This window comes from Schistocerca piceifrons, chromosome 5, assembly GCF_021461385.2.
Source record: "Schistocerca piceifrons isolate TAMUIC-IGC-003096 chromosome 5, iqSchPice1.1, whole genome shotgun sequence".
In the NCBI taxonomy this organism is placed as follows: Eukaryota; Metazoa; Arthropoda; class Insecta; order Orthoptera; family Acrididae; genus Schistocerca; species Schistocerca piceifrons.
Window position 1 is genome coordinate 496501765 of NC_060142.1, and position 1153433 is coordinate 497655197.

General features: G+C 42.7%; 3 protein-coding genes and 2 pseudogenes across 4 annotated transcripts; 4 read left to right on the forward strand and 1 right to left on the reverse strand.

Annotated features, from left to right (window-relative positions):
- Window positions 1-3831: 3831 nt before the first annotated feature.
- On the reverse strand, window positions 3832-436061 carry LOC124797853. 2 transcript variants are annotated; one of them, XM_047260921.1, is made up of 16 exons: window positions 435610-436061; window positions 370508-370664; window positions 321884-322028; window positions 93582-93700; window positions 86658-91302; window positions 83999-84197; window positions 63867-64102; window positions 62313-62487; window positions 47976-48367; window positions 46406-46575; window positions 46057-46238; window positions 42497-42608; window positions 38614-38793; window positions 29611-29709; window positions 10815-10958; window positions 3832-5180 (listed from the first exon to the last, which is right to left on the reverse strand). In XM_047260921.1, the coding sequence occupies exons 2-16, from the start codon at window positions 370655-370657 to the stop codon at window positions 5100-5102; spliced, it is 7029 nt and encodes a 2342-aa protein (XP_047116877.1). In that variant the 5' UTR covers window positions 370658-370664; window positions 435610-436061; the 3' UTR covers window positions 3832-5099. The 2 variants fall into 2 exon arrangements, with proteins under 2 accessions (XP_047116877.1, XP_047116878.1); XM_047260922.1 differs by lacking the exons at window positions 321884-322028; window positions 370508-370664; window positions 435610-436061 and adding an exon at window positions 158343-158479.
- Window positions 436062-436451: 390 nt separating this feature from the next.
- LOC124797944 (repressor of RNA polymerase III transcription MAF1 homolog) lies at window positions 436452-517219 on the forward strand. Its single transcript, XM_047261084.1, has 7 exons — window positions 436452-437298; window positions 444814-444960; window positions 467435-467591; window positions 473725-473849; window positions 476632-476751; window positions 509413-509494; window positions 514903-517219. The coding sequence occupies exons 1-6, from the start codon at window positions 437216-437218 to the stop codon at window positions 509480-509482; spliced, it is 702 nt and encodes a 233-aa protein (XP_047117040.1). The 5' UTR covers window positions 436452-437215; the 3' UTR covers window positions 509483-509494; window positions 514903-517219.
- Window positions 517220-649010: 131791 nt separating this feature from the next.
- LOC124799519 lies at window positions 649011-649128 on the forward strand (annotated as a pseudogene).
- Window positions 649129-780641: 131513 nt separating this feature from the next.
- On the forward strand, window positions 780642-870535 carry LOC124799110 (cuticle protein 21-like). The gene is made up of 3 exons (XM_047262647.1): window positions 780642-780764; window positions 867529-867906; window positions 870302-870535. Exons 1-3 carry the CDS (start codon window positions 780642-780644, stop codon window positions 870533-870535), a joined length of 735 nt encoding a protein of 244 aa, XP_047118603.1.
- Window positions 870536-1087172: 216637 nt separating this feature from the next.
- Window positions 1087173-1087290, forward strand: LOC124799462 (annotated as a pseudogene).
- Window positions 1087291-1153433: the final 66143 nt, after the last annotated feature.

Here is a 1153433-nt window from a genome sequence, read left to right on the forward strand (position 1 = left end):
CATTTCATGGCCTTACAGGGACTATCAAGTACATTTGAGCTTTCTTTGTTAAAGATTTTTGTATGCCTATGTCAGCTGGATCCACTAGAGAGGAAATTGAGTGTCTATAGACCTATGTGTGCTACATACCATGTGTGAGTTTTGCAGGTGTGTGTCTCATATAACAATCTGAAAATAAGATTTACTGTGTTGTTTGAAGACTTCTGTTTAAAATACCTGCTACTGAATTCTGGTGAAACGTGTGATTAACAAGTCTGGTATCACCTACATGTTCTGCATGGTTTGTATTTTTCCTTTTTGTAATAGGAAACCTGTTTCTCAGTGCCCTTTTGACCACAGAAGGTTTTATGGAGGTAAAATGAAACCTGCATTCTCAAGTGCAGTGCAGAAAACCATGCTCCGTCTCAAGTCATGAATGGAATAATGCAGTTTGCTTGCACTGTTCAGTCAGACAACAAGCCCCAAATGTGATCATTTCAAGCACATGGACCATGTGCACATTGTTCCCTTAGCGCAAGGAGGATCATCAGTATGCGAAGTTGCTTGCCAAATTGGCTTACACCACAGTGATGTCATTTGAACATTCAATGACTATTGTGAAATGCACAACAGTGAAACTGATCTCCTTCACATAGCAGCTGCTCACAAGCATCAAGCTGATGACCACTACCTACAAATTATGACTTATACAGAAGATACCTCAAGGAGAATGCAATGGATCAGTGTACTGCCTATTAGGAGGCAACTGGAGGGCTGTGTTTTTTCAGATAGTATACAACCATCTCCACACAATCAATTTGGTTTATAGGTGTCCAATACCAACAAGAGTGTCACATATCAGGACCATCATGTGTGATGAAGTTGGGCAAGATAACACTTGAGGTGGAACATGGCACAGTGACGTAGAGTTCTCTTCAGGGGCAAATGCGGGATTTGTCTGATACCTGATGTCTCAGGCATGCAGTTCTACAGGTTCAGCAAGAAGTTGAGTCAGTCGTGTTTTGTGCCAGTATTGTGTATCGATTATGGATGCATTTTGTGATTACAGATGATAATTTGAGATTTGTGCAGCATTGGGATAGGACTCTCCAACCTACTGCTGGGTTCATCTTTCAATACGATAATGCATGCATTCTCCAGTAGGCAGGAATCAACTGAATGGAATGAACTGTTCTATCTGCCGATATGAAACCAGCTGAGCCTGCTTGGGGACCAGTTGAAATTTGCAGTGCATTTATCTAAGAAACTCTTCCCACACATTGGATGACCTCAGAAGTGCAGCCATTGACAAGTGGGACAGTAACTTCTCAACCACCTTTTGGACATGAAACCAAGGAGGATCCAACCATGTTACAATGCACATGAAATTGAACATCTCACCAATAGGTTTGGATTTCACAGGTATTTAGTTATTGTTTTGTTTCCATTTCACAGTAAATACACATTTTAGTTTCACAAGATTTTGTTCCTTCAGTCCCTGCTCACAAGTACATGCTCACATGCTCACAAGTATGAATGAGGTGCAAAATGTTTTTTAAACAGTTCATTTACATCACAACCAGGAAAATGCTTTAGATGTGTGATCTTCTGTAAGACATTCTCTTATTTTGTATCGTGTGATTGTATTAGTAACACAAAACTCAAATTAATATGCAAGTGTGGGGGAAGGGACGTTTTTGATGACATTCATGTCAGTATCATTTCCTGTCTATGTAATTCTTACTTATTACACATTAAGTTGCAGACAGGCACAATTAAAATACACTTACATGAAGCTTTCTGCCACAGCCTTCATCAGCAAAAGAGAAAAACACACCATTCATAAACACAAGCAAGCACATATCATGCACACATGACTGCAAACATCAGCATCACAGGCAAGAATGCCTAAAGATGGAGCAGGGGTCCAATGTGGCAGGAATGGTGTAAATCAAATGGGTATGGTGCAGAAATGGGCAAAATAGGTGTTTATGGTTGGGAGAGGAGCTGGATAAGTGAAAAGACACTTAAGAAATGCATAAAAATGTGTTAGGGCATGCAGAAATGCACACTGATATGCAAAAATACACACAGATATGTAAAAATACACAAAAATATGTGAAACTGTGTGAACAAACAAATGGATGGACACAGAACAATGACAGACGATCGAGAGAGACCTTATGACGACAACACGCAAGAAGCAATGTGGTGACAGAGACAACCAAACGAATCCAAGACGTTCACTATTGACGAAATCAAAGAACGATAAACACGCTGTCTTGTCGAGGCAATGTGTCGAGACTCACGCAACAATTAGACTCACTGGCTGAGTGAGAGGCAGGCGCTTAAATACACAATCAGGGGCGCCGCTATTGGCTGGTGGGACCATGTGTTCCCCTGTGGCACCCTCACACTAAATGTGGGCCAGGAGGTGTGCGCCCGCCATGGCTTACAGCACGATGGTGCAGAGACCTCTAGGGGTCTTCGATGTCCATGATGTCTGGCGCAGATTCAAATTCCGTGGTGTGCGGTACCAGAGTTGTGATAAGTGAAGAGAGAGAGAGGGAGGGGGATGGGTTAGGTCAAGCATCAAAAGTTGATATGACATGGGTAGGTGGGGAAAATAAAATGCTAAACTATATCAGGATGAGGGATGAAGTGGGATCAGTAGGAATAAATATAACTATCAGAGGAAAGAATCTGGAGCATCAGATGCTCCATCAGCAATCCACATGGTCACGAAGTCCATGTTGTGTATGGACGATTGTTGATACAGAATGGCTTGGAAGTCGATGCGGTTCAGAATGCAGTGAATAACACAGGAAAGAAGAGAATGGACAGAAACTGGGAAGAGTAATGCTAGTAGAGAAGGGTAACAAAGGAAAACATCACAGGATTGTAGGGTAGAAGAAAAGCCATTTGGCAAAATCAAACAGTGGAAACTCTAGGTAGGAATATCAGCAATGTAGGAAAAAACAGATTGCTACTTACTGTACAGAAAACACATTAAGTTGCAGACAGGCATTCTGGCCCAGGATGCTGAAGCTGGCAGTTATGTGTGCATGAGGTGTGCTCAGTTGTGTGCATGAATGGCATGTGTTTCTCTTTTGATGATGAAGGCTGTGGCCAAAAACTTTATGTAAGTGTTTTTTAAAATTGTGCCTGTCTGCAACTTAATGTGTCCTTTTTATGGTAAGTAGCAATATGTTTTTTCCTACATTGTTGATATTCCTACATGGTGTTTCCATTGCTCAATTCTTACTTATTTCACCGTGTCTGCTTGTATTTATTGTTCTCATACAATTTCTCCTTCCTCTTTCCCAAACAACCAACCAACCAATCATCAACATATCATCACAATTTTCTATATATGTCTCTTACTTAATTTTACCATTCATCCTCATGTTTGCCATTTTACTACCTTTTTTTTTCTCTATTTGAGTTATTTATTGTCTCCGTTTACCTATGCATATATACACTAACATTCATTCACTTTCAATCATTCAGATTTTTAGTTTCATCCAATTAATTTTAGTAACACTGATGTGTCTGTTGCATAAAGCCACCACTCCTCTCTGGACTTCAGTAGGGTCTACCACATTTCTAGCCATCATGACTACAAATATCTTCTAGGAAACAAAGTGTGTAAGTCTATTAAAATCTAGTTAGTCTTTTGATGTGTTAAGCATTGTCTACTCTACTTCCTGTCTCTTTATTACTTACCACTTGTCCCTTCCCTTGAGGTAATATGTTTACCATTTTCCCTTGTCTATCGTGCACTGTGGGGTGATGCCAATCCAAAAATCACTTTTATGCCATTTTAATATTGTGATTATTCATGAGGCGATGTATCATAAAATATGGTTTTCATTTTATTTACATAATTATGAAGGGCCATATCTGTACCACATTAAAAATATATTTATAAAAAGATATAAGAAACAGGCAGTGAACATTATTTAGTTCATAGGTTAACATTCACAAGTGATCAAGATAACCTCCTGTTCTCTCAACACACATAAGTTATCTGTTTAAGAGTCAAAGTGGTACTCACAATAAAAATTGTATAAAAGAACCTTAATTACCTAATTTCACACAAAACACAGCTTAGGGTATTATCACAGACACAATTCTTCCATTTAAAAAAATTCTATTTACTAAAGTTGCAATGTAATAATTACAGTCCACATTTATCACTTGTTCACAGTGAAACACTGAAGGTTGTCATTAACTATACAGTTGATCATTTTTATACAAGAAAGATAGGACTACATTGTCTCACAAGCATTCAGTCTTTACATTCAAGAGAAAAAAATGCAAAATGTCTCAACAGCCAAACTGGATCAGTTCCACTTGCAACTGAGTGTATCATTAGCATTTTGAGCAGATGTATCAAGTGCAATGTACACAGGTACACACATCTCAAATAGTAACACACCACATGCAAAGTTCATAAGGATTATACATTTTCATTCATGACTTCATCTTGTTCTCCTTGTTTGAAATTACTAATCACAAAATAGACAATAATTCATAACAATTCCATTTTGTTGTGAATACTATTTGTTGCAAGCAGACAGAGAAGTCAAGCTTGTAATTGTAAACATAATGTTTCCTGTTACCAGCAGTAATGTAATAAATCTGGACAGTCGTCTACAGTTGGAAATGTACACTCACTTAAAATGTAAAAATTCAGCGTCATACATCAAACACCATAGAAATGCACCTGGATGCATACCCCCCATTACATAAAAATCATCTATATGAAAACAAAAGTAATTATTGGAAGAAGGAAAATAATTTCAGGATGACTGACATTCATACAGCATACAGTCAGTTCACTGTTGTGTCTATTCCAACTTTTATCATTTACCTCTTGCATCACTGAAATGATTCCATTTTAATTATTGTGGCTTTTACTAGAATGCCTCAATTGAGATTCATATTGAAATTAAATTGTTGTACGATTTGGTTAGCTACTCATTTGTGGAAATTATTTAGTGGTGAAGCAGCATTTTGATAATGGCTGGTCTGATACCAGCCCTTGTACCTATTGAGTGAGGAGCATGTTGGAGCTTCCATACCTCGCCATACATTAGCAAGATGTAGACTGCCATTTAGTGGCAGTAGTTACACTTTGGATGACACTTTACTCCATTTACACCACACTGGCATCCACCACTTGTGTCTCCTTTCCCCTAAAAATGAAGAAAAGGGAATAAGTAGGAAAGTTAGGACACATTACACAATTTTCACATTTACTTCACAAGTATTGTAAGTTCAGTATGCTGCCTTCTAAAGGATGACAGAATCATTGTGTGAAACCCATTTATTTCTTTCTCTCCCCCCCCCCCCCCTCCCTCACCACCAGCACCACCAAAAATCAATCTCTTTACTCGCCTAGGACTATGCACTGTTGAAATTTAAAAAGAATCATTTTCTATAATACAGAACAATTTTCTTGTACTGTTACCACGTAAGTTTGATGACATTCTATGCTGCTATTGCACAAGATAAATGAACTCATGGGAGATCAAACAGCTCTTCTTTTCTATTTATTCAAGTAATCCCTCTCAGCAACAACCCATGCTAATTATCAAGACTTCAGTCTTTAATGTCCTTGAAAGAAGCTGATATTTTCCTCTGCACAGCTAGGTCAATAACGTTGTTTCATGTTAAATCATCCTCTATTGATCCCTGTAGATTTTTGTTGGTTGTGACCAACTCCAGTGAAGAGTTACAGACAAACAGAATCAAATTTTACACTATTTATTCTTTTGAGCATTATGTTTTGTTCTAATGCCATTTTTTAATCAAACACTGACCACTGCAATTTTGTCAGAGCTCTGTCATAAGAGATATATGACCTCTGAAATGGAATGTTAAAAAAAACTTTTTCTACTGATAGATCACTATTATAATATGGTTTCAACAAACAAAGAACAAGTAAGTTCTTGAGTTTATGTAAAACCATATGCAACTCACCATGTGAAGTAAACACTGCTAAATGAAGTTATATAGGAGAGGTGTCAGTATATTTTCTATGGAGAGATCTAAAGGCCTCTATGTATTTGTTTATTTATAATCTTAGGTGTGTGTAAACATGTACTCTTCTCCATAAGTGGTTGCCAGAGTTCCTAACAGATATACATTGTAGCAGCACCATTTTACCAGAGTCCCCTGGGTCTTGAGAGATAGAGGCTGTGTTGGAAAAAGAGCACTCTAGCTGCCATGGTGAAAGGAATTGCTCGATGTGTCACATAACTGATTTGTCAGATGCTGAAGTAGCTGTAAACGTGGCACATGAATTGAGGATGGGCAAGATGCCTGATATTAAGGTGAATTAATCATGGCTATCTTAGAGATCATGCAGGCACTGGACTTTTCATGTCAGCCCTTCAATAACATATCATTGGTGTCTCATTTTGGTGAAAACAGCAGCCACCAGAAGCAGCTGCCATGAACAGTAACACATTGATGAAGGGGTGACCACTCACTATAGCATATTGTAATAACTAATAATAATAGATAGCGTGTCCACCATGCAACAAAACAATCAGAATGCTAGACTATAAAAAAAACAGAGGAGCCTTATGAGTCAGAGCTACCATCTCAATTTGGAGCACAGAAATCACCCCGTGAGCATACTGTCATCCCATCTTATACAATAGATGAACATTTAAGCAACATGTAGGAGCCTATAATTTGATTTGAGGCATTGCCAACAGAATGTCATTGTTATTAGCACAGACACCAAGCAGTCAGCATGTGTAGGGATCGGGCTAAGCAGTTAGACAGTGCTGTACAGTGATATAAATTGCATTATACGGAACATAGTAAAGTTTCTGCTAATGATTTGTTGCAATGTGTCTTAAATACTATGAAGAATCAGATAAAAGTATTTTTATAGAAGTGTACTATATTCACTAACAAATGGTAAGTGTTGTTACAATATTTATGTACACACAAACATAAATTATTATCAAAATATTTGTGACTGTATCAACAAGGAACTGCAGTAACATTATGAAGCTGAACTGTGCTTCTTGTATACAAATGTGTTTACCAACAATACCAGCCACTACTTATAAACTGTACTGCCACACATACTATTAACAGTTACCAATTGTTAAGTGCAGTGTGAGTGTATATTTGAGTTATTCGGAAATCATCTTGCCACCTGTGTAGTTAACACCTACAGTTACAATCTGTTACAATGTGAATGTGGATGTGGATGGTTGCACCTTATCATTGAAAGGTGGCTGACATAAATTGTGTCAAGCTGTGGTTGGAAATTAGTTGAATAATTTGGAAAGTCATTAAGCAATGCATGCCACTTAGCGGACAGGGTACCATTCAGGCAGGTTGTGAAGGAATTCTTGTGTGGGAAATGCTGGCACAGACTGAAATGTGGCTTCTGTTAAATTTGACATTGCATCTTGCTGGCAAATGATGTTGTACATCTATTTTGTTCATCTACAGCAGTCGTCAGGCAACCTGTATCTTCAGCAAGAATATGCACTATGCCACTGCTCCTAAACTGTGTCAGAATTGTCAGAGGAACATTCTAATAATTGTGTTCTGGGATGCCATAGTGCGGGATGTCTAAGCTTGGACCCAGTTCTGACCAAATTTCATTGAACTGTAAGCGTTGGATAAGTGGTAGTGAATCACTTTGTATCCACAATGCTTTAAGTGTCTCATGGAGTCATTACCATGTGATCACAGTCTCTTGTCATTTGGGTGCAGTTCTATTTCAATTGATCATGAGTGCATGGTTTATTTCCACATGTCCATACTTTCACTTCTACTTCCACAAACAATTTTATCTATTAACATTTCAGTACCATTAGCAAAACTTGCAACCTGTTTGAAGAACACCCCCCCCCCCCCCTCCTGATATTGACACTTATTATTCACTGTGGACAATTTAAAATGATTGTTTTGGAGCAACATGTTTCAATTTATTTTCATGGGTGAAACATGTCGCTGATGGAGCTGCCAGCGTACAGTACAAGGAAACCAGAGTTTCACAGATTTATATTTTATGTTTGTCTAATACATTCACAGTTACCCAAGACTGCAATTGTGTGTGTGAGTTGCGTTCATGCTGGCATGTGTCTGTGTTCTTTTACATAATATTGTTACTTACCATAAATTTTTATTTGATTCTAATGGCCATTTATTCACCCATATTATATATGGAAAAACACAACTTCACAATAAGGTCAGAGCATTGTAGGACACATCAAACCTAGTAAAATTTTCCAAATAACAATAGGTTGGAAGTGCACCAATGTTGAGCTACAGCCATAAAATGACATAGTTGTTAATAGTGAAATCTGAAAGACATGTTTTTGCAAACTTACTGAGAGTATGAATCAACTTTTATTATAAGAAGTACAGCATATCAGGTAAGTGGGAACAAATCCAATAGTGAATGAGAAGAAAAGAAATAAAATTTCATTCATTCTTTTTCTCTCAAATCACATTTTTTACAGTAAATGCTCTAATTTCTGCTTCCAGCAACCCTGCATAGTTGACATCATTGTGTAGTGACACTGCCCATTACTTCAGCAAAAAATAATAAGTAGTAGTGATAAAGCCATCATAAAGTATTGCTTTAGTGGCCAGAGGCCAGTAGCCACAGTGTGACAACAGGTGGATCAGAATAACATACACTTAATGAGATTGCAAGACAGGGTTAGCTGAGGTCAGTAGAAAACCACTGCACAGTAGTAATGACTGTAGCAGGTGGTTGATGTTTCCACACCACGGCAAGTCTCTTATTATGGGCAATGTGATTAGGTGCCAGGTTTTAGTGAAACAAGTACACCTTGGAGTGAGGCAGCAGCACTTCTTGTCAGCAGAGTCCAGCAGCAGCACCACCACCACCACAGTGCCAAGGCCATACCGGACAGAAAGGCAACTAGGCCTCTTCACCAGCAGCTATGTGTTCATGGATGCGCTGCACATGCTGCCACCAGCACTAAGTTCCTTGAGGGACTTGGTGCGACAGCTCCACCAACCTGCCATCTGCACCTGTGGCCACCGGCACTGAGTTCCTCCCTGGAACTTAATGCCACAGCACCAGCCGACGTCTGACTCCTGCCAGGGGTAGTCGGTCGAATCCTGTTCACAGCAGTCTCCGCATGCTACCATGGTGGCCACATGAAGAGCCGAGGGGCTGTCTCTGGCACTAACACTGATGGAGCAGTAGTGCACTGCTGACGTCACAACTGTAGCCTACACACCATCCTCTCACCAGGATGAAGCTGCCATTTGTGCGTTAGTGTTGGCCATGGTCAACAGAGTGAAGCGTGTTGTTCTTTGCCAAATCATGATGAAGCATGTACAGAGATTGATTAAAAGACTCCTTTATTGTCAGCAGTGTTTCTACAGGGCCCTCCAGCTCGTCACCACCACTACTCACTCTGAGTGCAGCTGCTCTCTTCAAATGAGAAATGATTGGTGCTCTGTCTCAAGTTCCTGGCATGTTGCAAATGATTGTTGCAGCCTCAGAAATTCTTGTGACCACCTCTACATGAGTGAAACAGATGACTGGTAGGTGGAGTCCTTCATGAAGCCCCACACAACAAGTAGTTCAGTAGTGTTAGATTAGATTGTCTGGGAGGCCATTCGGAGCAGTTATCACACATGACCTACCTGCATCCGAACACTTCATTCAAATGTTGCCTGACTGCGGGAGTGAAAAGTGGCAAACACTGCAAATAATGGTGTCCATTTAGTTTGTGGGGCAGAGGGGATAGGATCACATATCCAGTCAAGTTGTTACAGGGGGATTTTCATATGCCTACTGATGATGGTTATGGATGTGTTACATACTGCTTCCCTGATGAAAAATAGCCTCATCCATAAGCAGGATAAAGTGGGGATAGTTCATATTGTTAGGACACTGGTGCTACCTGTATGCCCAGGCACAAAATTTTGCCTTCCTTGGAACCTTTGACTTTTAAAACTTGGATCTTTTGTGCATGGTAAGGATGTAAACCATTGTCCTTTGTGAGATTCCAACATGACACTGAGCTTCCTGTTTTGTTACTCTGATACTGATTTAAGGCATTGTTCTGAAATGCTGGAGCACTTCTTCATCAAATTCCACACTCCTCTGTTCTTTTCCATCTTGATTTGGCCGCTTAAGGTGCAAATATTCACTTTTATCTCAAGCAGTGCTCCACAACCCTAATAGCAGACTTCTGTTGGGGAAATGTTAAGCATACCATCTTCTTACACCAACAGGATTGCATCCTGCTTCTCTATAAGCTGTGTGAATGTCAGCTAGCATGTAGTTTTGTATGTGTTTATGATAACTCCAGTGCAGTACAATACTCAGCAACAAGTGTGGTGAAGCATAACAACAACAATATAACACAGTAGAAGCATGGCCAGACAAAACCAGACTGCTAGAATCACCTAAAAAAAGTTCACTTACCACACAAACTTTCCATACACTCATCACTTATTGACTGCTGTTTTATAGCTATGTTTCCACAACAGTGCATTTCTGACACAAGGTTCGAAGGAAAATTATGCTCGATTTGACATTCCCTACCTGCTCTGATCACATTATCAGACTGTTTCCCTCCACCTTCATATCCTCAGCTACGTATTTCTGGCTGGAACCTCACACAACAAAAATCATAATGTTTTCATACTATTGTCTTATTTAAGAGTTCTATTAAGTGTAGCAGTGAGAAAACAAAATTTCATAGTTTTGTAATAAGGAAACATTTATGTGACCAGAAAACATGTACTATGGTGACAACAGAAGACAAATATCACTCTGTGTGTGTAGACAGGTAGTTTCTTACCCCTGGGCCCCAGCGAGGTCCTCTCGTCACCCAGCAGATCTCAGTCTTGCACATGGAACATCTCAACCAGTCACATCCCCACTTCTTCATCAAAACGACTTCGCAAGTGGGACAGCTCATTGCTTCCCCACGCTCGAGCATTTCCTATGAAACAAGTGCACATAAGCATTAAATTAGTTTGAAATAATGGCTACAAAAGTATTTGAAAATTTTATCTGTCTAACATAGATGTTCTCAGTAATACGTGGTTAATGTTATGAAGATCACTTCTTTAGACTTTGGCAACCTGGAACACTGCTGACACCAACATAAAAAATAAAATTCAATAAATTCATGCTAGGAATCTGATCCATAGTTATGAACTTTTGTTTGCCTGTATTATCTACTGACAATAGTAGCTTACTGATCTCCATCTCTGGTATTCAGGACATTTATTTTCAACAATCAGCTCAGTGGGGGTATAAAATTACAAAGCATTATTTATCAGTTATTTATCTCTCATACATTTGTTAATAAAAAAGTTTGTAAAATGTTTACTTCTGTTATTAACTTTTGACTGACTGAAGTCTCATTTTCATTTTCAGTGTGGATTCATCTGTTTTGCAATGTGTTATTATTTTGGTATTTTGCTAACTTACTGAATGGTTTTGAATGTTGATTTTTGTCATGGTTCAGTTTAGTTTCAAATTCAATATGAGCAATGAAATGTACAAGTCTGATTGTATAACTCAAGTGTTGAGTTGCAGATACACACAACTGTTACACATTATAGCTTTCAACAAAGAAAACACACACTCATGCACACAAGGAAGCACACCTCATACATACATCACTATCACCAGCAGCTTCAGTCTTTGCTGAAGTAGGGTCTGGCTGAAAGCTATAATTTGTAACAGTCTTTTCATTGTGCCTGTGTGCAACTCAATGGGTCATCTTCACGGTGAGTAGCAATCCATCCTTTTCCTTATATGTAACAATCAATCCTTTTCCTTATATGCAGAAATCTATCCTTTTCCTACTGTAGTTGATATTTCAACCTGAAGTTTTCGTTCTTTATGTAACTGAATTGATAATTAAACATGTCACATTCATGTCAGGACTGTTATTCTGAAGAAACCAGAAAATACTAGCTGACATTATGCTGGATACCACTGTCCAATGTCAGCAACTAATGACAACCTATTACAACCAATTACAGTTCCTTGTTGTAAACCACAAATTACTGCATCACCTATTATATTTCACTGCCAAAAATGTGCTTTAACTGCTTGCTCTGCTTAGAAAAATTGTGGTTTGCATGGCATGTTCTTTTGGTAGTCAGATGTTATTCATGCAGTCACAGGTATGAAGTTATCCTTTCAAAAGTGATCTGACAGATAGGATGAGCAGTAATCTGCAACTGTTTGCTGATGATACTGTACTATATGGGAACACATTGTCATTGAATGATTGTAGAAGGACACAGGATGACTTAGACAGAATTTCTATTTGGTGTGATAAATGGTAACTTGCTCTAAATGTAGAAAAACGTAAGATTATGCACATGAGTAGGAAAAACAAGCCTATAATATTTGAATGCAGTATTAGCAGTGTGCTGCTTCACATGGTAATGTCTATTAAATATCTGGGTGTAATGTTGCAAAGCAATATGAAATGGAATGAACATGTGAAGATGGTAGCAGGGAAGGTGAAAGATAACTGGATTATTGGGAAAACTTTGGTAAAGTGTAGCTCATATATAAAGGAGATCACATATAAAACACAAGATCAACCATTCATGAGGATTACTGAAGCATGTAGGATCCCCAACAGGTCAGCTTTAAAAAAGACACTGAAGCAACTCAGAGGTGTGCTGTCAGATTTGTTACCAGATATCAGTATTAGGGAGATGCATTGTGAATTCAAATGGTAATCTCTGGAGGGAAGACTTTTCATGAACCACTCCTGAGAAAATTTAGAGAAGGGGCATTTGCAGCTGAGTGTACAACAATTCTACTGGTGCAAATGTTCATTTCACATAGGACCTTGAAGACAAAATAAGAGAAATCTGGGCTCGTATGGCAGCATACAGTCAGTCACCTTTCCTTCTCCATTTGTGAGTGGGACAAGAAAAGAAATGACTAGTTGTGGTACAAGGTACCCTCCACATTGTTCCATATGGTGGCTTGCAGAATATATATGGGGATGTGAATATCTTGATGACCCTCCCCCAATTTCCGTGCCAACAGTTAGTAATGCCTGACTTTCTCTTGGCTATTTCTAAATGCACTTATAATGAGTCCATTTCCCTTTCGCTGTAGCTGAGATTTAATTGAAAATGTGGATTTATGTATAAATGGTTTTATTTTGTCAGTATCTTCCAGATAATTTTCTGACATGGCTTGCCTGGAAATGTGACATCGCTCATTCTGTCTTCTTGAATTATTCACTGTGAAGAAGCCTGCTAAATGGCTCCTTTAACACCCTTATATTACAGAGTCCACTGAACTGCCAATCCAATGTCTCAGGTGCAATACATCACCTACAAAATTTTTATTTTAATTGCTGGGGTAGCTAGCAGTTAAAGTGAAATCTCGCACCAGCACCTTACAGAACCCTCAAAAGTTTTTATTTTTGAGAAGTTGCAAAAATTGTTATGAGGGAAACACACATCACACAAACATCTAAGACAGTATCTCATGTTTGTGCTTTAGTTCAATTGCAAGAAAAACATTCCTTTATTGAACTACTCTCACAATTTCTTCTTTTATTATCAATTTGTGTCGTTGAATGTGCTATGAGAACTTTACTCACTTGTGCATTCACTGCCATAAAGCTTTGTTGATGAAAATGCTTAATATTTTATTTTTATCATTATTGTTTCTTATTCTTTATTGATGATATACAAATGTGATATATTGTTTCTGCTGCTACAAAAACAGTGCTAGTAATTCAGAAAAAACTTTATCTTTCCATTATCTTCACAATTTAGGGTCCCAAAGCACATTTACCATACCTGATCTTTTATTACTTGCATTCAAAATAAGTGTAAATTTCACCACTTGTGAACAGGTTCATTGTAACTGTGTAAGCTTTTCCAGAATAGTAATTCATTGTGTTTTTGTTGGGTTGGCTGCTACATCTTAAAACAAACACATAATACGGTGAAACTTCAATTTTATGTTTTTCACAATTCTACACCATAAATTTGTAGCTCCAGTGAAAAACCCATAAGATCATTGCTAAAAATTCCCTGATTTTACATTTCTCCCTAGTAAGGTTTACCTTGATTGTAAGTTCTTACTCAGTGTCTCACTTGACTTCATCTTGTATTCTTCCTATTGAATGTGATGCGACTGAACAAGTTATAAGTGGCACAAAAGACTGATGGTTTGCACCACGAGTCATGGTGGAGTTAGAGGAATATTTTAGGGCATTGTGGACAGGGTAGGCATGGGAGAGGAAATGCTGACATAATCCACAATTGGTGTTGCCAACACAACTTGCAACATTTAGTTCTACTGCTCAGTTACAGTGGTAATGGAAAAACAATACAGTCGACTTAAAGCAGGAGGAGATTACTGTTTAACGTCTCGTCGACAACGAGGTCATTAGAGACGGAGCACAAGCTCAGATTAGGGAAGGATGAGGAAGGAAATCGGCCGTGTCCTTTCTAAGGAACCATCCCGGCATTTGCCTGAAGTGATTTAGGGAAATCACGGAAAACCTAAATCAGGATGGCCGGACGCGGGATTCGACTTAAAGTGTTCTGGACCAAGCCAATATGCGATGAAGTGGCCCGGCCACCACCTTTTCTTGTGCCACTTATAACTCAATCTCATATTTCTGCATTTATTTCCGATGTACTGTATTCACCAACAATATCAATTGTCAACCTTTAAATTCAAACACTTAGTCTCAAACAATATACTCTGTCATAATTGAGGAAATGCATCCATTTCTGGCTAGTGAACTCTTATTGGCTGGTGACTTGTTAAGTCACCCAATAGCCAGCCCAGCCACGACACCACACTTAACAAATGTAAATGAGCTCACCTACTGGATGTGTGGAGAGGGCAGTGGCCTTTCAACAATGGGAGTGTATGTAGGGCTGAGAGTACTTTGTGAAGTGCTGAAAATATACTTTTTGTGCAGATGATATGCTATGACAGAGATGTCGCACAGAAATAGAACACGGGTCTCACTATAGCACATTTAAAGACTTTCCTGTTCAAATTTGACACGATACAATTGCAACAACTATATACACTAGTCATGTATATACTTTTCACCACGCATGTCACACTCTGTGGCTCGTAAAGATTAGCAGCAGTGATAGAGGGCATGAAGTGAAACTGTAATGACAGAGCTTTCTTTCATATTTACATTTTACACAGTGTACAGAAATTCACTGAGCCAAATTCTCATATGCTAGTAATGTCAGTTGGCGAAGTAAACTCACTTTTTCATGTCTGTATTTCTCTCATCAAGCCTAAAATATAACTTTAATGGTGGTGAGGATATTAAGTGCAGCTCATAAGAAAAACATTAAACAGTAACAGCAATGGTGACAAAGTTTGTCCTTAAGCAGATGTCCACATTTATGATTATGATTTAACAACTTAGCTGCTATGATGTTTTTGATTTAATTCAAATGGTCATCAATTTTTGCTTTTTTCTTCATGAGCACAAGGGATGATCTCTCAAAACATGCGTTTTGAACTTATAATTTGCGGTCGTAGCATGTGGGAAAATAGCTCAATTGCCTTGTACCCAGTTACCAATTTTTATTTTTTGATGAGTTTTTACTTGCTGTTACACATTTCTGTTTTTTTTTAACAATTGAAATTCATTACCACAAATTATTTTATAAACATTGTCTTGTATATTTAATTTTCTCCCCTTAGAAAAATTTTATACAAAGTGTTGGAGAGGACAGCAATTTTTAATCATATATGCCAATTACATGTATTTTTGATCTATTTTGTGGGAGGGGGGGTTAACATTTTCCTCAATTTTGCATTTTTTTTATGTGTGGACCACATAAAAATGTAAAATAGGGGGTTTCACTGTATTACAACTATCAAACTAGTTGCCATCTTCAGATAGCACACAGCAACAATTCTTTTGTTGCTTAACATCATCAGTTTACTGACTCCTGTTCCCACCTAGAGCTTATCTCACTACTTAGTATTTAAGGTCCTGCATCATTAAACAACTTTACAATGATCTTATACAAAAATACACAGGTGAAATAACATTTATGAATGAAATGGCTACATTGCACTAACTTATGCAAAAAAGAAAGTAAGTTCTGTCAGTAGCAAAATATGCTATAAAACATCCATATTTTGCTGTAGTATACAGTTTTGCATTTGTTGGCACTGCAAGGTCTCTGTACCATACATATTATAAAGTCCCACATGGGACACTTCATATTAGTGTATGCTTCTAAATTTGCACTGATCGTGAAAGGAAATGGTGAGAATAGTATTGTTTATGAATGAAAAGTTCAAGGGTTTCCAGCCACATCAAGTAATTAAAATTACATGAGCTTTCAGACATGTACTCCTTTGCCACTGTCAAGTGGTATGACTGCCAGAGGGCTACTGGTGGACCCTTACATACAACAGCTGCTGGCTGTGACATCATTGGTGCTCATGACGTCAGCATATATGGGCATTAGCATGTGCCACAACAGTAGTTTTGTCAAATTTGATCCAGTGATCATTTTCTGAAGCATTCTCAGCTAAAGCGGATTTCTTGGGGTAGTGTAGACATAAAACCTGCTGTGTTCCTCCCTGCACTACCCTACAGTGTGTAACATTTGTCCGACATAAGACTGGCCTCACTTGCAAGATAGAATTGTAGACCCCAAGTTTTCTGAGACCTGCTGCATCTTTAACAGCATTAACAGTAACATCCAGTTCACCATGGAGATAGAAAAAGACAGCACATTGCCCTTCCTTTGACGTCTTTGGTTGCTGAAAATGAAATGGATCCCATGGCTACAGCATCTATAGAAAACCTATCACACCAATCTTACTTGCGCACCATCAGCCATCATCACTTAACACAAAAGAGCGCTATGTTACAAATATTGGTGCATCGTGCAAGAATGATAACAGATACTTATAGCCTGCCTCACGAGTTGAGCCGCCTCTGCCAGGTCTTCAGGAACAATGGCTACAAAGTTCATCAAATAAAGGAAGTGATTTTGAGCAAGAATCACAATAAGATCACCAATGAGCAGCAGGAAAAGAATCTTGCTTTCTTGCCATTATATGGCTTCATGTTGGGCAAGACAAGCCATCTGCTTAAAGGGCACAAGATAAAATCAATTTTCACGCCTCCAACAAAAATGTGGCAGTTACTGAAACTAGTTAAAGATGCAGAAGGACTCAGAACACCTGATGTCTACCAGATAACTAGTGAACATGGCCAGTCTTACATCACACAAATAGTACACAGCGTAGCACAATCAGTGCAGGAAGGAACATGATAGGTTTTATCATCTATACTACCCTGAGAAATTCACTTTAGTTTAGCATGCTTTAGAAAATGGTAACTGGATCAAATTTGAAGAAACCTCTGTTGTTGTTCACATTAATGGCTTCTGGAACTGTGCATTTGAAGAAGCCATTGAAGTAAAAATCAACAATAACAACCTTAACAGAGATGGCAGCCTGCAGCTTCAGCACAGAATGAGTTCCAGCAATCACTTGGTTGAAGCAGGCACACCGAACACAGAGTTAACGTATGCCCATACATGATGATGCAGTGAGCACCAGTGATATCAGTCAGCAACTAGCATATATAGGGGCATGCTTGCAGCCAATGGCAATCGTAGCACTTGACAATGGACAAGCACTGCTTGGCCGAAAACTTGCGTAATTGTATTCACTTGCTGCAGCTGGAGGCCCGAAAATTTTTTATTCAGTGTCACAGCCTCAAGGTTCTGCATTCTTAAAGAATCATTTTTATTTTAAAAAAGTAAGTGGAAACATTTAGATCCTTTCAAATAAGTACTCTTTGAAAACCTGACCTCCTGCTGTAACTTATGAGACATCTCCATCAACATGGAAAAACGCCTGGCAATAATTATAAGGAAAATTGTATATTCTTTTTGCCCTCCAGATGTCTACTTAACAGTCTACAACTGTCCATTTCACCTACACAAAACACTAATATAAGTAGGACTAACACTTAAAAACCTATGTGCAATCCCCAGTTACTAGCCTCCAAAAATAAAGACAGTAACAGACTAAAACTTATAATTAGCAAAACAGAGGAAACAGATCCACCAGCTATCACCCACCAGCTATCCCTCATCTGTGCCATCCCCACCCATGTAAATGTTGTGTGGATTTCTGCTAGTGCTTTGCACGGTCCTCTACTACTTTAAAGTTCCAACACTTCCTCAAATTCTTCAACACCATACAATTCTTCTCACTTTCTGTATTTGGCTAACTTCCCGCGACCACAACTTGTACCAGTTCATGAATTGCCTACACATCCTCAAACAGCTAGAAGACCTTTGTATACACTACAGCTGCTCTAAAGTTGAATCTCTACACTTCTTTGAGTTATATGTCCTTCAGCACCCTGACCTGCTGTTAAAATATTAACACATCCCACCTGCCTTGCAACACATCCTACATGCCTTGCATGTTCTCATACATCCTAACTATCTCTCTCTCACTCTCTCTCTCTCTCTCTCTCTCACGTTGGGTAGCAGTGGAGCAGTGGTGGCTGGTAGTCATCTGACGTATCAACATGAAAATATCATTGCTAGAATATTCATTTGCCACTCAATAAACTAAAGCAGTTGCAGTTATGCTCAGAGAAGTCAGTATCCCCAGGTTGTAAACTGTAGGTGGCCTGGGAAGAGGTGTAACCACTGGAATTGTCGCATGGCCAGTAGAGTGATGATGACACTAGTGAACTTGCAGGGCAATGATCACAGCAGTGTATGTAAGGACTGTGCTTGCACTGCAGACTAAAGACTGCTGAGGTGCACCAAATCACACCATGAATGCTGCGTGGATGACATGGCTCATAGCAACATCAATGTCTGTCACATGAGCAACGCAGGGCAGTTAGCAAGGAGTCTGCCTACACAAGCAGTGGTAGACCCACAGAGTATGAGGCTGGCAGCAGTTGAAGTAGGCCCCTAGGTGGCCTGCTCCTTGGAGGGCACTAAGTCTGCAGTGCTGGCTTCAATGCAAACAGCAGAGACCAGGGACACAGTTAGCAGTGATAAGAGTCCAGAGGTGGTGACTTGCTCACCCGTGATGACTTGCAGAGGATAGAAGGCCACCCCCCCACCCCCCTCCCTCCAGTGACTGATAGCTGGCAGACTGCGATACCTTTAACTAAAAATGACAAGTATTTATACAGACTTGACCCTTACTTGTTTTGCTGCAGCAGCCTTTTCTATCATGTCTGACACAGCACAAAACTGTGGCTCAGACATGAAGCAACAAGGCCAGCAACGCCACAGCGGCTCTGCCTTTCTGCTATGTCAATGCTATTGTAACTGTGGGCTTCTGGTCATTTGCAGCCTATGGGAATCACCTCGACATTTTGGGGCCAGTATTTGTCATATCTGCAAGTAGCCCTTGATGTAACTGCATCGTGCCAGCTCCAGCCTGATCCGCTTTCAAGGCCTCTTGCATTAGCTGTGGCAGTAGCATGGTAGAAAAATAGTGGTGGTGCTACACACCTTTACTTTTTTGCAGATCCACCTCCAGATCCTATAGCTTGATAACTTTATAGAGTACATTCAGCTTTCCCCTTACAATAGTCATATTAAACCACAAGGTTCACTGCTGTGTACTTAACCTAAACATCATTCCCATTAAGATACCATTAGCTTATCTTCTTTACACACATGACCATTACTCCATAAAATTTACCACTTGTAAACTGGCAAAGTATATTGGTAGAGTTTTTACTCTTCACCCATTCCTAATGACTACTTAACAATAAATATATTTACTCAATAAATTTATTACGCTTATCAGGATTGCCTATACCAAATTTTGCTTAACTATTCCTTACTGGCTGTGTGTAATCTAGTTCATTGGCAGTTGGTCTACTGGAGTTTCATGTGGCTTGGTAGTTCTCCATCTAACGAAGATGAAGACTGCACAAAGCAGAGTCTGAGCCACCACGGTGCTGAGCTACGAAGGTGTTAAATATTGTGACACAGCTGAGACTGTGTGGTGCTGGTTATGTCAGTACTGCTGCATGTGTTGAAGCAACTGCCCTGCAGAAATGCATCCCTCCCAAGCAGCTATAGGTGTTCTGGACTTCCCTCATTTTTCACACATGAACATAACTCAATTGACTCATCATACAAGAAAGCAAAAATAATACTGGAACAATCTCTCCTTCAAACAAATGTCCTTGACAAATCACGTTTTCACAGTGTTGCGATTCTACTATTTTGTGGTCAGGTCATGTCCTTACTCAACTCAGACATTCCCTGAGGAGCTGGCTACTGCTGAAAGAATTCTAACCTCCTTCGAGCATTCTGATACAATGGGCTTGTGATGTGAGTCACATAACCAGGTCATGTGGCGCATATAGGGCACTCCTGGGCACATGTTTCACAGCTAGCTGGCTGCATGCTGATTATCACATCAGCCATCTGGACCTTGTCAAGTAATTAGAGGGGCGTGGTCGCTACTTTACGTAGGCAGAAGACAAAAACCTGAGAGAAATTAAGTGTTTATTTTGATAGTCTTCTTCCTCCAGGGTACCACAAGACCACAACTTTGCCACAGCTCCCGGCTGCCAGCCATCCTGCATTGAAGCCCCCCCCCCCCCCTAACCCCAGGGGTTGGCTTCATTTGACATCAGTAGTGGGACCTTTTACCCCATCACCACATCATTTGTTGACAGCAGAATGAGCAACAACACATACAACTGCCATCTGTGGAAGAAGAAGATGCAGATGAATTTAGGTTCACTTAAAAGAAAGCTATATGAGGTACTGACACTAATGTGTGAGTGGATGAATTCATGTGGGACAAACTGGAAATTTGAGCTGGGTACAATGTGTTATCCGTATAGTGTTGTTATTTATTATAGTGCTATTATTTATTAATGTAAAACTCATTGTAATTGTTTTATAAATTTTTGACATGTCTCCTGTACACAAACCAAATGGATTGCAAATGTATGTCATGAGATGAATAAAACACAATTCACTCAACTTGTGTAGAGTTGCAGTGTCATCAACATGTGGTGAAGAGAGTGCAGTAATTTTGTTTGACTGTGAGTATCATGGCAAGCCACGGGAGTCTTTCATCAGATATGTAATTATGTTTATGGGCTCAGTATGGGGCAGGTAAACACATGCAGATTTCTGTGGATGTGGAAATAAGAATATTCATTTTCACAAGAGGTGTTATCACAAGCTAGAGGTTTAGTTCACTCACTAGTAGTATGCAAACTGTTAACCACAAGTAATGAATCACAAGGTGAAACTAATGAGTAGCCACTGTTCTCGTAATTTGAATTTGTTTTGCTGCATTTATCAAATGGAATCCTCAGGGAACCAGAGTATGAGGATTGTAGTTTGCACTGTTTGGAAAGGCCAAAGGTATAGAGGAAGGAATACGGCCTGTAGGTAAGCATGTAAAATAGTGAGAAATTTGCAACAATAGTACATTTAAGCATTCTTAGCATTTTTGTGTGTGTAGTTTATAAAAGGTAGGCATTAAAAATTGTAAAAGCCAAAGTGGATAAGTTACAAGTGGATAATACAAAGTTGTCTGAGAGACTGGAAGCACTTCAGGAAAGGCAAAAGGAAATGGCTTAATGCAAAACTTTGGAGTTTACAGAGGAGGTGCAGAGAAGATTCGATGATTCTTGTATTGAAAATCAACATCAGGACATGAAGAATAGGATGATTTTAGAGATGATAGGGAGAAGGAGGAAACTGGAAGGGAGTGAGACAGGTCTGGGGATAGTTTGCCTCTTCATGCAGTACACCCAACAACTGTTAATATAGATGAAACTGTCACTCTGGTAAGGGGTAAGACAGAATTTGATGACTAGTGGGACAAGTTGTTGAGAGGGAAGATGACGCAATTAGTCAGAGTAGTGACATTTTGCAAATTCCTTGCAGTTTACACAATGTACAGAATAATAATATTGTTAGTCAAGGAAAATAATATAGAAATAGGAGCTCTGATACCATGTGGAACTGTGGATTCTGGGGTAGAAAAAGTGTGGTCTGTACGAAAGTGAATAAGTGTGTGGATAGCAATGTGGGTGACACAAGTGCATTAATGTCTATCCCACTGGGGTATAATGAGTGTTGCTTATAAACCAAGGTGCTTGACCCAGATGGACAGGGAAGAGCATGTGCTGATGATTTTCACGATATGCAGAGTGGAACTGCTGCTGCTGCTGATGTTATTTTACATGCCATGAGAAATGCAAGGAAGTTTTTGACAGTTGTGTAGCAAACGTTGTGGTCAAAATGATACAGACACATACATTTATTTCCTCAGAAGCAGGGTAAACACAGAGTAAGAAAGAGGAGATGTGCTCGTGCAGTTGAAGATAGAGACAATAGGGCTGAATCTGTTGAGGAGAGTAAGCCTGAGGTTTGCAGTGTTGCATTAGTGCAAGGGCTAGATCACAGCCTTGTAGAGCAAACTGCTGATGTGAGTTGCAAGCTGTTTACAATGTCACCACAGTCTGATATGCATGGCAAGTGTAAAGTAGGTGAAGAGTACAAAGCAAACCAGAGAGTAAACCTTCAGCAACGGGAAACTGTTACCAATTTAGAGATGTCATGAGATACATCTGCCATATGGGACAAATCAGTTAAAGTGCTTGCAAGTATGCTAAGGTTTAATTCATATGATATAGTGCCACTAAGCACCAGGAAGTTACTTTGGGTGGGCAAGGAGTACCAGAAAATCAAGTATTCCTGGAGAAATTCAGTCTGTGATGAGCACTACAACGAGAGTGATAAGTGGGACAATGTTTGGAGTACTGTGTGTGGTAGTACCATATGTGGTTCATGTGTGAGGACAGGTCCAGAAATATGCTTTCTAGGAAAGAAAAAGAGGAACTATTGTTGCAGGGGGAAAGTTCTGAAAGATGTCACAATATTGGAGGTTAAGAAACCAATGGGTAGACAAACAAGATGCTAATGTGTGTGTGTGTGTGTGTAAGAACATGGCTACGTGCATATAGTAGTGAAATATGTTTAGGATAATGAGCAGAGCTTTGGGTCCTTGAGGGATGTTGTGAGATAAAGCTACATGAGAAGAGATTCCAAGGTGATGATAGCCGTAGTGGGTGTATGTGAGATACTGTAAAGTGAATGTTGATGAGGAATGTATTCCCTAGAACTTAGGACAATATGACACCACGAACAAGGGAAAATGATCAATGGCAAATGACTAGCAGGAAGTAAAAAAGTAAAGGCATGATGTGATGTGTGTTCCAAGTGAACTGTTGTTGTTGTTGTGGTCTTCAGTCCTGAGACTGGTTTGATGCAGCTCTCCATGCTACTCTATCCTGTGCAAGCTTCTTCATCTCCCAGTACCTACTGCAACCTACATCCTTCTGAATCTGCTTAGTGTATTGATCTCTTGGTCTCCCTCTACGATTTTTACCCTCCACGCTGCCCTCCAATGCTAAATTTGTGATCCCTTGATGCCTCAAAACATGTCCTACCAACCGATCCCTTCTTCTAGTCAAGTTGTGCCACAAACTTCTCTTCTCCCCAATCCTATTCAATACCTCCTCATTAGTTACGTGATCTACCCACCTTATCTTCAGCATTCTTCTGTAGCACCACATTTCGAAAGCTTCTATTTTCTTCTTGTCCAAACTGGTTATCATCCATGTTTCACTTCCATACATGGCTACACTCCATACAAATACTTTCAGAAACGACTTCCTGACACTTAAATCTATACTCGATGTTAACAAATTTCTCTTCTTCAGAAACGATTTCCTTGCCATTGCCAGTCTACATTTTATATCCTCTCTACTTCGACCATCATCAGTTATTTTACTCCCTAAATAGCAAAACTCCTTTACTACTTTAAGTGTCTCATTTCCTAATCTAATCCCCTCAGCATCACCCGATTTAATTTGACTACATTCCATTATCCTCGTTTTGCTTTTGTTGATGTTCATCTTATATCCTCCTTTCAAGACACTGTCCATTCCGTTCAACTGCTCTTCCAAGTTCTTTGCTGTCTCTGACAGAATTACAATGTCATCGGCGAACCTCAAAGTTTTTACTTCTTCTCCATGAATTTTAATACCTACTCCGAATTTTTCTTTTGTTTCCTTTACTGCTTGCTCAATATACAGATTGAATAACATCGGGGACAGGCTACAACCCTGTCTCACTCCTTTCCCAACCACTGCTTCCCTTTCATGCCCCTCGACTCTTATAACTGCCATCTGGTTTCTGTACAAATTGTAAATAGCCTTTCGCTCCCTGTATTTTACCCCTGCCACCTTCAGAATTTGAAAGAGAGTATTCCAGTTAACGTTGTCAAAAGCTTTCTCTAAGTCTACAAATGCTAGAAATGTAGGTTTGCCTTTTCTTAATCTTTCTTCTAAGATAAGTCGTAAGGTTAGTATTGCCTCACGTGTTCCAACATTTCTACGGAATCCAAACTGATCTTCCCCGAGGTCCGCTTCTACCAGTTTTTCCATTCGTCTATAAAGAATTCGCGTTAGTATTTTGCAGCTGTGACTTGTTAAACTGATAGTTCGGCAATTTTCACATCTGTCAACACCTGCTTTCTTTGGTATTGGAATTATTATATTCTTCTTGAAGTCTGTGGGTATTTCGCCTGTCTCATACATCTTGCTCACCAGATGGTACAGTTTTGTCATGACTGGCTCTCCCAAGGCCATCAGTAGTTCTAATGGAATGTTGTCTACTCCCGGGGCCTTGTTTCGACTCAGGTCTTTCAGTGCTCTGTCAAACTCGTCACGCAGTATCGTATCTCCCATTTCATCTTCATCTACATCCTCTTCCATTTCCATAATATTGTCCTCAAGTACATCGCCCTTGTATAAACCCTCTATATACTCCTTCCACCTTTCTGCCTTCCCTTCTTTGCTTAGAACTGGGTTACCATTTGAGCTCTTGATATTCATACAAATGGTTCTCTTCTCTCCAAAGGTCTCTTTAATTTTCCTGTAGGCAGTATCTATCTTACCCCTAGTGAGACAAGCCTCTACATCCTTACATTTGTCCTCTAGCCATCCCTGCTTAGCCATTTTGCACTTTCTGTCGATCTCATTTTTGAGACGTTTGTATTCCCTTTTGCCTGCTTCATTTACTGCATTTTTATATTTTCTCCTTTCATCAATTAAATTCAATATTTCTTCTGTTACCCAAGGATTTCTATTAGCCCTCGTCTTTTTACCTACTTGATCCTCTGCTGCCTTCACTACTTCATCCCTCAGAGCTACCCATTCTTCTTCTACTGTATTTCTTTCCCCCATTCCTGTCAATTGTTCCCTTATGCTCTCCCTGAAACTCTCTACAACCTCTGGTTCTTTCAGTTTATCCAAGTCCCATCTCCTTAAATTCCCACCTTTTTGCAGTTTCTTCAGTTTCAATCTGCAGTTCATAACCAATAGATTGTGGTCAGAATCCACATCTGCCCCTGGAAATGTCTTACAATTTAAAACCTGGTTCCTAAATCTCTGTCTTACCATTATATAATCTATCTGATACCTATTAGTATCTCCAGGATTCTTCCAGGTATACAACCTTCTTCTATGATTCTTGAACCAAGTGTTAGCTATGATTAAGTTATGCTCTGTGCAAAATTCTACAAGGCGGCTTCCTCTTTCATTTCTTCCCCCCAATCCATATTCACCTACTATGTTTCCTTCTCTCCCTTTTCCTACTGACGAATTCCAGTCACCCATGACTATTAAATTTTCGTCTCCCTTCACTACCTGAATAATTTCTTTTATCTCGTCATACATTTCATCAATTTCTTCATCATCTGCAGAGCTAGTTGGCATATAAACTTGTACTACTGTAGTAGGCATGGGCTTTGTGTCTATCTTGGCCACAATAATGCGTTCACTATGCTGTTTGTAGTAGCTAACCCGCACTCCTATTTTTTTATTCATTATTAAACCTACTCCTGCATTACCCCTATTTGATTTTGTATTTATAACCCTGTAATCACCTGACCAAAAGTCTTGTTCCTCCTGCCACCGAACTTCACTAATTCCCACTATATCTAACTTTAACCTATCCATTTCCCTTTTTAAATTTTCTAACCGACCTGCCCGATTAAGGGATCTGACATTCCACGCTCCGATCCGTAGAATGCCAGTTTTCTTTCTCCTGATAACGACGTCCTCTTGAGTAGTCCCCGCCCGGAGATCCGAATGGGGGACTATTTTACCTCCGGAATATTTTACCCAAGAGGACGCCATCATCATTTAATCATACAGTAAAGCTGTATGTCCTCGGGAAAAATTACGGCTGTAGTTTCCCCTTGCTTTCAGCCGTTCACAGTACCAGCACAGCAAGGCCGTTTTGGTTAATGTTACAAGGCCAGATCAGTCAATCATCCAGACTGTTGCCCCTGCAACTACTGAAAAGGCTGCTGCCCCTCTTCAGGAACCACATGTTTGTCTGGCCTCTCAACAGATACCCCTCCGTTGTGGTTGCACCTACGGTACGGCCATCTGTATCGCTGAGGCACGCAAGCCTCCCCACCAACGGCAAGGTCCATGGTTCATGGGGGAAGTGAACTATAGGCTATTAAATGGAATAGTTTTAAGTAACCCAGTAGTGTAAGAGGAAATCTACTAAGTAAGATTTGTACTTTAAGTGCAGTCTCTGATGCTTGTGAGTGAGCCTTCCTGACTCTCTTGTTGTGGAAACTTGCTCTGTAACAGTTATATGATGTTCACGTGACTTAGGAATCTATGTTATAGATTGGTCTTAAGTGGGATCTCAGGAGTCTGAGTCATCCCGTAGAATAAGTCATTGTAGCACCGCTATTTTGTGGGCAAGTCTGTGGGAGTTTAGTGGTAAAGCATCACAGTAGCAGCTGGCAAGTGTGAAGTGTTGGCATTCACAGCAAGGATTGGCCAGACTCAGCTTTGAAAAACCTGCCAGTGCAGCAGTGAAACACTGTTCTTGCAGCACAGGCAAGGGGATTTCTCCCAGACAAACTTCAGTGATGCTGTCAAGAATCTGACCAGAAGCAGAGCACTGACATAACAGGCGCACTACTAACCTGTATAAATAGCTATTATTTTGATAGCTCATTCATTCACAGCCTAGCAGTACTATCAGGAAACAGGTGCTATGTCTGACAAGGACAACATGGAGCCGCCAGGCAGTCACGAGTTTGGTTCTTCATTTTAGTACCTGCCTCTTGCACCACGTCCACCACGGGGACTTGTTGCCATGGTGCGGTAGAGTTATTCTGGGCCCACCCCATCAACAAGCGAGACTACTGCCCAGTGAAGCAGAGGGCTGAGTCCCAGACATGGCAGCCCCCTTCCACCATCCCCAGTGTAGACACAGCTGTGTCTTACGTCCTCGTTCGCTGGGACACAGTCATTTGCCGTGGAGCTCGCTACTGTTGCAAAAATTCTGACTGCCTTCGGGTGCTGCTGATGCAGTGTACTTTTGGCAAAACTATCAGCCAGGTCAAATGCTGCATACTGGGCACTTATATGGTAGTATTATTATAATACTTCTCATCATAACTTAGCTTCACCTCTTGAAGCACTACACAATGCCAACACTGTATTCACTTATACACGATGAGCCACACCACTTGCTCATGATAAGACATATTGCCCATACTACCCAGGTGAAAACTAATATTCATATCTACACATCCTGAGAACATCATCTGAGTTTAATTATTTTCTTTCACAAATGAAAATAGAATTAAAAATCTGGCAGAAGATGCACTGACTCAACATGATACTCTGGGTAAGGGTGGGGTGTGTGTGTGGGAGGGGGGGGGGGGGGGGGGTGGGGGGGGTGGGGGGGAAGTGGGCTCACTCACCCCAGTGGATTTAGATGCTGCACACTGCAGATACTGACATTGTCCTGGATCCAGCTACAGTCATTAATCCCACTTCTGATACCACTTGTAATGGTTGGGAGTGGTCGACATCCACAACAGGCTGTGGTACTGAGCTGTTAGTGTCATGAAGCCAGTAGTACACATCCCTGTGTGGGGTAGCAGTGGAGCAATGTGTGCTGATGTATCAACATGAAAACATCATTGTTAGAAAATTCACGTGTTACTCAATAAACTAGAGCAATCATCATGATGCTTGGAGAAGCCATTGTTTCCAAGATGTAAGCTACAGGCAGCCTGCAAAGAGCTGCGACCATCAGAAGCATCATGCAGCCGATACAGTGATGATGGCAAAAAACTGGCAAGGACGCCGATCATAACAGTGAGTGACAAGGAGTTTGTCCACAACGCAGGCTAAAGGTAGCTAGACTGCATCAGACAATCCGTACTGAGGCACAGAAAATCATTTGGTGGACCCAGCAAGGATGCGATGGCTCACAGCAGCATCAGTGTCTGCCCACAAGAACAGCAGCAGGCAACAATGAGTTTGCCTGCACAAGTTATGGTGGCTGAGTGGCTGTACAGCCCCATGATTGAACTGTAAACCTACAGGGTAGGAGGCCAGTAACAGCTGTCTGCCAGTTGCAGGGCTCTAAGTCTGTAGCACTTGTCTCAATGCAAACAGCAGGGATGCAGCTAGCAGTGGCACAGTTGAGAGGCAGTAACATGGTAACCCACATACAATTGTAGACCATTGTAGATCCTTGCCCCCCCTTCCACAATTCCCCCCCCCCTTTCCCTGGAAGCTGCAGACCACTTTTGACTAAAAATGACAAGTATTCATAGGGACTTGGTCCATCTTTGATTCGCTGCAGTACTGGCTTCTGTCATGTAAGTCACAGCAGAACCGTGAGTCGAATGTGAAGCAACCAGGTCATCCATGCCACAGTGGCTCTGCCCTTCTGCTGCATCAATGCTATTATGCCTGCGATGCCTCTGCTCTGTTACAGCATGTGGTAACTGCCTCAAGACTTTGGAATCAGTACTTGCCTTATCAGCAGGTAGCCGCTGATATAACTGCATCTTGCCATCTCCAGTCTGACCCACTTCCATGGCCTCTTGCATTAGCTGCAGCAGTGGCATTATTTTACTCAGCCATGTAAAAAGCAGTGATGGCACTACAGTACCATCAGTTTTATTCCCACCAGTAAAGTCCAATTATATAATAGTTTTTAATGGTGTGATTAAATTTCTAATAAATAAAGAACATAAAATCCTAAAACTCTTTTTACTGTGGCAGAGATTTGTGAGACACAATTACATTCTTGTAGTTCAACTGGTTCAATTTGCACAGTATGACCCCTCGGTTTTCCACCTTCCATGTAGCAAAGCAAAATAATTTTGTTAACAATAATCATCTTCGATCAAATATTCTCCCAGTTTGTCAATAACTCTCCTCTTCAACATTTTTCTCACTGTGTGTGTCACTATTGCAACTAGTGAGCAAGCAGTTACGTGTTGTGAAGTATAGCTAAATATTTCGTTTCGGGGTGAAAGGGGGGGGGGGGGGGGGGAGGGAAGAGGCAGAGAAGATTAAGATTATCCCATTATAATTTTTAGAACTTTTCTTCTGTTTACAATATTTTTAATGTGCGAACTTGTAACTATTTTCAGCTTTATTTACTTACTTCCAAAAAATCGAGACAAGTTATTACTTGATCTTATTTTAAGAAATATACCTCAAGCATCTCCCTGGTTCTTCGAGCTTCAGCATTGGTCTCTGACTGCTGTTTCACTTGCTCTTGATATTGTCGGCAGTTAATTCCATCATGAATTGCCTGGAAATTTTTAGAGAAAAGCAATATTATTTTAGTAGGCATTTTTATTATCCATCAACAGATTCTGTTACAAATTATCTCAATTTTTAGGTTGAGAAGATATGCCACAAATCATACTTAGTAGGAAAAAATAACCATTAAAGACAGGACTGTCTCACAACAGCCTAATGGTGTCAGTTTTATTCATAACATACACAAACAACTTCATCTTTGTGTCTCATCAATAAATTAAATATATTGTTTTATAGGCTTAATATTTAATACAATCCACCCAGAAATGAAGGTAAGGAAAACAAACACTTACCCTCAAAGCATTTAGTTTTTTTAACTTTTTTATGTAAAAACTGATTAAGAGACTGTACTGCTTAGTTTCTTACGATAAATACAGCTTCTGTATTTTGTCTTGTAATTTACACACTTCTACTCATTGAGTGTCTGGTATTCGGTGGTTGAAGTCCTAATCACGAGGAAAAAGATATGACTAACTCGTTATAGACCATAATCTGAAAGATAAGGGTAAGGTTTCCTAGCAAACTTCCATTTTAAGACACGAAAAGCTGAAGACTGGCTGAATAAAAACAAATTCAGAAGAAAATATACTCTAGAGCATGAGACAGAATTTTCCTTTTGGCAGAAAGCTCACACAATTAATAGAAATTTGGTGTGGGCGGCTCAGCTTCTCCTCTGTATCGTGAGTAGCGATCTATCCTTTTAATAATAGTGTCATTAAACTACTAACATCACTGTTTCCTGATTCCATGGATGGTGACCACTGAAACTGTCTGTACTTCTTTCGTGATTTTACTTATATTATTATGTGTGAATGCTGAGTATGTGAAAGCTGCAGTGAGAACGTAATGCTAGGTCATTCGGTTACTTATATGTACAAGAGGAGGAGGAGGAGGAGAAGAAGAAGAAATAATGGCCACATTTCATTCCAGCCTGCTGATCTGGCTACAGAGAAAGTAAAAGTAAACATTTCCTTGTTGTTGTGGTCTTCAGTCCTGAGACTGGTTTGATGCAGCTCTCCATGCTACTCTATCCTGTGCAAGCTTCTTCATCTCCCAGTACCTACTGCAGCCTATATCCTTCTGAATCTTACCTCCTTCTGAATCTTACCTCCAAAAATGGAATTTTAAAGATGGGTAAGAGCAATTCCATGAAAAGAACTGAGATTTCACTCACAATTGTTCTGCCTATGATTCACACATTAAAGATAAACTTAAAAAGGAAATTTCTTTGTCATTGGTAGTAAACACGTTGAAATTTGAAGAGAAAGATTGTCTCTGAACGAAGGAGCTTTTTCCTGTTTACCAAAATACCTATCCAAGAACATCATTCTGAGGAAAATCATAAGTAAGACAACCACATAACAGAAGCTGTGGCAGAAAAAAAAAAAACCACAGAAGAAGTTGTAATGTCTACTCCCAAAAAAATGGCTCAAATGGCTCTGAGCACTATGGGACTTAACATCTACAGTCATCAGTCCTCTAGAACTTAGAACTACTTAAACCTAACTAACCTAAGGACATCACACAACACCCAGTCATCACGAGGGAGAGAAAATCCCTGACCCCGCCAGGAATCGAACCCGGGAACCCAGGCGTGGGAAGCGAGAACGCTACCGCACGACCACGAGCTGCGGACTGTCTACTCCCATGCAACAAATTGTACAGAACGAATCACTATGACACTAAGCAACATTTTTACTTAAAAAATAAATTGTAAGAAACTATGAGTTGTGTGATTATGAAACAAACAGAGAAAATCCTAAACTAAAATTTACTGTGGAAGCAACTTGCAGACAAAGTGGAAGATGGCACTGCCAAAATCCCTTGATTATTATAAACTCAGTAAGAAACAGAAAATCATAATTGAGACAATGTTAAAAAATGAAAATTGAAAAATTTGTTCTGGATAGCATGTGCTTGCTGCTTCCTTCAAATACACAACCCTAGAGTTTAGAAAAGTGTCTTAGTGGCTGATACGGAATTAAAATATATTCTGTGGAAGCACCTGAGTATTATTTTGGCAACAAGTTGATGATAACAAATGCTTAGGCCTGCAGGTTTCTTTATAAACTTAAGCTTCAACAAGGATTGTTATTAAGTAACACTTTGCTAATTTGGGGGAACAGACTCCGAATGATTGTAATGATGAAGTTCTGAATCTTACTCTAATGTTTGTTCCTCTCCCATGTCACTGGATTCAACAAGTTCCAGGGCAATTACTAATGACATCATCTCACAAACACTGATTCAAGTGATTATCCATCAGGATGAAGCTGGAACAAGAACTACAGGATTCATTTCAGATGTTAATCAACTGAATGGAAATTGTGTTGGAATTAGTGATATAAAAGACAAAGTTACTTGCTCTACACTGAACACAAATGACAAAATAAACATGTTCAGGTGCCATTTGTGTAATGTATAAGGAATAATTTTCATGATACAATTGATGTACTTTTAATGAGGTGATCAACTATTATTTTTACTAACAAGTTTGTCAACAGGATTAATTCCAAGCAACTGCTTAATTAAAAGTTGGCCATAACTAATGTCCACTCCACTTGGATCCATAGCCAATGGCATAATATTCTTCAGGGAAATAAAAGCTGTAGGATTCAAAGGGAAAAGAGTAAATAGGAACATACACAAAAAACGTTATTTTAAACTGTGAGCAACCACAAAGTTCCACATTTTGAAAGAAATAGCCCACACTCGCTGTGAAATACTTTCTACTGAAAGTCATGACCAGTTTCGTGCCACTCGAAGATGCATCCTCAGGTGACAAAGATTCTTTTTAACAAGTTAAGCCTTGTCTGCTGCCACTCAACCACCTTCCAGCTACTTGCACAGTTCTGCTATCCCCTTAATTTTAAATGACTACTGCATTTAGTGCACTGTTTGCTTACAACTTGACGTACATGATGGGGAGTAGCTCTAAGGCTAAAAGAATTTTTATCACTTTAGGATGCATCTTGTAGAGGTGCAAAGCTGATCATAATTTAATTTATTTTTAGTTATTTATTTATCCATCCACAGATAATAAATATTGTATGGATATTGTCTGCTCCCCCCCCCCCTCCCCCCCTCTCCCCGCCAGATAGCTGTACCATAGGTGCAACCACAATGGTGGGGTATCTGCTGAGAGGCCATACAAACGTATGATTTCTGAAGAGGGACAGCAGCCTTTTCAGTATTTGCAGGGGCAACAGTCTGGATGATTGACTGATCTGGCCTTGTAACACCAACCAAAATGGCCTTGGCTGTGCTGGTACTGTGAATGGCTGAAACAAGGGGAAACTACAGCCATAATTTTTCCCAGGGGCATGCAGCTCTACTGTATGGTGACATCCTCTTGGTTAAAATATTATGGAGGTAAAATAGTCTCCCATTTACGAGGGCCGTTCAGAAAGTAACCTCCGGTTGATTTAAAAAAATACACCAAGTTAAATAAAAATATTTTAATATATACATCTTACAACTACATCTTTGCACTATTTTTCTACATAGTCTCCATAGCGATTGAGGCACTTATCGTATCTCTTCACAAGCTTTGAAATTCCTTCTGCATCAAAATCACCCGCTTGTGCCTGGAGCCAGCCTGTGACCGCATCTTTGAGCTCTTCGTCGTCATCAAACCGCTGTGACCCGAGCCACTTCTTCAAATGCATGAAGAGGTGATAATCACTTGGCGCCAGGTCTGGGCTGTAAGGTGGATGGTTGATAACGTCCCACTTGAAGGACTCAAGAAGGGCCGTTGTTCTGCGAGCAGAGTGAGGACGGGCGTTATCGTGCAAAAAAACGATACCGGAAGTCAGCATACCACGGCGTTTGTTCTGTATAGCCCGTCGTAACTTTTTTATTGTTTCACAGTACACGTCTTGATTAATGGTCGTACCACGTTCCATGAATTCAACCAACAACACCCCTTTGGCATCCCAAAACACAGTTGCCATCAGTTTTCTGGCAGAAAAATCTTGCGAGGCTTTTCTTGGTTTGGTAGGCGAATTTGAATGTGCCCACATCTTTGATTGTTCTTTTGTCTCAGGGTTCACGTACTTAATCCAGGTTTCGTCACCGGTCACGATTCTGTTTAACAATGGTTCTCCTTCGTCCTCATAACATGACAGAAAGTCTAATGCAGAGGCCATTCTTTGAGTTTTGTGGTGGTCGGTAAGAATTTTGGGCACCCATCGTGCACAGAACTTACGGTAACCCAATCTTGCTGTCACTATCTCGTACAAGAGAGTCTTAGAAATCTGTGGAAAACCAGTAGACAACTCCGACATTGAGAAACGTCGATTTTCACGAACTTTTGCATCAACTGTCTGAACGAGTTCGTCAGTCACCAATGATGGTCTACCACTCCTCTCTTCATCATGAACGTTTTCTCGTCCACTTTTAAATAAACGTACCCATTCACGGACAACTCCTTCACTCATAACTCTTGGTCCGTACACGGCACAAAGCTCACGATGAATAGCTGCTGCAGAATATCCTTTGGCTGTAAAAAACCTTATGACAGCACGCACTTCACATTTGGCGGGGTTTTCTATTGCAGCACACATTTCAAACTGCCACAAAAACTAAACTAGCGCAGGTACGACGTTCACTCGACCACGGCTTGATGCCGATTGACCTGTTGAGTGCGTGAACGCACAGATGGCGTCGCTACTCCCCCCACAACCCGCACTGTGACCAATCGGAGGTTACTTTCTGAACCGCCCTCGTAGATCTCCGGGCAGGGACTACTCGGGGATGCCATTATCAGGAGAAACAAAGCTGGCGTTATATGGATCAGAGCATGGAATGTCAGATCCTTGAATCGGGCAGGTAAGTTAGAATATTTAAAAGGGAAATGGATGGGTTAAATCTAGATATAGTGGGAATTAGTGAAGTTCGGTGGCAGGAGTAACAGGGCTTCTGGTCACATGAAAACAGAATTATAAACACAAAATCAAATAGGGGTAATGCACGAGTGGGTTTAATAATGAATGCAGATAAGCTACTATGAACAGCATAGTGAACACGTTATTGTAGCCAAGACAGACATGATGCCCATGCCCACCACAGTAGTACAAGTTAACATGCCAATTAGCTCTGCAGATGAGGAGGAGGCAGAGGAAATGTATGATGAGATGAAATAAATTATTCAAACAGTTAAGGGAGACAAAAATTTAATAGCCATGGGGGACTGGAAATCGATAGCAGGAAAAGGAAGAGAAGGAAAAGTAGTAAGTGAATATCGACTGGGAGGAAGGAATGACAGAGGAAGCCGCCTGGTAGAATTTTACATAGAGCATAATTTAATCATAGCTAACACTTGGTTTAAGAAGCATGAAAGAAGGTTGTTTACATGGAAGTGACCTAGAGACACTGTAAGGTTTCGGATTGATTATATTGTGGTAAGACAGAGATTTCAGAACCAGGTTTTAAATTGTAAGACATTTCCAGGGGCAGATGTGGGCTCTGACCACAATTTATTGTTCTGAACTGCAGATTAAAACTGAAGAAATGCAAAAAGGCAGGGATTTAAGGAGATGGGAGTTGGATAAACTGAAAGAACCAGAGGTTCTGACAACATTGTTAGTCCAAATGCATATGTGAATTTTATGTGAAATCATTACAAGGAAATGGAACATACAACTGTGTATGCATAAGCTTAAATGGATGGTGGCACAAAAAATTGACTTAAAGCTAAATACACACAGCAGACAGTTTATATTTATAGGGGGATGCATAGAAAGTGATGTAACAGTAATATATATGGGCTTTCAATGCACAATGGGAATTAAGAAACTACAACAAGTACAAACTATAGGCTTATTTCTGTATAGTCCTAACACAACTGACTAACAATTAAATTTATTTCAGTATATAAAACAAGATTAAGAATAGGTAAAAATAAATTTAATGTGTTATTTGATGATTAGTGAAAATGTGTTCTTATTTATTTGGGAAGGTATTTTGGATAGCAATTGTATATTTGTCTTTAAGTACTCATCAACAGAGTAAAAGGTGTGTGTGACAGTTAGTTCTTTTACTTTCTTCCTGAACGACAGCCTTTCACTATTTCTTATGGTTTTAGGAAGTTTATTTTACAGCTGAGAGCCTATATTCCTGACACCAGCTTGACACCTACTTAGTCTCTGGAGCAGCAGATGAATGTTCAAATTTGTTCTTGTACTGTGCTCATGTATATTCCTATTTCTTGTGAAGAGGTGCATGGTGGATTTTTTTTTTTTTTTTTTTTTTTTTTTTTTTTTTACATATAAAACTGTTTCCATTATATAAATACAGGATACTGGTAAAATTTTCAAGTCTTTGAAAATTGGCTTTGCTGATAATCTTCGATGTTCTTACTTCATTATCTTTCATAGCCTTTTCTGCATTATAAAGATGTTTTTGTACGATGATCCCCAGAAGGGGATGCCATATGTTAAAATTGAATGTATTATGCCAAAGTAGGCTGTTTTTAATGTATCTATGTTGCATGTTTGGATGAGGATTCTAAATGCGTAACAGAGGCTGCTCAGCTTATTCAGTACTTTTTCCCTTGCACATTCCACTCCAAAGTGTTATCTATCCATATTCCCAAAAATTATGTTGCTTCTACTTGCTTGATTTCAGGGTCTTCTATTAGTATTGGTGTCATTTGAATAGGGTGGTTTTTTGATGGATAGAAGAGCATGTGGACTGCATTCAGCAACAGGTTATTTCTCTGAAGCCAGGGCAGCAGCCTCCCCTTTGTATTTGATATTTGATCACTCATTTGTTGCACTGATGTGCTACTGAGCAACCCCAGAACAGAGCCTTGTGGCATATCACAAGTAATCACAGCTTTGTTAGAGCAAGTTCTTTCTTTGCTAGAGACTTCAACTACTTGCATCCTATTTGATAAGTGTGGCTCAAACCATTGATTACATACACTTCGGATGCCACATGTGTCTAATTTCTGAAGAAATATCTGTTGATTAACCAAATCAAATGCTCTGGTTAGGTCAATGAACAATCCAGAGGAGAATTCTCTGTAATTGAAAGAAGAGAAGGTTTGGTCACAGTGTGCAAAAAGGTAATCATTGATAGATCTGTGCTTGCAAAACCCATTTGATGTTCAGAAAATCAGTTTTCCTTTATTCAGGAATTCTAACATGACTGCACATGACTTTTTCAATTACCTTTGATCCTGCTGGTAGGAGGGATATTGGCCAACAATTATTTACATCACGTGGGTCACCCTTTTTGAAAACTGGGATGACTTTTGAGATTTTGAAGAATTCTGGAAAGAAGCCCTTGCTTAATGAACCATTTATTACAAAGGGATCCAGCAATTTCTGTGTCAATATTTTTATTAAATGAACAGGTTATTTACAACTTGTATAGAAACAAGACTACAGTCTGGGGAAAAAGAAATTTATGGCACAACTTGAGTGAAAGAAGGGATCAACAGATAAAGACACAACTGAGACATGAAGGAATTATCAGTTTGATAATGGAGTGAAGTGTGGTAAGGTAAAAACTGAAGAGAGAGACCAAGGGATGAATACAGTAAGCAGATTCAGATGGATGCAGCTCGCTGTAGTTATTCACAGGATAGAGTAGATTGGAGAGCTGCATCAAACCATTCTTTGGACTGAAGACCACAACATCATAGGATTCATGAATATTGGCTCAGTTTTAACAAAACCGGTGAAACTGGAAAAACGAAGAAGGAATACATGTTGAAGTAACACTGGTGAACCACCTTCATTTTAGTACATGAAGTTTTGGGATTGCAGCAGTATAATGTTGGCTTCTTGGGACCATCCATTCAGCCATCTTCAGGTGATGATGGCTGAAAGGTTATTAGTCAAAATATCGTGGCAAGAAATTGACATTATGTGGCTCCAATACAATCCTGAAACTTCCTGGAATACTCTTTACGCCAGGAAACTTTCAAGAATCATCTTCATTTTGCCAATGACAATGTATTGTTTGCCCCTATTGCAGATAAATTCCAGCAACCCTGAAAACCTATTATACTAAGACTACACATAATATTCATTGAACATTCCAATTAATAATGCAATCATAACATTACTTGTAACTGTTGAGCTTTTGTATTTAGGGCAGTTGAGGTTGAATTGACAAGCAACCAAATGAAAATAAGAGTAAAAATGGCATGGAGTGCTTTTCATAAACTAAATAAGGTTTAAAAACTAATATTTCAAAGAGACTGCAAAAAAAAAAAAAAAAAATGTTTATGATTAGTGTGTTACAGTTATGACTTATGAGTGTCAATGAAGGACCATTAGGATGAAAATTTCAGTGAGCAGTGGAGAAATTCATGTTGGCAATTATTAGAAGACACAAGGAAACAAACAAATGGATTAGGAAACAGGCTGAAGTGACAGTAACTAATACGAAATTCTTGCGAGTGGATCTTGTCAAGCAAATATATGTTAGAAGGACTAGAGAAGATCTTTGCATGAGTCCACAGTTACACATCCCTTACTCTGTCAGTGGACAAGAGGTCCACTATCAACAGCAGTATATGGAGGAGGAATATCATCATCATCATTATCATCCTCCTCCTCATCATCATCGTCATCATCAGTTCTCTGATACTGATAGCATCTGTAACATGACACCATTCCCTCTTAAGCAGTTTCTTCTCTTTGGCCAAACAGAAGAACATGGTTCAAAAAGCTAGTGGCCTGTCTTTTTTTTCATATCTGTCTGTTTTTAAGATGTAAGCTCTTTTTTTTTTTTAAAAAAAAAAACCTTTATTTTAATGTAGTTTTTTATGGAGATCTCTTTTCAGAGATTATGATTGTTGACAAGGTGGTTAAATATAACATTATGGGAAAGTTAAAAGAATCCAAATGTTCATGTGACAATTACTATTTCAATTTACCTGGCATGTCAGGCAGTTGGTTACAGAACACACTGGACAGCGGAACTCGTTAACATTGTCTTCAAAAATACACCATCCTTTGCAGTCAGGTGTTTTACAGTGAAATGCATTTCCTATTTTATTTTCTGCTTGTGCTACAGATTTGGCCAAATGCTGTTCATACATATCGGCAGGCACGAGCTGCAAACAAAAGAATGTGTAATTTACTATTTTTCTTCATGTATTATTTTTTTAAGATAATAACAGTAGTTTCTTATGGTGGACCAACAGCCAAAACAGAGGCTGCTCTTTGTATAACATGGCATCATGGAAATCACTTAATCTCAACAAGAGACACGCATGCAACGAAACATTTACTTTGCCTGAAACACAATTATTCCCTTGAAAGCAATAAATACTTCTACTGAAAATAATTTTTCTGATCTTGTTTGTAGTTAGATACATTGAATTGGGGCCATATTAGTTTTGGTACACTGTATTTAAAAGAAAATTCACCTGAAAAACTATAAAATTACAAGGAGACAGAAGGAGTGGCTAACACTTACTTTCAGGAGGCAAAAATTCTAAGGACCACTTACAGATATTGAAGCAGCCCTTTTTTCATGCAGTTTTTAAGCTAATTTGGATCACTTGATAACTGTTATGGCATTAGGTAGGATCCATATTTTTAATTTCACCTTACGAGCTCTGCAGTGTGATTATCAACAACTTCACATCAAAGTACTCACTAATAGCATGTCCATCCATTGGTAGTAACATGTATTATCAGTTTGTTTAATTTCAATTGGTAATATTCATTTACAAACGGTTGGATGACAAAAAAAAGCATCAAATATAATCTAGTTTATAATGTTAGAAACCTGTAACAGCTCTGTCGATTGTCAGCTTCTGTTCCCATGGATCTGTGATTGTGCGTGAGAAAAGAGGCATCTTGTGGACATATCTTAAGTCTGGAATTGGTGCACATCAAAATGTTTCTAACTGTTACCACTTAAGGTCAAGCAGCTCTATGGCCACATAAAACCTTAGCAAAACCTACATCATTGACAAAAAGATAAAGACAAAAAAAACCCCAAGTTCTACACTGCTAGCCTATTTGAAAACTTGGTCGTGTGACCCACTGCCTTATACAATACAGCAACTTACAACTTGAGCATAGCTTATTAAGTAAGGCATATTATAACATTTATACATTTTAAAAATACACTCCTGGAAATTGAAATAAGAACACCGTGAATTCATTGTCCCAGGAAGGGGAAACTTTATTGACACATTCCTGGGGTCAGATACATCACATGATCACACTGACAGAACCACAGGCACATAGACACAGGCAACAGAGCATGCACAATGTCGGCACTAGTACAGTGTATATCCACCTTTCGCAGCAATGCAGGCCGCTATTCTCCTATGGAGACGATCGTAGAGATGCTGGATGTAGTCCTGTGGAACGGCTTGCCATGCCATTTCCACCTGGCGCCTCAGTTGGACCAGCGTTCGTGCTGGACGTGCAGACCGCGTGAGACGGCGCTTCATCCAGTCCCAAACATGCTCAATGGGGGACAGATCCGGAGATCTTGCTGGCCAGGGCAGTTGACTTACACCTTCTAGAGCACGTTGGATGGCACGGGATACATGCGGATGTGCATTGTCCTGTTGGAACAGCAAGTTCCCTTGCCGGTCTAGGAATGGTAGAACGATGGGTTCGATGACGTTTTGGATGTACCGTGCACTATTCAGTGTCCCCTCGACGATCACCAGTGGTGTACGACCAGTGTAGGAGATCGCTCCCCACACCATGATGCCGGGTGTTGGCCCTGTGTGCCTCGGTCGTATGCAGTCCTGATTGTGGCGCTCACCTGCACGGCGCCAAACACGCATATGACCATCATTGGCACCAAGGCAGAAGCGACTCTCATCGCTGAAGGCGACACGTCTCCATTCGTCCCTCCATTCACGCCTGTCGCGACACCACTGGAGGCGGGCTGCACGATGTTGGGGCGTGAGCGGAAGACGGCCTAACGGTGTGCGGGACCGTAGCCCAGCTTCATGGAGACGGTTGCGAATGGTCCTCGCCGATACCCCAGGAGCAACAGTGTCCCTAATTTGCTGGGAAGTGGCGGTGCGGTCCCCTACGGCACTGTGTAGGATCCTACGGTCTTGGTGTGCATCCGTGCGTCGCTGCGGTCCGATCCCAGGTCGACGGGCACATGCACCTTCCGCCGACCACTGGCGACAACATCGATGTACTGTGGAGACCTCACACCCCACGTGTTGAGCAATTCGGCGGTACGTCCACCCGGCCTCCCGCATGCCCACTATACGCCCTCGCTCAAAGTCCGTCAACTGCACATACGGTTCACGTCCACGCTGTCGCGGCATGCTACCAGTGTTAAAGACTGCGATGGAGCTCCGTATGCCACGGCAAACTGGCTGACACTGACGGCGGCGGTGCACAAATGCTGTGCAGCTAGCGCCATTCGACGGCCAACACCGCGGTTCCTGGTGTGTCTGCTGTGCCGTGCGTGTGATCATTGCTTGTACAGCCCTCTCGCAGTGTCCGGAGCAAGTATGGTGGGTCTGACACACCGGTGTCAATGTGTTCTTTTTTCCATTTCCAGGAGTGTATTACAACACATACGCTTGGTTCATTAGCAGCCTCATATCTCATTATTCAGTTTAAGATGTAACAAAATAACTGGCTTTATTCAATTCTATACACCCCAAAAAGAACTGGAGGTAGCCTAGTCAACTTGACAACCTTATTCACCTTCACATTGCAGTCCTGCGTTAGTCAAATGATGACCTGGAATACATTAAATTATCAAAGACTCTTTAATCAAACATATGGATTGTGGGATAATGGAAAGCGCTCTCATTCTGGCAATAACCACTCATGAACATGTGGAGAAATATTTGTTTTGGCAGCCTTGTCCAGATTATTTGTTTAACAATAATAGAAACAAGCTCATTTTCCAGCTTTAATCAAGATGTATGGAACTGTGTGAGACACATGGCATATATTGTGTATCTATATCATTTGTTACTAACTTTACAAACAATTTTAGTATAAATGTTAATAACTTTGTTAATAATAATTTTATACACAGCCAATAGTTTTAGTGATCTTGTCTCACTACTGTGAATTCAATGCTATCTTAAGATTTTTTATAGCATGTCTTGGAGCAGGTTTAGTTTTTCAGTAAATATTCAAGTTCCAATTTTAACATTTTGTTTCAATTTTAACATTTTGCCTCATTCCCTTAAGCATGCAGCGGCAGCATGCACTCCCCTTGCCACTTCCAGATATCCATGTCGCTGACCTGCTGTAACCTGCCGAGTGGCCCCCATGTCTGTTCACAGCTAGCTGCAATAACCTGGGTGCTTTGCCCATCATCACATTTGTCTTATCTGGCCCACCCTCTTCACATCAACTTTCCAGGGACACAACATTCAAATAAGTGCTCTGCTTTTTATATACAGTTTTTAGTGAACTCGCTGCTTGTAATGTCACATACTTATCACCGTACTATCTTTGACCTACTACTTTCTTTGATGCTCTTGCTTCAACTTTGTCATTCCTGATTTTTACAAGAGGTGGGTCTCTCTCAGTCTGGGATCTGAATGACCAGTCCCTCCTTTCTAATCATCCCCAATCTCTCTCTCTTAGCTTCCTCAACAAACAGTTATGGAACCTAGGATAATGTTTCTACTTTTGTAAGTATTTACCAAAAGTATATATATACAGTCTTGGGGCCATCAGTTTTAGTTTTGGTCATTGTGGTCAACAGTTAGAGAGAGCAATCATCTTCCCATCAGAAGTGGCAAAGAGGCAAGACTCTGAAAACTGAAGACAAAACAATATTATAGAAAATTTACTTACTGCTTTAATTTCTCTTTCTTGAAGAACACAGTCACAAGCATAGTCTGCATCCCTATAAGGACACTTAACTTCTGCCTCCTCACTAAACTGTACAGTATTCCTTAGGCACTGTCTGCAACAAAACACAGCATAAATGCAACATGAGCCATCGATGATGTGCCATTCACAACTTTGGTATGCAATATTTTAAAGACAGTAATAAAATGAAAAATAAGTTCACCTATGAATTTATTTGCCACCAACAGAGCAATTCAATACAGAGCCTCATTCACTTACTGCTGTAAGATTATTTAGTGCACTTAAACAATAATCTCATGATGATTACCTAATGACAATTTGCAAAGATCATAAACTGAGACTATAGTTGAATTTTGATCCTCATTTCTATTGTGATTCTGTTATTTCCGTTCAATCATTCATGGTGGGAGGTAAATGATAGCAGAATTAATGCTGTTGCCATATATCAAACACTACAATTATGTTCAAACAACAGTTATTTGATCTAGTCTTACAGTAACTGCATTAATTGATCACATGGCCAGGCACTCTCTGTTTCTACTTTGCCAGTTACCTGCATTCCACAGAATTCATTTTATGAGTTTTGAATTATATATGAATTCTGCCTATGTAATGAAACTTAATTCACAGTGTTACAAATGTGTTATTCCACACAAAGTGGGACAACAGATTGAATCCTTATTGTTTAAACTGTTCTCAATGGCATTGCCGTTTATGGCCTCATTTTCAATTCTGTGCAGAAAATGTTTAGCTCATAAGAAGACAGAAGTTGAGTATTACCAAAAAATAATGTATTGCAATGAATTGCAACATTTAGATTATTATTAAATAATCAATGGACCTTCTAATCTCATTACATATTGACTTTCCTGTGCAACAATGTATCTACCTATGTACAAGTAAGATGAAGACGGCTAATAAATGGACCAATTAATACTGCAAATGCATTTAAAACTATAAGCATTCGCCACACACCTTTATTTGCCTCTAGGTTTTCTTGTTCTCATTTGGTAGAAGTCAAATACTTTGGTCAAATATGATATCTGCCTCAACAAACATCACCTATGCTGCCAAACATCACTTTAGGGCAGAAACAGCCACAACAGCAATATCAAACATGTCTACCATTAAATATATATTTATATTTATACACTTTTGTCAATAAAAAACTTTCAGTGATATGGAATATCTATTTATGCACTTGTTTTGTAGGTAAACAGCACAGACGCAAAGAATGCATGTCCTCGTATCTCAGTACACAAACAAGGCAGTGCTTACTTCCTTCATTTTCTCCTCTCTCTCTCTCTCTCTCTCTCTCTCTCTCTCTCTCTCTCTCTCTCTTGGTGGCTGTCGTAGTGCTGTCTGAAGCCATCTATCTCTTTCTGCTCTTCATACCACCTTTTCAATGAAAAGGACACATTACTGCATTTAAGAAATGCTTCAGTTGTATACCAACATGTGACATGATGATAAGGAGACCATTATTAGAACTGACTTTTGACAAACTGAGTGACATACTAAATTGATAAGATAGTTGAGCTCGTGGAATTACATTTTGCTGGAGACATACGAGTCTCAACTTTATCTTTGACAAGGATAGAAGCTGAAGCAATGAATTAAAATTTCTGCAATGGCCACGCTTGAACCCCAGTCTCCTGCTAACAAGGCAGGTGATGTGTGGTGGTTAGCACATCTGCTGCATAAGCAGGTGACCTCTGTTCAAGTTGGCACAAATTTTAATTCATTGCTTCAACTTCTACCCTTATCGATGATATGATAGTGACATAAAACTATGCAGACTCATGACAAAGCATCGTCAATTTCTGTGACTCCTACATGTAACTCATTAATATCTTACTATAAAAACACATACTTTCTCATTTTATGGTCTTGATGGTTCACTTGCCTTGTCTAGTTATTTAATGAATTAGTCTTAGCAACATAAGAATTGGCATGTGGCTAACACAAATCCAAGGTAACCAATTACTTTAAATTTCCTGACAGATTAAAACTTTCTGCAGGGATTCCAAATTCCAGTCTTGTCTCTCATGAGAAACTCTCTTATCAACTACTGAATATGTTCTATTACCAAACACAAAGCTTTAATGTGAAATCCCTCGTGTCTTCCCTAGCTCTACACAGAAGATCTTCTGCAGACTTCGCTGGATTCTGGGAGAAAGGACACAGCAGAAAATGGCTTCCTCAACATGCTTCAAATAATTTCCATAATGAAGCTTTGTCTCTGCAGTGGTATGTGAATTTTAATGAAGTTTTGGATGACTTATTTGGTAATAAAAGTTAGATTACAGTGTGTGCAAATGCACGCACATGCGTGCGCGGACACACACACACACACACACACACACACACACACACACACACACACACACTGTTACGGAATGATAGATTATTTCTGGGAATTCATTTCCATGCTCGAACAACTTAACAATATACTCTTCACCAACACAAAACAATTTTCCTCTAAAATTATCTTGTCAGTGGCGATTCTCAACCATTCATGATTAAAAGAAAGGTGACAAAATACTGCATTTTTAGGTGCTAGTTTGGTGTCACAGTTACATCTGACATTGAGAATGACAGACTATCAATATTTCAAATGGTGGTTGCATTGTTATTGTTGTGATCACCTCATGTTTTACTGTTGTTACTAGTGATGCAAAATATATAAATATAGATGGGAGTTTTTCTGGGACACATTGTGGACTACCTTGACCAGGATATTGCTGTTACTAAGAAGGAAAAATGCACATAAAATTGTTTAATCACACTGCATACATTTGAAAGATAGGTGGAAGCATCAAATTTGACAGCCAAAAAGTGCAGCCTCTGGCCAAGCTGCCATCTGAATAATGTTGTGCAACCATATTAATCATCCAAGCAATGCACAGCCTTATTTCCATCACTTTGTTAGTGAGACCTTAGTTTGTATTAACAGTAAAATATAGAGGAGTCATTGTATGCATGTATTAACATGAATAATTGTTAAGATGTTGTAAATGGGTTTAGTATTGTCACCAAATTGAAAAAATAGTGTTAATCAAAGCTAAATGAAAACATATAACACAAAAGAAACCGACAGTTCATTAGTGGACACTTATTGAACAAAAAAAATCTATTTCAGGCAAATAGTCCAAAGCAAATACAACAAATGAAAATAATAGTATAATAATAGAAATTTCTGGTTGGAGACAATATAAAAGGAAATGGGTACAGGCAACTAGTTGTATGCAGACGAATGGTGCCTAAAGTGTTAGTGATTACCTCATCTTTATATAAATGAGTGTGGATCACTGAGTATTGTCCTGTTTTCATTTTTTGTTTGAATTTTTAATAATGTATTTTTATGAAATGGTTTTGTTGTTTGAAAACATATTCTTATTTTTTGCATTTGCAGTGCTTGCATTCCACTCATATCAAATAAATTAGTGCACCCATTTATGTGTTTAGCGATAATTTGTAAAACACATTCCACACAGTCAAGAGAGTTTGCAAACTTAAAGATATTGTTAAAAACAATGCACCTGCAGAATACATGAAGGCATTCTCGAAGAATTACTCCATCACCAGCATTATATGTTACAAGACAGACAGAACAGTCAAAAGCTTCAGTGTTGGGAACCAGATCTGTGTTATCCAGATTTAAGAGTTCCTGATAATGATGATTTTGTTTTTGCTTCTCAACATCTTTCTCTTTTGCTGCTGCCTGCAAATAGTGAAATATGATGATGCAATGATTTTATAAAAAACCGTTATGCACGGCAGTATTGTAGATTTATCACAAAGATAATTTTTAATATCAATTATTTCAAATAAGGAAATACACATTCATCAAAACATATTTAACTTCCATAATAAGAACCGCATAGTAACCTGCTGCATTTCCTCATCCAGTTTTTGCTCACGTCTCATTCTTTGGAATTCCTGTTCATTTGCTCGATATTCTACAGGGACCACATATCGTACAGGTCTTTCGGTTGTACAAGCAGCGCATCCTGGTCTTGTAGGAGAATTGATTAGGGTGCAAACTGGACATTTCCATCCTGGCACGAAGAAGAAGAAGCATAAGTTCACTAGACAATGGCTTCCACTATCTGCTAATGTTAGCTGCAACACTTATTACTAATAGCTGAACATTGTTCCAAGCTGACAATGTAAAGCTAACAAAGAACACAACAATAGCTTCATTGGGTCATGTTTATGGATGGACAGCAGGACAGTATAAATGATGCTGGAATGGAGGCCAACTCAGAAAATACTCAATAAAAATCCCTGAAAGTGATTTTTTAATGTAAAATATAGCTTCCTTCATGAATGTTAGAAAATGTAGACAAATTGTCCATGACAAAGCATAATACCGTTGGTCAAACCAAGATTCATTCAGAGTTGGATCCCATAAGAAGAATAATGTATAATTGCAGCTAAAAAAGGATTAATATAATCATTGATTCATTAGCATATTTCCTGTACATTCCACCATTAAAGAAAACCTATAGAGATAAGAAACAAAGCAAAGTATAGAGAAGTAGCTGCTGGAAACCATTTATGTGGGGGAACCTCAAGCGCTAAGGGATAAGGTTGTGAGAAGGGAGGGAAGGGAGTGTTACATAAAAAAATTTGGTATTAGAGACAAAACCAAGGTGTTTTGCCTTGTTCAGTTGGCTGGTGACAGTCCACAAGACATTTCATCCCACGCGGTGTGAGCAGGGACAGAGAGGATGTGAAGTGCAAAGTTAATAAAAAGGAATTGATATTAGTATCAATTTTATATTAGTATCAAATCCACAATTTTTGGGGTCACAGTTTAATTGGTGATAGCTTTGATGACATTTCTCTGCTAGGAATATGGTGGGTGCAGAAAATGGATGACAGAAAATTAATAAAAAGAAAGACAAATATTAGTGTCATACACAATGTTCGGGAATGACATAAATATCCTGCACTGGCTGTTATTGTTATGATTAAACCATCCTTTTATTTCGTACTGTCCACACTAATCCTGACAATAACAGCCATTGTGGCAAACTGATATCATATTGCAGTTTGATATTCGACAACATTCAGGGTTGATTGTTGATACTCCCAGTGACACTTGACCAACAAGAGCCAGTGCAGGGATGGGGGTGGGAAGTCAGAGTGATACGTAAAGCATAATTTTGGAATTTGTGGAACAATTTCAACTCGATTTTGGATAGATATCAGCTAAACTAAGTTTGTTTTTGTACTACAGATGGAATTCATTCCTTTACATATCTAATGTAATATTTTGACAAATAAGTAACTGGGCAACACGGGATAATCAGCTAGTAATGAAACACACACACACACACACACACACACACACACACACACACACACACACACACACACACACACTTGTTTCTGAGGTATCTACCATATTACATAGTGAAGGACAAATATGAAATCAAAAATCAAAACATACCTAAATTCATGGTATCAGTCTTCCTCTCCCTCACACTTGTATTTCCTATTTCATCAATGTGAGGTGCAGATGGTTTTGGCTCTGGAAGTGGTGATACCTTTGAGTGACCAACATGGATTTCTGAAGGTTCTACTATAACAGGTTTCTCATGCACCACAACAGCTGTTGCACCTATCAAGCCTCCTTCATCTGAGTCTTCGTCTTCCTCTTCTACTTCCTCCTCCTCTTCAATTTCCTCTTCTTCCTCTTCCTCTTCATCTTCTTCATCTTCCTCCTCTTCCGCAACATGGTTTACTTTGGGAACTTCTTGCTTTTCAGATGCACCATTTTGAACTGTTTGAGTTACTTGCCTTAATCCTTCATTCACCAACACTTTCTTAGTCTGATCAGGGCTGTAAAATTAATGTTGGTTGATTACTAAATAAAGACTTAATAACAGAAAAATTCTTGCATTATTTATTTGTACACATTAGACCTGCTACTTTCAAGAAAGCTGACTGATCTCAAGAAATATGTGAGGGACAATTGTACCACTGATTAATAAAGTAAATGGCCAGTGGTCATGGGAGAGTTATCTCATTTGAAAATGTGCTGTGTAAGTCACCTGAATTTTGCATCTATATGTAGCATATTGTGTCAGTGTAGACACAATATCCGAGCAGTCTGTTGCGGACAGGTGTGTACTGAATATGATGAAATGTCATGTGTGAACTGATTTTGAATATGGGGTGATGACTGGTGCAATGCAACAGGAGATTACACAAAAATACAGGTTTTCAAAGTCCACAGTGTTCTAGGCTGGGTCTTCAATATTGCAAAGACATACATGAACAGCCAAACAGAATGACCAGAAGTGTCTGACAAGCAGACATAATGTTGCCGTTGCAGAGCCGTAAGAGGCTATCGATGGTCAGATTGCTGCCGATCTGAATGTGTGACATCAGGAACCCATTTGTATCATAATTGCACAGAGACAAATGCACCACAGATGGTTGAGTAGCTGATGACTGATATCACATCAAGTGCCTTTTCTCATAACTTTTGCCTGCTTAGTAAAGACTGTCATAATTGAGATGTAATTATAAGCTTGCATGTTTCAACATCACACATGTTTCAAGGCAAAAAGATATAACAGAAAAAAATGAGGACTTAAGTTTTATTCGTCTTAGTAAGATATCAGGGGTGACTAAATGTTTCTGTTATTTAACAAGAAATCGTAAAACTTAAGTCCTGTTAAAATGATAGGTATTTGTTTCTGGTATGTAACATGTTTTGCAACATAGACATTTGAGATGAAGCACATGTGTCACTGTAAAGTTTACTGAGTATAAGAGGATAATAAATGATTGATGGCAAAAAAATGCAATAGCCAGGGTTCATAAAGTTGTTATTCTTGGACAGATGATGATGCAAACACAACCACCACACTATTGGCAAATGCTCAACAATTTTCATTTGATCACATCTGGAATGCAATGAAGGAATTTTAACTGTCAATCCTTGACAACATTTGTGACCCAACAACTGCACCTATGCAGTCAGAGACATTGCAACATCTGCTACACATCCTCAATATCTAGGGAATCTCTCCCTCTGACAGGGACCACATTATCCCCATATTGAAGCAAAGAAAAGAACCTGGATGTGCTAGATCTAATACACCAATTTTGGAAAGCTCATGCAACAAAATTCTTGGATGCGCACATGGACAGGTGCACACTGGCAACACGTAATATCCCGTCACTGAGCATGCTCTACATCTTGACAATCATGACATTGATGCTATCTGGATTCTTCTCCCAGGAACTAGCTTCTCAGAACTCCACAGGTGTGAACTGGCATGTTCTTGATTCTCACCGTCCACCAGGCCTTAATTTATGTTAATTTCTTCAGTCTCAGCATTTATTTTCGATAACTATTCCTTTCTTTCCCTTCTTGTCTGCCCCTGGGAGCTGAATGGTCAGCGCTACAGAATGTCAGTCCTAAGGGCCTGGGTTCGATTCCTGGCTGAGTCAGAGACTTTCTTGGCTCAGGAACTGGGTGTTGTGTTGTCCTAATCATCATCATTTCATCCCCATCGACACGCAAGTCGCTGAAGGGGCATCAAATCAAAACACTTGCACCTGGCGAACGGTCTACCCGATGGGCGGCCCTAGTCACACGACATTTAAATTTATTTCCTTTTTTCACTTCCTTTAGTTTTCTATATCTTTTATTTTCTAACCTCCCACCTCTATCACATACAATGAACTTAGCTTCCTGCCCTTGTTGACTCTTGCATGATGTTTTGTAATTCCTGTCTTGCTTATTACCCTATTTTCCACCTATAATCTCTCACTTTTTCAAATGTCATCTGATGCAGTCCCCAACAATCAGCCTTTCCTTTTCGTTATGTCCATTAAGTTTCCCCGGCCTGGGTGACTTTTCCAAACTCTCCCCATTTCCTAAGTCTCTCAGTCCTCTTTCTTCATTGCTCTTCCTGCCCCTTCAACGCTTCTGCCAGAAGGAGCCACCAGCCCCGAAAGCTTGCAAATTTCCTTAACCTTTATAAATGTGTGCTCTCCTGTCACTACTAGTTGAGTAGTGTTTTTATCTATCCAGTTATATATACTTCTGAGATTGAATTTCTCTTCTAACATCTATTAAATTATTATAATATGCAATCCCTATTACCAATGAACACATCTGTCCAGGATATCTCATACAAATTCCATTGTGTTACTGCATTACTTGACAGTTGGCTAATAAAAAATAGTCTAGTTATCATCTTACAAATAACAAGTAATTGGTATATTGACCAATGACTCTCTACAGAGATGACACAGAGTTCTGGGACTAATTTACAATTCATGACTTGACACAATTTGCCCACATTACACATTTGCTTTTGAGGCTAAAACAAGTGGCAAATGTTTTCTGTGTTTTGGTCCAAACGTGATGGGGTACACATCCTGCCACAATGCGCAGCCTGCACGGATCACAGATGTGACGTCAACTGGATTGTAGCACGATAATTTATCATACCAGCAGATAAATTTACATTGTGAAGAATCGAAATTCTTGCGCCCCATTATGAAAAAATTAACGGAGCTGCAGGAGCTTCTTTTGATCAGTTATCATTTCTCTATTGAAATAACAAGCTAAACGTGTATTCTGCCTTACTGCCTTACAACTCAATTCAATGGATGAGCCAGTATTAAATTCCCATCTTTTGTTTTTTTTTTGTTTTTTTTTTTTTTTGCTACTGACTTTGTGCAACATCCATCTGCTCTTGTGACGTGAAAAAGCAAACATCAAAAATAGATTCATGACAGCAGTGCAAATGCAGTGGCAAGATGCAATAAATTATCCTCTGTTGGGTTGAAAATAAATGTGGGAAGTGCCTTCTATTGTCCTGATTTTCAAGCAGAATGGTTATACTCTCTTTCTCAGAACACTCCAGTGTTTAATGCAGAAATAGTGGCTTTCATGCAGGTTCAACAGTTCATAGGGCACATGAAACAAACAAGATCTTGACTGAAACTAACTTGTTACATGCACTATCATTTCTCAACACCCAGTCAACACAGAAGGAAGGAAAATGAGGGTTTAACATCCCACCGACAACGAGGTCATTAAAGAAGGAACACAAGTTTCAGAGAAAGGCAAAGTTCATCAGCTGTTCATGTGGTATTGTTGATAGCCTGATTATGTAAATCATGTTTCTTGTTACACCATGTTTATGGTGGTGTCTGGATACACTGTCAACCAGTCGAAGGATTGCTAGAAACATGCACCACATCATGAATTCAGGTGGGCTGGGGTAGCATTATGCTATGGGAGACATTCATCTGAGTTTCCATGGGAGCGGTGATAGTAAACAAAGCCTGCAGACAGCTGGGGACTATGTGAGTATTATTGCAGAGCACCTGCATCCCTTCACACTTATTGTCTTCCCCATAGCATTGGCACCCTCCAGAAGATTTACTGTCAGTATTTTAAGGCAAGAATTGTGTTACAGTTATTTGAGGAGCATGCCAGAGAACTCACGTTGCTGTCTTGCTTGCTAGACTTGCCTGATCCGGAATCGATGGAACATATCTGAGACATCATGAGATGCCACCTCTGCACCCACGGACCACTGGACCATAATTTATGGCCAAGATTTACATGATTTCTGTATTTGCATGACCTGTATGTGATTTGATGCCACATATTTCAGGAAAACTACCAAGGACTTCATGAATCCATGTTACACAGAACTGCCGAAGTACTGTGTTACAAAGCTGGACCAACAAGCCCTTAAGTAGGCAACCATTCTGTTGTGGCTCATTAGTTTAAATACAAGGAGTGTTCAGTAAACAATGCAAAACATTTTTTTTTTCCTTGGCTAATTTTGGCTGAAAAAATATTTAGTTTGTTGTGGGACATCACGAAACATTTCTGCTTCAGCCCCACAGTTTCATGAAATACCGATAGGTGACGGCACAATACTCTGTCCGAACAGGCCTCGAAAGGCCCAATGGTACCGACCAACCACCATTTCATCCTCAGCTGACAGGCTTCACTTGATGGGGATATGGAAGGGCATGTGGACAGTAAACTGCTTTCCTGGCCATTCTCAATTTCTATGATTGTAGGCACTACTTCTCTGTCAAATAGCTCCTCAATTGGCCTCACAAGGGCTGAGTGTACTCCGCTTGCCAACAGCACTTGGCAGACCCAAATGATCACCCATCCAAGTGCTAGCCAAGCCCAACCATGCCTAACTTCAGTGATCTTCAGTGATCTGACGGGAACCAGTTTTACCACTGCGGCAAGACCATTGGCTGGAGGCACCATATATAGCCTTCAAAATGGTGTCTACATTGGTGGGGTGTCCAACCCCTCGTCCAAGTCGTGGGAGATGGGCAACGGCACAAAGTAGGGGATTGCCTTTAGGGGCGATGTACAGCGGAGACTTCGTGTGCCCCAGGACCGCTACAGTAGCTGAGAAGGCCCTATGGGAACCCTGAAACATGACGGCTAACGGGGCTCTGGTGAAGCTGCGATAGGCCTAGCAAGCCAGTAGTGGATAAATCAACTGCTTTTAAAAAGGGAACATGCCTCAGATCATGGAACGGATTTAAAGGAAACCGACCAAGCAATGGAAAAGGATTACGAGATGGTCTACGGCTGGGCACCTTAAACGTAAGGACTCTAACTCGGAAGTTAGAAGAAATTGTAGAAATGATGGAAAGGAGGAAATTGGACATCTTGGGACTTGCTGAGACTAGGTGGAGAGGAGTTGGTGAAAAACCACTAAGTAAAGGATGTAAACTGTACTGGATAGGGAATGAGAGGGGAAGAAATGGAGTGGCAATAGTGGTCAGAGAGGGTCTGCAGGAGGAGGTGGAAGGTATCAATGATCGAATGATAAAAGCCAGAGTACGGGTGAAAGGAAAAAGCATTGAAATCATCCAAGCATATGCCCCACAGGTGGGGTGTACAAAAAAGGAGAAGGAGGAATTTGAAGATGACATGCAAAAGCAGCTAAATGGAGGAAATCAGATTATAATAGGGGACCTCAATGCACATGTTGGCACAGACAGGAAAGGATTCGAGGAGATAATGGGACCAGAGGGCTGGGGGAACCGAAATAGAGAAGGAAAATTGTTGCTGGAATTCTGCAAGAGGAATGGGCTGGCGATCGCAAATTCCTGGTACAAGAAGAGGAGTAGTCACAAAATAACTTGGTACAGTGGGGACTGGTCCCAAACTTCAGTAGTAGACTATGTACTAGTGGATAGGCAGATGATGAGCAGCCTCACAGATGTTAAGGCCATACCATCTGAGGCCTTAGACAGTGACCATCGGCTGTTGGTAGCCACCCTGAGAGAGAAAAAAGATAGGAGGGCAACAGATATACAGGAGAAAAGGTTGAAGACATGGATGCTGAAAGAGGATGAATGGAGGACCCAGTACCAGACACTGATCAGGAAGAAGCTGCCAAAGGAAGATCAGAGAACAGTGGAAGAAGAATGGGGCGATTTTAAGAGGGCTCTAGTTGAGGCAGCTGAGACTGTGTGCGGAAGAACTAGCACAAAGAGGAGAAGTAGGGAAACCCTATGGTGGAACAACATATGTAAAGAGGCAGTACTTCGAAAGAACAAAGCCTTCAGAGAATGGTTCCAGACCCGAACAGAGGAAGCTAAGGTAAAATATAAGGAAAGCAAGAAAGCGGCACAGACCATAGTAAGGGCGGAGAAGAAGAAGTGGATGGAAAAATGGACAAGAATGTTAGAAGAGGACAGTGAAGGGAACAAAAAAGTACTTTACACCATGGTAAGAAATAAGAGGAACGACAGAAGCGAGTGCCTGAGGATCATGGATAATAATGGAAGAGTTGTGGAGGAAATGCATGAGCTCAAAAAGATTTGGAAGGAGTACTTTGAAGATCTGTTGAATGCCGCCAAGCGGGTAACTAACAGCGATGGAGAGCCTAAGGCAGTAGATGATTATAATAGTGGGGAAATTGATGATCTAACTTGGAATGAAGTGGAAGAAGCCATAAAGAGGATGAAAGGGGGCAAGGCACCAGGTTGGGATGAAGTAACAGTGGATATGATACGAGCAGCAGGAGAAGTAGGAACCCAGATGCTGGAGAAGAGAATAAGAAGCAGTATTGAAAGTAGACTGCAAGAGGAGCAGTACGGTTTCAGACCGGGAAGATCAACAACGGACCTCATATTTGCGGTAAGGCAACTGCAGGAAAGGCACTATGAGTACGGGAAGGACTTAATCATGGCCTTTTTGGATATTGAGAAGGCGTATGACAGTATCTGTAGGGACAAGCTCTGGGATGTGCTGAACGCAAAAGGGATAGATGAAGAGATAACACGAAAAGTCAGAAAAATGTATGAGGGAAGTGAGAGTTGTGTGAAAGTGGGGAGGGAACGTACTGCATGGTTCAAGCTGGAAAATGGGCTGCGACAGGGAAGTGCACTTTCGCCTTTATTGTTTATTATTGTTATGGATGAAATCCTATAGCAAGTATCAGATGCAATTGGAGATCATAAAATGAAAGCAGTGCTCTTTGCCGATGACCTGATGTTATGGGGAGATTGCGTGAAGGAGGTGCAAGAGCAGTTAGATGCATGGGAGGCAACGGCAGCACTATATGGAATGCATTTCTCTGCAAAGAAAAGTGAAATAATCGTCACAACAAGGAAGAAGAATAGGCCAAATGTGGATATAACTTGTGGAGGGGAAAAACTACAAGTGGTAGAGAACTTCAAGTACCTGGGAAGCGTGATTGAAAGTAAGGGGGGAAACGCAATGGAAATAAATGAAAGGTGCAGAAAAGCAGGGCAGTTCTACAAATGCATTAGGGGGCTTATTTGGAGCAAGGAGGTGTCACAGAAATCCAAGGGAATTATATACCGAACCTACTTTGTCCCCATATTGACATACGGAAGTGAGACATGGGTAATGCACAAAAGCGACAGAAGTAGAATACAGGCTAGTGAAATGAAGTTCCAGAGGAGCAGGTTGGGTGTAACAAGACGAGACAGATTGCGAAATTTGTATGTGAGGGAAAGACTAAAGGAGGAACCAGTACAGGACAGGATAGAAAAATCAAGACTGCAGTGGTATGGACACATGAAGAGAATGGATGAGGGAAGAATTCCAAAGAGGATGTTTGATCTGCAACTGGAGGGGAAGAGGCCCAGAGGAAGACCAAGAGATAGATGGGTGAAGGGAGTAAAGGAATGTGTGATGAGAAGAGGAGAGAACTGGACGAAGGTGGAAGAGGGGGAATGGTGGAAAGACAGAACACGATGGAGAGGCTTGTGTTCCCGACAGACCCAGCCAGTGGCTGGAAACTGTCCAAGATGATGATGATGATTGGTGGGGTGTTCCAAGCAAACTGCTATAGCTGCAAGCAACCGGTAAGCAGTGCACGGCAAAGAAAGGAGCCGTGACCCTGCCAAGTGGAGGACGACTGGAGTTACTAACAATGAACAGACAGGACAGATGAATGTGTAGGGGATGAAAGACACTATGGCCGACCAGGACGCAACATGAGGCAAGCAAGCAAGAACTGAGGTGATAAACACGGTGAGACAACAACAATGCAGGAACAGTCCAAACAACGACAGTATGTAACTCAACACATAGAAATCGAATGCAGTACGGCTGAGATGCACATGGGAACTACGGCGTGTACCAGACTGCTGGGGTAGCACCGCGCAGCCGCCTAAATACGTGACTGCGGGAATCATGATTGGTCGCAGACTTCACAGGGTACAGAGAGTGTCGCACTCACGTGGTGAGGCTCATGGTGCAGGCATGCGCTGGACCACAGAGACCCCTGTGGCATGCATTCGACTACCATGCGTCACGACACCAAACAAACAGCTGTGATTTGAGTTTATTTTGGTGGAAAAACAGAGCATTGCAGACATTCATAGGGGCTTGCTGAATCTCAGCTGAGACCTGGAAGTGAACAAATGCTTGATGAGTCATTGGGTGAGGCATCTGGAATCATCAGAAGATGGTTGCACAAACACATCTGATCTCCAGTGTGCCAGCCAGCTGCACACAGCTGTGACTCCTGCTATGTTGGGACACCCTCAGGAAACTGAAGAAATGACTTCTGCGTGTTTGTCACCACAAAAATGCAAACAAACTGCTCTTTCTCCACGATAACATGAGGCCTCAACCAAGCCTGCGCACCCAAGAGGAGCTCATGAAACTTCATTGGATTGTACTTCCTCTTCCACCCAACAGCCCAGATGTTGCACCTTCCTACTTCGACCTGTTTGGCCCAATGTAGGACACTCCACGTGATGCAATACATGGATGATGGGGAGGTTACTGATGCTGCAAAATGCTGGCTCCAACGTCAACCAGTAGAGTGGCGCCACGCATACAGCACTTCCCAGTATAATTATAATGGCTTAAGGCCGTCGCACTGAACGAAGATTATGTTGAAAAAGAGAACCCTGAATAAAACCAACCAGATTACAGAAAAAAATGTGTAGCATTACTTATTGAATGCCTTTCCAACTTTGTCTATGTCATGAAACTTATGTAACACCTATAGTCAACTTTCTTGTCAGTCTGTTACTCCTATTCCACAACATGTTGATACAATTAAGCAACTCGTGAGTATACATTCTGGGTGTATTTTTAGAGTCAGATAAATTTGAATGAGTGAAATTAATAGGATCTGCTGTATAACATTTGTGCTTATCAACAAATTTATACAACTACAGCCACTGCCAATAATAATAATAATAATAATAATAATAATAATAATAATAATGCTGACTTTGCAAACAACAAATAGAAACAGTAGATCACATCACAAGTGGATGTACAATACTAGCAAATACAGAATACACCAGAAGACATGACAATGTAGCATAAATAATACATCAGCAACTTGCCATACAACATAAACTAATAAAACAACACATTCCCACATACAAGTATGCACCACAAAATGTCCTGGGGAATGATGAATACAAACTACACTGGAACAGAACCATTATAACAGATAAAACAACACCACATAACAACCTGACATCATACTCACCAATAAAAAGAAGAAAATAACACAACTAATCGAAATATCCATACCCAATACAAAAAATATACATAAGAAAACAGGAGAAAAAATTGAAAAATACATCCAACTGGCTGATGAAGTCAAGGACATGTGGCATCAGGATAAAGTTGACATTATACCAATTATACTATCAACTACAGGAGTCATACCACACAATATCCACCAGTACATCAATGCAATACAGCTACATCCAAACGTATATATACAACTACAGAAATCTGTAATTATTGATACATGTTCAATTACCCGAAAGTTCCTAAATGCAATGTAACATATACCGTACAGTTAAAAGGAAGTCATGCTTGATCTAGGTCCACATCACTTTCCATTTTTAACCAGACATAACGTCTGAGAAAGGAAAGAAAATAATAATAATAATAATAAGGTGCATAAAATATCTGACAAAAGAAAGAATTGTTTTTATAGAATCTTGTTGTTTTGTACATAATTAAGTACAGTTTAGGGCAATAACAAAGTAATGTGTAAGCTTTCGCAATTCTTCATTTTGCATTTTTGTGTAAGTTGGGGTTTTCATGCTTTTCCAGTTTTAAAAATGCACAAGATCCCCAAGGGATGTATTAGTTCACGAATTTTTTATGTTGAATCCACACAACAACTTGTGCTAACTGTACACTTCCTTGTTAAATGTTCACTTGTAGTTATGCTTATTTGATTTTGGTACTCCCTCAACCAAAGGATCTGTTTTTGGAGGCCTTAGTTCCCTTGCGGCTAACTTTTCCTGGTAATTAACTTTTCTGTTCCCAGAATGAATTATCACTCTGCAGCAGGAATGTGCTCTGATATGAAACTTTCTGGCAGATTCCATCTGTGTGCTGAACTCGGGACCTTTGCCTTTTGCGGGCAAGTGCTCTACCGACTGAGCTACCCAAGTGCGACACATGACCCATCCTCACAGCTATACTTTTCTGTTATCATTTAAAACAGATACAACATAGTTCATGTTTACATTGCACATGAAAGCCAATTCCCGCCCAGAAAACAACCAACTCCAAATGCAAAGTGTCATTTGTGGAAATGATTAAACCAAAGTAGTAATGTCTACCAACATGGTCACTCGATTAGATTACAAATGAGGCGCTAAGATCCGTAAGAGCCTAAAGCACATTGCCAGCAATCCCACATTTAAGTGAACACCAGAGAAATCAGTGATACAGCTTTTCGTGAATTTTCAAATACGCAATGTGGGCCTACAGCAGAGATAAACCTGACTCATTAAAAGATCAACAGATTTCAGAAGCATAAATAAATCCTACAAGGGAAACTCCTCCCCCTCAGCTCCCCCCCCCCCCCCCCCTCAGTTTTAGTGGTAAGATGGCCCAGTGACTAGTCCATTAAAAATTGAACACATATCAAGCATGAAAACAGGAAGAAGGTGAAGAAAAATAATAATTATAATAATAATTAGAAACAATGAACAGTACAAGCTTAACAAGTGAAATATTAAGCGCATATTCAGAGGCGCGGCGTCATGGTTAATGGTCGTGGTGTTGTACTGTGAAACTGGCGAGCCATGTAGGAAACTCTTTCATGTCATTTGTTTTTTATTTTATTTTTTTCACAACATTATGTACTGTCCATCTGGTCATTGAAATGTTTGTTCTCTTTCTGTAGTCTTGGCAATAGGTTATAGAATATGAGTCATGTGGTAAGAATGCATTACCATCACAAGTAAACATGATGAATAGTGAGAGCAGGCGAGATACCACATACCGTATTTACTCGAATCTAAGCCTGCACCTGAAAAATGAGACTCAAAATAAAGAAAAAAAAATTTCCTGAATCTAAGACGTATCTGAAATTTGAGACTCGAAATTCAAGGGGAGAGAAAAGTTTTAGGCCACACCTACAAATCGAAACAAAGTTGATCCATTGTAATATGAGACACAATTTAGGTCGAATGAATGACGATACAGCTACAGTAGTTTGGTTCGAGTCGTAAGCTTAGCAGTTAAGCTTTATCAGGTAGCCATAGCTATAGGTCAGGCGCTCTGTCCGTATTTATACGGGTACCCTTCCTTTTTCACGTGCTTCGTCTGGTTTGAATCGATTGCTTATTTTGCTTTGATCTGATAAGTGCCGTTTTCTTTGTTATAGGTGTTTATGCTACTCTAAGCTGAAAATGCATTTCTGTACTGTGTCATGCATTGTTTGTCGCATTCGGATAGTGCGTGTTTATGGCCTGTCACCGCTCCAGGCATGGCTTGCTTTTGTGCGCGCTACCGCCGCTTAGAATTAATAAAAAGAGAGGAATCGTCTCATTAGTGAAACAATGGCAAGATACTGCTATTTGTTGTTACTTACACTGCTGCTTTCTTTGATAATGATCAACAAGAACCAAATAATAGACTGCGTATGATAGAACATGTTCTGCACGAGAGTTAGGCGAAAATTTTTCTCCCTTTGAAAATCTTTGAGGTCGCTTCTTTGTGCACCAAATTCTGCACAGAAATTAGTCATCTTAGATTTAAAAGTCTAGTCAGTTGCCGTGCTTCATTTCTGACTGTATCACTATTAGGTATAAGAATAATACGAATATAAACATGACAGGATACGTATATTCTTCCGCGTTTGCTGTTGTCTCACTGTAATTTCATAGTTTATTAGGCAGACAGGATTTAAATGAGATAGCAGCAAACATGAAAGAATACATGGCAAAATGTTTATATTCGTATTATTCTTATGGTGAAGAGAATAGTGCATGTGATTCACATTTCATCAGGTTCCTATTAGCAACCATCTCTTCTCACAGGTAGGAAAAAATCCAGAACGTAGAGTTGGCCATATTGACAAACATCCCAAACAGTCTTGCCAGTCAGATTTTTGTAGCTCATTGAAATTCTGCTACATTCAAAGATGAACAATACGGAATTTATATTTACTTCGTTGGATAATGTATGAAAATAGTCGAAACTCGGGGCGGAGAAAAAAAGCTCGCCTTCCACCTTTTTTTTTTTTTTATTTATTTATTGACGCAGAGGTTTTGGCACCAGTATTTATCTTTGTACCTGTAAAGCATGCCTGTGTAGCGCTACATATATTCGGCGGCAGGAGTTAGTTTTGGCGGCACCTATCAACATTTTTCAAAACTTCTGCTTGCTTTGCACTCGATTCTAAGCCGCACGCGGTTTTTTGAATTAAAAAAACAGGAAAAAAGTGCGGCTTAGATTCGAGTAAATACGGTAGACATCTCACAGAAATGAAAACAACAAATAAACATGTGTGAAACATGTTGCAACAAAAGAATTCAAGAGTTGAAACTTCCAAAACAGAACACAACTTCAAAAACATTAAAAATATGTTTTGATGTGGCACAGAGAAACTGTGATTGTGAAACTGTTGTGTTCATTTTTTGCAGCTTATGTGACAAATTATTACATTTTCATCATTTCCTTGGGAGTGATCACATTCACATTCACATTCACACAGACATCTCATTCGGGTATGGAGGCATATCTCACTCACTTACCAGGCGTACAAATTAGGTGTGTCAGCATGAAATTTCTATTATATGACACACATACGGTCACTAATTCCGTGCGTGTATGGCACACCAGACATGTCTTCTGGTGGAGGATTCGGTTGGCTTGTCACCTTGTCATCAAACATTTGTGGTTCCCATTTGAAAGCCACTTCCTTTTGGCTGGTAATAGAGCAGTTGTGCAGAATGATCTGTCATTGTAAATCTCTCCCATACACCTTGCTTTTGCAAATGGATGTTACACCATGACACAGGCACAAATCTGAATACAGCGAATAGTGGAAAAGAAGTGGCATATGGTAGGTTTGAACACAGCTCACCTGCCTGGTAATCCAATACTGTGACCATTTAATCATGTCGCCACTGATCTTGCAATTAGCTCTATATTGCACTTCTTTTCCTTGGGCCACTCACTGTTTCTTATTTTGCTTTTTATTCACAGTTCAGTACACCTTCTTCCTATTTTCATGCTTGATATGTGTTCAGGTTTTGATGGGCTGTCCACTGGGCCCTCTTACCACAAAATCGGAGGGGGCATGATGGTGAGTTTCCCCTGTCAGCTTCTGTGTGATAAAATTCATAACTTAATATACTATTAACTCATTCAGAAACCCATAAAATAGGTTTACTGTCAGTACAACCTTAACATGTACTGACTTCCGATATAATTTTACTACCGTATGTAGCAAGTGAATTAGCATATCTGAGGAGTCTGCTATCATCTCGCAGGATTTATGCTGAGCAAACGGGAATAAAAGTCTGCTGCAATGTGCTACCACCTGTCAGCACTGACATAAACTTCTAGTTGAGTGTCAACGGCTAACTGTACACATTGTGTGTTGTGCACATTACTAGTCAAATCCGTTCTGTTTTTGGCCTGAAAGGCAATTATGTCACGCGAATTGTGCACGCACAAAATCTCCATAAAACATGCACAACTGAAGGTGTAGTCTCGACCCTGTTACCAAGTTTCAGGGAGTGTTGAGGAACAGTAGAGTTGTAGATATAAGTGCCATATCTTTTAGACTGCAGCAGCTATGTTGCGTATGACGTCATTCAAAGAAAAATAACCAATAAATCCATAAGGTGTCAAAAGTTAGTGTGTTCACATGCTTTTGCACAGCACCCGTCATTGCAGTTGCGCATTAGACAACACTATTCTCATCATACTGAAATATTTAGTGTCATAAATTATTGCAGAATTTCAAACAGAATGCAGGTATAACAGTTAAATAGGAATTACCCTGTTTCTTCATCACTTATTTCATTTTCAGAATCTTCACAGTAGCTGTAGTGGTCCTCCTCATAATTGTAATACCAGCCTCTCCCTGGTTCAGTAGGTGGTGGATTTGCTGCCTGCTGCTGTTCAGGTTTTTCATCAGTCACTGTATTCTGTGCCCCAACTTCTTTTTCAGTATCTGTCAAGTGAAATTTGTTTCCCATTAGGCACTGAATACAGTACAGTTCTTAGTTGCTTAAATTGGAGAGAGGGAAATTTTAAATGGAAAATTGGTACTGTAGCTACTTGTAAACAGACTTATAAGCTTGCATTTTTAAGTGTTCAGAATTCCACACAAAAAGATGCAGGCAAAATATCTATGCAACAAGATACATATTTTGTTCAACATGAAGTGCGCATGGCCAAAGTGCCACAGCCAGGCAGGATACAAGAACTTCGCCACTCCCAGCATGCACTGGTGCTGCTGCTCGCAGTGTTGTTGCAGTTGCCTGAGACTGCAGTCATATGTGTGAGTTGAGTTGAGTTGAGTGTGTGTGTGTGTGTGTGTGTGTGTGTGTGTGTGTGTGTGTGTGTGTGTGTGTGTCTGTCATTGACGAAGGCCTTACTGTCCGAAGGCTTTTTGGTGACAGTCTTTTTGTTGTGCCTACCTGCAACTCAGCATCTCTGCTATATGGTGAGTAGCAACTTTCCTTTTCATAATATTGTTAAATTCAAAAGATATTTTAACAAGGAAGGCATAGAATCTAAATTTTCACAAAACTCACTTAGTTAAGGATTTCTGAACTCCATCATCTAATAATGTTACTTTTTGTATGAATCCAGTGCCAGTGTATTAGTAGTACAAATATTTATTCAAAGGTATCCAAACTACCTAATACATTATTTTCTATAGATTCACTATATTTACACTATGGTTTTGTTAATGTGAATAAACAAAAAATATGTGATGTAAAATACTGTACAGTTATGAGCACATAAATTTTACTATTATTACTGAAAAATTTGGTCTAATACTTTACTTTACTTTACTGTAGAAATACTATTTATTTTTGTCTTGTACTGATGGCAAATATTACCAACTCTGAAGTAATTAAAATGTACAAGTTGTAATAGTGGTAAATACAATTTGTCTCATCCACTAGATGGCTAGTTACAAGCAAATAAGAGTAGATAGTTAAAAGTAAATAAGTATAGGCTTAATAGATTTTCAGAGTTACCAGTCATCAATCATTTTCAAAACTTGGAAATTTGTGCCCAGTAGCCCTACTGAATGTTGTACTGTTACAAAGAAAATCCTTTATTATTGTACCTTTTCAGAGATAGCCCTACATCACTGATCACATGGAGAACCTATGCATTACTATAAAAATACTAGAGATTAAGTAACAGTTAACTCTCAAATAGTAGCATGATAAACTAAGAGTCTTTCTTTGAAGCTGAGATAGCAAAAAAGTGATAATGGCTTCATAATTATGAAGCAGACTTTACTTAACATTTCTAACGAACTACATACATTTACGACATTCAGCTCAACAGTCATAATTGTCTCATTCCTACCTGGAGCAACGAGGTATAGGAACAGAGGGCAGCCATTGGCATTTATATTATGCTCCTCCAGAGTCTTAGAATCATCTGATGCAAGCTCTTTTCCCAGTATCCATCGCTGCACACCAGCTGGAATTTCAAACTCCAGTTGGACTTTCTGCTTCAGGTCTGCCACTGTCATTTTGGGTGTAATTTGTATTGGTATAGGACCCTGGTGAGATACCTTATCTTCTACATACATATCCACCCTGAAAAATGTAAATACATTGGGCATTCTGAGAAGTGGTTTCACAAAGTTTCACATGTATTTGTATGTCACAAAATGAACAAATGACAGACAGATAATAAATGACCAAAAGTACCACAGATGTTTACACATCAGGTAAGAGTGATTTTTCAGTTCTCATATTTAGAGGTTGCTAATGTAGAAAATGATAACAAACAAGAAAAGACAGAAAAGTGACAGGTAAAACTGTGTGTCACCACAACATATCCCAGACTGGAAAATGAAGTTAAGTATTTAGTGTATGGGCAACATTAAACACTGTCAGAGGTAGTAAAGCAGACAATATTTAGCAACAACAATCAATAAAATTACTTTGAGAGATCTCAGAGTTTTCATGTTTTCATCCTTGTATTTACACACTGAGATGACAAAAGTTGTGGGATACCTCTTAATATCGTGTCGGACCTCCTTTAGCCAGGCGTAGTGCAGTAACTCGATGTGGCAAGGACTCAACAAGTCATTGTAAGTCGCTTGCAGAAATATTGAGCCTTGCTGCCTCTATAGCCATCCATAATTGTGAAAGTGATGCCAATTGAGGATTTTGTGCGCGAACTGATTTCTCGATTATGTCACACAAATTTTCAACAGGATTCACGTTGGGTAATCTGGTTGGCCAAATCATTCGCTCAAATTCCCCAGAATGTTCTTCAAACCAGTCACGAACAATTGTGGCCCATAACATGATATCGTTGTTAGGGAACAGGAAGTCCATGAATGGCTGCAGATGGTCTCCAAGTAGCCCATTATTATCATTTCCAGTCAATGACCCAGTCCATACCATGTATACACAGCCCACCCTATTACGGAGCTACTACCAACTTGCACAGTGCTTTGTTGACAACTTGCGTCCATGGGTTCATGCAGCCTGTGCCACACTTAACCTTACCATCAGCTCTTACTGACTGAAATTGGGACTCATCTGACCAAGCCATGGTTTTCCAGTCATCTAGGCTATAACTGACATGGTCACGAGCTCAGGAGAGGCACTGCAGGTGATGTCACGATGTTAGCAAAGGCACTCACATCAGTCGCCTGCTGCTATAGCCCATTATCAGCAAATTTCACTGTTGTAACAGATACATATGTTGTACATCCCACATTGATTTCTGTGGTTATTTATCTGTTAGCACTGACAACTGGAATTAAACATTGTTGCTCTTGGTCATTAATGAAGCCCATGGCTACTGTGTTGTCCATGGAGAGAGGTAATGCCTGAAACTTGATATTCTTGACACTCTCTTGACAGTGTGCTCTCAGAATATTGAACTCCTTAGCGATTTCCAAAATGGAATGCCCCAAGCATCTAGCTCCAACTAACATTCCACTTTCAAAGTCTGTAAATTCCCATCATGAGGCCATAACCATGTTGGAAACCTTTTCACATTAATCATCTGAGTACAAATGACTGCTCTGCCAGTACACTGCCCTTCTATACTTTGTGTATGTGATACTATTGCCATTTGAATATGTGCATATCACTATCCCATGACTTCTGTCACCCCAGTGTATCTGACAATTTGAATCAGCTATTTTTGTGATGGCATTTAAAAGCAGAAGACTGTGTAGCACAGTACTATTAAAAAGCTTATGTGACATTCAAAGATTATTGCTATTATTAATTTCAACTGCACTTCAGTAATGTGTGATTCACTGTATTAAACTCACAAAAATAAAAGCAAACATGTGTTCTAGAGAACTGTTATTTATTGCTATGCACGGGAGGTGCATAAGTCATCTTACAATTTGCAGTGGATGGTATCTCATGTACCATTATCATTCCCCCCTCCTCTCCCACATCCAGTTGCAAGTGGCATACAAGAAGAACATCTATGTACACACATCAAAAAAAGTTTTGCATCACCCCGGTTCCCAGAAATCCTGAAGAGAGACGTTGACTGTGGATATTGTATCACAGACACAGTCCCTTTGACTGTTCAGAGAAGTCACTAAACCCACCCAACAATGTAAACATCCATGCAAAAGCAGCACCTATTAGATGGATGGGGTCCAACACTCGATCAGTTTCAGTCATTCCACCAGGAAGGAAGTACACAGCTCTTGTTGTCTGTAGTTCAACCCTACTTGGACGGTCAATACCGTCATTCAATCACATCCGCATTGTTACTTTGTGTCAGGAAGGGCTCTCAATAAGGGAAGTGTCCATGCACCTCAGAGTGAACCAAAGCGATGTTGTTCGGACATGGAGGAGATACAGAGGGACAGGAACTGTTCATGACATTTCTTGCTCAGGCTGCCCAAGGGCTACTGCTGCAGTGGATGACTGTTACCTATGGATTATGGCTTGGAGGAACCCTGACAGCAACGCCACCATGTTGAATAATGCTTTTTGTGCAGCCACAGGACGTCATGTTGTGACTCAAACTGTGTGCAATAGGCTGCATAATGCACAACTTTACTCCTGTCATCCATGGCGAGGTCCATCTTTGCAACCACAACACCATGCAGCATGGTACAGATGGGTCCAACAACACGCCAAATGGACCGCTCAGGATTGGCATCATGTTATCTTCACTAATGAGTGTCGCATATGCCTTCAACCAGACAATCGTCAGAGACGTGTTTGGAGGCAACGCGATTGGGCTGAACACCTTAGACACACTGTCCAGCAAGCGCAGCAAGGTGGAGGTTCCCTGCCGTTTGTTGGTGGCATTATGTGGGGCCGACATACGCTGCTGGTGGTCATGGAAGGCACCATAATGGCTGTACAACACGTGAATGCCATCCTCCGACCAATAGTGCAACCATATCGGCAGCATATTGGCGAGGCATTCGTCTTCATGGACAGCAATTCGCACCCCCATAGCGCACATCTTGTGAATGACTTCCTTTAGGATGATGACATCACTCAACTAGAGTGGCCAGCATATTCTACAGACATGAACCCTATCAAACATGCCTGGGACAGATTGGAAAGGACTGCTTATGGACGATGTGACCCAGCAATCACTCTGAAGGATCTAAGCCGAATCGGGGCATTCTGGACGTGCCTTGATGAATTTGTATCAATGCATCAGTGCAAGAGGACGTGCTACTGGGTATTAAAGGTACCAGTGTGTACAGCAATCTGGACCACTACCTCTGAAGGTCTTGCTGTATGGTGGTACAACATGCAATGTGTGGTTTTCATGAGCAATAAAAAGAGTGGAAACGATGTTTATGTTGATCTCTATTCCAATTTTCTGTACAGATTCTGGAACTCTCAAAACTGAGATGATACAAAACCTTTTGTGATGTGTGTATAAGTCTTTGTATAAGCTTAAACAACTCTAATTTTACCTTCATAGTCTTTTTGTGATACATGTGGCAGAAAGCACTGTGTTGTCTGACTCTTCTAAGAATGTATGCTCTGGGAATTTTAGCATTAAACCACACTATGATGCATAATACCTCTCTTGTTCTCACAGCCATTGTATGAGTGTCTCCATATTTTTTGTACTCATTAAATGCCATGCCATGCCAATTTCCTCTACATGAGCAACACTCGAGTAATGACTGAGTGAGTGGTTTGTAAGCTACCTCTTTGTGGGTGGACTAATTTTTTCAATGAAGCTCAGTTCAACTCCTGTCTATCTTATGATTAGTTTCATGTGGTAACTGCACTTTAAATTGCTCCATATGCTTAACTCCCATTACTATTTCAAGGATTGGCAAGAAATCATATAATCAAACAGTAATGGGTATTTCCATCTATTTATATGTAATACACTACTTTTATGTTGGGAGTCAACTATCAATTCTTGCATAAAGTGTAGATCCTCCACACATTTTCCCATTTTCCTAAAATTTTCTAGCACTGCAATTTCTCTACAAACACTGCCGGCAGCTTGAGCGCACTGTTTGCCATTAAAATTGCACTACCATGAAGACAGAACTCAAAATACATCAAATTATAAAACTGGCAGGAAGCACATCATGTGCTTGGCTAATGCAAATGATTAGCATTTCAGTGCAACTTCACAGTGCTGGTAGGAGAAATGGCATTTACATTCTGTATATGAGGAAAGATTTGCACTGGATTTCTCATTCTGAAATTGCGTTTAAAATAGATTGTTTCTGAGAACATCATGTTATTCCTTATTTAAGAAGGAGTATCATAGCCTGTCGAGATGTAGTTCATCAGTCCACGATATTCTACATCTACATGATTACTCCACAACTCACATTTAAGTGCTTGGCAGAGGGTTCATTGAACCACAATCATACTATCTCTCTACCATTCCACTCCCGAAAAGCGTGCGGGAAAAACAAACACCTAAACCTTTCTGTTCGAGCTCTGATTTCTCTTATTTTAGTTTGATGATCATACCTACCTATGTAGTTTGGGCTCAACAAAATATTTTCGCATTTGGAAGAGAAAGTTGGTGACTGAAATTTCGTAAATAGATCTCGCCGCGACGAAAAACGTCTTTGCCTTAATGACTTCCATCCCAACTCGCGTACCATATCTGCCACACTCTCTCCCCTATTACACGATAATACAAAATGAGCTGCCCTTTTTTGCACCCTTTCGATGTCCTCCGTCAATCCCATCTAGTAAGGATCCCACACCGCGCAGCAATATTCTAACAGAGGACGAACGAGTGTAGTGTAAGCTGTCTCTTTAGTGGACCTGTTGCATCTTCTAAGTGTCCTGCCAATGAAACGCAACCTTTGGCTCGCCTTCCCCACAATATTATCTATGTGGTCTTTTCAACTGAAGTTGTTCGTAATTTTAACACCCAGGTACTTAATTGAATTGACAGTCTTGAGAATTGTACTATTTATTGAGTAATCGAATTCCAACAGATTTTTTTTGGAACTCATGTGGATCACCTCACACTTTTCATTATTTAGCGTCAACTGCCACCTGCCACACCATACAGCAATCTTTTCTAAATCACTTTGCAACTGATACTGGTCTTCGGATGACCTTACTAGACGGTAAATTACAGCATCATCTGCAAACAACCTAAGAGAACTGCTCAGATTGTCACCCAGGTCATTCATATAGATCAGGAACAGCAGAGGACCCAGGACGCTTCCCTGGGGAACACCTGATATCACTTCAGTTTTACTCGATGAGTTGCCGTCTATTACTACGAACTGCGACCTTCCTGACAGGAAATCACAAATCCAGTCGCACAACTGAGACGATACCCCATAGGCTCACAGCTTGATTAAAAGTCACTTGTGAGGAATGGTGTCAAAAGCTTTCCGGAAATCTAGAAATACGGAATCAACTTGAGATCTCCTGTCGATAGCAGCCATTACTTCGTGCGAATAAAGAGCTAGCTGTGTTGCACAAGAACAATGTTTTCTGAAACCATGCTGATTACGTATCAATAGATTGTTCCCTTCGAGGTGATTCATAATGTTTGAATACAGTATATGCTCCAAAACCCTACTGCAATCCGACGTCAATGATATAGGTCTGTAGTTCGATGGATTACTCCTACTACCCTTCTTAAACACTGGTGCGACCTGCGCAATTTTCCAATCTGTAGGTACAGATCTATCGGTGAGCGAGCGGTTGCATATGATTGCTAAGTAGGGAGCTATTGTATCAGCGTAATCTGAAAGGAACCTAATCGGTATACAATCTGGACCTGAAGACTTGCCCGTATCAAGCGATTTGAGTTGCTTCGCAACCACTATGGTATCTACTTCTAAGAAACTCATGCTAGCAGCTGTTCATGTTTCAAATTCTGGAATATTCCATTCATCTTCCCTGGTGAAGGAATTTCAGAAAACTGCGTTCAATAACTCTACTTTAGCGGCACAGTCGTCGGTAACAGTACCATCGGCACTGCGCAGCGAAAGTATTGACTGCATCTTGCCGCTTGTGTACTTTACATACGACCAGATTTTCTTCTGATTTTCTACCAAATTTCGAGACAGTCTTTCATTGTGGAACCTATTAAAGGCATCTCACATTGAAGTCCATGCCAAATTTCGCGCATCTGTAAATTTTAGCCAATCTTCGGGATTTCACGTTCTTCTGAACTTCGCATGCTTTTCCATTGCCTCTGCACCAGCATTCAGACCTGTTTTGTGTACCATGGGGAATCAGTTCCATCTCTTACCAATTTATGAGGTATGAATCTCTCAATTGCTGTTGCTACTATATCTTTGAATTTGAACAACATTTCGTCTACATTTGCATAGTCAGTTCGGAAGGAATGGAGATTGTCTCTTAGGAAGGCTTCTAGTGACACTTTATCTGCTTTTCTAAATAAAATTATTTTGCGTTTGTTTCTAATGGATTTGGAAGAAACAGTATTGAGCCTAGCTACAACGACCCTGTGATCACTAATCCCTTATCAGTCATGATGCTCTCTATTAGCTCTGGATTGTTTGTGGCTAAGAGGTCAAGTGTGTTTTCGCAACCATTTACAATTCGCATGGGTTCGTGGACTAACTGCTCGAAATAATTTTCAGGGAAAACATTTAGGACTATCTCAGAAAATATTTTCTGCCTACCACCGGTTTTGAACAGGTATTTTTGCCAACATATCGAGGGAAGGTTGAAGTCCCCACCAACTATAACCGTATGAGTGGGGTATTGATTTGTTACGAGACCCAAATTTTCTCTGAACTGTTCAGCAACTATATCATCGGAGTCTGGGGGTCGGTAGAAGGAGCCAATTATTAACTTAGTTAGGCTATTAAGTATAACCTCCACCCATACCAATTCGCACGGAGTATCTACTTCGACTTCACTACAAGACAAACCACTACTGACAGACACAAACACTCCACCACCAATTCTGCCTAATCTATCTTTCTTGAACAACATCTGAGACTTCGTAAAAATTTCTGCAGAACTTATTTCAGGCTTTAGCCAGCTTTCTGCACCTATAACGATTTCAGCTTCTGTGCTTTCTATTAGTGCTTGAAGGTCAGGGACTTTCCCAGCAAAACTACAACAATTTACAACTACAATTCCGACTCTTCCTTGATCCAAGCATGTCCTGTATTTGCCATGCACCCTTTGAGATTGCAGCCCAAGCACTTTCCCGAGGCCTTCTAACCTAAAAAACCACCCAGTCCATGTCACACAGCCTCCGCTACCCGTGTAGCCACCAGCTGAGTGTAGTGAACTCCTGAGCTATTCAGCGGAACCCGAAACCCCACCACCCTATGGCGCAAGTCAAGGAATCTGCAGCCAACACGGTCGCAAAAGCATCTGAGCCTCTGATTCAGACCCTCCACCTGGCTCTGCACCAAAGGTCCGCAGTCGGTTCTGTCACCGATGCTGCAGATGGTGAACTCTGCCTTCATCTCGTAAGCAAGACCGGCAGCCTTCACCAAATCAGATAGCCGCTGGAATCCAGAGAGAATTTCCTCAGATCCAAAGCGACACACATCATTAGTGTCGACATGTGCCACCACCTGCAGCTGACTGCACCCTGTGTTCTTCATGGCATCTGGAAGGACCCTTTCCACATCAGGAATGACTCCACCCGGAATGCATACGGAGTGCACACTGGATTTCTTCCCCTCCTTAGCCGCCATATCCCTAAGGGCCCCCATTAGGCGCCTAACATTGGAGTGCCCAACTACCAATAAGCCCACCCTCTGCGATTGCCCAGACCTTGAAGGCTGAGAATCATCCTCTGAAACAGGGCAGGCAGCTGCATCTGGCTCAGCCAGAGACAGTACCTGAAACCTGTTTGTCAGACGCACTGGGGAGGCATTCTGATCATTCTCCGGGGACATCTTTCACTGCCTGCCACCCCTTGGAACGACCTCCCAATCAACCACAGGCGAGGGCTCAGCCCCACTGCGGGCAGCACATTGGTCAGTGTCCCACAATTGTCAAGGCAATATGGAGTCAATGGCTTCTGGAAGGCCACATCCCACATCATGAAGGAACTTAGTACAATGGTGCACCCAACAACAATAGTGAACACAATGGTGTCACAATGTCTTTTTTTTTTTTTTAGTTACAGCATCATGATGGATGTATCCACGTGTGGAAGTTTTGAGAATAATAAATAATTCTGCTGGTAAATCTTTCAGGGTATAAGGTTGAGGTCCATGAAAGTCTTCTGTTCCTAACATTTCATCCAGAACTGCATTGGGCATCTTCAAGACTGTTGCTCCTCCATTGAGTCTTGTGGACTAATGGGTCAGACATCTGAGAATGACATATATACTGTAGAAAAGGGGGCATGGCAGGAGTTACACATGATAAGCAAACATGATCCTTGTCAAAGATAAAACTTAACTGTCGACTGTCATTTGTCAAAGATAAAAAAAACTGTTTAGCGATAGTGCTGAGCTACTGCTCATATGTCACTAAGTCACTAATACCAAAGAGGAACCATGAAACTTTTGCATAAAAATTTTACATCCTGTAAACCTCAAAACCATCTACAAATTTAATCACATTCCTTTCCACTATACTGTGTAAGCAACACATAATTTTTTTAAAATTTATATCCTTCCTGGTGCTGCAATTTTAATGACTGGCAGTGTACAATAGCATCATTTGCAAACAGCTCCACGGACAAGACGGTCCTGGTAAGCATAATGAGTGGGCACTGGCCTTCCTTCCTGACCTTTGTGCTATTTGCTACAGGGCTCCATCACCTGTCGAACACTGGAGCTCCCAAAGATCAGCTAATCCACCCTCTGTGCTTTCCTCCCCTTTCTGAGAGATTGGTCCCAGCCTCTACATATGAGGTGTCCATGCTGGTACTTTCAGTAATAGACAAGATCTCAAATCTATATTAAAGGCATAATAGGATAGCTGTGCAGCTAATATCCAACTCTGACTTCCACCCAAAAACTAAAACCCTCTCACAGTTCGTGCTGCGTCCCTCCTTCAAGACAGCAACCTGCAACACTCTTGTGTCCCATGGGTGGCCATAGTTCAGGCATCATCTGTCATGACAGGCACAAGTTTCAGAAGCCAAACAACAATCCACACTCATCCCACATGTTGCTAATGTTCCAGACAACAACAGCAACATGCTGATTTGTTGCATATTAGAGGCTGCTACTCGGGTAGCTGACTGTGTCTGGGGAGCACACAAGGATTTTTTTAGATTAGACAACTCTCCGTTCAATCCAGATAACAGTAGCTGTAGGAAACTTTTAAAGACACAGAGATTACTGCATAATAGGTGTAAAACAAAGTGTTGCGCAATAGATAGAGAGATGCTGAATGAAACATGTTTGGCTGTCAGGAGAGTAATGGGTTTCTTTACAGTGACTGTATGCTATGGAGGGTCCTTGCTTTATGAACTGTTCTACTGGGTACATGTCTATCCAGTGCACAGTCAACTATTCTTTTAAACTTGAGCCATAGTTTCTGCAGATGCTCCTGCCCTGTTCTGAAAGTTTCAAGATCCTCATAGAGATACTACACTACTGATTTTTTACCCAGGTTACTGAACATATATATCTTTCTGCTTGTTTTAGTTGTCCTTCGTACTTTGGTAATCATTGTTGCCACAACCACACCATAGTCACTGATACCAGTTTTGATGCATACATCCTCAAAGAGGATAGTTCTATTTGTTGCCATTAGAGCCAATCTACTTTCTTCATGATTGGTGTTCCTAACTATCTGTTCTATGTAGTTTTCAGAGAATGCATTTAGTAATGCTTTATGGGATGTCTTATCACATCTACCACTAACAATACTGTATTTTCTCAATTAATTGTTGGATGACTAAAGTTTCAAGTGAACATTAAAGTATGATTGGGAAACTTGCATACAGGTGAACTGAGGTTTTCTCTAAAGTTTTCGGTTACATCTGGAGAGGAGTCTGGTGGGTGACAGAAGGATTCATTTATTATTTTACACCCATTCCTGACACTGGGTCTTGCCCAAACAATCTCACATGCAACGTCAATTTCTATCTCGGTGGATTTGAGTTTCTTGTCTATCTTGACAAGACAACTACACCACCTCCATTTCACATTTGTCTGTCCTTTGGATATACACTTAAATTTTCCCCAAAAAATCTCACTGCTATCAATTTCAGGTTTCAACCGGCTTTCTGTACTTAGTGTTATGTGAGCTTCAATGCTTTTCAGGAGTGCTTCAAACTCTGGGACTTTGTTGCAAATGTTTTGGCAGTTAACTATAAGGATTTTAATACTCTCACAGGTGGGAAACATTTCTTTTGATCTTACACTGATACTTCTGGGTTTCCTACAGCTATTGTTATCTGGATTGAATGGAGAGTTGCCTAATCTAAAAAATCCTTGTGTGCACCCCAGACACAGTCAGCTACCTGAGTAGCAGCCTCTAATGTGTAATGTACACTTGACCTATTTAGGAGGACCCTACAGTTCTCCATCCTATGGCCCAAGTCCAGGAAGTCACAGCCTAGCTTGTCACAGAATCTTCAAAGTCTCTGGTTCAGTCCTTCCACTACACTCAAACCAAAGGACCACAATCAGTTCTGGGGACAATGCTGCAAATTGTGAGCTGTGTTGAAACTCCATGCACAAGGCTGGTCTTCTCAACCTTCTCTGCCAGTCTCTGGAACAACCAAGTATGATCTCGGAGTCCAGACGACAGGCATCAATTTTTCCAATGTGTGCTGCAATCTGTTGCTATCTGCACCATGTTCCCTCAATGGCTGCTGGAGTAGCCTCTTCAGCATGTTGAATGAGACACTTGGGTGTACACACTTCCGCTGCCATTTCCCAAAGGGGTACCATCATTCGCCATACCTTTTAACTGATGGTGATTAATAGACCCCCCACCCTTTTGCATTTGCCTCGCTCCTCTTGACACCAGACAGAACAGGTTTCTCCAAAAGAGGTGAAATGGGTCTAACTGGCTCAGTTTCAGTTTCAGTGAAAGACAGCACCTCAAACTTGTTGGTTAGAGGGATTGGCGCAGCACCTTGAGTCCTCCCTGGACCCCATCCACCCTGTATAAGATGCCTAGATCTAGCATTGACATGCCACTCACAATCAAGTGGATGAGAAATGATATATCCTGTACTTTCAGCAGAGGAGACAGGATCCACAGGAAAGGATAGTAATTGAGATATCTCTGGTAATGGTATCACAGGTACACAACTCTTAGAAGCTGTTCCAACACACTGATTCACAGCAGCTGCCAATCGTTTGACAGTAGTCAGGGCAGTTTATAGCTGTTGGTTGCGAACATCAACCAACTCGTCCTGTGTTGGAGAACAGCATTCACAGTGGGGCTGCATACTGGCTGGTGCAGTGTATAACAGGGCAGTGAACAAATAACTTTAAATTAAGCCTGCTGATTATCTTTTGATTTGTTGAGCTAAAAAGTTGCTGATCCCTATACAAATTGAAGCACATACACAAAACGAAATTTCTATTCAGGCGGCACAAAAACCTTTGGTAATAGTTACTAGTTTCCTAAAACCTTTTTGAGCTTAATTATAGATGTTAGCAAATTGAAAACAGAGTCAATTTGTGATAAATGCAGATAACACTGGTCAACACTCATTTTCTTGCCAAGGATATTTGAGTGGCTTTAGGATGGGTTAGTGGTGCTGAGGATGAATATAGCAACCATTTATGCAGTTTGGCTCTAGTTTTTGAGATAATGCATGATTTATTCAAAAAATTAGAAAAAATTGCTAATACTGAACTCGAGTGCTACAAACTACAATGAAAAAAGAAAATAATCTTTATAAATAGCTTCTATGAAAACCTGATAGGCATTTGTCCACGTATAAAACATAATTGAAAAGTTTCTCTATAAGTATATCATTTTCCGTCCATGACGAACCGCTTCCTGCACGCTTTCCTTTTATAGGTCTCTTCAGAACAGTCACATTGCAGATTCCAGCAATAATCTGCCATCATATGCCTGTCCCATCTTCCTTTATACCTTTCCTCTATTCCTTTCATATCTTGATGGAACCGCTCTCCTTGTTCCTCACTGAAATCACCTAGATTACGAGGAAATCGATCCAAGTGGCTGTGAAGGAAGTGCAATTTTATGCTCATGTTAGCTCCTAAGTTTTGAAAGTTAGTGAGCATGTTTTTGACCAGTTCCTCGTAATTGGGAGCTTTATGATTGCCCAAAAAACATTTTACAACAGCGACAAAACTGTTCCAGGCCGATGCTTCAGTGACAGTCATGACACTTGTAAAATTGGTATCGTTGATGAGCCTGCGAATTTGAGGACCATCAAATATTCCTGCCTTAAGTTTTTCACTACTGAGTCCAGGGAACGTATTGCAGATGTATGTGAAGCAATTACCATTTCTGTCTAAAGCTTTGGTGAACTGCTTCATTAGTCCTAACTTAATATGTAATGGTGGAAGAACAATCTTGTCCTTACTAACCAGAGGTTCATTAATGATGTTTGCTTCACCAACAGCCATATGTTCCCTTGGAGGCCATGTTTTCTGCTTCCAATGTTCGTGCTTTGCCCTACTATCCCACATGCAGATAAAACATGGGTGCTTTGTGTATCCACTTTGTTGTCCAAGCAAGAAGTTCACCATTTTCAAATCAACACAAATCAACCACTGGTGCTGCATCTACTGAATTTTCTGCAGAACCATCTTGATGTTAGCATATGCTTCACAAAGTTTTGTTGAGTGGGCAATTGGAATAGATGCGTAACGATTGCCATTGTGTAGGAGAACACATTTTAAACTTCTAGTGGAACTGTCTATGAAGAGACGCCAGTCCTCTGGTCTATATTCCGGCAGCCCCAATTCAAGTAAAAGTCCAGGTATATTGCTGCAATACACTATAAGCTCTTCTTGGTTGAAGTATAGAAGAAGGTTTTCTTCTCTCGTCCGGTAAGCTGTTATTTTAACACTTGGATGAAGACAGTTCTTTTCCTTAAGCCTGGATGCTAAGAGTTCTGATGCTTGCTTTGAAAGATTGAGTTCTCGTATCAAGTCACTGAGCTCCTTCTGGTCGAACTGCTGGGGTTGTGTCTCACGTCCTTCGTACTCCGAACCACTACTTGTACATTCCTCGCCGTGCACATCGTCATCTGATGATGTTAGCGTGGGTAATGTTGTGAAGGTTGGTACAGGAACATCGTTGCTGTGCAACCGGTCTTCTTGCTGACTCCAAATCAGGATATTCCCACTTTCGTTTTTTGAACCTATTAAAACCTTTCACATTAACAATGCAAAAATAGCAATCATCTGTATGGTTCTTCTGCTCTCGCCATACCATAGGCACTCCGAAGTTAAAGCTTTTCCTTTTTCGTTTTGTCCACTGCCGTAAGCACTCCACACAGCATTTACAAACTTTATGGGGTGCCCACGCCTTGTCTTGATCTCCAAGTTTAATTCCGAAATATGCCAGATACGCTTCCTTCACAAAAGGAGAGATATTCTTCCTGTTCTTTTGAAGAACGTATTCACCACAAATGTAGCAGAACTCATCTGGATGGTTCACGCAAAGACGGCGTGAAGAACTCATGTTTTCCTAAAACAAAATTGCACAAATACTACATATTATGCAGAACTTTCTTGTATTTGCATGTCAATCACATCCAACAAACATCATTAATTGTTTTGTGTGAAATGAATACTCACCTCTTATTTGCTACGTCATGATGAAAAGGTTCTATCTCCTTGAAGCTGCACTGCACATGTGTGTGACTTTCGACCATCGCCATTTTTCATGTTTACACTGAACGCTACCTATCGGCTGTTGCGGGGATTACCTCGGCCAACCAATGAATGTCGAGTACCGCCAAATTCAAATCTGCACAACCCTCAATATCTTCAACACACGCACCGCACAACAGGACTGAACACATGCTGACAGTGTGATGTTTGCATCATGTAATCCTCAACCACACAGATGCACTCCCTGAGCACAATTGTTTAATAAAGATAGTACAATATCACTAATTAAAAAACAGGTAGCAAATACATTACACCATATATGGACCCTGCAGTCGATATTATCCACATGAAACTCTCATTTCCACAAATAACCTATATCTCAAAAACCAGAGCCAATTTGGAAAAAGTACAAATATGTGACTTCTGAAATTTTCCCGGCGTATTTCTTCTTCTAATAATTTCCGGGTATGCAGCCGGATCCCGTCGACATTCTGCCACGATATTTTGGCCCAGAGACGTCCGGCCATCATCAGGTGAGTACACAACTACTGAAGAGCCAAGGTGCAGTCGCGGTATTTATGCCGAATCTCACGCATGTGAAATGTACTGGCATCCTACAGCGCATGCGTCAGGTGTTGACATGCGCACCATAGCCGAGTTGTACGTGCTGCCCTCGGTGGTGGAAATAAAGGTTCATCTAGTCATTGAGTATCGAATGACACTGTCGATTCCGCTGTGATTGTATAATTTTAATAACAGGATTCCAATTTTTATCCAGCTGAAAGCCGTTGTCACGATTTATAAGATTATTGGCAAGACGTATTTCCACTGATTCCTTGATTACGGAATCCCAAAAACCGGAAACCGGGGATAAAATTTTTGTTGCATTGTATTCCATTGAATGTCCCAAAGAAATACAGTGCTCTGCTACTGCCGATTTTGACGGTTGCCGCAGACGGGTGTATCTTTCATGTTCTATACATCGTTCATGGACAGTTCTTGTCGCCTGGCCAATATATGCAGAGCCACATTCACAGGGAATTTTGTAGACGCCTGCCTTCTTCAGTTGTAAATCGTCTTTAACGGATCCAACCAGGGCCCGGTTCTTTGCTGGTGGACGGAAGATAACCTTGATTTTATTTTTCTTCAGTAATCGGCCTATTTTCGACGACACATTCCCAGCGTATGGAAGGAACGCAGTTGATTTAAAGTCATCATCTGCGTCCTCAGTGCGTTGCTTCTTGTTATGATAGTTGCGCATGGCTTTCCTTATTTGGCGAGAAGTGTAGCCATTCTCTTTGAAAACCTTCTCCAAGTGTTCTAATTCTGCGTGGAGGTTTTCATCATCCGATATTATATGCGCTCGATGTATTAAGGTACTGAGAACACCGGCTGTTTGTGCTGGGTGATGGCAGCTTGACGCCTGGAGATACAGATCTGTGTGAGTCGCTTTCCTGTACACAGAATGTACACACGCAAGGCGAGTCTGGCTTTAGTAAGAGAACGAATCCGTTTTACGCGTCGTGAGTTAGACACTGTCGCCAGGAATTTATATTATTTACATCAGAAGATTTCAGCAAGATGTTTTCCCTTAGTTGGGACTGGATTGACGGTGTATCCTGGGCCAAGGCAGACTGGGCTCACAGGGACAGTACGAACAGGCAAAGTGCAAAGTTTAGCCAACTCGTAACACGAAAACCGCAAGAAGCTATCTCTGGACGATCCGTGGTGAACCTCACGGAGAAATATTTTGACGATGCGACGATGTCAGTGCTTGCGAAAGGTTTAAACTTCGCTCCTACACCTGCCTCACTGCCTTTAACGGATTTCATCAGTTCCATTGAGGAAGCCATTAGACGTCTCCCTGTGGATTCTGCAGACGAAATTCGACGTGAATCTTGCCGAACGTTGTTGAAATGTGCGCCACAACGGAGTAACATCTCGCCAGCTGAAAGAGCTGCTCTCCGCAGCCTGAGAGAAGATACTAGCACAGTCGTACTGCCTGCGGATAAGGGTAACGCCACAGTTCTTCTGACAAGAGAAGCCTACAACGAGAAGATATATTGTCAGCTAAATGATTCTACGTACCGTAGAATTGAAAAGGACCCAACAAGCCGAATATCAAGGAAAACTACTACCCTTTTGAACGACTGTTCTCTACCTGAAGAAGTTATCAAGAAATTGAGACCACACAATGCAGTACCACCAAGACTCTACGGTCTTCCGAAGATACACAAGGATGGTGCCCCACTACGATTAATAGTGAGTAATATTGGTGCTGCGACCTATTCTACAGCAAAATATCTGGCCTCATTACTAAAGCCGTATGTGGGTAAGTGTTGCCACCATATACGTAATTCCGAGGATTTTGTCAGTCGCTTGAAGGAAGTTAAGCTTAGCAGCTCGGATTTATTAGTCAGCTTTGATGTGGTCTCACTTTTTACCAAAGTGCCTTTAATGGAATCATTACATCTTATTGGTAACTTATTCGGTGCAGAAATGACGGCCTTGTTTGAACATATACTCTCCTCAACGTACTTTTTATTCAATGACGAATTCTTTGAACAAACAGACGGCGTCGCCATGGGGAGCCCTTTGTCGCCTGTGGTAGCTAATCTCTTTATGGAGGACTTTGAAGAGAAAGCACTTGAGTCTGCTGTTTTAAAGCCTACGGTCTTCTGGCGGTACATAGATGATACTTTTGCTGTATGGCCTCATGGCAGACAGGAACTGGAGAAATTCCTTCATCACTTAAACTCATTACATGAGAACATCAAATTTACGATGGAGATTGAAAAAGAGGGCACTTTACCATTTCTAGACGTGCTAGTACGCTGTAAAAATGATGGGTCATTAGGACATTCTGTGTACAGGAAAGCGACTCACACAGATCTGTATCTCCAGGCGTCAAGCTGCCATCACCCAGCACAAACAGCCGGTGTTCTCAGTACCTTAATACATCGAGCGCATATAATATCGGATGATGAAAACCTCCACGCAGAATTAGAACACTTGGAGAAGGTTTTCAAAGAGAATGGCTACACTTCTCGCCAAATAAGGAAAGCCATGCGCAACTATCATAACAAGAAGCAACGCACTGAGGACGCAGATGATGACTTTAAATCAACTGCATTCCTTCCATACGCTGGGAATGTGTCGTCGAAAATAGGCCGATTACTGAAGAAAAATAAAATCAAGGTTATCTTCCGTCCACCAGCAAAGAACCGGGCCCTGGTTGGATCCGTTAAAGATGATTTACAACTGAAGAAGGCAGGCGTCTACAAAATTCCCTGTGAATGTGGCTCTGCATATATTGGCCAGACGACAAGAACTGTCCATGAACGATGTATAGAACATGAAAGATACACCCGTCTGCGGCAACCGTCAAAATCGGCAGTAGCAGAGCACTGTATTTCTTTGGGACATTCAATGGAATACAATGCAACAAAAATTTTATCCCTGGTTTCCGGTTTTTGGGATTCCGTAATCAAGGAATCAGTGGAAATACGTCTTGCCAATAATCTTATAAATCGTGACAACGGCTTTCAGCTGGATAAAAATTGGAATCCTGTTATTAAAATTATACAATCACAGCGGAATCGACAGTGTCATTCGATACTCAATGACTAGATGAACCTTTATTTCCACCACCGAGGGCAGCACGTACAACTCGGCTATGGTGCGCATGTCAACACCTGACGCATGCGCTGTAGGATGCCAGTACATTTCACATGCGCGAGATTCGGCATAAATACCGCGACTGCACCTGGGCTCTTCAGTAGTTGTGTACTCACCTGATGATGGCCGGACGTCTCTGGGCCGAAATATCGTGGCAGAATGTCGACGGGATCCGGCTGCATACCCGGAAATTATTAGAAGAAGTACAAATATACTCGGAATGAGTATCATAACAATATCCCATTTTCGTTCAAACTTCCCTGGCAACGAAAAAAAAATTTTATTTTGTAGAGCTGTGTAATATGTAGGGATAACCCTTTTTAAGGGAAAACTAGATGTAACACAATACATTAGGTAGAATATCTGCTACAGTAACTAAATCACGAATGCCAATTTACTACAGATTACTTGTATACAGGGTGTTACAAAAAGGTACAGCCAAACTTTCAGGAAACATTCCTCACACACAAAGAAAGAAAATATGTTATGTGGACATGTGCCCGGAAATGCTTACTTTCCATGTTAGAGCTCATTTTATTACTTCTCTTCAAATCACATTAATCATGGAATGGAAACACACAGCAACAGAACGTACCAGCGTGACTTCAAACACTTTGTTACAGGAAATGTTCAAAATGTCCTCCGTTAGCAAGGATACATGCATCCACCCTCCGTCGCATGGAATCCCTGACGCGCTGATGCAGCCCTGGAGAATGGCGTATTGTATCACAGCCATCCACAATACACGAGCACGAAGAGTCTCTACATTTGGTGCCGGGATTGCGTAGACAAGAGCTTTCAAATGCCCCCATAAATGAAAGTCAAGAGGGTTTGAGGTCAGGAGAGCATGGAGGCCATGGAATTGGTCCACCTCTACCAACCCAACAGTCACCGAATCTGGTGTTGAGAAGCGTACAAACACTTCGACTGAAACGTGCAGGAGCTCCATTGTGCATGAATCACATGTTGTGTCGTAATTGTAAAGGCGCATGTTCTAGCAGCACAGGTAGAGTATCCTGTATGAAATCATAACATGCTCCATTGAGCGTAGGTGGAAGAACATACTGACAAAACTAAAATGAGCTCTAACATGGAAATTAAGTGTTTCCGGACACATGTCCACATAACATCTTTTCTTTATTTGTGTATGAGGAATGTTTCCTGAAAGTTTGGCCGTACCTTTTTGTAACACCCTGTATTATGCAAAGGACAATGGTAGCTTTTGAAAGTTCTCGAAAACTCACATTTATTTGCATTGACATACATTGAAATTCAGTAGTGATGTATTCTTTAGCAGTTGCTCTGAGCCAAAAACGCTGATTTCCTACGAAATAGGTTACATACCCAAAACACTCGTACCAACAAGTTTTGTAAGTGTCCAAAAATTGTCAAAAATAACCTATTTCTCACTTAAATAAACAGTGAAATTAGATAATGATTGTTTTGAAAAACCACAGGCCTACTGTTCTCAAAAATTTTAAAAGAGCCCAATTAAATTCAAGTCTACACAACTGATGATAAAAACACATTCTAACATATGTTAGCCTGCAGATGACAGTAAGAGCTTTTCGCAACACTCGTGAATGTTTGAAATTTCACAATACAAATAGGTATTGATGCAATCAATGAACCATTATGCAGAAGTGACATGAACAGTAAAATATGTGAATCTAGAACTTCAAATACAAATACACACAGTCTCACAAAAAGCAAAATCCCAAAGTCGGCTTTTATATATAAATAAAAGGGTGTACTGCATAGTTTTTTCACTTAGATGTTTCTGTGTACAGTTCTACACTGGCATGCAGAAGGAGAACACTGTAGTGTGAGTTTATCTCAATCAAAATTGCTAAATTATGCAGCACCTACAAAGCACATCTTCTGCCTGTTGCAGCTAACAATGCGTTTATAGGTGAATGATATTTGTCAGTTTCCTGCAGGTCTCATTCTTATCCCACATCACACCACAAAGCACAGCCACAGTTGCTGCACTATTTGTGGAAGGTGGGGCTCTTCTCCTCACAACTGCTAATTAACTACACGGAGCTTCCTTCCTCCATTCCCTGCATCCCCCACTATCAGCAGTGGTGAAAAAGCGTACAAATGGTACAATGATTTTGTGGCCAAAGCAGCTAACTTTTAATAGGGTTCTGGCACTTAATCCAAATAAATCCAGATGAGGAAACTTTTTTTTTCATTTTTGAAATTTGGACAGAAAGGAGAAGAAAGGGTAGACATCCAGCTTCCATCCATGAGGTTCTGGGGCAACGTGCCAAGCCCTCTTGCCCTGTCATTCAAAACCAGTATACATGCCACTACTGATGATGAAATGTTCCACGTCTTTTGGCACTACCTCTTTCATCATAGTAATCACAAACACAAGGATGATACTACAAGATTAGCACACTGACAGTAATCAACTCCACAGAACAGTTACACAAAGAAACAACATTAATCCTCAGATTCAACCAAGTAATGTTAAATGCCTGTATTTTTAGAGCTATAAGTAATATTTAAATAACATGAAAACTGTTCTTCTTCATTTTTGCTACAATTCAATGGAGCATATGTACTGTGATAAGTTGTTAAAACAACTGACAAACATTGCAGAAATGCTTACATGATTGACGAAGGACTCTTGTCTAAGGCATGTCGCTGTCGGGTTACAGAGCAGCTGATTTTGAGTCGGGCCAGATCTCTAGCGAGCCCAGCTGCTTGGTGATGCTGCCCGCCCGCTATTGCAGCTTCCAGACGACGCAACAGGCGGTTTACTGCTAAAGTGTTCATGTTATGCTCTGGAGGAGATGCCTGCAGGTCAGCTGTTCAAGATACCAGTAATACTCATTACAGTTTGTCACACTAGCAAAACAATTATGAAACTGATGTGGCAACCTTTCTAGTCATTTTTACAGTAAGAATGTAACTACCAAGAAAAAGGAGAATGGTTCTTGTAATGGCAAAACACAGGACTCAGAAAATGTACTAAGGAGACGTTACTGGATTTTACATCAAAGGGCAATGTGCAATAGCTACTAAAGCACATACCATTGTGTGAATTATGACTGGATGCAGTACAGTATCTCATATAATCATTCTTTTCTTTGGTTTTAGTCGCTAAAAGTGTACAGTGTACTTATTTTCTCTTTGACCATGTTTCTTTAATTTAGCACTGTGTTAGGCAGTTACACTTCTGTCAGTTATTATACTTGATATTTACCAATTTCTATTTAACTATGTTGAAACAGAGTACTCCTACGATCTAATTACAAACAGAAAAAAACACATAAATCCAATTATCAAAATCTACACAATTTTTGGTACATAATTTAGTACATGTGAGGAAAAATTATGAATATTAAGGAATCTTTCTATTAATAAACAAAAATGAAAATAATTTTTGATATTACTTTTAAATAACACAAATTATTTAAGTTATCATCATTTATAAGATGTAAACAACACTGATGTAAAATACAGGACGGGCTATAATATGTTTATCAGGATAGATCACTGGTAAGCAAACTCATTGAAAATTCAAAGAACAAATCTAAAGCTATATGGGTAGTTATCAAAAATCAAATAGCAGGTGAAACCAAACAACATTAAAATATAAACTTATGTTAAAAAGGACAAATGATGTCTTGCCCATCAAAAATTTCATAGACTTCCAACAAAAATTTTGCAGACATAAGTGAACAGTTAGTGAGTGGACTGGAAGAAAAGAACAAAATATCACCTCCATCATCCAGTAGCATAAGAAATGTGTCTACATCAGTGTCCCTCTAACCCACCAATACAGAAGAAATCTTATCTGTTATGAAAGCCTTGAAAACAGAATACTCATGTGGAATTAATGGAATACCAGATGCAATTATTAAAAAATGCTGTCTTGCTTTAGCTGACCCCTTGACACAGTTGTGCAACAGCTCACTGGCATCGGGAACCTTCCCTTCATGCTTAAAAATGGCAAAACTGAAACTACTGCTCAAAACAGGAAACCCAGAAGAAATTTCAAATTATAGGCCCTACTGCCTGTATTCTCAAAAATTGTAGAAATTATTTTTTTTTAATAATAAGAGATTGTCTGATTTCCTAAATAAACATAAAATTCTCTCTTCCTCACAGCATGGTTTCAGGAAAGGCTATTCAACTGAGTGTGCAATATATGAATTTCTTAATGAAATCTATGCTAAAATAGATGAGAGGGAGTTTGTGGTAGGTATATGTCTTGTTTTATCCAAAGCTTTCAACATCATTGGCCATAATCCCTTACTGCAGAAGCTTGACCAATTAGGAATTAATCTTCTGGGGCAACACAACAACAAATATTAAACTTTTCAGGATGCAAAAGAGACTATTAAGAATTATTGAAGGGGTAAACAAAAGGAAATCAAGCAGACCCATATTCAAAAAATGTCAATTCTTCCTCTTCCTTGCACTTTTATATACAAATCGTCAGTTTTCATAAAAAAAAATATATTGATAGACACCCAGATATCTTATTAAAAATGAAGATATACATGCATACAATACAATACAAAAATTTAATCTTCATATGGATCAGGTGAGAACAAACATTGTGCCAAAAAGGCACTCTGCATATTGGGATCAAAATTTACAATAATCTGCCTAACCATATTAAATCAGTAAGTAAACTCAGTAGTTTTAAGGCTAAACTAAAGGCATATTTAATTGATTATTGCTTTTACAGTCTGACAGGTTCCTAGAAACCAAACAACAAAAATAAATATGCATTATGAATATTCTACTTTGTACGTCGTCTCTAATGTTTATTGTATATATGATTCTTTGCTAAATTACTTAAATAACTAGTCACTAGGAACACAATACAAACTGTATTTTATGTTGTGAAGACTTGTAAAGACTGAAGGTGCAGTGGATAAGCACATCAAAGTGATAACAAATTGTTTGGTAGAAAGACAAAGCACTTCTACAGTGCTAATCGAAATGCACATACACCTGGACAGAGAGAGAGAACAGTAGTCTCTCTCTCTCTCTGTGTGTGTTGATCCAAAAGCTAAGCAATTTATCACCCTTTCTAAGCAGCAGTGAGCTCCTCCATGCTTCTTCTCTTTTTGTTTTGCTAAGTAATGATCTATCCCCACATAATATATATTAAAGATGCAAATTACACATTACTGATCATGCAATATCTACCTAGTACAAAAGCTGAGCACACATGACATTGGAATAGTTAATCACATAAGTAGTTTCTGTGGGATGTATTATAAATTACTGACAATTGGGCCAATGATTACCTTTGAAATCAGCCAGTCCTTTGGGTAAAGTTAGCTGTGCTGTGAGACGCTCTATTTCACTGTTGTCCCCACTGCTACTATCTGCAGACCTGGTACTTGCTTCTGATGCTGCCCTACTGTGGTCCTTCACTACATGGCGAGGAGATTTGGACTTAGGTGACTTCAGGCCAGATGTTGATGGAAGAGGCTGATTACCACTCGAAGGCTGCTTCTGATTTTGCTGATTATGATGCACTGGAATGTCTGTCACCTTAGAACCAATTGAACTTTTGTCTGGAGTTGCTGAATGTCTTGACAATGGTTGAGGTGATATGCTGTTCTTGTCCCCAACACTTGTAGCAGTTGTGGTTCCCTGTGCAATAGAATCAACAGAAGATGGTGGATAGTTAGCATAGACATGTGGCATATTAGTTTCATTACCAGTTTTTGTTGCTTCTATGCTTGCAAAATCTCTTGCATGTATTAGCTCAAATGTTCCTTTGCCAATGCGATTGTACTGCTTGCTTGCTGATGTAAACAAGACACCATCTTTAACTGCAGCAGTAGATATCTCTTCTACTGTTACTGGCAATACAGATCCATTTACCTGAGCTCTCTTGACTACTTGCAAATTACTGTCACAGCTTTTTTGTAAGTAGCTGTTAACTGGTTCAGATGTCTGTTCAACTTTCCGTATAACAGAATTTGTTTGAACAGAGGCTGAAACTTTGAGTGGCTTTGAACCGTTGAATTTGTTCATTGTAATATTTTCTACAGTAACTTCAGAACTGTGTGTTTTACTTGTTTTGATTTTACTCAGTTTTGAAGACCCCTCTTCTGTCAACATGCTATTTCCTCTGCTGGCATGGCTGCCTCTTTGTAGTGGAATCTTCTTAATAGCCCCTTGACCGACGGCAAGTTTTGCTTTATCCTTTTCATGATTCAAAACATTGTTGTTTTGCTTTAAAATATCAATGCTGGGTTCTGAAGTCTTTGCACTAGCCTGACTGGTAGTCCCTTTTGGGCGTTTTGGGAGAGAATCTTTCATCTCTTTTAACATTTCCTTCAACTTCTGTTTCTCAGCTTCATCTGCAGGCATTTTTATTTTTCCTGTATATATCCTTTCTGTTTTTACAGACTTGTTTTCTTCATTTAAAACTTCTACAGAAGGAGAGTCATTGTATTTACTGGTGCTATTGTTATTGCTTCCAGCCTGACCAAAGAATGCAATTCGCGCCTTTCTTACTTCATCAACATCTGGATCTTCCTGAAGTCCATTGACTGTAGATGAGCTACTGTCATTCTTTGAAATCAACTGACTGGTCTGTTTCTGATCATTCTCTGTCTTTTTAATATCAATGGCAGTTGATTCTATGTTGCTGGTATCATGTAGTACTCTGACATATCCTGAAGTAGAAATACTATCTTTTACCACTGTCTGTGAACTGTTTGCTTGGGAAACTGCTTGAACGGATGTTACTCCAGCATCAAGACCCAAAGAATCTTTGCCTACTTTTTGCTTTTCTGAGTTACTTGTCCTTTCACCATTTACTGTTCGCTTAGAAACATTCTGATTTGCACTGGGTGGAAAATATCGTTTTAGTTCCTGCTCCCAGTCAATAGCACCTTTAGGCTTATTTACAACTGAATCAGCAACCTCACTTTTCACTTGCTCTTCAACATTTCTCTTAGCTGGACTTTCATCACTGTCTGAAGTTTTCTGGAGATTTAAATCCTTGGTCCCTGCAGGCCTTTCCTCAATATTAGAGGGTTTCCATTTACCACAAGCATCACATGTAAGCCTCCAACGAGGATTCTCAAGTGTACATCTAGGGCATGCCCAGATTGAAAGCTGTCTTGGTTTATGATCACCTGCTATTTGTAATGCTGTTTTATTAGTGGTGGTGTTTTCAGATGGTTTAGCAGAACCATTACTATTATTGGAGGTGTTTGAGGAAACAGGTGTCGCTCTCTGAGGCTGGTTATTCTCTACAATACTGTTGCTGTGCGAAAGGCGGAAATGTGATTTTTCTGTACTCTTTGAGGATGGATGACCAGTTAATATGGAATTGTCAGCATCAGTGGCTAATGGTAATATCTCTTCTTGAACATTGGGTATATTTACTGGAAAGCCACCACCCTCAGCAAATACAGACTGACGTACTGTAACAGATGTGCTTGATGTAGCTCCAGAAATTATTGAATTACTGGTGGGTTGTTGTTTCTGTTCTAATTCTTCATGGTTTTCAGGTGTCCCTTTACTATCAGCTTTAACACTTTCACCAGCAAACGAAAATCGTTTTTCTGTAACTTCCTTGGAATACTGTTTGACACCATCCTTTGAAAAAAATGATGAATTCACTGTCACTTTTGTCACATTACTTATAGCATTGAAAAGAGAAATAAGTTCTCTAGCTGAGCTGCGTTTAGGAACCTCCACATTTTCAGATATGGGTTCTTCAACAACTACATCCAATTTGTTTGCATTTACTTCAGGCTGAGTGTAGAATTTTTCATCATGTGCTGCCATAAGTGCTTGTTCTCGTGCATGTTCCTTCTGCACTATCTCTGCAGCCTCTCGATCGAGCTCACTAATACTTGCAAGAATTGAAACTTGTGACTTCCTCTTCTCTGCTTCTTTCTTTTTTTCATCATTTCTTTCTAACCGTGAAAATATATTGAATCTGCTGCTGGTTACAATGCTGCTTCCATCATTAGATATAGCAACATTGTTTATTCTTGGAATACCAGATTCTGGCATCCAGTCACACTCCTTACTTTTATCTTTATCTTTCTTCTTCTCAAGACTTTTCATAAAATCTTTCTTGAATCCTGTTATGCTATTTTCTCTCGACACCAAGCTCCTTTTGTACCACGGACGAGGTGATACAGGTGCAGCTTTCGAATCTGATGACCCCGAATCTATCTTCGGCATTTCTTTATTAGGTTTCAAGACCCCACGTTCTAGTTTTAAAGAATCATTGCAGACTACAGGTTCATTCTTAGCACCCAAATCTGACCTTACAGTTACAGGAGAAGATGGTGGTGATCCCATACTTCTCCTGTCTGCATGTGCTTTCAGTTTTGCAATGTTAGCAATTAGCCTTTCCTTTTCCTCTTGTGATAACCTATTCTCTGTCTTTTTATCATCTGCCTGTATTTCCTTGTCCTTGCTTTTCTTTGCGCTCGTTTCTCCCGATTGTTCTATTGCCGGGGGAGGGGGTGCTGGTCGCTTCTTTCTACCGATACTTGAAAATTGTGGACTGTGCTTATCTATAGGATCTGCAATACCATTTGTTGAATTTTTATTTACCAGTGGGGGTGGTGGAGCTCTTCGTTTTCCTCTCACATGGCAATATGCACCAGCTCTTCTGTCTTTGCAGGACTCACTAGCACTCCTTTTATGACGTGGTTGATTGAGACTACTCACTTCACCATTGTCCATACTATTTTTGTTATGCTTGTGTTCCAATGTATTTGGAAGGCTATAATCATTACACTGTGGCTTCACAAACTCGGGAGGAATTGGAGCTCTACGTTTTTTCTTACCAAGTGAATTTAAACTACCTGGAGGAGAAATTGGAATGACATGGTTTGCACCATTCAACACATTTGTTGCTCTCTGCCTTCTTGTAGCAAGGACAGGGCTTTCATTTGGAGTGTTCACACCACTTCGTAATATTGTATCACTACCATACAATTGGTACTTTTTCTTTAGAGTTAAATACTTTTCCTGTTCCCTTAATCTGTCCCTGTTAAGAACACGTTTTTTGTACGTTTCTGTTTCAGGTCCAATGGCAATCCACTTTTCTGGTGGATTTGCTGAACCAAACGGTCGATATGCTGCAGGAGTAACAAAAGCAAAACTGTTAACTGTAGCAGTGCTAAAAAGTGTATCAATGCTACCACAACTTGAACTCTGTGTCCGTATCAGTTTTGGAGTTGAAGGAATTGATGGCAGCACCAAACCATCTGCAAAATCCCCAACTTCATCATCTTCTTCATCTCCTCCACTTTTGCCTTTCTTGAACCACCGAAGAAAGGAAAAGAATCCACTTGTCCCTTTCTCTTTGCGTGATGAAGATGAAGTCTGCAGAGAAGCAGTAATGGAAGAATGTGACTCCTTGCTTATGCTTCCAGTGCTCAAAACTCTGCTGCCGTGTGCCAAGGGATCATTTGTGTTGAAACTCTCTAGGTCAATTTCTTCAGATGAATTCATTCTTTTGATGAGGTCACCATTCTGAGATGTGTTCAGAGGTGATTTACATTTACTGACATTTGTCAGTGCAGTACATTGTTCTTCATTTGTATCAAATATTCCAACTGGCTCATAGAAATTACTATAGCAATCATGAAAATCATATACAGAATCATCTTTAGCATCATACCACTGATATTCACTGTAGTCACCTGATCTGCATGTTCGGAAAGATCTATATGATTTTGAAGACTTAAGACTTCTCAGGGATCCACTGTATAGTCTATAACTCTCCTTTCTCACTCTGTACAATGGGGTGGTTTGTGGCAATGTTTTAAAGTCACTTTTCACTTCACACTCTGGCTCCTTTGGTTCCTGTATGACTGAAAGCCGCTCAATTTGGCTTGCTGGGCGCTTCTTCCTTCTGGCGGCTGGTTGTGGTTTGGCACACGGTTCGATAGTCACAGGCTGAAATCAGATTACAGCAAATATCAGCATCACAACTGATGCCCAAATAAAGGTTAGTAGTGGCAACTCCATGCAAAATTTTGCACTGCACACAACCAGCCAATGACAAAAGAGCCAGAGGAGTGAATTTTAAGATGCAACCTCATATTCAAGATGAAATCAGAGTTTTAACAAATTTTATTATGGAATACACATATGTAACATTAAACAGGGGAAAGAAGTGAGAATTATAACCTCCATGATTCTGGAGAGAAATCTCTCTTTTAGATGGTAGCTTATTCATATGCCACAGATTCTGCTCTGCTGCATGCAACAAGCACATCCAAGGAGCCTAAAGCTACAAGAATTTTCACATATAGCAGAATGAATGGCCTGACAAATTTTTCTTCATGGTACAAAAATCACGATGTGATACTTTTTAGGGGCTCATTTCATATTCTGTGGTAAAAAAACAGCAGAAGCAAAACAAGAAAGCGTCCAGTCAATTATACCTGCTGCCATTAGTTGCAAAAGAATAAATCACATTTGAATGGAAACTTGAGCTAATACAGCTAGTACACTAAGGGGTTTAATTGGAGTTATTTCTGCATAAATGTAGTACTTCAGTAATAGCTATGAAATGGAAGGCAGTAGGTTGTCCATGCTGGCAAAACTAGTAAAATTAACATGTAATGTTTTTATCATGCCAAAATTTTAGTGATCTATTATACAACTATGCAACACCACAGTATTTCAAGGGAATGAAAAACATATGTACACAAGTATGTTACTTTTTGTAGGTATGGAAATGAACTTACACATGACATTTACTACTAGCCTACACAAAATAAGGAATGAGAAATGAGATTTAGGTTTACAATGACATGAACAATATTTCATTGTGGCTATTCTTTGCTGAAAACAAACATGAAATTTGTAATGTACTTCCAAACATGAATTACATTTGCTTGTGTAGGACTCAAGCAATAAACAACTGTAATAATTAATGAATACTATATCACAGAAAACTACAAAATATTAACATGGAACTTGAAACCGATCAGTCATTTTCTGTTTCCTTCTCTCGCTCTCTCATGGGACCTCTATAACACTGTGACTTGATCATAAAGCATGTTCAGGTGAATAATAATTACATAACTAATACAATAATAACTACAGTGTGGCTGTGTAAGGAATCTGTAGTAGAATAATGAAAGGCTGAAAGCAACATATATCATCATTTTCAAAGGCACACATCAATTCCCAGTCCAGTATATAGATTAATTCTTGATAATCATGAGCAAAGAGTATCATCTGTTTGACTTTTGAACTTGGCAAAAATTCCTTTACCACATAGAAATTGGATCTCTCAGTCCGTAACTCAAGCTTCAACAGTAGGGGCAGTTTGAAGTGGAAAACAGAAATGAGCATTTGGCGTCATTGGCCGGGAGGCCCCTTGCGGGGCAGGTCCGGCCACCTTGGTACAAGTCTTATTACATTTGATGCCACATTGGGCGACCTGCGCACCAGATGGGGATTAAATGATGATGAAGACAACACAACAACCAGTCCTTGAGCAGAGAAAATCCCCGAACTAGCCAGGAATCGAACCCGGGCCTGTAGGATGGCAATCCGTCATGCTGACCACTCAGCTATCGGGGTGGACAGTTTGAAGTGAGAATGCTCTGCCTATAACATCAAATCTCTGTTTCAAAAAGGGCTGCAATGTCCAGCTATCTCTGCTTCTGTTCAGTAGTAAAGCTGTAATGGATCCATTATGAAGAAAGTTTTCTCTGGTTTACATAACATGTAAGACTTCTAGGCACTGAAATTGGTGGAATCCATGTGTACTCAAAAAGTCCTTCACAAGTAACATGGCAGCCTTCTTTAAGAGCATCTGCTAGCAGCTTTATACTTTGTTCATCTGTTCACATACTTGCTTTCCTGGTCTGGTATCACTGTTTATGTTCACTTGATCATAACAAAGATTACTGGTCTAGTGGAAAACAATTACTAGCCAGTGGGAAACTGAAATACAGTTTGCTGTTATACCACTGCAAACTTCAGTTAAAGCACTATAGATTTTTGTTCAGTTTTTGCCATAACCGTTATCAATGCTGCCTGTGCAGCCCTTATTCTTCAACAGTCATGGTACCTGAGAACAAGGGAGGTTATATTTTGAATGTGCACCTCAACACATTCTTCTTTCTCATCCCCATCTTTGTACAGGAACAACATAAAATGATGCTACAGAGTGCTACTAAGGTACTAAGAAGCATGTAAAGGAGTGTATATCTTACCTTCCCCTGAGGCTGTTCTGGAATTTCTGTTTTCTTTGGTTTAGTTTTATTTCTTGCAGGTGGTTCTGGCTTCCCTTCTGAAGATTGATTTTCATCTCTGCCATGCCGTAGATTTTTTTCTGTAAGCACAGAATGCATAAAATTACGTAGCTGGTGAGCTCTCTGTAAACAAAATACTTTTAAGAAAATGAATATTGATTTGGATGTTAATTTCTGTAGTACAGGACATGAGGCATACGTGAGCCACAGCTAAGCTGTTACGTACTTTAGTGATCCTTGGGCCTCAAGCCAGATGAATGTCATAAATCACACAATAGTACAGATATTTAGCATAATGCTACAATCAGATCATCTGATCTACTGAGGGACACAGCACATTGGCAAAGGTCAAACACAGATAGGATTTGAAAAAAGACAAAAGCAATAATGCAATTGCACTTTACTTGCAATGTATCATCTAAATTCAATGGAAAGTGAAAGAGCTATAATGTTTAATGTCTCTTCCATACCCCAGTCAGCAACCTGTACTACTCTGCTCTCTCAAATATGATTTTGGCCTTCACTGACCAGGCATTTATCACACTGGTCAGGAAAATCCACACTTGAACAATGACACAAAGAAATTCAGAGCCATACATGGTTCTCGTAATAAAGCAAATCTGAACATTACATTACCAAAGAGTACACAATAAAACACAATTGTTACTCCAAAAATAGGTGAAACCCATTTGCACTTTTTCACATACCATCCTGAAAGCCACGGCTAAAGGCAATGGTATATTTCTTGACTTCTGAAAAGATTTTGACTAAATACCACCCTACCACCTTAAACATTTGACTGAATGAGGATTGTTTATAAGGTAGAATGCAGTAATTAAGTCTGTTGGGATCTTTGATGATCATGTTGTGTAGTATATTAATGATCTAGCAGTCCTTTTTGCAGATTTTGCAATTGTATGTAATAAGGTACGATCTGGAAGTGCTGCATAGGTATTCAACCAGACTTTGTTAAGGTTTGAAAGAGATGTAAAGATGGGCAACTTACTTTAAATGTTCAGACATATAAAATGGTGCTTTTTACAAAATGAAAAAAGAATAATATCCTTGATTACAATAACAATTAGTCAGTACTGGAATCAGTTAACTCATGCAAATACCTGGGTATACCAACCTGTGGGGATACAAAATGGAACAATCAAGGAAATTCATGGACAGAGCAATACATAAAATAAGAGAAAAGCAATCACTCACACACAGAAAGAAGACTGATACATGGAGCACACAGAAACATAACAGTAAAAAGCATTCACACTAGCTTTTGAGCTCTTGCTCTTTTCTAGCAAAAGCACACACATTCACACACAACCAAATAGATACCAAAAACATGCACTCCTGTGGCCAAAGTGAGACTTATTATTGATACACGATTATTGAAAGCTGTTGTCTGAGCTGACAGAGGGGGGGAGGGGGTACAGAAGAATGCAAAAGTTGGGGGGGGGGGGAGATAGTGGGAAACAGGCAGGACTTTTGACAAATGACTCAGCTGCTGCACAACAAGATGAAAGGAGTAAAGAGGGTACAGGAAAAAGTGATATAAGAAGAGGGCAATGTCTGTATGGTAGTGGTGGTGCGGAGTAGGGGGGGGGGGGGGGGGGGGGGGGTTTGGGCAAGAGAGCAAGAGTGTGTTGTGGGAGAAGACAGTGCATGGAGAGGAAGACAAAGGTAAAGTGGGAACAGGTTAGTGGGGGTTTAGGCCAGGGAGATTGCGAGAACTTGGGATATGGTGCCAAACATCTGTGTGACCCATCCTTGAATATTGCTCAAGTGTGTAGAATCCCTAACAAATGTGATTGACAGGGAATATCGAACATATACAAAACTGAACTAGCAGATGCTTACAGGTAGATACACAAGTAGCTCTGAACTACGCAGATCAGAATTGTCTCAACAGAATATCCTGAGTTCTCGCAATCGCGTTGGCCTAAACGTCTTCTAATCTGCTCCCTCTGCTGCACTTTACCTTTTTCCTCCTCTTTTCTGTCCACACTGCTCCTTCCTTATGCAGGTTGTGCACTTTCTTCTCCCAGGACTCTTCCCCCCCCCCCCCCTTCCAAAATGGGAAATCTCCCCCTCTCTCTCTTTCCCTCCATCTCCCCTTTTCCTTTTCTACCCCTCCCCACCCTCTCTCCACTTTCTTTATCCCTCTTAACCTCCACCTTCCTCTCCTTTTTTTTCACTTCTCCCTTTCCCCTCCTCTCCCTCTTCCTATACCTCTTCTTGCTCTACCCTCTGTACTCCTTTCATCTTGTTGTGCAGCTGCAAAGTTATCTGTCCAAAGACCTGCCTCTATCCTGCTACCCTATCTCTGCATCATTACCTAACCCTCCCCACCTCCATCACCTCAGACAACAGCTTTCAAAACCTAAGTATCAATGATAAGTCTCACTGTGGCCACAGGAGTGCATGTTTGGATATCTGTGCAGTTGTTTGTGTGAGTGACTGTGCATTTGGTAGAAAAAGAGCATGGGCTCGAAAGCTAGCGTGAAGTCTGTTTCCTGTTATGTGTCTCTGTGCTCCACACATTGGTCCTCTGCAGGTGAGTGATTGTCTTTTCCACATTTTCCGTAACTGGAGCAGTGTTATTGGATCAGATGTAGGTGAAGTCAGTGGCAGACTTCAAATCACTGACAGGACACTAGGGAAATGCAATCAGTCCACAAAAGACATTGCATACAAAACGTTTTTGTGACCCATACTAGAAAATTGATCAAGTGTGTGGGATCCATATCAAATAAGATTAATCAGGGGATATTGAACATTTACAAAAAGGTCAGTCTGAATGGTCACAGGTTTGTCTGGTCCATGGAACAACATCAAGGAAATGCTGAAAAAACTGAACTCTCAGATACTTGTAGGTAGACACAAATTATCATGAAAGCCCACTTAACAATACTTCAAGAACCAGCTTTCAAGAATATACTACAAAACCCTAGGTATTACTCCCATAGGCATCAGGAAGACAAGATTAGCCAAGTTACTGCACACACAGAGGTGTTCAACCAACCATTCTTGTTGTGTTTCACACATGAATGGAACAAGAAAAATCCTAATAATTTATATAATGGTAAGTACTCTCTGCCATGCACTTCACAGTGGTTTGCAGACTGTGGATGTAGATGCACAAAACTTGTTATCTACACAACAGCTTGCTAAGTATTTGTTGAAAAAGGTCCACAGACATTCATATTACTGGCAATTTAAAACTGGAGTCAGAAAGTTTCAGCTGAGCAAAGCATCAAAAACTATCTTAGGCTTGCTTAAAGTCCACCAAGACAGCAGTTACCATTAGGATGTTCAGCAACCAGCAGGGGAAGTAACCATGGTCTCATTATTTGAATTCGGAAGTGCTTTTGTTCCTGGTACAGCTTATGGAACATACTACCCCTGCACTTGTGCCTTCCTCGTCAGTAAGTCAAGACATCTGATGATAGCAGCATGGTATATTACTAAAATATTACATGATTTCTATAGTTCCACCAAGCTGAACACTCAGAAAAGAGTAAGGAAAAATAAGAGTTATTACTTTTGAGGATGCTGTATAGTGAGAGCTGCAAACAGCACACAGATAACGATAGTGTATCTTAAACGAAGGCATCAAAAATTTACAAAACATTGTTTCTGAGTATAGAGTAAGATAGCTACAGACCATAGCAAAAACCATTCACCATTTCATCAACACACTTGTGCAGTATAAATATTATGATTAGCTGTATGCCTATGCATGTGTGGTCAAGTGGGTAAGTGTCGGACAGTAAATCTCGAGCTCTAGTATGCAATCTCAAATCTGTAATAGGATTTTTTCTGTCACTTATCACTTCTTCCACTTCTAGCAGTGAGAAGTGTAAAAGAAAAACACCAAGTTAAACAATGTTAGAGTCTGTGTTCATGTAGGTCCCCCTATAACAGGTTGGGGGTCAGAAAGTGCACATCATCCCCAACAGAGCCATGCCTAGTAAAGTGCTGTATCGGTGCAGTGTCCCAACCAACCTTAAGGTCAAGGACAGCTTTACCTTTCGTGTTTAAAATTCAGTTGGGACCATGTCTGTATCTACACGATGGTAAAGGTTTCTGATTTGCATGAACACACACAGATTGTAAAGAATTTGTTTAAAATCTAGTTCCATTATGGAGTGTTTACTTCAGCACCCAAAAGGCTATCAAAACTGTTTATAATGAACTATAGGAGAGCATAAATACATTTATTCCTTTACTTAGTTTGTTGCAGTATGTTCCACAAATGAAGGGTTGTGGTACAGAATGTGTCACTGTGCTAGTCAAATTTAATTCTGATTTCTGTTCAAGAACAAAAGATTAGAGCTCTTGCCCCCTCTCTCTTTTCTTCAAGAGTGCATGCAATACTCTATTCCTTTCTCTCGAAAAATGAAGTGTAGTATCAAGGAGCTATAAAGACAAAACAATGTGTTTCACAATACTGGTTACAGTAATAAGAATTTCATAACTATATGATTCAATGTGAGTTTATGCACAGCAAAGAGTATGCAATTAGTATCCTAAAATCAAACATGTATAAGATACAGCTATTTTAAAAATGGAAGATGAATAAGATTTCCTTTTCTTCAAAGTTTGCAATAATTCTTATCTCAAAAGTCACTGGGCATAGTGCTTCAGTAAACTCACAGCATAATTTTGCACACAAAGCCTGAAAATAATAAACATGTATAATAACTTTTTCAAAAATGATAATTACAGTTAGTCTCCTCTCATCATAGTACACTTGTAAGTATGTTCTCTTGTGCCGTACACAATGGAAAAGTACATACAATGAATACAGACACTGAATTAAAAACCAAGCAGCTACACTGTTTGCCATTAAAATAGGCATGAAGTGTACAACATGTATGGATTAGCATTTCAGTGTAACCGCACAAAGCAAGTGCGATTAATGCGATCTACATTCTGTACATAAGGAAAGATCACACAGCAGAATTCTCACTGAGAAATCACATTTTAATGATGGGTGGTTGTGAGATCATGTTATGCCTCATGTTATGCCAGCATGTGCGAGAATTCAACAGTGGCAGGATGGTGGCCTATCAAAACTGCAGGTTATTGTTTCACAATAATGCTGCCTGCAGAGGTCAGGATCGCACAACTGTCATGCATATCAGCAAAAGATGAGATCGAGAGAGCCATACTAAGTGCTTTGCAGGACAATCTCTGGAGTGTCACAGACTATCATTACCTCGCAAATAAAACTCTAGACCCAGTCTGAACAGGCCTCAGATGGCCCAACGCTTCTGGCCACCTGCTGTGCCATACTCAGCCAATAGGTGTTGTTGGATGCATACATGGAGAGGCACATGATCAGCACACCATTCTCCTGGCCGTTGTCAGTTTTCATGACCAGAGCTGCTACTTCTCAGTCAAGCAGCTCTTCAATTGGCCTCACAAGAGCTGAGTGCACCCCGTTTGCCAACAGTGCTTGGCAGGCCTGAACAGTCACCCATCTGAGTGCTCGCCATGTTTGACAGTGCTTAACTTCAGTGATCTGATGGGAACTGGTGTTACAGCTGCAGCAAGACCATTCGCATTATCCCACAACTATTGTGGAAATAAGAATCATTTGGTTCAGGACAGCCATACTCAGTAGCATGCAAACTTCACAAAATCAGTGCCAAAGATGACATGCATATTCTTCACTCAGCCAAGGAGAATCATACTACCACATCATACACCTTGAGTCATGAAATGGGTTTATTTACAGCATGACAAGTATCCATGTGGACAGTGCGATGATGTCTGGAGTAACGTGGACTTTCAGCACGGCAGTCATCATTGTGGCTTTCTTTGAGGCAGCGGCAGGAGTGAGAGGCATGCTCACAGTATTGCACCCAGTGACAACACTGACCACAGAAGTGATGTTACTTCGTCTTTTCAGTTGAATCCTAGTTCTGCGTACAGCCTCACAATAGACATATCCATGTGTGGAGGCTGCACAGAGAAACTGCATCCATCATCATTATAACAGGCCTAGCACCTAGCATGATGGTAGGGAATGTGGTTGGCTAGGCAACATAATCACGTCTGGTTTGCAAAGCCAGAAAATAAGAGTTACAGAATCTTGAGCTTATAATACCTTTGACTAAAATACAGTGCTGCTTTACTTTCTAATGCTTTCCTAAGTGGAAACAACTCCCCCCCTCTAGAGCACACCAGAATCTTAAGTGACCCCTGGGTAAGCCCTTGACTATATCTTTTATTGATCATGTACAATAATAAAAACAGATTAATATACCTAACATTGCACACTGGAGAAAAAAGGGTTGCAGAAACCAAAAAAAAGAAAAACATTCAAATATGAGTGCATTCAACATGGTTTGTGTGGAAATTGTAGCCAGTCACTTTATAATGTTTTTAATACTTTTATTTTCCCCATTAACCAGCTTTCAGGTTGATGCAGGCCCATCATCAGATGGTGGATATTTACAAGAACTTCATACACTGGCAGGAAAAATTGCTGTACCAAAAAATAATTAATTTAGAGTAATGAAATTTTGAGAATACATTTGCCTAGGTAACATATGTAAGTGAGTAACATTGCAAAATCACTAGTTAATGTAAGTGCAAGGTAAGCCATTGCAAATGTGAAATGCTGATACATTAATAACAGGCGTAACTGTCAGGATGTTGAATGCAAGCATGCAAATGTGCATGAATTGTGTTGTACAGGTGTCAGATGTCAGTTTGTGGGATTGGGTTATATGCCTGTTGCAATTGACAGGGGCAGTTAATGCTGGTTGTGGATGACAATGGAATTGCTGTCCAATGATATCCAGTGAGCTCAACTGGAGACAGATCTAGTGGTTAAGCAGGTCACTGCAACATGTTGACACTTGTAGAGCATGTTGGCTTACAACAGCAGTATGTGGGTGAGTGTTATCCAGCTGGAAAACACCTCCTGGAATGCTGTTAACGAATGGCAAAACAACAGGTCAAATCACCAGACTCTCATCAAATTTGTGGTCAGGGTGTGTGGAATAACCATGGGAGTGTTCCTGCTGTCACACCACAGACCATAACTCCAGGTGTGGGTCCAAAGTGAATTAGCACACAGACAGGTTGGTTGAAGGTGCTCATCTGGCCACTTCCTAACCAACACATGGGCATCATGGCGCTGCGACACAACCAGCTTTCATCAGAAAACACAACAGACCTCCACCCTGCCCTCCAATGAGCTTTTGCTTGACACCACTGAAGTCAAAAATGGTGATGGTTTGGAGTCAGTAGAATGCAAGCTACAGAGCGTCAGGCTTGAGCTGTCCTTGACATACCCGATTTGTAACAGTTTGTTGTGTCACAGAGGTGGCAACTGCTGCTCAAATTGCTGTTGCAGATGCATACAAAGTGCCACAGCCATATGCCGAACATTATGGTCTTCCCTCTCAGTAGTGCCATGGGGCTGTCGGGAGCCCAGTCTTCTTGCAACCGTACATTCCCGTGACTACTGTTGCCAGCAATCAAGCAATCATGTACAGTGCCTACATACCTGCCAAGTCTTTCTGCAATACTGCAGAAGGAACATCCAGCTTCTCATAGCCCTACGAAGTGGAGTAGCACAGTGGTCCGCCCACTGGATTCACATTTGCATTCAAGAGGACAACGGTTCAAAATTGCATCCGGCCATCCAAATTTAGGTTTTCCTGATTTCCCCAACTGCTTAAGGCAAATGTCAGGCTCATTCCTTCGAAAGGGTATGGCCGCTTTTCTTCTCCATCCTTCCCTAATCCGAGCTTGTCTCTAATGACCTCATTGTCGACGAGCTGTTAAAGACTAATCTCTTCCCTCCTTCCTCTCATAGCCCTATTACACAATCTCATTCACATTCAGTGAGGTGATGATAGTGGCATCCTTGTCATGTTAAAGGCATTCTTGACTAACACCAACTCACCATGCCCAATCTCAAAGGTAACTAACGCTCATGACCATTGCAGTGTGTATTTAAAGCAAATCTGTTTGCATCCTCATAGTGGCACTACTAACGCCACTCTTATCCGACAGGTGTGAAATTTGAATGGACATCATCTTGTAGCTGTAGAGACCTGACTATGGAAGACAAATGGCGACTTGTAAGTAGCCATAAAAAAATTTCTAGTCCTGACATCATTAAAAAGTAGTGTAATATCAACTTCTAAATTATTTTCTTGAAAGAAAAACACCAGACTATGCTATACTTTTTTTCCTTTCCCTGAGAGCTCAGAGGGTCCATGGCTCCCCTTGCCCCTGGGCAAGATAGCACTACTTGAATTTAATCATTTCCGCAAATGGCAGTTTGTGTTTGGAGTTGGTTGTCTACTGTGCACGAATCGGCTTTCCTGTGGAGTGTCAACATGAACTCTGTTCAATATGTAATAAGCATTAACAGAAAAGAAAATTATGAGGAAAAGTTAGCCACAAAGAAATTAGCGCTTTCCAGACCAGATTCATTGTCTGAGAAAGTAACAACATTAAATAAATGTGACTACAAGTGAACGTTTAACAAAGTAGTGTATAACAAGCGTAAGTTGTTGTGTGCCTACAATGTAAGAAATCGCGACTTTCAGCCCAGAAGTTAATTCATTAGCTAATACATGAATTAGGGATTTTGTACATTTGTGTGAAAAAATGAAAAATCACAAGAACTCCCACTTAGACAAAAATGCAAAACGGATAGTAGTGAAAGCTTAAACATTATTTCATTCTTGCCATGAACTGTATTTAGTTATATACAAAATAACAAAATTTCACAAAAACAATTCTTCCCTTTCTTCAGACAAGCCATGCATATTATTACTATTATTATTATTGTTCTCCTTTAGGAGAGCGATTGAACTTGAATTCATAATTTCATCTCTGGATGTTTTCCTTCTTTGCTTCCCAAAAGCTTATCATCCTCTCAGAATGCTCCTTCTTCCATTTACCAGGCTGGCGTGATGTTCATTCCTCAAACTTCACACTTGTGATTTTATTCTGGCACTCTTCGAGATTTTTTTATGTTGATCTGCTGCAGATCCCTCTGGACTTCTTTCAGCCATTCTGTGCTGCATTTACTCTTTGTTATAATATTGAAAAGTTTCCTTGCTGTTCTGGAGTCTTCCATCCTGTAGATATGTGTATAAAATTTGGCTCGGTATTTTCTGATTTCATCTGTTACTGTGTTTGGTCTTTATATAGAGCTCGTTTTGTGGTCTCTTCATCCAAATGCCATTTTTGTTGATTGCCCCATAAATCTTCCTGAGAATTTTTTTTTTCTTGCTTTTCTATTTCCCTAATTTTTGAACGACCATCAATCACCATTGTTTCAGCTGTTTAGATTTCTTCTGAAAGAATATTTGCATCTGCTGAAATGCACTTCTTGTTGTAATGCATCCATGTTAGCTTGTACGCCCTCTGGAGCTTGGTGATTCTTTGTTCATTGGTGATTTGATTTAATCCTGAGGACTGTATAGTTTCTCCGAGATATTTAAAGTGGCAATTTTACCATGTTTTGTGATTAAAGGGGATTTATTTTCTGGCTGTCTTTCCATATATTTGGTTTTTTCATAACATATCTGTAGTCCGGTTTTTTGTGAAATTTCTTGTAGTTTTTCCACTGCGTGAATTGCTTCCGTTCTGTTATTGGTGATAATTGCTATATCATCAGTGAAAGCAAGGCATTTTACCTTAACTCGGTTCTCTTTTTTTATATCAATTTGGATGCCCTTTATATAGGATTTACATTCCCTCATAATCTTTTCCAGAACAATATTGAAAAGCATTGGGGATAGTCCATTCCCCTGTCAGACTCCAGTTTTGATTTTGAAGGGTTCTGATATTTCACCCATGAATTTCACTTTGGATGTTGTTCCTGTATGTGTCTGTTCTGTGATTTTTTATGTCTTTCGGTCAATCCCAAACTCTTCCATGATTTTAAACAGGGTTTCACAGTCCATTGAATCATATGCTTTCCTGAAGTCGATGAATGTAATTACAGTGTTTCTGCATTTCCTCATTTGTAATATTGTCTTTAAGCACCAGATCTGTTCCACACATGATCATCCTTTTCTGAATCCGGCCTGGTATTCACAAATTAGTGGATCTGCTTAGGATTCTGTCCTGTTGATAAGTGCGTTGGAGAGGATTTTGTAAGCGACTGAGAGCAGGGAAATTCCTCTGTAATTGTTGATGTCTGTCTTGTTACCCTTTTTATGTAGCAGATGAATTAGAGCGCATTTCCAGCCCTCTGGTATTTGCTCCGTCATCCATATGTCTGATATTATATGATGTAGTTTCTGCATAAGTATAGGAGCATTTAGTTTCCAGAATTCAGCAATGATGATCCAATCTTCCCCTGCTGCTTTGTTATTTTTCAGCTGTTTGACCATCTCCATAATTTCCTCGAGATCCAGGGCATGTGAGTCTGGGTATGTGAATACTGGAGGAGGATGACAAGTTTTTCTTGGGGTAGTTCGCAGTTGAGGACAGAACTTAAATATTGGGCTAAGATCTTGCAGTTTTTTTTTGTATTAGGCTCCAAAGAACCATCGGGTTTCTTGAAGCACAAGCTAGGCACTCGGTATCCCTGTAAGTTTTCTCTGAAAGTCTTATAGAAATTTCTTGTATTGTTTTTGATGAAATCTTACTGGATATCCCCATTTTTCTTTTCTAATTATTTTTGAGGTCTGTTTTTGGGTTTTAAGAAATTTCTCCCAGTTTTCTTCAGTTTTGTGACTGCAAAATTTTTTCCATGCAGTTTATTCAGTTGTCGACTGCCTGACCGCAAGTTGCGTTCCACCAGTGATGTTTCCTGGTGCGAGGGGGTTGTCCTAATTTAATGGATTCCTCTGTTAGTTTCTTCCAGTCTGTTGACTTTCCCTGACTGATTTGCATGATGATTTTTCTTTGTTGAGTTTCAGATATTCTGGATCTGGTTTGGTACTTTTGGGTGGCCTTTTTAGCGTTCTGTTGGGTTGGAATTTTGTTTTTATTTGAAGGAGATGATGATCTGATTCAAAGACACCTTTGTGGATTCTGATGTTTAGAATTTTTTTTGTTTTCCTTGGAAATTACGACATAGTCAATTTGGTATTTACCCTGTCTAAGATTGGGTGATCTCTAAGTGGTTCATTTATGTGGAGGTTTTTGAAATTGGGTACTCATGACTTTAAGTCTGAAGTTTCTGCAGAAGTCGATTAGTTTTTCACCATTCTTGTTGGTACATTTGTGTTTGGTATGGGGGCCAGTGGTATCTCTGATTTTTTTTCCCTTGCCTAACAATGCATTAAAAATCACCTAATAAGATTTTCACGTGTTGCCTTGGTATTTTATTTGTTGTTTCTTCTAGTGTTTCCCAGAAATTGTCCACTGTTTCAGGGTCAATTTTACTGTGGTGATTTGTAGGGACGTGATAAAAGTGTAGGCTTTATTAGCTGACTTTACTGAAAGCAGGGAGACTCTTTATTGGTAGATGTGAATTCAATAACTGAGTCGAGTACGGAAGTATGAACAGTGAATCCAGTTCCAAAAACTAGTAGTTTAACTCTCACTTTTATGGAAAGTTTGCCCTTGTAGATCCCATAATTTTCTTTGTTAAAGTGTCCTTCATCCATGAATCTTGTCTCTTGCAGTGCAGTGATTTTCAGGTCAAATTTTCCCATTGTGTTGGTGAGTTGTTTTAATTTGCCTGTTTTATTGAGGCTGTTCACATTAACTGTGCCAATTAAGTTTTTATGTTTCATTTTGAGAGTGTGAGAACGGCAGAACGGAGCAATGAAGAAAGTATAAACTTTCCATTTCTTTTGGAAATTTCATTTTGAAGTGATCTTTTTATATTCATTCATAATTTTCTGGGGGCTTTTTGAATAATGGAAATATGAAAACATTTTAATTTATCTTACTGATATTTGTGTCTGTTGCTACGAAGGGTGTAATTTCAATTTTTATTGTTTCTTATTTATGTTAAGGTACACAGTCAATTGCAGATGGCCAATATACTTTATTTTTGGCTATCCAGTTCATTAATTTGATTTCATCCTTAAGATATTTTTGTGCTTCCTGTTTATACTTTGCTACATTCACCATGCTTCTGTATGCTGCAAATCAATATGTTGTGGGATGGAAAGAGCAACTGTGCAACAGACAGAACAATTCATATGGAATGTTTTCTTATTACCTTGACAGGAAATGTGTCCTAAAAATGGGTATGAGTTTTATTGTAAGACCTGGCATAAAAATGCACTCATTAAAGAAAAGTAAAACAAGTCTTTTATCATAACAGCTACACGGCAAAAGACTAGATAAATGTAAGCAACCAGATGTGTACAAGATCATATGTTCAGAATGTCCCAGGCTTTTACAGTGGTAGAACAGGAAGATCATTTTTCATACACTACAATACCGTGAAAATATGGCAACTGTGTATACAACATAAATCTCAACAGCAACAAATGTAATGGGAACAAACACAACTTGCTAGACATCACTTAACAGATCACAATCTATAACATCCAACCTGCTACTATAAGACTCTTTTGAGCTTTATTAGAGGTTCCAGGGATACACAGACAGCAGATCCTACAACCAGATTATGAACACAGCAGACTATACTTCCTGTATTCAGCAAGGACTGCTTCTACACAAAAGAACCCAATGACAAAATGATAATGCATCAATTCAGGTATGAGTTGCCACACACACACACACACACACACACACACACACACACACACACACAGGCCGAGTGTACAATACCAGTGATCCTGCTACGAGATGCCCACTGTTGTGAAAGAGATCAAAGAGTATGTTATTGGGAAAGCATTCTGCATGGATACACAACACGACTGGTGAACTAGTGTTACAGCCTAGAGTAATATGGGTTCCAAGTTATAAAATTTTTAATGGAGTTCAATCACCTTGACGTAAGATAGACTGGTTACACCACGATTAGTGGCGGACCAGGAAGTACAGTGATGCAAGACAGACGGGCTGCAAGAAGCTATAGCCACTGCTAGGGAAAACACTCGTAGACCATTTTAACTAGCTGCTAAGAGAGAATTAAAGCAAGAGTAGCAGAATAAAAGATGCCACATGCTGTCATCACTAGTAAACCGCACATCACAGAATTACGGAGAGCTCTTTACATATCGGAGCCCCAGCTCCAAGTAAGAGAGAATGGTTCAGGTCAATGGAAATGATGCAGTCCGTGTCGATGACATTCCCTTCCGTGATCATGTTATTTTAGTAAGTCTTGTCACAGATCAACCAGCGCAGTACAGCCAGCAGTGGAGTGCCGCAAAGCTGAACTCCACTGACGAATTTCATGCTGTGTTACATCAACCACTACTGATTGGAGAGCTGATGAACTACCAGCAGCAGTGCAGTACCAGGTTCTGTACTCCCTGAGTGTGGGATGGAGGACGATGACCAGGCCGGCAGTACTGGGTTTAAGGCTTGCCACCTACACTACACTGTGTGTGGGGTGGACCAGGGAAGGAGAGGCACGGAGTGGGATCGAGTGCACTTCCTCAGCCGGTAGTTTTCCAGAATATTACCTGTAGAAGTATGATTGATGCATGAATAATACCGTAAACTCACAGAGTGCGCCCACCAGTTGGCGTTACAAATGCAGTGCCTCGACAAAATGGCGACAAAGCAAGATAAAAACTTTTGTGTGTTGAAATATGCGAGATGTGCATTTCAAAGGATTTCGGGAAAGAAGCACCATGTAAACAGAGCAGTGTGCATTGTCATCGAAAATTTAGGGGCATTGGTCGTCTCCGTAAAAAGAAAGTACTGTTCGATGAAATGTATGAGATGCGGTTGTGGACAGAGTGAGGGAAAGGTCCGTGCAAGCCATGTACTTCGAATACCGTACCAACTGTGTGGGGATTTTTGAGACAGAGGTTATATTTCAAACCGTACCGTCTGCAAGTCGTGCAACAATTAAAACCGGAAGATTATGGGCGGCGTCTTCAATTTCGCATCACAGTGCAGGGAACACTTGAGGGTGAATATTTCGCGTCCAGCCTGATTCTCATCGACGACGCAATCCTCCCTTCATTTGGAAAGGTTAATCACCACACTGTGGGAGGGGCACAGAACACCCTCACGAAACGGGGCGCATGAACTAGGGTCGCCGAAGGTTAATGTTTCCTGTGCCGTGTCACAGACGGAGCTGTATGGGCCGTTTTTCTTCTGTGAGAAGTCTGTGACGGGTGTGAGATGTTGGAATTGTGATGTTTCCACAACTGACAGCTGATTCCGAGAATTTAATCTTCAAACAAGACGGCTTCTTGGAGCATCGATGTTTGTCACTACATAAACGACGACGAACTTTCCAACCACTAGACTGGATGTAGTTGTCAACCTGTGGCTCTGTGCTTTGATCCCTTGACGGGTGAAGACCCGTCTAGATCGCTTGACCTAACGCTTTTAGACTTTTTTTTTTCCTTTGGGGGAACATTAAGGACCATATTTACATACACCCAATGCGGAGAACACTGGAACAACTCAGAAAACGCTTCACTGCTGTGGTGACGACTGACATTATACTGAGTGCACTATCTGAAAATTACCTCGAGCAATTAAACTCGTGGAGATAACATCTTGGACCTACTGATAACAAACAGACCCGAACTTTTCGACTCTGTAAGCGCAGAACAGGGAATCAGTGATCATAATCCCTGAATATGGAACTAAATAGGAATATAAAAAAAGGGAGGAAGGTTTATCTGTTTAGCAAGAGTAATAGGAGGCAGATTTCAGACTACCTAACAGATCAAAACGAAAATTTCTGTTCCGACACTGACAATGTTTAGTGTTTATGGAAAAAGTTCAAGGCAATCGTAAAATGCGTTTTAGACAGGTACGTGCCGAATAAAACTGTGAGTGACGGGAAAAACCCACCGTGGTTCAACAACGAAGTTAGAGGAAACTATTGCGAAAGCAAAGAGAGCTTCTTGCAAGTTTAAACGCAGCCAAAACAGACAAACAGAAGCTAAACGATGTCAAAGTTAGCGTAAGGAGGGCTATGAGTGAAGCGTTCAGTGAATTCGAAAGTAAAATTCTATGTACCGACTTGACAGAAAATCCTAGGAAGTTCTGGTCTTACGTTAAATCAGTAAGTGGATCGAAACAGCATATCCAGACACCCTTGGACGATGATGGCATTGAAACAGAGGATGACACGCGTAAAGCTGAAATACTAAACACCTTTTTCCAAAGCTGCGCAATTCCAACAGGGCAAAGAGACACCCTACACGTCCAGAATTGGTACCTAATGGCTCCAGGAACACTCGTCTGAGTTTAAACACTTCCGTTGGCCACCAAACTCCCCAGACATGAACATTATTGTGCATACCTGGGTTGCCTTGCAACGTGCTATTCAGAAGAGATCTCCAGCCCCTCGCTCTCTTATGGATTTATGGACGGCCCAGCACGATTCACGGTGTCAATTTCCTCCAGCACTATTCCAGACATTAGTCGAGTCCATGCCACGTCATGTTGCGGCACTTCTGTGTGCTCGCGGGGCCCTACGCTATATTAGGCAGGTGTCCCAGTTTCTTTGGCTCTTCAGTGTAATTCTTATTTCACCAGCTATCGATGGATCTTCAAAGAATTACATTATTCCATTTTTAAAAAATCTGTTAGTCGCCATTATAGCGCAGTAGATAACAAAGTTTCACTTGTCAGCTATGCGGTAAAATACTCTCTGCTTTGCATGTTATTGTTTGCCAAAAGTTCGTTTGATTGTCTTGAACCCTGTTTCACATATGAGGCATATTACGAATATTTAGCTTCCACTCTACCGTTTGTGCACACAATTGGATGTGAGTGCACTACATGTAACCCCTTTTCTCGAGAGTGGCAATAGATAGAGAACTCATCTCAAGTTTAAGGAAAAATTAAGTATGTTAGCTTCATTTCATAGAGAGCAATATGTGATCTAATATGCACCAAACGCAAACTCGCAGTGACCACTATTTTTTATTGTGAACTATTCGAGTTTCGCACCGTATCTCAATAAACACAGAAATATCACTTTAATTATGACTGTCAACGAAATAATCGACCGTTCATCATGAAGCTGACGAATGAGGCACTGAGATGTGTAACAATCAATATCTTTTATAGAATAGTTTCTGTAAAATCGTTTGAGAAAGGTTGCTGTGCAACAAGCGTCCGTATGCCTCCGTTCTCGCAATGCAGCGGAGGAGTTTCCTTCGTAACGGACGAAGCTCACAACTTAAAAGGCGACAGGCAACTGAGGCAGCCAAGCCTTCGGAATAGAGGGATGGCACTCGCCCAGTGCTCAGATCGAGGGCGTGTTTTTGCAGACGGGCCAAGTTATCTTGTGTGACTCTAGCAATTTATCTCTAACGCACGATGATGGCTTACCTCGTGTTTATGTCCTTTCTCTTTATCATTGGAATGACATTTTGGTGCAATGGTTTGTCTTCCACGTGCCAGCCCTTTTTTCTACCATTTCCCTTTCTGCTTGCTTTTATTAATATAAATGCAAACCGTAGCGGCAGCTTACTTAACGATTTCATCCTTGTTCACAGGCACGGTCAACGCTCCACACTTCATGCTCACAGACCACTGTGCTGGTGCCACGACTTTCAGTGGCCTGTTCAGAAGTGTTCCCTTTAATTGTGACCGAAAACTTAACGGAGTCAGTCCATACGCACTCGGGCCAAATGGATCACTGGTGTGAGCTTGTGTAATTGTTATTTACGGTTACAACAGGTTCCCGTGTTGCATGGAAACAGGCCACTTTCCTTTCGGAGTATTGTTCACTTATTAATTACAATCTTTGGATGTTACAAGAAAAAAAGAATGGTCCATCGTTATTAAACTACTCTCATGTAGACTGCAGTGGCGTATTACTACTTTCTAACAGCCACATTTACGGCAATGTTGCTGTATTGTTCAGTTAGTACGGATGAACATTGTCTCATCTAATAGTGTTGTGAGATTGCTTCCAATGTTACTGCAGTGTGTAGGGTGAATGTTTTATACGGAACCTTGCCCATGAGCTTTCGGAGCATGAGGCACAGCTATTCTCATTCGGCTCTCGGAGACAACCGCAATTTTTTCCTCCTGCGAGTTTTTACTGCTGTGCAGTTGCAGCATCAGTGTCACGTTTCATGGGTCATCATCCGACTGCCTCTAAAGCTGTTGGGCTCAAAGCGCTAACGGATATAGCGTCCTCTTACGGCAGCGCGCCAACGTACAAACAACATTCCAAAAATCTGAACTGAGAGGCGGCGAGGTGAAGGGGGCAACGGTGAGTTTCGCGGTGGACTTTGCAGGTTTGAGATTTCAGAAATACATATAATAATATATTACGCCAAGATCGCTTAATAATTGCAATGTTCACATTACCTGTTTACGCAATTTAGTCTCTTTTAATAAGTGACGACCTGCTGTATAATTCATTGACATATTTTATACAACTTCTTAATGTTCGAAGTGCATAACTGTAATTGTTTTATATCATGATGAAACTGTTAGTGGAGTAATCACATCTGAAGATGGCTTTCAATTACCAAAACTGGTAATATGAACTTTCCAATTACTAAGCGATTTTAATGTAACAAATTATTATAAAACCTTAAAAGGTGACATACTTCCGTTTGGCGATACGTCACCTCCTGAACAAATGGTTCCAGTATACCGTTACTAGTCTTCATGTACACTGCACAACACAATTAAAGGATCATTTTTTTCGACACACTGTAATTGTCTCCCACTGCGAATTTCTATCAAGTTTGAAATTTGGCACGGTGCCTAAAACCTTCCTCCCTAGGGAACCCTTTTCCGTTTTATTCTGTGTATATCTATGTCGCCCCCCCCCTTTCATAACACAAAATAGGAGGGCTGAAAATGCAGAAGCACCCTTTGTTGCTTTGTATCATGTTCAGAGTTCATCGAATGGTTTTGAACGGTCCCCGGTGGTTCCAATCTGTACATGAGAGCAAAAATTGGAGTCGCGCTGTACTCCAAAGGGCTGCGACCGCATTCAGTGGGGATGCAGCCCCGCAGTGTCCTCAGATAAGTGTTCAAACATCTGGGGTTGTCAGAAATGTCAAAGGTCGTCAAGAATTTCATCCAGTTGCTTTACAATGAGAACTGTTGTTTTCGACTGCGAAATGTATGGGAAATAACGCCCCGAGGAAATGGGTGGTTTCTGAAGTTTATCGGCCGTGTTGAAAGAAGCACGCATGTGTGTAACATCAGAACAGTAAATATAAATAATAGCAGGCCTACATGTCAGTGACATGCAGTTGATGTGGCGTTATAATGCATGACCACGTTAGACGTATGTAACCGACATCGTGGCGTGCAGTAATTGTCTAATGGTTTTGAAAATTTGAGCCAATAAAGTGGGTGTTGTGTCACCAACAATGGGGTTGAGCGCAGTATGCATTCGGTTTGTTTCACGTCTTTAGCGTCTGCTAGATGGCTCGTGAAAAGTTGGCAATGAAAGTGCGTCGGATTTTATAAGCTTGTAGTGATGCAGACATTTCTCCTGAAAATGCTATTGCGGATCCTATATAGATTCCTTGCGATTCAGACGAGGAAGGAAATATTGAGATGGTGTAGCCATTGTAGAATCAACAAATGAAGAATACATCCACGAAAATGGAAATGTGGACTACATGGAACACAAGGGTCATCACGTTATTTGTTTTCACAGCAAGTCTGGTTTGCAAAAACATTTCAATAAACAGTTAACCATTTGATACCTTTTCTTTGTTTGTAGACAATGAAGTTTTAGATGCAAATATATTGGAAGCTAAAAGATATGCGGAAAAAGTTACTCATGTCAGAGAAAGCACAGTACAGAGAAAGACTTGTAAAGGTCGGATAACGTAGTTTTAGGCGTATTTATGTGGATGGGTTTGAACAAACGTTGCACACTTCAGGCCCGCTGCTGACCCAGACAAATTTACCAGAACGCAATTCCAACAACCATAATGTCTCGCAGCCGATTTGAAACTCTGTTGCATCTAACTCACTTCTTACATACTCCGTTGAATCCAATTCTCTTCTTGCATAATGATAAACCTAATTCCAGGGGACTGATTACGAAAAATGGTTTCACTCATACATGCACTGCACAAGAAGTTCCGCGAAGTATTTTATTTAAAAGAAAACTTTCTCATTGACGACACTTGACCTTGGACAACTAGACTGGTATTCTGTTAATATATATCCAATGAAACTCACAATTACACTATAAAACTTCTCAAACTCTGTTCCGCAAAGGATCACATGGAATAGCAAAATTTACTACAGTTAATCTAAAGATGTACGACAAGGCACAGCGTCTTCCGAGAAAATAATGTGAAAAACTATCACAAAGGCTTCTAAGCCCCGCAAACTACTATAGAATGCATGGTGGAGAATACTTCGACCTAACTGACGATATCGACCAAGTAGGTGGCAAATTGGCAAACTGCCCAGCTTACACCTACGGTTGTGGGAAACCTAAAGGTAATGTCCGTCTGCCAAGCGTGCCACAGACTGGCAGATTCCGCGTTATGCTAAATTTATTCCGTCTCGCCCAGCCGATCAAGAAAGTTCGAAAATGCTTGCTACATATTTAATGAAAATCTATTATCAATATATCAAGAACGGGCTGTCAATGAGGAAAACAGCAGAAATGTATTAATATGTCTGTACATACATCTGACTCGGCAGAAAGAAGTCCCTCCTAGTGAGAAATGAGAGGAAATTCCTCACAGATAGTGGTGTAAAATACCGGGGCATTTATAAGTTGGGGCAAATGCCAAAATTCAGCTTTTAAAGTAACTTTTGCACGTCGTGGACGCCAGTTGTTTCATACCACTGAATCTACCAGATTCCAAATTTGGTTTTGTGTGCACTCTACCTCAATGGTCCCATTGGTTAATGTCAACTATTATTCTTGTCACGTTCAGGTCCATTACATTCTGTTAGTGTCTTACGTCACCAGAAGGGCTGGCAACGTACTTTGCAAATAATTTCGATGGGACCATTTGGGGGAGCGTATACAGAAAACAGGTTTGGAACCCAGCAGATATAGTGGCGCGAAACAATGCGCCTCCACGACATGCAAAAGTGTTCTTTAAAAGCTGACCCATGAAAACGATTGTATTTCCGTTTCTGTCTTTGTAGTAAGTAACTGCAAATGTTTTGTAGTGGAACCACTGTAATCTCTGTTTGACGATTAAGGAGCCAGATACCGCACCAAGCAGACTTCGTTTAGCAGATAAAAATAAATAAGCCTGGACCCAGAATCGAACCCTCGACCTCCTGCATGCTGACAGAGGTAGTTACCGTACATGTGATTACAGTGTTGCCATATTTCCAATCTTTAAAGTTAATTTACTGCCAGAAATACGCACAGGACGAAATTTTGTGAGAGACAATTTTGTATTGCCAGTTTGTGAGGAATCGCACTGCTAAGTCCGAGTGCGCGAAATTTTATTCACTACACACACACACACACACACACACACACACACACTATTGTTTAACTATAGCACCAAATATGGTGCTCACCTGGATAATAATTTTTACAAGTAGTAAAATGAGTAATGTTTCGACGATGTACACCAGTTAATACGAAGTTTTTAAATCTTCATTCTTAAATATAAATTTTAAAAGAGTCGCTTTACTGCAGCACGCTGCCTCTCTATTTGGGTGAGAGACAGCAAGAGGCTGAATACTTTCCCGCAACTGTAAATACCACGAAAGAAATTACGATCTACGACGACTCACGGCGTTGCAAAACATTGAAATGGAATAGCGAAAAAAATACCTGTGCAGCCGTGATCTAAAAGCAGAGCTCGTCGAATGCGGAACAGCATTCCAATCGGTGCTATTATTGAGCATGCTTCGGATTCTACACGCACATTGTACTATCGCAGTCCGGTTAATTTCGTAACAGCGGATTACGCGCAGTGTCGTATTTGGAGACCACTGATCTTGTAGTTTCCCACAAGAAAGCAACTAAATAGTATTTCTGTTAATATAGGTAACAAATGTGATAATCCAATGCTGCTGACCTCGAAAATATCCCTATGAGATTGGGTGGTTCACAGTTGCCTTTTTCTGATCACGAAGATGATGGGCGAATAGTTGAGCTTTTGTACACTGTTCAACGCAGTCTGCTGTGGGGACTGTAGCGCCAGGTTATGCTGAACTACAAAAACTCGTTAACACTACTTATTCTTCTAACTGGTTTGATATGGCTCACTATGATATTCACTACTGTGCAAATATCCTCATCTTAGCCTGGAACAACCGGTTTTTTCGGTTACACCGTCTCTTTTCGTCTCCAGTTTGACAATACTGTCAAAACCGCTCAAAATAACCGGTTGCTGAACTAAGGCCGGTATTACACTATCAAATTTCTTTGTCCAATATCTTTGTCAAAGAAATTTGATGGTGTAATAGGGAACTTCGTCAAATGGCAAATATTTTATCAAATCTTAAGGCCTCGCTGTAGATTTGACCAAAGAAGTCGCTTGTCTTCTGTTCACTGCAATGTGACATGTTACCACGTGGAGCGCTCCTCGCTGTAGATTTGATTAAAGAAGTCTCTTGTCTTCAGTTCACTGCAATGTGACATGTTACCACGTGGAGCGCTAGCATCGCTCCAACGTTCTGCCATCTGTAGTGTTTTCATAAACATTGCCGGTAAATACAATTGGTTTGTACCGACAACTACAAAATTAATAGAGATGTATGAAGCTGATGAGGCGCTTTACCACGTGAGGCACGTTGAATACAAAAATAGATTAAGAAGATTGGAGACCTAACCTAAGCTAACCCAACTCTCTCCTGTAGCAAGGAATCGGAGTGTTACAGTGAGCCTGTCTTCTGGAGATGTAGCAGTTCTTGAGTGAGTATTGTGCTTTTTGATATAAGGATACACTTCACTGAGCACATACAGAAATGTATGCTCATCCATTCCTAAGTAATTGATGTATGACTTGATGTCCTCTACTATAAGCTCACGTAACAAGTTTTGTTGAATGCTTTCATCGTGTCGTCGTAAAACCCACGGCCTCTCCCAGGTACGTTTCCTTTTTTTTCCCCGCTTCTCTTCCGCATGTGCACACAGTGCAATTGTGGTACAGTACATGCAACTGCTGCGGTTAATAACAAAATGTTGTCGGAGCCATACCCCGTTTTAGCACCACGTCAAATATCTTTGTCAAATATATTTGACGAACATTTGATCACGTCTTTCATCATATCTTTAACAAAGAAATTTGGTAGTGTAATACCGGCCTAACCGATTTTCGATTTTTTATTGCTGTTACTTCCTGTAATAAATGTGCACTTCGAAAAGACAGAAAAATTGCAGTGGAGGTGAAAGAGTTGGACATCACGATCGATTTGGGGTTGAGACTGCGGCGGAAATCGGTCTCATTGTCTCCAGCAAAGACTGCAAAGGCGAAGAACACAGGTGCGGCAAGAGAGGAGCCGAAAGGTCACAAGTCAATGACTTCTCTGCATCGTCACTTGTGGATGATGTCAATTTTTCACTCTGAAGCAGCCACAAAATTAAGGGCTCAGTTATTGTACCCAGCTTATAACACGTCAAAACGTTATGGGTATATCAATCAAATTTTCCTTTTCTTCCAAGGAACATTGTGGATGTTTTCTCCTTATATGACGTTGCAAGTTTGTTGTGCCTTTTCTCGTTTCTCATCTCTCAAAACAAACGGAGCATTGTACTTCATGTTACCGTACTTCTCAACATACTTCCAAACTAGGGACGTATCGTTCTGCAATACAACTCACGCACGGAGGATGATAGCGAGAAGCTACCTTATAGACCACATGGGACAAAGTCTTGCACACTGCACGTTTACGTGCCTCGTCCTTATAGGACATGCTATACGAGGCAGTTACATTATGGTTTCTGCAATGCTGTACGGATTATTTTGTTACGTGTGTATAGCTGGTTTCTAACTGTAGGCGTTTTTATTAAAACAGTACTGATCGCTTTCCCTAGTTCCTACAATAATCCTATATTCCAAAGCAATGGGAATTTTACGAATGGACATTATTCCTTTTTTTTTACAAAAAAATTTTATTTATAAAACAAAATTTTAGCATTGCTGCTCCGGCATATAGTTATTTAGGTTTTTCACTCGATTATTAGTAAAAAACACCCGTTATAACCGAAACCAAACAAATACCGAAAAATACCGATTATTCAGAACTAATCGGTTTTAACCGGTCGGTTTTTCCCATCCCTGTCTCAGCGTAGGAACTACGCACAGCATCCTCACTTATTTGTTGCACGCATTCCAATCTCAGTCTTCTTCTATAAATGTTTCCCTCTACAGCGTCCTCTAGTACCGTGGAGATTATTGCCTGATGTCTTAACACGTCATATTACTTATTCTAGTTAGTGTTTTCCACATATTCCGTTCCTCGATTCTCGAAAGAACCTCTTCATTTCTTATCTTTATAGTCTACATAAGTTTCAGCATTGTTTTATTACACCACATCTCAGACACTTCGATTCTGTGTCCCTGTTCTCTCACGGTTCAAATTCGCTTCCATACGGTGCTGCACTGAACACGTACACTCTTAGGAATTTATTTTTTAAACCAGCATACGCTTATGACGCATATATTTCACACATACAGCAAAGCTAAAAGAATCATGATTACTGACATCCCCTACAGTCGTAATACATTTTTATTTTCCAATAAAAGGAAAACACAACTACGTTTCAGGGTAACAATCCCATCTTCAGGTGCATAGAATGTCCATACGAGTCATCTAACAAGGGTTAATGTAGTGATTCTGTGGTACCTGGCATGTAAGCAAAAAGTCCATTTCACATATTCCCAAGCCAGACAGAAAACCAATCGAGGAGCAAGGCAATTGTCCAAGCTTAAAGGTGTCACTAGCAAAGTGACGCAGCCGGACTTTTGCACATTAACGCATACGCACTCATCGGTGTGTGGTTGGTACGGTACTAGAGCGGTGTGAATGCAGTACTGTGTGCGAAAGTCCATCTATCTTGCTTGATGCAGGATTATGTTAGTGACACTCTTAAGCCTGGACCATTCCTTGCTCTGTGAGAGGTTTCCCATCCAACCTACGAACACATGAGTTGGATTTTCTGCTTACATGCTGAAGTGTTGGCTGAGTTGTTTAGTACAGCCCCAAGATGCTTCACATTACATCTCAGCTTACCTATGGAGATAGGAAGCTCCCCCCACCGAAAAAAAAAACAAGATCGTGCAACGAATAATGTTTTATTAAGTGAAAATTACGAGGGATGACGCAATTGAACACGAAAATATGGGCACCGTACCTCACACGGACATATTAACAAAGGGATAATTAACGCTACATAAGGAAACTAATTATCACTATAACAATTTGATTTAGTGTCAAAATATATCAAATATGATTTACTTTTTGAATCAAGAATACAAACATTTAACAAGTGAACAAGGGATTGCAAATAGGAACTAAGGAACGTCTTCGCACAGATGGGTGGATACATAAAAAAAGGGATATAAAGCTATGTCGAGAATATGGCCAATGATTGCGGAAAAGGTTAGTGATTTAAAGAAATATCTCGGAAAAGCATGAACGAACATGAACACTCTCACCTAAGCGCATGACGGGTGCAACTAACTGGCTGTGAAAGTTAAATTAACGAAACCCCGATGCAAATTAACTGACTTCACACTCCCCTCGCCTAGGTGGATGCAATGACGGCCCACGCTTACCACTCTTAAGCTGCGTGAGTGTAGAAAAGGGTTCCAGTAATGGCTGAAAATTCTAAGTTCAGTTCCATCTCTGCATTCTACACTAAAGACATTTCGCTCTGCAGCTCTAAGACCCAGCGTACTGCCTCAAGCCCTGGAACAAGTGTCATCTGTGGCGCCCCCGAAGCAAACATGTTCTAGTCTTCTCTACGAAACACAGCTGGTTCTTCTAGCGTAGGATGCCAGTATTTGTTGCTAGCAAACCGGGACGTTTCTCTAAAATTAACTAAAAACGGCCATAATTTGTGAATCATACACCGGAACACTTCGGGACACTTTTCTTAACGGTAAAACAGTGAAACATTTATGCAAATTACTGTTGTTTTCAATTGATTTAGTAAAATAAGTAATTAACTGAACACTTTATACTGTAATTAATTTAATAAAAACCAAAGGAGGGCATTCTAATGGTAATAACATTTTACGATATTAGTACTGGTAACACAAGAGTTTTCTATTTTGAAACATTAATACGAGATACAAAATTGTCTACTGAAACACTGTATGCTGAAGTGCAAAGTTCACATAATTTGTCCTACGCCTCATATTTATCTGAATTCTGAGTTTTGGAGAGAAGATCTTACCGCTTTTGATGCATTCATAAAACATGGAGCAACTCATTTGGTCATTAAAAACACATTTAATTCTTGCTTCGACCGTTGGTACTTGTAATCTATTTCGTTCCTCAGTCTACTCCACATTCATGTGAGAAAATAATCGTTCCACGTTTGCATTATGCCCTGGAATACCGAAGACGAATTCACACAGTTTCAGCAACTGAGAATACTGTTTCTCTTCCAATCTGTCGAAGGGTCCATTTCTCCTGACATGATTTACTACCACAGTTATCGCTATTTTTGTTGATTTCTGATTCAGTGAGCTGCTTGAGGAAAGAAAACTGGTCAAACAATAAACTATCATCTACTGACAATCCTCTACATTGTACAAATGTTATTGTCCTTGTCACATTGCTCCACTCAGGTTCTGCATCCAGCAACATTTATTTAAAAATGGAAAGCTCATTGAAATTTGTTGACCACTTTTGAAAATAAGTTGTACGAGTTTCATAAAACTGTTTACATCAACACGAGATTTTTGAATTTCACTAGTTAATGTAACCTCGCTGTGATGCAAGAGAGATGTCACATTGAGTGGAATAAAACTTTCTTCTTTACGACGTTCTATGATTCTGCTAGTATTTTCCAAAATCGCAACTACTTCTATTACACTGCTGTCTGCTTTCTCAAGTTTAAGTATTTCTCTCTGAAACACGCTCAACTGACTGTGCGGGAACCACAGATATGCTCCCGTCAACGGATTCTGGAGGAGGTTGTCAGAAAGTTAGGTGCCTTTTCTTCTAAGAGGAAGAATGATTTAAGAGCATCATACAACTTAGTACTCTCTCTACAGCAACAAACAAATATAACCACTTTGTTTTTGTATGTGACAACAGTGCATGATACTGTGTGTCCATAAACTCACAAAGCTCCTTTCGTACTGTGTATTTGGAGTAGTAATCGAAAAGTTTAATTATAAACGTTTCTGCGTCATCACTCATCGCGTCAGAGGCTGTCTTGGCAGCATTGTGCAGTATGTGAGCAGGGCAGCAACTCCTAAAAGATTTTCATTTACTTCACTTTTCAGTCTATCAAATACATTGTTTGCACCTGCTCGTCGCACTCCTCCAAAATTTGTGTTAGCACTGTCGACGGCCGCTGTGGCCAAGCGGTTCTAGGGCTTTAATCCGGGACCGCGCTGCTTCTACGGTCGCAGGTTCGAATCCTGTCTCGGACATGGATGTATGTGATGTCCTTAGGTTGGTTAGGTTTAAGTAGTTCTAAGTCTACGGGACTGATGACCTCAGATATTAAGTTCCATAGTGCTTAGAGCCATTTGAACCATTTTAGCATTGTCACCGCAAAATGCAGTACACTTACTCTTATCAATTTTGTTATCTTCTAATGCAGTAATGCAGTACATACGTATTGTAGAGGCGGTTTCATTTGGCGGCGGAACTATTTCAAGCATGCCGGCCGGTGTGGCCGTGCGGTTCAAAAAAAAAAAATGGTTCAAATGGTTCTGAGCACTATGTGACTTAACATCCATGGTCATCAGTCCCCTAGAACTTAGAACTACTTACACCTAACTAACCTAAGGACATCACACAACACCCAGTCATCACGAGGCAGAGAAAATCCCTGACCCCCCGGGAATCGAACCCGGGCGCGGGAAGCGAGAACGCTACCGCACGACCACGAGCTGTGGACAGCCATGCGGTGCTAGGCGCTTCAGTCTGGAACCGCGTGACCGCTACGGTTGCAGGTTCGAATCCCGCCTCGGGCATGGATGTGTGTGATGTCCTTAGGTTAGTTAGGTTTAAGTAGTTCTAAGGGACTGAAGACCACAGATGTTAAGTGCCATAGTGCTCAGAGCCATTTTTTTATTTCAAGCAATTACACTTGAATGCCATTCTGAGGTCTAAAACATTGACCAATTAATGGAAATATTTTTTGAGTCTTGTGATTACTCGCTTCTCCAGGTATTGAATAATAGCGGACCAGTGAAAGGTCGTCGCGTATTTGTTTGACAATTTAAGGTGCAAAAACTGCTTTCTAAAGTGCTGTTGTTTTGGTTCTGCTCATACTCTTCGCTGTGACAGAATCGTTAAAAAGATTGGAGCTTAGCCTAGAAGTACAGTCGACAGATTTGAAAGACATATGCCGGAGTGCCCGTGAGGTTCTAGGCGCTTTAGTCTGGAACCGAGCGACTGCTACGGTCGCAGGTTCGAATCCTGCCTCGGGCGTGGATGTGTGTGATGTCCTTAGGTTAGTTAGGTTTAATTAGTTCTAGGTTCTAGGCGACAAATGACCTCAGAAGTTAAGTCGCATAGTGCTCAGAGCCATTTGAACCATTTTTCAAAGACATATGATGTTTAACGGTATAACACATTGTTAATTCCGTTGCCACTGATTCTCTGTTTTGATAACTTTGAAATAAAAAAGCTGTCTTTTTTTTTAAGTGCTAGCAGAGCACATGTGTGATTTATGCTTTTGGCTGCCTGTAATATCTACTCTTCCTCCATGTGAAATGGAAACATATCACTTACATATTCTACATTCCACTTCATAGTCATGTCTTCTTCGTTTTGCTGAAAGATCATTCTTCGGTATTTTTGTCTTGAAAGGACACTTTCGCTTTGGCATTTGGAGCTCACTTTACACACACGCAAATATGAGTTACGCACAATGAGCCTCGGACAGAGAACCACGGAGCTGCGACGTCTTAACTGAACTGAATCCCAAGAGTAATAATAGAAAGAAGTGTTACGCGCGCAATAAAGGCCCTTGATAGGCGCTGGCAGGTGTAACAGTCAAACAAAAATCATTATTTAGCTTAACAGTGACAGTTAAAATACAAATCCACGCCAGCATTTGGGATGAAATAGACTGTATTAGAGTATTTCTTTGGCATTTATCCGAAGCCGGGACTGTCCCGGAAAACCTGGACGTTCTGGCAATCATATTGTAGCGTCGGAATCTCACCAGCCAACTGCAGCAGACATTGCGACTTCTGACAAATGATAATTTAATAAACAAGTTCAACAATGTCCTACTCTTGCGGATTTCGTTGTGGTTACCGAAGAAGTTCTATTTCTTCTTTGCCGCCTAAGTGAAACTTCCCGTCATGAGCCACATAAAAGCCCCAAGGCTGCCGAGATAACAAGACACCCACACCATATCAAGAGGAATGGAGATAGAGAGAATTATAAATGCAATCATTGGCAATAGTGAAAACTGCTTGTAGTTCTCATGCAGCGTTAGTGATTTGACTTGATTGGCTATTGAGCTCTGCATGTTTAATTAAAAAAAGAAATAACAGGTTCCAGGACAGTTTTGGGAATAAATTGCCACTTCACACTGCCATGTACCAGAAAATCACTATACAAACCGCTGTCGGTCGATTCGTAAGGACATTCTACGCACCTGAAGACGGGATGTATGTCCTGAAACTTGGTTGTGCATTCCTTTAATTGGAAAATAAAAAAATTATTACATATGTAGTGGATGTTATCAATCATGTATAGCATACATAACAGCTGTCGATGTCCTGTCAAGAAGAACATGTGACGCTCAACATATTTCACACATATTTGTACACATATTCCATCCGTATCTGTAGCAAATTTCGCCCTGCAGTTTCATCTGAATTCTGAGGAAACTTGTACGTCTGTTTGTAACTGTGGTACTGAGCGCTGTGGCAAGATCTTTTGCCCGAAACACGATTCCGTTGATGCATTGAACAACGCAAGTAAGAGACAACTGCGCTTCATTGTTTCAAAGTATTCCAAGTCAACCAATTGCAGAAAAGAAATACCAATAGGTCGTTTTCGGACGTTCCTGCATGTCACCCCTTCTCCTCTACACCGCCAACCGTAGCGGTAGTGAGAGTGTGTTACTTCCACAATATTTTTATGCAAGTACTGGATCATTTACATACCGAATTTGGTTGAAATTGCACCAGGCGTCCCTGAGTTGTGATTTTACGCCATGGCTTTTCACCCCAAATCCTCAGCTATGGGGGTGCTTGGCTGTATTACAACCACAGCAAATATTTCTAGACGGTATAAAATGACTTATATTTTAAGAATATGAATATTTATATATGTTTTTGGAGAGAGAGAGAGAGAGAGAGAGAGAGAGAGAGAGAGAGAGAGATTGATTTTTGATAGCGATTTTTCTTTAAGTCGTAACTGGTACCTGAATGTTGGTTGCTGCCTCATTGAATGATCAGCTTCTGCACCAGTTGGTGACGTATTACAATTTGGAGGAAATTATTGTTCTTTAAGGTTTAAAATTCGACTCTGTTAGTTACTTGGTCGTATTGCGGATAGCTTTGAACCCAAGTTTTCGTAGCTTTCCATACCTAAGGGACCACTGTTGTAAGTAAATAAGATCAAACAGCAATCTGCTTTTCGTGAGAAAAGGAGATTGCTTGGCACACAAACTCCCTCCAAACTACATCAAAATTGGTCAGTGGAGTTCAGCACCATACTATTGTACAAGAACATAATCCAATTACTGTAATTAAGAAACTATGAGAGGTTGGTACTTATTGAATGAAAACTATAGAGAATGCTTTTCTTTTCCTGTATTTTAGTGAACTTTGTTCACTTAAAATTCTGTCGATTAATAGACGGCGACGACAATGAAGTTCACCTCCTTTTCCAAAAACAAGATCTTTCTATTCTTCACTTGCAGAAAATTTGTATACATAAAATGTTTGGCAACTCTTACACATACTTTACTCGGTTTTATCAATAAAATATCAATTTTCATTAAATGTAACAATACGTTCTGAATGACGGCCTAGCAACACATCCTCTTTCCACAAGATACAGAATAACAGTCCTCTTTTTTTTAATAAATCAATTGTCTTTTTTTATTAGAGTCCATACTCAAAGATTCACAACTACTATCGTTGCGAGGATTGCGCGCTAAAGAGTTTCTTGCTGTCCAGCTGCGCTTCACTTCAAGTACTTTTTGAATCACATTTACATGTACAGTATTTACATACATTACTGAGCTTCTCAGAATAATATCAGGCACAAATTAGTAAAAAAAGAAAAGCAGTAAGGCACACATAACATTACAACGGTAAGTGATACGAATGACAATTATGGTGGAAATTCCTTCAGGCACTACAGAGATATTCTGATATGTCACTGTCCATGAGGCCCTGTACCACAACTCTAAGGGTGAAACGTTATCGTGACTACTGCCAATAAGTCTAGCGACCTCTACAGAAACTATGGATTTGATTCAAATACCGGTCGCTATCGAATATTTCCACATGTCTCGTCTCCTCACAAAATTTGACTGAATTTGCTCCAGATGTTCCTGATTTAAATTTCTGTACATAATAAATAAATAATAATTTTCCTGGACAGGGAAAGCTTCTGTTCACAACTCAATACGATTTTCGAAAGAATCGCTCATGCTAAACTCAGCTTGCCCTTTCTCATTGAGATCTTGCCAACCATGGATAAAGGGCAACGGGCGGATTCCATATTCCTAGATTTCTGTAACGCATTTAACACGGTCATACCCGCCACAGTAGCCGAGAGCGCTAATACGCTGCTTCCTGGACTCGGGTAGGCGCGCCGGCCCCGGATGGAATCCGTCCGACGGGTTAACGACGATGGCCGGTATGCCGGCCAGCTTGGATGTGGTTTTTAGGCGGTTTTCCACATCCCGCTAGGTGAATACCGGGCTGGTCCCCACGTTCCGCTTCAGTAACACGACTCACAGACATTTGAAAACGTTCGCCCTATTTCATGGCTTACACTACTAGGGTACACTACTTACGTCTGGGGGGTTCGGGGTGGCGGCAGGAAGGGCATCCGGCCACCCTCTGCAACTAACACTACTAAATCCGTAATAACACGGCCGACCCCGCGTTGAAGCGGGACAAAGGCCCAAAGAAAGAAAGAAATTTAACATGGTGCCACACTGCCGACTGTTAACAAAGGTACAAACATATGGACTGGGTTCCTAGGTGTGCGAATGGCTCGAAGACTTTTTAGGTAACATAACCCTGTAAGTTGTCTACGACGGAGAGTGTTAATCAGAGACAAAGGATCGGCAGGTTTGCCCCGGCGAAGTGTGATAGGACTGCTGTCACTGTCTGTATACATAAATGGTCTTGCGGACAGGGTAAGCAGCAGTTTGGGGCTGTTTGCTGATGATGCTGTGGTGTATGGGAAGGAGGTGTCGTCGTTGAGTGTCTGTAGGAGGATACAAGGCGACTTAGACAAAATTTCTAGTTGGTGTGATGAAGAGCAGCTAGACCCAAATGTTGAAAAATGTAAGTTAATGCAGTTGAGTAGGAAAAACAAGCCCATAATGTTCAAGTACAGTTTTAGTAGCGTGCTGTACGAAATGGAATGAGCATGTAATAGCTGTAGCAAGGAAGTTGGATGGTCGAATTTGGTTCAAATGGCTCTGAGCACTATGGGACTTAACATCTTATGTCATCAGTCCCCTAGAACTTAGAAGTACTTAAACCTAACTAACCTAAGGACATCACACACATCCATGCCCGAGGCAGGATTCGAACCTGCGACCGTAGCAGTCCCGCGGTTCCGGACTGCAGCGCCTAGAACCGCACGGCCACCGCGGCCGGCTGGTCGAATTTGGTTTATTGAGAGAATTTTAGGAAAGCGTGGTTCATCTGTAAGAGACTGCACATAGGACCCATTGTTGAGTGCTGTTAGAGTGTTTAGGATCCGCACCAGGTTGGTTTGAAAGAAAACATCGAAGCAATTCAGAGGCGGACTGCTAGATTTGTTACTGGTAAGTTGGAACAGCTCTCAAGTATTACAGAGATGCTTCGGGAACGCTAATGGTAATCACTGGAGGGAAGCCGACGTTCTTTTTGAGGAGTACTATTGAAAAAAATTAGAACCGACATTTGAGGCTGATTGTAGAACGATTCTGCTGCTGCCAACGTACATTTCGCCTAAGGGCCATGAACATAAGATAGACAGAGTAGTGCTAGTACTGAGCCAAATAGACAGTCATTTCACCCTCACTCTATTTGCAAGTGAAACAGGAAAGGAAATGACTGGTGGTGGTACAGGGTACCCTCCGCCACGCACCATATGGTGGCTTGCGGAGTATGTATGTAGATGTACATATGTCACCCCTTTACACCCTCATCGCTAAGGGTGGTACGTGGTTCTTACATCCACAGAAACCTTCGCGGGCATTAGCAACAACAACTCACCAAAGTTTCATCGTAATCGGATGAATAGTATGGGATTGAATAGAATACGAACAAACAAATATTCACTGACATGAACATTAGTGAGCATATCTAGGATGCCTTGCAACATGCTATTCAGAAGAGATCTCCATCCCCTAGTAGTCTTACGGATTTATGGGCAGCTCTGCAGGATTCATGGTGTCAATTGCCTCCAGCATTATTCAGACATTAGTCGTCTCCATGCCACGTCGTGTTGTGTTACTTCTGCGTGCTCGCGGGGGCCCTACCCGATATTAGGTAGGTGTACGTTTCTTTGGCTCTTCGGTGTATGTGCATATATTATATACATTGCAAAAATATATAGCCTATGTCCGTCTGACCGTTACTTAGGGGCTTGTAAAAATTTGCAGTAACCCGGCAAGGAATATTCGAGTTGCGGTAAGGGCGTTTCCCATTTATATATTATATATATAACTGTCAAAGTGATCGTTTTGCTATTAAAAACATTTGACGGCGGAACTGTCAGACTAAACGCATTTTTTTTATTTTCTTCTTCATACCAAAAATACCATTACCATGCACAATTACGAACCGAAGGAAAAAAAAATCAACTAGATCAGTCGGGCCATTCTCAAATGATGATCTGTGTCAATTGACGATCTGTCTCAACTGATTTTAATTTCCGACTTTTCCGACTGATTTTCCAAAAATGTTCCTTCTTACAAACATTGTTCTGATAGTTACGAACACAAAAATGACAAAAATCAACCAAATCTCTCGAGCCGTTCATAACTGATGATATTTCATACATGCGCCAATTGATCTTAATTCTTGACTTTTCAGATGGATTTTCCAAAAATTTTCTTTTATAGAAACCTTGTCCTGACAATAATGAACACAACAAAAAACCAATTATATCGGTTAGGCCTTTCTCAGGTGATGATCTTTCACACATGTAGCAACTAATTTTTACATATATTACTCGTCCTTCCCTACAGCGTATAACGTATATCTATTTTTCTGAGGGCACTTAACATCTTGCACTACTTCAGACGCGTCTGCAAGTCCCAACACTGTACGAGAGGAGAAATGACGTTTTACTCATCTGTACAAATTAACCAGCCACGTTATCAGAAGTTGGATATTGCTAAACATTAGAACTCTCAGAGGTGCAGCAAATGTCCCCGCAAGACGATTTACCGAAATATTTGGTGGTAATAGTGCGAGGCAGCAAGATTTCCTTGCTGATAGAACTCAACTTGTCGCTCTTAACGGAACACAATCTACAGATGTAATTTCCGCAATACCCCAAGTAAGTGTGATAGGACCGCTATTGTTTACAGTGTATATTAATGATCTAGCAAAAAGGGTCGGAAGCTCTTTAAGACTGTTCGTAGATGACGCGGTTGTCTATAAGAAAGTAACAACGCCAAAAGGCATTATCGATTTCCAAAATGATCTACAGGAGATCGATGAATGGTGCACTCACTGGCATATGACGCTGAACGTAAATAAATGTAACACATTGCGCATACGTAGGAAAGTAAATCCACTATCGTACAACTACACTACTGGAAACACTATATACCGTAAATGTGTAGAAGTAATTATCCACAGCGAAGTTGAGTGGAATGACCACATAAAACAAACAGCAGGAAAGGCAAATGCCAGACTGAGAATCATAGGAAGAACTTTGGAAATGTAACTCATCCAGAAATGTAATCATCCACGAAGGACGTGACCTACAAGACGCTTGGTCGACCGATTGTTAATTATTGTTCATAAATCTGGGATTGTTGCCACGTAGGACTGATAGAAGAGACTGAGAAGATTTTTAGAAAAAGTGGTACGTTTCGTCACGGGATCGTTTAGTCGGCGCGGGAGGGTTACCGAGATTCTCAACAAACTCAGTTGGCAAACGTTACAAGACAGGCGTTGAGCATCACAGAGGTCTACTATTGAAATTTCGAGAAAGCATTTTCCATGAAGAGTCGGAGAACGTATCACTTTCTCCCACGTACATCTCGCGAAATGACGAAATTAAAAAAAAAATCAAGAAATAAGAGCTAATACAGAGGCTTACCGACAATCATTCTTCCCACTCGCCATTCGCGAATGGAACTGGGAAGAGGGGATCGGCTGGTAGCATCTCTTTAGTAACGTTTCTGCCCATCCAGTCGTTTAGTCTTTGTCTTTAATCACCCTACACGAAAAGTCGTCAAGTTTCCTTATGATTTAATCTTCATTTTTACAGCTTTATTTTCGGTGTGTTGGCCATATAGCATTTTAGGCTCCCGTCATCAGTGACGAAATATATCTCAGAAATGTGGTACCAAAATCATTCATGAGACAATTTGAGACATAGACGGCGCTTACACCAACACGTAACATTAACCATTGGTAACTAGAGTGCTCCTGGGCTTCAGTATCGATTTTTGTAGTTGCGACTGGCAGCGACTGGAGACAAAATTTTTTTTGTACAGTCCAGTTACAGTCTTTCAAAGTCTACCTCTTCAGAATAAGATAGCCGTAGTTACAACAAGCACTGCACAGATATGTTCTCATTATCGTCATCATCCATTTTACAACCACTTCTCGAAAAGTGCTTTTCCATGAATTATAGTCTTCATTTAGACACATTTATGTTGCTTCTGCGCGCTTTCTGCCACCTATCCGTGTTCTTTAGTCGCCAACTAGGTCGTTTCTTATCTTTTGGTATCCAGCAAAGAGCTTCCTCAGTCCATCATCAATTCTCGTAGCACCTTGTCCTGTCCATCTGAGTTTCATTTTCAGTAGTCATAGTTATAATTGAACTACTGCTTGTTACCTGATCCATTCATTTGTTTTCCTGTTGCTCCTACTAATTAGTAACACGCTGTTCTCCAATTCTCGCAGAGAAACCCCAAGTTTTTGAGAGATGTATTAAAATTCAGTGTCACCACCATACCTCAAAACGCGTAGCACACATTAACTGCTAAGTTTCAGTTTCAGACAAAACTGGAATTTAGATTTGCAAGCTCTATTTAGTTTACGAAAACCGTACCAGGCTATCTAAACTTGTTGTTTAGTGACGTTTCTGTCCATCCAGTCTTTTAGTCTTGGTCTTTAATCGCCCGACACGAAGACTCGTCACGTTTTCTTATCATTTGATCTTCATTTTTACAGCTTTATTTTCGGTGTGTTGGCCATATAGCATTTTAGGCTTCTGTCATCAGCGAAACGAAATGGCTTCAGATACGTCCTTAGGTTAGTTAGGTTTAAGTAGTTCTAAGTTCTAGGGGACTGATGACCATAGATGATAAGTCCCATAGTGCTCAGAGCCATTTGAACCATTTTTTCAGATACGTACCGCTAACATATATTCCTTATTCGTCTTCCCAGTTTAAAGACCTTGGGTTTATGAGAACAGATTCAATTCTGAATTTCCCACTTCCTCAAGAAGGTTAATGGAGGCTGTAGCGTCGATATGTGTGCCCTTCCGTATACTGACACAGGTTTAATCACCATAAACAACCTGACTGTTCTACAGGAGATGGACAAAAATATCAAAACACCGCGAGAAATGCACGCTCGAACATGAATGTAGATGCTTGCGAAGCCTGCAGGTGGTGCTGTTGTTTGACAACAAACGACGCCTGTGCAAATCCCTCAACACGTTCCAAGTGTCAGTCCAAGTGTCAGTGTTCCGCGTAGTTTGAATGCATTATGAGAGTTAAGTGAATGTAACTGCGAATACATTTCACGTATTTCACAAAGGCTGTAGTCACCGCAGTGCTTTTTTGCATGTCCGCAGGAACATTTCATCGTATTTATGACCAACACAGGCACTGCAATACCGAATCAATTCGCTCACACCGGGCAAGCGGCTTCCAATTAAAATGTCTCCTCCGTACGGAAATATACATGATGAATGTACGAGTGCAGGTTGTAGACACATAATTGACAACATATGGAAGTTTGGGTCTGGTCATGAGGCGGGCTCGGATAACCTAAAGGAGGGCGATTGCTCACCTTAAGCTGGAAATACGGGTTCGAGCACCGTTCCGGCACGAATTTTCATGTCGTCGTTCCATTATACACCTGATGGTTGCCTGTAATGGCAACTGCGAATACATTTCATGTATTTCCGGAGGTATGTGGCACCAGATAGCTACGCACAAGTGACTCATACTTTTGAGGATGCGGAGACGGCGTCAGATAGCATGCCGGATATGTTCCACAGCGTTCAGAACAGGCGAATTTGGTGACCAAGACGTCAACATCAGTTCACTATCTGGCTCCTTCCTGTGTACTGCAGCTACCCCTGCCCGATAGATATCCGTTACCACATTGGTGTGTTCCGGGTTGCATACCCCGCAGGCAAGGCCGGGAGCAGCGGCGAGTATTGATGGTCATTCACAGAGGTCGCCTACAGTCGATGCCACACACACACATCGGACGCCAACCAGAGGAGGCGATGACATCACCTAGCTAGAAGAGTTAACGTGCGAGGAGTTCACTATCTCCGACTGCGACGACAAATCGTACGGATCGAAGGCAGGCATCCACACGATGTTAACCTGCGGCCTATGTCCTGCAGAAGCGGTTTCAGTTCTATTCCGAATATAACTGCAGTCGCAGTTACGAAGTCACCAGCAAGTGCCGTAGGCTATTGAGAGATGCCATGCTGGAATACGCTGCTGTAAACAGACTTGTTATTGGAATCATCACAGTCATGGCGCTGCATTGCAGCTACGGACTTAGTCTCGGGAGGATATTTACTACTGGAAGTGATAACTTGTCGCGGATTAAGTTTCCGTCTGTATTGAATACTAGGCGTACCAGAATTCATGTCAAGGTATTTTGTGAGTTGTACATTACTGGCCATTAAAATTGCTACACCAAGAAGAAATGCAGATGATAAACGGGTATTCATTGGACAAATATATTATACTAGAACTGACATGTGATTACATTTTCACGCAATTTGGGTGCATAGATCCTGAGAAATCAGTACCCAGAACAACCACCTCTGGCCGTAATAATGGCCTTGATATGCCTGGGCATTGAGTCAAACAGATCTTGGATGGTTTGTACAGGTACAGCTGCCCATGCAGCTTCAACACGATACCATAGTTCATCAAGAGTAGTGACTGGCGTATTGTGACGAGCGAGTTGCTCGGCCTCCTTTGACCAGACATTTTCAATTGGTGAGAGATCTGGAGAATGTGCTGGCCAGGGCAGCAGTTGAACATTTTATGTATTCAGAAAGGCCCGTACACGAGCTGCAACATGCGGTCATGCATTATCCTGCTGAAATGTAGGGTTTCGCAGGGATCGAATGAAGGGTAGAGCCACGGGTCGTTACACATCTGAAATGTAACGTCCACTCTTCAAAGTGTCGTCAATGCGAACAAGAGGTGACCGAGACGTGTAACCAATGGCACCCCATACCATCACGCCGGGTGATACGACAATATGGCGATGACGAATACACGCTTCCAATGTGCGTTCACCGCGATGTCGCCAAACACGGATGCGACCATCATGAGGCTGTAAACAGAACCTGGATTCATCCGGAAAAATGACGTTTTGCCATTCGTGCACCCAGGTTCGTCGTTGAGTACACCATCGCAGGCGCTCCTGTCTGTGATGCAGCATCAAGGGTAACCGCAGCCATAGTCTCCGAGCTGATAGTCCACGCTGCTGCAAACGTCGTCGAACTGTTCGTGCAGATGGTAGTTGTCTTGCAAACGTCCCCATCTGTTGACTCAGGGATCGAGACGTGGATGCACGATCCGTTACAGCCATGCGGATAAGATGCCTGTCATCTCGACTGCTAGTGATACGAGGCCGTTGGGGTCCAGCACGGCGTTCCGTATTACCCTCGTGAACCCATCGATTCCATATTCTGCTAACAGTCATTGGATATCGACCAACGCGAGCAGCAATGTCGCGATACGATAAACCGCAATCGCGATAGGCTACAATCCGACCTTTATCAAAGTCGGAAACGTGATGGTACGCATTTCTCCTCCTTACACGAGGCATCGCAACAACGTTTCACCAGGCAACGCCGGTCAACTTCTGTTTGTGTAGGAGAAATCGGTTGCAAACTTTCCTCATGTCAGCACGTTGTAGGTGTCGCCACTGGCGCCAACCTTGTGTGAATGCTCTGAAAAGCTAATCATTTGCATATCACAGCATCTTCTTCCTGTCGGTTAAATTTCGCGTCTGTAGTACGTCATCTTCGTGGTGTAGCAACTTTAATGGCCAGTAGTGTAATAAATAAGTTTTTGTACTTGGATTAACTTATTTAATAGTTTCAGAACGCTACACTGACACACTCGTTAATATGAGCACACAACAGTAGTGAGGTCAATACTGACACATTCGATAAAGAATGACAACGTAACAATGACACGGCTCAACAGTAGAACAGAGCACTTCGCAACACTGCTCAAACCACTTTAGCATGATTTTGGCCTGGTGACACGGACAGATATTCTGCCGTAAGATGGTATCGTTTACATGGAAGACGAGCATGAAGAGATCCAGGTGGTCGGCAATAATGTTCACACAGACCATAGCTGTCAGGATGCATTCGATTACAACCATTGGCCTCAGAAGGTTACGTGAATGTCCCACACAGCATAATACTGCCGCACCGGACTGTGACAGTGGCGCAGTGCATGTTTCGAGCAGCTGTTCAATTGAACTGCGGCATATCCAGATTCAAACACTGACCTGCTGTAATAAGAAATATGATTCATCCAACCAGGCGACACGTTTCCACTGGCCCATGATCAAATCTCGATGATCCCGTGCTGACTGAAATCGTAATTGACCGTGTCGCTGGGTCAACATGGGAACACGTACGGGTTGTCTGTTGCTGAGCCGCCGGCCTGGGTGGCCGAGAGGTTCTAGGCGCTACAGTCTGGAACCGCGCGACCGCTACGGTCGCAGGTTCGAATCCTGCCTCGGACATGGATGTGTGTGATGTCCATAGGTTAGTTAGGTTTAAGTAGTTCTAAGTTCTTGGGGACAGATGACCTCAGCAGTTAAGCCACATAGTGCTCAGAACCATTTGAACCATTTTGTTGCTGAGCCCCACTTTCAAGAATGCGCACTGATCGAATCGTTCTGAAACGCTAATGCCTGCACCAGCATCGTGCTCTGTAGTCAAGTCTGCCACAGATAGCCCCCTATACGGCTTCACAGAGCGGCCATACCCCTGACCTCCATGTTCAGTGACGTCCAACACCTTGTGGCCTACTCGAGGTTACGCCATCCTTCAACCGCTTTTCATATAAATTGAATGTATTCGCAGTTGCGAATACGGACAACCATCAGCTGTGTAAGGGAATGACGACAATGAAAATTTATGCCGGACCGGGGCACGAACCCGGATTTCCTGCTTTACGCAAGAAATCGCCTTCCACTAGGCTAGCGCGGAGTGACCGCGCGGTTAGAGGCGCCATGTCACTAATCGTGCGGCCTTTCCCGCCGGAGGTTCGAGTCCTCCCTCGGGCATGGGTGTGAGTGTTGTCCTTAGCGTTAAGTTAGTTTAAGTAGTGTGTAAGTATAGGGACCGATGACCTCAGCAATTTGGTGCCTTAGGAATTCACACGCATTTGAACTTTCCACTAGGCTAGCCGAGCACACTTCACGGCCAGATCAAAACTTCCGTACATCGTTTACCGTATGTCTACAACCTGGTCTCATACATCCTATATTTATATTCTTGTACAGGGGAAATATTTTAACAGAAAGTCGTTTGCCCGGTGTCGGCGGATAAATATATGTTTCCTGCGTTGTTCGGACATGCACCCATGCATGCTTGTTCCTAGGCGACGGGCCCTTTGTCAAAGTCGTTTATGCCAGTGATTTCCCCATTTGCAGCCTATGTCATCGCTGGAATGGTTCCCCATTCGTCTCTGTCCGGTTGTATACAGAGTGGGAGGAAGATAAAACTGGTCCGAAAAAATATTTACAATTTACTGACCCAGTATTGGCCCTTGTTAATGAACATCACAGAATATTCTGGAAATGGACACCGTTGACGTTGATGCAACGCTGTGTTCGGTATACCAAACTGTGGGAGACACTTAGCAGCTCTGCCTGAGCGATTGCAGTGACGCTGCTCTTATTGTTCTGCTGTAGCTCTTCCAGAGAGTGGGTATTACTTGAGTACACCTTTGCCCCACAGCAAAAAATCACAGGAAGAGGCACCAGGCGATCGAGATATCCTGCAGATTGCACTGTCTCTAATGATTGTCTTCTCCTCAAGGAACACCTCATACAGTCGTGGCAAGATTATCAATGCTGTGTGTGCTGTTGATACGTCCTGCTGAAAATATTCCTTCTTCCGTGAGTTGATCCACTTTGAAATCTGATAGTCAATGGAAGGCAGGATTTGGTTACGATTGTGGACGGGGTCGTAATCAGTTACTATTGGTTGCCTTTTACAGTTACACACATTTATTTTTAAAACAGTAATTCCAGACTCAATATTAAATTTAAAAAAAATGCCACATGTTATTAATGAAGGAATAAACAAGTGAGTAAATAATAGTTTTTTCAGTGCGTTACAATTTAGTAAATCACCATAAAATGCAGATACAAATAACGTTTTTTTTTAAAAAAAAACAAAAACAAAAAAAAACAAGCCACTTTGATCACGGCTGAAGGCCTTACAAGCCAACAATGGCAATAAGTTAAGAATGTTTAAGAACTAGCTGCAATTTACAACTTAAGGTATTGAAATATTAAAAGGTAAGTGGCCACAAACACAGCAGAAGGTATCAGACGCCAGGAATGGCAATAAATAAAGTTTTAAGGTTTGCTGCTAAAACACAAATACCAAATTATGTTTTTAAAGCAAATGACCACAATCACGGCTGAAGGCCTTACACGCCAGGAACGGCAATTATATAAAAAATTTAGAAACCTGCTGTAAAACAGCAAATACGAGCACAGGTTAATTAAAAGAAACAAGCAACTGACAACCAAACGGGGGAAAGAAGATGATGGTAAACCTTGTTACACAATCCTTACACTGCTAGATTTATTCCAGAAGGCGACTAGAACTAGTAACTAGACACACATAACCTTTAATGTAGGCATTACAAGGTATGGTAATTAATAATACAATAATAAAACACAAGGACCAGTCACAGACGGTGCTCTAGGAATCGACCTCTGAGAAGGTCGGGCAACAAACACTTTCGCGAACGACGAGATAGGCAGCCAAGAGCTGCATTCATTTCAGACTAGTGGGAGTCTAACGAATGACTGATGATAATCTTGCTGAAGCTACCTGACGTCCGATAAATCAAATGCAACGATGGAACAATACGCCAAAGTCAGAACCGGCGGTCAGCACTACGTCCAGAATACTGTGTTTGGAGCGCCCAGAACGAGAAAGGAATCATTACCACTAGAGTAGAAGCAGCACCAACGGGCCTACAATCAAGAAACCTGTCAAAACTATACGCCTTACAGGTCAGCAGCGGCAAGGCGAGGAAACATACACTGTCGTTACATACACTAACCCCCAGGGCAGGTAACTGGGGCGTTAGCGGCCACCAGGCAAGAAAAATTACCGCTGGTTGAACTTAACAAATTGTAACAAATTGAACGCAGTAAATAGTAATAAGAAGTCGAGGAAAGCTAATCAGATCCGTCTTCCCCAAGTACTCCACTCGCTGCTCTTCGCCTCGGCGACACTATGAGCAGCAACACGAACCCAAGTCACTGGAGAATCGCGAGATATCACAATGATGGAGGTTTCTCTACTTGGATTGAAATGCGGTCGATGGATCTGGTTTACGACGAAGTTGTGCACCCTCGAGATCACAGCCCTTTCAACTGGCAGTCAATGCGTGCCGCCAGTGGTCCCGGCGTGTTCGCCAACTGCGCGGACCTAGCTCCTCCTGAGTCCCCAACTGAACTGGCCCACTCACACGACCCGGAAAAACAACGACGTCGCTCCAAAGATAGGGCAACAGTTACTACTTATGGATAACCACCGCTGCTGCCACTAGCGGACAGGCAACGCTTGCGAAACCGAGTGGCGCCAGTCAACACGAGAAGAAGACAAACAACTGCAACCACGCCAACTAAGCGATACCGTCTGGCCTGCAACAGAGGGAGGAAACTTACAGACAGCACCAACGCGAGCCGCAGCATGGCTCACACATATAGATTAAACAGTTTCTGGAGCTACTGGACAGCAATAACAGTCTGTCGAAAGAATCATGTTACAATGCGAACACCAAACATTGCACACCAAACACTAATCTTGAATTTATGCAAGGCCTCTTCAAGGTACAGATGGGGATTTTATCTTGAGTAATGGCGCATGTTATGTGATTTCACATACTCTGAGAGGCTGAACCAGGCCTCATCTGAAGAAATGAAAAATTGAAGATCCAAAAGTCCCAAATCCCCTTCGCCTTGAAACGACCGACAGAACTCAACACTCGAAAGTTCGTCTGGATGATTATTTCTAATTCACAGCGGTAAATCTGTGTGGATACAGATGCAGGTCCTTGTTTGATGATGTTTCCACACGACGATCTCTGAATTCCAATTAGCACAGATAAACGGCGTTGAGTTTTCGTCGGAGTTACGTGTGGATACAGATGCAGGTCCTTGTTTGATGATGTTTCCACACGACGATCTCTGAATTCCAATTAGCACAGATAAACGGCGTTGAGTTTTCGTCGGAGTTATTTTCATGCCTTCGTTCACTCAGCAACATTTTCTGAGGTTCGAACTGTTTTCGGATAGTTGCGGATTTTATGGGCTACAGAGCCCGTTCCGCGCCATTTTTCCACTACTTTTTGCATTGCAATTTTTGCTGGAGATTTTGCCAAAACACTTCTAATGTTAAAACTCTTGCACAAACAGTTCAGCACACGTTTTCCACGAATTGTTCTTCGCAATACACTCGACGAGGAACACGCGCAGTTTCATCGTGTGCGCTTCAGTCCGGAACTGCGCTGCTGCTAAGGTCGCAGGTTCGAATCCTGCCTCGGGCATGGATGTGTGTGATGTCAAATGGTTCAAATGGCTCTGAGCACTATGGGAGATGCGCGCATGCAGAAATGTGATGAGCAGCTCTCCTGTTCATTAAAAACTGGCCGATTGCGAGTACGACTCTCGCAGTGAGTATTCCATTCAAACTTATGTGGCTCACAAAGAAACAAGAAAAACGGTATGCAGAGAACTTTTGGAACAGTGCGAGACTGGTGGAGATGGATTTCTTGGAAGAATTGTGACAGGTGATGAAACATGGGTCCATCATTTTTCACCAGAGACGAAGAGGCAATCAATGGAGTGGCATCATGCAAATTCACCCAAGAAAAAACAATTCAAAACCACACCTTCTGCTGGAAAAGTTATGGCTACGGTGTTTTTCGATTCCGAAGGACTCTTGCTTGTGGACATCATACCAAGTAGAACCACCATAAATTCTGATGCATATGTGACGACACTGAAGAAACTTCAAGCCCGACTGAGTCGTGTTCGACCACGTCGGCAAAAGCAGGATGTTTTGCTGTTGCACGACAATGCACGGCAACATGTCAGTCAAAAAACCACGGAAGCGATCACAAAACTCGGAAGGACAACACTGAAACACCCGCCTTACAGTCCTGACTAGGCTCCAAGTGACTATCATCTCTTAGGGAAACTGAAAGACTCTCTTCGTGGAACAAGGTTTGTAGATGATGATTCCCTTGTGCACGCTGCCAAACAGTGGCTCCAACAGGTTGGTCCAGAATTTTACCGTGCGGGTATACAGGCGTTGGTTCCAAGATGGCGTAAGGCAGTTGAGAGGGATGGAAATTATGTGGAGAAATGAAAATGTTGCTCCTAAAGGATGTATCTACACACTGTTTTCCGGGCGAGAAGGAGCGCCTGGTCCCCGGCACCAATCCGCCCGGCGGATTTGTGTCGAGGTCCGGTGAACCGGCCAGTCTGTGGATGAGTTTTAGACGGTTTTCCATCTGCCTCGGCGAATGGGGGCTGGTTCCCCTTATTCAGCCTCAGTTACACTATGTCGGTGATTGCTGCGCAAAAAAGTTCTCCACGTACACGTACACCACCATTACTCCACCGCGCAAACATAGTGGTTACACTCGTCTGGTGTGAGACGTTCCCTGGGGGGTCCACCGGGCCCCGAAGCGCACAATAACCCTGGGTTCGGTGTGGGGCGGCGGTGAAGTGGACTGCGATAGTCGTCGTGGGGTTGTGGACCACTGCGGCTGCGGCGAGGACGGAGGCTCTCCGTCGTTTCTAGGCCCCCGGTTAACATACAATACAAAACAATCTACACACTGTACAACTTTCAAACATGTAGGATGAAAGATGGATTAAAAAAAATAGTGTGCATTTCATTTGGAGTGACCCTTGAATGTCCAAAGCATTCTGATTAGAAACAGTCGTGTATGCCATGGCAGATGAACGAATTTCATGTCCAGCATTCCTGGAATTATTCTACGATTGCAGAGTTAGTAAATAACCGATCTTTGCTCATAAATGTGGCAGATGTTTCTATGGGTGCACACCCTTGGTGTGCGACGCCACGCGTCACATTATAGTAAGGTGAACGAAGTCGTGTAAACCATTTCGTAAACTGTGACCTGCGTGCTTTCATATTTTGGTTTTTTGTGTACTCAGTTTCCACAGCGGACATGTGCTGTCAACCGGCATAAGTCTAAACAGGGGTTAGACATTGTCTAAAAACTATACCACATCAGCGCAGATTCGAACGGAATCTCTCCTACCTGCTCGTCTCGCAGTTTACTATTCTGTATATTGACCTGGCGACGAGTTATGCTTTTGATAAGTGTCGGCTGTTCCTGTGTCACATTATATGCTGTGAAATGTGAACTACTGAGATTGGAACATCTGTTTATTTATTTTTTATCTTGGGTTAACATCTGTTCGTAACATGTTTAAGAGTTACGGGTGTACCTCCAACCGACAAAGGAGAACAAGAGAGAGACGCAGAGGGAGAGAGACAGAGAGAGAGAGAGAGAGAGAGAGAGAGAGAGAGAGAGAGAGAGATGCTTACGCTAGCACGTAAACTATACGTGTCGGGAAGAACTCTATACTCGTGCGACGCCTGCCTTCGAACTGAACGCATTATCCCGTAGTGGAGGAGGGGTACAAATTGAAGTGGATTCTCTTTTCGTGACAGTAATAATGGTTTCATTCATGAATACTTACAGATTCAGAGGTTAGCCTCCAAGTAATAACACTTTAGGTCACCCGTGATGTGTATTGACAGCTAAATGAGTATTTCGCCACGCCTACATCTCTACCTGACCAACGCACAAGGACGCAAACCATCGAATCCCTTGAAGTATATGAGGTAGGTATAAAGGAAAAACTTTTTCTGTAGATGGTAAGCCTTCACACGGTCAGGAAGCCAATTGCTCGAAAATTCGTTCTGCAGCTGCAGGACACGACAATGTTACAATATAAATGATCAATTTCCTCGTCGAACCATTGCTGCCGATAATAACGTATATTTTTAATATATATATATATATATATATATATATATATATATATATATATATGTGAAGGTACTAACTGTTCTCGAAAGAACAGATACCATTGATGACTGTGCAGCTTCTCTAGAACAAATGATAATTAACTGCAACCCTCAGCTGCCGACAGGTGTTGTTGATATACCTCGATGGGGACAGCTGAAAATGTGTGCCTTCTGTAAGAACGTGTCAGCATCACTATATTCGTTACAGAAATATAAAAAGAATACTTCCTCTCGAGTTTAAAAAGAAATTCGGAGGGTCACTAACACTCCCCATCCTCGATTGTGGTAATTCTATGCTCCAAGGACTTTCGTATGAGAGCTCACACCGGCTGGAACTGGCGGTGAATGCTTGTGTGCTATTCAATTCTGATGTACGCTATTTCGACTATATCACTCCTGCCAACGAAAAACTATCATGGCTACGTGCCGATAAGCGTAGAGATGATGATACCTTTGTTTGCTGCATCGTCTTCTCAGTCACTGCAATACTTCCTATTTATCTTCAACCCTTACACTACTATCTCAACAACACAGCAGAAATACTCGTTCCGAACAAATTGAAATCCTCTCTGTACCACTACACAACACTGATATATTCTCTGAACATTTTTCTAAATCTTATACCTCAAAATATTAGAGAAATTAAGATTCTTTCAAACTTCAAGAAATAGCTATCTCTTTTGTAGCTCACTCTTTTCAACCATCCATCCCCATCACCTTTCCCTCCCCTTGTCTACAATCTATTGAAATGATCTTGTTTGCTAGCAGCCACTGTCACTTTCCTTTCAATCCTCTCCTTTGTCAGTGTCCCTTCCACATTAAACAAGGCTTCAAAGGTGCTAAACTAATGAACATCATTCTTAATTCCTACATTATTTTATCATCATTATTAGTGTTACTATTATTATTATTAGTGCCAATTATTTTAATTAATAATGCAAATTATTATTATTGTGATCGTTATGTAATTTTTTTTTTGTATGTGACGTACCTGCTTATATGTAAGAAAGGGCCTTAAGGCCCTGATCAGGCCAGACTAAATAAGCAATCAATAAAATAAATAAATATTATTAGCAGAAATAGAATAAATAAATACTGCTTACGGACGCTCTCTAAAAAACAGAAACGCAGATGCCCAAATTATTGCCTATGGATCCTCACTGCCTATTTCTTTCAAACAATGTATTTGTGCTACAGTGAATTTTATTTTCAAACGTGTTCAGTTCAGACTTTGTCACTATTAGAATTGCAAGATTCTTCGGTATTCATCCCAGTTGCGGAGAGAGAGATGTGATGAACTTTTTGTGAGAAGTGTAATATACAAGGTAATACGTAGGTGGACATGCAACGCCTTGACATTTAGATTAATAAAACTGCGATGCTATCACGCGGTAGTGTATCTTGTAGTCACAGCTTCTTCTATGACTAATACTTTCAAAGCTACACACACACACACACACACACACACACACACACACACATTGTCTATCACTACAGAAAAAAAACCATGGCGAAGACATAAAGAAGCGAGTAGCTTTCTAGACTTGAGCTGACTTATACAGTCCTATGTCTTAAAGAAAAGATTTTTTAATTTTTTGTGTGTCCTTTGGCTTCAGTTTAAATTTTTACAAAGTAATTGTAGCCATGTAAGTTGTTTCAGTATCGTAATAAATCATTTTAACACTGTTCAGATGTTGTATTAACAATGTTGCGTCGGGACATATACCCTCCTTCTGTAACATCGGAAGCGAGAGAGACTGCTAGTGGAATCATTCTCCAGTATTCTTCTAAGAATCTTACATATTATAGCAAAGGCTATGGGATGGTAAATTGACTAGGGAGCAGAAATTGGTTGAACAGCGCGTAGGAGAACACGGAACAGGAAGTGCAAAAAATCCCATGACTCATAGCTAAAACTGTCTGTTCGCATTCGGCAGAGCTCAAGTTCACTCACGTGTTGGCAAGCATAGTTTAGAATCTCGTGTACTAGGGCGGTGCTGCTAATGCTTTCGTCAGTTCGAGCTTCAGCTGACTTCTAGCTGGGCAATCAGGCGGGACAACTAAACAGTGGCACAAAATAGCCACCGACACACATCATTTCTCCACTCCACTTTATTTACGTCAATAGCCAATTTTCTGACTCTGATAATCTGACACAGCGTAAGTAATATTGTAAGTATACTATTACTTTTATGTTGACCTTCAAATTTCATGAATTGCTGTTATTCTTTTACGAATATCAGATTTTAAAAAATGCCGAAACTGAGTAAAATGTGCGTTGCCCACTTTTATATCTGTCCTTCATTACTACAACCGACCTGCTCACATTGGCGGCCACTATCCAAAGTTTCTTTGTAAACGAACACGTTGCTGAGAAAGTTATTAAAGTCCATATTTTGCAAGTGATTGTAGTTGTTAAATTCAGACATTCTTCTTTAAATTGCTGATAATCATCATCAACACTCAAAGCATAAAACATTTATGTTACTTGTACATCAGCTTCACAACTATTTGGTTTCACTATATATCTCGAACTTCTATGATGTAACGCATTAAACAACTGTAAAAATAGGAAATATGTAATTAAAGAGTACTCTTTTACATCACTAATGGTCCCTAACAGAAATCTGGCGCACTTGTTTCTTGTGGAAAATTGAATAAAAAGGTAAAATCAGTTACATGACGAAATGATAGAAACAATATTCGCAATACGAACCATGTTACTGATACGCGAAACAGAAAGTGACGAAAAGTACGCAGTTGAGATAATATCAGTTTTATAGGAAACTGACTTTCAGCATTGAAACTGCGTCACAGAAGGCAGTCAGTAATTTAAACCTCACATTAAATTGTTGTTGATAATTTAGACACATTTAATTTGTTTGTAAAACAGCTGGCACTTTGTAACTTTCAGTACTGTTTATTAACATAAATGATTAGACTGGAGAGATGAATACATTTGTTTAATATATCACCGGATAAAATTTTTATACAGAGCATGTCATCAATGTCAAGGAAACGTGGCTAATGGCCTACTTTCTATGGTGTAGTACGAATTTAGAGATAATGCGGAAGTTAACAGCAGGTATCTAACCATGGTGTACATAATAACTAGTCTCTGTACGGACAGATATACATTAAATTTCAATATATCACATAAGTCTTTAATTTATAGAACAAGTATATACAGGGTGGTCCATTGATCGTGACCGGGCCAAATATCTCACGAAATAAGCGTCAAACGAAAAAACTACAAAGTACGAAACTTGTCTAGCTTGAAGGGGGAAACCAGATGGCGCTTTGGCTGGCCCGCTAAATGGCGCTGCTATATGTCAAACGGATATCAACTGCGTTTTTTTTAAATAGGAACCCCCATTTTTATTACATATTCGTGTAGTACGTAAAGAAATATGAATGTTTTAGTTGGACCACTTTTTTCACTTTGTGATAGATGGTGCTGTAATAGTCACAAACATATGGCTCACAATTTTAGACGAACAGTTGGTAACAGGTAGGTTTTTTAAATTAAAATACAGAACGTAGGTTCGTTTGAACATTTTATTTCGGTTGTTCCAATGTGATACATGTACCTTTGTGAACTTATTATTTCTGAGAACGCATGCTGTTACAGCGTGATTACCTGTAAATACCATATTAATGCAATAAATGCTCAAAATGATGTCCGACAACCTCAATGCATTTGGCAATACGTGTAACGACATTCCTCTCAACAGCGAGTAGTTCGCCTTCCGTAACGTTCGGACATGCATTGACAATGCGCTGACGCATGTTGTCAGGTGTTGTCGGTGGATCACGATAGCAAATATCCTTCAACTTTCCCCACAGAAAGAAATCCGGGGACGTCAGATCCGGTGAACGTGTGGGCCATGGTACGGTGCTTCGACGACAAATCAAATGGTTCAAATGGCTCTGAGCACTATGGGACTCAACATCTTAGGTCATAAGTCCCCTAGAACTTAGAACTACTTAAACCTAACTAACCTAAGGACATCACACACACCCATGCCCGAGGCAGGATTCGAACCTGCGACCGTAGCGACGACAAATCCACCTGTCATGAAATATGCTATTCAATACCGCTTCAACTGCACGCGAGCTATGTGCCGGATATCCATCATGTTGGAAGTACATCGCCATTCTGTCATGCAGTGAAACATCTTGTAGTAACATCGGTAGAACATTACGTAGGAAGTCAGCATACATTGTACCATTTAGATTGCCATCGATAAAAGGTTACCAAGTGTTCGTCTAAAATTGTGAGTCATATGTTTGTGACTATTACAGCGCCATCTCTCACAAAGCGAAAAAAGTGGTCCAACTAAAACATTCATATTTCTTTACGTACTACACGAATATGTAATAAAAAGGGGGGTTCCTATTAAAAAAAACGCAGTTGATATCCGTTTGAGACCTATGGCAGCGTTTGTGACTATTACAGCGCCATGTATCACGTAGTGGTCCAACTAAAACGTTCATATTTCTTTACGTACTACACAAATATGTAATAAAAAATGGGGGTTCCTATTTTTAAAAAACGCAGTTGATATCCTTTTGACCTATGGGAGCGACGATTAGCGGGCCAACCATAGCGCCATCTGGTTTCCCCCTTCAAGCTAGACGAGTTTCGTTGTTTGAAGTTTTTTCGTTTGATGCTTATTTCGTGAGATATTTGGCCCGGTCACTATCAATGGACCACCCTGTATATTTGTATCACATCATACTGAGTGAAACATTAATCGTGAATTAATGGGTAAAGATTAGTTGTAACTTTGTACGATGACTCTTCATATGACGCTACCTACATTTGCTATGACCAAACACGTCGTCCAGTTAGATAGCTTTAGTTTTTAAGGTTCGGCGCTTGCACACTAGCATCTTTGTCACGGTCGCTTACATATTATCTAAATATCACCTAAGAATACAAAATTTTGTTATTAATGTATCAGTGCCAGTAAAACATTCGCCGGCCGGGGTGGCCGAGCGGTTCTAGGCGCTACAGTCAGGAACCGCGCGACCGCTATGGTCGCAGGCTCGAATCCTGCCTCGGGCATGGATGTGTGTGATGTCCTTACGTTAGTTAGGTTTAAGTACTTCTGAGTTCTAGGGGACTGATGACCTCAGAAGTTAAGTCCCATAGTGCTAAGTGCCATTTGAACCATTTAAAACATTCGCATTGCCTGCTTTTCGCCGGTATGTCTTTTTAGTTATACCAGGTGGTTGTAATTAATGTGCAGCTGCTCAGAGAGAGGTCCAGTGTGGGCTGTAATTGAGGTATGGCAGCGAAACTTGGTAGATATTCTAATGCGTTAATGCAGAATCGATTTACTTCGGAAAAAGATTAGTTCAATTTTGGCCACCAGGTGCAAATCTGACGCTGTAAATGCAAGAGAGACATAAAAAAATGTTTTCATATGTCATGGATTAGAAATGGGACATGGGCAGAAAAGCTCAAACAAGGGAGAAAGGCAAAATATTACTTTTATTATTAATCCAAACTTATACTAATTGTTTAATATGTTCACCAGAGGCGTCGATGAGATGCTGTACAGCGCCAGATTTGCACCAAATGACCAAAAGTGGAACTAATTTTTTTCAGCATAAATTATATCAGCACTTACGCATCAGCATATCTACCAAGTTTCGCTGCCATTCTATAATTATAGCCCACGTTGGACCTCCGGAGTAACTGGACTTTAATTATAACAATCCGTTATCTTGAGGTATCGTCTCTTTTTTACTTGAAAGATATAAAACAACGCTGATCATTAATGGAATTCTCGCGTAAGAACATAGCTGAGAAAATGAATCGTTCCGAACACCAGAGTGAAGTAGCGACGATTTTCTTTGGTTTCTTGGCAACAGAACGCCTCGGTTCATTTTGCACTCCAAGCCTTCTAGAAACTATTTTAGCAGGCGACGTCGCGGGAAGTTATAGCTTCGGACTGGCACTAAATGCTTCAGGTCCCCGTCCAAACTATCGCTTTCCCTTCGTGCTTCTGAACCACTTCGCGAGAATCACGTTACACTCTCTGAACCGAGTTCATGGTCGTTGCCTAGTATTTTGTCTCCTACACCGAGCCTCGAAGCTAACAAAGCAAGTGTGTCCTGTACTCTGCAAGAACTATTCTTCTCCAAGTTGTCCCACAAGACTGATCCAACACAGCCAGTTACTGTTATAATACACGTAGCTTTTCACTCCCTGTAATGTATAAGTGTTCTTGTTTGTCGAGTTTGTTATATTGCATATTTATTGATATATCTTTCTCTCATGTGTCAGTGCAAGGATTGGCTAGCCGCTCTTCACCCGATGTAATTCATAAAAAAAAAAAATCACAAAAGCCATTGCAGGAGACGAAAGTAGTAACACGTGACAGACAGAAATCGCAGAACCGGGATACAGTTCCAACACGAACACTGGATTTACAATCTGAAAGAAGTTTTCCTAAAGCTCTCCTTCTTCTAGAAACATCTTTCCTTTTCGCCTTTTTTCTCGTATTTTTGAATGGATTATTCTAAGAGAAAACAAACCTAATTTGCTGTTCAAATCATCTACTATTCTTTCCTCATACTCAGTGATTCTACAATCAAAAATTTCCCACTGCTACATTTTGGTATATTTCCCATTTTTTGTCTCTCGTATTCGACAATGAAAATTATTGGACGTTAAAAAAACATGTTCGGCATCATCCCCCCCTTTTCTCCAGTTTGCCTCTTCATAGTAATTTTCTGAGGTTCCAGCGTAATTTCGCATCTTAAAGACATTAGCATCAACACGATTACATACGTTCTGCCATTCATTATTGTATTTTCATCTCCCCCTTCCCCATTTGTCGTTAACAGTTTTTCATGCGAAATAGAACTGCACACTCAGGGTTAGCGAGGATTTAGCGTTTTGTTGTGATCTGGAACATGGTATTTCCAGAAATCCTTGGAGCAAGCAAGCCACAATGGAATATCATAAGATGCAAATTTACAAGGGATTTATTTCTAATTCGTTTATAACCTACTGTAAAACGGGCCCGTTTGATTTCATACGGACAGTAATTCTTTAACATGCATGGAAAGCTCTACAAGGGCATAGAAAGTGCATGTTCATCTCACTATTTTGTTGTCTGCAAACCAATGTAGTTAATATAGTAACCAACAAGTATTTTTACGATAAAAACTGAAATACTCATTTGCATGTTTTATCGGGCGTCTGTGAGACACGGGATGAGACAGTTTACAGCTTACTATGAAATTATTTTTTTTTAAACATATCTTCTCGCTAGGTGCTAACCGATTAACTCACATATCAGTATAAAATATTTAATTTAATAACGAAAAATAAAGATGTAATTACGCACTACATTGAGTTAAGAGTTTATATGAAGAAATTCTAATTTGGAGTGGAAGAAAAAACCCAGAAGGAATAACATGACTTCGTTTGTAATCTATGTTTGCTGTCAAGGCGTTTTATATAATTAGGTAAACTGTTAAAGACTTAAATAGACAGCATTATACGTCCATTTGTGCACTAAACTTAGTTTAAATTAAGAATAATGACGAAAGTCTTTCTCCCAGTATTGTAATCTTTCTCCCAGTATTGTAACGTGGGAACTGTTATTCTTCCTACATTCTAGTTGATAATTTACAACAGATTATCTGAGGAAATTTCTTATCGTGAGTCTATAGTCAAAATACCTTACTCCTTAAACGGTTTTTTTTTTAGATTCTCGTGCGAATATTATTCTTACATGTAATTTTTGTAGCAAAAATTTTCGTTTCTCAAAGATAAGTTATCTCAGGATATTATTGAACGAAATAAGCAAAGTATGTCAACATTATGAGTAGTTTCTCCGCCTTAGTTGCAATGATACAAGGTGCAAAATATCTAGTCTGGGTAAATAACAATTTATCATTCTTTTCTAGTTTTAAATTTCGCCAATGTATACAACCAAAACGTTCTTAGAGTCCCTACGGTATAAACTAGTCTTTCATGTAGCACTAATTGATGTAGAGTGGAACAGACAGCAAATATTTAAAAAAAATATTAAGAGACGCCATTTGCAAAAAAAAAAATACCCTAAATAATTCTTTGAAGGATGAATTTAGAATTTTCTCTGCTGCTGTTTTTCTATTCAAATTGATTATAATAATCGTGTACTGTAGAAAAGAAACTTCTTCCTTGATGTGCTTCAGCAGAGAGATCATTTATATGTATGGGGAAAAACAGTATTCATCAGTCAGTACTTAAATTCCTTGTAATAGGAGCCAACACCTGTTAAAAAGAACCATCTACTATTGCGTAGTAATAAAGGAGATTTTGTAAATGAAGGCAAGATGTCTTATAACTGATTCATGGGTGTGATTTAATCGTCCATCGAATGTAAGGCTACTGGCGATTCATAGCAAGATCGATATGTTGTTGTGGTCTTCAATGCAAAGAGTGGTTTGATGCAGCTCTCCATGCTATTCTATGCTGTGCAAACCTCTTTATCTCCGAATAACCACCAACTTACATCCTTCTGAGAATGCTTACTATACTCATCTCTTGGCCTGCCTCTACAGTTCCCCCCCCCCTCCCGCCCCCACACAAACACATCACACCAATTCTAAATTGGTAATACTTTGATGTCTCAGAATGTGTCCTATCAACCGATCCCTTCTTCTAGTCACGTTGTGCCACGGTTTTCTTTTCTTCCCAAGTCTATTCAGTACCTCCTCATTAGTTACGTGAGCTACCCACCCAATCTTTATCATTCTTCTGCAGCCCCATATTTCAAAAGCTTCTATTCTCTTCTTGTCTAAACAGTTTATCGTTAGCGTTTCACTTTCATACATGGCTACAGTCTATGCAAATACTTTTAGAAAAGACTACCTAACACTTAAATCTATATTCGATGTTAACAAATTTCTGTTCATCAGAAACCCGTCTTGCCATTGCCAGTCTACATTGTATATCCTCTCTACTTCAGTCTTCATCAGTTATTTTGCTGCCCAAACAACATAACTCATCAACTACTTTAAGTGTCTCGTTTCCTAATCTGATTCCCTCAGCACCACTTTTCATTCCATTACCCTTGCTTTGCCTTTGTTGATGTTCATCTTATGTTCTCCTTTGAAGACGCTGCCCATTCCGTTCAACAGCTCTTCCAAGTGCTTTGCTGTCTCTGACGAAATTACAGTGTCATCGATAGATATAGTGAAAGGATAAAAAGGGATTAGCCGTTGATTTGATAGTCCGCCATATCAAGAACGTGCAGTGGCTCAGGGGCGAGTAAAGGTAGGCGACGGTGTGGAAACATGAAGTGCACAATAAAACAAGGCTAAGAGAATCTAAGAACAAGTGAACTAAAATAATTCATTGGTGACGACTTACTAAGAGACATGGGGAGACACTGGCCTCCCAATCGTTAGGACCGAGGATCAGTCCGTCAGGCCATCCTGATTTAGCTTTTACGTGCTTCCCCAAAATCATTAAAATCAAACGTCCGGACAGTTATTTTGAAAAGGACAGGCCGATTCTATTCTCTGTCCTCCTCCTGTCCGATCTTGTGCTCCATCTTTAAAGATCTCATCGTTGTCGGTATGTTAATACCTAATCTTCGTTTTCTTCCCTCTTGACGCTGCAAAATTGGTGAATTTTATTGCAGCACAACTAGATAAATGCAGAATGTTTTAACCTATGAATGAATAATATTCACAGAGAACTGTTTCTGCTTTCGTAAATAATGCACCTGCATCGCTTTGAAGTACACACACTGTCGGTCCAAAAAGCTTAGAGTCTGATTTTATTCCTGGCCGACGTCAGCGCAGTAACTGCGGTGGCAGTTTGAACTAACACCTGTAAACTGGCGTTCATTCAACCAGCCGGTTGTGAGCAGGCAGTGTTCAACAGCGAACGTGCTCCCGTAGTGTATCAACGCGGTTGTGTCACAAAGCGCAATAGAACAACACCTGAATATCAGACTTACGATACATTCTACGGGATGTTTTGAAAAAGAGAAAAGTGTGTGCAAATGTTCCCCCCCCCCCCCCCCCACCTTAACTGCTGAACAGACACGCGGACACGTGCCGCGACTTGATTGAAATACGGAACGCAGATAATTCTTTTCTGGAAAACATCATCACAGATGAAAACTGCATATTGGCTTCTGTCTCGGGTTCTTCGGACGACGTTCATCTAAAGATTAGATGGCAGTTCGTCAACAAGTGGTCACGAAAGCCTTACCAATTTTGTATCATCACAGATGACGAAACTTGGTCTTAACAGTGTGACCCTACAACAAAACGACAAAATGCAGAAAGTCATATGAAGGTTCAACGCTTTGAAGACACAGTCGACATTAGGTCAACGTGACGCACGAGTTGAACAACTTCCCAAAGAAGAGCTTTTCTTACTTTCATTTAGCTGCACTCAAGAAGAACACCTGAAGCATTAAAATCGCCATATTATTACTCCAAACTCTGAACATTTTGGACCGCTATTTGAACTTGTCCCTGAAGTCCACGTTTTCTTTGAAAGCAACCGCTTTGATCTTGTTACAAGGCTTTATTACACTTACTGATTTCAAAGTCTGAGTAGTAAGAGTGATTTAGAAGTGGTTTAGACTTTACATTCAAACTTTCTGACGGATCATCCAGTTATTAAAAGGCCAGACTCTGGGATAAGCTCATAGTGCAGAAGATACGTTGGTGAGATCTGGAACTCTGTGCAACTTCGCACTTTAGAAAAAAAGAAAAAAAAATGGTTCAGATGGCTCTAAGCACTATGGGACTTAACATCTGAGGTCATCAGTCCCCTAAGACTTAGAACTACTTAAAGCTAACTAACCTAAGGACAACACACATATCCATGCCCGAGGTAAGCCTCGAACCTGCGACAGTAGCAACAGCGCGGTTCCGGACTGAAGCGCCTAGAAACGCTCGGCCACAGCGGCCGGCTGCACTTTAGACCTAAGTACAAACCATACCAAGGCATGAACAAGTACTTATTTGGAAGGCCTTAGACCGGATTACACCGTCAAAGATCCTTCACAAATATTTTATAAAAGGTATGATCACACTCCCAACGTTTACAATATTTTTCATAAAAGTACACGAACGACTAATGTGGATAGATTTGACAGTGTCTAGCAAGAAAATTAGGATTGTGTCAGTATATTCGCATTGTGAAGGGACAGATCAAGATAAGATGGATAGTTTTTATGACGCTCTCAGTGATGCAGTTGTTAGAGTAAAGGACAAGGACAGTGTTCTGCTCATGGGTGATTTTAATGCCAGGATTGGAAATCGAACAGAAGGGTATGGAAAGGTTATGGGTAAATTTGGAGAGGATATGGAGGCCAACAGGAACTGGAAACAACTCCTGGATTTCTGTGCCAGTATGGGCTTAGTAATCACAAACTCCTTTTCTAAACATAAGAACATTCACCGGTATACTTGGGAAGGCAAGGGAACCAGATCTGTCATTGACTATATAATAACAGATCAGGAATTCAGGAAGGCTCTGAGGGACACACGCGTATTCAGGGGATTCTTTGATGATACTGATCACTATTTAATCTGCAGTGAAATTGGTACTGTGAGGCCGAAAGTGCAGGAGGTCAGGTCCATATGTAGGAGGATAAGAGTGGAGAAATTTCAGGATAAGGAAATCAGGCACAACTACATAACAGTGATCTCAGAAAGGTACCAGTTAGTTGAATGTAGTCAATTACAATCATTGGAAAAGGAATGGACGAAGTGCAGGGACACAGTACTAGAAGTGGCTAAAGAATGTCTTGGAACAGTAGTGTATAAAGGTAGGATGAAGCAAACAGCTTGGTGGAATGACACAGTCAAGGCAGCCTGTAAAAGGAAAGAGAAGGCATATCAAAAATGGCTACATACTAGTACTCAGGTAGACAGAGAAAGTTTTGTTGAAGAAAGAAACAAAGCCAAACAGATAATTGCAGCATCCAAGAAGAAATCTTGGGAAGACTTTGGAAACAGGTTGGAGACTTTGGGTCCAGCTGCTGGAAAACCATTCTGGAGTGTAATTAGCAGTCTTCGAAAGGGAGGTAAGAAGGAAATGACAAGCATTCTGGACAGGTCAGGAAAACTGCTGGTGAATCCTGTTGATGCCTTGGGCAGATGGAGGGAATATTTTGAAGAGTTGCTCAATGTAGGTGAAAATACGATCAGTAATGTTTCAGATTTCGATGTACCATGGGATAGGAATGATGATGGAAATAGGATCACATTTGAGGAAGTGGAGAAAATGGTCAATAGGTTGCAGTGCAATGAAGCGGCTGGGGTGGAATAAATTAAGTCGGAACTCATCAAATACAGTGGAATGTCAGGTCTTAAATGGTTACACAGGATAACTGAAATGGCGTGGGAGTCGGGACAGGTTCCATCAGACTGGACGAAAGCCGTAATCACACCAATCTTTAAACATGGAAACGGAAAAGATTGTAACAACTACAGAGGTATCTCTTTAATCAGCGTTGTGGGCAAAATCTTCTCTGGTATTGTTGAAAGGAAAGTGCGAGTACTAGTTGAGGACAAATTGGATGAAAATCAGTGTGGGTTTAGGCCTCTTAGAGGTTGTCAGGACCAGATCTTTAGCTTACGGCAAATAATGGAGAAGTGTTACGAGTGGAACAGTGAATTGTATCTATGCTTTATAGATCTTAAAAAGGCATATGACCGGGTTCCTAGGAGGAAGTTATTGTCTGTCCTACGAGATTATGGAATGGGAGGCAAACTTTTGCAAGCAATTAAACGTCTTTACATAGATAGTCAGGCAGCAGTTACGAGTTGACGATAAATTGAGTTCATGATTCAGAGTAATTTCAGGGGTAAGACAAGGCTGCAACCTGTCTCCACTGTTGTTCATCTTATTTATGGATCATATGTTGAAAAAACAATAGACTGGTTGGATGGGATTAAGATATGTGAACACAAAATAAGCAGTCTCGCATATGCGGATGGCTTATTTGTGATGGCAGATTCGATTGAAAGTTTGCAAAGTAATATTTCAGAGCTAGATCAGAAATGTAAGGACTGTGGTATGAAGATTAGCATCTCCAAAACGAAGGTAATGTCAGTGGGAAAGAGATGTAAACGGTTTGAGTGCCAAATAGGAGGAACAAAGTTAGAGCAAGTGGACGGTTTCAAGTATTTAGGATGCATATTCTCACAGGATGGCAACATAGTGAAAGAACTGGAAGCGAGGTGTAGCAAAGCTAATGCAGCGAGCGCTCAGCTACGATCTACTCTCTTCTGCAAGAAGGAAGTCAGTACCAAGACCAAGTTATCTGTGCACCGTTCAATCTTTAGACCAACTTTGTTGTGCGGGAGCGAAAGCTGGGTGGATTCAGGTTCCCTTATCAATAAGGTTGAGGTTACGGATATGAAAGTAGCTAGGATGATTGCAGGTACTAGTAGATGGGAACAATGGCAGGAGGGTGTCCACAAAGAGGAAATCAAAGAAAAACTGGGAATGAACTCTATAGATGTAGCAGTCAGGGCGAACAGGCTTAGATGGTGGGGTCATGTTACACTCATGGGAGAAGCAAGGTTACCCAAGAGACTCACGAGGTTCAGCAGTAGAGGGTAGGAGGAGTCGGGGTAGATCAAGGAGAAGGTAACTGGATTCGGTTAAGAATGATTTTGAAATAATAGGCTTAACATCAGATGAGGCACCAATGTTAGCACTGAATAGGGGATCATGGAGGAATTTTATAAGGGGGACTATGCCCCAGACTGAACGCTGAAAGGCACAATCAGTCTTAAATGATGATGATGATGAGGAGGAGGAGGAGTACACCGTCGAAGATTTTAGAAGACAGCTTTTATTAAGAATGTTAGCAAATTTCTTTTACTGTGCACCACAGACCTTCGTGTGAACTTCTGTAAGGTCTATAGAGAACTGGAAAACATAAGTAGCCTGCAGTTCTTACAACGAAGAAACAGTCAGAGAGACACTCTGGTATTAAATGAAAGAGAGTATTTCTTCAATCTTAAAACCGATTCATATTACGATTTGTATTTTACAGGAAACTAAGAGTATACGACTGTACTGTAATGTTAGCATTACCGGTACTATAAAACTTTAGAATAATGTAAATTTTATTGGACGTAAACACCAGTATCCGTCGGAAGGTGGTTTGAAAATAATAGCGCTTTACAAGGACCGTTAATATTAGAGATTTTAGGGTTTTGTCTCTTCTGATCAGTAATAGAAGTCGGTATTTGTTATATCCACATAGCAGTAGTAAAACCACAACTACTGCAAAAATAAAATAATGCATCTTAGTACGAAGCAGGGACTCAATCCCCAGTCTTTATATTCATTCGCTGATACCACTAAGGCATCAATTGGAACTATGTAGCAGATTACTGAAAATCTCTTACTTACACTTGAGTATAGCGCTGTTTTCTTATTTATTCCTAGAAGGAATGAAGAAAATAGTCATTACTCAAATAGAAGTATTCAAGGAATATGACGTCAAAGCTATAGAAATGCGATTCATCGTGGTACTTTTAGTAATAAACCTGATTTGGAGCTGAACCTTTCTTCCGTCCAGTTTATTGGGAATCTTTCACCTGATTGTTGATGTCACTAGCGGACTACTGTATTCTTAGTACCAGCCATTCATTTAGGTACGTAGGCAGCTCCCCGTACTTCATTTCTGCGAAAGGAAACCTGATTTACTACTGATCATCTTGCCCAAAAGAAACAGTTGATAATGAAGCTCGAGGCTTCTGCAAGTGAATGATAAATTATCCGACTACTATGTTGAGACCTTAGGTACATTCATTAAAAATTCTTTTTTGTGGATTTCTGTTAATGTTTTCGTTGCTTCAATGCAAAATTCATGCCAGAAGCAAGAATTTACTTTTGCCTTTGGTGTTTTCTATTTGATTCTGCGAAAGTAGTTGAATGCCATTACCTAGGTCATAGGACATCGATTTACGGGGAAGGTATTATGCCATCATCATAGTGTTCAGTCAATTACAACTTGAAACAGTGCAAGAAACTATGAGATGAGGAAATACGCTGATACTACGTAAGAAATTCTGCGTAGCATCCGCACAAACACAAACAGAAATGAGGAAATAAAAATGGTGACAGCGCTGTAGTTAGGTAATTTAACATTCATCGTCATCACCTTTAGAAACGTCAGTGTTAATTAGTGTTTGTGGACATGAAGGCGGTGATGAATGAAGTTGGTACCTAAAATTTAACTTACGTTTTTGAAGAAAAAGCTAGAATGGTGTAGTTCTATTGCACAGGCGGATAAAGGAGACTGAAGAAACAAAAATCCACTGATTTTTGCGTAGAACAAATTGATTAAATATCTATATAAAACGAAACGAAATAATCTGTTGGGAAGGAGGTGTGACTGTTAAGTCCTCCTTCAAAAAAGAAAATTTACATCGTAAGTAATGTAATATGCACCAATATCCAAACTCTTCTGCGAGGAACTGATTTACAAGGAGTTAAAGGTAAAGCGGACATCACTCGAAGATTGATTAGAACATCACATGTGCGTTTTACTACGCATGGTGTTGTTGGAAGTAATATGTTTCCATCGCATACCCAACCACGCCGAAGGTTGACGGTTTGGCTAAACACGAAGCATTTCCACAACAAAAAGTAACATTAAGTGACTAATAAATCTTCGATTTATAGTCCGATGTTAGCAATTTTTGTGATAGTAAAACATAAGAGCAATTATGATACATACGACCTATCACAGAAGGAAACACATGCCATGACAGACAATGATAGCACAAATATAGGTTTTTCCACATCATGAAAGACTTTTCTTAGCTTTAGGTCTCTCCTTTCACTGGCATCTTCTGTCAGTTTTCGTAAATTTCATGGTTCTACTCTCACGTGGTGTGACTGCCTTCATTCTGTTTTTAAAAAATGTAAAGGGAGTTCTTCACTGAGAATCGAACTCACAACACTAGGTTTTCAAGACCGTTGTACAAGTCCTGTTTTCCTCTAGATTTTTCCTCTCTATGAAATGATTTATACTTTTTGCCTCTCTCTTGAGATTTTTCATGGCATGAAATTAGTAATTCAGCCAGTCAGACACACTTAAAGATAGGAAGACAGACAGACAAGAAGCCTATGATGGTTTCCAAATGTCACGAAAAATCTAAAGCTGTCAAATTGAAACAGTATTCGAACTACGCCCCTCTCGATTATGGTGCTATATGCGTGTGTGTATGCCTCACAGACTTTCAAAATACCCAACATCTTCAGTCTATGTAAAAGGACGAAGGTGATTTTTGAACTCGTTGACTAATGTAAGTCAAGAGCAAAGCACTTAGGATGTCTCCGTGCTCCCAAAACGCTTCGTGTTAATTAAAGACAGCCGTCTGCTAGTGATTACTAAGGGGTGGATTATAATAAGTCTGAAAAGTCACAGAAACCTTCATTTCCAGAAGGGAAATACCGTATCGCACCGAACGTAAGTCTCACTTTTTCTCCAAAATTTGGACGTGGAGAAATTAGGGTGCGGCCTAGCTGCACGACCCTACAAATACCGATGTATTTTCGCATCATAGGAACTTCAACTGTAGCACTCGTTCTCTGTTCCGAAATGGCGCCACAGCAGCGCTAGCTATTATTTGTACATTAATCATTCAGCATGAGGTGGCAACTCCGTAATGAAACAGTTGACCGCCTCGCTAATGGGAGCATTACGAAGGATAGCTTCGCCCAACACTAATCCCGTATATGGATTTCAACTCGGAGGCCAAGCCAGCTGGTTACCACGACTGGAATTGTGAACGGGGCATGCATCCCAGCACTAGAAGGGCGGTCATAGAACTGAACGTCTCTTATCGGCCATGGTTCAGCTCGGTGAAGCTCAGTAGACGTCACGTTACCTCTCTCATTCGCATGAAGCTGGGAAACTAGGGTTACCCCGCCCGCCTATACCGGTTGAAAATCATCGCTTCTGGACAGTGAGATCATACACAACGGCGGTATCGGATCTGAACCACGTCAAACTCGCGTGTACTGAGCACTCGGACGCGCAGGTCTTGTACAAAAAACTGGTCGCTGGGGGCTGTCCCTCCCTGCAAATGTAATTGCTTTACTTCACCGTTTTGATTTATGTACGTGTTATTTGCTCGCGAACTATTTAAAAGACGCCGGTATCCAACTTTACCACCTATCAGTTGAGTGGATCTTGTCCTCCCACAGTATCAGCTCGGTTCGAAAACAGGGACGCCTGTTTGTGTTTTTACTTTGAATTAAGAACTTATCTGTGTAAAAGACGCCGTTGCCCAGTTTTCAATCATAAGTTGCTGTGAATGTCAATTCTCCTTTAGAACCGGCCAGGTTCGAACCCTGGGTCGTAACTTTTTACTTTTTTATTTATATACCGAACTTATCTTTGTACTTCGCTCTCTTATCATTGTTCAATTCTGAAAACTGCACTAACGTTAACTTTGCACTTGTGTAACTACTGCTGGCTGGCTGGTGTTCGTCTTTAAGCGATTTTATTTTATACTAAAAACTTATTTTTTGTACATCGAATTTTTTTATTATTCTACTGTGGAAACTGCAATTACTGTAATAGGCACTTTAATTGCAACTGATATAGATAATGACTACTATTATGCTCACAATTCCCATGTTTTACACGACAGAACAAGCACAGCTTTTCTTTAACTAATGAGTGAAATTTAGTTTTCACCAACGAGCAGTAAAGTGGAAAGAAAATCGGCAAGACATCGGGACTAGGCGCTGTTACGATGCAAACTTAAAACTAGCAGTTGTTCGTTATGCGAAGAGAACGTCGAATAGAGAAGCTTTCAAAAGGTATGGTTCAAGCAGTGCTTTGTGTCCAATGCCCTGCATGGTAGTAGCAAGGACAAAGTCAGCGTGACGAAAATAGTGACTGTGCTGAAACAAATACGCGGTGGCCAAATTAACTGTGATATCGGTGTAGATCGGTATGTCTACGTAACTTACATAGAAAATAAAAAATGCGGTTAACAGTGACCATATTGTGAGCAGTTTTCTAAGTGGTTAATGCGACATAAATGGTCCTATACTTAGTTTTTCTCTTTCTCCTCCCCCCCTCAAAGATTAATGTTGCGGCTTATATTCGGGTCACTGCGGAAGTTACGGTAGTCGTTGGTACCACTGTCAACCGATAGAGGGATGCTGGGTTCGAATTCTGTTAAATACTGTACGTTTTATGTGATTAAAAGGTCTGGAAGAAGAACACCCTGCATCGCGAGACATCGTGAGAAGCTTCTTGAATGAATAAACAGCGATATTGACACCCAACCTACTAGTTGGTGTCAAATCGGAAGGCTTTCGCTAAGCTCTGATCCACGTGAAAATTTATTTAGAGCCTGTTACGCACTGCTGTGGTCAACTGTAGGTGCGACGGTGACTCCTAATGACACAAGGCACTCGTGCCACCAAAGACGTAATTCGATCAGTACAGTAACAGTTCTCGATCGTAGTGTTCGGTATTCTCACAGAACCAGAGAGCACACGCTGCCGGTGGACGCAATGCCGATCAGCGGCCGACAGCCGAAGATGCCAGGCGAGTCCGCTGCGGTGCGTGCACGCGGACATACCTGTGCGTAAGGCGATGCGTGCGGCGGTCCGGCCGAAAATAGCCGCGCGCGGCGCTGCCCGGGAGGCGCTGTGCCCGGCTGCTGCTGACGCCGCTGCTGCTGCTGCTGTTGCTGTTGCTGTTCCTCGGCGCGGCGAGGGCCCCACTGGCGGCCAACAGTCAACAGGGGCGCCACCACCGCCGCCGCCGCCGCCGCAGCCGGCGGAGGTAAATTTAGGCCCCCCACCCCCCGCTCCGCCGCCGGCTGCCACACACGCACACGCGTTGCATTTTTTTGCCCGACCTCCGTACTGTGCTGCCGCGATCGCTGACAAAGAAAACGACCCGCGCGGTCCTAAAAGAAGACGGCTCACTCGTGGATTCTGTTCTTGTGGTCCTCGCCCAACGCCGCAAACCAACTGCACTGTTCATGTCTCACCAGTCTAGTTCCATTTCCAAACAGATCCTGGAAATAAATGACTCTCCCTATTCGCGTTTGCTTACAGCGCCAAAATTTCACAAAAAATAACAATAACTCACAAACTTATTTCTCTAATTTGTTACATTTCAAGCAAGACAGGTCCCGCAACGAACGAGATGAAGTTCTTTCGAGTTCAGTAACTTGTCTGTTGATGGCGGTGTGTCGGACCTGAGCAGACATTTCAGTCTGTGTGTCATCAAATTTTAATACTTGCTGAAATGCTAAGGCGTATAGTTGCGCTCTACCAAAACTACAATTTGGTAGTTGTGGTATACTACATAAATGACTTAGGATTGCCGGTAGCATTGGTAGGGAAAGAAACGTAAATGAATGTATACGAGAGAAACTGGAAACTCGTGACTTGCCTTTGGTCTTTATCTTTGTTTCGTTCTTTGTTTTGCGCACAATTAGAACCGCACATCACCAGTGTTGTCCATTGTGTGCATTACAGAAAATAAACTGCATTTTATTAGTAAAAAAAGCAAGCCTAATTTAAGCGAAAGGAAAACACCCAAGGGTGGCGATCTTTTACAGAAGCTCGAAATTTAGCGTAGACTTCAATGCGACATGCGTACAATAGTTTCCACAACGAAACTATGTATCGGCACCTGGCAGAAAATCCTAAAAGATTCTGGTCATATGTAAAGTATGCTAACGGCAAGACACAATCAATGCCTTCTCTGCGCGATAGCTATGGAAATACAGTCGAAGACGATGCTGCTAAAACGGAGTTATTAAACACATCCTTCCGAAATTCCTTCACCAAAGAGTATGAAGTAAATATTCCAGAATTCGAATCTATGACATCTGACAACATCAGTAACATAGAATCAGATATCCTCGGAGAAGTGAAGAAAAGCAAATCTTCTGGTTCAGATAGCATACAAATTAGGTTCATTCAGAGTATGATGACGCAATAGCTCCATATTTAACAATCATGTAAAACCGATCGCTCGACGAAAGATGCACACCCAAAAACTGGAAGGCTGCACAGGTCACGCCAGTATTCAAGAAAAGCAATAGGAGTAATCCATTAAATTACGAGCCCATATCATTAACATCCATATGCAGTAGGACGTTGGAAGATATATTTTGTTCGAACATTAAGAATTACCTCGAAGAGAACGGTCTATTGATACATTGTCAACACAGATTCAGAACACATCGTTCATGTGAAATGCAACTAGCTCTTTATTCACACAAAGTGTTGAGTGCTGTCGAGAAAGGATTGCAAATTGATTCCGTATTTCTAGATTTCCAGAAGGCTTTTGACAACGTGCCTCACAAGTGGCTTGCAATCAAATTACGTCCTCACGGAATATCGTTTCACTTATGCGACTGGATTCGTGATTTCCTGTCGGAGCGGTCACAGTTCGTAGTAACTGACGGAAAGTAATCGAGTAAAACAGAAGTGGTTTCTGGCTTTCCCAAGGTAGTATTATAGGCCCCCCGTTGCTCCTTATCTACATAAAAGATTTAGGAGACAATCTGAGCAGCCCTCTTAGGTTGTTTGCAGATGATGCTGTCCTTTATCGTCTAGTGAAGTCGTCAGAACATCAAAACCAATTGCAAAACGATTCAGATAAAATATCTGTATGGTGATAAAATTGGCAACTCACCCCACATAATGAAAAGTTTCAGGTCATCGACATGAGTGCTCCAAGGAATCCGTTAAACATCGGTTACACAAATCTAAAGACTAGATAGGAAATTTTAGAGAAGGGCAGCACGTTTTGTACTATCGAAAAGTAGGGTAGAGAGCGTCTTGGACATGATACTTTGGGATGGACAGCATTATAACAAAGGCGTTTCTCATTGCTAGAGGATATTCTTACGAAATTTCAAACATCAGCTTTCTCTTTCGAATGCGAAAGTATTTCGTTGACCCGACCTACATAGGGAGAAATGAACATAACAATATAATAATAGAAATCAGAGCTCGCACAGAAAGCTATAGGTGTTCTTTTTTTCCGCGCGCGATTCGAGAGTGAAATAACAGAGAATTATTGCGAAGGTGGTTCGGTGAACCCTCTGCCAGGCACTTTACCTTTCTGTTGAGGTAATTTAGTTTTCTAGCGCTGTATGATAAATCTGCATTGTTTTCTTTATTTTTACTACAACATCCCTTTGTTTCACGTTACAAATAATCAATTTTCGAATAAAACCAATATTAAATATTGACAGTTTCAACTTCGCTATAAATGCTGATTACTTTTAAGTAACAGATATAAGGATAACTACGTAGAATAAAAATGTTCTGTACGTTAGGTGGTCCTTTATACAGTATATCCTCACTCAGTTTCTAGGCGGTACACAGCTTCCGATTTTTAAGGGAATCTAGTAAGATACAGATCGCGTATATAAAGAAAGGGGTCGTTATGAGGTAACGCCAGATAGGTATGCAACACATCCGTCGTATGGGTAGTACAGTTACGACCTTAACTGACCAAAGTTACCGGGAAAACTACCGGACTCTACGCTTACTTGTGACAGTCTGCGGTAGCCTACAACAGTCTTACAATTCTAATAAGGCATTCAACATATGGAGCGTCAGCTTATAGTACTGTATCTAACAGGTAAACTTTAACAAAAGGAGTTCTCGATTACTAAATATTTCAGCAGGTGAGTTCCAAAGTTCCGTGTTTAGACTTTTCTTGTTTATGACTTATGTGAATGGCTTGCCTAGTACTCTACCATGCCAATCTGTTTTTATGACTCCCCCCCCCCCCCCCGTGGTCAGCGCGGACAGAATGTTAACCATAAGGGCAGGGGTTCGATTCCCGGCTGCGTCGGAGATTTTCTCCGCTCAGAGACTGGGTGTTGTGTCGTCTCAAATCATCATCATTTCATACTCATCGACTTGCACCCGACGAACTGTCTACCCGACGGGAGGCCCTAGTAACACACCATTTACATCTTTTCTTAATGCTGACGGTATTACTCTCACTAGAATGAAAATGAGTAAAGAGAACCTAATGGAAACGAAGAAAACGATCTTGCAGTATCCAGTACCAGGTCAAAGATAACTAATTAGCTTCAAATGAAGACGAAACTGAAAATATAATCTTATTTGCATCTTACGCAACTTTGGCACTGATTGTATGTGCTTGGGTAGCTCAGTAGGTTGCCGGCACGGTGGTTCAGCGTGTTCGGTCGGAGGGCTGCAATAAACAAAGTGAATAAAGGAATCAACGATTAAATTGAATGGATGTCATGTGACGTCCACCCACACCAAACGTAAGGAACAGTAACGAACAAAATGAATAGAAGCAAAAAAAAAAAAGGTCGTATCTAGACATATCAGGGGTCCCATATCACTCCAACTGCACAGCGCCACAACATTATAGAGCCTCTACCTGCTTGAACAGTCGCCTGCTGACATGCGGGGTCCATGGTTTCATGAGGTAGTCTCCATACCCATACACGTTCATCGGAGAGTTTGAAACGAGACTTGTCCGACCAGGCAGCATGTTTCCAGTTATCAACAGTCCAACGTCGGTATTGAAAAGCCCAGCTGAGGCGTAAAGCTTTGTGCCGTGGAGTCAAGCTCATGTTGATGATGTTCCGTTGCATGGTTCGCACGCTGACACTTGTTGATGGCCCAGAATTGAAATCTGCAGCAATTTGCGGAAGGGTTGCACTTCTGTCACGTTGAACGATTCTCTTCAGTCGTCGTTGGTCCTGTTCCTGGAAGATCTATTTCCAGCCGCAGCGACGTCGGAGATTTGTTGTTTTACCGGATTCCTGATATTCACGGTCCACTCATCAAATGGTGGTACGGGAAAATCTCCACTTTATCGCTACCTCGGAGATGCTGTGTCTCATCGCTCGTGCACCGCCTATTACACCACGTTCAAAGTTACTTACTTCGAATCGAGAACAGCTGCCAGCATGAGTAACGTAGAAGTAAACATACTGGGGGTAGTGTAGCAACTTAAATCACTTAATAAAAGCAAGGCTTCTGGTCCGGACTGTATACCAATTAGGTTCCTTTCGGAGCATGCTGATGCATTAGCTCCATACTTAACAATCATATACAACCCTTCGCTCGACGAAAGATCCGTACCCAAAGACTGGAAAGTTGCACAGGTCACACCAATATTCAAGAAAGGTAGTAGGAGTAATCCACTAAATTACAGGCCCATATCATTAACGTCGATATGCAGCAGGATTTTAGAACATATATTGTGTTCGAACATTATGAATTATCTCGAAGAAAACGGTCTATTGACACACAGTCAACATGGGTTTAGAAAACATCGTTCCTGTGAAACACAATTAGCTCCTTATTCACATAAAGTGTTGAGTGCTATTGACAAGGGATTTCAGATGGATTCGGTATTTCTGGATTTCCGGAAGGCTTTTGACACTGTACCACACAAGACGCTCGTAGTGAAATTGCGTGCTTATGGAATATCGTCTCAGTTATGTGACTGGATTTGTGATTTCCTGTCAGATACGTCATAGTTGCCGCGCGGGATTAGCCGAGCGCTCTATGGCGCTGCAGTCATGGACTGTGCGGCTGGTCCCGGCGGAGGTTCGAGTCCTCCCTCGGGCATGTGTGTGTGTGTTTGTCCTTAGGATATTTTAGGTTAAGTAGCGTATAAGCTTAGGGACAGATGGCCTTAGCAGTTAACTCCCATAAGATTTCACACACATTTGAACATTTTTTTGGTCACAGTTCGTAGTAATTCACGGAAAGTCATCCAGTAAAACAGAAGTGATTTCTGGCGTTCCCCAAGGTATTTTTATAGGCCCTTTGATGTTCCTTATCTATATACACGATTTGGGAGACAATCTGAGCAGCCATCTTCGGTTGTTGGCAGATGACGCTGGCGTTTATCGACTAATAAAGTCATCAGAAGATCAAGTTGTTGTTGTTGTTGTTGTTGTTGTTGTGGTCTTCAGTCCAGAGACTGGTTTGATGCAGCTCTCCATGCTACTCTATCCTGTGCAAGGTTCTTCATCTCCCAGTACCTACTGCAACCTACATCGTTCATCTCTTGGTCTCCCTCTACGATTTTTACCCTCCACGCTGCCCTCCAATACTTAATTGGTGATCCCTTGATGCCTCAGAATATGCCCTACCAACCGATCCCTTTTTCTAGTCAAGTTGTGATACAAATTTCTCTTCTCTCCAGTTCTATTCAATACCTCCTCATTAATCATGTGATCTACCCATCTAATCTTCAGCATTCTTCTGTAGCACCACATTTTGAAAGCTTCTATTCTCCAAACTAGTTATCGTCCATGTTTCACTTCCATACATGACTACACTCCATACAAATACTTTCAGCAACGACTTCTTGACACTTAAATCGACACTTCGATGTTAACAAATTTCTCTTCTTCAGAAACGCTTTCCTTGCCATTGCCAGTCTACATTTTATATCCTCTCTACTTCGACCATCATCAGTTATTTTTCTCCCCAAATAGCAAAACTCCTTTATTACTTTAAGCGTCTCATTTCCTAACCTAATTCCCGCAGCATCACCCGATTTAATTCGACTACATTCCATTATCCTCGTTTTGCTTTTGGTGATGTTCATCTTATATCCTCCTTTCAAGACACTGTCCATTCCTTTCAGCTGCTCTTCCAGGTCCTTTGCTGTGTCTGACAGAATTACAATGTAATCGGCGAACCTCAAAGTTTTTATTTCTTCTCCATGGATTTTAATTCCTACTCCGAATTTTCCTTTTGTTTTCTTTAGTGCTTGCTCAATATACAGATTGAATAACATCGGGGAGAGGCTACAACACTGTCTCACTCCCTTCCCTGCCACTTCTTCCCTTTCATGCCCCTCGACTCTTGTGACTGCCATCTGGTTTGTGTACAAATTGTAAATAGACTTTCGCTCCCTGTATTTTACCCCTGCAACCTTCAGAATTTGAAAGAGAGTATTCCAGTCAACATTGTCGAAAGCTTTCTCTAAGTCTACAAGTGCTAGAAACGTAGGTTTGCCTTTCCTTAATCTATTTTCTAAGATAAGTCGTAGGGTCAGTATTGCCTCACGTGCTCCAACATTTCTACGAAATCCAAACTGATCTTCCCCGAGGTCGGCTTCTACCAGTTTTTCCATTCGTCTGATAAGAATTTGTGTTAGTATTTCGCAGCCGTGGCTTATTAAACTGATAGCTCAGTAATTTTCACATCTGTCAACACCTGCTTTCTTTGGGATTGGAATTCTTCTTGAACTCGCAGGGTATTTCGCCTGTCTCATAAATCTTGCTCACTAGATGGTAGAGTTTTGTGAGGCCTGGCTCTCCCAAGGCTGTCAGTAGTTATAATGGAATATTGTCTACTCCCGGGGCCTTGTTTCGACTTACGTCTTTCAGTGCTCTGTCAAACTCTTCACGCAGTATCATATCTCCTATTTCATCTTCATCTACATTCTCTTCCATTTCTATGATATTGTCCTCAAGTGTATCGCCCTTGTATTGACTCTCTATACGCTCCTTCCACCTTTCTGCTTTCTCTTCTTTGCTTAGAACTGGGTTTCCATCTGAGCTCTTGATATTCATGCAAATGGTTCTCTTTTCTCCAAAGGTCTCTTTAATTTTCCTGTAGGCAGTATATATCTTACCCCAAGTGTATCTAAAAGCCGTAAATTCAACTAAATACCTAGTTATTACAATTACGAACAACTTAAATTGGAAGGAACACATAGAAAATGTTGTGGGGAAGGCTAACCAGAGACTGCGTTTTATTGGCGGGACACTTAGAAAATGTAACAGATCTACTAAGGAGACTGCCTGTACTACGCTTGTCATCCTTACCAGATAGGACTGACGGAGTACATCGAAAAAGTTCAAAGAAAGGCCGCACAGTTTGTACTATCGCGAAATATGGGAGAGTGTGTCACAGAAATGATACAGGATTTGGGCCGGACATCATTAAAAGAAAAGCGATTTTCGTTGCGACGGAATCTTCTCACGAAATTCCAATAACGAACTTCCTCCTCCGAATGTTAAAATATTTTGTTGACACCGACCTACATAGGCAGGAACGATCACCACGATAAAATAGGGGAAATAAGATCACGTTCGGAAAGATATAGGTGTTCGTTCTTTCCGCGCGCGCTATACGAGATTGTAATAATAGAGAATTGTGAAGGTGGTTCGATGAACCCTCTGCCAGGCACTTACATGTGATTTGCAGAGTATCCATGTAGATGTAGATGTACTTAAATCTTGATAGCCTAGCATTGTAGCAGCAGTGACCGATCTAACAGCTGCGTCAGACACATGTTGTCTTATATACGCATTACCGACCGCAGCGCTTTATTCTGCCTGTTTACGTATCTCTGTATTTGAATACGGATGCCTAAACCATTTTATTTTCCGCTTCAGTGTGTATGAGTAGGTAGAAGGAAAGATAGTAGAAGACAGAGAGAATAAAGATATTTTAATGAAACAGCTTTTTTTACGTGCCCTTTACCCCGCATCTTCATGGTTTCGGCATTGTTAATTATCGGATTGAGCAATGTTAATGGTCGCCATAAATATTTGCAAACCTGTGGGTGAGGCGGGCCGTGGGTACTATCCGGTGTTCACTACTCAGATGTGGGAAAACTCCTGAAAACCACATCCACACCGGTCCTCGTCGTTAATTCACCAGACGGATTCGGGGGCCGGCGCTGCCATACGAATCCCACAGTGGTGTGCTAACACGCGCGGCTCTCTCTGGGAGGGGGGAATATAATCTAATAGTAACAGTAATACTAATAAAATATAGTAATCCCTATAATAATTTGCTTACATCAGCACTTAGTGCGTTGCTTTAGCATAACTTCCAAGAAATAAAGTATCTGAAAAGCACTAGTCCAAAAATTCGAGAAGTTCACGTGTACTGAAACTGATTTCAGAACTACACTATAATACCAGTACTATCCCATAACTGTGACAATGCCAGCTGATAATATAAAATCCAAATATGCACTCACCACTATCAGTGTTTGATTTAGCACTACGATAACAGGCCGGCATACTATGGCTATGTGACTGTCTAAATGAGAGGAATGCTATTTCTTTTGGCCATTTCCATCTACATTCGAGAAAGATAAGTTAGTTTCTTATTAGTTGAGGGACTAAAACTGTGTGCCGGACCGAGGCTCGAACTCGGGACCTTTCCCTTTCGCGGGCAAGTGCTCTACCGACGGTAGGTACGGTCTGCCTGTGAATGGGTGCCTTTATGTGGCTGGTATTACACTGAGGCGACAAAAGTCATAGAATACCTCTTAATATCGTGTCAGACCTCCTTTTGTCCGGTATAGTACTGCAACTCTACATGGCATGGACTCAACAAATCGTTGGAAGTCCTCTCTAGAAATATTGAGCCATGCTGCCTCTATAGTCCACAATTACGAAAGTGATTTTGTGCACGACCTCATCTCTCGATTATGTCCCTTAAATGTTCGGTGGGATTCATTTCGGTCAATCTGGGTGGCCAGATCATTCCATCGAATTGTCTAAAACGTTCTTCAAATCAATCGCGAATAATAACATGAAATTACATCATTGTTTGGAGAGATGAAGTCCAAGAATGGCTGCAATTGGGCTCCTTGTAACCGAAAACAACTACTTCCAGTCAACGGTCGGTTCAGTTGGACCAGACGACCCAGTCCATTCCATATAAATACAGCCCACACCATTATGGAGCCACTACCAGTTTGCACAGTACCTTGTTGACAACCTGGGTCCATAGCTTCGTGGGGTCTGCGCCACACTTGAACCCTACCATCAGCACCTACCAACTGAAATCGGGACTCACCTGACCAGGCCACGGTTTTTCCAGTCGTCTAGGGTCCAATCGATATGTTCACGAAGCCACTAGAAGCGCTGCAGGCGAGTTGTGCTGTTAGCACAGGCACTCGTGTCGGCCTTCTGCTGCCATTGTCGTTTAACGCCAAATTTCCCTGGACTGCTCTAGCGAATACGTTCATTGTAACTTCTCACATTGATTTCTGCAGTTATTTCGCGCAGTGCTGTTTGTCTCTTAGGACTGACAACTCTACGCAAGCGCCACTGCTCTCGGTCATTCTGCATTGTCCGTGGTGAGAGGTAATGCCTGAAATGTGGTATTCTCTGCACGCTCTTGACACTGTGGTTCTCAAAATATTGAATTCCCTAAGGATTTCTGAAACTGAATGTCCCATGCGTGCAGCTCCAAGTACCATTCGGCGTTCAACCGGCCGTTGTGGCCGAGCGGTTCTATGCGCTTCAGTTCGGAACCGCGCTGCTTCTACGGTGGCGGGTTCGAGTGCCGCCTCTGGCATGGATGTGTGTGATGTCCTTAGGTTAGTTAGGTTTAAGTAGTTCTAAGTTCTAGGGGACTGATGACCTCAGAAGTTAAGTCCCATAGTTCTCAGAGCCATCTGAACCATCTGAACCTTAGGTTAGTTAGGTTTAAGTAGCTCTAAGTTCTAGGGGACTGATGACCACAGATGTTAAGTCCCATAGTGCTCAGAGCCATTTGAACCATTTGAACCATGGACACGTCATGTCAGCAGGGGTCTGTTCAAGCTGGAGGAGGCTCCGTTACGGTGTGAGGCGTGTGCAGCCGGAGTGATATGGGACTCCTGATACGTCTACATACGATTCTGACAGGTGACACGTACGTAAGCATCCTGTCTGGTCACCTGCATCCATTCATGTCCATCTTGCTTTCCGGCGGACTTTAGCAATCCCAGCAAGGCAATGTGACACCCAACACGTCCAGAAATGCTACAAAGTGGCTCCAGGAACACTCTTCGGAGTTTAAACACTTCCGGTGGCGACTAAACTCCGCAGACATGAACGTTATTGAGCATATCTAGGATGCCTTGCAACATGCTGTTCAGAAGAGATCTCCACCCCGTCGTACCCTTACGGATTTATGGACATTCCCGCAGGTTTCGTGGTGTCATTTGCCTCCAGCACTACTTCAGACGTTAGTCGAGTCCATGCCACATTGTACTGTGGCACTTGTGTGTGCTCACGGGACCCTACACGATATTAGGCAGGTGTACTAGTTTCTTTGGCTCTTCAGTGTAGTAAACTGTTCTTTAGCGGGTTGGGTGACCCTATGGCCCCCTCCCCTTCCCCTTGGCTCTGCGCCTGACCAAGAAGGTGATGTACGTATTCAGATATGTGATAGAAGGGACCTCTCCGAATTTTCAGAAAACCTAAAACTGAAAGTAACAGGGTAAGCGTCTGCTGATGTTATTCGCGCAGCCCGCCAGGTCCAGATTAACGGCAGCGGGTCTGGTAAACATTTGGGCAACTCGCCCGGCGGGCGCAGTTATCGTGTTAATCCGCTGGCTGGTCATAACGGCCCGCGCGTCACGGCGCGGCCGCGACTAGAGGGGGAATATGAAGAGGCGGGCCAGCTGCACAAAAGAAGGGGAAGGGGGAGGAGAAGGCAAGGGAAGCGGTGCTCCGTCTGACGCCGCGTGCGTCACCAGCTGCAGGGGCGTGTCTCCACGATGCCAGCGCTGAAGTCGGGCGCGGCACGAGCTCTCGATCGTTACATCGACTAAACTGTTGAATCGGAATCGATATGTATCGCCGTTTCAGGCGGACTATGCAGCCGCAGTGATTTCTTAGTAGTTCACGTGCATGTTCCCTGGTTGCACTATGCCCTACAAACGTTCAACATGAAACCACTATTCGGTCAGGCATGGATCCAAAGTTGGGCTTTAGGGGAAGGGGTCACTGTCTCTCACTTTCTGCCTCCCTCCCCTCCGAGCCCCGGATCTACGATATTTCCGAACCGGGGCAAAAACTTGATATGGCGCCCCCGCCACAATCGAGCGTTTGAGATAGGACGTCAGAAATTGAAAAAAAAATTCGATTTTTCAAAAATATGTTCATTTTGTAGCGCACATATTTATGAAGAATTTGATATACAGGGTGGTCCATTGATCTCACGAAATAAACATCAAACGAAAAAACTACGAAGAACGAAACTCGTCTAGCTTGAAGGGGGAAACCGGATGGCGCTATGATTGGCCCACTAATCGGCGCTCCCATAGGTCAAACGGATATCAACTGCGTTTTTTAAAAATAGGAACCCCAATTTTTTATTTCATATTTGTGTAGTACGTAAAGAAATATGAATGTTTTAGTTGGACCACTACGTGATACATGGCGCTGTAATAGTCACAAACGTATGTGTACGTGGTATCACGTAACATTCCGCCAGTGCGGACGGGATTTGCTTCACAATACATTACCCGTGTTAAAATGGACCGTTTACCAATTGCAGAAAAGGTCGATATCGTGTTGATGTAAGGCTTTTGTGATCAAAATGCCCAACGGGCGTGTGGTATGTATGCTGCTTGGTATCCTGGACGACATCATCCAAGTGTCCGCACCGTTCGCCGGATAGTTACGTTATTTAAGGAAACAGGAAGTGTTCAGCCACATGTGAAACGTCAACCACGATCTGCAACAAATGATGATGCCCAAGTAGGTGTTTTAGCTGCTGTCGCGGCTAATCCGCAAGTCAGTAGCAGACAAATTGCGCGAGAATCGGGAATCTCAAAAACGTCGGTGTTGAGAATGCTACATCAACATCGATTGCACCCGTACCATATTTCTATGCACCAGGAATTGCATGGCGACGACTTTGAACGTCGTGAACAGTTCCACCACTGGGCACAAGAGAAAATACGTGACGATGAAAGATTTTTTTGCACACGTTCTATTTAGCGACGAAGCGTCATTCACCAACAGCGATTACGTAAACCGGCATAGTATGCATTATTGGGCAACGGGAAATCCACGATGGCTGCGACAAGTGGAACCTCAGCGACCTTGGCGGGTTAATGTATGGTGCGGCATTACGGGAGGAAGTATAATTGGCCCCCATTTTATCGATGGCAATCTAAATGGTGCAATGTATGATGATTTCCTACGTAATGTTCAACATATGTTACTATGAGTTGTTTCACTGCATGACAGAATGGCGATGTACTTCCAACATGATGGATGTCCGGGACATAGCTCGCGTGCGGTTGAAGCGGTATTGAATAGCATATTTCATGACAGGTGGATTGGTCGTCGAAGCACCACACCATGGTCACCGGATCTGACGTCCCCGGATTTCTTTCTGTGGGGAAAGTTGAAGGATATTTTCTATCGTGATCCACTGACAACGCCTGGCAACATGCGTCAGCGCATCGTCAATGCATGTGCGAACATTACAGAAGATGAAATACTCGCTGTTGAGAGGTATGTCGTTACACGTATTGCCAAAAGCATTGAGGTTGACGGACATAATTTTGAGCATTTACTGCAGTAATGTGGTATTTGCAGGTAATCACGCTATAATAGCATGCGTTCTCAGAAATGATAAGCTCACAAAGGTACATGTATCACATTGGAACAACCGAAATAAAATATTCAAACGTACCTACGTTCTGTATTTTAATTTACAAAAACCTACCTGTTACCAAATGTTCGTCTAAAATTGTGAGCCATATGTTTGTGACTATGACAGCGCCATCTATCACAAAGCGAGAAAAGTGGTCCAACTAAAACATTTATATTTCTTTACGTACTACATGAATATGTAATAAAAAATGGGGGATACTATTTAAAAAACGTAGTTGATATCCGTTTGACCTATGGCAGCGCCATCTAGCGGGCCAACCATAGCGCCATCTGGTTTCTTCCTTCAAGCTAGACGAGTTTCGTTCTTTGTAGTTTTTTCGTTTGACGCTTATTTGGTGAGATATTTGGCCCGGTCACGATCAATGGACCACCCTGTATGTAAAACATACATGTTCGAGGAAATGTAAGACACGTTATTTGGTCGTAAGTGTCCCAAAGTTCAATGACACGCTTCTTCACACAACATGCTTCTATCGCACGTCACTGCACTTCGCTCTACGGAATTCAAACGTATACCTTTTCCAGTGGAAGCCATCAATCCTATATTTAGGACAGTGGGAATTAAAATGTCCTGGGGTGCCTCGCCTGGTCTCAGTCGGCCGGTTTGACGTCCTATCCCCCTTAAAAAACAACACAATTGATACTGGGTGGGATTATTTGTGGCTGGAAGAATCATAACTTTTCAGAAAATTTACACTCTTTATTGGCTATTGGCTAATAACTTTCTCTTTTGTGTGACATGAAATTAAATGTAGGAAACATAAAACCAGTAAAGACAAGAGACAAGCAAGATAGTACACATTTCTTCAATCCTTAGGTCTCAGCGTTTTTTTTCCCTCTCTAATCTTGCTACAGCTTTACACGGCGTAATTTCCTTTCTACGGAAGAATCTATTATCTCATCAAAGTTCGTCATATGTTTTGCTACATCAAAACTGTGTGTGTGAATTCCTAAGGGACCAAACTGCTGAGGTAATCGGTCCCTAGACTTACACACTACCTAAACTAACTTATGCTAAGAACAACACATACACACCCATGCCCGAGGGAGGACTCGAACCTCCGGCTGGAGGAGCCGCGCAATCCGTGACATAACGTCTCAAGCCGCGCGGCCACGAAAAATCAAAATGTCGTTACCAGATTGAGATTCACTCTGCAGCGAAGTGGTAGAGCACTAGTCCGCGAAAGGCAAAGGTCCCGAGTTCGAGTCTCTGTCTGGCACACAGTTTTAATCTGCCAGGAAGTTTCATATCAGCGCACACTCCGCTGCAGAGTGAAAATCTCTTTCTGGAAACATCCCCCAGGCTGTGGCTAAGCCATGTCTCCGAAATATCATGTCTTCCAGGAGTGCTAGTTCTGCAAGGTTCGCAGAAGAGCTTCTGTGAAGCTTGGAAGGTAGGAGACGAGGTACTGGCAGAACTGAAGCTGCGAGGACGGGTCGTGAGTTGTGCTTGGGTAGCTCAGAAGGTAGAGCACTTGCCCGCGAAAGGCAAACGTCCCGAGTTCGAGTCTCGGTCCGGCACACAGTTTTAATCTGCCAGGAAGTTTCAAAATGTCGTTGTGTAATACTGAGAAAGCTGTTAATACGAATAGTACCCAACACTGGTGTGGTTTCTTGATTTCATTACGTCCGTTTTGTCACTGTCTGCTGGAAAAAAGGAAATATGTCTTTCTAATATTGCAGCAATTGTAACGTACGATAAATAAGCGAGACTATTTTGGCTCAAATGTTCATTTTTATGTACTGCATTTACATAAATAGCACAACAGAATATAATCCACGAAGTACCAATATCAAATGTCTATTGGGCCTACTACGAGTAAAACGTTTTATGATAGGAAATAGTTTCACATTTCATACGCTCCAGTTTCTCAAGCATGAGATAGGAAAGAAGTAGTACGAAATGTTTATATAAATTTGGAATCGTCATACTGTTCCATATAATTTGTGTGATGTCCCCGTTCCTTATCGTTCCTTGTTCTAAAAAACAATCTTGTCATCACAAATGCTGTAACTATTCCTGCCATTGTCAAAACTTACTCTCCGGTTAACTTCACTAACCCTGCCACAATCACCGGTTCAGTTATCCCGCGCTTATTCTCCGGTTAGAGTTATTACGTGTTCGTACAACGCGTTTTCCGCAGTATTCTGGGAATAAAACGTAAGCGGCTGCTAACCGGGGACTTGTACGACCGGCCCTGAGTAGTGTAGCGATCTAGCAAAAACTTTATGTCAAAATTTCATTTTATTGGATACACTGAGATAACAATATGAAGGGCTTATTTCAAAAGTAGTACAAGTCCATTTTTGTTCATTTTCATATACAGAATCCTAAAGTTAAATGAGCGCTGAAAAATCTGCAGTTGAGATACCAGAAATATTCAAGCATATGGCTTCTTGCTAGAGCTGAACCTTTCTTTCTGTTTGTTTGGATCATTAATTTCAGAAGCATTGTAGGCAGAAAAGTGGAGGTAATGGACTTGTACCACTATTGAAATAAGCCCTTCATATGTACCCTTTGTTACCTGTTATTTCTGTTAGTCGTTTATTTCCACTCCGGTAGTCTAAATCTATGGATTTTCCTAATAATTATAACAACTTTTTTGAACGATTTCTTGAAGCCTTCAGCTACCATTTTCTTTATTTCCTGCACGATTGTACAATTTCGGCCTTAGGCCATTTTCAAGTATCTAAAACGTAAGTTTCATACATTGGTTATATTAGTGACACTTGTGATTTTGATGTAGAAAGAGGTCATATCTGTAGATATACACTCCTGGAAATGGAAAAAAGAACACATTGACACCGGTGTGTCAGACCCACCATACTTGCTCCGGACACTGCGAGAGGGCTGTACAAGCAATGATCACACGCACGGCACAGCGGACACACCAGGAACCGCGGTGTTGCCCGTCGAATGGCGCTAGCTGCGCAGCATTTGTGCACCGCCGCCGTCAGTGTCAGCCAGTTTGCCGTGGCATACGGAGCTCCATCGCAGTCTTTAACACTGGTAGCATGCCGCGACAGCGTGGACGTGAACCGTATGTGCAGCTGACGGACTTTGAGCGAGGGCGTATAGTGGGCATGCGGGAGGCCGGGTGGACGTACCGCCGAATTGCTCAACACGTGGGGCGTGAGGTCTCCACAGTACATCGATGTTGTCGCCAGTGGTCGGCGGAAGGTGCACGTGCCCGTCGACCTGGGACCGGACCGCAGCGACGCACGGATGCGCGCCAAGACCGTAGGATCCTACGCAGTGCCGTAGGGGACCGCACCGCCACTTCCCAGTAAATTAGGGACACTGTTGCTCCTGGGGTATCGGCGAGGACCATTCGCAACCGTCTCCATGAAGCTGGGCTACGGTCCCGCACACCGTTAGGCCGTCTTCCGCTCACGCCCCAACATCGTGCAGCCCGCCTCCAGTGGTGTCGCGACAGGCGTGAATGGAGGGACGAATGGAGACGTGTCGTCTTCAGCGATGAGAGTCGCTTCTGCCTTGGTGCCAATGATGGTCGTATGCGTGTTTGGCGCCGTGCAGGTGAGCGCCACAATCAGGACTGCATACGACCGAGGTACACAGGGCCAACACCCGGCATCATGGTGTGGGGAGCGATCTCCTACACTGGCCGTACACCACTGGTGATCGTCGAGGGGACACTGAATAGTGCACGGTACATCCAAACCGTCATCGAACCCATCGTTCTACCATTCCTAGACCGGCAAGGGAACTTGCTGTTCCAACAGGACAATGCACGTCCGCATGTATCCTGTGCCACCCAACGTGCTCTAGAAGGTGTAAGTCAACTACCCTGGCCAGCAAGATCTCCGGATCTGTCCCCCATTGAGCATGTTTGGGACTGGATGAAGCGTCGTCTCACGCGGTCTGCACGTCCAGCACGAACGCTGGTCCAACTGAGGCGCCAGGTGGAAATGGCATGGCAAGCCGTTCCACAGGACTACATCCAGCATCTCTACGATCGTCTCCATGGGAGAATAGCAGCCTGCATTGCTGCGAAAGGTGGATATACGCTGTACTAGTGCCGACATTGTGCATGCTCTGTTGCCTGTGTCTATGTGCCTGTGGTTCTGTCAGTGTGATCATGTGATGTATCTGACCCCAGGAATGTGTCAAAGTTTCACCTTCCTGGGACAATGAATTCACGGTGTTCTTATTTCAATTTCCAGGAGTGTAGTAGGCGCATTATAGCTTACTTTACGGATGATCTTTTGGTAACAGACTATGTCATATACGTCGTTGCTCCTATGACATCATGTCATGCTCATAACTTAGTTCGAGGTGTTCATGCTATTTTAGGAGCACGTTACTTTCGAGCAGTTGTTGCAAAGCTCTTATATATAACGTACTTAACACTAGAAAGATTATAATTATTTTACAGAATATTCTACTTAACCTGCATGTGATTTTGTTCTCAGTTGTATTTAATTATCGTTCATCATCGGCGTAAATATGACTGTATGCAATTTCTTTAAAATAACTTGTAAATAATTGTTCTGTTATTCTTTACAGACGAATGGAAAAACTGGTAGAAGCCGACCTCGGGGAAGATCAGTTTGGATTCCGTAGAAATATTGGAACACGGGAGGCAATACTGACTTTACGACTTATCTTAGAAGAAAGATTAAGGAAACGCAAACCTACGTTTCTAGCATTTGTAGACTTAGAGAAAGCTTTTGACAATGTTGACTGGAATACTCTCTTTTAAATTCTAAAGGTGGCAGGGGTAAAATACAGGGAGCGAAGGACTATTTACAATTTGTACAGAAACCAGATGGCAGTTATAAGAGTCGAGGGACATGAAAGGGAAGCAGTGGTTGGGAACGGAGTGAGACAGGGTTGTAGCCTCTCCCCGATGTTGTTCAATCTGTATATTGAGCAAGCAGTAAAGGAAACAAAAGAAAAATTTGGAGTAGGTATTAAAATCCATGGAGAAGAAATAAAAACTTTGAGGTTCGCCGATGACATTGTAATTCTATCAGAGACAGCAAAGGACTTGGAAAAGCAGTTGAACGGAATGGACAGTGTCTTGAAAGGAGGAAATAAGATGAACATCAACGAAAGCAAAACGAGGATAATGGAATTTAGTCGAATTAAGTCGGGTGATGCTGAGGGAATTAGATTAGGAAATGAGACACTTAAAGTAGTGAAGGAGTTTTGCTATTTGGGGAGAAAAATAACTGATGATGGTCGAAGTAGAGAAGATATAAAATGTAGACTGACAATGGCAAGGAAAGCGTTTCTGAAGAAGAGAAATTTGTTAACATCGAGTATAGATTTAAGTGTCAGGAAGTCGTTTCTGAAAGTATTTGTATGGAGTGTGGCCATGTATGGAAGTGAAACATGGACGATAAACAGTTTAGACAAGAAGAGAATAGAAGTTTTCGAAATGTGGTGCTACAGAAGAATGCTGAAGATTAGATGGGTAGATCACATAACTAATGATGAAGTATTGAATAGAATTGGGGAGGAGTATGTGGCACAACTTGACAAAAAGAAGGGACCGGTTAGTAGGACATGTTCTGAGGCATCAAGGGATCACAAATTTAGCATTGGAGGGTAGCGTGGAGGGTAAAATTCGTAGAGGGAGACCAAGAGATGAATACACTAAGCAGATTCAGAAGGATGTGGGTTGCAGTAAGTACTGTGAGATGAAGAAGATTGCACAGAATATGGTAGCATGGAGAGCTGCATCAAACCAGTCTCAGGACTTAAGACCACAACAACAACAACATATTGTAGGAGCACGTCATTTTTGAATAGTTGGTACAAAGTATATATCACATTTAGTACAATATTCTAATTAGATAGTACTGAGAACCACGACAGTCTAGTAAAAACTGCTTTATGGTTGCTTGATGTTTAGCATTACAGTCATCTTTATTAATGAGTGTAGTGATAATTTTACATTCTATGCTTCTGTAACACTTCGCCCTAGAACTGGTAGAAAGTTGTCTAGGAATTTTCCATTTCGTAGGTCTTTTTGCTCATTTAAAACTTTGTCTGACTGATCTTTTAGATGTATGTACATTTCAATTTCTTTCATTACATCCATGACTTTTCCTTTCTGTAGCTTATGTAATATTTATGGTGATCCATCTATATTAGATATTTTGTGGTTGGTGCCTTTTAAGTGTGCAGCAAATGTCGATGAGTTATTGTGGCTTATTGTCGTGTGTTCTTTAAATCGTGTACTAAATTTTCTTCCTGTTGGTCCAATATAAAATTCTGGGCATTCTTCACAGTTAATTTTGTAGATTCCTGATTGCGAAAACGGATCTGATTTACGTGGTATGTATCTCAACAATCGGTTTAGATTGTTAGTGGTTCTGTAACTGGTGTATAGTTTTGTATCCTTGAAACATCAAGTAATTTTGTCGGAAATAATACCTAGATATGGCCATACATCCAAATCACAAGTGTCAGTTATGTATCCAATGTATGAAACTTCCGTTTTAGAAACTTGAAAATGTCCTAAGGCCGAAATTGTACAATCGTACAGGAAATAAAGAAATTGGCAGCTGAAGGCTTCAAGATATCATTCAAAAAATTTATCGCAGCTGCGGACCCTATCGCATTGAAAATTATAACAACGCTGATCATTCGCACACCCAATCAGCCACATAAACAAACAGCGATTGGCATTCACCCGTTCGGATTTATACGGCTCGGCTCGTACAGCCCTGTCCCCTTTTGTCTGCGGGAAAGTTTTTTATTTATAGATGCGATGGGGATTCCGCTGGCAGAGACATCACGTACAGTGTGCACACATATAACAATCAACTTTGATTCGTTCAGAAATCAACCTAGAATGTGTTTAAAAACGTCCAAATATCAACAGAGATGCGTTTCAAAATCATATCAATAATTGGTAGACCAACGTGCGCCGAATGCTAGGCGCTTCGTGAAGAAGGTTTTGTTCTACCAGAATAGGAATTAGGCGGCTCGTGAAATTGCCGCCCGGGGCAGATACCCCGGGTTGCCCCCTTAGACCCGGGCCCGTCCCCTCCTCATTCGTATAAACTGCCTCACAAAAAAGGGAAGTACCAAGAAGACATGCATGGATGTCTCTGTAACTTCGTACATCTGCGGGTATGTAAATAATTACAGCTGCAATTATCTGTGACAGGTAGCTGGAAGAAATGAAGATTATGATTTAACGTCCCATCGATGTCGAGGTCATTAGAGATGGAGCAGAAGCTCTCATCATTTCACGGATGGGGGAAGAAAACGGCAATGTCCTTTCTAAAGAACAATCCCACCATTTGCATGGAGTAATTTAAAAGACGGAACACCTAAATCAGGATAATACGACGCGGATTTGAATTATTGTCTTACCTAACGCGAGTCCAGCGTGGTAACCATTGCGCCACCTCGCTCAGTCTGACAGGTAAAACAGCCACCAGAGATCATTAGTACTGTTCGTGTATAGTGTTATTACCCATCCTGGTATCTAGCCCCAGAAACTGAGTGATCACGAAGATGCTGCGTACTCGTGTGAGACTGCTATCAGCACCTGTTTAAAAGGGCATCATTGTGGGTCTTCAACCGGTCAGTTGAATGAATCATGCAATATATAGATCTGTGGGGCATTCGGATGCGACTGTGGCCCGATGTTGGAGTGCATGAGAAAGTAAAGGCAAGCACACTCGTCATCAAAGTTCCAGTGCGCCACGTCCGACCACGTCGTACTGTTTCACCAAGCACACTGAAACCCCTTCACAACTGCGCCTGCCATCCCAGAGCAAGCAGTGGACCCCCTTCAACCTTCTGGGTCATCCCACACCGCTGGTCGGAGACTAGATGCAGCCGGACGAGGCTGCCGTTGCACCATAACGCAACGCGGCGCATTTAGTATCGTGCCCTGACACGGAGGGTAGAATGCTGATGCATGACGACTCGCGGTTCTGCAGTATCTCGGGTGATCATCGTCAGCAAGATGGCGGCGACCCAGTTGTCCAATGTTTTGAAGAGCAGCTGGCGTCCTGGTGGGGAGAGCATTTGCATCTGACTTCATGTCACAGGTGGTAGCGACTGAGAGGACTTCGACGACACAACAGTACATCACGGACACTGCATCCTCATGTGTTATCTCTCATGCGACAGTATTGTGATGCCATTTTTCAGTAGAACAATGCTCCGTTTACAATAGCACGTGGCTCTATGAACTGTCTGAAGTTAATGTTTTCCCGTGGCCAGCAAGACGCCTATGTGTATCCCAGATATAATGTGTGGGTCAGCAACTCCGTCCCAGTGCCAATATCCAGAATATCGAGGACCAGTTACAACGGTTGTGAGCCTTCTGGAGAGGATAAAACGAAATAATGACACTCTTCCTAGCCGAATCAGTGCATGCATGCATGCCTGAGGGGATGCAACGTCACAGTTGTAAGTGGGCTCACACTGCCATGTTCTTTATACATATGACTGGGCTTCACCGCAATAACATCACACACCCTCTCAACCTGTGAAGTTTCAATACGTTTCCTTCTTCTCTTTCGGCTGCTTCATCTTTTTTATCAGGCGTTTACAATTTGCTACACTCCTAATTTTAATGTGTGACAGATACTGTAACAATAACACATATAAAATGTTTTGATATAACAAATGGTCAACGGCCTTGTCGCAGTGATAACACCGGTTCCCGTTAGATCACAGAAGTTGACAGCGCTGTTGGGCTTGGCTAACGTATGAATGGATGACCATCGGCGTCTGCCGAGCACTGTTGGCAAGCGGGGAGCTCTCAGTCCTTCTGAGGACGATTGGCGAACTATCTGATTGAGAAGCAGCGTGACCACATTGCCGCTCCATATCCACATCCAGTGACGTTATGGGCTGAGGATGACACGGCGGTCGTTCGGTAGCGTTGGGCTTTCCGAAGCCTGTTCGGACTGAGTTAGGTTTTAATATAATAAATAATGCCGTGCTTACATTAATGCTTAGTACATTATTACAGTATAATTTACAAGAACGATAATTTACACGATATAAAATCGAACTTTGTATCAAGTATTTCACTTAGCGCTGCGACTGTGAACACAGGTCTGTAGACCTTTGCTATGCGAGCGTGTAAATCAGAGGAATACTGTTTCTTTCAGTCGTTTCCACCGACGATCAGGAAAGTCAGCTTTTCTAATACATACACGAAAAAAGTTTTGCATCAGGCCGGTTCCCAGAACTCCTGAAGAGATACGTTGACTGTAGATATTGTATCACAGACACAGTCTCTTTGACTGTTCAGAGATGTCACTAAACCCGCCCAAAGGTGTAAACAACCATGCATGAGTAGCGCCAATTAGACGGAGGGGGTCCGACAGCCGATCAGTTCCAGTCATTCCAACAGAAAGGAGGTACACGGCTCTTGTTGGCTGTAGTTCAACCATGCCTAGACGGTCAATACCGCGGCTCGATCGCATCCGCATTGTTACTTTGTGCCAGGAAGGGCTCTCAACAAGGGAAGTGTCCAGGCGTCTCGGAGTGAACCAAAGCGATGTTGTTCGGACATGGAGGAGATACAGAGAGACAGAAACTGTCGATGACATGCCTCGCTCAGGCATTAGTGTAGTGGATGACCGCTACCTACGGATTATGGCCCGAAGGAACCCTGACAGCTACGCCACCATGTTGAATAATGCTTTTAGTGCTGACACAAGACATCGTGTTACGACTCAAACTGCGCGCAAAAGGCTGCATGATGAGCAACTTCACTCCAGACGTCCATGGCGAGGTCCATCTGTGTAACCGCGACACCATGCAGCGCGGCACAGATAGGCCCAGCAACATGCCGGATGGACTGCTTCATCACGTTCTCTTCACCGATGAGTGTGGCATATGCCTTCAACCAAACAATCGTCGGAGACGTTTTTGGAGGCAACGCGGTCAGGTTGAACGCCTTAGACACACTGTCCAGCGAGTGCAGCAAGGTGGGGGTTCGCTGATGTTTTGGGGTGGCATTATGTGGCGCCAGCGTACGCCGCTAGTGGTTATGGAAGGCGCCATAACGGCTGTATGTGAATGCCATCCTCTGACCGATAGAGCAATCATATCGGCAGCGTATTGGCGAGGCACTCGCCTTCATGGGCGACAATTCGCGCCTCCATCGTGTACATCTTGTGAATTTCCTTCAGGATAACTTCGTCGCTCGACTAGAGTGAATAGCATGTTCTCCAGATATGAACCATGTCGAACATGCCTGGGATAGATTGAAAAGGGCTGTTTATGGAGGACGTGTCCCACCAACCACCCTGAGGGAATTACGCCGAATCGCCGTTGAGGAGTGGAACAATCTGGAACAACAGTGCCTTGATGAACTTGTGAATAGTATGCCACGACGAATACAGGCGTGCATCAATGCAAGAGGAGGTGCTACTGGGTATTAGAGATACCGGTGTGTACAGCAATCTGGACCATCACCTCTGAAGGTCTCGCTGTACGGTGGTACAACATGCAAAGTGTGGTTTTCATGAGCAATAGAAGGGGTGGAAATGATGTTTATGTTGATCTCTATTCCAATTTTCTGTACAGATTCCAGTACTCTTGGAACCGAGGTGATGCAAAACTTTTTTGATGTGTGTATTTGCTTCTTCATTGGAGGGCCTTTCCCTCTCTGCCTTTCCTGACTCAACTTCCTTTGGTTTATCGGTTCTATTAACAGCCTCAAGAAGAGCGTCGGATTTGTTGCCGGCAGCAGGAATGGGCAGTCGACGAATGGTTACCTTTTCCTAGCTGGAATGCTTCCTGCAGCCAGTTCAGTCCACAAGCCCAGCCATCTGCGGTAGCCTTCAAGCGAGCAACTACAAAGTGTGCGGTGTTGAATATAGCTTGTAATTATCTGGAATTCGTTGCCATTTTTCGACTGTTTCCATGCTACTTTATTCTACGAAAATTATTTAACAAATCTGGAAACTGATATATGAAAAAATACGAGGGCTGTCCAGAAAGTAAGTTCCGATTGATCGCGAAATGAAAACCACAGTGAAAATCAGAAATGTTTTATTTGCAACAGTTAGCTACAACTTCCAGCTACTTCTCTACGCAGTCGCCGTTCTGACTTAGACATTTGTCGTAGCGTTGTACCAACTTTCCAATACCCTCATCATAGAAGGCAGCCGCCAGTGCTTTCCGCCAATTCTCTACGCTGGCCTAAAGCTCGTTGTCTGTGCCAAAATGTTGTCTCCATAGCCAGCGGTTCGTTTGAGCAGAGATGAAACTCAGTGGGAGACAATTACGGGCTGTGTTGTGGGTAACCAACATTTCCAATTGAAACGATGCAGGAACATCTTCATTGCCCCTGCAGAATGAGGCTGAGAATTGTCTTGAAGAAGAAACCGCACGACCGTCATGTAATGTTGGTTGTATAGCTTCAGGGGAAATTTCTCACCAGGACTTCGTACTTGGCGGGAGACACTATTTTCTAGACATCTTCACGCGCTCACTAAGAGCTCTGGAATGAAAAGAGCGATATAATTCTACCTAGAGTCATACTAGAGACACTGCCCAACACATTTTTGCAAAGCTTTATCGGATTTTCATAGTCGTTTCCATTTCGCGACCGATCGGAACTTATTTTTTGGACAGCCCTCGTAGCTTCGTCTGTAGTGGAGCAAAATGGTGGCGGCTTGCGATCTCACCCTCGGACATTGTGACGCTTCAAACAGCAAGGTGTCGACACATGCGGGAAAAAGGCCAGAACTCAGTAGTTTGTGTGAGGTGTAAGGCGGGTTTAATGATAACACACAGGCACCAAATTTCACCGCGATTCTGCCCAACGCCACGGTGGCTGTGTCACACCTCCCACACATCTAACCCCTCCTCTTGACGCCTCATGGACGGAGGTCAGACATCGCGATGCCCAGTGTTCAAACCGCGCTGTTTTCTTATACATGACCGCAGGAAACATTTCGCACAGTCTACTGCTCAGAATCGACACGAAAAGAAGTCAGGAAGTGTCATAAAGGGCGTGAATGAAATCACCCTTTGCTTTCGGGCATTCATTTTCACACATTTCGCAGTCGAAAACGACAGTTTACTAATTCAGCCTACCTGTATGGACATTTCGGGGCTCCAACTCCACTGAATATGGTTATTTATTTAATTTGCATGACGACACCTGGCTTTTTCAAGCATCATCGAGCGCCGCGCTTTTGCAGTGCGCCGGACGGGGTGGACGAGCGGTTCTAGGCGCTACAGTCTGGAACCGCGCGACCGCTACGGTCGCAGGTTCGAATCCTGCCTCGGGCATGGATGTGTGTGATGTCCTTAGGTTAGTTAGGTTTAAGTAGTTCTAAGTTCTAGGGGACTCTCTGAAGTTAAGTCCCATAGTGCTCAGAGCCATTTGAACCACTTTTTTTTCTGTGCACACTTTAGAAGCAGACTGGCGATAACTGACCGCACGGTTCCGCACAACATCATGCAATTAACCAAACAGGAAAAATTCGATATATCCGCAGGAAGCAAAATGCCGCCGTTTGGACTGCCCACACCACTGCTTATATTATCAACCATCGTCATACAACGCATGAAGAATACTGTGCATATATGGAACACGAACATGCACAGATAAGAGGACATAGTGAATACGTTCACACGTAAGGTAAAAGTTGAAAATTATGGTGCAGATATGAATCAGCTTATTTAGTTTAGTACAAAACAACGTACCCCAAGAACATGGAAAAACCAGCAAAACTTACAGAACTCTCCTGTGTTAATATACTTAATATTTCCTATTTTTTTTCCTTTATTTGGCAAGCAGCCAATTTTCGTTTCTACAAGAAGACATTTTAAATCATCAGAAAATTACTTGTCATATACCTAAAGCCAGATATCACTTGTCATACAAACGTGGCACTATTCTTTCAGATGCGGAAAGGGTAAGAAAAGTACAAGTAGACAAAAAAGAAAATTTCTGTTTCACAACTATCCAGGAGACGACTATTTTGTGAACAATAGCATAGTATTGCTTGAAATTTAACAGCTCCTGCCTCTACCATTACAAGTACTAACATCCTATATTTATATGCAAGACTAATATAATTTTCAAAAAGAATATTTCAAGATTTGAAAACTAACCACCCCACTGTGGTTTAATGCATTGGTGTGAGGAATATTAAAGATTCTAAAAGGCTACTTCATACGATCGACGTGTCGCAATCTGTATACAAGTGATTAATTTGCCTTGTGGTTCAGTGATGGAAATGGAACAGTTTATTACAAGGAAATGAATTCTTGACTTAAAGTACCTTTTAACGTTAAACTATTGGATACAGTGAGAAAATAATTTTGGTGAAGGTACTTAATTCTTATAAACTGTTGACCGTTTTGCATTTAGCGCATAATTATATGTTCTCGTATAAAGAAAATTTTCTTATACAGTAAACTAAAGGTGCCGTGTGTACATTTAACTGTTGGATACAGGCTCAAAAACAATACCTTTGTAAATCTAGCACTTATTCTTTAAAAATGTTAATTGTGTGCTTATTCTGTATGTATGTATGTATTAAAATGTTCATACGTAATTTTAAAAAAAAGCAGAGGAAGGCTGAAGGCATTGTCGAGCCAGATTTAGAACTTCCGTGTCGCAGTGGGAGAAAATAATGGGACTTCAAATAGGTGACCTCTTAATTTTGTTGTGCAGTGTAGATATTAGTGACAGTGCCGTTGCGGAAAAGCTGAAATTCACAATATTCAACAAAGCTTCAGAACTGGATTAAATGCCTGTCAGATTCTATACGGAATTTTCGGCTGACTTAGCCCCTCTTTTAACGATAATATACGGTACAACCGTATAATATACAGTATGGTGCAGGGTGCTTGTGAGTGACTAAAAATAAAAAAATTAAGTATATATTAAGTGGGTTACAGTCTTTTGAAACTTTAGAAGCCACTCCTGAAAATTTACATTTTCTGGTGTATTTTCCCTAAACCTCAGAAACCACTTCGAGTAGAGTATTACATATATTTCCTGAGTCTACTGAACTAAAACAAGAACATAATGTTATGTATAATTAAAATAATTTAGGATAACGTACAAAAAAAGTACACAAAATTTTAAACGTGTAGTTAAAAAATTGTATTTCCGAAAGCAGTAGCTAAAATGAAATTATTTTAGTTCAGTAGACTCATAACATACAGTTTAATTTCCTGTAAAAGTTTCATGTCAATAGCTACGGTGGTTCCTGAAATAAAGGGAAGCTAAGTCACCAAATTTAACATTGTCGGGATAGGGCGTTCCAACTCCACTTAAGAACAATATGTGGTGCTCCCTCCTCGATCATCTTTTAGACAACTGCAAAATAGGTATTTTAACAGCAGCATCACAGTTTGTATTTTCTGTCATGAAAGGTGTTGTAAATAATCCATTACAATTCAACAATAACGTCCAGCTTAGGAGGAAAAATAACTTCCACTACTCTTCATTAAAATTAACTTCTGCTCATTAAGTGGTGAATACTGCTACCAAAATCTTTGATCAAGTACCCAATGATATCAAATACCTGATAAGTAGCAAAATCAAATTTGAAACTATGCTGAGAAAATTGTTTCTGGACAACTCCTTCTATTTGAAAAGAAAATTTTGTAGGTAGGAACATGTAGCCTGTTTTCTGTGGAAGGATTTGGACAAAGAAGCGGAAACACAGCGAGAAATGCATGGTTGGACATAAAAGCCGGTGCTAGCCACGACTGTAGGTTCCGCAGTTATACACTACTGGCCACTAAAATTGCTACACCAAGAAGACATGCAGATGATAAACGGGTATTCATTGGACAAATATATTATACTATAACAGACGATTACATTTTCACGCAATTTGGGTGCACAGATCCTGAGAAATCAGTACCCAGAACAACCACCTCTGGCCGTAATAACGGCCTTGATACGCCTGGGCATTGAGTCAAACAGAGCTTGGATGGCGTGTACAGGTACAGCTGCCCGTGCAGCTTCAACACGATACCACAGTTCATCAAGAGTAGTGGCTAGGGTACTGTGACGAGCCAGTTCCTCGACCACGATTGACCAGACGTTTTCAGTTGGTGAGAGATCGGGAGAATGTGCTGGCCAGAGCAGCAGTCAAATATTTTCTGTATCCAGAAAGGCCCGTACAGGATCTGCAACATGCGGTCTTGCATTATCCTGCTGCAATATAGGGTTTCGCAGGGATCGAATGAAGGGTAGAGCCATGGGTCGTAGCACATCTGAAATGTAACGTCCACTGTTCAAAGTGCCGTCAATGCGAACGAGAGATGACCGAGACGTGTAACCAATGGGATCCCGTATCATCACGCCAGGTGATGTGCCAGTATGGCGATGACGAATACACGCTTCCAATGTGCGTTCACGGCGATGTCGGCAAACACGGATGCGACCATCCTGATGCTGTAAACAGATCCTGGATTCATCCGAAAAAATGACGTTTTGCCATTCGTGCACCCAGCTTCGTCGTTGAGTACACCATTGCAGGCGCTCCTGTTTGTGATGCAGCGTCAAGGGTAACCGCAGCCATGGTCTCCGAGCTGATAGTCCATGCTGCTGCAAACGTCGTCGAACTGTTCGTGCAGATGGTTGTTGTCTTGCAGACGCCCCCATCTGTTCACTCAGGGATCGAGACGTGGCTGCACGATCCGTTACAGCCGTGCGGATAAAATGCCTGTCATCTCGACTGCTAGTGATACGAGGCCGTTGGGATCCAGCACGGCGTTCCGTATTACCCCCTGAACCCACCGATTCCATATTCTGCTAACAGTCATTGGATCTCGAGCAGCAACGTCGCGATACGATAAACCGCAATCGCGATAGGCTACAATCCGACCTTTATCAAAGACGGAAACGTGATGGTACGCATTTCTCCTCCTTACACGAGGCATCACAACAACGTTTCACCAGGCAACGCCGGTCAACTGCTGTTTGTGTACGAGAAATCGGTTGGAAACTTTCCTCATGTCAGCACGTTGTAGGTGTCGTCACAGCCGCCAACCTGGTGTGAATGCTCTGAATAGCTAATCATTTGCATATCACAGCATCTTCTTACTGTCGGTTAAATTTCGCGTCTGTAGCACGTCACGTTCGTGGTGTAGCAATTTTAGTGCCCAGTAGTGTATTTGACCACGAATGGCACTCGTGCAATGTCCTCAATACGTTGCAAGTGCCAGTCGTGGTCATAACAGTGTTGTGTACAGCTGCGAATGCATTGTGTTGTAATTAAGTGAATTCGAACGTGGGTAAATTGTTGCTGCTCTTATGGTGAGTATTTCCGTAACCAAGGTACACGAAGTGTTGTGTACTTCAAGAGTCACTGTATCGAAAATTTATGCCACATATAGCAAAAGCGGAAATGCATCATCCGCTGAGTCACAACACGGACCAAAGTGTGTGTTGAATGACCGTGACAGACGCTCACTGAAGAGAATTGTGATCAAAAATAAGAGGACGACAGCTGTAAAAGTCACTGCAGACCTGAATATCCCGCTAGCGAACCCTGTCAACACAAGAACAATACAAAGCAAGGAGTTACAGAGCGGGCTGTAATTCCAAACCATTCATTGCTCAAAAAATGGTTCAAATGGCTCTGAGCACTATGGGACTTAACGTCAGAGGTCATCAGTCCCCTAGAACTTAGAACTACTTAAACCTAACTAACGTAAGGACATCACACACATCCATGCCCGAGGCAGGATTCGAACCTGCGACCGTAGCAATCGCGCGGTTCCGGACTGAGGCGCCCAGAACCTCTCGGCCACCATTCATTGCTGATGGAAATTCCCGTAAAGGGAAAAATGGTTCAAATGGCTCTGAGCACTATGGGACTCAACTGCTGAGGTCATTAGTCCCCTAGAACTTAGAACTAGTTAAACCGAACTAACCTAAGGACATCACAAACATCCGCGCCCGAGGCAGGATTCGAACCTGCGACCGTAGCGGTCTTGCGGTTCCAGACTGCAGCGCCTTTAACCGCACGGCCACTTCGGCCGGCCCGTAAAGGGAAAACGTGGTGCTGAAGCCATGAGACGTGGACAGATGTTTGGTCGAAAGAATCTCGTTTCTTGCTGTTTCCAACTTCTGGCCCAGTTTACACACTATGAGTCAAACATGGTGGGGGCTCAGTGATGATTTGAGCAGCCGTATCTTGCTATACCGTGGAACCCATGGGTACTCTGCAAGGTCGCGTTTCTGCCACTGTTATGTGACCATTTTGGATGATCAGGTCCGTCCTATGGTACCATGTTTGTCCCCCAGTGGTGAAGCTGTGTTCCAACACGATAGGACCCCTGTACACATAGGACTGGTTTTCCGAGCACGAGGATGAATTGCCGCATCTCCCCTGCCCACCACCGTCACCCGATCTCAATATCATTGAGCCTTTGTGGTCTACTTCGGAGAGAAGAGTGCGTGATTGACATCTAAATCCGTTATCGTTGCTTGAACTTCCCACTACTCTGTAGGAAAAATGGTATAAGCTTCTCTTGGAAACCGTACAGGACCTGCATTTATCCATTCCGAGACGACTGGGAGCTGTTTTGAATGCCAACGGTTTTCCCATACCATATTGGGCATGGTGGTGTCCTGCGTTTTGGGTGTTTCCATATTTTTGTCCAGCACCTGTACTTGTCATGGAAAATTCTTGGTTTTCCAGGCGGGTGCCATTATTGAGATACCATGACGTTTCGATGAGTGTCATCATCCCTGTCAAAACGTCGCAGTACCCTAACACTGCCGATCAGCTGGAAACAGGACAGCTTTTCATCCTCACTATACCCTGGAGAAGTCCACGTTGTCACACTCTCACCTACATTATTAATCTAAAAATTGTTTTCTATTACGTGAACTCACGTGTGAATGGTCCGCATGCAGCGATATTTAAGGTATCAGTTACTTAATGCTCTCTAAACGGACGCACACCACGACATTGCAGTGTATCGTGCCAAGTGACTCATGGAACATATAACTAACACTTCTTATGTTTTGCATGATTAAGTCCTTCTGGCAACGGTGCCACAATGAAGAAAGCCGTAATTCACTGTGTAATTTATGTTTCTCCCTCTTCATCTGCAGAGCTACCTTACTCGGCTATACATTTCGACCAAATTGTACCTCTCATTCATCTCCCCCCACTGGTCCTTTAGTGGTACTGTTTCACAAGTTGGTTGCTTCTTTTTCAATTAGTTTTTCCCATTTCTGGCCTTACAGTTGAATATTCAGCTCGTGCCTTACAGCTTTATTCCTCTATCCGTTTAGTAGAAGAAGACCCTCCAATCTTCACAGGAAAGCCATCCCATCTGTCTGTATATTTCATTTTTCCTTTTGAGAGAGGGCCCAGTTTTCATTGCAGTGTAGTGTAGTAGGCATCGTCACTTGTTTATAGAAATCTACACAGTTTGTGTTTTATATCCTAACTTTGAAACACATAATTTGTGAGACTATAGTGTGAGCTTCATAGATTTGGCGATAAATTTATTTCAATTAACTGCAGCGAAAGAGACTGCCCAGTGTATTTGAAATTTTCTTGTTATTAGGACTGCTGGGTTACTAGGAATAACATCACTGTCTGGAGTAGTTTCTCTTCATGGACTGGACAATAATACCCCTCTGTATCAAACTGTACTAGTGGAGGAATCCCTCGCAGATGAAGATATCTACCGCTATGACTCTAGATCTCAATTCGCTGTAAGGTCATATCTAGTACGAAAGCCGTGAAACAATATAGTGCAACAGCATTCAGGGCCTGACTTGGAATAATTAATGTAGATGTAATATTCTATCGAGGTCAAATTTCACGAGATTTAGTGGTCAATAGTTTAATCTTATTCTTTCATTAGAAATACTGTTTTAGTTTGTGTGGTTCCCTATTAGCTGTTTTTTTTTTCGCATGAATTGTTTCTAAATTTGATCGTTGATGAGGTACTTACAGCGTTCTCCTGACCAGTTATTAAAAATGGATGACAGGACAGGAGAGCTACTATATAATTTGCAGCTAGCAAGGCGTTCGAAAAATTAATATTTATATTGTTAACAATTGCAGTGGTTTTTCCTCAGTCGCTACCTAAATACTGTTTACAGTGCAGCTAAGAATGGATTGGATTGTTTGGGGGAAGAGACCAAACAGCGAGGTCATCGGTCTCACTAGATTAGGGAAGGATGGGGAAGGAAATCGGTCGTGCCCTTTCAAAGGAACCATCCCGGCATTTGCCTGGAGCGATGTACGGGAATCACGGAAAACCTAAATCAGGATGACCGGACGCGGGATTGAACCGTCGTCCTCCTGAATGCGAGTCCAGTGTGGTAACCACTGCGCCACCTCTCTCGGTTGCATCTAAGAATAACTATTAATGTATTTTGAGAACGCAATTTGTATTATGGTCTTTAGCCGAACACCTAAATGTTTTAGCCATCTTCAGTCGTCTACCAAGAAATAAAGAAGAGTAACTGTAAATGCACTCGACCGGCCACTGTGCCCGAGCGGTTCTAGGCGCTTCAGTCCGGAACCGCGCTGCTGCTACGGTCGCAGGTTCGAATCCTGCCTCGAGCATGGATTTGAATGATGTCCTTAGGTTAGTTAGGTTTAAGTAGTTCTAAGTCTTGGGGACTGATGACCTCAGATATTAAGTCCTTAGAGCCATTTGAACCATTTGTAAATGCACTTGGAAAAAAAACCCAATAAAGACGTACCATGAACGAATTACCCAATTGCGACGGAAATCGATAGATGTGATGCACATGTACAGTAAACAAATGACTACAATTTCAGAAAAATTGGATGGCTTGTTCAAGAGAAAAAGCTTCACAAATTGAGCACAGCAATAATGCATTGGTGCACCTCTAGCCCTTTTGCAAGGAGCTGCTCTACTTGATACTGATTGATAGAGTTGTTGGATATCCTTATCAGGGAAATCACGCAAATTCTGTCCAATTGGCGCAGTAGATCGTCAAAATCCGGAGCTGGTTGAGGGTCCTGCTCGTAATGCTTCAGATGTTCTCATCTGAGGAGAGATCCGGCGCCCTTGCTGACCATGGTAGGGTTCGGCAAGCATGAAAACAAGAAGTAGAAACTCTTGTCGTGTGCGGGCGGCCTATATTTTACTGAAATGTAAATCCAGAACGGCTTGCTACGAGGGCAACAGAACGGGGCGTAGAATATCGTCATCGTGCCACTGTGCTGTAATGGTGCCGCAGATAACAACTGAAGGGGTGCTGCAATGAAATGAAATGGCATCCAGGATCGTCACTCCTGGCTGTCGAGCCGTATTGCGGGAGACGGTCAGGCTGGTATACCACTACTGTCCGAGGCGTCTCAGGACACGTCTTCGCTGGTCATTGAGGTTTAGTTGGATGCGGAACTCATCACTGAAGACAATTATACTCCAGTCAATAAGATTCCAGGCCGACACTACCGCAAACGGTCTTTCTGAAACACAGAGGTCAATAACAGTCAGCGCAAGAGGCGCTGTGAGTTGAGCCCAGTTTGTGTGAGCCGTCTATTAAAGGTTCGTGAGGTCATAATAAAGGCAAGGCCTCCGGTCCAGACTGTATACCAGTCAGGTTCCTCTCAGAGTATGCTGATAAAATAGCTCCGTATTTAGCAATTATATACAACCACTTGCTCACAGAAAGATACGTACCTAAAGACTGGAAAATTGCTCAAGTCACGCCAATACCCAAAAAGGGAAGTAGGAGTAATCCGCTGAATTACAGGCCTATATTACTAACGTCGATTTGCACTAGGGTTTTGGAATATATACTGTATTCGAACATTATGAAGTACCCCGAAGAAAACGATTTATTGACACATAGTCAGCACGGCTCAAATGTCTCTAAGCACTATGCGACTTAACTTCTGAGGTCATTGGTCGCCTAGAACTTAGAACTAATTAAACCTAACTAACCTAAGGACATCACACACATCCATGCCCAAAGCAGGATTCGAACCTGCGACCGTAGCGGTCGCTCGGCTCCAGACTGTAGCGCCTAGAACCGCACGGCCACTCCGGCCGGCATAGTCAGCACGGATTCAGAGAATATCGTTCTTGTGAAACACAACTAGCTCTTTATACTCAAGAAGTAATAAGTGCTATCGACAGGGGATGTCAGATTGATCCCATATTTTTAGATTTCCAGAAGGGTATCGACACCGTTCCTTACAAGCGTCTTCTAACAAAACTGCGTGCCTACGGACTATCGCCTCAGTTGTGCGACTATATTCGTGATATCCTGTCAGAAAGGTCACAGTTCCTAGTAATTGCCGGCCGGTGTGACCGAGCGGTTCTAGGCGCTACAGTCTGGAACCGCGTGTCCGCTACAGTCGCAGGTTCGAATCCTGCCTCGGGCATGGATTTGTGTGATGTCCTTAGGTTAGTTAGGTTTACGTAGTTCTAAGTTCTAGGGGACTGATGACCTTAGAAGTTAAGTCCCATACTGCTCAGAGCCATTTTTGGACCCTAGTAATAGACGGAAAGTCATCGAGTAAAACAGAAGTAATATCCGGCGTTCCGCAATGTGGTGTTATAGGTCCTCTATTGTTCCTGATCAATATTAACGACATAGGAGACAATCTGAGTAGCCATCTTAGATTGTTTGCAGATGGTGCTGTCATTTACCGTCTTGTAAAGTCATCAGATGATCAAAACTACCTGCAAAATGATTTAGATAAGATATCTGTATGGTGCGAAAAGTGTCAATTGACCCTGAATAAGGAAAAGTGTGAAGTTATTCACGTGAGTACTAAAAGAAATCAGCTAAATTTCGATTACACGATAAGTAACACAAATCTGAAGGCTCTAAATTCAACTAAACACTTAGGGATTACAATTACAAATAACCTAAATTGGAACGATCACATAGATAATATTGTGGGTAGAGCAAACCAGAGACTGAGATTCATTGGCAGAACACTTAGAAGGTGCAACAGAGACTGCTCACACCACGCTTGTCCGCCCTATTATGGAGCATTGCTGTGCGGTGTGGGATCCGCATCAGGTGGGACTGACGGATGACATCGAGAAGGTACAGAGAAGGGCAGCTTGTTCTGTATTATCGCGAAATAGGGGAGATAGTGTCACAGACATGATACGTGAATTGTAGTGGCAAACATTAAAACAAAGGCGTTTTTCATTGCCACGGGATCTTCTCATGAAATTTCAATCACCAGTTTTCTCCTCCGATTGCGAAAACATTCTGTTGCCATCCACCTACATAGGGAGAAATAATCATCACGATAAAATAAGAGAAATCATGGCTCGCACAGAAAAATTTAAGTGCTCGTTTCTCCCGCGAGCCGTTTGAGAGTGGAACGGTAGACAGACAGCTTGAAGGTGTTTCGTTGAACCCTCTGCCAGGCACTTTATTGTGAAGAGCAGAGTAATCACACAGATGTAGATGTAGATGTAAATGTCATTGAAGCAGCAGTTGCACGTCGGGTCCATGACAATGATGAATCCGGAGCTGTGAGTGTGTCTCTAATGACTACTCGGTCCTCAAGTTCTGTCGTCTCTCTAGGTCGACCTCTCCCTGCCAACATCTTCGAACAGTGGCATCGCTCCTGTTCACATACCGAACGATTCCCCGAGTACTCCAAGCAAATATATGATATTAATATTTACATTAATATTAATGCAACGAATGTGTCGCTAGGAAACTCAACATGTTAAGCCAACAATTCATATTTTATTTCTTTGTAGATCGCAGAATATGCCTAAAACTATCAGCGGAAACATGTCTTGTTAAAAACAGTAATAAAAATTCTGTTGTGAAACACAAGTAATCTTTTCTACAAAATAAAAGTTGCATGCTAAATAAATAGTCACTGCTGAAATAATATCATAAGATCTTGAATCCCCTAATGGAGAGAATGTAATTCAGCTGCCAGTAAGAGCATGTCATTTAGCTACCCGTAAAGCAACTCTTTTTCTTATTATTGTGCTCATCTTTCGGAACCTAGTGAAAATAAAATGACCTGGAGCTGCAACAGTTTAGTAAATGGTCATACGGACTTCTGACTAGGCTGTTCCCTGTGATGGCACTGACTCTCTAGAGAAAAGAAAATCATTTGCAGACAAGGGATATACCCCTGGTAGCTTCTACCTCTGTAACGGTAACAGAAGCCCGATGAATGAAGCTCCGGAGACGCACCGTGTCACGAAAATAGGAACTCCGAAAACAACTCGCAGAGACGAGCGACTGCCCTTCTCGTGAGTGACAAATCACCGCAGTGAAAGCTTTTAAGTGCTGGGAACTGCCTGGAGGCGAGATAGCGGAGTTAGCAGCCCACATAGTCCACTAATAAACACCCTGTCGATGTATACCGTCCGTGGAAGAGGCTGCTCCTTCAGCGACCAAGAGAGCGGCAAGCTGTGCTGCTGCCGTGGCTCAACTAGTGTGTTAAAAGTACAACATGCTCAAGCAGACTCTTAGTAAGGCCGACAGGAACAAAGGAGCAAACAGGTCGAAAGAGTGCGTTTCATGTCGTTCAGACGACCGTTCTTACCAAACATGTTTCTACATCTACATCTACGTGATTACTCTGCTACTCACAATAAAGTGCCTGGCAGAGGGTTCAATGTGTCACTTTCAAGCTGTCTGTCTCCCGTTCCACTCTCAAACTGCAAGCGGGAAAAACGATCACTTAAATTTTTCTGTGCGAGCCCTGATTTCTCTTATTTTATCGTGATGATCATTTCTCCCTATGTAGGTGGGTGGCAACGGAATCTTTTCGCAACCGGAGGAAGAAACTGCTAATTGAAATTTCATGAGAAGATCCCGTCGCAACGAAAAACGCCTTTGTTTTAATGATTGCCACTCCGATTCACGTATCATATCTGTGACACTATCTCCCATATTTCACAATAATACAAAACGAGCTGCCCTTATTTGTACTTTTTCGATGTCATCCGTCAGTCCCACCTGATGCGGATTCCACACCGCACAGCAATACTCCAGAATAGGGCGGACAAGCGGGGTGTCAGCAGTCTCTTTAGTAGACCTGTTGCACCTTCTAAAGTGTTCTGCCAGTGAATCGCAGTCTTTGGTTTGCTCTACCCACAATATTATCTATGTGATCGTTCAAATTTAGATTACTTGTAATTGCAATCCCTAAGTATTTAGTTGAATTTACAGCCTTCAGATTTGTGTGACTTATCGCGTAATCGAAATTTAGCTTTCTTTTAGTACTCATGTGAATAACTTCACACTTTTCTTTATTCAGGGTCAATTGCCACTTTTCGCACCATAGAGATATCTTATCTAAATCATTTTGGAAGTCGTTTTGATCATCTGATGACTTTACAAGACGGTAAAAGACAGCATCATCTGCAAACAATCTAAGGCGCGTACTCAGATTGTCTCCTATGTCGTTAATATAGATCAGGAACAATAGAGGGCCTATAACATTTCCTTGGGGAACGCCGGATATTACTTCTGTTTTACTCGTTGACTTTCCAGCTATTACTACGAACTGTAACCTTTCTGACAGGAAATCACGAATCCATTCGCACAACTGAGGCGATAGGAACGCAGTTTGGTTAGAAGACGCTTGTGAGGAACGGTGTCGAAAGCCTTCTGGAAATCTAAAAATATGGGATCAATTTGACATCCCCTGTCGATAGCAGTTATTACTTCATGAGTATAAAGAGCTAGTTGTGTTTCACAAGAACGATATTTTGTGAACCCGTGCGGACTATGTGTCAATAACTCGTTTTCTTCGAGGTACTTCATAATGTACGAATACAGTATACGTTCCAAAACCTTACTGCAAATCGACGTTAGTGATATAGGCCTGTAATTCAGCGGATTACTCCTGCTTCCCTTTTTGGGTATTGGTGTGACCTGAGCAATTTTCCAGTCTTTAGGTACGAATCTTTCTGTGAGCGAGTGGTTGTATATAATTGCTAAATATGGAGCTATTTTATCAGCATACTCTGAGAGGAACCTGACCGGAGGCATGGCCTTTATTAAGTGATTTAAGCTGCTTTGTTACACCGAGGATATCTACTTCTATGTTTCTCCTCTTGGCAGTTGTTCTTGATTGGAATTCTTACTTGTAAGACTTTGTTTCATGCGTCATTCGCGATACTAAGTACTACGCAGCTTCTGGTTTCCCACGTACAGGGTTCGAGTGAAGTGCTTCGGGGAACACGTGAGTTGTGATTAGTTGTATCTAGTAATGCACTTACGTCTGCAGGGTGTTTAAAATAAGATTAACCGTACTTCATTGTGCTGTAAGGGGTAGTCAAATCAAAGAAAAAAGACGGTCTATGCCTTCATGGAAAAATGTTTGCGGTTGCCTACAGAACCATGATTGTTCTCAGGTGTTCACCTTTTCGCCAGAAGCAAATCGACGGCCGCAAATGTCTTTCTTCAGGACTCCAAAAGTACCGAAATCGCAGGGGGAGAGATTGGGGCTGTACGGATGATGTGTAAGGGCTTCCCAGCGAACTTCTGCTGCGAGGTCGAAACAGCTGTGGCAACATGTGAGTGGCCATTACCCTGCAACAGAACGACTCTGTCCGTCAACATTTCTGGCTGTTTGGACTTAATGATGTGGTGCAGTTTTTGCAAAGTGTCCACGTACTGCTGTGCTTTAATTGTGGCGCCGTATTGCAGAAAGGTAAATGCAGCGGACCCTTTCAATCAGAGAAAAAGGTCATCGCGGCTTTCCCGGGGCTGGCATGCCTGTTGTTTCGACTACGCTGCAGAAGTTTCGCTGGGAACCCCGTACACATCCCCCACACAGTCCCCCGGTCTTACTTTTCCATACTTTTTGGAATCCTGAAGAAAGACGTCGTCGCCGCCGATTTGCTTTGAATAAAGAGGTGCATGCCTGAGTACAATCATGGTTCCGTAAGCAAGCGAAACAATTTTCCATGAAGCCATTGACCGTATTGCCCCACAGTGGGATAAATGTTGTGGTGTCACCGCCAGACACCACACTTGCTAGGTGGTAGCCTTTAAATCGGCCGCGGTCCATTAGTATACGCCGGACCCGCGTGTCGCCACTGTCAGTGATAGCAGACCGAGCGCCACCACACGGCAGGTCTAGAGAGACGTACTAGCACTCGCCCCAGTTGTACAGCCGACGTTCATAGCAATGGTTCACTGACAAATACGCTCTCATTAGCCGAGACGATAGTTAGCATAGCCTTCAGCTACATTTAAGTCACAACAAATGTATTAACAGTTACGACAATTATCTTTGAAATAATAAACAGTTTGTTTGCTTCCAGAATGAGATTTTCACTCTGCAGCGGAGTGTACGCTGTTATGAAACTTCCTGGCAGATTAAAACTGTGTGCCCCTACCGAAACTCGAACTCGGGACCTTTGCCTTTCGCGGGCAAGTGCTCTACCATCTGAGCTACCGAAGCACGACTCACGCCCGGTCCTCACAGCTTTACTTCTGCCAGTATCTCGTCTCCTACCTTCCAAACTTTACAGAAGTTCTCCTGCGAACCTTGCAGAACTAGCACTCCTGAAAGAAAGGATACTGCGGAGACATGGCTTAGCCACAGCCTGGGGGATGTTTCCAGAATGAGATTTTCACTCTGCAGCGGAGTGTGCGCTGATATGAAACTTCCTGGCAGATTAAAACTGTGTGCCCTACCGAGACTCGAACTCGGGACCTTTGCCTTCGAGTTCGAGTCTCGGTCGGGCACACAGTTTTAATCTGCCAGGAAGTTTCAGTTTGTTTGCTTGTTTCTACCCATCTCTTTTTCATTTGACTGCCATTTATACGAGGTGGTACCAAAATTTTCGGGACTGGTGCTGCCATCTGGAAAGTGGGAGTAGTATATCTTTGCACCGCTAGGTGGCGAGAGTTGCATATCTGATAAGTCAGTGTGCAGAGTGGCATTCAGCTGGGAGAACGTGTTGCGTGTCCACAGTGATTTCCGTAATACTCTGTGTTTGGTGAGTGGCGATTTTACGATGGATCCACGAATAAAACAGCGCGTGTGTATCACATTATGTGCGAATCTCGGGAAAAGTCCAGTGGAGACCCTTGCAATGATTCAGCAAGTCTTTGGGGGACAGAACATGAGCCATACGCTTGTGTTTGAGTGGCGTGCTCGGTTCAGGGTCGGCCACACAGACGTCCACGATGATGCCCACACTGGAAGGCCTGCTAGCTGCACAACGGCAGACATTGTTGCCAAACTTCAACAGTTGGTTCGTCCAGTTCGACGTCGAACCATTCAAGACCTTGCGTATGAAGTGGGTATTGGTTATGGGGCATGTCAACGAATGTTGACTAATGAATTGGGCATCCATTGTGTCGCCGCAAAATTTGTCCCAAGGATCTTGACTACCGATCAGAAGGCGCACCGTGTTGAAGTATGCACAGACCTTCGTCAGACCGCATCTGATGATCCAACCTTCTTGTCACGGGTTGTCACCGGCGACGAGAGCTGGATTTCCGGTTATGACCCAGAGACAAAGCAACAGTTGTCCCAGTGGAAGAGCCCAGGCTCTACAAGAGCCAAAAAAGCGAGACAGGTGAAGAGCAAAGTGAAGAGCACGATCATCGTTTTCTTTGATACCAAGGGAATTGTGCACAAAGAATTAGTCCCACCCAACCAAACGATGAATTCCGCGTACTACTGTGACGTTTTACGATGGCTCCGTGAAAACGTGTGGCGACGACGTCTCGAACTTTGGCGCCAAGGAAACTGGCTGCTGCATCACGACAACGCGCCTTGTCACACGTCCTTGCTCACCAGGACCTTCTTGCCAAAAAACAACATGGCGGTTGTACCCCACCTACCGTACTCGCCAGATTGGGCACCTTGCGACTTCGCGCTATTCCCATAACTGAAACTCAAGGTGAAAGGCCTTCGGTTCGACACTCTAGAGAGGATTCAAGAAGCTTCGCTGCCGGTGATAAACACCCTCAAAGAACAGGACTTCCAGAAAACATTTGACCAATGGCAGAAGCGCTGGGACCGGTGTGTACGTGCGGATGGGAACTACTTCGAGGGTGATGGTGACCATTAGTCCAAAGGTAACGTTTTCAACAGATGGCAGCACCAGTTCCGAAAATTCTTGATAGCTCCTCGTATGTTTTCTACATGATGAAAGATAGAAAACTGATCTGAATTTTGACTTAAGACATTGCAGTGTAACGACTTTCTTTACAAAGCAACCATCCGATTGTACACCAATATGCACCGATAAACCATGACATTATGACCACTTACTTATTTTGATCCACCTTTGGAACGCAACAAAGCAAGGATCCTGTGTGCCATGCATTCGCCTAGTCCATGGTGGGTTTCTGGAGGTATCTACGCACAGGTCACACCAATCCCGTACACTACAGAAAGCTAGTTTGTAGGCGCGGGAGCTACCGCCCGATAGCGTCCCAGATGTGTTTCACATGGCTCACATCAGCCGAATTTAGTGGCCAAGACATCAGCAGGCAGCAGGAATGTTCGATGTAGGTAAATCTTCTTTGCTGATTTCGATTTTATCATCGAAGACCAAACCTCGATGACTGACAATATTTGACACCAAAACATCGATTTTTGAACCTCAATTTTAAATGATGAATTTATTAGAACAGACTAAAAAGCAACATATAAATTCACTCTAAGACAAAAAGCAAAGGGAAAAAAAGGACGCACTACGAAGGAATTAGCCGAATGGGACGGAAATCGGTAGATGTCGTTGAGCCGTGCTGCGGCCCGCGTTGGTGCTGTTCTAGGTTTCCGTCCTCTGTTAGAGGCCATACTGTACCGTTTAGTTGACATGGTTGCGGTTGTTTGTATTCTCGTGTTGACTGGCGCCACTTGGTTTCGCAAGCGTTGCCTGTCCGCTTGTGGCAACAGCAGCGTTATCGATATGTAGTAACTGTGGCCCTATCTTTGGGGTGACGTCGTTGTTCTTCCTGGTCGTGTCAGCGAGCAGTTCGATTGGGGACTCCGGAGGAGTCAGGAGGGCAATGCGGAAACACTCTGGAACTGCTGACGGCAATTGCCGGATGGAAGGGTTGTGGTCGCGGGGTACAAGACCTAGTTGTCAACCGGATCCAACAAGCTTTAAGTTGAGTGGATTTTAATCCTAGCAGTGAAAACTCCACCTTGTGAGATCTCGCGATTCTTCAGTGACTTGGGTTCGTGTTGCTGCTCGCAGTGTCGCCGAGACGAAGAGCAGCAAGTGGAGCGCTTGGGGAAGGCGGATCTAATTAGCTTTCCTCGACTTCTTGTTACTAATTGCTACATTCTATGTGTTATGAATTGTTAAGTTCAACCAGCCGTATTTTTCCTGCCTGGTGGCCGCTAACGCCCCAGTGACGTGCCCTGGAGGTTAGTGTTTGTAACGGCAGTGAATGTTTCCTCGCCTTGCCGCTGCTGTCCGGTAAGGCATGTAGTTATGACAGTTTCCTTTCTTTAGATCGGTTGGTGTTTCTTCTACTCTGGTAGCAGTGGTTCCTTTCTCCTTTCGGAAGCTCTAAACACATCTTTCTGAGGACGTAGTGCTGACCGCCGGTTCCCGCTTTGGCGTATTTTTACATCTTTGCATTTGGTTCATTGGACGTCAGGTAGCCTCAGCAAGATTATCATTAGACATTCGTCAGACTGCCACTAGTCTGAGTTACCATCTTGTGAAGTGAATGCAACTCTTGGCTTCCTATCTCGTCGCTCGTGAAAGAGTTTTTGGCCTGACCTACTCAGAGGTCGACTCCTGAAGCACTGTCTGCGACTAGCCCTTGTGTTTTATTATTGTGTAATTATTTTATTACTGTATTACCAAGTTACCATCATTTGTCTCACCTGTTTGGTGATCAGTTGCTTGTCCTTTTGAATTAATCTTGTTATTATATTTGCAGTTTTATTGTATGTTTCTAAATTTTTTTGATATAATTGCTGTTCTTGGCGTTACAGCAAGTTTAAACGGTTGAGCTACCAAGTTTACTATCATTTTGTCTCAGCTGTTTCGTGATCAGTTGCCTGTCTTTTAAATTAACTTTCCTCTTGCCTTGCTGTTTGATAGTATGTTGTTAAACTTTTTTAATAATTTCCATTCTTGGCGTTAAAGGCCTTCAGCCGTTAGTGTCGCTGCTTCCCTTACAATTCTAACGTGGCAATTTTATTTTAGCAGTTAACCTTTAAGATCTTGGTGATCTGTTTCCAATATTTTAACAACTGTAGTTTTTAAGTTGCAACAAGTTAAACAATTCTTAATTTATTGCCATTAAGGCCTCCAGCCGTGAAACAATTTTTAAATTATTGCCATTATTTAATTTGTTGTCGATTTAAATAAATTGTATGTGATTAAAAGAAAAGCCAACCAATAGTAACTGATTACGGCCCCGTCCACAATCGTAACCGAATCCTGCTTTCCCTTGACCACCAGGTCTCAGTCGTATGTCATGTGCATGTACAGACAAAATTGGATGATTCACAATTCACAAACTGAGCAAGTCAATAACCCATTGATAAAAAAAAAAAAAATGATTCAAATGGCTCTGAGCACTATGGGACTTAACTTCTCGGGTCATCAGTCCCCTAGAACTTAGAACTACTTAAACCTAACTAACCTAAGGACATCACACACATCCATGCCCGAGGCAGGATTCGAACCTGTGACCGTAGCAGCAACGCGGTTCCGGACTGAAGCGCGTAGAACCGCTCGGCCACTCCGGACCTTATGTAAGCAGTTATTCGGCTTGGCATTGATTGGCAAAGTTGTTGGACATTCTCCTGAGGAATGTTGTACAAATTTTGTTCAACTGGCGTGTTAGATAGTCAAAATCCCTTGCTCCAAGCGTTCTCAGTTGGGGAGAGATCCGGCGACCTGCTGGCCAAGGTAGGGCTTGGCAAGCACGAAGTTGCGCAGTAGAAACACTCGCCATGTGCGGGCGGGCATCATCTTGCTGTAGTGTAAGCCATGAGTGGCAACAAATAAGGGCGCAGAATATCGTCGACGTACCACCGTGCTGTAAGGCCGCCGCGGTCGTCAATCAAAGGTGTCCTACGAAATTAAATGGCATCCCAGGCCATCGCTCCTGTTGTCGGACTGTACGGCGGGCGACAGGTAGGTCTCTGGGGCGTCTGCAGACACGTCTTTTGCCTGGAATCTCAGTGACGGGAGTACACTTGTCGTCAGTGATGAGCCCCACAAAGAAATGAGCACCGAAGACCACTCAATGAGATTTCAGCCCGCAGACTTGGCCCGAGACGACCTGGACAGTCGTACGATACCAACCTGACTGTCGCCTGCCACACGGTCCGCCAGCCAGGAGTGATGGTCTGGGATGTCATTTCATTTCATAGCAGAACCCCTTTGGTTGTCAACCGCAGCACCCTTACAGCACAGCCGGCACGTCGACGATATTCTAAGTCCCATTTTATTGCCCTTCGTGGCAAGCCATCCTCGGAATTTATTTCAGCAAGATAATGCCCGCCAGCACGCGACGAGAGTTTCTACTGCTTGTCTTCGTGCTTGTCAAACCCTGCCTTGGCCAGCAATGTCGCCGGATCTCTCCCCAGCTGAGAACGTTTGGAGCATTAGGGACAGGGCCCTGCAACCAGCTCGGAATTTTGACTATCTAACGCGCAACTGGACAGAATTTGGCACTGTATACCCCAGGAGGACACCCAATAACTCTGTGAACCAGTGCCAAGCAGAATAACTGTTTGCATAAGTTGGACCAACGCGTTATTGATTTGCTCAATTTGTGAAGCTCTTTCTCTTCAATGAGTGATCCAGTTTTACTGAAATTATAAAAAATTGTTTCCCTCTACGTGTGCAGCTAGAATTTCCGACCAATTCGTATAATTCCTTCGCTGTGCATTTTTTTACTTTAGTATGTACATCTAATAACACATTTATTAAACAGCACAAGGTGTCTTCAAATAATTAGTTACAGATTATTATTGCAAGCCAAGTAACCTTTATCGATTTCTTTGTAAAAGCAAAACAGTTGGAACTTTGCAAGATCCCCTCGCTTCTAAACTGATACTGTTATTACTCAGCTTAGCCGCGAGTCAGTAGAGGGCGGTGTATGTGACGTACAGTATAACTGGTCAGCATTTCCACCCGGAATTTGCGAGTGTAAGTCGGACCTTCCTTGATCCGCCTTGGTGGGTCGTGTCGTCGCATTTCCTCCTACCTGTGCGCGGTGCAGCTCTCGTAAATGTCGTCCCGTGCTGATTCTTCATTGGCGCATTGGATGTCTCTGTCGGTGGAAGCTAATTATCTGAAATTGCTGTCGATCAACTTTGGGGTATCCATTTACTCGAAATTAATATTCAGAATGCCGTAATATCACTTTTATTCCTATTAGATCAATAATGAAAAACTCATGTCACAAACTACTCGTAACCGAGAGCATGGCTATCATCGAACAAGACAGGAAGAGCTCTTAACGCCGACTGCCGACTTTGGTGCGCAGTCCATATCTCTTACTAGTTTCGTCACAGTTCGTGGATTTCCGATCAAGTTCGTACTTACTAAGATATGCTTTTGTTAATGAACGGGTGTGAATTTTAACTAGGCAAAATTATGAGGAATAGTTTTAAACATCCAGAGGCTCCTCCTAGTATTCATGTTGTCATAAATGACTTTAATGATTAAATATAAATAAACAAAATCGGTGGCTCTGGCGCCAAGATGGCGGTACTTCCCGTCATGTATATTTCCCAGGCTGACGCTTGTTGCTACGGTCCAGCGCCGAGCCCCGCCTCACTACGCGCGACATATGGTCGCTTCGTCACCTAGCAAGCCAGCGTGGGAAATGCTCTCCGACTCATGGCCGGCTACGGACTACAGCATCTCCTAACTATCCTGAATACATCAATAAGAGAGAATAATTTATTATAACTGGTAAAAATGACTTCCTCGCTTAAGCGGCACCTTACAACTTTCCATAAATCTTTTAAGTCCTCAAAGAAAGAAGTCCGCTTGTTCGTCACGGTGCCATCCGAGATCCGTTGTGCGAACGACCTCATCGATGGATAATCAGTTCCCGCCCCCTCCCGTCCGTGCAGATGTTCTTTCACCTTGCCGAGCTCGCATCTCGTGGTCGTGCGGTAGCGTTCTTGCTTCCCACGCCCGGGTTCCCGGGTTCGATTCCCCGCGGGGTCAGGGATTTTCTCTGCCTCGTGATGGCTGGATGTTGTGTGCTGTCCTTAGGTTAGTTAGGTTTAAGTAGTTCTAAGTTCTAGGGGACTGATGACCATAGATGTTAAGTCCCATAGTGCTCAGAGCCATTTGAACCATTTTTTTCACCTTGCCGAAAAGGTGGGAGCCTCATGTGTAAGCTCTGAAAAACCCCGATCAGCACTCATGTCTCTGCGGCCTTGATCAAATTGTATTCACGATTTCACTATGGATGACGCGACACTGTATTTGGTCCATATGTCGCCAGAATTTCAAAGGGAATCTGCGTGCAGTTTAAACGTTTTGACCACAAGAATCGTACTGCCTCAATTACTTCAACTTTGAACTACGTTTCCAGTTGCTGCTCCATTTCACTCCCACCTGTAAAGCGTAACGGAGCAGAGCTGTGCCTGCAGGGAACTTGGAACATGTACTCTCTTCTGACACTGTATCGCTCTTTTTGCGTAATGCTCTTATCGTGGAACTACTTGTGGTTGGTTGGTTCATTTGGGGGAAAGGACCAGACAGCGAGGTCATCAGTCCCATCGAGCTGGAAAGGATGGGGAAGGAAGACGGTCGTGTCCTTTCGAAGGAACCGTTCCAGCATTTGCCCGAAGCGATTTAGGGAAATCACGGAAATCTGAATCAGGATGGCTGGACGCGGGTTTGAACCGTCGTCCTCCCAAATGCGAGTCCATTGTGGTAACCGCCACCTCGCTCAGTAACTACACTATGTGATCAAAAGTAGCCGGACACCCCCCAAAACATATGTTTTTCATATTAGGTGCACTGTGCTCCCACCTACTGCCAGGTACTCCATATCAGCGACCTCAGTAGTCATTAGACGTCATGACACAACAGAATGGGGCGCTCCGCGGAACTCACGGGCTTCGAACGTGGTGAGGTGAGTGGGTGTGACTTGTGTCATACGTCTTCTGTACGCGGGATTTCCACACTCCTAAATATCCCTTGGTTCACTGTTTCCGATGTGATAATGAAGTGGAAACGTGAAGGAACACGTACAGCACAAAAGCGTACATGCCGACCTCGTCTGTTGACTGACAAGGACCGCCGATAGTTGAAGAGGGTAGTAATGTGTAATATGCAGACATCTATCCAAACCATCACACGATAATTCCAAACTGCATCAGGATCCACTGCAAGCACTATGACAGGCGGGAGGTGAGAAAATTTGGATTTCATGGTCGAGTGGCTGCTCATAAGTCACACATCACGCAGGTAAATGCCCAACGACGCCTCGCTTGGTGTAAGGAGAGTAAACATTGGACGACTGAACAGTGGAAAAACGTTGTGTGGAGTGACGAATCACGGTACACAATGTGGCGATCCGATGACAGGCTGTGGGTACGGCAAATGCCGGGTGAACGGTATCTCCCAGCGTGTGCAGTGCCAACAGTAATATTCGGAGGCGGCGGTGTTATCGGGTGCTCGTGTTTTTCATGGCTCAAAAATGGTTCAAATGGCTCTGAGCACTATGGGACTTAACATCTGAGGTCATCAGTCCCCTAGAACTTGGAACTACTTAAACCTAACTAACCTAAGGACGTCACACACATCCATGCCCGAGGCAGGATTCGAACCTGCGACCGTAGCAGTCGCTCGGTTCCAGACTGTAACGCCTAGAATCGCTCGGCTACCACGGCCGGCTCGTGTTTTTCATGGAGGGGGCTTGCACCCCTTGTTGTTTTGCGTGTCACTATCACAGTACAGGCCCACATTGAAGTTTTAAGCACCTTCTTGCTTCCCACTGTTGAAAAGTTATCTGTTTTTGCAAAGAAATGTGTGGCGCTGGTGCCGTCATATAACAAATTCAGAAGAAGATTCGTTTAAGTAACGAAAATATAATTGATAGTGGTAACATGTAGTCTGTTAGTTTCCTTTCTTTTTTTCTTCCGACGTGTAACGTCGATGTTTTGTCTTTAACGTCGATGTTACGATGCTTCAAATACGTTAATACTAGAACATCGATGTTTAAACTGCAAGATCGATATTTTGTAAGTATCGATAACAATTGAACATCTCTAGTTGGCAGTGGCAGTAGACAAAACACATTCGGGCCCATATCTCGTCGCGGCCTGTACCGATTCCGATCTAGGGAGGCGAGCGCTCAAGCCCCGTTGACAGATGGCCGCGGGCGGGTCTGCTGGAGGCTGCGTCAGCCGGACCAGCTCGGTTCCGCTTCCTGCTCGCGGGCCGGCGCACAGTAAAAATAGCACCGGGTTACGGACCCCGCGCGCGGACAAACACAGGCCCACAATCACACCGTGCTTTGCGTGGCCGAAAGCGCAAACACAACGTCGCGCTGGGGCCACAGCGCGAGTGAGCCACCCGTCTACGAGGGTAGACACGGCACTCAGTGGCCGCAAGGAGATGCAGACTTGAAGCCGCAGCAGATCGTATGTAGAGTACGTATTAGACATTGAGGGTTGCACACAGAAATCAAGGCCGTGCTTTAACGTCAGTGCTCTTCCTGCCACAGTTCCATGATAATGATGACGAGTTTGAGAACTGTGGTCACTTCATACCCGTCGACTCGTTCCCTCTTACTAATGTGTGCAGGGGTGTGAGGCTAGTCGTGACTCAGTACGGAAGTAGTGTGCATCATCATGCTACCGTAAAGTAGTGGTGACACGATAGAAATGACCGACTTGGCAGGAGATGGGCTCTAATGAAGATGAGATCGTGGAGGGCGTAAGACCACTTTTAATTGATGCAGTGTGTACGACTGCAAATGTGCCCCATAAGAGTAGTGAAAGTTCAATGTTACAGTGCACGTTTCAGACGAAAAAATTACAAATTTCGTCCAGTAAAAAAATTTTTGTGATCTTGTTTAGTCTACCTCCACCATTAGAAAAACATGTGAGTTCCATCAAACGGAAACAATGTACAGAGCAACGTCGCAGTTACGTCACTACGGCCAAAAAGCGCACTATATGTGTATTCTTTCGGTCATGGCAACTTGCGTTTATGTGCTTATGTGTAGGTTAGCATTCATTTCTGCCTTTACCGAAGACTGCTGTAAATTTAGTTTAACAATTAAACACCGTTGAGAGAACAGACGTCATCCTCGTGGCCTGTATTCTTGTACTGTCGAAGCCGGCCGGGGTGGCCGTGCGGTTCTAGGCGCTACAGTCTGGAACCGCGCGACCGCTACGGTCGCAGGTTTGAATCCTGCCTCGGGCATGGATGTGTGTGATGCCATTAGGTTAGTTAGGTTTAAGTAGTTCTAAGTTCTAGGGGACTGATGACGTCAGATGTTAAGTCCCGTAGTCCTCAGAACCATTTGACCCATTTTGTACTGTCGACACACACAGGGTGTTACAAAAAGGCACAGCCAAACTTTCAGGAAACATTCCTCACACACAAATAAAGAAAAGATGTTATGTGGACATGTGTCCGGAAACGCTTAATTTCCATGTTACAGCTCATTTTAGTTTCGTCAGTATGTACACCTACGCTCAATGGAGCACGTTATCATGAGTTCATACGGGATACTCTACCTGTGCTGCTAGAACATGTGCTTTTACAAGTACGACATAACATGTGGTTCATGCACGATGGATCTCCTGCACATTTCAGTCGAAGTGTTCGTACGCTTCTCAACAACAGATTCGGTGACCGATGGATTGGTAGAGGCGGACCAATTCCGTGGCCTCCACGCTCTCCTGACCTCAACACTCTTGACTTTCATTTATGGGGGCATTTGAAAGCTCTTGTCTACGCAACCCCGGTACCAAATGTAGAGACTCTCCGTGCTCGTATTGTGGACGGCTGTGATACAATACGCCATTCTCCAGGGCTGCATCAGCGCATCAGGGATTCCATGCGACGGAGGGTGGATGCCTGTATCCTCGCTAACGGAGGACATTTTGAACATTTCCTGTAACAAAGTGTTTGAAGTCACGCTGGTACGTTCTGTTGCTGTGTGTTTCCATTCCATGATTAATGTGATTTGAAGAGAAGTAATAAAATGAGCTGTAGCATGGAAAGTAAGCGTTTCCGGACACATGTCCACATAACATATTTTCTTTCTTTGTGTATGAGGAATGTTTCCTGTAAGTTTCGCCGTACCTTTTTGTAACACCCTGTATATCTCATCGTGATATGCAAACATTCGAGGTCATGCGTTGTCGACGTACACAACATTAGTAATTTTGGCTCCTACTGGCATCAGCTATCCAGGGTTAAAATTTCGTGACACAAAGGGTGATTTTTCTCCACCGTGTACAAACTCTAGGAATTGATCGATGAGATGATACGGAACAAAAAGGGTCTAATGAACTTATGTCGGAAATGCATGGTTTCCACGTTAGAGACCATTTATTCAACAATACATTGTTACAGAGACTGAGGTCTAATGAGCGCTGTACCATGCAGCTACAGTTAAGAGTATGTGTTGAAAATGGTTTCCATGTGCCCCAACGCATGCGGGTAAGCGCCGTAGAATTTTTTTTAAAGTTTTGGAGATGGCTGCGTGGTCAGTGACCGTTTACAAAGTAGCAGTGCCGAAATCTGTGTCAAAAGACTTCTTTTTCTGCGACCGAGGGCTGCTATTGCTGTGAATTTAGCCGTGGCATTTTCTGTCTCACAAGTTCACATCGGCCAGGCTGCATCTGAACAGTGTCAAAGGCACCATGAATACACTGCTCCTGTGTCCCACATCTGGAATGGGCTCTGCATACACGATGCTTTTGAGATGGCCCCATAACCAGAATAGCAGTTGTTGAGATCCGATGAACGACCAGGCCATGCAATTGGGCCCCGTCGTCCCATCCATCGAGCAGGGAAGATACGACTGACTGAAATGCGTTCGGACGTTGACGGCGAAAAGGGCTGGAGCATCATCATGTAGCAACCACATAACCCTTCGAATCATCAATCGCACTTCTTCCAGCAGGGGAGGCAAAGTCACCTGCAAGAAACGGCGATAGTTCCGGCCTGTTAGGCGACGTGGAAGGAAGACTGGTCCCAAAATACGGTCGCTAATTATCCCGACCCACACATTCTGGGTGCACCGATGCTGATGTTTCGCTGTCACCGTGCCATGGGGATTCTGCGTACTATCCCACAGATGACTGTTATGGAAGTTGAAGATATGAAGATACCATTCCTCATCTGTGAATAGGGTGCACGACACAAATCCCATGGTTGTCTGGTGAAGAAACCAGTGAGAAAACTGCTGCCGATGTGGAAAGACTGTCGCCAGTAAGCCGTGCACACGCTGTAGGTTCTGATGGTAGTAACAATTGCCATGGAGAATATTCCACACGGTCGTCTGGCTTACCCCGTACTGACGGACCAACTGCCTGGTATTGACACGGCGTTTGCTTTCCACAGTGTTAATCAAATTTACCTCCAAGTCTGGTGTCCGAACACTTCGGGTACGTCCTTCATGATCTGCTTCCTGAAAAGACAAACTGCGAAACACTGTTGCAGACATTGAATGCTGTGGTTGTTATCGGCGGGGTAGGTCTTCTGATACAACCTTGCTGCCCGCCGGTCATTGCCATTTGCCTTTCCGTATGTAAACAACATGTCGGAAAGCTCTCGATTCGAACACGGAATCATTGTGTACAACGCTATATCACATCCACTACAAGGTGAGTCAGCAAAAGGAGTGAATTGGACACAGCATTACCGATTACTATGGCAGGAGAGGGCGCCAGTGCATGACTATGAGGAACAGTACCCCTCTAGGACGAAACCATGTAAACTGTAATTGAGGAGCGCCGGAACAAAACCCGATATATCCACTTTTGCTGTATTCGCGTGTCTGACTGTAGGGGAGAGATACGGCAATAATAATACACGCAGCCATAAAATAATTTTCAGCAGAACGCGACATCAAGTGTTTTGTGGTGTGTGGAGCCATTATAGATCACTATTTGTTACTTTCTGTATTAAAAGCAAATGCGGATTTATCGGTTTTTGTTCCGGCGCTCCTCAATTGTCGCTGCATGATACAGCTCGTATTAGACCGCAGTCTCTGTAACAAAGTATGATTGAATAGAGATTTGAACAACCGTATACTAGTTTCAACATAGGATTACACAGCCAACCGGTTGCACATAAACAGTAGGTACATTGACCTAGGTTTCGACACCTACTAGGGGAGTCTTCATCAGAGGGAAATTTTGCTAAACCCTATAAAATAATACATAAAAAATTAGGTATGACAAAAAAACACACTAGCCAAGATGACAATTTTCATGATGTACAAAGGTTACGTACGTAAAATTACATTGCTAAAAAGCAATGGTCAGAATTTAGAGCAGCTACGCCCAAGTCAAAAATGGTCTCTAGCATGGAAACCATGCATTTCTGGACGTAAGTTCATTAGACCTTTTTTGTTCCGTATCCTCTCATCGATCAATCCCTAGACGTTGCACACGATGGAAAAAAATCACCCTGCACAATAATCGTCATACCCAACGGTTGTTGAGGCAGCAGGCAGCGCTGCGGTTACACTTGCGAACTCGTGTGCTCGCTCTCCTGTCTATCCACGCATAGTCCATTTGTACCGGACATCAAACTCAAACGACGAGTTCTCAGTTAAATGAGGACGGTGACGGCGAGTTCGGAGATGACGTCATACGATCCGTTGGCGAGCTTAAAGCAAGTACCCCGACTTACGCACCCCGTTTTATGCAAATCCAGAGTTAGGCGATTCGTCTGTTTGAACGCCACGCACCTCTGTTCTCAAACGCTGCCTATACAGTGTTCAGCTAACTACGGGTTCAGACGTGTTTCGTTGGAACTTACGGGCGCTAAACGGCGATTCGTGTGGAATCGTTTTATCCATGGAGATGCACCAATTGATGAATTCTAAACATGTCATCCAAATGAAGCAACATTTGCGTCAAACAAGAAAAGAGAAACATCATCTCTGGGATGTAAACTTATTATTATCAAAGACTTTGATGCAAAAATTAAAATCGATTAACTGGCAAAAATGTTTCATCTACCGGAGTCAACAGTCAGAACAATAATAAATGACAAACAAAAAGTTCTTGAAGCCGTGAAAATTGATCAGTCTTTTAATACAAGTACAATTCGTAAACGTCGGGATATTATCGCTCACATAGAAACAATGTTAAAATTACGGTGTGATAAATAAGTAAGGGTGAAAAATTGTGCTATTGATCAGAACAGGAGTTGCTCTCAAGCTAAGCTGATTCTCGACAAATAGAAAGAAGAAGATGAGGAGCCGGTCAAAGATGAATTGTTTAAAGCTATTAACGTTTGGTTTCGCCAATTCAAAAGTCGTCATAATTGGCACAGCATCGCAGGAAGTGGAGAGGCGACAAGCGCTGATAAAGAGACTGCTTGGCTCTCTGCGGAGAAACTCAAGGCGGAAGGAGACAAAGATCGACTGACACTGATGGTTGGCGCGAATGCAACTGGTGATTGTAAATTAGGGCCTCTCTTAGTTTATCGCTTAGAAAATCCAAGAGCATTAAAACATACATCTAAAGCTGGATTACCCCTGATTTGGAAGTCGAACGCTAAAGCTTGGGTGACAGCTTCTCTATTTTGACCGAGCGAGGTGGCGCAGTGGCTAGCACACTGGACTCGCATTCGGGAGGACGACGGTTCAATCCCGCATCCGGCCATCCTGATTTAGGTTTTCCGTGATTTCCCTAAATCACTCCAGGCAAATGCTGGGATGGTTCCTTTGAAAGGGCACGGCCGACTTCCTTCTCCGTCCTTACTTAATCCGATAAGACCGATGATCTCGCTGTCTAGTCTTCTCCCCCCCCCCCCCCCAAAAAAAACAACAACAACAATCTTTATTTTGAGTGCTGGTTTGGCCATCACTTCACACTTGAAGTCGAACGTTACTTCCATTTAAAACAAATCTCATTTAAAGTGATGCTATTAATTGACAACGCACCGGATCATCCTCCTGTTATTCTAATTAATTTCGACCCACATATGAAAATTGTATTTTTGCAACTGAACAAAACCAGCTTGATTCGACGGATGGACCAAGGAGACACTAAAAAATTTAAAGCCATCTACGCGCTCTGGCTCTGAGCACTATCGGACTTAACATCTGAGGTCATCAGTCCCGTAGAACTAGAACTATTTAAGCCCAACTAACCTAAGGACATCACACACATCCATGCCCGAGGCAGTATTCGAACCTGCGACCATAGCGGTCACGAGGTTCCAGACTAAAGCGCCTAGAACCGCCCGGCCACACCGGCCGCCAAGCTATCTACACGGCACGATCATCTGCACATCTAGATGAAGCTATGAGAGAAAACAACGATCTCTCTGTTAAGGACTTTTGGAAGCAATTCAATGTTTTAGACTCCATGAGACTTATTGGACAACCCTGGAATGAAATTTCATAAAAAACTTTAAATGACGTATCGAGAAAAACTGGGTCCATTTTTTTTCACCACTGAAAACCGGGAGGAATCGGCACCAGATCCTGGTCAAATTGATAATGTGATTGAAGAAATGGTAGATTTTACTAGACAATTAAATTTAAGAGGTGGATGGTGATGTTCAAAAACTGCTGGATGAACACAGTCAGCAGCTGAGAATTGATGAGCTCATAGCAGTGCGTGAGCGAGAGCAAAACATACAACCTTCAAATGGCTCTGAGCACTATGGGACTTGACGGCTATGGTCATCAGTCCCCTAGAACTTAGAACTACTTCAACCTAACTAACCTAAGGACATCACACAACACCCAGTCATCACGAGGCAGAGAAAATCCCTGACCCCGCCGGGAATCGAACCCGGGAACCCGGGCGTGGGAAGCGAGAACGCTACCGCACGACCACGAGCTGCGGACCATACAACCTTCACCAGCTGCGACATGGTCGCGTATACAAACAATGATCCAATACTGTCAAATGTTTTTTATTTCAGTCTTTGATCACAATATGAATTCTTTAGACGGTTTCAGTCCGTAATGACCATTCTCATATCTTTTTTACGCCATATCCTAAAGTTATAAGGCCATAATGGCACCGTCAAAACATAAAAATATAATCAGCATAGCATCGTCATATAGATCTAAAATAAGGTGTAGAATAGGCCGCATCGTCCACACGGTCATTATTGCAACTCAATAATGACCATGTGGACGATGCGGCCTATTCTACACCTTATTTTAGATCTATATGACGATGCTATGCTGATTATATTTATATGTTTTGACGATGCCACTCAATAATGACCGTGTGGACGATGCGGCCTATTCTACACCTTATTTTAGATCTATATGACGATGCTATGCTAATTATATTTATATGGTTCAAATGGTTCAAATGGCTCAGAGCGCTCTGGGACTCAACTGCTGTGGTCATCAGTCCCCTAGAACTTAGAACTAATTAAACTTAACTAATCTAAGGACATCACACACATCCATGCCCGAGGCAGGATTCGAACCTGCGACCGTAGCAGCAGCGCGGCTCCGGACTGGAGCGCCTAGAACCGCACGACCACCGCGGCCGGCCTATATTTATATGTTTTGACGATGCCACTCAATAATGACCGTGTGGACGATGTGGCCTATTCTACACCTTATTTTAGATCTATATGACGATGCTATGCTGATTATATTTATATGTTTTGACGATGCCATTATAGCCTTATCACTTTAGGACATGGCGTAAAAAAGATATGAGAATGGTCATTACGGAATGAAACCGGTTATCGTCTAAAGATTTCATATTGTGATCAAAGACTGAAATAAAAACATTTGATAGAACAACCTGATTCTTTAGGCGCATTTCAATCAGAAGGTGAAATGACGATCACTACTGCTGGGTATGGCACGCTAGAGGAACTTGTGCACTCCCCTCCTCGCCAGGTTGAGACCATTATCAAGGTTAGAGGCGGCGTTACATGTTATTAGCGTCATGTCTCCTTGAGGTGACTACTCTTTTCGCCTGACATGCTTACATGCGCCTCGTGTACGACATGTAGTCTATTTCCCGTACAACGATTCAGTACTGATTACAGGGATGTCGTGCACTGGCAGAGTTATCTCGAAACAAGTCTGGCTCCGTGAATTTCGATTGTTTGCGGATCAGAATGGTTTCATCTATATATGTTCTCCGCAGTATAGCGCATGCTGCACGCCGTTCCAATGAAACTGCCTGCCAGCCAGCAGCCAGGCGCACATGGACACACGTGGAAAGGGATGGGCGAGACACTGACTGACACGCGAGCAGTTCAGCGGCTGGGCCGAAGCCTATGCGACAGTTCTGCAGTTGCCGAGCACACCTGGGCAGGGTTGCCCACGAGGTTGTACTAGCTGCGTCTGTGCCCAACTGAGCTTTAGGCCCTGTGTTTTTGTTTTGTGTGTCCCGCCACGAATTCCTCTCCTCTGCCAACCTTTTAATGTCAGAGTAGCAATTGCAGCTTACGTCCTCAATAATCTGCTGGATGTATTCCAGTCTCTGTCTTCCTGTACATTTTTTACCCTCTATTGCTTTCTCTAGCACTATGGAAGTTATTCCCTGACGTCTTAATAGACGTACTATCATCCCGTTCCTTCTTCTTGTCTGCGTTTTCTGTACGTTCCTCTTCTCGCAGATTCTTAGGAGAACCTCAATCCGTACCCTATCAGTCCACCTAATTTTCAACATTCTTCTGTAGCACCGCACCTCAATGGCTTCGATTCGCTTCTGTTCTGATTTTCACACAGTCTTTGTCTCACTAACACACAATGCTGTGCGGGAAAGAAAGCATGTCACCACATTTCTGTATGAGACCGAATTTCTCAAATTGTAGTATCGTGCTAATATATATGCTGGAAGAAGGCATGCGTATCTTGACTAATATTGGAATGTAGGGTCTGTCAGTTTTGTGAGTATAAGACTCCATGCAACGGATATCGTCTTTCTGGTAACGTCTGCCTCTGAAGTTAGTTGAGCATATTGTAACAGTCTCACACTGCCGCGCGGGATTAGCCCAACGGTCTGAGGCGCTGCAGTCATGGACGGTGCGGCTGGTCCCGGCGGAGGTTCGAGTCCTCCCTAGGGCATGGGTGTGTGTGTTTGTCCTTAGGATAACTTAGGTTAAGTAGTGTGTAAGCTTAGGGACTGCTGACCTTAGCAGTTAAGTCCCATAAGATTTCACACACACAGTCTCACACTAACAAAACACACTCTTGACGAAACGTGTAGCTCTTCACAGTACCTTTTCCATCTCTCCCGTTAATCGAAGTTCGTAAGAATCCCCGACAGACGAACAGTATCCAAGAATTGGTTGGATGAGGGTTACACTTCCTTATGATTTCCCAGTACAAGAGTGTTGAGGCTTTCGTGGCCACTTGTTGACGTACTGCCTGCAGGCTTTTCTCCCGGACCCTTGAGACGCTCTTTGTTCAACTATTTTTCAAACGTTTCGCCAGCCTGAGCGACTAACGAAATGTCAGAAAAACCATTTAACAAATGGCGGACGAAGTTTTTGAGGTAAAAGCCAGTAGGTAGTACGTGATTCTCCCGATAAATCTATATTTAGCACTTACGTTTCGCATGGCTAGATTTATGTGACAGTTCCACATTAACTCCAGACCAAAACTCCTAGATATTTTGGGGTTATTTCTGATAGCACAGTCAAACAATAACATACAAACTAAGGCAAAAAAAACAGGACATTACGAAGGAGTTTGCAAATTGGTCATAAACTGATATTCACACAGGTATCGACGGAAAATGCAAAATTGTAAACTTTGACGGCCGATGCATGAACGTGTGACGTACGAGCGCAATTTCACCGCGCAGCTGGCTAGGATAGTAAATAGGGGATATTTTGATACCAGGGCATAAACTCTTTGTTAATTAAGTCCTTGTGCTCATCTGAACGATGATTATGCATCGCTTTTACACTAGGATCCAAAAGATGAGCACAACAACAAAAAGAGTTACGTTACTGGCAGCTAAGTGGCATACTCTCCACTAGGTGATCAAGATCTCTCAGTATTACTTTAGCGGGGACTGCTTATTTAGTACGCAGCCTTTATGCTATTTATCTTGTAGATAAGATTACACGTCTTTCACAAGACAATGTTTATTATTGTTTTTAACAAAACATGTTTCTCCTGATTGTTTTAGGCATATTCTACGACCTACAAAGAAATAAAATATGTGATTGTTAGCCTAACAATATATATTTGGTTTTGAGACATGTAGAGTTTCACAGCGGCACTATCGTTACTTAAATATTAATATAAATATTGATACAAAATGTTTGCTAGGAGTAATCGGCGAATCGCTCGATATCTGAATAGGACCGATGCCACTATTCGACTATATTGGCAGGAATGGGTGAACCATGACCGAACACTACGTCGAGAAGGAAGAGATCGATCTAGACTTGCAACTGGTGCTTCATTGACCATATGAAACCTTTAATAGGCGGCTCACAGAAAGGCAGCTCAAATCACGGCGCCCCTTGCGCCGACTACCATTGACTTCTCTACATCAAAAAGCCCGTTTGCAGTGGTGTGGGGCCCATTCGGCCTGAAATCTCATTGACAGGAGTAGAATTGTCTTGAGTGACGAGTCCCGCATCGAACTGCGCCCCTACGACCAGCAAAGACGTGTTCTGAGACGCCTGGGACAGCAGTGGTATACCAGCCTGACTGTTGCCCGCTATACGGCTCGGCAACCATGAATGATGGAGTGCCATTTCATTTCACTGCAGACCACTTTGCTTGTTATCTGCGGCATCCTTACAGCACAGCAACACGTCGACGATAATCTACAACCCATTTTGTTACCATTCGTGGCAAGCCATCCTCGGAATACATTTCTGCAAGATAATGCCCGCTCTCACACTGCTTGTCTGCTTGTTTGCCAAACCATACCTTGTCCAGCAAGGTCGCCGGATCTCACCTCAATTGCGAATGTTTGGAGCATAATGGTAAGGGCCCTTCAATCAGCTCCGGATTTTGACGATCTAACGCGTCAATTGGACAAAATTTGGCTGAACGGCAATTATGCCTCGCTGACAGGCACGTGAACATTATATGCTTATATGAGCACAGTGAACACATTATTGTGGCCAAGATAGATGCGAAGCCCACGCCTACCACAGTAGTACAAGTTTATATGCCAACTAGCTCCGCAGATGACGAAGAGATTGATGAAATGTATGATGAGATAAAAGAAATTAATTGTCATGGGTGACTGGAACTCGATAGTAGGAAAAGGAGGAGAAGGAAACGTATTAGGTGAATATGGAATGGGGTTAAGGAATAAAAGAGGAAGCCGCCTGGTAGAATTTTGCACAGCGCATAACTTAATCACAGCTAACACTTTGTTCAAGAATCATAAAAGAAGGTTGTATACATGGAAGAAGCCTGGAGATACTGGAAGGTCTCAGACAGATTATATAATGGTAAGACAGAACTTCAGGAACCAGGTTTTAAATTGTAAGACATTTCCAGGAGCAGATGTGGACTCTGACCATAATCTATTGGTTACGAACTGTAGATTAAAACTGAAGAAACTGCAAAAAGGTTGGAATTTGAGGAGATGGGACCTGGATAAACTGAAAGAACCAGCGGTTGTAGAGAGCTTCAGGGAGAGCATTAGGGAACGATTGACAAGAATGGGGGAAAGAAATACAGTAGAAGAAGAATGGGTAGCTTTGAGAGATGAAATAGTGAAGGTAGCAGAGGATCAAGTAGGTAAAAAGCCGAGGGCTAGTAGAAATCGTTGGGTAACGGAAGAGATACTGAATTTAATTGATGAAAGCAGAAAATATAAAAATGCAGTAAATGAAGCAGGCAAAAAGGAATACAAACGTCTAAAAAATGACATCGACAGGAAGTGCAAAATGGCTAAGCAGGGATGGCTAGAGGACAAATGTAAAGATGTAGAGGCGCATATCACTAGGGGTAAGATGGATAGTGCCTACAGGAAAATTAGAGAGACCTTTGGAGAAAAGAGAACCACTTGCATGAATATCAAGGCCTCAGATGGAAACCCAGTTCTAAGCAAAGAAGGGAAAGCAGAAAGGTGGAAGGAGTATACAGAGGCTCTATACAAGGGCGATGTTGTTGAGGACAATATTAAAGAAATGGAAGAGAATGTAGATGAAGATGAAATAGGAGATATGACACTGCGTGAAGAGTTTGACAGAGCACTGAAAGACCTAAGTCGAAACAAGGCCCCAGGAGTAGACAACATTCCATTAGAACTACTGACAGCCTTGGGAGAGCCAGGCCTAACAAAACTCTACCATCTAGTGAGCAAGATGTATGAGACAGGCGAAATATCCTCACACTTCAAGAAGAATATAATAATTTCAATCCCAAAGAAGGCAGGTGTTGACAGATGTGAACATTACCGAACTATCAGTTTAATAAGCCACGGATGCAAAATACTAACACCAATTCTTTACAGACGAATGGAAAATCTGGTAGAAGCCGACCTCGGGGAAGATCAGTTTGGATTCCGTAGAAATGTTGGAACACGTGAGGCAATAATGACCCTACGACTTATCTTAGAAAATAGATTAAGGAAAGGAAAACCTACGTTTCTAGCATTTGTAGACTTAGAGAAAGCTTTTGATAATGTTGACTGGAATAATCTCTTTCAAATTCTGACGGTGGCAGGGGTAAAATACAGGGAGCGAAAGGCTATTTACAATTTGTACAGAAACCAGATGGCAGTTATAAAAGTCGAGGGGCACGAAAGGGAAGCAGTTGTTGGGAAGGGAGTGAGACAGGGTTGTAGCCTCTCCCCGATGTTATTCAATCTGTATATTGAGCAAGCAGTAAAGGAAACAAAAGTAAAATACGGAGTAGGAATTAAAATCCATGGAGAAGAAATAAAAACTTTTAGGTTCGCTGATGACATTGTAATTCTGTCAGAGACAGCAAAGGACCTGGAAGAGCAGCTGAACGGAATAGACAGTGTCTTGAAAGGAGGATATAAGCAAAACGAGGATAATGGAATGTAGTTGAATTAAATCGGGTGATGCTACGGGAATTAGATTAGGAAATGAGACGTTTAAGGTAGTTCAAATGGTTCAAATGGCTCTGAGCACTATGGGACTCAACTGCTGTGGTCATAAGTCCCCAAGAACTCAGAACTACTTAAACCTAACTAACCTAAGGACATCACACACATCCATGCCCGAGGCAGGATTCGAACCTGCGACCGTAGCGGTCGTGCGGTTCCAGACTGTAGCGGCTTTAACCGTTCGGCCACTCCGGCCGGCGTTTAAGGTAGTAAATGAGTTGCTATTTGGGGAGCAAAATAACTGATGATGGTCGAAGTAGAGAGGATATAAAATGTATACTGGCAATGGCAAGGAAAGCGTTTCTGAAGAAGAGAAATTTGTTAACATCGAGTATAGATTTAAATGTCAGGAAGTCGTTTCTGAAAGTGTTTGTAAGGAGAGTAGCCATGTATGGAACTGAAACGTGGACGATAAATAGTTTGGACAAGAAAAGAATAGAAGCTTTCGAAATGTGGTGTGACAGAAGAATGCTGAAGATTAGATGGGTAGATCACTTTACTAATGAGGAGGTATTGAATAGAATTGGAGAGAAGAGAAATTTGTGGCACAACTTGACTAGTCGAATGGATCGGTTGGTAGGACACGTTCTGAGGCATCAATATCAAGGGATCATCAATTTAGTATTGGAGGGAAGCGCGCAGGGTAAAAATCGTAGAGGGAGACCAAGAGATGAATACACTAAGCAGATTCAGAAGGATGTAGGTTGCAGTAGTTACTGGGAGATGAAGCTTGCACAGGATAGAGTACCATGGAGAGCTGCATCAAACCAGTCTCAGGACATGTAGACCACAACAACAACAATGAGCATTTGAGCGAGGAAGAGTAGTTGGCCTCCAAGAAACCGGTCAGACTAATCAGTGAATTGTTCTACGCTTGAATAGGAGCTATGCCACCGTTCGATGATGTTGGCAGGAACGGTTGAGCCGTCGCCCAACACAGCGTCAAGGAGGAAGCGGTCAACTCAGAGAGACGACAGAACGTGATGACCGAGCAATCGTCAAGGAGGCACTCAGATCTGCGGATTTATCGTTATCATCCATCCAACGTGCAACTGTTGTCTGAGTGATCACAAAGACTACCAATAGGCGGCTCACAGAAAGGGGACTCAGCCCACGGCGCCCCTTGCACAGGCCGCCTCCGTCACCAACAAGCCCGTTTGCAGTGGTGTCGAGCACATTCGACCTGGAATCTCACTGACTGGCGGAGCCCCGATGACCAAACCCTCCCCCCCCCCCCCCCTCCCAGATGAAGTTGGCATACCAACCTGACTGTCACTCGCCGTAAGCCCCGACAGCCAGGAGTAATGGTCTGGGGTGTCATTTCATTTCATAGCAGAATCTCTTCGGTTGTTGTCCATGCGACCCTTACAGCACAGCGACGATATTCTACACCCCATCCTGGCAGTACATTTCAGCATGATAATGCCCGCTCTCACACAGCGAGAGTTTTTACTGCTTGTGTGCGGGCTTGCCATACCCAAGCAAGGTCGACGGATCTCTCCCCAGTTGCGAACGTTTGGAGCATTATGGGCAGGGCCCTCCAATCGGCTCGGGATTTTGACGATCTAACGCACCAGTTGGACAGAATTTGGCACGATATGCCTCAGGAGGACAACCAACAACTATGTCAACCAGTGCCAAGCCGGATAAATGCTTCGATAAGGATCATAGATGGACCAACACGTTATTGACTTGCTCAATCTGTGAAACTCTTTCACTTAAGTATATCAACTAATTTTTCTGATATTGTAGGCCGGCCACTGTGGCCGAGCGGTTCTAGGCGCTTCAGTTCGGAACCACTCGGCTGCTACGGTCACAGGATCGAATCCTGCCTCGGGCATGGATGTGTGTGCCGTCCTTAGGTTAATTAGGGTTAAGTAGTTCTAAGTCTAGGGGACTGATGACCTCAGATGTTGTCCCATAGTGTTTAGAGCCATTTGAACCATTTTTGAAATTGTAATCATTTGTTTTTCTGTACATGTACATCACTTCTACCAGTTTCCATTCCGTTCAGATAATGCCTTCGTAGTGGGTCTTTTTCTTGTCATGGATTGTATTTTTCTCTGTTTACGCACATTACAATTTTTATTTATTTTTAGGATCGGCTGGCAGCTCATAACAAGCTTTTATATACATTTGCTCTTATCCGTCATCTAACAATGGTTGCAGTAGACGTATTATCATCACGAGAAACTCTGAAGATGCGAAGCATCATAGTTGCGCGTGGTATGAGGTGGGCGGTGTGTGCCACGTTCTGTGCTTACGTCGACTCTCTCAGGAAAGCCATGTTGGGTAACAAGTGACACCGTGTGAAGACATCGGCGCTCCCTGAGTAACACGTTCTATTTGTGGGTTCTCATTGGAGTGGAGCCACCTTTGAAGTTCTTCAATGGCCTATTCCGGGAGATACACTTGCACTGGCTAGAGATTACGGCTTGTGCTTGCGTGGCACTTACGGCTGTAACTTACTATGTACTCTGTTAATGTGGAACCGACGTGTCGTCTACACGGCGAGTGGTTTATATACAGAAGTGGTGGCAGTTGACCTTATTAGTTCCCTCGAAAGAAAAACAACATCTGCTTATCAAACAGAATGCAGCTGATCGTCATTAATAAGAAGACATCGTCAACATGTAATGCTTCTGGCGTACTCTACGGAATTATTACAGGATTGATTTTGTTCACTGTGGATAGTGAACCTTCTAGCTAATGTTTACACTTCGTACAATATCACACGTTAAAAGTATTAATAATTTGATTTTACCTGGAAGATTAGTTCCATGAGTAAGTTATGAAAAAAGCTACCGACTACTAAATTGATGACATTTTTCTTTCACACATTTCAATGCTTTTCTGTCACCGGTTTCGATCGTTTTGTTCCTCATCAGATGGCAACATGGTATTTACGGAACGAAACTTTAATCAGGTGTTGAATGCTTTCTGTGCCATGTTGCTAGCGAAGCATTCAAAAGCTGACTGACAGTGATTTGAAGTCGATAATGGCAATAAAGAGTAAAATTCACTTAGTGGTTGATAGCTGCTTCTGTAACATATAGTACAACCTCAGAACCGTCATAACATCATCTAGTTACAGAGCAGCTGTAGTCCCAAGGGAGTCATAAAGTAATTACTAGCATGTCTTCGTAATTTTATTAACCACCCCTGGAACCACCAACATTGGGGAGTGTGGACTTGCTGCGGTAGCGATTTATTTGCAGTCATTTTTACTGATTTCCACCTTAGCTGGTTCTGCCCTCTTTCAATGAGTTACATGATACTAGCTGAGCTAGTACATTTGCTATGTTATGTTGTCCTCCATTGATGTTTACCTCAACCGCGTGGGATTAGCCGAGCGGTCTAGGGTGCTGCAGTCATGGACTGTGCGGCTGGTCCCGGCGGAGGTTCGAGTCCTCCCTCGGGCATGGGTATGTGTGTTTGTTCTTAGGATACTTTAGGTTAAGTAGTGTGTCAGCTTAGGGACTGATGACCTTAGCAGTTAAGTCCCATAAGATTTCACACACATTTGAACATTTTTTTTGTTTACCTCACCTTAAATATCACTATTTGTTATTGACGTCGTATAGTCATGGTATACTGGTTGCGTTTTATTTGAACTTGAGTGTCACTTGTTGTTGTTGTTGTTATTGTTGTAGTGGTCTTCAGTCCAAAAACTGGTTTGATGCAGCTCTCCACGCTGCCCTATCCTGCGCAAGCCTCTTCACCTCCGAGTACCTACTGTAACTTACATCCTTCTGAAACTCTTTACTGTATTCATCTCTTGGCCTCACTGTGAAGAGCGATCACCCTTCTTCTGTAGTGAAACTGAGAACGAGCACAGTCAGTGATTCGTTTACAAGTCCATATGTTTTTTCCTTCCCACTAAACTGCCCAGTACATTAAGTTTTTCAGATATATTCTTCCCAGGATGTAACAAGACTGTAATATTTCTGGCTTTGAAGCCAACATATTCAGCTACTAGAAGCTCTTCTTAGAGTAGTTGAGAAGGCAGCAGTGGCAAGATGATGTAATGTAGTGTGAGGTACCGATGACAGATCGTTTTGTTCCTCATCAGATGGCAACTGTTTTCGGAAGTAGCGCGCCAAAATGACAAACTTCTGTTATTAATATTAGAAAAACTAAACAGTGAATTTACTTGCATTTCATACAAACGGATCTCGCACTAGCATGCTATCCTTCCATTATTTCAAAAGTGTTAATTACCAGCATAATAATAAACAACTGCTAAAAGAAAAGACAGGCGAAGCATTTCTGAGCTCTTCGGATCGTGCCTAACTTGTATGACGGGCTAAGTGGTTCAGATGTAAGATCAGAGCTGGTTCGGCAGTGTCGGAGGACAGACATATTGTCTGCCTTGGTCGATATCGGTACAAAATTAATTATCAATCTCTGATTATTTGGACATGTAACTGAGAACAGTTTGATAATAATTACGCAGTTCATTATTTCGTTTATTTTCTATGAAAGTGTAAAGAATTGAGATTATTTGTGATTCATAAAGTGGACTATAGTTGTGCGGTTTCTCGTATTCTGTTAATAAAAAGCGAGTGGCATCCCCTTTAAACATACTAATTCAAAATGTAATTATTTATACAATACCAGCTCCTCGCTAACATTTTATTACAGCCTCAAGGTAACGGACTCACGACGTAAGTGGTGTTTTCTGCGCAAAGGCGAACAACTATAGAAGGATGCAAGTTGGCGAACGTTATTCAAAACTTATTCATTCCACTCAGGCGGTGGAAGCAACTAGGCACGCCACGTGTACTGCAGTCTTAATACAAATGAGATCAGTGATACGTCGTCTGCGGTGACTCAGAGCCGATATGAAGGAGGGAAATGTTCGTGGAAAGGGATTTATCGTACACACTTAAATCCCTATCGCAATATCTCTCTCTGTCTCTGCCTCTATTTCACTTGCCGTAAGATATACCACTTGGTCTTCGAACGTGTAGTTGTTTCAGGATGATGGAAGTTGTGACCTTCCCACCAATTCTCGGCGAGATTTGTTTTTCCTGTCACAGCTGGCGTGAATTCAGCACCACAGATCCGGTGTTACATAAGAGATGTGGAAGCAAATACATCATCCGTCTAAAAAAGTATAAGCGACTGTAGCGCACTACTTATGGTGGCAGCTTGAAGTAAGAATTGTGTACAATGGATGTTCAGTTGGGCAGTCAGTTGTAAGAAGGCAGTGTTAAATAGCGCACGTGCGACCACAGTGTGTGTGGTTTCGTAGTTTCAAAAACTGCAGTGGAGCCATATATCTAAATCCAGTGTTCAAGACGTTCTCCAGAATGTTTTGAGGAAGAGAAAAGTGTGTGCAAAGTTAGTCCTGCGCACCTACACTCCAGAAGAAAAACAACGACGCATGGACTCCTGCCGTGAAGTAACAAATGCAAAACGCCGACAATTCTTTTCCGGAAAAGAATCATTTCGCGTGACGAGACTTGGTGTCATCAATACTAACCTGTCGCAAAACGACCAAGTGCAGAAATTCACATGAAGGTTAAACGGTTTGATGACATAGTCGACATTCGAGGCACTGTGACGTGTGAGTTGAAGAACATCCCAAAATAGAACTTCTCTGACGGTTTGAATTGGTTATGAGTCGTACTCAAGTTCAAGGAGACAATGTAGAACATCTGAAGCATTAAAACTACCATCGTAACGTTTCGCCGTTTTTTATTAATCCAGTCTCGAATCTTTTTGGAATGACAGGGTGTATGCTTCTGTTTGTTCCCGACAATCTCCTCAAAGTCGAAGATACATAAGTTGTTCTTCCAGGTTCGTTACAACTACTTTGCAGTTTATTTATACGTTGGATTAAAAAAAGAAAGTAACTTCTTAAATTCCGTGAATTTCAACTGAAAAATTTAAATTTTTTTGAGTCCTTGCTCCACTGGTTTTGAAAATTTTTGTTGTCCTTCTGAATTACCACATAATCATCACCTACAACATGCCTGACTAACCACGCATTGCTCCTTTGATGATTAATACAATGCAAATATTTCTGTTACATATGTAAAATAGAACTACCAGCTTACGTGACACATTACTTCCTTGGCGTGACACATCTAACGCCTTCGCAGAGTCAATGCACTTTTCATAAACTGATTTTGTTCGCAACATAACTGATCATCAAAATGTCATAAAAATACGCAATAGCTTTATTAGCTTAACATCATTTTCCCTATTTCTTTACAAGCAACACATTTATTTAAATTTAATTTAGCCTTACATATTCCAATGGTACACATACTTTGACTAGAAGTTTTTTTCCTGAAGTCAGTATTACAACTTAATATTGTTTTGCTTGTTAACATGACATATTTTTAAACTTTGGTTGGTTGGTTTGTTTTGGGGGAAGAGTCCAAACAGCGAGGTCATCGGTCTCATCGGATTAGGGAACGATGGGGAAGGAAGTCGGCCGTGCCCTTTCAAAGGAACCATCCCGGCATTTGCCTGGAGCGATTTAGGGAAATCACGGAAAACCTAAATCAGGATGGCCGGACGCGGGATTGAACCGTCGTCCTCCCGAATGCGAGTCCAGTGTGCTAACCACTGCGCCACCTCGCTCGGTTTTAAACTTTGTTTTGATGCTACAAAAATGGCATCAATATTATTTGTGTGAATACACAATTTCATTGTGTTAGACTTATTTTCTGTGAAGGCTAAACAGTTTTAAGAGAAGCTTATTGCATTTCGTGTACTATGCACTCGAAACAGTGGACCGATATACATATTATCAAAAGGCAACAACTTTTTTGCAAATACATATAATTTACAAGTGCATGTTCCACAAAATGTTACATATATTTGTATTTTCTATGAATTTAATTCATTTTTGAATTATTTATGTAAGATGTGGTCATTGTCTAAGTTCATCAAGCCTGATCCATAAATAACTTATTAAATTGTAATATTTAATTACATATGTGATAGCAATCATGGTTCTCAGAGCCATGTCGTACGAGAAATTTCTTTCTTTGAGAAATATTCAATAGCACAAAGATAAAATTACAGTTTTCTACAAGTATAAAGTGGAAGGATAATGTTCCGATATGTATTTTCTCATCTGCGGTCTCTGTTTGCCGACATTTAACCACAAAAACAATATATTGAACAGTGGGATACTAGGCCTACTCGTTCACTTCTTCTCACTTTACTTATATCTATTTGTGGTGAGATGTGAAAGGTCTTGCGTGCAAGACTGAGGACGATCTCTTTGGTAAGCATTCTCGTGCGTGATACCTGAGCTGGTCGAATGGTTATCGTAAACTAGGTCGCTTGTGTCATGATTGCGTAGACACTAGAATACGCCGGATTTAACAGCTGTTGTGGACGTATCGCGTTGTAAAACTAGTGTATATAAATATAAACCACTGTGTTTTACCTTCTTTAGGAAGCTAGCAATGCATTTGAAATTTTCTCGTTTCCGACTCGGCATTGACCAGGCCACGGTTACCTTTCTGAAACTGATACACTTGCCTTTCTATATCACACCTGTTAAATTTGTATCATCATCATTGTGTGTATTGAACTGGGGACCTAGAAACGACAGAAACGCTTCGTTCCGCACTGTCGCCTGATAAACAAAGTAAGAGCCTACGGAATATCAGACCAGCTGTGTGGCTGGATTGAAGAGTTTTTAGCAAACAGAACACAGCATGTTGTTATCAATGGAGAGACGTCTACAGACGTTAAAGTAACCTCCGGCGTGCCACAGGAGAGTGTTATGGGACCATTGCTTTTCACAATATATATAAGTGACCTAGTAGATAGTGTCGGAAGTTCCATGCGGCTTTTCGCGGATGATGCTGTAGTATACAGAGAAGTTGCAGCATTAGAAAATTGTAGCGAAATGCAGGAAGATCTGCAGCGGATAGGCACTTGGTGCAGGGAGTGGCAACTGACCCTTAACATAGACCAGGCGAATTTGGTCGCCAAGAGATCGACATGAGTTCACTATCATGCTTCTTACATCACAGTAGCACGATTCTGGGCTTGTGATGAAATAACACATTTGTCACTATAATACACTGCCATTTGAATCATGTAGTACAGTCATAAACAAGTTGCAGTATTTTAAGTGTATTTAGACCAACACAGAAAACAAATTTTTCGTGGCGAAACTGACCACTAATAATACCTCTTTTGTTGTATAGGATTTTGTTTACAGAACATCAGCGACTGAGATGCATGATGAAATTGAGAACATCCGCTTGAATCGTGGCTTTATTGTATTATACACACGCGACCGGTTTCGGGAAGACTATATTCCCATTTTGAGATGTACAGATTTACTGAAACAAGGGAGGATATAAGGCCGTATGATGGCTCTTCTTTCCGGCCACTCACACCGGCCACTAGTTTACCTTTTACGGCACGCTGTCCGCTCGCACGACTCCGTGCCAAACCGCCAGTCCACCTGTTTCACAGTGCAGTCTGGTGTCCATGGCACGCAGTTGACTAAACGAGTGCGCTTCCTGTTGTTCGATTTTAGTGCTTGCCACTTTTGTCCGGTTTTCCACACACATACAGGGTTATTACAAATGATTGAAGCGATTTCACAGCTCTACAATATCTTTATTGTTTGAGATATTTTCACAATGCTTTGCACACACATACAAAACTCAAAAAGTTTTTTTAGGCATTCACTAATGTTCGATATGTGCCCCTTTAGTGATTCGGCAGACATCAAGCCGATAATCAAGTTTCTCCCACACTCGGCGCAGCATGTCCCCATCAATGAGTTCGAAAGCATCGTTGATGCGAGCTCGCAGTTCTGGCACGTTTCTTGGTAGAGGAGGTTTAAACACTGAATCTTTCACATAACCCCACAGAAAGAAATCGCATGGGGTTATGTCGGGAGAGCGTGGAGGCCATGACATGAATTGGTGATCATGATCTCCACCACGACCGATCCATCGGTTTTCCAATCTCTTGTTTAAGAAATGCCGAACATCATGATGGAAGTGCGGTGGAGCACCATCCTGCTGAAAGATGAAGTCGGCGCTGTCGGTCTCCAGTTGTGGCATGAGCCAATTTTCCAGCATGTCCAGATACACGTGTCCTGTAACGTTTTTTTCGCAGAAGAAAAAGGGGCCGTAAACTTTAAACTTTGAAATTGCACAAAACACGTTAACTTTTGGTGAATTGCGAATTTGCTGCACGAATGCTTGAGGTTTCTCTACCGCCCAGATTCACACATTGTGTCTGTTCATTTCACCACTAAGAAAAAATGTTGCTTCATCACTGAAAACAAGTTTCGCAATGAACGCATCCTCTTCCATGAGCTGTTGCAACCGCGCCGAAAATTCAAAGCGTTTGACTTTGTCATCGGGTGTCAGGGCTTGTAGCAACTGTAAACGGTAAGGCTTCTGCTTTAGCCTTTTCCGTAAGATTTTCCAAACCGTCGGCTGTGGTACGTTTAGCTCCCTGCTTGCTTTATTCATCGACTTCCGCGGGCTACGCGTGAAACTTGCCCGCACGCGTTCAACCGGTTATTCGCTCACTGCAGGCCGACCCGTTGATTTTCCCTTACAGAGGCATCCAGAAGCTTTAAACTGCGCATACCATCGCAGAATGGAGTTAGCAGTTGGTGGATCTTTGTTGAACTTCGTCCTGAAGTGTCGTTGCACTGTTATGACTGACTGATGTGAGTGCATTTCAAGCACGACACACGCTTTCTCGGCTCCTGTCGCCATTTTGTCTCGCTGCGCTCTCGAGCGCTCTGGCGGCAGAAACCTGAAAGCGGTTTCAGCCGAACAAAACATTATGAGTTTTTCTACGTATCTGTAGTGTGTCGTGACCATATGTCAATGAATGGAGCTACAGTGAATTTATGAAATCGCTTCAATCATTTGTAATAGCCCTGTAGTTTGAAGCCTCCACAAACATTTCATTTCCCTTCCCGTGTTCCTTCTTTTCTAAACTGACTAACCTGATCACACTTTCTTGGTTATGGTTGATTTGTAGATTAAAAAGACTGATCTTGGTAATGTTTCTAAATGCATTACCAACGGTAGTTAACTCTTTTACAATTCCATGTAGACTAAACAGACTTATACCATATTTCCTTCTTTGTTTCTGTAGATTTGTACAGCTGAATAAGGGAATATAATTTTCTCGAGACCGGTCGTGTGCACAATAAAACAAAGTCACCATTGAAGCGGATATTTTCAATCTCGCATCATTTGCTCGTTAATCTTGTCTGAGACTTTTCCCGTAAAACTAACAACTGTGTCGTTCACTTACTGCCTGTTATACTGAAGCAGATATAACGACTATAAATGTCACTCTAGTCCTCGAAATTGGATATATATCTCAGTAATGCGCTGGGTTCAACAGAAAAATAAAATATTGCGGCTAAAATCAGAGTACTGGTAGAAAAATATCCCTCACCTAGAAGATACAATAACGGTAAGCTCATGATAAAATATCTGTTAATGATATAAGGTGTAAGTTGTTCATATCAGTAAAACAAAGTTAATTGCCGTCGATTAGTTTCATTTCTCGAGGTTCTCATTTTAGTTTCCTTTGCCATCTGTACAAACTTAGGGTCAAAGATATCGCACACCCTGTGTATTATGGCCTGATGAAAATACCATCAGCTATTCACTGCAAATCAGTGCGTGCAAACTGTTCGTAGAAGGGAAAAACTACATTACGAGGCGTGTCCGTGAAGTAAGGTCTCTATTTTTCACATATAAAACAGTTTCATTGGTAGTGAGTATTACACTGATGGAAGGCTACACTTTCAGCTATTTTTCGACGTAATCGCCGTTGCTCTGCAGCCGTTAACGATTTAGCTCCTCCCCACTTCCCCCGACAGGTGCGAATTGCGTACAGTGATCCGTCTTTTTAGCGCCAAGGGCGCTAGCCCCATTGACATTCATCGTCAGTTATGCGAAGTCTACAGGTCACAACGTATGGAGGCCAAAAACGTGGGAAAGTGCGTCAGAGAGTTCAAGGACGTACAGACGTCCATGACGAACAGCGCTCAGGTCGACCTTCGGTTTCGGCCGAAACAATTGCAAAAGTGAAGAAAGAAATGCTTGAAGATCGGCTTGTGACAGTTCGCGAACTGTGGCAACGGATCCCAGAAGTCAGTCAGATTACGACTGTTAACATTTTGACCAAACACTTGCATTATCCCAGTTCGATTTTACAGAGTACTCTATGGCACTAGCGTGTATTAATCGTGAATCTCTCGCCCAGCGCCCGACTGGAAAAAAGCGCAGGTGACCCCAGTATATAAGAAGGGTAAAAGAATGGACCCGCAAAATTACAGACCAATATCCCTCATTTCGATTTGCTGCGGAATCCTTGAACACATTCTCAGTTCGAATATAATAAACTTTCTTGAGGCTAAGCACTTATGTCCACGGATCAGCATGGTTTTAGAAAGCATCGCTCGTGCGAAACTCAGCTTGCCCTTTTCTCAAATGATGTACTGAGAACTATTTCTAGATTGCCGGAAAGCATTTGACACGGTGCCCCATGGCAGGATGTTAACGAAGGTACGAGCTTATGGAATAACTTCACAGATACGTGAGTGGCTCGAAGACTTTTTAAGTTATAGAATCCAGTACGTTGTCCTCGGCGGTGTTCATCAGAGACAAGGGTATCTTTAGGAGTGCCCCAGGGAAGTGTGATAGGACCACTGTCGTTCTCTATATAAATAAATGATCTGGCTGATAGGGTGGGCAGCAATCTGCGGTTGTTTGCTGACGATGCCTTGATGTATGGTAAGGCGTCGAAGTTGAGTGACTGTAGGAAGACACAAGACGACTTAGACAAAAGTTCCAGTCGGTGTGACGAATGGCTAGCCCTAAATGTGGGAAAATATAAGCTAACGCGGAAGATCAAACCTGTAATGTTCGGATACACTATTACTAGTGTCCTGCTGGACACAGTCAATCGTTTAAATGCCTGGGCATAACGTTGCAGAGCGGTATGAGGTGGAACGGGCACGTGAAATTTGTGACAGGGAAGGCAAACGGGCGACTTCGGTTTACTGGGAGAATTTTAGGAAAGAGTGGTTTACTGCTCGAGTGTTTGGGATCCGTACCAGGTCGGACTGAACGAAGACATCGAAGCACTTCAATATTGGACTGCTAGATTTGTTACAGGTAGGTTCGAACAACACGTAACTGTTAGGAAGATGTTTCGGGAATTCAAAGGGGAATCCGTGGAGGGAAGGCGACGTTCTTTTCGTGAAACACTATTAAGAAGATTTAGAGAACCAGCATTTGAAGCTGACTGCCGAACGATTCTTCTGCCGCCAACATACATTGAGCGTTAGGACCACGAAGATAAGACACGAGAAATTAAGGCTCATACGGAGGCATACAAACAGTCGTTCTTCCCTCGCTCTGTTTGCGAGTGGAACAGGATGGCTCTGAGCACTATGGGATTCAACTTCTGAGGTCATCAGTTCCCTAGAACTTAGAACTACTTAAACCACACACATCCATGCCCGAGGCAGGATTCGAACTTGCGACCGTAGCGGTCGCGCGGTTCCAGACTGTAGCGCCTAGAACCGCTCGGCCACTCCGGCCGGCAATGGAACAGGAAATGACAAGTAATGGTATAGGATACCCTCCACCACGCGCCGTACAGTGGCTTGCTGAGTATCTATGCAGATGTAGATGCAGATTATCGAAAGATGTGGGTCTCCAAAATTCTCACCGAAGACCATAATCGACAACGCGTTGAAGCGGCCCGCAGATCCCTGGAGCGCGATGCAGAACAGGACGAGGACTTTTTGGATTCCGTTTTCACTGACAACGAAACCTATGTACACTACACGACACCTGATATTAAGGAAAAGTTGCGGTAATGGCAGCATTCGAATTCGCCGAAGCCGCGAATTGAAAAGCGAGGTTCCGTGGTACTTGCGAGACGTGGTGGGAGAATTCTGTGACAAGTGTGTACGAAAAATGCCACAGTGCATGCAGATGTTCTTTGATCGCATAGCTGAAAGTCCAGCCTTTCCATCAATGTAACATTCATTGTCAATAAGCGTGTTTTCTATGTGAAAGAAAATTGGAGTCTATTTTTTCCGGACACGCCTCGTATACTGACTCCACAATTGATTCGGACAACGAGTCTCCTGGGTCTGTTAGATCAAAAATTGCGACGCAAGGCGCAGTTCTAACCATTACATGACGTTTAGATGACCGCCTCCGGGCGTATCCACCACCGTGTGCGGAGACGTGCGTGTCACGCAGAAGAAACTGTGGATCGGTCCGTCGGTACCGAGTCGTCCTCGGCAGCTGCCAGATGACCACTTATTCGTATTCCGGCGAGTTAGGGCGGGTGCCGTCATTGTCGCAGTTAAGCGCTTCGGAACGAGGGCATTCGCCGTCACAGCCGCCAATAGAGCAGGCGCGACCTCTGCGGGCAGCCTATAGACAGCTGGTTGCGCAGGACCCAATCTGCGCGAAGCACGGCCACTGTGGACTCGTGCGCGTGACGGTCTTTAAACAGGGCTCAAGTATGAGCTGGCACAGAGACGAGACGCGGGTACACCAGCGCGAAAAGGGACAAATGGTACAAGCCGACCTCCGGGAAGTACCGTATGGACACCGAAGGAATGTACACTGAGGGGACAAAAGTCGTGGGATAGCGAATGCAGATATACAGATGGCGGTAGTATCGTGTACACAGGTACAGATGGGCAGTGCATTGGTGGACTGTCATTTGTACACAGGTGATTCATGTGAAAAGGTTTACGACATGCTTATTGTCCCAGGTCGGAATTAACAGACTGAACGCGTAACGGTAGCTGGAGATGGACGCATGAACATTCCATTTCGGAAATCGTTAGAGAATTCAACATTCAGAGGTCAACAGTTTCATTAGTATGCCGAGAATACCAAATTACAGGCATTACCTTTCACCATGGACAACGCAGTGGCCGACGGCCTCTACTCAATGACCGTTTACGTAAGTATATGTATGTAGGTAGTAACTGTTCTCGAAAGAACAGATACCATTGATGATCTTGCAGCTTCTCTAGAATAAATGATAATTAATTGAAACCCTCAGCTGCCGACAGGTGTTGTTGATATACATCGATGGGGACAGCTGAAAATGTGTGCCCCGACCGGGACTCGAACCTGGGATCTCCTGCTTGCATGGCATGGCAGCTGTCCCCATCGAGGTATATTAACAACACCTGTCCGCAGATGAGGATTTCAATTCAAAAAATTGTTGAAATGACTCTAAGCACTATGGGACTTAACATCTGAGGTCATCAGTCCCCTAGACTTAGAACTACTTGAACCTAACTGACCTAAGGACATCACACACATCCATGCCCAAGGCAGGATTCGAACCTACGACCGTAGCGGTCGCGCGGTTTCAGACTGAAGCGCCTAGAACCTCTCGACCACACTGGCCGGCAGCGTTTCAATTAATTATCATTTATTCTAGAGAAGCTGCAAGGTCATCAATGGTTTCTGTTCTTTCGAGAACAGCTACTATCTACATATATATAGTTAAAGGCTACCCAGCCATTGACTTTCGTCTATGCGAATTCGCACAAGTTGCCCGAACTGTTACGGGAATCGTCACCTCAGTGTGCGCGAGTAATGAGTGGATGGGCAAATATCTATTAGGTACATTACGTATGTAGACTGTGGACAGTTGGGAATGTGCAAGGGGTAAGTCCCTGCAGTCGCGCTATTCATCTGTGTCCTCGGTGGCTCAGATGGTTAGAGCGTCTGGCATGTAAGCAGGAGATCCCGTGTTCGAATCCCGGTCGGGGCACGTATTTTTAGCTGTCCCCGTCGAGGTATATCAACAAAATCTGTCGGCAGCTGAGGGTTTCAATTAATTATCGTTTACGTAAGTTGTCAGTGCTAACAGACAAGCAACACTGCGTGAAATAGCCGCATAACCAATGTGGGACGTAAGACGAATGTATCAATTAGGACAGTGAGGCGAAATTTGGCGTTAATTGGCTACGGCAGCAGACAATGGACGCGAGTGCCTTTGCTAACAGCACGACATCTCCTGCAAGGCTCTCTTGGCCTCGTGACCACATCCGTTGGACCCTAGACGACCGGAAAACCGCAGCCTGGTCAGATGCGTTCCGATTTGATGATAAGAGCTGATGATACGGTCCTAGTGTGGCGCAGACCCCACGAAGGCATGGACCCAAGTTGTCAACAAGATAATGTGCACGCTGGTGGTGGCTCCGTAATAGTGTGGACAGTGTTTCCAAGGAAAGGACTGGATCCTCTGGTCCAACTCAACCAATCAACAACTGCAAAAGCCTATGTTCGGGCTACTTGTCCACTGCAGCTACTCGTGGACTTCATGTTTATGGATGACAATGCCCCTTGTCAGCGGCCAAAATAGTTCGCAATTGGTTTGAAGAACATTCGAACATTCTGGACAGTTCGAGCGAATGAGTTGGCCATCCAGATCGCCCTAAATGCATCCCATCTAACATTTGTGGGACATAATCGAGAGGTCAGTTCGTGCACAATATCTTGCAGCTGCAACACTTTTACAATCATGGACGGCTATGGAGGCAGCATGGCTCAGTATTTCTTCGGCGGACTTCCAACGCCTTTTTGAGACCATGTCAAATCGAGTTGCTGCACTACACCGGTCGAAAGAAGGTCCGACAAGATATGAGGTATTCCGTGACGTCATCGCAGTGTAGAAATCGCGAAGCAATACTGACCATACAATTTCTGTTGAAAGATAGGTTGAAGGAAAGCAAACCCACATTTGTAAATTTAGAAAAGCGACTGTGTATGGTACATATAATACACTCTTTGATATTCTGAAATTATCGGTGATAAAATACAGACGGCAATAGTAAGCAAAATAGAAAATAACTGTATCTAACGAGTAATGTATTGTGAATACACAACTCGCGAAATGTAGTAGTTAAACAAAATTCGTATTTATACAGGTCAGCTGCAACATCCAAACTGCCGGCCAGGGTGGCCGAGCGGTTCTAGGAGCTACAGTCTGGAACCGCGCGACCGCTACGGTCGCAGGTTCGAATCCTGCCTCTGGCATGGGTGTGTGTGATGTCCTTAGGTTAGTTAGGTTTAAGTAGTTCTAAGTTCTAGGGGACTGATGACCTTAGAAGTTAAGTCCCATAGTGCTCAGAGCCATTTGAGCCATCCAAACTGCAGTCGATGTTTTTAAAGATTTGACAGCTGAAGAATGTTTAAATGTGTGTGAATTCCTAAGGGACCAAACTGCTGAGGTCATCGGTCCCTGGACTTACACACTACTTAAACTAACTTATGCCAAGAACAACACACACACCCATGCCCGAGGGAGGACTCGAACCTCCGGCGGGATGTGTCGCACAATCCGTGACAAGGCGCCCCAGACCGCGCGGCCACTCCGCGCGGCCTAACTGGAGATATGAATAGTATTATGACAACTGAAGATGGGAGAAAGTCCTAAAGGTGTATCGGCATAAATACATGTATACATAAAAAAGAGTCTGGTTGCTGAATTTCTTAAAAGATTTAATCTACAGCCAAGGAGCTTAATAACCAGTAAAATGCATAAATTAAGATAGAAATGAAAGGTTTTTCTGTAGCTTGTACAGGAACTGGACACCAGTTATGACATTCGATGCAACGAAAGGGAACCAAACAGCCGAGAAGGGAATGAGACGGGGTTGTAATCTATCCTCAGTTTATTCAATCTGTACACTGAGCATAACAGAAACTAAGGGGAAATTTGAAAAGGGAATCAAACGTCGGGGAAAAGAATTAAAAACTTTGAGGTTTGCCAGCGACATTGCATTTCTGTCAGAGAGAGGAAAGGACTTGAGCAGTTCAAACGAACGGATAGTGTCTTAAAAGAGGTTATAACATGAACACCAATAAAAGTAAAATACGGGTAATGCACGGTAGTCGAATTAAGTTAGATGACGGTGAGAGAACTGGATTCAAAAATGATATGCTGAAAGCAGAGTTTTGTATTTGATGGCCAAACTAGCTGACGACAGCAGAAGTATTAAAGGATGATGTGTAACCTCCCATTAGGAAGAAAATTTAAGTTTAAATAATGGGAAGCCTTCCTAAAATTACTTTTGTGCAGCGTAGCTGCGCATAAAATAATGTAATTACTCGTCGTACGTGCTCTCGACATCACAAGTTGCAGGATGGTATTTGACATACAGACATGGAAAACATACATTGAAACATCATCTACTACACCGAATGACTGCAGTTTTATCGCATTTACAGGGAATGTTCAGAGTTTCTAAGGGAAAACACACCTCGTTGCCATTTCGAAAAATTTCTTTTTCTTCCGATAGTGTAGGTTAAAAATTAAGTTTGAATGGGAGTCGAAACGTTGCGTCATACATGTTCGTAATACGAAGCTCGAACGCTACCCACACCACCATGAACTCTAACATTTGGCACCTACTCACAGATACATAAGGCACACAACTGACACGTAAAACTTCTCTCGCGCTTTTCTCGGAATTGCCAGAATAGTACATCTTACTACTTGCATATTACACTGAAGAGCCAAAGAAACTGGTACATCTGCCTAATATCGTGTAGGAGAGCCGCAACATGACATGCCATGGGCTCGACTAATATCAATACAACTTGAAACGAGACTCGTATTGCTGCATGGAACTGACACCATGAATCCTGCAGGTCTGTCTATAAATCCGTAAGAGTACGAGGGGGTGGAGAGCTCTTCTGAACAGCACGTTGCAAGGAATCCAGATATGCTCAATAATGTTCATGTCTAGGGGATTTGGTGGCCAGCGGAAGTGTTTAAACGAACAAAAGTGTTCCTGGAGCCACTCTGCTGCAATTCTGGACGTTTAGGGTGTCGTATTGTCCAGGTGTAATTGCGCAATTCCGTCGTAATGCACAATGGACATGAATGGATGCAGGTGATCAGACAGGATGCTTACGTACGTGTCACCCGTCAGAGTCGTGGCTATACGTATCGGGGGTCCCATAATACTCCAACTGCACACGCCCCACACCATTACAGAGCCTCCACTACCTTGAGCAGTCCCCTGCTGACATGCAGGGTCCATGGATTCATGAGCTTGTCTCCATACCTGTACATGTCCATCCGCTCAATACAATTTGAAACGAGACTCGTCCGAGAAGGCAACATGTTTCTAGTCATCAACAGTCCAATGTCAATGTTGACGGGCCCAGGCGAGGCGTAAAGCTTTGTGCCGTGCAGTCATCAAGGGTACACCATATCGGTGATGTTTCGTTGAATGGTTCGCACGCTGACACTTGTTCATGGCCCAGCATTGAAATCTGCAGCAATTTGCGGAAGGGTTGCACTTCTGTCACGTTGAACGATTTTCTTTGGTCGCCGTTGGTCCCATTCTTGCAGTATCTTTTTCCGGCCGCAGCGATGTCGGAGATTTGATGTTTTACCGGATTCCTGATATTTACAGTATACTCGTGAAATGGTCGTATGCGAAAATCCCCATTTCATCGCTACCTCGGAGATGCTGTGTCCCATCGCTCGTGCGCCGACTATAACATCACGTTCAAACTCACTTAAATCTCGATAACCTGTCATTGTAGCAGCAGTAACCGATATAAAAACTGCTCCAGACATTTGTTGTCTTATATAAGCGTTGCCGATCGCAGCGCCGTGTTCTGCCTGTTTACATATCTCTGTATTCAAATACGCATGCCTATACTAGTTTCTTTGGCGCTTCAGTGTATGTTGTTTTAATGGTCTATTACAGTTTGAAATAAATCTGAGATACCAACATCGTGGCCTTCACTTGTGAGTGAAGTACTAATGCAGCTGATATCAATTGTCACTATCAATTCCTTTCTATTCCCCGTCTCCACAAAAATAGTTCAAATGGCTCTGAACACTATGGGACTTAACTTCTAGGTTATCAGTCCCCAAGAACTTAGAACTACTTAAACCTAACTAACCTAAGGACATCACACACACCCATGCCAGAGGCAGGATTCGAACCTGCGACCGTAGCGGTCGCGCGGTTCCAGACTGTAGCGCCTAGAACCGTTCGACCACTCCGTCCGGCCCCGCCTCGACCTTCTGGTTACATATTGCCGTCTAATGCTTAGACCGCCATTAGCTCTACAACACAAAGGTTGTGCTCAGAGTGATCCTGTGATCGCGAAAGATGGATTGCTGATGAAAGGTGTCGTACTGTGTTGAGCGATGAACCATGGTTCTGCACTACTCCGAACGACCATCTTCGGCAAGCATGGCGCCGACCTGGGGAGCTGTCCCATTCTTACAATGTTTTGGAGAGGAACAGCGGTGTTACTCTTGGTATCATGGTATGGGGACCCGTCGCATATGGCTTTACCTAATCAAATGTAGTGATGGAGGGACCTCTGACGGCACTACAGTATGTCTTGGATACTCTGCCTAACCATGTATTACCTCTCGTGCGACTGTATCGTGGTGGCATTTTTCAGCAGGACAATACTCATCCCCACATGCCACGTGCCTCTATGAAATGTCTGCCTGATGCGGAGGTACTCAAGTAATCAGCAAGGTCCCCTCATCTGTCCCTGAGAGAATATTAGTGGGTCCAGACTGGAAGTGTTGAGTGCTGTTTATAAGGGATTTCAAATTGATTCCTTATTTCTAGATTTCCTGAAGGTTTTTGACACGGTACCACACAAACGGCTAGTAGTGAAATTGCGTGCTTATGGAATATCGTCTCATTGTCAGTTATGTGACTGGATTCGTGATTTCTTGTCAGAGAGGTCACAGTTCGTAGTAACTGACGGAAAGACGTCGAGTAAAGCAGAAGTGATTTCTGGCGTTCGCCATCGTAGTGTTATGGGCTCTCTCTTGTTCGTTATTTATATAAACGATTTTGGAGACGATCTGATCAGCCGTCTTAGGCTGTTTGCAGATGACGCTGTCATTTATTGAGTGGTAAAGTCATCAGAAGATCAAAACAAATTGCAAAACGATTTAGTAAAGATATCTGTATGGCGCGAAAATTGGCAGTTGACCCTAAATAACGAAAAGTGTGATCTCATCCACATGAGTGCTAAAATGAATCCGTTAAACTTAGGTTACCCGATAAATCAGTAAATTCTAAGGGTCATAAATTCAACTAAATACCTAGGAATTACAATTACGAAGAACTTAAATTGGAAGGAACACACAGAAAATGTTGTGGGGAAGGCTAACCAAAGACCGCTTTTTATTGGCAGGACACTTAGAAAATGTAACAGACCTACTAAGGAGACTGCCTACACTACGCTTGTCCGTCCTCTTTTAGAATACTGCTGCGCGGTGTGGAATCCTTACCAGACAGAATTGACGGAGTACATCGAGAAAGTTCAAAGAAAGTCAGCACATTTTGTATTATCGCGAAAAAGGGGAGCGAGTGTCTCTGAAATGATACAGGATTTAGGGTGGACATTATTAAGACAAAGGCGTTTTTCGTTGCGGTGAAATCTTCTCACGAAATTTCAATCACCAACTTTCTCCTCCGAATGCGAAAATATTTTATTGACGCCGTTCTCCATAAGGAGAAACGATCACCATAATAAAATAAGGGCAATCAGAGCTCGTATCAAAAGATATAGGTGTTCGTTGTTTCCGCGCGCTGTACGAGATTGGGATAATAGAGAATTATTGTGAAGGTGGTTCGATGAAACCTCTGCCAGCCACTTAAATGTCATTTGCTGAGTATCCATGTAGATGTAGATGAAAATAGTGGCGTGGGATTATCTCACTTTAAGGCGCCTAGAACCGCTCGGCCACTCCGGCCGGCGATGAGCCGAAATACACTTCTGGAAATTGAAATAAGAACACCGTGAATTCATTGTCCCAGGAAGGGGAAACTTTATTGACACATTCCTGGGGTCAGATACATCACATGATCACACTGACAGAACCACAGGCACATAGACACAGGCAACAGAGCATGCACAATGTCGGCACTAGTACAGTGTATATCCACCTTTCGCAGCAATGCAGGCTGCTATTCTCCCATGGAGACGATCGTAGAGATGCTGGATGTAGTCCTGTGGAACGGCTTGCCATGCCATTTCCACCTGGCGCCTCAGTTGGACCAGCGTTCGTGCTGGACGTGCAGACCGCGTGAGACGACGCTTCATCCAGTCCCAAACATGCTCAATGGGGGACAGATCCGGAGATCTTGCTGGCCAGGGTAGTTGACTTACACCTTCTAGAGCACGTTGGGTGGCACGGGATACATGCGGACGTGCATTGTCCTGTTGGAACAGCAAGTTCCCTTGCCGGTCTAGGAATGGTAGAACGATGGGTTCGATGACGGTTTGGATGTACCGTGCACTATTCAGTGTCCCCTCGACGATCACCAGTGGTGTACGGCCAGTGTAGGATATCGCTCCCCACACCATGATGCCGGGTGTTGGCCCTGTGTGCCTCGGTCGTATGCAGTCCTGATTGTGGCGCTCACCTGCACGGCGCCAAACACGCATACGACCATCATTGGCACCAAGGCAGAAGCGACTCTCATCGCTGAAGACGACACGTCTCCATTCGTCCCTCCATTCACGCCTGTCGCGACACCACTGGAGGCGGGCTGCACGATGTTGGGGCGTGAGCGGAAGACGGCCTAACGGTGTGCGGAACCGTAGCCCAGCTTCATGGAGACGGTTGCGAATGGTCCTCGCCGATACCCCAGGAGCAACAGTGTCCCTAATTTGCTGGGAAGTGGCGGTGCGGTCCCCTACGGCACTGCGTAGGATCCTACGGTCTTGGCGTGCATCCGTGCGTCGCTGCGGTCCGGTCCCAGGTCGACGGGCACGTGCACCTTCCGCCGACCACTGGCGACAACATCGATGTACTGTGGAGACCTCACGCCCCACGTGTTGAGCAATTCGGCGGTACGTCCACCCGGCCTCCCGCATGCCCACTATACGCCCTCGCTCAAAGTCCGTCAACTGCACATACGGTTCACGTCCACGCTGTCGCGGCATGCTACCAGTGTTAAAGACTGCGATGGAGCTCCGTATGCCACGGCAAACTGGCTGACACTGACGGCGGCGGTGCACAAATGCTGCGCAGCTAGCGCCATTCGACGTCCAACACCGCGGTTCCTGGTGTGTCCGCTGTGCCGTGCGTGTGATCATTGCTTGTACAGCCCTCTCGCAGTGTCCGGAGCAAGTATGGTGAGTCTGACACACCGGTGTCAATGTGTTCTTTTTTCCATTTCCAGGAGTGTATATGAACGCCGTAACCAATATGCGGCATGGTGAGGGTGACAGAAAGCAAAGCTGAAGTCGATATCACATCATCATCAACGCACCAAAAAAGAATCTTAATTTTACTGTGGTCTCTCTCAGGTCCAGAACAGGAGTCGATGTAGGTGCTCCTCCGCCTGAAGAAGCGTTTGTCCAATGCGAGGAACGTGTCGACCATTAGACACCTGTTGTTGATTGTTACGAAAGGAAAATTCAGCTCATAACTTGCTTGTTTCTCTCAACATCTAGGTGGCCGACTAGCGTAGCATTACCATATCGCTTAACCTTATGAGACACTGCTAAGTGCATAAAAACAAAAAATTTTACACGTCCCCTCTCGGGCTGAACGCAACAGGTGAAAACGTCCTCCACTTTCAGAATTAGAAACGAACTCTTCTGGATCAAGTACCACTGAAGTGAACTGTCGCACTGGTCAACGTAGGCGCAATATCCTGCACCACGCATTTCTAGTTCACCTCAAAAACAACTTGTGTTCACGGCTGATTTCTAGGCTTGCTTACGCTAACCAGACGGAAGGTTGCAGTCCGTAGTAGAGGGCCCAGACTCCCTTCCGTGTGGGTTTGTTTAGAAACTAAAACTCGGTATACGCGGAACAAAGTTTACTCCTGCTACCGCGGCGGCGTTTACAGATGCGATGCCGTTGAAATAAAGTGTTTAATGGGTTACACTTTTAAGGTGGCGATCCTGTTTCGTTAGAAGGCTTAATTGGAATTTCTCTGTCACCTTCTGCGATTCACATCCACTTCGAGCCATCCGGCGTGTCTTGGAGGTTCTATATCGAACCGCTCTAAAGAGAGGGCCGCGCCGCGGTGGGTGGGGTACACGCTTCTGGGGGCAGATATAGACGGAACCCGGGACCGTCGTGTATCGCGGGTTGACGTCCGTCATCGCCGCTCAGTTTACACGTGGCCGCTGCCCTCTGACAGAAACACGTGGCGCGCAGATACATCACTTCCCCGTCTATTTGGCGCTGGATACACTCGATTTATTTGAGAGCCTGCGCTTCCGAACAGATATACAGGCTGTCGCCGATGGCATCTTTCACATATAAGCCCTATCGTGTTGCTCTCGGAGATACTTTTCCTTTGAAATACCGAGAGTTCAAAATGAGACACAAACCAATGGAAAATCGTCATTTTTGTGTTTTCCATCGCTCTTAGTTGCTTCAAAATATATGGAGGTACACTCCGTCTTTGCACCTAAATGAAATGCAGTTTAAGTTGATCCATAGTGGATTCTGTTGAACTCCGTGACTGTTCCTTTATACATTGTAGAAAAATTTAGCCCGCATCTCGTGGTCGTGCGGTAGCGTTCTCGCTTCCCACGCCCGGGTTCCCGGGTTCGATTCCCGGCGGGGTCAGGAATTTTCTCTGCCTCGTGATGGCTGGGTGTTGTGTGCTGTCCTTAGGTTAGTTAGGTTTAAGTAGTTCTAAGTTCTAGGGGACTGATGACCATAGATGTTAAGTCCCATAGTGCTCAGAGCCATTTGAACCATTTTTTTAGAAAAATTTCCGCTTCCAGTCACAATAAAAGGCTATTTATTTGTCACACGACCGGTTTCGGGCTTGCGCCCATCCTCAGGTGTTTATACATTCATGTACATGTTTATATTGCTGGGGATCACTGTATAAATACAAACAAATTATTTGCTGGTGACTAAACAGATACAAGTGGAACAATTGTAAGTGGAAATATAAACATGTACATGAATGTATAAACACCTGAGGATGGGCGGAAAACCCGAAACCGGTCTTGTGACAAATAAATAACCTTTTATTGTGGCCGGCCGGAGTGGCCGAGCGGTTCTAGGTGCTACAGTCTGGAGCCGCGCGACCGCTGAGGTCGCATGTTTGAATCCTGCCTCGGGGATGGATGTGTGTGATGTTTAGGTTTAAGTAGTTCTAAGTTTTAGGGGACTGATGACCTCAGCAGTTAACTCCCATAGTGCTCACAGCCACTTGAACCATTTTTTTTTTTTTTATTGTGGCTGGTAGCGGAAATTTTTCTACAACCTAAAAAGGCAGTTTGTTTTTAGTCATACGCATTTCGGTTCTTTTATTTATGCAGCATCTTGTTCTTATATACAGGGTAATTCTTTCCACTGTGTACAAACTCTACAGATTGATCGATGAGAGGACACAGAACAAAAAAAAGGTCTAATGAATTTATGTCCGAAAAGCATGGTTTTCGTGTTCAAATGGTTCAAACGGCTCTGACCACTATGGGAATTAACTGCTGAGGGCATCAGTCCCATAGAATTTAGAACTACTTAAACCTAACTAACCTAAGGACATCACACACATCCATTCCCCAGGCAGGATTCGAACCTGCGACCGTAGCGGTCGCGCGGTTCCAGACTGTACCGCCTAGAATTATCTCGGCCACTCCGGCCGGCTGGCTTCCGTGTAGGAGACCATTTAGGCAATCATACTTTGATACAGAGACTGCGGTCTAATACGCGCTGTACCATGCAGCAACAGTTATAGTACGTGTTGAAAATGGTTTCCATGTGCCTCAACGCACGCGTGAACTCGCTGCACACGTTCACATCGGTCAGGCTACGCCAGGACAGTTTCAAAGGCAGCATGAATACGCTGCTCCACTGTCTCCACATCTTGAATGGGCTCTGCATACACGATAATTTTGAGATGACCCCTTAACCAGATATCGCACGGGTTGAGATTCGGTGGACGAGCTGCCCATGCAGCTGGACCCCTCGTCCGATCCATCGACCAGGGAGGACACGATTCAGATGCGTCCGGATGTTAACGGCGAAGTGTACTAGGGCACCATCACGTAGCGTCTACACCAATGGCACTTCTTCCAGCAGGAGAGGCAAAGTCGCCCGCAAGAAACGCCTATAGTACCAGCCTGTTAGGCGACGTGTAAGACTGGTCCCAAAATACGGTCGCCAATTATCGCGTCCCACATATTCCAGCTGCACCGATGCTGATGATTCGCTTACCATTGGGTTTCTGCATACTATCCCACAGATGACTGTAAAGGTGGCCTCGTCAGTGAATAGAATGGATGACACAAATCCCGGAATCGTGGTTGCCTGGTGAAGAAACCAGTGACGACACTGCTCCCGATGTGGAAAATCTGTCGCTAGTAATCCCTGCACACGCTGTAAGTGATAAGGGTGGTAACAATTTCCATGGAGAGTGTTCCACATGGTCGTGTGACTTACTCTGTACTGGCGGACCAACTGCCTGGTAGTGACAGGGCGGTCACCTTCCACAGTGTCAATCACATTTTCCTCCAACTCTGGTGTCCGAACATTTCTGATACGTCCTTCAAGACGTCCTACTTCCTGAAACGACTCTGTCTCAGACGAACGGCGAAACACTGCTGCAGACATTGAAAGCTGTGATTGTTGTCGGCGGCGATAAGTCTCCTGATACAACCTTACTGCTCATCGCCCACTGTCATTTGCCTTTCCGTAAGTAAACACCATGTTGTCAAGCTCTCGATTCGAATTCGGAAACATTGTGTACGAGGCTGCATCACATCCACTACAACGTGAGTCAGCAAGAGAAGTGAATAGGACTCAACATTACCAGTGATTGTGGCACGAGAGGGCTCTAGGGCACGACGTGTGAGGAACAGTACCACCCTCTCGGAGGAAACCATGCATTCTGTAATTGTGGCTGCATGGTACAGCGCGTATTAGATGACAGTCACTGTTGGTTGGCTGATTGATTTGGGAGGAGGGGACCAAACAGCGAAGTCATCGGCCCCATCGGATTAGGGAAGGATGGGGAAGGAACTCGGCCGTGCCCATTCAGGGGAACCATCCCAGCATTTGCCTGAAGCGATTTAGGGAAATCAAAGAAAACCTGAGTCAGGACGGCCGGACTCGGGTTTGAACCATCGTCCTACCGAATGCGAGTCCAGTGTGCTAGCCACTGCGCAACCTCGCTCGTGCAGTCTCTGTAACAAAGTATGTTTTATTCATAGCATGGAAAACATGCATTTCCTGACACAAGTTCTGTCGTGTCCTGACATGGGTGGGAGAGGGAGAAAAGGGGTTGCTAGTCAGTCTGCGCTCCTGAGCGGTACATAGCAGAAGGCAGAAGGACAATTCACAGTGAAGGCATTTGATTGTTTTCTTGTATCTGAGCCAACACTGGTACAGGCATTTACTAGGAATGCAGGTGGTGTCATATGGTAGGGAATTCGTTGTGGAGACTCTTGGGCAAACAGGGCTTTGAAATAGTTGTTTATTCCAGACAGGACTACTAATGCATTGGAGGCTAGTTCTAGGGTTAGAAAAAGCCTAGGGTTAGGAAAAGCATGAATAACACTATTACAACAGAAGCCAGTGTAGAAGTCCCATGAGTGGATGCTAACCACAGCAGCAAACACTAGCAGCATTTTAAGGCAACAACTTAGTTGCAAAACAAAACATACTTAATGTGGCACTGTTCACTGAGGCACTCCAAGTGAGAGAACAGACTTACGCGGAGCTGGACCGAGGCTGGAGTCGACGGACGCGGATTCGGCGCACAAATCATCTGACTGAGAACTCAGCCAAAATGCGGAAACTAGGGGTTTTAAAGAGTCGCGTGGGGGCACTGTTTTTTTTTTTCACTTAAAGCCACCCAGCCAATCCCACAGGTCTCTTGCAGGCCAATCACGATTTAATTAGGTCCCCTCTACTGCTCCTTGCAGAACTAGCACTCCTGGAAGAAAGGATATTGCTAAGCCATGTCTCCGCAATATCCTTTCTTCCAGAAGTACTAGTTCTGCAAATTTCGCAAGAGGGCTTCTGTGAAGTTTGGAAAGTAGGAGAAGAGGTACTGGCGGAAGTAAGGCTACGAGAACGGGGCGTGAGTCGTGCTTGGGTAGCTCAGATGGCAGAGCACTTGCCCGCGAAAGGCAAAGGTCCCGAGTTCAAGTCTCGGTCCGGCACACAGTTTTAATCTGCCAGGAAGTTTCAGGCTGAAAAGTGTTCGCAAATAGGCAGGTGTCAAGCAAAACTATTCCAACCAGTGATCTGTACCGGATTGATAGTAATATGTGGGAGAAGCATGTCTCATGCAGTGCCCTATGACGTCTCGAGCACAGTGCCTCTGAGGACAAACCCCGGCCAAAGCGTGGGCATCGTGGGCAGTGTGCTCGTTGCGCTAGCTGGCAGCGTTTCTGGGACACTCAAGTGCTCGTCTCGCTGCGCCAGCACGCGTCTCGCTTGCCTGCCAAATTCATCAACGGAGAGGTGGTCATCGCCAAATGTAAACCGCCACGATGAGGAGTGATATGCACCCGAGATGAACTCGAAGGCGATTAACATCTGCAATGTTGCTGATGTATCGATCATCTGCTTTGTTAGTGATTTTAAAGTTACTTCTGCGTTCAACTGAATAAATGCAACTTACATTCTGCAATGCACGGTTTGGGTTGTATGCTACACGGAGTCGGACAAAGATGTCGATATAGTCTGCCAAGCCCCACCGGCGTTGGCGCAATGAGTCACGTGATCTGGTCCCGCAATTTTCGAAGAAGAATAAGGCGCTGAACAACATGGGCGCAGCCTCCCTTGTTCATTCATCGATCGACGTTGTCTCTTACTCTCTCTGCAACGTAATCGTTCAATGACGACTTAGCGTGTTGTTGGGCAGGTGTGCCCATAAAAAGGGGAAGGGGACTCGCTTGAGGGTGTTCGAGACCTCCAATTCCACCCGGCCACCACCTCGTCACTATATTACAAGGAAAGCCGGCCGTTGTGGCCGAGCGGTTCTAGGCGCTTCAGTCCGCAACCACGCTGCTGCTACGGTCGCAGTTTCGAATCCTGCCTCGGCATGGATGTGTGTGATGTCCTTAGGTTAGTTAGGTTTAAGTAGTTCTAAGTTCTAGGGGACTGATGGCCTCAGATGTTAAGTCCCATAGTGCTCAGAGTCATTTGAACCATTACAAGGAAAGAACCTGATTCCCGTATGTAGTGATACCACTTCACATCGTTCAAACCCATCGAAATGCAATGAACAGCTGATCGGCTAGCTATTTTGACAGAGCATTTCACTGTTGAGAGAGGCATAAACTTCGTCATCCAACCCACCACAAGAACACAAAACCTCAATTTTAAATACATTTCTACTTCACAATTTGCTATACGATTTACGAAATAGTTGTATCATCGACTTTGCATCATTGGGAATAGCTGCACTGACTTCAGTATTCTCGGATTCGATTGCATTTTACTGACTAAATTTACTATCGGCGAACAGAGAGAGAATATAGGAGGCGAATTTGGAAGATTTAGCAATTATTACTTTTTCTAAAAACAAGCGAAATCCCAGTTGCTTTTTGTGAAAAGTACTAGATATGTTGGCGTTATTATCCTTTTCCACCACAATGATCTCCAAAACTGGATTACATCTCTCCTATTATATCCCTAGTTCAGTTATTGCTTCCACATCGCCGAAGAAATGTGTCATAAAATTTTAACTGGTTCCAAAGCTAATTTTTATGTGCCATCTAACAATTAATGCGAAATTTCAATGCCAGTTTCTAATATAAGCAGCAGAATTTCTTCGTTTTGTGTTTCAGCTTGATAAATTACATTTTTTGACGTAACGTACGCATTATGAAATATAGTACTAGTTACTTAACTGCTAATTATCGAGTAATTTTTTTTGTATATTTCATCATCTTTTACCTTACAGCCATCAATGAGAGAAGGAATTTTTTTAGCCCCAGCCCTCTGAAAGCAATGATAAGGGCACCACTGCTCCTGGGACTTGCTTGTTGCTTCCAATGTGACTGTAGCCGCGAGAGTACTGCATTCTAATGGTAGTCGATGGTTACCTACAGTCTGCATTCCACAAGGCCATTAGCGGTTCCGCAACAAAGACTATCTCTGTAAATTTTGTCTGCTATTCCGCAGCAATAATTGTACGTATGAAATAAGTGTTTCGTTCCCAGAATGAGATTTGCATTCTGCAGCGGAGTGTGCGCTGATATGCAACTTCCTGGCAGATTAAAACTGTGTGCGGGACCGGGACTCGAACTCGGGACCTTTGCCTTTCGCGGGCAAGTGCTCTACCATCTGAGCTACCCAAGCACGACTCACGCCCCGTCCTCACAGCTTTACTTACGGGGCTTATATCCACCGACATTTACCATTTCCACACCTGTGACTATATGATGTTCACACACGGTAGTACATCTATTCCACCCTCAGTTTCTAAATCTTCTAAACAAACGAGAAGCTCATCTACTTTGTTTTTTAATCCCCTGATATTCTGATGCAATATACTAACTTTATTTTCCATTGTGCTTTTATGAGAATCTGTGACATACTAACATTATTTTTCACTGTACTGTTATGAGAACTTGGTGATATTTTAACATCTCTAGTATCTGCCTGTCTGAGCTTCTCATTAAGCTTAATTTCAGTCAATGTTGGATGATTAAATACTAAACTTAACCTAAAAAAGAGGTACTCCCATGAGTTTCAGTGCCTCCTCCCCTTTAAAGATTTTGCTATTATCCCAGCCAATTTATTCCCTTTCCTGTTGAGATGCACGCCATATCTTGTGAAGTCCCACCTACCAATACTATCAACAGGAACAAAACCTATACCTGACAAAGTAGCCACCCGAGGAGCTGTTCTAACTCCGTACTGACCCTCCTGACAGAGCTGTTCAATTGGGGCCGATGATACCGCATGAAAGCAAGAACCAAGCCGACATTTGGATGGTTGGTCGTCGATGCTATTTTTACCAGGTCGCACTCGATATCGTATCCCCGATCCCAATCAATACTGTTTCCCACTTCACCCACTATCACAACATGATCCTGCTTTGTAAAACCCTGGCACAATGAACCGACACACACACAAACCCAGTCCTGACCGGAGAAGATCGCCGATCCGTCCGGGAATCGAACTTGGGGCCCCATGATCGAGAGTCAACAACTCTCGTTTAGTCGTGCTCCATGTTTCTGAACGATACAACGGTGATTGGGGAAGGAACTCGACTGTGCTCTTTCATTGCAACTGTCCTGCCATTCACCTTACGCGATTCAGGGAAATCAACGGAAACCAAACTCTGCATGGCCGGACAGAGACTTGTTCCAGCCCTCCGTCATATGAGTCCAGTATCTTCTCACTGCACTATGTCGCTCGGTTCGAAGAAATGATTTTGGCTAGGTCGAGTAAATTGACAGTTAGCTGTGCTCGTTCTGTGTCAACTAGTGTGTATGATACCGAATTATGCAAAAGGCGTTGACCAAAATCAGCTGGAACTACAAACGGCATGCTACAGCTACGAGTGCCACAGTGCTCAGTCTCGCTGCACATTTGCCCCACCGCCGAGATATCCAGTCTGAATGCGTGGTAGATGTAGAGGCGGAAACTGTGAAAACTCTGCGCTTAAATGACAGTGCAGTGGAACTTCATATTACTTGGTTTTATATTTCACACTTCTCAACAACACAGATCAGAAACAAAACAATAATTAAGTGCGAAAACTGACACGGGTGGGATTATACCATGACAGAAACAAAAACGTTCTGCAAACAAGCCGTTTGCGATAAAACTTGAAATGTCTGGTTACGAGTTGCCATTGACTTCGATATGAAATATGATTCCAGTTAGTGCAAATGTAAACTCTTCGATTAAGTTCTTATCTAACCGGGCTCAAATTACGCCCATCTCCCACCTTAACAGGAAACAGAATATTGCAGGAAATTTATAAATTACTTACACAAAAGTAACCTTTAACTGAGAAAAATGTTTGGTACATGAATGCAGTATATCTTCAAGATTTATTCCCGCCTAACACTGTTATTTCCCAATGTTCCCGTTAGGTAGCATGTGCGAATGAAGTATTCAAACAGTCATCATGGAGTCATATAACGGTGCAGAGTGTGCACAATGTTATTTATGGTCTCGCGAATCCAAACCCGCTACTACAGTTCAGCGACAATTCAGGACTAAATATCGCAAGCCACCACCTCAGAGAAGAACTGTTGTTATTTCATGAAGCCTTTATTAATAAATCTGCAAGCTGCAGTACATATCTTTGGCGACTAGTTTCGAGCCATCTGATTCATTCTCAAGCCTGGCCTACTTAAGGCTGCACTGAAAGTACCTGATCTTAATGATAATAAACACCAAAAAGGCAATACATGCTCTAAAAGTGTCTCAGATGACTGTCACAATCAACATGTGCCTACTTAGCGAGTCGGAATCAAACTCACTTAGTACGCACATGTTGATTGTGACAGTCATCTGAGAACATTTTATGATGCATATATTACCTTTTTGATGCTTGTTATTGAGCACAGTCTCAAGTAGGCCACGTTTGAGAATGAACCGGCTCGTTCGTAACCAGTCGCCAAACATATGTACTACAACTGAGACAGATGTATTGTAAGTGGGCTGCTTCTGTGTTGGCAGCGCTTTGCATTGGATCTCTGACTGCGCTTTCTTTGTAAGAGACTCTCTGGTTGGTCGGACTCGTTGTTGGAAGTTAATCGCCAGTACTGTTGAGCAGTTGGAAGTTAGTCGCCAGCAGCGATGGAAATACTGTTGGAGGTGAAGAGCCAGCAGTGATGGATGTTAGATGTGAGAAGTTAGCATTGATGGAGGGTAGAGGTGTGAAGTGTTAGCGTACGCTAACGACCTGGAAGTATCCGACTTGGAGATTGAAAATTATTCATTATTATGTATCTTTGTACTGAATGTCAATGACGATTTATATTAGTGTTTGAAATGGCTGTCACACTATTAAGGTAAAAAGTACATTATTTGGTTTGCAACAAAATCTTTCCTTTGCTAACCACATGCCTATTAGCAGTTAGTGGCTTTAGCAGTTAGAATCTTTTATTTATCTGGTAGTACTGACGCTCGCTGTATTGCAGTAGTTCGCGCAATGATGATTTTTGTGAGGTAAGTGCTTAATGAAATGCATAGGTTATTGTCAGGATTGCTTCTTATTCAGGGCCATTCTTTTGTATTCATTATTTGAAGTGAGGTTGTAATTTTTTTGAGCGGTCAGATTGCGTTGCGCTAGAATACTGTGGGTCAGTGTTGACATGATAAGAAAAGTAAAGAGAAAGTAGGCTGAGTACGTTCAGTTTTACTCAGCTGTTTCAGAACCAAATAACGCAGAAGTTTCATCTTCTCAGTCATTCAGCAATTTAAGTACAGACACACTTATTTAAATAAAGAAGTTTCAGTATTTATAAACGCTTCATGAAATATTAAAATATTGTTGGTTGCCGGCCGGGGTGGCCGAGCGGTTCTAGGCGCTACAGTCTGGCACCGTGCGACCGCTACAGTCGCAGGTTCGAATCCTACCTCGGACATGAATGTGTGTGATGTCCTTAGGTTAGTTAGGTTTAAGTAGTTCTAAGTTCTAGGGGACTGATGACCTCAGAAGTTAAGTCCCATAGTGCTCAGAGCCATTTTTTGTTGTCGTTGGTTCTGTGTCTCTGACACAGCAAATGAACGAGTTCTTCAGTCTTACCTTCGTAGTTTCGGATAATTCCAGGAGACATGCCAGCTTAGAATTGAATATGCCTACTGTTAAAGAGTGGAAGGTATTACGGAAAGGCCTACCATTCGAACCCTACAAATTGGAACCGTTGTAAGTTTCAAGAGAAAGTGACAATGAAATACGAGCTGAGTTTTGTGTAGAGGTGTTTAACAAAATCCGGACGAAGATGATTTTCTTAGTAAAATTATGTTCAGTGACGTAGACAACCTCCCGTACCTGCGGTAGAGCGAATCGGCATAATGTTCGCATATGGGGTGAGCAGAAACCACTTCAAGTAATCGAACATGTGTGGAACTCGCCCTGTAAGCTGTATCAAGATTTACGGTCTCTCTTTTTTGCCGAGTCGGCTGTTACTGGCATATCGTACCTGGACATGATCAAACATTATGTGTAGCCGGCCACTGTGGCCGAGCGGTTCTAGGCGCTTCAGTCCGGAACAGCGCTGCTGCTACGGTCGCAGGTTCGAATCCTGCCTCGGTCATGGATGTGTGTGATGTCCTTAGGTTAGTTAGGTTTAAGGCTGGCTGGCTCTGAGCACTATGGGACTTAACATCTATGGTCATCAGTCCCCTAGAACTTAGAACTACTTAAACCTAACTAACCTAAGGACAGCACACAACACCCAGCCATCACGAGGCAGAGAAAATCCCTGACCCCGCCGGGAATCGAACCCGGGAACCCGGGCGTGGGAAGCGAGAACGCTACCGCACGACCACGAGATGCGGGCTAGGTTTAAGGAGTTCTAAGTCTATGGGACTGATGATCTCAGATGTTAAGTCCCATAGTGCTTAGAGCCATTTGAACATTACGTAATAGCCGGCCGAAGTGGCCGTGCGGTTAAAGGCGCTGCAGTCTGGAACCGCAAGACCGCTACGGTCGCAGGTTCGAATCCTGCCTCGGGCATGGATGTTTGTGATGTCCTTAGGTTAGTTAGGTTTAACTAGTTCTAAGTTCTAGGGGACTAATGACCTCAGCAGTTGAGTCCCATAGTGCTCAGAGCCATTTGAACCATTTGAACATTACGTAATGCCTCAAGTAGGTGCGGCTTTCATTAAGTATGCAACGCATTTTTTTCTGAAAACAGGTTGGTTTCATTCAGAATTTCAATACACCATATAATTCCCCACTTTTTAGACTACGAAACCCTATTTTTCAACATTATCTCCGTACAATGCGACGGCCTTACGCCACCTTATAGGGCGGGCCTGTATGTCCACATGGTGCACCTCGACGTCGGAAGAAACGTCTTGTTGCATCAATAACTCGCCATTATCCACGTACTGCTTCCCGCGGAATGCATCTTTCATTGGACCAAACAGATGGAATTTGTAATATCTGAGATACGGGCTGTAAGGTGGATGAGGGTAATCAGTCCACTGAAGTCCGCTGCTCTCGGCTGCGCAGACTTGTCTGAGGTCTTGCGTTGTGATGAATAGGTAGAAGTACATGCAATAAAGGCTTTCACGACTGGATGTTTCAGCTGCCGAGAATTCTTCCGGGTTTTATGGCCGTGGACAAAGGAACTCTAATATCCCTCATGTTTCGTCCAAAGCTACGTTGGACATCTTCGGAGGTGCTCCTGGTTGTCTTGCCGACAAGACTCAGCACAACCAGGAGCACCTCCGAAGATGTCCAACGTAGCTTTGGGCGAAACGTTAGGGATAGAAGAGTTCCACGGACCACGGCCATGCAACCCGGAAGAATTCTCGGCAAGTAGTAGTTCGTTTGCATTTCTGTGGCGACGAACACGTTGAAGTAGTTTCTTCAATTTCATGAGGGTAACACAATAAACTTCAGAAATGATCGTTGCATCATGAGGGAAGACATCAGACAGAATAACCCCTTCAAGAGTCCCAAAAGACCGTCGCCATGGCTTCACTCATGAGGTTGAGGCTTTGAACTTTTTCTTCGGAGGAGCGGTGGTGTGACACCACTCCTTGGATTGCCTTTTTGTTCAAGTTCGAAGTGATGAAGCCGTGTTTCATCGCCTGTGACGATGCTCGACAAAAAATTGTCACGATCAGCTTCGTAATGCACAAGCTATTCTGTACAGCTGTTGCTCAGTTGCTCTTTATGGTCTCCTGTTAGGCGGCGATGAACCCAGCGGTCACACACATTTGAGTACCCCAACTGGTGGGCGAATGTGTCGGCGGTACCAACAGAAACGTGCAGTTGCACAGCGAGGTGTTTGATTGTGTTCCGTCGATCACCTCGAATGAGAGTGTTCGCACGTTCCAACATTGCAGCAGTCACAGCTATGTGCGACCTGCCGGCACGAGGGAGATCGCACAGGTTTGCGCAACCTTGTTTCAATGATAACAGACGCTTCATACAAAGATTCGCCGTGCTTCCAGGTCCTTGTAGACACTCTGCACGTGCCTATTAATACATGCATGCTCTGGTTTTCCGTCAAAAGAAACTGAATGACAACTTCCTGCTTTGAAAGCACATCTGTTATAGACGGAAGCTACGTATAGTGCGGCCACCTATCGAAACGGCGTGAAACTATAGTGGCTGAAGCGGGGATATTACATGATGTGCCACAACAACTTCCACTTTTTTTCAATCGAAATTGTAAATTGTTAGAGCAAACTTTCAAAGCAGGGGATTCTTAAGATTATATCTGTTACTTGTAAATTTGACATGTAACAGATATAATCTTAAGAATCCCCTGCTTTGAAAGTTTGCTCTCATATAAACATTCCTTTCACTTTCTCTCTCCCTCTCACTTTCTCTTTCCTTTCCTCTCCCTCTGCCTCCAGTCTTTCATTTCTATCTATGAATCCCAACCAAAACTGTTATTTGTGTATAATTTTACCACAGTAGCCAACATAATTATTGCTCTTAAAGGCTGCAGCATGTCACCTGATTATATAAACGAATATGAGGTTTAAGCTGTTTAACTTGACAAAATCGGGTTTATATACCATCTGAAATGTTTATTCCAACGCGTGTATTCACCACCTCAAAACAAAGATCTCCAAAATCCTTTAAAATGTTTTCTGTAATAATGTTGTTACGATGTATATTCTTTGTACTTTGTGATAATGTTTCTCTTCTCCCATGTGATCCTTTCATCTAATAACCTCCAGGCGCCATATTAGTTTACGAAACATGACAGTATACATGTGATGTGTTACGACAGTGAAGGCAACTTGTGACCACTGGTGGTGCTCTATTTTACTTATTTAACTTATTTTTACCGTTAGATATTACGTTTAGTTTTTCTCACAAGAAAACCAAAACTATGTTCTGAAATAGTGTTTTGTTTCTCCGCTAGACAGTGCCATAAATTCCTCCGAAAAACCGTTGTAAACTTCTTTCCCTTAATGTCAATAACAATCACGGTAAAGCCTAACCTAAAATGTTCGCACTTAAACTGAAGAGGGAAGCTGGAGAGGTATTCTCTGTAAAAATGAAAACCGAGCACGGTGACTAAGACTCGATTACCCTCTAGCAGTGTAGGACAAAGCCAGAGAAAAAAAAAAATGGCTCTGAGCACTATGGGACTCAACTGCTGAGGTCATTAGTCCCCTAGAACTTAGAACTAGTTAAACCTAACTAACCTAAGGACATCACAAACATCCATGCCCGAGGCAGGATTCGAACCTGCGACCGTAGCGGTCTTGCGGTTCCAGACTGCAGCGCCTTTAACCGCACGGCCACTTCCGCCGGCCAAAGCCAGAGATTTACAGAAATTCTGTCTATACAGGTTTCTTGCGTTACTATTATTAGTAGCTCAGATCTGTATTCCATGAGGTGTCAGCACGTTTTGTGCAGAATAGACACCCACCAGGCATGTAGGTACACTGCATCGCCAGTGATTCATAAGGCACGCATCGGGGGGTTGGTATAACTTTGTGAAAACACCCCGCAGTTGCTCGCAGTGATGTAATGGGGTAGATAGAGTGGTGAATCACGTGCTCACTCTTCAGTTTACAGACTCATGAAGGAGGGAAGAGATTGCGCGAGATATACGAAAGTTGGTAGGCGTGTTTCGTCATCTGAAGGATGTCGTCTATTCAGATTTCGCGCCAGTCGCATAAGAGTGGCACTATTAGTGCTTCTATGAGGATGCAAATCATGTTTGTTTTAAATACGCACTGTAACCGTCGTGAACATGAATTATCTTTGAGACTGAGCGCTATCAGTTGATGACAGTCAAGAATGCTTGTAAGACGACAAAGACGCCATTGTCTATAGCCCGCTGAGTTTGAACGAGGTCGTGTTATAATGCTACGAGATGCCGGATGCTCCTTCCGCGATACTGTAGGAAGATTTGGCCACTGTACATGATTCCTGGCAGCGGTGGTCATGGGACGGTACAATCGAAAGACCAGACTCCGGACGGCCACGTGGCTCTACCAACAGGGCTAGACAGTTGTGTTTGACGTATGGCTGTGGCCCTTCATACCGAGTCTACAGCAGCAATTCGAGCAGCAGTTGGCACCACAGTGATTCAACAATTGTTACAAAACGGTTACTTCAAGGACAGCTCCAAGCCAGACGCCCTGTAGCATGCATTCCACTGACCCCAAACCACCGCCGTTTGGACTTCACTGGTGTCAAGCGAGAGCTCACTGGAGGGCAGAGTGGAGGTGTGTTGTGTTTTCTGATTGAAAACCTGTTCTGCCTCGGTGCCAATGATTTCCGTGTGATGGTTAGGAGGAGACCAGGTGAACTGCAACCAACGTATCTGCGGCCTAGAGACACTGGACCTACATCTGGAGTTATGGTCTGAAGTGAGATTTTGAATGAATGCAGGAGCGCTGTCACGGTTATCCCACGCATCCTGGCTGCAAATTTATACGTCAGTCTAGTGATTCGTCCTGTTGTGTTGCCATTCATGAACACCATTCCATGGGGTGTCTTTAAACACGATAACAATAGCCCACATACCGCTGTTGTAACCCAACATGCTCTTCATAGTCTCGACGTGTTGCCTTCGCCTGCTCGACCACCAGATCTGTCTCCAATCAAGCACGTATGGGACACCATCCGATGAAAACTTCATGTCATCAACAACCAGCATTAACCGTCCCTGTGTTGACTGACCAAGTGCAACAGGCATGGAACTCCATCCCACAAACTGACATTCTGAGACAATGCATACTTGGAGGTTATGTCGGTTGTTCAAATGGCTCTGAGCATTATGGGACTTAACATCTGAGGTCATCAGTCCCCTAGAACTTAGAACTAATTAAACCTAACCAACCTAAGGACATCACACACATCCATGCCCGAGGCAGGATTCGAACCTGCGACCGTAGCAGCAGCGCGGTTCCGTACTGAAGCGCCTAGAGCCGCTCGGTCACAGCGGCCGGCATGTCGGTTATTAAAGTACCAGCACTTCACATTTGCAATGCCTTGTCTCGTGCTTACATTAACCTGTGAACTTACAGTGTTAATCCGTTAAATAGAAGCCGTTGCAGGAGTGTTGACTGCAATCAATGTTTTCTAATATATTATCCTTCCTATCATGGACAGAAACGGTTGCCACTTCTTACACACGCACAATAAAATATTTCATTCGTTTTCTTGAGTAATCGTCAGAAGACTAAATGCTTTATGTTGAACTGTTACGTCGTCTCCGACTCCTGTGGAAGCGGTGAACTAAGGTACTCAGAGTGCAACATAAACCGGTATTCCCTGGAGGGCTGTAATTCCGCCGCTTGTAAAAAGAACTGCCAATACAGTGCTTCACCTGGTCACATGTCAAAACGGTAATATTGAGAATTTCGGTGATATTAGATTGATCGTACTTCCATGTATGTAAAAGTAATATGACAAGTCGTTTAATTGTTAAAAGCACTCCTTCATTTCAGTTATAGATCTGAATAATTCCTCTTCGCACAGCTCGTAATGACAGAAACTCGGGGCGTGCGACCCCTCCCGCCACGGGTTCGAGTCCTCTCTCGGGCATGTGTGTGTGTGTGTGTGTGTGTGTGTGTGTGTGTGTGTGTGTATGTATGTGCTGTGCTTACCTTGTTAGCATAAGTTAGTTTAAGTAGTGCGTAATACTAAGGACCGATGACCTCAGCAGTTTCGTCCCTTAGAAATTCACATACATTTGAACAGAAACTCTGCATTTTGCCATCCGTCACGTAACTAACATGTAGATCTCAAACCTTAACGCACCAGAGATAGAGAGAGTGTGTGGTCTATGTTACATATGGTGTAATGATACACTCCTGGAAATTGAAATAAGAACACCGTGAATTCATTGTCCCAGGAAGGGGAAGCTTTATTGACACATTCCTGGGGTCAGATACATCACATGATCACACTGACAGGAGTGGGTGAAAGGGAACACCCTTGTCTAATTGCCTGGTGTATTTAAGCCATATTACGTCTGCTGCTTTCTATTGTCGTTTGTGTTTTGTTATTCGTATATATACCCCGTACAGCTCTTATGAGATGGAATCCCTCTGCTTCTTAAAATTTCCCACAGGTTGTTTCGATTTACTTTATAAATCGCCTTTTCGTAGTCAACGAAGGAAAGAAAAATGGGTATACTGAATTTACAATGCTTCTCTATTAGCTGTGCCATGGTAAAGACACAGTCCAAGCATAATATGCCTTTTTGACAACTATGTTGGGAATCAGATAATCCAGTTTCAGTGATTGGCGGTAGTCGTTTGGTTAAAATTCTAGCATACTTGCATACGTGAAAGCTGTAATTGAGTCCATTAAATGGTCGCTCGTCAAGTAATAACGCCATAGAGGATGTTTTCGCCTATCTATGCAGGTTATATTAAATTAATTAGGTATACAGTCAACTCTCAGCCTTTGCCCCAGACACTGATCATGTGCAGGCCTAGTGTTCCCGACATACTCTCTACAGGAACAGTGACCAGCACAACCAGAAAAAAGTTTTTCCTCCAAGCTACAGTTGCAATTTTTATTTTGCCTACTGGCTACCGGCTTCGGTATTAGGTACTATTATCATACCATCTAATGATCAAAAAATCGCAATACGTAATTAAAACAATCATTTACGAAACATCTAAATTTTTTTTTCTCTCTGACAGCAAACGCATGGCATAGAGTAGAACATTGAAATACAGCAGCACGCAAGTGATCGTGCACGCTTCCCAAGTAGGTGCATCAATCATGTACTAAAAGTAAAGGTCAGTTCTATGCCTTAAATAGACGAACAGTGCAACCAGGAGTGATATGAGTGCCCCGTACGTACAGAGTTCCCATTTTTCTTCTAAAAAGAGTCTTAATGTAAAAGATATTTGAAAAATAAAAGTACCAAAAAATGTGAATTGTAAGATGATAAATAATATTCATATTTTTTCAACATATCCTTTACAGTGCGACTGTTTTTTTAGAAAGAAAGAAGAAACGTTGCACATAGGGGCACTCTCTTCACTTAGGACCACAAAATGCATCTATTTTAAGGATAGCATTGACCTTTACTTTTAGTATATGACTCACCTACTTAGAAGGTGAGCATGACGACTACGCCAGAAGGGTAAGGGACTTTCGCGGGCAAGTGCTCTACCATTTGAGCTACCGAAGCACGACTCACGCCCGGTCTCACAGCTTTACTTCTGCCAGTATCTCGTCTCCTACCTCCCAAACTTTTAATCTGCCAGGAAGTTTCATATCAGCGCACACTCCGCTGCAGAGTGAAAATCTCATTCTGCCAGCGATCAGGTTGACTATCACTGCTCTACACCACGCGTTTGCTGTTATATAGAGAAAGAATATTTTGTAAATGTTTTGTAAATAATAATTTTAACTATGTATCGTGATTTTTTGGTCACAGGAGGACTTGATGACGGAATTTGATACCGAAACAGGTAGCCAAAAATGAAAGTGTGACTATATGTTAAGGCAAATATTTTTATTTTTCTGATCTGCAACTCTATCTGAAACTCGTAAGGAACATCTAATGACATTAGCTCCCTGTACACAACAGAGACGCTACAGACGTTATCCGCCAGCTCATTTATGTTCAGCTAGAACAGCTGTGGCCCTACCACACTAGATGAGACAGCACAAAGGGGAAGCTTTCGTTCCGTAGGAACAGAACAACAGTTTAACACTGCTGTTGAACAATTGTTGCACCGTCGGCGCCAAACTGTGGGGCGGAAGACCTTGATGCGGCCAGCACACGAGCAGCCGTCAGAATTATTTCAGTAACAGTTCCTGCAAGCCAGGCAGTGCGCGAGGAATACCCAGTTGGCGGGCAGCCAAACACCACGCACCAGGTGCTCGGGCGAGGTGCAGTCCTTGAGGCCGCTAATTGAAGTCTAGACGCCCAGTGTCCATTTCTCCTAGCCTACATAGCTGGAAGGCAAAAGAGTGGGAAGGCCGGAGAGAGCGAAAGCTAGCAAACACTCTACTCCGAGCACTGACGCACCTGCGACAATAGTGCGACAGCACAGACTTTTCACCGGCCATGGCTGTACTACACTCCTGGAAATTGAAATAAGAACACCATGAATTCATTATCCCAGGAAGGGGAAACTTTATTGACACATTCCTGGGGCCAGATACATCACATGGTCACACTGACAGAACCACAGGCACATAGACACAGGCAACAGAGCATGCACAATGTCGGCACTAGTACAGTGTATATCCACCTTTCGCAGCAATGCAGGCTACTATTCTCCCATGGAGACGATCGTAGAGATGCTGAATGTAGTCCTGTGGAACGGCTTGCCATGCCATTTCCACCTGGCGCCTCAGTTGGACCAGCGTTCGTGCTGGACGTGCAGACCGCGTGAGACGACGCTTCATCCAGTCCCAAACATGCTCAATGGGGGACAGATCCGGAGATCTTGCTGGCCAGGGTAGTTGACTTACACCTTCTAGAGCACGTTGGGTGGCACGGGATACATGCGGACGTGCATTGTCCTGTTGGAACAGCAAGTTCCCTTGCCGGTCTAGGAATGGTAGAACGATGGGTTCGATGACGGTTTGGATGTACCGTGCACTATTCAGTGTCCCCTCGACGATCACCAGTGGTGTATGGCCAGTGTAGGAGATCGCTCCCCACACCATGATGCCGGGTGTTGGCCCTGTGTGCCTCGGTCGTATGCAGTCCTGATTGTGGCGCTCACCTGCACGGCGCCAAACACGCATACGACCATCATTGGCACCAAGGCAGAAGCGACTCTCATCGCTGAAGACGACACGTCTCCATTCGTCCCTCCATTCACGCCTGTCGCGACACCACTGGAGGGGGGCTGCACGATGTTGGGGCGTGAGCGGAAGACGGCCTAACGGTGTGCGGGACCGTAGCCCAGCTTCATGGAGACGGTTGCGAATGGTCCTCGCCGATACCCCAGGAGCAACAGTGTCCCTAATTTGCTGGGAAGTGGCGGTGCGGTCCCCTACGGCACTGCGTAGGATCCTACGGTCTTGGCGTGCATCCGTGCGTCGCTGCGGTCCGGTCCCTGGTCGACGGGCACGTGCACCTTCCGCCGACCACTGGCGACAACATCGATGTACTGTGGAGACCTCACGCCCCACGTGTTGAGCAATTCGGCGGTACGTCCACCCGGCCTCCCACATGCCCACTATACGCCCTCGCTCAAAGTCCGTCAACTGCACATACGGTTCACGTCCACGCTGTCGCGGCATGCTACCAGTGTTAAAGACTGCGATGGATCTCCGTATGCCACGGCAAACTGGCTGACACTGACGGCGGCGGTGCACAAATGCTGCGCAGCTAGCGCCATTCGACGGCCAACACCGCGGTTCCTGGTGTGTCCGCTGTGCCGTGCGTGTGATCATTGCTTGTACAGCCCTCTCGCAGTGTCCGGAGCAATTATGGTGGGTCTGACACACCGGTGTCAATGTGTTCTTTTTTCCATTTCCAGGAGTGTAGATAGCAGAAAGTGTGAAGTACTCTGCATGAGTACTAAAAAAATTAGGATAAAATTTAGTTACATGACAAATAACACAAATGTAAAGGTTGCAGATGCAACTACGTCCTAGGGATTACAATTACAAATGACTGAAGTTCGTATCATCACATAAAAAAATTTTGTGGGTAAGGTGAACCGATGACGGCGTTTTATTAGTAGAATACTTAGCAGACGCAACAAATCTAGTAATGAGATAGTAATGAGACTGCCTCTGTGAAACGTTCCTTCGTCGGTGCCTCAGACCTTTCTAGCGTTACGCGAAGTCTAGACTAGCGGCCGCGGGCATGATCCACGTATCCTTGGCGTTGAGCAGCGCGCAAGGCAAACTACGGAAAGAACATTAATTACGCGAGCTCAAAAATGAGGGGAAGAAGAGGGTGAAGCATAGGGTACAATTAATACCTCACGTCAGTTTTTTAATTCAGAGAATATTATACATAACTATATAGGACAATATTGAAGTGTCCATTAGTTGTTATAGTATGTCGGAACTGAACTGAAGTAAATGCTTTACGAGTATGCGTTCCTGGGATTGCCCGACCTGAAAGTGTGCCGTCCTAGTGTCAGACTTCATTTGGAAAGTGACAGTCAGTGAGTCAGTAATGATATTCTGCACCGCATATAAAGCCAATGTTATTGTGTTCAGTGAGTTTTGCTATTTGGGGAGCAAAACAACGATCATGGTCGATGTAGAGAGTATACAAAGTGTAGACCGGCAATGGCAAGTGAAGCGTTTATGAAGAAGAGAAATTTGTTAACATCGACTATAGATTTAAGTGTCAGGAAGTCTTTTCAGAAAGTATTTGTATGGTGTGTAGCCATGTATGGAAGTGAAACGTGGACGATAAATAGTTTAGACAAAAAGAGAATAGAAGCTTTTGGAATGTGGTGCTACAGAAGAATGCTGAAGATTAGATGGGTAGATCACATAACTAATGAGGAGGTATTGAATAGAATTGGGGAGAAGAGAAATTTGTGGCACAACTTGACTAGAAGAAGGGATCGGTTGGTAGGGTATATTCTGAGGCATAAAGGGATCACAAATTTAATATTGGAGGACAGCGCGGAGGGTCAAAATCGTACAGGGAGACCAAGAGATGAATACACTAAGCAGATTCAGAAGGATGTAGGTTGCAGTAGGTACTGGGAGATGAAGAAGCTTGCACAGGATAGAGTAGCATGGAGAGCTGCATCAGCCGGCTGGTGTAGCCGAGTGGTTCTAGGCGCTACAGTCTGGAACCGCGTGACCGCTATGGTCGCAGGTTCGAATCGAATCCTGCCTCGGGCATGGGTGTGTGTGATGTACTTAGGTTAGTTAGGTTTAAGTAGTTCTAAGTTCTAGGGTACTGATGACCTCAGAAGTTAAGTCCCATAGTGTTCAGAGCCATTTTTAGAGCTGCATCAAACCAGTCTCTGGACTGAAGACCACAACAACAACATTGTGTTCAACAAGAATTTGGATCAAAACGTTTACAATGCATATGTTAAATGGTATGCCGACGAGTCGAAACATACGCGCAAGCGAGAAGTTAAGCGTTTATGGAAGGAAGATAAAGTGAAGTTCACTGACAAGAACTCTCTTAGTGATCATATAAATAAAGAGATTGAAGAGCTACATACCATACAGTTGAAAGAAAGTTACAAGCAATGTTGTCTTTCATCTGCAAAGCAAGAAAAGTTCAATATTTAATGTATATAATATAACAATAAAAGGTAAGCCTTTAAGGTATCCGTCAAAACGGTTAATACTATTTTCGTGAATTCGTTTTGTCCGTCTGTCTATGTGTGTCTGTCTATCCGAGTCCTGCACATCGTTGGCGTGTTTAAAACAATGTATTTACTTACGTGTTCAAAACCACAGTTTAATGCTTTCTAAATAAAGCATAATTTTATTGAACTGCTGTAATCAATTTTTGAAACACAGATACTTTCATTTTCACGTACTTTTACCTGATTACTGGGTAAGCCACATGGGAGGGGTGGTCCCACCACATCTAACCAAATTTCATCAAGAGGGGTGGGAGAGGGGCCAAATTTTAAAGAGAGACCCTCAGATAATTGATGGACGTTCTCTTGCGGTACATGGATTTCATCGAGAACGTTTCTGGCGGACCCAGATTAATTCTGTGCATTACTACACATGCAAAATCAGTTTAAACAAGGGTAACCAGCCTCACTTTGACCCGAGAGGCAGTGTTGAATTTTCCACAATGCCAGAGTCAATAACTGAAAGACCTGTAGCTATCTACCATCTTTCGGGTAAAATTCCGAGATGCGGCCATTGGACTGGAATATGTTCGCTGCCAACAGTTCAGTATACCGCATCCAACTGGCTACAAGCCACTTCTGCCGAAACAGGAATAAAGTTAGAACGTAATGTGAATAAAGTCCGAAGGCAATATGGACAGAAGCACATAAAACACGACTCTCAAATTTGCACGGAAGCAAATGAAATTTACTGGTGTCAGTTAACCTAGACAAGTCCGTCACTTTTATCTAATACCATATCCAACTAACAGATGACTTCCCTCTCTTCTCTGAGCCTCTTTTTACAGAACAAGTCCGCCCTTACTAATCCGCAAGAGTCGCAGGACAGGTGGAAGCACAAGCGGCCAAAGACACTGCTAGCTAGGGCATAGCCACCTATGGTAAACTAACATACGCAAACAGCGACAAACGTCGGTAAGCCCCTGCATATCAGCAACACTGACTGGCAACTACCAGCTGCTATTAGAGCCGACCAACAGGCCACAGCAGGGACACCGACGAGCTCGCCCACAGACGCACAAACAATCTGCCAACATTCCCTCACACTGTGCTTCCGGTATATGACCTATCGGACACAAGATCGATAACAAACCTAACTGTTGCAGGTTGCTGACGCTGAACGAGGACTCTGTACCAGCACCCAGCGCCAGCCGCCGAGCAGCACAAACGCACAACGTCAAGGTATCGACACGCATGATACCCACTACTAACAAAGCCTATACTTGCACAAGGCAGCAAGACAACCGCTACTGCTCTTACCACCCGACCTAACTTTCGCAGAGGTTTTTTTCCCTTGACTCTTGCCTTGACACTTTTTTTCCTCTGCCCTTCAAACCGCTACCCTTCGTCAGATTTCGACCAATCTATCTCCAGATGAGCGCGTATTAATGGTTAATCCTAACCAGACGTACGCAAACATCGCAGTACCCACATCCTGCGACACCTCACTTTAGTGAATACTAACCCTTATGCAGAGATGGCAGTAGACCTTTTGTGTTGGCCATCATGCCGGTGTGGGCGTGGAGGGGCTCCACCTCTATTTAATATTTAATAAGTAGAAAACAGGAAACTGTTTCAGCAGAATTCGATGCCAGTCCACAGGAAAACAGTTTTTATTGCTTTGCAGGCTTTGCGCACGGGAAAAGTGACCTCGTTGATCACGACGGATCACTAACTGCAGTCTTCCGGAATGCTAACCACTTAAAAACTTCGATCTAAAGCGCCCACGATTTGCGACGTCAGCCCCGTGACGGCCTACTCACAGACTCGGCGAGCTCTAAAACATTATTAAAAGTACAGGCCTTCCAATCAATCAGAAGCAGGAGCAGAATGTAGGCATTCTCACTGGACATTTCCCGCTCCTGCCTACAGCGCACATGTAAGGTGCTGCCTCCTGGCGGGACATTAAGAACTTTTTCTGAAGCAGACTGCAAACCACCAACCGTTCCGACCACAACCATTTATGAGGATTAGGGAAAGCCTTACTCATCATCTTCAGCCTTTCCCCCTGCAAGCGGAAACTGGACGAGGCGACTACAAAGCGAAACACGGCTAGCCCACATGGGTAACCAGGAAATGATATGTCACTCCTGCACTAAGCATATCCGTATTGCTGCGCGGTATGGAATCCTTACCTGATAGCATTCACAGCGGAAATCGAAAATATTCAAAGAAGGCCAGCTCGTTTTGTATTTTCACGAAACAACGGAGAGACTGTCGGGTTTGATAAGCGAATTCGCGTGGCAGTCATTAAAAAAGGCATTTTTCATTGCGGCTAGATATTTCCGACTATTTCCTCCGAATGCCAGAGAGGTTTTGTTGACTACCACCTTCATAGGGAGAAATGGCCATCTTTATAAGAGAAACCAGAGCTCGCGCGGAAAGATTTAGGAGCTCGTTTTCCCAATGCACTATACGACAGCGGAAAGATCGAGTAATGGTCTAGAAGTGACTCGCTGTAGCCTCTGTCAAACACTTATTTGTGAACTGCAGAGTTATAATGTAGGTGCAGATGTAAGAGGGAGAAACAAGGTGGCGACTCTGAATTTCTTGGGTGGGTGGTTTACGTCAATGCTTGTGTTGACAACGGCTCACCTATCTGCCATTTACCTTTGCCTGCTATCACTTGATAGAGAGAGAGAGAGAGAGACGTGACTGTAGGGCTCTTAGTTTTTGAGGTCGTGTGACTAGGGCCTCCCGTCTGGTAGACCGTTCGCCGGGTGCAATTCTTTCGATCTGGCGTCATTCAGCGACTTGCACGTCGATGGGTATGAAATGATGATGATTAGGACAACACAACACTTAGTCTCTGAGCGGAGAAAATCACCGACCCAACCGGGAATCCAACCCGGGCCCTTAGGATTGACATTCAGTCGCGCTGACCACTCAGCTACCGGGGGCGGACAGTTTTTGAGGTTATGACCTAAAATTACGTTTGCGTTGCAGAGGATAAAATGTCACAGGACTATGTCGATTTTGTCTGCTTCATCACCTGCCTTTTCGATTGTTTAGGTACAGTATTTCTGCTTATAAAAAGAAATTTACAAATTAAAACAGTAACTAGCAACTACATACGCTACTTTTATGCCTTTCTGAAATATTTTTTGCAGCTAGAGGTGAATAAATGTATACGGACTTCAAACAGATTGTCATGGAATGGAAGTGGCCGTGCGGTTAAAGGCGCTGCAGCCTGGAACCGCAAGACCGCTACGGTCGCAGGTTCGAATCCTGCCTCGGGCATGGATGTTTGTGATGTCCTTAGGTTAGTTAGGTTTAACTAGTTCTAAGTTCTAGGGGACTAATGACCTCAGCAGTTGAGTCCCATAGTGCTCAGAGCCATTTTTTGTCATGGAATGGAAGGAACTTGAAATCTTCCATTACTGTCATTAGAATGGGGACGACGAGTTACTTCAAGTCTCTTCGACATAAGAAGTGCTTCAGATAATACTAGGAGCAATTGCATGCGACAGGCAGGGCAATAGATCAGCCACTTTCCATAACAGACCAGTCTACGCTACCAACACATGAAGAACTCGTAGTTAACAATAAATCATGTACAGAGGATACAGAGACAATTCTTCAAGACTTATTTCCTGTTGACTTTTGTGTCGGGGTCTAGGATCTTCGTTCGTACAATGAATTTCAATACGTTTCAGCAACGCGAGTGGCTGTCATTGTCACTAAACAAACGTCAACCCAAGATACCGAGACAAAAGCCAAGAGGCAGTACGTCATCATATGGCCACGAAAGCCTCAATAGTTCTTGAAGAACGGCTTTTCCAAATCCTTCCCGTTGAAATGTGACATAAGGGTGTAGAGCCGACAAGGCAGATACATCTTACTTCCGTGCCAAGTCTGCCAACACTGAAATAAAAATGCAGCCGAGCAGCTGTGAAGCTACATTTGGTTGTTGTCTAAAGACATGATGAGGGGGGAAGGACATACATAAATATTTCCATTAATGACGAAGAGGATGTAGTATGATTTTACTGCTGCGATTCATTCAGACGATGAAAAGGCAGAGAAGTATGCTTGAAATGTATATGCTATTCAAAATAGAGGCAAGCAGTTTGCACCTCAGCAGACAAAAATAAATAAATCAAATAAAATACAAGAAAATCAAGAGTTCCTCCGTCAGTCTAAAAAGTTTCGAGACTGGATTAATAAAAAATAGAGACAAGATTTTACCGTGGTTTTCATGTTTCAGTTGTTCTACATAATCTCTCTCTACTTGAGCATGAGGCACAGAATGTTCATATAACCAAGTAAAAATTAAAACTAAACTCCTCCCGGAAAGGCCATGAAGGCCCAACGGTACCTACCGGCCGCCGTGTCATCCTCAGCCCATAGGCGTCACTGGATGCGGATATAGAGAGGCATGTGGTTAGCACACCGCTCTCCCGGCCCTATGTCAGTTTCCGACACCGGAGCCGCTACTTCTCCATCGAGTAGCTCCTGAGTTTGCCTCACAAGGGCTGAGTGCACCCCGCTTGCCAGCAGCGCTCGGCAGACCGGATGTTCACCCATCCAAGCGCTAACCCAGCCCGACAGCGCGTAACTTCGGTGATCTGACGGGAACCGGTGTTACCACTGCGGCAACGTCGATATAAACTGTCAAAAAAGTTCTTCTCTGGGATGTTGTTCATCTCGTGCGTCACACTAATGTCGGTTATGTCGTGATCCTTCGAGTGAATTTCTACACTTAGTCACTTTGTGGTAGGTTCGTGTTGGCAACACCAAGTGTCATCACCCTGATGATTTTTGCAGAAAAGAATTGTCCGCATTTTGCATTTCAGTCAATTCGCTTTCTGGAGACTGCCTGATACACTTGATTTAGAGCTGTCGCTCCACTGCGATTTGTGAAACAACAACGTTGGCACACTACGGCCACACGTCCACACGTCCACTACTTAACACTGCCTGCTCACAACAGAATGGTTCAAATGCACGCCGCGCTGGGTAGCCGCGTGGTCTCAGGCGCCTTGCCACGGTTCGCGCGGCTCACCCCTTTGGAGGTTCGAGTCCCCCCTCGGGCATGAGTGTCTGTGTCGTCCTTAGCGTACGTTAGTTTAAGTTAGATTAAGTAGTGTGTAAGCCTAGGGACCGATGAACTCTGCAGTTTGGTCTCACAGGAACTTACCACAGTTTTCCAGATTTCCAGATCGAATGCACACCTGTTGTTTGTGTTTGTTGGTTCACGCTGCCACCTTAGTTACTGCACTGACACCGCTTACACGCCAGGAATAAACTCAGTCTCGGAACTTTTTGGACGGACGTTGTATGTCAATAAAATAATGGTTGTCTCATTATCTGAATTGAAAATACTGTCCAGGACTCGAAGATGATGAATTTTTAAACCCGAGTTGCTAGTTCAGTTCTTAGGGACAAGGCCGTAGCATATTTTGAATATAGTTAATGAATACTGTTACTTTCTTAGGATCACCGTTCTAACCTTTAACTCAGGTATTATTTGTTGTAGCTTTATGCCATTGATTTAATAGTAAAGAAACGAATATTTATGTTAAGAGGAAATGTACGTCATTTTGCCACTCAGAGTCGCCAAAATTTTTTGAAATTGTCAATTCACGGGAATACTAATTACTTTATGTTAAACTCTCTTGAATATGCTATTCTAGGAACATTAGTATATAATAATATAAAATTGAATTTACACGTTGTGAACTGCCCTAAGCCAGGTTTGGAATAAAAATTATTTTTAGGATTGAATTTTCTCATGTTGAGAAATCGGAAGGAGCAATCTGTTTTACGTGGCAAAAAATTTTTAAAGCGAAGATCACATATATATTTCTTTATATAAACAAGCCATTTCGACAGACTTTGCTGTCATCTTCAGGTCTTCAAAAATTTTTGTTGTAAAACGTATGCATTTTGAACTGACCTCACGCCAAGTTGTCATGTTAATGGCTAAAATGTAGCAGATTATATAAAGGTTTGTCATAAGCAAAATATTTAAAATCAAAAAGCTCTTTTGTATAATGTGCTACATTTTAGCCACTAACATGACAACTTGGCGTGAGGTTCCATCTCAAATTGAACACGATTTGTAACAAAAATTTTTGAAGAGCTGAAAATGACAGCAAATGCTCACGAAACCGGTTGTTGTAAGTAAAGAGATATCTTTATCAGCCGTTTTACTTCGATTGTTGGGTAAAGGCATTCTCCAGACATTTTCACGCATTGCAGGGTTCAGCTTTATGTACCCTCGTTGCTCCTACATTTTTTTCCACCTTAGAGGGATTGTCGACTCCGTCTTCATCTCTTGCAATCCAACAGTGAACTCCTTGGCCAATTCGCGTCATTACATGTGAAACAAAAGTTCGTGTCATTTCCATTACAGTCACTGTGACACTTCCTTATCCATTTGTTACTATCGCTGTCTCTCCCGTTAGTTCTCCATTCGCATCTCTGCTGCCTGCTGAGCATCATTACATTTGAATGTTTTCTGCGTTGAATGCTCTGTACCACTGTCATAAGTCTCAACCGGTCATACACACTGATTATAAAACTTCCATTTGACGCAAGCCGGACTTTTAGTTTTGAAAACTCTGTTTAGCTTACCTAATTCAGCAAAGGCATTTTTTTTTCTTTTTACTTTTTTCTGTCCTGCAAATTGTTGCATACCACTCAAAAAAATGGCTCTGAGCACTATGGGACTTAAAATCTGAGGTCATCAGTCCCCTATAACTTAGAGCTACTTAAACATAACTAACCTAAGGACATGACACACATCCATGCCCGAGGCAGGATTCGAACCTGCGACGTAGCAGTCGCGCGTTTCCGGGCTGCAGCGCCTAGAACTGCACGGCCACAGCGGCCGCCTGCATACCACTCCCATAAATACAAAAACTCCAATTGGTTCTATGATTTCACTGTCAATTTTGACAAATACAGTTCCCTTTATGATGTAATTGATTTTGAAGTCCTCTTTCAAAATTGCTCTCTTTAGTTCCTCCATTCGTTGTTGAAGTCTATTTATTGCACTAGATGCAAACGCTACAATGCCAGAAGCAAAGCGAACGTGATTCCAATGTGTTCCGTATTATTTCCTTGTTTTCATAGTTTCCGGGTTTGAAAATTTCCTCTAGGCAGGGCTATTGAGAATAGGGCCCTGACTCTTTCTTGTGTTTACCGTTGACATTTCATCAGTAACATTACCAGATGCCAAGTTTCATATCTTTACAGATGATAAAAACATTACAATAAATAACATATCAATTATAGTTTTAGAAATATCAGTTAACGAATTTTTCATTGACAATAGTAAATGGGTACTATCTTATAATTTTGTCACAAAACTTCGGAAAAAAAATTATATGCGTATAGAATCGTACGAGACTTTCACCGCAGCACATGCCTAAAATATGACGGCAAGCAGATAGAATAAGTTGGCAGTGCTAAATTCTTGGGATTACAGATTGATAATAAACTCAGCTGCGAGGAACATTCCACACAACGGCTGAAGCGCTTAAATAAATCTCTGTTTTCAATGTGGATGTTGTCAGGCATAGACCATGCAAAAATAAGGAAGTTAGCATACTTTTTAAAGCATGCTTTGCTTACTTCCATTCCATAATGTCATATGGTATCGTTTTTTGTGGTAACTCATCAAGACAAGCTAAAGTTTTCAAAGTTCTAATACGAATTTTTACTGGTGTGAACTCAAGAACAACGTGCCTTCTTAAGGAATGGGTATACTAACTACTGCTTCTCAATATATTTATTCCTTAAAGAAGTTTGTCGTTAAAAGTACATCTCTTCTTTAACCAACAGCTCAGTTCATGGAGTAACAACTAGAAATGAAAATAACCTTCACAAAGATTTAATGTCATCTACATAGGCCCAGAAAGATTTGCATTATTCAGAAACACACTTTTCAATAACTTGCCAGCAGCCATAATAAATTTCAATTTAAATTTAAATTTAAGAAGAGCCTAAAGGATTTATTGAAGCCAACACCTTCTACTATACTGATGATTTCTCTAATAGAACCGTCTGATGTGTAAATGTTACTGAAATTTCAAGTAATGCGAGTATTGCGCACAACTTAACTTCTGTAAAAATTCCGGGCAGTAATGCTGTCAATCAACAGCCTAAGAATTATCATAAGCACCACAATGTGGTGAACATGTACATGTTTTGTGACATGTTTGTTATTGACATTTTAATGAAAATATGTTTAAGAGTTTGTGACTTATTCCATATCCACGAGGGCTATTTGCTTTGGGATATGTGGGACGTACAGTAGCATATCTTTCTTTCTCTTTGTAAATGTGTACTGTGTATCGTTGTTTTCTGACATGTTCTGCATCCTGGACAATCTCCTTCCCATGGGTCTTCTGCGACGAAAAGTTCATCTAATCTGTTCTCGCGACCTCGCGTGGATCTGCACGGAGATAACTTGTCCTCCGATGTGTGATGGAGTTCGCAGCAGTTATTGCTTTGCCTCCCATGCATGCCGATGTAATGCGTCTTCACGTGTAGGATGTCTTCATGGGTGTCTCCTCAGCACAGTTCGGCAGTGCTAGCTATGCAGCGAGCAGGTGCTTTACGAAGGGCCTTCTACACGCTGCGTTTGTTTAGGGGACAGGGCAGTTGTTGGTCCGCACCTCGTGGTCGTGCGATAGCGCTCTCGCTACCCGCGCCCGGGTTCCCGGGTTCGATTCCCGGCGGAGTCAGGAATTTTTTTCTGCGTCGTGATGACTGGGTGTTGTGTGATGTCCTTAGGTTAGTTAGGTTTAAGTAGTTCTAACAAGGGAACCTCCCCATCGCACCCCCCTCAGATTTAGTTATAAGTTGGCACAGTGGATAGGCCTTGATAAACTGAACACAGATCAATTGAGAAAACAGGAAGAAGTTGTGTGGAACTGTAAAAAAATAAGCAAAATATACAAACTGAGTAGTCCATGGCCACATAGGCAATATCATGGACAATGTGAGCTCAGGAGCGCCGTGGTCCCGTGGTAGTGTGAGCAGCTGCAGAACGAGCGGTCCTTGGTTCAAGTCTTCCCTGGAGCGGAAATTTTACTTTCTTTATTTTTGCATAGTTATTATCCGTCCGTTCGTTCATTGACGTCTCTGTTCACTGTAATAAGTTTAGTGTGTGTATTTTGCGACCGCATCGCAAAACCGTGCGATTAGTAGACGAAAGGACGTGCCTCTCCAATGGGAGCCGAAAACATTTGATCGCAAGGTCATAGGTCAACCGATGCCTCCACAGGAAAACAGATCTGATATATTCTATATGACACTGGTGACGGCATGTGCGTCACATGACAGGAATATGTTGTCGACCCACCTAACTTGTACACTTGGCGAATGGGTAAAAAGATTCTTCTACCTTGCCCGATTTAGGTTTTCTTGTGGATGTGATAATCACTCCCAAAAAAGTGATGAAAACATAAGAGTTTGTCACATAAACTGAAAATAAAAAATTAAACTTTTCACTCGATGGAAGATTTGAACCAAGGACCTTTCGTTCCGCAGCTGCTCGCGTTCCCAGTCTCCTTAATGTTGCATATCTTCCCATGAACTACTCAGTTTGTATATTTTGCTTATTTTTTTCACAGATCGACACCACTTCTTCCTGTTTTCTCAATTGATCTGTGTTCAGTTTTTCAAGACCTATCCACTGTGCCAACTTATAACTAAATCTGAGGGGGGTGCTATGGGGAGGTTCCCTTGTAAGTCCAGGGGACTGATGACCATAGCTGTTAAGTCCCATAGTGCTCAGAGCCAGGGCAGTTGTTGGCCATGTGACTCCGTGCCCAATTGGAGTCAGCCAATAGGAGGATAGTACTAGTATGTGCTTAGCCAATGAAGAGCTGTTATAACTAAATACGTCTTTTTACCGCTAATGTACGAATTATTCATATTTTGTGGCGGCCTTTCTTTCACATTCGACTTTTGACGCATATTGATGACACGTTTCACTGGCTTCCTCTGACGAGAGATACAATCTAGTCCTTCTGGACTCAGAATGTCGCCTTTTCTGTGCACTTTATTGGTCAGTTTCTAGACTTTCTCTTTTTGGTCCATGCCCTCAAACCTGATAACCTTGCAGCATGACTGAACGCTATTCTGTTCACTTTATCCCTGTCTTGAGGTGAGAGAATTTTCTCCAGTGAAAAATACAAAGCATTTAAAACAGAGCTAACATAATTTAATTCCTCGCTATTTGTTGGATTATTTCACGAAGGAGAGCTTGACTAGTCTTTTTGTAGATCTTCACGGTTTCCATTGCCTGTACACGGTGACAGTTACGATGAAACTGTGGATAGCATCAGAGTTTAGTGACATATGTGCTGGGATGGAATACGCTGACATTTCTGCGGAGCCCAACAGAGATCAGGTAGTTTCTTGCTTTCGCATTCGTTGCCTTCACCAGCTCACAAACTGTCAGCTTCGAAAATAATCTAGATCTCGGGCTAAGTTACAGCTCAGTTTTTCATCAGAACCAGGTTTTCTGCTGTTCCTTTCTTTGGCTTCGCAAACTCACAACCAGACTATCACATACCAACGTAGCCTAGACTTCGTATGAAGATAGGCACACCGTCCTGACACTGGTAAAGGCAGGATAAGTTATCACAAGAAATGACTATTCACAGTTTTTTCAACCTTTCATTGCATATTAAAACTAATGCCTAGAATCACATGCCGTGTACTACAGCCCGCTGTGCTACATTGCTACACGATAAACAAAGCCGGCCGGAGTGGCCGTGCGGTTCTAGGCGCTACAGTCTGGAACCACGTGGCCGCTACGGTCGTAGGTTCGAATCCTGCCTCGGGCATGGATGTGTGTGATGTCCTTGGGTTAGTTAAGTTTAAGTAGTTCTAAGTTCTAGGGGACTGATGGCCACAGCAGTTAAGTCCCATAGCGCTCAGAGCCATTTGAGCCACGATAAACAAATTCTTGGTGTGCCTGTATGCCACCTGCGAAAAGCCGTTTATCCCAGCAAGAGCGCCAGGCTCCGCAGAAATGGCTCTCCGCTGAAGTATCACTCCACACAAAGGCTTCAACGCCTAACCTCATTATCGCGACACCAGATTGCTGAGTAATTCACCTTTTTTTATGCAAAGATTCTCTAGTCTTCTAAGGGTGATGTATTTCGTTTACCAAGATGATCATGTGACGAGAACTGAATATGCTTCGGAACACTAGATGGTCTCTTCCCTTACAGTAAGTGTCCAGGCACAGAAACTAGGCACCTTATATACCTCTGGCTCCAGGAGGTTATACGCGCTCCCTAATCGGCGCTCGTCCTGTCCGTCGACAATGTGTAAGTAGTATGTAAGTAGGCTGTTCAGGTTTTTATGTTGGTAACGCCACGTAGTGATCTGTACGAGTATCGCTGAGTGCGCTGTGTGCAGTCTGTGGCTGGTTGGACCCATCGTTGGAATATTCGCTTGTGTAGTATTGCGCAGCTGGATGTGAACAGCGCGTAGCGTTGGGCAGTTGGAGGTGAGCCGCCAGCACTGGTGGATGTAGGGAGAGAGATGCCAGAGTTTTGAGCGGACGATCTGGACGTGTGTCCGTCAGAAAAAGGAAATTTGTTTAATTGGATGCCACAAAATTATGTATGTATTATGACTTTTGAACGCTATTAAGGTTCAAATGGTTCAAATGGCTCTGAGCACTACGGGACTTAACATCTGAGGTCATGAGTCCCCTAGAACTTAGAAGTACTTAAACCTAACTAACCTAAGGACATGACACACATCCATGCCCGAGGCAGGATTCGAACCTGCGACCGTAGCGGTCACGCGGATCCAAACTGAAGTGCTTAGAACCGCACGGCCACACCGGCCGGCCGCTATTAAGGTAAATACGTTGTTTGTTCTCTATCAAAATCTTTCATTTGCTAACTATGCCTATCAGTAGTTAGTGCCTTCAGTAGTTAGAATCTTTTGTTTAGCTGGCAGTATTGGCGCCGCTGTATTGCAGTAGTTCGAGTGACGAAAATATTTGTGAGGTAAGTGATTAAAAAAAAAAAATGGTTCAAATGGCTCTGAGCACTATGGGACTTAACATCGATGGTCATCAGTCCCCGAAAACTTAGAACTACTTAAACCTAACTAACCTAAGGACAGCACACAACACCCAGTCATCACGAGGCAGAGAAAATCCCTGACCCCGCCGGGAATCGAACCCGGGAACCTGGGCGCGGGAAGCGAGAACGCTACCGCACGACCACGAGCTGCGGACAAGTGATTCATGAAAGGTATAGGTTATTATTAGTCAGGGCCATTCTTTTGTAGGGATTATTGAAAATCAGATTGCGTTGCGCTAACAATATTGTGTGTCAGTTTAGTGACGATCAGAATAAGTAAAGAGAGAAATTTATGATTACGTTCAGCTTTGCTCAGCTGTTTGAAAATCAAATAACGTAGAAGTTTACAGCACAGTCATACCTAATTTTCAAAGGGGACGTCTCAAATGGAATATGATAGTTGCTCAATAGAAATGGAAAAGCAAGAGAGGAAGATTCTGAGAAAGATCTATGGGCCAGTTCAGAAACAGGGGATCTGGATAAAGAGACCAACAAAGGAATTGTACAAACAGGCAGAGACAATTACAGACAATATCAGAAAAAGAAGGGCAAAATTCTATGGGCACATTCATAGGATGAATGAAAATAGGCTGACCAAGAAGATTTTTAACATAGTGGTGACGAATAAGGTGAAAACTAACTGGGTAAAGGAAACCATGGAAGACCTCAAAAATCTAAACATCTCCACAGAAGAAATATCAAACAGAGGAAAATACAGAGAAAAAATCAACAAACAGAAATTCGAAGAAACATCAAAAGAGGAGAAACCAGGAAAGAAGTGGACAGAAGAGAGGGAGAAGAAAACACAGTTAATTTATGAAAGGTTTTTGGGAAGAGAAAAGAAAGAGACAGAAAAAAGTGCCATGAATTTGAAATGTACCAATTTATGTACCATATTGTCATTGTGAATATTGATTGTGTTTTAACGCTCTCCTTAATGGGGAATTAACGATAATAATAATAATAATAATAATAATAATAAAAAAGACCCAACATGAATGGGACGGAAATCGGCAGATGTGATGTACGTATGTAGATAAAAAAATGATAATTTCAGAAAAATTGGATGATTCACTCAAGAGAAATAGCTTCACAAATTGAGCAAGTCCACTTCTGGATCTTATGAAAGTAGTTATTCGGCTTGGCATTGTCTGATAGAGTTGTTGGATGTCCCCCTGAGTAGCGACAGCAAAAAGATTGAAAACAGTATTACGATATCTTACACTGTTTCAGAAGTATTTGACTCTTGCTGTGTAAGAATAATGTCTGTATTCAGACACGTTTCCCAACGTGTGTGTATAACGACATTTAGCATTGACCTTACATTCTAATAATGCGCACAAAACGGAAAGAATGAGAGAATTAATCGTTGTAATGAACTGATTATACCATCGAAGCAATTCAGACACGGGCTGCTAGATTTGTTAACGGTAGCTCAAAACAACGCGCAAATCTTACGGAGATGCTTTGGGATCTCAAATGGGAATCAACGAAGGGAAGGCGACGTTCTTTCGAGGAGCACTATTGAAAAAATTTAGAGAACTGGCATTTGAGGCTGACTGCAGGACGATTCTACTGCTACTAAAGTACATTTCGCGAAAGGATCACGAACATTGGGGCTCGTATAGAAGCATATAGACAGTCGTTTTCCCCTGTCTATATTTGCGAGTGGAACAGGAAAAAAAAAATGACTAGTGTTCCCTCCGCGATGCACCATATGGTGTCTGGCGGAGCGTATGTACATGTAGATTCACAAAGGCTCTTAAATGAAAATTATCAACCCTGTTTTGGAGCGCTATTCCATTACAGAATACATTACAGTTTTCACTGATACTACTGTGTCTGTATTACGCAAATACATCTTAAACTCTTCAATTGCATTTTAATTTTTTAAGCTTGTAATTTAACGGCAAGTATTTTCTTAAGGACTCTACAATACCGATACGTCTATAGAAATGTTATCAATTGCAGCAGTGCCAGTTTAATAAACTCTTGTCGAGAACTGTATGAGGGAAAGTTACAAAACATGATTGGCAAGGGATTTAACTAAAGCTACAGAATAGGTACCGGTACGCCCTTAACATTTAAATTAAAATAATCGTTTAATATTACTTCATTCTTTTTAGAAGTTAAAAAACTTTAACAGTGTGTCTAGTCGTTTCAGAACTCAAAACCACTGGCTGGAGCCAAACACTTCGTGATTATTACTATGAACTTCGCATGAATTTCTACTTCTATGCCACAAGTTTCAAATGCTCCTTACTGCAAAATCTTTGAGTGTCAACCTTCTTAGATTTTTACTCTTTCTTCATATAAGTGGCAAGTCCGCCTTCAACTTTGCTTTAGAGAGTATCTCGAACTCCCTGAATGACTATAAATTGTAACGTATTGTACTTTCTCCACGTGACCATACCGAAACGAAACAAAACTCCACAACCATACCCAACAGCTAGACTACACAGTCTCAGCCAGGCAGCCACGTAACGACTAGTCGCATGCGATTTATCAGACTCTTTGGGAGTTATGCGCGATCAGTGATCGATTGTGCTGCAATCTGCGATATCCCCAGACTTGTGTCATCTACGAAATGATCGCGCGACCTGGCGGCGGACATCTGCGATTTTTCAGATCATCGACTATAATACCAAATGCAGCTGCAATGAATTACCGCGCGGTTAGAGGCGTCATGTCACGGATTGTGCGGTCCCTCCCGCCGGAGATTCGAGTCCTCCCTCGGGCATGGTTTTGTGTGTGTGTGTGTGTTGTTCTTAGCATAACTTAGTTTAAGTAGTGTGTAAGTCTAGGGACCAATGACCTCAGCAGTTTGGTCCCTTAGGAATTCACACACATTCTGCAGTCAATTGACTAGGGTCTTGACGAAATAAACACGAGATGTATCCGGCAAGTTGTGTGTGGAAACTACCGATAGTAAAATAGAAACGAACGAACCATTGTCTTCGGCAGTGTACTTACTAGCCCATATGGCAACTCAATCCTCAAGCAGAGAACCAGGAGATAGACGACGTGCGACAGATGTGTATCTGGTTTCCCTGCTGCCTTCACTTCGCGATATCTGAGCAGGCGACTGGACAAAGCATTGCCACCAGGTGGAGTGTCGTGACTCAGGCGATGTCTGCGTGAGTCACGCCCCTCTACAGATGCCAAGAGCCTGCCACAGCCGTTCTTTCAACTGCACGCAACACCAGTTATAAAGTCAACTAACGAAAGAAACATTGTACTAGCCACAACGAACAGAGCGTAAATCATACATCACGTTTAGATGGTGACTGGGAGGAATAAATCGCTGCACCTGTCCCGTGTCACCTAACAGGGGAAACCCCTTCGATTTAGTGAAAATGGCACAGTGGATAGCCCGTCGAAAACTGAACACAGATCAACCATGAAAACAGGAAGAAGGTGTACTGAACTGTGAAAAAAGGAGCAAAATAGAAACAGTGAACAGTCCGAGCCCATGATGTGCAACAGTGAGCAACTCGCAAGAACCACGGCGTCGTGGTTGTGTGGTGACGATGTGGACTGCAAAGCGAGAGATCCATGTTTAAACTTCTCTCTGCCACCCCCTTCTTTTACAAATTTATGAACTGTCTGTCCGGTTATTGGAGTGTTTGTAGCCTTGGCAATTGTCATACTATACACTGATTACAGAATATGAGTCACGGGGTATGAATATATTATCATCGCAAGTAAATGTGATGAATAGTTCAAAAATGGTTCAAATGACTCTGAACACTATGGGACTTAACATCTATGGCCATCAGTCCGCTAGAACTTAGAACTACTTAAACCTAACTAACCTAAGGACATCACACAACACCCGGTCAACACGAGGCAGAGAAAATCCCTGACCCCGCCGGGAATCGAACCCGGGCGCGGGAAGTGAGAACGCTACCGCACGACCACGAGCTGCGGACTGATGAATAGTGAGAGCGGGTGAGAAGCCTCTACACCTCTCACGGAAATGGAAACAACAAATAAACGGGTGTGATCTATGTCACAACGAAGGAATTCAAGAGACAAATCTTCCAAAACGGAACATGTGTCACTTGTGTAGAACTTGTAGAACAAACAGGACGTCTGGAGATACTTTACACATCGCTGTTGCAAACGGACGCTACACCGCGATACAGAAACAAATCTGAATACAGCGAACAGACACGTCAATGAAAAAAAAAAAAGGTGGGACATTAGTGAGATTCGAACCCAATTGTCCCGTTCGCAGTCCAACACCATGACCACATGACCACAACGCCACAGTCAGTCAACGTCGTTCGAAGTTGCACATGCTAATCTTGGACGGTTCACTGTGTCTATTTTACTTCTGTTTTCTGCAGTTAAGTACACGTACACCTTCTTCCTTTTTGGTCTATGTTCAGTTTTGATGGGCTATCCAATGGGCCATCTTATCACTAGATCTGAGGTGTGTGCGATGGGGAGTTCCCCTTGTAAGAATTTCTTGTCGTCGAAGCAGCTAAGTTTTGCTTTTGGTGCCTTCGGTTATGCTTAAGGAGATAGCGACATTACAGACTACAAGGAGCTAATAGGCTTTACTCGTTCCCTGCGAAACATGCCCGCTTTTTAGAGGTACTAAGCCTCAAGTAATGATCCGATAACATCTATAGCTACGTCTACTGATGGGTCAGAGCATTATGACCACCCTGCTTATTAGCGTGTGCTGGGTCTCCCACTAATCGCAATACAGCATGTGTGGTATGAATTCGACAACTCCTTGGTACGTTTCCGGGGATATGTGGTACCAGATATCTACGCATAGGTCACGCAATACCAGTAAATTACAGGCTGGTGGCTGGTGGGCGTGGAACTGGCGCCCATAGCGGCCCAGATGTGTTCCACTGGGTTCAAATCTGGCGAATCTGGTGGCCAAGACATAACGAGAGTTGGCTATCACGCTCTTCAAACCACTGTAGTACGATTCTGGTGGGGTGACACCTTCTGCTGGAATATGCCATCTTGGTTTGGGAAGACATCGAGTATGAAGGGATGCAGTTAGTCCACAACAAGGTTCCCGTAGTCCACAGCTGTCACGGTGACTTAGACTACTGCCACAGGTCCCATGGACGCCCAGGTGAATGTACCCCATAGCACAGTACTGCCTCCATCGGCCTGCATCTGTGGCGTGGTCCATGTTTCGAGCAGCCATTCACCAGGTTGAGAGTGTATCTGGAATGACCATCGACTTGGTGCAACAAGAAAATCGATTCATCCGACCAGATGACACGTTTGCACTGATCCACGATCCAATCTCTATGATCCCTTGCCCACTGCAATCATAATTGCCGATGTTGTTGGGTCAAAATGGGAAAACGAAGAGGTCACCTGGTCCAGAGGCCCATGTGCAACAGCTTGCTCTGAACGGTGTGCTCCGTCGTTTCCATCTGCACCACCATCGTAATGTCTCGTCAGGTCGACCCATGTCGCCTCCAGTACTGCTTTACGGAGCAGGCAAACCTTCCGCTTCCACGTTCTGTGATGACGCGACGTGGACGTCCAACACCTTGTCACTCATTCGTGGTTTCACCGTCCTTCGACATCTTCCCATAAGTGCTCACGACAGCACCAGGCAAACAGCCGACCAGCCTCGCTGCTTCCGAGATGCTCGTTCCTAGGTGCCGGGTCACTACAACCTGCTCTTTCAAGTCACTTACGTCAGTGGATTTCCCCATTTGTGGCCCGATCGGCGCTAGAATGATTCACCGTTCAGATCTTCTCCGCAAAAAGAAGCACAACTCCAACAGATGGCAGTCAGTCTCGCAGCGCGTTGTGGTCGTAATACGAGTCCCCAGCAGATATACTGAGACACGCTGCCTCTATAGCCGTGCATAATTGCGAAAATGTTGCCAGTGAAGGATTTTGTGTACGAACTGACCTCTCGATTATGTCCCGTAAATGTTCGGTGAGGTTCATGTCGGGCGAGCTGGGTGGCTAAAACATTCGCTCGAACTGTCCAGAATGATGTTCAAACCAGTCGCGAAAAATTTTGGCCCCCTGACGTGGCGCATTGTCATCCATAACATGAAGTCCATGAATGGCTGCAGATGATCTCCATGGAGTCGAACATAACGATTTCCAGTCAATGGTCGATTCAGTTGGACCAGAGGACCCGGTCTATTCCATGTAAACACAGCCCACACCATTCTGGGGCCACCTCCAGATTGGACAGTGCCTTGGGTCCATCGTCACGTGGACTGCGCCAAATCGAACCTTACCGTCTGCTCGCATCAGCTGAAATCGAGGCTCGTCTGACCAAGCCACGGTTTTACAGTCGTCTAGGGTCCAGCTGATACGGTAACGAGCTCAGGAGAAGCGTTGCAGGCGATGCCATGCTGTTAGCAAAGGCATTCGTGTCGGTCGTCTGCTGCCATAGCTCATTAACGCCACATTTCACTGCACTATCCTTTACGTTGCTCGTACGTCCCAGATTGATTACTGCGGTTATTTCACGCAGTGTTACTTTTGTGTTAGCAATGACAACTCTACGCAAATGCCGCAGCTCTCGGTCGTCAAGTGAAGGCTGGCAGCCACTGTGTTATCCATGGTGAGAAGTAATACCTGAAGTATGGTTTTCTCGACGCACTCTCGACACTATGGATCTTGAATTCCCTAACGATATCCGAAACGGAATGTCCCAAGCGTCTAGCTCCAACTACCATCCCGTGTTCACTGTTAGTTCTCGTCGTGCGGCCATAATCAAGTCAGAAACCTTTACACATAAATCACCTGAGTATAAATGACAGCTCCGTCATGCACTGCCCTTTTATACCTTGTTACGCGATACTAGCGCCATCTGTATATGTGCATATCGCTGTCCAATGACTTGTCACTTCTCGTCCACGAGATTGCATTTAATACTGCTCCATTTGTTTCGCATTTGTTTTTCCAGCAGCGTTAGTTGTACTTTTACAGAGAGGCAGAGCACTACGGACAGATTTACCGTTGAAGAGTTTACCGATATGCACCTCGTGAGTCGGTTTACTGAATGCAGTGGAACAACAGCACAACAAAGCGATTGCTGAGTTGCTCGTGCAGTGACAGTAGCCACATCACAGTACCTTAGCGTCTGAACGTTGTTTCACTGCTCTGTGTTGTACGTTTTGGTGATAGCATACTACAGGCTTATTGTCAGCCGGGGTGGCCGAGCGGTTCTAGGCGCTACAGTCTGGAACCGCGCGACCACTACGGTCGCAGGTTCGAATCCTGCCTCGGGCATGGCTGTGTGTGATGTCCTTAGTTTAGTTAGGTTTAAGTAGTTCTAAGTTCTAGGGGACTGATGACCTCAGAAGTTAAGTCCCATAGTGGTTCAAAAATGGTTCAAATGGCTCTGAGCACTATGGGACTTAACATCTGAGGTCATCAGTCTCCTAGAACTTGGAACTAATTAAACCTAACTAACCTAAGGACATCACACACATCCCTGCCCGAGGTAGGATTCGAACCTGCGACCGTAGCGGTCGCGCGGTTCCAGACTGAAGCGCCTAGAAGCGCTCGGCCACATAAGTCCCATAGTGCTCAGAACCATTTGAACCAGTTTTGAACAGGCTTATTCACAATTTCACAGAAACGTAGGTAATTGTCATAACAATTTTTCTGTGAAAGGAGCCGTTGGAGACCACAAGCCCGTAGTAACAAAAGATGTCTCAACAATCTCACACCTTTTGTCAGCTTTACCCTATGCATAAATTGTCAGACACTTGAGATCGTCCTGTGCGCCGGATTACGCGTGTGGAAAACACTGCCTCCCGATATTTAAGATCCATCCTAAATATTGTTGACCTCAGAAAGCCAAATCCTTGTGTAATCTCCGGTTTGATTAGATCAGATTGTATTATATCTCCGGGTGATCCGTTGTAGTAGAAGATTTACATAGTCCAGCTACATTAATGTGATCACCATCCACGTTCGACGCCAACGTGCAGCAACCACTCACAGACAGCAGGTGGCAGGACTAGCAGTGGAAAGTATACAGAGTGGTCCATCTGAAGTTTCGGATGAAATTATCTCGAAAACTATACATCGGGTAAAAATAGTGGTTCAGACAAGTTCATAAGCTCAGACGGGGACATCGAATGATACTACACGTGACCGCCAGCCCCCGCCCCCTTGGGTGGGGTGGGGGGAAAACTTTTCAGTCTTAAACAGAAACACCCATTTTTATTGCAGATTCGTATTTTCCATAAAAAAGGAATCAAGTTTTGCCTGAAAAATTTTTTTTAAACCATTGACAGATGGCGCTGAAATAGAGAAAAATTATAATTGGGGAAGAACTCCAATTTATTTAGAATGATCCGAGAAGGACGCATCAAATCGATACAAAGTGTGCACCAATTCTTTCATTGCGCCAAATTAAGCTATTTTTTACAAAATGTATCCTACCCGCCACAGTTTTTGATGGAGGGAGGCGGAATGGTATTATAATCTCGTTAGGGAACTCTTCACATTCGACTGTGTCGCTATGCAAATACGTGTGCATTTCTGCCAATAGACCTTGGAAGTGTTAAGAGGTTACAATGATTTTTTGGATACTTTATGTTCACCGGTGAAGCCACATTCAAAGACAATGGCGAATTAAATCGTCGGTTACTTGATAGGACTGCATTTTTTTGACCGAAATGTTACTGGGGAATCTTTTTTACAACTTCTCCGCGATGATTTGTTGGAGCTAATGGAAGATGTTGATTTAGAAACTAGGCAACGAATGTGGTTCCAACAAGACGGAGCAGCTTCCCATTACTCTAAAAATGTGCGGAACGTTTTAAATTTACGGTACCCTGGTCGGTGGATAGAACGCGGAGAACCAATTCAGTGGCATCCACGTCCACCAGACCTAACATCTGATTTTTTCTTGTGGAGGTATTTAAGAAATATTGTTTATGAAAGACAGCCCGCAACCAGAAACGATGTGGAGTAATGCATTCGAAGAGCGTGTGCAGCCATACCACGAGATGTGCTGCTCAAAACTGTGGACAACTTTCGCAGACAGTGGACTTTATGCATTGAAGCAAATGGGGATAATTTTGAACAATTTCTTCGTGGCTAATTGCATTAATTAAGCACCGCAAATTGTGAGAGGCAAGGGGACTCACACTAATGAAGCACCCCATGGGAAAATCATTCTAGGACGTCCATGTCGTTGTTCCTGGGTAACGCTAAAAGTAGTACACCGACCTTTATACTGAGCCATAGTTCGCAGTTTGGCCACGGTAGCGCCACAGTCGGGTGAGTAATGCAGTTGTGAAGAGTTTCCTAACGAGATTTTAATACCATTCCGCCTCCCTCCATAAAAAACTGTGGCGGGTAGGATACATTTTGTACAAAAATAGCTTAATTTGGGGTAACGAAATAATCGTGGCACATTTTTTATCGATTTGATGCGTCTTTCTCGGATGATTCTAAATAAATCAGAGTTCTTCCCCAATTTTACTCTTTTCTCTATTTCAGCGCCATCTGTCAATGGTTTAAAAATTTTTTTCAGACAAAACTTGATTACTTTTTTTATGGAGAATCCGAATCTGCAATAAAAACTGAGTGTTTCCATTTAAGATTTAAAAGTTGTCCCCCGCCACACCACCGAGCGAGGTGGCGCAGTGGTTAGCACACCGGACTCGCTTTCAGGAGGACGACGGTTCAATCCATCCTGATTTAGGTTTTCCGTGATTTCCCTAAATCGTTTCAGGCAAATGCCGGGATGGTTCCTTTGAAAGGGCACGGCCGATTTCCTTCCCCATCCTTCCCTAACCCGAGCTCGCGCTCCGTCTCTAATGGCCTCGTTGTCGACGGAACGTTAAAAAACACTAACCTAACCTAACCTAACCCCGCCCCACCCAAGGGGGCGCGGGCTGGAGGTCACGTGTAGTATCATTTGATGTCCCCCTTTGAGCTTACGAACTTGTCTTACCCACTATTTTTACCCGATTTATAGTTTTCGAGATAATCTCACCCGAAACTTCAAAAAAATGGCTCTGAGCACTATGGGACTTAACTACTGTGGTCATCAGTCCCCTAGAACTCAGAACTACTTAAACCTAACTAACCTAAGGACATCACACACATCCATGCCCGAGGCAGGATTCGAACCTGCGACCGTAGCACCGAAACTTCAGATGGACCACCTTGTATACAGGGTGTTACAAAAAGGTACGGCCAAACATTCAGGAAACATTCCTCACACACAAATAAAGAAAAGATGTTATGTGGACATGTGTCCGGAAACGCTTAACTTCCATGTTAGAGCTCATTTTAGTTTCGTCAGTATGTAGTGTACTTCCTCGATTCACCGTCAGTTGGCCCAATTGAAGGAAGGTAATGTTGACTTCGGTGCTTGTGTTGACATGCAACTCATTGCTCTACAGTACTAGCATCAAGAACATCAGTACGTAGCATCAACAGATTAGTGTTCATCAAGAACGTAATTTTACAGTCAGTGCAGTGTTTACAAATGCGGAGTTGGCAGATGCCCATTTGATGTATGGATTAGCACGGGGCAATAGCCGTGGCGCGGTACGTTTGTATCGAGACAGATTTCCAGAACGAAGGTGTCCCGACAGGAAGACGTCGAAGCAATTGATCGGCGTCTTAGGGAGCACGGAACATTCCAGCCTATGACTCGCGACTGGGGAAGACCTAGAACGACGAGGACACCTGCAATGGACGAGGCAATTCTTCGTGCAGTTGACGATAACCCTAATGTCAGCGTCAGAGAAGTTGCTGCTGTACAAGATAACATTGACCACGTCACTGTATGGAGAGTGCTACGGGAGAACCAGTTGTTTCCGTACCATGTACAGCGTGTGCAGGCACTATCAGCAGCTGATTGGCCTCCACGGGTACACTTCTGCGAATGGTTCATCCAACAATGTGTCAATCCTCATTTCAGTGCAAATGTTCTCTTTACGGATGAGGCTTCATTCCAACGTGATCAAATTGCAAATTTTTACAATCAACATGTGTGGGCTGACAAGAATCCGCACGCAATTGTGCAATCACGTCATCAACACAGATTTTCTGTGAACGTTTGGGCAGGCATTGTTGGTGATGTCTTGATTGGGCCCCATGTTCTTCCACCTACGCTCAATGGAGCACGTTATCATGATTTCATACGGGATACTCTACCTGTGCTGCTAGAACATGTGCCTTTACAAATACGACACAACATGTGATTCATGCACGATGGAGCTCCTGCACATTTCAGTCGAAGTGTTCGTACGCTTCTCGACAACAGATTCGGTGACCGATGGATTGGTAGAGGCGGACCAATTCCATGGCCTCCACGCTCTCCTGACCTCAACCCTCTTGACTTTCATTTATGGGGTGATTTGAAAGCTCTTGTCTACGCAACCCCAGTACCAAATGAAGAGACTCTTCGTGCTCGTATTGTGGACGGCTGTGATACAATACGCCATTCTCCAGGGCTGCATCAGCGCATCAGGGATTCCATGCGACGGAGGGTGGCATGTATACTCGCTAACGGAGGACATTTTGAACATTTCCTTTAACAAAGTGTTTGAAATCACGCCGGTACGTTCTGTTGCTGTGTGTTTCCATTCCTTGATTAATGTGATTTGAAGAGAAGTAATGAAATGAGCTCTACCATGGAAAGTAAGCGTTTCTGGGCACATGTCCACATAACATATTTTCTTTCTTTGTGTGTGAGGAATATTGCCTGAAAGTATGGCCGTACCTTTTTGTAACACCCTGTATACCGTGTCGCGAGGAAAACAGTGCAGTCGTTGTCGTAATGCGGAAATGGAGCGATTTATCTGACGTCCAAAAGGGCGTTATCATTCGCTTTGGGGCCAAGGGTGGAAGCACATCCGAAACGGCTTAGTTTGTAAACTGTTCGCGTGCCGCCGTGGTTAAAGTATACCGCAAATGGCAAAAAGACGCTATCAAAACTGGCGCCAAGCCAATTATGGTGCACCACGGGCCATAGGTGATGGGGTTGGATGACGGTTGCGGAGATGTGTAAGGGCGAATAGACGTGTAACTGTTGAGCAGCTTATCGCCCAGGTGAACCAAGGGGCTACCAACAGTGTCTCCTTAATGACCGTTCAGCGAACATTGCTGCTTACCGGCCTCCGCAGCTGGCGCCTAGTTCGTGCACCCATGCTGGCTGCTGTCCATCGGCGACGAAGGCTGGACTACGTACGGCAGAAGCGCAAATAGACGTCCACCGAGAAGCGACAGGCGGCCTTATTACATGAATCACGTTTTATGCTCCAATGGACAATTGGCCTTTGGCGCGTATGGCTCTGCAACAATTGCCGTAAGGGTCCAGGCCGGAGAAGGGAGCAGTATGGTCAGGGGAAACGTTTTCGTGGCATTCCCTGAGTGATCTAGTGGCTCTGGAAGGCACAGTCGATCAACAAAAGTGTCCTTGGGGGATCGTGTTCCCATAAACGCAGTCTGTTTTTCCTCGGAAATATGGCACGTACAAGCAGGATGATGCAACGTGTCGCACAGGTCACACTGTACATGTGTGTCTCAAAGAGCACCAGAATGACTTTACCGTACTTCGCTGGCCACCAAACTCTATAGATTAAAACCCAGTCGAGAATCTGTGGGATCACCGCGGTCGGGCTGTTCGCGCCATGGATCCTCAATCGAACTAGGGCACTGGAGTCGGAGAGGCTTCACTCCCTGTAGGTAACTTCCAAATCCTCAGTGATTCTCTTCCTGCACGTCCGCGCTGCAAAAGATGGGCATTCACGCCTTTTCGAGGTGATTACATTAATGCAAGCGGACCGACTATGCAATATTTGTTTTCGTGTGCCTTACGATCTACGATGAAAGAGTAATTTCGAGGGGCATACGGCAAATAGTATAGACACTTATACCATACGTGAATTTCCGGACTTACACTCCCTCTCTTTTATTTTTTAGAAACTTTAAACTTCATTCTTGTTACAATTTACACTACTGGCCATTAAAATTGCTACACCAAGAAGAAATGCAGATGATAAACGGGTATTCATTGGACAAATATATTATACTAGAACTGCCATGTGATTACATTTTCGCCGCGCGGGATTAGCCGAGCGGTCTAGGGCGCTGCAGTCATGTACTGTGCGGCTGGCCCCGGCGGAGGTTCGAGTCCTCCCTCGGGCATGGGTGTGTGTGTTTGTCCTTAGGATAATTTAGGTTAATTAGTGTGTAAGCGTAGGGCCTGATAACCTTAGCAGTTAAGTCCCATAAGATTTCACACACTTTTGCACATTTTTTATTACATTTTCACGCAGTTTGGGTGCATAGATCCTGAGAAATCATTACACAGAACAATCACCTCTGGCCGTAATAAGGGCCTTGATACGCCTGGGCATTGAGTCAAACAGAGCTTAGATGGCGTGTAGAGGTACAGCTGCCCGTGCAGCTTCAACACGATACCACAGTTCATCAAGAGTAGTGACTGGTGTATTGTGACGAGCCAGTTGCTCGGCCACCATTGACCAGACGTTTTCAGTTGGTGAGAGATCTGGAGAAAGTGCTGGCCAGGGCAGCAGTCGAACATTTTCCGTATCCAGAAAGGCCCGTACAGGACCTGCAACATGCGGTCGTGCATTATCCTGATGAAATGTTGGGTTTCGTAGGGGTCGAATGTAGAGTAGAGCCACGGGTCGTAACACATCTGAAATGTAACGTCCACTGTTCAGAGTGCCGTCAATGCGAACAAGAGGTGACCGAGACGTGTAACCAATGGTACCCCATCCATCACGCCAGGTGATTCGCCAGTATGGCGATGACGAATACACGCTTACAATGTGCGTTCACCGCGATGTCACCAAACACCGATGCGACCATCATGATGCTGTAAACAGAATCTGGATTCATCCGAAAAAATGACGTTTTCGTGCACCCAGGTTCGTCATTGAGTACACCATCGCAGGCGCTCCTGTCTGTGATGCAGCGTCAAGGGTAACCGCAGCCATGGTCTCCGAGCTGATATTCCATGCTGCAGCAAACGTCTTCGAACTGCTCGTGAAGATGGTTGTTGTCTTGCAAACGTCCCCATCTGTTGACTCAGGGATCGAGACGTGGCTGCACGATCCGTTACAGCCATGCGGGTAAGACGCCTGTCATCTCGACTGCTAGTGATACGAGGCTGTTGGGATCCAGCACCCACCGATTCCATATTCTGCTAACAATCATTCGATCGTGACCAACGCGAGCAGCAATGTCGCGATACGATAAACCGCAACCGCGATAGGCTACAATCCGACCTTTATCAAGGTCGGAAACGTGATGGTACGCATTTCTCCTCCTTACACGAGGCATCACAACAACGTTTCACCAGGCAACGCCGGTCAACTGCTGTTTGTGTATGAGAAATCGGTTGGAAATTTTCCTCATGTGAGCAAGTTGTAGGTGTCGCCACCAGCGCCAACCTTGTGTGAATGCTAATCATTTGCATATCACCGCATCTTCTTCCTGACGGTTAAATTTCGCGTCTGTAGCACGTCATCTTCGTGGTATAGCAATTTTAAGGGCCAGTAGTGTAAATATTGCCAAAATTAAAAAAAAACAAGCCATCTTTCAAGGCTTGCACATAGTAGTAGCTTTGTAAAGAATCGATGTCAAATGAGGTATTTTTTTATCTACGAGTGAGCTGAACAGTTTCCGAGATATGACGTGATAAATTTGAAGCTGTTTCCCAGAGGGGAAAATTTCAACCGTTTAAAAGAAAATAACATAACTCTGTCTCTAATTAAAATTAAGAACAGCTTTTTCACATGTGACAATGTAGACATCTATACCGTACGTAAATAGAGCTTTTTGCGTGATTTTTAAGGTAGAGTCTTTAAAACGATTATCTACAGCAGAATCGTATCGAGGTGATCGTGCGCCCCTGGCAAAACTGCTAAAGCTGCATCAGCCCCCTCTGCCCGTTCTCTTCACCGTGTAAATACCTGTCCAGATTTAGAAAATTTTATAATTTTGTAAGTAGGTTTAATGATAATGAACCATCACTGAAAAATTTACTTCATGAGTTATATTGATGAAAAATATTGCATATAACGTCTACCTCTACGTCTATGTATTAGTCTGCTACTCACAATAAAGTGTCTGGCAGAGGGTTCAATGAACCACCTACAAGCTGTCTCCACCTTTCCACTCTCGAACGGCGCGCGGGGAAAACGAGCACTTAAATTTTTCCGTGCGAGCCCTGATTTCTCTTATTTTATGGTGATGATCATTTCTCTCTACATAGGTGGGTGCCAATTGAATGGTTTCGCAATCGGAGGAGAAAACTGGTGATTGAAATTTCATGGGAAGATCCCGTCGCAACGAAAAACGCCATTGTTTTAATGCATGCCACGTATCATGTCTGCGGCACTGTGTCCCCTGTTTCACGATAGCAAATTAAATATATAATTACAAATTATATAAATTTCCTTAACAACTTGAAAGTAAGGCAAAATCTGTACTAAATCTTATTGTTTACGGCAACTACTTACATTGGTTTCAGTATGATGTATAACAAAGAAAAGATTTTATTTGCTCCTCATATGTTATGAACACTGCATTATTATTAGAAATAAAAAATTTTGAAATTTGTGGTAAGACCTTATGGGACCAAACTGCTGAGGTCATCGGTCCCTAAGCCTACTACACACTACTTAATCTAACTTACGCTATGGACAACACACAGACCCATGCCCCAGGGGGGACTCGAACCTCCGACGGAGGGAGCTGCACGGACCGTGACAAGGCGCCCTGACCACGCGGCTACCCAGCACGGCTTAGAAATAAAAGAAAGGGCTATAAGTGAGAATTGAGAAATTATCTCTTTCCAAGAAATGTGTTTTTACTGCAGTTTCAATTTTCACTTCCTTGCCTTAAGCGAAGCAAACTCGTTGATTGCGTCATTGTAAGCAAGTGATGTATCGTATTCTATCGACGAGATCACCAAATTTGACAGCCTACTCGATGTTCGGTAGTTTTTATAATCTTTCATTTGCTGAAACAACGTTGACAAGATGGTGCAGCCAATAACGGCATCAAAAATATCCTCAAAACTATTTCGATGTTTGGATAACTGAGTAAGCATCTCTTAACCCATACCTCGAAAAAAAAAAAATGGATAGCCATGTCAGTGCCCTCCATCTTCATTTAGGGCGTATCACAGCAGGAAATTAAAGTTAGATGAAAGAAGAGATATAAGTCAGAGCTGTTTTCCATACCTGCTACAGCAACCACTCCCTAACTTTCGAGATCCTACAATACTGTATTGAAGTAGCAGCGAGCACTCCATTGTCGAACAAGAGCGGACTGTGTAGATAGAAGCAATACGATCCAAGCGCACTGTTCCCATCTAAACCATGTTACCGATAGGCGTCTGCTCGATAGCATTCGTTCCTTGATGGCGCTAGTTGGCCGAAATGGAACTGTGGAAATCACTGTGTGACAACATCGTGCGTTGGCAGTCGCAAGACGGGATAAGGGCTTCTTTTCGTACGCAGGAGTCAGGAACATGACGGGTAGCAGTATTCACGTACCTCACCCGGTTAATTCTTCAACCGCCTTGAGTTCTCGTTTTTCTACAACCTTTTTTCTTTTGAGCGGTCCCTCTTGGCGGGAGCCTATCTCGGCACCGCATCGGTGCGGTCTACATCTACATCTACATTTATACTCCGCAAGCCACCCAACGGTGTGTGGCGGAGGGGACTTTTCGTGCCACTGTCATTACCTCCCTTTCCTGTTCCAGTCGCGTATGGTTCACGGGAAGAACGACTGCCGGAAAGCCTCCGTGCGCGCTCGAATCACTCTAATTTTACATTCGTGACCTCCCCGGGAGGTGTAAGTAGGTGGAAGCAATATATTCGATACCTCATCCAGAAACGCACCCTCTCGAAACCTGGACAGCAAGCCACACCGCGATGCAGAGCGCCTCTCTTGCCGAGTCTGCACCTGAGTTTGCTAAACATCTCCGTAACGCTATCACGCATACCAAATAACCCTGTGGCGAAACGCGTCGCTCTTCTTTGGATCTTCTCTATCTCCTCCGTCTACCCGACCTGGTACGGATCCCACACTGATGAGCCATACTCAAGTATAGGTCGAACGAGTGTTTTGTAAGCCACCTCCTTTGTTGATGGACTACATTTTCTAAGGACTCTCCCAATGAATCTCAACCTGGCACCCGCCTTACCAGCAATTAATTTTATATGAACATTCCACTTCAAATCGTTCCGTACGCATACTCACAGATATTTTACAGAAGTAACTGCTACCAGTGTTTGTTCCGCTACCATATAATCATACAATAAAGGATCTTTCTTTCTATGTATTCGCAATACATTACATTTGCCTATGTTAAGGGTCAGTTGCCACTCCCTGCACCAAGTGCCTATCCGCTGCAGATCTTCCTGCATTTCGCTGCAATTTTCTAATGCTGTAACTTCTCTGTATACTACAGCATCATCCGCGAAAAGCCGTTCCTGTCGCGGAGCGCTGTGGCGGATGCCTGCAGACTGTACCTGTCGCGACAACGTCGCAACTTCACACACTAAACGTCAGATGTCGTCTAATTTAAACTATACTGGCTAAATAAGCTCTCCGGTCGCGCTTTGTAGTTTTCAGTATTACGGTGAGCGACATTACGTATTGTTTAGCCAGTTTCCGTGTGGTTTTCGAGACTCTTGACAGCGTCCGCGGGTGACAGGCACGTTGTTGTGGGTGGGGACGCAGGCAGCCGGTGCAGGGCCAGTGGCGGCTGTCCTGGCTAGGTGCCCGCGCCGGCGTGTGGACCCCGTGTTGCCGGATCTCCGTGAACCGAAATACACCTTCCGACCACGACTCCCGCGCTAATGCTCTCCAGTTTTGACTGCCTCCAGCCGTTTTTTGGCCCCCACATTCGTGGAGATTCTCCTCGCCCACCAAACGACCCCTCCGCGCGCCCGCAAACAATGCAACTACTGGGAGTGGCTTCTAGCCCAGAGGCTCTCTCGACGCAGAGGAAAACATACCGTGTACGTGGGCTGACAGGCGCCGGGTTTGCTTGTTGACCGACGCGCGGGTGACTCAACGACGCAGCCACCTCTCCAGCGTCATGTTTCAGCTGGACAGTCGGATAGCAGGAAGCGCCCCCAATGCGTCACGTAACACAGCTGTGGATCTACACGCAACTGTTAGATTGCTGACACATCAGGTTCTAGTGCAAAAAAGGGCAGCTCGTTTTGTATTATCACGTACTAGGGGAGAGAGTGTGGCAGATATTATACGCGAGTTGGGATGGAAGTCGTTAAAGCAAAGACGTTTTTCGTCGCGGCAAGGTCTATTTACGAAATTTCAGTCACCAACTTTCTCTTCCGAATGCGAAAATATTTTGTTGAGCCCAACCTACATAGGTAGGAATGATCATCACAATAAAATAAGGGAAATCAGAGCTCGAACAGAGAGGTTTAGGTGTTCGTTTTTCCCGCGCGCTATTCGGGAGTGGAATGGTAGGGAGATAGTATGATTGTGGTTCGATGAACCCTCTGCCAGCACTTAAATGTGAATTGCAGAGTAATCATGTAGATGTAGATGTAGATGTAGATGAGTCAAGTCAATTCACTAACTACCGGGTTGTTATAATTAAACTTTTCTTATTTAACACGTTATAACACGGTTAAATAATTACCGTACGAGGACCAGACTTCGCAGCATTAATATCAAGAACACGGGGAAGAGAAATAATGCAGACTCACTTCAATTGAAACACTTTTAACGCACTGGTACGGTAATCATACCATTACATACCGGTACCATTACTGCTACAAAAGGGGCTCAATGTGGCGTCCATAGTCTCCAGAAATGTTCAAATGTGTGTGAATTCCTAAGGGACCAAACTACTGAAGTCATCGGTCCCTGCCGGCCGCTGTGGTCGAGCGGTTCTAGGCATTTCAGTCCGGAACCGCGCTGCTGCTACTGTCACAGGTTCGAATCCTGCCTCGAGCATGCGTGTGTGTGATGTCCTTAGGTTAGTTAGATTTAAGTAGTTCTAAGTCTGGGGGACTGATGACCTCAGATGTTAATTCCCATAGCGCTCAGAGCCATTTGAACCATCATCGGTCTCTAGACTTACACACTACTTAAACTAACTTATGATAAGAACAGCACACACGCCCAAGCCCGAAGGAGGACTCGAACCTATGGCGCGTCCACAAGAGCCTGAAAGCGCAGGACTGCATTCTGCACAGCAGAACGAAGCATGCCCGTAGGTATGCTGGCTACCTCTCTTGATACTCAGCACTTCAGGTCAGCACATGTGTGAATGTTCCCCTGGTAAACCCTGAACTTCAGGTAGCTCCACAACCACAAATCACAGGGAGTGAGATCAGGTGTTCGTGCCGGCCAAGTATTTGGAAACGATCGGCTGATAATTCGATAGTTCCCAAATGTGTTTCGGAGAAGGAGGTGAACTTCACGAGCAATGTGCGGTGGGGCCCCATCACTCCTGAAAACTGTTCAGTTCAGTGCGTCTCTCTACCGTAAGGCGGGTATGACACGCTGGCGAAGCATATCGCAGTAACGCTGGCCAGTCACACTGCACGTCTTTGGTCACTGAGTGCCAACCTGTTGAAAAAGGAATGGGCCAATGATGAACGTATCCGTGAAGCCACACCATACGGTGACACGTTCACCATACAGAGGCACTTCGTGCACAGTGACTGGAGGTGAAGATCCCCACACTCGGCAGTTCCGTGTGTTCACCTCACCCGTCAAGAAAAATGAGCTTCGTCTGTCCATAGGATGGTCCAGGGCCAGCCCTCGTCAACTTCAATCCTTGCGAGAAAGTGGAGAGCGAAGTCAACACGTCCTTGTGCGTCCTGTGGTACAAGCTGCTGTGTGATATGGATCTTGTACGGATACCGTTTGAGAATACCTTAAAAAGAAATTGATGATAAAATGGTTTAAATGGTTCTAAGCCCTAAAGGACTTAACATCTGAGGTCATCAGTCCCCTAGACTCAGAACTACTTAAACCTAACTAACCTAAGGACATCAAACACATCCATGCCCGAGGCAGGGTTCGAACCTGCGACCGTAGCAGCAGCGCGGTTCCGTACTGAAGCGCCCAGGACCGCTCGGCCACAGCGGCCGGCGAAATTGATAATAATGAGCGCCATTTAATTTCTGGGCTAAGGTGTATGGCTCTAGCAATTTATCATCAAGAATGTCTGCCCCGTTGATGGATAAACGATTTTGTTGCCCTCTTTCTGCAACCGGATAGGGATTTTCATCAGCCTACACATGCTGATTATAAAAGTTCACAACGCGATCTTTTGTGAATCCTGTCCCGTTGGTAAATAAAATCTTCGATGAAAAAAAAAAACAGTGGACCTGTAGCACACTTCTACAAGAGCCACTCACAGAGCTGCACTCTGCTGCGGTGTAAGGAATTGTTGAAGATGGTATGGATACAGAAAGTGTTCATGTGGTACCGCCCAGATAAGAGGATGACTAAAAACCTCGGCTGCCGCCGCCAGCCGTCGCGCACTGGTTCTTTCGTCTTTCGTCTAGTAAATATATCACACGCTCCTCCCTCTGACGTTTGGACCGACTTAGGAAGTGCACTTTTCACCTTTTGGGCTACTAGAGAACCTATGTGCGCAAGACGTTGAAAAAGTCGGGCGAACACCTTATCGAATACTACTCTTGCGACGTGGCTATTACACTACTGGCCATTAAAATTGCTACACCACGAAGATGACGTGCTACAGACGCGAAATTTAACCGACAGGAAGAAGATGCTGTGATATACAAATGATCAGCTTTTCAGAGCATTCACACACGGTTGGCGCCCGTGGCGACACCTACAACGTGCTGACACGAGGAAAGTTTCCAGCCAATTTCTCATACACAAACAGCAGTTGACCGGCGTCGCCTGGTGAAACGTTGTTGTGATGCCTTGTGTAAGGAGGAGAAATGCGTACCGTCACGTTTCCGACTTTTATAAAGGTCGAATTGTAGCCTATCGCGATTGCGGTTTATCGTATCGCGACATTGCTGCTCGCGTTGGCCGAGATCCAGTGACTGTTAGCAGAATATGGAATCGGTGGATTCAGGAGGGTAATACGGAACGCCGTGCTGGATCCCAACGGCCTCGTATCATTAGCAGTCGAGATGACAGGCTTCTTATCCGCATGCCTGTAACGGATCGTGCAACCACGTCTCGATCCCTGAGTCAACAGGTGAGGACGTTTGCAAGACAACCACCATCTTCACGAACAGTTCGACGACGTTTGCAGCAGTATGGACTATCAGCTCGGAGACCATAGCTGCGGTTACCCTTGACGCTGCATCACAGACAGGAGCGCCTACGATGGTGTACTCAACGACGAACCTGGGTGCACGAATGGCAAAACGTCATTTTTTCGGATGAATCCAGGTTCTGTTTACAGCATCATGATGGTCGCATCCGTGTTTGGCGACATCGCGATGAATGCACATTGTAAGCGTATATTCGTCATCGCCATATTGGCGTATCACCCGGTGTGATGGTATGGGGTTCCACTGGTTACACGTCTTGGTCACCTCGTGTTTGCATTGACGGCACTTTGAACAGTGGACGTTACATTTCAGATGTGTTACGACCCGTGGCTCTACCCTTCATTCGATCCCTGCGAAACCTACTTTTCAGCAGAATAATGCACGACCGCATGTTGCAGGTCCTGTATGGGCCTTTCTGGATACAGAAAATGTTCGACTGCTGCCCTAGCCAGCACTTTCTCCAGATCTCTCACCAATTGAAAACGTCTGGTCAATGGTGGCCGAGCAACTGGCTCGTTACAATTCGCCAATCACTACTCTTGATGAACTGTGGTATCGTGTTGAAGCTGCATGGGCAGCTGTACCTGTACACGCCATCCAAGCTCTGTTTGACTCAATGCCCAGGCGCATCAAGGCCGTTATTACGGCCAGAGGTGGTTGTTGTGGGTACTGATTTCTCAGGATCTATGCACCCAAATTGCGTGAATATGTTAACACATGTCAGTTCTAATATAATATAATATATCTGATCAATGAATACCCGTTTATCATCTGCATTTCTTCTTGGTGTAGCAATTTTAATGGCCAGTAGTCTATTACGCGTAAAGGGCCCGATATTGCATGTAACTTCCAGTTACTAACCCCGTAGCAGAAAATCATATCAGCCACATCACCTGTAGAGTAGTATGCTTCCGTTGCTAACACGTGGAAGGGAAAAGAAAATATATTGAACCATTCGTGTCTAGGACAGTACAAAATCACAATAACAGTAAACAACAATCAAGCGATTATTTATAGGCAGATACGACAACACGATACGTACCCAGCGTTGGAAGTAATTCACTGCGCAACAGCACACACTAACAAGACCGAATTACAGTACTTACAACACGACGCAAACAACACAACTGGTTGTAGACTACCCAATGCTCAGACTGGTGCATACACCAGAGTACTTCAATACAGAGAGACCTGAACATTAGTGAACCCTGTTGTCGGATCACCGAGGCTTTGACTGTGGCCTTACAGTATTTGTTTATTCTATGTGTACCTTATCTGTCAGGAGGCAGACACATTCACAGCCAAAAGACTGTAGCCATTATGGACTAGCGTACAAATCTCTCAAAGTATGGCTTACCGGCCACATATTTATTGGATTTTTTCTTGTTTTGATGGTTACTACCACCTCTCAAAACATGCCACACTCTTTTGAACATCCTGTATGTAACATATGCGCACGCGGACGTAGCCACGGGTGAAAAGGTAGTAAATAAATAAATCAGTACCTGCTCCAGCTCAGTAAAAAAAACGCACATTCTCCTTAGCGATAGTCAGATTTTTTATTCCGTCCCTGTCCTTAATTTGTGTTATTCGCCCGGTGAAGCTGGGACACCCCTTGTATACAGAGAACGAAGAAAGATCTTTTATATCTACAGAATTGTGGCACCGACATTTTCTTAAATTGAATCATATACTATTCCTGTGACAATGGCAACAGGCTTTGAAGACTACTTGAACGAGATAACATGTAAGTGGAAGTTGATCAAGTAGTAACGAGATGACAGCGCCATAAATCACCGTTCAGCCATCAGGAGGAAGAGGTCTCAGAAACATCTCCCTTATCATTTCATCCCCATCGACGCGCAAGTCGCCGAAGTGGCATCAAATCGAAAGACTTGCACCCAGCGAACGGTCTACCCGACGGGAGGCCTTAGTCACACGACGACCGCACAAATGTAATCAATCACTTAACTCGAAAAAAGAAAACATCAGATTAAGTGGTTGTTGAACTGTGGGTAAACAGCACAAACAACCGTGTTAACAGCGGAACACCTCGGTAGAGAAAAAAACAAGCGAGGGACGATAGTTGCAAAAATTATTCGAATAATAAGAGTTAAAAGAAAAGGAAGGGTAGTCCCGTTGAGGACAAGCTGATTAAGAACGGAGAACATGCGACACCCAGTTTTGAAATCACTCTGTTTGCTTGTGGGTATCCGAAGAAAACATTTCAGACACACCGTCGCACAGAAACGACATGAAAACACCTTGGGGGGGGGGGGGCGGGGGGGGGGGGCATTAAGGGCGTCAATGAAACCACCCACCGCCCACCAGGTCACACATTTCGCGGTCGAAAACGGACGTTCGCAGTGCGATGGGCAACAGGAACATGTTCCTGACAACCTTTGGCACTTCTGATACACTCCGACGTTTCAACCCTTCTCTAAGGGTATTATGTGGTTGCATCCCCATTTAACATGATCTCACCCCTTTGGAGTGCAGCGCGACCCCAATTTTTGGTCACATGTGCAGGTTGGAACCACTAGGGACCGTTCAAAACCATTGGACAAAATTCGAAAGTGATCCAAAGTAGCAAAGGGTACTCACGGTTTCTCAGCCCTCCTGTTCCGCGCCCTCATCTGGCGTAATCACGCAGGAACGCAACATAAATGTGTGCGTGAATAAAACGGCAAAGGGTCACAGTGAGAACCCCTAGTTCAGCAACACCTTTGGTGCCACCCATGCAAATTTGTTGAGCACGTTACGAGTGTACATGGTGCCTGAAGGTAGGCAAACCCCACCAAAGTGATGTCGAACAGGTTGCCTAGACCTCAGACGCAAGAGCAGCCGCCAGGCTGAATTGGTGTCGAAGTTTCTGACAGGTGCATTTGTAATGTGCTAAAGAAAGTTGCGTTGGTGCACCGACGGTGTTGCCGAACTGAGATTTTATGTAGGGAACCTCTGCTGTTTTATTGTTAATGTTGCACTCTCGCGTGATCACGCCACACAAGGACGGAAAACAGGAGGGTTGAAAAGCATGCTGCTTCGATCATGCTTTAGTGGTTCCTGCCTATTCAGTAGACCAAAAATAGCGGTCATGCTGCACTCCAAAGAGGTGCGATCTTGTTCAATGGCGATGCAGCCCCATAGTGTTCTTAGACAAGGGCTGAAACATCCGAGCGTGTCAGCAGTGTCAAAGGCTGTCGAAAACATCTCCCTGTTACCCGTCAGACTGCAAACTGTCGTTTTCGGCCACGAAATGTATGGGAATCAATGCCACAGGGAAAGAGGTGGTTTCATTGAGGTCCTTTATGCCACCCCTGAGGTCTTTTCTTGTCGATTGTGAGCGGCGATGTGTCTCAAATGTTTTCTTCAGCTACCCGTAAGAAAACAGAGTGATTTCAACACTGGATGTCACAGAGACGTCAAAAGAAGGGATGAAAAGTGGATAAAAGGGGCTGTAACGGCCTTCTCATGGTGTGACACGTCCACAGCGGCTTTGGTAGAACTTTGGTTTGAATGTGGCATCATTAACCCACCTTACAGCACCCGTCAACTTCTGAGCTCTGGCCCTTTTCTTCACATGTGACGACACCTTGCTGTTTAAACCCGAGGGTGACGTCGCAGGGCGCCACGCTTTTGTATCATTACAGAAGAAGGTTTTAGTAACATTTCAAGCTAATTCCAAACTTATGCGTTGGAATGGGAGATAACTATGTGGCTTCCAAAAAAGTGATCCTTTAATTCTGTTGCGCAGTGCAATTCACGTTTAAGAAAGTTGGTCCTCAAAATAAATTTCAATCGTTGAGCTATTGCTATTTAGCTCATTCGAGTAATGAGCGTGCTCATCACTGCCGAACGGCAATGGTCATGACGAGTGCATTATAACGAAATAAACAAGTGTTCATTTTCTTGGAGTGCTTCGCAGACGGACTACAACTTATCTTGAGCTTGGGACACACAAATAATTGGCTGCTCCTTAATTTAGAGCAGGTACGAATAGATTTAAGTATCGTCTCCTCTTACGATAATGAACACTATCTGATCAAAAGCAACTGGACACCTAATCATGCATCGAAAGCGACGAAGTGAAATTTTTTCGCAAGACTTGAAACTCGATGGGGTGGGGGTTCTCAGTTAACATCAAACAGCAGCACAATGAGTACAACAACGCAGATACAAAATTACAACAAGCTATATTTCTTATTTGTGGGTTGCGTAGACATGGAAAAGTTGTAGGAGAAATTAGGGGATCTTGAAATCTGTGTCAAGTCTGAGTGCAAAAGTTTTTATTTGCTCTCTATGATAGACATAATTCACATACAATTGACAGAGAGCAAAGTTCTCTAAAATCTCAGTGGAAATTGCACAAAATGACGCTAGCACTAGGTGAGGGGTGTACCAAATTACGTGGACGTCTATGAGGAAAACGCAGCAAATTTCCTCATCTATGGGGTTCCTAAATTTAAAGTTAATGAGATAAAAGAGACCAAAAATTATAATCAAATAAGCAACATATGCTGTATGGCAGAACAAGTACGTCGCGAGAGGCTCAGCATATGGATCAGGGTACCGCGATTTCTCCAAAAATCACCCATGGTGCGCCAATAAGCGCAGTCCGGAGACGAACAGCCCAGAAACTTGCTACTCTGAACGCTCAACTTAAAAAAAAGAAAGTCCTCCACATGGAGGGGATGACTCAATGCTATTGCCAATGTGACGAAGTAGAATATCACATATTTCATAACGAAACAGGGGAACGCAGCGGAAACTTCCAACTTTTGTGTACAAAATGCATACTGACATACAAGAGTTGGCACTGGCCTGAAACAATGTCTCACCAATTAGCCAAGTTCTTCAGACCAAACAACTCACTCGACTGGATACAGCAAAAATTTGGAGCAAAAGCAATCAACTTTCTCACGCTGGTCAGTTGGCGTCACGGTGTCCGTACATAAAAGGCATAAATGTCATACTTAATTATTCTATGGGGACTGCAGTGGCAGTATGGTGGTTTCTAACCTCGTTGAGGACATGCGGCGTCTCAGCCAACAAAAGCATGGAGCGGGTCACGGCCTCACTTCTGCGCACTACCCCAGGGATGCTCGTCCCTCCTAATGAGACTCCCTGATTGCCTTCTACATCTACATCCATACTCCGCAAGCCACCTGACGGTGTGTGGCGGAGGGTACCGTGAGTACCTCTATCGGTTCTCCCTTCTATTCCAGTCTCGTATTGTTCGTGGAAAGAAGGATTGTCGGTATGCTTCTGTGTGGGCTCTAATCTCTCTGATTTTATCCTCATGGTCTCTTCGCGAGATATACGTAGGAGGGAGCAATATACTGCTTGACTCTTCGGTGAAGGTATGTTCTCGAAACTTTAACAAAAGCCCGTACCGAGCTACTGAGCGTCTCTCCTGCAGAGTCTTCCACTGGAGTTTATCTATCATCTCCGTAACGCTTTCGCGATTACTAAATGATCCTGTAACGAAGCGCGCTGCTCTCCGTTGGATCTTCTCTATCTCTTCTATCAACCCTATCTGGTATGGATCCCACACTGCTGAGCAGTATTCAAGCAGTGGGCGGACAAGCGTACTGTAACTTACATCCTTTGTTTTCGGATTGCATTTCCTTAGGATTCTTCCAATGAATCTCAGTCTGGCATCCGCTTTACCGACGATCAACTTTATATGATCATTCCATTTTAAATCACTCCTAATGCGTACTCCCAGATAATTTATGGAATTAACTGCTTCCAGTTGCTGACCTGCTATTTTGTAGCTAAATGATAAGGGATCTATCTTTCTATGTATTCGCAGCACATTACACTTGTCTACATTGAGATTCAATTGCCATTCCCTGCACCATGCGTCAATTCGCTGCAGATCCTCCTGCATTTCAGTACAATTTTCCATTGTTACAACCTCTCGATGCACCACAGCATCATCTGCAAAAAGCCTCAGTGAACTTCCGATGTCATCCACCAGGTCATTTATGTATAGTGTGAACAGCAAAGGTCCCATTACACTCCCCTGTGGCACACCTGAAATCACTCTTGCTTCGGAAGATTTCTCTCCATTGAGAATGACATGCTGCGTTCTGTTATCTAGGAACTCCTCAATCCAAACACATAATTGGTCTGATAGTCCATATGCTCTTACTTTGTTCATTAAACGACTGTGGGGAACTGTATCGCACGCCTTGCGGAAGTCAAGAAACACGGCATCTACCTGTGAACCCGTGTCTATGGCCCTCTGAGTCTCGTGGACGAATAGCGCGAGCTGGGTTTCACACGACCGTCTTTTTCGAAACCCATGCTGATTCCTACAGAGTAGATTTCTAGTCTCCAGAAAAGTCATTATACTCGAACATAATACGTGTTCCAAAATTCTACAACTGATCGACGTTAGAGATATAGGTCTATAGTTCTGCACATCTGTTCGACGTCCCTTCTTGAAAACGGGGATGACCTGTGCCCTTTTCCAAACCTTTGGAACGTTACGCTCTTCTAGAGACCTACAGTACACCGCTGCAAGAAGGGGAGCAAGTTCCTTCGCATACTCTGCCGACAAACAGGAACTAGAGACTTCCCAGCGGGACAAATGTAAATCCTTCCACCCAAGCAAACATGCTCAGTACTCTCAATATAATAACCACAAAATAGTGGCAGAAAAATAAACAGTATCACATAGTGATATTTGGCAGCCATGTTACAGACTGTTTCTTCAAACGCTCACTGTAAACAAACTACTCGGCCATTTTCTGAGCAGCCATTGTGTTAGCAATGACAAATGATAAATATTATAATAATGGTAAAATCGCATTACACCAGCCCCATGTTGTACTCGAATATACAAAATTAAAAGGCGATTCCTTTACCAATCTCCAAAAGACTGGAGCTGATCGTATAGTATAGAAATGATTCTCGTACACTATACTGCAACTCAGGGGCCTACACCACAAAGATCTAAAATAAAAGTTTTTGGTTTCACTACTGTGCTGCGGGACCTCTCATTATCGTTTTAGATGCAGACTTAATTATGTTGTACGGGCGTATTCGGCTGAATTTTTTAGTGGACAGCTGGTACGAATTAAGTCAGCATTCAACTTCCATACCCTATGCTACCTCTCGTCGAATTCCCAACGGTACCCAGTCAAAAACGTGGCACTTCTGTCACCAAAACTGTGGCGACTTTTAAAAGAAACATAAACGGAATTTTGCTAGTAATAAATGAGTTACATTTCTCAAAAGCGAACTCTTCGATACTTCATTTCATCCAATACAAGACCCATGAAAAAAGATTTTTCTAATATGCAGATCGGTCTAAGGCTGTACTTATTATCAAAAACAACAGAATTGAAGTTGATCCAAAACAGTCTTCAAACCTCAGTATTAGAAAACAGTCTAACAGTACAACCATATATGTTAACTAAAGTTTGATAAACTGGAAACGTTTGCTGAGTAACGAAAGAGAGATAGAAAACGGACAAAAATCCTTGTATTAATGTTCGTGAAAAATATGTTTCATATCACCATCAAAGAGTGCACGAGACGCAACACGGCACCACATACTGGAGAACATCGTACCCAGGTGATCAGCGTGGATGAGTGCAGGCGCGAAATCATCATCAAGGAGCACGCTGTGCTACACAACCCGCCTGCCGCTGTTTCTTGCAGAATGAAGGGCTATACATGAATGTATGATAACAGGGAGAATTCCGATAACATCTGGTACAACTTGTTCAAATGTGTGTGAAATCTTATGGGACTTAACTGCTAAGATCATCAGTCCCAAAGCTTACACACTACTTAACCTAAATTATCCTAAGGACAAACACACACACCCATGCCCGAGGAAGGGCTCGAACCTCCGCCGCGACCAGCCGCACAGTCCATGACTGCAGCGCCTAAGACCGCTCGGCTAATCCCGCGCGGCTGGTAAAACTATTTCATTGATACACAATCGGTTTCGCGGCCTGCAGTCGCATCATCGTGTGCAATCTACAAGGTAAAGAGTAATATACAGTGCTCAACTTTGTGGATATCAAATCGGCAATATCTAAAATATACTCAATGTTAGAAGATCATAGGTGTACACATCCCTCCTAGTGAAATTATATTATTCAGTGAATATTGTCTACATTAAATTGGCAAACGAAGGGTGACAAAGCCTTGATCCATTAATTCCGTAAAAACTGCTTGTGAGGTCTATAACTACACGGTCCACCCACCAGTAAGTTTTACGAAATTAATGAGTTAGCTCTTTGCTACCCTTCTTTCGTCAATGTAATGCAGACAACACTCACTGAAGAATACATCTCAGCTAGGAACGATGGGAACACCCATGACCTTATAATATTATGAGTATATTTTAGATATCAAATTTGTTAATTTTAATATCAACAATGTTGAGACTCTGTATATTCCATTTTACCATGTACAGTGCACCTGATTATGTGGCTTTAGGCCGCGAAACCGGTTGTACATTAATAAAATAACAATTTCACGAGCTGTCATCGGAATTCTTCTTAACATCATGCCTTTCGACAGCTATGGAAGTCCAGAATATAAAATATATGAATGTATTGCAGTCAGTCTTTACCTTGTGTCCATTCCTGACTAATGTAACTCACTAAATTTCACTTCAAGACGGACAGTGAGACAGCAAGAAGGGCAATAACTGTATATGTGTTTTCAGAATACATATGAAGAATTAATTTCAACAGTTCACTGTTTCTCTTTAACGTGGTGTGGGAATTTGAGTGACTGTGTGAACTACTATTTCCACTAGAATACAGTGCAAATTTTCTTTTAACTTAATGAATATTCCTCGTTTAGGGAGAAACAATTATTCTTTGCGTGTGGTGGATTATTTCTTGGAACTGTTATATGCAGGGAGCAGCGGAATATCATTACTATAAGAAGTACGTGATAATATGCAGACAGAAGCAAATTTAGGGCCTTAGTAATAATACGTCCTGTATATTTTGCTATATTCGTTTTTTTTTGTGCGTTAGGCCCCTTTTTATGAACGATTAGCAGTACTGATATTTAGGGTGAAGCGAGCAATCGGTAACTGAAGATCGAATTTTTATCTCCTAAACCCCAACCTGTTCGGCCATTAAATACGAGAACCGCCACAAAAGGCTAAACATTTTCGTTTCGCTCAGTAATGAAAGTAATATTTTAAGTATTGTAGTTTAATTAGTATAAAGTAAAGCTGCAAAAGAATTAGCCTATATGATTAATTAAAATTTTCACTTTAATTCCGATTATTTCCGAAATCTTTCAAATTCTGAAGGTGGCAGGGGTAAAATACAGGGAGCGAAAGGCTATTTACAATTTGTACAGAAACCGGATGGCAGTTATACGAATCGAGGGGCATGAAAGGGAAGCAGTGGTTGGGAAGGAAGTGAGACAGGGCTGTAGCCTATCCTCGATGTTATTCAATCTGTATATTGAGCAAGTAGTGAAGGAAACAAAAGAAAAATTCAGAGAAGGTATTAAAATCCATGGAGAAGAAATAAAAACTTTGAGGTTCGCCGGTGACATTGTAATTGTATCAGAGACAGCAAAGGACTTGGAAGAACAGTTGAACGGAATGGATAGTCTCTTGAAAAGAGGATATAAGATGAACATCAACAAAAGCAAAACGAGGATAATGGAACGTAGTCGAATTAAGTCGGGTGATGCTGAGGGAATTACATTAGGAAATGAGACACTTAAAGTAGTAAAGGAGTTTTGCTATTTGGGAAGCAAAATAACTGATGATGGTCGAAGTAGAGAGGATATAAAATGTGGACTGGCAATGGCAAGGAAAGCGTTTCTGAAGAAGAGAAATTTGTTAACATCGAGTATAGATTTAAGTGTCAGGAAGTCATTTCTGAAAGTATTTGTATGGAGTGAAGCCATGTATGGAAGTGAAACATGGACGATACATAGTTTGGACAAGAAGAGAATAGAAGCTTTTGGAATGTGGTGCTACAGAAGAATACTGAAGATTAGATGGGTAGATCACATAACTAATGAGGAAGTATTGAATAGGATTGGGGAGAAGAGAAGTTTGTGGCACAACTTGACTAGAAGAAGGGGTCGGTTGGTAGGACATGTTCTGAGGCATCAAGGGATCACCAATTTAGTATTGGAGGGCAGCGTGGAGGGTAAAAATCGTAGAGGGAAAGCAAGAGATGAATACACTAAACAGATTCAGAAGGATGTAGGCTCCAGTACGTACTGGGAGATGAAGCAGCTTGCACAGGATAGAGTAGCATGGAGAGCTGCATCAAACCAGTCTCAGGACTGAAGACCGCAACAACAACATATTTCCGAAAGCATTAGATGTGAATTGAATGAAGTTAAAATCTGTTTCGTTGATACGTTCATTTTGGTATCTTGCATTTGGCTAGCAAACATGGGAGTTATATTTTTTAAAACTGAAGTTTGCGTGGACATGTATCTCAACATTTTAATTCTTTTTTAAAAAGAAATAGCTGTTGATAGCTATGCTTATAAATCTTGTTGAATATTTCAATGATTTTAGTTTTTTGCTCTCATGAATTCATTAAAACCTAAACGTATACTAAAATTTAGTGCAATTAAATAATAAACTTTAAATATAGTGTGACAGGATTTTAGTTCTAAAACTGCTACGATGCTATTTGTGCAAGTAAGCTAACACAGATTTTCTCCTGGTATGGACCCAATACCAAGAGGTTCAACCTAAAGACCTATACATCCTAAATACGGTCCTGCGCGAATGTACCATATTTTAGCGAGCCTTATCATGTTCAGATACTTACGGATGTCCCACTGTCTCGGGGGCTCCCATGTAGAAAGACACTGTTTGGACAAAACTGCGGAGGAGCTGCGCCTGATAGCTATGCAGTCAGCAACGCGCTCCAGCACACAGCAACTTACATGGAAACGAATGCGGATTGATATTGCTGTGTGTGATTCCGCGCGGAACAATATATTAACTTCTACAATAGTGTAGAGCTGTCAAGAAATATGAAATAACAGTTAAAAACTGATAAACTAATCGCAGGTCCATCACTACCAATTTTCGAGTAAACATTGTGAAGACAACAGCATGCAATAGACATTTGGGGTGGGATACCTTCAGACAGACGAATGTTTACAATTTCAGAAAAATCGGATGATCTATTCATGGGAGAGAGTTTGATAAATTGAGCAAGTCAATAACGCGTTGGTCTAGCTCTGTCCTTTATGCAAGCAATTATTCGGCTTTGCTTTGATTACTAAATTTGCTGGATGTCACCCTGTGGGACATCGTGCCAAATTCTGTCCACCTGACGCGTTAGATCGTAAAAATCGCGAGCTGGTTGGAGGGCTCTGCCCATAATGCTCCAGATGTTCTCAATTGGGAAGAGATCCGGTGAACTTGCTGGCCAAAGTAGGGTTTGACAAGCACGAAGGCAAGCAACGGAAACTCTCGCCGTTCGAGGGCGAATATTATCTTGCTGAATTGTGAGTTCAGGATGGCTTGCCATGAAGGACAACAAAACCAGGCCTCTAAAGTCGTCGCCGTACCGCTGTGGGGTGAGGGTGCTGCGGATGACAACCTAAGTGGTCCTGCTACGAAATGAAATGACATCCCAGACCATCACATCAGAATATCGAGCTGTCAGGTTGGTATCCCACTGCCGTCCAGGTCATACCCAGGCACGTCTTCGGCGTGGACTCTCATTGTCTTCGCTTATGAGTCCCGCTTCGAATTGAGCCGCGAGGAGCAGCGAAGACAGGTCTGATAACGCCCTGGACGGCGGGAAATTCCAAGCTGACTGTCACTCGCCATACGGCCCAACAAACAGGAGTGATGATCTTGGATGCCGTTTCATTTCGCCTTTGATTGTCATCTGGGGGACCATTACAGCACAGCGGCACATCAATAATATTCTACGCCCCTTTTTGTTACCCTTCATAACAAGCCATCCTGGGCTTACATTTCAGCAATATAATGCCCATATGCAAATTATGAGAGTTTGTACTGTTTGTCTTCGTGCTTGCCAAACTGTATCTTGGCCAACAAAGTTACTCGATCTCTCCCCAACTGAGAATGCTTTCAGCATTAAGGGCAAGGTCCTCCAACAAACTCGGGATTTTGACGATATAAAGCGCCAATTGGACAGAGTACGGCACAATATCTCTCAGGTGGACGTCCAACAATTCCTTCTATCAACGCCAAGTCGAATAACTGTTTGCAAAAGATCCAGAGGTGAACCAACAGGTTATTGGCTTTCTCGATTTGTGATGCTCTTACTCTTGAATAAATCATCCAATTTTTCTGAAATGCCGGCCGGAGTGGTCGAGCGGTTCTAGGCGCTTCACTCTGGAACCGAGCGACCGCTACGGTCGCAGGTTCGAATCCTGCCTCGGGCATGAATGTGTGATGTCCTTAGGTTAGTTAGGTTTAATTCGTTCTAAGTTCTAGGGGACTGACCTCAGATGTTAAGTCCCATAGTGCTCAGAGCCATTTGAACCCAAATTTCTGAAATAGATGGTAGAGCACTTGCCCGCAAAAGGCAAAGATCCCGAGTTCGAGTCTCGGTCGGGCACACAGTTTTAATCTGCCAGGAAGTTTCATATCAGCGCACACTCCGCTGCAGAGTGAAAATCTCATTCTGGAAACATCCCCCAGGCTGTGGCTAAGTCATGTCTCCGCAGTATCCTTTCTTTCAGGAGTGCTAGTTCTGCAAGGTTCGCAGGAGAGCTTCTGTAAAGTTTGGAAGGTAGGAGACGAGATACTGGCAGAAGTAAAGCTGTGAGGACCGGGCGTGAGTCGTGCTTTGGTAGCTCAGATGGTAGAGCACTTGCCCGCGAAAGGCAAAGGTCCCGAGTTCGAGTCTCGGTCGGGCACACAGTTTTAATCTGCCAGGAAGTTTCATATCAGCGCACACTCCGCTGCAGAGTGAAAATCTCATTCTGGAAACATCCCCCAGGCTGTGGCTAAGTCATATCTCCGCAGTATCCTTTCTTTCAGGAGTGCTAGTTCTGCAAGGTTCGCAGGAGAGCTTCTGTAAAGTTTGGAAGGTAGGAGACGAGATACTGGCAGAAGTAAAGCTGTGAGGACCGGGCGTGAGTCGTTCTTTGGTAGCTCAGATGGTAGAGCACTTGCCCGCGAAAGGCAAAGGTCCCGAGTTCGAGTCTCGGTCGGGCACACAGTTTTAATCTGCCAGGAAATTTCATATGAGCGCACACTCCGCTGCAGAGTGAAAATCTCATTCTGGAAACATCCCCCAGGCTGTGGCTAAGCCATGTCTCCGCAGTATCCTTTCTTTCAGGAGTGCTAGTTCTGCAAGGTTCGCAGGAGAGCTTCTGTAAAGTTTGGAAGGTAGGAGACGAGATACTGGCAGAAGTAAAGCTGTGAGGACCGGGCGTGAGTCGTGCTTTGGTAGCTCAGATGTTAGAGCACTTGCCCGCGAAAGGCAAAGGTCCCGAGTTCGATTCTCGGTAGGGCACACAGTTTTAATCTGCCAGGAAGTTTCAGTAATCATTAGTTTGCCCACCCGGTTAGCCGAGCGGTCTAACGCACGCTTTTCCGGAGTGGGAAGGAGCGCCTGGACCCAGCACGAATCCGTCCGGCGGACTTGTGTCGAGGTCCAGTGAACCGGCCAGTCTGTGGATGGTTTTCAGGCGGTTTTCCATCTGCCTCGGCGAATGCGGGCTGGTTCCCCTTATTCCGCCTCAGATACACTATGTCGGCGATTGCTGTGCAATCAAGTTCTCCACGTACGCGTACACCACCATTACTCTACCACGCAAACATAGGGGTGACACTCATCTGGTGTGAGACGTTTCCTGGGGGGGGGGGGGGGGGGGGGGGCGTCCACCGGGGGCCGAGCCGCACAATAACCCTGAGTTCGGTGTGGGGCGGCGGAGGGGTGAAGTAGACTGCGGTAGTCGTCGTGGGGTTGTGGACCACTGCGGATGTGGCAGGGACGGAGCCTCTCCGTCGTTTCTAGGTCCACGGTTAACATACGTACAATACAATACAATCATTTGTTTGCCTGTACATGTACGTCTCATCTCCCGACGTCTGTCCCTTTTCGGGTAATTGCTTCGTGGTGCGTCTTTCTTTTCTTTCTTTTTTTTTTTCCTTTGCCTTAGAGTGTAGGTGCACGTCTTCAACGGACCAAACAACACAGAAACTGAACAGTAACTGGCAAAAGGGGTGTAGTGTGATTCGACGAATCGTGATTTTGCCTTCATTCAAATGATGCAGGTAGTCTAGTGCACCAACGGATCAATAAGGCGTTTAACCCGCAGGATGTGGACGTTGTAGTTCAGGCCAGAAGTGGTTCTGTGATGTTTTGTGGGTACCAAGACTTGAGCGCACTCATTCAGGTAATCGTCAACATAAACTAGTAAATTTATCTGAACATACCCAGCGACTAAGTGTCGGCCTCAGTCTCTGTCGGTCCATTATGGCCAGGGGAATCAGCTGGTATGTACTTTTCAATTCAATAATCTTTACCAACAGCCGTATACTTTAGGTTATTTTATTTTATTTCGAACGCAACTAGCTTCGGCCATTCATTTTGCCATCTTCAGGCCCCATACGCTTTTTTCGAATCAACGAGCATATCGTATAGAGCCATAATATTGGATGCCGTGAATCTCAATCGTTGTGTCACGCTTTCGTATGAATCAGTTGCACAACGATTGGGATTCATAGTATCCAGTTTTATGGCGCTATACGATAAGCTCGTTCATTCGAAAAATCGTATGGGTCCTGAAGATGGCAAAATGAATTGCCGAAACTGGTGTATTTCTAAATATTATAAAATAACGTAAAGTATTCGACTGTAGGTAAAGTTTATTGAATTTAAAAGTGTCGGCCTTTCTACATCTTCGCGCGACCGCTACGGCCGCAGGTTCGAATCCTGCCTCGGGCATGGGTGTGCGTGATGTCCTTAGGTTTGTTAGGCTTAAGTAGTTCTAAGTTCTAGGGGACTGATGACCTCAGAAGTTAAGTCCCATAGTGCTCAGAGCCATCTGAACCATTTTCTACATCTTCATGATGAGTGTGGTGTAGAAACTCCCGTCTTCCTTGGCTGCACGCTGTCGCCCGTGGTCTGACGAACACTCTGACACTTATCGCACTGCAACTAGCCTGATAAATCGCCCGATCCTAATGTTACAGAAAATGTCTGTGGCTGGTTGGAGCAGCTGGTGAAATGCAGCAGTCAACATCGCCGTAATCTACTAGGTCCACGGGACCAATTTAATAGAGCGGCTTCAGCTGCATATTGCATGCGCGAAGAACCCTCACCGAATAGAAGCCATTATCAGGGCTGCGGGGCATTGGGGGTATGGTGTTACATGCTATTGGTGAAATCTCCAGGGATCATTAACTTTTTCTTTGGTGTGTTTATGAAGTAGAAAATCCAAGGAGACAACCGTCGGCCGGATATGCTCTGCAACGTCTAACTTCCCCAGTGTTGTGCGGATTTGCTATTCACAAAAGTGTAGCGGGCTGCATACGGCACGATTTTACGGAGCGCACCTCTCGAACACTTGTGAGGGACTTGCTGTGGCGTCACAAAGTCATTTGCAAAACTATTTTGCACCAGCGACCAACCAATTTTATGTACTATGGATTTTTACAAGGTTTATTATGTTTCAAAGTAGATGTGCAGGTGGTGGATGTCCCAAACTCACAACACATTGTTGTTGTTGTGGTCTTCAGTCCTGAGACTGGTTTGCTGCAGCTCTCCATGCTACTCTATCCTGTGCAAGCTTCTTCATCTCCCAGTACCTACTGCAACCTACATCCTTCTGAATCTGCTTAGTGTATTCATCTCTTGGTCTCCCTCTACGATTTTTACCCTCCACGCTGCCCTCCAATGCTAAATTTGTGATCCCTTGATGCCTCAAAACATGTCCTACCAACCGATCCCTTCTTCTAGTCAAGTTGTGCCACAAACTTCTCTTCTCCCCATTCCTATTCAATACCTCCTCATTAGTTACGTGATCTACCCACCTTATCTTCAGCATTCTTCTGTAGCACCACATTTCGAAAGCTTCTATTCTCTTCTTGTCCAAACTAGTTATCGTTCATGTTTCACTTCCATACATGGCTACACTCCATACAAATACTTTCAGAAACGACTTCCTGACACTTAAATCTATACTCAATGTTAACAAATTTCTCTTCTTCAGAAACGATTTCCTTGCCATTGCCAGTCTACATTTTATATCCTCTCTACTTCGACCATCATCACTTACTTTACTCCCTAAATAGCGAAACTCCTTTACTACTTTAAGTGCCTCATTTTCTAATCTAATTCCCTCAGCATCACCCGACTTAATTCGACTACATTCCATTATCCTCGTTTTGCTTTTGTTTATGTTCATCTTATATCCTCCTTTCAAGACACTGTCCATTCCGTTCAACTGCTCTTCCAAGTCCTTTGCTGTCTCTGACAGAATTACAATGTCATCGGCGAACCTCAAAGTTTTTACTTCTTCTCCATGAATTTTAATACCTACTCCGAATTTTTCTTTTGTTTCCTTTACTGCTTGCTCAATATACAGATTGAATAAAATCGGGGAGAGGCTACAACCCTGTCTCACTCCTTTCCCAACCATTGCTTCCCTTTCATGCCCCTCGACTCTTATAACTGCTATCTGGTTTCTGTATTTTACCCCTGCCACCTTCAGCATTTGAAAGAGAGTATTCCAGTTAACGCTGTCAAAAGCTTTCTCTAAGTCTACAAATGCTAGAAACGTAGGTTTGCCTTTCCTTAATCTTTCTTCTAAGATAAGTCGTAAGGTTAGTATTGCCTCACGTGTTCCAACATTTCTACGGAATCCAAACTGATCTTCCCCGAGGTCCGCTTCTACCAGTTTTTCCATTCGTCTGTAAAGAATTCGCGTTAGTATTTTGCAGCTGTGACTTATTAAACTGATAGTTCGGTAATTTTCACATCTGTCAACACCTGCTTTCTTTGTGATTGGAATTATTATATTCTTCTTGAAGTCTGAGGGTATTTCGCCTGTCTCATACATCTTGCTCACCAGATGGTACAGTCTTGTCATGACTGGCTCTCCCAAGGCCATCAGTAGTTCTAATGGAATGTTGTCTACACCCAGGGCCTTGTTTCGACTCAGGTCTTTCAGTGCTCTGTCAAACTCTTCACGCAGTATCTTATCTCCCATTTCGTCTTCATCTACATCCTCTTCCATTTCCATAATATTGTCCTCAAGTACATCGCCCTTGTATAAACCCTCTATATACTCCTTCCACCTTTCTGCCTTCCCTTCTTTGCTTAGAACTGGGTTGCCATCTGAGCTCTTGATATTCATACAAGTGGCTCTCTTCTCTCCAAAGGTCTCTTTAATTTTCCTGTAGGCAGTATCTATCTTACCCCTAGTGAGACAGGCCTCTACAACCTTACATTTGTCCTCTAGCCATCCCTGCTTAGCCATTTTGCAATTCCTGTCGATCTCATTTTTGAGACGTTTGTATTCCTTTTTGCCTGCTTCATTTACTGCATTTTTATATTTTCTCCTTTCATCAATTAAATTCAATATTTCTTCTGTTACCCAAGGATTTCTATTAGCCCTCGTCTTTTTACCTACTTGATCGTCTGCTGCCTTCACTACTTCATCCCTCAGAGCTACCCATTCTTCTTCTACTGTATTTCTTTCCCCCATTCCTGTCAATTGTTCCCTTATGCTCTCCCTGAAACTCTCTACAATGTCTGGTTCTTTCAGTTTATGCAGGTCCCATCTCCTTAAATTCTCACCTTTTTGCAGTTTTTTCAGTTTCAATCTACAGTTCATAACCAATAGATTGTGGTCAGAATCCACATCTGCCCCTGGAAATGTCTTACAATTTAAAACCTGGTTCCTAAATCTCTGTCTTACCATTATATAATCTATCTGATACCTTTTAGTATCTCCAGGATTCTTCCAGGTATACAACCTTCTTTTATGATTCTTGAACCAAGTGTTAGCTATGATTAAGTTATGCTCTGTGCAAAATTCTACAAGGCGGCTTCCTCTTTCATTTCTTCCCCCCAATCCATATTCACCTACTACGTTTCCTTCTCTCCCTTTTCCTACACTCGAATTCCAGTCACCCATGACTATTAAATTTTCGTCTCCCTTCACTACCTGAATAATTTCTTTTATCTCGTCATGCATTTCATCAATTTCTTCATCATCTGCAGAGCTAGTTGGCATATAAACTTGTACTACTGTAGTAGGCATGGGCTGTGTGTCTATCTTGGCCACAATAATGTGTTCACTATGCTGTTTGTAGTAGCTAACCCGCACTCCTATTTTTTTATTCATTATTAAACCTACTCCTGCAATACCCCTATTTGATTTTGTATTTATAACCCTGTAATCGCCTGACCAAAAGTCTTGTTCCTTCTGCCACCGAAATCACTAATTCCCACTATATCTAACTTTAACCTATCCATTTCCCTTTTTAAATTTTCTAATCTACCTGCCCGATTAAGGGATCTGACATTCCACGCTCCGATCCGTAGAACGCCAGTTTTCTTTCTCCTGATAACGACGTCCTCTTGAGTAGTCCCCGCCCGGAGATCCGAATGGGGGACTATTTTACCTCCGGAATATTTTACCCAAGAGGACGCCATCACATTACCATGCCTAATACAAAGTACGAAAGCCGTTGGAATTGAAAACTGGTTCCAGTTGTCTTCGAGAGGATAAATGCTTGTTCTATATGGTTTTAAATGTGAATCCTTTACCATTCTTGCTACATAGTGGCAAGCTCAGGTAACGCTGATGGAGGTGGACAGCTATCGTGCACACGTCTCTCCACAACAAGCCGCAAAGGTTCGACAATACTGAAATCTGGTGACTGGTGGCGAGGGGAGATGCGACAGTTCAACCTCGCGCTCTCAAGACCAGCTCTGCGAGATGTGTGAACAGCGGCCCTCTCGTCTTCTAACACAGCATCATCATTGGGGAACGTACTAGGGAGTGAAATTGATCCCCTAAAATGGTCACGTAAACCTTGGCAGTAATGTGACGTTGCACGGTAACCATGGTTCCCGTGGAATACCACAATATGGCTGCCGAAATCAAGGCGGAACCCCCGCCATGAATCGCTCTTGGGATGTTAACTCGTCCAGATATTCGAAACAGTGTTAAAAAAGCGTAATCCAACCAAATAACTTTCTTCTATTCCTCAGTAGTCCAGGTTTTATGTCTTCGACACCACGTTTTCCTGTTACGAAATGATAATCAAATCGACACCCTGGCTGAAAACAGGCGTTGATATACATCATTGGGGACGTGTTGAAAATGTGTGCACGACCTGGACTCGAATCCGGGATCTCCTGCTTACATGGCAGACGCTCTACCCATCTGAGCCACCGAGGACACGGAGGATAGTTCGCCTGCAGGGACTTATCCCTTGCACGCTCCCCGTGAGACCCACATTCCCAACATGTCCACACCACTAATTTGTAGTGCGCCTAACAGATGTTTGCCCATCACACTCATTATTCGTGGCAGATTACTCCACCAAGTCCCGTACGTGTTGGGGCATAGCGTGTGCGTTCGCACAAGAAGATCAATGGCCCGGTAGCCATATTTTAACTATATATGAAGGTAGTATCCGTTCCCGGAAGAACAGATACCATTGATGACCTTGCAGCTTTTCTATAATGAAATGATAATTAAATCGACACCCTAGCTGCAGACACCGGCCTCGGTGGCCAAGCGGTTCTAGGCGCTTCAGTCCGGAACCGCGCGACCACTACGCTCGTAGGTTCGAATCCTGCCTCGGGCATGGATGTGTGTGATGTCCTTAGGTTTAAGTAGTTCTACGTCTAGGGGACTGATGATCACAGATGTTAAGTCTCATAGTGCTCAGAACCATTTGAACCATTTTTAGCTGCAGACAGGAGATTCCGGGTTCAAGTCCCGGTCGGGGCACACATCTTCAACATGTTCCCAATGATGTATATCAACGCGTGTTTGCAGCTAGGGTGTCGATTTAATTATCATTTCATTCTAGAGACGCTACAAGGTCATCAATGGTATCTGTTCTTTCGGGAACAGATACTACCTTCATATACAGGGCTATTACAAATGATTGAAGCGATTTCATAAATTCACTGTAGCTCCATTCATTGACGTACGGTCATGACACACTACAGATACGTAGAAAAACTCATAAAGTTTTGATCGGCTGAAGCCGCACTTCAGGTTTCTGCCGCCAGAGCGCTCGAGAGCGCAGTGAGACAAAATGGCGACGGGAGCCGAGAAAGCGTATGTCGTGCTTGAAATGCACTCACATCAGTCAGTCGTAACAGTGCAACGACATTTCAGGACGAAGTTCAACAAAGATTCACCAACTGCTAATTCCATTCGGCGATTGTATGCGCAGTTTAAAGCTTCTGGATGCCTCTGTAAGCGGAAATCGGGTCGGCCTGCAGTGAGCGAAGAAACGGTTGAACACGTGTATCTGGACATGCTGGAAAATTGGCTCGTGCCACAACTGGAGACCGACAGCACCGACTTCATCTTTCAACAGGATGGTGCTCCACCGCACTTCCATCATGATGTTCCGCATTTCTTAAACAGGAGATATGGAAAACCGATGGATCGGTCGTGGTGGAGATCATCATCAGCAATTCGTGTCATGACCTCCACGCTCTCCCGACTTAACCCCATGCGATTTCTTTCTGTGGGGTTATGTGAAAGATTCAGTGTTTAAACCTCCTCTACCAAGAAACGTGCCAGAACTGCGAGCTCGCATCAACGATGGTTTCGAAGTCATTGATGGGGACACGCTGCGCCGAGTGTGGGAGGAACTTGATTATCGGCTTGATGTCTGCCGAATCACTAAAGGGGCACATATCGAACATTTGTGAATGCCTAAAAAAACTTTTTGAGTTTTTGTATGTGTGTGCAAAGCATTGTGAAAATATTTCAAATAATAAAGTTATTGTAGAGCTGTGAAATCGCTTCAATCATTTGTAATAACCCTGTATATACATTTTCGTGTTACGGGCATTTACATGACTGATGCGCGGTTTTGTACTTCCAGCTCACCCTGCAATTCGTTTCTTATGGAGCTCCATTCGTGTTGTTTTGGTGCTGATGGGGTTTGCGAGTGTGACATTCAATTCTCCAGAGACTTTTGCGGCTCTCGTCCCGTTACTTTTGGTCACAATCCCCTTCAATGACGGTCTGTCGCGATCCGACAACACACGCTTTCGTCCACGTTGCGACAGAGAGGATGGCGTTTTTCTCTTCCTCTGGGCGCGGCATAAATCCTCGGTTCGGTGCCAAACACATAAGCTATCTTGCTTACGGTAGCACCCATCATACGAGCAAAACAATCTGCCCACCTTTGAACGCACTGAGCTCCGACATAATGCACTCACAACTACACACTTTTCCGACCACGACTGAAACTTGCAACGTGTTGAGGACACAGCGCAGGTGCGGTTCGTGGACAAATACAACAGCGCAACCTGTAGTCTTGGCTAGCCCCTGCATTTATGTTCAAGCATGCATTCCTCGTGACGCCCCAATACTTTTGTCCAACTCGTGTACTTTACTTTCATAACTACATTCTTTTTTCCGTGTAATTGTCTATCACCGATAGAATATGTGACACCTCTGAAGACCGAGCTGGATCGTGTGCCTGGATAACCAGCTGCCAATGCGTCGAAGGCCGTCGTTCGTCAGAGTAGCGCTCATGTATTCTCCTTGGGAGTTCCGTTTTCAGTTCAAGCTTTAGAACTTTAATTACCAAAAACTAACATCTATAATTTCTGGTTCTATGAAGTATGAATGTTATTCACTGATTACTGTGATCTTGTGGAGTTACGACCAGTTTTACTTTGAAGTGAATAAAAGTTACTGTTGGATGCAATTTGCAGATCTCATTTATTACTAATATTTTGAGAATAATTTATTTATATTTTTACAAGCTGCGAAGAGGAAATTTCTGTATATTATTTTAAATAGGAGATGATGTTTGGGTTTTCGGAAAGTTTGAATGTATTTTACACGAGCAACGAATTTTAGTTACTGTGATTTATGGAACTTGATATACAATTTAAAATGAATTTTTCACTCCACAGCGGAGTATGGGCTGATATGAAACTTCTTGATTGATTAAAACTGTGTGCCGGACCGGGACTCGATCCCGGGACCTTCCCCTTTTGCGGCCAGTGCCCTACCACCTTTTTTTTTTCATTTTGTTCGGTAATGTTCGTTGCGCTTGGTCTGGGCGGAAGTCACAGGACATCCGTTCAAGTTGATCGTTGATTGCTTTACTCACAAGGGGAGGCCGCCAATTGTGAAATTCAGATTCGATTCATACTGCGCATAATAAAAGCTCATGGCCAGAGGTGTTATGTGGCAAAGCACCAAGATGCACTTCTCAGCCGTTGTCGAGAATATCGACAGTTAAAAGAAACCGTTGCGGTGAATACTCTCTACGATTAATAATTTTCTACAGCGTCGTGACGCAGCGGTTAGCGCTCGGGTACGTAATCCGAAGGTCGCCGGGTCGAATCTCGCGCCATGCAACCCTTTTTTTTAGTATTTGTTTTTTGTAATTCATATATATATATATATATATATATATATATATATATATATATATATAATTCCCGGCAATCAGTTGCAACAATTATGCATATGATAAGTTGTTGAAAGTCGTTTGTCGTGGAAAAACTGGCGACTTCGAACATCATTATGTTTTCCGCAAACAAAGTTGTATTTCACAAATGTTATTAATTGTCTTCATAACGTTAACCACGTACAGTTAACGGAAGACGTAGAAACGGTATTGCGAAACGAATGCATATAGCGTAAGTCAAACGTTCGAATTAGAATAGAGACCCCACGAACACAAATTTGCTGCGGCAGGTATGAAATATAAACTCCGTTACTCGCTCGTTACACTTGAAGGACAGATGTTGAATGGGCCGAAACGAGCCGCCGCATAACAGCGTAGTTGCCTGCTAACTTCGAAAGAAGGTAGATGCGGTCCCTAGCGCAACTTATAACATCGTCGAAAATCAGTGCGGACGGGAGAGCTTTGGTACACCCTGTTAAAAAAACGGAAAAATGGAGGCGGTACAATTGGAGAGCGATCCGCATTCACCAACATGCATAAGCAATTCATTAATAGTTTATATATATATGTTAATTACAAAAAAACTAATAACAAAAAAAATTGCATGGCGCGAGATTCGAACCGGCGACCTTCGGATTACGAACCCGAGCGCTTACCGCTGCGCCACGAGACTGTAGAAAATTATTAATCGTAGAGAGTATTTCACCGCAACGGTTTCTTTTAACTGATCTTCTCGACAACGGCTGAGAAGTGCATCTTGGTGCTTTGCCACATAACACCTCTGGCCATGAGCTTTTATTATGCGCAGTATGAATCGAATCTGAATTTCACAATTGGCGGCCTCCCCTTGTCAGCTTTTTTTTTTTATTACAAAGGGCCAGCGCCTCTCTGACCGAACACGCTGAGCTACCGTGCCGGCATCCGCCTAAGCTTCCCAAGAACGCGTCACGACCCCTCCTCATAGCTTTACTTCCGGTGGTACCTCATCTCCTACCTACCAAACTTCGTATAAGTTCTCCTATGAAACTTGCAGGATTAGCAGTCCTGGAAAAAAGGATAATGCAGAGACATGGCTTAGCCCCAACCTGTACGATGTTTCCAGAACGAATTTTTCACTCTGCAGTGGAGTCGGCAAAGAAACTGTATGTATAATACTACCTGGCAGCCAGCTGCTGTGGCCGAGCGGTTCTAGGCGCTTCAGTCGGGAACCGCGTTGCTACTATGGTCGCAAGTTCGAATCCTGCCTCGGGCATGGATGTGTGTGATGTCCTTAGGTTAGTTAGGTTTAAGTAGTTCTAAGTCTAGGGGACTGATGACCTCCGATGTTAAGTCCCATAGTGCTTAGAGCCATCTGAACTACCTAGAAGATTGAAACGGGGTGTCGGACTGGGGCTCGAACCCAGGACAATTGCCTTTTACGGGAAGTACTCTGCCAACTGAGCTACCCAAGCACAGCTGCTGCAGTGTTAGTCATGAAAATCGTGGGAGAACTTCTGTGTAGTTTGCAAGGTACGAGATGAAGTACTAGCGAAATTAAAGCTGTGAGGACGGATCGTGAATCGTGTTTGGGTAGCTCAGTTGCTAGAGCACTTGCTCGCAAAAGGCAAAGGTCCCACTTTGGAGTCCCATTCCGACACACCGTTTTAATATGCCACGAAGTTTCATACATACAATTTGTTCGCCGATCTGAGGCGGAGACGTTAATTTATTGCAAAATATGTTGAAAAAGTCAATCGCTTGCGCCGTCCCTGCTAATCTGCTACCAGATTTTTCTCTCTCGTGCTGGTAAAAAAGCTGCAATAATACTTTACAATTAATTTCTAAACCAGGACACAGCAGGCGAGCTTGGATAGCAGCAGAGAGAGTATGTAAATAATTAAATTATTGAGCTTGCTTGATGGATGGAGAAATTTTTATGTGGATTACAAAACACGGTAAATCGGCAATTACATGAATAAATGAACGTAACGCCATACTGCGTATCGGAGGCACTAGGCAAGCAGGCGCTATACGGGGCACTGGGCCACAGTCTGACGCCTGGTCCAAGCGAGGCACACGACAGCGCCTACAGTTTATCAGTCTGTATCTTGTGTCGCTTGCGGGCAGTATCTCGTCCACTGAAAGCAAGTTTGCGAAGCCGTCGTCGGGTAACTTTAGACCTAAGAATACATGCTGATACAGTGCGGAAATAGTTGTGGATAGACTTACCTTTCAGCTGCATAGGCCACTTGAACAGCTCGTATTCCGGCATGACCTTGGCGATGGGAACCAACAGGCCGTGCTTCGGCTCGCAAGTGAAAAGGTGTCTGTTTCCCCAGGTTCCATCGATGCCACCGTACGGCAGGGGATTGTCCTGCAAAAACGACGTAACGTTTAATGGGCTTGGTCGTATTACAGGTTGGACAAAACAGGGCAGGAGTTCGAAACAGAGCTACGGTCATTCGAAATGGTACCACATCAACTTACAACGAAGGTACGATCACGCGTAGTGTCTTTGTAGATTTGTTTGATGAATTTGTGGCTTACCGAATCCAGCAAGAACGTTCAACAAAAACGAAAGTAGCATCGAGTGTAACTGATCCTCTAATGTTCTCAACATACGTGAACGATTGATTAAGTAGAGTCAGCAGCATTACACAGTTGTTCACTGAAGAGGTTCTTGGGTACATCCAGAATCATCGTGGACGATCGAAAACAGATGCAGGTAGCCTTGAATAAAACCTCCACTTCGTAGAATCAACGACAGCTCTGTTTAAATGTACCAGGTGTAGAAGTATGAAACCGGAATCTGGTTGCAATAATTACACGTCTGTTGTTTGAAACTGATAAACAATATTTTATTCAAAATAATCCCCATTGCTATTTATATATATACAGGGTGTTACAAAAGCGTACGGCTAAACTTTCAGGAAACTTCCTCACACACAAATAAAGAAAAGATGTTATGTGGACATGTGTCCGGAAACGCTTAATTCCCATGTTAGAGCACATTTTAGATTCGTCAGTATGTACTGTACTTCCTCGATTCACCGCCAGTTGGCCCAATTGAAGGAAGGTAATGTTGACTTCGGTGCTTGTATTGACATGCGACTCATTGCTCTACAGTACTAGCATCAAGAACATCAGTACGTAGCATCAACAGGTTAGTGTACATCACGAACGTGGTTTTGCAGTCAGTGCAATGTTTAAAAATGCGGAGTTGGCAGATGGTCATTTGATGTATGGATTAGCACGGAGCAATAGCCGTGGCGCGGTACGTTTGTATCGAGACAGATTTCCAGAACGAAGGTGTCCCGACAGGAAGACGTTCGAAGCAATTGATCGGCGTCTTAGGGTGCACGGTGCATTCCAGCCTATGACTCGCGACTGGGGAAGACCTAGAACGACGAGGACACCTGCAATGGACGAGGCAATTCTTCGTACAGTTGACGATAACCCTAATGTCAGCGTCAGAGAAGTTGCTGCTGTACAAGGTAACGTTGACCACGTCACTGTATGGAGAGTGCTACGGGAGAACCAGTTGTTTCCGTACCGAGTACAGCGTGTGCAGGCACTATCAGCAGCTGATTGGCCTCCACGGGTACACTTCTGCGAATGGTTCATCCAACAATGTGTCAATTCTTATTTCAGTGCAAATGTTCTCTTTACGGATGAGGCTTCATTCCAACGTGATCAAATTGTAAATTTTCACAATCAACATGTGTGGGCTGACGAGAATCCGCACGCAATTGTGCAATCACGTCATCAACACAGATTTTCTGTAACGTTTAGGCAGGCATTGTTGGTGATGTCTTGATTGGGCCCCATGTTCTTCTACCTACGCTCAATGGAGCATGTTATCATGATTTCATACGGGATACTCTACCTGTGCTGCTAGAACATGTGCCTTTACATGTAAGACACAACATGTGGTTCATGCACGATGGAGCTCCTGCACATTTCAGTCGAAGTGTTCGTACGCTTCTCAACAACAGATTCGGTGACCGATGGATTGGTAGAGGCGGACCAATTCCATGGCCTCCATGCTCTCCTGACCTCAACCCTCTTGACTTTCATTTATGGAGGCATTTGAAAGCTCTTGTCTATGCAACCCCGGTACCAAATGTAGAGACTCTTCGTGCTCGTATTGTGGACGTCATACGTCCCATATTGATTTCCACGCTTAGTTCATGCAGTGTTGCTTGTCTGTTAGCACTGACAACTCTACGCAAACGCCGCTGTTCTCGGTTGTTAAGTGTAGGCTTTGGGCCACTGCATCGTCCGTGGTGAGAGGTAATGCCTGAAATACTGAACTCGCTAACGATTTCGGATATCGTAGCCCTTACCACCATTACACGCTCACAGTCTGTTAGTTCACGTTGTGCGACCATAATCAAGCCGAAAACATTTTCAAATGAATCACCTGAGTACAAATGACAGTTCCAACAGTGCATTGCGCTTTTACACGTTGTGTACGCGATATTACTGCAATCTGTATAGGTGTATACCGCTATCCCATGACTTTTGCCACCTTAGTGGATGTACATTGCCATTAAAAAACGGCACACTAAAGGGAAGGAGGAAGTGAAATGAAACTTCGCGGGTTAAGAAGGAATGTGACGTTATTTAGGTCACTGCAAAATCGTCTCAAAAGCTACAAAGAACTTGGTAGTTTCAGCCCACTTGTCAGTATGGCGTTACACTCTTTCTCGCCGGGAACCATGCACTGATTCAGTTGGGTATGGTGCCACAGAGACGTTGTATCCTTTCCTATGGTACTGGCCCCAACCGAGGAGTCGTCGTCAGAGCTGGGTCCACACGTATTCTGTAGGAGACAGATTGGGAGATGTTGCTGCCCACAGGAGTACGTCAACACCACGCAGTCAGTTCGTAGAGACACGTGCCATGTGTGTACGAGCATTGCACTGTTGAAGAATGGCGCTAGGATATCGTCGCATGAGATGTAACATATGAGAACGCATATACTTATATGGATATGGTGTCCGTTCTTTCGGACATGTCCGAAAGAATAGACACCACATCCATATAAGCATATAGTTCTGGCAATATCGGCCATGACCTTTTTCTTCTGTGCAGATGCACACATATTCCTCGAACTCTTGCGGGACTTGGTAAGAATGTCTTCCACGAGTAATGAGTGTGTTGGGGTGGGACACTACGAATGTAGTGTGTGGACATACAAGGTGAGAACGTGGGTCTCGCGGGAGGCGTGCGTGAGATAGTCCCTGCTGTCGCCATATCAGATGGATAGAGCGTCTGCCATGTAAGCAGGAGATCCCGTGTTCGAGTCCCGGTCGGGGCTCACATTTTCATCTGTCCCCGTTGATATATATCAACGCCCGTCGGCAGCTGAAGGTATCAATATAGTTTTAATTTCGTTCATGAGAACGCAGGATGTTCGTGACGTACAGTTGTGCCGTCAGAGTACTCTTAGTCACTACCAGCCGTGACCTTAAGTCACAGCCAATGGTTCCCCCACACCATGACGCCAGGACTAACACCGCTGCGCCTCCCCTAAACGTTGGAAGAATGGGCTCAGGTCGTCGCCGTACTTGCTGAAGATGGCCATCCGTTGTAATGCAGAACCACGATTCATCGCTGAACACAATGCGACGCCATTCGTCACCAATCCATGCTTCCCCATCACGGCACCATTTCAAATGCGGCCAATTGTGGTTCAAATGGCTCTGAGCACTATGGGACTCAACATCTTAGGTCATAAGTCCCCTAGAACTTAGAACTACTTAAACCTAACTAACCTAAGGACATCACACACACCCATGCCCGAGGCAGGATTCGGACCTGCGACCGTAGCGGTCCCGCGGTTCCGGACTGAAGCGCCAGAACCGCACGGCCACCGCGGCCGGCATTCGGCGGCCATTGTGTTGTTGATTTAATGGTAGCTTTCGCATGGGACAGTAATTCCCTAGCCCGGCTGCTGCTGGCCTCCGAGCAATGGTGTTGGATGACGCAGAGTTTTGTAGAGAGTCCATTACTTGTTCTCGTGTGGCAGGTGCAGATGCGAAGGATTACGATCTGGTTGGTCCACAATACGGCGACCCTCCCGTGTGGTCGTCAGACGTGGTCGATTGGAACCATCATGAAGATTACGCCCGCCCTCAAGTTCCCATGCTGTCCACCATGAGGCCACTGTCACGTTCGTTACACTATAAATCACATAAATCTAAAGACTATGAATTCACCTAAATACTTACGATTATAATTACTTATAACTTAGACTGGAATTATCACGTAGATAACGTCGACGAGAAAGCGAACCAAAGACGGAGATTTATTGGCAGAACACTTAGAAGATGCAAAAGGTCTACTGAAGTGACTGTCTACACTACGCTTGTCCGCCCTCCTCTGGAGTACTCTGCGCGGTATGCGATCCGCATCACGTAGGAATGACGGAGGCCATCGAAAAAGTTCAGAGAAGGGCAGCCTGTTTTGTAATGTCAGGAAACAGGGGAAAGAGTGAAACGGATACAACACGCGAATTTGGATGGCAATCATTAAAACAAAGGCATTTTTTGTTCCATCAGGATCTCCTCGTGAAATCTCAAAGACAAACTTTCTCTGTGAATGCGAAAATATTTTGTTGGCCCCCACCAATAATATTGCGCCATTCGTGTAATCAAACAAAATCTGGCCTTTCCGCCCATTTGTACATGGCATGACGACAGCTAGTTTGTGCGTCTCAATGGATGGTCAGTATGACAAAGTGAAGCAATTAAGAATGTATTTTCATCATTGAAACTCAGTATCCACCGTCGTTTCATATATTCAAACTGCTCTGAGAACTCATCAACATCTATACGCGTAATCGCACTGTCGCACATCAAAACTGCTTACACTTCTGCGCTCGCTGTACAATGTTCTTCGAAGATGGTTTGGTGTATGTGGTAACTTTGTCTTCATTATTTCTCCGTATATTTTAAGACGTTACTAGATATGTTTAACATATGACTGCCTTTTAAACTTTGACATATTGTAGGAAAATGTAAATAAGAAAAAAGACACACGCGAAGGAATTATCCGAATGGGGCGGATATCGGCAGATGTGATGTACATGTACAGACAAACAAATAATTACAGTATCAGAACAGTTGGATGCTTAATTCAAGAGACAGAGCTTCACAAATTGAGCTGGTGTTTTGAAAAACATGAGTCGAGGGTTTGCTAGGGTGACAAAAGTCATGGGACAGCGATGTGCACGTACACAGATGACGGTGGTATCATGTACACGCGGTATCAATGGGAAGTGCATTGGCGGAGCTGTCATTTCTACTCGGGTGATTCATGTGAAAAAGTTTTCCGACCTGATTATGGCCGCACGACGGGAATTAACAGACTTCGAAAACGGAATGGTAGTTGGAGTTAGAAGTATGGGACAGTCCGTTTCGGAAATCGTTGGGGAATTCAATATTCCAAGATCCACAGTTTCAAGAGGGTGCCGAGAATACCAAATCTCAGGCACTATCTCTCACCACGGACAACGTAGTGGCCACCGGCTTTCACTTAACGACCGAGAGCAGCGGCGTTTGCGTAGAATTGGCAGTACTAAAAGATAAGCAAGACTGCGGGAAATAAACGCATAAATCAATACGGGACGTATAACGAACGAATCCGTTAAGACAGTGCGGGGAAATTTGGCGTTAATAGGCTATGGTACAGAAGACCGAGCTGACAACACGACATCGTCTGCAGTGCATCCTGGGCTCGTGACCATATCGGTAGAAGCCTAGATGACTAGAAAACCGTGACCTGGTCAGAGGAGTGCCGATTTCAGTTGGTAAGAGCTGATGGTAGGGTTCGAATGTAGCGCAAACCCCACGAAGCCCTGGACCCAAGTTGTCAACAAGGAACTGTGCAAGATGGTGATAGCTCCATAATGGTGTAGGCTGGGTTTACATGGAACTAACTGGGTTCTTTGGTCCAACTGATCCGGTCTTTCTCTGGAAATAGTTATGTTCGGCTATTTGGAGACCACCTGCAGCTATTCACGGACTTCATGTTCCCAGACAACGATGGAATTTTTATGGATGATAATACGCCATGTCACCAGGCAACAGTTTGGTTTGAAGAACATTCTGGACCATTCGAGTGAATGATTTGGTCTCCCCGATCGACAGACGTGAATCCCAACCAACATTTATGGGATGTGATCGAAAGGTCAGTTCGTGCACATGGTCTTGGACCAGCAACACTGTCGCAATAATGGACGGCTATAGAGAGAGCATGTCTCATATTTCTGCAAGGGACTTCGAAAGACTTGTTAAGCCCATGCCATGTCGATTTGCTGTACCACGCCGAGCAAAAGGAGGTCCGACCTTCGACCATAGATACTAATAGACTGGACAAGCAGTGCAGCGGCTATACATCTGGCGTGGCTGCAACATAGAATCACGTGACTGTTGGCAGAACGTCGGCGGGAGTTCAAAAAAATGGTTCAAATGGCTCTGAGCACTATAGGACTTCACCACATTAAATGTAGCTTATGTAAACACAGCTAGTAGTGATAAATTATTGCGTAACCACTGTACAAATTTAGTTTTACAGCCATTTCTTCACAATTAACTTTGTGAACTGCTGAAACACTTTCGATGTTCGGCAATATATTCGCCGCGAATATTTCAGTGATACCAATTGTGAGATGCATTCTCTACTAACAATACGCGTTATGCACTGCATAAAATGTAAATATTGCGTGTGTGTGTTTTAGTGCCTTGGTTGTAGAAAGTGTTATAGACTTCATAAATCGGCATAAACAACGAAACCTGTAACGTAAACACACGTGTTCACATCGAATGTAACGAACTCAGTCGTGTTGTTCACCCACAAAACAGTTTGTTTCGTAGATGTATCAAATAAGATATCTACAAAATCAGTACCTACTTACATGAATACTTGTTCCACTGATCATGAATACGATACTTCGCAATGATGTGTCAGTTTAATGAAAGGTAGACCTATCATTACATGACAATTCTTCCAATCACTTATTTATACCTAAAACATCGTCTACTGAGTAGGAGCTGTCATTCATAGATTCTTTTAGTTTGATTTTAAATGCTGGTTGGCTATCTGCCTTCTTTTAATGCTTTTTGGTAAATGACCAAAGATTTTTGTAGCAGCATATTATTTATCCCATACATGACAGCTTATTATCTGGAAACTAACATAGGCCATACAACTACCTTTTTGCAAATGGTATTCAGTATTTGTTTCTGATATTCGTATGTTTTGTAACTGGGAAGTACAAAATAAAACTAAACCCTGATGAGAAATCAAACCCCTAACTTGTTTTTGCAAATTGTTCATTAAAATAATACCAGCATAATTCACCCCTTTTTGCACCAAAGTCAGATTTAATCCAGGATAGTAAAAATCATCCTTTCTTCTTATGTAGTAGCAATGCACATTGCCATTGCTTTTGGAGTGGGAAGGGTTATTGGTAATAACTATCTCTCTCTCTCTCTCACACACACACACAATATATATATATATATATATATATATATATATATATATATATATATATATAGGTGTGTCTGTGATGTGCGGATTGATATGCGTGAGTGTGTGCGAGTGTATACCCGTCCTTTTTCCCCCCCTAAGGTAAGTCTTTCCGCTCCCGGGATTGGAATGACTCCTTACCCTCTCCCTTAAAACCCACATCCTTTCATCTTTTCCTCTCTTTCCATCTTTCGTGACGAAGCAACCGTTGGTTGCGAAAGCTTGAATTTTGTGTGTATGTTTGTGTTTGTTTGTGTGTCTATCGACATGCCAGCGCTTTCGTTTGGTAAGTCACATCATCTTTGTTTTTAGATAACAACATATATATATATATATATATATATATATATATATATATATATATATATATTCTTCAAAGTGCTTCGAACAGATGCGTGTGTGCGCAGTAGGCTTGAAATCTTTTCGTTTCACTGCCTGTATCCACATCTGCCTGCGCCCTTCATCCTTTGGAAACCTATACGAAAGAGAAAAAGCAGCTTTGTAGCTTACCATTTCAAGAAATATATACGATTGCAATGTGCGCCTGGAAACACACACAGCACTTCAAACCGCCAATTTACGTAACTGTGGCGTTCTGGGTAAGGATATGATACACACAATAGTTTATCAGTATTCAAGAAATGCCGCTAAATTACACTAATAATATTTACACGTGAAATTTAATGATACTTCCCTTCACAAAACGCTGGGTACAACCATAAGCACAACAGGATACCACTATAGTTTTGCCAATAGTCACGTGGTATAGCAGTAGAGATGTTGATGCCACGAAATATACGTCATGACCAGTCTACCAATATCTATGGTCGAAGGGTCCGACACTATATTAAGAGGTACTCCACGACTTCTGATACCTCATTGTAATGACGGCAGTACATAACGGAGATGATCAAAAGGACCTGACAAATGAACGTCGACAGAATATAGAGTTTTGCAAATATCGGCTAAGTAAAGATTATGTAAGGTCACACTTGAAAGCTTTTGGAAACGAGCAGTCTTGCTTGTTGTTGCTGCGGTCTTCATTCCGGAAGACTGGTTTGACACAGCTCTCCACGTTAGTCTGTCATGAGTAAGTCGCTTCAACTTTGCATCCGTTTAACTCTTCTTGCTGTAATCAAACCTTGTTTTCCCTCTACAATTTTAATTCCCCACACTTCCCTCCGTTGCCAACTCGACTATTCTGTGATGCCTAGGGACGTATCCTATCAACTGACGTCTTCTTTAAATCAAATGGTGGCTTAAATTTCTTTTTTCCCCATTTCGATGCAGTACTTTTCAATAGTTATCCGATCTCGCAGCTACTCTTCAGCATCATATTTCGAAAGCTTCTGTTCTGTTGACTGAACTGTTTACCGTTCACGTTTCACTTCCGTAGAAGGCTACACTCCAGAGAAATACCTTCAGAAAAGACATCCTAGCACTTAAACTTATATTCTATATTAACAGGTTTCTCAGAAATGCTTTTCCTGCTTTTGCAAGTCTGCTTTTTTATCTCTCTACTTCGCCCGTCGTCGCTTATTTTACTGGCAAAATAATAAAACTCATCTACTACTTTTAGTGTCTCACTTTCTAATGAAATTCTCTCAACATCGCCTGATTTAATTCTACTACATTCCATTACCCTTGTCTTATTTTTCTTGTATTCTTTTGACAATCTCTTTTCAAGATACTACCCATTCCGTTGAACTGCTCTTACAAGTCCTTTGCCGTCTCTGACAGTCACCACATCATAGACAAAACGCAAAGTTTTAGATATTGACCCTCAACTTTAAATCCATTTCTAAATTTCTCCTGAGTTTCTTCTATTGCTTACCCAATGTACAGATTGATTAGCATCAGGAAGAGGCGAGAACACTATCTCACTCACGTTTCACCTACTGCTTTCCTTTTACATTTTCCGCCTCTTATAACTGTAGTGTGGTTTCTGTGCAGTTCTAAATAATATTTGGTTCTCTGTATTTTATCCCTGATACCTTCAAAATTTTAAAGACTGTACTCCATTCAACAGTGTCGAAAGCTTTCTCCTTAACTACTAATGCTACAAACGCACATTTCATTTCTTCAGCCTATCTTCTAGTAAGTCATAGGGTTAATATTGCCTCGCGTGTTCCTACATTTCTCCGCAACCCAAACTGATCTTGCCTGACGTTGGATTCTACGAGTTTTTCTAGTCTTCTGTAACTCGTGTTAGTATTTTGCACCCATGATCTATTAAACTGATGGTTTGGTAGTATTCACACCTGTGAGCACCTGCATTCTTTGGAATTGGAAACGGGCATTACGCTACAGCAGTGAAGGTCGCTAACAAATGTTTCGATAGCCGAGACGAAGAATCGAGCTCTCGAATCGAACTTATGCAAATTGTGCAGAATGCTCGGGGGGAGGTCCTCCTAGTGCGGGACACTTGGACACGAGGCTTTATGAGAGACGCCTCACTGCCAGGTCTCATGTAAGGCACTTCAACTACTGCTCGCAGGTCACTCGGCACTTTGGCTATGAGTGGAAGTCTGTCAGTGGAAATCGCTGTTGGTAAACACCTGTTCGAGTTGGACCTAGCCGTTGGACCCAGTCTCGTCGCCGTCTGTATGCTATTTTCGCAACGCCCACCGCCCGGAAATGCTTCCATCCCGAGCATGCCACGCTAACACTTCACGTTTTTTTTTTTTTTTTTTCAGCACATCGTATGAAACGCCTGCCAACGACATGCACCAAAGCATTCCAGTAAAACGGCGCTTGTCAATATTTCAGTTGCCTCAAACTTGTAACTAAAATCTGGAAAGCGATCTGAGATTTTCGTTAACATAATGGGCATCTTATTGTTTTCTTTCTCAAATGTAGTATACGAAGTACAGGGTGATTCAAAAAGAATACCACAACTTTAAAAATGTGTATTTAATGAAAGAAACATAATATAACCTTCTGTTATACATCATTACAAAGAGTATTTAAAAAGGTTTTTTTTCACTCAAAAACACGTTCAGAGATGTTCAATATGGCCCCCTCCAGACACTCGAGCAATATCAACCCGATACTCCAACTCGTTCCACACTCTCTGTAGCATATCAGGCATAACAGTTTGGATAGCTGCTGTTATTTCTCGTTTCAAATCATCAGTGGTGGCTGGGAGAGGTGGCCGAAACAACATATCCTTAACATACCCCCATAAGAAAAAATCGCAGGGGGTAAGATCAGGGCTTCGTGCTACATTTTCATCACTCGTTCTCGGCCGTCCAGAACTTTTCCCTTTGCACAAACACCCATTCTCTGTAAACTGTTTATACCAACGTTTAATACACCACCTATCAGGAGGTTTAACACCATACTTCGTTCGAAATGCACGCTGAACAACTGTCGTCGATTCACTTCTGCCGTACTCAATAACACAAAAAGCTTTCTGTTGAGCGGTCGCCATCTTAGCATCAACTGACGCTGACGCCTAGTCAACAGCGCCTCAAGCGAACAAATGTACGACTAAATGAAACTTTATAGCTCCCTTAATTCGCCGACAGATAGTGCTTAGCTCTGCCTTTGTCGATGCAGAGTTTTAAATTCCTAAAGTTGTGGTATTCTTTTTGAATCACCCTGTATATTAACTGCCCCAAAATAAACTTTGAAGACAATAACTGCTGTCAGCCTAAGCACGGTCCAAATTACGTGGAATCAAATGATTAATTATAATATACTCATTAAGAACTATAATATACAGTATTGATGCTTCACAGTAATATTTATTTTATACTTCGTTGTGAAGCGTCTCTCGGCTTTTTAGAACAGCCTCAGACGACTTTAGGCTAAATAGATATTAAACACAATATCAGCTAGAGTTAATAGCTGTACATAAATTGTTTTTCCAAAGATATGTGGGCTTTTACAATAATATATCTAGAGAAAACACAAGCATAATGAAATTCACAAAGAAGGTTTCAACAAATAAATCTTATATTACATTATAAAGATTGAAGGTATAAAAATATACAGGTAAAAAATGGTACACAGGTGAGGAATGGAACATGCTACTATATTATATGGATAAAATAAATGGTGAATGTGATGAACAGGCAATAAAAAGGGAGGCACGAGACAGCTAGGAGTCAATGGAATGTCGGTGGGAAACAGTTATACTGGTTACATTATGTTATGGTGATAAAAATATTAGCTGGCTGGTGCTGCTTTAGTAAGGGTGATAATAGAACTATATTTGATCGCTAAGGATTAAGTCAGGATTGATAGATGTTTATTGATAGCCAGATCTTCAAGTAATGTCAGTTTTCTGAAGAACGTTTCATGTCATAAGAATGCTTGTTCAGCAGAGATGGAATCTTCCTTTCGCTGTCTCCAACGTCTTTCATTTCCAGTCAGTCTAGTAGTTATAGGGCTAACTGATTCACCCACATATAATTTGCCACGCAAACTGCAGGAAATGCTAAAAATTCCACTGTGGTCTAAGCGTGGAATCTTTTTTTTTACTGTTGAACAGAATGTGGGCAACAATATTCCTAGCGTAAAAAGTTGGTGTACCTTTCATGGATTTTAATTTGCTGCAAGTACCTGTGGAGTGCTACCTACATACAGTATGGGGGTGCCATTTGTTGTAAGTGTGATTTAGTGCCTTCTGAGGAGGATATAGAATTGCTGTTATCTTCTGCCTCCTCTTTCCACTAACATAAGTATGTTATCAGTTAAGGTGTGACTATAACCAATATTGTGTGCAATTTCTTTCATTTTTTTGATTCATTCACTAGACGTGATCTGATTTGTGGTATAAATATGGGGAGAGTTGGGTATCAGTGAGAGAACTGGCACAAAGCGTCCTTATCTCAAAGTTACATAAGACTTTCAGGAACACCCCTTCCCTGGACACGTGGCGATGTCACTGCACCACTGTGAAAGTTCTGGGACAAATAATGAGCTAACGTAATGTCACTCCCCGCCCCCACCCCCTCCTGGGCCAATAAGAATCAGGCTCGCTACATTCCACCCTCACCCACTTTTATTATTGGAGCCTCGTCATTGTTAGTTCAGACTCTGAAGTGAGAGAAATTAGCAGAGCTATCCTACTTAGCAAATGGCTTCGCTAAATGGAAATAAGAGTGGTCTGCGGACCGGATTTCGCAGTCACGCAGTGCAGCTATGCTGTATATTTCCGCCTGCGGAGCTCGCGCACTTGCTGCTATTTACTTTCAGCGGCCGCCATTTGTGTCGCTTACGTGTACTAGAACCATGGACAACCCTTTTCGAAATACCACACTACGATTCACCTTCTGTAATGATTACAACTGACCAAAGGCTTTAGAAGTGAAACGCTTCCAATGCGACGAAGCTAAGATCCCAGCATCTGATATTTTGGGCACGGCGAAGCTAAGATCCCAGTATCTGATATTTTGGGCATCTATTTGTCCATCTTCAGCAATACGGCGTACGTCCAATGCGTCAGTGACGTGGCATGTGAACGAATAGTTCGTGACACCAAACATGGAGTACTCTTTTGCCCCGCCAAAGGCAATGTCAGCACGGTCACTGTCGACCAAGCAGGCTGGGGCATACGTACCATACGAGTTTTCGAACAACTGTCTGAGCTCCCGGCAGAAGACGTTATCGCGGCTTTCTGCGCCTACGGCATTGTATATGGTCATACTACAGAATTTACCCCATTCTTAACGACAGCCAACACAAGATCTATTCCAGATGTGTCAAAAAATGGTTCGAATGGCTCTGAGCACTATGGGACTTAACATCTGAGGTCATCAGTCCCCTCGAACTTAGAACTACTTAAACTTAACTAACTGAAGGACATTACATACATCCATGCCCGAGGCAGGATTCGAACCTGCGACCGTAACGGTTGCGCGCTTCCAGACTGAAGCTTCTAGAACCGCTCGGTCACAGCGGCCGGCTGATGTGGCAAGAAAGGCCATCTTAGCTCTGATAGTCTTCATTGGCGCATCGCTCAACTGCCAGCTGCAACCATGGTTCTTCCAACTCTGAAGACGGTTTTACTGATCACCTACACATCGGCACTCTTTTCTTCCCAGCTGCTGATATGGACGTCACATCTCTCATCGTTCCTACAGTGGCCTTCGTCCCGGACTGCCTCGACTCCCTCACCTCTCCCAGCACGAGGGACGGACATGTAAACAATGTTCATCTAAATGGCACAACAGGAGGCGTCGTACAGTCTCGGAACACAAATCAAATCACCCCCCCCCCCCTAACACTTCTGCGGCTGTCCGTCCGACGAGGCCTTGGAGAACCACACGACTACAAGAATGACGACAATGCGATGTAGGATCTGGCTGCGCTAGTACCTACTCTGCCTGCTCGCCCAGGAGCACCTGTACCAGTGGACTCCACCGTTATGACTGCTGCCAAGACGTCCTCAACTCCCACGGACAATTTGGAACATGTAGACGTCACAATGGCAGCGCCCTCGATGCCATAGAGTGACGATGTTGATGATGACCCAGACGGATCTACCCCAGATGGAGACCCAGTTACGCAGACGCCAACGCTGGCATGTGGCGTACAGTGTGGCTCACCATTGCCTCGTTCCACCTCATCTCCCACTGATAGTTACCCTCCACGGTGGGGCTCGGCCCCATATGTACTGAGTAGCAATGATCAACACTAACAACATTAGCTTCAAAGTGAAAATTCAACAGTTACGAGAGATGATATGGACATCGGACATCAACATTGCACTACTACAGGAAGTACACTTGGCCACACTTCCGGATGTTGTGGGCCATACCACTTATCCTTCTTATGGTGACAACCTCAGACATGGTGCAGCCATCTACGCCCAGAGGGCATCCCAGTAGCTGATGTCACATGCTTTCCATCTGCTACAGGAGTGGGGATCACTATCACGGGGACGTGTATCATCAATGCTTACACCTTGTCAGACTCCACCAGCAGACATGAGAGAGCATGCTTCTACTCAGAAGAAATCGATCCTTTATTTCTTGGGTGCTGAGACCATTATTTGCTTAGTGGTGATTAATTGTGTCCTGCACCAAGGCATCAAATGCCCCTCTACAACACCTGTCAAGAACTGCAGTTTGTCATCTGTGATCTGTTGCTCCGTGACACTTGGGAAGTTCGGCACGCCAGTGTACCTGAAAATAAAAGACAGGTCACTGTGCGAGCCGCCTTGACAGGATCTATGTCTCTCGGGAACCCACACCTGCACTCCAAGGTGCATAACTTTGGCCCTTGGCCTTTTTTTACCAATGTGCCTACATTTTCAATATTCTCCTCTCACAACACGTGGTCTGGCGCAATGGTGAAGTTATACATCTCGTACTTCCACGATCCCGAATGTCTTCAACACTTTACCAAGACGTGGGCGACCTGTGACCGTCGCTTGTAAGTACTGCACATCCTTGACTTGGTGGCTGTAATGTGTCAAACTTCTCATTCGACGTGCCTTGATTCAGTATGGCAAGGAAGTAGCTGTGTGGTACTAGCACACTATCGACTATTTCTACGCCGTTCTCCGCGACCTAGAAGCCCAGCCGCCCACCCCTGAAACTCAAAGGGTACACGGTTAAGACACAAATCATGACACTGACATCCCGTAGACTGCGGGAGGGGGAGGGGGCGGTGATGAAGATGGGAAACGATAATGACAACGATTCATCACCAAGATTCACGCCTGTCGTGCCCAGCGCATTTACTTGTCAGACGTAATCGTCAATGCCTTTGTAGACCACTACCATACAATGTACCAGAAGTCGACCAACGCCTATGGAGCTTGTGTCACCACACGTCACAAGCGTCGTCGCTGGCGACGAGGTGGACGAGCTGACGAAGCTGGTTACGTGCGACAAGGTCAACGATGCTATCAACAAAAGTGCTTTGAATAAGTCGCCTGGTGTCGACGGATTGCTGACAGAATTTTATCGCGTCTTCCTTGCGCTTATGGCGCCGCGGGGACGACAGTGTTTCATGAACTGCTGACGATCGACAACGCTGTACTCCCAGCATTTGTAAAGAGAATTATTACACCCATCCACAAACCGACACGGGGAGTGACAACCACACATTACCGCACCCCTAACTCTGCTTAACGCAGTCTACAATATTTTTGTATGTCTCTTGGCGACGCGTTGCGTCAAGAGATTCCTTTTCATTCTATCCCCGGATCAGACGAGTCCGGATGGCTCAGTTAATATACAATTGGCCTCAGGGGAATGTCGCAATTTAATTGCACTAGCGCCGCGGTGGTTGCCATTGATTTCGACAGCGCATTCGACAAGATGCGCCACAGTTTCCTATTCTCCGTAATGGGCCGAACAGGTTTTACATCGGCCTTTATTGCTATCATCCGATGCCTGTACAGCAGCGCTGAATCCTTGATTCAGGCGATCATACGCTGCTCCATTAGGCAAGGCTGCCCACTTTCGACATACTCTGAGCCATAGCTCTGGAGCCACTCATCGGAAGACTGACAACTCACATTACGACAGCACACTTTTCGTTGTCATGCATATGTGGGCGATGTCCTCCTCCTAATCTGCTCATGGATCGAAACACAGATGGTACTCGATTTGATGCTGCTGCAGTCGTGTGGCTAGGGCCTCCCGTCGGGAAGACTGTTCGCCAGGTCTTTCGATTTGACGCCACTTCGGCGACTTGCGCGTGTACGGGGATGAAATGATGATGATTAGGACAACACAACACCCAGTGCCTGAGTGGAGAAAATCTCCGACCCAGCCGGGAATCGAACCGGCGCCCTTAGGATTGACATTCTGTCGCGCTGACCACTCAGCTACCGCAGGCGGACACTCGATTTGATAAAGAGCGCAACTGCAGCGGGCAGTACCACGAATATGGTGACTAAATCCTGAGTGATGCCCATTGGATGTGGCCTCTCACAAGATGGTATAGCATCCCTCCCGATACTATCATTTTCGCTTCCACCGTGTGCCGTCCCACTGCCATAAATTTTCGGTGTAATCTTCAACTTACCCGCATGGCAGTGCAACAAAATCTCCTCTGCCGACTAGATTCTTTACAATGCATTGAATACCTCAATCAACATGTGGTTTCCAAGATGGTCCACATGGCGCAGGTGCTACCACTGCCATCAACTATTGGACACAGCCTCCTGGCTGAATACTTTCTTATGGCCGTAGGCTCTTGAAGGTCTGTCATGAAATGCCGCTCCTGCTCCCACGATCGGGGGGCCTCGGCCTCTTTGTACATGACCACCATTTACAAGCAGTGGAACAGGGCCACTTCTCTTACGCGCAGCTTGCTGAACATTCTTATTCTCAAGTCCATATCCCTGTAGGTGCCAGCAGGACACATCACGTCCCGTCTGACGCACATATCTGATTTCATCTTCGGCTTCAGTTACGCTCCCACTCAGTTATCGAGCACGCGCCTTCCTCGAACCAAAGATTTCTACACTCCGCTACAGCACTGAATATCCTACAACGACGTCGAACTCCATCGTCCATAAACGTGGTGGCCCATGGTCTGGCATCATGTCCACCAATCTTTCCTTCCCTCCAGCATCCAGGCAACAGGGTATCATGTCGCAAGTGGAAAATTTGCCAGATATCAACGTCTTCACGCAATCGGATTGTCCGACACTCTGACTTGTACGATTGCCCACCTCGTGGGCTATGATGCCCACCACCTGACTAGTGCTGCCACCGGCGACGTCTCGAAACTGGGTCGACAGTTCGTCGCCTGCTACCTCCCAGTTCCACCACACTCGACTGACACAAGGACTTTTCCCCATCGTGAGAACACTCATTTCACGTTGTCGTATGGATCAAGGGATGGACAATTCATTACCTCTATACTGATGGCGATAATTCACGCCTTGACTTGTGGCAGTACTTACAAACTGCCCACAATGAAATCGAACACCGACCAAACTGCCGCACAATCTTTGCCAATTACAATTGAGCGATTTTTACGTCACCCACCCTCATCTGAATGATGTCGCAAGCGGTCGGCTCTCTTCCGTCCCCAGCCGACGTCTGAGACGCCCCGCACTAGATTTCTACATCATACACTACAGCAGGGTAGGCGCATGGACACGCATGCCTTTCTTTTATGCACTACACCAGGGCAAGCCTGATATTCACTCGACTCTACTGTCTCGTCCTCCTTGGCTTCCACCCTCCTCTCATGCGCTCCTGCCCAGGGATGGTGTCGGGGAGACTGTGGCCAGGCCTCTTATGTTGACCCTTGCCCACTCTGCCCTCACGCCCAGCAGGAGGATGCCTGGAAGTCTTACTATGTCCTTGTCCCTTCTCCCCTCTTTATCCACGGCATCACACCTCTAATATTCCAGTTTTTCACATTTACAGATGCATGTATTTTTATTGCCCCCCAAATCTTGATAATAAATCGAAACGTCCTCTGTCCCGGGATCGAATCTCGAACGTCGCTACAGTTAAAAATCATCAGAAATGGGACTTCCGGCATAAAAAGTCACCCTCGTTCTGCCAACGGCCTCGTCAAAGAGGGCAGAGGAGCGAACAAAGGTTCTGGGCACTCTCTTGCTCTTGATGTGGGAAAGTGCCCATAAAAGGTGGAAGAATCAGCAATTATCAACGGCTTGAGAATGAAGAAGGCGATGGAAACCACTGCATTAAAGACACATAATGTGTATCCACAGGATATATGGCCTGCAATTGAAAAAGTGTCACGATAATCTCTGCAATGGCAAAAGGTTCCGGACTAGTCCCCTATCCGGACCTCAGGGAGAAGACTGCCAAGGGCGAGGTCACCACGAAAAAAAAAAAAAAAAAGACAGATTAACCATCGAAAAGATAACGTTCTACATCTACATCTACATCTATACTCCGCGAGCCACCTTACGGTGTGTGGCGGAGGGTACTTATTGTACCATTATCTGATCCCCCCTTCCCTGTTCCATTCACGAATTGTGCGTGGGAAGAACGACTGCTTGTAAGTCTCCGTATTTGCTCTAATTTCTCGGATCTTTTCGTTGTGATCATTACGCGAGATATATGTGGGCGGTAGTAATATGTTGCCCATCTCTTCCCGGAATATGCTCTCTCGTAATTTCGATAATAAACCTCTCCGTATTGCGTAACGCCTTTCTTGAAGTGTCCGCCACTGGAGCTTGTTCAGCATCTCCGTAACGCTCTCGCGCTGACTAAATGTCCCCATGACGAATCGCGCTGCTTTTCGCTGGATCATGTCTATCTCTTCTATTAATCCAACCTGGTAAGGGTCCCATACTGATGAGCAATACTCAAGAATCGGACGAACAAGCGTTTTGTAAGCTACTTCTTTCGTCGATGAGTCACATTTTCTTAGAATTCTTCCTATGAATCTCAACCTGGCGCCTGCTTTTCCCACTATTTGTTTTATGTGATCATTCCACTTCAGATCGCTCCGGATAGTAACTCCTAAGTATTTTACGGTCGTTACCGCTTCCAATGATTTACCACCTATGGCATAATCGTACTGGAATGGATTTCTGCCCCTATGTATGCGCATTATATTACATTTATCTACGTTTAGGGAAAGCTGCCAGCTGTCGCACCATGCATTAATCCTCTGCAGGTCCTCCTGGAGTACGTACGAGTCTTCTGATGTTGCTACTTTCTTGTAGACAACCGTGTCATCTGCAAATAGCCTCACGGAGCTACCGATGTTGTCAACTAAGTCATTTATGTATATTGTAAACAATAAAGGTCCTATCACGCTTCCCTGCGGTACTCCCGAAATTACCTCTACATCTGCAGATTTTGAACCGTTAAGAATGACATGTTGTGTTCTTTCTTCTAGGAAATCCTGAATCCAATCACAAACCTGGTCCGATATTCCGTAAGCTCGTATTTTTTTCACTAAACGTAAGTGCGGAACCGTATCAAATGCCTTCCTGAAGTCCAGGAATACGGCATCAATCTGCTCGCCAGTGTCTACGGCACTGTGAATTTCTTGGGCAAATAGGGCGAGCTGAGTTTCACATGATCTCTGTTTGCGGAATCCATGTTGGTTATGATGAAGGAGATTTGTATTATCTAAGAACGTCATAATACGAGAACACAAAACATGTTCCATTATTCTACAACAGATTGACGTAAGCGAAATAGGCCTATAATTATTCGCATCTGATTTATGACCCTTCTTGAAAATGGGAACGACCTGCGCTTTCTTCCAGTCGCTAGGTACTTTACGTTCTTCCAGCGATCTACGATAAATTGCTGATAGAAAGGGGGCAAGTTCTTTAGCATAATCACTGTAGAATCTTAAGGGTATCTCGTCTGGTCCGGATGCTTTTCCGCTACTAAGTGATAGCAGTTGTTTTTCAATTCCGATATCGTTTATTTCAATATTTTCCATTTTGGCGTCCGTGCGACGGCTGAAGTCAGGGACCGTGTTACGATTTTCCGCAGTGAAACAGTTTCGGAACACTGAATTCAGTATTTCTGCCTTTCTTCGGTCGTCCTCTGTTTCGGTGCCATCGTGGTCAACGAGTGACTGAATAGGGGATTTAGATCCGCTTACCGATTTTACATATGACCAAAACTTTTTAGGGTTCTTGTTTAGATTGTTTGCCAATGTTTTATGTTCGAATTCGTTGAATGCTTCTCTCATTGCTCTCTTTACGCTCTTTTTCGCTTCGTTCAGCTTTTCCTTATCAGCTATGATTCGACTACTCTTAAACCTATGATGAAGCTTTCTTTGTTTCCGTAGTACCTTTCGTACATGATTGTTATACCACGGTGGATCTTTCCCCTCGCTTTGGACCTTAGTCGGTACGAACTTATCTAAGGCGTACTGGACGATGTTTCTGAATTTTTTCCATTTTTGTTCCACATCCTCTTCCTCAGAAATGAACGTTTGATGGTGGTCACTCAGATATTCTGCGATTTGTGCCCTATCACTCTTGTTAAGCAAATATATTTTCCTTCCTTTCTTGGCATTTCTTATTACATTTGTAGTCATTGATGCAACCACTGACTTATGATCACTGATACCCTCTTCTACATTCACGGAGTCGAAAAGTTCCGGTCTATTTGTTGCTATGAGGTCTAAAACGTTAGCTTCACGAGTTGGTTCTCTAACTATCTGCTCGAAGTAATTCTCGGACAAGGCAGTCAGGATAATGTCACAAGAGTCTCTGTCCCTGGCTCCAGTTCTGATTGTGTGACTATCCCATTCTATACCTGGTAGATTGAAGTCTCCCCCTATTACAATAGTATGATCACGAAACTTCTTCACGACGTTCTGCAGGTTCTCTCTGAGGCGCTCAACTACTACGGTTGCTGATGCAGGTGGTCTATAGAAGCATCCGACTATCATATCTGACCCACCTTTGATACTTAACTTAACCCAGATTATTTCACATTCGCATTCGCTAATAACTTCACTGGATATTATTGAATTCTTTACTGCTATAAATACTCCTCCACCATTGGCGTTTATCCTATCCTTGCGGTATATATTCCATTCTGTGTCTAGGATTTCGTTACTGTTCACTTCCGGTTTTAACCAACTTTCCGTTCCTAATACTATATGCGCACTACTTCCTTCAATAAGAGATACTAATTCAGGAACCTTGCCCTGGATACTCCTGCAGTTTACCAATATTACGTTAACTTTTCCTGTTTTTGGTCTCTGAGGACGGACGTTCTTTATCAACGATGATAATGTCCTCTCTGGTAAGCCGTCAGGTCGTCAGGTATTTTATCGTTTCGCCCAAGGGGGGGGTCCCTCTAACCTAAAAAACCCCCGTGTGCACGCCACACGTACTCTGCTACCCTAGTAGCTGCTTCCGGTGTGTAGTGCACGCCTGACCTGTCTAGGGGGGCCCTACAGTTCTCCACCCAATAACGGAGGTCGATGAATTTGCAACCATTATAGTCGCAGAGTCGTCTGAGCCTCTGGTTTAGACCCTCCACACGGCTCCAAACCAGAGGACCGCGATCGACTCTGGGCACTATGCTGCAGATATTAAGCTCAGCTTGCACTCCGCGTGCGATGCTGGTTGTCTTCACCAAATCAGCCAGCCGCCGGAAGGAACCAAGGATGGCCTCAGAACCCAAGCGGCAGGCGTCATTCGTTCCGACATGTGCTACTATCTGCAGCCGGTCACACCCAGTGCGTTCAATAGCTGCCGGAAGGGCCTCCTCCACATTACGGACGAGACCCCCCGGCAAGCACACCGAGTGCACACTGGCATTCTTCCCCGACCTACCCGCTATTTTCCTGAGGGGCTCCATAACCCGCCTAACGTTGGAGCTCCCTATAACTAATAGGCCCGCCCTCTGTGACTGTCGGGACCTTGCCGGAGAATCGGCCACTGGCCCAACAGGCGAGGCATCCTGTGGTGGCTCGGAAACGATGTCATCACCACTAGGAAGCACCCCGTACCTGTTGGAAAGGGGTAAGGCAGCTGCCACGCGGCCAGATCCCACCTTTGCCTTTCGGCCAGGCACGCGCGAGCCCACCACTGTCCGCCATTCACCCTGGAGTGATGGCTGACCGGTAAGATGCTCACTGCCGGAAGACGCAGCGACATCAGGGGTTCCATGTGATTCCAAGGCCACCGAAGTAGGCATAGGTCTCACCACAGTTGCCCCAACGCCACTACGAGCCGACGCCTGCGCCTCGAGCTCGATGAGCCTAACAGACAAAGCCTCCACCTGCCCCCGAAGAGTGGCCAATTCTCCTTACGTCCGCTCACAACAACCACAGTCCCTACACATGACTATGTTTACCCTACTCTATACGGTGACAAATTCCCAAGATAATCTTCTGATGAGCTACTCTGATAATCAAGAAACACTCACTGAAATACGAGACGCGAAAACTACGCTAGGTTTTCCCAGAAAAACTATTTAAAAGCTAAGCGCAGCAAATAAGTACAAAAACGCTTTATACAAACAGTACTCGCTGCTGCTGGTGCTCTCGCTCTGGCGAGTCGCGGCGTGGAATGCCAGTAGTTTGAACGTGGTAGGGAAGCTACAAAATCTGAATAGGGAAATGCAGGGTCGTAATCTACACTCCTGGAAATTGAAATAAGAACACCGTGAATTCATTGTCCCAGGAAGAGGAAACTTTATTGACACATTCCTGGTGTCAGATACATCACATGATCACACTGACAGAACCACAGGCACATAGACACAGGCAACACAGCATGCACAATGTCGGCACTAGTACAGTGTATATCCACCTTTCGCAGCAATGCAGGCTGCTATTCTCCCATGGAGACCATCGTAGAGATGCTGGATGTAGTCCTGTGGAACGGCTTGCCATGCCATTTCCACCTGGCGCCTCAGTTGGACCAGCGTTCGTGCTGGACGTGCAGACCGCGTGAGACGACGCTTCATCCAGTCCCAAACATGCTCAATGGGGGACAGATCCGGAGATCTTGCTGGCCAGGGTAGTTGACTTACACCTTCTAGAGCACGTTGGGTGGCACGGGATACATGCGGACGTGCATTGTCCTGTTGGAACAGCAAGTTCCCTTGCCGGTCTAGGAATGGTAGAACGATGGGTTCGATGACGGTTTGGATGTACCGTGCACTATTCAGTGTCCCCTCGACGATCACCAGTGGTGTACGGCCAGTGTAGGAGATCGCTCCCCACACCATGATGCCGGGTGTTGGCTCTGTGTGCCTTGGTCGTATGCAGTCCTGATTGTGGCGCTCACCTGCACGGCGCCAAACACGCATACGACCATCATTGGCACCAAGGCAGAAGCGACTCTCATCGCTGAAGACGACACGTCTCCATTCGTCCCTCCATTCACGCCTGTCGCGACACCACTGGAGGCGGGCTGCACGATGTTGGGGCGTGAGCGGAAGACGGCCTAACGGTGTGCGGGACCGTAGCCCAGCTTCATGGAGACGGTTGCGAATGGTCCTCGCCGATACCCCAGGAGCAACAGTGTCCCTAATTTGCTGGGAAGTGGCGGTGCGGTCCCCTACGGCACTGCGTAGGATCCTACGGTCTTGGCGTGCATCCGTGCGTCGCTGCGGTCCGGTCCCAGGTCGACGGGCACGTGCACCTTCCGCCGACCACTGGCGACAACATCGATGTACTGTGGAGACCTCACGCCCCACGTGTTGAGCAATTCGGCGGTACGTCCACCCGGCCTCCCGCATGCCCACTATACGCCCTCGCTCAAAGTCCGTCAACTGCACATACGGTTCACGTCCACGCTGTCGCGGCATGCTACCAGTGTTAAAGACTGCGATGGAGCTCCGTATGCCACGGCAAACTGGCTGACACTGACGGCGGCGGTGCGCAAATGCTGCGCAGCTAACGCCATTCGACGGCCAACACCGCGGTTCCTGGTGTGTCCGCTGTGCCGTGCGTGTGATCATTGCTTGTACAGCCCTCTCGCAGTGTCCGGAGCAAGTATGGTGGGTCTGACACACCGGTGTCAATGTGTTCTTTTTTCCATTTCCAGGAGTGTACATACAGTGCGTATCAGCCAAGTAAAATGGAGAGAAGACAAGGATTTCTGGTCAGACGATTATAGGAAAATATGAACAGCAGCAGAGAATGGTATAATTGGAGGAGGATTTGTTATGAATAGGAGGATAGGACAGAGAGTGAGTTACTGTGAACAGTTCTGTGATAGGGCCGTTCTCATCGGAATCGACAGCAAACCAACACAGGAAACAATAGTTCAGTTGTACATGTCGACTTTGTAAGCAGAATATGAAGAGATAGAGAAAGTATTGAGATTATTAAACGGGTAATTCAGTACGTAAATGGAGATGAAAATCAAATAGTTTTAGGGGATTTGAACGCAGTTGTATGCGGGGGAGCAGAAGAAAGGGTTATGGGAGAATATGGGCTTGAACGAGAGAGGAGAAAGACTAATTGAGTTCTGCAATAAATATCAGTTAGTAATACTGAATATTCAAGAATCACATGAGAAACGGTATAACTGGAAAAGCCCAGGAGATATCGGACAATTCCATTCAGATTACATCATGGTCAGGCAGAGATTCGGAAATCACATATTGCATTGTAGGGCTTACCAATGGAACAGATGAAGTATCAGACCACAATTTTGGAATGTTGACGAGTAGGCTGAAATTTAGGAGGGTAGACAGGAAGAATCATAGTGCAAAGCAGTGGGATATGAAAGTACTAGGGAATGGAGAAATATGCTTAGAGTTCTCTTAGCCTATAGATACTGTGAGAATGAATAGATCAGTAGGCAGTTCAGTTGAAGAGGACTGGACATCTCTAAAAATGGGAATCACCGAAGCTGGAAAGGAAACCGTAAGTGCAGAGAAGGCAACTGCGAAGAAGCCATGTGTAGCAAAAGAAATCCTTCAATTAATCGATGAAATAAAGAAGTACAAAAAGGTTCAGTGTAACTCAGGAATACATAGATACAAAACGTTTAGGAATGAAATAAATAGGAAGTACAGGAAAGCTAAGGCGAGATGGCTGCATAAAACACGTGAAGAAATCGAAAAAGAAATGGTTGCAAGGACTGATTCGGCTTATAGGAAAGTCAAGACAACCTTCGGTGAAATTAAAAGCGAGGGCGGTAACATTAAGAGTACAATGGGAAATCCACTGTTAAATGCAAAAGAAAGAGCGGATAGGTGGAAAGAGTACACTGAAGGCCTCTATGAGGGGAAAGACTTGTCTAATGACGCAATAGAAGAAGAAACAGGAGTCGATATAAAAGATATAGCGAATCCAGTATTAGAATCAGAATTTAAAAGAGCTTTGGACGACTTAAGCTCAAATAAGGCAGAAGAGATAGATAACACTTCACTAGAATTTCTAAAATCGTTGGGGGAATTGGCAATTAAACTGCTATGCGTAGAATTTATGACACTGTAGATATAACATCAGACTTCCGGAAAAATATCATCCACAAAATTCCGAAGATAACAAGATCCGACAAGTGCGAGAATTATCCCACGATCAGCATAACAACTCATGTAACCAAGCTGCTGACAAGAATAATATACAGAAGAATGGAAAAGAATCGGTTAGATGAGATCAGTTTAGCTTTAGGAAAGGTAAAGGCAGTTCTGGCGTTGCAGTTGACAATGGAAGCAAGACTGAAGAAAAATAAAGACACGTTCATAGAGCCGGCCGCGGTGGTCTCGCGGTTCTAGGCGCGCAGTCAGGAACCGTGCGACTGCTACGGTCGCAGGTTCGAATCCTGCCTCGGGCATGGATGTGTGTGACGTCCTTAGGTTAGTTAGGTTAGTTAGGTTTAAGTAGTTCTAAGTTCTAGGGGACTAATGACCACAGCAGTTGAGTCCCATAGTGCTCAGAGCCATTTGAACCATTTTTGAACGTTCATAGAATTTGTCGACCTCGAAAAAGCCTTCGACAATGTAAAATTCTGAGAAAAGCAGAGGTAAGCTATAGGGAGAGACGGGTAATATACAGTATATACAAGAGCCAACAGGGAATAATAAGAGTGAACGACCAAGAACGAAGTGCTCGGATTGAAAAGGGTGTAAGTAGGGATGTAGTCTTTCGCCCCTACTGTTCAATCTGCACATCGAATAAGCAATGATGGAAATAAAAGAAAGGTTAAGGGTGGAAATAAAATTCAAGGTGGAAGAATACCAATGATAAGATTCGCTGATGGCATTATTATCCTGAGTGAAAGTGAAGAAGAATTACTTGATCTGCTGAATGGAGTGAACAGTCTAATGAGTACAGAATACGGACTGAGAGTAAATCGAAGAAAGACGAAAGTAATGAGAAGTAGCAGAAATGAGAACAACGACAAACATCGGAATTGTGGATCATGAAGTAGACGAAGTTAAGGAATTCAGCTACCAAGGCAACAAAATAACCCATGACGGACGGAGGAAGGATGACATAAGAAGCAGACTAGCGCTGGGAAAAAAGGCATTCCTGGCCAAGCGGGGTCTGCTGGAATCAAACGTAGGATTTAATTTGAGGAAGAAATTTCTGAGAATGGACGATCGGAGCACAGTATTTATGGTAATGAAACGTGGGGTGTGGGAAAACCGGAACAGAAGAGGATCGAAGCATTTGAGATGCGGTGCTAGAAAAGAATATTGAAAATTGAGTGGAATGATAAGGCAAGTAATGAGGAGGATCTCTGTAGAATGGGCGAGGAAATAAATATATGACAAACACTGGCAAGAAGAAGGGACAGGATGTTAGGACATATGTTAAGACATCAGGGAATAACTTCCATGGTACTGGAGGAAGCTGCAGAGGGTACAAATTGTAGAGGAAGACAGAGATTAGGATATATCCAGCAAGTAACTGAGGACATAGGCTGTAAGTGCTACTCTGAAATGAAAAGGTTGACACACGAGAAGCATTCGTGGCGGTCCGCATGAAGCCAGTCAGCAGACTGGTGATGCAAAAAAAAAGTTAAAAACGCGAGGAGGAGCCCGCTGCCTGATCGGCCAACACTCTGCCGCCACCTCTACGAAGCTACCCGCTATCGCGGGTGTCAGCCGCTGCTCTCCATGCATCGGACAGGCCGTAGTCATTGAGTAAGTGATCTACATCAACATATATAATCCGCTATAGTTCAATTCTTTTATCTTGGCGGCTCGCGCATGCCCGCCCAGACGTGGCAGATTGCTGCGTTGCGAGTTGCACACGACGCACGCGCCAAGGGAAGCAGCGCCATAGTATAGCATAGCTTGTAAGCTTACGTTTAGGGGGGAGCGCGCAGTTCATGAAGTAAAGCCACCACGGCCGCATTAACCCTTTCGCTGCTACAGAGACGTGCTCCCCGCATTCCGCGCTGTGCGCGATTTTGTCACTGCACTGCTCGCCTGTGCTGACACATCGTGTTCCGACTGCTTTGACACTTGACTGATACCTTCCCCCCATAAATGACTTAATTCTGTTTCTATGTTCAACGCAGTTATTATGCAGCATTAAATATAGTAAACCATTGCACGAAATTCTGAAGAGTCTGCAGAGGTAAAAGTCCATAGAGTATACTTTCCCTATGGTCGATTTTAGTTGCCACAATGTTGAGAATGAAATGTGGATAAGATACCTAAATTTCATATAAAATTTACTGTATAACAATATCTCATTTAATTTAAGTACCACATAAGTGTCGTATGTAATATTGAGAAATATTCCGTCTTTCGCGACTGTAACAAAAGTTTTATTTACACTGGACGCGTCGTCTGTCTGCAAGTGTGTCCCACTTCAAACTTTCTATGAGATTTGTAACGCTCTCGCGATGGCTAAATGTACCAGTCACGAATCTTGCCGCTCTTCTTTGGACCTTCTCAATCTCTTGAATCAGACCCAACTGGTAAGGGTCCCATACAGACGAACAATACTCTAAGACTGGACGAACTAACGTATTGTAAGCAATTTCCTTTGTTGAAGGACTGCATCGCTTCAGGATTCTACCAATAAACCGCAATCTAGAGTTCGCCTTGCCCGTTACTTGTGCAATCTGATCATTCCATTTGAGACCGTTTCGAATAGTCACACCCTACACTTGACAGATGTCACAGTTTCCAAAGACTGGGCATTTATTTTGTACTCGTACATTAATTGGGATTTTCGCCTTGGTAGGTGACACTTACTAATATTGATAGATAACTGCCAGTCATTACACCACGGATTAATTTTCTGCAAATCCTCATTGATTTGTTCACAACTTTCGTGTGATACTACTTTCCTGTAGACTACAGCATCGTCGGTAAACAGTCTAATGGCGCTGTCAATACCATCAACCAGATCTTTTATGTAAATCGTAAACAGCAGCGGACCTATTACGCTGCCCTGGGGCACACCTGAAGTTACGCTTGTTTCTGTTGAAGTCACCCCGTTCAGGACGACATACTGCTCCCTGTCTGTTAGAAAACCTTCTATCCAACCGCATATGTCATCGGATAGACCGTAAGCGCGCACTTTTTGGAGCAAGCAACAGTGCGGAACTGAGTCGAACGCCTTTCGAAAGTCGAGAAATATGGCATCAACCTGGGAGCCGGTATCTAGAGCCTGTTGTATATCATGCACAAAGAGGGCCAGCTGTGTCTCGCATGACCGCTGTTTCCTAAAACCGTTCTGGTTTCTGCAGATGAGGTTCTCAGAGTGTAGACAGGTCATTATGTCTGAACACAAAATATGTTCCATGATTCTATACAAATCGATGTCTGTGAATTGGCCGGTAATTATGTGCATCCGATTTTCTGCCGTTTTTATAGATTGCTATGACCTGGGCCTTCTTCCAGTCCCGTGGAACTTTCCGCTGTTCCAATGATCTCTGATAGATTATGGATAACAATTGTGCTATATTTGTAGCATAGTCAACATAAAATATTACGGGGATACCGTCTGGGCCAGATGCCTTCCTGGCGTCTAAGGATCTTAACTGTTTTACAATCCCAGATACACTACACACTATGTCAGCCATCCTTGCGTTTGTTCGATAACTGAAAGGGAGAATGATGCTGCAGTCCTCTACCGTAAAAGAGTTTTTGAAAGCTGGGTTTAGAATTTGGGCCTCCTGTTTATCATCATCGGTTACATTAACCGTACTGTCAGCAAGAGAAGGTATTGAATAATTTGTAGCGTTCATAGATTTTACGTACGACCAAAACATTTTGGGGTTATTTTCACATTCTGCAGATAAAAATATTGCTTTCAAATTCCTTAAAAGAATCTCTCACTGACCATTAGACAGCTGTTTTCATTTCGCATAATTTCTGTTTGTCAACGGGGCAGTAACTAAGTTTAAAACAGCTGTGCAAAATTATCTGCTTTCTCAGCAACTTCCTAATATGTTTGTTGTACCAAGGTGGATCCTTTCCCTCCCCTATATTTTTGCTAGGCACATACTTCTCTAGCACATGGTGGACAATACATTTAAATTTCGATCAAAGATGCTTAATATCTTTGTGTGAATGCTTGGAGCTGACTATGAAGATATTCATTAATGACACTTTTATTTGCTTTCCCAAACAAGAAAACTCTACGCTGTTTCTTTGGTTTTTTTGCAACTTCCATTGACATAGAAGCCACGACATTATTGTCGCTAATACCTTCTTCTAGATGAACATCCTCAAAAAGATGAGGTCTGTCTGTTCTCAAGATATCTAATATATTCCCATTTCGAGTTGGTTTTCCAGCCAATTGTTCAAGGTTGTATGTTGAGAGCGCTCCAAGAATAACTTCACATGAATTTTTGCTTCTGTCCCCTATGATAAACGTGTAATTTTCCCGGTCAATGGATGCCAGATTAAGGTCTCCACCTATAACTAATGGATAATTTGGATATTTATTTCCTATGTACTCATGACTTTCCCTGAAACGTTCTGCGACGTTTGTTGCGGATGCTGGTGGTCTGTAAAAACATCCTAATACAATGGTAAATCTTTGTCTGATTGACAGCTTTATCCAGACTATTTCACAGTCCGACCCAGTATCGATCTCATCTGCTTTTAAACAGCTTTTAACTGCAATGAACACACCACTTCCCATAGCACCAGTCCTAAACATTGTCCAATCCGAGTTCAAAATTTCACTGCCATTTATGTCTGGTTTCAACCAGCTTTCGGTACCTTATACAATATTGGCATTGCAACTGTTTATTTCGGAGAGTAACTCGGGGATCTTGCTACAGATACTTCGACAATTTACTAATATGAGATTTAGCATATTTAAATCCTTCGGAATGACCTGTTTAGGTGAACTTAACAATTTGTACTGTTAGCACACCCACATCAGTGTCATGAACTGGTAATTTGTCAGGCCAGCGGTTTGTTTCCCGTGGGGAGGAACCTAATCTTAAAAAAAAAACGATGTACTGTGCTATCCATGTAACTGCTTCCAGTCCAGTGCCCAAGGCATCCGACAGCAAATATAATGAAATGCACTTTATTAGGAAACGTGCGTGTAACAGTCCCTAGTGTCCACTCGTGACCAGTCAGAAAGCCTAACGAGGAATGACGGAATCTGGGGCTTTTGCTACAGTGGGCACCCCCCCCCCCCCCCCCCCCACCAGGCTCCAGCCGCGATAAAAAGGCAGCAGGTCGACGACAAGAGCCGGGGCCACAGCCAGCACGTCTCGGTCAGTTGTGGGCGGTTCTAGCCCAGATAATGATCTAAGACTATGTCACCCTTCCCTATCTATTCCAATCAGAATCAAGCTCCCAACCCTCTCCCCCGCCCCATTTTCTCTCTAGAGCATCGTCATATGCACTCTGTACTCCGTAGTGAAAGGTCGAAGGAAGTTAACCTACTAAAATGATGGCAAATATCCAGTTCTGATGTTCCACACTATAGCTGGAGAAATTAACCACCATAAAATACCTGGGAGATTGCTACTGGAGTAAGCGAAAGAATAGTCCAGGCCTGGATTCATTTGCAGGAATCGTAAGAGAACGTTCTTCAGCGCCCTCGAAGGAAATGGGCTGCTAAACATCTATTAGTCCGATCTTTTTTAATGGTAGTTGTTCGTCGGCCTGAGACCCTTCGTTTCATCGGTACGTATTAACAGCGATATTAAAACACAAGAAGAATAGACACTACCCTCAGCATAGCAAGGCGCTAATATACGTAGAAGTAAGCTTCCCAATTCGATCCTCCCAATACAACATCCTCCCATACACGTATTACATACTCATAACCTTACCATTTTTTCTGTGTATAACACCTTACAGTTCTCTACGTAAGTATCTAGACACACACTAGAGGCCGTTAATATTGGGAGTGTCCTCCAGTCGACACGCAGATCGTATTAAAAAAAATCCAGAGAAAATTGTCCGGGACAAGGCAGGGACACGCGTGTAGGATTTGCAAGACGTCTTTGCCTGTTTCACGATTCAGTCTTGTAGTTGTCCGGACATATGCATTCGACTTGTTTCCCGTCTCCACAGCAAATACTCTTCCATGGAAGGAGGACAACATAGATCGCAAGAAATTCTGCTGGGTAAATTTTATGAAACACGAGTATGAGGTAGGCTCCACGATAATTCTGCATCAGCCAACGTATATCTCGCATACAGGGCATAGGAACAAGATAAGAGAGATATATGGTTCAAAAAGTAGATTTAATAACAATATTACACACAGAACAGCAATATGTGTAAACATTTACTGCACTTTACGCTTTTGTTGTGTTCGCTCCGGGCCGCTGATATCTGGAAGAGATTATTTTTAGTCCTGTTGCTATGATTTTTGAATGTGCGCAAAACAACGTCGTAGGCCTGAAATCCGCTATGCATTTTTCTTGGGGAAAGTAGAGTTGAAATGTGCACAGCGCAGTTGCTCCCTCGCTACCTCCGTGAACTCTTCCTGATGATTGGTCAGAAAGTGTTCATAAAACAGGAGACACCGTCTACTCCGGAGTTCCTGTCATTTGATAACAGTTTCCTTCCGACGTCAGTGGCAACGGCCTTGCCGAAGTGGATACACCGGTTCACGTCAGATCACCGAAGTTAAGCGCTGTCAGGCGTGGCCGGCACTTGGATGGGTGACCATCCGGGCCGTCATGCGCTGCTGCCATTTTTCGGGGTGCACTCAGGCTCGTGATGCATTGACGAGCTACTCGACCGAATAGTAGGGGTTCCGGTCAAAGAAAACCATCATAACGACTGGGAGAGCAGTGTGCTGACCACACGCCCCTCCTATCCGCATCCTCAGCTGAGGATGACGCGGCGGTCGGATGGTCCCGATGGGCCACTTGTGGCCTGAAGACGGAGTGCTTTCCTGACGTCACATATTGGTTCTGCGTGCTTCATACTCGCTCTCTTGTAAGGTGTTAAAATGCTCCACATCTCATCAGCTAGGTGCCCATAATCCTTACACATCATAGATTTCTCTTTTAGCCCTTTTTGCTGCAGCTCTAAAACTTTTATCTTTGAATCGCTTGGCCGATCTGCAATGTTATATGATTTCACATACTGTTCACGAGTTTGACGGTGATAACAGCAGACATTCATTCTCCTGTGGTCGTTTAGCCTGAGGACAAAATTTTTTTACATAGGCTCCAGATGATAGTTACCACATGGTCTTCCCACCAGCCAACTACGTCATGAAAGAAACATTTCTGGTTGACCCATGCCTGGCAACAAACACCGAATCTTAACAGTTCCCATGCTAAGTGTAGCAAATATAATTTCCAGTATCCTGTACCAACCTTTTTCGGACCCTTCATGTTTTTAATGATAATAGTTAGGTTGCCAGAGAGGCTGATACGGATGAAATCATAACCTTGCAAGACAACTTCAATTCTGGTGTAGATTCTTTCAAGCCTTGACGCTGCTGCTGGCGAAATATATGCTTAATAGCAAGAGGCACAACTATAATTTTCATATTCAGACACCCCATCATGTTTTGCAGTGGACCACAGAAGGGTACTGTGCCTGTTTTAATCTGTCACCCTTAAAATGCAGTTTAGGTATTTTCCGTTTCGATACAGAATTTCGATGTGTACTATAACAGTTTAACAAGATCCTGGAATTAGGAAAAAATGTTTCCTCAGACAAAATATAGCACTTATGCATGATACGCATGTCGGCTGTGTTAGCAATCTCCTCCTAGTTTATAGGTATATAATTAAAACTGTATGCGGGTAGTGATACACACTAGTAGACAATGCACTTGCAAAGGTCTGCACCAAGAGATTGCTTAGAATATACCTGACAGTTCCTCTTTTCAAGGGAGTACCGCTGTGCGGCACTACGTCACGCCGTTAACACATGTTCCATTAGAAAGTATTGCTTTCTACTACATAATCGCCAGTACTCCAGCAGAGCAATAGCACAAGATGGGTGACGTACTCGTAGATTTCCACCAAAGAGATAATCTACAGAAAGACTCGTCACTACAGTTTTCCAAGGCATACACACACCCTGCTAAAACATACCACTGATGTATGTTTTTCGTCTGTGCTACCAACCTCCTTCTACTGTGTAGACATTTCAATTAATAAAACTAAAGGTAGTCAGAACACTGCTTATAACCTTTTCACGCTCGTGATACTCTGGAAGATGTACCCATACACCAGGCAACTATTCTGTTGTCATTACTGCAGAACGACTATAGTGCTATATATAAGTGTTACATTCGAAAAGGGCCAATGCTATTTCGATAATATCCACATTTTTTACTTTAAGCCGGCCGAAGTGGCCGCGCGGTTCTGGGCGCTGCAGTTTGGACCCGCGAGACCGCTACGGTCGCAGGTTCGAATCCTGCCTCGGGCATGGATGTGTGTGATGTCCTTAGGTTAGTTAGGTTTAAGTAGTTCTAAGTTCTAGGGGACTAATGACCTCAGGAGTTGAGTCCCATAGTGCTCCGAGCCATTTGAACCATTTTTTTTTTACTTTAATGTGGAGAATAACATCCTGGACTGAGAAAAAATATGTAATTTACGTGTAATACTTGTGTATTAGTGAACACAGGGCTGTCGTAGGAAGACTGAATATTGGAATCCCCTAATCCTCGAAAAATAAGCGAAAAATATATCTATTCAAAAAAAGCAGATAAAATTCACTTGACGCCTTCCTGAGAGACAATCTCCACTCATTCCAAATTAATAATATAAGTGTAGACCAGATGTGGCTTAGATGCAAAGAAATAGTATTGGCAGCAATTGAGAGATTTGTACCAAATAAATTAACAAACGACGGAGCAGATCCCCCTTGGTACACAGAACTGGTTAGAACACTGTTGCAGAAACAACGAAACAAACATGACAAATTTAAACAGACGCAAAATGCCCAAGATTGACGATCTTTTACAGAAGCTCGAAATTTAGCGCGGACTTCAATGCGAGATGCCTATAACAGTTTCCACAACGAAACTTTGTCTCGAAACCCTGCAGAAAATCCAAAGAGATTCTGATCGTATGTGAAGTATATGAAGAAACAATCAATGCCTTCTCTGCGCGATAGCAATGGAGATACTATCGAAGACAGTGCTGCCAAAGCACAGTTACTAAACACAGCCTTCCGAAATGCCTTCCCAAAAGCAGACGAAGTAAATATTCCAGAATTCGAATCGAGAACAGCTGCCAACATGAGTAACGTAGAAGTAAATATCCTCGGAGTAGTGAAGTAACTTAAATCACTTAATAAAAGTATGTCTTCTGGTCGAGACTGTATACTAATTAGGTTCCTTTCGGAGTAAGCTGATGCATTAGCTCCATACTTAACAATCATATACAACCGTTCGCTCGACGAAAGATCCGTACCCGAAGACTGGAAAGTTGCACAGGTCACACCAATATTCAAGAAAGGTAGTAGGAGTAATCCACTAAATTACAGGCCCATATCGGTAACGTCGATATGCAGCAGGATTTTAGAACATATATTGTGTTCGAACGTAATGAATTGCCTCGAAGAAAACGGTCTATTGAGTCACAGTCAACATGGGGTTAGAAAACATCGTTCTTGTGAAACACAACTAGCTCTTTATTCACATGAAGAGCTGAGTGCTATTGACAAGGGATTTCAGATCGATTCCGTATTTCTGGATTTCCGGAAGGCTTTTGACACTGTACCATACAAGCGGCTCGTAGTGAAATAGCGTGCTTATGGAATATCGTCTCAGTTATGTGACTGGATCTGTGATTTCCTGTCAGAGAAGTCACAGTTCGTTGTAACTGACGGAAAGCCATATAGTAAAACAGAAGTGATTTCTGGAGTTCCCCAAGGTAGTGTTATAGGCCCTTTGCTGTTCCTTATCTATATAAACGATTTAGGAGACAATCTGAGCAGCCGTCTTCGTTTGTTTGCAGATGACGCTGTCGTTTATCGACTAATAAAATCATCAGTAGATCAAAACAAACTGCAAAATGATTTAGAAGAAATATCTAAATGGTGCGAAAAGTGGCAGTTGACCTTAAATAACGAAAAGTGTGAGGTCATCCACATGAGTGCCAGAAAGAACTTGGAAGGAACACATAGAAAATGTTATGGGGAAGGCTAACCAAAGACTGCGTTTCATTGGCAGGACACTTAGAAAATGTAACAGACGTGCTAAGGAGACTGCCTACACTACGCTTGTCCGTCCTCTTTTAGAATACTGTTGCGCGGTGTGGGATCCTTACCAGATAGGACTGACTGAGTACATCGAAAAAGTTCAAAGGAAGGCAGCACGGTTTGTATTATCGCGAAATATGGGATAGAGTGTCACTGAAATGATACAGGATTTGGGATGGCGTTTATCGTTCCGACGGAATCTTCTCACGAAATTCCAATCACCAATTTTCTCCTCCGAATGCTGACACCGACTTACATAAGGAGGAACGATACAAAGATAAAATAAGGGAAATCAGAGCTCGTACCGAAAGATATAGAAGTTCAATCTTTCCGCTCGCTATACGAGATTGGAATAATAGAGAATTGTGAAGGTGGTTCGATGAACCCTCTGCCAGGCACTTAAATGTGATTTTGAGAGTGCCCATGTAGATGTAGATGTGTCGCCTACACAAAGCTGTTGCAGCCAGTCCATTAGAAGATCCGTTTGTTTAACATCTGCCAGATCCAAATTGTAACAATAGCGTACTTAATGCACTGCTGTAGTTGTTAAATGACGGGACACTGACAGGCACATGCCAGCTTTCTGTCAGATAACTTTCTTGCAATATCGCTGCAGCAGCAGCCCTGACATTACGGATCACTTGTGTCGTGGCAGAATCTGATATTTTTCTATAAAGCACACCCCGATGCAGCACTGAGTCGCTACTAGATTAGAGGAGTGTACATGTTGCCTCTGGAGTGCTATCCCCACATTGCTTTAACAGTTGGAAAGAAAGGACATTCTAAAGACCTAACATCAAACCACAACTTCGGTGTGAAAGAGGAAGGCCGGCCGAAGTGGCCGTGCGGTTAAAGGCGCTGCAGTCTGGAACCGCGAGGCCGCTACGGTCGCAGGTTCGAATCCTGCCTCGGGCATGGATGTTTGTGATGTCCTTAGGTTAGTTAGGTTTAACTAGTTCTAAGTTCTAGGGGACTAATGACCTCAGCAGTTGAGTCCCATAGTGCTCAGAGCCATTTGAACCATTTTTTTTGAAAGAGGAAGACTACCAGGGAAGCAGTATTGTTATTGTAAACAGCGACAACACTGTTATATCTTTCTTGGCTAAAGATCGTGATATTACCATACTTGAAGCTACAATTTCCAACTAAGGAATCTACGGTGTGTTTACCTTATAGAAGTCTGTATAAATGTATTAAATACCAGCAAACTATTTTTTCAAAAATATTGTGCTCGTTGTACTCAATACCAATCAACCCCCTGCAGTGGGCGGAATTATAATGCAGACTCCAACAAAGACGACACATGTGTTTTGCATACAGTAGGGTCTGTATCATCTGGTAACAAGTGATACAATATGGGGATAGGACACTAGAGGCAACATGTACACTCTACTAAGCTAGTAGTGACTCGATGCTGGATTGGGGTGTATTGCACGAAAAATATCGGATTCTGTCACCACAACAACGGTCTGTAATGTCAGGTCTACTGTCGCAGAAATAACGCAGCGAAGTTATCTGACAGCCAGCCAGTGCGTGCCTGTCGCTGCCTAATCATTTAACAACTACGACTGTGCCTTAGATACCTCTTGCTAAAAAAGTGGAACTGGCACACATTTAAAAAATGGATGTTCAGGCCCAACTGTGACAGCTGTGTATCGGCGACACAGTTCTTATACGTAAGTGCCGTATTATAAAAGCTGGAGATAACATATTTTTTTCTCAATCCAGAACATTGTCCCCCACATAATAGTAAAAAATATAGATAGTGCTGAAACAGCATTGGCTCCTTTCGAGTGTAACTCTTACATGTACCACTATACTCATTTTGCACTGATGACAAGAATAGTGAAGCGCTGCCTGGTGTATAGGTACGCATTCCCGTCTGTTACGAGCGAGAAAAGGTTATAAGCTATCCTCTTTCTGCCTTTAGTTCTTCTAATTAAAGATGTCTACACACCAAGAGGAGGTTATTAACATAGATGAGACATGTATTATACTTCAGTGCTGTATTTTAGCAGGATGTGTATATGCAGTTTTGTAGTTATCTGTTGGTGGGAATCTATGTTACGCATCATATTACATCTTTCTGCTGCAGTATTGGTGTTCTTTGTAGGATAGTAGTATTTCAACATAAGAAGAGGGTGTATATTCAGTAGAAGACAACAGTTTTTTAACGGAACAATTGTTAATGGTGGGAGATAGTACCACACAACAAAAGTCTACTGAAAAAAACTGAACCGTTAGGTATACTGAAGACGATTCTTGGTGGAAGTCTATGTTGTATTGTATTGTATGTTAACTGGGGGCCAAGAAACGACGGAGAGGCTCCGTCCCTGCCGCAGCCGCAGTGGTCCACAACCCCACGAACACTACCGCAGTCCACTTCACCCCTCCGCCGCCACACCCAACCACTCTTTCAGGGTTATAGTGCGTTTCGGCCCACGGTGGATCCCCCCCAGGGAACGTCTCACACCAAACAATTGTAACCCCTATGTTTGCGTGGTAGAGTAATGGTGGTGTATGCATACTTAGAGAACTTGTTTGCGCAGCAGTGGCCGACATAGTGTAGCTGAGGCGGAATAAGGAGAACCAGCCAGAATTCGCCGAGGCAGATGGAAAACCACCTAAAAACCATCCACAGACTGGCCGGCTCACCATACCTCGACACAGAGTCTATGTTACACATCTGTATTGTCTACTGGGGCAATTGTCTGCCTGCCTATAGTTTTAATTACATACCTACAAACTAGAAGGAGACTGCTTACACAGATGATATGGGTATTACACATAAATGCTTAATTATAGCTCAGGAAACATATTTTCCCTCATTCCAGGATCTTGTGAAAGTGTTATAACGCACACTAAAAATCTATGTCGAGATAGGAAGTACGAACATTGCATGTTACTGGTGACAGATCCAAAAGGCACAACAGCCTTCTGTGGTCCACTGCAAAACTCGATCTGAGACTGAACATGAAAGAAATGTTTGTGTGACTTACTATTACACATATATTTTGGCAGTAACACCATCAAATCTTGGCAGGATCTGTCCCACAATTGACTTGCTATCAAACACATATTTTTGGCAATAACACCATCAAAGTTTGGCAGAATCTACACCATACCTGGAATTGATGTATACGGATATGACGTCATCCCTTTAAACTTGTCTGACCACCACCTCATGAACATTAAAAATACACTCCTGGAAATTGAAATAAGAACACCGTGAATTCATTGTCCCAGGAAGGGGAAACTTTATTGACACATTCCTGGGGTCAGATACATCACATGATCACACTGACAGAACCACAGGCACATAGACACAGGCAACACAGCATGCACAATGTCGGCACTGGTACAGTGTATATCCACCTTTCGCAGCAATGCAGGCTGCTATTCTCCCATGGAGACCATCGTAGAGATGCTGGATGTAGTCCTGTGGAACGGCTTGCCATGCCATTTCCACCTGGCGCCTCAGTTGGACCAGCGTTCGTGCTGGACGTGCAGACCGCGTGAGACGACGCTTCATCCAGTCCCAAACATGCTCAATGGGGGACAGATCCGGAGATCTTGCTGGCCAGGGTAGTTGACGTACACCTTCTAGAGCACGTTGGGTAGCACGGGATACATGCGGGCGTGCATTGTCCTGTTGGAACAGCAAGTTCCCTTGCCGGTCTAGGAATGGTAGAACGATGGGTTCGATGACGGTTTGGATGTACCGTGCACTATTCAGTGTCCCCTCGACGATCACCAGTGGTGTACGGCCAGTGTAGGAGATCGCTCCCCACACCATGATGCCGGGTGTTGGCCCTGTGTGCCTCGGTCGTATGCAGTCCTGATTGTGGCGCTCACCTGCACGGCGCCAAACACGCATACGACCATCATTGGCACCAAGGCAGAAGCGACTCTCATCGCTGAAGACGACACGTCTCCATTCGTCCCTCCATTCACGCCTGTCGCGACACCACTGGAGGCGGGCTGCACGATGTTGGGGCGTGAGCGGAAGACGGCCTAACGGTGTGCAGGACCGTAGCCCAGCATCATGGAAACGGTTGCGAATGGTCCTCGCCGATACCCCTGGAGCAACAGTGTCCCTAATTTGCTGGGAAGTGGCGGTGTGGTCCCCTACGGCACTGCGTAGGATCCTACGGTCTTGGCGTGCATCCGTGCGTCGCTGCGGACCGGTCCCATGTCGACGGGCACGTGCACCTTCCGCCGACCACTGGCGACAACATCGATGTACTGTGGAGACCTCACGCCCCACGTGTTGAGCAATTCGGCGGTGCGTCCACCCGGCCTCCCGCATGCCCACTATACGCCCTCGCTCAAAGTCCGTCAACTGCACATACGGTTCACGTCCACGCTGTCGCGGCATGCTACCAGTGTTAAAGACTGCGATGGAGCTCCGTATGCCACGGCAAACTGGCTGACACTGACGGCGGCGGTGCACAAATGCTGCTTAGCTAGCGCCATTCGACGGCCAACACCGCGGTTCCTGGTGTGTCCGCTGTGCCGTGCGTGTGATCATTGCTTGTACAGCCCTCTCGCAGTGTCCGGAGCAAGTATGGTGGGTCTGACACACCGGTGTCAATGTGTTCTTTTTTCCATTTCCAGGAGTGTATAAAAGGTCTGCTTCACCCGAAATTAGCTTGCAGAGAAAGCTGGAAATTCTATTTGTAACATATTCCTTTTAGCATCGGTATAATTAGACTTTGGTGCTCATTACCAATCATGGGTCAAACCGAAACGTTTCTTTTATGAGGCGGTTGGTTTGTGGAAAGACCTCGTGAAACTTGGTATCTGGAGACTATGTAAAAAAAATGTTGTCTTCCGGCTAAACGACCACAGGAGAGAGAATATCAACTATTACCACCTTCAAACTCGTGAAAGCATGCAAAAGCATATAACAAGGCAGATCGGGCAAGCGATTTGAAGATAAAATTTTAGAGCTGCAGCAAAGATGATTAAAAGAGAAAACTAACACATATAAGGATTAAGTGGACCTGCCATATGAGTCGTGGACGGTTCAAATGACTCTAAGCACTGTGGGACTTAACGTTTGAGGTCATCAGTCCCCTAGACTTAGAACTACTTAAACCTAACCAACCTAAGGACAGCACACTCATCCATGCCCGAGGCAGGATTCTAACCTGCCACCGTAGCAGCCGCGTGGTTCCGGACTGAAGCGCCTAGAACCGCTCGCTCGGCAACAGCGGCCTGCTGAGACGTGGAGCACTTTAACACATTACAAGAGTACGAATACGGCGCATGCAGAACAAATATCCGAGGTGAAAAAAAAAAAAAAAAAAACCTCATGTCAGTCTGCTATGAATTTAATAAATACTTTCTGATCAGTCATCAGGAAAGATCTCATGTAGGCAGCAAGGGAGATACAACGCTGTGGACACTTCAAACTCTGGAAAAATCTTACTCGTTTCCCCAAGAAAAATGCTTAACGAATTTCAGGCGTTTAACGTTATTTTGCATACACTCGAAAATCATAGCGTCAGGATTAAAAATAATACCGTCCAGATATCCACGGCCCGGAGCGAAACCAAAAAAGCATTGTAGGCTTGATTTGTACATAGACTTCTTCTCACGGCAGCATAAGGCACAACCATTAATGCTACTGGACATTTCGAGAATGCCCTCAGTACGTAAGGAGTGCGTTGCCTGAATTCGAAATAATACCGTTGTATCACACTTGCACACCTTAAGAACTGATATGACGACTTGCTTAAGTCTGCACTCGTAATGCTGGTCCTAACGCTAGGCGACTTTATGCTTACAAGTTGGTCACGCGATCATGATCTCGTTTCCCGTTAATGTTCCTAAATTTATGAACACAACTACCCCAAGCTGTCATACGGCGCATGGCGGAGGTTATTTTATACCAATACGAGTCATTCCCTTTCCTACTCGCAAATAGACTGAGGGGAAACGACTGTCGATAGGTTTTCGTGCTGCTCACACTTTCTACCTTATCTTCGCGATCCTTACGCAAAATCTACACTGGCGGTATTGGAATCATTCTGGCAGTTGCCTCAAATCCCGGTTCTCTTATTTTCTCATAAGTGTTTTGTGGAAAGAATGTCGCTTTCCCTCCAATGATTCTCACTGAGATCACGAAGCGGTTCCACATTACTCACATGTTGATCGAACCTAACAGTAACGTACCTAGCTAACACTACTGATGAAATCGCATTACATGATTGGTTGTTTTATGATGTGTGTAGGTGCTGCTTTCACATGTATATTAGAATCCTTACCGTTCTAACAATATGAACACATAACATTAGCCAGCCGAAATGGACGAGCGGTTCTAGGCGCTTCAGTCTGGAACCGCGCTGCTGCTACGGTCGCAGGTTCGAATCCTGCCTCGGGCATGGATGTGTGTGATGTCCTTAGGTTAGTTAGGTTTAAGTAGTTCTAAGTTCTAGGGGACTGATGACCTCAAAAGTTAAGTCCCATAGTGCTCAGAGCCATTTTGAACATAACATTATGTGTTGCAGTGTCCTGCACCCCAATCCCAATTACCCACCACAGATTACCTAAGAGTACCCACCTGGTTTGTCGCAGCTGTTCCTTTGGAGGTGTTGTGTACAATGGAGAGGTTTATGGTTGTGAAAAAATCCAGGAGAGTGTGTTGTAGTGATATACCGGGTGGTTATAATTAAACTTCCCCTATTTAACACGTTATAAAGCGGAAACCAATTACCGTATAAGTACCAAACTTGGTAGCATTAATGTCCAGAGTATGGGGTGCATGATTCCATGCGTCACAGCGCCACCCTCCAGTTCCATCTACGGCCACCAGGTGCCGTGGTCAGTCATCGTGGTTCATAGTCTCACACAACTGATCAGTCGCAGTGTACTTGTTGACGTTCAACATGAGCTTGGACAAAAGCAGCAGGGCATTATTGGTGAAGCGCTATTATAAAAACAACAGTAATGGTGCAGCTGCACTTCGAGAATATCGCCGGTTGAAAGGATTACTGAAGGATCCTCTCTCTCCACCTGCTGCGCGGAGCGTGAGAAATGGAGATCTGGGCGTCGCTCCGGGAAAGGCCAACGACCGGTTGCTATGGTAGACAACGCTGCGCGCAATTCCCGATCGTCAGGCTGTGCACGTGCTGTATCACGACAGCTGAACATCCCATGGTCCACTGTACGGAAGGTGCTTCGACCCATTCTCAAATGGTATCCATACAAGACCCATATCGCACAGCAGCTTACGCCACAGGACGCAAAAGGACGTGTTGACTTCGCTCTCCGCTTTCTCGCAAGGATTGAAGTTGACGAGGGCTGGTCCTGGACCATCCTATGAACAGACGAAGCTCATTTTTCTTGACGGGTGAAGTGAACACACAGAACTGCCGAGTGTGGGGATCTTCACCTCCAGTCACTGTGCACGAAGTGCCTCTGTATGGTGAACGTGTCACCGTATGGTGTGGCTTCACGGCTACGTTCATCATTGGCCCATTCTTTTTTGAGCAGGTCGGCGCTCAAGGACCAAAGACGTGCAGTGTGACTGGCCAGCGTTACAATAAGCTTCGCCAGCATGTCATACCCGCCGTACAGGAGAGATACGCATTGAACTCAACAGTGTTCATGCAAGATGGCCTCTCGCCGCACATAGCTCGTGAAATTCACCTGCTTCTCGGAAACGCATTTGGAAACGATCGAATTATCAGCCGATCGTTTCCAAATGCTTGGCCGGCACGATCACATGAACTCACTCCCTGTGATTTCTGGTTGTGGGGCTACCTGAAGTTCAGGGTTTACCACGGGAACATTCACATTTGTGCTGATCTGAAGTGCAGGGTATCAAGACAGGTAGCCAGCATACCTATGGACATGCTTCGTTCTGCTGTGCAGAATGCAATACTGCACTTTCAGACTCTTCTGGAGACTGACAGGCGCCATATTGAGCCCCTTTTGTAGCAGTAATGGTACCGGTATGTAATGGTATGATGTACCGTAGCAGCACATTAGAAGTCCTTCAATTGAATTGATTATGCATTATTTCTGTTCCTCGTGTCCTTGGTATTAATGCTCCCAAGTTCGGTCCTCGTACGATAATTAGTTTCCGTGTTATAACGTGTAAATAGGGGAAGTTTAGTTATATCCACCCGGTATATTACTTCCCAGTACACACATCCCTGACGGTTGTTCACGGATATCTGTTGTTTCCACGAGCAGGATGGGTTTCAGTGTACTCTTCGACACATACCTTAAGGTGGTACACAGGTGTTACAAGTCTTATTACTTGCTACAGTCCCCATATATAGACACTGGGATCACCTGAAAAAGCAGAATGCCATTTTAAGTTGCTAAAATACAATTCTAGATCACACAGGGCCAACGGCCTTGCCGCAGTAGTAACACCGGTTCCCGTCAGATCACCGAAGTTAAGCGCTGTCGGGCTTGGCTACTACTTGGATGGGTGAAATCCGGTTTGCCGAGCGCTGTCTGCAAGCGGGGTGCACTCAGCCGTTTTGAGGCAAACTGAGGAGCTGCTTGATTGAGAAGTACAGGCTCCGGTCTCGGAAACTGACGTACGGCTGGGAGAGGGGTGTGCTGGCCACATGCCCCTCCATATCCGCATCCAGTGACGCCTGTGGGCTGAGGATGACACGGCGGCCGGTCGGTTCCGTTGGGCCTGTTCGGGAGGAGTTTAGGTTTTAGATCACACAGGGGGACGTGTTTGCATTATGTCCATGTTGGGTTTGGGTTATACTCTAGTCGAAATCTTTACGTCAGGGCAATGAGACTATGTAGCACCTAGCCAGTGTATGCCTTTGGTTGTTCTATGGTTTTCATGTTTAACAATTTGTGTAGTGAAACAAATACACGACTTAACAATTTGCATGGTGTGCCAAATACACTATTGCCCAAACGTGGAGTTGGCCGATGACGAGGTCCTTTCGGCTATCAAGCACATCCACATATAGCACTACCCTCGTTCTGCAGTAATAACAACACACGCGAGTTGGCTGCTGTAGCAATATGCCTTCTAGACTGTCCTCACCGATGGAACATTGTTCGGTTAATATAGAGTGCCTTACATATTTACTTCGTTTTCTTACGTATTGCGCATAACTCTAGTGATTTCTTGGTCCTTCTCTGTTTATATAATATACTTCATTGACTAGACAACCTAGCTCATGCACTGGTACGAGGTTTTATCATTCTTTTCTTCGAATGGGATGCCACAGGGTACGAGGGGCCCTCTGGCAGTCACGTTCCTCTAACCATTTCTCGTCTATGCGACGTTCTGGTGTTAGCGGCAACAGAGGGCGCAGATTATATGCGGCAGTCTGTTTTCATTCACTGCGCTTCTTTAACTATTTGTTTTGTAATTTTTATATTATTCTGTGTACTCGGAAAGCTGTTTACTATTTATGTCGTTATCTATATTATGCCACTTGAGCGTATGTCAATTACTGTCTCTTAACTTTTTCCTTTTCAACACTTTACCTTTTGTCGCTCTTTATTTCATTGCTTTTTATTACTGTAATGCCTCTTACACCTTATAAGCCCATTACAGACTTTACGGAGCAGGCAAGTCTCCGAACCCCACGTTCTATGAAGAGTTGTGGACATCCAGCCATTTAGTGCCCAGTGGTAGTTTCACAGTCCTACCTCTTTCCGTAGATGTTCGCGATAGTAGCACGTGAACATTCGACAAGTTTCGCCGTTTTCGAGATACTCGCTCACAGGCTCTGCGTTATAACAATCTGCCCTGCGTCAAAGCCGTTTACCTCAATGGATTTGCCCATTTGCAACCCATATCTTCGCTAGGGTCATCCCCCGTCCGTGTCTGCTCCGCTTATATATTTTTGTTGCCACGTCACTTGCTTGCAACATCACCTAGCAGCATCCTGGCAGTGGTCATAATGTTTTGGCTTATCTGTTTGTGCGTCCGTATATATATATATATATATATATATATATATATATAGGGTGTCCACATAACATATTTTCTTTCTTTGTGTGTGAGGAATGTTTCCTGAAAGTTTGGCGGTACCTTTTTGTAACACCCTGTATATATGCTAGCTGTTCTTATTGTATTCTACTGTACCAGTTAAAATATATCGCAATTAAATGAAGGGTCTCAGGCCAACATGCAACTATTCGTAAAAAAGCACAGTCTTGTAGGTGTTTAGTAGATCACTTCTTTCATGGATGGTGAAGTGCATTCCCTTACAATTGCTGCAAATCAATCAAAACGTGGAATATGCTTGAGCTCACTCCAGGTGTTTAGTACTACGTGTTTTCGGTGTAAATTAAATAAAAGTTCAAATAAAACAATTATCTCCGTCAGTCTCTCTTTTAATTTTATTTCACGACGCGTTTCCAGAGTGGAACAATGATACTGTGTTACAAATTTGCTAGCTGGATACAGCCAGTTGTTTCTTGTTGCTTTATTTTTAATGTGTTCCAGTGCACGGAACCCTGCGGATCGTCATAAATATGAATTTTTAACTTAATTTTCACACAGAACACAAAACAATAACATAGACAAACTAAAGATGATCATTGAAACATATCTTGTGGCGCTTTTCCTGTTGCACGCAATTGTGATCGCAGAGAAAGCAGTGAGTGCACCAACTTGTACTAAAACAACTGACACAAACAATGTCAGGATGGCAAACAATGAGCATTCGATATAAATGTACAGATGATTTACTTTAACAATAACCAGGCTCAGCAATGGTGCTTATCAGGGCACTTGACAGTGAAGAGGGACTTGGTACGTTGCAAATGTGGATATTAACAAAATCAACACTACATAAAGTAACTTCATAATGTGAACCTTAACTAAATCCATCACTCCGTCTTTAATAGCATTGTAAGTAGTGCCCTGTTTTCATGAGTGGACAAATAATTTTATTTACGTTTGCGCCCAGATGTCCTGGTAACAACAGTCGACAGTTATCCAAGGGAAGGGAACCATGTGCGACATCTGTCTACGAACTGTGTAAACTTAGAGATTTCCTGGCAGATTAAAACTGTGTGCCGGACCGAGACTCGAACTCGGAGAGCTTCTGTGAAGTCTGGAAGGTAGGACACGAGGTACTGGCAGAACTGAGGCTGTGGGGACGGGTCGCGAGTCGCGTAATCGGTCGGAAGGTTAGCAGCCCTCTGCAATAAAAAAACTGAGTGAATAGATCATCGATGAACTTGAATGGATGACATGGGACATTGTAATGGTACTTGAATTACGTAACCATTACGGCACCTTACCTCAACCTCTCGATACCAGCAATATTCTACTGTTTCTGTAAAATAGTTAACATATTTCTGTGACAACATTCAGATTTGATTTCATTAATGTAGAGTTCGGAGTAGGTATTAAAATCCATGGAGAAGAAATAAAAACTTTGAGATTCGCCGATGACATTGGAATTCTATAAGAGACAGCAAAGGACTTGCAAGAACAGTTGAACGGAATGGGCAGTGTTTTGAAAGGAGGGTATAAGGTGAACATCAACAAAAGCAAAACGAGGATAATGGAATGTAGTCGAATTAAGTCGGGTGATGCTGAGGGAATTAGATTAGGAAATGAGACACTTAAAGTAGTAAAGGAGTTTTGCAATTTGGGGAGCAAAATAACATGATGGTCGAAGTAGAGAGGATATAAAATGTAGACTGGCAATGGCAAGGAAATCGTTTCTGAAGAAGAGAAATTTGTTAACATCGAGTATAGATTTAAGTGTCAGGAAGTCGATTCTGAAAGTATTTGTATGGAGTGTAGCCATGTATGGAAGTGAAACATGGACGATAAATAGTTTAGACAAGAAGAGAATAGAAGCTTTCGAAATGTGGTATTACAGAAGAATGTTGAAGAATAGATGGGTAGATCACGTAACTAATGAGGAGGTATTGAATAGGATTGGGGAGAAGAGGAGCTTGTGGCACAACTTGACTAGAAGAAGGGATCGGTTGGTAGGACATGTTCTGAGGCATCAAGGGATCACCAATTTAGTATTGGAGGGCAGCGTGGAGGGTAAAAATCGTAGAGGGAGACCAAGAGATCAATACACTAAGTAGATTCAGAAAGATGTAGGCTGCAGAAGGTACTGGAAGATGAAGAAGCTTGCACAGGATAGAGTAGCATGGAGAGCTGCATCAAATCAGTCTCAGGACTGAAGACCACAACAACAACAACTATGTAGAGGTACTTTGATACATCGATATGTTTATATTGCAATGATATTATTCTTATGTGTATTCTTTCTTTTGTCACTATGATCTTTGACGTACTTGTAACTCTGAATTTTGGGCGCGTAAGCGGTTATTAGAGAGTCAAGTCTTGGTCGTCATGTTGAAAAGACGCAAATTGTAGTCAGTTTATGAAATGTGAACTTTAACAGTGAGGAAGATATTTTCAAGTATGTTTTATATTGTGAAGTGACGTTGCAATAAAAGTAATAAAAAAAGAAGTGTACTTAAACTCGGAGTGCTGATTACTTTTTTACATCACCATTGTCCTAACTTGCAAAAGTTTAATCTTCGAGAATGGTTTGTGAAGCGCATATATAAAACTTTTGAATATCGCAGAATAACACCTAGGCCTCTTTGCATCCGAGCTTGGAATCATCACTACCTAGATTTTCGACGATTGAGTCATGAGTTTACAACGAGACCAGCGTGGGAAACACGAAAAGATGAGTGCCTAGTTTATCCATTATTTCATGAAATGACTTTATTAACTGTGCTCTAATGACACCTGCCACATATTACAACTTTGTTGTTGCCCGAAAATGCAATATTTAGCAGCGCGAGCAACACTACAATCATAATTAATTTTTGACCTTTGTTGTGGTAGGGTTGTTAGAACATCCACCTCGAACAAATACAACGAACAGTACAGAAAAATGAGACTAACGAAGAAACACCAAAAAAAAGATAGCTCAGTCGGTAGAGCACTTGCCCGCGGAAGGTAAAGGTCCCGAGTTCGCGTCTCCGTCCGGCACACAGTTTTAATCTGCCAGGAAGTTTCATATCAGCGCGCACTACGCTATGGAGTGAAAATATCATTCTCTGTAAACTTTGTTCGATGTGTGATAGTATTTTACACTGTTTGTGTATCATATTTTCTGAGGAAGCAGTTAGGGACCAGCCCAGCATTTACCTAACCCAGCGTGAAAAACCACCTAAAACTCACACTCTGGCTGACTGGTGTACCATTAATCCAGCACCCAGACTCGACACGGGTCAGACTCACCTTAAACTCTCTCAAGCAAGCATGCTGCATGTTTAGCTGTACGAGCAGGTCACAAGTAAATCAGTCAGTCCAAGCACCGTAATACAAAGTACTATGTAAGACACTTACAAGCTCCAGACCGACTGCCCAATCGGGGCCGATCTCCGGGAGTTTGCCGATCCACCTGACGATGCCACCTTGAGGCAGTCCCGTACCACTGCCCAACCACACGACTCGTTCACCCACCAGAACGGGCGGACGGAACATCCACTTCTCCATATTATGCCTGTGGATGGCGAAAAACCGTGAAAGTTAAAAGCAGCTGTCTCAGCATCTAGTACTAACACTGATACATCAAAATATTATCGCAGGGCAGAGAGACATCATAGACACTGTACCGTTGTAAGTCTATGGAGCACTAGGTACGAAATCCCTGAAAGAAATTTTTATTTATTTGTATATATTGCCATAAGCTTTTTGACTTGTTACCTAGACTGTACACACTGTACCGTTGTAAGTCTATGAAGCACTAGGTACGATATCCCTGAAAGAAATTATTATTTATTTGTATACATTGCCATAAACTTTTTGACTTATTACCTAGACTTACAACAGGTTTAATATATTACAGTTATGGTGTCACTGATTCACAGTTAATTTTACAATTACCATCTCACAAAGTTGTTACTTTGTTTGCAACTTTTTATGAAAATTCTGTGACTTACGCTAAATGAAGATTAGGAAAGGTACTAAATTAACAACGGTGATTGGTTTTAAGAAGAGAAAATAAAGAAGAGAGGAAAGGTAGAAGCTGTACGGTGTCCGCCGCCAAAGTAGACTAGATATAGAGAGAGGCCTCAGAAAAACTGGATGGCACGTGCTGCCTATGGACCAGATAGACTGTTGTAATACCTCATTCAGGTCTCCACAGCACTACAGTCCCTGTTTCATGCATCTGATGTTTAATTATAATTTTATAATCTTTTTGAATGTGTCCTTTTGGTATACAGTAACCAGGCACGATCTTATTCCAATTATCTACAGTACACTTGTATCTATATTTTGTTGTACAATACCTGGTAATAAGTTTTATTTCAAATGTTATGTTCTTTTTATTTGTGTTGAATGAATCCTATGTGCGTGTAATTTACTCTGGCTTTGGCTATACCTGTATGTTCGCATAGTCATGTTAGCTTTTGCTTAGCCTGAAGGGACCCACTTCACTTAGTCTTTGGTTTCATTTATTTTCTGAGAACATTCCAGTTCACTAACTAATTTGAAATATTCTGCAACCTTATTTAACTTTTTATCACTTTAAATTTTCCTTCATCCACTCTAATCGATTTCCAAAAACACACAGACGCATGCATCTTCTCATCACCTATAGACACTCTTCTGAACTGAAACATATCCTCACCACAATAGGATAATGGAGCATGCGACACATTCTCTTACATCCTGGAACGTTTGGAACATTTTCGAACACTCCAGAAAATTCTGGAACTTACTAGAATATTCTTGAATATTTTCGAACCGTCTGGAGGAGTCTGTAACATTTTCCTACATCCTCGAAACCTCCATAACATTCTGTCCGGAATGTTCGAGAACAATCAGGAGCATTTTGACCAGCGTCGGCCATTTCGACACTATATTCTCAGATGTTTCACCAACTTCCTATAAGAAGTCCGTTGGTAGGATGCCATCTTTTGACTCATGTTTTCGAACCCAACCCTTGCAGTTCCAAACCGAAACCTTCATGGATGAGGGATGGAGGGCTGCAGGGGGTGATCTGTGGAGTTATAGGGGCACACACAAACAAACAACCCGTGTATTTATTATATAACGGCAAACCCAGCAATGCTAAACAATTGGTAATATGTGTGGGAATAGGATAATCATCCTAAACTCCTCCCCTCCCCCTCCCCTTCTCTCTGCCCGTCTCCTCCTTGCCCCTCTGTTTCTCGACGTTGTCTTCCCCCCTCCCCCCTCTCTCTTTGTGCATCACCTCTTCCCCCCCTTTCCCAATTCACTTCCTCCACCATCTTTTAATATCGACCCCCCCCCCCCCCCTCCCCCACGCGCGCCCTCTGTACCTCTCTCTGACCTTGAGCCTTATCAACAAACAAAGAAATGTCATTTTTAGAGTTCCGTGCCTCAGTCGGTAAAAACGGAACCCTTACAAGTTCGCTTTGTTTTCCGTCTGCCTATCTGTTCGACCGTTAAGAACCCTTTTTCTCAGGAACGCGTAGACGTATGAAGTTCAAATTCATATCACAAAATCACTTGTCAGTGTAAAAATTAAAAATTTTAAGCTTCTAAGTCAATTCAGTCAAAAGATATGCCCATATATGTCACATATTTTGATACTCGGAAACTCACTCATCAAAACCTAGCATTATGAAACAAGAAGCAAGGTTTCACAGTAAAAGAAAAGGAAAAAATCCGAAAATTGTTAATTTGCAACTATGTAAAACGAAAAATAGTTTTTTGTCATTTTTCATGCGCCTGTCTGTCCCTCTGTTAAAAGCATTTCTGGTCTATAACAGGATGGCTTATCTAGTTCAAATTTATGTAACATAATAAAGCCTACGATCCCTTAGCGGTGTAAAACATTTAACGTCCTAAGTGAATACAGTCAAAAGATTCGGCCATTTACGTCACATGTTTTGAAACTCGCAACAAACTCATTAAGACCTACAGGGTACTTCCCGTTGATGCAATGTTTCACAGCACAAATAAAGCAAAATAACCTGAAAACTGTTGAATTGTAACTATATCACTTAAAAATCATCTTTTTGCCATTCTGACATCCGTAGCATTCATCATCTCTCAAAAACATGATAGACGAACATTACTGCATGCAAACAAAATGTAATTTATAGTCATGTTTTTGTACGTAAATTATAAAATATTTTATTAAATCTTCTATGACTACACACGTAAACTGAATTCCCCTGCTCGTTTGTTCTTGTATGCTCCGGCTAATCTGAGGTACTACTGTAGAGATTTTGATACGGTCTTGGAATTCCCGGGACCCATATCTTGCCAATATCTATATCAAAAACAGGCAAAAATCGTTGAGATTCTCCATTCCCAGTGTATTTAAATATACACTGAAGAGCCAAAGAAACTGGTACAGCAGCTTAAAATATCGTGTAGGGCCTCGCGAGCACGCAGAAGTGCCGAGACTAGTGTCTGAAGCAGTGCTAGAGGGAACTGACACCATGAATCCTGCAGGGCTGTCCATAAATCCGTCAGGGTACTAGGGGGTGCAGATATCTCCTGAACAGTACGTTCCAAGGCATCCCAGATATGCTCAATAATGTTCATGACTGGGGAGTTTGATGGCTAGTGGAACTGTTTAATCTCAGAAGAGTGTTCCCGGAGCAATCTGTAGCAATTCTGGACGTGTGGTGTGCCGCATTGTCCTGCTATAACTGCCCAAGTCCGTCGGGATGCACAATGGACATGAATGGATGCAGATGATCAGACAGGATCCTTTCGTACGCGTCACTTGTCAGAGTCGTATCTAGACGTATCAGGGGTCCCATATCACTCCAAACGCACATGCCCCACACCGTTACAGGGCCTCCACCAGCTTGAACAGTCCGCTGCTGCCATGCAGGGTCCATAGATTCATGAGGTTGTCTACATACCCGTACACGTCCATCCGATCGACACAATCTGAAACGAGACTTGTCCGACCAGGCTACATGTTTCCAGTCATCAACAGTCCAATGTCGATGTTGACGGGCCCAGGCGTGAAAAGGTTAGTGTCGTGCAACCATCAAGGGTACACGAGTGGGCTTTCTGCTCCGAAAGCCCATATCGATGTTGTTTCGTTGAATTTCGCACGCTGATACTTGTTGACGGCCCAGCACTGAAATCTGCAGCAATTTGCGGAAGAGTTGCAATTTGTCACTTTGAACGATTCTCTTCAGTCGTCGTTGATCCCGCTGTTGCAGAATGTTTTTCCGGCCGCAGCGATGTCGGTGATTTGATGTTTTACCGGATTCCTGGTATTCACGGTACACTCGTGAAATGGTCGTACGGGATCGCTACCTCGGAGATGCTATGTCCCATCGCTCGTGCGCCCGACACCAAGAATGCCTGAAGATGGCAACAAGTCGGCTTGCCGATATATCGCGCTTTTTGGACGACGCTACCCGGCTGAATACCCACGAAATTTTCATGACTTAAATCTTGATAACCTGCCATTGTAACAGCAGTAACCGATCTAACAACTCCGCCAGACACTTGTGGTCTTATACGGGCGTTGGTGTATTCTGCCTGTTTACATATCTCTGTATTTGAATACGCATGGCTATACTGGTTTCTTTAACGCTTCAGTGTATATATATAGTTACGTTTGTACGAAACCCCCCAGTGCGCGAGTACTGCTCTTGGAGAAACGTTAACACTGTCATCTTGTGAACTGACTACATCAAATTGAGAACAAGAAGTGAAACTAGAACTAGGTTGCTGTATTTTTAACAAATGTTTACCACTCTTTTTAGGTCTTCATTGGCTGATTCCAGTTTTGCTATATTACTTTCAGAAACTGATTTAATTGTTGTTTATGAAGTTATTTTTTGTGATGCTCGACCCATGATAGTTCCTAAAAAGAGGCAATAAACATGTGAAATGTTTAGTGCTGAAATGTTGAGATACAGAAGGGCTAAAACACTCTTAAATATTCTGTTTTAAAGGAAAGGAGTGAAAATAGACAAAGTAAGGTAATTTTCTAGAATGTGTGTTTTCTAATACGTAATCTGAAAAGTGACAAATTATATAGAATGAAATGATTAAAAATTTCACAGTCTGACTTTGGTGATACTTCATAATATAGACCTATTCAAAAAAGCACATCACCGCAAGTTTTTACTCATTACAACAAGGTAACTAATATCTTTTAAGGTATTAGTATGGCAGTCAGTAGATTCTCCATCGCTTAATTAGCTCCGTCGAGTAAGCTGAACCCTGTGATCGGGATTTGCCACTTTGTTTCTATGACTTACACTTACACTTTTTGGGTTTTAGTTAAAAAAGTGATTTCCATACTATAGTTCATGCATAGCTCGCAGTTTTTATTTAAAATCAAAAAGCTTCCCTATCTGAGTGAAAGTAGTGGACACCTAACTTACCATTCCCATTTCTTTCACAGTCATGTACTGGAGTTCTAAGCACATGTAAATGTTTGTGTCAAATTCCGTTGCAGTTTCTTACTTCGTCTACTAGAAGTCACTACATTCACATAACATGACCATATTGTAGAGGGCTGTCAGAAACAGTCTGAAAAGCTTGTAAGGGTATTGCAGGGTAGGTTGTGATAAGAAATAATTGTTAAGAAAAAAATGCGATATGTTGCGCCAGCGCCCGCATCTCGTGGTCGTGCGGTAGCGTTCTCGCTTCCCACGCCCGGGTTCCCGGGTTCGATTCCCGGCGGGGTCAGGGATTTTCTCTGCCTCGTGATGGCTGGGTGTTGTGTGATGTCCTTAGGTTAGTTAGGTTTAAGTAGTTCTAAGTTCTAGGGGACTGATGACCTAAGATGTTAAGTCCCATAGTGCTCAGAGCCATTTTTTTTTGTTGCGCCAGTGCCGAGTTAATTAGCATTGAATTTAGTCTATCAGGCCATTGCGCGCACCAATTCACGTGGCCTCCAGAATGGTGTTGTCAAATGTGTTCTGCACTTAATTTCCTAAATCCTAAGACAAGAGTGATACAAAAATTGGACATGGGATGTTAGTAAGGATCGAACCCGAGCCAAAAGCTGAGTAGTCTCGTGCGCTATCATCTACACTTTAATTGTATCTGGTGGGTCTCTCGAATTTGCGCGCGAAACAGCCTATTGGCTAACTTCAATGACAATTAACTTCGAAACGGCGCAACGACTCGAATATTTTTCTTAACAATTATTTCTCAGCACAGTCTACTTTACAAACATTTTAGCCGGTTCCCGACCAGCCTGCGTAGCTTGCCCAACTTTTCTTGAGGACTGCTCCTCGAACCGCTCGGAATTACTCGAAAGAATTCGGAAGTTATCGTGACGCTTGCCAATCTACACGAGCTGATATTAACAAGGGGAAGGCCTCAGAAACGCCAGCCGATTCGAATCATATTTGGCAGTTCGCTTGTGTACAATCTAAAGTGAAAGACTCAAGATATGTTGGCTCAGCACAGCCGTTTTGTAGAAAATTACGCATAAAGTTTATGACGTGCAATCGACTCAGAACTGATGAGAACGTTAGATAATTGAAAATTGAGCATTTTCAACATATATGGAGTCCGTAAACTAGAAATCGATCAAAGAATCTTTTCCGATTTCTGTCTCACGTTACCTGTGTGATCGTTCCAATTTAAATTTTTCGTAATTGTAATTCCTATGTATTTAGCTGAATTGCCGCCCGAAGTGGCCGTGCGGTTAAAGGCGCTGCAGTCTGGAACCGCAAGACCGCTACGGTCGCAGGTTCGAATCCTGCCTCGGGCATGGATGTTTGTGATGTCCTTAGGATAGGTAGGTTTAACTAGTTCTAAGTTCTAGGGGACTAATGACCTCAGTAGTTGAGTCCCATAGTGCTCAGAGCCATTTGAACCATTTTTTTTTAGCTGAATTGACAGCCTTTAGATTTGTGTAATTTATCATGTTCGAAATTTAACGAATTTCTTTTGATATGTCTACAGCTCGTGGTCTTGCGGTAGCGTTCTCGCTTCCCGCGCAAGGGGTTCCCCGTTCGATATCGGCGGGGTCAGGGATTTTCCCTGCGTCGAGATGACTAGGTCTTGTTGTGTTGTCTTCATGATAATCATTCATCCCCATTACGGTCGGAGGAAGACAATGACAACCCACCTCCACTACGACCTTGCCTAGTCGGCGGTGGGGGTCTCCCCCGCATCGTTCCCTGCGCTCCTCGGAGTATGGGACCTCATCATCTTTTAGTACGCAAGTGAATTATCTCATATTTTTCCTTACTCAGAGACAATTGCCACTTCTCTCACGGTACAGCCATCGAGTCTAAGTTGGTTTTGATTTTCTAATTACTTTACTACGAGGTAAAAAGACAGAATCCTCTGCAAACAATCTAAGGGGGCTGCTCAGATTGCCTCCTAAATCGTTTATATAGAACAGGATTAGCAGAACGCTATTCATTTTTCAGTTGACACTCAACACGAGTTCACCGTACTATTGTAGTGCTACAGCTGTTACATCAGTGATGTTGGCAACAGTGATAAAGATAAGAGAGTCGACAAAAACGTACCGGCAAGAACTAGAAAGCCGAAACTCAAAACTAGCACAGACAACTTACGCATAGACTTCGTGCCACTTCTCGCTCCTGCCGAGCTTTGCAACCTGACAATCACTGTATGTGTTCAATAGGCAAAATTTAATCTCATATTGATTACAACTAATAACTGCCATACTTTAAGAGAACGACTTTAAACTCACAAAAAAAAAAAAAAAATTCTTTTTGTTGGGGCGGGGGAGTGAGGGGGGTCAATCTACGCCCCTGTACGAGAGGCAGTTGTAGCTGCTGGGTATATGAGGAAAGTAGCTTCAATGACGCTATTTTGATTAGTTATAATCAGTGAACGGGTAGTATTCTAATCAAAAGCCAGTAAGCCTTATATTCAACTTTTCTGTTTTCTGTAAAATCCACAGCGTGGTGGAAAACAAAACAGCACATTTTGTACACAATTTTTGTTTGAAAATATACAGGGTAGTCAGATGCAGTCGCAAAAGCTAGTAAGGGTACTGAAAGGATAGGTTGTACCGAGAAATAATTGTTACGAAAAATTTCGACACGTGTGTCGTTTCTGAATTAATTGCCTTTGAAGTTAGCCAATCAGGCAATTGCGCGCGCAAACTCAAGTGAATCGCTAGAGATGGTGCCGCCAAACTTGTTCTTCGTTTGATATCCTAAAACTGAACAAGAGAGCGATACAGAAACTGTAAACTGGGCGGTCATAAGGATTGAACGCGAGCCAAAGGCTGAGCAGTTTCGTGCGCTATCATCTACACTATGATAACAACAGACTCGAATTGCATCTGGCAGGGCGCTTGAATTGGTTAACTTGAATGATAATTAACTCGGGAACAGCCCAACGTATCGATTTTTTTTCTTAAAAGTTACTTCTCAACACAAACTACTCTGTAGTACCCTAACAATCTTTTCAGACTCTTTCTAAACACCTTGTATATAAGGAGAAATAAAATACACTGGACCGACAAAGAAACTGGTATAGAGATGGGTATTCAAATACAGAGATATGTAAACAGGCAGAATACGGGGCTGCGGTCGACAACGACTATATAAGACAACAAGCCTCTGGCGCAGATCTTATATCGGTTACTGCTGCTACAATGGCAGGTTATCAAGATTTAAGTGAGTTTGAAAGTGGTGTTATAGTCAGCGCACGAGCGATGGGACACAGCATCTACGATGTGGGGATTTTCCCGTATGACTATTTCACGAGTGTACCGTGAATAGCAGGAATCCGATAAAAACTCAAATCTACGACATTGCTGCGGACGGAAAAAGATCCTGCAAGAATGGGGCCCGCGACCACTGAAGAGAATCGTTCAACGTACAGAAGCGCAACCCTTCCGCAAATTGCTGCAGATTTCATTGCTAGGCCATCAACAAGTGTCAGGGAGCAAACCATTCAATGAAACATCATCGATATGGACTTTCGGAGCTGAAGGACCACTCGTCTATTCTTGGTGGCTGCACCACACAAAGCTTTACGCTTCGCCAGGGCCCATCAACACCGACATTGGATTGTTGATGACTGAAAACATGTTGCCTGGACGGACAAGTCTCGTTTCAGATTGTATCGAGTGGATGGACGTGTACGGATATGGAAACAACCTCACGAATCCATGGAGCCTGTATGTCAGTAGGGGACTTTTCAAGCTAGTGGAGGCTCTATAATGGTGTAGAGCGTGAGCAGCTGGATTGATATGGGACCCCTTGATACGTCTAGATACGACTCTGACAAGTGACACGTACGTAAGCATCCTGTGTGATCATCTGCATCCATTCATGCCCATTGTGCATTCCGACGGACTTTTGCAATTTCCGCAGGACAATGCGACATCCCACACGTCTAGAATTGCTACAGTGTGGCTTCAGGAACACTCTTCTGAGTTTAAACACTTCCTGTGGCTACCAAGCTCCGCAGACATGGACATTATTGATCATATGTGGGATGGCTTGGAAGGTGCTGTTCAGACGAGATCTCCACCCCCTCGTACTCTTACGGATTTATGTACACCCCTCCAGGATTCAATTCCCTCCAGCACTACTTCAGACATTAGTCGAGTCCATGCCACGTCGTGTTGCGGCACTTCTGCGTCGTCGCGGAGGCCCTACGCGATATTAGGCAGGTGTACTAGTTTTTTTGGCTCTTCGTTGTACATGGGACAAATCAGTTTGTCTAATGGCTTACAGTTGAAAATGACTGTGAGGAAGAAATCGAAATCATACATTTTCACAGCTCAGCGTTTTCTTTCTCTCAGTCAGTTTTAACAGAAACCATGTTCCTTGTCGTTTAAAAAGTGGTTAGGGTATTGTCCAAAAATTTGAAGTCAATCGGTCAGGTACTTTTCGAGATTTTTGGTAATAACGTTAAACAACGATTGCCTTTAAATAGCAGCATAGAAGACAGATACTGATTTTATTCACTGCTACAAGCATGTTTCAAGCTACACCTAAGAGGTATGACTATTAATGAAATGATAGGTACCGTCTGAGAAAGGAAAGAAATAATAATACTAATATGCATAACTTGTGTAAAAAAGAAAGTCTTTTTTTTTAATTTTGTTGTTTTGTACTGAATAAGTACAGTTTCGGGCAAGAACGAAATAATGTTTAAACTTTCGCTACTCTCCGTTTCGCATTTTGTGTAAGAGGAAGTTTTGAAGTTTTTTTATTTTTTTGGACAAATGTACAAGATTCCTAACACATTTATACATATTAGTTAACGAATTTACTTCCGGGTTGAAAATCAGACATTACACTCACAATCTTATGCTTATTATACACTTCTTTGTTGAATGTTCGCCGGCCGGTGTGGCCGAGCGGTTCTAGGCGCTTCAGTCTGGAACCGCGCGACCGCTACGGTCGCAGGTTCAAATCGTGCCTCGGGCATGGATGTGTGTGATGTCCTTAGGTTAGTTAGGTTTAAGTAGTTCTAAGTTCTAGGGGACTGATGAACTGAGCTGTTAAGTCCCATAGTGCTCAGAGCCATTTGAACCATTTTGTTTTTGGTTGAATGTTCTCTAATTTTATGTCATCGCTTCCTCAGTCAACGAATCTGGTCTGGGAGACCTAGCTACTTTGCGGATAACTTTTCCTGGTAGTTTTCTTTTCTGGTAACGCTTAAAAAAGATTCAACAGATTTCATGCTGAAACCGCACACGAAAGCTGATTTCTGCACAGTAAACAACCAAATTCAAACACAAACTACCGTTTGTGGAACTGATTAAATTCAAGTAGTACTGTGTGCTAACATGGTCACTTGATTAGAATACAAATGAGGCGCTGAGAAACATATGGGCCAAAGGCACACCGTCGTTTATTCCACATTTAGGTGGATATCAGTGAAACCAGTGAGACGGCTGTTCGTGAATATTCACATATATATTATGAATTTACAGCACAGATAAATGTGACCCCCCATGAAATCAACAGATGTCATAAGCATGAATAAGTGCTACAGTCTCACAATCAACGATGATGGGCTTTATTGTTCTCAGCGCCTCAAATGGATTACTACATGATAAACTCCAAAACTTTGAATATTCTATCTCATTCATAATCCCACAAAACAGACTTATCTATCAGTATAAATATAACATATTTTGAAGTCCGATCTAATTTTACTATATAGTGAGTGAATTGGCATATCTGAGGAATGTGCTATTGTCTAGCGGGATTTATGCCGAGCGAACGGAGATAAAATTGCTGCAGTTTGCTACCATCTGGTGGCCTTGAAGTAAACTTGTAGTAAAATGGTAAGTGATAGCTGCACTAACACCCGTTAGAATTGAAATAAAACTTTAGTAAAATGGTTACTGTGCACGTTGTTTATCAAATCTGTATGTATTTGGCCCATATGGCAATTGAGTCATAACAGTCGCGCATGCGCAAAAGGTCCTTAAAACGTGCACTACCATAGGTGTGCTCGCGACCCTGATGCCAAGCTTCACAGAGTCTAGAGGAGTAGCAATGTAGCGTAGCGCGGTAGATTTAGCGCCATGTATTTCAGGTTACCGCATCTACGTTACGTTTGCCAGCATTCAAAGAAAAATAACCAATAAACCCGCAAGGTGTTCACATGCTCTTGTGCTCTTATACAACAGCAGCCACTGCTTGCTGCCACATTAAAATTGAAGCCAAAACGAGTGTAAAGAGAGCAATGAGAGAAGTGTTCAGTGAATGCAAAAGTGGAAATCCAACGAAATTATGGTCTTATATGTACTCGGTTTACTTGTCGACGTAAGCTACTCAGGTGCTAAGTGATCATAGTGACATAGAAACGAAAAATGATACAGAGATGGCTGACGTGCTGAATTCAATTTCATAAAATTATTTCAATGACAATGAGGAATATCGTACAAGAGTTCCTGCTTTAAATTGTATCATGAATAACAAAATGACAGATATAGGGACATGTGAGCGTAGAGTAAAATCAATTGAAATCACTCAACACAGGATAGGCAACTGGTCTTGAAGGGATACCTGTGTGATTCTATACAGATTATGTGAAAGCAGCATTTTATCGCAGGACACTGCAAGAACGAAGTGTTCCAAGAGAGCGGAGAAAAGGGACACAAGAGTGTCATAGGAAAATATACACTGTGCCCCAAAAGCGGCTTGTTGTGAAATTGCTTGCTTATGGAATATCGTCTCAGTTACGTGACTGTATTTGTGACTTCCAGTCAGAGAGATCACAGTTCGTAGTAATTGATGGAAAGTTATCGAATAAAACAGAAGTTATCTCTGGCGTTCCCCAAGGTAGTATTACAGGCCCTTTGCTGTTCCTTATCTATATAAACGATTTGGGAGACAATATGAGCAGCCGTCTTAGGTTGTTTGCAGATAACGCTGTCGTTCAGCGACTAATAAGAGTCATCAGAAGATCAAAGCAAATTGCAAAACGATTTAGAAAATATATCTGTATGGTGCGAAAATTGACAGTTGACCCTAAATAACTAAAAGTATGAGGTCATCCACATGAGTACTAAAAAGAATTCGTTAAACTTCGGTTACATGATAAGTCAGTCAAATCTAAAGGCCGTAAATTCAACTAAATACCTGGAAATTACAATTACGAACAACTTAAATTGGAAAGAACACACAGAAAATGTTTTGGGGAAGGCTAACCAAAGACTGCGTTTTATTGGCAGGACACTTAGAAAATGTAACAGATCTACTAAGGAGACTGCCTACACTACGCTTGTCCGTCCTCTTGAATACTGCTGCGCGGTTTGGGATACTTAACGGATAAAATTGGCGGAGTACATCGAAAAAGTTCAAAAAAGGGCAACACGTTTTGTATTATCGCGAAATAGGGGAGAGAGTGTCACTGAAATGATACACGGTTTGGGCTGGACATCGTTAAAAGAAAGGAGTTTTTCGTTGCGACGGCATCTTCTCACGAAATTCCAATCACCAACATTCTCCTCCGAATGCGAAAATATTTTGTTGACGCCGACCTACATAGGGAGAACCTGTCACTATGATAGAAAAAGTGAAATCAGAGCTCGTACCGAAAATCATAGGTGTTCGTTCTATCCGCGCGCTATACGAGATTGGAAATAACAGAGAATTGTGAAGGTGCTTCGATGCACCCTCTGCCAAGCACTTAAATGTGATTTGCAGAGTATCAATGTAGATGTAGATGTAGGATAATTGTTCCTGTATATGGTTGACGTCAGTGTTGTGGAAATGTGGAAGCAGTCCTCTGATTAACTTCTAACCACTGACCAGTTCTTCCTACCTTAAATCGTGCCATGAATAACAAAATGATAGATATTGGGACATGTGAGCGTAGAATGAAATCAATTAAAATCGCTCTACAGACGACAGTCGCCTGGTCTTGAAGGGATACGTGTATGATTCTATATAAGATTATGTGACAGTAGCATTTTATCGTAGGACTCTGCAAGAAAGAAGTGTTCGCAGCGAGTGGAAACAGGGACACATGATTCCTGTTTTCAAGGCGGTCTTAGGAAAGACAGAAATAATTGTTCCATTACACTGTTGACGCCAGTGTTGTGGAGTTATGGAAGCAATCCTCTGATTAACTTCTAACCACTGACCAGTTCTTCTATAAAGGATTCTGTTCGGGGAAAGCAATGTATGATCAGACAAACCCAGTACTGATGGAATTAAACAAAAAGTATTACCATTTTATCATCTTCTCTGACCTTGTCAACATCGTCGACTGTGCAGATCATAAAATATCCATATAATCGAAACAAAGTAAAAGAATACCTTAATAACCAATTCTTCTATAATTTTTCAGAATTTTGGATTGGTGTATGCAAACTCCACTTAACACTAATGCAATGTACTAAGAGCATATGATGCAAATGTTGAAAGAGAAGCAGAGTTCTTCTTTCCCGAAAAAAAGGTATCTAATCAGAAACTTTTAATTGCAGTAATCTACAAATCGCCCAAAATCGGTGCTTTATCATCCTTTAAAGTCAGCTGTGTCCTCGCTTGTGTCGTAGTACGAACATGCAACCGTTACAGGAGACACAAATATAAACCTGTAATTAAAACATCGCTCTGCAAAGATTTTAAGGAGACTGTTTCATTCTAATAACACGAGTATTGTGCCTCTGGATCCTACCCATCGCACGCCACACGGCCACACCCTGAAAGACGTAAAATAAAGAAAGAGGGCAGATAAAGTAATTCATGGCACACTTCCACTGAAGAACTTTCTGTTCATCGTGTGATATTCTTAATGTACTGATTTCAGATCACCAGAGAAAAATCTCATCTGTCAACGTGCAGAAACGTAAAGCAAGTTAACTACATCTCCTACAGAGGGACTGTTAAGATATCCCATGAGAGGATATAAGAAATGAGCCGACACTAGGCGGTAAAGTCAGGGAATTAAGTCGCAGACTTACAGGATTATATGACAGACATGCCCCTAAACGTTCTTTCAAAGTAAAGAGTGCTTCTGCTCCATGGCTGATTATAGAACTATACCGTATAACGAAGACACATATATTGCACATAAAAGATTCAAGTGAAATCCAACTCCTGAATTATATTAAGTACACCGGAAACAGCGAAACAAAGCGAAGCTAAATGTTTGCAATCCCAAAATCAGGTATGACCGCTCTTAAATGCAGCATGTCGAATCCGGCAACACTGTGGATAAAACTATGCAGCTTTGGCATGGGAAAAGCAAAATCTGATACTTTCCAAGACTCTGTAGAAATTAAACGATTTATTCTCAAACGCATTCATTTCTTAAGTTGCGATAAATTATCATCCACAAGATAACACCTTCTGAACAGATGTGTGTTACGGTTAGAACATATTTCTACACAGACAGTACAGAAAGCAAACATGAGAATCCCTTCTGAGGATGGATGGAGATAATGACGGAGTGCGCATAGGTATAATTAAAAACTTTGTTGATCCTATTAACCAGAACTCACAGACATCATAAATCTTTCCCTTGTTAGTGGTACATGTTCTACTGAGTGGAAACAAGCTTAGATCAACAAATACCCAACAATGATGTGAATGACAACCCAAAATCACCAGATGAGTGCACACCAGTCAGCATATTACATGCGGTCTCTAAAGCCTTGTAGTACATTGTTCATGGACAGTGACAGATTACGTCAAAACTTACAACATTCACGACAGATATCAATCAGGCTTCCGATAATACCATATTAGAACACCTGCATTAATCAAAGTGACTGATGGTATCAAATATGCCACGACAGTTATGAAGATACCACTTTAACAGCACTTTATTTCAGGAAGGATTTTGATACGGTTGATTTCAGTATGTTCATTATTAAAATGAAACAGCTGAATTTCTCAAACAGTGCAGTACTGTGATTCAGAAGCTATCTCATCAAAAATGTCAACGAGTAACCTGTAAATTTGGAGAAGTCATCAGAGAGAAGTGCGCTCTCTGGAATCTGCAGGGCTTCAGCCTTGGTACATTTATTTTATCGTTGTATATCAATGATATGTCATCTATGCTCCTCTCTTGTAGTTAGCACTTATATGCTGACCCAGTTTTACACAAGTGGCAGCCCTAAGAACATTGTTGCTGCTGTGTCACGTATGAATGGCAATCTTTTTTCGGTATCACAATGGGCACAAAACCTTTGTTTCAAAATAAATTCCAAGAAGTCACAGGTCAACCACATTTCTAATAGAAATTTCATCAACGGCCACTTTCATGAAACACTTCCTCCAACATTTTCATTGGCATCCAGTTACTGTTTCGAAAAATAGTAAAAGATGTTGGCCTTGGAGGAGCATCTAAACATGCAATCCAGAAATCATGAAACATACGTCCACTTTAAATTATGCACAAAAAAAGTCCAGTATTTAGCCCTCCCAAATCTTTATGACTATGATGTAGTTCAGCGTGGCAGAAATAGTGAAAAACCTGACAACTACAGCTAAATAATGAATTCTTGCGTGAATATATGTGCAACATTTGTTTGTTTCATATCAGTCCTTCCTACATTTAGGTTGGATGGGAAGGGATAAGCGACGTGATTTTCACACACTTTGTTTACTTCATCGGTTTCTTAGTCAATAAGGTTCTCAACACCTCTCCTTGCATATAAAACATCAATCATTATTTCACTACAGCAATACCAGAATAGATATGTCCCGAATCTTGATTGTACCTTTTGCAGAACACTACTCCTTTTTCCATCTACTTCTTCATTTTAGCCATACAACTATGGAATAACTACAGTGTAACTTGCACCTTATTCAAGACTTCTCTGCTTCAACGGGAGATTAAAACTTTATCTTTTATCATTGATTTAGTTTCTCTCTCTATGCTTTTCTCATCACTTTCTATTTATTTCCTTCTTTCCATTCCTTCTGCTAATCTTACCTTATTATTACTTGCTCCTCCTCTGACCACTCAAGTTGATCTCCATATCGGTTCCTTCTGCACTATTGTCATACGCTTCTGTTAGCAGTTTCTATCCACATTTGACAAGAAGATCATAAGGAAATTGCTTAATGTTAATAAGAGTAACATTTCTTAAATTCTACATAATCATTACACCATGTGTCATTATTATTATTATTAACAAGGTGATTCAGAATTCCTGTTATGCAGTTATAGTTATAGTAGGTTATCAGAACAGCAACATATGGTGATAAATCCATGTCCGGAAATGCGCCGTTTGGAAGATAAACGATTTTGAAAGAATGTCAAAAGATACGCTGCACACGCATCAACCGACGTTTACCTCTATGAACTATACAACACATGCTTGAAGTGGCGATCCACAATTTCGTTGCAGAGAGTGTATCTGTGAACAATGTTCACATACACTAAGTCCAAAACTTCTGGAGTGTCCTGAAAGACTTCTGCTACAGTTATTACACTGGCAAGGAGATCCTCCAAGTGACTCCATAGGAGTCTTGTAAACAACTCTTCATCAGTCCTACAGGTAAAAGTCCAGAGGTCTTAAATCTGACCATCTTGGTGGCCGACAAATCGGTACACCACTACATATCCACCTGTCCCTGAATGTTTGGTGAAGTGCTGGTGGATATCGCATCAAAAGTGGCTGGCACACCATCACGCTGTAACCACATCGTATGACGGATATGTAATGGCACGTCCTGCAAATGCCGCACCAATATGTCTTGCAAGAAGACCAAACAGCTGTGACCTATTAGACAGAGCGGCAGAATACACAGACCAATCAGATGACCACTGATAACACCAGCCCACACATTAATACCAAAATAATGCTGAAATCCATTGGGATGTGTGGTATGAGGTTTGTCTTCATTCCAAATGTGGGTGTCACGATGGTTGCACAGACCCTCGTCTGTGAAATTTACTTCATCTGTGAAAAGAATGGTCTGAGGAAAGTCTGGAACGTCAACACAACGGTGTAGGCACCATGTGCAGTAATCGGCACTCGGCGCAAAATCAGTTGGACCCACGGACTGCACCCTCTGATGGTGGTATGGGCGAAGTTGCTGTTCATGGTGAAATCATCAGATATCTCTCTGGGATATATCCATAAAACCTGCGATGTTGCAGGTGCTCATTGACAGCTTCTGGTCGACCAGTTGGACGACTTCTTCCACAACATCACTGGTGTGGTGCGTCTAGCCACATCCACAGTTGGCCCCAATAGCCTTGAAGGTGTTAGTTTCCTGAAGGCATTGTTCCAATCTTGCAAAAGTGGTATGTGATAGACGGGCACAACTCAGAAATCATTCTTGATACAGCTATTGTGCTAGTCGATCATTTTGTCCACTTTCACCATAAATGAGCAACATGTTCAGAAACGTGTAAGCACCGACTTTCTCAGTCACTCAGTGGCAACTGATGTACATGCACACATTATAAAGGACATCATGTGATGCAGGACACCAACCTCTGTCAATCTATATTGTAATCCATCATTCACAGTCGTTTATCTTTCAAATGGCGCATTTCTGGACATGAGCTTAGTACGGTGCCAGATATTGCCGTCCTGAGTCCTCTCTATAGCACCTATAACTGTGTAAGAGGAATTCTGAAACATCTTTTACATTACCTGTGTACCACGCAGATTCTAATGTTAGATGTAATAGAGGGTCTGAAGGCCTTAACCTTGCCAAGTGGAATAAATAAAAATTAATAAATATTATTGGGCGAGTCACATAAGATGCGACAACTCCTATTTCGTAAATGATTCAAGAGGGAAATAAACCAAATATTGAAGGAAATATGTTATATTTTAAACAGAACGATATTTTTAACAACATAGAGAAGCTCTCAGGAGCAAGGGGGGACAGGCAACTCGTACATCGGATGATATGATAATGTCGTAACTGATAAGCAGTAGGTTATCAGAACCAGTCTGGCTTATCTCAAGGTCACTTATAAGATAAGGGAGGTAGGGCTTATGCTTCTGGTGTCACGGCACACACTTTGGTGACTTACAATCGAGGACGCTTCAACTCCCCTCCTGCCAGGGAATCACCGGCATTTAATCATGGTCATCCAGGAAAACTACCACGTTAGGCAACTGTGCGATATATATTATAGGTTATACAGGGGAATCCTTGTCCTACCTATACACTTTAAGCAATTCTGCAAGGCCATGACGTAACTTGATACTGGTCATATGATATAAAATTGATGGGAGACCTCGGGACCAATGGGAGCAGATTAAAATAAAGGGAAATGCTACCCTTCCCCTGGACCAATAAGATTCGAACTTCCCTTCCACCCCCTTCTTATCCTTTGTAACTATCTCAACTCTGAAGGCCACTTGTAGGCGTCTGCATTGGAGGTCTGTGCCTCATGGGCAGAAGTTTGTTGTAAGGAATGATTCTTTACTGAAAGGGTTTGGAAATAGTAACTATGAAATAAAAAATTAACTAATAGTTCATTATAAACAATTTTGTAACTTTTTGCAATATGTTTTTTACGATAATTTGTTGCTTATTAACAATTCTTTTATTTTAGAAAGCTGTTCTTATACAGACAGTGTGTTCTTTATTTACAGTCATTTGTTGTTTATATCAATAGCTGCACTTGCACACTGTTCACTCACACACACACACACACACACACACACACACACACACACACACACGACTCTGACAAGTGATTCATCCAACTGTTCTACACATGCTCGCACATACATCCACTATTTACAAATAAAAAAAATCATTCAGTGCTTGCAGAATGAGATTTTCACTCTGCAGCGGAGTGTTCGCTGATATGAAACTTCCTGGCAGATTAAAACTGTGTGCCCGACCGAGACTCGAACTCGGGACCTTTGCCTTTCGCGGGCAAGTGCTCTACCAACTGAGCTACCGAAGCACGACTCACGCCCGGTACTCACAGCTTTACTTCTGCCAGTACCTCGTCTCCTACCTTCCAAACTTTACAGAAGCTCTCCTGCGAACCATGCAGGAGAGCTTCTGTAAAGTTTGGAAGGTAGGAGACGAGGTACTGGCAGAAGTAAAGCTGTGAGTACCGGGCGTGAGTCGTGCTTCGGTAGCTCAGTTGGTAGAGCACTTGCCCGCGAAAGGCAAAGGTCCCGAGTTCGAGTCTCGGTCGGGCACACAGTTTTAATCTGCCAGGAAGTTTCATATCAGCGCACACTCCGCTGCAGAGTGAAAATCTCATTCTGGAAACATCCCCCAGGCTGTGGCTAAGCCATGTCTCCGCAATATCCTTTCTTTCAGGAGTGCTAGTTCTGTATGGTTCGCAGGAGAGCTTCTGTAAAGTTTGGAAGGTAGGAGACGAGGTACTGGCAGAAGTAAAGCTGTCAGTACCGGGCGTGAGTCGTGCTTCGGTAGCTCAGTTGGTAGAGCACTTGCCCGCGAAAGGCATAGGTCCCGAGTTCGAGTCTCGGTCGGGCACACAGTTTTAATCTGCCAGGAAGTTTCATTCAGTGCTTGGTTTGAATACAGGAGGGTTCCAATCAAATCCTCACAGATGAACCGTTTATCATCATGCCGTGAGAGCCCTACTTTCAGCTGCAGTGCAGAACGTACCCAGTGCCTTGCAATCGACAGATCACCTCGCACATCATACATGGAGCAGCCCAATGTCCTCAGTTGCCAGAGGCTTTGAAACTGCGTGATCCACACCATCAGCCAACCTCTAGGTAGCACCTGCATCTATATAGCATGCATAGATTTTCTAACTGCACCCCACAAACTCCACAATCTGCGTATCATTCGCCTCGTCTTTCATCAGGACAATGAGTTTCTTGTTTTACAGTATCATTTCAAATGCACTATCGGCCGCATATCCAGACGTATCAAATTCGGCATGATTGTACCTAATTACTTCATACAGATTGCAGCCTTTCACCCAGTACATAACACTGTCTGTATCCACATAAAGTAATTTGGGATTGGAGAAGTTTGGCTTCACAGACTCACAGTGGAATTTGTACATCTGGAGTCTGGAGAGGTCCAGAACATACATACTGATACAGACAGGCTTCGTGAACTGCAATGAAACATTTGCCATCTCCACAGCAACTAGTCCTTCACTGAAGGGGGTGGTCTGGTTCAAATTTGGCCAGGAAACGTAATCTCTTGTGCCAAACACCCATTCCACCAATAAGCAAATGAATTTCGCGATATTCTACATTATTTTCCTTTGTTTTTCCAAAAATTGAATTATTCATTAATTTGTGAAAATCTTTTTCGAAATCACACACAATGAACTCCTTCATCCAGAAATGCTGATTGAAAGAAATGCTGCAGGTGATACTAACAAGTTCCATCCCAACCCTGAGATGTTGCTGCAGATTTCTGTAGTGCTGATATATCTCTGCTTAATCCACAGCGCTGTCAACACCTTCGAGATGGAACCATTTCGTGGAACTAGGTGCTCCAGACACAGCAGGAAGTCGCTGCACACATCATGTGGGATATGCCAGAACATATAACTCACCAACATCCACAACCACATCATGGATCTTTTCCTTTAATCTGGCGATTTCCTCTTTGCACATCCATTGGAACCCTCCAAATGATAGACTTTGTTGCGTGGTTTACTCATAAATGTTGTTTACATCCAAGTAAAGATTGAACTTCAATCATCAAATGACTTGTACCCCTCCTCATTTACTCGCAGGATATTCGCCTTGGCATACATGTGAATCCCGCTTTTAAAGAGAGTAACCTGTTAACATTGGTCAATAGTGTGATGTTGGCAAGTGTCTTCCTTAACAATGCATCCCACAAAAGCCCTGGCATGGGGAAATGGACGGCAGGATTCAGACAGTATGTGCGCAGGCATACATTCCAGAATTTCTTAAAGATGTCTGTGAGCAGCTTTACACTGGTGATCATATATAATGTAGTATATTCTCTTAACTCAGGGCTGTCGAGCTCCTGCCAAACATTTTCTGCAAGCTCATACTCCGCACACACCATGGCGGTGCCTATTACTTTACTGGAGAACGTGGTTATGTCTGGCAATGTGGTTCTCTGGAGTCTCTCCATCGAATCTATGTATTGGTATAGAAAGACCCCCCTTCTTCATCACAAGCTGAAACTTTGCACCAGTGGAATATATGGCTCTGCTGATATCCATAGCCTCCTGATGCATCTTCTCAGCAAGTTTTTGAAGAGATGCGTGCATGAAGCAAAGTGAGTCGAGGAAACGGACAGTTATGTTTGACGTGATTCTCTTGGGTAAAGGAATGTACTTTAAAATGGTATCAGAAATAACACTGGCCATATCATCTTTCAAAGCGAAATAACCCAAATGCTGAATGAGAAACTGGGAATCATACCCACTGAAATGGCAAAAGACAATGCGTATGTGATGTGGCAGTTGGTACTTCCAAGTCGCTTGCATAGTGGGCTGCACCATGGAACTTCCCCATAAAATGACTATGGTCTCTAATTAATTTTCCGCTTGTCTATCCAATGGCAGCCCACAAATATGACAGTCAACTGCCTGCCCATACAAGGCATCATTCTCATGCGAGTTGGTCATGAGGATATTGTTGTGATCAATTCCATCAGTTTCCCACACAACTTTTTTTAGCTCAGAGAGCACCCATCTCGTGGTTCCTGGCTTGATCAGTCAATGAGATGCCTTTCTAGAACCTCAGTAGTGGTAAATGGTTGAGGCATCTACAGCAAAAATATTGTTTATGGTCTTTTTTACTCAATTGGGAGGAAAGTAGGCAGGACATGATTTTGATCCATATGTAGTGTTGTTTCTCACCCTTGGAGAGTAACAACAAATCTACAAGTTTGGGACGTTCCCGGCCAGGTATTTTAAGACAGAGAGGTTCAACTACTTCATGCTTAACTTCTTTGTTCAGCACAACGTGCTCATGGTCTTCATTGTATTGCTTGCTACCATCAACATCCCCGCTACATACTTGGACTGAATAATCAGGGTTCTGCCTCAGGGTACTGCAGGTCGTTGACAATTTTAGGGAGCGCCTTCTCCAAAACATCTTGATCGGCATTGAGAAAAGTTGCAGGATCTTGGAAGTCTGCATTCAAGTTACCTGACACTTGAATGAAGTGTGTATGTCAAAAAATTTCGATTACTTCCTACATATTAATACAGGTCTCCTGTATGACGATGTCATATCCAGATTTTACGGTATTTTTGACATTTTTATTATTCTTCCATATTTTCAGATGTTTGCATGTTCTATACGTAAATGTGCAAGTGTATATATAGGGGATAAGCACAATAATGTGAACACCTGTACTTACTTGTGAATGGTTTATTAATAAGGGGTTGGACCCCCGTTTGCCCATAATACAGGTGCGATTCTTCTTGGAATACTGGCATAAAATGATCATATAGTCTTCAGTGGAATGTTATGTCACTCTTTGACCAGAGCTTCTTCTAACTCATGTAGTGACGAGGGAGGGGGTTGGATAAATGTTGAAGTCTGGGGACTGAGCTGGCAGGGAAGACGCTGCAGTTCAGTTTCATGCTCCTCATAATACGATTGTATTGTCCAGGCTGTATGGTTGGGTGCCTTATAGTCCCGAAATATGACATCATTGTTGAGGAACAACATTTGAAACATGTTCACATAACTGTTGGCTGTAACACGGCCTTTGAGAGTAATGATGGGAGCACCAGAATCAAGCAATCAGGATTGTAGGCTTCTTTTGGCATTCTCAAGACGTAAACCCGACCCGATGTTGGAAATAAAGAAAACGTTGACTCGTCGGACCACATGACGTATTTCCACTGATCAGCTGTCCAGGATTTATGGTACTGACACCATGTTTTACGCTTCTTTGCGTTGGTTGTCGTCACTAGTGGTTTTCTATATAGCAGCTCGGCCATGAATATTCGCTTTGTGGAGTTCTCGGCGGACAGTGTCAATAGCTACGGGGTCTTGAAGATGGCTATTGAGTTTTGCACTTACTTTAGCCACCGTAGTTTTGTGTTGTTCGACACGATTCGTTTTAGCATACGACAATCTCTGTCATTTAGTTTTGATTTGCTCCCACTATTACATTTACGCGATGATGTCTTTCCATGTTTTGTGTACGCTGTCTTGACTGTTCAAACAGTTGCTCTTGGAACATTCAGTAAGTTGGCTATCTTGGTTGCTGGTGCTTCAGCTAAGCGGGCCTCCACAGTATGCCCTCTTTGAATCTCTGTTACGTCTTTCATTGCACACCGACCTCGGCCTCTGAATGCAAGTACGAAATGCACACTGCTCGTAAACAGCCCATTTCTGACGCCTCGTCTGTACTGAACATGCACAGTACAGCGTGACATGTGTCTTACCTCCACTGTTGACCATCAAACACAACCATCCAATTATACCACTATTCACATTATTTTGCCTATCCCCTGTATGCTCTTAACGCTTACATTGTCAGGTAGGGACTGCTATTTTTACCATCCAACTGAGAACAGAGTCCTAGTCCAGCCAGCGTATCTACTACCTATACTTCTTCCAAAGTCAAAACACATATCATTAAGTGCCAAAGACAACGTTAAAATACATGCACACACATGGATGGCTGCGGGAATAGAGTTTTAATGTATGTTATTCTGTTGTAAACACACACAGCTCAGTTATGCTGTTTTGCGTGACACCTTCCCAGGGGAACCCACCCTACCTCCCGGATTTACTGGAGGTGGATCCATTTCTAGACACAACTCTGGATCATATGTGGGTGGATCCATACTGAACATTTTTGCACAGATGGATCCTCCCTGAACATTAACAAACGGATTCAACCGCAATACGTCTGGACGTCTGGGAGGTAAATACACATGCATACAACCTCCTCCCTTCATTCAGCCCCTTGGAAGGCATATCAGGACATGCTGCATGGCTTGAATTCACTTCAGTTTCAGGCTGAATATTAGGTGCTATGAAGCAGCCTTGTGATTGATCTGGCGATGGTGAAGAGGGCCATAGACATCTCTGTCAGGCTGACGACATTGTGGGTATATGTGTTTCTTCAATATAGGCATCATTTTGCGATTTTTTTTTTTGTTACAGACGACAGCAAGCCGACCACACTGATGGGGACAATACTTTAAAGTTCCTTATGTAGATAACAAGCACTCTGCAGGCAGTGGGCAGTTTGCAATGGCTGAACCAGCACTAAGAAAGAATAGGGCTGGGATCATAAATATAAGTGTTTATCGACAGTGTGATTATAGTTAAAGTTAAACTTTCAAACCGCTGTAGATATAACACCACTGGTCAAAATGACGTCAAATTGCAACGGAATATATTGGGGAAGGGGGAAAACGTATGGCATAAGAAAAATAAATAGTACAAAATGTAGCAATAGATGACGCTTAAGCATCATAATTTAATAGTAGTCGACTACAAATGACAAATGAATCCTACAACAATGCCTAAGGCGTACTTTTGACGTTAAACAAACTGTACTACTCAGTGTGCATGAGTCTACAGGTGTGATAGTGTTATTTACGTAAGCCCATCCACCACGGCAAGGTCGTATCACATTGAATGGGAAAAATGGGTTATTAATTGTCTTGGCGCCACAAACCCATAAAAAGCATCACTCACATCGGTTTTTAATTGTCCTGAGTCCAAAAACCACGTAAAAAGCATCAATAAAAATCAAATCGGATTATTAATTTCCGTGTGACTGACGCAAAACATGTTCAGTATGCTGTCCCGTTTTCTCCAACAAGTTGAAATCGAGAAGCAGCATGTTCCACAACTGATCGAATTGTTTCCAGGGTCACGGTCAGAATATGTTGTGTAATGTGTGCCTTCAATGCAACTAAGTTTGCAATCGGAACACTGAACCCAACATCTTTCAGATAGCCCCACAGCCAGAAGTCACACGGATTAAAATCAGGTGATCGTTACGGCCAAGCTGTAGCGAAGTGGCGGCTGATAATTCTAGCATTTCCCACATGGCTCTTCAGCTGCTGCTTAACTAGATTTGTAATGTGCGGAGGTGCACCGTCTTGCATAAAAATGATCCCATCCACACATCCACGATGTTGGAGAGCTGGAATGACGTTGTTGCGCTAAAGACACTCATAGTGCTTACCAGTAACGGTACAGGTAAGTGAGGATGAAGTGGTACTGGTTGCATTGCGTGTGGATTTTCCGTGGCCCATATTCGACAATTCTGTGTATTGACATATCCTGTCAGATGGAAGTGGGCTTCGTCTGTCCACAAAATCTTCCACAGCTAATCATTATCCACTTCCATGCGAACAAGAAATTCTAAAGCAAAGGTCTCTCTCGCTGGCAGGTCAACATGCAGCAACTCGTGCACATGGGTAACTTTGAATGGATACCAAAGAAGGATGTTTAGTAGGATTTTATGCACCGTGCTCACAGGTATGTCCAATGTTTGGGCAATTCTCCGTGCGCTTAACGTTTGTACACCACTACTCGTCTCCTGCATTGCTGTGGCCACTGCTCCCACTGACGTCGAATCGTTTCTTTTCCTCCTTCTACCAGGTTGCAAAACAAAAGAACCCCTCTTTTCGAATTTCCGAATCATTTTCTCCAGACTCACGGCAGTCATCGGACCAACGCCTTTTCTACAAACACTTCAGTGTCCGGAACTTCTGCAGAGCGACGTGTGCACAGTCATCATTCTTGCAATACAGATTTACAAGCAGAGTGCGATCCTGCATTGAGACAATCATGGCGAACATCGCGGATGTGAAAGGAGGAAAAGCCGTGTACGTGGCATGTTTATATCAACTTCAATGGGTCGTGCGCATAACAGGTGTTTACATTTACGTATTCTGACACATACAGCGCCATCTATTGATCAATTTTCACACTATTTTTTTCTTCTGCCATACGTTTTCCCCCTTCTCCGATAATATTCCGTTGCAATTTGACGTCATTCTGACCACTGGTGTTATTTCTACAGTGTTTTGAAAGTGTAACTTTAATTATTGGTTGTTTTGGGGAAGGAGACCAGACAGCGTGGTCATTGGTCTCATCGAATTAGGGAAGGATGGGGAAGGAAGTCGGCCGTGCCCTTTCAGAGGAACCATCCCGGCATTTGCCTGGAGTGATTTAGGGAAATCACGGAAAACCTAAATCAGGATGGCCGGACGCGGGATTGAAGTAGCAGTGTGTGACACAGTCAATGACATAGATAGTGATGCTGAGCTGAAGTATACAGGGTGGTCTATTGATAGTGACCGGGCCAAATATCTCACGAAATAGGCATCAAACGAAAAAACTACAATGAACGAAACTCGTCTAGCTTGAAGGGGGAAACCAGATGGCGCTATGGTTGGCCCGCTACATGGCGCTGCCATAGGTCAAAGGGATATCAACTGCGTTTCTTTACGTACTACCCGAATATGTAATAAAAAATGGGGGTTCCTATTTTAAAAAACGCAGTTGATATCCGTTTGACCTACGGCAGCGCCATCTAGCGGGCCAACTATAGCGCCATCTGGTTTCCCCCTTCAAGCTAGACAAGTTTCGTTCTTCGTAGTTTTTTCGTTTGACGCTTATTTCGTGAGATATTTGGCCCGGTCACGATCAATGGACCACCCTGTATAGTCTACAACATACCAAACAGCCAACCTCTTGATGAGGAGATGAAATCAGGGCGATACAGTACTGACATTCGTGAAATCTTACAAAAGTACAACAATTATTTTCGTTTGCATATGGTTCTTATCTACTGTGTTTGGAATTATCACACAGTAATTACCTATTTGGTTTTTTTCCACAGGAATATTTGAATCCTCACAAGGTGGTTTTGCAGCAATACCACGTCAGCCAGGTCTATCACAATCATCCTGCCCTAGATTGACAACAGCACAATTGCCTTAGCCATGATCATTGACATTGGCCACTAACAGTAATAAACCGACCAGCAGTCAGTTTCTTGGCATATTCTTTTAGTGTCAACTAGCATCAGGTATACCGTGCACCAGCTGTAGGTTACTCTGCGATACGAGGTGCATTTGGGGATAGGATCTCACATGCCTGCATTGACAATTCTATCGCCAGCGACCAATATCCGATATCTTTCCCAAATGGGTGTCTACCCATTCTGGAAAGGGTGCTTCCTAAAATCATAAATGATCTGCAGTATGCTGCTGTTAAGTGCAGTGCAGTGCTATACTGTAAACTCACGCAGCAGCCTCAAACCAGGACGGCGAAGAACAAACAATTATGCATATTTGGGGGCGGGGGGAGCAAATATCGTGATATCGCTGGGCACCTTGCTTCAAAGTTTTCATTTTGAGTATCACACAGGCCCAATTCCCTGGAACGCAGGAAAGAGGGTCCGGCAAGCCACTCAAAAAAGTACTTCACCTTGACGTTCACTTGCAGGTTTTTGACACATTAAATGGGGAATCTTCCTATATCCTATCTTCCAGAGGATATAGCTACAACACATGTCATTTTAATGTACAGAATAATGCCAACTTTTTCTTCACATTGTGCAAGTAAATACCAAGTGGATGATAATATTCATGGATATTATAACTTAGGTGGTATCAGTCCCCCCCCCCATTATGCCTACTACTTGGGGGAAAACTATTTAGGAAAGAATAAACCTGTCCAATCCCTTCACTTCTCCGATTTCGCCGAGTCACAATCTGAAATATGTAGATCTGTTATTATTCCGGCACTTTGGGCACGTTTTGTAGCAGTCAGTCGTGGCATGCTGGGTAGGGAGGTAAGATGACCGCCGCTTCTATGCACGTGACGTGTTGGAGAACCTTGAGTGAGGTTGGTACTGTTCTGTGGTGGTCTCCTAGAGAGGACATTATGGATGCTGCTGCTCTGTGCTCACACGTTGGGTAATCTCAGAAGGGGTGAGTTTCGTTTAGAAACTGTCTGTCAGCTCGGTGTGCAACATGGCTGCCTGCAATATGTAGTGCCAATGGCTGCAGGGTAGTGTGAATGGTCCTCTTGCAAAGCATATATGCAATCTGCTAACTGTAATTTATGGTCCAATGAGTGTCCTTTGTTGCATATTAAAACAGCTTGGATTTGGCGTGGCAGTTTGCCAGAAATGTCACACATTAATGAGGGTTTCACAGTCGTCCAACTGCCCAGGTGGGTGTCCCTTTAATTGTTCTGCATGGATGGCTTGAAGTACTTCTCGGTCAAGGGTCTTGCACAGTCTTAGGAGCAACGCTTGTTGGGTTCCCTCGAACTTGTTGAATTTAAGTGAAGACAGAACGATGTCGCTGATCATGGTGATGTGTTTGCGTAAATGACAAAATAAAGTCGTATACTTCAATGCTTCTTCAAACGTGTTTTGTGTGGTGAATATTGATTCAGTGAGTGATCCAGGTATGGGGTTCATCCACTAAGAATGGAGACAGTCTAGGAGGTGTACATGGCACTGTCGAGGTATTTTGGAGAAGGTGTCTGTAGGTTACTATTTAATTATATCCTCGGGTATTGATGTGTGGAATCCCATTGTTCGTATGTGGCATGGTAGGGAAACTGTGAATGATCTGTCATGGCTTGGCCAGCAGGGCTCTGCCACTAGGTAGGACTGGATTTGTTGCCTGAGAGCCTGATGTGGTGGTCCAAGTCTCATTGCATGTGAACACAGGCATCCAGTGGGATGGAAAGGTGACGTGCATGTGTTGGCTCCAGACAGTGCTCTCTAAGGGGTGGGTTGATTTGATCAATTGAGGTGTGTTGAGGCAGCTGGTGCCACAAAGGACAAGGGTTTCTAGAGCACACATGGCAGAATGGAAAAGTCATTTCGCTCGCTTTCTTGTTTGATGTGTCCCGAATTGTTCGTTGCACCATGTAGTTCATGAAGAACACTGTTGGGCCCAACGAAAGGTTCAAAAATTTCCTGTTGGTCACTGGTATTCATTATCCTGGCGTCGTTTTGTGTTTTCCTTACGTATGCAGCAGATATACTGTGGTCTTGAATAACCAATATGGGATTAACATGTAGCTGGTGTCGAGTAGAACGATGTACAGACACATTGGGGAAGTACTCCACACTTCATTGCTGTGAAAATAAACTGAACATGTACAAGAAATGTTATCACGATAACCACTGTTCAAGGAACACGTGGAAACTGGCGATCAAAGATCATGAACTTAGGCTACATGTAAACCATATCCATAGCTGCTGTGGTCAATATGTCAGCTGGTATCGATACTGGTGGTGGATGTCACCACAGATCTATGGGAATGACAACAATGAAGATGTAATGATATCAAAGAAAATTGAGGAGAAATGCTAAACCTACAGTGTAATGAATGTTTAGTGAAAATTTGTGCCCAACTTGGTCTTGAATCCAGATCATCTTTTTGAGAGCAGTAGCGTTAAACATTTTTTTGTTCAATATTTGGGTGTCCATCCTCTCCTTCAGCTCTCTCTTGCACCCTCCAAAATCTGCCTTTGTTAGCTTGGCTTCATAGCCATTGCGCATTGAGGGTTTCCGCTTTGCATTACTAAAGAAAACACTTAAAATCCAAGAAAACCAATATGCTGTGTATCTCTAGATCTGCCTCAAACTTCCGTTGTGACTTATACTTCCGCCTATTGTTTTTGAAACTACACCAGATGTTCTCCAATGGGGTATGTGGGAATAGCATCACTGGGGAACGGATTTGGTGGAGCACTGTGGCTTACCCTGCCACAAGGAATATAAATATCGGTTGAAATACATTCACTGAAATGAAATGAATACATGACTGAGGATGAAACAATGAAATGACATGAAATATCAGTGAAAACTGATCATAAATGTGGAACTTGCAATGTAACGTGTATCTGTGATACATGGTTGTAGCATTCCAAGACAATAGGAAGAAATCAGTGACAATGAAAATTTGAGTCAGGACTCAGATATCGTAATAGTTAAGGCGACTGCTCATAAAAAGAAGGAAATTTAGGTGAGAGACCCTGTCCAGCACAAACAGTCATTAGTTACGACGTACTGGACCTGTCCCAGAGCTCATGTAGGACAAGACGGAACAGCACCAGTTCTGCATTCCCTGCTGCATCTCATGAACAATAAGGGCAATAGAAGTTAGGTGGAACCCTTTATCCCAAGATGCTATGTGGCACCTCTACAGTTGATAGCAAATCTGTAGATACAGAAAACTACAAAAGCTACAACAAACGTTCTACCACACAAGCTTTCTATAGATTATTCATTGTGATTATAGTGTAATATGTACATAAAACTGCATCACATTGACCACAGTTTTAGAGCATTCATTTTTCATTTCCCACTAGCAAAGCCATGGGAAAAGAACAAAGTGGTTGATGTTCTAGATTTAAGCTGCACTATACTGTGTTCCCACAGTAAACACCTGAGATGTATGACCTTCGTAGGCTACACATATAGCCACAAAGACCATGATGTGCAGAAGTGATCCTGTGTATCACTGTACTCTGAGGATCGTCACTTTCCTGGTTGTTGATGAAAACGATCATCAGTTAAGTAAAGGTACACTCTGTGCTCATCACAGACACAATTTTGAATCATTCACTCCTCCAGCTGCTTCTTTTGATGCACCATTGGAAGTGATGAGACATGAGAGAAAGTGGTATCCATGCATATAGTACAGTTTCTAGTAGTTTGTTCATGATGGTTCCAGCTGACATTCTGGGTGGAACATAGTCATAATTTGTAATGCAGGCACCTTAAATCAACAATGGCTGCTTCTGCTTTTCTGATGTGGCACTTCATACATAACCATGTGTGCTGTTGTAATTCTTCAGGCTTTCCCAGCGAGGCGTTTCCATGTTGATTAATTGAGTTTCTGCTAGTTATTCAAATCTTACTGCGCATGTTAAGACGCGAATAACCGGCAGAAACCGGAATAACCAACATGACATTCTGCTGTTGCTATCTAGAGCAAGGACATTATGCATATGCAGTTTCGTTTGGATACGCAAGACACTGACACCGCGGATCCAACTTGTTGAACAGTTTCTCCGATGGACTACCTAACTTTGTGTATGTCAATGATTCAATCGCACAGAGCAAGAGGTCTTTGTAGTTAAGGCATTGGTCTGCTGCACTGGAGCAACAGGGTTCAAACTGCACCTGATTATCGAGATTTAGGTTGATTGCAATTTCACTATACCACAGCGAATGCTAAGATTGTTCCCATGCGCTTGGTTTCACGCTTCATTACTGCCCAGACAGAGCTTTCACTCAGTCTCTAAAGACCTATTCAATGATGAGACATTCAATGCTAATCTTTGCTCCTTTTACAATTAGACTTCATTGAAACTTGACTAAATTGTGCTCCTCGACATCATCATGACCAGAGGATGGAGTTTTAGATGTATTTCATATGTTAGATAATAGATGTATACTGTCTCCATTAATGCATAAAATACGTATTCTATGAACTTGTCCCATTCTTTGAGTAAATATTAAAAGTATGGCATTATATACCAAATTGTCTCAATTGTCCACAGAGTCTTTCGTGGGGGCATGTGTCAATACAGTCTTCTTGATTCACAAGTGATGTCAATTCGAATAAAGCTCTCATGCTTCAGATGGCGATCTTCATTATTGTCGGGAGTAAAACCACTGACTGCTCGGGCTGGCACAGCTAATGGCATGTATAACCAATATTGTAGCTTTTGGCACCAAACAGAGAGGGTTGAAATGATGCAGATGCGGAAGGTGAGTTGAGCACCTCATAGCAGCTCCGGTCTGCCGTGAGACCAAGTGACATCAAGTGGCATTAGAGGCCAGTGCCACATTTGACATTGCCGCTCCTGCCTTCCTACAAGTGTCAAACAGTCGTTGTCGTTTCTTTTCGACATCCAAAACCTGTCCCCATGCCCTAAGTGCTTATACCTGGTCTCTGTTAAAGTTGTTGGTGTTCATTCTAATCTCAGCCACCTCTTTTATAACAGAATCCCAGTATGTTGACACCTGAGCCAAGCCCCTCGTGTTTTCAAACTATGTTTTGTGTCCGTTCTCCAGGCAATGCTCAGCTATAGCCGATTTGCCAAGCTACCTTTTTAAGTATGTCACTTGTGCTCAGTACAACACGCTGCAGCTATGCATAGTAGGCGGGCAAAGTGGGGTCTGGGGTGCTTGTTACTGCAGGTTGCATACACTCAGGGACAAATTTGACTGATTTATGGCCCCCTCCCCTTAACCTATTGTTCTGTTCTGACTTATGACCCCCTGGGGGTTGATTTATGACCCCATGGGGATAATTTGTTCTTCTGAGAACCCTCCAATCCATCCTCCCCCACCCCTCTCGCCAATGCAAGCACACTTTTGACATAAAATTAATTGACTAATTAATTAAATCGATTAATTAATTAACCCCTCCCCCTGTAGGACATTCCACAGCCCTCCGCCTCCCCCACTTCGAAAATGGTAGGAAAAGGACTCAGTCTGTGCTGGAGAGGAAGAATCTTATGACAGGAAATTCAAATCAGTGTCAATTACATAGCAAAGGATATACTGTTTATTTATAAAATTCAGTTCGCAGGGGTTGGATCTCTCTTTTATTTGGTAAGGAAAGCTCATCATTCTCTGCTGTTTGGGAAGATGAGGGTCTTGTAAAATACATCAAAAAGAAGTAATTAAAAAGATTACTTTTTCCGATCATGCAAGGAATGCTGACAAGGAATCAATGTCAGCATAACTCATCACATGTAATTATACTTTCCAAAAATTTTTGACCATATTTGCACCGACCGCTGGACAGACATCCCAGCCGGGACATTGTGCGCCCACCACTTTGCTGGGCTGCACCACGCGCCAGTGTCTGAGGGGCCGCACTATGCCCACTCTGGCCCCATAACTGTTGTCGGCCACTGAACCATCAGGCATCACGTGGTATTAGCGCACCCAAAGTGGCTACTTCCTGTCATCTGACATTGCTTGGGAGAATTCTGACCAACCTGTCCAAATTAGCAGGACGTAATGTCTCAAAATGCTGCACTCATTTTTCTGTGAGTGTCCGGCAGCCTGGTCACACACATAAAGAAAAATAGTGCATTTGCACTAGGTGTTGACAACTGTACTACATTTACATGCAATTTTAGAATATGTGGCAAGAAGTGATGTGATGATTGCATGGGCAGTAGTGACATTACGAAAATTTACGGAAAATACGTATAAATTGAAGGAAAATGGGAGAAAAAGTTCGTGTGGAAGCACAGGGAACCAGGAAAACAATCATTTTTCGTCGACAGCGATATGACAGCTGGAACAGGATGTTTAATATGGATGACCACCAAATGTAGAGTCATAAATTTATATAAGTCAGATCACAAGCCCAATTGTGCCTACAAGTTATCAGCAACCACTTTATAGATTTTTATACAGTGTCTGTACGAGACTCAAACGGAGGTATGTTTGTACGATCCTCCTGCGTGAAAGCTTTCTCAAATGCTAAATGTAAAATTTCAGCTTTCGTTCTACTGTCTTCCGTTGCCAGGCCAGACTGATCAGTGACCCGCTTACCGATTTTACGTAAGACCAGAATTTCCTTGGGTTACTACATTCTTACAGTATGTAACTTGGAACAAGGGGGTATTCTGCAGGACTTAAACACACAGACAGCAGATAGTACGCAGCATTAGTTGTCAGTCCCACCAGTGGAGGAATGAAATGATTTTCATACATCTAGGCGAGCATGTAAATACCCTCATCCCTCTACATTTTTTGTCGTATTTTCATCAATTTTACGTATTTTCCATAAATTTTCGTAAAGTTAACAGGGGTTTCGTAATTTCAACGCATTTTACTCAATTACTCGAAGTCCAAACCACCACTCACGACAAACTGTCATGTCAACAAAACATTTCATCACCTTGATCTCATGATCCTACCAGCCAACGACAGTGCAGTGTGGTTCTCAATTCCTGTACCGTCGCTAAACCACTCCCTCCATTACTCTGTGAAGGTCTTATACATATGGACGTATCGCAAACTCTGTTACACAGCCTACATCACACGAAACAAATACTGTTTTGTAGTGTAGGAAGTAGTAGTTAACCAAAACACTTTATAAATTTGATAAGATTTTATTAAGATTGGCGATCCCCCTCTCCGCATACGGATGGAGTTACGAAGTATTCTCGCATTTGTGGGATGAAGTCAGAGATTCAGAGCTCTATCACTCATCCTTCTAATTGGAAATGAGCTACCGCTTCGTTGAACATATAGGCTAAGGACCCTGAATAAAACTATATATTGCCTCTCTCTATGCATCTCGTAACTCTTCCGCTGTCTTTAACCATCCTGCCTGCAACACTGTCTCCAATTTAATTTGAAACTGAACAGTAGTAGGAGGGTACGATACCTGCTAAATTCGATGTCTCATGAAGGAACAGAATGAGCTGAGTTCCACATAATCAATACACTTTGATATTTTACTTTTGCAAAGAGTATAACACCTGTTACAAATTTATACTGACCAGTGTTAGTGATATACACCAGTTTTCTCATTCCACTGCTGTAACTAATGTTCTGCAAAGACTGTTCCTTAGCCAAATAGTTTTCTTATTACTAGCTGGGGGACTGCAATATACAGCTACAGGATGGATCATGTGTTTGACTCTGCGCAAGACTGTTCACGTGTATTGAACCCTAACAGTGTTTACATTGTACTTCTCTGTACTTTCCACCAATCACAACTATACAGTGTCAGCTAACAAATACCTCACAGAATAGGTTGCTGCATAGTTTAAACAACATTCTGCTGTATGTCTATCGAGGTAATAGCGACACATGCAAGTTGACTACTACCTTTGATGCTTTCCTGGAAAAGAGAACCATGTGCTTTTAAATTGAAATGAATCTGCATTCAACAATGATACAAAGCCTATGAAGTGATTCGTTGAGAGGCACTGTAACGAGCTATTATTTAATGGTAGACTGATGATGTAGTCTAGAGAGAGGGGGATGTTGCTGCACGTCATTTATTACGCATTTAACCAATTTTTCCCGTTGTTCTTTCGGGGTGCATCAGTTGTGTGGTCTAACCTGTGATCAACTTTTATACAAATGTGTCTTGTGTGTATGAGTTACAGCACTGTCTACCTGCAATCGTTGACAGCAAACCTCTCCCTACCACTGTCAGTAGAGGACTTTCAATGCAAGTGTGATGACTCAAGTCCATCAATGGAAAACCTATTTATACACCCTCCTCTACATGAACGAAGATGTATCTGAAGAATTCCATTTCTCTGCCACATCTTGGACATAAATTGAATCTCCTGTTTCATAACTGCAAGGATTCTCAGTTAGCGACAGGGATTTGTGAGGTACTGCAATCCCTGTGTATACATCTGCTTGAGAAATGTTGTGCGTGTGTGGAAGAGAGTGTGTTCTGTTCACAGAGTTAGTGTTCTGTTCAAAGAGTTAGTGCAGCATGGATTTTAATTTCACATATCAAATACTGGTGATATGCACTTGTGCTTATGTTCTACAATTATTTCGCTCTTCCTGGCCCCTTCTTGTTATGGAATTCAGAAACAACAACAATTCTCAGAATTGATAGAACAAGTGATTTACATAAAACGTTTCAAACCCCTCCGGTCTGGAGCTCCATTATGCATTACTTAAACATTTCTTCTTCATTCTTTTCTGTTATATCACTAGAACACACTCAAATGTATAAGGGTTTCTTCTTCTGTACACCAATAAGAAGTGATAAATTCCTCAACATGCAAGCATCTAAAGAGATTTTGTGTAATTGGATGGGTGACGTAAATTTTCGTAATTTTATCGATTTAATGTCACTACTGCACATGCAATCATCACATCACTTCTTGCCACATATTCTAAAATTGCATGTAAATGTAAACACTATTTGTTAGGGTTCAATACACCTGAACAGTCTTGCGCAAACACATGATACATTCTGTAGCTGTATATTGCAGTCCCCCAGCTGGTAATAAAAAACTCTTTGGCTAAGGAACAGTCTTTGCAGAACATTAGTTACAACAGTGGAATGAGAAAACTGGTGTATATCACTAACACTGGTCAGTATAAATTTGTAACAGGTGTTATACTCTTTGCAAAAGTAAAATATCAAAGTGTATTGATTATGTGGAACTCAGCTCATTCTGTTCCTTCATGAGACATCGAATTTAGCAGGTATCGTACCCTCCTACTACTGTTCAGTTTCAAATTAAATTGGAGACAGTGTTGCAGGCAGGATGGTTAAAGACAGCGGAAGAGTTACGAGATGCATAGAGAGAGGCAATATAGTTTTATTCAGGGTTCTTAGCCTATAAGTTCAACGAAGCGGTAGCTCATTTCCAATTAGAAGGATGAGTGATAGAGCTCTGAATCTCTGACTTCATCCCACAAATGCGAGAATACTTCGTGACTCCATGCGTATGCGGAGAGGGGGATCGCCAATCTTAATAAAATCTTATCAAATTTATAAAGTGTTTTGGTTAACTACTACTTCCTACACTACAAAACAGTATTTGTTTCGTGTGATGTAGGCTGTGTAACAGAGTTTGCGATACGTCCATATGTATAAGACCTTCACAGAGTAATGGAGGGAGTGGTTTAGCGATGGTACAGGAATTGAGAACCACACTGCACTGTCGTTGGCTGATAGGATCATGAGATCAAGGTGATGAAATGTTTTGTTGCCATGACAGTTTGTCGTGAGTGGTGGTTTGGACTTCGAGTAATTGAGTAAAATGCGTTGAAATTACGAAACCCCTGTTAATTTTACGAAAATTTATGGAAAATACGTAAAATTGATGAACATACGACAAAAAATGTAGAGGGATGAGGGTATTTACATGCTCGCCTAGATGTATGAAAATCATTTCATTCCTCCACTGGTGGGACTGACAACTAATGCTGCGTACTATCTGCTGTCTATGTGTGTAAGTCCTGCAGAATACCCCCTTGTTCCAAGTTACATACTGTAAGAATGTAGTAACCCAAGGAAATTCTGGTCTTACGTAAAATCGGTAAGCGGGTCGAAGGCTTCCATCCAGTCACTCACTGATCAGTCTCGCCTGGCAACGGAAGACGGTAGAACGAAAGCTGAAATTTTACATTTAGCATTTGAGAAAGCTTTCACGCAGGAGGATCGTACAAACATACCTCCGTTTGAGTCTCGTACAGATTCCAGTATGGAGGACATAGTGATAGACATTCCTGTGGTTGTAAAGCAGATGAATGGGTTGAAAATAAATAAATCGCCAGGTCCTGACAGGATTCCAATTCGGTTTTACAGAGAGTACTCTACTGCATTGGCTCCTTACTTAGCTTGCATTTATCACGAATCTCTTGCCCAACGTAAAGTCCCGAGCGACTGGAAAAAAGCGCAGGTGACGCCTGTATATGAGAAGGGTAGAAGGACGGATTCTCAAAATTGCAGACCAATATCCTTAACATCGGTTTGTTGCAGGATTCTCGAACATATTCTCAGTTCGAATATAATGAATTTCCTTGAGACAGAGAAGTTGCTGTCCATGCATCAGCACGGCTTTAGAAAGCATCGCTCCTGCGAAACGCAACTCGCCCTTTTTTCAAATGATATCTTGCGAACCATGGATTAAGGGTATCAGACGGATGCCATATTCCTTGACTTCCGGAAAGCGTTTGACTCGGTGCCCCACTGCAGACTCCTAACTAAGGTACGAGCATAGGGATTGGTTCCCAAGTATGTGAGTGGCTCGAAGACTTCTTAAGTAATAGAACCCAGTACGTTGTCCTCGATGATGAGTGTTCATCGGAGGTGAGGGTATCATCTGGAGTGCCCCAGGGAAGTGTGGTAGGTCCGCTGTTGTTTTCTATCTACATAAATGGTCTTTTGGATAGGGTGGATAACAATGTGCGGCTGTTTGCTGATGATGCTATGGTGTACGGGAAGGTGTCGTCGTAGAGTGACTGTAGGAGGATAGAAGATGACTTGGACAGGATTTGTGATTGGTGTAAAGAATGGCAGCAAACTCTAAATACAGATAAACGTAAATTAATGCAGATGAATAGGAAAAAGAATCCTGTAATGTTTGAATACTCCATTAGTAGTGTAGCGCTTGACACAGTCACGTCGATTAAATATTTGGGCGTAACATTGCAGAGCGATATGAAGTGGGCAAGCATGTAATGGCAGTTGTGGGGAAGGCGGATAGTCGTCTTCGGTTCATTGGTAGAATTTTGGGAAGATGTGGTTCATCTGTAAAGGAGACCGCTTATAAAACACTAATACGACCTATTCTTGAGTACTGTTAGAGCGTTTGGGATCCCTATCAGGTCGGATTGAGGGAGGACATAGATGCAATTCAGGGGCGGGCTGCTAAATTTGTTACTGATAGGTTTGATGATCACGCGCTTCAGGAACTCGAGTGGGAGTCTCTAGAGGAAAGGAGACGTTCTTTTCGTGAATCGCTACTGAGGAAAATTAGAGAACCAGCATTTGAGGCTGACTGCAGTACAATTTTACTGCCGACAACTTACATTTCGCGGAAAGACTACAAAGATAAGATGAGAGAGATTAGGGCTCGTACAGAGGCATATAGGCAGTCATTTTCCCTCGTTTTGTTTGGGAGTGGAACAGGGAGAGAAGATGCTAGTTGTGGTACGAGGTACCCTCCGACACGCACCCTATGGTGGATTGCGGAGTATGTATGTAGATGTATATGTAAATGTAGATGAAGTCATAAAAATGAATGATGCAGTGTGCAAAGATTTCGAGGTCAGGATGTCTACCACATAGGACACCAAAACATCAATCATATACTTTGGTGCAATATGCATCACAAATACGAGGAATCAATGCTCATGGTCTCTTCAAAAAATGGAACACCAAGACATCTGCTGCCTAATCACTGTGGAAGATGAAATTAAATGTAGAGATCAGCACCTTTGGACAGCTGCTTGGAAATGCTCCACAATGCTGCAAACTCTTCCAGCTTCCGTATGGTGTAATGTCCTTCACAGTTTAGTCAATAGAAACACTGTCTCTGTCTTTTATTTGAACTATCCTGTGTGTTGTGGGAGCAGCATAGTTTACACTACGCAATGTCCAGCTTTCTGTGAGAGCTAATAGATCAAAACGTGTTAATGTCAGTTTAACACCATACACAGTCCTCCAAGTTGTGGTGGAAAAACAAAATGTATGGCAGTGTACAAAGCTGTAGTCATACACTCCTTGGGTGTGTTACAGAGAAACAATGTATGAAACTGCTTACGAAAGAATCTTCTCTTGTGATTGATAGTCTGTGGGATATGGTTCTCCTACAATACAGGTGACGAAACTTTGCACTGGTCTGTCTGTGCATCACTGGCCACCTGCTCCAATGGACCAATACCCTTATATTTAATAGGAAGACCACGTACGCTCAATGCCAGCATGCAGACAATGTTTGTTTACGAAACATCGGAAGAGAGGGACGCAGTAATATCTTATCGAGTACTCTACTGGATGACGATGTGAAGTTTTTATAGTTGTTCTCTGTTGGATGGTACAGAATAATGAGCGACAGATTGTTTGGGTGACAGACATGAATACACGCTGAGAGATGCAAAACTTTTGGACTGCCGTACCTGTATGTAGTTTGGAAACGCACCACAGTGCAGTAGTAGACTCTTTGCCTTTCTTCCACTTCCCGTATGATGTGAAGTCTTTCTAACTTTCCTGATTAAAAACACCGCTGTAACTGCTCATACTGTCTTTTCTACTCCTTCATGTTGCAGGAGAAAGCTTCGTTTGCTGCTGGCCTTACACATTGTAAATGGTTAGCGGAGCTACGACATGTTAACATTTCCACTGAATGGTCAAAACACAGTCCTGTCACATTAACTCAGGTCATCTTGTTTCTCCACAAGATGCAAAAGGTAATAGATACAGCATGCTCTGACTTCTGCTCAGTTCTTACTTAAATTGGAATGATCACTTGGAATAAACTGCATGTGGGGTGGGGCAGAGACTGAGGAACACTTACAAGATATAGAGAGACCATCTAAACACATGCTGGAGTTTTGCTTTACGGGGTCCTCAGCAGACAGATTCGAAAATGGTGACTCATTTTGATATATGAGAGTGCCACAGATATGATTCACCAGTGGCTGTAATCATTAAAAAGACATCTCCATAGGATCCAATGCAAGTATGTGACTGAATGGAGAGACTTGATTCCAAACTGCATACAGAATTTCAACCAGAAAATGTGACACTATAGATCTGAAAAGCTGACTTCACTCTAGCATTGCATTTTTTAAGTGATTTCTCATACAGCACACCGTCTACTGTATGTGATCATTCTCAGCAAACATGTGCCCCCCCCCCTCCCCCACCTATAACTCCATGGACATATTGCAGAACCTCTGTTACACTGTCTACATTGCATCAAGATGGAATGCGTTACAAATACTGATTGTTAGTGTGGGAAATATCTAACAGCGGTATGAGGGAGTTGCAAATATCAGCTTAATACCACGTTCCTTAACCAAATCACTTTCTAAATTTGATGAGAAGGGTGATTTTATTACGAGTTTACACCTCTGGCAAGGTGCACTGGCACTCTGGAACTGATAATACACACCCCTGTGATCACTGACTATATTCAGCGTCAATTGTGGAGGAAGAGCCTTCGTTTGCAAGCAGTACCATACCTCGATTTATAAAGCACATATAGTTTTTAACATGGATATCATTAGTGATACTGCTGTGTGCCTGTAGAACCAAGACTGCTTTTTTAATGGAGGATGACAGTAACATAGTTATTGTGATTGTGTTTTTAATAGCTGCTCACTTATAAAATGGTTACATCTCTCTTACTAAGACACAGTGGTGCCACTCGCAAGAAAAACAAATGAGACCCATCCATCCATCGGGGATTTTCGCTCAGTATTGTTTGGTGGCACCAGCATTCAGTTATTGGCGATGTATTATACTTAGTAGGGGATATGTAATAGATTCGCTGTGGTCGACAGGCTTATAAAATGTGTGTTGAGATTTAAAGTTACTGTGGTCAGTGTTCTGACATGTACAAAGAAAATGACTTTGTGCGGTCATAAAGAAAGTATGGATTTGATGTGGAAAATTGTGGTTTCAGTGCTTCGATAGCCATAAGGAGGGTGGAAGATTTTATGTGGAAAATTATGTCCAGTCGTAAGGAGGGTACAGATATTGATATTTCAACATGAGTTTCATCCCAGAGCCTCAGCCATCAAGAGAAGATATATCCTATACTTTGCTCATTGTCGAATGTCACCAGGTTGGGGCTGCAATCATGATTTAATTGTAATTACAGTGATAAATATGTGGCTAGTTTCTTAGGACGACGCAGCTGGCTGTTCGGGTGTGTGGCAGAGGTAGCCGGTTTTCTGGAATGAATTGACATTTCCAGCTTAAGGCTGTCGAGAGTGGTGGGTATAAGGAAAAGTTCCAGCTGGCCAGCTAGTTGGTTCTTGCCCGTAGTTGCAGGCATAAGCGGCAGCGGCAGCCCTCTGGATAGCTGAATAGCGAACTAATACTCGGTATGGATTGGGCTATCTCCGTGATTGTGTGTTGCACGTATTCTCTGTGGAAAATTGAGTGATTCAATACCAATCACTGCCAAGTGTTGACGCTGGAAATATTGATAAAATCTGAATTCATACCACTACACTCATCCCTTGATACCCTCTATGTCCGTGTGTGCACTCTGGTGTACAGGCTCGTCCACGGCTATGGCTCTGATCACGGCGGGAGTATTCTCCGACCTCTAAGCACTGGTGCTGCACAACGGGACGTATGTGTGAGTGTTTTCAGTTATCTCGGGCATCTAGCTGTAACAACTACTAGAACTGTGGTTTAGTGCTTCTCAATGTATTGCAGTGCACTCTGTCTTGTACTGCTATTTGTTGTTGTTACACAGTAGATCCTTTCCCCCTCCTTCTTTGTCCTGATGTAGCTGAGAGAACAAACTTAGGAATTCTATAATGTTTTATAAAATACAGGGTGATTCAAAAAGAATACCACAACTTTAAAAATGTGTATTTAATGAAAGAAACATAATATAACCTTCTGTTATACATCATTACAAAGAGTATTTAAAAAGGTTTTTTTTCACTCAAAAACAAGTTCAGAGATGTTCAATATGGCCCCCTCCAGACACTCGAGCAATATCAACCCGATTCTCCAACTCGTTCCACACTCTCTGTAGCATATCAGGCGTAACAGTTTGGATAGCTGCTGTTATTTCTCATTTCAAATCAATGGTGGCTGGGAGAGCTGGCCGAAACACCATATCCTTAACATAACCCCATAAGAAAAAATCGCAGGGGGTAAGATCAGGGCTTCTTGGAGGCCAGTGATGAAGTGCTCTGTCACGGGCTGCCTGGCGGCCGATCCATCGCCTCGCGTAGTTGACGTTCTGGTAGTTACGGACAGATAAGTGCCAATGTGGTGGCGCTCCATCCTGTTGAAATATGAATTGTTGTGCTTCTTGTTCGAGTTGAGGGAACAGCCAATTCTCTAAGATCTCCAGATACTGTAGTCCAGTTACTGTAGCACCTTCGAAGAAAAAGGGACCAAAAACTTTATTGGCTGAAATGGCACAGAAAACGTTCACCTTAGGCGAGTCACGTTCATACTGAGTTGTTTCCCGCGGATTCTCAGTGCCCCATTTACAGACATTGTGACGGTTGACTTTCCCGTTAGTGTGGAAAGTTGCTTCATCACTAAACACAATCTTTGAAACGAAAGATTCATCTGTTTACATTTGAGCAAGGATAAAATCACAGAAATCAATTCTTTTAATCTTATCAGCTGCAGACAGTGCTTGAACCAATTTCAGACGATAAGGTTTCATAACTAACCTTTTTCGTAGGACTCTCCATACAGTTGATTGTGGAATTTGCAGCTCTCTGCTAGCTCTGTGAGTCGATTTTCCTGGGCTGCGAACAAATGCTTGCTGGATGCATGCTACATTTTCATCACTCGTTCTCGGCCGTCCAGAACTTTTCCCTTTGCACAAACACCCATTCTCTGTAAACTGTTTATACCAACGTTTAATACACCACCTATCAGGAGGTTTAACACCATACTTCGTTCGAAATGCACGCTGAACAACTGTCGTCGATTCACTTCTGCCGTACTCAATAGCACAAAAAGCTTTCTGTTGAGCGGTCGCCATCTTAGCATCAACTGACGCTTACGCCTAGTCAACAGCGCCTCAAGCGAACAAATGTACAACTAAATGAAACTTTATACCTCCCTTAATTCGCCAACAGATAGTGCTTAGCTCTGCCTTTTGTCGTTGCAGAGTTTTAAATTCCTACAGTTGTGGTATTCTTTTTGAATCACCCTGTACATTCAGCAGACCTGTAGTGGTCGGGAATTCCACAGCTGTGATGGTATACATTCACACCAAAGTTTGAAATTCCAGTTATCATTTTATACTGCACTACTTCCAATCAAGGTGTCAAATCCCCGATTGGCCAATTTATTGTTTTCAATAGTAGTGCTGAGAGCACACACATCAATCCAACCCCTTCACAGATTGTTTAAGGATTTAGCATGCAATTGAGCTGAAATTTGAAATTCTCAGCTACCTCCAATGTAATGGACCTTCTGCTAAATGACCTAACTGTGCCATTATCCACCACCATGAGGCATGAGGAAAAAAATATCCAGAATGGTCTGGAAGCCGGGTAGTTGCAGGATCAAATCCAGCCGTACATACCAGTCCTAGTAACCACCAGTAGGATACAAGGAAAAACTGCCCACATAAAATGGGTATTGATTGAATTAATTAATTAGTCAATCATTCTGATAGAGTGAGGGAATATTTCCAAGACATCCACAGCCGAGGATTGGAGATTTAATAGGTATAAATCATTACTTTCTTCAGGACAAAGGAGTGGGGTTAATGTGGGCACATGACAGACACTCATTTGACAGGAAGCAGCCATCTGAGAGAGAGAGAGAGGGGGGGGGGGTATATGTTTCAAAAGGAATTTCCCAGGCATCAGTATCAAAGAGTTGCCGCCACCTGATGCTTTGTCCGACTGGGAGTAACTGGAGGGGTGAGAGGGAGGAGATAAGGGAATTGAAGGTGGGGGAGGGGTGATGGGGGTTGCTTCTTCCAGTGTCCTCTGCTGGTGGTATTGTGAACTAACTCTGTCAGTACCTGCACAGCAGGGTGACCACATAGAGCAGCTTCTTCCACTGACCTGCTATGGAAGGTGTGTGTGTGGGAGCGGATTGTGCACATGCTGCAACCAGAAGTAGCCACTTGAGGTGGCAAAGGACATTGCTGTGAACAAAGGGGACCACAGTTGTGGGGGTGACCTGGCTGCTGGATGGTCACAAAAAAATGAGCGGAGTATTCTGAGACGCTATGGTCTGCTGCATTGGCCAAGTTGGTTGGAATTCGCTGCCTTTTGGACTCTGGTGCATGGTGCAGCCTGTCAAAATGGTTGGCATGTGGGCACGGAAGGTCCCATCCAACATTTCTGCCCTGCAGTCAGTGCGAAAACGGGATCAAAAGATTTTTAACACAATAATTACATGCAGTGAGTTATGTTGATGTCGATTTCGTGATGGTATTCCTTGCACAATTGTAAAAAAATTAATATATTTAATTACTCCTTTTTGAAGTATTTTACATGATCTGCATCTTCCCAAACAGCAGACAATGACAAGCTTATCCCACCAAATAAGAAAGAGATCCAACCCCTGTGAATTGAATTTCATAAATAAACTGTATATCCTCTGCTATGTAATTGACAATGATTTTAATTTTCTGTCATGAGATCCTTCCTCTCCAGCAGAGACTGAGTCCTTTTCCTGCTAATTTCGAGATGGGGAGAGGTTAATTACTTGATTGAGCAATTTAATTAATTAGTCAATTAATTTGATATCAAAACTGTGCTTGTATCAGCGAGGGGATTTCCCAGAGGGGTGGGGGTGGACGAGGATGGGGTTTCTCAGGAGGACAGATTATCCCCAGGGGGTCATAAATCAATTAACAGAACAATAAGTTAAGGGGATGGGTAAGGAGTCATAAATCAATCAAGTTTGCCCTTGAATGTATGCAGCCCGCACATACAACACGCCCCAGAACACACTTTGTTCCCCTGCTAATATGCTCAGTACAATGCTCTGTGACTGTGCAGTCGTACCTGTCGCATTCAGGCACATGAAAGCTATGTTGTCTTTAACAGGGCGCAGCATATCTTGTTATGTTGGATGTGGGCCAGAACACTGGCCTCAGTCCATGTCTGTGCACCACACATCCTAACTTGCTGCACCCTGCCACACAGTATGGCAGGAAATCAGCTGGTTTGTCCTCTTCTGCCAATTCACACGGCTTCTTACTTCCTTTGCTATGTTTCTTCTGCTACAACCATTCTCTCTGAACAAGTGCTGCAATTTAGATAATGAAAAATAACTTGTGCTTGGTGTTCAGGACTGCTTTCTTGTGTAGAGCATGGTGAAAACATTTGGCATTCAAGTACACAAGAAGCTGATCCTGAACACGTTAATACGAAGAGCAAATGTTATTTCTAATGGTGACCATCTATAATCTGAATTGCAGCACTTGAGACATGTTCAGAGATAATGGTTATAGCAAGAGCGGCATTGCAAACATTATCAGGTGCCACCAAAGGAGGATGCCTTGTGAATCGGCAGAAAAGGCCAATCCAGCTGCTTTCCAACTATACTGTGGGGAAACGCGCAGCAAGTTAGGACATACGCTGAAGATACATAGACTGAGATCAGTGTTCTGGCCTGCCCCCAACATACGAGACATGCTGCACCCTGTTAAAGATGTAGCTCTGTGTGCCTAGTGCGTACGATGTCCCTTGCAAATGCAGCAGTATCTACATTGGTCAGAAAATTCGCACAGTTGCACAGCATTGTACCAAGCACAAATGACATGTTAAACACAGGGAGCTTGACATGTTGGCCATAGATGAGCATTGCCCAGAAAACAGACACAAAATACAATCTGAAAACATGAGGGTCTTAGCTCATGCGTCAACGTACCTGAATTCCATTATAAAAATGGAACTGGGATTAGAATGAACAGCAACAATTTTAACGAGACCATAGGCACTCACTCAGTAGTGCGTAAGGCAGGCTTTGGATGTTGAAAGGCAGCAATGATAAATGCTTGACAGTCGTAGCGGGACGGGAGCAGCAGTTTCAAACATGGCGCTGGCCCCTCATGCCACTCAGTCCTGCAGCAGACCGGAGCTGCTTTGAGTTGCCCAGCTTACTTTTGATGGCACGTGTTGTTTCGGTCTTCTCTGATTGGTGCCAAGACCAAAATCGTGGCTATATAGGTGGAAAACTGTGCCAGCCTCAGCAGACAGTGGTTTTACTCCTCACAATGGAGGAGATGGCCATCAAAAGCTTGAGAACTTTATTCAAATTGACGTCGGATGAAAACCAAGAATATTTTATTAAAATTATCTTGTTCTCATTGTTCCTATGTGAGATACGTTACGGTGACAGGAAATTGTCATAGTCTTTCTCCAGTGGTGGTTCTCTGACATATACAGTAATCCCAAGAACGTGGCTGCTTATTTACAAAAATACCCATTTAAGTTCACATAACATCTCTGTTCCACATTAGTTTGGGCTATATTGACCTGTTGCAATATTAATAATCTCTCACAGAATTGGTGCAATTTCGGTTATTGGGCTTCCTTGTTTAAGACTTCAAATGTCGTCCTTGCAGGGCATCATTCATAAATAGCTGCCACAAAGGTGGTTTGAGAAGAACTGGTGTAGATGTTAATGTTAAGGTGCCAACAAGCATGCAGTTAAGTGCACAGCTTATAGCATTTGACATTATGTCAGAGGGATAAACTGTACAAATATTGGTGACAACTATACAACTCAGGTACGCCATTCGCATGTGCGAGAGATGCGTCTTTTGTGATGATAAATCACACAGTTGTCTTTGGAATCATGAAGTTTGCACATTCTTGACATTGCCAGTCACCATCATAACAAAATTTTTACCCCAATTGCCTGTTTACAGGGCTGCTGCTCATAAACTTGTCAAGAAAAGTGCAATATACAAAGACTACAAATAATAGAGAATGCTGAAAAAACAGGGTAAAGCAATGTGTTTCACAATGCCAAAATCAGGCCCGATCATTCCTGTGTGTGCTGCAACATGACTCCCAAAATTCAGAGGAAAAATCTCTGTAGCTTGGGTAATCAAAACACAAAATCAGAAACTTTTTTCCCTGGTCTCTGCTGACAAATTGAATGAATTTTTCTCAGCGCCATTCAGTCCCCGTACTATAAAGCACCATCACCCACAAAAATCCACAAATCACATAACTAGCCACACCACTTTCCAACGAAAGCACGTAACAGTAAATACAATAAGAAAAGCAATAATGTGAATCTCCTTTGAGGCTACAGGCAATGACAGTATCCACATACTCGTTATAAACAATGTTCCAGGCAATTTAGCACCTGTCTTAAATGACATATGTAATTTTTCTCTTGTGAATGGAACATAATCCACTCTACGGAAAAGAAGTACAGTCCAACCTACCCACCCTTACGAACGAAAGCCCAACATTACATCGTGATTATCGACCAATTAGGACAATATTCATTGTATCCAAAGCCCTGGAATATATTGTGCTACACAACCATGACTCACGACCTGCTATCAAAGATTCACTTCCACCAGTACTTCATTCCTATCTTCCAAACCTCACCGAAATTTTCCCGCAAACCTTAAGGCACTACTACTACCAAAAGTGCACTCCAGTAAAGGTATATTTGCCCTGAGGAAACCACGCCTTTGTGTTAGTAGCCTGTGCTGAAAGTTGTCTATTAAGCCTTAATAGATAGTCATCCACCATATGTTACCATTCTGCGGGACAAAAACAGTGAGGATAATATGAAGCATGGCACCTAGAGTTCACTGTAAATATATATTCACAAAACTAAGGAGTACGACTCTTGCAGTGCGTAATGCTGATCAAGAAGACTATTGTAGATACCAGCAGTATGTCATGTGCCATAAATGCTAAACCAGGAACAAACATGCTCTATTTCATTCTGCTGTTACTATTTTTTTAAAAAGACAGAAGTGCTTTGTGCATAAATTAGTTAAACTCTTTAATGTCATATGCCAGTGTTTCAAGGAGGTACCAGATTTACAGTTCAAAAGAAAAAGAATTTCTGTTAGAACTGAGTCCTTATTAAATTGAAAAATTTTAATTAAGACCAAGAAAATGGTGTGGCTGTAATACATTTGCTATTGTACTCCTACAATTAGGATGCAAGTCATCAGTAAAAGTAACATAATGCAATGTATTGTAAATATTGGATCAATAATACATTGGTGTATGTAAGCATATCATTACTGTATTGACACTTATAATGCCTCAGATAACTTCTGAGGTCTTCAAAGTGACAAAAATTCGATTTGTTTACTGGCACTTAAGTGAACAAATAATGATTAGGACCTATATGACTGACTGTTATGTCCTGAATAATTTTTAATGTCATATTGGATTTGCCATGAGCAATGAATATTGTGGTTTTGAGCTTTTTGCTTATTCCTCCCCCCCAGAACTATCTACTTTCTTCTGCTATTAATGTAAATAAGTTACTGGGCCACAAACAAAAGTGATTTGGCTCTACTTGGCTCTGAGCACTATGGGACTTAACTTCTGAGGTCATCAGTCCCCTAGAGCTTAGAACTACTTAAACCTACATAACCTAAGGACATCACACACATCCATGCCCAAGGCAGGATTCGAACCTGCGACCGTAGCGGATGTTTGGCTCTACTTAGGGTCAGGAGTAGTAAACAGATTAGCATTGAAGATCATTGCAATATTTTCACTAAAAAGCCTTTAAATGTCATAAAAATAAATGCATAATTAGTCACTTACAATTACAGTGTATTGAGTAATGAGACACCATCACCCAGTCATCCACCGGAGTCAAAACCATCAATTATTTGTTGTATGCATTGTAATCTACGCATTCTACAATTATCGCCCTCTACAGCTCCCTCTACTACCATGGAAGTTATCCTCTGATGTCTTGACACACATCCTGCCGTTCTCCCCTTCTTCTAGTGTGTTTTCCACATATTCATTTCTTTGTCAATTATGCGAGTCACGCAGTTGAAATATCTTGCAGGAAAGACACTAATAACCGGTAGAAACCTGATTAATCAATATGACAAATTTTATTTTGTTGGGACAGGGCATTCCAACTCCTCTTACGAGGGAATGTATGAAATCGCTACCAAAAATTTCATTTCTTGATACTGTTTACATTCAGTAGTAAAATTTATTGACTACTATTTCTGAAAGTTTCATTTTTGAAATCACATGGAAAGCAGTGAATAGGATTTGTTTCTCAATGTTTTTGAACCATGTCCCATTTCGCTAGTGTCTGTGGAATAACAATTCCTATAACAACAAGAAATGCATTCCTGAATGTGTAATGAATGCTATCAAGCCCACAATTAAGTTCCTGCCAAGTCCTCTCCTACTAAGGAAGTGTGTTCATGGTAAAACTCAAAATTTCTAATTATGAATCTCTGAATGTTCTATTTGGAAAAGTTGTCCCAAACATCATTTACATCATCTACAGTTGTAAAATGTTTAACAGTTGATGCTCTACCTGTTTTAATGATAGAAACACAGGGAGAGAATAATTGCTGTGTCTGGGCTTCAGGGCTGGTGCATTCACTTCATCAATTCGTGAGGAAATTGAACGTTGTTGTGTATCTAGAGCTGAAGTGTCTGTTCAGGACCTATCAGAGGTAACAAGAAACAAGAAGTTAGAAGACAAGTGTTTAGGACACAAACGATCCTAAGTACAGTCTTTGATCATTCTGTGAAGGTATAATTGAAGAAAATATAAATTTAATCTTTAAATTCATTTTCTCGGAAACTACACTTTGTGACACTTATTTGCCTTCTCAGGACACCTGTAATGTAATGCCTATATATTTGGCCCATACATTTCTCACAGTGCAACAAACACACAGAGCGAAATTTTCAAGTGTTTTGTTTAAGCTGAGTATGAAGATAAAGGTGCTGAAATTCCTATACTGTTTCATACCAAAAGACATAAAATGATATAAAATCTTTTCTTTTTTTTAACAAAGATATCCAAAATTGCTCAAATATAATTCTGACATGGATGGAGATATAACACAGTTCAACTTTGGCAGTGATTGGTTTAATAGGTTATGAGTAAAAGGAGCATTAATAATTATAGAGATATTAAAATTGATAATTTTGTAATAATTTCTAAATTCAAATAAAAATTTTAAAAACTGAATTTAAAGTTGCATTATACTATTACTAACCAGCATGCAAAATTATAATTGTTAATCTTTAATACCTTAGGCGCTTCATTTGATAATTAGAGTATGTTTTCACACACATACCCCCTTAAAACTTTCATGGACCCCTCTACTACTACAAGCCCAGCACAAAACGGTAACACAACATCGTAATTCACAGAAGGACTCAAATGATGACAATCAGAAGATAAAATGTTTAGCACAGCTTGGAAGCCATTCACAACTTAATTTAGCTATATTGACAATGGATAATAAGCACAAAGTATGCGCACAGCGTTCGGAACCGCCGCAGCAAGAAGAAAATGCTACAGCCGCTGCTATTGGTCAGTGCACACCGCGGACACAGTGCCAAGTCGCGGAGTGAACCGCAGAGGGAACGCCTAGCACAACATAGGCATAAATACCAGGCCCGTTCCACACTGGAATCAGTGTCGGACAGCACCCGAAGAAGACTGTGAGTCACGCAGTTGAAATATCGTGCAGCAAAGATGTGAATAACCAGCAGAAATGCGAATAATAAACATCACAATGCCTTGCCGGGAAAGCCTGAAGAATTACATCCCTGTATTTCTGGAACCACTGTAGCCATTGACATGAAACTTATACAGGACATTAAACTGTATGTTCTGAGTCTAATGAACTGTAGTTCATCAATAATTTTGTCTGCTAGCCTGCCTCTTATGGTTTTACCATCTGAAAGTTTCTTGTCTCTCAAACTTTGTTTCAACTTCCTCACCCTGGTGCCCGTCCTCTTCTGGACGTGACCAACACATTCCAGTTTTGTGATAATCTTCTCACCATAAGGCTGAGCAGCTACTACACTGTTATATGCTTTTCAGTCTCCATCACCTAAGAACTTAGTGTAACACATTCCCCCTTCGTTCACAGAGTGACTAAAAATTTCAATAGCTGCAGAGGCCTCCATATCACCACTTGTTCGTTCATAATTTCTGTCACACATATGCCTTTCTTCATTCCCTGATTTACACTTATAACAATATTTGGTTAAAAATCTGGAAAACTATAACCTTTCCAGTATCCACACTGGTCACCTTAGCAACAGAATTCTTAGAACTGTAGCCGCACTTCTGCCAAGTGCCGTCAAAAGCTACTCGTATGTCAGTCATATCATCATTTATTTCAACAGCTTCATTTGCAGCACCCTTCATTGACTCACATGCAACAGATTCCACAGCAGCTCCAATAAATCCTGCATGCTTGTCGATTTTACAAGGTTTGTGTGACATATTCATCACGGCACACATTGTTTCTGCTGAAGTGTGTCCTTTGCCAATAGCTCTGTCCATAGAACCCTCTAACATTTACTTCAAAATAATTATCTTTACACGTATCAGAATTTAAAAATGAATGAGTATATTTACTATATAGTGCTTATTACATGTGGTATAGTGTACATCATTGGATCCAACAATCCTACAACACTAAACCCATACTGGTGACCCTGAATTTATTCATGAGTGCTACAATGAACTCTTGTTCCATCAAGCAGTATACAATGGATCGTTTGCTGCCTACTACACCGCACATGCGACAACTAGGTTTTCCAATGGATGCTCCGGCACTGTTTTCCAATTATACACCTTCTGTTCATAATAGTTCGGTGCAGTTTCCAAACACACTGACTAGCTGTACTCAACAGGACAGTGCTTCTACATTCCCACAGCCATGTGTGCCGGCATCAGGTACAAACAATAACTTTTCGTCATCATACATGAATCAGCAGTCGTGTGGCAGTGTCCGATACCAACAGAACGTTTTTCGTGCACAAAACTTCCCAGGCGAACATTTTAGATCAAATGTGAACTTTCCACTTATTCCGAGTGCTCAACAACAGCTGACACAATGTGCTCATACACCAGAGACTTTGTTTACAGTTTCCCCAGGTGACAGTGTAAAAAATCACGTGGGTCAGTGGTGGTACAAATCGAGCCAGACACTCAGGACAGGAAATTTCATGTTTATCCCGGAACTCAGGATTATGCACCAGCACCCGCGCTTGACCCTCCCCACCCCCACACTGCTTTATGAGTGTTTCCAACTGTACATGCCGTTCCTGCTGCGTCTACCGTATGTGTTCCACAAACATTAGGTGATTTTAACAGTTTTAATGCACCTGTAGGGGAGGGGCCCAGAAGCTGTACTCCATCATTTCCTGCACATCAGTCGACTATGGCCACTCTTCCGCGCCGGTCCACGCTACACCTGCTGGCATTACTCCGTCAAACGCCAGACTTGTTGATTTCTCGGCCACGGTTGAGAAAGACGTGCCTACCGTGCTGTGTGTTACTGACAGTGTTGTGTACTGGTACACTGCTACTGCAGCTGAGCCAGTTATGCTGCAAAACTATGGACAAGGAGCTATAGTTTCTGACAAACCATTTCACCAAGACCTCCACATTCATTGGCCTAAACTACTGGCCATTCACAAGGACCACCCACGCACATGGTATGCCTTGGTGAACCATGTCCTGCAGCTACATGGCATCGCTGATGACAGCTCTAAGTTCCTTTGCTCGCTATGTTATCTCCATGATGAAGCAGACCTGATCTGCGATATTGTGGCTTCGCCTCTCACTACAGACAAATATGCGTTTGCACGACGCACCATCCTCAAGCACCTATCCAGATCTACAGAAGAACCTATCTGCCTCATCATCAGTCACGAGTTGCTGGGTTGCAGATCACCGTCGCAGTTCTGGTGTCATCTTCACGCTACGATTGACGCACATCATATGCCGAACAGTACACTTTGGATCATCTGGTTGCTCAAAATTTCTCTGGAAGTTCAAATGCACCTTCTCCATCTAACTTTCGCCCCACTGGACACTAAACTGAAGATCGCAGACCAGGCTTACAACATCCTGCCACCCTCACATACCCCCCCCCCCCCTGGGGGCCCTCAGGCCTCAGGGGTTGGCACACCTGCACTGCAGTTTCCATCGCTTGGTACAGTGTGTGCATGACATGCTCCGCACATGTGTGTGGACCCAACGCCGCCTGGCAGCCACTGCCGTAGCTCCTCCCCTACTGCAGGGCAGCCATTGGAGGAATCTACAAACATGACCCCCATCACTGTCGCATTGGCCTCAGGCAGCTTGACGGACGATGATATGCTTGGTGTTATTTCCATTCCCGCTTTGGCAACGCAGCTAAGAACTGTTGTTCCCAAACTTACACTGGGACCCCACTCAGCCGCTACGGGCCACGCTGCATAGCACAGATGCCTATCACTAAATACTTCTTCACCTCACGCTCCAGGACGCTTGTACGCGAAGGACACAGTGTCTTGCCTTTTGTTTCTAGCCGACACAGGGGCTGAGGTCAGCGCCATACCTTTGTCCACAGGTGTTAAATTTGAGCATCAACCTTGCCCCCCACTTTGAGCCGCCAATAATTCCTTGATCCAATCTTATGGCATAACTAATTTAAACCTTAAACTGCAGGATAATAACACTCCCTTACAGTGGACGTTCATTATTGCCGATGGGTAAGAACCCGTGCTCGGGGTAGATTTTCTCTTAGCTCATGCTCTTTTTAACGAACCTACAACCAGGTACACTAATCTTTAACTCCGTATACCGTACCATAGGGTCCGATATTTCTTCCCTATCATCTGAGAGCACCATTGTCTTCTGCGAGCTAGCTGAAGCCGCCATTGCAGTGCTCTCTCTTAAATCACACACTGATGAGCTTCGGGCAACAACGAAGCTCTCTGCTTACGCATCGCCACCATGCAAGCCAAGCTCACAGATGCTCGTAAGCAGGTCACCCAGCTGTCACAAACGGCCATGCCCCCAGCCCCCGTGCCGCCTCCTCGTGCCCGCCGTTGACACCGTGTGACTTTTCTATTGCCCGACAGAAGCTATGTTCGCGACACCACCAAGTACCCCACCAAGCACCACAACAAGGACTACCAGTGGATCACTGCCACAGCTGCTGTTCTGCCAGCCTGGGACACAAAAGCATGTACATTACATGTTAGTATTACTTCATCAGGTGCGGGTCCATCATCCTGGCCAGCATTTGCGATCAACAACGGTACTGTCCGCAGAATAAATACCACTGAAGGTTCACTGGTACGCACAAAGGCTAGGCATTTAAACCCGTAAAACCTGAAACATGCCAAAGAAATTATTCAGGAACTTTTGACAGTAAAACTATTCGCCCTTTTTCTAGTAGTTGGTTGTCACCGATTCTTTTCGTGCCTAAGAAAAATGACACATTTTGCCTCTGCAGTTACTATTTGGTACTTAACACCAGAACAATTTTAGATAATTAGTTGGAAAACTGGACTTTGTGTATGCGTACCTGGACGATTTGTTAATTTTCTCTTCCTCACTCGAGGAACATGAACTCCACTTAAATACAGTTTTACAATTATTACAATAAAATGGTGTCACAGTGAACAATGCTAAGTCACAACTCCACTGCACTAGTGTCACTTATCTGGGTCACATGGTTTCTGTCAACGACATCCATCCCCTTCCCAGACAGGTCGAGGCTATTAGTACGGTGCCTTTGTCCATAGACTTTCAGGGCCTCTACCACTTCCTAGGAACTGTAAATTACAACCGCAAACACATTCCCCATGACACCGACATAGAAGCCCCACTGACAGATGCTCCCGCAGGCAAAAACACTTCAAGGTCTCAGGCGGTCATGTGGACTCCAGATATTCACCATGCATTTGATAACTTCAAGTCAGCCTTCCAGATGGCCGTTACGCTTGCCCATCCCATCCCTGATGCTCCTGTCCCTCTTACTACAGATGCGAGTGATACAGCAGTAGGGACAGTATTTCAGCAATCCATGGATTCTGTTGTACAGCCGCTCAGATTTCTCTCCCACAAGCTGTCCACTTCCCAACGTAAATGGTTGACCTTCGACCGGGAACTATTAGCTATTTACGCCACTATCAAATATTTCCAAGAAGGTATTGAAGGTCGCCATCTTGTGGTATTTACTGACCACGAATGACTCGTATACACTTCCCGCAACGCAGGCAAGGACTCATCCCTGAAAAGTTTCTGTCATATGTACCTCATATGCCAGTTTACGAACAACATATGTTACATCAGAGGGGTAGACAACGTTGTTGCCGATTTTTTATCTTGTGTGTCAATATTATCTTCACAACTGGACCTCAGCGAACTTCCTAAATTGCAAACAGATGATACTGAACTTGCCGCATTTCGCTCCGATACTAAAACAGGACTCAAACTCGAGTTACGGGTACTTCATGGGTTCTCGTCACCCACCTGGTGCAAAATTTCAACAGGACGCATACATCTGGTGATTCCTGCACTTCTCTGCCGGGACATTTTTAATAGTATTCATGACTTGGCACACTTTAGCATTCTGCACATCTTGTATCCGAACATTTCGTTTGGTTCGGGGTGATAAAACAATGTCGCAGTTGGGCGCAAGCATGTGTGGCTTGTCAGTGAGCAAAAGTAGGATGTCATGCACAGCCTCCCATGGGTACGTTCGACATGTGGCAAAATGAAGATTTCAACATATACACATTGATATCATTGGGCCCTTACCACCCTCAGGCCCCTTTCATTACATACTGTCTGCCAATGACAGGTTTACCTGCCGGGTAGAGATAATTCCCCTCACTACTATCACAGCCGACACAGTGGCCTGAGCCCTTTTATTAATGTGGATCTTGTGCTTTGGCTGCCTCGCTTATATCACCACCGACCAGGGGCGCCAGTTCGAATCCGTCCTCTTCCAGCAGCTTTGTGAACTGTGCGGGCTGAAACGATTTAGGACAACAGCACACCATCCCCAGAGCAATGGGCTTGTCGATCACTGGCACCAAACGCTTAAAGCTTCACTGATGTGCCACGGAGGCGAGTGGGCCAATGCCCTACCATGGGTAATGTTAGGCGTTCGGGCTGCATACAAAGAGGACCTTGGCGTATCTGTGGCGGAAGTACTATACGGAGGACCCTTCACACTTGCAGCAGAGCTAGTCGAGCCTTCACTCCCGCCAGATCAAATCTGTGACTCTACATTCATCGGACATTTTAAGCAGCTAATCAAGAACATTCGCGTGCCCCTCCTCAGACGCACTCATTTCCCCCCATATTCCTCCCGTAAGGACTTGGCATCATGCACTCATATCATGGTGCATGATGATACTGTACGACCAGCACTCAGCCCTCCATACTCGGGCCAACACAGAGTCATCTTGTGGTGTAACAACATCTTGGAAGTGCTCATAAATGACATGCCTCAAACTATATCCGTCTGCTGCCTCAAACCAGTCAGTCCCCACCTTCTGCTACACCCGCCTTGCACGAGGTATCTACCAATGGTCGGCACGTGCCGACCATCCCCGCGCATGTGACATCACCCTACAGAGTGACGCATGTGATGACTCACCCTCCTACAGGCAGCTCCCTGCCTCTTCCCTGTTAGGTTTTAGTGACGTATCAGGGGCCAGCCTCAGCACGTGTGACATTGGCGATGATGATACGTGTGGAGATTCTGTCATCCCTCTACGGAAGTGGTAGTTGATGTCAACACTGATTTCATTTGCAGTTCTAAAGTGTTTTTTTGCTGTGCATCATGACAATGTGTTTGTATTCTATGAACAAGCCAGCTTCCCCAATGACAACTTGACCCACAATCACCTTCTCCAGTCTGTCCCCTTGCCTGTTGGCACTGACCCATCAACGGTAAGAGTCCTTCATACCGCAACAGGCATTCAGGTTCACTACCCCGGCTCCTCACAATCCACCATCTCCTCTCCGGATCCCTCCCGTGCTGTACAAGGATTCACCCGGTCGGGCAGGACCATCCACCCCCCACACTGGCTTGATGACTTCATTTACTAATGTAATGTATTGTTTCTGTTTAAACACCCTTTTCTTCCCCCCTGGGTGCTCCCTTTACATGTATACCATCATATTTGTGTTTGTGCTCCACACTCTACAGGAAGGCTAAAGTGTCGACTATTGACCAAGTCGTGTATAATATCTTTTTTTTTCAAGCTCTTTGATATATCATTTTATTCATAAAATTGCAAATTTTATGAGATAAAAATCCGAAAAATGAAAAAAAAATTCCGTTCTAACTCTTAATCACTTACACTTGTTGCCTGCCATATAATAGGAGAACAGACAGGTATTTATTAACCCTGCTTATCAATGTGAAAGGGTTAACCTGCCTGACATATTTGAGGGGTGGTGGTGGGGGGTGGGGGGTGGGAAGGGGGAGGATTTCTTGACCAAAAACACGCCAATTACTGGCCAGCCTGATCAGAATGCTTGCTGGAACATTTACAGGATGTTACAAAACACCTTCATTGGATCCTATCACAAATACCCTGTCCTGTTGTACTCTCTCTGCTCAGCAAAACAATCAAAAAAATCAGTAACTGGCACACCTTACATTAGACTCAGCTAAATGTGAGTATCAATTATCTATGACTTCAGTAGGGCAAACTAGTACTTTACAAATTACGCAACTCAATTCTACATAGACATTTCATACCAGTGGCTGCATAATGAGACGTATCATTTTTCTCCCACATTGCATGTTTTATACTGTTCGTGATATAAGCTACAATTTATCACATCAAACTGTTTCCTGCATTACTGAGGGTTTAAAAATTTCTTAGCAACTTACTTAATTTACAATGAACACCAAGCGAGAAGGTGCAATTATTAAGACATTGTACCAATATCTGAGATAAATCTGGCTCAAATTATTTTTCAGTGACCTTTACTGTGATTTTGACATTGCTGAAATTGTTTCAGGTGACTGTTGGACAGCCAAGACTGGTCCCCTACCAGAATATCAGCTTAATATTAAACTCCCATATTTCCAGCAAATAACTGTATCCTGGGGGAAGAATTCTAGATTGCTTAAACTGCCTGTATGGTTTCTATACAGACTGTCACCTGACATTTTTACATTATCTTGTTGTTCTCTTCTGTCCTAAAACTGGTTCGATGCTCTACAATAGTCTATCCTATGCAGGCCTCTTCCATTGAATAACTACTGCAACCTACATTCACTTGAACCTGCTTGCTGTAGTCAAACCTCTGTTCAGTGTGTGGCAAAGGTAGGTGGTGACTGGAACGAATTGACATTTCTGGCTTCAGGCTGTTGTGAGCGGTGGATATAAAGAAATGCTCCAGCTAGTCAGCTAGTTGGTTCTTGACTGCAGCTGCAGGCAATAGCCCCAGCGGTGGCCCTCTGGATTGCTGAATAGCGAACTAATCTCAGTATGCATTGGGCTGTCTTCGTGATTGTGCGTGTTGCATGTATTCTCTGTGGAAAATTGAGTGATTCGATGACAGTCACTGCCAAGTGTTGGCACTCAAAATATTGATAACATCTGAATTCATACCACTACACTCATCCCCGGTTACCCTCCATGACTGGGTGTGCATTCTGGCATACAGGCTCGTCCAAGACTGTGGCTCTGGTCACAGCGGAAGTATTCTCCAGCCTCTAAGCACTTGTTCTGTATAACGGGATGGGCATGCTGCATATGGACATCTGTAGGGTGAGTGGGCTGTACAGTCCCCATCTAACCCTGTTATGGATAGCTCGTGATAAGTGGCAAATGTGGGTTCAAGTCCTGGTTCAGCACAAATTTCCATTGGCATCATTCCATTCTACAGCTGATGGTTGTCCTTATTTGCAATTGTGAATACATTTAATGTAAAAGGAAGATTGGTTAATTAACTAAGATTTATGACAAGGTCATTAGGTATGGAACATAATCTGAGATTGGGAAATGATGGGGAAGGAAATCTACAATGCCATTTGAAAGGAACTGTCCCGGCATTTGCCCTAAGTGATGTAGCAAAATCACGGGAAACCTAAATCTGGATGGCCAGACAAGCATTTGAACTACTGTTCAGAATGGTCAGCACTATCACCTCGTAATTTATATAAGTTTACTCCCAAAACTAATTGTGTTACCAACTGCTGTTTCATTTAGCCTTACAGTCATGCATGAAACGTGGTTCATGAACTGACAGTGTAACCCATTAGCAGCAACTATTACAAAATATATGACAGGTATCAGAGGATACTCCAGATAAACCACTTACAACTACAGGAGTATAATGAAGAGCATAATCGTTCGTCATTAGCATTGGTCAAACATAATTATACATAAGAATGTGAGCCCCTACAACAAAAAAACAGCATAATAAACCTTAACAGACTTAACAAAATACAGAAAATCTACCTATGCTGAAAAGTTTGAAAAGTGTGAGTTGTCACTGCTTCTTGATGGCCTTTTACTGAGAATCAGATTACTTTTTGCCACTGACGATGTCCTCCTTTATTAGATCCAGTTCAGTACTATACACAGATAAAACAACTTTTCTACACCACAGCCTTAAAGCTTGTGTTGAAAAGACAACCATACAAGCATCCTATTGGTTTAAAGAAAATGGATTCTTGCTGAATTAAAAAACTCAGCAGATGGTTTTTATTCTAAAAGACAAGTTTCCCTCCAATGACCCAAATTACGTTCGTTTTAGGGGTCTATTTAGACGATAAATTACCTTGGGGTCAACATATAAAATTTATTGCTGGTAAGTTGTCTGGCGTAATTTACTTGTTTTGGTGATTTATGGATTGTGTATCTGAAACACGTGTCAGAACATTCATTTTTTCAATGCATATCATCTTATGGTATTATTTTATTGGTAAACTCTTTTTGTGTCCACATCTTAATATTGCAGAAGAAAGCTATAATGGTAATTTATGGTTCTTTAAATATGGCACATTGCAAACCTTTGCTTGGGGGAGGGGGGGAGAGACTGTGATAACATATACCAATGAAGTAATTTTGCTAAATGGGAAAAAGTGCAGGAAACAAACCCTGGGAAGATATGGAGGCAAAAAAGGTCATATGGACATATGGCCACAAATGTGTTCCAAAGGGAGTTGGAGATCAGGGATCTTTGATAGTGTAGGTTGCAGTGACTGAAATCACACGTGAGAACACACCAGGCAAGTGGGATTTTCTGTCTGTACCATTGGTTTACCTCCATCCTCAAGAATGCTGTGTGTTGGAGCATCATTATATCATAGCCACATTACCTTTCACACCACCAAAGGCATGTCTTCCAACAGGGGAGAGAGGGTCAGCTGCAGGAATTGCAAACATGCCTCACCTGTGAGCCATTTTGGAAGGGTGACTGGTCCCACAATTCAGTTGCCAATAATCCCCACCCACACAATAAAGCTAAACAGATGGTGATCATTAACTGCTACCATATTATGGGGATTCTTCACAGCCCACACGTGCATGGTGTGAAGATTGGCTTGTTGTAAAGGCAGACTTATTTGTAAATAGGATGTATGATAGAAACACCAGCACCTTTATGGTCTATGGAATGAACCAGCAACGAATCTGCCACTGCAGGAACAAGTCTATAGGTAAAAAACCTGCATGCCTTGTAAGTGATTCAGACAGTGATGGCTGTCAATGTTCCAAACAGTTGTCTGTCTGATCCCACACTGGAAAGCCATCTGCCCAGTGTTCATACTGAGTCAGTGTCTATACCAGGATCAAGGTCAAAGATCTTTTGTTTCCAGCTTCAAGCAGGTGTGCCAGCCTTGGAATGCCTTTTGAGCCATTTGTTCTTACGACATTTTTTGCTCCTTATCCTCTCAGTGGCTGTTTTTTGCAGTTTGTTCCTATTTAGCAAAATCACTCTGTACACTATGTTTTAATTTATACAAGAAAGAAGCTACCAGAAGCAAAGCACAGAGAAAATGTACATTGTTACAACACAAGAAGCAACAGATGCATTGATACTCCATATCGACTGTCAAAATCCATTGACAGCTATGACCTCTTCAGACACAAATTATTTAATAAGTTTTCAAAAATTACAAAAGATCTTCCTGATCACGTGTTCAAACAAACACTGCATGAATGGTTATTCTAAGATGTATAGCAATGAAATGAAATGATTGTATGGCATTATTGTCTGAAAGTCCCTATTTAGGGTTCTTTGAACACCTAGTACTAGTCTTTTTATTTCACATCAATTTGGTGACTTGCACATTGATAACAATGAAATGGTGTTAAGGGCACCTTGACACCCCGAGTGGATAAAATCTCTGATCCAGCTGAGAATCGAACCTGGGCTGCCCCCAGGGCAGTCAGCCGTACTGACCACTCAACTACAGAGGCAGACATATAAAGTTATTTATTAATTATAATATAATATAACACTGTCAATAAATAACCCACTGTAATTTTGAATTGTCAACTGCACTATACTATGTATGTGGTGTTGTCTATTGCTGTAGTGCCCTAATGACAATAAAATTATTCCATGAAGTTTCGGGATTGCAGCTGGTAATGTTGACTTCCAGCCACAATATTTCTGCTGACAATCATTCAGCCATCTTCAGATGAGTGTTTTGCATTGGAGATTTCTAGTCCACACAGCCTTCTTTATACCACAAAATGGCGTGAAGGTGCTTGCGTAAAAGCAGCTGCTACTACAGCAACCTCTGTCTGTTATACGCCCTTTTCAAATATTGCTCCACCTATGGCATGCAGGCACATATGTACTGTTATACTACATGTGCGCTATCTGTCTGAATGCGCACTTGTGGAGTTAAAATTCAGATGTAAAAGTGAATACAATCAAATGTCTGTAGACGTGTCTTTAGTCATAAAATGTTTGCTTTCTGAAGAAATTAAAGAAATCACAGGGTCCCATGGCTTCTCCAGTTGAAAGCCACCATCGTGATTAATAGTATTTTGCGCAAAACATGTTTCCACCAATTCATTAATAATCAAATCCCAGAAGGATCTCATGGAGGCCAAGAGTAATCCATAAAATGTCCTGTGGAGATATAATGCTCGGTTATGGGTGATTTACTGGGCTGCAAAAGGTGAGTGTGGCGATCATGTTCAATGCATCTTTCACACACTGTGCATGTTGCCTGACCAATGTAAGCTTTGCCACGCTAACAAGATATTCTGTAGATTCCAACCTTCTGCAATCTCAGATCATCCTTCGTCAAACCAGGAAGAGCAGAAGTCTTTGTAGGAGGGCAAAAGATTACTTTGACATGATATTTTCTTAAGAGTTTGCCTAATTTCAATGAAATATTGCCTGTGTATGTGAGGAACACCCTGGAGTTAAACTTCCTTCTCCTCCTGATCTTGTGGGATCAAGTTCCTTCATCCTTAAAGTTGTGCTGAACTGATGTGGAGAACATCAATTTTCTCTGAACACTGATTGCACGTGCAGCTGCCTTCCAGCATGCATCTTCACACCAATGTTTGGTATAAAGGCAGTGACATGAACTAGCAATCTCCAGTGCAATACACTCACCTGAAGATGATTGAATGGCTGTCCTGTATTTTCCACTGTTTGACATAATAAGCTTCATTTCTTGTACATAATTACGGGAATATAGTCAGACATTTTGAAATTTAACATATCATGTTAACATTATGCACATCAAACAATCAAAGATGCTAGTGTTATGTCACGCAAATTTAACTATGTTACTCTCTGTCTGAAAGAAATAAAACAAAGTGTATAGGTATCAATCAATTTTTTCATTAAACAGGACATTTTTTTTTTCAAATACCACTTAATTTAATGATTGTTTTTGTTTCCCATTGTAACAAGTTAGGAACATTTATGTCTTAGTTACTTGAATGACAGGTATGTATGAAAGCTAATTGTATGTAAAATTCAGGAACTAACATTTTGTTTAAATATGACAACTTTCTAACAGTTAAAGTTGATAAACAATAAAGCAAATGTTAAAACTCAAAATGAATTAAAAAAAAGGTCTTAATACTTGACAACAATATTCTGACAGATGAATAAACTGAATCTGTAAGCAAATCAAAAGCTAAGTAACAGTACTACTTGCTGGCCAATATAATGTAAGGCTAAATATGTTTATGCACTGCAAACCCAAAACATGTTACTTATTTTTCTGTTCCAAAGAACAACATCGAATTAGAAACTATCTTCATTACAAATGAATGTGGCACAATAGGGAGGCTTTCAGATATTGTGAAATTTCTGCCACACACGCAAGCACCAGAAAAAAATACAACCCATGTGTGGTCACTTGCTGAAGACAGATGTTGCAGTAAAAACATCGCATATATGCGACATGTTCAAAGGCATATGTTATTATTAGGACTATTTAAGAAAAATATCTGATGTGTTACTTTATAAAAAAGTGAAAGGAATAAGAATGTTGCATCTCTGGTACATCACATTACTACTTGTTCTACAGATCACGAACATGGCATTTCATAATGATGTGGAACACATCAGTCCAACAAAATAAATCAGTAACAACACTGCTTCAATATAAAAATATAATGTACCACTTCTATGAAAAAACATGAAAAGTACTACAGAGAAGTTTGATGTTAACAGAATCTTCATCAAGTGGTACAATGTAGCAAGCTTGAACAAAAGCTGTGAGACATCTGATCTAATCAGCCATGATTTACTGCTTATTAAACTAGATTGTTAAGGGGTCCAGCAGCGACTCTTCAAATGGTTCAAGTCTATGTTTCTGATAGACAACAGAGAGTACAAATATGTCTTTAAGGCAAGGAAAATCTTTCAGATCATTTAAAAAAAAGAATTAGCTATGGAATGCCCCAGGTTTCAATGTTAGGCTTATATACATATACAAGACTTTACAAACAATTAGATGGCAGCATATACAGGAAAGCTCAGAGAATGATCAACAGCAGAAAGTCTCAAAGACAGGGATAACACTGGTCATAAATAAGGAAAAATTGTATGAAGGGATGAATTCCAGTAATATCAGAAGTAAAGTTAGAAGCAGTATAAGTGCTGTGTTTGGGAACTACACCTTTGCACAAGCTCCAGGAAAAAAATTCCTACTCCTATGGGCGTATGAGCAATTGAGATGGGAAATGCGTCTAGAAGTTTTGAATCAAAAAACCAAGAAAATGTTTTCGTGTGTTAATTCCCTGTAGAAAGCCATACAGGGAAATATTTTAAGAATTTAAAATAATGACACTTCCTGCTTTCTGAAAACATGCCAGGAATTTTCAATGTTGAACAATCCAGTTCATTAGAACAAAAAAAAAGAAAGATGGTTTTTCAGTCACCCAACAAAAAAAAAAAACCTTTACCAAAACAGCGTATATTACCAACCCAAAATTTGCCTCCTACAGTAAACAAAAGTAAATAATCTCATACATTCAATGCAGAACTAAAACAATTTTAGACAACACATGGTCTCTATTTCACTGTAGAATGCCAGTATATGAATATGAAAAAATAAAATTATTTACATATATCGACGTTTTATTTTTTTTTCGTTAGTAATTGCTACCTACAGCAAGTATACGTATTTCAGCACACATAAAGTGCACATATTAGGGCAGTGTTATCAGTTTAATGTTTGAGCCTTACTACTTCAAGCATTACGTCTAAGAGTTTCTATTATTTAAACACAAAGCATTTTTTGGGTACACCGATAACGGTTTACCCCTGAAATATCATTGTACTCATACATACAATACCCTGACTCTGATCGTTGTCAGCATTGACACAATGATGCTCCTTGTTCATGAATGGGAAATAAAGAATATATTCTGTATCAAAGCATGGACCGGGTTCTATACGGCACCTAAAAGGTTTAATCATTTTCTTTTGTTGGGCCGCGAACAGAAAGAGTTTACGTTTTGTATCATGCATGTGTCACAAATACTAATGAATCACTGACCTGATATAGAGTTAGTAAATAAATCAACGTAAACCACCCTCTCGCCATTTCCGCAACTAACGCTTTTGGCACTGATATAAGGTATTCTGAACCATCTATTTTTGTCTACTTTTTCCCGCGTCCCAACCACCGCTACAGCTTCCACTAGTTGTTTATTTGTTTACCGTCTTGTATACAACCGGAGTGTATACATCTGAATCTGAACTTTAGCAACATATCTCGCTACGTTTTCGTTCTTCAACCATAATTACTGAAACATAATTGGCGGTGGTCCAACAGAAGACTTTGAGTTCGGTTAAAGCTGGCGACAGCCCAGGAGGCATTTAAGTCTTACGTCTTCAGCATCTGAATGAATTTCAGTAGAAGACAAGTACACAAAATTATTTACTACGAAATTCTTCGAATAAGCAGTCCCAATACTATTAAAGATACACATCTTTGTCACAAAACTACTGCGTAGAGTTTACATGTTGGGGACGAACACACAATCAACATAACCGATAATCGGATAAAATATCGCATTTCTACGCCCCATCACAAACTCCATCGTTTGCGCAATAACGCTGTTTTTGAAACCCCGTTTGACGAGAATTCCATTCGTCGCACCAACATAAAAATATTAACCGCATTTTCTGAAAATCAAATTTATGACGTTCTGTAAAAATCAGTCTCATCCGCACATTTAAAAAGAATTTATAAGCTATATTTCTGATATAACTGAATGACAAACTTCATAATCACGCCTAGATCTGGAAGAATATAACTGATTGCAAGCAATATTTCGATATGGTTGTTGGTAGCTCTAGCTGTAGCTGCGCATCAAGGCTAAAAAAAGACAACATTCGGCAGCCATTACGGTTTGAAGGTAGAAGTTGTCAAAAGTTGCCTGTTTACAAACAAAAAGTTGTTGGTTTAACGATGATGCTGTGACTGAAAACTGTGTTGTGTGGTGCTTTCCGACTAATCAATTACTTATGTTAATTTGAATGTGTAAGGAAACAATTTTGTTGTGAATTCAAAGGACTTTGAGTTTTGACAAGGACAATAGGACGCTACAAGAACAAGTCAAATTTGGACGTTTGTAGTGTTCTTCAGAAGCAGCACACGAGATGCTGTGATTCTGAAGTGCACTGAATAGTGAAGCACTTCTACAAGTATTAATTCTGTGGACTTCTGGGAAACCGACCTTTGATTTGCATTCTGCGTACTTCACTGTTGAAAGGACAGAACAGATAATCAAGAGGGAAGTGCTGGAACGCAGACAGTTTCGCTCCATTGTAATGTGCCCATTGGAAGCATCGTACAGAAAATCGAAAATAGTGAATCTGATGATTGCTTCCCATGTACCATTTCATTCAAGACGAAAAGGATACTTCAGAAATTCAAGTAGAATGTTTATAAACTCTTATTTGCTCCGAAGTCAACTTAGCCAAGGGCATTGTTGCTGAAGTGTATTCAGATACTGAGTTTTTTAAATTTTTGAGTACAAACTTGCTTGTAGTAACAAAATCAGAATACATATTTGAATGTATTTAGCGTGTTGATTTTAATCAACATCAGGAGAGAATTCAGTTTCACTGTACACTGGTCAACAATACTAACGAGGATGAAGCTGTTAGAAAGCACACGTTTCGAGGCAATCAATAGTGCACTCTGCATTGAAACTGGAGATAGTAAGATTCTTGGAAGGTAAAGGAAAACAGTTTCCTCAGTGGTTTATGTGCATTAATATTTCATATGAATTTTAATTCACTCTTGTTTTGTCGATGAATGTTTCCATGTTGACATGTTTTTTGAAATTATCTGTGAGTGTTTTTCTGTATATTTATTGACCTGTGTTTCTTCATTGCAAACCACGATAGAAATTAGTTGAAAACTGTGCGCCCCCCCCCCCCCCCCCCCACACACAGATATATTTTAAGACCATGAACGAATTGTAGCACAGGTAGCACATCAGGTTTATTATATGTCAGTATAATTGTTTTGTGTTCCTGCTTGATCTTTCCTATTTTGATCTTCAGACTAAATATATTGTTCAAAATACTTTATTTTTCCCTACTCAAAAATTATTGTGTCCTTACTGAGAAGGAGAAGTCGTATTCCACCATAACTTTAGATGATGGAATAGACACACTGTTTGTAGGTGCATTGGTTGTGTTGCAAGATAACAGGTTTCTCTAACAATGAGTACGTGACTCATTATTCCTGATTATTTATTTAAAAATAAAAAAAATAGGGATAATGGCCTAACAATAATTCCTATTAATGCAGAGACTGGGATAACTGTTATTCAGACAACACTTGAATGCCAACCTAATTCACATAAAGCTTTCTTCAGCCAAAGGTTGGTGTGCACTGCAGTGCGTTACTGGGCACAGTCCTATGAGAGGTGGTACACCCATACCTTCCCCCTGCATTTAACCAATTTACCCAACCAATTATAGGGGAATCTGCATATTCAATTTGGACTCCGAAATATGGTGCAACTTCATTTTCATCACATTAAGGAATCTTTGCCAGAGTTAAAGGGAGCTAAGAATGACAGTTAAAATCCTAGGAGTGAATTGAGATCGAATTCCAAATCTTAGGGCATGAAGTCCGACAATGAGTTGCATATGTTTTATTACATTTTGAACAGTGCTTCAGCTTTTAAGTTATATATCAATTGATGGGAAAGAGGGAGATCTCCTTGTTTATCCTTGGTATATAGGCTTGTTCGTGATCTGCCTCCCAAATTAGTTTAGAATCTAGTGAGAACACGTGTGGTCTTGTAGGTACTGGAGATGAGGAAGCGTGTCTTAGGGAAGTCTCTTTTCATTATGATTCCTGCTCCTCCTCCAAGCAATTTATAGACAGACCTGCTGACAAAAAAACTGATTTGTGATCCAATCAAGGAGTCAACATAGAATTTCAGGGGTCAAGGCTCTTACTCAGGACTTGTATTGAAATTCCTATATCCTACTGCCTGGGGCAGTCTAGCATAGCTTCTGCAAATCTCTGAGTGAGTCCTTCTCCTGTCCTTGCCCATATGAGCTGTTGACTCACATTTTGAAGGATGATGGTTCAAACATTTGCCTGGCTATCCTGTTTCAGCTTTTCCATTATTACCCAAAATCACTTACGGCAAGTGCCAAGTTAGTCCCTTCAAAAGGGTATTACTGATTTCCTTCTCTATCCTTTCCCAATCTGAGCTTGAGCTCCATCACTAATGACCTCGTTGTCAATGTTAAAGACTAGTCTGCTGTTCCACCCACCTAGGTGTAACATAATGGGATACTTTTTGTATCATTCTTCTTCAATATACAGAGTAGAGGAGTCAGTATTCCTTTGTAATAGTTCACATTAGAATCCAAGAAAAAGAACTAAGTGCCATAGTGGCTAAGGAAGCCTGCTGTCAGCACAGAGTTCAACACTGCATATTACCTTTCACCCTTGCATCTTCATAATAGATGTACAACATGTCTAGGCCCTACATAATGTGCACCACAATACTCATTGGAGGTTTGTGTATTATGCAATACAAGCCTAGTACATAAACAATTATTTGGCATCTATATTCGTTGGCGTCTCTAACTCCCATGCAAAATGTCACATTCCAAAGCATCATACACCTTGGGGTACACTATAGATTAGTGTATCACCACAACTAAGGTTTCGTGGGGAGCTACAATCACACTACAGCTGAACATTATACCATTCCATTATGAGTTGTAATGTTTGTTGGATCAGAAGGTCTTGCAAGAGTAGGAGGAAGATTAACTAGAAGTCAGGGACAGGAAACTAGTGGAGAAAAACTAGTGTTCCCTGTGACATTCTCCTCCAAGGATTGCATAGAAGTGCAAACTTTTATCTGGCTCTACGTAGGTTGTTTGTCAGTAATATTGTGTTTTGCTCAGGCATTTTGATTGGTTGGTTCACCAGTTAACTTAGGAGATACCTATATTTAGGAGGTGCAAGTTCATAATCCTACCTGCCTGCTCAGGCATTTTGATTGAGGTGTTTCATGAGTTCCCTAAGAAAATTTCAGAACAGTTGTCTCTGTGATGCTGTCTGTGTTCCTCCTTGATCCTTTCTGTTAAGCTAGTGCTCTGTATCTTAATGACATTTATTTTGTTGGGCCATGAATTCAGTTGCTTGTAGTGACAGAAGTATTTCAGCTTGCCACAGTTTTAACAGTTCCATCTTGTATTCTGCCAGAGACCAGCTGTTTATCTGGTTAGAGTTATGACTATTATTTTAACTGAAATCAGTGTGTTATACATTTTAAAATTTGGTGTTATCTGAACCTCGGCCTAACTCTGTATTCGAGATTTTATTATGTTGAAGAATGGCCAGCTCATCCAATTTTAGTTTCAAATTGAGCAAGTTGGCGTAGTGGTTAACATAATTGACTTTAACCCAGTGAGAACTACATTCAAACCCTTGTCCAGTTACACTGATAGTTTGCTTGAATCATGTAAGGTTAGTTGTGCAATGGTTTCTTAAGCAAAGCAACAGCCAGTTCCTTCCTTCATCCTTGTCAAGTCTGGCCACAATATTTACAGGACACCGAACTCTTTATCTTCCATTTCTTTTTTGTATAGTGATCACTGAGCAATATGTGTGTATGCTTACTTTCTGTCTTAAGTGTGCCATAGAAACAGCCATGACACTCATCAGTAAACATTGGACGATGTTTCAAAGGACCACAAAACTTTCATGTGTGCCTTCCCCAACCCCATGTACCATATCTTTTATTGTAGTTAATTTCCTCATTTGAGTTGACACATACGTGTAATATATGATCATACCTTGTACAGAAGGACAATACATACGTAATAAAGCCGTGCAGTGTTTGTACCAATATTGTGATTTGTGGCTGTTTACAACAGTGTTTTCTCATTTTTTTCTGTCATTCTGCCAGAATTTTGCCTGTCAGTAAGTACGTACACTGACGGATACCTGACGCAGCTAACTTGGGCCAGCAGTTAGCAGCTCTGGCTCATTCACATTTTTGCACCACAGCTGCCACAGACTGACAATTACTGTTGAACATTTAAACCTTTTGGAGAACTACTGCTTTAAACTATAGTTTGCCGTTTTTATTCCACTGTGTTGAAATAAACTCTTGGACCTCCATTCCTATAGCTAGATGTGTTAACCGCTTGACCATGATGCCTTTGTTTGGTCATCTACATATTGCAGTTTTTGAATTATGTTAATTTGATCTTTATACCTCTGCTAGTACACCATCCCTTCCAGTCAGTTCCCTGGTGTGTTAAATAAATAATAAAATAATATAATAGTAATCCATTTCACAAATCTTTTGTAACCTTGACATCAATGGTTTGTTCCTGTCTGTTCATGGGTTCAGTAACGTGGTCTATTTGATTATTCTAATACTTGTTGGAAGTGTAGTCTTGTGAAGTAATTGCTAAGAGATTATCAACATGAGTAACAACTGAAACACTGACTCTGTCCTTGAACCATATACCATTTGTGATCAATGGTTGATGTGTGAAAATTTCTGATAATTTCATCTGTGCTTTACATCATGTGTGCCATGTCTGCATCATTTCCTGTGAGAATTTTAACATTATGATCCTGAATTTTATGAATTTCGTATTCAAAAATTTTAAGAAAGTGCTCTGGGTGCTCACTCCCCCCTCCCCACTGCCACCTGCCACCTTTCAGATCAAAATGCTGAGAAATGATGTTATGGTATTCATAATTTTGGAGAAAAGGAGCTCATTCACTGAATAACAGAATGGTTGAATCAACATGCTCAAACTTGCTAGCATTCGGAGTAAACACACACACACACACACACACACACACACACACACACACACACACACACATACCTGTGCCTCTATATTGCGCGGGCTGGACACAGAATGCCAGCATTAAATTTTGGCAGATGGACTAGGATGGGATAGGGGTTGTGTCAGGTGAGGTGGGTAGAGGGAGAGAGAGGTGGGAAGCAGGAAGAAGGGTTGGGGTTGGGTCGTTAGTGGTTCGGAAGTAGGCATTAGAGTTGCTGACTGGAAGGGCGGGAGGGAAGGGTGACACGAACACAGACTAGGCATGTGCCACACGGGTACTGGAGCAGTTGAGGTGCAGTGCACTATGTAGGTGAGATGGAGTTGTAGATTGGGAGGGGTGGCAGGACAGAGGAAGGAGAAACTGGTGGGTGAAGTCCAGGAAGGTAACAGGAGCAATGCATATATTGTAAGGATAACTTCAGTCTGCATAGTTTTGAAAAGCTGATGCCAGAGGGAGGGATCCAGATGGCCCTGGTTGTGTTGCAGCCATTGCATTTGAGCATGTTCTGCCCAGCTGCATGTTATGCCACTGGCTGGTCAACATTGTTTGTTCGATAGATGAAATGGCTGCTTTCACAGGTGGCCTTGCCTCTGATATAATAAGATAAGCCTATGACAGGACTGAAGTAGGAAGTGCAGGGTGGATGGATTGTGCAGCCCTTACACCTGGATCTTCCACAGGGACATGACCCCTGTGGCAAGGGGTGAACCGTGATGTTGTGTAGGTTGGGCAGATGGCTGAATACTACTTTAGGGGGGGTTGAGAATATCTGTGGTAGGACGTCCCTTGTTTCTGAGCATGATGATAGATAATCAAAGCCCCAGTGAAGGATATGTTTCAGTTTTTCCAATCCAAAGTGATATTGGGTGATTTTGGGCGACGGGGGTGTTCCTTCATAGCTAATTCTTTGGGATGGTGGTAGGATTAGCAGTGTGTGAGCATATGGCACAGGAAATCTGTTTGCAGACTAGGTTGGGGCTAGTTCCTGTCTGTGAAGGCCTCCGGGAGACCTTCAGCATACTGAACAAGGGAATTCTCATCACAGCAGATATGCCATCCATGGTTGGCTAGGCAGCATGGGAGCGATTTTTTGTGTGAAATGGGTGACAGCTGTCGAAATGCAGGTAGTGTTGGTAGTTAGTGGGCTTAATTTGGACAGAGGTGTAGATGGAGCTATAAGAGATGTGGAGGTTAGTGTTCAGAAAGATGTCACGTTGGTTTGAGGAAGATCAGGTGAAGTGGGTGGGAGAGAAGGTGTTCAGGCTTTGGAGGAATACGGATAAAGTGTCGTGGCTCCAAGTCCTGATCATGAAGATATCATCCATGAACCTGAACCAGATAATGAGTTTATGGTTTTGGGAGGCTGGGAGGGTTTCCTCTAGTAGGTGTTCCACGAAAAAGTTGGCATAGGAGGGTGCTATGAGCATGCCTATGGTGGTTACACTGATTTGTCACTATACCTTCCTCTCAAAGGAGAAGTAGTTGTGTGAGAGGATGTACTTGGTAAGGTGTAAGAGGAATGAGGTAGTGGGCATGAAGGACATTGGGAGAGTTAGTGTTTGATAGGGACAAGGCAAAGGGCATGAGGGATATTGGTGCATACGGAGATGGCATAAACTGTGATGGGATGGGGATGGTGAAGAGTAAGTGAAGGAGTGGTTACTATGTTTGATGTTGAGAGGCTAGGTTTTAGGCAGTTGGTTGGAGATGTTAGTCAGTAATAGCAGAAATTCTGTCAGTAGGAGCACAGTAACCAACTATAATGAAGCATCCAGGATTTTTGTGTTTGAAGACTTTGAGGGGCCTGTTGAAGGTGATTGTCATTGGGATAAGGAGGAAGGGACTCGAGGGAAAGCTTCTGTGATGAGCCTAAGGATTTTCGTAGGGATTGGATGTTAATTTGGACTTCTGGTATTGGGTCAATAAGGCAGAGTTTGTAGATGGAGGAGTCAAGGCAGTTGACGGAAGCCTTCCTTTGGGTGGTCACTGCGACTGATCGCGGCAGCCGTGGGGCCTTTGTCTGCAGAGAGGATGTTGAAATTAGAATCTGTTTTGGGGTTTTGAATGCATGTTCTTTTTTCTGTTGGATGTTAGTATAGTCAGGAAGGATCCTGGGGAAAGATGAGGAGGCCAGGTTGGAGGTAAGGTATTGCTGCAGCGTGACCAGAGAATGGGTAGGTGGTTGGTTGGTGTTATGAACAGGGAGTGGTAGGGTTCAGTGTAAGGAATTTGTCTGGGTTCAGCTCGAGGGAGTGGTAGCAAGGAAATGTTCCCACTGTAAGGATCAGGTGGAGGAGAGCAGGTCGTTGATGCATTCCCTTACATAAGCAACGTACACAACACATTGCTCCATCCCTATCCCACTTCCACTCCAAATCCCCAGCCACAGGTGTCATATCCTGTGGACGACTCAGGTACAAGACCTGCGTAATCCACTCACTCAGCATTTCCTAGTCCAGGCATATTCCAGGCTTATCTTATCCCATCAGAGGAAGGGCCACCTGTGAAAGCAACCATGTCATCTACCAGTTCTGCTGCAATCACTGCGCAGCTTTTTATGTCGGCATAATAACCATCCAGCTGTTTGCCTCGAATGAATGGCCACTGCCAAACTGTGGGCAAGAACAGTGTTGACCATTCAGTGGCTTAACATGCTCAAATTCAATTTCTGCTTCACAACCAGGGCCGTCTGAACCCTTCCCCGATACCAGCCTGTGTGAACTACACAGATGGGAGTTATCCTTGCAACATTTGCTTCACTCGCATAACCCTCCTTGCCTCAGCCCATTCCTGTTCCACTGACCTGTAATCCCCTCCCAGTCCACGCCTACACGTCATCTCCATCGTGTGCGACACCTCACCTGCTCCAGTACTCATGTATCACAGGCCTAACCTGTACACCTGACACCCTCCCCTCCCACAGTTCCAGCCTGTATGCCTGCTGCATCTAGCAGAGCTGCTAGCTACCCATCCCCAACCTCTGTTCCTGCCTCCCTCCTCTTTCTCTCTTAACCCACCCCACCTGCCACAACCCCCACCTCACCTTAATCCATCTGGTGAAATGCAATCTTGATGTTGTGTGCCCAGCTGGCACAGTGTAGGAGCACAGGAGTGTGTATGGAGGGGGGGGGGGGGCATGCTCTAGCTCAGGATATTCCATATTCAAAAAGTAGCAAATTTTCTTTCTCTTTTGCTTGTTGGCAACTCAGTGCTTCTGCTGTTCAATGAGTGGTCTCTTTACCTGTAAGTTATTTACATTCTGCATTAATTTTCCATACTACATTCACTATTTTATGAGCTGTATGCTGATTTAATTGTGAATAAACTAGTATAGTATCAGTGTAACCTCTGAAATTTATATGGTTAGGAATGCCAGTTAAAGTAATTCAATAATTTCAGGATTGAAAGTTATTCCTGCAAAATGGCGGGAAATGCAAAACAATTGTACAAAAGGTACAGAGCAGAAACAGGAGCACCAACTGATCTGCAGGCATTGTCTCCACCACAAACATCATTGGGAGTTTCACCAGGACAGTGCCAGTACAGGTATTCCAGTAGCGGAATTTCTGCTATTTGCCTATTTTCAACATGTTTGTGATTGGTATGCAGTTGTGCTGTGTTGTTAATTCTGGGAAGTTTTGCCCTTATGGCTTATAGGTCTTGGGTGTAATTGTGAAAGCAAATGAGTATTTGTCTGTAACAGGGTTTTCAGGCTGTGTATCCTGGCTCTCAAGGGCATAGTAGCCTTACAGGAGGGGTGTCGCAGTATGTACATAAAAATAATATTTTGGTGTTTTCTGAGTAAATGAATAAGCGTAGTATCGATCAGTTTGAAGGTTAGTTTTGTCAGATGCAGATCGTTTTTGATTATTGCCTGTGCCTGTGATTTGTCTTTCTCTATCAAAATGGACAATTTTTTTGAAATATGAGTACAGTGTTACATGCAGTTTACACACGTCAGCAAATTTCATGGAGATCTTGCTTCCAAGCGTGGTATCTCAAATGTTCTATGTGGTTCAAAAGACATGAAAAGACGAAACTGAAGGAAGTATGATGACCATTAATTTTGGTTTTATGTGTACTACTGTTGGGAATGAAGAATGGGCATACTGTATCATACGTATCAAAATCGTAGCTACTGAAGGCATGCTTTCTAATAAAATGAAACAACATGTGGAGTTAAGTCACAATAGTTGGTGAACAAACTCTGAGAATACTTTTCCCACAAGGTCTTTTCATTTCCTTTTTCTTTTCCCCCTAAAAAGATCTTACAAAACAGGGTACAATTAATACAAAGACTCTTCTTTTATCTTAATGTTGCCTATCATGCAGGAAAGAGTAAGCCAGTTCACATCATAGTGGAAGACCTTATTTTAGCAGCTGCTCTTGACATGAAGAGTCAGTTGCCAAACAAAAGGCAAGTGTGATTTTGTCAGACAAGACAATTAGCCATTTAATATTCAATGTGGCTGTTGGCATTAATGATCATGTGATTGTAAAGCTCAAAGGCAATGTTGATATCGCTATTGAGTTGGATGAAGCTACAGACAACCACACCGAAACTCATTGAGTGTGTTACATGCAGTTTATACATGCCAGCAAATTTCATGGAGATCTTGCTTCCAATCAGTAAATAATTCTTGGAACAAAGGCAGCAGATCTGTTTCAAATATTTACTACACTCTTTATGGAAGAAAACAACTTTTAATTGGGAAAATTGTGTAGGTGTGTTTACAGATGGAGTCCTTAGCGTGGCTGGCTGTTATGCCGGATTGCGAGCTCTGATTTGCAAAGAGGCTCCTACTGCAGGAGCTTCTGCAGAAATGTTTCTAAGAGGTGGCAATATTCAAAAGTTTAGTTTGAAAATATGTCGTGCCTCAAGAATTTGACAAGAACTACACAAAACTTGCTGTATCTCAAAAGGTTGATTGTTATCTACGTAGTATTTTTAGGGTAGATTACTTTGGTACCTAAGCAGTAACCATATTTAAGTAGTATTAGTGTTATTAATAGGAATACACATACCACCTTTTTCATCCAACAATATGAAATTGTATCCTCATATAATTAAATTCAAAATATCCAACGAGATACGAAATAAAACTAGAAATCATTTACAAAATAATTTCACACTTTCGTAATATTAGGTTGAAAGTGACAATTGAAAATCTAAAATAAGAAGAAAGGTGAGAGTAGTTAGCAAAATCTTGCTGGAGTTTAACAAAAATCCCACTGTTTGAAATGGAGAAACATGGAATAAACTTTCAAAAAGACTTCTCAACTTTGATTCCATCTATAATAATTTGTTTGCTTGTAAAACGTCACAGCTGTTCATGTTAATGGATTTGTTGCATTGCTTTCATGACAGTTGACTGACCTAACTGAAGTTGAACAAAATGTGTTTTGAAAGCCTCATTTCTTTGGGTTAGTTTGGTAAAGTGTAATGTTGAGTCAATATATGACAAAGTGAATGTGGGAAATCTCCTGGATCACTCTTAGATTGACTGGTAGAGTCAGTTTTTAACACCCTATGACTGCACCAAGACAATCCTCACCTCTTGAGTTTGTCATATTGTAGTGTAGTGTGTTAACAGGAATGCTGAATTCTTGTAATTGTGACTGTTATGGTGCTGTATTGCATCCATGGGGTTAGAGAAGGTTCCAGTCCTGGTGAGCACATTTTTTCGATCTGTAAGTTTCACAGTGTTTTTCCCCCTCATATACCACATAAAGGTTGTATTTTCTTTTTTCGACTGATGTATTTGGATTAAGTATACTTCTGCACACCAACAATATAGCAAGGCTAGGTTCTTTCCAGTGTACTAAAATAGCTCTGTTGTGCAAAACTTTATGCAGACTCAGAAAGCCATCATGGGTTTCATTTTTCCCACAGATAAAAGTTAAACTACATTTGTGATTCCGTTTTGCATCAAATGAAGGAAGCATTTTTGTTACTGCTACCATGTTTACGTGTTGAGAATCGATGATGTAATCTGTGTGCCAGTGTGTTAGACTGGTTCCTTTCTGTATGTTAGCGAAGGCTGAGCGAGAAAGTGATAAGTAGTTCATTTAAATTAACTCGGTGGTTACATTCTGATGTATGTACAGGAATAAGTTGTGCAGCATAATTGGATCAAAGAGCCTTTCAGTACAGAACTTCAGTCAGTACTTAACCACTGAATAACACGAGCAACTTTTTGATATTTCTACAAATTCCACCTTCAAACTGAATTTTGTTTCGTCGTCATTGCTTATGTTTTGGGTTGGTAGAGCAGGAGTATCTAGTTGATAGAGCAGGAGTATCTACAAGTAGGTAACAAGCCCCTGAGTTGAGTTTTGCTACTTTTTACAACATCCTGGTGAAGTGAGGTAGAATTTTTAGCATTGTCAGTCAACGTAAAATATAGTCACGAATGAATATAGAGAAAAAGATTAACACTAAAGGGGGAAAAGTTACATTGCTACTATACCATCATACGTTTTACTACTCCATATTTTATTCAAAGGAGTAATATTTTATAGTTTACCCACTAGTTAATTATAAGTTCTACAAAGGTACATAACATACAAATAAGTACAAATTGTCCTGTTGTACATCCTATACTGACAGTACCAGATTGGCAGGAACCACAGATTGGTACAAACTGCTGTCATACATTTTATGAGCGTTTAGTAATCCAGGGTTCAAGAACTGATGATAAGAACAGAGCTCATCCTTCACATTGATTTCATTGCAAGAATAAACAGTAATTAAGATCTGTTGTGTCAGTGGTTAATATAGAAATAACTACTATTATTTTATTTTTTGAAAGTTAAGTACTATACATTCTGTCGAACGTTGATTTATGGTAGATAAACTTATAGGCCATGGAATTCTGTTGATTCAGTATGTTACTTAATATTTTAAGTGATTGCTGTATGTTTCGCATTATAGTAGCAATCAGTATCAAAGCTATATGACAAAATTACTATCATTTTGAGGTAAAATTATGTCAAACTTTATACGATGCTCAAGTTACTCAACAGCTTATAAAGTTTTGCTAGTTAATTACGACACCATTTCTTTAAGAAAAGTGCTTTTGTTCTCATTTCAGTTGCAGTTATGCCTTTTTCTTTGTTATCTTGAATGAGTGTTATTTGGTTAATCAACAACAATTTTAAGTGTTTTCTGTATGCCCACTTTTGTTTCTGCTTTCATCCATTTATAGGGTCTTTTGGAACCCTGAATCCCTCTTGCAATTGAGAATGCATCACATTGCCTTGTCCATTTTTCATGCCAAATTTTGGCTTCTTTACCTCCCCATTGGACTACCACCTTAGCGTGGTGGGGAGGTTTGTGAGCCTCTGTGATCCGAAGAGCTGTGCTGGCGGGAGCATAAGCTCCTGGTAGGGTCACCCATGCCAGATTGGTCTTCCGGTGAGGGGCCAGACAAAGTGTAGTCCACCATCCTCATTGAGTTTCAATGCGCAAACATCTTTTGCAACACATTATCCGTTATGGCATTTTGAATGCCAAGGATTTTAAAACTGTCTGCTTCCAATTTGTGCAGTCGTCAGTCAGTTCACTTATAAATTCCTTTTGAAACAGATGTAGATTCTCTCTCTTTGGCTTTATGACCTCAATAACAATTTATCATTGTTTTCAACTTCAATTCAGTTTTAAAGAAGTTTAAAAAACAGTTGAATATATATTGTCACATAGAGGAAGGTGTAAGTAGATGAATGATGAACACTAACTTCACTTAATGAAGGTTTATTCAGCACTTGCACATACAAGTGCGCGGAGCGAACTGCCTCCAGCCAGAACACGTACGGTATATATTCAGCTAAAGAACATTCCAGTATAATGCTTTTTCCTATTTGTGGATACTTCTAGAAAGTACTTGAACCGAATATAGAAATTAAAATTTTTCATTTCAGGTGAGTTTTGAACTCACGACTCAACATGCAACATTCTAGTATCATAATCACTACACTACGGCGACTGTGTTACTCGGCTTCTTCTGCGGCATTGCTCCCTCCTTAAGAGAACAGCGTCTTGGTGTTACGTCTTCCTAGTCCGGGAACGATCATCGGTCCTGCATACTCCGACTCCCGATGCTTGGTGTTCGCCCTGGGGGTGATCTTGTTAGAACATCCGTTGCCACTATGTTTTCGTTACCTTACTGATTGTTGCCTGTCACTGGAGCTTCCAATTTACCCTGGGTTGCAGGATCCTTATAGGGCTTCATTCGAAGGATTAGGACCATGTTTCTGATCTTTTGTCATTTTGAGTCTAGATTGAAATCTTCAACTTCATAAGATTGAAATCTTCAGCTTCATAATTAACATCAGGAAATGGTCTTACAACCTTATAAGGTCCAAAGTAGTGCCTGAGGAGCTTCTCAGAAAGACCAACCTTCCGAACGGGAGTGAAGATCCAGGTCACCGGGCTGGTAGACAACACGGCGTTTGCTTGCGTCTTACCTTTGGCGATCATTTTCTTGAGCCTGCAGCATGGGGAGTTGAGCTAACTGCTGAGCTTGCTCAGCTCTGGTTAACACCTGGCCGATGTAGTCGTCGTCCATGTCATCAGGATGTAACGGAAAAACAGTGTCCATCATCATCGTCGCCTCACACTGATGCACCAAGAAAAATGGTGTAAATCCTGTGGTGTCTTGTCTTGTTTGGCGGTGTAGTAGGCATGTCACAAAAGGTAGCACCTCATCCCAGTTGCTCTGCTCAACATTGACGAACATTGATAGTATGTCGGCCAAGGTCCTATTACGGCGTTCAGTGAGCCCGTTAGTTTGTGGATGGTAGGCAGTCGTCATGTGATGAGTAGTGTTGCACCAACGGTTTATCTCTGTCACAGGATTCGATTGAAAAGCTGTCCCTCGATCCGTAATTAACAACCTTGGGGCAAAGTGTTTTAATTCAATGTTTTCTACAATGAATTTGGCTACCTCGAATGCTTCGGCTGTTTTCACAGCTTTTGTAATGGCATAGTGTATCAGATAATCAGTGCAAACAATAATCCATCTGTTGCCACTAGCAGACGGAAATCGTCCGTGGAGATCAATCCCAACACTCTGTAAAGGCATTTTGGCTGGTGGAATTGGTATGAGTCGGCTAGGTGGTTTCTGAGGAACTGCCTTTTTCCTCTGGCACTCTCGACAGTGCGACACATAGTGATGGAAACTCCTAAATAAACCTGGCCAGAAAAATCTCTTGCGGATCCTATCGTATGTCTTAATAAATGCTAAACGTCCGGCCTTTGGTTTGTCATGGAATTTCTGTAGAACATCTTAAGCGCATGTGTTTAGGAATCACTGGTAGCCATCTCTTTCCAAACGGATCAAAGTTTTTCTTGCAAAGTAATCCATTAACTAGCTTAAATTGTTGTTTCACATCCTCTGACCAATTTAAGACAAACATAATTTGAGATATCTTAGCGTCCTCCTTCTGCTCAGCAGAGAGATCCTGAAGTGCTGCGGGCCAGTCACTCTCTTCATCAAAGTCTTGATGGTCTTGCACAGGGTTTCTTGAGAGACAGTCAGCGTCTTGGTGTTTTCTCCCACAATTGTACACTATGGTACTGTCATACTCTTGAAGACGTAGTGCCCACCTGGCAAGTCATTCTGTTGGATCCTTAAGAGCTGTCAACCAACAAAGTGAATGATGGTCTGTAACAACTGTGAATGGTTTTCCATAGAGATACTGTCGAAATTTGCACATGGTCCAGATCACAGCAAGATATTCTCTTTCTGTAGTTGAGTATTTTCTCTTGGCTTTAGTAAGTGTTCTAGATGCGTAGGCTATAACGTTCTCTTTTCCATCTGAAATCTGCAGCAGAACAGCACCAATCCCTTACCCACTGGCATCTGTGTGTAGTTCTGTAGGTGCTCTCTCATCATACAGACCAAGTACAAGGTCAGTCGTCAGAGTTTTTCGCAGCACATCAAAAGAATCTTGTTGAGCACCACCCCAGATAAATTTAGCATCGGCTTTTAACAACTCTTGGAGTGGCTGGCTTTGATACAAAAGTCTTTGATAAAACGACGGTAATAAGAACTCACTCCGAGGAAGTTTCTCACATCTCTTATACTTTTAGGAATAGGAAATTCTGTTATAGCTCTCACCTTTTCTGGGTCTGGTCGCACACCTTCACTTGACACAAGGTGTCCAAGTATTTTGATTTCTTTTGCGCCAAAGAGACACTTTCTTGGATTAAGTTTCAGTCTGGCTTGTTGGAGACACTAAAAGAATGCCCCTCAGTCTTTTTCTGTGTTCATCAAATGTCTCTGAGAACACTATAATGTCATCTAAATAACAAAGACACATCGTCCACTTCAGGTGCCTTAGAAGATTATCCATCATTCGTTCAGAAGTTGCTGGTGCATTACACAAACCAAATGACGTTACCTTAAACTCCTACAGGCTCTCAGGGGTGATGAATGCAGTTTTCTCATGATCAGCCTCATATACTTCGATTTGCCAGTATCCCGAGTACATGTCCATGGTTGAGAGAAACTTAGCCCCCTTCAGATAATCTAGTGCATCGTCAATTCGTGGAAGAGGGTTAATGTCCTTTTTAGTTACCTTATTAAGCCTCAGTGTAATCAACAGTAAAAGCACCCACTGCCATCCTTCTTCCTGACAAGAACCATTGGTGAGGACCATGGGCTCTGTGAAGGCTGAATGATGCCATTCTTCGTCATTTTCTCTACCTCGTCATGAATTATTCGATGTTCTGTTGCTGACAGACGTTATGCTCTCTGGCTTATTGGTTGATAGTCTCCAGTGCTAATTCGGTGCTTTACTGTTGATGTGTCTAATTTGCTCTTCACCTGTGGGTTGAAGTATTTTAGAGAACTCGTGAAGAATGGCAAGTAACTTCTTCTGTTGTTCCTTAGTGAGATCTGGTGATAGTCGAGCTAGAAGATCTTGTTTCGTAGTGGTAGCACTAATTTCGCCCACAGACTCAGCATGGGAGGTTTCTATGACACTCAGGTGTTCTACAATTAATAGCTCAGCATTTGCTATGCACATGCGTCTTGGAAGGATCTGCGATTCTCGGCAACAGTTAACTATCCACAATCCACCAAATCTGTTCTTAAACGAGACAACAGAGGCTGGGATGACCAAGTTATTCTTCAGTGGTATGCTTCTCTTACATTCCACTACAAGATCTCTGGTTTGATGCATGGCATGACACATGACAGCTACCTTTCTAGTGCTGACTGCAGGAATGATCACTTCATGCAGCACACATAGTCTCCACGCACTCGGATGTGCATCTTCTTGTCCACAGTATCTTATCTCATCTAGCATAATCTTCGAGCAACCACAATCTATAATTGCTTCAGAAGCTTTCAAAAAGTCCCATCCGAGAATGACGTCATGACTACACTCTTGTAAGATGATGAATTCAAAGGGCTATGTATGGCCACTTATACCCACACGAATGACACATCTTCCTGTAGGTTTTACATATTTCCCATTAGCCACCTTTAGCAGAGATGTTTTGTTGTCGACGAATACGGTTTTCTGCAACTAGTGTCAGTACTTCTCCGAAATGACTGAATATGATGCTCCGTAGCCCACAAGAGCTAGGGCTAGTCGGCCATCCACATTCATGAGGATATCGTCGTAGTTTCTGTCATTTTTGTAGTGATCGATGGCTGATGATTTTTCTCTTCATTGTCTTCACCTCCAAGGAAGGTCGCACCCTTTAGTTTTCTAGAGTGCGGCGGCTAGGTGATCGGCTGAAGCTTCTAAACGGCAATGGAGACCTTGACTGGCATGTTGGGGAGTGTCCTCTCCAGCGACTAGCTTGCAGCGATGGTGACCTACGTTGTGCTGCACCCACATCTTCTTGTTCATCTTTGTTGTCCCGGAGTTGCCGCCGGCTAACATTGGTCTGCTGTCTTCTGGTGCGGGCGTCATCAAATATCCGCCGCCTTTCTCGACAATAGTGCACCACATGTCCTGGTCGTCCACAGTGGAAACATATCAGTTGGTTATCCTGGGTCCTCCAGACATCAGTCTTCCTTGGTGTCGAAACAGGTGCCTCGTGCAGCATTGTAGGAACGTAACTTTGTCTGGGTCTTGACTTTTTCACTGTTTTAAAGGGGAATGAAGGGCGAGAGATTGGGTTCAATGTCTGTTCCACTTCCTCCCTTATGACCTCTTGAAGCGTCTCGGTTTTTAGCTTGCCATGCGATCCAAGTACCTTCTGAACTTCCTCTCTCACTATCTGAAGAAGAACATGTGTGAAATCAGTTTCTTCCTCCATCACATACATCGATACGATGTTTGGAAGCCATTCAAACTTCTTGCATGTAATTCTTTTTTTATGCATTGTCTCGATATACCGGCACCATTTTATGAAGTCGTCTGCTGTCAAAACCTCCTTCAGGAGTAGGGCTTGATACATGTCCTCAGCAACACCCTTCATGAGATGTGAAACCTTATCTTCGTCCTTCATTTGACGATCCTCTATTTTACACAGCTCCAAGACATCTTGAATGTAAGGTGCTGTCGTTTCTCCTGGACGCTGTGCCCTGCACTTTAATTTATCTCCAGCCTTGCACTTCTGTTGTTGTGTGTTTCCAAAATACTTGCGCAGTTCCACCTGGAATATTTTCCAGCTTGTGAACTTCTCCTCGTTCTCATACCAATGCTTGGCAGTTCCCTCCGAGCAGAAAAATATGTTAACCAAACACATGGTGTCATCCCATTTGCTAAATTTGGCGATACGCTCATATACCTTCAGCCACTTGTTTGGATCTTGGCCATCATTACCAGAGAACCCGGAAGGATGTCTCATGTGTTGGCACACAGTTGCTGTCATCGTGATGTTCTCTTCTTCTTCTTCTTCTGTCTCCAATAGATTGCGATCTGTTGAATATGGCTTGAACTTGGGTTTCTCGCCACGTAAACGGCGGCCCTGTCGTGGCCTGATGGGAGCCACTGTGTGGTCCATAATGTGCGGTATCAGAAGTTCCAATACCCAGCGCCTCCACCAGAATAATGTCACAGAGAGGAAGGTGTAATTAGATGAATGACGAACACTAACTTCACTTAATGAAGGTTTATTCGGCACTTGCACATACAAGAGCGCGGAGCGAAATGCCCTGGCCAGAACACGTACGGCATATCTACAGCTACAGAACATTCCAGTACAACGCTTCTTCCCATTTGTGGATACTTCTAGAATGTACTTGAACCAAATATAGAAATTAAAATTTTTCAGTTCAGGTGGGTTTTGAACTCACGATCCTCCATGCAACAATCTATTATCATAACCACTACACTACAGCTACTGCGCTACTCAGATTCTTCTGCGACAGTATTCATAATTAGTAGTGTGTTGTAGTATGCACAACAGACCGTGCTATTCAAATATCTCTCTGTGAAGTAAGACTGGAGAAACCTGTGAGTATGATAAATCTGTTCTCCCCAATAGCATAGGTTTCATTTTAAACCCAAAAGCATGGATGCATTGTATTTGTGTCGCTTTGAGATAAATGTCTATTTGTAGAAAAGATTAAAATACGGCATATTTGTGTATTTTAATTAAAGATTTTATCTAAAAATAAAGATGCTTTTATTTACCAAACGAAAGCGTTGGTATGTTGATAGGAGACAATAAAATACACACAAAAGATTATAGTGACAAGACCTGTGACTGTATCACAATTGGTGTATTAGTTCAAACATTAATTGTAAGCATGTGTAATAAGATCTCCATAAAGAAAAGAATAGCCAAAAAAAACTTGCCAGCTTTTGACACCTGAGATCCATCTGTCTTGCAATGGAGAGAGGAAAATTTTGGAGAATAACAGCTATTTGAAGTTTAAGAAGGAACAGAGAAGAGCATTTCACTAATCTCACAATTGCTTAGGGAACGCAGTGGTTCCCACACTGGACTTGCATTCAGGAGGAAAATGGTTCAGTTCCTTGTCTGACCACCCATATTTATATTTTCAATGGTTTTTTCCTAAATTGGTTAAGGAAAATGCTGTTACAGTTCCTTTGATGAGGGCATGGCCCTGGTTTCCTTCACCATCCTTTTCTAATCGAAGCTTAACTCCATCTCTAATGAGCTCATGGCTGACGGACCATAGATCCCTATTCCTCCTTCCTTCTTAGTCTTACCCTAATCTCCCTGTCTCTGTTGCCAGGCAAAGGAACACCGTATGGGGAATGCCATCGAGTCTGCATGCATATGAACAGTTGTGTGTGTGTGTGTGTGTGTGTGTGTGTGTGTGTGTGTGTGTGTGTGTGTGTGTGTTGCATGGTAAGTAGTTGTCCTCATCTTTATTTAGTAGTAGTATTAGTAGGAGGAGGAGGCTACAAAAAGATTATTTTCTACATTTTTTAGTGCAGTAATGGCAGCCTGAAGTCACTGTGCTAGCTTAACATTCTTAATTCACTAGTATTTTGATACTATACTATAAGAAAATGAAGACAGTTCCTCCTCCACCTATCACTATGTTCTTTCGGCGGGAAGATGAGTGGCTGAACTTAGCAGTAACATAAGGTAATCAGTCAACCCAGCAGTATGACCATATTGTAGTTCCTACGACTGAAACAAGTGAAGTGCTCTTTGACATGTCTCCATGCAGTAAAATGCTGTTCTGAGGGATGACTTCCTCTTTTGGTGAGACAAAACACCTGTCTCCTGCTTGTGGCATATGACATTTGGTATGCCACACTTCGGTAGGGTGCACCAAGCATCTTAATGTCTGGTAGGGCTTACCCTCTGTTTTAGGTGGTGATAAACTGTGCCAGATGCATATTAAATTTGTGTTTATCTTTCCAGCTTTTATACATCTTTCACAAACCAATTGTTCACCCATTTCAAAGCTCTTGGGAATTTTACACCTTTTTTGTGCATGTCCCCCTGTTTTTAGCATTTCCACCAAAGAATTCCAGTTTTGAATTTTAATTGATAATGATGACACTAATGAAACTGACACATTAGAGGCACTAATAAAACTGACACACTAGAGACACTAATGATCATACTGCTGTGCTCTCCTGTCCCTAAGAATGACAACAAACAGTGTTACCTTATGATTTAGTTGTTGAGAAAATAGACTCTCGCATTTGCCAAGCTTGTCAAAGATAGTCATTGGCATCTCATGCCATCATTCTTGCCACCAGTCAGCACAGCCTTTGGGGAACTTGATCCTCGTCAGTGATGCTAAATTTGAGTACGTTGGAATATAATGGACATGTGAAAACAAGACAGTGGCAACAGATTGTTTTTAGATGATAATAGCCTAAACATTGACTACACTGATAGGTGATACGCTAAGTGTCGTGTAGAATAAATTTTGAATTACAATACAACTGTTTGCTGTCTTCATGGCTTCCTTAATTGTAGGCACATATTGTGATAGCACATTTGTGATCTGTGCTGTATTTATAACTGTTTCATCCTTCCTTCCCATATGTTCTCTGCCACTGCATACCAAACTGGATTTTTATCAAAACATACAGTACTGCACAAACACATTCAACACATTTTTAATCCAGTGCCACAGTGTGTAGTGACCTGTACTGCACCAGTGATCACTTCCATTTTGTGTGTGGAGTAGACTGACTTTCACTTAAATATAATTGTTACTGCTATCACTATAATCTTGATACAGCATAAATAAAATATTTTAGTATGAATCCTTCACAAAATTGCAATTTTCACATGCAATAATCCTGTTTACCAATCTGCTTGTGTGATCTCTCTCACACTCGTGCTACAACGGGATTCAAGAGCTGCTGCAAAACGAGGGTAGGTGGCTATGTGAAAGGGAGAGGAAGAAAGGTATAGGTGATTCCAACAACTGGTTGTTAATTAGTCTGATGTGACAGACCACTGTACACAGTAGCGGCTCATTAATACATTTTGTGACAAATTTGTTTTGTTTCCAGAGAATACAATGTCAGTCACATTATAAAGCAGCTATTTGTGCCTTGTTAGTGTGCAATTGTTAGGCATGGTGTTTAGTAGTGAAGCATGTGCCTGGAAACCGAGGGGTTGTGGTATCTAATCTCAGTCGGATCATGGAAGTTTTCAGTCTGCCTTTATTCTAGCCTTCACTTACATGCAAGTTGCCACTGTATAGACTTGAACTCTTCCACTGAGCTACACTCAATTATTTTTCTACTGTTCTTTTGACCTTGCACTTTATTCTTACTTAGCGATAGATTTAATTTGACTGGCCAACTCAGTGGCAGTAGACAAGAAGTTTACTGCACATGTGAACTTGCACATTGGAAAATGCAAAGTCTTCAAAGCTCCTGCAAGTCTCTTTAGAAACAACATGTAGAAATAGTATAAAGCTCTTGGGTTTCCAGCTGACTGGCATCATTGAAATGGTGGGACATTTCAGTAGATGTCACTTTCATCACCTTCACTAGTAAATAATGAGATCGATACTTGTTGAAATGTTGCATCATTTCAACCAACTAACTCAGCTGGAAACTCAAGAGTTTAATATTAGCTAAAACCATCTAGAAAGACAATGAAATCATAACTTGTTGGAATATTTTGAGCAGTGTAAGAAATGGATGCAGGTGCATGTTGGCTCCAGTGAGTCCTACTTGCAAGACACTATTGCTAATTGAAAATACTTGCTAAATACACATTTTTGCAGCATCAGTCTCATGTCCTTTGTTTAAGACCTCAAGTGATGAAACTTTTCACAGTGTAACTACTCCGTTCTAGGTCGAAAGAGAATCTAGCACTAATCTGTCATGCCTTACAGTTGCTTAGTAATGTGAGAGATCTCATTTATGTCTTCTGGTGTTGTGTAAACTGACTTTATTGCCAGTGCCAGTGCAAGGAAGCTATTTGTAGAAACATGATGGACCTAATGTCTGATGCAGGTTTGAATTGAATGATGCCTTTCTCTGGAAGTATTTACATCTTACTGATGAAACAGTTGTGTATGTATGTAAAAGAGTCCAGACACAATCATGGCTGCAAACTTGTTAAGTCAACGAAGTTTCAGTTGAGAGAAAAATAGAAATGAATTAGACTGATCCAAATCAACATTAGATAAACATAAAATATTAGATACAGGCTCCCAGGTAGATGCTATTTTTCTTGACTTCCGGAAGGCGTTCGATACAGTTCCGCACTGTCGCCTGATAAACAAAGTAAGAGCCTACGGAATATCAGACCAGCTGTGTGGCTGGATTGAAGAGTTTTTAGCAAACAGAACACAGCATGTTGTTATCAATGGAGAGATGTCTACAGACGTTAAAGTAACCTCTGGCGTGCCACAGGGGAGTGTTATGGGGCCATTGCTTTTCACAATATATATAAATGACTTAGTAGATAGTGTCGGAAGTTCCATGCGGCTTTTCGCGGATGATGCTGTAGTATACAGAGAAGTTGCAGCATTAGAAAATTGTAGCGAAATGCAGGAAGATCTGCAGCGGATAGGCACTTGGTGCAGGGAGTGGCAACTGACCCTTAACATAGACAAATGTAATGTATTGCGAATACATAGAAAGAAGGATCCTTTATTGTATGATTATATGATAGCGGAACAAACACTGGTAGCAGTTACTTCTGTAAAATATCTGGGAGTATGCGTGCGGAACGATTTGAAGTGGAATGATCATATAAAATTAATTGTTGGTAAGGCGGGTACCAGGTTGAGATTCATTGGGAGAGTGCTTAGAAAATGTAGTCCATCAACAAAGGAGGTGGCTTACAAAACACTCGTTCGACCTATACTTGAGTATTGCTCATCAGTGTGGGATCCGTACCAGGTCGGGTTGACGGAAGAGATTGAGAAGATCCAAAGAAGAGCGGCGCGTTTCGTTACCGGGTTATTTGGTAACCGTGATAGCGTTACGGAGATGTTTAATAAACTCAAGTGGCAGACTCTGCAAGAGAGGCGCTCTGCATCGCGGTGTAACTTGCTCGCCAGGTTTCGAGAGGGTGTGTTTCTGGATGAGGTATCGAATATATTGCTTCCCCCTACTTATACCTCCCGAGGAGATCATGAATGTAAAATTAGAGAGATTAGAGCGCGCACGGAGGCTTTCAAACAGTCGTTCTTCCCGCGAACCATACGCGACTGGAACAGGAAAGGGAGGTAATGACAGTGGCACGTAAAGTGCCCTCCGCCACACACCGTTGGGTGGCTTGCGGAGTATCAATGTAGATGTAGATGTAGAACACAACAGGGAAGTAAAAACAGGTTCTCTGCTTCCTATAAGTCCCAGAAGTGAATATCAGATGTACAGTAGCTGCACATGCGCGCGCGCGCGTGTGTGTGTGTGTGTGTGTTTGTGTGTGTGTGTGTGTGTGTGTGTGTGTGGGAGGGTGGGTGGGTGGGTGGGTGGGTGGGTGTGAGCCCTTATTGTAGTGTCTTTTATTACTAAGTCCAATAATAATTCAGGATGCACCCAGTGCCAAAGAAAAAGTAATAAATTTTGGTCCAGAAGCACAACTTTCTCTGTAATGTTACAGGGTGTTTCTTGAACTCGGTGTTGTGTGATTGAACAGAAGACACTAACCATCTGAGATAATTTCTGTATACATCTCTCTTCAGTTTTACAGTATGTTTTTACAGTTTTTTTCTCTGTGAAACTGCATTGAATTTTTGCAGTATCCTAACTTTCTCGGACAGCTGGTACTCATTGTGAGTGTGTATAGTATTTGTCGCGAGAACAAAGAAGAATTATTTTTTGTCACAAATACATTTTTGAGGCCTGGGTCCAACATTTTCCCCCCCTCGGCTCCTCGTGAAGTACTGAAAACATTTGAATCACTTAACAAAGATTTTTTTCTTTTCTTTTCTTTTTTTTAATTTAATTTCTGTACAGCTTTCCACTCTTCATGATCCAAGAGCCCATAACCTTTGTACTGAAGATAGTCTAATGCCATTGAGAAGGGAACTAGTTTATGGTCTTTAAAATTTTGAAATGTGCCAAACACATACAAACTCAGATACATACTATACACTGGTACGTATTTTGTGGAGAAATATTATAGAGTTAGCTGTAAAATCATGAGACTGAGTTTCTGACCAGTACCTACCTTAAGAAGAAATGTCAGTACTGTTGATAGACACACATATATAAAAGAAGGTACTCTGTGTCTCTTGGCGGTACTGACATATCTCTAAAGATAAGCACGGGCACCAATTTTGTATCATAATTTTATGGTTTTCTCAAGGGACTTTTCTGTTTGATACAGTGATATTGTAGTTATGGTGGTATGTATGTTCTTTTCTTAGAAGATTCTGTCTTTTCCATAAGGTCACTTGTTATTAACATAAAATGAGAAAAATATTTACTCTCTTCACTGTGTGATGAGTAATTTTGTTAACAATGAAGACTACATTCAATCTAATATGTGGTAAAAAATGGAAATGTCGTGTGGCTAGGGCCTCCCGTCGGGTAGACCGTTCGCCTGGTGCAGGTCTTTCGATTTGACGCCACTTCGGCGACCTGCGCGTCAATGTGGTGATAGCTGAGAAGGCTGTGTACCATGTGGAGTTGTCCTACCCCCATACTGTTCTAGCTCAAGAGGCTGCCTCAGCTGGGTGCCTGTGGGCAATAGTGTATGTGGCCATACTGCTCTGGCCAAATGCCTGTGGTCAGGGGTGCCCAAGTGGTTCCGCATGCACAGTACACATGCAGTAGGGCTGTCTTACCATGAACTCTTAACTGCAGTGTTGTAATAACTAATCCTGTGTTCAGAATGAGATTTTCACTCTGCAGCAGAGTGTGCGCTGATATGAAACTTCCTGGCAGATTAAAACTGCCGGACCGAGACTCGAACTCGGGACCTTTGCCTACTAGAGCACTTGCCCGCGAAAGGCAAAGGTCCGGAGTTGATGATACACCTCAACAGGGCTGACGCACAGCACACACTCAATGCTATTTCTCATTATGATAGAGTTCAATGTTTTGCCACACTCAATATTCAAGCATTCTTTGAAGCATGGGATATATATCTCGTCACTGAACAAGATGACCCAAAGAAGCTGTTATGCAGCATGTAAGCATTGTAATCTCTTGGCAATTGATCTATTGCGATTCTTCAGTACTGTACAAGGCATTCCAAGAGGAAAGATCAATATTCAGGGATATGACAGGAACGATCATTTGAAGCATAAAACTTCATATGCACATATGACCTATTCCGAAAGGTTTCCAAGATAGAACACTCCGTAACATACGTTGTTATTTGTATTCTCAGTTATTCAGTAATTTGCCAGGTTTACAAATGTACACATGTACAACAGTTGTAAACTATACAATATGTGTTTTACAAAGTATCAATTGGAAAAAAAACATATTTTTAACACATTCATCCCCAATCATTGTTGTACGGTTCAGAATAAATGTTTGAATATCTCACTGTCAGCAGCAGCAGCAGGTGCACTACCACTGTAGAAGCCTTAAACATACACCACACCTGCATATTCTTCATTAGTGCAGATGTGTGACATTTTAGTCATTGTATTTATAAACACAGCTACCCAATACTTGTCTCTGATACACCATCAGTTGCTTTATTTCTTCACTCGCAACACACGATGGTCAACTGTGTGTTCAACCAGCTCGTTTTATGGCAGAAAGATAGCTCAAGCAAAAACTTTTAAAGCAACAAGATAGGTTAGGCTAGCATAAAATGTCAAAGAGGTTGGGTGTGTAAGATGTGTGTGCAACTAGCCCAAAAACAAACGTACATTAAATGTGCTGCAGCTCAGAAATCATTCGCAATAGAGCATATGCCCATATGCAGTTTTTATGAGTGTTCCTGTCATATCCCTGAATATTGGCCATTCCTCCTAGGACACCCTTTATATTAAAGAACAGTGACCTCCAGTTAAAGCTGGTCTGTAAACTTTATGCCAAGAATTCATCCAGTGTCTCATATTCATTGTCTTTATGTATATGAAATCTGTTTTTTTGCTTCAAAAATAAAGTCTTTAGTCCTAAAGTTATACACTGAACAGTGAGAACATTGTGACTATGTCCGTCAAAAGTAGTTTGTAAGATCATGTGGTGCCATGGTGCCATATGCAAGACATGTAACAAGTGGAAGGATTTGTACTCCTTTTGTATGCTGTTCACTTAATTAATTTGAACTCATATATCAACATGTGGCAAACCATGAATAAACCTATCTTTAGTGATAAGATAAATATTGCAGACAGTGGTGATGAGGCACATGGCCAATTTGACAAAACCCAACAATGGAAAGTCCACCAAGTAAAGCACAGTTGCGCACTCTCTCCTTTTAATTGGTCCATATAACTGTCCAGCATAGGGCATTGTATGATTCTGGCTGTGCCTCCCAGGTACAGATACTTATGCGGAACTAGCAACATAGCACAGTGGTAAGACATATGGCTTAGCTATGTCTATGAGAGGACACCAGTTCCGGTAACCCATATTGGGGTTTACAGTATCCCTCAACCACCGGAGTCAAATTTTGGGGACGTTCCTTTGATCACTCTTTTGCAACCAAAGCTTGAGCTCTGTCCCAAATGACCTTATTGACAAATTTATTGCATGTGTATTGTACTTGTGGAGCCACTTGGAAAGTCCTACCCTCGGACATTGCTATTGACATGGTATTAGACTGTAATATTCCTTCTTTCTTTCATTTATGTGTAAAGTTTCCATTGCTTTTGGCAAGCTACTTCATTGTGTATCACTACCACTGAGCCATGCGGCATGAATTCATTAGTCAATTTGGTGCCCACTTAATGGGGATATACAGGGTGTTACAAAAAGGTACGGCCAAACTTTCAGGAAACATTCCTCACACACAAATAAAGAAAAGATGTTATGTGGACATGTGTCCGGAAATGCTTAATTTCTGTGTGAGAGCTCATTTTAGTTTCGTCAGTATGTACTGTACTTCCTCGATTCACCGCCAGTTGGCCCAATTGAAGGAAGGTAATGTTGACTTTGGTGCTTGTGTTGACATGCGACTCGTTGCTCTACAGTACTAGCATCAAGCACATCAGTATGTAGCATCAACAGGTTAGTGTTCATCACAAACGTGGTTTTGCAGTCAGTGCAATGTTCACAATTGCGGAGTTGGCAGATGCCCATTTGATGTATGGATTAGCACGGGGCAATAGCTGTGGCGCGGTACGTTTGTATCGAGACAGATTTCCAGAATGAAGGTGTCCCGACAGGAAGACGTTCGAAGCAATTGATCGGCGTCTTAGGGAGCACGGAACATTCCAGCCTATGCCTCGCGACTGGGGAAGACCTAGAACAATGAGGACACCTGCAATGGACGAGGCAATTCTTCGTGCAGTTGACGATAACCCTAATGTCAGCGTCAGAGAAGTTGCTGCTGTACAAGGTAACGTTGACCATGTCACTGTATGGAGAGTGCTACGGGAGAACCAGTTGTTTCCGTACCCTGTACAGCGAGTGCAGGCACTATCAGCAGCTGATCGGCCTCCATGGGTACACTGCGAATGGTTCATCCAACAATGTGTCAATCCTCATTTCAATGCAAATGTTCTCTTTACAGATGAGGCTTCATTCCAACGTGATCAAATTGAAAATTTTCACAATCAACATGTGTGGGCTGACGAGAATCCATACGCAATTGTGCAATCACGTCATCAACACAGATTTTCTGTGAACGTTTGGGCAGGCATTGTTGGTGATGTCTTGATTGGGCCCCATGTTCTTCCACCTACGCTCAATGGAGCATGTTATCATGATTTCATACGGGATACTCTACCTGTGCTGCTAGAACGTGTGCCTTTACAAGTACAACACTACATGTTGTTCATGCACAATGGAGCTTCTGCACATTTCATTCGAAGTGTTCATACGCTTCTCAACAACAGATTCGGTGACCGATTGACTGGTAGAGGCGGACCAATTCCATGGTCTCCATGCTCTCCTGACCTCAACCCTCTTGACCTTCATTTATGGGGGCATTTGAAAGCTCTTGTCTACGCAGTCCCGGTACCAAATGTAGAGACTCTTTGTGCTCGTATTGTGGACGGCTGTGATACAATACACCATTCTCCAAGGCTGCATCAGCGCCTCAGGGATTCCATGCGATGGAGGGTGGATGAATATATCCTCGCTAACGGAGGACATTTTGAACATTTCCTGTAACAAAGTGTTTGAAGTCATGCTGGTACGTTCTGTTGCTGTGTGTTTCCATTCCATGATTAATGTGATTTGAAGAGAAATAATAAAATGAGCTCTAACATGGAAAGTAAGCATTTCTGGACACATGTTCACATAACATATTTTCTTTCTTTGTGTGTGAGGAATGTTGCCTGAAAGTTTGGCCCTACCTTTTTGTAACACCCTGTATAGTGATTTAAACATCAGTTACAAATCACAAATTATGGTTGTCTTGGTGATGAGGAACAGGTAAAATGCAAATAGTGAATCTTGTTGGATGTTTATATATTATCAGTAGTATCTATGGCAACTGGATAAATTATGGTAAAACTGCTAGTGTATGGCAGGGTGTTTGATTCTCATGCTGCACCCTAAAAAGGAGATATGTAAAGTAAAACAGGTGGTGCAACTACTGGCAGCTTACTGTGTTGGAGAAGGAACAAAGAATTTGTTGCAGGTTGCTTATTGCTCGCTCACATCCTTACCAAATTCCACAGACATCTGATGGTATATACCTCAATCCTTGTACCAATAATTTGTCGATTTCGTGCCATAATCTACAGTGCTTTATAAGCCAGAAGTTAACCAAGATACCTTTCAGTAGATGGTCATAATGTTTTGGACATTTCTGTGACAGAGGATTATTATTCAGATTTAGAAAATCCCCTTGATGTATAAACAGTTACTTTATGGTGTGATAATATTTTTTGATATCAGTAACAGTTATATGTAACACTATTTGGAACATTAAGTTTGTAAAATTATCTTTATTGGTTGGATGAACAGCTTCCAGAGACCATTGTCTTATGAGAAACACTAAAGTTAATGTGATCCATTATACATTTTAAAGCTGTGATTTTAATACTGTAGTCTGCTACAAGGTATCTTGATATGTTAAAGAATTAAGCATAGCAGAAATTGTCTTACAGTGTTGTTGTACAAATGTATTCAGTAACAGCATATAGGTTATTTTCATTTTTGAAAAGTCGACTATGAGCAATAGACAAATTTTTAGGCTTAAATAAAACTGTATCTTCATTTTGTCATTATTTTCTGTTGTATAAATGGCACTTGAGATTTCAGCTTTGTTTATGAGTGGTACTAAAATAGTATATACTTCTTGCTTCACCTACTGTATGTCCATTACACAATAGACTCTGTGTGTTTTAGCAGTATGTCGTAATTATCAGTTGTCTGTAAGTTATTCTTTTGTAATATTTCCTTTAAGTGTGAGAGAAATATTAGTAATTTGATGATGAAATATATCCAGTATATCATTAAATGTTTAATATCTTTTCTTCCACTTTGTCAAATAATTTTTTTTTCTTGGACTTCCTCTGAATCCTTCCTCTCTTTAGTCAGAGGAAGACATATGTAACTCCACAAGGTGATATCTCTATCACCTTTTATTCATCTTTGCTGCCATGTGGTAAGTAGAAAATTTTCTGTCAGTGTTTGACTGTGCTTTCATTTTGGATACTATTTTCCATTCAAAGCATATTATATGGCTAGGATTCCAAAGACAACAGTTATGTAACTAATAATGTATACTATTAATAGTATGGTATTTGACCTTCATTGCTATATTTGACACACTTGAAGGAAGACTTTATTTTATTTTTCGAGAAGCATGATGAATTATTGTTCAAGAGATTGAGTTAGTTTGCAGCTAATAGTGTAGTTCTACTAATGTAATGTTCATGCAGCCAGGTAACGCCCTTGACAGCCAGCGGCAATCCTGTAAGTTATTTGCACATTTGATAGTTCCTCCTGTAAATATTTCATAGCATACCAGATGGAACTTTGGACAGGAGTATTTTCATGGTGATACAAAATAGGCCAATCTCAAACAACTGCCTCAATGTGGTAAGCATGCGGTTGTCTGAAGAATTTTCACAGCCACGTATTTGTACCTTTTTGTCAACTGAACTGAACAGTCAACAGTTCAAATCAGGGGATACAGGTTGGACCATCGCATTACTTCTACTGAATTTTACTCACAGCACCACACACAGGTAAATAATACTCACCGGGTGTCGACTAGGTAAACAAGCAACTGGGTGAATGTCATGTGTTCCATGACTCGCCACTTGAAACTTTTCTCTACTGTTACGCAGTCCAATAAAAGTATATGGAGCAATCCAAGTGATTTTGCACTTTTCTTGTTGCAGTCATTGGCTTCAGAGCAATTGCACAAGCTTAAAAACACGGTCTTAGTTTACTCGTGACAGATTGTGTTTGCATTCTGTCTGCATTACCTGCAATTTAAATTCTCTGCGATTTGTGACACAAAATGATTGCTGCAGTTCATACAGTATGGGTTGGAGTTTGGTAGTCGCTATTTGTTGCTTCTTAAACCTACAAAAGTAGTGATTGGGATTAATCCCCGTTCCATATTTCCGTTGACTCCTCCTTAACAAAAATTGTTTTTGGTGTTGATACGACGTATGTGCAGTGAGTACTGCATCTCACTCAGTTGGTGTTATCAGAGTTGTCTGGAGGCTTTTGCCACTTTTCGTTACCTTTTTTTTATTTGTGATATCCCTGTTTTTTAAGGTCACAAGATAGTGACACCAAATGTTGTAAAAACTTGATTTCTATGTTGTACAGAGGCAAATGTGGGTAAGAAACTGGTAGTATAATTTTTAAAAGAAAGCTAAAATGCAAGTAATGGGAAGATGTTGATGTAAGTTAGTGTTTGTCTATTTTAGCTGCTGAAAAGTAAACCAGTTTGTAAAAAATTACTGACTGAGCAGTATTTTTTCTGAGAGGTAAAATCAAAGTGTTAAGAAATAAATGCTTAATGTTTGGAAAAATATTGCATTATTTTTGGAATTAAGACACATTTTGAAATACCTGTAAATTTATTTTGTGTTGTCGACAGCCGCAGCATAAGTGGTGATGAAGATGGCCCATTGTGTGACACGATTAGCAGAAAAACTTTATTTTATCTAATAGCAACCTTGAATGCAGCATTTTATCCAGATTATGACTTTTCTGATGCAAAAAGTCATGAATTTAGTAAGGAGCCAAGTCTGCAGGTAATTTTGACACTGAATTAACTTTTTGTCAGGATTGTAATGGAAGTGTCAGTTCTGTTAATTTTTCATTGTGCATTTGATTATTTTGATACTGAACTGTTATGATAAATACAGACTTCATAAATCATTGTGGAGCAAACGTTAGTGCATGTGTTTCTATAGGTTATCAGTCTTGGGCTGACGGCAATCGCATTAAGAAGAATTACACCAGATGCATTTCGCTTTTGTTTACAAAGCATCTTCCGTGGTTATTCTGTAAATTGGCTACATATGTTTATACATTTTCTGATTGTTTTAGGTTAAAAACAGTGTTTCCCTTACAAAGTTGATATGCAAGCTACTTACTCCTTCCTTCCTTGCTAGCAGTAGTTGGTGTCGACAGGCTTCATTTCATATCTGCACTTCGCAGTTTCTGCGCTGCATTATTTACAATTGACTTTCTTAACTGTTTTTCATTATACACTGCCACAGTGTTTATGCCTATTTGTTTGTTTTTGTACGTGTTGTGAGTGTTGCCAACCTATGAAACGATTTTTGTGTGTGTGTGTGTGTGTGTGTGTGTGTGTGTGTGTGTGTGTGTGTGTGTAGACAGAGAGAGAGAGAGAGAGAGATAGTGAAATTGTCTTGTATGTAGGTAGAGACTGAGAGGAGTGGTGCTGTTTAATTTTTTTTAATAATTAGATTGCAGCAAGCTCAAGATGCATAACCTATAGTAACAGATGTTAACAGCTGCTGCAGAAGATGGCCACCCAAACAAATGTATTATGGACACCTCGTCAGGCATTTCCAAGTGGCCTCCACATGAAGTTTACAAGTATTGTTAAACTATCCAACACATAAAATTTAATAATACTTGGAGATCAAATAATATTATACCTAAAAATATTAATGTACAGGTTAAAAACAGTTCTCCCAGAGCACACAAAACTAAACAAATTGCTCAAAAAATTTGGCTAAACAAGGAAATCAAGTATCTTTACGCCAAAAAGCAAACCCTAAATTGGGAACTATATAAAGCACATCTTAAGATTAAGAGTGTTCTGAATAATACCTCTGTTTTCTCCCATTTGTTAGCAAAGTTGAAAATCATACATATGCAGTGATAGAAAAAATGAAAAAAAGACCTCACAAAAGAAAGGTTGCAAATTTAAAAGCTAATCAAACACCCAACACAGCCACAAATTACACCCAGTCTAAGGAAAAACATCACTTCTATCCAAGACTGGTCAACCTCACTGATACTGTTTCGTATACAGAAGAAATAAAACTACTCGAAAAAGGTCTGAAACACAAAGTCAGCACACACATAGATGATAAATACATACAAAAACCCCATAGTGGAATCAGAAAGCATTCTTAAGTAGGAAAACAGAAACTATAAAAGTGAGGTAAATGTTGGTCTGACGAGAGAGCTAGTCAGTAATTAAATCAAAAACATAATAACACAGCTGAAAGAAAACAGAGGAAACCAAAACAATACAGATTCTACAACACTGACAAAACTTAGGAAGAAACTACAGGAACACAACACCATCATCACAAAGGCAGATAAAGGAAACACAGTGCTTCTCATGGATAAAGAGCAATACATCAGTGAGACACAAGAGTTCATCACAAAAAATAAATATAAAATCAGATCCAACAGATACCAAATGAAGCTGAGAAACACTCTGAAAGACATTGAACATACAATAGAAAAGAATGAAAAAGGAAAACTGATACAGACAAATCCCAGTGCACCTGCCCTCCGATGCGAACCAAAGCTACACAAGAAAGATCTCCCCGTCACAGCTATTGCGAATTATAGAAATGCTCCCACTTACCCACTTGCAAGATACATGTTGAAAATCTTATCAGGAAACTAAAAATTACAAGAAGACAGGACTATAAGAAACACCACACAATTGATTCAGTACATAAAAGACATACAAGTTCCAGGCACAACCACCCTCCTGTCATTTTATGTAGAGAATATGTATTCCAATATACCAATAACTGAAACAATAAACATTATAGAACAAAATCTTAAGATACACAGTACACTTCCACATGAATACACCAAAGAAACAGTCAGGCTCCTAGAGCTAATAACAGAACAGAATTATTTTCAGTTCAATAATGAATTATATTTACAAAGTGAAGTATTATCAATGGGATCTACAGTGTCTGGAACCATAGCAAACATTTATGAACCAAGTGGAACAGATTATATTTAACAAAATAGTGTCAAATAGGGGCAACATCCTATACTGGATTAGACATATGGAGGACATGTTATGCCTGATAGATGAACCAAACAATAAAATTGACCAGTTACACAGACATAAATTCTGTTCCTGATAAGATACATTTTACAATAGAGAAAGAGCAACATAGATAGTTAAATTTTGTGGATATCACCATAATGATTCAAAACAACCAACATCCATTTGCCATATACCAAAAACCGACAACAACCGAGAGAATTATACATGAGACATCACAACACCCCAATTCTCAAAAGCAGGCATCACTTAGGTACTTTCTCCACAGACTAAACACAGTACCATTAGATACAGACAATTACAAAAAAGAAATGAATATTATAATACAAATAACCACAAACAGTGGATATGAAGAGAACTTAGTAACAAAGCTGAACAAGAAAATCAAGAAACAGAAAAGAACAAACACCCAACTGTCACCAACACAAGGACAAAATCATACACAATTACTCAAAATACAAGAATAGAAACAACACAAAATGTGAAAGAAACAGAAAGTAAAAGATGGTACACAGTGACATACAACCACAAATACACACACAGCATATCCAATATTTTCAAAAAGTGAGGCATAAAAATAGCACACCGGACCAGCGATTCAATTCAGAAATACTTCCCAAAAACAATAGGGAAAACTGATCTATATCAGAAATCAGGAATATACCGACTGAAATGTTGTACATGTGATGGAAGACACATAGGTAAAACCAGGAGGACATTTGACACCAGATACAAAGAACATGTAAGAGCATGGACGTATAGGACAAATCATTCACCTTTTGCAGAGCACTTACACCAACACCAGCACGAAATTACAACCAGAGATATAGACGTGGAAATCATAAGGATAAACAACAACAAAAACCACCCTTCGCCTTACAAGAAAATTGCCTCATCCGAAAAACCATAACAGAAAAGAAACAACTCATAAATGATCAGATCAACTTGGCAAACCACACACTCATTTAACTGATTGACCCCTTAATGTAACATTAAAAGTACACATGTAACCACATGCTTCATTTACCACTACCATTTCTTCCCAGATTCTGCTCTATAATCACTGTCTAAGCCCTGGTAATCTCTAGTCCCTGAACTCCCTGCTAGGAAGCACTTTTCTCTCCCCCCCATCCATACCCTGTTATCCCCCCCTCCCCCCTTCCATGACCCATTGCTCTCCATCTCATTACAGATTGCTGTTCAAGTGACAATCACATTCCAGTCTAAGTTGCCAGTGGCCGTGGCCATATGTGTGTGAGGTGTGCTTGCTTGTGTGAAAATTTGTGTGTGTTTTCTTTGCTGAAGAAGGCTTTGGCCAAAAGCTATAACGTGTAACAGTCTTTTTTGTTGTGCTTCTCTGCAACTCAATGCGTCATCTTTACAGTAAGTAGCAGTTTTTCCTTTTCCTAATATTGTTGTTATTTCCAGTATTGTAAGAAATGACTTGTACCTTATGTTATTGTCTAACTTTTTTGGTTGTTGTTGGTGGTGGGGAGGGAGGAGGTAGGGTTTCCTTGTGAGTAGGTTGCAAAAGACCAAGGCCATAAATATTTATTTTTAAAGGGAAATGAAGGTGAACAGATGTTCTGTTTTTTTATTGATTTCATAAGACTGTAAGTTTCCATTCCTGTATCGACGGGCAATGCTGGCTTCCGCTGCCTGTGAGAAAAGAAGAGTAACAATTGTGAAATTATGACATATTGAAGAATTCTCACCAAATAGTGCAGTGTAATAATAATGATGTTGTGTTCAAATTGTACTTTATAAGTGGACAGATTTGCACAATCTGTGCATCTTGTGACATTACTACATTGTAGACAGAGTAACTGCAATGTCTCTTCTGAAAGAGCTTGGGAAAATAGACTTCAACACCATCATCTTCTCATCATTTCCTGATGATTTTGGCTTTTTGTAGTTTCCAAATTTGCTACTTTGTTAGGTGTTATGATCTGCCGCTACTATTCTCATTTTACTCAAAATGTTACCTTTAAACATTTGCAGTGTGTACCTTAACCTTTACTGTAGATGTAATTCGGTTTTGGTAATAGCCAAGATGATTTGTTGTCCACTTGTGTATACTAGTCATGAGTCTTCTCCTTCCTCTGTCAGTTTAAAAATTTCTTCATTGGATATTTTATTTGTTTAGCTTTTCTTCGTTAGTCTTCTCTATAGCGATACTGCCACCACTCCAAAGAACTTCTTGTCAGTTGTCAACAGCATCCAGCTGCCACAATCTGCAAATATAATGTTCCTCGGATGAAATCTGTAGTAAAATATTTTTTTATTTTCATATTAAGTGACTTGTTTACCAGTACATATGTTCTTTCTGTAAAAAAAATATGGTTTGCTGCTACAATTCTTCCTCTTGTGTGTGCAGCATTTGTTTTTCTTTTTTTTAAGTGATACTGTGTAAATAAACAATGTTATTTCAGTATCGGCCACTACAGCAATATCATTTGAAAATCTAGTACAGTAGGTGGTAGTACCCATTTATTTCACTTTGGATGTCTGTTTTGATAATATTCTTTGGTATAAAATAAATAAATACCAAATATGTATTCCCATTTAGCTCTAGTACCCAGTCGCCATTTATTGCCTAAACCCAAATTTGTCATAAATTTTATGCTCAATTTTTTAATGTATTTCACTTACTGTTTGCTGTTTTCTTTTTAAATTCTAGGCATGTTTACACTGCATGTGCCACTATACTTATGTCTTCTGTTAGTGAAAGAATCTGCTGTATCCTCTTTTCGTGGGTGACAATTTTTTTAGTGTATTCTTTGCTGTCCAGTATATTTGCAGTGTCATAACAGTGACTTGCAAATTTGAAAAAGTTCTTCTTTCATCTGTTTGGGGCAGTATGATCAGTAGGATGTAATTTCACATATATGCAGCTCTCTCTCTAATGTCGTGATACTGTGATTCGGGATAGGGTCCACTGTTGACAGGTTTATAGAAGGGTGGGATGGTGTGCAATCACATTAGGTAAAAGACAGCAAAATACGACAGGGATATGTCCGTCGCACTATTCTTATACCAGTGGGGAAGGAAAGCACGCTGGTTCTGTGTTGCTCTGGGTAGAGTTACGGCCTATGCCAAGTCATGTTGAGAGAAAAAATTAGCTCATATGGTGCTATTTCGTGTGTTGAAGGATATGTTAGTGTGGGGAAATAAATCTACTGTGATTACTTTAGGGTTTATATAGAAAGTTATCTACACATGTGATAGCACTTCATATTCTGAAGAAATAGAAGGGCATTTGATAGGAAGAATTTACATAATGTTGTGTTTCCTGCTGAAGTGAACACAGTGTTGAACCGTTATCAGTATGACCTGACTTAACGTGTAGCAATTTCCACATTGTTTTTCTGAGATTTTGCATCTGGTAGAGTGCTGTCATGAGAACTGAGTTCCAGCATTCTTGACATTGAATTATATACCTTCTTCAGAACAAAGTGTTAATTATGCTTTGTCCTGTGCATGGAAAGAAAGTTTTGGTCAGATTTGTGTGAAAGTGTCAGAAATTCTGTAGCCAAGTAATATTTTTCCTCTGTATCAAAGTAACTCTGGAATAACCGTTTTCTTCCATTTGATTTTGAATTCTGTTAACTTCTTCTCGTATTCAACACTTTAGCTCTTGCAAGGCAAAGAATTTTTCGGGGGAACCCAAAGAAAGTAATTTAATAAATACTCTAATAAGAAAGTAAGGAAGATCCCTAAAGGGGCTTAAAGCAAATAGTTCTTACAATAGACAGAAAAATTCCTTTTTTTCTTTTTATTAGTCTAGACTTGTCAGTAGCCCCTCTTAAGTAAGCTTGTAATTTGTGTGTGTTACACTTTATTACTTTTTTATGTTATTTTGTTTGTAGTGGGTGATGAACACAGTTGACAGCAATCTGAATGCAACAGCTGGTGAACAGTATCGTACATTGCGAGCTCAGCTGTGGGCTGCTGTTGATGATGAGATATCATTGAATGAGTGTGACATTTACAGGTTAGAAATTGAAATAATAAGGTATCACCAGTTTTATACTCTACTAATATTTTTTTCTCCTCTGCTAGTTAAAGCTTTGTGTACAGAAAAAGTTTTTGATAGTTAGTTCTTAAGTGAAATATTTATAATCCAAAGTTAAAATCTAGTGCATCATTAATAAAACTGAGATCTTAAGATTATGCCAAAGGCTGAGAGAGTGAGGCACTGATTTACTTCATGAATTTGCATAAGACTGTCATTTAGATTAGTTATTTTTATTTTGTGCTGTGCACATTTATGTATTACATTGTAGCTACTGAAATCATTAAGAAAGATAATTGTGTATCATAAAATACATGACTTGAGTCCCAGTAGACACTGTGTGTGTGTGTGTGGGGGGGGGGGGGGGGGGCATTATGAAAAAAATAAAATAAAATAAAGGTGGATAAATATATTGTGACTCTAGGTTTTCTAAGCGTGGTAATCCAAGGTGTGTTTGGCTGGTTTGCTGCTCTCAGCAGACCCAAGAAATATACCACGGGATATACCGTATTTACTCGAATCTAAGCCGAACCTGAAAAATAAGACTCGAAATAAAGGAAAAAAAAAATTTCCCGAATCTAAGCCGCACCTGAAATTTGAGACTCGGAAATTCAAGGGGAGAGAAAAGTTTTAGGCCACACCTCCAAATCGAAACAAAGTTGGTCCATTGTAATATGAGACACAATTTAGGTCAAATGAATGACGATACAGCTACAGTAGTTTGGTTCGAGTCGTAACCTTAGCAGTTAAGCTTTACCAGGTAGCCATTGCTATGCGTCAGGCGCTCCGTCCGTATTTATACAGGTACCCTTCCTTTTTTACGTGCTTCGTCTGGTTTGAATCGATTGCTTATTTTGCTTTGATCTGATAAGTGCCGTTTTCTTTGTTATAGGTGTTTACATCACTCTAAGCTGAAAATGCATTACTGTACTGTGTCATGCATTGTTTGTCGCATTCTGATAGTGCGTGTTTACAACCTGCCGCCGCTCGCGGCATGGCTTGCTTTTGTGTGCACTACCGCCGCTTACAATTTTTTAAAAAAAGAGAGGAATCGTCTCATTAGTGAAACAATGGCAAGAGACTGCTATTTGTTGTTACTTACACTGCTGCTTTCTTTGATAATGATCAACAAGAACCAAGTAATAGACTGCGTATGATAGAACATGTTCTGAACGAGAGTTAGGCGAAAATTTTTCTCCGTTTGAAAATTTTTGCGGCCGCTGCTTTAGTACATCAAATTCTGCACAGAAATTAGAGTCATCTTAGATTTAAAAATCTAGTCAGTTGCCGTGCTTCATTTCTGACTGTATCACTATTAGGCATAAGAATAATACGAATATAAACATGACACGATACGTATATTCTTCCGCGTTTGCTGTTGTCTCATTCTATTTTCGTAGTTTATTAGGCAGACAGGATTTAAATGAGATAGCAGCAAACACGAAAGAATACATGACAAAATGTTTGTATTTGTATTATTCTTATGGTGAAGAGAATACTGCATGTGATTCACATTTGATCAGGTTACTATTAGCAACCATCTCTTCTCACCGGTAGTAAAAAATTCAGAACGTAGAACAGTCTTGCCAGTCGGATTTTCGTAGTACATTGAAATTCTGCTACATTCGAAGATGAACAATACGGAATTTGTATTTACTTCGTTGGATAATGTATGGAAATGCAGTGGTCGAAACTCGGGGCGGAGAAAAAAAAAGCTCGTCTTCCACCTTTTTTTTATTTTTTTTAAAATTTATTTACTGACGCCGAGGTTTTGGCGCCAGTATTTATCTTTGTGCCTACAAAGCATGTCTGTGTAGCACTACATATATTTGACGGCAGAAGTTAGTTGTGACGGCACCTACCAACATTGTTCAGTACTTCTGCTTGCTTTGCACTTGATTCTAAGCCGCAGGCGGTTTTTGGGATAACAAAAACCGGAAAAAAAGTGCGGCGTAGATTCGAGTAAATACGGTATACAGTATTATTTAGTTTGGAGATTTGGATTTCAGTTATGTGTAAAACTAGCTTCTGGTTAGCAGACTATGTTGGGATAGAAGCAAGATTATTCGTTGTCATTTAAACCTAACATTCCAGTCCTTTGGAATGATTACTGGATAATAACTACAATGGTAAAAAGGTATATGATTTTACTTCATCAACAAAGTTTTTACTGATGTTTGCCATATTTTTCGTTTCCACACAATCTGGGGATTGGATGAATGTACACACATTAAACTGGCGCTTGTACATCCATAAACATTCCTTATAATCGAAACTGAAAGTGTGCAACACGAGTTTTTGTAGGTTTTCTATGACTGTTGAATTGAAACAAGAGAGGACACACAATGTCCCACTGTATATTTTTTTCTTATGGACTAACTTTTTTATTGTGCTTGAATGATTCATAATTTTTACATTATTGTATATTTATGAGAAACCTACAATAAAGTTCAGATTATCCTTTTGTTACGATAATCACATTCTTTGCAACAAAATATCAGAGTATCTTGTATCTTTCTCTGATTCATATTTTGCAGTAGTTAACTAGCTACGTGTCGGTAGTGAGAGACAAAAGTTTCAACTTACTTTCTTTTCTTGTTATGTTTATTTATGCAAAATATGAAAATGAAATTTAGTACAATGTATCACTTCAGCAGTGGGACATGTCAAAATATATATATATAAACTTATTTTTAAAAAATTAACTGTTATTATTGCTGTATCTCTCAGATAATGGTGAGCAGTTACTTTTTATTTGCAGCTATAACCCAGATTTGGCTTCAGATCCTTTTGGGGAGGATGGTTGTTTGTGGTCATTCAATTATTTCTTCTATAACAAGAAGCTGAAACGTATAGTGTTCTTCACATGCAGAGCTATTAAGTGAGTATTTTGTAAACACCAAAAATTTATGACTTTGTTTTCTATGTTGTAACAGTGGGTTGAAACTCTTAAAAGCTTTTGTTACTTTAACAAATCAGTTACTCCAAACAAATGAAGCATAACTTCTGCTTTAAAATTGTGTACTATTAAGGGACAAACTTGAAAATGGATTATTCAAGATTAGCATTTCCTTGTTGAAAAAGTTTTTTGCCCATATAGTTACTGATAAGAAGAAAAATGAGTGTGAAGAGTAGTGAAAGAAAACTATTCCTCCTCAGCCACGTGGTCACAGAAATACAATGAAACACATTCAAATAAGACTTCTCACTACTTAACTCTAGTTTGACACATCTGTCCATTAATTTACTCTTAAATTCTTACTCCCACGCTCTTGCCCCATGATCTCCCTCTTTGTCTGTCAATGTTGCCATCCCCAAATTCACTCCTGCATTTCATTGTTGCCGCATGCAGATTGTCTACCTGAACCAGGTCGGACTCATTGGTGCCCCATACCCTTGCAACATCTCCTCTCCTAGCTGTCACATTTCCTCTTCCTTCTTCCTCCTCTCAACCACTTCACATGAGGCAACTTCACTGTACCCCATGTGGATCGTAGTTCAAGATAGTGTACTTGTTTAGTGTGGGCGGGGGGTTGTCAACTCAACCATAAAGTGAATACTTAAATTCAATTAAGAAGTATATAGACAGTAAATATTAAGGCAAATAAAACTGGGGGAGTTATAAGATGCAGCTGAAATGGTTACTTACATATGCTGATCCGGTCACAGAAGCAGTGTTCTGTGTTTTGGGTTCTCAGTATTATACTGACAGGTTAGGATTTAACATTTAGTTAGTGATGAGGTCATTAGAGATGGAGCACAAGCTCGGCTTAGGGAAGGGCGGGGAAGAGAATCATACATGTCCTATTTAGAAGAACCATGGTGACATTTACGTTAAGCAATTTAGGGAAACAACAGAAAGCTTAATCTATATGGCAATATGGGGAGTTGAGAGTTGAACCTTTGTACCTTCATTATCCTGAATGTGAATCCATTGTCTTACAATTTCGCCACCTCACACCCTTTGGTATTTCAAGGTATATTTCTGTCTCTGGTGACCTTGATGTCAATGAAATGTTAGACTCTAACCTTCTTTCCAAGGAATGCTTGTTACATTGCTGACAGATTTGTCTTATACTGGAGCACTACCTCACTTCTCTCCATTGCTCTTAAGCCTCTGTGTTAAGCTAAATATCCTAAGCTTTTTTTTTTATTTTTTTACATTACTTTTATTGTATGGAGTTCTACCATGCTTCATATTTCACAGTGAACTGTAATCCTTGCATAACTGGTAGTATTCTAGGGTCTCACTTCCCTATAAGCTGGCCAGGTTCTAGCCCTTTTCGGCATTAGAATACAATACTGAAAGTACAGTTTTTTGAAATTTGCTTTCAGAGGCTATGAGGAACAAGTGAAACACATCTGCTCATTTTGCAAAGTCTTAATATGATCCTATGTGAACTATGGAAGTAAGTAGTGTGGGTTTTATAGACCATTGTATTGAAAAGTATAGATGCATTCACTTGGGAGGGCATCATACTGGCCACTGGTGTCTGTAGGTTCAGTCTAACTCCCGACATCTCTGCTTTTGCCTCTGTGCAATAAGCTTTATAAGATTTTTTCGAAATGATGCTTTCACTCTAATGCAAAGTGTGCACATATTTGAAACTTCATGGCAGAGCAAAACTGTGTGCCGCACAGAAAATCTAAATTGGAACCTTTGCCTTCTGTGGGCTAATGCTCTACTTAGTGAGGTGAGGTTGCAAAACTGTGTGCCGCACAGAGAATCTAAATTGGAACCTTTGCCTTCTGTGGGCTAATGCTCTACTTAGTGAGGTATTCGCCACAACTTGTGATCTACCCTTACATACTAACATAAGTATGTCTCCCCTACCTTCAAACTTCACAGAAATTTATAGTATATCTTGTACTAAATGCAATGTGAGGCCATATATTACAAAATCTAGTAAGTGTAACTCCTTTTAAAGAATTGCCTCTGTGCAATAAGCTTTATAAGATTTTTTCGAAATGATGCTTTCACTCTAATGCAAAGTGTGCACATATTTGAAACTTCATGGCAGAGCAAAACTGTGTGCCGCACAGAAAATCTAAATTGGAACCTTTGCCTTCTGTGGGCTAATGCTCTACTTAGTGAGGTGAGGTTGCAAAACTGTGTGCCGCACAGAGAATCTAAATTGGAACCTTTGCCTTCTGTGGGCTAATGCTCTACTTAGTGAGGTATTCGCCACAACTTGTGATCTACCCTTACATACTAACATAAGTATGTCTCCCCTACCTTCAAACTTCACAGAAATTTATAGTATATCTTGTACTAAATGCAATGTGAGGCCATATATTACAAAATCTAGTAAGTGTAACTCCTTTTAAAGAATTAAGTGACGGTGATCGTGCATCTGAAGGGGTAAAGCAGTCAGATTGTTAACCTCTTTTCCTTAACTAGCATTGTGTTAAAAAAAAAGAGAGGGAATGAAACTGTAAACGGGTCTTGAACCGAGGTTCATCAAGCAATAGTAATAGTATGTGATCAGATAAACAAAGTAAGTCATCAGTCAAATCAGACAGCTAATTTCAGAGTAGCTGTCAATAACTTTAAGAACTCAGAAATAAATATAAGCGCATAACCTTGGAATTAAACAAGAACAAGTTAGTGGCATCAGTAAAGCTCCCTACTGTTAAGCATCAACAAAGTAAAGAAACCTTTTCATACAACCATGTTTACTGGCTGGTCACCAAAACATCTCTGATGAACAACAGAATGCTTAGGATATCAGAACCTTAAAAGTGATATAACATTCAAAAGCAATTTTTGAAGCACTGATCATACATATAAATGTACAAATAAATTTTGTATTGATAATTTAAGCAAAAGCAATTTCAAAGCAGAATGAAAATTTAAACTAACTATTTTAAGCAGCAATTCCATTTTCAGGACACACGGACCCAATTATGTTCTGCATAAACGTGACGGCTAACGGGGCTCTGGTGAAGCTGCGATAGGCCTAGCAAGCCAGTAGTGGATAAATCAACTGCTTTCAAAAAGGGAACATGCCTCGGATCACGGAACGGATTTAAAGGAAACGGACCAAGCAATGGAAAAGGATTACGAGATGGTTTACGGCTGGGCACCTTAAACATAAGGACTCTAACTGGGAAGTTAGAAGAAATTGTAGAAATGATGGAAAGGAGGAAATTGGACATCTTGGGACTTGCTGAGACTAGGTGGAGAGGAGTTGGTGAAAAACCACTAAGTAAAGGATGTAAACTGTACTGGATAGGGAATGAGAGGGGAAGAAATGGAGTGGCAATAGTGGTGAGAGAGGGTCTGCAGGAAGAGGTGGAAGGTATCAATGATCGAATGATAAAAGCCAGAGTACGGGTGAAAGGAAAAACCATTGAAATCATCCAAGCATATGCCCCACAGGTGGGGTGTACAAAAAAGGAGAAGGAGGAATTTGAAGATGACATGCAAAAGCAGCTAAATGGAGGAAATCAGATTATAATAGGGGACCTCAATGCACATGTTGGCACAGACAGGAAAGGATTCGAGGAGATAATGGGACCAGAGGGCTGGGGGAACCGAAATAGAGAAGGAAAATTGTTGCTGGAATTCTGCAAGAGGAATGGGCTGGCGATCGCAAATTCGTGGTACAAGAAGAGGAGTAGTCACAAAATAACTTGGTACAGTGGGGACTGGTCCCAAACTTCAGTAGTAGACTATGTACTAGTGGATAGGCAGATGATGAGCAGCCTCACAGATGTTAAGGTCATACCATCTGAGGCCTTAGACAGCGACCATCGGCTGTTGGTAGCCACCCTAAGAGAGAAAAAAGATAGGAGGGCAACAGATATACAGGAGAAAAGGTTGAAGACATGGATGCTGAAAGAGGATGAACGGAGGACCCAGTACCAGACACTGATCAGGAAGAAGCTGCCAAAGGAAGATCAGAGAACAGTGGAAGAAGAATGGGGCGATTTTAAGAGGGCTCTAGTTGAGGCAGCTGAGACTGTGTGCGGAAGAACTAGCACAAAGAGGAGAAGTAGGGAAACCCCATGGTGGAACAACATATGTAAAGAGGCAGTACTTCGAAAGAACAAAGCCTTCAGAGAATGGTTCCAGACCCGAACAGAGGAAGCTAGGGTAAAATATAAGGAAAGCAAGAAAGCGGCACAGACCATAGTAAGGGCGGAGAAGAAGAAGTGGATGGAAAAATGGACAAGAATGTTAGAAGAGGACAGTGAAGGGAACAAAAAAGTACTTTACACCATGGTAAGAAATAAGAGGAATGACAGAAGCGAGTGCCTGAGGATCATGGATAATAATGGAAGAGTTGTGGAGGAAATGCATGAGCTCAAAAAGATTTGGAAGGAGTACTTTGAAGATCTGTTGAATGCTGCCAAGCAGGTAACTAACAGCGATGGAGAGCCTAAGGCAGCAGACGATTATAATAGTGGGGAAATTGATGATCTAACTTGGAATGAAGTGGAAGAAGCCATAAAGAGGATGAAAGGGGGCAAGGCACCAGGTTGGGACGAAGTAACAGTGGATATGATACGAGCAGCAGGAGAAGTAGGAACCCAGTGGCTATACAGAGTGCTGAGGGTGGTGTGGAAGGAGAACAGAATTCCTGAGGATTGGAAGAAAGGAATTATAGTCCCGATCTTCAAGAAAGGGGATAAAAGGAGATGTGAGAACTACAGAGGAATCACCCTGCTATGCCACTGTGGAAAAATCTATGAAAAGATGCTGGAGAAGAGAATAAGAAGCAGTATTGAAAGTAGACTGCAAGAGGAGCAGTACGGTTTCAGACCGGGAAGATCAACAACGGACCTCATATTTGCGGTAAGGCAACTGCAGGAAAGGCACTATGAGTACGGGAAGGACTTAATCATGGCCTTTTTGGATATTGAGAAGGCGTATGATAGTATCTGTAGGGACAAGCTCTGGGATGTGCTGGACGCAAAAGGGATAGATGAAGAGATTACACGAAAAGTCAGAAAAATGTATGAGGGAAGTGAGAGTTGTGTGAAAGTGGGGAGGGAACGTACTGCATGGTTCAAGCTGGAAAATGGGCTGCGACAGGGAAGTGCACTTTCGCCTTTATTGTTTATTATTGTTATGGATGAAATCCTACAGCAAGTATCAGATGCAATTGGAGATCATAAAATGAAAGCAGTGCTTTTTGCCGATGACCTGATGTTATGGGGAAATTGCGTGAAGGAGGTGCAAGAGCAGTTAGATGCATGGGAGGCAACGGCAGCACAATATGGAATGCATTTCTCTGCAAAGAAAAGTGAAATAATCGTCACAACAAGGAAGAAGAATAGGCCAAATGTGGATATAACTTGTGGTGGGGAAAATCTACAAGTGGTAGAGAACTTCAAGTACCTGGGAAGCGTGATTGAAAGTAAGGGGGGAAACGCAATGGAAATAAATGAAAGATGCAGAAAAGCAGGGCAGTTCTACAAATGCATTAGGGGGCTTATTTGGAGCAAGGAGGTGCCACAGAAATCCAAGGGAATTATATACCGAACCTACTTTGTCCCCATATTGACATACGGAAGTGAGACATGGGTAATGCACAAAAGCGACAAAAGTAGAATACAGGCTAGTGAAATGAAGTTCCAGAGGAGCAGGTTGGGTGTAACAAGACGAGACAGATTGCGAAATTTGTATGTGAGGGAAAGACTAAAGGAGGAACCAGTACAGGACAGGATAGAAAAATCAAGACTGCAGTGGTATGGACACATGAAGAGAATGGATGAGGGAAGAATTCCAAAGAGGATGTTTGATCTGCAACTGGAGGGGAAGAGGCCCAGAGGAAGACCAAGAGATAGATGGGTGAAGGGAGTGAAGGAATGTGTGGTGAGAAGAGGAGAGAACTGGACGAAGGTGGAAGAGGGGGAGTGGTGGAAAGACAGAACACGGTGGAGAGGCTTGTGTTCCCGACAGACCCAGCCAGTGGCTGGAAACTGTCCAAGATGATGATGATGATTATCTTTTAGACTAATTGAATAATTTGATTCAAGTCATTGAACACTTTGAGTATTAATGTTATTTAAAAAGTCAAATAATTAATTTTTTGCTTATATGGATATATTCAGATTTTCAGGATTAGAAACAGGACCCTAACATGGGCTGCATGACGTACGTCCATGATGTTTTCCTAGTACATGGGCATTGAAATTCACACATATATTGAATCACCACAGTAAAAAAATTGATTCGTGCAGTAGTAGAGCCCTAAACAATCTGTACATTGCCTAAGAGGTGACAAAGTGATAATATACTGTGGCAGTTATGCAGGGCAGTGTTAACCCTTTAACTGCTCTGGACGTATTAACGCGCGCGCCTTTGTACCTGCCCCCTGTGTACTCTGAACGTGTTTACACGTGCCACCAGTCCTCCTACCTGGTACTCTGAACGTGTCTGCTCTCATAAATTTATTACTTTCACTATCAGGCTTTTTAGAACATTCCACATTGTGGTGTGATGCAATATGCAGATAAATCTCCCATCCAAGGCTCATTTATAATACCATGCTAGTAATTTTGCCTTGCTTTCCCTCCAGGACTTTTACTTCTCAGTAGTTAGATAAATATTGACTGTGCTATTCTTGGCGCACTAACTTGTTGCCCTCACACTTTTCCTTCAGCGTTCTAACACCTCCAAGGCATAGAAGGACTTCCCTCCTCCTTTCCTAACCTTTGCAGTTCTAACTAATTATTTCCGACAAATGAATCAGTGAAATTACATTTTTTCCTCAGTTTTAATATGAAATATGGGAATTTTTTCATCTAGGAAAATCCCAGAAATTTTGAAGAATTCCGGGAATTTTTCATTGTTTTAGTTTTCAGTTAAATTTTTGTAATTTTGAGTGGTAAGATCTTATACTCCAACAAAGAATTTTACTTTAGCCTGCTACTGCAGAAAATAACTGCAGCAATAAAGCATAAATGAGAGAATAACACCAAAATAAAACATGAGTTGCAAAGAACATGCGCTGTTTGCAACAACAAAAATCAGTGCACGCACAAGCATCTGCTGACAGCAAAATGTGTGTCAAATGCTTTAAGGCAAAGCCTATGCAATACTTCATAACAACAAACTGCTTCTGATGAGCGTGATGTCACAACTGTTTACATTTATAACAGGTCACAGGAAATTATTGTGGGAAAATATTGCGAATGGTGGTTTGAGAAGCGTTACTTGCGCAGTGATTAGTACGATGGACTAGTTCAAACTCGCGTCTGGCCACACTGATTGAAGTTTTCCATGATCTCCCTAAATAATTTAAGGCAAATGCCGGGATGGTTCCTTCAAAAGGGCCGGCGGCTTTCCTTCACCATCCTTCCTTAATCTGAGATAGTGCCCTGTCTCGAATGACCTCATTGTCAGTGGGGCGCTAAACACTAATCTCCTCCTCCTCCTCCTGAGAATCATTATTTTCAAAGTGAATTTCCTGTTAAACAAGATAAGTTATGTTACCTGTGAGAATGTGTGATGAATTTCTTAAATCATCAAGTGTTTGATTCTCATTTGAAACTTAATTCTTTGAGGACCAGCCACTTAGAAAAATTTCAGGCACAGAAGACCAGCCATGTATGCCATTATGTAAAATTTTGGTGGCACATTTTTGTTTAGGGGGTAAGTGTAACCACGTTTTGGCATAGTTCAGCTTTGACACCAAATTGCCAACTTGTTATTGAAGATATGATTTTCAAATTTCTCATGCCTAAAGTTTGACTTATTGACTTTTAAACAATATACATTTTGTTTTTGAAAAAAAAAATTACATGGTCAAATAATTGTTTTCAAAATTTTGTGTTGTGAGGTTACACTGGCCCCATAGTTCGGGGCAAGTGTAACCTCGCATTGTTGTACCCATACAGAGCATTGTAAAAGAGGCTTGGGGTAAGTGACCTGATTACCCAATTTTTACTGAATTTGAGGATTTTTAAATTATTAAAATATTTTAAATTTTACTCAAGATATGAACTTTGTTGCACACGCCTTTGTATATTATGAAATACACAGAAAATGTTAGCTGAACTAAAAAATAAGTGTTAGCCTAAACCATAAAACACTGAAACAGAATGCTTCATAGATGATTTATTTTTGTTTTAGGCCAGTAATTTATTAGTTCAAATTCTACAAAAGTAATATTTTTTTCTTTAGTAGGCAATTTAACAAAAATAATAAAATATCTAGTATCAAGAGAAAAGAAAAATTCACTTTATAAGTTCACTTTCTATTATTTTTCATGGTAATTGAACTAAAGTTATTGGAATTTGTGTTTAATGCTAAACTGCCCTAATTCAACTTATTATATTCACACTTAGGCCCTAACTATTATTTAGTCACTGAATGTTGTATGAATCAAATGTAACACCAAATGTCAGGTCTCCCCTGCGACCCAAAGTAGGCTCAGGCAACACTGAAATGACATCAGAGGATGGAACTTGTGTCTCATCTCTTCTATCAGGCCAGTAGAATGTGGTGCCATGCTTTGTCTTATTTTTGCGTCTGAGGAAAATCACTTCTGGATCTCCTAAAGCACTAATTTTGGTAACTTGGCCAATAAAATGAACTTTCTTACATTTTGTTGCAAAAGCTAGCAGAACATAGTTTACAACTGTAATTTTGTCTTTGGCTTCAAAAAAGTTTGCCTCTTTTTCTTCTTCTTCTTCTTCTTCTTCTTCTTCTTCTTCTTCACAGTTCATCATTTCTTTCCTGAGATCGTCCAGTGTTATTATGGTCCCATTTTCTTCATCACTACTTATTAAAGATAGGCCTCCTTCAGTTTCACCTTCTTCACTTGTTGATTCAACTTCCAGTCTTTTTTTCTTGTTACCCACATGAGCAATCAGGAATTTTTTTTCCACAACAATCCGAGATGCCATTTCGGATAAAGTAACAGCACTTTGTTTGGAAGATTTACTTTTCATTACCAAGCCCTTTTTTATGTCGATAATGCTTTTTTGTTTTGCTTTCTTCTTATTATTCTTGTTTCCTTTAAAATCTTTTTCTTTATAGATGGCATCTTGAAAAGTGATAACTTCAGCTGCTGGTGCAATCCTTTTCTTCTTTGTTTTACCAGTGGGACTGTTTCCAATAATAAGTTTCCAAATGACAATCAGAAGTTCCAGAACATAATGAAACATTGGTTAGCTCAGGAATGGTTGAGAAAGAACTCTGTCTGATACTGGGAGAAGTGCAGGGCTCTGTAGATGTAGGCCTATAAAATTCTGGAGGTTGTTCAGCTGGAAGCTTCCCAAAAATCTGAGTACTTTCTGTTAGAGACGTAGCTTCCACACAGTCTATGGCTGCATTATCGTGAGCTGGCAATGGATTTGTTTCTGCCGAAGATTTTGTATGAGCTACATATCTTTTATATGCCTCCGGATCATATTTAGTTTTATCAATTACTTCTCTACTGTAAGGGAATATTCCTGCTTTTTGAAAACCACTTTTCAACAATTCAGGTGGTGTTTCATTCCATACAGCCGTGAGGAGATTGGAAAAGTCACGTTTGTTAATTTTTTACCCCTTGATGATGTCTCTGGTGACGAGTTAACTTTTGGTCCCAAGTAGATTTCACACTCTTAAACACTGCTACATCCATTGGCTGCAGGATGTGACTTGAATGGGGGGGCAGTTTTATTATTGTAATATCATTTTCAATAGCACTTTTAATCACACGGTCATCAATGTGTGTAGCGTGGCCATCATAGATTAGAAGGATAGGTCTATGTGGACCACAAAATTTCAAAAAAAGATTTTTCAAAATAATTTTAATAAATGTCTGACTCCATCCATTTATTGAAGCAGCATAGCAGGTTTCAGGAAAAGGACGTTGTGGTGGTGGTGCCATCTAAGTGTCCCAGACATTCTTACCCTTGAATACTATTAAGGCAGGCAGCTTGTCCCCATCTGCATTACCACCAAGCAACACAGTGGTAGTTTCCCTAGCTGGTCCCGCTGTGATTCTTGGAGAGGGAGAATTAGTTTTACCAATAACTTTGGTTTTTGTTGGGTCTAGAGAGAAACTAGTCTCATCAATATTAAACATCTGCTTTGGTTTGTTTTCAACGTCTGAGTCTCTGGGTGTTTGTTTTCAGAATATCAAAATACCCCTCAATGATGAAAGGATCAGAGCCTGCTTTTTTTATGCATATTCAAGGGTCTGTGGCTTTTTTATAGGCAATTTATGCCTTTTCTTGAACCCCAGGAACCAGTCTTCTCCAGGTATACAATTCTTGAACGCGTTTGGTATTTTATTTCTTCTTACATACTTCCCAACCAATTCCAAAACTTCCTTCCTGCTTAGGCCCCACCCCCACTTTTCTAAAGTTGTCAGTTGATTTGCTGATTGCTGCTCTTTTTCATATGGGATTACTGTAGATCATCCTTGAGAAACACTTTTAACACCATGAGAACCTTTTATGTGTTTCTGAAGTGTTGAGTAGGGTATTTGATATTTAGTACTAGCCTGATGTATTGTACAAATTCTTCTTTGTATATCATCAGTTGAACTGGAAAACTGTTCTGTTGTGTAGGAAGTAGCATGGTTAGTCTTCCTCTGGTAGTTCCTAACCATTTTGGCACTTTATGTTTCACAGATAAAACTTGACCTACCACACTAAGTCACAAATATGAAATAAAACAATTTAACAATGGGATAGATAAGTTATGAAAGATTAGGTTTACTCATGTGTAACTAATTTTTCTAAGAGAAATACCTTCTAACCTTGCTGATGAGCGCTCAGTAGTCCAACCTCTCAATACACCAGCACACATATGAAAAGACAACACGGAAATGAATTATCATGCTCAACATTGTTGCAATCAAACAATGCTTCACATACTGTACTGTAATTGAAATTGTGGCATTCTTCACAGTTCTGTGTTATATTTTATAAAAGGAAACGTGGTTTATAAATATAGTAGACTTAAATAAAAAATAAAATATATCTCACACAAACTCAGTAGGCCTACAAATCCAGCACATCAAGTATTCTGGTATCCATATGTATAGGAAGGCCAGTTTTGTTGATCTAGTGTGATAGCAAAAACAAGGTTACGGCTTAAATAAATAAATCTGTCCCAGTAAGTTTGTTTGGGGCAAGTGTAACCCCCCCCCCCCGGTTACACTTGGCCAGCTGATTGGTTACACTTGTCCCACATGGGAAAAAGTTGGAGTAAGTGTAACCATGCCTGGCATATCAAGAGCTTTATCAGTAGAGTAAAACAAATCTCATATTTGAAATTATCATGCAAAAGTTAGTTTGTAACCAAAAAATTGCGCAGTTATCTTTAAAACTGCAAAAATGACAGACCACCAAATTCTGAGCAGGTCACTAACTCACAGAGTGAAAATGTAGACGTCAATTCAAGTCCAAAAATTAATTACCAATTTATGTCAGATTTGACAACTTATGGTTAAATATAACAAAGACAGGAGTAAATTAACATGTGTGATAGGTCAGAGGTAAAAATACAGCTTCTTTAAGGCACCATAAGCCGTGGTTACACTAACCCCATGGTTACACTTACCCTACTTCACCCTAATTTATCTTAAAGGGTAAGATACACTAAAAGGGCCAAGCAACAAGCTTAGTTTTTCATATTTATTTTAAGATATTTTCTTCTGTAAAATATTTTCTCAGTTTTTAAAATCTTTCTTTTTATACTTTTGGGTTTTTAGGTTTTTAAAATTTTGTTCTTGTCTTCCTTTATTTTAATGCTTGATTAATTTCTTCAATTTGGTTTGTTTTCTAAACATTCTTTTTATCATGACATATGCTGTTCGAAATGTATGTTTAAACATATTTAGGAATTAGAAGGTTAAAATAAATTACTCATTAATATTCATTTGTTTTAAAAACATTTTCATTAAAGAAACACTTTAGTTATTGTTAGACAATACAACATATCATTAGGATCAATTATTACAGTTTAGGAATTGACATTGGGGAATAACTCACTTCAAGCTTTTTGTGATAACATTGATTCTTTCTGTAATATGTTCTTGATCTATCTGAGCATTTTGAATAGTCCCCTCAAGTTTTGCCTTCTTCTCTTTAAGCTCTCTGATTTCAGTGTCAGAAATCTTCCTTTAAATCAGATCATCCTTTTTTTCTGGACTCCTTGTCTTTTCACTTTGTGAGATCTTCAACTTAGGGATCTCACGAGTTTCTTCTGTAGTGAATAAAGGACTGTGTTATAGGCACTTGTTGGACCCCTCCGTGTATCTTGACCATGTCGTACGCTTGGCTGCTGAGAGGTGGGATTGGCCCAGGGCAGGATATATGATTTGACCTCATCTTCAGATATAGAAAATCAATTTGTTATTTTAAAGAAGGTTTGGCATTTTTTAGATGTAACACGGTTTGTGGAGTATTCAAAATACACAAAAAATACTCATTGGCATGAAATATGGAGTAAGTATGAGGTTCATTCAAATGAAACCTGGTCAGTGCATTGCAAGATCAGAGGTTAATGTAAGCACGTGATAAGCCATTGCGAATGTGAAATGCTGGTACATTAATAACTGGCATAACTGCCAGAATGTTTAATGCAAGCAAGCAAATGGCAGGCATTGGGTTGTATAGGTGCTGGATGTCAGTTTTTGGGATGAAGGTCCGTGCCTTTTGCACTTAGTCGGTCAATACAGTGACAGTTAATGCTGTTTATGAATGGCTGTGGAGTTCTCGTCTGATGATGTCCCATACATGCTTGGATGATGTCCCATATGTGCTTGGATGATGTCCCACATGTGCTTCAATGAAGACAGATCTGGTGATTGACCAGGCCAAAGCAACATATCAACACTCTGTAGTGCTTGTTAGGTAACAACAGTGGTATGTGGGCGAGTGTTAGCCTGTTTTTCCAACAGGCCCTCTGGAATGCTGTTCATGAATGGCAGCACAGCAGGTCGAATCACCAGATTGGCATACAAATTTGCATTCTCTGTGCATGGGATAGCAAGGAGAGTGCTCCTGCTGTTACATGAAATCGTGCCACAAACCATAACTCTAGGCATAGGTCCAGCGTGTCTATGTAGACAAGTTGATTGCAAGCCCTAAACTGGCATCCTCCTAACTAACACATGGCCATCACTGGCATTGAGGCAGAACCAGCTTTCATTAGAAAGCACAACAGATCTTCGCCCTGCCCTCCAATTAGCTCTCGCTTAATGCACACTACAAGGTGTCTGGTTCGGAGCTTTCCTTGAAGTAACCAACTTGTAACAGTTTGTTGTGTCACTGTGGTGCCAACTGCTGCAGCAGATGGAGTATGATGCACCAGAGTCATACGTCAAACACTGTGGTCTTTCCTCTTGGTAGTGCCAAGTGGTCATCTGGAACCTGGTCTTCTTGCAACCATACATGCTCACGATCACCACTGCTAACAGTCACGTACAGTGGCTCGATTACTGACAAGTCTTCCTGCCATGTTGCAGAAGGAGCATCCAGCTTCTCATAGCCCTGTCGCATGACCTCATTCAAACCCAGTGAGGTGTTCATAATGGCGTATTTGTCACCTGGAAGGCATTCTTAACTAACATCAGCTCACCATATCCGTTTTTCAGGGATAATTAATGCTCACAGCTGTTACACTGTGAATTAAAAGCAAAGTTGATTTGCTGCCTCATAGTAGCACTACCAACATCACTGTATATTTAGTTTCATGCTCTCTATTATTTCAGAAAACCATAACTAGTTGTTACAATACACCTTGTATAATGTTCTCTTGCAGTCAAAATCTTTTGCAATATAGGAAAACAAAAACTGTCATAATCCTTGTCTCCAGTTTTGCACTGCTGCTTTGAAAGAACGCACCAGTCAGATGGTATCTTGCATGAGTGTGAAAGGTTAAATACGAGCATATCGAGAAAGGATACCAGTGCCATAATGCTTTCATGGAGCAGCAGACTGAAAGAATAGTAATGAATATTGGTTTGAGACGTAGTGATGAACACAGTTATCAGGAGCCCTGGACCACCTTAGCTAGGGAACTGGATTATAGCTTGACCGAGACTGTCATGGCAAGAGGGAAAACTGATTCGGCTGATGAACTTATAAGTTTAACTTTAGATGCTACTCAAGAATAAATTATTGTAATATGTATGTACTCACCATTTAATTTTATTTTTTAGATTTGTTTAATTTACTTTAGCTTCACAAAAGGCTTAGTATTATATTACTTTTTACATTGATGAAATTTCTGTTGTCAGTAACTCTGTGACGTGGAGTGTTCTGTCCCTGTTCGTACCCTGGCATACCCACAGATTTCAGTAAATAGACATCAGTGCGTTTGCATATAAACTGCAATGAGTTGCGCAGTGGGTAGCATACCATAACGTACTTGCCTATAGTACTATTAATGGCAGTTTGTGAGCCTTTCATTCACTAAATCTGTCTGACGTTTTTGATGCACATTTTATCTGACTCAGTTTTTAACACGAGCCAGAGTGCTGAAAGACTTCAGCTACAGCCATGGGAGAGTGTAAACGTGTGCATAGCTATACATAGGTTCAGAAATGAGCTTGAAATTTGAAGCTCATGCATCTTACTCAAGAGGTCTAATTGTTTCAAAGCAACTATACGTATTTGGAAGTATGAATAGTTTTCAAATATTTAATTTCTTCTAAATCTGTCATGACATCATTACGGTATTCCTTGATAAATAACTAGCCTCAGTGACCTCATCATCAGTCATCTTTGTGTGTTTCCATAAATCCCAAATGTGTCATTGTAATCTTCACTGTTTCACATCAGGTTTTCAAGTTTTAACAGTGAATTATCTTGAATAAATCCTCATATTTTTACATTTGCCACTTCATACCTGGTTTCATAATGAAATAATTTCCTCTTCTTAGTGTGCACCTCTGGAAATTCGGGATGTCTGGCAACAACTTTAGATTCAGGAAGAATAGTATCCTAATATTCAAAAGATATTTTAAGTTATTAAATAAGCCGGCATGGTGTCTTACCTTAATATTGATGGTAGTATTTCAAGGTTGTAATTTGATTCTGTAGTCAGTTAGTACTAACAACTTTAACGGAATCGATGTCAAGATTAAACATTTAAAAGATCTCCCATAACCCAAAGAAACCTGTACTGCAGAATGTTTTTCAAATTTAACTTAACTTATTGGGAGTTTCAACAGCAGTGGCAGCCTTATCCAAGTCAGCTGCAGTTGGGCTTACAGTGTCAACCTGAGCACTCCAGTGGGTATCAGACATGGAATATGAAGAACTTCTGACACATTGTTTCAGAATACCCAATTGTACCGATACAGAATATCCCATTGTTGTTGACTGCAACTGAAGTGGTCGTAAAGAAGTTGAATCACTCTGAAAAAAGTATCTGCTTCGTGATATCTCTCAGCTGCATGCACTCCAAATAAGTTAAGGCTATGACGAGCACACAAAGAGAATTTTGAAAGAGGACTCCGCCGAAGGAAACATGTCAGATCTCCTTTATAACACCCTCTCATATTCCTGTCCGCAGCATTCACTGATAGGAACTGAGTGTTTAACAAGTTTTGATCAAATTAAATATGCAATAGCAACTCTCGTTTTCTGGTTACAATCTAAGAATTCCAAAGTCGTTCATTTATTTCTTGTTTATACTCATTGCATGGGTTTATTTATATTTTAATTTACCACATTGTGATTGTCAGCTTGGAGTAGTTTGCAAACCCCCGACTTGTTAAATATTCTTATTGATAGAGTAATTTAACTTTTACTAAAAACCAGGACTTGACAACTCTGGTCTTTCAAGGCTTTTATTGCACCTTTACATACAGAACATATTAGATGATAAATACCTTGTTTCATGAGATCTTCTGTGTAACAAATAACAAGCATTTTTTCAATACGTACATATATACATTATTGATATAAACTTCTGGTCAATGTTATTCCTTGACAGCATGGCTGGTGCAGAAGACTCTTTGCTGCCTTTGACTACTTTGCCTGTTAAAACTCCCAAGTATGTTTTCAACTCTCTTGGAATGGCGTGGAGACTAAGCGAAATACATTATGCAAATAATAAAATACACAAAACAGGACTTGTCCCCTTATAATTCTCCTTACATAACAATTAAAACTTTATTTTCTCAATGATTATTCTGAATAACAAAAATGCATCAAGTCTACTAATAAAGATTGTTCATTTGTATTCAAAATCAGTATGATATTTCACTTCCACTCAACAAAATAATTTATTTCCAAACTTTGGCTGCAAAATATCTGGAAAATCTCACATATAAATTTCCTTATTGAGGTAAATATAACACAGGATGAATGTTGCCTGTTCAGCATCATTTGAATCAGGAGTTGCATCAACAACAATAGAGTAATATTTCACATTTTCCATCTGTTCTAAGATGGCGCTACTGAGGCGATGGACGCAACTAGAAATAAATTAATTATGAGTATCACTTGAAAGTTAATGCACTTGTATCACTTTCCAGCTTCTTGTCTGTCTCTGACCTGCTACTGTATTTTGCGACAAATGGGTCATAGTGATTCGAGCTCTAATGTTCTGAGGAAATTTCTAGTATGTCGACCTCCAGTTTTCCGATATGAACCTCTGAAAGCCAAACTTGTTTTATGACAAATAATGTCGCATGAAGTAAAGTGAGGGTTCTCATGTAAGTTGGTTCCTCAGTGAATGAACAAAAGAACAACATTACCACTTTACTTCCTGCTATTAGTATGGCCAATGTACCTCTTTCATGTAATTTCATTTCTTCACTTTTATGATTCATGCAGGAAAACTACATATGCCTAGAGATATTTTATTTTCTGTGTGCTCTTGAATGTAAAATATTTTCTCCATATTTTGTGTAAAATCACCTTGTGATGGTATCAGAACTGCCTTATCTTTGAATGTTGTTGGCAATCCTACCAAATTATAACATCATTTACTGCTGTTGCCTTGTACATTTGGTAGGGAAATGTTTTGGTAAGTTTTCTACCAACATTTAAAGAAAGTGCATTTTAGACTCCATTACAAGGAAGGTGGTTTTACCCACAATGTCTAAAGAAAAGTTGTGCATTCAAAATTAAGCAAGAAACAATTGTATGCAGCTGACCTGTAAGAATCGTAACAGTGAAAAAGCAAGAGTTTTACTGGTTAAGCTGGTGCTGGAATAATGTTCTTTTATTTACTATATGATAAAATATTTATTTTTCAGCAGCAATCTGATATTTGTCAACTGAGCACACTGAGGGATATGAAACCTTGAGGCCCTTGCCCCCCCCCCCCCCCTCCCCCTCTGAGGCTTGTGCACCAGGAATTTTGCACCCCAGCCTCCCTCCCCCCACTAGTCGGGCCTTGTGGGCCATTCTTCAGCTTGCCATAAATTCTTCCCTTGTAGTCTCAAAGTAGTTATCAGGAAAAAGAAAACTGGCATTCTAGGGATCGGAGCGTGGAACGTCAGATCCCTTAACCGGGCAGGTAGATTAGAAAATTTAAAAAGGGAAATGGACAGGTTTTAAGTTAGATATAGTGGGAATTAGTGACGTTCGGTGGCAGGAGGAACAAGACTTTTGGTCAGGTGAATACAGGGTTATAAACACAAAATCAAATAGGGGTAGTGCAGGAGTAGGTTTAATAATGAATAAAAACATAGGAGTGCGGGTAAGCTACTACAAACAGCATAGTGAACGCATTATTGTGGCCAAGATAGACACGAAGCCCACGCCTACTACAGTAGTACAAGTTTATATGCCAACTAGCTCTGCAGATGATGATGAAATTGAAGAAATGTATGAGATAAAAGAAATCATTCAGGTAGTGAAGGGAGATGAAAATTTAATAGTCATGGGTGACTGGAATTCGAGAATAGGAAAAGGGAGAGAAGGACACATAGTAGGTGAATATGGATTGGGGCTAAGAAATGAAAGAGGAAGCCGCCTAGTAGAGTTTTGCACAGAGCTTTACTTAATCATAGCTAACACTTGGTTTAAGAATCATGAAAGAAGGTTGTATACATGGAAGAATCCTGGAGATACTAGTAGGTATCAGATAGATTATATAATGATAAGACAGGGATTTAGGAACCAAGTTTTAAATTGTAAGACATTTCCAGGGGCAGATGTGGACTCTGACCACAATCTATTGGTTATGAACTGTAGATTAAAAATGAAGAAACTGCAAAAAGGTGGGAATTTAAGGAGATGGGACCTGGATAAACTGAAAGAACCAGAGGTTGTACAGAGTTTCAGGGAGAGCATAAGGGAACAATTGACAGGAATGGGGGAAAGAAGTACAGTAGAAGAAGAATGGGTAGGGATGAAGTAGGGATGAAGTAGTGAAGGCAGCAGAGGATCAAGTAGGTAAAAAGACGAGGGCTAGTAGAACTCCTTGGGTAACAGAAGAAATATTGAATTTAATTGATGAAAGGAGAAAATATAAAAATGCAGTAAATGAAGCAGGCAAAAAGGAATACAAACGTCTCAAAAATGAGATCGCCAGGAAGTGCAAAATGGCTAAGCAGGCGTGGCTAGAGGACAAATGTAAGGATGTAGAGGCTTATCTCACTAGGGGTAAGATAGATACTGCCTACAGGAAAATTGGAGAGACCTTTGAAGAGAAGAGAACCACGTGTATGAATATCAAGAGCTCAGATGGAAACCCAGTTCTAAGCAAAGAAGGGAAAGCAGAAAGGTGGAAGGAGTATATAGAGGGTCTATACAAGGGCGATGTACTTGAGGACAATATTATGGAAATGGAAGAGGGTGTAAATGAAGATGAAATGGGAGATACGATACTGCGTGAAGAGTTTGACAGAGCACTGAAAGACCTGAGTGGAAACAAGGCCCCGGGAGTAGACAACATTCCATTAGAACTACTGACGGCCTTGGGAGAGCCAGTCCTGACAAAACTCTACTATCTGGTGAGCAAGATGTATGAGACAAGCAAAATACCCTCAGACTTCAAGAAGAATATAATAATTCCAATCCCAAAGAAAGCAGGTGTTGACAGATGTGAAAATTACCGATCTATCAGTTTAATAAGTCACAGCTGCAAAATACTAACGCGAATTCTTTACAGACAAATGGAAAAACTGAAGCCGACCTCGGGGAAGATCAGTTTGGATTCCGTACAAATGTTGGAACACGTGAGGCAATACTGACCTTACGACTTATCTTAGAAGAAAGATTAAGGAAAGGCAAACCTATGTTTCTAGCATTTGTAGACTTAGAGAAAGCTTTTGACAATGTTGACTGGAATACTCTCTTTCAAATTCTAAAGGTGGCAGGGGTAAAATACAGGGAGCAAAAGGCTATTTACAATTTGTACAGAAACCAGATGGCAGTTATAAGAGTCGAGGGCCATGAAAGGGAAGCAGTGGTTGGGAAGGGAGTGAGAAAGGGTTGTAGCCTCTCGCCGATGTTATTCAATCTGTATATTGAGCAAGCAGTACAGGAAACAAAAGAAAAATTCGGAGTAGGTATTAAAATCCATGGACAAGAAATAAAAACTTTGAGGTTCGCCGATGACATTGTAATTCTATCAGAGACAGCAAAGGACTTGGAAGAGCAGTTGAATGGAATGGATAGTGTCTTGAAAGGAGGATATAAGATGAACACCAACAAAAGCAAAATGAGGATAAAGGAATGTAGTCGAATTAAGTCGGGTGATGCTGAGGGAATTAGATTAGGAAATGAGACACTTAAAGTAGTAAAGGAGTTTTCCTATTTGGGGAGCAAAATAACTGACGATGGTCGAAGTAGAGAATATATAAAATGTAGACTGGCAATGGCAAGGAAAGCGTTTCTGAAAAAGAGAAGTTTGTTAACATCGAGTATAGATTTAAGTGTCAGGAAGTCGTGTCTGAAAGTATTTGTATGGAGTGTAGCCATGTATGGAAGTGAAACATGGACGATAAATAGTTTGGACAAGAAGAGAATCGAAGCTTTCGAAATGTGGTGCTACAAAAGAATGCTAAAGATTAGACGGGTAGATCACATAACTAATGATGAAGTATTGAATAGAATTGGGGAGAAGAGGAGTATGTGGCACAACTTGACAAAAAGAAGGGACCGGTTAGTAGGACATGTTCTGAGGCATCAAGGGATCACAACTTTAGCATTGGAGGGCAGCGTGGAGGGTAAAAATCGTAGAGGGAGACCAAGAGATGAATACACTAAGCAGATTCAGAAGGATGTAGGTTGCAGTAAGTACTGGGATATGAAGAAGCTTGCACATGGAGAGCTGCATCAAACCAGTCTCAGGACTGAAGACCACAACAACAACAGTCTCAAAGATGCACTCTTTGTTGACTGAGAATCCTCGTTCCATGCTGCTTGCCCATGTGACAAAGTGAGTGCAATTTCTATTGCCTGCTGCAGTCCATGGAGCGTTTTTTGCTTCCTGTGGTACTTCATCCAAAAGTTATCCAACCTTTCCTCTTCTTGAAACTTCCTCGCAGATTAAAACTGTGTGCCGGACCGAGAGTCGAATTTGGTCCCAAGTTTGAATCTCAGTCCAGCACACAGTTTTAATCTGCCAGGAAGTTTCATATCAGCGCACACTCCGCTGCAGAGTAAAAATCTCATTTCCTCTTGTTTGTTGAATGTCTCGAATTTTGTCTTGCCATTCCTGTTTACAGCAGAAGCATATTGTGCTTCTGCTTTTTCAGCACATTATCCATCCATCCAGTTCCTCCCTACCAAAATATATGGAAAGAAATGGAATCATTTGGGACCAACCTCCCTGCATGCTATGGTGGGCTGAAAGCAGCTAACAGTTTTTGTCAACCTAAAGTGTTGGGGAAATTTCTTGATCGAATTTAATCATTCCTCTTCTACAGTTGTTATGGAACTTTCTGATCTTAATATCATCACACGCAAAAGATTGGATTGTTTGTCCAAATTAACTGATGATGAGACAATTGTTGTCTAGACAAATTGTCACTGTTGTCTCCATTATCTCTGTCAAAGAAGAATGTTTGGATGTGCTAACAGCCAATTGGATTGTGAATTCCTTAGAAAACGTGTCAAGTCTTCAGCAAGAGTCCTGAAAAAGATGATCTTCCGGTCACGTAGATTGTTCTTGAGGGAATTTTCGACTACCATATAGCTAGCAAATGTTGATTTGCTTTTGTCTTTCAACTTTGCAGCAAGTATTCTCATAAACAGAAGCATTACAAGAGCTCACTCAGCCAGCGGATCATGCCAAACTTTAAGGGAAGCAGTTCTGATTCCGTTGTCAAAATATACAGAGCTCTTCTGGCAGGGATGTCCTTAGAAAGCTTGTGCAAGGCACGTAAATACTGAATTATCATCCAGTGTGCTTCCTGTATTGCTGACTTTGAAAATGCCATGAACAACATGAAGCCCACATGTTCCAATTTCCAATAAAACAGTGTCTACCTGTTCACTTTCATTCAAAACTTTTTTAAGCTCTGTTGAGAATTCAAGGTTGATGTTAGGGCTGCCTGTTGGTACTTCTAAAAGTTTTTTTTATTTTCATCGTTTCACCAGAATTTTTTTCTTTAAGGCCTTGACAGAATTTTTTTCTTTAAGGCCTCGAGTATCTTAGTTGCCACCAAATTGGCTAGAAACCCGAAGCATAGTAATGAGTGCACACTAGTAAAATTTATATTTTTTAAATGGTCCAAAACAGCACTAAAACGTCCATCTGTGTTCTCTTGCATACCTTGTTCAGGGTTGATCAAAAGAAACAACAACCAGTTACATATTTACGAGGTCAAATCAAAAAAGGGAGGACAGCAAAAAATTTTTGGTGACCAATATTATATGTGAAAGCTTAGCATTTCTTCTAACTATGCTGTATGTATATTAATTCAAACCATTAAGTTTTCATGTTTGTGTGTTCGCACTACTTAACAGTGATGTCCTATGCTCTGAAATCCAGTGTCATTGGCTGGCGAGATCACATCACACGAAAGCGCGTTGCAATCTTGATTTCAATGCTTCGGAAGCTATCGTTCTGTATTTTGTGGAATTCATATTTATACTTGATAACACCAAAATATGCAGTGTACATGTTGCTGTGTGTTAAACATATTTGCAAAATGCATTATTTTTTGCTGGGTTTCATTTCCTAAAGTGAATAATGAAATTGCAGCACAGCAGGTAAGTTGTAAGATCACAGGTTAGTGCCATTGCACTTGGTCACTCGATACAGGGACAGTTAATTATACTTGTGGATGACACTGGCATTGTCATATGTTCTCGATTGCAGACAGATCTGGAACGCTGTTCATGAATAGTAGCCAAACAGGTCGAATTGCCAGATTGACATACGTCATGGCGTGGGGGATAACCATGAGACTGCTCCTACTGTCATACGAAATTGCACTCCAAACCATAACCTCAGGTGTAGGTCCCGTGTGTGCAGCATCAAAGGCATTCTTGATTAATGTCAACTCACCATGTCCAATCTCAAAAGTAACTAAAGCACACGATCATTACAAGGTGTATTTAAAGCGAACCTGGTTTGCATCCTCTTAGGGGTGCCAGTAGCACTACTCTCAAGCGACAGTTGCGATATTCAAATAGACTTCCACTTTCAGATGTAGAAACACAAATACCAACTTCCGTCTATGTCACACAACTCCTCCTCGATATTGCAACTTTTCCCCATTAGTGTATACTGTCACTTAATGTGGAAAACCTGTACTTTCCTATGGGGTATAGTGTATTTTCACCAAAGGAAAAAATGTACTTTTAACTAGGAAAGACACAGGATCGTGTGTGTGTGTGTGTGTGTGTGTGTGTGTGTATATATATATATATATATATATATATATATATATATATATAAAGATGAGGTGACTTACCGAACAAAAGCGCTGGCAGGTCGATAGACACACAAACAAACACAAACATACACACAAAATTCAAGCTTTCGCAACAAACTGTTGCCTCATCAGGAAAGAGGGAAGGAGAGGGGAAGACGAAAGGAAGTGGGTTTTAAGGGAGAGGGTAAGGAGTCATTCCAATCCCGGGAGCGGAAAGACTTACCTTAGGGGGAAAAAAGGACAGGTATACACTCGCACACACGCACATATCCATCCACACATACAGACACAAGCAGACATATTTAAAGAAATATATAATTTTTCCCACGTGGAATGTTTCCTTCCATTTTATATATATATATATATATATATATATATATATATATATATATATATATATATATATAAAAAAACAAAGATGAGGTGACAAACATACACACAAAATTCTAGCTTTCGCAACCAATGGTTGCCTCGTCAGGAAAGAGGGAAGGAGAAGGAAAGACTAAAGGATATGGGTTTTAAGGGAGAGGGTAAGGAGTCATTCCAATCCCGGGAGCGGAAAGACTTACCTTAGGGGGAAAAAAGGACAGGTATACACTCGCGCACACACACACACAAATCCATCCACACATACACAGACACAAGCAGACATTTGTAAAGGCCTGGTGTCTATGTGCCTGTGATTCTGTCAGTGTGATCATGTGATGTATCTGACCCCAGGAATGTGTCAATAAAGTTTCCCCTTCCTGGGACAATGAATTCACGGTGTTCTTATTTCAATTTCCAGGAGTGTGTGTGTGTCTATATATATATATATATATATATATATATATATATATATATATATATATATATATATACACACACACACACACACACACACACACACACACACACACACACACACACACACACACACACACACTCCTGGAAATTGAAATAAGAACACCGTGAATTCATATATATATATATATAGACACACACACACACTCCTGGAAATTGAAATAAGAACACCGTGAATTCATTGTCCCAGGAAGGGGAAACTTTATGGACACATTCCTGGGGTCAGATACATCACATGATCACACTGACAGAATCACAGGCACATAGACACAGGCAACAGAGCATGCACAATGTCGGCACTAGTACAGTGTATATCCACCTTTCGCAGCAATGCAGGCTGCTATTCTCCCATGGAGACGATCGTAGAGATGCTGGATGTAGTCCTGTGGAACGGCTTGCCATGCCATTTCCACCTGGCGCCTCAGTTGGACCAGCGTTCGTGCTGGACGTGCAGACCGCTTGAGACGACGCTTCATCCAGTCCCAAACATGCTCAATGGGGGACAGATCCGGAGATCTTGCTGGCCAGGGTAGTTGACTTACACCTTCTAGAGCACGTTGGGTGGCACGGGATACATGCGGACGTGCATTGTCCTGTTGGAACAGCAAGTTCCCTTGCCGGTCTAGGAATGGTAGAACGATGGGTTCGATGACGGTTTGGATGTACCGTGCACTATTCAGTGTCCCCTCGACGATCACCAGTGGTGTACGGCCAGTGTAGGAGATCGCTCCCCACACCATGATGCCGGGTGTTGGCCCTGTGTGCCTCGGTCGTATGCAGTCCTGATTGTGGCGCTCACCTGCACGGCGCCAAACACGCATACGACCATCATTGGCACCAACGCAGAAGCGAGTCTCATCGCTGAAGACGACATGTCTCCATTCGTCCCTCCATTCACGCCTGTCGCGACACCACTGGAGGCGGGCTGCACGATGTTGGGGCGTGAGCGGAAGACGGCCTAACGGTGTGCGGGACCGTAGCCCAGCTTCATGGAGATGGTTGCGAATGGTCCTCGCCGATACCCCAGGAGCAACAGTGTCCCTAATTCGCTGGGAAATGGCGGTGCGGTCCCCTACGGCACTGCGTAGGATCCTACGGTCTCGGCGTGCATCCGTGCGTTGCTGCGGTCCGGTCCCAGGTCGACGGGCACGTGCACCTTCCGCCGACCACTGGCGACAACATCGATGTACTGTGGAGACCTCACGCCCCACGTGTTGAGCAATTCGGCGGTACGTCCACCCGGCCTCCCGCATGCCCACTATACGCCCTCGCTCAAAGTCCGTCAACTGCACATACGGTTCACGTCCACTCTGTCGCGGCATGCTACCAGTGTTAAAGACTGCGATGGAGCTCCGTATGCCACGGCAAACTGGCTGACACTGACGGCGGCGGTGCACAAATGCTGCGCAGCTAGCGCCATTTGACGGCCAACACCGCGAAGGAAACATTCCACGTGGGAAAAATTATATATAAAAACAAAGATGAGGTGACTTACCGAACGAAAGCGCTGGCAGGTCGATAGACACACAAACATACACACAAAATTCAAGCTTTCGCAACAAATGGTTGCTTCATCAGGAAAGAGGGAAGGAGAGGGAAAGACGAAAGAATGTGGGTTTTAAGGGAGAGGGTAAGGAGTCATTCAAATCCCGGGAGTCTGCTTGTGTCTGTGTATGTGCGGATGGATATGTGCGAGTGTATACCTGTCCTTTTTTCCCCGTAAGGTAAGTCTTTCCGCTCCCGGGATTGGAATGACTCCTTACCCTCTCCCTTAAAACCCACTTCCTTTCGTCTTCCCCTCTCCTTCCCTCTTTCCTGATGAGGCAACAGTTTGTTGCGAAAGCTTAAATTTTGTGTGTATGTTTGTGTTTGACAAAGATGATGTGACTTACCAAATGAAAGTGCTGGCAGGTCGACAGACACACAAACAAACACAAACATACACACAAAATTCAAGCTTTTGCAACAAACTGTTGCCTCATCAGGAAAGAGGGAAGGAGAGGGAAAGACAAAAGGATGTGGGTTTTAAGGGAGAGGGTAAGGAGTCATTCCAATCCCAGGAGCGGAAAGACTTACCTTAGGGGGAAAAAAGGACGGGCATACACTCGCGCGCACACACACACACACACACATATCCATCCACACATATACAGACACAAGCAGACTTCTCAGAACAAATGAACATTGTTCATTTAGTGTCTCTCCAATAGTGAATCACTGCTGGTAACTTAATAGAAATTGTCATTTCAACAAACTGTCAGTATATTGTACATCTTGTTAGCCTAACTATACTATAGCATACAGTGTGTAGTCCTGTCTTCACAAAGGTTTGAAAAACGTGTCAGTAGTTGACATTTTTCTTGATTTTAATATTGTGTTGTCCATCTTAGTTAATGTGTTCATCACTTCTTCGTCGACTTCAGATCTCAAAACGTAACACTTTACTGTGTCCATTTCCTCAATACGTTTTGACATGGTAGAAATCTTTAAAGGTTTCAGTTAACCTTCATCTTCACTTTCCTCATGTTTCTCTGCCATCTGTTGCTGCAACATGTTATCAATTGTCATGGACCGACAGGCAACACCACCTTCATCACAGTCTACATATTGATTGAATCTGTGGTAGTCAGTGTTTTTTTCTTGCCCCATTATTTGCTGCCATTGTTCTGCTGCAATTACTTTATTTTCTGGGTTGATGTCTTCCATAAATACTGATGTCCGATGAAAACAAGCCTTCTTGAGGCAGTTTGAGATGGTCTTTATTGCACGGAATCCCAGGCACTTCTTACAAAACACATAGTGTCTGAGATCATAATCTTTCTCATCATAGAATGAAGACAATCGCTCCTCTTCTATACAAGAATCTTCCTGTATTTTTTTGTCAGGCGTTTGATAATGCCTTGGTGAGGTGGCTGAAGGTGGCTTGTACAATTGGGAGGAAAACAAAACACTACATTTATATTACAGAGGTATGATGTATCTTGGGGATACACTGCACACGAGTCAATAAACAGGTTGATTTTCCTATTTCTAACGCCCAATCTTGCATTCCAGGCTTGCAAGAATTGTTTGAATGCAGTTGTTGTTACCCGTACATTTGCATTAGAGATAAACTGACATGAAATGTCCGCGTATTTTGGAAACGTGGACTTTTTGTCTTCCCTGTTGTTAGCGGCACCAGCTTTTCAGTTCCATTTTCATTACAACATAATAAAATAGTTAGCCTCCCTTCACTACATTTTCTGCTGTGACATTTTTCTTCTCCGAACTCAAGAATTTTGTCAGCCAGAAGGTGAGAAGATAATCCCATTTCATCTGCATGAAAAACATCATTGGGACTCTTACTCTTTTACAACTGATGGAAGAGTGTTTTTTCATGACTTACAGTGTCAATGTTCACGCTTCCAGCCTCACCCCAAACACATTTATGTACTAAATTATGTCTGTTCTTGATCCTTTTGATCCAACCATTGGGTGCCTTGAAATCTACGAGTTTCAACTTTTGTGCCAAATACATTGCTTTAACGTGAACTACCGTACCATATATTGTAATGTTTGAAGCATGAGATTACTTTATCCCCTTTAGTAGCATGTTTTCCAATTCTGGAAACTGCGCACTTGTTTTTATTTGTTGTTTCATCTTTCCAGATAGCTACTACCAGAGTATACAAACTACTTCTGTGTGTTATTTCTACCATATCTAATAATCTGTATGACTTGCACTGTTGCCAGCACTAAATAGAATTGTCTTCCTCGATATTTCGGCATCAGGTGATTGGGGATGTTCTACCCACCCCACTCTCACCACTCTTGGCAGCAGAAGTTGCAGTGGCCAAACAGTACCAATACCACCAAATTTTGGATGCTGTAAGTGGGGAGGGAGAACACACAAACAAGTCAGTTTAGCGTACATTTAATGCAATTGGGGCTGAGACTTCCAAAAATGGTCAAGCTATACGGGAAAATTCATTAGTGAGGGACATACTAATGAGATGATGATGATGATGATGATGATGATAATAATACATCAATATTTGCTTATATGACATAACTGTTATTGGTATCATGAGTTCTCCTACATTCTTTTTGGAAGTAGCACTCCTGGTAGAATGCATATTGTGGAGAAATGGCTTAACCACAGCCTTGGTGAATTTTTATGTTGTGCCCAGAAAGGTCAGCCAGCAATAGCATTGCCCACGAAAGGCAAAGGTTGCAAGTTCGAGTTTTGGTCCATCACTCAGTTTTAATCTGCCATATAGTTTTACAAGACTTCATTAATTTCTCTTGAATCTGCATTTCATATTGTTGCCGGTCTACCTATTCAGAATGACCTAGTAACTGCCTGTGAGCAACAAAGCATTTAGCCATTTGTATAAGAAAATACTTTGTAGAAATGAATGTGGCAAATATATATTTTATGCCGTCTGTAGCTGTTGCAGCTCTTTCAGCTGGTAGAAAGCATGTTTGGAGTTCAACATGCTGTTAACATAGAAACCACAAGAGATTGAGTATTAGTGTGAATCGCTAAGGGTGGGTAAGGGAACGTGGAATGGCCTTGGTTTAAGAACCATCCTGCAATTCCCCACTCACCTTGAGTGCTTGGAATGTGGATGAGGTGTTGAGGTTTCAGCATTGCTCATTCTAAAAATGCAGCAGTTTTTTAACTACTGCGCTATGTGTCTTATAAGCTGGCAAGTAGATTCAAGCTCACCATGTCATATTGTAGCGTGTATATGCCCTGGAACAGCGAGAAGATCTGGGAAAAACTCAGGAATTTTTTCATGCGGGAGAAAACCTGGAATTTTTTAGAATTCCAGGAATTTTTCATTGTTTCAGTTTTGAGTTAAATTTTAATAATTTTGAGTGGTAAGAACTGATAGGTAACAAAGAATTTTACTTTAGCCTGCTACTGCAGAATAATACTGGAGCAATAAAACATAAACAAGAGAGAAAAACACCAATATACTTGCATAGAAAATGTGCCTTTTACAATGACAAAACACAGTGCGCACGCAAGCGTCTACCGACAGAGAAATGTATCAAACACTGTAGGATGAAGACTACGCAGTACTTCGCAACAACAAACAGCTTGCGATGAAGTTGCATATGAGCAGCACATTCTCCTGCTTCTAGCTATTTGATGTGTGGCTGTCAGATGTATAAATACTAGCTGCAAGCAGCCTGATGAAACCCGGAAAAAATTTTCTGGCTTGCCCGAGCTGCCAGATTCATGTGTGCGCAGAGCAGTCAGAGTTGTAGTGGAGAATAATCACCAAGTGACAGTGTTGTCAAGTCAGTGGTTTTCCCACTAAAACTAGTTGTTTCTATACATGTCTAGTGTGCAGATTTTGCGTCTAGTGACTAGTGGAAATTGTGGTGCATTTTAAAAATGTTTTAGCGGAATTACAGTAAGATTATTAAAAAAAAAAATCAATTGATCCATTCAGTATACAGCAAACAGCACTATTTGCTAATGTCTGGCATCTTTTAAAGGTGTACGGTCTAAACATTTTTAATATATGGTATTATATCTTTTTCCCCGTATTGTTATGCTTTCTAGTATTAATGCATGTGCAACAGCTTTCGTAGTGCATATCTGTAGTCCTGGTGATAATGTAATGTTTTTTATGTCAGTGGATATTGTCTTAGTGTTAGACATCGGTAAAGTAATGGCACAGTATAGCTAAAAAATTTATGCTGAATGGCTACACGGTAGTAAATTTGCAGACTGGCTAGAAAGAATTCAAGGGATGACACAAGAGCATATTGTAAAGATTGTCGTAGTACTTTGTTAGCATATCATGCCAATGTATTAAGCCAAAGACAAAAATACCTTTCAAAACCTGAAAGAATCTTTAGAAGTGAATCAAGCTGAAAGTTCCCTTGCATTATTTGTTTCCAACATTGTGGGCTCATGCCATGCGGGCACTAAAGTGATTTTTGGAAGAGTAAATTCACAGACGGTGATGTTGCCGGAAAACTTCAGATACATAGAACAAAGTGTAGTGCGGTTATGAAACATGTAGTAAGGTCCCATTCCATTTTGTGGAAAATTTGTGGCAATTTGTTGGTGACAGCAGTACATTGTTCCAACTGATGAATCAACAGCCATCATTGTGACAAAATTTTTAGTAATAACAGTAATATATTACAATGCTGTTACCAGTGGAATCATTTCAACATTTTTTTATCCTTAAATTAGACGATCTCCAGCATTGTAGTGCACAGTCTATTGTAACAGCAATTGGAGAAATGCTTCAAGAATTCAAATTGGATCTAAACAAGGTGCAGGGTATAGGCACGAACAATGCAAATGTAATGGTTGGTGTTATCAGTGGTGTCCATCAAAATTTGAAAAAAAGACATTCGTCATTTGATTCTTATAAAGTATTTATGCCTAGTGTTACCATGGTCAAATGTGGAAGTGGAAAGATTTTTTACCCAGATAAACATTTTTCGTGATTTTGCTGTTCTCTCTTCGCTTAGCACAAAATGGATTTCTGCGGTTGGGAGTCATCAAATGAATTAAAATACGCACACATAATTACAGAAGACTGAAATATGTTAATAGTTTCAGTTTTCTGATTTTATTTTATTTCCACTTTATTGGCAGTCAATCATTACTTGCTTTGCAGAACAGTGACATTATTTTTCTCAGTTTTTGGAAGAAATTTGGCTTTTACTAATCTTTCCTGCAGAGGCAATCAGTTTATTTGAAGTGAATCATTCCACACTGTTAGCTAGTCTTAGCTGTTCACTGAGTTTCAAGTGCACATTTTCATGTTCTGGCGTGTATAGCATTGTGCCATAATAACGAACGAAACATGAGATAAAACAGTGATGGTGCTCAAAGAAAATTGTCTTCCTGAAACCCATACCAAAAAGCTTGAACAGAATTTTACATATATGCCTTCTGTGGAACACAATGTTTTTTGGTCACAAGACATGTTTAACATTTGTCTGGCACCTGCTCTGTGCTTGGCTTTATTTCTTAATTTGTGTTGCTTACATCTTAAATTTATAGGAAGCCATTCTTCATTAAATTATGGACTAGCAACACACCATGTTTTGTGATTGTAACTCTCCCCAAGGCTTTACATTTACTCATGGAGCAGAATGTAAACTGCCACTTATTATACAGTTTCTTGGCTTCACAGATAACCTTGTTAATTTTTATACAGTTTGAAAAACTCATGAAAAGCTTACTGTTATTAGTTATGGTGTGTACAAACAACTGTTTTCTTTTATTTTTGTGGGAAATCTGTATTGCTGCTTACTAGCTTTTTACAGTGTTGTGTCAATGTAAATTTGACTGTAACTGCTACATTGCAGTATTGCAGAGGGTGGAAAAAAAGTAAGTCTATGTTAAAGTGATCACTTACCAAAATATTTGGTTTCTTCGAGTTGTAGAGTCTAGTTTTGAAATGAATGTTATGCCCAGGACTGCTTTCTAATTTTGCTTTCCTTAAGTGGATAAGGTGTGATAAAGCAATTGCCCTAAGTACCATAACTCCTATGTCACTCTGCCACACTGCTGCAAATGGTCATGTGATGCCACACTACAAACGAAATTGCAAACAGACGTGCAATGAGAGGTGTACGAGCAGAGCAAATATCTAGCACAGGCTTCCTATGTCATTGCAGCTGCACATACGCAGTAACATCTGTCTCCTGGCACTCTCTGGCAACTGCTCAAATGAACCTAATTAACAGATCACAGGAAAATATTGTGAATGGTGGTTTGAGAAGTATTATTTTCAAACACTTTGAGGACAAGCACTTAAACAATTTCGGGCCCAGAAGACCAGACATTTATGTCATCATTTAAAATTTCAGTGGCACATTTGTGTTTGACATATCTTAAAGGGAAACATATGCAAAAAAAGGGGGGGGGGGGGCAAATATTGCTTGTGAAAGCTTAACTTTTGTTGTAGCAATACTATACTTAATTTAAACCATGAACTTTTCCCGTATGTGTTCATGCTACTTAACAGTGATGTTGCTATTGGCTGACTGCACCATGTATCCTGCACTCAGAATATCTGCTGTCATTTGCAGGCAAGACAATATGATGTGTTCTGTGATTGGCTGAGAAAAGAGCATCACAATTTCGATTTCAATGCTTCGGAAACTAACGTGCTGCAGTGGATGGAATTTGTATTTATACTTTCTTAATATCAAAAATATGCAGTGTACATGGTGCTGCATGTGAAAAATCTTTCCGAAACGTGTTATTTTTTCCTGCATTTCATTTTTAAAGTGCCAAGTAGTTCTATGCTGGTGAATACAACCTATACCAATAGAAGCATTGGTAAGTTTCACAGTTCCAAGGGAAAGTATACAGTCACTCAACACGCAGGAAAATGTTTATTTTCACCCCAGTGGAAGTGTATTTCTAACAGAGAAATCCGGGAATTTTTTTTTTTTTCTTTGGCCGCTTTTACACCTTGCATTGTCACGTTTTGGAAGTCCATACCATTCATAGGAAAATAATATTTTGCATGGTCCTATGAAGTGGAAGGGAGCTATTTATAAGGGAAATGAGATGTGATCAGTTTGCCTTCACAGTTTAATTATCATACCTTCTACTTTTTATAATTGGTCTGCTAAACTGTTGAGAAAGGTTTTAAAAGTTAACAGAGACCTAATGTTCTTATTGGACTGTATTGTTTTAGCATCAGACTGTTATATGAATTTCATGGGGAACTGTGCTGCATGTCTTCGACTTCATCTTCTTTTTCTTTTTCATGTTGATCTCTCCCCCACTCCCTCCATAAGTTCCATCTAGCATAATCCATCTGGTGTGTAAACTTTATTTCTGATCATCCAGAAGTGCTATTAAATGTACGCAATATGTTTTAAGTAGAAATTATTAAAAATTATTTTTAAACCTTTCAGCTGACATTCTTAATGTATGAACTATCATAATTGTTTGTTTATGTTTGCAGTCCAATTTATTCACTGGATTCTGGCTTCGGCAGTGATTTTGCTATGGATGAGGAGGATGAGATTGACTAAATTTCAAACAAGGTAAATTACATGTAAAGGTAAATTGTTAAAATCACATGCTAAGAAGTACCCACGTTTTATGAGTACAGAGGGAGACAAAAGCAGCAGCGAGAGGGTACAAGGTCTAATATAGTTCAGAGATATTAAAACACAGTGAGAAATTAAAATAAATTAGAAGAGAAACAGAAAATGAAAAGTGAAAGGAATAATCCAATGACAAAATGTTTCTTCAATCAGTTTCATGTTTACCTGACTATAAGATGAGGATTTTTCCTCGGATGCATCATTCAAAATGCAGAGGGTTGTCTTATATTTATAGATGAAACATTGGTAGGCAAGGTCCGTGTTTTTTACCTTGCGTAGTAGCTTATGTTGAACCAGACAGTTACTATTCATTGTTGTTTTGATTTTAAATTAGTTGAATTTCAGTGAATTTCACATGTTCAGCGATAACCTTTGTGAAAATTAGTGCAGCATTCATTTTCCTTCCATTGCCAAAGCTTTTAAAAGCAGTAAATATTAACGGTTGATAATTGGTACAAATAATACATGAATCTACATGTTTGCCATTCACACAGACAATACACACTTTAAGATAATATTACATAGAAGGAGAGGCCACAACAGCCTTAACATAAGAAAAGTAACTGGGGAGAGAATATGTTAGAATATGTCTCAAAAGTGAGATGGACAGGAAGTGCAAAATGACTAAGCTGGGATGGCTAGAGAACAAATGCAAGGATGTTGATGCATATATCACTATGGGTAGAATATGTCTCAAAAATGAGATCGACAGGAAGTGCAAAATGGCTAAGCAGGGATGGGTAGAGGACAAATGCAAGGATGTCGATGCGTATATCACTATGGGTAAGATAGATACTGCCTACAGGAAAGTTAAAGAGACCTTTGGAGAAAAGAGAACCACTTGTATGTATATCAAGAGCTCAGATAGAAACCCAGTTCTAAGAAAAGAAGGGAAAGCGGAAAGTTGGAAAGAGTATGTAGAGGGTCTATACAAGGGCGATGTACTTGAGGACAATATTATGGAAATGGAAGAGGATGTAAATGAAGATGAAATGGGAGATACGATACTGCGTGAAGAGTTTGACAGAGCACTGAAAGGCCTAAGTCGAAACAAGGCCCCAGGAGTAGACGACATTCCATTAGAGCTACTGGTAGCCTTCGGAGAGCCAGCCATGACAAAACTTTACCATCTGGTGAGCAAGATGTATGAGACAGGTGAAAATACCCTCAGAATTCAAGAGTAATACAATCATTCCAATCCCAAAGAAAGCAGCAGTTGGCAGGTATGCAAATTACTGAACAGTGAGTTTAATAAGTCTTGGCTGCAAAATACCAATACGAACTCCTTACAAATGGAAAAACTGGTATAAGCCGACCTTGGGAAGATCAGTTTGGATCCCGTAGAAATGTTGGAACATGTGAGGCAATACTGACCTTACGACTTATTTTAGAAGATAGATTAAGGAAAGACAAACCTATGGTTTTTGGCATTTGTAGACCTAGAGAAAGCTTTTGACAATGTTGACTGGAATACTCTCTTTCAAATTCTGAAGGTGACAGGAGTCAAATACAGGGAGCAAAAGGCTATTTACAATTTGTACAGAAACCAGATGGCAGTTATAAGAGTCGAGGGGCATGAAAGGGAAGCAGTGGTTGGGAAGGGAGTGAGACAGGGTTGTAGCCTATCACCAATGTTATTCAATCTGTATATTGAGGAAGCAGTAAAGAAAAAAAAATAATAATCAGGAGTAGGAATTAAAATCCATGGAGAAGAAATAAAACCTTTGAGGTTTGCTGATGACATAGTAATTCTGTCAGAGACAGCAAAGGACCTGAAAGAGCAGTTGAATGGAATAGACAGTGTTTTGAAAGGAGGCTGTAAGATGAACATCAACAAAAACAAAATGAGATAATGGAATGTAGTCGAATTAAATCAAGTGATGCTGAAGGAATTAGATTAGGAAATGAGACACTTAAAGCAGTAGATGGGTTTTGCTATTTGGGGAGCAAAATAACTGATGATTGTCAAAGTAGAGATGATATAAAGTGCAGACTGGCAATAGCAAGGAAAGGGTTTTTGAAGAAGAGAAATTTATTAATATCGAGTATAGATTTAAGTGTGAGGAAGTCTTTTCAGAAAGTGTTTGTATGGAGCGTAGCCATGCATGGAAGTGAAACATGGATGATAACGAGTTTAGACAAGAAGAGAATAGAAGGTTTCAAAATATGGTGCTAGAGAAGAATGTTGAAGATTAGATGGGTAGACCACGTAACTAATGAGAAGGTACTGAATAGGATTGGGGAAAAGAGGAATTTATGGCACAACTTGACGAGAAGACGGGATTGGTTCGTAGGGCACCTTCTGAGTCATCAAGGGATCACCAATTTAGTTCTAGAGGGAAGTGTGGAGGGTAAAAATCATAGAGGTAAATGAAGGGATGGATACACTCAGCAGATTCAGAAGGATATAGTTTGCAGTAGGTACTTGGAGATGATGACGCTTGCACAGGATAGGGTAGCATTGAGAGCTGCATCTAACCGGTCTCTAGACTGAAGACCATAACAACAACAACATGTAGGGAAGTGTCTGGGGAATAATTTTACAATAAAAATAAGTAAGTCAGTATTTTCTTTTGTAAGGTGTCTAGGACTGATTAACTTCATCATAAAAACAATGAATGAGAGTAAGAATTGTGAGAGACATTAAAAGTATGTATTGTTAAATATGTTTACAGATTATGACTCCTCAAGGACAAGAGGCACTGAGAAGCAAAGAACAGTAAAGTCATTAATTCACACGTGAATAAATTGCTTAGTTTTGAAAGTTGTTGTTCAGAGATGTGGACTATCCAAGCAAAAGACCATTTGCGTACATCTTCCTACTGGCACCCATTCTAACACTCCTTTGCATTTCTTATTCTATCAAATAGAGGGTCACACATGAAGTTTTGCACACCTTGTACCAGTTAAACCCTGGCTTTTTATATGGGAATGAGCCCCATTTCCTAAACCTCACCAGTCCTTTGCCTTCTTCCTTCCCCTTCAACCCTTCTGCCAGAAACGTTCAAGCTCCAAAAGCTTGAACGTTTCCTTAACTTTTTTATATGTGTTTTCTCCTGCTGCCACTTGCTGAGTAGACTTCTTACATATCCATTATATCATACGAGCCTTTCCCCTGTGGCTTCACTTGAGTATTGGTTTGACAAATATATGGAACACACTTCCTCCTCCCCCTCTGTGTACACCTCTTCCTCCTCCTGCCTGTCCAGTTCATCCTTCCATCTTTATCTATATCCTCCTCCACATTTTCTCTAACTCGTCATCTTGTCCTCCCCCTCTCATTGTCCATTTCCTCCACTCCCTCTTCCCTCTCTACCCATATCTTCCTCCCCCTCCCTCTGACCATATCCATTTCCCTCTCTTCCCAACTCCATCTCCCCTTCTTTCCATACCAACCTCCCCCTCTTCCTTTTCCATGTGCCCACTACCCATCCACACCTTCCACCCTGCCCCATGCCCACCCTGCCCCATGCATCTCCCCTTCCCCCCCCCCCCCCCCTCTGCCTGCCCATTTGCTCCTCCCACCCACAATTTCCATCATCTCCTCTATCCATCTCAACCTGTCTCTGGCCGTGTTCTTCGGCACATGTAGCCCCTACAATACAGTTTAATAAAGAAGGTTGATACTACTCCCACTACAGGCCAACCTGCATGTCGGGTCCCAGAAAACAGTTTATTGCCTCTGACATGTACGCTGCCCTGCAAAGCTGGTTGATTTGGCAGGCCAATACTGTCCCCACACAATACATCTGTCGTGTAGGGCAACTGTATGCCAGGAACTATAAAAAACATTTTTGGCTGTATCTCTGCTCTGAAATGATTGGATAGATCATAATTATGAGTATGGTGCATTTAGTATCTATTCTTTATGTTCTGATTGTAGTTTCACATTAATTACAAACTACACTACAGTCAAAAAGACACTATTGTCACTAACCTGTATATGAAATTTTTGTGGATTAACATTAATAATAATAATAATAATAATAATAATAATAATAATAATCGTAAATATTCAATAGAATTTCATATTTGATTGGTGCATAAGTTCGTAGTGTTTTTATTTTGCATGTTGGTATTCTGGCTGCTGTGGGTTTGTTTATTGATTGTCATTTTTTATTTGTAGTTCACTGTTGCTATTTGAGTTTACACTTGGCCATTTTGTCATTTGGAGACACTGAGTGGAGCTGTGGATGCTAGAAAATGGAGCACCAAGTGGAGAAATCAAAAAATTTCTGATATGCTCTTCTGTTTGACTTCAGTAGGGAGATGACATCAGTGGCAGCCAGAAACATTTGCACTGTGTATGGGGATAATGCCATTGGACAGAGTATGGCAAGAAAATGGTTTTCCCATTTTAAGGCAGACCGTTTTGACTTTGCTGACCTTCCACATACAGGAGGACCTTCAGGGTTTGATGAAAATCATTTAAACACATTGATCCTCGATTATCCGCATCAGTGTACTCATGAACTGACAAATGTGATGAACTGTGGTTATTCCACCATTGTGCGACATTTGCATGAAATGGGGAAGGTTCAAAATAGGGTACTGCATGCTCTTAAGTCAGAATCATAAAAATAAGCAGGTGGGCATAAGTACATCTCTGCTTGGTCATCATCAATTGGCATGTGAAGAACACCAACCATTCCTATCCTTTATCGTTATTGGTGATGATAAATGGCGTCTTCATTCTAACTAAAGGAAAAGAAAGGAATGATTGAGCCCAAACAAAGTAGCAACTCCCCTTACAATGACTTGTGTGTATCCACAAAAGTTAATGTTATGAATCTGGTGGAACAGCGACAGTGTGGTGTACTATGAATTGCTTCTCTGAGGTATAACTATCACTGACAAAAACTGCTATACAGGAATTGGGTTGGCAAGCTGTTCCACAGTCACATTCTTGATGTGATCTTGCACCATCAGATTCTCATCTTTTCCACTTTCTATCAAACAGCCTTCAAGGATCTTTCTTTCTGGATGAAAATGTGCTTTGAACCTAGCTCGGCAAGTTCTTCATCTCAAAACTATGCGATTTCTACAGCCACGGAATTGAAAAGTTACCCCATTGTTGGCAGACTTTTCTAATAGTGAAGGAGAACATATTATTGATGACTAAAATCTCTGTTGTGTGTATCTGTGTGTGTTCATTAAACTTATGGAAAAATGATATGAACTTGTGCACAAGTCCACACTGCTAGTTTGCCTACAAATTTGTTTTTCACAAACATCTATTTTTCTCAAATCTTTGTTTCTGTGCTTTGGGCCCTTGCGGTTCTTCATGCCTTAATTCGTTTGTGAAATACGTGTAAAATATCTGGTTAATATGTATTGTGTTACAGGATAAACAACTAATGCTGCTCTTCAGTGTTGACATCAGAGAACACTTTAGAAGAAGAGACAGAAGCTTTTTGGCAGTAAAATAATAAATTTCAACTTTTGTGAATTGTCAGAGTGGCTATCCTGTTGTTTAGCATATTACAGAAACATAGCTTACAATTTTTGAACTAATTTTAATGTAAATTTCATGTTGTGAATGCTGAATAGTTTAATTTTTATGGTTATTCTGATGAAGTAAACTTTGACTTTCTGAGTCATTTTAGTGCTAGACAATACAGTACTAGTAGATGTAATCTGTAACTTGCACAAGAGTTTAACTGATAACCTAGGGAAAGATTTGGTATTTGCATTTATGCTGAATGACAAAAGCTTTAAAGAATTTGTGTGGAGTATAAGACTTAATTTCTTCATTCATGTGTTTGTTACCTGTACTTGCTGTAAAAATATGTTATTAATTTGAGTGTTCCATAGCTGCATGTACAGTACCAGAATTTATAGTTCAACATTTACTTGTACTGCAACACATCTCTGTATAAGGTTGTCTTACCTGTATCTCATGTCTTTTTTCCTGTTTTATGCTAAACGACCTGTTTGGATATATCAGAATTTACAACATAACAGCACATGTTAATAAGTAAAACACTGTTCTTTTACTTTGAAAAACTCACGTAACTTTTTTAAATTGTAGTAAGTGTTCTTGTTCTTTGTTTTTAGTGCATACACTCTAATAAGAATTTCTACATTTGTCAATGGCAGACTTGGTAATTTGTGATCTTGCTACTTGTTACATGTAGCCTGCTGTGCTGTATGTATCTGAGTTATACATGGATCTTTGAACACAACATTGAAGACAGATACATTTGGCATTGCTGAAGCAGAAGTGAAAGATACAACAAAAATATTTTTTTTTCAGCTGCACCAGTGTGTGGAAAAGTTGATTTATTATTTCATTATAGTATGTTCTGTTTATATGTAGGTTATAGATATGTTTTCTTATTGACCCAGATGAAAGCAGCAGACTTATGCTTTCCCAATTTGTTAAATATTTGTCAGAATGTAATTTGAACGTAGTAGATAGGAACATTTTCTTGATTTAGTAACATGACTACATATTGTTTGAAGTCATGTATTTATCACAGTTTTCAACAACAAAAGTGCTTTTTATGCGATTATGTCAACCTTTTTTGTTCTAAAGAGGCTATGTAAGAAAATCCTTTATTGTAAAGAATAGTAGTGCCTTTGATGATAGCAAAATAAGACTTTATTAGTAGGTTGCTATAATGTTACATTCATGAAGAAAAATGGGAGTTCACTGCCCATATTTGGAGAAACCATAGCCACCCCATTACTTGACCGTGGTGACATGCTTTCTTGCTTTGTGTCTATAATCCTCTCTGGACTGAGTTACTTTTGTGGAAACTTGATGGTATTGTATCAATAATTTAAGGCTCTAGCTGGGCGGGCTTTCATTCATGTTGGTAGTGAACTGGCTCATTTATATGTCATTATTGTTGTTTTTGTGTCTTATTATGTCAGTCTTTGTTTAAGGGACAAACAATATAATCTCCATAAAATAAGTATCTTGTACTTATTCTCGCACTTAGGTGTGTGTTAAAATAGTGCTATTGCCAGTATTAGGTATAGAGTTCACAGTACTGCAACAAACTTCACTATCTGTCCTCTATTATTGCTGTGTCCTTTTACTATTAATAATACATAGAAAACTGACCACCAGTATTTTATTAACACTTTCATTATGAGAACTGTGTAGTAGTTATCTTCACCATATGATCTGCTGCAAGGTATAGCTTTAGATCAGACATAATTTCATCTGTTGTATGGTAAGGTAGGTTATGTATTCTGTGTTTGGTGTAGAAGTCGCTCAATCCTTTGCTAAGAAAATTTTGTAGATTGTATGATATGAATATACTTTAGTCAGTATCACTTATCTCACAAAAACACAACATTTTTATTTTGTATACTTTCTGAGTCTGACTCACATTGTTAATAAGTGCATAAAATGCTTATGGTAACTCTCCAGTGAAATTTACACTGACATAAGGTTTATAAATCAAGACTTTAACATAGTTCAGTAGCATGATAAGCAAATGTTTTATTATTATTATTATTTGGTTAGAAATGTGTACATAATGTAGATAAATTCGTTACTTACATTAATATATGATGCACATGATTAATATATGATGGTAATTTTGATAATTACCTTCCAAAAAAAGTTAGTACAAATACAATTGCACTGATGTCTACTTTTGCGAATAGTATTGTTATCTAATTTAATTTATATGTACCACCGTATTTTTTAAAATTAAAGTTGTTTTGACTGTACAACTGAAAGAGTTTTATCACACTCATCCCTCTGTCCATTTACGTAAATTGCGTGCTTTCTCCTTTCGAAGTATTGAGAATATCAACAAACAAAGAACTCTTTTCATTAATACCGTAGACAGTGAAATAGAATCTTGTTTGTTTGCCACATTCCAGAAAATGTGTTTTCTTTTGAAGTGTATATTAAAAGACTAAAACTAAACTGATGGACAGTTTGATGTAATTTTTTTTTGGTTTGCCATGATTTCCATAAATCACTTGAGATGAATGCTGGAATGATTCCCTTGAAAGGTCACAGTGGATTTTCTTCCTGTTCCTTTCCTAATCTGAACTTGTGCTCTGTCATTGATGACAACATTGTCAGCAGGATGTTAAATTCTAATCTTCCTTCTCTATTATTTGAAAGAGAACATTTATCTATCAGCGATACAAAGTATCTGTGGAGAAATAATAATGTATAAAGACAGTAGTCTGTTATTTACCCACTTGAAAAGTGTAGTATTGCATAAAAAAATATTATTGTGGTCTTAAGTGGAAGACTAGTTTAATGCAGCTCTCCTTGCTACTATATCCTGTGTTTTTCTCTGAATAACTATTGCAACTTACAGCCATTTGAACCTGCTGCTATATTCATCTCCAAGTTATCCTCTATAATTTTACCACCTATAGCTCTCTCCAAAACTATGGTAAAACGGGTCTACTTTAACACCTTTTAAATGCGAAACATTGAAGCAAGTAATCCAGAAATCTATGCAGCTTTATTATGAGAAAAAGATAATTACATCAGGCAACAAAATAAAAATTATGTGGGATATAGTGAAGACAGAGACAAGTCGAGCAAAAAAGGAAGAGGAACAGATAGCTCTAAAAATAAATGAGACAGTGGTAACAAGTGCGTGTAGTGTTGCAAACCTCTTAAACAAGTACCGTATTTACTCGAATCTAAGCCGCACTTTTTTCCGGGTTTTTTTGTAATCCAAAAAACCGCCTGCGGATTAGAATCGAGTGCAAAGTAAGCAGAAGTTCTGAAAAATGTTGGTAGGTGCCGCCACAACTAACTTCTGCCGTCAAATATATGTAGCGCTACACAGGCATGCTTTGCAGGCACAAAGATAAATACTGGCGCCAAAACTTCTGCGTCAGTAAATAAATTTTAAAAAAAGGTGAAAGACGAGCTTTTTTCTCCGCTCAGAGTTTCGACCACTGCATTTTCATACATTACCCAACGAAGTAAATACAAATTCCGTATTGTTCATCTTCGAATGTAGCAGCATTTCAATGTACTACGAAAATTTGACTGGCAAGACTGTTTGGGATGTTTGTCAATATGGCCAACTCTACGTTCTGAATTTTTTCTTTCCTGTGAGAAGAGATGGTTGCTAATAGGAACTTTTATGAACTGTGAATCACATGCAGTATTCTCTTCATCATAAGAATAATATGAATATAAACATTTTGCTATGTATTGTTTCGTGTTTGCTGCTATCTCATTTAAATCCTGTCTGCCTAATAAACTACGAAACTAGAGTGAGACAACAGCAAACGCGGAAGAATATACGTATCATGTCATGTTTATATTCGTATTATTCTTATGCCTAATAGTGATACAGTCAGAAATGAAGCATGGCAATTGACTAGATTTTTAAATCTAAGATGACTCTAATTTCTGTGCAGAATGATATGTACTAAAGAGGCATCTGCAAAGATTTTCAAACGAAGAAAAATTTCCGCTAAACTCTCATTCAGAACTTCTATCATACGCAGTATATTATTTGGTTCTTGCTGATCATTATCAAAGAAAGCAGCAGTGTAAGTAACAGCAAATAGCTGTCTCTTGCCATTGTTTCGCTAATGAGACGATTTCTCTCTCTTTTTTTTTTTAAGCAGCGGTAGCGTGCACAAACGCAAGCCATGCCGCAAGCGGCAACAGGCTGTAAACACTCATTATCAGAATGCAGCAAACAGTGCCTGACACAGTACAGTAATGCATTTTCAGCTTAGAGTGATGTAAACACCTATAACAAAGAGAACGGTGCTTATCAGATCAAAGAAAAATAAGCAATCAATTCAAACCAGATGAAGCACATGAAAAAGAAAGGGTACCCGTATAAATACGGACGGAGCGCCTGACGCATAGCAATGGCTACCTGGTAAAGCTTAACTGCTAAGCTTACAACTCGAACCAAACTACTGTAGCTGTATTGTCATTCATTCGACCTAAATTGTGTCTCGTCTTACAATGGACCGACTTTGTTTCGATTTGAAGGTGTGGCCTAAACTTTTCTCTCCCCTTGAATTTCGAGTCTCAAGTTTCAGGTGCGGCTTAGATTCGGGAAAATTTTTTCCCTTGATTTCGAGTCTCATTTTTCAAGTGCGGCTTAGATTCGAGTAAATACGGTACTTTGTGTCTGTTACTGACAGCTTGGGATTATCAGGTTCAGTAAACAGTGCAGTGGAATATCTGAGACCAGTCTTGACAACTAACTTTAGTAAAATGGAAATAACATTCACATCTCCCAGAGAAGTAGCATCCGTCATAAATTCCTTAAAATCAGTGTATTCTATTGGTTATGATATATCAACGAGTACTCATGTGAGTTGAGTCCTATCTTAAGCTACTTTTGTAATCAATCTCTTATTAGCAGAACATTTCCAGACTGTCTAAAATATGCTGAAGTTAGCCCCTTTACAAGAAGATGGATAGAGAGATACCGGCAGACTATTGATCAGTTTCACTTTTGCTGGCTTTTACAAAATTATTTGAAAAGGTTGTGTTCAAGTGTATTCTTAAGCATCTAAATAATATATTGTCCAAGTCACAGTTCAGGTTCCTTAAGGATTCCGATATAGAGAAGTCTGTTTACACAAACACTACTCTGTGAATCACAGCATTCTCTTAAGTAAATTAGAATATTATGATGTCCCTGGTAGTGCAGTAAAGTGGTTCGAGTCTTATCTAAGTAAAAGGAAACAAAAGGTGTCATTGCATAATACTTGGGAAGTAAGCATTCAGTCTTCATCTGATTGGGAATTAATCACATGTGGTGTTCCTCATGGTTCCATCTTGGGTCCACTGCTTTTTCCTGTGTACAGTAATGACCTCTCGTCTGTTACATTGCCAGATTCTAAGTTTAGTTTGTTTGTAGATGATACAAACATTACAGTAAATAGTACGTCAAGTACAGATTTAAGAAAGGCTGCTAATAGGATTTTCACTGGCATTAATAAATCGTTGAAAGCTAGTTCACTGTCACTAAATGATGAAAATACCCACTATATGCAGTTCAGAAACTGTAAGAGATTTCCTTCCAGAACTTGTATAACATTTGAAGACATGCCGATTGAAGAGGTTGACAGTGTCAAATTTTTGGGTTTACAACTTGACAATAAATTCAGTTTGGAAGGGCATACCACAGAATTGCTGAAGCCCCTAAACAAGTCGTATTTTCAGCGAGAATGATGTCATATGTAAGAGATATAAACATAAAAAAACGTGCATACTTTGCTTACTTTCATTCTGATATGTCATATGGGATTATGTTGTGGGGTAACTCATCAAACCAAGCTAAAGTTTTTACCCTGTAATAAGACACATTCATGGTGTAAGTTCAAGAACGCCATGTAGAAACCTGTTCAAGTAACTTGGTATTCTAACCACTGCTTCTTGGTATATTTATTCCGTAATGAAATTTGTTGCAAGTAATGTGTGTCTATTTCCAACCAATAGCTCATTACGTGAAGACTTACCTTTATCCAGAAAGGGGTCCAATATTCAGGAATACACATTCTCAATAAAATGCCAGCAACCATTAAAAACTTGGTTTCAGATAAAGCACAGTTTGAAAAGAATGTTAAAGATTTTTTGATATGCCACTACTTCTACTCTATAGATGAAATATCTTAACAGGGACTGTTAGATCAGCTTAAGTGAATATGTGTGCTGGATTTCAGTTTTGGCAGCACTTGGTCACAACAGTCAAGATTTGGTATTTTGTGTGTATTAATTAAGGTAAATATTAGCAGTTCCAGTTTACGGTACTGTATACACATATTTTGACAATCTGAAAAATGAGCAGGGTACTGAGTATTATATTCAAATGTTTTATGTTATACTTTGTGACTTGTTCACACCCGTGACAATCATCTCATTTTTGGGTGTATTGAACGAAAACTGAATCTAATCTAAGTGTGTCTTTTTATCTGGCTCGTTCAGATTATCATCGTGAGAATTTTTCAAAGAAATTCTATGTTCTGATGTAGTTCATATCAAAATTAAAAAATATGAAAAAAGTTATTTTTTTGGATGTCGAAATAACCCCGTATTAGGGGCTACTTGATGAAAACCTTGCTTTATTTCATTTGAAAATAAGTTCTGTACTTAAAGGCTGCTCATCTTACCTCATAATAAAGTAGAAACATGCTCCTTGGGTACATTTTAATTATTCTCAGAAATTGTTTAATCAACATTTAAAGTAGCTAAACAAACACAATAGCCATAAATAATGAATTTGACCACAACACCATATAAAATTTTATGTAAAAAGCTGAAGAAGCAAATCAGGTCCCTAATGTCCCCAATGAAAAACACAGACAAACAGGAACAGAAATTGTGCAGATTACCTTTTATAGGGAAAACATCAAATAGCATAAGTAACATCTTGAAGGCAAAAGGTTTCTCTGTGTTTTTCTATGTCCCTCAGACAATTGGTGGTTTTTTGTTCAATTTAAAAGAGAAACAACGAGCTATCACAAAAAGTGGGGTTTATAAAATCACATGCCAGGAGTGTCAGTCTTACTACATTGGACAGACAGGAAGGTCAATCTGTACCGGGCTTAAGGGACACCACAGAAGCTGGAGATTGAGGAAGCCTGATTCTGCCTTTGCAGAACATTGCCTGAACAATAATCACAAACACACAATAGATGTACAAGTCCTACACACAGAGGAAAAGGGGGCCAAACTCACCTAATTAGTAATTTTAGAAATTAAAAAAAAAAAACAAAAAAAAAAAAAACGCAGATGTGTATATTGCCACAACTACTATTAAACGAGTAAACCCAATTCAATTATTCATCTCATTTAGATGAGATCACAACCCCAGGATAGAAGCAAAACTTTGGGCTCCAGTCCATCATAGTTAAAAATATCTTAGCTGATGCATAACTTTAGTCCGGTCATTGTAGAATAATTGGTGAGTGTGTAATAATGGATTCAATTTGTTAAAAAAATGGTCATTGATGTAAGTGTACATTAAGCTGTGGATCAATACCTAAGTAGTTGAGGTTATCTTTGCCTCGATCATCGTTGGGAATCAGTAATGTACTTGAAAATGCAATAACATTAATAATAAATTGTGAAACAAGGCTAAAAAGAGTGTTTGTTTAGTTAATTTACGATGTTTCACCAAGAACCCACAGTTGATTCTTTTAAAGCTTTACATGTATTGAACAAACAAAAATAATAATGAGGATTAAACACACTTGAAATAAATCGAAAGAAAGTTGTAATACATAAATGTCAAATGATGTCAAACTGCTAAAAATAAATCAAAATACTAAAACTCATTAATATTAGGAAACTGTTCAAAGAACTAATATCTAAGAGCCATTAAATGCAGGCACATTGGTGCTCTTTTTGTGATTTTCACTCTGGTATGTAGGCTTAATCCTAGTCACTATTGCCCAAAATTTCATCATATGAATTCTCACAATGGGGGCAGCTGTAGCACAGTTCAGTACTTCCACCACTCCATGGGCCACAAATCTGTCCCAGGCATTTTACACATTCAATTCAATCACATTTGCTTCTATAATATTTCCAGTTTATGTGGCAAATACTGTATGTAAATGGTTCGACAGTTCTGCAGCTTACACAAACTGGTCTGTATTTGTGAAGATTTTGAGCTTTGAGCACTTGAGAATGAAAGTCATTTTGGCAGGATAATGCTAATGTTGACACACAAAACCTCAGAGGAGGTTCGATTTCAATCTCCCGCACTTACATAGCAGATGCATTTTTTCCTGGTGCTACCTTGTTTTCGTGCTTTTGTGTCTTCTCACAATATCTTCAGTGTTCCTTCAACAGTTGTACCAAACTCTTATTTAAATTTCTTTGTATTTCCTTACTGTCACCATCTAATCCATCAAGAATTCTTTTCAGCACCTCTGTAGGGTTCGGTGAAGACTGGTCAGTAGCTTTAAACCCATACTAACTTTTTCCTCTTGTTGTTATGAAATACAACCAGAATACCTGCCCTCCTTTTACCATTGGTCCAGAATTTCTCTCCATTTCCTTTTCATTGGGCAATTACGCAACATTGAGGGGTTATATGAGACGTGTTGCATTTGGTGGGAATGGAATGATACAAATTTTGCCATACCTGCTTGTGTCAGTCACTACAGGAGAAAAGTGGCTAGCAAGACTGTCTCGTAATAACACCATTGTGTCTTCAGGATCACAGGTGGCTTCAACAAGTGGCAACAAAATTTTAAAGAACCGTGTTAGGAAGAGGTTCACATCAAACAAACCACTTGGGTTGCTGGCATATTTTATAGCAGCTGGTCCACCTTCAGTCCAGTTGTCATACAGATTCTGTGCCTTATACACAACCATAGGAGTAAGTAGATCTTCATATGTGTCCCCGCATACTATCAGGCTAATTGAACATTGGGAGTGCTCTTTTACCTTTTCTACCCTTTTCATGTTTCTAGGAAGCACAATCTTTCTAGACCCAGGGTTGTCTGTAATGTTGGTCTCATCATAATTGCAGAGATACATGCTTTTCACTTCCAGAAGAACAAATTCAGCATTACTAAAGAAGTTCAAAATGTCTTTACAATTGACAGGATCTATATTGGAAGCAATTCTAATGGACAGGTTGTTTCAAGCTATGATGGATCAAGGAAACCTGAATCAGGAGCATTCTCTTTGAAGAAGGTAACTACTGTTCCCTGTTCATCAAGGTAGTTTTTGACAACATCCCTAACGTCTATCCGCATTGGCGAACTCCGCACTTTGCTGCCATGGCAAGAGTTTCCGCAATGATAGCTTCTTCAGTTTTGCTCAAAACTGTCGGATGCTCAGCAGACCCAATATTCCTTCCAAACAACCTCCTTATGAGCTTTGGCCAACAAGCTCTGAATTTTATTGCAGCCGCCCTCTCTGACATCCCCTCCTTAAAGGCATCTCTGGCCTTTTCCATATCTTCCTTTTTAAAGTTGGCATTTGGTCTTGACCCCGGATTTTCTTCACATTTTACCATTTTTGATGATTAATTACCTGTAACAATGAAATTCATACTTTAATGATGTAAGAAAATTAATAAGTCCCAAATAATATATATAAAATTACTATAGGTTGGCACGTCCAAGTAGCCCTGTGGTGTGCAAGTAGTCTTGTTTTACAATAATTCATATCTGAGAACGTGTCCTATCAACTGATCCCTCCTTTTAGTCAAGTTGTGCCACAAATTTCTTTTCTCCTTTTTAGTTATGATCTTGAGCTGTCTTCTGTAGCACCCCATTACAAAAGCTTCTGTTCTTGTCTGAACTGCTTATCGAAAAGATTGTAACTTCGCGAAGTCGCGTTTAGGCTTAAATTTTGTAAACGTGTTTGTTTCTTGTTTCACGGTAATTTGACTAGTTTCTCGGTAACAAATAAGTAAACTAGCGTATAACTTCATTGTTTTAATACAATTTCAGAAAAACAGTGTAACTTTATATCAGAAACTGCTTATGTACATTTGTTTATAGGCCTAATTCTCGTAACGTTTTTGGAGAATCAAACTTAAAGTATCTCGTTTAATTGTCATTTTTTTCATTCCATCGAGTGAAATGTATAATAAATAGCGTATACCTTCATTGTTTTAATACAGATCTCAGAAAAACAGCGGAATTTTAAATCAGAAACTTGGTTATATACATTTGTGAATAGGCTATTATTGTAAAGTCTTTTTTGATTTTCGGTAATTTGATTTATTCTAGCTAAAGTATTATTTTTGCCATGAGTGAGAAGTGCCTGACTTGTCGTAGAAATGTTAGTTCCGGGGTTTGGTGTGATGGATGCTGTAGTTTTTTTCATTGGGGGGACTGCAGTGGCGTGGGTGTCGGGAAAGTGGATCAGGCTCATCAGTGGTTATGTAGGATTTGCAGCAGAGATAGGAAGATAGTGGAACAGGAGGGGAAAATTGCTGCCCTTCAGGCTGAGATAGATCAGGCTAGGGAAGATCTGGACAGGTTAAGGAGGGAGAAGGGCAAAGAGAGGTGGGAAGTGGCAATGGGTAACAGAAGGAACAGGCCTAGAACTAAGTCTGACAGTTTTGTGGTGAATGTCAAAAATAAGTTTGACCTGTTGCTTCAGTTAGAAAGTGAGGAGCCTCAAGCAGAGGTAGGTGTAGACAGGACACAACAAACTTTCAATAGGAAATTGAAAAAGAATGTAGGAAAGTCATCAAAAAGGAAGAAAGTTTTGTTGTTAAGCAGTTCTCATGCCAAAGGTGTAGGCCAACGTCTGCAGGAGGAATTAGGACCAGAATACCAGTTCACAAATTTTGTCAAATCAAGTGCTAGTCTGGATCAGGTGACAGAGGATTTAGGTTCACTCTGTAAAGGATTTACCAGGGAAGACACCGTGGTTATTGTGGGAGGGCCAGGGAACAGTATCGGCAGAGATCCTGGGTACAGTATAGAGTGTGACCTGGTAAAGATTGCGTCAGAATCAAGACACACCAATGTTGAATTTGTATCTGTCCTAAGACGCCATGACCGGCCTCATTTGAACTCTTCTGTTGGGAGAGTTAATTTGGAGTTGGAACGGCTGCTTGGGTTGGGTGCGTGGGCTCATATTGGTGTGGTTCCTGTTGATTCTCTCAGTAGGTGGGACTATACCGGGCACGGCCTACATCTCAACAGGAAAGGGAGGGGTAAACTGGCTGGGGTAATAGCAGGAAATTTAAGGGGGGAGGCACTGCCATGAATGGTAAAATACCAGTGGTTGCAGGTGTTGTAGCAGCACCTTTTTTAGGATAGGTAAGACAGAAAGATGTCAAGTTCTACGAGAGGTCAGGATTGAAACAAATGGTCAGTTTAGGAAAGAAATTAAACAGCACAATTCTAGCACATTGGATCACCAATCACAGCTGTCAATTATAAATTTTCACCAATCACCAGAAATTTTATCTCCACCAAGTTGTATCTCAGTCCTAGTTAATTGCATTGATGAATTAAAGTCACCCAACCCAGTTGACATAATCTGCCTCTCTGAACACCATGTGACCACTGGTATAGGAACTAGGCCTAAGCACAATGAGAAACTCAGACAGGAGAGTACTGCAAACGTTAGAATAAAGAAATGTTCTCATAAAAGTATAATTAAAAATAATGTAAGTATATTTCATCAAAATATTGGGAGTTTAAAGAATAAAATAGATGAGCTTCTGGTTTGTTTAGAAGATTTAGAAGCTGAGGATGAAATACACTCCTGGAAATTGAAATAAGAACACCGTGAATTCATTGTCCCAGGAAGGGGAAACTTTATTGACACATTCCTGGGGTCAGATACATCACATGATCACACTGACAGAACCACAGGCACATAGACACAGGCAACAGAGCATGCACAATGTCGGCACTAGTACAGTGTATATCCACCTTTCGCAGCAATGCAGGCTGCTATTCTCCCATGGAGACGATCGTAGAGATGCTGGATGTAGTCCTGTGGAACGGCTTGCCATGCCATTTCCACCTGGCGCCTCAGTTGGACCAGCGTTCATGCTGGACGTGCAGACCGCGTGAGACGACGCTTCATCCAGTCCCAAACATGCTCAATGGGGGACAGATCCGGAGATCTTGCTGGCCAGGGTAGTTGACTTACACCTTCTAGAGCACGTTGGGTGGCACGGGATACATGCGGACGTGCATTGTCCTGTTGGAACAGCAAGTTCCCTTGCCGGTCTAGGAATGGTAGAACGATGGGTTCGATGACGGTTTGGATGTATCGTGCACTATTCAATGTCCCCTCGATGATCACCAGTGGTGTACGGCCAATGTAGGAGATCGCTCCCCACACCATGATGCCGGGTGTTGGCCCTGTGTGCCTCGGTCGTATGCAGTCCTGATTGTGGCGCTCACCTGCACGGCACCAAACACGCATACGACCATCATTGGCACCAAGGCAGAAGCGAGTCTCATCGCTGAAGACGACACGTCTCCATTCGTCCCTCCATTCACGCCTGTTGCGACACCACTGGAGGCGGGCTGCACGATGTTGGGGCGTGAGCGGAAGACGGCCTAACGGTGTGCGGGACCGTAGCCCAGCTTCATGGAGACGGTTGCGAATGGTCCTCGCCGATACCCCAGGAGCAACAGTGTCCCTAATTTGCTGGGAAGTGGCGGTGCGGTCCCCTACGGCACTGCGTAGGATCCTACGGTCTTGGCGTGCATCCGTGCGTCGCTGCGGTCCGGTCCCAGGTCGACGGGCACGTGCACCTTCCGCCGACCACTGGCGACAACATCGATGTACTGTGGAGACCTCACGCCCCACGTGTTGAGCAATTCGGCGGTACGTCCACCCGGCCTCCCGCATGCCCACTATACGCCCTCGCTCAAAGTCCGTCAACTGCACATACGGTTCACGTCCACGCTGTCGCGGCATGCTACCAGTGTTAAAGACTGCGATGGAGCTCCGTATGCCACGGCAAACTGGCTGACACTGACGGCGGCGGTGCACAAATGCTGCGCAGCTAGGGCCATTCGACGGCCAACACCGCGGTTCCTGGTGTGTCCGCTGTGCCGTGCGTGTGATCATTGCTTGTACAGCCCTCTCGCAGTGTCCGGAGCAAGTATGGTGGGTCTGACACACCGGTGTCAATGTGTTCTTTTTTCCATTTCCAGGAGTGTAGATATACTATGCCTGTCTGAGCATCACTTTGTTACTGGTATGGATAAGGTAAATGTAAGTGGATGTAAGCTCTCTGCACATGTAATTAGAGAAAATATGGAGAAAGGAGGAGTTGCCATATATGTCAAAAGTTATCATTGTGCAAAAAGTATAGGAACAAAAAAGTTTTGTGTAGAGAAACATATAGAAGCATGTGCCTGTGAGCTTAAATTAAATAAAGGCACATTTATAATTGTAACTGTATATAGGTCCCCATTGGGAAATTTTCATCTATTTCTGAAAAATTTGGACTCCTTGTTGTGCTATCTGTCAGACAGGGGGAAGCAAATTATTATTTGTGGGGACTTCAATGTAGATTCTCTGAAAGAGGGTAATAGAAAAAATGACGTTGAAGTATTACTCGGTTCTTTCAATTTGACACCAATTATTGATTTTCCTACTTGGGTGGTAAAGGATAGCAGCTCACTGATAGATAACTCCTTTATAGACCAAGTTAAGTTTAACCAGATAAATGCTCAGCCTGTTGAGAATGGTCTTTCTGATCATGGTGCACAGCTAGTTACAAAATATGACATAGCTCCATTCAGCAGTGGTAAACAGTCCTCCAAAGTAGTATGTTCAGTCAACGATTTAACAATTGCAAATTTCAGGGAAAGCCTACAGCAGTTAGACTGGGATGAGGTGTACCATGAACCTGATGCCAATTTAAAATATAATTTATTTCATGACACTTTTGGAAATGCATTTGAAAACTGCTTCCTCAAGAAAATAGTTAAATATACTCGTAAGAAACCATGTAACAAACCATGGCTTACTAAGGGTATAAAAATATCTTGTAACTGGAAAAGGGAAATGTATCTGACAGCAAGAAAGAGTAGTGACCCAGAAACTATCAAACATTGTAAAAACTACTGTGCTATATTAATAAAAGTTATTAAAAAAAACAGAAGTATGTGTATCATGTCTGAAATCAGCAACTCTGATAATAAAATTAAAACAATTTGGAATATTATTAAAAGAGAAACAGGTCAACCAAGAGCACAGGAAGACAGTATTACCATCAAATTGAATGAAAACTTTACGAACAAAAAGTCAGAAGTTGAAAATATTTTTAATAATCATTTTCTAAATGTTGTGGATATAGTAGGATCCAGGTGTTCATTAGAAGATGCTAGGCAGTTAATGGAAGAGGCCATACCTATGCAATTTGATACAATTGAAATCTCACCCACTTCTCCCTCTGAAATTAGGAAAATAATAAACTTGCTTAAAAGCAAAAACTCACATGGAATTGATGGCATTTCCAGCAAAATACTAAAAGCTTGTTCTCAACAGATAAGTAAGATTCTCAGCCACCCGTGTAATAGCTCTCTGGAACAGGGCATTTTCCCCGATAGACTGAAATATGCTCTTGTTACACCTTTGCATAAAAAAGGGGATAGATCTGATGTCAACAATTACCGTCCAATCTCCCTTCTAACAGCTTTATCCAAAATTTTTGAGAAAGTAATGTATTCAAGAGTAGCTTCACATATCTGTAAAAATGAAGTACTAACAAAATGTCAGTTTGGTTTCCAGAAAGGTTTTTCAACAGAAAATGCCATATATGCTTCCACCAATCAAATTTTGAATGATCTGAATAACCGAACACCATCCATTGGGATTTTTTGTGATTTCTCAAAGGCTTTTGATTGTGTAAATCATGAAATTCTGCTAAACAAGCTCAAGTATTGTGGCATGAGTGGGACAGCGCACAAATGGTTTAATTCGTACCTAACTGGAAGAGTGCAGAAAGTCGAAATAAGCAGTCCTCATAATATGCAAAGATCAGCACATTCCTCAAACTGGGGAACTATCAAGAATGGGGTTCCACATATTCATGAAGAGGCAAAGTTAGTTCTCTTTGCTGATGATACAAGTATAGTAATCACACCTGACAAACAAGAATTAACTGATGAAATTGTCAATAATGTCTTTCAGAAAATTACTAAGTGGTTCCTTGTAAACGGACTCTCTCTGAATTTTGATAAGACACAGTACATACAGTTTATGATGCCATTAATAAATATAGACCTTAATCAGAAGCATATAGCTAAGGTAGAATATTCAAAATTTTTAGGTGTGTCCATTGATGAGAGATTAAATTGGAAGAAACACATTGATAATCTGCTGAAATGTTCGAGTTCAGCTACTTATGCAATAAGGGTCATTGCAAATTTTGGTGATAAACATCTTAGTAAATTAGCTTACTACGCCTATTTTCACTCATTGCTTGCATATGGCATCATATTTTGGGGTAATTCATCACTGAGGACTAAAGTATTTATTGCAGAAAAGCGTGTAATCAGAATAATAGCTGGAGTCCACCCAAGATCATCCTGCAGACATTTATTTAAAGATCTCAGTATATATACTCTCTTATGAAATTTGTTATGAACAACCAAACCCAATTCAAAAGTAATAGCAGTGTGCATAACTACAATACTAGGAGAAAGGATGATCCTCACTATTCAAGATTAAATCTAACTTTGGCACAGAAAGGGGTGAATTATTCTGCCACTAAATCTTTGGTCACTTACCAAATAGTATCAAAAGTCTGACAGATAACCAACAAGTATTTAAGAAGAAATTAAAAGAATTTCTGAATGACAACTCCTTCTACTTCATAGAGGAATTTTTAGATATAAATTAAGAAAAAAAATATTAAAAAATTAAAAAAAAAAACAAAAATAAAAAAGTTGTTATATTAACTTAATTATGTTGTTAAATTAACTTAATTATGTCATGTATTGGAAAATTTGACTTGTTCCACATCATTACGAAATATCGTATTCATGATCCATGGAACTATTATTAATCTAATCTAATCTTATTGTCCATGTTTCACATCCATGCAAGGCTACACTCCAGACAAATACTTCCAGAAAAGACTTCCTAACTATATATTAAATGGTGACAAATTTCTCTTCTTCAGAAATGCTTTTCTTGCCATTGCCAGCCTACATTTTATATCATCTCTACTTTTTTCGTGGTCAGTTATGTTACTGCCCAAACAGCAACACTCGTGTGCTATTTTTAGTGTCTCATTTCCTAATATAATTCCCTCAGCAATGTCTGATTTAATTTGACTGTATTCTATTGCCCTTGTTGATGTTAATCTTACATTCTCCTTTCAAAGACTGGCCACTCTGTTCAACTGCTCTCCCAAATCCTTTGCTGTCTGTGGCCGAACAACAACGCAATTGGTGAGCCTCAAAGTTTTAATTTCTTCATTGTGAACTTAATTTCCTTCTCCAAATTGGGGATATGCTGCAACCCTTTCTCACTCCCTTCCCAACCACTGCTTCCCTTTCATGCCCTTTGAGTCATAACTGCTGTCTGGTTTCTGTCCTATTCCAATCAACATTATCAAAAGCTTTCTCTAAACTGCAAATGCTATAAAGTTAGGTCTGCTTCTCTTTAACCTATCTTTGAAAGTAAGTTGTAGAATCAATATTGTCTTTTGTGTTCCTACATTTCTCTAGAACCCGAATTGATCTTCCTGGATGTTGGCTTCTGCTAGTTTTTCATTCTTCTGTAAATAACTTGTGTAAGTATTTTGCGAGTATGACTTATTAAAATGATACTTTGATAGTATTTGCAGCTGTCAGCACCTTTTTTCTTTGCAGTTGGAATTATTACATTCTTCTTGAAGTCTGAGGGTATTTTGTCTGTCATATATGTAGTGCACACAAGGTTGAACAGTTTTGTCATGGCTGGCTCACCCAAGGATGTCAGCAGTTCTGAGGGAATGTCACCTGCTCCAGGGCTCCTGTTTCAGCTTGGGTCTTTAAGTGCTCTGGCAAATTCTTCTCATGGTATTATATCTCTCATATTATCTTCTGTTACCAACTCTTCCCTTACTGTAATATTGCTTTTCCCTTTTTTGCTGAGTACTGGTTTTCAATCTGAGCCGCTGTTATTCATACAGCTGTTTCTTTTTTCTCCAATGACCTCTTTAATTTTCTTGTAGTCAGTATCTGTCTTTCTTTTAGTTATACAGTACATGTTTCCATAGCCTTGCATTTTCACTCTAGTCAATCCTGCTTGGCTATTTTGCATTTTCTGTCAATCTCTTTTCTTCTTGCATACTTCATCTGCTGCGTTTTTATATTTTCTCCTTTCCAACCGTTTCTACTAGTCCTTGTCCCCCACCCCCTATATGATTCCTTACTGGCCTCACTATGCAATTTCTCAGAGCTATCCATTCATCTTCTACTGTATTCCTTTCCCTTTTTTGTCGATTGCTGCCTAATACTCCCTCTGAAAACTCTCAAAAACCTTTGGTTCTTTCGACTTATCCATCTCTTTAATTTCATATCTTTTTGCAATTTCTTCAGTTTTAATCTATGGCTCATAAACAACAAATTCTGGTCAGAGTCCACATCAGCCCTTGGAAATGTCTTACAGCTTAAAATCTAGTCCCAAAATTATCATCATATAAACAGTCTGAAACCTTCCAGACCAAGCGTTAGCAGTGATTAACTTATGCTCTGTCAAAATTCTACCAGGCAGATTCCTCTTGCATTCTTTTCCCCCAGTTCATAGTCTCCTACCGTTTTTCCTTATCTTCAGTTTCCTACTATTGAACTCCAGTTCCCAATCACTATTAAAGTTTCATCTCCTTTAATTACATGAATAATTTTTTTTATCTCATCACACATTCTTTCAATCTCTTCATCTGTGGAGGTATTTGACATATAAACTTCTACTACCATGGTGGGAGTTGGTTTCATTTTAATCTTGGTTACAATAAAGCATTCACTATGTTGTTTATAGTTAGTTATCTGCGTTCCTATTTCCTTATTTGACCAACTCTTGTGTTACCCGTATTTGATTTTGTATTTATAGCCCTGTACTCACCTAACCAGAAATCCTGTTCATCCTGCCACTGAACTGCACTAATTCCCACTATATCTAACTTCCACTTATCCATTTCCCTTTTTAAATTTTTTAACCATCCTACCCAAATAAGGAGCTAATATTTTGACATGTAGAATGCCTGTTTTCCTTGTTGACGATTTCCTCCTGAGTAGCCCCTATTCAGACATATGAATGGGTGACTGTTTTACCTCCAGAATATTCTACCCAAGAGGATGCCACCATTATTTAGCCATACAGCAGAGCTAGATGCCCTCAGGGAAAATAATGGCTGTAGTTTCCCCATGCCTTCAGCTGTGTGCAGACTCATCACAGCAAGGCCATCTTGGCTGATGTTACAAGTTCATATCTAGTCCGTCATCCAGATGGTTGCCCCTGCAATTACTGAAAAGGCTGCTGACCCTCTCCAGGAATCACATGTTTGTCTGGTCACTCCAGGTATGGCTCTCTCTATCATTGAGGCCTGCAAGCCAGCCCACGTCAACAAGATCTGTGGTTTCTTGGACGGCGGGAGGGGGGGGGGGAGGGGGGGGGAGGGGGGAGGGAAAGAATAGAAACTTGAAAATCCACGTTGCCAGTAAGCAACAAGTCAGAAATAAATTCTGCCATAACTTTTACAGTTTGACTATATATTTAAAATTCAGCTTAGACTTCTTTGCAATTGCATATTTTTCCCATTATTTTGTTTCAACACTACGGTCATTCATAAAATGAAAGTCAAAGTTCTGGTAAAGACTTAAAGAGAATACTTTCGACTGTTGAATAGACACTGGAACTGGTCCTCCGAAGTCCACCAAATAAACTACATTTGTGGGAGATATGCAATGTTGTTGTTGTGGTCTTCAGTCCTGAAACTGGTTTGATGCAGCTCTCCATGCTACCCTATATTGTGCAAGCTTCTTTATCTACCAGTACTTACCGCAACCTACATCCTCCTGAATCTACTTAGTGTATTCATCTCTTGGTCTCCCTCTATGATTTTTACCCTCCACGCTGCCCTACAGTGCTAAATTTGTGATCCCCTGATGCCTCAGAATAGGTCCTACTAACCGGTCCCTTCTTTTTGTCAAGTTGTGCCACAAACTCCTCTTCTCCACAATTCTATTCAATACTCCATCATTAGTTATGTGATCTACCCATCTAATCTTCAGCACTCTTCTGTAGCACCACATTTTGAAAGCTTCTATTCTCTTCTTGTCCAAAGTATTTATCGTCCATGTTTCACTTCCATGCATGGCTACACTCCATACAAATACTTTCAGAAACGTCTTCCTGACACTTAAATCTATACTCAATGTTAACAAATTTCTCTTCTTCAGAAACGCTTTCCTTGCCATTGCCAGTCTACATTTTATATCCTCTCTGCTTCAACCATCATCAGTTATTTTGCTCCCCAAATAGCAAAAATCCTTTACTACTTTAAGTGTCTCATTTCCTAATCTAATTCCCTCAGCATCACCCGACTTAATTCGACTACATTCCATTATCCTCGTTTTGCTTTTGTTGGTGTTCATCTTATACCCTCCTTTCAAGACACTGTCCATTCCGTTCGACTGCTCTTCCAAGTCCTTTGCTGTCTCTGATAGAATTACAATGTCATCGGCGAACCTCAAAGTTTTTATTTCTTCTCCATGGATTTTAATACCTACTCTGAATTTTCCTTTTGTTTCTTTTACTGCTTGCTCAATATACAGATTGAATAACATCAGGGAGAGGCTACAACCATGTCTTACTCCCTTCCCAACCACTGCTTCCCTTTCATGCCCCTTGACTCTTATAACTGCCATCTGGTTTCTGTACAAATTGTAAATAGCCTTTTGCTCCCTGTATTTTACCCCTACCACCTTCAGTAACCACTAAATGCAGAAGGATATGAACACATTTCACAGCATTGTGTACTATGTGTAGCAGAAGAACATTTCAGAGACAATGATTGCAATATCTGCTCAAAAATGACCAGATAGCCCTATGTAATGTGGAACTGACAACCAGATGTCATGAGAGCCAAACCCACCAGTATAAAATGAGTTGGGGAGAATTTTGTTGTCAGAAGAGAAGCAGTAACAGCAGAATGGGTGGGTCAGGAGAACTCATTGACTTCAAGTGTGGGGTGCTCATTAGATGACACCAGAGTAACAAATCCATCAGGGACATTTTGCCACTTGTAAAAGTGCCCAAGTTGACTGTTGGCAATTGTGAAATGGAAACGTGAAGGAACAACCAGGCTGAACCACGACTGGGCAGACCTCATGTACTGATGGACAGGGACCATCAACCATTGAGGTGGGTAGTTGAAAAAAATCGCATGAAATAAGTGGAAGGAATCACTTGTGAGATCCAAAGTGCTACCAGCAATCCAGTTAGCACAGCAACTGCATAGGGAGTGAAAGAAATGGGGCACAATGGTTGACCAGATTCTCATAAGCCTTATATTTCTGTAGTCAGAGCTAAGTTATGCTTCAGGTGGTGTAAAGAATGAGACTGTGGGCAGTGGAAACGAGTGATTTGGAGTGCTGAATTACACCATGCCCTGTGGCAATGCAATGGAAGAATCAGTGTTTGTTGAATGGCTTGAGAACATTACCTGCCATCATGTGTAGTGTTAAGATAAGAGGGTGTTTTTGTTTTTTTTTTTTTTGGTTAGTGTGTGTTCCCCTTATTGCACTGGAGTAAACACTAAATGCAGAAGTATATGAACACATTTCACAGCATTGTGTACTATGTATAGCAGAAGAACATTTCAGAGACAATAATTGTATTAGCATGGCAATACAGCCTTTCATAAAGCAGCATCTGTGAAGCAATGGTTTGTAGATGATAGTGTAGTAAGTTCCCAGTTGATGAACATTTGCTTGTATCTCTCCGCAGCATCTCATAGGCTAAGGGCATGTAGTGGTGTTGATGGTGATTTTTCTGTCAGATTTGAGATTCAGTTGGTAAGAGGAAAAAAAAGCACGTATGTAATGTTCTTCTTCAGTTACAAAAATTGTTCAGCTTAATCTCTGCTAATGTCAGTGCATTTGAGCCATTCAGACTCCTTTTTAATTCCATTTAAATAGATATTAACTCTTTGTTTCATAAATATTTATTCCTTGCAAACCATTTTTCAATGATTTGGGTAAAATTTGGTCATAGAAGTATTTTTAATTCCAACTAGTGTGTCTTTATCATTAGAAAAGCAGTTGTTGAACAACTACATTGTGTTAATGCAAGAACACTTCTTTGTGTTAATCTTGGTCGCTTGTGTTTCACCTTGCCATCCAAATGCCCCTATAACACTGTAGAATAATTCACAGTCCCTGTTAAATCCCTTGCCAATCAATGAATCTTTGTGGGGCTTTGTGAGTCTCAAAAAACATTTACCATCATTTTTCACACCAACACAGTTATTTACCTTCTTTGATGCACATTTGTCAGTCTGTCGTTCTTACAGCATGTATTCATGATGTAATGGTGAATCCATATTACATCTATAGCCTTTTTGGGTTATACTTCAGTTTGTCTATGATGTCTGGGATGCTTGTCATGTCCATGACTTTTGACAAGCTACATTTCAGCCATGGATTGTGCCAAATAGAGAACACATTGGGGAACAAAGCAGATCTAGGCTGGGTACCAATTTTGTGAATGTATGGTTCATGAACTATAGACTGGTGAGTACTACCAATCCTTTGTATAGATAAATGAGGAACTGTCTGGACTGATCTTTTTTCCCCCTAGCGGCTTTTGGGATATCCAGTGATCCTACATATTCCATGTTCTCTTTTATCTAGTCAATGACATGCTTAATCAAAGCTTAAATTGCACCAATGATAGTTTTCATTTTGTGTAGGAGTCAATTAGTGAGGCACTACCATAGATCTGCCATCATATTTATCTATACACCATTTTGTTAAACTTATGAAGTAATTCTTTACTCTAAGACATTTCTAAAGAAATAATTCTCAGACATAATCGTCAAATAATTTTATGCTATTATTGGTTTCTTCAGCATCAATAAAAAAAAAAGAAAAAAAGAAAAATACATTGCAGACTGAAGCTAAAAAAACACTATGGAGCATCAGCATACCCAAAGTGCAACAATCACACAATAAACAACAGTATAATCATCATATTTTGGGCTTGCAGCCGGATCATGTTGACATCTTGGCACGATATTTCGGCTAACAAGCAAAGCCGATATTTTCGTAGGTGGTTGGAAGATCACTTTAACACAATGCTTCTTTAAATGCTTCTCCTCTAAAATAGGAAGGATTTTAAAGAAGCATTGTGTTAAAGTGATCTTCCGACCACCTACGAAAATATCGGCTTTGCTTGGCTCTGTGAAGGACGATCTAGGTCTGAGGAAGGCGGGTATTTATAAGATCCCCTGTCAATGTGGCAAATCCTACATTGGCCAAACTACTCGCACAGTACGGGAAAGATGCGTGGAGCATGAGCGCCACACACGTCTACTACAGCCCAACAAATCAGCCATACCAGAACTCTGTATTTCGATGGGACACTCCATGGATTATTGTGGAACAAAAATTTTAGCAACAACTAGAACTTTTTGGGAATCCATTATCAAGGAGTCCGTGGAGATACGATTGGCAGAAGATAATATTAATCGAGACGGCGGCTTTCAGATGGATAAAGCCTGGGATCCTGTAATTTTTTTAATCGCTTCACAGAGACATTGGTCTGCATCTAGTGCGACGGCTGATGAAAATTGATTTTATACTTTCGACTTCCGTGCCTCAGCTGCGCGAAGGCGCTTTACGACAGATAGCGCAAATGTAGGTACACCACTACACATGCGCGGCCCGCTTCTGCTGCAGAGCACGCCAAATTAGATAGGGGGCGCGGTATTAGCCTTCTCCACTGCGCAGGCGCCGCTGCGCCAATTTTTGGTATATATAGAATGACGCGCACCAGTACTCTTTAGTCTCGTACTCACCTGAAGATGGCTGCATGTTTGTTAGCCGAAATATTGTGCCAAGATGTCAACGTGATCCGGCTGCAAGCCCGAAATATGATGGACCAATCAATACGCCGGGAAAACTTCAAGATACACAACAGTATAATCATATTCAACACTCAGCCATAATGAGATGATGCACTGCCAAACTAGACTAAATAGGTAGTGTCTCATCATACTTTCATAACATTCTGTGTGAAGCCTCCAGTTGCATCCTATGTGGTGTCCTCGGGTCAGTCACTGGTTACTGAAAGGTTCCTGTAGTGACGGATTCCAACAGTGACATGGAGCTGTCTCTGCCACAGATCGTTTCCTAGTTCCAGCGTGCACCATCAGTGGCACTACAGTCTGCAAGCTGTCCCCACAAGAAGTGCTCTGGGAAGAGGCCACACCTCCAGAGCTCACTTCACATCACCTGATGGGGCCCAGTGACCTGCAGTTGGCTGTAACTGTGTGTCTGCCATGCAGAGAAATAATTCCCTTGTGTGCTCACTTGAAGGAATGTTCACTGTACAAGCCCCTGTGTGTTGATGACTTTAGCTTTGATCTTGTATTATGTTTGGACTTCAATATTGGCCAGCTGTCTTCTGTTTGTTTGAGATCAAACTTATAAGTTACTGGCTTTATTATACATTTCTACTGTGTCAGTGTACTAAGCCAAATAAATTGTGGTCATTACGAGTCTTTTTGAATTCGTAGTGCATCAAAATATTGGCAACATGTATGTAGAATTCATGAGCAGTGGCTCCAACAACAGCAAGAACTGTGACTTCTCCATCAATAATTACTGGAACAACAAGCAACAGCAATAGACCTTACAACAGCATTCTCTATCAAGAATGAGATGGCTTCAGCAGTTCCACCACATCCTTCATTTTTGGATGGTGTTGACAATTGGGAAACATACTTATGATGCCTCCACCATCACTTCACTGCCTACAAGGTAACCGATTCAGATCAGCAATGGTCTTTTTTTATTTCATGACTTTGTCTAGTGTGTTAGGTATGCTCCATAAGTTGGCCTCCATGAAACATTCTGATAGTTTGTCTTCTGCTATTGGATCATTATGGCTGTCAAATGCATGTGGCATTTTCTCACTTGAAATTTTACCAAGTTTGTAACAACTCCAGAATGAGATTTTCACTCTGCAGCGGAGTGTGCGCTGATACGAAACTTCCTGGCAGATTAAAACTGTGTGCCCGACCAAGACTCGAACTCAGGTCCCAAGTTCGAGTCTCGGTCGGGCACACAATTTTAATCTTACAGGAAGTTTCGTTTGTAACAACTGTTGGAAACCTAGAAAGACTGTGTCACTGACCTTGTGCATTTGTATGCTCTGAAGAATCATCCTACTGACTGTATGCTGACTCCTAGATTTGCGACTTGCTTCTCCAACATTTACCTGATAAGAAAGTCTGCTTACAGGCTTAACACCTTGTTGATCCACCCTTAAAATTGCTCAGGCTTTTGAAATCACACAGGAAACCAATAGTCAGCAAGAGGCTCAGTCTACAGTGTCCGCTGTCACCACCGGAACAATGGTAAACAACTCCTGTTGGCACAACAGGATATCACATACTCGGGGTGGGCACTCCACCAAACACATTATGATGCACTAGCACAGTGTCCTAGAGCCATCAAATGGGGTAGCAATGCATCAAGTGCCTCCAAATGATCTATTCTCTCATAAATCAATTTCAGTATCTTTTACTGGTTCACCATCTCGGTGGAACTCCAATCTGCATTGTCTACCTTCTTGTCCTCAGTGTCTCCACTGACACCCTTGCTCCCTCTGCCCCCATTGATCAGCTACTTGCTTTTCATTCAGCATTAGGGGTCACATTACTAGAGCGTGTTGGTTATCTAACATCCAGAACCACTGGTGCGATATGAAGTCCAGTTTTCCCATTTCGATCCACGCAGGATCTGATCACAGTTCTCTTACTGAAGCTGTGTCCTCGACTGAAACGTTGACTTATTCTGCTATGGATCAACCTCTCAAACCGGTAATCATGTTATGAATGAATGGTCTGTAAGTCCCTTTTCATGTGAATACTGGCATGTCCTCTTCTCTTCCGAAGAGGTTCTCCTCTGCTACAACCTTCCATTGGAGAATAATGGTGTATGGTGGCCATGAAATACATGTGAAAGGTGGTTTTACTATGGAAGTCTCCTAAAAACGTGTTTCAAAGGAACTTCCCTTTTGGGTTGTTATTTCTGATAATGCAGAAAGTATCTTTGGGTTAGACACAGTCACACAGTTTGAGTTTTTTATTTCGAAGAATGCGTGTTTGGTTTCCATGGCAGTTCCATTTTGCAACATTAATGACTTAACTTTCTTGTATTTGGATCTGTTTACCCCTGGGTTAGGATGGGCTGCAGATGTAGTTATAAAAAAATTCATTTGAAACAAAGGTCCGTACCCCTTTTCTCGCGTGTCTAGCTCAATTCTGCATGTCCTGAGGAATGCAATTAAGATAATATTGGACAGATTGGTGGTACCTGAGGATATTACCCCTTTCTCATTGAGCCATTGGGCTTCAGCCCTGACAGCTCTCTGCATCTATGTGATTATTTGAAGGCCTTTAATAATCAGTCCATCATCGATACTTTTCCCATTCTCCACCTGGAAGACCTGTTAAGACACATTACAAAATGATGTCTGTTCTATTAAGTTTGATTTGTTGGAGGCATGCTTACAGTTGCCACTGCACCCATAATCATGGGAACTGTTTGTACTTAGCACACCCTTTGCTCTCTACAATTGTATAACAGACTGCCGTTTGGTATTTCTAATGCACCGGCGGTCTTCTGGCATTACTTGGAGCTGCTGAGAAAGGATATTACTTTGTGCTACAATTATTTAGGTGACATCACAGTGACAGGGGCCTCAAGTGATGAACACCTTGAGAACTTGCAGTCTTTGTTTTCTCGATTAATCAAAACTGACCTCAAATGTAGCCTCCACAAATGTAAATTTTTCCAGCAGCCTTCTGAGTAGCAAACAGGGCATCCGTCATACCAGGCAGCATGTCCATGCCCTAGAAAACAGTCCCAGGCCCCAGAATCATGAGGAACTGCAACACTTCATGGGACAAATTAGCTATTATGGCCATTTCATTCCCCTTGTTGCAAAATTGTCCTACCTGCTCAATCATTTGCATAAAATACAGTGCAATGCAGCTTTTCTTCATTTAAACAAGCCCTCCAGTCAGCACTGTGTGTCGTCCCATTTTCGTCACAGAAGCCCCTTCTTCTTGCCACAGATGCCTCTCAGCATGGTGTAGGAATGGTCCTGTCACAGAAGGAGCCTGATGGTTCTTGATATAGTATTGCGTTTGTGTCCAAGATGATCGATACTGCTCAACTCATCTACTTCCAGATTGAAAAAGAGGTATTAGGCATCGTTTATGAAGTTATGAAATTTCACACCCATCTATATGGTGTCAAATTCCAGCTGCTGACTGACCACAAGCCATTACTCACATTGTTTAGACAATGTTCTAGCCATGACATCATCTATAAGCTAACCAGCCACTATTCGAGCACTGGTGCTTTGTCCGGGCTTCCAGTGGGCTGTGATCTGGACTTTGACATCCAGAAAGTCTGTTATTTTTCAGCTGGATCCCCTTGATGTTACGTTGATTGTGGCCCAGACAAGAGCAGACCCTATTCTCGGCACTGTGACTTAGTGGGTTAAGCATCGATACACATCACATCTCTCAGCAAAGGAACATGGTCAACTCAAGATGTTAACTGGAAAAACCAGCTCTCCCTCAGTGATACTGCTGCAGATGGAATGTGAATGGCCTTTGGTCATTATACCCCCACCTATGTGCCCCAGGGTCCACTGGGGCAGGTCCTGCATGAAACAGCTGGCACACTGCCACTCCTACTGGCCAGCCATCGACAAGGACATGTAGACCATGGTCTGGTCTTACACGGTGTGTGCCCTGGGGATGCCTCCACATAGATTCACTGGTCCTTTCTTGCATCAGAAGTTGTTGGTTGTGGTATACTCATACTTCAAATTTCCATGTATCCACCACATAGTCTCCACATCCACAGCAAACATGATCAAGCCCCTTTTGAATATCTTTGCCGTTGAGGGCCACCCACAAGCCATCGTTTCACAAGGAACCCCTTGAGTCCAAAGTCACAAGTTCAATCTTTAGTAATGCTCATTTGAAAGTGAAGTGTTAACAGTTATGACAGGAAAAATATTAACTGCTAATGACTCAACATGTGCATCAAGAGAGTGACAGAAAATGAATGTCCAGGAGGTGCAGAACTCAACCTTCTAAGGGATGTATGTATTACACTTCACAAAATGGATATTGTCAGCATTCATGGATTATTCAGAACAAACCATTAACTTACTCCATGAACACTCAATGAAAAATGGTGTGCCACAGTGATTGCAAAGGTTTGCACTGTCAAAATCAGTGGATCAGGGTGATGAGCTCTTTATGTTGTTGTTGTTGTTGTTGTTGTTGTTGTTGTCGTCATCTTCAGTCCAGAGAGTGGTTTGATGCAGCCCTCCATGCTACTCTATCCTGTACAAGCTTCGTCAACTCCAAGTAACTACTGTAACCTACATCCTTCTGAACCTGCTTAGTGTATTCATCTCTTGGTCTCCCTCTACATATTTTGCTCTCCGTGCTGCCCTCCAGTACTAAATCAGTGATCTCTTCATGCCTTAGAAAATGTCATACCAACCATTCCCTTCTTCTAGTCAAGTTGTGCCACAAATTCCTCTTCTTCCCAACTGTATACAGTACCTCCTCATTAGTTATGTGATCTACCCATCTAATCTTCAGCATTCTCCTGTAGCACCACATTTTGGAAGTGTCTATTCTCTTCTTGTCTAAACTAGTTATCGTACATGTTTGACTTCCATACATAGCTACACTCCACACAAATACTTTCAGAAAAGACTTCCTGACACTTAAATCTATACTCGATATTAATAAATTTCTCTTCTTCAGAAACGCTTTCCTTGCTATTGCCAGTCTGCACTTTATATCCTCTCTACTTCGACCATCATCAGTTACTTTGCTCCCCAAATAGCAAAACTCATCTACTGCTTTAAGTGTCTCATTTTCTAATCTAATTCCTTCAGCATCACCTAATTTAATTTGACTACATTCCATTATCCTCATTTTGCTTTTGTTGATGTTCATCTTATAGCCTCCTCTCAAAACACTGTCCATTCCGTTCAACTGCTCTTCCAGGCCCTTTCCTGTCTCTGACAGAATTACTATGTCATCGACAAACCTCAAAGTTTTTATTTCTTCTCCATTGATTTTAATAGTTACTCCAAATTTTTCTTTTGTTTTCTTTACTGCTTGCTCAATATACAGTTTGAATAATATTGGCAATAGGCCACAACTCTGTCTCACTCCCTTCCCAGCCACTGCTTCCCTTTCATGCTCCTCAACTCTTATAACTGCCATCTGGTTTCTGTACAAATCGTAGATAGCCTTTTTCTTGCTGTATTTGACCTCTGACACCTTAAGAATTTGAAAGAGATTATTCCAGTCAACATTGTCAAAAGCCTTCTCTAAGTATGCAAATGCTATAAATGTAGGTTTGCATATCCTTAACCTGTATTCTAAGGTAAGTTGTAGGGTCAGCATTGCCTCATGTGTTCCTACATTTCTACGGAATCCAAACTGATCCTCCCTGAGGTCAGCTTCTACCAGTTTGTCCATTCGTCTGTAAACAATTCATGTTAGTATTTTACAGCCATGACTTATTAAACTGATAGTTTGGTAATTTTCACACCTATCAACACCTGCTTTCTTTGGGATTGGAATTATTATATTTAACCATACAGTAAAGCATGCCCTTGGGAAAAATTATGGCTGTAGTTTCCCCTTGCTTTCAGCTGTTCGCAGTACCAGCACAGCAAGGCCATTTTGGTTAATGTTTCAAGGCCAGATCAGTCAATCATCCAGACTGTTGCCCCTGCAACCTGCAACTACTGAAAAGGCTGCTGCCTGTCTTCAGGAACCACATGTGTCTGGCCTCTCAACAGATACCCCTCCATTGTGGTTGCACCTATGGTATGGCTATGTGTATCGCTGAGGCACATCTTCCAATTCTGTAGCACTGTTTCCCTTGAAATCACTGTAATTTATATCGTGCACAATTTGACGTGCATAATTTTGTAGGTCACTATCATGCACATCCTATGCATTGTATTGAGCATCCTTGAAATGTGCAAACACCAGTTTTTATAGCAAGTATGCCTTTCCCTCACTTGAATATCCATATAAAAATGCAAATAATCAATTTTTGACAGTATAACATAATTGGATAGATAAAAAAGTACCTATCCACCAAGGGGTGGCAGGAAAATGCACACATAAAAGAATGTTATACCTATGCAAGCTTTTGGAGACAGTACCTCCTTTTTTCAGCAGAAGAGGTGAAGGAGAAAGAAGAGGGGTGAAGGAAAAGGGCTGGAGAGGTTTAGGAAATGTGGTAGATCTCAGACACATCATCCAGTATCCTGGGTGAGCGGAGACTTACAAGACAGGATGAGAAGGAAAGACTGATTGTTGGGGACTGCACTGGATGAGATTTGAAAACCTGAGACCTTTAGCTGGAAGAAAGGGTAATACTCAAGACAGAGATTACTGCTAAAACATTGTTCATGAGTTAATAAGAGTGAAAAGCTAAGCGAATTGTACATATAATAGAGGTGGCAAGGGGTGACGAAAAATAGACAGGTCAGAAAATGAAAGATGTAGAAAACTAAAATTGAGTGAAGAAATGGGTAGTTACTGTGAAGAAATGTTGAATGAAGAAATTAATGTAAATTAAGGCCAGGTGGGTGGCAAGAACCAAGGACATGTTGTAGCACTAATTCTCACCTGTGAAGTTCTGAGAAACTGATGTCTAGAGGAAGAATCCAGAATGCATTGCATGTGTGATGAAACATGCACTGAGGTCACAGTTATCATGTTATAGAGCATGCTCTGCAATAATATATTGTGTTTTGCTGGCATATACCCTCTGCCTATGCCCATTCATCCTAAATGATAACCTGGTGGTAGTCATGATGATGTAAAAAGCTGAACAGTGTTTACATAATAGGTGGTATATGAGGTGTCATTTCACAGGTGGGTCTCCCTTCGATGTTTTGTCAGTTACAGGGTTGGTATAGGTGGTGGTAGGAGGGTACATAGGGCAAGTCCTGCAATGGGGATGGTCACAGGGGTAGGAGCCATATGGTAGGGAGATGGATGTAGAAGGAGCATACAGTCCAACGAGGATATTGCGGAGACTGGGAGGTCAATGAAAAGCTGTTCTAAGTGTGGTGGACAAAATAAAAGAATCAATCTCATTTCACAGCACAATTTTAGGAGGTCATGGCCTTGTTGAAGTAGCTGATTAATAAATCCAAGACCAGGATAATACTTAGTGACAAGTGGTGTTCTCCAAAGTAGTTTTTCTGGGGGATCAGTTGTACTACAACTGGATGTGATGGACTGGCAAATCTGCTTTTGAACTAGGCTGGTGATGGAATTATGTGCAGTGGAGGTTGAAGTGAGAATTGTGATGTATCGACGTAAAGGATCTGCATTTGAACAAATATATTTTCTTCAAATGTTCAGGCTGTATGGGAGGGAACGTTTGACATGGAAATGATGGCAACTGTCAAAATGTAAGTACTGTTGTTTGTTAGTAGGCTTAATGGAGATAGAACTGTGTAGCTGGCCTTTGGTAAGGACGAGATCAACATCAAGCAAAAGTGGCATGGGATTTGGAATAGGACCATGTGAAATTTAATTGGGAGAAGGTATTTAGGGATTCCAGGAATTTTAACAGGTCAGCCTCACCATGAGTCCATATGGCAAAGATCTCATGGTGAGGCTACCTCTCTAGTCCTTTTTCTTCACACCTTTTCCCTACTAGCCAAATTTTATGCCGGAAGGAGCCTCTGCCTCCAAAAGCTTGACTATCCGTAGTTTTTCTTTTCCCCTTCAACTCTTTCTTTTCTCCTTCAACCCTTCTGCAAGAAGAAGGAGCCACAGGCCCCAAAAGCTTGAGTATCCACTGGTTTTCTTATGCACTACATGGTTATATTGCTGCAGACTTATTCAAAAACTGTTAATAATTGCTCCTTTACTGCACTGCGGATGATCTTCCATGTATGTAATTATGTTTAGTACCTGCACCTTGGACAATGATTGTCCTTTACATTTAACTGGAGATGGGATTTGTGATACCCTGTCCAACAAGGATGATGAACTACATGTTTCAACGTCTGTTTCAGTATCACTTCCCCTTGTTAAGCATGTATCGTCGTCATTGTGCTCCTCATGTACATTGTCTACTCAGTTGAGCATAACTGACACCACACAATACACTGACTCATATTACAGTAACACTGATATCTCATCTGCCACTTCTTTCTCACTCTGTGAAATTCCTTGGGTTCCTTCCTGATGAAATATCAATTTGGCAACTGTTGTAAATATAACACAATGTTTGGTTTATTTATCTTTGCCATACCTCTCCTTTGTATCAACATAACCAGCACTGTTGTGAGTTACTTGTTGACTAAGCAATTCATCTAAGCTCCACAGTCTGACATTCAAATGGTTTCTTGTCAGACAATGGCCCTCAGCTTGCCTCCAATCAGCTTTTCTGCCTCTGTGACATGCACAGCATACAACACCCTCGTACAGCACAATTTCATCCCCAGTCCAATGAGGAAGCAGGACAGAAGGTGTGAAACTTCTAAGAGAATCCACGCCATGAGACGATGCCCTCACCTTGTTTTTGGCTACCTATAGCCCCACCCCAAGTGTGAGGAAGAACCTGACTGAAATTGCTCCACAAATGGCAGCCTCACACTCCTCTCTCTCTCTGTTTTTACCCCAGGACCCTCATCTCTTCTGGTCCTTAGTCTGTCACTGATACTGGCACCCTGCTATGGGTCCGATCATTTGAATGCTATCCAACCTGGATGCTGGCTGTCAATCCAGGGTGCACATGACTGCCAGATGTATGAGATGTCTGGGAGGGTCACCCATGGAGATGCCACCAGAACCAGCTGCACCCTAGGACACTGCCAACAAGTCCATACATCCTGTGCCTCCGTCCTTATCCACCACTGGCACCTCCTCTCCTCTGCCACTGATGCCAGGTACCTGATGACATGTTGGTCAGGGATTGGGCTCCAGCACACCTATTTTCCTCTGTTCCAATGCCCCACACAGCGGACCTGTTTTCAATGAGTGGCATGGACTCTGTGCTGATGGACTCTGTGCTGATGGCCCCCGTGCAGCCAGATGTTGTCCATGTGGAATGCAGGACCTTCTGTCTTCAGCTTCACTGGTAGCACCTCTGGATACTGCTCCAGCAGTGGCACCCCTGCACCTGTGACTCCGACAGTGACATGGAGCTGTCAGACGTGTTGGAGATCGATTCCTACCTCCAGCACACACGTCCGCAGCTCATGGTATAGGGGCTAGTGTTGCTGCCTTTGGATCATGGGGTCTGGGGTTTGATTCCCGGCTGGGTTGGGGATTTTCTCCTGGGGACTGGGTGTTTGTGTTGTCCTCATGATTTCATCATCATTTGTGAGAGTGACTAGATTGGACTGTGAAAAGAAAAATGGATTGTCTAAAAATTGGGACTCTGTATGGGCACTGATGATCGCACAGTTGAGTTCCCCACAAACCGAACATCATCATCATCATCCAGCCCACACAACTGGTGGTACCGCATCATACAAGCTGTCTCCACCAGAAGCACTCTGGGAAGAGGTCACACTCCTGAGCTCACATCACATCATCTGGAGGGACCCCACGACTTCTGATAAGCTAGAACCATGTGTTTACTATGCAGAGGAGTCATTCCTTTGTGTGCTCACTTGACAGACTATACACTGTACCAGCCACTATCTGTGGCGGCATTAGCTTTGATTTTACACAACATAATGACATTAATATTGGCTGGCTATCTCCTGTTTCTATGACATCAAACTTATATGATATTCAGAGTGAAGTAATGAATGAAAATTTGCACCAAGACTGGGATTCAAACCTGGGTCTCCTGCAAACTAGACAGATGCACTAACCACTATGCCACCCTGACACAGTGGCCTTACACAACCTCATGGACTACTCTAGCATGTCTCTCTCCTCAATCCAAATTCCCATTCATGTCTCAGCCCACTTGGTGTTCCTGTTTGAGTTTAGGGGGAACACTAAGTGGGCTGAGGCTGAACTTTATAATCTGCTGTCAGATCACTATGAGTATCATTCCAGATGGCAGTTGCTCACTTGAAACATTACTGACTTTGTAAACAGCAGTTGGGAACCTAAAAAGACTGGGTCACTGACCTTCGGGGTCTTAATTGTCATTGTGCGTTTGTGTGCTCCAAAGAATTGTGTTGCTGATCAAATGCTGACACCTCAATTCAAGGCTTGCTTCTCCAACATTCATTTGACAAGGAAATCTGCTCACAGGCCTTACAGCATGCAGATCTGTCCTTAAACAAAGTCCTTAAAATTGCTCAGCCTTATGAATCCACAGAGGAAACTGAAAGCCAGTGGGAAGCTCAGTCCGCACTGTCCACCACCACCTTCGGTGTGGAGGTAACCACGTCCCATCAGCACAACACAAAATAACACACTTGTGTTGGCTGCTCTGGTAAACATCTTAAGGTGCACTAATGCAGTGGCCTAGAGGCATGCGAATGGGGTGTCTCAAAATCATATCTTCTCTTGTAACTCAATTTCAGAGCCTTTCCCCAGTTCTCCATCTCAATGGAACTCCAGATTGTGTCGCCTACCTTCTCATCCTCAATGTTTCCACTGACACCCTTGCTACTCCCTCTGCCACCATTGATTGAATACTTGCTTTTTGTTGAGAATTAGGGGCCACATTACTAGCATCAATCGGTCATTTGACACCCAGGACTTGTCCCTCATGGCATCTCATCGCAGCTCTCCTATTGAAACAGTGCACTCTATTGCAACATTGACTCATCCTGCTATGAATCAACCTTTCAAACTGGTAATCATGTTATGAATGAATGGTTTGGAAGTCCGTTTACAGGTAAATACCAATGCATCCTTTTCTCTTCTGAATAGTACTACCTACATTGTGTCAGGTTGTCCTCTGTTACAGTCTTCTCTTCAGTGAGTAATTGTGTATGGTAGCCAGGAACTACATGTGGAAGGTGGTTCTGCTATGGGAGTCCCCATAAAAATGTTTTTAGGAAACTTCCTTTTCGGTTGTTATTTCTGGTAATGCAGAAGATATTTTTGGGTTAGAGGCATTCAAACAATTTGAGCTTTCCATTTCAAAGAATGTGTGTTTGGTTTCCATGGTGATTCCATTTTGCAGAATTAACGACTTAACTGCCTCATATTTGGATCTGTTCACTCTTGAGTTTGGATGGGTTGCAGATGTAGCTGTACATATTCATTTAAAACGGAGGTCCATGCCTCCCTTCTCATGGGCCCTCTTGAAATTGCAAGCCCTGTGGGATGTGATTAAGTCAGTATTGGACAGATTGGAGCCCATTGAGGCGATACTCACCTATGTGGTGATTTTAATGTTGTTAATACCTAGGTCATCATCAATACTTAAAGCGTGTGCACGAATAATACTGTATGGCACATTTTGACATTTTGTAGAATCATGTGGAGTGATGTTGTATACGGCAGTCTTCATCAGATGATGTTGTAGTTGACCTGTTTACTGCCTGAGGGCAGCACTACGAGAGAGAGGAGAGAGTCACAGTTTATGCACCTGTGTGCGAACAATGCTGTATGGTACAGGAATGACAGAGTATAGCAAGATGACACTTACCGCAAGTGGTTTGAAACGTGCAAATAATGCACAGAAAAGGAAAATTATCTTCTACAGTTGGCAGAATATTAAGAGGAAAGGACTTCTGATGCTGGATTGGAACATAAATCACAAAAAGGAAAGGTAGCTCCTGTGAGACAGCTTCCAATGCAGGTGAGTGGAATATTGCAGTATCGGTTTTGTAAAAAGGCACATGTCTATAGAGTAGCATATGTGTCCTGTAGAGTACATGGCTCTAACAGTGCACATTATGTGCATCTGCTGAAAACATTACAGTAAAAATATGCGACATGAATAAAATTAACTACAGTTCTGTCTTTATCATTGACGAAAAAATATAATACACACCCTGAACACTGCTATATTATTAAAAGAGAATGTGAGTATGATAATTTAGTTGAATATTATGTAGTAATATTGACTGCTTGATTTAGGATCATGTGTACAGTGCAGAAGTATGTTCAAAAGAATGATGCAAGGACATAAACCTGGAAATTAAGCTACAGCTGTACAAAGAATATCATGCCTTGACACATGATAAGCAGCCCATTTACTTGATAAACTCCATGAAAATAGGTGTGCCAGCCAGACAAAAGAAAGGTAAGGCAGCCAATACTTCACAGAAACAAGCTACTTTCAAATATGAAGTCCAGTCAAAAGAAGTGTGTCAAAAAACATTGCTTGACATATTTTGCATCACCTAGCCATGAATACAGACTCTTCAACATAAACTGAAAGGTGGAATGACCACGTCTAAAGACAGTCAAGGAAATTGATGACAGTGCTCTGATTCGGGAACACATTTTGAGATTCCCGAAGCAGATGATCCACTACAACAGGAATAAATCCTCTAAAGAATGTCTGAACTCTGATCTCAAACTCTGCAGAATGTATCAATTGTTCATGGTCACAGCTTCAGTTGACATAGAAATGCACAACATTGAACTTGACTGTTAGTTGCATCATGCAAAAGCAGACCAAGCATACAAAGTGCTAAAAAATGATACAGAAATGGCTGAAAGGAATAACAATATACATCTTATATGTGTAGACGTACAACAGGTTTTCCTTTGGTCTACATTGACGCATTCCACAGTATTCTGCCAGAGACAGCTGTCATCATATAATTTCATGGTTCATGACTTTGGTACTGGAAACAACACAATAAATTTGTGGGATGAATCCACCACAAGGAGAGGTTCAGCCAAAATAGTTTCCAATCTGCTTAAATTTGTGACACTTGAAGAAGGTATGGAACACAAACTGATTGTAAGGTCTGACTGCTGTGTCAGGCAGAACAATAACTGGAGAGTTTTAGTGCTTTATTTCTATCTGGTCAGCTGCAAGTACTGTACAGAAATACATCAAAAAAATTATGTTTGAGTTGTAGTTTTCTACCTCGTGACAGGAACTTTGCAATGATTGAGGAAAGTTGTGGTTCCTTTAGAATGGAAGCATGTCATTACTTAGGCCTTTGTCAGTCCTTCAAAACTGACCATTCAGGAGAAGATGATGGAAGACTCCAAGGGCATAGGATCCAATGATTTGGTTTCTTAAACGCCACCTACTTTGAAAATTACTGGTGTGGTCTGGCTAAAGCTATGTAGTGACAATCCTCTAGGCATAAGCTTGTGTCGTTACCACAATGTGCTTTGATAAACTGAGTTCTGGAGCAGGGAAACATTAGTAAAATAATTTATTATGTAAATGGTTGAATTGGAGATGTTGGAGATTAAATCAAACAATGGAAAATCTAGGATGGAATGTAACAATATTATGAGATGAAAAGTTGCCACTTGCCATATAGTGGAGATTCTGAGTCGCAGATAGGCACAACAAAAAGACTCAGTTATAGCTTTCGGCCATTAAGATCTTCATCAAACATTGCTCCAGAAGTCTTGACATTCAAATGGCTCTAAGCACTATGGGACTTAACATCTGGGAGGTCGCAGGATTCGAACCTGCAACCATAGTAGCAGCATGGTTCCGGACTGAAGCGCCTAGAACCACTCGGCCACAGCAGCCAGCAGAAGCCTTGACGTGAATATTTTGAAATTATTTTTATGTTCTTCTCGGTTTTCACGGATTTTGTTTGATTGAAAAGTCTCAAAATGACTCGTTTCATCACACAAGCCAAACTGAACACAACAGCACTTCTGTTAATAGTAGTAATAATAATAATAATAATGCCATGTGCCCTGTGGTTGCAGCCACCTTCTCATATACACATTTTGACAATTTAAGCAATCTTAGGCATTATTAGAAGTAGTATTTTAAGTGACTTACATTGAACAATAATCTGTACAAAATCGTTTAAGCATGACTAGACACACGACAGAGAACACACCATTAATCTTTTAGGAAAATACAGTCTTTTAGTATCAAATGCCTCATGATGAGTATTTTTAACAATTAATTTTGCAATATGCATATTTTCATTACAATCAAATAAATATTTCATTTGTATACAATTGTACTAGTTTGATTGATCAATTCTAAATAATCTATGTAAAACACATCGTCTCATCTTATATGGAAAAACAGTAACTAACACAAGTTTATTTTAGAAACAATAAATCTTGAGCAAAATTCTTTTAAAGTATATAATCTCAAATGTCATTAAAGAATAATTAGTGTAAGGTGAAAATAAAGATATCATCAAAAGTATTTACATAACCACATAATAAAATTACTATGTATTGTGTTGTTCATTAATCAGAAGCATAATATATTACAATAAATGAATCTTGGTCTGTTACATTGTTGTTGTGGTGGTCTTCTGACTGAAGACTGGTTTGATGCAGCTCTCCACACTACTCCATCCTGTTTAAATCTCACCATAACTACTGCAATGCACATCCATTTGAACTTGCTTACTATATTTATCTCTTGGTCTCCCTCTATAGCTTTTACACCCTCTGCCCCCCCCCCCCCCCCCCCAACACACACTTCCCCATCGATACCGAAGCGATGATTTTCTGATGTCACATAAGGTACCCTTGATGCCTCAGAAGGTATCCTATCGTATGGACACTTCTTTTAGTCAAGTTGTGTCATAATTTTCTTTTCTCCCCAGTTCTACTCAGTGTCTCATTAGCTATGCAATCTACTCATCTAAACTTCAGCATTGTTCTGTTGCACAATACTTCAAATGCTTCTTTTCTCTTCTTTCCTGAACTTCTTACTGTCCACATTTTATTTCAATACTAAGATGCACTTCAAAAAAATTCGTTCAGAAAATATATCCAATACTTACATTAATATTAAATGTTAAAAAATTCATCTTTTCAAGAAATGACTTCTTTGCTATAGTCAGTCTGCATTTTTATCCTCTCTACTTTGACCATTACCAGTTATTTTTCAATTCAAACAGCAAAGTGTTTCTTTTCCTAATCTAATCATTTCAGCATTGCCTGATTTAATTTGACTGCATTATATTACGTTAAATTCTATGGTGAGCTTCATATCTCAGTGGTGTTAGTTGAAATGTTCCAAAAGCTCACTGAGCCTCTCCCTAACACGTGGCCAGATTTCTGAGGAAGCATGTAGGTTTGTGTCGAACTAGAACTGTAGAAGCAATATTATGAAAAGGAAAGTTGCTACTCACCATATAGTGAAGATGCTGAGTTGCAGATAGGCACAACAAAAAGACTATTATAAATAAAGTTTTTGACCCATAAGGCCTTCATCTAAAACAGACGATAGAAAACACACACACACACACACACACACACACACACACACACACACACACACACACAGGAAAATGCAACTCACACACACATGACTGCAGTCTAAGGCAACTATAGCCACGCTGCGATCAGCAGCACCAGTTCATGATGGGAGTGGCGATTGGATGGTGGTAAGAAGGGGGCTGGGGCAGGGAAGGGGAAGGCTAATAGTGTAAGGATGGCAGACAGTGAAGTGCTGCTAGGGAGTGCGCAGAGATGAGGTGGAGATGGTAGGTCAGCTATGTACAATCGGGAGGTTAGATGGAGGGCAGGGGAGAGGTAGGGAGAGGGGTAGCATAAAAGGAGAGAAGTAAAAATACTGGGTGCGATGGTGGAATGAGGTCTGTATAGTGCTGGGATGGGAACAGCCAGGCTGGATGGATGAGGACAATGACTAATGAAGGTTGAGGCCAGGAGGGTTACGGGAATGTAGGATACATTGCAGTGAAAGCTCTCACCTGTGCAATACAGAAAAGCTGGTGTTGGTGGGAGAGGTCCATATGGAACAGGCTGTGAAGCAGCCATTGAAATGAAGAATATTATGTTTGGCAGTGTGCTCAGCAACTGGGTAGTCCACTTGTTTCTTGGCCACAGTTTGTCAGTGGCCATTCATGCAGACAGACAGCTTGTTGGTTGTCATGCCCACATAGAATGCAGCACAGTGGTTGTAGCTTAGCTTGTAGATCACATGACTGGTCTCACCTGTAGCCCTACCTTTGATGGGATAGAATCTATGCTCTCGTAGACCAACACATTCAACCTATTACCCGGAACCAACCCTCCTATATAAAAGATACCAACCAGTTCCTCCACTGACTCTCCACAGTTCCTGTTCCTTTACCACACAGTGCCCTGCTTATCACTATTGATTTCACTTTGCTTTACACTAATATCCCTAATGCCCATGGCCTTACCGCTATTGAACAGTACCTTTCCCAATTTCCAAAAGATTCCAAACCAACAACCTCCTTCCTAATTCTTATGACCCACAATTACTTCTCCTTTGAAGGCATACCTACAAACAAATCCGAGGTATGGCTATAGGCATTCACGTAGCACCATCCTATGTGAACCTATTAATGGGCCATCCAGAGGAATCCTTCCTATACACCCAGAATCCTAAACCCCTCACCTAGTTCACATTCATTGATGACATCTTCGTGATCTGGATAAAAGGTGGGACATCCTATCCACATTCCTGCAGAACCTCAACAACTTCTTCTTCATTAGCTTCACTTAGACCTACTCAGCCCATCAAGCCACCTTCCTAGATGTTGACCTCCACCTAAAAGATGGCTACATCAGTACCTCCATCCATATCAAACCTACTAACCACCAGCAATACCTCCACTTCGACAACTGCTACCCGTTCCATACCAAGAAGTCCCTTCCACACAGCCTAGCCACTTGTGGCCATCACATTTGCAGTGATGTGCAGTCTCTTTCGAAATACACTGAGGGTCTCACAGAAGGCCTTACAGACTGAAATGATCCTCCCAATCTTGTACAAAAACAAATCTCCCATGCCTTATCTTTCCAGTTTCCCACTACCTCCCAAAGTCCAACTGTCCGACCACATAGGAGCATTCACTCATAACTCAGTACCACCCAGGACTGGAGCAACTGAATTACATTCTCCACCAGGGTTTCAACTATCTCTCGTCGTGCCCTGAAATGAGAAGTGTCCTGTCTGCTATCCTTCCTACCCCTCTCACCACAGTGGTATACTGCCATCCACTGAACCTACACAATATACTTGTCCATCCCTACACAACCCCTGCTCCCAACCCCTCACCTCATGGCTCATACCCCTCTAATAGACCTAGATGCAAGACCTGTCCCATACATCCTCCCAACACCACCTACTCCAGTCTGATCACAAACATCACCTATCCCATCAAAGGTAGGGCTACCTGTGAAACCAGTCATGTGATCTACAAGCTAAGCTGCAACCACTGTGCTGCATTCTATGTGGGCATGACAACCAACTAGCTGTCTGTCGGCATGAATAGCTTCTGACAAACTGTGGCCAAGAAACAAGTGGACCACCCGGTTGCTGAGCATTCTGCCAAATATAACATCCTTCATTTCAAAGACTGCTTCACAGGCTGTGCCATATGGATACTTACCACCAACACCAGCTTTTCTGAGTTGCGCAGGTGGGAGGTTTCCCTGCAATATATCCTACATTCTGTAACCCTCCTGGCCTCAACCTTCGTTAGTCATTGTCCTCACCCATCCAGCCTGGCTGTTCCCATTCCAGCACTATACAGCCCTCATTCCACCATTGCACCCAGTCTTTTTACTTCTTTTCCACTACCCCCTCTCCCCACCTCTCCCCTACCCTCCGTATAACCTCCCGACTGCACATAGCTGACCCACCCTCTCCACCTCATTCCTGTGTGCTTCCTAACAGCACTGCAGTGTCTACCACTCCTACCCTACTGTCCCTGTCCCTCCCCACTCCAGTCTCCTCCTTACCCCCACCCAGTCGCCACTCCCGACATGCGCTGGTGCTGCTGCTCGCAGTGTGGCTACAGTTACCTTAGACTGCAGTCATGTGTATGTGAGTTGTGTGTGTGTGTGTGTGTTTTGGTCATCTATTTTTGACAAAGGTCTTATGGGCTGAAAGCTTTATTTGTGATAGTCTTTTCATTTTGCCTATCTGTGACTCAGCATCTCCACTGTATGGTGATCAGCAATTTTCCTTTTCATAATATTGTTACTTTCCATCCTGGATTTTCCATTGTTAGAACTGGAGAAGAATGGTCAGGTGCCATTTCTGGATATACTGGAGAAAAGGAGAGCAGGTGGGTCATTTGGCTACAGTGTATATAGGAAATCAGTTGACACTGATTTATACCTGCAAGTTAGAATTATCAGCACCCAGTTCAGAAGAATAGGGTTCTAAAGAAATTGTTCCTCAGGGTACATGCTGAAGTGTTTCAGGTTAGGTTGGGCTGCACAGTGGTTTCTTATACTTCACTTCATGCACCAAACACTTAAATCAGTTGCCACCTGAATACTCCTTTTATATAAAATGAAAGTTGTCTACTGAATATTCGGTTGCTGTTAAGTATTATTTATCAGGGTCCAGCTAGTCTGTGCCCTATATTCATGTGCCTTCTTCCTCCAACTTTGTTAGACTTTGCCTCCTTACAGGCTGCAGATAAAGCTGCTGAAAATTAACTTCTCATTCTCATTTACTCCACCACATAAATAAGAAGTGAGATTCAATTCACCATCTTATATTATCTTCAGAATTGCAACTCAATACATGGTAAATGCAGACAGCTGCCAACTCGTTTACTGATTCTATGTACTATGCATGTAACAGATCTGATATTCAACTTGATAATTAACAATTACAATACATTTGTTATCTTTGACATTTCACATTCTTTGATTTCCTGGAGCTCTTTCTTCTGGATGACCCACTCCATGGAACTCCTTCGCTTTGAGCATCAGGCTTTTGAAGTATATGTGTTGTGTGTTCCAATATGTGCATGTCCAGTCGTAAGCAAGGTATGGATTTGACATGGAATTTTGTGATAGCTGCAGAGAGAATGAAAGATTCTTTTTTTTACTTGCAAAATTATGTCAAGTCATAAGAATGGTACAGATATTTCTATTTCCAGAGCCACAGCTATCAGCGGGGGATATTTCTGATACTTCACTCATTGTTGAATGTTGTCCAATTGAGACCTTGATTGTAATATGTAATTGTAAGTACAGTGATAAAATATCTGGTTTCCTAGGATGATTCTGCCTGGTGTGTGAGGAGTATGTGGCGGCTGTGGTCCGTGGTGAGAACAGTTCACACTTTCGGCTTGTGGCAGGAGCCATCCAAATGGAAAGGCTGGTTGGGGTGCAGGAATGTAGCTGACCTAACCATGTTGCTCTCTAGGTGGCTGAGTAACAAACTAATACTCAGTACGTGTTGGAAAGCCTTTATGATCGTGTGTGTTATCTGTCAAAATTTGAGAAGATTCAACATGGATGTCTATTTGCGGTGGACCATAATTCCTTCCCATGAAAATTGTCCTGGTGACTGCTTCTGTATATTTCCCATCTTTATTTGGTTGAGAGAACATCGATTATGGTGTGTGCTGTGTGCATGTAGCAGGTGAAAGACAGGTGGAGGACACATGCTGGTTCTCTAGACATGAGAAGCACCTTAGTTGACTTTGTAAATTATAATGATGATTTGGAATCTGTTATATCATCGACATTGGTATTCGCGAATGGAAATATCAGTTTCCTCTTTTTTTTGTGTTTTCCAATAAAGATCTTTGCAGAGGGGATAAGTTTCTAGTTACTCAATGGTTTACAGCATGCTGCACCTCGCAAACATTTTGGGCTTCTAGAGAAATAATTTCCAGTCTGTATCTTCAGAATTATACTGTGCAAGCAATCATTATCATACTGCTATGTGCTTGATATCGAGAAGTAACACATTAATTGTATGATATTCTGGCAAACCATGTGAAAATACATATGTTCTTGTAATCCTAGAGTCTGGGGATGGGTGTAGAAAGCAAGCAAGCCAGCAGGTCAGGGCAGAAACAGTAGCACCTTTGCGCCGAGGGAACCGACCCAGCATTTGTACAACAGTTCGGAGAGTGACCTCGGTCTTCTGAGGGCACTCTGGTCATGCATTAGGCCACTGTGTGCATGGGGGCAGATGACTTGTGACCGTCGGCTGCAGAGGCTGACCTGCTGAGCTAACGAAATACATCTAGTGCTGTGAGGGCTATATAAGGTCCATGTGCTTATGCTGTCTGCCTTCCTGGAATACGTACATGTGTCTGATGGTTGATAGCTATATGCAGGAAGCAAAAGTGATGATTTTGTTTGGTGCAGGATATGAATTGTGTGTTTACTACATCGATACGGTATTTGGTGACATATAGCTGGGTTGGAAATAAGTTTCACGCTGAAATATTTAAGCATCTGTCATCAGTGGTACAGCAGTGTAATTGAGGAAGTGTCTTTCGGTGTTTGACGACCTATACACCACCTTTGCAGGGTTTAACTGTCAGTGCAATATGGTGATCTGTATAAAATAATTTTGGCACTGAAAGTCTCGTCTGCAGAAAGAAATGGCAGACAGTGCTCCCACATCAGCAGCATCAGTAATTTAGTGGGTAAATTCAGCAAGAGCCAATCAGAATGCTCCATTCATTCACAAGACATCCTTTGTGCTGGGACATAGGAACCTCTAGAGACTGGTTCGAACAAGATGGAGGCAAGGTACCTACAGAAAGTTCTGAGAGTGACATGATGTCTTCTTTGTTCTAGTGTTCAAAGACAAGTTGAAGCAGATCATCCATTTCTGGTGGGCTGTTGCCCTTCATCCACCATTGGGCATTTGGACATTTCCAGAAAAGTAGCTGTGGGACACCGAAAATTCCAGCCATTTTCCTCTTCTGTAATGCTTTTATGATTAATAGTGTTTTTGCGAGCATGCACATACATGATGAAGGCTTTTAGCACTGATAACATGAGATGATGTTTACTGTTTCTGAGACATATGTTGAAAGCAGGATGTTATGATTTCTAGTGAGGGTAGTACATGATGAAGTGGGTGCCTCATTAAGACATCAGGTAGAATGCATTCAGTGTTATTCTGGGCTATTTTCGTAAACAGGTCTTGTTAGGACAAGAATGTCCATGCAGACAACCTGAAATGTCACGAAAGCTCCTGCAACAACAAAAGCAACCGTTAACTATTTCTGTGGCACTTTATGATTTTCAGGAAGGGTTGATATGTAATGGATGGGCTGTATCATTAGGATCACTAGAAAGAATGCATGCTGTGTTATTCTGGGTAAACAGTTTCTGAAAGCATTGCAAAAGATTTCTATAGTGTGTCCAGAGGGAGAGTTGGCTGTTATTTACATAGACATGAGATGTCAGTATATCACTGACAACCTTGTAGTTGTGTTGTGAGGGTGAGTCACTAGACAAACATCTCAAAGGGCCCACATGTATGAAGGCTATGCTCATCTTGCCAGCAACGGTCCCTAGGTAAACACATGTTTTGACAGGAATTGCTCAGGAGTCAAGTATGAAAGGATGCTGCTGCCTCATGCTTGCAGGACCTGAATGGTCACCCGTGCTTGGCTCGGCAGCTGACGGCTATGTTGTTGCTTTTGGGGGCCACCGGTGCACCCCAACTCCTGGCAGTGTGTGCGGTGTCATTCTGAGCGGTCCAGTGGATGGTGCATGCTTCGTGATCAAAAGATTTTTACCAGTGTAATTATGTGTGATAGGACTGATGTAATTATTTCTTACAAGATCTGCATCTTCCCAAACAGCAGAGAATAATGAGCAAGAGAAATCCAACCCTCACAAACTTAATCTTTCATAAATAAACAATGTACCCTTTAATTTCCTGTTACGATATCCTTTCTCTCCACTGCAGAACCACCAATTTCTGAATAGAGGGGGAGAGAGGAGGTTGCGGAGAGGCGGGAAGGGATGGAGGTGTTACCAGAGGGGGAGGGGTTAATTAATTGATCAATTTTTTTAAGTAGTCAGTCAAATTGATAAGAGTTAGAGGGGGCTATTCGAATGACTCAGACCTGAAAGTGTACCCGTGCCAAGGAAAGGGAGGAAAGGGTGGTGGGGGTGGGATCGATTTCCTGAAAAATTCTTTAAACAAGTAAATAAACTATTTCTATACACTGCCTTGAACCGCATAAATTGTTTAAATAAACAATATTCCACACATTGTCTAAATTGCTTAAACAATATTTCATACACTGCAATCTAATTCCCTTCAAATGACCAATCAGCAGAGTCTTTTTCCCACCAATTTCCTGGAGGGGGGAGGGAGGGGATGAGGTTTGCCAGAGGAGGAGGGATTAATTAATTGATCAGTTTAATTAAGTAGTCAATCAGACTGATATCAAAAGTGTGCTTGTACAGCTAGGGGGAGGGCAGGAGGGTTGGGGGTTTCCTGAGGGGTTGGAGGAGGAGGAGGAGAGAGGAGGGGTGGGGAGCGGTAGGTTAAGGACCTGTCAATCAAACTGAAAGATATTCCAGGGGGTCTTAATCCATTTAGCAGAACAATAAGTTTATGACCTGTCAGTCAAAGGAGAACAATAGGTTTGCCCCTAAGTGCATACTTGCCCCTGATGTAGGCAATCTGCACTAACAAAATGCACTGATGCCAGCCTTGTCCTCCTACTGTGGATAATTATGACTCAGATGAAGATCTTGAATATGTTCCTGAACATAAATGTGCTTCAGAAGTTGTTACTAACCATGTAAGTGTGAATATTTTTAGGGAAGTCTCTTACCATAGTTTGCATGAATTTTCTGACAGGGAGATGTTAGAAATGTAAAGGACCAGCCTTAACATTGTTTGCATGCTGTAGGAAGATGCTTGCTAAAATTAGTTTTATATTGTGCTGAGTCATAGATTAATCTTTGAGGTTGATACACTCTGTTATTGCAGAAATTGTCAATACATATCTCAGTATCAAACAATGAAACAATTCAGACATTTTATATTCATGTTTTTGAGAGTTTTCACAGTAAAGCTTCGTTAATTTGTCCAGCAAGGAAACAGAGGTAAGTTATTCTAATTTATATTAAGTGCACTCTGTTTGCAAGTAAACAATGTTAAGTACCCATTCATGAATATTTAACAATAAAATTTAGGGTAGAATTTACTGTTTGAAAATATGTCTTTACAGTAGATATGAATAAAAAATCACATTGCATCCTCTTGAAATACTTTTATTTGTGAGAATTTATTGAAACTTTACTACAAAATTTCTCAAAATAATCAACTTCTCTCTCACCACACACACATACACACACACACACACACACATACACACACACACACACACACACACACACACACACACACACAGATATATATATATATAAAAAACAAAGATTATGTGACTTACCATACGAAAGTGCTGGCAGGTCGATAGAAACACAAACAGACACATACATACACACAAAATTCAAGCTTTCGCAATAAACTGTTGCCTTCCCTCTTTCCTGATGAGGCAACAGTTTGTTGCGAAAGCTTGAATTTTGTGTGTATGTATGTGTCTGTTTGTGTTTCTATCGACCTGCCAGCACTTTCGTATGGTAAGTCACATCATCTTTGTTTTAAATATATTTTTCCCGCGTGGAATGTTTCCCTTTATTATATATATATATATAGGCGCTGGCAGGTCGATAGACACACAAACAAACACAAAAATACACACAAAATTCTAGCTTTCGCAACCAATGGTTGCCTCGTCAGGAAAGAGGGAAGGAGAAGGAAAGACAAAAGGATATGGGTTTTAAGGGAGAGGGTAAGGAGTCATTCCAATCCCGGGAGCGGAAAGACTTACCTTAGGGGGAAAAAAGGACAGGTATACACTCGCACACACACACATATCCATCCACACATACACAGACACAAGCAGACATTTGTAAAGGCAAAGAGTTTGGGCATTTTTTGGGCAGAGATGTCAGTCGGGGCGGATGTACAGAGGCAAAGATGAAGTTGAAAGACAGGTGAGGTATGAGCGGCGGCAAATTGAAATTAGCGGAGATTGAGGCCTGGCGGATAGCGAGAAGAAAGGATATGCTGAAGGGCAAGTTCCCATCTCCGGAGTTCTGACAGGTTGGTGTTAGTGACAAAGATGATGTGACTTACCAAATGAAAGTGTTGGCAGGTCGACAGACACACAAACAAACACAAACATACACACAAAATTCAAGCTTTCGCAACAAACTGTTGCCTCATCAGGAAAGAGGGAAGGAGAGGGAAAGACGAAAGGATGTGGGTTTTAAGGGAGAGGGTAAGGAGTCATTCCAATCCCGGGAGCGGGAAGACTTACCTTAGGGGGAAAAAAGGACGGGTATACACTCGCACACACATATACAAACACAAGCAGACATATTTGAAGACAAAGAGTTTCGTCTTTCCCTCTCCTTCCCTCTTTCCTGATGAAGCAACCATTTGTTGCGAAAGCTTGAATTTTGTGTGTATGTTTGTGTTTGTTTGTGTGTCTGTCGACCTGCCAACACTTTCTTTGTCTTCAAATATGTCTGCTTGTGTTTGTATATGTGTGGATGGATATGTGTGTGTGTGTGCGAGTGCATACCCGTCCTTTTTTCCCCCTAAGGTAAGTCTTTCCGCTCCCGGGATTGGAATGACTCCTTACCCTCTCCCTTAAAACCCACATCCTTTCGTCTTTCCCTCTCCTTCCCTCTTTCCTGATGAGGCAACAGTTTGTTGCGAAAGCTTGAATTTTGTGTGTATGTTTGTGTTTGTTTGTGTGTCTGTCGACCTGCCAACACTTTCACTTGGTAAGTCACATCATCTTTGTTTTTAGATATATTTTAGCTACGTGGAATGTTTCCCTCCATTATATATATATACCTCTGTGATGCCTGATGCCCCAATTGTGGCCGTTTCTGGTGCATAGCGGGCTTCTGGTAGTAGTATTGTAGTGCCTGAGTTTTGCCTGTCTTGAGATGCTTCTCTTATTGTAGTGCGTCTACGTGAGTTTGTACATTTTTCAAGTTTTTGATCCTCCAATTTATACGTATTCTCCAAGAGACTTGAATTTTTCCACTCTGTTAACCAATCTGTGTTTTTGTGCATGCTTTGCGTATTGTTGTTCTTTCTTTCCATATATTGTTTTTTCTCATATGATATCTGTAACTCTGTTTTAGCAGAGACTTCATGTAAATATTCCAGGGCTTCTTGCACTCCTTCTCCCTTGTTGCTGAGTACTATCAAGTCACCTGCAAATGCTAGACATTTTTTGATTGTCTTGTTTGCACGTGTTCTTCCTAACTGAATTCCTTTTAATTTTTCTTCCCACTGCTTGATAATTTTGTCCAGGATTATGTCGAATAGAAACTGTGAGAGATCATCTCCTTGTCTGACCCCTGTATGTATCTCAAATGGGTCTGAGATTTCTCCCATAAATTTGATTTTGGATATGGTGTCTGTGAGCATCTGTTCTACTAGTGCCCTAGTTTTTCTGTCTATCCCATATTCTTCTAGTATGTCAAAGAGAGTCTGCCTGTCAATGGAGTCATAGGCCGTCTTTAAGTTCACAAACGTGACTACAGTGTTGTTCGCCTGTCTGACCTTAAAAAATGTTAGCAGGTTCCAAATTTGTGCAATACAGGGTCTTCCGTTTCTGAAACCTGTCTGATATTCACCTATCTTTGCATCCACTTGTGGTTCCAGTCTGTTCAGTAGCACATTGGACGGAATATTGTAGGTGACCAGTAATAATGAGATACCTCTGTAATTATTAGGGTCTGTCCTGTCGCCCTTTTTGTGGAGTGGGTGAATCAGTGCTCATTTCCATTCCCATGTAATTTTCTGTGTACTCCATTTTTCCAAGACAATTTTATGAATTTTCTTTTTAATATTTTGGTCTGTGAGTTTCCAGAGCTCGGCGATAATGCCATCTTCCCCTAGGGCTCTGTTATTCTTTAGTTGTTTTATAACCTCCTCTACCTCTGTGATTGTAGGCGGCTTTGAGTCTGGGTTTGGTAATGTTTTTGTGAAGTGTAATTTTTATTTTGGCTTCTTAAAGTTGAGGAATTTATCAAAGTATCCTTTAAGAATACTGCATTTTCCTGTAGTGTTTGTTTCTAGAGGTCCATTTGGTCTTCTGAAGCAGATATTTGGAGGGTGGTAACCCATTATATTTTCTCTGAATATTCTGTAGAAATTTCTTGTATTATTTTCCTTAAAGTCTTCCTCGATTTCATTTAGTCTATTTTTGTTGTATGCCCATTTCACTGCTCTAATATCTTTCAAGGATTGTTTTTGGACTTTGTGACAATCCTGCCATGTTTCTGTTGTTATGTTGCTGCTAAACTTCTTCCATGCCTTAACTCTTCATTCAACTGCCTGATCACAAGTTGCATTTCACCATCTATGTTTGCGTTTCCTGGGAGCCTGACCCCAATGCATTACCTTCTGAACAGTCTTCGCCAGGTCTGTCCAGTTCTCTGTTGTATTCTGATTAATTTCTTCAATAATTTTATCTTTGTTTATCTCTATGTATTCTGGATCTGGTCTTATAATTTTGTTCTGTGTTTTCTTTCTATTCCTTGGAACTGACCTAATCTTTACTTGTAGCAAGTGATGGTCGGTCTCGAAGATCCTTTGCTAGTCTCACATTTAGAATTGCACTTGAATTTTTACTTATTATGTCCATGTGGTCTATCTGGAATTCTCCCCATATGTTTTTTGGTGTTTTCCATGTTGTGAGTTTTCATCTTGGTTTCTGAAATTGTGTCAACATAACTTTTAAGTTAAAGTTTTGACACTAATTTATGAAATGCTGTCCAGTCTTGTTTGTACATTTGTGTGCTGCATGTGGGCCAGTGATTTGCTTATACTTCTTCTCTTTGCTTAGCTGTGCATTGAACTCTCCTAGTATAATTGTTACATGTCTGTATGGTATTTTGTTTGTCACTCACTCCATGTCTTCCCAAACGTCTTCGACTTCTTGTGGTCTCTTGCTGTTGTGATCATTTGTAGGTGCATGTGCATTGATGATTGTGTATCTTTTGTTTCCTGAATATTATTGTAGAGACTCTTTCTGATAATGAACTGAAATCTATGATGTTGTCTATGACAGATTTATGTACTGCAAATCCTGTGCCAAACGTAGTTGGGGTTCCCAACCTGACAGCAGGTTTTCCTTTGTGTACCCTGTTGTTTTCCATGTTGCAATGGTTCTCATCAGTAAAATACATCTCTTGTACTGTGACGATTTTGATGTGCAATTTTTCTAGTACATCAGTAAGCTGTTTAAGTTTGCCTATCTTAACCAGTGTAGTAGTGTTGAGTGTGCCAATAAAATCTTTTGTGTACAGTAGATGTGTCAGAAAATGATCCCAAAAAATTAAAACCTCCATTTGGCATTTATTGATTTATAAAAGGCCTATGATTCAGTGCCAAGGAGGTTACTGTGAACATCACTGGAACAGGTTAGAGCCGATGGTGGATTAATAGAGTTGCTCAAACGGATGAATCTCTGATGTGAGGCCATTGCAAAAGTTGGCTGTAAGAAATCGGAATGTTTTGAAACAATTGAAGGATTAAGACAAGGATGTTCTGCTCACCGACTTATTTAAGTTGTATTTAGAAGTTGTTCTTTGTTACTAGAATAGACTGTGCAGAAGTTTGGGTGTGGCAGTACATTATCAGAGTTTACATTCATTACTGTTTGTCGATGATCAAGTACTTATGGCTCTGATAAGGATGATTCCATGTATCAAATGAGAAAGTTAATGAATACTTATAAACAATGGGGACTAACAGTCAGTATTGATAAAACAGAATGTCTTCTTGTTGAAAGTGGGGAAGGTGAGGATTTGGATTTTGAGTTTGGCCGAGTAAGAAATGTGGAGGTGTTCAAGGGATCACTAATCGATACGACTGGACTGTGTCACTAGTACATATCCCACAGGTTAAGTCAAGCAAGGGTGGCTATTAGATTTTTAAATTGTATCTTTTGTAGTTGGCTCATATCCAAAAGTACAAAGAAACTAGTGTCATGTGCTGTGGTTGAAAGTGTTCTGACATATGGCTCATTGTGTTGGACACCGGACAAGAGGCAAAGGGAGAAAATGGATGTGTTATGGCAGAGCATGAGAATGACCCACTTGGATCAACTGAGGAATGAATATCTGAGCATGGAGATAGATGTTGTGTAACCAGTCACATATAAGATTGATGCTTAAGTGCTGAGATGATATGGAGACGCTGGATGGATGGAAAAACAATGATGGCCACAGTATTTGCTCACCTGATCTCCACCAGGGACAAGGAGCTGAGGGAGGCCAAGGGTGACATGGAGGTGAACTATAGGCAAAGCTATGGAAAAGAGAGATCTATCAGAAGAAGACTGGCAGGACAGAAGTTTGAAGCATCTTTGAACAGGCAACTGCTGAGAGGGAACACCAGCTAAAGTAAGTAAGTAGGTAATTTACACCTCACTTGCAGTGTTTCTAAGCAAATGAACTTGGACATTACAGTTTTGTAACACTGTCATAACCGTATTTGTACATATATGTCATATTGGGGAAACTGCTGTTTTCCAGAACCGTGTTTGTTAGGATTATTTGGTTGTTTCAATGTCCTCTACATCCCCTTTCATTTTTACTTCTATGTAACAGGCACCATGTATAGGAAAAAGCACGATGTGGCTTACCTTCTGATGATAGATGGCAGAGTTACATGGACTGCTGTGAATGCATATGCACTGTGGGCTGGGTGAAGGTGGAGGTTTAAATAGCATGATACGATCGTGCTTTGTTGACTTGCTGTCTGCAAGTTTGCCATCTACTCTGTGATAAGTACAGCCTTATTCGCTGTTGGTGTTGCAGTTGAATTGAATATCAAAATTAGTGAGCAGAAAGGAATTAATTTTTACTCTATTTTTTAATTTTGTAGAGGCATTAGCTTTTATTATTTTTAAGTTACTTTCCAGAATATTACAGAAAAGGCACATAAATGTTGCAGAACACTTGAGTGATCTCCATGGAACCACTGGGTTCCATTGAACACAGTTTAAGGAAGTCTTTGCAAGTCCGATGTTATCAACACCACTCTTTGAACCAACGTCCATTTCACCGAAGTGGCAGGATAATATACTGTGTATATGATTAGGGCCTGCTGATTGTAGGAAGAAATTCTAAATGCACCTGAGATTAGGAGAAAGCTGTAAAAAATTTTCCTTCTACATACACATTTGCTGTGTGGCGGAGGGTGCGTAATATATCACTACAAATCTCATTTTTCTCCTTCCTATTCCCTTCACTTTGGACTGAGGAAAAGATGGTGCCCCTCCTTATAAGGCTAAACTGCCTTGATTTCAGTGTCTTCATAATTAAATGAGGTGTGTCTAGGGGGAAGTAGTATGTTTCTCCCCTAATTTGCATTGTGGGCTCTCATTATTTTGTAAGTAAGATTTGTAATATAATTCTATTGAACTTGCCTTCAGCCAGATTTCAAGCCATGAGGCCGAGGAGGTTCGAATAAGGATTCACCATTTTGTTTATGCTCTCACCTTTTCTGCTTTCTGTTGCCTCCCTTCAGCATGGTGCAATCTGGAATCCTCTGACGATGAAGATTTTGGGTGAAATCTTTACAATTACTTCCCTTGATGACTAATAATAGGTGATGTGAAAGTGTTCTAAATATTCTGACAGTTATTTTGCAATCATTCCACGAGGAGGAATTACAGTGAATGATAATATGAGGTGATGTCATTGTGCATGGCAACACAAAGGGTCACAGATCAGTTGTCTTTCTTAAAATGAGTCTGATTTACTGGATCAAGTAATATCTTTGCAATCTGTCACAGTATACTGTATGTAATTTAAACTTATCCTCATGAACCTCTTGTCGACTCCTTTTCACCAGTCTGGGTATTTTGACATTGGCCTCTCAATATACATATTCTTTACTGTCGTTTCTTGTTACCAATATCAGCTTATTTCCAAGAATTAGCAGGTTTCACTCAGTTAATACTCGGCAGAAATTCAATCTGCATTTGGATCGCACTTCCTTAACTCTTGTGCAGAAAGATGTGCAGTATACTGCTGCATCCATTTTCAATAAGCTACCACAAGAATTGAAAAAACTTAGGAGTAATCCACGCGCTTTCAAATCGAAACTAAAGAGTTTCCTCATGGGTCACTCCTATTCTGTTGAGGAGTTCCTTGAAAAATCAAGCTGATGCTTTTGTTATATTGTTGATTGTGTTTACTTAAACTTATGGCTTTTTTGGGTTCATAAATACACTCCTGGAAATTGAAATAAGAACACCATGAAATCATTGTCCCAGGAAGGGGAAACTTTATTGACACATTCCTGGGGTCAGATACATCACATGATCACACTGACAGAACCACAGGCACATAGACACAGGCAACAGAGCATGTACAATGTCGGCACTAGTACAGTGTATATCCACCTTTCGCAGCAATGCAGGCTGCTATTCTCCCATGGAGACCATCGTAGAGATGCTGGATGTAGTCCTGTGGAACGGCTTGCCATGCCATTTCCACCCGGCGCCTCAGTTGGACCAGCGTTCGTGCTGGATGTGCAGACCGCGTGAGACGACGCTTCATCCAGTCCCAAACATGCTCAATGGGGGACAGATCCGGAGATCTTGCTGGCCAGGGTAGTTGACTTACACCTTCTAGAGCACGTTGGGTGGCACGGGAAACATGCGGACGTGCATTGTCCTGTTGGAACAGCAAGTTCCCTTGCCGGTCTAGGAATGGTAGAACGATGGGTTCGATGACGATTTGGATGTACCGTGCACTATTCAGTGTCCCCTCGACGATCACCAGTGGTGTACGGCCGGCGTAGGAGATCGCTCCCCACACCATGATGCCGGGTGTTGGCCCTGTGTGCCTCGGTTGTATGCAGTCCTGATTGTGGCGCTCACCTGCACGGCGCCAAACACGCATACGACCATCATTGGCACCAAGGCAGAAGCGACTGTCATCGTTGAAGACGACACGTCTCCATTCGTCCCTCCATTCACGCCTGTCGCGACACCACTGGAGGCGGGCTGCACGATGTTGGGGCGTGAGCGGAAGACGGCCTAACGGTGTGCGGGACCGTAGCCCAGCTTCATGGAGACGGTTGCGAATGGTCCTCGCCGATACCCCAGGAGCAACAGTGTCCCTAATTTGCTGGGAAGTGGCGGTGCGGTCCCCTACGGCACTGCGTAGGATCCTACGGTCTTGGCGCGCATCCGTGCGTCGCTGCGGTCCGGTCCCAGGTCGACGGGCACGTGCACCTTCCGCCGACCACTGGCGACAACATCGATGTACTGTGGAGACCTCACGCCCCACGTGTTGAGCAATTCGGCGGTACGTCCACCCAGCCTCCCGCATGCCCACTATACGCCCTCGCTCAAAGTCCGTCAACTGCACATACGGTTCACGTCCACGCTGTCGCGGCATGCTACCAGTGTTAAAGACTGCGATGGAGCTACGTATGCCACGGCAAACTGGCTGACACTGACGGCGGCGGTGCACAAATGCTGCGCAGCTAGCGCCATTCGACGGCCAACACCGCGGTTCCTGGTGTGTCCGCTGTGCCGTGCGTGTGATCATTGCTTGTACAGCCCTCTCGCAGTGTCCGGAGCAAGTATGGTGGGTCTGACACACCGGTGTCAATATGTTCTTTTTTCCATTTCCAGGAGTGTATTTTATTGTTTATCGGTCAATACTTATGTTGTAATTTCATGTACTGACACGTCCCTTGACCTTGGAGGTTTGCTCCTCAGTTTGGTCCTACGGAACTAGACTTGTAAATAAATAAGTAAATTTCCTGCTTCATAAACGGTTATTGTCTTGCTGCAATTCGTACCTCGAGAACATGTAATCTCAGTGCTTCCTTTCTAGATGTTCATTTCATTTTACTTGTACTAAGAATTCATGTTGTCGTTGTGTTCTGTCTGCAGTGTTTTGAGAACAATATTTCAGTTATTTTTAATATTTCTATTAATTAGTTCGCTATCAATTATTTTGCTCGTTAGGGTAGTTGTAGTAAACGCAGCTACTGTCAAAATTTTATCGGTAAATTGTCGAAGTAGGCTAATCGTAACAAAGTTCCCGAATTTACTGCACTGCAGGGAAGTTCTCGTGCTCAAATTATTCTTGGGACCGAGAGGGCTGAAACCCGAAGTGGAAAGATCTGAACTATTTAGCGAGTTGTGGAAGGTATATCAACAAGACACATTAGAGGCCTTATGAGGGCGAGTGTTCATTGCAGTTGACAAAAATGTTGTGCCTATTGAGGTCGAAGCTGAGTGTGACAGTGAAGTTATCTGATCGCGTATAACAAGTGCAGGTGAAACCAAGTTCATTGTTGGATGTTTGTCCGGCCACCCGACTCCGCTGTGACAGTTCTAGGGTCATTCAAAGAAAATCTAGTCAGTAGATCGTGCAGTACTAGTTGGAGGCGACTTTAACCTATCGAATATAGACTGGGATGTCTGTGGATTCACAGCGGGGAGGTACAGACTGACAGTCACACGAAATACTTTTGAACACGTTTTCTAAAAACTGTTTTGAGCAGCTAGCTCGGCAGCTCACGTACAACGGAAATATCTTAGACTCTGTAGCTACAAACAGCCCAGACCTTATCAACTATGTCAGTACAGAAACGGGGATTAGCGACCATGATGTCATTATAGCAACTATGACTACGAAAGTTAATAAATCAGTCAAGAAGGCTAGGAGAGCGCTTCTGCTACAAAGAGTAGATAAGCGATTGTTGGCATCTCACTTAGACAGTGAACTGACACTTCTTAGTTCCAGTAGGATGGACGTAGAGGAATTATGGGCAAAGTGGAAGCAGGTTGTCAATCGTTGTGTGGAGGATTGTGTGCCTACTAAGAGGATTAAGAACGCAAAATACACACTATGTTTTAATAACCAGATTCGGAAAATGCTGAGGAAGCAGAGTTTGTTACACTCTCGGTTCAAACCAGAATGCGCAAATGTCGTCAAGCAAAGATTAGTAGAGATTCGTGCGCCTGTGAAGAGATCTGTGCGTCAAGCATACGGCTACTACAACTGTCATACCTCAGCAAAAGATCTGGCAAAGAATCCGCGAAAATTCTGGTCCTATGTAAAATTTTTGAGTGGATCTAACGGTTCCATCCAATCACTTACTGACCAGTCTGGTGTGGCAGTTGAAGCTAGCAAACGAAGGCCGAAGTTTTAAACCTCACTTTCAAGAAATCCTTCATGCAGAAGAATCGTACAAACATACTGTCGTTTGATCATTGCACAGACACCCCTATGGACGACATAGTAATAAGCATCTCTGGCATAGAGAAACAACTGAAAGATTTGAAATCAAATAAAGGCTCATGCGTAGGCGTATAGAAAGTCCTTTTCCCTCGTTCTATTTGCGAGTGGAACAAGAAAGGAAATGGCTAATAGTGGTATGGAGTACCCTCCGCCACGCACCGTAAGATGGATTGGGGAGTATCGATGTAGATGTGAGAGTAGACCGTTTTCTTTAGTTTTTATTTGTGTTTTGAGAGCTGCGAAGCATTGGTGATTTTTTCTGTGAAGCTGACAGAATGAAATAAATGTGATCTTTTTTGTTGTGATCGACGAAACATTTTTGTGAATAGACAGGTAGGCGTGTACAGTTGAGTAGTAACCTTGCAACCGAACTGAGCTCCTTGAATTGGTCTATATACTCTGACTCTGACTACGTCACTACGAAGACCTTGAGAGAGCGCGCCAAACTGATACTCTATTTCAATGCTTTTGAGATACTTGATTAAAATGTCATTCTTACGCCAGCTTATTTTCAGCACAGAAAAAATCAGTTCCAACAGATGAAGAGTAGTGTGACTCCACGATGGGTATTAAGTGTGTCCAACGTTACTGGAATTTTTCAGGTAGAGATCACAACACTGTATACCCAGAGAATGTTCGCATGGAGCTTATCGCCATCTTTGGGACTTCGAAAAAAAAGTCGATTCATTGACATAAGGAACATGTTATCATCACACCAACAAATGTCACAGATGGCTATTGCACAATGACACAGAAAGAGTGATGCTCAAAGGACTCCAGACAACAATGTGGCAAAAAAAAGAAAGAAAAAAGAAAGCACGACTCACAACCCGTCCTGGCAGTTTTACATTCGCCAGTCCCTCACCTCCTACCTTCCAAGCTTCATAGAATCTCTCCTGTGAAAAATGCAAGACTTTCACTACTGGAAGAAAGGATATTGTGGAGATGTAGCTTAGCAGCCTGGGGCATGTTCCCAGAATGAGATTTTCACTCTGCAGCAGAAAAGGTTATGTCGGTGCATACTCCGCTGCAGAGTGAAAATCTCCCGAAATCCAGTGCAGAGTGAAAATCTCCAGAAGTCTCGGGCAGAGGTCACAGCAGAGTGTTACCACGAACCATTAAGAATGGATTGCTGGAAGCTGGGTTGAGATCTGGAGCTGTTATGAGTCGCCTACCGCTGACACCATACCACAGGCGGTAGATGCTTGCATGGTGTAGAGCGAGAGTCACCTAAAGCACTGGGTGGAGTTCTATGGTGATGAGCAATGAGTCTCCTTGATGTTTGTGGTAGTCAGATCGACACCTACATATCTATGATGGATCTCGTGAGAGGTTGCAAGGAGCAGGTATTCTCGAGAGATATATCTTTTCTCAGCTCTTATAATCACTGTGTGGGGAGCTGTTGGATATGACAACAGGCCTGATAAGGTAACTGTTGAAGGGAGGCTTAATGCTCAACAATATATGGCAAGAATTAGCAGCGTACAAAATGCTACATTACAGCAAGACAAAATAGTGTAAATCGACTTATGAGGAGAAAATTTTGGGTTCTGGAGAAATGTAGGAACAGGCAAGGCAATCCTAACCCTAAGTCTACTTTACAAAATCGGTTAAAGAAAGGCAAATCTACATTTTGGCAGTGTTGACTGGACTACACTCTCAGACGTTCTGAAGGTAGTAGGGATAAAATACAGGGAGATAAATGTTCTTTAAATCTTGTACAGAAACCAGACAGCAGTTATAAGAGTCGAAGAACATGAAAAGGAAGCATTAATTGCAAAGAAAGTAGGACAGGGCTGTAGTCTATTCTCCATATTATTTAATCTATACACTCGCAAGGAATAAAGGAAATAATGAAGAAATTTGGAAAGGGAATAGAAGTTCACAGAGAAGAAGCAAAAGCTTTGAGGTTTGCTGATGACATTGCAATTCTTTGAGAGACGGCAAAGAAACAGTTAAACTAAATGATGAGTGTTTGGAAAGGAGGATGTAAGATGAACATCAACAGATGCAAAACATTGTAATGGAATGTACTCGAATTAAATCGAGCAATGGTGAGGGAATTGCATTAGGAAACAAGACACTTAAAGTAGTAGATGAGTTTTGCCGTTTGAGCAGCAAAATAACTGATGATGGCTGAAGTAGAGAGGATATAAAATGTACAATAGCAATAGAAATAACAGCATTTCTCAAATAGAGAAATTCGTTTACATAGAACATAAATTTAAGCGACAGAAAGTCTTTTCTGAAGATATTTGTATGAAGTGTAGCCTCATACAGAAATGAAATGTGAACAACAAGCAATTCAGACAGGAACAGAATAGAAGAGTGTTGAAAATTAGGTCGAAAAACTAATGATGAAATACTGAATGGAACTGGGGCAAAAAAGAATTTTGTGGTACAATTTGAATAAAACGTGATGAACAAGAGATTCTTGATAAATGTTAACTAGGTAGCGGACTAATTACACAATATATTCAGTGTAAAATGTATCTGGAATTCCATCAAGCAGCTCTGAGACCCAGACTCTTGAGTGCAAATATCTTCATTGATAGCGATAAACGAACTCTATTACTGCCCTTCGTGCTGTCAATATTACAGTGAATTGGAACATTCATTCATTCATTTATTGCTTCATCGTGTTCTGTAAATCCCACCAGGAAAGACTAGAGTACTAAGTGGCTTATTCCAGCAGGATGCTGCAGGTTCCCACACAAAAGTTCACAATGCAAATGCCTTTAGGAATGTACAGAACCTTAGTGACCCACTGTTTTAGTTTTTGCGTGCCATTGTGTTATACTGCGCCATAATATATCAGGGTTGCCAGAAAGTAGTGCACCGCATTTTTTTTGAACAATTCTTTATTGAACATAGTGAAAATTACGAACACGAAAGAATGGTGTTTTATGCAGGCTACACACCCTATTTTTCCACAAAATCTCCATCTCGTTCTATGGCCTTCTTCCAGCGCGAAACAAGGAAGTGTATGCCGTGTCAGTACAGTTCTTGTCCTGGTGGCGGAGCCAGTGCTTCACTGTGTGAATCACTTCCTCATCGTCCTCCAAATGTCTTCCATGAATGGCATCCTTCAATGGCCCAAACAAGTGGAAGTCCGAGGGGGCTATGTCAGGGCTGTCAGGTGTGACAGCCGTGGATGGTCTCCCCGACTGCTGCAAATCGTGGAGCTCCGGCGAACCCACTTCTGATGACCTCACCCTCCGTGTCCAGCGACTAACTATACTTCTGTTGACAGCAGATGCTCCATAGACTTTGCACAATAGCCTGTGTATATTCCCCATAGTTTCTTTCTCAGCAGTGAGAAATTCAATGACGGCACGTTGCTTGTAACGTACATCACCTACAGACGCCATTTTGAAACTGTCCTGCAGCTACACTATCTGTCGGAAGTGACGGAAACTTGACGCGCCTACTCAAGGGACTTCAAATAACAAATGCGTAATGTTTCGCAATCGTAGCATTGCTTTCGGCTGAGAAAAAAAATGCGGTGCATTACTTTCTGGACAACCCTCGTAGATTTAAGATTGGGCAGCAGCGGCATTTCAGTAAAGTTTTCAGAGATGACAAGAAAGTAGTCTCTTTCACTTGAATACTTGGTTTTATTAAGTGAATGGCTTCTTCAGATCTTGGTTAGCACATTTTTATTAAAATAAGCAATTTACATGAATATATCATTGTTCTAGTTTCAGATTAACTCGGATATCTACCTGTTATCCGCACTGCTCACAGCATCTCGCATGATTGCCGCGATTCGCCGGACCTAGGGTGCATCCACAATGAAGATGCCATGAAATGCCATCAGGGTGTAGATATTACTATTACATGACTGATGTCGGTTCTTTCGGACATGTTCGAAAAAACAGTTACCACACATATAGTAGTAATTCAACCATGACTACTATGTCTCTTCCCATATAGTGAGAGCAGTAAGAACACTTATGTTCAGAAAAAAAGTACATCTTGAATGACTAGAGATAGTATGTTCATATACACAGGACATGTACATTAGTATGTTCTAGAGAAATGATTAGCATTTGAACCACGTTGGCTTGCCGGTTCAAGGTCAACACCTATATCGCGGAGCAATATTACCTACCGGTTAACATGTGCCTTTGCGGGTTCAAGGTCAACATTCATATCGCGGCACAATATCACCTATCGGTAACAGCGGCTCTCATTGTAGGTATAAACTGAAGGTAATGGATCTGTGTGGCTTGAGATGACATGCGGGATGCCTCGCAAACGTATGTCTGAACCGTACCATCAAGTCAGTGTGTTCTAATGAGGGCACATTTTTAGTATGAGAGAATGTGATGCATCCATCTGGGAAACTCTGCTCGTGTGGGTCAAGATGTTTCGGCAGTGGAACTGGTGTGTGTCGAAGGCTGTAGAACACGACGAGATGGGTCAGGTTGCACCATCCAGACCACCCCTGAGCAGATCAACACCGCATCCGAATTTCATTGCAAGATAGTTTTGTGCCTCCTCGGCTCTGGCACAACAGTGGAACAGTGTAGCACATCGCACACTATCAGGGGTGACAGCCCGTCGCCGTTTATTAAGGCATGGGTTACGTGCACGTCGCTACACATACCATTGACAAATGTGAAGAAACGTGCTAGACGGCAATGGTGTATGGAACGACATCTCTGGGGACAGGAATGGCATCAGATGATGTTTTCGGATGATTCAGGTTCTGTTTGTTTGAAAATGATGGCCACATTTTGGTTCGCCGCAGACAGGGGTTGCGGCATCACAGTGACTGCATTCGCACAAGATATACAGCGCGAACTTTTTGCGTTATGGTGAGGGGTGCTATTGGATAGAACCACAAATCACAATTGATGCATGTCCAGGGCACTGTGACTGGTGTGACCTACGCGAATGGGGTCCAGGGCACGGTGACCAGCGTGAGCTACGTGAACAGTGCCCAGGGCTCTGTGACCAGGATGACCTACATGAATGACATCCTGCGAACTATAGCCATACCCTTTATGCACAACATCCCAGACGCCGTTTTTCAACAAGACAATGCACGACCGCATGTTGCTGCATGAACCCGTTCCTTCTTGGTGTCACAGGATGTCAGCCTTTTCCCACCAGATCACCAGACCTGTCGCCAATCGAAAATGTTTGAGATATGGTGAAATGATGAGTACGGTACTATGATCCAGTGCCAACCACCACAGATGAACTTTGGAACCAGGTGGATGCAGCATGGCTAACTATACCACAGGACGCCATTCACGCTTAAGCGCGTCGATGCCATCATGCATGGAACAAGTTATTATAGTCCATAGCGGACCCTGTGCCTACTAGGCAACAGGACACTTACGGAACATAGGTGAGTGAAATGTTAATCATTTCTGCAGAACATGCTAATGCACATGTCCTGTGAATATGAAAGTCCTATCTCTAGTCGTTGAAGCTATTCTGTTTTTTTTTCTGAACATGAGTGTATATATGTAGGTCAAAGAGTTTAATTTATGTAGGTATTCAACAAAACTGTTTAAAAGTCCTAAATAAAGTGAGAGGTAAATATTACAAAAAGTTTTTCCAAACGTTTGTGCAAACGACTTTACAAAACTGGCGTATATACAGGGCTATTACAAATGATTGAAGCGATTTCATAAATTCACTGTAGCTTCATTCATTGACATATGGTCACGACACACTACAGATACATAGAAAAACTCATAAAGTTTTGTTCGGCTGAAGCCGCACTTCAGGTTTCTGCCGCCAGAGCGCTCGAGAGCGCAGTGAGACAAAATGGCGACAGGAGCTGAGAAAGTGTATGTCGTGCTTGAAATGCACTCACATCAGTCAGCCATAACAGTGCAACGACACTTCAGGACGAAGTTCAACAAAGATCCATCAACTGCTAACTCCATTCGGCGATGGTGTGCGCAGTTTAAAGCTTTTGCATGCCTCTGTAAGGGGAAATCAACGGGTCGGCCTGCAGTGAGCGAAGAAACGGTTGAACGCGTGCGGGCAAGTTTCACGCGTAGCCCGCGGAAGTCGACGAATAAAGCAAGCAAGGAGCTAAACGTACCACAGCCGACGGTTTGGAAAATCTTACGGAAAAGGCTAAAGCAGAAGCATTACCGTTTATAATTGCTACAAGCCCTGACACCTGATGACAAAGTCAAACGCTTTGAATTTTCGGCGCAGTTGCAACAGCTCATGGAAGAGGATGCGTTCAGTGCGAAACTTGTTTTCAGTGATGAAGCAACATTTTTTCTTAATGATGAAGTGAACAGACACAATGTGCGAATCTGGGCGGTAGAGAATCCTCATGCATTCATGCAGCAAATTCCCAATTCACTAAAAGTTAACGTGTTTTGTGCAATCTAACGGTTTAAAGATTACGGCCCCTTTTTCTTCTGCGAGAAAAACGTTACAGGACACGTGTATCTGGACATGCTGGAAAATTGGCTCAGGCCACAACTGGAGACCGACAGCGCCGACTTCATCTTTCAACAGGATGGTGCTCCACCGCACTTCCATCATGATGTTCGGCATTTCTTAAACAGGAGACTGGAAAACCGATGGATCGGTCGTGGTGGAGATCATGATCAGCAATTCATGTCATGGCCTCCACGCTCTCCTGACTTACCCCCATGCGATTTCTTTCTGTGGGGTTATGTGAAAGGTTCCGTGTTTAAACCTCCTCTACCAAGAAACGTGCCAGAACTGGAAGCTCGCATCAACGATGCTTTCGAACTCATTGATGGGGACATGCTGCGCCGAGTGTGGGAGGAACTTGATTATCGGCTTGACGTCTGCCGAATCACTAAAGGGGCACATATCGAACGTTTGTGAATGCCTAAAAAAACTTTTTGAGTTTTTGTACGTGTGTGCAAAGCATTGTGAAAATATCTCAAATAATAAAGTTATTGTAGAGCTGTGAAATCGCTTCAAGCATTTGTAATAACCCTGTATTTTACTGTTAATATAACTACACACATATTAAATTTGTACCAGTAAAACGGCAGTTCACAAATTCTGTTGCTACGTACAGATCGACTGTAATTCGAATTTCTCATTTTGCTATCATACACGAAGTGATCGACAGCCAGCGGCACTGGAGATTTCATGTTTTGCATTAGGCCTGATTGCACAGCAGTCGTGTAGGGCGCAATCCTTAATCTTATGTCCATTGTTCTTGAATGTGCTTCTCCTCTTTGATATTAGTCTATTTTTTGTGGAGGGAGTGATTACGTGATATTGAGTGACAATGCTCTTCCCACTAGCGTCAGAAAATGTTCGTATTTGGAGGGCAGGCATTTCCGACTTTACTTACGATGCTCTTGTCTGGTGCAGACGTTCACTTGGCAGTCCTAGTGATTTCCTGTTTTCTTACTGACTCCACTTTCATCTTATTCAGAGGATCAGTAAAGCTTGGGTGACTGCATGTAAAGCTGAAGAATACGTCTTCTATAGAAAAAAAAATCTCTTTTGGCTCTTAACGGGCATCACATATCCTTGAATGGCCAGCCCAGTCCCCTGATATATCATCCATAAGGCATGCCTCGGATTCAATGGCAAGAGACAGACTTTAATATTAGTCTTCAGCCAACAATGTTTACGACACGAAAACTGTTTGCTTCCACGTCATTGTGAAGACAAGAGTGTTTAGATTAGATTAGTTTTGCTAATAGTATTAGTATATACAATACATCATTTGTTTCTATTAAAAAATTCGTCAATGGAGTAGAAGGAGTTGGCCACTAGTAAGTGTTTCAGGCTCCTTTTAAACTGATCTTTATCTGTAACTAAATTTTTTGTTTGCTGGCAAATTATTGAAGACGATTGTTCCTGAGTAGTGGACACCTTTTTGAACTAAAGTAAGTGTTTGTAAGTCCTTGTGCGGATCATTTTTGTTCCTGGTATTGTATGTATGAACTGAGCTGTTTGTTGGAAAAATTTCATTAAGGAGTAAATATACTGAGAAGCAGTAGTTAGTATACCCAGTTCTTTGAAGAGGTTTCTACAGGACGTCCGAGAATTTACTCCACAAATAATACGTATTACATGCTTTTGGACTGTGAAAACTTTTGTTTGACTTGAAGAGTTACCCCAAAATATTATACCATATGACATTGTGGAATGAAAGTAGGCTAAGTATGCAAGCTTTTTTATCGCCATGATGTTGATGACGGACGTCATCAGTCCTGAATAGAACGACAATTTAATGATTTAATGCCCGTTTCACACGAGCGACTTCCAAAATCGACTGATCCCGGGTTCATGCCAAACACGTCGCGAGTGGATCGGTGACGTCATTATTCTATTGACTATGTCAAATCTAAAATTACAAGCATGCTGCAGACTCCGCATGCGCAGTAATATCGCAAATTCGTTTATTTTCGTTGAGCTCACTCGTATTGTAGTAACAGATTTTGTGCTTCTGTGTTTTCTTAATCTTTATTTTGTCGTTCGCTTTGTTTTCGTGACGCCTTACAAAGATTACACGAGAATTTGGTATATTTCTTAGTAGTGTTCTCGCACAAGAGAGACAAAATATCTGAAAGCATACAGATATTTATATTTTAAAATACCTGAACAAATGAAAAGATTAACCTACTTATAAATAATAACGTAACTAAATTAAAAAAATAATTTCAACAGTAAAAAGTCAGATCTGTTTAACGAGTAAAATGATTCCAGAATGAGATTTTCACTCTGAAGCGGAGTGTGCGCTGATATGAAACTTCCTGGCAGATTAAAACTGTGTGCCCGACCGCGACTCGAACTCGAGACCTTTGCCTTTCGCGGGCAAGTGCTCTACCAACTGAGCTACCGAAGCACGACTCAGGTCCAGTACTCACAGCTTTAATTCTGCCAGTACCTCGTCTCCTACCTTCCAAACTTTACAGAAGCTCTCCTGCGAACCTTGCATTTTTGATGTTATTTTACACTTAGAAGGCCGGTCCCGGCGGAGGTTCGAGTCCTCCCTCGGGCGTGGGTGTGTGTGTTTGTCCTTAGGATAATTTAGGTTAAGTAGTGCGCAAGCTTAGGGACTGATGACCTTAGCAGTTAAGTCCCATAAGATTTCACACACATTTGAACATTTCTTTTTACACTTAGAAAGAAAACAAATAAGGAAGGAATAAAATCACCATTTGCTGCACTGTGAAATCTAAATATTGTCTGATGTGTTTGTAAGTATACATATATATTGTCAGTCATACAGGTTTCGACGGAAAATGCAAAATTATAAACCTTGGCGACCGATGGGTGATGTGTGGCGCTGCAACGCAATTCCACCGCGCCGTTTGCAACGATGGTAAACAGGCCATAAAGTCTTGGCGAATTTCATATCGTGCACTCAGTTGGACAGTAATTATGCCTCGCAGACAGGTGCGTCAACAGTATACGCAGATGTCAGCAAATGAATGAGGACGCGTGGTTGGTTTCAAAGAAGCCGGTTGGGGTAATCGGCGAATAGCTCGACTTTTGAATAGCAGCGATGCTACTGTTCGGCGATGTTGGCAGGAATGAGTGAACCATGGCCGAACGCAGCGTCAATAAGGAAGTGGTCGACCCAGAGCGAAACCAGAGTGTAAGGTCCGAGCAGTCGTCAGAGGCACTCAGAGCTACAGACTCGTAGTTATCATCGATCCGATGTGTAAGTGATGCTTCAGTGACCACAAGAACCTTTCATAGGCGGCTTACAGAAAGGGGGCTGAGGTCACGGCGCCCTTTGCGCCAAGTACCATTAACCTTGCAGTTGTGTCGGGCAATTTCGCCCTGAAATCTCATTGACGGGCGCAGAATTGTATTCGGTGATGACTTCGAACTGCGGCTCGGTGACCAGTAAAGGCATGTCTGGAAACGCCCCGGACAGTGACTGTTTACATGCCATACGGCCCGAGAGCTGGAAGTGATACTCTGGGATGCAATTTCATTTCATAGGAGAACCCCTTTGTTAGTCATATGCGGCACCTTCAAGCACAGCGGTAAGCCGACGATATTTTACGACCCGTTTTGTTGCCCTTCATAGCAAGCCATCCTGGCGTTACAAGTCAGCAAGATAATGCTCGCCCGCGCAGGGCAAGAGTTTCTACCGTTTGTCTTCGCGCTTGCCAGACCCTACCTTGGTCAGCAGTGTCGCAAGACCTATCATCAATTGAAAACGTTTGAAGTATTATGGGTCGGACCCCCCAACCAGCTCGGAATTATGACAACCTAATGCGCCAGTTGGACTTGGCACTATATCCCTCAGGAGTATGTCCAACAATTCTTTCAATCAATGCCGAGCCGAATAAATGCTTGCATAAAGGCCATAGGGGCAGCAAAGGGGTACTGACTTGCTGAATCTCTGAAGCTCTTTCTCTTGAATAAATCACCAAATTTTCTGAAACTGTAATCATTTGTTTGTCTGTACATGTGCGTGACATCTACTGATTCCCGTCCCATTCGGATAGTTCCTTTGTGGTGCACCTTCTTGTTTTATTTTAAAGTGTGTTTTCTCGAGAAAAAATTAAAATGTTTGGACTACACTTTTCCTATTCTTTCAGTTCTCAGGAGGGTGGAGAATTTACCAGACGAACTTTGTGGATAACATCCACTTATAATTATTCCATAGTCATTAATAAACGCTACTGGCCTTGCTTCTGCCTACCTTCTTTTACTATACAGGATGGTCCATTGATCGTGACTGGGCCAAATATCTCACGAAATAAACGTCAAACGAAAAAACTACAAAGAACGACACTCGTGTAGCTTGAAGGGGGAAACCAGATGGCGCTATGGTCGGCCCGCTAGATGGCGCTGCCATAGGTCAAACGGATATCAACTGCGTTTTTTTTAAAATAGGAACCCCAATTTTTTATTACATATTCGTGTAGTACGTAAAGAAATATGAATGTTTTAGTTGGACCACTTTTTTCGCTTTGTGGTAGATGGCGCTGTAATAGTCATAAACATATGGCTCACAATGTTAGACGAACAGTTGGTAGCAGGTAGGATTTTTAAATTAAAATACAGAACGTAGGTACGTTTGAACATTTTATTTCGGTTGTTTCAATGTGATACATGTACCTTTGTGAACTTATCCTTTCTGAGAACGCATGCTGTTACAGCGTGATTACCTGTAAATACCACATTAATGCAATAAATGCTCAAAATGATGTCCGTCAACCTCAATGCATTTGGCAATACGTGTAACGACATTCCTCTCAACAGCGAGTAGTTCGCCTTCTTTAATGTTCGCACATGCATTGACAATGCGCTGACACATGTTGTCAGGCGTTGTCGGTGGATCACGATAGCAAATATCCTTCAACTTTCCCTACAGAAAGAAATCCGGGGACGTCAGATCCGGCGAACGTAGGGGCCATGGTGTAGTGCTTCGACGACCAATCCACCTGTCATGAAATATGCTATTCAATACCGCTTGAACCGCACGCGTGCTATGTGTCGGAAAGACATCATGTTGGAAGTACATCGCCATTCTGTCATGCAGTGAAACATCTTGTAGTAACATCGGTAGAACATTACGTAGGAAATCAGCATACATTGCACCGTTTAGATTGCCATCTATAAAATGGAGGCCAGTTATCCTTCCTCCCATAATGCCGCACCATACGTTAATCCGCCAAGGTCGCTGATGTTCCACTTGTCGCAGCCATCGTGGATTTTCCGTTGCCCAATAGCGCATATTATGCCGGTTTACGTTACCGCTGCTGGTGAATGACACTTCGTAGCTAAATAGAACGCATGCAAAAAATCTGTCATTGTCCCGTAATTTCTCTTGTCCCCAGTGGCAGAACTATACACGACGTTCAAAGTCGTCGCCATGCAATTCCTGGTGCATAGAAATAGGGTACGAGTGCAATCGATGCTGATGTAGCATTCTCAACACCGACTTTTTTGAGATTTCGGATTCTCGCGACATTTTGTCTGCTACTGATGTGAGGATTAGCCTCGACAGCAGCTAAAACACCTACTTGGGCATCATCACTTGTTGCAGGTAGTGGCTGACATTTCACATGTGGTTGAACACTTCCTGTTTCCTTAAATAATGTAATTATCCGGCGAACGGTCCGGACACTTGGATGATGTCGTCCAGGATACCGAGCAGCATACATAGCACACGCCCGTTGGGCATTTTGATCACAACAGACGTACATCAACACGATATCGATCATTTCCGCTATTGGTAAACGGCAGCGCCATCTAGCGGGCTAACCATAGCGCCATCTGGTTTTCCCCTTCAAGCTAGACGAGTTTCGTTCTTTGTAGTTTTTTCGTTTGATGCTTATCTCATGAGATATTTGGCTCGATCACTATCAGTGGACCACTCTGTATATTGACTTTTTTGTCAAAAGGATCGTCCCGCATAAACGCACTTTCACCGCTGAAGTGTCAAATTGGTCAGCAGACAACTCTCACAGAACACGCGGTTTTGGCACCTACTGTAAACGAAAACGACTACTTGGAACAGGCGAATCTCAGAACAGAAATAAAACGGCAATGGCACCGAAGTCTGCTCCCCTGCCAGGAGTAGTTCATTGAGACAAGAAAGTCGCTCGTGAAAAAGAGGGTTTATGTGGCCAACACCTCCACATAGTTTGATAACTATCGCAATGGTGTAAACAGATTCCATGTGATGAATCCACTCTAATTTGTCATTCAGTAGGACCCTAAGGAATTTTACGCATAGCGTTTGATTTAGTGTATGGCCATTAAAGTCATTGTTATTAGGGTTCGTGAAAGTGTTACGTGGTCAGATAGAAGCGACAAATTTTTCGTCTGTGAGCTTAGCAAGATACCGATCACCACTGTAGAGGCAATGAACTGAAGAATGTACGCTAGGGGTGTACACGCTGCTATTAACAGGGAACCGACGTATAAAAGGCGCAGCGGCGAGTGACGCGCTTCCACAACCGGTTCCTGTCCGCCGTTCGGCGGAAATGCCAGGAGGCCAGGCGCGTAATTCGCGCTTTACTGGGGACCCGAGCTGCTCGCTGAACCATCCGGCGCCGCGGGCCTCCGCATGTGGGCCTAATTGAGGCGCGGCGGAGTTTTATGCGAAAGAATGCCGTCAGTGGCCGGCTAAAGATATAATGAGCGGCTATCGGCGCCGCGGGGAGGGGGCCCCGCCGCGGTCACTCGCGGCCAGCGCTGCCAACCTATCCGACTTTAATGCCACTAAAAGAACGCCTTCCGAGCACACTGCAATCAGTACCCGAATTTTGCATGTTGACGGTCTCTGTGAGTAAACTCGGACCTTTGACTGCTCAAATCACAGCATCCTTAATAAGGAACGTAAATTTTACGGCTCTGCAGCCAAGTGATACCGATGCAGTCTGCTTATTCTCCTTAATACACTACTGGCCATTAAAATTGCTACACCACGAAGATGACGTGCTACAGACGCGAAATTTAAACGACAGGAAGAAGATGCTGTGACGTGCAAATGATTAGCTTTTCAAAGCATTCACACAAGATTGGCGCCGGTGGCGACACCTACCACATCCTGACATGAGGAGAGTTTCCAACCGATTTCTCATACACAAACAGCAGTTGACCGGCGTTGCCTGGTGAAACGTTGTTGTGATGCCTCGTGTAAGGAGGAGAAATGCGTACCATCACGTTTCCGACTTCGATAGAGGTCGGATTGTAGCCTATCGCGATTGCGGTTTATCGTATCGCGACATTGCTGCTCGCGTTGGTCGAGATTCAATGACTGTTAGCAGAATATGGAATCGGTGGGTTCAGGAGGGAAATACGGAACGCCGTGCTGGATTCCAACGGCCTCCTATCACTAGCAATCGAGATGACAGGCATCTTATCCGCATGGCTGTAACAGATCGTGCAGCAACGTCTTGATCCCTGAGTCAACAGATCGGGACGTTTGCAAGACAACAACCACCTGCACGAACAGTTCGACGTTGTTTGCAGCAGCATGGATTATCAGTTCTTAGACCGTGGCTGCGGTTATAGTCTGTCGGTAAACTGAAGAGTGAGCGCTCGAGTCCCCACTCCGCCTACCCTGCTACATCACAGGGTGCTTCTACAGGCTGTTCCACAATGTAGTACAGTCCCTGCCGCGGCGCGCGCTTTAAATCTGTGACGACGCCGTGTACAGATACGTCCTGTCTGCGTTTATTTTTAGACAAATGCGTTAAGAGTAAAAGGAAAACAAAAGACGATAGCTTCTTCTAAACAAAACATTATAGAGTAAATAATAACGGAAATAAGAACGGAAATCAGGATTCTACTACAAACATAGAACCGAATGCCTATTCGTATGAATGTATGTTCCTCTATTCGTAAGACGAACCAGATATAGTGCAATCAGTCTGTAGAATTTAAGGCTTGTTCTTACTTTGTGTTTCTACTAAAAGGTAGAAGAAGTTTTCTTTGAAGGGCTGCATTAACAATTCTTGCAACACGAAGAGTGTTTAAAAAGTAACCAGATATTTATAATTACGTGTGTTGTATTAGTTCGACTCGCACTGCTTTTTTTGTCATTGCCTTCGTAAACATGCCTGAAAAGTGTTTCCAGGTACATCCCATTTCACGCAATGTCTTGTGTAAAACATCTTTCTGCAACGAAAATGTACTTTTTGTTTCACGCCAGTGAGTAATTTCCGTAATGTGGGCATTATTTTTTGGTTTATGTCCTCCATCGTTTGTCGAATGACCGATTTTGTGAAACTGTCTATATCGATGGGTTTCCTCCCTAAATTGTTAGTTTTCCTTCGCGGCGATTCCAGTAAACCATGCGCCTCGTTTTCGCGTTCCTTCCTTATGCGTCCTATTGTGGCGAGGCTGACGTTTGTATAAACTGCAGCCCTTTGATTGGGACTGGTAATATTAGCCAACAGTTCTTTTTGTGTAGCCTCCTTAACACACGCTGTAGTAACGTTAGAGACGATCGAACGCTCGTTCTGCGCAAATATCTCCTTCGTAGTCTAACATTTTCTTGCAATGCAGGGCGATTATCCATCACTTCCGGATACTGAAGTATATCAGTGAGTACACAAAGTCAACTGACTGGGATTGGCAACTAAGATCCCACGAACTGAAACGACGTATATCACTGCACGCCGAACTGCACCGCTAGATAGGTAACGGCCAACTGATTTTGGGTTGCCCTGTAGGCCAGTGGCAGGGTTCTTCCGGGAAAGGCCACTTCCCCCACCAAGAGCGCTGCTTGCTCTTGAGTTTACAGACAGACTATACCCTTGACGCTCCATCACAGACAGGAGCGCCTGCGATGGTGTACTCAACGACGAACCTGGGTGCACGAATGGCAAAACGTCATTTTTTCGGATGAATCCAGATTCTGTTTACAGCATTATGATGGTCGCATTCGTGTTTGGCGACATCGCGGTGACGCACATTGGAAGCGCGTATTCGTCATCGCCATACTGGCGTATCACCCGGCGTGATGGTATGGGGTGCCATTGGTTACGCGTCTCGGTCATCTCTTGTTCGCATTGACGGCACTTTGAACAGTGGGCGTTACATTTCGGATGTGTTACGACCCTTAACGTCACCCTTCATTCGATCCCTGCGAAACCCTACATTTCAGCAGGATAATGCACGACCGCATGTTGCTGGTCCCGTACGGGCCTTTCTGGATACAGAAAATGTCCGACTGCTGCCCTGGCCAGCACATTCTCCAGATCTCTCACCAATTGATAACGTCTGGTCAATGGTGGCCGAGCAACTGGCTCGTCGTAGTACGCCAGTCACTACTCTTGATGAACTGTGGTATCGTGTCGAAGCTAGGTGGGCAGCAGTCCCTGTACACGCCATCCAAGCTCTGTTTGACTCAATGGCCAGGCGTATGAAGGCCGTTATTAAGGCCAGAGGTGGTTGTTCTGGGTTCTGATTTCTCAAGATCTATGCACCCAAATTGCGTGAAAATGCAATCACATGTCAGTTCTAGTATAATATATTTGTCCAATGAATACCCTTTGATCATATGCATTTCTTCTTGGTGTAGCAATTTTAATAGCCAGTAGTGTATATCCACGAAGATGCCAAGCTGGTACTTTTTGCCGATGATAGAAGTACGATGTTTTTCAGAAAATCATAAGTGGTTCTCTGCAAATGGGCTCTCATTAAACTTTGACAAAACACAGTATATACAGTTCCACACAGTAAATGGGATGATACCATTAATAAATATAGTCTTCGATTAGAAATAGGTAGCTAAGGTAGAATAGTCAAAATTTCTAGGTGTATGTATTGATGAGGGGCTAAACTGGAAAAAACACGCTGAACATCTGCTGAAACGTATGAGCTCAGCTACTTATGGTATCAGTGTCATGGCAAATCTTGCCGATATACATCTCAGTAAATTAGCTTACCACGCCTATTTTCATTCTCTGCTTTCGTATGGCATCATATTCCGGGGTAACTCATAATTGAGTAAAAGTGTGTTCATTGAACAAAAGCGTGTAATCAGAATAATTGCTGGAGCTCACCCAAGATCATCCTACAGACACTTATTTAAAGAGCTTGGGATCTTCACTGTAGCCTCACAAAATATATATATATATATATATATATATATATATATATATATATATTCACTTATGAAATTTGTTATTAACAATCCGAACGAACTCAGAATTAATAGCACTGTACTTGGCTACAACACTAGGAGAAAGGATGATCTTCACTACTCAAGGTTAAATCTAACTATGCCTCAGAAGGGGGTAAATTATGCTGTCACAAAGGTTTTGGTCACTTACCTAATAGCATCAAAAGTCTGACAGATAGCCATATAGCATTTAAAAGGAAATTAAAAGAATTTCTGAATGGCAACTCCTTCTACTCATTAAATGAATTTTTGGATATAGTAAGTGGGTAATTCCCCCCCCTCCCCACCCAAAAAGAATATTAAGTGTCATGTAATATTTTGTGTAATGTAATACCTTGCATAGACACCTTTTATTAACCTGACACGTTCCACATCATTACGAAATGATCTATGGAACAAGTACTAATCTAATCTAATCTTCAGTATGGGGCAGCTAACGACCATATTTAAGTCAACTAATTTAGCTTTATCCTTTCTCCAGTACTCTTATATCTGTTCCTTTTTTTCCATCTTCTGTTTTTAATTTATCCTTTCTCCAGTACTCATATATCTGTTCCTTTTTTCCATCTTCTGTTTTTTATTTCTTCTCTTGCTCTTTGGAACTGTTTTCCTTGCAAACCTTCCCAGCACTTAATTTTCTACCCGTATTTTCTACTGCCTTCAATTTCTTCATTGTTTATGATAGTCTGTTCTAATATGTCTTGCACTTTTCTAAGCAACCGATGTTTTCCCTCAAGGTGTCAAAATGTTCCTCAGGTCAGCTTATAAGTCAGGATGGACTCATTCTTTGGTTTTTCCCTTGGAAAGTTAACCTCCTTTTCTGAATTTCACCTGTAATTCTTTCCACATGTTTGTATATCTCTATGCTGCTTGTAAATTTAAAGGTTTCTATTATTTCCCTATTTCGTAATATTTTCCTTGCAAACTTACTTTCCTTATTCCTCGACTTTTTCATTTTCTTTTATTGATCCTGAACTTAGTATTCCTGATGTGCATGTGCATTTTCTGGCTGCAGTACCGTTCTGTGGTGATGATGACTTATTCATTTCTCCAGAATGATTTTTTAATACACCCTAAGACAAAAAAGAAAGACGCATCACGAAGGAATTACCTGAATGCCAAGGAAAGCAGTAGAGCTGACTAACGTACACAGACAAACACATAATTACAATTTCAGGCAAAATAGATGCTTCATTCAAGAGAAGGAGCGTCACAAACTAAGCGAGTTAATAACGCGTTGATCCACCTCTGGGCTTTATGCAAGCAGTTGTTTGGCTTACGAAGGTTCAAGTGGCTCTGAGCACTATGGGACTTAACATCTGAGGTCATCAGTCCCTTGGACTGGCCGGCGAAATATACGTAATGGATGTTCGAGTGCAGGTTGTAGCCTTGCGGTTGACGACACATGGAAGTTTGGGCCTGGCTCATGCTCAGATTGCCTAATGATAATGCGATCGCTCGCGATAACTGGGAATTTGAGTTCGAGTTCCGGTCCAGCACAAATTTTCGTTGTCGTCATTCCATTACACAGCTGATGGTTGCTGCGAATACATTTAATGAATAAAGGCTTTTTTTCAAATTTAGGGAGAGTCCACTCTCAGAGAACCACTTTATAATACTTTGGAAAACATCATTTACCATCTCTTCTGTTGTTTTTTTTCTCTAATGACATAGATTACAACACTAGTCGGCGAAAAATACCAATTCTGCGTGTTGAATGTTAAGTGGAAGGTCAATCATATATGTGAGGAGTAGGAGGGGACCCAAAATTGATGCACCATTTATGACGACTCAGAACTGAACCTTGTGGGATTCTCTTTGTAATTCACCCCCCCCCCCCCCCTCGTTACTAAAATTTTCTGCATTTCCGACATTGCTTGCCTTATTCAGCACAGCTTTTGCATCCTGTTTGTTAAGTTTGATTCAAACAAGCTGTATTATACCTTTTAATAGTTGACTTACTGTGTTAAATCTTTAACGCAGGATTACACAGACCTTAATGAGTAGATTATGACAGCAAATGGTTCAAATGGCTCTGAGCACTATGAGACTTAACATCTGAGGTCATTAGTCTCCTAGACTTGGAACTACTTACACCTAACTAACCTAAGGACATCACACACATCCATGCCCGAGGCAGGATTCGAACCTGCTACCGTTGCGGTCGCGCGTTTCCAGACGTAAGCGCCTAGAACCGCTCGGTCACAACGGCCGGCTTTTGGCAGCATTTCAGGTTTGTGTATGAAATACTGAAACTCAAGTTTTTGTTGCCCCAGGAAGCTGTTAGATAGGCAGCCTGCAAAGATTGATCGGATTATAGTTTTATCCGTCTATAAACGTACAGGGTGTCCCAGGAGGTATTCAGGGATACGACAGGAAAGATTATCCGAAGCAAAAAAGTCTTGTAAATATGGGCTCTAAAATGCTTACCTTAAGATCCATGAACCCCTTTTTCTTTTTCGATTCTATGAAATAAATATCTTGAACCGTAAGGTTTTCGCTTTCCATGTGTCTGGAGGAGATAGTATATATAAAAACATGAACAAATTGTCCAGTCAATATGCTCTAAAATGCACATTTTAACAGCTATGAGCACTTGTTCAGTAGAAGAGATGTGTTTCAAAGTATCGAAGGTGAAGAACTGCTCATAGCTCTTAAGGAGGATAGGACGTCAAACAGGCTGACTTGGAGCAGGAGAGGCACCAGAGAACATTTTAATTTCCACTGTCTATACTTTTACAAGTAAATTCATAAAACTTTGTCAGCTTGACCAGGAAGGATTCAGGATTCACACTCGTAGCAGCGGGAGTTCAAAAACATCACAAAATATTTTTTTTACATGTGAAATTTCATCATTTTTTCACTTACTATTGGCTGCATTTATTGCTATAGGTACACTTTTCTGTTCGATCAATTTTGCACAGCATACAAACCATACTTACAGGTGTCTGAAACTCTAGAATCTATTTAATTTATGAGAAAATGAATGAGCTGTTACGTTTTAAACTTTATGTTTAGAAAAAAATCAAATTTTGTAGTTAATTATCTCAATTTTTACCACAGTTTTTAATAGATTTGGAAAATACTAGAGTTTCATACACCTGTAAGTACGGTTTGTATGCTGCGCAAAATTCATCACAGAATCTCTCTCACTTGTGAAGAAAAATGTACCTAATAGCTACAAATGCAGCCAACAGTAAGTGAAAAAATGATGAAATTTCATATCTAAAAAAATATTTATTTTGTTATGTTTTTGCACTTCCCCTGCTATGAGTGTGAATCCTGAATCCTTCCTGGTCGTGCTGACAAAGTTTTATGAATTTATTTGTAAAAGTATAGACACTAGAAAATAAAATGTCCTGTGGTGCCTCTCCTGCTCCAAGTCGGCCCGTTTGACGTCCTAACCCTCTTTAAGGTACCCATTTTAGAGCCATGTTTAGTAGAGTTTTTTGCTTCGAATGATCGTTCCTGTCATATCGCTGAGTGCTGAGGACTCCTCCTGAGCCATCCTACAGATGGAGATTTGCACAAATGCAGTATCCAGAGTGATGGTCGCAATCACAACAGTAACATCGGACAGTATGGAGTAGTCGCCGGCTGGCTGCAGCTAGTGCTGGGAGCTGTAACAAGCACAGGCGGAGCAGAAGGGCTGGTGCGGCCGCGGCGGCGTCTCCAGACGCCGACATGGCCGTCCGCCCACGCAAGGTGCGGCGCGCCGCGGTTCGCCGGGTTGCCGCTCCGCGGCGCGTCTGCACTTGCGTCTGGAGGCCCGTCTGGACCAGTCCAGCGCGGCGTTGCCCCCCTGCGGAAGAGCACATCCCGCGCCCAGGCCGCGCACTGACCACGCGCCTGCACCCACGTAACGGCTGCCTAAAGGCCGATTCATACTAGCCGTCACGTCAGGTCACGTCACGTCAAGTCACTTCACGCCAAGTCACTTCACGCCAAGTCACTTCACGCCAAGTCACGTCACGTCATGTCAATTAAGTCACGTGGTCTCAACTCGCATTGCTGTCCGCAGCTGTTTTCAGTCTCTAACGAAAAACGACGAAGAATGAACAACAGAGACTTAGAATAGCAACTGATGTCAACCACGATCTGACGGAATCACGACAAAGCGAAGTATGAAGGATGAGAGAATAGCTCTGTATAGGGAGGAAATGGGTGGGCTTGTGATCACGTGATGAAGAACGGATGATATCAGCCATCACATGATGCATTATCGCGAGATATGTCCTTCTGTTAACGGTTAACAGACATCTGGTAACCATTATACCAATCATTACGAAGGATTTTCATGGTTATCCTTCTTATATATGGGAATTTTGCTCTAGATTGTGTCGAATCTCATATATTTGGATTGATTCCCCTGGTGTGAAGATTTTTCCGTTTAGTATTGAGTACAAGACAAGTAGTTCATGTTTCTGTACTCGTTTATATGTACTACAGAGGTCACCATGTTGTCACTTTGGTGAAAGAACAAGCCTTCCTCAGACAGAATCTATACTTTGACACATTATCATTTCTCGTTTATACGAGTCAGTGCTCTAATCCAGTTTTATCCTAATCATTTGATGTGCCTTTTATTCAGTATAGTTTTACCCCCACTCTCATGATAGTTCTTGTAAATGAGTGGATAGTCAATATGTTTAAACTAGTAATTTTATACAAGAACAGGTTTATAAGGATAGGAGAAATGAGTGAGTACTTATGGTGTAATGATAATATAAATGTTAGACTTAAGTCGTTCAAGTAAGTGGGTGATTAGGCGTTTCAATGAATGTTGTTAACTTATGTCAACCCTTGACTAGATTACGTATAACAATATGAGAGTTATACTTCGTATACCTTACTGTGTACTCTTCTTTAGTAATTAGTTATTAGAGGCACTACAAGTATTTTACATATTTGACGAACTGTTTTGACTGACAACACCCTGTTTACTTCTATTTGGAGCACTGTTATGTACTTGACCGTTCTTTTACTAATGCAGGCTTATTAGAATTATATTACTTTAGACCTGGGTTACGGCCTTAAATGAAGCACCGACATTGAAATGGTACATTTTGGTGACATGTTAGCTTACATTTCTCTTGTTGGAATGAGTAGCTTAATGAATTGACTCATATGTATTTATTTTACACCATTGGCTGCCTTTGAATATATTAACTGGGTTCCACATCATTCTTCCAGTTCCTCCTCACTTGTGTGATGTTGTTTCAATAACCTATTTCACTTTGTTACTTTATAGTGATGACAATACAGTGTTATGCAAACGTAACTCCTTTCCACCTTCCCCACCTTTCACTATTTATAAACAATGGAATCATGCCTTACATATGTGTGATTGGCAGTGCATATGTTCCTTCCTGTTATTTAAACTGTGCACACAAAGGGTTTGGGGTATTATTATTCGCTTTAAACACAATTTTATTACTGTTTCATGCCTATATTATAATCTCTAAGAGTAACGGCAGGCCACCTAGACTTATATATACCCCCATTTCTATTCAAGTGTCTGGTACTGATCTATAACGGAAATAACCGTGTATATTTAACATCATTTGTACTTGTTTGTACCATATAAATTGCTAATGTCAAAGTAAATTGCATCTTAATGAAAATGAACGAAATGTAACTACTTTTAATGAATTCATTATTTATATAATATGTTTATAATATATTTATTTTGTACAATAGCTCACACACTACTGATGTCTCACATTGTTTGTTTTATGTATGGTGTGTTATGTAGGGCCTGAGGATGGCGTTGACGCAACGTCGAAACTAGTAACCAAATAAATATAAAATCTTAAGTACAGCTGGGGAAGTTTCATTTTTAATAAAAATTATACCAGCTGTGTCCCACCATAATCCAAAGTATACATTGGTGTACGAAGATCAAAACTTTGTTCCTGGGAACCCTTGGTGGTGAAGTGACATGACAGCCAGTGTGAATGCACAAATTTGAAATGCACTGTGAAGTGTTTTAACGTGCCGTCACGTGACGTGACAGCCAGAGTGAACTGACGTTAATCATATAAAGTTGGTATTCCTGAGACATACTGAGTCTCACCTTTATCTATGATAATGAGGTAGGCCAAAGCAATGAATTAAAGCTTGTACCAGCGCCAGGATTCGAAATCAGGTCCCCTGCTAATGAGGTAGATGTCCTATCCTCTTTCTTTTATTCTTCATTATTTTCATCATTGTTCTCATCATGTGGTCTGGGTGGACGTCACAGGACACCCCTTCAAGTTCATCGTTGAATACTTACCTTCACTCACTTTTTTAAATTTAATTCTATTTTATTTATTTATTTATTACAGAGTGCAGCCAGCCTTCTGACTGACCACGCTGAGCTACGTCGCCGCCACCATTCGGCCATAGTGGCGCTACAGATACCACAGCTCCACAGACTTCCCTGGTACAACTACTTCTCCTTACAAGGGAACCTCCCCATCGCACCCCCCTCAGATTTAGTTAGAAGTTGGCACAGGGATAGGCCTTGAAAAACGGAACACAGATCAATCGAGAAAACAGGAAGAAGTTGTGTGGAACTATGAAAAAAATAAGCAAAATATACAAACTGAGTAGGCCATGCGCAAGGTTCGCAACATCTAGGAGTCTGTCAGCTTGCGAGCGCCATGGTCCCGCGGTTAGCGTGAGCAACAAGCGAGACGAGAGGTCTTTGGTTCAAATCTTCTCTCAAGTGAAAACTTTAATTTTTTATTTTCAGACAATTATTAAAGTTCAGGCACTCACACATAATCAACTTCGCTTTCCAAAATTCCAGGACATGTTTAGATTTGCTTGGACATATGAAGGATTTGACGGTCTACACACGGAAACATTTGAAAACGTAAAAAAACATGTTTTGACAGAGCACAGGGAAAACTGTGCGACTGTGAAACTGTTGCATTCATTTGTTCAGTTTCTGTGACAAGCTGTTATGTTTTCATCAGTTTTTTGGGAGTGATTATCACATCCACAAGAAAACCTAAATCGGGCAAGGTAGAAGAATCTTTTTACCCATTCGCCAAGTGTGCAAGTTAGGTGGGTCGACAACATATTCCTGTCATGTGACGCACATGCCGTCACCAGTGTCGTATAGAATATATCAGACGTGTTTTCCTGTGGAGGAATCGGTTGACCTATGACCTTGCGATCAAATTTTTTCGGTTCCTATTGGAGAGGCACGTCCTTTCGTCTACTAATCGCACGGTTTTGCGGTGCGGTCGCAAAACACAGACACTAAACTTATTATAGTGAACAGAGACGTCAATGAATGAACGGACAGATCGTAACTTTGCGAAAATAAAGAAAATAAAATTTTCATTCGACGGAGGACGTGAACCAAGGACCTCTCGTTTCGTAGCCGTTCACTCTAACCACGGGACCACGGCGCTCCTCGCCTCACATTGTCCTTGAAGTTGCCTATGCTGCACATGGACTACTCAGTTTGTATATTTTGCTTATTATTTCATAGTTTCACACAACTTCTTCCTGTTTTCTCGATTGATCTGTGTTCAGTTTTTCAAGGCCTATCCACTGCGTCAATTTATAGCTAAATCTGAGGGGGGTGCGATGGGGAGGTTCCCTTGTTAGAAGGGGAATAGCAATGAGCTGAGGCATGACTTAGAATCTATATAGGTGATGAAGATGTACTAGCGTAATCTATGCATGTGTAGTATCTGTACTGCCATTGTAACATAATGGATAGCATAATTGCCTACTAACCAAGAGATGCGGGTTTGAATCCTGGTGCTTTCACAAATTTTAATTCATTGCTTTAGCCCAAACCATTATCATGGATGAACTGACCTTAGCAGCTTCCAACAAGTCATCCATTCCAACTTCGAGGGGTTGTGGGAACATTGGATTCCTCACAACCACACTCCGAAACAGATTCCATAATACTCGTACTCTGGTATGTTTCCAGAATGAATTTTCACTCTGCTGTGGAACATGCGCCGATCTGAAATTTCCTGGCATGTTAAATCTGTTTGTTGGACTAGGGCTCGAAAATGGAACCTTTGCCGTTTGCGGGCAAGTGTTCTACTGACTGAGCTAGCATGGAATGTTGGTGATGAGATAATGTAAAAACTGTGCGGGCAGGTTGAGGGTCGTGCTTGGATAGCTCTGCCTGTAGTACACTCGCTCTCAAAAAGCAAAGGTCCCAGGTTCGAATCCCTGTCCGGCCTACAGCTTTAATCTGCCATGAAGTTTTAAATCAGCGCACACTTTGCTACAGAGTGAAAATTCACTCTGGAAACAATCTCCTAGACCGTCGCTGCAATATCATTTTTCTCAGGAGAGATAAATGAAGGAGAACTTCTGCGAAGTTTCGAAGGGAAGAGATGAGTTACTGGCGGAAGTAAAGCTGTAGCTCACTTTTGAAGTGCTCATCTGAAAGAAGAGACTCATTTGTTTTAAACAAAGAAATGAAGGCCGGCTTGTTTTATAACTGGAGCCCTTTTTGATTTAGAAGAGACGCAGTGTTTGTTTCAGAAGAGGAAGCTTATTTGCTTTTAGAAAAGGAATTTTGTTTGTTGTAACACAGGAATCTTTCTTGTTTCAGAAGAGTAGTTTTATTACTTTGTAAGATGAGTACTGTTTTTTTTTCGGAAGAGGTATTATGTTTTGTTGTGCAAAGGATTTTTCCTTTTTATTTCGACGAGGAATCATGGTTGTGATAATACGTTGGACGTATGTTATCTTCATCCGGTGGAAGAGAATGAATCACTGTGTACCTTGTCAGGAGAACATGGGTTTTCAGACGAACAGTTGTTGCCCAGAGAAGCAGCATGTGTGAACTGTTCTAGGCAGAATTAGTTGGAGCGTTGTCGTGTAGCAGAAACACCCTCTTATGGTTCAAATGGCTCTGAGCACTATGGGATTTAACATCGGAGGTCATCAATCCCCTAGAACTTAGAACTACTTAAACCTAACTAACCTAAGGACATCACACACATCCATGCCCGAGGCAGGATTCGAACCTGCGACCGTTGCAGTCGCGCGGTTCCGGATTGAAGCGCCTAGAACCGCTCGGCCACAGCGGCCGACTAATCACCCTCTTAGATAGCTTCCTTCGACTCTGCATCTTCACTGTTCTTTGTAAATCCGCCAAAATATTTCGATAGTATGCCCGTGTGATGGTTTGTCCCTTAGCAGGACGATCTGTTAATACGACACCATGGCAGTCCTAAAAAAGCATTCATGCCCGATGGAAGCTGTGAATGTACCTTTTTCGGTTGTTCAGTCCACGTCTTTCCTCTGCTTGCTGTGCTCCTTTGTTATGGGCCATGCTGATACACCCAACACTCGTGTATGTTGACTATTCGGATAAAGAAATCATCTGGACTGACCTGACACAGCTGCCAACATTTCCCATGCACTCTTGGTTTGGTGAACTTTTGAATTAGTGTGAGCAGTTACGAAACCCAGAGGGATCGACCTTTGTTATATTCAAAACGACGTGCAAGGTATTCAAAACCGATTGATTTTTCACTTTTCGCACTATCGCCGATAGTGTGAAATGCCTCCACTTCTCTTGTGAGTCCAGGTTATTCGCAGAGAGATGGTCTGCCACGTCATAGATTTGCTCAACAGTGAGAACAAGGTCACATTCGATTCACAGATTCCCATTTCAGTTCGCCCATTATCTACGACTGGACCGATGTGCTGCAATCCTAGGAACGTGTCTTTCACTTGGTTCGTTGTCTGCTGTCATGCCTATTTCATAAGAGTTCCAAGCCTAAACAATAAATGCTATTTTGTCTAAAACTGACACGGTGAGACCGTGGCTGTGTACAATTAATATAGATTAATTCTTACAAAGAAGAAGACAACAACCAGCCACTACTAATACAGCTATTTATTTAGGTAAATAGCGCCGTTACCTGTTTCGAACTGGCTAGTTCAGCATCAGACTGCTGTTCACATGATTTTCAATATACACTTTACGTTATCGTCCGTTTTTGATTTTTATTCTTCCAATGTGGCGAAGTATTTTTGGTGTGTTGTTGCCGTCGAAAATTCCGCGCGAATTTGTTGCTAAGTTGCAGGATTGTATTTTTCGAATATTCCAAAATATATCCAGCACTTATGTAATTTGTACATCACCATATTGTGCAAAGCACCACACACACACACACACACACACACACACACACACACACACACACACCAAAAAATCATGTGAGCAGCAGTCTGATGATGAACTAGCCAGTTCGAAAGCGGTAACGGCGCTATTTACCTAAATAAATAGCAGTATTAATAGTGGCTCGTTGGTGTCTTCTTCTTTGTAAGAATTAACCCACATTAAACAATAAATGTTGCCTTCTAGTATTTTGTTTTACAGAAGTACTGTACGTTCTTGGAAACTTTACAACAAATCCAAGGCTTCCATTTGCTTTCCTTAATACAGATTTAACGTAGCCTCCTATTTCATGTTGCTTTTTACTACTACTTGTAAATAGTTATACGATGATACTTGCCTTATTATACGCATTAGCTTTCATTTATCCACATTTAAAGAGACCTACACTGAAGTGACAAAAGTCATGGGATTGCGACATGTACATATACAGATGGCGGTAGCATCGCGTACACAAGGTATAAAAGGGCAGTGCATTAGCGGAAAGGTTGTTTATACTCAGGTGCTTCACGTGGAAAGGTTCTCGACATGACTATGGCCGCACGAGGGGAGTTAACAGACTGAACGCGGATTAGTAGTTGGAGCTATAATCATTGGACATTCCATTTCGAAAATTGTTAGGGAATTCAGTATTCCAGGATCCACAGTGACAAGAGTGTGCCCAGAATGCCAAACTTCAGGCATTACCTCTCACCACGGACAACGCAATGGCCGACGGCCTTCGGTTACCAGCCTAGAACTGCAGCGTTTGCATAGAGTTGCCAGTGCTAATAGACAAGTGTCCGCCCCAATAGCTGAGTCGTCAGCGTGACGGATTGCCGTCCTACGGGCCCAGGTTTGATTCCCGGCTGGGTCGGGGATTTCCTCCGGTCAGGGACTGGCTGTTGTGTTGTCTTCATCATCATTTCATCCCCATCCAGTGCGCAGGTCGCCCAATGTGGCGTCGAATGTAATAAGACCTGCACCAAGGCGGCCGGACTTGCCCTGAAGGGGCCTCCCGGCCAATGACGCCAAACGCTCATTTCATTTCCGCAGACAAGTAACACTGTGTGAAATAACCGCAGAAATGAATGTGCGACGTACGAAGAACGTACCCGTTAGAACAGCACGGCGAAATTCGGCATTAATGGGCTATGGCAGCAGACGACCGATGCGAGTGTCTTTGCTAACAGCATGACACGGCGTGCAACTCCCTCCTGAGCTCGTGACCATATCGGTTGGACCCTAGACTACCTTAAAACTGTGGCCTGGTCAGATGAGCCCCGATTTCAGTTGGCAACAGCTGGTGGTAGGGTTTGAATGTGGTACAGACCCCACGAGGCCATGGACCCAAATTATCAACACGGCACTGTGCAAGCTAGTGGTGGCACCGCAATGGTGTGGGCTGTGTTGACATGGACCATTGACTGGAGATGGCTGTATTCGGCTACTTGGAGACCATTTGCAACCATTTATGGACATTATGTTCCCAAGCATGTATGACAATGCGCCAAGTCACCGAACCACAATTGTACGCGATTAGCTTGAAGAACATTCTGGACAGTTTCAGCGAACGATATGGCCACAAAGATCGCCCGAAATGAATCCTTTCGAACATTTATCATACATAATCGCGAGGCCAGTTCGTGCACAAAATCCTGCACCGGCAGCACTTTCGCAATTATTCACGGCTATGGGGACAGCATGGCTTATTATTTCTGCAGGAAACTTCCAACGACTTGTTGAGTCTATACCACGTCGAGTTGCTGCACTACACCAGGCAAAGGAAGGCCCTACACGATATTAGGAGGTATCCTACGACATGTGCCACCTCACTGAAAATTTTTTATATGTGTGTGTGTGTGGTGGTCTTCAGTCCTGAGACTGGTTTGATGCAGCTCTCCATGCTACTCTATCCTGTGCAAGCTTCTTCATCTCCCAGTACCTACTGCAACCTACATCCTTCTGAATCTGCTTAGTGTATTCATCTCTTGGTCTCCCTCTACGATTTTTACCCTCCACACTGCCCTCCAATGCTAAATTTGTGATCCCTTGATGCCTCAAAACATGTCCTACCAACCGATCCCTTCTTCTAGTCAAGTTGTGCCACAAACTTCTCTTCTCCCCAATCCTATTCAATACCTCCTCATTAGTTACGTGATCTACCCACCTTATCTTCAGCATTCTTCTGTAGCACCACATTTCGAAAGCTTCTATTCTCTTCTTGTCCAAACTATTTATCGTCCATGTTTCACTTCCATACATGGCTACACTCCATACAAATACTTTCAGAAACGACTTCCTGACACTTAAATCTATACTCGATGTTAACAAATTTCTCTTCTTCAGAAACGATTTCCTTGCCATTGCCAGTCTACATTTTATATCCTCTCTACTTCGACCATCATCGGTTATTTTACTCCCTAAATAGCAAAACTCCTTTACTACTTTAAGTGTCTCATTTCCTAATCTAATCCCCTCAGAATTTCCTTACAGCTCTCCAATGACGATAGTATCCTGTACATAAAAACATTGTCAGTGAACAATTTTATAGTGCTGCTAATTACATCCGATATATCTTTCACGTATAAGGGCGATTAAAAAGTTTCGGTTTGAGGGCGTTACTGCAGCGTGTTTGCGATGTGCGCGGCTCCGATGCAGGTGTATAAGCACCGACAAGTAGGTAAGGGATCATTGTGGCATTCGTGTCTTTCCGACGTGCTTGCGTTAAATGCCTAAACGTGTACTATGACGACGTTATTACCATATGCTTCCAAACAGGATCAACGTACTGTTATTCATTTCTTGGCTGCCGAAGGACGAACACTAGTACACATTAATCGAAGAATCAAGAATGCCTGTGGGGCACCATGTCTGTCGAAAATCACCGTTGTGGACCGGTGCGCCAAGGGTGATGCTTCTCCTTAATAACGTGCATCCCCATATCTCAAATATCATAACGCAAACGTTATGCCAACACAAGTGGGAGATACTGGAGCACCCAGCCTGTAGTCTTGATCTCTCACTATGAGACTATCACCCCTTCGATCTCTTAAAAAATGTCGTGAAGCATCGACGATTCCTGTCAGACGGGGATGTGCAGCAGGCAGTTACGAACTTCTTCTCGCAGCAGGATATGGTGTTTCAGCAAACGGGTATCCTCAATCTGTTGCGTCGGTGGGATGATTGCCTGAATGTTCGGGGAAATTTTGGCTCTTTGGCATACCAGTTTTGGACTGTACGGCCTTATATACCGCAAACATTCGAGGTCCTGTTATTCTTACTTGGGACAAGAGAGACGTTTCTATTATACATTAACCGTCTGCTATGAAATGTAGAGGGAGATGAGAAGGGAGATATGATACTGGGTGAAGAATTTGACAAAGCACTGAAAGAAGGCCCCGACAGTAGACAACATTCCATTAGAGCTACCGATAGCCTTCGGAGAGTCAGCCATAACAAAACTTCGTCATTTGGCGAGCAATATGTATGAGACAGGCAAAATACCCTCAGGCTTCAAAAATACTATAATAACCCCAATTCTAAAGAAAGCAAGTGCTGACTGGTGTGAAAAATATCGAACTGTAGTGGCACCTTCTGTCTGCATCACAGGGCCCTGCAACGGTGAGGAAGCACCCCAGCGGCCCGTGCAATGCAGTGCTGTGTCGAGCTGGCCTTGGCCAGCCACGAAGTTCTGATGGTGTCAGAATGCACCGGCAGCTGACTCAGCTGTCCCCATCCTTGTTGCCCGAGCGCCATTCTAACAAGGGGACCTCGCCATCGCACCCCCCTCAGATTTAGTTATAAGTTGGCACAGTGGATAGGCCTTGAAAAACTGAGCACAGATCAGTTGAGAAAACAGGAAGAAGTTGTGTGGAACTGTGAAAAAATAAGCAAAATATACAAACAAACTAAGTAGTCCATGGGCCACATATGCAACATCTAGGACACTAGAAACGCAGGAGCGCCGTGGTCTCGTGGTAACGTGAGCAGCTGCAGAACGAGAGGTCCTTGGTTCAAGTCTTCCCTCGAGTGAAAAGTTTACTTTCTTTATTTTTGCATAGTTATTATCTGTCCGTTCGTTCATTGACATCTCTGTTCACTGTAATAAGTTTAGTGTCTGTGTTTTGCGACCGCACCGCAAAACCGTGCGATTATTAGACGAAAGGACGTGCCTCTCCAATGGGAACCGAAAACATTTGATCGCAAGGTCATAGGTCAATCGATTCCTCCACAGGAAAACACATCTGATATATTCTATACGACACTGGTGACGGCATGTGCATCACATGACAGGAATATGTTGTCGACCCACCTAACTTGTACACTTGGCGAATGGGTAAAAAGATTCTTCTACGTTGCCCGATTTAGGTTTTCTTGTGGATGTGATAATCACTCTCAAAAAAGTGATGAAAACATAAGAGTTTGTCACATAAACTGAAAATAAAAAAATTAAATTTTTCACTCGTTGGAAGATTTGAACCAAGGAACTCTCTTTCGGCAGCTGCTCACGTTACCACGAGACTACGGCGCTCGTGGGTTACCAATGTCCTTGATGTTGCATATCTCCCATGAACTACTCAGTTTGTATATTTTGCTTATTTTTTCACAGTTCCGCACAACTTCTTCCTGTTTTCTCAATTGATCGGCGTTCAGTTTTTCAAGGCCTATCCACTGTGCCAGCTTATAACTAAATCTGAGGGGGGTGCGATGGGGAGGTTCCCTTGTAAGGAGCTACCGAGCGGCCTGCTGACAACTGCAAGACGGTCCGTGCCATGTCCCCTCGCCGGCATGGCTTAGGATGCGGCAACAACAAGCACACATGATCCACATCCGAATCTGGGACACTCGCCCCGGATGTCACCAGTGCATGTTAGGGCCCAGAAGACTGCCCGTGGTAGTGACCTGAAGAGTGACCTGCATCAACCTCAGAGGGTCGAACCAACGACCCGCCGTGGACTGGAACGCTGGCAACCCATCTGCTGCTGCGTGTAGCTGGTAGTGTGACACGCCCCGGCGCCCAGGAGAGCTGCCGCACTTGAATGAATCACGTTAGAAACCCGCATCTATTTATGCGTGGCTATGCGCCGCTGTTTTGCCATACGCGCCGCTTCGCATCACGTACTCATAACATGCTAGGTGGGCAGTGGGCCCCTTCTCCCTGTGATTTGCGACATGCAAAACCGCTACATATTCTCTTTCAGCAATTTGACGGCCCTGTGGCCTCTATTCTACTTCGCAACTGTTGGTATGTGTAACTCACTGCAATGCGGCCTGCACCTAGCTGTAACTTGTGCTCAGAATATTGCACAAAACTAACTTTCTCTATCCTAAACGGTGGTGCCACTATATAACTATCAGTTTAATAAGTCACGGATGCAAAATACTAACACTAATCCTTTACAGAAGAATGGAAAAACTGGTAGAAGCCGATTTTTCGTTAAATCAGTTTGGATTCTGGGAAAATGTAGGAACAAGCGAGGCAATACTGACCCTATGACTTCTCACAGAAGAAAGGCAAACCTACGTTCATAGTATTTGTAGACTTAGAGAAACGTTTTGACACTGTTGACTTGAATACTCTCTTTCAAATTCTAAAGGTGGCAGGGGTAAATTTTAGGGAGCGAAAGCCTATTCACGATTTGTACAGAAACCAGATGGCTGTTATAAGAGTCGAGGGGCTCGAAAGGGAAGCAGTGGTTGAGAAGCCATGAGACAGGGTCGTAGTCTACCCGCAATGTTATTCAGTATGTATATTGAGCAAGCAGTAAATGTAACAAAAGAAAAACTTGGAATAGGAATTAAAGACCTGGAAGAAGAAATAAAAACTTTGAGGTTTACCAATGACATTGTAATCCTGTCAGAGACAACAAAGGACTTGGGAGAGCAGTTGAACGGAATGGACAGTATCTTGAGAGGAGAGTATAAAATGAACACAACAAAAGCAAAACGAGAAGAATGGAAATGTAATCGAGTTAAATTAGGTGATGCTGAGGGAGTCAGATTAGGAAATTAGACACTTAAAGTAATAGATGTGTTCTGCTATTTGGGCAGCAAAGTAACTGATGATGGACGAGGTAGAGGGGATATAAATTGTAGACAGGCGATGAAAAGCAAAGCGATTCTGAAGAAGAGGAACTTGTTAACATTGAGTAAATTTTTAAGTCTCAGGAAGTCCTTTCTGAAAGTATTTGTATGGAAAGTAGCCATGTATGGAAGTGGAACATGGACGATAAACAGGTTAGGCAAGAAGAGAATAGAAGATTTTGAAATGTGCTACTATAGAAGAATGCTGACGGTTAGATGGGTATATCACGTAACTAACGAGGAGGTACTGAATAGAATTGGGGAGAAGAGAAATTTGTGACCCAACCTGACTAAAAGAAGGGATCGCTTGGTAGGATACAATCTGAGGCATCAAGGGATCATCAATTTAATACTGGAGGGAAGCGTGGGGAGGGGGGGGGGGAATCTCTTGTTTACTTGTGTTCTTTCAAGCTGTTCTTTGGCTTCTCTCCCACCCCTCTCTGTCATTGGCGTCTGCACTTTCAACCGATTCAACCTGACTGTAATCTGTCAGTGTTTTAGGAGGAGATGTGCAACATACTCGTATACACACACGAACTTACATTTTTATAATATGTATGAATTCAAATAAATAAACAGATATATAAATACATGGTTCGTGAAATAGGGTGCCCACTGCATACCGTGTGAATGTGGTATATTGAACAAATATGTAAAGAACTCAGATGTTTTACATCCGACTTGAGCAGCCAATTATGTTAGCGGCTGCTAAACACTGTTGGACATTTGAACATGGAATGTATTATGGAGATACCACCAGACAACGAACTTCTGGGGCAGTATATGGTTCAAATGGCTCTGAGCACTATGGGACTTAACATCTGAGGTCATCAGTCCCCTAGAACTTAGAACTACTTAAACCTAACTAACCTAAGGACTTCACACACATCCATGCCCGAGGCAGGATTCGAACCTGCGACCGTAGCGGTCGCGCGGTTCCAGACTGAAGCGCCTAGAACCGCTCGGCCACAACGGCCGGCCTGGGGCAATGTAGTTGAGGAGGTTATCGAAGTTAGAATTGCCGCTAATTTAATTAACGGGGACAGGGGACTTTTCAATAAAGCGAATCAAAACCTAATTGTGGCTGACTGCTGGTGTACTTCATAAGTATTGTGTACGCAATCCGGCTCCCGAGTGAAGGTCATTGAGACGCCTGGGGTTATGGTTCTTACGGAGTCTTCAAAAGAATTAACTGTGTTATTAGGATATGTTGACAACTTTTACTTTTGGATCGTCTGGTTGCAACTGAATGAAACACAATTTTTGCGCCGTTCGCTTTTCGCATTTATTCTTTGCAAGGTATCTTCAGTGACCTGAAATATGTACATATTTTTGTTTATACAGTTTGTTCGCTTTTAGGACGGTGTATATCATACTTTACTGTAAAAGTAAGATGGTTGGTAAGTTCTAGAATTAACTGGTGAAACCTAAAACTTACCATCACGGTGTGGTAAAAGTCCGAAATTTCTTATTATTTGTGTTACTGTAAAGGTAGGATGATTAGTAAATCCTAGATTTAACTGGTGAAACCTAAGACTTACCATCACGGTGTGGTAAAAGTCCGAAATTTCTTATTACATGCATAGATTCCGAACTTTTGCCAGGAGATGTACATCTTAGGATGTACCCATACCAATATGTAAGTTATAAACAGTAATAATTTAAATTTCTGCTTACAACTCTCACGGATGATGTTCTACATGTTGCGTTTTTGTGCCATTGCTAGCGTTGTTCTTCTTCTTATAACTGCCATTTGAAATTTTATTTTCAGACTTCACAGCACTAGGAACTGAACACTTGTTTTGATGTTATTTGTGGTTGGTGTTGCCAGTTGTCGACTACCGGACGTTATTGCTAATTATCGAGTGTTATTGGCAACTGTTGAATGTGTTTCTGTAATCTATTTGTGTTCATGCGTATGTGTATGTGTGTGTGTATGTTCGTGTGAGTGAACTTATATTTCTTTTGGTATGATTATGTAGCGGTATATATTTCCTCTTTTTTACATTTTATTTTATTTTATTTATTTATTTTTATTTTAAATTTTGTGTGTATGAGTGTATGTGTGTGTGTGTGTGTGTGTGTGTGTGTTTGTGTGTGTGTGTGTGTGTGTGTGCGAGAGAGAGAGAGAGAGAGAGAGAGAGAGAGGATATGTATTTGTTTTTCTTGTGGCTGTATGGGCAAGTGGAATGATTTTTATTTTATAATTTATTTTATTAAATTTATTTGAGAGTCTGTGCTTTATCACGTTTGTTCTTACCAATAGCTTTCTGGATGTGGTAATTTCCCTGCATTTGTATAAGGCAGTGGTTCTCAAACTTTCCGATAACGCGGCCCCCCTCTCCATTCGGAAAGTGATCTGCGGATCCCTTGCAATGCTATCTGACATTTCACACGGTATTAAAAAAAATGTACTGGTTAGGATTACCACTAACAGAGATAAAGCAAGAAAAATAAGTACCATCGTGCAGTACAGCACAGTAAATACGATAAGTGAAAATCAATGTCACTTTTTTTAAAAGGGAATCCACTCGATAAACAATGTTCTCAAATGTAGGGTCACTAATGTGAGGAATGAAATTGTTTGTGTTTTCCGTAATTTCACTGGAATCTGGAATAAGATTTGTCACCAGCAGTCTTAGGTCCTAATCCACGTTAAGGCGATTTTTAAGATTTTCATACTGCAAAGAACAGAAAAAAGTCTGTTCGCAAAAGTAAGTGGTAGGGAAAGGCCTCAAATGTTGCAATACCTCTTTAGACAACACTTCGTACTCACAGCGCACACGCAACCAAAAGCTACAAAGGTAATTTTCTTTGAAAACGTTTTTCCATGAAGTATCGCCTGCTAGTTACGATAGCTGTTCTTGCTCGGTGTCAGAGAGATTTATACCTTGTATGTCATGGATTTCTACATTAGTGAAAGGATTTTCAGTCCAACAGTTACCAGCTTGTGGGACAGGGAAATGTTCTCGAAAACTTGCAGCTAATGCTCTCAAGTGTCCTACAAATGTTTTGTATACTTCAGCAAAGAGTTTTTTACACGAAGAAACTGTGACGTCCTTGAGCTCTGGAAATGATGACTAGTTATTGTTTTGTAATCGTACTGCCCACAGCTGCAGTTTCTTAATTGTAGCTTCAACTTAACTCTCATCCCGGAAGATAGTAATTAACATTTCTTCTTCTACGTTAAGTTCATTGAGAAAGGAGAAAATATCCACCAGATAGGCCACTTCACACAACCAGGCAAAATCACACAGTTTCTCACTTGAAAAAGAATGTTGCTTGTCTAAAAGAAATAAGCACACTTCATCACGCAGCTCAAAGAAACGACACAGAACCTTCTCTCTTGACAACCAACGCACTTCATTATGTACGAAAAGCTGAGTGCGTTCACTGCCATTTTTTTCACATAAACTGTGGAAAGGCGGGAATTTAGAGAACGTGATTTAATGAAATTAACAAGTTTCGTAACTTCATACAGAACACATTTCAAATCCTCAGTCATTTATTTCGCTGCTAAAGCTTCTCTGTGCATGAAGCGATGAGTACACTTTACTTCTGGCGCTAAGGGTTTCACTCGAGCCATTAGGCCTGTCTTCAAACCTGTAAAAGCACGTGCTCCGGCCGTAGTTATGACTAAACATTTATATCACCTAATATCGTTATTTACCGCGAACTAATTAAGTGCACAAAACACATCTCCTGCCGTTGTTCGAAGAATCTCCGTATAGTGCAAAAGCTCGTCACAAATTAACTCTTTACACTCAAAACGGATGAAAACCAACAGATTTGATTTTCCGTCTATGTCTGTACTATCATAAAGATGTAAAGAATAAAACAAGCCACCTTGAATTTTTGAAATTAATTATTCTTTCAGACTGAGCCACATATTGTCAGTTGTTTTAACTGTATGGTTGGAAAGGGGATCTGACTTTATTTCCTTAGCAGCTGCAGCGCTTTCCATAATTTCACACATAAATTTCGCAGCTGGTAGGATTAAATTTTCCGCAACTGTATGGGATTTCACAGATTTAGCAATTAGCAATGGCACGTGAGATTTCACAGATTTAGCAATTAGCAATGGCTCGTGATATGACGCTAAAGTACGCCGAAGAGCCAAAGAAACTGGTACACCAGCATAATATCGTGTAGGGTGCCCGCGAGCACGCAGAAGTACTGCAACACGACGTGGCATGCACTCGACTAATGTCTGAAGTAACGCTCGAGGAAATTGACACCATGAATCCTACAGGGCTGTCCATAAATCCGTAAGAGTACGATGGGGTGGAGGTTTCTGAACAGCACATTGCAAGACATCCCAGATATGCTCAGTAACATTCGTGTCTGGGGAGTTTAGTGGCCAGCGGAAGTGTTTAAAGGCAGAAGAGTGTTTCTGGAACCACTCTGCATCAATTCCGGACGTGTGGGTGTCGCATTGTCCTGCTGGAATTGCCCAAGTCCGTCAGAAATCACAATGGACATGAATGGATGCTTACGTAGCTGTCACCTGTCAGAGTCATATCTAGAAGTATCAGGGGTCCCATATTACTCCAGCTGCACACGCCCCACACCATTACAGAGCCTCCACCAGCTATAACAGCCCCTTGCTGACATGAAGCGTCTATGGATTCATGAGGTTGTCTCCATACCCGTACACATCCATTCGCTCGATACAATTTGAAACGAGACTCGTCAGACTAGGCAACATATTTCCAGTCATCAACAGTCCAATGTCGGTGTTGACGGGCTCAGGCACGCCTATAGTAGTTTCTTTGGCAGTTCAGTGTATCTTCCATGTTGTGTTACCAACCACTGCAGTCTCTAACATTATATTTATACTGTGTTACATCTGCTTGCGTTTCTTTATTAAAGAAAAAAGTATCAACTTGCCAACGCGCCTCTCATGTTTCGTCTCCAAATGTCTTCGGAGATTAACAGTTTTCATGCTTTCGTTGCCCAGTACCTCTTAAGACAAGACACATTTAGGCTACTGGCTGTCACCACTGTCTGTGTATGTAAATCCGTAACGTCGGGAGTCATCACGATACCTGCGTAGTTTTCTTTCCTTCACGTTCACTTGTAGTAGCTTCTAAACATGAAGGCTCCCCTTCACGAGCATTGTCCAACATAACATCCCCAATAGGCTTTCATATCACTGCAGACGATTGCGATTATCTATCCACTACGAACTTCACTAGTATCGACATACAAAAGTATGTTGAGCAGCCCAGGAAACGAACGGCTGATGACAAATCAGTGTGCATACATCCTCTGTTCATCCTTCTCCAGTCACGCGGCATACGTCCTACCATGAACACGTGATATCTATGATGGTCTCTAATACCTACTGTCTCCAGTACAACTTTTTCCTTCGTCAATTGTCTGATAGAATGTTGAAGAGGAAAAACAGGACCAACGCCAACCGTTGAGGCTAGAGGTGTGTGTGTGGTGACGTCATACTTAAATCCCATTCGAGTTGACAAAGAAAAGACGCGTGATAAAGCTTCTTATTGAATCTACCTTCGAAAACACCAGGAGTTGAAACTGTAAAGTGGCCCTAAAAACTTGAAAAGGTAAGGGGCATTTAAATCGTGTTTTTCTTATCTAATCACATCATCTTGCCACTGAAGAAAAAAGAACAACAGCGTGTGTAATTTCTCTCTGGCGCTTAACAATACGGCAAGTCTGAAGTTTTACGTTTTTTTGTATTTTAATTGATCACTCATGGAATTCTGTTCCAACAATAATAAGTGCGAAGTGCAGTATTATTGTTTCAAAGCTGTTCTTACCTTTGCTGGAAAGGAAGCGGTTAAAACCGAACGTGTGTGTATGTCATTTTGATATTTGCAAGCTTTTCACAAATTGATTGAATCAAAGCAACGTTCTTCTTTCTCTGTTGCGATCTATCTTACAAGACAACTTACTTTAGCCACACCGAAACTGGGTCAAGAGTTACTCGCAGTGGCGGATCTAGGAACATGTTCCTCTTTTTTTCTTTTAATAATTCCCAGAATGAAGGGGGGGGGGGGCGGGGTGAGGCTTGATATTTAGAAAGACTAATGACTAACAATTACTTTTTTTAAAAAGGTGTGGTGGCAGCTTTCCTCCACTTGAAGAGGATATCCATGAAGTATCGAGGTGCTGTGCAGTTAATGTAAGACTACTTTTGGAAAGTGTTCTAACAAAGAAAGAATTTCTCTCAGTTGATGTGGTACTGTACAACGGTTGACTCGCTTCAGGGCAGAAATTTAGCAACATAGGAAAGCATTTAAATTTACGAATGTAGGTGTAATTTCTAATCGTTTTCTTTTCAGAAACTGAAAGACTACTTCTTGCATAACAACTTGAGTTCGGCTTTACTACAACACATCACAATTTTTAGGCTTCGCGGACCCGCTGATTTGGCTCCGCGGGATCCTAGAAACACTGGTATTTGTCATTGTTAGTTATTCTGATTATTTTCGTATCTTATCCCATGTTTGTAGGACGGTGGTTCTGGTGTTTTAAGTACTCTGCAAATGTGGAATGATTTGTCTCATACTTCCAGCACCTGAAGTGTTTTATGTACCGTGTTTTAAAACCTTTGCATGTCATGCCTATGTATACTACATCACAACTTTTGACATTCAAGTTTGCTCATACCTGATACCTGGGAACTGTCCCTTTTTGTTGTTGGTTGGCTTAGTTTTGATTGGAGAGTTCAAATGGCTCTGAGTACTATGGGACTTAACTGCTGAGGCCACTAGAACTTAGAACTACTTAAACCTAACTAACCTAAGGACATCACACACATCCATGTCCGAGGCAGGATTCGAAGCTGCGAACGTAGCGGTCGCGCGGTTCCAGACTGTAGCGCCTAGAATCGCTCGGTCACACGGGCCGACGATTGGAGGATTCGAACAGTTTTATATACAGGGTGACAATTGAAGGGACTAATTTCAATAGTGGTACAAGTCCATTTTTGTTCATTGTGAGATAGAGTGTCCTAAAGATAAATGAGCGCTGAAAAATTTGCAGTCGAGATACCAGAAATATTCAAGCGTATGGCTTCTTGCTAGAGATGAACATTTCTTTGGATCATTAACTTCAGAAGGATTATAGACAAAAAGTGGAGGTAATGGGCTTGTACCACTATTGAAATAAGCCCTTTAATTACTGAACTGTATGAAATAAAATCGTCGTAATTTCGGAACAGTTCGCATTATGATGATCAAACCGCACGGTTAGCTGTGGGGCATGATGGGAATTAGTATGTGCAGGTTTGGTTTGGTTTAGCGACGAAGTACACTTTCATTTGGATGGGTTCGTCAATAAGCAAAATTGGTGTATCTGGGGGACTAACAATCCGCGTTTCGTGATCGAGAAGTCTCTTCACCCTCTACAGGTTACTGTGTGGTGTGGTGTTGAAAGGTGGCTACACTGAGTCACAGCACCAGAGATTGCGCCAAAGAGTTTTATTCCGCCGCCTCCACTGGCAGTGCTTGTTCAGAAGTTGTGGTAGTTAGTGCTGGTTGAGACGATGTTGATAGGATTACAGGTTGTGAACGTGTCGTGTGCAGTTGTTCTGATGGGCTAGACAGCCGATGCTGTTCGATTGGGGATGTTGTAATAACCAGAGTGTATTTTTCGTCAATATATATGAGGTAATATTAAAAAAATTTTGTATTTCAAATTTCCTAACTAACAATGTCTCTTGGTCACAGGTTCAGTCAACAAAGCATCTGGCTTGTGTTTATGTATTAGAGTGTAATTCTGGTTTCTATGTGCAATCATAGTATTTCTGTTTTTTTTTTAAATTACTTCATTGTGAATGGCGTTTAAAGCATCTTGTCGAAGTGAGGAAGAACCGTGCCAGATGTCTACATTGAATCACACTTCCACACACAGAACAGTTACACTTGTGCCTTGTTGTTTCGTAGCTTTCATAGTTGCTGGGGACTTAATTAATTAATTATGTTAACGGAAATTTCCTTTCATTCTTTGTTGTTATTTTATGCAGTCAGATTGCGTACTAATACTAGTCAGGGCCAACCGGTTACGAGACTGCGTAACCGGACAATCAGCGACCAAAAAAATTTAAATTATTTGCATTATATTTAATTAAGCCCTCCTGCAGTGTCCAGTCACGGAATAATGGGTGCGATATTCCTTGATGGTATGGTGACTACCGAGTGGTACGTGAAGGTTTTGGAAGATGATTTCATCCCCATTATCCGAAGTGGTCTTGATTTCAACAAGATGTGATTCATGCAAGACGAAGCTCGACCCCGTCGAGAGAGTGTTTGCTGTCTTGGAGGAGCGCTTTGGGGACCGCATTCAGGCTCTGAGATATCCAGAGGCCACTGGCGTGGGCCTCGATTAGCCGCCATATTCTCCGGATCTGAACACATGCTACTCCTTTTTGTCGGTCTACATTAAAGACAAGGCGTACAGCAATAACCCCAAAACCATTACTGAGCTGAAAACAGTCATTCAGGAGACCATCGTCAGCATTTATGTTCCGTCACTTCAGAGGATCATGCAGGATTTAGCTATTAGTCTGCATCACATCATCGCCAGTGATGGCAGGTATATTGGACAAGTCATAACCTAATTGCGAATATCTACAGTGACGTTTACATGGTGAAAAAAGTGTGTAATTTGTACTAATTTACGTTTTTCATGTTGTTGTTGTTGTGGTCTTCAGTCCTGAGACTCGTTTGATGCAGCTGTCCTTGCTACACTATCCTGTGCAAGCTTCTTCATCTCCCAGTACCTACTGCAACCTACATCCTTCTGAATCTGCTTAGTGTGTTCATCTCTTGGTCTCCCTCTACGATTTTTACCCTCCCCACTGCCCTCCAATACTAAATTGGTGATCCCTTGATGCCTCAGAACATGTCCTACTAACCGATCTCTTCTTCTAGTCAAGTTGTGCCAAAAATTTCTCTTCTCCCCAATTCTGTTCAATACCACCTCATTATTTATGTGATCTACCCATCTAATCTTCAGCATTCTTCTGTAGCACCACATTTCGAAAGCTTCTATTCTCTTCTTGTCCAAACTATTTATCGTCCACGTTTCACTTCCATACATGGCTACACTCCATACAAATACTTCCAGAAACGTATTCCTGACACTTAAATCTATACTCGATGTTAACAAATTTCTCTTCTTCAGAAACGCTTTCCTTGCCATTGCCAGTCTGCATTTTATATCCTCTCTACTTCGACCATCATCAGTTATTTTGCTCCCCAAATAGCAAAACTCCTTTACTACTTTAAGCGTCTCATTTCCTAATCTAATTCCGGCAGCATCACCCGATTTAATTCGACTACATTCCATTATCCTCGTTTTGCTTTTGGCGATGTTCATCTTATCTCCTCCTTTCAAGACACTGTCCATTCCGTTCAGATGCTCTTGCAGGTCCTTTGCCGTCTCTGACAGAATTACAATGTCATCGGCGAACTTCAAAGTTTTTATTTCTTCTCCATTGATTTTAATTCCCACTCCGAATTTTGTTTCCTGTACTTCTTGCTCAATATACAGATTGAATAACACCGGGGAGAGGCTACAACGCTGTCTCACTCCCTTCCTGACCACTGGTTCCCTTTCATGCCCCTCGTCTCTTATAACTGTCATCTGGTTTCTGTACAAATTTTCGCTCCCTGTATTTTAACCCTGCCACCTTCAGAATTTGAAAGAGTGTATTCCAGTCAACATTGTCAAAAGCTTTCTCTATGTTTACAAATGCTAGAAATGTAGGCTTGCCTTTCCTTAATCTATTCTCTAAGATAAGTCGTAGGGTCGGTATTGGCTCACGTGTTCCAACATTTCTACGGAATCCAAACCTGATCTTCGCCAAGGTCAGTTTATACCAGTTTTTCCATTCGTCTGCAGAGAATTCGCGTTAGTATCTTGCACCCGTGGCTTACTAAACTGATAGTTCGGTAATTTTCACATCTGTCAGCACCTGATTTCTTTGGGATTGGAATTATTGTATTCTACTTGAAGCGTAAGGGTATTTCGCCTGTCTTATACATATTGCTCACCATATGATAGAGTTTGGTCAGGGCTGCTTCTCCCAAGGCTATCAGTAGTTCTAATGGAATGTTGTCTGCTCCCGGGGCCTCGTTTCGACTTAGGTCTTTCAGTGCGCTGTCAAACTCTTCATGCAGTATCGTATCTCCCATTTCATCTTCTTCTACCTCCTCTTCCATTTCCATAATATTGTCCTGAAGAACATCGCCCTTGTATAGACCCTTTGTGCTTTCCCTTCTTTGCTTAGAACTGGGTTTCCATCTGAGCTCTTGATATTCATACAAGTGGTTCTCTTTTCTCCAAAGGTCTCTTTAATTTTCCTGTAGGCAGTATCTATCTTACCCCTAGTGAGATAAGCCTGTATATGACATAAAAGTTTTCTGGGTTTGGTACCGCGTCATAATGTAAAAACTACTGCTGCTATAGGAAAGCCAACGTTTCGGCCACGATTGCAGCGGCCTTCTTCTGGGTCTAATGGCGCGTTCTAGCTATGCAGTGTCCTTTATATTTTGTTGTTAGTGTTCGCTGCGCATGCCATTACGTCATAATTTTAAAAGGTAGTTAGTTTATTGGTCACTTAAGGAAGAAGGAGAGGGAACTTTATTTTAATAGGTTATTGCGATAGGGGGAGAACGTGACCTCTATTGTCCATTGGCTCTTGTGTTATGTGCCATGATTGGTGGCCAGCGTCGAATGAGAAGTTTGCTGCTGTTTACCAACTGCTGGAGGTCGGCCGCGCGGCGGCGGTTGCTCGTCGGTAGTGCTCGTGCCTCGTGTTGACAGTGCGGTCTGTTGGGTTCTGATTGCTGGCAGCCAAGATGGGGCAAACCTGACGTAATGGAATGCGCAGCGAACACTAACAACAAAATATGAAGGACACTGTCTAGCTAGAACGCGCCATTAGACCCAGCAGAAGGCCGCTGCAATCGTGGCCAAAACATTGGCTTTTCTATAGCAGCAGTAGTTTTTACATTATGACGCGGTACCAAACCCAGAAAACTTTTATGTCGACTGACTCTGGCCGCGGAAGCCTACGCAATTATATAAGCCTCTACATCTTTACATTTGTCCTCTAGCCATCCCTGCTTAGCCATTTTGCACTTCCTGTCGATCTCATTTTTCAGACGTTTGTATTCCTTTTTGCATGCTTCATTTACTGCATTTTTATATTTTCTGCTTTCATCAATTAAATTCAATATTTCTTCTGTTATCCAAGGATTTCTAGTAGCCCTCGTCTTTTTACCTACTTTATGCTCTGCTACCTTCACTACTTCATCCCTCAAAGCTACCCATACTTCTTCTAGTGTATTTCTTTCCCACATTCCTGTCAGTTGTTCCCTTATGCTCTCCGTGAAACTCTGTACAACCTCTGGTTTAGTGAGTTTATCCAGGTCCCATGTCCTTAAATTCTCACCTTTTTGCAGTTTTTTTATATAGTTCAATAATTGTCACCCTGTATTAACTGTGCTATTTTGGGTATTTGCTTAACCTTGGACACTATTACGATTAGTGATGTCTATTACGTTGCAAGTCTAGCACGTGTAAAATCCGAACGGCTCCGCGCCTACGGCTGACATGTTTTACTGCCGGACGCGACTGGTAGCTTGGCGTGAGTATTGGGTAAGGTGTGGTCATTCGGCGTGTGCGACTGTGCGGATGAGCGGGCGTTAAACCGAAGCCAGAGAACGCCTGTCGGGGTTTTTGGCACGCCGGCCGGCGCTGGCTGGCCGCTGGCTCCTTTGTGGCGGGCTGAGGCCACAAACCAGTTCCGCGGCTGCTGCCGCTGCTGCATTCCTGCGCCCTCGAACCGGTCGCGGCCGCGGCGTCGGCGCCAGGACAGCCAACCTAGCGCGCAACCACCAATTACCGCTCTCCCAGCGACACCTTCCGCCTCAAACACCACCCATTACCGATAAATCCTATCAGCGCGGGAGCTGACAACTTACTGTACGCCGACGTCCGTGAAATATGCAACCGCGCCGAAAGAACGACACGAATGAATCCAAACTGAAAGGTTCTGCAGAACCACGCACCATCAGTAAGTGATTAATATGGCCGGTATTACACTATCATATTCCTTTGACAGAGAAATGTGATCGAATATTCCTCAAATTTCTTTGACAACGATCTAAGACGTGGCGCTAAAAACGGGTATTACACCGTCGTCATATTTTCCGTCAAACTTCAAGATGGCGAATAACAACTTGTTATTAAGCGCTGCAGTTGCTAGTACCTCAATTGCATCGTATGTGTACTTGGAAGAAAAGCGACGGAAAAAAAGGAAACATACTTGGATGAAGCCTTAGGTATTACGTCGAGATAACAAAAGCATTCAGCAAAATCTGTTGTGAGAGCTGCAAGAGGAGGACGGCAAGACTTACATACGACGGTGAGTCAAATGAAAACCTTAAATTTGTAATAAATAATCGAAATTTCGCCCAGTTATCCTGTAAGTTGGTAAGCGTGCTACAAACAGCGTGCAGATTGGCCTGTAGGTGGCAGCATAGTGTAGATGCACACATACCGTCGCAGTATCAGTATAAAGATGCCCGCCCTACTTGCGACTTGCACCAGGGAAGAACAGCGTTCTGTTATTCGGTTTTTGCGTAATGAAAATTCAGTACGGTGATGCATATTTGTCACAGCAGCAAGTTTACGAATGGAGTAGGAAGTTCGCTAATGGTGTGACTTCAGTGGAAGATGCTCCTCGTCCAGGTCAGGCACAACGAGTTGTGACTCCACAGAACATTGCAGCAGTTGAAGCCATAGTGAAGGAAAACAGCCGAGTGACACTGAATGATATTGCAGCACGTTTACAGATTAGTCATGAGTCAGCACACCAGATTGTGCACGATGTGCTCCAGTTTCACAAAGTGTCTGCAAGATGGGTGCCACAGCAGCTGACTCCTGAAATGAGAGAACGATGTGTAGATGCTCGTGAAGAACTTCTTCGGAGCTTTGAACGAGAAGGTAATGGATTCCTTGCAAGAATCGTTATTGGGGACGAAACCTGGGTTCACTTCCACCAACCAGAAACGAAGAGAGCGAGCAAGGAATGGCGCCATTCATCATCACCAAAACCAAAGAAGTTTCGAAAAGAACCATCAGCAGGGAAGGTTATGCTCTCTTTTGGGACGAAAATTGCGTCATTTTGGAGCATTACATGCCTAGAGGGACCACTGTCACCAGTGCATTATACACAGATTTCCTAAAAAATCATGTGCGGCCTGCAATCAAATCAAAGCGACGTGGATTGCTGACAGCAGGTGTCCTTTTGCAACATGACAATGCAAGGCCCCACCCACACTGCCCGTACAACAGTTGCAACAATCACAGACCTGCATTCTGAGTGTCTTCCTCATCCACCATACTCACCAGACCTTACCCCAAGTGATTTCCATATGTTTGGACCATTCAAAGATGCAATGGGAGGAAAGAAATTCAGTTCTGATGAAGAGGTACGCCATGCGGTGCATGAGTGGTTGCGCGGACTACCAAAATAATTTTTTTCTAAAGGAATTTATGCACTTTGTAAGCGCTAGAGGACTTGCATTGAGCGTGGAGGAGATTATATTGAAAAGTGATACAGCTTTGTACCACTTCTGCACAATAAATAATATTTAAATAAATATTAAGGTTTTCATTTGACTCACCCTCGAATAAGTTACTTAGGAAAGGATGAGAGTGTAGTTCAATATTTGCTCAGTAAAGTGGCTTCTCATATTACAAAACAGAATACTCTCTTGAGAAACGATATACCTGCAGAAGAGAGGCAAACTGTGACGCTGGGATTTCTTGATTCAGGAGAGAGCTACTCTAGTTTACAACACAGCACTCAAATTTCTTTGGCATAAATATTTGACATATCAACTGCGATAAGGAAATATGAAAGTGTAATACTGGCCTAAGGCCGATTCACAATGGATTAGGGTTGGAATACACTGTCACTTTTCGATAACAGTGTCTGCTGTTAATGCTACGTTTCGGTAACTGCTGTGTTTTAGTTGTGACTTTTAATACTTTTCAATAAATGGATGTAGACAGTCAGGTGGATGTAATATTTCCCGCTTTCCGAAAAGCATTTGACTCAGTACCACATCTACACTTAATATCAAAAGTAGGATCACACGGGATATCAAGTGAAATTTGTGACTGGATTCAGGAATTTGTGGTAGGAAGGACACAGTGTGTTATCTTGGCTGGAGAATCATCACCAGATGTAAATGTAACTTCGGGAGTGCCCTACGGACGTGTGTTGAATCCCATGACATTCATGTTAATGATCTTGCGGACAATATGAAAAGTAACCTCAGACATTTCACAGATGATGCAGTCATCTATAATGCAGTACTGTCCGAAAGAAGCTGTTCAGATATTCAATCAGGTCTTGATAAGACTTGATCGTGGTGGAAAGACTGGCATCTTGTACTATGTATTAAGAAAGGTAAAATTGTGCACTTCACAAAACGAAAAGAATCAGTTTCTTGTGACTGTAATATCAGTGAGTAACAGTTGGAGCCGCTCAATTCATACAAAAACATAGATGTAACACTTTGAGGGGATATGAAATGCAACAGTGACAAAGGGTCAGTCGTGCGTATAGCATGTGGCAGACTTGGGTTTATTGGTACAATGCTAGGTAAATTCAGTCTAGAAAGGAGACTGCATATGAATACCCGTGTGTGGGACATGTGCCATACAGGACCAGCAGGGAATACTTAACGTATACAGAGAAGGGCAGCACGAATGATCACAATTAATTTGACCCATGTCAGAGTGCTACAGACTTGTTGCAGGCACTTGAAGATAGATGTAAACTGTTCTGAGAAAACTTACCAAGTTTGAAGAAACGATGATAAATATGCAGGTGTACTGCAAATCCCTACGTATCGCCCCGCCCCCATAGGTTCCGTTAGGACAAGATTAGACAAATCACAGTGCCCACAGGTGCTCTTAAACAATCGTCCTTCAAGTGGTTCATACACGAATGGAACAGGAGCGAGCCTGGTACAACAGGAAGTAGCCTCTGCCATGCACCTCACAGTCTTTTACGGAATCTGGATGTAAATGTAGATCAGATTGTCAGTGTCTGGATAACATTAGAGTTTTTCAAAGATACAGGAGACATTTAAAATTTTTGCACTAGCTTTGAAACAGTTCATTTTGTTCTTCTCCTGAAATCAGGGACGTCTGATGTAATAGGCTTATACGGACACAGATTCGGTAAGTATTTTCTTTTGCATTCCAGCGAGACTTTTACGGCCACCATGTTGTGCAGGATGGGGAAAATAAAAGTGGCCTGGAAAATATTTACGACTGATGAGATATTGATCGTTGTTAATTAACATCCCAGAAGACACTGGAAATGGTTGCTGTTGGGGTTGATGCAGCGTTTGCTCGATTTATCAAATTCTGCGACACGCATAGCCTCTTTATCTGACGGACAGCAGCAATAGTTTTCAGTGTATTGCTTTAGCTCTTCCATTGTGTAAGAAATATTTGAGTAAACCTGACCCTTCAGTTTGCTCCACTGGTAGATAAGACAGGCAGAGAACTCAGGTAATCGAGATTGCCACGAGATTGCACTGCCTCTGTTCATTGTTCTCTCCCTTACCGAATACTTTATGAGCTCTAATAAGATATTCAAGGTGCAGGCGGTAGGTACAGTTGCCCTGTCTTACTGAAAACATAAACATTATCTTTAATCTTCTGTGAGTTGATCCGTATATGGTTGGGTTGATTTGGAGGAAGAGACCAAACAACGAGGTCATAGGTCTCATCGGATTAGGAAGGACGGGGAAGGAAGTCGGCCGTGCCCTTTCAAAGGAACCATCCCGGCATTTGCCTGAAGCGATTTAGAAAAATCACGGAAAACCTAAATCAGGATGGTCGGACGCGGTATTTAGCCGTCGTCTTCCCGAATGCTAGTCCAGTGTGCTAAACACGTCGCCACCTCGTCGTTTCCATATATGGACTAAACAGTTTCTGCACTTACCGATTATCATTAACATTTTGGAGAAAGAAGCATGTTATGTTGCGGACACTTGACAAGGCTCTCCAAACAGCAAACTTGAGACTATCCAATGGCTCTTCAAAGTACTGATGTGATTTTGTGATGCGCAATGACACATGTTCTGTGAATTCACACATGCTGACAGACTGAACATGGACACATCTGAAGAAACGAGGGGGACAGCAATGAGGTAAGCGTTCAATGATCTTGAAAGTAAAATTTTGTCAAGAGATCTGAATAAATATGCTAAGAGGTTTTGGTCTCATGCAAAATCAGTAAGTGGTTCGTAAGAATCTGCTCATTGTTCGTAAGCATCTATTCATTCACTCAGTGACCATACTGGCACCGAAACGGAAGATAGCAGAGAGAAGGCCGAAATACTAAATTCGGTCTTCCCAAATTGTTTCACCGCGGATTATTTTAACACTGGCCCTCCTTTCAGCCAACGTGCGAACGTCGAAATGGCAGGTACTAATATAGCCGATCGCGGAATAGAAAAGTAACCACAATCGCTTAATAGTAGAAAGGTATCAAGACAAATTGAGAAACTATTAGATTCTCCAAAGCTTATGCGAAAGAACTTGTTCCCGTTGTATCAATAGTTTATCGCAGATCGCTAGAGCGACAAATTGTACCTAGCGATTGGAAAGAAGCTCAGGTCATTTCCGTTTTCAAGTAGGGCCGTAGGACAGATGCACATAATTACAGACCTGTACCGTTGAGGTCAATATGTTGTAGCATTATGGAACATGCTGTATGCTCAAGAATTGTGACGTACTTGCACAACGAGAATCTCCTCTACAAAAATTCACAGGTACTCCACAAACAGAGATTTTGCGAAACTTAGTTCGTTCTGTTTTTCAGCGAGGTCCATACCGCTGTAGACAAAGGTACCAATGTTGGTCCCGTGTTCCTTGACTTCAGGAAGGCATTTGACATCATCTCGCAATGACGTTTTGGTGACAACGTTTCCACTTTATATATTGCGTACATATTTGTATAGCATACATGTTAAAAATATGTAGCCTATATCAATCCGAATGTTCATTGCACTATTGTGTAACAGTTTGAAATAAATTGGTCAAGCACTTTTTTAGATTTTTGGTAACAATGTTAAACAACGACTTGTCCTGATATACTAATACAGATGAAAGCTGTTTGGAACATGTTAATTCTTTAGGCACAGAAATTTGTGGCAGGTAGAATTCAATACATTTTTAAAACTAGTTATACAATGTGTGGAACGTAAAGCCATACTTAATGGATCGTGTACCATCTTTTACCTTTAAAGAGAAGGTCATTTACCTTGGAACATCGAAAATTTGCACATTAACTGAGTTTCGTTAATCTCTCAACAATTTTACCTGTGGAAATTTGTGTTTATTGCCAATAGTTTCAGTTTAAAAATGTGTTTAACTTGTAAATGGTCTTTGTTAATCAATCTTCTTAATTTGATTTTTCTTACACATTTTTGGTGTGTATTAGAGTTGTAATGTAACAGATAGAGAACTAAATACAATATTGACAAGATTTTGTCGATTGAGATGCTATTGAAGTTAAATAGAATATCTGTTCGGGCTACATGACCATGTTGTACCTTGGAACATGTTTTTACGTTTTTAAAAGTCTTAACTTTCCGGAGCAATTTTTGTAATTTCCGACTGCAGCACATATAAAGTGAATACCAACACTTGAAAATGGAATCAGAAAATATGTCAATGTCCTATTACAGAGCTGGAGTCTGAAAAAACGCCCCAAGCTACGACACTCTTTCTTACATACAGAGCCATGTATGTAAGCGACACTGGGAAAGATTTCCAAGAAAGATGCAACAAACACATAAATGCCTACCACAGTTATGCTAAACCCGCAATAGCCACGAACATTGACGACACTAGCCCCCCATTCAGGGATATCGTGATTAACCGGATTTAACAAAAAGGTATAGCCATGCTTTCAGGAAACAGTCCTCACACTTAGAGGAAGAAATGGAGGAGGGACACCAAATGGACTCGTACGAAGAATTAGAAAAGTTTCAGTCATGGTACAGTACATGGTAAAACGTTGCTAAATGATAAGCCAGAGAGTAACAACGTTAATTTCTTCAAAAAAGTTTCCAGTGTTTAGTGCCTTTCTTATTCATGTAAAGAATTACGTATATGGAAAAATATCGTCTCAACATTACTGAATAACTTATAAATACAACAAATAATTATTCGATCGTACCGTCCATTTGATTTGGAGGGTACGATGAATCAACTTTGGCTACTCTTCATTGTATTAGATTTCTTCAGTATCCAAATTTCCTTGATCCTTTTAGAGTGTTGTTTCCTTTCTTCTTGAGTCCACTTTCGTCTAGTTATTTTCTTTCTCCCCTGAAATTCTGCCTTTTGAACTGCCTTTCTGAAATGTGTTCTGTTTTCTATTGTGTCTATTGTAACTCCAGCATTTTCAATGTCCTTTTCAGTCTCTATGAACCATGCTAGCTTGGATTTGTAGCTATTGAGTAATGTGAATATCCGCTTGGTTAGTCTGCTGTTATCCATTCTGAATATATGTCCGAAAAACTGTAGTCTCCTCTTCCTCATTACATCAGTTAGTTTCTCCGTTTTCAGATATAGCTCTCTGTTTGGTCTTAACCTGTATTCAGCATTATCGTTTCTTTTAGCTCTCAGTATTTTCCTTAAAATTCTTCTTTCGATCTTCTCTAGTTTCTCAAGATCTCCATTTCTTGTTAGTTTAAGTGTTTCTGCCGCATAGAGAGCTTCAGGTCTGGCCACTGTTTGGTAGTGTCTCAATTTCGTATTCCAGGACAAGGATTTTTTATTATAAACGTTTTTGGTCATATGAAACACTCTTTCCATTTTGTGCACTCTAGTTTCTATAGCTATCTTTTCTTTGGCATTGTATGTAATCCACTCTCCTAGGTATTTAAAGGAATCTGTTTTGTGTATTGTGTTGTTGTCAACTGCAATATTTTGAAGAGCATCACAGATGTTTGTCATAAACTTTGTTTTTTCATGGGATATTTGTAGTCCTACTTTGGCTGCTTGTTTTTGTATTTCTCTTATATATATATATATATATATATATATATATATATATATATATATATATATATATATGCTTCTACAAAAAAGATTGTATTTGCGTCGTTTGTAATATCTTAGGAATAAGTTTATCCTAGTAGTTAAGAGTCTTTGGATTCTAAACATCTGAATCTGAAAGTGTTAAGTGATTGCATGGATATAGCAGTGCTCTGTGTGTCAAATTCCCAGCAAAAATGTAAGTAAAGACATCAAAGAAATGATGTTAACATACAGTTAACTTAAGGTATATACTCGACTAAATGAATCTTTTTACACAGAGTTAAATATCGGTACTTAATCTCATTGACACCCAAAACGTAATCCTCGTCAGATTTGCATATTAATATGCTCCTACATGTAACTGTAACGACCCTGATGATGGCAGTGTGCGTCGTGTTAATGCGAGGAGCGTTAAATAAGTAAAGGAGCACATTTTTGTCTCGAAAGCAGGTTGGTCTTATTCAGGATTCCACTACTCCATTATCACTCCCAACTCTTCGCCGGCACGGTATCTTGAGTGTGTTCGGTCAGGCATCGTACTACTCGGCTGATCGATGTCGGAGCCAACGTCTTGCTACATCAATAACCTCGCCTTCAAATGGGTCAAATGGCTCTAAGCACAATGGGACTTAACATCTGAGGTCATCAGTCCCCTAGACTTAGAACTACTTAAACCTAACTAACCTAAGGACATCACACACGTCCATGCCCGAGGCAGGATTCGAACCTGCGACTGCAGCATCAGCGCAGTTCCGGACTGAAGCACCTAGAACCGCTCGGTCACAGCGGCCGGCGGGCAGATTAAACAAACGGGGGCTTCAAATATGATACAGGACAGACAACACAACACACAAAAAACTCAGAACACGGGAGACACTCACACATAAATTCAACGGATCAGGAATATATGAACTCACATGCAACGCTTGTCAGTCAGTGTACATAGGACAAACATGCAGGAACTTTAAAACAAGATGCTCAGAACACCTCAGAGCAGATTTTCTGACCACCTAACAGCCCAAAACTACAATAGAAACAGATATACAACTATGAAACACTGGAATCCAGCCACAGCCTATACCACAAACTGACGATAGAAGAGAACGTCCACATGCAGAAGGCAATAGCAGGAGGCAAACAGGTTTTAAATGAAAACACTACACTCTGTAAAGCCGCATTATTTAACACATTAAAGGAACTTTACAGAAAAAGCAACACAAACGGCTAAAGGAGCCTACAAATGAAAACACTACACTCTGTAGAGCCACATTATTTAACACATTAAAGGAACTTTACAGAAAAGGCAACACAAACGGCTAAAGGAGCACACACACATACATACATACATACATACATTTATAAAGAAATAAATTACACTAATATGTGTGTGCAGTGTCCACGGAATCCAAAAGGGGAAGGATCAGTCACAACAAAACGTGTGTAGCAACAAATATATACGCAAAACATTTTAACACGCCAAAAATTACGTTTTTTAAAAATCAAGAGGTGCGTTAACTCGCCGATGAAATTTACATTTACACAGTTTGGTTTGCAGGTGACAAGCCATGAGTGTAGGACACAATACAGTTGGTCCTGCAAAACTACATAGTGTAAAATCACGGTAAGAAGCAAAAAGAACAAAAACTTTATTTAGGTCTTTGTTAAATCAATTATAACCTGAAATATTTTCACTTTTTACAGTTTTCAATAAACAAACAAACTCACTGATGATGGGACAGAGGTGCTGAAACATGTTTGGGTAAAAAGAAAAAGCAGTGTGTTCACAAAAAGGCGGAACCCAAATCTTATAATTGCGCGCCCTTGTTGCGATGATGACACATGCATGCTTCACCGAACGAATCGCTGTGATTTTGTTCTCTGCTAGGTCACCGCTGACGTTTTGCAAGCGCCTACGAATATTTGTGATGCTCTGGTTTTTCATCAAAGGAATCTCAATGACAGATCTCTGCAAGGACGTTGCCAAAGGTGGTGTGGGAGGGGGGGGGCGAGGGCGGTCCAGAGGGCCGGATTCTCTTATCACCTAAATTAAATTACATACGACGTAACTGCCGCGTAGTGAAACTGAAAGACAGTTTTATTTTCAATCATACGACGAAAAAGGGATACGCACTGTATAGTCAACAAGGCCATCGATGGATTTAAATTATCGATATTCTGGTAGCATTATTAGATATCGCGCATCCATATTTTAGCCAACTACTGCACATTGTTCGTCTTACTTGAGCTGAGTTGTTTTGTTAATCAGTTCCGTTATTACTTGCAGTTTAATTTAATGTAAGTGCAGCCGCTCATTCCTTTTGTTCTGTGTGCTGTAGTGATAGTTTCTAATTACAGGTAAGCCTGAAACAAGAAAGAAGAGGAAAACCTATTTTGATTCGTCCACTAGAGTTATGGAAAATTAAAAATATGTACGCGACACTATATAACTTAATTATCTATCTATAGCAATTTAATGTTAGCACTGGAGTTGTTATATGGAGACCGATAGAAAACGGCTCTGAGCACTATGGGACTTCACATCTGAGGTCATCAGTTCCCTAGAACTTAGAACTACTTAAACCTAACTAAACTAAGGACATCACACACATCCATGCCCGAGGCAGGATTCGAACCTGCGACCGTAGCAGTCGCGCGGTTCAAGACTGAAGCGCCTAGAGACTGATAGAACATCGGAATTGCAATATTCCAATATTTCTCAAGGCAGCGAAGCGGTAAACATAACTACAAATAACGTTAAATTAAAATCAGTGCTTAGAAAAACACTTCGATTTGCCTGTGTCTCCCAAATATCCCGTTGATCAACAAAAATATCGCCCAAATGCCGATAGCTGCATTTCTTTTTAAAAAAATTGTTCATCGTTCTATCCCATATGGCAAAAATATCGCCCAGTATGGTCACCCGGGTCGTACTAAATTATGAAACTCAGTTCCAAAACGGAACGACGGGGAGAGGTTCGTGAAGAGTGAAAGGAGTATGCGACGACAGAGCAATATGCACTTCGTTCGTTTCTGAAAGATTTTTTCAGCGGGTTTCTTGAATTCGTCAGGGACTGACTGAACCCTGCACATCCTTGACTGCTTCGCCCCCCCCCCCCCCCCCCCCCGCTCTCCTTGTCGTCCATTACGTCCTTGTAATCCCATTATAACTGAAGCGTTTTCAGACGTTCTAGGATTATCTTCAAACTGGAATATTTTTAAGTAGTAGAAACAATTAAAAAAATGTTTCGTTACTTTTGTAACAGTACTTATCTTGATTTGGGGAATAGTCATTTTTTCAGGCAGGCACTAATATTTATTTCTAATGCTGATTTTCTCAAGATTTCGATAATATGCGTAATTCGGCGATATTTAGACTGGAAAGCAACTAGCGATAGTCATTTTGTTCTATGCATCTATGCACAGAGATGGCTCATTTGTGGAACATGTGTTCAAGTCAAAGACGTTCTGCTGTAAAATGTCATATTCAGAATAGTCTTGGAACAGTGAGTCCAACTGTCCCGACTCTAAAGTGTATCTAAATCAATGTCATACAAGCAATACCGTATGTTGTACAACACAAAGGAGTTTGTTAGTTTCAAAGACTGCAGAACCTTATTATAATGGATAAAGGGAAACTCATTTGTGAGGTCGCATATATTACAAGTCCGGATGAAACCAAGACGTGAATCAGTGATAAGATCCCAAAAGTGTAGCTCATAGTATGTGTGTATTCCATTTTGTTTCAAAAATAAATTTGACTGCTATAGATTTAAGTTGGCTGTTGAAATAATAATTTAAAAATAAGTTCCTTGGCCGGCCGGAGTGGCCGTGCGGTTCTAGGTGCTACTGTCTGGAACCGAGCGACCGCTACGGTCGCAGGTTCGAATCCTGCCTCGGGCATGGATGTGTGTGATGTCCTTAGGTTAGTTAGGTTTAAGTAGTTCTAAGTCCTAGGCGACTGATGACCTCTGAAGTTAAGTCGCATAGTGCTCAGAGTCATTTGAACCATTTGAAGAAGTTCCTTAAGGAAATTGAAGAAATTTAAATACAAGAAGATTGTAGTAGGAGAAAGATAGCTATTGTCAAAAGAGGTTTGCACTCTTTAATGTTAAAAGTTATTTAACCCAACGTTAGGATTCTTCTGCTCTGCGATAGTGAACCTTATATTACGAGACTAAGCTGTGTTTTGTTAGCAAAGAGGCAGTACATTATATTAGAGTTTTAATTCGTTTGGCAATAAAGTGAAGTTTTCGTATTGTCAAATAAAGAAGTATTTAAATATGCCTCTGGGTATTTTTATTAACGTTTAAGAAACCCCGAAGCGATGTAGATGATGCTGAGACAAGTAATTCAATGTGAGACAACTGGGATCGCAAATGCACCACAAAAATGGATGAGAAATATTGAATATGTGACGTCACCACTGACATACCTCGCCGCACGTGCAGCGGTTGGTCTTGGGCGTGAATGGATGACTAAGCGATGCAGTACTCGCATTCGAGCAAACGGTGCAAATTTTGAACACTTCTTGTGAATGTGATCCTTTGTAAACAAAGAAGTTACAAAAAACGCATAAGTGTCTAATGTTGTGAAATAAGTACTGCCTGCCAGACGCAAGAGTCGAATCCTGAGCCCTCAGCGTGGAAGTCTCTCACGTAGGTCCAGAGCCATACCGACGGGAACCTTGACTTGGGTTGGAAAGATCAGGTGCGAGAAACCGGTACGGTAAGCTACGTGTGCGGCGAGGTACGTCATCTGGTGACGTCAGATGTTCAACATCTGTCATCCACTTTTGGAACATTTGGGATCCTACGTCACTTCTGGGATTTTTAAACGTTAATATACGGAGCTGCGGTCGGCAACGCCTATATAAGACAAGTATCTGGCTTAGTTATTAGATTGATTACTGCTGCTACAATGGCAGGTTATCAAGTTTTAAGTGAGTATGAACGTGATGTTATAGCCGGCGCACGAGCTATAGGACACAGCATCACCGAGATAACGATGCAGTCAGGATTTTCCCACACGACCATTTCAGGAGTGTACCTACCGTGAATATCAGGAATCCGGTAAAAGATCAAATCTCCGACATCGCTGCGACCGGAAAAAGATCCTGCAAGAACGGGACCAACGACGACTGAAGAGAACCGTTCAACGTGACAGAAGTGTAACCCTTCCGCAAATTGCTGCAGATTTTAATGCTGGGCAATCAACAAGAGTCAGCGTGCGAACTATTCAACGAAACATGTTCGATATGGGCTTTCGGAGCCGAAGGTCCACTCGTGTACCCTTGATGACTGCACGACACAAAGTTTTACGCCTCACATGGGCCCGTCAACACCGACATTGGACTGCTGATGACTGGAAACGTGTTGCCTGGTCGGACGAGTCTCGTTTCATATTGTATCGAGTGTATGGAAGTATACGGGTATGGAGACAACCACAAGAGTCGATGGACTTTGCATGTCATTAGGGGACTGTTTAAGCTGGTGGAGGCTCTGTAATGGTGTGAGGCGTGTGAAGTTGGAGTGATATGGGACCCCTGATACGTATAGACAGGACTCTGACAGGTGACACGTACGTAAGCATCCTGTGTCATCACCTGCATCCATTCATGTCCATTGTGCATTCCGATGGACTTTTGCATTCCAACAGGACAATGTGACACACCAGACGTCCAGAATTGCTACAGAGAGGCTTCAGAAACACTCTTCTGAGATTAAACACTTCCGTTGGCCACAAAGCTCCCCAGACATGAACATTACTGAACATACAGGATGTTTCAAAAATGACCAGTATATTTGAAATGGCAATAAAAACTAAACGAGCAGCGATAGAAATACACCGTTTGTTGCAATATGCTTGGGACAACAGTGCATTTTCAGGCGAACAAACTTTCGAAATTACAGTAGTTACAATTTTCAACAACAGATGGCGCTGCAAGTGATGTGAAAGATATAGAAGACAACGCAGTCTGTGGGTGCGCCATTCTGTACGTCGTCTTTCTGCTGTAAGCGTGTGCTGTTCACAACGTGCAAGTGTGCTGTAGACAACATGGTTTATTCCTTAGAACAGAGGATTTTTCTGGTGTTGGAATTCCACCGCCTAGAACACAGTGTTGTTGCAACACGACGGAGTTTTCAACGGAGGTTTAATGTAACCAAAGGACCGAAAAGCGATACAATAAAGGATCTGTTTGAAAAATTTCAACGGACTGGGAACGTGACGGATGAACGTGCTGGAAAGATAGGGCGACCGCCTACGGCAACCACAGAGGGCAACGCGCAGCTAGTGCAGCAGGTGATCCAACAGTGGCCTCGGGTTTCCGTTCGCCGTGTTGCAGCTGCGGTCCAAATGACGCCAACGTCCACGTATCGTCTCATGCGCCAGAGTTTACACCTCTATCCATACAAAATTCAAACGCGGCAACCCCTCAGCGCCGCTACCATTGCTGCACGAGAGACATTCGCTAACGATATAGTGCACAGGATTGATGACGGCGATACGCATGTGGGCAGCACTTGGTTTACTGACGAAGCTTATTTTTACCTGGACGGCTTCGTCAATAAACAGAACTGGCACATATGGGGAACCGAAAAGCCCCATGTTGCAGTCCCATCGTCCCTGCATCCTCAAAAAGTACTGGTCTGGGCCGCCATTTCTTCCAAAGGAATCATTGGCCCATTTTTCAGATCCGAAACGATTACTGCATCACGCTATCTGGACATTCTTCGTGAATTTGTGGCGGTACAAACTGCCTTAGACGACACTGCGAACACCTCGTGGTTTATGCAAGATGGTGCCCGGCCACATCGCACGGCCGACGTCTTTAATTTCCTGAATGAATATTTCGATGATCGTGTGATTGCTTTGGGCTATCCGAAACATACAGGAGGCGGCGTGGATTGACCTCCCTATTCGCCAGACATGAACCCCTGTGACTTCTTTCTGTGGGGACACTTGAAAGACCAGATGTACCGCCAGAATCCAGAAACAATTGAACAGCTGAAGCAGTACATCTCATCTGCATGTGAAGCCATTCCGTCAGACACGTTGTCAAAGATTTCGGGTAATTTCATTCAGAGACTACGCCATATTATATGTGGAAAATATCGTACTATAGAGTTTCCCAGACCGCAGCGCCATCTGTTGTTGAAAATTGTAACTACTGTAATTTCGAAAGTTTGTCTGCCTGAAAATGTACTGTTGTCCCAAGCATATTGCAACAAACGGTGTATTTCTATCGCTGCTCGTTTAGTTTTTATTGCCGTTTCAAATATACCGGTCATTTTTGAAACACCCTGTATTTGGTATGTCTTGCAACGTGCTGTTCAGAAGAGATCTCCACCACCTGGTGCTCTTTAGGATTTCTGGAAAACTGTGCAGGATTTATGGAGTCAGTTCCCTCCAGCACTACTTCAGACAGTAGTCGAGTCTATGCCACGTCGTGTTGCGACACTTCTGCGTGATCGCGGGAGCCCTACACGATATTGGGCACGTGAACCAGTTTCCTTGGCTTTTCGGTGTGTACAGCCCTACACGATATTGGGCACGTGAACCAGTTTCCTTGGCTTTTCGGTGTGTATTTTACAATTATTTAAGGAAAAAAGGAAACTACGCACATAAAATTAAAAATAAATAATTTTATTTCAGAATAAATAAAAGCATCAGGCTTTTCAAGGTTCTCTTTAACAAATAATCCCCGCACTCTTTTCACAAAATCCTGGCTTTGACCTTGCTCTCTGTTTGGAACGCATTTTGAAGGCTATAGCGCCGCAGTCTACTGGAACTTCTTGAAACTACGGTGACTGGAGCGGTACTATTTCACGATGTCCCACTGCAAATTCCACACCTCTTCAACCGAAATCGGCCGAAGAAAAAATGTGTTGCTTTATTTATTGAACGCCCCTGTTGAGTATTACTAAAATGTTATTGAAGCAGTAATAATTTTATAACGCAGTCGTGGACCTTAATTAATTCCATACATCGTGGATAACATTAATTGTGGATAAGGTGAACATGTTTTAAGGCGGTATTACATTATCAAATTTCTTTGTCCAATATCTTCGTCAAATATCTTTGTCAAAGGAATTTGATGGTGTAGTAGGGAACTTTGTCAAATGTCGTCAAATATTTGATCAAATCTACGGCCTCGCTGTAGATTTGATCAAAGAAGTCGTTTGTCTTTTGTTCACTGCAGTGTGACATGTTACCACGTGGAGTGCTACAGCGTTCTGTCATCTATAGTGTTTTTATAAACATTGCCGGTAAATACAACTGGTGTGTACCGACAGCTACAAAATTAATAGAGATGTATGAAGCTGATGAGGCGCTTTACACTTTGAGGCACCCTGAATACAAAAATAAATTAAGAAGATTGGAGACCTGACCTAACCTAACTCTCTCCTGTAGCAAGGAATCGGAGTGTTACAGTGAGCCTGTCTTGTGCAGATATAGCAGTTCTTAAGTGAGTATTGTGCTTTGTGATATGAGGATTCACTGAGCACATACAGAAATGTATGCTCTTCCATTCTTAAGTAATTGATGTACGACTTGACATTCTCCACTACAAGCTCACGTAACAAGTGTCGTTGAATGCTTTTATCGTGTCGTCGTAAAACCCACGGCTTCATCCAGGTACGTTTTCTTTTTTTTCCCCACTTCTCTTCCGCATGTGCACACTGTGCAATTGTGGTACATGCAACTGCTGCGGTTAATTACAAGTTGTTGTTGTCAGCCATTTTGAACTTTGACGAAAAATATGATGACACTGTAATACCCCCTTTTAGCGCCACGTCAAAGATCTTTGTCAAATATATTTGACGAATATTTGCTCATGTCTTTGATCAAATCTTTGACAAAGAAATTTGGTAATGTAATACCAGCCTTAGGAATGGAAGAGAGAGACGTTGGCACTAGAGAGACTTACACGGGACTGTAATTAATATTCTGACAGCGGGTGTCACTCAGCGGAGTGATGGGCCGGTATTTAGTTGACGCGTTGCACGTGGACGGTGGGGAGCAGAACAAAGGGAGACGGAAGAACGAGAGGGGCAGATACCGTTACAGGTATGCGATGTGATGTGAGTGCCGGGCCGCGCCGGTTGCGGCAGCGGCGGTTTTGGCGGGAAGCGGAGAGTCGATAGGCTCTGGTCGGCCGCCCACCTCGTATAACGACCTGCCCTCGGCGCGGTCCTAGCTCACTCAGCTCAGGTATGCCGGCCCAGCCCCGGCCTGGCCAGGTAGACAGGGGTGGCCACGGCGCAGCACTGCACTCCACTGCCTGCCTGCACCGACTGCCTGCATATACCACGCTGCAACAGCGTCTGCGTCGAGAGGCGTCTATGAGGGACATACTAGCTGAGCTGTTTTCGGGTAGCATTCATCTCACGCTAGCTGAGCAGAGCCCTACGTCATAGTGACGAAACGCTACGTCATCGTGACGTAAATAAACCTAAATCGACTTCGTGAGTATGTGTATCGATCTTTGCAGTTGTACTACAGAGGTTGCACGGTAACGTGAAAGCTAAATGGAAATACATGTGTAGAAACGAAGTTACAGCAATTGTGTGGTATGTTCAGCCCAGTTGAATTAGTTATGAAGCTGGAATCCTAACAATTTTGGATGTTATTGTGTGTTTCTTGATCATAATGAATGTCTGAACGAAGGAACTATAACGAAAGAAAAACGAGAAACGCTTACAGTCATTTTTTTAAATCCGATGAATCGTCCAGAAATCATGTGGACAGAAACGACGTGAAATAATTAATTATTAAGCTGTAATCCAAAGAATTTGGGATGTTACTGGGTATTTCATGAACACAACGAAAGTCAAAAAAAGCTTGTAGTCATTTTTTAAAAAATCGCATGAATCGTGCGTGATTGTGTCGACAGAAACGTGAAATAATTAATTATTAAGCTCTAATCCCAAGAATGTGGGATGTTATTGTGTGATTCATGAACATAACGAATATCTGAACGAAGGAACTATAACCACAACGAAAGTCAAAAAAAGCGTGTAGTCATTTATTTTAAATAATCCGATTAATTGTGCATAAGTCATGTGGACAGACACGTGAAATAGGGAGAAATAGAAGTGTTTCGTATTTTTATATAAGCCAATGGATTGTGCATAACTCTTCTGGGCAGAAACGTTAAACAGAGAAATTAATGTAGTTCAAAAGATAATTCTGAATGTTGTTGGAATTTTAATTTTGCCTTCATGTTGCAGATCAACTCGGAAAATTTTGCTCTACAGAAATAAATTATTGCTGATTATTATAATGTATAATCTAACCTGTTTATAACAGATGTCATTATTTTTGTTTATACGCTGTGTACTGTGAAGAAACAATGATATTTCGCCTATAATTGTTACATTTTAATATGTAAGCAGCATCAACTATAAAAAAAGTAAGTTTCCTAGTAGTTGCCAAATGATGTTGAACACTAGCTGTCACAATGGGTGAGCTACTTGACAAAATAGCCACAAGAGCCCACAGTTTTTAGCAGCACTAAGCGATGTTTCATATGCGATGGTGGAATACTGTGTTTGTTTATTCTCTCAAGAGACATGGTATAAATTTTGTGGGTGTTTGGCATGACTACTATAGCTATTTCCATATTGCCTAAGAGTTATACAAAAAGTAGCTGAAAATGGCAACAACACTCACTGGTTTCAATTGCTTGAAATGCTGGTAAATGCGACTTGCATGTCATTGTTTTTTCACAGTATATAACATATGAAGAAAAAGAATGATGTGTGTTATAACAGATCAGTACATTATAATCATTAGCAATAATTTATTTCTAAACAGCAAAAGTTTCTGTGCTGATCTACACGATGAAGGCAAAATTAAAATTGCAGCAACATTCGGAATTATCTTTGGAACCACATTAATTTCTCAGTTTAACGTTTCTGTCCAGAAGAATTGTGTACAGTCCATTGGCTTTTATAAAAATACGAAACACTTTAATTTCTCTCTATTTCACGTTTGTATCCACATGATTTATGCACAATTAATTGGATTTGTTTAAAAAATGACTAGACGCTATTTTTGACTTTCGTTATTGTTATGGTTCCTTCGTTCAGACATTCATTACATCAAGAAACACACAATAAGATCAAAAACTGTTGAGGTAACAGCTTAAAAAGTAATTCAACTGCTGTCACTACGTTTGTACAAGTCTATTTACATTTAGCTTTCACGTTACGGTGCAACCTCTGTGGTACAACTGAAAATATCGATACACGTACTCATGAAGTCGATTTAGGTTTATTTACGTCATGATGACGTAGCGTTACGTCACTATGACGTAGGGCTCTCCTCACCTAGCATGACATGACCCGCTGCTTTTCGTACCCAACGATGTGCCGGGACTGGACCAAAATCTTGAAACATCGCGAGAAATGCATGCTTCAACATCAGTGCAGATGTAGTCAAGCCTCCAGGTGGTGCTGTTGCATTTGACCGCGAACGCCAGCTGTGCAGCGTCCTCAAAAGTACCAGTCGTGAGGAGAAAAGCATTCTGTGTAGTTGAGTACATCATGCCGAAGCCAAGTGAATTCGAACGTGTGAAACTGGTGCTCGAATGTGCTTCCGAAGCCAAGGTAACTGAAGCGTCTAAGCACCGTATCGAAGATTTATGGGGTAAGCTAAGTCACAACGCGAACGAAAGTATGTATTGAGTGATCGCGCCGACCGAAGTGGCCGTGCGGTTCTAGGCGCTGCAGTCCGGAACCGCGAGACCGCTACGGTCGCAAGTTCGAATCATGCCTCCTGCATGGATGTGTTTGATGTCTTTAGGTTAGTTAGGTTTAACTAGTTCTAAGTTCTAGGGGACTAATGACCTCAGAAGTTGAGTCCCATAGTGCTCAGAGCCATTTGAACCATTTTTTGAGTGATCGCGACAGACGGTCATTGGAGAGGATTGTGATGAAAAATAAGGGGAGGACTGCTGCAAAACTCACGGCAGAACTGAATTTCCCTCTCGCGAACCCTATCAGCACCAAAACAACGCGAAGAGAGCGCCATAAGCTGGCAATTACAGCGCATGCTGGAATCCCAAAACCGCTCATCAGTGATGCAGATGTCCCTAACAGGAAAAACGCCGTGTCAAAGCCATAAAACCTGGACTACAGAGCATCGGAAGAAAGTCATTTGGTCGATCAGTCTTGTTCCAGACTGTTTCCAACTTCTTGCCAAGTTTATATCCCAAGAGTGAAATGTGGCAGCGGTTTGGTGATGATTTGGGCAGTCATATCATGGTATTCCATGGGCTCTAAGGCTACTCTGCAAAGTCGCATTACTGCTAAGGATTAAGTGACTATTCTGACTGATCAGGTCCATCCCATGGTGCGATGTTTGTTCCCCTTGGTGGTACTGTATTGCAAGACGGCAAGGTCCCTGTTCTAACCGCTCGCACCGTCCAGTGCTGGTTTTGCGAGCATTAGGACAAAGTGTCGCATCTTAGTAGTATTGAGCTTTCGTGGTCAACTTCGGAGAGAATTGTGGGTAATTGCTCTTAAGTTCCATCACCATTACCTGAACTTCCCACTATTTTGCAGGAAGAATGGTATAAGATTCCCTTGAAAACCATACAGGACCTGTATATCTCTATTCCTGGACGACTGGAAGCTGTTCAAGTGGTTCAAATGGCGCTGAGCACTATGGGACTTAACTTCTGAGGTCATCAGTCCCCTAGGACTTAGAACTACTTAAACGTAACTAACCTAAGGACATCACACACATCCATGCCAGAGGCAGGATTCGAACCTGCGACCGTAGCGGTCGCGCGGTTCCAGACTGTAGCGCCTAGAACCGCTCGGCCACTCCGGCCCGCTGGAAGTTGTTTTGAATGCCACCTGGTTTTCTACACTGTATTAGACATGGTAATGCGTCTCATTTTTGATGTTTTCTTATGTACAACCCCTGATCACAGGCGAAATAACAAGAAATTTCAACATGCGATTCCGCGAACTAATAGATAAAAAAAAAGACTAAGTAGTTCTACATTTGCCTTACATGTAGATGAAGATGAACAGCAAGAAACAGACATGGCACACAACGAATCCTCCACCTGGCCACCAAAGACTGGAAAATGAACCTACCTGACAGTAGAAAGCTGGTGAGGTTGAAATATACCTTCGGAACGTCAGGACCAATTTCAACCGAATGTTGTATGTACACAACTCATTATTTGTATAACTTTTCCTATAAAAATACTGTGGGTGTCATATACATACTCTAATTACAGTAATGTGACCAGCGCCTGTGTTCAACGTGAACATGCAATAACCAGTCACAGACAGAAGGTGGCACTACTCACTGTAGAGGGAATATGAAGGTTGTCGGTAAGAGGCGGAAAACAGTCTTACAGCAGAAACGGCGCTATTTATCTGACGTACAAAAGGGCAGATAGTTGGCTTTCGGGCAAAGGGTGGAAGCATTTCCGAAACGGCTAGGCTTCTAAACTGTTCGCGTTCCACTGTGGTTAAGGTATATCGTGCATGGCTGAATGGCGCTATTTATAAACTGGCGCCGAGGTAGCTGAGATGCACGTACCTTCCAGAGCCTCACAGATTCTCTTCCTGCACGTCTCTCGCTGCAGGAAGTGGTTATTCAGGCTTTTGACTGGTGATCACGCCAATGTGACTGGACATTGTAACTACTCCTATTACTTGTACTAGTGGTTGCCAGATGAGAAATACTGACACGTGAAAATATTCGATAATATCCAATATATAATACAGCTTTCAATATCGATGATGTTTCACCGTTAGTGGTGGGGAAAGGGATGCAAAGACAGCGACATATAAGTATATATCTGCAACGCCTGAAGTAGTACCTATCAATCTAAGAACACTTATCACTTGCTATCTGGAGAAAAAAATATTGTGTGACAGTACGCCTGACGGCGGTGGTGAAAAAGCGTGACATAAAAGCATAACCCTGGAACGCATGAAACAATGTCAACCAAATTTGGGATTACTCATGACTCATTATTTGTACAAAAATACTGTGGTTTTTATGACGCAGATGAGAAGATATGGCATGTAAAAAGTTCGAAAACGAACTGTTGATATTTCCTTACTGTGTTTAGTTAAGTTGAAATACATTACGATAAAAATAGGTTGTTGTTATGTTTGGAAGAATTCCATACCCGTTATTTTGTTAAAAATTAACACTTCCTGCTCCCAGTCACAATTATCCTTTATTTGTGTTCTGTACGACACGTTTCGGGAAATAATCCTCTTTATAAAGTGAACTGTTCGTGTATTATGTCAATCTTGACTGGAACGTACTATTTAAATTTCTGAAGATGGCAGGTATAGAAACAGGGAGCAAAAGTTTAAATTTGCACAGAAACCAGACTTCAGTTGTAAGAATCGAAAGGCATCAAGTGGTTGTAGTCTGTCCCCAATGTTATTCACTCTGCACAGTGAGCAAGCTGTGAAGGAAACCAAAGAGTAATTTGGAAAGGGTATTAAAGTTCAGGGAAAAGACTTATAAACTTTGCGGATTGCCGATGACATTAGAATTCTGGCAGTGTAGGTGAGCGCAATGGACAGTGTCTACAGAGGACGGTACACGACGAACATCAACAAAACAAACGCGATACAATATATTCAAATTAAATCAGGCGATGGTGAGAGAATTCAATCAGAAAATAAGAAATTTAAGGTAACAGGTGAGTTTTGCTGTTTCGGCAGTAAAATAACTAATGATGACCGAAGTAGACAGGATATAAAGTATAGAATTGCAATGGGGAGAGAAGCGTTTCTGAACAACAAAAACTTCGTTAATATCGAATATAACTAAGTTTTCGGAAAAGGCACTTGTCTGGAGTGTAGCCTTGTACGGAAGCGGAATGTTGACGATAAGTTATTTACACAACAATAGAATAGAATATTTAGAAATGTGCTGCTACAGAAGAATGCTGAAGATTAGATGCGTAGACCACGAATCTAATGAGGAGGCACTGAATGGTATAGGGGAGAAAAGGAATTACGGCATAACTTGAGATCGGTTGGTAGTTCACATTCTGGGACATCAAGGAATCACCAATTGAATATTGGAGGGGGGGGGGGAAGCAGATATAGGGGGTAAAAATCGTAGAGGGAGACCAAGAGATGAATACAGTAAGTGGGTTCAAAAGAAAGCAAGTTGCAGCAGTTATTCGCAGATGAAGAGGCTTGCACCGGTGTGAATAGCATGGAGAGCTGCTTCAAACCAGTCTTCAAGCTGGATACCACAACTAAACAGCAACAACATGTCAGTTTTAGGCATGATGTTTAAATGTGTGAGATTCTGCATTATTTCGGTGCCCTTTTGATTTATTGTCTTCCCATTGTACACAAACTTAAGCAAGTTGGAAATCATATCACACATTAAGAACAGAAACATACAATAACAAACAATTACGAAGATGCCTTATTAATACGTATTGTCAACAGAGATATAATTCTAGAGATCATACACAAAATATGTATTCTGTTCTTTTAGTGCAAAAGGTATTTTTCGTATACAGTCCAAACCATTATTTGCTTGTATATTATTTGTAAGGGTTCTTATTTCTGCGTATCACTATTTTATTTCCTTCTTTAACGGCTAAAAAAATCCTTAGCTTTATATCAAAATAAAATTGTTCCAGAGATGCAGACAATTGTAAAATCATAATGCTCATCGGAATGGCCCTACATAACATTACATGCCAACAAACCAAAGATGACAGCTGGTGTACAATCCATAGTGTAGAGTTAGCATTACGTTTTCTGCATGTTATCAACATTCAGCTGGAACTGTCACGTTATCTCAGGACCACATTGTTTGTTTAAGACCTGTTCACACTGGCCATCGCATCACGTAAAAATATTTTTCATTGCCTTTCAAATGGCGGCATTCACACAGGTCGTGAACGGACCGTCACGTCACATCACAGCACGTTGTGGGTTGTCGGGAAGAAAGTTTTGACGGTATTACAATCTGCTAACAGCGTAAGTGGAGATCGTGTTTTTGTGCCTTCTTCAAAATGAAGAAGACACAATTCGTAACAAATCGCAAATGTTCCATGACGACTTGGACATTTTCCATTCAGTTTTCTTACACAAGCGAGGCCATGTATGTGAAAGCGAAAAATTATGTAGGTATTACTAACAGAACAGACCTGACACCCGCAATGAACGGTATATAAATAAGAACGTAAGTTAATGAAGCAGTTTCATTGAATAACATTCTAAGTGAAAAGGTCAGCTTTAGTGAAGGAGAAAAACAAACATAGTTGTTTACGACTGTGTTAGTTATGAAAGAACAAAAAAAACAACAAAATAAAGCGTAATGGGTGATGTAAACAGGTTCAGCAATTTTTTGTATGTATGTAGTTTCCCTAGCAAATAAATGTCGATGTTCTGAAATGTTGTTTCACTTCTCAGCACTTTAACATACAAAACTGATCAAGAACGTAGTTGTGAAGTTATCTTTGGCCATTAATAAACGTTGTCGTTGTTAGTTCCTCAATTTCGATTCTATACTCTCACTTATAATATCAGGGATGGTGATTCATAGCCTCACTTTCCCCACTCGCTACAGGACTAAGCGAATTGACGTGAAGTGACATGACGGACAGCGTCAATGCACGCTGAAGTGACATGAAGCCCGTTCATTTTGCTTTCAAATGCTATGAGCCTACTTATTCCAGACATCAAGTGCAGCTCGTTATGTTGTCTACAAAACCCTATACCGAATCCACAGCATTTATGAAGGGAATCTGTCTGTACTAGCCATATAATGATACTCAAAACTTATAGGAGGCATTACGGACAAACCTACTCCGTCTCGAGATAACATGACAATGGTGGCAATGTATGTTGACAACACAAAATCAGTTCTGCGCGTCTGAATGATCACTTCAGAGATATTTCTAGTCTATGGTACAAACACGCTACTATTAAACTTCTTGCTGTATCTAATGGTATAAACACAGTCTAACAAAACAGTCGCGACACTACGTCTCGTTTTTGTTACCAACAGCGATAGCAACACGTCAAGCGGCCGGCAAGCGAACTTCTGAATACGATATCGGATGAGTGCGAATATTAACGTTTATATTGATTTGTAACATAATTTTTACAATAGGAAATGCCTGTAATGTCATAAAAATCGGCAATAACAAAAAAAGACACCACATTTGTCACTTTTCAGTTTCGTAAGAGCCCTGGAAGGTACGAAACGGTACATTACAGGACCGTTTACTTACGATTCTCGTGTAACGACAGACATTTGCAAATAATGTCGTTTTCCAATAGCAAAAAAATTGCTAATAAATATCAGAAGATCCGATGTTTTGCAGAAAGACGTCGTATATCTACCCAAAAAAGCAGAGTTTTTCTCGCTACACTTTCAGCCAAATCAGTGAAGGTGGAACATAGGAAGCCTTCATGGAATGCAAGACCTACGTTATTTAACGTACCAAATAAGGCACCACAACTGTAGCTTAAAGAGAAACCAGAAGGACGTGAATACTGTTTCCCAGCACAGAAGAAAGCAATTCCACAATATTGTTGCTATATCTGAGTCACAACCGCAAGAATCTTCAACACATCCGCTTTTGAAGCAAAACTAATTCCATTTACAAATTTTTTTTTAGAAAGTCGAGTGAAGTGTAACAATGGGCGAATCATCAGATTCCGTACACATTTTTTTCAAAGTCGAGGAATGTGCCTGTACGAATAACAACAGAAATATACGTTTCTCAAGAGTGAAATATGCATTTATGTTCTCTCTCTTGCTTTCAGCAGAATAAGCTGCAAAGATACACATGTTCGAGTTTATTTTGCGTGTATAATATTTGATCATGTCATTCAATCAGATTTTCGTGAGTTTTTAAATGTGTTTTAAGATAATACATATCTCTTAGTGATTTACTAAAAAATATAACAACTTCGTTAATTAAGTAGAAAAAATTAAAAACAAACGTTATTTTTACGGCACATGTCACAGTCTGCTTTCTCACCGCTTGGAGCGCTAATGTCGCTCCAGCTGTCAAACGGTAACAACTTATACACCAGGGTGTATCGTGACAGTATGTATTAGACTGTGGTATAAACTTACAGAGTAGTTTTAACAGTAGCATCTTTGTAGAAGAAGAATAATCTTTGGTTTGCTGGCATGTAATCTTTATGATGTGTAATAGCTTTAAATTTTGCATTGTGGGTTTCTTGAATTACAATATACCATTTTCCATTTTTCTGCAACTATTTCACAATGGTGCACAGATAAAAAAAATTGGTTTATGCGTAATAGTAACCTATTTCTACTGTAATTTTCTGTGTGTGTAATGTACATAACATTATTTCTATTAACACCAGATGCAAGAATGCATACAAGAACGTATATAGACGTTATAAGGAACAAAGTACCTAAAAAAATAGATCGATAAGATCTGATAAAGCACAATGCTTAATTTAAACGAAGTTTTTTGTGACTGAAAATGGTCTGAATACGTTCTGCGGTAACGACGGCATCTGCGTCAACCGCACTGGGAGTAACGCGGGCGCTCTCCCTCCCTCCCTCCCTCTCTCTCTCTCTCTCCCCAACCTCTCTCCCCCACCGACCTCTCTCTCTCTCTCCCTCTCTCTCTCTCTCCCCAACCTCTCTCCCCCACCGACCTCTCTCTCTCCCCAACATCTCTCCCCCACCGACCTCTCTCTCTCTCTCTCCCTCTCTCTCTCACCGACCTCTCTCTCTCTCTATCTCTCTCTCTCTCTCTCTCTCTCTCCACAGACAGCTAAGCGCGATGCCACTGTGAAGTCTGACCCCAGAGGGCCGCTCGGCGAACGCCCTTCCAGCGCTGTTGTTCTCCATCGGGTGGCACCATGCATAAAAGCCACCAGATTGCTAGTTGCCATTATCATGCTGGGCATTTGCCCTTATATTCTTTTAAGGTTGGTTCGGCTTCGCCAATATGCCTTATGTATGAGCTAGGTAGTTTTGAACTGACGTTCTGTTTCACGTGATAGCTTACGTATACTTTTTTGTGTTTTTGTTCTTGTGTAAATTGTTTTATACTCTTAGAGTGCCGAGTTAGTCAATTTTTCGTGCGTTTGTAGTTTTCTTGGAATGTGTCAGAACCAAGTGATGAGATCAGTTAGTGGGACGAATTTTCAGAGGGTGGGTAGAATGACTTGTTTGTTGGATGAGTGACGTGATGGTGGGCATGTTCATATCTTGCTGGATGACTTTGACTGAGGCGAACCAGGTCACGGGGTGATGATCCTGAGAGCCGTGTTCTCTAGGATATGAATCTTTTTTAACTGCGCGTCTGCTGCCATCCCCATACTTCACAACTGTATAATAATGAGGGAAAGAGCACCATCTTTCTTATAAGTAATTTTACCAACAGAGAACGCGGAATTCACGTGAACTCACTGCATGCTAGTCTGATTGGCCGACATATCTGTTTACAGCCACAATTAGAGCTCGCCCAGATACCGTGCATCTATATACACCCCTGGAAATTGAAATAAGAACACCGTGAATTCATTGTCCCAGGAAGGGGAAACTTTATTGACACATTCCTGGGGTCAGATACATCACATGATCACACTGACAGAACCACAGGCACATAGACACAGGCAACAGAGCATGCACAATGTCGGCACTAGTACAGTGTATATCCACCTCTCGCAGCAATGCAGGCTGCTATTCTCCCATGGAGACGATCGTAGAGATGCTGGATGTAGTCCTGTGGAACGGCTTGCCATGCCATTTCCACCTGGCGCCTCAGTTGGACCAGCGTTCGTGCTGGACGTGCAGACCGCGTGAGACGACGCTTCATCCAGTCCCAAACATGCTCAATGGGGGACAGATCCGGAGATCTTGCTGGCCAGGGTAGTTGACTTACACCTTCTAGAGCACGTTGGGTGGCACGGGATACATGCGGACGTGCATTGTCCTGTTGGAACAGCAAGTTCCCTTGCCGGTCTAGGAATGGTAGAACGATGGGTTCGATGACGGTTTGGATGTACCGTGCACTATTCAGTGTCCCCTCGACGATCACCAGTGGTGTACGGCCAGTGTAGGAGATCGCTCCCCACACCATGATGCCGGGTGTTGGCCCTGTGTGCCTCGGTCGTATGCAGTCCTGATTGTGGCGCTCAGCTGCACGGCGCCAAACACGCATACGACCATCATTGGCACCAAGGCAGGAGCGACTCTCATCGCTGAAGACGACACGTCTCCATTCGTCCCTCCATTCACGCCTGTCGCGACACCACTGGAGGCGGGCTGCACGATGTTGGGGCGTGAGCGGAAGACGGCCTAACGGTGTGCGGGACCGTAGCCCAGCTTCATGGAGACGGTTGCGAATGGTCCTCGCCGATACCCCAGGAGCAACAGTGTCCCTAATTTGCTGGGAAGTGGCGGTGCGGTCCCCTACGGCCCTGCGTAGGATCCTACGGTCTTGGCGTGCATCCGTGCGTCGCTGCGGTCCGGTCCCAGGTCGACGGGCACGTGCACCTTCCGCCGACCACTGGCGACAACATCGATGTACTGTGGAGACCTCACGCCCCACGTGTTGAGCAATTCGGCGGTACGTCCACCCGGGCTCCCGCATGCCCACTATACGCCCTCGCTCAAAGTCCGTCAACTGCACATACGGTTCACGTCCACGCTGTCGCGGCATGCTACCAGTGTTAAAGACTGCGATGGAGCTCCGTATGCCACGGCAAACTGGCTGACACTGACGGCGGCGGTGCACAAATGCTGCGCAGCTAGCGCCATTCGACGGCCAACACCGCGGTTCCTGGTGTGTCCGCTTTGCCGTGCGTGTGATCATTGCTTGTACAGCCCTCTCGCAGTGTCCGGAGCAAGTATGGTGGGTCTGACACACCGGTGTCAATGTGTTCTTTTTTCCATTTCCAGGAGTGTACTTATCAACATTTATTTGGAAGATAGCACCGAGGACAGCACATCAACGTAGCGTGACGCTATTGAACATTGCTGATATTCAGGTTTATGTAAGACTACCGGTAATCTAAAAATTCCAATTCCAAAGAAAACAGCTGCTGACAGGTGTGAATATTAACGAACTATCGTTTTAATAAGTCATTGCTGCAAAATACTAACAAAAATTCTCCATATAAGAATAGAAAAACTATAGAAGCCAACCGTAGGGAAGTATCAATTTTGATTTCGGAGTAATGTAGGAACAAGCGAAGCAATACTGATACTATGACTTCTCTTAGAAGATATGTTAAGGAAAGGCAAACCTACCTTTATAGCATTTGTAGACAGAGATAGCTTCTTACAATGTTGACTGGAACACTCTCTTTGACATTCTGAACGTAGCAGGTGTAAAATACAGGGATCTTAGGGCTAATTAGGACCTGTAGAGAAACCAGATGGCAGTTACAAGAATTGAGCGGCATGAAAGGGAAGTGATTGTTGAGACGGAAGTGAGACAGCGTTTAGCCTATCCCCTATGTTATTCAATCTGTGAACCGGGAAAGCAGTGAAAGAAGGCAGAGAAAAATCTGGAGTAGGAATTAAAGTTCAGGGAGAAGAAATAAAAACTCTGAGGTTTGCTGGTGACATTGTAATTGTGTCAGAGACAGAAAAAGGACTTGGGCGGGCAGTTGAACATCAACAAAAGCAAAATAAGGATAATGGAATGTAACCGAATTAAATAAGATGATGCTGAGGGACTTAGGTTAAAAACGAGACACTTGAAGTAGTAAATGAGGTCTGCTGTTTGGGGAGCAAAAATGATGATGGTGGAAGTAGACAGAATATAAAATGACAAGAAAAGCGTTTCTCAAGAACAGAAATTCGTTAACAAGAAATATAGACTTAAATGTAAGGAAGTTTTTCTTGAAGGTATTTGTCTGGAGTGTAACCATGTATGGAAGTGAAACTGGTGTCTCCAGTTCTCTTCTCGTATACAGCCTTCTTTTATGATTCTTAAACCAAGTGTTAGCGATGATTAAATTATGCACTGTGATGAATTCTACTAGGCGACTACCTCTTTCATTCCTTTCACCCAGTCCATGTCGTTGTCGTAGTGGTCTTCAGTCCTGAGACTGGTTTGATGCAGCTCTCCATGCTACTCTATCCTGTGCAAGCTTTTTCATCTCCCAGTACCTACTGCAACCTACATCCTTCTGAATCTGCTTAGTGTATTCATCTCTTGGTCTCCCTCTACGATTTTTACCCTCCACGCTGCCCTCCAATACTAAATTGGTGATCCCTTGATGCCTCAGAACATGTCCTACCAACCGATCCCTTCTTCTGGTCAAGTTGTGCCACAAACTTCTCTTCTCCCCAATCCTATTCAATACTTCCACATTAGTTATGTGATCTACCCATCTAATCTTCAGCATTCTTCTGTAGCACCACATTTCGAAAGCTTCTATTCTCTTCTTGTCCAAACTATTTATCGTCCATGTTTCACTTCCATACATGGCTACACTCCATACGAATACTTTCAGAAATGACTTCCTGACACTTAAATCAATACTGGATGTTAACAAATTTCTCTTCTTCAGAAACGCTTTCCTTGCCATTGCCAGCCTACATTTTATATCCTCTCTACTTCGACCATCATCAGTTATTTTGCTCCCCAAATAGCAAAACTCCTTTACTACTTTAAGTGCCTCATTTCCTAATCTAATTCCCTCAGCATCACCCGACTTAATTAGACTACATTCCATTATCCTTGTTTTGCTTTTGTTGATGTTCATCTTATATCCTCCTTTCAAGACACTGTCCATTCCATTCATCTGCTCTTCCAAGTCCTTTGCTGTCTCTGACAGAATTACAATGTCATCGGCGAACCTCAAAGCTTTTATTTCTTCTCCATGAATTTTAATACCTACTCCGAATTTTTCTTTTGTTTCCTTTACTGCTTGCTCAATATACAGATTGAACAACATCGGGGAGAGGCTACAACCCTGTCTTACTCCCTTCCCAACCACTGCTTTCCTTTCATGTCCCTCGACTCTTATAACTGCCATCTGGTTTCTGTACAAATTGTAAATAAGATAGTTTAGACAAAAAGAGAATAGATAATTTTGAAATGTGGCGTTGCAGAAGAATGTTGAAGATTAGATGGATAGTTCGCGTAACGAATAGGGAGGTACTGAATAGAGTTGGGGAGACAAGAAATTAGGGGCACAACTTCACTAGAAGAAGGGATAGGTTGACAGGAGACGTTCTTAGGCATCAAGGGATCATTAATTTAGTATTGGAGGGAAGTGTGCAGGGTAAAAATCGTAGTGAGAGATGAATACAATAAGCATATTCTGGAGGACGTGGGTTGCGATAGTTGTTCGGAGGCGAAGAAGCTTGTACAGGACAGAGTAGCATCGAGAGTTGCATCAAATTATACTTCGCTCTGAAGACCACAACAACAACAACAACAACAACGTAAGAATATCAGGGTTCTAACAAGAACGTAACTACCATTTGTATATAACTCACCACTGCGGAAGAACGTGCAGCATTTAGAGTTATGTAAAGTCAGATATTAATCGTTCCTAGCGTAAATAAACTTCTTAATTTGTTAACTTATTATGGATCTGTAACTGTATTAATTGGCCAGTTCAACTATCGATACAACACTTACATTTCTAAAATTTCCTTTCCGCTCGCTGCACCTTACTGCGGGCGGACGATGTTTCGTCCTCATTTGGGCTTATGCAAGGAGCGAGCAGGTGACATTGCGGTACGGCGTGGGACTCGCATACGGGACGAAGGCGGCTCATATCACCATCTCACTCTCTTCCTGACGTCGTAATAGGATGTTAAACCCTTATCTGCCTGCTGTTTATAGAAGTATGAATGCCACGAGAGACGGTAGCTGTTCTTAATCTACATAACCGATTTAGGAGACAGTCTGAACAACGCTCTTAGGTTGTTTGCAGATGATGCTCAGCTACACCGTGTACCAAAGTCATCAGAAGATGATGAATTGGAAAATCATTTAGACAGGATGTAGAGGGTGCATGATGCGAAAAGTGACAACTGACACTGAACAATGAAAAGTGTGACGTCCTCCACATGAGTACCAACAAAATTACGTTAAATTTCTGTTAAATTGCACAAATACAAAAGGTTGATGATTCAACTAAGTACCTAGGATCTACAATTACGAACAACTTAAATTGGGACTATCACATACAAAATGTCGTGGAGAAGGCGAACCGAAGGCTGCCTTTTATTGGCAGAACAGTTAGAAAATGCGACAAATCTTCGAGGGGCGTTCAGTAAGTAAAGCAACACACTTTTTTTTCTCTACATCTACATGGATACTCTGCAAATCACATTCAAGTGCCTGGCAGAGAGTTCATCGAACCACCTTCACAATTCCCTGTTATTCCAATCTCGTATAGCGCCGGAGAGAATGAACACCTATATCTTTCCGTACGAGCTCTTATTTCCCTTATTTCATCGTGGTGATCGTTTCTCCCTATGTAGATCGGTGTCAACAAAATATTTTCGCATTCGGAGGAGAAAGTTGGTGATTGGGATTTATTCCGTCGCAACGAAAAACGCCTTTCTTTTAACGATTTCCAGCCGAAATCCTGTATCATTTCTGTGACACTCTCTCCCATATTTCGCTAAAATCCAAACGTGCTTCCTTTCTTTGAACTTTTTCGATGTACTCCGTCAGTCCTATCTGGTAGGGATCCCACACCGCACAGCAGTATTCTAAAAGAGGACGGACAAGCGTAGTGTAGGCAGTCTCCTTAGTAGGCCTGTTACATTTTCTACGTGTCCTGCGAACAAAACGCAGTCTTTGATTAGCCTTCCCCACGACATTATTTATGTATTCCTTCCAATTTAAGTAGTTCGTTATTGTAATACCTAAGTATTTAGTTGAATTTACGGCTTTTAGATTAGACTGATTTATCGTGTAACCGAAGTTTAACGAGTTCCTTTTAGCACTCATGTGGATGACTTCACACTTTTCGTTATTGACGGTCAATTTCGGTTGAAGAAACACGGAAATTGTTGTGGGACGACGTGGAATTTTCCCGCTTCTGCCTCTATAGTTTTATGAAGTTCCGATAGGTAGCAGCTCTATACGTAGCCTTCAAAATGGCGTCTGTAACGGTGGCGCGTTACAAGCAGTGAGTTGTCGTTGAGTTTCTTTTGACCGAAAACCAGAGCTTCGCAGATATTCTCATAGCCATTTGCAGAATGACTACGGAGATCTGGCAGCGAACGAAAGCGCGGAGTCATTGGCCAGGCGTCCGTCATCATCGACAAAAGGTCCCGCAAACGTTTCCGATACCTCACTTGCCGGCGGGCCGCACACAGCTGTGACTCCCGCACTGGTGGAACGTGCGGACATTCTCATTACAAGTGATCAACGTATCGGAAACACCTCACTGCACAACTGGATGTCTTTGTTGGTAGTAATGACACACTCGTCCACCAGTTGGGATACTCAAAGGTGTGTGCCCGCTGGATTCCTCGCCGCCTAACAGATCATAAATATCAACGAAGGACCATCTGTGCGGAATTACTTGCGCATTACGATTCCGATGCTGACAATTTTTTATCGAATGTAATCATAGATCATGAAACATGACAAATTGGAAATTTGTGGTAAGTTTTATGGGACCAGACGGCAACAGCCTTGCCGCAGCGGATACACCGGTTCCCGTCAGATCATCGAAGTTAAGCGCTGTCGGGCGTGGCCGGCACTTGGATGGGTGGCCATCCGGGCCACCATGCACTGTTGCCATTTTTCGGGGTGCACTCAGCCTTGTGATGCCAATTGAGGAGCTACTCGACCGAATAGTAGCGGCTCTGGTCAAAGAAAAGCATCATAACGACCGGGAGAGCGGTGTGCTGACCACATGCCCCTCCTATCCGCATCCTTATCTGACGATGATACGGCGATCGGATGGTCCCGATGAACCACTTGTGACCTGAAGACGGAGTGTTTTTCTATGGGACCAAACTGCTTAGGTCATCGGTCCCTAAGCTTACACACGACTTAAACTAATTTACGTTAAGGACAACACACGCACCCATGCCCGAGAGTGGACTCGCACCTGCGACGGGGCGGGGGTGGGGGGGGGGGGGGGGCGGGGGGAGCCGCGCAAGCCGTGGCAAGATGTCCTAGACCGCACGGCTACGCCACGCGGCATGAAACATGGATTTATCACTTCGAACCGGAAATAAAACGGCAATTCATCGGATGGCGCAACATCATCTCTCCTCCGAAGAAAAAGTTCAAAACCGCACCCTCAGCCTGTATAGTGAGGGCGACAGTCGTCTGGGACCATGAAGCGGTTATTCTGTTTGATGTCCTTCCTCATAGAGCAACGATCAACCCTGAAGTGTGCCGGCCGGAGTGGCCGAGCGGTTCTAGGCGCAGTCTGGAACCGCGCGACCGCTCTGGTCTGAGCATAGTGACGCTCCCAGAAAGGTGGCGTAAGTCCGTCGCACTGAAGGCAGATTATGTTGAAAAACAGAGTTTTACAGCCAAAAGAGTAGGGAATAATATGATGGCCGAGCGGTTCTAGTCGCTTCAGTGTGGAACCGCGCGACCGCTACGGTCGCAGGTTCGAATCCTGCCTCGGGCTTGGATGTGTGTGATGTCCTTAGGTTAGTTAGGTTTAAGTAGTTCTGAGCTCTAGGGGACTGAAGACCTCAGAAGATAAGTCCCATAGTGCTCAGAGCCAATAATATGATGTATTGGAACCATGAATAAAGTCCACCTGCTTTCTGAAAAAAAAAGTCCCATAGTGCTCAGAGCCATTTTTTTGAACTCTCTAGGTGTATTGTGCTACCGTCAGCGAATTGAAGAAACGACTTCAGCGTGACAGTCGATACAAATACGTAAACGAAGTTCTCCTTCTCCATGACAACCCAAGGCTTCACACAAGTTGTAAGTAGGCTGTTTATGTTTTCTTTATGTAAGTAGGCTGTTTAGGTCTTTTTATTGGTAACGCCACCTCTGTATGAAAATCACTGGCTGTGCTGTGTGCAGTCTGTGGCTGCTTTGCATTGTTGTAATACTCGCCATTGTAGTGTTAGGCAGCTGGCTGTGAACAGCGCGTAGCGTTGCGCAGTTGGAGGTGAGCCGCCAGCAGTGGTGGATGTGGGGAGAGAGATGGCGGAGGTTTGCAATTTGTCATGAACTGATATATATATTATGACTTGTGATGATATTAAGGTAAATACATTGTTTGTTCTCTATTAATATCTTTCATTTGCTAACTATCCCTATCAGTAGTTAGTGCCTTTAGTAGTTTGAATCTTTTATTTAGCTGGCAGTAGTGGCGCTTGCTGTATTGCAGTAGCTTGAGCAGCGAAGATTTTTGTGAGGTAAGTGATTTGTGAAAGGTATAGTTTAATGTTAGTCAGGGCCATTCTTTTGTAGGGAATTTTGAAAGTCAGATTGCGTTGCGCTAACAAAGTATTGTGTGTCAGGTTAAGCACAGTCCTATATAAATTGTTCAAAGGGGATGTTTCATATGTCGACCCTTAGCCGAGGATACCTCACTGGAATCTTCTGATTTTTTCTTGTAGTTTGTGTATTTAGTGTAGCTTTTGTTTATTGCTAGCGCGTAATTGTAGAGAGAATCTCCTTTGTAGTTGTAGTTTTTCATTGTTGTAGAGTAAAACAGTTGTGGCATGCATGTAGATTTGCACCAAGTATTTCGCAGCTGCAATTAACTAGACATTATTTCCATTGCTACGTTATTTTATTTTGCTCTTCAAATTGTGTTTTTCTGTGTTGTCGTGTGAAATACTGTGACAATAATGGCGTGTGAAAAACGTAATACTAGGCTCCAAAGTAAACTGAGAAATGACAGTGAAGACGAAGGCAGCGTGTTAGCGCCGCAGAGTAATGAATTAACTGATGTTCAAAGTAGTAATTTGGTAATCGTGCATAGGGAAATGGAGCGGGCGGCAAACAATGGCACGGACAGTGAAACAATTAGTGAAGAGGGAAGCATTATCGATCGATCGGTCGGCAACAGCTCGTCTCAGGAATCCGAAATGACAGGACACAATTTCGCAAATACTGTAGATTCAGGTTTTGGGTTATCACCGTTTTCTCAAATAAGTCAAGACGCATTTTCTGCTTGTCAAAATGTGAATGTTGCCGGTGCAAATGCACTGCCGAAAAGCGTAGAGAAACAGATTCCAGACACTAATACATTATTATTGCAATTAATGCAACAAATGGAACAAAATCAGAGACAAATGGGACAAAATCTTAAAAAGTTAGACACAGTGGAACAAAATCTCAAAAAGTTAGACACAATGGAACAAAATCTTAAAAAGTTAGACTCATTGGAGCAAACTCTTGAACGAACACGTGAGGATTTAACTGCTGAGTTACATCACATTGAATCGAAATGTCAAAAAGTCTGTAATGACGTAAAAACACAAATTTGTGAGCATTTCCAACCTATTTTTTTGCGGCATGAAAATGCATTACAGAATCACGAAGCAGCCATAAAAGAACTGCAAATTATTGTTCATGAAAATCATGAGACCTTGCAAGCTAAATTTGACTCAGTTGCATCTACCGATTCGGTTACGCAACTTGCAAAAACTCAGGATAACTTAAAGGACACAGTAGATTCGATTTCAACACAAATGGACACTCTGAAACTTGGTTCAGAAAAACACACTGAGGAAATGTGTTCATTATCAGAGAAAGTAGTTCAACTTTCGGATCAGCTAAATAATTTATCTACGAAGGTAGATGATAATCTGAATGACGCAAAACCGGTAGTCTTTAATGACACAGAACAGAGCGAACAAAAGGAAACTGAAACAAAATCTGAATCAAATTGATACGCAACACCAAAGAGAAATCCGGGAAGTACAAGATCAGCTGACACAGGTAATACAAGAATTACGTATTTCAGAAGACACTCGCGCTCCAACACGGGAAGAGGAACTTAGAAATACGCAAAAGCCACAAAATAATAACACAGGGCATTTCGGTAATTATGAAAGAAATTGGCAATGTGCACCGAATTTTGAGATGGAACGGCCGACACGACCTAACAATGACCGATATGCGACTCGCCGACATGATGATTTTGACTATAAGCTGTTCATTACTACACGTAAATTCAAAACATTTAAGAATTCTGGCAACGACATTCATCCACAAGCATGGCTCCATCAATTCTCTCATTGTTTTCCTCCCAACTGGTCGTTAGAACACAGATTAGAATTTATGTGTGGCTACTTAGAGAATGAACCAGCTGTAAGAATGCGATCGGTCATTCACGATTGCCACAGTGAGGGTGAATTTTACCATGCCTTCCTCTCAGCATATTGGTCTCAAGCTACACAAGACCGTGTAAAACATAACATCATAATGATGAAACACTTCGAAGAATCTGAATTTTCCAGTCTTGTGAAATATTTTGAAGGCATGTTGCACAAGAATCAATACCTGTCAAACCCATACAGCCCCTCAGAACTCATCCGCATTTGCTTAATCAAACTGCCTAAACATTTACGACATATTATTTTAGCAGGACGTTGCAAAGACGACATTGAAGCTTTTCAGGGACTGTTACAAGAATTAGAAATTGACACTGACAATCGCGGAACGCGAAACCAGGAACACAACAATTACAGGTCACATCCGTCGCAAATCCGCGATGAAAGAAGTAATAACTGGACACGACAAGGCTATTCTCACAACACAAATCGTGACCAAAATAGACAACACCCGTATGACAACCGTTGGCAGAGTAGTAATAACTACAGGGAAAGATCACCTCTCCGTGGTAATGACTATCACAGAGACAATCAGAGAAACAGACAATATGGGAACCAAAACAAGTATTATGAAGGGAGGCAGAATAACTTCAGACGCAACAGTTCGGCGCAGAGTTACGATTCAGGGAGAAATTCTCCACCACATGACCGACAAACAAGAAACTATGTAAACTACCGACAAAACGACAGACGTGAATTTCATCAGAACTGGCGGGATTCTAACAGAGCTGGGCCCTCTCGGCAAGGCGAATTTGTTGAAGATAGGTCTCCTAATCCCAATAACGGCGCGCGCCAACAAAGAGACAGACAATGACTCGCACAGCAGGCAGCCGCTTGCGCCCGCTGGCTCCGAGAAAAATAACATAAGACGCTAACCTTGAGAAATATTCCAGTATTCTTTACCGGCGTATACCGCACGATAACTGGGTTGAAGTTGAAACTCTGGGTACTAGGAAGAGTAAAGGTTTACACCACATTTCTCATGTAAAACCATTTATTGACAGATAATCTGCCTTTTAACTTTGTCTTTGCCATAAAACGTTTCACTTCACGTTACTAGTATGCTTTAGAAACTGTTACCATGCAACAATGTTTGAAGTTAAATATCCAATCAAGAACCAAGAGAACTTATTTAAACAGAAATGACGAATGCATTGTTATAGTAAACAGACGTCACAATGTTATTGTGTGTGTACATTCTTGCTTGTTTGTTGCACGATTACGTAACGACTATAAGGCTCACATACTTAGAACATTTACCAGTACTGCTAATGAGATTTTAATGCAACATTTTGGTTTATTTGAAAATACATTCTGAATTTAAAGTGCTTTCTGAGAGATACCAGATGACACAGAGGTTAGTTTATGTGACAGCTACACGATTTTTATCACGACGCTACTAATGAGTGACAATTTACAATGTTGCTTTTGCGGTGTATCTGTTTTATATCTGCACAGTTTTCTGAATTCTTCTGGAAATCAAAACATGTTTTATTAGTAACTTTTGTGGTATAGCTACAAGGAGACAGCCTTTTCCATAGCACAACAATACGTTACAGCACAGTACTTTCATCATCACAACTATAAGCGTAATAACTAAGATATCTCTACGCAAAGCATTTCACTTTTGTTTATCATGAGGTAAGTACATTGGCTTCTGCAGAACTTAGCTTTTGGAGGAAAATAACTACGACACTTTCACAGAGATTATCTTACAACAATATGCACATTTAGCGCTACAGGACACGCATTTCAGTGATTAATTTTGTACTTAAAACATTTATTTTTAAAGATTTCTGAATTACAAAGAAAGTTTTCCGTGATATATTTCATTTCATTGCTGTAATCTGTAACACCTGAGGGTATAATTACATAAATCCTCAGGGGGGTACACGCTTACTTTGTGTACCATGTGTTTGGCAAGCACAAGGAGCCCTAGCTAATATGGTATTTGCTTATACAACTTTACACATCGGTACCATATTTCTCTAACACACAAATTACACAGCTATCTGATCATTTAACTGAGAGATAAACATGTTTTTTACTACATCAGTGACAGATGTTTACGCAATTACACCGTTGGATAACTTCACACTTATGAAACTGTATTTTGTCTGTACTTTGTAAACTGTTCATATTTTTTCGGAATCATTGTGATACTATGAGAGCTTTGAATGATGTATTTGGTATGAGATCATGATTTTTAAAGTACGTTTGAGGCAGCTGACACCTTTGACATGAGCAGAGAATTATTTTAGGCTTAGAAATTATTGGAGGAAGTTACGACGATTTTGAGATTTGACTGAAGTGTTATGATGTTATTATTACGACGACGATGTGTATTATGTTGTTGAGGAATGTTTATTATGCTACGTATTTCTCACGATGAAATATTGAAGAAGTGTCGACGAACATGTATATGTATAATGAGGTAAGGAGTAATGAATAGTGGGTAGGGACTCTTGACTTGTGAAAAAGGATGTTGGAAACCAAGAATCGTACTTTAAGAGTTATGACATGTGTGAATCATGTGTGAATGTATCACAATGCCACTGAACATTTTTTGGACACTGTTATATTCATAGGATTTTGTTTCTACAGATTTGCAACGCTAATTCTTGACCTGTGAAGTATTTTTATGTGAGACTGTCACTTTAGCGAAAATTGCTGTCGTAAATATTTCCGTACGAAAGTTAAGTGACCACCTGCACGTAATGCGTCGCGGGCACCCAGCTGTGTCAGACGCCTGGAGAAAAAGTCATTAGCGCGTGCCTTTCAGAGCACAGGAAGAAAAAAAAAAGAAAGGGAAGGCCATTATCCTGGCCATTGTCATTCCTTTAGAGAAAGCATCGCAAAAACGACACGGTCGAACTTGAAAACATATGATTACACTAGCTCTTAATTTACGATATTTACTGAAATGCCTAATAAAATGACAAGAAATATTTTTACATCTGCACACCTGATTATGACAAGCGTCTTTCTATGAGAGTTGAGAGAATTTCTACTAACTTACGAAATGTCACATGACTACTGAATGATATTTTTATGCTTTGCTTTTCATAGTTGCTTATTTCATTTGACATCTGTTTTCCAGCTGTGTTGCAGCATTGCTTTTATAAAATAAAATGCATTTGCTAATGTGAACACTTTCTGTCAACAGATCTATTAAATAATTATTTTATGATCCACATTCTTTAAAAAAGGAGCACTTGGAAAGGAAAGAACAATAAGAAGGAACTAGTAACTGCATTCATAATTTTCTTTTCAAGTAATTGGTAACTTTTTGGTAGAATAACTTCTTGTGGTGCACCACTTTAATTACTTAGACATTAAGATGTGATTATACATTTGCCTTATCTGCATTGTTATCTTTAGTGTACTATTTTTTCTACTTGAGCTATGTCATGTTTCGATATAAGCTGCTGTTTGCCAGGCATAGTGCTACTGAACTTTAATTTGTGTTACTCTGCTAAGCCAGATTTATTTTTTTTTTGCTGCACAGTGCCCTATATGAGTTGTAATATTGCAATTGCTTTGGCATTTGTATTTTGTCATTGATGTTTGTGTTAATTGTTTTGTGCTGCTGCATTGCCTCGTCCCTTAGTTTAGCATCTGAGCTCAGTAGATTTAAGTTAGCTTAAGAGGGGGTAGACTATATGAGAAACTGACTATGGAGAATAGGTAAAGAATGCATTGCGAAGTTATATAAAAAATGATTTGGGCCCAAATGAGTATTGTACAATCAGAAATAATTATTTTGAAAGAAATATGAACAGAATACAGAAAGCATGCTTGGATAAGATTTTTTTGGTGGAAGCAAAGGTTGAAATAAGACGAAAGATCTATGGAATGAAGTTTTGGGATGGACTGCAGTACCAAATGTTACACTGAAAACTAACCCTGTCCTTTCCTTTTGTGTTATCCCACTATGTGTTTGTGTACCCTTGAGTATTTGTTTTCTTCCTGTCTCTGTGTAGTTTCATAGAATTTTTTCTTCTTTTAATATTAAGCTACATTCACTATGATGAGGAATACTGTTATCCTCGAATATAATTGGCATTAATAATATGTTATTTACTTTGTAAAGATGTTTAGACATTATTTACTCTGTTTTGTGTTAATGCTAATGTGTGAAGTTGATGTTTCAAAAGTTATTGTGATCTTTTATGTATGTACTCATGTCATAATTCCTGTAACACTGACGTATATGTCTATTTCTATTCTTTTGTAACGCCTGTTTTACTACAAATGTTATCTGTATTGTTATGTTCTTTAATGATGTATTTTGTACCTTTGTTATTGTATTCTTCTGTTATAAAATTGGAATTGTCACCAGTTCATGATATTATTAACTTGTAAGTTCCATTTCACTGCACACGTTTCTGTTGGTCATAGTATATGGACAATATGTGAGAAGTAGGGACTGATAGTGTTTGCACGTGTGTTGGTAATTCAGCAAGGGACTGGATAACAGCATTGCTGGTTCTAAGGACAATTAAAAGAAAAACTTTCTGAGTGCACAAGTGGTGGTTTATGGACTTGCTATATTCTCTGCAAGAATCTTCGATGGTGATTGTGCACCTGCACAGTCGCAACGGATGGCTGCTGGCCGTCTCTACCAGGACTACAGTGGGTCTGCACCTCTGGTGGCCCACCAATACCATTATCTCTACAAGGACTACAGTGGGTCTGCATCTATGATGACCTACCAACGCCATTATTTCTACAAGGACTGCAGTGGGTCTGCACCTCTGGTGGCCCACCAATACCACAATCTCTACCAGGACTCCAGTGGGTCTGCTCTGTGATGACCTACCTACCAATATTCTTCCAAACTTCGAATGACTCTGCTGTGGGTTTGCTCTGTTGTGGCCCATTACCTGTCTGCATGTCGAGAGTCAGCACTGTCTTTCCGTTGGAAGGTCAACACTACTTCTTCAAGACTGCATGGAAATCCACTACTTCTATGTGCATTTTCTTTTACTGCTTGGACTTTGAGAAAAACTCTGCATTTTTACTGTGATGAACAATGTGGACTGTCTTTATGGACTGTGAGAAATTTTGATCTTTTGACCAACATAATATTAATAAGTGTGTGCATTTTATATCTTTGTTACTGTAATTGTGAAAAATTTTTGTCAAATCTGTATTGGCCAGTGCCCAACACCATTTGTAAAAATTTTTGTGGGGAGCATGGGGGCTATGTAAGTAGGCTGTTTATGTTTTCTTTATGTAAGTAGGCTGTTTAGGTCTTTTTATTGGTAACGCCACCTCTGTATGAAAATCACTGGCTGTGCTGTGTGCAGTCTGTGGCTGCTTTGCATTGTTGTAATACTCGCCATTGTAGTGTTAGGCAGCTGGCTGTGAACAGCGCGTAGCGTTGCGCAGTTGGAGGTGAGCCGCCAGCAGTGGTGGATGTGGGGAGAGAGATGGCGGAGGTTTGCAATTTGTCATGAACTGATATATATATTATGACTTGTGATGATATTAAGGTAAATACATTGTTTGTTCTCTATTAATATCTTTCATTTGCTAACTATCCCTATCAGTAGTTAGTGCCTTTAGTAGTTTGAATCTTTTATTTAGCTGGCAGTAGTGGCGCTTGCTGTATTGCAGTAGCTTGAGCAGCGAAGATTTTTGTGAGGTAAGTGATTTGTGAAAGGTATAGTTTAATGTTAGTCAGGGCCATTCTTTTGTAGGGAATTTTGAAAGTCAGATTGCGTTGCGCTAACAAAGTATTGTGTGTCAGGTTAAGCACAGTCCTATATAAATTGTTCAAAGGGGATGTTTCAAAGTATGTGCACCCAAGAGGAGCTCACAAACCTTGACTGGGCTGTTTTCCCTCATCCACCCTACTGGCCGAATCTGGCACCTTCCGACTTCCATCAGTTTGGCCCATGAAGAACGCTCTCCCCAGGAAGCAGTACCTGGATGAGGGGGTGGTTACTGATGCAACAAGACGTTGGCTCCGGTGTCGACCAGTAGAGAGAGTCATACCATGTGAGCATAGTGACGCTCCCAGAAAGGTGGCGTAAGTCCGTCGCACTGAAGGCAGATTATGTTGAAAAACAGAGTTTTACAGCCAAAAGAGTAGGGAATAATATGATGGCCGAGCGGTTCTAGTCGCTTCAGTGTGGAACCGCGCGACCGCTACGGTCGCAGGTTCGAATCCTGCCTCGGGCTTGGATGTGTGTGATGTCCTTAGGTTAGTTAGGTTTAAGTAGTTCTGAGTTCTAGGGGACTGAAGACCTCAGAAGATAAGTCCCATAGTGCTCAGAGCCAATAATATGATGTATTGGAACCATGAATAAAGTCCACCTGCTTTCTGAAAAAAAAAGTTGCATTGCTTGTTGAAAGGCCCTCGTACTAGAGAGAGTTTCTACGCTACTCACCATTAAAATTGCTACACCAAGAAGAAATGCAGATGATAAACGGAGAAATATACTAGAACTGACTTGTGATTACATTTTCACGCAATTTGGGTACATAGATCCTGAGAAATCAGTACCCAGAACAACCACCTCTGGCCGTAATAACGGCCTTGATACTGCTGGGCATTGAGTCAAACAGAGCTTGGATGGCGTGTACAGGTACAGCTGCCCATGCAGCTTCAACACGATACCACAGTTCATCAAGAGTAGTGACTGGCGTAATGTGACTAGCCAGTTGCTTGGCCACCATTAACCAGACATTTTCAATTAGTGAGAGATCTGGAGAGAGTGCTGGCTAGGGCAGCAGTTGAACATTTTCTGTATCCAGAAAGGCCCGTACAGGACCTGCAACATGCGGTCGTGCATTATCCTGCTGAAATGTAGGGTTTCGCAGGGATCGAATGAAGGGTAGAGCCACGGGTCGTAACACATCTGAAATGTGACGTCCACTGTTCAAAGTGCCGTCAATGCGAACAAGAGGTGACCGAGATGTGTAACCAGTGGCGCCCGACACCATCACGCCGGGTGATACGCCAGTATGGCGATAACGAATACACGCTTCCAATGTGCGTTCACCGCGATGTCGCCAAACGCGGATGCGACCATCATGATGCTGTAAACAGAACCTGGATTCATCCGAAAAAATGACATTTTGCCATTCGTGCAGCCAGGTTCGTCTTTGAGTACACCATCGCAGGCGCTCCTGTCTGTGATGCAGCGCCAAGGGTAACCGCAGCCATGGTGTCCCAGCTGATAGTCCGTGCTGCTGCAAACGTCGTCGAACTGTTCGTGCAGATGGTTGTTGTCTTGCAAACATCCCCATCTGTTGACTCAGGGATGGAGACGTGGCTGCACGATCCGTTATAGCCATGCGGATAAGATGCCTGTTATCTCGACTGCTAGTGATACGAGGCCGTTGGGATCCAGCACGGCATTCCGTATTACCCCCCTGAACCCACCGATTCCATATTCTGCTAACAGTCGTTGGATCTAGACCAACGCGGGCAGCAATGTATCGATACGATAAACCGCAATCGCGATAGGCTACAATCCGACCTTTATCAAAGTCGGAAACGTGATGGTACGCATTTCCCCTCCTTACACGAGGCATCACAACAACCTTTCACCGGGGAACGCCGGTCAACTGCTGTTTGTGTATGACAAATCGGTTGGAAACTTTCCTCATGTCAGCACGTTGTAGGTGTCGCCACCGGCGCGAACCTTGTGTGAATGCTGTGAAAAGCTAATCGTTTGCATATCACAGCATCTTCTTCCTGTCGATTAATTTGGCATCTGTAGCACGTCATCTTCGTGGTGTAGCAATTTTAATGGCCAGTAGTGTATATTACGCGTTTCTGTCCTCTGCTGGAGTATTGCTACGCGGTGTGGGAAGTTTACTAGAAAGATTTGGCAGAGCACATAAAAGATAGAACGGAGGGCAACTTAGTTTGTATTATCGGGAAACAGGGGAGAGAGTATTCCCGATATGTTTGGGATATCAGTCCTTGAAATGTCACTATTTCAGAGACTGTACTGGTCTCATACAGATATGATTTTATGTGTATAAACTGAAGCAGCCAGTGAAAATTTGTACCAAGGACGGGAATTGAACCAGGGTCTCCTGCTTACTAGGCAGGTGTGCTATTGACTAAGCCATCTCGGCACAGCGGCTCACACACATGCATGGATTACCGTGGCATGCCTCCATCCTGGATCCAAATTCTCACTGCCATCTCAGTCTATTTTAAATTCCCCCTTACTCTCGAACAGACCAGTAAAGTCTCTCAAATTGTGTCATTTCATTTGTACTGTATAAGTAGCTGCTCCTGGGTTGCAGACTGGATCCCCCATTTACGTTCGATGTTGAGGCACTATTCCAGAACTTGGAGAGCCTTGGCAGTTCTGTTGACGTGTAAGTGGGAACTGAAAGTAGACTGGGGCGGTAGTGAGAATTTTGATCGATGAGGGAAGCTTGCCAGGGTAATCCGTGCAGTTTCCTGTACCGCTGTGCCAGGGAGGCTTGGTCGCTAACGCATCTGCCTACTGAGCAGGAGACCTGGTTTCGATTCCCAGCCTCGGTACAAATGTTCACTCGCGCCTTCAGTCTATACACATAAGATCATTTTATAGTGAACATGTCCTCGGACGCGCTCGCAGTTTCAGTAAGTACAACTTCTGAAAGGTAACACCATCGGGTTTCAAAAAATTTTGATAAGTCATGTAGCACGGTGGTACCAAAATCTTTATTAAAACTGTTTATATTTGTTTGTTTATTTACAACATGCTCCTTTACACACTATTTGTAATACTACGTGTATATAAACTCATGCTCATAAATTAAGGATAATTGCAGAATGTGGTGCCACACAACGTGGCATTACACAAAACTGGCGCTAATAGCATAGGCACATAGGGAACACACACGACACAGATCTGTAAGTCCGCGGTATTGGTGATAAGTTGAGAAAACGGTCCCGAAACACATGTGCTACAAAACGCCACTGTTTCCTGCGCATGTACCCCGAAATCAATATGGGACATGATCACCATGCACACGTACACAGGCCGCACAACGGGTTGCCGTACTCTGGATAAGGTGGTCGAGCAGCTGCTGGGGTATAGGCTCCCATTCTTCCACAAGTGCCTGTCGGAGCTCCTGAAGTGTCGTGGGGTTTTGAAGAGGTGCAACGATACGTCGACCGAGAGCATCCCAGACGTGCTCGATGGGGTTTAGGTCTGGAGAACAGGCAGGCCAACTCCGCTCGCCTGATATCTTCTGTTTCAAGGTACTTCTCCACGATGGCAGCTCGGTGGGGCCGTGCGTTATCATCCAGCAAGAGGAAGGTGGGACCCACAGTACCCCTGAAAAGGCGGACATACTGGTGCAAAATGACGTCCCGATACACCTGACCTGTTACAGCTCATCTGTCAAAGACGTGCAGGGATGTACGTGCACCAATCACAATCCCACCCCACACCATCAAATCACTACCTCCATACAGGTTCCTTTCAAGGACATTAAGGTTCAAATGGCTCTGAGCACTATGGGACTTAACATCTGAGGTCATCAGTCCCGTAGAACTTAGAACTACTGAAACCTAACTAACCTAAGGACATCACACACATCCATGCCCGAGGCAGAATTCGAACCTGCGACCGTAGCGGTCGCGCGGTTCCAGACTGAAGCACCAAGGACATTAAGGGGTTGGTATCTGGTTCCTGGTTCACGCCAGATAAAAACCCTGCGAGAATCGCTGTTCAGACTATACCTGGACTCGTTCGTGAACATAACCTGGGACCACTGTTCCAATGACCACGTACTGTCTTCTTGCCACCAGGCTCTACGGGCACTCCTGTGACCAACGGTCAGTGGAATGCACCTTGCAGGTCTCCGGGCGAATAAATCATGTCTGTTCAGTCGTCTGCAGACTGTGTGTCTGGAGACAACTGATCCAGTGGCTGCGGTAAGGTCCCGAGCAAGTAATCCGTGGCCGTCTGCGGGCACTGATGGTGAGATATCGGTCTTCTTGTGGTGTAGTACACTGTGAACGACCAGTACTGTAGCGCGTGGGCACGTTTCCTGTCTACTGGAATCGTTGCCATAATCTTGAGATCACACTTTGTGGCATGCGGAGGGACCATGCTACGACCTTCTGCGTTTGACCAGCATCCAGTCGCCCTAGTGTTATACCCCTTATAACGTCATCAATATGTGTTCGTTGAGCCATTTTCAAAACACAGTCATAATTAGCACGTCTGAAAACGTCTGCACACTTACTCTCTGTACCGTACTCTGGCATGCACCAGCACACCTCCGCGTTTGTGGACTGCTGCCAGCGTCACCGTGCAACGACCGCAGGTCAAATACACCGCATGGTCATACCCCGAGGTGATTTAAACCTGCAAACCGCCCACCAGAGTGTTATCTCACCATGTATCAGCTTTATCCTTAATTTATGAGCATGAGTGTATTTTGTGTGTATGTGTGTTTGTACTGTATGATGATGATGGGTGGAAACCGTGTGCCGGAACACAGACTATTCCTCACGAATAGCGTCAAGGCGGTTGCCAAACTTCACGTCCCCATCCGACGGACGGATCACCACCAGGAATGTCACATGCTCTCACTTCCTGGGACACCACGGAGAGGTTTTCGTATTTAAACCAGGACGTTGGCGACAAGTGTGGTGAGCAGCAACTTTACGCCACCCCTTCTCCTCCCCTTGCCGGCCAAATTCTGGCGGTGGAATTTTTTTCCACCACCAGGATTCGAACCGGTTTACCCTCGGGTCGAGCGCCACTGCACAAACGTGCGTTAGCGACCTCGGCCACGGAGGCGGGTTACGCTCTTTCTATTGAGGAGCTGGGTGTTGTGGAAATTAAGGAAGACCACTAACACCTCGCGACGAAATTCAGAGGCGAAAAACAAATTGTAATCTGACAAGACAAGCCACAGAAGATGGTTATGAGAGACCATCAAAGCAAATCTAGAATTAGTTAAGAGGAGAAGATACGCAAGAAATAACAATCAGAAAGTCGACAGATTTCATAAATCTGTTTAACCTCGGGTTCATTAAATTATCAACATGCTAAATTAGGAAACTACAGACGGGACAAATTTCTTGCTACAGAATAATGCCGAGAAAATGTTGTAGTATTTTGTGGGACTGAAATTCTTAAAATATTTACTCAGTGTGACACAATATATGTTGATGGAACATTCAAGTGTTGCATAAAGTTTTTTTGCCACCTGTTTGCTATACTCGGGCTAACTAATAGCCATTTAATTCCAATGGTTTTTTTCTTTATTGAACGGCAAGAAAACATCATCGAGTCAGTATGCCATTCAAACTGTTGTCAATAAATGTAATGATCTAAGTCTGAAATTTTCATGGTCGACGATGTTTTCAGACTTTGAAGACAGTAAAGTGAAAACTGGAAGTGAAGTCTGGACTGATATAAGAATAAAGCCAGGCCACATGTAACTCAGCGGACCCTCCGACCGCCGTGTCACCAACAGCTGAGGATGCGGATAGGCGGGGCATGTGGTCAGCACACAGCTCTCCCGGTCGTTATGATGGTTTTCTTTGACCAGAGCCGCTACTGTTCAGTCGAGTAGCTCCTCAGTTGGCAACACGAGGCTGAGTGCACCCCGAAAAATGGCAACAGCGCACGGCGGCCTGGATGGTCACCCATCCGCGTTCCGGCCACCACCGATAGCGCTTAACTTCGGTAATCTGACGGGAACCGGTGTATCCACTGCTGCAAGGCCGTTGCCACAGTATAAGAATCCAAGCATGCAAATTTCATTTAACCCAGAGCTGGTGGCGAAAAATACGGACATTGGGACTTGCACGTGACTATTACGCAAGAAAGTAAATTGCAAGGTTTCGTTCTGGTATATTTGGTTTGTGAGTGGTGGATCCCCATATGGTTGGTGACTGTTTTGTTGAGGATTTCTTGTCAGCGATGCCTGCATCGGAAAAACTGAAAACGTTTCGCGATTACTTAGTGGAAACTTACGTAGTATAAAATGCACTGTTTCCACCATCTATATGGGCAGAACTAAGCTGTAATAGACAGCGGACTACCAACGCTTGTATAAGATGATATTCGTATCGCGTCTCCTGCCGGAGCATGACGTCATCTTGACACAATTAAAAAAAATTGTGTGTGAAATCTTATGGGACTCAACTGCTAAGGTCAGCAGTCCCTAAGCTTACACACTACTTAACCTAAATTATCCTAAGGACAAACACACACACCCATGCCCGAGGGAGGACTCGAACCTCCGCCAGGATCAGCCGCACAGTCCGATGACTGTAGCACCTTAGACTGCTCGGCTAAATCCGCGCGGCTTGACACAATATTTCGGCTGTCTATCTGGCCGCCATCTTCAGGTGAGTAAGCCGTCGCACTAACTCGCCGGTACTGAAATCAAACCGCTGCGATGTCATTTCAATTCCAGCGAGTTAGTGCGACGGCTTACTCACCTGAAGATGGCGGCCAGATGGACTGCCGACATATTGTGTCAAGCTGACGATGTGTTCTGGCTGGAGACCTAATATGAGTATCATTAATTACTACGCCAACAAAGTTTATGGAGCCACATTGCTTATGAAACTTTGCACATCAAATAACAGTCAGTTCTGGTCCTGCAGTCCATTTAAAGATTTGTTGAGGTCATTAAGCAAATTCAGCTCCACCCCAAATTGGCAATAAAGCTGTCAAAAACGAAGAAAAAGGAAAGGAACTGTCCAGATATTAAATTCATGGTAAACTTAAAAAACTCTGTGTTCTGCCTTAACGGCAGGTCTTGTTATGGGGGAAGCCTCGTCAGAGAGGTCCACCGCATGAGCGTCTAGGGAAGTGATTCCAGTGGTGGTTTCCCGTTGCCTTCCACTGATGATGATGATGATGAAATGATAATGAGGACAACACAGTATCCAGTCCCTGAGCGGAGAAAATCTCCGACCCAGCCGGGAATCGAACTCGGGCCCCTGGGCGCTACAGACCGCCGCGCTGACCACTCTGCTACCAGGGCGGACATTCATAGTAAAGCAAGTGGCTACTTTCAAAGTTTGAAAATTTCCCTATTTCAGTATGTGAAATCGGTTTCGTAAAAAACCAAACTAGGAATTACAAAGAAAAAAGGAGATTTTAATTGTGCATATACGTATTAAGATATAAATTAAGAAATTTTGTAAATGTATTTAAAAATAAAAAAAAAAGAATATTGCGATTTTAGATGTAGATATCAGGATATACAAGTGCAATTAAGATATCAATGAAAAAATTTTCTAAATATATTTAAAAATACAAAAAAATGAAATGTTTAAACATTTTTGGGGTGTGAAAGAGTTCACCTCCTCGTGGTGCACCATGGGTAAAGCTAAACGAACTGGTATTCTCAACGTGCGTTTTCTTTAAGGATGTTCGTTTTTTACATTATTAACTTATTCCCTAGAATTAGCAGCTCTCATTCAATTAATACTAGTTAGAAATTGAATCTGTATTTGGCTCACACCTCCCTAACTCTTGCGCAAAAAAGGTGTATGGTATCCTCTTTCATCCCGAGATCATCCCACCACGAGATCATAGCAGTAAGCGTCGCACTTTCCAATGTAAATTGAAGAGTATCCTCATGGCGCACTCATTTTATTATTCTCTTAGTTCCTAGGATGAATTTCAGTCAATTCCCCTGTTATTCCCCTGTTTCATTGGTACTGTGGTTGTTTATACTCATTCTTTTTACGGCCTTTTTACGGCCCAACAGAACTTGACCAGTAAAAAATAAAATTCCCGGCTCACATTTAACCGTATTCACGATGAACGCGGAACAATTTTACAGCTTCTGCTATACGTACATGTGCTGGAAAGCTTTGCATGCCTGGAGCAGCCATAAAGTTTCGAATGACGAATGAGCCGGGATAAGCGCTGTTTTCTGGGCAGAAAAAGGCCGCGCGAGAACGTTAACTGTTCCGCGGGCTGTCCACACACTCCAGCCTCGTCATCCTATGCGCTGAAGAGCCGTCACCAACTGCAAAAGACACGTCTACCTGCTTTAAACGAGAGGAATGGGTCCCATCCTTTCCAACGCCGTTACGGGCTCGGGAAGAATGGGTCTCACTTTCCTGACCGCGGGAGGAAGGGTCCTGTTCCCGCCCACGTTGTTTGTTTTCTGTCTTTTTGAATCCGAATTTGTTTGTTCGTTCGTTCGCTCGTTGTCTTCGTATTTATTTCCAAGGTCAGTTTTTCGAAAAGCCTCAGGAACAATGGAGCAGTATAATTCACGCTCGAAACCGCAAACGCTTCTGACGAGATCTGTGCGTCAGACGTGTTAACGTTGGCTCTATACGATTTCAATTGAATGTTGGCTTCAATGTGTGGGCGCTGTCCCCTAAAATATTGGCTAATGACGGTACCGCCGTTGGCATCAATGTGTGCACGAAGGATAAGACGGTTTTGCGATCTTATCTGTAACAAGCGGAATTATTTTTATTATTTTGAGCTTTTCCTCATTACAGAGACTTATCTCCAACATAATAATTTACTCGGAAATTACAATATAAAGAATGAACGTACTTAAACTATATTTTCTAAGTATTCCTCCAGGTGTTTCGATATTGTGCGTCCTCTTCCTCTGCGCCCATTCTCCTCGTTGTGTGCTGTACATTTTGGAGCCAGGTGGTCATAGATAGTCCTCTTCTTCTTCTCTCCTCCGATTCCCACTCCTCTATCAACTTTGGTATTCTGGCTTTCTCCATTCGTCGTACATGCCCATGCCACTGTAATTTCTTCCTATCCATTACGTCATATATTCTTTCTTTTATTTCCATTCTCCTTATTATTTCGGTGTTCCTTATCTTTTCTTTCCTGGAGATTCTTGCCGATCTTCTCCAGAAGTCCATCTCTAGAGCTTGTGTTTTTTTAATGTGGTTCAGGTTAATTGTCCAGGTCTCCGTTCCATACAGAACCACACTCTCTAATATGGATTTGTATATTAATTTTTTAGTTCTGCTCATTACATTCCTGCTCCATAGGACTGTGTTAAGCATCCCAACTACCTTCCGTCTGCTACTATTCTTTTATTGATTTCTGGCTCTGATTTTCCCTCGATTTCTAAAATGGATCCAAAATAACAGAAAGTGTTTATGTTCTTGATTTTCTTTCCTTCAATGTATGTTGTTGTTGTTGTGGTCTTCAGTCCTGAGACTGGTTTGATGCAGCTCTCCATTCTACTCTATCCTGCGCAAGCTTCTTCATCTCCTAGTACTTACTGCAACCTACATCCTTCTGAATCTGCTTAGTTATTCATCTCTTGGTCTCCCTCTGCGATTTTTACCCACCACGCTGCCCTCCAATGCTAAATTTGTGATCCATTGATGCCTCAGAACATGTCCTACTAACCGGTCCCTTCTTTTTGTCAAGTTGTGCCACAAACTCCTGTTCTATTCAATCTTCGATATATAGCTCATCTGAATCATTAGTGAAGTATTCTGTTTTTTGGTAATTAATCTTCAAACCCCAAGTTTTGTATGCTACTGCTAGTTGATGGCACAGATAATTGGCGTCCTCCCCATCTTGTGCTACGACTACTTGATCATCAGCAAACAATAAATGATGTAGGTAAACTCCATCTCTTATTTCTAATCCCGTACTATTACATTTACGAGACCATGTTCTAAGGCTAATATCTATATAGGTTTAAAATAATGATGGGGGCATGGGACAGCCCTGTAAAAGGCCTTTGCTTGTTCTAAATTTCTGTGAAAGTGTATTACCAATTTTCACTTGGCAGATGTTGTCTTTATACATCTGTTGTATTATTTTAATCAAGGAAGGGTTTATGTTTGCCATATGTAGTGCTCTCCAAAGTAATTTTCTTGGAAGAGTATCTTACGCTTTTTCTAGATCTATGAGAATTAATTCTATATTTTTTGATTTTTCCCTATGTTTTTCCAAAATCTGTCGTAATGTGAAAATATGGTCTACACATGATCTCCCAGCCGTGAATCCACATTGTTCTTCTTTGCTTCTAAAATTTTTTTCCAGTTTGTTTTTAATTACTTTCGCAAAAATTCTCATTAATGTGTTTGTAACACAAATTCCTCGATAGTTTGAACAAATTTTGCGATTCCCTTTCTTATAATATGGTATTAATGTAACCTAGCTTCATCACGTGGGGTATTGAATCTTCATGTATCATTTTGTTGAAGCGCTGTGTTATCAGTTTCACAATTTTGTCACCACCGTGTTTCAGACACACCAGATTGATATTGCCTGGTCCCGGTGATTTACCATTCTTTCCTGTTCTCAACGCCTGAAGTACTTCACTTTCTAAAATCTGGATCTCATCATCTTGATGTCCTTTTTCCTCCACTGTTCCTTCTTCTAGATATTCTTCTCTGTCCTCATTTAATAATTTTTGGAAATACTCTTCCCATTCCTTTTGCGTTATCAGTTGGAGATTGGTTTTGCTTTTTGTATCCTTTCGAAGCCCTTTTAATACTGACCATGCTTCTTTTGCTCTCCCAAATCCTAATTTGCTATTCACCTTGGCACATGTTCTTTCCCATGCTTCATTTTTTACCATCCTTATTTTTTTCATCAATTCATTCTTCTTTTCCTTGTATATTGATCTTCTTTCTTCTGATTTATCATTCAACCACTGAAGGAACGCATTTCGTTTTTTTCCAACGAGGACCTCTATTTCCTCTGACCACCACTCTGCTGCACGGTTGTGGTTGCTATCTTTTTTACCCAACACCTCTGTCGCTATGATTTTCATATTAGTTTTTATATAATCACATATTTCCTCTGTACTTCCTTCAGATGATTCGACCAGTTTCCTTAACGTTGGCTCTATACGATTTCAACTGAATGTTGGCTCCAATGTGTGGGCGCTGTCCCCTAAAATATTGGCTAGTGACGGTGCCACCGTTGGCATCAATGTGTGCACGAAGGATAAGACGATTTTGCAGTCTTATCTGTAACAAGGGGAATACACACCTGAAAAAATATTGCTGATACGTTCCATTTATTGATGAAATTATTACGGCGAATATTTATCAGTCAGTTTCCACGACATAAGGAAGAAAAGTACATATGCGGTATTTGAACCCTTACCGCCAGCATGGCAACCGCAAACTTTAACCACTGCGCTTTGCACACTTGATCGAATCATAGGAGTACGCATAAGACTTCAAAATGGATTTTCTCAGAAACTAGGGTCCGCCACAAAAATAGCCTTAGCCAAGTACTCAGGACAGGTCCGTCCTCCCCCCCCCCCCCCCCCCCCCTCCACACACACACACAACAAACCTAAGACTCATCAAAATCCATGACTAACAGATTTGATGCTCAGCTTGTAAGACATAGTCTGAGGCTGCAACATTACGGGAAACGAGTCAAAGGATCTATTTAAGCTCCTCTTTCAATGTCCGTAGTTATATCTGAGGCGTTCCAACACTGGATGGTCATTCCGTCGATATGCTGAGCCGGTAAATCAGTTGGAATGGCATAAAACAGACAGCCTAACCGTGAATGGACTTATAGTGGATTCGAAACTAGATCCTCTTGAGTAAAGGATTCATTTTCTAACAACGGCTCCACCTCTTTCAGGAAAAATAAACGTGGAAAACTTTAAAATAAGTTGGAGTCATATAAAGTTTGATGAAAATCTGAGTACAGCTATATTAATGATGTATGCTTTTGTGCCTTTGTTTGTTTTGTCTAGTGCAATAATTATATAGCGTTTCCCCTCCCTCAATCCTAGGTAGTTGTTGTCAGTAGCGATCGATTCGGAGTTAGCGAATCGCGCGCACATCCAATGTCTTTTGGCTATGAAATTTTGCACTCCGGTGGCTACTCCATCGTAGTAGCACCAAATATACAGGGTGTCTCTTCGAAGAGTCGTCAGGAGCATTTTCTCTGATGTTTCGACAGATAATTTGCAATTTAATTTTTGCCACGTGTAGCTAGAGTCAGCCCCATCGTTTCTTTCACGCAACGCCGATTGTCAATGTGATGTATCGGTTTGTCTCTCGTTCAAATAAAGTGATTTTTAAAGTGGAATTTCACTGTCCCATTCGACAGAGTGATCCCAAATTAGTCTAGTGCGATATTCGTTTTATCGATATGTGTTAAAAAACAGGGCCTGCGCTAATTGCTACTGCCTCGCAGATGCGCTCCTCAGTCGCTGATGGAATACTGCTGATTGTTTGTGTTTTTCTGTTCCCATTAATACACATCGATAAAACTAAAAACGCACTAAACTAATTTGGGGCCGCTCTATCGAATGGGCACTTAACATTAAGATTAAAAATCATTTTGTTTGTGATGGGAAACAAACCAATGTTTTCCGTCTACAATGGGCGTCGTGAGTGAGAGCAGGACTTATTTGATCTGACCCTAGCTACACGATGCAAAAATGAAATTTTAAATCTCTGCGGAAACACCTAAGAAACGCTACTGACGACCCACAAGAGAGGCACCCGGTATAGCAGACAGTCAAATGAAAACGAGGCAGATGGAAGAAAGTAAGTAAACTGTTTATTATTATTACAACAGTAATCGTCGCGTCTGTTAACACATTTATTGCACATCGAGACAAGACGGTCAATGTCTTCATGGAAAAATGTTTGCCATTGCTTACGGAACGATGATTGTACCCAGGCGTGCGCCTCTTCGTCCGACGCTAAGCGACGACCACTAATGTCTTTCTTCAGAGCTCCAAAAATATGGATAACGCATGGGGAGAGGTCGGGACTGTATGGAGGACGTGTAAGGGCTTCCCGGCGAAACTTCTGCAATTCAGTCGAGACAAACATGGCAACATGTGGCCGGACATTATGTTGGCAGGTTGTTTCAATAATGAATTCCTTAACGATTTCCGAAAAAGTGCCCCAAGCGTCTAGCTCCAACTACCATTCCGCGATCTAAGTTTGTTAATTACCGTTGTGCCACCATAATCACGTCGAACACTTTTTTACATGAATCACCTGAGTACAAATGTCAGCGGCGCCAATGTTCTGCCCTTTTATATCTTGTGTACGTGATACAACCGACATCGGTACAAGTGCATATCGTTATCCCTTGATTTTTGTCACGTTAGCGTACAGAAGCCAAGCTGGAAAAATGCGAACAACAGAATGTCGAATATTCGAAAATGCGTGGCTGGCGGAGTACTTTCAAATGGTTCAAATGGCTCTGAGCACTACGGGACTTTAACATCTGAGGTCATCAGTCCCCGAGAACTTGGAACTACTTAAACCTAACTAACCTAAGGACGTCACACACATCCATGCCTGAGGCAGGATTCGAACCTGCGACCGTTGCGGTCGCGCGGTTCCAGACTGAAGCGTCTAGAACCGCTCGGTCACAACGGCCGGCGGCGGAGTACTCTTCCACGAATTTCTTCAGCGGACGGATTGCAACAACTCCATGCCGTATAGAGATGCTCTAACCGCTGATATGTATTTTTCTGTTTTAAGGAATTTGAAGTCATTTCGACTATTTTTCGACCATGAATGTCTCAAGATATATGTAAAGGGTTTTTTAATTACCTCTACCAGTCACAAACTTTGTCAACTATTGTGTTACTTATTTATTTAGCGACATGTTTCGAGGTAATACCTCGTCTTCAGGCTAAATGGCATTACAAAAACAACTTTACAATAAGACCATACTGATGTTACATAGTATTTTCGTAAATGCTGTTCAAAAATGGTTCAAATGGCTCTGAGCACTATGGGACTCAACTGCTGAGGTCATTAGTCCCCTAGAACTTAGAAATAGTTAAACCTAACTAACCTAAGGACATCACAAACATCCATGCCCGAGGCAGGATTCGAACCTGCGACCGTAGCGGTCTTGCGGTTCCAGACCGCAGCGCCTTTAACCGCACGGCCACTTCGGCCCGCGTAAATGCTATGGTCATCCTGTGGAAGAATAGAAAACTTAATAAGAGGTGCTGTCACTTTGGAAGCTGGACTAATGTTTGCACGAAAATGTTTCGTAACGGTCACTGGCTTTTTTCTTCTGGCGTCGCAGTCTCGTTGTGATGGGATGCCTCCATTTCTGTGTCTCTCCTGGTCACTGTTCACAAATTGTCACTAGCATAGCAGCAACTTCGAAACACGGCCACCAACAGTTCTGTAGTGCAGTGGACAAGATGGTGGTCGAAATACAGCTGGTTTCGATTTGACTATCGATTTGTCGATCTATGTGGTGTCAGATGTTTACCTGTCTTCTGCATGTCTTGTTATCGTAGTACAGATGTAGGTAGACGAAATACATTAGAAATTGAGCATCTGTTACAATATTATTGAACACATCATGATATAAACTATTTATTTTACATATGTCCAAGCTATTGCTGGGGCTAGAGTCAAACGACTATGTCTCTAATATAGCAGTAACTTGGAGTCCGCAGCTCGTGGTCGTGCGGTAGCGTTCTCGCTTTCCGCGCCCGGGTTCCCGGGTTCGGTTCCCGGCGGGATCAGGGATTTTCTCTGCCTCGTGATGACTGGGTGTTGTGTGATGTCCTTAGGTTTAAGTAGTTCTAACAAGGGAACCTCCCCATCGCACCCCCCTCAGATTTAGTTATAAGTTGGCACAGTGGATAGGCCTTGAAAAACTGAACACAGATCAATTGAGAAAACAGGAAGAAGTTGTGTGGAACTGTGAAAAAATAAGCAAAATATACAAACTGAGTAGTTCATGGCAAGATAGGCAACATCAAGGACACTGGGAGCGCAGGAGCGCCGTGGTCTCGTGGTAACGTGAGCAGATGCGGAACGAAAGGCCCTTGGTTCAAATCTTCCATCGAGTGAAAACTTTAATTTTTTATTTTCAGTTTATGTGACAAACTCTTATGTTTTCATCACTTTTTTGGGAGTGATTATCAAATCCACAAGAAAACCTAAATCGGGCAAGGTAGAAGAATCTTTTTACCCATTCGCCAAGTGTACAAGTTAGGTGGGTCGACAACATATTCCTGTCATGTGACGCACATGCCGTCACCAGTGTCGTATAGAATACATCAGATGTGTTTTTCTGTGGAGGAATCGGTTGACTTATGACCTTGCGATCAAATGTTTTCGGTTCCGATTGGAGAGGCACGTCCTTTCGCCTACTAATCGCACGGTTTTGCGATGCGGTCGCAAAACACAGACACTAAACTTATTACAGTGAACAGAGACGTCAGTGAGCGAACGGACAGATAATAACTATGCAAAAATAAAGAAAGTAAAATTTTCACTCGTGGGAAGACTTGAACCAAGGACCTCTCTTCCCGCAGCTGCTCACGCTTCCACGGGACCACGGCGCTCCTGAGCTCACGTTCTCCTTGATGTTGCCTATGTGGCCCATGGACTACTCAGTTTGTATATTTTGCTTATTTTTTCACAGTTCCACACAACTTCTTCCTGTTTTCTCAATTGATCTGTGTTCAGTTTATCAAGGCCTATCCACTGTGCCAAGTTATAACTAAATCTGAGGGAGGTGCGATGGGGAGGTTCCCTTGTAAGTTCTAGGGGACTGATGACCATAGATGTTAAGTCCCATAGTGCTCAGAGCCATTTTTTAGTAACTTGGAAACAGTTCGACAGCCATCTTGTCCACTGCGATACAGAACTGTTTGTGATCGTGTTTCGAAGTTACTGCTATGGCAGTGACAATTTGTGAACCGTGACCATGAGAGCCACGGAAATGGAGGCACCCCAGCGCATCACAACGAGACTGCCACACCAGAAGAAAAAAGTGAGTGACCGTTACGAAACATTTTCGCGCAAACATCAGTCCAGCTTCCAAAGTGACATCACCTCTTACTATGTTTTCACTTCTTCCACAGGATGACCACAGAATTTACGGAAAGACTGGGTAACATCAGTATGGCCACATTGTAAAGTTCTTTTTGTAATGCCATTTAGCCTGAAGATGAGGTATTACTCCGAAGCATGTCGCTAAATAAATAAGAAATACAATAGTTAACAAAGTTTGTGACTGGTAAAGGTAATTAAAAAAACCGTACATATTTTTCTGTATGTGTTGTAGTTTCCGCGCAGTTATCTTCTGAGACCGTGGAGGTACTTACGAATAACCCTTAAGTCTCAGCATCTGTTTTCAGTCGATGGCGTTATGTAAACAGCAGAGCATTGCGAAGCAGAAGCGGCTAGATTAGATTAGATTAGATTAGTTTTTCGTTCCATAGATCCGTGTTGAGGAGATCCCCGTGTATGTGGAACATGTCAGTTCTTTCTTTTATGCTGAAATAACAATACTAATAGTATGAATATATGCAATACACCATTTGTTTCTATTAAAAAATTCGTCAATGGAGTAGAAGGAGTTGGCCACTAGTAAGTCTTTCAGGCTCCTTTTAAACTGATCTTTATTTGTAACTAAATTTTTTATGTTTGCTGGCAAATGATTGAAGAGGAGTGTTCCTGAGTAGTGGACCCCTTTTTGATCTAAAGTAAGTGCTTTTAAGTCCTTGTGCAGATCATTTTTGTTCCTGGTATTGTATGTATGAACTGAGCTGTTTGTTGGAAAAAGAGATATATTATTTAGGACAAATTTCATTAAGGAGAAAATATACTTAGAGGCAGTAGTTAGTATACCCAGTTCTTTGAAGAGGTTTCTACAAGACGTCCGTGAATTTACTCCACAGATAATACGTATTACACGCTTTTGGACTCTGAAAACTTTTGTTTGACTTGAAGAGTTAACCCAAAATATCATACCATATGACATTATGGAATGAAAGTAGGCAAAGTATGCGAGCTTTTTCATTTTTATGTCGCCTATGTCTGCTAACACTCGAATTGCAAATACAGATTTGTTAAGGCGTTTGTGCAGTTCTTTGGTGTGCTCCTCCCAACTGAATTTATTATGAAGTTGTAATCCCAGGAATTTAAGACTGTCAACCTCTTCTATTTGCTCTTCTTCATACTTTATGCATATGCTGGGTGGAAACCTCTTACATGTTCTGAATTGCACATAGTGAGTCTTTTCGAAGTTTAATGTCAGTGAGTTGGCTTTAAACCGTGTATTAATATCCATGAAAATATCATTAGCAGAGCTTTCTAGAACTACACTCGACATACTGCTTATTGCAGTACTTGTGTCATCTGCAAACAAAACGAACTCTGCTTCTGGCAGTGTAACTGATGAGAGATCATTAATGTACACAAGCAATGACCCTAAGATGGATCCTTGAGGGACACCACGTGTAATTTCTTCCCATTCTGATGATGACTGATGACTTAATTCACTAGTCCCTTGCACTGACACCCTTTGTTTCCTGTTAGCGAGGTATGACTTGAACCATTTTGCAGCACTGCCCGTGACACCATAGAATTTTATTTAAAAGGATGTTGTGGTTCACACAGTCGAATGCCTTTGACAAATCACAGAAAATACCTGCTGCTTGTAACTTGTTATTTAATGAATTAAGTACATTTTCACTGGGAGTTAGCTATATCAGCTGAGAGAAGTATTGGCGGGAACTGCGGGGGGTGGAGGAGTGCGAGACCTGGTGGGGCGTCCCTCGGGAAGATTCCCCGAAGGGGCGGCACCCTGCCTGTGGGTTTGGCGCGCTGGCTGAATGGGCGGCAGGGGGCGGTAGCGCACACACACACACGCAGGCGCTACACAGGAGGGCCGTCTAATGAAGCGGCGAGGCACAAACAGGCCGGCCTGCGCGGCTTTGTGCGCTCCTACCTGCGCTGCACCTGTGCCGCGGCCGGGCTTCTCCCAAGGACATCCCCGAATCGTAACAACAGCGCACAGCTGGCTGCCCCTCTGCCTTTCAGGCGCGCGGAATCCTCCTACAAGGGGAGTACCCCGGCTCCAACTGCTGAAACGTAAGAAAAACTGATTTTAAAACACGTTAGGGCCAAATGTACGGTGGCTCAGTAGAAAGTAGCGCACCTGCCCTTCGAATGCAAATGCAATATTTCGACTTCGGAAATAGACTAAAAAGCTACAACAAATGACAATTTTATGCAGTAATTGATTGTTAACATTCTTTTGTCAGCATTTCGGTTTATTTCATCAGTGAGTTAGATTTTGCGGTCTGCGACATGGGGTTGGAACATCTACATGTACATAAATACTCCGCACTCCACCATACGGTGCGTGGCGGAGGGTACCTCGTACGACAACTAGCATCTTCTCTCCATGTTCCATTCCCAAACAGAACGAGGGAAAAATGACTGCCTATATACCTCTGTACGAGCCCTAACCTCTCTTACCTTAAAACTTTGAACATAGCTGCTAAGGTTCAGTGACCATGTCAGAATTATATTGGAACAAATAAGCCCTCGGTCACAAATATTAAGTCAAAAGACCTGGTTTCGACGCTACTATGAGCGTCGTCTTCAGAATTAGACTAACTGTTCTAAAACATATTAGGTATATAGCACATTAATAAAATTAAAGTTTGTACTGACTGGAAAAGATGTACTACTTACAAGTCACATATTAAAAAAGATCAAGCCGGAGAAGCGACGTCATAAACAGTTGTGAGATGGCAAGCCGCTAAGGGCTGCTCGTACTGTGAACAAGGGTTGTTTTAGAACAGTTAGTCTAATTCTGAAGACGACGCTCATAGTAGCGTCGAAACCAGGTCTTTTGACTTAATATTTGTGACCGAGGGCTTATTTGTTCACCGAGCGAGGTGGCGCAGTGGTTAGCACACTGGACTCGCATTCGGGAGGACGACGGTTCAATCCCGTCTCCGGCCATCCTGATTTAGGTTTTCCGTGATTTCCCTAAATCGCTTCAGGCAAATGCCGGGATGGTTCCTTTGAAAGGGCACGGCCGATTTCCTTCCCCATCCTTCCCTCACCCGGGCTTGCGCTCCGTCTCTAATTGCCTCGTTGTCGACGGGACGTTAAACACTAATATCCTCCATCCTCCTCCTCCTTATTTGTTCCAATATAGTCTCTTATCTTATCTTTATGGTCTTTCTGCGAAATGCAAGTTGGCGGCAGTAAAATTGTACTGCAGTCAGCCTCAAATGCTGGTTCTCTAAATGTCCTCAGTAGCGATTCACGAAAAGAACGCCTCCTTTCCTCCAGAGACTCCCACCCGAGTTCCTGAAGCATTTCCGTAACACTCGCGTGATGATCAAACCTACCAGTAACAAATCTAGCAGTCCGCCTCTGAGTTGCTTGTCCTCCCTCAATCCGACCTGATAGGGATCCCAAACGTTAGAGCAGTACTCAAGAACAGGTCGTATTAGTGTTTTATAAGCAGTCTCCTTTACAGATGAATCACATCTTCCCAAAATTCTACCAATGAACCGAAGACGACTATCTGCTTTCCCCACAACTGCCATTACATGCTTGTCCCACTTCATATCGCTCTGCAATGTTACGCCCAAATATTTAATCGACGTGACTGTGTCAAGCGCTACACTACTAATGGAGTATTCAAACATTACAGGATTCTTTTTCCCATTCATCTGCATTAATTTACATTTATCTATATTTAGAGTTAGCTGCCATTCTTTACACCAGTCACAAATCCTGTCCAAGGCATCTTGTATCCTCCTACAGTCACTCAACGACGACACATTCCCGTACACCACAGCATCATCAGCAAACAGCCGCACATTGCTATCCACCCCATCCAAAAGATCATTTATGTAGATAGAAAACAACAGCGGACCTACCACACTTCCCTGGGGCACTTTAGATGATACCCTCACCTCCGATGAACACTCACCATCGAGGACAACGCACTGGGTTCTATTACTTAAGAAGTCTTCGATCTACTCACATACTTGGGAACCAATCCCATATGCTCGTACCTTAGTTGGGAGTCTGCAGTGGGGCACCGAGTGCAACATTTGGGCGGAGTGCCATTTGCACGGAGCTGGGGCTATTGCCGGGACAAAAGGGTTTTCACAGGTACAGGCACACTAAGAAGTCTAGCAGTTCTGCACGGCTACTCGTGGGAGCTACTTCGCGGTCACACTGCAGCAGTAAGCAACTAAGTATCGCTTACAGAGTGGTTCAGTTAAAATATTTCATGGTAAATAAAGTTTTAAGACTGTGTAAGAGGTCCGAGCATATGTAATTTTATGCAAGAGGTCCGAGCAGATGTAATTTTATGTAAGAGGTCCGAGCAGATGTAATTTCGATGTATTGCTCATGCGCTGCCTGCGATATGCAAGGTATAAGAGAATCGCTGACCAGAGAGCAGTGTTGACTCAGTACGAACTGTGTAGCTGTAGCAGTTAAGTTGTTGCTAGTCTGCGCTAGTTTGCGCTTGTGTGGAGTCTGCTCTGGTCTGGTGTATCGTGTTGGCTGGCCGGTCGCGGTGCAGCGATGCCGGAGCCTGAGTATTATTGTATAAGGTAAAAAGCAGCCTCGCGCATATCTAGTAATGTTATGTGAACTCCGATGTAAATGTTTTAAAAATGTCCTAATAATAATCTTTGTGATATAAAGTAATTTTTTTTACAAGCATTCATTTCAATTTAAAGAATTTACTAATTTCTCCAATCCGTGATCATTCCGATTGTTGCAAAAGAAAAATCAGTTGCTTCCTTTCATAAATGACAAATCTATCGGCCAGCACTGCACAGAGCTGTGCCGGAAAAAGGTTATTGTAAGAGCAGATAGTTGGCGACTTTATTGAGGTAAGAATTTTTGCTTTTTTATTCAGAATGATCTTACAGGGCCATGACGCAGCACTGCTGTCGTCCAAAATTTACCAGGTTACTGAATTTGTTTTTTATTACGAGGTTTAGGAATTTTTCTGTTTCGAGCTTACATTAAATGGGAAACAAATTTTGTGTCGAGGTTAAATGTGAATGAATTTCTGTGCGGAGGTTATAAATGGGAACCAATTTTGTTCTGAGGTTATACTAAAATCAGAATCAGAATCATATTCATTATTATTATTTATTATAATTTTTGTGGGGAGCTTATACTAAAATTAGAATCATAATCATATTATTATTATATATACAATTTTTTGTGGGGAGGTTACACTTGGCGACAACCGGCCAGGATCGTATTCTTTGTGAATCTCTGAGAAGTAGTCATATATCTGCTCTTATTTACTTAAATGTAGTTTGCATCTGGCGCAACACGTTTACTAATTTGTCACTCTTTCATTCACAGATCATCGGCAATTTATTGCTCTTTTTTGTAATTGTGTTTGTTCCATTTTTGCTTTGACTTTGTTTAATTTTTGTGAATAATTTTGATTTGTGAAAAATGCCGCGAAAAACTGTTAATAGTACATCGCGATGAGCAGTGAGTGAAATAGCCGACTCGAACAATTTGACCGATAATACTAGCGACACTCAGTGTCTTAATGATAGTCCTCTATTTACAGACAATCAGTGCGTACCGACAACTAGTAATGATTTTAATGCTAATGATGAGCAAACAAATTCAATTGTGTCCTCTGTTAATTTAACGACAATTGATGACGCGGCACGTTCTGATACAATGAACGTTGCCCAGTTTGACATACACGATTTGCAAAATTCACGTAGCGAACAGATAATTGTTTCTAATGAAGGTGAACAATGTACTCAAAATGTGTCAGATTTATTTGATTCCGGTGTAGTGACCAACAGCGCATATCCAATTGGCGAACCTTCTCAAGAATCAGAGAATGTCCAAATGGTTACACAAAACGTGACAAATGTAAGATACACCAACACACAGTACAGAGAATAGAGCCGCTAATTTTGGCTGGGATCAAGTTGTAGCATTATTACGACAACTCAAGAAAGAACAAGACGACCATTTCAAACAACTTAATGAATTGTACAAACAACGTAATGAAAATCTCAAACAATGGTTTGAAAAACTAAACAACAGTTTCAAACAGTCGAATGAAAAACACGACAACTTTAATAACAGAACAAACAACTTAGTGAACAGCCTACAGCCGTTGCCGTGCAACGTCATGATACTAAAGAACAATTACGTGAGGAAATTAAGGCTTGTGCTAGGAATAGTAGCGAAGAGTTACGTGATACACGTGTAGACACAACGAAATTACTTAGAGATGAAAGTAGTGCAGTCACTGAACAATGTTCTGAAAATGCAACACAGTTACGCGACGAGATTAGATTAATGTCAGCAGAACTTTCACGCACTTCAGATGCGAAAGTCGATAAGAAATTTGAACAACAGAACAGCCAAATTGACGAACGTTTTAAAGTGACAGAAATGAAAAATGTTTCAGTCACTAAAGCGTCACAGCATACACCACTCTCCGAACATTTGTAACACTCACACAGCCAGTGTAACTTAGGTGATTTAAAGAGAGTACGTGACTTAGAAGATTCCGAACAGACACAGACAAATAGATTCTCATACAATCCTGAAACTGTTCACACATTCAGAGACGATAATTTTTATTATAAGCACTTTCTATCCGTTGGGAAATTTAAAAATGACAGAACACAGATTCACCCTTTCGACTGGATACGACAATTTATTTTTGTACTTTCACCATCTTGGCCTGTAACGCAGAACTAGAATTGGACTGGATACAACAACTTGCTTTTGAATTTTCACCGCCATTGCGTGTAATGCAGAAATTAAAATTTATTTGCAGCGCGTAAGAGACCTCAGGGGATTCATTACACTTCGATGAATATGTGCCGTAGCGTGCACAGGGCCCCGAGCCGTAGTAGTGCTATTTCATCTCTAGTTTTCTGCACTGCTGCCTTCTCTTCTACTATCCTTTATATCTATCAAAACAGCTCTTCGACTATCGATCTATCTAGGATTAAGGATAAGTAAAGAAAATCTGATATGACGAGTTTTATAGAAAGTGACAGTTTTCATTAGACGCTCCAGAAATGACAACCACGAGAACTTTAATACCAGACAAAAATTTAATCATCAGTATGTGTAAAATTATCAGCAACAAGAACCACATTTTTGTAACAATAGAGGTTTTTCCCAACAACAGCATCAAAACCAGCCGGTTAGCATACCTAACCAACAATGTAATGTGCAAGGTCTACCAAGCTTTAATGTTTCTCCGCCTGCACGTATAGCGTCGGCTCCGCCAAATAGTAACGCACAGCAACAAGGAAATCAGTACGTACAGAAAACACACCATTTCAACTCATATCGCAATGCACTGTATAGAAATGACTATCATGACAGACGTAAAAGTAATGAGCACAATTTTCAGCGTACGTTTAATAACAGTCGGTCTTACCAGCAGCAAAATCATCCGCAACAACATATTATCATGAATGAACCAGACAGTAGATATCATCCCGAACCTAATGCGTCAGGAAGAAATAACAGAACAGTACAAATAGTCGAAATGCCACAGCATTCTCCCGCGAATAACAGCACGTCAGAAAGAATTTGACTAGATACAGTACAGGTTACATCTTCCAGCAACGCAAGCAATACTTTTGACACGCAGAATCTTGTTCACGAAAATGTTAGTACTTTTGACGACATCCGAGACACTCTTTTGCAGGAAAGACCAGTTATTCAAAAAACCATTTCCCACCCTGTCATTGAGGTAAAGATTGTATGATCCAAATTTCCAGCAGTAATCGATTCTGGATCACCTATGTCAGTTATAAATGAGGAAACTTCCAACGAATGTAACAAAGAGAATACCTATCCTACGTTACCATTAGGCAAAACTAAAGTAAAAGGAGCAGTATCTGGTAAAGGAGTAGGTGTAAAATTACAGACACATTTATCATTTTGTATTGCAGGTCATACATTTCACTCAAATTTTTGGATTGTTCCCTTATTGACAACAGACGTTATTTTAGGTACGAATTTTCTGATACAACACGACGCAATTATTGACTTTCAAAACTCCTATTTTATGTTAAAGGATGAAAATGTACAACTGGCTTTAGAGTTTCAGCACTCTTTATCTGCAGAAGAACAAACAATTAATCGTACAGAGGTCATTTCCGCATCACGTAACATAGACTGTCATTCCACATTGTTCACAGATACGTACGTACACAACTATAATACTCCAGATGAAGCCGACTATGACGTTATGCAAATGATTTCTGATAAAGTTAAACAGAGCAGTGCAAATACAGACGACGAACGCACGCAACTACGCAAAATTCTTTTACAGCAAGCTCCAGTTTTTGACAACGTCCCTGGTACTATGTCCGGTTTTATGTATGAATTTCAAGTTAAACAGCACGACACGTTTAAAGCCAAACATTATCCCATTCCGTATATTTACAGAGAACAAGTTAAGAAAGAATTGCAAGCTATGCTTGACCAAGGAATTACTGAACCGGCAGTTAGTCCGTACATTATTAACCCACTCCATATTGTTAAGAAAAAGGATGGTTCACATCGTCTCGTACTTGATTCGCGTCACATCAATGACATTACTATTAATGAAACAGATCGCCCACAGACGCTAGAAGAACTTCTACAGAAATTTCATGGTACTGCTATTTATTCCACATTAGATTTGAAATCGGGATTTTGGCAAATTCAGCTCCATCCAGACTGCAGAAAGTACAAGGCTTTTCTCTGTTTTGGTGACTGTTACCAATTTTGTAAATTACCGTTCGGTTTAACTAGTTCTTCAGCAGCATTTATTCGCAGATTGAATACTATACTTCCCACAGTATTAAAAGACAGAATCACAACGTATGTAGACGACATTCTTATTGCAGAAGCTAACTGGTCTGAACACAATCTGATTCTTGAACAACTGTTACGAACTTTTCGTGCACAAGGACTCACAGTTAATCTCAGTAAATCGCACTTTGGCAAGACTTCTATAAAATTTCTTGGACATGTAATTTCAGCAGAAGGCATTGCGCCTGACCCGGAAAAACTTCAAGCTTTACGCGACATTACTATTCCTACGACGAAGAAACAACTACGCAGCTTTTTGGGTTTAATTAACTTTTTTCGTAAATTTATTCATTACTCTGCTTTAGACACCCCTAGATTATGTAAATTGACGGGTAAAAACACTATTTGGTCCTGGGATAGCCAAGCACATTCTGAATTTGTCAGTCTAAAACAAGCTTTGTTGAATGCACCACTTTTATCACATCCAGATCTTACTAGAAGGCAATCACCATGTCTCCAATATTAAACCCTTTATCGAATGAATATACTTTATGATTTATTACACTGTAATGCCATTTGCAGATATTTATATGAGCACTTACTGATGATTATCACATTTTTTTCTAGGCAAGTGCCCGGCAAGGTAAGGTTAGCACGTCGCTTTTCTTGTCGTTACACATCAGACTGTGCACATTTTTTCAGATAAACTTACATATTTTATGACCAATTATGCAATTCTATCTAGCGACATATTTATTTTATCAAATTCTTTCTCCATTAAAGTCTTCAACTCTCGCCTCTATCAACTACACAACATACAAGCTGAACACAAAGAAAGTCATTTCTTGTCGTTATATATCAGACCGTGCATATTTTCGATTTTTCATGTATGTATGATTGTTTTCCTGTTTTGTTTGTATGCACTACGAAATCTTTAAGATGTAACAAACACCAGTTGACTTTGACATTTTTGCCTTATGATATCTCAACATCGTGACTATTTAACATTTTTTTTTGCTACTACATTATGATACTCTGTGTACATTTTTGCACCTGAACACTGTCTATGTTTTTGACATAATACGTTTTCTGTCATGCTATGCTGTATGCTTAATTATATCACTAGAAACCAGTTTTTATTTAATGGGTATATGATTTAAATGCAAGATATTAATCCTTATTCATCATTTTCAGAAAGCAATAACGTGTAAAAGAAATAAATTAAACAAACCACAGTGGATTACTATGAAATGGGAATTTCACCTTCGGAATGAACGAAAGAAGATGCAATACCTCGTCATGAAGAGTAAATGGATCTGAATTAACAAGCGTTAACAAGAATATACTATACACATCGTATGATAGCAGTCTTAACTAATTATTTTTCTTTCAGAATACGAGGCGATTGATGCAGGCTGTCAGACAGAACTACACATCTTAGTTTTAGTGATGAAATATGCTAGAAATAAGAAACTCTATACTATGAGTAGTTGTATGAAGTAAATGGTGATATGAATAATGAAGTGTCTTTTTTTGCAGATGATAATGAATGGTGATGAATAGTTATATGAAGAATATGCTAATATGAATAATGAGGTTTTTCATTGCAGGTGATGATAGTGATGAATTTTATATGGCCACTTAACGCACCACTTTTAAGTTTTTCTTTGTAGATGAGAATAATGATGAATTTTATATATTTACTGTTAGTTAAGAAATGCTATGTAGTTATTTAAGTATTTGTTGCAGTTCGTTTTGACAGTATGTCTTATGTCGCATGGTATAATGACTGAATGTTTTGGAAAGGACAGCTAGAGTACATACATATTGAGTACACGTTTAATTACCTGTTAATTCGAAGTTCACTACTTTTCAGCATAATATGCATTTCTTCTTTCAGCTTAATAATCCATTTTGTATTTTTTCTAGGAGAAGCCATTCATGAAATTAATGTGCTATAAGCAGTTAGTCATTAAACCTGTTCTAGTACTTGCATTTTTTTTACCCATTTGTGTGTGTCATTCATGAATGTGATCACATATACTCTTGAGTGACTGCGTGTGAGATCGCTCTCTAAGTTTTTATGTATTTTTAGGTTTCAGATACACATTTTAACGGTTTTTGTGATAATATTTACTATATAAGTGACTTATTAGTGGTTTCTTCATTCACCTCTGCCTTTCTCGTGTTGTGACCTGATATTTTTGAGTGTTTCGTATCGAGCAACGTAACCTCTTACCTGTGTTTACATTCCGCGCTGACCAGTTGCAGCTGTAGCGGCGCATCGAAAGCTAAATACTAATTAATTGTTTGTGTATAGTGGTTTATTTAGGAACTTTAGTAGTCTTCAACCGGTGTTTTTTGTGTTTTCTGGTGAAATAATTTCAGAAGAACGTTTTGGGAAGTGTTTTCGGCTTCTTTACTGTGTCATTAGACGTTTGATTCTCTTTCTGTATTAGTCTTTTGTTATATTCACATTTGTTGTTTATTAATACTGTTAATAATAGTAGTTACTTCCCTTGTAGAGTAAGTTTGTGATTATTGTAGTCAGGTTTTTAACATCTTCTTATTGTAGTAGCGGAACTTAGAAAAAGTAAAATTTTACCATGAGTGAGAAGTGTGGGCTTTGCCGTAGGTTGGTGAGTAGTGGATTGCGGTGTGAGACTTGTTCGAAGTATTTTCACTGGGGGGAATGCAGTGGGGAAGCCAGTGGGCATTCTGGTGAGATCCTCTCCTGGAACTGCAGGTTATGTAGCAAGAATAAGTTGATAGAGGAGCAGGAGCGTAAGATCTGTGCCCTTCAGGTGCAGTTGAAAAACGCACAGGAGGAGCTAGATAGGATGAGGAGAGAGAAGGGGGTTGGGGAATGGGAGCTGGCTGTTGGCAAGAGATCTGCTAGGAGAAGAAGATTTTCAGATAGTTTTACTATTGGTGTTTACAATAGATATGACCAACTGTCAGAGTCTAGTGGAGAGGAATCTCTAGTAGCTGTAGATGTAGGAACTATGCAGCAGACCTCAGTAGTTACTGTGCCTAGAACAGTTGCAAAGTTGAAGAGGAAGAAGAAGGTTCTGCTGTTAGGTAGTTCTCATGGCAGATGTGTAGGCCAGCAGTTGCAGGAAGTGCTGGGGAGTGAGTACCAGGTCACCAGCATTGTGAAGCCTAATGCAGGATTGGCTCAGGTGACTGTTAACGTAGGGGGGTTATGTAGGGATTTTACTAAAGAGGATCAGGTAGTGATTGTGGGTGGGGCTGGTAATAGTATTGATAGAGATGAGGAGTATGACATAGATGGTGACCTGGAAAAGATAGCCACTCAGACTGGCAACACGAATGTGCATTTCGTGGAACTGTTTCAGCGTCGCGATCGGCCTCATCTTAATACAGCCGTCAGGCGTAATAACATGAGACTTGGGGGTGCGCTTATGACAGAAAGCATGGGTCACATTTCAGTGGTGTCGGTGGAGTCTATCAGCAGGACGGGTTTCACTAGACATGGCCTACACCTCGACAGGTATGGGAAGGGGAGGTTGGCAAAGCTTATAGGTGACAGCATAGGTGGGGTTGGTGGGATCACTCATGGGAAAATTTCTGCTGTAGTGGGTGTTAGAGCTGCACCTTTTTTAGATTGAAGTCAGCTGATAGGTATTCCTGCTTAAGGGAAGTCTCTTTAACAAAGGAATCACTTTTGACAAAGCTTAGGTATCCGAGTAATGAGGGAATTAGTATATTTCATCAAAATACACAAGGTATTAAAGATAAAGTTAGTGAACTGCTTATAGATGTTGACTCTGAAATTATTGGTATATCTGAACACTTCTTAAATAAGGAGATAATTCAGAGGCTTCCTTTACCAGGATACAGGTTGGCTGGCAGCTTTTCGAGGAGCTCTTTGCGGTGTGGAGGAGTAGCCATGTATGTGAAAAACGGCATCCCATTTGAGTCCATTGATGTTTCAAAGTACTGCACTGAAAAGGTGTTTGAATGTTGTGCAGGTGTGGTTAAATTTAATGGAGCTAAACAGCTAACTGTTGTTATTTATAGATCCCCAGACTCCGATTTCACGACATTTTTGCTAAAGCTAGAGGAGGTTATTGGTTCACTTTATAGGAAATACAAAAAGTTAGTTATATGTGAAGACTTCAATATCACTTGTATAAGTGATTGTGCAAGGAAGAGGATGCTGGTAGACCTCCTTAATTCATATAATCTTATGAAAACCGTATTCTTTCCAACGAGAGTGCAAGGGAACAGTAGAACAACCATAGACAACATTTTTGTTCATTCCTCATTACTAGAAGGGCATTCTGTTAGCAAAAAGGTGAACGGCCTTTCAGATCATGATGCACAAATTTTAACTCTAAAAGATTTTTGTGCTGCAACACGTGTTAAATATAGTCATCAGCTGTTGAGGAAAGCTAATCCAGTTGCTGTAGAGACCTTTGTAAACCTTATCAAGGAACAAGAGTGGCAAGATGTTTATAGCGCTGATACAGTAGACGATAAATATAATGCTTTTCTCAAGACTTTTCTCGTGCTCTTTGAAAGTTGCTTTCCGTTAGACCGTTCAAAACAGGGTACTAGCACAAACAGGCAGCCTGGGTGGCTGACTAGAGGGATAAGAATATCTTGTAGAACAAAGTGGCAATTATATCAAAACGTTAGAAACAGTCAAAATCTAAATGCAGCAGCCCATTACAAACAGTACTGTAAGGTGCTTAAAAATGTTATTAGGAAGGCAAAAAGTATGTGGTATGCAGATAGAATAGCTAAGTCTCAGGATAAAATTAAAACCATATGGTCAGTCGTAAAGGAAGTGGCTCGTCTGCAGAGACAGGTCGAGGATATAGAATCAGTGCGTAGTGGGATTGTCCGTGTTACTGACAAGTCGCATATATGTACAGTATTTAATAATCACTTTCTGAATATAGCAAGTGAACTAAATAGAAACCTAGTCCCAACAGGGAATCATATAGCGCTCTTAGAAAAAAGTGTTCCGAGACTGTTACCTGAAGCGCTCCTCCATGATACTGACAAGAGGGAGATCGAGTTAATAATTAAATCACTAAAGACCAAGAACTCTCACGGATATGACGAGGTATCTAGCAGAATACTGAAGTATTGTTCTATGTATGTTAGCCCAGTACTTAGCCACATCTGTAACTTTTCCTTTAGGAGTGGTCGGTTTCCTGACCGATTAAAGTACTTGGTAGTGAAGCCACTTTATAAAAAGGGAGACACTAATAATGTTGACAATTTTAGACCTATTTCTATGCCATCGGTGTTTGCTAAAGTTATCAAGAAGGTTGTATATACAAGGTTACTGGAGCATTTAAATACACATAATTTGCTGTCAAATGTTCAGTTTGGTTTTAGAAATGGTTTAACAACTGAAAATGCTATATTCTCTTTTCTCTGTGAGGTTTTGGACGGATTAAATAAAAGGTTGCGAACGCTAGGTGTTTTCTTTGATTTAACGAAGGCTTTTGACTGTGTTGACCACAAAATATTACTGCAGAAGTTGGACCATTATGGAGTAAGGGGAGTAGCTTACAATTGGTTCGCCTCTTACTTTAAGAACAGAAAGCAGAAGGTAATTCTCCGCAATATTGAGAGTGGTAGTGATGTTCAGTCCCAATGGGGCACTGTTAAGTGGGGCGATCCCCAAGGGTCGGTGCTGGGGCCACTGCTGTTTCTTACTTATATATATGATATGCCTTCTAGTGTTACAGGTGATTCAAAAATATTTCTGTTTGCTGATGACACCAGCTTGGTAGTGAAGGATCTTGTGTGTAATATTGAAACAGTATCAAATAATGTAGTTCATGAAATAAGTTCGTGGCTTGTGGAAAATAATTTGATGCTAAATCACAGTAAGACTCAGTTTTTACAGTTTCTAACTCACAATTCAACAAGAACCGATATTTTGATCAGACAGAATGGGCATATTATAAGCGAGACGGAACAGTTCAAGTTCCTAGGCGTTCCGATAGATAGTAAGCTGTTGTGGAAAGCCCATGTTCAGGATCTTGTTCAGAAACTAAATGCTGCTTTATTTACCATTAGAACAGTATCTGAAATAAGTGACACTACAACACGAAAAGTAGTCTACTTCGCATATTTTCATACGCTTATGTCGTATGCTATTATTTTTTGGGGTAATCCTTCTGATTCAAAAACGGTATTTTTGGCTCAAAAACGGGCTGTTCGAGCTATATGTGGTGGAAGTTCGAGAACCTCTTGTGGGACCCCTATTCAATAGTCTGGGAATTCTGACAGTGCCCTCACAGTATATATTTTCTTTAATGTCGTTTGTTGTTAGCAATATTAGACTATTCCCAAGAGTTAGCAACTTTCACTCAGTTAATACTAGGCAGAAATCCAATCTGCATGTGGATTGCACTTCCTTGACTCTTGTGCAGAAAGGAGTGCAGTATTCTGCTGCATCCATTTTCAATAAGCTACCACAAGAACTCAAAAATCTTAACAGTAGCCCAAACTCTTTTAATTCTAAACTGAAGAGTTTCCTCATGGCTCACCCCTATTCTGTCGAGGAGCTCCTGGAAGAGCTAAAAAATTAAGCAAATTCCAGTGTTACATTGTTGATTTTCTTTATTTAAACTTACGACTTGTCACTTGAATATGTTTTTTTGTATTTCATTTTATCTGTTTCTAATATCGTGTTATAATTTCAAATATTGTTTTGCCCCAGCAATTAATTATCGATCCCAACGCAATGCATTACTAGCACAAAAAAAAATGTATTACCAGTCCCAAATAATGCTACCAGTTTAAGAGAGTTATGAGTGATACTGAATGATGTTTTCTAATCACAGACCTTGAGTAATATTTACAGTGTGTTACATTTTAAATATGTCCTATGTCGCTTGAATGATGAGTTATGAGTAATACTGAATGATGTTTTCTAACCACAGACCTTGAGTAATAGTTAAAGTGTGTTACATTTTAAATATGTCCTATGTCACTTGAATGATGAGTTCTGAGTAATGTTTTCTAACCACAGACCTTGAGTAATAGTTACAGTGTATGTCACTTGAATGATGAGTTCTGAGTAATAGTGAATGATATTTTGTAATAATGCATACATGCTATGCCAATAATTTCTGTAAATAATATTTTTGTTATACTCTATAAATGCTATGCTAATAATTAACTCTCATTTTGAATGATGACTTCTGATGGTTTGTAACTGGCCAATGAGTGCCAATAATTATTTTAAATATGTCGTATGTCACTTGAATGATGAAAAATGTTTTGTAATATTCAATACTTGCTATATGTTTAGTAACTGGCCAATGAATGCCACTGTTTCTTATATTTTAAATTTGTATTATGTCACTTACATGCTATTATATATGAATACCAGTAGCTTGATGCTACACTCATTAGCTCCTGTTTTGAATGATGACTTCTGATGGTTTGTAACTGGTCAATGAGTGCCAATTATTACTATAACTAGATGAATTATGTAAATGGTATGCCATTAATTAACTCTTGCTTTGAATGATCACTTTTGAATAACGCATAAAAATGGTTTGTAACTGGCCAGTGAGTGCCAATGTTCACTGTAATCAGATGACTTATGAATAATATTCTGTAATACTTCATACATAGTACAGAAATGTTGCGTAACTAGGCAATGAGTGCCACCAATTACTCAAATCGGTTGATAGACTAGTGTAATTCTCAATGATGACTAGCATAAGACTTAATGTTCTTCACCTTCTGACCTAATTACCAGAAATTACTGCAATATCCGTTTGTCCTGTCTATCCTTATGTTCATGGAGCACTATATTTGGTTTCTGCACTAATTCTACGTTGGTGAAAGAGTGTGGTGTTGACACATCATGGTGTCCACCACCTTGAACAATGGAGATGTTATTATGGTTCCACTGTTTGGTGTACCTAATGTACTACCAAATGATAACATTGAATATTAATACGACATTTCAGTGTCTTGGCTACACTGATTAATACTTCAGGGAAGAGAACTTCAGATTGTCTCATTTGGTGTTGTGCTTCTGTAGAAAGATATGGACTTTCAGTGCAGCTACGTGCAACCTACTGTGCTACAACCATGATGCAATCCTTCCCTTTCCTATCCTAGTTCTTGTAAAATGGTAAAAAAATACTACAGTGCGTGTGCACTTTATGTCATTTGTTAATATTTTTGTACTCATTGCGTATACGTTTTGTGATTTCTTGATATTTCACGGCAAGTCCAATTGACTCACCATCGCTGCCAAATTTTTACCCCCCCCCCCCCCCCCCCCCAGTGGAGGGTTATGTAAGAGGTCCGAGAAGATGTAATTTTATGCAAGAGGTCCGAGCAGATGTAATACAGATGTAATTTTATGCAAGAGGTCCGAGCAGATGTAATTTCGATGTATTGCTCATGTGCTGCCTGCGATATGCAAGGTATAAGAGAATCGCTGACCAGAGAGCAGTGTTGACTCAGTACGAACCGTGTAGCTGTAGCAGTAAGTTGTTGCTAGTCTGCGCTTGTGTGGAGTCTGCTCTGCTGTGGTCTGGTGTATCGTGTTGGCTGGCCGGTCGCGGTGCAGCGATGCCGGAGCCTGAGTATTATTGTATAAGGTAAAAAGCAGCCTCGCCCATATCTAGTAATGTTATGTGAACTCCGATGTAAATGTTTTAAAAATGTCCTAATAATAATCTTTGTGATATAAAGTATTTTTTTTTACAAGCATTCATTTCAATTTAAAGAATTTACTAATTTCTCCAATCCATGATCATTCCGATTGTTGCAAAAGAAAAATCAGTTGCTTCCTTTCATAAATGACAAATCTATCGGCCAGGACTGCACAGAGCTGTGCCGGAAAAAGTTTATTGTAAGAGCAGATAGTTGGCGACTTTATTGAGGTAAGAATTTTTGCTTTTTTATTCAGAATGATCTTACATGGCCATGACACAGCACTACTGTCGTCCAAAATTTACCAGGTTACTGAATTTATTTTTTATTACGAGGTTTAGGAATTTTTCTGTTTCGAGCTTACATTAAATGGGAAACAAATTTTGTGTGGAGGTTAAATGTGAATGAATTTCTGTACGGAGGTTATAAATGGGAACCAATTTTGTTCTGAGGTTATACTAAAATTAGAATTTAGAATCATATTATTATTATTATTTATTAAATTTTGTGGGGAGGTTACAACTGTTCTATTAATGGGAAATGACAATGAAATTCAGCACAATGAACAAGGAGCTCACGGGCGCCCACATAATGAGAACTAACAATGATATTCAACATCTCTCTTAATATTTCGTGGACGTTGGCAGCTAAACAAGAAACATGCTATTTTTTACGACTGTTGCAGCCTTATGGTAACTGCCGTCTTGGGACGAAATTTAAATTGTCATATTTATATTTCGTTACCATTTGATTTAATCGTTAAACATAAAGACACAGGATGTGAGCCGGCCGCTGTGGCCGAGCGGTTCTAGGCCCTTCAGTCTGCAACCGCGCGACCGATACGGTCGCAGGTTCGAATCCTGCCTCGGTCATGGATGTGTGTGATGTCCTTAGGTTAGTGTGGGAATGTGCTGCCAGTAAAACTGTTGTGTGTACACACATTTCGAGCAATTTTCGCGTGCGAGTAAGATTTGTGTACTACAGTCTGACACTTTGCTTCCGGATTATACAGATCTCCAAACAGTTTTTTATTTTTATTTTGGATTAGTTACCATAAAATCTGTACCACTATTTCGTATGTTATTAGGAATGAGTTTATACGATTAATACCGGTATATGGGGTAGTCCAATAAGAACTAAAAAGATGGTTAAAAACGAGTAAACTGTTTATTACTTCAAAAGTAAAGCTAATACATTTAATCCACCGTGAGACAAGACGGTCATTGTCTTCATACAAAAATGTTTCCGTTGCCTACGGACCCATGACTGTACGCAGACGTGTACCTCTTTGTCCGAGGTAAATCGACGGCTACGAATGTCCTTCTTCAGGGTTCCAAAAATAGGGAAATCGCATGGAGAGAGATTGGGAAGATGTGTGAAATCTTACCAGAGAAACTTCTGCAGCGTAGTCGAAACAATCTTGGAAACAAGCAACAAATGAACTTTCCGTCCGTCAATATTCCTGCATGATTGGTCTCGATGCCGCGCTTCTGTGTTTGCAAAGTGTCCACGGACCGCTGTGCTTTGACTGTGACGACGTGTTCCAAACAAGAAATGAACAGCGGATCCTTGCAATGAAAGAAAGAGATCATCCTGACTTTTCCGGAGCTGGAGTGCCTTTGCTTCAGTCCGGAACCGCTAGACAGCTACGGTCGCAGGTTCGAATCCTGCCTCGGGCATGGTTGTGTGTGACGTCCTTAGGTTAGTTGGGTTTAAGTAGTTCTACGTTCTAGGGGACTGATGACCTCAGATGTTAAGTGTCATAGTGCTCAGAGCCATTTGAACAATTTTAGTGCCTATTTCGAGTGCGCTGCAGAAGTTTCGCAGGGAACCCTGTCCTCCTTACAGTCCCTATCTCTATCCATGCGATTTACTTATTTCTGGAGCCCTGAAGAAAGACATTTGTGGCTGTCGATTTGCTTCAGGCAAGGAAGTGCAGACCTGGGTGCAATAACGGTTCCACAGGCACCTGCAAACGTTTTTCCATGAAGGCACTGAGCATCTTGTCTCACGGTGGGATGAATGTATAAACAATTATGGCGATTACTTTTTAAATAATAAACACTTCACTTATTTTTTTCTGTCTGCCTATTTCTCATTTGGCCGCCTCTTAGAATTTGGTTCCCGAAAAAAATTAGCGATTGAATATATCGCACCAAGAAGGAAAAACAGAAAAAAATCGTCCTTAAAACTACTTCAGTGGATGAAAAATCGCTAATTTCGTGCCTGCAGTATCAGTAAATTCGAAGTTTTTAATGGCACAGTTTCACTTTGCGTACCAGGTCTTCTTTTGGCAATGCTGCCGCGGCAAATTGGAAACTTGTGGTAAGGACTATGGGACCAAACTGCTGTGGTCATCGGTCTCTAGGCTTACGCACTACTTAAACTAACTTACGCTAAGGACAACACACATACCCATGGCCGAGGGAGGACTCGAACCTCCGACGGCACAGAACAAAATCTAATGACAGCTGTGGCTATTTCATCTTTTACGGTAATACATAATTATCGATGTACAAACTGTGACATCCGTTGAAGCAAGCAAAATGTTCTTAGATTTTTCTGTTCAAAGTCTTAAGATAATGTTAATTCCAGATATCGAATGCAAATTACGAAGGCGCTTATGAAACGCGCTTAAACATCCACGGTAGCTTAGAACGGGATAGCGAGGCAGTGACACTGAATGTCTGTAGAGCACTGAACTTATGTTCACGTCATGTCTCTTTCGTCGACTGAAGAAGCACAGGATGGAAAGGACATGCACAATTTTTTTTGGAAAGTTTATCTATCATCTCCGTAACGATTTCGCGATTACTAAATGATCCTGTAACGAAGCGCGCTGCTCTCCGTTGGATCTTCTCTATCTCTTCTATCAACCTTATCTGGTACGGATCCCACACTGGTGAGCAATGTTCAAGCAGTGGGCGATCAAGTGTACTGCAACCTACTTCCTTTGTTTTCGGATTGCATTTCCTTAGGATTCTTCCAATGAATGTCAGTCTGGCATCTGCTTTACCAACGATCAACTTTATATGATCATTCCATTTTAAATCACTCCTAGTGCGTAATCCCAGATAATTTATGGAATTGACTGCTTCCAGTTGCTGGCCTGCTATATTGTAGCTAAATGCTAAAGATCTTTCTTTCTATGTATTCGCAGCACATTACACTTGTCTACAATGAGCTTCATTTCTATTTCTAGTAGTTTGTTGAAGAGCTTTGCATATTTCATCACTTCTTTTGTTCAGATATCGGGCTCCTCAGTCGTTGTACTTTTAAGTCGCCATAGCATACATACTTGTCATAAATTTCTAGCTTACTCTTCTCTGTTTTCCTCCTACGAAATTTCGTATCTTATTGTTTGCAGTAATATGATCGGAGGATTTGTATCTAGTACTTGACGCTCAGGACAACACATCTCAAATTTTTATTCCAATAATCTTCAGAAGCGGCATTCAGTACAACTCTCTTCTTAGTCTGTAATCAGCTATAAAATTATGCGTGCTTTCTTTAGAGTTCAAAAATGGTTCAAATGGCTCTAAGCACTATGGGACTTAACATCTGAGGTCGTAAGTCCCCTAGACTTAAAACTACTTAAACCTATCTAACCTAAGGACATCACACACATCCATGCCCGAGGCAGGATTCGAACCTGCGACCATAGCAGCAGCGCGGTTCCGGACTGAAGCGTCTAGAACCGCTCGGCCACAGCGGCCAGCTTTCTTTGGAGTCAACAGACATTACTACACATAAATTACTTCACAGTATAGCAGCAACACACGACACGATGAAACACTCATGGGCCCCAGATGCTTGTCGTCTGCTAAAAAGCGCAAAAACTTCCACCGAAGGCGGGTAGCAATGCACTTTAGGCAAGGCCTTCATTTCCAGGAAATTATCCGTGCGTAAATCCGCATGCCTAGTTGCGCTGTTGGAAATTCACGCGCATGCACGAAGTTTAAGACAAAAAAGGCGTATTGTGGACGACCTTTAGGGACAAATTCACGATGTGTCGTGGTGATGTGACTATTCGAGTCGTCGGATGATGGCGACAAAAACTCTGCTCTGCACACATCACTCGATCAATATTTCTACTGTACGTGTGGTGCGCGTTGTTGCGGTACTGCTAAGAGCAGACGCAGCGTCCTATGTGTCAGCGGACGGCGCGCGGCCGGCCTTGTGCAGCCCTGGGCTCAGGTAGAGGACAGAGCGCGTGGGGCAGCGGCGTCCCTCTCACAGATCTGCACCGATACCCGCGTCTCTCTCCTCTCCTGCTCCGCTCGCGTCTGCTCGCTTACCTTGTACCCCAGACCCCTGAAATTTTATACCGGCCAACCTCTTGGTTGACAATGGTCAAGCTAGCGGCACTGCCGTGTAAGAACGCGTGGGCGTGTTAGTTTTATCACTCTGAGAACACCTCGTACAGTCGTCCAGTTAAACAGGGTAGAAGCTCGACTGTAAGGACAAACTGCTGTAACCAGTCACATCGAAACAAATTATAAAAATGGATGTACGTATGTGTATACGTATGTACAGGGTGGTCCATTGATCGTGACCGGGCCAAATATCTCACGAAATAAGCGTCAAATGAAAAACCTACAAAGAACGAAACTTGTCAAGCTTGAAGGGAGAAACCAGATGGCGCTATGGTTGGCCCGCTAGATGGCGCTGCCATAGGTCAAACGGATATCAACTGCGTTTTCTAAAATAGGAACCCCCATTTTTTATTACATATTCGTGTAGTACGTAAAGAAATATTAAAGTTTTGGTTGGACCACTTTTTTCTCTTTCTGTTAGATGGCGCTATAATGTTCACAAACATATGGCTCACAATTTTAGAGGAACAGTTTGTAACAGGTAGGTTTTTTAAATTAAAATACGGAACGTACGTACGTTTGAACATTTTATTTCGGTTGTTCCAATTTGATACATGTACCTTTCTGAACTTATGATTTCTGAGAACGCATGCTGTTACAGTGTGATTACCTGTCAATACCACATTAATGCAATAAATGCTCAAAATGATGTCCATCAACCTCAATGCATTTGGCAATACGTGTAACGACATTCCTCTCAACAGCGAGTAGTTCGCCTTCCGTAATGTTCAAACATGCATTGACAATGCGCTGACGCATGTTGTCAGGCGTTGTCGGTGGATCACGATAGCAAATATCCTTCAACTTTCCCCACAGAAAGAAATTCGGAGACGTCAGATCCGGTGAACGTGCGGGCCACGATATGGTGCTTCGACGACCAATCCACCTGTCAAGAAATATGCTATTCAATACCGCTTCAACCGCACGCGACTATGTGCCGGACATACATCATGTTGGCAGTACATCGCCATTCTGTCATGCAGTGAAATATCTTGTAGTAACATCGGTAGAACATTACGTAGGAAATCAGAATACATTGCACCATTTAGATTGCCATCGCTAAAATGGGGGCCAATTATCCTTCCTCCCATAATGCCGCACCATACATTAACCCGCCAAGGTCGCTGATGTTCCACTTGTCGCAGCCATCGTGGATTTTCCGTTGCCCAATAGTGCATATTATGCCGGTTTACGTTACCGCTGTTGGTGAATGACGCGTGCAAAAAATCTGTCATCATCCCGTAATTTCTTTTGTGCCCAGTGGCAGAACTATACACGACGTTCGATACCTGGTGCATAGAAGTACGGTACGGGTGCAATAGATGTTGATGTAGCATTCTCAACACCGACGTTTTTGAGATTCCCGATTCTCGCGCAATTTGTCTGCTACTGATGTGCGGATTAGCCGCGACAGCGGCAAAAACACCTACTTGGGCATCATAATTTGTTCCATGTCGTGGTTGACGTTTAACTCGTGGCTGAACACTTCCTGTTTTCTTAAATAACGTAACTATGGGCGAACGGTCCGGACACTTGGATGATGTCGTCCAGGATACCGCGCAGCATAAATAGCACACGCCCGTTGGGCATTTTGATCACAATACTCATACATCAACACGATATCGACATTTTCCGCAATTGGTAAACGGTCCGTTTTAACACGGGTAATGTATCACGAAGCAAACACCGTCCGCACTGGCGGAATGTTACGTGATACCACGTACTTATACGTTTGTGACTATTACAGCGCCATCTATCACAAAGCGAAAAAAGTGGTCCAACCAAAACATTCATATTTCTTTACGTACTACGCGAATATGCAATAAAAATGGGGGGATTCCTATTTTAAAAAACACAGTTGATATCCGTTTGACCTATGGCAGCGCCATCTAGCGGACCAACCATAGCGCCATCTGGTATTCCCCTTCAAGCTAGAGGAGTTTCGTTCTTTGTAGCTTTTTCGTTTGACCCTTATTTCGTGAGATATTTGGCCCAGTCACTATCAGTGGACAACCCTGTATAACAGAAGAATGTTACTGTTTTCAGCGATTTGTAGTTTCTGCTGATGTTGATAATGGTCACAGTGATGCCAAAAGTAAGATGTTTGCATTCAAACAACCAAAACTCCTGAAATGTGGTGCTAAAGTAGAATATTGGAGATTGTGTGTGTAGATCAGACAAATAATAAAAAGGTGCTGAATCCGACTGGGGACAAGAGAAATTTATTGTACTATTTGACTGAAAGAAAGTATCGATTAATAGGATACTAGAATGGGATACATCCTTAATCAAAGGGGGTGGGAGGGAGGCGGGGGAGGCTACAGTAAGATGGTTCAAGGGTATTTGGGTTACAGTAGCGACATGGAAATGAAGAGTATTGACAGATTAATGTGGAGAGCAGCATCAAAGTAGTCTTTGGACTAAAGACCACCACAACATGGATAATAATACACTATCTGATCAAAAGTATCAGAACACTCCTAAGGAGTGCGAAATTGGACACTAGATGCCAGTTAAGGCAGATCCCACAATAAAAAAGGAGGCGTGGAATACTGTGTTGTCAGCAGAGAGGCAGTAACAACAGAATGGTTCAGCTGGGAGAGCTCTATGGCTTCGTACGTTGACTAGTCGTCGGGTGTCACCTGAGTCACAAATCTATCACGGGCATGTAAACTCGTCTGAAGTTGCCAAAGTCGACCATTAACGATGTGACTATGAAGTGGAAATGCCAAGGGACAACCACAGCTAAAACAAAATCAGGCAGAGCTCATGTACTGACGAACAGCGATTATCGAGCATTGCGTGGGGTGGTTTCAAAACATTACGTAAGATGAGGAGGAATTACCCATGAGCTCAAAAGTACTACCAGGAGTCCAGATAGCACAATGACTGTGTGTAAGAATGGGACAGAATGCTCTAATAGCTCTCTGTTAGCCACACATTCCTGTAGTGAATACTAAGTGACACTTGAGATGGTGTAAGGGGTGACGTCACTTGACAGGGGATGACTGGGAACTAGTGATCTGGAGTGATGAATCACGCTGTACCCTGTGGCAATCGCGTGGAGGAGTTTGGGTTAGGTTCAAAATGGTTCAAATGGCTCTGAGCACTATGGGACTTAACATCTGTGGTCATCAGTCCCCGAGAACTTAGAACTACTTAAACCTAACTAACCTAAGGACATCACACACATCCATGCCCGAGGCAGGATTCGAACCTGCGACCGTAGCAGTCGCGCGGTTCCGGACTGAGCGCCTAGAACCGCGAGACCATCGCGGCCGGCTTGGGTTAGGTGAACGCCTGGAGTAGATTACCTGTGGTACCAACACTAAAATTAGAAGGAGGTGGTGTTACAGTAAGGAAGTGTATTTCATGGTTGGGGTTTGGTCCAATTATTGCGCTGAAGGAAACGCTAACTCAGTGGTCGACAAACTGCGGCGCAAGGGCCGCATGCGGCCGGCATTAAGTAGTCTTGCGGCCCGCGGTTCTCAGCCATATTTTATAATAATATGAATGCAGCCACTAACAGTCGATTCCAAAAGCGTCAACTAACGTTAAAAGCTTCTTAAGAATGTAGTTTTGCTGTTCAGTAACGAACTAAAATACTTACAGAGATACTAATATTATTTTCACATTCACTTCTGGAAAAAAAAGTTTAGAATGTACAAATCACTAAAAATCTAGTTGCCGTCAAAATGGCGCGTGTAAATAGGGCGTGTAAACACTCTACTCCTATTACTACATCTCTCGAAATCCAATTATTGTCAAACCGGCCTACAGCAATTTAAAATTCTTATTCCCTATATTAGACGATTTTCATATCATAAACATGGCTCATCATAGTCACTGTGCAATAATTTTATTCAACGAAGGAATCAGATTCAGTCAACAGTCGGGAATGGCAAGTGTGCATCCTTTACCGATAACGGATATCCTTTTCCAATTCTAACAGGCACTAATGTTTAACAGCTGCTGAAAAATGATAAGTTATAAACCAGTAAAGAATAAATACTTATCATATGCAACTGTCGACTGTACCACCCTCCTTTGTCGAACAAAAAATATACTGGAGAAATTAAGTAAGCATGCGAAAAGTTTACTGGCCACCTCAGAGGGTAAGCTGGGTGCAGGGGTACATAGATTTGTCGTTGCGGGTGGGGGGGGGGGGAGGGGAGGGGGGACATGCTAGGGAGAATGTTGTCTTGTTTGTCATCCATTGTTGACAACTCATAGAGTTGGGTGCAACGTGCCAGTCAGCTGGTAAGGTGTAAATTTCAACCGGAAGAAACACGGATTCTGGAATGCACATTATAGAGACGGCCATCTTCAAATGCAGTACATGTTTATAGAGAGGAATATGAAATTAAATTAAGGTTGTTCTAGTACAACGCAACGAGTAGAAGAAAAATCACTTATAAAGCATATAGCAAAAATTTGTGATCGTGTCTCATATTACATAATGCATTTCAATATAAGTACGGTTACCGTTATTAATCAATCAGTCATCTACTATCGCAGCCACACAGCACTTCGTTGGCAATTACAGTGTCGCAGATTGGTGGTCGCTGAGGGTGAGAGCAATCTGGAACAAAGAATAGTCAACACGAAGTACTGGAAATGGTACCGACTTTTAAAGATCAGTACTTTGAGGCCAACGGGCAACATATCGTGCCCTTAGTATAGCCAGCCTATTAGGGACTCATAACACACTAACTTATATAGCTTACCAAGCAATAATAAGAATAAATACCACTATCATTATTGTTATCATTGTCATTATTGTTATTATTATTATTATTACTATTATCACAATCAGTGGCAGCAACAGCATAGTACAAATAGGGGCCTACAGCCAATATTAACTTCATTAGTTCATAGGATTACTTGCTTACGCTGTCACTATAGACGCTCAAATCATTTTAATGCTGTTTGTCATATTAAAACTGTTATTTCTTAGGTAACTATGATTTAGAAAAGTACTGTGAGAGTGTAACCCTGGTATAATGCAAGAAAGGGCCTGATGGCCCTTATCAGATCGGGTTAAATAAATAAATAAGTAAATATGTGGCCTGAGACATCGACCTACAACGTCAGTCTTGAGTCATGAGCAAAAGCGTTTGACGGCCACTGCGCTAAAGGCATGCAGGGGAATATGAACACAGTTTATAGCATAGCGTAGTGCGTACAGTAGAGATCAGTTCAGAGACGATGGTTGTTTGCATCAGCATGACAATTCACCCTGTTAGAAAGCAGTGTTTTGAGCCAATGGTTTGTGGACGATAACATTCCTGAAATAGACTTAGAATGTCGACTTCAATCCTGACCCCTGCGTCCAACGTCACCAACTTCTCTGGTTTTGGCTCTTGAAGAAGAATGGGATGCAGTTCCTCCACAGATATTCAACCACCTCACCGAAAGTGTCCGCAGCAGAGTTCAAGTCGTCATATAAGGGGCGTTCAGAAAGAAACGATCCGGAGTCCGAAATGCGAAAACCAGTGACATAATGCCTATGATCCTCCAGCTCCTGCACATTCTAGTCGCCAGGTGACACATCATCCAAAGCTATCATTTCCCTTAAGATGGATCCTTGGCCACCAAGGTCCCCAGACCTTATTACTTTGGATTTTTGCCTGTGAGGATGGCTGAAAGGTGACATCTACAAAGAAAAAGTAAATCCACAAGCCGATTTGATCGTTCGGATTATGAATAGAGCAGCCCTCATAAAAGAACGCAAAGACGAGCTTAGAAGAGCTACACGTGGTGTTATTAAGAGAAGTCAAAAGTGCATGGAAGTTGGTGGGGGAAGTTTTGAAAATCAACTTTGAAAGTCATTTGTCTTTGCCTTGAGTTTGTAATAGCTGCGTACTATAAGCTGTATCTTTGTACTCAATAAAAAGTAGACACATTTATATGGAATTTTTTGTGCAATTCGTCAAACTACCACCTGCTGAAATGTCTACGCCTCCTCCCGAAAAACCCTGTATATGCATAGATGTGTGGTGTCTATTCTTTCGGACATGTCCGAAAGAGGGTCAGGGATTTTTTCCTGCCTCGAGATGACTGGGTGTCTGTGTTGTCCTCATCATTTCATCATCATTCATGAAAGTGGCGAGATTGGACTGAGCAAAACTTGGGAATTTGTATGGGCGCTGATAACCCCGAAGTTGAGCTCCCCACAAACCAAACATCATCATCATCATGTCCGAAAGAAAAGACACTACGAATCTGGGTTCGAACCTGGTCAGGCACATATTTTCATCTGCCGCCATAGCTGTATTTTAACGCCCCGTGACAGCCGGGACATCTGTCCTTCGATACTTAATTAATTAAAAAGGCTGTCTGTTTCGATTCGTAGTGTCTATTCTTTCGGAGGACAGGAATGTTATCGTCCACTAACCAATGGGTCAAGGCACTGCTTTCTGACTGGGTGAATTGTCATGTTGATACAAACAACCATTGTCTCTGAACTGTTCTCTACTGTACGCACTACGCTATGCTATAAACTGTGTTCATATTTCTCTGCATACATTTAGCGCGGTGGTCGTCAAACGTTTTTGCTCATGAGTCAAGACTGACGTTGTAGCTCGATGTCTCAGGCCACATATGTACAGGGTTATTACAAATGATTGAAGCGATTTCACAGCTCTACAATAACTTTATTATTTGAGATATTTTCACAATGCTATGCACACACATACAAAAACTCAAAAAGTTTTTTTTTGGCATTCACAAATGTTCGATATGTGCCCCTTTAGTGATTCGGCAGACATCAAGCCGATAATCAAGTTTCTCCCACACTCGGCGCAGCATGTCCCCATCAATGAGTTCGAAACCATCGTTGATGCGAGCTCGCAGTTCTGGCACGTTTCTTGGTAGAGGAGGTTTAAACACTGAATCTTTCACATAACCCCACAGAAAGAAATCGCATGGGGTTAAGTCGGGAGAGCGTGGAGGCCATGACATGAATTGCTGATCATGATCTCCACCACGACCGATCCATCGTTTTTCCAATCTCCTGTTTAAGAAATGCCGAACATCATGATGGAAGTGCGGTGGAGCACTATCCTGTTGAAAGATGAAGTCGGCGCTGTCGGTCTCCAGTTGTGGCATGAGCCAATTTTCCAGCATGTCCAGATACACGTGTCCTGTAACGTTTTTTTCGCAGAAGAAAAAGGGGCCGCAAACTTTAAACCGTGAGATTGCACAAAACACGTTAACTTTTAGTGAATTGCGAATTTGCTGCACGAATGCGTGAGGATTCTCTACCGCCCAGATTCGCACATTGTGTCTGTTCACTTCACCATTAAGAAAAAATGTTGCTTCATCACTGAAAACAAGTTTCGCACTGAACGCATCCTCTTCCATGAGCTGTTGCAACCGCGCCGAAAATTCAAAGCGTTTGACTTTGTCATCGGGTGTCAGGGCTTGTAGCAATTGTAAACGGTAAGGCTTCTGCTGTAGCCTTTTCCGTAAGATTTTCCAAACCGTCGGCTGTGGTACGTTTAGCTCCCTGCCTGCTTTATTCGTCGACTTCCGCGGGCTAAGCGTGAAACTTGCCCGCACGCGTTCAACCGTTTCTTCGCTCACTGCATGCCGACCAGTTGATTTCCCCTTACAGAGGCATCCAGAAGCTTTAAACAGCGCACACCATCGCCGAATGGAGTTAGCAGTTGGTGGATCTTTGTTGAACTTCGTCCTGAAGTGTCGTTGCACTGTTATGACTGACTGATGTGAGTGCACTTCAAGCACGACATACGCTTTTTCGGCTCCTGTCGCCATTTTGTCTCACTGCGCTCTAGAGCGCTCTGGCGGCAGAAACCTGAAGTGCGGCTTCAGCCGAACAAAACTTTATGAGTTTTTCTAAGTATCTGTAGTGTGTCGTGACCATGTGTCAATGAATGGAGCTACAGTGAATTTATGAAATCGCTTCAATCATTTGTAATAGCCCTGTACTTATTTATTGATGTAACCTGGTCTGATAAGGGCCGTCAGGCCCTTTCTTGCATTATACCAGGGTTGCACACTCACAGCACTTTTCTACATCATAATTACCTAAGAAATAACAGTTTTAGTATGACAAACAGCATTAAAATAATTTGAGTGTCTATAGTGACAACGTGACACTTTGAACAATGAAGTTAATATTGGCAATAGGCCCCTGCTTGTACTACCACTGTTGCTACTACTGACAGTGATAATAGTAATAATGATAATGACAATAATAACGACAATAATGGCAGTATTACCAATAACGACAGTGACATCTATACCAATCTTATTATTACTTGCTAAGCTCCGTAAGTTAGTATGATATGAGCCTCTAATAGAGTAGATGTACTAATGGGACGACATATCGCCGCTGTCCTCCGAAAGAACAGACACCATACACACACACACACACACACACATTTCTATCTTAAGTGCTATTCGGAAAATGTTTGGCAACTCAGTGGAGGGTAATATCGTGGCGTGCGAAACGAGGTGCGGTTCCGACCAGAGCATGGAAGTTCACAGCCCGTCGCTAGAGGGCACGCGTGCACGTCATGTGACTATACAGAGCAGCGTGCATCGATCGTCCAACGCTGCCAGTCGCATTGCAGACAGTGACTTGGAGGCGTCAATAGAAGAGCAAAGAGGTGTTGTTCGTTTTCTGACAGCGGAAGGAGGAGGAGGAACGGACATTCATTGACGAATGTCACAAGTGTACGGCGGCACTGCATGTCCCTTGCAAGAGTCAAGGCGTGGCACAAGCGCTTCAGGGAAGGACGGGTGTCGTTAGCCGATGATGCACGGTCTGGAGCGCCAAACTACACTCCTGGAAATTGAAATAAGAACACCGTGAATTCATTGTCCCAGGAAGGGGAAACTTAATTGACACATTCCTCGGGTCAGATACATCACATGATCACACTGACAGAACCACAGGCACATAGACACAGGCAACAGAGCATGCACAATGTCGGCACTAGTACAGTGTATATCCACCTTTCGCAGCAATGCAGGCTGCTATTCTCCCATGGAGACGATCGTAGAGATGCTGGATGTAGTCCTGTGGAACGGCTTGCCATGCCATTTCCACCTGGCGCCTCAGTTGGACCAGCGTTCGTGCTGGACGTGCAGACCGCGTGAGACGACGCTTCATCCAGTCCCAAACATGCTCAATGGGGGACAGATCCGGAGATCTTGCTGGCCAGGGTAGTTGACTTACACCTAGAGCACGTTGGGTGGCACGGGATACATGCGGACGTGCATTGTCCTGTTGGAACAGCAAGTTCCCTTGCCGGTGTAGGAATGGTAGAACGATGGGTTCGATGACGGTTTGGATGTACCGTGCACTATTCAGTGTCCCCTCGACGATCACCAGTGGTGTACGGCCAGTGTAGGAGATCGCTCCCCACACCATGATGCCGGGTGTTGGCCCTGTGTGCCTCGGTCGTATGCAGTCCTGATTGTGGCGCTCACCTGCACGGCGCCAAACACGCATACGACCATCATTGGCACCAAGGCAGAAGCGACTCTCATCGCTGAAGACGACACGTCTCCATTCGTCCCTCCATTCACGCCTGTCGCGACACCACTGGAGGCGGGCTGCACGATGTTGGGGCGTGAGTGGAAGACGGCCTAACGGTGTGCGGGACCGTAGCCCAGCTTCATGGAGACGGTTGTGAATGGTCCTCGCCGATACCCCAGGAGCAACAGTGTCCCTAATTTGCTGGGAAGTGGCGGTGCGGTCCCCTACGGCACTGCGTAGGATCCTACGGTCTTGGCGTGCATCCGTGCGTCGCTGCGGTCCGGTCCCAGGTCGACGGGCACGTGCACCTTCCGCCGACCACTGGCGACAACATCGATGTACTGTGGAGACCTCACGCCCCACGTGTTGAGCAATTCGGCGGTACGTCCACCCGGCCTCCCGCATGCCCACTATACGCCCTCGCTCAAAGTCCGTCAACTGCACATACGGTTCACGTCCACGCTGTCGCGGCATGCTACCAGTGTTAAAGACTGCGATGGAGCTCCGTATGCCACGGCAAACTGGCTGACACTGACGGCGGCGGTGCACAAATGCTGCGCAGCTAGCGCCATTCGACGGCCAACACCGCGGTTCCTGGTGTGTCCGCTGTGCCGTGCGTGTGATCATTGCTTGTACAGCCCTCTCGCAGTGTCCGGAGCAAGTATGGTGGGTCTGACACACCGGTGTCAATGTGTTCTTTTTTCCATTTCCAGGAGTGTACATTACCGATGACATCGTCCAGCTGGTGGATGCACTCATTACCCAGGACCGCCGAGTGACAGTGAAAGCCATTGCTGCCATGGTCGGACTGAGCGTCGGAAGGGTTCAAACCACTGTAAAGGAACGACTGCACATGTGCCCAATGGGTGTCCCACAATCTTCAACAACACCAGGAAGCATGTCGAATGGCGCACTGTCTTGCTCATCTGCATTGCTGTGCTCGGGAAGGGAATGCGTTCCTGGCATGAGTGGTGGCTGGAGATGGATGAGTCATGGTGTCATCACAAAACGACAAAGTCTGCAGTGGAAGCATCCAGAGTCACCACCGCCAAAAATAGCCGAGGCCATCCACTCGAGTGCAGGAAAGGTTATGTTGATGTTCTTCTATGACCAAGATGGCCCCCTTCTGATTCACTTCCTGCAGCACGGAACAACAGTGAATGCCCAGCGTTACTCGCAAACCTTGACCACCCTTTGCCAAGCGATCAAATCAAAACGGCCAGACAATCTTATCCGTGGGGTCATTCTGCTCCACGACAATGCAATGCCTCATACGGCCAACACAGTCGTGGCACTCCCGCAGAAATTCAAATGGGAAGTTCTCGGCCATGCTCCATACAGTCCAGAACTCTCTCCGTGTGATTACTCCATTTTTTATCCCCTTAAAAAGGCTCTGAGGAGCAAACGATTCACCTCGGACGACGACGTCCAGCTGTACGTGCGGAACTGGTTAACATCGGAGCCCCGGGCATTTTATGAGACAGCCATTCACTGCTTTGTGTCACAGTGGGACCAAGTGTCTCAACAGCCAGGGTCAATTCTTCTAACATTCTGTATTTGTGCCTCCGGCTCTTTTCTTTTTGAACGCCTCTTTTAAAGGCGAAGGATGGATACACCCCATGGTAATGTCCACAAATAAGTGTCCAGATACTTTTAATCAAATAGTTATTACCAAGTCAGATAAGTCGTTTCGACTAGTCTGATCCTGTGCTCCACGTTTTCCTGTCTCGAGACCATCCTTCCACCACTCAGTGCCTACTACATTCAACAGCCCCTAATCTTTTTTGCATGTTCTGCTTTTTGTCTGCCCCAACTATTTTCTCTCAATACCGCTCCATCCTCGAAGCTTTAACAGACGTCCCACCAACCTGCCCCTCCGCCGTAGTTTTATTGTCACACCTAGTTTGTTTGGCGCTGTCTCATTTCGTACGTTACTAGTTACCACCAGCTTCCGGTTCTGTAAACGAATGAACTCCCATGGGTGAGTATACTCCGATGTCGGTACCTTCCAGAACACTCTTCCTGCACGTACGCACTGCTATAGGTGGTTATTCAGGCTACTGGCAGGTGGTAGCATTAATGTGATTGGACAGTGTAGATCAATACTTTCACACGTAACTCATCATTTACGTTGTTTGTTCATTAATTTATTTTGAAGACACTACATACCCATTAACAATTACGTTCATATTATTTACAAGGTGTACAACTTTGCTCCCGCCATTTGCCGATAGCTGGCGACAACGGTAAGTAGCGGTCGAAAGAAACAGATCGCAGACGTCAGGCAGCTAGCTCGGATCTCGGTCAACATAACCTCATTCAAACATTAGTCGATTTGTGTCTGCATCATAAAGTTGTTCTTGATAGAAAATGTCAGTTCACGAGCCTAATTCTCGTCATTCGCGGGAGGTGTTACTGTTTTGTTTCAGTATGAAGAAAACAGCGGCTCAGTCTCATCGAATGCTCTCAAGTATGTATGGTAAGGACGCTATTAGTGAAAGAACTTATCGTGAGTGGTTTCAACCTTTAAAGAACGGTGATTTTAACGTCGTAGACCGGCATAGTGGTGGAAGAGAGAATGTTTTCGCAGATGCAGAATTGGAGACATTTCTGAGTACAGATTCGGGTCAAACTCAAGAAGAATTGGGACGATTAGTGGGAGTGACGCAGCAAGCCGTTTCAAAACGTCTAAAGGCTATGGGCATGATTCAGAAAGAAAGTGCTTGGGTCCCGTGTGAGCTGAAACCAAGAGACGTTGAACGGCGTTTGTGTGTTTGTGAATACTTGCTTCAGACGCAAAAACGTAAGGGATTTCTGCATCGCATTGTGACCGGGGACGAAAAATGGGTTCATGACGATAACCCTAAACGCAAAAAATCATGGGGATATCCCGGCCATGATTCCACGTCGACGGCCAAACCGAATATTGGTGGGACCAGCTCGGGGTCATGTACTATGAGGTGTAGAATCCATGTGAAACAATCATGGGTGCTCGTTATCGAACGCAATTAATGCGTTCTACGAACAATACGAGACTGGAATAGTAGGGAGAACCGATAGAGGTACTCAAAATACCCTCCGCCACACACCGTCAGGTGGCTTGCGGAGTATGGATGTAGATGTAGATATTCACGGCTCCAAGATCGCTCTGCTTTTGGTGGGACCAGCTCGGCGTCGTTTACTATGAGGTGTTGAAACCATGTGAAACAATCACAGGTGCTCGTTATCGAACGCAATTAATGCGTTTGAGCAGAGCATTAAAAGACAAACGGCCACAATACAGTGAGAGGCACGATAAAGTGATTTTTGCAGCACGACAACGCTCGACCCCACGTTGCAAAAGAGGTCAAACCGTACTTGGAAACGTTAAAATGGGAAGTCCTACCTCACCCGCCGTATTCTCCAGAAATTGCTCCCTCTGACTGTCACCTGTTTAGATCAGTGGCGCATGGCCTGGCTGGCCAACACTTCCGATCTGATGAAGAAGTCACAAATTGGATTGATTCGTGTATCGCTTCAAAAGATGAACAATTTTTTCGACGCGGGATTCGTACAGTGCCCGAAAGATGGGAGAAAGTAGTGGCCAGCGATGGAAAATACTTTGAATGATACATGTGTAACCAATTTGTTTCATTAAAGCCTCATTTTGACAAGTGAGTTTTTAGGGCACATTCTAGTTAAGGAGGTGATCATTCTCCTAGACCTAAAAAGTCGTTAATGGCTAGATAGTAGCGTAATGTGTGCTCTTTCCTTTTTGTAATATAGCCAGTAATTAAACCGTCCTTGACAGAAATAGCACTTGTTATTGAGACCAATCGTGATTCAATGCTAGTATTCCAAAGGTTGTTGCGTGAGCAACAAGTTTCAGCGAAGTAAAAGCCTTATAGGTAAAGAAAAAGTTGATGATGATATTAGCACCGAAACGGAAGACAACAGAGACAAGGCTGAATTTCGTCTTTCGTAATTGTGTAACTATGAAAGATGGCAGTACGGTTCCTTTTTCCAGTCATAGTGCGAACGCTGAAACGGCAGATATTAATGTTTTTGGATAGGGTCCGCCTTTAGCAAAAGACAATTTTGTTTTTTAACCAAAACTGCAGTTGCAGCATCTTCAGTGGGCTTTTATTTTCCATCTGTTAAAGATGAAGAGTGTTCTTTGATGTTTGTATACATGTAGCTATTAGTTTTTAAATCGTAATTACACATATTTGAAAAAAAAACACATAAATTACGAATTCATACCTTTTTACCACATGGTGTGGTTTTTCTGATGTGTTGTGTTTCTACAGTGACCGTTTTGTTGCGCAGTTTGTCATCTGCAACCACTTATACTTTAAAGTAGACAAATTATTTAAGCTAAAATTACGATTTGTAAACTTGTTATTTCTGTGCCTGAAATTATTGAATTCTATGTGTGTGTCTATTTACTTAAGGTTTTACTTACATTTTCCTTTTGATCATCTTCATCACTGTCAAACTCTATATATTGAGTTGCCACTGTCACTGTTACTGTCACTGTAACTGTTTCACTGCTTTACCAGCTGTAAAAACAAACATGGCGGGCAGTGGAACAATTGAAGGTGTAAAAACAAGATGGCTGACAGTGGAACATTTGAAGGTGTTCCTGGCGGTCTTATCTTTCAGAAGTGTCTGTGATTTTTTTCTGTTTTTTTCTTTTCTTTTTTTCTTCTCTCTCTCTCTGTCTCTGTATGTGCGTGCGTGTGTGTGTGTGTGTGTGTGTGTGTGTGTGTGTGTGTGAAAAGGGAGAGAGAGAGAGAGGGGGGGGGGAGGGAGAGAGCGAGGGTGACAGTAAGTTTAGGGATTTATTTTATTTTGTTTTCTGTTATTTTACTTTTATTTTTTGTGTGTGTGTGGAGGGAGGAGGGGGGAGGGGCTGGGATGATGGGGGGAGGGTGAAAGCTCTATTGGTTGGTCTTGTCTAATAATTTCTTGAGGACAGATATTAAGATAAGTGATCATGGAATGGGAAGTTAGTGGATCTCTGGAGCAACGAATCATTCGAAGCAATCAAAAAGAGGCGCAGCTCGCACCACGTCATCAAGAAGAGTCGTGGGACAGGTCCACGTTGCTGTAGGGCCCAGGCGAATATCGGCCGCGTACCTGTGTTAACCGCCTAGATAGGTAGGACGTTTGCAGTTTCCACTGACGAGCAAGCGTTGCACAATTGAATCTCTTTTTAAAATATTTTTTAATATATTTTGGTCATACCCTACAACAAGCGTCAGACCAAGAAAACCAACGATTATCTTTTACATATATTTAAACTGAACTTAAGTCAAAGGTCTAAGCGAATTAATGCATTTACTGTATTACAATGTATGAAAATATTCGCTTTTTCTATGTTCTTATTTGATCCTCTGTTATCAAATAGTGTAGGATCGTATACACTCTTATCTCTTTTGTTGCTAAAAGGGTTTTAGAACTTGTTTGTAAAGCATTCGCAGAGGTCATCAGATGCTGTGTTATTTCCATGGTTTATCGGTATTTTCTGCGGCAGCCGAAGTAAATCTGATTAACATCTTCCTCACTGCCATGTTCACACATAGAAGATGTGTCCATGTTGAGGCGGTAGAGATGTCGCCAGAAACTCCCATAATTGCAGGAATCAATATTAAGTTTCTGCAATTTTGGTACCAAGGACGCGATGGGAGATTAGGCACCACCGCGGAATAGAGTCACCCTTACATTTTGTGAGACTGTTGGAGGTTTTCATTCCATCTGGCCTTGATTGTAGTCCTTACAGCATCAAGAAGATAGTCGGGTGGCACTTTTATCATGCGTCACTAAACAAATGTATACAACTTCCTTGGCCAGCGTATCTATTTTTTCATTTCTCTTTATTCCGCTTTGCGCTTTCACCCATAGTATGACCGCCGTCTCATTTACGCGGGATAGGTCCCACACTGCTACATAACGCGATACACTGGATAATTTTTGATATTGTTCACGTCGTAGCATTTTAACAGCATCAGTTCTGAGCGTAGTCGATAAAATGATGATTGAAACTTCCTGGCAGATTAAAACTGTGTGCCCGACCGAGACTCGAACTCGGGACCTTTGCCTTTCGCGGGCAAGTGCTCTACCATCTGAGCTACCGAAGCACGACTCACGCCCGGTACTCACAGCTTTACTTCTGCCAGTACCTCGTCTCCTACCTTCCAAACTTTACAGAAGCTCTCCTGCGAACCTTGCAGAACTAGCACTCCTGAAAGATAGGATATAGCGGAGACATGGCTTAGCCACAGCCTGGGGGATGTTTCCAGAATGAGATTTTCACTCTGCAGCAGAGTGAAAATCTCATTCTGAAAATGATGATTGTTTCTTCTTGAACCGCTTTTGCGTATTTAAGTCCCTCTAAAATCGCTCTAAGTCCTGCGGTGAGTATGGACGCAAATTCAGGGAGCTTGCCTCCTTGATTGGTCTCGCCATCTAAGAATGCACTTCCTGCCACGTCTTTTTGTTTAAACCCATCTGTGCAGATGTGAGGATGGCCATGATGCTAGACTGTCAGCTGCTTCAGAGCAGTGGATCCAGAGCTTTCTGAGACCTTTAAGTCTGAAAGTGATTAGTCAGCAGCCAATCTCCCCAACAACGTTTATCATTTAGTTCAACATAAGATAAAAAAGTCTAAAATAATGATAAATAATACTTAGTTAATATTGTTAACATTTACCGACATTCTTCCTCGGCTTCTAATTAAAAAATGTTTGTCATGTAGATAGGGACTTAACATCTGAGGTCATCAGTCCACTAGACTTAGAACTACTTAACCCTAACTAACCTAAGGACATCAAACACATCCATGCCCGAGGCAGGATTCGAACCTGCGACCGTAACGGTCGCGCGGTTCCAGACTGAAGCGCCTAGAACCGCTCGGCCACATCGGTGGGCGACTGTTGATTCTGCTTTCAACTAAGCATGTATTATCACCTTTCCTATTAGAGATCGTCAGTGCTCTGTGAAATAAAATAAAGGATGTTTTGGCTCTGAGCACTATGGGACTCAACTGCTGAGGTCATTAGTCCCCTAGAACTTAGAACTAATTAAACCTAACTAACCCAAGGACATCACAAACATCCATGCCCGAGGCAGGATTCGAACCTGCGACCGTAGCGGTCTTGCGGTTCCAGACTGCAGCGCCTTTAACCGCACGGCCACTTCGGCCGGCAAAGGATGTTTGTTTAACTATATTCGTACATATTTTGTTACGAAACATGTAGTGTTTTCTGGCAGCATAATTAGGTAATATTATTATTTGAAAATGTAAGATTATGATTTATCACTTATTTTTATTTTTACCACTATTTTCGTGTGCCATTGGCTCCAATGTAGGCACTAGTTGCAACTTTATAACAACAATATGGGATTGTGGGTCCACCTTGATACAAAGCGCTTTCGTTATTTATTTACTTATTCTCAGACTAGTTTCAGCGACAATATTGCCACCATTAGTGGATTCTTTAATTCTCTAAAATGCAAAAATGGAACAGAAACGAACATTATTACGTGTGTACTGTTTGGTCCCAAATATTGTTTTCTGTGAATAGTTCATAATAGCTTATTTAATTTTCGTCACAGCATGGTTTTTACGATCGTTGCCGCTGTTTCTGGCACATTTGTTTTGCCATTTTTCTCGGCATACATCATGTCATCTGCAATTGTATGAGTGGCTGTCAGTTGCAATTGACTGTACATCAGGGTCAGGTACTTGACTGGACATAACATTGCTTGCTGTACACCGCACTAGACCTTTCTGCATGGCTGAGTGAAGGATCATTCAATTCACTAAAAATAAAAATGAAAATTAAAATAAGTAATACAGAACCCCTCACCCCATGAACCAAGCACCTTGCCGAGCTGGCGTGGCTTCCAAGCCTCGATGATACATACAGCAGTACCATAGGTGCAACTTCAAAGGAAGAGGGTAGAATGACTCGTGGTTACTGAAGTGATGTAGTAGCATTTTCAGCAGTTGCGGGAACAACAGTCTGGATCATCTACTGCTCTGGCCTTGCAACATCAGCCTACATAGAATTGCTGTGGTGGTACTGTAGACGGCTGAAAGTAAGGGGAGACCACAGCCTTGAGCCATGCACCTCTACTGTATGACCCAATAAAAATGGTATCCTCTTGAGTGAAATACGCTGAACGTAAAATAGTTCCCCACGTAGATCTACGGGTGGGAATTACTCGGAAGGATATCGTCGCTGGTCATTGTGGCTCAGTTTGAAGTGAAACTCATCGCAAAAACAATTCTAATCCAGTCAATGAGATTCCAGGCCGAAGACGTGTCTGGAGACGCCCCGGACAGCGGTAGAAGCCGGTCGCTGTGACCGAGCGGTTCTAGGCACTTCAGTCGGAAACCACGCGGCTGCTACTGTCGCAGGTTCGAATCCTGCCTCGGGCATGGATGTGCGTGATGTCCTTAGCTTAGTTAGGTTTAGGTAGTTCTAAGTCTAGGGGACTGATGACATTAGATGTTAAGTCCCATGGTGCTTAGAGCAATTTTGAACAAGCGGTAGGATAACAACCTGACTGACGCCCGCCATACTGCTAGAAGCTAGAAATGATGGTCTGGGATGCCTTCTCATTTCATAGCAGAACCCCTCTGGCTGTAATCCGCTGCATCCCCACAGTACAGCGTTATGTCGACGATATTATACGCCAAATTTTGTTGCTCTTTTTGCAAGCCATCCTGACCCTACATTTTAGCAGGATAATACCCACCCGCACCGGGGAGAGTTTCTGCTACCTGTCTTCGTGCTTGCTAAAACCTACCTCGGCCAAAAACGTCGTTGATCTTTCCCCAATTGAGAACGTTTGGAGCATTATGGACTGGGCTCTCCAATCAGCTCGGGATTTTGACGATTATTTGGACAGAATTTGGCATATCCCTTAGGAGGACATCCAACAAATCTGTCAATCAATGTCAAACCTAATAACTGCTTGCGCAAGGGTCAGAGGTGGACAAACGTGCTCATTTCGTGAAGCTGTTTCTGTTGAATAAATTATCCAATTTTTTTGAAATTGTAATCATTTATTTGTCTTTCATGTACACAACATCTACCAGTTTCCGTCTCATTCGGATAATTGCTATGTGGCGCGTGTTTTTTTTCTTAGAATGTATATGGGAGAAACAGATTAGCTGAATCACCCTTTATAGCCAAATTTAGAAGTACCAATGTTTGAAATCAAGTATATGGAATATATAACAAGTTTTGTGACAAGAGGAATAGAGATAAGACACCTATTTTAAAACCTGGACAAAACTGTGCTATTCTTTTTTGTTGAGGGTCATTCTTGTATTTACAACAACTGGATAGTTACAACTACAGTAAAATATTCCTTTTTTAATACTTATGAGGGACTGTAGAAATGTATGATGAGATGAAAGAAATCGTTTAGATACTTGAAGGACACGGAAATTTAATTGTGACGGGGGGCTGGACCTCGATAGCAGGAGAAGGAAGAGAAGGAAAAATAGTAGGTGATTATGGACTTGGTCATCAACAAAAGCAAAACGAGGATAATGAAATGTAGTCGAATTAAGTCGGGTGATGCTGAGGGAATTAGATTACGAAATGAGGCACTTAAATTAGTAAAGGAGTTTTACTATTTGGGGAGCAAAATAACAGATGATGGTTGAAGTAGAGAGGATATAAAATGTAGACTGGCAATGGCAAGGAAAGCGTTTCTGAAGAAGAGAAATTTGTTAACATCGAGTATAGATTTAAGTGTCAGGAATAGTTTCTGAAAGTATTTGTATGGAGTATAGCCATGTATGGAAGTGAAACATGGACGATAAATAGTTTGGACAAGAAGAGAATAGAAGCTTTCGAAATGTGGTGCTACAGAAGAATGCTGAAGATTAGATGGGTAGATCACATAACTAATGAGGAGGTATTGAATAGGATTGGGGAGAAGAGAAGTTTGTGGCACAACTTGACTAGAAGAAGGGATCGTTTGGTATGACATGTTCTGAGGCATCAAGGGATCACCAATTTAGTATTGGAGGGCAGTGTGGAGGGTAAAAATCGTAGAAGGAGACCAAGAGATGAATACACTAAGCAGATTCAGAAGGATGTAGGTTGCAGTAGGTACTGGGAGATGAAGAAGCTTGCACAGGATAGAGTAGCATGGAGAGCTGCATCAAACCAGTCTCAGGACTGAAGACCACTACGACAACGACATGGACTGGGTGAAAGGAATGAAAGAGGTAGTCGCCTAGTAGAATTCATCTCAGTGCATAATTTAATCATCGCTAACACTTGGTTTAAGAATCATAAAAGAAGGCTGTATACGAGAAGAGAACTGGAGACACCAGAAGGTTTCAGATTGATTATGTGATGGCTACGCAGAGATTTACCAACGGCCTTGCCGCAGTGGTAACACCGGTTCCCGCCAGATTACCGAATTTAAGCGCTGTCGGGCTGGGATAGCACTCGGATGGACGACCATCTGGTCTGCCTAGCGCTGTTGGTTAGCAGGGTGTACTCAACTCTTGTGAGGCAAACTGAGGAGCTACTTGATTGAGAAGTAGCGGCTCAGGTCTCGTAAACTGACATACGGCTGGGAGAGCGGTATGCTGATGTGCTGACCACATGCCTCTCCATAGCCGCATCCAGTGGCGCCTGTGGGCTGGGGATGACACGGTGGCCGGTCGGAACAGTTGGGTCTTCCAAGGCCTGTTCGGACACAGTTTAGTTTTTAGTTTACGCTGAGATTTACGAACCAGATTGTAAACTGTAAGACATTTCCATGGACAGATGTTAGTTCTGACGACAATTTATTGGTTATGAACTGCAGATTAAAACTAAAGAAATTGCAGAAACGTAGGAAATTAAGGAGATGGAACATGGATAAGTTAAAAGAACCAGAGGTTTTTGAGAGTTTCAGAGGGAGCATTAGCCAACAGATAACTAGAACAGGGGTAAGGAATACACTAGAAGACGAATGGTTAGCTTTAAGAGATGAAATAGTGAAGGCAGCAGAGGATCAAATAGGAAAAAGAAAAGGCCTAGTAGAAACCCTTGGATAAAAACAGAGATATTGATTTTAATTGATGAAAAGACAAAATTTGTTCTCATGATCCATGCGCAAAAAATGCAACTGAGGCAAGATAACGATCGCACAGACCGCTTGGATTCAGATTCTCTAAAATTATCTGACAAGATTTTGCGAGAACTACGCTACATTTCTCCCAAGGATACTTAAATAAGACAGATGATCATTTCTCTTACAGTTTCGTGTAGGCTACAATGACCTGTTACGATTCTAGCAATGCATCTCTGAATTCGTAGGATATCTGGTGTTACGCCTACTTCATTATCCCAACACTAGCACTGTTTTCTACAATTTCGTCTCTGTCTGAAAATAGTAGCGGCTTAGGTGGCAGCTGCTACTAGCTTAGAAGACAACTTGAACGCTTGAACACCGTGAGAATTTCTGTTTAGGTGTGAACGAAAGCACACATGTGTATGTGTTGAGAAAGAGGTATGTACCTAAACGCATGGTTCTTTTTGTGTGTGAAAAAGCGCAGTCGAGCAGCTGCTAGGCGTAAGGCGTACATACACGCTGTGATCAAAAGTATCAGGACACCTGGCTGAAAATGATTAATAAGTTCGTGGCGTCCTGCATCGGTAATGCTGGAACTCAGTATGGTGTTGGCCCACTCTTAGCCTTGATGACAGCTTCCACTCTCCCAGGCATACGTTCAGTCAGGTGCTGTAAGGTTTCTTGGGGAATGACAGCCCATTCTTCACGGAGTGCTGCACTGAGGAGAGGTATCGATGTCGTTCGGTGAGGCCTGGCACGAAGTCGGCGGTCCAAAACATCCCAAAGGTGCTCTACAGGATTGAGGTCAGGACTCTGTGCAGGCCAACGCATTACAGGGATGTTATCGGCGTGTAAGCACTCCGCCACAGGCCGTGCATTATGAACAAGCTCTCGATCGTGTTGAAAGATGCAATCGCCATCCCCGAGTTGCTCTTCAACACTGGGAAGCAATAAGGTGCTTAAAAAATGCCTGTGCTGTGATGGTGCCACGCAAAACAACAAGGGGTGCAAGTCCTCTCCATGAAAAACACGACTAGACCATAACACCACCACCTCCGAATTTTACTGTTGGCACTACACACGCTGGGAGTTCACCGGGCATTCGCCACACCCGCACCCTGACATCGGATCGCCATATTATGTACCGTGATTCGTCACTCCACACAACGTTTTTCCGCTGTTCAGTCGTTTAATGTTTAGGCCCCTTACACCAAGCGAGGCGTCGTTTGGCATTTACCGGCGTAATGTGTGGCTTATGAGTAGTCGCTACACCATGTAATCCAAGTTTTTTCACCTCTCTCGTATCTGTCATAGTACTTGCAGTGGATCCTGATGCAGTTTGGAATTCCTGTGTGATGGTCTGGATAAATGTCTGCCTATTACACATTACGACCCTCTTCAACTGTCGGCAGTCTCTGTCAGTCAACAGACGAGGTCGGCCTGTACGCTTTAGTGCTGTACGTGTCCCTTGACGTTCCCATTTCACTATCACATCGGAGACAGTGGACCTAGGGATGTTGAGGAGTGTGGAAATCTCGCGCACAGACGTATGACACAAGTGACACCCAATCACATGAACCCGTTAAAGTCTGTGAGCTCCGCGGAGCGCCCCATTCTGATCTCTTACGATGTCTAATGACTACTGAGGTAGCTGATATGGAGTACATGGCAGTAGGCGGCACAATGCACCTGGTATGAAAAAAGCATGTTTTTAGGGGTGTCCGGATACTTTGATCACATAGTGTATGTACATGCACCATAAAACCTTTTGCATCCACCGGCACAATGCATCCAGGTACACAATCTGTCGAGTCAAATGAGCCTTCCTGTAGGAAGGGAAGAATTGCATCCATATGCAGGATTTCTCTAGTCAAACAGGTCTTCCTGCAGGAAGTGTGGCATTGCGTTCAGGTACAGGATTTGTTGAATCACGTGGCCCTTGTAGCACTCCAGCCAAGTGCACGATCTCAAGTGTCAAATGTATCTTCCTTGTAGGAAGCGTAACATTGCGTTTGTGCCCTTATTTGCCGAGTAAAACTTTCTTCTTGCAGGAAGTATAGCACTGCATCGGTCGCTCGATCTCATGAGGGGTTCCGGCTGGCCATGGGTGCCTACAGGACCAGCCCCATACCCATTCTCTGTGCTGAGTTTGGGGAACCGCGATACACCATCTGCTGGCAACTCCTCTTTGTGCGTCAGGCATGTAAATTCCTCACTGCTCCCAGATCCCCAGCATACCATACTGTTGCTCATCCAGAAATGGAACGCCTTTTGTCCAAATGTCCACGAGCAACAAGGTCGTTTGCGATCTGCCTGAAGCATGTGCTAGAGTCACTTGGTGTGGGACAAGTGTAACAACAAATATAGGGCTTTAAGCGAATGCCACCATGGTTACTGTAGAGGCTCAGAGTAAGTAATGCGATACAGGAGAGGCTTCACTACTGCATGTGCTTTTAATACATTGTTTTACGACGTTTTAACTGAGTTCTACAACTATGCCGCTGTATTTATGGATTGCTCTGAGAAAGGGGACTCCTTCGGCTACTCTGTTGTTTTTCCCGTCGTGCCTTTAAGTTCTATCTACCTCAAAGCTTCACTTTCTTTGATGCGTAATTATACGCTATCTTCCATGTACAGGGGCAGATAAGATATGCTGTGAATACTAAATTCCTCGCCTGTTCCGACTATCTGAGTGCCCTTCACTGTCAACAGCACTTGTACCCAGCAGCGTAGAATATCCAGGGTACCCTTCTCTGCTCGCAAGGGCAGGGAAGGAGGTGACTTTCTGCTGGAAGTCAGGGCACATGGGCATTAAGGGAACTACATGGAGGACATAGCAGCCAAGGTGACATGTCAAGGTTTTAGACAATTCAGTATGCCGTCCCTTTCCGAGCAGCCATCTCGACATTGAGGTACACAGTAGTGCGTCAATGGGAAGAACAGTGGTTGGCAGTGACAAACAATAAGCTGTTTCTAGTGAAGCCCACAACGTGGCCGTGGCGTACAGCGACGCAGATGGGATGAAGTGCTTCCCACTTTTCTTACCATATTACACCTAGTTTGTTGTCCAGCGAGAGAACCCCCCTCCCCCCCCCCCCTCAAATGTATGGCGCTAGTGGCATACCGAACACGGAAGACCCTATTTGGTATTCAGACAACAGGGCAGCACCTCATTTAGCAACCGTTTTGCCCTTGGTTTTAAGTGACAGTGACATGAGTATGGTACGCTTTTTAAGGTTTTTTTTGAAATCTCTGACTTATTCCCTAATTTTAAGGTGACAGTTTTAATGTTTAATCCGGGTGATTGGGTCATCCAGCCACATTTCCAGTGAATCTGTTTTATCTTTTTTCTCGTCTTACTTGTGTTTTAATTGACCATTTTAGAACATCCAACCATTTTAATGCTACCTTTATTTTATTTTACTTATTTACACATTTCCTAGGACCAAGTTGAGATTAATGTCTCCATGGTCATGGTACTAGTAAGTACATAAAATTATAACGAAAAATGAAATGAAACGTATCTGATTCCTGTGCCGACCACAAACCATACGTTTAAAAAAGATATTCAACAACGTAACAAAGGAATCAGCTCAATTCCAAGAGTTCCTCGATAGAATACAAGGAGTAATCCACGAGGAAACTCTTCAGTTTAGACATGAAAGAGTGTGGATTACTGCGAAGATTTTTGAATTCTTGTGACAGCTTATTGAAAATGAATGCATTAGACTACTGCACGCCTTTCTGAACAAGCGTCAAGGAGATGCGTTCCGGGCCGTCCGCTGTGGCCGAGCGGTTCTAGGAGCTTCAGTCCGGAACCATGCGGGTCCTACGGTCGCAGGTTCGAATCCTGCCTCGGGCGTGGATGTTTGTGATGTCCTTAGGTTAGTTACATTTAAGTAGTTCTAAGTCTAGGGTACTGATGACCAGCCGACCGCGGTGGTCTAGCGGTTCTAGGCACGCAGTCCGGAACCGCGCGACCACTACGGTCGCAGGTTCGAATCCTGCCTCGGGCATGGATGTGTGTGATGTCCTTATGTTAGTTAGGTTTAAGTAGTTCCAAGTTCTAGGGGACCGATGACCTCATATGTTAAGTCCCATAGTGCTCAGAGCCATTTGAACCATTTGACTGATGACCTCAAATGTTACGTCCCATAGTGCTTAGAGCCATTCGAACCATTTTGAGATGCATTACAGATGCAGATTGGATTTCTGCCTGGCATTAACTGAGTGAAAGCTCCTAACCCTTGTCAATAAGCTAATATTCTAAACAACAGACGACATAGAAGAAAATATGTGTTGATAGGGCAATGTCAGAATTCCCAGACTACTGAAAAGGGGTCGACAAGAGGTTCGCGAACTTACATCGCATATTGTTCGAACCGCTCGTTTCTGAGCCAAAAACAGCCGTTTTGAATTAGAAGAGTTAATCCAAAGAATAGTACCATACCTTACATGCGAATGAAAATAAACAAAATAGAATACTTTTCGTGTTGAATTATCACATATTTCAGATAAAGATCTAATGGTAAATAAAGCAGCATGTAGTTTTTAACAAGATCCTGGACATGGGCTTTCCACGACGGCTTACTGTCTATCTGAATGCCTAGGAATTTGAGCTTTTCAGTCTCACTGATCATATGCCCATTCTGTGTAATCAAAATGCCAGTTTTTGTTGAGTTGTGTGTTCAGGTAACTACAGACTTGTATACAAAATCGAGTGATTTTCAATAGGCATTGTGGATGGACTGTCTGTAGACATGTAGCTAGACAGCGCATATAGACTGTCTAGGTAGTTCATCTCTTCTCCAGACTTGCATGCCTTGTTCCTCGATGTTTGCCAAATACGACTGACATTGTTAGGATCGTGGATTGTGCAGTGATAATGACAAATACTGAAAGAAATCGAAAGGGGAGACGTTGGTTGTAACGTTATCTGTTTACAGAGGGGCGTCGTTTTGGCTGTTATTTATTAGCGGTTTTTAAAGGAGAAAACTGCATTTTTTCCATCGTCGTTCACTGATATTTAATATTTTTTGGCCACCTGTACGATACTCAATTTCTTGTTGTTGAGATTTTTATATTCGGAATTGCTGACTTCCCACAAACACGATCTTGCTTGAAGATCTCCGTCAGATGCACCACTTTCTCCGTTGGCAGCATTTTGATAAGTGATGTTTAACAATAAAAAACAGAAATAATAAAAAAGACTGACGAAGCCTTTCCCACGTTACAAAGAGCACAACTGTATGTCTGTCAACACATCCAAACAACGAAATCTTGCGCAATACTGTGTAGGAATTGTCCGATTTTTCCCATTTCAAAAGGGAGTGACTATTTACGCAATTTTGTTACAAATGAGTGTCTGTAGACGAAAAATGTCTCTATGTCTCTCAATCGTTTGTATACAAAATCGCTCGATTGTATGTAGACATTGTCTTGATACAAAAATCGCTCGACTTCGTATACTAGTGAGTACAAGGTCTTAGAAACTATCTTACAGGGTGTGACCCAGGGTGACAGTGCGGGTGATCAAGGGGGGCTATTGGCAGAGAGTGATTTTACCTCAGATTGCTTCTTAGGCCTTTTATACATTTTAACCATATTCTTTCATACTAATTTTCGTATCGACGCTGATAACCCCGTGGCTGAATGCCCCTAAACCACACACACACACACACACACACACACACACACACACACATATATATATATATATATATATATATATATATATATAGGATGTTACAAAAAGGTACGGCCAAACTTTCAGGAAACATTCCTCACACACAAATAAAGAAAGTATGTTATGTGGACATGTGAACGGAAACGCTTAATTTCCATGTTAGAGCTCATTTTAGTTTCGTCGGTATGTACTGTACTTCCTCGATTCACCGCCAGTTGGCCCAATTGAAGGAAGGTAATGTTGACTTCGGTGCTTGTTGAAATAGTTCAAATGGCTCTGGGCACTATGCGACTTAACTTCTGAGGTCATCAGTCGCCTAGAACTGAGAACTAATTAAACCTAACTAACCTAAGGACATCACACACATCCATGCCCGAGGCAGGATTCGAACCTGCGACCGTAGCGGTCGCTCGGCTGCAGACTGTAGCACCTAGAACCGCACGGCCACTCCTTCGGTGCTTGTGTTGACACGCGGCTCATTGCTCTACAATACTAACATCAAGCACATCAGTACGTAGCATCAACAGGTTAGTGTTAATCACGAACGTGGTTTTTCAGTCAGTGCAATGTTTACAAATGCGGAGATGGCAGATGCCCATTTGATGTATGGATTAGCACGGGGCAATAGCCGTGGCGCGGTACGTTTGTATTGAGACAGATTTCCAGAACGAAGGTGTCCAAACAGGAAGACGTTCGAAGCAATTGATCGGCGTCTTCTACATCTACATCTACATGATTACTCTGCAATTCACATTTAAGTGCTTGGCAGAGGGTTCATCGAACCACAATCATACTATCTCTCTACCATTCCACTCCCGAAGAGCGCGCGGGAAAAACGAACACCTAAACCTTTCTGTTCGAGCTCTGATTTCTCTTATTTTATTTTGATGATCATTCCTACCTATGTAGGTTGGGCTCAACAAAATATTTTCACATTCGGAAGAGAAAGTTAGTGACTGAAATTTCGTAAACAGATCCCGCCGCGACGAGAAACGTCTTTGCTTTAATGACTTCCATCCCAACTCGCGTATCATATCTGCCACACTCTCTCCACTATTACGTGATAATACAAAACGAGCTGCCCTTTTATGCACCCTTTCGATGTCCTCCGTCAATCCCACCTGGTAAGGATCCCAGGAGGACGAACGAGTGTAGTGTAAGCTGTCTCTTTAGTGGACTTGTTGCATCTTCTAAGTGTCCTGCCAATGAAACGCAACATTTGGTTCGCCTTCCCCACAATATTATCTATGTTGTCTTTCAAACTGAAGTTGTTCGTAATTTTAACACCCAGTTACTTAGTTGAATTGACAGCCTTGAGAATGTACTATTTATCGAGTAATCGAATTCCAACGGATTTCTTTTGGGACTCATGTGGATCACCTCACACTTTTCGTTATTTAGCGTCAACTGCCACCTGCCACACCATACAGCAATCTTTTCTAAATCGCTTTGCAACTGATAATGGTCTTCGGATGACCTTACTAGACGGTAAATTTCAGCATCATCTGCGAACAACCTAAGAGAACTGCTCAGATTGTCACCCAGGTCATTTATATATCCCGCGCCCGGGTTCCCGGGTTCGATTCCCGGCGGGGTCAGGGATTTTCTCTGCCTCGTGATGACTGTGTGTTGTGTGATGTCCTTAGGTTAGTTAGGTTTAAGTAGTTCTAAGTTATAGGGGACTGATGACCATAGATGTTAAGTCCCATAGTGCTCAGAGCCGTTTTTCATTTATATAGACCAGGAACAGCAGAGGTCCCAGGACGCTTCCCTCGGGAACACCTGATATCACTTCTGTTTTACTCTTAGATTTGCCGTCTATTACTACGAACTGCGACCTTCCTGACAGGAAATCACGAATCCAGTCCCACAACTGAGACGATACCCCATAGGCCCGCAGCTTGATTAGAAGTCGCTTGTGAGGAACGGTGTCAAAAGCTTTCCGGAAATCTAGAAATATGGTATCAACTTGAGATCCCCTGTCGATTGCGGACATTACTTCGCGCGAATAAAGAGCTAGTTGCGTTGCACAAGAACGATGTTTTCTGAAACCATGCTGATTACGTATCAATAGATCGTTCCTTCGAGGTGATTCATAATCAAACCCCTACTGCAAACCGACGTCAATGATATAGGTCTGTAGTTCGATGGATTACTCCTACTACCCTACTTAAACACTGGTGCGACCTGCGCAGTTTTCCAATCTGTAGGTACAGATCTATCGGTGAGCGAGCCGTTGTATATGATTGCTAAGTAGGGAGCTATTGTATCAGCGTAATCCGAAAGGAATCTAATCGGTATACATTCTGGACCTGAAGACTTGCCCGTATCAAGCGATTTGAGTTGCTTCGCAACCCCTCTGGTATCTACTTCTAAGAAACTCATGCTAGCAGCTGTTCATGTTTCAAATTCTGGAATATTCCATTCATCTTCCCTGGTGAAGGAATTTCGGAAAACTGCGTTCAATAACTCCGCTTTAGCGGCACAGTCGTCGGTAACAGTACCATCAGCACCGCGCAGCGAAGGTATTGACTGCGTCTTGCCGCTTGTGTACTTTACATACTACCAGAATTTCTTCGGTTTTTCTACCATTTTTCGAGACAATGTTTCGTTGTGGGACCTATTAAAGGCATCTCGCATTGACGTCCGTGCCAAATTTCGCGCGTCTGTAAATTTTAGCCAATCTTCGGGATATCGCGTTCTTCTGAACTTCACATGCTTTTTCCGTTGCCTCTGAAACAGCGTTCGGACCTGTTTTGTGTACCATGGGGGATCAGTTCCATCTCTTACCAATTTATGAGGTATGAATCTCTCAATTGTTGTTGCTACTATATCTTTGAATTTGAGCCACATCTCGTCTACATTTGCATAGTCAGTTCGGAAGGAATGGAGATTGTCTCTTAGGAAGGCTTCTAGTGACGCTTTATCCGCTTTTTTAAATAAAATTATTCTGCGTTTGTTTCTGGTGGATTTGGAAGAAACGGTATTGAGCCTAGCTACAACGACCTTGTGATCACTAATCCCTGTATCAGTCATGATGCTCTCTATTAGCTCTGGATTGTTTGTGGCTAAGAGGTCAAGTGTGTTTTCGCAACCATTTACAATTCGCGTGGGTTCGTGGACTAACTGCTCGAAATAATTTTCGGCGAAACCATTTAGGACAATCCCGGAAGATGTTTTCTGCCTACCACCGGTTTTGAACAAGTATTTTTGCCAACATATCGAGGGAAGGTTGAAGTCCCCACCAACTATAACCGTGTGAGTGGGGTATTTATTTGTTACGAGACTCAAATTTTCTCTGAACTGTTCAGCAACTATATCATCGGAATCTGGGGGTCGGTAGAAGGAGCCAATTATTAACTTAGTTTGGCTGTTAAGTATAACCTCCACCTATACCAATTCTCACGGAGTATCTACTTCGATTTCACTACAAGATACACCACTACTGACAGACACAAACACTCCACCACCAATTCTGCCTAATCTATCTTTCCTGAACACCGTCTGAGACTTCGTAAAAATTTCTGCAGAACTTATTTCAGGTTTTAGCCAGCTTTCTGTACCTATAACGATTTCAGCTTCTGTGCTTTCTATTAGCGCTTGAAGCTCAGGGACTTTTCCAGCACAACTACAACAATTTACAACTACAATTCCGACTGTTCCTTGATCCAAGCACGTCCTGTATTTGCCATGCACCCTTTGAGATTGCAGCCCACCCCGTACTTTCCTGATGCCTTCTAACTTGAAAAACCGCCCAGTCCACGCCACACAGCCTCCGCTACCCGTGTAGCCGCCAGCTGAGTGTAGTGAACTCCTGACCTATTCAGCGGAACCCGAAACCCCACCACCCTATGGCGCAAGTCAAGGAATCTGCAGCCAACACAGTTGCAAAACCGTCTGAGCCTCTGATTCAGACCCTCCACCCGGCTCTGCACCAAAGGTCCGCAGTCGGTTCTGTCAATGATGCTGCAGATGGTGAGCTCTGCCTTCATCTCGTAAGCAAGACCGGCAGCCTAAATCAGATAGCCGCTGGAATCCAGAGAGAATTTCCTCAGATCCAAAGCGACACACGTCATTAGTGCCGACATGTGCCACCACCTGCAGCTGGCTGCACCCTGTGCTCTTCATGGCACCCTGAAGGACCCTTTCCACATCAGGAATGACTCCACCCGGAATGCACACAGAGTGCACACTGGATTTCTTCCCCTCCTTAGCCGCCATAACCCTAAGGGGCCCCATTACGCGCCTAACATTGTAGCTCCCAACTACCAATAAGCCCACCCTCTGCGATTGCCCGGACCTTGAAGGCTGAGAATCATCCTCTGAAACAGGGTAGGCAGCTGCATCTGGCTCAGTCAGAGACAGTACCTGAAACCTGTTTGTCAGACGCACCGGGGAGGCTTTCTGGTCAGCGTCCGGGGACGTCTTTCACTGCCTGCCACGCCTTGGAACGACCTCCCAATCAACCACAGGCGAGGGCTCAGCCCCACTGCGGGCAGCAATCGGGGCAACCACAGCGGCAGGCCGATCTGGGGAGAGACGGAACGAGGTTGACATCCCCGTGATACAAGTCCGGCTCCCCACAGTGGTGCCCATTTGCAACAGCCTCAAGCTGCGCAACCGAAGTCAGCGTCGCCTGCAGCTGTGAGCAAAGGGATGCCAACTCAGCCCTCATCCGAACACAGCAATCACAGTCCCTGTCCATTCTAATCGATGTTGAACAACAGTTACTGAAACACGAGTCCTTGCCTAGATAACGCAAGGGAAACACGCAAAGAATGTATGAACTAACCTGTACAAATGCCTAACGACTCGCTAGAACCTGCCTGAATTTACGGTTACAGTAACTAAAACTCGAAATTACACCTCCAATACGAAACTCACACGCAATTTAAGTAAGAATCTATGAAGTAAACACAGAAAAGAAGCTATATACGTATCTTTCTGCGCTGTCGATGTGCACCGACTGGGAGCTCAGACCACACTGGTCTCTGAGAGCCTACTAGACAGACAAGTGCCACTGACGTACCAAAACAAAACAAATGCCTAACGACTGCGCTACAATCTGCCTGAATTTACGATTACAGTACCTAAAACTCGAAATTACACCCCCTATACGAAACTCACACGCAATGTAAGTAAGAATCTACGAAGTAAACACAGAAAAGAAGCTATATACGTATCTTTCTGCGCTGTCGATGTGCACCAACTGGGAGCTCAGGCCACACTAAAACTATGTAACAAATAAGTGAGATAGGAGTATACGACTTGCTGCTGGCAGCTGCTTATCCAACGGATGCAGGGAGCACATTGGTTGTGACCAACTGACACTGGCCGTTAAAAACAGAAGACAGACGACTACACGAATTTACACTATTCAGGTACTAAAACGCGATGCTACAACTCTCAAATACTACAATACGCCCGAAATTTATGAATTAAACAATGCAAGTACCCAAAAACACGCAAAGGAATTAAGAATTAAACTATGTAACAAATAAGTGAGCTAGGAGTATACGACTTACTGCTGGCAGCTATTTATCCAACGGCGGCAGGGAGCACGGAACATTTCAGCCTATGACTCGCGACTGGGGAAGACCTAGAACGACGAGGACACCTGCAATGGAAGAAGCAATTCTTCGTGCAGTTGACGATGACCCTAATGTCAGCGTCAGAGAAGTTGCTGCTGTACAAGGTAACGTTGACCACGTCACTGTATGGAGAGTGCTACGGGAGAACCAGTTGTTTCCGTACCATGTACAGCGTGTGCAGGCACTATCAGCAGCTGATTGGCCTCCACGGGTACACTTCTGCGAATGGTTCATCCAACAATTTCTCAATCCTCATTTCAGTGCCAATGTTCTCTTTACGGATTCTAACGTGATCAAATTGTAAGTTTTCACAATCAACGTCTGTGGGCTGACGAGAATCCGCACACAATTGTGCAATCACGTCCTCAACACAGATTTTCGTGAACGTTTGGGCAGGCATTGTTGGTGATGTCTTGATTGGGCCCCATGTTCTTCCACCTACGCTCAATGGAGCACGTTATCATGATTTCATACGGGATACTCTACCTGTGCTGCTAGAACATGTGCCTTTACAAGTAAGACACAACATGTGGTTCATGATCGATGGAGCTCCCGCACATTTCAGTCGAAGTGTTCGTACGCTTCTCAACAACAGATTCGGTGACCGATGGTTGGTAGAGGCGGACCAATTCCATGGCCTCCACGCTCTCCTGATGTCAACCCTCTTGACTTTCAATTATGGGGGCGTTTGAAAGCTCTTGTCTACGCAACCCCAGTACCAAATGTAGAGACTCTTCGTGCTCGTATTGTGGACGGCTGTGACACAATACGCCATTCTCCAGGGCTGCATCAGCGCATCAGGGATTCCATGCGACGGAGGGTGGATGCTTGTATCCTCGGAAACGGAGGACATTTTGAACATATCCTGTAACAAAGGGTTTGAAGTCACGCTGGTACGTTCTGTTGCTGTGTGTTTCCATTCCATGATTAATGTGATTTGAAGAGAAGTAATAAAATGAGCTCTAACATGGAAAGAAAGCGTTTCCGGTCACATGTCCACGTAACGTATTTTCTTTTTTTGTGTGTGAGGAATGTTTCCTGAAAGTTTGGCCGTAGCTTTTTGTAACACCCTGTATATATATATATATATATATATATATATATATATATATATATATATACTACTTGCCATTAAAATTGCTACACCAAGAAGAAATGACGATGACAAACGGGTATTCATTGGACAAATATATTATACTAGAACTGACATGTGATTACATTTTCACGCAATTTAGGTGCATAGATCCTGAGAAATCAGTACTCAGAACAACCACCTCTGGCCGTAATAACGGGCTTGATACGCCTGGGCATTGAGTCAAACAGAGCTTGGATGGCGTGAACAGGTACAGCTGCCATGCTCGGCCACCACTGACCAGACATTTTCAATTGGTGAGAGATCTGGAGAATGTGCTGGTCAGGGCAGCCGTCGAATATTTTCTGTATCCAGAAAGGCCCGTACAGGACCTGCAACATGCAGTCGTGCATTATCCTGCTGAAATGTAGGGTTTCGCAGGGATCGAATGAAGGGTACTGCCCCGGGTCGTAACACATCTGAAATGTAACGTCCACTGTTCAAAGTGCCGTCAATGCGAGTGACCGAGACGTGTAACCAATGGCATCCCGTACCATGACGCCTGGTGATACGCCAGTATGGCTATGACGAATACACGCTTCCAATGTGCGTTCACTGCGATGTCGGCTTCGACCATCATGATGCTGTAAACAGACCCTGGATTCATCGGAAAAAATGACGTTTTGCCATTCGTGCACTCAGGTTCGTCGTTGAGTACACCATCGCAGGCGCTCCTGTCTGTGATGCAGCGTCAAGGGTAACCGCAGCCATGGTCTCCGAGCTGATAGTCCATGCTGCTGCAAACGTCGTCGAACTGTTCGTGCAGATGGTTGTTGTCTTGCAAACGTCCCCATCTGTTGACTCAGGGATCGAGACGTGGCTGCACGATCCGTTACAGCCATGCGGATAAGATACCTGTCATCTCGACTGCTAGTGATACGAGGCCGTTGGGATCCAGCACGGCCTTCCGTATTACCCTTCTGAACCCACCGATTTAATATTCTGCTAACAGTCATTGGATCTCGATCAACGCGAGCAGCAATGTCGCGATACGATAAACCACAATCGCGATAGGCTACAATCCGAACTTTATCAAAGTCGGAAACGTGATGGTACGCATTTCTCCTCCTTACACGAAGCATCATAACAACGTTTCACCAGGCAACGCCGGTCAGTTGCTGTTTGTGTATGAGTAATCGGTTGGAAACTTTCCTCATGTCAACACTTTGTAGGTGTCGCCACCGGCGCCAACCTTGTGTGAATGCTCTGAAAAGCTAATCATTTGCATATCACAGCATCTTCTTCCTGTCGGTTAAATTTCGCGTCTGTAGCACGTTATCTTCGTGGTGTAGCAATTTTAATGGCCATACTAAAGAGTGAAATGGGCTTTCCTGTGAGAAATGGAACTTTGCATCCGTGTACGCGATATTCTCCGTCACTTTCGCTTGGCTGAACTTCTACTTGGCTCCCGCATTGGAGTGGAGTGAGGTTTGCTGGCTAGCACACGGAAAGGTAACTGGAGCTGTTAACGAGTCTCTCTGTCTTTCCTCTCCCCCCTCTCTCTCTCCACAGTGCGGCAAAAAGCACCTGCTGTGGGAGCCGTCACGCTCGCCCTGGCGTGAAGCCGGCGCCACGTGCGAGCCACGTGAGCGGCCGCCTGGCAGGCCTCTCCCTCTTCCGCCATGCGTAACGACGAGCGGTCCGCCGTAGTACTCAGCTACTGCCACCTGCGAGGGGCGACCCCTGGCGAGTACGAAACACTAAGCCGAGCGCGCCAGCTATCTGCATATGACCTGCTTCCGGCGCGGCTACGAGTCGCCACAGCCCCTGATGACATTGGCGCGTCCTCGACGCTTCCAGGCAGTGTGTTAATCAACGGCCGAGCGGTTCTAGGCGCTTCAGTCCGGAACCGCGCGACTGCTACGGTCGCAGGTTCGAATCCTGCCTCGGGCGTGGATGTGTGTGATGCCCTTAGGTTAGTTAGGTTTAAGTAGTTCTAAGTTCTAGGGGACTGATGACCTCAGATGTTAAGTCCTACAGTGCTCAGAGCCATATGAACCATTTTTGTTTATCAACAGATGGCGAAAAACGAATGCCGCAGAAAACTCCATGTTTGGTGCCATTCTCTTCTTCAATGTGTTAGTCACATCAACTAGTGCGTATGTCTTCTTACGGCAAGTTGAAAAAGAGAGAGTGAGAGGGAGAGAGGCTGATATTTACGTGCATTTGATCAACCCTTTCCCTCAAAAATATTTCTCTTCTTCATAGCTCCTCTGTATTTCCACAGATGACGTGTCACTGGTCTCATACGTGTTAAGATTGCAGTACACGCGAGGTGCTTATTTGCTTCCACCGCCCTGGGTGGAATGCATAAGTTCTAATATATGTTCACCATCTTCCAGTTTTCTACAGTTGTTATCCCCTGCGCAGAAAACAGCATGTAGGTCGTGAATCCGTTATCTCGAGGCTGTTATTTTAGAAATGATTAAATTTCCAATCAATTTGCTCATACAGGATACATCTACATCTACATCCATTCTCCGCAAGCCTCCTGACGGTGTGTGGCGGAGGGTACTTTGAGTACCTCTATCGGTTCTCCCTTATATTCCAGTCTCGTATTGTTCGTGGAAGGAAAGATTGTCCGTATGCCGCTGTGTGGGCTCTAATCTCTCTGATTTTATCCTCATGGTCTCTTCGCGAGATATACGTAGGAGGGAGCAATATACTGCTTGACTCCTCGGTGAAGGTATGTTCTCGAAACTTCAACAAAAGCCCGTACCGAGCTACTGAGCGTCTCTCTTGCAAAGTCTTCCACTGGAGTTTATATATCACCTCTGTAACGCTCTCGCGATTACTAAATAATCCTGTAACGAAGCGCGCAGCTCTCCGTTGAATCTTCTCTATCTCCTCTATCAACCCTATCTGGTACGGATCCCACATTGGTGAGCAATATTCAAGCAGTGGGCGAACAAGTGTACTGTAACCTACTTCTTTGTTTTCTGATAGCATTTCTTTAGGATTCTTCCAATGAATCTCAGTCTGGCATCTGCTTTACCGACGATCAACTTTATATGATCAATCCATTTTAAATCACTCCTAATGCCTACACCCAGATAATTTATGGAATTAACTGCTTCCAGTTGCTGACCTGCTATATTGCAGCTAAACGATAAGGGATCTTTCTTTTTATGTATTCGCAGCACATTACACTTGTCTACATTGAGATTCAATTGCCATTCCCTGCACCATGCGTCAATTCGCTGCAGATCCTCCTGCATTTCAGTACAATTTTCCATTGTTACAACCTCTCGATATACCACAGCATCATCCGCAAAAAGCCTCAGTGAACTTCCGATGTCATCCACCAGGTCATTTATGTATATTGTGAACAGCAACGGTCCCATGACACTCCCCTGTGGCACACCTGAAATCACTCTTACTTCGGAAGACTTCTCTCCATTGAGAATGACATGCTGCGTTCTGTTATCTAGGAACTCTTCAGTCAAATCACAAAATTGGTCTGATAGTCCATATACTCTTACTTTGTTCATTAAACGACTTTGGGGAACTGTATGGAACGCCTTGCGGAAGTCAAGAAACACGGCATCTACCTGGGAACCCGTGTCTTTGGCCCTCTGAGTCTCGTGGACTAATAGTGCGAGCTGGGTTTCATACGATTGTCTTTTTCGAAACCCATGCTGTTTCCTACAGAGTAGATTTCTAGTCTCCAGAAAAGTCATTATACGCGAACATAATACGTGTTCCAAAATTCTACAACTGATCGACGTTAGAGATATAAGTCTATAGTTCTGCACATCTGTTCGATATCCCTTCTTGAAAACGGGGGTGACCTGTGCCCTTTTCAAATCCTTTGGAACGCTACGCTCTTCTAGAGACCTACGGTAGGCCGCGCGGGACTAGCCGAGCGGTCTACGGCGCTGCAGTCATGGACTGTGCGGCTGGTCCCGGCGGAGGTTCGAGTCCTCTCTCGGGCATGGGAGTGTGTGTTTGTCCTTAGGATAATTTAGGTTAAGTAGTGTGTAAGCTGAGGGACTGATGACTTTAGCAGTTAAGTTCCATAACATTTCACACACATTTGAACGTTTAAGACCTACGGTACACCGCTGCAAGAAGGGGGGCACCACTGGCTTTTTATTGGCATAACAAGAGAAACTGCACAATTACATTCCACTTCGGAGTCACAAAGAATTTCTGTTCTTCAACAAATTAGGGAACTGCGTATTTCTGCGTCGGAGGTTCGAGTCCTTCCTGGGGCATGAGTGTGTCTGTTGTCGTTAGTGTAAGTTAGTTTAAGTCAGATTAAGTAGTGTGTAAGCCCAGGGACCGATGACCTTAGCAGTTTCGTCCCATAGGAACTTACCACAAAAAATTTGCATTTTTCTGCAGTTACAATCACTCTGTTCTAAACTACACACATCAAAAGAAGTTTTGCATCACCTCAGTTCCGAGAGTTCCTGAACCTGTACAGAAAATTGGAATAGAGATCAACATAAACATAATTTCCGGCCTTCTTATTGCTCATGAGAACCACACATTGCATGTTGTACTACCATACAGCGAGACCTTCAGGGGTGGTGGTCCAGATTACTGTACACACCGTTACCTCGCATACCCAGTAGCACGTCCTCTTGCATTGATGCATGCCTGTATTCGTCGTTGCATACTATCCACAAGTTCATCAAGGCACTGTTTGTCCAGATTGTCCCACTCCTCAACGGCGATGCGGCGTAGATCCCTCAGAGTGGTTGGTGGGTCACGGCGTCCGTAAACAGCCCTTTTCAGTCTATCCCAGGCATGTGTGATAGGGTTCATACCTGGAGAACATGCTGCCCACTTTAGTCGAGCGATGTCGTTATCCTGAAGAAAGCCATTCGCAAGATGTGCACGATGGGGGCGAGAATTGTCGTCCATGAAGACGAATGCCTCGCCAATATGCTCCCGATATTGTTGCAATATCGATCGGAGGATGGCATTCACGTATCGTACAGCCGTTACGGCGCCTTCCATGACCACCAGCGGCGTACGTCAGCCCCACGTAACAGATCAAGGGAAAAGCTCATCCCTTACGACAAAATGTGTGTGCAGCTGAATAAGCGAACTGAATAACTGGCATGTCTGATGATGTTGCACAAATCAGTAAAATTGGAATGATTTAGTTTGGTTTCTTCTGGGAGCAGATATTTTACTGATGATGAGCGAGTTTCTCAGCGTGCAACGGTCGGTTACGTGTTAGAAATTACTAACAGAGACTGGGAATGTGTCAATTGGATCAGGAGGGTGAATGGAGGCAAATAAGCAGCTACAACTGAACAGTGCGCGTATTGTGTGTGTGTGTATGTGTGTGTTTGCGTGTGTATGCGTACGTTGTGAAAAGTATCCACACTCTCAAAGTATTGATGTGCAAGCCCCCATATATTATAGTGATATGCAAATGAAACACATGATGACAGTGAAAATATTTCTAACGCTATCTGAATCGAATAATGTTCTAAAAGTAGCTACACAGCACACACTTTCACATAATTTCGCAACAGATATGAAAGGAACATTCACATCTTAGCACAGAGTAGAATTCGTAATTGCATAATAGTAGTAGGGCAAACTTCGTACAAGCACATTTTGTTAGTATGGGTTGCCTACATCAGGGGCAGGTATGCACTCAGGGGAAAACCTACTGTTCTCCATTGATTGACAGGTCCTTAACCTATTGTTTTGGTAAAAGGATCCTGCCTTTTGATTGGCAGGTTCTTAACCTATTGTTCTGCTAAAAGGATACTTTCTTTTGTTTGACAGGCACTTAACCTATTATTCCCCCAGCCCCTCCCCATTCCCCCTCCCCCCACCCCTCAGGAAACCTCCCACCTCACTGCTAGAGGTACACTTTCAGGTCTGAGTTATTGGAATTGCCCCTCTCACTCTATTCAATGTGATTGACTACCTTATTAAATTGATCAATTGATTAATCTCTCCTCCTCTGGTAAAGTCCCTCCCCTCCCACCCTTCCTCCCAGACATTGGCAGGGAAAAGATACAGTTGATCGGTTATTTGGAGGGAATTCGGTTGCAGACAATGTATAGAATTTTATTTAATTATTTTTGGCAGTGTATGGAACATATACTGCGCCCATGAACCATGGACCTTCCCGCTGGTGGGGAGGCTTGCGTGCCTCAGCGATACAGACGGCCGTACCATAGCTGCAACCACAACGGAGGGGTATCTGTTGAGAGGCCAGACAAATGTGTGGTTGCTGAAGAGGGCAGCAGTCTTTTCAGTAGTTGCAGGGGCAACAGTCTGGATGATTGACTGATCTGGCCTTGCAACACTAACCAAAATGGCCTTGCTGTGCTGGTACTGCGAACGGCTGAAAGCAAGGGGAAACTACAGCTGTAATTTTTCCCGAGGGCATGCAGCTTTACTGTATGGTTAAATGATGATGGCGTCCTCTTGGGTAAAATATTCCGGTGGTAAAATAGCCCCCAATCAGATCTCCGGGCGGGGACTACTCAAGAGGACGTCGTTATCAGGAGAAAGAAAACTAGCGTTCTACGGATCGGAGTGTGGAATGTCAGATCCCTTAATCGGGCAGGTAGGTTAGAAAATTTAAAAAGGGAAATGGATAGGTTAAAGTTAGATATAGTGGGAATTAGTGAAGTTCGGTGGCAGTAGGAACAAGACTTTTGGTCAGGTGAATACAGGGTTATAAATACAAAATCAAATAGGAGTAATGCAGGAGTAGATTTAATAATGAATAAAAGATGGGAGTGTGGGTAAGCTACTAACAACAGCATGGGGAAACGCATTATTGTGGCCAAGATAGACACGAAGCCCATGCCTACTACAGTAGTACAAGTTTATATGCCAACTAGCTCTGCAGATGATGAAGAAATTGATGAAATGTATGATGAGATCAAAGAAATTATTCAGGTAGTGAAGGGAGACGAAAATTTAATAGTCATGGGTGACTGGAATTCGAGAGTGGGAAAAGGGAAAGAAGGAAACATAGTGGGTGAATATGGATTGGAGGAGAGAAATGAAAGAGGAAGCCGTCTGGTAGAATTTTGCACAGAGCATAACTTAATCATAGCTAACACTTGGTTCAAGAATCATAAAATATGGTAGTATACATGGAAGAATCCTGGAGATACTAAAGGATATCAGACATATTGTATAATTGTAAGACAGAGATTTAGGAACCAGATTTTAAATTGTAAGACATTTCAGGGACAGATGTCGACTCTGACCAGAATCTATTGGTTATGAACTGTAGATTAAAACTGAAGAAACTGCAAAAAGTGGGAATTTAAGGAGATGGGACCTGGATAAACTGATTAAACCAGAGGTTGTACAGAGTTTCAGGGAGAGCATAAGGGAACAATTGACAGGAATAGGGGAAAGAAATATAGTAGAAGAGGAATGGGTAGCTTTGAGGGATGAAGTAGTGAAGACAGCAGAGGATCAAGTAAGTAAAAAGACGAGGGCAAATAGAAATCCTTGGGTAACAGAAGAAATATTGAATTTTATTGATGAAAGCAGAAAATATAAAAACGTAGTAAATGAAGCAGGCAAAAAGGAATACAAACGTCTCAAAAATGAGGTCGACAGGAAGCGCAAAATGGCTAAGCAGGGATGGCTAGAGGACAAATGTAAGGATGTAGAGCTTTATCTCACTAGGGGTAACATAAATACTGCCTACAGGAAAATTAAAGATACCTTTGGAGAAAAGAGAGCCACTTGTATGAATATCAAGAGCGTTGATGGAAACCCAGTTCTAAGCAAAGAAGGGAAAGCAGAAAGGTGGAAGGAGTATATAGAGGGTCTATACAAGGGCGATGTACTTGAGGACAATATTATGGAAACGGAAGAGGATGTAGATGAAGACGAAATGGGAGATACGATACTGCGTGAAGAATTTGACAGAGCACTGAAAGACCTGAGTCGAAACAAGGCCCCAGGAGTAGACAACATTCCATGGGAACTACTGACGGCCTTGGGAGAGCCAGTCCTGACAAATCTCTACCATCTGGTGAGCAAGATGTATGAGACAGGCGAAATACCCTCAGACTTCAAGAAGAATATAATAATTCCAATCCCAAAGAAAGCAGGTGTTGACAGATGTGAAAATTACCGAACTATCAGTTTAATAAGTCACAGCTGCAAAATACTAACACGAATTCCTCACAGACGAATAGAAAAACTGGTAGAAGCCGACCTCGGCGAAGATCAGTTTGGATTCCACAGAAATATTGGAACATGTTAGGCAATACTGACCCTACGACTTACCTTAGAAAATAGATTAAGGAAAGGCAAACCTATGTTTCTAGCATTTGTAGACTTAGAGAAAGCTTTTGACAATGTTGACTGGAATACTCTCTTTCAAATTTTAAAGGTGGCAGCGGTAAAATACAGGGAGCGAAAGGCTATTTACAATTTGTACAGAAACCAGATGGCAGTTATAAGAGTCGAGGGGCATGAAAGGGAAGCAGCGGTTGGGAAGGGAGTGAGACAGGGTTGTAGCCTCACCCCGATGTTATTCAATCTGTATATTGAGGAAGCAGTAAAGGAAACAAAAGAAAACTTCGGAGTAGGTATTAAAGTCCATGGAGAAGAAATAAAAACTTTGAGGTTCCCCGATGACATTGTAATTCTGTCAGAGACGGGAGGAGGATATAAGATGAACATCAACAAAAGCAAAACGAGGATAATGGAATGTAGTCGAATTAAGTCGGGTGATGCTGAGGGAATTAGATTAGGAAATGAGACACTTAAAGTAGTACATGCGTTTTGCTATTTGGGGAGCAAAATAACTGATGATGGTCGAAGTAGAGAGGATATAAAATGTAGACTGTCAATGGCAAGGAAAGCGTTTCTGAAGAAGAGAAATTTGTTAACATCGACTATAGATTTAAGTGTCAGGAAGTCGTTTGTGAAAGTATTTGTATGGAGTGTAGCCATGTATGGAAGTGAAACATGGACGATAAGTAGTTTGGACAAGAAGAGAAAGAAGCTTTCGAAATGTGGTGCTACAGAAGAATGCTGAAGATTAGATGGGTAGATCACATAACTAATGAGGAGGTATTGAATAGGATTGGGGAGAAGAGGAGTTCGTGGCACAATTTGAAAAGAAGAAGGGACCGGTTGGTAGGACATGTTCTGAGGCATGAAGGGATCACAAATTTAGCATTGGAGGGCAGTGTGGAGGGTAAAAATCGTAGAGGGAGACCAAGAGATGAATACGCTAAGCAGATTCAGAAGGATGTAGGTTGCAGTAGGTACTGGGAGATGAAGAAACTTGCACAGGATAGAGTAGCATGGAGAGCTGCATAAAACCAGTCTCAGAACTGAAGACTACAACAACAACAACATGGAATATAGTTTATTTATTTAGTTAAAGAATTTGTCCATAAATCGATTGCTGTGTATGGGATATTGTTTAAACAATTTAGACAATGTGTGGAATATTGTTCATTTTTAATCATTTGGGGGATTAAAGGCAGTGTATTGAATATATGGAAACTGGTGGCTCTTTGGTGGAGAGGAAGGATCTCATAACAGGAAATTCAAGAGTATATTATTTACTTATAAAAAATTCTGTTTGTGGGGTTGGATTTCTCTTGCTCATTATTCTCTGCTGTTTGGAAACATGTAGGACTTATAAGAAGTAATTATGTGGGTCAAACATGTTGCATAACCTAATGTCGGGCACTGTACTCTGGGTGTCTTAACCTAATGTTTGGGGTCTTTGTTGGCGCTTAAACTATTGGTTCTATTTTCGTGTATACTGTTAGAATTCTTTGAGTGTTATACTGACGTCACAGAACTCCAAAGCATGCTCACGCTGGTCCCATTGGCAATGATGAGTGTCTTGACTAAATCTTGGCCCTTTGTCAGCACTTAACCTATTGTTCTGTTAAGTTTTTTACCATGTCACCCCCATTTCCTTAAACCATTGTACCGCCTTTGATACCAAATTAAGTAATTAGTTATGTTCTCCCACCATTTCCTGGTACACTCTTCAAATTTCACATGCTTTTGAACGCCATTTATGGAGCATTCTTCTTTGTCACCTACTGCATTAAACTATTGTACTGTGTTTTATATAAAAATTATGCAAATTAACCTAGTGTTCTGCACTTAACTGGTTGTTCTGCTCCATGTCACCCACTCATGGACACCCTCCCCTTAACTATTGTACTGCTTACACCACCCTGATATAAAAAAATTATGCAAATTAATTAAATCGATATTCCTCACACTTATGAGGTAGTTTTCTTAATTCACAGCATCCTATTGGTTGGTGAAATCGATGGACTATAGTTTAAACAAAAGACTGCTAGTAAAAAACACATCGCGGCACCCGCCACCCGCCACCCGACACCGACACCACCGACTCTGCACATGAACACCAGGAATCGGGGTGCACTGGTGGCCCCTGAGAAGTGATGATGCGGCCATCAGCTGCCAAGCCACGCACAGGTGTCCATTTGGGTCCTGCAAGCATGAGGAGACGGCATCCCTTTCATGCTTGACACCTGAGAAATTAAAAAAATACGTGTTCACCTAGGACTGTTGCTGGCACGTTGACGCATAGCTTCAGTGCAGGTCGAGCACCACGAGATGTTTGCATAGCAGCCGAAGGGTTTTCAGTGTTATACTGACATCACATATCTATGTAAATAACAGCCAAGTCTCCCCCTCTGGATGCGCTATAGAAATCTGATGCAATGCTTCCCAGAGTAACACAGCCTGCATCGTTCCTAGCGATTCTAATGGGACATGTGAGCTGCATCTAGCTGTGCAAGCATGCCTACCTGCCCAGCGTGGCTGATGCATCACCACAAAATGTTTGTCCTGCTGTCAACATGCAAATGTTAAACTTTCTCACCACTAAAATCTTTCATCATGTCTGTACAAGCCCATAAACGAAACACTGTTAATCATAAAAGCATTATTCTTGTTTGGAAAAAGAGCACTAAGCACAGACATGAGGAAATCAGAACAATTACGCAAACATAATTCAAAGTACTGTCTTACAGAAGAGAAAAATGGCGAGAATTATCAGTATCCTACAGCTACTGGTTTGGAGATGTTCTCATGCCGTAGTGGTGGATGAGTGAAGGCATCCCTGCCAGAGATGGACAGTCTGCTTCAACTTGCATTTGAACACTTGCTTTCTCAGAACTTTCTGTTGATACCTTGCCTCCATCTTGTTCAAATCAGTTTGTAGATGCCAGTACATCCCGGCACAAAGGATGTCTTGTGGATGAATGGAGCATTATGATTGACCCTTATTGCCTGGTTGGAGATCGGTTTCACGCTCTAATGTTCAAGCTCCCGTCCTCAGTGGCAGATCAGTGTAATTGAGTAAGTGTCTTTCTGTATTTAACGATCTGTAGGCTACTTTTCAGGGTTTAATTGTCAATTTAATGACCAGAGGTTGACAAATGTGCTCAATTATTGACTTGCTTGATTTGTAAAGCTCTTTCTCTTGAATAAATCCTGCAGTTTTTCTGAAATTGAAATAATTTGTTTGTCTGTACATATACATGACATCTACCAATTTCCATTCCATTTGGATAATTCCTTCATGGTGCGTCGTTCATTTCCTTGATTTATTTAGAGAGTATTAGGGCCGAGGGTAGATTAAAGGCTCTCTTGGAATATTACTTTTATGTTTTTATTCCAGTTATAGATCACATTTTGTTTTTATCCATGTCATTAATATCTGTCAGTAATGACCACCTTCAGACCTGAGTACACCCAATGCTGTAATTGCACCGAGGCAGCATATATGAAAAAGGTACAGTCAAAGTAATAAAGCAAACAGGCTTTGTCATGTCTATGTAAAATGAAAGTACCATATACAAAGTTCTAGCAGACATATGGAATCTTTGAAGCATCTTCTTACGCTACCATTACTTTGGGTGTACCATTCTCACATATGCTGAGTCCCATTGATTAGAAATTTGTGTACAACCAGGTCTGACCGAAATTAATAACATGGATAAAAAATGTGATCCGCAACAGAAAAAAATATATAAATACCTTCTGGACTATGTCGCAACTTATTAATCTTCTGGAAGTAATGCGTTCAAGATCTGTAGAAACTGCATGCTGCTTTCTTCGCTGTGAGAAAAATCTCCACTGCCTCTGGCACTGAAAAACGAAGACTTGTAAGGGAATCGCCACCCTGCTAGAGCAAATGTAATCTCGATGTATTGCTCACTTGCTAGAACGACAACTCACAGGCACTGCCAGAGACATGAAATATTTTTGCCCCTGTTAAAAGAGAGTTGCAATAGAGTCGCAGGTCAGAGCAATCTCTGCCGCAGTTGCAGTCACTCGCTGCTACAGTGTAGTTATAGTCTGTCACTGGTACAGCTCAGTTTATAGTTAGTAGCTGTTAAAGTCACAGTGTAGAACAAATTGTAAAATTTTATTATATGGAACTGAATTATAATTGTGATCAGCTGCAGAGCTAAATGATACCATGGAATGAGATGATGATGAACAAATGAATAATTGTTAATATAATAACAAATCAACAATGTAATTAAGTCAACCATCTATTGTAAGGTAAATTTTATTATTTTTAATGGCATGCGCGTAGTTAAGTCACTTATCTGAGATGTTAATATGAATTTGTTTCAATCTTTTCTTTTGTGATTCGACAGCACCAGTTGACCCAGATTTGTAATATATTCAATTTTCCCGTGTAATGGACTGTAGATCTTTATCAATAACTTAAAAAATTTTCAGAATATAATTGTTTTTACCAGTCAACTATAAAAGTATAATTTCCCCTTAAGTCGCTGCCACTCCCGATCCAGTCATTTACCTAAATGAAAATATTCCAGAATTTTTATCTGATCATAGTTATGTGCTCTTTAGTAATCATACGACCAGCTGTGCAGCTGTGTCACTAAGTAAAGTCAGTTTTTCCAGTAATTCAGATCTCAGACAATTAGTAGATAGGCAGGCATTGCACTAAGCTGTGCCATTTACGAACAGATATATAGACAGCGTTATTCGGCGATACCATCACGCGGAAAGAATTTTTCAGTTTATTTCTCATGGTCAGATTCAGATTGATTTCACAGGGCCATGGCTTAGCGCTGCTTACGTCAAAATTTATCAATTTTTCATGAGTTAAGCTTTATCAGTTTTCAAACGTCAGAATTTAATTATCCAAATTTCATTATTTTTATTTTTATTATATTTTCGGGAAGGTTACACACCATTACTTTATATTTTTTTATTTGTACGGGAAGGTTACAGACTTGTTTGCTTTGCTTGCTTCCCACTCTCGTATCTCGTATGGTGTTGTAATCTGAGGCAGCTCTGTGCTCCTGCAAAGAATATTCTCAGCTCAGAAAGGGCGGGCAGACTGATCTGCTTTGTCAGTTCGCCAACTTCGTGTAGGCCATTGGTCAGGTGTCCTGGAATGCTAACCCTGTCATCCCTGTGCGTATATTCCATGAGATTCGTTGCTGGCAATATTGACTCATTCAATAGAAACTGCAAAATTCATCCAGTGAACACTAGAAAGAAAAATGATATGCGCTTGGAGTAATACTTTCTTAAGCATCGTACAGAAAGCTCTCATAGGGCTCGTGAGGATAAGATTAGATTTGTTATAACACGCACTGAGACATTTAAAGAATCATTTTTCCCGCGCTCAGTAAGTGATTGGAACTGGAAAAATCCCTGATAACTGGTACAGTGAGACGTACCCTCCGTCATGCACTTCGCAGTGTTTCGCAGAGTATATATGTTCAGTATATGTGGATGTATATATCGAAAGATGTGCCGAGTTCGGCATGTTTTACACTGAAGGGCCAAGGAAACTAGTATAGGCATGCGCATTCAAATACAGAGATATGTAAACAGGCAGTATACGGAGCTGTGGTCAGAAACACCTATATAAGACTACAAGTGTCTGGCGCACTTGTTCCATCGGTTACTGCTGCTACAATGGCAGGTTATCAAGATTTAAGTGAGTTTGAACGTGGTGTTATAGTCGGTGCACGAGCGACGGGACACAGCATATCCGAGGTAGCGATGAAGTGGGGATTTTCCCATACGACCGTTTCACGAGTGTACTGTAAATATCAGGAATCCGGTAAAACATCAGACGTCCCACATCGCTGCGGCGGGAAAGGATCCTGCAAGAACGGGACCAATGACAAGTGAAGAGAATCGTTCAGCATGACATAAGTGCAACTCTTCCGCAAATTGTTGCAGATTTCAACGCTGGGCTATTCAACGGAACATTATAGACATGGGCTTTCGGAGCCGAAGGCCCACTCGTGTACCCTTGAGGACTGCACGACACAACGGTATGCACATCGCCTGGGCCCGTCAACACCGAAATTGAACTGTTAATGACTGGAAACATATTTCCTGCTCGAAGTAGCCTCGTTTCAAATTGTATCGAGCGGATGGACGTCTAAGGGTATGGAGACAATCTCATGAATATATAGACCCAGCATGTCAGTAGGGGACTCTTCAAGATAGTGGTTCTGTAATGGTGTGGGGCGTGTGCAGTCGGAGTGATATGAGACCCCCCAATACATCTAGATGCAACTCTGACAGGTGACATCTACGTAAGCATCCTGTCTGATCACCTGCATCCATTCACGTCCATTGTGCGTTGCGGCGGACTTGGGCAATTCCAGCACGACGATCCGGCCTCCAGGAACACTCTTCTGAGTTTAAACACTCCCGCTGGCCACAAAACTCTCCACACATAAATATTATTGAGAGTGTCTGGGATGCCTTGCAACAACCTGTTCAGAAGATGATGATGATGTTTGGTTTGTGGGGCGCTCAACTGAAGGGTTATCAGCGTCCGTACAAATTCCCAACCTTTGCTCAGTCCAATCTCGCCACTTTAATGAATGATGAGGAAATGATGAGGGCAACACAAACACTGTCATCTCGAGGCAGGTGAAAATCCCTGAACCTGCCGGGAATCGAACTCGGGACCCCGTGCTCGGGAAGCGAGAACGCGACCGCGACACCACGAACTGCGGACCCTGTTCAGAAGAGATCTCACTCCTCGTACTTCTACGGATTTATGGAAAGCCCTGCAGGATTCATGGTGTCAATTCCCTCCAGCACTACTTCCGACATTAGTCGAGTCCATGCCACGTTGTGTTGCCGCACTTCTGCGTTTTCTCGGGGCCCTACACGATATTAGGCAGGTATACCAGTTTCTTTGGATCTTCAGTGTACTCTCAGCAGGACTGAAAAAAAGTGTGATAATTCTCAAGCATTATAATCCAAGTTGAAACGTTTCCCTGTGGCACAGACGTATTCTGTAAAGGTGGTCCTCGCAATAACTGAGAACTTTGGACAGCAGTTTATTATTTATAGGTACGTTCTGTCACAATTTTTTTTGGTGTTGTATTAATTCTTTAATTCATTTGTCCATAAATTTTCTATTAAACTTTCTGTGAGATATATAATCACTCGTTCCACAGACAAGTAGCTTCGGCTCGCCTGGTGTCACGATATCTGATAAATAAATAAATACTATGGGTGTCCACGGGTGCATTCATCCGTGCTGCTCTCTACCAGCGGCCCGGAGTCTTCGTAATTGTCACCAACAACGTGCGACCGTTCCCCAGCTTTAAAGTCGTGTGACTAGGGTTGTCGCCGCAGACAGGATGTCCCGCGTCGCTGATCGGGCCCTGGCGGTGCGTAATGAGGTGCGTTACGCCACACGACGTCACCTGACGTCACGGCGCGGTCTGCCATCGTGCTTAACGACGCACGAAGTGTGCCACCGCCTCCGCACCCTCGCGGCTTTCTGAACTCTCCCCAGGGCGTGTTCCCCGTCGCTGCCGACACCTCCGGCTCGCGACACGCCCCACCCTGCTTGCCCAACTTTACATCAGTATGAGCAGTCTATTAATTCTGTCGATTTATCGCTTTCCTACAAGGAGTTGGGTTAGTATCGTGTTCCATGCTTCATATTCACGATAAACGTTATGATCGGGAACGTCTCAGCCTAACAGATATAGAGCACTTATTTAAAATACACTACTGGCCATTAAAATTGCTATACCAAGAAGAAATGCGGATGATAAACGGGTATTCATTGGACAAATATATTATACTAGAACTGACATGTGATTACATTTTCACGCAATTTGGGTGCATAGATCCTGAGAAATCAGTACCCAGAACAACCACCTCTGGCCGTAATAACGGCCTTGATACGCCTGGGCAGTGAGTCAAACAGAGCTTGGATGGCGTGTACAGGTACAGCTGCCCATGCAACTACAACACGATACCACAGTTCATCAAGAGTAGTGACTGGCGTATTGTGACCAGACGTTTTCAGTTGGTGAGAGATCTGAGAATGTGCTGGCCAGGGTAGCAGTCGAACATTTTCTGTATCCAGAAAGGCCCGTACAGGACCAGCAACATGCGGTCGTGCATTATCCTGCTGAAATGTAGGGTTTCACAGGGATCGATGGAGGGTAGAGCCACGGGTCGTAACACATCTGAAATGTAACGTCCACTGTTCAAAGTGCCGTCAATGCGAACAAGAGGTGACCGAGACGTGTAACCAGTGGCACCCCATACCATCACGCCGGGTGATACGCCAGTATGGCGATGACGAATACACGCTTCCAGTGTGCGTTCACCGCGATGTCGCCAAACACGGATGCGACCATCATGATGCTGTAAAAAGAACCTGGATTCATTCGAAAAAATGACGTTTTTCCATTCGTGCACCCAGGTTCGTCGTTGAGTATACCAACGCAGGCGCTCCTGTCTGTGATGCAACGTCAAGGGTAACCGCAGCCGTGGTCTCCGAGCTGTTCGTGCAGGTGGTTGTTGTATTGCAAACGTCCCCATCTGTTGACTCAAGGATCGAGACGTGTATGCACGATCCGTTACAGCCATGCGGATAAGATGCCTGTCATTTCGACTGCTAGTGATAGGAGGCCGTTGGGATCCAGCACGTCGTTCCGTATTACCCTCCTGAACCCACCGATTCTATATTCTACTAACAGTCACTGGATCTCGACCAACGTGAGCAGCAATGTCGCGATACGATAAATCGCAATCGCGATAGGCTACAATCCGACCTTTATCAAAGTCGGAAACGTGATGGTATGTATTTCTCCTCCTTACACGAGGCATCACAACAACGTTTCACCAGGCAACGCCGGTCAACTGCTGTTTGTGTATGAGAAATCGGTTGGAAACTTTCCTCATGTCAGCACGTTGTAGGTGTCGCCACCGGCGCCAACCTTGTGTGAATGCTCTGAAAAGCTAATCATTTGCACATCACAGCATCTTCTTCCTGTCGGTTAAATTTCGCGTCTGTAGCACGTCATCTTCGTGGTGTAGCAATTTTAATGGCCAGTAGTGTAAGATGAAACATACTGGCCACTTACAGGTTTTTCTGTGTAAATGACTATTTATTTATATCGAAAAATTCGTCTACGATATGGAGCTCAAGCCGTTCATTCATTGGGGATCCATGGATGCCATTAAGAAGGAGAAACTTCACGAATGTGAAACGAGTCAAGGTATACATTTATGTGAGACAAGAACATCGCAGAAAAGTAATCTGTATGTTGTACTAACAAAACGTTATCGCTATACAGCTTAATGCTATACCGGGTGGTTATAATTAAGCTTCCGTTGGAAATGAAGTCCCATGCTTCTTGACAGAGCGTAGGGGAACGTTGCAGGAGTCCCGCACCGCCGTTCTAGGCAAGGTCCTAGTGGAGGTGGTTTGCCGTTGTCTTCCTCCGACCGTAATGGGGATGAATGATGATGATGAAGACGGCACAACAACACCCAGTCATCTCGGAGCCGGTGAAAATCCCTGACACCGCCGGGAAGCGAACCCGGGACTCCGGGCTCGGGAAGCGAGAAAGCTACTGCGAGACCACGAGCTGCGGACGTTATAGCACGAAAACTAATTACCGTATGAGTACCACACTTGGTAGCAGTAATGTCCAGAGTATGGACTGCATGATTTTCATGCGACACAGCGCCACCGTCCAGTTCCAACTCTGGCCTATAAATCACGATACCTGATCACGGCATCAGTCGTCGTGTTTCTTAGTCTCACACACCAGGCCAGTCGCAGTGCTCTTGTTGACGTGTCAACGTGAGTTTGGACAAAAGCAATCCGGTTTGGCCGTGCGGTTCTAGACGCTTCAGTCTGGAAGCGCGTGACCGCTACGGTGGTACGTTCGAATCCTGCCTCGGGCATGGATGTGTGTGATGTCCTTAGGTTGGTTATGTTTAAGTAGTTCTAAGTTCTAGGGGACTGATGACCACAGATGTTAAGTCCCATAGTGCTCAGAGCCATTTGAACCATTTATTATCAAACCAAAGATAATGCTGCAGTTGGACTACGAGAATATTGCCAGCTGAAAGGATTACGGAAGGGTCCTCTTTCTCCACCTGCTGTTCGCAGCATGATGAAGACGTCCAAGATGCTACTCCAGGCGGGTGTAAAATGAATGTGCACAACGGAAAATACTGAACGCGAAAATGAAGATTTGGCCCTGTCTGACTGCCCCCTGAAGCAGACCTTAGGATCTCTTAATGGTGATATTAACTCCTCCTTCTTGCTCTTTAACATATAAATTACAACACAAACATAAATGAATAATTAAGGGAACTAGTAACTACAAATGATTGTTTCTGCTTATACATTTATTGTGGATTAAAACCCTTTTATGTATTACAAATGTTTATATGTATCAATGTCCAGTGGACATAAAGAGATACAAATGGATTTCCTAACAAATATGATTGATCGATTGCCCAAATGTGCCCCTTTTTATGGATACGCGATATAATATAAATAACGCGAAACGACTGACGTCACCTACACACCAAACACTAGGAGACATTACTTCCAAAGATGATCTACAGTGGTGTGCAACCTCAGTGGAAATAAAATTTACGTGATCACAGCTGTTTACCTCTATATCCGTAATAAGCCGAAGCAATCAGCAATATCAACGTATGTAAAGCGTCTGGTGCGTCGGAGTGATAATTCTTGTACCTGCCTGCAACGATGGAAGAACTCCAGCCACGAAATAAAAAACTCTTTCAAACTCTACGACGGCAGAAGGCGGTCCTCTGACTAGTATGATCTAATACGGTCTTCTCCTCTCCGTATTCTACAGAGAAGAAACGCGAGCACCCAGCCACAAGGACAGAACTCAGGTAACGTCTCTAATTGAGTATTGACAGAGGAAGTGCTCTCAATCACTGAACGCTGCGTACTCAGCGACGACTTCCTACTCAGAGGCGAAGTCCAGAATCGTTTATGTTCAAAACAGTACAGTGCCTAACCGTTCTAACTATAAAATCTCCTGAGAGCAAAGACAGCAAGTCCGTCTGTACCATCAAAAGCTGATACTAAAGGACCGTCAAATACGGATGCTCAAAACGGAAGACCATTTCTCTCCACTGCTAGCTTCCCAGCAAAGCTCGGCTCCCCTCCCTCGTAACTGGAGAAAGCGAATCATATTCTCGAAACCACGGAATATTATCTCTCTCTCTCCAGATTCTTCCGAACGCCGACCGACCATATTTTAGTCTTTTGTCGTCCAGCGCGGAAAGTTTACGAGGAAATACCTATACCCATTAATTAGGAATTCATACAGTGGTACACTTCTCAGAGTAAAAATCCTTGGAAATAACCCAACCTGCGTGATTTTCGAGGTAACGCTTCCTCGTTCCTCTCTGTGGCATCCAAGATTTTCAGAGTTTCCGAAATATTATCCGGCCCCACTACATACCGGCCGGCCGCCGCTGTATTGTGCTTTTTCACTCAGGTTCCCCGACTCTCCGTCTTGTCTACTTCCTGTGTTAAGCAAGATCAACACACTTGTGTGCACTTTTCCACCCAGGGCTGAGTTACGCCTGCCATTTCAGTAACAATGTCGTTCCAACCTCTACTAGTAAACGCAATCACTTATTATGCTGTTTTGATAATAGACACACTCCATCACCGTTAATGCAAAAAGCGTTAACAACTACTTACAACGTGTATGTGACAATGTCAGTCTTCTTTAAACATTCATATATACAGTGTACAACCTATCAAATGATACCTAATTCCGGTTGTAAATGACGATAAAGTATGTAGATGAGTTCCTGTAAGGTGCGAAATTATGGTCACCTTACAGACGTTCGAATCAACTGGAGAACTGAACGTCGCTCCGGGAAGAGGCTGATGATGGGTTGCACCACAGGTGGTTGATAAAATCGCTGTTGATATGGCAGACAACGCTGCGCGCAATTGTCGATCGCGAGGCATTGCGCGTGTGTCACGTCAGTTGAACTTCCCGTGGTTGACAGTACAGAAGGTGCTTAGAATCAATCTCAAATTGTATCCGTACAAGATCCATATCGTACAGCGGCTTGCACTACAGAACGCATAACGACGTGTTGACTTCGCTCTCCACGTTCTGGCAAGGATTGAAGTTGACTAGGGCTGGCCCTGGACCATCCTATGGACAGACGAAGCTCATTTTCCTCTGATGGGAGAGGTGAACACACAGAATTGCCGAGTGCGGGGATCTTCACCTCCAGTCACTGTGCATGAAGTTCCTCTGTATGGTGAACGTTTCACTGTATGGTATGGCTTCACGGCTACGTTCGCCATTGGCCCATATTTTTTGAACAGGTTGGCGCTCAAGGACCAAGGACGTGCAGTGTGACTGGCCAACGTTACTGCGACATACTTCACCAGCATATCATACCCGCTCTACAGGGGAGAGACGCAATAAACTGAACAGTTTTCATACAAGATGGGGCCTCACTCCACATCGCTCGTGAATTCACCAGCTTCTCCGAAACACATTTGGAAACGATCGAATTATCGGCCGATCGTTTCCACATGCTTGGCCGGCACGATCACCTGATCTCATTACCTGTGATTTCTGACTGTGCGGATACCTGAAGGGCAGGGTTTACCAGGGGAACATTAACACATGTACTGATCTGAAGCGTACCTGACCAAGAGATGTAGCCAGCATACCTACGGACATGCTTCGTTCTGCTGTGCAGAATGCAATCCTGCGCTTTCATACTCTTTTGGAAACGGAGGGGCGCCATACTGAACCCCTTTTGCAGCAGTAATGATTTGATGTACCGTAACAGCACATTAAACTGTTTCAGTGGAATTGTTTCTGCATTATTTTCCTTCCCCATGTCCTTGACATTAATACTACCAAGTTTGGTCCTCGTATGGTAATTAGTTTCCGTGTTATAACGTTTTAAATAGGGAAAGTTTAATTACAGCCACCCGTTATGTGCTGTATACTTTTTAACAATACATTATCACTGCTTAATGATGTCAATGCTTATGCCATCTAAATGTAATCGAGTTAATTTGTAAGAAAACTGCTAATTTGAGAAAAGTTGGTTTCTCCTCAGTTTCATTATATTAGTTTTATTTATTAGCAGCTTTATATTTCTACGTCTACATGTAACATCTACGTGATTACTCTGCTATTCGCAATAAAGTGCCTGTCAGAGGGTTCAATGAACCACCTTCAAGCTGTCTTTACCGTTCCATTCTCGAACGAGCACTTAAATTTTTAGGTGCGAGCCCTGATTTCTCTTATTTTATCATGATGATCATTTCTCCCTATGTAGGTGGGTGCCAACAGAATGTTTTAGCAATCAGAGGAGAAAACTGGTGATTGAAATTTCATGTGAAGATCACGTCACAACGAAAAACACTTTTGTTTTAATGATTGCCACTCCAATTCACATATCATGTCTGTGACACTATCTCCCCTATTTCGCGATAATACAAAACGAGCTGCCCTTCTTTGTACTTTTTCGATGTCATCCGTCAGTCTCACCTGATGCGGATCCCACACCGCACAGCAATACTCCAGAATAGGGCGGACAAGCGTGTGCAAGAAGTCTCTTTAGTAGACCTGTTGAACCTTCTAAGTGTTCTGCCAATGAATCGCAGTCTTTGATTTGCTCTACCCACAATATTATCTATGTGATCGTTCCAATTTATGTTATTTGTTTATTGTAATCCCTAAGTATTTAACTGAATTTACAGCCTTCATATTTGTGTGACTTATCGCGTAATCGAAATTTAGCTGATTTCTTTTAGTACTCAGGTGAATGACTTCACACTTTTCTTTATTCAGGGTCAATTGTCACTTTTCGCACCATATGTAGTACGTAAAATCACATTATCTACAGTCAATGTGGGAGTCGATGACTCAGTCTGGTACGTCATCCACTTTTTTTCTTTTCCTTTTTTTGAGTCATCAGTCTTCTGACTGGTTTGATGCAACCCGCCCCGAATTCCTCTCCTGTACCAACCTCTGCATCTGAGAGCAGCACTTACAACCTGGATTTGCTGGATGTATCCCAGTCTTTGTCTTCCTTTACAGCTTTTGCCCTCCACAGCTCCCTCTAGTACCATGGAAGTTATTCTATGACGTCTCAGCAGATGTGCCATTATCTTGTCTCTTCTCCTTGTCAGTGTTTTCGACATATTCCTTCCTTCTCGCCGGCCGCTGTGGTCGAGTGGTTCTAGGCACTTCAGTCCGGAACCACGCGGCTGCTACGGTCGCAGGTTCGAATCCTGCCTCGGGCATTGATGTGTGTGATGTCCTTAGGTTACTTAGGTTTAAGTAGTTCTAAGTCTAGGGGACTGATGACTTGTGATGTTAAGTCCCATAGTGCTCAGAGCCATTTGAACTATTTGGATTCTGCGCAGAACCTCTTCATTTCTTACCTTATCAGTCCACCTAATTTTCAACATTCCTCGGTAGCACCACATCCCAAATGCATCGATTCTCTTCTGTTCCGGTTTTCCCACAGTCCATGTTTCACTACCATACAATGCTGTGTTCCAAACGTACATTTTTAGAAATTTCTTCCCCAAATTAAGACCTTTATTTGATACTAGTAGACTTCTCTTGGGCAGGAATACCCTTTTTGCCAGTGCTAGTCTGCTTTTGCTGTCCTACTCGCATGGTCCGTCATTGGTTATTTTGCTGCCTAGGTAGCAGAATCTCTTAACTTCATCTACTTCGTGACCATCAGTCCTGATGTTAAGTTTCTCACTGTTCTCATTTATGCTACTTCTCATTACTTTCGCCTTTCTTCGATTTACTCTCGGTCCATATTCTGCACTCATTAGACTGTTCATTCCATTCAGTAGATCCTGTAATTCTTCTTCACTTTCACTGAGGATAACAGTGTCATCAGCGAATCGTATCATTGATATCCTTTCACCTTGAATTTTAATTCCACTGCTCAACTGTTTTTTTTTTTTTTTGTATCATTGCTTCTTCGACGAACAGATTGAATAGTAGGGGCGAAAGACTTCATCCCTGCCTTACACCCTTTTTAATCCGAACAATTCGTTCTCGGTCATCCGCTCTTGTTATTCCCTCTTGGCTCTTGTATGTATTGTATATTACTCGTCTCTCCCTACAGCTCACCCCTATTTTTCTCAAGATTTCGAACATCTTGCACCATTTTACATTGTCGACAAATCCTATGAACGTGTCTTGATTTTTCTTCAGCCTTGCTTCCATTATCAACCGTAACGTCAGAATTGTCTCTCTGGTGCCTTTACCTTTCCTAAAGTCAAACTGATCGTCATCTAATACATCCTCAGTTTTCTTTTCCATTCTTCTGTGTATTATTCTTGTAAGTGACTTTGATGCATGAGCTGTTAAGCTGATTGTGCGATAATTTTCACAGTTCTCAGCTCTTGCCGTCTTCGGAATTGTGTGGATGATGTTTTTTCCGAAAGTCAGATGGTATGTCGACAGACTCATACATTCTACACACCAAGGTGTATAGTCGTTTTGTTGCCACTTCCCCCAATGATTTTAGAAATTCGTATGGAATGTTGTCTATTCCTCCTACCTTATTTGATTTTAAGTCCTCCTAAATTCTGATTCTAATATTGCATCCCCTATCTCTTCTAAGTCGACTCCTGTTTCTACTTCTATCACATCAGACAAATCTTCTTCCTCATAGCCGGCTTTCAGTGAACTCTTTCCACCTATCCGCTCTCTCATCTGCATGTAACAGTGGAATTCCCGTTGCACTCTTAATGTTATCACTCTTGCTTTCAATTTCATCGAACATTGTTTTTATATATAAGCGCTGAGTCTGTCTTTCCGACAATCATTTCTTTTTCGATTTCTTCACATTTTTAGTCCAGTCGTTTTGTCTTAGCTTCCCTGCACTTCCTATCTATTTCATTCCTCAGTGACTTGTATTTCTGTATTGCTGAATTTCCCTGAACATTTTTGTATTTTCTTCTTTCATCGATCAACTGAAGTACTTCTTCTGTTACCCATGGTTTCTTCGCAGTTACCTTCTTTATTTCTATGTTTTCCTTTCCAACTCCTGTGATTGCCCTTGTTTAGAGATGTTCCTTCCTCTTTAAATGTACTGCCTAATGAGCTATTCCTTATTGCTGTATCTACAGCCTCAGAGAACTTCAAGCGTATCTCGTCGTTCCTTAGTATTTCCGTATCCCACTTCTTTGCGTATTGATTCTTCCTGACTAATGTCTTAAACTTCAGCCTACTCTTCATCACTACTACATTGTGAAGTGAGTCTATATCTGCTCCTGGGTACTCCTTACAATCCAGTATATGATTTCGGAATCTCTGTCTGACCATGATGTAATCTAACTGACATCTTCCTGTATCACCCAGCCGTTTCGAAGTGTTTCTCCTTCTCTTGTGATTCTTGAACAGAGTATTCTCAATTACTAGCTTAAATTTATTACAGAACTCAGTCTTTCTCCTCTCTCATTCCTTGTCCCAAGTCCGTATTCTCCTGTAACCTTTTCTTCTACCCCCTCCACTTAATCACCATTTAAAATACGTTATATAAAAGTAGCAGCCATCAACTGTAGGGCTTTGTCTTAAAACTTTTTAAAATATCTGATATTTTTTAAAAAATTACAAGTTTTAAGACAAAGCACTACAATAGAAGGCTGTCCTTTTATATAATGTATTTTAAATGGTGATTAAGTGGATGACATGTACTAGAGTCAACGACTCCCACATTGACTATAGATAATGTGATTTTGTGTACAACATATTCTGAAGAAGGCGGTTTTAAAACCGTGAAATCATGGTCTAGATTTAATAAACCTGTATTTTGCAACTGGTCGGCGGTTACTTCTAATCCATTGAAGTTCTTGCATGCACAGTTGCTGAAGCACAGCCATGTTCAAAAGCAGTCTTTTTTTTCCAAGATGGAGCATCTTCCCCCTTCTGTCTCGCCTTCGCGCAGCTTCCAGTGGTTTGCCGGTATCGCCTATGGGGTCACGAACCATGTCAGATTTTTTGCCAGTTGCAGGTATGGCCAGACTGTGGCACCTTTTCCTGCCCGTATTGTTTTCTCCAGCAGTCAGGCCGCAAACCATTCCACATGGGCTAATGATCAGAAATAAAACTGAATATTATCCAGTGATGACGGAAGCTTATAATTCCTTAGAATTCCCTTACCACCTTCCCTCGATCTGCGCCTATCCAGTCAGCCACTGCACGGTTTCTTTGCTGCTGGCCCATTGAAGGGCTGTGTGCTGCCCGAGGTACCCGAAATCAACTCTGCAGTGCAAACAGTTCTTTTTGCAATCTTAGCTCGGCAACTGGTTGTCATGGTCCTGCACTCACTGACAGCAACAATTCTTGTCGGGTTTGAAACCCATTGTTTTGACAAGGCCTCTTTCAAATAGGAGCATCTAACTGCCAATATCCTTTCACCGTATGTTATGGCTGACTGCGTTACATCATTGGTTGTGGATAGTTTGGACAGTTCGCGTTGATAAAACAGCCACATTTTCGCCACGTGGTTTTACATTAACTAGGCATGAGATCCCAGCTTGGTAACAATTACACAGCAATAGCGGATTCCAGCTGCGTTACATCTCGAAAAAAAAAAAAAAAGGTTCAAATGGCTCTGAGCACTATGAGACTTAACTTCTGAGGTCATCAGTCCCCTAGAACTTAGAACTACTTAAACCTAACTAACCTAACGACATCACACACATCTATGCCCGAGGCAGGATTCGAACCTGCGACCGTAGCAGTCGCGCGGTTCCCGACTGTAGCGCCTAGAACTTCTCGACCACTCCGGCCGGCGTTACATCTCGATTTAACACGCACTTTTGCGACAAGTTTTAATATGAATTTAAAAAAAAAAACGTTGTCTCACTGTATTCCTCTTTTTAAGAGGCTTCAAATGTTCCTTAACTGACTAAAAATAACACTTGCCAAAATATCTCCAACGATACGAGGAGTTAACGATGTTAACCATGCAACTAAATGATTGCTATCCGTTTTCCACAACCAATTCTACTCGATTGTCGGCATTATAAGGAAGCCTAGTGCTCGTTAGTACGGAGTAAGATACAGTCTATTAACTTTATGAGTTGATGAGTAATTAAATCAGTTAAGATTACATTGAATCTCTGGAATTTACACCGAAGAGCCAGAGAAACTGATACACATCCTAATACCTTGTGGGGCCCCCGCGAGCATGCACAAGTGGCGCAACACGACGTGGCATAGACTCGAGACCTACGTCTGAAGTAGTGCTGGAGGGAATTGACACCATGAATCCTGCAGCGCTGTCCACGAACAGCAGATGAAGCCTTGGCTACCGAATCCATAACACAAAGTCCCAGGTGCCGTCTCAGAGACAGCTAGCACGAAAGAAGCAGTAATGCACTGAAGAGCCAAAGAAACTGGTATACCTGCCTAATATCGTGTAGCGCCAACGCGAGCACGCAGAAGTGCCGCAACACGACGTGGCATGTTCTCAACTAACGTCTGAAGTAGTGCTGGAGGAAACTGAAACCATGAATCTAGCTGGGCTTCTGAACAGCACGTTGCAAGGCATCCCAGATATGCTCAATAATGTTCATGTCTGGGGAGTTTGGTGGCCAGAGGAAGTGTTTGAAATGAGAAGAGTGCTCCTGCAGCCACTCTGTAGTAATTCTGGACGAGTGGTGTGTCGCATTGTCCTGATGGAATAGCCCAAATCAGTCGAAATATATAAAGGACATGAATGGATGCAGGTGGTCAGACAGGATGCTTACGTACGTGTCACCTGTCAGGATCGTATCTAGACGTATCAGGGGTCCCTTATCACTCCAACTGCACACGCCACACACCAGAGCCTCCATCAGCCTGAACAGTCCCCTGCTGACATGCAGGGTCCATGCATTCATGACGTTGTCTCCATACTCTACACGTCCATCCGGTCGATACATTTTGAAACGAGACTCGTCCTACTAGGCAACATGTTTCCAGTCATCAACAGTCCAACGTCGGTGTTGTCAAGCCCAGGCGAGGCGTAAAACTTTGTGTCATGCAGTCATCAAGGGTACACGAGTGGTGCTTTGGTTCCAAAAGCCCATATCGATGATATTTCGTTGAATGGTTTGCACGCTAACACTTGTTGATGGCCCAGCGTTAAAATCTGCAACAATTTGCGAAAGAGTTACACTTCTGTCACGTTGAACGATATTTTTCAGTCGTCGTTGGTCCCGTTCTTGCAGGATCTTTTTCCGGCCGCAGCCATGTCGGAGATTTGATGTTTTACCCGATTCCTGATATTTACGATACACTCGTGAAATGGTTGCACGGGAAAATCCCCACTTTATCGCTACCTCTGAGACACTGTGTCCCATCTTTCGTGCGCCGACTATAACACCACGTTCAAACTCACTTAAATGTTGATAACCTGCCGTTGTAGCAGCAGTAACCCATCTAACAACTGCGCCAGACACATGTTCTCTTATTATAGACGTTGCCAGCCGCATCGTCGTATTCCGCCTGTTTACGTATCTCTGTATTTGAATACGCATGCCTATACCAGTTCGTTTGCGCTTCAGTGTATTTCCCTTGCTAGCATTTGATGAATTACAAAGAAAACTTTCATATTAATAGCAAATGATATATTAAAAGCGAAATAGTCAGGTCATATGGCTCTGAGGGAGCCAGACAAAAAGGTTCAATGGGTTAAGCAAGTAAGTTCAGGAACACAATTTAGAAATCATTTAATATTTGTTCACGAATAAAATCAATAACTTCAATTACGAACATAATGACTCCTAAAGAAATTGATACTCTTTGTGTAACACAGTAGCTATTTAAAAAAAACTGTATCTTAACACGTGGGAATGGCCTCAGTTTGGTAAAAGGAAAGATTCATCTCACCTACGCGCATACGCACGTTCATCCTAGTAGTACATACACAGAAAGGAGAGAACAGAAGGATTAATTTATACAACAGATTAAAAAACGCGATGGGCCAAGTAAACGTTAGCTTTACTGATCAAACACATGGTGGGTAACTCGTGAAGAAGTTCTCCATCTCAGAGGTAGGAAGAAAACGGAATTATTTAGGATAAAAGAAAATTTTCATATGATTCAAAATTCAAGTTTAACAAAGAGGTTGAATTATTAATAATGTTGAGCTGAGGGCACTCCACGTGTCGAAAAGGCACTTGGTCTAATGTACATGACCAAAACTACTTAACACCGAACTCACGAAAGTTATTCGAATAAAGTAAATTTGTACACGCAGAAGGTTAAAAAAAGAAGCCGCAGAAAGAGATCAGATTTGCAGAACTGAAGGCTCCAATGTACCGCATGAGAAGCACTTGTTAAGTATTAGCAATTCACACGCTACAAGAAATCCGAAACTCGCGAAATGAATTTAAAATAGCAACATGGAAAAACATGACAAACGGGAACACATACAACACATTCATGGCTAAAAGGTTCACACTAACGGAAATGAGGCATAGTTTGGACACACCTCTGTCCCGTCGCTAAGTGGCGGTAGGACAAACAATCGCGCTAAACAACTGAAATAATAAAGAGAAAGTTCGCACTCCCTAACTGAGATACTCCGTTATGATTTATCATGGTTATAATTCTGTGGAAGGTATTAGAGAAGGAAAGTTGCTACTCACAGTATAGCGGAGATGCTGAGTCAGCCATTAAGGCCTTTGTCAGCAGTAGACACACATACACACACGCATACACACACTCACGCAAACGAAACTTGCACACACGTCTGCAGTCTCAGATCTCTGAGATTGCAGACGTGTGTCTGCCACTGTGGTTTCAGTTCTCTGAGATTGCAGACGTGTGTGCAAGTTACGTTTGTGGTTGTGTGTGTGTGTGTGTGTGTGTGTGTGTGTGTGTGGTGTGTGCGTGCGTGCTTGTGTATATGTGTGTCTACTGCTGACAAAGGTCTTAATGGCCGAAAGCCACAATTGTGTGAATCTTTTTGTTGTGCCTATCGCGGCTCAGCATCTCCGCTATATGGTGAGTAGCAAATTTCCTTCCCTGGTATTGTTACATTCCATCCTGGATTTTCCATTGTTTGATTGTGGAAGGTATTAGCATCTCAAACACTAATAAGTCCTTATACACTCCAACTACCTAACTTATATTACTAAAGATGACCAAGACAAACACCCTCAACTTCCAAAGACGCAGAGAACAGTGTCGTTCCACGCTACCAGACAGAGGTCCCCATGTAGTAGTGGAAATGGTCAGAGAAAATAACGTTCCGGCTGCCTGTACCAACTATACAACAGCTGCTGACCAGTGTCCCCTAATGTCTCTTTGGCGCAGCAGAACACTAATTAAGCTCTAGCAGGCGATATAAAGAAGAGAAACAAGAACACAGAAATGTAAGATAGGATACGAAAACATAGTATGCATACGAAATAAATATGGTTGTAGAAACAGATACACTCTAAGAGGAAAAAAGTCTACGACATACCACGAAGAAATCATGTGAGCGGGACGGAAATCGGGAGATGTGGTGTGCATGCACAAACAAATAAATGATTACAATTTCTAAGAAATTGTATGATTTATTCAAGAGAAAAAACTTCACAGACTGAGCAAGTCAATAAAGTGTTGATCCATTTCTGCCCCTTATGCAAGGAGGTATTCGGCTTGGCACTAATTGACAGAGTTGTTGGATGTCATCCTGAGCGATATTGAGTCAAATTCTGTCCAATTGTCGCGAAGTCGTGAAAATATCGAGCTGGTTGGAGGACCTTCTTCCATGATACTCCAACCATCCACAATTTGGTAGAGATCCGGCGACCTGGCTGGTCAAGTCAGGGTTTGGCAAGCATCAAGACAAGCGGTAAAAATTCTCGCCGTGTGCGGGCAGGCATTATTTTGCTTAAATGTAAGCCCAGGACGGCTTGCGATGAAGGGCAACAAAAAGGGGCTTAGAATATCGTCGACGTACCACTGTAGTAAAAGGGTGCCGCGGATGACGACCAAAAGGGTCCTGCTATAAAAAGAAATGGCACCCCGACCATCACTTCTGGTTGTCGAGCCATATGGCGGGTGACAGTCAGTTTGGTATCCCACCGTTGTCTGGGGAGTCTCCAGACACGTCTTTGGCCTGGATTCTCATTTACCGGAGTAGAATAAAACTGTATTCAGCGATGAAAAAAATGGCTCTGAGCACTATGGGACTCAACTGCTGAGGTCATTAGTCCCCTAGAGCTTAGAACTAGTTAAACCTAACTAACCTAAGGACATCACAAACATCCACGCCCGAGGCAGGATTCGAACCTGCGACCGTAGCGGTCTTGCGGTTCCAGACTGCAGCGCCTTTAACCGCACGGCCACTTCGGCCGGCTATTCAGCAATGAGTCCTACCTCGGTTTGCCCTCTGATGATCAGCGAAGACTTGTCTGGAGCAGTGTTACACCAACCTGAATGTATTGCGAATACATAGAAAGAAAGATCCTTTATTGTATGATTATATGATAGCGGAACAAACACTGGTAGCAGTTACTCCTGTACAATATCTGGGAGTATGCGTACAGAACGATTTGAAGTGGAATGATCATATAAAATTAATTATTGGTAAGGCGGGTGCCAGGTTGAGATTCATTGGGAGAGTCCTTAGAAAATGTAGTCCATCAACAAAGGAGGTGGCTTACAAAACACTCGTTCGACCTATACTTGAGCATTGCTCATCAGTGTGGGATCCGTACCAGGTCGGGTTGACAGAGGAGATAGAAAAGATCCAAGGAAGAGCGGCGCGTTCCGTCACAGGATTATTTGGTAAGCGTGAAAGCGTTACGGAGATGGTAGACTCTGCAAGAGAGGCGCTTTGCATCGCGGTGTAGCTTGCTGTCCAGGTTTCGACAGGGTGCGTTTCTGGATGAGGTATCGAATATATTGCTTCCCCCTACTTATACCTCCTCCCCCCCCTCCCCGAGGAGATCACGTATGTAAAATTAGAGAGATTCGAGCGCGCACGGAGGCTTTCCGGCAGTCGTTCTTCCCGCGAACCATACGCGACTGGAACAGGAAAGGGAGGTAATGACAGTGGCACGTAAAGTGCCCTCCGCCACACACCCTTGATAAAATAAACTTAAAATTAAAAAATTTACAAAATTAACTTTTCTTTGTTACCACTTGCAGGTTTTACCGTGAATTCCTGGTTGCCAGAAGCAAATGAAAACAATCTTATTGTTCAGTTTTATCGTGTTGCGACAAGTCAAAATGACGATTTGTATCTCGCATGAAATGAAGAGATACTGTCAGTAGACATAGTGCTATTTAAGTGAAGAGTGCTGTTGTTTCTGTCTAGTCACGGCTACAAGAGGTTGTGTTATTTCTCCAAACAGTTTTTGTTATATCTGTGCTGAATACACTATTAAAAATCAACAGAGAAACGTAAGTGATTTTGTGAGGAAAGTTTATCTTGCTCACTTTAAATTATAACTTAGTGATCAAGATAAACCAAGGGCCCCGCATAAAGTATGTAGAAGATGTGAAGAAGATCTTCGTTTGTGGTTTAAGGGTAAGAAAAATGCATTTCGACTTTGAATTCCTATGATATGGCGTGAGCAGAAAAACCATACCACTGATTGCTACTTCTGTTCAGTTGACGTAAAGGGATTCAATTCAAAATACAAAAGAATCATAAGTTATCCTAACCTTGACTCAGCTACACGTCCAGTGCCCCATAACTCTGAAATAACTAACCCACAGCCACCTTCCAGTTTGGATGAATACCCGAGTGAGTTGGAGGACGAAGTTACATAACCTCCTCAGGGTAAATCAAGCTCATATTTTTCTTCAGACGAAGATGAAAGGCCTCAACTGCTTTCTGAAAGTGAGCTCAGTGATCTAGTAAGAGATGTAGGTCTTCCAAAAGATGCAGCCGAACTGTTAGGTTCCAGATTAAAAAATAAAAACCTTTCATCATCTGGCACCTCATTTTCATGGTACAGACACTGAGAAAAAGAATTTTCCCAGTTTTTATCAAAAGAACGAAGTTTAGTTTTTTTTGCAATGGCGTGGAAGGACTCATGCATTAATATGCAGTATGACTCATCTGAATGGCGCCTACTCATTGATTCATCCAAAACTAGTCTTAAAGCAGTATTATTGGACAATGGAAATAAATTTGCATCGTTTCCGATGGGACATTCTGTGCATATCGACGAAAACTATAACGATTTGGCCATTGTCGTGGAAAAAATCAAATATCAGGACCAACAATGGATGGTTTGTGGGGACTTCAAAATACTCACGATGCTTTTGGGTCAGCAAGCAGGCTATACTAAATACCCATGCCTTTTATGCTTGTGGGATAGTACAGCCAGAGAACAGCACTGGAATAAAAGTGATTGGCCACCCCGAGAAACTTTAAAACCTGGAGAGAAAAGTGTTATCAATACTACTTTGGTACCATCAGAAACGGTTTTCTTGCCCCCTCTCCATAACAAATTGGGGTTGATGAAACAATTTGTAAAATCGCTGTGAAAGGATGGGGACTGTTTTAAATATTTGTGTACAAAATTCTCGAAGCTGTCAGAAGCAAAGCCAAAAGAGGGAGTTTTCACTGGCTCCGACATAAGAAAACTTTTAACCGACGCCCTCTTTGTGGAAAGTATAAATGAAAAGGAAAAAGAAGCTTGGGTATCGTTCAAGGATGAAGCGAGAAAGTTCTTGGGAAATACTAAGGATACTCACTACAAAACCATTGTTCAACGCATGCTAGCAGCATACGAAGCTCAAGGATGCAAGATGAGCTCGAAGGTCCATTCTTTACACTCCCACATAGACAGTTTTCCTGAAAACCTAGGAGCTTACAGTGAAGAACAGGGAGAATCGGTTTCACCAGGATGTCCGTGATATCGAGAGACGGTACCAAGGAAGATGGGATGTCACTATGCTTGCTGACTACTGTTGGATGCTGAAGGGGGAAACTAAAGATGGAAATCGAAAAAGGACTCGGTGAAGATCAAGGAAAAGAAGAAAAGTTTTCATAAAAAACATGAATAAGTGTAATATTGTTACTATATGTCTCAAAAAAATTTTTCATTGGTTGTAAAAAAATATTGTTTGATAATTTTGAATAAACGAGAGCTTTTACCAATTTTTTGTGTTTGAATTTGCAAAAAAAACCTTATGTGACAGAAAAAGAAAATGGACATCACTTTTGAAATCAGCGCATTCTAAAACATATAATTCAGTAAAACTATCTCATCCAGCTGACAAAAATTTTTTTTTGTAGACCTGTGTAATCTACGCCCTATTTTGTTGCCTTTCATGACAAGCCACTCTGGGCTTATATTGCAGCAAGATAGCGCTCACCCGTACACGGAGAGTTTCTAGTGCTTTTCTTCGTGCTTGACAAACCTTACTCTGATCAGCATGCTCGCCGGAACTCTCTCCAGTTGAGAACGCTTGGAGAATTATGGGCAGGGTCCTCCCGGGATTTGGACGACTAACGCGCCAACTGGACAGAATTTGCCACGGTGTCCCTCAAAAATGGTTCGAATGACCCTGGGCACTATGGGACTTAACTTCTGAGGTCATCAGTCCCCTAGAACTTAGAACTACTTAAACCCAACTAACCTAAGGACATCACACACATCCATGCCCGAGGCAGGATTCGAACCTGCGACCGTAGTCTGTAGCGCCTAGAACCGCTCGGCCACTCCGGCCGGCGGTGTCCCTCAAAAGGAAGTTCAACAATCCTGTCAATCAATGACAAGCCGCATAATTGATTGCAGAAGTGCCAGAGATAGATCAACGCATTACTGACTTGCTCAGTTTGCGGAGCTCTTTCCGTTGAATAAATCATCCAATTTTTATGAAACTACAATCAGTTGCTTGTCTGCACAATACATCACAGCTTCCAATTTCCATCCCATTTGGATAATTCATTCGTGGTACCTCGTTTTTTCTTAAATCTTAGAATGTGTATACTTAATATACGTATAGAAGCGTGAATTGTAAAATATTAACTAATAAAATGCTATATATATGCATGTTATAGTGCTGTTGTGATTATCTAACAAAACTCTCTACTGATCATTCTTTTCTCCGGACTCTAAAGAAAAAATGCACCGACAAACCAACGGTGCAACGACTCACGGAAAGGTTGAAGGAAGATCGATAGAGCCAGTGGAACGACTCATATTGAGACGCTTCAGTATCATTTGGCGAAAACGTCTTCAAGATACCTTGGACTATTCACGAAATAAAAGAGATCTCACGTCTTACTGCACTCGCCATGTATAAATCACTTCCACATTATCGTCGGGCTATCTTATTCGCGTTGAATGCCATTGTCACTGGTGGCTTTAAATTATGGCAGGCATAAAAGACATATCAGTAGACGAATGCAGGGCAAGAAAAAATCGTATACAGAACTCAGGTTTAATTTATTACCATGTTTTGGCAACGATGCCTTGTCGATGTAATCACAATGGGCTTTACAGCTCACAGTAAAATTTTATGGCTTGTCATATCGTTGCGTAAAAGAACGTCTACACAAATGAGAAACTGACAATTCGGTCGCCTTCTGCACCCGTGGCACAAGCGCGTTCGCCTTTAACGAGACACATTTATGAAGAGGGCTTAGCTGTTTATTTGACTATTTGGTTCTTCGTCTGCTAAATACTCATAGCTGCCTTTCATAGGCTGGTCACGCTACCATTTACAGTACCTTTACAAGTTACGGGATATTCTGTCACGGATTAGGAAGACGCCTGTGTCAATGACCAGTTGAACAGAAAAGCTGTACATGATGAAGTAACCTTTTGTCCCTGCATCGAGCATGATCCATTGTCCATCTGTTCACGTGTGTCTTATGCGCGGAGCAGTAATTTGAAAATAGTCTTTATGGGCGCGGCATCTCCTGCTTCTTTAAAAGCCATAAACATTTCTGTCCTTCATTCTCAATGGCGCCCTAAAGTCGCGTGCTTTCTTTTGTTTCATTGTTAAGGGCTTTAGGAAAATCGGTTAGCCGGCCGGGGTGGCCGAGCGGTTCTAGGCGCTTCAGTCTGGAACCTCACGACCGCTACGGTCGCAGGTTCGAATCCTGCCTCGGGCATGGATGTGTGTGATGTCCTTAGGTTAGTTAGGTTTAAGTAGTTCTGAGTTCTAGGGACTGATGACCTCAGATGTTAAGTCCCATAGTGCTCAGAGCCATTTGAACTATTTTTTGAAAATCGGTCACTTAAACACAGCGCGACTCACAACGAAGAGCGTTAAATATTTTAATACAAGAAGACAAAAATAAGATTCATTATACCGTTGCTTTTTACTGTTCACTCATCGTACTGATCATAGTCTATCATAACTTACCCTGACCGCCCGTGTGTATTAACGCTGTTCGTTTTGCAGTCGATCGAATGATTTGCGCCTGTAGGGAGAAGCGAGATTTTAGAACGAAATTAGAATTATATTACTACCGTCAGCTGCCAACAGGTGTTGATATATATCAACGGAGACTGGTGAAAATGTGTGCCCCGACCGGGACTCGAACCCGGGATCTCCTGCTGAAATGGCAGACGCTCTATCCATTTGAGCCACCGAGATAGCGCGACTGCAGGGACTATCTCGCGCACGCCTCCCGCGAGACCCACATTCTCACCTTCTATGTCCACACACTACATTCGTAGTGTCCCACCTCAACACACTCATTACTCGTGGAAGACATTCTTAACAAGTCCCGTAAGAGTTTGGGGAATATGTGTGCATGTGCACAGAAGAAGAACGTTATGGCCGGTATTGCCAGAACTATATACTTACACGGACATGGTGTCTGTTCTTTCGAACATGTCCGAAAGAACAAACACCATATTCATATAAGCGAGATTTTGTTCGGTCTGAAGGTGATCTGCCGCTCGTTCCTAATCTTTCTACGTAGATGAGGGCCGGAGCCGACTAGGCTGATGTAGATTTTTCCCATAACAGCTGGGTTTACCAACACTCGGAGTGAAAGTTCTAAACTGTTCCCAGGAAGCAGCACCATCAGATGACCTATTAGCGCGAGGAGGAAACCTTTAATGAAAATGCCTAGATTCTGCATCTGATTCTGATTGGCTGGAATGCCTAAGGATTTAATGCACTATTGTAAAAAAGCAACAACCTCAAGGTCTGTGGTCAGTGGCATCGGGGTATAATACTTGTATACTGACGGTTTATAGTGTTAGTAATTCATTTGTCATGGTCATAGGCAATCAGAACGCGCTCAGGAAACCGTTAATGAAAATGCCTAGATTCCGCATCTGATTCTGATTGGCTGGAATGCCTAAGGATTTAATGCACTGTTGTAAAAAAGCAACAACCTCAAGGACTGTGTTATGACTCTGCGGGTAAGCAGTGTCAGCAGCATTCATTCGAGGGTACAGACATGCCCCATGAACGAGTACGTACCCCTTTCGAACAGGTTTATCCGTTTGAATGTGATCACATTATGGGCCTGTAGGAAGTTGGCTGGACGTCTCGTCGAATTGCTACAGGTGTTGGCCACAGTGTATCAGTAGTGTGTCGCTGCTTTCAACACTGGTGTGTGGAACACTCTCACACTGTTAGACCGCGTTCTGGACATCTGCGTAGTACAGGTGCACTTCAAGATTAATGTGTTACACGAGCAGCGGTAGCCAACCGAACATTATCCATGGACAAAATCCGGGCACATGTGCACATGCTCTGTCATCAGGGGTACCGTCTGCTTGCTGCAGGATTACGATCACGTGTGCCTCTGATTAGGCTATCATTGACACCAAGGCACCACCAGGTGTAAATATTCTGATGGTGTCAAAGAGTTGACTGGAAGAGGGAATGGCGCTCTGTCGTCCTCATTAATGAATATAGGTTCCGTCTGTAGGCGAGAGACGGAAGTACATGTGTATGGCACAGCTGTGGAGAGCTGATAATTCCAGACTGCTTTTGCCAACAGCGCACAGGTCCCATCCCAGGCTTCATGGTGTGAAGGGGGGGGCATCAGTTGCAACTTATGGTCACATTTGATGTTTCTGCAGGGTAAAGTAAGTAGTGGCCACTACACTGCACAAGCTGTTATCCCGTACTACCATTTCTTGGAAAGGAACGTGAAGCGCTTTTTCAACAGGACAGTGCACATCCACGAACAGCTGCTACAAAGTGAGCACTTCGTGGCGTACAACAATTACTCTGGCCAGCACGATCACGAGATCTCTCGCCAATTGAATATGATGAAGTGGGAACTTACTCATTCTGTAGGGCCTGCGACAGCCATTGCTGAATTCCAATAAAAAGCGCAAGAAGCTTGTGAATAGGCTGAGTATGCAGAGAGATGAGCCAGTGGGGCCCAGTGACAGACTGGTGGTTGAGAAAAATGTTTATTAGGCTTTAATTACAATCGCGGGGCTCGCCTCATTGGAGGTTCGAGTCCTCCCTCGGGCATGGGTGTGTGTGTTGTCCCTAGCGTAAGTTAGTTTCAGTTAGTAGTGTTTAAGCCTAGGGACTGATGACCTGAGCAGGAACTTACCACAAATTTCCTATTTTTTTCAATTACACATCCCGTCATTGACAATGTGAGGCAGTCATGCCCCACTGTGACGAGGCAGGCTGGTGATGCCCAGCAGATGTCTTCCACCCTGGTGAAGAGATGCTAACATCAGGCTGAGCAATCGGACATCAGCAGCAGTCTGCTGCTTCTGCCACAACTGCGCTCCACTGCAGAATTTTTAGCCGAACCCGGCGACTCAGCTCGCCTTGTGTCCACCGCAGAGGCGAGTGAAGGCTGCCGTGTGCGGGACATGACCCACTGCCACCTGGCAGCAGGCTGGCGATGTCAGGCACTGACGACAGGTGAGCGGTGCTGTGACACCAAGTCCCTCAAGGAGCCTCAGTGCAGAATGTGGCTGGTCCGACCTCATGTCAAAGCCATGGCTGAAGGTTGTGGTGCCCAGTCGTCCCAACGTCTAGCGTTTTGCTAGACTCAGAAACTCACATCTATTTATAAGGATCTGAGGTACATTTGTAGCACTATTTCCCAGCCCCCATGTACGTAGCTCACAACTTGGGCATTGCACCGGTGTGGTGATGTAGTCCTGCATGCTGGGGCTATTACCACTGCATGGCACCAGTTTTATCGATCACAGCTAACCCGTCTCACAATCCTTTTGTGTACATGTTATTATGACCTATATGTCACCACATTGCACTTACCGGCCTGGAGTAGATAACACAACACTCTATGGCAGCTTTCTTACAAATTCATACAAGTTTCATTTAAAACTAGGTGGCGACACTATAGTAGGGACAGTCAATCACAGGATGCCATTGGGAACCTTTAAGATCGATTGAATGCACGAATACATGCCTGCATTGAGCCACTGGGCAACTGTTTGGCCACCATTTACTACAACTTGTGTGTTTCACTTAGTCTGATGTTGTAATCATAAACTCCTACAGTGATGAACTACGTGTCACCTCACTTATCAAATCTCTTTAAAGTGTCTTATGCAATCTGCATGCTGCCACCGGATGAAGGACGACTTGGATTCATTGATCTGCCGGCTAAATATAGCACGCTGTTGATACATAGGATGCTGACCACCTATGAACGCCATCCCGACTCCCATGGCTGCACTCTTCTGACTTCACCAACCGGACTCGCAAGTCACCCAGCTCAGTCTGTCAGTGATCACCTCCCACATAGTTTCTATACGAAAGTTTTTATGCAAAAAAGCTATGTTTTGCTGGAATGTTTTGTAGAGGAACTCCTGACACCAACTACAGAGGAATGTTGGACGTGGATGGAAACTGCCAGGATGCACCGTATTAAATCTCGGCCGAGTTTCCCAATTATTATTTCTAGCTACAGTCCCCCGTTCCTCTTGGTCTGTGTCACTGGGTCCCGCAATGCTGAGGACACCATTTCGCTGTCTGTGAAATGGCTTGGCATGGAATGGCTGCCTCAGCGATCTGGCAACACTCTGTGGTGTGCTGGCCTTGTATGGTCGTAGAGTTGTCATGACATCAGGATGCACTGGCAGTCGACTCAGAGGTCTCCGTCTCTGCCGCCTCAGCGCTACCCGCTGGGAGCTGCAAGGCGGCCTGCGGCATGCTTCCTCGTCGGCATGGCTAAGATCACGGCAACAACAAGTGCCCACAGACTGGCGTCCGAATCTGTGGCCCTCGCCTCGGGATGCCTCTGGCGTGTGTTGAGAGCCAATAAGACTGGCTGAAGCAATGAGCCATGGCGTGGCCCGCTGCTGGCTGGCTCCAGACCCTGCATTGGCCTCAGAGGGTCGGACCAGCGACGTGCCATGGACTGGAACTCTGGTGCCCCATCTTCTGCTGCATGTAATCGGTGGTGTGACACGCCCCGCCGTGCAGGAGAGCTGTCACACTTGAATGCCTTGTTAGTGAACCGGCGGCCATTTATAGGCGGCTGTGCGCCTCTGTTTTGCTAATGCGCCACTCCGAGTCGTGTACTCGTAACACCTGGGTTGAGCCAGTGGACCCCTTCTGCCTGTAGCTTGCGCCACGCGCACCGCTGCATTTACTCTTTTTAGCAGGTCTACAGCCTTGTGGCCTTGCCCGCATCTCGTGGTCGTGCGGTAGCGTTCTCGCTTCCCACGCCCGGGTTCCCGGGTTCGATTCCCGGCGGGGTCAGGGATTTTCTCTGCCTCGTGATGGCTGGGTGTTGTGTGATGTCCTTAGGTTAGTTAGGTTTAAGTAGTTCTAAGTTCTGGGAGACTGATGACCATAGATGTTAAGTCCCATAGTGCTCAGAGCCATTTGAAGCCTTGTGGCCTCCATTCTACTTTGCAATCGCTGGTAGGGTAACTTACTGTCAACAGGCCCGCACCTGGCTGTAACTTGTGCGCTCCGAAATGTTGCACCGGAGCTAACCTTTTTCCATCTTAAATTGTGGTGCCACTACAGTTTAGAGCCGTGTGTAAGGACGGCGAAGCACTTATACGCGGCTGTTCGAGGAAGACTACCGAAGCACAAAAATGAAATTCGCTATCGACATCGTCAGTGGAAGAAAGTGTGGCAGAGTATCCAAGCTTGCTACCTCTCTCCACAAGTGAAAGCCACCTGGTATAAGGTAGCCAAAAGAACCATTCCAACTAAGGAACAACTACACGGGATAAATCTAATTCCGTCAAATTTGTGTGTCACTTGCAGTGAGGTCGTCACCCTGGAACATCATGTTATGTGCGCCGCCTTCAAGACGTCGTGGGATGTTGCTAGGAAGACGCTAGGACTTGTTAAGCGTGCGATGATAACATGCTTCTATGCCACCACGATAACAACTCCAGATTTTGCGCCATTTCCCGCCAGCAAAAGAACGACGACTACTTGAATCGTTACACGTGCAATGCATTCTACACTCCTGGAAATGGAAAAAAGAACACATTGACACCGGTGTGTCAGACCCACCATACTTGCTCCGGACACTGCGAGAGGGCTGTACAAGCAATGATCACACGCACGGCACAGCGGACACACCAGGAACCGCGGTGTTGGCCGTCGAATGGCGCTAGCTGCGCAGCATTTGTGCACCGCCGCTGTCAGTGTCGGCCAGTTTGCCGTGGCATACGGAGCTCCATCGCAGTCTTTAACACTGGTAGCATGCCGCGACAGCGTGGACGTGAACCGTATGTGCAGTTGACGGACTTTGAGCGAGGGCGTATAGTGGGCATGCGGGAGGCAGGGTGGACGTACCGCCGAATTGCTCAACACGTGGGGCGTGAGGTCTCCACAGTACATCGATGTTGTCGCCAGTGGTCGGCGGAAATGCACGTGCCCGTCGACCTGGGACCAGACAGCAGCGACGCACGGATGCACGCCAAGACCGTAGGATCCTACGCAGTGCCGTAGGGGACCGCACCGTCACTTCCCAGCAAATTAGGGACACTGTTGCTCCTGGGGTATCGGCGAGGACCATTCGCAACCGTCTCCATGAAGCTGGGCTACGGTCCCGCACACCGTTAGGCCGTCTTCCGCTCACGCCCCAACATCGTGCAACCCGCCTCCAGTGGTGTCGCGACAGGCGTGAATGGAGGGTCGAATGGAGACGTGTCGTCTTCAGCGATGAGAGTCGCTTCTGCCTTGGTGCCAATGATGGTCGTATGCGTGTTTGGCGCCGTGCAGGTGAGCGCCACAATCAGGACTGCATACGACCGAGGCACACAGGGCCAACACCCGGCATCATGGTGTGGGGAGCGATCTCCTACACTGGCCGTACACCACTGGTGATAGTCGAGGGGACACTGAATAGTGCACGGTACATCCAAACCGTCATCGAACCCATCGTTCTACCATTCTTAGACCGGCAAGGGAACTTGCTGTTCCAACAGGACAATGCACGTCCGCATGTATCCCGTGCCACCCAACGTGCTCTAGAAGGTGTAAGTCAACTACCCTGGCCAGCAAGATCTCCGGATCTGTCCCCCATTGAGCATGTTTGGGACTGGATGAAGCGTCGTCTCACGCGGTCTGCACGTCCAGCACGAACGCTGGTCCAACTGAGGCGCCAGGTGGAAATGGCATGGCAAGCCGTTCCACAGGACTACATCCGGCATCTCTACGATCGTCTCCATGGGAGAATAGCAGCCTGCATTGCTGCGAAAGGTGGATGGATATACACTGTACTAGTGCCGTCATTGTGCATGCTCTGTTGCCTGTGTCTATGTGCCTGTGGTTCTGTCAGTGTGATCATGTGATGTATCTGACCCCAGGAATGTGTCAATAAAGTTTCCCCTTCCTGGGACAATGAATTCACGGTGTTCTTATTTCAATTTCCAGGAGTGTATCTTTAAGCTAGGGCTCAAGGACCCAACCCAGCTCCTCATGTACGAGGTCTGTTCAAAAAATGCCGGAACATTCGATATTTCGGTTGAAAGGTCAGATCCGCACCTTACATGAGAACTTTATACATTGCAACGAGAAGGTGAGTATGACACCTAACGTAATTCAGCAGTTATGAGCAAATTTGCCCATCAGTATGTAATGCAAAAAGGGCTGACAGTCAATTGACAGTAATTAACACACCGTTCCTATATAATGCATGTCTTTCAGCCGAGAATGGAACAAGAGTCGTTCGAGTTTGAAAGCCAGAGGGGCAAGAGCAGAAGCGAAGGCACGCCGCAGGGGTTACCACAGAAACCATTTACAAGGGTGGCAGGCGGAAAGTCAACGACCCGACCACGTGCCTCACGTGGGAGAAACGCATGAAGCGGCACATCTGCAGAGGGACAGAGAAAAGGATTTAGAAAGCTGCGTTTCGGAATTCCAAAGTGATACGAACAAAACCAGTGACGCATTTCGATCACGTGCCCAGCGAGTGTGACATACATGAAGGTCAATGTACTTTAGATGCCTAGAACGGGCACAAAACGTCCGATTGGCGGAAACGCACTATAAGGAGAAAAATACTGAATTTTCGACGCAATTTAATAGAAGGGACATTGCGATTGGTAGAGAGTTTCCACAAAATAAGAGGAACGCTCCTATTGGTCGAAAAAGGCCGTGACGTGAAGAACGAATGAACCCAGGTGGGGGAGGCAGTTCAGCCATGAGTAAGACAAGAGAGAAATTTTGAGGGACTCTCATCTGAACTGGCGTAAAGTGCAGAACGAAGCGCTTAATGCTCTGTACGACGCAGAGAAGAAATTTGTGTGAACACTGCGTTCAGAGCGGCTGAAATCCAGCTAGAAATTAGCTGTAGCAAAGTTTAGCCCAGCCAATTAGTTAGCTGTTCTTGCGAGAACTGAGAGGGCACTATAAGATCCACGCTGCTCCAACCATGCTCTTGTATATCGCCACATACTAAGACTAGGGCTGAGTACATGTTTCCTCGCATAACGAGAAACACAGGGAAAGTTTCTGCTGGAAAATTCAGCAAAGGTTTTGTAGGAATTTTTGCGGAAGAGAGCGGCCTAGCAGAAGGCAGCTCGTCGCAGCTTAAGGTAAATATCGCGGGTAGAGGCGTAAACTTAATGGTTCAAAGGCTTGCGTCCATTGTACACTCGAGGAGCCTTGGGTAATCTTTCGCTCAGTTTGCCACATAACTAACCATCCACTGTAGTCTTGGTTGACATCCTAAATAGTACCGAACTTTGAACTGGAATCGGACGATTTTCGTAGTACTGACCAACATCATAACGTATATGTAGGAACAATTTTGTAAAGAAACTTCTAATTAAACTCTAATCTTGTTGCGTTTAGGATTAATATTCTTTCTGAGAGCTAATATTTAATATTGTTATGTATAGGATTATTTCAGTTTTTGATGTTGGCGAGGTGCGTTATCCTGACAACCGTTATTATGTTGTCAAATTGAAAACTGTGTGTAGCCGGCCATGGTGGCCGAGCGGTTCTAGGCGCTAAAGTCTGGAACCGCGCGACCGCTACAGTCGCAGGTTCGAATCCTGCCTCGGGCATGGATGTGTGTGATGTCCTTAGGTTAGTTAGGTTTAAGTAGTTCTAAGTTCTAGGGGACTGATGACCACAGCTGTTAAGTCCCATAGTGCTCAGAGCCATTTTGGACTGTGTATAAGCGTGTATTTTTGTACTAAAAATTGCGACATTAAACATGTCATTTCACTTTACACAGTTGTTCTCAATCATAGAATACGTAACCATGTTACAGGTGTGTTGGAGCGAAATGCGGTTGGATTCCCTGTTAGTTATTTATTTTTCAGTGCTGTATTGAGTGGAACGTTGTGTCGCACAATTTGCGAATTTCGAGATTGCAGAGATTTAGAACCAACGCATTTGCATTAAATTTTGTGTGAAACTCAAGTAAACCTTTGGAGAGATAAACCAAATGATACAGGAAGCCAACGGTGATGAGTGGTTAAGCCGTACTCAGTCTTACGAATGGTTCACACTATTTAAAAATGGCCTGACGGAAGTGAAAGATGACCCTCGTTCAGGACATCCTTCGACGTCTGCCGACGACACTCGTATCAGGAGCGTCCACGAAATAGTGCGTGCCAACCGAAGACTAAGTGTGCGAGACGTTGCAGAAGAATGTAACATTTCAGTTGGATTATGTGATGAAATGCTGACTCAGCATCTTGGAATGCATCATGTTGCAAGTTGGTCCCACGGCTCATAAGTCAATATCAGAAAAACCTTCGCCTCGCGGTCTTTGAAGAGCTTTTGTATCGCGCAAACGAAAACTAGATTCCCTTAATAGAATCGTAACTAGTGATGTGACGTGTGTCTACGGTTAAGATGTTGAGGCGTCGAAAGGAAGAAGATTTGCAACGATAGACGAGATAAAACAAAATTCGCAGACGGCGCTTCGCGCGATCCAGCAAGCGTCGCACCATGGCTGTTTCCGGAAGTGGAAACGGCGTTGGGGGCATTGTATCAATTGTGGTAGAATATTTAGAAGGAGACCGTGCAAAATAAGTAAAAGGTAACCGTAAAAAATTGCGGAGTTGTACAGAGACATGCACGTTATAGGAGACGTTCCAGAACTTTATTAAAATAGCTCTTCATACATTTTCTCTACATTTGTGGCCCCTGCATGGAGGATATGACGACGACGACGACGCTGAACTAAATATCAGAACACAACGGATCTGGAAATTACGGAATGACTATATCTGTAGTCTTATTTTGCGAAGCACATTAGTTTTCAACGTTTCGAAGCTATCAGTTTCGTTTGTGAAAGTAATTCTCACCGACGAGAAATGTTTTCAGTTCAGTGGTTTTGTTTGCCGAATGGGAGTTCCAATTTTGCCAATATGAAGGAACATTTTTCTTTTCTTTTCATTGCCGGTCGCTGTGGCCGAGCGGTTCTAGGCGCTTCAGTCCGGAATCGCGCTGTTGCTACGGTCGCAGGTTCGAATCCTGCCTCGGTCATGGATGTCTGTGATGTCCTTAGGTTAGTTAGGTTTAAGTAGTTCTAAGTCTAAGGGACTGATGTCCTCAGATGTTAAGTCCCATAGTGCTTAGAGCCATTTGATCCATTTTGTTTCTTTTCATTCTTCCTCGCCTAGTTTTTTCTGCAAAAGAACTTTAGTTTGGTCTTCAACTGTGGTCAACGTCTTTTTGTTCTTGGGGATGAGGATATACTGTGATAATATTTTCATTGGCACGAAGCCAGCTTCTTTGCCTTACTTTCTTCTGTTGCAAAGGACGAGGCCAACCCCGCGGGTTATAGCTGCAGAAGCTCGCCGATGAAGGCAATTCTTGGTGAGAGCGATGACGAGTTGTAAGGGGAGCAGGAAGGCCCGTTTTTGGCTTCTTTCCTTCGTTTTCGATGTTGCTGAGCGATAATGATGCAGTGCAGCACACTGACGCTACTTTCGCTTCTCAGTGCGCTAAGGCGTGAACCTGTGGCTACAGAGAAATGAAAGTATCCGTTGTGTGTTTATGATTTTGCTCTCTCCCAGTCGTTTCTCGCGCTTGTACAGTTCATATATGGCCAAATGAAGACGTCTTCAAATTCGCTAAAGCAATTAACCGACCATGTCCGTGAGGTTGATTCATTACTCAGATAGTGTAGATGTAAGGAGTTAAGAAATCGCTACGGTCGCAGGTTCGAATCCTGCCTAGGGCATGGATGTGTGTGATGTCCCTTAGGATTAAGTAGTTCTAGGGGACTTATGACCACAGCAGTTGAGTCGCATAGTGCTCAGAGCCATTTGAACCATTTTTGAGTTGAGAAATCGCCGCGCAGTAGTCGAGGTATGGAAGTGTGACGTCTTGGGCCCTATAGGGCGAAGCCTGTGATGTAAATTGATAATCATTTCGTGGGTGTGGAGCTTGTTATCCCTTGTGATGAACGAGGTTACTTTTTCAGTAAGTACAGCGTACAAATAATTCAAACGTGTGTTCCCATGTACGGGAATCGAATTCTATTAGGTATTTCCCTGTCCTATTTCACAGTGACTATTACGAATTAGTGATCTGGGAAGTGTTGGGTAAAAATAGGCCTCTGGGCACAGTTTGGAGTCCTTAGCTTGCTGGAAGTGGTGTTGGATAAAAATGACGGACCTGATAATGATTAATTCATGCCAATAAGATTCATTTGTTTCTGTGCAGTTTTGAGTGTGGAATTTTTGTGTGGCTTTTTCCCTATTGCCTTTGACCCACATTCCTGTTTTGTTATGATTATCTCTGGCAGTTCCTAGTAACCTGTTGGAGGCGCTGTACTGAAATGATAGCGGTGTTCCAGTCTCCTGGTCGGACCTCGGAATCTTTACGGAATGTTGTAAGGCTGCTATAAAACTTTTCATTATTTGGAGTCGTGGTAGATGTAGCCCTGTCTCGCGGGTCAAAGTGAGGATGACGACTTTTATTTAAAGCGAGCGGATAGCGTGGCAGTGCAGAGAAGTAATCTGGGTTCAGCACTTCCCGTAACTTGTCTCGCGTGCTCCACATTGCCAAGAATATGTGAATTCGGGCCGTGGCGTCACTGAAGCTCCTAGGCATGGACGAACGGAACACTTCAGCATGCACGTCATAAGACGTTACTCATTCTTTGACCCGAGTTTCTAGGACTCCAGAAAACTGAGATCACACAGATGAGTCAAGAGTGTTTCGCATTCCTCCTAGACGTGGCAAGTTCAATACATATTTCCTGATGTACCGTGTGGTAATTAAACTGTCCCTATTTAATACGTTACAACACGGAAACTAACTGCCGTGCGAGTGTCAAACTTGATAGCATTAATGTGAAGGACACGGGGAAGAGAAATAACGCAGAATCAAATCAATTTAAACACTTTTAATGTGCTCCTACGGTGCATCATACCATTACATACCGCCGGCCGCGGTGGCCAAGCGGTTCTGGGCGCTTCAGTCCAGAACCGCGCGACTGCTATGGTCGCAGATTCGAATCCTGCCTCGGGCATGGATGTGTGTAATGTCCTTAGGTTAGTTAGGTTTTAGTAGTTCTAAGTTGTAGGGGACTGATGACCTCAGATGTTAAGTCCCATAGTGCTGAGAGCCATTTGGACCATTTCAGTTTGTCCCGCAAACAATTACTTCCGAACGAAAACAACGACGCATGAACGCCTGTCGTCACTTAATTCAAATGCAGAACGCGGACCATTCTTCTCCGGAAGAAGTGATCCAAGATGACGAGACTCGATGTTCAGTAGGAACAACCGCAAAGCGACAAAATGCAGAAATTCACACGAAGGATCAACGCATTGACGACATAACCTGCATTTTGGAAAAAAACGATATTTTGTCTATGGAGTGCGTGATTGATTCTTTAGTAAATTTTTTTGTTTGTTTCTAGACGCAATCACATGTTTATGACACAGTCATAACTGGTTTCGACCATGTAGTGACCAGCTTCAGATTCTAAAACAATACAAAAGAAAATTTATATTAAAACCTAAAACCTAAAAATAAGTGCAATATTTAACCACACTTATTAGTAAGCTAACTGAATTTATGCGAAATACATATAGTTCATACCTAACGGCGGCACACAACTGAACACAGGTTCATGCGTTGTCAAACTAGCTATAAGATGTAAAACACCGGTCTAAGACCGGCGGTCTTATATAGATATAAGAATTTTGTTAGATTTTGTTCACCCTCTTCGCGCTAGACGTGCGCGTCCTCTATAAGAAAGTCTTAGTTTTTCAAAAGCCTGAAATATACAAATTTACTGTTAATATTTGGGTCTAATGTACATAAAATTTAATATTACAGAACGGATCGTTAAATCAGTAAAATAACATTTCAGAAAAGGAGAAAACATTGCTATAGATGAAAATATTTTGAAGAAGAGAAAAATGTAGAGTGTATTTCTGACGCCCGATGGTCATTGTGTGGCCGAAACCGGTTATGACTGTGCGATAAACATGTGATTGCGTCTGTAAATAAACAAAAGAAATTTTAATAACCGGCATTCTTGTCAGTGTGACGTGTGGTTATACAAACATTCTGTAGGCTGTACTCAAGAGGGGGGAGACTATGTAGAACACTCGAAGCATAAAAACCATAATCTTAACGTTTCTCTACGTTTTATTAATCCAGTTGGAGCGAAACAAGCGCTGTATCGTTTGTGAGATACAGAGGTGAGCGAGTGTGCCGGGACTTCCCCCATTTCACTGTTAGTAGCGCCACGTCATCGTAAGATTAAAGTTAAAATTGCTTTTTCCAACTTTGTCAGCATATACTTTAATGTAAGAATGTTTTAAATGTCAAGTCTTTGAATGATTAAATCAGTGGTTTTCATAAATACATCGTTTTAAGATAAAAAATAAGTGACGCTAAATTTTAAAACTAGAAAGCCAGAAATTGGTAATAATCTGCCAGTGTATGTCAAAATCAACTGGTGCAAGTCTAAACTTGAATACATAAAAATTGTGGTCAGAATGCACGTTTTTAAGAAAACTTGAAGGTGCTAAATATAAGACTTAGAAATGTAAAAATTTGCATGATGCTTCAGTTCAGCCTAAAAATAATAACTAAATGATCACATTAAGCTACCTCTCATAGTTTTCGAGTAATTTAATGAAAACTAAATTTGTAACTAAAACATCCCCAGTTATAATAGATTAAGTATCTGTAATTTTAATGCTAGAAAATTTTGGTTACAGCACATGATAAAACCTATTAAATAATGGAGCTATAACAAATTTTAGGACCGTACTGTTAATAAATACCAATAAAAGGTCTCTTAGGGCTATAGTTCAGAGGTAACGATTTACTGTCAGTTCCGCTCTCAAAATTCTAGAAGACAAAGTTTTTGAGTAAGCGAGCTGAAACCGTTTCTGTGATTTCAACCAACTTACCTACATGCTTGTAGAAATTAAGAAGATTCTAAATTAATTCATAACTTTGTTATTAAATATTGTGAGTACGAAAAAGCGATCGTTTAGAGACTGCTGCCGTATGCGTACGGCGGATGACAGCAGATGTTCCCTTGGCCGTCCGCTGCGCCAGATGTATAAATACAGCCTGAGAGGCAAAAATCCTCTGACCACAAGCCTGTACTGGTTAACTTCCACAGACTCATGCCACCACCGCCACCACAGCACCAAACATTCAAAACCGACTGGGATTTATACCGAACTTCCCAACAGCGACCATCCGCCCAGACATCCAGCTCAGAACAACGGACGAGATCGACTCAGCGATCGAATCACTCACCACACAGATCCAAACAGTTTCGCTTCAGTCAACAACCATAACCAACCAACCTAGCAATGAATTCGAACTCCCACCCCTCCTCCGTGATCTCCGTTACATCAAAAACAAAGCCAAAAGGCGCTGGCAACAAACTCGCGACCCAAGAGACCGTACTACTGCCAACAAACTAATGCGCGAGCTAAACAAACGGTTAACGGAGTGGCGTGCGGAAGTATGGGCGGACAATATGGAATCATTCAACCTTCAAACTACAGACGAATGGAAGGTTGTTAAGAACATAAGAGCCGCCCAACCACCCAAAAGGGCCATGACAGGCAATCAGGGCACAATCTACGACGCCTTGTCGAAGGCCGAGTTACTCGCTGACACCTTTGAAGTGCAAAACACCCTCCCAACCCACGACGTACAGACACGCGACGACCAAGACCTAGAAGACAGAATTAAACAGACCATCGATACATTGAGGAATACGCCACCCTCCACAACACCGCAGCTAACCACCCCAACTGAGATCAGAAGGGAAATACGAAAGAGAAAGGGGGGTTCCGCACCTGGTCTCGACAAAATAACCCATATGCATCTAAAAAATCTTCCACGCAAGCCAATAGTGCTCCTAACCAGGATATTCAATAAATGTTTGCAACTGTCGTATTTTCCCTCCTCATGGAAAATAGCTAAACTAATCACCATACCGAAAGCCGGCAAAGACCCAAAAATCCCTTCAAACAACAGACCTATCAGCTTACTACAGACCATGGGGAAGCTGTTTGAGAGGATTTTACTACAGCGTCTCCAACCATCCCTGACAGACAATAACACACTAAGAGCCGAGCAATTCGGTTTCCAAAAGAAGGTGTCAGCGGAACTCCAAGTGCTCCGCGTCACTGAACACATCGCAGCAAACATGAACCTGCAGAAGTCTACTGCAGCCGTGTTCCTTGACTGGGAAAAAGCCTTCGACAAGGTGTGGCATGACAACTTGATCTGGAAGATATTACATCGAACATCTATCCCAGACGTTTACGCCAAGCTACTTGACAATTACTTAAACGAGAGGCATTTCGTGGTCGAGGTGGATGGCAAACGTTCCTCTCGTCGCCAGCTGATGGCAGGCATCCCCCAAGGGTCTGTCCTCTCGCCAACTCTATTCAACATCTACGTCAATGACATTCCCTTGGAGGCAGGAGTCCACATCGCCCAATTCGCTGACGACACGGCGTTCTACACCAGTGAACATCGGCAGCATGTATCCATTGGCAGACTACAACGACAGCTCAATCGCGTGGAAAACTGGTGTAGAGCAAACAAACTTCAGCTAAACGCCACAAAAACAACCGCCATTTACTTCACCCGAAAGCGACCAATCCTGCAAAACCATCTGCGGCTCAACGCCCAGGAACTACCCTGGAGGGACGAGGTCAAGTACTTTGGCGTGACGCTGGACAGAAGGCTGTTGTACCACCATCACATCAGAGAGAAGAAGACAAAAGCCTTGAACCTAGCCAAGGCACTTTACCCACTCTTCAAGAGCAAGAACTTGAAAACTGAAACAAAACGGACACTATATAAGACAACGGTGCTGCCCACAATGACATATGGATGCTCATCATGGGCAGTAGCTTGCCCAACAAGGAAATATGAACTGCAGGTAGTGCAGAACAAGGTGCTCAGGTGGATACTAGGAGCACCCTACTGGACTAGAATATCCCCATTACATGAACAGCTGGAGATGGACACACTTGATCAAACAATTAGGAAACAGACTACCAAAATTTTCCAAAAGATAGACAACATCAGAAATAGCTGCAGACACCTGACAGACGTAGGCACCCAAAGACCTAAAACCTGGCACAAACAGAGAGTGCCACGATCCATCACAGAGGACCCCACAGATTAAATCAGGAAATACACCCCAACTCCCAGTCAGAAGCAATTTCAACCACACCAACCACCTTAAACCAGACCAAGTAGATCGTATTGCGAGAGACAATCTAGCGGCAAGCAGACGCCGAACCACCATGGACAAAGAAGAAAGCGGCATCCCAGCCCCAACAAACCACCAAGGACCAAGAGGAGAGGAAGGAGAATCAAACACCAAGCCTTCTTGCAAGGCGCGGTACCCCACCAAGGGCGGCGGATTGGTGAACTTTTAAGTTCAAAAATCACAATCCTGACCCCCAAAGTGAATAAATAGTGCCCCAACAGCACTACCTAAACACAACTACATCAATACACGGAAAATCGGCGAAGCCGACAAGCCTGTTCAACAACACTGTGACACTGAAAAAAAAAAAAAAAAGACGAAGTCGGGGGCGTCCGGGTCCCATGGGCCCAAGCTACCAAGTATCTCGAGATATGGTTGGATAAGAAACGTTTCTTCCACCGCCACGCAGAATACATCACCCATAAAGGTTTAAAGTTGTCAAACGCCTTGTACCCGCTCTTCTCCAACCGAGAGCTGAATTTAGATACCAAGGTCCGGCTATATCACTCCGTTGTCCTACCCTCACTAACATATGGTTCCTCTGCGTGGGCCACGATTAATAAGTCCCGGATGCTGACGCTCCAGCGCCTACAGAATAAAGTTCTCAGGTGGAGTCTTCACGCCCCGCCGCTCACCGGGATTGTCACTCTGCATGAGGAGACAAACACGGCCCTTCTCAAGACGACCATTCACCGTAAGGCTCGACAACTATACAGTAAAGTGGAAGTCCTCCGTGAGACGGTCGCAGCACAGTTCCAGGGCGCTGGCACCGACACCCCGTTCCTCTCATCATCCTGGAGGACTCGGATTCGGGCCATGACAGACGATAGGCCCAATATGACCACGTTTTTCTGTCCGTTTTCATACAGTCACTACCAGTGGCCGGTTCTCATCCAGCCACTTTTTTTCCTTGACCATAGAGTTGGCGCATTACTGCACCCCCTCCTCTGTACTTCCACCGTCGGAGGGTGGCACGGATCTTAAAAGTTCCGCCGCCACATCTTCAACAACAGTTGGACCAGATCTGAACAGGTGACGCTGTGTATTAGGAAACTGTCACAAAAAAGACGAAGTTTCACTTCGCACCTAACCTCTACATCTACATCTACATCCATACTCCGCAAGCCACCTGACGGTGTGTGGCGGAGGGTACCCTGAGTACCTCTATCGGTTCTCCCTTCTATTCCAGTCTCGTATTGTTCATGGAAAGAAGGATTGTCTGTATGCTTCTGTGTGGGCTCTAATCTCTCTGATTTTATCCTCATGGTCTCTTCGCGAGATATACGTAGGAGGGAGCAATATACTGCTGGACTCTTCGGTGAAGGTATGTTCTCGAAACTTCAACAAAAGCCCGTACCGAGCTACTCAGCGTCTCTCCTGCAGAGTCTTCCACTGGAGTTTATCATCTCCGTAACACTTTCGCGATTACTAAATGATTCTGTAACGAAGCACGCTGCTCTCCGTTGGATCTTCTCTATCTCTTCTATCAACCCTATCTGGTACGGATCCCACACCGCCGAACAGTATTCAAGCAGTGGGCGAACAAGCGTACTGTAACCACTGTAAGAAGACGCCATGTCCGTCGATCGAGACGCGAGCGAACGGTTGCATTGCTTGCAATGCAAGCGTTCTATAGAGATACTGTAGTACTAAAACGATATGCTCGGTCCAAGATTGCTAACAAGTAAAAGAAGCAATTGCACAGACACTGAAAATGGCGGCGAGACCCGCATTACTTCTGTAATGACGTAACTCCGACTAAGAACTGCGACAAAATGGGCAGCTGAGAGCCTCTTTCGGCAAATTTGTAAACTGGGTCGCCTCACGTTACGATCTGTTCTGGTCAGTGACAGCCCGGCCTACCAGCTCAGAGATTGGAGCGGCTCAAGTGACGCAAGATCTGCGAAGGCGGGAAAGCCTTGTATCCTTGCTCGCAGAGATAGCGGTAACTTGAAATTCTAAATAACGGCGCGGAATCTCACCGAATTTCGACATCTTGCAAATTGTTAGCAATAGTTAATTAGCAGTCCAGAAAATTTCTCCGCATCCACCAACCTCTCTTTATGTGTCCTTATATCAACTAGAAGATAAAATCACTGAATAGTTCATTAATTAACCAAGTCCTCGCCAAAGTACTTTGACACTCGCCATTTAATTAAACAAATCTTTTACAAAACCGCGAGCTTGCCTCTGTTTCCGCTCAGTTGAACATCAACTAGAAGAAGGCAAACAACATCTGCATTTATTATGTACGAGAGGCGTTCAATAAGTAATGCAACACATTTTTTTCTGAAAGCATGATGGTTTCATCCAGGATTCTATTATTATTCCCTACTCTCTCGGCTGCAAAACCCTATTTTTGAACATAATCTCCGTTCAATGCGACGACCTTACGCCACGTTATCGAGGGGCTTTTATGCCCGCCTGGTACCGCTCTAGTGTTCGACGTCGGAGCCAACAAACACCTTGCTGCATCATCTACGTACTGCTTCCTGTGGAGTGTGTCTTTCATTGGGGCAAACGCCGGCCAGGGTGGCCGAGCGCTTCTAGGCGCTACGGTCTGGAACCACGCGACAGCTACGGTCGCAGGTTCGAATCCTACCACGGGCATGGATGTGTGTGATGTCCTTAGGTTAGTTAGGTTTAATTAGTTCCAAGTTATAGGGGACTGATGACCTCAGAAGTTAAGTCCCATAGTGCTCAGAGCCATTTGAATCATTTTTTTGGGGGAAACAGATGTAAGTCGGAAGGTGCGAGATCGGAGTTATAGGATGGATGAGGAAGAACAGTCCAATGAAGTTTTGTGAGTTCCTCTCATGTGCGCAGCCTTGTGTGAGGTCTTGAGAAGTATGTTTTCATTTTTGTGGCTACGAACGTACTTCAGTGCTTTCTTCAATTTGCTGGGGGTACCACAGTACACTTCATAGTTGATCGTTGCACCATGAGGGAGGATATCAAACAGAATAACCCATTCAATACACTTCATAGAATACACTTGATAGTTGATCGTTGCACCACGATCGAGGACATCAAACAGAATAACCCTTTCAGAGTCCCAGAAGACCGTCGCCATAACATTACAAGCTGAGGGTGTGGCTTTCAAGCTTTTCTTTGGAGGAGGGATGATGTGGTGGCACACCGTGGAGTGCCGATTTGTTTCTGGTTCGAAGTGGTGAACCCATGTTGTATCGCTTGTGCAATGTTCCACAAAAATTGCCACTATCTGCCTCGTAAAGCGGGAGACATTCCACGCAGATCACCTTTCGTTCTTCTTTATGGTCGCCTGTAAGCGGCGAGGTACCTAGTGGTCACACACCTTTGATACCCCGACTGGTGGACGAGTGTCCGCACTACCGTCAGAGACGTCCGGTTGTCAGCTAAGTATTTGATTGTGATCAGTCGATCACCTCGAATGAGAGTGTCCGCACTTTTCAACATTGCAGGAGTCACAGATGTGTATGGCCGGCGGTTACGTGGGAGATCGGATAGGTTGCGATGATGACAGACGCCTCGGCCAACGACTCACGTTGCTTTTGTCCACTGCTAGGTCTCTGTAGACATTCTGCAAGCACCTATGAATATCTGCGAAGGTCTTGCTTTCCGCTAAAAGAAACCCAATGACAGCTTCCACAATGAGATTTTCACTCTGCAGCGGAGTGTGCGCTGATATGAAACTTCATAGCAGATTAAAACTGTGTGCCGGACCGAGACTCGAACTCGGGACCTTTGCCTTTCGCGGGTAAGTGCTCTACCTACAGAGCTACCCAAGCATGACTCACGACCCGTCCTCACAGCTTCAGTTCTGCCAGTACCTCGTCTCCTACCTTCCAAACTTCGCAGAAGCTCTTCTGCGAACCTTGCAGAACTAGCACTCCTGGAAGAACGGATATTGCGGAGACATGGCTTAGCCACAGCCCACGAAAAGTAAAGGTCCCGAGTTCGAGTCTCGGTCCGGCACACAGTTTTAATTCGCCAGGAAGTTCCAATGACAGCTCTCTGATTGGAACGCACATCAATTACAGACGCCATTTTGAAGGCTACGTATAGCGCCGACATATATCGGAAGTTCATGAAACTATAGGGGCTGAAGCGGGAATATTCCACGATGTATTTTTTCAACCGAAATTGGCCGACCAACAAAATACTGCTTGGTTTTTTTACTAAACGACCTTCGTGTTTTAATATAGTCGAAAATGAGACGCAAGCAGAGATAAAATTGCTCACGTGACGCCCCACCTATAGTAAACGATACCTGGCTGCAGTTTACGATCGTGTTACTGCGTGAGCATCCGAGGATCCGCCAGCAGCAGCCAGATGGTGCTGATTTTCTGAAGATGATTTCCAGACGAAGTCGAAATCGGTCATTAATAAAATATCATTGCGATCTGAAAGAGTAGCGATTCACTGCGAAGAAGGGCTAAGGGTGTATCAGGATGCGTGCCAGCCTCACGCAGCACTGCCTTTAGTGTTTACTTCTGTCCATTAAACAAATGGGAATAAGAGGACAGATTGGCCAATATCTCAACAGGTACTGATTTCCAGATAGGAACCTTTCTTCTACTTCTGATCAATACTACCTCTTGTATCAGTATGTGGTACTTATTTATTTAAAGAGCATGCATTGCAGAGTCTGCAGTTATCTTCTTTCCCAAGGTGGCTTCCGTCAAATCCCCCTCCTGGATGATGCCCTCTCTCCCTCCATTTATCCCTCCTATCAACTCTGATCGTCACTCCCCGTCCTTTCCTTGTCCTTTTACTGGGCTCCCTATTCCCCCCCCCCCCCCCCTCCATCCTGTTTTTTCCCACCTATCCTCTCTCTGCCTCCATTCTCTCCCCCCGAGTCCTTTTGCGTTTTCCTTCCTCTGCCTTTCCTCATTCCCTCTCGCGTCTACCCTGCTCCCTCCTTCTGAGTCCTCTCCCTTCATCCTCCCCCCCCCTGCCTTTCGTTTTTTCCTCTCCCCCTCCCTTTTTCCTTCCCCCTTCTCTGTCCAAGTCCCCCTCCCATCTGCCCTTGCCTGTGGAGTGTCACCTTCGTGCCGACCTTTTAGTGCAGTGTTTCTAGTGATTGTTAAGTGTTGTGTGTCTTTCCGAAGTGTTGCGAACAGACATCATGCTGTCGCAGGGTGTGATTTTTTTTTTCATATGTCTCTTGCGAACAGAATCCAGTCTGCCGCCGTGTTTTTTAATTGTCTGCCTACTTTTTACCTGTCTTCTTCCTTTGCATTTTATGATCTTCGCCCACCATCAGTTTTATGTTTTAACTTTCCACAATTTTCCGCCGATTTACATTTTACATCACCGTTTTATCGCCTGTTTTTATTGTTTTCTTATCTTCTTATGTTCAAAAAATTCTGTAGGCAGAAGAGTGGCTACTAAGCTGCTGCCAGCTCGCCCCCTTCAGGGGGGGGGGGGGGGGAACCGAAATCCAATAAAGGAAAAAAGAAGAGTCTGCAATGAGACCTCTGGAAACCGAGAAGCTTTGCCACGTCCGAGGGAAGATTTCGCAGGCAATGTTGCCGCGTATCTTTCGCACTCGCAGGGGGCTCTTTGTGAGTGAGCCGATCCCCCGCCGGCTTTCTTGTTCGTTTTTCGCCATTTTGCCGGCCGTAAAGCACGGCTCCACGCCGTCATTTTCATTAGGAGCGGGGCCAGCCTGTCCCGCCACAACCAGATCCTCCCGCACTCAGCAGGGTTCTCGCTTCCAAATCAACTAGCGACATGTAGTTGCGTTACTAATCGCGGCCACACAGGACGGTGATTCCGACCTAGGAACAATTACTTCTGCGGCGTAAAAACAAGAAATGGTTCGATTCTGGTTTAGCAGCGACGCAGAACCGTTGTTAAATATAGCCTTTATACAGGGTGGCGCAGGGGAACGGGAAATTTTGAACGTTACAGTTGGCAGCACTGTAGCGCCGGCAGATGTTCGAAACTTGGCACAATTGATGTGAACGCATTGCCATTTAGTAATCATGGAGAATTGGACAGGTGCGGAACGTGCAGTAGCTGTGAGAGCGTTTTACAAAAATGATGATAGTGCGACTGCCGCGCAGAGGAAATTTCGACAGCATTACCAGCTTGGACGTCATGGACGTGTCCCATCTGTGCATGCGATTACAACGTGGGTGCGTAATTTTGAAGAAACAGGATCTGCCTTGAAAAAGAAACCTCTAGGTGGCATTCCAACGGTACGTACCCCAGAGAACATTGCAGCTGCTAGAGCTGCAATCGAGAGAAGCCCTCGCCGCTCCGTTCGACAGCATGCACCTTCGCTAGGGATTAAGCGACGAAGCTTACAAAGAATACCGCACGAATTAGACTTCCATCCCTATAAGTTGCAGATTGTGCAACACTTACATGAACGAAACCCAGCGTCACGTATGGAGTTTAGTAGCCAGATATTGGCTAAAATCAACGAGGACGCGAATTTCCTTGGTAACTTATGGATATCAAAAAATGGTTCAAATGGCTCTGAGCACTATGGGACTCAACTGATGAGGTCATTAGTCCCCTAGAACTTAGAACTAGTTAAACCTAACTAACCTAAGGACATCACAAACATCCATGCAGGATTCGAACCTGCGACCGTAGCGGTCTTGCGGTTCCAGACTGCAGCGCCTTTAACCGCACGGCCACTTCGGCTGTCCTATGGATATCAGACGAAGCCCATTTCCACCTGAACGGATTCGTGAACAAACAGAATTTTCGTTATTGGGCACAGGACAATCCTTGTGAGTTTCACCAGCGAACACTACATAGCGCCAAGGTCACAATATGGTGTGCTGTATCATGTCATGGAGTTATCGGCCCTTATTTTTTTGAACGTGAGGGTGGTAGTGCAGTGACAGTAGCACCCGCTCGATATGTTGAAATGCTTCAAACATTCTTTACACCGAGACTGTACGAGCTTAATCTTAACGTCGAAAACACGTGGTTTCAGCAGGACGGAGCCACGTCACACACTGCTCGACAATCGATGGCAGCAGTTCGTCAATTGTTTGGCAGACGCATTATTTCACGTAGCGGTGACATTGCATGGCCTGCGAGATCCCCTGACCTTAGTGTGTGCGACTTCTTGCTGTGGGGATATCTTAAAGACAGGGTGTACCGTACACGTCCAGCAACAATCCATGAACTGATGGAGAACATTGAAAACGAAATCACTGCCATTCCCCAAGATTTGCTACACCGCGCATTCCAGAGTTTTCATAACAGGCTGTTAGAGTGTGAACGCCGAATGGGAGCACATCTTTCCGATGTCATCTTAAAAAAGTAAGGAGACGCTTTTGGACATTTTGATTGTAAAGACATACTGAATAATGGCATACTGAATACATTCACTTTCGTTAATAAATTACTAGTTTTATGAATTTATTCATGGAAGTGATGTTATTTCGAAATTTCCCGTTTCCCTGCGCCACCCTGTAGTTCCTGTGGAATTGTGTCTCGAAAAAGCGTATAAGTTCAGTACCAAAGTAAGCAAGACAACAGTAATCGAATGCAATAGAATTAAATCGGACGAGACGCAGGGAATCAGATTACCTAATGTTGTGACCGAAGAAAATTTTATTCTTGCTTTTGTGACCATAATAAGAGTCCAGGCTCCATAGGCAACCAGCCAGCCGACATTAAGAAATAGTCCATCAGGATATTGGGACAAGTTAAGCGGCGGAGGCTGCCAAGTATGGCTTGTTGATCAAATAACTTAGTATTTGACTTCCTGCCAGAGGAAGCAGCATGAATCAAACTTGTGCAATGGAAGTCGCAAACAAAAACTGGTTCAAATGGCTCTGAGCACTATGGGACTTAACTGCTGTGGTCATCAGTCCCCTAGAACTTAGAACTACTTAAACCTAACTAACCTAAGGACAGCACACACATCCATGCCCGAGGCAGGATTCGAACCTGCGACCGTAGCGGTCGCACGGCTCCAGACTGTAGCGCCTAGAACCGCTCGGCCACTCCGGCCGGCAAGACGCAAACACCAGGGCGATAATACAGCAAGAGAGATTGTCAGTCTCGTGCAGAAAAGACTCGTGTGGAACCAAATTAAGTTGTGTGCAGCTAGAAACGAAAGTGTCGTGTGGAACCCAAGGCGCCGGCCGAAGTGGCCGTGCGGTTAAAGGCGCTGCAGTCTGGAACCGCAAGACCGCTCCGGTCACAGGTTCGAATCCTGCCTCGGGCATGGATGTTTGTGATGTCTTTAGGTTAGTTAGGTTTAACTAGTTCTAAGTTCTAGGGGACTAATGACCTCAGCAGTTGAGTCCCATAGTGCTCAGAGCCATTTGAACCCAAGGCAGTCTTGCGCAAGCCGACCAATTAAAAACGAGAGTGTCATGTGGAACCATAGGCATTCTTGTGCAATCCGATCACTTAAAAATGAAAGGGTCATGTGAAACAAATTAACTCACGTGCACCCAAGTACATGAGAAACGAAATAAAAGGCCAGGCAGCGGAATAGCTAGAAGCAGAGATTCAGATGCAGATTCAGAGCCAGTGCCGGCAGTTTGAAGATTCCGCAGCGAGACGCCAGCGCTGCCGAGTAGGCCCATAGCAGCCGATACAGCTGATAAAGACTTCAACTACGAGAAGACGGTGATAGACTCTGGTGGACACTCAGGAACTGCAGGTAAAGTAGGATTTTTAGAGTTTCATTGGAATAGTGTTGAACAGAGGTTGTCAGTCTTTGTCTCAATCACTTAGAGAGATTTCAGTGCAAACCAAGAACAAGTATTTGTTTGTACTTGTTTCTTATCTGTACTGGCAATTAGCTTTGAAGTAGCAAGTCCGAATAAATAGACTGAATCTTACTAAGGGGTTTATGGTCCAACACCTCACATAAGTATATGTGAGAATAAACTTGATAGAAACTAACCAATCTTTTCTGCCTATTGCAATTTTGTAACCTATTTTCAGGAAACTTATTTGCTTCAAACCAAGGAGATTCTCTCCCTCTCATCGCCGATTTAAAGGTTGACAGCAATTTATAACTAACCCATTGTCGTTAACGTCCCAATTGCGCTACGCAGTTCGCACTTACTTCATTCTGGTATAGTGAGGCTGTGCCGGGACGCGACACTAATAAGATGTTGACGAAGCAGAGAGGATTTAACATGCGAACTGACAATTCCATTAAAATCATTCCTGTGAAAGTGAAATTTGAAACATCTGGCCGATTGCATCTGTGTACCGAACTAGGACTCGAACACGCAACGTTTAACTTTTCAGGCAAATGCGCTATGTACTGCGCTAGCTGGCCACAGTTTGCGACCCATTGTCATAGCCTTAACCCTTATCGTCCCAGGTGAGCTCTCACAGACTGCTAGCGTTTATTGTTACTCTCCTGCTAATGCATAGGGATGGGGTACGAGATTACAGAGTTATGTAGTTGTTCCTTCCTGAAATTGCAGTTATTTCCTTTGTCAGTAGCCAGTTTAATGTGACGTGAGCCGGTGCTACACTGAAGAGCCAAAGAAACTGGTATAGGCATGCGTGTTCAAATACAGAGATCTGTAAACAGGCAGAATACGGCGCTGAAGTCGGCAACGTCCATATAAGACGACAAGTGTCAGGAGTAGTTGTTAGATCGGTTGCTGCTGCTACAATGGCACGTTATCAACATTTAAGTGAGTTTGAACGCGGTGCTATAGTCGGCGCACGAGCAATAGGACACAGCATCTCCGAGCGATGAAGTGGGGATTTTCTCGTACGACCATTTCACGAGTGTACCGTGACTATCAGAAATCCGGCAAAACGTCAAATCTCCGACATCGCTACGGCCGGAAAAAGACCCTGCAAGAACGGGACCAATGACGACTGAAGAGAGTCGTTCAACGTGACAGAAGTGCAACGCTTCCATAAATTGCTGCAGATTTCAATGCTGAGCCATTAATAAGTGTCAGCGTGTGAACCGTTCAACGAAACATGATCGCACGACACAGAGCTTACACCTCGCCTGGGCCCGTCAACACTGACATTGGACTGTTGATGACTGGAAACATGCTGCCTGGTCGGTTCAAATTGTATCGAACGGATGTACGTATACGGCTATAGAGACAACCTCAGGGGACTGTTCAAGCTGATGCAGCTCATTAATGGTGTGGGACGGCTGGAGTAGCATTGATATGGGACCCCTGATATGTGTAGACACCGACGGATGACACGTACGTAAGCATTCTGTCTGATCACCTGCATCCATTCATGTCCATTATGCATTCCGACTGATTTGGGCTATTCCATCAGGACAATGCGACACCACACGCGTCCAGAATTACTACAGAATGGCTGCAGGAACACTCTTCTCATTTTAAACACTTTACACTGGTCACCAAACTACGAAGACATGAACATTATTGAGCACATCTGGGATACCTTGCAACGTGCTATTCAGCAGAAAATTCCATCCCTTCGTACTCTTACGGATTTATGGACAGCCCAGCAAGATTCATGGTATCAGTTTCCTCCAGCACTACTTCACACGTTAGTTGAATCCATTCCACGTCGTGTTGCGGTACTCCTGGGTGCTCACGGGGGCGGTACACGATATTAGACAGGTGTACCAGTTTCTTCGGCTCTTCAGTGCATTACTGCTTCTTTCGTGCCAGCGGTCTCTGAGACCGCACCTGGGACTTTGCGTTATGGATTCCGTAGCCAAGTCTTCATCTGCTGTTCATGTTACGGACCCTGATTTTGAGGACACTGTTGACAACGAAATTGTAAGTGAATATACACTCCTGGAAATGGAAAAAAGAACACATTGACACCGGTGTGTCAGACCCACCATACTTGCTCCAGACACTGCGAGAGGGCTGTACAAGCAATGATCACACGCACGGCACAGCGGACACACCAGGAACCGCGGTGTTGGCCGTCGAATGGCGCTAGCTGCGCAGCATTTGTGCACCGCCGCCGTCAGTGTCAGCCAGTTTGCCGTGGCATACGGAGCTCCATCGCAGTCTTTAACACTGGTAGCATGCCGCGACAGCGTGGACGTGAACCGTATGTGCAGTTGACGGGCTTTGGGCGAGGGCGTATAGTGGGCATGCGGGAGGCCGGGTGGACGTACCGCCGAATTGCTCAACACGTGGGGCGTGAGGTCTCCACAGTACATCGATGTTGTCGCCAGTGGTCGGCGGAAGGTGCACGTGCCCGTCGACCTGGGACCGGACCGCAGCGACGCACGGATGCACGCCAAGACCGTAGGATCCTACGCAGTGCCGTAGGGGACCGCACCGCCACTTCCCAGCAAATTAGGGACACTGTTGCTCCTGGGGTATCGGCGAGGACCATTCGCAACCGTCTCCATGAAGCTGGGCTGCGGTCCCGCACACCGTTAGGCCGTCTTCCGCTCACGCCCCAACATCGTGCAGCCCGCCTCCAGTGGTGTCGCGACAGGCGTGAATGGAGGGACGAATGGAGACGTGTCGTCTTCAGCGATGAGAGTCGCTTCTGCCTTGGTGCCAATGATGGTCGTATGCGTGTTTGGCGCCGTGCAGGTGAGCGCCACAATCAGGACTGCATACGACCGAGGCACACAGGGCCAACACCCGGCATCATGGTGTGGGGAGCGATCTGCTACACTGGCCGTACACCACTGGTGATCGTCGAGGGGACACTGAATAGTGCACGGTACATCCAAACCGTCATCGAACCCATCGTTCTACCATTCCTAGACCGGCAAGGGAACTTGCTGTTCCAACAGGACAATGCACGTCCGCATGTATCCCGTGCCACCCAACGTGCTCTAGAAGGTGTAAGTCAACTACCCTGGCCAGCAAGCTCTCCGGATCTGTCCCCCATTGAGCATGTTTGGGACTAGATGAAGCGTCGTCTCTCGCGGTCTGCACGTCCAGCACGAACGCTGGTCCAACTGAGGCGCCAGGTGGAAATGGCATGGCAAGCCGTTCCACAGGACTACATCCAGCATCTCAACGATCGTCTCCATGGGAGAATAGCAGCCTGCATTGCTGCGAAAGGTGGATATACACTGTACTAGTGCCGACATTGTGCATGCTCTGTTGCCTGTGTCTATGTGCCTGTGGTTCTGTCAGTGTGATCATGTGATGTATCTGACCCCAGGAATGTGTCAATAAAGTTTCCCCTTCCTGGGACAATGAATTCACGGTGTTCTTATTTCAATTTCCAGGAGTGTAATTCAGAATAGAAACGTTGAGAAAGTGAAGAAGAATTTGTTTTGCCATCTATGAAATCCTTGAATGAAACAAGTGATCAAAGTGATGAAGACTTGCAGAGACTAAATCTTTAGCTATAGGTTCTGCTAGAAATATATTTAGTTGAAACAAATACCTCTGGTCGCCGAAACCTGTTGCAACGATGGCCAATGGCAATATTTTTCCGCGTGTTGTATGTAAGCAGGGTGAATATGTTTATCCTTCACAGTTCCTACAAAACAATGCTAAGCAGGATATTTGAGTTTTTATAGCACTAACAATATCTTGTGGAAATTTTGTGCAGTTTTTTGTTTAAATGCGTTTTTTGTAAAAATAACTTCAAAATTTATTGATTACTGTTTTTGTGTGGTATTAATGTAATATCAAGGTAGTTCAGCGTGTTCAGTCTGGGGACTTACCATCGTCTGAAATAAAAAAAAGGAGTGAAGTTGAAACATGTAAATTTGAAATGTGAGTGAAATTAAGTAACTGACGGTAGTGTGGAACACATATGTTAGAATGTGAATGTGTATTTTGTCTCGTAGCTTATTCGCTTTGCCCTGTACTGAACTTTTCTGAATGCGAGAAAGTAAACTGTCAATAGGTTTAAACCAAAGGAAAACTGCATGAGTTTACATAACACAAAAACTGTATCTGACTCGACACTATTGATTTGAAATGTGTACTGATAATAAAACAAAACTTGGTCAGTTTGAAAATAATGGTCCCTTTGCTTGATGAATGCTATCCCTGAAATAATATTTCTTACCTTTCTGCACAATGGTAATATTCTTCGCCCTGATTTCTGTTAGTAGCTTACCTTAAATTGTACAGTTAGCATACAGCTATTGTGAAAAACTCGCTTTTTAACTCTTTGAAAATTAATAATACTCACAATTAACACACAATAAACTGATTATACATTAACAATTAGCGTTACAAAATCATTGGATGTGAGAGCTATAAATTGTTTCAGTCATCACTTATGAATACGTGCACTACATTGATAAACAAAACAACTTTATTTACCTTAATTAGTTCCAGTATGGTATCTTGCAAATAAAAAAAAAATCATTACTGCCAATAGCAAGTAAGTATACATCCAGCACACATCAGATACAACACGTCTTTACACTTGAGAATCCGCCATACATCTCTCTACCTAAAGTTACTCTAACACATTATCCATAACACCTTGCACCAGCGATCGCTGTTGAACAGCGGCGCTACTACGGAATTGATACTACATTTCACCATATCTGGTTCAATATAAAATTTTCTTACAAAATTCTACCCTGTCTACATATCTTTCAAAGTTTTCATCGATGGTAAGTGAAAAATATCATGTGTCACCAGCGCAGAACCACTCACGAAAAAATGATGAAGAAACATTCTGAAAAAAAGAACACGTGAAATATCCCCGGATTATTTGCCAACGAAAAAGAGCAAACTGTTTTAATGTGCCAGGAAGTCTCATATAGGGGCACACTCCACTGCCGATTGAAAATTTGTTCTGAAAACAGAAATTGATTGTTATAGAATATAAATTTAAGTGTTATGAAGACTTTTCTAAAGGTAATTGTCTGGAGCATTGCCTTCTACGAAACGGAAATACAGCCAATAAGAATCTCGGATCAGGGTGCGTTTCTGGGAACGGCATCACAGTTAGTTTTTCGCTCTCCTCCCATCCCTGCAAAATACAGGATGGTTGTAATTAAACTTCCGCTACTGGAGTCAGCGAAAACGGAAAAGTGTTTGCCGTTGGGGGACCCAACTTCATAGGAATGATGTGCTGCAGGATTTGCGTTGTTGGTAGCATTAGTGTCATGACTTGCCGTTAGGCGCCGCTAGTGGTGCGGAACTCGGACGCCAGGGACTTAGGACATGCGGTATGAACGACTCACGTTACTGTGATCTGCTTTGCTAACATGTGATTCGTGCTCTACGATAGAGAGATGCTTTGGACTCAACTGCTTTGAAGCACGGCGGAGCTCCAGCTCACGCTGCTCATGAAATCACTCGGCTACTCAGTAACGGATTTGGAGAAAACGAGTCACTGACTGATCGTTCAAAACTGCGTGGCCACTAAGATCACCACATATGAACCCATGTGATTTTTGGCAGTGATCAACGGGACAGTAACACACGGTGGAGACTGAAGATGAGCATAGCGAGGGAAGTAGCCAACATCTCACCTGGGGGTTTCAGGCAGCAGCAGTACACTTTCTTGTGAGGTTCCAGGCTGTCGAGGATGCTGCTGGTCGTCACACTGAGGAACGTTTGTGACCTGGAACGTAAACATGGTACGCAATTAACAATTGTTACCCTCTCATGTAGAAATTAAAATACGTTCCTTTCAATGGTTTATTCGTTATTTCTCTTCCGCATGTCCTGACAATTATTTCCACCAAGTTTCATTGTCCTACTGTCACTCGTTCACGCCGGCCGCGGTGGCCGAGCGGTTCTAGGCGCTTCAGTCCGGAACCGCGCAACTGCTACGGTCGCAGGTTCGAATCCTGCCTCGGGCATGGATGTGTGTGATGTCCTTAGGCTAGTTACGTTTAAGTAGTTCTAAGTTCCGTAGTGCTCAGAGCCATTTGAACCATTTGAACCATTTGAACCACTCGTTCACTCGTTTTTCTGATGGATGAATGATGGATTGAGAGGGTTGTATGGGCGCACGACGCCGTGGTCTTCAGCGCCCGCTCAGTAACAGATTGAGACGGGTGTCAAGAAAATACTCAGAACAGTACGATAAAACAGAACGTAAAACACAGGTAACAAGCTTGGAAAAATATGGGCCTACCCACGCTGAAGCTTGGGACGAAGCATGCCGCCAGCAATAAAACATGGACAACACAGGAAGAAAGTGGTAGAGAGAGCTAAAACAATATAGCACATGGAAGTGGCTGGCTGACCGCAAGGAAAAAGGGAGGAGCCAGCCACTGTGCAATACACTAAAACCTTCAGCCTAAAAGTTTAGGCCAGAGTCTAGAGACATCACAAAACTTTAAAACCCTAGACACACATGTCTCATCATTAGCTAAAACACAGGGCAGATACCCATCAACTTGTGCTTCTGCCCTTGCATCACGGTATAAAACGCACTCTGTTAAAATGTGGCGGACAGAGATGTGCACACCACAAGCGCCACAAAACGGGGGATCCTCCCGCCGTAATAGAAAGCTATGTGTGAGAGGACAGCGCCCAATCCGAAGACGCGTGAGGGTCACTGCTTCCCGCCTGAGCAACCGGCAGGAGGAACGTTACTGCCGAGTTGTTGACTTCACCAACCGCTGTTTATTGGCCGTCACAGCCGGCCATTCTTCCTCCCACAACTCCATGCACTTCTTGTGGAGTGCAGAAATGACAGACTGCAAGGGAATAGGACACTGGACCACATCCTGCTCTCTACAGGCCTCCTTGGCAGCCCGATCGGCCTGTTCATTGCCCCATATTCCTAGATGACCAGGCACCCAGCAGAAGGACATCTTCTTACCCCACCGTTGGAGCAAGTACAGTTGTTCATATATCAGCTGGACCATCTCCTCAGTTGGGTCAGATTCTGAAATGATTGTAAGGCACTAAGAGAATCGGATCAGAGGAGAAATCGATTGCCCCGAACACGATTCATCCTCTCCAGTGACTTCAGGATCTGTAACAGCCGGCCGCGGTGGTCTCGCGGTTCTAGGCGCGCAGTCCGGAACCGTGCGACTGCTACGGTCGCAGGTTCGAATCCTGCCTCGGGCATGGATGTGTGTGATGTCCTTAGGTTAGTTAGGTTTAAGTAGTTCTAAGTTCTAGGGGACTAATGACCACAGCAGTTGAGTCCCATAGTGCTCAGAGCCATTTGAACCTTCAGGATCGCGTGGAGCTCCGCTGCGAAAACGGTATATTCATCAGGGAGGCGAATCCGGGTAACATGATCAGGGAACACTACAGAACAGCCAAGGAAATTCTCCCGTTTGGAGCCATCAGTGTAAACGACGGCAAAACCGTGATGCGCATCTAAAATGTTAAAAAACTGAGATTGGAGTTTAAAATCTGGTGTACTATCTTTCTTAAAATTAGTCAAATCTAAGTCTGGGTCTCCGGAGGAGCCAAGGTGGAAATCTGCTCAAACCGCGACGGAAAACATGAAGACCAGCCATATCCACCGCAGAGAGCATCCTGTGTACGAATCCCATAGGGCCGCGTCGCTCGTTGCCGGTTAGGAAATAGCCGTGTCAGAGGAAGCTGAGCAACGGTATGGTATGCAGGTGTGTATGGTGTGGACAAAGTTTTATACGCCTGGCGCACCGTAAGTAGCCGCCGCCGCTTATGAAGTGGCGGTTCACCAGCCTCTGCACAGAGGCTTGGTGTGGGGCTAGTTCTGAACGCCCAAGTGGCCAACCGAAGCCCTTCATGGTGCACAACGTCCAGCATCTTTAAGTAAGAAGGCCTCGCAGACCCATACACCGTGCACCCGTAATCGAGCCGAGATCGCACAAACACCCTGTAAAACTGGATTGGACAAGTCCTGTCTGCTCCCCATGTACTGTGGCTAAGACATTTTAAAATACTTAAAGCCGTAATTGACCGTCGTTTCTGATCTTTAAGATGAGGTAACCACGTAAGCTTCGAGTCAAAAATGAGCCCCAGAAATCTCACCGTGTCTTTAAAAGTAAGGACAGTGTCCCTCATCCTCAACTCAGGAAAGGTTAAAATCGACGAGAACGGTGAAAAAGAACACACACAGACTTCTCGGTGGAAAACTTAAAACCACTCTTCTGCGTCCAGTCATCCAAACATCTAAGAGTAAGTTGCAACTGACGCGTTGTCGTTGCAAGGTTTGAAGAAGAGCAAAACAAAGAGAAATCATCCACAAACAAGGAACACTGGACAGGACTTTTCACTGTCGAGGTAATGCTGTTAATATCGATGGCAAAGGGAGGCCCTCTCAAGTAGAGAAATTTTAATCATAACCACCCTGTATAACTTGCTTTCCGCCGCTTTTAATACGCCAATGATGCCTATGATGATAATGAGGTCCCATACTCCTTGTCAGAGCGTAGGGGACGATGTGGCAGACCCGCACCGTCTTACTAGACAAGGTCCTAGCTGAGGTGGTTTGCCGTTGCCTTCCTCCGACCTTAAGGGGGATGAATGATGATGAGGACGACGCAACAACACCCAGTCATCTCGAGGCAGGTGAAAATCCCTGACCCCGCCGGGAATCGAACCCGGGACCCCGTGCTCGGGAAGAGAGAACGCTACCGCCAGACCACGAGCTGCGGACAATATGCGTACTATTTTAACAATAATAGCAACAAAATACATATAATATTTTAATACAGAGATAATAAATTATTTAGCTACATCATATACCTTACGATTATGATAATAATAATTGGTGTACATTAGCGGCCGGCTGGGTAGCCGAGGGGTTGTAGGCGCTACAGTCCGGAACCGCGCGACCGCTACGGCCGCAGTTTCGAATCCTGCCTCAGGCATGGATGTGTGTGATGTCCTTAGGTTAGTTAGGTTTAAGTAGTTCTAAGTTCTAGGGGACTGATGACCACAGAAGTTAAGTCCCAAAGTGCTCAGAGCCATTTGAACCATTTGTACATTAGTCCATATCACATCACTTGAACATAATTTCTGAAACTTCCATTTCAGAGATATAAAGTATTTGAAAAGCATTCGTCTGAAAATTTGAGACGTATGGATGTCTTGCAGCTGATTTAAGATGTAATATAGCAACAAACCCCCATAACTTTGACTACGTCGTAATTTACAGTATATGAAATTGAAATGTGCACTTACAATAATCAATATTCTATTTAACACACAGGTCTGCAGACTGTAGCTTGTGGGCCTGTAAATAAGGGAAGCTGTCCCTTACATTCGTTTCCGCCTAGATTTGAGAAGCTACTTATTCTATTTGAAACTAACACCTATGCAACAATTGTATTCACTTTCAGGCGTAGCCCCGGACGAAATGAGTCGTGAAGTGGCTGCCAGTATAGAGAGGCAAAAAGTTTGTAACATTTCAGCCCATCCCCTTCGTGAACAACAGCTACCATCAGCTCGTCTGAAGTTCACGAAGAGCTACTTACAGTCTTCTACTCCACTTCAGCTAGACTCAAGGAAAGCCGGGGTTGAACTATGGAAACAGGGGTATCCCGATCATCCGGAACGTATCAAACCTGCAGAAGAACTGCCGCCTTGTCAACAGGAACGGTGGTGTATGTGTAAGTCCTTAAAAAAGATTGTGCACAGACGTTGCAAAATCCGAGGACAATTTCAAGAAATGGGGCACTATGAGAGATGGAAACTCACTGTACGAATGTGGCGAGGAACAAACTTTTAGTCTTCACATAAAGCGCCGCATTTGTCAGTTTTCGTGCACAGGGCTGAAAATGGCACTGCAACGTCATCAATAAAGCTACACACTGGTCACAACTTGTATAAATATCGTATATAGTGTAAATGTTGCATTATGTGCATTTATGTTCTGTGTTGTAGTTTAAATCCTTCTGTCTGAATTCCATTGCTTATCACTGTCAGTTTCTGAATTTGTTCATATATATTTCATATTCTTTACATACAAAGATCCATTTTGTCCCGTACTTATGATACAAATAAGAAAAGAGGAAGTAGATGGTTTTTCCCTTTCCGTATTGCATTACCCAACTTCCTATGGTTTGCCGGATCTACCTGTGGACTCAACAACCATGTAGTTGGTAGCAGCTACGATCAGCCTGTGAATTCGCGTGTTTTCCTGTCTGAACCGTTCCTTTAATCTTCACGCCCGTCCACGTGGGAAGGCTTCCCACAAGCAGCTGAAAAGAGTTTCTTGCAAATGATTGAAGCGGTTTCATAAATTCACTGTAGCTACAAATAAATCCCATTAGCGACGGAATTAATTTTTTCGTGATTTTTAAAAGAATTTGCGTTATTATGTCTGTAAAAGGCATAAATTACACAACAGAGTTGTTTCGACGAAAGTCATTACCGCCATTAGCGAGATATTTGATGTTGCCATATGGCAACGCTAGGTGCTTTCACTACCTAAATTTATATGGATTACAACTTCAATTAAAATAAGTAGGTTATTGAAATTTCTTATTACATATATAAGTTTTGTGCAAATTTATCATTCAGTCTTCATCATACAATTGATTCTTTATAAAACAGTACAATTAATAATAAAAAATCAAACCTTGAACTCAGCATTATTTTACATGAAGTGGAATAAAACAGTCAATACACAATCCCACATTACACTTTGAACACATTGTTCTCACAATAGATTTACAGTTCTTGTGTGCCTTGTGTGCACACCTTTTCTTCTACTTTCCTTCTGTGTGCTGGACGAGGTGGTCCGTCTTATCAAACCTAACTGAATCTGATATGCGGCTGTCGGAACATGCCCTTGATGAAGATGATCTCCCGGCTCCTTTTGGTAAAGCTTGGTGTCTTTGCAAGTACACTGTTGCTATTTCTCTCTTGAAATCAAGCTGAGAAATAGTTTGGTTTCTTGCTTTATTATACAAAATCCAACTGTTTTGTATGGCGACATCTAACATCCATGTAAAGAGACACCAGTACCATTTCTTGCTTCTTATTGTAATGCGATAGCATGATAGATTCTGATCCATCTGATCAGTACCTCCCATATATGTCTTATACTTGGCTACCAGTTTTGGTCTGGGAATCATTATATGTCGCTATCTTAGTTGCGAGAATCTCTTGACTTGGCCAACTTCTTGTGCACCACATGAAGAAGAGATCATTGTGACAACTGAGTTGTCCAGCCACCGCACATACAATAATCCATCATTCTTCTCTATTGCTTTCTTGGCATTATAGAGAATCTCCAGCGCCTCAGCAAGCGAGAAACTCCATCTAAAACAAAAAGGGAAAATTCGTCCTTTTACTGAGTACAAGCGCCTAGCGTTGCCATATGGCAACACCGACGTTCAAACGGCCTAAATGAACATAATGTATTTCACAGCAAGCAGTAACCTCCAAAGAATATACACTCCTGGAAATTGAAATAAGAACACCGTGAATTCATTGTCCCAGGAAGGGGAAACTTTATTGACACATTCCTGGGGTCAGATACATCACATGATCACACTGACAGAACCACAGGCACATAGACACAGGCAACAGAGCATGCACAATGTCGGCACTAGTACAGTGTATATCCACCTTTCGCAGCAATGCAGGCTGCTATTCTCCCATGGAGACGATCGTAGAGATGCTGGATGTAGTCCTGTGGAACGGCTTGCCATGTCATTTCCACCTGGCGCCTCAGTTGGACCAGCGTTCGTGCTGGACGTGCAGACCGCGTGAGACGACGCTTCATCCAGTCCCAAACATGCTCAATGGGGGACAGATCCGGAGATCTTGCTGGCCAGGGTAGTTGACTTACACCTTCTAGAGCACGTTGGGTGGCACGGGATACATGCGGACGTGCATTGTCCTGTTGGAACAGCAAGTTCCCTTGCCGGTCTAGGAATGGTAGAACGATGGGTTCGATGACGGTTTGGATGTACCGTGCACTATTCAGCGTCCCCTCGACGATCACCAGTGGTGTACGGCCAGTGTAGGAGATCGCTCCCCACACCATGATGCCGGGTGTTGGCCCTGTGTGCCTCGGTCGTATGCAGTCCTGATTGTGGCGCTCACCTGCACGGCGCCAAACACGCATACGACCATCATTGGCACCAAGGCAGAAGCGACTCTCATCGCTGAAGACGACACGTCTCCATTCGTCCCTCCATTCACGCCTGTCGCGACACCACTGGAGGCGGGCTGCACGATGTTGGGGCGTGAGCGGAAGACGGTCTAACGGTGTGCGGGACCGTAGCCCAGCTTCATGGAGACGGTTGCGAATGGTCCTCGCCGATACCCCAGGAGCAACAGTGTCCCTAATTTGCTGGGAAGTGGCGGTGCGGTCCCCTACGGCACTGCGTAGGATCCTACGGTCTTGGCGTGCATCCGTGCGTCGCTGCGGTCCGGTCCCAGGTCGACGGGCACGTGCACCTTCCGCCGACCACTGGCGACAACATCGATGTACTGTGGAGACCTCACGCCCCACGTGTTGAGCAATTCGGCGGTACGTCCACCCGGCCTCCCGCATGCCCACTATACGCCCTCGCTCAAAGTCCGTCAACTGCACATACGGTTCACGTCCACGCTGTCGCGGCATGCTACCAGTGTTAAAGACTGCGATGGAGCTCCGTATGCCACGGCAAACTGGCTGACACTGACGGCGGCGGTGCACAAATGCTGCGCAGCTAGCGCCATTCGACGGCCAACACCGCGGTTTCTGGTGTGTCCGCTGTGCCGTGCGTGTGATTATTGCTTGTACAGCCCTCTCGCAGTGTCCGGAGCAAGTATGGTGGGTCTGACACACCGGTGTCAATGTGTTCTTTTTTCCATTTCCAGGAGTGTATATTTGAGTATTTAAAGCATAACCGTACCAAAAAACCAAATTACATGTCGTAAGTTACTGTGTAAAACATACTTACTCGAACTTATACTCCATTTTTCTTCGTCATTCAGCAAACAACGACTTCCAACGCTGTTCACGCAGCAGAATTTAAATGTATTGTTAAAACTGTTGCATTGTAGTGATCTTTACAGTCTTGCGGAACGGAATCCAGTGCTGCCAATACTCTCGCTTCGTTGATGTCGTGGAGCAACGATTTTAAAAAAGTGTTACAAACGTTGCCATATGGTAACGCACAGCGCTAATGGGTTTTCGACATACAACTGAGGTGACGAAAGTCACGGATTAAGTCCTAATATCCTGTGATAGCTCCTTTTGGCCGGCGTAGTGCAGCAACTCGACGGCCATGGACTAAGTCGTTGGGAGTCCTTGAGAGAGGACAAGTTACTCTCTCACCTACTTTTCATAAAGATTTTGTTGCAACGTTACGCAGCTTGAGCGAGACTCCAAAAAGTTAACGGTCTGAGCAGGTGTTGATGGAGCCTGGAAGGGCGCTAAAAGCATGAGGTATTTTTATGGCTCTTAGTTCATAGAAACGGCATGTTGCAAGTGGAAAGCAAGTGGCAGCGAGGCCATCCCTCAAAACATTTTGCCGAACAGGCCGCCTTACGCCTCCGCCGCACACATCTCGCCAGCTGCAAGTTACATCGCTGCGAGAAGCAAACGGTAACGTACTGCTGCTCCGGCCTTGTCAGGGCGTACAAACCTCAATCGCCACTTGCTCTCAGCTGCACCTATGTAGCGTTCTGCAGATTAACGATCAAAGTCTGCTCAGAGTCAGATCAATTTAGATTGCGTTATCCGCATTTTTATGGCCAGAATACTTGACTCACTTCTGCCACCCAGGATCCTTGTCAATTGTGGTCTTAAACCGCCTGTTAGTTGTTTACGAATTCTATCATAACACGTTTAACATAAATTTATGTCTCTCTTCGTTTTTGGGAAAATAATTGTTGTCAGTAACCTAGATTTTGCATGCATTCTCTATCATTATTTTTTTATATAGCCCAAAGCGTGTTAACTTTCATCCTCTCCAGAAATATTGAGTCATACTGCCTCTATAACTGTCCATAATTGCGGAGGTGTTGCCCTGCAGGATTTTGTTCACGAACTGATCTCTCGATTATGTCCCTTAAATGTTCAATGCGGCTCATTTCGGGGAATATGGTGGCCAAATCGTTCCCTTGAACTGCCCAGAATCGCGAACAGCTGTGACTCTGTGAGATGGCCCACTGTCATCTATTATCATTTCCAGTCAACGGTTGATTCAGAGGACCCAGCCCATTCCATGTTAACGCAGTCCATACCATAACAGAGCCACCAGAAGCTTATTGGCAACTTGGGTCCATGTCTCCAAAAATAGTTCTAATGACTCTCAGCACTATGGGACTTAACATCTGAGGTCATCAGTTCCCTAGAGCCTAGAACTACTTAAACCTAACTATAATAATAATGACGCGTGACGAGGGCCTCCCGTCGGGTAGACCACTCGCCTGATGCAAGTCTTTCGATTTGACGCCACTTGCGCGGCGATGGGGATGAAATGATGATGATTAGGACAAAACAACACCCAGTCCCGGAGCGGAGAAAAATCTCCGACCCAGTCGGGAATCGAACCCGGGCCCGTAGGATTGACAGTCCGTCGCGCTGACCACTTTTTTTTTTTAATCTCATTTTGTTCTTTTCGTTCGTTGTATCTGTTCTGGGCGGACGTCGAAAGACACCCGTTTCAGTTCATTGTTGATCCATTAACTCAGTTTTTTTTTATTACAGAGGGAATCTAGCCCTCTGACCGAACACGCTGAGCTACCGTGCTTGCATCACTCAGCTACTGGGGGCGGACTCAAACCTAGCTAACCTAGGGAGGATTCGAACCTGCGACCATAGCGGTCGCGCGGTTCCATACTGAAGCGCCTAGAACCGCTCGTCCACACTGGCCGGACGGTCCATGCTTTGGTGGGGTGTGGACCACACTCGAATCTACCGTTGGTTCTGAAACGTCCCCTTTGAAGAATTATACACGACTGTGCTTAACCTGACACACAATATTTTGTTAGCGCAACGCAATCTGACTTTCAATAATCCCTACAAAAGAATGGCCCTGACTAACATTAAACTATACCTTTCACAAATCACTTACCTGACAAAAATCTTCGCTACTCAAGCTACTGCAATACAGCGAGCGCCACTACTGCCAGCTAAATAAAAGATTCAAACTACTGAAGGCACTAACTACTGATAGGGATAGTTAGCAAATGAAAGATATTAATAGAGAACAAACAATGTATTTACCTTGATATCATCATATATAAATATAGCAGTTCATGACAAATTTCAAAACTCCGCCATCTCTCTCCCCACATCCACCACTGCTGGCGGCTCACCTCCAACTGCGCAACGCTACGCGCTGTTCGCATCCAGCTGCCGCTGCCCAACACTACAATGGCAGACAACAATGCAAACCAGCCACAGACTGCACACAGCACAGCCAGTGATTTTCAGAGCGCTACGTGGCGTTACCAATATAAGAACCTAAACAGCCTACTTACATAGCCCCCATGCTCCCCACAAAAAATTTTACAAATTGGTTTGGGCAGTGGCCAATACAGATTTGAAAAATTTTTTCATAATTACAACAACAAAGAAATCAAATGCACACACTTATTGATACAATGTTGGTCAAAAGCTCAAATTTTCTCACAGTCCATAAAGACAGTCCTGATCGTTCATCAAGGTAAAATAGTAGTGTTTTCCTCAAAGTCTGAGCAGTAGAAGAAAATGCACACGGAAGTAGTGGATTTCCATGCAGTCTTGAAGAAGTAGCGTTGTCCTTCCAACGGAAAGACAGTGCTGACTCTTGACATGCTGACAGATAATGCGCCACAACAAAGCAAACCCACAGCAGAGTCAGTCGAAGTTTTGAAGAATATTGGTGGGTAGGTCATCACAGAGCAGACCCAGTGTAGTCCTGGTAGAGATGGCCAGCAGCCATCTGTTGTGACTGTGCAGGTGCACAATCACCACTGAAGAGTCTTGCGGATAATGTAGCAAGTCCATAAACCACCACTTGTGCACTCACAAAGTTTTTGGAATTGTCCTTAGAACCAGCAATGCTGTTATCCAGTCCCTTGCTGAATTATTAACACACGTCCAAACACTAACAGTCCTCTTTTTTTCACATATTGTGCATATACTATGACCAACAGAAATATGTGCAGTGAAATGAATGACTACAAGTTACTTAATTTGATGAACTGGTGTCAATTACAATTTTATAACATGAGAATACAATAACAAAGGTACAAAAGACATCATTAAAGAACATAACAATACAGATAACATTTGTAGTAGTACAGGCTTTACAAAAGAATAGAAATAAACAGATACATCAGTGTTACAGGAATTATGACATAAGTACATACATAAAAGATCACAATAACTTTTGAAACATCAACTTCACACATGAGCATTAAACCAAAACAGAATAAATAATGTCTAAACATCTTTACAAAGTAAATAACATATTATTAATGCCAATTGTATTTGAGGATAACAGTATTCCTCATCATAGTGAATGTAACTTAGTATTAGAAGAAAAAAAAGTTCTATGAAACAGTACATAGAGACAGGAAGAAAACAAATACACAAGGGTACACAACCATATAGTGGGATAACACCAATAGGAAAGGACAGGGTTCGTTTTCAGTGTAACATGTGGTACTGCAGTCCAACCCAAAACTTCATATATCTTTCCTCTTATTTCATCCTTTGTTTCCACCAAAAAAAATTCTATCTAAGCACGCTTTCTGTATTTATATATTCACACATTTCTTACCTCAACATTTATTTCCAAGAAAATCCTACCTAAACCTGTTTTCTGTACTTTTTTTCGTATAACTTCTCAATGCATTTCTTCCAATTCATCGCAACTCATTCTCTTAGAGGCTACCCCCTCTTAAGCTAACTTAAATCTACTGAGCTCAGATGTTAAACTAAGGGACGAGGCAATGCAGCACAAAATAAGTAACACAAACAGCAATGACCAAAAAAATGGAAAATTGCAAAGCAAGCTACAGTAAATCTAAATTACCAAGCAATGCAACATTACAACTAATATGAGCCAATGTGCAGCAACAAGAAAAATAAATGAGTAGTAAAACTGGCTTAGCAGAGTAACACAAAGTCAAATTCAGTAACACTATGGCTGGCAAACAGCAGCTTATATCTAAACATGACATAGCTCAAGCAGGAAAAATAGTACACTAAAGATAACAATGCAGACAAGGGAAATGTATAATCACATCTTAATGTCTATGTAATTAAAGTGGTGCACCACAACAACTTATTGTAAAAAAAATATTACCATGTACTTGAAAAGAATATTATGTATGCAGTTACTGCTACTAGTCCCTTCTTATTGTTCTTTCCTTTCCAAGTGCTCCTTTTTTGAAGAATGTGGATCACAAAATTATTATTTAATAGATCTGTTGACAGAAAGTGTTCACATTATCAGATGCATTTAAGTTTATTTTATAAAACCAATGCTGCAACACAGCTGGAAACCAGATATTAAACAAAATGAGCAATCTCTTAACTACAAAGACAATAGATGTAAAATGTTTGTAATCATTTCATTAGGCATTTTAGTAAATAACATAAATTACGAGCTGCACAGTATGCTTTCAACAAGGAAATGTCAATAGCGAGGACAATGGCCTCCCCTTTCTTTTATTCTGCCTGTGCTTCTGATGAGGCACTCACTAATGACTTGTTCTCCCGGCGTCTGACACAGCTGCGTGCCCACGACGCATTAAGTGCAGGTGGTCACTTAACTTTCTTACGGAAATATTTATGACAGCAGTTTCCGTTACAGTGACAGTCTCACATAAAAATATTTCACAGGTCAAGAATTAGCGTTGCAAATCCTATAAATATGTGTCCAAATAAAATATTCGTCAGCATTGTGATACAGTCACGCATTTACGCACATTTCATAACTCTTAAAGTACGATTCTTGGTTTCGAACATACTTCTTATTCCTCATATACGGTAGCATCATCTTATTGATCATAAACATATCTCAACAGCATAGTACACATCGTCGTCGTAATAATATCATAACATCTCAGTCAATTCTCAAAATTGTCGTAGCTTCCTCCAATAATTTCAAAACCTAAAAAAGATTCTCTGCTCATTTCAATAGTGTCATCTACCTCAAACGTACTTTAAAATCATGCTCCCTTACCAAATATATCATTCAAAGCTCTCATAGTATCACAATGGTTCCGAAAAAATATGAGCATTTCACAAAGTACAGACAAAATACAATTTCATAAGTGTGAAGTTATCCAACTGTGTAATTGCGCAAACATCTGTCACTGATGTAATAAAAAAAAAGTTTATCTCTCAGTTACGTGATCAGATAGCTGTGTAATTTGTGTGTTAGAGAAATATGGTACCGATGTGTAAAGTTGTATAAGCAAATACCATATTAGCTAGGGTTCCTTGTGGTTGCCACACACATGGTACACAAAGTAAGCGTATACCCCCCTGAGGATTAATGTAATTATACCCTCAGGTGTTACAGATTACAGCAATGGAATGAAATGTATCACGGAAAACTTTCTTTGTAATTCAAAAATCTTTAAAAACAAATGTTTTAAGTACAACATTAATCATTGAAATGCGTGTCCTGTAGCGCTAAATGTGCGTCTTGTTGTAAGATAATCTCTGTGGAAGTGTCGTAGTTATCGTCCTCCAAAAGCTAAGTTCTGCAGAAGCCAATGTACTTACCTCATGATAAACAAAAGTGAAATGCTTTGCGTATAGATATCTTAGTTATTACGCTTATTGTTGTGATGAAGAAATTACTGTGCTGTAACGTATTGTTGTGCTACGGAAAAGGCTGTCTCATTGTAGCTATACCACAAAAGTTACTATTAAAACATGTTTTACTTTCCAGAATAATACAGAAAAACTGTGCAGATATAAAACAGATACTCCGCAAAAGCAACAATGTAAATTGTCACACATTAGTAACGTCGTGATATAAATCGTGTAGCTGTCCCATAAACTAACCACTGTGTCATCTGGTATCTCACAGAAAGTACTTTAAATACAGAATGTATTTTCAGGTAACCAAAATGTTGCATTAAAATCTCATTAACAGTACTGGTAAATGTTCTAAGTATGTAAGCCTGATAGACGTTACGTAATCGTGCAACTAACAAGCAAGAATGTACAAATACAACACTGTGTCGTCTGTTCACTATCACAATGCAGTGGTAATTACTGTCTAAATATGTACCCTAGGTTCTAGACTGGATAGTTAGCTTCAAAACATTGTTGTATGTTAACAGTTTCTTAAGTCTAACACAGCATACTAGTAATGTAAAGTGAAAAGTTATATGTCAAAGACAAAGTTAAAAAGCAGATTATCTTTCAATAAACGGTTTTGCAAGTGAAATGTGGTACAATCTTTTACTCTTCAAAGTACTCAGAATTTCAGCTTGAATGCAATTATCATGCAGTATACGTCGGTAAAGAATACTGGAATTTTTCACAAGGTTAGCGTCTATGTTATTTTTCTCTGAGCCAGCCGGCGCACGTGTGTGCCTGCGGCGCGAGTCATTGTCTGTCTCTTTGTTGGCGCGCGTTGTTATTGGGATTAGGAGACCTAACTTCTACAAATTCGCCTTGCCGAGAGGGCCCAGCTCTGTTAGAATCCCGCCAGTTCTGATGAAATTCACGTCTGTCGTTTTGTCGGTAGTTTACATAGTTTCTTGTTTGTCGGTCATGTGGTGTAGAATTTCTCCCTGAGTCGTAACTGCGCGCTGGACCGTTGCGTCTAAAGTTATTCTGTCTCCCTTGATAGTATTTATTTTGGTTCCCATATTGTCTGTTTCTCTTATTGTCTCTGTGATAGTCATTACCATGGAGAGGTGATCTTTCCCTGTAGTTATTACTACTCTGCCAACGGTTGTCGTACGGGTGGTGTCTACTTTGGTCCCGATTTGCGTTGTAAGAATAGACCTGTCATGTCCAGTTATTGTTTCTGTCGTCACGGAATTGTGACGGATGTGACCTGTAGTGATTGTTTTCCTGTTTTCGCATCCCGCGACTGTCTGTATCAATTTCCAGTTCTTGTAACAGTCCCTGAAAAGCCTCAATGTCTTCTTTGCAACGTCCTGCTAAAATAATATGTCGTAAATGTTCAGGTAATTTGATTAAGCAAATGCGGATGAGTTCTGAGGGGCTGTATGGGTTTGTCAGGTATTGATTCTTGTGCAACATGTCTTCAAAATATTTCACAAGACTGGAGAATTCATATTGTTCGAAATGTTTCATCATTATGATGCCATGTTTTACTCGGTCTTGTGTAGCTTGAGACCAATATGCTGAGAGGAAGGCATGGTAAAATTCTCCTTCACTGTGACAATCGTGAATGACCGATCGCATTCTTACAGCTGGTTCGTTCTCTAAATAGCCACACATAAATTCTAACCTGTGCTCCAATGACGAATTGGGAGGAAAACAATGAGAGAATTGATGTTGCCACGCTTGTGGATGAATGTCGTTGCCGGAGTTCTTAAATGTTTTGAATTTACGTGTAGTAATGAACAGCTTATAGTCAAAATCATCATGTCGGCGAGTCGCATGTCGGTCATTGTTACGTCGTGTCGGCTGTTCAATCTCAAAATTCGGTGCACATTGCCAATTTCTTTCATAATTTCCGAAATGCGCTGTGTTATTATTTTGTGGCTGTTCCGTATGTCTATGTTCCTCTTCCCGTATTGGGGCGCGAGTGTCCTCTGAAATACGTAATTCTTGTACTACTTGTGCCAACTGATCTTGCACTTCTCGGATTTCTCTTTTGTACTGTGTATTGATTTGATTTTGATTTTGTTTGAATTTTCTAATTTCTACATACTCTTCAGTGTCAGTAAAGGCTACAGGTGTTGTGTTATTCAGATCATCATCTACCTTTGTAGATAGGTTAGTGAACTGATCTGAAAGTTCGGCTACTTTATCCGATAGTGAAATTATTTCCACTGTATGTTTTTCTGAACCAAGTTTCAGAGTATCTACTGTGTCCTTTAAGTTTTCCTGAGTTTTTGCAAGTTGCGTAAGTGAATCGGTAGATGCAACTGAGTCAATTTTAGCTTGCAAGGTGTCGTGATTTTCATGAACAATGGTTTGCAGTTCTTTTATGGCTGCTTCGTGATTCTGTAATACATTTTCATGCCGCGAAAAAATGGGTTGAAAATGCTCACAAATTTGTGTTTTTACGTCATTACAGACTTTTTGACATTTCGATTCAATGTTATGTAACTCACTAGTTAAATCTTCACGTGTTTGTTCAAGTGTGGTGTCTAACTTTTGAAGATTTTGTCCCATTTGTTGCATTAATTGTAATAACAATGCATTAGTGTCTGGAATCTGTTCCTCTGTGCTTTTCGGCAGTGAATTTGCACCGGCAACATTCACATTTTGACAAGCGGAAAATGTGTCTTGACTCATTTGAGAAAACGGTGAGGACGCAAAACCTGAATCTACAGTATTTGCAAAATTGTGTCCTGTCATTTCGGATTCCTGAGGCGAGCTGTTGCCGACCGATCGATCGATAATGCTTCCCTCTTCACTAATTGTTTCACTGTCCACGCCATTGTTTGCCGCCCGCTCCATTTCCCTATGCACAATTACCAAATTACTACTTTGAACATCAGTTAATTCATTACTCGGTGGCGCTAACATACTGCTTTCATTTTCGCTGTCATTTCTCAGTTTACTTTGGAGCCTAGTATTACGCTTTTCACACGCCATTATTGTCACAGTATTTCACACGACAACACAGAAAAACACAATTTGAAGATCAAAAATAAGAGAACACATTAACATAGCACTGAAAATAATATCTAGTTAATTGCAGCTGCGAAATACTTGCTGCAAATCTACATGCATGCCACAACTGTTTTACTGTACAACAATGAAAAACTACAACTACAAAGGAAATTCTCTGTATAATTACGCGCTAGCAATAAACAAAATCTACACTAATTACACAAACTACAAGAAAAAATCAGAAGATTCCAGTGAGGTATTCTTGGCTAAGGGTCGACATATGAAACGTCCCCTTTGAAGAATTATACACGACTGTGCTTAACCTGACACACAATATTTTGTTAGCGCAACGCAATCTGACTTTCAATAATCCCTACAAAAGAATGGGCCCTGACTAACATTAAACTATACCTTTCACAAATCACTTACCTCACAAAAATCTTCGCTACTCAAGCTACTGCAATACAGCGAGCGCCATTACTGCCAGCTAAATAAAAGATTCAAACTACTGAAGGCATTAACTACTGATAGGGATAGTTAGCAAATGAAAGATATTAATAGAGAACAAACAATGTATTTACCTTGATATCATCATATATAAATATAGCAGTTCATGACAAATTTCAAAACTCCGCCATCTCTCTCCCCACATCCACCACTGCTGGCGGCTCACCTCCAACTGCGCAACGCTACGCGCTGTTCGCATCCAGCTGCCGCTGCCCAACACTACAATGGCAGACAACAATGCAAACCAGCCACAGACTGCACACAGCACAGCCAGTGATTTTCAGAGCGCTACGTGGCGTTACCAATATAAGAACCTAAACAGCCTACTTACAGTTCTTACCAACTAAATTGGGACTCATCTGACCAGGCCACGGTTTTCCAGTCGTCTACGGACCATCCTATATGGTCACGAGCCCAGGAGCGACACTGCAGACGATGTCGTGCTGCTAGCAAACCACCTGTGTCGGATGTTCGCTGCCATAGCCCATTAAAGCCAAATTTCGCCGAACTGTCCTAACGGATACGTTCGTTGTACGTCCCACAATGATTTCTGTGGTTGTTTCAAGCAGTGTTGCTTGTCTGGTAGCACTGACAACTCCACGCAAACGGCGCTGCTCTCGGCCGTTATGTGAGGGTCATGGGCCACTGCGTTGTCCGTCGTGGGAGGTAATACCTGAAATTTGGTATTATCGTCTCACTCTTGACACTGTGGACCTCGTAACATTGAATTCCTTAACGATTTCCGAAATGGTATGTCCCAGACGTGTAGCTCCAAAGACAATTTCGCGTTCTAAGTCTGTGAATGCTCGTCGTGCTGGCATAAACATGTAGGAAACCTTTTCACATGAATCACCTAAGTGAAAACGACAGCTGTACCAATGTACTTCCCTTTTATCCCTTGTGTGCGCGATACTATCGCCATCTGTACATGTGCACATCGTCATGCCACGACTTCTATCACCTCAGTATATTGTCACAAAACTCAACAATTGTATAGAAAAACTGAGAAGTTTTTTATTTTTGCAGCCGCACTTCAGATTTCTGCCACGAGAGCGCAGCAGTGGGCGGTTAGGCAAGATAGCGACAGGCGACAAGAAGGCGTATGCTGTGCTTGAAATGTTTTCACATCAGTCTGTCAAACAGTGCAACGACATTTCACAACGAACAGGTCCTCCGCGTTGAATGAAGAAACGGTTGACCGCGTGCGGGCAAGTCTCGCATGTAGCGCACACATTCGACGAACAGAGCAATCGGAGAGCTGAGCATACCACAACCGACCATTTGGAAGATCTTAAGGAAACGACTGGAGCTGAAGCCTTAACGCTTGCAATTGCTACAAGGCTTGATGAAGTTAGACGCTTTGAATTTTCGGCACTATTGCAACAGCTTATGGAAGAGGATGGACTTTGTGAGACACCCATCTTTAGTGTTGAAACAACATTATTTGTGAATGGTAAAGTGAATAGTCATGCAGTGTAAGTCTGGGGAAAAGAGAATCCCAACGCTGTCATGCAGCACGTTCGAGCTTCACCAAAAATTGTTGTCATTACAATGAAATAAATACCCTTAGTTGCATACAGACGTTGAAAAAGTGTGCCCCGACCGGGACTCGAGCCCGGGATCTACTGCTTACATGGCAGACACTCTATCCATCGTTTTTTTTTTTTTAAATTTTGTCCGGTATTGTTCGTTGCATTTGGTCTGGGCGGACGCCACAAGATATCCGTTTAAGTTGTAAGAGGTATGCGCTGTCGCGCTGTCTGCGATATGAGAATCGCTGACCAGAGAGCAGTGTTGACTGCAGTACGAACTGTGTAACTGTAGCAGTTAGTTGTTGCTAGTGGCTTGTCTGAGGTTGTCTGCGCTTGTCTGCAGTCTGCTCTGGTCGGGAATCTGGAGATGGAGTATTATTGTATAAGGTAAAGAAGCAGCGTCGCGCATATCTAGTAATGTATCTGAATTGTCATCCAAATGTTTTAAAAATGTCCTAATAATAATTTTGGTAATATAAAGTATTATTTTAAAAAAAGCATTCATTTCAAAAAAATCAGTTGCTTCCTTTCACAAATCACAAATGTATAGGCCAGCATTGCACGGAGCTTGCCGAAAAAATTTTTAGGTAAGAGCAGATATATTCGCCGTTTTTATTGAGGTAAGAATTTTTGCTTTTTATTCAGAATGATCTTACAGGGCCACGACGCAGCACTGCTGTCGTCCAAATTTTACCAGGTTACTGAATTTATTTTTTATTATGAGGTTTAGGAATTTTTCTGTTTCGAGCTTACATTAAATGGGAAACAAATTTTGTGTGGAGGTTAAATGTGAATGAATTTCTGTAGAGAGGTTACACTAAATTAGAATCACATTCCTTATTCATATTTAAATGTATTTAATTATTTTTTTTGGGAGGTTACACTTGGTGACAACCGGCCAGGATCGTATTTCTTTGTGAATCTCTTAGAAGTAGTCATATATCTGCTCTTATTTACTTAAATGTAGTTTGCATATGGCGCAGCGCATTTACTAATTTGTCACTCTTTCTTTCACAGATCATCAGCAATTTATTGCTCTTTGTTGTAATTGTGTTTGTTCCATTTTTGCTTTGTCTTTGTTTCATTTTTGTGCTTAATTTTGATTTGTGAAAAATGCCGCGAAAAACTGTTAACAGTATATCGCGATGTGCAATGAGTGAAATAGCCGACTCTAATAATTTGACCGATAATACTTGCGACACTCAGGGTAATAATGATAATCCTCCATTTACAGACAATCAGTGCGTACCGATCACTAATATTGATTTTGATCCTAATGATGAGCAAACAAACGGAATTATGTTCAGAGTAAATGTAACAATTAATGACGCGGCACGTTCCGATACAATGAACGCTGCCCAGTTTGACACACCCGGTTTGCAAAATTTGAATTGTGAACAGATAAATTCTTCTCACGAAGATGAACAATGTAGTCAAAATACGTCAGATTTATTTGATTCCGAGGTAGTGACCCACAGTGCACACCCGATTGGCAAACCTTTTCGAGAATTACAGAATGACCAAATGGTTACAGAAAACGTGGCAAATGCAGATACACCAACACACAGCATAGAAAATAGAGTCGCTAATTTTGGCTGGGATCAAGTTATGGCAGTATTGCTACAACTTAATAAAAAAATAGACAACAATACCAAACAGTCGAAGAAAGAACAATACGACAATTACATACGACTCAATGAATCGAACAAACAGCTGAATGAAAATCTCAAACAACAAATTAATGAAAGTCTCAAACAGTCGAATGATAAGCAAGATAACAATTTCAAACAACTTAATGAACAGATTACAGCCGTTGGCGCGCAATGTCATGATACTAAAGAACAATTACGCGAGGAAATTAAGGCTTGTGGTAGGAGCAGTAGTGAAGAAATTAGATCTGTGGCTCAAGAATTAAGGAATACGCAAGCAGCCACAACTAAAGTACTTAGAGACGAAATTAGTGCAGTCGCTAAACAATGCTCTGAAAACACAACACAGTTACGCGACGAGTTTAAAATAATGTCAGCAGAACTTTCGCGCACACTGGATGCGAAAGTAGACGCGAAATTTGACCAGCAGAACAGCCAAATTGACGAACGCTTTAATCACCACCTACAAAACAGTGAAACGCGCTACCGTAAATTTATACAGGAACAGAATAAAGTAAAGCGACAAGTCATGGAAACAATTACTGCACAGAGACAGGAAGATAAGCGTAAATTGTTTACGAAAGCAAAAACATATGCAGACAACAATATTGCTACAGTATCAGACGAAATTAATGCTATCAAGCAATTGAACACCGAATTACATGATGAAATCTCTGACCTTAAAACAAAAACAGACGCACACACATTAGACTTTCAGACAGTGACCGACAGACTTGAACAATTAGAACTAATACAGGATCCCGATGCCATCAAAGCAGACGTTAAAAAATTGAACGAAACCACACGTAAAATACAAAAACAAATTAATGCCTGTGATAATAAAAACGATGATCAGGTAAAAATACTGACTGAAAAATATGATGAATTGGCCAGTCGTATTGACGTTATCGAAAGTAATAATGACATCAAATCAGACGATACGTCACCAGTTTCGTTTAATCAAACACCCGAATTCCAAAATTTACAGCAGACGATCAGTGAGATAGATTCGTCCAATAATACATTACGTAGAAAATTGTCAACTTTACAGCAAGAAGTGACAGAGATGAAAAATGTTTCAGTCACTAATACGTCACAGCATACGCCACTTTGCGAACGTTTGTCAAACTCACACAGCCAGTGTAATTTAGGTAATTTACAGAGAGTATGTGACTTAGATTCCGAACAGTCACAGACAAATAGATTCTCATACAATCCTGAGCCTGTTCAGACATAGAGAGACGATAATTTTGATTACAAACATTTTCTGTCAGTGAGAAAATTTAAGGTATTTAAAAATGACAGAACACAGATTCACCCCTTGGATTGGATACAACAATTTAGCTTTGCTTTTCCACCGACTTGGCCCGTAACACACAAACTTGAATTTATTTGCAGTTTTTTGGAAGGCGAACCGGCAACTTGTATCAGACCGATCGCGAGACAATGCCATTCGGTAGAAGAATTTCACAATGCTTTTCTGTCAGTGTATTGGTCGAAGACGACACAGTGCGGAATCAGAGATCAATTAATTAGCTTACCGAATTATGAGAACTCAAATTTTTCCACTGTCACGCAATTTTTTGAACACATGGTCCAACAAAACCAGTACTTAAGTGAGCCATGCAGTGAATCTGCACTTATCCAATTATGTATTTCTAAATTACCACGATCATTAAGAGTATCACTTTTAACAGGTTATCAGAAAGAAAATATTTCGGCATTCAGAGATCTGTTACAGCTTTTGGAAGTTCAGCAATCTGATTATTCCTTCATAAACAAAAATTTTTCACATAATAACCAAGGTCAACAAGGATACAGCAATTACGATCAGCCACGCTATTTCAATAGCAAAGCTAATAGACGCTTCAGGAACGACAACCACCAGAATTTTAATAACAGACAAAATTTTAGTTATCAGTATCGTCAAAATTATCAGCAACAGGAACCACGTTTTGGTAACAATAGACGCTTTTCACCGCAACAGCATCAAAGCCAGCCGGTTAGCATACCTAACCAACAATGTAATGTATAAGGTCAACCAAGCTTAAACGTTTCGCCGCCTACACGTATAGCGTCAGCTCCAACAAATAGTAACGCACAGCAACAAGGAAATCAGTACGTACAGAAAACACACCATTTCAATTCCTATCGCAATGCACCGTATAGAAATGACTATTATGACAGACGTAAAAGTAATGAGCAGAATTTTCAGCGTACGTTTAATAACAGTCGGTCTTACCAACAACAAAATCATCATGAATGAACCAGACAGTAGATATCATCCGGAACGTAATACGTCAGGAAGAAATAACAGAACAGTACAAATAGTGGAAATGCCACAGCATCCTCCCGAAAATAATAGCACGTCAGATAGAATTTGACTAGATACAGTACAGGTTGCATCTTCCAGCAACGCAAGCAATGCTTTTGACACGCAGAATCTTGTTCACGAAAATGTTATTACTTTTGACGACATCCGAGACACTCTTTTGCAGGAAAGACCAGTTATTCAAAAAAACCATTTCACGCCCTGTCATTCAAGTAAAGATTGGATTATCCAAAGTTTCAGCAGTAATCGATTCTGGATCACCTATGTCAGTTATAAATGAGGAGACTTTCAACGAATGTAACAAAGAGAATACCTATCCTACGTTACCATTAGGCAAAACGAAAGTAAAAGGAGCAGTATCTGGTAAAGGAATAGATGTAAAATTACAGACACATTTATCATTTTGTATTGCAGGTCATACATTTCACTCAAATTTTTGGATTGTTTCCTTATTGACGACAGACGTTATTTTAGGTACGAATTTTCTGGTACAACACGACGCAATTATTGACTTTCAAAACTCCTATTTAATGTTAAAGGATGAAAATGTACAACTGGCTTTAGAATTTCAGCACTCTTTATCTGCAGAAGAACAAACAATTAATCGTACAGGGGTCATTTCCGCATCACGTAACATAGACTGTCATTCCACATTGTTCACAGATACGTACGTACACAACTATAATACTCCAGACGAAGCCGACTATGACGTTATGCGAATGATTTATGATAAAGTTAAACAGAGCAGTGCAAATACAGACGATCAACGCACGCAACTACGCAAAATTCTTTTACAGCAAGCTCCTGTTTTTGACAATGTTCCTGGTACTATTATGTCCGGTTTTATGTATGAATTTCAAGTTAAACAGCACGACACATTTAAAGCCGAACATTATCCCATTCCGTATATTCACAGAGAACAAGTTAAGAAAGAATTACAAGCTATGCTTGACCAAGGAATTATTGAACCGGCAGTTAGTCCGTACATAAATCCATTGCATATTGTTAAGAAAAAGGATGGTTCATTTCGCCTCGTACTTGATTCGCGTCACATCAACGACATTATTATTAATGAAACAGATCGCCCACAGACACTAGAAGACCTTCTACAGAAATTTCATGGTACTGCTATTTATTCCACATTAGATTTGAAATCGGGATTTTGGCAAATTCAACTCCATCCGAACTGCAGAAAGTACACGGCTTTTCTCTGTTTTGGTGACTGTTATCAATTTTGTAAATTACCGTTCGGTTTAACTAGTTCTTCAGCAGCATTTATTCGCGGTTTGAATAGTATACTTCCGACAGAACTTAAAGACAGAATCACAACGTATGTAGACGACATTCTTATTGCAGAAGCTAACTGGTCTGAACACAATCTGATTCTTGAACAACTGTTGCAAACTTTTCGTGCACAAGGACTCACAGTTAATCTCAGTAAATCGCACTTTGGCAAAACTTCTATAAAATTTCTTGAACATGTGATTTCAGCAGAAGGCATTGCGCCTGACCCGGAAAAACTTCAAGCTTTACGTGACATTACTGTTCCTACGACGAAGAAACAACTACGCAGATTTTTGGGTTTAATTAACTTTTTCCGTAAATTTATTCATTACTCTGCTTTAGACACCCCTAGATTATGTCAATTGACAGGTAAAACACTATTTGGTCCTGGGATAGGCAAGCACATTCTGAATTTATGAACCTGAAAGAAGCTTTGTTGAATGCACCACTTTTATCACATCCAGATCTTACTAGAAATTTTTTCATTGCCACCGACAGTTCTGACACCGCTTTAGGCGTACACATTTTTCAGGAAATTGAAGAAGATGGTACTACAGTAATTAAAAACATCGCCTTTGCAAGTCGCATTCTATCACCTGCTGAACGCAATTATTCTGTTACAGAACTTGAAACATTATGTGTTGTTTGGGCATTTACGAGATTTCGGCATTTTCTTTATGGAAGACATACGACCGTTTACACAGATCATAGAGCTATACAGTTTTTACTTTCCGCTAAATTTACACACGACAGATTAAGCAGATGGAAACCTTATTTACAGGAATTTAATTTTACAATTGTTCACAATCCCGGCACACAAAATATTGTAGCAGACGCACTATTCCGTTCTCTCAGCAACAATCAGCAAGACATCGCAACCAACTTCTGCAAAGCAAATTTCAGCGTCATGTACATTCAACAAGTTGCATTTGAAAATTTCATTTCGTCGTCATTACAAGACATAGCACAAGAGCAGAGTAAAGACAACGTATGGAAAGAAATTAAACACCTTTGGCAAGATAGGAATAGTGTTACCATTAGAAACCATTACACTGTACGGAATAATATTCTGTTTCGCCGCTCTCACCCTGACAGCAACAATTGGTTATTATGTATTCCTGACGAGTTTGTTAACAAATTAATTTGGTATACTCATTTAAGTTACGCACATTACGGAGCCAGAAAATGTTTTCTTATACTGAGACAGAACTGTTATTTTACCAACATGGAGAAACGTATTCGACGAGTTTTAGCGTCATGTAAAATCTGCCAGAAAGCTAAGCCAGATACGACTTCACATATTCCTCCATTACATCCCATTATACCTGTTAAATTGAGACACATGGCTGCTGTAGATATTTTTGGTCCGATTCCCAGAACTAATAGAGGTTTTTGCTACATCTTTGTCGCTGTTGAACTCACTTCAAAACTTCTTACCTTCACTCCGTTACGCAAAGCTACTGCTAAAACTGTTTCGAAAGCATTTGTAAAACATTTTCTATTCCATGTAGGGCATGTATTGAAAGTAATTTCCGACAATGGATCACAGTTTAGATCTGCTATATGGACACGTATGTTACGAGCTAGAAACATTTCTCCGATCTATATATTCAGGTACCATGCTTCTTCGAACCCTTGTGAACGACTAATGAATGAAATTGGTAAACTGTGTAGAATATACTGCCATAAAAAACATATTGATTGGGACACACACATACTCTCATTCCAAGATGTAATTAATTCCATACCAAATGAATCTACTAAGCTATCTCCGACTGTTATACTGAAAAATGTTGAACCACCTAACAAAATTAAAGAATTAGTAACCTTTCCTACATCTCGTCGACTACGACACCATGAAATAATTGACATTGCGCTGAACAACATCAAACGTGCCGCAGAGCGCCGGAGAAGACAGGAAAAACAGGTTTGTACACGCTATGACTTTCACATTGGACAGAAGATATTAGTATGTACACACTATTTATCCAACAGAGGAAAGAATAGGTGTAATAAATTTGAGCTTCTATACGCAGGTCCATATCGAATTCGCAGCATTCCTCACCCCAATGTAGTACACGTCTAAACTTTGAGAACGAGAAAAAGCAAAGGCAATCACCATGTCTCCAATAATAAACCCTTTATTAAATGAATATACTTTATGATTTATCACACTGTAATGCCATTTCCTGATTTTTATATGACCAATGATGCAATTATATTCATGTGACTACTTACTGATGATTATCGTATTTTTTTTCTTGGCAAGTGCCCGGCAAGGTAAGGTTAGCAGGTCGCTTTTCTTGTCGTTACACATCAGACCGTGCACATTTTCCATTCTTCATGTACGTATGATTGTTTTTCTGTTTTGTTTGTATGCACTATGAAATCTTTAAGATATAACAAACACCAGTTGACTTTGACATTTTGCCTTATGATATCTCAACATCGTGACTATTTTACATTTTTTTTTTTTTTTTTGCTGCTACATTGTGATACTCTGTGTACATTTTTTGCGCCTGCACACTGTCTATGTTTTTGACATATTACGTTTTCTGTCATGCTATGCTGTATGCTCAATTATATCACTAGAAACCAGTTTTTATTTAATGGGTATATGATTTAAATGCAAGACATTAATCATTGTTCATCATTTTCAGAAAGCAATAATGTGTAAAAGAAATAAATTAAACAAACCACAATGGATTACTATGAAATGGGAATTTCACCTTCGGAATGATGCAATACCTCGTCACGAAGAGTAAATGGATCAGAATTAACAAGCGTTAACAAGAATATACTATACACATCGTATGATAGCGGTCTTAAATAATTTTTTCTTTCAGAATACGAAGCGATTGATGCAGGCTGTCAGACAGAACTACACATCTTAGTTTTAGTGATGAAATATGCTAGAAATAAGGAACTCTATACTATGAACAGTTGTATGAAGTAAATGGTAATATGAATAATGAAGTGTCTTTTTGTAGATGATAATGAATGGTGATGAATAGTGATGAAGAATATGGTAATATGAATAATGAAGTTTTTCTTTATAGGTGATGATAATAATGAAGTTATGGTGATATGAATAATGAAGTTTTTGTTTACATGTGTTGATAGTGATAAACTTTATATGGCCACTAAACGCACCATTTTTAAGTTTTTCTTTGCAGATGAGGATAATGATGAAGTTTATATATTTACTGTTAGTTAAGAAATGCTATGTAGCTATTTAAGTGTTTATTGCAGTTCGTTTTGACAGTATGTCTTATGTCGCATGGTATGATGACTGAAGGTTTCGGAAAGGACAGCTAGAGAACATATATATTTAATACACATTTCATTACCTGTTAATTCGAAGTTCACTACTTTTCAGCATAATATGCGTTTCTTCTTTCAGCTTAATAGTCCATTTTGTATTTTTTTTTCCAGGAGAAGCTATTCATGAAATTAATGTGCTATAAGCAGTTGGTAATTAAACCTGTTCTAGTACTTGCATTTTTTTTACCCATTTGTGTGTGTTATTCATGAATGTGATCACATATACTCTATTTGTTTCATAACCTTGCTACAGCTGACTCATGACGAATGATGTTACCTATCCTCATTTGCAGCAATAAGTCAAGAGTAAATATTGTTATGCCCAGCAATTAGTTATCGATCCCAACGCAATGCATTGCTAATAATAATAATAAAAAAATGTATTAACAGTCCCAAATAATGCTACCAATTTAAGAGAATTCTGAGTAATACTGAATTATGTTTTTCTAATCACAGACCTTGAGTAATAGTTTCAGTGTGTTACATTTTAAATATGTCATATGTCACTTGAATGATGAGTTCTGAGTAATAGTGAATGATATTTTGTAATAACGCATACATGCTCTACACTCATTAGCTCCTGTTTGTATGATGACTTCTGATGATTTGTAACTGGCCAATGAGTGCCAATAATTATTTTAAATATGTCGTATGTCACTTGAATGATGAAAAATGTTTTGTAATATTTAATACTTGCTATATGTTTAGTAACTGGCCAATGAATGCCACTGTTTCTTATATTTGTATTATGTCACTTACATGCTATATATATGAATACTAGTAGCTTGATGCTACACTCATTACCTCCTGTTTTGAAGGATGACTTCTGATGTTTTGTAACAGGCCAATGAGTGCCAATAATTTTTTTAAATATGTCCTATGTCACTTGAATGATGAACAATGTTTTGAATTATTCAATACTTGCTATATGTTTAGTAACTGGCCAATGAGTGCCAATGATTACTATAACTAGCTGAATTATGTAAATAGTATGCCATTAATTAACTCTTGTTGAATGATCACTTTTGAATAATGCATAAAATGGTTTGTAACTGAGCAGTGAGTGCCAATGTTCACTATAATCAGATGACTTATGAACATTATTCTGTAATACTTCATACATAGTACAGAAATGTTCAGTAACTAGGCGATGAGTGCCACCAATTACTCAAATCAGTTGATAGACTAGTGTAATTCTTAATGTCCTTCACCTTCTGACCTAATTACTAGGAATTACTGCAATATCCGTTTGTCCTGTCTATCCTCATGATCATGGAGCACTATATTTGGTTTTTGCACTAATTCTACGTTGGTGTACCTTACAAGAACGTGGTGTTGACATGACATGTTGTCCACCACCTTGAGCGATGGAGATGTTATTATGGTCCAACTGTTTGGTGTACCTAATGTACTACCAAACTGATAACATTGAATATTAATACGACATTTCAGTGTCTTGGCTACACTGATTAATACTTCAGGGAAGAGAACTTCAGATTGTCTCACTTGGTGTTGTGCTTCTGTAGAAAGATATGGACTTTCAGTGCAGCTACGTGCAACCTACTGTGCTGCATCCATGATGCAATCCTTCCCTTTCCTATCCTAGTTCTTGTAAAATGGTAAAATAAATACTACAGTGCGTACGCACTTTATGTCATTTGCTAATATGATTTGTACTCATTACGTATACATTTTGTCATTGCCTGATAGGTCCTGTGTGCACTTTATGTCATTTGTTAATATGATTTGTACTCATTGCGTATACATTTTGTGATTTCTTGATATGTTCTGTACTACAGTGCGTGTGCACTTTATGTCATTTGCTAATATGATTTGTACTCGTTGCATGTACATTTTGTCATTGCCTGATATGTTCTGTACTACAGTGCGTTGTGCAGTTTATGTCATTTGTTAATATGTTTTGTACTCATTGCATATACATTTTGTAATTACCTTATATGTTCTGTATTACAGTGTGTGTGCATTTTATGTCATTTCATGTTCTGCACTTATATATATATATATATATATGTATGTATTCTGTGACTGTAAACTTCGTTAATTAAGAAAAATTTGTTGCTCATGGCAAGTCCAATTGACTCACCATCGCTGCCAAATTTTTGCCCCCCCCCCCCCCCCCCCCCCCCCCCCCAGTGGAGAGTTATGTAAGAGGTATGCGCTGTCGCGCTGTCTGCGATATGAGAATCGCTGACCAGAGAGCAGTGTTGACTGCAGTACGAACTGTGTAACTGTAGCAGTTAGTTGTTGCTAGTGGCTTGTCTGAGGTTGTCTGCGCTTGTCTGCAGTCTGCTCTGGTCGGGAATCTGGAGATGGAGTATTATTGTATAAGGTAAAGAAGCAGCGTCGCGCATATCTAGTAATGTATCTGAATTGTCATCCAAATGTTTTAAAAATGTCCTAATAATAATTTTGGTAATATAAAGTATTATTTTAAAAAAAGCATTCATTTCAAAAAAATCAGTTGCTTCCTTTCACAAATCACAAATGTATAGGCCAGCATTGCACGGAGCTGTGCCGAAAAAATTTTTAGGTAAGAGCAGATATATTCGCCGTTTTTATTGAGGTAAGAATTTTTGCTTTTTATTCAGAATGATCTTACAGGGCCACGACGCAGCACTGCTGTCGTCCAAATTTTACCAGGTTACTGAATTTATTTTTTATTATGAGGTTTAGTAATTTTTCTATTTCGAGCTTATATTAAATGGGAAACAAATTTTGTGTGGAGGTTAAATGTGAATGAATTTCTGTAGAGATGTTACACTAAATTAGAATCACATTCCTTATTCATATTTAAATTTATTTAATAATTTTTTTTGGGGGAGGTTACAAAGTTGATCGTTGATTCCTTTACTCAGTTTTTTTTATTACAGGGGGCGAGCAGCCATCTGCACAGAAGAAGATCGTCAAATATATATATATATATATATTATTCAACGTAATTTCATTCTAAGGAGCTGCATGGTCACTGATGGTATATGTTCTTTCGGACGTGTCCAAAAAACAGATACCATCTTCATATATATAAAAAGTTGATGTGTTGTGTCCAGTCTCCCTGATTAAACTTTACAGACTGTTTTTCTTCTGCGAAAAGATCGTTACAGCACACATGTATCTGACATGCTGGAAAACTGGCACATGCCACAACTGTAGACGGACAGTATGGACGTCATCTATTAACAGGATTGTATCCACCACTCTTCCATCATGATGTTCATGATTTGTTAAACGTGACATTGAGAAGCCGATGGATCGGTCGTGGTGCGGTTGATGGTCATCAGTTCGTGTCATAACCTCCATGTCCTCCCCGCCTAACCCCTTATGATTTTTTGCGTAGGATTATGTGAATGGTTCAGTGTTATGGATCCTCTACCAAAAAGCTACCACAACAGGGAACTCGCAGCAACAACTGCTTTTGAACAAATTGATGGGGACATGCTGTGCCAAACGAAGGAAACCAAGGCTTGACTACAGTAATCAAATTCAACAGGACGAAGGTTGCAGTAGCTCTGTAGAGATGAAGGGCCTTGTACATGCTAAATTCGTGTGAAGAACTGCTTAAAACCCGTCTTCGAACTACTGAAGACTACAATGACAAACAACATAGTCAGACGCTTTTTTGAGTCCATCAGCATGGTCATCATCATCGTCGTCGTTATGGTCATCATGATCCATCTGAAATTCATTGATAGATAAAGGCCTGCTTTAGACCTTTTCACAGACTGCAGTTTTCTGCGGTACACGTCCCTATGCTTTTTAAAAACTAAGTCATTATTTCTTGCTTTATTTTAAAAATTTGAAAACACATCACTTCTATCTGTTTGAACGTTAACTATATGTTATTTATCCAGGGCTACTAATTTTTTTTCCGATTTGAACTTAAAATAGGTGCTATTCTACACTGGGCATGTTGCCTGAAGCTGACCTCCGTCACTTTATCATTGGGCTGTGCTGTTTGGTTTGGCCTTCAGCAAGTAACGCGATGAGGGCTGCAAACAAACAAAAATTTAAATCGTATAGGTGCCAATATCCCTGGCACAGTAAATTGTGGAAGGAAATCTGGAAAATTTCCACAAATTAATTTTAATATCTTAATTTGTTATCAGTTTAGCTCCAGGGAGGTTTAAATAAAAGTATTTTAGCACTGATTGCTCAGAAAAATTGGAGGAAAACATAAGAGAAATTGAAAATGTGGGACAATCATAGAACAGCTGGTTTGTTTCAATTCTGAATTAGCAAACTTTTCATTTGCCATGAGAAATTCACCTCATTCCAAGTTAAGCATTTCTGAACGGATTTAGTTGATATTACGTCATGACTCTGTAATATCAATGCAAAATTTAATGCTTAATCCGCCTTGCAGGAGAGAAAACATTGTAATTTAAAAGGATTTTTAAGTATAGTTCCTCATTAAGAAATGAGCTATGGAACATCTTCAGACGTAGGGAGAATACCCAAGCATCTTATGGAAGTGCGGGAAAACCTCGACGAGTAGTAAAGAAAAAGCCAGACGATTTCGTTCATATACTATCACGGGAGTACGACAAAGCTGTTCTTTACTGCCGATTATATTTAATTTATGCATTAACGACGTCGTTCGAGAACGGAAAAGGCATTTCTATAAATAGATTCTGACCGTGACATAAATAGCGACAATTTTGTCTCTGCGGTCTTGTTTCCCAACGATCAGGTAGCAGTTTTAAATTCGAAAGGTATACTGTAGTGGGCTGCGTTTGAAGTAATGGAACAATGCAGTTTTGAAATTTCGTTACATAAAACAGAGTCCAAGGCATTTTGAAGTCTGTCTCAAATCTGCTGCAAGTTGGTTATTAGTAATAAATCCGTTAAAAAGGTCAGTCAGTTTACATTATTTGGTTGCAGTCTCTCACCTTTTGAAGAAGTTGATGTAGGAAAGAAAACTGAAAAACGAAATTTGTGGCACAATAAATAGTGTGTGTTCACTAGGCAGGATAAAAATTGAATCCAATCCTCCGAAATGCACGGGTCACGAGGAGGAACAAGACCTCCTGCCAAAAGAAGGGACATACAAAAACTCTTTTGTATGTTCTGTTGTATTATGAAAGTTTGCTTACTACCTCACATTCCATTAACTGCAGTCAGATTGCGTTGTTGTTCGTTCGTGGCTCACACTCTCTACAAAGGGGAATGATTTCAGAGCATTAACATCGGAGTCATAACCTGGTATGCATTGAGATTAAATTATGACAGGTGGTAGCGTCTTTCAAAGCGAACACCGAAGAAAAACCGTCTGTAGTCATTTACTCGCTAGCTGATTATTTGCATACACGGTGAAATTTCTCGGCAGATTAAACTACTGTGTGCTGGACTGGGACCCGAATCCGGAACTTTACTTTTCGCGAGCAATGCTCCTACCTATTCAACTCTTGAGGCACGATTCACGATCCCTCCCTCCCCTCCTCCCCCCCCCCCTTCTTTCGCAGCACTACTTCCGCTAACACATATCTCCAACTTATAAATACAAGTATCTTCCAAGAGCTCCAGTATCGCAAGGTACGCAACGCGAATAGTGCCTGAGGAAGGTATGGTTCCATGTTTGTATCCTGATTCTGAAACATGGTTTTAATGTGCCATAAAATTTCATAGCAGCGTACACTCAGCTGCAAAGTAAAAGATTTGTTGTGTTATTCACAGAGTTAAATCTTGGTTGATAGAAGTAGTTTATCGCTTATGACCAACCCTTTGAAAACTAGGAGAAAGAACTGTACCTAGGGACACAAAATCCTTTTTTGGTCGGTACTTAAGTGTAAACTGACATACGGCCGGGAGGGCGATGTGCTGAAAGCATGCCCCTCCATGTCCGCATCCAGTGCCGCCAGAGGGCTGAGGATGACACGGCGGCCGGTCGGTGCCATTGGGCCTTCATGGCCTTGTTCGGGCGGAGTTCAGTTTAGTTTTTTACTTCAGTTCAGTGACTGATTTTAAAATTGCATGAAGGAATGCGCAACAGAGACCGCCCCATAGGCAGCACCCGCCGTTTTCTAGTTTCGTTGTTGTTAAACATGAGGTTGTGTTTTGCGCAGCATTTGTAAATATTTCGCGTTCTATACATTTAAGTGCTATGCAGTATATTAAAGCTATTAGAAATACAGGGTGTTACAAAAAGGTACGTCCAAACTTTCAGGAAACATTCCTCACACACAAAGAAAGAAAATATGTTGTGTGGACATGTGTCCGGAAACGCTTTCTTTCCATGTTAGAGCTCTTTTTATTACTTCTCTTCAAATCACATTAATCATGGAATGGAAACACACAGCAACAGAACGTACCAGCGTGACTTCAAACACTTTGTTACAGGAAATGTTCAAAATGTCCTCCGTTAGCGAGGATTCATGCATCCACCCTCCGTCGCATGGAATCCCTGATGCGCTGATGCAGCCCTGGAGAATGGCGTATTGTATCACAGCCGTCCACAATACGAGCACGAAGAGTCTCTACATTTGGTACCGGGGTTGCGTAGACAAGAGCTTTCAAATGCCCCCATAAATGAAAGTCAAGAGGGTTGGGGTCAGGAGAGCGTGGAGGCCATGGAATTGGTCCGCCTCTACCAATCCATCGGTCACCGAATGTATTGTTGGGAAGCGTACGAACACTTCGACTGAAATGTGCAGGAGCTCCATCGTGCATGAACCACATGTTGTGTCGTACTTGTAAAGGCACATGTTCCAGCAGCACAGGTAGAGTATCCCGTATGAAATAATGATAACGTGCTCCATTGAGCGTAGGTGGACGGAACTAAAATGAGCTCTAACATGGAAAGGAAGCGTTTCCGGACACATGTCCACATAATATCTTTTATTTATTTTTGTGTGAGGAACGTTTCCTGAAAGTTTGGTCTTACCTTTTTGTAACACCCTATCTATTGTTAATTCTTCAGGTACAGAATTCTATGGTGAGTAAAATACTATGTATTTTTTAAGACTTTTATGACATGTGGACAGTTAAACCACACTTCGGCGATCGTGCATCATCTTCTACCCTGAAAGAGAATAAGGTCTTTTACCATAGAAACATCTGATACTTGAAGACTAACAAAATTTATTTAATGTCTTATCAATGTTAACCTGGAAAATATAAATCTGTGTTGGTTTCCAACAGCTTCTGTTTCAAAATATATTTAAGTTGCCGCTTGTTTTTGAGTATACTCTGTTTTAATTGATTTAACTTAGTGATTACTGGTGTGTAGTAGAGTAATAATGTAACATATAGCCGACAGTTGTGGCCGAGCGGTTCTATGCGCCTCAGTCTGGAACCACGCTGCTGCTATGGTCGCAGGTTCGAATCCTGCCTCGGGCATGGATGTGTGTGATGTCCTGAGGTTAGTTAGGTTTAAGTAGTTCTAGGTCTAGGGGACTGATGACCTCAGATGTTAAGTTCCATAGTGCTCAGAGCCTTTTGATCCACTTGATTTTGTAACATGGCTCTGAGCACTATGGGACGTAACTGCTGAGGTCATCAGTCCCCTAGAACTTAGAACTACTTAAACCTAACTAACCTAAGGACATCACACACATCCATGCTCGAGGCAGGATTCGAACCTGCGCCCGTAGCGGCCGCGCGGTTCCAGAATTTAAGCGCCTAGAACCGCTCGGCCACTCCGGTCGGCTGTAACATATAGACTAAAATACCATATTGAGAAGATTTTTTCGATTTTAGCGCTTTTAAATTTCAATCAAATATTTGTTCCTGGGTACATGACCATGTTTTACTTTGGACAAGTTTTCAAACTTGGAAAAATACCTTCATTTTCCGGAGTAATTTTTGTAATGTCTGAAAAAGACTGCAGCGCATACAAAGAGAATGCTATCATTTAAAACAGAATTCAAAAAGCAAAGTACAACGATACTATCTACTTTGAGTGACACACGATATTCAGTTATGAACATTTTCAACCGAAGACTTATTTTCGCTTCTTACAGAGAAAATAACTAAATTTATATGTTCTTTGTTATTCGAAACGGCAACATTTAATTAACATCTCCATCTACTTCTCCATCTACATGGTTACTTTGCAATTTACAATTAACTGCCTGGCAGAAGGTTCATCGAACCACCTGGAAGCTGTTAATAGGGAGACTAACTCGAAACGTATCCAATAACTACTTAGTTTATGAATATAATAAATAACAGTGGATATGGCCAAAGATCCGGGCATTTAGACGTCATATAAAATAAATCAATGAAAAACAGCTAGAGGTACCTCTATGTGAGAGTATGTTGGCATCTGTAGGAAGCCAGCGAAGTCAACCACGTGCAGGGGTCTACCTATCTTTTTTTGTCTGCGGTATGTGTACGTTGAAACCTATCCAATGCAAACACAGGGGAGCACTCTTCCACCGTGGCGGCTGAGACTCTGGCCGTCAAAATACCTGGGAGACAGTGGGAACAGTGCTGTCTGTCAAGGCACGGACCGGGTACCGCTGCGATGTGGGCAACGTGAGATCCTTGTTGACACAGGCCGTCAGGTGGGGCAGTGCAGGGAGCTCTGAGGACGTGCTGTCATGGCCCGTCCGCTATCGTGCGTACGTGGAGACGGTGGAAAAGTGACAGTCGTATCACAGAAGTTACGCGGCAACGAAATCACGTTCCCTGTTAACTTATAGTTATGCATAATAGATTTGAGCAAAAAACAAAACATTGCAAATGTTCGACAATGATTATGATGATGATGATGATGTTTGGTTTGTGGGGCGCTCAACTCCGCGGTTATCAGCGCCCATACAAATTCCCAACTTATTCTCAGCCCAATCTCGCCACCTTCATGAATGAAGATGAAATGATGAGGACAACACAAATTCCCAGTCATCTCGAGGCAGGCGAAAATCCCTGACCCCGTCGGGAATCGAATCTGGGACCCCCTGCTCGGGAAAATGTTCGACAAGTACCCCTATGAATGGTACTAATTTTTTCCCAATTTTGTTGTAGCCTTCAGTCTGGTTTGATATCACTCTCCAAGCTAGTCTACCCTATGCAAATATCTTCATATCTGTGCAAGTAGTGCCACGTTTGCTAATGAGCCAAAATATTTTGAGCACCAACGTTTTGACAGCCTGCTTAACAGCGTGTTGGTTCCTCTTTGTAATTCAATATGGCAGTGATGTGGATTCGAATAAATAGGTAGATTTATGGAGGTCTTTGGCACTAGTCCGCAGCTCGTGGTCTCGTGGTAGCGTTCTCTCTTCCCGAGCACGGGGTCCCGGGTTCGATTCCCGGCGGGGCCAGGGATTTTCACCTGCCTCGAGATGACTGGGTGTTGTTGTGTCGTCTTCATCATCATCATTCATCCCCATTACGGTCGGAGGAAGGCAATGGCAAACCACCTCCACTAGGACCTTGCCTAGTACGGCGGTGTGGGTCTCCCGCATCGTTCCCCTACGCTCTGTCAAGGAGTGTGGGCCTGCATCATCATCATCATTTGGCACTAAATATCTACGCACATGTCACAAAATTCCTGTAAATTACGGGTCGGTGGTTTGTGAACACGGGAGGTGGCGCCCTATAGCATCGCTATCACGTTCCTCCAACAACTATAGCGAGAGCCTAGCCTTATGACGCAGGGAGTTATCCTGCTGAAAAATGCCAACGCTGTCAGGGATGGCATCAATCATCCAAGGATGCAGGTGGTTCGCTATGATTTTTACGTAATCCACAGGTGTCAGTTCGACTACTGCCACAGGTGACTGTTCCCAGTATCACAGTAACTGGTTCAAATGGCTTTGAGCACTATGGGACTTAACATCTGAGGTCACCAGTCCCCTAGAACTTAGAATTACTTAAACCTAACTAACCTAAGGACATCGTACACATCCATGCCCGAGACAGGATTCAAACTTGCGACGGTAGCGGTCGCGCGGTTCGAGACTGAAGCGCCTAGAACCGCTCGGCCACAGCGGCCGGCGTATCACAGTACTACCCCCGCCAGTCTGTGCCCTGGCGCGATGCTTGTTTCGTCTGGATGATGTCATATCCAGGTACGACCATAAACCTGGTATAACTAGAAACTCGATTCATCTGACCACACGAACCTTTCCACTGATCTACGGTCCAATCTTGATAATTCTGCACCCATAGCAGTTATAATTGATGATGACGTAAGGTCAAGAAGGAACCAATTATGGGCCATTTGCTGCGGAGCTTCAACAATGAACACCGAACACTGTGCTCCGAAACTCTTGTGCCTGCACAAACATGGTGGTTTGTAGAAAGGTCTGACATATATCGTCACCCATCCTGCTTTACAGAGCGCGCAGGCTCTTGAGCACCATGTTCTGGGATAGATCCTAAAAGCCAAAAGCTTCGTCGTTTCCGAGATGCTCGTTCGCATAACGATCTGCCATTTGCCAAAAGTCGTGTACGAGGTGTGTGAGAGAAGTAATGAGACTGATTTTTTATCTACCAAAGTTTTTATTTTTCTCAAACAACAATATTGTCCCCTTTGACAGCCATACACCGGCGAAGTCGTTCTCAATCTTGATAGCAGCGGAGAAAGGCTTCAACTGGTGTGGAGCTTTAACTCATCATTCACACTCTTTTGAATGTTCTTCAGAGTCCCAAAATGATGTCCTTTTGAGACGTTTTTCAATTTCTGGGAAAGAAAAAAATCAAAAGGACTCCGATCAGGAGAATAAGGCGGGGGGAGGGGGCGGGGTGGTACAACAGAAATGCATTTTGTGGTAAAAAATTCCGTGATGGAAGTAGCTGTGTGGCACGGGAGGTTGTCATGGTGGAACATCGAATTGTCCTCAATGTCCAGTCTCACTCGATTCAACTTTTTCCTGAGCCTCTCAAGGACGTCTTTGTACCACAGTCTTTGACAGTTTGTCCTGGAGGAACAATCTCACCAGAGCACTCACAAGTTTGACATTTTCGTCGGCTGACGAACCTGAAAGTTCCCCAGAGCGAGATTCATCATCAACTTGTTTTCCACGTTCCAAAACTGATAAGTGCCAGCGAAAAACTTGTGCTCTTGATAAGGAGTGTTCCCCATAGATCTGTTTCAACTTTTCATGGGTCATACTCACGGATTCCCCAAGTTTAACGGAAAACTTGATGGCATAAAGTTGCTCTAAATTCCACTGTTCCATTGCCGTAACACACAACAAAAGCACAACTTCACTGATTGCGCTCTCAAAACTCACGTGATTTCTGTACGGACCTGAAGCTCGGACTGGGCACCTGGAAGGAATGAACACACCAGTCAATACAGGTAGAACAACACAGCGTTGCCATATCGCTCGCAGTATTGCCAGTCTCATTACTTTTCTCACATACCTCGTATGTCAGTGAATTTCCCCATTTGTGGCCCATATCGTTCTTAGAATGATTCTCCATTGGCCTACTCTCCACTTATACACTTTCCTTATCGCATGATCCACCCTTATTGTCATTACGCGGCACTGAATCTCTCGATAGGCAGTGGTCATAACACGAGGGTGTGTTTAAAAGAAATACCTCCAAATTGATTTGAAATCTCATAAAGCTTTTTAAATGAAACAAACGCTATTAATATTCTACCCCTCTATTGTTGATGTCTGCATGTTTATTTCTCACCAAAGTCGCCCTGGCGGCGAACACTTTCCTACGAGCGCTTGGTTTTTGTTGACGTAGTCACAACCCTCCTGTGCTTGCACATTTCCCTCAGTATCAAAGTGAAATCCTGGAAGGTGTTCTTTAAGTTTGAGAAACAGATGAAAATCGAACGGAGCCAAGTCGGCACTGTATGGACGATGATCGATGACACTAATCCAAGGCGTCGGATTGTTGTCAATGTCGCAGCGCTCGTGTTGATCTAGCATTGTCATACTGAAGGAGAGAGTGCTCCACGTGTGGACCAACTCTTTGAATTCGTGCTTTCAGTTTTCTGAGGATCTCTCACGCTTTGACATACATCGACCAGCCGAAACATTATGACCACTGCCCAATGTGACGTTGGATGCCGTCTGGCGGAGTTGCGGACACCTGGCGCGGTAACAGAAGTGTATATTTGGAGCAGACACGGACGGGCGAATCACCCTAGCGAAGATATGGACTGCAGATGGGGAACTCCATTGAGATAAGCGACTTTGACAAAGGGTGGATTACTATTACGCAGAGACTGTGAGCAAATATCTAGAAAGCGGAGAAGCGGGTCGAATGTTCACGTGCTACTGTCGTGAGCATCTGCGGAGTAAGGTAGACGGACAGTGAAATTAGCACTAGGCGCTCCACAGAACGTGGGGCTCGGAGGCTTGTCTGCTCTGTAAAGTAGGATAGATGGTGATCTGTGGCATCTCTTTCGAAAGAGCACAATACTGGTGCACGCAAAAGTGTTTTGGAGTACACCGTTCATCGTACATTGTTGAACATGGTGCTCCGCAGCAGACCACATCTATGTGTTCACATGTTGACCCAACGACGTAGTCAATTAAGATTGCAGTGGGCACGGGAGCATCGGGATTCGACCATCGATCAATGGAAACGTGTCGGGTCTTCGGGTGAATTATACTTTGATACCTAGGTCGTTGGTCGTCTAAACAAATACCGTCATCGAGGTGAACGGCGGCTCGAAACGTGCAGCGGGCCACGGGTGCAGGCTGGTGGGGGCAATATTATGCTATGGTAGACATTCTCCTGAGCTTACTTGGGACCTCTGGTAGTAACCGAAGACACGCTGACAGCTGCGAACCAGCTGTATCCCTTCATGCTTGATGTCTTTTCCGACGCCGATGTCATCTTCCAGCAGTACACTTGTCCGTTTCTCGGAGCCAGAACCGTCCTACAGTGGTTTGAGGAGCATTGCAGTGAAATCATGTTGATGTCTCAGCGACGAAATTCGTCAGACGTAAATCCTGTGGTACCTACCTGGGTCCTATCGGGCGCCATCACCGTGTACGCAAATCAGCGTCCCGTTGTTTACCCGAATTACATGACCTGTGGATAGACATCTAATGCCACATATCTCCAAAAACCTACCAATAATCTGTCTGATCCCTGATACGCAGAATCAGTGATGTATTTCGTTGCAAAGAGGGACAAACAAACTATTAAATAGGTGGTCTAATTTTTTGGCTTACGAGTGTAGTTGGCCGCGCGGGGTAGCCGCGCGGTCTATGTCGCCTTGCGCGGCTCGCGTGGCTCCTCCCATCGGAGGTTCGAGTCCTCCCTCGGGCATGGGTGTGTGTGTTGTCCTTAGCGTAAGCTACTTTAAGTTAGATTAAGTAGTGCGTCAGGCTCGGAACCAATGACCTAAGCAGTTTGGTCCCATAGGAACTTTAGACAGATTTCCAGACCTGTGTAGTTACATTACATGCTACCACACTAAACGCTACAATACGGAGCCCTTTAGAGGCAGAGGGTTGCAACTTGCATCAGCGAGGCGGGAAAGGTTCAAATGGTTCAAATGCCTCTGAGCACTATGGGACTCAACATCTGAGGTCATCAGTCCTCTAGAACTTAGAACTACTTAAACCTAACTAACCTAAGGACATCACACACATCCATGCCGGAGGCAGGATTCGAACCTGCGACCGTAGCGGTCACGCGGTTCCACACTGAAGCGCTTAGAACCACACGGCCACACCGGCCGGCTGGCGGGAAAGGAAAGTCGACAGAGCAATATTCATGACATGTAATGCTTCAATCGATATTGAGAACAAAATAAAAAATAAATGGGAGATATTACTTTTCAGCCGACTCTCTTATCTTTGAGTCATACATTTACATTCATTTTAACCTGTTTATTGCATTGAAGCGTTGGTCTCTCTCTACAATTTTTAGCCCTCATACTCACTTTCGTTAATAAATTAACTACGAGGGCTATTAGGAAAGTAAGGAATGATAGGTCGCAAAATGGAAACCACAGTGAAAATCAAAACTGTTTTATTTGCAACGGTTAGCTATACCTTCCAGCTACTTCTCTACACAGTCGCCGCTCAGACTTAGACATCTGTCATAGCGTTGTACCTACTTTTCAATTCCCTCGTTATAGAGAACAGCTGCCAGTACTTTTCTACAATTTTCTACTCTGGACTGCAGCTCGTTCTCTGTGTCTAAATATTGCCTTCATAGTCAGCGGTTCGTTTGAGCAGAGATGAACCTCAGGGGTACCCAGTTATGGGCCGTATTGTGGGTGATCAAACCCTCCCCATCGAAAACGCTGCAGAAGCATATTCATTGCCCCTGCAGAGTGCGGCCGAGAATTGCCATGTAGAACGAACTGCATGACAGTTATGTTATGTGGATTGCATAGCTTCAGGCGAAATCTTTCGCCAGGTCCTCATACGTGGTGGGAGACGCTAATTTCTAGCCATCTTTACGTTCTCACTGTGAGCTCAGAACTGAAAAGAGCGACATGATGCGATCGATGGGCGTACTAGACACAGTGCCCAACGCATCTGTACAAAGCTTCAGCAGATTTTCACTGTATTTTCCATTTCGCGACCGATCGTTGCTTACTTTCCGAATAACCCTCGTATTAGTTAATGTCTCAGAACGTCTCTTATCAATCTAATTTTGTTTTAGTTGTTTTGCTTCTTATAGGAATTAAGGAAGATCAGGAGCCATTGGAGACAGAGTGCAAGTTCGACTGGGAAGGAAATCGATCACAGGAAACCTAAAGCTGATGAACGCACGTTGATTTGAACCGCCGCCTTGCAAAATTCGGGCATTTACACTGAGACAATTTGCTCTGTCGATTGAGCTAGAAAGCTCATTTCTGCCTGACCGGACTCAATGCCTCTTCATTACTTATTCGATATTCCTATTGAGTCATCTAATCAGTGCTATACGGACACCAGTATGTAATGCGGTATTGGCCACTAGATGTACGAGAGGTGAACCCGCAAGAATAAAAGGAGGCGGGTAGTATTGTGTTGTTAGTAGAGACACAATGACTGCAGAAAGTGTCGGTGAGTAGCGCTCAGCGAATTTGAATGTCGCCTGAGCTACAAATCCAGCAGGGACACTCCAATATTTCTAGTAGTAATACTAGTAGTAGCTTTATTTATCCATACATCTCTTATTTCAAGGATATAGGACATGTCAAAGTATTTACAAATTTAGATCAATTTAAAATAAGCTAATTCATATGCACATATATTTACAGACTTCTAGCTCACTCATATCTCACTATCAGTCACTGGACATACTATAAACACGTTGTTTCATAACACTTCACTCACTACACACACAAACACCAACACCAACACGAACACACACACACACACACACACACACACACACACACACACACACACACTGGTGATCTCTGGGCCATTTTCTGTGCCACAACTTACAATTTGCTATCCCGAAAAACTGAGTCAGCGTCTCTCCATAATGAGTGAGATGTTGAGCTTAGAAAAAGAAAGAGGTGTTGGTATAACATTTTTTTATCAAACCCCTACTGTGTTTTCGCTAAGTAATCCTTTAATGTACAAAGTGTGTTGCATAACAGGTACTTTTCGGCTGCCTTTTTAAATAAGTGTATTTTTGCAATTTCTTTAACCTATTTTGGTAATTTATTGTACAGTTTTATTCCTTGGTAGAAAATGCTATTTTGAGTTTTATGTTTATTTTTTCTTGGTAAATGTAAGTTGAGCTCTCTCTTGTTGCATGGTCATGACAGAGCTATGAGTGCAGTAATTACCAGTGTTATTTTTGATGTGTACAACTGACTGGTAAATGTATTCACATGGAGCAGTTAAAATCCCCAGTGTTTTGAACAGATCTTTACAGTGAGCTCGACTAGAATTTTTGGTTATTATTCTTATGGATCTTTTCTGGAGTTTGAAAATTGTGTCCATATTTTGTGCATTTGTTCCCCAAAAAAGAAGGCTGAACAAGTTGACAGCTGGTAATGCGACTGTGAAACGGAAACGCGAAGGAACGCCACAGCCAAAGCAAGACCTTGCAGACCCCTTGTACTAACGAACAGGGGCTGTCCAGCATTTCGTGGGGTGGTTGTAAAAAATTCACGAAATCAGCGGAAGGAATCAGTCATGAGTTACATATTGCTACCAGCTACCAGCACTGTGACTGTGCGTTTGGAGTTAAAAAGAATGGGGTACGATGGTCGAGCAACTACTTGCAAGCAACACATTTATGTGTTCATTGCTAAGTCACGCTTGATATGGGGAAACGACACCTTGGGATGGTGGATGACTGAAAACGAGTAATATGGAATGATGAAAGACGCAATATCTCGTGGCAATTTGATCTAGTGATTTGGGTTTGGCGAACGTGTGGGGAAAATTACCTGCCAGCATGTATGAAGCCAACAGTGTAGTGGGAGGAGGTACCGTAACTTTATTGGATTATTTCTCGTGGTTAGGATGTGGTGACCTTGTTGGGCCCAAAGAAGCTCTAAATGCGGAAACAATGCTTTAGGAATACATTAGAGCAGTGTTTACTGGGTACAGCAGAAGAACAGGTCGGAGACGATAAGTGTTTCTGCTAGCATGGCAGTTCTTCCTGTCGTAAGCAACATCTGCAAGGCAATGCTTTGTGGACAGAGATATTTCTGAAATGGACTGGTGTGCCCAGAGTCCCGACCTGAAGCGAATCGAACACCTTTGTGATGTATTAGAACGCCATTTTCGCTCCAGATCCTTGGGTTCAACATCATTGCCCTCCCTGGTTTCGACTCTCGAGGAAGAATGGTCTGCCGTTCCTCTACATACATTCAGACGCCTAATTGAAACTGCCATAAATACGAAGGGTCATTCGGATGCTTTTGATCTTATTGACGTGTGTAACATCAGATTTCAAAAGCTTCTATACTCTTCTTGTCTTTACTGATTTCGCCCACGTTTACATCCTTATTTGCTTCTACACGCAAATAGTTTCAGAAAATAATATGGAAGGTGTAATAATCAGTCCGTTTGTCGCTAAGGAAGCTGACAGACGCTTTTGATGTTCATTCTACATCTACATCTACGTGATCACTCTGCTATTCACAATAAAGTGCCTGAAAGAGGGTTCAATGAACCACCTTCAAGCTGTCTCTCGACCGTTCCACTCTCGAACGGCGCGCGGGAAAAACGAGCACTTAAATTTTTCTGTGCGAGCCCTGATTTCTCTTATTTTATCGTGATGATCATTTCTCCCTATGTAGGTGGGTGCCAACAGAATGTTTTCGCAATCGGAGGAGAAAACTGGTGATCGAAATTTCATGAGAAGATCCCGTCGCAACGAAAAACGCCTTTGTTTTAATGATTGCCACTCCAAATCACGTATCATGTCTGTGACACTATCTCTCCTATTTCGCGATAATACAAAATGAGCTGCCCTTCTTTGTACGTTTTCGATGTCACCGTCAGTCCCACCTGATGCGGATCCCTCACCGCACAGCAATACTCCAGAATAGGGCGGACAAGCGTGGTGTAAGCAGTCTCTTTATTAGACCTGTTGCACGTTCTAAGCGTTCTGCCAATGAATCGCAGTCTTTGATTTGCTCTACCCACAATATTATCTATGTGATCGTTCCAATTTACGTTATTTGTAATTGTAATCCCTAAGTATTTAGTTGAATTTACAACCTTCAGATTTTTGTGACTTATCGCGTAATCGAAATTTAGCTGATTTATTTTAGTACTCATGTGAGTAACTTCACACTTTTCCTTATTCAGGGTCAATTGCCACTTTTCGCACCATACAGATAGCTTATCTAAATCATTTTGCAAGTCGTTTTGATCGTCTGATGACTCTACAAGGCGGTAAATGACAGCATCATCTGCAAACAGTCTAAGACGGCTACCCAGATTGTCTCCTACGTCGTTAATATAAGTCAGGAACAATAGAGGGCCTATAACACTTCCTTGTGGAACGTCGGATATTACTTCTGTTTTACTCGATGACTTTCCGTCTATTACTACGAACTGTGGCCTTTCCGACAGGAAATCACAAACCCAGTGGCACAACTGAGGCGATATTCCGTAGGCACGCAGTTTGGTTAGAAGACGCTTTTAATGACACTCAATCGCTGTGTTAAGAAATTAAAAACAAGTAAAAAAAAAGAAACAATAGATACAAATTATCTAGAAGTTGGATGTACTAAAACACGACAACAATTTCTTGATGGGAGAGAGGAGCAATTACCAAATTATATAAAACAATCTATAGGAATATTCTTCGGCTTTAAAACGGCAGAGGTAAAATGCGTTATCAATGAATTTTCATGTGCCAATGATATAAAAACGGCGTGACAGTAGGAAATTTCGAAGGAGTTATTCATAAATTTTATGAAGTAAAATCCTTCACTAGCCTTGAGGTTGATACAGTTACCGTGGGAAAATAACAAGCTCTAATAGGAAAAATGTTAGCATATTTTTCTGCAGGACATCCTTGGCGTCAGAAAAAATAACTACAGGTATCGAAACACAAGGAATATCGATGAAACTGGCGGCACGACAGGTCCTGGTCCATATGGGAGTCATGCGTCTGTGGCTCTTACTCTCCCCCAAGAAAATTTTGCTGAAAGAACTTATTTTTGGAAAATGAAGTAGCAAGAGGACCGATGTGATTTAAAAATGGCAAGAAATTCTAGTAAACTACAAGCTCTGTTTAAGACTGGATACTCTTGAATTTCGCACTGGAAGGTCTACCCGAATGGGTAGGCTGACGACTGACCGGCTACAGAGAATATATCAGCCAGGACAAGGCGGGCATTCGCAAGGTACCATGCCTGCTGCCAACACAGTGCAGACAGTTCTTAAGCACCCTGGTAGAGCACGGAAACAACGGGAAGTTTATTAAGGCAAGACAGAAAAGGAAAGGCTTCCCACTAAAGAAAGAAGTAACAGAAACTTTTTGCAACCCATGGCAGGGATAGTACAGCAATATACGATGAAGAAATAAACAGTACAGGTTGCAGGGTTGCAGTTATTATTTATTTACCAGTTATGCATTTCGCCTGTTTAGTTATCTTCAGATTGGCTGATATTAGATGGTGTTTGGCACATGGGATACCGAGCATATAAAACACCCCGGCAAATAATTTCCCTCGTCAAATAGTCCGAAATATTGCGCAGTATTCTTCTTGAGGCATGCAGCATTCTCCAATTAATACAAAATAGGATAAGATTGGTCGGTTGATTTGGGGAGGGACCAAACAGCGAGGTCATCAGTCCCATTGGATTAGGGAAGGAAGTCAGCCGTGCCCTTTCAAAGGAACCATCCCAGTATTTGCCTGAAGCGATTTAAGGAAATCACGGAAAACTTAAATCTAGATGGCAGGATATGGGTTTGAACTGTCATCCTCCCGGATGCGAGTGCAGTGGGCAAACCACTGCGTCACCTCACTCGATTGATCAGGCCTACCTACGTATCTACATGAGGACAGATCTATGTTGGCCTGATCCACGAGTGGAACAACAAGAATAGTACTCGGCTTTTTAATCATTGAAATAATATTATATACTCTCTCAACCTGTGAAGTTTAATTTCGTTTCCTTTCTAGGTGCTTCACTTTTTTGTCAGACAGTTTAGCAATAGAAATAACGAGAAAAATGTGGAAAACATTGACAAGAATAAAAGTCAGCATGATAGGAGCCATAGAGGGTAAAAACTATAGGGGAAGATAGAGACTCGAAAACAAACAACAAATAATCACGGACATTTGCATCAGTCGGTACTCTGAGAAGAAGAGGTTGGCACAGGAGAGGAATCGTAACGTGCCACGTTAATCCTGTCAGAAGACTGACGATAACAATAAAAGGAAACTGTAGTACTAATAATATATCAAGATGCAATTACACTCTAAGGCAAAAAAAGAGAAAAGAACCACAAAGAAATTATTCGAACGGGCCGGAAATCGGTAGATATGATGTATATGTACAGACAAACAAGTGACTATAATTTCAGAAAAACTGATGTTTTTTTCAAGAGAAAGAACTTCACAAATTGCACAAGTTAACAATGCTTTGGTCCACCTGTGGTCCTTATGCAAGCACTTATTTCCGACAAGTATGCGTCATCGCCGTGTCATTCACAGTGGTTGCTCAACATATAGCGCTGATCACGCTCTTCATATACACTGTCAGGCTTGGCAGCAACACTAAACACGAACAACACTAATACACTCTAGTGGCCATTTTACCTACCGCAGGGAACTGGAACTCTAATCAATTTAGATAACCGCTAATGCTGTGTACGTATACGAAGTTACATTGACATCTAGCCATGTCATGTGAGTGCTTTAATGTTCTTGCCAGGCAGCATATTATTATGATAAAAATCTTATACGATTAAAATATGATAACGACTAGAAGAGGACAGTGGTTGGCGCAGGTGTGATCTTCGTCTCTTTCATCGCAACCCCCCACCCCCACCTCTGCCCCAAACAATGACTCCGATGATAATTTATGCCCTGAAAACAACTTAAATCATAACCAATCTGGCACCTGTCCCTCGCAGTCACAGGATTAATTCGCTCCTGTCTACTGAGCAGGAATATTCTTGAAGAAACTGTGCTTCTTTACACTTAAAATTACTTTGCTAGCTGTCACAGCTTTCACATTATGCGCTTCTCTTTTAAGAGAAAATTATGGATTGTGATATACAGGGGAAACAAATGAAAGGCTTTTAAGAAGGTATTGTGTTTGATTAATGTCTGCGGAACTTCTCCTTACCTACACACTAAATTATTTGTCACCGCTTACTGCACTTTTTCCAGCTATAGCCGTTGTGCTCTCATCCACTTTGGAAGATGGGAAACATGACATCTCTCTCTTTCGTGGGGAGCATACATAATTAAATTCTCCCATCGTGTATGTCTGTCACGCTCCTGGCTCCGAAAGAAATTTCCATCGCGCGCTATAAGCTTTCGAGTTAGTTAGTATGCGCGGGGAAAAACGGGAGAGGGGGCAGGTAGAACCGGCCGCTCCTGTACCATGTTAGCGTTGGTCCCCTTTCCCACTCCGGTGCGAGCTCTCTTTTAGCGGAGATGAGACACGCGGATAAGAAACCTGATAGAGAGCAGGGTGCTAAAACGAAGGATTTGCTATCTTTTTTTTTAAATTTCTTCTAAATTTACGGGAACTAGAAACAGTCTACATTTACATATCCAATCTTGAAAGTGCTATGAAGTTTGTAGAGGAGCGTAATTCGCACCAATTTCTGTACTGAATTTATTTCTTGAATTCCAGTCTATGATCAGAAACGTAGTCGTCAGACCACCTTCAGACTTGTTTAAACATAGAAAAGGTGAAGCTATCATCACCTTGAATGTTGGTTGGTTTGAATGTCACAGTGCTTTACTAGGAATGGTCCTATTGAAGATGATATGGCGTTGCATTTCTCCGACCCTCCCGTATGATCTAACATATCCGGCCCATTTTAGAGGGACTTAACAGTTTAACATCGACACCGAAACACAATACAACTTGAGATTTTTCACATTAAGTAGCCCTGTCAGAGGTGAAAGTTTAAGATATGTTATAAAATAAAAAAGCCAAAGTGGCACCGTCAAGAGATGTAAACAAAATTAGCTAGGCGTCGTCGACCTAGCTAATTTTGCTTTTATTTTGTGATATATCCTTTATCAGGCAGTAGAGAGGAAATGAAAATGATAAAGATAATTGAATCCGCTCAACAGTATGCTGTTCGTAAGTAGTTTGCCGTCTAAAGGATTCATCACAGAAACGATGGCATTATGTCTTGAATTTAAATCCACACATCAAATTATTAGTTAATTTGTTAATTGCTTGATTGTTTTCCTGAAAGTAAAATAGCCATTACTTGTCTGATTTATGAGTGTATCAGGCGGTGGGTTTTTCTGCGGGTACCACTGTTTGATTAGCGAAATAACTGTGAAAAGTGTGAATTTAGTTTTCACCTTAATTAGTGGTAGCAATACTAATTCATACTTTGTACTGAAAAGATGCAAGTTCTGCTTGAAACGAAATGCTTAAACAGCAGTACGCCATACGTAACTTGTCTTATGGCTTCCATACATGTCCGAAGGAACATTGCATCGTTTTTCTTAACAACACACGCACTACAATATCGTATTTATCTACCGATACCAGGCAGCTACTTTCAGTTAAAATTGTTCTCTCCTGTACGGGAATTACACAATGTGTGTACAAGCACAGGTTGTGACGCAGGAACGATGACATATGGAATTCGCGGTCGGGCCCTGAGTCGTGCATGGGTAGCCAAACCAGTTAAGGCGACCGCTCGCATAGTGCGGGAAATCCGGGTTGGAGTCCTGATCCGGCACAAATTTTCACTGTCGGCATTCCCCTGTCTAGCTGATGCTTGTTCGGCTGTAATTGTGGCAGTACCAGTTCCTTTGGACATGCATGTATGTCCGATGGAACTTTGCACACTTCTTCTCAGTAACACAGTCCCTGCCGTATCGTAACAACAAGATGGCTTATCGAATCAGGTTACGCAAATTACTGACGAGGTCTAAAATCAGACTAAGTAGTTAGAAGCCGAGGTTGCTACTCACGTGACCAACGAGCTGAGCGCTGATCTAGAAACCATAACTGAGGACCACCATTAGAGGTTCTCCTGAGTCTGAACCCTCCAACAGATAGTAATCCATGTGGAGCATCTCTCCACTAATCACGAAAGATTAATTTTAAAGGAAAAGGACGAACAAATTACAGAAAGATTAGAAACAGAAATACAGAAGTCCGCGCAGAAAATTATATCTAATGTGAGCTGCAAACAGAGCACTTCTCCACTGGAGGTTAAAGATGAATTAGAACCTATACAAAAAGCTTCGACACAAGATTTGCCTATGTTAAAACTCATCTTAATGATAAGATAGCAAACGTAGAGAAAGAATGAAACGCGGTAAAGAAACAGGTTGTGAATGGGACATCAGAGGCACCTCGGCTGGCTCAGACTAGTGACGTTTTTTCATAGTCCAGTACCCAATGAATATATTTATGCTGATGAAGTGTACTGTAGTAACCAGTTGCCACAAAACCATATAAGTAGGAGAATGGGAGCAGAACTCAATCCTTCTATTTTATTAGACCATAGTATATTAAAAAACAAACAGCGTCGAAAGACCACCTACATGACAAGCAGCAATGATGACAATGACAAAAACTACAATAATACATGCGGTGCGAGGTATTCCTCGCAGCTGTGTGTAAAGTTTTGCTGGTGACGCAAGCAATGAGACGGCCGCAATGTTACACTCGACACACAGGCCGCGACCAGCCTTGTATTAATAAATCGATATTGACTGTAACCCTAATGGAAACGGTTACAGTCCGCCCGGTTATGACATATTCACGATCCTGGACATATTATACACTACTGGCCATTAAAATTGCTACACCACAAAGATGACGTGCTACAGACGCGAAATTTAAACGACGGGAAGAAGATGCTGTGATATGCAAACGATTAGCTTTTCACAGCATTCACACGAGGTTGGCGCCGGTGGCGACACCTACAACGTCTTGACACGAGGAAAGTTTCCAACCGATTTCTCATACACAAACAGCAGTTGACCCGCGTTGCCTGGTGAAACGTTGTTGTCATGCCTCCTGTAAGGAGGAGAAATGCCTACCATCACGTTTCCGACTTTGACAAAGGTCGGATTGTAGCCTGTCGCGATTGCGGTTTATCGTATCGCGACATTGCTGCTCGCGTTGGTCGAGATCCAAAGACTGTTAGCAGAATATGGAATCGGTGGGTTCAGGAGGGTAATACGGAACGCCGTGCTGGATCCCAACGGCCTCGTACCACTAGCAGTCGAGATGACAGGCATCTTACCCGCATGGCTGTAACGGAACGTGCAGCCACGTCTCGATCCCTGAGTCAAGAGATGGGGACGTTTGCAAGACGACAACCATCTGCACGAACAGTTCGACGACGTTTGCAGCAGCATGGACTATCAGCTCGGAGACCATGGCTGAGGTTACGCTTGACGCTGCATCACAGACAGGAGCGCCTGCGATGGTGTACTCAACGACGAACCTGGGTGCACGAATGGCAAAACGTCATTTTTCGCATGAATCCAGGTTCTGTTTACAGCATCATGATGGTCGCATCCGTGTTTGGCGACACATTGGAAGCGTGTATTCGTCATCGCCATACTGGCGTATCACCCAGCGTGATGGCATGGGGTGCCATTGGTTACACGTCTCGGTCACCTCTTGTTCGCATTGACGGCACTTTGAACAGTGGACGTTACATTTCAGATGTGTTACGACCCGTGGCTCTACTCTTCATTCGATCCCTGCGAAACCCTACATTTCAGCAGGATAACGCACGACCGCATGTTGCAGGTCCGGTACGGGCCTTTCTGGATACAGAAAATGTTCGACTGCTGCCCTGGCCAGCACATTCTCCAGATCTGTCACCAACTGAAAACGTCTGGTCAATGCTGGCCGAGCAACTGGCTCGTCACAATACGTTATTACTACGTTTTTCTGCTGCTATAGCCTTTTGTATGGCTCTGAGCACTATGGGACTCAACTGCTGAGGTCATTAGTCCCCTAGAACTTAGAACTAGTTAAACCTAACTAACCTAAGGACATCACAAACATCCATGCCCGAGGCAGGATTCGAACCTGCGACCGTAGCGGACTTGCGGTTCCAGACTGCAGCGCCTTTAACCGCACGGCCACTTCGGCCGGCTCACAATACGCCAGTCACTACTCGTGATGAACTGTGGCATCGTGTTGAAGCTACATGGGAAGCTGTACCTGTACATGTCATCCAAGCTCTGTTTGACTCAATGCCCAGGCGTATCAAGGCCGTTATTACTGGCAGAGGTGGTTGTTCTGGGTACTGATTTCTCAGGATCTATGCACCCAAATTGCGTGAAAATGTAATCACATGTCAGTTCTGGTATAATATATTTGTCCAATGAATACCCGTTTATCATCTGCATTTCTTCTTGGTGTAGCAATTTTAATGGCTAGTAGTGTACATGCTATGATACATTACAGAATAAACGGTCCAACATAATGGGTGGTAGCAATTGAATTCCAATTGAGTTACTTGTTAACATATTTCACTATCAAAAATATTTTTGAAAAATTATTCGCTCAGAGACGCTAAGAAATACTTTTGCAAACGACACGTAAGAAACTAAAAGGTGAAAAATCAAAGAACACTCTCAGAAGCTGCACCTTGTTTTCAGCTCAGTGATGCACCACTGAACATTCAAACTGAGGTAAAATAAAAGCGAACAGCTATTCCGTAACGGCTATAAAATGAAAGACATCCTATTTATCTCTGAGATACTGTGGTCATATTGCCAGTGATGCTCCACTGAACAATTTGAGGTAGGGAACCTGGGGTCGGAGAAGCTGCTGCGGTCGTAGGAATGAATCCTGCCACGGGCGTGGATGTGTGTGATGTCCTTAGGTTAGTTAGGTTTAAGTAGTTCTAAGTCTAGGGGGACTGATGTCCTCAGATGTTAAGTCTCATAGTGCTCAGAGCCATTTGTATCAGAATCGACACGAAAAGGCCTTAGTGTGTATCGTAAAGGACGTCAACACTGTTTGGATGTTGATTCTCATACATTTCGCGGTCGAAAACGACAGTTCATAGTGTGATAAGCGACCGGATGACTTTCTTTTTCAGTGTTCCTTTTTCGTGCCTTCCTGTGGAGGCGGGTCACTGACACATGCGTGAATAAAACGGCAAAGGCTCCCTCTAGGACCATCCAGCTTCGCAGCACCCTCGCTGCCACCTGCCATCATTTGTTGAGCTTCTTCAAGTTGTACCTGTGCTGATAGAATACGTGACACGAGTCCTAGGAGCCTGTAGGCAGGGCACGCCTAGTTGCTGCCATTGTGGCCGGTGGTAGACCATCCGTTTTGAACGGCCTGCTCCTAAATGGTTGTTATTGAACCAGCATTGTACTCTTTACCTAGATCCCCCATAGATCGGAACCTATCAGGCTTGGAAGAGCCTCCGACCACCACGTTCTGAGATGACGTGTAGCCGACCAACAACTTGTCGCCTCCACGTAGATTCGTCAGCGTTCAACCATAGATGCTCACAGCGTCGCACGTGAACAGCCGAGCAGCATGGAGATATACGCTTCCAGGCACCGGCCCATAACAATCTACTCTTTGTCAAAGTCCGTTGTGTCAGTGGATTTCCCCATTTGCGGTCCGTATTGTCACTAGAATGATTCCCCATTCGTATCTGTATCATCTATCTACACTGTGCAACAAAATTACCGAATCACTTTTTCGAAATGTACTAAGCGTCGCCGGCCGCTGTGGCCGAGCGGTTCTAGGCGCTTCAGTCCGGAACCGCGCGCCTGCTACTGTCGCAGGTTCGAATCCTGCCTCGGGCATAGATGTGTGTGCTGTCCTTAGGTTAGTTAGGTTTAAGTAGTTCTAAGCTCTAGGGGAATGATACCTCAGAAGTTAAGTCCCGTAGTGCTCAGAGCCATTTTTGAGGATGAATGTAGGAAGGACCAAAGTGGTGAAATTCAGGAAACGCAAAGATTCTGTCAAAGTATCATTGGAATGAGACACTTCGAGTCACGGAAAATATTTTAGATAATTAACCAGAGGAAAATACACTCCTGGAAATGGAAAAAAGAACACATTGACACCGGTGTGTCAGACCCACCATACTTGCTCCGGACACTGCGAGAGGGCTGTACAAGCAATGATCACACGCACGGCACAGCGGACACACCAGGAACCGCGGTGTTGGCCGTCGAATGGCGCTAGCTGCGCAGCATTTGTGCACCGCCGCCGTCAGTGTCAGCCAGTTTGCCGTGGCATACGGAGCTCCATCGCAGTCTTTAACACTGGTAGCATGCCGCGACAGCGTCGACGTGAACCGTATGTGCAGTTGACGGACTTTGAGCGAGGGCGTATAGTGGGCATGCGGGAGGCCGGGTGGAAGTACCGCCGAATTGCTCAACACGTGGGGCGTGAGGTCTCCACAGTACATCGATGTTGTCGCCAGTGGTCGGCGGAAGGTGCACGTGCCCGTCGACCTAGGACCGGACCGCAGCGACGCACGGATGCACGCCAAGATCGTAGGATCCTACGCAGTGCCGTAGGGGACCGCACCGCCACTTCCCAGCAAATTAGGGACACTGTTGCTCCTGGGGTATCGGCGAGGACCATTCGCAACCGTCTCCATGAAGCTGGGCTACGGTCCCGCACACCGTTAGGCCGTCTTCCGCTCACGCCCCAACATCGTGCAGCCCGCCTCCAGTGGTGTCGCGACAGGCGTGAATTGAGGGACGAATGGAGACGTGTCGTCTTCAGCGATGAGAGTCGCTTCTGCCTTGGTGCCAATGATGGTCGTATGCGTGTTTGGCGCCGTGCAGGTGAGCGCCACAATCAGGACTGCATACGACCGAAGCACACAGGGCCAACACCCGGCATCATGGTGTGGGGAGCGATCTTCTACACTGGCCGTACACCACTGGTGATCGTCGAGGGGACACTGAATAGTGCACGGTACATCCAAACCGTCATCGAACCCATCGTTCTACCATTCCTAGACCGGCAAGGGAACTTGCTGTTCCAACAGGACAATGCACGTCCGCATGTATCCCGTGCCACCCAACGTGCTCTAGAAGGTGTAAGTCAACTACCCTGGCCAGCAAGATCTCCGGATCTGTCCCCCATTGAGCATGTTTGGAACTGGATGAAGCGTCGTCTCACGCTGTCTGCACGTCCAGCACGAACGCTGGTCCAACTGAGGCGCCAGGTGGAAATGGCATGGCAAGCCGTTCTACAGGACTACATCCAGCATCTCTACGATCGTCTCCATGGGAGAATAGCAGCCTGCATTGCTGCGAAAGGTGTATATACACTGTACTAGTGCCGACATTGCGCATGCTCTGTTGCCTGTGTCTATGTGCCTGTGGTTCTGTCAGTGTGATCATGTGATGTATCTGACCCCAGGAATGTGTCAATAAAGTTTCCCTTTCCTGGGACAATGATTCACGGTGTTCTTATTTCAATTTCCAGGAGTGTATCTGTGGATAAAGGACTTTTTAAAAAGGTGGAAAGTTTGTTGTCAGTAGAAATAATTCCAATTGGTCGAAGAAAGAGATCCGCCAAGTGTTTGGTCTGGAGTCACAACTTACTTAGTAGCGAACCATTGTCAGTCGAAATGGAGGAAGAAAAATACTCGTTAGGTTTGAAAAGTGACTGTGAAGCAAAAAGGACTGACAGAATGAGGAATGAAGAAGAGCAGAGTAGTGAATACTATTGGCAATGATAAACATGAGGAAAAAAATCTTGACGGGGACTTATGTATCTCGGAGAAGAGAAGGAGAGAAAGACGTCGCGAAATATTGGATGACATTCAAAATGGACGAAATTGCCACTAAACTATGGAAAGAAAGGAATAGTCTTATGGCGCTATTGACTGGGAGACCCCATGGAATAGGTTTAGTGGCGTAATCGGTTCTCTTCCTCTGACCACAGGCCAGTTGGTGATACGTCGAAGACAGAAAAAATTACAGCATTTTATTATAGCGGAATAGTCTTCCTTGATCACTGAACAGCTTTATCGATTATTATCAGTTTCGAATCTCAGAGTGAGCTACACTGGTGAACAAAATTAAAGCAACAAATTGCTGTTTCCCCGTCCTGTGTCTAATTCATGATGTTAACATACAAACTATCAACCAGATATCCATACGATCGTGTTCTGCACAGAAGATGGCTTTCTGGTCAACAGACAAGCATGCCAAGGATGGCGTCAGGGCACCTATGGAACGAGGAAATGTTTGCCGGGTAGCTCCGCATCCACAATCGCTGTGTACACAGTAACAGACGTATGGCACAGAGAAGTGCCTACTAAACTCTTTGCGGTACAGGGTCATAGAAAGGAAGGAAGCGGGAGAGTTGCAAACTGATGTGGTCCGACGGCTTAATGTGAATAATTCTGTTGTTTCTCGGATGTGGTGACAGTTTATAGAGTCCGAAACCGTGTCCTGAATACAAAGGCAGGGTCGTCCACATGTGACTTCAGGAGAGAGGACCGTTATTTGCCTGTAAAGGCAGGGTAGTACTGCTTTGGTACTGCACGGAAACTGGCTTGTGAGTTCGCAGCATCCACTGGACATGTTGTATCGAGGCAAACGGTGTGCAGAAGGCTTCGGCAGAATGGCCTTTACTGTCGGAGACCTGCTGTATGATTACCTCTGACGCGTCTTCACAGAGGAGAACGTCTGGTTAAAATGGAGTCATCAACATATCACCTGGGCGGTCGAATAGTGGGTCAATATTGTTTTCACAGATGACTCCCGCCGGTCGTTGTGGCCGAGCGGTTTTAGTTCCTTCAGTCCAGAACCGCGCTGCTGCTACGGTCGCAGGTTCGAATCCTGCCTCGGGCCTGGATGTGTGTGAAGCCAATAGGCTAGTTAGGTTTAAGTAGTTCTAAGTCTAGGGAACCGATGACCTCAGATGTTAAGTCCCATAGTGCTTAGAGCCATTTGGTTTAGATGACTCCCGATTTAGTCTGGAGAGTGGTTCTCGATGAATTCGAATCTCGAGGAAACGTGGAACACGATTTCAGGACCAAAACATGGTGGAAAGAGACCAATGTTGTGAAGAGCCCTAATATTGTTGGCAGGGATTGTTTACCACTTGAACTCCTCTTCATGGAATTGTGCAGGTGATTAGGCAAGGTTTAACTGCTATCAGGTATCGTGACGAGATCTTCAGACCTCATTTGCAGTTGTTGCGATGTGCTGTGGGCACAGACTTCGTATTGATGGACGACAATGCCCAACTTCATAGAGCACGAGTGATTGATGTTTCCTTGGAAATGGAAGATATTGCACGCACGGCATGATCTGCTCGATTTGAATCCCTCAGAACAAGTCTGGGATGCACTAGGGAGACGGCTTGCATCACATCAGCATCCACCAACCACTCTCCAAGACTGCGAGGAGCTCGGCAGGTTCAAATGGCTGTGAGCACTATGGGACTTAACTTCTGTGGTCATTAGTCTCCTAGAACTTAGAACTACTTAAACCTAACTAACCTAAGTACATCACATGCCCACATCCATGCCCGAGGCAGGATTCGAACCTGTGACCGTAGTGGTCTCGCGGTTCCAGACTGCAGCGCCTAGAACCGCACGGCCACTTCGGCTGGCAGAGCTCGGCAGGGAGAATGGGCGTAATTGCCTCAACATGAGACTGATGACATTATTTACAGCATGCCTCGTTGTTGTCAGGCCTGAGACGCTACCATACTGGGTACATTAACCAACTGTTGGAAAGTGTGTGCAAATCCGTTAAGTTGGAAAAAACGAAGCACATTTTTGTCTATCGTTAAGCATGCTGCAGTTGCTTACATTCTGTATTTTTTAGATTGTTTCTACTTTACTATAATCTATTTATATAGTTTTGTGGCAAAATAAACGCAACTTTGCAAAATTTCCGTTTGTCGCTTTAATTTTGGACACAAGTGTATATTCACGTCAGTATTGTCACTTGAGTACTGGAACGAACTGTTTTTTTGCAGGGAGCTTTTTGATCTGAGAATGACATCTACATCTACTAGTTGATTTTTTCCATAGTGTACAAATTATAGGGATCGATCGATGAGAGGGTACAGAACAAAATAGGTGTAATGAATTTATGTCCGAAAATGCATGGTTTTCATGCTAGAGACCATTTATTCAATTATACTTCGTTACAGAGACTGCGGTGTAATATGCGCTGTACCACGCAGCCACAGTTACGGTATGCATGGTTTCCTCCCAGAGATTGGTACTGCTCCTCATACGACATGCCCTAGCGCCCTCTCTTGCCATAGTAATTGGAAATGTGTCTGATTCACTCCTCTTGCTAACTCAGCTGGTAGTGGATGTGATACAGCGTTGTACAAAATGGTTCCGTATTCGAATGAAGAGCTTTCCGACATGATGTTTACTTACGGAAAGACAAATCGCAACGGGCGGAAGGTAACAAGGTTGTATCAGGTTCAAAAATGGTTCAAATGGCTCTGAGCACTATGGGACTTAACATCGGTGGTCATCAATCCCCTAGAACTTAGAACTACTTAAACCTAACTAACCTAAGGACATCACACACATCCATGCCCGAGGCAGGATTCGAACCTGCAATCGTAGCGGTCACGCGGTTCCAGACTGAAGCGCCTAGAACCGCACGGCCACACCAGCCGGCGGTTGTATCAGGCAACCTATCCTCGCCAACAACAACCACAGTATTCAATGTTTGCAACAGTGTTTCGCCATTTGTCAGAGACACGGTCGTTTCAGGAAGCAGGAAATCATGGAGGACGTACTCGAAATGTTCGGACACCAGACTTGGAGGAAAATGTGATTAACACTGCGGAAGGCGACCACCGTGTCAGTACCAGGCCGTTGGCCCGCCGATACAAGTTAAGTCAGACGACCGTATGGAACATTGTCCATGACATTTGGTACTACCCTTATCACTTTGAGCGTGTGCAGGGCTTACTAGCGACAGACTTCCCACATCGGAAGCATTTATGTCATTGGTTTCTTCACAGGGCAACCACGATTCCGGGATTCTGTTATCCATCCTATTCACTGATGAGGCCACCAATACGCGGAGTGGTATTTTATCTTTGACAACAGTCATCTATGGGATAGCATGTAGAATCTCTATGGTATGGTGACAGCGAATCATCAGCATCGGTGCAGCAGAATGTGTGGACTGGGATAATTGCCGACCGTATTTTGGGACGAGTCTTTCCTCCACATTACCTAACAGGCCGGAACTATCGGCGTTTCTTGCGAGTGACTTTGCCTCCCCTGCTTGAAGACGTCCCACTGATAATTTGCATGGTTATGTGGCTGCTACATGATGGTGCTCCAGACCACTTCGCCGTCAACGTCCGGACGCATCTCAATCGTGTCTTCCCTGGTCGATGGATCGGAAGAGGGGGCCCAGTTGCATGGCCAGCTCGTCCACCGGATATCAATCCTTGCGGTTTCTGGTTATGGGGTCATCTCAAAAGTGTCGTGTATGCAGAGCTCGTTCCAGATGTGGTGATACTGGAGCAGCTTATTCATGCTGCCTTTGAGACTGTCCGGGTGCAGCCTGGCCGATGTGAACGCGCGAGGCAGAACTTGCTAAGGCGTGTACACGCATGCGTTGAGGCACGCGCAAACCATTCTCGATACATACTGTGTATGTGGCTACATGGTGCAGCGCGTATTAGACCGCAGTCTCAGTAAGAATGTATGATTAAATAAACGGTCTCTAGCATGGTTCAAAATGGTTCAAATGGCTCTGAGCACTATGGGACTTAACTTCTGTGGACATCAGTCCCCTAGAACTTAGAACTACTTAAACCTAACTAACCTAAGGACATCACACACATCCATGCCCGAGGCAGGATTCGAACCTGCGGCCGTAGCAGTCGCGCGGTTCTGGACTGAGCGCCTTAACCGCGAGACCACCGCGGCCGGCCTCTAGCATGGAAACTGTGCATTTCCTGACATAAGTTCGTTAGACATTCTTTGTTCCGTATACTCTCATCGATCAATCCCTAGACGTTGTACACGGTGGAAACAAATTCCCCTTTATATATATAATACTCAGGCCACTGTACGGTGCATGGCGGATGGTACCCTGTACCACAACTATCGTTTCCTTTCCTGTTCCTCTTGCAAATAGAACGAGGGTTACTATCTATTTGCCTCCGTATGAGCCCTAATTTCTCGTATCTTATCTTCGCGATCCCTACTCGAAATGTATGTTGGCAGCAGTAGTATCGTTCTGCAGTCTGCTTCCGATGCTGGTTCTCTAAACTTTCTCAGTAGTGTTCTTCGAAATGAATGTTTTCTTCCCTCCAGGAATTCCCACTTGAGCTCCAGAAGCATATTCGTAACACTTGCATGCTGACTGGACCTTTCGGTAACAAACCTTGCAGCTCGCCCCTGAATTGCTGCGATGTCTTCTTTCAGTCTGACGTGGTACGGATCCCAAACACTCGAGCAGTACTCAAGAATACGTTGCACGAGCGTCTATATGCGATCTCCTTTACGGGTGAATCGCTCTTTCCTAAAATTCTCCCAATAAATCGAAGCCGACCAATCGCCTTCTCTACCACAATGCTCACATGCACATTCCATTTCATATCGCTTCGAAACGTTACACCAAGATATTTATACGAGGTGACTGTGTCAAGCAGGACACTACTAATGCTGAATCCGAACATTACGGGTTTGTTTTTCCTACTCATCCGTGTTAACTTACGTTTTTCTACATTAAGAGCCAGCTGCCATTCATCACATCAACTAGAAATTTTGTCTAGGTCATCTTGTATCAACCTACAGTCACTTATCTTCGACACCTTCCTGTACACCACAGCATCATCACCAAACAACCGCAGATTGCTGCCCACCCTGTCATCTACGCACATAGAAAATAGCAACGGTCCTATCACATTTCCCTGGGGCATTCCTTATGTTATCCCTGTCTCCGATGAACACTCGCTGTCGAGGACAACATACTGGACCGAGCGAGGTGGCGCAGTGTCTAGCACGCTGGACTTGCATTCGGGAGGACGACGGTTCAATCCCGCGTCCGGCCATCCTGATTTAGGTTTTTCGTGATTTCCCTAAATCGCTCCAGGCAAATGCCGGGATGGTTCCTTTGAAAGGACACGACCAACTTCCTTCCACGTCCTTCCCTAATCCGATGAGACCGATGACCTCGCTGTCTGGTCTCCTCTCTCCCAACAACCCAATCCAACAACATACTGGTACTATTGCTTAAGAGGTCTTTGAGCCAGTCACATACCTGGGAGCCTATTCCGTATGCACATATCTTCGTTAACAGCCTGCAGTGGGGTACCGTGTCAAATGATTTTCGTAAATCTTGAAATATGGAATCGGCCTGTTGCCCTTCATCCATAGTTTGAAGTATATCATGTGAGAAAAGAGTAAGATGGGTTTCGCGCGATTGATGACGGAGAGAGAATGAAACGAATAAAAGAAAAAAAATGATATCAGATGCAATAACAATGATGAGTAGCTACAGAAAAAGCTAATGTACGCAGGTGGATAAAGAATAATGAGTTTTACGAAACAGCAGTGCAGGCTGTTCAGCTAGAGTCTTGACCAGTTAGGAAGGTATAACTAGAAAATATTATTGTTATTTTAGGAGATAGGGCATAAGCTGTCTTTTACAATTGGAGATATGAATCAGCATGTTGTTAGGGAGATCCTTCCAGAGTCTAATCGCTGCCACAGGTTAAGATTTAGAAAACAGGCATTGTGGTGGAATATAATGGAATAGGCTTCGCTCTGTTGTTGATGAATGCCATGCTATTCAGACAATGTTGCTGAGATTGAGGCGAAATAGGATGAATTGATTAGGTGGTAAATTAGATAGAATGCATGGAAATCTGTGCGGTTGTCTGCACGTAAATATGCACCTGCATAGGACCGTGAATTGGGATAATATTGACGAACGTTCCTTATATATGCGTAGCGGACTTTTTTGTGGGGGGGGGGGGGGGGGGGGGAACATTACTGTAGCCCGAAGCCAAAAGCCTGTTACGTATTTATAGTTTGCACACTTTAACCGTATGTTCACCCCAGTTTAGAGTTCCCTCTAATTTTGCTCTGAGACTCTTCGCTGAAGAAGAGAAATTCATATCTGGCCTTTTTAACACTACTTAGGGAGAGGAGTGGGAAGGGTGGAGGGCTGGAGATGAGACTTTATTGACCGACAAATAGCTACTGGATTTACTTCTATGCGGACTGTGAACATTCTCAAACCGCTCAACTACCGCTGCCCACCTCTGCAAACTAACCTGCACTCCACGAACAACTCAGTACCATGTCATCATGTTCCATTTAAGAAAGAACTGAAGCGCTTCCTTTCCTCATCTTCTTAAATTTTTTCTCAGAAATTAACATACGCCGGCATTTTTCTCTGTCAAATAGTGAAAGAAATGCTCACTGCCTCGTCCAATTCGGCTTGTTTCTCTATCAATTTTTCAGTCGGTATCATTGTACTGTTTTTCCCTCTTCTCGTCATTACATATTTTCTGTCACTTCCCCCAGTCTTCCTCTCCATCTATCTTTCCTCTCACTTCATTGCTACCATGGTTAACAGTCTAATTCTACCTATCTTATTATACTCTTCACAAAAAGTATGTATTATGTTCTTTTCTATTAATTCATGGATTTCCAGCATGCTACATCATTGCATGACAGCAACTTGTATTAACCAGTTCCATATAGCCAAAGTTGCAAGATTCACTTTTTATATAATTGATGACTGGCATTTCCAAATTATCTTACGAGATGGGAAGTTAACATATAATTTATCCGATAAACTGTTACAAATATTACTGAGTGCATGTGAGAGGATACAGAACGTATCTTACCAGGATATATCTTCCAGACAGACAAAACAGTATTCTCCGAAATAGCATATAAACCATATGAAGATTAAACAAACACGTGTAACGAAGTCAAGTTTAACCGTGAACAGTGACAGAACAAACATGTAACAGATAGTCTTCTACCTCCGCTGCCACAAAAAACCTCAGGTATGGGACGCCCCATGAACTGTCATTTAAAAGGATTCCTAGAGTAGTGTATTCTGTTTGGTTAGCTTCTGATTAAGTATTTTACGAGTATGACACATTTCGAAAGGTGATGATGATTTTTCAGCGTTATATTTTTTCGATTTCTCTCCACACTACTTTATGGTTTACAACGAATGATGTTACGTGTCGGTGTAGCATACGACTTTCCTTTGTATGCGACGTATTTGGCGCTGCTGCTCTTTGCTGTTCGCTGGTTTTAAATGCCCTGCTGTTTTTGAAAAGAACAAAAAAATTAAAAGGGCTTAATTGTGGTAGTTGACTTGTATCTTTATTGTATTAATTTATTATCCCTGATGTTTGAAAGTAGTAACGAAGATATACCCTACATCCTGATAGGGTGCCCCCTGTCTGTTTCCTTGTGGCAGCGGAGAAAGAAAAATATCAGTGATATGTTTCTTCTGTCGCTGTTCATCGTTAAATTTGGCTTCGTTATACGTGTATGAATAATCCTGACGCGGTTTATATGCTACTTCATAAACTATCGTTTTGTATGTCTGCTACATATATCCTGGTACGATAGTTCTGTACCTTGTAATATGCACTCAATAATTTCTGTAGCAGTTTGTCGGATAAATTGTAATTTTAACTTTCCGTCTCGCAGGATGATTTGAAAATGGGTTCAGTTAGCACGAAACTAGCGATCAATTAAATGAAATGTGAGTCTTGCAGCATTGTCTGTTTCTGTGTCGGTCTATTATTTTAGTTTTTACTGTTTCCGTCATAAATATTTCTCAGTCTTACATATCATAATAAATGTAAGAACTTCTGTAACACTAGTCTCATAACAGATTTCTTGACAGAATATTAAAATTCCTTGTTGAATGTAGTAAAAGGCTTTTATGTTGCCATTACAAATAAATTAGACACGCACAGGTCCGCACTGACAGTTCCGATGGTTGTTTTCAAGGTATCTGATAAGTATCTGAAGGATACAAAGCTGTAGTTGGATTGATCAAAATACCCGTTTATACCGTTTGCATTTTCAGTTGTGATGCGATTTTCGAATGTTTGAATAGTATAATCCATCTTAACGGGCATTGTTGTGTTAGAGTACAAACAGTCATCAAATTACACAACAGAAAAAAACACGTGGGTTTCCCAGGGCTACACTTTTAAAGAGGTGAACCAAATGAAGCTTGAATAGCTGTGATGTAGCATTCCACTTAGGTGTGTGAGGAGGCACTGAACTGTGTATAACGAGTATTTATATTTCCCACATGCTGTTCGAGAGTGGAACGGTAGATAAATAGTCTAAAATGGTTCTACGAACATTCTGCAAATCACTTACATGTGGACAAGTTTTTTCATAGCCTGAAATTTAGTAAAAGATATAACCATTCGACATCTGGTCTGTTTATGATCAGTCATTTATTTCCACAATCTGTGATCATAATGCAAACAATTATTATTATTAAGATCGCAGATTGTGGAAATAAATGACTGGTCATAAACAGACAACGCAAACAAAGAAATCCTTGGGTAACAGAAGAAATATTGAATTTCATTGATGAAAGGAGAAAATATAAAAATGCAGTAAATGAAGCAGGCAAAAAGGAATACAAACGTCTCAAAAATGAGATCGACAGGAAGTGCTAAATGGCTAAGCAGGCATGGCTAGAGGACAAATGTAAGGATGTAGAGGGTTATCTCACTAGGGGTAAGATAGATACAGCCTACAGGAAAATTAAAGAGACCTTTGGAGAAAAGAGAACCACTTGTATGAATATCAAGAGCTCAGTTGGAAACCCAGCTCTAAGTAAAGAAGGGAAAGCAGAAAGGTGGAAGGAGTATGTAGAGGGTCTATACAAGGGCGATGTATTTGAGGACAATATTATGGAAATGGAAAAGGATGAAGATGAAGATGAAATGGGAGATATGATACTGCATGAAGAGTTTGACAGAGCACTAAAAGACCTGAGTCGAAACAAGGCCTCGGGAGTAGATAACATTCCATTAGAACTACTGACAGCCTTGAGAGAGCCAGTCCTGACAAAACTCTACCATCTGGTGAGCAAGATGTATGAGACAGGCGAAATACCCTCAGACTTCAAGAAGAATATAATAATTCCAATCCCAAAGAAAGCAGGTGTTGACAGATGTGAAAATTACCGAACTATCAGTTTAATAAGTCACGGCTGCAAAATACTAACGCGAATTCTTTACAGGCGAATGGAAAAACTAGTAGAAGCCGACCTCGGGGAAGATCAGTTTGGATTCCGTAGAAATGTTGGAACACGTGAGGCAATACTGACCCTACGACTTATCTTGAAAGCTAGATTAAGGAAAGGCAAACCTACGTTTGTAGCATTTGTAGACTTAGAGAAAGCTTTTGACAATGTTGACTGGAATACTCTCTTTCAGATTCTGAAGGTGACAGGGGTAAAATACAGGGAAGGAAAGGCTTTTTACAATTTGTACAGAAACCAAATGGCAGTTATAAGAGTCGAGGGGCATGAAAGGGAAGCAGTGGTTGGGAAGGGAGTGAGACAGGGTTGTAGCCTCACCCCGATGTTATTCAATCTGTATATTGAGCAAGCAGTAAAGGAAACAAAAGAAAAATTTGGAATAGGTATTAAAATCCATGGAGAAGAAATAAAAACTTTGAGGTTAGCCGATGACATTGTAATTCTGTCAGAGACAGCAAAGGACTTGGGAGAGCAGTTAAACGGTATGGATAACGTCTTGAAAGGAGGATATAAGATGAACATCAACAAAAGCAAAACGAGGATAATGGAATGTAGTCTAATTAAGTCGGGTGATGCTGAGGGTATTAGATCAGGAAATGAGACACTTAAAGTAGTAAAAGAGTTTTGCTATTTGGGGAGCAAAATAACTGATGATGGTCGAAGTAGAGAGGATATAAAATGTAGACTGGCAATGGCATGGAAAGCGTTTCTGAAGAAGAGAAATTTGTTAACATCGAGTATAGATTTAAGTGTCAGGAAGTCGTTTCTGAAAGTATTTGTATGGATTGTAGCCATGTATGGAAGTGAAATATGGACGATAAATAGTTTAGACAAGAAGAGAATAGAAGCTTTCGAAATGTGGTGCTACAGAAATTGCTGAAGATTAGATGGATAGATCACATAACTAATGAGGAGGTATTGAATAGAATTGGGGAGAAGAGGAGTTTGTGGCACAACTTGACTAGAAGCAGGGATCGATTGGTAGGACATGTTCTGAGGCATGAAGGGATCACCAATTTAGCATTGGAGGGCAGCGTGGAGGGTAAAAATCGAAGAGGGAGACCAAGAGGGGAATACACCAAGCAGATTCAGAAGGATGTAGGTTGCAGTAGGTACTGGGAGATGAAGAAGCTTGCACAGGATAGAGTAGCATAGAGAGCTGCATCAAACCAGTCTCAGGACTGAAGACCACAACAACAACAATGCAAACAAAGGTGTAAAATCAAACTATCTTTTAAATTAAGTGTGAATTGCATAGTAATTATCAGATACCTAAAAGATTCGCGTTTACGTTAACTGCTAATACAGAAGTGACTTCTGTCTCAAGAAACGAAAACGCAAAATCATGTAATAAATGTTATTTCTTAGCGAATTTTGTCAGATGAACTGTTTTGTCATAGGTAGTTTGAAATATTTGAAATTTTCCGCAAATAAACGTCGACAAACAAATTTTCGATTACTGGTATTACAAAAACAACGCAGAAGCCGATCTTGGAAAGAGAATGTGCGTCTTACGCGTTTAAAAGATAAAGAGCGCACATGTGAGCGAATTTGCTTATCAGTCCCTTCGTAAGTATATTCTGGTGCCTATCCTATTGCCTCGCTGGTGTAAGATCCTTACAAGACACAAGCCGCGTGTGGCAACGTAGGAATCAGCCGTGGGACCTGGCATCTTAGAGTAAACACATGGACGCGACCTTCGCCGAGGTCGCTGACTGGAGAAGCTGAATCGATAGAAATCAAAACGCCTTCACTGGTTTTTCTTTCCGGTCAGTAACAACTTAAGTTATCAGACGACGCACGGCGTCCAATATTTGAAAAAATAACACGATTGTAAACTTAATCGCGCGCTAAGTTTCAGCAATCGATTACGCATTGTCGCCTGAAACATACTGCGATCTGCTAGCTAACGTTTGCAGCGACTTAAAAGCCATCTATACCAGGGGATTCGTTGGTTTCTCTCGATTCAGCTACTCCTATCAGCCACAACGCGGGGAGTGTTCCTGGAACGCACGTATATGATTAATTTCGGTTCTAATTCAACTCCCATTTTAAATAACTTGTCAGTTTGTCTGTAGTGTCGCCAAATATGGGTCTCACGGCTATGAATGCACACGCTAGCGCTCTGCAATTTTCTGATCGGGAATTACATGATATGGCTTCAAAACCAGTGTTCAACGGATTTTGTGACTATGGAATTGGCGGGGAAAAGAATGTTAATCGCAAGAAACACGTTAGAAGAGAGAAGCGCTCTGTTCTCTAACGAGAAAATGCTACTGCCTCTCATCAGAAACAATCGCTATTTGTTAAAGAAAACAAGCAAAGAACGTTTTGAAAAAATACCTGTTGAAGTTATTGCAAAAGGAAATAATATTTCAGCCGAAAAGCTTTTATTATAGAAAATAAAAAGTATTTATTCTCTATTATTAATTAACTATAAGCACCTGTAATTTTCTGAAAATTAAAACTTTTCGTAGGTGACTATCTACGATTGTTAAATATTTCGAAAAAGCGTATTTGTGTTTTTCGGTTATTACAACCATGTTCCCAGAAGAAAAACAGTGATCAAAAGTACAGTTCGTCGAATACGACCCAGCCAGATGTAGAATATACATATCTGTCATAAAGTCTGTCTGAACACCGTCCGTATAAACGTGCTTTATCTTGGCACAATCACAGTAACTGTGCCAACATACAGCAGCAGATTTATATGGAATGTGTTCAGGCGGACTGCTGTTACAGATACATATTTCTACACTTGGTTGTATCGTATTTGAAGGAGATGTATTTTTGATCCATTTATTTACTCAGCTTTTCTTCTGGGAAGATGGTTCTAATAATCGAAATCGGTTAAGAATAAACATATTATTGTGCAGCTAATGGCACAGATTTGCCTTTTTCAAAAATTAATTTTTTTAGTATTACCGATCAATTTCAAAGCACTGTTGATTCATCTTCTGCCACATAACGTGGTAATCGAAATCTTTTGCATTCGCAAGTATATTAGATCATCAGTATGTATGGAACGGCTACAACTCAACTAAGCAGTAACACGATAGATTATAATAAGTCATGTCAGATGGGGCAAAGTCGGTATTAGTGGAGAAAACTACAATGAGAGGAACGACTAACCACCACCAGCCCATTGAAATGGTTAGTCGCATGCAGAATGTAGCAGCAAATTGACGGTTGTCTGTGAGGTAACTGATTAACGAAGTGCGACGGAAGCGTATTAAAGGGGCGCCAGTAACTATAGCTATTTAGTGTGGTACTGTTCGGCACTGTAATGACTCGTACAGCAATACAGACAAACCAGGAGGTGGCGGACGTGATTCTCATCCATGCGGCAGGCATGAGTTAGTGGGAAGCAGCAGAAAAATACCACAGGCGACATCCGACCAGCGTAAGCCTAATCACGGAATGATTGGCCGCTTAAGGGAGTGGACCACGGTGACGCTCTATGTTGGAACCGATATTCATGATCTCATTTTTTCAATAAAATAACAAACAAAATACAAAACTGATTTTAGACCATTATTGTACACCCTTAAGATTGTACTATCTATTTTTTTAAAGCAAAAAACTTACACCAAGAGAACACCACACTACATCGACGAAAGACTTTCCCGCCGGCTGGTGTGGCCGAACGGTTCTAGGCGCTTCAGTCTGGAACCACGAGACCGCTACGGTCGCAGGTTCGAATCCTGCCTCGGGCATGGGTGTGTGTGATGTCTTTAGGTTAGTTAGGTTTAAGTAGTTCTAAGTTCTAGGGGACTGATGACCTCAGATGTTAAGTCTCATAGTGCTCAGAGCTATTTGAAAGACTTTCGCGAACTGCGAGGCCGGTTGGTGTGAGGTCCGAAAGTCACAATTTTCAACCCTGAACAAAATTTCAAAAACTGCTTTGAAAATAATAATATTGTCTAACGTAGTACCTAGGGATATTTAAAATAATGGTTTTTAACGGACTGGCGGCACTCTGAAATAAAAATCAATTTTTTTCATCAAGAAATTCGTTTTAAAAACGTGCACAAAAAATATTACATACTAAATGGAAAAAAGCCGACCCACAAGTTACAAAAAGGTATATGTAGCTGCATTTATGTTTCTTGAGTTATACACCCGCCAAACCGAAAAATGTTGTTTTGAGAAAACATGCATTTAAAGTTTCAACTTAAGTGTTTTTCTTAATACTGAAATTGAAAATTGGACAAACCTTTAATCGGCAATGACAGCACTGTACAGCTGGACTTTTTTTCGCCGATGTCGAAGCACTCCCACTTTGACGAAATTATGTCGCTTAACTAGCTCCCGCAAGCTTTTCTTGCACGATTTGGATTACTTTTCGAACCTTTTCTACCCGTAAACATACGTTTATTTGTCATTTTCAAGTACTCATGTTTTATTTCGAGACAAAAAATGACAAGTTAAGCAGACAGGACAAGCACATGCTTTCAGACTGTACCATAAACGAATTATGTTACGAAGAGAAATCTTGTTGAGTACAGTGATTTAGTTGATACTGTGGCGACTTTCTAGTATGCCCGAACCATAGAATAATACCCAGTTGTTCAGAATAACTTTTATTACTTTCACACTCGAAAACACAACGATAAACACAAACAACTCTCGGACACTATACCAACAGCGGCAAAGATTATGCTCTGATACGTCAGCGATACGATCGCGCTAAACTCACGTGGCAAAGAATGTAAAAGTGTTGCCACAATACTAATGCCCTCTCTGATACTATCTGAAGCTAACAGGACCGCTATTCCTTGGGTAACTATCGTATTAGTACACAGGCTGCATTCGAGCGCTCGGATGCCGCACACCCCTATGCAGTAAATCTGGCTTTTAACATATTTCAAAATTTACGGCACAATTTATATGAATGAATCGTAAAAGTAGACCCCCTAAAGAACATTTTAAGCCAATAAAAACTGGGCTAAATGTTACTGTCCTCGTCTCCCCCTCAATGGAACGGTTCAAGTCTATAGACAGTACAAAATTATTAAGGCTTTCGTGGCCACATGTTGACAAACTGCCTATTGGCTTCTGTCTCGGGTTCTTCGGCCGACGTTCATCTAATGATTTTTCTGACGTTTCGCCAGCACGAGTGGCTGGCATTGTCAGAGCTTCACCCTCCATTGCCGGTGGTGAACTGAAGCCGAGCTCGCGGGCGCAGACTATATGTACATTACTTTGTAATGTACTACTGTCTACATGGCATCTTTGTGTAATTCTGTATACACGCTCTGCGTTTCGTTATTGTATTGCTTTAGCTTCTGCGTACCATTTCAAAGTGGCCCAAAGTCCGAAATTTGAATTGTGAAATAAATAATTTCTACAGTCAGTGGCGAATATGATGTCCTCTAAGAAAGTCCACGTGACTGCAAAACCAGACCATGAGAAGTTAATCAGCATTACAGTTTCTTTATTCTCAATTTTTCATGTGGATCTGCTTCAGATACACTATTCTAGGCTTTAGAATCGCATATGAAGAGATGCATGTCCGAATTTAGGTACCTTAGTTTCAGAGATATACAAATAATATAATGAAATTAAAAATTTGATACTTCTGAACGTCACATAAAAGATAAGTAATAAACCATTCTATGCATTAGAAAGTGACAAATATTCTAAGATTTGTTTTGGAAAATGTAAATTGTATTTTTTTTTTTTTTTTTTTTTTTTTTTTTTGCCTGCAAGCTCTCCTTAATACATGAATAGCATCGTTCGTCTCTTTGTATTTTCGATATCTCCACTAGTTAAGAATTTGTCCTATGGGCGAAGACTAGAGAATCACCATTTATTTCTTGCAAATTTAAAGACCTGTTACTTGATGTTTTAAAACAGGTCGTACACCTTACAGTTTTCTTTTGTCACATTTTTTCTAGTTTTTTCCTTTGTTTTGTTTTTATCTGCAACTTTTGACAAAGAATAATACCTTTTCTTAAAAAAAACAACAATTTGAAGTGGAAATATACATAAAATTTGGTTGTTTTAAGAAGAACGTAAAAATTTGACAGGATAGAAGAGAGATTCGTTAGTGCCATCACCGATTGTGATTGGCGGTGAATACGTCGGAATGGTTTCTGTTGACCGCCAGTCAGAACAAAAATATTTAGTTAGTAGTAGAGAAATGGTTTTCCTAATCCTATGCTTTAACGTTAGGTACTCATCGGTGTACAACTTTGGTTGTTTTCTTGGATAGATCGCCGGCACCTTACACTACACTTACTCTAGTATTCACTGTCCTTATCTATTATTTGACAGAGCTGTACAATTAGTCAATGTATTTTGGCATGTTATGTCGATTCGTAATTCAATGTGTCTTATTTGCTGTTACGTCTCGACGTCCTCTGCCACCTGTTCCTCTTCAGTGTCACTGTTTTCGTTGTCACTGTGGGCGCCGCTGTCCACCCTCTGGAGATTGTTATTACGTCGCATACAGGCATGTCTGTTCTGTCGTTTCTGCAGGTACTCCTCAAGCGTTGTTTCTGAAATACTATTTGTTAATGCATTTGGTTGTGCTCATTTTTCTTCAACTCTTATTGCTGTGTATAATTCTTTTCCTGTTTCTGTGTAGTCTAAGTGTAGCATATGTCAATTACCAGTGTAGGATTTACATGAAATGTAATCGCAGTTGCGAATATGGACAACCGTCAGGTGTATAATGGAGTGATTCCAATGGAAATTTGTGCCGCACCGGGACTCGAACCCGTATATCCCGCTTATTGTGACCTGTCGCCATAACATTTCTCTCTCTCTCTCTCTCTCTCTCTCTCTCTCTCTCTCTCTCTCTCTCTGTTCATTTCGTACGTTATTGGTCGTTTCAATTGGTCTAGGTGGACGTTACGTAACACCCGTTCAAGTTCATCGTTGATTCCCTCACTCAGATTTTTTTTTTTCAACACAGGCCAGTCAGCCCTCTGACCGAACATGCTGAGCTACCGAGCCGGCTATTCGAGCACAACTCACGGGCAGACCCAAACTTCCACATGTGGTCAACCATGTGTGTACAACACCAGCACTCGCACATCCATTGTGTATGAAACTTCCTGACAGATTAAAACTGTGTGCCGGACCGAGACTCGAACTCGGGACCTTTGCCTTTCGCGGGCAACTGATCTACCATTGCTCGCAGTAATAGAGCAGTTGCCCGCGAAAGCCAAAGGTCGCGAGTTCGAGTCTCGGTCCGGCACACAGTTTTAATCTGCCAGGAAGTTTCGTATCAGCGCACACTCCGCTGCAGAGTGAAAAATCTCATTCTGGATCCATTATGTATATTCCCGTAGAGGAGAGACATTTTAATTGATAGTGGCTTGCCCGCTATCGGCGGATAAACGCGTTACTGCAGTGCTAGAAATGCGACGCAATTTTCATTCGGACATAATTCGTATCTCTGAACAACATAGTATCGTATTTAGCCGTCCAAACGAACATTGGATCGTATTTATGAAACACACAGGCACTGCAATATCGAATGTAGACTTTCTCCTATGGAATATGAATTTTGAACCACTCTGTATGTGCGCCTAGTCATTTCAAACAGATGCTAATCTGGTCAGAAATAAATGCTAATTTCAAAAATAGATGCTACATTTTACAGTCCGAAGTAACGGTATAGCTGCAGATGTAGATGGATGTCTAGGAACGTAGCGGTCTTAGTTCCTCCGAGTAGCAGACTTTGCTCCTCCGAGCTGAGGGCAGCCGCACCAGAGTTGGCGATGCGCCTGGCGGGAGAGACGCCGAAAACGGCCGGGTGCCGTCTCGCAAGCGGCGGCTGTTAGTTTTAACGAGGCGACATCTGGGCCAGAGCGGGGCGTGGCGCAGGGCGTGACCCCGCGAGCGGCGGTATAAAAGCCGGCGGCAGCCACCCCGGAGGCATCGCACCACTCACCCCGGTCTCAGCAGCAGCAGCAGCAGCAGACATGACGGCAACCGGAAGGACGGCGAGGGCAGCGGCGGCGGCGGCTCTGGCGGCGCTGCTGGTGGCGGTGGGGGCGGCGGAGGCGGCGGCCGGCTTCCTGGCCCCCGCGGTCGCCTCGCCGGGGCCGCCGCTCGCCTTCATCCCCCACCCGCACCCCGCCTTCAAGGTGGCGCCCGCCTTCACGCTCGGCAGCGGCAAGACGCTGTACGCCAGCGCGCCCTCCGCCGGGGGGCAGGGGGCCGGGGGCCAACAGGGGGGCAGCGGGGGGCAGCAGGGGGGCAGCGGGGGCCAGCAGGGACAGGGGCAGGGACAGGGCCAAGGGCGGCAGGGAGGCGGCGGCCCCCAGTACGTCGTCCCCGGCGCCGTGCCCGGACAGGACGTCGACTTCGACCCGCACCCCCAGTACAGCTACGCCTACGACGTGCAGGACACACTCACCGGTGACAACAAGGCGCAACAGGTACCACATCTTACTGTAGTCTTCTACTAACACATGTTTCCCTTATTCTTACTCGCATTCGGGAGGACGACGGTTCAATCCCGCGTCCGGCCATCCTGATTTAGGTTTTCCGCGATTTTCCTAAATCGCTCCAGGCAAGTGCCGGGATGGTTCCTTTGAAAGGGCACCGCCGACTTCCTTCCCCGTCCTTCCCTAATCCGATGACCTCGCTGTTTGGTCTCTTCCCCCAAACAACCCAACCCTAATTGGCTCTGAGCACTATGCGACTTAACTTCTGAGGTCATTAGTCGCCTAGAACTTAGAACTAATTAAACCTAACTAACCTAAGGACATCACACACATCCATGCCCGAGGCATGATTCGAACCTGCGACCGCAGCGGTCGCTCGGTTCCAGGCTGAAGCGCTTAGAACCACACGGCCACTCCGGCCGGCCAACCCTAATTCTTATAGCTCCTGCTAGTTTTCTTTTCTATCCTGTTTTTAGTAGTACTTCATTCTACTTCTTGTTAACATCTATACATGTTACGAGGTGAAGTCTCCCCCTGTGTTTTTCTATCTGTGTGAATACTAATCTCAGGAACTACTGTACGCATTTTGAAACAATTATGACTAGACGACTTTCTGTTTACCACTATATATTATAAGCAAGTAGTCCGCCAAGCAGCGACGGGACAGTAGTCTGCTAGGAAGTCTTTTTTGGTGGTATTAGGCTGGATTGGATTGTAGCCTTTAATGGAAACGAAATGTGGAAGAGGAGTAGTTCAGACAAGAAGGGAATGGAAGGTTTTGAAACAGAACAATGCAGAAACTTGCATAGGTAGATCAAGTAAGTAATAAACCTAACTGGGAGAAAAAAATTATGGCACAACTTGTCTGAAATACGGGATCAGTTGATAGGTCACACACTGAGGCGTCAAGGAATTGTCAATTTGGTAGAGGGAGGCCAAATAGGTTCAAATAAGTGTAGGTTGCAGTTGTTATTCGGAGATGAAGAGGCTAGCACAAGATAAGGTGGACATTTACATAAAACCAGTCTTTGGACTGAAGACGACAACAGTCGTTCTACATCCACCACTACGTTTCCGCTTGTATCTTTTATTTCTTTACATTTTAACCATTTGCTACTCGGCAGCGCTTCGAAAGTATCGAAACATTTCCCCTCTTTCTTTTTGACAGTCTATTTTTTTTTCTTTTTTGGTAGCCGAATAATGTGAAGATTATAGGACAATTACTTTTATGTGTGAGATTACAAAAATACAATATAGACTTCTAGTCGGGACATGTGAATGCAAAATTAAGGAAAACAAGGGGTATGCTACAGAAGAAAAGGAAAACGACATGCTGCTGAATGTTTTAAGATGACATCAGGAAGACTGTTAGAAATTAACAGTGAAAATGTATCTGACGTAGGTGATTGGAATATTCTCCTGAACACTATCAAAGATTATCGATATCTTTGGATCGAGATCCATTTCATGACATTACAATGTACGATGCAACCTTCATATAACTTTTCATCTTACTTCTTCAATACGTTCTCTCGTATGCTTCCTGTAATCTGTACTTTGTTTGCCCTTCATATAACTTTTCATCTTCCTTCTTCAATACGTTCTCTCGTATGCTTCCAGTAATCTGTGCTTTGTTTGCTGAACTGGGTTGTTGTTTGTTAGAAACTTAAAGTTTCGCAGAAGAGCTATAAATATTCAACAGCCTAGATCGCATAAATATTTCATTATTTAAGACAACCGGCTTTGGCAGACTTTACTGTCATCTTCAGGTCTTAAGAACCTTTTTGTTGTGGAAAATGCTCTTTTTACGTCGGACTTCACGCCAAGTTGTCTCGTGGATGAAAATCAGAACATTATAAACGGTTTGTCATAACTAAAATATTTAAGAACGTAAAGTAACTTGTGTAAACGGCCATGCCCATACATGCAGATCGCTGACAGATGCTTGTTGTATCACAAAAACATAGTACCCAGTAGCACATCGGTTTACATAAGCTGGATATATTCTAAACAGTGAAAATCGACTTCAAAAGGAACAATGAGCTGGCTTAACGTTCAACGCAAAGTGAACTCGTTTTACAACAATGAAATTTTTAAGTCCTGAAGATGACAGCAAACTTCGTCGAAAACGGTCGTCTCAAATACTGAAATATTTATGCGATCTAGGCTGCTGAATGTTTTTGAGAAATAAAACAGATCGCTCCTTCGGTATTCTCAAAATGAAGATACTGAATTCGCAGCACAGCTCAGAATAACTGTCGCGATTAGAGGGTTTAGGCGTCAAGTGTGAACAGCGGCGATACGGTACAGGCTTCGGCAGCCCTTCAATTTCAGAGTGTAGCGGGAGCTAGGAGCAGACGGGTAAAGCTGGAGCGTGTTCCCGCAGGAAAGCCGGGACGGCGACAACGTCCAGGGCAGCTACAGCCTGGTGGAGGCCGACGGCTCTCGCCGCACTGTGGAGTACACGGCGGACCCCGTGAACGGCTTCAACGCCGTCGTCCACCGCGAGGGCGCCGTAGAGGGCGGGCGAGCCGCCGTCGCGCAGCCGCAGGGCCCAGGCCTCAAGCTGCACGCCTTCCAGGCGCCCGCCGTCGCCTCGCCGCTCGTGGGCCGCGGGTAGCCACCCCCGACACACCACCCTCCGCCACTCACCACTAGCCGCCAGCCCAGCCGCCGACGCGCCGCGCCGCCACCGCACTCCTATTTATTCTTGTAAGCCTCTTTGTAAATAAACTTGCTATGGGTTACGCTCAAAAAAGTCTCTTTACTCGGCCACCCACTCCAACATGTCCACTACCAGAACACTAGCGTACAGGTAACAAAGGCTCTAGAGTCGCAGCAGCATCACCAATTCTTTCATTCACTTTTCGTCTATAATATCGCACAACCTATTTGGTTATTGACAGCTACACACTGAGAACAAAATATTGGAAACCACAGCTACAGAGAAACCCATACACTACAACCTAATACACTACTGGACATTAAAATTGATACACTAAGAAGAAAGGTATATGATAAATTGGACAAATATATTATACTAGAACTGACATGTGATTACATTTTCACGCAATTTGGGTGTATAGATCCTGAGAAATCAGTACCCAGAACAACCAACTCTGGCTGTAATAACGGCCTTCATACGCCTGGGCATTGAGTCAAACAGAGCTTGGATGGCGTGTACACGTACACGCAGCTTCAACACGACACCACTGTTCATCAAGAGTAGTGACTGGTGTATTGTGGCGAGACAGTTGCTCGGCCACCATTGACCGGACGTTTTCAATTGGTGAGAGATCTGGAGAATGTGCTGGCCAGGGCAGCAGTCGAACATTTTCTGTATCCAGAAAGGCCCGTACAACATGCGGTCGTGCATTATCCTGCTGAAATGTCGGGTTTGGCAGGGATCGAGTGAAGGGTAGAGCCATGGGTCGTAGCACATCTGAAACGTAACGACCACTGTTCAAAGTGCCGTCATAGCGAGCAAGAGGTGACCGAGACGTGTAACCAATGGCACCCCATACCATCACGCCGGGTGATTCGCCAGTATGGCGACGACGAATACACGCTTCCAATGTGCGTTCACCGCGATGTCGCCAAACACAGATGCGACCATCATGATGCTGTAAACAGAACCTGGATTGATCCGAAAAAATGACGTTTTGCCATTCGTGCACCCAGGTTAGTCGTTGAGCAAACCATCGCAGGCGCTCCTGTCTGTGATGCAGTGTCAAGCATAACCGCAGCCATGGTCTCCGAGCTGATACTCCATGCTGCTGCAAACGTCGTCGAACTGTTCGTGCAGATGATTGTTGTCTTGCAAACGTCTCCATCTGTTGACTCAGGGATGGAGACGTGGCTGCACGATCCGTTAGAGCCATGCGGATAAGCTGCCTGTCATCTCGACTGCTAGTGATACGAGGCCGTAGGGATCCAGCACGGCTTTCGGTATTACCCTCCTGAACCCACCGATTCCATATTCTGCTAACAGTCAGTGGATCTCGACCAACGCGAGCAGCAATGTCGCGATACGATAAACCGCAATCGTGATAGGCAACAATCCGACCTTTATCAAAGTCGGAAACGTGATGGTACGCATTTCTCCTCCTTACACGAGGCATCACAACAACGTTTCACCAGGCAACGGTGGTCAACTGCTGTTTGTGTATCAGAAATCGGTTGTAAACTTTCCTCATGTCAGCACGTTGAAGGTGTTGCGACCGGCGCCAACCTTGTGTGAATGCTCTGAAAAGCTAATCATTTGTATATCACAGCATCTTCTTCTTGTCGATTAAATTTCGCGTCTGTAGCACGTCATCTTCATGGTGTAGCAATTTTAATGGCCAGTAGTGTATTTCAGCATCTTTATGTAGATGACATCTACATCTGTATCTACATGGGCACTCTGTAAATCACATTGAAGTGCCTGGCGGAGGGTACATCGAACCGCCTTCACAATAATTCTTTATTATTCCTATCTCGTACAGCGCCCAGAACAAACGAACACATTTATCTTTCGGTGCGATCTCTGATTTCCCTTACTTTATTATGATGATCGTTCCTCCCTATGTAGGATGGCGTCAAAAAAATATTTTCGCATTCAGAGGAGCAAGTTGGCGATTTAAAAGTCGTGAGAAGATTCTGCCGCAACGAAAAACATGTTTGTTTTAATGATGTCCACCGAAATCCTGTACTCTCTCCCCTATTTCGCTAAAATAGGAAACGTGTTTTTCTTCTTTGAACTTTCTCGATGCACTCCGTCAATCATATCTGGTAAGGATCCCACACCGCGCAGCAGTATTCTTAAAGAGGACGGAAAGCGTAGTGTAGGCAGTCTCTTTAGTAGGTCTGTTATATTTTCTAACTGTCCTGCCAATAAAACGGTCTTTGGTTAGCCTAACCCATAGCATTTTCTATGCGTTCCTTCCAATTCAAGTTTTTTGTGATTGTAATTTCTGGGTATTTAGTTGAATTTACGGCCTTTAGATTTGACTGGTTTATCGTGTAACCGCAGTTTAACGGATTCCTTTTAGCACTTATGCGGATGACCTCACACTTTTCGTTATTTAGGGTCAATGGCCAATTTGCGCACCATACAAATATCTTTTCTAAATCGTTTTGCAATTTGTTATGATCTTCTGATGACTTTACTAGACGATAGACGAGAGCGTCATCTGTCAACTGCAAACAACCTAAAACGGCTGCTCAGTTTATCTCCTAAATTGCTTATATGCATGAAGAATAGCAAAGGGGCTATAACACGACCTTGGGGAATGCCAGAAATCATTTCTGTTTTACTCGCTGACTTCCCGTCAATTACTACGAACTGTGACCTCTCTGACAGGAACTCACGAATCCAGTCACATAACTGAGACGATATTCCATAAGCACGCAATTTCACTACAAGCCGCTTGTGTGGTACAGTGTCCAAAGCCTTCGAGAAGTCCAGAAATACGAAATCAATCTGAAATCCCTTGTCAGTAGCACTTAACAACACTTCGTGCGAGTAAAGAGATAGTTGTGTTTCACAAGAACTGTTTTCTAAATCCGTGTTGATTGTGTACCAGTAGACCGTTTTGTTCGAGGTAATTCATAATGTTCGAACACAATATACATTCCTGATTTTCTTAAAAATTGAAACCACTGGCTTTCGGGCCATGCTCATTAAGCTATCTTAATTGTGGAATGTCAGTTATGACGATATGAAAGTAAAGACAACACGACACCCAGTACCCCAGTGGCGAAAATCCCCGACCCTACAGGGAAACGAATTGGAGCCCCCCTCGCTTAGCAATCAGTCTTTCTGAGCACGCAGCAACCGAAGTGGACCTGCCTTCTAGATAAAACACTCTACCATGTACAGTAACTCTACACACAGTGTACCCCCAGATAGAATTCACCATAGAATCACAAACCAAAAACAATACACCAAAAATCAAACTATCCGATTGCTCACAAGGAAGATGGCTAGCGCCAAATGCTACTTGCGTTGAATAAAACTCCCCTCAGTGACGACAACTAAAAAAAATCAGCTGCAAACAATCAAAATGGTGTATACATCCAGACTGAAGCAACGAATGAAAGTTGTACGAAGGCTGGGATTTGAACCCAGGCCTCCTGCTCATTCGGCAGACGTGCTAACCGCTACGCCAGCCTGTCGCAGTGGCTTGGCGCAATTGCGTGGACTGCCCTAGCACGCCTGCCTCCTCAGTCCAAATTCCCATTCACTCCTCGGGTCAACTGGTATTCCCCCTAAGCTCGAACAGCAATGCACAGGTTCTCCAACTGCACTAGAATAGAACCACAGCATTAAACGAAACGGGGATCCCGCATGAAACCCTGACATAGCTGCTTTAATCAAATAAAACTATATGGCTCCAAAGGCCTTTTCAACATTCAAACAGGTATAATATACTACTGGCCATTAAAATTGCTACACGCAGCTTCAACGCGATACCACTGTACATCACGAGTAGTGACGTGTATTGTGACGAGACACATGCTCGGCCACCATTAACCGGACGTTTCCAATTGGTGAGAGATCTGGAGAATGTGCTGGCCAGGGCAGCAGTCGAACATTTTCTGTATCCAGAAAGGCCCGTACAGGACCTGCAACATGCGGTCGTGCATTATCCTGCTGAAATGTAGGGCTTTGCAGGGATCGAATGAAGGGTAGAGCCACGGGTCGTAACACATCTGAAACGTAACGTCCACTGTTCAAAGTGCCGTCATAGCGAACAAGAGGTGACCGAGACGTGTAATCAATGGCACCCCATACCATCACGCCGGGTGATACGCCATTATGGCGATGACAAATACGCGCTTCCAATGTGCGTTCCCCGCGATGTCGCCAAACACGGATGCGACCATCATGATGCTGTAAACAGAACCTGGATTGATCCGAAAAAATGACGTTTTGCATTCGTGCACCCAGGTTCGTCGCTGAGTACACCATCGCAGGCGCTCCTGTCTGTGATGCAGCGTCAAGGGTAACCGCAGCCATGGTCTCCGACCTGAAAGTCCATCCTGCTGCAAACATCGTCCAGCTGTTTGTACAGATGGCTGTTTGTACAGATGGTTTTTGTCTTGTAAACGTCCCCATCTGTTGACTCAGGGATCGAGACGTGGCTGCACGATCCGTTACAGCCATGCCTGTCATCTCGACTGCTAGTGATAAGCCGGCCGAAGTGGCCGTGCGGTTAAAGGCGCTGCAGTCTGGAACCGCAAGACCGCTACGGTCGCAGGTTCGAATCCTGCCTCGGGCATGGATGTTTGTGATGTCCTTAGGTTAGTTAGGTTTAACTAGTTCTAAGTTCTAGGGGACTAATGGCCTCAGCAGTTGAGTCCCATAGTGCTCAGAACCATTTGAACCATTTTTTTGCTAGTGATACGAGGCCGTTGGGATCCAGCATGGCGTTCCGTATTACCCTCCTGAACCCACCGATTCCATATTCTGCTAACAGTCATTGGATCTCGACCAACGCGAGCAGCAATGTCGCGATACGATAAACCGCAATCGCGATAGGCTACAATCCGACCTTTGTCAAAGTCGGAAACGTGATGGTACGCATTTCTCCTCCTTACACGAGGCATCACAACAACGTTTCACCAGGCAACGCCGGTCAACTGCTGTTTGTGTATGAGAAATAGGTTGGAAACTTTCCTCATGTCAGCACGTTGTAGGTGTCGCGACCGGCGCCAGCCTTGTGTAAATGCTCTGAAAAGCTGATCTTTTGCATATCACAGAATCTTCTTCCTGTCGGTTAAGTTTCGCGGCTGTAGCACGTCATCTTCGTGGTGTAGCAATTTTAATGGCCAGTAGTGTATATGTATGCAGACTGAAGCGACAATTGAAAATTTGTGTGACGCATGAGTGGGAATCTGGATTAAAGAGGGCGGCATGCCAGGGTAGTCCATACAGTTATATAAAGCCATTGTGCCAGGGTAGTGTAGTGGTTGGCGCGTCTACCTAGTGAGCAGAAGACCTGCGTTCGAACCCTGCCCTGGATACAAATTCTCATTCGCCACTTCAGTCTGCCTATATACGTCATAGATGTCTGAGGCTTGAAATGGTCTCTGGAACCATATAGTTTTCATTTGATCATTGAAAATGGCTACAAAACAAATATGATAGACAGACTAAACCACAAAATTAAAGGACAAACCAACACACAGCTGCCAACAGATCAACACACGAACAACCACAGGCACACGGAGCATAAATCCACGAACACACACACATTCACACACACACACACACACACACACACACACACACACACACACACACACATCTGAAAAAGGAACATCCACAACAACAAACATATGGCACACACTCACTTACAACAACACAGAAGCTCACAAGATTCGCAACGTATTCAAAATGTAAGGGCTGAAAATAGCCTACAGAACAGACAACTCTATACCAAAGAAACTGAGGACAACCAACATTAACATAGGCAAACAGAACACATCTGTAAGCTACAAATCACATGTCAAGTCTGCAACTCAGTTTAAATTGAACAGACAAGTAGAAATTTGAAGATCAGATACGTTGAACACAGAAGGGTACTTAAGAGTAACAGCAGTAATTCAACATTCGCTGATCATCTCATGGACATGAAACACAGATTGACACACTTAAACACAGACTCAAAAATTTTTAAATGCAGCAACAGCCTTCCACAGAAACTATTAACAGAAAAAATTTCTGTATAGTGGAAGAAAAAGAAGTAATGAATGAATACACAGCAGTACCCATTTCTCAGCACGAAAACAGTCACACAACCCCAAAGCCCAGTGTTACTGAAAAATTCGAAATTCCCGCACAGAACACACAGAAGATGATGGCGGATCAAATGAACATGATGCTAACAATGAAACAGTGTGCGTTTGGACGCACAACTCAACATCCCTGTAGAAGCGTGTGAACGTAAATTCTACAAAAAGTAAGTACACACAATTTCCATACATTCCCCACTCTTCCCTCCAAACCTAACATTTCACAAAGACTATCAGCATATTTTCCAACACATTTTCGAAAACTGCTCTTGTAACCCCCAAAAAAATTGTCAAAATTAATAACAACAACAGTTTATTGACAACAGAGAGTGAAATAGTGACAGTAAAGCGATAATTTGTTGTTAGACCTAAAACAGCAGTAATTCAACATTTGCTGATCATCTCACGGACATGAAACACAGATCAACAAACTTAAACACAGACTCAAAAAATACTTAAATGCAGCAACAGCCTTCCACAGACTCTCACAACAGAAAAAAATTTATGTATACAAAATAACCACAGTGGAACAAAATGAATTAATGAATGACTACACAGCAGTACCCCTTTCTCAGCACAAAAACAGTCACACAACCCCAGTGTCACCGAAAAATTCGAAATTCCCGCAAAGGACATACAGAAGAAGATGCGGATCAAGTGAACATGACGTAAACAGTGAAACAGTGTGGGTTTGGAAGCACAACTTAACTTCCCTGTAGAAGCATGAGAACGTAAAATCTACAAAAAGTGAGTACACACAATTTTCATACATTCCCCACTCTTCCCTCCAAACCTAACATTTCACAAAGACTATCAGCATATTTTCCAACACATTTTCGAAAACTGGTGTTGTAACCCCAAAAAAAATTGTCAAAATTAATAACAACGACAGTTTGTTGACAACAGAGAGTGAAATAGTGACAGTAAAGCGATAATTTGATGTTAGACCTAAAAATTTGCAAATTACGTAACATAAACTTGGAAAAACCCTTATTAATTGCTGATGTCATACTGGAAGGTAGTAATTATAGCGGTACTGAGAATGTCAGACATCCAAGTGAACACCAATACATAATAAAAAAGGTATATATTTTTCCTGCTAATATTTCTGTTAATACAGTTATTAATATATACCACAATCTCAAAACCTGTCATTTGTTATGATGCAAAAATTCTTTAAATTTTATTTAACAGAGAATAAGTGAGACCCCTGAAGATGGAGAAACTTGTCCGAAACATGTATGAGTACTAAAACAAGAAAAAATGTTTCTGCTCGAGGCAGAACCACTTTTAGAAATTATATACGCTCATGCTCATAAATTAAGGATAAGGCTGATACATGGTGAAACTACGCACTGGTGGGCGGTTTGTGGGTTTAAATCACGAGAGGGTATGACCATGCGGCGCATTTGACCTGCGGTCGTCGCACGGTGGCGCTGGCAGCAGTCCACATACGCAGAGGTGTGTTGGTGCATGTCAGAGCACGGTGCAGCGAGTAAGTGTGCAGACGTTTCCAGACGTGCTAATGGTGACTGTGTGTTGAAAACGGCTCAAAGAACACATATTGATGACGCTATGAGGGGTAGAATACTAGGGCGACTGGGGGCTGGTCAAACACAGCAAGTCGTAGCACGGGCCCTCCATGTGCCACAAAGTATGATCTCAAGATTATGGCAAAGATTGCTGCAGACAGGAAACATGTCCAGGCGCTACAGTACGGGACGTCCACAGTGTACAACACCACAAGAAGACCGATATCTCACTATCAGTGCCCGCAGACGGCCACGCAGTATTGCAGGTAGCCTTGCTCAGGGCGTTACCGCAGCCACTGGAACAGTTGTCTTCAGACACACAGTCTACAGACGACTGAACAGACACGGTTTATTCGCCCAGAGACCTGCAAGATCCATTCCACTGCCCCTGGTCACAGGAGAGCCGGTAAGACTGATGTCAAGAACACAGTACATGGTCATTGGGACAGTGGTCCCAGGCTATGTTCACGGACGAGTAAAGGTATAGTCTGAACAGTGATTCTCGTCGGGTTTTCATCTGGCGTGAACCAGTAACAAGATATCAACCCCTTAAAGTCCTTGAAAGGGACCTGTATGGAGGTCGTGGTTTGATGGTGTGGGGTGGGACTATGATTGGTACACGTATACCCCTGCGTGTCTTTGACAGAGGAACTGTAACAGGTCAGGCGCATCGGGACGTCATTTTTCACCAGTATTTCCGCCTTTTCAAGGGTGCAGTGGGTTCCACCTTCCTACTGATGGATGATAACTCACGGTCCCACCGAGCTGCCATCGTGGAGGAGTACCCTGAAACAGAAGACATCAGGCGAATGGAGTGGCCTGCCTGTTCTCCAGACCTAAACCCCATCGACCATGTCTGGGATGCTCTCGGTCGACGTATCGCTGCACGTCTTCAAACCCCTACGACACTTCAGGAGCTCCGACAGGCACTGGTGCAAGAATGGGAGGCTATACCCCAGCAGCTGCTCGACCACTTGGGCCAGAGTATGCCAACCCGTTGTGCGGCCTGTGTACATGTGCATGGTGATCATATCCTATATTGATGTCGGGGTGCATGTGCAGAAAACAGTGGCATTCTGCAGCACATGTGTTTCGGGACGGTTTTCTCAACTTACCATCAATACCGTGGACTTACAGACCTGTGTTGTGTGATTTCCCTTTCTGCCTACGCTATTAACGTTAGTTTCGTGTAGTGCCACGTTGTGTAGCACCACATTCTGCAGTTATCCTTGTATTACAAGTATCATTCATGAATTTTAAAAAAAATTTCATTTGGTTTGGGTTTATAGAAACATACTGCCTGCAGATTGGTGTGATATGATGTGATAGCTGGTTTAAAGTAATTATCGCCCCTACATGAAATAAATACGGACGAGGGTGGTGAAAATAGTAACAGTAAACATTAAAACGAAGCTGTACCACCAAACAAAGATTTAACATACGTAGTCAATACGGATTCAAAACTATCGTTCTTGTGAAACACAATTAACTCTTTATTCACGCGATGGAATGAGTGCTACGACAGGGGGCCTCAAACTGATTCCATATTTCTACATTTCCAGATTGATTATGACACCATTCTTCACAAGCGGCTTTTAATCAGACTGCGTCCATATGGAGAATCGTTTCAGTTGTGGTACTAGATTCGTGACTTCATGTCAGGGAGTTTGGCTGGTTGGTTTATTTGGGGGAGGAAACCAAGCAGCAAGGTCATCGGTCCCATAGCATTAGGGAAGGATGGGGAAGGAAGTCGCTCGTGCCCTTCCCAAAGAACCATCCCGACATTTGTCTTCAGCGATTTAGGGAAATCATGGTAACGTAAATCAGAATGGCCGGACTTGGGTTGGAACCATTGTCCTCCCGAATGCGAGTCCAGTGTGCTGACCACTGCGTCACCTCGTTCGGTGTCAGAGAGGTCACAGTTCATGGTGAACGATAGAAAGTCATCGACAAAAACAAAGTGATATTTATCATTGCCGAAGAAATATTCGTAACCTATATAAACGATTCAACACACAATTTGAGCAGTCGTCTCAGACTGTTTGCAGTTGATGCTGTCATTTAACGTCTAGAAAAGTCATCAGAAGATCAAAACCATTTGTAAGACAATTTAGACAAGTTACAAGCATGTCGCGAAATATGACAATTGACTCTACATAATGAAAACAGTCAAATCATCCACATGAATACTATAGGGAATCCGTTAGATTTCGGTTAAATGACAAATCACACAAATCTAAAAATTGTAAACTATTCATCTAAATACCTGGGGGCTACAATTACGAACCTTACACTGGAAAGATCACGCATAAAATGTTGTGGGGAAGAGCCGGCCGGGGTGGCCGAGCGGTTCTAGGCGCTACAGTCTGGAACCGCGCTACCGCTACGGTCGCAGGTTCGAATCCTGCCTCAGGCATGGATGTGTGTGATGTCCTTAGGTTAGTTAGGTTTAAGTAGTTCTAAGTTCTCGGGGACTGATGACCATAGAAGTTAAGTCCCATAGTGCTCAGAGCCATTTGAACCATTTTTAATTGTGGGGAAGGCGAACCAACGACAGCGTTTTATTGGCAGAATACAAGCAGCAAGAACTACTAAAGAGATTCCCTATACTACGTTTGTTCCTATACTACGATTGTCCGCCCTCTTCTGAAGTACTGCCACGATGTGTGGCTTCCTTACCAGATTTGATTGACGGAGGACATCGAACACGTTCAAAGAAGGGCAGCTAATTTTGTACTATCGCTAAATAGCGAAGAGAGTATGGCGGATAGGATATATGAGCTGGGGTCCCAATCATTAAAACAAAGGCGTTCATCGTTGCGACGAGGTTTTTCACGAAATTTCAGTCACCGAATTTCCTCTTGGAATGCACAAATATTTTGTTGACGTCCGCCTACACAGGGAGAAAAGATCGTGTCATAAAATAAGGGAGATCAGAGATTGCACAGAAATATTTAAATGTTCGTTATTCCCTCGCGCTGTTCAGAAGTGATCGGGAAGTCGTATGAAGGTGGTTCGAAGAACCATGTGCCGGGCATTTAAGTGTGAATTGCGAAGTAGTCACGTAGATGTAGATGAGAAAACAAACCGAAATCAGGAGATTTATGCAAGACAATTCATAAAATTGAGATAGAACACAGCAGAAAATTAGATAAAGTCAAGTAAAAAATTCCACTACAGACACTTTTAAAAGGGGAGAAGATAACTGTTCCTGGCTGACTACTTAGAGATAATGGATGACCATTGACCAAGCCACTCTCTGATACACTAATTTCGTCACTTAATACTTTGTGAAGGAGCCCTGACATCACACAAAAAACTAAGACCCGAACCACACTTGCCTTACTATCAGCTAAAATAGAAGCCAGGTGAGTAGTAGGACAACAGAGTCTCCAGCACGTATTCTTAGTGGGGGGTGCCTTTATCAGGGGCACATATGCAATCATGGACAAACCTATTGTTCTCCTTTGACTAACATGTCATTAACCTAGTGTTCTCCTTTCAGTGACAGGTTCTTAACCTATTGTACTGCTAACAAGATCCTCCTTTTTGATTGACAGGTCCTTAACCTATTGTTCACCCCCTCCCACTCCACCCCCCTCAGGAAACCTCCAACCCATAACCCACCCCCTCCCTGTCACTGTTACAGGTACACTTTCGGGTCTGAGTTATTGGATAGTCCCTCTCACTCTTATCAATTTGATTGACTACTTAATAAATCAATCAAATAACTAACCTCTGGTAAACCACCTGCTCTCCCACCCTGCCTCCCAGAAATTGGTGGAAAAAGACTTCATTGATCGGTAATCTGTCGTGATTGCTTGGAAATTTGAGAAGATTCAATATTGATTTATGTTTGCACTTGACCGTTATTACCTCCAATGTAAATTGTCCTATTGACTGCTTCTGCATATTTCGCGTCTTTATTTAATTGAGAAAACGTCGATTGTGGTGTCCGCATGTAGCAAGTGAAGATGGGTGGAAGATACATTTGCTGGTTCTCTAGACATGAGAAACACCTTAGCTGATTTTGTAACTTATAGGGATGATTTGGAATCCGTTACATCACCGACATCGGTATTCGCGAGTGGAAATGTCAGTTTCCACTATTTTTTTCGAGTTTTCAAGTAAAGGTCTTCACAGACAGGATACGTTTATACACTCCTGGAAATGGAAAAAAGAACACATTGACACCGGTGTGTCAGACCCACCATACTTGCTCCGGACACTGCGAGAGGGCTGTACAAGCAATGATCACACGCACGGCACAGCGGACACACCAGGAACCGTGGTGTTGGCCGTCGAATGGCGCTAGCTGCGCAGCATTTGTGCCCCGCCGCCGTCAGTGTCAGCCAGTTTGCCGTGGCATACGGAGCTCCATCGCAGTCTTTAACACTGGTAGCATGCCGCGACAGCGTGAACGTGAACCGTATGTGCAGTTGACGGACTTTGAGCGAGGGCGTATAGTGGGCATGCGGGAGGCCAGGTGGACATACCGCCGAATTGCTCAACACGTGGGGCGTGAGGTCTCCACAGTACATCGATGTTGTCGCCAGTGGTCGGCGGAAGGTGCACGTGCCCGTCGACCTGGGACCGGACCGCAGCGATGCACGGATGCACGCCAAGACCGTAGGATCCTACGCAGTGCCGTAGGGGACCGCACCGCCACTTCCCAGCAAATTAGGGACACTGTTGCTTCTGGGGTATCGGCGAGGACCATTCGCAACCGTCTCCATGAAACTGGGCTATGGTCCCGCACACCGTTAGGCCGTCTTCCGCTCACGCCCCAACATCGTGCAGCCCGCCTCCAGTGGTGTCGCGACAGGCGTGAATGGAGGGACGAATGGAGACGTGTCGTCTTCAGCGATGAGAGTCGCTTCTGCCTTGGTGCCAATGATGGTCGTATGCGTGTTTGGCGCCGTGCAGGTGAGCGCCACAATCAGGACTGCATACGACCGAGGCACACAGGGCCAACACCCGGCATCATGGTGTGGGGAGCGATCTCCTACACCGGCCGTACACCACTGGTGATCGTCGAGGGGACACTGAATAGTGCACGGTACATCCAAACCGTCATCGAACCCATCGTTCTACCATTCCTAGACCGGCAAGGGAACTTGCTGTTCCAACAGGACAATGCACGTCCGCATGTATCCCGTGCCACCCAACGTGCTCTAGAAGGTGTAAGTCAACTACCCTGGCCAGCAAGATCTCCGGATCTGTCCCCCATTGAGCATGTTTGGGACTGGATGAAGCGTCGTCTCACGCGGTCTGCACGTCCAGCACGAACGCTGGTCCAACTGAGGCGCCAGGTGGAAATGGCATGGCAAGCCGTTCCACAGGACTACATCCAGCATCTCTACGATCGTCTCCATGGGAGAATAGCAGCCTGCATTGCTGCGAAAGGTGGATATACACTGTACTAGTGCCGACATTGTGCATGCTCTGTTGCCTGTGTCTATGTGCCTGTGGTTCTGTCAGTGTGATCATGTGATGTATCTGACCCCAGGAATGTGTCAATAAAGTTTCCCCTTCCTGGGACAATGAATTCACGGTGTTCTTATTTCAATTTCCAGGAGTGTAGTTACTCAGTGGTTTATAGCACGCTCCACTTCACTAAAGTTTTGAGTTTCTGAAGAAATAATTTCCAGCCTATATCTTCGGAATTATGTTGCACAAGCAATACTGCTATGAAAGGGATATTGCCATGTGCCTGATATCAAAAAGTATCAAATGGTATCATATTCTGCCAAACCATGTGAAATTACATACGTTTTTGTAATCCCAGAGTCTGGAGATGGGTGTAGAAAGAAAGCAAGCAAGCAGCACTGGGCTACAAAATGGCAACACCTTTGTGCGGAGGGTAACTGACCCAGACTTTGTACAACAGTCTTTACTGTATTTGATCGAGTGTCTGGTGGTCGCTACTGCATGTCCTATCATGAGGGAATTATAGAGTAAGGACATCGGTAGTTGTAAGGGGAATGAAAGATTTTTTTTTACTTGGAAAATTATGTGTGCTATAGATACTGAAATTCGTTCCAGAACCAAGACTGTAAAGAGGAGACATATCCTGTACATTGCTCAGTGTCAGACTGTGGCAGCAATCCTAATATTTAATTGTAGTTACACTGATAAATATGTGCCTGGTTCCCAATATTCTTGTGAGTCTGGAAATGGCAGTAGAAAGTGCAGCAGCAAGCAAGGAGGCTGGGCCTGGAAACAGCATCTCAGCGGACGCCTTTGTTCAGAGCTGGATCTTGCCCAGCCTTTGTACACCAGTTCAGAGAGCCTGAGAAAGCTTCCCATTTATGACAATTTGGCTGGAAGCTCCCTCTGGGCGGGTGAATAGTGAACTAATACCCAGTTTTGCGTTGAGTTGCCTTCGGTACTGCGAGTGCCTCGTTTATACTCTGCGGAAATTTGAGAAGATTCAATATGATGAGTATTTGCACTGGAAGTATTGATAGTGTTTGAACTTCTACCACTTAGGTCCTCCTGCCTCCCCCCATGAACCATGGATCTTGTCGTTGGTAGGGAGGCTTGTGTGCCTCAACGATACAGATAGCCGTACCGTAGGTGCAACCACAACGGAGGGATATCTGTTGAGAGGCCAGACAAACGTGTGGTTCCTGAAGAGGGGCAGCAGCCATTTCAATAGTTGCAGGGGCAACAGTTTGGATGATTGACTGATCTGGTCTTGTAACAATAACCAAAACGGTCTTGCTGTGCTGGAACTGCGAACGGCTGAAAGCAAGGATAAACTACAGCCGTAATTTTACCCGAGGGCATGCAGCTTTACTGTATGGTTAAATGATGATGGCGTCCTCTTGGGTAAAATATTCTGGAGGTTAAATAGTCCCCCATTCGGATCTCCGGGCGGGGACTACTCAAGAGGACTACTCAGGAGAAAGAAAACTGGCATTCTACGGATCGGAGCGTGGAATGTCAGATCCCTTAATCGGGCAGGTAGGTTAGAAAATTTAAAAAGGGAAATGGATAGTTTAAAGTAAGATATAGTGGGAATTAGTGAAGTTCGGTGGCAGGAGGAATAAGACTTCTGGTCAGGTGAATACAGGGTTATAAATACAAAATGAAATAGGGGTCATGCGAGAGTAGGTTTAATAATGAATAAAAAAAAAAATAGGAGTGCGTGTAAGCTACTACAAACAGCATGGTGAACGTATTATAGTGGCCAAGATAGACACGAAGCCCATGCCTACTACAGCAGTACAAGTTTATATGCCAACTAGCTCTGCAGATGACGAAGAAATTGAAGAAAGGTATGATGAGATAAAAGAAATTATTCAGGTAGTGAAGGGAGACGAAAATTTAATAGTGATGGGTGACTGGAATTAGAGAGTAGGAAAAGGGAGAGAAGGAAACATAGTAGGTGAATATGGATTGGGGCTAAGAAATGAAAGAGGAAGCCGTCTGTTAGAATTTTGCACAGAGCATAACTTAATCATAGCTAACACTTTGTTCAAGAATCATAAAAGAAGGTTGTATACATGGAAGAATACTGGAGATACTAAAAGGTATCAGATAGATTATATAATGGTAAGACAGAGATTTAGGAACCAGGTTTTAAATTGTAGGACATTTCCAGGGGCAGAAGTGGACTCTGGCCACAATCTATTGGTTATGAACTGTAGATTAAAACTGAAGAAATTGCAAAAAGGTGGGAATTTAAGGAGATGGGACCTGGATAAACTGACTAAACCAGAGGTTGTACAGAGTTTCAGGGAGAGCATAAGGGAACAATTGACAGGAATGGGGGAAAGAAATACAGTAGAGGACGAATGGGTAGCTCTGAGGGATGAAGTAGTGAAGGCAACAGAGGATCAAGTGGGTAACAAGAAGAGGGCTAGTAGAAATCCTTGGGTAACAGAAGAAACATTGAATTTAATTGATGAAAGGAGAAAATATAAAAATGCAGTAAATGAAGCAGGCAAAAAGGAATACAAACGTCTCAAAAATGAGATCGACAGGAAGTGCAAAGTGGCTAAGCAGGGAAGGCTACAGGACAAATGTAAGGATGTAGAGGGTTATCTCACTAGGGGTAAGATAGATACAGCCTACAGGAAAATTAAAGAGACCTTTGGAGACAAGAGAGCCACTTGTATGAATATCAAGAGCTCAGTTGGAATCCCAGCTCTAAGTAAAGAAGGGAAAGCAGAAAGGTGGAAGGAGTATGTAGAGGGTCTATACAAGGGCGATGTATTTGAGGACAATGTTATGGAAATGGAAGAGGATGTAGATGAAGATGAAATGGGAGATATGATACTGCGTGAAGAGTTTGACAGAGCACTGAAAGACCTGAGTCGACACAAGGCCTCGGGAGTAGATAACATTCCATTAGAACTACTGACAGCCTTGGGAGAGCCAGTCCTGACAAAACTCTACCATCTGGTGAGCAAGATGTATGAGACAGGCGAAATACCCTCAGACTTCAAGAAGAATACAATAATTCCAATCCCAAAGAAAGCAGGTGTTGACAGATGTGAAAATTACCGAACTATCAGTTTAATAAGTCACGGCTGCAAAATACTAACGCGAATTCTTTACAGACGAATGGAAAAACTAGTAGAAGCCGACCTCGGGGAAGATCAGTTTGGATTCCGTAGAAATGTTGGAACACGTGAGGCAATACTGACCCTACGACTTATCTTGAAAGCTAGATTAAGGAAAGGGAAACCTACGTTTCTAGCATTTGTAGACTTAGAGAAAGCTTTTGACAATGTTGACTGGAATACTCTCTTTCAGATTCTGAAGGTGGCAGGGGTAAAATACAGGGAACGAAAGGCTATTTACAATTTGTACAGAAACCAAATGGCAGTGATAAGAGTCAAGGGGCATGAAAGGGAAGCAGTGGGTGGTAAGGGAGTGAGACAGGGTTGTAGCCTCTCCCCGATGTTATTCAATCTGTATATTGAGCAAGCAGTAAAGGAAACAAGAGAAAAATTCGGAGTAGGTATTAAAATCCATGGAGAAGAAACAAAAACCTTGAGGTTCGCCAATGATATTGTAATTCTGTCAGAGACAGCAAAGGACTTGGAAGAGCAGTTGAATGGAATGGACAGTGTCTTGAAAGGAGGATATAAGATGAACATCAACAAAAGCAAAACAAAGATAACGGAATGTAGTCTAATTAAGTCGGGTGATGCTGAGGGAATTAGATTAGGAAATGAGACACTTAAAGTAGTAAAGGAGTTTTGCTATTTGGGGAGCAAAATAACTGATGATGGTCGAAGTAGAGAGGATATAAAATGTAGACTGGCAATGGCAAGGAAAGCGTTTCTGAAGAAGAGAAATTTGTTAACATCGACTATAGATTTAAGTGTCAGGAAGTCGTTTCTGAAAGTATTTGTATGGAGTGTAGCCATGTATGGAAGTGAAACATGGACAATACATAGTTTGGACAAGAAGAGAATAGAAGCTTTCGAAATGTGGTGCTACAGAAGAATGTAATGAGGAGGTATTGAATAGGATTGGGGAGAAGAGAAGTTTGTGGCACAACTTGACTAGAAGTAGGGATCGGCTGGTAGGACATGTCCTGAGGCATCAAGGGATCACAAATTTAGCATTGGAGGGTGGCGTGGAGGGTAAAAATCGTAGAGGGAGACCAAGAGATGAATACACTAAGCAGATTCAGAAGGATGTAGGTTGCAGTAGGTACTGGGAGATGAAGGAGCTTGCACAGGATAGAGTAGCATGGAGAGCTGCATCAAACCAGTCTCAGGACTGAAGACCACAACAACAACAACAACAACAACAGGTCCTCCTGGGGTGGGCACTCGTCCACAGCCAGTTGGCCTCTCTCTGGCTGACACATGCTTCTGCAGCTGCAGTTATGGGCCGTGTTTATGGCGGCAGTTTACTCTGTCGGCACTGCACTGCGGCACAGCGAGTACGTGGGATGTATTTGACGATCTGTAAACCACTTTTTCAGGGGTTAATTGTCAGTGCAAGATGATAATCTGTACAAAATAATTTTTTGCCGCTGAAAATCTCATCTAAAGGAAAAAAAGGCAGACAGTACTCCCACACTAGCAGGAGCAGCAGTTTGATGGTTAAATTCAGTAAAAGATAGGCTGTCCCATTAGGATCATCAGGAAGAATGCAATCGGTGTTATTCTGGGCTATTTTCGTGGACAGGTCCTGTTAGAACCAGAATTTCCATGCAGACAAGTTGAGGCATCACGAAAGCTTCTACAAAAGCGACTATTAACTATTCCTGCAGCACTTTACTATATCTGAGAGGCAGACTTGGCTCTTATTTACATAGAGATGTGACATCAGTATATGACCTGCGAGGGTGAGCCGCTATGCAAACATCTCGCTGAGGGTGATACACTATGCAAACATCTCTCTCAATGTGGACCCGCAGCTCTGCGTCATCATGCCAGCAACGGTGCATAGCTGAGCACATATTTCGACAGGTATTTCTCAGGTGTCATGTATGAAAGGGATGCTGCCGCCTCATCCTTGTGGTACCTGAATTGACAGCTGCACGTGATTTTTCATCTGATGGCCGTATCATCACTTCACGGGGTCTGCCGGTGCATCCTGACTCCTGGGAGCGTTTGTGATAGTGTCCTGCATGGTCCAGTGGACAGGGGATGGTGGGCGGTGCGTTCTTCACGATCGAACGATTTTTAACTGTGTAATCAGGTGTGATGTGTTTTTCCTGTCGGTATTCCTTGCGCACTCTGAATAAAAAAAGTAATGCGATCAATGTAATTACTTCTCATGAGACTGGCATCTTTCCAAACAGCAGAAAATGATGAGGAAGAGAAATCCATGTCCCGCAAAACCGATATTTTTATAAAAAAACAATATACCGAATTTTCCTTCGTGTGATCCTCCGTCTCCACTGCATTGCCGCCAGTTTCCAGGCAGAGGAGGGGAGGGATGGGGATGTGGTGGTGCAGGTGGTGATCGATTTCCTGAAAAATTCTTTAAATAAATAAATTAACTATATTCGATACATTGTTTGAATGCCCTCAATTGTTTAAATAAACATTATTCCAAACATTGCCTGAATTGTTTAAACAATATTCCATACACAGCAATCGATTTCCAGACAAATAAACTATATTCCACACACTGCCATAAATAACTAAACAATATTCTATACATTGTCTAAATTGTTTAAACAATATTCCATACACTACAGTCGAATCCCCTCCAAATAACTGATCAACTGAGTCTCTCTCCCGCTGATTTCTAGGCGGGAGGGTGGAAGGGAGTGGGTTTACTGGAGGGGAAGTGGTTAATTAATTGATCAATTTAAGTAAATAGTCAATCAAATTGATAAGAGTGAGAGGGCGCCGGCCGTGGTGGTCTAGCGGTTCTAGGCGCTCAGTCCGGAGCCTCGCGACTGCTACGGTCGCAGGTTCGAATCCTGCCTCGGGCATGGATGTGTGTGATGTCCTTAGGTTAGTTAGTTTTAAGTAGTTCTAAGTTCTAGGGGACTGATGACCATAGGTGTTAAGTCCCATAGTGCTCAGAGCCATTTGAACCAGTGAGAGGGCCTATCCAATAACTCAGACCTGAAAGTGTACCTGTAGCAGTGAGGGGGAGGGGGCGAGTTGGAGGTTTCCTGAGGGGTGAGGGGAGTGGCAGGGGGTGGGGGAACATTAAGTTAAGGATTTGTCCATCAAAAGGAAGGATTCTTTTAGCAGAAAAATAGGTTAAGGACCTGTCAATCGAAGGAGAACAATAGGTTAATGTTCTGTCAATCACAGGAGAACAATATGTTTGCCCCTGAGTGCATATGTGCCCCTGATGTAGGCAACCCGCACTAACAAAACGTGCTGGTAACCCTGTTGCCCTACTACTCAGATGCTGTAGGTGACTGAGGTGTGCATCAGATCGTCATATAAAACACAGTAAATTATAATATGTTGAATTGGCAGCTGTGTTTCAGTTTTTGACCCTCTGGTGGTTCCTCACAACACAGGAGACAACCATGCGTCAGTGGGCAATGTTCCACTATCAGCTTTGTAAGTGTTGGTTCTCCAGCTCTTTGTGGTCGGAAGGAGGTTAGCTACGGGCACAATGACGATTTCACTGACTGCTACTTTTTCTCTGCGGTAGGAGCCACCAAGCCTCCTACCAACACATGGTCTTCCGAGCCAATTGTAAGGGTAGCAGCCTGGAGGGGAAGTGAACAGCGAGTGGGAGGTGGAAGGGAGCAAGCCTCTTTGGCAGCTGAGTTCATTCACCAGGATCCCTATGTACCCTGGATCCCAGCAGATAATTATTCCTTTTTCCTGCCTTTGCTAGAGAAGGAGATAAAGCAAATAAGGTAAAATGATGTAATGTTTCCTTATTTTATAAATTGTACTCTTACTACCATGACAAAATGCATTCGCGCAAATGAGTTATAATCTACGTAATTAAGTTAAACTTGATGACTGTATCGAAATCCAACAAGCCACAATCAATTATAAAAAATAGGATAGAAGATTTTTTTGAAGAAAAAGCTCCTTCACATTTTACTCACTCTTCCTTGTTATATAGGAGGTATACGTGTGGCTCTCTTGTAATTTCATTTTCACTGAATAATCAACGAATATATTATAAACACGTCTACAGTACTACAGTATCTTATAGATTTACCGCATATGCTTTTCTTAACATTGGGTATTTTTGTTCCAGGAAAGATGCCTCAGGAAGGATAATGTAGTACATTTTCGAAAGCTGACATACTGATTCCGTATTGTGTCTTGCTGTTTAAGCATTTCATTTCAATTAGAACCCAAACGTCTTATCACGAAGTCCGAATTTGTCTTAGTACCACTAATTGAGTGGAAAATAAGTAAACACTTTTTATGGACAACCTTCTTATCGAACAATGGTACGTTCTGCAACACCCACTGTCTGATACAATCGTCGAATAAACCAAGGCGATAGCAATTTTATCCTTCAGAAGTGAATTCAGCTCCAAGCAGGTCATTTATTAATTAAATGATAGACAAAAAATGGCTTTGTGTATTTGAGAACCTTCATGACTCCATAAAACAAGAGCACTTGTTAGGAGGAGTACCTTCAATTTCAAGATGTTTTGTTTTGCAGTACTTCTAAGAAACTGCAGGTCAACAACTGGTTGACATCTCCTTCTTTTTTATTCTGAAAGTCGCAGAAAGAATTATCCTTAATGTCTGTACGAACCGGATGGGAAGAAGTTACAGAATAGTTGATATGCATTCGTAAGCGAGCTTCAAGCTGGTGTGAAATTTGCAAAACCAAGAGAGCCACACGTATACCTCCTATATGAGGTCCTCCTAACTACTAGTTTGACAGCAACGTAGTAGGCAGATTGAAAGGCGCCAACCTCCGCCAATTCTTCCTCAGACAGTCGTCGCACCTACGAGGCGTGTTTTTAAAGTATGTACCGTTTCGAAATCCCACTGCCGCAGCACCGCGTCCGGCATTTGGCGAATGTGTGCTGTATACCACTCTCTGTTTTCAGGCCACAGACGCCATTACAGAGTCATTCGGCGTGTTTACGTTTGACTGTGAGTATTTCAACTGCCTCCTTCGACTGAGAATCCTGTCGACTGTGAAACACACGCTTTGATTCGTTTTCTTAGTACTAAAAGCGTGAAAGCGATTGAAATTGATTGTCAGCTCAATAGGGAAAACATTATGAGCGACGGGACGGTATGAAAATGGAAGAAAGCTTTTAAAGATGGCTACTTAGAGGTTAATGAGGAGGCGACTTTCAGTCATTACTGACGATCTGGTGCAGAAAGTTGATGAGAAAGTGAGAGAGAACTGATGCGTTACGACTTTTAGTATCATATTATGAGTTTCTGCAAATGTCAAGACGTGTGCTTCATGCAAATGTTACAGAACGTCTAAACTATCGAAAGTTATGCTCACGTGGCAGTTTTCTGTGAGGGTTGCATTCAAAGCTGGTTGTATGATATGAAAAGAGCCTTAACATTGGTGGGAATTATTTGGAAAAATAGATTACTGTACGAGCTTTCATGTAGAAATAAAATTGCCAAGAAAAGACTGCTTGTTTTATTTTTATTTCAGAATGGTTTTTACTTAAAAAACATGTCTCGTGTAACTTGAAAGTGGAGATACATTGCAGACCATGGGTTATTAGCAGGAATTGGAAGCAATGCAAACAAAATGTTAAAAGATCAAAGTGAGATTCATGAAGATTATGGAATGAAGAGCAGTAAGAGAAAGAGAATGTGCATGATGAGCAGCGAAGGAGGCAAAATAACTAATATTAAGATAAGACACATTAAAATTAGCGAAGCACTAGCTCTCAAGTATTTAGGAAACACGATGACAGAATATGTGATACACCACAAGGATACGTCAGTTTGTGGTAGCTAAGGAAGCTTTCATTAGAAGCAGGACTCACTATGTGGAAAGCTAAAAAACAGCTCAGGTTAAATCTAGCTAGATGTTTTGCCATGAGTGTGGCACTCTATGGAGCACAAACCTTAAAAAGAGAGGAGGAAAGGAGGATGGGAACATTAGACACGTGGGTATGGAGCAGGATGGAAAGGCTTAGTTGGGTACAGACAGTAACTAATGAAGATATACTGGGAAGAATGGAGGAGAATAAAAGACTATTCCAAGGTATAAGAAAAAGAAAGAGAAATGGGCTGTGTTACACAAGGCAATAGGAATGTTTGATGTTGAATGCACTGAAAGGGTTAGTGTGTGGGACAAGAACGAAAGAAAAAAAAAGCACTCCGTCTTCAGGCCAAAGTGGCCCATCGGGACTATCCGGCCGCCGTGTCATCCTCAGACGAGGATGTGGATAGGAGGGGCGTGTGGTTAGCACACCGCTCTCCTGGTCGTTACGGTGGTTTTCTTTGACCAGAGTGGCTACTATTCTGTCAAGTAGCTCCTCCGTTGGCATCGCGAGGCTGAGAGCACCCCGACAAATGGTAAGAGCACATGGCGGCCTGGGTGGTCACCCATCCAAGTGCCGGCGATGCTCGACAGGGCTTAACTTCGGTGATCTGACGGGGACCGGTGTATCCACTGTGGCAAGACAGTTGCCTAAGAATGAAAGAAAAGAGAAGATAAAAGGTGATGGATGAGATTAAAGTGTCTGTAAGATATGTGGAAATAAAGAGAGCAACAGAAGATAGAGGCACATGGAGTGCCACTGTATGAAGGCCTGCTTTCTTATAGAACACATTGTGATAGTGAAGTCACATATCATTTAGCAACTGTGTTTTCCCAACTTTGCTTGAGAAGATACATAGCTAGTGGCTTCTGGAGTAAGATTCTTAAATTGCTCTTTCCTGAGACATGCCAGAATGGATATGTTGTGAGAAGCCTGCGCAGTCTTGAATATGGGATAATTTACAACCCCCTGTTGAGCTGTGGATTTGTAGAACTGCACAGTGGAAAGCTGGCGCCGGCCGGAGTGGCCGAGCGGTTCTAGGCGCTTCAGTCTGGAACCGCGCGACTGCTACAGTTGCAGGTTCGAATCCTGCCTCGGGCATGGATGTATGTGATGTCCTTAGGTTAGTTAGGTTTAAGTAGTTCTAAGTTCTAGGGGACTGATGACCTCAGAAGTTAAGTATCATAGTGCTCAGAGCCATTTGAACCTTTTTTTTTTTTTTTTTTTTTTTTTTTTTTTTTTTTTTTTTTTTTGGAAAGCTGGATTGGTTCCATTGCCCAAGCATTGGAATGGGCCTTTGAAATTAGTACCTAGCTACCGCAAGTCCCCATAATATTACTGGTGTGACGAATCTGCCCATCCTGCAGGCTGTTTCAAACAAGCTAAACTACCATTTTGCGTTCTCCAGTGTGGGGAAAATTTCTGGGTTTTACATTCTGGATCTTACCAGCAAATCATATTGATCAGCAGCAAAGGTTCTGTGATGCCAATGACTGAACCAACGACTGACAACACAGCAAATACAATGCACCATCCTGCAGTTAGTTGACTGACATATAGTAAGCGATGGTGAAGAAATTTTAGCAGGGTTCTCCTGCGTTTTGGTGTATCGAGGAAAACTCTTGCTCGTCACTGTGGCTAAAGTCATGAATCCTCTCCTCTAAATCGTTGGTTTTTTGGGACGGAGAGGGACATAGAGAAGATGGGAAGACTGCGAGCAGATGCATGACCATGAAGTCACATCGAGAGAGAGGCATCCGATCGCCAACCGGCATACATTGCTGAGTCTTGAGGTTCAAATGGCTCTGAGCATTATGGAACTTAACTTCTGAGGTCGTCAGTCCCCTAGAACTTAGAACTACTTAAACCTAACTAACCTAAGGACATCACACACACCTATGCCCGAGGCAGGATTCGAACCTGACTGAAGCTCCTAGAACCGCTCGGCCACAACGGCCGGCGGAGTCTTGAGGAAGTGTCACTTTTAGCGTTAGTGGTCCCTTTGCTCCGAGCAGCTCACAATTTACGAGGTTTATTCCGCAACTTGTGATGCTGCTTCACTGATTTCATTTATCTGGATCTTCGATCCGTTTTTTTTAACTTGTTGCATAGCAATCTTTCATTTATTTTGAGGTGCCTACCACTTGTTAACAGTACATTCTGTGCCTACTGAACTACAGTCAAGCAGTCATTTATTGTGAATTTGTATGTGTCAGTGTGGATCCTGTTGTGGAACTGACTTTATTAAACTCAGTTTGAGATACATAGCATTTTTTGAGCTCAAAGTAAGCAATCATCTTACTCATAGTTGGTTCAAATAATTAATTGTAAATCATTTAATGGTGATACGAAATTGAGAAAATAAAGTCATACGTTAAAACTTAAGATTGTATTTAATGTCGTCCAACAACAGTCCTGGTCAGGAGAGACTAGTTAAAAACAAATGCGACTGATATGTTTTGCATAACTGAATTGTGCTCTCACTGTGGCGGCGTTCCATTACGAAACAGGTGCCCTACTTGGGACATTTAATGTGTGCTGTAGGAAATTCATTTGTATCACTAATTGTTAATGAGAATTACTCTCATTTTTATTTAGCAGAGCGATGAGATCATAGAGAATTTAAATTACTGTATCAAACAATTTGTTGGTGTGCTGTTATAGAAGGTGTACACTAGTTTCTCTAACGTTTCTGTGTAGACAGTTTGCACATTCCACTGCCGATACTAGGACATCACAACGACACTTCAACAATAAGCCTATACATTTCCACATAGTGATAATAATAATTATAATAATAGTAATAATAATAATAATAATAATAATAAACCCCGTGGAGGCCCAGCAAAAGAATAGGCCTCCGGTATGATCTGCCAGTCGTAAAAAGTGACGAAAAGAACAAACCACTAATATGGCTAACCCCCCGTTTAGTGTGATTAGTTGGTTCAGGACAGAACTAATGAAGCCTCGGACAAGCGCTGTCATGGTCGGGGACGACGCTTGAACCCTATGCCCGTCCGCAATGGTAGTGACACTGCTAGCCACACGGAAAATGATTTAAATCCAAATAGAGGTGTTTTGCAGGATATGCTTCCTGCAACCACTCTAGAAGCAAAACAAAGACAGAGAATGAGATGGTCAAAATGGTTCAAATGGCTCTGAACACTAGGGGACTTAACTTCTAAGGTCATCAGTCCCCTAGAACTTCGAAATAATTAAACCTAACTAACCTAAGGACATCACACACATCCATGCCCGAGGCAGAATCCGAACCTGCGACCATAATGGTCGCGCGGCTCCACACTGTAGCGCCTAGAACCGCTCGGCCACCCCGGCCGGCAATGAGATGGTCAGATGAAGTTAACCGACCACTCATGTTCTGTTATTACCAAGCAACAAACTTAAGAAGCAACACAACTGGATACAGATCACAAGTATACACAACATTTATCACCAGATACCCAGAATTAAAATTTTCAACGGAGCAACGACTAGCTGATCAGATCCGTGTAATAATCAAAAATAACAGGATACCCCAATCAGAATTAGAAAACATCAAACAACAAGAACAACAAATACTGGAACAAAAGAATGTGCAATCGGAAGAAGAAGAAATTACAGTAATGGACTCAAACATGCCAGAGCAAATAAACAAAGAAAAACACGCATCAATTAAACAACCAGAGGAAAACGAAATCTTAAGACAGCCACCAGAACTAGCACAAATAGAACACGAAGTGACACACATGTTAGATACAGAAGAAAAATTTCAGCTGACAGATGTAGAATACAAAGACACAAATACAGACATTAGAGCATTCTTGCATAGACCCCCAAATAATCCACAAGTCGAAACAACAATAACAACTATCAACACAATCATACACAACAAAATAAATGAAAATACAACTATGGAAGAGTTACAACTACTGGTCTATATAGGAGCACTCACTACACTAAATATACACACTATGCAGAAATCAGAACCAACTAGCACACAGAAGAAACCCACAAAACCAGCATGGCAACACAGGCTACAGATCAGAACAGAAAAACTGAGAAAAGACATCGGACAGCTAACACAATTTATAAGAAATGAAATATCAGACAAAAAACGAAAAAGGTTAGGTAAAATTTCACAACAAGAAGCGATAGAGCAATCATATGAAAAGAAGCAGAAATTACAAGCATTGGCCAACCGAATTAGAAGATACAAGAAAAGTGAAAATAGATGGAAACAAAACCAAACATTCAAACAAACCAAAAGAAATTTTACCAGACAATAGATAGCACACACATTAAAATAGACAATCCACCAAACATAACAGACATGGAACACTTCTGGAGCAACATATGGTCAAACCCGGTACAACATAACAGGCATGCACGGTGGATACAAGCAAAAACAGACACATACAAGATGATACCACAAATGCCTGAAGTGATAATTTTGCAACATGAGGTCACCCGAGCAACTAATTCTATGCACAGATGGAAAGCCCCTGGAAAAGATAAAATAACAAATTTCTGGCTAATGAAGTTCACCTCAACACATTCACATTTAACTAAATTATTTAACAGTTACATTGCAGACCCATACACATTCCCTGATACACTTACACATGGAATAACTTATCTGAAAGCTTAAGATCAAGCAGACACAGCAAACCCAGCAAAATATCGCCCCATAACATGCCTAGCAACAATATCGAAAATATTAACTTCAATCATTACACAGAAATTAATGACACATACAACACAGAACAAAATTATAAATGAAGAACAAAAAGACTGTTGCAAAGGAGCATGAGGATGTAAAGAGCAACTGATAATAGATGCAGAGGTGACATATCAAGCTAAAACTAAGCAAAGGTCACTACACTACGCATGCATTGATTACCAAAAAGCTTTTGATAGTGTATCCCACTCATGGTTACTACAGATACTGGAAATATACAAAGTAGATCCTAAATTGATACAGTTCCTAAACATAGTAATGAAAAATTGGAAAACCACACTTAATATCCAAACAAATTCAAATAATATCACATCACAGTCAATACAGATTAAGTGTGGAATATACCAAGGAGACTCATTAAGTCCTTTCTGGTTCTGCCTTGCTCTGAACCCACTATCCAACATACTAAATAATACAAATTATGGATATAATATTACTGGAACATACCAACACAAAGTCACTCATTTGCTATACATGGATGATCTAAAACTACTGGCAGCAACAAATCAACAACTCAACCAATTACTAAAGATAACAGAAGTATTCAGCAATGATATAAATATGGTTTTTGGAACAGACAAATGTAAGAAAAATAGCATAGTCAAGGGAAAACACCCTAAACAAGAAGATTACATATTGGATAACCACAGCGACTGCATAGAAGCGATGGGAAAAACAGATGCCTATAAATATCTAGGGTACAGACAAAAAATAGAAATAGATAATACAAATATTAAAGAAGAACTAAAAGAAAAAATGGCTCTGAGCACTATGGGACTCAATATCTGAGGTCATCAGTCCCCTAGAACTTAGAACTACTTAAACCTAACTAACCTAAGGACATCACATACATCCATGCCTGAGGCAGGATTCGAACCTGCGACCATAGCAGTCGCATGGTTCTGGACTGAAGCGCCTAGAACCGCTCGGCCACCGCAGCCAGCAAGAACTAAAAGAAAAATATAGGCAAAGACTAACAAAAATTCTGAAAACAGAACTGACAGCAAGAAACAAGACAAAAGCTATAAATACTTATGCTATACCAATATTGACCTACTCATTTGGAGTAGTGAAATGGAGTAACACATACCTAGAAGCAGTCAATACACTTACACGATCACAATGCCACAAATATAGAATACATCACATACATTCAGCAACAGAAAGATTCACATTAAGCAGAAAGGAAGGAGGAAGGGGATTTATCGACATAAAAAATCTATATTATGGACAAGTAGACAATTTAAGAAAATTCTTTATAGAATGAGCAGAAACTAGCAAAATTCACAAAGCAATCACTCATATAAATACATCGGCTACACCATTTCAATTTCATAACCACTTCTACAACCCTTTAGATCATATAACATCAACAGATACGAAGAAAGTAAATTGGAAAGAGAAAACACTACATGGCAAGCACACGTATCATCTAACACAGCCACACATCGATCAAGACGCATCCAACACATGGTTAAGAAAAGGCAATATATACAGTGAGACGGAAGGATTCATGATTGCAATACAGGATCAAACAATAAACACCAGATATTACAGCAAGCATATTATTAAAGATCCCAATACCACAGCAGATAAATGCAGACTTTGCAAACAACAAATAGAAACAGTAGACCGCATCACAAGCGGATGTACAATACTAGCAAATCAGAATACCCCTGAAGACATGATAATGTAGCAAAAATAATACATCAACAACTTGCCATACAACATAAACTAATAAAGCAACACATTCCCACATACAAGTATGCACCACAAAATGTACTGGAGAATGATGAATAGAAATTATACTGGAACAGAACGATTATAACAGATAAAACAACACCACATAACAAACCTGACATCATACTCACCAATAAAAAGAAGAAATTAACACAATTAATAGAAATATCCCTACCCAATACAACAAATATACAGAAGAAAACATAAGAAAAAATTGAAAAATAAATTCAGCCGGCTGAGGAAGTCAAGGACATTTGGCATCAGGATAAAGTTGACATTATACGAATTATACTATCAACTACACGAGTTATACCACACAATATCCACCAATACATCAACGCTACACAGCTACATCCAAACGTATATACGCAACTTCAGAAATCTGTAATTATTGATACATGTTCAATTACACGAAAGTTCCTAAATGCTATGTAACATATACCGTACAGTTAAAAGGAAGTCACGCTTGATCAAGGTCATCGTCACTTTCCATTTTTAACTAGACATAACGCCTGAGAAAGGAAAGAAATAATAATAGTTCAAATGGTTCAAATGGCTCTGAGCACTATGGGACTCAACTGCTGAGGTCATTAGTCCCCTAGAACTTAGAACTAGTTAAACCTAACTAACCTAAGGACTTCACACACATCCATGCCCGAGGCAGGATTCGAACCTGCGACCGTAGCGGTCTTGCGGTTCCAGACTGCAGCGCCTTTAACCGCACGGCCACTTCGGCCGGCAAAGAAATAATAATAAAATTATTACACTGAATTTTTGAAATCAAGTCTCCAATACAAACGTCATTCAGTGAATCAACTGGAACGCTCAACAGGCAAATATACATAAAAGCAGTACAGACAAGCTCAATGGACATTTTCTATGGGATTAAGATCGCGTGATTTATGCGATAGGCTGCCTGAATGTTACTCAAATCACAAAAGTGTAACTGAGTTTTCTCTTTGATGCTAGTCAGTTGTCAGGATGAGCATTACTGCAAAGGGCATTTGATTCTAAAGCATTATGTCAGGGTGAGAAACACTAAATAAATTACTTTTTCTCTCTTAACAACATATGGGCGGGGTGGGTTCTTCCTTGGCTCGGGTATGAGGTAGAATGAAACAGCATTACTCGATTGTTCTGGCTGGGAGAGCGGCAGCTGTGTCGTTTGCGAAGCCTCTGCTGCGGCAGCGGCAGCGTCTGATAACGCTTGGCGGTTTGTATCTCGTGTCGCCGTCTTGCTCAGTTGACTGGAGACGCGCTTCGTGCGGTGGCCTGTTTAATTATTGAGAACGAAGTCGTGCATCGGATGGTGATACCTTGGATGTGGCGTCCCAGTGTTTCTGTTCTCTGAGCGGCCGCGTGTGTCAGTGTTGTGCGTCGGCCAGCGGAGCGGCGCGGCGGGGGAAGACCAGTGTCCCGGACTCGAACAACGGACTCCAGCTTGCCAGTCTTCGGCTGTCCGATCTTCATCCCAGCTCACAGGTGACAGCTGATGTGAGGCCATCTCCTTCCCGTCCTCACGAGTCACCCGGGTATGTAAAAATCAGTCTTCAAATACCTTATAAGTTCTGTCTTTTGGCGGCGATGCTGCTGCTTGGTATTCCATTACAGCGGTGGACTTGGTGCTTCTGTGTACGATGTGGTCTCTTGCTGCATGACGGTCTTCAGCACCAAAAGTGAACTGAAAACTACTTCTCCTCTTCTTGTCGGACCCACTGCGTCTCGTGTATTTATTCACTTCAGTTCACTGGAGGTGAACGACTTCACGGTCATTGCCTCTTCTGTCATGTTGAAAAGCTTCTCGAAGAATCTTCTTAACGTCGGTCATTAGCTCTTGGAATGTAGGCAAGGGCCTTTGATCACATGTGACAACTGAGAAACATGTGAGCCGGTCGGGCGATGCCCTGACTGCTGAATCGACAGCTTCCTGAACGTGCTGACTTCATGGTCATTGGCTCTTCTGTCACTGCTGCTCTGCCCGCTGTTTGCCAGTGTGTAATTCTTCTAAGCTAAAGTAAGTCTTTTATTTATTTTCTAATTTCTACTTCACATTTTTTCACTAATTTATTTACCTATCTTAAGTACCACTCAACAAAAGCATGCGTTTACCCCTGTAAACACAGCTTGGGAGTTTGGAGCGTCCACAGCATACACAACATGAACCTGAAGAAGTCGGCCGGAATGGCCGAGCAGTTCTAGGCGCTACAGTCCGGAACAGCGCGACCGCTACGGTGGCAGGTTCGAATCCTGCCTCGGGAATTCATGTGTGTGATGTCCTTAGGTTACGTAGGTTTAGGTGACTGATGACCTCAGAAGTTAAGTCCCACAGTGCTCAGAGCCATTTGAATCGTTTTTGAACATGAAGAAATGGTAACACCTTGTCACCGAGCAATTAAACTCCTAGTTCATGTTCATTTTCATAGTAAACTGATCGATTGGGCTCAAGTCATGATACGAAAAGCACTCCACGAACATCACAGAATAAATTCCAGCCTGATTACACCCTCCAAGCATGTCAGGTTAAACGATACATTGCGCTGTTGGTGCAATCGATGTTCTTCCGTAACTGGAAAAAGAAACAAAATCACAACCCCGCAAACCACGCCACACACTTTGAAAGTCTGCCGCCCAATCTTCCAATAACGTACTCCTTCCAGAAAGCCATCGTCCCGTCTCCCTACTACAAGGTCTCAGAAAAATCCTTGAAACAATAATCATTACTCCACTCTGAAAATCACTCACAGGCAACAACATCCCCGAGCACGATCAGTTCGGTTAGCACTCCCACCAACCTACCATCCAACAAGCCCTGAGCTTGCTTGAGCTTATCTGTAAGATCAGGGCAAGGGGAAAGACCATAGGAACAGTTTTCCTAGTTACTGGAAAGCTTCTGCACCTGGCAAGATTTTTTCATTTATAATCTAGACCAGCTTGGATGCACAGAGCACCTATTCTGGGTTATCACATCCCTCCTTAGAAAGCTGCAGGTTTGTGCAAGGAATGGTATTTGTTCTAGCCAGATACGACCAATTGAGACAGGAGGTTCAGTACTGTTCTATAGACACTTTGCCGTGATCTACGAACACAATTAGGTATCATGTGATGGGCTGTACATCGTATATATGAATATATAAAGGAGACTGACATTGTCACGTACGTCTTGTAGATAATTGTTAACGCTTATTGCATGAAAGGTGACGGTGTGTCTTTATTACAAAAACGGCATAATGAATGATTGCCTATACTAGTAGAGGTTGGAATGCCAGTGGAGATGAAACGGCAGGCAGAACTCAAGCTCTGGGTGGAAGGCCCGCACAGGTGTTGGTCCTGCTTAAACACAGGAAGTAACTAGACGGACGTCGTGGCACCTCAGCTCTGGAGCACAACAGGGTGACGGCCAGCCGCTATTGTAGTAGGGCCGAAAGGATAACCGGATAATACTTCCGAACTCTGCAAATCTTGGATGCAGGTGAGAGGAACGAAGAAGTGGCACCTCGGAAACCACGCAGGCTGGGTTGTTTCCAAGGATTTTTACTCTGAAGCGTACCATTGTACGAGTATAGGTTTTTCCTCGCAAGCTTTCCACGCTGGACGACAAAAGTCTAAAGTATGGTTGGTTGGCGTTCGGAAGAATCTGTAGAGAGGGAGAATATTCCGTGGTTTCGGGAATATGATTCGTTTTCGGAATTACGATGGTTGGGAGCCGAGCCTTGCTGGGAAGCCAGCGGTGGAGAGACGAGGTCTCCCGTTGTAAGCGCCCGTGTGTGACGGTCGCTCGATATCAGCTTTGTTGGTACAGACGGGCTTGCTGTCTGTGCTCTCAGGAGAGTTTACAGTTAGAACGGTTAGGCACTGTACTATTGCGAACCTATACGATTCTGGACTTCACCTCAGGGTTGGAAGTCGTCGTGAAGTACACAGCGTTCAGTACTTGAGAGCACTTCCTCTGCCTATACTTACGTTGAGATGTTATCTGAACTCCGTCCTTGTGGCTGGGAGTTCGTGTTTCTCGTCTGTAGAACACAGAGGGGAGAAGACAGTATTAGAGTATATTAGTCGGAGGAGCGCCTTCTGCTGTCCTTGTGTTAGAAAGGGTTTTTTATTTTTGCGGCTGGAGTTCTTCCATCGACGCAGACGTGTACGAGAACCAGCACGCCGACGCACCAGACGCAGAACATACGGTGATATCGCAAATTGCTTCGGCTTATTAGGGCTATAAAGCTAAAGAGCTGTGATCACGTTAGTTTATTTCCACTGAAATTCCACACCACCGTAGATCATCTTTGAAAGTAGTGTCTTCTAGTGTTTGGGACGTAGATTATGTCAGTCATTTCGCGTTGTTGATATTAGATCGCGCAGTCATAATAAAGGGCAGAGTTGGGCAATTGATTAGTAATTTTACTTAGGAAATGTAACATTTGTAATATAAAGGTTTTTGTACATCTACAATAAATGTATAAGCAGGAACAAAGTTTATCATTCAGTAGGATTAGCTGGCTTCACCATTCATTTATGTTTAGATTGTAATTTATAGAATTAAGAGATCCTATGATCTGCTTCAGGGGGTAGTCAGACAGGGCCAAATCTTCATTTTAGCATTTATTATTCTCCGTTGCGCACATTAATTTTACACCCACCTCGAGTAACATCTTGGAGCAAGACCTAAGTAGATCAGCAACTACAATATTAAAAGAGTGTCGCAGTCTTCTTTCTATTCACTGAAAACTACAGCTACATCTGGGAGAAATAAGCAAGTGGTACAATTTTCGGAAGATTAAAATTAATCCGACCAAATGCCGAGCTACGTAATTCACGAGGAAGTTCAGACTCTCTCACCGTCACCTCTCATTTAGTGGGAGGAATTTGTCTTGGTGTGATTCATATACATATTTGCGCTTTGACACTGATACACATCATAGCTGGAATAGTCACATAATCAAAGCCACAAGCAAAGATTGCCCTTCTCACTATGTCTCTATTCTACCTTCAGGTGATAGGGGCTTACCACGGATTGCAGAACGCTGTTCTGGCGCCAGTTCATACCTGTTATCTTTTTATGCGATCTTTAACGTCAGACGAAAACTTTCCGCAGTCGCAAGCAGTCCAGAACAAAACTTTCCTTGTCGACACATGTGCTGACAGATACGTCCGCAATACATATGTTAGAGCGAAGATAGAACAATAAACTATTTGCTCCCTTATATCACAAAAATCAATCGAGTTTTACGAGAAACAGCAAACTTCAGCTCACAACATCATGAAAAATGTAAGCAATTAATCCCTGATATTCTTGTAAAAGAAGTCTCTTTAGAGACTAACAACCCACACACATCAGAAACAATTACATTTGAGCACTAACTCTTCTTTATCCCACCTTCTAAATCACATAGCGCAATTTGAAGTCGAACGTGACTTATCCAGTGACGTTTCTGTTTTTTTTGGTCATCAGTCTACTGACTGGTTTGATGCGGCCCGCCACGAATTCCTTTCCTGTGCTAACCTCTTCATCTCAGAGTAGCACTTGCAACCTACGTCCTCAATTATTTGCTTGACGTATTCCAATCTCTGTCTTCCTCTACAGTTTTTGCCCTCTACAGCTCCCTCTAGTACCATGGAAGTCATTCCCTCATGTCTTAGTAGATGTCCAGCCGGCCGAAGTGGCCGTGCGGTTAAAGGCGCTGCAGTCTGGAACCGCATGACTGCTACGGTCGCAGGTTCGAATCCTGCCTCGGGCATGGATGTTTGTGATGTCCTTAGGTTAGTTAGGTTTAACTAGTTCTAAGTTCTAGGGGACTAATGACCTCAGCAGTTGAGTCCCATAGTGCTCAGAGCCATTTTTAGTAGATGTCCTATCATCCTGTCCCTTCTGCTTATCAGTGTTTTCCACATATTCTTTTCCTCTCCGATTCTGCGTAGAACCTCCTTATTCCTTACCTTATCAGTTGACCTAATTTTCAACATTCGTCTATAGCACCACATCTCAAATGCTTCGATTCTCTTCTGTTCCGGTTTTCCCACAGTCCATGGTTCACTAGCATACAATGCTGTACTCCAGACGTACATCCTCAGGAATTTCTTCCTCAAATTAAGGCCGGTATTTGATATTAGTAGACTTCTCTTGGCCAGAAGCGCCTTTTTTGCCATAGCGAGTCTGCTTTTGATGTCCTCCTTGCTCCGTCCGTCATTGGTTATTTTACTGCCTAGGTAGCAGAATTCCTTAACTTCATTGACTTCGTGACCATCAATCCTGATGTTAAGTTTCTCCCTGCTCTCATTTCTACTACTTCTCATTACCTTCGTCTTTCTCCGATTTACTCTCAAACCATACTGTGTACTCATTAGACTGTTCATTCCGTTCAGCAGATCATTTAATTCTTCTTCACTTTCACTCAGGATAGCAATGTCATCAGCGAATCGTATCATTGATATCCTTTCACCTTGTATTTTAATTCCACTCCTGAACCTTTATTTTATTTTCATCATTGCTTCCTCGATGTACAGATTGAAGAGTAGGGGCGAAAGGCTACAGCCTTTTCTTACACCCTTCTTAATACGAGCACTTCGTTCTTGATCGTCCACTCTTATTATTCCCTCTTGGTTGTTGTACATATTGTACATGACCCGTCTCTCCCTATAGCTTACCCCTACTTTTTTCAGAATCTCGAACAGCTTGCACCATTTTATATTGTCGAACGGTTTTTCCGGGTCGACAAATCCTATGAAAGTGTCTTGATTTTTCTTTAGCCTTGCTTCCATTATTAGCCGTAACGTCAGAATTGCCACTCTCGTCCCTTTACTTTTCCTAAAGCCAAACTGATCGTGACCTAGCGCATTCTCAATTTTCTTTTCCATTCTTCTGTATATTATTCTCGTAAGCAGCTTCGATGCATGAGCTGTTAAGCCCGCATCTCGTGGTCGTGCGGTAGCGTTCTCGCTTCCCACGCCCGGGTTCCCGGGTTCGATTCCCGGCGGGGTCAGGGATTTTCTCTGCCTCGTGATGGCTGGGTGTTGTGTGATGTCCTTAGGTTAGTTAGGTTTAAGTAGTTCTAAGTTCTAGGGGACTGATGACCATAGATGTTAAGTCCCATAGTGCTCAGAGCCATTTGAACCATGAGCTGTTAAGCTGATTGTGCGATAATTCTCACACTTGCAGCTCTTGCCGTCTTCGGAATTGTGTGGATGATGCTTTGCCGAAAGTCAGATGGTATATCGCCAGACTCATATATTCTACACACCAACGTGAATAGTCGTTTTGTTGCCACTTCCCCCAATGATTTTAGAAATTCTGATGGAATGTTACCTATCCCTTCTGCCTTATTTGACCGTGAGTCCTCCAAAGCTCTTCTAAATTCCGATTCTAATACTGGATCCCCTATCTCTTCTAAATCGACTCCTGTTTCTTCTTCTATCACATCAGACAAATCTTCACTGTCATAGAGGCTTTCAATGTATTCTTTCCACCTGTCTGCTCTCTCCTCTGCATTTAACAGTGGAATTCCCGTTGCACTCTTAATGTTACCACCGTTGGTTTTAATGTCACCAAAGGTTGTTTTGACTTTCCTGTATGCTGAGTCTGTCCTTACGACAATCATATCTTTTTCGATGTCTTCACATTTTTCCTGCAGCCATTTCGTCTTAGCTTCCCTGCACTTCCTATTTATTTCATTCCTCAGCGACTTGTATTTCTGTATTCCTGATTTTCCCGGAACATGTTTATACTTCCTCCTTTCTGTATTACGCAATGTAATGTGTGTGTTGGGTTGGCACGGTAATGTACATTCTCAAAGCTACAGCTGGTGATGGAACGCTTGTATCACGTCAAGATGTTCTCCAACAAACGCGATCCTCTTGCCTGTTTCTGATAGAGTACTTCGCCAGGAACAGTTTGGTCGCAAACTGGTCCAGTGTCGATTACTGCTGGCAAATCGATCTGTGGGTCTGCATGTACTCAACTACGGCAGTTCCGTCGTAAGCTGGGAGTCAAAATAGCGTTTCTTATGACCTCCCCGCCTCTTAGTAGTGATGTACGGTCAGTCACATTAAAGCCAACGGCAATACGACTGTCTAATTGTGGCAATCAGACTCTTATGGTCATGGTGCTTCCTGAAAGCACATTTTAACGGTCTCTGATTGTAGCTGTTAAAGTCCAACCGCTGGCCTGCAATCCCTCACGAAGATTTGTTACGACCATTTCATTTTACACAAGACCAACGACCGGAGGTATCGGTGTGCATCCAGTAAAGTTTATTGCTGTACCAAACACTGATATTTATGTGAAAGCAAGATGCCGATGTTACTAGGGAAGTGATAACTTGGGCGGAGAATCATGTTTAGTAAATTCTTCTTTCTTTTCGTTTAACATTCAGAACCTTTACAGGAATATTCTTAGCGTGTTGTGGTGCGCACAAGTGCAATGAAATGTCAAAGACACTTCTTGAGGTGCTGGGATTTATTTTATATGTACATATTGATCCATAACTAGGGTGATGGTTTTTGGTGTTTCCAGTATTTGATGATATTTCTCGTTAGTTATTTTGAGCTGTGAGATAGGGGATACTCCCGCAGAAGGTGATAATGCGAATATATCTTTTGTTTTTAATACGTGTCGTTTTCTACCCCGAAGCGTAGAGCGAGCTGTTCGAAATCTGAAACACTGCAAAGTCCAGTTCCTTTCAGCCGAACGCTATCGACTGGTAGAGGGCTTGCAACGCCATGGTAACGTAATTACTGTGAGATTAATCGTCTAACCATGGACGGCGAATATACAACTTTAAATCAGTTTAGTGGTGGTGGTGGTAGGTGTTTAACGTCCCGTCGACAACGAGGTCATTAGAGACGGAGCGCAAGCTCGGGTTAGGGAAGGACTGGGTAGGAAATCGGCCGTGCCCTTTCAAAGGAACCATCCTGGCATTTGCCTGAAACGATTTAGGAAAATCACGGAAAACCTAAATCAGGATGGCCGGAGACGGGATTGAACCGTCGTCCTCCCGAATGCGAGTCCAGTGTGCTAACCACTGCGCCACCTCGCTTGGTCAGTTTAGTGGCTCGTCTGCTAACACCAGGGATCGGTTGTGCACTTTTGCGTTGTGCCCTTATGAAATCCTTTAAATAACATATGCCCAGCCTAATGACTGATGTATAAAACACATAATAAATGAAAATCATTAAATAAAGGAGATACGGGAATTGTCTGTCGGTACCTAAACACCCTCAATTATTTATTTAACTCAGAGACACATTGCGCTGAATGGTGATCTTACACAGACCGGAAAATGAAACTGATATGAAACACCTGACATATCAAAGCACATGTGGGCAACGACTAATACAAACCAAAATCATCGTGCAGAGCACCGAGCTCACTAATACGAGGGTCACTCTAAAAGAAATGCACATTATTTTTTTTTTAATCCATCTTTTATTCTACATGTTTGAAAGTTTTACAGTGTGTAGATACATCCTTTAGGAACAATATTTTCATTTCTCCACATAACTTCCATCCCTCTCAACTGCCTTACGCCATCTCGGAACCAGCGTCTGTATACCCGCAAGGTAAAATTCTGGACTAACCTGTTGGAGCCACTGTTTGGTAGCGTTCACAAGGGAGTCATCATCTTCAAACCTTGTTCCACGAAGAGAGTCTTTCAGTTTCCCAAAGAGATGATAGTCACATGGAGCCAGGTCAGGACTGTAAGGAGGGTGTTTCAGTGTTGTCCATCCGAGTTTTGTGATTGCAACCATGGTTTTTCGACTGACATGTGGTCGTGCATTGTCGTGCAACAGCAAAACATCCTGCTTTTGCCGATGTGGTCGAACACGACTCAGTCGAGCTTGAAGTTTCTTCAGTGTCATCACATATGCATCAGATTTTATGGTGGTTCCGCTTGGCGTGATGTTCACAAGCAAGAGTCCTTCGGAATCGAAAAACACTGTAGCCATAACTTTTCCAGCAGAAGATATGGTTTTGAATTTTTTTCCTTGGGTGAATTTGCATGATGCCAGTCCATTGATTGCCTCTTCGCCTGTGGTGAAAAATAATGGAGCCATGTTTCATCACCTGTCACAATTCTTCCAAGAAATTCATCTCCACCATTCTCGTACTGTTCCAAAAGTTCGCTGCATACCGTTTTTCTCGTTTCTTTGTGAGCCACTGTCAACATCCTGGGAACCCACGTGGCACAAACCTTTTTTAACGCCAACACTTTCAGTATTCTGTAAATACTTCCTTCCCCTATCCGAACGTAGCGTGACAATTCGTTCCCTGTGATGCGTCCTTCAGGAGTCACCAATTCGTTAACTCTCTGCACATTGTCTGGATTGTGTGCAGTACGAGGCCTGCCGCTGCGAGGACAATCCTCAATAATGCCGAGCCCGCTTTCATCACGTAACCTGCTTGCCCACCGACTAACTGTACTGCGATCGACAGCAGCATCTCCAAACACCTTTTTCAACCTTCTGTAGATGTTTCCCAATGTCTCGTCTTCACAGCACAGGAATTCTACGACAGCACGTTGCTTCTGACGAACGTCAAGTGTAGCAGCCATCTTGAAGACAGGCTGTGACGGCACCACTCACGGGAAGAGGTTGAACTAAGTTTGAAAACAAGCGGGAAGGATGTATATACACACTGTAAAACTTTCACACATGCGGAATGAAAACTGTGTTTTTACAAAAATAGTGTGCATTTCTTTTGGAGTGACCCTCGTATTTACCAGTTCGAAGTATTCTATTTGCACCCTCAAGCAGCGTAGAAAACCACAAAAACGACAACATGTTATAACAAGGTTGTGACCCTACAAACTGTGGCAGGAGATTAGAGCGCCAGTTTCCCGCCGCAGACCACGTGGCTGGCGGTTGCTGCGGGGGCCGTGGCGAGCGGTTAGCGTGTACGCGGCATTGGAAAAACCCGAGTGGACGCTTGGCAGGGGCTGATAATGGCCGTATTTGCGCTCTTGAAGAAATTTATATGCCACAGAAAATTGATAAAAACAGAACTAATTCCGTGTTTCAATACAGTCTGAGAGCCCCTGCAATGTTGCTCGAGTTTAGGGGGACCACCAAGTGGTCTGAGGTGTGAATGGGAATTTGGATTGAGGAGAGAGGCATGCACAACGAGAGGGAGGATGCCTGGGACATGGTCAAAAAAAAAAGTATTTAAGCAAATGTAGACGGCGCTAGGAAAGGTATTTACACATCCAACAAATCCATTTATCTGTAAAACTCTGCATTTGCACTGAATCTAACAAAGTGAAGATACAAGAAGTCATGGTAAGATGTCAAAGTAACTTCGTACATGTGGTATGTACACTGAAGAGCCAAAGAAATTGGCACACCTACCTAACATCGTGTAGGAACCCCGCGAGCACGCAGAATCGCCGCAACACCACGTGGCATGGACTCGACAAATGTCTGAAGTAGTGCCTCAAGGAATTGACACCATGGATCCTACAGGGCTGTCCATAAATCCGTAAGAGTACGAGGGGATGGAGATCTCTCCTAAACACCACATTGCAAGGCATCCCGGATATGCTCAATAATGTTATGTCTGGGGAATTTGGTGGGCAGCGGAAATGTTTAAACTCACAAGAGGGATTCTGTACCAATTACGGACTTGTGGGGTGTCTCATTGTTCTGCTGCAATTTCCCAAGTCCGTCGGAACGCACAATGGACATCAGTGGATGCAGGCGATCAGACAGGATGCTCATGTACGTGTCGCCTGTCAGAGTCTTACCTAGATGTAACGAGTGTCGAAAAACACTCCAGCGGCACATACACCACACCATTACAGAAGCTTCACCTGCTTGGACAGTCCCCTGCTGACATACAGGGGCCATGGATCCATGTGGTTATCTCCATACCCATACACGTCCATCCTCTTGATACAATTTGAAACGAGGGTCTTCCGACTAGGCAACGTGTTTCCAGTCATCAACAGTCCAATGTCGGTGTTGAAGCGCCCAGGTGAGGCGTAGAACTTTGTGTCACGTAGTTATCAAGGGTACAGGAATGGGCCTTCGGCTCCCAAAGCCCATATCGATGATATTTTGTTGAACGCTTCGCACGCTGACACTTGTTGATGGTCCAGCACAGAAATGTGCAGCAACTTGCCGAAGGGTTGCTTTTCTGCCACGTTCAACGATTCTCTTCAGTCTTCGTTGATCCCGTTCTTGCAGGATCTATTTGCGGCTGCAGCGATGTATGAGATTTGATTTTTTACCGGATTCCTGATATTCATGGTACACTCGTGAAATGGCCGTATGGGAAAATCCCCACTTCATCGTTACCTCGGAGATGCTGTAGTCCCATGTCTTGTGCGCCGCCTGTAACGCCACCTTCAAACTCACTTAAATCTTGATAACCTGCCAGTGCAGCAGCAGTAACCGGTCAACAACTGCGCCAGACGCTTGTTTTCTTATATATGCATTGCCGACTGCAGCGCCGTATTCTGCCTGTTCAGATATCACTGTATTTGAATACGCGTGCCTATACCAGTTTCTTTGGCGCTTCAGCGTACAACAGTCACCAGTGCCTTGCTGATATTATTGTTAAGTTCTGGCATGAGGCCCCGTATGGTTTCTAAGGGGAGTGAATGGCGTCAGATGGTGAGTGATCGCTGTAAAGGACTCGGAGAGGATGCGTACTCAGACAGCGTTATCAGCAGATCTGACAAGAGTTTGAAAAGTGCCTCTTTGAAGGTCTCCGTTTGGTCGAATTGCGAATTGGGAAGTGACAGTGTCCCGATTTGGATCGCAAGGGAACTTGAGTTCAGGCATATTAGTCGTCAAGGTACTGGTGAACCACATCTGACCACCATAAGAGAAGATTCATATATTGTGCACGAAGTACATTACAACTGCTTCCCAACTGTGCCTTTCATCAGAGAACAAGTAATGGAGTCCCTGCAACATTCTGTGCCATCCCTCATCATTGGTTGGAGTTGGAGACTAACAGCAGCGGGAATAGGGAATTACCGTCCTCCACATAGGCTGCCGTTAACGCCGCTGCACAAACGGCTTCGTTTGGAGGGGTCATGACCCGGAACCATGGTCTAATGATGAATCACGGTTCTGCATAATCCTGGATGACCATCGTCGGCGAATGTGGCGGCGACGTGGGGAGATTATCATTCTTCCAGTGTTGTCGAGAGGGAATACTGTGTTACTCTCGTGGCCATGGTTTAGGGCGCCATCGGTTATGACTTCAGGTCACGGCTGGTAGAGGGTGGGGGAGTTCTGATGGCACTACGGTACGTCACGGGCATCCTACGTCCTCATCTACATCTGCATCTACATGGTTACTCTGCAGTTCACACTTAAGTGCCTGGCAGAGTGTTCATCGAACCGTTTTCATACTACTGCTCTACCATTCCACTCTCGAATGGTGCCTGGGAAAAAGGAACACCTAAATCTTTCCGTTCGAGCTCTGATTTCTCTTATTTTACTACGATGATCATTTCTCCCTACTTAGGTGGGTGTCAACAAAATATTTTCGTATTCGGAAGAGAAAGTTGGTGATTTAAATTTCGTAAACAGATCTCTCCGCAAAGAAAGCCGCCTTTTTCTCAGTGACTGCCACCCCAACTCGCGTATCATATCAGTGACGCTCTTACCCCTATTGCGCGATAGCACGAAACGAGCGATTCTTCATTGCACTTTTTCGATGTCCTCCGTCAATCCTACCTGGTGAGGATCGCACGCCGCGCAGCAATATTCCAGCAGAGGACGGACACGTGTAATGTAGGCTGTCTCTTTAGTGGGTTTGTCGCATCTTCTAAGCGTTCTGCCAACAAAGCGCAGTCTTTGTTTCGCCTCCCCCACAATATTATCTGTGTGGTCTTTCAAATTTAAGTTGCTCCTAATTGTAATTCCTAGTTATTTAGTCGAATTGACAACCCTTAGATTTGTGCAATTTAACGTACACCCAAAATTTATCGGATTTCTTTTAGTACCCATGTAGATGACCTCGCAATTTTCTTTATTTATTGCCAGTTGCCACTTTTCGCACCATACAGAAGTTATCTCTAGATTATTTTGTAATTGGAATTGATCGTCTAAAGATTTTACTAGACGGTAAATTAAGCGACATCTGCAAAAGAATCTAAAGGGGCTGCTCAGATTATCACCTAGACCATTTACGTAAATCAGGAACATCAGAGGGCCTATGACACTACCTTGCGGAACGCCAGATATTACTCCTTTCTACTCGATGCTTTACCGTCTATCACTACGAAGTGTGACCCCTCTGAGAGAAAATCACGAATCCAGTCACACAATTGAGACGATACTCCATATGCACGCAATCTGATTAATAGTCGCTTGTGAGGAACGGTATCAGAAGCCTTCTAGAAATCTAGGAATATCGAATCGATCTGGGATCCCTTGTCGACAGCACTCATTACTTCATGGGAATAAAGAGCTAGTTTTGTTGCACAAGAACGATGTTTTCTGAATCCGTGTTGGTTATGTATCAATAAGTCATTTTCTTCAAGGTGATTTATAATATCCGAGTACAGTATATGCTCCAAAATCCTACTGCAAATTGAGGTCAGTGATATGGGCCTGTAATTCAATGGGTTACTCTTATTTTCTTTCTTGAATATTGGTGTGACCTTTTCTACTTTCCAGTCTTTAGGAACTGACCTTTCGTCAAGTGAACGGTTCTATATGATTGCTAAAAAAGGCGCTATTGTGTCTGCATACTCTGAAAGGCACCTGATTGGTATACCATCTGCACCGGAAGACTTGCCTTTCTTAAGTGATTTGAGTTGTATCGCAACACCTAAGAAGATATCTACTTTTATGTCACTCATGCTAACAGCTGTTCTGTTTCCGAATTCTGGAATGTTTACTTTGTCTTCTTTCGTGAAGTAATTACGGAAAACTGTATTTAGTAACTCCGATTTAGTGGTACCATCATCGGTAACATTTCCATCACTATCGCGCAGTGACGGTATTGGCTGTTTCTTGTCACTGGTGTACTTAACATACGACCAGAATCTCTTTGGGTTTTCTACCATATTTTGAGTTACGTTTAATGCGACAGAATCATACTATCATTTTCCAATAGGACAATGCTCTCCCACACGTGCAGCGTCTCTCTATGAACTGTCTGCGTGATTTTCAAGTACTTTCGCGGTCAGCAAGATCCCCCGGTATGTCCCCGACAGAACATGTCTGGAACCAACTGGGATGTCAACTATGTACCAATGTTAGTGTTCGGGATATCAAAAACCAGTCAGAACAATTGTGGGCCAGCTTGCCTCAGGAGAAGTTAGTACGGTCTTTGACACCCTTCGCAACTGAACGAGCTCATGCATCCATGCCGGAGGGGATGCAGTGTCATACTGTTAAGTGGGCTCATAATATCAAGTTCTTTGCAGCTTTGGCTCGATTTTGTAATCGCTGAAATAACATCACATACCTGTTGCCTAGGCTCACGAACCCTCTAAGCCACTTCACATTCAACCACGGTAGTCATAGGAAGCATCTACATCACTTTGATATAGTCGCATCTCCATTGTGCGACTTTGGTGAAGAAGAGGATGTCAGTCACATCTTTGTTGGCAGCAGGAATAGACGTAATGCTACAATTCACCTGCTGCAATATCTGTTCATCATAGGTCACTATTTGCGACGTCACTATATTGCTCTTCTTGAAATCCAAGCCGTTGTGGCCGTGCGGTTCTAGGCGCTTCAGTCTGGAACCGCGTGACCGCTACGGTCGCAGGTTCGAATCCTGCCTCGGGCATGGATGTGTGTGATGTCCTTAGGTTAGTTAGGTTTCATTAGTTCTAAGTTCTAGGCGACTGATGACCTCAGAAGTTAAGTCGCATAGTGCTCAGAGCCATTTGAACCATTTTGAAATCCAAGAGAATATATCGTCTGTTATATGCTTTTCCGTTGAAAGAGCAGGTCCACTTCTAATATGATTCTATTGCGATTTTGTATTCATGATGGTGCGCTACGTGTTAAAACCAATGTATGCCTTGCTGTTCAATGTGTTAAACCTTGTCTGTATGACGATGATTTATGAGTCCTGCTCAGATGCTGAAATAAAAAAAAAAAATTACTTTACCCTCTCAACCCGTGAGGTATCACTTCATTTCCTCTTCTTCGTCTTGGTGTCGTACTTTTTTTTTGTATGCTTTGCTGTTCAGTATGTTAAACCTTATATGCATGATGATGACTTATGATTCCTGCTCAGACGCTAAAATAAAAAAAAGTACATTACCCTCTCAACCCGTGAAGTATCACTTCCTTTCCTCTTCTTCGTCTTGGTGCCCCACATATTTTATTTTTTATTTTTATTTTTTGTCAGGGAGTGTATATAATCGATGTTTTAAGGTGAACGAATATGCAGACTATAGAAGCACAAATCTTTGAATAAACGATGTCGTTTAACAGACAATTGCAGCCAGCAGATTCGCAAGAGTCAAAAGGATATAATACTTAGCAAAAAATTATACATTTTATTTATAAAAAACGTGCAGAGCTTACAGAGATTTGCAGTGCACTGCGTTCTTCCCTGATCCGTGCTCGAACTGCAAATGTGGAGTTCCAGTGAAGTGATTAAAACGGAGCATAACGAAACAGTACCAACGCTTTACAAGGACAAATTGCGCACATGCTGCAAAATCTGCGAAGTATCTGCACTACACTACTTCGATAGTAACATCCACAGTGGTAACGTTATCCATTATTCCGTTGTGTTTTGATGACTTCAGTGAAACCCAATAGTGGCACTTCGACAATGAAGTGCTAAAACACGAATTAAAATTGGAGGTCTTAAAGGGCAATCACTTCACAAATCAATTTGACAGTTACAGGGCACACCTAATACGGCCTAAGCAAACAGCTGGCACTCAAAACAGTCGTCTCGGAATGGATAAATACAGGTCCTGTACGGTTTTCAAGGGAATTTTACACTGAAGCTCCAAAGAAACTGGTATCGGCGTGCGTATTCAAATACAGAGACATGTAAACAGCCAGAATAAGGCTCTGCGGTTGGCAACGCCTACATAAGGCAACAAGTTCTGGCGCAGTTGTTAGATTGGCTACTGCTGCTACAATGACAAGTTTGTCAAGGTTTAAGTGAGTTTGAACGCGGTCTTATAGTCGGCGCACGAGCGATGGGATACAGCATCTCCGAGATAGCGATAAAGTGGGGATTTTCCCGTACGACCATTTCACGAATGTGCCGTGAATTTCAGGAATCCGGTAAAACACCGAACGTCCGACATCGCTGCGGCGGAAAAAGATCCTGCAAGAATTGGACCATGGATGTCTGAAGAGAATCATTCAACGTGACAGAAGTGCAACCGTTCCGCAAATTGCTGCAGATTTGAATGCCATCAACAAGTGTCAGCGGGTGAACCATTCAACGAAACATCATCGATATGGGCTTTCGGAGCCGAAGGCCCACTCGTGGACCCTTGATAACTACGCCACACAAAGCTTGAAGCCTCTCCTGGGCTCGTCGACACCGACATTGGACTGTTGGCGACTGGAAACATGTCCCCTGGTCGGAAGACTCTTGTTTCAAATTGTATCGAGCGGATTGATGTATCGGGTATGGAGATAACCTCATGAATCCGCGGAACTTGTATGTCAGCAGGGAACTGTTCAAGCTGATGGAGACTCTGTAATGGTGTAGGGCGTGTGCAATTGGAGTGATACGGGACCCCTGATACGTATAGATACGAGTCTGACGGGTGACACGTACATAAGCATCCTGTCTTATCACCTGCATCCATTCATGACCATTGTGCATTCCGACGGACTTGGGCAGTTCCAGCAGGACAATGCGACACCCCACACGTCCAGAATTGCAACAGAGTGGCTCCAGAAACACTATTCTGAGTTTAAACTCTTCCGCTGTCCACCAAACTCCCCAGACGTTAAAATTATTGAGCATCCCTGGGATGCCTTGCAATGTGCTGTTCAGAAGATACCTCTCCTCTCCCCCCCCCCCCCTCCCCCATACTCTTTCGGATTTATGGACAGGCCTGCAGGATTCATGCCGTCAGTTCCCTTCAGCACAACTACAGATATTAGTCGAGTCCGTGTCACGTCATGTTTCGGCACTTCTGCGTGCGCCGGCCGCGGTGACCGTGCGGTTCTGGCGCTGCAGTCCGGAACCGCGGGACTGCTACGGTCGCAGGTTCGAATCCTGCCTCGGGCATGGGTGTGTGTGATGTCCTTAGGTTAGTTAGGTTTAAGTAGTTCTAAGTTATAGGGGACTTATGACCTAAGATGTTGAGTCCCATAGTGCTCAGAACCATTTGAACCATTTTTTGAACTACTGCGTGCTCGCGGGAGCCCTACACGATATTAGGCAGGTGTACCAGTTTCTTTGACTCTTCATTGTAAACCACCCTTCATGCAAAACAGAGGAATATTCAAGAAACGGTAATGGAGGTGGATAGCGATCATGCAACCTTCTCTCCAAAAGAAACCACAAAGGATCAATGATAATGAGATCTGGTAACTGTGGTAGCCAGGGGAGACGCGAAAATTCATTGTCGTGCTCACAAAATCAGTCCTGGACGACGCGAGCTTTATGAAGGGGGCCTTGTCGTCTTAGAACGCAGTATAACCTTTGGGGAACAGAAATTGTGGTATGGGATTGAACTGATCAGCCAAAGTGATCACATAATCCTAGGCAGTAATACGGCCTTGCGGAGTAACCGCGGACTTTGAAATATCACGATTTGGCTGCCCAGATCATCATTCTGTGTCTGCTGTTGGGGAATATTTAGAATGTGTAAGATGGGTTCGACGTATCCTAAATGTTCCCCCTCTTTCTCACTGTCTACTTCTCCTTGAATGTTAGCTAACAGCCGGTTCATTGACTGTATTGACGCGTATTCTGTCCCTGAATATGCGGCAAACAAACGCGTTTCCTGTGCTCGTTTCGCTTCTAATCTTTGCCATTTCCTACGTGGGCTGTCTATTTCTGGCTCAGAATGTCCCCTACCTGGAATTTCATATTTTGGAAATTCGATGTTCTCATCCCATCGATTCCCATCTGTCTGATCTGTCTCAATTTTATCCCAGTCTAACTGAGCCTGCTGATTCTGCAGCTCCCCGACTGTCCTATTCTCTGATTCACCGTCTGTCCTATTTTCAGGTTCACCTTCTGTCCTATTCTCAATAAGCTCGTTTACTTGTTGTCTATCTGGTTGATTCTCCTCCATCTTGTCTACTTGCAGTCTCTCACGTAACCTTTTGGCTTGTGCTCTCGTTAACATGGAAATTCTTTCAACACACCACAACCCTATCTACAAAACTGTACGACCACTTACCAATTGGTTGAACCAACAACAACAACAACAACGTCGTGACTTCTCTGTCTGCTCTGCTACAGCTCCAATCTCTACCTGTGCGCTTGCAAAGGGAGAAAAATGTTATTTCTTAATTCTAACTTATATGATGCTGCGTCACACTGCGTCTCTGCGTCAATCTGCGTCTGTGCCTATCATCTGAAAATTCTATGCCCTAACAGCTACACAAAAATAGTAAAAAATGCAAAAGTTTCCAACACAATAACACACGCCCTTTTCCCTACAATTCTGCTTTCTTCACTACCTGAATCTATTCTGATCCCAATATTTGCAAATAGCTATTTAATACATGAAAGAAAGTTCTTCAAAGTGCTACTGCTGCGATTTGCCGTACCTAACTATCCTGACACTTTCCTATGCTAGTAGCGTACCTATTTTACCTATCCTGGCAGGGTCGCCATTTTCTGTGAGCGTGGAGTTGGTCTGAGATTCTGTTATTCTGTGCAACGTAACTATCCAGTGAACGGTCCGGACACTTGGATGATGTCGTCCAGGACACACACCCACACCCTTCCACCCACCCACCAACCCGTCCACACACACACACACACACACACACACACACACACACACACACACACAGAACTGGACAGAATACTGTTCTGACCATGAATGACATTTGCAACATATTAAGGACGTTGCACAGGTGCCGTTTGTAATCTAATACAACAGCGAAAACTGGAGGTTTGGTTAGCATTCGCAATGGCATTCAAGTACGTAGTTCTCGAGGTATTTCAATTTTTTTCTAACTCCTATAGTTTTGATTTACGGTTCAACATAACCTAGATTACCTATCAAAGGTTTCAGTCAAAGTTACCTTTTGCTTAATTTCTTGTAGCGCTGAAGAAATGAAGACTGGTGAAGTAAGGCTTCTTTAATTTCTAGCTTCCTTCATTATTCATATGCATCAATGTGCACCGATTTTAAATATGCCTGTAAAGACGTAGGTGTACCTCCTGCCCATGAATAATTTTTCTTGCAAATTTTACGCCTCGTAGCATTTGCATCAGGTTCTCAGAAGCAATTCCAACTCTAATTTTCCTCAGGATTCATTGTGATCTCTTTGCGGGCTCGGGAATGACTGATACATGCAAACTGCCTCACACACGGGGGAACTAAATAACACTGCGCGTAAAGACAGACTTCAAAGACTCCCTGTTACGAAAGGTTCTCAGCAGTTTCCAATAATCTTTCCCACAGTGAACATATGGACATACGAGGAGTATGCTTTGTGCGGGCCCAAGACAGCTTGGGGGACAGAAACCTCCCTTCACCGCCCTGAGTATACGGATGGTAGAGATGTCGCTGGTGCGCTAACGGAAGATGTTACACCATGAACGCCTTGGCCAAACGCTACCAAATTAATAGTCCATTATTTTCACGCCTTTGGGACATGTTCATTAAAATTTAATGCTTTTTAAAGCGTATTTTCAGTACGGGATAACGCAATTCCTGCAGCTGAAGAATGGTATGAGTACATTATGGCTGTTGGGTATGCCTAACGTTACTAGAACTTTTTAAGTGGAGATATTTTCTTCACCTACGTTCCAAGTTTAATTGAAATTTATTTTTCCTCGATACCACAAAGTGCAACCCAGCATTTTTTAATACACACTGAGAGAAAAAAAAATCGCAAAACCAAAAAATACTTAATGTAGAGTAATGAAATTTCTGGACTATATTTGTCTAGGCATCATGTTTAAGTGGTTAACATTGCAAGATCACAGGTTGATGTAAGTGTGAAATAAGCTTGCAAATGATGAAATGATGGTGCATTAATAACCGGCGTAACCAGCTGAATTTTGAATGCAAGCATGCAAACATGCATGTTTTGTGTTGCACAGGTGGCGGATGTCAGTTCGTAGGATGGAGTTCCACGCCTGTTGCAATTGGTCGGCCAAGAGAGGGACGGTTAATTCTCTTTGTGGTGACGGTGGACTTGTCGTCCGATGATGTATCATATGTGCTTGATGGGATCTGGTGATCAAGCAGGCCAAGGTAACTTGTCGACACTCTGCAGAGCTTGTTGGGTTACAACAACGGTATGTGGGCGAGTGTTATCCTGTTGGAAAACCTATGATGGAATGTTATTCATGAATGGCAGCACAACTGGTCGAATCACCAAATTGACGTTCAAATTTGTTTTCAGGGCGCGTGCGCTAACAACAAGAGTGCTTCCACTGTCATACGAAATCGCATCTCAGACCATTACTCCAGGTATAGGTCCTCTCTCTAGGACGCAGAAAGGTTGGTTGCAGGCTCGAAACTGACCTGCTCCTAACCAACACACGACCAACACTGCCACCGAGGCAAAACCAGATTTCATCAGAAAACACAACACACCTCCACTCTGCCCTCCAGTGGGCTCTCGCTTGACACCACCGAAGTCACAAATGGCGGTGGTTTGGGGTCAGTGGAATGCACGCTACAGGGCGTCTGGTTCGGAGAAGTCTTTGAAGTAACCGATTCGTAACAGTTCTTTGTGTCACTGTGGTGCCAACTACTGCTCAGGTCGCTGCTGCAGATACAATACGATGCGCCAGAACAATGCGCCGAACACGATACTCTTCCGTCTCGGTAATGCAACGTGGTGTGCCGCAGGAGAGTGTCGTAGGACCGTTGCTATTCACAATATACATAAATGACCTTGTGGATGACATCGGAAGTTCACTGAGGCTTTTTGCGGATGATGCTGTGGTATATCGAGAGGTTGTAACATTGGAAAATTGTACTGAAATGCAGGAGGATCTGCAGCAAATTGATGCATGGTGCAGGGAATGGCAATTGAATCTCAATGTAGACAAGTGTAATGTGCTGCGAGTTCATAGAAAGATAGATCCCTTATCATTTAGCTTCAACATAGCAGGTCAGCAGCTGGAAGCAGTTACTTCCATAAATTATCTGGGAGTACGCATTAGGAGTGATTTAAAATGGAATGATCATATAAAGTTGATCGTTGGTAAAGCAGATGCCAGACTGAGATTAATTGGAAGAATCCTAAGGAAATGCAATCCGAAAACAAAGGAAGTAGGTTACAGTATGCTTGTTTGCCCACTGCTTGATTACTGTTCAGCAGTGTGGGATCTGTGCCAGATAGGGTTGATAGAAGAGATAGAGAAGATCCAACGGAGAGCAGCGCGCTTCGTTACAGGGCCATTTAGTAATCGCGAAAGCGTTACGGAGATGATAGATAAACTCCAGTGGAAGACTCTGCAGGAGAGGCTCATTAGCTCGGTACGGGCTTTTGGTGAAGCTTCGAGAACATACCTTCACCGAAGAGTGAAGCAGTATATTGCTCCCTCCTACGTATATCTCGCGAAGAGACCACGAGGATAAAATCAGAGAGATTAGAGCCCACACAGAAGCATACCGACAATCCTTCTTTCCACGAACAATACGAGACTGGAATAGAAGGGAGAACCGATAGAGGTACTGAAGGTACCCTCCGCCACACACCGTCACGTGGCTTGCGGAGTATGGATGTAGATGTAGACCGTCACTAGCCCGGTCTTCTTGCGACAGTAATTTTCGTGTCCACCGCTGCCAGAAATCGTGTACAGTGGTTACATTCCTTTTAAGTCTTTCTGCAGTATCACAGAAGGTACGTCCATCTTCTCGTAGCCCTATTCAAAAATGTTCAAATGTGTGTGAAATCTTACGGGACTTAAGTGCTAAGGTCATCAATCCCTAAGCTTACACACTACTTAATCTAAATTATCCTAAGGAGAAACACACACACCCATGCCCGAGGGAGGACTCGAACCTCCGCCGGGACCAGCCGCACAGTCCATGACTGCAGCGCCTGAGACCGCTCGGCTAATCCCGCGCGGCCCGTAGCCCTATTACACGATCTCATTCAGACTCAGTGAGGTGTTGACAATGGTATCTTTGTCGCCTTAAGGGAATTCTCGAATAACATCAACTCACCTCGTTCAGCCGGCCGATGTGGCCGTGCGGTTCTATGCGATTCAGTTTGGAACCGCATGACAGCTACAGTCGCAGGTTCGAATCCAGCCTCGGGCATGGATGTGTGTGATGTCCTTAGGTTAGTTAGGTTTAAGTAGTTCTAAGTTCTAGGGGACTGATGACCTCAGAAGTTAAGTCCCATAGTGCTCAGAGCCATTTTTTTTCACCTCGTTCAGTCTCAAAGGTAACTAATGCTCACGACCGTTACAGCGTGTGTTTAAAGCAAACCTGATTTGCATCCTCATAGTGGTGCTACTAGCGCTCTTATGCGACTGGCTTGAAATGTGAATAGAGATCATCTTTCGTTTGTAGAAACACGCCTACCAACATTCTTTTATGTCACTCAACTTCTCGGTGCTGCGATTTTTTTCCATCAGTGTTCTTGTTGTTGTGGTCTTCAGTCCAGAGACTGGTTTGATGTAGCTCTCCATGCTACTCTATCCTGTGCAAGCTTCTTCTTCTCCCTTTACCTACTGCAACCTACATCCTTTTGAATCTGCTTACTGTATTCATCTCTTGGTCTCCCACTACAATTTTTACCCTCCACGCTGCCCTCCAATACTAAATTGATGATCCCCTGATGCCTCAGAACATATCCTACCAGCCGATCTCTTCTTCTAGTCAAGGTGTGCCACAAATTTCTCTTCTCCCTAATTCTGTTTAATACCTCCTCATTAGTTAGGTGTTCTACCCATCTAATCTTCAGCATTCTTCTGTAGCACCACATTTCGATAACTTCTCTTCTCTTCTTGTCCCAACTATTTATCGTCCACATTTCACTTCCATACATGGCCATACTCCATACAAATACTTTCAGAAACGACTTCCTGACACTTATATCTATACTCGATGTTAACAAATTTCTCTTCTTCAAAAACGCTTTCCTTGCCATCAATGTATAACTGTATTTTCTTCATCTGTGGTACTTACTGCTTCCGGAATCTAATTAACATGTTCTTATTTCTTTCTATTAAACTTCTTCCAAGAAAAAGCAATGAACCAAAGTTATTCTTAAAAAAAAAAAGAACAGTGTCTACGTAGTATAGTGAAGTGCGTCTTCCCAATATCTTCGGCCTCCGCGGCAGGCGCTACAGTGACCAGTTTTCGAAACATAGTAAACGATTCAACGGATGTAAGAGTGCAGTCGTCCCCTTGGTGATTGATGTTGATAATGGCCAACAGTTCTGAATGGAATGGAAGTTTCAACGTTTACTGCCCATTATGTGTTGAACATCTCCACAAAGCCTAACGCCGACCGGTGTGGCCGAGCGGTTCTAGGCGCTTCCTTCCGGAATCGCGCGACCGCTACTGTCGCAGGTTCGAATCCTGCCTCGGGCATGGATGTGTGTGATGTCCTTAGGTTGATTAGGTTTAAGTAGTTCTAAGTTCTAGGGGACTGACGACCTCAGATGTTGAGTTCCACAGTGCTCAGACCCATTCGAACCATTTTTGAACAAAGTTTAACAAATATCGGACCTGTGCTTCATAATGTAACATATTTCATTTAGGTCATTATATTTTGACTTTTGTAATTTTTGAAGTTATAATTTGTATTAGAAACTTTCACTTTCGGTTAAACTTCTGTTCTAAAATTGTAACAGGTGAATCGGAGACGCAATTTCTGCAGGAAGTTCCGACCTTCCGGGGACGGAGACTTAGTAAACCAAATCTTTACACTGGAGCACTGTCGTGATCATTAACTGTTCGCTGTCGTCTATTTCATCACTGTTGGGCAAATACTTGTAATGAGAATTTCAGCCACCAATATTCGAAACTACGGCCTCTGACTCCAGTTCGGCTAAATGTGAAATGCGGTCCGTTTTGAGAGGGCCGTTTTGAGAGGAACTTTTACTCAGAGCAAAAATACCAGGATTACAGGTGTCGCTTGTACTGGGAGATAAAATTGTCTGCCAAGTTGTCGCGCATTCCAGTATTAAGGGAGGAAATACGGCATTACATTCAAGTTGTAGCTGGGAGTTGTCCAGGAAGGACGGCGGAAGCGTTGGCGCAATTGGTTATTCAAACAGCGACTGCCTGACGACGGGCGGTACATAGACTATACACGTATGGAGATGGACTACGGTCAACCAGCGCATGACTCAGGTCCCGTGCAGCAGCGCAGACAGTGACACAAGTGCGTCATGAGTTTCTCCAAATATGGTAATGCACATTCCATTGCCAGCGATGTGCGTCAGAGGGAATGTTTCAGCAACTTGGCGAGCGCTATGAAGGGGGGACTCACTCTGAACCAATGGAGAACACAGTAGGTAGTTATCTGGGGCGCTAACCTCGTGCCGGTCGTCTCCAGGCTGAGGACTCAGAATATTTAGAGCAGTGTTGGGAAAGAGACAGTACTGAGAAAATAGTCTCGGAACCCTGAGATGGGAAACAGCTGATTGTTAGAGCTGAGTGAGCCGCATACAGTACCATCGTGCGTTGCACAGATGCGTTGAAGTCAGTTGTGCCAGAAGTGAACTGTTGGTTCAAATGGCGTTGAGCACTATGGGACTTAACATCTATGGTCATCAGTCCCCTAGAACTTAGAACTACTTAAACCTAACTAACCTAAGGACATCACACAACACCCAGTCATCACGAGGCAGAGAAAATCCCTGACCCCGCCGGGAATCGAACCCGGGAACCCGAAGTGGGAAGCGAGAACGCTACCGCACGACCACGAGCTGCGGACGAAGTGAACTGTTCTTGAGTTTTGTCATTCGGAGTTTGATTCAGCTTGAGATTCCTTGAGATATACGCCGAATTCTGTGTCTCTGAACACCCTCTTCGCTTGCTATTCTTTACAGTGTGGAGCCCACGTGAAAGTCGTCCTTCGAAAATGTGTGCTCCTTACTTCCTCTCGGGGCATGACACTCTATCGAAGCAAACGCAGAAGGATTCCAGTAACTGAAACTCCAATTCAGTGCGAGCAAGGTCTAGGTTATTAATAACATCATGTGCCTCAAAGCGGGCGCAAGTCTTTCAATTAGACGCCACTTCAACGACTTTTGTGTCCCTAATGTACCCCAATTATCCATCCGGGGAAAGGGGACCTACAATTTAACGTGGAATCAGAAGCACCTGTCGCTCAGAGCTACTACTCACGTCGTTGACAGGTGAAAGCTAGCTCCAAGGCAGACTGAAAACTTCAGTTGTCTGACCGGGATTTAAATCCGCTACTTCTCGGTTTTCATACACGCGCTTTACCACTAGAACAGCCATACCCGACAAGAACCAGGGGACCTAGTTCCTATTAAACTACCGCTAAGCAACCACAGTTCTCTTTGTGGACTTTGGAGACAGGCCCCTTCACCTCAGTCACAACTGAAAAGTAGTTGGTTGGCCAGTTGATTTGTGGGAGGGGACCAAACAGAGAGGTCACGGTCCCATAGGGTGAGGGATGGATGGGGGAGGAAGTCGGCATTTGCCTGAAGCGATTTAGGGAAATCACGAGAAACCTAAATCAGGATGGCTGGACCAGGGTTTGAACCGTCGTCCTTCCTAATGCGAATCTAGTGTGCAAACCACTGCGCCATCTCGCTCGGTCCAAAAGTAGTCAAGTTTGATAGAACTGTATCCTTTAAAAACCTAATTAACGTAACGGCAAAACTGAGATCGAGAAATAATATCACACTAAAATCATACGATACTGCACGAGGATCCTCTGCTGCTGCGTTTCGGTTTTCTGGTTTGGGACCGGTTTACTCCGTGCCGCAATATTTTGCTCCAGCATGGTTGAACAGCTGACGTGTAAAACGGATCGATGTCCAACAGGACCATACGATGCATTTAATCTGGAGCACACCAAGTCAACCTCACCACTGCTCGTATCAGAAAGTACAACAAGGTTCCTCAAACGCCGCATCTACCAACAGATAAAAACATCAAGTACAGACGAAGTAATAGGCTGTGCTCAAGAATGGCCCCTATAAGAACAGCTGAAAACGTGACAACCACTGATTTCAACTCAGTACATGAGTAGTAGCGCCTCAAGCAAAGCTTCACAACATGTTGTATATATTAATTATTCCAGCCGGCTATGAACTGCCACGTAAGACGTGGTCAATGCTGAATAGGATCGGAACCATACAGGGGAGACGCACTGATGCACTTTGTGATTGGAACATTGTATCTCCCACAAAGTTTAACTATGGCACCAAAGAGCAGACGATCCTCATCGTGAAATACAGCAGTCTGAGAGCATGCACGAGATATGCAAAAGATTTTCTGACAGTGACACCAAATGCAACTGATTGTGATACTTTAGGTATCCAATTGTGAATTTTATGTTAGTTCCTTGATTATTATCAATTGTTAATTATGTTGTTTTATGTTTCACGTGTGTATTTTTATCCTGCATCTTTGCAGCGTATTTTATTAACATTGTGTATTTTGTGATATTTGCCTTACGATGAATAAATAAATAAATAAATAAATAACAACTGAAGCGATGTAATAGAATCTCATTGTCATCGCAGATCTTGAGGTAAGCGGCTGTCTTACAAACAATCTTTATGTACGAAATCGCAAGTTTTTATCTCCCGTTACAATGTATTGCCATACTGGAATTGTTTATAAATAAATTTCTGCTACCAGTCACGGTTTTCTTTTATTTAAGTTTTACACGACGCTTTTCGGGAAATGATTCCCATTTTTAAGTGAGTATTTCTTTGTATTATGCCATTTTTTCGTAATGTTTTCGATGTATAAGAAAGCGCAATTTTCAGTTAGTTATCAATTTTTATATGTAGTTAGCGGCGAAATTTGGAAGAACTTGTACTTACAGTTTTCCAATGATCCATTTGTGCAGAGTCTCTGACATGTTAAACATCACTCACAACTCTCAGTACACAGTACACATCGAGAACAGCTTATATAAACAAAGAGTTACAAAGATGTTTTTAGATATAGTTGACAGAGATAATGTTACCGATCCTCCACAGATATGCTTTTGAACAGAAGGTATTTATCTTAAGAATATGGATTACAAATTACTTACATCTATTCTACAATGATGTTTATTTCTATGTGTTACTAGTTTTATTTAAATATATTGTCGAAGCATCTGAAGAAATTCACCGATTCATTTTCAAATTTTTCGTTTTGCATTTTGTCTTCATATTTTCTGTAATGTGTCTGTACCTTGAGTTCTTCTAGCAAATTATTTCGTGTCCTTTATGTTTTAGAAGAACGTAAATATATACACATTACAGAAAATACGAAGACAAAATGTTAAACGAAGAAACTGAAAGTGAATCGGTGAATTTCTTCAGACGCTTCGACAATATATTTAAATAAAAGTAGTAACACATAGAAATAAACACCGTTGTAAAATAGATGTAAGCAAATTGTAATCCGTATTCTTAAGATAAAAACACTTCTGTACAAAAGCATATCTGTGGAGGGCCTGTAACATTATATCTGTCAACTACAGCTGAAAACATCTTTGTAACTGTCTGTTTATATAAATTAGTCTCGATGTGTACTGTGCACTGACAGTTGTGAGTGATGTTTAATATGGGAGAAACTCCGTGCAAATGAGCCATAGCAAAACTGCAAGTACAAGTTCTTCCAAATTTCGCCACTAACTACATATAAAAATCGACAACTAGCTGAAAATTGCGCTTTCTTATACACTGCAGTAAAGTCAACAAAACAAAGCAAACACATCGAAAACATTACGAAAAAATGGTTCAAAATGGTTCACATGGCTCTGAGCACTATGGGACTTAACTTCTAAGGTCATCAGTCCCCTATAACTTAGAACTACTTAAACCTAACTAACCTAAGGACATGACAAACATCCATGCCCGAGGCAGGATTCGAGCCTGCGACCGTAACGGTGGCGCGGTTTCAGACTGTAGCGCCTAAAACCGCTTGGCCACCACGGCCGGCACGAAAAAATGGCATAATACAAAGAAATTCACACTTGAAAATGGGAATCATTTCCAGAAACGCGTCGTGTAAAACATATATAAAAGAAAATCGTGATTGGTAACAGAAATTTACTTATAAACAAAGCCATTCTTTTCTCAGTCGCAGGCTTTAAAAAAAATTGTAATGGCCAAAATCAAATTATTGCCACACTTTTACCCAAACGCTTTTCGAAATTAGGAAATTATAAGAGATAAAAATACAGGGAGTCAAAGGTTTTCTACAACTTGTACAGAAAACAGACTGCAGTTATAAGAGTCGAACGAAGAAAAGGCAATCGGTAATTGAGAAAACAGTGAGACATGATTAGAGCATATCCTCCGCGTTGTTCTATTTATACACAGAGCAAACAGCAAAAGAAACTGAGGAGATACCTGGAAAATATATTGAAATTTAAGAAGGAAAAGAAAACAATGTTTACCGATGCCACACTTGTTCTACCAAAGACGATAAAAACTTGGGAGAACAGTATTATGGAATGGATACTGTCATGAAAATACGCTGTAAATTGAACATAAATACAAGTAAAACAGGGGTAGTGGAGTATAATAAAATTAAATCAGGTGATGTTGAGGAAATGAAATTAGGAAATAAAATACTAAAAGTGACGACCTTGGTTATTAGGATAACAAACAAACTGACGAAACCAGAAGAAAAGACGATTTAAAGTGAATACTAGCATAGGGGGAAAAACCTTGAAGAGGAGAAGTTTTCGGAAATAAAAAATGTAAATTTAAAGAAGGTGTTTCTGAAGTAAAGTGTAACCGTATACGTGAGTGAAATATACACGATAAACAGCTCGGAAAAGAAGGTTTTGAAACTTGGAGTTATTGAAAGATGCTGGAGATTAGATGCGTAAATAGGATAACCAATGAATAGGTAATGAGAAAATGGCTACATGGCACTACTTGAGTGAAAGAATGGATAGGTTTACAGCAAACATCTTAAGGCATCAGAGAATAGTTTCTTCGGTAGTGGAAGTGGAGAAAGACTAAGGCTCAGGTATAGTAATCAGTTTCAAATGGATGTGGGCTGCAGTAGTTACGTACAGATGAAGAGGCTTGCACAGAATAAGCTACCGTGGGGAGCTGTACCAAACCAGTCTTCCGTTTGACGCCTACAACAACAACAATTTATACGTGAGCATAGGAGAGTACTGTAGCGGAGTAAATGAAAATAACGCTAGCTAGTCATTGTAACCAATAAGATAACGAAAATAAATGACGTAAGTGGAAAGGTGCAGCCAACGCTTTTACAATGCAAAAAGACATTTAAACTGGTTCTTCAGACCCCACTTGTCCTCTTTATACTGCTTAATCTTTGTACGTTTTCACAGAATCATCGTGTTTAACCGTTCACTCATTCGTCAGATCTTGCACCATTCGTAGAAGCAAGCATGCCAAGCTCTGCTATTAAACAGCTTTTAGTCGTCATTATAAACTTTCCTTTTGTTGTGCACTGCATATGGGGATCCCGACTGGAAATTACACGCGACAGAAAGCACTTTATGAATTACTTCGCGAAATACTACGAAGTGAAATCATAATCATCCATTAGCCATCTGCTGCCAGACAAAGCCAACTTACATGCCATTCCATGCATTACAGTCGTAAACTCCATACATTCATTTTCTTCTGACTGTGTTCTGTCACTCACCTTCTACTACATGCCAAATATTTATTTACCTTCAAACTATTGATGTTCAAAACTCTTTTACATTCACGTGTTTTTGAGGGCGTATGTATTTTCTCGTCGGAGATCACTGTGGTCACAGGCATGATACATCTCGTTCATTGCTCTTACACTCATATAAATCGCAGCCTGCAGAAAATGTGCACGCTTTATATTGCACGTACACTAATGTAGGACGGCTATTCTCCTCGGGAGGGAATGACTAATGTCGATATGACGATGCAGTTAACTGCTATTGGCCAGTCGGCAAACGGCGTTTCTCCGACGATTTACTGTGGATCACCAAGGTCCCTGCGTCGAATGTTATCGGCTCACTCGCTTCGAAGCTGTAGCTAGTTTATGAACGCCGCAGATTCTCTTGTCTCGTTTAGTACAATTCGAGTAACTTACAGCCGCTTGCTACCATTTTGCCTTTCGCTGTTCAAGATAGTCACGAATTCGGATTTCAGTAAAGGATCCTACGCTAAATACAATATCCGATCTTGTTTCGCCAGGGCTAAAGCACCTTTGGTAACTCTTCCAATAAACTGAAGCCTACCGGTTACATTAACTGATATTCAGTCTTTGTTTCGTTCTACTTTAAATCTCTACGAATTATTATTCTAAGGCATTTTTATGACATGATTGTTTCAAGTTGTGTCTCACTGTTGCGTAGTCGAAACTATTTGAATTTTACTTTTCATACAAAAAATCCAATCTCTTAAGCCCCTCAGAGAAAATATAAAAATGCAGTAAACGAAGCAGGCAAAAAGGAATACAAATGTCTCGAAAATGAGATCGATAGGGAGTGCAAAATGGCTAAGCAGGGATGGCTAGAGGACAAATGTAAGCATGTAGAGGCTTATCTCACGAGGGGTAAGATAGATACTGCCTACAGGAAAGTTAAAGAGACCTTTGGAGAAAAGAGAACCACTTGCATGAATATCAAGAGCTCAGATGGAAACCCAGTTCTAAGCAAAGAAGGGAAAGCAGAAAGGTGGAAGGAGTATATAGAGGGTCTATACAAGTGCGATGTTCTTAAGGACAATATTATAGAAATGGAAGAGAATGTAGATGAAGATGAAATGGGAGATATGATACTGCGTGAAAAGTTTGACACAGCACTGAAAGACCTATGTCGAAACGAGGCCCCAGGAGTAGACAACATTGGGAGCCAGTCCTGACAAAACTCTACCATCTGGTGAGCAAGATGTATGAGACAGGCGAAATAGCCTCAGACTTCAAGAAGAATATAATAATTCCAATCCCAAAGAAATCAGGTGTTGACAGATGTGAAAATTACCGAACTATCAGTTTAATAAGCCACTGCTGCAAAATACTAACACGAATTCTGTACAGACGAGTGGAAAAACTAGTAGAAGCCGACCTCGGGGAAGATCAGTTTGGATTCCGTAGAAATGTTGGAACACGTGAGGCAATACTGATATTACGACTTATCTATGAAAATACATTAAGGAAAGGAGAACCTACGTTTCTGGCATTTGTAGACTTAGAGAAAGCTTTTGACAATATTGACTGGAATACTCTCTTTCAAATTCTGAAGGTGGCAGGGGTAAAATACAGGGAGCGAAAGGCTATTTACAATTTCTACAGAAACCAGATGGCGGTTATAAGAGTCGAGGGACATGAAAAGGAAGCAGTGGTTGGGAAGGGAGCGAGACAGGGTTGTAGCCTCTCCCCGATGTTATTCAATCTGTATATTGAGCAAGCAGTAAAGGAAACAAAAGAAAAAAATTGGAGTAGGAATTAAAATCCATGGAGAAGAAATAAAAACTTTGAGGTTCGCCGATGACATTGTAATTCTGTCAGATACAGAAAAGGACCTGGGAGAGTAGCTGAACGGAATGGACAGTGTTTTGAGAGCAGGATATAAGATGAACATCAACAAAAACAAAACGAGAATAATGGAATGTAGTCGAATTAAATCGGGTGATGCTGTGGGAATTAGATTAGGAAATGAGACGGTTAAAGTAGTAAATGAGTATTGCTATTTGGGGAGCAAAATAACTGATGATGGACGAAGTAGAGAGGATATAAAATGTAGACTGGCAATGGCAAGGAAAGCATTTCTGAAGAAGAGAAATTTGTTAACATAGAGTGCAGTTTAAGTGTTAGGAAGTCTTTTCTGAAAGTATTTGTATGGAAAGGAAAACCTTCCATGTATGGAAGTGAAACATGGACAAGGAAAGCATTTCTGAAGAAGAGAAATTTGTTAACATAGAGTATAGTTTAAGTGCAAGGAAGTCTTTTCTGAAAGTATTTGTATGGAGTCTACACTCCATGTATGGAAGTGAAACACGGACAAGGAAAGCATTTCTGAAGAAGATATTTGCTAACGTAGAGTATCGTTTAAGTGTCAGGAAGTCGTTTCTGAAAGTATTTGTATGGATCTACACTCCATGTATGGAAGTGAAACATGGACAATAAATAGTTTAGACAAGAAGATAATAGAAGCTTTCGAAATGTGGTGCTAGAGAAGAATGCTGAAGATCAGATGAGTGGACCACATAACTAAAGAGGAGGTACTGAATAGAATTGGAGAGATGAGAAATTTGTGGGGCAACTTGACTAGAAGAAGGGATCGGTTGGTAGGGCATATTCTGAGGCATCAAGGGATCACCAATTTAGTATTGGAGGGCAGCGTGGAGGGTAAAAATCGCAGAGGGAGACCAAGAAATGAATGCACTAAACAGATTCAGAAGGATGTAGGTGGCAGTAGGTACTGGGAGATGAAGAACCTTCCACAGGATAGAGTAGTATGGAGAGCTGCATCAAACCAGTCTCTGGCCTGAAGACCACAACAACAAGCCCGTAAGTGTTAGGAAGGTTGCTTCTTTGGAAAATTATTGTTTTTGTATTGAATCAAAAACTTGTTGCTAATTGTAAGAAGTAACCGCTAGTTAACGCAGCTGATTCCTTACTGCCCAGTTGACCAAACGAAACAGCAGTTCCAGTTTCCTTTTTTTTCTCAGCTACTCACTTCTCCAAAGACCACATATTATCCAAACATCAAACATTTCGAACACATTCTTAATTTCGTTCATCATAATCGATGTTTTTAGTAAGCCTGCACCTGTGTGATTCATGATTTAAATAATGAGCAACTGCAGAACCTACTTATATTTTCATGATTAGTACAACACGTTCCGAGGATTTATTCTCACTTTCAAGTGCATTTGTTTACTCATATATTTTAGGTGATGTTCGCATGTGCGATTTCCTGCAATCATTGTCCCAGAAATGTTACTCTGCTGTATGGTGTAAAATGTGTGAATATCCTTCTACATTTAACGTTTTCCTATGCGCTATAGGTCATCACTCCCTACCCATGAAAAACATCTCATACCGTAACATGAGCTCCTCAAAATACACATGATGACGGGAAACGATCTCCAGACAATCGCCTAACCCAAAAGAGCCATAGGTTATATCGTGATGCAACACTCCAGATCAGCCGTTTCCAGTCGTCCTCTGTCCAGCTGCGTAGCTCTTTACATTAACCCCAGTGTCGCTGAGAATTGACTACAGAAATGGACGACTTTTGAGGAACTGCTCGACCATTGCACCGTATTCCTTTTAACTCTCTACGCACAAACGAAGTGCTACTTGGACTTCTGGTAGCACTCTGGAACTCACAAGTGATTCCTTCCTTCGATTTCATGCGATCTTTTGTAACCACAATTATCGGCGGCCCCTGTTCGTCACCACGTGGGGTATGCCTGGCCTTCGTTTAGGGTAGCTCTTCCTTCGCGTTCCCACAGTCACGTCAGTAACAGTCGATGATGATGATGATGATTAGTGTTTTAGGGCGCACAACAACGAGGTTATCAGCGCCCGTTTCCAAAATAAATGTTGACGAGTGCAGCCAAGATCTGTTAAACAAGGATCAATTCAGAGCCGATCTTTGCGAGAATTGTAAATGCTCAAATTTCAAGATTGGACGTAGCACATCAAAACAGATAGATAAAAGTAAAAGTAAAATACCAGTACAAAACAGGTAAAAATAATTAACTGTGGCTTGGTGACCACTTACAAATAATGGGTGACCAAACCACTTTAGAGCACATTAAGATCTCAATCCCAATATTTTGGGAAGAAGTCCAGACATCACACAAAAACGTGAAACTCATTATTAGTTAAAATAGAGGTCAGGTCTGGTGGGAAACTTAAATCTTCCCTCAAACCCGCATATAAAACACACTCAGTAAAAATATGTCGTATGGACAGCTGTGTCCCACATGTCTGACACGTTGGTGGCTCCTCACGACGTAACAAAAAACCATGTGTCGATGGACAATGTCCTATTCGAAGCCGTGTAAGTGCTACTTCCTCAGCTCGTCGTGGTCGGAAGGAGGTAAGCCACGGTCGGACAGAATCCTTCACCGCTCGCAACTTACTATCCCTCACTTCCAGCCACTGAGCCTCCCACCAACGCATGACCTTCCGAGTCACGAATGATGTTATTGCCTGCAGGGGGACGGAACAGCGAGCAGGAGGTGGGTTGGAGCAAGCCTCCTTGGCAGACGCGTCTGCAAGTTCATTTCCAGGAATCCGTTTGTGCCCTGGAACTCAGCAGAAAATTACATCCTTATCCTGCTTTTGCAAGAGCAGGAGTGCGTCCTGCACTTCTTGCACCATCCGATCTGCAGTGTACATCTGTTCAAGAGCGTGTAGAGCACTTTGGGAATCGGAGCAGACGATGAATTTCTTGCCATTATGTCGTCGCATATGCTCTAATGCTTTCAGAATGGCAAACAGTTCTGCATGGTAAACTGAGAACTGCTCTGGGAGCCCTATCCTAATGACAGTATCGGGAAACACAGCAGAGCAGCCCATAAAATCCCCCTGTTTAGACCCATCCGTGTAAACAGTAATGAAATCTGAATGGTGGTCTAAAATCTCAGTAAATTTAATTTTGAAAAGGTGGTCCGGGGTACAATACTCAGATCAAGAAGTAATCTCGGCCGTTTTAGTAGCCAGGGAGATCCCCTACTCCATCACTGGTTGAGGACCTTAATGCCCCCCAGGTGTACTGACTCGAGACTTTCCTTCGCACAGATGCCAAACGGCTTTGTTGCCTTCGGACGGTGGCGGAAGAAACGTTCCAGTGCCGGCTGTGAAAAGGTGTTGGACGCCAACGAAAAAGGAGTGGACTTGGCCCTGTATGCTTGCCGTACCACGAGGAGAAGATGCCGAATGGACAGCGGAGGCTCTCCAGACTCGACACATAGACTAGCAACCGACTCGTGCGATAAGCCCCCGTTGAAAGCCTAATACCCTCATGGTGAATCACAACCAACATTTTGAGGTACGAAGGTCTTGCAGATCCATAAACTTGACATCCGTATTCGAGTCGAGGTCGCACAAAGGCCTTATAAAGTTGGAGCAGACGTGCCCTGTCAGCGCCCCGGGACCTATGACTGACACATTTAAGGACGTTTAAAGCCTTGAAACAGCGGACTTTTAGATCGTTTAGGTGTCGCAACCATGTGAGCTTCTCATCAAAAATAAGCCCGCGATATTTTACTTTTTCCTTAAAGGTGAGAACAGTGTCTCCTAGTTTTAAAACAGGGAGATTAAAAAGAGAACGGGAACGGTTAAAATCTACACAACCTGGGTATCTTTAGAAGGGTTGAAGTACATCTGATGGATTTGTTATACGCAAGGGGAAGGCGTCAGATACGGTCAACCGATTGAGCTCATATTTGGCTGGTTGCCTGAGCGCAACGTAAACTGAAAGACTAAGATATTTTGTTTCAACCTCCCCCCCCCCCTTTTTTTTTTTGAGAAAGCTACCAGTAAATTTCATGATCCTTAATAGGTTCAAAATTGACGGGGACAATAGAGAATTGAAAAGTGAGTATTTCTGATCATCGTACGTGGGTGCCGCATACGCGGTATTTTCCTGGAAATCGAGCGAAGAAACAGGTACGCTGTCGCTTCTATAAGCATAAAGTAAAAGCTGTTCAACGGAAGCGCCAATGGTGTAACGACCAAGGCTCTAGCCGGGTGGGAGAGAACCTGTATTCAATTCCCGCCTGAATTCTGCGTTTTTTTGTTTTTCCCCGTATGTAAATTGGTAGGAATACGGGAATTAATAAGGTCATCAATAAGGGATAATTATAAGGTAGGCAAATAAATTTCACAAATGACTTCGATTACCAAAAACTTAAACTGTTAATCGTGGTCGCTCTGCAATGGCTCTTTCACTCACTGTGTTAAATGTCTTAACTTTATTGCGAACAGCTTCATGGCTGGTACTTGTCATATAAACATTAGAAGGAATTTTACTCGCAGCACGAAGGACATCGAATGAAGGCAGTTTTCGCGCAACTACATCGTTCCTTCCGAAGATGTGGTGGAAAACAGACTTGATTTATGTTTAAAAATACAGGGTGTCCCAAAATGACGTATACACTCTTTGAAACGGAACATCTCTTTAATGAAATGAGTTAGATATACAATTTGAGTGGTGTTAGGTGCCTCATGATCCGACTTCAGGTGGTAAATGTTCAGACTGATACCCGTCCATCGCAATACACCGTTGACAATGACTTACGACTGAGCGACATGCCAACTTTATTGTTTCCAATGCAACAGCATCACATGCTTGCTCAATTTGCTCTCTGACATCATCCAGTGTGCGTGGTTTCGCAGCGTAAACTGTATTCCTGAGAGTACCCCACAGAAAGAAGTCTAGAGGAGTTAAATCTGGAGATCAAGGGGGATACTCCACAGTCCCTCTTCGTCCTATCCATCTGGCAGGGAATATACGATTGAGAAATGCCCTCATCCATCCAGGTGAAAGTGAGGTGGAGCCCCATCCTGTTGGAAGTAATAATCTTCATTTCCAAACACAACGCTAAGAGCAGGAGTTATCATTTCCAACATTTCCAAGATTGAATCGCCCGTGACAGTGTTGTCAAAGAAGTACGGCCTGATTAACTCCTCCACACCAAACCAGACTATTACTACTGATAGATTAACATGCCTTCGCTCGGTTACGTATGGATTCCTTCTGGCCCAGTACACGTAGTTATAGCGGTTAATTGTTCCACCGAGTTTAAACGTCGCTTCATCTGACCAAAGAATTCGATCTTGGAAACCTTGCTCTTCTTCGTATCTGTTAATGAACCACTCACAAAATTCGCTTCGCCTATCAGGATCATCCTCGTTAAGAGCATGAAGAAGTCTTGGAATGTTAGGCTTAGAGTTAAAGTTCTATGAACGCTGTTTCTGCAGATCCCAGTCTCACGAGAGCATTGTCTCACAGATTTCTTCGGGGATTATGTGTATGCCTGGATCACTGCAACAGCACTCTCATTGTCTGTTGAACTTCTCTTACGTCCGCTATGTCCCTTCTTCATACCGTGCACCGTTCCTTCGACTTCAAACTTACCTCTGATTCTTGTAATTGTTACTCTTATCGGTGGTGGTGTTCCAAATTCAACTCTCCGACGTCGGCGTATCGCACTCACATTCTCTGTTTTCCAGTAGCACTTTAGCACTCATTTCCGTTGTTCAAACGATAACGCCATGTTTGCTGACAATCCTGAAACAAAAGAAACCATTGTTATGTTTTTCACCGCCCTCTAAATTATTTCCCATGAAAATTGTATTTCTGTCTCCTTTAATTAGAGAGATATCCTGTTTCAAAGAGTGTATACATTATTTTGAGACATCCTGTATTTCTTTTTTAAGAATTAATTTTTAATGCGTACCGCGCATATAATAACATCGCCCGAAGAATCGGTGCTGGAAGTTTGTCACGAATTATGCTATGAAGCGTTGTTGCGCTAGCGCAGTTGTACTATTGTTGCTGGGTTTTTCAGAAACACGTTGCAATTTTGAAACCTCCATAAAAAGTTATGCACCACACCTCGCTATAAACAAGAGTAACACGGTCTGCTGTCTGTGGTCTCTCGTGACAAATGCACAGCAGCATTACTCGGAATTGTTTTCATACAATGTCTCAAAATTTTATTTCTCTACTAATACAACATGTCTGAGAAATTTATTTGTCTGTCGTGTTATTACTCCTTTCTAATTACCTTATTAGCTTTTTCTATCAGTACTAATTTCGATATGGAAAACCACTTAGAAAATAAGGAGGTGTAGAATGCATACGGGAATCGTGCGAAGTTTCTCTCCTCCTCAGTCGCTCGCTACACCAGCGGCGCTTTCGTTGGACAGAGTTTACTTTATGGGTACGTAAGGGACAGCCGTACAGTTTATTTACTCGATTTCTAGTAAAATATGCGTTGCGGATCCCCTATATGATGATGAAACGTGTTGAGTATTCAGTGATCTATTGATCCTGTTAAATTTGATTCGATTGCGTGTCGTGAAATTTAGGGGTTTTCTCAAAACTGCAGGGGAGTTGAGCCGAAATATCTTAAGTCTTTTATTTTCGTTTGCACACAAGCGACATGTGAAGTATGAGCCGAATCGGTTGGCCATGTCTAAGGGCCCTTGGCAGGCCACAACCAATGACTACCGCACGTTCGAAGTCACTGAACTATCCTGATCCATGCATTGTGCTGTTACTATGTTACTTATACTTCTCTACTGACAACACAATACTCTCTACCCCTGAAATAATGACAGGTCAGCTTTCCGTGACGTCTAGTGACCAGTTCCAAGTTACATAGGATTACCTGGATACTTTTGATCACATAGCACATGTGGCGCTGTAATCAGTCTAATCTGATCTACGGAGTCCCTAAGAGGGCTTAAGCATATTCAAATGTTCAAATGTGTGTGAGTTTCTAAGCGACCAGACTGCTTAGGTCATCGGTTCCTAGACTTAACACTACTTAAACTAACTCAAAATAGATTATGCTAGGAAGTAGGAGTAATCCACTAAATTACAGGTCCATATCGTTAACGTCGATATGCAACAGGATTTTAGAACATGTATTGTGTTCGAACATTATGAACTACCTCGAAGAAAACAGTCTATTGACACACAGTCAACATGGGTTTAGAAAACATTGTTCCTGTGAAACACAACTAGCTCTTTATTCACATGAAGTGTTGAGTGCTATTGACAAGGGATTTCAGACCGATTCCTTATTTCTGGATTTCCGGAAGGCTTTTGACACTGTACCACACAAGCGGCTCGTAGTGAAATTGCGTGCTTATGGAATATTGTCTCAGTTATATGACTGGATTTGTGATTTCCTGTCAGTGAGGTCACAGGTCGTAGTAATTGACGGAAAGTCATCGAGTAAAACAGAAGTGATTTCTGGCGTTCGCCAAGGTATGTTATAGACCCTTTGCTGTTGCTTATCCATATAAACTATTTGCGAGACAATCTGAGCAGCCGTCTTCGGTTGTTTGCAGATGACACTGTTGTTTATCGATTAATAAAGTCATCAGAAGATCAAAACAAACTGCAAAACGCTTTAGATACAGGGTGTTTCAAAAATGACCGGTATATTTGAAACGGCAATAAAAACTAAACGAGCAGCGATAGAAATACACCGTTTGTTGCAATATGCTTGGGACAACAGTACATTTTCAGGCGGACAAACTTTAGAAATTACAGTAGTTACAATTTTCAACAACAGATGGCGCTGCAAGTGATGTGAAAGATATAGAAGACAACGCAGTCTGTGGGTGTGCCATTCTGTATGTCGTCTTTCTCCTGTAAGCGTGTGCTGTTCACAACGTGCAAGTGTGCTGTAGACAACATGGTTTATTCCATAGAACAGAGGATTTTTCTGGTGTTGGAATTCCACCGCCTAGAACACAGTGTTGTTGCAACAAGACGAAGTTTTCAATGGAGGTTTAATGTAAGCAAAGGACCGAAAAGCGATACAATAAAGGATCTGTTTGAAAAATTTCAACGGACTGGGAACGTGACGGATGAACGTGCTGGAAAGGTAGGGCGACCGCGTACGGCAACCACGGAGGGCAACGCGCAGCTAGTGCAGCAGGTGATCCAACAGCGGCCTCGGGTTTCCGTTCGCCGTGTTGCAGCTGCGGTCCAAATGACGCCAACGTCCACGTATCGTCTCATGCGCCAGAGTTTACACCTCTATCCATACAAAATTCAAACGCGACAACCCCTCAGCGCCGCTACCATTGCTGCACGAGAGACATTCGCTACCGATATAGTGCACAGCATTGATGACGGCGATATGCATGTGGGCAGCATTTGGTTTACTGACGCTTATTTTTACCTGGACGGCTTCGTCAATAAACAGAACTGGCGCATATGGGGAACCGAAAAGCCCCATGTTGCAGTCCCATCGTCCCTGCATCCTCAAAAAGTACTGGTCTGGGTCCCCATTTCTTCCAAAGGAATCATTGGCCCATTTTTCAGATCCGAAACGATTACTGCATCTCGCTATCTGGACACTCTTCGTGAATTTGTGGCGGTACAAACTGCCTTAGACGACACTGCGAACACCTCGTGGTTTATGCAAGATGGTGCCCGGCCACATCGCACGGCCGACGTCTTTAATTTCCTGAATGAATATTTCGATGATCGTGTGATTGCTTTGGGCTATCCGAAACATACAGGAGGCGGCGTGGATTGGCCTCCCTATTCGCCAGACATGAACCCCTGTGACTTCTTTCTGTGGGGACACTTGAAAGACCAGGTGTACCGCCAGAATCCAGAAACAATTGAACAGCTGAAGCAGTACATCTCATCTGCATGTGAAGCCATTCCGCCAGACACGTTGTCAAAGGTTTCGGGTAATTTCATTCAGAGACTACGCCATATTATTGCTACGCATGGTGGATGTGTGGAAAATATCGTACTATAGAGTTTCCCAGACCGCAGCGCCATCTGTTGTTGAAAATTGTAACTACTGTAATTTCGAAAGTTTGTCTGCCTGAAAATGTACTGTTGTCCCAAGCATATTGCAACAAACGGTGTATTTCTATCGCTGCTCGTTTAGTTTTTATTGCCGTTTCAAATATACCGGTCATTTTTGAAACACCCTGTAAGATATCTGAATGGTGCTAAAATTGGCAGTTGATCTTAAATAACGAAAAGTTGAGGTCATCCGCATGAGTGCTCAAAGGAACGCGTTAAACTTCGGTTACACGATAAATCAGTCTAATCTAAAAGCCGTAAATTCAACTAAATACTTAGGTATTACAATAACGAACAACTTAAATTGGAAGAACACATAGAAAATGTTGAGGGGAAGGCTAACCAAAGACTGCGTACTACTGGCAGGACACTTAGAAAATGTAACAGACCTACTAAGGAGACTGCTTACATTACGCTTGTCCGTCCTCTTTTATAACACTGCTGCGCGGTATGGGATCCTTAGCAGATAGGACTGACGGAGCACATCGAAAAAGTTCAAAGAAGGGCAGCACGTTTTGTATTATCGCGAAATGTGGGAGGCAGTGACACTGAAATGATAGAGGGTTTGGGGTGGACATCATTAAAACAAAGGCGATTTTCGTTGCGACGGAATCATCTCACGAAATTCTAATCACGAACTTCCTCCTCCGAATGCGAAAATACTTTGTTGACACCGACCTACATAGGGAGGAACGATCACCACGGTAAAAGAAGGGAAATCAGAGCTCGTACAGAAAGATATAGGTGTTCATTCTTTCCGCGCGCTATACGAGATTGGAATAATAGAGAATTGTGAAGGTGGTTCGATGAACCCTCTGCCAGGCACTTAAATATAATTTGCAGAGTATCCATGTAGATGTGGATGTAGATGTAGAAGAACAACACACACATCCATGCCCGAGGGAGGACTCGAACCATCGGCGGGAGTGGCCGCGAAGTTAGTGACATGGCGCCTCTAACCGCGCGGCCACTCCGAGGGCGCTTAAGCATATTCCTATATTCCGCTCTTGATAATGGTTCTTGAGCATTGTTAGTAGGCTTTTGTGGAACAGTTGGCGTAAATCTTCTAATGTTTGCCACTAAAGGTTTTTCAGCATTTCAGTTACTCTCTTCCACGAGTCAAACAAACTCGTGACCATTCGTCCTGGCCTTTCTTGCATATAGTCAATATTGCAGCTTTTCATATTTTGTACGGATCCCACACGTTTGAGCAACATTCTAAGATAGCTCGCCTTAATATTTTCAGGGAACATGGACCTTAAAACATTCTATTTTGGTGTGTATGTCTTACAACAGGCATCGGCTTGACACTCTCCACTTTACTATGTCCTGTGCTTCTTCCGAAACCTACTGGTACTTTGTCGACTTTTAATACCATACAGCATGCCTTGTGACAAATTCATTTCAGCCAGGGAATCTTTGAGATTATCTATCTGCCTCTGCTTCTAGGCATTAGACACTTCCCTTGAAGTGACTGCTCTTTAGCAGCATCCAGAGAACACGTGTGACTGACGGAATGTCACGGACGTGGACAGTAATGGTTGCGACAAAATTCAAATAAAACGGAGGTCGCATGTTTTCATCTGTCCAGCTCACTGTCGTAGAGAACCATTGATCTCTATCTTGAAGGAGACAAACTTCGTCCCAACATGCATCCAAAATACCTTAGGATCACGTTAGATAGGACACTTTCTTTTAAGGAGCACTTGACACGAACATCTGCCAAGCTCAAAAGCAGAAAAAACATTTTCCATAAACTCTGCGGCACTCGTTGGGAATCGTCAGCAGATACTCTTCGACTACCTGCGCTCGGTCCACTGTGCTAAACAGCTGGGTAGCGTGCGTCTGTCTGGCTTAGTAGGATAAAAAAAGATAGACGCACAACTTAATGAAGCCATGACGTTGTTAGTGGGTCAATATGGTCTACTTCTACATACTGGTTACCTATCTTGAGCCGTATTCCACCTCCTGATATCAGACGGAAAAGCGCGCTACTGCGTGAATACCAGAAGATTACTGATAACATTACCTTCCAGTACTGAACGACGTATTCCCTGAGAAGCGAAGAAGACTGAAATCAAGATCTCCTACGCTTATCACAGTCAAGACTCTCACGGAAACCGAATTCAACCAATATCATCGATGAATGGAAGCGCTGCTGACAGCAAAACTGTTCACCGCAACGCCTGCAATGCTCTGCATCTAGAAGAAATCTCCTGGATTTGACCAGCCACGGGCAATTTGGACTACCCTGAACCGAATTCGAACACGCCATGGAAGATGTGCAGACACTCTCTACAAGTAGGGCAAATCTTCATCACCATCGTGTGACTGTAGTGCAGAACGACAGACAGGTGCTCGCTTTGTATCAACTTGTCCCACACGTGCCTACAAGGGTCCTTTCTAACTCCTCCTCACAGCGACAAGTGGTGTGATAAATACAAAAAAGACTTTGACGCCCATATTTCTGTTAGTTTATGTTGCACAACTGTGTTTAACTTTGGTATGTAATGGTTTTGCAATCTTTGTGTATGTATTGCCATATGATAAATAAACCATACACCATTACAAGTCTAGCTCTTCTTCTCCCCCTCTTACTAGAAATCTTTCCTACATTAAACCTTCGTCGCAGGCAATCTTTTCTCAGTAAGTGTCCCAGCCAAGGTGTTTTCCTCAATCTTACAATTTTCACTCGTTTTCTTCCCTGACCTGTTCTGAAATGTTGCTCTTCATCAGTCATTCTGGCTATCCATTTCAGTTTCAGCATTTCTCACCACAACCACATTTCAGAACTACCCAAATGTTTCTAACGGCTCTAAGCACTATGGGACTTAATAGCTGAGGTCATCAGTCCCCCTGACTTAGAACTACTTAAACCTAACTATCCTAAGGACATCACACACATCCATGCCTGAGGCAGGATTTGAACCTGCGACCGTAGCAGCCTCGCGGTGCCGGGATGAAGCGCCTAGAACCGCTCGGCCACAAGGTCCGGCAACTACCCAAAAAATGCTTTTTTTGTCTGTCTATGATTCATTCCCAATACACTCCACACAACAGACTTGTCGAATCTACATCTACATGGTTACTCTGCAGTTCACACTTAAGTGCCTGGCAGAGGGTTCATCGAACCATTTTCATACTACTTCTCTACCATTCTACTCTCGAATGGCGCGTGGGAAAAACGAACACCTAAATATTTTCCGTTCGATCTCTGATTTATCTTATTTTATTATGATGATCATTTCTCCCTACGTAGGTGGGTGTCAACAAAATATTTTCGCATTGGGAAGAGAAAGTTGGTGATTGAAATTTCGTAAATAGATCTCGCCACAAAGAAAACCGCCTTTGTTTCAGTGACTCCCACCCCAACTCGCGTATCATATCAGTGACACTCTCACCCCTATTGTGCGATAACACGAAACGAGCTGACCTTCTTTGCACTTTTTCGATGTCCTCCGTCAATCCTACCTGGTAAGGATCCCACACCACGCAGCAATATTCCAGCACAAGACGGACAAGTGTAATGTAGCCTGTCGCATCTTCTAAGCGTTCTGCCAACAAAACGCGGTCTTTGTTTCACCTTCCCCACAATATTATCTATGTGGTCTTTCCAATTTAAGTTGCTCGTAATTGTAATCCCTAGGTATTTAGACAAATTGACAGCCCTTAGATTTGTGCGATTTATAGTACACCCAAAATTTATCGGATTTCTTTTAGTACTCATGTGGATGGCCTCGCACTTTTCTTTGTTTAGTGCCAATTGCCACTTTTCGCACCATACAGAAATTCTCTCTAGAGCATTTTGTAATTGGAATTGATCGTTTGATGATTTTACTAGACGGTAAATTACAGCATCATCTGCAAACAATCTAAGGGGGCTGCTCAGATTATCACCTAGATCATTTATGTAAATCAGGAACAGTAGAGGGCCTATGACACTACCTTGAGGAACGCCAGATATCACTTCTGTTCTACTCGATGATTTTTGCAATCAATAAACTATTCACTCAAAGACACCCTACTTCTGTTTGCTCCAAACTTCTTATATTTGGTGTCATAAAAATTGCAAAATACCAAAGAGATTATCAATAAAAATAAAGAACTGCGAACGACAATGAAATCTAGACCTTGATAGACTGGTTACAAGATGCGAAGTACGACAGTAAAAAGCTCCGATGCAGCTCTCCACGCTACTCTATCCCATGGAAGCCTCTTGATCTCTGCATGACTGCTGCCAACCTACATTAATCTTCTCTCACTATTTTTTCCTTCTCTTCATTTCCCTACTATCGAATATCATTTCAACAAGAGAATTAATTTTTGTCTCACTTAACGATCTGAATCGTTTACTTTATTTCATCGCATATTCTTTCTATGTCGCCATCTGCGGTGCTTAGTACGCATACACTCTTGTGCCACTGTGGTAGGTGTTGGCTTTGTGTCTATCAACCCTATGGAAATGCGGTCACTATGTTGTTCAGAGTAGTTCACCCGCATTTCTAATTTTTGGTTTGATAATATTCCTGTTTGATTTTGCGTTGATAGCCCTGTACTCATCTGACCGTAAGTCTCGTTTTTCCTACCATCGCGTTTCTCAGACTGTGTCTAACTTCAGCCTATTTATTTCACTTCTTAAGTTCTGTAAATTACCTGCCCACTTAATCCTTCGAGCCCCACCAATATGAAAAGAAATGTAATTTTAAAATTTTTCACATAATTTAACTTTACCAGTGCAGTAAGCAACGAATACAAGAAGAAATTGACAAAAAGTTTATTATTTGAAGGAGGTGGTTTGCTTTCACTTTGGAATACAACTGTAATATTTTTCATATAATCAATCTTTATTATCAGAATAAGCTATTGATATAAGAAGAAATTGGCAAACAGTAAACAACCAAATGTTTTAAGGAGGAGGGTTTCACTTTCGAACCATTGGGACATACAGTTTTTAACAACCTATTATTTCACGTGCTATACTTGAAAGCAAATTTGCATTTTTTTTCTACACTCAATCCCACATCTCTAAGCTTCCATGAACTCATAATGCCTTAAACAAATTATAGTTCCAAATAACAAGCCCCCTCTCGTATTTCTATCTTACGATTTTCATCTCTAATTGCATGCAGTGAAAAGTCGCTATTCCTTCACACGCGGACTTCCCACGCAGCGTCTCTTGTCACCCGGGTGGTCCGGTGACAGGCGGGCAATGCTGATCTGGAAAGGGTTAAGCCGACGGGTGTGAGGAAGTCGAGTGAATGCTTTGCAGACGCCGACATTGTCAAAAGACACGCCCGGAGGGGTCTGAAGTAGCGGCTGGGCTATAGGTTCCGTTACTTCGCAGAAACTTAGCGAAAACACTTTCTGGCGGGCTACCAGCGAGGCATGGGAATGACTTGTGTACCTAGGCAGTTGTGGCGGGAAAATTCCCGCACTTTCTGCAAAATAGTAACTGTGATTGGCTTGCTCAGGGCATAGCTCCGTGACGTAGCAAAATCAGCGCAGAAATTGGCGCCAAGAATCTCCATTGGTGGAATGGTAGTGCTCCGGCAAAAGAGTGGAATTTTCCGCCGGTTTTCGAGTTGCTGATTGGAACGTTTAACCACGGCCACTGTCGTGGGGGCGGGAATGTTGTGTGTTCGGCCTGTACGGGTGCTCTAAGTAGTCGGCTCTCGCCTTTCGGTCGAGGACGTCGAAGCAACCAGCCATCGCCTCCGGTACGCCAGATCGAGTTCTGGCAGTTAAGAAGACAGTTTGGTAATGTATGTCCGCAGCACCGGCAGATAGGGATTTTCCTAGGTGATAATCAGAGCTCAGCAGAGCGCGCCTGTTTGTCTTTTTCTAACTTTGTTCTGTCTTGAGTAGCAGCAATTAATGTTGGGTTAGCTGTGTGTCTCTCTTAAGATTTGAGTGGCAAGGAATTGGCTCCACATACCACTTCGTCATAAACCTCACAATCTAGTTTAGGGACAACTTCATCTTCACAGCGTTTGTTTGAGTATCCAATTTGAGCCAATTTGATGTATTATAAATGTTTCATGTGTTTTTGTTTATTATTTTGTGTTTAGTCTTAATAAATCATATTGTTATTTTGGACAGAACTTTCATTCTGTTAATCGGTAGAGCAACCCATCATTTCTCACTACGTTAATGAAATCTTCCTTTATTTGACTTATTTATCAAATTAATTTATTGCAGGTGCCAAACTCTTTTCTACTCCACTTGCAGGGTTGATTACAGTCAGTTCGCATATATTTTTTAATCCTTGTGCAACAGCAAAAGTCGGAGTTAGAATAGGGGGGGCTTAGAGCATCATTTACATATGTAGATTCTAGAATTTAGTGTTAAATACACTGCTAGCCCCGGCACCTCGCACACTCTCTCCTGTTGCTCTGAACGCTGTTAGGTGACTGCTACTATGTAATACATTTGTAGAAGTACCCAGTGTGCCACTTGACATGTCTGTCTTGGAGTCGCATCGGTGATTTCATCAAGCCAAAAGCCTCAGCGCTAAAGAAAAATAATATCAGAGGGTTAAGCGATCTAAAATTTCCAGGGTCAGAATCGTAGAAAGCTAGTGTTGTTTTTCCTTACGACAGCATCCTCCTGAGTAGTACCCACCCAAAGATGCTACTGGTGGTCTGATTTACTTCCAGAATATTTGACCATACAGTAGAGCCGCAAGTCCTCTGGAAATACAGTAGTTGGTAAATTCTCCTTCGTTTCAGTCGTTGGCAGTACCAACATAACAAGGGCGTACTGGCTCGTGTCACAAGACAGGATTAGTCAATCATTCAGACTGTTGCCCCTGCATCTAATGAACAGGCTATTGTCCCTTTCAGGAGTCATATATTAGGCTCGCCTCTCCGCTGTTGTGGTTGCACCTGTGCAAGGTATCTGTATCGTTGGGGTACACAAGCCACCCCGCTGCGGCAATGATCGTGGTTCATGGGGTCTAACAAGCAATCTGTATTACTAGACGGCACGGTGCACGGTCACAGTTGCAAGTTGCCAATCTGACAGCTTCCCGGGGTAACAAACATTTGATTTTCAGTAGGTCATATAATTACTGAGCGATTTTAAAAACTTAAAATACTGTCGTAATGTACTCATTCAAAGGTATAATCTTATGTCCATTGTTTAACACGGTAAGACAGGGATTACTGTTAAGGAAATGTGGAAATGTCTCAAGGCAATGTAACCCATTGTGTGCAAATTATCCAAATTCGTATTCATTATGTATCTGAGAATAACAGCACTTAGGTACAACCAACGAATTTTAACATAATTTCAAACATTTTTCTCGCTTACATGCTTGACGTTAAATATTTAACACAGTAGTTTATGGTGCAGAAAAGGGAAGCAGTGACTGAGGAGGCAGTGAGAGAGGGTTTGTAGCCTATACCCGATGTTATTCAACCTGTATCTTGAGCAAGTAGTAAAGGAAAGCAAACAAAAAATTTGGAGTAGGAATCAAAGTTCAGGGAGACAAAATTAAAACTTTGAGGGTTTCTCTATGACATTCTAATTCTTCAGAGACAGCAAAGGACTTGGAAGAGCAGTTAAACAGAGTGGACAGTGTCTTGACAGGAAGATATAAGATGAACATCAACATAAGCATTAGCTGATGCAGAGGGAAACAGATTAGCGTACAAGAGACTAAAAGCAGTAGATAGATTTGTTCTTTGGACAGCAAAATTAATGATGACGGCCGAAGCAGAGAGGGTATAAAATGTAAGCTGGCAACAGCAAGAAGAGAAGAAGACAGATTTGTTAGCTTCGAATATAGATTTAACTGTGAGGAAGTCTTTTCTGAAAGTATTTGCCGGGGCGTAGCCACGTATGGTCCAAGATGCTACTCCAGGAGGGTGTAAAACTAATGTGCGCAACGGAAAATAATTAACGCTAAAATGAAGATTTGGCCTTGTCTGACTACCCCCTGAAGCAGATCTTAGGATGTCTTAATTCCATAAATTACAATCTAAACATAAATGAATAATGAAGGCAACTAATCCTACTAAATCATAAACGTTGTTCCTGCTTATATATTTATTGTAGATTAAAAAAACCTTTATATTACAAAGTTTACATTTCCTAAGTAAAATTACTAATCAGTTGCCCAACTCTTCCCCTTATTATGAGCGCACCATCTAATATCAATAACGCGAAATGGCTGACATCATCCACGTACCAAACACTAGAAGACACTACTTTCAAAGATGACCTACGGCGGTGTGGACCTCAGTGGAACGAAACTAACGTGATCGCAGCTGTTTAGCTTTTATAGCCCTAATAACCCGAAGCAGTTTGCGATATCACTGTATGTACTGCGTCCGGTGCGTCGAAGTAATGGTTCTCGTACACGTCTGCGACGATGGAAGAACTCCAGCCACAAATAAACACTTTCAAACACTAGGACGGCAGAAGGCGGTCCTCTGACTAATATACTCTAATACTGTCTTTCCCTCTCTGTGTTCTACAGATGAGAAACGCGAACTCCCAGCCACAAGGACGGAGTTCAGATAACGTCTCAACGTAAGTATAGGCAGAGGAAGTGCTCTCAAGTACTGAACGCTGTGTACTTCACGACGACTTCCAACCCGGAGGTGAAGTCCAGAATCGTATAGGTTCGCAATAGTACAGTGCCTAACTGTAAACTCTCCTGAGAGCACAGACAGCAAGCCCGTCTGTACCAACAAAGCTGATATCGAGCGATCATCACACACGGGCGCTCACAACGGGAGACCTGGTCTCTCCACCGCTGGCTTCTCAGCAAGGCTCGGCTCCCAACCATCGTAATTCCGAAAACGAATCATATTCCCGAAACCACGGAATATTCTCCCTCTCTACAGATTCTTCCGAACGCCGACCAACCATACTTTAGACTTTTGTCGTCCAGCGTGGAAAGCTTGCGAGGAAAAACCTATACTCGTACAATGGTACGCTTCTGAGTAAAAATCCTTGGAAATAACCCAGTCTGCGTGGTTTCCGAGGTGCCACTTCTTCGTTCCTCTCACCTGCATCCAAGATTTGCAGAGTTCGGAAGTATTATCCGGTTATCCTTTCGTCCCTACTACCATAGCAGCCGGCCGTCACCCTGTTGTGCTCCAGAGCTCAGGTGCCACGACATCCGTCTAGCTACTTCCTGTGTTTAAACACCCAGAGCTTGAGTACTGCCTGCCGTTTCATCTCCACTGGCGTTCCAACTTCTACTAGTATAGGCAATCATTCATTACGCCGGTTTATAATAAAAATACCCCCTTAACTTTTCATGCAATAAGGGTTAACAATTATGTACAAGTCGTACGTGACAATGTCAGTCGTCTTTGTATATTCATATATACGATGTAAAACCTATCAGATGATACCTAATTGGGTTTGTAGATCATGACAAAGTATGTGGATGGGTGCTTGTGGGAAATTATAGCCACCTTACAATGGAAGCGAGACAGGGACGAGTAACAGTTTTAAGAAGAAGAGAATAGCAGCTTTTGAAATGCCGTACTACAGTAGAATGCTGAAGAAAAGATAGGTAGTTCACGTTAGTAATGAAGGGGTTCTGAACAGAACTGGGCAGAAATGAAATTTATGGCGCAATCCGACTAGAAGATGGGATCAGCTGGCAGGACACATTCTGAGACATCAAGGGATCACTGATTTAGTATCGAAGGGTAGTGTGGGGTAAAAATCGTTGAGAGAGACCAAGAGATGAATGCAGTAAGCAGATTCAGAAGGGTGTAAGTTGCAGCAGTTATTCGGAGATGAAGAGGCTTTCTGAGCAGCATCGAACCAGTCTTCGGACTGAAGGCCATAACAAGAATAGTTTATTTGTAATCAGACGGGAGTTTGATTGTGGGCGGGAGGGTTACAGTCAATTAATTTTAAACGGTAAGTTATGAAGAAGTAAAGGACGAGAAGAAATGTAGATGTGAAGGTACACTACTGGCTATTAAAACTGCTGCACCACGAAGATGCCGTGCTACAGACGCGAAATTTAACGGACAGGAAGAAGATGCTGTGATATGAAAATGATACGTTTTTCAGAGCATTCACACAAGACTAGCGCCGGTGGCAACACCTACAACGTTCTGACTTGAGGAAAGTTTCCAACCGATTGCTCATACACAAACAACAGTTGACCGGCGTTGCCTGGTCAAACGTTGTTATGATGCCTCGTGTAAGGAGGAGAAATGCGTACCATCACGTTTCCGCCTTTGATAAAGGTCGGATTGTAGCCTATCGCGAATGCGGTTTATCGTATCGCGACATTGCTGCTCGCTTTGCTCGAGATCCAATGACTGTTAGCAGAATATGGAATCGGTGGGTTCAGGGTTCAGGAGAGTAATACAGAACGCCATGCTGGATCCCAACGGCCTCGTATCATTAGCAGTCGAGATGACAGGCATCTTATCCGCATGGCTGTAAAGGATCGTGCAGCCATGTCTCGATCCCTGAGTCAACAGATGGGGACGTCTGCAAGACAACAACCGTCTGCACGAACAGCTCGAAGACGTTTGGAGCAGCATGGACTATCAGCTCGGAGACCACGGCTGCGGTTACCCTTCACGCTGCATCACAGACGGGAGCACCTGTGATGGTGTACTCAACGACGGACCTGGGTGCACGAATGGCAAAACGTCATTTTTTCTGACGAATCCAGGTTCTGTTTACAGCACCATGATGGTCGCATCCGTGTTTGGCGACATCGCTGTGGACGCACATTGGAGGCGTGTATTCGTCATCGCCATACTGGCGTATCACCCGGCGTGATGGTATGGGGTGCCATTGGTTACACGTCTTGGTCACCTCTTGTTCGCATTGACGGCCCTTTGAACAGTGGACGTTACATTTCAGATGTTTTACGACCCGTGGCTCTACCCTACATTTCAGCAGGATAATGCACGACCGCATGTTGCAGGTCCTGTACAGGCTTTTCTGGATACAGAAAATGTTCGACTGCTGTCCTGGCCAGCACTTTCTCCAGATCTCTCACCAACTGAAAACGTCTGAACGATGGTGGCCGAGCAACTGGCTCTTCACAATACGCCAGTCACTACTCTTGATGAACTGTGGTATCGTGTTGAAGCTGCATGGGCAGCTGTACCTGTACACGCCATCGAAGCTCTGTTTGACTCAATGCCCAGGCGTATCAAGGCCGTTATTACGGCCGGAGGTGGTTGTTGTGGGTACTGATTTCTCAGGATCTATGCACCGAAATTGCGTGAAAATGTAATGACATGTCAGTTCTAGTATAATATATTTTTCCAATGAATACCCGTTTATCATCAGCATTTCTTTTTGGTGTAACAATTTTAATGGCCAGTAGTGTAGTTATAGTCAGAGCTTCATACGACATGCGCATTGTGGACGTTGAGTTCCGTAGCGCGTCGTCGGCCGAGCAAGGAGTGATCCTGGTCCCTAGGGCTGTGCGCGAGATCCAGGGCACAGCCGAGCGGGGCAGAGTTTTTGCTTGGCCGGACTGTGGCGGCGGCGGCGGGCCGAAGCGCTCCCACAGCTAGAGACGTCGCCAAACCGGTCCAGCACACACGTGCACACACACTCACACACACGCCACCAACTGCCGCCCACCGGGCTGCGTGAGGCGCCGCTACAAACGCTGCAGTTCAATACGCTGGCTCCCCTACAATCTGTTTCACCACCAGCACCTAGATAGGATGTTTCTACAGCCCTATTACGCAACAGGAAGGATGTGGTGGGTGAGCAGTAGCTAATATTTTGAACAGGATATCATTTCCTGTGAATGTTACTATTCCACACTACACGTCTAACCAGATTTTTCTGTTTTAAATTCGTGTCAGAAGCACACACACAAAAAAGAAGTTACACAACACGTTAAACAAGTAACTTAAAGTAAACACGTTCAAGTATAGTGTAACATATGATTCGTGGGCAGTCATGTGTGCTAGCCCTGCTCGCCATTGTAATTACATCGGCTGATTTCCGCTTGCAGGAGGAAGGGGGATTCTTTCAACCTGGGGCTCATGGGCGGTTTTTTCCTCAGTCTTCAGAAATGGTTGGTTGGTCGACGTCGAGTAGACCTATCTCAAGGGTGAGTCGTTCCCATTATGCCTTCTCCAACACTTGCAGCGAAATTTGTAAAAGTCCTCATTGTTGTGAGTTGTTTCGAGGCAGTTGGAGGCGGTGTATGAGGTGTTAGCGGTGATCCTGTCCCAGTGCCGTGGGTAGGATTTCGGAAACTTTCCTGAAAGTATCAATTTTAAAATTTTCCCGGCGAATTGACTGTTCAGACAAATTTCGGGCTTGCAGCCGGTCGTCGTTCAACAGAGCTCATACTGTCTCAGATCTAGATAGCATACCTCAAGAACTTGCCCATCTAAAGACAGTACTAAGAGAAAATGGGTATTCCATCCGGCAGATTAACAGGGCACTAACAGTTAAGACTAAGAAGCAGGAAGTGAATAAAGAGGAGAACATGCCGGAACAATCTTTAGCGTTTCTTCCTTTCTTTGGCAACACTTCGTTTGAAATAGCAAGAATCCTCCGAAAATTTCAGATAAAAGTGGTTTTCCGGCCACCATCGAAGATTACGGACCTTGTGGGATCAGTTAAGGACAATCTGTTACTGCGAAAGGCCGGAATTTACAAGATGCCGTGCCAGTGTGGTATGGCTTACATAGGTCAAACCACACGCACCGTGAAAGAACGCTGCACTGAACATCAACGCCCCCGCCTTTTGCAGCCAAGCAAGTCCGCTATTGCTGAACATTGTATTTCTACTGGACATTCAATGGAGTATGAGAAAACAATGATTTCGTCCACTGCAACGTCTTTCTGGGACTCCATTATTAAAGGATCCGTAGAAATACGACTGGCGGAAAATCTGTTAAACCGTGACAGCGGCTACCAGCTGGACAGTGCATGGAATCCCATCATCTCCACTATTTGTTCTAATCGAAGACGACAGAGTGCGTCGACGGCCGCGGCAAACAGCAACGCAGAGGGCGACTGAGTTCCGCTATTCCACCAGCGAGGGCGCTGCCGGCAGGCATTGTGGTTCATCTATCAAGTTTTCGACGCATGCGCAGAATTTTTGCAGTACGCTATATATTGCGGAACGGAGGACGGTTTCGCCAGTCTGCGACGGCTCACCTGAAGATGACTGGCAGGTGCCCAGTTGAAATATCGTGCGAAGTATTGAACGACGACCGGCTGCAAGCCCGAAATTTGTTTGAACTTTCCTGAAAGTAGTTAAACAGCTACAGGGCATTCCATTGTAGGCTTTTGAGTAGTGAAGTTTAAAACTATTTTACAGATTGTAATTTCAGTCGTTTGCCATGAATGGCTGGAAGCTTCAAAGGACAGGTTCAGCGGCCTAATTGCAAATGTTTCTCCTGTCGTCCGCACCCGCAAGGCATCTTTCCTTCGCGAGGTGTGAGAGTTGTGTGGGTAAGTGTATCTTTTTAAGTGTAGGTGACTGTAACGTGTGTGTGTGTGTGTGTGTGTGTGTGTGTGTGTGTGTGTGTGTGTGTGTGTGGTGTCATGTTCGTGCTGGAATGTTGACAGAAGGCAGACGGTGAGACCCCGTGCCTGCTCTCCGCAAATAGCACCAAGGGGCCGCCGAGCCCAACGTTTCCATCCCATGGATGGATCACCATCAGCAGTGCCACATGTCCACATTTCTCGAGATGATGCAGAAACGTTAGGCATTTAATCCAGGACGTTGGTGCAAAGACTGGTGATCAGGAACCTCAGGCCATTATCCCTTCCTCCCTAGCCAGGCAAATACTGGTAGCAAAATTACATCCACCACCAAGTTTCGAACCATCTTACCCCTAAGTCGAATCTCGTAGGTTAAAGTGGTGCTGGTGATCCTGATTTGTAGCAGTGCAGGCAGTGAATCTAGGCGCGCCAAAAAACGTCTCCAGTTTAATCTGTGGAGCAGTACGTGGCGTAACTTAGCCCGCACGCAGCACGTCATCAAGAAGCCGCAGCCGTGAGTGTGACTTATGCGCCGCCGCAGAAGCTCCGAGGCACGGACGAAAGAAACGTTGCAATATGTGCACGTAGCATCACAGCATGGGTAACCCGAAGAGGGGAACTTCAACAGGAAATCTATTCCTGCTGTCAAGATATGAGTGTGGGAAGTTCCTTGCAAAATATGCTATTTCACTAATAGAACCCAGTACGTTATAGTTGTTGTGATGCCTCGTGTAAGGAAGAGAAATGCGTACCATCACGTTTCCGACTTTGATAAAGGTCGCATTGTAGCCTATCGCGATTGCGGTTTATCGTATCGCGACATTGCTGCTCGCGTTGGTCGAGATCCAATGACTGTTAGCAGAATATGGAATCGGTGGGTTCAGGAGGGTAATACGGAACGCCGTGCTGCATCTCAACGGCCTCGTATCACTAGCAGTCGAGATGACAGGTATCTTATCCGCATGGCTGTAACGGATGGTTACGTTATAGTGGACGGTGAATATTTCAAAGAAATGATGAGGCAATCACCGAGAAGAAGCAAACACAGATGGTGGAGCACAACATGTGACAGAGCCATAGAAGACAGAATCCTAGCCTGCAAAAAATTTAACAGTCATAGAACATCCGAAAAACGGGAAGAATTCTACAGGATGCAGAAGACCACATCGAAAATGAAAAGAGGTTAGGAAAACAACAGATTGAAAATGTTAGCAGAGGACATCAATAGAAACAACAAACGAAATTTTTACATAACATTCAGAGAAAACGTAACACGATATCAACCACTGACCTTACGTTTCAAAAGACAAGACAGAAAACTGGAGACAAACCCGAGAAAGAACTGTGAAATATTGGTGCAAGACTTTGATACGTTACTGATTGGTTCAAATGGCTCTAAGCCATATCTGAGGTCATCAGTCCCCTCCACTTAGAACTAAGTAAACCTAACTAACCTAAGGACATCACACACATCCATGCCTGAGCCAGGATTCGAACCTGCGACCGCAGCAGCTGCGTGGTTCCGGACTGAAGCGCCTAGAACCGCTCGGCCACAGCGGCCGGCAGACACATTACTGAACTGTGATAAACCGATGTAGAGTGTACATTTCGAGAAGCCAGAACCTAACGTCGATGCCAAACCCCTAACACACGAGGAGACCACGAAAATAATAAAATCATTGAAAACAATATAGCAGCTGGAGAAGATGGACTGATTGCGGAAATTTGGAGATTAGACCACGAAAACAGTACACTCAAAGTACACACACTCATCAGACTCATAGAAAATATCTGGGAAACAAGGAAGGTATCAGAAGAATGGATGTCAGCCCAAATAAATCCCCTCCACAAGAAAAGATACAAAACAGACCTTAACAACTACAGAGGGATTTCACTACTGCCAATGACAAACAAAATTCAGTCCAAAGCCCTTTTAAATCAGTTACAGCCTCAGATAGATGCACAGACAAGAGAATAGCAAGAAGAGTTCAGGAAACGTAGATCATGCAGTGAACAGTGTGATGCCTGAGAACAATATTGAGAACAAGAAAGTTCAGGAACACCACAACAACATTCATCGACTTCAAGAAGGCCTACGACTTCGTAGACAGAGAAACATTCTTTAACACAATGGAAGAAATGAAGAGGGACAACATACGCAGAAAGCTAATCTAGGAAACATTAACAAACGCAACATCCAAAATGGAGTTCACTGGAGAGAGCTCAGAACCATTCGAAATCAAGATAGGAGTGAGACAGGAAAATGACCTGTCATTCATTCTAATGAACTCGGTTTTGGAGAAAATGATCAGGACATGGGACAAATAGGTAAAGATGGGGAGACATAGGGATACAAATGCCAACATAAAATGTCTGGCTTTACCTGATGATATTGCCACCATAAGAAATATGCACAAAGAAGCTCTAGAGACACTATAAATCTCAGCCAAAACGAGGCTACAATCTCATATGAAAAAACGCAGTACATGGACACAAACCCCAGAGACAGACACCCACTGGTAACAAAGTATGGAAAGATAACACAAGTAGAAAGTCTTAGACACCTGGGAGAGATTATGCAGAAAACAGGACCGAGCTCGACATCCAGTGAAGAAATGATCACAAAACTACAAAAAGCATGCAGGCTTACATGGAACCATTACAACAAGAGAAGTATTTCCACCAATGCCAAATTAGGACACTATACACTGCAGTACTCATATCACAGGCTTTGTGTGCCTCAGAAACAACAGTAGTCAAGGTAAGAATGAAAATCAAAGAGATGGAAAAACAAGAGACGAAAATACTATGAAAGATCTACGGGTCGGCTCAGCAATAGGGGATCTGGATAAAGAGACCGACAAAAAACTGTACGAACAGACAGAGACGATCACAAACAACATCAGGAAAAGAGGGGCAAAGTTCTTCGGACACATACATAGGATTAATGAAAACGGACTGACAAAGAAGATTTTTAATATAGTGACCGCTAATACAGTGAAAACCATCTGGGTAAAATAAATCGTGGAAGACCTCAAGAAACTGAACATCTCCACAGAAGACATGACAGAGAGCGACAAATTCAGAGAAAAAAATCAGAAAACAGAAATTTCAGCAAACTCCCAACGAGAATAAACCAGGAAAGAAGTGACCAGAAGAAAGGGATAAGAAATACAGTGAATGTACGGCAGGTTTTTGGTAAGAAATAGGAAAGAGACAGAAAAAATGCTATGAAAACTCTTGTGTTTCAGTGCTCTCCTTACGAGGGAATTAACGATAATAATTATATTCATATTCATGTTTAAAAACCTCCGAAGTGACGTAGAGGACGCTGATACAAGTAATCTAATAAAGACACATGGGGTCCCAAATGTCGAGAAATCCCCCAAAAGTGGATGACAAATGTTGAACATGTGACGACACCTGAAGACATATCTTGCCACAACGTGCAACGGTTGGGATAGTCGATCCTACACCTGCCGGTAGGGACAATGCTTTACATCGCTTACGCATTCAAGCAAACGGTGCAATTTTCGAACACCTTTTGCAAAATGTGATCTGTTGTAGAAGTTACAAAATTACTGCCCTGAGTATAACAGAGCAAAAGCTGATCTTATTTTGTGTTTATTTCCTTTTGTTCTCTCTTTGTTTGTTGAAAGACATTATTTAGTGAAGAAAACGTAGGTCACTTATTGGTAACGACGCAATTCGAAAGCTTAGACTCATTAACTTGTAACGTAGTACGGTAGGTTTTTGTTGCATTGTGCTTTGCAATAAACCAGCGGAGACCGCGAGACCAGTAAATATATAAGAAAACACATAACTGCCTAACTCAGTGACTATAATACTGTCCGCCAGATGCAAGAGGTGAACCTAGAGTCCCACGTGCTAAAATCGCGCACGCAGGATCGGAGGTTCACCGACACCGACGTGAAGAATTCACTGGGGTTAGGATGACGAGGTGCGACAGGTCGATAGCTCTGTCGTTGCACACGCGATGAGACACATCTGGTGACGTCACATGTTCAACGTTTCTCATCCACTTTTGGGGTATTTAATTACTTTTGAGGCTCCATATATCTTATATTAGATCACCTGCCTCAGCGTCATCTACGCCACTTCTGAGGATTTTAAATGATATAGTGCTGGCAGGTCGATAGACACGCAAACAAACACAAACATACACACAAAATTCAAGCTTTCGCAACCACCGGTTGCTTCATCAGGAAAGAGGGAAGGAGAGGGAAAGACGAAAGGATGTGGGTTTTAAGGGAGATGGTAAGGAGTCATTCCAATCCCGGGAGCGGAAAGACAGACAAATGTCTGCTTGTGTCTGTGTATGTGCGGATGGATATGTGTGTGTGTGCGAGTGTATACCTGTCCTTTTTTCCCCCTAAGGTAAGTCTTTCCGCTCCTGGGATTGGAATGACTCCTTACCCTCTCCCTTAAAACCCACATCCTTTCGTCTTTCCCTCTTCTTCCCTCTTTCCTGATGAAGCAACCGGTGGTTGCGAAAGCTTGAATTTCGCGTGTATGCTTGTGTTTGTTTGTGTGTCTATCGACCTGCCAGCACTTTCGTTTGGTAAGTCACATCATCTTTGTTTTTCCCACGTGGAATGTTTCCCTCTATTATATATATATATATAGATATGTATGGGGTGATTCCATGGGGGTGATTTCATGGTTAACCGTTAGCATTGGGGGGAAGTAATTTTTTACGTGGCTGTTATTAGTGGCAAGTGTTGTGTCTAGACAAGACAGCCTAGACACAATGAGAGGAAGCCGAAAGGCACGCGCTTAAACTCACGCAGGCTGGCGTGAGGTCTGAAACAGGATACGTAATGAATGCTATAAAGAAAAGTACGTAACTTCTGGAATACTTAACTTTAATCCACATCTGTAGAACATCGCTCTTGATGATACATTAATAGAATCTCAATATCAATTGAATACGGCGCCTTGCTAGGTCGTAGCAAATGTAGCTGAAGGCTAGGCTAACTATCGTCTCGGCAAATGAGAGCGTAGTTGTCAGTGAACCATTCCTTGCAAAGTCGGCTGTACAACTGGGGCGAGTGCTAGTACGTCTCTCTAGACCTGCCGTGTGGTGGCACTCGGTCTGCGATCACTGACAGTGGCGACACGAGGGTCCGACGTATACTAATGGACCGCGGCCGATTTAAAGGCTACCACCTAGCAAGTGTGGTGTCTGGCGGTGACACCACAGCAAGCACTCGCGCTATCATGCAGCAGCACGTAACGTATCTGGAAGGTTAGGCGACACTGTTAATAATTACACGATTTAGCCACAGAACTTACAGATGTGACGTATCATATGGTTTAAGGATCTAAGACGAAATTACACTGTAAGGAGGGCAGTATGTGTGCTGCCACTGAAATTTACTTATTCTTCTCACTGTATAAAAGCACTTCGTCTTCAGGCCACAAGTGGCCGATCGGGACCATCCGACCGCCAGATCATCCTCAGCGGATGGGCGTATGGTCAGCACAACCACTCTCTCGATCGCTATGATGGTTTTCTTTGACCGGAGCCGCTACTATTCGGTCGAGTAGCTCCTCAATTGGCATCACGAGGCTGAGTGCAACCCCGAAAAATGGCGGCTCGGATGGTAACCCATCCAAGGACCAGCCACCCTCGACAGCGCTTAACTTCGGTGATCTGGCGGGAACAAGTGTATCCACTGCGGCTAGGCCGTTGCCCTTCTCACTGTATATCAGTCACATAACGTTGTGGTTAAGTATCAAAGAAGTTACATTATTTCACTTAAGTGTTTGAAATTAAAAAAAAAGGTTACGAAATCAGAATCATAGCAAATAGAAAACTCATTGGAACAGTTATATACATTTATTGCGCTATTGTGGTACAGTGACGACGAGGATTTTTTTTAAATTGGACATTTTGTAACTGATCACACAACTACTGTAAGTCACACAGTTTTTGTGTAATAAACTTAAAATTTACTTGGGAGTATTCCATTCTAATTATGCTATTAGAAAGAAATTTTTTACAGTGGAATTATGTGTGTTAGGTACTGTATTACGATTTTACGTAAAACAAATAGTGCGAGTGAAAGATTACTTTTGTCTTAATTTCCACATATTGGAGGAGATACAACAAACCCTTCTGTGAAGTCATGAAGGTACGACTGCCGCCCGAGAGATGCAGATCAACAGACACGTTGATTTTGCTTACAGTACTAATGTAAATAGAGAGCGGCTCCTGAGTGGCAAAGTCGTGGGAAATTATTCTTGAAATAAGGCCACAGTAATATGCTAATCAGTTTCTTTTTCTTGCAATTACTTCCAGTGAACTATCACTGAATAATATAACAGGGGGGTCTATGTCGTTGTTCCATTTCCTATCACCACAAATTATTACACCCTGATATTTATATGACATGATTGATTCCAATTGCGTTTCATTGACAGGCTAGTCACAGTATGTAACGTATATCTCGTTTTGTGAAGCGTACAATTTCATGTTTCTGATTTAAAATGATGTGCCATTCTTGCAACAGTTTGAAATTGATTGAATATTGGTATAGCTTTTTTCAGTCAGTATTTTATATTACAGACATCCGCGCCACGGACCTACTATGCTGTCATAGTAGGAGGAGAGGTGATACTCCTACGTGGCGCGTCCCAGGTGGCGGATAGGGAAGTCCTCACGGGTTTACTGGCGGACTTGAGTGAAATAAAATAGCTCTCGCGGACCAAACACACCCTCTGCGGTTAACAACTGTAGTTGTAAATCGGAGCTTGCTCCAACTAAGGTTGACAACCTTAGACAGTCAAAAATGGAAAGGTCTTTTAGGAAAAAAATTCCACCGTCCTGCTCAAAAAGGCAGGAAAAGGCATTCGGTGGGTAGTCAACTAGAGGACAGCAACGAATCGAAGCGTTTGCAACCATCCAAATGCACACTAAAACACAAAAAGAAGATTGAACATGAGCAAATAAATTATATACCAACACACAACATAAACTCACTACTTCAGACCGGAAAACTCAAGCAGCTCACAGATGAACTAAATAAACAAAAAAATTTAATAACAGGTTTCCAAGAAATGAGAAACACCACAGAGGACCCATTCGAATCACAAGGATACAGAATTTATAATGGGAAACCAGGACCGAGGGCAATGAAACAATGTCCCCAGTTTGGAACAAGGTTTTTAGTAAACATAAAAATAATAGACTCAGTAACGGATTTCCAAGCAGCATCACCAAGAATTGCGACTCTAAGCTTTAAAACAATGAATAAAACCTATACAATAATAAATGCTCATGCCCCAACAAATGAAAAAAATTGTCTAACAAAAACAAAGGAAGAGGTAGATAAATTTTGGGACCTTCTAGAACAAACTGTGAACAGAGTAAATAAAAAGAATGTAAAAATCTTATTGGGAGATTTCAATGCTCAGTTGGGAAAAGAAAGGAAATATAAAGATATAATTGGAAAATGGAGTCCACATAAATTTACAAACAAAAACGGTCAAAGACTTGTAGAACTCTGCAGAGAACACAACCTTATATCTAAATCAACATACTTTAAGAGGAAGCCAAGTAAACTTAAAACATGGAAACATTCAGACTGGAGGAAGGGCGAGTGGCAGCTAGACCATGTCTGTATGGACAAAAATTTTCATAAGGAGATCCACAATGTTAAAGTGCTGAGAGAAGTAGACACAGGCTCAGATCATTATATAGTTAAAATTAAAATCAAATTCACACCGTTAAAGAAGAGGACCGGAAAAACTAATAAAATAAAAAGGAGGTTTGACCCACATCAGCCAATTAAAAATAATAAGTACCAACAAATAACACAAACCATCAAATTAACAGATGATCTAGAACAACTAGTGCCTAATCTTAAAAAAGAAGCAGAGAATCTAGCTCCCTTGAACCCACGAAGGAAACATGCATGGTGGACATCAGAATGTGACAAATTCCATGAAGATAGACACCAAGCATGGTTAAAGTTTCAAACACATAAAACTGAAGAAAATGCCATCAACCTAAAAAATGAAAGAAAAAAATTCACTCAAAATATTAGAAGAATCAAGAGAGGATTTCATAAAGATATTATAAAGCCTATAGAAGGTAATTATCATAAAACCAACTCTAGGAACTACTACAAAATCTTTGGGAAACAACTACAACAATATGAGGCCCCTACACTAATACTGAAAGATGAAGATGGAAGAATGACACACAGTAACAAGGAAAATGCAGAAATCATGGCAAAAGCATTTTACAAACTTCTGAATTGTGAGGAACCCAAAGAACCGTTACAAATCAACATAAATACCCCAATCAAAACCAAACCTAACAAACTAGACCCTCCAACTTTTCAAGAAGTAGAAGAAATTCTTAAAGAACAAAAAAATTATAAGGCATGTGGAGAAGATCATGTTTTTATTGAAATGTGGAAATATGCAAGTGACACAGTCAAGACCTCCTTGCACATGGCTCTAACAAAAATTTGGGTAACAGAACAATTTCCCGAACATTGGACCACAGCTATCATCCACCCACTACACAAAAAGGGAGATAAGAGCAACCCAGAAAACTACAGAGGAATCTCTCTCCTAGATTGCACATATAAAATTCTATCCAAGATCCTATATGAAAGAATCAAGGAGCAATTAGAACAGGAGTTAGGGGAATATCAGGGAGGTTTCAGACCATGGAGAAGCTGTGCAGAGCAGATAATTAGTTTAAAATTGATTATGGCATACTACAAGAAACGGAACAAACCTCTGGCAATAACATTTGTAGATTTTAAGAAGGCATATGACTGTCTCCACAGACCTTCAGTATTAAAAATTTTAAGAAATCTAGGACTCCATCCAAAACTAATTAAAATAATACAACTCACTCTAACCAACACCAAATCAAAAGTGAAGTTTAGAGGAGAAATTTCGGAACCATTCCTCATAAAAACAGGCTTAAGACAAGGTGACTGCCTATCACCATTACTTTTCAACTGTGCACTGGAATACATAATGAGAGAATGGTACAAGGACAATCCAAAGAGGATAAGAATTGGAAGTGCAAAAGATGATATTAGCTTAAACTGCTTGGGATTCGCTGATGATCTTGCTCTCCTAGCCAACACCGTTCAAGAAGCCAGGCAACAAGTGAAATCACTATAAGAAATAGCAGAGAAAGTAGGCCTTAGAATATCATTTGAAAATACGGAGATCATGCTAACTGATCCACCACTTGCAAACAAAGTTACAATAGGAGAACAGGAAGTAAAAATTGTTGATAAATTTAAATATTTAGGCGAAATAATAACATACAATCTAAATGAGTAGCCATCATGGCAAAATAGAATAAAAAAAACTGAACTATGCAAATTACATTACCAAAACTACATACAACAAAAAAAGCCTATCTATAGATGCAAAATTAAAACACTATAAAACAGCTACACAACCAGAAATAACGTATGCAGCTGAAACTATCTTCAAAACAACTAATACAGCAGAAATTGACAGAATACTAAAAATAGAAAGAAGAATAATTAGGACATGTATAAATAAACAGTATAAAATAAATGGACATTGGAGAATAGCATCAAATGAAACAGTATATAAGAAAATAGAACCAGTCATGAGCACAATCAGGAAGAAACGCATCTCATTCTCTGGACATCTGATGAGAACTCCAGAAAACAGAATTAGTAAAAAAATAATACAAAAATTGTGGAATAGCAGGAGCGGCATTAAATGGATCACAGAAATTAAGGAAGATATAAAAGAACTTCAAATTACAGTAGATGACCTAAAAAACAAGACAAAGAAAACCAGAATACTGCAAGACCCGCAAACCAGACTACAAATGAAAATCAATAAAAGGAGTACAGGAAGAGTTGTCTCAGATGAAGAAAGAAAGAAAATATCTGAAAGAATGAAGAAATATTGGGCAGACAGAAGAGCAAAACACCTTTCATATAAGAATAGCCTCTAATAATTATATTACCTAAATATATTAAGTTATTGTCGAACCAAATTGTATCCATGTGTAACAACTTGTTTAGAACTTTGTATTTTTGACTACAGTGGCCCAATGAAGGCCATAAAATAAATAATAAAAAATAAAAAAACAGACAACCGCGAATATCTGACGTTGCCACTAATATTGCCAGGTCATTACCACACACTAGCACACTCCCCTGGGGCACGGTTGAGGTTACTTTTACATCTGTCGATGTCTCTCCATCCGAGACAACAGGTTGCGTCCTTCTTATCAAGAAATTCTCAATCCAGTCCCAATGTTCTGTTGATACCTATACGGCAGTAATTTCGATAATAAACGTGTTGTGGTACTGAGCCAAATGCTTTTCTGCAGTCAAGAAATACTGCATCTATCTGACTATCTTGATCCGCGGCTTTCAGGAACTGATATGAAGAAGACACAAATAAAGTTTCGCAAGACAGATGCATTCGGAAACTGTTGTTGGAATAAAAGGGACTGGGAGAAATGGGCTAATGTGTGCAAATTTTGCAACAATTCTCAAATTACTAAAATTAAACTCTACTTTACACTTTATGCTAGGTAAATATTTTAATTACACAAGACAGCCTTACTTTTTCCAAACTCAAAATTCAATGCCTCACCAAATAAAAACAGCCAACGCTAAGACAGGCTACGACACTAACATCACGAAAAAAATTAAATTCACTTTTAGCGAGTTTTAAAATACAAAATGCAGAATAACAACACTGTCTTAATGATAAAGACTTACTTCTTGTGGCAGCTAATAGTCTTATGCCCAAGATAAGAGCAACAGCTTAATTACAGATGTTACAATAAATATCAGAAAAAACATAAATAAGATTCCACTAACAGAAAATTAACCTGTAGAACCGATACTTTACGCTGAACCGTGTAATTGCTGCTGAAATGACACAACATACACTACTGGCCATTAAAATTGCTACACCACGAAGATGACGTGCTACAGACGCGAAATAACCGACAGGAAGAAGATGCTGTGATATGCAAATGATTAGCTTTTCAGAGCATTCACACAAGGTTTGCGCCGGTGGCGACACCTACAATGTGCTGACATGAGGAAAGTTTCCAACCGATTTCTCGTACGCAAACAGCAGTCGACCGGCGTCGACTGGTGAAACGTTGTTGTGATGCCTCGTGTAAGGAGGAGAAATGCGTACCATCACATTTCCGACTTTCATAAAGGTCGGATTGTAGCCTATCGCGATTGCGGTTTATCGCATCGCGACATTGCTGCTCGCATTGGTCGAGATCCAATGACTGTTCGCAGAATATGGAATCGGTGGGTTCAGGAGGGTAATACGGAACGCCGTGCTGGATCCCAACGGCCTCGTATCGCTAGCAATCGAGATGACACGCATCTTATCCGCATGGCTGTAACGGATCGTGCAGCCACCTATCGATCCCTGAGTCAACAGATGGGGACGTTTGCAAGACAACAACCATCTGCACGAACAGTTCGACGACGTTTGCAGCAGCACGGACTATCAGCTCGGAGACCATGGCTGCGGTTACCCTTGACGCTGCTTCATAGACAGGAGCGCCTGCGATGCTGTACTCAACGACGAACCTGGGTGCACGAATGGCAAAACGTCATTTTTTCGGATGAATCCGGGTTCTGTTTACAACATCATGATGGTCGCATCCGTGTTTGGCGACATCGCGGTGAACGCACATTGGAAGCGTGTATTCGTCAGCGCTATACTGGCGTATGGGGTGCCATTGGTTACACGTCTTGGTCACCTCCAGTTCACATTGACGGCACTTTGAAGAGTGGACGTTACATTTCAGATGTGTTACGACACGCGACTCTACCCTTCATTCGATCCCTGCGAAACCCTACATTTCAGCAGGATAATGCACAACCGCACATTGCAGGTCCTGCACGGGCCTTTCTGGATTTAGAAAGTGTTCGACTGCTGCCCTGGCCAGCACATTCTCCAGATCTCTCACCAATTAAAAACGTCTGTTCAATGGTGGCCGAGCAACTGGCTCTTCACAATACGCCAGTCACTACTCTTCATGAACTGTGGTATCGTGTTGAAGCTGCATGGGCAGCTGTACCTGTACGCACCATCCAAGTTCTGTTTGACTCAATGCCCAGGCGTATCAAGGCCGTTATTACGGCCAGAGGTGGTTGTTCTGGGTACTGATTTCTCAGGATATATGCACCCAAATTGCGTGAAAATGTAATCACATGTCAGTTCTAGTATAATATATTTGTCCAATGAATACGCGTTTATCGTATGCATTTCTTCTTGGAGTAGCAATTTTAATGGCCAGTAGTGTAAATCACTCGATTAATCAGCTTACTTCCGAAGAAAAGAACCGATTCGAGACCTATGTGTCTGCCACGAAAGGATCCCAACGATGTTCTATGGTCGCATCGAAGAAAGCGCCAAATCGGTGAGTGCTCCTCGCTCCAACACAGAAATCGCCCATTTAGGGCACGCCGGCCTACTGGCTGCCGTACGGTCCAACTCGTCGGAAGACTCGCCACAGTAGGCGCGTGTCAGTCCACCACGGCCGAGGAGATGAGCACAGCGCCCTCTATATCACCCAGTAATCTCGCCTTGAAATTCACGTTGAGTTAAACGATCTCGTGCCCATCACGGCACGGAATTCATGCTCGTTAGTATGCAATATGTCGTATTGTTCGAGATACCTCATAGTTGCTGGTGGACCTTCCAGGTTGTGTGGACGTTGTTCATGAAACAGTTTTGCTCCTAACATGTCGTGTAGAGCTCCCATGGACTCCTTCAGATGTACTCCTATTCCGATGACTCTTGCTGACTAACGGATAGGGCGTCGGAGAGCGACTTAAATGCCTTGAAAATACATTTTTGATTTGGTCACACGGTACAAAGGCTTAAGAATAATTACTTCGTTATCTGAATAATATAAATCCAAATATACAGCAATATGGAAGTAGAAAATGACAACGGAATATTCTTCTTGACTGTTTTGACTGTGACTCAGAGCGGTGGAAGGTTGGAACGTAGTTTTTTTTCTTTTTTTTAAAAAAAAATCGCGCTTACAGACGTAATCTTACATTAGAACTCCGACAACCATCCACAAGATAAAAAGGGTCCCCTCGGAAGTGTTGTCGACAGAGCGAAAAGAACGCAAGTACCGGAACACCCACTCGACGAAATAATTCATCTGAGGCAAGATTTCCAGGGAAGTAGCTGTTCAAGAAATGAAGTAGAGTTCGGCGACCAAATAACAGTAGGCCGATGGACGAGGATGAAACACGTTGGGAGAAACACTTTCTATCCCTTCTATTAAAAACGTAACATATCGGGTTCGTAAGATTTTACAAAAACATACGAGGGTTGGAGCTTTAATAGTGGCAACTACTTATTCAGAACCGATACAAAAGTGTTACATGTTTGCACCTGTTACAGTCCTTCAAAGTAGTCACCAGCGTTGTGTAGAACTGGCTGCCTGCGATGTCGAAGTCGTTGTATACCGTTAGCAGAGCCTGTTCTGTTGATGGAGGGAATGGAGAAGTCTAAAGTTATGGTGATTCTCGTATACGACTGCGATAGTGTTATCCTAACGCATTACGTTCTTCCACGGCAGACCGTCAGTGGACAGTATTACTGTTCGTTTTTGGAGCATCACGTGCGACGAGCTTTGCGAAAGAAGCGGCGACATTTTCTGCGCAACCCACCTATAATTTTGCACGACAATGCGCGGGCGCATACAGCGCAAGCTGTGTCTGCTCTGTTCGGTCGATGGGACTGGGAAGTACTGTAATGGGTCTAAGCACTACGGGACTTAACATCTGAGGTCATCAGTCCCCTAGAACTTAGAACTACTTAAACCTAACTAACCTAAGGACATCACACATATCCATGCTCGAGACAGGATTCGAACCTGCTACCGTAGCAGCAGCGCAGTTCCAGACTGAAGCGCCTAGAACCGCTCGGCCACAGCGGCCGACGGAAGTATTGTAACATCCACCATACTCCACGGACTTAAGTCCTTGTGACTTTGATTTGATTCCTAAGATGAAGGAACCACTTCGTGGCATTCGCTTCAGAACTGTTCCAGAGATTCAACAGGCAGTAGACTGCTCCATTCGCACCATCAACAGAACAGGCTGTGCTAACAGTGTACCACACCTTCCTCGTCGCTGGCAACCTGTTCTACACAACGCTGGTGACTAAAGGACAGTAACAGGTGCAAACGTATAACTCTTTTATATAGGTTGTGAATAAATAGTTGCCACTATTCAAGTTCCAACCCTCGTAACATTAGACCGATTTTTAGATCAGCAAAGAGAATATGTCAAGCCCACAGATCTGTAAAGGATAAACGCCCTCTTTTGTCGGTATGCCAGTTGTGTGAGGTCCCATGTCCGTGAGGTTAGATCTGCATGGACACTACAAAGAGGGTCGTGAATACATACCTGGAGGAACACAAAAGGTTTTGTCGAGTATGAAAAGTAAAAAAATCAGCTATAACAGAATATGCTTTTCAGTTAGGAAATCATGTTGCTTCCTAAATCTAAATTTTATCAACAATGTCGAGCTACTACCCGCGGCTATGTAGGGAACCCATCAAAATAGATAAACATGGGGGCAGTATTAAGAGAAAGGAAAATTTAATGAAACTGGATTACACAGGGTGATTCCGTGATGATATTACAAACTTTCACGGATGATGGAGAAGAACAAAGACATAAAATTCATGTGGAGACTCTAGTCCAGAAACGACCGAGTCAAATGTTATAAGGGAAAATCGCTGACAGCGCATCTCTTCTACTGCAAACTCTTTGCTTTCCATATTTCACCAAAATACGAACAAAGTGTCCAGTAAACATACATTCTAAACTGCGTACCTTTAAGATCTATGAGCACTTCGTCTTTGCTACTGCGAAATACATCTCTTATACTGAATAAAAGTGTTCGTAGCTCTTGAGGTATGCATGTTTACTACGAAGTTTTTCCTTGTGTTTGGCCCGTACTATCTCGTCCCAAAATATGGAAGGGAAAGAGCTCGCAGTAGCAGAGGTCCACTGCCAGAGGTATCAGAAGGATTTTCAAAATGGCTCTGAGCACTATGGGACTTAACTTCTGAGGTCATCAGTCCCATAGAACTTAGAACTACTTAAACCTAACTAACCTAAGGACATTACACACATCCATGACCGAGGCAGGATTCGAACCTGCGACCGTAGCGGTCGCGCGGTTCCAGACTGCAACGCCTAGAACCGCTTGGCCACTCCGGCCGGCGAAGGATTTTCGCTTATAGTTTTCGACTGATACACTTACCCTTTTCCATCATCGTTGAAAGTTTGAAACATCATCACAGAATCTGCTGTGTCGGCCTAACAAGACACAGCCAGGGAAAAAGCACCACAGGCGCAAAGAGGCGAGCTGGTGCCAGTGCCACAGAGACTGGGCACTTGGCGCGAGTTCCACCAGCGCCACGGGCGGCGCTGAGGATCAAGACATCGACTTCGCCTCGGCCAGTTGTCAGCCTAGTACAATCCGCCAGTGACCGGACGACAATGGGCAGAAGCCTAGTCGGAAGTCAGCAGAGCAGCTCTCGCCCACTTGGTTACAGATCATCGTCCAGGGCTGACTTAGGAAACGTCGTTTAATGAACTCTTAGAAGTGAACAGATAGTTGTAAATTGCATTTGCTATGTACCGTGAGGGCAGCCCGCATCTCGTGGTCGTGCGGTAGCGTTCTCGCTTCCCACGCCCGGGTTCCCGGGTTCGATTCCCGGCGGGGTCAGGGATTTTCTCTGCCTCGTGATGGCTGGGTGTTGTGTGCTGTCCTTAGGTTAGTTAGGTTTAAGTAGTTCTAAGTTCTAGGGGACTGATGACCATAGATGTTAAGTCCCATAGTGCTCAGAGCCATTTGAACCATTTTTGTACTATGAGGTTTACCTCCGATATTTTGCGCTTCGCCATTGAGGGTCGTTTTGTGTTATATTACATGCAGTGTTGCAGACTTCATTATTCAACAAGTCAGCAAGATACGTAAACCCTTTAACTCATTCGTGTGACTATGTTACTAATTTGTAGGACTGTTGTTGAACTTTCGTTCTCCTATCCTGTTACCTGACACTGGGATATAGCTGTGTAATAGTGGCAGGGAGAAATTGTCTTAGAGGTGTACTGCGCCTGAAGCCGTTTCACGAACTCACAAACTCGACCTACCGTAACAACAATGGCAACTCGGCCTCCACAGCAGTAGCGACGAGGCCTTTACAAAAATGGCGACGAGGCTTTACAAAAGCCAGTGTGGACAGTAGCTTTGCATATCGATAAATAAGATTTGACTTCAACGCGGACATCTGAGAAGGGTTATTTGTCGTTGTGACGTCCAGCCCGTCAGTCGGCAAGACTGACTTGTCAGTGGAACCAGGAGCTGCTCTGTAGATGCCGCATGAATGCCTATACTCTTGGGTTTGAGCTCATAATACACAGTCTGATCAAAAGTATCAGCAAACTTGTTAGTGGACACTAATATGGGATGTTACGTAAATTGGGGGTGGCGCGGGGGGCTGGGGGGGGGGTTGGCATAGTAAAAGAAGGGGAAGGAACTAATGATATCACCTGCATTGGGAATTTATGGAGAATCAGTAATCAGTGACGACGAGTCAAAATGTTTTCCAGGTCGGGACTCGAACCCACGATCTCCCACTTTCTACGCAGTTCCCTTAACCACTGTACCATCCAGGCTCAGTGTTTATTGCCAGTGCTCGGACTATCTTTGCACTCACATCCCCATCTGCCGCCACTCCTCTGTAGCCCTCATTCATGTCCTTAGATTTCAGATTTTAGTGGTCGAACGTAAATGTGCATCTGCAATGAAAGTTATGGATTCATTGCTCATCGAAATGAATCGATTCTGCGAATGCATGGTGTCGCTCTTTTGGACATGTCCGAAAGAACAGACAGCACAAACAGACACCACAGCCGCACGGGGTAGCCGTGCGGTTTGCGGCCCCTTGTCACGCCCTGTCGGAGATTCAAGTCCTCCTTCGGGCATGGGTGTGTGCGTTGTCCTTAGCGTAAGTTAGTTTAAGTTAGATTAAGTAGTGTGTAAGCCTAGGGACCGATTACCTTAGCAGTTTGGTCCCATAGGAACTTGCCACCAAATTACAGACACAACACGAAATCTGCAGCTGTGATACATACTATGTAAATTGGAGGTAGAAAGTGGAGAAGGGAAAGGAAAGGAAAGGAAATAATGATATCAGCTGCATCGGGATTTTGTGAGGAATCAGTGGGTACGAGTGAAAATGTGTGCCGGACCGGGACTCAAACATGGGATCTCTCACTAGCTAGGCAGTTGCGTTTACCACTGCACCATTCGCACACAGTGTTTATCGAAACTGCACGGACTGTCTCGGCACGCTCCCTGGCCGAGGTCCATTCCCACCTAGTGCCACTTAACTGCAGTACCCACCCGTGTCCACGTTCGTTTTATGTAAATTGGAGGCGTCTGGAAGAACATACGCTTTTCATTCACATAATCGATTCACCTCGATAGGCAATGAATCTACGACCTTCTGTGCAGAAGCAAATTTACTTTCGACCTCCAGTGGGAGTTTAAAGTTAGTGAGCGTGGAGGATGTGGACGAAGAACATGGGTAGGTAGCACTGGGTGGGAATGTGAGTCTGCTGGGAAGTGTGCGGAGATAGTGCACGCATTTGGGATAAACACCGAGTCCGATTGTTACAGTGGTTAAGACAACTTCCTAGAAAGCAGGAGATCCAGAGTTAGAGTATCAATCTGGCACACATTTTCACTCGTCATTGCTGATTCTGCATAAAGTCCAGATGCAGCTGATATCATTAGTCCCTTCCCTTTCCTTTCCTTTCTCCCGCTTCTAAATTCAATTTATATAATGTGTATTGCAGCTGTGGATTTCACGTGGTGTCTGTTCTTTCAGGCATGTCCAAAATAGGAGAGACACCACACATTCGCATAATCGCTTAATATGTGATGTATGCACCCCTGACGTTTATGACGGGTTGAGCTCTATTGGGGGCTTCTTTCCTTAAAGTGTCTCAATGACTGTGTAGGAATACAGGCTGTTTTTCCTCACGAGTGGTATAATAGAAGTTACTGGTGTTGTACATTGGGATCTGTACCGAAGTAGGCGTTCCAACTCACAGCAAAGGCGTTCCGCTGGGTTCAGGTTGGGGATTCTCGGCAGACCAGTCCATTTCAGATATTGCCCAGAAACATTATCTCACAAATGCTGCTTTATGACAGGGTGCAGTATTATGTTTACACAATAATTGTCACGCAGCTGTGCACAGTACACAATACTGAAACATCTGATTACATCAATCCGGATTTAGCGTTTCCTTAACTGAAATAAGGAGGACCACATCCTAACTAGGAAAAATACCCTCTCCCCCTACAGTAACACCAACTTCTCCGTAGTTCAACACTGGTACCACACATGAAGGCAAGTAACTTTCTCCAGGCATTCGCCAAATCCAAATCCTTCCATCGCATTGACACAGCGTATAGCGTGATTCTTCACTCCCAATCACTCCTTTCTAGTCATCCACTGCCCTTTTACGTCGCTCTTTACACCACCGCAGCGCTGACTGCAGAAGTGTGTGGCTTATGAGGAGCTGTCTAAACACAGTCATTGTGCTAGCTGGACTGCTGGTAGCGCACTGTAACTTACGAGTGATACCTTCCACTGCATGCATGTGATATTTTAAAATCACCCTCCACAGTGCTTGATGGTCCCCATCCGCCTGGCCTGCCTGGCCTTGGTTTATCTGCTGTTTTTCCTTCGCATTTCCACCTCACAATCACTTCACCAACAGCCGACTTGGTCAGTTTCTGTTGTGTTGAAGTGTCCCTGATGTATTTGTCAAACACCTGAAATCGAATGACTAGTCCATGTTGGAAGTGACTGAGCTGTCTGTTCTTTTATTTATTTATTTATTTATTTATTTATTTATTGTTCCGTGGGACCACATTTAGGAGAAGTCTCCATGGTCATGGAACGAGTCAATACATGAAATTATAACACGATTGTAGAAACACATAAAATGAAACAAGTCGTTAGTTTAAATAAAGAAAATCAAGAATGTAACACTGGAATTTGCTTAATTTTTTATCTCTTCCAGGAGCTCCTCGACAGAATAGAAGGAGTGAGCCATGAGGAAACTCTTCAGTTTAGACTTAAAAGTGTTTGGGCTACTGCTAAGATTTTTGAGTTCTTGTGGTAGCTTATTGAAAATGGATGCAGCAGAATACTGCACTCCTTTCTGCACAAGAGTCAAGGAAGTGCATTCCACATGCAGATTTGATTTCTGCCTAGTATTAACTGAGTGAAAGCTGCTAACTCTTGGGAATAAGCTAATATTGCTAACAACAAACGACATTAAAGAAAATACATACTGTGAGGGCAATGTCAAAATTCCCAGACTATTGAATAGGGGTCGACAAGAGGTTTTCGAACTTACACCACACATAGCTCGAACAGCCCGTTTTTGAGCCAAAAATACCCTTTTTGAATCAGAAGAATTACCCCAAAAAATAATACCATATGACATAAGCGTATGAAAATATGCGAAGTATACTACTTTTCGTGTTGAAATGTCACTTATTTCAGATACTGTTCTAATGGTAAATAAAGCGGCATTTAGTTTCTGAACAAGATCCTGAACATGGGCTTTCCACAACAGCTTACTATCTATCCGTACGCCTAGGAACTTGAACTGTTCCGTCTCGCTTATAACATGCCCATTCTGTCTGATTAAAATGTCAGTTCTTGTTGAATTGTGGGTTAGAAACTGTAAAAACTGAGTCTTACTGTGATTTAGCATCAAATTATTTTCCACAAGCCACGAACTTACTTCATGAACTACATTATTTGATAATGTTTCAATATTACACACAAGATCCTTCACTACCAAGGTGGTGTCATCAGCAAACAGAAATATTTTTGAATCACCTGTAATACTAGAAGGCATATCATTTACATAAATAAGGAACAGCAGTGGCCCCAGCACCGACCCTTGGGGAACGCCCCATTTAACAGTGCCCCATTGGGACTGAACATCATTACCACTCTCAATATTGCGGAGGATTACCTTCTGCTTTCTGTTCTTAAAGTAGGAGGCGAACCAATTGTAAGCTACTCCCCTTACTCCATAATGTTCCAACTTCTGCAGTAATATTTTGTGGTCAACACAGTCAAAAGCCTTCGTTAAATCAAAGAAAACACCTAACGTTCTCAACCTTTTATTTAATCCGTCCAAAACCTCACAGAGAAAAGAGAATATAGCATTTTCAGTTGTTAAGCCATTTCTAAAACCAAACTGTACATTTGACAGCAAATTATGTGAATTTAAATGCTGCAGTAACCTTGTATATACAAGCCTCTCGATAACTTTAGCAAACACCGATGGCATAGAAATAGGTCTATAATTGTCAACATTATCCCTGTCTCCCTTTTTATAAAGTGGCTTCACTACCGAGTACTTTAATCGGTCAGGAAACCGACCACTGCTAAAGGAAAAGTTACAGATATGGCTAAGTACTGAGCTAATATACGTGGAACAATACTTCAGTATTCTGCTAGATACCCCGTCATATCCATGAGAGTTCTTGGTCTTTAGTGATTTAATTATTAACTCAATCTCCCTCTTGTCAGTATCATGGAGGAGCATTTCAGGTAACAGTCTCGGAACACTTTTTTCTAAGAGCGCTATATGATTCCCTGTTGGGACTAGGTTTCTATTTAGTTCACCTGCTATATTCAGAAAGTGATTATTAAGTACTGTACATATATGCGACTTATCAGCAACACGGACATCCCCACTACGCACTGATTCTATATCCTCGACCTGTCTCTGCAGACCAGCCACTTCCTTTACGACTGACCATATGGTTTTAATTTTATCCTGAGACTTAGCTATTCTATCTGCATACCACATACTTTTTGCCTTCCTAATAACTTTTTTAAGCACCTTACAATACTGTTTGTAATGGGCTGCTGCATTTAGATTTTGACTGTTTCTAACGTTTTGATATAATTGCCACTTTGTTCTACAAGATATTCTTATCCCTTTAGTCAGCCACCCAGGCTGCCTGTTTGTGCTAGTACCCTGTTTTAAACGTTCTAACGGAAAGCAACTTTCAAAGAGCACGAGAAAAGTCTTGAGGAAAGCATTATATTTATCGTCTACTGTATCAGCACTATAAACATCTTGCCAATCTTGTTCCTTGATAAGGTTTACAAAAGTCTGTACAGCAACTGGATCAGCTTTCCTAAAAAGTTGGTAACTATATTTAACATGTGTTGAAGCACAAAAATCTTTTAGACTTAAAATTTGTGCATCATGATCTGAAAGGCCATTCACCTTTTTGCTAACAGAATGCCCTTCTAATAATGACGAATGAACAAAAATATTGTCTATGGTTGTTCTACTGTTCCCTTGCACTCTCGTTGGAAAGAATACGGTTTGCATAAGATTATATGAATTAAGGAGGTCTACCAGCATCCTTTTCCTTGCACAATCACTTATACAATTAATATTGAAGTCACCACATATAACTAACTTTTTGTATTTCCTATAAAGTGAACCAAGAACCTCCTCTAGCTTAAGCAAAAATGTTGTGAAATCGGAGTCTGGGGATCTATAAATAACAACAGTAAGAAGTTTAGCTCCACTAAATTTAACCACACCTGCACAACATTCAAACACCTTTTCAGTGCAGTACTTTGAAACATCAATTGACTCAAATGGGATACCGTTTCTCACATACATGGCTACTCCCCCACACCGCAAAGAGCTCCTAGAAAAGCTGCCAGCCAACCTGTATCCTGGTAAAGGAAGCCTCTGAATTATCTCCTTATTTAAGAAGTGTTCAGATATACCAATAATTTCAGAGTCAACATCTATAAGCAGCTCACTAACTTTATCTCGAATACCTTGTATATTTTGATGAAATATACTAATTCCCTCATTAATCGGATACCCAAGCTTTGTAGAAAGTGGTTTCTTTGTTAGAGAGACTTCCCTTAAGCAGGAATACCTATCAGCTGACTTCAATCTAAAAAAGGTACAGCTCTAACACCCACAACTACCGGAATTTTCCCATGAGTGATCCCACCACCCCCACCTATGCTGTCACCTATAAGTTTTGCCAACCTCCCCTTCCCATACCTGTTGAGGTGCAGGCCATGTCTAGTGAAACCCGCCCTACTGATAGACTCCACCGACACCACTGAAATGTGACTCATGCCTTCTGTCATCAGCGCACCCCCAAGTCTCATGTTATTACGCCTGACGGCTATATTAAGATGAGGCCGATCGTGACGCTGAAACAGTTCCACGAAATGCACATTCGTGTTGCCAGTCTGAGTGGCTATCTTTTCCAGGTCACCATCTATGTCATACTTCCCATCCCTATCAATACTATTACCAGCCCCACCCACAATCACTACCTGATCCTCTTTAGTAAAATCCCTACATAACCCCCCTATGTTAAAAGTCACCTGAGCCAATCCTGACTCTCTCTCCCGTTACTGCTTGTCTTCTCACAACACAACACTGCTGGTAAAACTGTCGTATTTATGATCGATTCCACATTACATATGGTTGTCTAGGTACTTTTGATCAGGTAGTTTATGTTATAAAGTTCTACAACAGATGATTATGCAAGATTTTGGATAGCAGTTTCGTGGATCAGTTCCGGTACCCTTCTTGTTAACAGATGCATAGTGGCGCAAAATGCCATGGCCACTAGATGCGCAGTAGAATGTGGAGCATGGTGAGAGCGGCAGTGGTGGGGGATCGCTCAGAGCGCTATAGGGGAAATGCTGAGGGCTGGAGGGGAAGTGCCATTCTAAACTGAAGCCTACGCTCACAGCTTTTGTAAATTTTAAGTGGGACCCCTCTGTGCCCACACTTCCATGGTGACTATTCAGAAAGATCTACTGTCACCTCTGCTTTCGTTAGTATCTACAAAGAATTCCGCCGAAAATGCAGCGATTTATTTCGCCTGGCTTGTTAACCTTTTGTAACTTTCAGAGAAGCGTCATGAGTGACGAATTTTGAGTATAACCTACACATTTCTCTGGTTGCGAAAGAATTCTGAAACAGTGGTTTATTAAGTGAGGAACTGAGGAAAAATAAAGTCAGTAGCTTATGAAAAAGTACATCCTCAGTACAAAAAAGTGTGTACTGTCTTCACATACGTTGTATGTTGTTCCAAAACCCATAGCATTTCTCGTTTCACCAGCAATCGACGGCCGTTAAAAATTACGTTCTTTCGCCAAAGAAGTCTGTGGGTATTGGAATAACACGGTAGATAATCAAGTTTTACATAACAACAATATGGTAAAATACTGTCCTTTTTCTGCGCTATCATGTGCCAAAATGTCCGCCCCCGGTAACTTAATGGGCAGTCTGCCGCCGGCAGTGCTGCGAGGCGGTCACGCGCCAGAGCGCTGCGGGCGAGGCGCGCACGGTGTGTTTGTGTTTACTTCGGCCGCAAGTGCCATTTTCCTTCTAGACCACCATGGCGCACAACTATCGGAAAAAATGGAAATGTCGTGTGACGAGGGCCTCCCGTCGGGTAGACCGTACGCCTGGTGCAAGTCTTTCGATTTGACACCACTGCGGCGACTTGCGTGTCGATGGGGATGAAATGATGATGATTGGGACAACACAACACCCAGTCCCTGAGCGGAGAAAATCTCCGACCCAGCCGGGAATCGAACCTGGGCCCTTTGGATTAGCATTCCGTCACGCTGACCACTCAGCTACCGGGGGCGGACACAACTATCGGAAGAAGACATTACGTTTCAACTTTCGTTCCGACTTCGCCCGACCGAAGGCCCTGGAGGTAGAACGATTTATTCGCGATGAAGTTAAAATACCACCAACGGATCTAATTAGTATTCACTTGTCCATAGTTAGCAGTACCGTCTACGTCAAAATGATCAACGATGCGGCGTGCGACAAGGTGATTCAAGAGGCAAAACGTGGACTGCGCTTCTGTCATTCCGACGGCAACGTCGGACCCGTTACCGTCGATCACGCGGGTCTCGGCACACGAACGATAAGGATCTTCGAACTGCCGTTAGAACTACCTGCAGACGTCGTCATCGAGGCGCTCCGTCCCTATGGCGACGTTTTGGAACGTGTTGCCGAACGACGGGTACAATTTCAAACCTAAGCCGTTTTAAACGGTGTTAGACAGGTCTGCATCGAGTTGCAGAAACACGTGCCTTCCTATCTACGTACCGGAGGCTGCCGTGCCGTTATAATGTACGACGGCCAGCCTCGGACCTGTTCCGGTTGCGGGAAAGAAGGTCATCTACAGTCTGAATGCATTCAACGACGTGTCGCGCAGATCCCGTTGTCGGAAGCGTCCGTCACACCCACGATGACCGCCCTACCGGTCACTTACGCAGCGGCTCTTGCCACGTCTACAGTTTCGTCCAGTCCGTCGCCCGGTCCTTCCGATCGGCACGTCCCACCGTCCCAGTGACCTACGGACGGTGCAGACGTCCCACCTGACAACCTTGCCGCCGAACAGGCTCCCGCACCGGACGCTGAGGAGACCAGTACTTCTTCACAACAATTTAGTTCTACCCACCGACGCCTTCGAACCAGGTCGACGCTCCTCCTTGCCGTCGTCCGACACTGAGGAACACGTGCTCAAACAATGCTCGCCACGTGGGCGCAAACGCAGCCGCCGTTCACCCACAGGCTCTCAAAGCGTCGCCACCCAAGACGATGAAGACGACACCCAACCAGCCGACATTTCCACGCAGGGGTCGGCGGACAGCTTTCACGATAAAGAAGACGTTTCGCAGGACGGGACCACCATGGAGGTCTCCACGCACAATGTAACGATCGGTGCGCAGGTTGAGACACCTGTCTCGCCGCCGACAGCTCCAAATCTCTACCATTATGCAATTCCCGTGAACACTGGACAGACCCACGGCACAGGAGCATGGGCCGACGACATTGAGGAAGGTACGCCTCCTTCTCCGGATGAAATGCCTCCGCCGGACGAGAATGCCTGTTAACATCAAAAGCGAGGCACTCCAGCAGATGGGACGGCACTTCCTGTCGGTGCCCTCCTCATACTTCCCTTGGTGATGGTAGATGCGCGTCCACCACCACTGAAACAAACGTACCGATTCGCCATACTGAACATCAACATGATCGGCACTGCACCCAAGCTGCAGCTCCTATGTGACATGCTTTTGGCCTCTGACGTCGACGTCGCCCTTCTTCAGGAAGTACGCGTTGCCACACTACCACCGGTCTACGGCTACGACTCATACACGTCCACATGTGATCCATCAGGGCGTGGAGTGGTTTTCTACATACGCGAAGGAATTCCACTCAAGGACACGACAATACTTCCCTCTGGAAGGGGCATGGCTGTTACCATCTTCGACACGCGTGTCATCAATATCTACGCTCCGTCTGGCTCCACGAATCGTCGGCAGCGGTCCACTTTCTTCGGACATGACGTGGCGCCCCTGTTTTCTGGACGCTATAATCGACCTATCATGGGAGGCGATTTCAACTGCGTCCTCCATCCGCAGGACGAAATGCCTGGTTATTCGCCACGCCCGGCACTGCTCACCTTAATCGAAGATTTCCATCTAGTGGACGTTTGGGAGAAATCTCATGACAATACCCCCGGTTTTACCCGTTATACAGCACATTCTGCGAGCAGACTGGACAGGTTTTATGTCTCTGCCCACCTTCGTAACGAAGTCGCCCAAACTGAACGATGGCCCCTTGCATTTTCGGACCATTGCGCCGTCATTTGCTCCATGGCTTTGCCACCTCAGTCAGTACGGCGCAGCAAGGTTACTTAATGATCCACACTGCCGACTATGTTTTGCCACTATGTCTTGCGAAAGACACCCCCCGCAGTACACATCCACGTTCCATTGGTGGCTCAAATGTGCCGAACCTGCGATTAGAAAGGTCTTCATGCAATGTGGCAAGGAAGCAGCAGCATGACATCGAGACACCACAAATTTTTTTACTACGCCGTCCTCCGTGAGCTCGATGCGTTCCCTCCATCACCTGAAACCCATAGGGAACGACAGCATACTAAAGCACGTCTCCTCTCTCTCCAACGCGCACGACTGCATGGTGTCGTGGTGCGTTCCCGACGACAGGACCTCCTCCACGACGAAACGCCGTCCACAATCCATGCCGCATCCGACCATCGTCGTCGACGTCGACTTTTCGTCCCCAACATGACGACCTCCGACGGTCTTCACCACACAACACAGGCGGCAGTGGTGTCTGCCTTCGCTAAACATTATCGCCAATTTTATGACGATGAACCGATGGCAACGCCAGTTCCTGATGATCTCCGTCCTTCCCCTGATCGGACCGTCACCGTAGCGGAGTCAGCACCCATGATATCTGCAATCACTGCAGAAGAGGTGGTAGATGCAATCAACAAGGGGGCCCAAAACAAATCACCAGGACCAGATGGTCTCCCCGTGGAGTTTTACCGGGCGTTCGCCACATTAATGATTCCGCGTTGGACGGAAATGTTCCAGGAACTCTTTACTGCGTCCTTCCCAATTCCACCTGAATTCGCCACCGGCATTCTTCTACCTGTGCCTAAGCCGAAGGGAGGGTCTCATGTCTCTGCATATCGCCCCCTTACATTAATGAATGCAGACTATAAAATCTATGCACGCCTCTTAGCAGCGCGCATACGCACCGTCTTACCTACGGTCCTTTCACCGGAGCAGATTGCACGTGGTTGTGAGTCCACCTTACAGACAGCACTAGAAGAATGCTGTAATCTCATCGCCCTGGCGGCAGTTTGTCGCCTTCGTGCAGCACTGGTATCCATCGCTTTCACGAGTGCCTTTGATCGCGTTCGACACCCGTTCCTCCTCATTATGGCGTCACGTATGGGGTTCCCATTACTCTTTGTCGATGCCATTCGCCGGTTACTACTTTCCGCGGTCTCGATGGTACAAGTCAATGGGAGGCTCGTAGGACCAATTCCTATACGCCGCTCTGTGCGTCAAGGATGCCCTATGTCTACTTTACTATATGCCATTGGACTTCAGCCCCTTATCACTGGTCTTACCTCTAGACTGCAGGGTCTCACTTTCCGTGACTGCACTTTTCACGGGAGGGCTTATTCGGACGACCTCCTCTTTCTCACCTGCTCCTCCACGGAACTCAATGACGCCATCCAATGGATCCACCAGTATGGACGTCTTTTTGGTAGCATTCTTTTTTGTGGCGGTGTTCGTAGCGACAAGCAATTCGCTGTAGAAACGGCTTACGAAGTCACCGCCACACTTTTAATAGCGGGCCGACCGGTCCGCTGGAACAGTGAACAGAAAGATGAAAACCCAAACACTCCGATTAAATAAAAGTCGGTACTTATCTTTATTAACGAAGATACAGAAACACAGTAGTGAACTCCGTGTCTACAGAAATCTGTCTAGTTCGAGTCGGAGCGGCTAGGTCAGCGTCGGCTGACGACAAACAACAACTCTGCTGCGATGAACACACAACTGACTAGCAAGTACACAATTCGGTGGCGAGTATACAACTGAGCGGCGAATACAGAACTGTCCTAGCGCTCGCGACTCCAGCGCTTAAGAAGCCAGAAGCCAGCGGTGGCGCGCGCAGACTTGCGGCGATTTCCTGTCTCGCTGGCGCTGCTTATGCGGACGGCGTCCGAACTTTGATGCTGCCAACCTTTTGGCAGCGGGCTCGGGTGGCATTACTGGCTAGGATATAACATTCTTAATGTCCGTAAATCGACTATGATGCACACTGGGCGCGGCCTCCCAGCTATGGTGCCGACCCCGCTCCCAGTCAGTACCACCCTTCGTTACTTCGGTATCGAATTTACGAGCTCCACATACCGCACAGTGGCCCTCGCTTACCGGTGACTTTTGCAGTCGATTCGGCACCATGTCCGCGGTCAAGTGCACCGTAACTTAAACCAACTCCAAAGTGTGTCCTATGTCAACATGTATGTCGCCCCTAAACTGGTACACGTCGCCCAGATCCTCCCAAAGCCGTTACTCCTTGGCTGCCGCATCCAATCAGCCTTTGGATATTTCGTGTCAGCAGGGGCATTTTCAAAGTCCGCTACAACACTCTAACACTGCCTCCTGCAAAAGGTGGCCTCGGACTCGTCAACGTGCGGGCACGATCTTCTGCACTTTTTGTCCACACTCTGTTGCGGCACTGGCGGGGGCCGGTCCCGTCCTTAACACGCAGTCTCTTAGATGTCCTCAGACCAGCTTCTCTCGATCCACCGATCAATGTGGCACCTATTTCTCCATTATTGTACCACGTCGCCAATTGTTTCATACAACTCAGCTACGTTCGGGCCGATCTTCCAGTCACCCGTCCTCCCTGTTCAAAAGATTACTATCGTTTGTTTATGCTGTCCAACCCTTGCGACCCCATGGTGCTATAGCACTCTGACATTAACTGGTGAACGCTCTGCGGGTGTGTGCATGCACCCTTTTTACCGTCGTCTGTGTCTGCACTCTGGTATGTTTTAGTCTATGGCAAATTCCCGACTAATAGTCGACTTTCAAACGAAACGTATGGCTCCTCATCCAACGAACCGTGGGCTTTTACCTCCGTGCCCCGCCAACGACGGTAACCCCAGATTTCTTGTTGTTGCCCCAGACATTTCACTACCCTCTTGCTAAGCGCCATACCCTAATCTGGTTTCGAGGACAGGCTTTACAATACCTCTTTCAGAGTGTTCCGCATACAGTCCTTGACTTCTGGTACAAAGTTGTGACAGCGCATAGCACCCTCACCCGAAAACCATCTTACCGGCAAACTTTTGGCGGTTATCTACGCAGCGTCTTCCTTGACCCCCCTCAAAGTGGGGGTGTGCCATGCCTACCCGTCACACGATGCAACACCCTTATCCGCGTTCTTATGCATGGACAAAAAGAAAAAGGAGGAAGACCGAATATGTTATATTTTGTTGAATATGTTATACAGGGTGATTCAAAAAGAATACCACAACTTTAGGAATTTAAAACTCTGCAACGACAAAAGGCAGAGCTAAGCACTATCTGTCGGCGAATTAAGGGAGCTATAAAGTTTCATTTAGTTGTACATTTGTTCGCCATTTCAGCCAATAAAGTTTTTGGTCCCTTTTTCTTCGAAGGTGATTCTGTAACTGGACTACAGTATCTGGAGATGTTAGAGAATTGGCTGTTCCCTCAGCTCGAACAAGAAGCACAACAATTCATATTTCAGCAGGATGGAGCGCCACCACATTGGCACTTATCTGTCCGTAACTGCCTGAACGTCAACTACCCGAGGCGATGGATCGGCCGCCAGGCAGCCCGTGACAGAGCACGTCATCACTGGCCTCCAAGAAGCCCTGATCTTACCCCCTGCGATTTTTTCTTATGGGGGGTATGTTAAGGATATGGTGTTTCGGCCACCTCTCCCAGCCACCATTGATGATTTGAAACGAGAAATAACAGCAGCTATCCAAACTGTTACGCCTGATATGCTACAGAGAGTGTGGAACGAGTTGCAGTATCGGGTTGATATTGCTCGTGTGTCTGGAGGGGGCCATATTGAACATCTCTGAACTTGTTTTTGAGTGAAATAAAAACCTTTTTAAATACTCTTTGTAATGATGTATAACAGAAGGTTATATTATGTTTCTTTCATTAAATACACATTTTTAAAGTTGTGGTATTCTTTTTGAATCACCCTGTATTTTGTTGTATTTAATGTTTTTCTAATATTTTTGTTTAACTAACGATCATTTGTATATGTTTAAATGGAACCTTGAAGAACTGTTGCATTATATGTATATACATATACTGTTATTTTGTTCAATAAAGATTATTGCACAAAAAAAGGAAGAAGACAGAAAAAAAGTGGTTAAGGCGATGCGAAAACATACTCCAAAATAAAAAAAAAATAAAAAAAAGTGGGTAGCGTTCAAGCCCCGTAGTCCCTGGGTCGCTGGATCGAGTCTCGTTCGTCAGTTTTTTTTTAATTTCTAACACAGTCATTTTCTTTACTACTTAAAAAAAATGGTCAGCGTTACTGGGCCTGGGTTCGATTCCCGGCTGGGTCGGGGAATTTTTTTCCGCCCAGGGACTGTGTGTTGTGCTGTCATCATCATCATCCTTTCATCCTCATCGACTGCAGGTCGCCGAAATGGCATGAGATTGAAAGACAGGCGCCCGGCGAACCGTGTACCCGACAGGGGGCCCTGGTGATACGATGAAATGAAATAAACTTGCCAAAATCTCATTTCGATATCTGAACCCGTTTGTGAAGTATGAGGAATGTTTGAGTCTGGCTTTATCGCTGGTGACAGACCCAAATCTAAAGAAAAATTCAATATGTTAGCTAAATTTTATATGCAACCTCCATTTTTCATTGCACACTTTCCCGATTTTCCGTAGTGTCTCACTTTCACGTAAGTATCACAATAACTATGACTGATAACCAATGTGACCATATCATCGTGAACCTGATATAAAAAAGCTATTAGTAAAGAAAAAAATGAATTTTTTTACCGAATAGTTACTGCAAAATCGTTTGAGAAAAATTGCGGGGTGTGCGCCACGATTCCGTCATCGCTGACCGGCCGAAAGAGTGTAAACGCTTATCAGCCTCCCCTTCTGAACAAACGCATGAACTCGTCCAGCGCTTTGAACGAAAACTGGTCACCGAGCATCGGCAACCGTGTCCTGCGCGAGTTACGACCTGCGCTTTCCGCCATTGTTACAAGGTGTGAGGTATAAGGCGACTACACTCTTAAGGGAAAAGACCCCGTTCTGCATACAATAACACCGACTCCTCTGTAAATCAATGTTGGTAGCACGCATGAAGGCAGGTGCATGTTCCCCAGACATTCAACAAACCCAAACGCTTCCATCGGTTTGCCACTGCGTATAGCGTGATTCATAATTCCAAATCACTTCATTTAGTCAACCACTGCCCTGTTGCATCGCTCTTTACGCCACCTCAACCGTCGCTTAGCAGTGACTACAGAAAGGTGTGGATTATGATGAGCCACTCGGTCGTTGCACACATTCTTGCCGCCCACGGTGGCCGAGCGGTTCTAGGCGCTTCAGTCCGGAACCGCGCATCTGCTAAGGTCGCAGGTTCGAATCCTGCCTCGCGCATGGATGTGTGTGATGTCCTTAGGTTAGTTAGGTTTAAGTAGTTCTAAGTTCTAGGGGACTGACGACCTCAGATGTTAAGTCCCATAGTGCTCAGAGTCATTTGAACCACCCATTCTTTTTAAATATCTACCCACGGTCACTGTGCTAGCTGGTAGCACAGTGTAACTTGCGAGTGGTTCCTTCCTCTGAGTTCATGTGATTTCTTACAAGCACTCTCCGCAAAGCTCAACAGTCCCTGCCCGTCAGTACGTGAGTTGTGCCTGGTCTTGGTTTATCTGTCATTATTCCTTCATATTTACGCCTCACAAGGACATCACCAACAGTCCACTTGGGCGGCTTTCGATGAGCTTATATTCCAAGATGCTACTCCAGGCGGGTGTAAAACGAATGTGCGCGACGGAAAATACTGAACACGAAAATCAAGATTTGGCCCTGTCTGACTACCCCCTGAAGCAGATCTTAGGATCTCATAATTGTGATATTATTTCCTCCTTCTTGCTCTTTAACATATAAATTACAACATAAATATAAATGAATGATTAAGGGAACTAGTAACTACAAGTGATAAATGCTGTTTCTGCTTATACATTTATTATAGATTAAAACCCCTTTATATATTACAAGTGGGTTTATATATCAATTTCCAATGGACATAAAGAGATACGAATGAATTTCCTAACTAATATTATTGATCATTTGCCCAAATCTGTCCCTTTTTATTGCTACGCGATCTAATATAACTATCGCGAGATGACTGACATCATATACGTACCAAACACTAGAAGACAATACTTTCAAAGATGATCTACAGTGCTGTGCAACCTCAGTGGAAATAAAACTTACGTGATTACAGCTGTTTAGCCTTATAGCCCTAATAAGCCGAAGCAATCGCAGTAGCACCGTATGTACTGCGTCCGGTGCGTCGGGGTGATGGTTCTCGTACACATCTGCGACGATGGAAGAACTCCAGCCACAAAATAAGCTCTCTCAAACACTAGGACTAGTATAATCTAATACTGTCTTCTCCCCTCTGTGTTCTACAGACGAGAAACTCGAACTCCCAGACACAAGGACGGAATTCAGATAACGTCTCTACGCGAGTATAGACAGAAGAAGTGCTCTCAATCACTGAATGCTGCGCACTCAACGACGACTCCCTACCTGGAGGCGAAGTCCAGAATCGTAAAAGTTCGCAACAGCACAGTACCTAATAGTTCTAACTATAAAATCTCCTGAGAGCAAAGACAGCATGTTCGTCTGTACCAACAAAAGCTGATACTGAGCGACTGTCAAACACAGCCGCTCAAAATGGAAGACCTCTTTCTCTCCACCGCTGGCTTTCCACCAAAGCTCGACGGCGAATCATATTCTCGAAACCACGGAATATTCTCCGTCTGTACAGATTCCTCTGGATGCCGACCAACCATATTTTAGTGTTTTGTCGTCCAGCGCGGAAAGTTTGCGAGGAAATACCTATCCTCATTAATTAGGAATCAAAATGGTTCAAATGGCTCTAAGCATTATGGGACTTAACATCTGAGGTCATCAGTCCCCTAGACTTAGAACTACTTAAACCTAACTAACGTAAGGACGCATGGAGAGTTGCATCAAACCAGTCTCAGGACTGAAGACCACAACAACAACAACGTAAGGACATCACATACACCCATGCCCGAGGCAGGATTTGAACCTCTGACCATAGCAGCAGCGCGGTTTCGGACTGAATTGCCTAGAACCGATCGGCCACAGAAGCCGGCAATTAGGAATTCATACAATGGCACGCTTCTCAGAGTAAAAATCCTCGGAAATAACCCAGACAGCATGATTTCTGAGGTAACGCTTCCTTGTTCCTCTCTGCTGCGTCCAAGATTTTCAGTTTCCGATTATCCTTGCGGCCTAGCTACAATATCGGCCAGCTGCCACTGTATTGTGCGTTAGACCATCCGGCCATCCGGCTAGGGCTACTTCCTCAGTTAAGCAGGACCAACACTCCTGTGCGGGTTTTTCCACCCAGGGCCTGAGTTACGCCTGCCTTTTCATTTCCACCGGCGTTCCAACCTCTGCTAGTATAGGCAATCATTCATTACGCCGTTTTGATAATACAGACAACCCATCACCTTTCATGCAATAAGCGTTATCAACTATTTACAAGGTGTACGTGACAATTTCAGTCTTCTTTAAATATTCAAATATACGATGTACAACCTATCAAATGATACCTAATTCCGGTTGTAAATCACGGCAAAGTATGTAGATGAGTGCTTGTAAGGTGCGAAATTATAGCCACCTTACAAAATGTCCTAGATGGATCTGTTACTCAGGTGAAATCCAAACACTAGTGTACGTTCTAGGTGACTAAGCTCTCCCGACTAACCCATTCTCCCGATACTACTTCTCTATTGACAACACAACACTTCCCACCTACGGATATCACCAAAACGTTGTCAATAAATTAATACGACAGAAACAGCGCGCGAATGCAAGGAAGAATACCGCAAATAATATTACGAGAGTCACAATATCATACTTCAGGATATTTCGCAAAAAGTGGCTAACATTTTCAAACCGTTTAAAGTCGATACCGCTTTTCAGACCAATAATACGCTGCGGCTTAAACTAAGAAATAATTTGCAGCAGGAAAGCGATAAATATGAGAGAGCTGGGGTCTATAAAATTCAGTGTAACACGTGCATGGCAAGCTATGTAGGCCAAACTAGTAGGTCCTTTAAAGTACGTTACAAAGAACATAGCGATGCTTTCCGGCTTAATAATTTCGAAAAATCAGCTGTAGCCACGCATATTTGGGAAACAGGACACCTCATGTTGGGAACAGATCAGGATCTCGTTATTTTACATAGACAGGACAAAGGCAAAAAGCTGGATCTACTAGAACAGCTGGAAATTACGATACATAGCGTGGATAATCAGAACACACTGAATGAACAGCTAACTGGTGATACAAATAACTTTTTCAAACATATCACTGGTTTCTTTTAGTAACTGCATGTTTAGCAATTGGCAGGATACCATCATTTCATGAGGTCCTTGGAACATGTATACGTTATCAGTTTTTATAGACATCTCTGTGACTTCCTTGTTTACTTGCGCGTGAGCTCACTCGCGTCTCAGTGTCGTGTTTGGCTACGTGGTGTGTGGTATCAACGAAGACGCACGGGCGGTTTACGACGATAGAGGAGAGAGCTATGTGGTTAGATGTTGAACACCATAGGCGACACCATTTTAGAGATTTTTATATTTTGACGACTATGTGGAGATGCACCTTGGAAGACACGGCTGCAACAAGGGAAGTAGCCACGATGTTTTAATTTTATTGGCTCAAATGGTTCAAATGGCTCTGAGCACTATGGGACTTAACATCTATGGTCATCAGTCCCCTAGAACTTAGAACTACTTAAACCTAACTAGCCTAAGGACATCACACAACACCCAGTCATCACGAGGCAGAGAAAATCCCTGACCAGGCCGGGAATCGAACCCGGGAAACCGGGCGCGGGAAGCGAGAACGTTTAATTTTGTTATCAATTTTATTGTGCCTGGTGCATGTTCCATTTTAGCGAGTTTTAACAGGTTCTTTTACTTTTTATTATTCTAATGATGGAAGCTTGACATCCGAAACGCTTCAATCTTAGTGTTTTACACTATAAACAAGTGGTTGAGCCGATATATTTTTTAACATTGACGTTCACAACCACGACCTCTCATCCAGTATGGATAAAATCAAACTTCCCACCTACTTTTATAATGGCGGATTCGCCTGTTGTGACACCTGGTGATCAGTTCTAGAATACACGGCGGTGTCTAGGGTGCTTTTGATCAGGTAGTTTATGTTCTAGAATTCTACGGTAGATAGATAAGAAAGATTGTGGACTGTAGTTTTGTCGATCATTTCTGATATCCTTTTTGTGAAAGGATGTAGCCGGTGCTTTCTCCAGCATTACAGCGTGTGAGGTGCACGTTCGTTCTGTTATTTTTAGACAGTGTTGTGTAGCAGTAGCGGAGAAGCCGTTGTGTGGGAGTGCCAGCCAGCGGCAGGCCTTTGTGGCGGGGCGAGTGATTGGCGACGGGTGCAGCCGGCTGCTTCGGAGTCGCGCCGCGGCCCCTGGAGATGGTATCAGGTGCCGCGTGCAGATGCCGCACCGCCATCAGCGGCGCCCGCGCCTTCTGACGGGTGGCGCTACGCCGCTCATTTGCATCGACGCCTCCTGGCTACCCATCGCAACCACTGCGGGAGTGCCGCGATGAGCCAGAGAGGCCGCAGGTTTAAAGCCCTCGCCGCTCAGCTGTATGCGGTGCACAGTGCATCCAGACCTCCGCATAAGACGGCGGGTGGTGGTGCAACGAATGCCGGACATTTGCCACGCTTGCCCCTTCGCCACGTAGCTTGAGTAGCGATCCCTCACGTAAGGGATGCCCTACCTCGTACTTCTTCTGTCGGCTTTCAAACCGCTGTCTCCACATCTTACTCGATACAACCAGTACGTAAGGGACCTCCCTGTTCGACGTCTTGGCCAAATACAGAGCTTCTTTTCCGAAATCGAAATATTTATAACCTTTGGGAAACGAAAACAATTCCGACGATTATGTCAGTATGTAATTAGTTCTGCCAAGTATAAATATAGATCCCTCTGTCTGTACGGTAGCTACCTTTCACGCTTACTGATTGCTATAGAAACAGTCCATCGCCATGAGAGCAACAAGAAAGGAACGATGTAAAGAGAATGCGAATGTATGCTAATCATTTCTTTTTGATCACTGCATTCCTGCCTACTTTAATTACTACAGCTGCATGCCCAAAAGACAACAAGGAAAGTAGAAATGGGTGTGTGAATGTTTGAAAAGAAGAACGACATATTCCATATTAATTTACTCTATAAAATCCGAAATCCCTTGCGGTGAAACATTAGTTAATAAAGTGTAGCTGTCAATGTTCAAAACATGACTGAAGGTACGTTCGTAAACAGAGATAAGAACAACTATGATTGACATGTCATCTAAAGTCGACGTACGATTTTAAAATGTTAGAAATAAAGAAATGAAGTAATACAGAATGCTATGCTTGTAACATACGTTGTTGCTCTACATTGTTTAGCTCTGGTATTTACAGGGTCACAGAGAAAGCATCCTAGGGTTTGGAGGGAATATCCGTAATTGTAATGATCTCCACTACAACAGAAACAAGAAGCACAACTTAAGGAAAAATAATGTAATGTGTGTTCCAGCTCACAAGCGACATTGAAGCAGGTAGTTCCTGTGACTTAGTATGGACAGAGGTTATATTCAACAACGCGAATAAATTAATAACTGGCTCCTTTTACCGACCCCCGGTCTCAGATGAAACAGTTGCTGAACATTTCAAAGAAAAGTTGAGCCTCTTCACAAATAGGTGCCCTATCCATACAATTATAGTTGGCAGTGACTTCAATCTACCTTCCGTATGTTGACAAAAATACATTTTCAGACCCTATTATAGATAGAAAACTACTTCTTTAATTGTTCTAAATGCTTTTTTAAAAATTATTTTGAACAATTAGTTCACGAGGCCATTCAAATTGTAAATGGTTACGAAAACACACATGGCCTCTTAGCCACAAATAATCCTGAGCATCACGGCGGATACAGGGATTAGTGAACACACAGTCGAGCGAGGCTCAATTCCGTAACAAAGAAATTCACCAAAGCTAAACGCGAAATATATCTATTTATAAAAGCAACTAAAATTTCGGTTGACGTCTTTCTAAGAGACAGTCTCCAATACTTCCAAACTATGTAAGGGAGACCATATGTGGCTGTGTCAACAGCACTCGAGAGATTCATACCAAAGAAATTAATAAGAGACGGAACTGATCCCCCATGGTAAACAAAACACGACAGAAAGCTGCTGCAGGAGCACCGAAAAAGGCACGTATAATTTAGACGAGCGCAAAATCGCCAAGATTGGCGAAGTTTTACTGAGGCTCGAAATTTAGTGCGGATTTCAATGCGAGATGCATTTAACAGTTTCCACAACGAAACTCTCTCTAGAAATGTGGTGGAAAATCCATAGAGATTCTGGTCCTATGTAAAGTAAACCAGGGGAAAGGCTCAGTAAGTACCTTTATTGCGGGTCGGGCGGCGGGTGTGGAGGAGGAGGAGAAGGAGGAGGAGGGGCAGGAGAGGCCCAACCTTTCGGAGCAGGTAAAATCGTGACTAATGTCCGCCGTGGCAAATGTCCGCACACCGGTGCAACGCGCAGTGGCAAGGAGCAGCGTGCAACGTGACATTCCAGCCAACAGCATCTGTCTGTAGCGGGTGTGTGCAGAACGTTCAGCGTTGATTTTCATTTTATTTTCGTTTGGTGAGATTACTTAGCTACTATGCCAAATTCAGAGGAACGAAAATTCCCCAAGACTGGCAAAGTTTCACGGAAGCTCGAAGTTTAGTGCGAACATCAACGCGAGATGCTTTTAATAGCTTCCACAACGAAATATTGTCTCAAAATATGGTAGAAAACCCAAAGAGATTCTGGTCTAATGTAAAGTACACCAGTGGCCAAAAACAGTCAATACCGTCACTGCGCGATAGCGATGGAAATGTTGCCGATGATGGCGCCACTAAGGTGGGGATACTACACTACTGGCCATTAAAATTGCTACACCAAGAAGAAATGCAGATGATAAACGAGTATTCATTGGACAAATATATTATACTAGAACTGACATGTGATTACATTTTCATGCAATTTGGGTGCATAGATCCTGAGAAATCAGTACCCAGAACAACCACCTCTGGCCGTAATAACGGCCTTGATACGCCTGGGCATTGAGTCAAACAGAGCTTGGATGGCGTGTACAGATACAGCTCACAATGCAACTTCAACACGATACCACAGTTCATCAAGAGTAGTGACTGGCGTATTGTGACGAGCCAGTTGCTCGGCCACCATTGACCAGACGTTTTCAATTGGTGAGAGATCTGGAGAATGTGCTGGCCAGGGAAGCAGTCGAACATTTTCTGTATCCAGAAAGACCTGTAGGGTAGAGCCACGGGTCTTAACACATCTGAAATGTAACATCCGCTGTTCAGAGTGCCGTCAATGCGAACAACAAGTGACCGAGACGTGTAACCAATAGCACCTCATACCATCACGCCGGGTGATACGCCAGTATGGCGATGACGAATACACGTTTCCAATGTGCGTTCACCGCGATGTCGCCAAACACGGATGCGACCATCATGATGTTGTAAACAGAACCTGGATTCATCCGAAAAAATGACATTTTGCCATTCGTGCACCCAGGTTCGTCGTCGAGTACACCATCGCAAGCGCTCCTGTCTGTGATGCAACGTCAAGGGTAACCGCAGCCATTGTCTCCGAGCTGATAGTCCATGCTGCTGCAAACGTCGTCGAACTGTTCGTGCAGATGATTGTTGTCTTGCAAACGTCCCCATGTGTTGACTCAGGGATCGAGACATGGTTGCACGATCCGTTACAGGCATGCGGATAAGATGCCTGTCATCTCGACTGCTAGTGATACGAGGCGTTGGGATCCAACACGGCGTTCCGTATTACCCTCCTGAACCCACCGATTCCATATTCCGTAATAGTCATTGGATCTCGACCAACGCGAGCAGCAATGTCGTGATACGATAAATCGCAATCGTGATAGGCTACAATCCGACCTTCATCAAAGTCGGAAACGTGATGGTACGCATTTCTCCTTCTTACACGAGGCATCACAACGACGTTTCACCAGGCAACGCCGGTCAACTGCTGTTTGTGTATGAGCAATCGGTTGGAAACTTTCCTCATGTCAGCACGTTGTAGGTGTCGCCACCGGCGGCAACCTTGTGTGAATGCTCTTAAAAGCTAATCATTTGCATATCACAGCATCTTCTTGCTGTCGGTTAAATTTCGCGTCGGTAGCACGTCATCTTCGTGGTGTAGCTATTTTAGTGGCCAGTAGTGTAGAATGTCATCGAGACTTGTTTATCCTTACTTTTTGTGGTGTACATAGATTTCCAACTCTTCCATTAAATTTATTCTACGTGATTTATGAATCTACGCTTGTGAATGAGTGCCCAATGCTTTTTATGACTGATTTTGTGAATTGATTATCTGTGTAACAGTTGACGTGTATCTAATATGAAAGTAACTGGCGCATTGTTTTATTATTTAAATCACAATTGACACAGCTGCAGGCTTTAAAGAAACGACGATTATACTGAGTGAAACTGAGGTACATTCTTGTTGGCACGTTCAAAAATGATCTCGCATACCCTGTTTTCATTCATCCAAACCTGATGGTCGTAATAAACCATTCTGTGTTTCCTTACCGTCACGTTTAGTTGCTCAGATTTTTTAAACAGCTCTCGATTACTCTTACTCCTATCTTCATCCGCTGTGTTTCGTTGGACCCAATATGTTTCTTAGGATCTTCTATTTTGCTCTCTTAGTGATATTCAGGTATTCGGTTGCGCACAAACATCCGTGTTTTGTTACTATTACAAAGTGCTGTAACTTGGCTTGAGAGGAAATAGATTTTTTTCGTCCACATCTTCAGTCAACTCAAAGGCCATTTCCATCTTTCATGCCCCGAGTTTATTAGCCCCCCTGTCATGGATATTCTTCTATATTTTCCCACCAAGATATTTAAATTTACTGGCTTTTAATTTTTCCATAATCAGTGACCATGAAATTTTAAGCATCTTCTCCATATAACGTATACTGACAGAAAAAAATCGCAACGTCAAGGCACGGATTGCGTGGACCCTCACGCCGGAGGTTGAAGTCCTCCCTCGGACATGGGTGTGTGTGTTGTTCTTACATCTACATCTACATGGATACTCTGCAAATCACATTTAAGTGCCTGGCAGAGGATTCATCGAACCACCTTCACAATTCTCTATTATTCCAATCTCGTATAGCAAAGGGCCTATAACACTACCTTGGGGAACACCAGAAATCACCTCTGTTTTACTCGATGACTTTCCGTCAGTTACTACGAACTGTGACCTCTCTGACAAGAAATCACAAATCCAGTCACATAACTGAGACGATATTCCATAAGTACGCAATTTCACTACGAGCCGCTTGTGTGGTACAGTGTCAAAAGCCTTCCGGGAATCCCTTGTCAATAGCACTCAACACTTCATGGGAATAAAGAGATAGTTGTGTTTCACAGGAACGATGTTTTCTAAACCCATGTTGACTGTGTGTCAATAGACCGTTTTCTTCGAGGTAATTCATAATGTTCGAACACATTATATGTTCTTAAATCCTTAACGATATGGGCCTGTAATTTAGTGGATAACTCCTACTACCTTTCTTGAATATTGGTGTGACCTGTGCAACTTTCCACTCTTTGGGTACGGATCTTTCGTCGAGCGAACGGCTGTATATGATTGTTAAGTATGGAGCTAATGCATCAGCATACTCCGAAAGGAACCTAATTGGTATACAATCTGGACCAGAGGACTTGCTTTTATTAAGTGATTTGAGTTGCTTCACTACTCCGAGGATATTTACTTCTACGTTACTCATGTTAGCAGCTGTTCTCGATTCGAATTCTGGAATATTTACTGTTTTTTTGTGAAGGCATTTCGGAAGGCTGTGGTTAGTAACTTTGCTTTTGCAGCACTGTCTTCGATAGTATCTCCATTGCTATCGCTAAGAGAAGGCATTGATTGTTTCTTGCCGCTGACATACTTCACATACGACCATAATCTTAGCATAAGTTAATTTAAGTAGTGTGTAAATCTTGGGACCGATGACCTCAGCAGTTTGGTCCCTTATGAATTCACACATATTTGGACATTTGCAACATCAAGAAGGAGTTACGCGAGATAAACGAAAGTTGCTAGGCGTGTCTATACATCTGAAAGACGATGTCTATTCAGATTTCGTTGCAGTCGCATAACAGTGGCACTGCCAGGTTTACTTTAAATAGGATATGTAACGGTCGTGAACGTTAGTTACCTTTGAGATTGGACGTGGTGATTGGAGTTAATAAAGAATACCTTTACAGCGACAAATACGGCATTATCAACACCTCACTCAGTTTGAACGAGGTCTTGTAATAGGGCTACGAGAAGGTGGATGTTCCTTATGCAATATTGCAAAAAGACTTGGCAGGAATGTAGCCACTGTACATGACTGCTGGCAGCGGTGACCACGAGAATGTAAGGTCGGAAGAAGACCGGGCTCCAGACGGCCACGTGGCACTACCGAGAGGGAAGACCATTGTATTTGGCGTATGGCTCTGGCGCATCGTACTCCATCTGTAGCAGCAATCTGAGCAGCAGTTTTAGCAGCAGTTGGCACTACAGTGACACAACGAACTGTCACAAGTTAGTTACTTCAAGGACAGCTTCGAGACAGACGCCGTGTAGCGTGCAATCCACTGACGCTGAAAAACCGCCATTTGCAACTTCGGTGACGTCAAGCGAGAGCTTATTGGAGGGCAAGCTGTAGGTCTGTTGTGTCTTTTGATGAATGTCGGTTCTGCCTCGGCGCCAGGGATGGCTGTGTGTCGATTAGAAGGAGACCAGTTGAAGGCCTGCAGCCAAACAATATGCGTGCTAGACACACTGGACCGACACCTGGAGTTATGGTAGATTTCGTATGACAGCAGGAGCACTGTCGTGTTTATCCTACGCACCCTGAATGCATATCTGCGCGTCAATCTGATGATTCGACACGTTGTGCTGCAATTCATGAACAACATTCCATTGGGTGTTTTCTAACAGGATAGCGCTAGTGCACATAACGCTGTTGTAACCCAACATGTTCTACAGTGTGTCGACATGTTACGAGGGTGAGTCAAATGAAAACCTTAGATTTATAATAACAAATCGAAATTTCGCGCCGTTATCCTGTAAGTTGGTAAGCGTGCTACAAACAGAGTGCAGAATGGCCTGTAGGTGGCAGCATAGTGCAGATACACACATACCGTCGCAGTATCAGTATAAAGATGGCCGCCCCACTTGTGACTTGCATCAGGGAAGAACAGCGTTCTATTATTCGGTTTTTGCGTAGTGAAGATGTGAAACATATTGAAGTTCATCGAGGAATGAAGGTTCAGTACGGTGATGCATGTTTGTCACAGCAGCAAGTCTACGAATGGAGTAGGAAGTTCGCAAATGGTGTGACTTCAGTGGAAGACGCTCCTCGTCCAGGTCAGGTACAACGAGTTGTGACTCCACAGAACATTGCAGCGGTTGAAGCCATAGTGAAGGAAAACCGCCGAGTGACACTGAATGACATTGCAGCATGTTTACAGATTAGTCATGGGCCAGCACACCACCTTGTGCACGATGTGCTCCAGTTTCACAAAGTGTCTGCAAGATGGGTGCCACGGCAGCTGACTCCTGAAATGAGAGAACGACGTGTTGATGCTTGTGAAGAACTTCTTCGGCGCTTTGAACGAGAAGGTGGTGGTTTCCTTGCAAGAATCGTTACTGGGGACGAAACCTGGGTTCACTTCAACCAACCGGAAACGAAGAGAGCGAGCAAGGAATGGCGCGATTCCTCATCATCAAAACCAAAGAAGTTTCGAACAGAACCTTCTCTTTTGGGACGAAAAAGGCGTCATTTTGGAACATTACATGCCTAGATGGACCACTGTCACCATTGCACCATACACAGATGTCCTAAGAAATCATCTGCGGCCTGCAATCAAATCAAAGCGACGTGGATTGCTGTCAGCAGGTGTCCTTTTGCAACATGACAATGCAAGGCCCCACACTGCCCGTACAACAGTTGCAACAACCACAGACCTGCATTTTTGACTGTCTTCCTCATCCACCATACTCACCAGATTTTGCCCCAAGTGATTTCCATGTGCTTGGACCACTCAAATACGCAATGGGAGGAAAGAAGTTCCGTTCTGATGAACAGGTACGCCACGCGGTACATGAGTGGTTGCGCGGACTAACAAAAGAATTTTTTTCTAAAGGAATTTATGCACTTTGTAAGCGCTGGACGACTTGAATTGAGCGTGGGGGAGATTATGTTGAAAAATGATACAGCTTTGTACCACTTCTGCACAATAAATAATATTTAAAAAAATATTTAAGATTTTCATTTAACTCTCCCTCGTACCTTGTCCTGCTCGATCATCAGATTTGTTCTCAATCGAGGACATACGGGATATGGGACATCTTCGGACGATAAACTGAGCTTCATCCACACACGGCATGAACCGTATTTGTATTGACCGGCCAAGTGAAATAGACATGGAACTTCATCCTGTTCATCCTGCAAACTGACATCCGGCATCTGTGCAATACAGTCCATGCATCTTTGTATGCTTACATTCAACATTCTGGAGGTTACATTCATTATTAATGTAACAGTATTTCACATTTGCAATGGCTTATCTCGTGCTTAAATTTACCAATGATCTTGCAATGTTACTCACTTAAATATGTCGCCTAGACAAATGTATTCCCGAAATTTCATTACTCTACGTTAATTATTTTTTGTATTGCGATTTTTTCCGTCAATGTATATATCCTTTCGTCAGATGTTTTGCTATAAGCATTTACATATTTGTGTAAAACAATTACCAAGTTTCTCAGTTACCTTTCGGAGAGCCAGGTGCCATGAAAACTAAGAGTCTTGAAGGTAACTATTCAAACAGCTCCATAAGAGTCTTATGATACATGAATATTACAAATTTGAAAATTAATTTAGGTTTCTCAGCAGCTTCCAAATGCACTCACATGGTGTACCTGATATATCGGGATTTTTCTGCCATAATTGCCAGTCTCCAGAATTTGACCACTTGGATACAACCAATAACATAATGTTTAGTTGTAATTTTCTTTGTCTTAATATTTTCTTCTGATGTTTTCTATCAGGGTTCCTGTTTTCTATAAAGAGGCCCAGTTTTTTATCTCCTCTACACACATTCCAAAGTCGCTCCGAAAAGTTACACAAGGCGTGAGCTATCACGACGGTACATACTAATAATTTTACATTTTACATATTATTTTTCACAAAAATTTCTTTGGCAACCAATTATTTTTAAGAGAGTGTGTTTTGAGTATTTACATAACTTCAATCAAACAATTTTAATATCATGGTCATTTTAAGTAAACTATATCGTTTTCATTTTTCTTCTATAAATGTCAATATGTTTGCGCGAATATTGTAAAAGTAATCAGATTTTAATTACTTTGTTTTACAGCTTATAATTATTGGTAACTATTTTCAAATTGTATAAAATCTATAGTTGTAGTGTTATTTTACTTTAATTTGTCGAAATATAGTATTGAACAAATGCAGGTTCACAATAAGATAATTAGAAGAACATTGAGGTTCAAATGGCCTCTAAATTTGCAAAAAAAAATGAAATTTTTTCGTGAAAAACGTAGGAAAATTTTTTTTATATAAGTAATAGTAAATGATCGTTCATATAGCAATTATTTTTATGAAAGTACTCAAAGTGAGTGGTTATTTCGTATAATAATAAATAACAGTAGCAGAATAACAGATGAATGTACACAGTGTCACAGCACTCAAAAAACTGCAGCCGCATGACGTCAGTCTAGATGGTAATTCTGTGTCAGACAGCGAAAATTATGGAGTACATTTTCCTACATATAAATAAATAGACTACAATGTCCAATTTCATTGCATTATGAATTCCAGAAAACTGCAAACTTTGTGTAACAGAGAACACTTTTCAGCGATTACTCGACGGCTGGCCCGCGTGTGTGGGTGTGTGATCTGACCAGCAACAGAAAACGTCCCAGCCAGGTCCTTGTGCCCATGCAAAGTATGATCGTACCAGATGCCAAAAAAACAAATCCGAGGCTGTTCGTGAGCCCACTGGCAGAATCAAGAAACCACAGGAAGTCGAGTAAGACGACAAAGATAAGCGAAGATCCCCCCCCCCCAAAAAAAAAAACAAAAAAAAAAAACTCCCGAACGTCGTTGGAAACGACTGAAACAAATCGCTTTCGCGCATCTTTTACACGCTCGTATATCCATAGAGTCCAAACCTATCTTCACCCCCATAGTCCTAAGTGAAGTACACGATATTGGTGAATGCAGATTACCATTCTATATCGTTTGAATTTTGACTTTATTAAATTTTTTCAGTTTGGTACTATAATATCTGTTAAAGCAATTGCACGAGACACGTACTTCGCAAATTTTCGAACATGACAGTGTCAGTCTTCAGAGTGTAGGCGTCTGATTTCAGTGAAGAATTCAGAGCTAAGTGAAACAGAATAGTATGCAAATCTGACTACTGCCCCTTTTTCATCCTGAACTAGGTCATCCTGCATCAAGTAGTTCAATATCAAACGACATTCCGATTACATATTCGAACGATGATATTCGTATGTCAACATCATAACCCGATTTTTGACAATCGTATACAACTTCAGCTTACATTTCGGTGAAGAAAGTTCTTTATGTGGCACAGAGTGAAGGCTGATGATGTAATGAGGATCATGTAACTGTACTTGTTGTTTTTCACGTTGTTGGCTTACAAAACCAAAGATCGTTCTCCGTCTCATGATAACGATGTACACACCGCACTACCGAACACTCCCAACGATGGCCTCCTACTGCAGTAATACTATCCATAAAACTTGATTTAAGTAGTTGTTAGTGCAACGCCAACATGACACCATCGAATGACACTAGCAGACAACAGCTGCGTTTCGCACGCGAATCCCTCATACCACAGTTTTTGGGATGAACTATCTACGTCATAAGCACGTTCTCGTGCCGTTCTGTGCGTTCTAGGTCATCCACTTCCCTGTGAGCGGTTAAAAGTCACAGGAAGATTTGGTCCACTTGAAGATGCAACTTGAATGACACCCGAATTTTGAGCCTAGATGTGGACTGTATCGCGACTGTAGACAGGATATCTGAAGTCTGCTACAGGCTGTTGTGAAGTGGACGTAACAGCGCCTCGCGAGTTAAGCGATTTTGAACATGATACTCGGTGGAAGACGCATGATTCACGTCATTTTGCAGTTTACACAAGAAGTCTGGTTTGCTGAGACAGCGTAAATCTTAGCAGTGTATGGCCACAAGTGGTTGACGCCCGGCGTCACGTAGCTTCCACAGATGAACGCTCAACTTTGAGATCGCTACCGATTTGAATGTGGCGCGTCCGGAACCCTTGCTACATGGAACGTACGGAGAAAAACCCACCATATACGGCTTCAGTAGCTGGCAACCTACACATGTCACTTTTCTAATACCTTGACACAAGACTCAACGACTCGTATAGATCAGCGATCACCGCCACAAGGTCATGGAACAGGGTTAGCGTGTAGCATGATCTGGTCAATTCAAGTTCCAGTTGTATCGAGCTGACGAGTGCGTGAGAGCGCGGCGTATCCCAATGGAGCTACATACTCGGCATGTCAATAAGACAGTGGCTCAGCTGTGTTCCAGAGTCACTGCCCAACTGCACAGATCGGTGACAGGTGCACTTCATCCCAGCATTCTTGCATACCATTTACAACCTTGTCTGGAATGAGAGCACCCTTCTGGAGAAGCCATGTTTCAACAAGATAGTGAGACTTATCACCGCTCTTTCGCTGCACGCAAGTGGCATTATGAACACTCAAGTGAATTCCCGACCGTGGCTTACCCTCCCCCCTCTCCTCCACCCAAAAATACCCCAGACCTTAACGCAGTCGAGGGTTTATAAGGAACAGTCATGTTCAAATGAGGCAGATGTAAAAAAAGGTAAGTAAACTGTTTATTATTTCAAAAGTAATCGACGTAACTATTAATACATTATCCCATTATTAGATAAGGCGGTCAATACCTTCTTGGAAAAATGTTTGGGATTGCCTACGGTACCATGACTGTGCCCAGGCATGCACCTCTTCGTCCGAAGTTCACAAAATGTCCGACAGATGGCGCATGAAAGATCTCTTGCGCGCGTCGTTTGGTGATGATCGTGTGCTCAGGCGCCACTTACGTCACGCTTGGCCTCCCAGGTCCCCAGACTTCAGTCCGTGCGATTATTGGCTTTGGGGTTACCTGAAGTCGCAAGTGTATCGTGAACGACCGACATCTCTAGGGATGCTGAAAGACAACATCCGACGCCAATGCCTCACCATAGCTCAGTACATGCTTCACAGTGCTGTTCACAACACTATTCCTCGACTACAGCTATTGTTGAGGAATGATGGTGGACATATTGAGCATTCCCTGTAAAGAATATCATCTTTGTTTTGTCTTACTTTGTTATGCTAATTATTGCTATTCTGATCAGATGAAGCGCCATCTGTCGGACATTTTTGAACTTTTGTATTTTTTTTCGGTTCTAATAAAACCCCATGTCATTCTAAGCATGTGTGTCAATTTGTACCTCTCTATCTACATCATTCCGTGATTTATTAAGTTTTCAAATTTATATTGACTTTTTGATCACCCAGTATATTAAGAACAATAAGGGACCCAAGACTGAACCCTGTGGGACACCATTCTTCATACCACCCCAGTTAGAGGACTCTGCTGGTTTTTGTAGACTACCGGTACTGTTCATTTCAACCTTCTGCATTCTTTCAGTTAAGTATGAATTAAACCATTTGTGCACTGTCCCACTCATACCACAATACTTAAGCTTATCTAGAAGAATTTCATGATTCACACAATCAAAAGCCTTTGAGAGATCACAAAATATCCCAGTGGGTGATGTTCAGTTATTCATTGCATTTCATATTTGACCAGTGAAAGCACATATAGCATTTTCTGTTGAAAAGCCTTCCTGAAAACCAAATCGACATTTTGTTAGTACTTCATTTTTACAAATATGTGATGCTACTCTTGAATACATTATTTTTCAAGAATTTTGGATAAATCTGTCGGAAGTGAGATTGGACGGTAGTTGTTAGCATCAGATCTACCCCCCTTTTATGCAATGGTTCCACAATAGCATATTTCAGTCTATCTGGAAAAATGACCTGTTTCAGTGAGCTACTACATATGTGACTGAGAATCCTCCTTATTTGTTGGGAACAAGCTTTTAGTACTCTGTTGGAAGTTCCTTCAATTCCATGTGAGCTTTCACTTTTGAGTGAATTTATTATTTTTCTAATTTCAGTAGGAGAGGTATGTTGAATTTCAATTTTATCAAATTGTGTAGGTATTGCCTCCTCCATATACTGCCTTGCATTTTCTAATGAATAGCTCGGGGTAGATGTGTAAGGGCTTCCCAGCGAAACTTCTGCAGAATAGTCGCAACACCAGGCAAGCTGGCTCCGGGAAAGTCATGACCTTTTTCTATGACCGAAAGGGCCTACTGTTTAATGACTTCCTGGAACACCGCGTCACAATTAACGCTCGACGGTACGTGGAAACTGCAAAAATTGGAGCGCGTCATCAAGTCATACGCACAGGAATGTTGACGGACAGCATCGCTCTGTTGTAGGATAATTCTCATCCACATGTTGCCATGGTAGTTTTGAGAACTTGCAGAAGTTTCGCTGAGAAGCCCTTACACATCCTTCATACAGTCTCGATCACTCCCCATGCGATTTCCATATTTCTGGAGCCCTGGAGAATGATATTCGTGACCGCCGATTTATATCGGACAACGAGGTGCACGCCTGGATACAGTCATGGTTCCGTAGTCAACCGCAAACCTTTTCCGATGAAGGCATTCACCGTCTTGTCTCACAGTTGGATAAATGTATTACCAGTTATAGCGATTACTTTCGAAATAATAAACAATTTACTTACATTCTTTCATTTGTCTCGTGTTCATTTGACAGCCCCTTCTAGGATAAGCAGCAAGTGCCGCATGAACTTACAGCTTTTCCGTGCCGAATGTTTTGTCATATTCCGGGTTTTCGTTTAAACCAGTTAGATTACTATCGTTGGCATTTTTTATGAAGCATATGCATCATCATCTTGCCGGCAGAGAGAGAGAGAGAGAGAGAGAGAGAGAGGGGGGGATCTCTTTCCCTTGTGATATACCAAGATATATTCAAACAGTGTGCCATCCACAAGAAACAGACAACTCGTCTACGAATAAGTTTGTCGCCTGCACACAAACCCAACGGAACTCATTATCAGCGTGCCAGAGGAGCTGCGTATCGAACTGTATGTTACCGAAACTTCCAAGAGGAGATGGGGGTCACAACGTCCCTAGTAAATTTGAGTACTTATTTTCTACTAGAGTCGCCGCCGCTATTATCACAAAGTAGGTTCGTGACTTCATATGTGGCCATGAGATTCCTATTGTACGACAATTGAACGTGTTTCACAAAAACTTGCCTCACCAAACTTTTATTCTCCAGGGTCCCACACCATCAGCTGCACATAGATTATACATGACCGTATTTGAACTGTATATGGTTGGTCATGGTCTTCTCAGTTCTGTACATCAGCTGCTTGCAGTCCATACCAGCCGAGTCTAACACTTGGGCATTGGCCACAATTTTTACAGTGGTGGCAGGTGTTAGAGCTCTTGCAGCAATTGTCAAACTTTACATCTGACTGAACACTTTGAGAATTCTGGTAGTTCGTAGTAATTATTTTTTAAAAAATGAGAAAAACGTGTTCTTTAGTGAATACTTCAATTTTAAATCATAAATAATTACACAGGAAACGTAATAAAATTAAAGAAGAGTAATTAGTGTCCTCAAAATGTCGAAGAAAAAAAAAACGCCATGCCCGCTTTCCCTCTTTTTCCAAGATACAAGGTCGTATGGTATCGCCACACCGATCCTGTATGCCCGTTCATGGGAGAGGGATGTAATATCTGCAGACGATACGAACTATATCAAGATGGACCAGATTGAGATCGATAGCAACGAAGCCATCTGCTGTATTACATCACGGGTGGCACCAGACACGCCCACGTCTGCCATGATGCTGGTCACATGAGCGAGAATGGCTTAAGAGACCTGTTGTATCCTATGTATAGAGTGACTGTTTTTTTCAGTAAATTGTGACGATACAGTCCTGCTGTGCAGATTAATTAAAGATATTAGGTACTCGTGTTCTGTGTGTTGCGTTTTGATGTGGGGTGCCTAAGTGGTTCTGAATACTGGATGCATGTCTAAGACACCAGAAATTCTCGGAACTGTCCACGCAGAAAGACGGAATGTCGCTGTAGTTAGACTTCCGCGAGCAGCAAGGACATATAACGATTCGTCCAGGAAATATCCAGCAAAAACTGCGGCAAATAGTGCCTCAGCATATCAGAGAGCAGAGACAATTGCTGTAATACAGCAACACTTAAAATTAAAGTTTGTAAAATATAAATAGTAGGCAGCCATCGCGATAACACAGGGCAAAGGAAAACATGATTTTAAGGCAAACGGATAGTAGAAATAATGGTAAGAGTAGGTAGCATGGAGGGGGGAGGGGAGGGAGATATGGGTCGGGGGATCGCCGCTCAGTGATTGGCTAGCGCACAACGTACCATCTGCGAAGGATTCTCCATCGCCGGCCGCGGTGGTCTCGCGGTTCTAGGCGCGCAGTCCGGAACCGCGGGACTGCTACGGTCGCAGGTTCGAATCCTGCCTCGGGCATGGATGTGTGTGATGTCCTTAGGTTAGTTAGGTTTAAGTAGTTCTAAGTTCTAGGGGACTTATGACCACAGCAGTTGAGTCCCATAGTGCTCAGAGCCATTTGAACCATTCTCCATCACTTCCAGTACAACCGTCTTAATGCTCACTTCCCAGGAGGCCGTGGTAAAGTTTCCAGCCTTGGCAGCATCCACTTCTCATTTTAGCTTGATGAATTGAAGATATGTTACATAAGCGGAGTGGTATGCTGTCTTGCCAGGTGGTAGCAGTCATGAAACTCGTTTCTGCCGCAAAGCTAAAACCTCATTTATATTGCTGCTACAGTTGCGACTTGTTTGTGCATGTTGTTACTAGAAACTTATTATACCTGCTGACGTTTGTAATGCTCCGACAGTGCTCAGCTACAAGCCTCAGTAGCGTGGCTGTAGTAAGGTTTAATGTATGTAATCACATGATTTATTAGAGTGTTCACATTCCTGGTCGCTTGGTCGTAATATGAATGTTAATGTAATTGTATTTTCAGCCACTTCCCTCTCGTTGCATACCGTGGCCAGACCGGATAAAAGGATATGTACTCAAGTAGAAAACTTTTCTTACTAATGCCACTTGCGTTTCCGGGAAACACTACGGTATTTTTCACTGCGGGCTTGTACTGCATTCGGTTTATGAACTAACCCACCTTACCATCACAGTGTCTAATCAAAAGTACTCGGACACCGGTATGTAATGCGGAATTAAGTACGAGATGTTACGAGAGGTGGATCTGCTAGTATAAAAACAGGTGCAGAGTGTTGTGATTTCAGTAGAGAAACAGTAACAACAAAATCAGTCGCGGTCAGAGAGCAAGTGACTTTGAACATTATCTAATCGTTGGATGTCACCTGAGTTACGAATCCACCGCGGAAAACAACGTCGACCAATGTAGCTCACTCTTGTGATACTACAATAAGTTGTCCTGACAAGACCTTGTCTACACCCAACGACTTAATCGGCGTGACTTGAAGTAATCATCTGTACAAACACGACGACGTCAGGTAAGATTTGATATTCAGCTTATCACGCTATAAATTACACTAAGATCGCTACGACATCAGTATGCACGAAAGGATGGACAGCTGGCCGGTCTGGCCGAGCGGTTCTAGGCTCTTCAGTTCGGAACCGCGCTGCTGCTACGGTCGCAGGTTCGATTCCTGCCTCGGGCATGAATGTGTGTGATGTTCTTAGGTTAGTTAGGTTTAAGTAGTCCTAAGTCTAGGGGACCGATGACCTCAGATGTTAAGTCCCATAGTGCTTGGAGCCATTTTTTTGAAGGATGGACACAATAACACTTATCATGGTATAATGGGGTGAGTGGTAGCTGTCTGGATCTTAATTACAACAACGCATCTGACTATTAGCGTTCACTAGATTCGAAAGATACACTACTACCAAAGCTAGTATCCGTCACCAGAAAAATACTAAATGCGGGAGTCTACGGGCATAGGATTAATGTATTTACTTTACCATTAACAGCAACCTAGAGTGAAGCTCACTCTGTATACTCTGTCAACACAACTAAACTATATCAACAACGTAGGTACCAGAAACGATAGCTGTCGTATATAACTGAAGGAAGAATACGTCATATAGATCCGTTTCCTCTTGTAGTTGCTCCCCTTTTAAAGCTTCAACTTATAATCGTGTATGCACACAATCATTGTGAACGTTGTAAATTTTTACGTAAATCGGAGAATATGTTCACAAGGCAAAGACATAATTTTATACTGTTTATGTCTCGTTGTCAGTCAACGATAACTTCTATAAGTAGCGCCTTGCTGCAGCAATATCATTGACTCTATTGAAATTTTATCATAATAAACTATTTCGTTAATCTCAACCTTTCAGAATTAAATGGAATTGCTTTTCATTTATAATTAATCACTTTTCCACTTCCAAGAATGATTGCCTATCGAAGTCGCTGGGTCCTATCGATGCATATCGAACGTGCGATCGGAAATCGAATATGCGACACCAATGGCGGACGTTGTGACCAATTATTTGTGATCGTCATTTTTATCTGTTTTCCGTCGTCCCCTTACTTGCTCTAAATTATATACCTCCGCGAATTATTTGTGAGTTGCTAGGGAAATGCAGACGATTTATGTCGTTAGTGAGTGGGATGTCTGGTGTTCTTGACGTTTCTTTGGCGGATTCTCTCACATTGAAGAATCTAATTCCATATTTATGCAGCGTAGAAAATTTTTCGACTTTCTGTAGCAAATATGGAGTACTACCGGACGAGGAAGGAAGGGACTGTGTAGACAGTGGTGGTGCGAAGTGTGTAAAACTTCGTAAGAAGAGTTATGATGCTGAAATACCGTTACAATTTCATTGCGGACAGTGCGAAAAACGAACGAGTATCAGGAAGAATATGTGGTTAGACTCTTCCGAATTATCCATCCAGACCACCGTATTGGACTTTCACATGACGATAACACCAACGACGAATAAGGTAAGTCGTCTCCTTTGCAATTACAAGTATTTTTGTAACGCTCTTCTTTTGTCGTTGCTGTAGTGACCAACGTAAACATACTCGTAGCGCCCGCCAGAGTCGCATGATCGATTTACGATCGCACGTTCGATATGTATCGTTTGGATCCAGTGACTTCGATAGGCAATCAATATTGGAAATTAACCTTTTCCATAACACGTAAAACCTACTTTCACTCTCTAAAGATTAACTATCTTTCTTTCCATTGCAGGTCGTTAACTGAAAAATACTATTCCTTGTCTTTAATTTCTTTGAACTTTGCTTTTACCAATATTCCAGTCTTTTACTTTATTGGCCTTTGGATCCTACTTTGTTCCTAATCTTTGATTATTTTTTCTTGTAATAGTTTTGGGAATAAAGGACAAATAAGGTGCCGACTCTGTTTAAAACTGTTTTCTTTATTTCCTGCAATTAAATCATTTACAGGTACAAGGCAGCGTTTTATTTCACGAGTCCTTGTTCTCTATTCAAAACCCCACTAAGCGGAAAAGAAATGAAAAAATAAAACAAAAAACCTGAGTGTCACCACCACTTTTCTGCTACATGAATTTCAAATAATCAGGCAAAGCTCAAAAACTTCAGGCGTTGACTTCCGCAATCCACTAATATTTAAAACTCAAAACACAGCACTCGATACCTTTTCAGAGAGAATTAGCGTCTTCTCTTTTAAATGGTTCTTGACTTGTTGTTTAGGACCGAAGGGAAAAGCTTTCACATTTTTGATAAACTTCCGATTGTTTCACAATAAATAATTATTACGTAGGACTACCGTTCTCTTTAATGTAGTCTACATATTTAGTGGATCCAACGAGATTTCCGGAATTTACTATATTGCGACGTTCACGCCGAAGTCACACAACAAATCCTAGCCAAATATCGATATGTCAGTACTCCATTGTGCTTGCGTACACCTATAAAACCACAATAATACAATGCAATGCTACTATCCCTTAAATGCTTGCTTTAATCCTCAACAACAAAGCAGCTAAACGACTTCGCGTGAACGCGTCCCTTGACATACACCATCCAACGGGAAGTATCACAAAAATTTTGAAATACTGTTCCCCTACATCGCGTGGATATGAAGCAACACAACGCACCATTAATCACAATTAGGGGAAACTACTCTCACACTTCAGTAAATCGGAGCTTTTCCTCTACCAGAATCGTCGAAATAATCACTTTCTACACAAGCCGATATCTTCTCAGAATATCTTTCTAAACGACTTAGAACTGCTTTGAACGTATTTGAGTTCTATCACCATTGCAGACGAACACGTATTGTACGTATGAGCCGATCTAATCACACTCTTGAAATAATCTCTCGGAGGTTCACCACTCGAAGAATACTCCTATACTACTGCTTCTCAGATTCTTTAAGGTCAAGCCAAGAACCGCTCTCTGCGAACAGAAATATCACGCTAATTCTCTCTTCAACAGTAAGTGTTTCTTCTCTGCAATCGCCGGCAAACGTATGTATTGGCCAGCTGCATCGTAGTTGTTATCTCTGCTACACGCCGCCATTCAGCAGTCGGCTGGGCGCTGCAAACTCGCTGACTTGACAGGATACAGTTTTTCTAGATCATCAAATGTCACATATCTACAACATTTTAACACAAAAATATAAGAAAGGTATATAAACAACTTAATCTCTTCATTCTTCTAGCACCTAAAAATCGATAATAAGTTGAGGAGATACAAACAAGCGATGCGTTATTTTTTTATTTTATTTTATTTTTTTCGAGCTGAAGATGATTTGGCGCAATACACGGTCCAGCTAGCACAATGGTAGTGGTTAGGGAGTTAAAATGAATGGGATACAATAGTGACGCAATTTCTCATCATCCGCACATTCGTGTAGTCAGTTCTAAGCGACACAGCCAGTGGCTGACAATCCGACGGAAGGGTTTGGACTTGGCGAAAGCTTGAAGAACGTTACCCGCCATCGTGTGTAGTGCCGACACTGAACTATGGACTACAAGGAGGTGTTCCGATATGGAGGTGTTTTTCGTGGATATGGTGTTGTCCCTTATTGCACTTAAGAAAATGCTAATTGCGGAATGATATGAGCAACTTTTGTAACATTATATACTGCGTACAGTAGAGGAACAAATCGGAGAAAATGATTGTATGAGCGTGTCAATGTAACCTGTCCTAAACCAGCATCTGTGAGACAACGGTTTGTGGACTCCTTGCCGAGAAAGCAAATGAAGCTCTCAAGAAAGTTTATGATTGGTCAATAAGTAATAAAGTGACATTGAACATAAAGAAAGCTAATGCCATGAATTTCAGTTTGAAGCGGAAAAATGACATTGTTAAATTAAATGTAGATGGCACCTCTATAGTCTGTCTAACAAATGCAAAATTTCATGGAATGAATATTGATTCTCAGTTGAAGCGGTGTGAACACACAAAGGTACTTGCAAACAGAATGTAATCAGCATGTTATGCCCTTAGAACCCTATTATCAGCGTTTAACATGCAGTGTCTTTTAGTTACATATTATTCATATGTACACTCAGTTCTTAGCTATGGCATTTTTTTTGGGAAGAAATGCACAAAATCCAGAAAAGAGGCATTAGAATAATAACCAAAAGATCTGTTCAGAACACAGGGGATTTTAACTGCTCCATCAAAATAACATTGGCAATTACTGCACAAACACCTCTGTCCATGACCATGCAACAAGAGATAGACTCAACTTACATTTATCAAGAAAAAATAAACATAAAACTCAAAACAGCATTTTCTACCAAGGAATAAAACTGTACAATAAATTACAAAAAGAGATTAAAGAAATTGCAAAAATACGCTTATTTAAAAAGGCAGCTAAAAATACCTGTTATGCAATACATTTTATACATTGAAGGATTACTTAGCTGAAACAGGGCAGGGGATTGATAAAAATGTTAAACAGATAAATAATAATAATAATGATTATAAAATATCCAACATTCCACATAACACCTTCATTTTATGTTTTTTTTCCTTCTTTTTTTCCTTTCTAGAAATACTTACCCCAAAGCTATGCATAGCACAATACTAACACCTTTTCCTCTTTCTGAGCTCAACATCTCGCTCATTATGGAGGGATGCTGACTCAGTTGGCCCAGAGATCAGCAGTGTGTGTGTGTGTGTGTGTAGTCAGTGAAGTGTTATGAAACAATGTGTGTATAGTGTGTGCAGTGGCTGATAGTGATATATGAGTGTGTGTGTGTGTGTGTGTGTGTGTGTGTAGTTAGTGAAGTGTTATGAAACAATGTGTGTATAGTGTATGCAGTGACTGATAGTGATATATGAGTGAACAATGTCGCATTACATTATTTTATAAGTTAATTGTAAAAAATGTATTGTATACCAGGAGTGTAAATCTGAAGATTGTCTCTAACTAGAAGTCTGCAAGTATATGTGTATACGAATTAGCTTATTTTAAATTGATCTGAATTTGTAAACTCTTTGACATGTCCTACATCCTTGTAAAAACAGATCTACGGATGAATAAAGCTGGCCGAGCGGTTCTAGGCACTTCAGTCCGGATCCGCTCTGCTGCTACGATCGCAGTTTCGAATCCTGCCTCGGGGATGGATGTGTGTGATGTCCTTAGGTTAGTTAGGTTTAAGTAGTTCTAAGTTCTAGGGGATTGTTGACCTCAGATGTTAAGTCCCATAGTGCTTGGAACCATGGGAACTATTTTTATGAATAAAGCTACTACTGCTACTACTACGACATTAACATTCCTGAATTGGACTGGCCTGTCCAGAGTTCCGAACTGAACGCAATGGAATACCATTTGTAATGGATTAGAACGCCTACTTCCCTCCAGACCCTAGCGTCCAACATAACTGCCTTCTATGGCTTCGGCTCTTGAGGAAAAATGGACTGCGATTCCACCACTGACATTCAGACAGCTCATTCGAGGTGTCCCTATCAAAACAGTCATAAAGGAGAAGGGTGGACACACGCCCTATTAATAGTCAATAATAGGTGTCTACGCTCTTTTGATCAGGTAGTGTATTATAGACAACTACTTACAGTTTGCTTGTTTTTTTTTCTTTGTAAAGAATTGAGTGTAACTGTGTTGATATTTGTCCAGTAGAGGCATTTAGTGGTAATATACTGCCATGAGAGTCTTAGGCAGTAACACATACCTCGTTAGGCTGCAGAGAATCTACAATGGAGGAACCAGACACAGACTCGCGGAAATTAATGTTCACGAGGTAAGAAGACGTCAAAATTTGTAAGCACTTGTAATGTTCATCTACACTAAAGCGCGAAAGAAACTGATTTAGGCATGTGTATTGAAATACAGAGATAGGTAAACAGGCAGTATATGGCGCTGCGGACGGCAACGGCTATATAAGACAACGAGTGTCTGTCGCAGTTGTTAGATCGGTTACTGCTGCTACAACGGCAGATTATCAAGATTTAAGTGAGATTGAACGTGGTGTTATAGTCTGTGCACGAGCTATGGGACACAGCATCTCCGAGGAAGCGATGACGTGGGGGTTTTCTCGTACAACCACTTCACGAATGTATTTTGAATATCAGGAATCCGATATAACATCAAATCTCTGTCATCGCTGCGGCCGCAAAAAGCTCCTGCAAGAATGGGACCAACGACGACTGAAGACAATTTTTCAACGTGACAGAAGTGCAACCCTTCCGCGAATTGCTGCAGATTTCAGTGCTGGGTCATCAAGAAGTGTCAACGTGCAAACCATTCAACGAAATTCATCGATATGGGCTGTAGGAGCCGAAGGCCCACTCGTGTACCCTTGATGACTGCACAAAAAAAGCTGTACGCCAGAATGAGATTTTCACTCTGCAGCGGAGTGTGCGCTGACATGAAACTTCCTGGCAGATTAAAACTGTGTGCCGGACCAACACTTGAACCCGCGAAAGGCAAAGGTCCCGAGTTCGAGTCTCGGTCCGGCACACAGTTTTAATTTGCCAGGAAGTTTCATGTCAGCGCATACTCCGCTGCAGAGTGAAAATCTCATTCTGAAAACATCCCCCAGGCTGTGGCTAAGCCATGTCTCCGCTATATCCTTTGTTTCAGGAGTGCTAGTTTTGCAAGGTTCGCAGGAGAGCTTCTGTAAAGTTTGGAAGGCAGGAGACGAGGTACTGGCACAAGTGAAGCTGTGAGGACGGGGCGTGAGTCGTGTTTGGGTAGTTCAGATGGTAGAGCACTTGCCCGAGAAAGGCAAAGGTCCCGAGTTCGAGTCTCGGTCCGGCACACAGTTTTAATCTGCCAGGAAGTTTCAAAAGCTGTACATCTCGTCCGGGCCCGTGAATACCGACATTGGACTGTTGATGACTTGAAACATGTTGCCTGGTCGGAAGAGTCTCATTTCAAATTGCATCGAACGGGTGGACGTGTACTGGTATGGAGACAACTCCTGAATCCATGGACCCTGGATGCCAACAGAGGACTCTTCAAGCTGGTGGAGGCACTGTAATGGTGTAGGGCATGTGGAGCTGGAGTGATATGGGACCCCTGATATTTCTTGATACGACTATGACGAGTGACACGTACTTAAGCATCCTGTCTGATCACCTGCATCCATTCATGTCCGTTGTGCATTCCGATGGACTTGGGCAATTCCAACAGGACAATGCCACACCACACGCTTCGAGAACTGCTACAGGGTGGCTCCAGGAACACTCTTCTGAGTTGAACCAGTTTCGCTAGCCAACGAACTCCCCATATATGAACATTATTGAACATATCTGTGATGCCTTGCAACGTGTTGTTCAGAAGAGATCTCCACCCACTCGTACTCTACGGATTTACGAGCAGCCCTGCTGAATTCATGGTGTTAATTGCCACCAGCACCATTCCAGATATTAGTCGAGTCCATGCCACGTCGTCTTGCGTCACATCTGCGTGCTCGCGGGAGCCCTATACAGTATTAGGAAGGTATACCAGTTTCTTTGGGTCTTCAGTGTATAACCTCAAAACACAACCGGCTACGTTTAGAATGGTGGCTGACCGGGAAGCGATAAGTGACGACGATATGGGAAGGATGAGGTCACATCCTTCTAATGTTTAGGAGCAGCACAGTGGTGTTACTCATTGTCTCATGGTACGGGGAGCTATCCAGTATGAGTTCTGGTCACAGGTGGTACTGACTGAGGGAACTCTGACAGCAGTACAGTACGTGACGGACATTCTGCATTCTCACGTGTTACCACTCACGCGACAGAATCGTGATGCCATTTTCCAAGATGACAGTGCTCTCCACGTGTGGCACGTGACTCTATAAACTGTGTGCGTCATGCTGAGGAACATTCGTGGCCAATACGATAGTTAAATCTGTCCTCAACAGAACGTGTGTGGAACCAGCTCGGGTGTCAACTTCATGCTGTGCCAATATCCATGATATTAAGGACCAGCTGCAACAGCTGCGGGCTAGTTTGCCTCAGGAGAGGGAACAACTGCTTTGTCACTCTGCTCACAACCGAATCAGTGCATGCATCCGGCCCACAGGAGGCAACGTCAAACTGATTAGCGAGCTTATACTACCAAACCGTTTGTGAATTCGTCTCGATTTTATGATCAGTACCATAACATCGCATATTCTTTCAACTGGTGAAGTTTCGATTCGTATCGTCCTCCCGTTCTTGGTGCTTCGCTTTTTCTGTCAGGCATTGTAATTAACTAACCATTGACTGCCTGAGCCTTACCTAGTGTGCAGCTGCAACAGGCGGGCGGCTATGGAGTGTTTTTGATTAGGTGGAGCCTCAGTGTTACGCCGGCTAAACAGCTTGTCGTCTCCAAACGCCGAGAATTACTAGGTGATCGTCCATTCGCCTCTATGGCCGGCTGCCTAATGCACTCCTATCTATGCAGTGTCGCTCGACGACCCCAATTCGAGGCCATTACAGGAGTATCTTTAGTGGAGGACGTTAATGAAGATGCATTAACATATCAGAGAGCTGCCGCTCCCTTACGAGGCCATGGACATGAGAGATCGGGCACATTATCCCTCCAGCAAAAGCTACCGACCAGATCATTAAACAGCCGAAAAAGTGTATGAGGACCTGCACTAGGAACTGTAGAAATTCAACAGCAGTTCACTCAAATTACTGCGTAACGAATCTTCCACTAAGACAGATATTCTTTTTGAACGTCGAGCTTTTTACTACAGAAGGAAAACCACAGATAGGAGCTGTAAGAAGAACGTTTCGTTACAAAATCCTTACGAACAATATTAGTATTATTTGCAATTTTGTCATATGATGATGTGGTTGGAGACCGTGGCTGTTACTTGAAGACAAATGTTGATGGTGTTGGGACAGCAACCAGCCACAAATTTACTTTCAGTTCCTTTATTCAAAGGGTGCCGTTACCTGTTTCAAATCGTTATGATGCATCTTCAGACAGTTTACATGCTTTTCTTACAACATGTGGTGCGTTTTTTTTCACAGGTTAAGTGACAAATCTAAAGTGTTCAGCGAGAAAAATTTACGTGCGCAACGATAAGAATGCAGTGGGAATGTATTCACATCTGTTGGACAAATGTTATGAAAACAAACACTTCAAACCGACTTTTCACGTAAGTCACATCCAATGAAAATCTGTAACTCAACCATCTGTGTGAGGCGTACTTATAATTATGTATTATTTATATTTTAGGATAGTTAATCTGCAAAAAAGCGCACCACATGTTGTAAGAAAAGCATGTAAACCGTCTGAAGATGAATCATAACGATTCGAAACCGGTAACGGAACCCTTTGAATAAAGGAACTGAAAGTAAATTTGTGACTGGTTGCTGTCCCAACACGATCAACGTTAATTTTATATCTTTCGATGAAATGCAGTGCTTTTCATACGTTTTTTAACTTAAATGGGTGAAGAGAGAAAAATAACCTCATCTCATAAAACATATTCTTAGTCAAAATACGACGCACCACGAAGGCATTATCTGAATGGGACGAAAACCGGTAGACATGAGGTACATACGCAGACAACAAACGACAACACTTTCAGAAAAACCGGATGATTTATTCGAGAGAAAAAGCCTCACAATCAGAGCAAATCAATAACGCCTAGGTCCACTTCAAACATTATGCAAGCAGTTATTCGGCTTGGAATTCACTGATAGAATTGTTGGATGTCCTCCTCACGGATATTGCGCCAAATTTTGTCCAATTGGCGCGTTAGATCGTCAAAATCCCGAGATGAGATTTTCACTCTGCAGCGGAGTGTGCGCTGATATGAAACTTGCTGACAGATTATAACTGTGTCCCGGACCGAGACTCGAACTCGGGACCTTTGCATTTCGTGGGCAAGTGCTCTACCTACTGAGCTACCCAAGCACGACTCACGATCCGTCTTCACAGCTTCAGTTCTGCCAGTTCGAGTCTCGGTCCGGCAAACAGTTTTAATCTGTCAGGAAGTATCATATCTGCGCACACTCCGCTGCAGAGTGAAAATCTCATTCTGGAATCATCCCCCAGGCTGTGGCTAAGCCATGTCTCCGCAATATCCTTTCTTCCAGGAGTTCTAGTTCTGCAAGGTTCGCAGAAGAGCTTCTGTGATGTTTGGAAGGTAGGGGACGAGGTACTGGCAGAATTGAAGTTGTGAAGACGGGTCGTGAGTTGTGCTTGGGTAGCTCAGTTGGTAGAGCACTTGCCCACGAAAGGCAAAAGTCCCGAGTTCGAGTCTCGGTCTGGCACACAATTTTAATCTGTCAGGAAGTTTCAAAATCCCGAGATGTTTGGAGGGCCTTCTTCATCATGCTCCAAACCTTCTTAATTGGGGGGAGAGATTCTGCGATCTTACTGGCCAACGTAGGGTTTGGCAAGCACGAAGACAAGAGTAGAAACAGTCGCCGTACGTGGCGGGAATTATCTAGCTGTAATGTAAGCCCATGATGGCTTGTCATGAAGGGCAAAGAAACGTGGCGCGGAGTATCGTCGACGTAACGCTGTGCTACAAGGATGCCGCGGGTGACAAGCAAAGGGGTCCTGCTATCAAAGGAGATGCCACCCCAGACCATAAGTCCCGGCTCTCAGGCTGTATGACGCGTGACAGACAGGCTGGTATACCAGCCGCTGCCTGGGGCAACTCCACCCATGTCTTCGACCTTAATCTCACTGACTGGGGTAGAATTGTCTTCAGTGATGAGTGCCGCTTCGAACTGAGCCCCAATGAGCAACGGAGACGCGTCTGGAAACGCCCCACATACCAAGCTGACTTTGCCCGCCATTAGGCTCAACAACCGGGCTTGATAGTCTCGGTGCCGTATCAGTTCATAGTAGGACTCCTATGCTTGTCTTCCGCAGCAGCATTACAGGACAACGGTACGTCGACGATATTCTACACCCCGTTTTGTTGCCCTTCACGGCAAACAATCCTGGGTTTACATTTCAGCAAGATAATGCCCGCCCGCACACGGCGAGAGTTTCTACTGCTTGTCTGCCTACTTGCCTAGCCTTACCATGGCCAGTGAGGGCACCAGATCTCTCCACAGTTGAGAAAATCTTGCGTATTATGGGCAGCACTCTCCAACCAGCTCGGGATTTTGACGATCTGACGCTGCAGTTGGACATAATTTGGTACGACATCCCTCAGGAGGACATCCAACAACTCTGTTAATGAAGGCTAAGCCAAAAACTGCTTCCATAAGGGCCAGAGGTGGACCAACGCGTTGTTGACTTGCTCAGTTTACGAAGCTCTTTCTCTTGAATAAATCATCCAATTTTTCTGAAATTGTAACAATTTGTTTGTCTGTACATGTACAGCACATGTACCGGTTCCTGTCCCATTCGGATAATTCCTTCGTGTTTTGTGTGTTTTTTTATGTATTAGAATACATTAGCCAGCTCATTAAGATATAACGCTAGTCGATTCGCAGAGCTGTAGCTGGTGCAGAACTGGTACCAGGCGGTCATGTGACCCACCAGCGGAGGCGTAATTCATGGCAATTGAATGGTATGTATATGGCAGTCACCTGTATGGGATCAGCGCAGATCAGTGTGCAAACGTGACAGAATGGAAGAAAGGAGCTGTCGTATTTGGACGTGCCCATGACCACAGCGTCAGCGAAGTTGTCCGATTTGCTTGTTTGTCAATTAAGACCGTCCACGGTGTCTAAAAGAGGTAGTGTAGCCCTCACAGTCATGTAAGACAGCGCAAGAACAGTAGCCTTGAAAAGACTACAACAGGGATCAAATATGTTCAAATGGCTCTAAGCGCTATGGGACTTAACATCTGAGGTCATCATTCCCCTAGACTTAGAACTACTTAAACCTAACTAACCTAAGGACACCACACATCCATGCCCGAGGCAGGATTCGAACCTGTGACCGTAGCAGCAGCGCGGTTCCGGGCTGAAGCGCCTAGAACCGCTCTGCCACACCGGCCTGCACGACAAGAGTCAGAAACGAGTATTGTGCCTTGTCAATGACAATCGGCTTCAGATCAGACGGGAACCCATCTCAACCAGTTTTCGAATATACTCTGCGGAAGGAACTGCATCCAATGTAGGAGGGAGAGTCAAACTAAAACCTTAAAAGTGTAATTAAGAGGGGCGCTCAATAAGTAATGCAACACATTTTTTTCTGAAATCATGTTGGCTTCATTCAAGATTACAATACGTAATGTTATTTCCGATTCTTTTGGCTACAAACTTTATTTTTTAACACAATCTGGGTTCAATGCGACAGCCGTACACTGATGATGGAAATGAGCGTTTGGCGTCATTGGCCGGGAGGCCCCTTACGGCGCAGGTCCGCCCGCCTTGGTGCAGGTCTTATTACATTCGACGACACATTGGGCGACCTGCGCTGGATGGGGATGAAATGATGATGACAACACAACATCCAGTCCCTGAGCGGAGAAAATCCCCGACCCAGCCGGGAATCGAACCCAGGCCCCTTAGGACGGCAGTCCGTCACGCTGACCATTCAGCTATCGGGGTGGCCAGCTGTATATTACTTTACTGGGAGTTTTTCATACTTGTCGATGTCGGAGCCAACGTCTTGCTACACCACTATCCTCCCCATCACCGACGTACTGCTGCCCGCTGAGTGCTTCCTTCATTGGGCCAAACAGACGTCGTGAAACGTCCCCTTTGAACAATTATACATGACTGTGCTTAAACTGACACACAATAATTTTTTAGCGCAACGCAATCTGACTTTCAAAAATCCCTACAAAAAAAATGGCCCTGACTAACATTAACCTATACGTTTCACAAATCACTTACCTCACAAAAATCCTGGTTACTCGAACTACTGCAATACAGCTAGCGCCACTACTGCCAGCTAAATAAAAGATTCAAACTCCGGAAGGCACTAACTACTGATAGGCATAGTTAGCAAATGAAAGATTTTAATAGAGAACAAACAATGTATTTACCTCAATAGTCATAATGTATATAGCAGTTCATGACATCCAGTCAGTCCAGACATCAAAACTCCGCCATCTCTCTCCCCACGTCCACCACTGCTGGCGGCTCACATCCAACTGCGCAACGCTACGCGCTGTTAACATCCAGCTGCCGCTGCCCCACACTACAATGGCAGACAACAATGCAAACTAGCCACAGACTGCACACAGCCTATGTAAGTAGGCTGTTTATGTTTTCTTATTGGCAACGTTACGTAGCGCTCTGTGTGAAAATCACTGGCTGTGCTGTGTGCAGTCTGTGGCTAGTTTGCATTGTTGTCTGCCATTGTAGTGTGGGGCAGCGGCAGCTGGATGTTAACAGCGCGTAGCGTTGCGCAGTTGGATGTGAGCCGCCAGCAGTGGTGGACGTGGGGAGAAAGATGGCGGAGTTTTGAAATTTGTAAGACTGGATGTCATGAACTGCTATATATATTATGACTATTAAGGTAAATACATTGTTTGTTCTCTATTGAAATCTTTCATTTGCTATCTATGCCTATCAGTAGTTAGTGCCTTCCGTAGTTTGAATCTTTTATTTAGCTGGCAGTAGTGGCGCTCGCTGTATTGCAGTAGTTCGAGTAACCAAGATTTTTGTGAGGTAAGTGATTTGTGAAACGTATAGGTTAATGTTAGTCAGGGCCATTTTTTTGTAGGGATTTTTGAAAGTCAGATTGCGTTGCGCTAAAAAAATATTGTGTGTCAGTTTAAGCACAGTCATGTATAATTGTTCAAAGGGGACGTTTCAGTCGGAAGGTGTGAGATCCAGGCTGTGGGGATGATGAGGAAGAACAGTCTAGAGAAGTTTTGTGAACTCCTCTCGGGTGCACAGAGTTGTGTGAGTCCCTGCATTGTCATGGAGAAGACGTTCGTTCGCATTTTTGTGGCGACGAACAGGCTGAAGTCATCTCGAATGAGTGTGTCCGTAAGTTATAACATCGCAGGAGCCACAGCTGTGTGTGGCCGGCGCACGGAAGATCGGACAGGTTTGCGCAAATTTGTTGCGACGATGACAGATGCCTCGCCCAACGACTCACCCGTGCTTTTGTTCACTACCAGGTCTCCGTAGACGTTCTGCAAGCGCCAATGAATATCTACGACTCAGTGGTTTGCCACCAAAAGGAAGTCAACGACAGTTCTCTGCTTGGAGTGCACCTCCGTTACAGACGGCATTTTGAAGGCTACGTATAGCGTTGCCACATATTGGAGCTTTATGAAACTATAGGGGCTGACGTGGAAATATTCCATGATGTCTCACAACAAATTCCTCATTTCTTCAACCGAGATAGAATGAGGAAAAACATTTGTTATTGAAAGCGCCTCGTAAAATTCGATATTTCGCCCCATTGTTCTGTACGTTGACAGTGCTGTTACCAGTGATGCAAGGAATGCTATACAGGACAAGCGACCACAATATCAGTGGAAAATGGCTAGCCCACTTGCAACATGCACCAAGGAAAAACAGCATTCTGTCATTCGTTTTCAGAGCGGTGATGGTACGAAACCTATTGAAATCCATTGGCGAATGAAGGTCCAGTACGGTGATGCGTGTTTGTCACTGTAGCAATTGTATGATCGGAGCGGAATGTTCGAATAGAGTGACTTGTGTGACAGGCGCTCAGCGTCCGGGTTTGGCGCACCGTGTTGTGACACCAGAGTCTACAGCAGCAGTTGAAGCCACTGAAATGCGGAACAACCCTGTGATTATCGATGAAATAGCCGCAGATTTGAAGATTAGCCATGGCTCAGCACATCCCATCATTCATGAAGTACTTCAGTTTCACAAAGTGTTTGCAAGGTGGATGCTACAAAAATTTAATGCAGAACTAAAAGAACGACGCGCTGAAGTCTGTGAAGAGGTTCTGCGGAGCTTTGAAACAGAGGGTGATGACTTCTTCGCCAAAACCGTTACAGCAGACGAAACCTGGGTCCACTTACACCTACCCGAAACAAAGACAGCAAGCAAGAAATGCGCCATCCTCCGGACGCAGCTATCTGTAGGGAAGGTTTTGCTGAATTTCTTTTGGGGTGAACGACGGGCAGTCTTGGAACATTACACGAATAGGGGAAACTCCATCACCAGTGCGTTATATGCCAACACTTTAAAGATTCAGTTTAGACCTGCAACAAGGCCAAGGTGACGTGGACTTTTGGCTACAGGTGTCGTTCTGCAACATAACAGTTCTCTGACTTTACTGCCCTTGCAACACTTGCAACCATCGATGACCTGCACTTTGATATTCCGGCACATCCACCATACTCATAAGGCATCGCACTGAGTGATTAATTTCTATTCATATTTCGCACCAATGGCATAGGAGTGGCACTACTAGCGTCATTATGACGATGCAAATCAGGTTTGCCTTCAATAAAGTTGTAACGATCGTGAGCCTTAGTTATCTTTGAGACTGGACGTGGTGTGTTCGGCTTATGGCTTCGTCGCATCGCATTCCATCTGCAGCATCAATCTGAGCAGCGGGTGGCACCGCAGTGACACAATGAATTGTAACAAATTGAAACGTCCCCTTTGAAAAATTCAGAATGACAGTGATGGAAAACTCTTACGTTATATGATACAAAAACAGCTGAGCAAACTGAACGTACTCAGACAGTTCTCTCTTTACCTATTGTGATCATCACTAAAGTGACACACAATATTTTTTTTAGCGCAACGCAATCTGACTTTCAATAATCCCTACAAAGAATGACCCTGACTAACGATAACCTATACCTTTCATGAATCACTTACCTCATAAAAATCTTCGTTACTCGAACTACTGCAATATAGCGAGCACCAATACTGCCAGCTAAATAAAAGATGCTAACTATTGAAGGCACTAACTACTGATTGGCATAGTTAGCAAATGAAAGATTTTGATGGAAACAAACAATGTATTTACGTTAATAGTGTTCAAAAGTCATAATATATATACAAATTTGTGACATTCAATTAAACAAATTTCCTTTTTCTGACGGACACACGTCCAGATCGTCCGCTCAAAACTCTGGCATTTCTCTCCCCACATCCACCCCGCTGGCGGCTCACCTCCAACAGCCCAACGCTACGCGCTGTTCACATCCAACTGCCCAGCACTACACAAGCGAATATTCCAACAACGTCAACCAGCCACTGACTACACACAGTACAGTCAGGGATTTTGATACAGAGCGCTTCGTGGTGTTATCAACAAAAAAAACCTAAACAGCGTACTTACAAAATTGGTTACTTCAAGGACAGCTCCGAGCCAGGCGCCCTGTATCGTGCATTATGCTGACCCCAAACCACCGCCATTTGTGACTTCAATTGTGTCAAGCGATAGGTCATTAGATGGCAGGGTGGAGGTCTGATGAAAGCTGGTTCTACCTTGGTGCCAGTGATGGTCGTTTGTCGGCTAGGAGGCCAGTTGAGGGCCTGCAATCAGCCTGTCTGCGTGCTATACACACTGGACATGGAGTTGTGGTCTGGGGCACGATTTCGTATATCAGTAGGAGCACTCTCTTGGTTACCCCTAGCACTATGACAGCAAATTTGTACTTAAAACAGCCCAGTGAAGTTTTGTGAACGCCTCTCGGGTGCACAGAGTTGTGTGAGTCCCTGCATTCTCATGGAGAAGACGTTCGTTTGCATTTTTGTGGCGACGAACACGCTTAAGTCACCTCGAATGAGAGTGTCCGCACGTTATAAAATGGATCTGACCACTATGGTACTTAACTTCTGAGGTCATCAGTCCACTAGAACTTAGAACTACTTAAACTTAACTAACCTAAGGACATCTTACATCTTTGTACTTCAGTCTGGCGATTCGACCTGTTGTGCTGGCATTCACTAACAGCATGCAACAGGGTGTTTTCCAGCAGCACAACGCTCACCCACATACCGCTGTTGTAACCGAACATGCTCTGCAGTGTGTCGACATGTCTCCTTGGCTTGCTCCATCATCCGATCTGTCTCCAGTCCAACATGTGCGGGACATCATCGGACGACAATTCCAGTGTTATCCACAACTGGCATTAACCGTCCCTGTATTTCTGGCCGACTACAAAAGGTGTGGAACTTCATGCCACAAACTAACATCCGGCACGACAAAACACATGCTCGTTTGCATGCTTACATTCAACATTCTGGCGGTTACACAGATTATTAATACAGCAGCATTTCACATTCGCAATGACTTACCTCGCGCTTACATCATCCTGTGACTTGTAGTGTTAATCGCTTAAATATGTTGTCCAGACAAATGTATTAGCGAAATTTCATTACTCTACATTAATCACGTTTTGCTGCTGCGATTTTTTTTTTCTATCAGTGTATTAAGAGATTCCTGGAACAAACCCCCCGTTTCTCATATAATCTGCATTGAGTTAGGGAACACAACTATTGCCAAACACAGTTTGCTTTATTCATACACTACATCCTGCAAACTACTAATGCAGTTGAACAGGTAGATTTCGTTGTCCTAGTGAAAGGTGTTGATTACAATCGGAGATCACCCACATATTCTGTTTTGCATAGCTTCGTTTCGTGAAGAATCTTTGTAATTATATCTGTGGCACATTAATCGACTTTCGGTTAATTCGGCTGCTTCGGCTACGCGAGTGTATCCGCCTGGGGTCTTTGAGGCGAGAATGGCTTTGGCCGATGTCTCTCCAGGGCGTAGTCTCCACACACGACTTGCCTCTTTTGAAGGAATGCAACGGCTGCTGCTTTAGTCTATTCCGTTTGCGCTGCTCTGGGGTGACGGTGCGTTTTGCTCGTGTGTGATATGGTGCGCCAACGAGCGAGACTGCCTTGACATACAGCACTGAGAAAAAGAGAGGAAGTCATGTATGGAAGCCGTCACGTGCTTCTATGCACCTCCACTGCAGCACAACATAATGTGTTTCTTTACTTAACGACCTCGTGAGCTATACTGGAACTGTGTGGTTCCTTGAGGCAAAGTTATCGAGTGAATAGCAGAGTGTCGTTCGTGCTTACAATCATTGTACGGTAGATCACGTTTTACGAAATTTAATCGCTGACTGCAAATTCCAGGAAAACAGCTGTATGAGGTGTACACTGACAAGCCAAAACATTATGACCACTGCCCTCCGCGAGGTTGGATGTCACCTGGTGGCGTTGCGAGAACGTGACACGGTAAGGAAAGTTTATAAACGGATTATCTACATCTACATCAACATATGTACTCCGCTAGCCACCAAGCGGTGTGTGGCGCAGGGCACAATTCGCGAGAAAAGTCATATTCCCCCCTCCCCCTCTGTTCCACTCGCGGATCGCGCGAGAGAAAAGCGACTGTCTGTACTCCTCAGTACGAGCCCTAATTTTCCTTATCTTTGAATGGTGATCATTGGGAACTTTGCAAAAATGGCTCAAATGGCTCAGAGCACTATGGGACTTAACTTCTGAGGTCATCCGTCCCCTAGAACTTAGAACTACTTAAACCTAACTAACCTAAGGACATCACGCACACCCATGCCCGAGGCATGATTCGAACCTGCGACCGTAGCGGTCGCGTGGTTCCAGACTGTAGCGCCTAGAACCGCTCGGCCACCCCGGCCGGAGGGAAATTTGCAAGTTGATGGTAATAATATATGCGCTACATCCTCGGTGAAGGTTGGATTTCGGAATTTAGTGAGCAGCCCCTTCCGTTTAGCGCGACGTCTATCTGCATGTGTGTCCCACTTCAAACTTTCTATGAGATTTGTAACGCTCTCGCGATGGCTAAATGTACCAGTCACGAATCTTTCCGCTTTTCTTTGGACCTTCTCAATCTCTTGAATCAGACACAACAGGTAAGTGTCCCATACAGACGAACAATACTCTAAGACTGGACGAACTAACGTATTGTAAGCTATTTCCTTTGTTGAAGGACTGCATCGCTTCAGGATTCTACCAAAAAACCGCACTCTAGAGTTTGCCTTACCCGTTACTTGTGTAATCTGATCATTCCATTTGACATCATTTCGAATACTCACACCCAGATACTTTACGGGCGTTACCGCTTCCAAAGGCTGGGCATTTATTTTGTACTCGTACATTGATGGGAATCTTCGCCTTGTTATACGCACTAGGTTACACTTACTAATATTGAGAGATAACTGCCAGTCATTACACCACGCATTTATTTTCTGCAAATCCTCATTGATTTGTTGACAACTTTCGTGTGATACTACTTTCTGTAGCCTACAGCATCATCGGCAAACAGTCTAATGCCGCTGTCAATAACATCATCAAGATCGTTTATGTAAATCGTAAAAAGCAGCGGACCTATTACGCTGCCCTGAGGCACACCTGAAGTTACGCTTGTTTCTGTTGAAGTCACCCGGTTCAGGACGACATACTGCTCCCTGTCTGTTAGAAAACCTTCTATCCAACCGCATATGTCATCGGATAGACCGTAAGCGCGCACTGTTTTGAGCAAGCGACAGTGCGGAACTGAGTCGAACGCCTTTCGAAAGTCGAGAAATATGGCATCAACCTGGGAGCTGGTATTTAGAGCCTGTTGTATATCATGAACAAAGAGGGCCAGCTGTATTTCGCATGACTGCTGTTTCATAAAACCGTGCTGGTTTCTGCAGATGAGCTTCTCAGAGTCTAGAAAGGTCATTATGTCTGAACACAAAATATGTTCCATGATTCTACAACAAATCGATGTCAGTGAAATTGGCCGGTAATTATTTGCATCCAATTTTCTCCCCTTTTTATAGATTGCTATGACCTGGGACTTCTTCGAGTCCCGTGGAACTTTCCGCTCTTCCAATGATCTCTGATAGATGATGGATAACAATGGTGCTATATTTGTAGCATAGTCAACATATAATCTTACGGGGATACCGTCTGGGCCAGATGCCATCCTGTTGTCTAAGGATCTTAACTGTTTTACAGTCCCAGATACACTAAACACTAAGTCAGCCATCCTTGCGTTTGTTCGATAATTGAAAGGGGGAATGGTGCTGCAGTCCTCCACCGTAAACGAGTTTCTGAAAGCTAGGTTTAGACTTTCAGTCTTCTATTTATCATCATCAGTTACATTACCCGTACTGTCAGCAAGAGAAGGTATTGAATTATTTGTATCAAAGGCGGATAGGGAATTATTCGAGCGACGACACGTTCCGCAAATGGGGGAATGTACTGACATAAAGCGACTTTCAAGAAGGTACTATTGTTATTACTCAGAGCCTGGGAACGAGTATCTCGAAAACAGCATAACCGGTCTAATGTTCACGTTCTACTGTATTGAGCATCTATGGAAAGTGTTAGAACGAGAGAGAAGCTACCACTTGGCGAAAATGGTTGGACGTTCACGACTTTTCACAGAACTTGGTATTTGGAGGCTTCCTTGCTCTGTAAAGCAAGATAGGTGGCGATCTGTGGCATCTCTGTTGAAAGAGTACAATGGTGGTGCACACATTAAGTGTTTCAGAGCACACCGTTCACATGTTAACTCAACGACATCGTCAATTAGGTAGGATTACAGTGAACACGGGACCATTAGAATTCGACTATCGATCAATCGAAACGTTTCGCCTCGTCGGATGTATCACGTTTCTGCTACACCGGGTGAAAGGCGTCATCCACGCGAACGATGTCCCGAAATGCGCACCGCACTAAGGACGCAGGCTGGTGGATGCAGTATTACGCTATGGGAGACATTCTGCTGTGCTCACTTGGGATCTGTGGCAGTAATGGAAGAAACGCTGACATCTGTGGACCACATGTCTCTCTTCATGGTTGATGTCTTCCCTGCCGGTGATGTCATCTTCAAGCAGGACAATTGTCCGTATCTCAAAGCCAGAACCGTTCTACAGTGGTTTGAGGAGAATGGCAGTGTACTCACGTTGATGTTACATCCACGAAATCCGCATGATGTTAATCCCAAATTACACCAGCCAGCGGCCCGCTGTTTAAGGAAGTTACATGACTTGTGCATGGACATCTGGTATGACATATTTCCAAAAATTTACAAACAAACTGTCGAATCCATGATATGCAGAATGAGTGACTTATTAGGTTCCAAAGGTGGACCAACAAGTTATGAAGCAGGTTGTTATAGTGATTTGGTTCGTCAATGTAAATCTACTAACTAATAGTGACGTATGAAAATTAGTGCCGGCCCGGAACTCGAACCCAGTTCGTCCACTTACTACTAGCGGCCGCTTAAACCATTTCGGCTGCCCGCAAACGCTCTCCCCATCGACCCAAACTTCCATATGTCACACTGTCTACATCTTTATATCGTAGTCTTCTACATATAACCATGTAGACAGTGTGACATGTGAAAGTTTCGATCAGACAGGGGAGCGTACACGGACAGAAAAAGTAGTTAATGTGACTGCTCATGATAACAGGGAAGTTTGGGTTCGAGTCGCGGTCCGGCACTAATTTTCATACGTCATTATTGATTAGTAGTTCTATACCTAATAAAGCTGATGTCATGGAATTCGTAGTCAGCGAATAAATTTCGAAGTACTTCGTGCAGCTGTGGATCGTCAACATTGTCTTTTCTTTCAGACGTGCATGAAAAATCACGATTTCTTTACGTGCTGTTTCTATTACGTGTTCAGGTTTAGCAAGCCAATACTCATTCATCAAAATGTTTTACATGTCATATTTTTTTAATTTCAAATCCACGTTGTGAAGCAGTTCTTTGTATGACTTTACCGAGGAGACACCATAAATCAGGTAATATCAATCTGAATGTTCTGTGTAAAATGCTTGTGCTTTTTGACATCGAATGATATTCCTCAAGTTAGAAGAAAATTTTATGTTTTTGTTGCTATTTCGTTCCTTTTCTCTTTAATAATATTATTAAACGACATTTACAAGAAAGTGGCACTGAATACTCATGAGGCTTGCACTGATGCCCGATGCAGAGGTAACTGTTGTTGTTGTTGTTGTGGTCTTCAGTCCTGAGACTGGTTTGATGGAGCTCCCATGCTACTCTATCCCGTGCAAGCTTCTTCATCTCCCAGTACCTACTCCAACCTACATCCTTCTGAATCTGCTTAGTGTATTCATCTCTTGGTCTCCTTCTACGATTTTTACCCTCCATGCTGCCCTCCAAACTTAAATTGGTGATCCCTTGATGCCTCAGAACATGTCCTACCAACCGATCCCTTCTTCTAGTCAAGTTGTGCCACAAACTTCTCTTCTCCCCAATCCTATTCAATACTTCCCCATTAGTTATGTGATCTACACATCTAATCATCAGCATTCTTCTGTAGCACCACATTTCGAAAGCTTCTATTCTCTTCTTGCCTAAACTATTTATCGTCTACGTTCCACTTCCATACATGGCTACACTGCATACAAATACTTTCAGAAACGACTTCCTGACACTTAAATCTATACTCGATGTTAACAAACGCTTTCCTTCCCATTGCCAGTCTACTTTCTATATCCTCTCTGCTTCGCCCATCATCAGTTATTTTGCTCCCCAAATAGCAAAACTCATTTACTACTTTAAGCGTCTCATTTCGTAATCTAATTCCCGCAGCATCATCCGATTTAATTCGATTACATTCCATTATCCACGTTTTGCTTTTGTTGATGTTCATCTTATATCCTCCTTTCAAGACACTGTCCATTCTGTTCAGCTACTCTTCCAGGCCCCCTGCCGTCTCTGACAGAGTTACAATATCATCGGTGAACCTCAAAGTTTTTATTTCTTCTCCATGGTTTTTAATTCCTACTCCCAATTTTTCTTTTGTTTCCTTTACTGCTTGCTCAATATACAGATTGAATAACATTGGGGGAAGGCTACAACCCTGTTTCACTCCCTTCCCACCACTGCTTCCCTTTCATGCCCCTTGACTCTTTTATTAGAACTACAGAACTATTATCGTGTTTTAATCCGGTCGATAGCTCAACTGGAACCACTTATGCTTCGAGTAATTTATTCAAATATCAAGCATTTCTTAGTGTTAGTAAATTATTTTGAAATCACCGAAGGTAAACTTGTGTCATGAGTTCCAAGACAACAGCTGTATCGTCGTCTCTTTACTATGCTCTGTGACGTCGCTAAATTACTAGGTTACCATAATCAATAGCAGATCATTTCGAACGCCAAGAGAATTTCCGTTACGTTATATATGCGTGCCTATAATGAATTATTCCTGAGGATAGTCAGATGGCGTAATAATTTCATTTCCGCTGGGCTTTCTTTTATTCATTTATTTTACCTGATCTGTTTTAATTTATGGGCGTGCAAAATAGATGTTTTCTGGTGTACGGAATTCTGGGGAAGGAAAGGAGAATACTGGGAAATGAAGATCTGGTTCGAAAGAACGAATGCGTACGGGCACAATGGTAGTCATCATTGTTGCTTCAGTAGAAATGTGACTAAATGTTTTCTGAAGTTGGAGGTGTTATTCAGTTCTCTAATATGAGACAGGAGGCTATTCCAGGGTCGGATTCCTGTTACTGAGAAGGGCTTCGGGAAAGTGGCTGAATGATGGAATGGGACAGAAAGAATTTTGCTCTAATGGGAGCAGGAGTTTCTGCCATGTTGTAAAGACAAGAGCGTTAAAGTTGAGGAGAGATATGAGGAACAGTGTACGTTGATAAGGCAGAGGGTATGGAAATCTCTGCTTGTCTTCACGCAGCCAGGATAGCTGAGCATATGGTGATGAAACACCACTGATATAACGAAGACAGGCATTCGTAAACGGTTCCAGGCGCTATTGAGCTTTCCTGAGAAAGGCCTTGCAATAACTGAGAGTATAAGTGTTTCTACAAGTTCCTTTTTCTGGCTCCTTTTCAGGTCAAGAGGGGAGAGATTCTCATATTTTTGTAATTAATGGAGAGAAGTTGATATCTTAGTGTACATTGCAGTTATGTGCTTAGTGCACTGTAGATTTTCATGTAATATTACTCCTACACTCTTTGCTTAGGGAGAGAAGTTGGTGTTTGTCTCATTCAAGATTAAAGATGGACGGAAATCCCAATCCCAATCGTAATGAATCACAGTTCCCTTTAAATGTGGACAGATTTAAGAGAAAGAACTTGATATTGTCTGCTATGAAGATTAGTGACGATCAGATTATTGTCTGTTGTGGAAGATGTAATTATGACGGCAATGAAAATAAACGGAGGTGCGCAGGTATATCAGAGAACTTCTTTGTTGAACTCTAAGAAATGAAGAATGACCTAGACAAATACCTAATACAAGTTGTTTCAAAGCAGTCAGAAAACTTACAGGAGCAAAACAGATGTATGTCGCTTGAGATCATACTGCACGGGAAAGTCTGGAGAAGTTCTTCATTTATCAGTAAGTGTGCAATAGGTGACGATGGATTTGATAATTGCTGAAGTATTGATTACAACGTGAAAGACGAAGACCTGTTGCCGACACTGTTTCTCGACTAATCACTGCAAAAAGCCATGGAACTCTCGAGTCATGCTCAGCAGACGTGTGTGGTTAGGTCAGGATGAACGTTGTCCAGTTCAACGAGCGCTTCGCAGGTGTCACTCACCCGCCTTGGAAAGTTACGTGCGGTATGCTTGTCTAACACAGAGGCGACAGGCTGGCTTTCTCACACCATCTGCTGACTGGCAGTTGAGCGTGACTTTGCTCCAGCCACCTGGTATTTGCACAGCACGACAAGAATAATTCAGCTTCCAGCTTACTGCCTTAAGTGAAATTCTACTCAGTACCACAGTACACAGTTCTACACTACTGGTCATTAAAACTGCTACACCAAGAAGAAATGCAGATGATAAACGGGTATTCATTGGACAAATATATTATACTAGAACTGACATATGATTACATTTTCACGGATTTGGGTGCACAGATCCTGAGAAATCAGTACCCAGAACCACCAACTCTGGTGGTAATAATGGCCGTGATATGCCTGGGCATTGAGTGAAACAGAGCTTATATGTCGTGTACAGGTACAGCTGCCCATGCAGCTACAACACGATACCACAGTTCATCAAGAGTAGTGACTGGCGCTTGTGGCAAGCCAGTTGCTCGGCCACCATTGACCAGACGTTTTGAATTGGTGAGGGATCTGGAGAATGTGCTGGCCAGGGCAGCAGTCGAACATTTCCTGTATCCAGAAAGCCCCTACAGGACCTGCAACATGCGATCATGCATTATCCTGCTGAAATGTTGGGTTTCGCAGGGATCGAATGAAGGGTAGAGCCACGGGTCGTAACACATCTGAAATGTAACGTCCACTGTTCAAAGTGTCGTCAATGCGAACGAGAGGTGACCGAGACGTGTAACCAATGGCAGCCCGTACCATTACGCCGGCTGATACGCCAGTATGGCGATGACGAATACACGCTTCCAATGTGCGTTCACCGCGATGTCGCCAAACACCGAGCGACCATCGTGATGCTGTAAACAGAACCTGGATTCATCCGAAAAAATGACGTTTTGCCATTCGTGCACCCAGGTTCGTCGTCGAGTTCACCATCGCAGGCGCTCCTGTCTGTGATGCAGCGTCAAGGGTAACCGCAGCCACGGTCTCCGAGCTGATAGTCCATGCTGCTGCAAACGTCGTCGAACTGTTCGTGCAGATGGTTGTTGTCTTGCAAACGTCCACATCTGTTGACTCAGGGATCGAGACGTGGCTGCACGACCCGCTACAGTCATGCGGATAAGATGCCTGTCATCTCGACTGCTAGTGATACGAGGCCGTTTGGATACAGCACGGCGTCCCGTATTACCCTCCTGAACCCAACGATTCCATATTCTGCTAACAGTCATTGGATCTCGACCAACGCGAGCAGCAATGTCGCGATACGATAAACCGCAATCGCGATAGGCTACAATCCGACCTTTATCAAAGTCGGAAACGTGATGGTAGGCATTTCTCCTACTTACACTTGGCATCACAACAACGTTTCACCAGGCAACACCGGCCAATCGCTGTTTGTGTATGAGAAATCGGTTGGAAGCTTTCCTGATGTCAGCACGTTGTAGGTGTCGCCACCGGCGCCAACCTTGTGTGAAGGCTCTGAAAAGCTAATCAATTGCATATCACAGCACCTTCTTCCTGTCGGTTAAATTTCGTGTCTGTAGCACATCATCGTGGTGTACCAATTTAAATGGCCAGTAGTGTATGTTTTTAATTCTTTTTGCAATAATTACATAGGTATTTTTCAGTTTCTAATAAAATGGCTGAATAATGAATTATGAATATCTCAGCACTAAAATTAAGTACATCTTTACTTCCTCGACGAAGATACTGTTGCACGTGGCTTTACGAGTGGTAGGACTCTATGAAACGACATTACGCCACATGTATACGTCTTTATTTCTTTATTGCTTTTTTCTGTACGTGGTTTTCTGCTTGTTCATTGTTATTGATAATTTCCATTATTATGTAATTTACGTAACATGTCAGCGTTGTGGAGTCGAAATAATCCAACAGTAAAAGAGGAGCAAAGACCGGCGTCTGACGCTCTACATACGACTATCTAGGATGCACAAAAAAGTTGGTTATATTTTTGTGCATATTAAGGTTTATAACTTCATTTGTCCAACATCATATACAGCAGCTCAATCGATATTATGCATGTTGGGACAGTTCAATGTGGGCTCCGTTTCAGGCTTGACAGATATCGAAACGGTACTCCACTTCTCGCCACAAGTTCATAAGCTTGACAGGTGATATGATCTCTACTGCAGCTTAGATCCATTGTCTAAAATCTACCAGATCTCGAATCTTTGATCTGTTAAAAATCTTCTTGACAAACCGCCATCCGCTGAAATACAGCAGAGTCAGATCCGGAGACAGTAGGCGCCAGGCAATAAGACCCCTCCTTCCGAGCCAACGCTGGGGAAACGTCTCATGGAGGAATGGGCTGACATTAGCATGATAGTGGGATCGGGCTGGAAAATGACGTCGGGAGGCATCTGTGGAACTGCACAGTCCACCAACATGTCGAGATAGGTGTGATATTGTCAGTAGGGTGTTTGTATGTTGGAAGCGCTATAGACTGCGTTAATATCACTGACAGCACTCTGCGCCCTCGGCAAGAGATTCTGTGGTTGAACGGATTAGCAGTTAGCGAGTGGATAGAGACATGTATGGACATGTTCTTCTTAGTGGAGACTCTGTGTTGGTAGGACATGAATTGTAAAGTGACATGCAAGGAAATGTAAAATGAGAATGGATGTTGTTGGTAGTGTTTGGGTTATGGAATTATTGACAACTACATAATTTTAAGAACTGGATGTCACATGAAAAAGACCCATTAAATAATTATTTTACGATCCACATTCTTAAAAACGAGCACTTGGAAAGGAAAGAACAATAAGAAGGAGAAAGGAATTAAAACAAGAACTGCATACATAATTTTCTTTTCAAGACCTTAGTAATTTTTTTGGTAGAATAAGTTGCTGTGGTGCACCACTCTAGTGTTAAGATGTGACATAGAACCAGTGCATTTCACATGGGGGATAGTATAGATCTTGTTCCTTGTGCTGGCGTGTTGCATATGTTTCGTGATCACAGACGCACACATGCTATTGTAAGCTTATACATCTATTTCCCTTATCTGCATTGCTGACTTTACTGTAATATTTTTTCTGCTTCTGCTTCGTCGTGTTTATGTATAAGTTAGTGCATTTTCTGCTGCTGTTGGTCAGGCAATGTCCTACTGAATTTTACTTTGTATCAACATGCTAAGCCAGTTTTACCACAGATTAATTTTTCTTGTTTGCTGCATATTTCGTTATATTAGTTGTAATGTTGCATTTGCTTTGCTAATTTGGATAAGCTGCTGCTTGCTTTGCCAATTTGCATTTTTGTCATTGTCGTTTGTGTTAATTTCTTTGTGCTGCTGCATTGCCCCGTTCTCTAGTTTATGTATCTGGGGTCAGTAAATTTAAATTAGCTTAAGAGGGGGCATGCTATATAAGAAAATGGGGAGAAATGCATTGAGGAGCTATAAGGGAAAGTTCTGGTAAAAAAGTATTGTATAATTAGGAACAATTATTCTGAAAGAGGAGATGAACAGATGTAAGTAGGGTACAGTTACAACAGGCTTACGTAGGATTTTCTTGGAAAGGAATGATGAGGTAAGAAAAATATGGAAGTATAAACACTGATTGAAAGTATAAATACAGATAGCATGCTTGCATAGGACTTTTTGTGGAAACAACTGTTGAAGTAAGAGAGGTCTGCGAGAATTAAATGAAGTTTTGCTTGGAAATGGAGTAGTTTTCGATGAAAGTAAAGCAGGTATGCGCATGAAGTATATTATTAAAAAAGAGGAAAATGAAGAGATTTTCTGGTGGGGTATTCATGTTTACTGTAATGAGATGCACGAGCTCGGCTATCCCATTCACACAGAAAGCAGCAATATTTAGTATACCCAAACTGCATACCTAATAGAAGTGCAACCACTTTGAAGTCACCACATATCTGCCATTGAGAATCATTATACTTGATGGCTTCTAGTAAAATTTTCATGTTTTAGCATGACTCTTTCATATGCACACTATGCCCAACTGTAATAGAAGGAAGCAATATGTAAAATCACTGCTTTTAAGCTCAACTTTTGATGAATCAATAAAGAGTCTGTATTCATCAGTGTTTTAATTAATTCTGAGATCCTTCATTAGACCATTTATGTCGACACATGCCACAAGACTGTCTTGCATGTTAACAAAAGGAGTGAATTGTTGCTCTCTTCTGTGGCAGAATGAAGCATTTACGTTGCTTTCCAGAAAATTGCGCTGCTGCAATCTTGATGCTAAAATCTCAGCCTTAGCTTTAGAGAACTTCAAATCTCTAATGAGATCACTGAACTCAGTTTGAGACAATCTTTGTGGATCATCGGTTGGTGATATATTTGGAAGAAGCTCTGGATCTTGTGGTGTACATGGTTCAGAACATTGGGAATCCCCATCAGAAGTAATCTTGTACTCTGTCGGTAGTTCAGGTATTGGCAGTCCTTCCCCATGTAGAACTGGACGTATGGCAGATGGTATATTAGGATGGATCACTGTCCGCTTCTTCTTCTTAGATATTCGCTTCTTGATAGTAGGAACCATACAAAAGTAGCAATCGCTGACGTGGTTAGTTGGCTCATGCCAGATCATGGGCGCTGCAAAGGGCATTGAACGTCCTTTCCCATATATCCAATTCTTGAGGTTGCTGGCACAAATGTTGCAGATCACATATGGAGCCCAGGGTTTATCCTGGTCACCTATTTTGTACCCAAAATAACAACTGTAAGCGTTTTTAATCAATCGAGTTATTTGCTGTTTTTGTGAAGCAAATGTCACTCATCCACACACACAGCAAAATGTGTCAGCACTGCTAACACAAACTCTTGGTATTTTTGTTCACTTCAGTAGCAGTCAACTTGAATAACTGGTAGTTAATCTGCAAACAAATGTGCAAAAATTATTACATGCATTAATAAAGTCACTGAAGCTGAAGAGGAGGGAGACGAAAAGATCACTAAAATTGGTATCAAAATGTTTACATCCAAAATATTGCACACAAGTAATACGAGGGACAATAATATAATCCATTGTTACTAGTTATTGTGACTTTGACAGACCATTATAATATTTGATTTTAAGCTTAACATAAAAATTCGTATATAATTATCTCACCATAATAAAACAGTGTAAAATCAAAACTAGAGCTAATTTTGAATTGTGTTTGTGATATTCGCGATCAGCACATTAGAACTGATAGTAATTCGCTATTTTCATTCGATTTACATTTTCATTGTTGCACAGTTTTATCAATGCTAGAGCCGGTAATATGCGGCACCAACATGGCCTCCTCTGGGTTACTAATCGTTTGTTTAGAAGGAGGGATTTTGGTCTGCAGCTTAATGAGGTCATTGATAACAGCAGACATGGTCATTTAATTTGCTATGTGCGATTTGTTGATGACAAAAATAACAAAATGATGGAAGGTCTTCATTTTTACAATGAAATATAAGCAGGTACGACAGGCAAAGATTTATTCGAAATAGTGGACAATATCGTGACAGAAAATCGAATTAAATGGGCACACTGTGACGGTGTGTGTACTGATGGTGCGCGATCCATGTCGGGGCGTTAGAGCGGTCCACAAGCACTTATCCGCGGCCAAGCTCGTGATGATATGCTGACCCATTGCATTAGCCCGCACTTGCTTCGCAGCATTTGAGCGTTCATCTGAATCAAGTACTGCAAACTGTCATAACTGTGGCAATCCTTATTGAAGCTTTTAGACAACAATGAAATGAAATGAGCGTATGGCATCGTTGGCCGGAAGGTCCCATCCGGGGAAGTTCGGCCGCCAACTGCAAGTCTTATTTCAGTTGATGCCCCATTGAGAGACTTGCGCGCCGGTGATGAGGATGAAAGGATGAAAGGATGATGAAGACAACTCAACATCCAGTCCCCGGGCGGAGAAAATCCCCAACCCGGCCGTGAATCGAAGCCGCTTGCATGGGAGACGAGCACGTTACCATCTTTTCTTTAAAAAAATCTCATTATGATCGTTGTGTTTGTTCGGGGCGGATTATCCATGTTAAAATTCATAGTTAATCTATTCACTCAGTTTTTTTATTACAGGGCAGCTATGCCTCTGACCAAACACGCTGAGCTACACTGCCGGCCCATCCAGTTAAGCAGGCGGACCAGCTTTTAGAGAAATACGTCACGATACGGGAGCTGAACATACATATCCCTTATAGTATATCAGTGCTCCTTGGATTTCCAGCGGAAGTGTATTATCGCGCATTTTTGAACTTAGGCAATAAGTCTGTTCTTACCTGGAAGCAGAAAATCATATCAGTGTTAGCAATATGTGCTTTCTAGATACTAAATTTCTATTAAAGGTCACATACTTTGTAATGCATTTGAGAAGTTAAGTTCACTGAATATGTCTCTGCAAGGAAGTGAAACCCATTTCATTCAGCTTATTGAGAAAATTTCAGCTTTCAAAAAGAAGATTGTTCTTTGGAAGAGAAACATGAACGACAGAGGAGAGCTGGGTTACCGTCCGTGTGTGTAGCATTTTATAAACATTGAGACAGTCGTTACGACAGAATTCTTTTCTATAATTGAAGGACATTCATCGGAACTTCATGTTCGCTTTGAAGAATATTTTCCTGAAGTGTGCGATAGGTTTCAGTGAGTTCAATATACCTTCATTAATGATTCTCCTTCTGAGCTCAGTACTACGGAAGAAGAAGGGTTGATAGAACTTTCGTCAGATTCTTTATTAATAGTGAAATTTTTATCAATGACATTGCCAACATTTTGGTATGCAGTAAGAAAAGAATTTCCAAGCTGAGTCGAGAAAGCACTGAACGTATTAATTTCTTTTTCAACCTGCTATCTTTGCGAGAGTGGAGTTTCGACAGTGTCAGTCATTAAAACCAAGTACAGGTCAAGATTTTGTGTGCAGAAGGAAATGAGGGTAGTTGAATCTCATTTGATGACAAGATTTCACAAGTTGTGTTACAAGAAGCAAGCTCAGCTGTCACATTGAGGTGAGTACTATTTTATTCGCAAATTTTTATATTAGTTATTTTGGCGTTTACAAGAAATCCTACAGGGAAGCCACGAAAAGCAACATAATTGGTCAGGGGAGCCACGAACTATGAAATGTTGAAAACCATGGCAATAATGGAGTGACATCCAGAAGTTTGAGTTAAATTTTCTCCGTTTGTGTCGAAACTGATCAACTCGAAAGAAATTTAAAGCTTCATGTATATCAGGCAGCTTCACACTGAATCGATACATTTTTTTGTGCACTTCAACCACGTCATAATCAGAATTTGATGGGATTGCAGAAAATCAGTTACAACACTTGATCCTGTCCTGTTATTAGGAAATATTAAGTAAGTCGTGAGGAGTATTAAGCCGGACAGAGATTGGCAGTTAAGCAAATCTAAGACAAACTGCCAGTAATAGCAGCTGTTTACATAATTTGGTTGCTCTCACTGTGCGGCCTCAAGGTGCAGAATCTCAAGCAGCGGGAAAATTTTTGCCAAAGGAATGGGTTTGCAAAGTAGACTCCCCAATCACTCACGAATCTCTCTCTCTCTCTGTCTCTCTCTCTCCTACATACAAGGCTATCGAAGCTGTTGTGACATTTATGTTTAATGTGGCGACTGTGTCGACGTAATTAGGACTAAGCAGAAGAACTAATTCTGCAAACATCTGCATGCTGTTTTCACCAGCTCAATCATTGTGGCAGCTTATTTAGATGGTCTTTTGTCATGCGTGAGTTAAAAATTACTGTTGTCGAGGCATTAAGATTTCTGTGGAGGACGCTGTATCACGACTAGCAACAGTTCGGTACCAGTATCTACACTGGTATTTGGCCAATTCTTCGTATGATAAAACACTGATATTTCGGAAACAGCAGGTACAAACGAGCGAAGAAGTTAATGTTATTCCCAACTAGGCAACTGTATTATTTCGTGAGGTATCCCAGTGAACAACGCTTTTCTGTTTTGCTCTCTCTTTGAGTCTACAAGCAATAATACAAAAAGGTTATTAACGCTGTATCTAAAAATACTGTATTTTGTTTCCTATTATTGTGATTGTAATAATCATCGGTTCGAAGGGTTGAATAAATAAGACGAAGTCAAACGAAAACGAGTCAGATGGAAAAAAGTAAGAAAACTATTTATTATTTCAAAAGCAATCTCCATAATTATTCATACATTTATCCCGCTGTGAGACAAGATGGTCAATGCCTTCCTCGGGAAATGTTTCCGGTTGCGTAAGGAACCGCGATTGTACTCAGGCGTGTACCACATGACCCGAATCAAATCCATGGCCACCAATGTTTCTCTTCAGGGCTCAAAAAATATGGAAAACACTTACGGAGAGATCTGGACGATGTGGAGGATGCGTAATGGCTTCCCAGCGAAACTTCTGCAGCGTAGTCGAAAAAATCTTAGGGATATGTGGGCGGGCATTATCCTGCAGCAGAAAGATGCCCTCCGTGAACATTCCTGGGTGATTGTACTTGATGACGCGCTTCAGTTTTTGTAAAGTGTCCACGTACGGCTGTGCGTTTAATTGTGACGCCTTGTTCCAGAAAGTCAATGAGCAGCAGGCCCTTGCAGCAAAGAAACAGGTCATGACTTTCCCGGAGCTTACGTGCACGCCTTTGGACTTTTTTGGAGGGGGTGAGTCAATTCTTGGCTCTGACGCTTGCTCTCCGCGCAAAGTGACTCAGTGTTTCTCCTCCCTCGACAGTAATGGACAGGAAACGATGTTCTTCACCATGATATCGTCCCACGTGCTACAGTGATGTCGACATTCTGTTCAACTTCTATTCCTCCGTTAGGCTGTGGGGAACCCACCGCTCACAGGTTTTCCGGAACGCAAGATGCTCTGTGATAATGACATGATCGGTATCACAACTGATGCCCCAATATGAGCCGAATGTCTTCCTATCGGCAGCATCCACCGCAGCAGTGACACAAGGGGTAATGACACCATGTATCACCAACTTCCTCTTTGTAAAACCCCAAATATGGAACCCCTAATTAAAGCCCTTTGGTAGCAAAAGAAATAGCAAAATTAGTTATCCTGACATTGACGGGAGCTACTGACAACAAAATTAACACTATTGCAAGTTTGACTAACAGGAATACTATGTAACTAATAACGTTTATTATGAAGAAAGGACTAAATAGAAAACTATCAGATGATACGAAACCTGAAACTTTAAATAAGTAATTCAAAATTTATTCTTTACGAAGGTTAAAGCCCACACCATAAATAGATCAGAGATAACATTTATCCAAGAAGAGAGTTGTAGCCGCATCGAGCTGTAAGTTCGCTGAGACTTGAATGTAACACTGCAATGGAGATGTTAATTCAGTCCCTCTTGTAGACGTCTCAATAGTAGTAAGCCTATTGAACGCTACTAGATTGTTTCAAACCTATCCGAAGTTTTAAAATTTTTCTCATATCGACTTGACGTACTAGTCAGGATTTCGAACAGAAGTAAAATAACATTTACGGTTTACCCACACAACGGAGCAATTATTACATGTGAAAAAAGTAAATCGTGTGATACCTGATTAATGCTGTGACTTAGCCTTCGTGATCTGTGATTGTCACGAACATCAAAGGACACAGCAATATACCAACCGCCGACATGAACTCTATTATTAGCCTTGAGTAGGAAACAGCTACACGCGATCACGAAGAACTTACAGTTACACCGTGTTGTCGGAAGCTGTAGTCAATGTCAGAATCGCTGATGCAAATTGATTCAAGACCCTGAATGATAGATCGGTGTGTTTTCAGTGCAGGTTTAAATAATTACAAAGTTCAGTAAACTCCAATATAACCTTAATGCTTCGCGTCGGCTACGTCATTTAATGGAAATTTACTGTGTAATTGTGAAATTAACTATTTCTTGAGAGAATGCAGAAGTTAAAGGTGATTTAGTGATTTTATTAACAGTGAACAGCAAGTTTACACCGAAATACGACGCTTTCTGTACGTATTTTATCTCTGGAATTACGTCGTATTAGTTGTTGAATTAACACTGTAGCGACGCATTGACGACGCTGTATTAATTAATAAATCAACATCCTCGCAAAACTATGATGTGGCATCGGTTTGAGTGATGGACTTTATAATTCAGGATATCCTATTATCTGCGTTTGAACACTCATTTGCAAACCGGGCATAAGAACTACAGTTATCAAGTTCGCGTAAGCTTATCAGCCTGTCGCGAACACGCGAAGCATATTTGGTTAATTGTTTCAGATCAAGGGAGTTGCTGTGGTACCGAGTGGTGCAGTCTCTGTGGGTTCGAAGACTGACAGACTTCTAACACCAATGCTTCAGTTTTAAACAAGGGCTGCTTACACAGTGCTGCGTGCTGCTCCATCGATACGCTGGTATCAGTCTAAGGGAGATAGTGTCTGAAACTAATCAACCAAGCGAGGAGTTTGTTTTTAACAGTTACAGATCAGAGTCGTCGCGATCGACGGTAGCTGTTCCATGTCAACCAGACTGGGACAACCATCACCTTCGAGACGACACAAATAAACCGCCACATCTTCTGAAATTAAGACGGTTATACAGTCTCTCAAAAATAAATTTAGTGGTATTTCCAATATAATACCAAAGATCTGTCCCCATATAATCAACCCTGTCTTATCTACAAGACGTAGTGCATCACTAACTCGAGGCAGTTTTTTCAGAGGGACTGAAATATGCCGTTGTGAAACCCCTCTTTAAGAAAGGTGATAAGAGAGGTGTCAATAGCTACCGACTTGTCATGTGGAATAATCGGGTCTACTGCCGGATGTTTGTGTCGCTCTGGCACAATATTTCGGCCACGTAACTCGTTGCCTTCTTCAGGTGCTACCTGAGACTGCCGTGTTGGAAAAAAAAAGAGATGGGGCCCCTCCACGCCCGTACCAACGTGGTGACCAAACCAAAAGTTCTACTGTCACCCCCGTCAACATGTTAGTTATCTAGTAAATGGATCACAGGATGCTGGGCTGTGATGTTATCCCCGACACCGAGGTATTTGACTTTCTCACGGAAACATATTCGGCGTACATGTAGAGTTATTGGTCTGCAGTATCGGTGTTTGCACAGTTGCTTCGGTCTTCTAGTGAACAGAACGGCTTCGCACTTGTCGACGTTTACTCTAACAAGCCATTTCTCCAACCAAGGCTCAGCCACTCTGAGTGCAGTCTGTAAGTGTGACGTAATGTTTGATGGTTTCCAATCTTGCGCGAGGATGGCTGTGTCATCCGCATAGATTGCCATCGTTGTGTTGTGAATGGTTGGGAGATCGTTTATGTAGAGGTTAAACAGTAGGGGCCCTAGGATGTTTCCCTGGGGTACTCCCGCGTGTATACCATGTCGCGTTGATTGTTTTCCCTGCACGTCAGTGTTGAAACTCGTGTCTGTGAGGTATGAGTGTATTAGACGCACCAGCCCGTCGGGGAATCCCGCGTCGCTGAGTTTGCGAGTGAGGCCGTTGTGCCATAGACTGTCGAAAGCCTTTTTGATGTCCAGTAACACCGCCCCTGTAGCTTTGTTTATGTTGAAGCCATGTGTTATATGTTCCACGACCCATAAGAGTTGTTGTGTTATGGAGTGGTGATTCCTGAAGCCGAATTGCTCCAGTCTCAGGATGTCATTTGTTATGCAGTGCCTAGTGATGCGTTTGAGGATCACCTTCTCAACAATCTTACTGAGCGAGCTCAGAAGGCTGATGGGTCGGTAATTTTGTGGGAGGCTGTGGTCTTTCCCTGGCTTCCTGAACATCAGGACCTTGGCCATCTTCCAAAAGGCGGGAAAGTGTTGGTGTTTTAGTATGGCATTCGTTATGTGTGTTAGGTACTCAGTAGCTTTATCCGTGAACTCCTGGAGGACACAGTTTTGAACGCCATCATGACCAGGGGCTTTCCTAGCAGCGGAATGCATTATAGCCCAGGAGACTTCGGCTGTGTTAGCATGTCGAATGCCGTCGCGCGATGGTTGGGCTAGAATGCGTGTAACCTCTTGCTCAGTGGCAAGTGTGAACACTGGATCTGATGGTACCAGGTTCGGTGTGAAAGACGCTGTGAGTGTGCGGGCCGTTAGTTCTACTTTCTCTTCTGCTGAGTATGCAGGTCCGTCAGGCCCCTGAAGCGTTGGGGTATATATTTTCTCCCTGGTGAAGTGTCGGGCTAGTTGCCACACGCCAGGTCGTGCGGTGTCCAGCCCTTCGAGTTTTTGGTTCCACTGTTGTGTTATATGTGTTTGTATTTTATCGTGTATGATGCCCTGTAGCCTGTTAATGTGCCGTTTGAAGTACTGACGCCTGTGTTGGAGGATCTTGTCCAGTATTTATGCCCAGAGGGCGCTGGGTGCTCTCTTTTCCGTCCGCGCCCGCCTGGCGCTGCTTGTAATGTGTTGTATCTTTCCCGATGCTCCCTCGGACGTCCACGCCCGACTTGGGCGCCATCTGTGGCAGCTCTCTGAGGCCTGTCCTGTGTCGGGTATTCCGTTCGCGGTCCGCTCCTGATTTTTTGGCCCCTCCCTGGTGCTCCCACGGACGTCGGCGCCCCCCTCTCCATTCCGGACATGGCAAATAACACAGCAAATAATGCCATCCTACACGGAACAGCAACAACCTCATACATCGTCAGTACTTGTAATCCCACCCCTCCTTCCCCTCTCCTAAGTCCGCTCCTGCTTGCTAACGCCACCAACAACCTTTCCAAATACATTGCTTCCCTGAACAAAGGCAAGCAGACGACCCGTCAGCCGACCGTAATCCTCCCCAAACCCACCACCTCGACCCAGCCCTCCACCCGATCCAAATACCTAAAATCCCCCCCAAACAAGTCCACCTCATCCAAGCAGCGACGTGCAAGGAAGGACCGGAAGGAGAGGCACATAAAGAGCAAGAAGCACTCCACCACCCCTGCTCCAACCACTCCCTCACCCTCTGAGGAACCAGCGCCCCCGACAGCACCTGTTGTCGCTCTGGAGGGGACCAGGAATCAACTGACCTGGAAGGGAACCGTGTAACCAGACAGGACTCAGACGGTTTCGTGCTGGCGAAAAAGACCTTTCGCCAGCCGAGGCTACCGGCGGCCCGGGGAGTGGAATCCACCCCGAACAGATTTCAGGCGGTGGCTGATGAACCGGAGACAACAGGCGACACAACAGGCACACAAAACCACGTCACCCACCACCTGCCCCCCGATTGTCGCAGAGTTTCCTCAAAACTACGAGGAGCTCTTCAAGTTGCTCAAGACAGAAATCAGGGGAGGCAGTTTCCAGGCAAAACCCGCCGGTGGAGACAAAATAATAGTCACAGTACACACACTCGAACACCACAACACAGTCAAAACACTATTCAACACAAAAAACATACCTCACTACACATTCCCCACAGTAAAGACACGAAACAAAAACATAGTTATTAGAGACCTTCCAAGACGACTGTCCCCCCAGGCAATCAAAACAGACTTGACTGCCCAGGGGTACGTCGTCAAGATGGTTCAGCAGATGGGCAGCATAGACAGCAAGTGGCCGCTGTACCAGGTAACACTCCCTGATATACCACAAAACAAGAGGGAGAGTAAGACAGTCCTGTCTGTGCCTGTCACCACGGAGCCGCTGCGCCGTAAAAACAAGACGGTGCAGTGCTTCAGGTGTCAGGGCCTGAACCACATCGCTGCACACTGCACCATGCCAGTGAGATGCAGGAAGTGCGCCGAGGCCCACGACACTAGGACATGCACACTAAAACACATGGACCCACAAATAAGTTGCGCGCTGTGTGGCAAAAACCACACAGCGAGCTACCAAGGTTGTGAGGTCGACAAAAGACACTCACAGCAGGCAAAAGGGCGCAAAGGTCGCCCCCCACACACGTAAACAAAACACGACAAACCCAACCAGTCATATAAGAAACCAAAATACAACAACACACACAGACAAGGCCTGGGTGAAACCAAGACCGGACACACCCAGGGCAACATACGCAGAAGTGGTTTCTCCTCCAAGAAACCATGAAAGAGTGGCCCTGTCACCACAACACCAATCACAGTCACAAGAACAACACCGGGAAACACACAACAACAACGACCAGGTCCACCAAGACAGAGGAAGCTGTAGGGAACCCCACACACAGTCTCCCCCCCCCCCCCCCCGGATCAGTTGTTAGGCGTTATGGTGCAGACCATGAACCTCATCATGGAAATGATGAAGGAATTCAGGGAAGCCCAGAAGCAGAACACACAGATCCTCGTTACCCTTCAGGCAGCAGTCCAGCAGTCGCTCCCCTCTGCGACTTCCTCAGTAGTTTCAAAACCCCATCATGGATAGATGACCAAACATCCAAGGCCTGACAATGTGCGTCTTTAACGCAGACGGCATTGAAAATCAAGAGGTCGAGTTGAGAGAACTCATGAAGGAGTTCTCCATCGACATATGCATGATGGGGGAAACCCACCTAAAACTGGGAATAAAAGCGACAGTTCCCAACTACGTTAGCTACTGCAAAGACAGGCCAACCCAAGGTGGAGGAGTGGCCATATACATAAAAAGAGGGATCCCCCACCACCAGGTATTCTTACCAGCTACCAATAAAATCGAAGCAGTGGCGGTGGAAGTAGCCACTGCCACCGGACCCCTAACAATCGTTGCAATCTATCGACCCCCACAAGACCAGATAGATGAGGGAGACATAGCTGGTCTAGGGCAAATTGAAGGCAAACTCATAATAGGGGGCGACTTCAATGCCAAACATCCTGATTGGAATTCTAGAGTAACCTCCAGAGCAGGCGCCAGATTGCAACAACTAGCGTGCAACCACCATTTCGAAACATGGGGTCCAGTCGAGCCCACACATTTTCCAAAATATGGAGGCAGGCCCGATGTGTTAGACATAGCTCTCACCAGGAGGATTACGGGGTTTGTGACAGCGAGGACAATAAACAGAATGTCCTCTGACCACAACCCAGTGATTCTAGAGGTCGATGTGGGAGAATGGGTAGCACTCCCACGGTACCAGACGTCTTACAAACGAATAACTGGCAGTGATACCGAGAAACTGTCACCTCTGATATCGCTCGCGCTCCGCCACCTACTGCCAAAACAGTAGAACAAGCGCTACAAGACCTAACAGGTACCATCCTGCAGGCAGCAGAAGAGGCCACCCCTCCACAGAGGGCTGGCCCGCCGCCGCAAATACAGCTCCCAGAACACTTGCTAGCTCAAATTCGACATAAGAACAGAGTGGCAAAAGAGTGGAAGATAACCAGAAATCAGGCCACAAGGAGGCTGCTCAATCGTCTACAGAGAGAGTTGAAGGTAGTGCTCAATGAGCACAGAAAGCAGCAATGGCAAAACCGCCTCACAGCCCTCAAAGTAGACGATCACACACTTTGGCAAGCAACCACACAATTCACAAAAAGACGCGCTAGGATGCCGCCACTGCACGGTGAGCGGGGTCAGGCCTACAGCCATGCTGAAAAGGCCAATGCCCTCGCCGACACTTTCGAAAAGCAGTTCCAAGCGGCAGAACCCCAGGATGATGAGCATGAAAGAGTGGTCCGTCGTCAACTGGCTGTCTTCCTCAATGCTGAGGAGGACCCAGAAGACGAACCCACAGTCTTTGCCCCTGAAGACGTCGCAAAAGTAATTAGGCCTCTCCCCTCGAAAAAGGCGCCAGGGCATGACAGCGTCACCAATCAGTTGGTCAAAAACCTCCCACCCACGGCGATCGAACACCTCGCGAACGTCTTCAACGAGATTACTCGTTCCCGCGAGTTCCCAGCTTGCTGGAAACACGCGGAAGTGGTCGCGATACACAAACCAGGGAAAGACCCTCTATTGCCGCAGCACTATAGGCTGATTAGCCTCTTGCCAACTCTCACCAAGATCTATGAGCGCCTCCTGCTAAGACCCATACAGGAACATATTACAAGAGAGCAACTTCTGCCGGATTTCCAATTCGGATTCCGACAGAACCACTCTGCCCCACAACAAATCATGAGAGTGGTTGAAGCAGCCACAGAGGGCTTCAACCACAGAGGCTACTGCGGGATAGTGCTACTAGACGTAGCCAAAGCCTTTGACTCAGTATGGCATAGAGGGCTACTCTACAAGTTGTACACACAAGGGTTCCCCCCCAGGGGGTCCACAACTCTTTTGTAGATACGTGCGTAGCGAGCACGGGATCCCGAGCTAATGTGGCTCTCCTTCCTTTCCGGGCTGCATACCTTCCTTTTCCGCATCCTTCCCTCTCCCCCATCTTTGTCCCTCCTCCCCTCACCTCTGGCTCTTTCCTTCCCTTTCTCCCCCTCTGGGAGTGTGGTTTGTGCCTACGTCCGGAGACGGACGCTCGTAAATGTACAGCATTCTTCGCCTTCTCTGCTTGTATGTCTTCATCCTTCCTTTGTCCTTCTCTTTTCCTTACCTCTTCTCTTTACCCTTTTCTCCGCTGCGGCGTTTGAGACCTCTCCTCTTTCCTTTCCCTTTCATTGTTTTTCCCTTTCACTTTCTTCCTCCCTGTGCGTGTCTGAAGGCCGACCCACGCATTTTTGTGCGTAGCCGGTGACGGGGTAACGCGTAATTCCCCGTCCCGGGTAGACAGGTAGGACACGTACGTACCCCCTGGTAACGGCCAGGCCCAGGGAGGGGTGATTACCTGAGCTGATACCTTCCGACAGTGCCGATTGGTCCCTCCGTCCGTTTGTCGGGAGGTGTGACCTGAGGTGTGAACAATCACCTAAGGCGGGAGTGCCCTCAGAGAGGGCCCCCACAAGGGAGGAGTGCGCCATTGGAGACGCCGGTAATCATGGGGTATTCTTCAGCAATGGTTTCCTCACCTTCCACTATGTCTGCTCGTAAGTGTAAGTTCACTGAGTCTCAGCCACAGACAGTTCTTCCATCGTTGCCACAGTTCCTTGTTGTTTCTTGGGCTGACGAAGGTCACGACTTCTCCACGGTCAACCCTTTCATTATTCAGAAAGGTGTCGACGCAATTGCAGGTCCTGCAAAGTCTTGTTCCAGATTACGGAATGGCACCCTGTTGTTAGACACAGTCAGTGCCCTCCAGGCACAAAAATTGCTGCGTACTTCTCTGTTCCACACCTTCCCTGTCTGGGTTGAAGCGCACCACACTTTAAATTCCTCGCGTGGAGTCGTTTATACACACTCCCTCGATGGATTGTCGGACGAAGAAATTCAGCACTACCTGTCTGACCAGGGCGTAACGGCTGTTCATAGAGTTATGAAAAGGGTTGACACAAACATCATTCCAACCCGCACTGTCTTCTTGACATTTGACAAAGTTCAACTCCCATCGAAAATCAAAGCAGGTTATGAGATAATTTCCGTTCGCCCTTACGTCCCAAACCCTACGTGTTGCTATCGGTGTCAGCGGTTCAATCACATCAGCCAGTCCTATTCCAATCCGGCCAAATGTGTTACGTGTGGCAAGGATGCCCATGAGGGTGCTTGTCCACGTCCATCCCCTCGCTGCATCAACTGTATGGGTGCCCACGCTGCTTCCTCTCGAGATTGCCCCGTTTTTAAGGACGAAAAGCTCATCCAGGAAATTAGAGTGAAGGAAAAGGTGTCGACCTTTGCTGCTCGAAAATTATTCGCCAGTCGACAGCCCACCGTGCCTCAGACCGGAAAATACTGCACTGTCCTTGCTTCTCCTCGGCCAACAAAGGAGGCGGCCACGCAGACTTGCGATCTCACCTTTAGTGCCACAGTCGTCAGATCGGCCAGCGCAAAGATCGCCCGTTCAACCTCACCACTTTCGCCTGCCCACTCTCTGGCTCACCCTTCGTCGGGTTCTGCTAAATCTCGAGCCCAAAAGTCAGACACCAAGACTTCGAAAAAAGAGCATACTCGTGAAGAGTTTCTACGTACCGCAACTTCCCAACCATCGGTTCCTCCTTCATCTAAACATCATACTTCCAAGAAGGCTACAAAGAAACCCAGTTCCTCTCCTTCTCCGCCAAGGCGTGTCCCATCTACAGCACCACCTGGCGGAAATCGCCCTCGGCCGTCTTCTGTGTCGCCGAGGCGCACTGCTGGCGGCCGATCAACCGGCCGATCGCTGGTGGCAGGAGCTGCTCCTGACCAACCTATGAATCAGGATCTTCTGCCTTCGGCTGAATGCCATTCCATGCTGTCAGTCGCAAGCTCTGAGCAGTCGTTGAGTTGACAGCAACCTTGGTCACATTCCTCCATTTTCTGTTCACCCTATGTCCATTATCCACTGGAATATCCGCGGTATTCGAGCCAATCGGGATAAATTGTCGATCCTCTTACGATCCTACTCGCCGGTCATCTTCTGTCTTCAGGAAACAAAGCTGGGTCCCCATGACCGCTTTGTTCTCCCTCATTTTCAGTCCATCCGATATGATCTCCCCTCTGTTGAAGGCACTCCAGCACATGGAGGACTCATTATTCTTCTGCATGAAACTCTCCATTATCACCCAATCCATTTAAACACTTCCTTCCAAGCTGTCGCTGTCCGTCTTTCCCTTTCTGGATACACGTTCTGTCTTTGTACTGTATACATTCCATCATCCACACCAATGGCACGAGCTGATCTCCTTCATCTTCTTGGTCAGCTTCCACCCCCCTATTTGCTGGTTGGGGACTTCAATGCCCACCACCCGCTTTGGGGATCTCCGCATCCTTGTCCACGTGGCTCACTATTGCTAGACGTCTTCCACCAAGCGGATCTAGTTTGCCTCAACACTGGGGTCCCTACATTTTTGTCTGCCTCCACGACAAATTTATCTCATTTGGACCTTGCGGTCGGTACTGTTCCGCTAGCTCGTCGCTTCGAATGGTTCGCCCTTGACGATACACACTCGAGTGACCACTTTCCATGTGTCCTTAGACTCGAGCCTCAACCGCCATACATGCGCCCGCGACGCTGGAAGTTTGCTCAAGCTGATTGGACACTTTTTTCGTCTCTAGCGACATTCGATGACCGTCACTTTCCCAGCGTCGACGATGAGGTCACACATATTACCGACGTTATTCTTACAGCTGCGGAACATTCAATACCACGCACCTCCGAATTGCCCTGGCGCCCCCCAGTTACTTGGTAGAAAGAGGCATGCCGTGATGCAATATGTGAGCGGCGCTGTGCTCTCCGCGTTTTCCGCCACCATCCTACTTTGGCCAACTGTATCCGCTATAAGCAGTTCCGAGCGCGATGCCGTCGTGTCATCCGCGATAGCAAGAAGGCAAGCTGGAAATTCTTTATTAGCTCATTTAACACCTTCACTCCCTCCTCGGAAGTTTGGAGTCGGCTTCGACGGTTCTCAGGCGCGCCTAGTTTCTCCCCAGTCTCTGGGCTCACTGTCGCGCATGATACATTAGTGGACCCCGTCGCAATTTCTAACTCGTTGGGTCAGCACTTTGCTGAGATTTCGAGCTCTTCAAATTACCCGCCAGTGTTTCTCCCAAAGAAACGTGCAGCGGAAGTGCGACCTCTTGCTTTCTCCTCTCAAAATCGCGAAAGCTACAATACTGTTTTCTCCATGCGGGAACTCCAACATGCACTCTCTTCTTCTCGCTCCTCCGCTCCAGGACCGGATGGTATCCACGTCCAAATGTTGCTGCATTTATCAACCCATAGTCTGCGTTACCTCCTTCGCCTTTATAATCGAATTTGGACCGACAGTACTTTTCCCAGACGATGGCGGGAAGCTATCGTCGTTCCTGTTCCGAAACCTGGAAAGGACAAACATCTCCCCTCTAGCTATAGCCCCATTTCTCTCACGAGTAGTGTCTGTAAGGTTTTGGAGCGTATGGTGAATTACCATTTAGCGTGGTGGCTGGAATCTCGCAGTCTTTTAACACCTGCCCAATGCGGATTCCGAAAGCATCGTTCTGCAGTTGACCATCTTGTTGCTCTCTCCACATATATCATGAACAATTTTCTCCGGAAACGCCAAACAGTAGCAATATTTTTTGATCTGGAGAGAGCATACGATACCTGTTGGAGGACAGGCATCCTCCGCACACCGTTCTCTTGGGGCTTTCGAGGTCGGCTGCCCCTTTTTCTTCGCGAATTTATGGCAGAGCTCACATTTAGGGTGCAGGTGAACACTACTCTCTCCCGTACTTTCTCCCAAGAAAACGGGGTACCCCAGGGCTCCGTGCTGAGTGTTGTACTGTTTGCCATTGCCATCAATCCAATTATGGATTGTCTCCTTCCTGATGTCTCGGGCTCCCTCTTTGTGGACGATTTTGCGATCTACTACAGCTCTCAACGGACCAGCCTTCTTGAACGACGTCTTCAAGGATGTCTCGATCGCCTCCACTCTTGGAGCATCGAAACCGGCTTCCGTTTTTCTCCCAGTAAGACCGTTTGTGTTAATTTTTGGCGACGTAAGGAGTTTCTTCTGCCCTCCTTACATCTAGGTCCTGTCAACCTTCCGTTTTCAGACGTCGCTAAATTCTTGGGTCGTATGTTTGACAGAAAACTGTGCTGGTCCTCCCACGTTTCCTATCTTTCGGCTCGCTTTCTGCGATCCCTTAACACCCTCCGTGTCCTGAATGGTACCTCCTGGGGAGCGGACCGAGTGGTCCTTCTCCGCCTCTATCGCGCCTTAGTGCGCTCGAAATTGGACTATGGAAGCATAGTCTACTCCTCTGCTCGGCCGTCTATTCTTCGGCGTCTCGACTCTATCCACCACCGTGGATTAGGTTTAGTGTCTGGAGCTTTTTACACCAGCCCTGTGGAAAGCCTTTATGCTGAGACTACTGAACCTCCGCTGTCCAATCGGCGAGCAGTCCTCCTGAGTTGTTATGCTAGCCATCTGTCTTCCATGCCCGCTAATCCAGCCCATGACCTTTTTTTTCGACACCTCCTTTGATGTAGGGTATGCAGGCCGCCCCTCCTCCCTACTACCACCGGGAGTCGGATTCCGTCAACCGCTCCATTCTCTTTCCTTCCGCTGTCCTGAAACCTTCTTGACAACTTGGGGTGCAGCACCGCCTTGGCTCTGTCCCCGGATCTGCCTGCTCCGTGACCTTTGTCGATTTCCCAAGGATGGTACCCCTTCACTTGTTTATCGTTGGGCATTTGCTGCTCTATGTGCACAAATGACGGACGCCACATTTATTTACACCCACGGCTCGAAAACATCGTTAGGTGTAGGGAGTGCCTATATTGTTGGCGACACCCCAAATCACTTTCGACTTCCCAACCAGTATTCGGTTTATACTGCGGAGCTTTACGCTGTTCTCCAGGCTGTCCACCAGATCCTCCGCCATCAGCGGATACAGTACATTATCTGCTCAGATTCTCTCAGCTCTCTCCTCAGTCTCCAAGCTCTTTATCCTGTGCACCCTCTGGTCCACCGGATTCAAGACTGTCTGCGCTTGCTCCACCTGGGGGGGCGTCTCGGTGGTGTTCCTCTGGCTCCCGGGACACGTTGGTATCTGTGGAAATGAGGCGGCCGATATTGCAGCCAAGGCTGCAGTCTCTCTTCTTCGGCCAGCTATTCAATCGATTCCCTCGCCAATCTACGGAGCGTTTTATGTCGTCGTATTGTTCATTTATGGCACGCGCATTGGTCGACACTTCCCCATAATAAATTGCGGGACGTGAAAGCTCTTCCTTGTGCTTGGACCTCTTCCTCCCGAACGCGTCGTCGGGAGGAGGTAATTTTAACTAGACTCCGGATAGGGCACTGTCTTTTTAGCCATCGACATCTTTTAAGCGGCGATCCTCCCCCATTCTGCCCCACTGCTCTCAGCTGTGGGCGGTAAGACACCTTTTAATTGGGTGCCCCTATTTTAATCCGTTACGCTCCCGTCTACATCACCTGATATATCGTCGATTTTAGCGGATGACACGCGCTCAACCGACCGCGTTCTCAAGTTTATTAGTGCCAGTGAAATGACGTCAGTCATTTGAAGCTTTTTTTGGGGACAACCAACCCCTTTCTGTAGTGGATTTTTAAGCCTTCCTTCTGCTTTTAGTTTCTCCAATTTTATGACTTTCGTTCCCATTGCTGCTGGTTTTCAGTTTCGGTTTTTTACTGTTTCCTAAGTCACGGACCGGGCGCTAATGACCATAGCAGTTTTGCGCCCTAAAACCAAAAAAAAAAAAAAAACCACAAGAGTTCCCCTAGAGCATAGTTAAGCAGATCAAAAGCTATCTCTCAAATAGAACTTCCTCTGTCAAAGTAGAAACAGCCACCTCCACCAAAAGGCGTATTCGTGCTGGGGTGCCACAGGGATCGGTCCTGGGGCCCATTTTGTACAGTCTGTACACTGCGGACACACTAACGGCCCCCCTGGTGCACACCGCACAGTACGCTGACGATATAGCCTTCTACACAAGAAATGCGAACAAGGGCCTGGTCATCCGTAGGCTACAAAGGGTTTTAGATGACACAGAAACATGGGCCCATTGCGGCGAATCACCATCAACTCCGAAAAGACGCAGGCTATGCTGATTACCTGTAGGCTTGGAAGGCGCGAACCTCCTCAAGGCCCCCCCCCCCTCAACCTTCACCTAAACGGAACCCAACTCCCCTGGTGCAGAACCGCCAAGTATCTTGGTGTAACCTTGGACTCTCGTCTTACGTGGAAACCACACATAGACGAGGTCCACAGGAAGGTCTGCGCTAGAACGTCCATCCTGTACCCAACCCTCTACTCATCCAGCTCCCTTCCCTGCTCAGTAGGAGTGAACCTATACCAGGCCCTGATCTGGCCAGTCTTGGAATACGCATGTCCTGTCTGGGAATACGTGGCGAAGCAGCACCTGGACAAACTCCAGAGGCTGCAGAACCGCGCCCTCAGGAGGTCACTGCGTTTACCTCTTGGATTCACCATTGACGATTTGCACGCCGCTGCCGAAATCCCACTCCTGAGAGAGCGTTTTCAAGACCTGGCAAGGGCCTTCTATGAAGGTTCTTCCAGGTCAGGAAGTACCCTCATCCACTCCCTAGGTCGGTATGACATGTCCCGCGATAAGCACAATCACCCCATGACGATCTTCGACGACTAAGTTGAAGAGAAAATCCCAATATCCATTCCCAAATCCTGCTCCTACCCAAATAACTATAATTATCTCGCCAAACCTCAGGCAAGTACCAGACACAAACAGAACAATCATCAAATTTCACAGACACCAAAAATTACAGACATAATCACACACACAAGTACACAGGGGAGTAAAGGCCGAAAGGCTACAAACTCCCCCTCACACTTCCCCAAAGAGGGGAAAGTAAAAGATGAGAGCAAGCAAGCGCCCGGCTCGTCCACCATCTGTGGTCGTGGCAGCTGTCTGGGGCCGGACCCGCGTTTGGCGTTCCGTCCGTGGTCTGCGCCCGCTTGGCGCTGCTGCTGAGATGTTGGCACTTCCCTGGTGCTCCGACGGACGTCCGCGCCCGCCTAGTCCACGATCTGCAGTTGTGGCAGCTGTCTGAGGCCTGTCTCTCGTCGGGGGCTCTCTTCGCGATCAGCGCCCGCCTGGCGCTACTTGTAAGTTGTTGTTTCTTCCCAGGTGCTATCTCGGACGTCCGCGCCCGACTTGGTCTCCATCTGTGGCAGCTCTCTGAGGCCTGTCCTTTGTTGGGCGCTCCATTCGCGGTCCGCGCCCGCAAGGTGCTGCTCCTGATGTTTTGGCCCCTCCCTGGTGCTCCCACGGACGTCCGCGCCTGGCTCGTCCACCATCTGTGGTCGTGGCAGCTGTCTGGGGCCGGACCCGCGTTTGGCGTTCCGTTCGTGGTCCGCACCCCCTTGGCGCTGCTCCTGAGGTGTTGGCACTTCCCTGGTGCTCCGACGGACGTTCGTGCCCGCCTAGTCCACCATCTGCAGTTGTGGCAGCTGTCTGAGGCCCGTCTCTCGTCGGGGGCTCTCTTCGCGGTCCGTGCCCACCTGGCGCTGCTCCTGTGGTGTTACTACTTCTTGAGGAGTTTCTGGGTTCATTTCGTTGGGCCCTGATAAGCTCCAGAGCCGGACTCCATGCCGAGCTGAGCTGGTAACCGCTGTCTCGGTTTATTAGGTTGCCTGTAACCTTGATCTCGATGGCCTCCTTTATGACACTGTTCCAAAATCTTGGCGTCTGTGTCACAATTTTGGTGTAGTTGTAGTCCATTGAGTGGCCGAGTTCCAGACAGTGCTCCGCTATGGCAGATTTTGTTGCTTGTCCGAGTCTGGTGTGCCTTTGTGCATAAATACTGGACAAGGTCCTCCAACACTGCAGTCTCAGGTAGCACCTGAAGAAGGCAACGAGTTACATGGCCGAAATATTGTGCCAGAGCGACACAAACATCTGGCAGTAGACCCGATTATTTCACATGTCAAGATCTCGCCCGGAAAGCCTGAAGAGTTACAGCTACCAACCTGTTTCACTGCTGACATCATTCTCCAAAATTTTTGAGAAGGTGACGTATTTTAGGACAGTATCTCACCTGAGCAACAATGATATCCCCAGCAAATCACATTTGGAATTCAGAAGAATTGCTGCTAGATAAATTGAGATTTTATGGGATTGATCGTATAGCCAACCAATGGATAATGTCAAATAGAACCAGTGGAATGCAGAATATTGTGCTTCGTAATTCAACTAATGTAACCAGAGAACTAATGGGGAGAAATGATTAACTCAGTCTTAGGTCTACTATTGTTTCTCATATGTGTAAACGATCTTCCATGTAAGTCAAAACAAGAAGAATTAGTTCTTTTTGCAGATGACACTAGTTTGTAATCAATACAAACATGCAAATAGAATCAGAAGAAAAGGTAAACAATATTCTTTAAAGGATCATTGATTAGTTTTCTCGGAACAGTCTCACCCTCAATTTTAAAAAGACGCAATGTATTCAGTTCTGCACATCTCCGGATACTACACTAAATACAAGCGTAATACATGGTGTGGAAATAATACGTAGGGTGGAAACTTTAATTCTCTTAGGTACCTATGCTGATGAAAATTTAAACTTGGAGAAAGCATATTTTAGAACTTCTAAAAAACTTAGTTCAGCCGTAATCATCTTGGGGTTGAAGCACTTTTCTTCCGTGTTTGCTTTAGCATTAGTTCAGCCACATTTGCACTTAAAAATTGAAACGTCCCCTTAGAACAATTATACATGACTGTGTTTAAACTGACACACAATATTTTTAGCGCAACGCAATCTGACATTCAAAAATCCCTACAAAAGAATGGCCCTGACTAACATTAACCTATACCTTTCACAAATCACTTACCTCACCAAAAATCTTCGTTACTCGAACTACTGCAATACAGTGAGCGCCAGTACTGCCAGCTAAATAAAAGATTCAAACTACTGAAGGCACTAACTACTAATAGGCATAGTTAGCAAATGAAAGATGTTGATAGAGAACAAACAATGTATTTACCTCAGTAGTGTTCGAAAGTCATAATGTATATAGCAGTTTATGACATCCAGTCTTACAAATTTCAAAACTCCGCCATCTCTCTCCCCACATCCACCACTGCTGGCGGCTCACCTCCAACTGTGCAACGCTATGCGCTATTAACATCCAGCTGCCCAACACTACAATGGCAGACAACAATGCAAACTAGTCAGACTGCACACAGCTCAGCCAGTGATTTTCATACAGAGCGCTACGTAACGTTGCCAATAAGAAAACATAAACAGCCTACTTACATAGCCCCCATGCTCCCCACAAAAAATTTTGTAAATTGTTTTGGGCAGTGGCCAATACAGATTTGAAAAAATTTTTCGTAGTTACAATAACAAAGATATCAAATGCACACACTTATTGATACAATGTTGGTCATAAGCTAAAATTTTCTCACAGTCCATAAAGACAGTTCTGATCATTCATCACAATAAAATTGCAGTGTTTTTCTCAAAGTCTGAGCAGTAAAAGAAAATGCACATGGAAGTAGTGGATTTCCAAGCAGTCTTGAAGAAGTAGTGTTGTCCTTCCAACGGAAAGACAGTGCTGACTCTCGACATGCAGACAGGTAATGGTCCACAACAGAGCAAACCCACAGCAGAGTCATTCGAAGTTTTGAAGAATATTGGTAGGTAGGTCATCACACAGTAGACCCACTGTAGTCCTGGTAGAGATTATTGTATTGGTGGGCCACCAGAGGTGCAGACCCACTGTAGTCCTGGTAGAGATTGTGGTGTTGGTGGCCCACTGCAGTCCTTGTAGAAATAACGGTACTGGTAAGTCAGCAAAGATGCAGACCCACTGTAGTCCTTGTAGAAATAATGGTATTGGTGGGTCATCAAAGATGCAGACCCACTGTAGTCCTTGTAGAGATGATGGTGTTGGTGGGTCATCAAAGATGCAGACCCACTGCAGTCCTTGTAGAAATAATGGTATTGGTGGGCTATCAAAGATGCAGACCTACTGTAGTCCTTGTAGAGATGGCCAGTAGCTATCTGTTGCCACTGTGCAGGTGCACAATCGCCATCGAAGAGTCTTGCAGACAATATAGCAAGTCCATAAACCACCACTTGTGCACTCACAAAGTTTTTGGAATTGTCCTTAGAACCATCAATGCTGTTATCCAGTCCCTTGCTGAATTATTAACATGCGTGCAAACACTAACAGTCCCTACTTCTCACATATTGTCCATATACTATGACCAACAGAAACGTGTGCAGTGAAATGGAACTTACAAGTGAATAATATGATGAACTGGTGTCAATTACAATTTTATAACATAATAATACAATTACAAATGTACAAAACAATACAGATAACATTTGTAGTACAGGCTTTACAAAAGAATCGAAATAACATATACATCAGTGTTACGGGAATTATGACATGAGTACACACATAAAAGATCAGAATAACTTTCGAAACATAAACTTCACACATGAGCATTAAAACAGAACAGAACAAATAATGTCTAAACATCTTTACAAAGAAAATAACATATTATCAGAAAAATTCTACAACATAAATCTTATTAGCTAAACACATAAAGACAGGAAAAAGACAAATACACAAGAGTACACAAACGCATAGTGGGTTTACACAAGGAAAGGACAGGGTTTGTTTTAACTGCAGTATTTTGCAGACAAAACTTTCTTTACTTCTTGGAGATCTCCCTTCGTTCTTCATTATTTCCAAAAAGTCCTATCCAAACATGCTTTCTGTACTTTTTTCGTATAACTTTTCAATGCATTTCTTCCAATTCATCGCAACTCATTCTCTTATATAGTCTACCCCCTCTTAAGCTAACTTAAATCTACTGAGCTCAAATGCTAAACTAAGGGACGAGGCACTGCAGCAGCATAAAACAATTAATACAAACAGCAATGAAAAAAAAATGGAAATTGTCAAAGCAAGCTGCAGTAAATCCAAATTACCAAGCAATGCAACATTACAACTAATATGAGCCAATGTGCAGCAATAAGAAAAATAAATCAGTAGTAAAACTAGCTTAACAGAGTAATACAAAGTGAAATTTAGTAGCACTATGCCTGGCAAACAGCAGCAGCAAATGTAATAACTTATGCCTAAACATGACAAAGCTCAAGCAAAAAAATATTACACTAAAGATGGCCATGTCTAATACCTATGTCACATCTTAATACTAGAGTGATGCATCACAATATATTCTACAAAAGAAATTACCAAGTACTTGAAAAGAAAATTCTGTATGCAATTCCTGTGAAGGGAAATGTCTTTCTGTGCTCCTTCGTTTTTTTGAAGTAGATCATAAATTTCTTATTGCCTGGATCTGTAGGCATAAAATAACTATATTAGTATATCTAATAAATTTTATTTTAACCAATGCTGCAGGGCAGCTAGAAACTAGATATTAAACAAATTGAGCAATCTCTCAACTAGAAAGACAATAGATGTAAAAATGTTTCTCATCATTTCATTAGGCATTTTAGTAAATATCATAAATTAAGAGCTCCACAGTGTAATCATACGTTTTCTAGTTTGAGCGTGTTGTATTTGCGATGCTTTCGGCAAAGAAATGTCAATAGCGAGGATAATGGCCTCTTTTTTTTTTCTACCTGTGCCTCTGAAAAGGCACACACTAATGGCTTTTTCTCCAGACGTCTGACACAGCTGGCCGCTCAAGACGCATTACATCAAGGTCACTTGGCTTTCTTACCGAAATATTTATGACAACAGTTTGCAGTACAGTGACAGTCTCATATAAAAATTTCACAGGTCGAGAATTTGCATTTCAAATCTGTAGAAACAAAATCCTGTAAATATAAGTATCATCTCATTGATCATAAACATATCTCAACAGCATAATACACATCGTTGTCGTAATAATATCATAACATCTCAGTAAATTTTCAAAATCGTCGTAGCTTCGTCCAATAATTTCAAAACCTAAAAAAAATTCTATGCTCATTCCAATAGTGTCATCTACCTCAAACATACTTTAAAAATCATGATCCCAGAGCAAATACATCATTCAAAGCTCTTGTAGTATCACAATGGTTCCAAAAAAAAAAAAAAAAAATATGAACAGTTCACAAAGTACAGACAAAATACAGTTTCATAAGTGTGAAGTTATTCAACTGTGTAATTACGTAAACATCTGTCACTGATGTAGTAAATAAATGTATGTCTCTTCCAGTTAAATGATCATATAGCTGAGTAATTTATGTCTTAGAGAAATGTGGTACCGATGTGTAAAGTTGTATAAGCCAATACCATATTAGCTAGGGCTCCTTGTGCTTGCCAAACACATGGTACACAAAGTAGGCGTGTACCCCCTTGAGGATTGGGTAATTATACCCTCAGGTGTTACAGATTACAGCAATGGAATGAAATGTATCACGGAAAACCTTTGTAGCATTGTACTTCAAATATCTTTAAAAATAAATGTTTTAAGTACAAAATTAATCACTCAATTACGTGTACTGTAGCGCTAAACTGTGCGTCTTGGTGTAAGATAATCTCTGTGGAAGTGTCGTAGTTATCGTCCTCCGAAAGCTAAGTTCTGCAGAAGTCAATGTACTTACCTCATGATAAACAAAAGTGAAATGCTTTGTGTATAGATATCTTAGTTATTACGCTTATTGCCGTGATGAATAAAGTACTGTGCTGTAACGTATCATTGTGCTACGGAAAAGGCTGTCTCATTGTAGCTATACCACGAAAGTTACTACTAAAACATGTTTTACTTTCCAGAAGAATTCAGAAAAACTGTGCAGATATAAAACAGATACACCGCAAAAGCAACATTGCAAATTGTCACTCATTAGTAGCGTCGTGATAAAATCGTGTAGCTGTCGCATAAACTAACCACTGTGTCATCTGGTATCTCACAGAAAGTACTTTAAATCCAGAATGTATTTTCAAGTAAACCAAAATGTTGCATTAAAATCTCATTAGCAGTACTGGTAAATGTTCTAAGTATGTGAGCCTTATAGTCGTTACGTAATCGTGCAACTAACAAGCAAGAATGTACACACACAATAACATTGTGTCGTCTGTTCGCAATAACAATGCATTCGTAATTTCTGTTTAAATAAGTTCTCTTGGTTCTTGACTGGATATTTAACTTCAAACATTGTTGCATGTTAACAGATTCTAAGTCTGACAAAGCATACTAGCAACGTAAAGTGAAAAGTTATATGGCAAAGACAAAGTTAAAAAGCAGATTATCTTTCAATAAACGGTTTTACATGTGAAATGTGGTGTAAACCTTTACTCTTCCTAGTACGCAGAGTTTCAACTTCAACGCAATTATCATGTGGTATACGTCGGATTCTGTAAGGTCCATTGTAAACTAGAAAGAATTTGTGACTCAAGTGTTTCTTCTTATGTGACAATGAATGAGCTTTAATGAGAACTTTCTGACCAATATATAATTTCTTTGCATTTGCTTCACTGTGTGGTTTTCTCCTTTTGTCTACTGCAGATTTTATATTTATAATAGCCAAATCCGTTATGTCTTTGTGTCGAAGTTCACGTGTATTCGGGAAAGGTACAAGCTCTCTGATTCTGTTCAGTGGTTCTTCATTCTTCAGTACAAGAGTAGGTGGTAAAGCAGTGGAGTAATGAGGCATTTCATTCAGCACGTTTTGAAATAAGTGTAAATATCTGTCCCAATGCTGATGCTTTCTGTGACAATAAAGTCTGCAAAGCTTATTGATTTCCTTCATAATCCTTCGGACGAGTTACAATGTGGTGAGTACAATGAAATAAAAACAGGTTTGATTATATGATTCCGAAGCATGCGTGACCAAACAGCAGATCTGAATTGCGGTCCGTTATCTGAAATGACTTTACTAACGTGTCCAACTTCAGGTAAGAAATTTTTAACAAAGGCATTGGATACAGTTCAACAGCGACTAGAACGTACGAAAATCCATTAGATGTTCTGACAAGCGGTCCCAAGAGATCAACAGCAGCAAATTCTTTTAATTTAGAAGGAATGATAGGAAACAGCGGAGCATGATGGGAGATAGTAGATGGTTTCGCCTTTTGACAAAGTTTACACATAGACAAGACTCTTCGAATTCTCTTTTCCATAGTGTTAATATAACAAGTCGTTCGAAGAATATGATAACATTTTCGTGGGCCAAAATGTGCATAGTTGAAATGAATGTACCATATGAGGTTATTAACAAAATCGTCAGGAATGCAAAGTACCCATAGCTTGTCATCAACAGTGCACCGTTTGAACAGTATGTTGTTTCTAACCAGATAATAATGCCGAATCTGGGTGTGTGTCTTTTCATGCCATTTACTCTTGATGTCATTCCAAATCGGATCTTCATCTTGTTCATGAGCAATGTCCTTTAAAGATGTGGTGATGAAGTTTTCAAAGGTGACTTTCTGAATGTAAAGAATACTGAAATTTTTCTCGAGGTTGCCTTCTGTGTTACTTTTCTCAAGCCCAGCCGGTGCGCGTGACAGTGCGTCCACAACAATGTTCTCCTTGCCGGGAATGTAGACTATTGTGAAGTGGAATTCTTACAGAAACAATGCCCAACGTTTTAACCTGTCATGATTTAATTTTGAAGACATAAGAAATTGTAATGCACGATAATCACTGTATACTTTTACGTGCTTAACAGAAAGAAAGAAACGGAATTTGTTAAATGCCGAAACGATAACTAAAGCTTCTAATTCAGTAACGGAATAATTTTTTTCAGATTTTGTTAGCACTCGGCTAGCAAAAGCAATGGTTTTTTGAACGGTAGTGTAATTTTCTATGGCTTCTTGAAATAAATGGGCACCAAGACCGACTTTAGAAGAATCTGTGCTAAGGCAGAAATCTTGTGACAGATCTGGATGAGCTAGTATTGGCGCGTTAAGTAGCGATTCTTTCGAAGAATTGAATTCCAACTGTGCCTGTTCGTCCCAGTTCCAAATAGTATTTTTTCCAATGAGAGAACAAAGTTTTGGTGTAACTAGAATTTGCATATTCAGAAAACGACGGTAAAAATTTACGAGACCTAGAAAACTGCGCACTTGTTTTCTTGTGGATGGAACTGGAATGGCTCTGATTGCTTCTAACTTTTCAGGATCCAGCTGAATGCCTTCAGAAGAAATAATACGTCCCAAAAACTTCACCTTTGTCCTACCGAATTCAGACTTTTCCAAGTTGACGGTAATTCCAGATTCTGCAAAAATATGTAACACGCTGTTAAGGATGCGATTATGTTGTTCCCATGAGGCTTCTGCTATCAGAATATCGTCCACATATAAGGTGATGTGACGTTTTAGGAACTCAGGTAATATGGAATTTAGCCTGCGAATGAATGCTGCCAAAGAAATGTTCAAATCAAAAGGAACTTTCCGAAACTGATAACAAACGCCGAAACAAAGGAAAGCTGTGTATTTTCTACATTCTGGATGAAGTTCGATCTGATAAAAGCTGGATCTGAGATCAATGGAAGACAACACTTTTGCACCATTAAAATTTTGAAGAAGTTCTTCCAACGTTTGCGACCTGTCTGTTTCAGGAATAATGATAGTATTGATTTGTCTCGAATCTAAGACAAGCCTGATCTATCCATTTTTCTTCTCAACAACATGTAATGGATTGTTGTATGAGCTTACTCCAGGCTCAATAATGCCCTCGTCAAGCATAGATTGTATTTCTGTTCTAACACAGTCCCTATAATGTGCTGGAATTACGTATGGTCTAACACAAAATTTAGTATGCTCACGTACACGAAATTGGTATTGAAATCCCTTGATTGTTCCTGTTTTGTGAGTAAAAACTGTGGAATGTGCTTGTAAAATCTCAAAAAGGTCCTGCCTATCAGTGTCATTACAATTCTCAATTGTTTGAATTTTATTCTGAATTAACTCATTAGTTTCAAATATGCCGTCGATATCATCCCTGTCAGTACTTGCAGAGTGATTGTTAGTGTCTAGTTCCGTAGAAAATTCCGAACTGTTGTCTAACAGAAGGTAAAGCCGATTAATTTCCTCCTCATGGTTTGAGAGCCAATCTTCAAATTTCAAAGCTATTGACTTACCTTCTTTCCCTAAACTTATTTCAGCATCGTGAAAGTTTAAGATTACTTTGTATTCATTCGAAAAGTCTACTCCCAGTATAATTTCCGTCGACAATAATGGATCAATAAGAAAGTTCATAGAGAAGCTGTGGCTTTGACAAAAGAATTCTAAGTTGGTTTGTTGGCGTACATCTACACTTTTTCCAATGATTGCACCTTGTAATTTAATCTTACGTTACGGAAGTGTGGGGCAATCGTTCGATTTGTTGCATTTGCTAAAAGCTGTTTCACTAATTACTGAAATGGGACTGCCAGAGTCAAGTACTGCCGTAAATTTTACGTCATTTACAGTAATGTGAATCACAGGATATGCAATATTTTTATGTTTTACGTCGTGTTCCTGGAGTAAGATGTCCCTAATGTCTTCTATTTTTACGTAATTACTAGCTACGGCAGCTGCTCTGTTTGAATTCTGCCAGTTCTGATGCAATTCAGGTCTGTCGTTACGATCATATCGTCTGTCGTCATGTCGGTAGATTCCATATTTTCTTTCTTGTCGGTCACGTGGTGGAGAATTTCTCCCTGAATCGTAACTGCACACTTGACTGTTGCGTCTAAAGTTATTCTGTCTCCCTTGATAATAATTATTTTGGTACCCATATTGTCTGTTTCTCTGATTGTCTCTGTGATATTCACTACCATGGAGAGGTGATCTTTCCCTGTAATTATTACTGCTCTCCCAATGGTTGTCATACGGGTGGTGTCTGTTTTGGTCACGATTTGTGTTGTGACAATAGTCTTGTCGTGTCTGGTTATTATTTCTTTCATCGCGGAATTGCGACGGATGTGACCTGTAATTGTTGTGTTCCTGTTTTCGCGTTCCGCGATTGTCAGTGTCAATTTCCAGTTCTTGTAAGAGTCCCTGAAAAGCTTCAATGTCGTCTTTGCAACGTCCTGCTAAAATAATATGTCGTAAATTTTCAGGCAGTTTGATTAAGCAAATGCGGATGAGTTCTGAGGGGCTGTATGGGTTTGAAAGATACTGATTCTTATGCAACATGTCTTCAAAGTATTTCATAAGACTGGAAAATTCAGATTATTCGAAACGTTTCATCATTATGATGCTATGTTTTACTCGGTCTTGTGTAGCTTGAGACCAATACGCTGAGCGGAAGGCATGATAAAATTCTCCTTCACTGTGACAATCGTGAATGACCGATCGCATTCTTACAGCTGGTTCATTCTCCAAGTAGCCACACATAAATTCTAACCTGTGCTCCAATGACCAGTTGGGAGGAAAACAATAAGAGAATTAATGAAGCCATGCTTGTGGATGAATGTCGTTGTTAGAATTCTTAAATGTTTTGAATTTATGTGTAGTAATGAACAGCTTATAGTCAAAATCATCGTGTCGGCGAGTCGCACATCGCTCATTGTTACTTCGTTTTGGCGGTTCCATCTCAAAATCCAATGCGCCTTGCCAATTTCTTTCATAATTTTCGAAGTGTCCTGTGTTATTATTTTGTGGTTGTTCCGTATTTCTAAGTCCCTCTTCCCATACTGGAGCGCGAGTGTCCTCTGAAATATGTAATTCTTGTATTACTTGTGCCAACTGATCTTGTACTTCCTGGATTTCCCTTTTGTACTGTGTATTGATTTGATTTTGATTTTATTTGAATTTTCTAATTTGTTCATACTCTTCGGTGTCCGTGAAGGCTACAGGTCTTGTGTCATTCAGATCATCATCTACCTTTGTAGCTAAGTTAGTGAACTGATCTGAAAGTTCTGCTACTTTATCCGATAGTGAAATTATTTCCTCTGTGTGTTTTTCTGAACCAAGTTTCAGAGTGTCCATTTGTGTTGAAGACGTATCTACTGTGTCCTTTAAGTTTTCCTGAGTTTTTGCAAGTTGCGTAACCGAGTCGGTAGATGCAACTGAGTCAATTTTAGCTTGCAAGGTGTCGTGATTTTCATGAACAATAGTTTGCAGTTCTTTTATGGCTGCTTCGTGATTCTGTAATGCATTTTCATGACGCGAAAAAATAGGTTGGAAAAGCTCACAAATTTGTGTTTTTACGTCATTACAGACTTTTTGACATTTCGATTCAATGTTATGTAACTCAGTAGTTAAATCTTCACGTGTTTGTTCAAGTGTGGTGTCTAACTTCCGAAGATTTTGTTCCATAGTGTCTAACTTTTGAAGATTTTGTCCCATTTGTTTCTGATTTTGTTCAAGCGTTGTGTCTAACTTTTGTAGCCTTTGTCCCACTTGTTGCATTAACTGTAATAACAGTGCACTGGTGTCTGAAACATGTTCCTCAGTGCTTTTCGGCAGTGCATTTGAACCGTCAGTATTCGCATTTTGAAAATCAGAAAATGTGTCTTGATTTATTTGAGAAAACAGTGAGGACGCAAAACCTGAATCTACAGTATTTGCAAGATTGTGTCCTGTCATTTCGGAATCTACACTAATTACACAAACTACAAGAAAAAATCAGAAGATTCCAGTGAGGTATCCTCGGCTAAGAGGATACATGACTGTGCTTAAATTGACACACAATATTTTTAGCGCAACGCAATCTGACTTTCAATAATCCCTACAAAAGAATGGCCCAGACTAACATTAACCTATACCTTTCACAAATCACTTACCTCACCAAAAATCTTCGTTACTCGAACTACTGCAATACAGCGAGCGCCACTACAGCCAGCTGAATAAAAGATTCATACTACTGAAGGCACTAACTACTAATAGGCATAGTTAGCAAATGAAAGATTTTGATAGGAACAAACAATGTATTTACCTCAATAATGTTCGAAAGTCATAATGTATATAGCAGTTCATGACATCCAGTCTTACAAATTTCAAAACTCGGCCATCTCTCTCCCCACATCCACCACTGCTGGCGGCTCACCTCCAACTGCGCAACGCTACGCGCTGCTAACATCCATCTGCCCAACACTACAATGGCAGACAACAATACAAACTAGCCACAGACTGCACACAGCACAGCCAGTGATTTTCATACAGAGCGCTACGAAACGTTGCCAATAAGAAAACATAAACAGCCTACTTACAAAATTATCTTGGGGAGAGACAAATCAGGTAGCTGACATATTTTATGTATTTTCATTCAGTGATGTCATTTCGAATAATGTTCTGTGGGTAACTCATTTTTAAGAAAGAAAGTCTTCAATGCTCAAAAAAACGCTGTAAGAATAAAATGTGGTGCTCACCTATGGTCATCTTGTAGACATCTGTTTAAGGAATTGGGCTGACTACTGCTTCACAGTATATTTATTCCCTCATGAAGTTTGTTGTAAATAATCCACTGCAGTTCAAAGGGAACAATAATTAACATTATTACAACACCAGAAAGAAAAATGACATTCGTTGCTCCACATTAAGGTCTCCGTTACACAAAAAGGGGTGCACTATGCTGCACCTAAAATTTATGATAACTTACCCAGTGATATAAAACGTCTGACAGACAACAAAGTAAAATTTGAAAACAAATTGACAAAGTTTCTTCTTAACAACTCCTCCTATTCCATAGAATTAACTTCTATTACTGTAATGTGTGAAAGGTGGTGCTGGGTAGGAATTACAAACTCAAGGAAAATAATGTTCAGCACGAAGCTCATTTACGAATTAATTTAGGTGTGAATGTAAAATGACTCGTTCCACATCATTACGATTTATAGTGTAAATTATTCATGGAACATGCATCTATGAAAATGAGCTTGTCCTGTTTGTCAGCTGTCTTTTAATGACACCCGACTCTCTTGACATCATTCATTCCACGGAAACACACGCGCATATGATAAACTGTGTTCTCCATACACATCAGACATTCGAACGTGAATGTCATTTGCTGACACTCCTTCCGCATTCAAAAACCACAGCGTTCTTCTGGTGTGACAAAGTGAGTGACCGTTATAAAACATTTTCGCCCAAACATCAGTCCAGCTTCCCAAGTGACATCGCCTCTTACTAAGTTTTCTCTTCTTCCCCGGGATGACCACAGCATTTACGAAAAAACTATGTAACATCAGTATGACCTTATTGTAAAGTTGTTTTTGTAATGCCATTTAGCCTGAAGATGAGGTATAACCCTCGAAACATGGCGCTAAATAAATAAGTAATTCAATACTTGACGAAGTCTGTGACTGGTAGCGGTAATTTAAAAAAATCTTTACATAGGATGTGCAACTTTATGTCACGCTACCAAAAATGACCTTTCGTGCGGTTTCTGACTCCAAATGGCCTCCAATGCCTTCCTGGAAACTGGTTGAGATGAACACCTCCATTCTGTCACAGCAGTGATTCCTGTCCGGTTTGAAACCGACCGTCAATGACGAGGCACGACACCCGTCACGAGTTAGGTACTTTTTACGATCCCTTTTATTACGCCGTATCACTTGACAGGGAGTGGCAACTGCATATCACGTAGACATATTTGATAGCACTCGATATACCAAGAAAGCGTACAACTTTATTCACGGTATGGTCAAGGGCGCGTTGAAACATTACAGCTCCTTTCTGACACCTTACTGCACTAATTCCATTAGCCGTGTATTTCACCATTTCACGCCATGGCAAACAGGCGTTTAGCGCCAATTCACTTATATGATTTACAGATATTATCGTTTCTACGAATGCTATACGATCCACAGCGCTTCAAGACGACCTGTGCGTTTTTTTGAAGAAGGGAGTAACTAACATTTTGACCACTGAGTTTAATCATAGAGTTGTCCAAGTCTTGGAGCACTGTCTCCCAGAGCCAGCAATCTGTACACTGTTTCATGAGTTTGCCTAAAGTGTTGTGCCACTGAAGTCTTCGCAGTAGGAGCCTTGTGGCAATGCAAGAAGCCTTTCCGTAGCTACAGCCAGAGTCCAAATACCCTTCCTACACAAGACGTATTGTGTCATGTATTGTTTCAAAGATTAACTATAGTCTGTTTAAAATGCCTTGATAATTGATGTCTCTCACTTGCTGCTACAGCATTGCCACATCTGCTGCCGGCTCCAGTTCCTAGGAAGAGGTGAAGAGGTGGCGTTCAGGTGACTGAGGCCCTTTCTTTCCAGCCATTTTCTTATGTTGGTAGCGAAACCCCAATTGACCTTTCTTTACTGCCAAAATTCAAACTTGGCGCCAATTCCTAGGAAGAGGTGGCGGTCAGGTGACTTAGGTTAGTGGAGGTAGGCCCAGTGATCTATTTTCCTGCGATTTTCTTAGGTTGGTAGCGAAGCCCCAAGTTAACTTTCTTTACTGCGAAAACTCAAACTTGGCACCAGTTCCTAGGAAGAGGTGGCAGTTGGGTGACATAGGTTAGTGGAGGTAGGCCAGGTGACCTATCTATCCGCGATTTTCTTAGGTTAGTATAGATAACTGAGGTGTGATGGATTGTCCTGTTGAAATTTGAACTTCTTGTCATTTTTCTGTGGGTGGGGAGGGTAGGGGGCGTGGCACTTTCCTGCCAAAATTCAAACTTCCTATCAATATCCGCCATCTTGAATAATGTCATAGCAGCCATCTTGGATGATGTCTTGCGGTTCTGCCAAGTCTACACGCAGCCATCTTCGATGACGCCATCGCCGCCATCTTGGATACATCTGGCATAATGTAATGTGGGGTGGTACGCTATTGTCCCAATACTTTGGTCACTTCACAAATGCTGTTAATGTCTAAAGCGAAGCTGTGTTGGAAGCGGCTGCCAACAGCTGATTTTAAGTAACCAATGACCGAACTGCAGCAGATGATGGTTAATGTAATGCTGAATTTAAATTCATGTCCTAATCGAACTGTAACCTCATAACGTGCAATGTATCCGCGAAAACGGCGATCAATAATCAGCAGCCGAACTAAATTGACGATCGCTTTGTTCACATATTTTAAGGGTAGACTACGAGTAGGGTGACCATACGTCCCGATTAATCGGGATTGTCCCGTTTTCTGAGGCTCAAAAATTTGTCAAGACTTTTTTTTAAAGCAAGCAATTTGTCCGATTTTCAAGGATTATTTTCAGACATTTACAAAGTGGTTAAAATATTTTCTGAGTGTCGATTTTATAAATTACCAATTGAAACTGACATTCCATACATTGATACCCCCTGATAATGTACAGCTTAACCCCCCAGGGGCTCAGCATTCATTTGCTGAGTACGGGCTTGGCGACCCCGGGGTCCCGAGCTGGGGACTGGTCAGCGCCGCCAGTCTCCTGTCACCGTAACCCCCGGACATGCTTCAGCGACCACCGCATGGCGCGGCGGTGGAATGTTGTGTGCTGCGGGGAATGGTAATCTTGGCTTGACCGCCTGGATTGCGAGGAAGGTAAACCTCTATAAAAACCCCTCAATCTTACGGTGTGCTGCGCGCCTATAAGATGCATGGCTGTTGGGGTGGAACAGTCGCAAGCGGGCAACCTCTGGGGCACCTGCCGCGCCCCAGTTGTATAAGGCTTACCTAGGCACGTGGGGCTATGTCTAGGTGGACTTCTAGTTCCCTAGCTGCTCGTGGGACCGAGATGGAACCCTCGAACTTTTATTCTTCTCCTACCAGCGGAAAGGGTGGACCGCTGGTGGGTTCTAACACCCAATCCAACAAGAGGGCTCGTGTAGCCAGTCCTCCTGATTCAGGTAGTAGTAACAGAACGCATGCCGCTTCGCAGAATGTATTTTTCATAATTAAAAGAAAAGATGGGAGTTTTGAAAAAGTTTCGCCATTTTATATACAGAAGGGCTTAGAAGGTATTGCTGGCACATTAAAATCTGTAAAGCGCTTGTGAAATGGCACCTTGTTGGTTGAAACATCTAGCTTCCAGCAAGTCCAGAACCTTCAGAAGGCACAATTTCTTGGGGAGTTTGCGATAGAGACTGAATTTCACAACACCTTGAACTACAGCAAGGGTGTTGTGACTAGCAGAGATCTCGTTGACATTCCCCAAGACGAACTGAAGGCTGAATGGTCCCGGGAAGGAATTGTCGACGTGCAACACATTATGAAACGGGTGGATGGTGCTCTCATAAAGACTGACTCATTTATCCTTACATTTAACACCACAAAATTGCCAGAGCATGTGAAGGCAGGTTTCCTACGTCTCAGTGTACGGCCTTATTACCCCAACCCCATGCGGTGTTTTAAATGCCAACACTTTGGACACACTACTCTCGGCTGTAGTGGGGAAGGCACTTGCGGGAATTGTGGTAAAGCCGCCCATGAGGGAGTTGGTTGCTCCTCTCCTCCCAAGTGTGTCAACTGCTCTGGGGATCACCCTGTGTGGAGTAGGGAATACACAGTTTTCCTTGAGGAACGGAAGATCCAGGAACTAAAAACTACAAAACGCATCCTGTATGGTGAGGCAAAGAAAATCTACAAGTCCATGCAGCCGCCCACGTTCGCTGCTTCCTTTTCTTCTGCTCTCAAACAACCAGTCTTGAAAACCGATGCCGCTACACAAACGGAGGTTGCTACTGTCAGCACTAGCACCTGCGCTTGTCAATGTACGTGTGCTGCTGCCGTTCCTGTGAAGCCTGCTGGTCCCCCCCGGCCTTCTGACCAGGCTGGGGTAGCTGACATCATGGAACTTCCTGCCCCTTCCCGGGTCCAGTCTTGTGCACTGCCCAGCGCTGCTACACCCCCTACTGCTTCTGAGGTTTTGGCTCCAATGCCACCTCAGGCCAGAACATCGAAGCCAAAGACAAAGGTGAAGACTCGCCCACTAAAGGAGACTGCAGTTATACAGCCTCCTGTTGTGGATGTCATTCTCTCTGACGTCTCTCTCGACTCCTCATCTGAGGCGATGGAGGTTGATGTCAGACTGGGGCAATCATCTCGCCCCAAAACTGAGCCTCCACCTGTTGTGGGCTCTCCTCCCCGACAGAAAGTGAGAATGAAGGTACTCCCACCCTGATAGATGGCTCCCATTATACAGTGGAGCATGAATGGATTCTGGGCACATGTGGAGGAACTGAACCTCCTAGCACGGCAACGCCCCCTGTGCTTGTGTTTACAGGAAACGCATTTAAAACCATCTGATGCTCCTGTACTAAGACGCTATACATCATATCACAAAGATGACCTGACTGGAGAAAGGGCCAAAGGCGGAGTCGCTGTGTTTGGCAATAATGACCACCACTCCTCTGCTCTCCCCCTGGATACTGACCTGCAAGCAGTTGCAGTTGAAATTCATTCACCTCGGAGGCTTACCGTTTGCTCCCTTTATTTACCCCCTTTGGATGCAATGACCTTAGACGCTCTCACAGATCTTATCGACCAACTCCCTCGCCCATTTCTCCTCCTGGAAGACTTCAATGCCCATCATGTCTTGTGGGGCTCCACTTCTCTTTGCGCTCGAGGTCGAATTTTGGAGAGCCTCCTAACATCCCAAGTATTGTGCATCCTCAACACAGGTACTATGACTCATTTCTCTACTGCTACAGGGTCATTCTCAGCCATTGACCTATCTTTCTGCTCTCCAACCCTCACCGACTCTGTTCACTGGGAGGTCATTGACGACCTTCATTCCAGCGATCACTTCCCTATCCGCATTCATCTCCTGGATGGTGTATTGCTGGAGTAGCGGCCACCATCGTGGATGATTGGCAGGGCTAACTGGCCACTGTTCACTCGGTTGGCTGTCTTTGACCGCCACAATAACGTACAGGAATGGGTGGATCACATCACACTTGTGGTCCATCATACTGCTGACCTGTCCATACCACAGTCTTCTGGCACTCTTAAGCGGCGCCTTGTGCCTTGGTGGGCAGAAGAGTGCCGTTCAGCCATCCGGGACAGGCGTGCGGCTCTTCGCCGATTTAAATGCCGCCCAACAGCGGTCAATCTTACCGCCTTTCGAATCGCGAGAGCCAGGGCACGCCGTGCCATTAAAGAGAGCAAGAAAAGGTCATGGCAGGAGTTACTGGACTCCATCAACCGTTCCACTTGTTCCACAAGAGTATGGGAAGCCATCTGGAGGATTTCCGGTAAACATATCCGTTTACCAATAGCTGCTGTCCTGAACCAGGGATGCCTCCAAACGACACCCAGAGCCATTGCTCAGACGCTGGCAGAGCATTTTGCACAAAGTACTGCCACTGCAAATCAGGATCTAGCGTTTCGTCACTACCGTGCGACTGTCGAAAGAGCGATCTTGGACTTTCGGTCGAACAGTTCTGAGGCCTACAATTCCCCTTTCTCCATGTGGGAACTTGAATCGGCACTTACTGAGACTTCTGACACTGCACCAGGTTACGACCGCATCCGGTACTCCATGCTTCGACATCTGCCAGCGGCGTCAAAGGAAATCCTCCTCGAATGTTTTAATCTCATATGGCAGACAGGAGTGTTCCCTCGTGGAGGGAGGCAATTCTCATCCCTCTCCTCAAACCAGGAAAGGACCGCACATGTCCCGGTAGTTATCGTAGTATCGCCTTGACAAGCTGTGTCGGAAAGACCCTGGAACGGATGGTTAACCGGCGTCTGGTCTGGCTGTTAGAGACCAGACATCTCCTTAGCCGCTTTCAGTGTGGATTCCGAAAATTTCGGTCCACGGTCGACAACCTGACCCTCCTAGAGGCGGCTATTCAGCAGGCTTTTCTCCGTCAGCATCACTGTATCGGTATCTTCTTTGATATCAGTAAGGCATATCATACTACTTGGAGACACTGTATTCTTGCACAAATGCATCAATGGGGCTTTCGTGGCCGCCTCCCGATTTTCATTCGGTCTTTCCTGTCTCAGCGGTTTTTTCGGACCCGCGTTGGTAACACACTGTCTGATACTGTCTGATCGCTTTGAGCAAGAGAACGGTGTCACCCAGGGCAGTGTTTTAAGCGTTACGCTCTTTGCCATAGCCATCAACAGTATAACGTCTACAGTGAGGAGTCCAGTACAGTGCTCCCTATTTGTGGATGACTTTGCTGTTTTCTTTTCCTCCTCCAGTGATGCAACCATGAGCCGTCAGTTGCGGCTAACAGTGCGGCGGTTAGAGGAGTGGGCTGCAAAGACGGGTTTTCGGTTTTCTGCCGAAAAGTGTGTTTGTGTTCATTTTAATCGTTCTCGTCATCTTTTTACTTTGCCTGCCTTGCATATTGGGGATACTGTCCTACATTTTAGAGACACAGTGCGGTTTCTGGGCCTAATTTTTGACTCCAGGTTGTCATGGCTGCCACACCTACGTGACTTGAAAGCCAGAACGCTGAAGGCACTGAACATCCTCAAGTGCCTCAGCCACAGATCTTGGGGCGCGGACAGGGCGCGTCTCCTTCAGTTTTATGGAGCTTTTGTGCGTTCACGGCTGGACTATGGGTGCACAGTATATGGGTCAGCGAGGCCATCTTATTTGCGGATCCTTGACGCTGTTCACCATGCTGGGATCCGACTGGCCACGGGCGCTTATCGGACCAGTCCCGTACCCAGCCTCTGTGCTGAGTCTGGCGAACCGCCACTTACCATCCGGCGGCAGTTCCTGCTGGTGCGCCAGGCTTGTAAGTTTCTTGCAGCTCCCAGATCGCCTGCTCACCATCTTGTTGCCCATCCACCTCTGGACCGCCTTTTTTCCCGCCGTCCCCGGGCTACGTTGCCGTTTGGGATCTGTGTGTAACGTGTACTAGAGTCCCTTCCTTGTGGAGTCTGTACAACCCCAAATCCAAGGTTTTAACAGCCTGCCACCCTGGTTACTGAAGAGGCCCGGAGTGATTTTAGATTTATTGCAGTACAAAAGAGATTGCACTCCTGCCACCGTTTTTAATGCAGCATTTTCTGCCATTTTATCTGAGCACCACGACTATGTAGCTGTTTTTACGGATGGGTCGAAACAAGGGGATTCTGTTGGTTGCTCAGTTGTTTTTCCATATCGTGTCCTCGAGGTCCGACTGCCTCAGACTTTTACTGTCTTTGATGCAGAATTGTTTGCGATCTTGCGGGAACTGGAGCACATGAGACATTCTTCCTCTTCTAAATTTCTTGTCTGTTCCGATTCACTCAGTGCCCTTCACTCATTGCAACGTTTGTATCCGGCAGACAAAATTGTCCAGACCATCCAGGATGCCCTCCTCCGACTACAGCGACTGGGGAAGGTTGTAGCTTTCTGCTGGGTTCCGGGGCATGTTGGCATTGCTGGGAATGAAAGGGCAGATCTCGCAGCCAAGGAGGCGTGTCTTGCCCCACAAGTATCTCAGTGTGCTATCCCCTTGCACGCAGTCACCTCGCTGTTGAGCTCACGGGTCATGCGTCAGTGGGAGGATGAGTGGCTGGAAGTGACTGACAATAAGCTCCGTATAGTCAAGCCCACAACGCGTGTGTGGTGTACTTCCTTTCAGCCCCATCGACGGGACGAGGTTCTCCTCACTCGGCTTCAAATAGGCCACAGCCCTATGACGCATGGCTTCCTGCTCCGGCGAGAGGACCCTCCAATGTGTGGTGCTTGCGGCGTCCAGGTCACTGTGCGCCACGTTTTATTGGATTGCGTTTTATTTTCTGACCAGCGGGTCGCGGCTGACTTGCCAGCGGACCTGCCATCTCTTTTAGGCAACACTCGGACGAATGTGGTTAAAGTTTTAAAGTTCTGTGCCCTGTCAAATGTTTTTACAAAGATTTTAGGGAGAGGATTTTAATTTGCTCACTGTGTGACAAGCTCGCCCATATTTTATGTAAGTGGCCAGCCAATAACAATTTCCTGTGACATTCTTGTTGCTATGTTTCCCCTTTCCTTAGGTTTTACATTCTTATGTAGCACTTTCCTTCTTTTCCTGCTTTCTTTGAGTGTGTGCTTTAGTTTTCTTAGGTCTGTCCACATTCGTTCCTTTTAATATGTGTCAGGGCGCTGATGACCTCGATGTTGAGCGCCCATGAGCCCCAACACACCACCACTGTACAGCTTAACCACTATAATGGTTGAGTACTCTTATTTTCTTTGCTTTTGCTTGCCATTGTTGTCAGCACTCAGTATCAGTTTCGTGAAGTGCTAGCACGTCGTGGCGATGCCGAAACGAAAATCAAAGTTTATGGAAGAGCTTCAGAGGAAATTTCCTTGCTTCACTGCTACAGACTGTTCAGCAAAACGTAACGTATGTAACTGTGCTGTATCCGTGTCTCGTGGTGGTGCTGCAGATCTTAAGCATCGTATGGAATCAAAGAAACAGAGGGAGAATCTTCGATCGGAAGGTTCCTCGCAAAAAATGACGAGATATTTTGTAACTTCAAATACACAGGAACAGAAAAACGTAGCTTCAGCAGAAGGAACCCTGTCATTCCATGTTGTTAAACACCACCAAAGCTATCGTTCTAATGACTGCAGTGTTCAACTAAACAAAAAAAAATTTCCTGATTCTAAGATTGCAGAAAATGTTTCGTGCGGAAAAACGAAGTGTGAAGCAATTATCAACAATGTTGTAGCTCCGCATTCCCAGAAACATGTAATAGCTGCTGTAAACAGTGCAAAATACTTTTCAATATCAACTGATGCTAGCAACCATGGGCATCAGAAAATTTTTCCACAGATAGTTCAGTATTTTTCAGTAAGTGAGGGTGGACTGCAGACGAAATTGCTTGATCTTGATGAATTGAAGAACGAAAAGTCCGAAACAATTTCCAATTATCTTTCTCATGTTATACAGTCATTCAGTATCATCTCAAAGTGTGTTGCATTTGGCGCAGACAATACTAACTGTAATTTTTGGGGGTTAATGAGGAAAGAGGGTAATAATGTTTTCACACAACTGAAAGAAAAATTAAAAAACTCTAACATTTTTGGCATTTTTTTTGTAACGTATATAGACTTTTATTTACAATTTTTAACAATTACATATCTTTACATTAAATGGTATACTTGATTATTGAACGGTGATATTCATTTTCACGTTTTCTGTTCTGATTGTTCTTTTGGTAGTTCGTGGTCGAGTTACAACACTTTCATTCACTGAGTGTCCTACAGATAGATTTTCCTGTCTGTTTTTTTTATGTCTTTTAATTACAAAACTTGCGTTACCTCTATTTTTTTTCTTTTTTTTGGAATTTACATGAAAAGAGGAAAAAAACAAATTTGCCTCTATGGTATTTGAAATGCACCTATTTTGGCATGTTTGCTATATGTTTTCCAAAGGCGAAATGGGGAATATAGACCAGAAACATCTATGTGATTAAATTCGTGAATGCTGGGGATTATTAATGTGCTGCATAAGGGTGGACGCAACAGTTTTCACGGAATTTGGTGTAAAGAATGTCTAATGTTAAGATTATTGTTAGTCGGAGAGAGGCATGCTACGTTAGGCACATGATGGGCCGAAATTTATATATATACGTACATACGGCACAGGAATACAACACAACAAAAAACACCAAACAACAAACAAAAAAAACAAAAAAGAATCAAAATCAAATCAAAAAGCAAAAAAAAAAAAAACTAAAAACATAAGAGAAAGGAAAAACGTACCTTGAGTGGAGAGAGAGAGAGAGAGAGAGAGAGAGAGAGAGAGAGAGAGAGAGAGAGAGTGAGCGAACACATTAATTACATGCAATACACTGACATTTTGTTGTTTTCTTGGAACACTTCTTTGTATCCTTTGCACTAAATTTATATCTGATCATTTCCTTTGCCTGCTTATTTTGCTATTGGACACTGTATCACTACAATTGGCACACGTTACTCTCACTTTGGCACTGCTACACATATAAACTTTCACTTTGTGCACATTTTCGTAAAACGCTTTCCGCGCTGCACCACTCTTGCCGTCGGGGCTTTGGAGGGATCGGTGGGCGACGTCCTCAGCCACTGGGGTGTGGGTGTTGTGGGAGGGCGTCGGTCACGTGGTGTTGAAGGCGTCTCGGAAGGCGGCGTCCAACGGGACCTGCAGAAAGTTCTGGAAGGTCTCTCGGTACTTGGAGCGTTGTTTGGCCCTCCTGTGTTCCTCCCACAGGTCCGTGAGGAACTGCGCCTTGTCGGTCTGCCGTTTGGTGGCGATGGCGTGTGCCGTCATGGCGATGATCCACATTGTGGCCAGGCGTTTTGCGTTGGGGAAAGGCTTCGCGTCCGGAACAGTGACAGCTGAGACACGTACCGCCCTCTCGTCGGTTCTGTTGATGTGGGCGATCATTCTTCTCGCTGTCGCCCATATTTCCCCGCTCTCTCTGCAGCCAAAACGATGCTCGATGGTGTCGGTCTGGTTGCAGAGCTCGCACTTTGGGGATTCCCACATTTTTATGCGTGCCAGTTTTTCATTTGTCGGCACTGTTTGGTGGATGATTTTATACCACGTTTCCCTGGCGTGCTCAGGAAGTGTCCGTTCCGAGACGTTCTTCCAGACCTGTGGCCAGTCGTGGTCTGGAAGTCTCGTCTCTATTTTGGACTTTCTTGCCTTCCCCCTCAGAGCGCTGTAGATCTTCCTCGCCGTTCTTTGTTGTGGAATGGCAACGACCGCGGTGATGTAACTCTTGTCGATTGTCATCTGTTTTATCTGCCGCAACTTGAATGGAATGTGGGTGGTGTCCACTGGAGCATCTTCAGATTCCGGTTTGTATTCGTTGATCAGGCTGGACGTTATGCTGTTGTTATTCTGGTGCTTCATTTTCATCGCACGGTGTAGGAGCAGTGCCGCGCATTTTGTTTTTACGTCCGTCAGACCGAGTCCGCCTTCGTCCCTTGACAGGAAACACGTCGCCTGGGAGACCTTGAAGATTTCCCGCCTCCACAGCAGGTAGTACGCCGCGCCTCCTATCGCTCGCGCAATTTCTGTCGGAGCACATAGTATTTGGGCCATGTACCACGCTTTCGACAGGATCGTTTCGTTTACCAGCTGCACTCTTTGGCTCAGCGTCAGGTTCCGGTTCGCGTGTGTCCTCACGAGCCCTCCCGTCGTGTTCAAGACGCTGCGCCAGTTTTGTGCTGCCATTTTCAGAGGGCACTGCTGTAGTTCCACTCCGAGTGCCCTATGGTTGTTTGTCACTCGGTACCACTGTCTCGCTGGTCGCAGTCTGCCGTTGCCTATTGGTAGTAGCACTGTCTTCCTCGGATTCGTTTTGGCACCGGAAGCCTTTTCGATGGATTCCATTATAGGCTGGATTATATCTAGTTCTCCTTCGTTTTGTATGAATATGCCCATGTCGTCGCCATAGGCCGTGCATACGATGTTCGTTGCACCCATTGTGTATCCTCCGATTTCGGCTGTTAGTTTTCGTAGTAGGGGGTCGAGGGCTATTGTGAAGAGTGCCACCGATAATGGACATCCTTGCCTGACGGATCTTCCCAATCTTATTGACTTGGAAGTCCATCCTTTTATTGTTACTTTTGAGGTGGCATTTGTGATGACGTTCCTGATTGTTCTTCCGAATTTTGGTCCGAATTCGAGGCGTGCGATAGTTTTCAGCAGGTACCGGTGACTGATCCTGTCGAAAGCCTTGTGGAAATCGACAGAGATTACGGCTGCGGGTCTCCTCGTTGTTGCTGCGTGGGCTATAATGTCCCTATATGTGCAGACGGCGTCGAAAATGTTTCTGCCGAGCACTGCACCGGTTTGCCATGGGCTAATGGCTTTCTTTAGAGCGAACTTGATGTTTGCAGCCAGGCACTTTGCTGCTATTTTATAGTCTGAATTTAGAAGGGTTATTGGCCGAAAGTCTTCGATTTTGTTGGCTGCCTTCGTTTTGGGGAGCAGAATCACCGTCCCTTGCAGGAATTTTGAAGGCAATTCTGTCCCGTTGAGAACTTCATTTACTATATCGGTGAGTATTCCGCCGACTGTGCCCCAGAGCGCATTGTAGAATTCTGTTGGGATTCCGTCTGCGCCTGGTGCTCTTCCGTTTCTGCTGTCTTTGATGGCGGCTTTCACATCATCATCTGTGACGTTTTCGTTCAGTAGTGCCCGGTCTGCGTTGGTAAGGATCCGACGGGTTTCTTGCAGGATCCTCGCCATTTCTCCGTCGTCATTTTCTTCTCCTCGGAACAGGTCGTTGAAATGGTCTTCGACGTGGCTCATGATGTCTTTCTTCGTCGTTAACCTGTTCCCGTCCTTGTCGACGAGTTGCCTTATTTGTTTGCTATTAGTCCTCTGTCTTTCCCTGTGCAGGTGGTGCAGAGTGGCAGGTTCATCTTCGATTTCGCCGTTTGTCTGGCTACAGGCGATGACTCCTCTCATTTTGTCTCTTTTCAGGCTCAGTATACGTGCCTTCAGTCTTCTGATCCGCGGCAGAAACAGTTCGTCGTCCGCAGGGGCGTCCATCGCGTCTCGTAGGCATCTAGTGTAGAAGGCTGCCGTGTTTCTTTTCCAGAAGGCCTTCTCAGCGCTGTGCCTGATCAGTTCCCGTCTTACTTGCGGTTTGGCGTGTTCTACCCACCACTCAGTAGTGGAATTGTACTCGCCTCGCCGCTCTCTGCATGCCTGGATCGTGTCGGCAATTTCCTGCTTTAGCTTCCCGTCCGTAAGGTGGCTTGTGTTTAGCTTCCACGTTCCTCTTCCTGCTGGAAGCTTGCTTCTCGGTCGACAGAGTTTGCACTGATAGGCACAGTGATCTGAGAAGATCACAGGGCAGACTTCTACTTGTGTCACAGAGGTGGCCATCTCTCTGTTTATGTACACTCTGTCGATTCTGCTTCTGCCGCGGTTATACAGGTACGTGAACACTGTGTGGTTTTGGTGTAGTAGACGCCAGGTGTCTACTAATTTTAGACGCCTAAATAAATCCTGCAGTTCGGCGCACAAGATGGGTACCGGGATCTAGGTTTGTCCAGCACATGTTGTTCATAACACACTTCAAAGTTTCCAGAATGAGATTTTCACTCTGCAGCGGAGTGTGCGCTGATATGAATCTTCCTGGCAGATTAAAACTGTGTGCCCGACCGAGACTCGAACTCGGGACCTTTGCCTTCCGCGGGCAAGTGCTCTACCAACTGAGCTACCCAAGCACGACTCACGCCCGGTGCTCACAACTTTACTTCTGCCAGTATCTCGTCTCCTACCTTCCAAACTTTACAGAAGCTCTCCTGCGAACCTTGCAGAACTAGCACTCCTGGAAGAAAGGATATAGCGGAGACATGGCTTAGCCACAGCCTGGGGGATGTTTCCAGAATGAGATTTTCACTCTGCAGATTAAAACTGTGTGCCCGACCGAGACTCGAACTCGGGACCTTTGCCTTTCGCGGGCGAGTGCCCTACCATCTGAGCTACCGAAGCACGACTCACGCCCGGTGTTCACAGCTTTACTTCTGCCAGTATCTCGTCTCCTACCTTCCAAACTCTACAGAAGGAGAGCCTGAATCGCGCCTTGTGTGGAACTATCCAGTAGTGTTTGGTTAGTGGTGTGTATGAAACGTGTGTATTTCCTTAGCATAGCTGTTTACGTGTGTGTGTGTGTGTCTTTTCTTTTTGGTGTGGTTATCATGTATGATGAAAGACGAAACGAAAGGGTCAGACCGAGGATTCAGGATCCAAACACATCAAGAAAGAAAGCCGGATAAGGCATCGCAAGTAACTCATAGTTGTGGACCGAGGATTCGGGATCCAAACACATCAAGAAAGAAAGCCGGATAAGGCATTGGAAGTAACTCATAGTTGTGGCAGTTTGGCAACGGCGAACGGTCCGGGCGTGACGTTGAGTTATCTGGGTGGAGGAAACCAGCTACAATGCGTGAAGTGTCAGTTACCACGTAATTTTTATCGGACTATACGAAGAGTTTTTCAGCGAACGTGCGTCATTTCTCGGCGCCGCTATAGTTCAAAAACTGTCAAATATAGTCGCCTGTCTCGCTTTGATCCGCAAGCAGGGTTCATCCTGTCAGTGCTCCAGAACCTGTGCTTAATGCCCTAAAGTTATACAAACGCGTTGAGAAAGATTCCCAGATACAACCACTGCAATGGAAAACGTACACCGTTAACGCAAAAGTTGCGAGACTGATTTGATTCCTGGCGTATAAGCAACGTCAGCGCAGTAACTACAGAGGCAGCTTGAACGAAGAGCGGTAAACAACAGATGTGCATTCGACCAGTCAGCTGTGAGCAAGCAGTCTCAAGCAGCGAATGTACGATCCTAATGCTCCAACGTTGTTGCGTTACAAATCACAATGGAGTAGCGAGCTGAACATCTACAAAACAAGTGTTCAAAACATTTTCCAGAATGTTTGGAATAAGAGAAAAAAGTGGTGAAGTTTGTCCCGCTCACTTTGGCTCCGGGACAAAATACAACGACGTGTGGACCCCTGCCGCGACTTGATGAAAGTGAAAAACGCGGTCAGTTCTTTTCTGGAAAAAGTCATCACGGGTGACGAGACTTGGTGTCAATACGAATGTTCCACAAACCGACAAAAGGACAGAATGGGTCTCTGATGTTTCGCTAAGACCGAAGAAATTAGGAACGTCATATACGAAATGAACAACATCCCAAAGACGGACTTTCGTGACAGTCTCACGCGACTATATGAACATTTTTATTTTTTACTTTTTTAGTCATCAGTTTGGATTCCGTAGAAATATTGGAACACGTAAGGCAATACTGACCCTACGACTTATCTTAGAAGCTAGATTAAGGAAAGGCAAACCTACGTTTCTAGCATTTGTGGACTTAGAGAAGGCTTTTGACAATGTTGACTGGAATACTCTCTTTCAAATTCTGAAGGTGGCAGGAGTAAAATACAGGGAGCGAAATGCTATTTACAATTTGTACAGAAACCAGATGGCATTATAAGAGTCGAGGGACATGAAAGGGAAGCAGTAGTTGGGAAGGGAGTGAGACAGGGTTGTAGCCTTATGAAACGTCCCCTTTGAACAGTTATACAGGACTGTGCTTAAACTGACACACAATATTTTTAGCGCAACGCAATCTGACTTTCAATAATCGCTACAAAAGAATGGCCCTGACTAACATTAACCTATACCTTTCACAAATCACTTACCTCACAAAAATCTTGGTTACTCGAACTACTGCAATACAGCAAGCGCCACTACTGCTAGCTAAATAAAAGATTCAAATTACGGAAGGCACTAACTACTGATAGGCATAGTTAGCAAATGAAAGATTTTAATAGAGAACAAACAATGTATTTACCTTAATAGTGTTGAAAAATCATAATATACATAGGAGTTCATGGCATCCAGTCTTAAAAATTTCCAAACTCCGCCATTTCTCTCCCCACATCCACCACTGCTGGCGGCTCACCTCGAACTGCGCAACGCTACGCGCTGTTAACAGCCCAGCTGCCCAACACTACAATGGCAGACAACAATGCAAACTAGCCACAGACTGCACACAGCACAGCCAGTGATTCTCACACAGAGCGCTACGTGGCGTTACCAATAAGAAAACCTAAACAGCCTACTTACAGCCTCTCCCCGATCTTATTCAATCTGTATATTGAGCAAGCAGTGAAGGAAACAAAAGAAAAATTCGGAGTAGGTATTAAAATTCATTGAGAAGAAATTAAAACTTTGAGGTTAGCCGATGACATTGTAATTCTGTCAGAGACAGCAAAGGATTTGGAAGAGCAGTTGAACGGAATGGATACTGTCTTGAAAGGGGGATATAAGATGAACATCAACAAAAGCAAAACGAGGATAATGGAATGTAGTCGAATAAAGTCTGGTGATGCTGAGGGAGTTAGATTAGGAAATGAGGCACTTAAAGTAGTAAATGAGTTTTGCTATTTGGGGAGCAAAATAACTGCTGATGGTCGAAGTAGAGAGGATATAAAATGTAGAATGGCAATGGCAAGGAAAGCGTTTCTGAAGAAGAGAAATTTGTTAACATCGAGTATAGATGTGTCAGAAAGTCGTTGCTGAAAGTATTTGTATTGAGTGTAGCCATGTATGGAAGTGAAACATGGACGATAAATAGTTTGGATAGAAGCTTTCGAAATGTGGTGCTACAGAAGAATGCTGAAGATTAGATGGGTAGATCACATAACTAATGAGGAGGTCTTGAATAGGATTGGGGAGAAGACGAGTTTGTGGCACAACTTGACAAGAAGAAGGGACTGGTTGGTAGGACATGTTCTGAGGCATTACGAGGGCAGCGTGGAAGGTAAAAATCGTAGAGGGAGACCAAGAGATGAATACACTAAGCAGATTCAGAAGGATGTAGGCTGCAGTACATACTGGGAGATGAAGCAGCTTGCACAGGATAGAGTAGCATGGAGAGCTGCATCAAACCAGTCTTTGGACTGAAGACCACAACAACAACAGTCTACTGACAGTTTTGATGCGGCCTTGCTCGAATTCCTTTCTTGGGCGAACCTACCGAAGGAGGTGGCTCAGTGGTCAGCACAATGGACTCGCATTTGGTAGGACGACGGTTCAAAACCGCGTCCGGGCATCCTGATTTGGGTTTCCCGTGATTTCCCTATATCGCTTCAGGCAAATGTCGGAATGGTTCCTTTGAAAGGGCACGGCCGATTTCCTTCTCTATGCTTCCATAATCCATGCTTGTGTTCCGTCTCTAATGTTCGTTGTCGACGGGACGATAAACACTAATATCCTCCTCCTCCTCCTCCTTGTGCCAACGTCTCTCATCTCAGAGTAGCATAACCCTCAGCCTCAGTTATTTGCTAGATGTATTCCAGTCTCAGTTTTTACCCTCTACTGCTCGCTCTGGTACCATGGAAGTTATTCCTTGTTGTCTTAACAGATGTCCTACCGTTCTGTCCCTTCTCCTTGTCAGTGTTTTCCACATATTCCTTTCCTCTCTGATTCTGTGGGGAACTTCCTCATTCCTTACGTTATCAACTCACCTAATTTTCAATATTCTTCTGTAGCATCATATCTCAAGTTCTCCGATTCTCTTCTTTTTCAGTTTTCCCATAGTCCATGTTTAACTACCATACAATGATGGGCTCCAAACGTACATTTTCAGAAATTTCTTCCTCAAATTGATGCCTGTGTTTGATACTAGCAGACTTCTCTTGGCTAGCCATGCTCTCTTTACCAGTTGTAGTCTGCTTTTGATATCCTCCCTGCTCCATCCGTCACTGGTTATTTTGCTGGCTAGGTAGTCCTTACCTACATTTACTTGGTGATCATCAGTCCTGATGTTAGTTTTCGTTTCTCCTACTTCTCATTACTTTCGTCTTTCCTCGATTTACTCTCTATCCATGTTCTGTACTCATTTGACCGTTCATTCCATTCAGCAGATCCTGTAATTCTTCTTCATTTTCACAGAGGACAGCAACGTTATCAGTGAATCCTATTATTTATATTCTTTCACTTTGAATTTTAATTCCTCTCTTGAACCTTTTTTTTACTTTCATCATTGTTTCTGCGATGCATAGACTGACCAGTAGCAGCGAAAGACTGCATCCTTGTCTTACACCCTTTTTAATCTGAGTACTTCATTTTTCGTCCCCCACTCTTATTGTTCCCTCTTGGTTCTTGTACGTATTGTATATTACCTCTCTTTCTCTAAGGCTTACTTCTATTTTTCTCAGAATTTCGAACGTCTTGCAGCCTTTGCCATTTCCGAACGCATTCGGGAGGACGACGGTTCAATCCCGCGTCCGGCCATCCTGATTTAGGTTTTCCGTGATTTCCCTAAATCGAATCAGGTAAATGCCGAGATGGTTCCTTTGAAAGGCCACGGCCGACTTCCTTCCCCGTCTTTCCATAATCCGATGAGACCGATGACCTCGCTGTCTGGTCTCCTTCCCCAAACAACCCAACCCAACATTGCCGAACGCTTTTTCCAGGTAAACAAACCCTATGAACATCTCTTGATTTTTCTTTAGTCCTGCTTCCATTATCAACCGCAATGTCAGGATTGCCTCTCTTGTGCCTTTCCGTTTCCTAAAGTCAAACTCATCGTCATCTGACATACTCTCTATTTTCTTTTCCAATATTCTGTATTCTGTTCTTCTCAGCAACTTGGGTGCATGAGCTGATTGTACGATAATTCTCGCCATCCGGAGTGGCCGAGCGGTTCTAGGCTCTTCAGTCCTGAACTGCGCGACCGCTACGGTCGCAGGTTCGAATCCTGCCTCGGGCATGGATGTGTGTGACGTCCTTAGGTTAGTTAGGTTTAAGTAGTTCTAAGTTCTAGGGGACTGATGACCTCCGATGTTAAGTCCCATAGTGCTCAGAGCCCTTTGAACGATTTTTTCGCACTTGTCGGCTCATGCAATTTTCGGAAATGTGGCGATGATGTTCTTCCGAAAGTGTGATAGTATATCGCCAGGCTCATACATTCTACACACCACCGTGAGTAATCGGTTTGTTGCCACTTAGACCAATGATTTTAGAAATTTTGATGGAACGCTACCTGTCCCTTCTGCCTTATTTGATCTTAAACCTTCCATACCTCCTTTAAATTCTGTTTCTGATATTAGATCCCCCATCTATTCCCTATAGATTCGTATTTCATCTTCTATCACGTTATCAGGCAAGTCTCTTATAGATGCCTTCAATGTACTCTTTCCACCTATCCGCTCTTTCCTCTGCATTTAATAGTGGAATTCCCATTGCACTCTTAATGTTACCCCCCTTGCTTCTAAACCTTCACCGAAAGTTGTTTTGGATTTTCTATATGCTTTGCCATCCCTTCCGACCATCAACTCTTTTTCGATTTCTTCAAATTTCTCTTACAGCGATTTGTCCTTAGTTTCCATGCACTTCCTATTTATTTTATTCCTAAGTGACTTGTATTTCTGTATTCCTGAATTTTCCTGGAAGTTTTTGTGCTTCCTTCTTTTATCGATCAACTGAAGTATTTCTTCGGACACCCAGGGCTTCTTCGCAGTTATCTCCCTTGCATCTACGTTTTTCTTTCCATTTTCTGTATACCGCCCATTTTAGATATATCGATCCCTCTATCGTCCTATTCCCTTGCAGTCTGTCATCTCTGCACTCCACAGGAAGTGCATGGAGTTGTGGGAGGAAGAATGACTGGCGGTGACGGCCAATAAACTGCGGTTGGTGAATTCAACAACTCGGCCGTGGCGTTCCTCCTGCAGGTCGCTCAGGCGGGAAGAAGTGACCCTCACACGCCTTTGGATTGGGCACTGTCCTCTCACACATAGCTTTCTATTACGGCGGGAGGATCCCCCGTTTTGTGATGCCTGTGGTGTGCATATCTCTGTCCGCCAAATTTTAACAGACTGCATTTTATACCGTGATGCAAGGGCAGAAGCACAAGTTGATGGGGATCTGCCTTGTGTTTTAGCGAACGATGAGACGTGTGTGTCTAGGGTTTTGAAGTTTTGTGATGTGTCTGGACTCTGGCCTAAACTTTTAGGCTGGAGGTTTTAGAGTATTGCAGAGTGGCTGACTCCTCTCTCTTTTCATTGCGGTCCCGTGCGGTTCTAGGCGCTCCAGTCCGGAGCCGCGCTGCTGCTACGGTCGCAGGTTCGAATCCTGCCTCGGGCATGGGTGTTGTGTGATGTCCTTAGGTTAGTTATGTTTAAGTAGTTCTAAGTTCTAGGGGACTGATGACCACAGCAGTTGAGTCCCATAGTACTCAGAGCCATTTGAGCCATTTGAGCCTTGCGGTCAGCCAGCCACTTCCATCTGCTATATTGTTTTAGCTCCCTCTCCCATTTTCTTCCTGCGTTGCCCATGTTTTACTGCTGACGACGTGCGTCGTCCCACGCTTCGGTGTGGGTAGGCACATATTTTTCAAACGTTGTTACCTGTGTTTTATGTTCTGTTTTATCTTACTGTTCTGAGTCTTTTCTTGTCACCCGTCTCACTATATTACTGAAGGGGTGCTGAAGATCTTGCTGTCGTGCTCCCAAAAAAACCCCAACTACTACTACCTGTATTACTACACTTTCATTGAACTGCCTACTGAACTATTCCCTAGCGCAGTATCTATAGTCTCAGAGAATTTCAAGCGTATCTCTTCAGTCGTTAGCACTTCCGTATCCCATTACTTTTCGCACTGTTTCTTCCTAGCTTGTGTCTTGAACTTCAGCCTACTCTTCATCATCACTGAATTATAATTTGAGTGTTTATCTTTCCTGGGCATGACTTACAATCCAGTATTTTTCATTATCCAGCCTCGCAAATTTTTCGACTGCTAACAGTCACTACCTCCAGGTGTCTCCTAGCAATTTCCACCCATAATTCCTACAAAGACAAAACAAAAAAGTTCAAAGTCACTAGGTAAAAAGTCACACAACAACAGCACTCTTTAAATTTCCATTGGAACTAACGTAATTTATTGAATTCAGTTAAACGCTTCCGAGTCCATTATTTTTAATAAACGCCACCTCCAGCCAGCTGACGGCTCTCCGTCCCAAGCGTGTGAAAGCGGATCAATACAGGAGACTGGCCTATAAAACCGGGCAATGACTCAGCACACCTACACACGGAAACGGCCTTTCGATTCTTGAAGTTTTCCTATTTTGTTGCCAACGGCCTTGTCGCAGTGGTAACACCGGTTCCCGTCAGATCACCGAAGTTAAGCGCTGTCGGGCTGGGCTAGCAATTGGATGAGTGACCATCCGGTCTGCCGAGCGCTGTTGGCAAGTGGGGTGCACTCAGCCCTTGTGAGGCAAACTGAGGAGCTACTTGATCGAGAAGTAGCGGCTCCGGTCTCGGAAACTGACATAGGGCCGGGAGAGCGGTGTACTGACCACATGCCCCTCAAATCCGCATCCAGTGACGCCTGTGGGCTGAGGATGACACGGCGGCCGGTCGGTCCCGTTGGGCCTTCATGGCCTGTTCGGGAGGAGTTTAGTTTTATTTATTTTAGTTATTTTGTTATTATGTAGGGTAAGTGACTCCCACCACAGAATGTTAAACACTTTAAAACATCACTTTCACCCCAGATGACTCGTCTCCGACAATTTGCGAAGGATGCCGATTACCCGAACTCCAGTTAGCATTAACAAAAATCTTTCAACATTCAGGCCTTTCGGCCAATCTGCCACAGCTTCAATGGAGGTATTTTCATTGGCTGTTTCCTGATGACAATGACAGAACTCCTCTGCAAAGTGCTGCTTACTGTCAGAATTTCTTGCACGTTTATTGCAAGCAGGGGATGAGAAACAACTGCATTCACGGGAAAGTCACAAAGTCTTAGGCCAGCAAACAACTAAGATGGATTACAGAATGGTGACATGTCATCTGGAACCTCTACAAAGCCGCATTTCATGTGATGCGAAAACCAGTTCTGGTTCTGCTAACAGGAAAAAGGACGTCACAACATCTATGCCAGGAATGATACAATGGTTGGACAAAATATGCAAAGATCGCGAGAAATGCATGCATGAACACATGAGGGTGAGTCAAATGAAAACCTTAAATATTTTTTTAAATATTATTTATTGTGCAGAAGTGGTATCACTTTTCAACATAATCTCCCCCACGCTCAATGCAAGTCCTCCAGCGCTTACGAAGTGCATAAATTTCATGTTAACAGAATCTTCCGTCGGTTCTTGGTAGAACAACATTATAATATATGAAAAGCACCAATTTGCTTTTGTTCTGCAATAGAACAAAAGCAAACTGGTGCTTTTCATTTATTGCATAAATTTCTTTAGAAAAAGTTCTTTTGGTAGTCTATGCAACCACTCATGCACCGCGTGGCGTACCTCTTCATCAGAACCGAACTTCTTTCCTCCCATTGCGTCTTTGAGTGGTCCAAACATACGGCAATCACTTGGGGCAAGGTTTGGTGAATATAGTGTATAAGGAAGACACTCAAAATGCAGGTCTGTGATTGATGCAACTGTTGTATGGGCAGTGTGGGGCCTTGCATTGTCATGTTGCAAAAGGACACCTGCTGACAGCAATCCACATCGCTTTGATTTGACTGCAGGCTGCAGATGATTTTTTAGGAGATCTGTGTATGATGCACTGGTGACAGTGGTCCTTCTAGGCATGTAATGCTTCAAAATGACGCCTTTTTCGTCCCAAAAGAGAGTCAGCATAACCTCCCCTGCTGATGGTTCTGTTCGAAACTTCTTTGGTTTCGGTGATGAGGAATGGCGCCATTCCTTGCTCGCTCTCTTCGTTTCTAGCCGGCTGGAGTGGCCGTGCGGTTCCAGGCGCTGCAGTCTGTAGCCGAGCGACCGCTACGGTCGCAGGTTTGAATCCTCCCTCGGGCATGGGTGTGTGTGATGTCCTTAGGTTAGTTCGGTTTAATTAGTTCTAAGTTCTAGGCGACTTATGACCTCAGAAGTTAAGTCGCATGGTGCTCAGAGCCATTTGAACCATTTTGAATCTTCGTTTCCGGTTGGTGGAAGTGAACCCAGGTTTCGCCCCCAGTAACGATTCTAGGAAGCCATCACCTTCTCATTCACCTTCTTCACAAGCATCAACACGTCGTTCTCTCATTTCACGAGTCAGCTGCCGTGGCACCCATCTTGCAGACACTTTGTGAAACTGGAGCACATCGTGCACAATGTGGTGTGCTGACCCATGACTAATCTGTAAACATGCTGCAATATCATTCAGTATCACTCGGCGGTTTTCCTTCAATATGGCTTCAACTGCTGCAATGTTCTGTGGAGTCACAACTCGTTGTGTCTGACCTGGACGAGGAGCATCTTCCACTGAAGTCACACCATTTGCGAAGTTCCTACTCCATTCGTAGACTACAGGCCATTCTGCACGCTGTTTGTAGCACGCTTACCAACTTACAGGATAATGGCGCGAAATTTCGATTTGTTATTACAAATTTAAGGTTTTTTTTTGACTCACCCTCGTAAATGCAGATGTTAATGAAGCCTGCAGTTTTCGCTGTCGTATTTGATCACGAACGTCGCCTATGCAATATCCATACTACGTTGCAAGTGTTAGTCGTGGTCGGAAAGAGTTTGGTGTAGCGGTGAGAGCATTATGTCGAAGCTAAATGAAGTCTATCGTGGGCAGATTGTCGGTACTTGTGCGGCGGGTGCTCCTTAACGAAAGTAGCCGAAGTGCTTAGTGCTTGAAGAGGCACCATATCGAAGATTTATACCGCATACGGGGAAAGCGGAAAATCGTTATCCGCTAAAGCGGGCGAAAGTGTGTTTGAGTGATCGTGAGAGATGGTCATTGAAGAGGATTGTGACGAAAAATAAGAGGACGATAGCTGGAAGAGTCAATGCAGAACTGAATGTCGCACTTTCGAACTCTGTCAGCACCAAAGCAACACGAAGGGATCCCCAGAAACAGGGAATTCCAGAACCACTCATCAGTGATGTGGTACCGAAGCAATAAAACCTGGACCATGGGAGCAATGGAAAAAGTTTCCAACTTCTGGCTGAGTTTTCGTCCCATCAATGAAATATGGCACAGGTTCGGCGATGATTTGGGGAGCCATGAAGCGGTATTCCATGGCACCCAGGGTTACTTTGCAACGTCGCATTACTTCCTGTATTATGCGATCATTTTGGTTGATCAGGTCCATACCACAGTACAATCTTTGTTTTCCAGTGGTAGTGCTGTGTTCCAAAATGACAGGATCCCAGTTCATACAGCTCGCATCGTCTATGACTGATTTTTTCGGCACGAGGATGAACTGCCACATATCCCCTGGCCACCACAACCGCCGGATCTCTGTATTATTGAGATTCTGCGGTCTGCTTTGGGGAGACGTGTGCGTGATCTCTATTGACTTCCATCGTCGTTACCTAAACTTGCCACTGTTTTGCAGGAAGAATGGTATAAGAGTCCCTTGAAAATCATACGAGTTATGATTTTTTAAGATTATTGTGGAATATATTAACGTATAAAGGAGGGATTTTGGCTATCCGAACAGTCACCGTTGCTAATGAAGAAAAAACTGAACAATAAAATTATATTATGAATAAATAGATATAAAAATTGAAAATGTTCTTATATCCCTTCTTCAAATGATTTCTTAAACCTCTTCAACGCTGCGGTAACACGTTGGTGTTTCTCTCCATTGTCACGAGTGTCTTTGCAGGTCCTCACTATCGTCCAAACATTTATTACGATGTATTTTGATGGACTAATAAATAAATATTCAAACAAATTCTTAAAACAGTCCCTCACATATTTTCAGACACAACTTTTACGTAATACATTCACAACGTTAATAATACTTGGCATGCGTACATTTTTTACTCAAATTCTTATGCGTGTCTAGTTTTTTTCAGTCTCAACACAGACAGACAGATACTAATTGAGTATTGCGCGCTGGATTGCTCATTAATAATCATCTCTGGCCTCGCTGTCTTTTATCATTGTCACAGATGGCTATCGCCATCTAGCTGTCAGAGAGCGCGTCTTTTAATCAACTTAGAAGTTACGACCACAAGCTTTACTTTTGGAATGTCACTAGTTTCGTCATTAACTATCTCTCTGTCAGATTCATGTACTGCACTGTAGAAACATTTATTCTAATTTTCAAACCCTTGTAGAATTTTCACTCTGTTTTCTATCATTTGCCATCTCACATGATGAAATGTGGTGTCTACCGAACAGAAGTGTTTTGCCTACTCAGCAGACTCATTGTTATCAACTATTTCTCGTTTCATGTTTGCAGTATACCTTCACATATGTAATCAAAGAAATATAGTGTAGGCTTTCATGGTCGGTATTAACTTCACTTAAAACTTCCGGGCTGGTAGGCTGTGGTTGATAATTTTTACATTAATACTACAGTCTGCATACCTGGAAGTTTTAAGAAAATAAATCAAAGAAATTTCGGAACAGTTTCGTTTATTCACTATACTGTATCAAATTCTTGCTGTTCCACGTGATGTCTTTTTTTCTTGGGTTAAAGAAGGACAAACCTAGGTTTGTAGGGTTTGTAGATTTAGAAAATCCATTTGACAATATTAACTGGAATACACTCGCTGAAATTCTGAAGGTAGCAGGGATAAGTCGAACAAGACTGCTGTTGAAAAGGGAGTGAGACAGGGTTGTAGTTTCTCCCCTATGTAATTGAATCATTGTATTGACCAAGTAATAGGAAACTAAGTAGAAATTTGGGAAAGTAATTAAAGTTACAGGACAAGAAATGAAAGCTTTGGAGTCTGCTGATGACACTGTAACTCTGTCAGAGACAGCGAAGGGCTTGCAAGAGCTGCTGAACGGAGTGGTTAGTGTCTTGAAAATAGGTTATGACGAACATCAGTGAATCTAAAACAAGGCTAATGGATTGTTGGCGAATTAATCAGGCAATGATGAGGGAACTATATTAGGGAAATTATCCGTTTATTTGTGCTTTTTGGACGGAAAATTAAGCAATGATGGCCGAAGGATACAAAAAGCAGATGGTAATAGCAGGAAAAAAGTTTCTGAAAAAGGCAAGTCTGTTGACATAGAATTTAAATTTATTAAGCGTTAATAAGTCTTTTCTGAAGATTTTTCTCTGGAGTGTAGACCTGTACACAAGTAAAACGTGAAAGATAAACAGTTCAGTCAAGAAGAGAGTAAAAGCTTTTGGAATGTATTGCTACACAAGAATTCGGAGGATTAGTTGGATAGATGAGTATAAAACGACTAGAACTGAGGAGAAAATAAATTTGTGGCACAGGTGATTAAAAGAGGAGATCGGTTAATAGGATTCATCCTCAAGTGGTATCGAATAGTCCTCACTCTGGCGATGGAATAACAACAGGGGAGACACTTGTAGAGAGAGACCAAAGCTTCACTACAGTAAGCACGTTCAAATGGCTGGAGGTTGCCACAGCTATGGAGAAATGAAGAGGCTTGTTCAGAATAGACTAGCGTAGGTAGCAGCATCAAACTAGTCTTCGGACTGAAGACCACAACAACCAACCTCATCATCTACATTTCTGACTTCCTATCACATCAGTTTGTTTCTCTCTAGCTTTGTAAATTTTTACTCCGAATCATCCGTCTTTTGACAGTGGTTGAGGAGTGTTACATCCTGTGCAATTTCTTTATTGTTTTGAAAAATATAATCAGTTAAATGCAAAGACTATTTTTCTAGGTAAATCCCTCTAGCATCTGAAGTCTCTACTATCACACTCAAAGTTTCCCACTGCACAATCGTTATTTAGTATTTACGCTAACGTTGGATTGAAATCACTCACTGTCTTATTCTAGTGTCATTGCTGTCATATCACTTTCTGTAAATCTTCATACACGTTCCCCTTCGCTTCTTGAAACCCGAAGAATATTCGCGCGCAGTCTTGAATGAGTTCCATTAAATATCTTTCGTTTATCTCCAAAACAATATTATTAGTATTATTTATGGAGTCTCACAAAGAACATCAGCATCTGGTTCTAATCCAAAGTCAGGACAAAAACTAAAGAACGATCGTTTTGTGTGAAACATTGCGTATGATAGCGGGGATGGCAAATGCCGCACATAAGAGAACTTTTCCAAGAAAAATAACACCTTTATCATTAAATTTGTATTTTTATCAAAACAATAACGTCGTTATTAATTTTCTTGTTTACAATAAAGCCTGCTCATACGTTTCCTCTTTACTGTTTTTCTCCGTAGTAGCATTTCTCTATTTTAATTCTATTTAGTATTTATTTTTTTCTCTGTTATTTCGGATAATACTACTGGTTTCCGTTTGATGTTAATTAACTCCTGTTTCACAACTCCACCAAAGTTCTACAATTTATTGTCTCTAATTGAAAAGTTATAGTACCAGACAGTTTCGGATGCCTATTTTATATCCTATTTAGCATATCTAGGTGTACCAAGGAGCGGTTGTTGAAGAAGCTATGTGTGTCCCATGGCATGAAGCAGTTACCTGACTTTCCTCAGTTCAACACTTGTTATAGTCTTTCACTCAGCCCACAATTCTGACGTTCCGGCAACTCACACAGGCAGTACGCAACATTCTCCAAGTAACGAACTAACTATCAACCTACTGAGAGAACGGAAATGAAAAGTAGTTAGTTTGCTAACAGTTATTTCGTTAGACTGACAACACTTACGTCAAAAAAGTAAGAAAGCAGGCAGCAAATGAACATACATTCACAACAGAGATTACATAAAATCAGGAGTTAGTGCGAGACCAGTAGTGATGTTTCATGGCAACTGGCATGCGAAATATGAAAACGACAGAACAGAAAAAGCGTGATGTAAAAATATGGCAATTTTTCATAACTGAAGTACAGTACAACCTCTGACCTATGACCAGATGGGAGTAAAGGCAGATAACGCCCGGAAAAACGAAAAACTGTAAGCTGTAAATTATTAATGTAAGAATTATGGCGTGAACCGTTTTCTAATCTATATGTATGGCATATAAAAACAAAATTATATTATTTCCAATAAATGCACTGAAGATGGCTTAACGTAAAATGCGAAATATGTCTGTGAAATAAAGAAATACAAATAGAAGCAAAAACAAACAAACAAACAAAACTTGCGTTTGAATTTATAAAACGAATGTTCTAAACAATAATGAAAGGAAACTAGTCTTCTAGAAAGTTAGAATCTCTGAAATTCCACAGTGTGTTAGATAGAAGTGGGCTCTAATGAAGCCCTTTGGGCTCCTCTTAAACTGATTTTTATTAGTAGCTAAGTTTTTTATGGGTGATGGTAATTTAATGAAAATGTATATTCCTATATAATGGTCATTTTTCTGGACCAAAGAAAATGACTCTAAATATTTATGAAAATTATTGTTATTTCCCGTACTCATTCCACGAACGTCTGAAAAACCAGAGGTATAATTTACGACAAACTTCATTGAAGAGTAAATTTATTGCGAAGACATAGTTTATATCCCCAGTTCCCTGAACAGATGACTGAAGGACTCTCTCGATTTTACACCAGAAATAAATCTTACTATACACTTTTGAACTTGGAAACCTTTAACTTGTCTCGAATCATTACCCCAAGAAATGATTCTGTATCACATCATGAAATGAAAGTCAGCAAAGTACGATAACTTTCTTATTTTTATCTCACCTATGTCGGACAACATTGGCAGTGCAAGTAAATATTTCTTCAGGTGCTTCTGCAATTCTCTGATATGCTCCGCGGGCCGAAGTGGCCGTGCGGTTAAAGGCGCTGCAGTCTGGAACCGCAAGACCGCTACGGTCGCAGGTTCGAATCCTGCCTCGGGCATGGATGTTTGTGATGTCCTTAGGTTAGTTAGGTTTAACTAGTTCTAAGTTCTAGGGGACTAATGACCTCGGCAGTTGAGTCCCATAGTGCTCAGAGCCATTTGAACCATTTTTTTTTATATGCTCCTGCAACACAATTTATCACCAAGGTGTAATCCCGGTAACTTAACACTCTCAATCTCTTCTGTCTGCTTGCCATCATATTTTAGAGACATACCGGGAGGAGACGTGTTACAGGTTCTGAACTGCGTAGGTTAGGAAGCTCTTTATTAACGTCCACGAAACTTTCTTCAACCGAGATTTATAAACTATACTTGCATATTACTTTTTACTACAATGTTTGTTGTTGTTGTCATGTTTTGTCGGAAGACTGGTTTGATGCAGCTCCCCATGACACTCTATCCTGCGCAAGCCTATTCATCTCCGAGTAACTACTGCAAGCTACATCCTTCTGAATCTGCTTACTGTATTCATCCCCCCTCTTGGTCTCCGTCTACGATTTTCACCTCCCCCTCCCCCCACGTTTCCCTCCAGCACTAAAGTACGCCCTACGAACTGACCCCTTCTTCTAGTCAGGTTGTGCCACAAATTTCTTTTCTCCCCAGTACCATTCAATACCTTCTCATTAGTTACGTGATCTACCCATCTAATCTTCATCACTCTTCTGTAGCACCACATTTCAAAAGCACCAGCTTTCTTTGGAATTGGAATTATTATGTTCTTCTTGAAGTCCGAGGGAATTTCGCCTATCTCATACATCTTACTCAGCAGATGGAAGAATGTTGTCATGACTGTCTCTCCCAAGGGTATCAGTAGTTCCAATGGAAAGTTGTCTACTCCTGGGGCCTTGTTTCAACTTTGGTCTTTCCGTGCTCTGTCAAATTCTTCAAGTAGTATCATATCTCCTATATCATATTTATCTACGTCCCCTTCCATTTCCATATTGTCCTCAAGAACAAATGGTTCAAATGGCTCTGAGCACTTTGGGACTTACCTGCTGTGGTCATCAGTCCCCTAGAACTTAGAACTACTTAAACCTAACTAACCTAAGGACATCACACACATCCATGCCCGAGGCAGGATTCGAACCTGCGACCGTAGCGGTCGCACGGTTCCAGACTGTAGCGCCTAGAACTGCTCGGTCACTTAGGCCGGCCCCTCAAGAACATCTTTCTTGTTTAGACCCTCTATGTATATTCCTTCCACCTTTCTGCTTTCCCTTCTTTGATTAGGACTGTTTTTCCATCTGGGCTCTTGATATTCATACAGGTGGTTCTTTTCTCTCCAAAAGTATTTTAATTTTCATGTAGGCATGTAGGCGGCATCTTATCTTTCCCCTAGCGATACACGCTTCTAAATCCTTACATTTTGCACTTCCTGTCAATCTCACTTTTTAGACGTTTGTATTCTCTTTCGCCAATATCATTTACTGCATTTTTATATTTTCTCCTTTCATCAATTAAATTCAATATCTATTGTGTTACCCAAGGATTTCTAATAGCCCTCGTCCTTTTAACTGCTTGATCCTCTGTTTCCTTCATTGTTTCACCTCTCAAAGCTACCCATTCTTCTTCTACTGTATTTCTTTCCCCTGTTATTGTCAATAGTTCCCTAATAACCCTCTGAAACTCTCCACAATCTCTGATTCTTCCAGTTTATCTAGGTCCCACTCTTTAAATTCCTAGCTCTTTGCAGTTTCTTCAGTTTTAATCTACAGTTCATAACCAATAAATTGTGGTCAGCGTCCACATCTAGCCCAGAAAATGTTTTACAATTTAAAATTTGGTCCCGAAATCTCTGTCTTACCTTTATATAATAAATCTGAAACTTTCCGGTGTCTCTAGGTCTCTTCCACGTGTACAACCTTCTTTCATGATTCTGGAACCAAGTGTTAGCTATGATTAAATTATGCTCTTTGCAAAATTCTACCAAGCGGCTTCCTCTTTGATAACATTCCCCGCAGTTCCTATTCACCCACTATTTTTCCTTCTTCTACTATCGAAATCCAGTTCCCCATGTCTATTACATTTTCGTCTCCCTTAACTATCTGCATTATTTCTTTTATCTCGTAACACATCTATCCAATCTCTTTATCATCTACGGAGCTAGTTGGAAATAAACTTGTACTACTCTGATGAGTGTGGGCTTCGTGTCTATCTTGGCTACAATTACGCGTTCGTTATGCTTTTCATAGTAGCTTATTTTTTTATTCGTTATTAAACCTACTCATGTATTACCCCTATTTGATTTTGTATTTATAACCCAGTATTCAACTGACCAGAAATTCTGTTCCTCCTGCCACCGAACTTCACTAACTCCCACTAGATATAGCTTTAAGCTATGAATTTCCCTTTTTAAATTTTCTAACCAACCTGCCAGATTAAGGGATCTGACATTCCACGCCCCGATCCGTAGAATGCCAGTTTTGTTTCTCCTGATAACCACATCCCGCTGAGTAGTGCCCCTCTAGCGATCCAGAATATTTTACCTAAGAGCATGCCATCATCATTTAACCATACAGTAGAGCTACATGCCCTCGGGAAAAATTACGCCTTTCAGCCGTTCGCAGTACCAGCACAGCAAGGCCGTTTTGGTTGATGTTACAAGGTCAGATCAGTCAGTCATCCAGACTGTTGCCACTGCAACTACTGAAAAGGCTGCTGCCCCTCTTCAGGAACGACACGTTTTTCTGGCCTCTCCACAGATACCCCTCCGTTGAGGTTGCAGCTACGGTACGGCTACCATGGTTCATGGTTTTTTTTTTTTTTTGGTAGATCATTTTATCATCTGCAATAAAAGGAATAAGTAAATAAATAAATATATCTTGGTTTCTGGCACTGTTACTTATGAAAGGTCATTCATACATATAAGAGAAAGTGACGGTCCTAAGATGCAACCTTGTGGGAAACAACGTATAATTAGTTCTCAGTTATATGATAACTTTTAGCTTACTGCGGATCCTTTCCTGTTGACAACCTTTGTTCCCTGTCAGAGTGATACGAGATAAGTGAGATTTGTTAATGTTACTTATAGAAAGACGTTAATATAATCTTACATGCCTTTCTTTTATTCGTCCACACGTCTACTAGCAGGGCAACGCTCCCCTGATCTCACCCGTCCTGGCTTACTGGAACGGAGCCAGCGGCTCCGTCCAACGACGTAGTTCCGTTTAATAGCCAACTCTTTGGGGGCACTTACTAAGACTTTTTAAATCTCTTTTTCTTGGCGTGCTGTTCTCCAAGTCTGTTAACTAGCAGACTAGGCTGCACTACGCTGACAAGAAGCAAAACCTGAAGACTCGTTATACAGGTTTCCCTACAGCACAGTATTTTCATCACCAGTTTCTTTTCTAGTCATCAAACTTGCAAGTTTCCTGCAGTCTAAGATATTGCTGACACACCTCATTCATGACATGCCTCTGTCAAATATGTTACGTGGTAGCATCTGTTCCGGTCAAGTTTTAGAAGAAACAATATTATGAATTCAAAGAAGAAAAGCTGCTGCTCTTTTTATACACAGTGATGGCAAAAAAATCGCAGCAACAAGAAGGAATTCAGCGACATAAGCGAAAGTTGGTAGGCTGTTTCTACATCTGAAAGACGACGTCAGTTCAAACTTTGCATCAGTCGTATAAGAGTGGTACTAGAAGCGCGCCGACCGGTGTGGCCGTGCGGTTAAAGGCGCTTCAGTCTGGAACCGCGTGACCGCTACGGTCGCAAAAAATGGTTCAAATGGCTCTGAGCACTATGGGACTCAACTGCTGAGGTCGTTAGTCCCCTAGAACTTAGAACTGGTTAAACCTAACTAACCTAAGGACATCACAAACATCCATGCCCGAGGCAGGATTCGAACCTGCGACCGTAGCGGTCTTGCGGTTCCAGAGCGCAGCGCCTTTAACCGCAAGGCCACTTCGGCCGGCGCTACGGTCGCAGGTTCGAATCCTGCCTCGGGGATGGATGTGTGTGATGTACTTAGGTTAGTTAGGTTTAAGTAGCTCTAAGTTCTAGGGGACTGATGACCACAGATGTTAAGACCCATAGTGCTCAGAGCCATTTGAACCATTTGAACTAGAAGCGGCACTATGACGATGCAGATCAGGTTTGCTTGAAACACTCGCTGTAATAATCATGAGCGTTAGTTACCTTTGAGATTGGACGTGGTGAGTTGATGCTAGTCGAGAGTGCCTTCAAGGCGACAAAGACACCATTATCAACACTTCACTGAGTTTAAACGAGGTCGTGTAGTAGAGTTACAAGAAGATGGTTGATCCATCTGCGGTATTACAGAAAGACTTGGCAGGAATGTAGCCACTGTACATGACTGCTGGCAACGATGGTCACGAAAATGTTTAATCACAAGAAGAGCGGGCTCCGGACAGTCACTTGGCACTACCTTCGTGTTCGGCGCATAGCTCTGGCGCATCGTATTGCATCTGCAGCAGTGAATATGGGCAGTAGTTGGCATCACAATGACACAACGAACTGTTAGAAATTGTTTCCTTCAGGGACAGCTCTGAACCAGACGCCCTGTAGCATGCACTCCACTGTCTCCAAATCACCGCCATTTGCGTCTTCAGTAGTGCCCAGCCCGAGCTCTTTGGAGGGAGGGGTGGAGGCCTGTTTCACTTCGGCTATATGCCGCTCCTCTCGTGGTGCGGTCCTAATCAGCGCACCATTGGCCGACATAGTTTCGCCGCCTTCTCTTGCGTTCTTCATCTTCGTTCCGGCGCTTGTGGTTACGCCATAGCACCTCTCTTCTGTGGTTTCCATTTAATTTTAAAGGTTGTGATGATAAAAAGCTAGACTCTTTTTGCGCAAACAACTACCGGACTTATGAACTTCTTTTGTACCACAAGCAAATGGCAAAGGATAAACGATGCTGACACCAAGATTCTGTCAGACCGAAGAAAGTCGTGCCAATCGAAAAATCCAGCACCAAATGACGAAAGAAAGTGTCGCATTGCGCTGCGAAGTGAAATGTCGCAATGTACTGAGTAGTTTGAGAAGGACGGAGCAAAGCCGAGATAAGCCGAGTCTCAGGCCGCAGGCGTGCAGCACTTGTGCACATGTGCAGTGTTTCACGCCATGGTCGACCTTGGTGTATACACTAAGTTGTGTTCTTCTAAAATGTCCATGATGATTTGGAAACTGTGGCGCTGTGTGTGGGAAACTGATGTTCAATTTGTACTTCAAGTTTCTTAGTTCCTTGGACAAACTGATTTTGATATTACTCACGTGAAAGGAATGCACGATTTACATAATCTTCTGATGTTGGGCTAAGGTTCTTTGAGAACTGCTCTTAGAGAAGCAACTGTTCCACTGTTTATTAATACTGCTGAACATGGAGGGAGACACTGTATCTATGTGTACCATCATGGCAGGGTTTTTCCATTTTATAACACCTTCTGGTTGATCTGTATTATCTGAATACAGTGAGATTCCATCAGATTCTCATGCTGGGTATCAAATGGCTCTGAGCACTATGGGACTTAACATCTGTGGTCATCAATCCCCTAGAACTTAGAACTACTTAAACCTAACTAACCTAAGGACAGCACACACATCCATGCCCAAGGCAGGATTCGAACCTGCGACCGTAGCGGACACGCGGTTCCAGACTGAACCGCCTAGAACCGCACGGCCACACGGGCCGGCGCTGGGTATCGCTTAAATTACTAGTAGAAAGGGTTGGAAATTACACTGTCAACTAAACGTAAACTATTGGTTTAAATATTCACCATATATTACATCTAAAAGTTGGACAACTGAATTGTAGAAAATTACACATGAATGGAGGAAAAGAAAAATAAAAGATATATAAATTCACTTCTGCCATTTTTTCTGGAAGTTCGAGGCTTTATTGCGAAAGACTTACAAACAATTTATTACTCAGAGTACTGGCCATCGCTGGCTACCGCTTTCTCCCATCTCTCAGGCAACATACGAATCTCGCGGCAGGGTAATTGAGCGTCTTTTGAGGAGATCCATGAATCGATTGGAACTTTAATAGTGGCAACTATTTATTTACGGCTCGTACAAAACAGGTACGTGTTTCAAAGTTTTACTGACCTTCAAAGTAGTCACCAGCATTGTGTATAACCCGTTGCTAGAGATGTGGAAGTCGTAGGATACTCTTAGCAGTGCCGGTTGTGTTGACAGTTCGAGCAGCGGGGCCTATTGCCCGACGAATTTGTAGCAGTTCTGAAGTGAATGCCGTGAAGTGTTTCCTTCAGTTCAGAAATCGAGTTGAACTCACGAGGGCTTAAGTCAGGGGAGTGCAGTAGGTGGTATAGCACTTAGCAGCCCCATCAGTCAAACAAATCAGTAGCAGTTTGCGTTGTACGTGCTTGAGCACTGTCCTGCGAAATGATGGTCAGGTCCTGCAGAAAGTTTCATCACTTCCGTCTCTATGCTGTTCATTTTTGGAAAACAACCTATGACCACAGCTTGATTTCTACACCATACCCTAATGATCGTTTGGGTTGACATAGGGTATTATTTTTAATACACACAATACAGTATATAAATACTTAGAAATATATTTGTAATATATAAAGGAGATATGTTGTTATTATCTCGAAAAGTACATTATACATTACAGATACATTACTTGCGGACACTGTTCAAGTCAAGTAGTGAAAGGAGAGAAATTATTTATAGTTTCCATCGCAAACCTAACAACAAAATATTTTCTAAAATGTGCTAGAACTACCCGACAACTAGGCACCAGCGGGTTGGTTGCATAAATATGCAGTCTCCATTCTTCCTTATATTAATGCTCTGTCTACCCTTATGTGGAAATTTTCCACTCGAGTTTGCTAGGATCGGAGGGCAGAACGTCCGTTTTCCTGTCTCCCATTCGTGAACCATCGAAAATTAATGGAGAGGGAAGACCAGCTGAAAGCAACCTCTCGTCCAATTGGCGGAACAACTGTTCTTAGTACATGATTAGCTAGGAAACTAGAATACGCGTTTTCTTACGGAGAGCTGAGTTGAACTCAGGAGGAAGCACTCATTTTAGTTGTGGAATTGTCAGCGGAATGAAGCAGACGTGATCTATGTTAGTATCTGATTCGGAAGGAAACAAACGTAGGCTTGAGATGTGGCACTGATTCTTCGGAAGGTAAGAGTGTGATAAAGTGGAATGATAGGCGCGGTTAGGTAATATTCATTCTGAGACAACACTCCCAAGACGAGCATGTTATTCGGTTTATTTTCAGCTAATTCACTAAATTCTTTATCTTGACTTCCTGAGCAGATCACATTGTAGTTGATCGCACCCATTTACTTATTCGGAAAGAACTTCTCACAAAATGCCGCCTTGTTTCCTCCTGGCACGCGTGATTTAATCCACTCTGTAGTGTTAATATGACGATGATCGGCGCAATTGTCTTTTGAAACTGCCAGAGTGAACAAGTCTTGTGATTCCATGTATTTTAGGTGGTGCAACAAAATCTCCCACACTTGTTCCACCTCGCGGACCCACATGTGAGACTGATGATGTGTTGCGTCAGTAATCCCACAGGCATGCTCGGTTGAATATGTCAACTTATGAGCTTATTTCTCGTCAGTTGCCGAAGTTTTAATTTTCTGCTTCAACATGAAAAAAAATCTGCGGATAAGACCCATAAAGTGCCGGGTAAGACCTATGGCGAGACACCTATTAGTGATAGAACGCGCAGAGAATGCTTTCAACGCTTCAAGAACGGTGATTTTGACGTCGAAGGCAGGCATGGTGGTGTAAGAGAGGTTTTCGAGGCTCCTGAAACCGACGGAAACAATCACAAGGAACTGTTATCGAAAGCAAATGATGTCTCTTAGCCGAGCACTGAAAGACGGCCATAGTACAGCGATAGACATGAAAAGGTGATTTTCCAGCATGACAATGCTCGATTGCATGTCGCAAAACCCGTCAAAACAAACTTGGAAACGTTGAAATAGGAAATCCTATCCCAATCGCCGTATTCTCCAGACGTTGCTCCCTCTGACTACTACCATTCTTCGATCAGTGCCATACGTCCTGGCTGAACAACACTTCCAGCTACGAGGGTTGGAACTTTAATAGTGGCAACTATTTATTTACAGCTCGTACAAAATAGATAAGTGTTTCAAAGTTTGCTGACCTTCAAAGTTGTCACCAGCATTGTGTATAACCCGTTGCCAGAGATGTGGAAGTCGTAGGATACGAGCTTGCACAATGGCCACTGCCTCTGTGGTGAACAGGGTGTTTACAAATAAAGTGTCACATAGTCCTAGAGGAGGTAGTACAGATCAGAAGTAGAATAAAAGTTGCGATAATTATGCATCCGGGAACCAATACCTGTTGAGATACGGACCGTTTTATTTGTGACTAGTACTGTGAGTATTCGGTGGTGTATGCTGTCTTACTGTTGCAGTTCTTTGCGCAAGTCTGAATGGTTGTATTGAATAGGACACGGATGGCGAGGCGAGGCATCAGCATCGCTTCTGTATTACTGTACGAGGTCTGTTCAAAAAATTCCCGAACATTTGTAATTTCGCGTCAATTGTATGTTGGAGCGAAATGCGGTTGGCATCTTGCCTGTGTTTAATGTTTAACTGCCGGAAGCTTCATTGTTGCATGTCTGTTCGTTATTGTTCAGTGCTGCATTGAGTAGAACGTTGTGTCGCACAGTTTTTGAATTTCGAGATTGCAGAGTTAGAGGAGCAACGCGTCAGCACTAAATTTTGCGTGAAACTCAAGCAAAACTTTACAGAGTCGCGCCAGATGTTACAGGAAGCCTACGGTGATGAGTGCTTAAGCCGTACTCGGTGTTACGAATGGTCCACACGGTTTAAAAATGGCCGGACAGAAATTAAGAATGACCCTCGTTTAGGACGCCCTTCGTCTACCGACAACGCTAATGTCAGGAACGTCAACGAAATTGGGCGTGCCAATCGAAGAGAGATTGCAGAAGAACGCAACATTTCAGTTGGATCATGTCATGAAATGCTGACACTGCATCGTGTTGCCACCAAGTTCGTCCTACGACTCAAGAGTCAAGACCAGAAAGACCTTCGTCTCGCAATCTGTGAAGAGCTTTTAGATCGCGCGGATGAGAACGAGATGTTCCTTAGGAGAATCATAACTAGTGATGAGACGTGGGTCTATGGTTATGAAGTTGGGACCAAGGTTCAGTCTTCACAATGGGCCGGGAAAAGTTCTCCAAGACCAAAAAAGATCTTCAGGTCAGTCATGCTGATAGTTTTCTTTGACTTTGAAGGATTAGTTCATCATTTGAATTGGTGCCACAGGGACAAACTGTTAATCGATGGTACTATCGGGACGTGTTGCGACGCCTGAGAGAAAATATGAGAAGGAAACGGCCTGAAATGTGGCGAAACAGTTCATGGCTCTTGCATCACGATAACGCACCCTCGCATTTAACCCTGCTGATGCGTGACTGTTGCACAGAAAACTAAATCACTATGCTGCGTCATCCTCCGTACTCTCCAGACCTGACCCCTGTTGACTTTTTTTTTATTTTTAGACTTGAGACCCCCGTTAAAAGATGACGATTGGAAATGGAAATGCCATGTGGCTAGGGCCTCTCGTCGGGTAGACCGTTCGTCTGGTGAAAGTCTTTCGAGTTGACGCCACGTCGGTGACTTGCGTGTCGATGGGGATGAAATGATGATAATAAGGACAACACAACACCCAGTCCCTGAGCGGAGAAAGTCTCCGACCCAGCCGGGAATTGAACCCGGGCCGTTAGGTATGACATTCCGTCGCGCTGACCACTCAGCTACCAGGGGCAGACAAAGACGACGATTTGCAACGATAGACGAGATAAAAGAAAATTGGCTGAAACTCTTCGCGCGATCCAGTAAGAGGCGTACCAAGGCTGGTTCTGGAAGTGGAGACGGCGTTGGGAGCGGTGAATCAGTTGTGGAGGAGAGTATTTCGTAGGATACCATGCTCAATAAGTGAAAAGTAAGCGTAGAAAAATTTACAAATTTCCGGAATTTTTGGAACACACCTCTTTAATGTTCAGGAATTGTCAGTGACAGCCTTATACGGTCCTGGACTTAACCAAACAGATTAACAGTTGCTGTGTGTAACCAACTTCTGCACGATTAATTTGCACTGACATTGGAGAACGTTACCATTGCAGAAAGACATTGACTGTGGTTTATGAACGACGGGGCACTACCCCATTTTCTACAGATCGTGCGACAGTAACGTTTCTTGTGCGATGGATTGATCGAGGAGGTCCAGCAATATGGTCTCACCATTCACCGGACCTGAATCCGTAGGATTTCTGGCTATTGGGACATTTAAAAGAGCTGGTGTATGCCCAAGCCATCGGACCATGAGCAGAAGTTACAGGTGAGTGTGACCAGTGCGTGTGACACAATCCGAATGGAGCCAGGGATAAGGGTGCTTGTCCCACTGCGCAGATGAGCTGAATGGTGCGTCAGGATGCGTGGTAACCACATGCATCACTGCCTGTAATGTCTGCCTCTACGTAACAGACAGATGGGAACGAGAACACAGGTTGGCCCATTTCCAACCAAGTATTGGTTTCCGAACATGTCATTATAGGAACTTTTCTTCTAGTTTTGACCAATACTACTACCTGTGGCACTTGCTTTCAAACATCCTGTTTGCTGATGTGTTCTGACGCAGGGAGTGTGTTCCTTTGGGTGACTTGCTTCACGGACTCAGGGGCGCAACTAAGCCGACGCAACTGGGGCATTGCACCGGGCCAACGAGGTTGAGAATCCCCTGGCGACCGAACGAAAGAACCGAAGAAAACAAGGAAAGACTAAAGTGGAAACATTAGTAACATCTATCAGTCAACTAAAATCTTTCTCTTTATTAAAATATTCAAAGTTGGTTTTGGAAATCATTCTGACGTAAAGATATACGAATTATTTAGTCAACTTTAGCTAATAGAGGACAGGATCAAGACTCCAGCTATGGCCACTACTCCACTTATGGCAACTTTGATATAGTTAGCGAATTTTTAAGCGTCTTTTGAATACCAGCCAATCTTACAGTACCTTATTATAAACAACATGAAATGTGCTGTTCAATCAGATATGGAAACATTTCTCCGTTTCTTCTTGTTTGGAATCATAATTTTGTGAAAACATCTGTGTTGAAGAAGTTGAATCTCGTAGAGTTTTTCTTTAAGCAACTCATAATCGATTTTTCATATCTACACGTTGAAATAAAACATTAGAAGAAATTAATCCGTTGGGGGACAAGGATAAGAATTATAGTTTCATTTTTTGTAAGTTAAATATGGTACAACCCCCCAAAAAATACCACTGTATTTCCTGTTATGGCCACGCTTGTGGTCATAAGTAAAGACATGTAGGTGTCCTGTTGTGGTCGCTTTTAAAAATCTGTACAAAACATGTGTAATATAGATTTGGTCTGCTTTTAACTAGGCTAATTTTAACAAGGATTTTTAAGTATTTCTGGTATTTTTTGTGTCAAGGTACACCTAATTAATAGTCTCTTCTGAGCATCTCATATTAATTTATCTATCCATGTAATATAGTAATATGCGCAATACAAATTACGAAAATATAACTTTTTTTTAAATGCAAGTTTCTTGAGTCAACCGAAGAATAGCAGATTTCAGTACTCTTCCAGTGGAGTTAAAAACGCACTTGAGGGAATGAAGGTTGCTGCTGCAAGGGAGTTGAACAATGGTCAAAGAACATTGAGAAATAAAATTTTTTGTCTATCTCCACAACAATCTGCCGGGCATCGTGGCCCACATTCTATCTTAGGAGAAAAAGTAAACAAAAGAAAATGTTAATGGACTTGGTTCTGTATTGTTCCAACATGGGATTTCCTGTTACTAATGAAAATTCCTATGTATCTACGCAAAAACTTACTGAAAAGGCAGATTTGTGAAGTTCTAAGGCTGCATTGCAAACAATCTGAAGAAAGTGATATCATGGCTTTCTTAAGAGACTCAAAGATTTGTCACAAAAGTATGATGAATGTTAATGCTGCTACAGCTTTATTACCGGGAAGAAAATATAAAAAATGGCTTTACCTCAAACTCTGAATCATAAACATATATTAAATGACCCTATTAGAGATTTTAACATGTATTAAATTTCTTTTTACTGGCTCCTAAACGGAAATTAATCGTGGATTGTTTCTAGGCCAATTATTGCAACACTTTTTTAAGTTGTTTTTCTGTTGCAGTCAACTGCTGTTACTATTATCTACTTCATGCATGCTTGTTTTCTTATATGCTTGTATCAAGAACAAATTACTTTCTAGAAAACTGATTTAACAATTATTTAAAGCCCCAGTTTTACTGTAATATGCAGTTACCAAAAGTGGGGAAATGACTGGCCGTAGCTAGAGTTAATGTGACCAGAACTGAGGAAATACGTCATTTCATATTATTGTTATTTCTGATTTTGTTATAAAAATTAGAACATTTTTTCCTATATAATCGTAATGTACAGGCTTTGAAACAATAGACGTGATTGTTTTGAAGAAATCTGTAATTTTTTTTCCCTGTAGTAAACATGTCTTTAAGATGGTCATAAGTGGTGGCTCGACCCTCGTATTCAATGCGTCTATGTAGTCGTAACCGAAAGCAGACGTAATACACGGTGCTAAAGACCACATAAATAATGTGTAACTGAATTTTAAATGGTTGAAATTTATTGATAGGTTGAATGAAGAAACGCTTTGCATACAATTTGGGAAGATTGCTAGTGACCGGAAACAAGCGAATACCCGTACTGCGTTATAGACACGCTGTAGCCTTCCATCTTAACAGCTACTCCCGTCAGCGACTCCTCCGTGAGTCTTCTTAGAATGAACGATTAATACTTGTAGTGTCAAATCACTTAGCACACAGTGGCGTAACAGGTCATGTACCAATGATACTCATAGCTAAAAATTACGAGTACTAATCACCAAAATGAAACACATCATTGAACACTGACGACTATAGTATGGGGCCTGCTGCGCACATACGATCGCCAAACGTAGCAGTCAGAAGAATCAACATATTAGCAGCTCTTTTTCCATAGACTTCTACCGTTTCAGCTCTAGGGAGACGAGCGTCGAAGAAAATGTGGGCCCACTGTACTTGGATTGTAGACACATACTGAACTGGCATAAAGATGATACGGCTGACTCACTTCATGCAATTATACATTAGCGGAAACATCATTTCAAATTGTATTTCATTCCATTTGTAAGGTACTCATGTTTTAAGAGGCAAATTAGTTTTCTAAGGAAAAAATTCAGCTTAATGTTTAAAATTGGTCAGTAATCGTTAGAAATTCTTATAACAATGTATTATTTCTTGCGACGTATTCACGGGATATGCGTGTTTCAAGACACCGTGATGGTACACTCAATTTGTTGAACAATGCCTACATGGGCGAATACAAACGTCACTTGGCACGGAATTTTCGTAGGAAAATGTATAATTTTTAGTACTCCGATTTTCCTGTAGTTCGAAGATTTATAAAATTCACCCATCTCCAACACAAAGTGCCTCAGACAATCTGGCTGCCTGCTTCGTAAAATCAGTTGCCCTGACTATAACGGCAATGCCGAAGATCTCCATGTTTATTAAATATGTATATCTGTGAGAATTTAAATTATGCGTCTACAGAAAGGTGCAGTCGATTCACCGCCTGTGCTTTGGATGCCACGGATTGGTAGAATTCAGATGTTTGTTGATAGCTTACCTCCTCAGTGCTCCGTTTTCTCACTGCATCTCAGTGTCATCGTTGCTCCGTTGATGATTTCGCGACTGAGGATGGACACACGCACACTGCTTGTCATTTGATAGTCTCAAACTGATGCTAAGCAACGAAGCGAGACGCTGCAGAGAAACCTCTATTGTTAGGACTTCGTCAGCCTGTGATGTGTTGTGTCCTCTAAGAGGATATACGAAAAATAATCATTGTACAATGAAGGAAACCATACGCGATGTTGAAATGCGGAAGGCAATTCTGGAATTCGTTTTCATCAAAATTAGAGCGTGATTTTGTAATTTAGAGACTGAGAACAGGGCAGATCAGAATGAGAAGGTTTATTGATGATCTGGAATTACAGTGACGGCAGTATGATACTCTATGTAATTTTAATTTCTTTCCTTTACTAACACGGTGACAGGCTCACTGGTTTGTGAATGTTTCTAGCGCGCATGAGAATATAATGCACAGTGAAAATAACCATTTATCGCTTATAGAAAACGTGGGCTGCTGGAAACAAGTTCTAGCCTCGTAGTGACTGTTTCTTTATTTCTCAAGCCATCAGCTGCGAGGCTAACGGCATAGGCAGGAAAATGCGCGATTGGATTAATGGTGTGTCATATCAAGAGTGCAGCACTTGAAATCAGTGTTTTTGGTAGTAGGTGAGATTTTCGTATTGTGATTTGCGTCCGAAGGAGACGCGCTATTTTGGCGGGATTGTCTAGTTGGAGGGAAGCTTTGCGATTGGGACCCAGTACTTCTTAACTTTGCAGTTGGTAACTGGCACTGTTTGGTATGAAGGAAATAGCAGGGCATCACGAAACGGGCACTTCGTACTGGTTGCAGAGCTGTCCACATCGACCTTGGGTTAGGAACCGGAGCGCATCGAACTGCGCTTTGGTCGTGGAGTTGTCTGCATCGAATCTGGATACGGTAGCAAGAGAGGACGGATCATCTTAGCGTTGCATTGCGGTTCAGCCCGCAACATCTACAAGACAGGGTGACGACATCGTCTTCACGAAGGGGTCTGCAGCGTACAGCTCGGCGCACCACAGTCACATTTACAGTGAGTATACTTGGCAGCACTGACAGAGTAGCTCAATCCGATTTCACACTCGTTGAATCCAGGACGATCGCCTGTCTCAGGCTCAACGCACTTGTACTGCATGCGTGAATTTCTGGGGATAATTACCAACTTTTAGTCACTGCTTCGGTCATGAAGTTGCAGGACTATATAAATTTCAGTTATACACACATCAAAAAAAGTTTTGCATAACCTCGGTTCCGGGAGTTCCGAAACCTGTATAGAAAATTGGAATAGAGATCAACATAAACATCATTTCAGGCCTTTTTCAAATGGTTCAAATGGCTCTGAGCACTATGGGACTTCACATCTGTGGTCATCAGTCCCCTAGAACTTAGAACTACTTAAACCTAACTAACCTAAGGACATCACAAACATCCATGCCCGAGGCAGGATTCGAACCTGCGACCGTAGCAGTCGCACGGTTCCGGACTGAGCGTCTAGAACCGCTAGACCACCGCGGCCGGCCAGGCCTTTTTATTGTGCATGAAAACCACACATTGTATGTTGTACTTCCATACAGTGAGACCTTCAGAGGTGATGGTCCAGATTGCTGTACACGCCGGTACCTCTAATACCCAGTAACACGTCCTCTTGCATTAATGCATGCCTGTATTTGTCGTGGCATACTATCCACAACTTCATCAAGGCACTGCTGGTCCAGATTGTCCCACTCCTCAACGGCAATACGGCGTAGATCCCTCAGAGTGATTAGTGGGTCTCGTCGTCCATAAACAGCCCTTTTCAATCTATTCCAGGCATGTTCGATAGGGTTCATGTCTGGAGAACATGCTGGACACTCTAGTCGAGCGATGTTGTTATCCTAAAGGAAGTAATTCACAAGATGTGCACGATTTGGGGAGGCGGGGGAGGGGGGGGGGGGCAATTGTCGTCCATGAAGACGAATGCCTCGCCAATATACTGCCGATATGGTTGCACTATCAGTCGGAGGATGGCATTCACGTTTCGTACAGCTGTTATGGCGCCTTCCATGACCACCAGCGGCATACGTCGGCCCCACATAATGTCACCACAAAACAGCGGGGAACCTCCACTTTGGTGCACTCGCTGGACAATGTGTCTAAGGCGTTCAGCCTGACAAACTTGCCTCCAAACACGTCTCCGACGATTGTCTCGTTGAAGGCATATGCGACACTCATCAGTGAAGAGAACCTGATGCCAATCGTGAGCGGTCTATTCGGCATGTTGTTGGGCCCATCTGTACTGCGCTGCATGGTGTCGTGGTTGCAAAGATGGACCTCGCCATGGACGTCGCGAGTGAAGTTGCGTATCATACAGCCTACTTCGCACAGTTTCAGTCGTAGCACGACGTCCTGTGGCTGCACGAAAAGCGTTATAGAACGTGGTGGCGTTGCTGTCAGAGTTCCTCTAGCCACAATCCGTAGGTAGCGGTCATCCACTGCAGCAGTTGCCCTTGGGCGGCCTGAGCGAGGCATGTCATCTACAGTTCCTGTCTCTCTGTATCTGCTCCATGTCTGAACAACATCACTTTGGTTCAATCCGAGATACCTGGACACTTCCCTTGTTGAGAGCTCTCCCTGGCGGACGCGTTCGAAACGCGGTGTTGACCGTCTAGGCATGGTTGAAGTACAGGCAACACGAGCCGTGTACCTCCTTCCTAGTGGAATGACTGGAACTGATCGGCTGTCGGATCCCCTGCGTCTAATAGGAGCTGCTCATGCGTGGTTGTTTACATCTTTGGGCGGATTTAGTGACATCTCTGAACAGTCAAAGGGACTGTGTCTGTGATACAATATCCACAGTCAACGTCTATCTTTAGGAGTTCTGGGAACCGGGGTGATGCAAAACTTTTTTTGATGTGTGTAGTTGTACGAAATTAGAGTGTAAATTCTCGAGTGGGTAAGTAGTAAATCCACAGATGCAGGAGGATCACTTTAATCTTCCAGCTAAATATCGATAAACACAACTGTCACAGATTTCATAGTTGCATTTTATGTTGTTTCAATGGATATGTTTGTGAATAAATATGAGTATTCAATTAGTCTATATTTCTGTTTGGTATCTTCATTTACATTAAGTTATATGCAGTCAACCAGTATTAAGATGGATCCTATCAATCGCATGAAATCATATACAATTGTTGTTCCAGTCAGACAGCGTCTTTCAGATTAAGTTTGTAAGCTACTTCCCCACTTTAGGATCTATGCCGAGGGCCGTAGTTTCGCGTTATCCATGTAACTTTGGACGCAGTTAAAATTTAATGTCGTGGCCTGTCCATAATTTGATTTGAGGGCTAGGGAATTTAACAACGAGGAAATTTCGCATTTGGAGTGAAACCATCCTCTGCCACGCAGCTTAAGTAAGACAAGACATTAGGCAAATACATTTCATTGTTGGCTTACTTCTTACGTGGATATAGTCTCACGTACCTTATTGAAATTATCTATTCATTCTTGTTCTGTCATGCACCACGGTTTTGTATGTTACTTCAGTTGTGTGATGTTATTAACTTTTTTCAGAATTAGTTTTTCATGTTTTTATTCTGAAAGTAAGAAGATTATGTTACTAGTTAGATAAATATTCTCACGAGGAAGAGTTTGTTTTTGTATTTGATTAAAATATACCTTGGGCTGGGTACAGTCTTTGCTAAGTGCAATGATTCAGTTTCGAATATCTGTTTCATTTTCGTTTAAATCGGGGGAAATGTGTTAACATTACACACGGTTCAGTCACACTGAAGTTTCCACGGCCTTTGTGCGACGTCAACGTGCAACAACCACCCACAGACGTCAAAAGGCAACACTAGCAGTGGAGGGTACATAAAGCGTGTCAGGGGGACGCGGAAAACAGTGCAGTAGTTGTCATAATGTAACTGGAACGATTTATCTGATGTCCAAAAGGGCATGATCATTCGCTTTCGGGGCAAGAGTGGAAGCATTTCCGAAACGGCGAAGATTGTACACTGTTCGCGTGCCACCGTGGTTAAAATACAGGGTGTTACAAAAAGGTACGGCCAAACTTTCAGGAAACATTCCTCACACACAAAGAAAGAAAATATGTTATGTGGACATGTGTCCGGAAACGCTTACTTTCCATGTTAGAGCTCATTTTATTACTTCTCTTCAAATCAAATTAATCATGGAATGGAAACACACAGCAACAGAACGTACCAGCGTGACTTTAAACACTTTGTTACAGGAAATGTTCAAAATGTTCTCCGTTAGCGAGGATACATGCATCCACCCTCCGTCGCATGGAATCCCTGATGCGCTGATGCAGCCCTGGAGAATGGCGTATTGTATCACAGCCGTCCACAATACGACCACGAAGAGTCTCTACATGTGGTACCGGGGTTGCGTAGATAAGAGCTTTCAAATGCCCCCATAAATGAAAATCAAGAGGGTTGAGGTCAGGAGAGCGTGGAGGCCACGGAATTGGTCCGCCTCTACCAATCCATCGGTCACCGAATCTGTTGTTGAGAAGCGTACGAACATTTCGACTGAAATATGCAGGAGCTCCATCGTGCATGAACCACATGTTGTGTCGTACTTGTAAAGGCACATGTTCTAGCACCACAGGTAGAGTATCCCGTATGAAATCATGATAACGTGCTCCATTGAGCATAGGTGGAAGAGCATGGGGCCCAATCAAGACATCACCAACAATGCCTGCCCAAACGTTCACAGAAAATCTGTGTTGATGACGTGATTGCACAACTGCGTGCGGATTCTCGTCAGCCCACAAATGTTGTTTGTGAAAATTTACAATTTGATCACGTTGGAATGAAGCCTCATCCGTAAAGAGAACACTTGCACTGAATTGAGGATTGACACATTGTTGGATGAACCATTCGCAGAAGTGTACCCGTGGAGGCCAATCAGCTGCTGATAGTGCCTGCAGACGCTGTACATGGTACGGAAACAACTGGTTCTCCCGTAGCACTCTCCATACAGTGACGTGGTCAACGTTACCTTGTACAGCAGCAACTTCTCTGACGCTACAATTAGGGTTACCGTCAACTGCACGAAGAATTGCCTCGTCCATTGCAGGTGTCCTCGTCGTTCTAGGTCTTCCCCAGTCGCGAGTCATAGGCTGGAATGTTCCGTGCTCCCTAAGACGCCGATCAATTGCTTCGAACGTCTTCCTGTCGGGACACCTTCGTTCTGGAAATCTATCTCGATACAAACGTAGCGCGCCACGGCTATTGCCCCGTACTAATCCATACATCAAATGGGCATCTTCCATCTCCGCATTTGTAAACATTGCACTGACTGCAAAACCACGTTCGTGATGAACACTAACCTGTTGATGCTACGTACTGATGTGCTTGATGCTAGTACTGTAGAGTAATGAGTCGCATGTCAACACAAGCACCGAAGTCAACATTACCTTCCTTCAATTGGGCCAACTGGTGGTGAATCGAGGAAGTACAGTACATACTGACGAAACTAAAATGAGCTCTAACACGGAAATTAAGCGTTTTCGGACACATGTCGACATAACATTTTTTCTTTATTTGTGTGTGAGGAATGTTTCCTGAAAGTTTGGCCGTACCTTTTTGTAACACCCTGTATACTGTACGTGGCAAAATGGCGGTATCCGAATCCGGCGACGAGGATACTGTGGTGCACCATGAGCCGTAGACGACACGGGTTAGCGACAGCCACGGAGATGTGTACGGGCGAATAGACATGCAACTGTTGAACAACTGACCTCCCAGGCGAACCGAGGGGCTATCAACAGTGTCTCCTCAACGCCCGTTCAGCAAGCAGCGCTGCGTAGTCGACTCCGCAGCCGACGCCTGGGTTCATGCATCCATGCTGACTCCTGTTCATCGCTGACGAAGGCTGGAATTTGCACGCGAGTGCTGCAACTGGACGTCCAATGAGAGGTGACAAGTGACCTTTTCAGGTGAATCACATTATATGCACCATTGGAAAGGTGGTCGTTGCCGTGTACAGCGTGAAACGTCTGAAAGCAAACGCCTTGCAACCGGAAGAGAATTTATGCTCTGGGAAATGTTTTCGTGGCATTCCCTGAGTGAGCTCGTCATTCTGAAAGTCACTGTGGGTCAATGCAAGTATGAATTTATCCTTGGGGATCATGTCCACCCATGCATGTAGTTTGCCTTCCTCGGCGCGATGGCATCTACTAGCAGGACTATGCGAAGTGACACACAAATGGCTATGAGCACTATGGGACTTAACATCTATGGTCATCAGTCCCCTAGAACTTAGAACTACTTAAACCTAACTAACCTAAGGACATCACACAACACCCAGTCATCACGAGGCAGGGAAAATCCCTGACCCCGCCGGGAATCGAACCCGGGAACCCGGGCGTGGGAAGCGAGAACGAAGTGACACACAGCTCGAAGCGTACGTGTGTGGTTCGAAGAGCACTAGGATAAGTTTGCCATTCTCCTCTGCCCTCTAGACTCCCCGGATTGAAACCCAATCGAGAATTTGTGGGACCACTCGATCGCTCTTTTCGCGCCATGGATCCTCAACCGAGTTACCTATCGCAGCTGGCCACGGCACTGAAGTTGCCATGCCTCCACATCCCTGTTGGAACCTTCCAGGACCTCACTGACACTCAACTTGCAAGTCTTGCAGCGGTCAGCGCTACAAAATGGAGTTAAAAAATGTGCAAATGTGTGTGAAATCTTACGGGACTTAACTGCTAAGGTCATCAGTCCCTAAGCTACAATCTACTTAACCTAAATTATCCTAAGGACAAACACACACACCCATACCCGAGAGAGGACTCGAACCTCCGCCGGGACCATCCGCACAGTCCATGACTGCAGCGCCTTGGACCGCTCGGCTAATCCCGCGCGCAAAATGTAGTTTTTCAGGTTTTTGACAGGTGGTCACAATAATGTGACCGGACAGTGTATTTCGATTTACCGAAGTACTGGAAATAAATATTTTAAAACTTTTCTTACTTTCTCCACTTTTTTATTCAAATGGGAGTAGTGTGGCACTATTATGGTGTAATGTAGTGTTTGTGTATCAGAGGGGAGATGTGGGAAGGGGTAGGGTGGTCTGTGAAACAGGATATTTGGGCGACGTTCTGTCGAATTGGGAATGTGGAATGGGAGTAGGCATGCAGGTGGAGGCGGGGGCGCTATTTTATGTATTTGCCCCAGGGCCCTCAAGATAGTACTTACGCGTTTGCACAGGCTGTTCAAATTACAGTAATCTTCTACAAATCCGAGAAAAGAAATAAACATTGGCAAACAAACTGATCTTAAGAGCAGACACATAACACACAAAATACTCGTAAATTCCCCTTATCAAAAGATTGTGCAAAAAGTATGGCAGAGTTCTTACATGTTCACACGCGTAAGAGGAAGTTACGCCGTAGACTAGAGCTTATTGGTTACCTCTCATACAAGGTACCAAACATTTTCTAACGGTGCTGTAGAAACCTTAGTTTTCCTATAAAAACTAAAGTGACACTACGACATAAGCCATATAACATTTGCAAACTAATATAGTCTGAAGTGTATGAAATTAGCTACCGAAACTGCAACCATTTCTATGTGGGTCGAGATGGCAAGAACTTTAGAGTGATCTAGAGAGTTTTTCTGGACGTGATGTTGTTGTTTATCATGCTTATCAAATGGTTAAAATGGCTCTGAGCACCATGGGACTTAACATCTGAGGTCATCAGTCCCCTAGACTGTTATTATGTAAAGAATTTTTTTTTTATTTGGGCTTTCAACCAAAGAATTAACTTGAATTTTCCTTAATATGGCCTTTAGCTGGAAGATATTGTAATTTTACTTAAGTAAGGCCTTTAGTCGTTACTCTAAATCCTGGTGTTTTAAAAGTAATCATTTAAACATATTCTGGACAAGTTACTTGGGCCCTCAGCCACGAATTGATCTTCGTTGTTTAAAGAGAAAACTGTGCATTGGTTTAAGGAATAAAGTTGTGTGTGTTCTTGTCTAACTAACAGTAATTGACCTTGGCCCTAGACTTAGAACTAGTTAAACTTAACTAACCTAAGGACATTACACACATTCATGCCCGAGGCAGGATTCGAACCTGCGACCATAGCAGCAGCGTGGTGCTGGACTGAAGCGCCTAGAACCGCTCTGCCACAACGGCCGGCAGTTTTTCATCTTCAAAAAATGGTTTAAATGGCTCTGAATATTATGGGACTTAACATCTGAGGTCATCAGTCCCCTAGAACTTAGAACTACTTAAACATAACTAACCTAAGGACATCACACACATCCATGCCCTAGGGAGGATTCGAACCTGCGACCGTAGCAGTCGCGCGGTTCCGGACTGAAGCGCCTAGAACCGCTCGGCCACCACGGCCAGCCTTTTCATCTTCAAGAACCAAATAAATCACCAGTAGCTGCCTGTTTGTTTGAAACTACTCACACTGGCGGCAATATATAAAAGGATTTGCTGATTCCATGTGCACAACAAAAACCTTTAAACTAGACATACTATAATATCTCTATATTTCTGAGCACTTTACACAAATATATCAGACGCTTCATGAAATAAATAAATAAAACGAGAGCCCAGACAGTGAATATGGACATACACTATGTGATCAAAACTATCCGGACACCTGGCTGAAAATGACTTGCAAGTTCGTGGCGCCCTCCAGCGGTAATGCTGGTCCACCCTTAGCCTTGACGACAGCTTCCACTCTCACAGACATACGTTCAATCAGGTGCTGGAAGGTTCCTTCGGGAATGGAAGCCCATTCTTCACTGATTGTTGCACTGAGGAGAGGTATCGATGTCGGTCTTGAGGACTGGTACGAAGTCGGCGTTCCAAAACATCCCACAGGTGTTCTACAGGATTCAGGTCAGGACTCTGTGTAGGCCAGTCCATTACAGGGATGTTATTGTCGTGTAACCACTCTGCCACAGGCCGTGCATTCTGAACAGGTGCTCGATCGTGTTGAAAGATACAATCACCATCCCCGAATTGCTCTTCAACAGAGAGAAGGAGGAAGGGGCTTAAAACATCAATGTAAGCATGTGCTGTGACAGTGCGATGTAAAGCAACAACGGGTGCCGCCACGAAAAACACGACCAAATCATAACACCACCGCCTCCGAATTTTACTGTTGACACTATACACGTTGGCAGATGACGTTCACCGGACATTCGCCATACCCACACCCTGCCATCGGATCGCCTCATTGTGTACCGTGATTCGTCACTCCACAAAACATTTTTCCACTGTTCAATTGTCCAATGTTTACGCTCCTTACACCAAGACAGGCATCGTTTGGCATTTACCGGCTTATGAGCAGCCGCTCGACCATGAAATCCAAGTTTTCTCGCCTCCCGCCTAACTGTTATAGTACTTGCAGTGGATCCTGATGCAGTTTGGAATTCCTATGTGATGGTCTGGATAGATGTCCGCCTGTTACACATTACGACCCTCTTCAACTGTCGGCGGTCTCTGTCAGTCAACAGACGAGGTCGACGTGTACACTTTTGTGCTGTACGTGTCCCTTCACGTTTCCACTTCACTATCACATGGAAAACAGTGGACCTAAGGATGTTTAGGAGTGTGGAAATCTCACGTACAGACGTATGACACAAGTGACGCCCTATCACCTGACCACGTTCGACGTCCGTGAGTTCGGCGGAGCGCCCTATTCTGCTCTCTCACTATGTCTAATGACTACTGAGGTCGCTGATATGGAGTACCTGGCAGTAGGTGGCAGCACAATGCATCTAATACGAAAAACTTATGTTTTTGGGGGTGTTCGGATACTTTTGATCACATAGCGTATCAATATTTTTAAGTAAATTTGGCTTGAAGCACCCGCACCATACTAGTCTTTTGTTTCATATTTTTCTTTTTTGTCTAGTCATTCTAAAATAAAACTGTGACAAAGTTTTTGTAACCACACTTCATCTAGGAGAATGCTTCACTTCGTTTGATTATGATTTATTTGTAGTGGCAACCAAACTGTAAGGTCCTTGAGAGTAATTCTGCTTCCCGAATATGGTAAATCAGTAGAGTACACCTGGCAGAACGCTTCAGTAAGGGCGGGTAGTGAGTTGTGTTTGGGTAGTTCAGATGGTAGAGCACTTGCCCGCAAAAGGCAATGGTCCCGAGTTCGAGTCTCGGTCCGGCACACAGTTTTAATCTGCCAGGAAGTTTCATATCCGCGCACACTCCTCTGCAGAGAGAAAATCTCATTCTGGAAACATCACTTAGGCTGTGGCTAAGCCATGTCTTCGCAATATCCTTTCTTCCAGGAGTGCTAGTTCTGCAAGGTTCGCAGAAGAGCTTCTGTGAAGTTTGGAAGGTAGGAGATTAGGTACTGGCAGAATCGAAGCTGTGTGGGCGGGTCGTGAGTCGTGCTTGGGTAGCTCACATGGTAGGCCACTTGGCCGGGAAATGCAAAGGTGCCGAGTTCGAGTCTCGGTCCGGCACAAAGTTTTAGTCTGCCAGGAAGTTTCATATCCGCGCGCACTCCTCTGCAGAGTGAAAATCTCATTCTGGAAAGTAACACAATCATACCTAACGTATATCTCGAACTAAGATACTGATCAGTTTGTCGTCCGAAGCGTGACTTTAGTTTTCGTTCGTTGGCTTCGCCATCTCACAAGCAAACTATTGCCTTCCAACTTAGCCTAGGAATCAGGTGAAGCTACAGGCCAGCGTGCCACTACAATTAGGGTTTTTGTTTTCACATTCGTGGGCTTCGCCAACACACAATCAGACTGTCACCTTCCAACCTTCCCATGTTCCATAGTAATGTCTCTCTACAGAACTGTCACTCCATAAAGGTGCTCCAACACCCTCCCTAACCACTGCTTCTCCTTCATATTCTTCGACTTCAACTATACTCTAGTTTCTGCAGAAGCTGTGAATAACCTTCTGTTCGCTGTACTTCATCGTTGCTACCTTCAGAACTTCAGAGAGTGTAGTCAGTCAACAATGTCAACACTTTGTCTAAACCTACAACGTAGGTTTTCCTTCTGCAACCTATGTTCTGGGATAAGTCAATATTGCCTCTCCTGTTCCTACGTTTCTCCGAAGCCCAAACTAATCTTCCTCATGATCAGCCTGTTTCGCTTCCCATTCTTATGTAAGTAATTCCTGTTTGTACCTTGGAGCCACGGCTTATTAAACTGATACTTTGGTAGTATTCTCACCTGTCGAACAACTACGGTATACATATTTTTTTCAAAACAAAATCAGTCGTCAGCTCTACTGTTCTAATATTTTATTGCAGTTAACCGGTTTCGAAAGGTTAACCTTTTGGAGCCGGTTAAGTGCAATAAAATATTACACTTGTGTTGCTGACAATAGATTCTATAAAAAAAGGGGATGAACCCACACTATAACAGTGTTATTCGCGTGATTCATCTGTGCTGACGTTACAAAAATGGTTCAAATGGCTCTGAGCACTATGGGACTCAACTGCTGAGGTCATAAGTCCCCTAGGACTCAGAACTACTTAAACCTAACTAACCTAAGGACAACACACACATCCATCCCCGAGGCAGGATTCGAACCTGCGACCGTAGCGGTCGCGCGGTTCCAGACTGTAGCGCCAGAACCGCTCGGCCACCAGCGGCCGGCGCTGACGTTATATCTAAACAACTATTATATTACCCGGAGCCCGAGCGCTGTTGCAGGTTACCTATCAAACAGTTTCCAGGGCAACCAAAATTTTTTTTTCAGTTCTTCGCGATGGAAAAAAATGGTTCAGATGGCTCTGAGCACTATGGTACTTAACATCTTAGGTCATCAGTCCCCTATAACTTAGAACTAGTTAAACCGAACTAACCTAAGGACATCACACACATCCATGCCCGAGGCAGGATTCGAACCTGCGACCGTAGCAGTCCCGCGGTTCCGGACTGCAGCGCCTAGAACCGCACCGCCACCGGGGCCGGCTACTTCGCGATGGACCGAATTTAAAAATTTAAAATGCTGTCAGAGTGTACTCATTAAGAGGCATACTCATATGCTGAATGTTTGACACAATTGGGCAAGTATTACAGTTAGAAACTGTTTGCCTTAAGGCAGGGTAACTGACGGCGCGCAAATACCCGGATTGCATTCATCCAGTATTTGAGAATGGGATCACTTAGCGACTTCCAATAAACTTTGAACATAAATTCAAACCTGTACGAAAATTTTTCTCACTGACACGTCTCACAAAATGAGAAAGGGGGAAAAAAAATTAGCGTTTATTACGTTTCCCCTGGCTGTTCATGCAGTAAGACTTGAGCATCAGATATGACGTTTTAATTTATTTCGTCTTTACTACCGACTCTATTCGCAACACAGTTTGGAGGCAGTACTCAGATACACCACTGAATGTACCTGCAAAATTCTACCATTGCACGAGACGTAGTTCAGGAGATATTATGCCACAGACATTTACATGCGTGAAAAGCTAGCTTTCGCTTAAAACTTTAACATTGAGCCGTTGTCGGCTCGTGTTAATGCCTTTTTCCTTTTGGGATTTTCTCACCATCGAGTGGCGTCTTATTCCTTCCTCAGTTACTATCTGAATGAGATGCTCACTTGCCTCCGTCAGTGGCAGCAGCAGAGTCTATCGATACTGGTACTGCTGTAACTTGTTTGGTGTGGCAGTTATATTTCCGTGTAATGATGTGTATGGCAGTTGGTCGGTGGCGGCGGAGCAGCGACGAAGTCTGCAGCGTATGATCAGGCCGGGGATGCTGGCGGCTTGCACGCATGGTCAGGGCAGTGTGGCACTATATGCGAGAACTGATAAGTTCGTCGCCCACCGCACCTGCCTATTGGAGTTGAGTAATCAGTGAACCTGTCATGAAAGCTCAACCGTTGTCACATCTCTTCATTAACTGCTGGTTATTGCATCCTGGGCTGTACCCGCAAGCAGCAACGTGATGGTGTGTTGAAGTCGGCAAAATTTTGCAGCCGTTTCCCTGTACGGTGTTTAACCTTTGAAATGATTATCATTTATTAGTGAAGTGCACCAGCGATATCTTCTGCCTTGTGGCCGTTAACATTCCGGTTACCTGCCCTGATCGTTAGCGTAGTTTTGTGGCTGTGTGTTTTCCTCGCCGTGTTGATGCAGTCCGGCACAGCGTGTAGTTCCACATCTTGGTGTTGTTCTCCTTTACTCTTTCACTGTTTACTGTGCCTCGACTGTGTTTTATACGCCAATATTAAGACATAATCCTGCTTCGGTCTTCGTCTTCGCTAGTACTTTGGATGTCGAGCTGTTGGTCGGGTGGAACAGAATTGATTAGGAGTTGCTTGGTTCGTTAGCCGTCTGTAGGTCGTGCTGCAACCCGATTGTTCAGTGTTACGCTTGGCTGCCTGTCTCACCTACACTGTGGTTAGAGTTTCCTCCCCAAGCCGACCCTTGGATCACTTCTGAGCACCACTGTTTGTTGTTTGTGATTGTCATTTTATTTGGTCGCAGGTGCTCTGCCAGGCCTTCAGCCGTGTATTAATATTGTCTGTTTTATGTTTATTATATGGCCATCAGCCGAACTTCATAACAACTTTATGATTAGGCCTTCAGCCGTGATTCATCTACAATTCTTGTTGCTCTATATTTAGGTGACCGGCCGCTGTGGACGAGCGGCTCTAGGCGCTTCAGTCCGGAACCACGCGGCTGCTACGGTCGCAGGTTCAAATCATGCCTCGGGCATGGATGTGTGTGATGTCCTTAAGTTAGTTAGGTTTAAGTAGTTCTAAGTCTAGGGGACTGATGAACTCAGATGTTAAGTCCCATAGTTATTAGAGCCATTTGAACCATTTTGTATTTAGGCCTTCAGCCGTGTTTGTTTCGGAACCTGTGGCTTTAATATGTGAATCCTTGTCTGTAAGGTTTCTCTTTAATTATTCTGAATTCTTGAAACGGCCTTCATCCGTGTTCTGTAAATGTTTATCTTATGGTTGGTTCAAATGGTTCAAATGGCTCTGAGCACTATGGGACTTAACATCTATGGTCATCAGTCCCCTAGAACTTAGAACTACTTAAACCTAACTAACCTAAGGACAGCACACAACACCCAGCCATCACGAGGCAGAGAAAATCCCTGACCCCGCCGGGAATCGAACCCGGGAACCCAGGCGTGGGAAGCGAGAACGCTACCGCACGACCACGAGATGCGCGCTATCTTATGGTTGTCTTTAATTATTCTTGAGTAATTACTTGGGCCTTCAGCCGACAAGATAATTCAAGTTTTCTTAAGATGTTTTTCTGTTGTACTGTGTAAAGGCTTATTCTTAAAGTCTCTCTTTTATTATGTAAAGAAATTTTTTTTATTTGGGCTTTCAACCGAAGAATTAACTTGAATTTTCCTTAATATGGCCTTTAGCTGGAAGATATTGTAATTTTACTTAAGTAAGGCCTTCAGTCGTTACTCTAAATCCTGATGTTTTAAAAGTAATCATTTAAACTTATTCTGGAGAAGTTACTTGCGCCCTCAGCCATGAATTGATCTTCGTTGTTTAAAGAGAAAACTGTGCATTGGTTTAAGGAATAAAGTTGTGTGTGTCCTTGTCTAACTAACAGTAATTGACCTTGGCCCCTTTCCACAACCTGATCTGCTCTGTCCTGCGAAACCAGATTTCAAACATCAGGTGCAATGTCTTAACTTATTACTTCTATTCCGAACACACTTTGTAGACAGTAATTATGTACATCGCTGACTGTACCTGCAAAATTATCTCGTTCTACCGCGTGGTTATAACTGAAGTGCAGCTACTCGCGTAGGTCCAGTGTGGGCTGCAATTATCGTTTGGCAGCGAAAGTTAGTAGCTATACTAACGCGTTAATGCAGAACTGATTTAAGCTGGAGAAACAGTTCCAATTTTCGCCACAAGTGAAAATCTGTCGCTGAACACTGTTTGTATGATGATATGACATCCACTCTATCACTTGAGAAGCCATAACGTGAGTAAACGGTATACCTATCGAGAAAACAGGCCGTGCACTGTTAGTGAAACTGATTTATGTGAACGGCGTATCGCTAACTGAAAGGTCTGAGGAGATGGCCGATGTAATTAAATTGTTTAAAGAAGATGATAATGAAATTCTAAAATACGGCTGGGCTTAATGTGGAACCTGGAAGACGAAGGCGTCGTATCCCTGTGGCAGTTACTGACGAGGTAGCTGTTCCTGTAACTGACCATGCAGCATATGCCCCGGGTAGTGCTATGCTCGTGTAGTGTCGTGAGAATTTGTTCATCCCATGGTCAACGGTACTGGAAGGTACTGATACGCGTACAACATCAAGACGGTGCAGCAACTAAATCCTCATGATCCACAGCAACGTCCTGAATTTGGTCTTCGGTTTCTAACACGGATCAAAGTTGATAACATGTGGCTGGGCAATATTCTGTGCAATGGTGAGGTCCCACACTCCTAGGAGCGTAGGGGACGATGCGAGAGACCCACACCGCCGAATAGGCAAGGTCCTAGCTTAGGTGAATGCCATTGCCTTCCTCCGACCGTAATGGGGATGAATGATGATGATGATGAAGATGACACAACAACACCCAGTCATCTCGAGGCAGGGAAAATCCCTGAACCCGCCGGGAATCGAACCTAGGACCCCGTGCGCGGGAAGCGAGAACGCTACCGCAAGACCACGAGCTCCGGACATTTGTGGAATGACGAGGAACATTTTACAGTGTAGGGTGCTATAAATACACAATACTGTCGAATATGGGGTATTGTTAAATTGCGTGTTGTGCACGAAGAGCCACTGTACTAGCCGTATGTGACTGCATCGCTTAGATTCACAAGCACCTTATTGTACACCGAGAGGTTCTGTCAGGTGTACTGAGGCGTCTGTACGTTATCGAGACCTCCTTGTACAACATATGATCCTGCTTTGGAAGAACGCAACTGCCGGCCGCTGTGGCCGAGCGGTTCTAGGCGCTTCAGTCAGGAACCGCGCTGCTGCGGTCGCAGGTTCGAATCCTGCCTCGGGCATGGATGTCGGTGATGCCCTTAGGTTAGTTAGGTTTAATTAGTTCTCAGTCTAGGGGACTGATGACTTCAGATGTTAAGTCCCATAGTGCTCAGAGCCATTTGAACCATTTTATTTGAAGAACACAACTGTGTGGAAACCGTTGCTTTCATCCAAGATGGGGCAACACTTCGCTCTCCTAGTAAAAGATTTGCTAATGCAATCTTTCACGAACGTGTCATTTCCAGACGTTTTCGGGATGCATGACCTGCAACATCACCTGATCTGAATCCATATGACTTTTGGCTCTGGGGACATCTAAAAGAACATGCCTACCAGGGTCACGTTCGGTCTTTGATTGATCTGAAAAGCAGTATACAGGAACATATTGCTCAGATTTCACTGGAACTAGTGCCAGTGACTGTTGATAAAGTCGTTTTATGGAGTAGCACTAGGCGCGCAGTCCGGAACCGCGCGACTGCTACGGTCGCAGGTTCGAATCCTGCCGCGGGCATGGATGTGTGTGATGTCCTTAGGTTAGTTAGGTTTAAGTAGTTCTAAGTTCTAGGGGACTGATGACCACAGATGTTAAGTCCCATAGTGCTCAGAGCCATTTTTATGGAGTAGCATCTAGTTGACGTCTCCGATGCTCATGCTGATCAAGTTCTGTAATCCGAGGTTAAAATAAAATCAAAATTATTCCTTTCCCACTTGTCTGACTTTTCTGTCCACGTGCTGCTCCTAATCCATTACATATGACACATTTCCATACGTCTTTCTTTCCTCCACAGCGCCAGATTTGTACGTGGTGGCCAAAACTGGAACTAACTTTTTTCCAGTGTATATCGATTCCGCATTAGCGCATTAGAATATCTACCAAGTTTTGCTGCCATATGGTAACTAAAATCCACAACTGGACCTCTGTGAGTAGCTGCACTTTTAATTATACCCACCCCGAGATATTACATCATAAACATCGAGGCGTATGAGAAACTAGATTTTGCTTTAAATGGAGCGCAAATTACGCAGGCTGCATTCATCCAGTGTTTCATAATGAGAACACTTAGCGACTTCCAACAAACTGTAAACAAAATGTACAACACTTCCCATAATTTTTGTCACGTACATGCTTAACGTGATATATTTAACACATTAACTCATTTGTAGCGTAATCGGACATTTGGAGCTGTTTTAGATACGAGAGTTCCATTCTCCAAAGAATCGAGTGTGGAGGTTTTCCTGGTTGGAAACTATGCCACTAACGAGGACAACACGGCAATTGCCATAAGCCAATATCCCAGAAACATACCTCAATGGAAATGGGTAAAATGAGGGAATAAGCGTATCGGCTTATCCGTAGATTGGACCGTCACTGGGAAAACGGGAGTCAACGTTTCTGAGGTACTTTATGTGCTTTTTAGTGAACAAATAGTTCACCTGATTCCATGATTCACGGATTCACGTCAATTGTTACTTTCATTTCTATTTTCATTTATCTATCAGTGTCCGTAGAAGACAAATACATGAATGTTTCCATTGCATATTAAAATAACATTGTCCTTATTCAGAATGAGATTGTCACTCTGCAGCGGAGTGTGCGCTGATATGAAACTTCCTGGCAGATTAAAACTGTGTGCCGGACCGATACTCGAACCCGGGACCTTTGCCTTTCGCGCGCAAGTAGTCTACCAACTTTACGGCTTAAAGACGTCGGCACACGGACCGTGCATCCGAACGTTGAGCGTTGAGCGTGCCGACTTTCTGACGTCATAGAGTGGAATAGCACGTTCGGGAGTCTTTCCGAACGTGCAGAGCAATATCTGGCATGTCATATATTCCGAGCGTGCGTCTGAGCGTTGACCAATGACATGGCACAACGCCACCTACGTCACACGTATGCCGTCTCCCTTCAGGACAGAGTTGTGAGGCGCCATATTGGCATTCATTTCAAGCTTACATGTACATATGCCGTTTCTCAGCACCAGCAAATTGAGAATCACTGGAAAACCCGTTGTTAACTGTGTGATTCGTTCCAATAAAATAATGAGAAACTTCATATTCATGGCAAAAGAATTATTGTAACTTGCGTATTATGAGAGTATGCTATTTGAAGGCAGCGACACACTGAAGATCCACCCAAAACGCATTGTTCTTGGTACAATTTGTTATAATTAAATTTCAATTAGTAACATAATTATCTACGATTAACGTTTTTAGCAAGGGTTGATATACTATGATTAGCTTCCAAGCGAGTGTTGTTCTATTAGTGTAATGAGTAGCGTCACTGACGACTAACGAATTTTTAATTGGGGCGGTGGTTCGCGTCCAAACACTATCAATTACTATGATTAGCTTCCAAGAGAGTGTCGTTCTATTAGTGTAATGAGTATCGTCACTGACCACTAACGAATTTTTAATTGGGGCGGTGGTTCGCGTCCAAACACTATCAATTCTTTTTCCTAACATTTGCGTTTTTAATAGGTTCTGATACTTTATTATTAGTTTAATATAAGTATATACTATAATATTTGATGTTATGTAAATATAAGTTCACCTTCTTTGAGGGGTGACTTTGTTCGATTGGCTTGATTTACAGGACAGCTTGCGCTACTTGTATGAAGATATTTTGCTCATTTTTCTTTTACGCTTCGTAATTCACAAGTTGCAGAGATTCTGCTACTGGGTAGGAACAGTGATCAAGTAAGACTGACCTTGGTGTTTTACTAAAATGTGGAAATGATGAAATAATGTTTGTCTTATGCGGAGAAGTATTCCAAATTTTTACCGCACTGTTTGTAATGGAACTTTTATAAGCCTGTGTCCTTATTGATTGGACATGGTACTTTCCTTTTCGTGGACAGTGGAGGAAATGTTCGTTTTAATAGAACTAACGTGGGAATTTTACGCGCTCCCCTTGAGTAAACAGTGTGATTTACGAACTAGAAACATCCCTCAACTGCCGGTGGAGAGAGTTGCGATCGCGTGTACCACGTTGGGGCCCACGTACCGTATGCACAAGTCGCATCGTTTCTGAGCGTTCAGCAGCGCGTTGAACTTGGCACGCTCAACGTTAACGTTCGACAGCACGGTCCGTGTGCCGACGGCCTAAGGTCGATGTCGGAGGCCGCAGGTCAGGGCTTCGCGGAGCGGGGAGCAAGGGCGGCCGCGTGTCCGGAGTGCCGGGTTCGCAGCCCGCGACGGTCTGGAATGCGCGCAGCAGGCGCGGGCGAGAGCTCGTGCTCCCAGGCGAGCGGCCGACCGGCCCGGGGGACCGGTTATGGAAATGCGGCGCACGGCTGCCAACGTACAGCGCCTGGCCTTCGGGAAAAGGCCGCTCCGGCTGCTGCCGCCAGAGAACTAGATGTCGGCGCACACACACACACACACACACACACACACACACACACTAGACCGCCATCACGCCTGGCGCGCCGACTGGCGTCGTCGTCACCACGTTACATCTGCATTTGTACTCTGCAATTCCACTGTACAGTACACCGTATCGAAGCGAGGCAGCTCTCATTACTGAGAAACTAGTACTTGCCGTGGCGCGATACTGCTCGGCTGTTTTTCGACTTCTACATCTACATTTATAGCCCGCAAGCCACCTTACGTTGTGTAGCGGAGGTTGCTTCCAGAACCATTATCACTTTCACACAATCCCGTCCCTTTCGCGAGGGTAGGACGACTGTTGACAAGGCTCACCGTACGAGCTCTAATTTCTCTAATTTACATCTTGTGGACAATTCACGAGTTATATTTCGCAGAAGGAAGATGTTGCCTGGCTATTGTACGAACGTAGAACCCCATAATTTCAATAGTAAACCTCTTATGATACACAGCATCTCTCTCTCTCTCTCTCTCTCTCTCTCTCTCTCTCTCTCTCGCACACACACACACACACACACACACACACACACACATTTCTTCTTCTTTCGATTCACCCCACTTTGGGGCACGTTAAATCAATCAGCTTTTAATGTTCCGAGCCTTTTTATTAGCCGTGTTGCCGCGCGGGATTAGCCGAGCGGTTTAAGGCGCTGCAGTCATGGTCTGTGCGGCTGATCCCGGCGGAGGTTCGAGTCCTCCCTCGCGCAACGGTGTGTGTGTTTAGGATACTTGAGGTTAAGTAGTGTGTAAGCTTAGGGACTGATGACCTTAGCAGTTAAGTCCCACAAGATTTCACACACATTTGAACATTATTCTATTAGCCGTGTTGTTTCATTCTTTCTGATCTTGCTTTCCTTTCTTCTTCGGAGATTTAGATTGTTCCTTTGGCTTTCATTTTGACTCGAAACATTTCTTTCTTGTGTTTCATTCTTTCTGATCTCGCTTTCCTTTCTTCTTCAGAGATTGAAATTGTTAGTTTGGCTTTCATTTTGACTTTTTTTTTTTTTTTTGTAGTTTTCTGTATGAGCATATTTTCCGTGATTCGGATTTCTCTTAAATCCTTCTCTGTTTCCTTAAAGCAGTTTGCACACCGATAACTTACGTTGTGTTCCAAAAATGAACAGCATAGAGACAGAAGTGATGACACTTTCTGCAGGACCTGACCATCATTTCGCAGGACAATGCTCAAGCACGTACAGTGCAAGCTGCTGTTGATTTGTTTGACTGATAGGGCTGCTAAGTGCTATACCACCTACTGTACTCCCCTGACTTAAGCCCTCGTGAGTTCAACTCGATTTCTAAACTGAAGGAAACACTTCACGGCATTCGATTCCGGACTGCTACAAATTCGTCGGGAATAGGCCGCGCCGCTGGAACTATCAACACAACTGGCAACGGGTTATACACAATGCTGGTGACTACTTTGAAGGTCAGTAAAACTTTGAAAGACGTATCTATTTTGTACAAGCTGTCAATAAATAGTTGCCACTATTAAAGTTGCAACACTCGTACATAAATGCCAAAAAAGTCGCATACAGACAACAAAGATGAGATTTCTAAGAGAAGTAAAGGGATGCACAAGAGTCGCCAAATTTCTAAATTTGGGAATTAGGAAAGAACTGAACTATTTAAGGCAAAACAGAAGGCCTAATACTTGAAGTGAAAATGATGATGATTTTGAAAGTCAGAACACCAGTTGCTTCAGGAATTCCAGTTCAAAATTTGAATAAAATGGTACATCTACTCAAAATGACGCAGTCTTTTTATTTAGTTTTAAGAGCTTTGGATGCTGTACCTGATGATTCCGCTGTTGATAGTTGCGGTAGCGTCTGCGCAATCTCACCGCCCAGCGGCACGCAAACCACCGCTGCTACAACGCGAGCGGCTCTGCGCGATAGGAACACGCCTTCTGCGCCACGTAGCATGACGTGGCGCCAACCAGCTTCTTCTGGTTCAGAATACAGGCGCCAACACGCCTAGCGGAAGGCTGCTTGCTTGTTGTCTTCGCTCAACGATCAGGGTTTTATTCTATGGCGATCTATGTGACGGACTTTGCGACGTGTATACTGGCGTCTGAGGCTCACCTACACCTCATACTCGACTACCCCTGGACTTAGTATCGAGTATTGTATTTGTTTTCTGTATAACTAGCATATTAAGTATCATAAACGAGCCGTGTTCCGCAGCTCAGGATAGGTGATATCTTTTTAGGATATGTTGATTCAACATCAAATAATTATCGTACGAATGTATGCTTTAAAATCTGTACAATTACAGCTTCTGTTACACAACTTATACAATCCGCATTAAGTAATAAGACTGCAGGTTTAGTTAGTTAGCAACAGTAAACAAATAAATACGAACTTAAAACATGCTGAAATAATTGCAAGTCAGCAACTTCTGTTAATCAGTACAACGGAAAACCAGCCAAAGTTGTAAATTTCACTTTTTTTAAATTTACTTGATGACTAGCTTCGGGCCGGGACCTATTTTCAAATCATTCAGGATAAAAGTAGTATCTTCAAAGATATCTGGATGCGCTGTAACTGTTCATTTGCACTTCATAATGCGTACATATTTGTCTTGACATGGTTCTTGTAATTTTGGAAATACCATTTTGACTATCTGGATGATTTGAAAATGGCCTGAAAGTAGTCATCAAGTAAATAAAAAAAGTCAGACTTGTAGCTTTGGCTGGTTTTTCGTTGTACCGAAAGAAACTAATGTTTGTTTTCCTATCTGCCTTTTTAACATCCAACACGCATCTCTCCAAAATCTCATCGCCACGAGCCAAAAGTTGTAATACCCTTTGGTTGTTAACAATCTTTTCCAGACACGTAGGAAGTTTAATTTTGTAAATTTCATTTAACTTATGAAAAGCACTCAATGCCATTTTCAATATTCTGTTAATTTCTCCTATCGTCAAGAACGTGGCTAGGATTTTGTCAGAAAGGGGTGTCGATTTGTTAAAGAGAACCTTAAAAAGGCTCATGTTTTTATTTATTCTAGAAGCTTTTTTTAATTTTACGCATGTAATTTGCTTTCGGGAGGCCTGCATACAAAAAGTAGTCGATCTGTAAGATTAAGCAAGAAAAACTTTTCCTAAATAAGAGTAACATTTTCTCAACTATATATATTGACTGAGCTGTGTTTTGTTGACAAAGGAGCAATACATTTTACTAGGGTTTTAATCTGTTTGGCAATGAAGTGAAGTTATCGTACTGACAAAGAAAGAAATATTTATTTGTCAAAACGAATTAAAACTCTAATAAAATGTATTGCATTTTTGTCAACAAAACACAGCTCAGTCTTCTAGTAAAAGGTTCGCTATCGCAGAGCAGAGCAATCTTAACGCTGTGTTGAATAACGTATCATGTTAAAGGGTTCAAACCTCTTCTGTCAATAGCTGTCTTCCTCCTACTACAATCTTATATCTAAATTTCTGACTCACCAGAAACCATGTGAGAATTTCTTCAGCACATCAAAGCATCCCAAGTTCCTCATTTCAGTGTCAAATTTTGTTAAAGTATCATCCATTTCATCAAGATTCTTCAATTTTCTGAAGTTATCAAGAACTTCTTTTTAAATTATTATTTCAGCTCTCAACTTCAAACTATAGCAACCAAATTATTCAAATTATTTATAAAAAGAAAAAGAATGCACGTCAACCAAATGGTTTCTGTGTCAGTCACTTGTTTACTTTGGCACTATGCGTTTCGATGGTTCACACTATTCACGGAATGTACAAAAACTACGGCTACCGTTTCGGGACCTTAACACTGATTCAAGCACTGATTTATCTAGACTTGTAACGTATGCGACTTCACGAATGAGTCTTTGATGCTAATAGACTCCTCTGTGATGTACAACATACGTTGTCATTGTATGTCGTTCATTTACAAATGCGTTGGAGTTGTGACGGTTGGACTCGCTGTTCCAAGGATATTACAAATAAGACATTTCACAGTACATCTTTCTTGCAGTAGAGCTCGAAGACATGCTATATCGTTCCACAAGTGATCCTGCTTTATGTATATATACATAATTCAAAATGAAGATCGCTAGTTACCTTCCAACGTAAATATCTTTGAACTCCTTGTACTGCCGAAATCTTACAAAAACCAACATAAAATTAGATAGTGTCAGCCCAGGAAATAAATAACTATTCCCTAAAACAAGAAAAGTACTCTTACTAGGGTAACGAAATATATTTTTTAATAATTGCTTCTAAAATTTAAAAATTACATTTTGAAACTTATCACAGAACATTTGACAGCGCTTCAATAATAATAACAATAATTATTGTTATTGTGTTATTAGTGAATGTCCCCACTGGAGAACGATAAGCAGCCGATTTTCAGTCTTTCTTAGGGTTTTTCTTATTTTTCCCAATATTCCTTCATTTTCTTCCAGAAGGCCTTCTTTCTTTCTTCAGTCCACTTTGCCCGGTATGGTTTTGGTTCCACCCCTGGAATAAACTTCCACTTATCAATTTCGCTTCTGAATGTGCCCCTGTCTGATGTATTTGTTATGTCAATGTTTGCTTTTGTCAAATCCTTCTTAACTTCAGTTACCCAAGGTACTGATGCTCTAAGGGATGTCACATAGTCCAATAGACGCTTAGTTAGTCTTTTTTCATGTTATATGTCTAGGTGTCCATAGAATTTCATTCGTCTCTTTCTGATGTCAATTTCGACGTCAGATATTTTTTGTGTTGTCTCTATAGTTTGCAGTCTGTATCCATCTTGTGTGTATCGTGGTCCCAGAACTTTTCTAATAATCTTTCTTTCTACTTTCTTAATGTCTTTTAAATCTAGATTTCGATTCAGTGAGTGTATTTCACTTGCATATGTGACTGTCGGTTTGATTACTGTCTTGCATTGTCTGATTTTAGAGTCTTTTGACAGGCATTTTTCGTTATACAAATTTGAAACAAGTCCAGACGCTTTCTTGATTTTCTGCAATCTGTTTTTTATGCTATTCTTTCAAGTCCTGTTGGTTCAGTAACTTCACTGGGGGACATGAGAGAAGCCTCCACGAAGGGTGTGTACCGACTACTAATCTAGACACATCCGGGCGTCCCCTTGGCTTTGAGGTACTACCTAGACGGCTACTTTTCTCACACCAGAAGCAAACAGGCGAGCAAACAAATGGTCCTTATCAGAGCCAACTTTAACTGTGATTTCTATAAATATTGAAGGCGTATCATCAGCCAAAGAACATCCGTTATTCAGCCTATGCCGTGACAAAAAACGCGACGTCCTGTGCATACAAGAGACCCCACAGAGAAGAGCGACAGAGACGACCAAAAGTACCGGGCATGAAATTAACTGCACAAATACCGCACTCTCAGTACGGAAGCGACATATTTGTAAGACCAGGGCTTCAGAGAATCAGTGCCTACAGCACTGTAGAAAATAATGTCGAAGTTATTTCAGTAACTGTGTGGTTACCTCTGTATATAAGCCTCCTGCTGCTGCATTTTCCTGTACACCACCTAGGAAGTCCTACGACAGTAAGACGTCTGTAGTGATCAGTGACTTTACCAGCCATAGTCACGTGTGGGGATATTCTGAAGATTATGAAAATGGGGAAGCAGTCCTTTCTGGGGCTGAATCCTGCCAGTTATACATGACAGCAAGTTACCCCATTCCTTCAACAGTGGCAGGTGGCAGCGTGGATTTACCCCTGACGTCCTCTTTGTGAGTGAAAACATCGTACAGCTTTGCTCCAAATCAGTGTGCTCGCCCATACCAAAGACGCAACACAGGTCACAGGAGGTGAGCTTCAAACGGAGATAAAACTTCAAGAAAGCTGACTGGACGAAATTTTCTAACATGCTGAACAAGGAGATTAGGTCTGTGCCAAAGAGTATGAGAGCTGTGTTCAAACTGTAAAATACGGCTCCCGGGCATCAATTCCAAGAGGGTGTAGGCCAATGTATCTACAGCGCGTGACAACTGAAACAGCTGCTCTTCTGGACGAATATTACGGGCTATATGAAGAAAATCCTTATAGCGAGGAAACTTATCTGGCTCCACAGAATGCTCATTCCTCAATCTCTGAGGCGAAGAGAGAACAGTGGATTAAACTGATGACAGAATGTGAGATGAGTAGTAGTAGCCTGGGGGATTGTTAGGAGTCTCAACAACGGTTTCTCCCAATCAAATATGCATAAAAAATGTGAAGGCAGACCAGGTTGCATACCACCTCTTGAAAAATGGTAAACCTGACCGTACCAGTAACATCGGGAGAAGACCCCTGGAAACGGAGCCCGAGCAAGAGAGCAACTTTCTGTTTCGACCTTTTAGTCTGAACGACCCCGACTCGGCTCTAAACAAGTGCAAAGCCAGAAAAGCAGCAGGAGTAGATGATATCTACATCTACATCCATACTCCGCAAGCCACCTGACGGTGTGTGGCGGAGGGTACTTTGAGTAAGAACTGAACAGGTCTTTGGTCCAGGTGGAAAGTGCTGGCTACTCGAACTAATGAATAATTGTATCAAGAGCTGCAAGGTACCTAAATCCTGGAGGAAAGCAAAAATCATAGCTGTACATAAGCCAAGAAAAGAACAGGATGATCCCAAAAGCTATAGGCCTATCTCCTTTCTATGCCACCTCTATAAGGATTTGGAAAGGCTGACCCTCCAAAGAATAACAGATATGATAGACCCATCCCTGATCCTCCAACAAGCAGAATTCAGACAAGGGAAGAGCTGCACGGCACAGGTGTTGAAGCTGACACAGAATATAGATGGCGGCTTCGAAAGGCGGCAGATCACAGGAGCTGTGTTTATAGATCTCTCAGCAGCCCAAGACACTGTCAACCATAGACTCTTGTTGCTGCAGTTATACAGCCTCACCAAGGATTACCAACTAACTTGTATGATTAAAAATCTACTGCAGAATCAAAGATATTTTGTGAAATATCAAGCACAAAGAAGCAGATGGACGCAGCAGAAAAACAGGTTGCCACAGGGCAGTGTTCTGGCACCCACTTTGTTTAATATATACACTAACGACCAGCCGTTACCAGAAGGAACAGAAAGCTTCATATACGCAGGTGCCCTGTAATCACAACTCAAGGATATAGCTTTGAGAGTACAGAGAAGAAGCTCACTAATGCTATGAAAAAATTGTATGTCTATTACAGGGACAATCAGATGAAAACAAAGCCATCTAAAATCCAGACCTGCCCTTTACACCTTAGAAGCAAACAGGATAGCAGAACATTACAGATAGATTGGGAAGAAACATCTCTAGAACATTGCAAGACACCAAAATACCTTGGAATCACTCTGGACTGTGCTCTCATATACAAGGAGCACTGCTTAAAAACAAAGCAAAAAGTGGTTGGCAGGAACAATGTTGTTAGGAGGCTGAGAGGAACAACATGGGGAGCACAGCCAAATACAGTACACACATCCAAATTAGCCCTATGCTACTCTGCACGTGAGTACACTTGCCCAGTATGGTGCAGATCCACACAGACCAAGAATGTTGATGTTGCTCTGAACGAGAAATGTCTATCATCACGGGTTGTCTGAGAGCCACACACGTGGAAAAACTGCACTGCTTGTCCGGCGTAGCCCCTCCGGACATCCAACGTGATACAGCAGCACAAAATGAAATGAAAAAGGCATTAACACTCAAAGCCCACCCACTACATGGCCGTCAACTGGCACGGCAAAGACTTCTGTCTAGAAAGAGCTTTCTTCGCAGCACAGAAGCACTTGCTGACACTCCACACCAACACCGGGAGAAGAGATGGCAGGCCAGAGGCCAGCATCTGGAGGAGTGCCTGATCCCACAAGAAAGTCTTCCCCCAGGCCACACAGATATATGGCCCACATGGAAATCGCTTAATCGCCTGCGTTCCTGTGTCACAAAATCGAAGAGCAACCCGCAGAGGTGGGGCTTCCAGATGGACTCTCTCAAGTGTGGCTGTGGAGCTGTCGTGCGGACATCATCACATCTGCTACAATGAACATTATGTCTAACTGTGTGCGCCATGGAAGATCTTGTAAATGCTACACAAAGTGTAATGGACGTTGCTAATTTTTGGCAATCCGTTGTATAATTAAATTAATCATTATTCTGAACGAATTTTATCCATAGTGGATGCTGTTGAACTCCGTGACTGTTCCTTTATAGCTTGTAGAAAAATTTCCGCTACTAGTCACAATAAAAGGTTATTTATTTGTCACACGACCGGTTTCGGGCTTGTGCGCACCCTCGGATATTCATACATTCCTGTACATGTTTATATTGCTGTGAATCACTGTATAAATAGAAAAGAATTATTTACTGGTGGGACAATTGTAAATGGCAAGACAGCATTTGTCGAAAATATATGAGTACTTACGTAAATATGAAGCATCATTGATATAGTTACTCTGTGGTGACAGTTTTTCCTTTTAGTTACACACTTATTATCATTTTCACGTCCATATTTCAGTTTTATTAAGTTTAGCTGCATATTTCACTATTACGATGTGCACTCGTGAAATACACTGTGTTTGCATGCAGACATGTGGGCTGTGGTCAAAGAACTTAGACGTAGCAGGTGTAAAGATGTTGCTCATACAGAAACATGTAGGTTATAGTCAAAGAACTTAGCCACAGGAAGTGCAAGGGTGTTGTGTTTTGAGCCACACTGTTGTCAGAGAAGTTAGATCTAGAAAGTACAATGATGTACTTGCCACTTACAATTGTCCCACTTGTATCTGTTCAGTCACCAGCAAATAATTTTTTTGTATTTATACAATGATCCCCAGTAATATAAACATGTACATGAATGTATAAACACCTGAGGATGGGCGCAAGCCCGAAACTGGTCGAGTGACAAATAAATAACCTTTTATTGTGACTGGTAGCGGAATATTTTCTACAATCTATAATCAATTTTCTGTTAATATAATCTATCTGTATGTATATCTATTTTATTCTTTGCCTGGTTTAATTTATAAACTATAATTAATGTAGTAATGTAATGCAGTAATGTATGCAATAATGCTTTAGTTTGCTTCTGACACGAAATAATAATAATAATAATAATAACTTTACTGAGGTACTTAAAGTGTTTGACTCTGTTGATTTCACCAGTATTTGCTTTAAGGTTTGGAATATCTAATTTGAAACACATGAATTCAGATTTCTCAAAGGAGACTTGCAGGCCAACCTTCTCTGCACATTCTTTGAGGGTCTAGATTTGTTTTACTGCTGTTTCTTCACTGTCGGTTAGAATCGCCAAGTCATCTGCAAACGCTAAGTGTGGAACGTCCAAATTTCCTTGACCTCATAGTTTTGTTTTATTAGTTCCATTTCCCATTCTTTTATTACTTTGTGAAAAACTATGTTGAATAATAGTTGCGACATTCCATCTCCTTGTCTTACTCCTGATGTAACTAAGAGTGGTTCCGAAATTTCATCTATGTATTTAATTTTTGGTTTGGTTTCTGACAGTGTTTGTTCTATCAGTTTTCGAATTTGGTGTCTAGTCCGAGTTCTTCTAGAATACTGCACAGAGATTGTCTATCTATAGAGTCGTATGCTTTTTTAGAACCAACAAACGTACAGACTATTGATTTCGACCTGATTGCTTTAATTTTTAAAACAGTTTTAAGATTAAAGATCTGTTCCAGGCATGATCTATTAGGTCGAAAGGCTGCTTGGTAATCTCAAATTCTATGTTCTGTCTGTTCTTTGGAAGACACACCGATAAAATTTTGTAAGTAAATGGCAAAAGTGAAATGCCTCTGTAATTGTTTACACCAGATCTATCTCCCTTTTTGTGCAATGGCTGAATTAATGCACATTTTCTATCCTCTGGAATTTTCTCTGTCTGACAAATTTCTTGGAATTTGTACCAAGGTTCTTCAGTAGTTCAGCTACAATTATTATAGGGTTAAAAGAGCGTAAATAGATTCTGGACGAAAGGAGCGGAGGATGCAGGTCGCAGTCGGCTCGGACGAAATCGAGCAAAACAAACGAACTATAGAATGTGCTGTCGTCACATACCGTTTCTGCTCTGCGCAAATATCTCCCCGTCGTTCCCCATCGGAACTGGTTTTCATAATTGAGTACCGCTCGAATGACAAGATTGGGCAATATTTTGCCATTTCGGCTACTAATGATAGAATTTTGAGCAAATTTTTTCAAAGAAATGGGACCATCGCCGTTTGGGCGATATTTTTGAGGATCTGTACGATTTACAGGCTACAGGGTAAATCCAAGTGTATTTATATGCACCGATTTTAATTTAATGTTATTTGTAGTTATGTTTACCACTCTGCTGCCTTGTGAAATACTGAAATTGCAACCTCAGACTTCTACCAGTATTCAATAACTTCAGTGCTAACATTAACTGCTGTAGATAGGTAATTAGGCTATTATAGTAGCGTACACATATTTTTAATTTACCGTAACGCTAGTGGACGAATCAAAATTGGTTCTCCTCTTCTGTCTTCTTACAAAGTCTATCGACAGTGCGTAACCATTTGTCGTGTGACTGAAAATTAAAATATTTTCGACTTTCATTGCAGGGCAACTAGGCCGTATGTAACTTCATTTAGACGACTTTTTTTGACGGGGGGAAGGGGGGGCAGATCATCTGGACCCCTCACACCTCCACACCATTTGACTACGTCCTTGTTGCCGTCCACCCTGTGATTTCATTGCCTCAAAATATCCACCTCATCGCCTCGATTTGTGGCTTTTATAGTGTCATAGAACATAAGCACGAGATGAGTTTCGCACCGCCGATGTTTTCGAAATCCATACTGGTTGAGATGGCGGACGTCATTATGTTCGATATTCTACAACAGATAATCGTTAATGGAATTGGATGGTAGTTTTGTTATCACTTTTGCTACCCTTGCCGTAGGCGGGTGTGACCTGTGGTGTCTTTCAACCGCTTGGCACAGTTTTGGTTCGAGAAATGTACTATATACACGCTCTAACTTCCGTACTATCTAATATCCTCCTTTGTCCTACATTAATTTTAGTCTTAAACGTGAGCAATTAACTATGCCAAGTTCCTGCACGACAGCTTGACTAACAACAAAAACGAGCGCTTCAAAGTAGGCTTTTAGCGGCTCTCTTTCTAAAAATCGGTTTGAATTTATTTAAGAGCATTTAATATTTGCTTCCAATTCCGACCGCTTCTGTTGTGCCTTAAGCGTACCGTACGATTGTTTTGTAATTTTTGTCTGGAGGACCGCCGCAATAAGATGCCTAAAGTAAGAATTCCTGCAAAAATTTAAGTTACCAATACAAGAATCATAACTGGGGCTCTAGAATTCGCATCTGACTGCGCTCCCCCACTACAGGCGCCTCAAAAACAAGTGAACAGAAAATTGTAACTCAAGGAATAGAAGTTTGTGTTAGCTCCACTCATCGATTTAAAAATTGCTCACTACGAAAAGTTACCGAAAATAAATAGCCTCACTTTCATGTATGTTTGCCCTGTAAATTAAATCATTATTTCTGAACTAAAAACATGATAATATTCTGTTACTACTGAGTTAAAAGGTCAATTAATAACATCATTTTGCTGTATTCCTGCTATCTTCTGTCAAGCCTCATTATTCGGGTACTCTATGACGCTCCATTATTGTGTTGTTGTGGTCATTCCAAACACGTCTTGGACTCCCGCAATTACGTTTTTTCTAGGTCGTTTCTATTCAAAAATTTTCTTTGGCCACCGATGATCCAGCACGCTAACAAATGCCTATATCACTTTCACCATTTTATTTCAGTCCTATCACCGTCTTATTTACACTCATTCCATCTCTTACATCACCATTAGCTTTTTTCTCGATTCTTGATATCCTGGCGCTCCTTTGTAAATAATTCATTTCCACAGCAACTAGTCTTTTTTGAGGTTAATGTTTAAAATCCATATTTTGGATCACCTATTCTTTTATTATTGTTGCTAAAAATGTTCTTGTCCCACCAAAATGAATTCATACACCCAATTATTTTACTACTTTGTTGTATTCCGTGTTTTAGTTCTACATTACTCAATCTTTCTTTGTTAGTATATGCTCCTATATACTTATTTTTTTTTTAATTTCTGTCTCATAGCTGCTTCGTCATTGATGTCCACTTCACTATTCAGTACCGCATATTCTGTTTTGTTAGACTCACTTGTAATTCCTACTTGTGATATTCATGATATAAACGTCGTACCATCAACTCAACTTATCTTAGAATGGCTTGATCATCAGCAGAACGTATGGAAAATACCTGTACACCATTAACATTGATTCCCATTCCTCCAAAGCTGTTCCTCCACCTCTGAAGAGCCACATCTACGTAAGAACCGAACAAGAAGGGTGACATACTGCAACCTTGTCTCAGAACTTTGGTGACATTAATAAGTTCTGATAATGTTGACCCTCTTTTAATCTCTACCGTACTATCTCAATAAGGTAAAAGATAGTAATCCATATCTATTCCTTCTCACAATTTTGCTCTAGGAACTGCCTCACAACTTTCTGCTAAGTCTACGAAGACAGTGCGTAACTCCTTCCCCATTGCTATAAATTTCCCCATTATCTGTTGTGAAATAAAGAGGTTATCTGTTTTGTCTGAACCCAGTCTGGTCTTTCCATATTCGGTGCCCAACATTCTGCCTTTTTTTTCCAAATAAGTGGCTCATTAATCAGTTCATACTAACGACACTGTAGCAATTAGTGTCACTTCTATTCCCTTCTTGAAAATGGAACACACATATGATCTTTTCCACTCTGATAGAATTTTGTTATGCAATCATTCTTCCGGAAACAATCTCGTAATGGGTGGAAATTCATAATGAAAAACCTATTTAATCACAACATTTGATTTACATTGAGGAATATGATAAACGACAGTAATAGTGATTTTGAGCAACTGGTTTATGTAACCTTACTCTTCATTTACTCTTGGTTCAGATTTGCATGGTTTTTATGAATGAGAGGATGCTGAAAGCGCTCTGAACGGCGCAGAAGTACACGCGCTGTCAGCTCCGAGGCATTTTGCAGAAGGACATTTGAGGCAGGAGCAGATCGACGGCTCATCTCAGCTCTTAGTCGCGGCATCCAATCACACACTGGACGAACACAGATCGGATCTCCTGTGGCGCAGGAACCCTTACAACAAAACAGCTTACAACCCTGGAGAGTGGGAAGAGGAGAAACGTTTTAACAGAAGGTGTAATTGTGCACAAAAACAAAAAAACTAAGCTTTTTCTTGTAAAGCACTGGATGCCACGTAGAGACGTCTTGAGAATGGAATGGAGACCCACAGTTTTGGGCCTCTGAAAGCGTGGACCTGCTGACTTGAAAAAATAAAAACTAAATATTTACTGGATATAAGAATCAAAAGGATAGGTTTGCATAAATAAATAAGAGGTTAGACAGGGAAGTTTGACCCGCCAGGGTAGCCGAGAGCGCTAACGCGCTGCTTCCTGGACTCGGGTAAGCGCGCCGGCCCCGATCGAATGCCCAGCGGATTATCGACGAGGGCCGGTGCGCCGGCCAGCCTGGATGTGGTTTTTAGGCGGTGTTCCACATCCCACTAGGTGAATACCAGGCTGGTCCCCACGTTCCGCCTCAGTTACATCCGTAACGGACATCTGAAATACGGCCGCACTATTTCACGGCATACACTAGCCGCAGACACTTGGGGTACACTGATTCCACCCTGGGGGGTACGAGGTGGCGGCAGGAAGGGCATCCGGCCATCCCTAACACTAGCATTGCGAAATCTGTTGTAACCACACCGATCCTGCAATCGTTGCGGGACTATGGCGTAAGCAAAAGAAAGAAAGAACAGAGAAGTTTGGTTGTGCTGATGAGGACTGCCTCATTGGTCAAAGAGAATGATGGAGACAGAGTGAAATGACATTTATCTGTATAAAATGTTAGAGTGCATGTTACTGGTTAACCGAAGAGAGGATAGACTGACGAAGCGGACTAGCATGTTCTAAGGAGCAGTTTGGTCGGTCGGCACTTGGAAGTTCCGAAGCCCAGCCAGTCTGCATGCAGTAAGTGATGTGAAATACAGCAACGCAAGGTTTGCTTACAGAAAACATTTTATCAAAAATCCCTTCTTCATTAGATTCTTCTCCTCTAACTTCACATTAGACTTCTTTATCTCCATCTATTTTATCGACAACTTCTGCTCCAGATTTCATCTCCAGCCTGCTGTTGTCAGAGGTGATGTAAGTACTTGGAGTAAATTTGGGGTGATTTGCACTTTGCCGTTGGCGAGAGCCGTTGATGCAGCCAATGACTGATTCTGCAGCCACTCCAGCCTCCGCCTGCAACCATGCAGTGATTTTTAAATGAACACACCGCCATTTGACTGCATTGTTGTTTATTTAATTACGACCCAGGTTTCGGCCTTTTATGCCATTGAGTTTATGACATTAACATATAGTGCCCGACATCAAGCTCAAAATTGGCCATAAATTAAGAAAAATATTCGCTCCCCATGAAATGCCAGATGTAAAATCATCATCTCGTAAAAGCATCACCTTGTAAAAGGATCAATAAATAATAGTGGGAGCACGTCATATTTAATAAAAACGGGTATATATAAATAAACGTCACATTTAATAAAAACAGGTTCCTACTATTATTTATAGATATTTTTACAAGATGATAATGATTTTACAGCTAGCATTTCGTGGGGACCGAATATTTTTCTCAATTTATGGGCAATTTTGAGCTTCATGTCGTGCAGTATGTGTTAATGACAAACGCAGTCAGTGGAAAATGGCATAAAAGGCCGAAACCTGGGTCGTGATTAAATAAACAGCAATACAGTCAACGTCGGTGTGTTCATTTAAAAATTATTGTGTGACTGTTGCTCAGCAACATCAAAAACATTACAGTGAGATCGAGCTGCAACTGCGAGACAATGTGTAATCAAATTAGTCATTCCATAACATTTAGAACACTTCAAGCTTCACTTTGAAGACTTGCCCTTTCAATTTAATGAACAGTCTGCTTTCAACTCCAACCATAGATATGACGTACTCCCTTCTGTAGTACTATTTGCCTTTCAATTAACATCACAACAACCACTGTGCATCTTATGATTGGAATTAACTCATTTGCATGATTATTAGAACCTTTCCATCCAACCCCTTTTGTCAGATATGGTAAGGTTTTTTTACATTAGTATTGTCATTGGTTGTCGATTGCTTATGCAAAGCTTCATGAGAATAAATCAAAATAAATGTAAGCCCTTTTTCATTTAGTAGTTGTAAGACTACTATTTCATTATTTATGGATAGTGGTTGATTAACGTATGTCAGAGACAGGGCCATCATTCATGTTTACATAAATTCAACAGCTACACTCAAATGACCTCTAGCAATTTCAGTTTGTTGATAACAGTTGTTCATAAACTGCATTATTCTTTTCTTCAAACGGTGCCCTCCAGTTTTCAATAAATCTACATGAATGTTTCCAGGAGCAGGTGATCGGCCATGCGTCGTTTTAATTAATTCCTGTTCACTTCCTTTATCATAATGGTCATCTTTGGAACAGTTTCTTTAGTCGTACCTTCATTCTCCTTTATGTACTGGGCTCTATCTTCAATCACAAGATCTGTATCATGCTTTTTGCATTCCCTTAAAGGAACTATTTCAGGCTCTGTACCTCGTAAAGATAACTTCCTAACAGTCTTTGAAAAGTATCAGTGGTAACTGCGGTAGCCCTGGCACAGTTATAGATCGGCCGGTCCAGTATGAAAGCAATACAATGACTGTCTGTTACAGTCTCAAACTTCTCTTGCTCCAGCCACGCCTCTTAGACCGCTGTTCCGCGCCCCCACCGCAAGCATCAATTTCTCCGGTACTGCATTCCCTGGAACGCGAAGTCGGGTATTTGCTCAGAGGTGAAGCAATGAACATGAAATAATTTTTTCCCCAAAGAACTAACAAAGGGATCTTATTCTGCATGTCGCCCTCCCCTCGTCACTGGCAACAACCTGATTTTCATTATCCTACGCTTACATTTGTAACTTGTATTTTTGTGGGGAATTAAAAATCGTTTGTAACTGGTCCGTCACCGGGGCTGTGGCACTGAAACTAATCGTGAAGAAATTCGTACTAATATTATAAATGAGGAAGTAATTCTGTCTCTTACTTTTTTTGGAATGGAACTAGCTTGAATTGTAATACCAAATATTTATCGACTTAGGGAATATAATGCGAAGCAGAAAAATATATTTATTCTTTGAAAAAGCTAGTTACTCTTTGTCTTTCGAACTTTATCATATTCATGAAAATATTTTTATTGGTTAATACACTCCTGGAAATGGAAAAAAGAACACATTGACACCGGTGTGTCAGACCCACCATACTTGCTCCGGACACTGCGAGAGGGCTGTACAAGCAGTGATCACACGCACGGCACAGCGGACACACCAGGAACCGCGGTGTTGGCCGTCGAATGGCGCTAGCTGCGCAGCATTTGTGCACCTTCGCCGTCAGTGTCAGCCAGTTTGCCGTGGCATACGGAGCTCCATCGCAGTCTTTAACACTGGTAGTATGCCGCGACAGCGTGGACGTGAACCGTATGTGCAGTTGACGGACTTTGAGCGAGGGCGTATAGTGGGCATGCGGGAGGCCGGGTGGACGTACCGCCGTGAGGTCTCCACAGTACATCGATGTTGTCGCCAGTGGTCGGCGGAAGGTGCACGTGCCCGTCGACCTGGGACCGGACCACAGCGACGCACGGATGCACGCCAAGACCGTAGGATCCTACGCAGTGCCGTAGGGGACCGCACCGCCACTTCCCAGCAAATTAGGGACACTGTTGCTCCTGGGGTATCGGCGAGGACCATTCGCAACCGTCTCCATGAAGCTGGGCTACGGTCCCGCACACCGTTAGGCCGTCTTCCGCTCACGCCCCAACATCGTGCAGCCCGCCTCCAGTGGTGTCGCGACAGGCGTGAATGGAGGGACGAATGGAGACGTGTCGTCTTCAGCGATGAGAGTCGCTTCTGCCTTGGTGCCAATGATGGTCGTATGCGTGTTTGGCGCCGTGCAGGTGAGCGCCACAATCAGGACTGCATACGACCGAGGCACACAGGGCCAACACCCGGCATCATGGTGTGGGGAGCGATCTCCTACACTGGCCGTACGCCACTGGTGATCGTCGAGGGGACACTGAATAGTGAACGGTACATCCAAACCGTCATCGAACCCATCGTTCTACCATTCCTAGACCGGCAAGGGAACTTGCTGTTCCAACAGGACAATGCACGTCCGCATGTATCCCGTGCCACCCAACGTGCTCTAGAAGGTGTAAGTCAACTACCCTGGCCAGCAAGATCTCCGGATCTGTCCCCAATTGAGCATGTTTGGGACTGGATGAAGCGTCGTCTCACGCGGTCTGCACGTCCAGCACGAACGCTGGTCCAACTGAGGCGCCAGGTGGAAATGGCATGGCAAGCCGTTCCACAGGACTACATCCAGCATCTCTACGATCGTCTCCATGGGAGAATAGCAGCCTGCATTGCTGCGAAAGGTGGATATACACTGTACTAGTGCCGACATTGTGCATGCTCTGTTGCTTGTGTCTATGTGCCTGTGGTTCTGTCAGTGTGATCATGTGATGTATCTGACCCCAGGAATGTGTCAATAAAGTTTCCCTTCCTGGGACAATGAATTCACGGTGTTCTTATTTCAATTTCCAGGAGTGTATGTTCTATATAATACAACTGAATGTAATGAATAAAATGCGAACACAATTGTCTACATGTTCAGTCCACACTTCCATACTAATATTATAAATACGAAAGTAACTGTGTGTGTTGTCTGCACAACTGTATCACTGAACCGACTTTTAAATTTGTTGCGTAATGCACACGTTCTATAATATATAGGTACTTCAAGAGCGCAATGCAAAAATGAGCGGTCCTAAACACACCCGTGTGCCTTCTGCCAAGCTGCCAAGTGATGAGGGGCGAGGGGATGAGAGGGGGGGTTATGCGTTCGATACTTTACGTACTCGCCATCACTCCTCGTGACAAATTAGGGGAATGTGAAGCAAATAAAATAAGGACAATGGATGTGCAGCTAAGGAACTTCTACTTCCAAAACAGACACTTGAGAACAGTATGGAAAACCTGCTCGTATATTAATAAAAAAATTTGCGCAGTATTAAGAAATGAGCTTTTCGGTTTTTATTTAACTGGTTTTTGTCAAACATAGACGGGTGATTCAATTAATTTTACCGTTATTTATCGTTACATTATGAAACCAAAATAACATTGTGCGATTTACCTGGTAATAAATATGTAACCAGTCGCTTTTTTACGATTTATTCAACCATGAACATGTTTTCAAGCCACTGCAGGCTCGTCATTAGATGGAGGTGTTACAAAGACATTATGTTATAAAACAAGTGTAGCTACATGCAGTGCCGGTGCTGTTGGTGGAAATGACGGAAATTTACTAATCGATGACGAAACGTTTATGAACCCAAAAGATTTTTTTTATGTTTTAGATAGTTACAGTGCATTGCCTTATGGTATCCATATCCGATCTCTTCTTATAAGGTACATTATTACGCTATGTACACAAATGTACACAGTATTTAGCTACACTTGGCTTTACACTGATTCGCGGAAGGTAAACACTGGATTTTTTTTTTTACGAAGAATATGTATAGAATAGATATTACACTTTACTACATCATGGTCTTTGGAATGAGATACGTTGTATTATAGTACAAATATTACTAGTGCCAATATTACATTTCAGTAAATGTTGCTAGCTGCCGGAGTGTTTTTGCATTAGCAACAAAATTTTAATATGTGTTAACAGTTATACAGAACGTAAACACATAGAGTGGAATATTTAAGACATAATTAAAAACGTTTTGTAAGTTACAGAATACCATACTCGTTACATGACAAGAAGATGTTGCTTTGGTGCCAAGATATCCTGGAAATTCTGAAAGGCAAGATATTGTGTTGATTCAGTTTGTTCATTTAGGAGTTTTCAGGGTGATTCTAATTTGTGGATGTAAATCTCTAATTGTTCAAGGAGCTCCATCTGTATTCCTTCATCAGCAGTATGTTCTTGATATCACCATTGAAGTGTTCATGATGAGCAACATGTGATGCAATACTAGACTTATTTAAGTTTTTGAGAAAAAGAAAGTAATAGCGTTTTCGAAATGCCGCCACTTACTTGAAAAACACGCATACTGCTTCTTGTGCAGTGATGGGAGCGCAATCTGGAAGCTTCGTAGACTGAATACAGAATCTCGGTTCCGTTTATTTGTCGGTGCATTCCCGCCGGGCTGGGTTCCGCCTTTGCTGTACAATAATCCCCTACCCTTCTCGTGTGTCAATACGGCGTCTCTACAGAGCTGCGAGTAATTTCCTCCTACCACTTCGGCCATAAAGCAGACGTAATTTTCTCCGTGTTGTGGCTCCGCGCTTCGTTAAACGCAGCCACTATTGGCCTTTTCAATTAAGGATTCCTCTTAGCATTGCGTGCTGCGTGGGGTTGTTTTAGGCCCGAGACAGCGGCACACACATCCATTTCCTGTTTTGCCGTCCGTTCATTACCCCGCCGCCTTGTGGGTGGGAGGGAGGGGGGGAGGCGGGGGCTGCCGAGGAATTTATGTCGGTTTCCTGTGACTGTGGCGGCGGCGACTCCCATTCACAAACAGGTCCCCCGCCACCCAGAAAACAGAAATGTGTTTCCCGCTACCGAGGCTCTCATTTTCAACAGCTAGCGCGTCGCATGCGTCTTCCGCTTTCTAAGACTACACACGAAACGTGCTACTGAACGTCAACGCTGAGCGTGCCGAGTTCAGTGTGCTGCTGAACACTCAGAAACGATGCGACTCGTGCATACGGTACGTGTGCTTCAGCGTGGCACATGCGATCACAGCCCGCTCCAACGGCAGTTGTCGGCAGTATCTGGCTCACAAATCACACCGCTCACAAAATGGACGGCCTTAAAATTCTTATGTTAGCTCTACTAAAACGCATATTTCCTCACGTCTCCATATGCTAGTCATATACTTCGGTCTATAATATACACAAATGTTGTTGTTGTTGTGGTCTTCAGTTCTGAGACTGGTTTGATGCAGCTCTCCATGCTACCCTATCCTGTGCAAACTTCTTCATCTCCCAGTACTTGCTGCAACCTACATCATTCTGAATCTGCTTAGTGTATTCATCTCTTGGTCTCCCTCTACGATTTTAACCCTCCACGCTGCCCTCCAATGCAAAATTTGTGATCCCTTGATGCCTCAGAACATGTCCTACCAACCGGTCCCTTCGTCAAGTTGTGCCACAAACTCCTCTTCTCCCCACTCCTATTCAATACCTCCTCATTAGTTATGTGATCTACCCATCTACTCTTCAGCATTCTTCTGTAGCACCACATTTCGAAAGCTTCTATTCTTTTCTTGTCTAAACTATTTATCATCCATGTTTCAGTTCCATACATGGCTACACTCCATACAAATACTTTCAGAAACGACTTCCTGACACTTAAATCTACACTCGATGATAACAAATTTCTCTTCTTCAGAAACGCTTTCTTTGCCATTGCCAGTCTACATTTTATATCCTCTCTACTTCGACCATCATCAGTTATTTTGTTCCCCAAATAGCAAAACTCCTTTACTACTTTAAGTGTCTCATTTCCTAATCTTATTCCCTCAGCAACAGCCGACTTAATTCGACTACATTCCATTACCTCGTCTTGCTTTTGTTGATGTTCATGTTATACCCTCCTTTCAAGACACTGTCCATTCCGTTCAACTGCTCTTCCAAGTCCTTTGCTGTTTCTGACAGAATTACAATGTCATCGGCGAACCTCGAAGTTTTTATTTCTTCTTCATGGATTTTAGTACCTACTCCGATTTTTTCTTTTGTTTCCTTTACCGCTTGCTCAATATGCAGATTGAATAACATCGGGGAGAGGCTACAACCCTGTCTCACTCCCTTTCCAACCACTGCTTCCCTTTCACGTCCCTCGACTCTTATAATGCCATCTGGTTTCTGTACAAATTGTAAATAGCCTTTCGCTCTCTGTATTTTACACAAATAAAAACTTCAATATCCATGAACGTGTTATGAGGCAAAAGAAAAGTACCATGTCCAGTCAGTAAGGAAGTCAGCTTATAAAAGTTCCGTTACAAATACTGTGATTTAAATGTATTATATTCTCGACATAAAAGAAAAATATCTTCACGATTTTCACTTTTTATTAAAAACCTAAGGTCATTCTTACTCAGACACTGTTCCTATTCAGTAGCACCATTCAGTACAACCTATGAAACACAAAACTTAAAACAAGGAAGTGCAAAATGTCTTACTTCAAGTAGTGCAAGTTGTCTTGTAGATTATGCCACTCGAACAAACTCACTCCTCAGAAACAAAGCAGTTCTATTTGTAAGCGTCGAATAATGTAAAATATACTTGTACTACATTAAATACGAGAAAACCTGAAGGTTAGTAAGAACGTATTTGGGTTTAGTGAGACGCGAACCAGCAGCACATCAACTGTTACCTTACAATTCTATGACACCAGACACGCCAACCAGCAACACATCAACTGTTAATTTACAATTCTATGGCACTATTCATTGCGCTACCGCGACCATGAATGATTTCTGTCCTCGCTTTGTATGTTACTATCTCCTGAAGCTTTAACAGTACGTGTTTTACTAACTGACATTTAACTATAGCAAACTGTGCCAAGAATAATGCGTTTTTGATGGATCATCAATGTGCCGTTGCCTTGAAACGACACAGCCTCTTAATACGCATGTTACAATAATTCTTTAAGCACGAGTGTGACGTTTCCTGTCATTTTATTACAACGAATCATATAATTAATGACGGGTTTTCTGAGATCTTCAATTTTCTGTTCCTCAGAAAGTGCACACACATTGAAGCGCCAAAGACACTGGTGCAAGCAGGCGTATTGAACCACAGAGATATTTAAACAGACAAGAAACGGTGTTGCGGTTGGCAACGCCTATATAAGACAACAAGTGTCTGGTGCAGTTGTTAGATCGGCTACTGCTGCTACAATTCAAGTTAACAAGATTTAAGTGAATTTGAACGTGGTGTTATAGTCGGCGCACGAGCGATGGGACACGGCATCTTCGAGGTAGCGATGAAGTGGGGTTTTCCCGTGCGACCGTTTCACGAGTGTACCGTGAATATCAGGAACCCGGTAAAACATCAAATCTGCGACATCGCTGCGACCGGAAAAAGATTCTGCAAACGAAACCAATGACGACTGAAGAGAATCGTTCAACGTGACAAAAGTGCCACCCTTCCGCAAAGTGCTGCAGATTTCAATGCTGTGCCATCAACAAGTGTGCCGCGCGGGATTAGCCGAGCGGTCTCCAGCGCTGCAGTCATGGGCTGTGCGGCTGGTCCCGGCTGAGGTTCGAGTTCTCCCTCGGGCATGGGTGTGTGTGTTTGTCCTTAGGATAATTTAGGTTACGTAGTGTGTAAGCTTAGGGACTGATGACCTTAGCAGTTAAATCCCGTAAGATTTCACACATATTTGAACATTTGAACATCAACAAGTGTCAGAGAAACTATTCACTGAAACATCATCGATATGGGCTTTCAGAGCCGAAGACCCACTCGTGTACCTTTGATGACCGCACGACACAAAGCTGTATGTCTCGCCTGGGTCCGTCAACACGGACATTGGACTGTTGATGACTGGGAACATGTTGCCTGGTCGACGAGTCTCGTTTCAAATTATAATCGAGCGGATGGACATGTGCGGGTATGGAGACAACCTCATGAATCAATCGTCCCTGTACATTAGCATTGGACTGTTCAAGCTCATAGAGGATCTGTAACGGTGTGGGGCGCGTGGAGTTGTAGTGACATGGGACCCCTGATACTTTTAGATACGACTCTGACAGGTGACACGTACGTAAGCATCCTGTCTGATCACCTCCATCCGTTCATGATCAGTGCGCATTCCGACGGTCTTGGGAAATTCCAGCAGGACAATTCGTCACCCCTCATGTCCAGAAATGCTACAGAGTGGCTACAGGAACACTCCTCTGACTTTAAACACTTCCGCTGGCCATCAAACTTCCCAGACATGAACGTTATTGAGCATACTTGGGATGCCTTCCAGCTTGCTGTTCATAAGATATCTCCACCTCTCGAATTTTTACTCATCTATGGACAGCCCTTCTGGATTCGTGGTGTCAGTTCCCTCCAGGACTACTTCAGACATTAGTCGAGTCCATGCCAGGCTGTGTTGCGGCACTTCTGCGTGCTCGCGGTCCCTACTCGATATTAGGCAGGTGTACCAGCTTCTTTGGCTCTTCAGTTTACACATATGGGCTTTAACTGAAGCCAATGACGCCTCGCGAATCTGTGTTGAAGAAAGGTGGTGTGCGTGTGGCATAGGTGGCGTTCTTCCATCTCAATGGTCTACGTTCAAACGGAAGCTCAGAATCCGACTTGCTAAATATTGTTCTGTGTGTTTGGAAAGACTATCCAACGTGCTATTCCAAGCTGTGACGTCAGAAACTCGGCACGGTCAACGCTCAACGTTCGAATGCACGGTCCGCCGACTACCGCACTACAAACGTTCTGGGGACGCTTTCTGTGGATACGCTAGTAAATATCCATGTTTCACGTATTCTCTACTGAAAACCAGGGTGATTTTGGGAAAAAATACGGGAACGCCAAAAAGAGAACATCCGTTTGCATTCAAAACAGCTTCCAGTCGCCAAGGGACTCATGTACTATCTTCCTACAAAATAGTGCCAAGTTCAGAGGTAACGATGATGGAGGTGGATAGCTGTCACCACCCTTCTCTCCGAAGTAGACCACAAAGCTAGGTAATACTGAGGTTTGTTGACCGTGGTGGCCAGGGGAGATACGAAAATTCATCTTCGTGCTCACAAAAGCTGTATTGGACGATGCGAGCTGTGTGAACAGGGGACCTGTCATCTTGGACCACTGTATCACCGACAGGGAACAAACACTGAATCACGCGATGGACCTGATCAGCGAAAATAGTTACACAGTACTTGGCTGTAATGCGACCTTGCAGAATAACCATGGGCCTCATGGAATACTACGATATGGCTGCCCAATTCATCAACGATCTCGCGCCGTATTTCACTTTTGGGGCGTGTTCCCAGGCAGAAGTTGGAAACAATATGAAACAAGGTAGGAGACGAGGTACTGGCAGAAGTAAAGCTGTGAGTACCGGGCGTGAGTCGTGCTTCGGTTGCTCAGATGGTAGAGCACTTGCCCGCGAAAGGCAAAGGTCCCGAGTTCGAGTCTCGGTCGGGCACACAGTTTTAATCTGCCAGGAAGTTTCATATCAGCGCACACTCCGCTGCAGAGTGAAAATCTCATTCTGGAATATGAAACAAGTCGCATTCGACCAGATGGCTTCCCTCCTTTGCTCCATACTCCGGATTCCACGGCTTCGGCACGAAGTTTTTCCGTTACGAGCATTTGCATCACAGATGCCTGATTTTTAAATACAAGCCAACCTTCCGATTCCCAGCTTATGGAGCGCCTTTCGTGTTGTTTTGGTGCTGACACTCTCGCGACTGCAACATTCAGTTAGCCAAAGACTTTTGCAATCGTCCTCTTGTTCTTCATGACAGTCCTCTTCAGTGAACATCTATCACCCAATACACATTTTCGTCCGCGTTGTGACGTGATGTATGACGTTTTTCAAATTTCCCTGTATGCGGTATAAATCTTCGATCTGGTGCCTCTTGAAACACCAAACACTTAGGCTCTCTTGTTTACCGAAACGCACCATACGAGCTCCTACAATTTTCAGGCGTGGCTAGCAAAGGGATTTATGTTCAAGCGTACATTTGTCGCAATGTTTTCCCTACATAATAAGTACTTCCTACAGACAGCCGCACACTATTTTTGTAAAAATACAGTTTTCATTGTGCATGTGTGACAGTTTTACAGTGTGTAGATACAGCCTTCCCGCTTGATTTCAAACTTAGTTCAACCTGTTCCCGTCACAGCGCCGTCACAGCATGTCTTCAAGATGGCTGCTACACTTGACGTTCGTCAGAAGCAACGTGCTGTCATAGAATTCCTGTGCTGTGAAAACAAGATTGTGGGAAACATCCGCAAGAGGTGGAAAAAGGTGTACGGAGATGCTGCTGTCGATCGCAGTACAGTTAGTCGGTGGGCAAGCAGCTTATGTGATGAAAGCGGGCACGGCAATATTGAGGATTGTCCTCGCAGCAGCAGGCCTCGTACTGTACACGCTCCAGACAGTATGCAGAGAGTTAACGAATTGGTGACTGCCGACAGACGCATCACAGTGAACGAATTGTCACGCTACGTTGGGATAGGGGAAGGAAGAGTTTGCAGAATACTGGAAGTGTTGGCGTTAAAAAGGTTTGTGCCAGGTCGGTTTCCAGGATGTTGACAGTGGCTCACAAAGAAACAAGAAAAACAGTATGCAGCGAACTTTTGGAACAGTACGAGAATGATGGAGATGAATTTCTTGGAAGAGTTGTGACGGGTGATGAAACATG

Excerpts from the sequence above, each read along its gene's own strand:
- LOC124797853 (XM_047260921.1), bottom strand. The coding sequence starts at position 370,657 with ATGGAGAAGTGGATGTTCCGTCCGCCCGTTCTGGTGGGTGAACGAGTC. Across the intron at positions 46,576-47,975 it reads GACTGATACCATGAATTTAG|GATGGAAATGTCCAGTTTGC; the intron begins GTATGTTTTGAT and ends TCTTCGTGCCAG. Across the intron at positions 38,794-42,496 it reads AAGAAAGAGAAATTAAAGCA|CTCGTGCCTGCCGATATGTA; the intron begins GTAAGTAAATTT and ends TTTTGTTTGCAG.
- LOC124797944 (XM_047261084.1), top strand. The coding sequence starts at position 437,216 with ATGAAGCTGTTAGAAAGCACACGTTTCGAGGCAATCAATAGTGCACTC. Across the intron at positions 437,299-444,813 it reads GATAGTAAGATTCTTGGAAG|GATTGAAAGTTATTCCTGCA; the intron begins GTAAAGGAAAAC and ends CAATAATTTCAG. Across the intron at positions 473,850-476,631 it reads AATGAGTGTGACATTTACAG|CTATAACCCAGATTTGGCTT; the intron begins GTTAGAAATTGA and ends TTTTATTTGCAG.
- LOC124799110 (XM_047262647.1), top strand. The coding sequence starts at position 780,642 with ATGGACAAAGAAGAAAGCGGCATCCCAGCCCCAACAAACCACCAAGGA. Across the intron at positions 780,765-867,528 it reads CCACCAAGGGCGGCGGATTG|GCGGCGGCCGGCTTCCTGGC; the intron begins GTGAACTTTTAA and ends GGGGCGGCGGAG. Across the intron at positions 867,907-870,301 it reads GTGACAACAAGGCGCAACAG|GAAAGCCGGGACGGCGACAA; the intron begins GTACCACATCTT and ends GTGTTCCCGCAG.